General features: G+C 43.8%; 1 protein-coding gene across 1 annotated transcript; it reads right to left on the reverse strand.

Annotated features, from left to right (window-relative positions):
* Positions 1-21,324: 21,324 nt before the first annotated feature.
* Positions 21,325-972,330, reverse strand: ADCY5 (adenylate cyclase 5). The gene is made up of 19 exons (XM_078682034.1): positions 972,211-972,330; positions 638,727-638,838; positions 638,445-638,572; positions 547,739-547,897; positions 419,003-419,144; positions 385,176-385,316; positions 327,218-327,240; positions 325,236-325,380; positions 320,656-320,753; positions 287,377-287,464; positions 220,962-221,078; positions 197,604-197,768; positions 146,132-146,307; positions 92,104-92,130; positions 86,872-87,004; positions 82,344-82,607; positions 54,838-55,042; positions 40,734-40,858; positions 21,325-23,495 (listed from the first exon to the last, which is right to left on the reverse strand). Exons 1-19 carry the CDS (start codon positions 972,291-972,293, stop codon positions 23,367-23,369), a joined length of 2,460 nt encoding a protein of 819 aa, XP_078538160.1. The 5' UTR covers positions 972,294-972,330; the 3' UTR covers positions 21,325-23,366.
* Positions 972,331-1,027,219: the final 54,889 nt, after the last annotated feature.

The following is a 1,027,219-nucleotide window of genomic DNA, read 5'->3' on the forward strand; positions in this document are numbered from 1 at the left end:
AAATGGCAAAGTTTTGGAAATTTTGTGATAATAAGTTTCATTTAAATTTAGCCCAGCCTTTCTGAAATCCCAACCTAGACCATCACCTGAAATTTGAATTAAATAATAGCCAAGGCCCCAAAACACAGTGGTGAATGACTGTACCCACCATGAATATCAGACTGTAACTATTGCCTAATATGAAGGTGTCACGAAAGAGACAGACCTTTGAGCCCTGTAGTATTGCAGATTCACTAACAGTTATCTTTGGGATTGCATGTCATTTGAGATGGAGAAGAGGGCCCGAAGGGAATTCTTGGTTGTGGTGGATCAGGAGGAGAGAAGCTTCACAGATCGTGTCACGTCTATGCAGCCAAGACAAGTAAAACCACATAACGTATAGCCAGTGAAACAGTGTTTAATATAGTAAGAATACTAAAAATATTTAAACAGTTATCAATTTCCATGGGAAATCATTGATTTGTGAAGCTCAGCATAAAAAGAAGGCATACCCCCAGACATGATCATGACATTGTTGGCAATCATATTGGGAGATATTGAGGACTTAAAAAATGCAAGGGATAATACAACTGATGATTTGCTGACCTGTTCGATAAAATGAAGATAACAATACACACTTTCAAAATGAAATGTTGGAGAGATACAACTTGCAATTGTCTTATCAGGGTTATAATGAAACTCAATATTAAGGTGAACTGGAACAATGTACTTCCCAAGGGACTTTAGGAAAGTGTTGTACAGTGATGTAAATAACGTAATTTGTAAACAAGAAAGAGTAAGCAAAAGCATAGTACAAAGCTAGACTTGGCAGTTTTAAGTCAGACATTACACAGTCAAAACTACATTTTCCAAGCCTGCCTTTTAATTGAAACCTTTGTGGTCCTTAGTAGATACATTTGCACAGCACCTTTTGAATGTAACAAACTTAACAAATGATAGAAGCAAAGAAACATGTTTACATTTTCTCATCCACTCTGAAACCAAGCACCCTAAGTTGCCCACGGGTGGCTCCTCCTCAGGATCAGAGAAGCATCGCCCCGCCTGCTGCGAGCGCAGCAGGCAAACACAAATGCATAAAATGGCATTTGAATGCCATTTTATTTATATGCCACTGCACCAGCTCGCACTGTGTACTGCTCGAGGATGGGGGTGGGCTGAATCATGCAAATGCTGAATTGCAGCACTGGTATGCTGGGCGCATTATGGAGTGGCCGGCCTTCTTGCAACAGCCAGCTGGACATGTGCACTGTAGACCCAGCAATCCAAAGGCTGTGATACAGGCCCCCAGTCTCAAATGAGCACCGGGTGAGCCTGTTCCCACTAATCCTGGAGCTGCTTTCACAGGATGAGAGCATCTCTGGATTGGATGGAGTTGCGTTCCACAAGCAGGAAAGAAGTCCTTCCATTTCCTGCTCGTGGACAGCATATAGAAGTGCTGCACCAATGGATCTCCCTAATTAATGGTGAGTTGTGCACCTTCGCACCCTACCATTTAAAAAAAAATAGCTGCCACTGAAGTTGCCTTAAGCAAAATAACCTCTTACTAAAATATCCAAATATTTTGCTTTATTTAAAGTACTGGCTTTTCAATTCTCTATTAGCCTGAATTTAGTATAACTAGCAAAGAAGTCCTCTAGCATACACTGAGTACTTTTGTCATAATGTCTAAAACGACACCTCATCTAGTGCGTCACATTTAACTTACAGAGATGAGTACCCAATAAGTTTCCAGAACCCATTCTATCTGCATTCATTCAGCTCTGCAAGTTACCTTGTAGCCACTAGGCAATGCTTAGGTTTGTTGTGTGCACTGGCAAGTTGAGGTTCATGAGCAGATTCTAGGTTTGTTGTTACTTTGCAGGTGTTTTCATGGGTAGTCATTACATCTCCGTCATTAGCCTTAGTCGTTGGAAGCAGATTTTCATCACAGTTTAGTACATTGGAAGCACTTTACTTGCAAGGATGTAAGTAGTACTCCCCATATATGTATGTATGTATATAATCACACACACACATATATATATATATATATATATATATATATATATATATATATATTTATATATATATACACACACACACAGACATATATATATAAATCAATGTAATTTTAAATTTGGATCTAACCATTTCAAATTCATATAACTGAAAGCAATGTTTTATTACTAAGCCTATTTAATTACTTTTTATTTTAGTATTTTAAACTACCCATCCCTTAAACTCCTTATTACCGCAATACAAAATATCCTAAAGCCCTTGCTAATTGAATACCCTAAACATCCTTAAGCCCTAAAAACTATTTTCTAAACCTACGTGCTAACCCTCCCTGAACACTAAAAACTCTTTACTATCCCTATGTGCTACCCTTTTCCAAGCACTAAATATTCCTTATTACATCTATGCACTACCCTTCAATTTCAGCACAAAAACCCCTTACTACCCCTATGCACTATCGTTCCCTGAGTCCAAAATCCTTTTTACTATTCAAATGCACTTCAAAGTCCTGAGCCTTAAAACTCCTTATTACTCCTATACTATACCCATTCATGAGCCCTAAAACTCTTACTGACACTATATAAGCTAACAAAATGTAAAAAAAATGTATACCATATATTAAATTATATTTATTAAAATAATGTATTACTTAATAAATACTTTAAATATCTAGAATTAAATTATGTTTTACTTGATTACTTACATGTAATTTCAAACAAAATCACTGTTACAATTTTAGGCCACATTAACTTACTCTGCATGTATACTAATAGACACACAGATGCGTGTTGGTATATATATATATATATATATTACCTACTGGCGGTCGCCAGTAGGTATATATAGTTAGGATTTTTTCTCTATGGGTTTTTTGAAAATTCTATGTCTAATAACTTTGGCGTTTGTGGACGGAATTGGCTGAAATTTTCAGGAAAATGGCACATTTTGTTTCTGAGCAGCCCTTGAAAATTTGGGGGGGGTTCGTCCAGTGGGGGCCGAGAAAAAAGGGGGGTCCCAAAACGTGTTTTTAACATTGAGTTTTCCATAGGGCGGTTGGCCTCACTTTTAGCCCGAACGGCTGAATGGATTTGCACGAAACTTGGCAAAATTGTAGGGACTGGTAGCCCGATGTGCCTTTTGTAGGTCTCAATATATGTGCTCCAGTGGATTTTGAGAAATTAACGTTTAAAAAAAGATATATATCTGTAACAGCGGACCGGTTAGCGCTCTGGTTCGCGGACTTTTCGCGCAACGGAGCTTTGTGAAGCGAAGCTGATTGGTTCTCCGGCGTCTGTCAACATTCCAAACAGTCCGTAGCGGCCGCCATCTTGTCTCTCGGTAGGATCGAGAGACAAGAGGAGGTCAAAACAAAGGGGGAAATAACTATAAGGGGGCATAGTAGATCCTCGCTGACCCCCTAGGTTTGATGTGGAGGTTTTAAAAGGGCCCCGCGGGGCAAAAAAAAATAATAAAAATAATAATTGAACGGCTGAATGGATTTGCACGAAACTTGGCAAAATATTAGGGACTGGTAGCCCGATGTGCCTTTGCTAGGTCTCAATATATGTGCTCCAGTGGATTTTGAGAAATTAACGTTCAAAAAAAGATATATATCTGTAACAGCGCTCCGCTTCGCGTAACGGAGGTTTGCGAAGCTGATTGGTCATTCTGTCACTGGGCTATAGTTGGGCTACATCTGGCTGATATTTGGGCTACATTTGTTTTTTTGTGTGTCTGGCGGCCATCTTTGGGCTACATTGGGCTACATTGGGCTTCATTGGGCTACATTCGGCTAATTAGCAAATAGCTCATCGCAAACTAGGAATGGTAAAGAATCGCTATTTATTCCTTAAAGTTCGCTATTTAGGAAATGCAAATAACTTTGATGATACATATGGCGGTTCATCTCTAACAAGATAAGAAGCATAGGGATAGATTTATGATGACTGGCGCATCACCAGGGATGTGTTAGTCATTCTGTGCCGCTGTTCCGTCACCTATGGTGTGCTGCATTTACAATGCGGCGCATCATGGGGCAAAAACAGCACAGATGCGTGATGTATCTGTGCCGTAAAGGTGGCGCATTGCTGGAGTTGTATCGCAAGTGTGATGAAGGTCCAGCAAGGGTCGGGGGTGCCCCTGTCGCAGGGTTTCTGTTCTCACACAGAACTGTGGACAGAGGATTGGAACCTCGGCGAATTAGGGTGTCCCAAAACTCACGTTAGTAATCAAAAACTATTTAGCAAGCTAGGTACAGTGTCACATTGGATATAACAAACTCTCAATGTTTAGACAATCCAGAATATGAACTTATAGTACCTCAGGATACGTGGAACTCATGAACAGTCGGTCGTTATATATTTCTTAGAAACCAGAACATGGAGTTAAGAAGAACACATGTGTATTTGAAATGTTTATTTACTAATGCCGTCTTCTCAGGCGTAGTACCTTAGATAATAAAAGTACACATATTATCAGTAGCAAAATTACCAGCATAGTTACTAGTACATAAAAAGTGAATGGTGATAGTATGTTAACATGCTGTAAATGAATAAGAGTTAGCAACACTTATAAGCAGCCGCGGGCCGTGGAGGGAGTTACGGTGAGGCAGGGAGGCGGGGAGGGGGAGAAGCAGGGTGGAGAATACAAGTACACATATTATCAGTAGCAAAATTACAAGCATAGTTACTAGTACATAAAAAGCGAATGGTGACAGTATGTTAACATGCTGTAAATGAATAAGAGTTAGCAACACTTATAAGCAGCCGCGGGCCGTGGAGGGAGTTACGGTGGGGCAGGGAGGCGGGGAGGGGGAGGGGCAAGGTAGAGAGGGCTCCACCCTGCTTCTCCCCCTCCCCGCCTCCCTGCCTCACCGTAACTCCCTCCACGGCCCGCGGCTGCTTATATCTCACCCTCCCTAATACACATATTATATTATTTGCTAAGAAGGTCTCTTTGTGTTGGTTTAGGGCGTGCCCATACTTTAGTGTCTTAGATTTGAAGGAATCACATCAGCATACACCAGCTCTCTCTTCATGTGAACCGCATCAACTGTTGTGTATGTGTGTTCGGCAAAGCAATATAAAACCCGCCTCATGCCCAGAATTGGCAGAAGTTGCACTTATGTTATGAGTATGAAGTCGTGGAGATCAGACCTCATAACAATTCTGTATCGTGTTGTTCTTGAAACTTTAGCACTCGCTGTACAGATATAGTTTAACAAGTAAAGCAGATAGTAGACCAATAACATATTATTCTCATGTAAACCACGATGAACTACTAGGTGGAAAGCTAAAGCAACAACTAAGTGTCGTGTGCAGAAGTTGCAAAAAAGGAAAAATGGCGTTTAAACCGGTAATGAGCCCATGCTAACTTAACACGGTGTAAAGATATCCAGGACCTAGATGACACCTCCTCATGATCCGGAAACGAACTGAATAAGATAATAGAAGTGCCATCTCATGAGAGCAGATTGCAAGTTTATATGTGGACGGTCCGCAAGGTAAAGCATTAAAAACTAGGAAAATTCAATGCTAAAGAAAAATAAAACAGCCAAGTACTTTATCGAGTCTTAAGCCAATAGGCAAGGTAAATAATAAAAACTTGACAAATAAGTCAATGAATTGTCAATGAAATGCTAGTACTCAGCATATGAAACATGAAAAAGGTCTATGACATAACTGTGTATGCAAAATAAGCTGCAACAGCCTCCAATAGGAAGTCACCGTCTTCATCCGAAAACAGTTCAGCCATCCAATTTAAAAGCGGAAAAGAACATACGTGCTCTCCCAGCACCGGATCCTCTATCACCATCAGAGGACAGCTCGGTGGGTTTTCAAGAAAGCTGTGTTCCAAGAAAGACTGTGCTGCCGCCAGTAAATTCCAGGGACCAAGTAGTCCATGCATCAATGCCACAGCCATAATCCTTTCGCCAGGACAAATCAACTCGTGAGTAATGATAGGAGTCATCAGCTGATTAAAGTCGACGTCAGGAGAAACCGGTCCGCAGAGACACAAATCAATGGCCCAATCGAAATCACAGGTCAGGCAGTGAAATACAGGCTGGACACAGGTGAAGTAGGAGAACCGAAAAGATAATCCATATGCCGTGCTTAATATCGCCAACGGCATTGTGCCATAATATTCTAGCATGCGATTGCGGAACAGTGTCAGCAGCTGCAGGGTCGGAGGTTGCATAGGAGGGACATCCATATTTAAAAATGTAAAAAAGCACAAGAGCGTCCGCTGGTAATGCAAGTAAAAATGCAATCCACGAACCAGAGTGGAGAAAATGGAATGAAAGGGAGCAGGGATGACTCCAAAGATTTTCTCAAATGAAGTCACGAGACCACTGGTAACAACTTTAAAAAAGTGTGCCAGGGATTTTGTGGAGGATGCGTTAAAGATAGTCGGAAACATGTTGCTGAAATTGAAAGGCAAACCTGTGTACGGGTGTTCGCTATGTGAAGTACGAAAGTTTCACGGGCCGAACTCAAGGCCACCTCTCTCTGAGACAAAAGAGCTCTTATTCTTGTCATGCCGTTGAAACGTGTCCCAAGGTTGGTATTTGTGGCCAGATTGAAAACTCCCTATGTTCATGTGTGGGAGGAAATAGAACATTTCTGCAGCAAATAACCCGTTCACTTACTGTTACGATAAAAGGAATACTTTTAATTAACTCAGAACAATCTTCATTATTGAGCATAAAATAACTACCATTTTCCAACAACTTGAACGTGGGGATGATAGCAGGAACTGGCGTGCCTTGCAACACGCAAGCCATATTTGGTCGGTGTTTGTTGCATGAATCGTGTAACTGTATGTGCCTACACATTAGTGAATGATCTGGCGTCTCAGTGCATTCCTCTCCATTCAGATAAACTTCTTGATCATCTTTGAAACATCTGTATGTGTATGGAAGCGACCAGACCTCATGAACAAAAGCACTACCTAAAGGTTCATAAAGACCTATTGGTATATATTTCATACAATTTGAAAACTTATATAAAGCAAAAGGCAGCGTTATTAAACCGTGGATAAGGCATGTTGCCAAAAAACCCGCAATCCTCTGCTGATGATGTCACTGAGCATGTCATGAATGATGTAATATGTGACATCATCAGTAGTGGATTATGGGTAATAGTATCTCTAGTTTACTCCCCTATAGCTGTCTTTCTTTTAACATAAGTGTGTGTTTCCTTCCCTTATACTTACTGTTTTTGGTTCGCTTCCAGTTCGCGTACCAGCGAGCGAACTAGGAAGCGAACTAAGAGAAATAGAGGTTGGCACAGTTCCAAATATTGTACCAATTTTTTAATAACGGGGAGGTAGTTCTGAAAAGAACTTTTTTTTTATTTTTCTGAACATTTTTTTACTGTTTTTGAATTTTTCGGAACAGTTTTATATTTTTTTGGGTTTTTCTTGGAGGGGGCAATGAAAACGATTCATTGTAAAGGGCTCAACAGGAGCAACAAAACAAAAAAAAGAAGTATTTATTATTTTGGGCGTTTCGGACAAACTTGCATATGATAGTCAATAGCTCTGTTGATCAGAGTGATGCTTCTTTCTCCGTAGGAAATGAATCCATCGCAAAATACGCAGGTGTGTTTTACTTCACCAAATCTCATTTGTATATTTGGCACCATCTCCCTGCCCTCTGGTCCCGTTACTTCCGGTACAACAGATCTTCTGGCCATAATAGGGAGATTATCTAGGTCGTTCCGAAACTGTGCAGCACTGTAGTTGTTAGGATGCCACCTAGTCATATGGCGATGCATTGTGTAGTTTCCGAAACTGTATTTTTTGTCGGTCCCTCTGGACAGTCTATCTTGACATATAAGGCAAGTTACGTATCTTGCATTTACTTTTTTCTGACCTTTGGGAATTTTAAAAAATTGCCAAATGAAGTTTTCTTTCCGGTGAGACGTCTTGGGCTGCTCAGGCAAAAACTGCCTCTCTTCGTGCTCGTCCTCCTGTTCCTCTTCTTCTTCTTCTTGTTGAATTACAACTTGAGCAGGTGGTCCACTCTTCCTTGGATGTGGTGGAGGTGGTGGGGAAGCACCAGCTGAAGCTACTAAAGAAGCCATTGCTCAGTGATCACAAAGGGTCTTTCTCTCACAATGATGAAAGTCAGAGTGAGGAAAGAAGGAGGGATTTTCATCATTTGGGAAAAACAAGAGTTCTCAACCAATCAAAAGTGTTCATTTTAGATTATATGACCTAGTCTTACATCATTAGGAAACCAAAAGTGAAATGAACCAATGAAAAGTGTTATTACCAAGTCACATGACTTGCTGTGTTTACGTTAAGCGCTTTGCAGGGCCTCCCTGTTTGCTTCCAGAAACCTGCGCTTTGGCACTCGCTTCGCGTACCAGTTCGCTAACGTAGCACGTCATATGACGTATCAAGCGACAACGTGGAACGTCATGCGGACGGGAGGCGTCACGATGTTGTTTTCTAACGCGGCACTTGCGGTAAAGAAACGTTTACCGGCTCGCGGTCTATTTCGCGGCATCAAGGTCAGCTAACGGGAAGCTTCCTGATTCGCGAAGCGGGAACGAAGAAAAAAAAATATTTAAAAAAAAAAATATTCATAAACATATAAAATATATTTTTGGATTTAAAGAAGAATACATTTTACAGCTACAGATATTAGCTGTTAAAAAACCAATGAAATTCACAGAAAAAACCATAGGTTATAGACCATATATAGTTAGGAATTAGCATTTACAAAACCTTGAAAATTCACTGAAAAAACCATAGGTTATAGACCATATATAGTTAGGAAATAGCATTTAGAAAACCTTATTTTACTCACACAAAACCATTGAAATTCCATATATAGTTAGTTGCACTAACTATATATCGCGCACCTGCAATCCACTGCTGATGATGTCACATATTACATCATTCATGACATGGTCAGTGACATCACTGATGACATCACTGATGACATCTCAAATGACATCACTGATGACATCACTGATGACAACATCCAGTGACTGTATGCTTCTGTAAAGTTAAAATATGTCTTACATATTGAAGAATGAGTGGATGTATAAGTGTCTGGATGAAGGATTTAGTAGGTGCATGACTGACTGTATAAGTGAGTGATTAAATGTGTCTCACTGAGTGCATGGGTTAGTGACTAAACTGTTTTAAATTGTGCATCATTGTGTCTGTTGTTTTGTAATCTGATGCATGTGTTGATCATTAGCTATATGACTAACTATATGGGTTATTGATTAGTTGCCCAAGTATTTGTATGGGAGACTGAGTGTGTGTGTGGGTGTCTGGGAGGTGTATGACTCTGTGCATAGATGTGTGAGCAGTTGATTCACTAGATGTATGGGTTCAAAAGTGCATGTGGAAACATCTGTATGGGCGGTTGACTGTGTGCATGAGTGTATTGGTGAGTGAATGGATATCTCAGTGCTACATGTCAAAGTAAGTACATATGTAAAACACAGTACATGTGATAGTTGACATATATAAATAACTGTGCATAAGAGCCAGTGAATGTGTGAGTGGCTGTATGGATTATTGTGAACTTGTATCAGGGATTGTATAACAGAGTAAATATGTGTTATTATATGTTCCAATAAGTAAGGTGTGTATAACTATATAGTTGAGGAAATCGAGGTGTGATTGATTCTTTGCAAGACTGACTAGGTGTGTGAGTAACTCCATGGATGAGTGACAGTCTGTGAGTGTCTGTTTACACTGAGTGTATCTAAGGTTATATTAGAGTCTGAAGAGGTTCATTGTATCATCACATGAATGATGTCATCAGTGATGTGATCAGTAATGTCAAATGAGATGTCATCAGTGATGTCATCAGTGATGTCATTTGAGATGTCATCAGTGATGTCATCAGTGATGTCACTGACCATGTCATGAATGATGTAATATGTGACATCATCAGCAGTGGATTGCAGGTGCGCGATATATAGTTAGTGCAACTAACTATATATGGAATTTCAATGGTTTTGTGTGAGTAAAATAAGGTTTTCTAAATGCTATTTCCTAACTATATATGGTCTATAACCTATGGTTTTTTCAGTGAATATATATATATATATATATATATATATATATATATATATATATATATATATATATATATATATATATATATATATATATATATATATATATTATAGCCAGTGGATACGTGCATTATATGTTTTCAGCAATCGTAATGAGTATTATGAATTCATTCATTATTATAATTTTTGCACTTTTCCTTACTTTCATTTGTTAAGCTTTAGGATAAATGTCATTTGATTGATTCTATGCTTGCCCATTTGGGTCATGTATATGACACAACCTGACCCAATGCTTAACCACAGAATAAGATACTGTGTAGATTAGAGATGTTAAATAGATGTTAAATAGAACCTATACACAGTGTTTTTTTACTCGTTATTATCCCTAGTAGATAAATGATTTTTACTTCTGTTCGAAGCTGGGCACCGCAAAGGCAATTTGACAAGTGGTGGGGGAGGGAGACTGCAATTGCCATTGGTGGATTAAACTACATCAGATTTAAAGACTCTGCAAGAATCTGCAGCCCTGTCTGCAGGAGTATTTTATTGGGATACTGAATGGAGAGGCACTTATAACAGCAGCAAAACTGTACAATCATTAACATTTCCACCGCATTAAGGAGAAGATAAAAGGAAATATCAAACAGTTCCATGGAGGGATACCTTTAAACCTCAGGGGTGGAGAGTAAGGATGGTGAACCTAATAAAATTTGGCTACTGAACATTAAGAAACCTTGTGGATATAACTTGGTCAAATCGTGTGTATTCCAAGTAGACAGTGGATTCGAGGCCTTTGATTTCAGGGCGGCACAGGCTGCCGGATACAGTCATTTTGTTTGTTTATTTTTTTTATTAATTTTGTGATTTCAGGTGTTAACCTTCTCTCGTCATCGAATGTTGGCTCTCTTTCTTATTGGCGAGGAATTGTGGCATTTTGACAGTGCTAGAGGTAGTGCCTTTCCATGCACCACCATCGATCAGTACCAGGCTGGCAGCAGCAGTGTTTTTGATGTGTGTGTGTGTGTGTGTGGGGGTGTATCTCTCTCTCTCTGTCTCTCTCTCTCTCTCTCTCTCTCTCTCTCTCTCTCTATATATATATATATATATATATATATATATTACCTACTGGCGGTCGCCAGTAGGTAGTTATAGTTAGGATTGTTTTCGATAGGAAATCTGCAACATTCTATTGGAAATAACTTTGGTGCCGAATGAGGGATCTGCCTGTAATTTTCCTTAACTTTGCCTCGCTGCGCTCCGCTCCTTCCCTGAAAGTTTCGGGGGGATCCGTCAAGCGGGGGCCGAGATAAAAGGGGGGTCCCAAAACGTGTTTTCCCCATGTTAATTTCCATAGGGCGGTTGGACTCACTTTTAGCCCGAACGGCTGAATGGATTTCCACCAAACTTGGCAAAATTGTAGGGACTGGTACCCCGATGTGCCTTTGCTATGTCTCAAGATATATGCTCCAGTGGTTTTTACGAAAATTTACTTTGAAAAATATATATTGGGCTACATTGGGCTATATATATGTTAGAGCCCAAATGTAGCCCAATGTAGCCCAAAGATGGCCACCAGAGACAAAAAAAACAAATGTAGCCCAAATATCAGCCAGATGTAGCCCAACTATAGCCCAATGACAGAATGTCCCAGAGTGTTCTAAAGAACAACTAGAGCGCTAACAGTCTTACTAATGACAAAAGTATGGCACACCTGAAGTCACATTGATTGGAATAAAGTGTTAACACTTAAAACATTTAATTTGCAAAGGAACAAAATGAGGGGGTTCATTTTGCCACAGAAATTATGATTAGTGCTGAAGAAAGAAAAATTAGGGCACATTTTGAGTGACTTCTCAAATCCTCTTATATTTCATAAAAAAAATTCTGATATGCAGTCTCCCAAGATGGCCACCAGAGACAAAAGAGCCCAAATGTAGCCCAAATATCAGCCAGATGTAGCCCAACTATAGCCCAATGACAGAATGTCCCAGAGTGTTCTAAAGAACAACTAGAACGCTAACAGTCTTACTTATGACAAAAGTATGGCACACCTGAAGTCATCTTGATTGGAATAAAGTGGTAACACTTAATACATTTAATTTGAAAAGGAACAAAATGAGGGGTTTCGTTTTGCCATAGAAATTTTATATATATATATATATATATATTCACTGAAAAAAACATAGGTTTCACACCAGTTATAGTTAGGAATTAGCATTTAAAAAACCTATTAAATTCACTGAAAAAACCATAGGTTTCACACCAGTTATAGTTAGGTGGAAATTTTACTCGCATAAAACCATTGAAATTCCCACGTTATAGTTAGTTGGACTCACTATAACTTGCGCGTGGAATGCACTGCTGATGACGTCACATATTACATCACTCATGACATGGTCAGTGACATCACTCATGACATCACTGATGACATCTCAAATGACATCACTGATGACATCATCCAGTAAATGTGTATCTTTCTGAAAAATAAATATTTTTTATATATGTATATCTAAAGGTTGATGGAAGAATAAATGGGTAAATAAATGTCTAAATGGATGTTTTTTTGTGTAAAATTGATTGGTTAACTGACTTATTAAATGTATCTTAGTGAATACATATATTAGCGAGTAATGTTTAAATATTTAAATATCTGTATCTGTGTCTCACTTTGTGTATAAGTGGCTGCATGGGTTGGTGAGTAGCTACATGAGTGTGTATATGGGTTATTAGTTGCTTTTTTGAGTATCAGTATCAGTGTCTGTATGGTTCGGTGGGGGATATTACTTAGAGCACAGATGCATGAATGAGTGACTCCCTATTTGTATGTATTTTGAAGACAGCATGTGTGCAAGACTGTATGGTGGATGATTGTGTGTATGGGTGGGTTAGTGAGTATGTGTTTTTATAATTGATTGTTTAAGAGAGTAAATATGTTTCCGTTTCTGTAGAAGTATGTGTAGTGGTGTGTATATAGCAGTATAATCAAGTAAATGTTTTTTTGATAGTTTATTTGCATGTGTGAATTTGTGTGTGAGTAACTATATGGATGAGTATTAGTGTGTAATAGGATGTATAGGTGTATGAGTACATATGATGAGTAAGTACATGCATGAGTGACTATATAGAACTGTTGGTGAATGAGTGGATGTGTATGTAGATGTTGGAATTACCTAATAAGTTGTTGTAATTGGTATTGGTTTCTCCTTTTTTTAAGAAAATGTTAGTTTCTATTTTTGAATGTGTGTGTCAAAGGTTATTTTATGCTGATAGGAGGTCTGTCACTTTGTCACAAGGATGTTGTCATCAGTGATGTCATTTGAGATGTCATCAGTGATGTCATGAGTGATGTCACTGACCATGTCATGAGTGATGTAATATGTGACGTCATCAGCAGTGCATTGCACGCGCAAGTTATAGTGAGTCCAACTAACTATAACGTGGGAATTTCAATGGTTTTATGTGAGTAAAATTTCCACCTAACTATAACTGGTGTGAAACCTATGGTTTTTTCAGTGAATATATATATATATATATATATATATATACACACACACACATATATCCAGTGTTATTGATGTGTGTGTATATGTATATAGAAATGGCAAAGGACTTTGTCCCTTTCTATCTCGGCATAGATGGCACTGTGTTAACCCTATGCTTAAAGACTTTGATAGAAAAGCAGACATTTGAGGTGAGCAGATCTAGAATGTCGCTGGTGTTGAGAGTGCTCTATACAGGAGCTGCTTTCCACCTAAACTTGGGAACTACCCAGAGTTCTCTGCTTCTTTTTTGCATAATGTATGCATTACTCTATGCCATTAAAGGGTATTGTTTTGACATATACTGGATGCTCCCTTATGTCTGGACAAAGATATCCCTCTCTGAAGAGCTCTAAGTAGAGCGAAACTCTGCGTCAGGGGTCGCTTTTACTCATTTTAGGTTGGCTTGGTTGGTATTTTACCAATTCAAAGCTGTAATACTGTGACTGGAGTGGTAAATGGCTTTTATCATTTTACAACTCGGCATGGACAGCACTGTGCTAGTCCTATGCTTAAAGACTTTGCAGTAGAAACGGCAACACACCTTGTCCATTTCTATCTCGGCGTGGATGGCGCTGTGCTAATCCTATGCTTAAAGACTTTGATAGAAAAGCAAACATTTGAGGTGAGCAGATCTAGAGTGTCACTGGTGTTGAGAGTGCTCTATACAGGAGCTGCTGTCCACCTAAACTTGTGAACTACCTAGAGTTCTCTGAGATATATATATATATATATATATATATATATATATATATATATATATATATATATATATATATATACACACACAAACACACACATATATCCATCCCTTAAACTCCTTACTACTGCTATAAAAAAATCTCGGCATAATCCTAAAACCTTTACTATCTGAATACACTAAACATCCTTAAGCCCTAGAAAAGTTTTTTCTAACCCTACGTGTTACCCTTCTCTGATCACTATAAAGTCTTTACTATATATATATATATATATATATATATATATATATATATATATATACAGCCTTTGCAAAATAAACTGTGGCATACTCTGAGTGCGAGTACTTTCTTTAAAGAAAGCTGCTGTGGATTGATAAAATTGCCGAGAGACCTGCTCGGCGTTTCTCTCGCCATCTGTCTACGGGCCACGGACTTTGTGCAAACAGATCGTTTGGAGAAAAAAAAAAAAAAAAAGAAAATATATATATATATATATATATATATATATATATATATATATATATATATACATATACACACACACACACACACACACACACATGAAAGCATATACAGATAAAGTTTAGGCACTAAAAACAATTAAAAGTAACTTCACTTAACTGAGAAGTAAGTTACTGGAATCCTACCCTCGATATAAAGACTCCAGATGTATTTACCTGTGTTAAATTGAGTAACAATATCAAAATTGCAAAGAAACATAACATATTGTTGCCTAAAAGTTTGATGTCCTATCCTTTTTGAAGAAGGAGCAATATGTCCCAATGGGAGTACATGGGGTGCTGTCCTTGGTTGAGGGATAGGAAGGATTGTTGCTTAGAGACCTTTTCAGGAGAACATGCCTTTGTGAAAAAAAGAGGCATTTTAGTCTCCTTTTTGAGAAAAATAGGAATGGGTTATTCTCTCCGCTCAGGGTCCCAACAGTTGCACAAGTCATCGCCTTGCATTTTGATTCTTTGTTAATATATTATTAGATGCTTGAAGTCTGGGCTGCTGATAATATGGGTTTGTTGGACCTGAGCTAGAGGAAGATGAACCTCAGCCAGAGTACTTCAGCAGCCTTGCCAGGTACCATGCATCAGGTGTTAGTCTAACACATTGTAGAGCGGAGGTCCGCATCAAAGGCACTGAAATGCAAAATCACGCATTATAGCGACTCTAGGCTGCTCAAGCTAAATACTGCTAGAATGCACCAATACTGAAAGCTACAGTAGCAGCTTGCAGTGCACACAGCTTCGGGCAGACCTGGGGGCTGGCTCATCAGCTCGCTAGCTGCTGCTAGTGTGCTACAATGTAACACACAACACACAATGTGGCATAGTGACATCAGGAGAAGTCACTGACCGTACCCAATGACTTGCTACTAAGGAGACAGTGTGAGTCTGAGTTTGTTAGACTCACTTTCAACAGATGGGTGTTTGTCGGTCTCTCCTACAGCCCGCACCAAGTGTGGGCTGAGACGGGAATTCAAGTTATTGCTAGGTGCTGCCTTCAGTGCATGTGGGTAATCATGGCAGTTTAGCTGCGAGAAGGCCACTCTCACCACTGCAGCAGAATAAATGACCCTTAAGCTCATGACTGCGACGTCACCCCCACAGCTAACAGCCGTCAGGAACCTGCTGGCAACCTGTGAGGTAGCTGCTATTACTGTGGCAGTGAGATCCTGCGGACCGCCAATCGATACGGAACCGACACCACCAGCGGCCAGGCTGCATGAGTGTGAACCACGGCAGCCCGGGCCACCAGAGTTGTGGTTCTGCAGCCCAGCCAAAGAGCACTGCCTCGAGCCACAGTGGGGCAGTTGTTGTGTGCCAGCACTGCAGAATGTGCAGCAGTGGCGTTGATTGTGCCGCAGGACAGTTTCAATCTTCTCCAGTCATAGCGGGCTGGCCACGGGGAGCCTGTCTGGGTGTTGCCACTGCACTGGCTCACAGCGAAGTAAGTGCCTGAACCTGGCATCATCTGATGCACTGACTTTATAATGCTATGACATTTGCTTTTTTTGCTGACGAGCGGTCATGAATGAGATCACAGAAGATGATGATTGATCTCATACATGACCACGCACCAGCATACTGAGAACTGCAGTCACGCGGTCTGTCTCCTCACTGGTGAACTCACAGGTGAGTTAGCGTACTTACTAGTCTAACTCGTTTTGGGTGGGGGTAGACCTAGAGCACTGCCTCAATTTGCTTTTGAAAAAGTGTCACTCATAGTTGTTGAAATGTCATTCATAATTACGCTGAAATAATGAAAATAACACACATAGCAATCTGAAATCTTGGCAGTTTTGTTTCAGCTATGAGATCTCATGAGCTTTATGCCGAATACACAACGTTGTGAAATACAATTCTCTGCAGCACCAGGAGATGAAGCATAGATTTCAAAACAGTTGGTTGCTCAGATCCCTAGAGGTTTGGGCAGAGCTGATCCTCTGCGCTTAAATGATTGCTCTTTTGGGGCATCCGCATAGACACTGCTGCATTTTTGGGACAGCACCAATTCCCTCGTGATCTCCAGGCAATTACTGGTTCTGAGCAGTATTACGCTACAAAGCATAATCAACTGGATGTTAGCATTTTTGATGACTGTGTCAATTTGGTGATTGAACAAAGCATCAGAGTAAAATACAAAAGTTAGATTTTCGACATTTCTGCGAGGGGTTTGCAGCCTTGGGGAATTCCTGTAGCCAGCAGAAGGTCACCAGCCAAATACTCCCCTGGCTCTTGCCAGTCAAATTAATCAGATGAATGACTCTGAATATGGCTTCTGTCCGTTCTTAGTTTTTGGTGGTGTTCAAAAAACGAATAGCACAAGACACTAGCTAGGAGTCCCTGTCCTGAGAAGCAGTAATGACTGTGTGTGCTGTTGCATTATGTACCCTATGTATAGCTTGAACAAGATTCAAGATTTACAGTAACCCTGGGTTTCTTTTGCTCAGGAAATTCTGCTTCTGTCTGGATGCTAGGATCTTAACCAGATCCAATGCTGTTTAGATTTTCAGAATTATAATGTTTTGAAGAAGGTCAGACGCTCATCATGCATTCATAACTTGAGTCAGAAAGTCCTGAAAGTTGTTAGTGTCAATTTAACAACCAATTCCGTGCATATACGTAGAATTGGGTCAGCTTTGCGCATAGTCTGACTGAGGACTCAGAAAAGCTAGAAGTTCTCTTAACTGAACTCTCAAACTTTCAAGCACCCACCACAGAATTTTACATGAAGATTTTTAGACCAACAGTTTGGCTGTGTTGGTGTCAGTGACACCCCAACACATGTTTGCCTAGAAAACAACTGAGACAGTGTGAATCTTTATGGCACTAATTTCTTGGATATAATTACAGCTGAAGAAAGTTTTAACCCCTTCCATGCTGGGCCGATTCCGCTCCCGTGCTGAAGATTTCAGTGCGGGTGCGGTCATGACGGCCCCCAGCCGTCATCTGCACAAGAGCACTGTAGTGCATGACGGCTGGGGGCCGTCATCAGCATGGAAGGGGTTAACAATACCTATTGAGACATGTCTCCATTTAACTCCTTTTCCACCCCACTGCATAAAAGTGTATCTTGTTACGTCCCAGACAATGATCAATTTTTACCTTAAAATAGTTAAGTGAAACCCAGTACCATTGTTGTGTCTCGTTATCTTTGCATTAGCTTCCACAGAATCACCCAAGATTAAAATAAGTATCCATTGCCACTCTGAAATCTTTGATCAAGACTCATCCAAACACTGATAATGTGGGTGGGTTGGTCACTGTAGGATGGATCAATTACATAAAATCAATTTACAGCTTCAAGAAGGAATCAACTAGGAACCTTCCCCTACTGATTCTCTTTGAACACCTAGGGAAGTAACTGTTCAATTGATCTGCTGACATTATGGTGCATGCTGCAATAGAGCAGTAGTTAATGGTTCAGTCAGGGACCAGGAAGAGAACAGAAAGGTATATTATAAGGGTGCTCCCTGCCAGAAGGTCTGATACTAAAGCAATCATGTCAGGACACAACCATTATCCACAGCCCTCATTGACTACGGGTCAGATAATCTGCCTAATAAAGCAAAACCACTTATTGACAAAGCATTACAACAGGGCATAGCACAACTCATGGCCATCAAATCTTCAATGCAAAGTATCTCCATACATATTGCAGTTTGATGGCAAGTTGCAATTCTCTAAAAATGTCATCTCACCGAGGCAGTACCCAAGGATGGTGAGTACATGTAAGTCTGAAGAAACTTCACCTTTATACAAAGAACACACCTTAAGCAAAATCAAAATCTGACAGGATTCTGCACCTCTGATAAGCCCTCCAGTAAGACAACATCCCTTTTCAAACATCCCTCCAGTGCCTCTCTGAATGAGATGGATGTATGCTCTTGCTCTGACCAATATTAATAATCTATATACAAAGCAATTGTGGTTATGACAAGACCTCGCAAGCAGCTCCTTTTTCTCCTGTCTTCTCTCAGTACACCAAGAGTGTTCATGAAGTGTATGACAGTGTTGTTCACACACCTCAGATAACTGGGAGGTCAGGTGTTCCTATACCAGAATAACTGGTTGTTGAAGTCCTACTCAAAGTCCGGCCTGCAGAGAATTCTAGATATTAATCGATGGGGTTCAGACTCTGGACCTGTATGTGCAATAGAAGCAATGGATACCTCTTGATACATCCAATTTATATCGATTCATTCCAGCCTGCACTGTAATATGTTTTTCTTCTAGAGTAAACGTATCACTCTATCTTGCTAATGTTAGAACTTTTTTATACAGGGATGTTTCTTCAAACAAGACTTCTTTTACAGCATATAGACTCACAGACAAAAGGGCCTGCAGTAGATTCAAGGGAAAGTATTCGACATTGTACACAATTTCAGTAGCTATAGGAACGTCCTCTCAATTAAAGCTCAGTATTCACTGGTGGATGAGACCTCACAATTTCTGGTTTATGATTGTTTTTTTCTGTTGTAGAGAATACAGCACTCCCAATTAACCATAAATGTATTTGGTAAATCACTTCAAGTTTACATTTGGCCCCAGCACTAACATTTCTAATCTCTAGGCCTCATTTCACATTTGAGAAAATTAGTGTGAGAAAAGTTTAAGAATGTCTTTCCAATGGCCATAGATTCCATGGATTATTCCAGATGCACCACAAAAGTCAAGTGATACATCTGCCAGACCTTCTCAGCTTGCCACTTATAAGTAATAGCAGATTGAAACCCTGGAAACCAACACAGACAGACATGCATGCATGCATGCATGCATACATGCACGTACACACACACAAACAAACGTACACACACACACATACACACCTGCCCCTCCCCCAGACATTAGGGAGTTGAACGGGCTATTAAGGTACAGATATGCATTCCAGGCAATGTATTGAATTACTGTGCCCACTTTGCTTAGCCTCTCTAACAGGGTGGCACCAAGATCCTTTGGTTTTCCTACGACTACTTGAGTAAATCCAAGGAAGTCAATTGAAAGGGTTGTAAAATGCTACAATCAACCCGGCTAACTGGCACTTACCTGCTGTATTAATCATTTACTGAGACAACTGGAAAGGCAATTGATGTACAATAATAAACATGGCAGCAGAATGCTAAGAATAATGGTGACTAAATTATTGATTACCTGCCAATCTACCTGTTATGCTTAACAACTCTAAAAAGTATTTTCCTAGCCATTAAGAGGTTACCCAGTCAAGCCTTGGCGAGCATGAAATTCAAAGAGTTTTATTAACATAAAGACATCATAAGCTCTGACGTTCATGGCTGAATTTCACAGCCTGCCCTTCTACTTTGGCATTTCAGACCCGTATTTCTTCAAACACAATATTAAGGCATTTTCAACAAAATACTTTTGTGCGATCTCTGAGCCATTATCAAATATTGAACTAGTCTGGCACTACAAATGATGCTATTTCAGGACTTACAATTAAATATTTTCTTTCCGAAGCAGTGAAGCCAGTGTTGTAAAACAGACTAAGGGCATGATTCAGAGCTTGGCAGATGGAGTGCTGTACATTGGGATGGCAGAGGAAATCACCTCCACCATCCCAACAGCACTCCACTTGCCAAATTTAGAGATGGCCGCCTGCCCAGCGGTCATCTCTGTACACTGAAAGGAACCACTGCCACAGCGGATCCTTTCACTATGTTAACTGTATGGTGGATTACTGCTGACGGTTTTGACAGCCAATCACAAAACTTTCTACATGTTTCAGAAGCAAACTGACAAAGCAAGAGTTTGTTTCTAGTAAAACAAACAAACGATTGACCCCCCCCACACCAAGGATGTTTTCTGCCAGGATGCGTGGGCCATTTTTGTTTTTTTCTCTTCCTTCACTGCAAGGTTTTTTCTGGTGGTGATAGACAGTAAAGTAAGGCATTACACCATCCACCCTTGGTTCAGATATCACTCATAATTTCATTCTCACCACAACTCCAATACAATGTCAAATAATCATGCCTCTGCCAGCTGTGAATATAGGCACACAAACTAAAAGTTCCCAAATATAGGAAAATATATCAATTTATTCATATAAATTCTTATCGAATACATATACAAACATAATCACAAATCATTTCAACAATCTCCCCAAAAATTCATGAAAACAGTTAAAAAATACAAAAAGAGACAATAATAGGTGATTCAATGCGAAAACATCCGAAACTATTAATTCCAAAGTGTCTGTCACACTAAAATTCAAGGGACTATATGAATTAATAGTTTAGGATGTTTTTGCATTGAATCACCTATTATTGTCTCTTTTTGTGTTTTTAACTGTTTTTATGAATTTTTGGGGGGATTGTTGAAATGATTTGTGATTATGTTTTTATATGTGTTTGAAAAGAATGTATATGAATACATTTATATATTTTCCTATATTTGGTAACTTTTAGTTTTTGTGCTTATATTCACAGCTGGCAGAGGCATGATTATTTGACATTGTATCGGAGTTGTGGTGAGTATGAAATTATGAGTGATATCTGAACCAAGGGAAAGTCTTTTTGTTACACTGGTTGTGTTGGTACCCTGTCCCTTGGATAGCTGGGCCACTCCCTTTTTAATTACATATTACACCATCCACCACAAGAACGGCAGATGGGTTAACGCCTTTCCTCCATGGCACCTACTACACTGAGCTACCGGAAGAAGTATTCTATCAACGGGGCCAATGGGAGGCAGGGTCATCGTATGGATTACTCCTGTCACCAAATGAGTTTGGTGGACCGATCGTTTGGTGGGCAACATAGTGTCACGTTGCAACAGAGCACCCTGTTTGCCAAAAATTAAATGATGCTATAAGATGTTTCAAGTGGTGACCTGGTGATAGACTTTATCTTATTGTTACAATTATACATGGGCAAAGTTTTGAAGCTACTCACACTATGTGAAGATAATTAAATGATCACCAACTGTAAATTTCTTGTAATTGATACATTTAAAAAGAAATTAAAAAAATGATACTTTTTGGTGGTACAATACGCAGCAAACCCTACTTTCAGTGCTATATTTTTATAGCACAACTGTTTTGGAAAAGTCCACCACAAAATGTTTTTTGCAGCAAACGTATCCTTTTTAGGTGAGAAGGCTGTCAGACTGTGGATTAGTGACAACGGTCCTAAAAAATGTGCAAATTATGGTATTCAGAAATATGCTCTGGTGGAGGCCAGAGTGGTGCCTGTTGAAGAGACTTTGTCTGTCAATCTGGTACTGTTATTCTTGCACTGTTCCATCATTCAAATGGGGCTCCGAAAAATACAATGTTTAAAAAAATAATCCACTTAGAGAATTAAGCCTTTCCAAGTGCCAATGGGAATACCTACCAGAAGCGAAATCCCCACCTGCTCAACTCCAGCACACATACATAATAATATTTTCTTGCTGCACAAATCAAAAATCATAAATGCTGATTTATTTGCCAATCATAAACCAAGATGGGAATTTGGTTGCTTTGAAAAAATAAATGTCTTCACTGAGCAAGACAGTATGATAGTAGAGCAGTTGCGCGGTTTCATTCCGTAAATGAATGACTGCGCTAAGAAGGCTGGTTTCATTTTCTTTTGTGCTGCTTAGCTGAAATAAAAACTGCCAAGTCTGTATCGCAAGAATAATGCACAGCATGTAATACAACTCCATGGCATAGTACACATCAGAATACACACCAGTGTGCACAACCCCTTCGTTCCTCCCGCCCATGTATACCATTTACAAAATATAGATTTTGGTTTGTCTGTTAGAACCCCAAGTTGCAATATTACAAAATAAAAATACAAAAAGGACGCATCTTGAATATTTAAAGTGTCTTTCGTTTACATATTTAGTTCAACGTGTAAACCAATATGTATATACATATATCTATATATGTACATATACTTCATCAAACAAGAAGATCACAGAAGACTTTTTGATTCAATAAATATGTCTGCAGAGCCATGATTCCCATGTCTTTGACAACCATATGCGAACTGCGGTCCTCACATGAATGTAGTGCCAGTGATGGCCTTCCCATACAAGCAGAAGGTAGAAAGCATTGTGCTGCTGATTGTCACTCCAATAATTGCCACATTAATCTTCGGTGACTATAAACTGCTTCTGTGTGGTGTACAAGTGAGGGCCAATTTCAATAGAGAATAACCTGCTTATACGCCAAATTTGATAGCAATGATGCACTTCATGTGGCTGTTTGTCCAGTACACATACCTATTCCTCTGCAAAGAAAAGTTTCCTATGCAGTCAATAAATATCTTCTTGTGCCTCCCAGAGCAGTGAGAACTTTCGTTTCATCCCACATTGTAGGTCAACTTCTCCTAAGGTACCTCTTTGGTCAGTGGGGCAGTCATTCAGGATACAGCCGGCCGCAGCTATCGCGCTTGTCCTCTTCTGATGCTTCGCCTGCACAACAAGAGTGAGACTGCAGGAGCAGTGTCCTGGAATAAGGAGTGAACCAGAGCTCCCCCATGTCCTAGGTCCGCTGCTCGCAAGTGATGTACCAGGGATCCGCGATACCTTTGGTGCGCGTGCCTCTCCATAGCAAGTCTGCGGCTACTGCTAACTGATGGGCGGCCCTTCATTTAGAAAGTAGGTTGTCATTTCCCCTTTCCCTTTGACCTTCACAACACCTCGACATTCCAGGTGATAGTTGTTGGATGCTAATACCTGTTGGAGATCTGACGTCACCTAGAATAAAGGAAATACAAGGAAGAGTTCAATAAAATGACAAGGAAATAAACGTAGAGAAAGGTCAGGATCTGAAAGTTTGCCTGTCAATTTGAGGTTTCTCAAAGTACAGCACATTTATTATGGTGAAATTATTTCGATGTGTCTGTTGATCCATATGTTCTGGGATTTGACATAATTAGTGTGATTACCACTACACGACATAAATAGAAAATACCCAGCAAATGAGCGTTTCTTGGTGGCCTGCATCACATTTTATGTGATGCAGGCCACCAAGAAGCCTCACCTCAGTTCTGCATCTGATCAGAGGACACTTTTGGGAAATTGACATGTACAATTCTTAGGTATCCAATGAAATTTAGCAAAAAGTAGTTTTTGTCATAGTTTCACTGCATGCTAAATATAATGTCTATAGATTAATGTCGCCAGTTAATTGGAAAACATCTGAAGAGGCCATGGTTGAAGTTTTCACAGATTTTGCCTTTTGTACCAAAGTTGGATGCCAAAATGCAGCAAATGCTAATGAATTATTATTTTTCAAAAATAAACAGTTCAATCTTCTTAGAGTTTGTTGTACTGAAGGTGTGTCATAAATAATAACTTAATTTCACCCAGATGGATTTATTTACCATCCAGGTGTATTATGAAGCCTGCAAAAGGGGACACATTAGATAGTTACATTTTATGTAAGCCAGTGCCAAAAAGTATGCAACAAATTTTCCAAAGAAATATTTCATTTTGTAAAGTTTCACATATCAAGTACAATCATTTATCAGTGCCAAATTAAACCCCAAACCTCTACAAAGCTACAACGTGCTTGACACCTTACAACAAATATATCAATCGAACGTCATCTATGCATTTCACAGGCATCTGTCTCTAATAGTGTTTCCGCCGAGCACTGTATCAACTAGGTTAGCCGAGATATTCCATATCTATAAGCAAACAACCCGAGAAAGATTCGGAAACGTTTTTGAAATGCTGCACTTCCGATTGACTATCCTCAATGAATGTGGTGCCCAGTTTAAGATTGATATTTTGTTGGCAAATAAATAATGTGACATACTTGTCACTCAATCCACAGTGTAAGTATGTCACTGGAGGACACTAACATTTCAAGGGCATTTTCTTTTTTGTTTACTACCACACAACAGAGTTCTTTAACTCGTTTCTAAATCAGAGCTGGATATATCACAGGAAAAAGCAGAAATGATTTTCAAAGTTGCGATGTTTTGCACTTTCAAGTCTTTTTGATCCAAACGAGCTTCAATATCAACATACATTTAAGATCTAGAAACATATGGCTCGATAAAAGACAATTTTAATATACACACATAATTCCAAACACAGGGACATATGTGAAAACCAGAGAATGGGACATTCTTGAATGTCTGGGAATAAATTGGTCACCATATCCTTTCCATTCGAGATTTAGCAAACAATGGGCCAGATGTTCTAAAATATTGGTCGCAAAAGTTGCAAATTGTGACCAGTCTTTTGGTGACTAGTATAACATTTTGTGAACCGACCTATGCACATATTGGTTCTTTCATAGATTAAAAATCGAGTGGTTTCGCAGTCCAACCTACCTCATTAAAATTCAAGAGGTAGGTTGCAAATTGAGACCACATGGATACAATCACTAGGAAGGTGGAATGCAAGGGATTGCAGACCACCATGCCTGGAATGTGTTTCAATAAAGTAATTTATTTATTTTAAATGTAGCCAGTTTTGTTTAAAAGGCTGCTTATCTTAAAAAATGTTCTCCCTTAAAAGTTCCAGTGAGAGTTGGTAGTGCACCTAGGGATTACTGCCCAGCCCCTTTCCCCCCTGAAACGTTTACAAAAATGCACAAAGGACCCTTTACACTTTGTGAATATATTACCAACTCAACATGGGAGTCAGTAAATTATCAATGGTTTGAGACCATCAATATAGTTGCAAGCCATTGATACATTGGATATTGATTCTAAACGCTGAATCGGCATCCAGGTACTATCCCTTTTTATGAGTGAGTAAAGCTAAAAAGGAATTTGTACGAAGGAAAATCGCATTTTGCAGTCGCAAATTCCAATTCTGAGTATTTGTGACAAAAAGTAGGTTTGTACACTTAGCCAAATGTTCCTTAACTATTAAACTCATCAAGTACATGAGTATTACCACTCCCTATGTCTGAAGGTGAACTCTGATTCGAAGCAAGAGCATTGCTTTTTCCCAAATGCAGGTTTCTGAAGCATGGTTTTCACCACATACTTTACACATCAAGCACAAGTAATTATCGATTGCGTGCATGCTCAGTGTACCTACTGAAAACGCAAATGGGTACAACAGACTTGACTAGATCATATTCTTGGCTGGAGGTTCAAAGATACTGCCAGACCAACAAGTATGATTCAGCGGAATTTTTCTTGGGCATAATGATATTCGTGCACAATTAAGTAAATTTAAATTCATGAGAAACAAAGCATGGGTGGGTGCTGATTTTTCTGAGAAATGGTATGTTCCATTGAGCTTGATGGATTAGTGTCAAATCCTGGGGGGACAAGCTTGTGCAAGGCAAAATAGAATGTTGTGAATGTTAACATTAACCTATGTTAGCATTTATGTCCCATAATTGTATGCCAAACTGCACTTAATATGCCAGAAGGGGGACCCTCACTTTGTGACAGGGGATGGGGTGGGACTTTAACACCATTCTTAACGTTGGCCTATATGGTCAATTGTCTTGCTCAGTGGGTCATCTGAATCAGCCAAGAACTCTGCACGAACAATGAAATAGGACAACTTGGCCATTATGTGGAGACTCAGACACCCATTGTAAATCAAATATACCTTTTTCCCTTGTGCACAGGATACATTTACCTATAGACTACTGGATTGCCTCTTGTGATGTGTGCCCTTGGATTTAAAATTATAGATATCTACTGTGCACTCTTCTGGATGATTAGCTGGTGGTGTTGTAACTAGAAATGCCAGCGATGTTTCAGCATGAGGTTCTGTGCACTTTCCCTCAAAAGTCCTGTTTAATGCTAAATGAAAATGCCCCTTCTTGACATGGTACCTCCCACTTTTTGCCTGGTACATGATGTGAAATCAAATGGAAGTGCCAGATCTCTTTCCCAAAATTGAGCAATTGTTCTCCAAATTGGCAAATACCTTAATCACCCTCTATTCGCCCCTAGTAATTAGTACCCCTAGTAACTAGGGCCTGAGATACTAAGGAGGGACTCCAAGGGCTGCAGCACAAATTTTACCCCCCTGAGGGACCCCTCACCAAACTCATACAGGGCTGTCATCTCAGGCTGCGTGTTGTGGTGCAGAAAAAAGTGATAATACGGCCTAACACACATCTCTATGTACCATGCCCCCTAACACTCATGTAGTATTTGTAAGTCACCCCTGCATCAGGCCTTGCAAACCCTAAGTCAGGGTGCTTAACATTACATGTGAGGGCATACCTGCATGAGTTCCATCACTGCCGGTGCGAGTGACCAGGGAAACGATTTTAGGACATGTGCTGGCAACTGGTAAAAATGATTTGCTACAAAGTAAGAGGGAGGGCAACAGAGGCTCTCTAATGGGTTTGATACTTAACCCAAAAGCAATAACAGGACTAAACCATCCTGGCCTTTGTTCAATATAAAAAACACTGATTGTTTTTGAGGTCTCTGAAAAGTAATAAGCATAAACTCAATGGCTGAGTATTAGCCCAATGTCATTTACATTTTCAAATGTTGGAGTATTCTCAGATTAAGGCCAACACATGTTTCAATACTACAAAGTCGCTTCATCAGGGCCATGAGATATGTTACATATGCAAATGCTGTAAATAATACACCGCACAAACAATATTTCATCAAAAAAATGACAGTGTTATATGACAGTAGAAAGGTAGTATTTCACTGTAGAAAGTGAATAAAGGTGGAAAGAGATACAAGGAAATGGTTTTCAGGAAATAGTGAAACAGATGGTACAAGACTATTTTCTGTAAACTATTTGCTGTAAACCATTTTCTTGTATCACTTTCCACTTTTATTCACTTTCTACTTTTCAGATGCCTCCTAAACAGTCAGTGTTTTTTGTATTTAACACAGGACAGGAGGATTTAATCATGTTATTCTTTTGGGGATTGAGTGTCAACCCGATTAGAGAGCCTTTGTTGCCATCCCCTCTTACTTTGTAGCAAACAGTTTTTGTTACAGAGGCCGGTAAAAACTGTGGAGAGACCAATTGTCTCATGTTTTGTTCTAAATACAAATAAATCTTAAAGCTTAAGAATGTCGAAGCATTTCAACAAAAGAGAAATGTTGGCCACCTCACTGCTTAACCCCTCCAATGCTCATGACGAGCTGAGCTCGTCATGAGCCACGGTGGCCGTGTGCTCATGACGAGCTCAGCTCGTCATAGCGGCCACAACGCTCGCATGCGGGGCTAATTCCCCCGCTGTGCTGAGCATTCTAAAGAAACGGGTGTGGCCGTGACAAGCTCAGCTCGTCATGAGCACACGGCCACCGTGGCTCATGACGAGCCGACGCTCGTCATGAGCACTGGGGCGCTGTGCGCACCTCCCCGCCCGCCAGTACAGCGAGGGAATTAGCCCCACAGGCAAGGGATTAAAAAAGTGTGTGTTGCTAAAGGAAATATAAATGGGTCTGGACCATGCAAAAGTCATAAACAATTGTTTTTCCATTAGAAAGACTTATGATCAAGGAGAGCTCTAAGGGGTGGGAGGTACAACGCCTTAGGCAATAGTTGGATAGAAAATTAATACAGGGAGGAATATGATTAAATGTTTCCATCAGCAGAAAACATGAATGAGGAAATAGCAAACAAATGGCATTTAAAGTTACAAAATTCCTCGCTTGACTTAATAACGATGCTCATTGAACAAGCTGAAGCCAGTATGATTAGATTACAAACTGAAATCAATAACCATAGGAAAGATGTAAATGATTTAAAGTGTGAGAATTTGACAACTAAAAACTATGAGATTTTAGACCGTATATTCGATACATATCAAGATGAGATAAAAAACAAAAGAATTATCAAAATTAGAACAAGATTTTCAGGACAATAATTCAGGAAGGATCTACTCATACGTGAAAAAATATTATGGAGTTTCAAGCAAAAAGAAAGACTTAAGCCAGCCTAAAGAGAAATGTAGCTCTTAAATTTCATTGAGCAGCGCAGCTAGCCTTACCACTGACAGTGAGCCCTCAACAAGCTCTTCTTTTCTTCAACCTAAATCTCCTTTTTTTAGAAGAATTGTGCATAATGCATATGGTAGAAAGAACAGCAGCATCCCTAGCAAGAAAAAACATTGACAGGAAACCACCACTCATAGGCACCAAAAGAACAGAAGAAGAAACAGACAAAAAAGGGTGTCAAAACAAGACAACAATCGAAACAAGAATTGAATTTAGTAATGAATTTATCGGATTATGTCCTATCTTCTGAAACATTGTATGTTCTTAATAAAGGGGTGAACTTTGTTCTGTCCCAACATATAGATTGATTGTTTAGTTTCAAAGTGGATTTGTTGAAATTGGTATGGAAACTGAAATTCAAAACGTTTTTTGAGATCACTCCATGTGAACATACCCCGAGAGCAAGTGATATTGGTCACTCCACACATTTAACCAGAGATTTGGAGGATATCCAAACTTTAATATCATTATCTGAGTATTAGAGCAAATTGGATTGAAGATCTGGCCCCTAAGTGCATCGGGAGACTGACCCATTGAGAAAGCTGGGCAAGGTGAAGAGTGTCTATAAATTTAATGGTGTCCTGAGGAACTGTCTGTGAATTTATCAGATTATGTCCTATCTTCAGAAAAATTGTATGTTCTTAATAAAGGGGTGAACTTTGTTCTGTCCCAACATATTGATTTTTTAGTTTCAAAGTGGATTTGTTGAAATTGGTATGGAAACTGAAATTGAAAACGGTTTTTGAGATCACTCCACGTAAACATACCCCGAGAGCAGGTGATATTGGTCACTCCACACATTAAACCAGAGATTTGGAGGATATCCAAACTTTAATATCATTATCTGAGTATTAGAGCAAATTAGATCGAGGATCTGGCCCCCTAAGTGCATCGAGAGACTGACCCATTGAGAAAGCTGGGCTAGGTGAAGAGTGCCTATGAATTCAATGGTGTCCTGAGGAACTGTCTGATCAAGGTGGATAGTAAGATCTCCGAGGACATGCTATAAAGTGTATGTCCTCACAAGGACATACGCTTTCTAGCTATTGAAACCGTTAATCCTCACTGCAGAGGTAGAGATGAGGGGAAAAAAACTAAGTGAAAGGGAAAGCTTTTGGATTTTTAAACTTAGAGCCCTTAAATTAGGCTTTAATAAAGGAAAGGAATTACACTATTATTTCTGACATACTATTTTGTGATCTGTATTTCAGATATTATATCTGCGTTACAATAGTCTCTTTCTTTTAGCCTGAGAACCTAGATGTAAGACATCAAGCTAAGATTCATAGAGTAGATGATGTTAACAGTCGAACACACACGTTGAGTGCAAAACCCATCTTCGTTTGCAACATTTTTAAACCACAGAGTAGTGGAATCCAGTAGATTAATCTATATTTGGATTATTTTGATTATTCTTTTTTTTTATCACCACCTTTGAGATACACCATACCATTTACACTGGTTAAGAATAACTGTAGAAAACTTTGTGCTATTATCTATGAGGCTTTATAATGTTCTTTTCCTCAATTCAATATTATTGAGTAATTCTATTGAATTAATTTGCTTCTCTGTATTTTGATGCTAGTAATTGGTAACTAACCGCAATACAGATAAATCAATCATTTGTATGTTGGATGCTAATCAATACGACTGGGCGTAATACGTGAAAACAGTATATGTATTTCCTTTGTTTTAGTTGCAGAGGAAAATAACTGACACAGAATACGGAATTAAGCAGAATTCAATTCGTGATTTCGCATAATATAGTTGAGTCATTACTTGTTATGTTAGACGCTACCCAATACGATTGGAAGTAATACATTAAGTATTATTAGTGCTTCCCTAGTTTTTATGCAAAGAGGATAGTAACGGACTAGCGAGTTCGCCCACCAGTGGAGGAAGCACGCAGGGCCGGACTGGCTACCGGGCAGTTGTGTGTGCTGCCGAGCAGGGGGATGATTTCTCCGTGCTATGGGCGTATTTCGTTGATGGGGACCTGCGTGCGCTTTGAAAAAAAAAGCAAAACGATTTTCGTTTTGCACACACAGGTCCCCATCAACGAAAGCATCCCCCCTGCTCGGCAGCACACACAACTGCCCGGTAGCCAGTCCGGCCCTGCTGTCGTGTAATTTAGAAAAAAAAATCCCTGGTGTTTTGTTAGGCTGTTTTAAATCTTGCCAATAATGTGGCATCTGTTAGACATAACATAGGATTGTGTTTTTCTAATTTCCATTAGACAATGAGCGGGAGAACCGTTCAATACTGAGAGAGATTATTATTTTTTGTTTTTCTCCATTCCCTTTTTTGATATACAATGGGTTGAACCTTACCTTTCGGGAGAATATAGGAAATACATCAACAGCACACACTGAACCTACAATGTGAGTTAAATGTGAACGAACTAGCGCTAATTAGGTTCTTCTATTAAACACTGCCTTTCTTCACTGACAGATCCTTGAATACTTAAGAAGAACCTTTCATCTATTTACTAAACTGCAATACCCTTGTGCAAAATCGTCTCAATTAATTATGAACATGGTTTGTTCACCTTTTTATTATTTTTTCCCTTTTGGCTTTAATGATGATAAACATGGTAGATTGTTTGTAAAAAAAACTCTATGCATTCCGAATTATTCACATAAGCACAGGAATTTTTATGTTTTACTCTTCTTTGACTCATTAACATTTTTAACAATGGTCTGCTGTTTTGTCTATCATTTATGGATGTTTACCTTTTAACTTCACTTTTTTTGTCTCCACGCTGCTTACATTTTGTGTTAGTCATTCTACTCATTGTTTCTGACTGTACTAAGCGATTTATGCATGGTGCTTACTCATGTGACATTAATTTATTTTATTTTTCTCCGAATGTGTTCGAAACCGGTTCTAGTTTTGATATTGATTTAATTATATTATGTTATTATTTCTAATAGGAGAGGAGGCCGAACCCCCTTTTTCCAGAGCACTTTGGCACCTGGACAGGCAGGAAGTTAGCTAATTTGGTAGGCGTGCCCACCCCCCAGGTTAGTACCACCGCTAAGGTGGCCTAACCTGATGTGGGTACGACTTTACAGAAGTTGCAATCATTGTCTTGGCACACTTAGGAACTCTGGGACAGGGTTATGCCCACTTCCCACAGGACGTGGCCATATGGGCGCGTAGTGACCCTAAGGGTCAGTAGCGAATTGGCTACAACCATACGCTCCCCTAATGCCCCTAAATTCAGTATTTAGGGGAGCCCTGGCACCAGGAATTCAGATCCTGTTGACATGACAGATGAAGAAGGACCTGCAGAGTCATTTTCTGCAACGACTGATGAGCCAGCAATTGAACTGGCCCAGGAATCAATACCTCCCAAGAAGTAGCAGACCTGCTTCCATGCAACCTGCAGGCACCCAAACAATCCTTTGAGGACATCGTAACTGCAGAAACCAGACGCCTGAAGACACCAGGCATCTGTCGCTCCAAGCATAAGTGGAAGTGGAACAACGGTGCCATTGTGGTCCCTCGGCCCTCCAGAGACCGGCTACACCATGGTTTCACCCTCAGTGAGCTTCCAGACGTCGCATGCAGCCTCTGCACGCAGGCCCCCACTACCATCACAGTAAAACCTAACGCCTAAAGACACCTCTGCACCCTTCACCCCTGGGCCGTGGAGAAGAGGACCAAGGGTGTCCCTTTGTCCCGACCATCATGAGGCCTGAGGCCCTCTGCTGATTCAGCCCGACTGGCCTGCCAGTCCGAGTTTGCAGCTTCTTTACATGAAGACCAATTCCCGCAGAGTAACATTGGCACCTGATGCTGTTTTGAACTGAAAGAATTTCTATTAAAAAATGTACTTAGCTGAGCAAATTGCTTCTGGTTCCTAAACATATATAAAGATACATGTTATTCTTATAAATTGGTGTGGATCTTTTTATTGAGTTGTGTGTCTCATTTAATGATAAGTGTATGTATTTTCAAGTGTCTTGTGATAAGCCTAAGGCTGCTCAATAACACAGTACTCCTTAGAAGCGCACCACAAGATTGCAATAGAAAGCCCCCATCCACTCATAACGGAACCAGTGGACTCTTTACACAATATATCTCATTTTGATATATCATATAAAGAGTCAGCTTCTTACAAATGCAGTATTCTGGGCAAATATCTGTAAGTAAACCCTTGAATATTTCTGGATAAACCAGTGATCAGCTGCCAAGGATGGGGTATTGTGGGAGGCCTATATCTATAAGTTCTGTATATCTAAGCCATCAGGGACTCTCAACTTGAACCAAGAAACACTCAAAAGATTAGAAGGTAAAAGCGGCAGGTTTTAACAGCTTCAGCAGTCAACCACAGATTACTGTTCTAGTAAATAAACGTGCTACAGTCTGAGAGTGTAAGGGACATGGCGGACAGGGAAGTTGAGTTTTTGGGTAAAAATAAACTTGCTAGAAACCATGGGTAAAAAGGAGTACAGGTGACATTACTGTCATTCACACTTTAACACGACCAAATGATATGACTCCAATGGCACACTCCCCTGTTTTAGATACTACTATGAGAAGCTGTACACCTCTCAGATGCAATATTTTGAACAGAAACCATGGATTATCTAGCTAAATTAAACCTTGTGTGGCTTCAGAACACATATGACAAATACTAAAGCAAGCACGGGTGGAATAAATCGTAGGAGGAATTAAGGGAATGCTAAAAGAGAAGGCGCCGGGGAAGAAGGACTTATGGTAGCTTTTTATAAGGAGTACTTCGATATCCTGGCTCCTAACATACTGACAATTTTAGAGGATGCACACACTTGTGCACAGCTCTTACCAATTCTTTGTGAAGCAGTATTTGTTGCACTATTGGAACCAGGTAAGCAAGAATTTCTATGTTTCTAATATAGGCTTTTGCTGCTGCTCAACACCGATATCAAAATCCTGGCCAAATGTATTGCTAAATGTTTTTTATATGCCTAAATTGGTACTAAGTAATCAGACATAATTTGCCTGGGGTAGATCAATATGCATAATGTATGTATATTCTTTGCACTGGTTTAGCAACTTTACCCTGAGGCCAAAGTTGTTGGGCTCTTTTTAGACGTAGTAAGTATGTTTCATCCACACGAAATGCTGTGCATAAGTGCCCTGCTAAAAAGGATGGGTGTGGGTGATGTCCTTCTGTCATGGATATCTCTTCTTTATTCAAAACTGACGTCTCAGGCAGGATTATTGGGGGCATGTTGCAATAATTCAGTATTGCGTGTTGCACACATCAGGGATGTTCATTAGTCCCACTCTTATATGCACGGGCAACAGAACCACTTGCCTGTGTAGTATGTATTGGAAACCATTCGTATAGGGTAGCAGATTTCAGAGGAAGCGTAATACGATCTCCTTCTATGTACATGATATCCTGTTATATTTGTGCAACACCATGGATTATATACCTCCCTCACCCTGCATGACATACTTGGCTTTGGCAGGTTGCCAGGTCTTAAGTTTAATTGACATAAGGGCCTTATTTTCTGCGGCAGAGGAAGACGCCCTTTGTTATGAGGAGATTTGTCAGATACGCCGGCGACCCATATTTCCACATTTATTTATTTATTTTAGAGGTTTTATATAGCGCTAGCTGGACCCAGAGGTATCAGAGCACTTTACATGATAGAGCTAGTCATGGTAAGAGACAAATTACAGCATAAAAGAATAACAAAAGCATCAGAGCGCTTTACAAGATTGAGATACATATGGTAAAACAAAATCACAACATATACAACATCATTATAGGATAAACAGCAGGTTAGACAGAGAATAACAAAAGGCTTGAGGTTATACATATTATGTAAACAGATACTCGGAGAAAGATATGGAAGAGCAAGTTTAAGGCGCAGGTAGAGACCCCCAATATTTATTGAGGAGGTGAATTTTGAGATTTTTTTAAAGCTGGTGTAGGAAGGGTTACACTGTAGGTCTTTGGGGAGGGCATACCAGATGTAGGGGGCATTTCCGGAAAAAGACCGGGATTGAGTGGATTTCTTTTTTAGCAGGGGTGGGACAAAGGGGAGAGAGTTAGTGCTTCTTAGGGGTCGTGTGCTGCCCACTCTGCAAAGTTTATTGGAAAGGTATGGCGGTGCATTTTGATGGAGGACTTTGTGTGTGATGCATGCATTTTTGTAGGCTGACCTGCCTTCAATGGGGAGCCGTTTTAGAGTTTTGAGAGCTGAGGAAATGTGGTTGAACTATTTATAGTCGGTGATGAGCCTGGCTGCAAGGTTTAGAACAGATTTGAGTGAGCTAGGTGGACCTTGGGGATTCCGGTGAGGATGGCATTGCGGAAATCGATTTGTGAAAGGACCAGGGATTGAACCACTAATTTAAAAGCATGAATTGGGAAAAAGGTTTGATTTTCTTGAGATGACAGAGAGTGAAGAGGGCTCCTTTAGCCGAATTTTTGATGTGGACATTGAGGTTTAGACTGTTATCGATGGAGATACCAAGCAATTTTTCTGAGTTGGACAAGGAGAGAGAGCAGCTGAGGGCATTGAGGTCGGAGATCCAAGTTTGAATGGGGAGAGGGTTGTTTTTGGGGGAGAAGAGGATGATTTCATTTTTTGGGGGGTTGAGTTTGAGATGATTAAGGTGGAACCAGGATTGGATTTTAGTGAGGGTGTTATTAAGGTGTATGATGTCAGCGTGGTTTTTGATCTTGCAATAGAGTTGGGTGTCATTGGCATAAAGATGGTAGTTGATACCAGCTTGATTTAGAATGAGGGTGAGGGGTTTCATAAAGAGTTTAAAGAGTGAGGGTGAGAGAATAGATCCCTGGAGGACTCCTAGGTTGACCGTAGTGGGTTTAGATAGACAGCATTGAATTTTAATGTGTTGGGTACGATGTTGAAGATAGGAGACAAACCATTTGTGGGTAGTCCCATTGAGGCCGAAGCAATCTTTGAGCACATTAAGTAGGGCAGAGTGGTGAACAATGTCAAAAGCTGCGGAGAGATCAAGAAGGATAAGAAAACATGTCTCACCATTATCAAGGGAGTGGTGGATGTCATCAACAATGGTCTACCTTACTTTAACCCTTCTGTCAACTGATGGGAAATGATGACTAACCTCCATGAACACATCTATCACAAAACATTAATACCAGAATATAAAAAGTCTGTTCAATTGGTCACAGCTTGGGACTAGGGCAGGGATGGACTGGGAACCACAACCGGCCCAGGCAAAGTGCTCGGCTTCCCCTCCCCCCACTCAGGGGGGGTTGGAGGTGCCGCCGAGCTCTTTGCCGGTGCCGGTTTTCGACTGATTTTGGTACAGGGCAGATTTTGTAGCTATGCTGCAAAAATGGCCCTGTAACAAAAACGGCCCCCAGGGGCCCAAAACCGGCCCCCACCCGTGCGGCGCACCGGGGGATTGCCCGGCGCCCGCTATGGCCAGTCCGGCCCTGGACTGGGAAAGCTATGAGGCAGTGGGTGACCAATCTGGTGCAAGAGTTGACAGGTGCCCCGTGGGCTTTTTTTTAATACACAAAATAAGAGGAAAATCCCTCAATAGAATATACAGACTTCTGCACTTTAAAAGCATCCAACAGTTCTATAACAGGCCAGCAACACTGCCTGCTATTGGTCTACTGAGAGATGCCACGTGCACAATAAGGTCGAAATCTAAAGCACACTGTGTGAAATTGCTCATGAGAGGAAATATTCGCGGAACTACATAAATTGATGAGGAATGTGCTTGAGAACTCCCCATTAAATGCATTGCTTGGGTATGACAAGGAGGTCCAACTTGCTCGGAGCTATTGCACAGCTTTGGCTCGCTGGCCCAAGTATAGGGTGTTGTAGAGAAGTCTTCTCTTTAATGGCGAAGTTGCGGCACCCCACTGCCTGGCTCAAAGCCAGCAAATGAAAAATAAAACGATTCTCTAGCATCTTTTTTTCCATTTGCTTACTCTGAGCCAGCTTGTGCAAGTAGAGGCGGGGCACGAGAGGAGGAGCGCTATGTGCACTTACTAAGTGCGCGTATGGATTTGGCTGGCCATCATAGGCTGACCAAAACATATATGCGCACTTAGATTTCTCCAGCCAGACTGCATTGAACAGCCGGGCTGGAGAAACTCCTGCGGACTCCCTGGCCTGAGAGGAGCATCTTTCCAGCCCACTCAAGTCAATCCCCGCACGGTTCTCCTAGCAGGAGAGCAGTGCAGATTGGATGGGAGCCTGTCCCAGAGGCATGCTGGGACCAGAAAGAGAAGAGGAAGCGTGACACAATGCGGGAAGTGGCCAGCGGCTTCTGGTAAGTTATTATATTTTTTATATATTCTAAACACCCCCTGTGCCCCCTCCACACTCCCACTTCAGCGTTCCCTTCAACCAGCCCCCCCACCCTTTGTTTCTGGCGGCCTCCACTGGGGTGGGGATGTGTTAGGGTAGGGGTCACCTTTCAAGGCTAGCGACTCAGTCCTCCTTCCTGCTATGGCTGGGCCACTTTGAAGGAATACTTACCTATAGTCAGAAGGGCACGACCATTTAACACCTAACTGCTGGAGGTGTGGTTTCAGATTAGTCTCTCGTTTGACATTCCACTGTATCCCCTGACATGCGATTCCTTTTGAATATGGGATTTTGCTGTTGATTTGGGTTTTCTTAACACCTTGCGTGCTCATGACGAGCTCAGCTCGTCATGAGGTACGGTGGCGCTGTGTTCATGGCGAGCTCAGCTCGTCATGACCACCGCGGCGCTCCCACGCGGGGATAATTCCCCCGGCTGTGCTGAGCGTTCTATACAAACGGGCGTGGTCATGACGAGCTCAGCTCGTCATGAGCACAGCACCACCGTGCTGCGTGACGAGCTGAGCTCGTCACAAGCACTGTGGCGCCACGCGTGGCACCCCTCCCCCCAGCTCCGCCAGGGAATTAGCCCTGCGGCGAAGGAGTTATTGTAAAGTCAGTTTGCTATTCACACATTGCGTAGTATTTCACTGAATAGGCATATGTACTTCCAGTTCTAATGCGGATTCTTTGATTGAGACTTTGACATGAACCTATAACTAGACATTATTGTAATGTTGCTAGTTTTTTTCTGTTTTGTAACTGTGTGGTAAACTAATTAAAACTTTTTAAAAAGTGCTCCATACAACAGCATATCGACTGTAAAAGGACCTCATTCTAGTGTCTGATGACTGTGACTTACAGCGAGAATGCATTTCTATTTAAAGCAAGAGTTTGTTTCCCTATTCTCATCTTAAGTTGTGCTACTTCAACATAAAAACCTTTCCACAGTTCAAGTAATCTTTTCTATGTTGTTCTTTTTTATCCAGCGTTATCAAAATATGCATCGTTGTTAACACTGGAAAGACCACAACTGATTCATTTCAGTACATGTTGCCTAATGCATAGAAGCATTGAACAGGGTGGCACTGCCTAGCCAACTGCTGAACCTCTTTGGATTCCCCAGTCTAATCCTGAGTTCGGTCTTTTATGTGGCAGACCCGGAAAGTTCATCATCTCTGTATCACATGGATCATTAGTCCGAGAAACAGCCTAGAGTGAAGAACCTATGTAAGGTAAACAAGCGTTCTAAACATCCTGTCACTCAATGTTTCAGATTCGCATCCACAAACTGCACGGCAAATCTCTGAGCGAATGTTGTAACATTTCTGGGGAATTCCTCTAAAAAATAGCTGTGGATGCAACATCAGAGCAATACACTAAAAAAAAGCAGATTAAACAAGGGATAAGGTTAGGAAGACAAGGGTGTCAATGGAGATTCCCAGAATAAAGACAGGGAAACTGTTGTGGTTTGTGGGTATGGCAGAATAAACAGCCAGTGCAGGGATAAGATTCTAAAGGGGGCAGAGAAGGAAATGCATAAGAATGTCGTTAATCAGATATGCTCAAGCGATACTTTTCAGTATGTCATAATTCATACTGCAAGGATAAGGACTGTAGATGTGGTTCAAAGAAACACATCAACTGCACCACAAAAAATCCAAGAGCACTTGTGCTTTTTGTTCTTTTGATTCCAAAACGATTCACAAGGTCTTGGGATGGTATAATTGTACTCTTCATAATTTGGAAGCATGGAGGGAGCTGGCTACAACTAGCCAGTTACATTAATACTGGTAGAAAAAGGAAGTAAAAAAAAAAACAATCAAAGAAGAAAGTCTATATGAGAATTTTTATTTCAAAACGAAGAAAAAGGATCAAGGCAGAGCAGGGATGCAATTTATTTGTACTTTGGTAACGCCTTTGCTAGCATCCTGCAGAGATCCTCACTTCAGTGCTCGTCACCGAGTTTATGGTAACCTCACAGAGGAGCTTGAATGTTATATGTGTCTCTTTAGGACTATTGGTTGACTGGCACCACAGGAGTAGAAATCAGTGTTTTTAAAAATTTGGAATAGATAAGGGAGTGCATAGAAGGCTTCATGCATCACGACCTCAAAGTCACCAAACAGTGTGACACAGATATGGGGAGAAAAAGTGAAATTCTGGAGTGTATAAAGTGTACTACCAGCAGAAAAACTTTTTTTCTGCTGCAGTTATGAGTTGTATGGCTACCTATATTAAAATGCTTACTAACACAAATTGAGAACATTTGTCCATAGCGCAATGCATCAAGATATGCTGATTTATAATAAAGAAGTGAGAAACAATAAAGTAGACAATGGACACAAACATCTCCCAGAATCCTTGAAGAATAGATGACTTCCCCAGTTTCACATAGGCAATGGCTTTCTGCGTCTCTTTAGTTTTGACTAGGGATTCCAACTGACAAGTTTCCTCATTGAGTAACTAACTATTTTGCTGTCAGAATTCATAAAATCTAATCTAAGTACTAATATATCTTTACTTTAAAGTTTCTTGCAGTATTGAGTAAAGGCAATATTGATTTTTGTTTGTTTGAGGCAGCAGCTACCTCATTTACATTTTTGGAACCACCGACTGGGGTTTTCTGTGGTTCCTCTGACTTCTTGAGCCATCTTACTCATAGTTTCCCAGCTCTCTCCCCGCTACCAATAAAACAGAGGCATACTCTGCAAGGCATAATTTGAGGTAGTGCGTCTGCATAAACACAACACAAGGAGGACAGTCACAAGTTGTAGACAGCTTCGAGTTGGGGGAAAGAAATGGTGAATGGGTCAGTCCACAATTTATATGTAGTTTTGCTGAAGGATCTAAACATGCATACAGTAGAGAAAACCTGAGTGTAGGGCACATTGGAAAATATTCTTGCAAATAATGGAGAGTTGAATGCATAGAAAGCAATCAAGGCAAAAGTGGTGTAGACAGAAATACTATATTAAATCAAAAAAGGCTTGGATTGTGCTGAGAATAGGGTGGAACATGGTTAGAGTGCATACGTGCAGCAGATGTGCTCTGCTGTCACATTCTAGCTTTCAGTGGTTTCATACATTTAGGGGTCCATTTCGATGACGGGCAGACTTTGTCCGCACGCCATCATAAGGGAGCCAGGGACCGAACGCCGAAGTTGCGGCAGTCCCGTCATGTACATTAAGGTGGCCTGGCGGGCGCATCTTGGCCCCTTTACATTGCGGGTTGATCTGCTGGCTGCAGACCCACTTGCAGTGTAAATGGACTGTGCACGGCATTGCCATGCACTACATGGCAAGCCCCATGTGGTGCCTGCCACATAGTGCACGGCAATGAGGGGGGTACCATAGGTAACCCACGTGTACACCCCCACCCCACCCAAACCCTGGGGGCCCGCTGCGGGCCCCCAACAGCAAAGACTGCAAGCCTTTCCATGGCGGCAACCCCCAACATGGAAACGCAAGTGACTGCCTGCATGATAATATGGATGGCGGTGTCTTTCAGACACCGCCACCATATTATAGCCTTTTTCCGCACAATCGACGAGTCGACCGGCGGAAAAGCGGCGGACGGTCTTTCCGATGGCCCGGCGGGAAGTGATCCGCCCGCCATCCTAATGGGCCCCTAAGTTAGGAAAGTCTAGTTTAAGAGCTAGTACCAAAATAAAACCCTTAACTTTTGGCAGGTATTTCTTAGAAAAAAATTACCTGGATCCGCTCAGGAACACCGGTGCTGTCCATTCGACTGGCTACATTCACTGTGTTTCCCCAGATATCATACTGAGGCTTTCGAGCCCCTATTACTCCAGCTACAACTGGGCCAATATTAAGTCCTAGCAACAAAAAAACAGAAATTAAAAAAATATATTCATTGAAACCATACGCTTTTGCATATAATAACTTTGTATTTTATTAACATCTTTTCATAATGCAGTCCATAACCATATGAGCTGCATACTTCAGTGGCATGAATGCACGCCTCTCCAAAATAGTCCATCACTTACTGAAACAGGAAGCACAGGTAATTTTTTTTAAAATGTGTGTTAACCAGTTTTTAAGTGTGCTGAGGAGCTCCGGTACTGGGAGATAAAGCAACTTTCTTAACAACATGCAACCCAGGCAATGTTGTTAAGATGTCATTAAAAATATGAACAACATTTTTATTGTGTTTGAATTTGCTACTGTATTTTAACAATTTCCGGCACAAAGGCCTGTTTTTCAAAACGTTTATTCTTTATCATCATTGCATTCAAATATTTCATTTCATATCTCCACAACATTTTGTTTAAACTACTGTGCTTTGTTCAGGATAATGGGCTTAATCATCAGTTCATTCATTTATTTGCAATATTTAATAATCTGCCCATACTGAGACTATGCCTTGGTTTGAGAATAAGCTGTAATGCAGTGAAAAGTTGAACTTCAAAAATAAGAAAACAAACTTTTGTCTTCTTGTGCGTCTCAGAAGGTTGCACTAGGAACACAGCCAACCACTCCAACAGAGTCTTTGAAATATGAAAACCATGAGTGCCTCTTTCCAAAGAAAGTATGAAAAGTAACACAGCTGGGACCAGAGTTGCCATCTACAGTTAAATCCTTAGGGACAAGATAGTCCCTCTGCATGACTCTAAAGAAAGAGCCTTACCCATACTTATGATATGTTAGAAGGTTTTAGTAAAAGTTGTAGTTTTGTTTAGTATTTTTTAAAAATAATTTTTATCTGTTCAATATAGGTTTTGTTTAGTATTTTTTATTATTTTTATCTGTTCAATGTAGGTCCTAGAGAGGCAGATCTATGTCAGATTTTCACCGACTATGTATATGAGTTCCATATATTGTTATTATTGTTATTTTTGTATTATAGTGATTTTATCCAAAGCTATGTACACAAGGGGCTGTGCAATTGAATGAAGATTCAAAAAAGCCAAACCAAACAAAGCCACACAAGCCAAGGCTAGGATATGGAAGGGGTTGAAAGTAGATAAACTTTTAACAAAGGTTGAAATGATGAAAAAAGTAAAAGAATATCTCGCCATCTATGGACTCTGATTCCAGAGCAAAGAAGCCAGTAATATGGATGAGTGAAAAGTGAAAGACGCTCAGGGATTTCAGGGTGTGGGTAGCAAACATGCAGAAGCAGAGGTAAGACGGCGAGTGGAAAAGTGGGTCGAGATCAGAAAACATTAAGGAAGGAAAGAAAATGCTAACATTTAAAAACAATGCATAGAAAACGAAATGTGCATTGTAACGAAAAGGGCAACCACTGCAATTATTACAAGTACGGAGTGGAAGGAAGAGGGAATAGAAGCATAATGTAGGCATTGTGTATGTACTGCACAGTAGTCGGGAGCTATTTAGATAGACTCGTAAACAAAGAACAATATTTGAATGAGGATAGGACAAGGGTTTAAAGTAGTGGTTTCAGCCATGAAAAAGGAATATTAGGTTACATTTGGGGCATAAACGTTCTGTAGGCAGATCTCCACTCCATCAAGTAGACCTTGTACAAGGACTAATGGAGATATATGGAGGGGAGCCTCTGTGTCCACCATAAACCCTCAAACTCGAAAGGACCCTGTGGGGCCACCCTGATACTCACCCCGGGGCACAGGTAGAATATGTGTCAGAGAGCATCTGTCCTGTCTATTTCTTATGGATCTCTCAGACCCCAGAGTCCGACAAATAGGTCTCCTGTAATATTGCTACATCTATACTATGTCTACGGATAGAGGTCTGCACTCTGTATTGCTCCAAAAATGAGTTGAGTCCATGAACATTCCACTTTAGAAATCTAAATGTACCCATCCCCCTGACTCATATCCCCCACAGTACCTAAACCCAGATTCCCCACCGCTGCTTTTGCCAAGAACTTATAACAGTGATAAACAGAAACTCCCACCAACTGGGTAAACACTGCGAAAAAGACACATGCCTTCCCAAACACTCTCAACCCCAGCGTTAAAAAATAACAATCAGTTCACATCTATCAACTATTTACACTGAACTAAGGGAAAAAAATAACAGCAAAAGAATAAAAGAGACCTGTTATAAAGATCACTATAGCACCTCACCCACTAACTAACTACAAATAGCTCCTCACTAAATCAGTACAATATTTAGCATGGGGGGATGGGGGGAGAGCATTGGTACCGACCACACTTGGCAGCAACCAGGACCATGTCACCACCCATAACCAACGTCACTCTCACTCAACACTCACCACCACACATCAAACAGTCACCACATCCCCACACTTACAGTCACTACACCCTTAAAAGTATGTTCTCCACATGTACTGCACCACTCACAACAACTGTAAATAAAGGAGATGGAAAGAGAGAGGAAAAAGGTGCCATGCCTGTAAAATGGATACCTATCACATGCATACTCTCCCTTGCCCAATAACAAAATCATGAAAAAGTCCAAACCATGCAATACACATACCCCTCCAAGAGCACTACCCCACAGCAACAGCCATGTGGCCCCACTCCACCCCGGCAGCCATTAACAGACTTCTCGCCAGTCCCCCTGCACTTCAAGATTCGTCAGCTTGAGGTGCCTCTTCCACAACATCAATGACACTATTGTCAGTTATAGGCAGTTACTACCCATGCCACTTTCCTTTCAGATCGTGATTGTGACGGGTCCATGGGGTACAGCCGCCTTCACTCACTGTCTGACTCTGGCTGGTCCAAGTCCACAGAGCCATCCTGGTGGAGCACCACAAGTTAGGAAGAGCTAGAGGCATGCCCACCCCTCCACCCTTGCTTTCCTGTCCTTAGAAGGCCACTGGTCCCCAAAGGGCACTCTCACGCCACCTTTGGAGTCGGAGTTAGTCCATCTCCCCACACCTCAAGGCAAACTGAAGTTGCTTCAGGAGTTAAGAAATGGGCACAGTCACCATAAAGTACCTTCGATTTGCCTGGGTATAGGAGCTTGTACTGAAGTTGGGACTTCGTGACAAACCTCAATTTTTGGTTCACACCCCCAAAAGATGTTCTTATTTGCTGCACCAGAAGGGTATAATCAAGGAATATACGAATTACATGATTCTTGAAAGTGAGGTCCTCATCATGTCGGGGAGCTTTAGGAATATTCTCTCTCTCTCTCTCTCTCTCTCTCTCTATCTCTCTCTCTCTCTCTCTCTCTCTCTCTCTCTCTCTCAATAGTTGAGGATTTTCGCAATAAGAGTGCTTGGTGGTGCCCCATTGGGGGCAGTGGTGCAAGGGCACAGTGTACCCACTCTCCAACAAAAAAGGGAGATCCGTCCACTGTAGGAAAAGTGACTTTAATCCATTTCACTAAGAAAAGTTTGAGAGACCTATCCTCCACACCCTCTGGAAATCCTATGAAGCGGAGTTTACACTTCCTGGAGCGGCCCTCCGCATCCACCGCCCTGCACTCCATAGCCGCTGTTTTGGTTGATAATTTGATCAGGGCAGTTTTCAAGATGGAGACCTTGCCCTGCAATCCTATTACATTTTGTTCCGTGGCTAGGGATCTCTTTGCCACAACATGGAGATCAACCCTTAGGAATCTGACATCTAGTGAGACAGCGTCTATTTTGGCCTGTACTGCGGCATTTGATGCTTCTATGGCAGTAATCACGCCTGAGCAGGTGAGAGCTTGGTGCCAAATGCATCAACAAGGCTCAGTTCGGCACAGTTGAAGTGGGAGGGAAGTGTCCACTCTGCCAGAGCGGGAACACCATCTGGGAGCATGAGGGGGGCAGGGCGGTAGTCTGTTATCCAGGTTGGAGCAACCCAGCAACTTCAGGAACCAGCTGCCTGAATATGGCCTCCAGGACCCCAATACACGGTGGTGTCCCCAAGCGAGAATGTATGATGGTGCCAGAAAGGTGAGCAATTAAACATTGATCAAATAGGCTGCAGGTAGGGTCACCAGGGAGGATACAGAGCAACTTACCATCAGGATGACAGTTCCAGAGGAAAGGGGGCAGCATGTACCTTCCAGTGAGCAAATATTTCATCCAGCGTAGGTAGCCCCCTGAATGTCCCCTCGGTCCCACACCATGGAACAGAGGGTAGGACCATGTACCAGGGCTAGCCGCCAAACACCTTCATGTGTAGATGATAGTCAGATAATCCAAACACAGTTAGTGAGGGAGGTTCGATGAGGGGGTCCATCCTAGCAGATCACCGGCCCACACGGACCTGCCCACTGGCACCACAACCCCAGGGGATCAGATCCACAATCTCACTGATCACAGCCAGACAATTGGGTAAGTCACTGGGCCATTACGGTGCGACCCCATCTCAAGAACCTCTACACCCGGGGAAAAGGCAGTGGGTCAAATCGCAGGCCCCTAGGAAGCCTCCGAGGCGGGAACTGCACAGTCTTATCAAGTCATCGCAGCCGGCTCAGGGCCAGTCCATCCGAGGAATTTGCTTCCCCAAGAGTCTTTGAGCCAGCGGTGACTCCCTCAGCATGGACCCACCTCCAGTGATGATGGATGGGCTCTGGTGCTCCCCCGTCAACAGGGGATCAAACCTGTCTGCAGACTGCAGAAGTGACACCGTGAGCTCCTCTGTGCGCCTCTGGAGCAGTGCCGCACACACAGCATTGTTCCCCCCTCCTGGATCTCTTCATGGCCCTGGGGACTGCCACCCCCCAGGGCTGGCTCCTGCAGTGTCCCGGGGCATCCACCCCTGGGCCACTGCTGTCTGCTGTGGTAGGGTGGGAGCCGTGCAGCTCCTGCCCTGTTATAGTAAACAGTGCTTTGGATTTTGGAAGCGAGAGCAGGGAAACTTGCTCTCACCAAAATCCAAAGCAACTTGCTTTTCCACACGGGGAACTGCATGTCAGCAGCTCCCCATGTGCAAAAGCAATGCCGGCTCCCGCAGGAGGAGGGGAGCTGGCGGGACCGTGGGGGAATTAGGGTTCCCCCACGTTCCCCAACAGATAGCGCCGGCCCCAGGGGATGGGGTCACTGGTGCCAGAAGAGGCCCGGGAAGAGGGCCATGCAGCCCCCCTCCCCTTTGAAAGAAAAAATAAATAAAAAGTAAAAGGTAGGCCGGCCCGGGGGGGGGGGGGTCCCTGTGGCCAAAAATGGCCTGGGGATGCCACGTGGCCCCCCTCTAGATATAAAAACGTAATTAAAAAGTGGCTATGCTCCGGGGGATGGGGTCCCAGGGGCCAAATATGGCCTTGGGAGGGGGGCAGCCCGGCCCCCTCCTGTTTGGAGATAAATAAATTACAAAATAGGGGTCAGGCCCTGTGGGATGGGGTCCCCAGGGCCCAAAAAAATTTAAAGGAAGGGGGGCCACACAGCCCTCCTTCTAAAAAAATTAATTTAAAAAAAAGCTGTCATTGCGCCGGAGACCCTGCCCCTCTCAGCAACACTATGCAAATGCACCCTGTGGCACGTTTTAAGATGGGGAATTAATTATCTTTCAATCCTGAGGGTCCCTGGGGGCCAACTAGCCCACCAGGCTGCGTTACAGAGAGGTGGTCCGAGGCCATGCCCCTTTTTACACCTCTCTGCAACGGAGCTCTGTGGCGCTTACTGGAGGTACCTGGTGGGCTAGTTGGACCCCAGGGACCCTCAAGATTCAAGGGGACCTAATCCCCCACCGTAAAATGCACCAAAGGGCACATTAGCACAGTGGTGAAGGGAGGGGGCGGATGTGATATGTGTGCAAACACCCCCTGTGGCGCGTTTTAAGATGGGGAATTAATTCCCCTTGAATCCTTAGGGTCCGTGGGGTCCAACTAGCCCACCGAGTACCTCCAGTAAGCGCCAGAGAGCTGCGTTACAGAGAGGTTAAAAAGGGGCGTGGCCTCGGACCACCTCTCTGCAACGCAGCCCTGTGGTGCCTACTGGAGGTACCTGGTGGGCTAGTTGCCCCCCAGGGACCTTCAGGATTCAAGGGGACTTCATCCCTCAACTTAAAATGAGCCACGTGGTGTGTTTGCACAGTGGTGAAGACAGGGGGCTGGGCCTGATGTGACAAGTGTACAAATGCGCTCCGTGGAGCGTTTTCAGTTGGGGGATTAAGTCCCCTTGTATCCTGAGGGTCCCTGGGGGCCAACTAGCCCACCAGGTACCTTCAGTAAGCACAACAGAGTTGCGTTGCAGAGAGGTGAAAAAAGGGGCGTGGCCTAGGACCACCACTCTGCAACACAGCTATGTGGTACTTACTGTAGGTACTTGGTGGCCTACTTGGGCCCCAGGGACCCTCAGGATTCGAGAAGACTTAATTCTCTAACTTAAAACGTGCCACAGGGTGCGTTTGCACACTTGTCACATCAGTCCCCACCCTCTCCCTTGCCCACTGTGCAAACAGGCCCTCTGGTGCGTTGTAAGTTGGGGGATTAAGTCTCCTTGAATCCTTAGGGACCCTTGGGTCCAACTAGCCCACCAGGTACTTCCAGTAAGCGCCACAGAGCTGCGTTGCAGAGAGGTGTAAAAAGGGTAATGGCCTTGGACCACCTTTCTGCAACGTAGCTCTGTGGCGCTTACTGGAGGTACCTGGTGGGCTAGTTGGCCCCCAGGGACCCTCAGGATTCAATGGGAATTATTCCCCCAACTTAAAAGGCTCCGACTTAAATAAGTCAGGAGGAATCTCATCGGGTCCGGGTGCTTCCCCGGCTGTTAGTCCCATAATACCCTCAAGAACTTCACCCCTGTCAATGCTAATCTTCTCTCCATTAGTACAGAGTGCTAAGCTAGAGGTTTCTTCCATCGGGCTGCAGTATAATTGCTTAAAGTGCACTTCCCAGTCCCCTTTGGGTATATGGCATTCGAGTCCGTCGCCGGTCTCCTGAACAAGAAAAGGCTTTTTCATAATGGCCCAAAATCTGGAGCTGCTCTTTAAAGTTATGGGATCCAGGATCTCGTTCCAGGCCTCTTCCCTTAGGAATTCCTTACGTTTGGCTATAGTAGATTTATTTTCTTTCCGACAAAGTTAGACTGTCGCCTGTTCTCTTGGTTTAGCTGCTAGAGCCAGCCTAAGGTTACTTGCTGCTTTAGTACAATCATGATTGAACCACTTTGGGCCCACATTGACAACATTTTTAGCTGGTACCGACAACAGCTTCGAAACCTTATCTGCGAGTGTCTGGAACTCCCCAAGCACCTTACTAGGATGTATACCTTCTTGGGTGCAGATGTTAATTTCGTCTGCACATATGACTTTAATGTCTTTATACAGCAGATCTGGGGTGATCTTAGACCATCTAAGTCTACGCCTCCCGTCAGTTGTGATCAGCCTTCCCTAACTGGGATTCGGCCCTTCTTTAGCTATCCACGGTCCCGACAGACGTACAGTGAGCGGATTATGATCGCTAAATTCGCTCTCTTCAATGATAAAAGAGTCCACAAAAGACTGCATAGATAATGAAATCAGTACATAGTCAATGAAAGTTCCCCTCCCGTGGACCTTAAAGGTCGGTATCTCAAATCTCTTGGCAGGATCCATCAAGGCCATAGTTGGTGTAAAATCTAGATCATTCAATAAATCATTAAAAAGTTCCCCTTCACTTGAGTGTTCTAAATGTAAGCCGTTAGATCGTACACAGCTTAGATCCAGAATGCATTTAAATAGGGGGTCACCACAGGGGTGAACATTAAAGTCACCCATGATCATAAGATTATGTAGACTCTGTTTCATTGACATACTAATGAAAACATTCAAAGCAGATAATTGACTAAAATCTGAGTATGGATTAACTAAATTATAAAAATTTACCAGACAAGCTAGACAGTTTTCTCCATTTAAAATTAAACCAAGAATTCCAGGGTTAGCAGATGGTACTCTACGTACTTTACAAGTCAGTGCAACAGAAATATACGTAACCATCCCCCCCTTAGGTCTTCCCCTGTTAGTTGCAATAGCAGGGACATAATATGCCTTATACCCTTCTAAAAAATGATTAGGGATATAGGAATTACAGATGTTGCATTGGATTGGATAATCTCCTTCTTGGCAGACAGATCCCAGACCACCTACTTGGGCACTTTTCTTTCTAAAGAGAAGAAGGTACATTCTGGAGTCCCTCAGGGCTCAATATTAAGCCCTTTATTGTTTAACATCTGTATGGTCCCTCTCATCTCTTTAATTGAGTCATACGGCATATTAGTGACATCGTATGCCGATGACACTCAGCTTATTGTTCCCTTGGAGAACAACTCTTCAGATGCTGAGTTGAATTTAAAAAAGTGTTTAAGAGATGTCTTCTGCTGGATGGATCAAAACCATCTTAAATGCAACACCAGTAAGACGGAAATTCTCCCTATGGGTAAAAACCCCCAATTCTGTCCCAGCAAATGGTGGCCTGAGGACATTCCTGCGCCGCCTCAAGCAGTGGTATCAGCAAGGAATCTTGGCGTTCTATTTGACGCCGAATTATCCTTCGACCAACATGTAAGGAATGTTGCAGGAAGCTGCTTTAATATCATTAGGTCACTGAAAAAGTTTTTCGACTTTTTACCTATAGATTCAAGAAAGGCAGTGGCGGTGGCCTTAATCCTTGCACGTCTGTATTACTGTAACGGTCTGATGGCAGGTGTTAAAAAGAAAAACACCCTCAGAAAACTCCAAGGAGTGCAACACGCAGCGGCTAGACTTGTTCTCAAGTTACCCAGGAGATCCTCAGCCTCGGCCGCCCTCAAAACCCTTCATGGGCTACCACTCCCCAAAAGAATATTGTTTAAAATCTTAATTATAGCTTTCCGCGCATTCAATTGCACCAGTCCGACCTACCTTATTAAACGATTCCCACACTATAATCCCGTAAGGACCTTAAGATCCTCAGGTCAGAACCTGATCAAGCAGTCAAAATTCAAATATAAAACTAAAGGAGGCAAGTCTTTATCCTTCCTATCTGCCAAAGCATGGAACTCAATGCCCAACCATCTCAGATCCCTAACTCAGGAAAACCAATTTAGAAAGCAACTCAAAACATGGATTTACTCTCTCCCTGACGATCACGTAATGACCTTCATATAGCCTCCTAACCTTTCTGATTCGTGCACTCTGTTTATTTAGCGCCAGGATGCTCCTTTCGGAGCGATTGTTTGCGCTTTAGAAATATACAAAAATACAAAAATACAAATTACATTCAATAGACCAAGTCTCCTGCAAACAAATTATAAGATACTGTTTAATGTAAATAATCCAATTACAATCCTGCATCTTGGCACCTAAACCCGCAATGTTCCAAGAAATTACATTGTTAGGGCTCATGTCCCTTCCACTATGTGTTGTTTCCACAAGGGAATTAGTGGAGGCCATACAATTAGTCATTTTACCATCAACTGTAGGATGGGATACAGATTGCCTTACTGCGTGGTTAACAGAATAACTATCACTAGGAGCCGGATTAGAGAGTCAACCCACTCCTTCCAAACTGGAAAAAGCAGCAAAACGGTTAAAAGTGAGAATGTTAAAACGAGGGCCCTCTATGTAGCCCAAATTTAGTAACCGGGGTCTTGATGGGTTAGACAATAAGGTGCGGGGATAAAAATAACTTAGATCATGTGTCATGATTCCTCCCTCTCCCCCGGTCAGTATACCAGTCTACAATATGTGTAATTACCCGGCGGTCTCTAAAGTTAATAATAATAACATCCCCCTGAATGTCCTTTGGTCTATGTCCGACCCATCCTAGTCTTCTAACATGAAGAATCTCACCATCAATATTGGGGGGCAGAGGCCTGTTTTGCTGCAATCAATAAACTACTTTATTTTTGAGTTATTGATAGCTTTCTGTTTTCCCCAGCGCTAATTCTGGAAACCCGGTGAGTGTCACTACGTAGGGGGCTGCCTCAGGTGGCAAATCTATTTGTTGTGTACTTCCCCTCTGGTTCTTATTGGGTGGCCGCAAGTTGGTGATAATTTCATGGGGGTCATCTGATTTAGTAACTAACCCTCCCGAGCTGTTTCCATTATGTGTTGGTTGGGCTACAACTGTTGTCCTAGGTGCAGCGGTGTTATCCTTATTTGTGGGCGGTGGATCCTGATTGATCATAAGATCAGTTGGTTTCGGTCTTATATTAATAGCCTGAGTGGACTGTTTCAAAACATTAGTGGTTTGTTACCTTGTTAATTCTATATTGGTAATAATTAAGATTTCAAGGGACGCCAATTTTTTTAACCCTCTCCACTAACGGCAAAATTAAGGATTTTACCAATTGCTCAATATTTCCCATTAGATCTGGGATGGGAGGAACTAGTGGCTGAAAATGGTCCCGCATGGTCTTTCTTGCAACTATCGTGGGAGTCTTAGGGATGTACGTGACATTTATTGGTGTTTCTTTACATATGCCATTTTGCCCATTTCCCATGCGCTTTCTTTTTTTAGTTTTCTGCCCAATTGCCATAGTTTTTCTATATGATTTCTTTCTCTTTTTGTGCTAGAGAGGAGATTTAAATATAAGTTCCTCTGTTGAAGTATCAGATAGTATAGCTATATTTGGGTCATGTAAGTGACTATCCCTGAAAAGTTCAGATGAACCTATTGAATCTTGAAGTTGCAGGGGAACACTTATGTCCTCAATTAAGTCCGTAGGCGATGCATCAACTGGAGGTGTAATTGCGTGTTGGATTTGTCCCAGAGAAGAACGCTTATTATAAAGCAGTTCCGACGAAAGGCGCCGTTCGGTGATGGCTATCTCACGTTCCAGGACTGATGCGGCCCTGGTAATGAATTGGTCCAATGTCCCTCTAACAGAGCCGCCCACCAGAGATCTTCTTCCCTGACTGAGACGGGGTATCATAGTTTAGATGCTTACGTCAACAGTACAACAGAACAACAGCAGAGTGCAACAAAGGGGAATAAGAGACAGATGGCAATAATCTTCACATTATGAGCCACGATCAGACGCCCAAATTACTTGTAGGCAATAAAGGGATACAATAAGCTTACTGGTAGGGTCCCAAAGAGCACATGAAGGGGGGGAAGCCCAGCCCGGCCTCGTCTGGCCTCGGACGGCCACAGACGGTCCCGCCCTTGTCCCGGGCTTCTACCGGCGCGTCCCGCGCGCGTACCCACGATGCTGGGGGCAAGCGCGATTTAAAGCGCCTCCGGGCGCGGTGATTGGCATGTCCGGCTTGAGCCGCTGAGGAGTCTCGGAGGCCTAGTCCTTCCCACTGCGGCCGCAATGGTGTGTGCGGCGGCGGAAGGACAGGGGCACAACAGGACACCAGCGTTGATAAGGAGCCTCCAGGAGCCAAAGGTGAGTCAGCAGAAATGCCCCCAAAAGCGTGAAGCACCACCCGCTCCACCGGAGGCAAGCGCGATTTAAAGCGCCTCCGGGCGCGGTGATTGGCGTGTCCGGCTTGAGCCGCTGAGGAGTCTGGGAGGCGTAGTCCTTCCCACTGCGGCCGCGATGGTGTGTGCGGCGGCGGAAGGACAGGGGCACAACAGGACACCAGCGTCGATAAGGAGCCTCCAGGAGCCAAAGGTGAGTCAGCAGAAATGCCCCCAAAAGCTTGAAGCAATCTCCCTGGTATGCAGTCCTGCAGGCTGAATTTCCATGGTTTTGTACAAGTGAAATCTCCAACTAACTATAACGTCCCTGAAACCTATGGTTTTTTTCAGTGAATTTCTAAGGTTTTTTAAATGCTAATTTCTAACTTTTATGTCCCTGAAACCTATGTTTTTTCAGTGAATATATATATGAGTGAAGCCGATCTGGGAGGTTTGAGGTATTCTATCTCTACAGGGGTGCATTATTGTCGTAATAGACGGCCCCTGCTCTACTGAGGCTTCATTTCAAGTTGGTGGCAGCAGTACGAGGGGACTCGGTGAGGCAACCGTGGCATTTGGAACTTCCATTGGGGGAAACCTGCAGCACTTACCTGCAGTAATTAAACCAGCCCGCACCTACGTGTTCTCTGCCCCCCGTGCCGCCAACCTGGATACATGATTCAGAAAAGGGGGTGGTGATGAACAGAGTGTCTGAATTAAGCAGACCACTCTTACCCAGTCCAAAGATCAGGGCTTGATCCATCACCGTTATTTAGCTCACTGCCCCATCCCAGCTCAGAACCTGGCTATATGCAAATTAGTCTGTCCCTGGCCCAGTGCATCATGGGAACAGGGCAGACCAAACTACCAAGCCAATTCTTCACCAGAAAGGAGACAAGCTTCCGGGGACCGGTTTCTGCCATTTCAGGCGTCGTCGGCCCGGCTTGCTTGAATCCTGATGGAGCAGTGAGCAAGGGACTCATGTCTGAGTATACCCTTCCACGCTTATGGTGGACAAAATGATTCAGAAAAGGGGGTGGTGATGAACAGAGTGTCTGAATTAAGCAGACCACTCTTACCCAGTCCAAAGATCAGGGCTTGATCCATCACCGTTATTTAGCTCACTGCCCCATCCCAGCTCAGAACCTGGCTATATGCAAATTAGTCTGTCCCTGGCCCAGTGCATCATGGGAACAGGGCAGACCAAACTACCAAGCCAATTCTTCACCAGAAAGGAGACAAGCTTCCAGGGACCGGTTTCTGCCATTTCAGGCGTCGTCGGCCTGGCTTGCTTGAATCCTGATGGAGCAGTGAGCAAGGGACTCATGTCTGAGTATACCCTTCCACGCTTATGGTGGACAAAATGATTCAGAAAAGGGGGTGGTGATGAACAGAGTGTCTGAATTAAGCAGACCACTCTTACCCAGTCCAAAGATCAGGGCTTGATCCATCACCGTTATTTAGCTCACTGCCCCATCCCAGCTCAGAACCTGGCTATATGCAAATTAGTCTGTCCCTGGCCCAGTGCATCATGGGAACAGGGCAGACCAAACTACCAAGCCAATTCTTCACCAGAAAGGAGACAAGCTTCCGGGGACCGGTTTCTGCCATTTCAGGCGTCGTCGGCCCGGCTTGCTTGAATCCTGATGGAGCAGTGAGCAAGGGACTCATGTCTGAGTATACCCTTCCACGCTTATGGTGGACAAAATGATTCAGAAAAGGGGGTGGAAGGGTAAACTCAGATGTGAGTCCCTTGCTCATTGCACCATCAGGATTCAAGCAAGCCGGGCCGACGACGCCTGAAATGGCAGAAACCGGTCCCTGGAAGCTTGTTTCCTTCCCAGTATAAGAATTGGCTTGGTAGTTTGGTTTGCCCTGTTCCCATCATGCACTGGGACAGGAACAGACTAATTTGCATATCGCCAAGTTCTGAGCTGGGATGGTGCAGTGAGCTAAAAAACGGTGATGGATCAAGCCCTGATCTTTGGACTGGGTAAGAGTGGTCTGCTTAATTCAGGCACTCTGTTCATCACCACCCCCTTTTCTGAATCAACCTGGATACATGAACATGATGTACTCTGGGAGTTGTAGTTGGAACATTATACTAAACGAACAACAGGTGTGCTGAACATTTTCCTATATTGGGGGAGGTGAGTTAAGGGCGTGGCAAGCATCCATAAAGGTACAGAAATGTGCGAACATAAAGCAGGACTCCATGCAGTGCAGGGCGCTGAAGAAGGCTTTGTGCTGAAATGCATTCGCCGCCACTGCGTTGTTCCGAATTAAACATGCTTCCTCTCTGAAATCCCCTCTGGCCTCTGATTTCTTCTTGTGGGAAATTTAGTGACATATATATATATATATATACATATGCTAACCTATATATGCTTAGCTTCATTATGTTATAATAGTCAATACTCTGGTCATCATAAAATTGCAAGATCATATTTAAGATTCAACATTTTGTTAGTGTACCAATATTAGAACAGAGTAAGAACAGTAGCTGGTATCAAAAGACCCAAGGATCTTCAACAGTGCTATGCAAAAGGAATACTTGTATTCGATTTCAAAGCAGACAAGAAGCAGGTAAATACTTTACCAATTTTCATCTGGAAGTTGTTGAATGAATGCTCGTTGATATATTTCATTTGGTCCATTAACCTCATGGCATAATCAGCAAGTGCCTTTATGTGGGATTTTCCTGCCTTGTCGTAAGTGGAATCATTGAGCCCTGATGCTGCCATGTAGGTGCTGCCAATGGTTTTGATCTTTTCGAGCTGTCGGAACTGATCCTCACTTATGATCTGTGTGAAGGGAAAAAGATTTCAGAAAAGGTATCCAACTTGTCATGGCATCATTATTAGCTTGTCCTCAAAACAGACAATTACAAAAGAGTTTTTGCGAGCATTCCACATAATTCCCAAATACAATGGAAACAATAACCTAATATATTCCACAGGTATTTGTAATTTTCAAGTTCTGTATTTAAATGGCCACAGTTTACTGCTGTGCTACTAGAACTGGTATTAAAAATATCCCAAAGCTCTATCAACTCTCAGTGGAGTCAACCAATTAGTACAAGTAGGGCTGTTTTGGGCCCAAAAACTGGCCCTGGCACACAAAATAAAGTGGGCCACATTCGCCGATCGCAACCTTCCATGAAACATTACGCAGTTGGTATCAGGGTTAATTAGGGGAGAAATGTGTGGTAAATTAAGTTTTTTTAAAGTTATACGGCCAGTCACATAAGCAAGGCAGGGACACCACTATAGCTCACCCACAGGTCTAACGCATACTTTCAGGTCAATAAATCTTTTCTCTCTCAGGTTCCTGAATTCGTTGCTCACTCTTACATCCCCAAGCCCTAGCTCACCATTGGATCGCTGAATTCCCTGACAGGTTCTAAAACTACTGGTTATCCTCAGAGATTATCATTTGCCACTGACCAACATGGCCCCAGAGGTTCACGCTCATCCTCAAGTTTGTAGACCTCTGTTAACCCTAAAGGATGCATAGGCGTTGCTCGACCTAAGACCTTGAGACTCTTAGTCACTATCAATTTGGCATAAACTAGAACTTACTAATAGATCCTGTGGGCCCATTTCCACTCTTCGGTCCTGTGAGGATCCTGCTTCGGCTCAGATCCAGAGACTCTAGCTCACTCTCATGTGCTGTTACATTCCAGCTTATCTCCTGGTCACCTACTTTTCCTATTTAACCTCAGGCCCAGTCGCTCTTTCTCAACATTATCTTGAAGTCCCAGAGTACCATCAGTCCCTGAAATCAGTGTTCACTAGGAAATTATGCAAAGCTTACATTTCCGCATAGTTTCCTTTCGGCAAAGCTCACTCGAAGGGTATGAGGTTCACGGTCACTGCCAGATTTCTGAAGCTCCTGCTTACCCTCAATTATCACAGTTGGCTTTGGGGATTAACATTTGTTTCAGGGGCAGTGTTTCATTTAGGTCCCTGAATGTGCAACTCACCAAAAGGCTGCTGAGATTTTGCTGACTCTCAGTTTCCCAAAGTCTTGTTCACTTTCACATCTTAAATGCTCCAGCTTGGCCCAGTGGCTTCTGCTCAAGATGTGGTACACAAGATTTTTTATCACTGTCATTTAAGTTTGGCTCCTTACCCCAATCAGGTGCCTGGAGGCTTCTTCTCAGGGACATTGATTATCAATGCTCCTCCACACTTTAGGCCCCTGAGGTTCCTGATCATCTTCAAGCCAGTAAACCTCATTGTCAATTCTAGCTTGCCTACAGATCAATTATTTTCCTAGTCACCCTTAGATTTCTGCCAACCCTTAGGTGGTAGGAAACCTCACTGATAACCCTTAGGCATTGATAGCTACACACATCTAAGTCTTTCACGTATGTGCTATATTGGGGGTGTAGGATAGCTGGGTACCTGATTACTTTTATGTTGTGTTGAGGAGAAACATGATTTGATACTGCTTGATATTCTACAAGACATCACTTCATCTGCAGCCTTTCATGTAATAGTCTATATATTATCTGTACCATTGCTTTCACCCACCCACACGTATAAACAGTTCTCTCCTCACTCCCATTTCTTTACTTTCTCATTTCGCCTCTATTCTCACATTCTCACCAAATGCAATATTGGTTATTCAATGTGTTTATCCATCTATCATACAACCATTTCTTTCTCTATATCCTTCCTTCAACCTTGCTCTCATTTTATTCTCCTCTGTTATCATTCTCTCTCCAATTTTCCCCTCTTTCATTTTCGATAATTGTCCCTTTCTCTCCCCCCTTTTCCCTCATACTGATCTCTCTTTCCCTCTTTTTGCCTTTCGTTATCTGTTTGAAACCCCCCTCACTCCTCATATGGAAGTCCTCTTTAAATCTTTTTCTTCCGCCCATTTCCTTATTCCCTGCTCTCTTAATTTCGGTCTCCTCTTTGAATTGTACTTCATTTCTCTTTTCTGTCTTGAAACTTTGCCCTATCTTCAATTGTGCTTTTGTGTGTCACTGACACTCGTTTCCATCCATCCCTTGGAATGAATCCTGCACTACACCTAATGCTATATATTCTGTTTTATTTATTTCCTTTCCATAGTCAGTCACAGCCAGCTTTAGCAAACCCTGACATTTTCAGAAGCCCATTCCCCACAGAAAATAAATGGATTGCTGTCCTTGTGATGGCTTTTAGTTCCACATTCTCCCAAAGGTAATTCGGGGAAGCGGCGGAGCCTTGTTCTACCATGGTTAATGGAGAGACCAATAACCTGATTTAGATTTGGGCAGCAATGAAAAAACCACCTATTTTTGGACAAGTGTTAAAACCAGACGAAAATCCACTGGTGCTATTTCCTTTGCCATACTACCCTTTTCATGAAGGAAATGCCACAGGTGGGTTCTACTACAGATTCTGCACTTTTTCTAGGTACAACGTCAACTTCTAAATCAAGCCAGAGACTATTGACTATCAGAGAACAAACTAGTGTCTGTGAGGCTCTACTCCATCTGTTCCTAATTCTCACAGATCAGTAATCTTATGACATTCTCTAATCCATCTACTTTTTCTCCACTATTGCTTCCCATTCTTCACTCTCGCTTATACCACTCTGTCATTCTAACCTTCTCTCCACTTAGCTTTTCCTTACTTTATCTTCTTCCTAGTCTCTTCCCTCTCTTCTTTCATCCTGATGCCCTCCATCTGCTTATCAAGAATACTTTTCTTCTCTCCTCTTTTTTTCTCTTTTCCTCAGTTCTCTCCCTGAATTGTTTGTCTGTTTCATGCCCCCTCACCCTGTCCGTTTGTCTCTACAAAGAAATACCAAAGGTGGTGATGGGCGGAGCATTGACAATACAAACACTCACCCCCAGTCAACTGATCTGGGTTTAATCTATCACCGTTCTTTAGCTCACTCCGCCACCCCAGTTCAGACATGGCCATATGCAAATCAGTCTGACCCTGTGCCTCATGGGAACAGTCCAGCCCGAACGGCCAAGTCATGTCTTCCCTGGACCAGAATCAAGCTTCCCAGGACCGGTTTCTGGCATTACAGCCGTCTTCAGCCGGGCTTGCTTGACTCCAGTGGCAAAGTGAGCAAGGGACTCACGTCTGAGCATACCCTGCCAACTTAGGGCGAACAAAGAAAAACCAAAGGTGGTGATGGACGGAGTGTTGACAATACAAACACTCAACCCCAGTCAACTGATCTGGGTTTAATCCATCACCGTTCTTTTGCTCACTCCGCTACCCAGGTTCAGACATGGCCATATGCAAATCAGTCTGACCCTGTGCCTCATGGGAACAGTCCAGCCCGAACTGCCAAGCCATGTCTTCCCTGGACCGGAATCAAGCTTCCCAGGACAGGTTTCTGGCATTACAGCCGTCTTCAGCCGGGCTTGCTTGACTCTAGTGGCAAAGTGAGCAAGGGACTCACGTCTGAGCATACCCTGCCAACTTAGGGCGAACAAAGAAAAACCAAAGGTGGTGATGGACGGAGCGTTGACAATACAAACACTCACCCCCAGTCAACTGATCTAGGTTTAATCCATCACCGTTCTTTAGCTCACTCCGCCACCCCAGTTCAGACATGGCCATATGCAAATCAGTCTGACCCTGTGCCTCATGGGAACAGTTCAGCCCGAACTGCCAAGCCATGTCTTCCCTGGACCGGAATCAAGCTTCCCAGGACCGGTTTCTGGCATTACAGCCGTCTTCAGCCGGGCTTGCTTGACTCCAGTGGCAAAGTGAGCAAGGGACTCACGTCTGAGCATACCCTGCCAACTTAGGGCGAACAAAGAAAAACCAAAGGTGGTGATGGACGGAGCGTTGACAATACAAACACTCACCCCCAGTCAACTGATCTGGGTTTAATCCATCACCGTTCTTTAGCTCACTCCGCCACCCCAGTTCAGACATGGCCATATGCAAATCAGTCCGACCCTGTGCCTCATGGGAACAGTCCAGCCCGAACTGCCAAGCCATGTCTTTCCTGGACCGGAATCAAGCTTCCCAGGACCGGTTTCTGGCATTACAGCCGTCTTCAGCCGGGCTTGCTTGACTCCAGTGGCAAAGTGAGCAAGGGACTCACGTCTGAGCATACCCTGCCAACTTAGGGCGAACAAAGAAAAACCAAAGGTGGTGATGGACGGAGTGTTGACAATACAAACACTCACCCCCAGTCAACTGATCTGGGTTTAATCCATCACCGTTCTTTTGCTCACTCTGCTACCCAGGTTCAGACATGGCCATATGCAAATCAGTCTGACCCTGTGCCTCATGGGAACAGTCCAGCCCGAACTGCCAAGCCATGTCTTCCCTGGACCGGAATCAAGCTTCCCAGGACAGGTTTCTGGCATTACAGCCGTCTTCAGCCGGGCTTGCTTGACTCCAGTGGCAAAGTGAGCAAGGGACTCACGTCTGAGCATACCCTGCCAACTTAGGGCGAACAAAGAAAAACCAAAGGTGGTGATGGACGGAGTGTTGACAATACAAACACTCACCCCCAGTCAACTGATCTGGGTTTAATCCATCACCGTTCTTTTGCTCACTCCGCTACCCAGGTTCAGACATGGCCATATGCAAATCAGTCTCACCCTGTGCCTCATGGGAACAGTCCAGCCCGAACTGCCAAGCCATGTCTTCCCTGGACCGGAATCAAGCTTCCCAGGACCGGTTTCTGGCATTACAGCCGTCTTCAGCCGGGCTTGCTTGACTCCAGTGGCAAAGTGAGCAAGGGACTCACGTCTGAGCATACCCTGCCAACTTAGGGCGAACAAAGAAAAACCAAAGGTGGTGATGGAAGGAGCGTTGACAATACAAACACTCACCCCCAGTTTGTCTCTACATCCTTCTCTCCATCCCTCATTTCCTTTGGTCGCCCACTCCTTTCCTTTCTCTGTCTCTCCTCTGCCTCTCCGCTTTTACCTCTAGATTGAGGCTAAATGAGTTTCTTTTTCCAAAAAAAAGTGTTTTCATTTTACCCATTTCGATTCATGTTTTCCTTTACATTTATTTAAAATGTCTGTGTTCTTTAGTGTTTTTTTAGGTCTTGCCTAAGACGCCGCATGAGCTGTTGCTTGTGAGACATTCTGTAAGTTTACAATGGGCTTAGAGCCCCCACATTGCTAACTTTTCTTTTTTTCATGACACATTTTATTAGATTGTATTTAGACATTACATGATGGCCAACATGGCCTGTCCAAACTTACACTGCAGTAACAACCCGTCGCCCGCCCTCCAAAATGCTGACATGTAGTATTAAGATCCAATCCGCCCTTTCCATTGCGAACAATAGTCTCATAACACATTGCTTACTTTTGATTGGCTTCATTATCACACTCATTTCCTTGCTTCTCTTTAGTCAGGGCATTCTGTCTTCACGCCCTCTTCGTGGATTGTTCCATCCCCTGGAGCATGGCCCATGTGTCCTTCCACTGCATGTGCTTTCAGAGCTACTTTTTTCTTTTAGTAGAAGAATTCCATAGGAGTGTATGTGTTTACAGACTGTCTCCCTCATGATTTTCCACCCCATAACAATCTGTGTTGTTGCTTGCCCCTTCCACCCCATCTCTCTCAGTTTTGTTGCTTGCTCCCTCCACCTTTCCTATCCTTTTCAGTGTTTTGATTTCCCTCTCAATGTTGTTGTTTGCCCCTCCCACCTTCCTGTTCCTCTCTGTGTTATTGCTTGCCCCCTGCCACTCTCCTGTCCTTCTCTGTGTTGCTACTTGTACCTCCCATCTCGCTCCCTGTTGTTGATTGCCCCCTCCCACTATCCCTCCCTGTTGTTGATTACCCACCTTTCCGGGTCTCTCTCTCTCTATTGTTGTTTGCACTCTCCCACCTTCCACCCCTCTGCATTTTGCTGCTTGCCCATCTCACCCTGCTCCATCCCGTTGCTTGCCCCCTTCTGTCCCGCTGCTTGGACCCTCCCATCCAGGATTCTTGCTTGACCCCTCCCACCCTGTTATGCGTTGTTAGTTGCCCCATTCTGTGTTGTTTGCCCCTCCACCCCATCCCGCATTGTTTGGTCCTCCTGCCGCATGCTGTATTGCTTTCTCCTATCATGTGTTGCTGCTTAGCTCCTCAGATCTTCCTGCTGCATACTGCGTTGTTGCTTGCCCCCTCCCATCCTATCCCTTGTTGTTGCTTGCCTCCTCCTGTCCACCATTGTTGCTTGCTCTACAATGTAGGTTGTACCCTCCAACCCCATCCTGTGTTACTGTTTGACCCCTCACACCCCATCCCTCATTGCTGTTTACCCTTGGACCATCCTTCGTTGTTAATTGTCCTTTCAACTTCCAACCTCACCCAGCATTGTTGCTTGACCACTCCCGCCCCATCCCCCACTGTTACTTGCACTCTCGCACCCCAACCAACATTGCTGCTTGCCACCTCCAACCCTTCTGTCCCACAAGAAAAAAAAGCATTGGCTAAGTCAATAGGTTTGGACTATGCAACCTATTGGCTTTGTCAGTGTTTTTAGCCAAGTTGTACAGCAACATCGAAAGCTATTTTTTTGTTTTAAAAAGTGCTATGATATGTGCTTTTTTTATTGCTGGTGGGCAGGTGGAAGGCATCTACAGCCTTCTGTTGCATGCCCTCCCTCCAAAATGCTTCCCGACCCCCATCATGGCAGCAGTTTAAAAAAAAAGCTCTACAACGAGGCCGGTTGCATCACAGCTCTTTTTTTTTGTTAACTTAAAGCCATGCACAACTGTTCCTTTCTAAGATGGTAATAAACACTGACAAAGCCAATAGCTTGCGTTGCGTAGGCAAGTTCTACTGGCTTTGACCATGTTTGTTCCCTGGTTCTATTGCTCTTCAGATGTCCACAGCACCTCATTGAAACAAAACTCCCAATTTGAATCTGAGATTGTTGGCAGCAGGCACCTGCAGCTTGTTTTTTGGGATTGGTTTCATGCTTCGAGGGACAATGGCCTCCTTCCCCCCACAAAAAACGGGTCAATTTTGCTGCTCAAACAATCACTTCCAGATGTTGTGAGGAGTTACACCACATGTTGTGTCTGCTCGGTCTGCCGATTGTCATTTTGAATTGAATTGAATGGGCCTGGCTTTGTGTCTCAGCCTCTCACCTAAAGCTGCAGCAGCCTTTAGAGTCATGAGCCAGCTTCAAAATCAGCTTAGGCACGTGGAGCTGCTATTTATCCACAGCAGAAAAAATGGCCCACCCGCTGGCTTCTGCCTGTGGTCCCTTGGGCAAGGGTAGATTCCTCTGCCTGTCTATCCCACCCAGAGTACAATTTTGCACAATGATGATAATTCAAACACAGGAAGTTAAAAGCGGCTCTTAATAAAACCATGAGACTATGGAAGTATGGCTATGGTGATCCAGCCCTAGGAACAGAAATAAAGTTAAGAGCTTCTTATTAAAAAAAACTTTGGGCCATTAAAAAAGGTAATGAAGAGAACCACCTGATTACATTATGGGAAGCAGCGGAATATAAACTTTTTGGTCCACCAGAACCATTGTCCATCCAAATTAAAGAAGCCAGAGCCAATGAACATTCAACCGACAGATATATCACAAACAGATATGTTGTGTTGTGGCTTGATTGACACCGTGGCCTCGCTCCGCGCGCCACGGTGGAATGTTGGGCGCCCAAACGTTCTAAGTTGAGCGCCGCCGCACGCTGACCTGTCAGTTCCTATCAGCTGGCGGAAGACGGCGGGCGCGCTGATGTCCTGTTGTATATTTAATAAAGCTTGTCCCTTGAACAGAGTCTCCGCCTCATGTTGTAATCACGACATGTTCTTGGCGACGAGGTGGTCTTCTATCAGCGGACAGCGGGACATACAGCGAGGAATCTACGCGTGAGGATGTGCAGCCAGGGCACTTCTCCGGTGCGGGAGAATAAATTCAAGGTCAGCGCGAATAAAGAGTAAGAGGCGGCGCGCGACAGAAGTGAACGATACCCCAGCGCAGACATCCATAAGTAAGGAATTGCATCTGTGGCATTTGCGATGTGAAATACGAGGCAAGAGAGAGAATGAAACTCTACAACGAGCGGTGAAATACCGTTCATTGAAAGTGGATGCAGAGCGCTGAAGTGATAGCCGGCAAGAAAACGAAGTGACAGCTGATTAAGACAGATGAGTGGGGCGCTGAAGTGAATGCCGGTGAGGAGAAACATACCTAGAGCGGTGTCTAAATGAAGAGGCTGACGAGTTTGGAACCCATGAAAGTTGCGTCAGAGGTGTCAGCAGTGTGAGACGGCTAGCTAAACAATCGACGGAGATTCAGGAATTCGCCGGAAGCGTCAGGCGTGTTAAGTGAGGAAAACACTTAAACTTGACTGGTGTGAGAAGTGCCACGTGAAAGGTGATTCGCGGCAGAAATTTGGAGTCAGTGCTTCGCGACAGAGAGAATATCAAGAGTGCGGAAAAAGCGAGGCACATGTTAATATTGTGAAGAGAGACACTTGCACTTCACCTAAAATAGACGCACTGTGAAGGAAATGTGTGTTTAACTTATTTTCGGAAAACTGCAGCGCATAACCCGGTTTTGTGAGGAAAAGTGGCATTATATAATCGAATGTTCCTGAAAGAGCCTAAATAATAAGGGGTCATTTTAATTAAAAGGATCAGTATGACCAAAACGAATGTTTGTGGTGGCTCATGATACAACACTGCCACCTAAGGGCACAACGCGGTACATATTTTATCCTCTGTTCTTGTAAAACGTATTCTATGTCAGGACAGGAGGCTCCGATTATGCTTTCTCATTTCTTTATGAAATGCTCAGCAGCCAATAAAAAAACAGAACTACAAATCCCATGAACACTTGGGAACAACCATAGAGGATACACTATATAAGGTCCAAACACTAGTCCGTCTTCCTCTTTCTTTGCTGCTCCGCAGCCAGTTAAGTCTATTTCCATTTACTTATACTACATTTGTAATTTGGTTACATTGTTGCATGCGCTTACTTTCCTGAAGTACTCCGCTGCTTGGTTTCAGGTTGCGCTGCATTGTTTCAGCTGTTACGCGGTGCTCGCGTGTGTTGTTCTTTCGGCTTTTTCCTTTGTGCCGGTTAACTTGTACCGCTTGCTCGCGGCGTCTTCTTGGGAGCGCGTGTCGCCTCCCTGCGCCTGGCCGCTTGTGCCCGGTAGCTTAGTGGAGCGGGAGCAGGGGTCGTCGGCTCCTTGGGGGAGCGCGAGCGCTCTCGAGCCGGTTGTGGCAGTGGCTGCAGCGTCGCGCATGCGCGCTGCGTTTATTTCCGGTTGCTGGCTCTTTCCTCACGCCGGTTTCGCTGACTGAACGCTTCCCAGCGCTCTTGCCCACAGCCCTGCACTTTCGACCCCATTTTGACGCCGGAGCACAGGAAAGTGTTCTGGTTGTAATTTCCTATGCATAGGCTCTGCCTAGAGTGATTAATAGTTGGCAGGCTTATCTCCCTCCACATTCTAATCTATTTGCTCAGTGTTTGGTTGTTTCCAGCCTTACTCAAGCCTGCTTTGGGGTTGTCACTCCCCCTTTACTGGTATCTCTGATACTCCATATTGTTACAGTCTTGTGGGCATTGACTTTCTGCACACTGGTGCAATGGCTGATTTCTATGACGCAGATGCAGACTGTTATTATGATGAGGAGGAGGATACTTCTCTTGAGTATGACTTGGTCGAGGAGTTGGATAAAGGTGTTCAACTTTCTGTTAACAAGGCACTTGTGAGGGCTATTAATCCCCTAAAACGTCATCTCAATGCCTATGCTATTCAGCAGGGCTGGTTGCCGCCTTCCCAAAAGTCCGCAAAGTCCCCTCTTAACCCTCACAAATCAGACTTCCAGAGACTGGCGAAGGTTTTATCTTCAGACAAGCCCAAATCTTCTGCGTCTCTTTATACGGAAGATTCCGACCATGGTCACGCCTCTTCAGATCATGATTCCCCTCCTGCAAAACGCCTCCGTAAGGAGCATTTTGTTGACGCTCCTGAGCGTCCCCGCCTTCTCAATTTCGAACCGGAGGACATGGTTCATCCAAATTCAACGTCATGGTTACCCGCTCCGGCGGTGGCGGCTTATCTTGAGGCACATGTTCGCCATCCCTTTGAGGCGCCTGTCCGGGCTCGGCTTCGCTCTGAGTGCCCGAGACCGGACCTTGCGGACCATATTGCTGAGACTCCGGAGGTGGACCCTATGATGGTCACCTACCTTAAAAAATACTCTAAGGATCCGAAGAAAGGCCTGGACCGCTCCTGGCGGTCTTGTCAGGATAAATTGATGGACATGTTGGGTCCCCTAGCTAAGATCCTAGACCTGGGTTTCAAGGCCAAGGAGGCCTCGGCAACTGTTAATCCTGACGAACTCATAGAGTGGGCCCAGAGGGCAGTGTGCATGTTTGGAAATGCTAATTGTGCCATTTCAGCAGAACGACGTCGATCCATTCTCCTGAAACTGGATCCGAAATTGGCAGAATTGGCTACCTCTGAGGCCGGTCCAGAAGCGCAGGGCCTTCTGTTTGGACAGCCTTTCTTAAAGGAGCTGACTAAGTTTGTGTCCACCTTCAGCGGCATCGATAAAGCGCAGGCCTCCTTGCGCCGGGCCATGCGTCCGGTTTTCGCCAAGGCCGGACGACAAAGGGGACGATCGTTCGGCCGTGGATCTCAACAACAGTCCCAGAGGGGTGCCTCGCAGCAACGTGGTGGTCACTACGACTCTGGCTACTCCACCCGCGCCAACTTCTATCCTTCCCGTAAAGGAAAAGGACAGTACGGCAAAGGACGTTCTGGTGGCCACCAAGGCCAATATCAAGATTCCGGAGCTACAGGTGAGCCTCATTCAAGCTTGCGATGTGATGTTGGGGGGCAGAGTGCAATATTTTCTGAACAATTGGCGTATGATCTCCAACGATGCTTGGGTGTTGGAAACCGTTCAAGGGTTCAAGATAGAGTTCTATCACCCAATACATCAAACCCGTCTGCCGACCCCTATGCTTTTTTCGAGTCACTCTCAGACTTGTCTGTCGGAGGAGATAGACTTGCTCCTCAGCAAAGGGGCGATTGTTCCTACCATACGCCATCCGCAGGGCTTTGTCAGCTCAGTCTTTCTGGTCGAGAAAAAAGGAGGCGGGTCTCGCCTGGTTCTCAACCTGAAGGACTTCAACAGCGGGGTGCTCTACAGGCACTTCAAGATGGAGGGCATCCATCTTCTGCGGGATCTCCTACGGGAAGGGGATTGGATGGTCCGTCTGGACCTGAAAGATGCGTATTTGTCCATCCCGATTTACGGGCCCCATCGCAGGTTCCTACAGTTTCAATGGCTGAATCAGTGGTACGAGTATCGAGTTCTCCCATTCGGCCTTTCGTCGGCACCATGGTGCTTCACGAAATTGTTGAGGCCAGTTGTAGAGCATCTTCGTTCCAGGGGGGTCCGATTGATTATTTACCTGGACGACATTCTTTTTATGGCAGATTGCCCTCTCAAGCTTCTGCAACATCTGGAGTGGTCTGTCACTCTCTTGCAGTCTCTGGGATTTCTAGTCAATGTTCCGAAATCGGTTTTGGTTCCCACTCAGTCTATCGATTTTCTGGGGTTTCAGATAGATTCATTGACTTGTCAGCTTCTCTTGCCCAATCAGAAACTCCGCTACATCAGGAGAGAGTTGACGTCTGTTATTTCCAAACAGACTGTGTCATTGAGGTCGTTGGCACGTGTGGTAGGTCTTCTAGCGTCCTCCATTCAGGCAATTTTTCCGGGTCCTCTCCATTACAGGGCGATGCAACGCCTGAAGATTCAACATCTCCGGAAAGGCCTCCGATACTCGGATCAAATTCCTCTCTCAGAGGAGGTGCGGATGGAGATGCAGTGGTGGCTAGACCACATGGAGGCCTGGAATGGTCGAGCCCTGTTCGGGTCGTCTCCGGAGCTGGTGATCGAATCGGATGCCAGTCGATGGGGTTGGGGAGCCCGTTGCGGGTCAGTTTCGACAGGGGGTCGTTGGTCTCCCCAGGAGTTGTCTCTCCATATCAATTGTCTGGAACTCCTAGCGGGTTCCTTTGCGATTCGGTGTTTCTCCCCCCTACAGGCGAATTGTTGCATTCTTCTCAGGATGGACAATGTGTCGGCAGTCCGCTATATCAACAAATTGGGCGGGACACGGTCCAAGATATTAGCGGAGATTGCCAAGGATTTTTGGCATTTTTGCCTCCACCGGAAGATCACGGTTATTGCAGAGTACCTCCCGGGCCGCGACAATCAGGTTGCGGATTGGCACTCCCGACATCTTCGGGATTTCAGCGACTGGAGACTTCACCCTCGAGTCTTCCGCGCCATTCTTCGGCTTTGGGGTCAGTGTCACCTAGACCTTTTCGCCTCTCGCCTCAATGCACAGCTTCCCCGGTTTTACAGCTGGAGACCGGACCCCTTAGCTCTGGCCACGGATGCTTTTCTCCAACAGTGGCCGTCGACTCTTTGTTATGCATTTCCCCCGTTCATGATGCTTCCCAGAGTCCTTGCTTACACCAAACGGTTTCGAGCGGAGCTGATTCTGATTGCTCCCTTGTGGAAAGCTCAAGCGTGGTTTCCGGTTCTCTTGGAAATGTGCTGTGCACCTCCCCTCCTTCTTCCCCTGAAGCGGAATCTGTTGCTGGATCCCCTCGGAGATCCGCATCCCCTCATTCTCGCCGGCACTCTCCAGTTGCTGGCATGGCGAATCTCGGGGATCGTTGGTCGATCCCAGGAATTTCTAGCGAAGCTGCCACTTTCATTAGTAACGCCTGGTCTCCCAATACCCACAAGCGGTATCGAGGAGCCTGGAAACGCTGGAGTGATTGGTGTGTTCAACAGGAGGTTGATCCCGTTTCGGCGGATATCAGTCTAGTCATTAATTTTTTGTCCTCTTTGGCCACTTCTGGTTTGGCTTATCGGACCGTTAATAGTTTTCGTTCTGCCATTTCGGCAGGCCATATCCACGTTGATGGTAAGCCTGTTGGTGAACATCATTTGCTGTCCAAACTCCTAAAAGGTATTCGCCTCGCAAAACCTCCCACACCGAAATATGTGTCTTTGTGGGATGTTTCGATTGTTCTGAAATTTTTGATGAATTGGCCTACTAATCTTTTGTTATCTCGCAAACAGTTGTCTGCAAAACTGACCATGTTACTGTGTCTAGTTTCTTGCAAACGTGTTTCGGATATTCGTGCTTTGGATCTTGCGGGTCGCTGTTTCACCCCTGAGGGGGTTACTTTCAATCTCTCTAGGAGGACTAAAACCAACACCTCCTCCATAACGTATCCTTCTTTTCCGGATCATCCCAATCTTTGTGTTGTCCAGTGTTTGAAAGATTACGAGGTGAGTACCGCTTCTTTACGCGCTGACATGCAAGGTCAGTTGTTGATCGCCTTGCAGAAGCCTTTCCGCCCTGTTGCACCGGCTACTTTAGCTCGCTGGGTGCGCTGGCTCATGTCCGAGGCAGGCATTGATGTTTCTGTGTTTGGTGCACATTCTGCTAGAGGCGCGATGGCCTCAAAGGCTTATTCCATGGGTGCTACTTTGTTTGACATCATGAAAGCTGCTGACTGGTCTTCGGACTCTGTTTTCAAGCAATTTTACTATAAACCAATTGTTACTGTTGCTTCTGTTGTGGTGGACAAGCTTTAAACAAGCATAATCGGAGCCTCCTGTCCTGACATAGAATTCAAAATTTGCAAACATTCGTGACAAGAATTTTCAATTCTATTAAGGACTAGGAGGCGAGGATTATCCCACCCTATGGTAACTCTGTTGCATTATCATGTATTGTACAATATTGCATACTGTTGCAGTTTTATTTCCTTGTTTCTTTCCCCCCCTGATCTGCTTTGATTATTCTCTCCGTTATTTGGATATTACGGCTATGTGTCTTTTGCAGGTTCAGACCAGAAGTGATATGGTTTTTCTGCCTCGAGAGTTTCCTCTGCCACCTTGTTCACGGACCCAGGATGTCTCCATCTTCTGCTTCAGGCTCCTTTGGATTTCGGCAGCTTGTTTGGAACTTTTGTTGTTGCTGTACCTGGGATTGTTTTTTGATGTGGAACTGTTTACCCAAAGAAAGAGGAAGACGGACTAGTGTTTGGACCTTATATAGTGTATCCTCTATGGTTGTTCCCAAGTGTTCATGGGATTTGTAGTTCTGTTTTTTTATTGGCTGCTGAGCATTTCATAAAGAAATGAGAAAGCATAATCCTCGCCTCCTAGTCCTTAATAGAATTGAAAATTCTTGTCACGAATGTTTGCAAATTTTGAATTATCTTGGAGAGCTACAACTAGCGCTGGTGAGAAGCATACATATATAAGAGCTGAGGCCTGAGTGTGTAATTATGCAGCATTAATGTTCACGTTTATAATCATAAAGAAAAAATTGAGTTAAACTAATACTATAGGCATTACTTGCAAGTTAACATTAAGCTGGCTGGTGGTATACTCTAAATCAATATGGATATAAGTGCGCTTGATGTATCTGCTGTGTCCAGTCCTCCTCACTTTCTTAGTCAACCCGGGAATCCAAACATAGAATGGGATGAATGGATCGAGATGTTCGACAATTATTTGGAAGCCTTGGATACGCAAGCTCACTCCGCCACCCCAGTTCAGACATGGCCATATGCAAATCAGTCTGACCCTGTGCCTCATGGGAGCAGTCCAGCCCGAACGGCCAAGTTATGTCTTCCCTGGACCGGAATCAAGCTTCCCAGGACCGGTTTCTGGCATTACAGCCGTCTTCAGCCGGGCTTGCTTGACTCCAGTGGCAAAGTGAGCAAGGGACTCACGTCTGAGCATACCCTGCTTCTCTAGCAACAGAAAAAAAGCAATTTTACTCACCAATTTAGGCAAGGAAGGACAGCATATTTTTAAATATTTCCCTGTTGCCAACGACGAGCGTGGTCAGCCTATTGGAGATGTTTTTGATGAGGCACGCAAGAGGTTAGAATTAAGATTTGCCAAAGAGACAAACATAGCGTTAAGGAGATACAAGTTTTATACCCAGCCGCAGAAGGTTGGGGAGTTTATTGATGATTTTGTAACGAGACTTCGCGAGCTCTCATTGAAGTGTAAATTTGGTCCCATGACTGAGGAAATGATCAGAGACTAACTCATTGTTCAATGCAGGAGTAGGAACACCCAAGAACGTTTATGGGCTGCCAAAGATCCTTCCCTTAAGGATGCCATTGACATTGCGTAAATAATAGCGGAGTCAGACTCTTGCATGAAGGAGATGGATCGTAGGGACGCCAAGGCCAACATGTCTAGTGAGGGTGAAACCTCTGTTGTAGAGGGTTGCGAAGGGGAGGTAGCTGCATCTACTAGGTTCAAGGGTGCAAAGAACAATTCTGGGGGTAGAGCATATCCCAGTAGATATGGAAACAAAGTTTGTGTGAATTGTGGCAGTGCTTACCACACGACTGACTCAAAGCGGTGTTGGGCCATTGGTAAGGAATGCAGAAAGTGTGGCCGGAAAGGTCATTTTGAAAGAATGTGTAGGGATACAAACAAGGGTAAGGTAGCAATGTTATCTGATGAATCTCCTGTCCATGAATACCCCTACTGACCTGATAGAATCTTGTGTGTTGAACCTTCATTGGATATAGTAGTGAGGAGAGAGAAATCCTTCTCACCAAATCACACAAATCAGATGATAGGCGGAAAAACAGACCTAAGGCTGAATTTGCGATAGGAGGGAAAAGTGTGGATTTGATGGTTGACTCAGGGTCACCATATACTATCATACCCAAGAGAATTTTCAAGCATGAGTGGCCTAGCAAGAAACTGATGCCCAAAGATATAAATCCAGGGGGTATCAAGGTGAACAAATAGATATTCTTGGTTTTATGGTGACTGACATTGTATTTAAGGGAAGATCTGTGAGGGGCAAATTGTACCTGGCAGAATCAGGACCCCCTATTTTGGGATGGTATCACCAGTTTGACCTCCACATCAAAATTGACCCACACGCTGTTGAACAGGTCATGGTGGTGGATGATCTCTCAGTGGAAGACATCTTAGAGGGTGGTAAAGGTGTTTTTAGAGATCAACTGGGCAACTTAGAGGGATATGTGCACAAGATAAAGCTCAAGAGTAATGCCGTCCCTGTACAACACAAACTAAGAAAGGTTCCCTTCATGGTAAGGGGGGAGGTTAAGAAAATGTTGAACGAGATGTTGTCTAATGGGGTCATAGAACCTATCGAATGCTCATCATGGATTTCTCCAGTTGTAATTTCACAGAAAGCTGATGGTAACCTTTGCTTCTGTGTTGATTTAAGAAGTTTAAACTAGGATGTGATCCCCAACACTTTTCCCCTGCCTAACATAAAAGAAATGATGGTGTTGCATAAAGGGGCGAAATACTTCTCTAAACTTGACCTTTGTCATGCTTACCATCAGATTCGTTTACACGAATCTTCTAAACACTTGACAGCCTTCATCACCAATGAAGGGATATTCCAATTTACAAGAATGCCCTTTGGGTTATGTTCAGCAGCAAGTGTCTTCCAAAGGATGGTCACAGAGGTTTTCAAGGGCATGAGAAATGTAATTTATTTCCAGGACGATATTTTGGTTTTTGGTGAGAGTGTAAGTGAACATAACTCTGCTCTGAAAAATGCCCTTGCAAGAATATTAGAGTAAGGGTTGACATTGCGCAGGGAAAAGTGTTCCTTTTTGGCAACAGAGGTGGAATATTTGGGACATTCTATCTCGTCCGAGGGTGTCAGACCTAAAAGAGACTTGTTGGCATCCATAAAATTGGGTCCCGTACCAACTGACAGAGACAAAGTATGCTCATTCATTGGGCTAATTGAGTATTATGTAAAAGTTGTGGAAAACTTTGCAAGCAAGACAGAGCCACTTAAGATGCTCTTGAGGAAAGGAGTCAAGTTTTGTTGGGGGGAGGAGCAAGAAACGTGCTTTGTCAATATTAAGAGGGAGATATACAATGCAGGAATTTTTGTTCCATTTGATGTACATGAAAAAACTGTTATCACTGTGGATGCGAGTGAAACTGGCATAGGAGCTGTGTTATCACAGAGCGATGGCACTGATGAGAAAACGGTGGCATTTTCATCTCGCACTTTAACTGCCACCGAACGCTGTTACTCTGTTATTGAAAAAGAAACCCTGGCAGCCGCTTAGGGTGTAGAATATTTCAGAATGTATGTGTGGGGGCATAGGTTTAAGCTTTGCACCGACCATAAGCCTTTGTTGAAAATTCTCTCACCAGGTGGAACAGGAAAGGGGTCAGCCAGACTGGCTAGGTTAGCCTCCAGGATACAGGAATACAATTTTGATGTTGAATTCATTTTGGGCTGGCGCAACGTGCAGGCCGATTGTATGTCACGTTTATCCTTAAAATGGGAGGATGTGGACAAGACCGGAGTATCGAAAAAAGAGAGTGAAGGAGCGATCTCTTGTGTTGAGGAAGTGATTCAGTGGAGTTGTGGAGCAGTCAGTGAGAAAGAGTGGGGAGAACCAATGTCTCGTGATGAAGTCTTAAAGAATGTTATGAACCTCATCTCTAAGGGTAGACGTAGAGAAAGCACCTTACCAATCAGCGTTAGGCCTTTTAACACGGTCATTGACGAATTGTCTATTGTCACTGAACAGGTCATCATGCGTGGTGATAAGATTATTCCCCCATTTGAAATTCGCAAGCAGCTCCTTGACCTAGCGCACGAAGGGCACCTGGGCAAAACGGTAACAAGAAGACAGTTGAGAAATGAATTTTGGTCGCCTGGAATAGATGGTGAGGTGGTCAGTTGGGTGGAGAGGTGCAGTGAGTGCCGTGAATGCAAAAAGAGACTTAAGGTGGGACCCCAATCTGTCCCAAGTTCCATCCATGACCCAGGTGTAGTGTGGCACAGCATATGCCTTGATTTTATCGGGCCTATGCCGGGTGTTCACCCCAGCAAAAGATTTGGTTTAGTGGTAATGGATGTCCATACCCGCTGGCTTATCGTTCATCTACTCCCCGAAATAACAACTCGAGTTACCATTAAAGTACTGCGCATGATTTTCAAAGAGGAGGGTCACCCCACGGTCCTCATTACAGATAATGGGACACAATTAACTTCCACTGAGATGAGAGAATTTTTGAGTGAGTGTGGCATTAAACATTCCTTCACCACTTTGTACAACCCACAATCCAATGGGATTGTTGAGAGAGCAAATCGCATGATTAAAGGCGCGATTAGTCTGGCACTCAGCAATGACCTTGAAATAGAAGAGACTTTGAGTGAGTTAGTATGGGCCTATCTCACCACGGAGAACTCCACTACCGGAGTTGTTCCCTTTACTGCTATGCGAGGCAGAAAGCCAGCTTCCAAGCTGGTGCCTCCGTGGATCAGAGAATTAGTGGATGGAAAGAACGGTGGTGGTTGTGAAGTGAGCGTTCCTGTGAATGCGTCCAGGCGTGCATGCAGCGAGCAAAAGACCTCACAGAATATAAGTGTTGATGACTGGGTCAAAGTCCGTTCCGGACGATGGGTAAGAGGCTTGTGCAAATTTCGAGGACCCTTCAAGGTCAAGGAGGTTTACCCTTCCTATGTGGTGTTAGAAAACGGAGAAAAATGGAACCGACGTCGGGTAGCAAAGTATTGCTCACGCGACAGTGTTCCTAGAACATTCATAAGTAATGCTGACTCAAAGAATTCATGTTCTGGTTACATGTTAGCCCCTGATCGACAATTGCTTAACAGTGCTCGCACTGGTGCTGAAGTGTGGGCACCAGGTCCTGGCGGGGATAACTTGGGTGCTGGGCAAAGATCTTTTGACATTAATAATGAGCCTCACGATCACCAGAGAGCTCAACTTCATCAAAGCCCCTTAAGGACCAGGAGACAGCCACAACATGTGCATGATTTGATTGTGGGATAAGTTCCTGTTATGTTCCTTGTTCCTACTTCATGTTGCTTTACTCACCATTGTCCTTTCTTCTGCCTATACTCTACCTGCGTGTAGAGGAAAGGGAGGTGTGTTGTGACTTGATTGACACCGTGGGCCCGCTCCGCGCGCCACGGTGGAACGGTGGAATGTTGGGTTCCCAAACGTTCTAAGTTGAGCGCCGCCGCACGCTGACCTGTCAGTTCCTATCAGCTGGCGGAAGACGGCGGGCGCGCTGATGTCCTGTTGTATATTGAATAAAGCTTGTCCTTTGAACAGAGTCTCCGCCTCATGTTGTAATCACAACATGTTGACAACATCTCTCCCCCTGATAAGATTGAACCGAAACGTCCACAGCAACAATCTGAGATGAACAACATTAATGATGCTGTGATATCGCTGAGGGATGTTGAGGTAGCCATTAATTAAATCCACAGAAGTGGAGCCGCGGGCCCCAATGATACATCAGCTTCAATCTTTAAACAAGTGGTAAGTTAATGTGCAAACACTTTGTGTACCTTGTCTATTTCTATTTTTAAAAAATATATTTTTTTATTGTGTCTTCAAAAAAGAAATAAAGCATAACAACACAAACAGATAGCAGATTTCAGGGCATTACTTGTCTGCTCGGTGAGGCACAATCAAAACAAGCCATTGGAGACATTTGACAACTGGCATCAAATGCAGTCTTGTTGTTCACCATTAAGTTAGCTAGTGCGTGTTGAAGCGGGAGGTATTTATACGTTTCTGAGGGCACCAGTTCAGACTGACACTGCATGTTGACGAATGTCTAATTGGCCCCACCGTGCCAGATGTCCCCTAGTTTGGATATCCCAATGACGTTCCCCTTTGAGAATCCCTGTATTTTTCCCACTTCCTTTAGAATGTCGCTTGGCTCAAGGGGGTTATTTCCATTGCTTTCCTGTTCCATCCCAAGAAGGCGGTCGCCTCCTTCCGGGTCCTTCCTTCCGGTCGCCTCCTTCCATTGGTGTGTGGTAGCATTCTCCCTAAGAAGGCAGGCAGACTCATACAGTGCCCCCAAGTAGACCTTGTACCACCGTCTGCAGTACCCAGGATAGCTGGTGGGGCTCTCTGCTGGTTCCGATCCACAAAAAAGACTCGAATAGAGTCCCACAAAACCTCTGCCTTACAGGGGTACTAGATGTTGAAGGAAAGATTTATGCAAAATGTATTTTGAAAGAGTCTAAAGTTTGGACCACAGAGAAGGGCCTCGTTCCATTTTACCAAAAAGGTTTTACAAAAGGCTGCAGTATAGGTAACAACTTGTTTTCCTTGGCCATTCTTGTTGAAAACAACTTGGAAAATAAGGTTATACTGATTGAAGCCGCTTTTATAGACTTTACTACAGCCTTTGATAACATCAATAGAGGCAAGCTTTGGGAAAAACATGAGATTTAGAGTATCCCTCCACAATTATGGAATGCTGTTATCAGCAAATACTCTAACACATGGGTTACACAGTAGGCTAACCTCTAAATTGATCATCACTAGGAATATTGCCACGAATAAAGGATTAATCTCTAATCTTCATCTAGCAGATATGAGAGGAGGTATGCCCACCAGAGTTTTCAGACAAAAAATTAACATTCTACAGTATGCCATTGACACCGCTTTACTAAATCATATCGGAATAGGACACCAAAGACAAGTGGATGAACTAGCTACAATTGCAAGAAGAACAGCTGTAAAATTACTATATCTTAATTAAGGTCATTGTCTTTGGGCGCAGGATACATTTGAAGAGGCAAGGGTAAATCAATAATGATCACGAGAGAGTGACAAATTATAAGTATGTGGCTCTGTGTTTGGACGAGAGAGAGCAGTGGCAGCCCAATGGGACATCAGTTAGGGACTCTGCTCTTTTCTTACGCGCCACTGTCTCTCGGCTACTAAAGAATGTTACCTGTCTAGGTACAAGTCAACTCTATGAAGCCGTTGGCTGTAAACTCTTGCTAACTCTGCTTTATGGCATGGTTGTTTTCAAAGAAACCTTGGGCGAATGGTTGGACATAATAGTATGCAATACATATCAGTCCTCATTTCGACCCCTGAACGCCACCTGTGAACAGAGCTAAGATCAAAGTTCAACCTGGAAAAAAGCACATTATTGCGTCAAGTTAGATTCCGTTTGTACTGTAATAAGCTCAGAAGGGCAGAGCCCCACACTATTTGTAGGCACAATAAGAAGAGTAAGTTCCAGGTGGACTTTGTGTTTGAGAAAATATTTATTACATCTAGAAGCTGCGCATCTCTGGAATAAGGGCCTTCCAGGTGAATTATTTTCTAAGCTCTTGAAGAAACAGGCACACACTAATATCAGCTGATCTGGACCTCGATGTTTTAAGGAAAAGAAAAATTGCGAAGTACGCAGGTGCATTTTATGATTCCCCACTGCTCTACCCTATTTGAAAAAACCTTGACCATTTTAGCGGACAAGAGAACAGATGCAATACCGCTTTCGTCTCATTCTATATAGAGACGTTTGGTACAGTAAATTAGGAAATGGCCCAGAACCAGTAGTGGCTGGAAGGGCATGGGGTGGTGGGGCAGGGAGACAGGAGGGGGAACCCCCAAAAAACTAACACTTACATTTTCACATTGCCGTATCTCCTCAGCTTCAGACCCTTCTCCGGTCCGTCTTCTCCTCAGGCTCCCCTATGCCATTCGCAACGCTGCAATGCAGCATTGTGATTGGTCTGAGCGCCTTGGTTTAGCGCTCAGACAAGCAGTGGAAGCCTGTACATGTTCACCACCAGGTTGTGTATTGCATCCTGGTGGGAAACATGCAAAGTGTGCATGAATGTTTGGCGGGTCCAAGACGGCTGGCCAAACTGTCATGTGCAATTAATCATGTGCAAACCACTCCTCCCTCAGAGACCCCAGTCCTGCCCTAACCAAGCCCACTAGTGAAAAATAAAAAGATGATAACCAAGTTATCATTTTATTTTTCATGCTCTGAAAGCAGTGGTGCGACGCTCCTCCGCCTTAGCCGAGAAGCCTTCCCTGCCCAGAACGCTCATGTCTCTTATGCGGGTCAGCAACAGAATCTTTGATACATGTTATTTGCACTTGCCCATACTTAGTGGAGCCTCGTAAATACTGGCTTCTATCTGGTTTTATGTGCTTCAATATCCCATCCTGTAACATGGGGATGGATGTATGCTTCAAGGGTGAGTCTGGACAGTTAACTTCTTGCTTTCTAAAATTTAAAAAGATAGTCATCAAAGCTATGAGCTGTCCTGAGTCACAGAGACATTAGTTGGTGGGGCTAATTAATGCATACAATGCTGAAAATCTGAGATGTCCTTCATTTCCTTGCAACATAGACCTTACTAAATTGCTATACGTACCACATACTCTTTATATTTTGCCACTCTGCGGAATGTATGTAGCTGTTTATTTTATTCTGATTGTATTTTAGGTATTTTATGATAGCTCTGATGTTTATTTATACCGAATGTCTAAAAGTCATGTTTTACTATGTTTGCTACGACTTTCAACTGAAGGTTTCAAAGATTGGTTTTAAAGTGTTTCCAATGATTTCTAACAATCCTTCAATAACATTTTAATTTATTCAATCATCTATGGGGAGAGGATTTAGCTTTACGGCTAGAGCGGTCAACGTCGAATCTAGGGAACCGGGTTCGAGTCTCGGCAACGATGCTCAACATCCTGTGATTCTGGGCAAATCACTTTATCTCCCCGTGCCTAACAAAAATGAATGTGTCCTCATGTAATGAAACTGGTGCTGTGTAAAGCGCTCTGATACCCGATATGTTTGGGTCTAGTCACACTTTATAAAACTATAAAAATCAATAAAAATAAAATAATAAATCCATTGTAGTTAAATGAAATAATGTGTCAATTTTTATAGCATAAATGACATCCTCAACTATAGTTTGATGGTGACCAATAGGCCTTCCATGTCTCTGTTAGAAACCTACCGTAAAAAGATAGTGAAAGTGAGCAGATGCTGATGCGATTACCTTCAACCATGAAAGCATCAGCATAGTGCTCTTGTACCACAGCTGTAGTAAAGGCTACCTACAAACTCCTAACGTTTTGAGTTTAATCTTTGGCACTACAAGCCCTTTTTTTGACCTTGAGCAAAATGCCAATTACTAAATATTATTTCTTAGTTATGCCCTAGCCAACGTTTTCCTAATCATGTTTTCCGCTGTTTCTTTTCCTTGCTTACCATCGTTACACAGTAGGTCCTGCTTTCCTTTGGAAGATATAGAAGATCTTCGTTGGTGTGAGTTGGAGTGCCAGCAGGGAGATACACAGCTTAGTGTGGGCAGCTACTATAATACTGGTATTACCTGCTCACAACATACACTTTTCCTCTCCACAGCCCCAAGGACTAAAGGCATCACACATGGAATCTGGGATGGCTGGAATGCTGGTCCTTCAGTTCAGATTTCCAACCACTTTGCCTCCTGCTCTTATTAATCTAGCTCCTTCATTAATCAGCACCCTTCTCTCATTGGCTCTTGTCTCTGCTCCTCTCTGATCGGATATAAGGAACAAAGCAACTCAAAGAGATTAGGCCTCAACAGGGAGCACCAGATCATAGCTGCTCAGCCTCCAGTTTAGCACAGTTTCTTCTGGTTCCACGTCATTTTTGCCACCGATCATCTGATTTTGCTGAACCTTCCAATGGCAGTCCCCAATGATCATTTTGATAGTGCCCCTGCAGCAATTCATTGCCCCTTACCTGCTGTCTGCCATCCAGCATCCACTTATACTTTGGGTTGATCACCCAGAACCTCTACCTGGCTAAATACATTCATACCAATCAGTCCTAACACTAGATGACCACTTCCTTGAGCTCTACAGCCTCTCCTACTCCAATTGGGGTGTGTGACGGATGCTTGAAGTGGACACACTGTCGCAGTGAAACCCAGTGCTATGGGTCTGTATGCTGATGATTCATCCCTCCACAATCTATTGAATAGAATGTATACTGCAAGAACTCCCAGAGAGAAATTGAAAGTCATGGTTTGGGGCTCCAGACAGGCATCAAGTAAAAAATGTACAACAGTGAGCTCTCAATGGAGACAGTGAAAACACGCTTATCAGAGTTCACTATTTCTGAGAGCCTAAGTTAGAATGAAAGCACTACACTGATAAGGATGCTTGAAGAGCAAAAACATGTGCCATCCTAAACATCTGAAGGAGCTATGGCGACATAATGTAAGCCTTTCTGAAATCTATTTATCAAGCTACAGCAGGATCCACCATAATCTCCAAAGCAGGAATCTGTGGCATGTTGACAAAATCAATAGAAATGGAAACTCAGCAAAGGAAATTTTGGGTGAAAGCATGAAAATTCACCCAGTTAGTGCCAAACATCCTACTAAATCAGAAAGCAGAGAACAAGGAGCAAAGCAATAAGTATGATGAAACATGCTCACACAAGGTCATAAACATCGAGTCTGTGAATAAACGGGGGAAATAAATTATTGAAGAGACATACGGCGGCGGGCTGAGATGGGTAAACAAAATATCAGAAATATACATAGACCTTGTATATGTTGATTGAGTATTGGAGGATGTTAATTAAATCTGCAGCCTTAGATATCAATTTGAATCTGTTTAACTTTTTTTAATGTAAGCCGCTTTACATATATATGATTAACTTATTTAATTACCGTTTATTGTCTTATGTTTTCTTAAATGCAATTTATATGAATTTATCTTTGCTTGACTCACTCAAGACCTACAATTTTTGATGATTATCATGATGACCATCCTTGTCCGATCAAATAAGGATATTGTTTTTTAGATCACTTGACACGATCAGTACATAATGATTATAAAATGCGCTCGGATCTTGTCATTATTAAAGTGTTCAGTTGCTCTTTTAAGTATATTTGTGTTACTTGTATGGTTGTATAAAACCGAATAAAGATTATTGGCTGACAACAGAAAAGGTCATTTTACTTCGGACCATCTTCTTTTTAAACAATGTAACAACTTCAATGGATGAACAATGAATGAATATAAAGCTCAATGCAGCAAGAGGATAGAAAACGCTCAAACCAATTAAAATATCTAATGTGCAATCTGCTCCAAAGCCATTACCCTTAATTTCATAGCTCCTTACTCGGCATACACTTATTATAGCATCTTGTATCCTGCTCCACCCCCAACCCTGACTGACTGCTCATCTGTGATGGGCTGTACTTGATGTCTGTTTGTGACTAGAAGGGATTCCAGCGAGTTAAGTAACCCAGTACCCATGAAGTAAAATGCAGGTCTCTGTGAGGATCAAGAGCTTAGCCCCTGGTGACTCTCACTCCTTTCAATAGGCTTCTTTCAAAGAAAATAGCATATAAAGAGTTTGGGGAGCACCAAAACAACATTTAAAAGCATAAAATTCACAATTACCTTTAGTAAAAGATGGAGCATTTTAATAGATAAAACAATACCAAGTGACAAAACAATCGGTTTAGGATAACAGGAGGTCCACATTTGTATAATAAAAGCAAAATGCATTCACAGAGAGTAATTGCCTTAAAAGTCAATGGTGTCCTACCAAGCTGTGCTTTAGAAAACACCAGCAACTGTAGCAGGGCATTTAATTTTACTACTGAAATAAACTAAAGCACCACAAAATGGTTTTAAAACAGATCAACTTTTAGGGACATGCCTTATTTAAAAAAACACAGTGCTACACATTTGCAGAAACAAATATGCAGGTTTCCAAATGTTATTGGTAGGAAATGTTATACTTTCAGACATGTTAGCACTAGTGCTGTTCTTCTCTTCAAGGTCTCTGAATAGCCTCATACTGTCAGGAACTCTTCTGGGATACACAGGCCATGGATGCAAGAGGAGACAGACTTCTCTATATCTATGCTTCAGTGCAACAGCCAAAAGGACAGTGCCAACTTTAAAGATAACGGATGTTCTCCCTCCTGGTCATGCCTGCAGCTCCAAAACATGTGGATGCAATTACTAGGGCTCCAGGGCAAATATACCATTGGTAAATAGGATCAGGCACTGCAACCAGCAAAGGTTCCAGCTAGATCCAAGTCCCAACTGATCAGCTGATGCCTTTCCTGTTCTTGATTTCCCTGTGGACTGCAGGCAGCTAGTTTCCCTGCCCCTTTGAGGAGAAATTCGTGAAAGTTTTACTTAAGAGGAAGCGGGAGACTAGGTCTCAGCCCTTCCTCAGATAGTAAGCAGACTTCCCCTAGGGTCTCCATATTCCAGGCAGTGGGAGTGCCAACTGGTAAATGGTTGGTGGAGGGCCTAGAACCTATCCTTGAAAAGTTCCCAAGTCGGGGCCTTCCCATCGTGTCAGCGTTGGTTTTACTTTTGACAAAAAAAGTCATAGGACACATTTTTAAAGGTACACTAAAATGGCTGAAGGTTATCTCGGTTGCTGGAGATACCAAAGCCACACAGACTTTTCTATTAAAATGAGGTACCTCCCCCTCCCTACCAGTAAAAAACATATGCAAACAGTCCTTGCTTCCTTCCTACACCTCTGCTGTCTGAGTGTCAGGAATGAGACTGGCTGAAGCAAGCCAGATTCAAATACACAATTAGACTAGATCTCTGCTTTCACAAACTACAAACCTCCAAAGATTCTGTCATTGGTGTGGCAATTTGGTATCAACATCTTTTCCAATGTCTCACATTATTCAGATAAAAGTCAATTCATATTTCTGAAAGTAACCCTCCACTGCATTTCTAGCAGAAATCCCCTAGCATGGCAGCCTATCCAAAAGGCTCTTTCTTCTTTGGGAAGATGATGAGGGAAATTGAGCCACGTGCTAAGCAAATTAAATGTCTAACTGTTTCCTTGACTGAGACAGGTAGATGTGAAAATGCAGTTTATTACTTTCTTTTCTTTTAAAGTAGAGGTTGCTAAATCTCTCAGAATTTTACTTTGGGAAATACATGAGGAGGATAAAAGGACTGTATGTATTTTTATGGTCTTGTTAGTTACTTTTGTCTTTTGATACAAGGACTTCTGTCAGAAAAACAATACTTTTGACTGTGGAGATTTCAAGAAAAACAACAAGGCCTTGATTGAGGCAAAAGAGCTATTACAGCGAATTCAGATAAAAAGCAAAATGCTAACAACTAGAGAGTTCTACCCCATTTTATACCGAAATGTTGAAAAGAGGGCCATGTCATACAAGACCTAAAGTCCACAAGAAGGTTTTTAGAAGATGATTAGTGGAATAACTCAGACCACTCAGTAACTCACTTACCTCATCAAAGTCTGCAATGATCTCATTGAGGAGACGCAGGCACTCCACACCTTCGTTGTTTGCCTCAAGCTCCACATAAAACTCAGAGAAATTACTTATGGACGCAAACATAACGGCTACACACTCGCACGACTGGTAATACAGTTCATCGTTACGTCTCTCTCGTGCTAGGAAGTGAGCTGCCACGTCCTTGGGCAAGATGTTGTGTAAGAGCCGTCTATTGTAAGCCTGCAGCTCCTCCATCTCCTCCTTTTCTTCTGTAGCCTGTTTTCATGGGAAAGTACAGAGTGAGTGTGGTTGTTATCCAGTGTGATTAAATACTGAGCAGAATGAAATTCCTCGCAGACCATTAGTTCACAGTAGTAGAGCAGTAAAGGTGGCCGCATGTCAATAACCTCTTTACACGCCCAGTTGATGTTCATTCAGTTTATAGCTACGAACACCTGAAGATTTGTTTGACTGTCTATCAGTGTACTATTCCTGCAGAGACATTACAGCGCTGTGAGTTATACACCCAAGCTAGAAATCAGGCCCTGGTTCAGTAGAGGTGGCGCCCCTGGGTATTATCCCTGGCCATTGGTCAGTCCGCCATAATTCGTGAGGTTCCGTCTTCCTTAGGACATTGGTACTGAAGATTGTATGTGCCTACCCACATCTCATCCTTAACCCTTTCTCCTCAGGTCCAAAGTTTCCTAGAATCAGTTCATTCTATTTGGCTTGACACAATCTTCAATGTACCTGAAAGTGACAGCTATCACTGCAAACAACCTCCCATTTTAGATTTAAAAAATCTGGCTACTGATGTTAACTCCTATAGATGCATGGCATACAACTTTCAAGTGCCAACATTTAAAAAAAAAAAAAGACAATTTTATAACTTTTTTTACAACACTTATATCTAACAAGGTGACTCTATATTTAGCATTCACAAATTCTATTCTCCTATTCCCTGTCCCATCTGCAGCAGTGCAATGCTTCTGGCACTAAGGTTTAAATAAACAAGCAATATTGGAATTGTGAAGAGACCAACCAGCATGTAACAGCCCACAAGGCCAAACAGCCAGGTGTACGTCTATATTCCTTAAATGAATGTATTTTGTACCTGTCTGTCAATGGAATTGACAACCACCTTACTAAGAAGCCACAGACAGTAAAATGCGTCATTGCTTCCCTTTCGCGCATTAAAAAACCTGGGAGAAAATCTGGACTATGCTTTTACAGAGCACCAAATTTGTAGTATTTTGTTGTCAAACTCTGTTAGAAGTACGAGTCTTCTGTTGGTATAAAGAAACCTAAATGAATGATTGATGCACAGAAATTGTAAACTTGACTAGCTTGTTTACACCACATTCATTGCAGAGAATAATAATTTGTGGGATTAAAACACTATGGGCATGATTACGATCTTGGCGGATGGGATACTCCGTCACAAACGTGACAGATTTCCCGCCTGCTGTATTGCAATTTCATTATGTCTTATGGAACTTGTAATACGATGGACGGGACATCCATCATGTTTGTGATGAAGTATCCCATCAGCAAAGATCATAATCAGACCCCTATTTAAACCTTAGTGCCCATCAGGGCCTGATTACGATCTTAGCGGATGGGATACTACATCACAAATGCGAGGGATAGCCCGTTTGCCAAATGAAAAGTTCCATAGGATATAATGGAATTGTAATACGGCGGACAGGATATCCGCCACGTTAATATCCGCCAAATTCGTACTCAGGCCTAAGTTTTTCTGATATGTCTTTTGTCTTTGGCCAGTGAGGACTCAGACAGTACTATGCATGATGCTACTTAACACCCAATACAGTGGACTGGCCTGCAGGATGTGCCCAAATGCACTGCAAGGGAAAAGTTTTTAACCTTCCACTTTGGCAGGTTAGGGAAGCGAGGTGGAAGAGGTTGTGTCGAATGCCTGAATCCGTCAAGATTGCAAGCTTCCTGTAAAAGTATTGTTGCATAAGAATTTTACCAAACAGTATGTAAAACCACCTCTTATTTTAACTGCCGCGTTATGAGTGCAGCGCTTTCGGACGGCCCAATGCAGCAATCATTATACATATTAGTTGTAATACATGTAGTTATTTCCGTTTTTTTATTAACAGTTTTGTCACTGCCTATCATAGGAAAGAACGTAAACAGCTGTCCAAGTGGAGAATTAAATAATAGAAAAAGGATCGGGGAAAAATAAATCTAATGGTGAGCTCCTAGCTTTTCTATGATCTCTAATTCTCGGGCAACATCTTGCACACTACGGTAGATTAGGATAACTTGTCTGATCTCTTAATATTCGTTAAACAATAGACTAATATATAATACGCTACTAATCGGGGGATCCGGCATCATTGCAGAGTTGAAAGGTCATTTTTAAGTCAAAATACAAAAGGCGCTAATGCATAAAGAAACTTCTCTAGGCTCGCTTTAGAAGCCTGTAACCGCTAGTTACTGCTGATGGTGAGCGTGTGCTTGCAACTATGGGAATAAAATATAGGCTATAACATGCCCCCCTCCCCTCTCTTTTTGACAATTACAGACATAAATTGACATCTCTTGTCTAAACAGAAGTGGAGTGCTTTATTTGAACACGAAATATTCTGACCATGGGAAGTCGTATTCCTTTGTCTTTTAAAGTAAGTAGAACCTAAAGGACGACTAATCATCTGCAATGTACAATAAACTATACATCATCAAGGGAAAGCCCTGTGTATTTCTAAATATTAAAATGACTGTGGCCTTTCACTAGGTAGTATTCTATAACTACTATCCGGTTTCTCCCCTCTATTGTCACATTCTAAATTTGTAAATCAACTGCTCTAGAAGCCCATCATGAACTGAGAAATTTCTCTCTTGTAAATAATTAGTCGATGTAGGATGAGGAAGACAGCTGGTGAAATATAGGAATATGTTGAATAAATGAGATTTGTGGTTCATGGTTCAAAATAGATGCTTATGATGTAAATAGAAACCTATGTAACAATGTTTGAATTAGGAGGGAATATGTACATATGTTTTTTTGAATAATGATAATGAAATGTTTAAGAGTGGACAGAAAGTAAATGTAAATATTTCTTTCTTTCTTCCTTTCTTTTAAAGATTATTACAGTATAACCTTGTGGCTCCTGAAGAAGGCGTTTGTGGAAACGCCGAAACGCGCGTCGAACAGAATTTAGTTTTCTGGCCACGTTTTATGTTCTTGTGAATATGGGTTCTTTATACTTTAGGATTTAGAAAGAACTTTAGTTATTCACAGTTGAAAGTCTATTTCATTTGTCTATCTGTATATTTTAAATATAAATTGATACAAGAAGGTTTTATGAATTGTGGTTCTTGTTCACTTTTTTAATTACTGTGTTATAATAAATTCTCGTTGTGTTATATACATGTGTATTAACTCCCTCCTTTATTGTGTTTTATAATATTTTGTTGTTTGATTGAATTCTATACAATTAATTAATATTTAGTAATTTTATTTGAAATGTTTTGAATTTTTTGGTGATTACATAGAATGCTGATGAGTCTATACATTAGGTAAATTATTTTCCTACCCAGCTGTCTTGTCTGTTAGCTATTTGTTTTCACAAAATGAGTGCAGCGCTTGAAATTACTTGTAAAACATACCCATGGAAATATTGTTAAGGTATTGTCACGGTATTTCGCTGAATGGTTTTGCAGCCAGATTCCGAGTTTTTCTCTGAGGAAGGGATTATGGTGCAGGATTTTTCTTTGCGACTTGTAAAACAGCACATTATTTCACATTCTGTATTGTTTGGGCACACAGATTCCTATGAGTACCTAGAAATTTTCAGTGGCAAAATACCTCAACTAAAAACAGTTTGGTCGCAACTTGTATTTTGAAATCTGGTGCAAATACTGTTTTGGCCCAGCTTCTAGATTTTTGTTGGTGCATAATGTGCCTGCAATTGACCATCGCCAGTACCACGAACTGTACGGCCAACAATACCACCACTCTAACGGCACCAATGCCAAATACCACCACCACCAATACCTCAAATATTCCAACAGTACCACTACAATAAGAAATATCACCATCATTTACACCACTAACAATACCAAAGCCTCAACAATATAAAACTACCCGAACTGCAAGCATAGGCACAGCAAGGCCTGTCTTTAATGTGCTAATTTATGGAAACTACATTTCTGCACACCTCTACTTGTATATACGTTATCACATTAAACCCAAACGTTTTGGCTTTGCCAATGCTTGTCTCGGAGAAATTGTTTGTTATGCTAAAATTCCCACGGTGCATTTGAGATACATTGTACAATTCTTTTAAATTGTTTTCACACCATTAGAAGAAAAAATATTACAATTCATTTTTGTTGTTTAGCATGAATTTTTATGATCGATAATTGCAAATAGAAACGAATACTCAAATGAACATATGTCAACAAAACAAGTAAAAATCAACATGATGTTAAAAAAAACTGCACCATTGTGCAACAGTAGTTACTTATGGCAGGGCACGTGATGGATGATTCAATCTCACTGTACCTGCAGTTTCCAGAGAAAGTCCAGCCTCGCTGTGGATTCCACCTGCTGGGCATGGAGGTAAAGTGCCAAGACAAACACAGTGATGATGATGGGAGTCACTATCTTCAGTGCCACCCTGGGCACGCTCTCCGAGCTGTGATGGGGCAAAGACAAACCCAAATAAAAGATGGGACTCCAGGTCACGTATCTGTACATCTTTAGTCAAGCAGTCTGGGCACAGGAGCCATTGTTCAAACAAGGGCTAGAAAAGCCTTTGCACTTGGATGGTTCAATGTCATGAGGAGATAACAGTCTAATTTGACATACTGGTAATTGGCTGAATTTTGATTAACTATAAGTGGCTGCTGTAAAGTCAAATAGGCAAACTACCTGAATCTTCATCAAACAATTGGACTTGTTTTACTTTTACTGCATGACTACAGGCTGACTCAGTTGACCAACTGTCTGAAGACTCAGCTGATTCTGTTATAATCCCTGTATCTATGGATATTGCTCAAAGCAAATAAGTGCATTGACTAATTGTATGTGTATTGCCTACAACAGACCTTGACAATTGTCATTTTTTTAGAAGTGAGCTGAAAAGCAGATGTTTACCATAGAAACTCTTGGTTCCCCTTTCTTCTTTCACAAAAACATCAAAGTTTGTAAAGATCTGTACACATCTGTAAAGTTAGATTATTATTTTGAACGCTTGCATTGGTTGAGAGCGCTTTGCAGTGTAGTGGCAGACAATATGCAGAAATCTCTTCTAGGAACATAGGAGCCTATTAATGAACTGATTTATTTATTTATTGGATTTGCGGACAGTGAGCAAAAAAACAGGGCAGTGAGCTGGAGTTATTGATCAAAAAGCCAGGTCTTAAGAGCTTTACGAAAGTGGGTGTAATTACTTTCTTTGCGAATGTTAGAAGGCAGAGTATTCCAGAGGGAAGGACCGAGGTAGGAGAAAGATCTCACACCCATTCTGGAAAGTTTGACCCTGGGTACAACAAAGTTGCCCTTGGTTTTTGATCGTAAGTGACGTGAAGGAACATAGGGGCAGACAAGAGCTTGGAGATATTGAGGGGCAGTGCCTGCCTTGATTCTAAACATATAGCTCAGGGCTTTGAACTTGATTCGGTTCTCCACCCTGAGCCAATGTAAGTCCCTCAAGTGTCTAGAGATGGGGGAGGCCCTGGGGATTCTGCAGAGGAGTCTTGCTGCAGAATTCTGAACTAACTGAAGTCTGCGGATCACGGCCTTATAGGAGCCCAAATATAAGATGTTGCCGTAGTCGAGCCGTGAAGTAACGAGGGCGTGGACCACGTTTTTTTAGTAGAGATAGGCAACTTCCATAGAATTTTCTTGAACCATTTCAGGATGGTAAAGCATAACGCTGTCACTTTGGATCGCTCTTGCACCACCCAACCTGGTAGTCATGGGAAGGTGCCAAAAAGATACACCTTCTCAGGGGAGGTGTAATGAGGAGAAATCTCTTTATTTCTCCTTGTTACTTCCTCTTTCTATGTGTGCTGCATTGTGTAGCACACCCATGATTGTTTTTGTGCAGGAAGGTGTTACTTCTTGCACAAAAACAATTCTATATGCTTGCAATGCAATGATTCAAGGGTGCATGTGTTGGCCCTAGGATGCCAAAATGTTGCCAGAGCAGGGGAAACGGCAGGAATGTGCCATACTGCCTTAAATAGGGAGCATTCCTGCTTTTTCTGTGTCACCCAGATCAGTGCAGCAAGGAGACCTGCTGTGCTGCACTGCGTGATATTCTCGTAAATAGGCCCATAGTCACTTCAAGTCTGTTTGTACTAAACAGTATAAAGTCGGTACAAGATCAGCTGCCCCGCCCTTGGAGCACCATACTCTCCTTAGCCCACCACTTCCTTCAGGGTGGTGGTTTAGTTGCTGGTGTTTCCTTATATTAAGGGCGCATATGGCTTGGAGGGCTTGTTCAAGTGCACCTTACTCCCTTGGAGCGCACTGCTAGGTTGTGCAGTACATAACTTTGCACTGGGTCAGGATATTTGATTTCGATTGTGAAGTTCTACGACAGAATGTGTAATTTGATACATACATTTTTATAAGTTATGAAAGAATGCTGCAAAGCATTCCTAAGCCGCATCCTTTTGCAGTTACCCAAAAGAAGGACAGACAGTGTTTCGAAAAATATTGTTGGCTGTGCCATTTGTGGAGCTACCAAACAATCTTCGTGAACAGATTTTAAAATCTATGCAACATGTGCTGTTTCCATTGGTTTGGTGTTGGTAGAAGACAGGACAGTTTGATAGCATGTGCATGCATTTGATTGCCCATGGAAACAAGGCATTTCTTTTAAAAAAAGTTTAGTCCCTAAATGCGTGGGCCTCAAAATCTCATAACCTGTAAATATAAGGAAAGAGTAGAAAGTGTCCCTTTTTGATATGGTCACACCCACCTTTTGCTTGGAAAAATGATGTGATTTTGACTGACAATGCACTGGGCTCCTGCTAACCAGGCTCCCAGTGCCAGAGCTCATTCCCAAAACTGTTCAATTGTTCCCATAATTGGCAAAATCTTTAGCACCGTTTGTAAGTCCCTAGTAAATGGTACCCTGGTACCTAAGTCCTGAGGTACTAAAGAGGGTCCCTAAGGGCTGCAGCACAAAGCACCTGGCTTGGTAGCTTACACATATGTGCAGTTTTGGAGTTGTGGTTTATGTTTGCTTACTTGGACTAAGCCACTATGTGTCAATGTTTTTTCAAATTAAAGCAACGAGTAGATGCATGTTCAGGGCTCATTGACTGACTTAGCAACATCTAAATGTGACCCGTGCTCCCACACCCACAGAAAAAGGACCATAGAGAACTGAAGTGCAACATATGTATAATAACAGCGAAGAAGTCAACAATCAGGGCAAGGCTTGGATGGGCTTGAAGAATGATGTCTCCCATCACCCAGTAAAAGTGAGTTCTCCAGATGAGGCAAAAGAAGGAGGGGGCATTTATTCTGTACTTATTTCACCTCAAATATGATTTTATTTTCGAAGGGGAACTCAATATTCTTTGAAAATTAACCCTGTGTCTTTCCAGCACCAATACATTAACCCGTCAGCCTATCTCTCTATTTCCAGGTGATTTTTTTTCTTCAAGAGTAAATGACAAAAGAGAAGAGGAATTACTCTCAGATACAGGAAGGGATCGCAGATAAATACAACTATTTCCTTCTGCTCTGCCCATTTTCTTCCTGCTTAAGAGACATGAGGACTACATGGTTTCAAGATGTACCTTTGCTGTCTTGGTACTATTATCCACAGATGTTTTTCAAATTATATTTTTAAAACAAATAATGTAATTTACTCCTTTTCTACTAATCTGGCTTTGAGGCTTTACTATGCATTCACCACGTGTTCAATTAAAACACATTTCATTATTATTAGAGCATTCCATACATTTCCAGTCTAGTTCTATAAACACACTCGTAATGAAAACGAAGTCTTCAAAACTGTTCAAAACACTGAGTATTACTTATTCGTAGAAGACCAGATGTGTGTGCCATGTTTGGGACTGAACACCATCTGCACAAGGTTCTCTGTGGAGGAAACGTAGCTTTGCAGTTTTCATTGTTGCCCATGAAAAGACAAGGAGCTCGATTTTAATCTCGTCACCAGAACTGTGCACAAAAAGTGTAGTGTTCTGGGCCGGTGGCGTAGCTAGGCCTTATGACGCCGGAGGCGGCCCCTGCGTTTGCCGCTCGCGGCTGGCGAAGGTGGAGGGGCGGTGCTGGCCACCGTCCCCAAACCTCGTGCCCCCTTACTACGCCACTGTTCTGGGCAAATGAAATCACTTGATATCTATGTGCCTAAAATGTAAATGTATAAAAGGTATTTTTGCAATGTAAAAAACACGTGAGATGCAAACCCACTTGGGTTATGCAATATTCAGTTGTTCTCCACCCCATCCCTGGTGAACAGTCCTGCGCAGGTTTGAGCAACACAATCACAAACATATGCATATACATGAAATGCAAAGAGACGACTGAAAGATAAAACATGGAAAAATAACGAAGAAGCGCTTTCTGTCACTTAGTTTAATGAACCACACATGATAAGTGTACAGGGAGGCCAGTCCTCTGCTTTCTTTATTAAAATAATATGAAAAAAATCAACAGACACTCCCCACCCCCTTCACTCCAGATTCATAACATATTTCCCAGAGAAATACCACCGTATTTTTTCAGGAAAAAAAAACGAAATTATTTTTAGCGAAAGAAATGTTTCTTGTGGCTAAAAATTTAGGGCCTCATTTATGAAGGCCTTGAGCCACTGGAACGTCACTTTTTCCCATTTTAAAAGTGACGCACCAGCGGCGCATGACCTTCATAAATAAGGCCCTTGGAGTTAAATTCAACAGTCCCGAGTTATAACCCTTGTTTCTCGCTTCAATGATTTGTGCAACTGTGAGCAATGACGGAACTAAACACCATAAATAAAACTTGAAAAATGGCAGCGTTGGTCCAGCTGGTTCTCGATCAATGGCAGATTTTCAGAATAAGTAGCGGCTACCAAACAAACTGCATGAAGATATGAATAGCCTAAAAAATCTGGCATGGATCCGGTCCTTTATTACCCTCTGCAGTTTTATATAGCGCAAACTTGTCCCAGGGCATTAGAGCGTTTTACACGGGAAGCAGACGTTTAGGGGCCATTTCACATCACTAACTTAAGACAAAATCCTAAACTTACTACTTTTGGTATTCACAGAAGGTATTTAGTAGTAGTAAAGTTAAGATTGTGTCTTAAGTTTGACTTAAGACAGACTTAAGACAGACCTAAGACAAACTTAAGACAGACTTAAGACAAACTTAAGACAGACTTAAGACAGATTTAAGACAGACTTAAGACAAACTTAAGACAAAATCCTAACTAAAGTTTGTCTTAAGTCTTTCTTAAGTTTGTCTTAAGTCAAACTTAAGACAAAATCCTAACTGTATTACTAATAAATACCTTCTGTGAATACCAAAAGTAGTAAGTTTAGGATTTTGTCTTAAGGTAGTTCTGTGAATCGGGCCCTTCGTACCTGAGAACCAGATATTATACTATTTAAGGCAAGGGAGGTTAAGTAATTTGCCCAGAAGCAAAGGGCGTCGAGCCAAGGCCAAGACTTGAACCTAGTTCTCCAGGTCTCTAGCCGCTATGCCACATCTCCTTCTAACACCTCCAACGTATGACATGGAATATTTTAAGCATATGTATCAACTCACCAGGGCAGTGTTCTGTTCGAGGATTCTCTGGAAAACAGAAAGGAGACACTATGAAATATGTCATATATATATATATTAAACAGCAGATAAACTACTTCAGAAAGGTATCCCTTTGTAATAGTCCCTTCTCCTCGCAGTACTGAAGTTTACACACTAAGCGGTGCTGTAGTTACATGATGAAAGAATAGATGCCTTCGAATTTATGGTGTTCCACAATCACTAGGAGAGAGATTTTTGCATCAACACTCTTAGCATATGTTAATATTCCATTTCCATTTTAGGCGAACAAATACGACAGGCATTTCAACGGTTGACCTTATGAATTATTACTTACGAAGGTACAGAACAGTGAAAGTTGAGCTCCAAACAGCTCCAAAAAACATCATATACCATCAAAAATACAGACACTCAATAAAAAATGTAACCGTAAGTTCTAAGAAATGTGGCCATTTGGCCCAGGAAGTCAACCCACCAAAATGCTAGCACAAGTGATCGAGATATCATATACCCTTTGATCCAAAGTCACCACCATTGTGCTGACCAGTAGCAGCTGATTGTTTAAGGGTGTAGGCTCCTCTCCATTTTTTGCAAATATATAGTGTCTGTCAGCCTGACAGACATTCTTTATATTTGGGTCAGGCAGCCAGGGGCTAAACATGCTCTAAATGCGCAGGTGCCTGGCCGCCCGAGCCAAACTTTGCCGAGCTGAAGATTTCACAGCCCTGTGGGCTTAAACTACTGAGCCCGGCAACGAGCTTGGAGGTACTCCCCCTCATGATGAGTGTGATCAGGAGACACAACAATTGGCTCGGACCTGGGTACCTCAGTTTTAAACCCTGAAGGGGTTAGGTTCGAAAGTCCATCAGTGACATCTCGACCCAGGGTGGAGTCGGCTGACCCCATCTCACTCTGTGATGGGTAAGGGACTGCTGCATCCTCTCATTGGCTGACCCATAACAAGGTCAGCCAATGACAGGAGGTGTCAGTCCTAATCCTTCAGGATCTACCAAGGCCACTCTGCGGACCGGTACTTTTTTTATCAATGTTGGGTGTACGTATGAATGTATGTGTAATTGGGCATGCAGGCATGCTGTGAATTATGTGCCGTGTGTATGTGCTTGTGAAAGATGGGTTGTTGCAAATAAAGATAACACCTTGGTAGACAGGCCACGTAGGTTATATGATGTAGGTTTTGAGGAAGTTGCAATTTTGTAGGAAACATTTAGCACATTATAATACAGAAACATATTTAAACGTCAACGTTATTCTTCTCTATCCCTTTAAGAAAATAAATGCCTTTCATAAATCGTGATTTAATGTTATAACTGAACTATAGAGCCTGACCTATATGTGAAATGTGCCCTTTTAAGCAAAATGTACATCTCTTTTCCTCACACCATATGACTTCACTGCATTTAGATTGTTTTCCTTGCTATCTATTTATAATAACCAAGTGTATTAATGAAAATAAAATGCTTGTGTTGTTTACAGTTTGTGATCTAACCAGGACATACCTGAATTCAAATGTTTCATTCCATATAGCAGGTCATTGTTACATGATGGGATACTAACCAGCTAAAAGAGTAGGCTTGCAAAACCTTCTTAGATGCAACTTTTTGCTATACATTGTAGCCACCTCTGAATAATGTCATGCCAACATGAGCATTTACTGTGGGAACCAAGGACGAAGAAGACAGGCCATTGGAAAATCTTTCCCATTGGATGATGAAATATTCACCTTGTTCCCTCTCAGGTTGATGATAATTGGCTGGAAGAGTTATTTGACACAGCAGATGTTTCAACACCTATTATAAGTGCCGCAACTGGCAACACCCTGGGATCTGACAAGATTCCAATTGACTTATTTAGGCATAACGCAGTTTTCTGGGCCCCTTTACTTACCAATGTACTGAGAGCTGTGTTTGAGGTAGCCTTCCCGGCTCTTAAAGGGAATCAATCATAGTGCCCATAATTGAGAGAGGGAACCGGAACCTCCCAGTGAGTTACCACCCTATTTCCCTATTAGGCATTTCTGTGAAAATCTTAGGGTGTGTGATCATGGACAAGCTAGAAGAATGGGATGAGGAACACTCTTTTTTCTTTAAAGACCAATATGGGTTTTGTGCCGGCCTAGGCACCATGGAGCAGGGTTTAAACCTTTTCCTAATTTTAATGAAATACATCAAGGCCAGGAAAGGTGCCATACACATGGTTTTATGGACATTTCCTGTGCCTTTGACCTAGTTGATAGAGGGAAACTTTGGGAGTTAATGGTCCAAGCAAATATTGGATCAAAATATGGTCTGGCCGTGAGTGTTGTTTCTCACACGAGGTCATAGAGGACTGTAAGAACTCCAGACGCATGATTACCATTACCTGGCTAGCTTATGTCAAAAACACATTTTCTACCTTGTGGCTGAGCAATATCTTTGTCTCTCTAGAAAGTGTCAACTCCAGCATGAAGGATTTGGTATCAGAAATGGTTATTGAGTGCAGGGGAAAGTCTAAAATTGTCAAGGCTCACTTTTTAGCAGCTTTTCTAAGGACAGGTTCCTGGTTTAAAACACTTTCATGTTGTCCCTGTGATGCTGTCTCCACACAATCCACAGCACACATTAGACCTTATTAAGAGATTGGTGGTCAGACCACCCGAAAACCGAGGCCGCCATTAGCCCTCAGGTCTGGCGGTATTTAGATCGTATTACGAGTTGACCACAGGGCACGCAGTGTGGCTGTGGCCGTCTTGCGGTGGTATGTTAGGGTTTTCCATATCTATCAATGTATGTGTATTCATTTTGACTGCACACGTGGCAATGTACACATATGCATGATACATGTGGGAAAATACCACCTACCCATTGCCTGAGTCCAACCCATATGAGGCCAGTCCAGCAATCGGTATACATTATAAAAAGGACTCCCCTGTAGATCGCCTCAAACAAGTTCATAGTCTTCTGGTTGAAGATGCTGCTGTGGAGGGTGGCCCTAGAGAAAGGAATCCATGTTGAAATTTGCCTGGATGAACAGGAGAAGAGAGTTGCTATGGCCAGCTCGAAGCTGCCAGTCGGACCGCCGCAGTAAGCTTGTCAGAAAGCCAACCTGTAATACGGGCAGCGGTGAAGCTTCCCCGAATCACCCTATTTAGAGGTAGGCCCTCCAGAGAAAAGTAGACCCCGAAGGGGCAAAAGAAAAAGACACACCGAACACCAGGAGCACCACAGCGGGAGCGAAGAAAGACAAGGGCAAGAAGAATGAAATCAAAATACCCTAGTCATCAACATCCGACGAACCCTAGCAAACCTATTGAACTAAAAACTCTACAAAAAGGAATGTCTTACTTACCGACTACCAAGACAACCAAACTAGAATTGGAAATCAGTCTATTTAAACTCAAGAGGAAAATACGCCTCAGACATTTTTTCGACAACGTGTTACCAGACCAAAGACCTACCAGTGAAGACCAACTACGAGGACTAACACCGCAAAGCACATATATGGCACCCATCAGCCATAAGTCATTTGACACCTTTGAGAACCTGGTAAAACTCGAATTATCCAAATTGAATTACGCAAAAAGCACGCGGAATACCATTCTAACGCAGAAAGAAATGGGGATTTTGAAAAAAATAGCAAACAATCCCAAAATTACTTGCCAAACGGCTGACAAAGGTGGAGCAATTGTGATTTTAAACACCACACACTATGAACAGGAAGTGGAAACACACTTATCGGACTCTACCCTATACATGAAATTGGACGCTAACCCTACGGAATCTTTTTCGGGTCAACTAAAGATGATCATCAACAATGCATTTGATATGGGCACAATCAATGAAAGGACAAAGACATTTTTAACACCAAGTCACCCTAAAAGTCCGACCATATACATAGTTCCTAAAATTCATAAGGATTTACAAAATCCACTGTTTCGTCCAATAGTGTCCACAAAGGGCAGCATACACCAACCTATTGGACAACTACTTGACAAGTACCTACAACCCAGTGTTACCAAAATGAGAACATACGTTAAGGACACTACCGATTTCCTGAACAAACTGCAAGGGATTGAATTGACACTAGATGAACCTGTGGTACTTTGTACTATGGACGTGAAAGCGTCATATACCTCAATACCCCACCAACAAGGCATTGAGTCTATAGAGCATGCTCTATTACAATCAGTTCTAGAGATGGACATGAAAGTGTTTTTAATGGAACTACTGTGTTTCACTCTATACCAAAGTTATTTTAGGTGGAAGGAACAATATTTCTTGCAATAGTCGGGTACATCCATGGGCAATTCGGCTGCCCCAGCCTACGCTAACCTGTTCATGGAAAGATACGAGGAAGAACATATACTCAACAAAGAACCATGGGTAAGTCACATAAAAATCATTCTAAGATACATAGACAATGTATTCCTAGTATGGAGTGGACCCAAAACAACATTAATCGAAGCGATCGATAACCTCAATAAAGCAGACGATCGGATACAATTTACATCAGAGATCCAAGATTCGAAAATAACCTTTTTGGATGTGGAGATCACAAAAACCGCTACAGGCTTCATCACAGACATCTACCGTAAACCTACAGACCGCAACAATCTATTACATTATCACAGCTTCCATCAGGACAGCTTCCGTTTTCACAAATGCTACGAGTTAAAAGGATGGCCTCAATACCACAAGCAGCTGAAATGAGAATCAATGAAATGGAATCCAGATTTATACAAAGAGGGTATCCTAAGGATGTTTTGGATCAAGCAAAAAAAAGGTGCACTCAAAAAACCCGACAGGAACTACTGCAAAAAAGTCCCAATAAAGACAATACCAGAGTTGTAGTGGTATCTAAATATTCCACGAAAAGTAAAGCATACCGGAATATCATAAAGAGACAATGGTCCATTTTAGCACAAGAAATGGATTTTAATAACATCTTTGAAGAAGCACCAATTTTTGCTTACCAAAGAGCCAGAAATTTGGGCGAAATTTTGAAATTTAAAACTGAACAAAACACACAAACCTATAATGGAACAGTTCCATGCTACAACTGTAGTAACTGTATTAACGTCATGAGGGGAGTCACCATTACCCATCCTAGAAAAGGTCACACCATAACATTGAGAGTAACAGCCACATGTGACACTATGAATGTGGTATACTTATTGAAATGCCCTTGCAGTCAGGGATATGCTGGACAAACGGAACGGAAGATGAAGACCAGAATGAACGAACACAAATCCAACATGCGCATCAAATCAATGAAATCCACAGTAGCGTGTCACTTCGTAGAGAAATCACACATCATCAGCCAACTTCGATTCACTATTCTTGAGATAGTACCCAAAGTTGAAGGAAAAGATAATAACAAACTATTGCTGCAACAAGGGAATTACTGGATATACCAACTTGAAACTTTAAAACCTTTTGGAATGAACGAGAGAGTAGAATACAGTTGCTACCTGTAATAATATCTCTCTATAACATCATAGCCTTTTTTTCTTAGCAATATCTCCCCAATGAGCATGATTCCAAATTGAACACTTATATAGTCATATGTTTAACTATTAATTAATGTGTTCTTTTGACATGCCCATGCATTTACTTTGTTTTTCTATCTTTAATTTTTTTTCTATTTTCACTTGGTACCACTGATTTGCAGCTCACCCCAAGATGGCCCCACAATTTCAGTCGCGTTAGTCCTTTCCCCATTTTAGTTACACACACGTTAGTGTTTATTTCCGCATTTAAGCGTCTTGGCAAACATCGCATTTGTAACCACACGGCGAGGAATGCTGAGCATTTGCCCCGTATGAAGAAGTCAGCGCACCCTTTTACCGGGGCGAGGCTGAGTTATTTGCACTTGTAAGTTACTGCGCACGAAGCTACAAGATCAGCGAGTATGCGAGTATGGCATGGTGCGCATATTTAAACTGCCTTTTACCTAACAGCATTAGAACACGAGCACTAAGTACGTGCGTTCTTACATAGTTAAGACAACGCGAGTATATTTACGCTCACCCGACGATAACCACATTTTTTATAATGCACGTTCCCAAATCACTCACCTACCCATAATACACTTTAGCCAGTCACTTAAACTGGTTAGAATATAGTTACTCTTTCTACGGGGCAGAATTTTGAGAACTTTTGAGTAAGTTGCTACCGATAGACATCATTAAGCACAAAGCACATGTAGAAATTCACACGTTTTTTGTGAAAGTAGGATTATTTTCACCAAGTCACGACTGATAGGCTAATCATTATTTATAGTCAGATCCTCGTGTATTAAAGCTATACTTTTATTTGTAGATATATGTTCCCTGATGAAGGCTTAATATAAGCCGAAATGCATTGGATAATTATTTAACATGTATTTTATACCCTTGCTAACATTTTAAAACAAAAACGCTGTTTAATGCTTTTATATTATCACCCTTTATCCACATATTTTTATTTATGTTGGAGTTTTGTATATTATAACTGGTTGACTATGTATTATATTTTGGGATTTTATGGTCAGCTTCTGAACGAATAAAGATATTTTTTATTTTATTTGACATATTCAGCTGTTTTTGCAACATATTAAGTGGCTTTTCTATATAGTACGTGTTCCTAGCTAGAGAGTCAAGGTATTCTATGCACTCCTACCCTGCCATGCCCCTTAGGACTTTATTATGCTAACTTGAATTGCGATAAATTATTGCTGATAATGATTTCCTGGATTTATCCTCATGCAAAGTGAGGAGAATTTCTGTCTTTACTCTAATCAAAGCTACTGCTGTGGTTATCTTTCTCTATTGCCCGTTTAGACGGTTGCTACTGCAAATGTACGGAGTATTCGGCTGAAACTCCAGAACTCCCTTTTATGGGGAGTTCGATCCTTTACTTAGTTATCTGACTTTGCTCCATAACTCACTTGCTCTTTCCAGAAGGAACTCTTTATGGGTTCTTGTTGGGATGGGAATTTTCAGCTTAGAACAGGGACTATATTCTGAATGGAAGATGCTATTAATTGCTATCCTTGTTCTAAAAATTCTTATTTTTATTATTTCTGTAAATGATTTATTTGACTAATCAGAATAAAAAGAACAAAAATACTGACTAATCTCTTAAAGAGAAAATACACTTTTTAAAACTTCATCATACCTCTCTTTGCTGGCTGCAAATAAAATGCAAATAATGACGACTTTGTTGTGAAATGCTCCATTCTAACACAGTGGCAAAGATTCATCATCCTAGGAAGCCGCAGAACTTCCAGGTTCGCTTAGTAAGTTTAAAGTGATGTCATTTGTGGAAATGTTTATAAGATTTCCACGCTTGCAGTTTATTAAAGAAGATAACTCTAGTTACAGGTTACATGTTATAGGGTGAATGTATATGTCCCACCAGGAGCAGCATCCTACTGCTCAGTCTGCTTTCTCCAACTGTCGCTCTCACAGGCCAGGCCCTCCTCAGCATTCCATTATATCAGACACACACTGGCTGAGTAGCAGGGAAACTAGAGAAAAAATGCATTACACCTACATCAGGATATAGCACATTTGCTCCACTAGGAAATAATTCAAAATACATAAGGGAAGTCTATCTTCCATCTCTCATTCAAGAAGCAGGCAAAGGGTCTCTTCCAACCTACACTCATCCCAAAGACAGGGTATCTTGTGAATAACAAAATAGGTGTCTTTCAACCCTCGCTCAAACAGTAGGCAAAAGGAGTCTTCCAAACCTCACTCATCCCTAAAACAACAGGACACTACATAAACATTTGCCCATAATAAAATTGGTGTCTTTTAACACTCACTCAAACAGCAGGCAAAGATTATCTTCCCAAATTTGCTCATCCCTAAAACAGCAGGACACTACATAAACTTTGAACACCCTCTCCTATACACCTTGCAGGACCAGGAACACTATAACAAAATGAAACTCTCACAAAACAGACTTTCTTCAAGTGGAACAAATGCACAATACTTTCTGTAACTGCACAGGCAACAATACTCTCTGCTGTAATTTCAACATGGTATTCACATAGAATAGTAACAACACGGTATTCACATAGAATAGTAACAACACGGCACGGCAGTAACACGAAAATTCTCCCCTCTGGTGAGCAACCGAAACGCAAAATCCTCCTTCATGGTGAGTGACCTCTCACCCAAACACAATGCCACAATGCATTTTCTCACATTTAAATGGATGTCAGAAATAGTCCTCTTCCCTGGGTGTTCTCCTTCCTCTGAATCTGATGTGAGGTGCCGATGAAAGTGACTAAATGTTTCTTTCCATTCCAGGTAACAGTTAAACTAGCGAAAACATGCATTACACCTAAATCATGATATAACATGGGTGTTTTTGTACATGCTTGTGAATGGTTTGGTATGAGTGAGTGAGCATATAGAGGGGTGAGTGTGAGTATGAGTGTGCATGTGTGGCCTGCCCACCTGTACGAATTACCGGCCGGCCCTGGTTGATCCATGACAAGGTTTAGTCAGTCAATAGCTTTCAATCTTTTGCTGAGCAACTTGGGAAAGGTGAGTAAGTGAACTTAGGGAAAGTAAACTGGTTTCTTAAAGCTATCTTCATTCCACTTCATTGTGTGTCTTCTTTGCCTGAAACACCTGGGCCAGCAAGGGCAGGGCGAGAGCTACCAAAAGGCAAATCAGGAGTAGCGACTGCTACTCCTAGCAATCCTTAACTTATGCACTAGACATGACCTCACAGCCTAAAGCTCCAGTGTCATAACAGCTGAAGAAGCCCACCTTGGCAAATGAGTAGCCACAATCACTTGATGACCACTTATCATGAGGGTGCAGCCTGGGAGACTGAGTCATACAACTTTGTGTGTTTTCGGTGCTTCTGCACTGACTATCGGTGTCAGGGTCAGGCGCACATCGTGTTAATGTGGTGTGGGTCTGTGCTCTGCTGCGCATCCACTCCCTGTTGTCATGTTCTTGTGTTCCACGACCAGTGTCTTTGGGCCAATGGAAACCATGAAACAGAGATGGTAATCTGTCACACTGTAGGTGTATTACATACTGTCCTGCGTACATCTGCATTCTTTATTTATACAAATGGAGATGCCACACTTCAGTGATATTGAGTGGTGCAGGGGGCTGGAAAGAACCATTAACAACATAAAAAATGGGGTCTGTCGAACCTGGCCGTCTTTCAGTGTCAACCCAGATTTTTGCCTTCCTCTGCCATCTTTTGCTAAACCTGCTTTTATTGGCTTTTAGGACTTTGTGCCGTTTTCCCCTGCCAGCAAGTGGTAAAGTGTTTGTGCTCTCCCTTGTAAACATGGTAAAATTGCCCTACACCTGACTGGTACATTTAATTTGCATACAAATCCTTAGTAAATGGTACTACATATATGTAGGGCCTGTAAATTAAATGCTACTAGTAGGCATCAGCACTCATGGTGCCACCCACTAAGTAGCCTTTAAACATGTCTCAGGTCTGCGACTTCAGCCTTTGTAAAGTTTTAAGCTGCATTTTTGCTTGGCAAAATATATCTTTTACCAGGCCTAAGCCTTACTTTTTGATACTTATGAGTCACCCCTAAGCCCCAATTGCTCAGAGGGCATGGTGTGTGGTATGTAAAAAGTAGATGTGTGATTAAGTTTTACATATCCTGGCAGTGAAAACGTCTTAAAGTCGTTTTTTACTGCTGTAAGGCTATCTCTTCTATAGACTAACACTGGGGTAGCTTATGACAGTTAATAAGTGCTAACTACAGTTTGGGACCTGATAGAGACATGTTGTTTGCACTCAAATAGATTGTTATTTGTAATCCTCTTGAATGGTAAAGTCAGATTTTAAATTACTATTCTGAAAATGCCACTTTTAGAACGTTGGCATCTTCTGCCTAAACCAAATGTACTCTTCTGCAATTGTCCTGGGTCACATAACTGTGAATGGCTATCCTGTTGTGAGTTGTGTATTGCTTCCAGACTTTGAGACAAAAGAGGCTTAGGTGTAAGGGGAGAAGGTATTCCTGACTTGATGGTTGGGAAGGAGTTGTCTCCTGCTCTGATTTCACTTTATAGGACCCTGCCCACAGCATACACAAAGGAACCTGGCACCCGGTCTGCCCTTGCTTTTGTCAGCATAGACTAATTGAAGCAAAACGCAGGGGACGGGGAAGACCTGACCAGATCCAGTTTTAGGAGGAGGCCAGGAATTCCCCATATAAAGTTGGCACCAGGTATGAATGTGGCATCTTCAGAATCTCTCATCAGAACACTCCTGGACTTGTGGAAGATTCAGAAGAAAGACCGCCCTGCTGTCTGAGTAACACAGACAACCCTGCTGATTGAAGAAGGAAGCTTGGACCTGCTTGCATTGAACCCAGGCTACTCAGAGTGATTCCAAGGTCTGGCAGCTGACCTCCTGTGTACCGGCACGCAAGAAGCTTCTGGAGGCCTCCCTGCAACAGAACAGCTGACCAGCACCAACTGGACCTGACTGGACCAGCCTGTGACTTGCTGTTAGCTTCTGCTGGAGTGAGTCCTGATCCCAAAAAGGTGCTACCCAGGACCTTAACCCATGGCTGGCATCAGTGTGTACTCCTCCTGAAGAAAAGGTGAAAATGCAGAAGATTTCAGCTCCTCGCAATGCAAAATGACCTTTTCAGGCAGAGAAGCGACCTGCTGCAATAACCGCCAGTGCAATTCTCCAGTGGGACCTGCTCATTGTGCAGAGAGAGACAGCCTGCGTTGACCACCAACACAAACCTCCAGCGACGATTGTGTCTTTGCACTACAGAAACAACCATCAATGATGCTTGACCTGCTCCTCGCACTGTCAGCCTCCTCCTTGTGGCCCACGCCAACACAAACTTCATTCTTCATGCTGACATAGGAAGCTAACTCTTCTGGTCCCTGTTTCTGACAGCCGCTTCATCCCAGTTGGCCTGAATTTGTGACTTTTACCCAATACTGCCTTACCAAATATCTGAGAGTGGCTCTTTGTGCTTTTTGCCTCTATTTTCAACTAAAACTTTAAAAACCTGTATCTCCAGTTCTGATGATTGGATCTTTGTTGTTCTGATTTAATTCTGTTCAGTAAAATATTCTGTATTTTTCTGAATTGCTTTGTTAAATTTTTTTTGGTGACCTGACCCCAGGCCACCCCCCCGCCGCACGGCTCCTCGCTGTGACCGCGTTTCTGCCCCTGGCACCGAAGGTTCACCCTTGACATCGGTGTCCCCCTGCTGCTGCCTTCTCCTTCCCCACTGCTGTCTGCCCACACTGTACTTTCTTATCTGTGCATTTATTCTCACTCTGTATTTCTTTTAGTATTTCATTTTGTATTCCATTTTGGATTTTAGTTGCATACCTAGATTTGTATCCCTGCCCGTTGTGTGTGCCCCCCACTTCCTACCGCTGCTCCCCTGCGGCCCCGCCCCCTTTCCTTTTGTACCCCTGCCCATTGGCCCCCACGTTCCCGCCTCCCAGCTACTCCTCCCTCCCACTTCGCCTCATATGGAGGCCGCACGGCGGCCGCGCAGCGGGCGGGCGCGCCGCTGGCGTGCCAAAGGCTAGCCAGTCTGCGCCCGTCCGTGCCTGGACCGCGCCCAGTGCCAGGACCCCTGGGCCCGGACGACGCCAGCCCACACGACAGACGTACGACGCCGCCACCCTCCACTCACTCAACGCCGGCCGGAACCCCGCCTGCTACCAAGCCATCCCGAAACGCACCCACGGACCCTTCACCTGCCAAGCCTGCAAATTCTCCTGCCTCCGAACCTGCACCGCTCCCGCCAAGCAGGCACCAGCAACACTCACCTCAAGTGCATCCTGCTCAACATCCGCTCCGTCCACAGACACGCCGTCGAACTCTGGAACCTCCTCGACACAACATCACCAGACGTCGCCTTCCTCACGGAAACCTGGATGAACGCCACCTCAGCCCCCGACATCGCCATAGCCATGCCGGATGGCTACAAGATCACCCGGAGAGACAGCGTCAACCAAACCGGAGGAGGGATCGCCATCGTCCACAGAAACACCATCCGAATCACAACCAACTACGACGACACCCTCGCCACCGCCGATCACCTTCACTTCCAGATACACACCGACCCCAAGACCACCCTCAGAGGTACTCTCATCTACAGACCACCGGGACCACGCACACAATTTAGCGAAGCCATCGCAGACTTCGTCAGCCAACACGCCTTTACCTCCTCGGACTACATCCTCCTAGGGGACCTCAACCTCCACTTGGAGAACAACAATGACAGCAACACCCCTGCCCTACTGGACAACCTCGCCAACCTCGGACTCAAGCAACTGGTGAGCACCCCCACCCACTACGCCGGCAACACGCTAGACCCCATCTTCTCATCCAGCAAGCACATCGCCTTCAGCCACTCCACCGGACTACACTGGACAGATTACAGCTGCGTCCACTTCAACTTCAAGAGAACCACGACCCACCACCACCCGCAACAGGTTCCCCGCAGAAGCTGGAGCAAGATCACCGCCGACCAACTCACCACCTCCCCCAGCCAGAACCCTCCCACCAACACGAGGGACCCCAACGAAGCAGCCCGCAACCTCACACAGTGGCTCACCAACTGCGCCGATGACCTCACGCCACTGAAGAACCCTCCCAGCAGACTCGGCAGCAAGAAAGCCTCATGGTTCACCAACGACCTCAAAAACTCCAAGAACACCTGCCGCACCCTCGAGAAAGCCTGGCGCCACTACCAGACAACAGAAAACATGACAGCCCTCAAGAACACCACCCGCAAACACCACCAGCTGATCCACACCACCAAAAGGACAACATTCAAAGAACAACTGGACAACAACAACACCCACAACAGCAAGGAACACTTCAGCATCATTAAAGAGCTCTCCAACCCCAGCGCCTGCAACAACGACATCACACCCTCGCAAGACCTCTGTGACTCACTCGCCTCATTCTTCCACCGCAAGATCACCGATATACACAACAGCTTCGGCGCACAGACCACGCACCAGACCACCGAACCAGCACCCCCCACAAACATCCTGTGCACCTGGACACCGGTCAGCACCGGAGACACCACCCGCATGATGAACACCATCCACTCCGGCTCCCCAACCGACCCCTGCCCACACCACATCTTCAACAAAGCCGACTCCATCATTGCACCCCAACTCTGGGACATCATCAACAACTCCTTCGCATCCGCCACCTTCTCGGAGAGCTGGAAACATGCCGAGCTCAGCGCCCTCCTGAAGAAACCCACCGCAGACCCCACGGACCTCAAGAACTTCCACCCCATCTCGCTCCTCCCTTTTCCTGCTAAACTCATCGAGAAGTCCGTCAACAAACAACTCTCCACCTTCCTCGAGACCAACGGATCGCTCGACCCCTCGCAGTCCAGCTTCTGAGCAAACCACAGCACCGAGACCGCCCTCATCGCAGCCACCGATGACATCAGGTCCCTGCTCGACAACGGGGAAACAGCTGCCCTCATCCTCCTGGACCTCTCAGCAGCATTCGACACCGTATGCCACCGCACACTAATACAGCGTCTCAGCAACACTGGAATCCAAGGTAAGGCCCTGGAGTGGATCATCTCGTTCCTCTCCGGAAGAACCCAGAGAATCCGCCTCCCCCCCTACCGATCCGCGGCCACCGAAGTCATCTGCGGTGTTCCGCAAGGATCCTTGCTCAGCCCCACCCTCTTCAACGTCTACATGAGCCCCCTTGCAGCCATCGCACGCCAACACAACCTAAACATCATCTCATATGCCGACAACACCCAGCTGATCCTCTCCAACGACCCCGCCACCGCCAGAACCAGCCTCCGCAGAGGAATGAAAGACGTCGCAGAATGGATGAAGCACAGCCGTTTGAAACTGAACTCGGACAAGACGGAAGTCCTCATCCCAGGACCATCCCCCTCTGCCTGGGACGACTCCTGGTGGCCCCCTGCCCTGGGCACCGCCCCCAAGCCAACGGACCACGCACGCAACCTGGGTTTCATCCTGGACTGCTCCCTCACGATGACCGAGCAAGTCAACGCCGTCTCGTCATCCTGTTTCAACACCCTGCGCATGCTCCGGAAGATCTTCAGGTGGATCCCCACCGAGACCAGGAAGACGGTCACCCAGGCCCTCGTCACCAGCCGACTGGACTACGGAAACACCCTCTACGCAGGAACCACAGCCAAACTCCAGAAAAGACTCCAGCGCATACAGAACGCCTCTGCACGACTCCTCCTGGACATCCCCCGGCACAGCCACATCTCTGCCCATCTGAGAGACCTGCACTGGCTACCCATCAGCAAGAGGATCACGTTCAGACTCCTCACCCACGCACACAAGGCTCTCCACGATATGGGCCCCAAATACCTCAACAGCCGCCTCACATTCTACACACCCACCCGCCAGCTCCGATCCACCAGCCTCGCCCTCGCCACCGTACCACGAATTCGCAGAACCACCGCCAGAGGAAGATCCTTCTCCTACCTGGCGGCCAAGACTTGGAACTCCCTCCCCACCCACCTACGGCTGACCCAGGACCATCTCTCCTTCAGGAAACAACTCAAGACCTGGCTGTTCGAGCAGTAGCAACCCCCACCCTCTCCCCCCAGCGCCTTGAGACCCAAGCGGGTGAGTAGCGCGCTTTACAAATCTGCTGATTGATCGATTGATTGATTGCTGTGTTTTCACTTTATTACTGTTTGAGTAATATTGGTGTCCCTGTGCATTCTGAAGCCGGGCCCAAGGATCAGTCCAGAAATATGTATGAGTTTCATACAGTTGTTGAGCTAAAAAAAAAATCGGATAGGGGAAAACGAGTAGCAAAAAGCTACAAATCACTCTCAGAAATGTTTTCCCTTTGAGGATATGGGAAAAAAAAAAAATTGTACATTCGTATATTGTCCAGGACCTATATATGGAACACCATCTTCAGGGACATTTTAAGGATTTCAGGGGCCCTGGGCCAAACATAATTTGTGGACCCCTGTTCGGAACATCTTTTAATTTATAATCCAATTTCAGCTCTTTCATGCCCTCTATAGGCAGGTCAGTGACAGTGCACAGGCACACTGGTCCAAATTCTAAATGTATTTGCATCTAATATCCAGGGGTAATGAATTGTGTTTTCAATATTATAATGCAGCAGCAGCTCACTAATATTATTGCAAGTAATCTTTGTAACCCCCACCCATTTCTCATATGTGAGGCCCAGTTTTGATCCAAAGAAACTTTTTTATGGCTGTTGCATAGTGCTGAAAAACATTCAAATGAAAGGGAACGTTATTTAAAGCAATCCGTTTAAGACGTATTCAATGACATCAGGGCAAGACTCTGCAGCACTGATATGTAAATGTAGTGTATTTTGTAAAGCGCACAGCTGCCCCAACGGGGCGTCCCGGTGCTGTATAACGCTGTGGAACCCTTCCTGGCTCTCCCTGTGAGATGGCCCTCCAGGGCAACCCCAAGGTGAAGCCAAGCATCCCAGTGTTGTAGGGGCCGTTGTGGAGATTAAGCAAGCTATTGCCCAGAGTTGCAGCGTGGGACCCATGATTAGAATAGGCGCCGAGGCGAGAATTATCGAGTCCGCGGACATTGAGCTCAAGACCCTGCCGCGTCGAGAATTGAACCCTGGTCCCAGGCTAGACCTCTGCATCAGGGTCTGCCGCTCTAACCATTGAGCCACACTTCTCCACATAGATATGTCTCTATCAGGGGGCTACCTGAGAGGCTGGGGTCCTGGACTGGGGCCCACTTTGCCCACGCCTTAAACTGTCTCTGTTCTCTTCGGGCCAGGCTTTGCAGCTTTAACTCTCGTCTGCCAAAGCAATCCATGAATATGGTTAAGAGTGGCAGGCACTGAATAAGCAGACCAGGGTAAGTGCCAGACTGGAACCAGCAACCAGCACTGGCAGATTGCTGCACGACCTGCCCTGTGAGCAGGGGGGTGGGGCGGGATATTGCAGTACTGTTGCCAAATCGGCCCCAGTGACAAAACCGGCCCCCATGGGCACAAAACCGGCACCCACCGCTAAGGCGCACCGGGGATATGCCTAGTGCCAGCTATGGCCAGCCTGGCCCTGTCCTGAGTCTGCACCTCCAAATTATACCTCAACATTTGAGAGAGTTAAATGTCTGCTCCACTGGGCAATGAAGACAGTCATGCCTGTGGCCCACGCGCATCCTCTTGCCGAAGTTACTGGTGGCGCCTGCAGAGTCAGACTCATGCTTGTAAATCGAGCAGCTCCAGGCTTTTAAGACAATCTGTCTGTATAGTCTCTGAAAAGTGAGGAACTGCTTACTGCAGGCAAAGTATGAGGTAATAAAAGAGAAACGAAGCAGTGAAATTCACTATGTTCCTTCCCTACCGAAAAGACAAAAAGGACCATCCCTGCACCTCACTAAGCAAAGTGTGATTGGTGTGATTGGCCCTTCTATATTGTATGCAAAAGCGTCCACACCTGCAGAGACTAGTCTTTTAAAAAAAAAAAGTATTTACAAAACCAACCCACACACAGCCAGAAAACTGTGCCACTACGCCATAAAACAAGCCCACATACTGGGGTGTCAGACTAACTCATCTGGTTCTGCTAGATAGGTCAGTACGACCCTGTGATGCCAGCCATATTGGTGCCATGACAGCTACCTGGAGAAAGCTTCCTTTAACAATCAGAGACTCCTTGACGGACTCACAAGCTAGAAACCAGGAGGAGATAGGAGACTCAAGGCCCTGCCACCTAAAAGTAGATTTTTTAATACTTATGTAATCGGTGTTTGGAGATGTACAATATCTTTCATTGTACCTCCACCAAATCACTAATAATCCGCTCCAACCATGGGCGTAATGCAGATCCCTGAACACAGGGGGACCTCCAAGCTTCTAGGGAGGCCCCTGTCCTTCAATGGAGCCCATTCAGCCCAAGACCAATGAATATCCGCAAGATATGTGAGACATGAGGACCCCTCATCACATTCTGCAGGGGGCTCCATCATGTTGCATTACGTCACTCGCTCCAAGCCTAAGTTTGCCAAATGCCCATCCTTTCCAACAGAGACTCTCAAGTCATTTTTCCAGTCCTGAATTACAGACTGTATAGAACTAGTAGAGTGAAAGGGTCGGCTTAGAAAAGCCTGATGTAGGCCTATTCAGAACGTGGAAGATTTCTGCAGCTGTTGTCTGAATGTGCTGCTCATGTTCACGCGCACAAGTGCACAGAACAAATAGTCCTGAATAAGAAGTTTATCATTTCTTGAAACCTCACAAGCGTTTGCTTCATGCTAGACAGAGAAGCTTGCTAAAGTACAGCATATGCTGCTTATAGTGCATCGACGAAACATGCAATGGTGGATATGTTCGTCTGTTATTTGGATTGAGAAGGATAGTGGAGAGATAGAAGAGGGAAAGGGTTGCATTTATTTAGTGCTTGCCACCCCTGATGAGGTGTCAAAGCACTTTTTGGCGGGTAGCACGATACTCCGGAATTCAAAACACGATTAATGGGGAATTAGTATAGGGAAATATGAAATTAATTTGAGTGGGCGATAGGTTAGTCTGTTATTTGGACTGAAAAGGATAGTGGAGGGACGGAAGAGGGAAGGGTTTGCATTCATATAGTGCTTGCTACCCCTGATGAGGTGTTGAAAGCACTTTTTGGTGGATAGCACACTACCCCAGAACCCAAACAGGATTAGTGGGAAATTAGTATAGGGAAATATGACATTACTTTGAGTGGTGGACATGTTAGTTTGTTTTTTGGATTGAAAATGACTAGTGGAGGAATGGAAGAGGTAAGGGTCTTGAATGTTTTTTTTTGGGGAGTTCAAAGTAGTAGGAGGAGGTTTGGGTTCAGTAAAGAGGAGGTGAAGGGGAAAGAGTCAGAGGGATTAATTTCACTATACTAATTTCATCAATAATCCTTCATTGGTTCCGGAGTAGCAGGCTACTTGTCGAAAAAGTGCTTTGACGCCTCTTCAGGGGTAGTAAGGGCTATATAAATGCAATTACAATACAATACAATGTTACTGGTCATGATCTATACTAGCATTATGTATGAGGAAAGCTTGCACTCGTGCTACTTCTGTGAGTGAAGTGTCTGTTGCGTCCAATAGGAAAGCTTGCATGGTTTCTGCCTGTGTTGTAGAGTTTTTGAGTGAGTGAACCTTGCATCCCTTGTGCCACTAATGTACAAGATCCTCATGTCAGTGAAGCTTACACTGCTGTTGCATGTGCTGCACACGTTCTTTGTGTGTGAAGAAAGCCCCTATTGCCACCACATTCATTGTAGTTGTTTGGTGTGTGTAAGGGAAGCTTACACTGCTGTTGCTTCATATGTTTCAATTTAAAGTGTGAACAAAGCTTGCATAGATTCTAAATGTGCTGTTCTTTTTTCGTGAGAAACATCTTTACTACTATTACTGTAAGGTTTCACCAGCTCTATATATTGAGGGGGCTGTCGTTGCTGACTACGCTGTCCACTTATTAAGTGTGCGGGGTAACCTGGCTGCCTGCTGTACTGTGAATGATCTGCTTGTAAGACAAGATGGGGGTGTGGGCTATTCATGTTCTTGTGTGTTACAGAAAACATTTTTAGTGCAGAAGCTGTTTTAAATTTCTCACAGTGTCTCATATGAGCCACTAGGTGGCAGCAGCCCCATGAATTCAGCGTAAAAATGGTAAGGATCTCGGAGTCACTATTGTAAGGATTTCGAGGTTTCTATGGGCAAATACATTTATACTGACATCCAAATCCAAAGATGAGCTGTGTAAAGAACACCTAAAATGATCTGTGGCAAGGAAATGCTGACAAACTTATGGCGTGTAACAGATCATTTTCATTTAAAATGTAAGCATCTGGATACCCACATCATGGACTTTGATTCACCAAAATCCCAGGGGTAGTGGAAGTAACATCACTCGCCCTTTGAACCCCAATTACATCACAGGAAGTGACATCAAATTAACTTTTACCCACTGGCATCCTAAAAAGTGACTTCACATGACGTACTCTGATGACATAATTAGAAGTGACTTTACTGCAGTTACAACCTAAACAATAAGTGCAAGGCTGATAAAAGAAACTAGAGTTACAAAAGCAGATACAAATCTATTTTAGTTGCCACCTATATTTCAACTAGGATGCTACCAGCCTAAGCCAGAGGTATAGATATCACCTCCACAGTTACAACAGGTGGTCAGATGCAAAGTTAAACAAATGTTGTACCTCAGACCACATGAGTAGCATTTTGTTATGGCTTATTGAATCTACATCAGAGGTCATTGCAACCTGCGTAAGTTTAAACATGGCAGCAAATGAGTTATTAAAGCCTTGAAAAAACCCAGGTCAGACGGGCACTTGGGAACGAAACGCATAAATAAATCAATATTAATTCCTCAAAAGCGAGTGCAGGTAGCATACTTGGTGGGACCCATTGCGTATGTAGAGGTCAACAGGAATCTATTCGGTGACACTCTCACAAGGGACCCGACCAAACCCTGAAGGCAAGGAATCCCTCGGAAAAAACAGATGGCCTGATTATGATCTTGGCGGATGGGATACTCCGTCCTGCCGTATTTCCAGTCCCATTATATCCTATGTAATCTGTAATACGGCGTATAGGATATCCGTCACGTTTATGATGGAGAATCCTATCCACCAAGATTGCAATCAGGACCATAGTCTAGTTTCAAACCAAGTCACATCCCCTACAGATATGCAGAAACAAGGTCTACATACCCATGCATCATCCAAACCTAGACTGTTTTATTATATTACTTTTTTAAACACTTAAAGAAAATGTTACTATCCAAACAACACATTTTGTCAAAGGATATTCAGTTGTTTTATACCTGAATATTCACCCATCAATCTTCTATAACATTTGTTCAGTCAGACACTCATGCTATATGAAAGGGACTGCAGAAGAAAAAAGAGTTGCTTGCTAAATCCATCATTTTATTGATGGCGTTCTCATTTGAATGAGGGAAATCCTTTGCCCTTCGGTTGTTTTTTAGGGATCTAGTTGATGATTATGACAGCAGTGGACACCCCCAAAAAGGTACACATTGGTATAGACTGGACCATGCCTGTGGTTTCATGAAGTTGTGCAGAATACAGACCCATCCTCTAACAATAGAGGAATGCGCAAATGTACTACTGTGCCAGATTAGGAGCAAACCTTTTTGCCAAGTTTTGTGGTTCTAGATTTCTTCCTCTCACCTCTTTTCTCAAATCTCTTTTTCCCCATTGTCAACCATCTTGCGTGTCTCTCTCTCTCCTAATCCTGTCCAGAACATTCTCTTTGTTTGTCCCTTTGTGGTTTTTATCATCTGACTTTGTTCTCCTGTCCTCTTTCTCCTCACATTCTTCTCTCATCCCCTGTCTGTCAGGTGGAACTGGTCATTTTTCGTCTCTCCCTTTTCCAATACCACCAGTTACCTGATCACGTGCCTCTCTACATCTTTCTTGTTCCGCTGAGACTTTATCACGTTTCTCTATTCCTCATCTTCCTCTTCCATGATAAGGGGCTCTTTTTCAAATGTATTTATTTTTTTGAATCACCCCTCCTTCCCTCAGCTGCCTCCTTCATTATTTCTGTGCCTTTACCACCCCTCTATCTCACCTGTCTCCGCTCTAGCTCAGTCTCACTTCCTCAGCCATCTCTTTCTTACCTGTCTGTTACACATTTGCTTGTCTGTATGTCAACTTTCTATATCCAACCTGCCCTAATCTCTCCCAGTTGGCTCTCTCCAACATCCCTCATTCTCAACCCTGCCTTTCACAGTCCCTGTCTCTCTTTCAGATTTCTTTTTCGTATTCCTGTCTATCATGACTCAGTTCCTTTTTTTCCCTACCGTTAACCCCAATGTCTCCTTCTCCCGTCACTGTTTCTTTAGCATCTTCCTCTCATCAGTCTCACTTTCTCATCCAACTGTTTTTATCTCATCTAGATGCCTCTTCATCAATGCACTCATATGTCTTCCACACTCAGCTCTCTCTCAATGCGCTCCATTTTAGTCTCTGCTCTAACTTGTCTCCCCTCTCTCCCCTCTTTTGCAACTGTTTCTGTCACCTACGTAACACCTATCAATTCCGCCTACCTCTCAGCTATTTTTTATCTAAGCTGCTGTCTCTTATCAGCCCTCACTCTCTCACCTGTCTCCCGCTCTCTAATCTCCCACATTAGTTTCTCTTTCCTCCCCTTAAACTAATTCCTACTTTCTCTCTGAACAAAGTCTTTCCCAACTGTCTTTGCCCTCTCTCTCAGCTATTTATTTTTCCCTGTCACTCCCATCTGACTCCTTATTACTTCTCTCGTCTGTCTCACACCTCTGTTTCATTCTCTCATCCACCTCTTTCTCCCCTCTCTCTCTCTCGGCATCATCTACCTTTCACCTTTCTCTTTACCCATCTCTCTCAAGTGCTTCGTACCTGATTCACTTCTCTCTAGATTGTCCCCCCCAGCTTCCTCTCAACAGCTTCTTTGTCACTTATGTCGCACATTCACTCACCTCTAAGTTGTTTATCTTTATTATCCCCATCTCTCTGTCACCTGTACGCCCTCCTCCTTTCTTTGTCTCTCTGAGCTCTCTCACACCTTGCTTTCTGTATGACCTTTTTAGCTCAAGGCTACCGTCGCACTGCGAAAGCAGTGGGGGCGGAGCCGAAGATTTCATGACTTCAACAGTGTGGGGCTTTAACCCGCCTCTCTCTTCCATTGGCTAGCTTCGTAAATGGAGGCTAGCCATTGGAAGAGATGTGTGTCAATTACTCTTTTCACCGGCTTGATGCGATCCGTGGGCGTTTCTGTCTCCTTTTTTAAGTCCCGCCCCCCACACCCTCCCTCTCGCCAAGGTCCCAGTCTATTCCTCCTGTAATGTACCTTTTGCTACCTCTTGTATTTTGTTTGCTCACAATTGTCACTTTTGCCTCATGTAACTTAACGTCTGCTTTTGTAACGTGTTCACTCGTATCGTAAACTTCTCATGGATCATTTCTGTTCCTAGTGTGAAGCGCTCTGACGCCCCGTCTGCAGTGACCTGAAGGGGCCGCCGCACTGCCCGCGGCGACCCGGAAGTGCTTCCCCCCAGGACCCGGATCCAGACCGGGGTTTGCATCTACCAGCGTAGCTTCTGTCAGCTGAAGCAAAGAACAAATCACTCACTTAAGCCGCTTGTTTTGTACGAACTAATCGGCAGCACGCCCGAAGAGATGGTGTCCATCACGTGAAATCACTCGGAAACAGTCCCCAGAGGTGATTCCTATCTCCGTTCACAGGAAAGACCACCTGGTACTCAGCCCCAAATCCCCCGGCCCATCATCAACCAGTGTACTTACCCCCTGGCTGTCGGCAGTGGGGGCCCCCTCGGCACCCTTCCCGGCCTCGCCCCCCTCCAGGGTGTGCGGCTCTCCCAGCACAGGCTGCTCATCCTCCATACGCATGTGTCCGGGGGCCCGAGGGCTCTTTGGAGGTGCGTGCCCGGCTTCCCTAAAACACTCCCCCGGGTGCTGGCCTCTCCACTGTGTATGTTGGGATGGGGGTGGCTGGTCGCGCCTTGGTATTATTGCCCCTGTTCTTCTTGTATTCATTACACACACAGGGGAGCGGGTCACGGCCTGCCAGAGGTTATGGCACAACGTGTGCATATACATCTCATGAGTGGGGCCCGTTCTCTTTACATTGAAATGTCACGGTCCTAAAAGCACTTCTAGTCTGCTCCAGAACCCCAGCGGCATGCAAAGGCATGACGAGAACAGAAGCAGACTGAGAAAAACACACAAATAGGAATCCAGACAAAGAATGATGAGCTTTAGAATTCATCTCACTTTCCATGGCCTCTCACCCCCTCCGGAACGTCGTCAAACAAAAGTCCAGCCCTCTTGAAAGAGGGAGAGGATCGCCAAATTACCTGAAAGAGGGCAGAGAGCGCTAGATCCAGGACAGAGAGACAAATGTTGCCTTAACAGACGGGGACTTAAAGTCTTTTATCTCAGGATCAGTGATAGAAAAGTCATGCCTCTATGCAAAATATCAAAGGAAGCTATCGAGGGAGCTACAGGGCAATTGTGCAAAAAGAATGTGTAGGAATTTTTGTAAAGCTCACTGAAACCCAGCATACAGGGCATTAAGTCTGATAAAAAAAACAGAGGGTCTCGCCGATGTAATTAAGGGCGTGGCTTAAAACACATAAGCTAAAAATATGTATTTAGCAAAGGGTGCCGCCTGACTTGTATTTTGCTGTTTCTGTCGTTGCATCCAGATATGATACAATTAACATTACACCTGCAACAAGCTAGAATTATTGGCTTAGTCAATTTTTGTTAGTTACATAAAATTAATAAGCAACAACTATGGCGTTGTTCCTAATATAATTGAAAATTATCCAGTTCTGAAATGATGACTGTGAAAGAAGTAAAACGAGTCTCTGAAGTTACATCATAGGTTTTGAGCAGTGGTGCTGCAAAAATGGAACTGTGGTGCAGAGCACTGATAGGACCCAGCCCACTTAAAGCCATGGCATCATGGCTGCTCTAGTGCTATAATCAGGCACACAACCTTAAATACCATAAATTAGGCCACTGTCCTTTAAACAGCCTGATAAAAAAGATGGGGGTATGGCATATGTACTGACTGACATCAAATCAGAATACCATGCCTGATAATAGGACTCCTTGTCATAATCCTTAAAACAGGCCGGGTGCCTACGTTGGGGGTGACATTTTGGTGCTTGAATCATGGCTGGTTTGTTCTATAGCTGCCCCAATACAGGAAGTAGCATCGCAAATCCATTCCACATAGTCACAGTGTGTACAGTAGCAGTGCAAGTTTTTTCATGAGGCAGGGGCAGCACAGGCAACAGAGCAAATTTCCCTCGTACACAAAATAAAAGCAGCTGCATTGCCGGCTTGCCACGCACATAAGCCGGGCTTAATACAAACAAGAAGGACATTCTTTGTCACTGTCATTTCCTTGCTTCTAATTGGTCAGCACATGCTAGTTTCAGTTTCCTTTTGTGTGGTCCTCCCTTTGATGGAACATTTACCACGTATTTATTAATTGTTTTATTAGTGACCTTCCGCGACAAATGCTTGAATTCAGGTACTTTTTTTTTCAACTTGCTTCCCTCATTGCCGTTGCTTCCTAAACGTTGCTGCTTGCCTATTGTTGCTTCCATCCGCTCACCTCCCATCATAGTTGTTTGCCCCTCCTCTCATCCTACTTGTTACTTGCCTACCTTAACTTCCCCTGCCGTCTTTGTTGCTAGGTCCAATGTTTTTCAAGCTCTGCATCACAGACTGCCGGTTCGATGATCCTCAAGCGTTACTGGGATTTCAGCCAATAGCACTAAGCATGCAGTGCCTAGTTATAATAAGGGCATTTGTAAGTAACCGTTGGGTTTGGTGGTGAGGCTATTCGTTTGATGAAAGGGCGTCCCTACTTTCTACTAACAAGCCAGTCTGTGTGTGTGTGGCTCTGTGTGGATAGCTTTTTTGTAGGTGGCTCTATGTGTGGGTGGCTCTGTCTGTGTGAGGGTGGCTCTGTGTAGGTGGCTCTGTGTGTGTGGGTGGCTCTATGTGAATGACTCTGTGTGGGTGGCTCTGTATGTGTGAGGGTGGCTCTGTGTAGGTGGCTCTGTGTGTGTGGGTGGCTCTATGTGAATGACTCTGTGTGGGTGGCTCTGTATGTGTGTGGCTCTGTGTGGGTGTAAATGCAATAGGTCATGCATATGCGAGCGATTAAGCTATTGGCATTGTAAATGACAATGCCATTTATTTAACGATTAAGCTATTGGCAATGTAAATGACAATGCTATTTATTTATGATTAAAAGAAAAAAAAATCATGAGCAATGACAATAGCTCTACCTTTATTAATGCCGATGCCATTGCATTGTAAATGCTTGTTTTTCTCTTTCTTCTTCATTCTCTCCCATTTGGCGCTTAACATCCAACCGCCCTACCCTTTTAGCCTATGGCGCCTGCACCCGCCCCTGCCTCCCCTGTGCCTAGCGACTGCTAGAGAATTTCTCAGCTCTGGAATCTCGGCAAAAGCTGGAAACACGCAACAAGCATTAAAGAAATATTTTTTTTAATCTATCGTGTAGTTTGTTTCCGATGCCTGGAGACATGCAAGTTAGAAGCTCACAAGTTGACTAATTTTGTTTGTTATTTTCCTGCCATGCATAATCCACATGCCTGGCATGACGCACAGCTAGCTGTCTGATGGGGAACACTATCATGTGTCGGAAATGTATGTTGCTATTCAATGGTTATTCATTAACTTTAATCAGCCAACACATTGGTTAAGACTTTGGTTATGAGTGACTTTTATTGACGAGTGCAGAGCAGGAGCTAGTCTCAAGGATTTATTGTTAACTACTACAATACCTTGGTTTGATTGTTTTCTATGCAGCCGTAAACACTGATCTTTGATAAGGGATTAACCAGTGCATTTCTAGTCAGCCTGAGACTTGCTACCTATCATGTTTTTTACACTAGTGCACCATGTTTAATAACACTGAAGGACAGATTTTCTGCCGAGGTCCAGATTTTCTGGTTCATCAGTAGATTTGAGTTTGGAAAAAAACATTAAACTCAATCAATCAGCATTTGTATAGCGCGCTTATCACCCAGGGAAGGGCATTCATTGAATATCCCATCATACTCCAACACAAAATACCATGCCACATAATTACACCCCATGCCACATAATTCCGGTACACTAAATACAACATAATTACTTTCCACGTAATTCCACTGCACACTATGCCACGTAATTCCACTCCACAATTCCATGCCACACAATTACACAACAAAAAATTCAAATCCAACCCACATATTTCCACTTCAGACCACATACATGCACTCCATAACACATAGGTAAAACACATTGCCATTTGCAATACCAATAGCTCTAACTCAAACAAATGCGAGACCTATTGCATTTCCAATGCTTATATACACCTGTCTCCGTCTCTTTCACCTATCTCTTAGATGCCTCTTTTTCACCTGTCACCCCCCACTGCTGTGTCCTTTCGTGGCTGCCGCTTTTGCATCCTTTTCTCACACCTGTCTCGCCTCTAATTCTCTAGTGTGCCTTTCTCATTTTCCTGCCTGCCACATCTTTGTCTTTCCATCGGTCTATCAGCTGCCTCTTTTTGGCCTGTCTTAAACTTCTCTCTCGTCTCTCCCTCTGACACCTGTCTGTCTCAATCTCCTCAGCATATATTGCTTCATCGTTCCATCTCTCTCAGAGGTTTATATATTTTTATTTTTCCTCACACTCACACACAACGACACACAAACTAATATTTTTTTCTGTGCTTCAACTTTCTGCTTCCGTATCCTCTTTTAACTTTTCTTTTCTCTGTCCTCTCTGCCATATTTTCTCCCTCCCTGACATGTAAGGAGACATCAAGACACCTTTTTACCGGGCTCCCTCAATCAGCGACAACAACTTTTATGCAAGTTTGTTCTTTTCATTTTACAGGTACTGTGATGGTTTCTTGCTTGAGATGGACACTGCAAAAGCAGCTCAGAGTATGTCTCCAATGTGACAAATGGTGGCATTTTGTTTATGTGCAGCTAGATTTCACTGCTGAATTTATATCTGGCAGTCACTTGTTTGTGTTAGCTGCAGGTTAACGTAAATTTACAAAAAGCTCAAGAAAGCCTTGTTTTAATGCTTCTGGCACCGCCTTTGCAATCTCTTAGGACAGGGGTCACAAGGACAGTACTAGAGCTCGCAAGGGCCAAGTCAGGGGTCTCATGTTTGTCATGATGTCCATGACCCACATGCAACAATATTCCATTCCTGGCGCCATTCAACAAAAGTCACTGCCTCAGATGCAATTCTCCTGTCCCCTGTCCCCTTTACCCTTTCCTTTAACTTCTGCTACTCCCCTTCGCCCCCCCCCCCAGTGTGGTGTGAACACATTTTTTGGTACGATCCCGAAGATCAAGTTACTTACCTTTGGTAAAGCTTCTGCTGACAGAGACTCTGTCTAACCAGAGATTCCTCAGCCTAGAATATTCTCCAGGCGTCAGTCTGGATCCACAAAAACTTGAGGCATACTTCTCCGCAATCTGTGAGATGTGTCGGTCGGTTCCACATTGACGTCATCCTCATCGGAAGTGACGTGTTCGGTGCCGACCAGGCACGCTTTTTCTTTCATGACTAATTCTGTGTCGCAAATGCAGAGCCTTGTTAGTCTGAGTGTTTGACCAGTGTGCTGCTGAGGAATCTGCAGTCAGATAGTCTCTCTATAAGAAAAAGCATTACCAAAGGTAAGTAAGTTTTTCTTCTGATAGGGTGGGGAGGGGGGCAGGCCGGGACGTGCCCTGTCCAGTAAGATCAGACCCTCACTTAGAACCTCATACATAACGCAAATCAGGGATGAAGACGGCCACACACTGTTTGATACACCGTCCATCTTACATCGCTTCAAGGGGTACTACTCACGACTGTATGATACACACTCGCACACCACCGCGGAAGAAATTAACCTCTATTTGCGAGATGTAGCGCTGCCTTGGCTGCCGGGCACTCATAGGAAATTTTTAAGCCACCACATCACTAAAGACGAATTTATAGATGCAATCAACTCCCTACCAAACAACAAAGCCCCAGGTTTAGACTCCCGGGAGAGTTTTATAAAACATACAAAGACCTGTTAATAACACACTTGGCAGCAATGTATGAAGAGGCACATGAGGAGGGTAAACTCCCTGCCTCCCTAAGGGAAGCACTGTTAGTGGCACTACCTAAACCTGATAAAGACCCATCTAGCTGTGACTCTTATCGCCCCTTGTCCTTAATAAATATAGATGTAAAAATCTTAGCAAAGGTCATAGCTACTAGGATACAGCTGCTACAAGACAAATTGGTACTACCTGATCAGGCAGGGTTCGTCCCAACCAGATCCACCACCCAAAACATAAGAACTATTTTTGCCCTGTACCATCACCTAGATCCGGAGATGCCGGCAGCGGCGGCATTGCTAGACGCTGCAAAAGCTTTCGACTCGGTGAAATGGCCGTACATGTTCGTAGTGCTGCGCAGGATGGGCTTTCCTGAGCAGTTTGTGAAATGGATTGAAATATTGTATCATCACCCCACTGCTAGAATTAGACTAAATGGACAAACATCGGATCCCATAAATATAGGAAGAGGGACACGACCGGGCTGCCCACTATCTCCGGTATTGTTTACACTGATTTTAGAGCCCCTAGCCTTCCAAAGCTGCCCTACAGTTAGGCCTGGGGCCTCTCAACATTTCCCTATATGCTGATGACATGGTGCTATTCATTCGTCATCCGAATACACATTTCAATGACCTTATAAGAGAGTATATCCGCTTTCAAAAGTATGCAGGATTACGTATAAACTGGGACAAATCAGTGCTAATTCCTCTAACACAAGCTACGACCCAGCCGACACTGAATTATCCCCTAAAGTGGGAAACTGACCCAGTTAAGTACCTGGGTGTATGGATACACAGGGACCCAGATCTAGTAATAAGGGAGAACTATGGAAAGGCGCTCACTAAACTTGACGAGCAGATGACGAGGTGGACACAACTACCTCTGTCACTAGCAGACAGGATTGCGCTGCAAAAGATGATTGTCCTACCCACATTTTTATACTTATTTATTAATATCCCCATTTGGTTAACACAGGCATTCTTCTCCAAACTGCGCTCAGCACTACAGAGACTCACATGGGCAGGTAAACGGGCCAGAGTAAGTTGGAAAGTAGTAGTAGTAAGTAGTAGTAACAAAACCATACCATCAAGATGGTTTCGGAGGGGGCGTGGCTTGAGAGCCGATGGCGGAGGAAGCGTGAGCCTGCAGCTCCGCGCTAGCCCCGCCGATTATCCTGCATTGGGGACTGCTGAGGCCCCCAAATTGGCCCCTGGTGTGGAGGTGCGGTGGGGATAACAGCCCCTGTGGATCGCCAAGGCTGGGCACCCTCCTGGACAAACTGGGAGCCCTGCTGCAGCCCCCGGCTTGGAACAGGGCTGCAGAACAAAATGAAGATTTACCCCTGCTGGGCGCGGGGACGGCAGGTAGCGGCCGGATTGCTGGTGGCGGTCTGCGAAGGGGGGCAGTGTGGGAGTGGCGCGGAGAGTTGGGTGCGCTCTCCTCCCCCCTCCCCTCCCTTTAGCTCCTTTTCCTTTTCCCCCTTGGCGGCTAACCCCTTGGACTCTGCGGGATGCGCCACGGCCCGTTTGGACTGCAGAGGACTCACATGGGGCCCGCCGGGGTGCACGCGGCGGAGGTTCTGCCCTGCTGCCCCTTCTGGAAGTACAGGGCCGCAGAGGCTGGCGCGGAGCGGATCCCCGCCCGGTATGAAGCTCTGCCTGGGATCCTGGCTGGTCTCCCTGGAGTGGGCCGTGGCTGAGGAGCAGGTGGTGATTGCGACCAACCCTGCGGGGGCCTTCCCTTTCTCCCCCCCTCCCTGCTGGTGGCATACATTATTTGTGAGGGTGTGCTGCTGGCGGCTGCAGCATTGATGAACTGGGGCTACTGGTGGAGCCCGGCCGACCTGAGTGCCTAGTACCCGACCTGCTGCGTCGCGAGCGGGATCCTTGAAGAGAACCCTGCGCTGGAGGGCGCGTTCCACTTCCCTGTCTTAACGAGATTGCTGCCTCACTGATTGGTCGCCCCTCGCTCTACGACACATGATCTTCGCGGGAGGCACGCTGTCCACGGTTGGTCAGCATAGAGCAGGAGCAACAGGGTGGGTTGTTAGCGGGGGCCAGACAGGGGAGAGAGACTCGAGGGACTGCTTTTAATGGAGCTGCCCCAAATGGTGGGGCCCTTTGCCGAACCTGCGGCAAATTCCCAGTGCTGGAATTGACTCACCACTGCAGCTTCGCTAGGCCTGACCCTGCCAGAACCTGGGACTCACTGTTGCAGAACTCTGGTTCATACCTACCGCGTTTGGCTACCCTTTATCCCTCATAGTGGTGAGCGCAATAAACAACTAACTTGGGACCTGAAGAGGGAACCTGCCTCCTGAATTGAGCTGAGCCAGCGGACTCTGAACATGGGGAAACCCCGGGGAAAGCATGGGGTGACCTCCTTGGACAGTGCCAAGCCAGATTTAGAGCGGGGATCACAAGACCCGGAAAATATCCCTCCTGGATCACTCCCGCAGCGTCAGGTAGATCAAATCCTGCAGGCTATAGCGGACACTAAAACGGCTCTACAACAAGATATCGCGCAGGTGGTGACGGGCTTGGGGCTCTTGAAGGCCGACCATGCTAAATTATCTGACAGGGTGCGACAGATGGAGCTTACGTTAAAGGACGTGGGGCCCGCCCAGCAAAAGTTGGATGCTCAGATGGTGGATGTCATGGCCCGGATGCAGACCTTGGAGAAGAGAGCGGACGATGTGGAAGGTCGCAATAGGAGGAATAACGTCCGGGTGGTGGGCTTGCCGGAACGGATCGAGGGGACTGATATGGTGGCCTATCTGGATCGCTGGTTCCGGGAGGTGGTCGCACCGGAAGGCCTGTCGCAATTCTACACGCTGGAACGGGCCCATAGGGTGCCGGTGCGCCCGCCGAATCCTGGACGCCCTCCTCCACCGGTGTTGGCGCGTCTCCTTCACTACAGGGACAGAGATCTGCTCCTCCATAAGGCCAGGACTTCTGGCCCCTACACTGTAGACAATAGCAATGTCACGCTCTTTCCGGATTACACGCTTGAGGTGCAGCGGGCAAGGGCTACGTTTTTGGCAGTCAAGAGAGCACTGCGCGACAAAGGCTTGCAGTACTCTTTGATGTTCCCGGCCCGGTTGCGGATTGCCCTGGATGGCAAAACACACTTTTGCACTAGTCCTGAAGAGGCCTGGACATGGCTGGAGGAGTATAGAGCTGGCAAGGGTGAGGCCGGACTACCATCGCGGTGACCGGCACTGGAACAGCGACTTCGCAGATCCCGCCGCAACTGGAGGCGGCGCTCAGTGCCTGGGGGCCCTTCACCATCCCAGACGGAGGCAGAACGATTGGCTGCGCTACAGGCGGTGGCGGTAATTGCTGGTGCGGAAGCATCTTCTCCGGGGCCGACTACGGGATCTGAAGAGAAGGCTGATGGAACTGAGATGGAACTGTCGGAGTCTGGCAGCCAGAAACTTCCTAAGGTGACGCCAGGCACGGCGGATGACATGGTGGATGCTCCATGAAGTCGAGGAGAACTCTGTAACTCTGGGACCTCTACTGTGGATGCTGTGGGTCTGTACTTCCTGAAACGTTGGGGGCGGGCGGCTGGGGCCCGGGGTGCCTGGGGCTCTGTGGGAACTGGGGGGGGGAACAGCGTTTGCAATGCAACTTTTACAACGAAGTACCTATACGATGCAACTATTACAACGCAACTTTTACAACGACTTGCGCTGGGGGGCGCTCTAGGATAGGGAATAGTTTTAATTTACTATCCAACACCTTCCCTACTATCCACAGGGACTGGAGTTGGAATAGTAAATTAAACTATTCACTATCCAGCGCCCCCCAACGCAAGTCGTTGTAAGGACTTGCGTTGTAAAACTTGCGTCGTAAAGGCATGCGTTGTAAAAGCATGCGTTGTAACGACGCACATCCGGACTGGGGGGACAGCCTGGCCGCCAATAGATCTTTCTTTATTGCCAGGGGAGCACTGCTGCTTTCACCACTGGGGGCTTGGCTGCTGTTGAGGGGTTGGAGCTGGAGGTATTGATTGACTGCTGTTGCTTGATAGGCTCTAACCCACCCCAGCCGAATGGTTCACAGTTAATACGCCTTGACATTATGTGGGGGCGTTTGTTGGGATTAGTTTGGATGGGATTCACTATGTTAGTGCCTGTTCTGGGGAGGGAGGGTTGTGTTTGGGGGGAGATCGGGGTAGTTGGGGATGTGGGGAGAATAAGTTTGGGGATGGCACTCACCGGCGTGTCTTGGAGAAAAGAGCGATTCATTATGCTTTTTCACTTTGACTATGGGGCCGTTACCTGATATTACCTGTATGACTTGGAATGTGCAGGGTCTACATTCGATGCAGCGTCGACACAAGGTCCATTCCTATTTAGTATGCAGGGTCGCGCAGATAGTATTCGTGCAAGAGACGCATCTGACTAAAGCTGAAGGGATATCGCTGCAGCGTAGGTGGCGAGGGCAGCTTTATTATACTACTTACTCGGCTTTTGCGAGGGGTGTGCTGATTTGGATTAGGGCCGGGGTCCCTATCCAGATGTCTGAACAAGTGGTTGATCCTGAGGGCCGATATGTGGCGGTTGCAGGACGTCTTCATGGGTGGGATGTGACCCTCTGCAGTATTTATGCCCCTAATGTGGAACAGGCGACTTTCTTCACTCGCATGTCTGAAACACTGGCAGTCTATTTCACGGCCCGATAATAATGGGGGGACATTTTAACTCCATAGCGGACGTGACTATGGATAGATCCAACCCCCGCTGCCTGACGCCCCCATTCATAAGCTCTCAAAGGTCAGATCACAGTGGCAGGATAGTTGGGGATTTATAGATGTATGGCGGATGCAACACCCTGAGGAACGTGATTATTCCTACTTTTCGGCCATGCACGAGTTACATGTGAGGCTTGATGCAGTTCTTTGTAGTACCGGACTGGCCACTATGGTGGCTCGTAGCGAATATCTGGCGCGCACCATCTCTGATCATAACCCGCTGTTGGTGAGTTTCTGCTGGGCCCTGGAACGCCCAGCCGTGCCGACCTGGCGACTACGTCCGGAGATGCTAGAGGACCCAATCTTCCGGGCTGAGCTGGAAACGGGAATAGAGCATTATTTTACTGATAATGAGGGTACAGCTACGACAACTGCCCTGGAATGGGATGCCTTTAAAGTGGTGATTCGGGGCTTGTGTATTACCAAATGGGTGGGCGTACGAAAGTTGCTATTGCAAGAAATCAACACTGTGGAACAGACACTTAGAGAGGCGGAGCGAACGCACTCAACTAACCCTGAGGCGCGGGACCTGGTGTTGAGATCAAAAGAGGCCGTGGCGGTAGTTGTGGAATGCTTGAGGTGTTTTGATCATAGGGCTTAATTGGCTAGGGTGCATGCCGAGAGAGATAAGGTGGGTACCTTGTTAGCTTGGCTGGCCGACCTCCTCCCCAGAGGTACTCCCATTCTAGCGTTGAACACCCCGGCGGGACAAATGGAATATACTCAATGCCAGAGTAATACCCATTTTCACAACTACTATGCGGATCTGTATGATAGTAAGCTGCGGACTGGTGAGGCAGTCGTCCGAGCTTTTATGGGTGATTTGGAGCTCCCTGCACTAGATGCAGAACAGGCTGACTCCCTTGGCCGAGACATTACATTGTCTGAAATTAGATGCACTATCAAACATATGGCGCGAAACAAAACCCCGGGAATCGACGGCCTGCCCATAGAATTTTATGTGACATATGCTGAGCTTCTTTCCCCTAGATTGTTATTGGTCTTTAAGGAGGCTTGAGAACTGGGGGTGTGACCGGCCTCGACTAGGGAGGCTATCATCATTCCCTTATTGAAACCAGGGAAGGCCTCTACTGACCCCGCTGCATACCGCCCCCTGTCTATGCTCACATCGGATTAAAAGATCCTGAGTCGTGTGCTGGCTACTCGACTTCTCCCGCACATGACACGTCTGGTTCATCCTGATCAGGCTGGCTTTATCCCTACTCGTAACACTGCGGGCAGTGTGCGCCAATTGATACGCATTCTGGGAGGGGACCACGATGGGGACCCAATGGCAGCAATCCTGTCTGTGGATATCGCGAAAGCGTTCGATAGCTTGGAATGGCCCTATTTATTCTTTGTTATGCGGGCCTTTGGGCTAGGGGAAGGTTACGTTCGCTGGACCGAAATACTATACTCCTCGGGCACGGTTGTCTCTTCCTCCTACCCAGTGGGGCGAGGCACACGGCACGGATGCCCGCTATCACCGTTACTATTTGCCCTGGTCATAGAACCTTTGGCTGTTTGCGCTAGACTGGGAAGGGCATTACAAGGTTTACGACTCTGTTTTTAAAAGACGCGGGAGATGGCTTAGAGGGGGCTCGAACACTGCTCCACAAGTTCGGTGACATTTCTGGACTCAGAGTAAACTGGGCGAAGACTTGTGTTTTTCCGGTCGATCCGGCATGCAATCCACCTGCAGCAGCGCAGGACATCACGTGGGAGCCTCACTGCCTTCCTTACCTAGGGACACATATTTATCACACCCATGAAAACCTACTGGACGGTAATATTGGTCGGGGGATGCGAAGCCTCAAGAATAGCATACAGTTCTGGGGAACATTACCGTTATCAGTGGCAGGTAGTGTGGCCCTATTAAAGATGGTAGCACTTCCCCGGCTACTTTATTATTTCCGAACGTTGCCGGTGTGGATACCCGCCTCCCTATTTCGACAGCTCAGGTCTGTGGTGGGTGGTTTCATTTGGGGGAGTGGAAGACGGAGAGTAGCACTTGATACATTAATGCGTTCAAGAGAAGAGGGGGGTCTTGCTGTCCCTGACTTCGAATTATATTATCTAGACGCGCAGTTTCAAGGGCTTACTGAAGTGGTGGCGCTGGAATTCAGAGGCCCTGAGAGAGTCTTTGAGCCGGAGGTACCTCAGCATGTGCTATCTTTTATCATACTCCAGCAGAAATTGCGCGTTAATTTACTGTCCATTGAGGAACGCACTCTACAGCTTTGCTGGAAACGTTATTATAGCAGGCTCGGGTGCGTAGCCCCTATGCCCCCGAGATACCCTTGGGTATGTGTACTGCCCTTCCACACGGCGGGGACTGGCTGGCCCTCGCGGAGTGGGAGTCTCTCGGACTGCAGGTAGTGGGCGACCTTTACGATGATGGCATGTTATTACCCTATGGCGAGTTGCAGGAGAGATTCGGGCTCCCGCGTGGACACTACTTACTCCATTTGGCCTTGGCGGCTGCAATACAAAAGTACTGGGGTGAGGGCCTTTCAGAACTACCAGTGAGCTCGATGTGTCAATATGTGGTGATGGCTGTGGGCACCTACAAGGCTGTCACCTGTTTGTATAGATGCATGCTTAGGGAGGGATCACAGCCTATGCCGAAGCTGTGTGACCAATGGACGATAGATATTGGTAGAGACATACCGGACACAGCTTGGTCACAAATCATTAAGAGGGCATGGAAGAGTACCAGAAATGCTAGATTTTGAGTGGTTCATTTCTTCATACTGCATAGGGCCTACCTCACCCCGGCGAGGATCAACCAATATTTTCATGTAGACACAGCGCAGTGTCCCTGCTGCAGGCTTGCTGACGCTGGCCTATTGCACATGCTATGGGAATGTCCACAATTTGGCGCGTATTGGGGAGACGTGGTAGAACTACTATGCAGTGTCACGGAACAGTAGATTAACCTCGATAAGGGGACCTGCCTACTGCATTGATTTCCCCATACTAGTAAGACCAAAATAAGAGTAAATTCCTAGATTTGGGGCTGGTGCTGGCCAAATGGGAAATGACAACTAATTGGAAAGCTGCGAGGGGGCCTAGTTTTGTTAGATGGAAGGCTGCACTGCTTACAGGGGCTGGGATTGAGAGCAAGATCCGTTTGCAACAGGCACAGAGGTCCCACAATGAGAAAGCGCTAGAAGCAGCCCGGCCGTGGTAAACCCTAGTAACGGAATTGAAGGCTACTGATTCGGACTCTGATTCGGAGCTGAGTGAGCATTCGGGGGGTGGTACTTAGTAGATGACTGCGATGCTACAAGAGACGAAAAGTATGAATGTGCTCCCTTTCCTACTGTAGTCATGTTCTTCTATGACAGTTGTATGTATATATTCCTGAATAGTCAAGTTACGTCAAAGGTTATTCAGATAAGTTATGCTGTAGTAGATACACGCCGGTGAGAGTGGGCGGGTGGGGGGGGGATATGGGAGGTAAGAGTAGCTGATTTGTTATTATATTGTTCTACAGCACATGTATGCTGCTATTGGGTACATTATTCACCTTACGAGGATGTTGGGGCTAGTTATGGGGTATTGGACGCCTGTTTAGTACTTATCCTGACCCAGTACCTCGACTGTACCATTGCCTAACATGTGGTTGTGTCATTATTTCGCCTGAGACAGTAGTGCTTATCTGAATGTAATTAACTACTGGGTGTGTTGTTGGTGGTTGAAAATCAATAAACAGATTTAAAAGAAAAAAAAAAAGACGGTTTCGGAGCACCAGACATGCAACTATATTTCTATTGTGCACAGGCGCAGCACGCACACTATTGGACCAAACATCATGCGTACATTTCACATATAGCAGTAGAAATGGACAGTGTACATCCGACTCCACTACTGGCTTTTGTGTCTAACCCCAAATCCTACCCACACACTAACACGATCCAACCTGTGCGTTTCACCTCCAGGGTGTGGCATGCCCAAGCGAGCAGGGCAGAGAAACTACATATTTATGCCTCAGCACTCCCCATAGCAAACCACCCGAGATTATCGGTGACACAGGAAAAGAAAATGACACAGTTGCTAGAGGACATGAAGATCTCCACACTGAAGGATGTCTTCACGCATGGTAGATTCATAGGACGGGGCGACCCATCACTGAGCATACATAACACGCCAATGAAGATGTTCGCCCACCTGCGATTGCAGATGGAGATCAAGGATATGTATACAACTTACCCGGAGGAACTGCCAACATTACTTGCCTTACAAGCGCTGTTGACAGCGCCAACACGCCAAAAAATGATTACCTGCCTGTATACTACATCACAATCAGAGCAAAGAGAGCTTAGTAATAAATCACTAACCAGGTGGGAAACACTGCTAGGAGAAACTATTGATGTACAGGATTGGGATTACAGTTGCACGCAACTGAGGCTGCTGACATCTAATTGTAATTTGTGTATCATACACTTCAAATTCATGCATCAATTTTATTATTCCCCGACACAATTACATAGATACTGTCTTAGAACACATGACAAATGCCAGAGATGTTACGTTATGCACGCAGATTTCCTGCACTTAGCGTGGGCATGCCCGCAGGTTCACAAATACTGGCAAGATATAATGGGTGCAATAGCGGGAATGCTGTCCGAACAAGTGCCAAACACTCCTCTGGTGTTTTTGCTGGGGATATATAAATTAAAGCTCGCAAAGAGGAGGAAATTCCTAGCGATGTCCCTACTGTTGGCAAGAAGAAGGGTGGCCATTAGATGGGGCAGCAAACGCCCCCCCCAGGTTTAAGGACTGGGTCGTTGACATGTCATATTGTAGGGAAACTATGGAGGTTTATGCGGAAGAACTACCGCAGGCATCAAGACCCAGAGACTTCTGGGATCCACTAAAACAACATCTCCTGGATATACAGAGTGATTTTTAAAGATATATCAGAAAATGTAAATGAGAATGCATGAGGTCGGTGGCCATGAATGCTGTATTGCGGGGAGGATGGTGCGGATGTGCAAATTTTCCCTGTCTATCTAGCTGCATAAGAGCTGCGGAGAATAATGTAAGATGATACTTATGTAATATGGTAGGCTTCCATTGTATACAAGTGATTGCTAATGTATTCATGATTGGCTTTGGACGTCCACAGATAATTACCTGTTGTAGCTTGTACATATTTTTGTCTGAGAACTGTGCCATGTGAACTAGCTGATGACACTGTAAATGTGAACCACTTGCCTGACCAGACGAAATAAACAATTTAAAAAAAAAGTTTTTCTTCTGATAGGGACTTCTAACCGCAGATTCCTCACCTTAGAATAGATACCAAAGCACTACCTAGTTGTAGGTGGGTCTGCGATTCATTCAAACTAGCAAGTCCTGGAGGAGGGAACTTACAAAATGCTTGTCCAGACGGACCTGACCGTCCAAGCAGTAGTGCTTCATGAACGTGTGGAGGGAGGCCCACGTGGTAACTTGGCAGATGTCCAGTATAGGTACCACATGTGCTATCACAGTAGTAGCGTCCTCTGCCCTGCTGGAATGGGCCCACAAGCCCTCAGGAGCGTGCTTTTTTGTCGCTGTAAAGCAGATCATAATGCAGAGTACATTCCTAAGCACCACTTGCTCTTTTAAGCTCCAGTAAACCCAATGAAGATGTGATTGTCCACCCAATGTTCTTTTGTGCGATCAATGTTACAGAAAGAGGTGGTGGAGAAACTTCTCCTTTTTAGAAGGATGAGGTGGGGCAAAAATTGTAAACAACGTGATGTTCTGGCCAACATGAACAGGGGTGATCAAGTTCAGCAGGAAAGAGGTACGTGTCCAAAGAAACAGGTTGTCTGGGAAAAAGCTGGAAAATGGGGGGTTAAATGAAAGAGGTGAAAGCTCGATGACCCTCCTGGCCAATGCACTGGTCACCAGGAAGACTGTCTCGAGAGTTCAGAGTCAGAGCAGACAACCATGCAGGGGTTCAAATGAAGAACCCATGAGGAACGTTATGACCAAATTAAAGTTCCACTGGGGCATGATGAAAGGTGTAGGAGAGAACATATGCTGCAAGCCCTTAAGAAAACGTGTCACAATAGGTGACTTAAACAGTGACGGCTGATCCGCAATCACATAAAAGCAGAGATGGCTGAAAGGTAACCTTTAACTTTCCCACTGCAAGTCCTTGGCGCGATAAAACATCACAAACAATAGAACATCTGAAAAGGGGGTTGAAAGTGGGTCAAAGTGACGGGGGAGCACCCTGCCACAAAGTGTCCCAACAGCAGGTGTATATGGTCTTTGTTGAGGGATGCCTAGCTGCCAAGATGAAATCACAGATCTCGGAAGGCAGATCAAAGCAGCGGTAAATCGTGCCGACTATAATAGGTGGGAAGTGGACAGGGGGCGGGGCAGGCAGGGAGAGCGGACCAGGTGGTGGCAATTGGTCGCGCAGGGGCTCCTGGAAGTCGGAGTCCCTGCGGCAGCGCTCGCAGCCCTGCTACAGTCCTAGCCCTCACTTCTCCCAATCCTCGGCGCTTCAGGCGCTATGCCAGGTGCAGACTCTGTTCTCTTCCTCGTTCTGGAAAGCGGGACCCGCGAAGCGAGTCCGGCGAGCAGCAGGGAAGACAGGCGATGATTTAGTTCAGCCACTCCTCCTCTCCGGGCAAGATCAGCGTGAAAGGGTGTCCCACATTTACAGTAAACACAACAGTTTTTGAGCCTTCGTGGACAGGGGGTGGGGCAGGCAGGGAGAGCGGACCAGGTGGTGGCAATTGGTCGCTCAGGGGATCCTGGAAGTCGGAGTCCCTGCGGCAGCACTCGCAGCCCTGCTGCAGTCCTAGCCCTCACTTCTTCCAATCCTCGGCGCTTCAGGCGCTATGCCAGGTGCAGACTCTGCTCTCTTCCTCGTTCTGCGAAGCGGGACCCGCGAAGCGGGTCCGGCGAGCAGCAGGGAAGACAGGCGATGATTTAGTTCAGCCACTCCTCCTCTCCGGGCAAGATCAGTGTGACTGACTGTATGAGTGAGTGATTAAATGTGTCTTACTAAATGCATGGGTTAGTGACTAAACTGTCTGAATGTGTGCATCAGTATGTCTGTTGTTGTGTAAGCTGCTGCATGTGTTGATCAGTAGCTATATGAGTGGCTATATGGGTTATTGATTGGTTGCCCAAGTATTTGAATGGGAGACTGAGTGTGTGTGTGGGTGGCTGGGAGGTAAGAGAGTAAGTATGTGTTAGTATATGTTTGAATAAGTAAGGTGTTGTGTGTATAACTGTATAGTTGAGGAGATGGAAGTGTGATTGGTTCTTTGCATGACTGACTAGGTGTGTGAGTAACTCCATGGATGAGTGGCAGTGTGTGAGTTTCTGTATAGGTGTATGAGTGCATATGATAGTGTTGTATTGATGAGTGACTGTATGTATGAGTGATTCTATGGGTGAATGAGTGAATGTGTGTGTAGACCTAGGAATCAGTGAGTGCGCATGTAGTAACTGGTATTGGTGTGTCAATGGTTTCAAGAATGGTAGTCTGTATTTAACACTGGGTGTATCAAAGGTTATATTAGAGTGTGAGGAGGTGCATCGTATTATCACATGAATGATATCATCAGTGATGTGATCAGTGATGTCAAATGAGATGTCATCAGTGATGCCATTTGAGATGTCATCAGTGATGTCACTGACCATGTCATGAATGATGTAATATGTGACATCATCTGCAGTGGATTGCGGGTGCGCGAAATATAGTTAGTACAACTAACTATATAGGAGCAATTTCAATGGTTTTTTAAATGCGAATTCCTAACTATATAAGGCCTGAAACCTATGGTTTTTTAAGTGAATTTGCAAGGTTTTTAAAATGCTAATTCCTAACTATATAAGGCCTGCAACCTATGGTTTTTCAAATGAATTTGCAAGGTTTTTTAAATGCTAATTCCTAACTATATAAGGCCTGAAACCTATGGTTTTTTAAGTGAATTTGCAAGGTTTTTTAAATGCTAATTCCTAACTATATAAGGCTTGAAACCTATGATTTTTTCAGTGAATTTGCAAGGTTTTTTAAATGCTAATTCCTAACTATATCAGGCGTGAAACCTACATTTTTTTTCAATAAATTTCAAAGGGTTTGTAAATGCTAATTCTATTAGCCTATAACGTTTATATATGTTATTATCCTTCTGGGACCACCTGAGCAGCCATCTTGTTTCTCAGGAGAAGTGACGCACAAGAGAGCCCAAAACAAGAGTGGAAAACACGAAAAGGGGGCAGGGTAGAGACCCCTCAACCCTCTAGCTCTTCTCAGGGGGTCCCAAAAGGACCCCCAAGGGCAAAAAAAATTCAAAAAAAAAAAATCGCGGGGTACGCGTACGGTGCGCGTACCCCACGATTTAAAACATTTCGTGTTTTCCAATCTTGTTTTGGGCTCTCTTGTGCCTCAGTTCTCCTGAAAAACAAGATGGTGACCAACACTTCCTGGTTTAGACAGTTTGGAACAGTCGACTGCCAGCCAATCAGAAACTCGCTCGCGCACGTAAGGGTACGCGCGCGTGCGGTACGCGTACCGTACGCGTACGGTGGGCGTACGGTGAGCGCTTATAGATATATAATTTGCTCAAATTCAATTTTCTCAACAACTACTGGAGGGATTTTCACCAAATATAGAAAAGGCACTACTGCATACCTGTCCCTACCATTTTGCCAAGTTTGGTGTAATTCGGTTCAGCCGTTCGGGCTGTAGCCGTGTCTAAAGGTCCCATAGAAAATGCCATTTGAAAAATTTCAAATTCAATTTTCTCAAGAACTACTGGAGGGATTTACACCAAACATACAAAAGGCACTGCTGCATACCAGTCCCTACCATTTTGCCAAATCTGGTGTAATTCCGTTCAGCCGTTTTGGGACCCCCATTTTTTCTCGCCCTCGCTTGACGAATCCCCCCGAAACTTTCAGGGAAGGAGCGGAGCGGAGCGAGGCAAAGTTAAGGGAAATTACAGGCAGATCCCTCAATCGGCGCCAAAGGTATTCCCAATAGAATGTTCGGAATTTCCTATGGTAACTAGGTCCTAACTATATATACCTACTGGCGACCACCAGTAGGTAATATATATATTCATATATATGTCCTGAAAAAAACATAGGTTTCAGGGACATTATAGTTAGAAATTATCATTAAAAAAACCTTAAGAATTCCCACAAAAAAAATAGGTTTCAGAGACGTTATAGTTAGTTGGACATTTCACTCGTACAAAACCAGAGAAATTTGGCTGTTATAGTTAGTTGAGCTAACTATAAATCACACCCCCGCAATGCACTGCTGATGACCTCACATATTACATTATTCATGACATGGTCAGTGACATCACTGATGACACCACTGATTGTGGTCCCTGGGACCGAGGGTCCTTAACGGACCCCTGAATTTGAATATTTAGTGCCCCGGGGAGGTTGTTGTCTCTAGGGCAGAGTGGGGGGCTCAAACCTCCCCACACTAATTATTAATTATAGCCCCGGGGAGGCGGCGGTCCCCGGGGTTTGGGGGGGTCCGTGAGGTCCCCCAACCCTAATTTAATGAAAGCCCCGGGGAGGTGGTGGACCCTGGGGCTGTGGGGCCCCCACGGACCCCCACACCATAAATAGTATTGCCCCTGGGACCTGGCCCACGCGGGGGCTTTTAAACAAACGAAGCGCGGGAGACCGCGCTTCATTTTTAAAAAATAATTTCAGACGAATCGCGCTCCTAGCGTGAATTCGTCTGAAATTATTAAAAAAAGATGGGTTTTTTGGCCCTAGGGGTCCCCACCCTGAGAAGGCCTAGGGGGGGTCAGGATGTTTTTACCCTGCTCTCTTTTCTTGGTTTTCACCTTTCTTTTTACTCTTTTCTTGTGACTCAGTTACCGAGTCTCAAGATGGCTGCCAACACTTCCTAGTTGGAGAGTTGGCAGCCAATCAGAGTGAAGCTCGTGCCCGGGAGGAGTCGCGACTCCTCCTCGGTGCTCAGATATCGATATATATTTTTTTTTAATTGAGCAGCAACTACTGAACAGATTTACACCATTTAAAAACAAGGGATCTTTCTGAACCAAGCCCTACCTTTTTGTCGAATTTGGTGTGATTCCATTCAGCAGTTCGGGCTGTAGCTTTGTCTAAAGTTCATTTGGAAATTAACTTAGGGAAAACGCGTTTTGGGACCCCCCCTTTTTTCTCGCTCCCGCTTGATGAATCACCCTGAAACTTTCAAGACAGGAGCGGACCAGAGCGGGCCATCCTTTTTCAAAATTTCGTGAAGATTCGTCAAACGGCACCAAAGTTATTGGCAAACCAAAAAAAACATTTCCTATGCAATTAATGGAGTACTGCCGAGCACTTGGTTCAAATAAACACAGGGTCCAGGTTCATTAAGCCAAAACCATGAGGTTTATTAACTTCATAAACCTTGTGGTATACTGTTTTATTTTTTACATGCGCGTGTAAATGTTGATGAGGTTTAATGTTCGTGCTTTCTTTGTATAAAGACTTGGTGGGTACCGAACATGAATTTCTTTGCTTGTACAAAGTTCCCATATTGGTATGGAGTGACACATAGATAACAGATATCTTGAGCACTAACAAGCTGGTAAGGGATCTAGAATCACCAAGGCACTGACAAGCCGACATATGTGATTCTGATGACTCATACATATAGAGCAGAAGGCACATGCCGTAGCATGCTTACCGATATGAGGGACACCCTGCACCACTAGATGTGAGTTCTATCGGCAAACTCACCAATGACTGCTAATGCCGGAAGATATGCAACTCGCAAACATCAGCCTAATGATAGATACATTAGCATCCAGATATACAACAGCGACAGTTTTGAGATAGAACTACACCCGAGATGAACCCCGGGTACCAGAATGCATCGGTTTAGGGCCTTGGTATTATAGTGCTCTTAACCGATATTAGGTATACAAGATACTCTCACATCTCCTGATGTGTCACTAGATACCATGAATGCACCTAAAACACATAAGCGTTAAAATTACTTAAATATAACATATATTGCATATCAAACCACATTAAAATGGCGGCCTGGATTGCAAGTCCTCTTTCTATGATCACTACAGCAACTTGATTGAAATGTTTTTTATTGCATCACACAAAAGATGCCAATACTGCTGATTGAGTTCTGAAATATTATTTCATTCTATACATACGAACAAAGCACTATGTAAGAGGAATTTTTCCATAGAATCAATCTTTGTCAATTTTGCATTTTATTTGCACATTTCTGATTTCATTTATTTTTAAACATTTAAATATTTTCACAAAATATTTCGAAACACATCACAAAAACAAACATAAAATGAATTCTATCTTCATACCTCATTCATACTCATTCATACTGGAGGGACTTATCTATACATACTCGATGCATTCATCCAACTAGCAATCTGAAATAACAAGGTGCTATATTTATACAATTTATATACAATTTTTTTGACAAGAAACCATAGAATCTCATTAAAGATATAAATTGCTATCATCAAATTGTTGTTCTGTTCTCTTATGGTTTCAGTGTGAGGACGTTACAAAGGAAGGTCTACGCGTTTCGAACTCTTTAAGTGTAGAGTTCTCGTCAGGACCATAGACTGTGAATGGAATTGGCAAAACTAACCAAGAGATCCGCTTAAGAATCCAGCAACATAAATCAAGGATAAAGCGAAAGGTACCAAATGCCCCACTGGTCAACCATTGGCAACAAAAGAACCATGGAGATAATGAACTACGATGGACTGTGATCACAAAAATTGAACAAGATCCAAGAGGAAGAGATCTTGATGCAAAACTTTCAAAACAAGAAGCAATGATGATTGTAAGATTTAACACAGCTACAAACGGATTAAATGAACTATCTGAGATGTTCAAATTATAACTCTGCATTGAGATAGGTACCCAATCCAGCACACAAACCATTGGAGAGTTCCCCTATCAAAGATGGCCCCCGCCAAAGGATTCCATATTATAATTTGCCACACTGCGGAAGAAATGTCTCAAAGTTCACAGCGTTGATTCTAATGATTCACCATTCAAAAATATTGAATAAACGAAATACTTAACATCACATTACCAAGTGATTTCAACATACGCCCAAAGAAAAGAGAGCGACAAGGACCACGCAAAGATGGCGCCCGCATTTCACCATGATGTCATGTGACACACGAACACAACGATTATAGCGTCTCTCAGCCGTATGCCCCAGATCGTGAGCCGGGACCCAGCGAGAACACGCCACAAATGAAAGGTATGACTCATTAGACAGTCAAAATGGTCTTCAATTCATCTGTAAACCCCCACAATTTCGTAACGGATAATTTGAGGTCCATTTACCTTTCCCAGGTGCACTGTGAATCCTGGTAGCGAATCCGCTGATTTCTCCACGCACAGCGTTTAAAGAACATTGCTTTTAAAAAACCTGGTAAGATTTCAAACTCGTCACAATAGATCACGTAGGGAATAACAAAAAAGAGATCAACCCCTCACACATGTTTATCCTTGTTGTTCACAGAAAGAAATGAAAAGGCAACATCTTTAAGTAAGTATGCCTTAGAGCGTGCCTGACATTGAACGCTTGTTGTTAGACATTTTCAATAGCGTGTGCATTTATCATGTAGGTGGTCCCGCTCCGCGGACGTTGGTAAACCTAGGAAACACATCCCACCTGACATTCAGAGAGGTAAGAGGCAGAGAATCGGGTGTTGAGCCCAAATCAGCTTCTGTGACATAAAATGACGCATTCTAACAGAGGGTCCCCTTTTTCCATTCACAGTCTATGGTCCTGACGAGAATTCTACACTTAAAGAGTTCGAAACGCGTAGACCTTCCTTTGTAACGTCGTCACACTGAAACCATAAGAGAACAGAACAATTTGATGATAGCAATTTATATCTTTAATGAGATTCTATGGTTTCTTGTCAAAAAAATTGTATATAAATTGTATAAATATAGCACCTTGTTATTTCAGATTGCTAGTTGGATGAATGCATCGAGTATGTATAGATAAGTCCCCCAGTATGAATGAGTATGAATGAGGTATGAAGATAGAATTCATTTTATGTTTGTTTTTGTGATGTGTTTCGAAATATTTTGTGAAAATATTTAAATGTTTAAAAATAAATGAAATCAGAAATGTGCAAATAAAATGCAAAATTGACAAAGATTGATTCTATGGAAAAATTCCTCTTACATAGTGCTTCGTTCGTATGTATAGAATGAAATAATATTTCAGAACTCAATCAGCAGTATTGGCATCTTTTGTGTGACACAATTAAAGGCAGGGTTTGGCCTTATTGCTTGGGAGCCCATACCCAGTGGTGATCAGTATGAAATGTTTTTTAAGCACGAACTTTATGTATAGATTGTTGTATGAACAAGCGCTCTGTGGAGCGCGAAATGCCTCAAAATACGAGAAGGTTTATGAAGTTAATAAACCTCACGCCATTAGCTTGATTAACCTGGACCCTGTGTTTATTTGAACAAAGTGATCGGCGGTACTTCGTTTTTATTTGATATTGGTTTCCGGCTGCTCCGCCGATTGCGAGCCACCCCAGTGAAGGCGAGGGATCTCCGAAAGGAGCTTCGTGTTGTTGGGGGATATATATATATATGTATATATATATATATATAGATATATATGTACATATATATATGTATATGTATATATATATATATATTACCTACTGGCGGTCGCCAGTAGGTATATATAGTTAGGATTTTTTCCCTATGGGATTTTTGAAAATTCTATGTCTAATAACTTTGGCGTTTGTGGACGGAATTGGCTGAAATTTTCAGCAAAATGGAACATTTTGTTTCTGAGCAGCCACTGGAAATTTGGGGGGAGTTGGTCCAGGGGGGGCCGAGAAAAAAGGGGGGTCCCAAAACGTGTTTTTAACATTGAGTTTTCCATAGGGCGGTTAGCCTCATTTTTAGCCCGAACGGCTGAATGGATTTGCACGAAACTTGGCAAATTTGTAGGGACTGGTAGCCCGATGTGCCTTTTGTAGGTCTCAATATATGTGCTCCAGTGGATTTTGAGAAATTAACGTTCAAAAAAAGATATATATCTAGAGCCGCGCCTGGAGCGCTCCCACGTACGCGTACAGGGGAGCGCTCCAGGCGCGCCACGCGATCTGCGCACGGCAAGCTGATTGGTTCTCGGGTGTCTATAAACATTCGAAACAGTCCGCAGCGGCCGCCATCTTGTGTCTCGGTAGGATTGAGACACAAGAGGTGGCAAAAATCAAAGGGGGAAATGAGCAAGAGGGAGCAGGGTACACACCCCCTGACCCCCTAGGTTTCATGTGGGGGCCATAAAAGGCTCCCGCGGGTGAAAAAAATAAATAAAAAAAAAATCGATTTTCGCGGGGGTGAGCGCCCGGTACGCGCACCGGGGAGCGTACGGGGGAGCGTACCATGGAGATTAAAAATGACAGACTTTAAAAAAAATAAAGCTTCTTTTTAAAAATTGGAGGTAGTTCTGAAAAGAACTTTTTTTTTCATTTTGTTGTTTTATATATATTTTTTTTTTTGTTTTTTTTGTTTTATATTTTTTTAGACTTTTTAAAACAATTTTATATTTTTTTTGTATTTTTTTCAAGGGAAAAACAAAAACAAGGATTCCAAAACTGCTCAACAGGAGCAAAAAAAATTGAAAATTTAGGGACTGGAAGAGCAGCGGTGTTGCTGTTTCTTTAGGGCAATCAGTTCAACACTCTGCTCCCCATAGCAGAGCAGTTCGTCACACTCTGCGCACAAAAATTTGATGCCCGCAAACACCGGCTGAATGTTAGGGATCATTCTTCCACGGGGTGGTCCCGAAGGTGTTGCTCCACCAGTGGAGGTGCTGCCGCCATCTGTTGGTACATTCCGTGCCAGCTCTCTGACACTCTCCCTGGCAAAGTTGTTAGGGTGTCTTCTTTTGACATGCCGGATCAAATTGGCATTGCCAAAACTATATTTTTTCAGAGGATTGCCTCTGGATAAACTACTCCCACATATTTTGCATGTTACTTTGGGAGCGTTCACTTTTTTCTGTCCTTCTGGGATGTCGTAAAATTTCCAAATGAAATGGGTTTTTTTCTTTTGCTGAGGAGGGTCCTCATCCAAAAATCCCTCTGAATCACTGCTGGATGACTCTCTTGCAGCCATTGCTGGAGATCAGAAAAGTAGGAGATAGAGTAGACACAACAGCTCTTGCTCTCTCCAAGTACAAAGCAATAGTGAGAGAAATGGGTGGGTTTCACACAATTTGGAAAAAAAAAAGTTCTGAACCAATGAAAAGTGTTATTTTAAAGTCACATGGTTTGACGCGCTTACGCTACGCGCCCGGGGCGCGTCCCGGGCGTGTATCGTAAGCGCATCGGGGCGCTTACGTTGCGCGATCGTATGCGCTTCCGGGTGCGCTTACGCGGTGCGTCATAAGACGCATCTCGCGGCTACGCGATACGTGTCTTATGACGCAAGGCGTGGCGGCTACGCGATACGTCACGATGTTGTTTTCGTTCTCGACAATAGCGCTTCCGGGACGCGCATTAGTACGCGCCTCGGGGCGCGCCGCCAGATTGCGCTTACCCGTGCGTTCACCTGTCCGCGCCCCGGGAGCGCACTAAAAATAATATTAAAAAAAAATAAAAAAATTATAAAATATAAAATTAGATTTAAAATGTATTATTTTTATAAAGATTTGCTATTAAAAAACCTATGAAATTCACTGAAAAAACCATAGGTTATAGACCATATATAGTTAGGAATTAGCATTTACAAAACCTTGAAAATTCACTGAAAAAACCATAGGTTATAGACCATATATAGTTAGGAATTAGCATTTAAAAAACCTTATTTTACTCACACAAAACCATTGAAATTCCATATATAGTTAGTTGCACTAACTATATATCGCGCACCCGCAATCCACTGCTGATCATGTCACATATTACATCATTCATGACATGGTCAGTGACATCACTGATGACATCACTGATGACATCTCAAATGACATCACTGATGACATCACTGATGACATCTCAAATGACATCACTGATGACATCATGACACACCAATACCAGTTACTACATACGCACTCACTGATTCCTACGTCTACACACACATTCACTCATTCACCCATACAATCACTCATAAATACAGTCACTCATTATTACAACACTATCATATGCACTCATACACCTAGTCAGTCCTGTGAAGAATCAATCACACTTCGATTTCCTCATCTATACAGTTAAACACAGAACACCATACTTTTCACACATAAACTAACACATACTTACTCTCTTATACAATCACTGATACAAGTACACATTGATATGCACAGTCACACACCTCCCAGCCAGCCACACACACACTCAGTCTTCCATACATCCACTCATTCTTCAATATGTAAAACATATTTAAACTTTACAAAAACACACAGACACTAGATGATGTCATCAGTGATGTCACTGACCATGTCATGAATGATGTAATATGTGACATGATCAGCAGTGGATTGCGGGTGCGCGATATATAGTTAGTGCAACTAACTATATATGGAATTTCAATGGTTTTGTGTGAGTAAAATAAGGTTTTTTAAATGCTAATTCCTAACTATATATGGTCTATAACCTATGGTTTTTTCAGTGAATTTTCAAGGTTTTGTAAATGCTAATTCCTAACTATATATGGTCTATAACCTATGGTTTTTTCAGTGAATATATATATATATACATATATTTATATATATATATATATATATATACATATATATATTTATATATTACCTACTGGCGGTCGCCAGTAGGTATATATAGTTAGGACCTAGTTTCCATAGGAAATCCGCAACATTCTATTGGGAATAACTTTGGCGCCGGTTGATGAATCTCCGCGAATTTCTCAAAGAAGATGGCCAGCTCCGCTCCTTCCCTGAAAGTTTTGGGGGGATTCGTCAAGTGGGGGCTGAGAAAAAAGGGGCGTCCCAAAACGTGTTTTCCCCATGTTATTTTCCATAGGACGATTAGACACGGCTACAGCCCGAACCGCTGAACGAAATTACACCAAACTTAGCAAAACGGTAGGGACTGGTACGCAGTACGGCCTTTTGTTTAAATGGTGTAAATCCCTCCAGTAGTTGTTGAGAAAATTAAATTTGAAAAAATGTATATATCTATATAAGCTTACTGTAAGCTTACTGTACTCTGTACCTTCCCGAGTACGAGCTGCATTCTGATTGGCTGCCAATGTCTGTCAACACTCCAAAACAGAAATTGTTGGCAGCCATCTTGTACCTCGGTAGACTGAGGCACAGGAAAGCAGAAAAACAAACGTGTAGCACTCAAAAAGGGGGCAGGGTAGAAGCACCCTGACCCCCTAGGCCTGCTCAGGGGGTCCTACCAGGACCCCCCCCACCCCCCCCGGCCAAAAACAAAATTTTCTTTTTTTGAAAAATCGCGGGGTGCGCGCACCGTACTTGTACGGTACTCGTATGGTATGCGTACGGTGCGTGCACCCCGCAATTTTTTGGGCCTGGGGGGTCCTTGTGGGACCCCCTGAGCAGGCCTAGGGGGTCAGGGTGCTTCTACCCTTCTCCCTTTGCGTGTTTCCCACCTTTGTTTCACTGCTTTCTTGTGCCTTGGTTCTACCGAGGCACAATATGGCTGCCAACACTTCCTGGTTTGGAGTATTGACAGACAGTGGCAGCCAATCAGCATGCCTTCCCGAGAAAGCTGCATGCTCATTGGCTGTCAACATTTCTAACCAGGAAGTGTTGGCATCCATCTTGTGCTCGATAGACCGAGGCACAAGAAAGCAGAAAAACAAACGTGAAGAACACAAAAAGGGGGCAGTGTAGATACACCCTGACCCCCTAGGCCTGCCCAGGTTGTCTCTCAAGGACAAAAAAGGCCCACATTTTTTTTTTTTAAAACTGGTATGTTTTTTTAAAAATTACCCCGCGGGGGGACCAAATCGCGGCGGCATAGTGATAAAGAAATGTGGGGGTTCCACAATCCCACCCCACACTGCCCCGGGGACCGCTGCCCCCGGGGCAAAGCAATGCAGCCCCTTGGCGCATACTGGAGGCTCCTGGTGGGCTACTTGGCCCCCAGGGACCCCCAGTATGCAAGGGGAATTAGTTGCTATTCAGCAAACACGTCAGGGGTTGCGCTGCAGAGAGGTGTAAAAAAGGGTGTGGCCTTATTACACCTGTCTGCAATGCAGCCCCCTGGCGCATACTGCAGGTTCCAGGTGGGCTAGTTGACCCCCAGGGACCCCCAGTATGCAAGGGGAATTAGTTCCCCCTCTGCAAACACGCCCGGGGGCTGCGTTGCAGAGAGGTGTAAAAAAGGGTGTGGCCTCATTACACCTCTCTGTAATGCAGCTCCCTGGCTTATACTGGAGGTTCCTGGTTGGCTAGTTGCCCCCCAGGGACCCCCAGTATGCAAGGGGAATTAGTTCCTCCTCTGCAAACGCGCCAGGGGTTGCGCTGCAGAGTGTTGTAAAAAGGGGGCGTGCCCTCTGAACACCTGCCTGGAAAAATGTAGTAAATCAGTATAAAAAAAATAACAATTAATACATTTAAAAATTGTCATTTAAAAAACCTTCGAAATTCAATGAAAAAACCATAGCTTTCAGCCCTTATATAGTTAGGAATTAGCATTTAAAAAACATTGCAAATTCACTTAAAAAAACATAGGTTTCAGGCCTTATATAGTTAGGAATTAGCATTTAAAAAACCTTTGAAATTCACTGAAAAAAACATAGGTTTCAGGCCTTATATAGTTAGGAATTCGCTTTTAAAAAACCTTTGAAATTCACTCAAAAAACTATAAGTTTTAGGGTGTTAAAGTTAGCAAAACATTTCACTCATACAAAACCATTGAAATTGCTCCTATATAGTTAGTTGTACTAACTATATTTCGGGCACCCGCAATCCACTGCTGATGATGTCACATATTAGATCATTCATGACATGGTCAGTGACATCACTGATGACATCTCAAATGACATCATTGATGACATCACTGATTACATCATCCATGTGACAATCACATACACCTTTTCATACACTATTAAAATCTTTCATCACTCTTTGTAAAATACAGAGTATCATATTTGAATCCATTGTCACAGCAATACAAGTATCTAAAAATCCACTCAGTGATTCATAGATGTATACACACATCTAATCACTTACCTGTAGATTCACTCATACATGCAGTCAATGAGCATTAGAACACTATCAAAAATACTTATACACCTATATCGACATTAAACAACAGCACACATCCTATTCACTTATGAAGTCATCCTACTCACTTATGCAAACAATGGATCATACGTACATATTTACTTAGCAAAACACTTATACAAACACCACTTCATCTATTCATTTAGATAGTAAGTCATACTTAGTGTATTATAAAAATAATTATTACTAGTATACAGTTATCCATACAGTCACTCACACAATCATTGAGTCTTATGTATACTTATTTATATACAACTGACACATACACTGCCTTTTATTTTTCTTGTTTGTTTGACATGTACCATTGAGAAATATATTTGCTCATCACCACACCCAAAAAGAGATTCACTCACCCAAACTGTTAGAACATGTAGTTTTAACTTCATATATCTACTGAATCAACTATTCACACATCTTTGGACAGTCACACACCCCCCACCGAACCACACACACTTTCACACTCCCATACAAATACTCAGTTAACTAATCAATAACTAATATCAACTTTCACATAGCTAGTAACCAACTGTAGAATCAGTTTACACAACAACTAACAAAGTGATACAGATATTCACACAGTTTAGTCACTATCCACTATCTTTAGTGAGACACTATAAATTGGTCCAGTAAATAGTCAATTACACTGCTACTAAATCCTCCATCCAAATATTTATTTATATATATCCATTCATTCTTCAATGCAAATTGCTATATATATAATGCATATTTAAATAACGAAGCAGACCACATTCACTGGATGATGTCATCAGTGATGTCATCAGTGATGTCATTTGAGATGTCATCAGTGATGTCATTGACCATGTCATGAATGATCTAATAGGTGACATCATCAGCAGTGGATTGCGGGTGCGCGAAATATAGTTAGTACAACTAACTATATAGGAGCAATTTCAATGATTTTGTATGAGTGAAATGTCCAGCTAACTATAACACCCCTAAAACTTATAGTTTTTTGAGTGAATTTCAAAGGTTTTTTAAAAGCTAATTCCTAACTATATAAGGCCTGAAACCTATGGTTTTTTCAGTGAATATATATATATTTTTTTTTATTTATAAATTGCACTCAGAAAGAAGGGCGAGTTAGCCCAGGCGGAGTCAGCAAGCTCTGAGTAAAATCCTCTTCACCGTCTCCCAAGTATGGTAAAGGCACTGACACTTAGTGAAAGATGGCAGTCTTAACCCCTTCGGTGTTGCGCGAATTCTCCCGCTGTGCGGGATAATTAATAAGTGGGCGGGATTCGGACGGCCCCTGGCCGTCCTCAGCACATGTCCACCATGATGTCGGACAGCCGGGGGCCTTCCTAAGCACCGAAGAGGATATGGCAATCAATCCAGCTTTGGTTTTATTAATGTGCTATCAGACTAGCCATAAGACACATTTCGGCTATCCTGCAGCCTTGCTCACTGATAATTAGGTGCCATTTTGCATGTGAATTTAGTACAGATGTGGTGTGTGACCTCATAACAAACAAAGAAGAAAGACTTTGGACAATCATGGCAATATCATTTTGCCTATCTTATTCAAAAAATAAGATCAGGACCTGTGGCCAACCCTGTGCTGTACACGGCCAAAGGCTGTGCGCAGAGTGAGGTTGGCTGCCTGTGGGGAGTTTACCGTAGGGCCTGGCATTTGGCTGTGCGAGCCAAGGGATTAGCTTTTCACTGAAAAAAACAAAGCAACATTATAGTTAGACGATAAAAAGATCTGTTTTAAAAATAAAAACCTTACACATTCATTAATGATGTAATTTGAGATGTCATCAGTGATGTCATAAATGATGTCATAGATCATGTCATGAGCAGTGTAATGTGTGAGATCATAAGCAGTGCATGGCGGGAACACGTAAGTTATTGTTAGATCAGCCAATTTTAATTGGTGAATTTCTGTTTTTTTTTAGTTCAAAACGTTAATGTTGTCACTGACATATTCACCTAACTATAAAGTTACTCTAACCTTTGTTTTTTTCAGTGAATATACACATTGCTTCAGTTAAATGTAGTAAATCTATGCTTACCTAGACACACTCACCTTCGGAATATGGTGGTAGTTGATATTTTGGCCAGGGCATTATGGTATGTCTACATCAAAGCCATGACATTCTGGCTGAAAGTATTTTAAAACATCTAAACCCCAAGTCTAGCCTCCTCATCCTAACCGAGGATAATCAGAAATCCCTTATTTTATCATTCAAAGTCAGCCAAGGAAGGCGATGGGGTAACCTAGATTTTGACCATGTATCTAACTTAGTGGGACATGCTATTTGGCAAAGATGCAAAAGTCAGAAAATAACATAGATGATGGGAAGGTACCTACACAGCATTGGCAGTGACCAGAAGATCGGCGTTGTCGAAAAGGACCACCCCTGGCACCTCCACAATAAGGACGTAGACAAACTCGATGATGAGCATGAGGATGAGTTTTCCAATGCAGCTAATCTGAAGGAACACCGAGCAGGCCAGAAGACTCAACAGGATGCAGTAAGTAAAGTACTAGAAGGGAGAAAGAACAGTCAGAGGCTTGAGAAAATCAACATTCAGAAGTGCCAGCTAAATGCCATATGCTAATAATTCACATTTAATAAGTATCATTATCACACCCCAATATTATTTAAATACTCATACACTTGTTGCCTTAAAATTAATCATTTTTGGTTTCTGGGTGAAATAAAACAACCTCTACTTTCATGAAAAATAACATTTTTGGAAAATGTACATTTACTTGATTTTTTTGCCCACAGACCAGTTGTTGCCAGGCATTTGAATCCAGCACTGCCACATTCAGTGGAATGAACTTTGGATGGAACATTGAAATACGCACAACAATCTTTCAAATATACATGATATATCACTTCCTATTATTTGCGCGAATTATTTGAGTAATTCGTTCTCATCATTCGAAAAAGAGGAAACTACTTACTTAGAGCTGTATGGTAAGAATAAGCCAATTTAAATTTTTAGTTTCATGTTATTTATTACCATGCAGTAGGTAATTAAAATAATTGCATGCCTATCTTTCTATGTAAATAAAAAAAAACAGTCACTAATAATGTGCACATAATTTACAACACGAGCAATATTGGCTTCAATGAAAAAAATACATTTCAATACTAATTTCCAAATAGGCAACCAAATTAATTTGTGGCATATTAATTAAAATTAGATGTCATTTCTCAATCCACCGCTATAGGAATGAGTGCTATCATCACCAAGTGTGGGATGCAAAAAGTTTTTGGAGGGAGATGTTTCAATACTTCCATGTAAAGGTAAAGTCCATGGAGTCCTGTGCAAACTTAGAACATAATGGACGATTAAACAGGATCGTATTTAAGGCATATGAATGTCTCTAGAGTCAATGCTTATAGTGCTTAAGAAAAAATAAAGTGCATTAGATACTATGCAAACTTGGAGAATGGTAGACGCATTCACACAATCATTTTGAGTGTTTTCGAAAGTCACTAGGATCGGCGAATCTATTCCATGAAGCAATACATACAGAGTGTAACTATCAGTAGTCTAGCAAACATTTAAAGTCAATTCTCAAAGTACTACAACCAGTCAGAACTGTTGTCTGATAACAGCTCAGCGCGGTGTTGGATCGCGCTGTCTTGTTACCCGGCCAGTTCTGTGGCACAATGATGCATGCACAACCTCCTGCCAAGCTATCAGTGCAAATAGGCTTCATACTGCGGGCAGTTGTGAGATAAAGGATGGGCGTGTGAAGGGCACAGGGCAAACAATACATTGGCACTCGGTGGGATGTGGTGGGAACCTGGAATCGTGTGAAGGCAAGGATTGAAGTCAGTCCTATTGGAGTAAAACGAGAATAGTGAAGGGGGTTACAGGTCACGTTCCTATTTCTGCTCCACTCCCAGTCTCAGCTGAGGCTCCTCCTTCTTCATCTCATGAGGGGGAAGTTGGAGGTGAAGCTTCATACAAAGAACATGTCACACCATTTGCACCATATTCATTGATGTAGCCTGGGGCATCATGCTTTAAAAGGCAGGGCAGGAATCCACACGCGTATGCAGATTTCTCCATGGCTTCCAGGGATGGGGGAGAGATTACAAAGTGATTAACCTTCACCCTAGGCCCTTGTATGATCATAGGGCTTAAAATTACAATTCAGTCTACACAGCCAGGGTTTAATTGGAATTTCCCCCTAGGCTTGCCAGTAGCCAGGGATGGATGTGACCACTTCCTTTGCCACGTGTCAGGGAGGGTTTTCGAGGCCCATCCTTTTAAAATTTCCCTTTACTGTACACACCTAGGAAGTGGTATAAAGATTGTGTACCCAATGAGAAAGACCTTTGTAATTTGGCAGAGTGGGGCGCATAGATCAAAATTGACGCACCACACACAGAGGTCCAGTCACACACTCATTCCCTTGTGGGTGTCCCTTGCCACCCTTCCAAAAGCAGAATGAAATGGAATAACACGTGATCAGAAAACATAACAATCCACAGATCAGGTTGTCAGTCAGTATCCCTTCTTGATTCTCCAAATCAACAATGTTCATCCCACATTTACAAAATCAGCATTACAATTACCTATATCTCATTCCTTAGGTCACCAGTATATCTCAGTAGCTCTGTAATGCTCTGTCTAACCATAACATCATAGGTACCTCGATCCAACCAATTAAACTGCAGTTTTCATGCATAATCCATTAAATCATAGATTCATAATCCTAAAATTCAGAAACACTTCTGTAGAATCGGAAAACAATCACTGCTTTCGTCTATTGATAACACCAGTAGCATACACGCCAACTTACCCTAAGGCTTTTCTCGAATACAGTTAGTCTAAATCAGAAATGTACGCTTTTATCATCAACTCAGCAATGTATGCCAATTCATACAGTCATCAATGCATCCGTATAAACATGTAAGTCAGCAACACTGCTGTTTGTTTTTCTCTTTTCTTTGGATTCTAAAAGTCAAATTCAAAAAATGAATTTCCCCACAAAGCAACTGATTGACGTGATCTGATGCAGGGTAAGAACAAACTACTGCTGGAGACTAGACATCAAAGATTTTTCGCTCCACATCTTGAAACTCTCTGGATACCACCCTCAAACCCAATACTACTGCAAAACGAACAACAACATTTGAAGATAAAGGTAAATGTATGTACCAAATTGTTGAATCAGTCAGCACTGACCATCATTACGTAAGATGTTCAGGAGAGTAAAAACAGGATTTTATAAGCCGTGCCTCACTTGTAATACCCTAGCTATTATCAGTAATAGATAGATCACTGTTGTATTCACTAAATAGGAAAGCCATAGAAAGGGCAGACATTTCCACAAAGTCAAGGAAACAACGATTACGATAGTAGTCAGGGTACCTGCATCAGACAAACTTCTACATTTTCAAGGAACCCTCAATGTCTTCCAGCACCCTTCAATATTCTGTTTAGCTCCTTCATCTTTTTACAAGGGTCATTATGGTGACATCCTCACATGCCTCTAAACTAACTTGTGGCTTATGCTTCGTCTAATACCTCTTTGTTATCCACTACCCATACCACAGTGAGTCCAACCTGAACATCAAAGTTTGTGAGAAAATGTCGAAGTTAAAAAACAGTTATAATTCTTAAGGGTTAAAAAATCAAGAGGCAATCTTCTTAGACCCATAAAAAGCAGAAGGCTGATCAATCTTCTAAACCCTCATCCTCCCCCATAGGCGGCCAGGCAGTAAAACATCTACTACAGTATGTGCATACTCAAGGATCCATGGTTCCTTGGATGTAGCATCCATGGTTGGCAGAGTAGGCATTGGTTATATCGCAGATGCCGCACACACCTCATCTCAATTACCATAAACCACTTAAACCAGCTCTTAACAGAAAAAGACCCAACTCCTCTCTGGAGTACTATTGGCTCTCCTTTTAGTAGCTTGATTCCAGTCAAGCCTGTCACCAATAATTTGAGAGGCAGGTAGCAGAAATAAAATCTAGTTCGGTGATAATAAATCCAGCTAGGCAATGATAAACTTAATGCCCACACTAGGTTGGATATAAGACAGTAAACACCTATTAACTAAACACTATACAAATGTAAAAAATGAAAAATTATTAACATTTGGGCATCTCAGTCAGTCAAAAAATTACTTTATTTGGTATTTCATTACCATAAAGCATGCATGTACAAAAACAATATAAATAGCAAACACTTAAAAGTTCCTTTAGTTAAAAATGTATTTTCTCATTTTTTATTTACAAATTAACCCAGACAATATCGGTGGTCTGTTTCTGCTTTTTGAAGCTGCGTCTCTACTGAGTTCATAAACTTTACCCCGCGGCATATTAGAATGTTTGAACCTGCTCCCATCCAGCTGGTCACAGCTTGCCTGCAGGTACGGATCTGTAGTATATTAAAAATTGGTTTCAGTAAAATGTTCCTCTTTTCTTTAGAAGCCTCGCACGTGCACAGGAGGTGGCACAAGGTCTCACTGTGATAATCACATAATCTGCATCTTTGTTCCTGGTGTGTGACCTTCCATGACGGGATCAAGTCTTTTGAGAAATGGTCGCCCATTCTGAAGGCCATAAATTTTGTTTTTAGTGATAACCGGAAATGTGCAGTAATTTAGGGCTGAGGTTTTAATCGTTTGTACGAGTTTAGAATGGTCCATGCGTGTCGACGTTTGGCCAAAGTCTTTTTATCTTCTACCAAAGATAAAGCTTTTGCATTTAACTTGCACATTTTTTTAAAGGTTGTTGTTTCCGGTGGATTGTTCCAAATCTCCACTATTTTAAGGGTATCTAATGATGCTCGCAGGTCGTTGCCCCATGAGTTGGGGACCTGTTGGTCATATTGTTTTTTAATTTCTTGCCAACATAAGTTGTTTAGGGATCCTATTTCCGATAGTCTCATTTTCCAGCACCATTTCGCTAGGGCTGCTTTCCTTTGATATATTTGATTTTGTAGCCCAAATTCTAGCCTTATTTGGGCTGGGGCTGCTCCTTTGTGTATTTGAAAAACAGCTTTATATATTCTTGTCTGGAGTGTGTTTAGAATGGCTGCTTCTTTCCCATGCCATATTTCCAGTCCATATGAGAGGGATGGTAAGACTTGGGCTGCCATTACTTTTACCAGGTGGTCATATGATGGGCATTGCAATTTCTTTTGCAGAACTTTATAAGCAAAACTCAGTGATTGCGCTTTTGCGGTGATAATTCTTTTATGTTCTGAGAGGGACATATTTTTACTTATTGTAACCCCCAGATATTTGTAAGCAGTTGTTTCCTCAATGAGCTTGCCTTTTGTTTGCCACTTAAAAGATTTTCCGCTAGAGCCCGTCAATCTCACCACCTTTGTTTTTTTGATGTTTAATTCCAGGCCTTCTCTCTCGAAATAGTCTGTTAACTCGGATATTGCTCTTTGTAGGTCTATTGGTGTTTGGCTTAAAACTACAATGTCGTCTGCATATTGGAGACACTGGATGTTTTCATTGGCCAATTTAGGCGGATGTCCGTTGACATTCTTGAGTTGATCTTTCAAGTCGGCCAGATATATATTAAAAAGGCTTGGTGAGAGCACGCAGCCCTGTTTGAGGCCATTGGTTATTTTGTGTTCTGTGGATATTCTTCTTCCATCACCCAATTTTATTTTAGCCCATGTTCCTCTGTATAATGCCATAATTGTTTCCGTTAGTGCGGGCGGGAGACCCCAGAGGTTCAGTTTTTCCCATAGGCGTTTTCTTGGAACTCGGTCGAAGGCGGATTTCAGGTCTATGTAGCAAGCTATCAAACCGGTCTTCCTTTTCCTTGCTCCTTCGATTAGTAATGACAGGGCTGACAGGTTGCTTAAACAGCCCATTCCTTCCCTAAAACCGGTTTGGAAATTGGGTATTATTTTATGATCCTTTATCCATTGTCGTAGAAGAGACAGTATACAAGATGAAAAGAGCTTTGCCTCCACGTCGATTAGAGCTAATAGTCTATAATTGCCAGGTTCCATTCTGCATTCGCTTTTATGAAGAGGGTGGAAGATATTTCCTTGCCAAGACAGTGGAATCTTTTTTTCCTTATGGATGTAATTAAACAATGGTGTCAAGTAATTTGCCCAGAAGTCGATATCATATCTGAATAAGGCATTTGGCATTCCATTTGGGCCAGCCGCTCCCTCCGATTTTAATTTCCTTATTAGGCCGGTTAGTTGTTTGGTGGTTGTCAACGGCATTTGTTCCTCTTGGGCCGTGCCTTCAGGCCGGTTGTTTTTCCACTGTCCGTGGACTTTTTCTTTTTGTTCTTGATCTTTCTTTTGGTTATTAGGTGTTACTGTATAAGTTGGGTTGGTCTGAATGTTATACAAATTGTTGATATATTCGGCCCATGTTTTTTCGCTTATTCCTATGTTAGGCTGATCACCCGCTCCTTTCGATAATTTGTTTATTATTTTCCAAAATTCTCCACTGTTTGGTAGTTTGCTTGTTCTCAACAATTCTTCCCAGACTTCCTCTGTGTAAGATTTTTTTGCTTTTCTGCAATCTTCTTTGTATTCTTTCCTCATTTTTTGTAAGGCAATATTATCTACTTCTTTTCCTATCCTTTTTTCTGCGGCCATTATTCTTAATTTTTTCGCAATTTCTCTTTTCTTATCTCTTAGGTTGAAGTTATACCACGGGTCTTTATTTACTTTATGTCCATGAATTACCGGAGTTTTTACAGCAAATTTTCTTAGTACGAATTTATGTAAATTCTCCCAGTTTGTTATGGGTGATTGGTTTTTTGTGGCATTCATAAGATTTACGTGTTCCAGTACTGAGTCCATTATTTTCTTTTTTATTGGGCCCTTGTTTTTGATTTTCTTCAATTTATATATCTCTGGAATCGCGGTAAGAAATTGTAATTGTGTTTTTTCTTCGATGTTTTTCCTCATTATTATCTCTTGTGGGGAATGATCGCTCTCTGGTCGAATTTGTATTCCAAAATAATCTATGCACTTTTTTAGTTCATTGCTTATTAAGGTGAAATCAATTATGGAGTTCCTTTTGCCGCTGGTAAAGGTGGTTTTAGCAGGTATATCTCCCTCTGTATTTCCATTCAGGATTGTTAAACCTAGAGGTTCCAGTTCGCCCCAGATATTATCAGTTTTATCCTTGGTCCTATTACTATTTATTAGGTTGCTGTTAAAATCGCCGGAGATTAATATCTCGTGTGATTGATAAGTTTTGCGTAAAGATTTTATCAAATTTATTAAAGTTTGGGCTTTATTCTTTTTTGTGGTCTTATCTGGGTGGATATAAATGTTCATAATTATTAATTTCCATCCTGGACTTTTTTTGCTTACTTTTGACTCTATTTTGATCAGTTGTAACCAGTTTTCCCCTGAGTCGAGCAGTTCGGTTATCCAGTCTAGGTTGTTCGTAAAGAAGAAGGACAGGCCTCCCCTTGGGTGTCCATACTTTGCCAATTTTTCTGCCAGTATGTGATGTTCCTCGTATCCCATAATTTGTCTCGGGGTTAAGTTCCATGTTTCCTGAAGTAATATTATTTCGAATTTACTCAGGTAGTCTATTGTCTCTTGATCTTGGGACATTTCTTTAAAACCGTGTACATTCCATAAGCAAATCCTTAATTTTATTTCTGGTTTTGAGGGTAAATTAGTGTTTTGTCTTTGGTTTTTTTGTGCTAATTTACCTACATCAGGATCGATGAGAGTTTAATGCCTGTGCCACCCAAGACCAGTCTTTGTATTCCTTCTGACGTTGGTATTCCTGTTTTGTATTCGTACTGCTCGGATCTTGGTCGGAGATTGATTTGTTTCTTGCTCCCTTTAGGATTGATTGCATTTTTTCCTTTGTGTTATTAGGTTTGGGAAATTTGTTACTTAATAGTGGGAATGGATATTTTATTGGCGTGTGACGCTCTAAGGTTATTCCCCATTCTGAAAAGTGAGTCCTGGCTGAAAAAATAAGATCTGCTATTTCTTTGGATACCCAGGTGGTATTACTTATTTCCATGTCCGTGTCTTTGTTTCCTTGGATAAATTCTAGGGCTTTTAGGTCGCTTGTTGTTATTCCCCTTAATTTTGGTATCACTTCAAATAGTCGCAGGATGTTTCCCCTGTTCAGTGTGTCTGTATTTCCTTTTGTTTGATATTCTGGTTTGAACAGTAATGTACATTCTGTTTCCATGCTAACTGATTCAAGATGTCGGGTTTGATAGACTCTCCTTTTTCCCTCACTTGGGTCAAATCGAATGTGAGATATGTTATTGTTTTGGCAGATCGTGGTAGTTGAATCCGGTCGATTGTAATCTGCCATGGGTGCATCTTTTATGAGGTGCATTTCTTCTCGACTTATTTGTATGTTGTTTACATTTTGCCCTATTTTATCATTTGACTCATTTTCGGAAATGTCTCTGCAAGTTCTTCCTTTATTTCCTGCCGTGATTGTCAGATGAATAATCGGTTCCCTCACTTGATCTGCCTGTATTTTTTGTCTTTGCTCATGTTCCGTTTTTTTCTGGTTAAATGGTGGGTTTCCCCCAGTGTGCCAACTTGGTCCTTGTTGGACCAGAGTTTCACCATCCCTTTCTTGCGTATTTTCCTGTGTTTTTTGTTGTTCTAAATCCTCTCTATGATTTGGTTTTAATGTTTCGTATTTGTCATTGATTTTGTTTGGAATTGACTTTTCCTCATCTATTGCTTTCCCTACTGAGCTTGTTGGTATTTTAATCTGATCTGGGGATCTTGTTTGTTCTTCTGCTTCATCTGTGTTTTTTTCTCTTTTTCCATCCTCTCTGGTAGAGGTGTCAATGGTCTGATTTGTTGGGGCAATTTTTGTTTTTTGTTCAAAAATGGCAAAGAGTTGTTCTGCCTGCTTACTTTTAGTAGCTTTTTTTCTCGCCTTTCTTGCCCGTTTCCGTTTTCTTTTGGTTAGGGGTTCTGACGTGCCCGATGAACTCATTGTTTTGTTTTCTTCCAGGCCTCTCTGTAGTAAATCGTTTTTGTCTGTGTCATTTAAAGTTTTTTCTTCTGTGATGTTGATAGTTCTCTTTTGATTTACCATTTTTTTAGCCTCTATGGTCTCTATGTTGGGGTTATCGCCTTTGTTGGTTTTCCCACATGTTACTACTAGTATCTCTTTCAAAATATCTGGGAGGGTTGCTAATTTATCTATTATTTCCTTGCAGACGCAATTTTGATCTGTTAGTTTCTTTTTCCATTGTTTTTCTTCCTCCTTTTCTTTTATGAGGTATAACGAAATTTTTTCCAGTTTCAGATTTATTCCCGATATGTGGGTTGCAATTAGGTTCATTAAGTCTACCTGCACGTCCAGTTTATTAGATTGAAAGTTCAGTGCGCTAGTAGCTTGTTGTAGACTTTTTAGGAGCACATCCCCCCAGAGTGTAGATTTTCCTTCAGTTTGTTCTGACCATGCCCCTATTGTCCTATTTAAACTCTCAGATGGAGAAATAGTTATGGGCATCTCATTAAGTATATTTAAGAGGCAGTGGGCGAACAGAGTCTTGACTAAACTTGGTGGAGTTGGATCTGCTGGATAAAATTACCTTCCATGTTAAAAGTTTCTTAATATTCCATTCCTTCAAAAGTGACTGATAGCATGTGCTTTCCTCACCAGGTGCTACAGGATATGAAGAGCTCAACAGGAACCAGTGACACAGGAGCAGCATCATTTTGGCAATACCCTTCCACGTCACAAACACAGAACATAAATGTGCTCTCAGCAGATGTTTTCTGTGTGCACTAACGAGATGAATGTTAAGTGTTGTACTTGATATCACTATTACAGTGATTTCACTGTAGAGTTGAATTCATATACACTTTGAGCCTTAATTCATTAAATGGTATTTACTGTGGAGAAGTGTGGCTCAATGGTTAGAGCGGCAGACCCTGATGCAGAGGTCTAGCCCGGGACCAGGGTTCAATTCCCAGCCTCGGCGGGTCTTGGGCTCAAAAATTCCATGGACCTGATAATTCTCGCCACGGTGCCTATTCCAATCATGGAGTCCCACTCTGCAACTCTGGGCAATAGTTTGCTTAATCTCCACAACAGCCCCCACAACGCTAAGGATGCCTGGCCTCCACCTTGGGGGTGCCCAGGAGTGGACACCTCACAGGGAAAGCCAGGAAGGGTTCCACAGCGGTATTCGTACAAGACCCTTGTGGATGAGTAGTGCGCTATACAAGTATCAATTTACATTTACTGGTTCTATGATTGAATAGAAACCATCCTCACACAATGAGAATGTTGTTATTTTAGAAACAACAAAGATTTATGTAATGGGTGCACTAATGTTTCATACATTTCATTTAAATGTAGCTCTTAGTCATACTTATACATACGCATTCAAGATTTTACTGTATGCCATATGTAATATTAATATAAAGAACTGACAATTGTATTAATTTATGTTTAGAAGTCCACACGCATATTTAGGGGCTCATTAGGATCGCGGATTTCCCGCATCCTCCGGGCCGGCGGAAGCCACCGCCGGCCCGGAGGATGCAGGAAAACCGCAGCGGATGCTTTAAAGACCCACCGCCAAATTAGGATGGCTGGTGGGTCTTTGAATCTGTCCGCCGCTTTTCCGCCGCAGTCGCCTTCCGACCGCGGCGGAAAAGCATTAACATGGCTGGCGGTGTCTATCAGACACCGCCAGCCATATTATGATAGAGTAAAAAGTATGCTTTTCCACAGCGGCTTTTCCGCCGTGGAAAAGCATACGGACGTTCACTTCAGGGGCCTGTTGCGGGCCCCCTGGGTGAAGGAGGGGTGGGGGGTGCACATGGGGGGTACCTATGGTACCCCCCTGCATTTGTGTGAACAAAGCGGCAGGCACCGCACGGTGCCTGCCGCTTTGTGCACGCAAATGCCGTTCATGCATTTTTAACATTGCGGCGGGTGAAGCTTAAGCTGCACCCGCCGCAATGTTAAAAATAGAGGATGTGACCGCCACCCTGGCGGTCACATCCTAATCTGTATGGAGGGACCGCCGCTGCCCCTGCGGACGGTCCCGCCTACTCTATGGTGGCGCACGGACTCAGGTCCGTCCGCAATCATAATCGCCCCCTAAATGTGCACCATTGATTTAATACTTTAAAGTTGTCCTGACTAGGCCTGTTCTGATTCTGCATAAAGTACTGTTTTCCATTCTCTACTTGCATGTCATTTTCTGTGAAGGTACGTTCACATGGATTGTTAATTTGAAACGGGATACAACACTGTAATTGCGATAGAGAGAGCCTGAGAAGAAGACATTGACGAAGAAACATGGAGAGCCAGAGCGTTAACTGAAAGGTTCTATTCAGCACTGTTGCAATGTGGCTTAGGTGACCAAGTACAACGTTATTCCCATGTTCAGCCTACGATATTTTGCTAATGTATCAGATCACAACATGAGAAGGGAAAGGACAATAAAGCCCCTGATAATGCAGACAGAGGGGTGTTGCTCCGGAGATTCTTGTGGAAATATCTGGAGTTCATTCTGTTTGAGGTTACAGACACTTTCCTTTGGATTTTGAGAGGCTCAGACCTCTAAGCAGTCCCTTTACTTTGTTGCTGTGTGGCGTAGGATAACACTCATTCTCCTGTCTCTAGAAGACTCTTGATCGAGCTTCTGAACTGCTGACTCCTTCCTGTACTTTCCCACAATTTTCTAACTTTCTGCATTTCCATGATTTTCAAGAACTTTTTAGACTAATGAAGCACCCCCTTAGTTTGGATTACAACCTAGATGCTTCATATGGAAGAGAGTACCAGAAACTCTTCTCTACGCATCAAATTCTGTTGCTGATCTTTTTCCCATTTTCTCTACTTAACACCAAATTATCCCTAATCAAGAAAGGTATTACTGGTGGATTCCGCATGGAGTGTAGAGTCTACATTTATTTGGTTTTATTTATTTTTCATTATGCAGCATATGGTACAAAAAAGAACACCGGACACCTTAAATTACTATCTATCATATACATTCTACCCAGAATGTATCTTCATTCGTTACCCTCATATCCCATTCTTAAAAAAAAATATGAGTCCCTTATTGCATTTGCAAAACCTGTTACATTAAAATGTCCTCAAACTCGCTTACAGCTCTTACTTTGTTGTAACCTTGAAATTTAAAAATATCAAGGACTTCTTAATGGCTGAGTAGTTAGAGTCCATCCTGTGGCCGGTGAACTTTTAATAAGCTACCAGAATTGGATCTAAATCAGATTTTCCGGACACTGGAACACAAACATATTTCTTACTGCAATGGCTAGAAAAAGTCACATTTTGACACTCTCGGAAATGAAGAAGGCAACCATCATAACATGATGATAAGGATTTTACTCAGAATGTTCTATATAATCTGTAGGGGCACAATAATCAGAAAAAGAGAGCAAGAAAATGCAAACGGGCTCATTCTCTTCCCCTCTAATACATCAAAAACAAACAAGAACAAGCTAGCTACTATTAGGTCCTATTGTCACAAATGGCATTCACTCGTGTTCCAGGTGAACCATTTGGTTATGTAAAAGAACCCTCACCCACCAATCTAATTGGTTGCGTGTTTCATCATTGGGTTTCCACCCAAGATATCTAGTGCATCACAGGTGTGCTCTGATGCCTGATTACAGCAGAACAGGATTTTTATTATGTGATTGGGAATTTGTGAATGCTATTGAAACTACCTCAAGGTTGTCCATACCAATAGAGATTTGTATTAATGGATACCTTGGGTAGGTAAATTAAAAGTAGTAAACATAGAGTGAGAGAATAATGGTCTCACACATCATGATGTACATGCTTCAGCCAATTATAAGTACTATTAAATCACAGTGGCTTTCATCAGGACCAGGTGTACTAGCAACCAGCCTAGTGTAGTGTGGACATGCGCACTAAGGCATGCAACAAAAGTTTTTTAATGGATCATAACTTACGGTTTTCACCATCCTCTTTAATAATATCTGGAGTGAATGCAATGAGAAAACATTACATAACAAACAGTAGCAAACAGTGCTATGATAAATTGCATAACCAACAATCATGCCCATGTCATGCAGGGGTGCTCAGGGCGTCAGACACAGTTTGCTCCACTGGGATATCAAAAGCACAGATCAGTAGCCGGCACTGACTGAGCGCTCAGTCTCCTCACACACAGTGCTTAATACTATAATTACAAGCACCCCTGCATGCCTTAGTGCACATGCCCACAGTACAAGAGTCTGGTTCCTAGTACACCTGGCCCTGATGAAATCCACTGTGTCTTAATAGCAATCATAAGTGCTCGTTGAAAAAACCTATGACCTGGTTGCACATGGACCTCGAAAGTTTTTTCCACTGCATAGAAACCCTTGTCTCAGCACTCAATGAAAATATTTGGGTATTTATCCAACTTTCCCAAAACGCACATGTATTGCATCCAATTTTTGAGTAACTTTAGATGTACATTTAGGATGGAAAATGACACCAGGAATGTTTGTAAATATCCAAAAGCTTCTGACTTTGTGGGTGTTTCTAAAATTCCTAGTAACCACACTCCTAGTGCTGCTTCCTGTGGAACCACACATTTTCCCGCCAAATCGCTGTACTACTGACGCTTGGATTTACAGCCAATTGTATGTCCCTTCAGAGTACAACATCGCTTTCAGATTCCAAGTGGATAGATAAGCAAGACAAAACGTCATGACATGCATGTCTAAGACAACTGTGCTAAAGGCCCTGTGCGCTGGTAGATCCAGTGCTGAATGGAGGGGACCGCTCTGCAAGAGGAGGGCAAAGTCAACGGGGGATGGAAGGCCAGATTCCCTTTCTAGTGGTATTTTCGGATTCAAACATATGCTGTCAAAATGATGTGCCCTTTGCAAAGCCAAGTATATCCACAGGGGAAAGCTACAAGAGCTCACTCTGTAAGAAAGCACAAACAGTGGTCCTGGAAAGCTTCTTTCCCAAGGACATGTCGACTGAGATGAATAAGGGAGCTTAGAATGTGAATGGGACATTTTAGTTGGGTTGCTATTTTTTTTTTAAGTAGCATATGTTTTGAGAATTATTTCCGTAGGGTAAGACTAAACGAGTGCTCAAAGAATTCTTTTGTGGTTAACAATGTGATAGAAAAAACATGCTCGAGATTGAGAAACACCATTTTCAAGATCACAGTGAAGAAGTTGTAGAGGTGCTCACAGAGGGTAAGACATCCTAATCCTAATTGCTGCATTATTCTTCCATACTCAGTTCATTAAAATCTTTAGTGAGAAGCAGAGTGATATACAATTTACTCAATCAAAGAGCCAGTTTACCTGGAGGACAATAGTGTTACTTTTGAGCGAAGACTGCAGTGATCTCAGAGAAAACTTGAATCTTCATTAAAGAAGGCATTACAACGAAATGATATAAATACCAACCAGTGGCTTCAAATTTTTTGGACTAGTGTTTCAAGGGGACTTAAGGCAGGTTGGCAGAATGTGTTTACCTCCACTAGTAAAGAGCTGGCTCAATGGAACATCAAGCTGGCTCAATGGAACATCAATCCGACCCTGTTAAGAGCAATCCAGTCGTTGTATCAAAAAACTTGGGTCAGAATCAAACTTTCGAGCGATTCCGCATCTGAGAAGATTGACACGGATCGAGGTCTAAAAACAAGGGTGTGTTTTAGCCCCACTGTTGTTTAATTTATACACAGCAGACATGGAGATAGCCCTGTCCGGGGCAGCCCTAGCCACTCCAAGGATCGATGGGACCAAAATCCAGTTCATGCAATACGCTGACGATCTGGTACTCCTGGATCACACTAAGATAGGCTTGCAAAAGGCGCTGACCGCCCTGGCAATTTATAATGACAAAAACAAGTTGGCAGCTAACCCCTCCAAGTCAAAAATAGTAATCTTTGGGCACTACCCAAACAAAAAACTATCCAAATGGAGGCTTGGCCACCTGTCCTTGGAAAGCACACAGCAATATACCTATCTGGGTGTCTGCTACCACGAGTCAGGGTTTTCTGGCGCCCATTTAAAGAAAATCCAATGCAAAGGGAAAACCATCACCTATGCCCTCTGCAAATTACAAGCCACCTTAAATAGCCCAACTACAACGGCCATCCAAAAAGTACTTAAGGCAAAACGAATGCCGGCCCTTAATTACGCCCAACAAGCGTTCCCGGGCAAACTTAACAAGGAACTGGAAAAAATCAACTGCAGAGCGTACAAGAGATTATTCCTACTACCCAAGTGCACCAAAAACACCCTTGTCCGCTTAGAATTTTCACTCAACCTACAAAAGCTGGAAGAGATGGCTGCCTTGAGCAAATATTACTAGCTCACAACTGCGGCACAAGACAAGACACTAAAGGCAGTTCTGAAATATATTTTCACGGAACCCGGGAACCCTTGGTCAGCCACCCTTACCACGGCGAGGGAACTCCTCAACCTCGCCACCGATCATTGGAACCCTGAGCTAGTCAATTACACGGCAATCAAAAACGCAATTAAAAAACAAGTTTGCATTCGCTCCCGGGAACTGGATTTGGAGTCATTGGCAAAACGAGATTTCCATGAGTCCCTATGCCTGCCGCACACAGTGCATAATCCCAAACACCATCTTACGCAGGCTGTGGGCCACTCAGCCCTTCATAAGATTTTAGCCTATAGACTACACCCTCTGCCCCTTAAAGAACTATATGCCCTTGAACGAGCAGGACTGGGAACTCCGGAATGCAGGCTCTGCAATTACAAACGTGAGTCGCTGGCTCATCTTTTACTTTGTTGCCCGGCCCTGCGCACAGCACGCAGCCTTTATCTCAGGCCAATCTTATGACACATGGGGTCACGTACCGCAAAGGAGGCGGTTTATCAACTATATATATTGACCACAGTAAAGCAGATGGCCTCATTTGGAAAGTTTATCCAACAGATACGCTGGGCCACCTTATCATGGACACTATTCCTTTGAGCTTACCAGCGTCCAGGGATCCATTATATAGACTTGCCAGCTGACTTACTCGTTGTTTTAATTTTTGTAATTTTGTACTTTGGTTTAAACGTAATGGTTTTGAGTAACCAAACAATAAAATAAATCCTTGGATCCTTGGGCACTAATAAAGAGCAGAGGTCATCTATACTTGCCTTTTCTCTTCGGCTGATCTCTAAAGAGGTTTGTGGCCCTAGGCCAGCAGAAGAGGATGAGCAAACATGCTGGTGGTTTGCAAATGTGCTTTCCATGTTTCCAGTGTATACTTGCAGCAATGTGACCTGCAGGGATCTTTAAAAATGTGAAAGGAATCACTTTGTTAAAGAGTTGTAGAAAATGTGCTACCTGCTGACAGTGAAGGAGCCAGGAATCACTAACCTTGCACGCTTAGTATCTTTATTATGAGTGGCCAGTAAGTCTTGCTACTGCTTAAGTGCAGGGAGAAGTGGAATTCTCCTCATTTACACTCTGTTAGACCTGACATCATTAGCGTGGTATTTCCCCCAATGTTTTGTCTGCACCCTTTGATTTTTGCTGAATTTGATTGTGTGGGCATTAGGACTCTGTACGTTTTACCCCACTAACCAGTGCTAAAGTGCTCTCTCCTCTAATCATGGCAAAATTGGACTACACTTGCTTGTCACAATCAATTTACTTATAGGCCCCAAATAAATGGGGAGAAGGTGTGGCATAAAGGCCAGAGCTGTCAACTTTGGAGCTGTGGAACCAGGTTTGAGTATTGGTGTTGGCTCAACATCCTGTGATTCTGGGCAAATCAGTTAATCTCCCTGAGCCTTCAAAAAATGATTGTGTCATTATGTAATGTAACTGGTGCTCATGTAAAAGCGCTCTAAAGCCTTTGGGTCATCCTTTCTAAAAAAAAAATGTTTTTAAATTTCAATTCAATACATGGTGAACCACATGAAATTTCATGAGCATACAAATCCTTCAATACATAGAAAAATTCAATATTTCATCTTAATCATTGGGTGCAAAAAGGGATTATTAAAACTACTGTATAGATATAATGATAAATAGGGATAATTACATAAATATAGCTTTTACTTTTTCATTTGCTCTATCATTGAGCCCAGAACTTTAGGCCCAGTTTCCACTTATGCAGCCCCTTTGGGAGAGTACAGACTATACTCAAGATAATAAATAGCATAAAATCTGGCTCTCCACATCTCAAAAGGGGGAAAAGGGGGAGGCTCCTTCTGCAGTCAAGAAGAGGCTATACATATACGTGCAACTACAGTGGTCATGAATATCATATACCGGAATTTCTAAACCACCTGATCTGTTATTGACCCATCCCCTATACCTAATAAACATTGTTTGAGGTGCTATATAAATATCTATCCCAGTCACCTCAGATAAAAATATTTCAATTCGTCCCAATAACTACCTTAAATGACTGCAAATACAAAAAATATGGAGGATATCTGCTTACTCCGACCAGAAGCAAAAACATTTCCCGTCATTCAATCCCCCCCCCCTCCCATTTATGCATTTTATCAAGAGTATGGTAAAGATCGTATATAGTTTTAAAATGCTGTGCTTTTAAATTAGCAGAGATCAGAATCACCTCAGCAATCTCAATAGATTCCTCCAACCTGACCCCCTGCAGGTCCCGTAGTTTATCCTATTTGCAGTTTTGTGCCTCTAATTCACCCTGCTGCACATCTAGCAAACAATCATATAGGAAGCCAAGACGGTGAGCCTCATCCAAAGGATTATGTTCTACCACCCTCTGCTTCCACTTCCTGTACAAAAAATCTCGGATCTGTAAGAACTTTAAAAAGTCCGTTTTTGGAAGAAGATATTGCCAGCTAATATTGAAAATGAGATAATACCACCATCATTATAAAAATCACCAATCATCGTTATGCTCCTATGTCCCCATCTAGCTGTTATAGTATCCCAGAGAATAGAGATCAGCAGTGTCGAAACAGCCGTAGGTGTGTAATAGCAAACCCCCTCTACCCTTAGAGATCTACGGACCTATTTTCCAAACTTTAAAAGCCGCTATCAGAACCTTAAAGCGGGTTTTTTTTTATAGTAGCTTGGTTCGAGCATCTTAAATAAACGTCTCTCGGCCTCAGAACCAAGTATCATCTGATAGATGGAGGGAGCCTCTGCAATATTACCAACACCCTCCCTAGTGAGCAATGTGTGCATATTTTGCAATATACAGGCATATTAATAAATGTAAAATTAGACACTGCCCACCCACCGCGTTTATGAGGTAAGGTCATGAATTTCATCGCCCTTCGAGATTTCCCCTGGCCCCACAAAAATCTTCCACATATTGACTGTAGATTCTGGAGCTGTACATGAGTGAGCTCTAATGGTACTGATCTAAAATAATACAGCATCTTGGGTAAGATTTTCATTTTTAGCACATTACATCTTCCTACCAGCAATAGTTGAAGACACTCAATCCTGTCTAGCTGTTTTTTTTAATTCCCGCCAGCATAGATCTCCAGTTAACCTTTACCAATTAGTTCAGACATGTCCTGATTTTAACACCTAGATATATGACTTCGTCTGTAACCCTAGGACCACCGGTACAGGCTTGATTTGTACAGATGATCTGTGTCTTGGATGTATTGAGTTTGTAGCCAGACGCCAAGCTAAACATGTGAGCCAATCGCTGTATCTCAGGGATGGCTGAAGCCGGGTCAGAGGTTACAACCGCAACATTATCTGCATACGCAAACACCCAATAGCTTTCCTGTCTACATTGGATGGGCTTGATCATCTGACTGTCCTTCAACATAGTATAAAATGGGTTGATGTATAAAGCAAATAGCAGCGGGGAGCAAGGACATCCCTGCCTTATACACCTAGAAATAATAACTGGCTCTGACTCAAAACCCATCATACTAATTCAATTCTGGCTGTAGGGGTCCTATACCTAACCCGAATAGAATAGATAAAGGATGCACCAAACCCTAGCTGTCGAAGGATCAACCATAAAAACTCCCCAGAGACACTATGTATGAGGAAGCATCACTTCAAACAAGACAGTTAACCACACTGACTTTTCTGAGTGTACACTAACATTATAAGGTTTACCCCCAGGCAAACATCCAGTCCTGTAGAGTTCGCCTGTGCACAGTGACCGGGATGCCCATCACAGGAGTCTCCCAAACACAGCCATCACATGCGTGCACATGTGTGTCTACCCTAGTGTCATTTACACTTGCTGCGTCGCCGTGGCATTATCATAAAAGGCAGACACTGGCAATAAACACGTGCAGTCCATTTACCGTGAGTTTACAGTGGGTCAGTCACAAGTTGTGCGGCTTACCCATATTAAAAAGGCCAAAAAACGGGTGATCAAAAAGCGAAAATCGAGGCGGATTTGATGGTCAGAACCCATCACCTAACAAACACTGTATCCACTTCAAACCTAAATTTATCTTGAAGAAATAAAAAAATATCCTGAGCCAGTAACTAGGAGATTGCACTTTCCCTAACAGGGACTAAGTATGTAAGCATACAGTAAAAAGTGTACTTACAGCGGTAGACACAAAACAAATCCTAGCCCAGCCGCACATTTGTGAAAGAAATGCTTTAACTTTGTGTGTATGACTTTCCTGTAAATGGCGATGGATTGCTAATAATTATAAAATATACTGGTGAAGAGAGATAATTATGAATAAGAAACTATTGCTTTATTTTGATCTATTTAGGATTTGTACTGATGCAATTTATGAAATAATAGCTGAAAGAATAGCTTTCTTTTTGATCATAGAGTTCAAAGACAGCTCCGGTAGTTTAATCTATTACAACTTCTTTAGCATTAACCCAGTTCAACAGCCAGTCAGCTGAGAGACACTAACTCTAGAGAAACATATGCTATATGGTGAAATCATTTACAGTTCCACATTCACAAATAATCAATGTGATTAAGTGACGGTACCTACCTTGCGGTTGGGTTAAAAGGGACCTACACCACTCCTCATCTACTGGTACCACTTGCTATTTCTTTATCATTCGCCTTCACCCTGCTATGATTCAGTTCCTAAAGAATCATTATTGGTTCTAGGCATTGAATCAAGTACAAACTGTGTGGGTCATTATCAGCTCCTGATACCCCAATGGGCATAGGTTGGTGAGATCGGGCCAAATAACATATTTAGGGATACTCTCCTTTATGTCGGCCTTTATTAAGTTTAGAATTGTACTAGCCAGTCTTCACTCATTAATCAATGGCTAACAAGTTAGACTTCTAGCTTCAGCAGATGTTTCGTCTAAGCGATCTTGAGTCCAGTACTGACACCATACTGAAAAACTACTGGGCTTCTCTAGATCATCAACCTTTAGCTGCACACTCATACCATTATGTTATGATATTCTACTGCCCGCTCCAAAAACAACACACTTTGGGCCTGATTTAGATCTTGGCGGACAGGTTACTCTGTCACAATGGTGATGGCTATGCCGTCCATTAAAATATACATCTCATTATATCCTATGGGATTTATATTTCGACAGACAGGATATCCCTCAGCATTGTGACGAAGTAACCCGTCCATCAAGATCTAATTCAGGGCCTATATCAAAAGCACTCCCCTTCTCGGATCATAGTTATGTTATGTTCTGTTAATGTAATGTGTAATGCGCCTGAATCACCCCCGAAGGGGTATCTCCACTCTAGTGTGGAAATGCAGTCAGGTAGTATTCGTTTCTGAAAAGCTCTGTTTTGAGAAGTCTTCTAAAGTGAAAGTGATCAGAACACTTCAGAAGGACAGAGGGTAGATGGTTCCAGCAAAGGAGGGCCAGGTGGGAGAAGGCTTTGCCTCCAGTGCAAGTTTTCCTAAAACAAGGTAACATGAGGAGAGATTTCTCCCCAGATCATAGTGAGCTACTCCGCCAGTACAGAATACGTTTTTCTCTCATATAACTTGGTCCTCTGCCATTCATTGATTTGTGTACTATACAACAGATATTAAAAGTAATTCTCTTGCGTATAGGGAGCCACTGGAGTGAGCGCAAGAGTGGGAGGGAAGTAGTTCTGGCTGGCATTTTCTGGACTAGGCAGCCCACTGTGTTCTGGACCACCTGGAATTTCTTGAGTAGAGACTCACTAGTGTCAGCCAAAAGAGAGTTACAGTAGTCCAAGTGACTGATTACCAGTGCCTGGACCAGGGTTGTTTGTACTGAGAGTGGAAGGAGTGGGAAAACTCTATGCAGGAGACTCATCATGTGAAAGCAGGTGCCAGTGGTAGCCACTACCTGATCTTTCATGGTAGGAGTCTGGTCCAGCGAACACCCAGATTTTTAACCACTGTCTTGGGGTCCATTGCTGTGCCCATGTCTAGAGGCCACCACTCCAGAGACCAGAGCACTTGGGCTTTACCCAAAAGGCATCATTTCATTCAGATGCAGACAGCAGCATCTGCAGTTCAACATAACTCTTCTGGTTGCTTCAGTAACAAAGCTCATATGCTGAGATGGTACTCCAGTTTCTTAGAAATTTCAAAACTTTTAATGTTGGTTGTTTGCCTACAGTTCTACTCATTTCCTAACATATGTTATTGCTGTAATTGGTTAGCTTGTTGAGAAAATGTCCATCATCGTGGAGAAGTGTGGCTCACTGGTTAGAGGAGGCAGACCTGGAAGCAGAGGTCAACCCGGGACCAGGGTTCAATTCCCGGCTCGGTGGGGTCTTGAGTCCTAAAAATGTTCATGGACTCGACAATTCTCGCTCCGGTGCCTACTTGATTCACGGGTTCACACTCTGCGACTCTGGGCAATAGCTTGCTTAATCTCCACAACGGCCCCTCGCAGCGGGATGCCTGGCTTTCACCTTGCGGATACCCTGCCGGGGTTATCTCACAGGGGAATACCAGGACGGGTTCCCTAAGCAAGCGCTTAGAAACCGCTCGGTGATTTGCGCTATATAAATTCCTGTACATTTACATTTACTTCGTAGTCAAACATAAAAACATTATTTAGAGGAATGCTTGCAAATAATCCAAGCCACTGGCAATTGCTCTGGGTGTCACGATTCGCTCCCTGTGTTCTCGTGTCCACCACCAGGGGGCTAAACTGTGGGACTCTCCAGTGTTCTAATATGCTTCCTGACACTCCCCTGCATGCATATCTTGACTTCCAGCCATTTGGACACTATTTGGGAATTGACATCCATTCCCAATCCATGCCGGGTTTTGTGAAAGCCAGCATGCTTAGACTTAAAGCCAGCCTACTCATGCCTGAAACTCCATTACCCAGTATTCCCTGCTCACTGCTTTGTCTCCACCCCTGCAGGCCAAGAATGGGTGGAGGAATTTAGCTCATCTGTGGCTGGCTGCTGCTAGCCTGCTCACACCAGCTGCTTGTGATTACTGTGAGCTATTTTAAGCCCCAGCTCCCTTCAGGCAAAGGTTGGTCATTGTAGCTGTTTACCGATGAGACCGATCCTTGTTTCCAGAGTTCCCTGAGCATTTGCTATTCTTGTTTCCTGAGCTTTAATTATGTCTTGTTCCTGATCTGCTGCTGTTTTCCCTGTTCCTGAATTAGCACTGGCTGCAGTGCTACCCTGACCCCTGAGCCTTAGTATTCCTTGTTCCTGAACTACAGCAGTTTCCCTTCTCCTGAATTAGCACTGCTTGCAGTGCTACCTTGTTTCCTGATTCCTGAGCTATAGTTAATCCTTGTTCCTTGATTCCTGAGCTATAGCTATTCCTTGTACCTGAATTAGCACTGCCTGCAGTGCTACCTTGTTTCCTGAGTTCCTGAGCTATAGTTATTCTTTGTTCCTGGGCTTAGCTATTTCTTGTTCCTGATTTGCACTGCTTGCAGTGCTCTCTTGATTCCTTGTTTCCTGAGCTGTAGCTATGTCCTGTTTCCTTGAACCAGTATTGCCTGCAGTGCTACCTTGACTCCTGAGCTCTAGTAATTTCCCTGTTCCTGAACTAGCACTGCCTGCAGTGCTACCTTGACTCCTGAAGCTTTGGTAGTCCCCTGTTCCTGAACCAGCACTGTCTGCAGTGCTGCCTTGACTCCTGAGCCTTAGCTCACTTCTTGTTCCTGCCCCAGCACTGCCTTCTTTGCTACTTTGTTTTCTTGATTCCTTAACCTGCACTATTCTAGTATACCCTTGTAGCCTCCCCTTCTGTATATCCGTTTCCAGTCCCTGCCTTGCTTCCCATTTCCTTGGTTCCAGTCTAGTTTTCTGCCTTTCTATTCTGCTGTCTTACTTCTGTTACCTTGTATGTTTGTTACCTGCTTTCTGCCAAGTGTGCCCTGTCATTTACTTCCTTTCCTGTTAAGCACTCCTCCTTGCTAGCTCCTTGTCTATTGTGCTTGTGTTTAGTTCTACCCCTTTGCTGTTACTGCCTTGCGCGTTCCTGTTTGATCGCCAGGATCCGTGGGCTCAGCTGACTACCTAGGTGGTGTTTCTTGTTCAGTGTGAGTTTTGTCTTTGTGTTACATTTATAACATCACTATAGTTATAAGCTCCACAGACCCTGCCTTTGCATGCATATCCTACATGTGGGCATTTGCAGTCAGCATCTGTAACAGAAATTGCGGGTAAGAAACTTACTGAGCTTCAGTCTTACCATCTGCAGCTCCTGAGTGCTTTACCCCACACCCCCTTTATTGTTAATGTTGTATTATATATATGTCTTGCACGTCTGTCCTGGCTGTAGTTAGAGTTAGTCTGAATGCTAAATTGCCTTTTTGAGTGCCCTTCCTTTCTTAGTCTTACCCATCTTGTTCACTTGTACAGGCTTGCCCTTTGGATCCCTTTTTCTCATCTGACTCCCTGTATGATCCTGGGCAGCACTGTACTCCCCCTTTCTGTGTACGTCTTCTACCCAGTTCCCAGTCCTTGTCCAAGTCCCTGACTGTGTTCCCCACATAGTCCCGGACAGACCCTGACACTGGGTAGCATCCCAATACATTGGTGTTTTCCCACTGTGCCAATCTAGAAAAGTCCCACTGTGTGCAAATGTGTACTCATGCTACTCCTCATGGGAGCAGTCCAATACAAACTGCAAGCCGAGGCCCTCTCTAGAATGAAACAAAAGCAAACTTAGACTGGTCCCAGGCATATAAACCCTTGTTAGTGAGGTACAGCTTTGTTCCTGTGGCACGGCGATCAAGGTTTCCACGTCAGGGCATACCTGCGGCCACTTAGGGTATTACATCAAACACACAAAAAATGAAGGAAGAATTACTTAGAAATTGTGTAAATCTATGGCAATAACTCACCCCAACCCATTGTTTTTCGCCCACTTTGACAATTTAGACAGAGGCATTGCTTCCATCACTTTTTATAAGGCAGTCGCAACAGTGTATTTAAACATGAGACCGGCTAGAGGTTCAATACCCACTTCCTTCATTTCCAAGTGATTTTTCCCCTAGTCTTTTGCTTCACAGACCGCAAGATAATTCTGTGATTCCTTTAGCTTTTTCACAGAAAATGATATTTAACAGGCTTCTGGTTTGTAACTAATAGGGAGAATAACTAGTTTACAATATATAGCTAAGATTAGGGTATCTGACATTAACCTAGTAAATCACCCCAGATGTTAGTCCCAGTCAATTTACAGCACTGCTGAATTCCACCCACATAATTCAATGCTAGTGAATCCCAGATTCACTTCATATGATGACTTCTGTAAACAAGCATTTACAATGCAACGGTTTCGCCTTTGGAGAAGTTAGAGCTATTGGCATTGTAAATGACAAAATTTGTATTTATGTGTTGGTTTTGAAAACAGATAAATAAATGGCATTGTCATTTACATTGCCAATAGTTTAATCTCTCGCAAATGTGAGAACTATTGTCTCCTACGGACGAGCTCAGCAGACAGCAATTACTACCACACACACACACACCCAGACCCAGCCACACCCAGAGCCCGCCCCCCCCACACACACACGCACACACACACACACTGGAGCAGTCACACACACACACACACACACACACACACTGAAGCAGTCACACACACACACACACACACTGGAGCAGTCACACACACTGGAGCAGTCACACACACTGGAGCAGTCACACACACTGGAGCAGTCACACACACACTGGAGCAGTCACACACACTGGAGCAGTCACACACACACACACACTGGAGCAGTCACACACACACACACACACACACACTGGAGCAGTCACACACACACACACACACACACACACACACTCTGGAGCAGTCACATATACATATACACACACACACACACACACACACACACTCTGGAGCAGTCACATACACACACACACACACTCTGGAGCAGTCACACACACCCACACCCATGAGCAGTCACACACACACACACCCAGGAGCAGTCACACACACACACACCCCCAGGAGCAGTCACACACACACACACCCAGGAGCAGTCACACACACACACACACACACACACACTGGCGAAACTTAAAAACCTCCCGCCCATGCTCATTACTTGATAAACAGTACCCTCAACTCAACCATACCCGACATGGGTGACCAACGCCTATAACCACCAGCTATTCACAAGGTTTAGGTTACATTTTTAATACAATGAATCAGCTTCCCCAAGGGCTAGTCTGCTCATGGTTCACTAAGCCGCAGTGAGAGCAAAAAAGACAGCCCAGTGTCCACAATGTACCTGGCCAAGAAAGATTTGTAATAATTCTTAAAATATTTAAAATGTAACCAACTGAGGCCGGATAGGCTACACCTCCTGATGCTAAAGGGTGTTTGTGCTTGCCTATGTAAAGGAAGCTTTCTAAGCAGTGCAATTAAGCTCCTGGAAACCCCTCGAAGTGATAAGCGCGCTATAAAAATGCTGAATGATTGAAGCTCTGGGAGGCGTGGAATGTACTAACGTCGAACAACGTAAAATACAGTCTGCAGAAGCGCTTATAAAAGTAAATGTCCCTCTTCTACGCAGATCTATGGCGCACTTCATAAAACAAACTGTTAGATGTTTACTGAAGCGTCGGAAGACACATCTGTTGTTAGAAGACATACTTATATGCTGTGCAATTACACAAGCCACCAAAGTAAACATTTCTTGATTCAGCCAATACTGCTTGCACGAAACGTTGCCTCTGAGTCATGCCCCTACGAACAATAAATGAAAGTGCAACACCGGCTCGTAGAGAAACGGCAAGCAAGTGTGCTATGTGTGTCGGGGATTTTCACGCACAACCCTTGTTGCCGCCCCGACTGGGCTGAATGCTCATTGGCTAGCTACTGAATTAAATTCTCTTCCGTGGCTATGAAAAGCAGCATTTTTCAAAGAAATGTGTGCGTGTGTTTTGAAAATTCGTCGAATCCATAGAGTGCTTCGCGCAGCAGATCAGCTGGTTTCCACACAGCAGAAGGCTTCCAGGCATCACTAACACCAGCAAAGTGCCTTTTCAGTATTCAAATTTCGGGTAAAAACGAAGCTCAGAGTACTTAGAAACACAATAGGTTAGCCTCTGAAAATGGGAATCAAATGTGCTCAAAGCACGGGAAACTTGAGATCACGGAAGTCAAAGCACCCATCGGGAATTTGGCAGTCCCCGATTATTCATCCCCATTTGGTGTATTCCTAATAGACGTGCCTTCATCCCTCGCCCTCCATAACCCATCTACAACCCCCCCTGTACCCTAGGAACACAAATGGAACACCTAAAACACTGTCAGAGACGAGGGGCCGTGAAGGAATGAATCGAGGCTGCAGAAGGGATGGGGCGGAAGGGAGAGACGGATGTATTGTATTGTATTGTAATTGCATTTATATAGCGCTTACTACCCCTGACGAGGCGTCGAAGCGCTTTTTCGGCGGGTAGCACGCTACTCCGGGACCCACAGAGGATTAGTGTTGAATTAGTATAGTGAAACATGCAAGTACATTTTAAGTGGTGGATAGGTTAGTCAGTTATTTGGATTTGGAATGATAGCAGAAGGATAGAGTAGGACAAAGCTTTGTTTATCGCTTGCTTGTTGACGCATGCTATTCAGGGAAGAAGTAAGAAGTAAGACTAAAAAACTTTAGTTCTACTTTTATTTCTAGCCTGTCCCGGTTTTTGATTTTCTAAATCTGGTCACCCTAATTGTAATCGTAGCTAGATAATGTACTGTGTTTTTATGCATATAATGAAATTAGTGTGCAGTTTGGATGTAGTTCCCAATACTGCCCACGAGATGGAAATATGGGACCATAAATATTTGCTCACTTTTAAGTCGCCATGCAAACTTGTGCTGTCGTTACAATGTTCTGTCCTTTTCCCTTTATTACCAAAAGCCAGTTTTACAACGTGCTTCAAACATCACCTGCTTTTAAAGGCCTGCGGCTGTTAGCTTTCCTCACATGCCGCAGGGTCAACAAGGGAGGGATTTAGAAATGCACTCCGAGTGGAGCCATCATTCGAAGCAGAGTAAATGTTTATACCAGACGAGGTTAATGTAAATGTGGCAGAAACTTCCGTCGGATGCATGCATTAGCCACCATTAAGTAGGCAATGCATAGAGAAGATGTGAAGGCATGCATGCTGACAGGGGAGGTAAGCATACAATTTAAGAAGAAATGTATGGAAGGTGGGAAGTGGTTTATGTGAGTCAGGAAAAGATGTGTGTATCAGGGAAGAGGTTTATGGACAATGAGAAGTCCTTTCGGCTAGGAACACATTCATGCAAGATGTTTATGTAAACCTTGATCTACGTAGGAGGAATGAAATAAGAGATGATCTATGCACAAGGAAGGGACTGACATCGCGAGCCGGCGGAACTACAAAAATGGCCGCTGTGATGTCATTTTGTAGTCCCGCGGAGAGATATCCTCAACGTTTTGCCGTTTTTTCACCGATGGTCAGTGTTGCCAGCTCCAAGGGCAGTGAGCTCGAGATGTGGCAGACGCACAAATAAACAAGCATTTAGGACAGCGGGAGGGGGGGCTGGAACGGGGAGAAGCACACGGACGGGGGGGCGGGAACGGGGAGAAGCACACGGACGGGGGGGCGGGAACGGGGAGAAGCACACGGACGGGGGGGGCGGGAACGGACAGGGGGGGTGGTCGGGAAGGCTTCCTCCGTTGGAGGGGGGTGCGGGAAAGCACTCACCTGTACACATTCATGCAAGATGTTTATGTAAACCTTGATCTACGTAGGAGGAATGAAATAAGAGATGATCTATGCACAAGGAAGGGACTGACATCGCGAGCCGGCGGAACTACAAAAATGGCCGCTGTGATGTCATTTTGTAGTCCCGCGGAGAGATTTCCTCAGCGTTTTGCCGTTTTTTCAACGATGGTCAGTGTTGCCAGCTCCAAGGGCAGTGAGCTCGAGATGTGGGAGACGCACAAATAAACAAGCATTTAGGACAGCGGGAGGGGGGGCGGGAACGGGGAGAAGCACACGGACGGGGGGCGGGAACGGGGAGAAGCACACGGACGGGGGGGGCGGGAACGGGGAGAAGCACACGGATGGGGGGCGGGAACGGGGAGAAGCACACGGACGGGGGGGCGGGAACGGACAGGGGGGGTGGTCGGGAAGGCTTCCTCCGTTGGAGGGGGGTGCGGGAAAGCACTCACCTGTACACATTCATGCAAGATGTTTATGTAAACCTTGATCTACGTAGGAGGAATGAAATAAGAGATGATCTATGCACAAGGAAGGGACTGACATCGCGAGCCAGCGGAACTACAAAAATGGCCGCTGTGATGTCATTTTGTAGTCCCGCGGAGAGATTTCCTCAGCGTTTTGCCGTTTTTTCACCGATGGTCAGTGTTGCCAGCTCCAAGGGCAGTGAGCTCGAGATGTGGCAGATGCACAAATAAACAAGCATTTAGGACAGCGGGAGGGGGGCGGGAACGGGGAGAAGCACACGGAGGGGGGGCGGGAACGGGGAGAAGCACACGGACGGGGGGCGGGAACGGGGAGAAGCACACGGACGGGGGGGCGGGAACGGACAGGGGGGGGTGGTCGGGAAGGCTTCCTCCGTTGGAGGGGGGTGCGGGAAAGCACTCACCTGTACTTCTTCCGGCGGCCGTGGTCGGCATGGAATGAGGCAAACAAACGAATAAAAAAAAAAACGAAACTCCGCCCACCGCCGCGATGACGACATCGCAGAGGCGGAGACGGAAACATTTGCGGGAACGCCCACGAATCTGGTCCGGCCTTGACGGACAGATCTCTGTTCCAATGGCTAGCCTCCATTTATGGAGCTAGCCAATGGAAGAGAGGGCGGATTCAAGTGTCCCTTACTGAAGACTACAGATTTCTCCTGGGGGCGGAGCTAAAGCTCCGTGCCCCAGGCGAAACCTAAAAAGGACCTTGCCAATTCACAGGAGTTGCTGGACCAGGTATACGTCAAACCGTAATGTTGTGTGTTCGAGGGAACTTCTGTCACTATCTATGAATACGCTGATAAGGTAGAATGTACTATGTTGAATGAACAGTTGCATATTGTGCGCTAACTGCGTCTTCTCCTGTGACATTTTCATTTACTTAAAAACGGCATAACAGAGAGCCCACGTAAAATCTGCCATGTGCATGGACGTCATTTGTGGGTACTCAAGGGTCGCAGCTGACATCAAGCTTTCCCCCTCCTACTCCTGGTACTACCTTTGGGACCCCTGGCCTCAGATGGGGAAAACACTTTGTGTGCTCTGAGGCCAGGGGTTGCAAAGGTAGTGACTGGAGTAGGAGGGAGCAAGCTAGAGGTCGCAGTTGTGACCCCTGACTACCACCAAATTACATCCATGGCCATGTGACTAACATCAGACTTTGCCCGTGACCTACAACTGTTTGAATTTACTGAGATACACAGTTTCCAGAGGTATCTTTTCCTAGTGAGTCAACCAACCTCCGCAAAGCACATTTGGCACATTTATAGAAAAAACGTCTTTTTTAATCCTGTGCCAAACTACAGGATACTTGATAGTATTTCTGAAAGGGCTACAATGAGCACCAATAAAACTCACCTACTTTAGATCCCAAAAAACAAACCTTATAAAACATAGAAGCCTAATTTTATTTGGATTGCTCCCATGTCCAGCCCATAACCTTTCGTGGTATGTAGTTAATAAACCCGTGCTATTTTTATCTACATTTGCATGATTCTTCAGCTCCTATATAGCTGAATTGTATTAAATTGTGCTTGTTCATTGCTACATCCCTCATCAGATCTTGCAAGGTAAGATGTTGAGCTCAGTCAGGCTACTAACAAGAGAGCATAAAGGTTATCTGAGAAAACCGAAGGCTCAGCTGTGTTTGTGATTAGTGAAATGTGGGTGTTGTGCAAAACACGGCGGGTTTAAAGTGCCTATTTTCTCTTCCACTTATAATGCAACAGTGCAGTTCTCCCAACAACTAAGTAGAAAACAAAAGTATTTGATCGACATAAACAATTTGAAAAAAACACGAGCACCCTCTTGAATGGGGCATTGTGGTCTTTATATTCAGATCATCATCAAACAGTATTCTGTTTTTGTGCAATTTTCGGAAATAGTTTTTTTTAATGTTTATTGCATCACCATTTACACTCTTGGTAGTGCATGGCTGGGCACTCGGTATTGCATTGAAAGAGTATCCAAATTATTTAAAACATAAAGACTAATGTGAAACAACAATGAATTTGCTAGACATTCTAAAGGTTTAGTGGCTGGACTACTCACCAGTAATCATCATTACTCGAGTTTGCGCTTCTCCACGCCAGTCCTTCTTCAAATGAAGTAAGGCTCAGCCTTCAGACAGGCTCCTGATTCCAAAGTTCCATCCATCCATTTCCTGTGATGGACACTCCTTTTGTTGGAAATTACCATCTTTTGTGTCCCCTCAGATGTTTCCTTGACTGTTTTTGCTGGCTGTAGAGCTATGTGCACTTTACCTCTGCTGAGCATAGATAAAGTGCTGGTTCTTCCCCTTTCAACATGAGGAAAATATCATACCCCTAACTGGATATTTATCTTACCTCGAAGTCCCTAGTATGTGGTATAATGTGTACACCAAGAGCCATTAACTTAAATGCCACCAGTGGGCTGCAGTACCCATTTTGCCACCCAATGCAGTGACCATGCAAACATGACTGAACGCCTATCATTGTAGCCTGGCTGTGCAGGTGTAAAACTACAATTTCAATCTCTCAATATTAATAAGTGACCCCTAAGTAGGCCTAACTACCCAAAGGCAGAGTGCATAGTATTAAAAAATAAGACTTGCAAAAGTTTTGTGTTCAACATGTCTTGCATGGAAAAGGCACCAAAACATATTTTTTGCAGCAGAGTTGGGTGTTTAATAGGAAAGCATTAGGATACAATCATGAATGTAATATTGTTATTTTCAGCATCACTGGATAATTCAGATTGCTATTCAGATTGGAATAGTTACTTTCAGAAAGTTACCTTCTCCCTGACCATACCCTCTTGAGGCCCATTTGCATGAGCCCCAACTGTCACCCAGCAGCTGACTAGCCTCTTTGATGAGTGTGAATTTGGTCCAAGAGCTAATACAAAATCCTTGGGTGCAAGGAGTTGTTCTGTTCCTCTGGCAGTATGACCATACGGGTTGTGCCCAGGATCTTGATCAGATTCAAAGAGGTCTACTGTGTCATAGGCAAATGTCAGCTAAACCCTGGGCATGATCCTTCATTGTTCCCCAGTCATTTAGGTATAAATCCCAATGGGAGAGGAGCCACACCAGCACTAGCATAGAGTAACCGGGGGGGGGAGGGAGGGGAGGGGGTGCTCGTTTCACTGACCACACCACAAGGATGGGCACACAGCTCTGCACAAGGTTAGAAGGGTTTCACCATTTTGGATGTAGGCAGAGAGTAGCTCTGTGGCTCTGTTTACAATAGGGTGCACAGGAAGAGATTCAAAAGCAGGTGGGCTTGCCCCTGAAACTTTTATGAAATTGGTTAAGGAGGTACCATGAGACACCCCCACCCACAGACAGTGCCAGACATATGTGACACCGACAGTACTCTCCTCAGGAAATATTCTGAAATGTGGAAGAAGAGAAGAGTGCTTCGGGTGAGCCAACCACTGTAGCAAGGTTATAGAGGGATCAACAAATTTACAACCACATCAATATGCATCAGTCCACAGCTTTTTGTCACTATAGAGTTAAAAAGTTTATAAACACTCTAATGTGAATTGTGTAAAAAGTTTTTTATTATTTTTATATTCAACTCTGTTCGAACCCACAGCTACATACAGTTTATTCATAAAAAATATGTTAAAAACAATTGATATAACATTTTACAACGTCAAAATACAGTTTAAAAAATTATTTTGCAAACAACAAAATTTATCACACAAACAAATTGTCGACGCGGCGTTTCGGTGATTTTTATGTCGTCACCTTCTTCAGGACAGTGTGTAAGTTAAAATCACTATAAAATTAAAAAACACAGAAAAATCATATGTTAACATTTAATGTATTGACTTAGTGGCAGAACAGAGTTAGACTATGACCTTCCTAAATTCGGGCGCTGTATATTCTTCGTCCTAGGTTTCTTTCATTAGATCTAAACAGTCCAATCATTAACACCTTGTATCTTATCGATATTTAAACAAAATCTTTACAAAACTCTTTTTAAAAAAAACTCTATGAATGTATAGTTACTTCTATTTGAAAAACACGCCTATACAGTATTTGTGAATCCCTCAACCTTCGTTTGGTCTCACCCTTACATTTGCAACCTTTCAAGCTTGTTATTATGAAGCAAATGTTTTGGGGATACCTGTCTAACTTAAGGTATCTCCTGGTAGCATCTTCATATGGATGTTACGGCTCTTTCTTTAATTTATAGTAGGTTGACTTAATCCATACCTCCAATTGGGTAGTTACTGGGTCTGACGCTTTTTTAGGACTTTGGCGAAGGGAATTTGTATTTTGTTTGTCTAATTCTTTAACCCCTTCCCTTTTCATAAAGGGTTTCTCCTTCACAATTAGAAGGAAGAAGAGAAGAGGACAGGCCTGGCTGCCTGTGACCTAAGAAAAAAGCCTAGAAGACTAGACTTGCTCTTCCTCTTGCAACCAGGACAAAAGCGACCACCGTCTTCGATCTAGGAAGTTTCCCCTTCAGTTTTTCTAGTCTAGCTCCACTAAGACGGCAGCGGTGGCTATACTTGTGCGTCAGAGATTTAAGGGTCAGGTCCTGGATAAGCTAGCGGAGATTAAGGGGCGATTACTTTTCTATAGATTTTCATTAGGCTCCACCCTTTTCTCTATTGGCTCGGTCTATGCACCGAATGAGGGGCAAGAGAGATTTTTTCACACGGTGCTTACTGAGGCCACTGCTTCGCCGGACCGCCACATACTGCTAGGGGGAGACCTTAACCTGGTTTTCGATAATGTTTTAGACAGGTCCTGCCAGTGTACCACACAAGCAGGGGCAATATCAGGCGAGAGTCTGGCTGGGCTGCATGAATTAGGCTTTAGGGATCTTTGGCGTAGTCTTCACCCAGGGGAGCGGGAATACTCATATTTTCCACATGCGCACAAAACATATGTTCGTCTAGACTACCTGCTCGCTACGTTGCCTACACAAGCCTTAGCTACAAAAGTGGAGATTAAGGTTGCCTCCTTATCAGATCATGCACCGGTAATTGTTAGCCTAGCTCTCCCCCCTCTTCGGTGCGCGCAGCGGACATGGCGTCTTAGAGAGACACTATTGCATCGGAAAGATGTGATCTCACGAATCCAGCGCGCCCTCTCAGACTATCTCTCCCATAATAGCAACAAAGATACTACTTTGGCGACACAGTGGGCAGCCCTGAAGGAGGTCCTTAGAGGCAAATGTATAGCTATCTCGGCGGCGGATAATGTTGAGAGGCAGCGCAAGCGAAATGACCTTCCTCAGCAGGTTAGGGAACTAGAGCAAATGCACCAGAGAACAGGGGCACCAAGGATTTGGCGGCAGTTGAAGGCAGTGAGGCAACAATTAGTGGCGTTGGACCAGGATAGAGCGGAGTTTGCAGCATTGCGCTTGCGCCATGCCTTCTACACGGGTGGAGATAGGTGCGGGAGACTGCTGGCACACAAATTGAGGGAGACCAGACAGAGGCAGGTAGTGCGGGAGATAATTAGGAGGGACGGTAGACATGTCACGGAAGATCACGACATAGCTGAAGCGTTTAGGGATTTTTAGCTGACCTTTATGCAGGTGAACCTACGGGTGATGCGGAGGAGGAGATCTTTTTAGACTCTATTCCCCTCCCGAACCTCTCACGGGACCAGGTGGACCTGCTAGAAAGCGCTATCAGGCTGGAAGAGATCATTGCGGCTATCTCCCGCTTGAAAGTGGCTAAAATACCAGGACCTGACTGGGTTTCCAGCGAGCTTTTATAAAACGTTTTGTGCGCGAATTGTTCCCCTACTGGTGCCCCTTTTTAATTCCTTTTCGGAGACTGGTGCGATTCCGAGTGATGTTTTAGAGGCCTCAATTACAGTTATCCTGAAGCCGGGGAAAGATCAGATGCGTTGCATGGCATATCGCCCTATCTCACTTCTCAACGTTGATTTAAAACTCTATACGGGGATTCTAGTGGCACAACTTAGAACTCACATTGGGGGTCTGATTGACCCGGACCAGGCTGGCTTTATTCCCGAACGTAAGACCTCCGACAACACAAAGAGGGTCCTCCATCTTATTGAGAAGGTTGCACGGACATCCGGGGAATATATGATGCTAGCTATCGGCGCTGAGAAGGTGTTTGATAGGGTCCGTTGGCCCTATCTAGAGAGCGTCCTTGAGAAGGCAGGTATGGGGCCGAAGTTTCGTACTCATGTACTGAACTGTTATAAATATCCGACAGCGACAGTGCGGGTTAACAGATTCACCTCCCCCCGGTTTGCAATAGAGAGGGGAATGAGGCTGGGATGCCCGTTGTTGCCCCTCCTATTTGCTCTCTATATGGAGCCATTGGCGCAGAAACTAAGGTGCAATCCAGAGGTTACGGGGATGAAGTTCGGGGGGTTATATGCATACAATTAGCCTGTATGCGGATGATGTCTTAATATCGTTATCGCAACCCGTGGTCGCTTTACCGGCCTGTTTCGCAGACTTGGACTCATTCGGCCAGATCTCTGGGTTTAAGGTCAATATCAGCAAATCGGTGGTGCTAGATTTGTCCCTGGAGGTACGCACCCGGGAGCTACTGGCTAAGGAGTTTCCCATTCATTGGGCGACTGAGGCGGTTCTCTACTTGGGGATCAGGCTGGCACCGTCCCTAAGGGATACGGTAGACAACAATTATGCGCAGTTACGGGCCAAGATCCGGAAGGAATTGGGGCAGTGGAAGCACCATCCCTTATCCTGGTTGGGTGGGGTTGCAGCCATAAAAATGACGGTCCTTCCGCAGATCTTATATTTATTCCGTACTATTCCCCTACGACCTCCCAAAGGTTGGATAAAACAGACCCAATCTGAACTAGCCCAATTCATTTGGAATGGGAGGAAACCACACCTTAAACTCTGATTAGCAATGCTCCAGCCAGAACATGGAGAGATCGTCCTCCCAGATTTGTTATCATATTTTCAGGTGGCTCAGCTCTGCCTCTTGGTGGAATGGAGTAGATGGGAGTCTGAAAAGCACTGGCTTTTTCAAGACCAGGCTGTGGCTGGTAGACCTTTAAAGGAAGTCCCCTTTCTCCGCAAGCATCATAGACCCCCCAACTTGTACGCCTCGTACAACACCAGGGTTCCCCTAGAGGTGTGGGATAGGGCGAACACTAGTCACAAACTCACCACTTTCCCGTCCCCGTTTACCCCTATTTTGGACAATCGAGATTTCACTTAGATACTGTGGCCTTCGTGGGCTGGCGGACAGCAGGATGTCGATTTCTTTACCATCTATATGCAGCGATGGGGTGATTCCCTTCTCTCATTTTCGTCAAGACTTTGGGTTGTCAGAAGGGGATAGACTCCGCTATCTGCAGGCATGACATTGGGCTCTCAGTGAGCAAGTCTGCTCCGAAGCCGACAGACAGCTTACCTCCTATCAATATTGGTTAATCACACGTAAGACAGAGAAAAAAATTATCTCTGACCTTTATAAGATGCTACTGAATAAATACACACATGTCTACAGTGCTAGCAGGACTTGTTGGGAGAGGGAATTACCCGCAAAGAATGGGAAGATATTTATTATAGGACTTACAAACACTCAAACAAAAATTGGAACGTACTGGTACTACACCCCAGAACGTCTTCACGAAATGGATCACTCTAGGGAGGCACTTTGTTGGCGAGGGTGTGGACATGTGGAACTCTGGTGCATTTGCTCTGGGACTGTACACACCTTCAGGGCTATTGGAAACAGGTTCTAGATGAGGTGGACGCCTACTTTGATACAGAGATTCCCCGTCTCCCCTCATATGTCCTTTTGGGGCTTCCGAACCCCCTGATGTATCCGCTGCGTTCCCGTAGAGGTCGCTTGATTGCGATTGCGCTAGGTTCAGCATTGCGGAATATTGTAGCTCATTGGAGGTCTGCGCTTGTTCCCACACTGCAGGGATGGCTCCATCGTCTATGGATGGTGCTTGGCATGGAAAAACTCTCTCTAACAGTGGCTGGGGAGGGAGCGAAATATGCAGAATTGTGGCAGCCCTTTTTGTATTCTGAGTTTCGTGAGGTTACCTGCCCTCGATACCTGAGACTGTTGCGTCTCTCTGATACGGATGGTGGAGAATAACATTTGGCGGGAAGGATTTGACTTCATTTGGTGGACTGGGACCAGGGGGAGGGGTGGGTTAGGGAGGGCAGGGTAGGGGGTAAGGGGAGGGGGGGCTTGGGAGCAGGGTTTTTTCCTTTTCTTTGTTCCCCTCTGTTTCTTTTCTACCAGATTTCTTAATGAGGGGGTTGTACGCACTTAGATATTGTGCTGACTTTGGTCCGTAGTCGCTGCTCGGACGCAGTCTATTTTGGGTATTCTGCTTTGGTTAAGCTATTTAAAGTAATGTGACTGATATTTTGTGTATGCTTATTGTGTGTCACGCCTTCAATAAAAATGATTTAGTACTAAAAAAATTAAGTAAGTTGTGCTATTTATGGCATAAGCTGAGTAAGAGGTAATAACAAAAGGAAATCATGTAATGGAAATTTGTGTTGGGTGCTGATCCTTGGACATGGAGGTGTAATGTAGTGGGTGCTAGGCCCACATTCTGATGAATGATACACATAGACACAGAAGTAGGGTACTGGATAACTGGCCCAGGGCTTGTGCTCCCAGTCCCTTTTATCATCTGGGCCACCTGACTAGTGACACCTGTGATGGGTGGGTATTAAGAGTATTAAATCACACATCTGAGCACTAGAACGTGTCCAGTAGGACACTACATCCCTCCCAAACGTTATTGGAAAAAGATTCAAACAAAAGTCCAACCTGTGAGACAAAAAAACACAACAAAATACAGCACCACTGAGTCGCTTCAGGCCATCTGCCTGGCACTACTGGATCTCTTGTCCCCCTGGCCATGAGGTTTTATGTTATTTGGACCAGCCTGGCTACATAGTTCAATGTGAGTATATCCAGAGCAGTGGTGGAGTCCACTACGGAGATCTTCTTGAAGGTGCTCAGGCTCCGGTGGATGGCAAACCTGCAAAGACTGAGGATGACCATGATGAAATGGGAGCCTTCCCTGAATGTGATGATGCTTCGCATTGCCCGCTGGCAGAGCAGCTTCAAACTTTCCTCTCCTGCCTGGACGCTCCTCTAACAGGAGCCTCCTTGCGACCCTTTCTGTCGAGCTGCTATGGGGCCGTGTGGACTGTGCGGCCCTCGTGTAGGCTGTGAGAAGGCATCAGTGAGGAACTGCCAACTGGAACCCAAACAAGTCACTCTTGCAGCCACAAAGGGTGGTGCCTCAAGGTCTGCTTGCTCTGGCCATCAGAACTCGGGTGCACGTGCCATCACCAGATAGTCTTTGGATGACCAGTTTCTGTCTGCGACTTCAGTGCTTGCAAATGCCTACTGTGGAGCTGCTGCAGATGCATTTCTCTTGTTGGGATTCCCCTCTCACTGGAATTCCCTTGAGGCCCTTGCCCCTGGATTGCAACATGACTGAGTGGGGCCTCTCGTAGGCCGCGCTGAGGGATTACTGCAGAACTCGAAGCAGGATCACAGCCAAGCCTCATGCAACCCCAAGGGTGGATGGTTCAATGGTCGATTATGGTCTCTTTGGCAGGCCTCGCGTTCACAGGGGCTCACAGAAAATCTCCAGGTGCCAGCCTCCCAAGGCTCCAGGAATGCCTTGTTGGTCTCCAGATATTTCAGGCGTTTGCATCCACGCTGGTGGTGCGATGCTCCTTAGGTGTTTCTGGTGATGCACCTGGGTAATGACAATTACCTTCCTACACCTGGGCTACTAGTGGATATGTCTTGCTTGGAGTTAGAAGGACTGGAGGGACTCCGTAGGCACTTGTAATTTTTCTTTTGGCATGGGCAGTTGCTATCCTGGATGCATCTATGTCAAGAAGCCATTGACAGGTGTCAGGGCAGTAGCACTGTGAAGCATGGGGCTTAGACACAGTTCGCCCTTGCTGTTGGCTTACAGTTGGTCCACTCATGGGCTGTCTACGGTGATGTCTCTGCGCCCCGGTGGTTGTCTGGTGTTGATTGATGTGCTCTCTGGTAGTGGCATGAGTCCTCGGTCTTATCTCTCTTCTCCCTTTTCCCAGCAGCATCGTGCCACTCTCATTTTCTCCTTCGCGATGTGACATCCTGCCACGCTCTTCCCTACTTCCGACCAGGTTCCTCACCCTGATGTGGCATCATGGCAAGTGTTCTATCCTCATGGACATCTCCCTGGTGGCGTCCAGTTCTTAGGACTGTGTATTTTCATTTCTGCGGGTCTGTCCTTCTGGTAGGACATGCTTCTTCTCCTCGTGGACCTCTCGCCGGGCCTCATGCCCTCCTCAGGGATCTTTGCGGTGCTCCTCTACCTAGATGGAGCGTGACCGTCTTCACTCAAGGGTGTGTGCTTGCGCCTCAAGCCTGCGTCCTTGTGGCGCTTGCTCTTCCCTCCGTTCAGGCATGCTTGTGTTACATGTTCAACGCTGGGCCAGCAGTGGCCATTCTGTGCATTGCGCAGTCGGCCGGCTGGCGCAGCCTCTTCCTGTCAGCATTGCTTCTTCTCTTTGGAGAGGTCTCTCCCACGGGCTCCTGCCTATGCTGTCAAGTTCACTGATGCAGCCTTCTGCTCTCCTCTGACTTTGCGCTCTCGGTTCTCCTTCATGGCTGCCCTCGACTGGCCCTTGACTTGCCCATTTTCTTGCTTGTCACTGGTGGTGGGTGGTGTAATTTTCTCAATTGCTGTGGCGTCAGACAGCCACTCTGAGTTGCGCAAGCAGCGCACGTTCTCTTTGCACCTTTCGTGGGCTTCCTACCTTAAGCTTTTCCACCCTTAGCATCACTGGATTTCTGGCAGCTCTCTTGGCTGGGCAGCTAAAGGCTTCTAAGAGCTCTTCGCTGGGGCTTACCACTCTCTCTACTCGAATGACAAATAGTCCACAGGTGGCATGTGGCAGAAATATAGGTTCATGTTTTATGTTGCAGCAGCATGCTCTATGTAAGGTGAGGTCGCAAGGGCTCATATATAGAGCTCATCTCCCATCAGGGCACATTCGAATGATCTGCTCATTTGGGTGTAGTTCACAGAGCTGTAACCAGGTGGCGCTGCAACCACTCCATTGCAGTATCAGTCTTCCTGGCCCTTTAGGTCGCGTTTCTCCAGTGGAAGCTGCCGGTGCCTGCTCAGGCTCTTGGCCTTGCACACTCTGCCTCGGGGATGCTGTAGGCAGCCGGCACGCCTCTAATTGCTGATCTGCCCTTCCATGCACCTCTGTGCCCCACTGGTGCTAAACAGTTAGACGAATATCAGGGACCAAATGCATGTCTCACTGCTTGGGGCGAAGTCATTGGTCACTTATAGACTTTTTAGGACTGGCAGCAGTGTGGCATATATTGCACCCATCTTAACTATATCAAGGCACCTCCTTGAAGTCACGCTCTCAGGCCAGTGTTTGATGTTGTGAGTAGCTGTGCTAGGTGGCGCAGTGGCCACCACTCCATCCAGACAGTGGAAGCTATTCTGAAGCTGCTGACATTACAGTTCATGCAGGCATGGGATATTCTCTTCTTCCAGGGTTACAGCAGACGGCTGCAGCAAATGGTGGGCATAGTGCTGCCCGATTGGTCAATCTGCCTCCTTACTGTATCTTATGGTGCTCAGCAGGCCATTGAGGCAAGGAATGGGCATGTGAGGAGGAGGGCGGGGCATGCATACAGGCCTCATGGGTCAAACGTCTGCAGGTGCAGACAGTAAATAGCCGGTGCTCCACCCTTCAGTGTCCCCAGTGCCGCGTGACTCTACGGCACACCATCCAGGCCCCATCCATGCGTGCCGCTTGGGCAGAGTTAGCCTGGACAGCTCCGCCGGCACCAACCAAACAAAGTCAGGCGGGATTTGCTGGTGCTGGGCCCCTTCCCACAAAGCACCTCCTCACCGGCTTCACTCTATTCAACCCGTGGGCTCTCCTTATGCCCAGTGGGTGCACTGGCACTTCTCCTGGTCCGTCCCTGATTCACAAGGGTAGCATAGGGCTGGCAGCAGGTGTTGGGGCGCCTCAGGCCTTTACTTCTCCCATGACCAAGCACGAAACAGCCGACAGCCACATGCGGGGCTCGACCCCCTTGTCGCCACTGTTTTTTTTCTTTTTTCTTTTGGTCCTCATTGTCTACCCTGGTGGCATTGATAAAGTCAAATAGAGAGCGACACACTGCCTCAGATAACTGGATAGGTAGACCAGTATTGATACAGAGTCACCGAATCAGTAAAATCGCAATCCCAAGGACCCACATTCCGCAACCATAAGGGCACCTGCCATTAGACCGGAGTCAACAAGGCAGGGTATGCCAGCAGAGAAAGGATTGAAGGATGCCGAAGGCAGCATAATCATTGGACCAAACGGAGGAAAAAAAAAAACCTGTGTGATTTAAAGTTGGTTCCACTTCAAAAGATGCCTGAAGGCTCTCTTGTTTGTGTTACCTGATCTCATTAGATCGAGTTTTGAGGTCTGTAACATAGATGTCTGCCAATCGGAAAGAAATGGTGGTATGGCGTCATTCCATTTTTTACAAATTTCTCTTCTGGCCAAGAGCATGGCGTAAAAGAGGAGATATTTGGAAGAACCCTTCACCCCCTCCATGACTCCAAAAATTACCAGTACCGGATTTATCGTGATCTGACGACCCAGGGAGGTTGAAAGTGAAGTGCTTAAAGAGTCCCAAAATTTAGATAATAGTGGACATTCGTAAAACATGTGTAAATCCGAAGCCGCAATTGCCCCACACCTTGCACAGGCCACCGGTCGATCTATAGAGAATTTTGGGCGCCTTTGCGGCGAGTAGTAGGCCCTGTGTAAGGAGAAAAGATGGTTTCTTCGGAGCCACGCTGGTTTAACTATTTCCCATAATATCTGGAAAGAGCCAAGCCAAAGATTTTCCACATCGAGGTCTGGAAAAGAACACCCCCAGATTTTATCGGGCCGTTGGAATTCGCCAACCATCTCCTCCAGCATTGAGTGATACCAAAAGGATATCTCCTTCTTTGCAGGGGTTTTAACTAGACGTTGAGACTCTAGGTGGTTGCCCCTCCCTAGTGGGGGTCTAAACCTGATAGTAGATTGTGCGTGGGCCCAACTTGCTATCTGTAAGTACTTGAACCTAGACAGATTAGAGCCTGTTCTAATACTTAACAATTCTCAAGGTAAGAGAACCCCATCGACAAATAAATCACCCCACACTTTCAAACCTCCCTCTCTCAAAGGTAAAGCAAGGCTATCATTAAGCCAACTAGTACCCCCAGGTAAATCCCACAAAGGAGCCTTGCTTGAGAAATATCCTAGTTTCATGGTATTGCTAACCTTAGTCCATGTTCTAGCCATGCCCTGAAGACCTTCAGTTTTATTTATTTTTTTAATTTGGGGTCCCCAAATTTAAAAAGAAACCCCTCCTGTGGCAACCCTGCCCCACTTAGCATGGTACTAAACATACAACCGATCCCGAAGTTGTTGGGTGTTTTCAATAACATACGGAAATGGGTGAGTTGGAATGCCCATGCGTACAGTTGGAAATCTGGGGCTGCTAACCCGCCCTTCTGCCTTCGACGCCTCAATTTTTTTCAGGCAATTCTGGGGTTGCGCTGGGCCCAAATGAATGAGTTAATGTCACTCTGTAATTTAACTAAAAGTGATGGCTCAAAATAAAGATGTATTGTGTTAAACAAAAAGGTGATCTTCGGCAATATGGTCATCTTTATAAGGTTAACCCTTCCCAAAATAGAGAGAGGCAGTGATGACCAGGAACGCATAAGTTGCCGACATTCTTTTGCTTTAGCAGAGAAGTTGGTCTCAGCAATTTTGTTAATGTCCTCGATGATTTCTATACCCAGGTAACACATTTTTAAGTTGCGCTGAACCCCTATATCTAAAACATCGTGGTTCCAGGTCATAATCTCGGTTTTGGAGGCGTTAACCCCGTACCCCGAGATTCCACTGAAGTCCAGGGCCAATTTAATAACAGAAGGGAGTGCTGTTCTTAAATCTGAGGAAAAAATCAGAATATCGTCCGCGTACAGGGCCACCCTCTTCTCCCAACCCCCATACCTAAAAGGTTTGATGCTAGTGTCCTCCTGCAACCGTTGGGTGAAGGGTTCGATGTATAAATCAAACAGGAGGGGGGAGAGAGGGCTGCCCTTACGTGTACCCCTAGTAATGTTAAAAGGGTCAGCCAGTGATCCATTAACCAAGAGGCAGGCGGAGGGGTTTTGATAAAGTAAGCCAACTGCTTGGCGAAATCCTACACCCACATTGAACTTGCCCAAGACCCCCGACCAATTCACCCTGTTGAAGGCCTTGGTCGCGTCCAACGTGAGAACAGCCAAGGGCAGCCCGGCAAATGATGCAGCATCAATTGCACCTATTAGGTCGTAAGTCAACTCAAAGAGTTGTCGACCCCTAATAAATCCCCTCTGGTCTTGATGTAAAATATCCCCGGCGACCATGCCCAGCCTGTTGGCCAAAATTGAAGCAAACATTTTATAGTCCGCATTTAAGATGGAAATTGGACAGTATGACCCACAGAGAGATGCTGATTTGCCGGGTTTTAAGATTAAAGTTATTGATGCTTTATCCCAGGAAGTTGGAGGTAACATCCCTTCCTGAAGTATCTGATTGAATAAAGATGTCAAAAATGGTACAATTGCCTGTTCTAGGAGCCTATAGATTTCAGCTGGAAGGCCGTCAGGACCCGCTGCCTTCCCGGACTTACTGTTCATTATAGCTTTCTTGACCTCATCCTGAGTAATCGTCTGGTCTAAAGACGCAGACTGATCGGGGGTCAATGTAGGCAAGGATACCTCATTTAGCCAATTGACAATCGAATCCTGGTTGATACACTTGTCCTCCTTATAGATATTTTGAAAGAAGGATTTGAAGATTGTTCTTATTTCTTCATCTGAAGTGTAAACCACGTTGTCATGGATAATCGAAGATATATTATTGCGGACCTCATCGGTCTTGAATTTCCAGGATAGAAGTTTCCCTGCACCTTCACCATATTGGAAATGGGTGATTTTACTGGTTTCCCATCTCTGTAATACACGTGCCTTCAGCACGGAATCCAAATCCCCCTTAGCTCTAACCAGCTTGTTCTGTAGTTCTTGTAATAAAATAGGCGAGGCTGATGATTGTAATTCAAGTTCCCTTTGAAGTCTCCCGATCACTGCCTCACTTGAGAGTACCTCCCCTCTATACAACTTCCTCATATGGGAGACCCTGCTGGTAATTTGGCCCCTAAGAAAGGCCTTAAAGGAATCCCATACACAACCTGGAGTGGCCGTGCCGATGTTACGATCCATGAAGCACTTGCTTTCCTCTACCAAAAAAGAGATCGCATCTTGTCTAGAAAGCAAAGAACGATCGAACGACCAACTTCTAGGAACTACTTGGGGGAAACCTTTCATTACCAATGATACTGCTGAATGGTCAGACAAATGTGAAGGGAGGTAAGTGATATTTTTAACCATGCTTTTCAATAACTGACTGATCAAAATATAATCAATCCTGGATTGATGACGATATTTATGATTTCGAAATGAGACTCCCAGCTGTTGCCCAGATAATATCCTCCAGATGTCTAAATAACCATACTGTTTCATATTGGCCAACAGAAAAGATCTAGTTTTAGAAGGGGTCAATGCCCGATTGTGTGGGGACTTATCCAAAAGAAGGTCGAGAACTATATTGAAATCGCCCGCTAATATAATAGGTTCTGAAACAGAAATCAAATGAGAAAAAACAGATTCCAAGGCAGAAGGATCATCTACATTCGGGCCATAATATCCTACAAATGTAATTTGTCCCCCTGCAATGCTCACTGTGGAAATAACCCATCTACCACCTGGATCTGTTCATTTAAATACCAATCGGGCTTTTAGGGATTTTTTAAACAAAATTGCAACTCCTCTATTATTCGTGGATTGCGTTGTAGTCATAAAAAAGTCAATCCACGGATTCTTCTTTGCCAAATCGCGCAACTCTTGTTCCACCAAGTGGGTCTCCTGGAGAGCAATGACCTGCGCATCACAATCACAAAGATATTGCATAATCTTATCCCTTCTGGGCGTGTGCGGAGGCCATTGATATTCCAGGAAAGAATCCGCAGGTTATTCATAAAAGAGCTGCCCCTTTCCTACCGCCCTACTAATGGCGTTCACGACTGGGAAAAGACCACATAAGATTAACACAGCCATGCTGAAGATCACCTTAATACAGAAAAAATAATCCAGTACAACCAGAGAAGAAATGAGGATATTTTTTGATTTTTCCCCTTGCAACACCCACCCACTTACCCCGTGACCCAAACTATCCCCCCCCTCTGAGAAACCCTTGCCCTATCTATCTGGAATATGTCCAGAAGATAGTGCCCCCTCCGAGCACTCGCAGTATTGATGAAAATTATTGGAGAGCTCCAGATACCTAAAAGATTTTAATCAGGAATCTGGAGTTTCTTTATTGTAACCCTTCCCCTTTTTTTTCTCTTCCTATCTCTCTTTTTTGTATTTTTGTTTTATTTTATTAGAGTAGAGTATATAAAAAAAAAGCCTCACCCTTTGTTTTCATATAGCTTGCTACTGCTCCTAGCTCTACTTATTTGTTCTCTCTTGTTAAATTAAAATGTAGTGAGTGCTTTAGGTAGACCGTAGCAATTTATTTTGAAAAAAAAATAATTGAATCCCAGTACGACTATGCCTAGTATCCCTTATATCATTTTAAGTAAGGGGGAAAGAGAACCATTCTTAAATTGCTAGTAACCCCCGCCTAACTTGATGGACCATCCTTGTTACCCCAAGCCAACAACAATTCATCTGCCTCTTGAACTGATCTAATATTGTACATTTTATTATTGTACATGATCTTCAATGCTGCCGGGAACTTAAGCTGGGCGGAGGCACCTAACTCCCTAAAGGCATCCAGTCTCCTCCCCAACTCCCATTGTTTATCCAAAGTTGCCCTAGAAAGGTCTGATCTTACTTGGAAGGTGAAAACCTTTCCATTCAAAGACTTTTGTTTAAGGGCCTGGCTAAGGATAATCTCTTTAAGGGAGTAAGTGTGAAAATTAACTAGGATTTTTCTAGGTTTTAGTCTTTGTGGATTTTTCCTAAAAGGCTCTCTGTGAATTCTTTGGATATCCATACTCAAATTTTCCACTGAATGTTCAAGATGTAGTGAATCCCTTAAGAGCGTGATAATGTATTGTTTTATGTCCGAGCCCTCACTCTCTTCAGGAACGTTAAGGACTCGAAGATTATTACGCCTCGCGTTATTCTCCAACGTCTCCATTCTCTCAGAGAGGGCGAGGTCATCTTTTGTAAGATTCACAATATCTGTCTTGGCCTGGTCTAAATATAAGGAAAGTCCCGCCACAGTTTCCTCCAAGGCCGTAGTCCTGGAATTGAGAGTGTCAATTTTATTATCCAAGGATTCACAAAAATTCCTTATCTCTGATTGATTGGCTGCCGAAACCTCAAACCCCTTTTTATATCCAGAGATAAAGAAGCAAACATAGATTTTAATGAGATCTCAGCTGAAATGGAGCTAATATCTCCCCGTGGGCCGCTAGCCAATGGAGCCAAGCCATCATGTAAGGCCACCCCCGGATCTAATAGATCTAAGTCCGCCGAAGTCTCTGGAGCCTGCAACGGCTGTTGCAGTAATCCCTCCTGATCAACCTTATCTACTGGCCCGCTCACAGCTTCTATACCATTATCTTGCTCATATGCAACTTCCGGGGTCATGTGGATAGAAGACACTAACCAAGAGAAAGAAAGAGAGGCCAGGGCTGAAGTCGAAGTGGGCAAAGGAGGAATGTTAAACTCAATTAACGGTAGGTCCTTCGCTAGATCAAGGACTTGAGGGACCACCTTAAAGTAAGACCTTAGAGAGGGCGTTTTTTTTACACTTGTGCTTGAGCCCAAGATAGCAGCTTTGGTGACTTTTGCTGACTTGCCACCCTTTGCGCGCTTAGCTTTGACTTCGGTACTTAAAAAGGAGGAGGATTTACTCTTGCTGCTGCTTTCAACCTCTGTGGAACTGAGGCCTTGTAACCAGCTATTTACACCCTTAGTTGTTCCTAGTGGGGAGGCACTGTCTTCAGTTCCTTCGTGTACCCTAGTCTGAGATTTAGCCCGCAAATTCAGCCCAGAGCCTTTCCCTTTTATGCCACTAGCAGCGCCTGACCGTACATTTTTAGCTGTTACAGGGGGGACACTCACACCCTCCACATGCACTTCCCGTACTTTAAGGGGGGCTTTCACTTCTGCCCCTCGTTTTCCTTTCCTCCGTGATGCTGGACATGTTTTCGGGGATGCTAAATGGGTCAATACATCGTGCTCTTCCCCCTGCTCTTCTCCCTGGTCAGGGCTCACCTCCGTCTGCTGCCCTTGAGGCACCGTGTAGCTGATGTCTCCAACTTCCTCCACGAAGCCCCGGGTAATATGCAAAAGGCTCCGAATCTGCCTCCCCTTACGGAGCTCCAGGGCGTCCAAGTCCCAATGCAGCAAACCTCGCTGCTGTCTGGGCAGCAAACCTGTAGAGCTGGTAGGAGCCGCCTCCTCAAAACACATGGAGGATCAGATCAGCTAGCCGACACTGGCGACCCCCCACAAAAGAACAAACAGTCCCGCTCAAAAAAACAAAAAAAACAGGCTGATCTAACCGACTCCTCAGAGCAGCTAAACTGCTGAGAAGACAAGAAAACCACAAGGGCAAAGGCAGGGGCGAGCTCAATATGCTCTGGAAAAATCTCCGCTCTGCTCAGCCTGCTCAGCCTGATCTGGCCGAGCGGCAAAAACACCACCTACCCGAATCCAACGGACACGGAGCAACAAACAACAAACAGGCAGCCGTGAGAGCTGGGGCAAGCCCCTAACGAGTCCGCCACTCCGCGCCCCTCCGCTCCGCCAACTCCGCCCAGCCAAGTCCGATCGGCAAAAACGCCAGCCTGCAGCGTGAGCTGAGCACGCCAAACACCACTCGGCAAATAGACCCCCCAAAAAGCAAGGCAAGTACAAAAAATATATGTGGCTCCTTATCTCATTATGCCTTTATCTCCTCATGCGGCACCTCGAGCCTTCGTTTGTTAGAAAATCGAGCACTGCGAGCGCCCGAGTCCGGAGCACTACGGCAGCTCAGCCTGCTGCCGTCATGTTTCCCCTCCAATCCCTCCTGACTCGCTCAGAAGAGGTCACTCCCCACGCTCCCTGACTCTTAGTATCGTAGCGCTTCTGCTGCTGATAACTGATTTGCGCATCGCTTGCTTTGCTGGCATTATCGTTTGTGATATTGTATTATTATTGTCTGTGATATCGTAGCACTGTATTGCATTTGCATAGCTCTCATTGCCTGCATAGTAATTTGGAGCTGCCTGGTATCGTAGACCTACATTATATTGCACTGCTCGCATTGCTCTGTAAGTTATTTGTGCCCGATTGTGTCTCTGCCCATATCTTGCAAACACCACAGATTGTGCCCCAGTCTCGCCCTGTTCCGCTTTCGTTTTTTCTGCCATTTTGTTGTTGTTGTGCCCATAGCCCGTCTCTCCACCCCGCTCCCGCCTCCCAGCTGCTCCTCCCTCGCCCCGCCCCCTCCACTATCCACTTATGCCAGAACAGCCTACGCGCAGCGTTCACGCGCAACGGTCGCGCCCCATGCGCGCCGAAGGTGCGCCAAAGGTAAGCCCGTCTACGCCCGTCCGCGCCTGGACCGTGCCCTGCGCAAGACCCCCTGGCCCCCGCAAAACCCACTCCACCCACATAGCGTACGACGCCGCAACCCTCTCAGCACTTAACCCCGGCCGACTCCCAAACTGCTACCAAGCCGCCCCAGGACACACCCATGGACCCTTCACCTGCCACTCCTGCAAGTTCGACTACATCAGGACCCACACCAAATCCACAAACTCCAAACAGAGCTCCGACAACAACCACCTGAAATGCATCCTGCTCAACACCCGCTCAGTCCACAGACACGCCATTGAACTATGGAACCTACTCGACACCACATCGCCGGACATCGCCTTTCTTACAGAAACCTGGATGAACGCTTCTTCTGCGCCCGACATCGCCATAGCCATCCCGGCCGGCTACAAGATCATCCGAAAAGACCGCATCAACCAAACAGGAGGAGGCATCGCTATCGTCCACAAGAACACCATCCGCATCACGACCAGTTCCGACGATAACCTCGCAACCTCTGAACACCTTCACTGCCAGATCCACACTGACCCCAAATCCACACTCAGAGGCACCCTCATCTACCGGCCACCAGGACCCCGCACACTTTTCAGCGAAGACATCACTGACTTCATCAGCCCACACGCCCTCCCCTCCGAGGACTACATCCTACTGGGAGACCTCAACTTCCACCTGGAAAAGAACAACGACAGCAACACTACCACCCTTCTGGACAACCTCGCCAATCTTGGACTCAAACAACTCGTTGACACCCCCACCCACTATGCCGGACACACGCTCGACCCAATCTTCACCTCCAGCAAGCACATCTCCTTCAATCACACCACAGCTCTCCATTGGACGGACCACAGCTGCGTTCACTTCAACTACAAAAAGACTACGACCCACAACCACCCACAACCAATTCCCCGCAGAAACTGGAACAAAATTACCACGAGCAACTATTCTCATCGCTTCACCAAAACCCCCCTGACAAATCATCGGACCCAAACCAAGCAGCCACCAACCTCACACAATGGATCACCCACAGCGCTGACGAACTAGCACCCTTGAAATACCATCAAATCAAACAAGGTAGCAAAAAAGCCCCCTGGTTCAATGATGACCTTAAGAAATCCAAGAAGATCTGTCGCACCCTCGAAAAAGTTTGGCGAAAAAACCCAACCACTGACAACCTGGCCACCTTCAAAAACGCCACCCGAAAACACCACCAACTGATCCGATCCACCAAGAAATCAGCATTCAAGAATCGACTCGACAACAACGCCAACAACAGCAAGGAACTATTCAACATCGTCAAAGAGTTTACCAACCCCACCGCCGGCACCAACGACATCACTCCCTCCCAAGACCTCTGCGACTCTCTAGCCTCGTTCTTCCACAACAAAATCGTTGACATACATAACAGCTTCGGCGACCAGTCCACCCCACCCACCTCTGAACTAAAACCCCCCTCTAACAACCTCTGCGCCTGGAACCCAATCACCACTGAAGACACCATACGCCTGATGAACTTCATCCACTCAGGATCGCCAACTGACCCATGTCCCCACCACATCTTCAACAAAGCAGACTCCATTATCGCACCCCATCTCCGAGATGTCATCAACTGCTCCCTCAATTCCGCTACCTTCCCGGAAAGCTGGAAACATGCCGAACTCAGCGCCCTCCTGAAGAAACCCACAGCAGACCCCACTGAACTTAAGAACTACCACCCCATTTCGCTCCTCCCATTCCCTGCCAAAGTCATCGAGAAAGCCGTTAACAGTCAGCTCGCTGCCTTCCTCGAATCCAACAAATCCCTCGACCCTTCACAGTCCGGTTTCCGAGCCAAACACAGCACCGAGACCGCCCTCATCGCAGCAACAGACGACATTCGAACTCTACTGGACAACGGAGATACAGCCGCCCTCATCCTACTTGACCTCTCCGCAGCCTTCGACACAGTCTGTCATAGCACCCTTATACAACGCCTCAGCAACGTCGGAATACAAGGAAAAGCATTGGACTGGATCATCTCGTTCCTCGCTGGAAGAACCCAGAGAGTCCGCCTCCCCCCTTTCAAATCAGAAGCCACCGAAGTCATCTGCGGCGTACCTCAAGGATCATCACTCAGTCCCACCCTCTTCAACGTTTACATGAGTCCCCTCGCAGCCATCGCGCGCCAACACAACCTCAACATCATCTCCTAGGCAGACGACACCCAGCCAATACTGTCCCTCACCAAAGACCCAAACACCGCCAAAACCAACCTACACGAAGGGATGAAAGAAGTAGCCGAGTGGATGAAGAACAGCCGCTTAAAACTGAACTCCGACAAAACGGAGGTCCTCATCTTAGGATCATCCCCCTCCGCCTGGGACGACTCATGGTGGCCACCGGCCCTGGGAAACGCACCCAAACCAACGGACCATGCACGCAACCCGGGATTCATCCTGGACTCCTCCCTCTCGATGACCAGGCAAGTCAACGCCGTCTCATCATCATGCTTCAACATCCTACGTATGCTCAAAAAAAATCTTCCGCTGGATCCCTACTGAAACAAGAAAGATGGTCACCCATGCACTGGTCACAAGCAGACTGGACTACGGAAACACCCTCTACGCCGGAACCACAGCCAAACTACAGAAAAAACTCCAACGCATCCAAAACGCCTCAGCCAGACTCATCCTAGACATCCCCCGACAAGCTCACATTTCCGATCACCTGAATGACCTCCACTGGCTCCCCGTCAACAAGAGAATAACGTTCCGTCTCCTCACCCACGCACACAAAGCCCTCTACGACCTAGGACCCAAATACCTCAACACGCGCCTGTCATTTTACACCCCCACCCGCCAACTACGATCTTCCAATCAAGCCCTCGCCGCAATTCCACGCATCCAAAGAGCCACCATGGGGGGAAGATCCTTCTCCTACTTAGCGGCCAAGACCTGGAATTCTCTCCCCACCCACCTCCGCCTTACACAGAACCACCTCTCCTTCAGAAAACAACTAAAAACTTGGATATTCGATAAGTAAAGCACATCCCTACCCCAAGCGCCTTGAGACCCTCTGGGTGAGTAGCGCGCTATACAAATTTTATACTTGACTTGACTTGACTTATTTCCCCCTTGTCACCACTGTTATGTAGTGGGCATGAAGCCCAGGGCATGTGTGCCCGGCCCAGTTTATTATCTGGGTCACCTGACCGGTGACGCCTGTGATGGGTGAGTGTTAAGTGTATTGCATCACACTCCTGAGCACTAGAACGTGTCCAGCAGGACACTACAGGAGCCTTCATTCATTTGAGAAAATGCGGCGACGAGGAAAGAGATGAGGAGGTAATTAATCGGCACTTGACAGACAACTGTCTGAAAATATGGGTGGATAAACGGCGCCATCATTGTGAACTTGATAATAGCTAAATGATCAACCAATATGATGTTCGATACCTTCATAAACAGTACTTCATCAGTGTTGAGCAGCGTTTAAAAAGAATAATATAGCACAACGCTAGGGTGGCGTTTCTAATAATTGTGACCAGAAATATGATTTTCACCAAACTATTTATGAAAAAAAAGTAGGTAAAGAAGAAGAAGATTACAATATACCTCTGGGAAGTTGCAATTGGGTAAGGAGCTCCCGCAAAAGCCCTCCACGGTGCCCAGGCTGTAGTTAAAAACGGAACCACTGATATGGCATGTGTTCACCTGGCTCGGCGTAATGTTGTACTCAGCAGCCAGACAACTGTAGAGGTCCGTTCTGCTGCACATGAACTGGAAGAACAAAATATGCATGATTAAATAAAGATTTCACAATCTGTTGTTCATTAGCATCAGACCGCCGAGGCACAGTCTGCTACATAAAATGCTAAACAGAACATGCAATCTCAAGTTTTCCCTTCTGTTTTGAAACGAACATATGTGAGTGGTGCACTGCAACGTACACAGCCGTGTAGACTGCAGCTCATGCCAGGACCGGGCCGGGAACTAAAAGCCGCCTGGTAGTAAAATGCTGAGACCATACCCAGCTGCAGAAGACCAAAAGCAGATTAAGTCAGTGCAGGCTACACCAAGCCGGGAAATGTCCGATTTGGTTTGAGCTACATACACTGACAAAGATGGAGCCTGAAGAAATGGACATATAAAAACACTGTATCGTATCCAAACAAACCAAAAAAAAAAAAACTCTATTCGTATTTTTAATTGTGGTACCTATATCTCCCCAGTAGAGGGCACTAGTACACCGCAAAAGAATGTTAGTACCTTTTAAAACGAATACGAAGTATCATTTGAAAGCAAACAAAGCAGTGAGCGAGTCTGAGTGATAATGAGACCCTAAAAAAGCTGCAAACTTTGGACAAACATGGCTAACAATAATTACAGGTAAGGCGATTGGAGTAGTGCAGTAGAAATCAAATGTACACATTTTACGACTGCGGGCTTCACTCATGGGGGAGACTCCGCACATAAACGGAAGTGTAGATGTGTCTTTGTGAATCAGTCTGTATATGGTTACTAGTGTAATTAAGCACACAGATAGATCTGACTCCCCTACATTTCATGAACACAGGAGAACGGTACATGTAGTGAGTGATATGCAGGGGCGGCTCCTCAATTAGGGCGGAGCAGTGCCGCCTCACTGCTTTCTCGCAGTGCGAGAAGCAGAAAATAAAAGGGTATTTTAAATACCATTATATTTTCTGCTTCTCACTCTGCAAGAGGGGTATGCCTGGTTGGGGGCAGGCGGGAGGATACGCCTTGTTTGGGGTGGGCGGGTCAGGGAGGAGTGGCTTGCACCACTCTGAGTACACTGACTGTTTGGTCGGAACTGGGACCGACCAAAGCAGTCATACACACTCTACATTTTCTCCATGTAGGCTGCATGCAGCCTACATAGAGAAAATGGCCTCACTACAGGTGCCCGACCGGGCGCTGTCCAGGACTCCACACCAATCACAACGCTGCCATTGCAGCGTTGTGATTGGTTTACAGGAGGGGAGGGGAGGGGAGGGGAGGCAGCATGTTTGTTCCTGTTCAGGAGCAGGAAAACGCGGGAAAGGCCCAGGAGCAGAGGTGGCGCGGGACCGGGATCAGGTAAGTTTTATTTTTATTTTACCCACCCACCGAAGCCCACAGTAACAACCGTGTGATAACCCGCGCGCAACCCCCCCACCCGCAACAATAGCGCGCAACTGGTGATATGTGTGGTAGATCACAGGCAGGGCCACTAGAGTTATTTGATCCCACAGTCACAGGATTTTCCTCATAATTGTAGAATTGCATAAAATATCAAGTCTAGTTAATCCATCATCTTCTGCATACTTAACAGAATTTAACAAAATAATGTTTCTAGCTCAAATGGATCAAAAGTTACTAAAAATGCTACCACATGTGTTGCTGCATAGTGACACCTTTTGTCACACAGAGGCAGGTCACGTTTCAGTTGCTGACTGCTGTATTTAGGTGTCAAGCTGATAATAAAGAGATGAAATCTGTAGCCATACAGGGTTAATCTGTAAAAATGGTAAAATAGTGAGGTACTATTGCTTTAATGTGGTGCATTATGTCGCATAATTTGCTTATTCTTACTGTATAATTTAGTCTACCCTACTGCATTATTTGGTCCTCCTGTGCTGCATATTTCTACTGGCCCCGTAGGAGTAAAAAGGTAGCAGAACGAAGAGGACCCAGTGCGGTATTGTAGCAGACTAGTTGGGAGAGATACATGGGGGTAGACAAGAAAGCTCAGTGGTGGCTGGTGACATTTGAAAGTGGTGAGGCGTAAAACAATTCTGGTACTTCACTGCGGCGAGCGAGCGCAGCGAGCGAGCCTGAACTACCTCCGGGGGATTCAGGGGGGTTCTACCCTGAGACAATTTTGAAAAAAGAGTGGGCAAATGGTGCATTTTTAAGCAGACCAGAAGGTGTGAAGAACAGCCCAGTCAATAATACTAGTTAGAGTTGTCGAAGCTAAGAAACCTTATAGAAGTTTGACACATAATGAGAATGCTCTGGGAAAATGGAACTAAAATGAACAACAAAATAAACTGCAATTTACTGGTACGGCAGTAGCACAACTATTCTTAATGACACTGGAAAGAACCACAAGCTAACATGTGCAATACCATGAATGACAGGGTGATGAATTTACTTGGACACTAGCACTTAGGGAATGTAGCTCATCATTTTATCAATCAATGACAATTGCATCCTTTGGATTATAGCATCCCTCAGCAGCTTACTGTGGGTGACTCTTGTGGTGACAGCACAGCACCAGTCACTAAGAGAGACGTCCTGGAGTAGGTTCCTTTAAGAGACTACAAGCAGCGTCCCACAGCAGCAGCTGTGAGAGGCTCCATTAGGACACATCAGTGACACTGAGAAACTCTTGCAGTGTTCCTCTGCAGTTCACTGACGGAGGCTACATGCCCCCTCCAGCAGCAGTCACTGTGCGAGGCTACAGCTGCAGCATGCAGTGTCTGCAGTTCACTAGGGAGACTCCGTACAGCCGGAGCAGGCTCGGTCCACCTCCCGCCAGAGACTCTTTAGGAAACCCTCTAGTCTGCCCCAATATCATGTGGCAGACTCAGCCTCACTGGGACCCACCGTAGTAGTCAAAGGCGATCCCAACAGGGAACCTCGTGCAGCCACCCTACAGAATCCTCAGAACCTGTCCCATGAGCTCCCTGACATGGGTGCTGCTGCCCTATGAACACAGTGGTGCAAATCCCTCTCTGAGGTGCTCTCATTCCTAGTCGGAGTTCATGGTATTATTATTCATTTGAGCTGGTGTGAGATAAGCCCAATGTAAAACAAAGAATTGAATTTGCTTAAACTGCTGTTTGCGCGGGGTGTGTGTCTGACTACCCCGGACATCCATCCACTCCTTGTCTGTGAATACCCTCCCCATGGCCCCTCCCAGTGTTGCTTCAGATGGGTCAGATTGGCATCCGTGTGCTGGCAAAGAGAGGATGTGAACCACCGTGTCTCATGCCCCCCGGTGCCCATCACATGGAGGTACTGCATCCGGTGGTGTGTAAGTGGTTTATGAACCAGTGTACCCCACTTAGAGGACAGCGATGCTATAAGTGCACGGTGCAATAAAAACTGTCCCGGGTGTAAATTCTCGCCAGCTATGAGTTCCTGATATGGGATGAGTGAGCCATCTTGAAAAAGGTCTCCCATGTCCTGAATGCCCTCAGCGGCTCAGTGTCGCAGTCCGGCTGATGTGGTGTGAATGTCCCCTCATGGTGTTCCTAGTAATGGGATAGCCGGAGCATATGGGGTGGTAGTTCTTGTGAGGTAAAGGCTCCTATAAAAGCATTTATAAGCTACTCTGAGTAAGAGCGTGTCTGGCGGTCTGGGCTTCGCACAGGGATGGAAGAGAAGCAGTAAGATATGGTGAGCTAGTGGGGGTTGTAATGAAGCTGTGTCTGCCAAATGATGAGATGAGGGCCACCGGGCAACCCACTGCAGCTGAGAGGCTATGTAATAGTGCTCAAAATTAGGCATCCCAGTCCCCCCAACTCCACAGGCAAATAAAGTTTCCCCTTAGACACCCTATGCCTCGACGTTCCCCATATAAAGTCCCTCATAATCTTTTCCCATTGGTGGAAAAAAGGAGGGTGAATAATAATAGGCAGGGTAGTGGATGCGGGGGAGGGCTACCATTTTAATAAGAGCAATCCTCCCCTAGATTGCCAATGGAAGGGTTTTCCAGAAGTTAATTTGTGACTGGATGGCTGTAGTGGCTCCAAGTGTGTTCCCTTCAAATAAGTCCTCCCTAGCACGGTAGACACGCACCGCCAAGTATCTTAAAGGACCAGTGTGCCATGCCACTGGAACGCCCCCAAGAGCATATCCAGAGTCTGGGATCTCCTGAAGAAATGATGAGAGAATAGATTTCACTGCGTTAACCCGCAATTCCGAGGTCTGTGCGAAGTGCGTTAGAGCCTGATCTAGGGAAGGTGGAATATTATGGTCACGCACATACAACAACAAATCATCCGCATATAACGAAATGATGTGTGTGCCAATTCCCAGAGTAATACCCATGTCGACATGAGCGCGGAGGTGTGCTGCAAATGGCTCTACTGCTAGCACAAAAAGGAGAGGGGACAAAGGGCATCCTTGCTGAGTCCCCTTTTGTACCTGCCTGGGGTCCGAATATAGGGTCCCGTTGGAACCCAGACTGTCAGACGTTTGTATAGCAGTGGTATCATGCTAATAAAATATGGTCCCATTCCAAACTGAGCCAGAACAGCGAAAATGAAATTCCAGGCAAGCGAATCAAAGGCATTCTCGAGGTCCAATGCCATGCAACCCGGGCGGGCCCTTCGATAGGGGAGTACTCCGCCACCCGAAAGTAGCGCTGTATGTTTAAATTGGTATTACGGTGAGGGACAAACCCGTTCTGGTCAGAATGCAACAATCTGGGGACAAGTGGGGCCAGCCTATTAGCTAAAATCTTGGCTAGAATTTTATAGTCCGTGTGTAGAATTGCTATCGGTCGGTGGGAACCAGGAGACGTTGGATCTTTGCCTGGCTTCAACAGAGAGACCACATTGGTTGTACGCGTAGAAGGAGGCAGGGTCTTGTCAGTGATTGCAGCTTCATAAAGAGAATGCAGATGAGGCACCAGCCTTTCTGCGTATGTCTTAAAGAATTCTGTCAGAAGTTTGTCAGGACCCGGTGTCTTGCCGACTGCTAAGGACCGCAGTGCTTCCCTTATTTCATCCTCCGTCAATGGGGATTCAAGGGCAAGGAGCTGATCTATTGCTAGCGTGGGCAGCTCCACCGTGTCAAGAAATGACTACACACTTTGGCCATTTCCTGTCTGCCGGGACATATACAGACTGGTGTAGTGGTCCATCATTGCAGCATGTATGTCCCTCTGAGTACTGTGCCTGTGTCCTAGTTCCCCCACCAGCATCTGTATAGGGTGCTGGGGATGCTCTTGTCATATCAAATAGGCCAGTAATTTCCCCGCTTTGCCTGCAGCAGAGTGTGAACAAGCCGAATGCAGCAAATAATTATGGCACTGCAATCTTTCCAATAGCGCCTCTCTTGCCGCATGAGCATCATCCACCTGTTTTCGTTTGTCTGGTCAAGCAATGGTCCGCTACTCAAGCTGGAGCAATTGTCCCACAATGACAGACAAGGATGTGTTCAGTTGTTTATGAATACTCCATGTCTGTCCCAGACAGTGTCCCCTAACCAGGTATGTAGAAATAGTGAGATTGAGGAAGCTGTGGTGCGATTTAGGGGAGGGAAGGAGTGATCAAGAGAAACATCCAACACAGTGTTGAAAGCTCCCCCCAGTAGCCATGGGACATCCTTCCACCGGGGCAGCACCTCCAACAGGCTGTTTAGGAAGGTGCCCTGTGCCGTATTGGGTGCAAAGATGGAGCTTAACAGGATAGAATGGCCATTCAGTCAACCACCAACTAGCACGTACCATCCAGCAGGATCCACCAACACCTCCTCCTTCTCCCAGGGAACCCCTGCTTTCACCCATATAATAGCCCCTCCAGCCATGGAAGAGTAGTTAGTGCTATATATCTGACCACACCAGCAACGGCATAGCCAGACGTCCTCATGGTTCATCAGATGTATTTCCTGCAATAGCGCGATACTGCTCAATCTGCGTTGCAGGTATGGACTACCGCCTGGTGGGTATATGTATGCTCATGACGTTCCAAGTTATGATGTTGAAGTTAGTCAATTTGGCGATATAAGGCCAGCAGGTCCCACCCATGCTGTGTGTTTCCCTGTGTCAAGTGAACACCCCAAGGAAGGGTATGTGCGGCAACAGCAGGTCTCTAAGAAAGGTGACTTCTGTGGGGGGGGGGGAGGGAGGGGGAATAATAATATGTATCATCCAAATATCCTGAAACATCATAAAAGCGGACACCCAACATGAAGATCAACCCAAACATTTACGTCTTTTCATGGCAACTAGTCTAACATTGTTGTTTGACATCGATGGGAGCACCGATTTAACAAAGAAGAGGGAAGAGAAAGAATGGTTACAAATTCCATCTCCTTTATTCACCCCTCTACAGTAGGAGATAGAGCATCAGGTGTGTGGTTGTGCATGGAAAGTCCCAGGAGTACATCATGGATCAGTGGGGACTTGTGTGCAATCTAGAACTCTCGATCTCTGTCACATGTGAATGCAAGGAAATTGGGGCGGCAGGCAACGTTCTCAAATAATGTCGTCCGAAGCCTGGGGAGTGACATCTGGAAGCAGAGGAGAGCCCGCGTCAGTTGACCATTCTGGTGTGGAGCGGGCACCTCCGGACTTTGGCAGGGATCCGTCGGAACTTGTGGGTGAAGGCGATCTGGCAGGCTGAAGGGCCGCTGCGACCTGCAAAGCTACTTGGTGTTCCGATCTAATAAGTTCTGGTCCCAGGGTCGCGACGGGAGACCAAATATCTTTGCCTTTCCTCCTGTGACGGCCACAACGGAGTCTCACGTGCACTCGGGAGTCCTCAGGGGGACTAGGAGCCTTTGTCAGCTCATTTCTTCGAGCCAGTCCGTGGACTCTGAGGGGTAATCAAAGTATCGGGTGTTACCGTCTCTGATAACCCGAAGGTGTGCGGGAAAGAGTAGGGAGTATCAGAGTTCTAGTTCTCAGAGTTGTTTCTTGACTGCGCCGAAGGTGGCTCGCCTTCTTTGAACGTGAGCAGTGTAGTCCGGGAAGGATAAGACGGTGACATTTTGCACCATAGGGCCGGGATGCTTGCCAATTTCCTGTAGTATGACATCTCTATCCCTAAAGTTCATTAGACGGTACAGGAAGGGACGAGGTAGAGCCCCCGGTGGGGGTTTGCGAGCCGGAACTCTATGGGCCCGTTCTACGATGAACTGCGGTGAGAGCAACCCTGGGGAAGCAGTTCTCTCACCCAGGCTTCCGTGTAGCCCTCTGGATCCTGACCCTCCATCCCCTCCGGTAGTCCAATCACCCTCACATTGTTGCGGCGCGGCCTCCCTTCAGCATCATCTACCTTCTCCTTCAGGGTGCACACTCGATCCATCAGGTCCTGTAGTGTGGTCGCGAAGTTACGGGATCGGGACTGAAGGTCCGCCAACGTTGCCTCTGTGGTGCGGACCCTTTCGGACAGTTTGTGCTGATCGGCGCGTATAAGCATGAAGTCGGAGGTGATGGTGTCCATCCTGCCCTCCAGGGAGGTTTTACAGCAAACAAATGATGAACTGAATGCAGACAATGCAAACATTCTCCCCCAGTCAAAAGATCTGGGTCAAATCCATCATTCTTTTGCCCACTACGCCACCCCAGTTTGGACTCAGTCATATGCAAATCAGTCTTGACCCTGTGGCCCCATGGGAACAGTCCAGACCGAACTGCCAGGCCAGGTCCTCCCTGGGCCGGAAACAAGCATCCTGGGACCAGTTTCAGGGTATGTCACCCTTCTTCAGCCAGGCTAGCTTGAATCCAGGGAGGTGCGTGCCTGTTAAAGCGTGGTACCTATCCTCTCCACCGCCGCCAGTACCGAGTTCAATTTGGCTGCTTTGTCCAGTTGGTTCACCCCCACTAGTGATCCTGATGTCTTAGGTGTTTCCTCAGATTCTCCTCGGGGAGGGACATCTTGGTGCGTGTTAGAGTTGAGGCGGCCCATGACAATATGACGAGTTCTCCGCATAGAGGGCGAGTTGTGAACAGCCCTCGTCTGCGGACCTGGCAGCACCTACACTACTCTTCTCAACTTCTTAGGGCTATCCACCACACCAAAGGTCACCCAGACGAGCAAAGGCACGTCTCTGTTTAAGAAAAAGCTCTTGGGTTAGGGTCCACCCCAGTCAGTTGTTAGCATTGCGCCAGCCCCGCCAGGCCAAAGCAGAGGAGGCCCTAAGAGGGAGGAACTAGGCCCGAACGACCCCCGGAACCCCCCTATCTCAGCCAGTCCCAGGCTCAGCAGAGGCCGGATCTGGCCTCCACACTGATCCTTGCACTGCGGCGCCCAGGCAGTCTCCCACTGCTACTCTGCTCTGCACCCGGCGGGGGGGCCGGGCCCGACCACCCCCGAAACCCCCAACCTCAAGCCAGACAGCACCGCTGCAGGCTCACCTGATGAGTCTCCGCCTCACTGGATGCTCGCCCTTCAAGATGGTGCCCTTGTCGCAGGCCTTCCTTCGCCTCTGCCACCTCCAAGGTTTCTCCAGGTATATGTCAGCCACCTCAGGGGATGCCACACCGTATTCAGCCCAGTCACATCCAGTGCGGATCCGCCCCCGCTTCTTCACTCAATTTGCTCCAGTCTGGAAAGCCAGGGGTGACCCCCCAAACTTAGCAGGTCCCCCTCCAAACGGCAGAGGCGGATCTGTGTTGCTCTGGCTGTGGGTTTTTGGCGGGTGCAGCGGCCTCAACACTGGGCCCGTCTGGACACCGTTGCATCCAAGTCACGTTAATTGGGGAAGACGGGGTAAAACAGGCCTCACCCCTGCTCCGTGGGGGATCCACCGCACCAACCTGGCCCAATCCGGTCCCGAGCGGGGCACTGAATCTGTCCCTGCCCACCTCAGGCTTTAACGGGTGTATAAGGGGCCCCCAAGCAGTTGACATCAATGCGCCAGAGGGCGCTCCTCCTGAACCAGGACTCGCAGTGGCCAACGGGCGATCTCCCGGCTGATAGCCCAGGGAATCAGCGCTTCACCTCTCAGACCAGTGGGCGGAGGACTCCACTCCCACCGGTCCTGCGAAGGCCCTGGACGGCCTCACCAGCTCTGCCGCTCCTGCTGCACCCGCATTTATGGCTCCGCTGCACCTGTCCCTTTAGTTAGTGAGGCTGGCCGGATAGTTGAGTCATCATGGCCCGGATCACTGTCTCTCTGCTGGCTACGTGCCCTCTCTCGCCTGCCGTGAGAGGGCAAATTTCCTGTTGCTGCTCCGTTAGATTGCCAGGATAATCCGGGGATACGGAGCGGAGTGTTGTTAGAACACGTTCGCCATTTAGGTGCTTGGCCACGCCCCCATTATAGTTTTCTTTTTCATGGGAAAAAATACTGCTAGCTCTTTGCAGTTTACCACTCTCTCTCTAATAGTACTTTGCCCTCTTATAAGTTTAAAGAGAGGTTTATTAAAATCATAAAGACATCAATTGAAAAACATATGAATGCAACCTTAGAGAATGAAAAATCGATTGTTTAAAAAATAAATAAGGGGTTGGGAGGGAGAAGGACTGAAATACACATGAAACCACACTGCATACTGTTTGATTGCAAGTATCAAGAAAATCTCATAACTATGTAATCAACCAATAACAATAGAATAAGGAAAAACATTAAGATAGGAAGGGAATCAAGGGGGTTTAAGAACTTCTTGAATTGCAGGCGAAAGTATAGGAAATCCTTTGGCAGAGTTATCTTAAAGCTGAGTAATTGGTGACCACAATTCTTGCCGTTTCAAAACCAGAGACAAAGGATGAATATTTGCAGCATCTATGATTATAACAGACTGCATACCACCATGCTTTTGACGATAACTGCATACAATCTTTCCAATGCTAAGTGATTTGTTGGAAAGCAACTGCCAATAAAAGGTCTATTATCTGCACATTAAATGAAACATTAGCCCACACATCTGATAAACTTCCTAGGAAAACATTTAAAATAGAGTTGGGTATATTTAATCAAAATATGGAATTAATCTAATCCCAAACTTGATGCCAGAAAGTGGAGACATAGTAAAAAGTAAATGTTTACGGTCAGCTTGTTGTGCAGAGCACATACAACATGTATCTGGACTATCAGATTACTTTGCCCTCTTGATCAGGGTATGTTGTCCCCAGGGCAGTCTTTTCTGGAGACTCACTTTGGAGCCTTGCTTAGCTGTTCGTCTCTTGACTCACTTCACTGAGATGGATCCATGGTGAAATGGATTCCCATGAAGTCATTAGTGCACTCCTCTCCCCCTTCACCCCAATTTTGTAGACGGAAGCTGCAAAGTCGGTAGTGTAGAGGGATCCTCATTACCTTCTCTAGTTTCCTTAACACTATGCAGCCTTATTCTCTTTTCTTTGCTCCAGTATAGCTAGAGGAAGAGTCACAGTATACAATCCATTTCAATCGAAAGGGGCCCCAAATAACTGGAGGGCCACTTCCCAGCACAATGGAGCCAGTGGCTTCAGCTAAAAGCAGACCGATATCCTTCGTATTACACTGTTACTTGTTGTTTTATCTGCCTTTCAAAATATTTCTTTTAAGGAATATCTTTTTCTCAGTATTTGTTTAGCCTATGTCCCTCATTGGAATGTGGCCCGGATGTATTCAGAATGCCACTGTGCTGATCTGAAATGAGCCCCTCATTACCTCCCGCCGGCCCTGGGTCTATCCTCATAGAGTAAAGACTGCGAGGCGGGAGACAGATTAGAAGATTGGGGTCTAGTTCAGGAGCGGCAGATCTCAGGGAAAATTGGCGGGTGGAGAAGCGAAGGCGGGGAGATGTGGGACGACAACAGCACACACAAAAAAAAGAACTTACCTGCCGCCCGTCACATCGCCACTCTTCTGCAACACAGGCTGAGGCTCCCAGGCACCCCCATGCCCAATCCAGACATTGCTCTCATGCTGTTGGCAGCAGGATAGAAGCTCACAGATCGGCCTGAGCCCCCTGGATTTGCACTCCAATGGGGCTAGGAGTCTGTGACTGCTGTTTCTAACCCGACAACGCAGCTCGGTTTGGAAACATCTCAGTGAGCATGCCGGTTTGGCCAAACCCACATGCACACTTTGCAGCAGTGCCCACCACTCCTCATATGCCATCATCTCATTGGCCCGCCTCTACACGCGACCCTATGAAGTAAAATACAATGATAAACCTGGGTTATTATTTTTAGTTTTGCATCTGTGCTGGCAGGGGAGTGACACTCCTTCACCACAACGGAGGAGCCGCCCCTAGTCTAGTTATTTAATGGAAATCTTCATCACTCCGAGTCCACATCTTCTCCGTCAGAGACCAGCTCCTGCTCTCTCAAATCCCAGTATGCGAAAACATCATCGACACAACGTGCTTGGACAAGGCTTGTGGGATGGGAGATGAACTTAGGAGCCCCGGGAAGGGGAGAAGCTATATGGGAGTGTAACGGCGGGGACAGGAAGAGGCAATAAGCGGGTCTTGGTTGTAGCTAGGTTTATTTTGGAAAGTAGGGAGTCAGTACAGGTTTTCCTTGGGGCTCCTCTCCGTGGAGATCGGCTTCTCTCTCGACGGGTCTTTCGTAGAACTTCGCCTTCTCTTCTCCGGACGGGACTCCGCCTTCTGCTTTGCTCCGGAGGCTCCGTTCTGACCGCTCTCGCCGATCGCCAGGGTACATGCAGAAAAGAGAAGACACGTAAGTATTTCACGAAGTGACTATGCTTGGTTTACCTAACCAGGGTGCGGGGAAGTGAGGGATGCACCCGGTGCTCTGTAAGTACTAAGTTAGTGACTGTGATGGTACCAGTGAGAGGGGGGGCACCCAAGGATCTGTACTCTAGACGGCTAAGGTGGCCCTTTTCCTTTCTTCCTCCACCACCCCAGGAAGCGTTCACGTACCTCGAGTAGCCGTACCCCTCCTGGCGTACGGCTGGGCGGCTCGTGGTGTTGGCCTCCGGGCTCAGCTGGTCGTGCAGATCGGCTTCCCGGGTTTCTGGTGCTCGTCGCGGTCTCCGCTGAGTCAGTAGATTCCTCCTCGGGTCCCCGTCCTCGGCTCTCGTTCCTCTGGACGTCCGCTGTACTCTCGTCTTCTCTGCGCCTCGCTCCTCTCCTCCAGTTCTCCTCGCTGCTTCCCGCCTCTCCGCTCTCTGCCACACTGTCCGCTCCTCCGGTGTAGAAACACCCCGCTTGATCGTCCGCTCCTCCCTTATACAGGTGAGACGACTCCTCCTCCATCAGGCTGCTTGACCATTTAAAGGGCCCCCAGTCGCCATCGTCTTCCTCGTCACACGAGTAGATCTTTGGTCCTGGTCCTCCGAGGGTTTGTTGAGGCTGCGGAGAGAAAAGGGGGGGGTCGGACATCATTATAGAGGACCCCTCTTCGGGGCATGACAGCTGGCCCTGGTTACACACCATCCCCCCTGGACGCTTCCGCTCGGGAAGCGGATTCCGGGACAAGTAATCGGCCCCCGTGTTGTCCACCCCTTTTTTGTGACGGATGTGAAAGGAATAAGGTTGTAGGGACAGGAACCAGCGCATGACCCTAGCATTGGTGGATTTGTTACGCGCCATCCAGAGAAGGGGGGCATGGTCAGTATACAGCGTGAACGTACGCCCCTCCAAGTAATAGGACAACTTGTCCACAGCCCATTTAATCGCCAGACATTCTTTCTCCACAGTCGGATATTTGAGCTCTCGGGGAAACAGCTTCCGACTAACGAACAGAATGGGGTGATCGACTCCTTCTCCGTTCTCTTGGGATAGCACCGCCCCGATGCCATAGTCTGAGGCGTCCGTATGTAGCGCGAAGGGTCTCGAAAAGTCTGGCGAGGCGAGGATCGGTGTCGAGGTTATAGCACGTTTTAACGACGTGAAGGCGTCAGACATTTCCGGAGAGGGTGTTCGTAGGGTCGTTTGTTTCACTGTGGTCTTCAGAGCATCGGTGAGGGGGGCTGCTAGCTGCGCAAAACCCGGTATGAACCTCCGATAATAACCTATGAGGCCCAAAAACGCCCTGAGTTTTTTTTTTTGTCGCCGGGAACTGGGTTTCAGCGATGGCCCTCACCTTTTCAGTTTGTGGCTCTATGAGGCCGTGACCTAGTACATAACCCAGATATTTAACTTTCTGGAACGCAATCCTGGTCTTCTTAGCATTTATTCTCAAGCCTGCCTGGGTAAGGGTGTCCAATACCTAGTCTAGGTGTTGCAGATGTGTTTTCCAGTCTGGACTAAACACAACAATGTCATCAAGGTAGGCTGACGTAAAGTCCGAAATCCCTTTCAGAACGTTGTTCATCAGTCTTTGGAAGGTGGCCGGGGCACCGTGTAGGCCAAAGGGGAGAACCGTGAATTCGAATCTTCCTTCTTCGGTGGTAAATGCCGTTTTCTGTCTGTCTTCCTCTCGCAAGGGGACCTGCCAATAGCCCTTGGTAAGGTCGATGGTACTTATGTATTTTGCTTCCCCCAATCGCTCGATAAGTTTGTCTATCCGGGGGATAGGATAAGCGTCGAAGGTGGAAATGTCATTCAGGGCACGGAAGTCCATACAGAAATGGCGTGACCCGTCTGGTTTAGGGATTAGAACGATCGGACTCGACCATTCGCTGTGGGAAGGTCTGATCACCCCGAGTTTTAACATGTCCGCTACTTCTTGCCTAATCCCCTTTCTTCGTGCTTCCGGTATCCTATAGGGTTTGATTTTTACGCTTTTCCCGGGCACTGTATTGATGCTGTGCTCAGCCAGGGTGGTTTTCCCTGGGGTGTCGGAGAAGACCATGGAGTGTTTCTCCAGGGTTTTCTGTAACTCTTGTCGCTCTGTGTCCATGAGGTCCTCGTTGATAACCAGACGGTCGATAGTAGACAACGGGTCATGCCTAGGAGGGGTGACCATATGAACCTCGGCCGGAGGGGCACCAAGCCATTTCTTTAACATGTTTATGTGGTACACCTGGGATTTATGAGGCTGAATCTGAAGGCGGTAACTGGTGTTTCCGATCGTTTCTATGACTTTGTACGGCCCTCCCCACTCCGCTTTGAATTTCTGGGTCGACGAGGGGAGTAACACCAAGGCCCACTCGCCTCTGTTCAGCCTTCGCCACTTCTTTCCTTTGTCATACAATTTCTTCTGTTTCGTCTGGCTCTTTTCCAAATTAGCGAAGGCCAGGTCTCTTAGTTTGCCCAGTTTTGAACGCAGGTTCCTAGCGTACTACAGGGTTTTCGTTATTTCATCCGGGGTCTCCTGCTCCCAGGCTTCCTTGGTCATGTCTAACAGGGACCGGGGTTGTCGACCGTACAGCAGTTCGAACGAGGAGAACCCCAGGCTGCTTTGTTTTTGCCCTCTGATGACATACAGGGCCAGGGGGAGCACCTGGTCCCACTCCGTGCTATTTACCTCCAGCATTTTCCGTAGGGTGTTCTTCAGGGTGCGATTATATCTTTCTACCAGGCCGTCTGTTTGGGGATGGTATACCGCTGTACGGATTTGGTGTATATGCAAGAGAGTGCAGACCTCTTTCATGAGGCGAGACACGAATGGGGTCCCTTGATCTGTTAAGATCGCTTTTGGGAAACCCACTCTGGAGAAGAGTTCCAGCATTTTATCGGCTACGTTCTTTGTGGTTGCCGTGGTGAGTGGGAAGGCCTCCGGAAATCGGGTGGAGTAGTCGACGACCACTAACACGTATTGATGTCCTTTCTTGGTTTTAGGTAGCGGCCCTATGAGGTCCATCCCCACTCGTTCAAAGGGGACACCGATGATCGGAAGAGGCTGTAGGGGAACGGCCGGTGGCCTGGTCATATTCAGTTTTTGGCAAACGTCACATTCCTGGCAATATACCATGGCATCCTTGTAGATCCCGGGCCAGTAGAAGCATTTCAGCAGGTTCTGCGTTGTCTTTTCGGCTCCGGTATGACCGGCAACTAAGTGGGAGTGTGAGTAGAACAGCACTTGTTCACGGAAAGGCACCGGTACTAGTAACTGTTCGGAGTCGTTTTCGCTCCCTTTTCTGTACAACAAGTCGTTTTTGATGAACAGCCTAGGGTATTCGGGTGTAACACTATCCTGGTCTCTGTGTGCTTTTTCCCAGGCGTTGAACAAGGTCGCATCGTTCGCCTGAGCGAACTGGAAGCTTCGGTCCAGAATCCAGGGTTCCGGCGAAGCCAACGAGTCCAAGGGCTTCGGTTTCCCGGGGAGTCTCTCTACCATGCCCTGGGGCTCTAGGCATTGTTTGAACATGTCCTGGAAAGCCGGGTTGTCCGTTCCTATAATCAGGTCTTCAGGTAGGGAAGACAACACTCCCACTCTTACGCGGTAAGGCACGCCTTTACTGGGTACCAACGGAAGAATGGCCACCGGGTACGGCTTTACGTCCCCATGGACACATCTGATGTACACTCTTTCTTTGGGCAGTACCTGGTGGGACCTCACGTGGTGGGATTGTACTACCGATTGTCGACAACCCGAATCCAGAAGGGCTTTCACTGGGTTGCCTTTAACTGTTATACTCACTCTATAGGCTTGTCCCATCTCGGCCGAATACAACACGGTACGGGGTAAGTACCCCACCTCCATTGGTTCCTCTTCTTGCTTTCGTCGAGGACAGTGTCTGGCGATATGTCCCCACGTACCGCACTCGAAACACTGCGGTCCGCTGTGGGGTAGGGGTTCCGTTCTCCATGGTCTGTTCTTGGGTGGCTCAGGAGGCTTCATGGGTCGTTTCTCCGGTCTGATTGGGTGTTTCTGTCGTTCTGATTCCGTGAGCCCGGTTGGTCTTTGTTGTACTCTAGAAAAAGTGTTGGCCATCTCTACTGCCTGGCTGGTGGTGAGGTCGTGGTGTTGCCTTAACCACCTCTGGGTCGAGAAGGGCAGAGACTCAAGAAAGTGCTCGAGATAGATGCGATCCATTATCTCTTCCTTTGTGCTCTCGTGGGGTTTCAGCCACTTATCCGCAGCCATCTTAAGGCAGACAAACAGAGTCTTGGGTGTTTCCCCGGTACTCCCCTTTCCCTTCGGAACCTCAGCCTGTATGCCTCTTTATCCAGTCCAAGATGGTCCAATATAATTTTCTTGATTTCCGTATAGGGGGTGTCTCCCCGGGGGTTAGCCACCTGATAGGCGGCTTGCGCCTCACCAACCAACAATGGTGCCAGAAAGAACGGCCATTTGGCCCCTGGCCACCCACAAGCTCGAGCCGCCCGCTCGAAATTAAGGAGGAATGCATCTGGATCCTCCCCTGGTTGGTATTTCTGCAGGGACACCCCTCCTAAGCTATGGGGTGTGCTGCCTATCGCCACGGGGCTGGAGGAGGTAGGCGGATCCAACGCCCGGGCTACAACAGCGGCTTTAATGATCTCTCTATCGGCCTCGGCCGCGCGGAGCTGCTGCTCAGCGATCCGTTCGAGTCTTTCTTGTCCATGTACCAGGGCCTGTATGACTTCATCCATCTTCGGTGTACAGACGGAGGTTATGCCCGCATTCTCCACCACTGTAACGGCGGGGACAGGAAGAGGCAATAAGCGGGTCTTGGTTGTAGCTAGGTTTATTTTGGAAAGTAGGGAGTCAGTACAGGTTTTCCTTGGGGCTCCTCTCCGTGGAGATCGGCTTCTCTCTCGACGGGTCTTTCGTAGAACTTCGCCTTCTCTTCTCCGGACGGGACTCCGCCTTCTGCTTTGCTCCGGAGGCTCCGTTCTGACCGCTCTCGCCGATCGCCAGGGTACATGCAGAAAAGAGAAGACACGTAAGTATTTCACGAAGTGACTATGCTTGGTTTACCTAACCAGGGTGCGGGGAAGTGAGGGATGCACCCGGTGCTCTGTAAGTACTAAGTTAGTGACTGTGATGGTACCAGTGAGAGGGGGGGCACCCAAGGATCTGTACTCTAGATGGCTAAGGTGACCCTTTTCCTTTCTTCCTCCACCACCCCAGGAAGCGTTCACGTACCTCGAGTAGCCGTACCCCTCCTGGCGTACGGCTGGGCGGCTCGTGGTGTTGGCCTCCGGGCTCAGCTGGTCGTGCAGATCGGCTTCCCGGGTTTCCGGTGCTCGTCGCGGTCTCCGCTGAGTCAGTAGATTCCTCCTCGGGTCCCCGTCCTCGGCTCTCGTTCCTCTCGACGTCCGCTGTACTCTCGTCTTCTCTGCGCCTCGCTCCTCTCCTCCAGTTCTCCTCGCTGCTTCCCGCCTCTCCGCTCTCTGCCACACTGTCCGCTCCTCCGGTGTAGAAACACCCCGCTTGATCGTCCACTCCTCCCTTATACAGGTGAGACGACTCCTCCTCCATCAGTCTGCTTGACCATTTAAAGGGCCCCCAGTCGCCATCGTCTTCCTCGTCACACGAGTAGATCTCTGGTCCTGGTCCTCCGAGGGTTTGTTGAGGCTGCGGAGAGAAAAGGGGGGGGTCGGACATCATTATAGAGGACCCCTCTTCGGGGCATGACAGCTGGCCCTGGTTACAGGGAGATTTGTGAAAAATATTTAGCCAATAGAACAATATTTTTAGGCTTTCAGGCAATTCTGAAATCTCTGAGGAGAGAATGCATGTCCGTTAGTAATGTTGTTAAGGAATCTGGCAATTTTTCATTAAAATCTCCAAGCAGACAGACCACCCGAGGGCCTTTATTGTGACATTTTCTTTCAGAATTGAGCATCAAGCAGAAGTTGTGGTTATGCCTCAGTTTTGATTTTGAGATGAAAACACAAAAGTGGTTGTTGAGGGTTCAAGAAGTGGGTACTGACGTTTCTTTTTTGCACTTATCAGATCAATGAAGTTGTGCGACACGCTGTGTAATATCCAGTGCTTCTCCACACAAGTGCATGTCTTCATGGCAGTGACAATGTGTGTTCATACCTGTGTGACAGTGGAGCACCTTCACCTACACCAACTTTCCCTAAGAATCCTGGTAGGTGCAGTCTTCAATAATGTTCATACTCGCACAAGCCCGAGTGGCCATAGCGGGCATCGGGCTTTTCCCCGGGAGGCTGGAAGGATGGGGGGCGGTTTTGTAGCGGTGAGGGCCTGTTTTGCAGTGGTGCTGCAATATGGGCCCCTAGTGACACAAGCAGCAGTGCTTCACACTTGCCCCTCCCCCTCCCATTGGGGAACTGGTCTGACAAAAGTAACAGGTCTGCTTTGGGTTCCCAGTCCGGCCCTGTACTCACAATCAATTAAGTGTTGACACAGCCAGTATTGTACATCCTTGGACATGCATTTCATGGTAACTGGCACTCCTTAGCAAACAGTAATCCCCTCATTTGGGGTATTTGGCAAAGTAGCTTTCAGAATATGTGGTTCTGCACCACTCCAAGCACATAGGTGTATCCCAAGGTGCGTCCTACCAACATGTTTAGTAAATGTAAACAAGTTCTTCCAATGGATTCTGGTGCACACAGTACACGGTTGAGGGCTACATCTACACAGGGGGGGCAAACAACTACGAGTATAAACCTTAGGGCAACCTGCACCGACGATAGTGCAGTGGGAGAACACGAGCAAGCACACAGGCGGAGTGCACCCCTCTCCCCACTGTGTAAAGACCTCAAGTGGCAGAATGGAGAAGAGGACACATGCCTGGACCTCTGGGACCTGAACCCCAGGGGATGTCTCATGCGTCATTATGTGAGCATGAATTATTTAAAGACTAATTTAGGTGGCTATTGAGAATCAAAGGAGTCAATGTGTGTCGGCGCTACAAAGCAGCAGAGTTTGTCCTGCTTGCACGGTTAGCAGTGGTAGTTGAGGGTCCCGTTGCACCCCGGTCATATCTGTCTTTCACATTCCTACCAGGGTTCGGGGCTCATTTTTCATGCTTGCACTTTTGCTATGCCACTGGTTGCATTGATGCTGAAATGTATCTCTCCGGATTTCTTCTGCCCTGGCAGGCAGCCAACCATGGTTTTCCCTCTCCATGTCGACTATACAGCTCTCGGCCATAACTGCATAAGTGAGAGCTTTGTGTTTGGTGATTAAACAGCAGATTATGAGAAAATAGCACAGTGGTAGCCCATAGTGGTGACTAAGAGAGAGCGTGCGAGATAGGATGGCCTTGTGGCATAGACACCATTACTTATAATCATAAGCAGGATCCAACATCATGTCACACCATGGAGTGTGAGAAGCAGAAACATAAAATGGTACTCTGTCTTTTCTAAATGTAGGCTGCATGCAGAGAGAAAATGGCCTCCCCATAGGCGCCTGGCTAGTCATCAGCCAGACCAAACACAACGCTGCCGTTTCAGCGTTGTGATTGACTTAGGGCAGGGGAGAGGAGGGAGGCTGCCTGCTTTCTGTTCCTGCTGGAGGAAGGAGAGCAGGAAAACGTGGGTCCCAGCCAGCCGGCCGGTGGAAAGGTAAGTTTTTAAAATGTATTAAGCCCCTCCTATCCAAGCAACACTCCCCCCACCCACGATTAATGCTGGCCGTGACTACATGGAGTATGGTGGCTTGGTGGCGAAGTTCCTAATTGAGTAAACAGACCAAATACTACATGCAAATGCCCCAATTGATTGCAACGTGTGATTTGTGGCAAATTATTTTACATCACTTTACCTCGGCCTGAACGTCTGCATTAAATGTTATATATAAAACCAGAGGTCGAAGTGAGCAGGATCAGTGGGTCACGACATGCACACACTTTTTTAATTTAACAAAAACAGCTCCCCTACATTCTGTTAAACGTCTGACAGTTGAGATGCCTAGACTGAAAAAGAAGGGAGAGGGACTCCTGTGCTGTGAAGCTGATGATGGGGCAGACAGCTAAACAAAAATCAACCTTCTTGCCAGCCTTCCCCGAAATAAATGTAAATGTAAAGCAAATGTAAGTCTGCTTGGAAGCTGGAATTGGCTTAAGTTGTGGAGTTCACTTGAAGCTTGTGATGACAAAAATATATTCTTTGTGAGAGGTATTCTACAGGTGTTACCAGTTGTGCTGTGGAGTGGGTGCGTTCAAGGGGCGGGAATAATAGATGTTTGGAATAAGTACAGTCGCGTATATATGAAATCTGCTTTGGAAGCACTTCTTTTTATTTTGAACCCAAACATTTTCATGCATTTTGTAGCAGACTATCTAATATTGTGTGAAATGCAAGTTTAAAATAAGGACTTACATATTCACAGTGATTTCTGTCACAAGCTGGAATGTTGTAGCAATAAAATATCCATCACTATTCCCCACTAAACCAACCTATGTTTATTTTTATGCAGTCAATGTAGAATGAAAATGCTCTTTTTTGGTCCAGGCGGTGGAGTTGCTCCTCCTCTTTAAAGGGAAGTGGAGAGGCGTAAAAAGTAGGCAAGGTGATGGATTGGCCTACATGAAATGGAGTGACTACTTTTAGAAGAAAGGAGGGTGTTGTGCAAAGCATCAGTTTGTCAGGATAAATGGTGAGGTAAGGAGGCTTGGATGATCAGGCCTCAAGCTTACTGCCCCTCCGGACAGATGTTATTGCAACCAGGAAGGCTGTCTTAATGTAAGGATCCTGAGGGGGAAATTGTGCAGACGCTCAAAAGGAGCGCACGTAAGGAGAGTGAGGATGAGAGTGAGGTCCCCTAAGGAATAACAAATGAACAAATGGAGAAGTCGGAAACAAATGTTGTAAACATTTCAGAAACCTATGTTCAGGATTTTAAGAGATTGCTAATCAGGCAGCTGCAGGAAAGCGGAAAAGGCAGAGAGATAGCCCTTCAGTGTGCCCAGAGCAGAGCCCTCCTGAGCAAGGGAAAGGATGAACAGGAGAAAATGAGAAAGGGGGGGGCAGAAAGGGGTTCAATGTGTCTTTCTGTGCATCATGCCACACATTTTGCCCAGTGAAAGGCATAAATCATGTTGGTGGAGGGATGCCTGGCTGCCAAGTTAAAGTCAGAGACTTTGGGTGAAAAGTCAAAAGCTGTCAACAGTCGCTGTTTAGTCTCCATGCAAGAAGATGGAGCCAGGGGCGGCTCCTCCAGTATGGTGGAGGAGCTTCGCCCCACTGCTTTTAAGCAGTGTGAAGAAGAGAAACATAAAATGATAATACATTTAAGTTATTATCATTTTAGACTACATGTCCTGCTGCTTCGAGGGGGGGGATTGGCGGGCTGCTCTGCTCACAGAGCAGGGCAGGGTAGGAGTGGTTTTCCCACTCCTAAGTATGCAATGACTGTTTGGTAGTCCCTCTCAGGCTGCCCAAACCAGTCAGTGCACTTCCCTGTTCTCCATGCAGGCCGTGTCATGGCGCTCGGACCAATCACAATGCTGCATTGCAGCGTTGTGCTTGGCTTAGGAGAGGGAGCCTGGCTGACTGCTTCCTGATGCTGTAGTCGGAGACAGGAGAGCAGGAGCAGCGAAGCAGGACTGGCCTCAAGGTAAGTTTACTTTTTTTTGTTGCCCTACGTGACACCACCCATGACCCCCACCCTCAGCCCTCCCCCGCGATAACCCTGCCCCCCCCTACTCGCGAGCCATGCCGGCTGCCACTGGGTGGAGCATTGACAGGTTCAGGTGGAGAACCATCTGCTGCGGCAGAAGATCCCCCCAAAGGGTAAGCCTGATCAGTGGACCAATGGCCATGCTCAACATCTAGGGATACCAGACTCTCAGTGTCCAGTCCAGGGCCACAAGAATGACTTGGGCCCTGTTGTTTCTGATCTTCTTGAGGTCTGTGGCCGGAGTGGTATGGGTGGAAAGGTGTACAGGAGACCTGAGCTCCATTAATGGATCTGAAGTGTCTTTTAACCCTGATTATGTTTCCTAAGTTCAGGACTCTAGTAGGCCTAGAAGTCATTATATTGAGAGTAGTACCTTTATTCAAGGCATAACCTCGTTTTCAGTATTTAGCAACTGGAAGATGGATTTAGGATAATAAGGAATTCTGTGTTATATTCATGAACAACAAGTTACTTATATTTGGTAACGCTTATTTTGACTCTATCTAACCATAGACTCCTCACCTTAGAATATTCCGCAGGCGTGCGACTTGATCTGGAAAATCTGGAGCTGTACCGCTGCATGCCAGTAGGTGGCATCAACCAACTTAGCGTTATCGCCATCTGCGTCAAAACTGACATGCACGGTGACCGTAAAGGTGCCAGCCCAGCACACTGATATCAGTTTCTTTTGTGACTATTTCAGGTCAAAAACTGGAACCACGACTGAATGAGTGACCAGTGTGCAGAAGCCAACAAGATCTTTTGGGTGAAGAGCCCATTTCACAGAGCAGGAGGATTGGAGGGTCAGTGAGGAAACTGTGTTTGGATAGTGTCTCTACCAGAAAAAAACCTTACTAAACGTAAGTAATTTGTTCTTCTGATAGAGAATAATAATTGCAGATTCATCATCTTAAAATAGATACCCAAGCAAGGCCTTCCCGGAGGTGGGTCTGCAAACTGGCTTAAACCAAAAAATTCCTGAAGGACCAAATGAGCAAAAGGTCCCATTTCGACGGACTTGACTGTCCAGGCAGTAGTGGTTCGTGAATGTGTGCAGTGATGCCCACATAGCAGCCTGACAGATGTCCTGGGTAGGAACTCCAAGTGCTAATGGTGTAGTGGCTTGGTGGAACGAGCACGCAAGCCTTCAGAAGGCTACTTCCTAGCAAATGCGTAGCATTTTTTTATGCAGCACAAAATACGATGGAAGACGATTCGTTTCTGTGCTGCCTTGCCTTTTTTTGCTCCAGTGAATTCAATGAAGAGCTGATCATCCACCTGGTGTACTTTTGTACAATCAATGTAAAAGGAGAGGCAGCGTTGTGATCCCGCATACCATTACTCCGCAAGTCGGACCAATGACTTGCGGAGGGGGGGGGTGTTGGATTTAAAATCCAACACCTTCCCTAGTGTCCTCACAGACTGGAGTTGGAATAGTAAATTATACTATTCCAACATCCAGCGCCCCCCCCCCTCCGCGAATCGTTGTTCCGACTTGCGGAGTAATGATATGCTTTGTCACAACGTGGTCGTTGTAACGGCCACATTGTGATTCCATGCGAGAAAAAAGACTGCGGGAAAAAGACCTATGTTCATTTTCATATTTCGTCAGCCTCCTTGGAATTTTTACAAGAACCCGAGCTCTTGGTATGCAACATTTTACCCCTAGACTGTCTTGAGAAAAGTCTGGTCAGGTCTAAAATGTCAAGGAGGTTGAATACGAGTAGGAAACGGTCATGGTGGATGTTCTGGGAGCCAGTATCCTCTCCGTAAAGAACAAACCACCTGTCTACATGTGGTGTGAAATCAATGTGGAGCACCAAAGGAGGCAAAATCATGCATCTTCCCACAGATACATGCTTGCAAATCAATAAAAACCAACAATGCCACAATTCACTAACAAACTGAAAAAGAATACCATGTTGACAAATGCAGACAGGAAAACCAGCGTAATTGTGAAGACTCCAACAATGGTGCTGTTGATCTTGGACTGGACAATCTTTCTTGCAAAGCTCTGGACTGGAGATGGGAAAAGCTGGATAAAAGATAAAGAGTAAGGAGAAAAACCATTAGCTCATTGAACATCAAACCTTGTACAATGTACACACTGACAACTGGCTACAAGTACTTAGCAAGTGATCTTACTGTTTCCAAGTGCACATTTTATAATCCTAATCCAGGGGTCTCCAGTGTCAGGCAGTCTAAACTAGATTTTAAGCACCTCAAGTGTTACTCTGTTACACGCATTTTACCTGAAAAAGAATATAGCTTTATAGCCCGCCGAGGGACTTTAACAAGGCGGCGGGACTTTAAAGGCAGGTATAGCCCTCCTACGAAGGGCTACTAGGCGATTAGAACATTCTGCCACTAGAGGGCAGAATGTGATAGCAAATAAAACAAAGCCTTCAGGGAGCGCGAGGGGAATGAAATCCCCTCAGTATCCCTGAAACATTGGTTTACAGCCAGAGCTGTGAACAAAGAAACATTGGAATGTTGGAGCTCCGGGCTTATACCAACCATTATAAGCCCGGAGCACTCCATTGCTTTTAATGGAGCTTCCAACGTTCCAATGTTCTAATTATTAATATAGCCAGAGGTTATCCTGACTGTGGCCCACATGTAGTAAACTATTTTACAGTCGCAGTGGAGTAGCTAGACCTTTGGTCACCCGCGGCAGTCCCTGCGTTTGCCACCCAGTGATGGCCGCAGGTAAGAGTGGGGGTGCTGCCAATCCTGCGTCAGCCACCTGCGACAGCCGCCGGTAAGAGCGGGGAGGGGGGACTTTGCCGCCCCCAAAACTCATGTCGCCCATGGCAGACCGCTTCCACTGCCCAACCCTTGCTACGCCACTCTACAGTCGCAAACACTGCTATTTGCAAAATCTGCAAAATGGTTCTGGGCCATTGTCTAAACCTCTTTTGAGAGTGAGAAAAGCCTTTTGGTCGCACAAAATGGGTTTTGTGAGTCATTCAAAATTGCATGAAAGGGGTGTCTGACACATGTTGGTATTCTCCGCTTGCAAACCATTACCTACTCTTTTACTGCACATGGTTGCAGAGCGTGCAAGCAGTATAAGAATAGGAAAGGAATTCATAACGTCAAATATCCCAAAAACTATCAATTTACTCACTGAACATGCATTTTTGCCCTAATACTAAATATAAAAACATGAATTGTTTTACCTAAAAATGTCTAGTTGAATCTCTTATATTAACAATTGCTAGCTGTTGAGTAACTCTCTGTTTATTAGGGTTCTAAATATAATATAATACATCTCTATAATGTCAATTGTTATAAGATGTACTGGTTGTTTAGAGAGTGCAGTTATTTAGGGGTGTCGAGAAACTTTTCCTAAAAAACCCTTAAACAGAACTAGTTTCTAAATGTGTCTGCTTAATATGGCAATTCTATATCACTCACCACCTCAAGCAATGATCTTGAGTATGTGGAGTTCAGAGGACTGGCACTGAAGCAGTTACTCCTGCCCTCACTCATCTCATTTGTGTACAGTAATACTGATATTTTCATTTTGGCAAAACAAATACCTTCACAACACATTTCTTTCTGAGCAACTGAAAAATCCAAGGCAGCCTCGTTTCAAAGGAATCTTTTTAGAGTTGATAGGCAAACATACTCTACCTTGTCGATGATGCATAAATAAATCATCACTAGCATACTGGCAGCTTAGCAATAAGAACACCTCCAGGAATACAGTCAGAAAGGACCCAATGCTCACCTGTATTAATACAGCCCCAAACCGGATTCGATTTCTCTGACCGATCGATGGCGGGAGGCATTGTGAACACATAGGTTACTTAAGAGACGTTTCTAGGAAATGACTCTCAGAAAAAATCCTGGACTGTTGTAGTAGCCCACTACGTTTAGAATATCCTACATTTAAAGGTGTCTAAGTGTCATAAAGAAAAAGTAAATATGTTGTGTGTTTGGCTTTTATCAATAAAACAGCCAAGTAAATAAGACCACAACAACAAGCTGATATAGGGCCAGGTGTACCACTCCTGTTCGCAAACCGGGGATGTGCGAACTCAACGCATAATGGATTGCAAATGAGGAATCAATTTGCGATGAAACCTATGTACTACTAGGTCACATCCTTGAATGAATATTTGCAAGCGGTTTCAAATCGACCAACCTAATTAATATCAAGAAGACAGGTCACACTTTGTCACCACCTGTGATTGGCTGCGGGCACAGGAATGGAGGCCTGCAAGGGACAGCTGACCTCCATCCCTGCCTGTGCATTCCTAAATTGGATATTTTCTTTTAAAAGCACCTCATGTCTGTTAAAGGGCCAGATACTGCTTTAGAACATCTCTCCTACTTGGTAGGGCATTGGGGTGAGGAGACAGTGTACCTCAGGATTTCTACCTGCTCCCTTGAGTACCCACACTAGATGCCCAAAGAGGAAGCTGTCTCTGGAATACTATCCTGCAGGGTAAGCTTTCACTTAGCGGATCAGTTTCCACCACCACCCAGGGGCCGGTAACTGTACAATAGGAAACAACTTCAACTGGGAGAGAGATTCCCTTTTCATGCACCCTCCTATTTATAAAAAGAAGTGGGTTACAAAAGCCCTATAGTGAGCTGGAAATAATTTGGTAACTAGTAAAAGGCCGTTTGTACATTGCAAAACACCCTTTTGCAGTTGCAAACCCTGTGTTTTTGTGAAATGCTGGATTAATGACCTCAGAAGGGCTTTGCACATCTGGCCCATAAACAGTGGCGTAGCAAGGTCAGGTGGTACCCGGTGCAGAACATTTCTTGTCACCCCCGGCTTGACAAAATGGCAAAGATATGTTATTTTTGCCATTTTGTCAAGCCGGGGGCGACAATTGTCATCACTGGGGGGGGGGCACAAAATGGCAAGAATATGTGCTTAAAACACATATTTTGCCATTTTGTCACCCCCCTTAGTGATGACACCAGGGGCCCATAAATTACTTTATAATATTCCTAAACCTGCCTTTATGAATCACAAAAGCAACCGAACAGGCAAAATACCACAGGCTAGTCATGAGACCTAGAAGTAACTCAGTAGTAAATGTCATGTACAGAGTGTGTATTTTCGGAATATAAGTAATTCTTTCACTCTCAAAGCAGTGCATGTCTGGAAAGTTGTATACATTGAATTGCTTCCTGAAACAAAGCCTCAATAATGGAAACAAGACCCCTGCAGTTGTATAATTTGACTAATATGATCTCCAATTTACCAACATAATTCGGTCCTCAATCGAAAATAATTTGTTTTTTGTCATATAGTATAATACCACCTCCTCATGAAAATTATGTCTTACTTTTTGTCAGAGTGACAGTCTTCGTAAAGACAAGTAAAAAAGACAAATTAGTCCAGCTATAGCTTGGAGAATCAGTTTAATTGCTTTGGACTCATTTGCTTCACGAATAGATTGACCAAAAACATTGACAGCTAAATTTTAAACTTGACAGATGGAATCAACGAGATAAAAGTTTTACGGTTTAAAAATACTTCATTATAATTAAAAGCCTAACAGAGAGTAGGGAAATACATTATACAAACATCCTACCAATATATTGTTTTAAAAACTCCCACATTCTTTCATTAAGGCCTGTCCGTCGAAAATCTAAACTTTCATTGCTAATGTTACAGGTTCCAAGTTCTAAGGGTTCCAGATTGAAATCTCAAATTTAGTATTATAGCAGTGGCTGTCAATTAAATTATCATGTAAAAGACATTTTGTCCTGCTGATCGAGGCAACATTTTTCAGATTGCTGGTCTTCAAAACTCACTTGACCAAAAATGTCAACTGTTGGGCTTTGCAATGTCAGAACTCAAGTCAAAAAGATTCAATTAGAATCCATTACCAGTATTGATATCTCTACAAAACCAATAAACAAATTATGGAGTGTGAAGAAGTGCTGTAGAGCATAGTCTGACCCTCCTCCTGACACAGAACGTTACGCAAACTATAGATCCCAGCTAGATTGTATCAATATAAGAAACCTGTCGTTGACAGAAAGAGAAAATATTACTTTTGCTTTAAAGAACTCCCACCAACCAGGAGTACCCCTTGGTGGTATGTGTCATCATAAAATCCCTTCTCATTCTGCTGTGGAACGGGACATACTACAACCGATGAGGTACACAGGAGCACTTTGTTGGCTAAGGAATAGGGTAGTGAGTGGGGGTAGGATTACTCTTTAAAAATACCTGCCTGGTAGCCCTAGCATTTTAATCTGCGCCCCAGTCAGTATGATTAAGAACAGGAAAAGTTAGGAAGTACATGGGTATATATTAAGGCACCTAATAGTGCTCCATAGGTATTACCAAGCATGCCAGTTCCATGTGGTCTTAACTATGCAAATCTTAACCACACACATGCTTTTAACATGCATGCCTTTACAACGAAATATGCATTGTTAAGGCATGTATGGCAAAGACATATGCGTGGTTAAGACTTATCAGCTAAGTGTTACCCCCTGACCCCCGCCGTGAGACCTAAAGCTACCCCTAAGTCCTGAAAAACCAACCCCCTCATCCTGAGCCCTTAAAACCTACACCGTCCTCTCCTAAGCTCTGAAAACTACCCCTAATCCCTAAATACAACTCTGAACTTCCCAGAACGCGAAAAACCTCCTGACCCCAGCTCTAACAAACTACCCAACACGCCCGAGCGCTAAAAACTACCCGCCCGACCCGAGCTCTACAAACTTTCCCGGCCCGCCAGCCATGAAAACAGCCTCGACACCCCAGCCCTGAAAACTAACCCCCAACCCTTAAAAACTACTCCCCAACCCCCTAAACCTGACCACTGACCCACTTACCTTACCGCATTCTCTCCCGATCCTTCCTGCTTCCGTCCATTCCAGCAGCTAGACCGTGCACTGCCTTAACCACACATATGTGTGGTTCAAGCATATGTGTGGTTAAGGCAAGCATGGTTTTGTCTGTGTTGTTGAGACATACGTGGCTCTGCCCGCATTGTTCTGACCGTTTCCTTAGAAGGTACTCTATGATAAAGCATGCCACCTAGTAGTACTCCTGGTGGGTGAGAGTTCTTTAAAGCAAAAGGATTCTTTTCTCTTTAGGTCGACGATATAGTTCTTATATTGATCCAATTGAGTTGGGCTCTATAGTTTGTGTTACGACCTGTACATGACCAACAACTCGATAAATGGCAAACTTACACACTGACTTAAATGAGCTAAAATGGGAAATTGAGCAACTATTGGTCCATTCAGACCTTTGTCATCAAAGGGCATTATCCCGAAACATTTGGAAACACATGAAATTAAAATCAATCAATCAATGACACTTATAGAGCGCGCTACCTACCCGAAGGGTCTCAAGGCGCTGGGGGGGGGGGGGTGCCGCTACTGCTCGAATAGCCAGGTCTTCAGCTTCTTCCTGAAGGAGAGGTGGTCTTGGGTCAGGCGCAGGTCGGTCGGGAGGGAGTTCCAGGTCTTGGCGGCCAGGTAGGAGAAGGACCTTCCTCCTGATGTCGCTCTTCGGATGCGGGGGACAGCGGCGAGGGCGAGGTTGGCTGATCGGAGGTGGCGTTTGGGAGCGTGGAAGTTGATTCGGCTGTTGAGGTAGCTCGGGCCTTGGTTGTGTAGGGCTTTGTGTGCGTGGGTGAGGAGGCGGAACGTGATTCTTTTGTTGACGGGGAGCCAGTGAAGGTCTCTCAGATGTCCGGAGATGTGGCTGGTTCGTGGGAGGTCGAGGATGAGTCTGGCTGAGGCGTTCTGGATCCGCTGGAGTCTCTTCTGGAGTTTGGCGGTGGTCCCGGCGTAGAGGGCGTTGCCGTAGTCCAGCCGGCTGGTGACGAGGGCCTGGGTGACGGTCCTCCTGGTCTCGGTGGGGATCCACCAGAAGATCTTCCGTAGCATGCGCAGGATGTTGAAGCACGCCGAGGAGACGTTGTTGACTTGCCTGGTCATGGAGAGGGAGGAGTCCAGGATGAAGCCCAGGTTGCGTGCGTGGTCCGTCGGTTTGGGTGCGGTACCCAGGGCGGGGGGCCACCAGGAGTCGTCCCAGGCGGAGGGCGAGGAGCCCAGGATGAGGACCTCCGTCTTGTCCGAGTTTAGTTTCAGGCGGCTGGTCGTCATCCACTCGGCTACCTCTTTCATCCCTTCGTGCAGGTTGGCTCTGGCGGCGGCGGGGTTGTTGGTCAGGGAGAGGATCAGCTGGGTGTCGTCGGCGTAGGAGATAATGCTGAGGTTGTGTTTGCGTACGATGGCCGCGAGGGGGCTCATGTAGACGTTGAAGAGGGTTGGGCTCAGAGAGGATCCTTGGGGGACGCCGCAGATGACTTCGGTGGCCTCTGACTTGTACGGTGGTAGGCGGACTCTCTGTGTTCTTCCGTCGAGGAAGGAGATGATCCATTCCAGTGCCTTCCCCTGGACTCCGGCGTTGTCGAAGCGCTGCACTAGGGTGCGGTGGCAGACCGTGTCGAAGGCCGCGGAGAGGTCAAGGAGGATGAGGGCCGCTGTTTCTCCATTGTCCATCAGGGCTCGGATGTCATCGGTGGCGGCGATGAGGGCGGTCTCGGTGCTGTGATTGGCTCGGAAGCCGGACTGTGAGGGGTCGAGGGATCCGTTCGTCTCGAGGAAGGCGGCCATCTGCTTGTTGACGTTCTTCTCAATGACTTTGGCTGGAAACGGGAGGAGCGAGATGGGGCGGTAGTTCTTGAGGTCGGTGGGGTCCGCTGTTGGTTTCTTGAGTAGAGCGCTGAGTTCGGCGTGCTTCCAGCTCTCCGGGAAGGTGGCGGTGTCGAAGGATGTGTTGATGATGTCTCGCAGGTGGGGTGCGATGACTGCGTCGGCCTGGTTGAAGACGTGGTGAGGGCAGGGGTCGGTTGGTGATCCGGAGTGGATGGAGTTCATCGTGCGGATGGTGTCTTCGGTGCTGATCGGGGTCCAGGCGTGGAGGGTGGTGGTGGGGGGTGGTTGTTCGGTCATGGTGTGCGTTGGTTGGTTGTTGAAGCTGTTGTGTATGTCCGTGATCTTGTTGTGGAAGTATGAAGCGAGGGAGTTGCAGAGGTCTTGCGATGGGGTGATGTCGCTGTTTCCTGCGCTGGGGTTGGAAAGCTCTTTCACGATGTTGAAGAGTTCCTTGCAGTTGTGTGCGTTGTTGTCCAGCCGGTCCTTGAATGCTGTTTTCTTGGCGGCGCGGATCAGCTGGTGGTGTTTCCGGGTGGCGAGTTTGAAGGAGGTCCTGTTGTCCGGTGTCGGTTCCCTTTTCCAGACTTTCTCGAGGGCTCGGCAGTTCTTCTTGGAGCTCTTGAGTTCGTCGGTGAACCATGGGGCCTTCTTGCTGCCGGGTCTGCTAGGCGGGGTCCTCAGAGGGGCGAGCTCGTCCGCGCAGATGCTGATCCACTTCGTGAGGTTGTCGGCGGCCTGGCTGGGGTCTGCTGAGCTGGCAGGAGGGTGCTGGCTCAGGGACGTGGCGAGCTGGTCTGCTGTGATCTTGTTCCAGCTTCTGCGGGCGGTCTGTTGCTGGTGGTGGTGGGTCGTCGTTCTCTTGAAGGTGAAGTGGACGCAGCTGTGGTCCGTCCATTGAAGCTCAGTGGCGTGGCTGAAGCTGACGTCTTTGCTGGAGGAGAAGACTGCGTCGAGTGTGTGTCCGGCGCGGTGGGTGGGGGTGGACACCAGTTGCTTGAGTCCCAGGTTGGCGAGGTTGTCGAGCAGGGTGCTGGAGTTGCGGTCGTTGTTGTTTTCCAGATGGAAGTTGAGGTCTCCCAGGAGGATGTAGTCAGCGGAGGGGAGGGCATGCGGGCTGACGAAGTCGGCGATGTCCTCGCTGAAATGTGTGCGTGGTCCGGGGGGTCGGTAGATCAGGGTGCCTCTGAGGGTGGTGTTCGGGTTGGTGTGGATCTGGAAATGCAGGTGTTCGGCGCTGGTCAGGGTGTTGTCGGTGCTGGTCGTGAGACGGATGGTGTTCCTGTGGATGATGGCGATGCCTCCTCCCATCTGGTTGGCGTTGCGGTCCCTGCGGACGATCTTGTAGCCTTCTGGGATGGCGATGGCGATGTCGGGAGCTGAAGAGGCGTTCATCCAGGTCTCCGTGAGGAAGGCAACGTCAGGGGCTGTGGCGTCTAGGAGGTTTCAGAGTTCTACGGCGTGTCTGTGGACGGAACGGGTGTTGAGCAGGATGCACTTGAGGTGTGTGCTGCTGGTGTTCGATTTGGCGGGGGCTGGTGTGAGGCAGGTCCGGATGCAGGCGAACTTGCAGGCGTGGCAGCTGAAAGGTCCGTGGGTGCGTCGTGGAGTGGCTTGGTGGCACTCTGGGCGTCGGCCGGTGTTGAGTGCGTTGAGGGTGGCGGCGGAGTACGTCCTGCGGGTCGGTCGGGATCGTCGAGGTCCAGGGGTCCTGGCGCTGGTCGCGGTCCGGTCGCGGACGGGCGCAGACGGGCTTACCTTTGGCGCGCCTTCGGCGCACAATCGGCGCGCCCGCTGCGCGTGACCGCTGCGCGTTCGCACGGTCGCCATTTAAGGCGAAGTGCGCGGGTGGGCGGAGCAGCTGGGAGGCGGGAGCGGGGAGGGATACAGAAGAGAAGAAAGGGGCGGGGACAAGCGGCGGTGGCGGGAAGGGAGGGTGGAGGGCGGCGGACAACACGAAGGAGGGGGATGAACAAAACAGGCACAAATCTGCTACAAAACAAGGGGTATGAGGGGAAAGATACCAAGATACACGGAAAATACTACACAAGCACAACTGTTGGACAAAACAGGAAAAAAAAGGAAAGAATAAAGGAGATGCACGGAGTTAAGGAAAGAAAACAGGCACAAATGTTTGTCAAAACAAACCCTACTGCGGGGGCAGCCGGCAGCCGGCAAAACGAGGCAGTAGCGAGGCAGAGGGCGGGCAGGGGCACACGCAGCAGCTGGTGGCCGTGCGGCGCGGGGGTGTCCCACGGAAAATGTTCCTCAAGCAGCTGTTGCTACTAGAGATCAATAAAGGATGAATGGCAGTCTAGCACTGCCTAAGGGTCCACTGGCTACTAAATCTTCATCCATCAATATCTGCATGTAAATGACACATTAAGTAAAGATTTTAATGATCTAGCTCTCAAGTACTGGAAACCAGAGTCAGACCTTGACATACAGACACTGATTGGGGAATACATTAGTTTTCATTTGGAGATCCCATGAGTCCAGGCTCTGGATTACAGAAGGGATTAATTCAAGTAAGAACACTATAACATATGTACTCCTACCCATTGAACATATAGGAAATTGAAGCACTCAACAGCACCCAGATGAATGCTGGAGATGATAAATGATTATCTTTGTTGTTAAATTCTCAATGAGACTTGCTGCTTGGGGCACATTTTCATAAAAAATAAATGATCCCAAAAGGGTGATCCGAAGTGAGCAAACATCATGATCACTCAAAGGGCCATGTTGACATTTTAAAATAAAAAATATAGATTTCAGACAAACTAATGGGAATGATCTGTGATCTATAATTTGTATGTCACTCTGTTCCAATAAAGGAATGTCGGAAGGAGGAAGCACTGAAAAAAGGTGGACAGTATACATTTTTAGAAATTAATTTAGGGCTATTCCACAAAATGAAATACAAGGAAATGAAAACAAAATGGATACAATGGAATGTATGGCATTTTAGTGACGTCTGTGGCAGATCAAATCAACCTTGAAATAAAAGAAATAGTTTGCTGTCTAACAGGATGTCAAAATGAGTTGTTCTTGGCTTTATTCTTGCTTAGATACCACGGAAAATTTGAAGTTGAAATGAATAGAAAATAATATTTTCAAAGCTTCAGCTGAAAACCTACTAAAACAGTCATGCTATCTTTCAAAAGTATGCCTCTGAATCCAAGTCCCACAAGCAGGTGGCAAATAGATGTGAATTTGGAGACCTTATGCTCCCCACACAGGGAAAAGGACGCAGGTGGGACATGGTATTCACAAATGTACACATTTTCTCAATTCTGAGGAAAACACCTTGTCATTCCAGAATTTAGGGGCATATTATCAAGGGATTTATCTCCGCTTTTTTGACTTTAAAAGCCAAGAAAGTGGAGATAAAATTATCTCCCTATCAGCAACAGGGTGCTAACACGCAAATTCGCATGTTAGCACCCTCTTTCTCTACGCATCTCCTTGCATCTCTAATGAGATGCAAAGGGGGCGTTCCAGAGAAAAATATTAGGAGAAATGTTGTTAAGCGACATTTCTCCTATTATCAAGGATTTCGCTAACCCTGTTAGTGATAAAAAAAAGCAGCGCTAACCGTGGTTAGCACTGCTTTTTTTTACACCTGGTATTTTCTTGACTTAGCCATGATATCCTATGGAAGGTGGATATCATGGCTAAGTTTGTGAGCCCCTATCATCAAGCTAACGCCAAACTCCGAGATATTATCGTTGGTTTTCCAGCAATAATCTCTCATTTGGCAGTTAGCGCGAGGATTTTTATCACTTCTGAGATAAACCTTGCTAATAGCAAGTTATCTCTGCGATAATTCCCGGCGATGCTTAGCGTTAAAAAATGTGTTGCTAAGCATCGTTAGCGATAAATATCGCTCATCGTTGGTAATATGCCCCTTAGTTTTATGGATTCCAGCCTCATGCACTGCACCTCGTATCCCCACAATTAAATATGGCGAACGAATAACGAGGACCTGAGACAGAACCCATGCTCATCAACTGTCATCAGACATCCGCATAAACTTTAGCATAGTCCAAGTTCAGTTGATAAAACTCTGTCTCCTGAGATGGCTACCTGCATCAGTTCTGTGCCCTAGAGGTCATTTTCTTCATCCTCTGTTTTTAACTCCTGAGCATCAAAAAAAGCCCGGAAGTAGACACACCACACCTTACAGAGCCTTCATATAGATAACAAAAGATTACTGCACGCAATTAAATACCAGAAATTAGGCTATGTATTTGCACTACAAAAACCTTAAATTTAAGGATGCGCTCAGGTACTGATACTTTTGCCATTTAAACAGTGTGGTTTTTTTAATAAAAAAAAAGAACACTTGTTAAGTTGCCAGACTGTATGAAAAGCATGTTCAAAATAGCCCACACAGTAATTGTGCAGGTAAATGCCGCTTTTTTCCTTTTAAATGTTAAGTATATACTACTTTGTTCTTGCTGGAGTGTGTGGGTTCTGCGCAAAGTACGTTTCAAGGAATAATTACTGCTCAGGTAACAGCTGAGATAACAGGGTTTACAAAGACATTTTCAAGCCCACCTAAACGTCAATTTGCAAGCACAGTAATGGTGACTATTAGTCACATACGCCCCGTCTCATGAAGGATTCCTATCCCTCTCGTGGTAGATGTGCTAAAATAAACCAAGCTAGGAAAAAGTAAACCCTGACTGATGACAGTACTTAATTTGTGCCGGAGGTTGCAGGTGCTCAGAACTGGAAATCATTTTTGAGGATGGGGACTTATTTTTCGTCATCAGACTTTGGCACATTGCAAGAGAGAGAACGTCAGAAAAGGGAAACATGAGGCGTAAGATAAATATAGAAAAACAGTGACATAAGGAAGGGGAAGCAGGGGTGAGAAAGAACCTGCAAGATGGCGGTAGAGAGACAGACGCGTAGGGTGGTGGAAGGTTTGCCGCTGACCGCGCGACTCGCAGGGGAGCATGGGCGGGCAGCGCCTTAGTCCCACATGACGGGCGAGCAAAGCCCATATCGTGCCCCTTCCTGAGCCCACCTCCTTATCACTACCCAATGGGGAGGGCTCACCGGGGAGGAGGGGCGGCCCCTCCGGTATTTAGCACTGCAGCGCCAGTGCTGGCCTCTCTCTTCCGCTAGGATTCTCCCTCGGCTCTGCGCTTTTCTGATCACGTCATTGATTGCCCGGTTTCCACTGCCCTCGCTTGCAAGTTCAAAGGTCGCAGGCTCTTCGCGGGTTAACACAGTGACATGCAGTCTCTGGGTTAAACAGAGTTCTAGCCTATCCACCAGCTGCCCCCACTCCCCACTTCTAAAGCTTTATCCTCGTCGCTCTACCGGGGAGAGGATGTAGCCTTACGGTTAGAGCGGTCGACCTTGGAGCTGGGGAACGGGGTTCGGATCTCGGCAACAATGCTCAAAATCCTGGGAGTCTGGACAAATCACCTAACTTCCATGTGCCTAACAAAAAATGAATGTGACCATCTGAAACATAAAACTGGCCCCCCTTTGATGAGCGTCCTGCGGGTCATACGGGCATAATCAGTGTCAGCGTGCCCTTCACCTTAATGGGACATTCCTAGCATGAGTGTGTCGTTCTGAGTGTTAAAGGTCGCGGCAGTGGAAGTCTCTGAGTCATGTCGCAGCTACTAGGGAGAAGCTGCTATGGTTTATCTAATTTATTAGCACGGTAACTCATCAGGTAGTGACTCTTGAGGGTATGTTGGAAAGGCGTACACACAGCATTTTCCCAGTACAAGCCAGAACAGTTTTATCTGCACGCAAGATTTCACATTAAACGCAATAATTCTTCATGAAATGATAAAGATAATAGATTTAATTGAAAGTACGTTTTTGTGTGTGGAAGATATGTACTTCCGTTTATTGGTTCAGACAGCTTCAAGCCTGAACACACCTTTAAGCACACAGACCTTATCCCTAGTGGGGAATTCCTCTGTGAAATACTACTGAAGGATAGGAGTGGCAACCGGGAGGAGTAGTAGATCATGAAAAAGGGTCACATTTGTGAAAACCTTGCTTATTGTGAATCGGGCCAAACATAAAACCGAACACTAAGTAACAAGTGCAATAAATGGCATGTCAGCAGGACAGCCCTAAATCACTGGACAGCCAAAGCCAATACAGAATATTGAACATTACACATAAAATGGGATTGCTTTAGCACACATTCTCTAACGAATACAGGTATAACCCCATAACAGTTTAAAGCTTCATGTTCGCTGAGAAGAGAATTAGGAGTGCATGATGCGTGCTGCAGGGGCACAAGCGAAGGCTGGGAGTATGAACTTTACACCAATATTCTGGAAATGAGTCCAAACTCACCACACATCAGAATGTGGACTCTCTAGCGGCTTGCTCCGTTGCAGATGAAAAGTGGAAGCGACTACTAGGTGACTGAGTTCGTTCCGGACACTTGCTTCCTGGGCGCGATACAGATTAGTGGTCACATGCAGTAGGAGCATGCGTGGAGTAGCTACTATGCTGCGGTACGGATTACGGAGACATGGTAAGGAAGAACAATTTGACTGTTAAAACATATCTGCTGGGTTGTGCTTCAACTATTCCAAGTATTGATCTGGCAGGGATTTGCCAGGACATTCACTGTAATAATTATTCCAGCTACGGTGATAATTTCATAATCCAACCATTTTACTTTCTTGGACAAATGTCCATTGCATCAGATACAATAATGCGAATAGTCACTTGCCGGTCCCTTGCATACTGTTGCCGAATGAAAACAGCTAACGTAGTGCATATTAAGCATAGGAAAGGAAAGGTGAACAAATAGGATACTTTGGAAAACCGCCTTATGTTTGTCAGAGTGAGGAGAAGTAAGTAATTAGTCCTCAGGCAAACTAAGTAATAGCTTCGGGAAAAGAACTAAAAGCTATTTTCTGGGATTAAATGCACAAATGAAGTCAAGGGGTGAAGCTAGGATTGGCCCAGGGTGGTTGGCTTGGGCACCCTACCTTGGTGGCCAAACCTTACAGCTGACTGTTGCGAGTGGGTGATGGGCCATTCCTATGTTCTCAGGTTGGTACAATGGGCTACGTCCGGGAAATGGAACTTGGCTTTCGCGAGGACACGAATCCTGTGGTTGGGTGTTCCTGTAATGCAATGTGGTCACTGAAGTACAAGCTAGAGCAATGCAGGGTGGGGAGGGGTGGTCCTCCCAATATCCCCCTATTCACCTGGAGGGAATGATCTGGTCACGCTGGGGAGGCGGGGTCGGCTAGGCAAGGAAGCCCTATGGTAGCCGATCCAGGTTATGCAACAGAGAAGCAGGGACCAAGCGAGGATGTGCGGCTCCTCTTGTAGATATTGACAGGTCATGCCAAACAGCTTAATTCAAACTGCAGGGTTCACAAGAGGTGGAGGGCCCTGGGCCAGGTACACTATTAAGCGGGCGCCCTGAGTCAGTGAATTATGGGTTATTCAGGTCCTAAGGTGGCAAGATCAATGTTGTTGGTAACTAGTCCTGTGAGAGTGAGACCTGCCCTTGTAGCATAATCAAGTGCATGCAGGTGCAGATGGGGCGTTACCATGCGATAACCGTGGTATCCATTATGTAATAAAGCACTTTGAGGCTCAAACTAGAACAGCACCCTGCGTACGGGGGGCCCCCACACAATACCCCCACCTTTTATCTGGGAACGGGTTGGGAGCGGGCGAGCTGCTGTGGTCGGAGGTTCTTCGCAGGGCCAGGTCACCGGTAGCGGTAGAACATTCCCGCAAGTGGGTCGGCAGATCCATGCAGAAGTTCATGGGAAGAGAGGCCTGTTTTTCATTGGGCAGGTACCAATACGAAGAGAAAACGGAAGGGTACTATGATAAAGGTGCACTAAACAGCGGCCGAAAGTAGCTAGGTGGGTGGGGGGCTTTGTCATCGACGGGGGCCTCCTCCAGAGCTGTGGCGGAGTACAGGGCGATCTGGAAGCAGATGGACAGTAAGGGTACCTCTGCGGCAGAAGGGTACAGTAAGGGTACCTCTGCCTGGCACAGTAAGGGTGCCTGAGCCAAGGACCTGGAGCCGAAGGAGGTTCCGGGAAAACGCGACGGCGCCCCGTTAGTCCTTCGGGCGGTCGGGGGGCCTGAACCGACCGGGGGTGTGCCTTACCGCTCCGCCCTGACAGGGGGGGGCGGGGCGGGAGTATAACAAAAGTGGAATAAAAGCACCGTCAGAGCATCGTCTCGCCGTGCAAGATGGCTCCTTAGGCAAGCGGGACAGCGAGGGGCTGCCTGCTTTGGATCGCCTGTAAGATGACCCACCATAACGAACGTCATACCATACCTGTGTTGTATGAAATAAACCTGCAGCGGTTCTTTCCCATAAACATGTCTCCTGAGTTTCTTTGGGAAGTGTAAGTGTGCAATTGGCAAGCGGGGCGAGCGCATGGCGGTGTGGGCACTAATGGTGGAATCAAGACAAGGCGGCCTTAGCAGCGGCGGCTACTTCCCTAAGGCGGAGAAGGGTCGCCCATCCTGCCAGCTGCCTCAAAAGCAGGAGGAAAGGAAAACAAATACGAAAATAAACATGCTTTATTATTGTTTTATTTTTCCAACTTTGCTGAGTCTTTGGGGATGGGGCCAAGGGCTGACAAGAGAAGTGTTGGGCACTGTGGTCAGCCTTCTCAGGCCGGCCAAACCACCATGCGTACTGATGTTCTTTCCAAACACAGCTGCGTTGTTCGGTTGGAGAGAGCTGGTACAGGCTCCCAGTCTACCTGGGAGTGCAAATCCACGGCGCTAAGGCCAATCCTGAAGCTGCTTTCATGCATGAGAGCAGCTTCAGTATTAGCCGCAGGGCAGTCTGCAGGCCCAGACTTGCCGTTGCGGGCACCGGGCAATCCCCCGGTGCGCCGTAAGGGTGGGTGCCGGTTTTGGGCCCCTGGGGGCAGTTTTTGTTACAGGGCCGTTGTTGTAGCATAGCTGCAAAATCGGCTCTGTAACAAAATCGTCCGAAAACTGGCCCCGGCAAAGAGCTCGGCGGCACCTCCAACCCCGAGGGTGGGGGTTAGGGGGGGCCGGCTGAGCACTTTGCCAGGGCCGGTTTTGGTTCCCAGTCTGGCCCTGGCAGTCTGGGAGGCTGTCTGCAGTGAAAAGAGCAGAAGAGCACGACACTGCTAGCTGCAGGTACTTTAAAAAATAAAAATATTTTGCCGCCCCACGACACCTATGCCCTACCCACCCGCCTGTCAACCTCACCCCTCGTCCTCAACACCAGCCACTACCTAGCCTTCGTATACTGGTGTCAGAGCTCCAAGTAATGTACCTTATATCTTCTCGATGTCTTGCACAGGAGCAGAGATGCTAATACCCAAATCCCTAAAAACAATGCCAGCAGGTCTATAGCAGAACCTCCCTACATTATCTCCAGGGAAGGGGGTGTGGATAAAATAATAAACAGAGAAGAGACTGGTCCGGACTTGCTTCCTCGGACTACTTCTTTCTGTAGTGTCTGTATATCGGAAACCTAGAAAAATCAACACACCATTAATTCCCTACTCTCCTTAACACTAGTCTTACTATTTCTACAGTAAATATGTTAACCCACCCTTACGTCTCTGGACCTGGCTTCTCTTCTTGGAATGATGTGTGACTGCTCTCTCTTCTAATTAGTTGTCACTGTGTGGGTTCAAAACATAGTAAAATATTATTACCTTGCTACTACTACCCTGTTGGCCAATCTTATTAGGTAATCTTGATAACACTTACTTCACTAACTAGAGGAGAGGTTCTTTATTGGGGTTCTGGTATTTATAGTAATGTGTATTTTTTTCTCCTGACTGAAACGTTCTCCTTTCCTTTCTGCTAACAGGATTACTTCAACTTCTGTCAAGATCTATGGCTTGGTGAGTATCTATGCGACTTCTTGTTTTCTGTCTCCCACTATAAGCTTTTCGATAGTCTTTTCAATCTTTCTTTTTTACTTTGGATACTATTTACAGAGAGTCCTTTCAGCTAACTTTGTGACGAACTATGATGTTAATATCTTCAGTTTGGCCAAACACTATTACTTAGCTGCTTATTCTTGGTGCGTTGCACGGTCTATGGTTTTCTCCTCAGACGGAGGCAATGACGCCAACTCCTTCTTGAGCGTCGTTTTCGGCCACCTCCAAACTCTGCCGATAACGTTGAAACACTCGTTATATCACAAGCGTTCACTCTGACTCAGAAACAGGGGAAGTGAGTCACGCGCTTGAATTAACGCGCCGTAACTCGTTTTCCTCAACACTCGCACTAAAAGCGAATGGAGTACTGCAACAGTCTATTAAACTAAGGCTTAAGAGAATTTCCACAGCACTGTAACGTAGGTTCTCTTCAGTCTATGGTTCTGGTGAAGTGCGTAGTCTCTAGCGCTCGCGCTCTGCTCATACCCTTCAGAACCAAAGTGACATAAAGACTAGAGCGCTGACCTCACATCGTCTCGGCCACTGTGGCGGCCATCTTGTCTCTCCAGTGTCGGACCTTTTCTGTCCAATCACCACAGATAGGGATAATGTGATCAGCTTGGGCTGCTACAGAGCCACATATCTGTGTATCCGATTGTCGGGTCCTGACAGTACCCCCCAACAAGGCAGACTCCTTCCGACTGGGTTTGTGAGGGAAGCGTCGATGAAAGGAGCGAATCAGCCGGGGAGCATGAACATCCTCCTCCAACTCCCATGATCGTTCCTCTGGTCCATAACCTTTCCAGTCGATGAAGTAGTATAGTTTCCCCTTAGATATCTTAGAATCCAGTATTTCTTTTACTTCGAACTCAGTACCTGTCTCGAACTGGATCGGTTTAGGGGGTGATTGAGTTCTCAATTCTGCAGGTACCTTTTTAAGCAAGGAGACGTGAAAGACTGGATGAATCTTCATTTTGGAAGGCAGTGTTAATCGATAGGTGACCTGATTGACTTGTTTCTCCACTGGATAAGGGCCAATAAAGCGAGGTTGAAACTTTCGATTCCCTTTCAGCCTCAAATGTTTCGTACTCAACCACACTTTACCTCCAAGTGCCAATGGAGGCCCTGCTCGTCTCTTTCGATCCGCGTAGACCTTATATTTTTCCTTGGCAATTTGTAAATTATCCACTGCCTCCTGCTGAATCTGATTCAAATGGGAAACTAATTCCTTGACCGCAGGTACTGCCACCTCCAACTGTCGAATAGACGCATTTGGATGTCTACCATAATTCAAGAAGAAGGGGGAGAATCCTGTCGAACTATTCTTGGCATGTTTATGAGCGAATTCTGCTGACCACAAATAGTCTGACCAATTTACTTCCTCCTTCAAAAGGAATAGCCGAAGGTATTGTTCTAACTCTTGGTTCACCCTCTCCGTTTGTCCATCAGTTTCTGGGTGATAACTCGTGGAGAACCTAACCTCAGTTCCTAAACCTTTCATAAAGGCCCTCCAGAAGTGGGACACAAACTGGGAACCTCTGTCCGAGATGACCACCTTGGGTATACCATGGATTCTGACTATCTGGGAACTGAAATGGTCTGCTAACTGCTTGGCGGAAGGGATTCCCCTTAAGGCTGTGAAATGGGCCATTTTAGAAAATGCATCTACCACCACTAGGATTGTATCAAAACCCCGGCTCAAAGGTAAATCAGTAATAAGATCTAGTGTAACTGTGTGCCAAGGGTACGGGGGGTAGGCAGGGGTAGTAACAATCCTTTAGGTGCTTGTCGTTCTGACTTTCCCTGCGCGCAGATTTCACAGGCCTTACCATAACTCTCAATATCCGCCGACATCCCAGGCCACCAGTAGTGTCTCTTAATTAATTCTTCAGTCTTGTTTTCTCCCTTGTGGCCCGCCAACTTGTGATCGTGACACTCGCGCATTACTTGTTGCTGAAGTTCAGCCGTTGGCACATACAGGGCCTCACCATGGTATGGCAGTTGGTGAACGATGGTTCTGTTTGAATCTCCTTTAACCCAGTCCTGCATAGCCTCTGGACTCATATTCTCAACAATGGCCTTTTGCATATTGATTGAGACCGTGGCTCCAATAAACCTTGTTTCAGGAATGATCGGTTGATCGTCTGTGACTGTTCTTTGAGGTTCAGTACCTAATCTTGAGAGCGCATCTGCCTTTCCATTTTGCGCTCCTGGACGAAAGGTAATGACGAAGTCATAATCCGCAAAATACAAGGACCATCTGAGTTGTCTTGGTGTGAGCGTTCTGGCGGATTTTAAGAATTTTAGGTTACGATGGTCAGTAAACACCGTAACTTGATGCTGGGCTCCCATCAGGTAGTGTCGCCACTCTTTAAATGCATCTTTTATAGCCAGTAACTCCTTTTCTGTAATGGTATAATTGATCTCAGCCTGGGTCAGTTTCCTAGATCGATATGCTACCGGGTGCAGCTGACCCGTGGTCTTGTGACGTTGAGACAAAACTCCTCCTAGAGCCTGATCCGATGCATCGGTTTCTACATAGAATGGTTCTGACGGATTGGCATGAAGAAGCACAGGTGCTGTAGTGAAGGCTTCTTTTAAGGATTGGAATGCCTCCTCTGATTCTTTTAACCACTCAAGTTTTATTCCTTTCTTTAGCAACTTGGTGAGAGGTAAGATTTTCCTAGAAAATTCACTAATGAATCGTCGGTAAAAATTGGCGAACCCAATGAAACTTTGGACCTCCTTAACATTCGTTGGAGATTTCCAAGTTGTCACCGCCTCCACTTTTCGAGGGTCCATTAAAATGCCAGACGGTGAAAGGACAAATCCCAAAAATTCTACCTGAGAGACATCAAAGGCGCATTTTTCCAGTTTTACAAATAACTTATTCTCTTGCAGTCTCCTCAAAACTCCTTTCACCTGCTCATGGTGCTTTGTTACATCAGGCGAATAAATCAGGATATCGTCGATGTACACAATGGCACATTGATCTATAAACTCCTTCAGGACATCATTAATAAAATGCTGGAATGCAGCTGGAGCATTACACAATCCATATGGCATTACTTGGTACTCAAATAGGCCGAATCTAGTCCGAAAGGCCGTCTTCCACTCGTCTCCTTCACGCATTCGAACTAGATGGTAGGCCCCTCTTAGATCCAGCTTTGTGTAAATTTGAGCTCCCTTCACTTGGTCCAGTAGGACCGAAATCAATGGTAAGGGGTATCTATTTCTCTTTGTTATCCTGTTAATGGCTCTATAATCGATGCACGACCTCAATTCCCCTTCCTTTTTTGGCACAAAAAACAAAGGTGACGAAACAGGTGATTGTGAGGGTCGAATGAAACCGTTTGCTAAATATTTGTCCAGATACTCCTTCAGGTGTTGGTGTTCCTTCTCAGTTAATGCGTAAACACGACTGCATGGCAAGTTCGCTCCTGGCTCCAAATCTATCTTGCAGTCATAAACTCGATGTGGAGGTAAGTGTTCTGCTTCCACTTCGTTGAATACATTCTCAAACTCCTTATACTCCTCTGGAACCTGGCACATCTCAATTGCGCACATAGAATGCCCCACAGAGCACAAGGAGAGAGCTGGGTTACTCTCCATACCTGTAGTTCTCGAGTCAAAACAATTCTCACAACAGTAGTTCGAATCCATTACTACCGTTTTGGAGCTCCAGTTAATCGTAGGATTATGCTCCGTTAGCCATGGCAGCCCAAGAATTAGCTGAAACTGAGGGGCATCTATTAAATTAAACTGAATTTGTTCTTGGTGTCCGTCGTTAGTGATCAACTGAATCAGCTCAGTATGGCTCACAATAGGGCCAGATGACAGGTTAGTTCCATCTACCGCTCGGACTGGTTCACTCGTCGCTTTTCTTATTGCTTGGATTCCCACCTTGTCCGCGAATTGCAAATCACAGAAGTTTCCTGTCGCTCCCGAGTCTATCATAACTGACACTTCAGTTAGGGTCGTCGATCGGAATTTAACCTTCATTGACAGGATTAAATGTGGAGCCGCAGATTGCAAGGTATTCGCCACTTGATGTTCCTTTGGAGTTTCTTCTGAAATTGCACCCACCCGTTCAACTCCGCCCACCGGTGGTGCTGCTAGTTTTCCTTCGGCTTAAAGGTTCCTTTAGGCTTCTTTGGACAGTTTCGGACGAAATTTCCACCTGACCCACAATACATGCACAAGTTATTTGTTCTTCTCTTCTCTTTTTCTTCTCTTGTCAACGGTCCTCTGATGGTTCCAATTTGCATTGGTTCAGTACCCTGTGTCGCCTCAGTGATTCTTGTTCCTTCAGACCGGGCTCTGTCAAACCTTGGAACGATTGCTCGAAAATCCTTCTTCTTTTCACCCTTTCGCTCTCCCTGTCGGAAATATATTTCAAGTACCAAGTCGATGAGGGATGAGATCTCGGTGGGTCGGTTTGGGATTTGGGCCAACGTGTCTTTCAGTTCGTCTCTCAGTCCACGATAGAAAACTGCTGCTCGCTTGCTTTCGGGCCAATCGGTCTCCACAGCCAACTTGTTGAACTGAGCCAGGTATGCTATTAGGTCTCGGTTACCTTGTCGCAAATCAAGCAGTTCATTGTCCACCACTTGTGAAATCCTCCGACGATCGAATATGCGAAGAAACTCTTGTTTGAAGTTTTCAAAGTTCCTTAATAGAGGGTCTTCTCGGGTGACTAAAGGCATGGACCAGGCGGCCGCATCTCCACTTAGGTACGAGAGAATAAAGGCCACCTTAGACTGCGCGTCAGGGAAAATAGAAGGACGACATAGGAAATGTAGAGAGCATTGTGAGAGGAATATCTGCGCTTTCTGCGGATCCCCATTAAACCTTTCTGGAGCGGCCAAGGGTATGACTGGGGACAAGGAATGTATGACTTGTGTGGTTGACCTATTGGTAGCCTCTAATACTGGGTTCATGGCCTCCCTCTCTAAACTACTAGACTGATGTAATCTCAAGGCTAACTCTGCTGTCTCCTTCCTGGCACTCACTACCTCCTGCCTTAGATTTTGGTTTTCCTCTCTTACTGCTCCCAGTTCCTGGTGAATAGCATCTAAGATGGTTCCTAAAGATTGGACATCAATCCCTTCTGCCATCTCTGCTCGGGTGCGAAATAAACTTGGGCACTTCACTCTGTCAGAGCTCCAAGTAATGTACCTTATATCTTCTCGATGTCTTGCACAGGAGCAGAGATGCTAATACCCAAATCCCTAAAAACAATGCCAGCAGGTCTATAGCAGAACCTCCCTACATTATCTCCAGGGAAGGGGGTGTGGATAAAATAATAAACAGAGAAGAGACTGGTCCGGACTTGCTTCCTCGGACTACTTCTTTCTGTAGTGTCTGTATATCGGAAACCTAGAAAAATCAACACACCATTAATTCCCTACTCTCCTTAACACTAGTCTTACTATTTCTACAGTAAATATGTTAACCCACCCTTACGTCTCTGGACCTGGCTTCTCTTCTTGAAATGATGTGTGACTGCTCTCTCTTCTAATTAGTTGTCACTGTGTGGGTTCAAAACATAGTAAAATATTATTGCCTTGCTACTACTACCCTGTTGGCCAATCTTATTAGGTAATCTTGATAACACTTACTTCACTAACTAGAGGAGAGGTTCTTTATTGGGGTTCTGGTATTTATTGTAATATGTATTTTTTTCTCCTGACTGAAACGTTCTCCTTTCCTTTCTGCTTACAGGATTACTTCAACTTCTGTCAAGATCTATGGCTTGGTGAGTATCTATGCGACTTCTTGTTTTCTGTCTCCCACTATAAGCTTTTCGATAGTCTTTTCAATCTTTCTTTTTTACTTTGGATACTATTTACAGAGAGTCCTTTCAGCTAACTTTGTGACGAACTATGATGTTAATATCTTCAGTTTGGCCAAACACTATTACTTAGCTGCTTATTCTTGGTGCGTTGCACGGTCTATGGTTTTCTCCTCAGACGGAGGCAATGACGCCAACTCCTTCTTGAGCGTCATTTTCGGCCACCTCCAAACTCTGCCGATAACGTTGAAACACTCGTTATATCACAAGCATTCACTCTGACTCAGAAACAGGGGAAGTGAGTCACGCGCTTGAATTAACGCGCCGTAACTCGTTTTCCTCAACACTCGCACTAAAAGCGAATGGAGTACTGCAACAGTCTATTAAACTAAGGCTTAAGAGAATTTCCACCAGCACTGTAACGTAGGTCCTCTTCAGTCTATGGTTCTGGTGAAGTGCGTAGTCTCTAGCGCTCGCGCTCTGCTCATACCCTTCAGAACCAAAGTGACATAAAGACTAGAGCGCTGACCTCACATCGTCTCGGCCACTGTGGCGGCCATCTTGTCTCTCCAGTGTCGGACCTTTTCTGTCCAATCACCACAGATAGGGATAATGTGATCAGCTTGGGCTGCTACAGAGCCACATATCTGTGTATCCGATTGTCGGGTCCTGACAACTGGCAACCGTGGTATTTAGCAGCAACGGTGGCTGGCTCCTAAGAAAAAATTTAGACCTCATGTACTTATTATTATTAATATTACAAATTAAGCAGTGACTAACAGTGCTGTTACACAGAGGGCTTAACACGTATTAATGTGTATGAAAGTTGCGTCCAACGTGGCCTGTTGGAACCGTGCATATGTTCTTTCTGGGAAACTCGAATAAAGTGTATTAAATTCAAAGGAAGGAAACTTGTCAGCATTGACCGGAGACTGATGAAACTGTGCAGTGCAAATAACACACTCTAACTATATGTAATTAAAAGAAAGACATTTCGTATGGAAATTAATTTGGAATGTTGTTAAAGTTTGAGTGAAAAAATAGAAAAGCACCCTGCCTACATCAGGCAATGTTACACTCATAGCCATCCTACACTTTGCTCATCACCGAGCTTACAGATGTGATTCACGGAGCATGTTCTATATTTGAAATAAAACAAAAACAAGTACAATTAAATAAAGGCCCTTATCTAGAGTTTGGCATATTGGATACTCGGTCACAAAGGCGACGAATAAGATTTCAATAAATGACCACATTCCACATTTCACTGAACACTTTAGCAATCAGTTGGCAGCTCTCTCAGAACGGGGAGTGGGGCGGCGGGTGGATTAAAATCAGATAAACAAAATAAACGCACCTTCCCTGCTGTGCCGCTGCCTCTCCTCTGTCCTCTTCAGGTCTGCTACAGCACTGAAAGCACTCAGGCTTCCGGGCTCTCCGAGCCAATCACGACGCTGCAGGAGCGTGATTGGTCTGAGCATCCTGTTTTGACGCACAGGTCGTGCCTGGGGAGGCTGGGCATGTTCTCCACAGGGCTGCGCAACACAGCCCAATGGGGAACATGTCAAGTGCGCATGTCAGTTTGGCCAGCTCCAGAGGGCTGGCCAAACTATCATGCACACTTAGAGGAGTGCAAACCACTCCTCCACTGCTCTGACGTCACAGAGCCAGCCCAGCCCGAATCCCTCATAGAAAAAGAAATTTATAATAACCTTCTGTTATTATCATTTTCTTTTTTGCACTGCTGAAATAGCAGTGGGGTGTCGATCCTCCACCACAGCGGAGGAGCCGCCACTGTTAGCAATAGCCTCTCTGCAGGCCAAATCCAGGAGGCAGCTAAAAGTCTGAAAGCAACATCATAACTGGCGACTCTTGCTCTGGCTAAGCTTTTTGCTGACATCATTTTATGTCATGCAACCATTGCATGAGTTACTTGGGGCAGAAGCTTGTGGTTTCATACATAAGCCACAATTTGGGAAGAACCCCTTTGCTGCCAGTACTTTACTGAATGAGCGGATTAGTAATTCTCTTGATGCTACTATGCCTATGACTATTTTGAAAAAGGGAAAGAGAAAACAATTGGCACCATTGTTCAATGCACACATCCCCTCCCCAAAAAAGGCTGTGAAAACACTTGAAAGAAAGTGGAGACAAATTAATGATAAAAATGTTAAAGTCACATACTGGATAGCAACAAGACAATATCATTAAGAAATTAAAAAGGCGCAAGCTTCGTACTATAAAACCTCAATGGTTAAAGCATCCAATGACCCTAGGGAGTTATTTCGGAATATAAAAATCCTTACTACTCCCAAAGCTGACATCTCACTACCTCACCCTTCTGTAGTCTGATGCAATAACTTTGCAGAATTCTTCCAAGACAATGTTTCAAGAATTTATAATGAATTACAAAAGAATAAAGAAGCTGGACCTAATACAATAGAGGCACATATTAGATATGAGGAGCTGCCTTGTCTCCCTAACATTCCCCTGATTATGAAAGATGAACTATCCACATTATTTAGAAAAGTAAAATAAAGTTCTCCTTTGGATCTAACTCCACCACATATTCTTTTACAGGGGGGACAAAAATCATGTTCTAGTCTCCTACATTTCTTCAACTTGTCAATTTCTACAAGAATAGTTCTCCAAGATTGGAAATATGCTATGGCCAAGCCATTGATAAAAAAATCAAATCTTGACCCTGCATGCCCGGAGAATTATAGACCTGTATCACTGCTTCCAGTCATGGGGAAAGTTCTAGAAAGACACATAAACCAAGACCTTTCACTATTCCTTGAAGATAACCTTCTACTTGATTCTACCCAGAGTGGCCTCCGTCGTGATACTGGCAGTAACAGAGGAGGCTAAATGTTTCTGGATAAAGGAGGATAAAGATGGATCTGCAGCCATTATTCTCCTCGACCTGAGTGCAGCATTCGACAAGGTAGATAATGAGACACTTGCACTCAGGCTGAGGGAAATAGGAATAAGAAATAAGGCACTAAATAGTTTTTCTTCCTTTTTTTAAAAGAAAGGTTGTTTCAGGTCTGGGAATCTCCCTGTTATTCAGAGACCTTTCCTTTGAAGTGTGGGATCCCACAGGGATCTGCTATAAGCCACACACTTTTTAATATTTATGTGCGACCACTAGCATCCATTGTTAAGGAATTTGGTGTGTCATTGGTGTCTTATGCTGATGACACACAATTGGCGGCCCCAAAGACAGAATCTCAGCAGCAGTTGGACCTTTGCCTTGAGAAAGTGGCCTGGTAGATGGCGAACAGCTCCTTAAAACTAAATGGAGAAAAAACAGAGCTAATGATGGTGGGTAATTACTTTATCCCACATATAACTTTAGGTTGGCTGGACTGCCTAGGACCTTCTCATCCTCCTTTTTTACCAATAAATAGTCTGGATATGTGGTTGGACAGTTCTCGAAAAATGGAAGTCCTAACCAAGAAATTGACTAATTGACTAACTCATTCTTTGCCATATTGAGAATTCTTCAACAAATTCTTGATCTACTTCCTTCACAATCTAGGAGAATTGTAGTTCAGGCTATCATTCTCTCCCACCTGGACTACAGAAGCACCTTGTATTTGGGATCTCCTAAATCGGTTATCAAGAGACTTCAGGTGGCTCAAACTGCGGTGGCAAGGGCCATCTACAAGCTACCCAAATATTCCTCTGTGAAAACTGCTTTGTCTTCCCTGCATTAGCTTCCAGTGAAGGAAAGGATGAAGTTCAAGGCCCTCTGTTTGGTCCATTGTAGTATAAACTGTAAAGGACCTCTCCTGATTAGGGGCCTTCTATCAGTGGATGTCCCCAATAGAAGTCTAAGATCTTCTAATGTAGGGCTCCTGAAGGTTCCACCTGTTTATAGATCTAGATCGGGAGACAGATAATTTTCTAATCTGTCCCTCAAACTATGGAATGCTATGCCAAAAGAATTAAAAGCTAGGGGAAATTTTTACTGAACATACAGCATAGCACTGGAAAAGCCTTCTTGTAGATCTAGGGAAAACAGCGCACCATATACTAAGGACATGGCCAAGGAGTAGCTCACCTGCACACATAACAACAATCTGGCATGCAGAGTGTGAAGCGTCAGAGAGCCACCAACCAAGGTGGCCATTTAGATTGGGAGCTCTGCTGGCCCACCACACAAACACTCAATATCATCTGCACTTTTTACTGTTCATTACCAAAAGTACACACAACCGCTAGAGGGGACCCTTCACTTCTTCTTCCTTGACGAAGATGTAGAAGACACAGCCAGAGCCTGTCCAAGGCTTGTGAGAAGGAGCCTGAGTGCAGCGGTGAGTAACAACAGCCCGAAACATAAAATGAAGAGAGACGGATGTTCTGGAGCTCTGAAGGCTAACAAACCAATGCAGGAATAGTGGTAGTCAAGATAGAGAAAAAAAGACAGAGAGAGAGAGCGCGAGAGAGAGAGAGAGAGAGTCTCATTAGGTCCGTGGTCAAGAAGAATGTTATAGTCTACAGGGGCCACATCTTCCCGGACCTCGGTCTGGCTCACTTGAGATGATGCCATTCACTGGTAAGCCATCAAAAAGCAGCTCAAGATGTTCGGATCCAGTCCACATTGTGGTATCCAGCAGGGCTAGGCTCAACGGAAGGGGGAAGAGTCTTCATGCTCTTGTATCCTGATGCTGCCGGAAAATACCCTGCTTCCATTAAAGAGTGCCATGCTGATCTGAGAAAGGATGATGAGCAGCAGTGGGTGGGAAACATCACTTACAGCGCAACTTTTACCACGCAATGCTTTTACATCGCAACTTTTACAACACAAACCATTACAACGCATTGCGCTGGGGGGCGCTCTAGGATAGGGAATAGATTTAATTTACTATCCAACACCTTCCCTACTATCCACAGGGACTGGAGTTGGAATAGTAAATTAAACTATTCACTATCCAGCACCCCAAAGCGCTATGCGTTGTAAAGGCATGCGTTGTAAAACTTGCGATATAAAAGCATGCGTGGTAAAAGCATGCGTTGTAATGTCGTACATCCGCAGTGGGGATATGGGGAAGGTAAAAGGGAAGAGTGTCAGAAGACCTAACCAGTTAGATGGTTATCACCTACACCTAGGACTAAAAATGCAGGCTGTCCTGAGTTCTGCTAAGTGAAGAATACTAAAGATATGTCATTTAGTTTCTTTCTGTCTTCAAACCCTCGACCTGTTGCAGGGCACTTTAGCAGTGTTACGTGGGCCAGGATGGGTCTAACTATTGTGTTTTCCCCGACAGGGGTGTTTGGCCAGTTCCCCCTATTTGTGTCAGTCCCGATAGTCATGACTGTGACGTAGGGATGCAGGGGATTTATAAGTGAGGCTCCGCACGTTGTGGGTCAGTTAATAAAATAAGTAAACCACCATCTGCTTGGTGTTGGCGTTGTTCTTGCCAGCCCATACTAGCGGCCTGTATTCGCTACTGTTCACATGTGGTGAACACAACAAACTGGTGATGAGCGAGTGACCCCGCAACTTACTTTGGTGCGGTGCCTGGTGTGGTGAAATGATTCAGAAAAGGGGGTGGTGATGAACAGAGTGTCTGAATTAAGCAGACCACTCTTACCCAGTCCAAAGATCAGGGCTTGATCCATCACCGTTTTTTAGCTCACTGCACCATCCCACCTCAGAACCTGGCTACAATCAAATTAGTCTGTTCCTGTCCCAGTGCATGATGGGAACAGGGCAAACCAAACTACCAAGCCAATTCTTATACTGGGAAGGAAACAAGCTTCCGGGGACCGGTTTCTGGCATTTCAGCTGTCGTCGGCCCGGCTTGCTTGAATCCTGATGGTGCAATGAGCAAGGGACTCACATCTGAGTATACCCTTCCACGCTTATGGTGGACAAAATGATTCAGAAAAGGGGGTGGTGATGAACAGAGTGTCTGAATTAAGCAGACCACTCTTACCCAGTCCAAAGATCAGGGCTTGATCCATCACCGTTTTTTAGCTCACTGCACCATCCCAGCTCAGAACCTGGCTACATGCAAATTAGTCTGTTCCTGTCCCAGTGCATGATGGGAACAGGGCAAACCAAACTACCAAGCCAATTCTTATACTGGGAAGGAAACAAGCTTCCGGGGACCGGTTTCTGGCATTTCAGCCGTCGTCGGCCCGGCTTGCTTGAATCCTGATGGTGCAAGGAGCAAGGGACTCACATCTGAGTATACCCTTCCACGCTTATGGTGGACAAAATGATTCAGAAAAGGGGGTGGTGATGAACAGAGTGTCTGAATTAGGCAGACCACTCTTACCCAGTCCAAAGATCAGGGCTTGATCCATCACCGTTTTTTAGCTCACTGCACCATCCCAGCTCAGAACCTGGCTACATGCAAATTAGTCTGTTCCTGTCCCAGTGCATGATGGGAACAGGGCAAACCAAACTACCAAGCCAATTCTTATACTGGGAAGGAAACAAGCTTCCGGGGACCGGTTTCTGGCATTTCAGCCGTCGTCGGCCTGGCTTGCTTGAATCCTGATGGTGCAATGAGCAAGGGACTCACATCTGAGTATACCCTTCCACGCTTACGGTGGACAAAATGTGATGGATCAAGCCCTGATCTTTTGACTGGGTAGGAGTGTTCTGCTTAATTCAGATGCTCTGTCCATCACCACCCCCTTTTCTGAATCGTTTTGGCCACTATAGGAGTGGAAGGGTATGCTCAGACATGAGTCCCTTGCTCAGTGCACCATCAGGATTCAAGCAAGCCGGGCCGAAGACGGCTGTAATGCCAGAAACCGGTCCCCGGAAGCTTGTTTCCTTTCCAGTAAAGAATTGGCTTGGTAGTTTGGTCTGCCCTGTTCCCATGATGCACTGGGCCAGGGTCAGACTAATTTGCATATAACCAGGTTCTGAGCTGGGATGGTGCAGTGAGCTAAAAAAACGGTGATGGATCAAGCCCTGATCTTTTGACTGGGTAGGAGTGTTCTGCTTAATTCAGATGCTCTGTCCATCACCACCCCCTTTTCTGAATTGGTGTGGTGAAAGGCTGTAGCTGTTGGGGTCCTGCGCGCCTCATCGGTGCTTTCTGTTGGTGTGGCTGGCGAGGCAGCGGGCCTGTGCTCCATCCCCAAGGCTCTCACTGTGTACGACATCGTGCCCGTGGTCTATGGGCAGATGCAGTGAGTGCGGCGCCCGGCCTCGAATTTGGAGGCCTTGTGTCTGAGGCCGCCCAGGTTGGAGTGAAGGGTGCGAGGCCGAGTTTCCCAGTTGGGGAGGAGGAGGCCTTCACGTCCGCTCCTGTTTATGGTGGAAATGAGGTGTCACTGATGGTGGAGGATGCCGGAGGCGTGCTGAACATCGCGAGCACCCAGGCCTGGTTTTGGTGGCCTACACAGAGGAGCATATGTCTAGCAGGGTGTGCAGAAGCTCCACGAAAACGAAGTTGGCCACAAGTAAAGGACTTACCCAGAAGGCACCACTCATAAAGGCAAGTGAAGCACAGGGTGGATGAAGAAATAAAAAAGGAAAAAGGGAAGAGTGCATAATGGACTGCACATGTTTACAGTCACCCAGAGTGCCTAAGCAACGTTTAGCTCACAGAAGATTAGATGCGAGGGTGGACTATAAAGTGCCTGCTGAGTGTGGCATCAGTAGACTCGCGCCTTGTCTTCCATTTCTCCTGTGGAGCCCTTCCTGCTCGACGGCCCTCCCTCAGCCCAGGCAGCCAAGTGGAAGGACTGGGTGGAGAGCCCGGAGACGTACTTTGCCACCATCAACCTGGAGGAGGAGAGAAGGCGTCCCAAACCATTACACTTATGGGGGATGGCTATTCACAAACTGGGGAAGACAGTGGTCGAGCCGGGGTCTAAGCACACATATACCACATTGAAGGCAGCGCTTATGGCTCATTTTGAGCCTCTAGCAAACCCCAACTATGAGTGTTTCCTGCTGCGTCAAGCCAGGCAGCTACCAGAGGAGTCAGTTGACAGGTTTTATGCAAGACTAAGAGACTTGGCAAGCACGTGCACGATGCAGCGGATGAGATCAGGGCTCAGTTTATTCTAAGCTGTTTGTCCATGAAGCTATGTGAGTATATTCTGCAAGTCCTGGGGATGTCAATGGCGGACATGCTCACCATGGGCAGATCGAAAGAACTATCTAAGGTACGGGCCGCTCACATGGAGGCGGCGCTTCAACAGGCAGTAAAAGTGGAACTATTAAATATTGTCACTGCTAAAGCCCCTGATAAGAGAAAATCGAACAACAAACCATCATCTGAACCGAGAATCTGCTATGGTTGCGGTGGTCCCTACCCTCACATGGGTCCATGTCCGGCACATGGGAAGAGGTGCTGAAACTGCCACAGGATGAATAATTTTACAAAATGTTGCCTCTCCTCCACGACGCAGAGGAACCCTGCGAACGAAGCCGATCCACCAGGTATACACGAGTGATGATCCATTGAGGAATGAGACATGGACGATGACGAGGCAGAAGGAGCGATTCATGTCATACATGCCCTGCAGCCTGGTGCGCAAAAACATATTCCCAAGTGCAGCGTGCTGGTTGAGGGCCACCAGGTGCAAGCCTTGTTTGACACAGGGCGTCCATCACTATAATCGCCCGGACGATGATGCTCACGCTACCAGTCCAATCTGTCCTGAGCCACATTGCCACCAGAATCTATGCTTATGGGTCTACTAATCCTCTATCGCTGGCAGGCGTGTTCACCGCCGTAATTTTGCATGGATCCTGGTCAACAAGGGCCAAGGTCAACGTCACAGAAGGAGGCCAAGGAATGCCATTGAGCTGCCAGACGGCAGAGCACCTTCAGTTGGTTGCCTTTGCGCTCAGTGGCGACTGGTGATGAAAATGTCTTTATTGGGTCTGGGCCAAAGAATTGTGCACATTTTCTTGTGCTGTGATGGAATCAGTTTGGACTTTGGCCATCGTTATACTTGGTTGTTCTGTTCTTTACTTTATTGAATCGAATAATATAGATGTAACAGTAAGTAGCACTAATTTGTCTGTATGGTTAGCTCTCGTTTCCTCAAAGAGGAATTTTTTTTTTGCTAATACCACAGGTACTATTAGATGAAGCATAATGTTTGCACTATGAGGGCTTATTTCCATTCTGTTGTGAGCACACTTCATAAAAGTGCTTTGAACCCTTGTTCGCTGGCACATGTCTTCTGCTGCTTCTGCGCCCACTGACGGACAACTTGCTGCGAAGTTTTCGACTTAAATTTGCGAGACCTTCTCTCAACACCATTCTGGGCCTAATGTATTCTCTCAGAGAAATAGTTGTGTTTGTAAACTCATCAAGGTGTAATCTTTGAACTGATGGATTCAAATGCGTCGTCCCTTTCGGCGTGTGTATGTGTTCGCATTGGCACCTATGTGCACGACCAGATATGCGTCACACACCTGCATGCACACCAGCACTGGAAGAAACTGCACAGGGTATGTGGTTCTAAATCCCACGAAAGGATTTTCAGTTAAAGACTTGGTCTGAAGTGACTGTCGATTTTGATTAATATTGATTTTTGTTTCCACACAATAGCAATGTGTTTTTTTTCTTCAAATCGCTAGCTTGGTTCTTCCTTCATTACGTTTTGCTTGGATTAGTTCACCGAAAATTGGAAGTGATAAAACGTATTTAACAAACATATGTCAGTTTTTGAGAGGCTCACATGATAACATACTTTCAATGTTAGTTGTTCCCATAGATGTTTAGGGCGCAAGGATTACTTCTGATGCAGCTAAGACATTGCTGCTGTCATGCTGCTTTATGTTTTAATACCCCGTGAATAAATTTACATTTGTAATTTGTTTCCTGCTTGCTAACAGGCTTAGTTCATTTTCTGCATGCATTGTTTAGCCTTGCAATTGCTCTCATTTTCACACTGCTGATCTGAGTTGGGAAAAGAGTGCATTCTCCATCTCCCGCAGCAGAACTGGTTTGACTTGTTTTCCTTTTCAAGAGTCCTTCTAAGGCTCCCTACCTTCAAGCAGAGTGATGCTTCTCACAGCAGGTACTACCGGGCTAGCTCCAAGCATACTGATATTATTGGCATAATGAAGTGTGAGGGGTCTGCACCTTCCATTAACCTTTCTGAAGCAGCAACTGGGGACACACATAGGGCAGGCCTGGTCTAGAAACTTTCTCACCTTGACCATCAGAAACAACTGTACCGCCATTCAACCCTGACATCTATCATAAAGCAGCGCATAAGAAGAACTAATCAGCATCCCCTTGATAGCACATTCATGGAATTGCTAAAAGTAGCCCTATAAATAGCCGCCACACTTTATTTCTACACCCTAGCCTCAGGATTGCAGGCAATACACTTCCACTGTCATTGAGCTAGTCACGCCCCTTCTTGTACCATACCACTACCAGGGGCATCCAAAATGGATCCCACTCTGTTTTCGTAATTAATACTGAGTCAGACTTTAAGGATGCACATCAGAAGACATGCACACCAGTATTTGCAGAATCTCCTTTTTTATGTTGATATTATTATACTCTCTCACGTTGCTATGATTATGAGGTTACTGGTGCCCTTGAGAACAGTGTTAACCTTTTGAGACTACCTATATATGTATCCAGCCATTAATGTCAGCCATTTCAGCCTTTGCACTGATAAGCTGTTCTTGCAACAGCGCTGGTCTAGGAGTAGCCTTTCAAGGGAACCACTGTTCATTTACATTCTAATGCTTATGAAAAGTATCCAATACGGCACCATCTCACATGCAAATAATTTTGGGGCCGATTCACAGAACTAATCTGAGATAAAATCTTAAACGTACTACTTTTGGTATTCACAGAAGGCATTTAGTAGTAGTAAAGTTAGGACTCTTAACTTTACTACTACTAAACTGGGATACAATCCTAAAGGTTCTACTTTTGGAATGCACAGAAGGTATTTCGTAGTAGTACAGTTAGGAGTCCTAACTTTACTACTACTAAATGCCTTCTGTGAATACCAAAAGTAGTAAGTTTAGGATGTTATCCTAGTTTAGTAGTAGTAGTAAAGTTAGGAGTCCTAACTTTACTACTACTAAATGTCTTCTGTGATTACCAAAAGTAGTACATTTAGGATTTGTATCCCAGTTTAGTAGGAGTAAAGTTATGAGTCCTAACTTTACTACTACTAAATGCCTTCCGTGAATACCAAAAGTAGTAAGTTTAGGATTTTATCTCAGATTAGTTTTGTGAATCAGCCCCTCCATGTCTTTCTACGGTTTTGCATCTCCGGATTACATTCAATCTCAAATAATGCCTCCTCTGTCTCCACATGAAAACTGACCCCTATTTAAAACTTCTATGTGTTGCATTTCATTTTCTTTCAAATGACCCTCTACTTACTTTCCATCCTCTGCATGCCTCCTTTGTCTGAGCCCAGCCTACTCAAGCCATGTGCATGTTTGCCTTAATCCCTATTATTGTATTTCTGCAAACTCCCCACACCTCATATCAAAGATCATAACCTTTCTTTTAAAAGTTAAATCCCTGCAACCTAACAAGTTCTAACTTCTAGTAGCCCATCTATTAATACCATTAACTATTTGCATGAATTCACATATTTCTCAACACTAAAGATCACATCAAACACCTATTAATTTAATCACATAGAAACTGAAGTAAATGCATGGAATGGGTTCCTTAAGAGCCCAAGACTTGAACCAAAAATCAACAATAGCTACTAAAAGAGCCAGTAACTTTGGCTTCTAAAGTAGCATGCTGTTGGGTGTGACGCACTTCAAGGCCTCATTATAATATATTTAGGTGTCCTGGTTTTATGGTATTTATTTTTCTAACATTTCTGGCTGTATTTATCCATACTTATTTTATGGCCATTTTATTGGTATTTATCCACGTTTATTTTATATTTTGAGAAAAAATTGAGTCGTAAAATGGTATATTTCCACCATTATTTAACTGATAAACATCCACTCATACTTTGATGCCTGTTGTCGTTTTGCAAATAAAGCAAGCAAATGTACCAAAGCACTATTCCAACAGGTACATTTTGGCATTATATACAAATATATGTTAACATATGCCTGTATTTAAGAAAATCTCTGTTTTTAAATCCCCATGGTGTCTACCTGCTTAGCAGTTGGTCTAGAATTAATTAAAGCAAACAGTCACTAACAAGAAGTACAATATTCTGTGTTTTTCGGCTCTTAAAAATAAACAGAAACAGTAAACAGATTGTTTTCTGTATGTATTTATCTGTAAAAATCCTTAAAAATGGAAAACTGGAAGCCTTATATATAATATATAAATGATTGATATCGTTTATAGAGCGAGCGAATGCCCGAAAGCGTCTTGGCGCTGGAATTTGCAGATAAGTTCAAAGGCGATCTAATAGGGCAGAGAGGATGAAAATAATCAGGTTTTGAGCAGGTTTCTGAAATGAGTAAGATTGGCTGAGTTTTGAGAAACCCAGGCATTGTAATCCATAAATTACAGGTGGAGGAGAAAAAACTCTTCCACCCCAGGATACTTTGCTAATCTTCGTTATTAACACAGTTTTGAACGAAGATGATTGAAGAGCTCTCCTGGGGTTGTACCAATGGAATTTCACCCTAAAATAACCTGCGCCTGTATCATAACGGACTGTGTGACCCAAGCAATGTACCTTAAATGGTAATTACTTTCTGACCAGGAGCCAGTGTTACTCCACTAATGTATGGAGACTGAAATACATTTAGGGATTCTCATAAGGACCTGAGCTGCTCCATTCTGTAGAACTTGTAGTTAGTTCAAGAATTATTGTTGAATGCCCATATGAAGGACATTACAGTAATCTATCCTGGAAAGTATCGGTGTGATGAATACTTTTTTTTTGCGCTCAAACAGAATAAATGGAAGAATCGTTCTCAATGTTCTTAGAAGAAAAAAACAGGAAGCAGTGACCTGATCCTTCTGATCCACAAAAGTTAATTTGCATCAAAGATTACTCCCAAATTCCTAATTTGTGGGACCAGGGAGGGGGACCAGATGCTAGGGCCATCAGGAAGAGTTCCATGAGGAAGTGTCTTTCCCAAATAGGAGTACCTCAGTTTTATCCAAGTTAAATTTGAGACAGTTGTCTCCCATCCATACCACTACTTCTCTCATACTGTTGTTAAAGCGTTTTGTGACCTCGTCCAGGTCACTCGATCTATACTACAATTTGGGTGTTATCTCAACATGAGATTGTAGAAAAACCAAAAGATCAAATCAACCTAGTCAGTGGTGTTACACATACATTTTGATTGGTTCAGATGCTCCGTCCATCACCACCCCCTTTTGTACTGCTTTGTTCGCCATAAGTTGGCAGGGTATGCTCACACGTGAGTCCCTTGCTACCTTTGCCACTGGACTCACGCAAGCCTGGCTGAAGACAGCTGAAATGCCAGAAACCAGTCCTAGGAAGCTTGTTTCCGGTCCAGGGAAGGCATGGCTTGGCAGTTCGGGCTGGACTGTTCCAATGAGGCACAGGGTCAGACTGATTTGCATATGGCCATGTCTGAACTGGGGTGGCAGAGTGGGCTAAAGAACGGTGATGGATTAAACCCAGAAAAGGGCGTGGCTAGCGGCCGATGCCAGCAGACGCGACCTAACGAGGCTCCCGTCCCAGACCCCAATAAATCCTTTTTATATCCTTTAATCAGCGCGGACTCCCCGTGAAACCTGGGTCGAGTCCGCGCCTGACATCAGAGCCTGCCCGGGGAGCGAGCCAAGCGTGATTATCGCCCGCATCCAGTGCTGCGGCCCCCGCCGATCCCGGCCGGGGCGAGAGACCCAACATGGCGGCATCGGACTGCGCGACCCGCCGGACTGCGCCTTGAGCGACCTGGCGCCCAGTGATTAACTGCTGCCGACTGTGCTGGGTGAGCGGAGAGCTTGGCGGACCGGTGGCAGCTTTGGAGGACCCAGCGGCGGCGCTGCGGAGGAGGGAGTGCTCCGTGCCCCTGTGGGGCTCTAAAATTGAGGCCCCGGCTTCTGGGCCTGGGCGGCTCTGGCGGCGGCCCTGAGGCGCCTGATCCGGCGCTAGCAGGAGGAGACCCAGGGGCGGGAAACGGGGAAACTGCCAAGCCCTGAATGCAAGAAGAGCCCCTCTACGGGCAAACAGAGGCGCCTACGTGGATCTGTTCTGGGGAAGTGTGAGAGGTGGCCCAGCGCCGGTGAGGCGGAGGACAGGCCCAGACTGTGGTCCCAGCAGCCCCGTGTTACAGAACCTGGGTGGAGGCCCGGAGGGCTCCGACGTTGCACTGAGACACCGGGCAGGGCACCCAATCCAGGGGGTTGTGACCCCCCCCTCCCTCCCCCAACAGCCCCGCTTGGTTGCCCACCGCCCGGGAGGAGCCTGCCAGAGTCAGCGACACCCTGCGACGGCCTGAAGGGGCACTCAGCGTGGCACTGACCAGGGGAACCACCCAACCACAGCGGGATGTCTCGTGTGGTGGACCTCGGAGCAGTGGGTGGATTGGGGCCCGGCTGTGTGCTGTGACACTCTCCGACAACTGCGTAGAGGCACCTGCCAGGCGACAGTGGCCTTTGCCGGTGGGTGGCTCGCCTGCTGGGTGGCAGTGGAGGCTGGTGACCCTGCTTCTGGAACGTCGACTAGGTCCACCACTGAGAGACCTGCACCGGCAGCAGTAAAGATCCATTGAACGCGACCACACTGCACGACAGCGGAGGCCCCGACAGCCCGCAGTGGTGGGGGGGTGCGAGAAGTAGGTACCTGTGCGCGGCACGGGAGCTGGCACCGACCTGCGGTGTGGTACGGAAGACGGCGGGCCTACTTCGGGTGAGTGCCCTTGGCCTCAAGGGCTGCGGCCTGCAACTGTCTGACCGGTGACGGCTCTCCGCCGACGAAGCGACCAGCCGACCAGCTGAGTGACCTGTCTGTTTCGACTACCTCCGCGTTTGCCCGGCAGTTGGCTCGGAGGGGACATGGGGAAGCCGAAAGGTCCAAAAGGTGACGCAGGAACGTCCACAGAGGCTCCGGACGCCATGCCACACACCCAGTCGGACTTGCTAACGATGCAGGACAGAATCCTGGAAGCTATAACGGCCACGAGGAATGCATTGCAACAAGACATGGCTCAGGTGTCGACGGGCCTGGGGCTCCTGCGGGCAGACCATGGGAAACTGGCCGACAGGGTCAAGGACACGGAAATAATCCTGAAGGACGTGGTGCCGGGACAGAAAGCCTTGGAAGGGAAACTGACGGACGCCCTGGAGCGAATCAAGACGCTGGAGAGGAGGGCAGAGGATGCGGAAAACCGAAGCCGGCGGAACAATGTACGACTGGTAGGCCTTCCGGAGAAAAGCGAGGGGACGGACATGCTGGGTTACGTGGACAATTGGCTGCGAACAGTGGTAGCGCCGGAAGGCCTTTCCCCCTTCTTCACACTGGAGAGAGCCCATCGAGTGCCTGCCCGACCCCCCAAGCCGGGGCTCCCCCCACGACCGGTGGTGATCAAAGTCCTCCACTACCGGGACAGAGATTGGCTGCTGCAACGAGCAAGAGAAGTGGGCCCATTCCAGGTTGACAATAGCGCAGTCACGTTGTTCCCGGACTACACCTTTGAAACCCAAAAGCAACGAGCTTCCTTCCTCTCCATTAAAAAAGAACTGAGGACGGAGGGGCTGCAATATTCCCTGTTGTTCCCAGCGAGACTCCGGGTTTCAGTGGATGGGAAGGCACTGTTCTTCAATACGTCAGCGGATGCCTGGGACTGGTGGGACTCATATAAGGCTGGAACGGACGGGGCCCGCCAAAGGGCGGCCGCGGAGGAATTCCAACGGGGCCCGGTCAGGAGATCAAGGAGACTTCGGAAGAGGGGCCACCATCAGAAGCGACTGACGGAATCGCAGACGACAGTGGAAAGGAAGGCAGCACTGCAAGCGGTGAAAGAGGTCTCGGGAGCGGAGGTACCACAGCAGGAGGAGGACTCGAAATCGCTCTCGGAAGGCAAGCAGACGGGGTCGGAAACTGAACTGTCGGATGTGGACAGCGTGAAGGGCCCGACAGTAACGCCACAGACGGCAGAGGAGGTCTTCGGCAGCTGAGTATTGAACTGGGGGATGTGGGGGCTGGCCGCGTCGACCTGGAGGGAAGAGCGAACCTGGCCGATGGAGCAGGCTGCTGTGAGACTGATCAATCGTGAGTTTGGATGTACATAGAGGGGTGAATGGGAGGAGGGACGCTAATTTTGCTACGGTAGCTAGTACCCGCACCCAGAGGCCCCTAAGGCCACCGCGTTACAGACTGCGGTCTAGAAAGTTTTGAGAGCACCTTGCTCAATTGTTTGGACGGGGGTAACTCCTTTGCAGTTAGGTCCTGTTCTAGGGGGGGTGGATGTCTGGAGATGTTGGGGTAGCTCAGGACAGGGAGGGGGGTTGGGGAAGGAGAGCAGAGCTGGGGAGGGATGTAGGGCGAAGGGGGTGGGGAACGAATCAGTTGGGGAAGGGGGATGGGGGGGCCATTACTGGTGTCTGGCTACTGTGGAACTGGGCTCTTAGCCTTCAATGCCAAGACTATGGATAGTGTGGGATCATTAAAATGTGTGTCATGGAACGTGCGGGGTCTGAACTCAATGACTAAAAGGCACAAAGTCCACTCTTACCTAGTCCGCAGAGGGGTTCACATCGCCTTCCTGCAAGAAACTCATTTGACCAAACAGGAGGGGGTAGCGCTCCAAAGGAGGTGGCGGGGTCACCTGTTTTACACCACATATTCGGCGTTTGCCAGGGGGGTGCTGCTATGGATTCGGGCTGGGATCCCCTTCCAAGTCACTAGGAATACTGTGGACCCGGAGGGTCGATTTGTAGCAGTTGAGGGGTTACTCAGGGGCCGTGCTATAGCGCTATGCTGCGTGTATGCGCCCAACACTGAACAGGCACCTTACTTTACTAAACTCTCCATGCGCTTAGCAACCTACTTCGCAGGTCCAATATTGCTAGGGGGGGACTTTAACTCTATAGCGGACACTACATTGGATAGGTCGCACCCGCCGCTCCGGGCTTCCCCGGTGCACAGACTAGCGAAACATAGGATGCACTGGCAAGAGCAGTGGGACCTCACTGACGTATGGCGCGCACAACACCCGGCTGAGCGGGACTATTCCTTCTATTCCAGCATGCACGACCTACATGTACGCATTGACGCATTCCTATGCTCTCATCAGGTTCTCCCGGCAGTTGCTCGCACAGAATACCTCACACGTACGATATCAGATCACAATCCCCTGCTGCTCACCCTGGCCTGGATGAACGGGTCTACACCGATTCCAACATGGCGGCTCCGGCCGGACACGCTGGACGACCCGCCCTTTCGAACGGACCTAGAACACAGGATCACCCAATATTTTACTGAGAACGAGGGGACCGCCTCCTCCAGGGCCGCTGAATGGAACGCATTCAAGGTGGTGGTGAGGGGGCACTGTATAGGGAAGTTTGCGGGGACTCGACGGACGCTAGTAGAGGACGTGGACAGGGCGGAACAGACGCTGCGAGAAGCCGAGCGATTGCGGCCCGGCCGCCCCGAATTACAGGGTAGGGTTAGTACGGCGAGGGAGGCAGTGGCGGTTGAAGTGGAGCGCCTACGCTGCTTCGATTATAAAGCTTATGTGACCAGGACTCTCGCTGAGGGGGATAAGACGGGGACTCTCCTAGCCTGGCTGGCCAACCCTCACAGAGGATCCACCCCGATACTGTCCCTGGCGGGAGCGAACGGGGAGACCTATCACACGCAACCGGAAATAGTGCGGTGCTTCCAAGATTACTACGGCACCTTATACAGGCGGGGGTTGGAGAACCGACCCGAGGCGACGGAAGCCCTGTTGGCGGAGACCCAATTGCCCCAGTTAGACCCGGAGGACGCTAAGGCTCTCGGGGATCCGATTGGCCTCGAGGAAATTAGAGGGGCCATCAAGAAGATGGCGCGAAACAAGACACCGGGGATGGATGGTCTCCCTATTGAGTTTTATGTGAAATATATGGAGCTACTGGCCCCGAGACTCAGGACGGTGTATAATGAAGCCAGGGAGACAGGTGAGCTGCCCCAATCGATGCGCGAGGCGATCATGGTCCCATTGCTTAAGCCGCGCAGGGATGGCGCGAACCCGGCGTCATACCGTCCGTTGTCGATGCTGACGATGGACTACAAAATTTTGAGCACGATTCTGGCCGGGAGATTGATCGCTCATATGACAGGCCTGATACATAGGGACCAGTCGGGCTTTATCCCAACCAGGAACACAGCCCACAATATTCGGCGGCTGCTCAGGCTGCTGGCGGACCCCCAACAAACGGCATTAGCCCCAGTAGTGTTGTCAGTTGACATTGAAAAGGCCTTCGACAGCCTGGAATGGGACTATCTATATGCGGTGATGCGGAGATTCGGTCTCGGTGATGGTTATATAAAATGGACCACAGTGCTCTATGCGCGGGCGGGTGCGAGGGTGAGAGTGGGAGCTCTGATATCGGACCGCTATGATGTGAACCGGGGGACGAGGCAGGGTTGCGCGCTCTCTCCGTTGTTGTTTGCACTGGCCATGGAACCATTTGCAATGCTGGCCAGACGGGGTGATGCGTACCTCGGACTGGAAGAGCGAGGGACCTACCACCATATATCGTTATATGCGGACGACCTTTTGCTGTTCTTGGATAACGCTGATGAGGCGGTTATGGGTGCAGAGGATCTCCTACAGAGATTCGGTGCGCTCTCAGGCTTAAAGGTGAATTGGGAGAAGACATGCTTATTCCCGCTCCGGAAAGGGGAGACACGCCCGGCGACCAACAGCAGAGTGCGCTGGGAACCTGATTGCCTGCACTACCTTGGGACCTACATATACCACGATCCCGCCAATTTGTTGGATGGGAACATCGGGCGCTGTATCCGAGGATTGAAGGGCAATATGGCTTTCTGGGCTACCCTCCCCCTGTCTATGACGGGGCGAGTGTCCCTCCTCAAAATGATCGCCCTACCGAGACTATTATACTTTTTTAGGACCTTGCCGGTCTGGGTACCGGGAGAAGTGTTCAAGCGCCTGAAGTCCAGCATTATAGCTTTTCTATGGGGTGGCGGCAGGCGGCGCATAGCGCTGGCGACTCTCATGCGCCCCAAGGATCAGGGGGGGGTTAGCGGTCCCAGACTTTGAGCTCTATTACCTGGCGGCACAGCTGCAATTCTTTACGCAGGAAGTGGCAAGAGTGTACCGGGGACCGGACCATGAGAGGGACGCGGGCACCCCCCGCCATGTGCTGGCTTATGTAGCCCTCCAGCAGAAATTATTACTGAGTGGACTGACCCAGGAGGAAAAGACACTGAGGTCCTGTTGGAATCGCATGCAAAAGCGTGCAGGCCCTGGTCACCCATATGCCCCAGAGATACCATTGGGGATGCTGACGGCACTTCCACATGGGGGAGACTGGTCGAACCTCCAACTGTGGGAAGGGGCGGGTCTTCAGATGGTGGGGGACTTATACTCGGATGGGGTGCTAATGGAGTTCCGTACTCTGCAGGAACGCTATGATCTGCCACGGGGTGACTACTTGGTGCATGCTGCGGTGGTGCGGGCGCTTCAAGCACACTGGGGAGAGGGCCTGATGGAACCTGAGACGTCATTGGCATGCCAATATACGATGATGTCAGCAGGTACGAGGAAAGCGGTTACATGTCTTTACTCCAGAATGCATACGGAACACATACCACCACTAACACGTCTCAAAGCACAGTGGGAAGAGGACTTACAGAGGGAAATCCCAGACACAACATGGTCCCAACTGCTTCAGCGAGCTAGGAAAAGCACCAGAAACGCCCGTTTCCAATTAATACACCTCTATATCCTACACAGGGCCTACCTCACTCCGAATAAGATAGCGAGATATTTTGGCGCAGTAGATGCGGCATGCCCCAGATGCACGCTAGTTGGCGCTGACTTGCAACACATGCTCAGGAACTGCCCGCGCATCCAGGAGTACTGGGAGGGGGTTGGGGACGCCTTAAACGAGGTCACGGATAGAGCACTGCACTATGATAGCGCAGTCGTCCTCCTACATTGGTTTCCACACACGCGCAAAACGAAGCTGTCAAGTAAATTTATTGATATGGGCCTTATGATCGCGAAGAGGGAGCTCACTAGGGGTTGGAAATCGAAGGCCGCTCCGACACACCAAAAGTGGCTGAACGAATTTCTGAAATGGGCAGCGGCGGAAAGCACACTTAGATACCAATTGGCCCGGCGGACGGCAAATGAAAAGGCTCAGGAAGCGGCGCTAGCATGGGAAACCCTGGTCCAGGCGCTCAGGGATAGTATGGTGTTGAGTGATGAGGAGGAGGGAGTAGCACTACGGGAGGCCCCGAGGGAGGAGGTACCAGGCCCTGCACTGCCACCTGACACAAGCACCTAAGTATTGTTACCACAATCCTAACCACACAGGTTTGCCCGAGATTCTACACTGAACACGTAGGCTTAGACACCAGGGGGATGGGGGGGGAGGGGGGAAGGGAGTAAAGTTGGATTGTTTATTTGGAGCATGAGAGGCTATACGCAACGATAGAGCGAGGGGGAACGGTTGATCTTGGCAATATAAAAGCGGAGAATGTTGTAACAATGGGCTCTTTCTACATGAACCACCTGCTCCAAGCTACATGTTGGATCGCCGCCCAGCCTCCGGGATGTGGGTCCAAAGGCTGTGTATACCAACGATATTCGGACAGTGACTGCACTTATGCTGGAGTTTATGTTGGTGTGTATACTGTATGAGTGCCATTTTCTCTGCAATAAAAATTGTTTTACAAAAAAAAAATGGATTAAACCCAGATCTTTTGACTGGGTGTGAGTTTTTGATTGGTTAAGATGCTCCGTCCATCACCACCCCCTTTTGTGTTACATATACATTAAACAGAGTAGGGCTCAAAGAGGACCCCTGAGGAACATCACAAAGCAGAGAGAAAGACTTATGCAAATTCTCCTAGAGAGATCAACTCATCTCTATTGGTATGAAAATAGCAAATCGGATCTAAGGCAGACCCTCATTTTCCTATTCTCTCTAGCCGTTCTGTGAGCACAGAATGGATCATGGTATCGAGGACTAGGGATATATCTAAAAGGATCAACGCAGCTTTACCACCTCTATCCACAATCAATCTGATTTCCTCTGTAGCGGTTATAAGGGTCAACTCTGTGCTTTGTTGTTTTTTCTAAAACCATATTGAGAACTATCCAGAACTTTTTTGTCCAAAAAAGCTGAGAGTTCTGTGTTTACATGCTTCCTAAAATGTTTGCCAGCATTGGGAAGCGGGAGATAGGTCCACTTTTTATCTCGATGGGATTGAGGAAAGGTTTTTTTAATCAAAGGAAGGATAGAGGCCTTTTTAATCACTAGGAAAATGCCCAGAGGGAATTATTTCTGGTTCAGTAGATTGGTAGGGTGATCTACAACCATTCCAGCTATTGCTTGAAGGATTTTGGAGGGACATGGATCAGAGGGGTCACCTGATTTAGTGTCCTCAATTAATATGATTACTCCCTCTAACTTATTAAGGGGGAGCTCCCTGAGCACACTTCTCCTGGTACCTGAGCGTTCAGCCCTAAGTACAGAAGGGTTGGTATTTCAGCTTGAATAAAACTCACTGTAAACTTCCTTTACTTTAGATTGGAAGCACCCCGCTAGGTTATTGCACAGAGATTGATTAGGTACAAAGGAGTTACTAGAATTGAGACTAAAGAGAATGTTGACAGTTTTGAACAGTGACTCTGCACTGATGCTGTTCCGCTCCCGAAAAGACATGCAGTGCCTACATAGGCACGACTCCCAGGCACTTAAGTCAGTTGCATTTGACTTGTTCGTATCCCCAGATGCAGAGCCCCAAAAGCAAATGAGTAGACTGTGCAGATTCGTAAACTTGAGATCTTATTAAAGGATAGAGTCAAATCATAGAACAGGGAGGATGGAAAGGTAGGTGAGGAATTTGCAGCAAGATAAAGTCTTTAACAGAACAAGTGTTACCAAAAGGTAAATAACTTGTTGTTTTGTTAGAGACTTCTAGTTGCAGAGTCCGTACCTTAGATTAGGTATCCGGGCAATACCTATATGGAGGTGGGTCTGCAAATGGACTAAAAACCAGAAGGTTCTGCAAGACAGAGCAGGCAAAATGCCGTTCTCAGTGAACCTGACTGTCCAGGCAATAGTGCTTCATGAACCCATCAAGGGACTTCCACAGAGCCACCTGGCAAAGGTCTAGTACAGGGACACCACATGCCAAAGCCGTGGTACCAGCTTTGGCTCTGGTAGAATGAGCAGGCAGCACTTCCGGAGGCTGCGTCTTTGCCAATGTGTAGCAGATCTTAATGCAGAGCACCATCCAGTGAGAGATGGTTCTCTTCTGCACCTCCTTGCCTTTTTTCACTCTAGCGAACCCCACAAAGAGATAATTGTCCACCTGGTGGTCTTTGGTATGATCTACGCAGAAGCTCAGCACTCTCCAGGGCTCAAGTGATGATTTCCACCCTACTCCTTAAAAGGGTGAGCTGGAGCATAGAATGCCATCATAGTGGTGATTTGACTGTTGTGGAACAGAGTTAACTTTTAGCAAGAGAATGCCCAAGACCGCAGACCCAGTTTGTCTGGGACAACAGCAGTGTATGATGGATTGTCATCACTAAGGGGCAGTAGTGAGACTAAAGGGGAGCACAATTAACTGAAAATGCTCCTGTCCCACCATGAACCACGGGTATCGGCGTCATTAGGTAACATTTAACTTAAAAGGAGCAATTACGCCGAACTCAGTCTTGTGTTTCTTACGTACTGATTCAGAGAGGACCTAGCTTGGTAATAAGGTATGGACAGTCCCTATTGAATAGAACTAAGCCCAATTTACTTATGATTGGGTCCAATCTGAGGTTGCATGGTGAGCAAAAAAATTAAGCCTGGGCTAGGTTTGTGGAGTTCTGTGTTGTGGAACTCTGCGAAGTGCAAAAAACACTCTGCCGCGTTACGCAGAGCTCCGCAGGCAGCTGAGTGCGTTAGATAAATGCTGTTCTCTGTGATTTTCAGTGCCAGGTGCTTATCTGCACTGTGCAATCATCGTGAATGGCACCATGAACACTGCAAGCAGGCACTGCTTCCTTTCTGACTCTTGTGAATATTTTTACTTCAGCGGTTGCTTTCTCAACGTGAACAGACGGTTTTTCAACTCGCGGGATCGTGAGCATACGCGTCCACTTAATGAAAAATCTGGTTACCTGCATTGAGAAATCTCGCCGGGAGGTTGATTTTCCATGCTCGCCAACTTGATTTTGACGATTGCGAACAAGGAGAAATCTTGCAACAAGGTGGATTTTCCTCGCTCGCGTTTGCCAACTTGACGTTGACGAATGTGAGCGAGGTAAAAAATAGCACAGTGGAATTTTTTATTATGCCGCAAGCTCCACATAATGCAGAGTGTCAAAAACTCCACAATCACAGCGAGCGGAGTTCACTGCCCAGACTTAAAAAAATAATATGCTGGGATGCACCCTTGAGTAATTCCCAGTGTGTAAGATTAATTCAAGCATTTCATTCATAACTTTTTGTAATCTCATTGTGACAGCTTAGTCATTCTTGTGAGCGAGAGCACCCGTGTCAAAATGCAGGCCAAGGCATATTGCAGGTACATTTTGGAACAAGGAAGCACCCATGGCAAAATGTTGGTGCTTGCTTACTGGAGGTACGTCTTGGCCCAAGAGAGAGCTACTGTGACAAATGTGGGGAGGGGGAGCAGCCAAGCAAAAATAATAGTCCTAACATACTGGAGTAATTTTTTGACATACTGAGCACCGATGAAGTCTGGGCGGTGCGAAGATCAAAATACTAGTACTCGCATATTGTATGCAATTCTTGGCATACACACTCAAGCTCATTCTTTCCGTATAGGGGGAACCTATAGCAATTTTTTTTAAATTGGTCAACGGATGGGAATTGTCAGGCCTCATTGGCACATATGAAAGTACTGTGCACTATTTTAACACAGTTTTTAAAAATAATTCTAGGAGCTGGCAACCTCCCAAAATCCTTTACAAACAATGTGGGTTTGCATGTGTAGTGCTAGAGGCACTCTTATGGTCTGACACCACGAGATGACCTTTGACTAGCATCATTTTAATTGACTTTGGTGTGTTACTTTACCCTGGCCTGAATGTATGATGTCCTGCATATGCCTTGTTTCTCTTGAAGGTTTTGTTCTTGTAATCTTGCAGTCTTACAGTGGGAGTTCACTTTTTCAATAGACGTATTGCCACAAGAATCTGGATTTGAGTCCTTACTGAGAGTCCATTACCTGACTGTAACAGGCTCCCTCAGCTTGAGTTGGCAAGGATGTTTAGTGAATGATCGGGTGGGGTGATTTGTTTCTGACTAGTGCCATTGTGATGCGTGATTCCAGTGGCTGTGGTAATTTGAGGTGTTTTCTTTGTGTGGTGAGTTACTCAAAATGCACATCCAAAGTAATCATTTGATGTATTTAGTGTACATATATCCTTCTGATCTCTTGCAGGACGTCCAGGAATAGTTGCTTGAGTTTCATCTCATATTATTTGCTGCTTGTATTTAATATTATTACCCATGCATTTAACAGTTGCATTTACCAAGTGTGTTATTATTGCTTGCATATCAATATATCTCTATATACATTTGAATGTGGTTCATTTGACATCTAGGAAAGCCTTTCTGTTAGAGAGCATCGCATAAATAAAACCACAAGCCTTATTCTAAAAAGAGTGTCTGCATTTTGTAAAGTAAAACCCTTTTCTATATATTGTTGTGTTTTAGGTCTCCTGTTTCGCCGTGTTTGAGCCACCGTGTGGGAGTGGAATTTCTGGAACTCTGTATTATCTGAATGGCAAAGCAAGAAAGCATGCTAATCTCGCTGAAATCCAGGACAAATATTACACCCCTCCTCTTTCAAAGATCACCAGCTGCCATTGCCACTTAAACACTCACCAACCAGCTACCCCTCTGATCTTTTGTTGATTTCGCCTTTGAGCCTGTACGGTTTCCTTCTACTTTTTGGCTGGGTTTGTGTTACAATAATATAGCCTTATAGACCTTATATACCGGCTATTAAAGGCCAGCTGCAGAGTTAAAGGCCCGAGCTGAAGGCGAGGGACTTTAACAAGGCAGCGGGACTTTATTAGCCGGTATAGCCCAGCTACGAAGGGCTAGAAGGCTATTAGAACATTCTGCCACTAGAGGGCAGAATGTTCTAACAAATTAAACAAAGCCTTCAGGGAATGCGAGGGGATTGAAATCCCCCAAGTCCCTGAAGCCTTTGTTCACAGCCAGAGCTGTAAACAAAGTAACATTGGAATGTTGGAGCTCCGGGCTTATACCAGCCATTATAAGCCCGGAGTACTCCATTGTTTTCAATGGAGCTTCCAACGTTCCAATGTTCTAATACCAACTATAATCATACACTCATACTTCTTGTCTCTCTCTGTCACTCTTGCAGGCTCTTTTCAAACCTTCTTTCTGCCTTTATCACTGTTTTCCTGTTTTTCTCTTATCTCTCCTTTTTTCCTTTCCTTCCTGCCTCTCTTGCTCAGGGTCGAAGTCTGAAGTTAAAAAATAAGTCTTGGTCCCCAAAAATGTGTGCATCTGCACCCATCGGCACCAGTTATGCTGTGCTAATAACACAGTCCCCAGTAATGGAACAGAGCAGACATCTTGCAAACACGTGCACCACGTGAGGCCAGGATGATTGATTATTAATGTAGCACTATAAAATCCCTACAAATTATCTTTCCTCGAAGGATTCGTGGAAAACCTAATTCGGATTTCTGCTGCCAGAGAGACTTCCTAATTATACATTTAAACTGTGGTTGCATGTAAATGTAATCGCATGTTTTGGGCCCCAGATGCATCAATTACTATCTAAAATAAGAGCTCTCCAAGGAAAACTGCATACCTCGAAGATCTCAGGTTTTCACGACAAAAATGAACTTCGCAATGTCTGCTCAAAGCAGATGGCAGAAGCACAGAACGCACATTAGACCTCTAGTTCCCATGGCCTTTGGTGAGCACCAGGGGAAATAACGAAAATCAAAATCAGGCCTAAAAGACGGTGAAGTGGGGGAGGGGGAGGAGGGGGTAGGACGATTGAAAGATCATTATTCCCCGGGACCTCTGTTTTTTCAGAGTCCCAAACCTTGATGAAGCAGCAACCATGGCTAATACCAGTAGATGGCGCCAGATGCTAGATCCACTGTGTTTTCCTGTCTCTGCAGGATATATTTTTTAACATAGAACCAGATTCTCACTCTATGCCATGGGCTGTGCTCGAGTTGGTTAACCCATGGCCTGAAAAACCCTCTGAAAGGCCTGAATAAAACTAATGAGCGGCCACCGTGCTTCCTATAAGGCCTTCACCAGTGCATTTCTTCCAGCTTGGTTGGGCTGGATGGTATGCTTGCAACAGTGACTGAACAGCTTGTTCTGGCCCCTATATAATGTTGAAGCAGCGTTTGCCATATTCACTTACTGACTAGTGGAAAATATCACAGTAGGGACACATTCCACCATTGTACTTATTATTCAGTAGGCGCACATGGCACGTTGCACTGACCAGACTGTGAAAATGCTGGTGTGAGGATCATCAGTCGTCAGTACAAAATTGCTCAGCGTGAGGATATAAGGCAGTGATGAAGGATGTGATTTTCTTTACTACAAATAACATTAATTAGCTATTCCATAAACATTTCGTCTGTGCCTACTTAAAATTCAATTTAGTTAAATGCATTTCAAAGGGGAATTGGAAAAGGTCTTTCATTTGGACGCAAAGGTTCCTTTTATGCACACTCTATTAATCTGAATCTATTGCTAGCTTTCGAATAACAGCCATGGATGTGGCTTCGTCAAAATCCCAGATTTAGCAGGTTTACATTGTACGCCCTTTGACCCCACCAGTGATAGCAAAGGTTGACCTCTTTCCCTTCCTTAACATCCAACAGCCCCCTCGTTTGCTGCAAGATGTGGAAACCAAGAAAGGTAATTGGGCACTTACAGTCTTGTTTATTTTCTGTCTGGATTTCCCAGACTATAGGAACCAAGAATGCTAGCTACTACGTCTGCCCACTGCTAGCCGACCCTCATGACAACACTCCTCTGGCAAAATGTGGTTCAGGTATGGTGGAGTTACCGAGGTCAGTGGAGGGAGATTGAACTTGCAACACAAAATGACAACATATCCCAAATGCACTAGATTTATTATACCAGTTTTGATTGTGATGAAACTATATTGTATTGGTACTTTCCATACCACCTGAGAGTAGGTGCTATGGACGCCGGGGACACCTTGCTACACAGGCTTAAATATAGATGCGCTGTGTCTCTACAACGTACAACTGCTGAAGTCAGAGTGTCAGTGAAATTGATTTCAAGGTCTACAACATGAGAAGCTGGAATTTCCGTTCTAAAATGGAAGTCTACAGCTAAGAATGTCAATCAGTGCTGGAAAGCCGGGGGGATTGTGCCAGATGCCAGTTACGGCAGCTATTTCTGGGTCAGTTCTGGGATCCGGACGACCCAGGGAAACAAGCTGAATTGCTCCTGGTGTAATATTCCTACACCGGGCAGGACATAATAAAGCAGCCCCCACATTTTGTCTGTATTCCATTTGGTGCAATGAGGGGGTTTCTTATTTTCACTTGTAGGACACCCCAAAACAAAGGTTGGATTTAAAGGATCATCAGCCCTTCCTTTGTTTATGTACCGTCCTGGCTAAGAGCTATCTAAAGCCTAACACCTATATGCCAATGCAATGGATGGAAACAATGGCACACAGCTTATCACTTAATAAGTACAGTTGGAAATGGCCTTTTCTGCAGGGTCACCACCAGATTTTTTCCCTTCCTCCTCCCCTTTTTTTGCTGGATTCGTTTTTGTTGGTTTTGGGACTCCGAGCAGGTTCCCTCTGCTAACCAGTACTAAAGTGCACGTGCTATCTCCCTAAAAAGTGGTAGCATTGGCTTATCCACAACTGGCATATTTAATTTACTTGTAAGTCCCTGGTAAAGTGTACTGCGTGTGCACATGGCCTGTAAATTAAATGCTACTAGTGGGTTGGTTGCAAAAAACACAGTTGATAGACAGAATGTAGAACAATGTCATACATTCATCCCAGTACAAGGATCTGGGCCTAAATCCATCGTTTTTTTGCACTCCACACCACCCTGGGGTAGACACTGGCTATATGCAAATCAGCTCTGACCCTGTGCCTCATGGGAACAGTCCAGTCCGAACTACCAAGCCATGTCTTTCCCAGACTGGAATCAAGCATCCAAGGACCGGTTTCTGGCTATCAGCCTTCATCAGCCTGGATAGCTTGACTCCAGTGGTGTGGAGAGCCTGGGACTCACGTCTGAGCATCCCCAGCCCACTCGGGGTGAAAATTGCAAAAAACACAGTTGATGGACAGAATGTAGAACAATGTCATACATTCATCCCAGTACAAGGATCTGGGCCTAAATCCATCGTTTTTTTGCACTCCACACCACCCTGGGTTAGACACTGGCTATATGCAAATCAGCTCTGACCCTGTGCCTCATGGGAACAGTCCAGTCCGAACTACCAAGCCATGTCTTTCCCAGACCGGAATCAAGCATCCAAGGACCGGTTTCTGGCTATCAGCCTTCATCAGCCTGGATAGCTTGACTCCAGTGGTATGGAGAGCCTGGGACTCACGTATGAGTATCCCCAGCCCACTCGGGGTGAAAATTGCAAAAAACACAGTTGATGGACAGAATGTAGAACAATGTCATACATTCATCCCAGTACAAGGACCTGGGCCTAAATCCATCGTCCATCGTGGCAGTTCGGACTGGACTGTTCCCATGAGGCACAGGGTCAGACTGATTTGCATATGGCCATGTCTGAACTGGGGTGGCGGAGTGAGCTAAAGAATGGTGATGGATTAAACCCAGATCATTTGACTGGGGGTGAGTGTTTGATTTGCTCAAACGCTCCGTCCATCATCCCCTTTTGTATTGCTTTGTTCGCCCTAAGTGTGGCAAGGTATGCTCAGACGTGAGTCCCTTGCTCACTTTGCCACTGGATTCAAGATAGCCTGGCTGATGAGGATTATGAATCCGAAACCAGTCCCAGGATGCTTGTTTCCGGTCCAGGGAAGATATGGCTTAGCAGTTCGGGCTGGACTGTTCCCATGAGGCACAGGGTCAGACTGATTTGCATATGGCCATGTCTGAACTGGGGTGGCGGAGTGAGCTAAAGAATTGTGATGGATTAAACCCAGATCATTTGACTGGGGGTGAGTGTTTGATTTGCTCAAACGCTCCGTCCATCATCCCCTATTCTATTGCTTTGTTCGCCCTAAGTGTGGCAGGGTATGCTCAGACGTGAGTCCCTTGCTCACTTTGCCACTGGATTCAAGATAGCCTGGCTGATGAGGATTATGAATCCGAAACCGGTCCCAGGATGCTTGTTTCCGGTCCAGGGAAGATATGGCTTGGCAGTTCGGGCTGGACTGTTCCCATGAGGCACAGGGTCAGACTGATTTGCATATGGCCATGTCTGAACTGGGGTGGCGGAGTGAGCTAAAGAATGGTGATGGATGAAACCCAGATCATTTGACTGGGGGTGAGTGTTTGATTTGCTCAAACGCTCCGTCCATCATCCCCTTTTGTATTGCTTTGTTCGCCCTAAGTGTGGCAGGGTATGCTCAGACGTGAGTCCCTTGCTCACTTTGCCACTGGATTCAAGATAGCCTGGCTGATGAGGATTATGAATCCGAAACCGGTCCCAGGATGCTTGTTTCCGGTCCAGGGAAAATATGGCTTGGCAGTTCGGGCTGGACTGTTTCCATGATGCACAGGGTCAGACTGATTTGCATATGGCCATGTCTGAACTGGGGTGGCGGAGTGAGCTAAAGAATGGTGATGGATTAAACCCAGATCATTTGACTGGGGGTGAGTGTTTGATTTGCTCAAACGCTCCGTCCATCATCCCCTTTTGTATTGCTTTGTTCGCCCTAAGTGTGGCAGGGTATGCTCAGACGTGAGTCCCTTGCTCACTTTGCCACTGGATTCAAGATAGCCTGGCTGATGAGGATTATGAATCCGAAACCAGTCCCAGGATGCTTGTTTACGGTCCAGGGAAGATATGGCTTAGCAGTTCGGGCTGGACTGTTCCCATGAGGCACAGGGTCAGACTGATTTGCATATGGCCATGTCTGAACTGGGGTGGCGGAGTGAGCTAAAGAATTGTGATGGATTAAACCCAGATCATTTGACTGGGGGTGAGTGTTTGATTTGCTCAAACGCTCCATCCATCATCCCCTATTCTATTGCTTTGTTCGCCCTAAGTGTGGCAGGGTATGCTCAGACGTGAGTCACTTGCTCACTTTGCCACTGGATTCAAGATAGCCTGGCTGATGAGGATTATGAATCCGAAACCGGTCCCAGGATGCTTGTTTCCGGTCCAGGGAAGATATGGCTTGGCAGTTCAGGCTGGACTGTTCCCATGAGGCACAGGGTCAGACTGATTTGCATATGGCCATGTCTGAACTGGGGTGGCGGAGTGAGCTAAAGAATGGTGATGGATGAAACCCAGATCATTTGACTGGGGGTGAGTGTTTGATTTGCTCAAACGCTCCATCCATCATCCCCTTTTGTATTGCTTTGTTCGCCATAAGTGTGGCAGGGTATGCTCAGACGTGAGTCCCTTGCTCACTTTGCCACTGGATTCAAGATAGCCTGGCTGATGAGGATTATGAATCCGAAACCGGTCCCAGGATGCTTGTTTCCGGTCCAGGGAAAATATGGCTTGGCAGTTCGGGCTGGACTGTTTCCATGAGGCACAGGGTCAGACTGATTTGCATATGGCCATGTCTGAACTGGGGTGGCGGAATGAGCTAAAGAATGGTGATGGATTAAACCCAGATCATTTGACAGGGGGTGAGTGTTTGATTTGCTCAAACCCTCCGTCCATCATCCCCTTTTGTATTGCTTTGTTCGCCCTAAGTGTGGCAGGGTATGCTCAGACGTGAGTCCCTTGCTCACTGCCACTGGATTCAAGATAGCCTGGCTGATGAGGATTATGAATCCGAAACCGGTCCCAGGATGCTTGTTTCCGGTCCAGGGAAGATATGGCTTGGCAGTTCGGGCTGGACTGTTCCCATGAGGCACAGGGTCAGACTGATTTGCATATGGCCATGTCTGAACTGGGGTGGCGGAGTGAGCTAAAGAATGGTGATGGATTAAACCCAGATCATTTGACTGGGGGTGAGTATTTGATTTGCTCAAACGCTCCGTCCATCATCCCCTTTTGTATTGCTTTGTTCGCCCTAAGTGTGGCAGGGTATGCTCAGACGTGAGTCCCTTGCTCACTTTGCCACTGGATTCAAGATAGCCTGGCTGATGAGGATTATGAATCCGAAACCGGTCCCAGGATGCTTGTTTCCGGTCCAGGGAAGATATGGCTTGGCAGTTCGGGCTGGACTGTTCCCATGAGGCACAGGGTCAGATTGATTTGCATATGGCCATGTCTGAACTGGGGTGGCGGAGTGAGCTAAAGAATGGTGATGGATTAAACCCAGATCATTTGACTGGGGTTGAGTGTTTGATTTGCTCAAACGCTCCGTCCATCATCCCCTTTTGTATTGCTTTGTTTGCCCTAAGTGTGGCAGGGTATGCTCAGACGTGAGTCCCTTGCTCACTTTGCCACTGGATTCAAGATAGCCTGGCTGATGAGGATTATGAATCCGAAACCGGTTCCAGGATGCTTTTTTCCGGTCCAGGGAAGATATGGCTTGGCAGTTCGGTCTGGACTGTTCCCATGAAGCACAGGGTCAGACTGATTTGCATATGGCCATGTCTGAACTGGGGTGGCGGAGTGAGCTAAAGAATGGTGATGGATTAAACCCAGATCATTTGACTGGGGGTGAGTGTTTGATTTGCTCAAACGCTCCGTCCATCATCCCCTTTTGTATTGCTTTGTTCGCCCTAAGTGTGGCAGGGTATGCTCAGACGTGAGTCCCTTGCTCACTTTGCCACTGGATTCAAGATAGCCTGGCTGATGAGGATTATGAAACCGAAACCGGTCCCAGGATGCTTGTTTCCGGTCCAGGGAAGATATGGCTTGGCAGTTCAGGCTGGACTGTTCCCATGAGGCACAGGGTCAGACTGATTTGCATATGGCCATGTCTGAACTGGGGTGGCGGAGTGAGCTAAAGAATGGTGATGGATTAAACCCAGATCATTTGAATGGGGGTGAGTGTTTGATTTGCTCAAACGCTTCATCCATCATCCACCTTTGTATTGCTTTGTTCGCCCTAATGTGGCAGGGTATGCTCAGACGTGAGTCCCTTGCTCACTTTGCCACTGGATTCAAGATAGCCTGGCTGATGAGGATTATGAATCCGAAACCGGTCCCAGGGTGCTTGTTCCCGGTCCAGGGAAGATATGGCTTGGCAGTTCGGGCTGGACTGTTCCCATGAGGCACAGGGACAGACTGATTTGCATATGGCCATGTCTGAACTGGGGTGGGGGAGTGAGCTAAGGAATGGTGATGGATTAAACCCAGATCATTTGACTGGGGGTGAGTGTTTGATTTGCTCAAATGCTCCGTCCATCATCCCCTTTTGTATTGCTTTGTTCGCCCTAAGTGTGGCAGGGTATGCTCAGACGTGAGTCCCTTGCTCACTTTGCCACTGGATTCAAGATAGCCTGGCTGATGAGGATTATGAATCCGAAACCGCACCCAGGATGCTTGTTTCCGGTCCAGGGAAGATATGGCTTGGCAGTTCGGGCTGGACTGTTACCATGCGGCACAGGGTCAGACTGATTTGCATATGGCCATGTCTGAACTGGGGTGGTGGAGTGAGCTAAAGAATGGTGATGGATTAAACCCAGATCATTTGACTGGGGGTGAGTGTTTGATTTGCTCAAACGCTCCGTCCATCACCCCCTTTTGTATTACTAGTGGGTTGGTAGCACTGATTGTGCCACCCAGCTAAGTACCCTTTAAAAGTCTCATGTCTGCCATTTAAGAGCCTGGATGTGCAGTTTAAACTGCCTTGTTAACCTGGCAAGTTAAAACTCCTGCCAGGGCCAAACCTTCCATTTTCATACACATACGTCATCCTTAGGGTAGACCCTGGACAGCCCAGAGGGCAGGGTGCAGTGTGTTTAAAAAGTAGGACATATACATTTAAGTTTTGTATGTCCTGTTAGGGAAAAACTCTTAAATTCGTTTTTCACTACTGTGAGGCCTCCCCCTCTCTTAGGAAAACATTGGGGATTCCTTATTGCATTTGAGAAGCTGTAATTCCTAATTGAAAGGAGGAAGTTATATCATGTGTAGTATCTATGAAATTGTAATGACAAATCCCTTTAATGGTAAAGTAGAATTTATCACCACAATTATGAAAACAGCACTTTCAGAAAGTTGCCATTTTCCCGCGCTTAGCCCTGTGTTCCTGCAGCCAGTCTCTAATACAAGTCTGGGGAGGGTGACAGTTTGACTTTATTTATTTAGTTAGTTATTTCTAGAGTGCCTGAATCGACCCGAAGGGGTATCTCTGCTCTATTGGCATGTTACAGCAGGTCAACAAGGGGGGAAAATTAAAATAATGCAGTTTTGAGGAGCCTTCTGAATTGAAGGTGATCAGGGCATTGCCGCAGATAAGTAGGAATCTGGTTCCAATAGAGAGGGGGTAGGTGAGAGAAAGCTTTTCCACCCATCCACGATTTTTTGAACCGAGGAACAAGGAGAAGAGATTTAATTCCTGAACAAGTGACCTAGTGGGTGTATAGTGGTTAAATGTCCTTGCAAGATAGCTGGGGCCCTTGCCATTCACAGCCTTTTGAACAATGCAACACATTTTGAACTTGATTTGTTTGCTTACCGGGAGCCAGTGGAGCTGTTGCAGGAGGGGAAGAGAGGCCGTTCTAGGTGGCGTGTCCGAGACAAGGGGCGTAACGGCGTTTTGGACCACTTGCAATCTGCTCAACAAGGACTTATTCGCTGAGACCAGGAGGGTGTTGCAGTAGTCTACGCGGCTTAGTAATAATGCCTGGATGAGAGTTTTCTGTGTGGACAAGGGAAGAAAAGAGAAGACTCGCTGTAATAGCCCAAGCACATGAAAACAGGAGCCAGCAGTGTTGGCAACATGTTCTTTCATGGTCAGTGCCTGGTCTAGGCGTATGCCAAGGTTCATGACTATGGTTTTAGGTTCAGGGGGTAACCTATATCCACCAGCCACCAACCTGGTAACCACAACAGTGGTGCATCTCCAAACAGCATAATGTCGGTCTTCCCTACGTTAAGCTGAAGGAAATTGCTCCTCATCCAGTTTGATATGGTTATCATACCTTCCTAGAAGGTGGACTGGGTGTTAAGAGTGGATTTATTAAACGAGAATAAAAGCTGAGTATCATCAGCGTAGGAGATGAGTGTAAAACCTAGTGTCCTAAGTAGGTCTGCCAGGGAAGCAACATAAATGTTGAACAAAGTGGGGCTAAGACAAGAGCCCTGGAGTACTTCCTTGGTCAAATCCATGGTCTTTGAACGAAAAGGACCTAGGTTGAGCATCCCCTCTAGACAGCCACACACAATGGGAGCTTAGGTGTGAATTGATGGGCCGGATGGGAGGGAGGAGCTGGACGCTGCCTCACACTTACACTTGAATAGGCTGTGTCCTGTCTACAAACAAAAGTCTGCATACTTCCCTGTAGTGAGTCTGGAGCCAGGGAAGGAAGGCGGGAACTCTGTGCACTTCAAAGACCCTTCTCTGAAGTCTCCCCAACTTCAAAGGAACCACTGACTATAAGAACTGGACCTCAGACATAACCACTTCAGTACACTTCTGGACCTGTGGATACTCTGCCAGGAAGAAAGACTGCTCTGCTGCTGCAGGACTGCCACTCTTTTGGACTTCTGCTCTGGAAGAACTGCTTTCTTGTGCTGACCTGCTACCTGCTGCCTGCTGCCCTCTTTGCCTGGGGAAGAAGAACTGGACCCAGAACCCATCTTGAATCTAGGACCCCAGAGTGAGTCCAAGGGCTAATCTGCTGGCCTCTTGATCTGAGCCTGAGGGCGGCGCTACATCGTGGTTGACCTAACATTTTGGAGTTGACCTGGTCTAGCATGACCAGATATCCCTGGTTGGAGCTTTATGCTCTTACGCACTATTTTATAGTTTATCCTTCAAAAATTCATAACCCCGGTTCTACTATTTGGATTTTTGCCGTTTTGATCTCGTTTTATTCATTAAATTAAGTTCAATCTTTCTAACTCTTTCTGTCGAGTTTTCACTGTTTGACTGTATGAAGTTTTCCACAAATACTTTACTAATTTCCTCTTCAGTTATGCTTGACTGTGCTGTCCGCTGGTAGGAGACTTTCTGCCTGACATGATAGGTGTAAAGATGTTTACAAACTTTCATTTTTCAAAGGGAGCTTGTGCTGCGGGCGTTTTCAGCCCCCTGCACAAGCTCCCATTAAAATGGAAGTTTCCGACTGCACTATTTGTGGTCACATCCTCATTGGGAATGTGGATCCGCCGATCCCTGGTCTGGCGGGTCCTTTCCTGCAATGATGTTGGGCGGACTGACATCATAATGAGGGTCTATGTGTTAAGAATGAATGGTCGGGATAAACACAAAGTCAGGATATATAATGTAAAGCAGTGATTGTACTAACACGACTTTGGGGCATATGTATGAAGCCAATTTCCCGTTCGCAAACGGGCCAATTCTCAGAATCGTCCCGTTTGCAAATGGGAACATGCCTTTTGGGATGTATCATCCCAAAAGGCCTTCGCAAAATAGGGAATCACAAAATTTGCGATTCCCTATTTTGCGAATGCATTTAAGGAATCACAAATTGCGTGAGACGTAGAAAGCACCCAAGTTGTGCAATTTCTCCTTAAGAAATCGCAAATTACCACCAACTTCAAGTTTGTAGTAATTTGCGATTTCTTTGAAAAATGCACTTTTTGGCATTTTTCAAAGTGCCAGGTGGCGCACATACATCCCATGTATGTGCCCCACATGTGAACACATGCTCATTTCAGGGGTGAAACAGGGTGTCCTTATGACACCCTTGCACCCTTGAAATTGCATTTGCAATTTGGGAGTACCTAATGGGTACTCACAAATTGCGAATGTCTTCCCATTCATTCCTATGGGCCTCTAGGCCCATAAGAATGAATGGGAAATCATTCCTTAATTGCGACTTGCAATTTGTGAATCACAATTAAGGAATGCCAAGGAATCGCAAAACATTTGCAAACTTTTAATTACATCCCGTTTTGCGATTCTCAAATAGAGATTCTCTAAAAATCGCTATTTGAGAATGGCAATAACAGTTTTTGATACATATGCCCCTTTATTACTTCCCCAAAGGAACCCTTCTTTGCGATCTTAGAACAACAACAGATTCAGAAGTAAAACATTGTGGATCTAAACCCATGACTTGCAATTTTCATTCAGCTCTTTGATGCCAGTAAATAGATCAGTGTGCTATATGAGGGCTGCCTTATAAACTGGAAGTAAGAAAACAATCTCAGTGTTAAAAGCAGTAGCCCACCTACCTACACAAAATAAAAACCTGTGATCTGCAAGATACACAATGCACTTTGGAGCCGGCACATTAACCCTCTATGCTACTTTATGAGTCAAATCTGTGACAGAACAAAACAGACAGATTTTCAAGTTCCACCCTTCATGACTCCACCTGTTTCCTCTGATACACCTTGACTCCCAATGTATGGGTTCCGGGAGGATTGTTTTTCCAATTCCAGCACTCACGTCAACGTTCAGAGCATTGAATGAAAAGCACGATCTTAAAAACTCCGGGCATGGCTCTCTGCCAAATGTACGATTAGTTGTAATGCTTTACTTGATTGTGGAAGATGGTAATAAGGGATGAAAATGGGCTTTGTACATTCAGGCAAAAAAGCATGTCTGATATAAGATAGCCAACATGGAAATTGCAGAACACTTAAATGTGCAGATGGACACTTTACGCTCCATTCACCTTCAGTGCTCAGAATAACCTTTTACGAACTAATCACTGGCTCTAGTCAGCTGCCAGGGTGGAAAACAGAGAGCTGGAAGAAGCGGAGGCACCTCCCCCCTCCAGATCATAACAATTGGGGCATTATGTGGCCTGAATTAAGGTGTGCCTTTCTGACGCCTTTCGACAAAGTCGGCCAAACTAAACATTGTCTACAGTGTGGGAAACTGTTGATGCCACTCCAATGGCTAAGAGAATCACACGGACAATAGGCTAAAGTATGAGACCCCTACTAAACACGAAAGGGCATACAGCCTGATTCATCAAGCTAAATTGCACTTGCAAAGGGCAAGATTCTCAGAATCTTGCCTTTTGCGAGTGCAATTTTTGTATTTGGGATTCATCATCCCAAATGCAAAATTCGCTATTAAAGAATTCGCACATTTGCGAAGAATTGCATTTAAGTAATCTCTATTTGAGATTCCTTAAAGGCAATTCATGAATCATTTTAAAATTGCAAAATTGCAATTTTGGGCCGCTATTTACCGAGAGGTCAGACCTCGTGGTAAATAGCAAAAACTTAGAAAAATGCATTTAAATGCATTTTTCTAAGTTGCATGTTACACACACACGTGTCCTTTGGACATGTGTGTGCGCAACACCAATGTAGATTACATTTCAGGGGTGCTACAGGGTGTCCTTTGGACACCCCTGCACCCTGGAAATCGCATCCTTATTTGCGATTAGCTAATTGCTAATCGCAAATGAGGAATAACTCCCCATGCATTCCTATGGGCCTGTAGGCCCATAGGAATGCATGGGGAGTTATTCCTTATTTGCGATTAGCAATTTGCTAATCTCAAATAAGGAACATGTAGGAATCGCAATATTTTTTGCAATTCCTACATGAATCCCGTTTTGCAAGTCCTTAATAGCGATTCCTTATGAATCGCTATTAGGGGCTCGCAAAACGGGAGAATGATGAATCTGGCTGATGGTGCTTTAAAAAGAGCAAACAGCAGGCAGGGTCTATGGGACTTTTACGCCATCGGGCATTTCCCTCCTGGGCTGGAGAGATTGGACACCGCTTTCGAAGGCACAAGGCCGCTGCTGCTGCCTCTGTCACTTTTCCCAGATCTCCGAGCATAAGGGCAGTAGGTATTGGGAGAATCAAGAAAAAAGATGAAAATAGAGCAAAAGTTCAGATAGGAAGAAGAAAAGGAAGAGAAAGAGAGAGGATGGATGGATAGTTAAAAGAGACAGATATAAAGGGAAGGTACTGGGGCTGGTTTGGGCATTTTTGCCAGATGTGCTTTTGGCTCCACAGTACGACTTGAAAGCAAAAGCAGCTCTGGAAAAAATATTGAAGCCATTAAGAAACCTTTCTCCACTATTGATCTCACACTCTCCTCCCAGCCTCGCTCACTTCTCTTTCTCTGATCTCCCGGCGCCCTCTTTCTGTAGCTCTCTATCTTGAAGCTGTGGCTGTGTCGTTAAATTGAGGGAGCTGGAGAAGGTGAGGAGCCAGCATCATCTCTGGGCCCTTGAAAACTGGCCTCCAATGACTCCCGCCTCCCGGAGAAATGCCAGATGGAATAGATGGCCAGTCCGGCGCTGGCAGGCAGGATGGGTCAGTGAGTTCAATGATTGCTTGCTGTGATCCTAGGTTACAGGTTTATACCCGGCAAGGCCAACACAGTCTTTCACCTTTCCGTGGCTAGAAAGTAACATTAAAGTTGAGTGTTAATAAGGCCTGCTAATTTCCGTGCTTATTACCGGTAGAAATGAGGTATGAAGCAATGTAAAAAAAACAAGTTAGTGTCATTACTACGAGTTTGAAAACTTGGAAATACTGATTATACCACTAAAATAATTTCAGTGGAAGGGTTAACAGCTTCTGAAACCACATTTGCAGAGGCTGCTCCTGCACCTCAGATGTAATGTACAAAGGCTGAGTGAGAGTTCTAGGGCAGTTGGCAGATCAGGTGAAGCACTTCGGCACTCCTGCTACCCTCAGATAGTCGCTAGATTGGCTGGAGCCCTACGGTGCTGGACATAAGAAAGGGATGTGATTACTGTAGGGAAAACAACAAGGTGATGGCTGGAAAGCCTGAATTAATATCAGCCACTGGCAATCGCTCGGGCGGCATCCCAGTCCACCATTTTTCGCCCACTATGCCACCTCAGTTTGGACACAGCCTTATGCAAATCAGTCTTGACCCTGCTCCTCGTGGGAAACAGTCCAGCCCGAACTGCCAGGCCCTCCCTGAATCGGAACACAAGCAACCTAAGACCAGTTTCCTCCTAGTTGGGGCTCTTCAGTCAGGTATGGCTTGGTTCCAGTGGCACAGTGTCCCGGGACCCACATCTGGGCATACCCGGCACTCTTAGGGCGCCCAATGCAAAAACAACAACATGATGGATGGAATGCTTGAATTAATCTCAGCCACTGGCAATCACAAAGGGCTGCTTCAGAATCCATTTTTTTTCACCCACCATGCCATGGCAGGGCCCAGGGCATAATTAAATGGCATTTTCAATCACAAAAATGAAATGTGACTTTTTCTTCTTCTGCCTTGTTTTTGTAAATGAATAGTCATATACAACATGTTTAGAGGGAGATATTTAAAGCAACCAGTTTATTTTTCCACCCTTTAGCTAACTGTATTTAAGACAGAATCTCTCTCCATGTTTCTCCCAGGGCACAGGTCCTAAAAAAAAGTGGGGGGACTAACCTAGTTAATCAGTAAGCAAGTGGCATCACAGCGCGTGACATCACCGCGCGAGACACACGTGATAAAACAGGAAGTGGCTTCACAAGAAGTGACATCAGATTTTAGGCCCTCATATACATGTTTTGCAGGTGTATCATGAGTACATTTGAGCACATTTCAAGTATACTTGCAAACCCTCCTGATGTAGACAGAAGATTCCCACTTTTGCATGCTACACATAAAACCATGTTGCCTTTTGTCAGCGTAAAGCTTCCTCTAGCAATAGTGCTTTAAAAGAAAAAAGAGTGATATTTAAATTAATACAACGCCTCCTCAGGGGTAGTAAGCACTATATAAATGCTATTTATTTTGTGCAAATACTGGGAAAGATCAACACATCTGACGTTCTTACAGTGCATGCATATCTCATAAAGAGGGACTGAACAAAGTAAAAAATTGCCTCTCTTAAGTATGTGTGAAGTTCTAACAAGGTGTGAGCCTTTGTTTCCCCACTGCTGCATTTGCTTCTAGGTGTAAGGCTCCTGACTGCTGTCATCCATGAGACTCGAACAAAAGGAGGCCTGATGACATTTATTTATTTATTTATTTAAACATTTTGTAAAGCGCGAAACGAAGGCCCGTGGGCATCTCGGCGCTAAATAACTGCAATGTTTTGGCCAACAAGAGGACTGGGAGATCATTGATTAAAAAGCCAAGTTTTGAGGTTTTTTCGGAAAGACCAGAGGGACGTGCTGGTCTTAATCGAGTGAGGCAGTGTGTTCCAAAGTTTTGGAGCAGCCACAAGGAATCTTCTGTCACCCCAGTTGACAGATTTAGTTCGGGGGAACACCAGGTCCAGGGAGCTGGAAGAGCGCAATGCTCTAGATGGACAGTAGGGAGTAAGGTTCTGGGTGAAGAATGCTGGGGCGGTGTTGTGTAAAGCCTTATATACCAGGCACAAGGTTTTAAACTTAATCCTCTTCCTCACCGGAAGCCAATGGAGTTGTTTCATGGTGGGTGAGACCGGGTGGAATTTGGGGAGTCGCCCTAGGAGCCTGGCGGCCGCGTTCTGTATAGACTGCATTTTTGTTAGCACTCTTTCCTGGGCCCCTAGAAACAGCGCGTTACAATAGTCTAGGGTGGAGAGCACCAGGGAGCTTACCAGCGTTTTCGCCATGTTTTCAGGTAAAAAGGGCAGAATTTTTTTGATGAGCCTAAGTTTATGAAAGGCTGAAGAGGATATCTGGTTGGCATGTGGAAGGAAGTTCAGACGGTTGTCGAACATGACTCCCAGGTTCCTCACTTTGTCAACCGGGACTGGGGGCTGGCCCATGGATGACGGCCACCAAAGGGGGGACCACTCCGGAGAGAGATTGCCAAAAATTACAACCTCCGACTCGGCATTTGTTAAGGGCCAGCAGGAGTCAGAAATAAGAGAGCCCCATCCCCGCCTGCCCGTTGTTGCCAATCGAAAGCAGATAACAACGTGCAGGCACTGCTGAAAGTGTCCCGGTGTTTGGAGAGTACACCAGGACGAATTCAGCATCTTTATCAGTGGGACCCAACGTCTTGGCAGGGTGGACAGCGTCCACCCTGTGAAAAAAGTGGGTGGACGCCATCCACCGCCGTGTACCCCCGATCATGCCCAGGTTTCTCCACATACTGAGCTAACTCTCTCTGTTAATTTACTAGCTCGTCTACCTGTGGTAGCGCTTGAAATAAGAATGTAGCTAGGTCATGGAATTCCCTTATGTCATCTAGGCATTCCAGACATAGCAGTTGATCTCTGGCTCGTGTTAGTGGCGACGCAACATTAGTAGTTACTAAATAAATACTTCAAACCTTTCTCGTGTGAAATCTGCCTACTTAAGATTTGTCGACGAGTGGAGGAAAAGGCATCACAACGAATCACTATGAATCTTCGGCAGCACACCAAGCAACAGGGACAAGCATTTTCAAGGCCAGCTTCATCGGAGATTATCGGCTCACGTGTCTCCAGGTTTACGGATTCTTACTTAGGTCGTCTCCGGTGAGTGCAGTCCCTGGGTCAGATCCAGAAGGCTGCAGACGAGGGCGGCAGCCTTCTAGTCTTGTCTTTGCCTGCCCTGCGTGTTGTCCAGTAACTGACCCGTCTCATGCACAGAAAATGGAGTGTGTCAGAAGAGTGCCTGATCTGGTGTGCCTGACTCACACAGAGTACATCACACATGCATGGCGGTACAGTAATCCTTTGGAATTCTCCTTCCCTAAATTCTAAGTTTCCCCCTGACTTTCTTACACTACTCAAAAGCCTGTTTAATTTCTGCCTAGGCTCTTTACTTTTTATTCTGCTATGGAGACATCCATCATAGTTAAAATACACATTAATAATCTAACCAAGCAATCAAAGACTCACATGCCTGAGTTACCTGAGGTCAGGGCACAAGTCGAGGGTACCCGCAGGAGGACGGCATCCACCCACTATTTTCACAGGGTGAACGCCGTCCACCCTGCCAAGAAGTTGGTCCCAACTGAAAAATATGCTGAATTCGTCCCAGTGTAATTTGCAAACCCCTGGCCACATTCAGCAGCACCTGCAGGTTGTTGTCTGCTTTTGATCCGCAACAACGTGCAGGTGGGGAGGGGGCTTTCTTAGTTCAGACTCCTGCTGGGCCCATAACGAAGGCCGAATCTCAGGGGTCATCAGGCCTCCTTTTGTTTGAGTCTCCTGGCTGGCAGCAGTCAGGAGCCTCACACCTAGAAGCAAATGCAGCAGAGGGGAAACAAAGGCTCACACATTGGCTGCACTTCACACATACTTAAGAGAGACAGCTTTTCACTTTCTTCAGACCCTGTTTAGGAGATATGCATGCACTGTAAGAATGTCAGATGCATTGGTCTTTCCCACTATTTACTCAAAATAAATAGCATTTATATAGTGCTTACTACCCCTGAGGAGACGTTGTAATAATTTAAATATCACTATTTTTTCTTGCACAGCACTATGGGTAGAGGAAGTTTATGATGACAAAAGGCAACATTGTTTTATGTGTAGCTTATAAAAGTGTGAATCTTCAGCTTAAATCAGTAGTGTTTCCTTGTATACTCGAAATGTGCTCCAATGTACTCATGATAGACATGTTAAAGATATATGTGATGGCTTAAGATCTGATGTCATTTCTTATGATGTCACCTCCTGTGATGTCACGCGCCGTGATGTCACCCACTCTGATATCACTTGCATATTGTTTAACTAGGTTGGTCCCTCCACTTCTTTTTTAGGAGTTGTGCCCTGCCTGAGGTCTACATGCCTAGCGGAGGACATTGCCTTGTATATAAAGTGGTGCACCCGTACAATCTTGAGTCATCTGCATACGCACTATCGAGTTCAAATCAACAGGTCCTACCAGGTGATTGGCATGCATTTTTCTCGGTTGCCGTATAATTTTTGAGTAGGTTGTTGTTGCGCATGGTCTGTTGTGTGTCAAGACTGCGCATAAAGCAAACACAGAAAGCTCAGATTGCTTATGAGCGAAAGCGAAGTTTAACAACGAGAAGTTTGTTGTGGGCGAAACCCTGGTGACGGGCAGGGCTTTAAGTGGGCCGGGTCCTGCCGGTTCTCAGCACAAGCAGTTCCAAAAAGCAGGTGCTGAGACTGGTCCGTATCGGGCTCTCCATTTTTGCTCTTATCCTCAGGGTGGAAAAAAATCTTAACCCTACAGCAATACCACCGTTCACTGCCTTTGATGTATCTTCGAAGAGACTCGTTATAGTTCTTTCACTGTCTCATAATTTCACAACTGAAACATTTTCCATATTCTATACAACTAAGCCATACTTGTTGCTTATTTAGCTTATGCAACTAACAACCATTGAGAAAGCCAATCGTCCTGGTTTATTGTAGGTGTAATGTTACCTGTTGTATTATATATCTGGGTGCCCTGACAGCAAAATACCAGTCGTGTAGCACACTATGCAAAGCAGAGCTTACGTGTTTTAAGCAACACCCTTAATTACATCGGCCATGCCTCTTAGGGAGACCCCCAGTTTTTCCATTCCCCTTAAATCCCCAGTGACAGGTATTAATAAATAGAGTGAACAGATGCAGTCTACATAAGATGCACTGGTGGAAGGGACGGGGTGAAGCATCTGCAAAATAATGAGGAAACTACGCTGTGCACACAACAATGTTGATGCTATCTATACTCAACACCAATAAATACCGGCCCCAGTCTCTGCACACACAAGGCACGGGTAATGATGTCATCACTCACCTTCACGCAGGAGTAGATAGCTGAAATAAATACCACCGCTGTCAGCAGCAAAAAACAGGTCAGGTAAAATCCCAGCATAAATGATGAGCTGAAAATAGAGAATGATGGTTTTGGTTATACTGTATTAGCAGGGCGCGCATTTTCTTTCTCTTTGTGACAAGCGTATAACAATGACAGACAGGGTATGGCGTTTCTATCTATTCGGCCATCACTCACAGGCAGACCGTGTCTGGTACCTGGATGGAACAGCTGGCATCTTACATAATTCCACATTACACTGCTGAAAGCTGCATACAGCAGCTGTTTTTAATGAAACAAACAAAAAAAACCATTATTAGTGACGTAGTAGAATAAAAGCACAAGATACGACTCCATATTTCTTGTTCCTCTGTAGGTGGTGTGTCGTACTTTGTTCCATTCTCAACTAGTCAGACCCTTCTAGTTGGATTTGAAGCACATGTATACAACTGGAATATTAGCTGAAGGAGGTGAGAACCCACATCAAATAATAAAAACAATCCTTGTCAGGGTGGACCCCCATTGTTAATAAATAAACCTGTGCTTAACAACTGGTAGCTTGACGCAAAAGCAGTCAGGCTTAACTTAGTGGCAATTTGTAAAGTATTTATGCAGCACTCAAACAGCAATGAAGTGAAAACACAACACAAGAAAAATACCAAACCAATTTAGAAATATAGAATACATTTTTAATAAGTAAAATTACACCAAAATGACAAAAATCCAATAGGCAGAACCAGAGAAATGCATTTTTAAAGTGTGAATAAAAATAGCACCAAAAAGCACAAAACCTTCACCATAGTTATCTGGTTGTGTTAGACCAGATTAAAGTCAAAGGGTAAGGCAGACCGCGATGGAGCACAGATTGGATACAGGGACCAGGTTAATCCCAGTGGAAAGTTTACCTTCTGACTTAGAAACTTTTTGGTAGAAAAAGTGGTTTGACTAGTTGTCAGCAGGGCAAGCTGGATCTAGACCAGGGCTCAATAATGGCAGGTTGCTGAAGAGAGGGACCCGATACGGTCATCGATGACAGCAGAAAACCTCTGAGCAGACTCAGTTTGATGTCTGTTTCCAGGTATGTTTTGACGTCAACGGCTTGCTGCTTGCTGATGGTCTCAAAGAAGCCCTCTACGTTCGGACTTACAAAGTTTTCAGGAAGTCAGAAATCCTTTAGCCAGGCAACGCAGCAAGTTATATCTGACTGGTGAGTCGACGTCTTCCACTCAACGATGGTCCCAGTATCCCACCAGTTCTCTGGAGTAAATGTTGTCAAAACATTTTTAAGTCACCGTTTTGCAGTTTAGTCAGGAGGAGTGAATCAGTCAAGGGTCCAGACCCTGATGGGGGTGCACCAGTTGGGGGTTAAGACCCACTTCAACAGAGGCCAACAGCAAGGCCCAGGTCCAGATGGTCAGCTAGGCAGTTGCAGGGAGAGAAGTATCTGGAAGCTTGCTGTGTTCCTACAGCTCAATAGGAGGTCCGCCAACTGACACTTGGAGTCACGTCTGGGGTCCTGGTCTCAAGACAAGCAGGTACAAGCTTCCTTCAGGTTCCTGACAGCGGTGAAGTTATTCTTCCGATCTTCACAGGTTCAGGAGTGTTCTGAGGAAAGGTCTTCGGGCCCACTTTTATGCCCAATTCCATCAAGTGGGTGGGGGGCAAGCCTTTGCCAACCCCCTAAATGAGTTCTGGTCAGTTCCTCTACTCTGGCTGAGTTTGGTTCCAGACTGACTAGACTAGGGAAGGCAGGCCTAGGTGTGAGCTTTACCTGTCAGTGACAAGGTAGGCATCTTTTGAAGTTCAGGAAGGGGTGAGGTGACACTGGCATTGAAGCCTTTCGCATTAAGGCAGGAAAATTAAAACTTTAAAAAGTGCATTTTCCAAAATGGCAATATTTGACTTTGTCATTAAAAAAATTACTATTAAAATGGATCCATGAATAATCTGTCTAGCAACTCCGAAGCTGGAATTTAGCACTATAAGTTGGTATAATGAAACCCATTGTTTTTCTATGGAAGGGCCAGCCTTGGCACAGTGAAAAATGACTTTGTAGGTATTCCACTGCCAGGACATGTAAAAACGTTAAATATACACGTCCTACTTTTTAAATACCATGCACCCTGCCCAATGGGCATTTAAGAGCTATCTTTGACATTTTTTTTTTTTTTAAATGAAGGTTTAGACCCCAAAAGGTGTATTCTGTCAGGTCGAAACAGCAGCTTAAAACTGCATAACAGGCTGCAGGGGCAGGCCAGCAGACATGTTTTATAGTCCTACTTTAGTGGGTGGCACCATGAGTTTGGCAGCCTACTAGTAGCGTTCAATTTATAGGCCTTGGGTACCTGTAGTACCATATACAAGGGACTTACAAGCACATTTAATGTGCCAACTAGGAATATAGAAATGTTACTATGTTCAGAGAGCCTTTACCATTTGTTAGCAGGAGTAAAGTGTGCAGAGTTCTATGGCCAACAAAAACAGATTCAGTAAAAGAAGGCAAAAATCTGGGAGAATGACATGCAAAGGATGGTCATGTCTAACAGCACGTGAGTTGAGGAAGTGTTGCAAGTGACGTTTTGCAAATGAGTGGATGCTTTGCAGATTACTTGGGGTGGGCATGGTCTATTAGACGGAGGGCAATTCTCTAAAGTAAATTGATTGGGGTATTTCTTGTGGTTTCTGTGCAATCATGCATCAAGGTTTTTCTGATTATTGTCTATGTCTGCACAACTGTTTTAAAACTTTTGTATAATCAGGACACAATCTTTTAATGATGTATTTTAAATGTATGTTTGTGCTTTTATGAGTATAATCCTCGAATAAAGCTTTGATGATGATGATGATGATGCTTTGCAGATGCCTATATAATTAAATGGGTCACATTTTGGTCACTGTACACAGTTAAGGACAGGACACATTTGACCACGCTTTTCGTTAGATTTTAGAGATTGTGTTGGCACTTGAAAGATAATCATTTAAAGTGAAAAAAGCCAAAAATGATATGAACAGGTTTTCACTAGTTTGTTTCTTCTTTCAAAATATATAAACTGAGTAATCCAACATAGACCAAGGTCCAATTTATTTCATATTTTTAGGATCACCATTGAATGCGGTAATGTGTTTCATTTAGATTTATAGTCTTTAAATGTAACTTATATGGCCATTCTGACTATATGCCATCTGTTCAATCAATTGTTATTTATTCAAACAGAGAGTAACCATACATTAATCAGTCTTAGTCTGACTCCAATAGGCACAGTTCAGCCAGAATTGTAAGGCCATGTATCTTCTAAAAGGCATAACCAGAAATGTAGTAAGACAGATGTGCCCAGACAACAGTCCAGCACTGGTTGTGATGCAGGGTTCAAGCTGTACTTCACTGATGAGACCCAATAAGACTGCAATTAGTGAACGCTGCTTGTGTTCCCATTCAGAAGGGGTTCCCTGTCTGGCGTGCACAGTGGACAAGAAATTATGTCCGGAACGTAGCCCAAGTTATTTCCAGTGACTAAGACTTTTACGAACAATGCAATTGTCATTTTAGTTGTTCTAACAAAAAATGCTAATCAAGGAAACATAAAATAAGCTGCAACATGCATAAATAACATACACCTAGCTAAACTACACTAATGGGGAAAGTTCTGCATGATTTTATTCTCATGAACATGAACAGGCAATACCAAGGAATTTGCTTATTTTGGTTGGTGAACCCATATTTACTTGTTATCCCTATGAATACTCAACTTTGGTTCATGTGATCCAGATCCATGCCAGATTTTTTGGCTAAAGCCTAACTGTGTGAACAGCTCCCATTTAAATTCCATTTAACGTAAATGTATACTGCATTAATGTTCTGAAGGTTTTTCATGGACCGGGCACTCAAGAACCAAATATTAGACACCAATGTTTTGGACAAATCTCTTGCATTGGGCTTGAATTTACTACTCAGAGTTTTCTAGCAGTTCTTGGTAGGAGCTATTTTTAGTGTTGCTGATTCGACTTTTATTGTTCCTCTTGTGTTCAGGAGACTAGCCTACACTGCTTACAAATTCTTGGCACTGCCCAAATAGTATTCTCAAGCTGGCAAGGTAAACCCTATAATAGGAAATACCACCTTAAGAAGCTACAACAAGATGGGTGACAGACCAACAAACACAAGGAAGCTCCATCAAACACGTCTTGTGCGTAGGCTCAGTTTCAGAAGGATTAGAATTACAGATAAACCCCTGAATATCAGCAAACTGGTCAAATGAGGAATTCATATTATAGAAAATGGTGTCCAAATGTCCCATAAGTTCATTAACATTTTGGAGAGGCCACAAGCGCAATCCAGACAAAGACATCTTGAAAAAAGCAAAATCAGACCCACTCAAGGAGGATGGGTGTGATACCAAGAGGTAGAAGCCCTTGTGCCTCTAAAATGTTAATGATGTCTTAGCTTAACCAAAGGAAATGCTTTTTTCCACAATTAGGAGCCACCGCGCACTAACAGAGCTATGACCCCATACCTACATTTGTGCTACCTACTGCTTCCATGTTTGCGCAGTGCACAGAAATAGTAAGTATATACAGTCAGTACCAGGATTGGCATCCCTGGCCACTGACCTTAACAGTAAAGCATTTTGTGGACCCCTCCCCAATTTGGGTCTTACTCAGGGATCTATAGAACGTTTGGCGAGTAAACATATGCTATGCCTTGGTTTAATCTACTCTGGAACATTCACTTCACACAATTTCCTATCCCCAAAGCACAATGAAAGATCCTCATTGTTCAGTATGTGTAGTTTATTACGTAGGTATTCTGCCATCCTGGTGTACAACATTTCCAATGTGTGCTGCCTATAATGCCTCCATGTACAAAGAACTCATTGAAAAAAAAGCTTCCATCAGAGTGGCTTTATAACATTTCAATAACATTGCCATGAAACGGATGTGACATTTAACTATTGATTTAAAAGATTAGTCACAATTGAGAACAATTATAAGAATAATTGAGGAAATTGAGCAAAATAATGTCTTTATATTGTTAACCATTGCAGTTCCTGGTGTTGCTTTTTAGGTCAAGCCTTGGCAGTGCATGCGCTGCTCTGCGAGGCATGCTGCCTTGAGGTAGGGACTTGAAGCTGCGCCCACACTCCATCCACATTTTTCATAGGCTTGTGTCATTGTCCACTGTAAACTGTAGCGGTACATTGGTCTAAAGGCTTAGTAGCCCCTCCTTCGTACCACCTTGTCTCATTTTGTAACCTCCCACAGCGACACCCCATTACGTATGTTGTTACTCTGTTACTCTGTAGGATTTAATTACAGCCTCCAAGCACTATTTTCTCAAATAGCATTGTCCTGCCTGCTGTTGCCTTCAGGACACGTGTTTTCCTAATGCTTATTAAAATTATAATAGCACACATTTTCAATGCAATAGGTCTCGCATTTGCAGGAGTTTAAGCTATTGACATTGAAAATGATAATGCCTTTTATTTATCTGTTTTAAAAACAACACATAAATTAAAGCGTTGTCATTTACAGTGCCAGGTCAAACTATCATAAATGCGAGACCTATTGCATTGCAATTGCTTGTTAAAAAGGTAAATGCCAATTCTGCCCCACAAATGATGCTTATGGATCTTGACCTGGAGACATATTCTATTGTAATTCCTAGGATAATTTTACTGAATATTATGTTGTGAACTGAGAAAATACACTGATGAAACGTACAGTAGATATGTGATCTTCGAAGAAAGGGGAAATTGGGTATGATATAGCAGATAAACTGGTGAGCCCTGTATGTGACACATAAAATTGATTATGACAAATTTGAGAGAAAAATTTCAAACTATCACCAACTGTGCCAACTATATGTTGAAGAATCATGAGAAACAAATCATGAGATGACTTAGTTACTGCATTGTAAAAGTATGCAGATAAATTGTAGGGTAGATGGAAACATACATTAAGTAATATAGGTTCATAGTTTAACCCGTTTCAGTTGCTAATTAAATGCATATCAATCAAAAGGTAAATGTAATATAGTTAGGCGTTGTAAGATTCCTAACCATTCTTATCAAAATAATGATGTGTGTGAAGAATTTGATGAAATCTAACATGCATTTAGAGATATTTATGTGTGGTAATTAAAGGTTTCATTCTAAAACTTCATATTTTGCATAAGTGAAATTGTGCACCAAGTAAAAGGGAGAAAAGGGTGCTACACATTTGTACTAAAACCAAGTGCTGTGAAATGTTTTGGGAATAATCTTCCTATATATACTAATGTGAATCACCAGAAACAAAATTAATAATTTATGCTTTGAAATATTTTACACGTTTGTACTTTAAAAATGTAACAATTTGTCATGGTTACACATGCTATTTACAACAAAACCAAAATGCTTTATGAGTGCAAAAAAGTTGAATGAAATAAATAAGGTCCCAAAAGGTTACAAATTAAACGTATATTTCCATTATTTTATAGTCTGTATTTTATGAACCAAATTCAATTTAGGCCTGCAGTTTCCTTCCTTTGCTCGATTCTGTTCTCATGGAAAGGCTTCTTTATACTGCTTGACAATCACCTTATACGAACTGACCGATGGACTGAGTGGTCTGACCAGATGAGGTGATCCAGGAGGTGTCCACCCGGAACTTGAGAATTATATTATACGTTGATTCGATGGAAAGAGGGGCTCTTGCTCACTCATGGAGGCACACATCGATTCTCCTTACTTTGGAACTTCCTCATGGACTCTACTGGCTTTCCTTTCAGCTGACGCAAATGCTGTGTGCACTATGACTTTTTTCCCTTTCATGAAAGAGTACTTTTGAACTTGTTTTTGTCCCTTCAATAACTTTCCCAGAGTTATGGCAATTATTGGCAATTCAGATTTTGAATTGACTATCTTGTACTCTTACGTCTTAAATGCCTGATATTGATGTATTCACTCCTCTTAATATTTTGATATGAATAAAACTTTAATTTAATCCTGTTTCTGTCCCTCCGTGATTTGACTCCAATAATTGATTGTGCAGTCCAACTGAGTGCGGAGGGCAGATCTTAGTTCTGCATACCCCGAACTGAATTATTGGTTTGTATGATCTTAGTTCTAGCTGTGATAATACTTTACTTGTGTAGCTTGGATCTGAGAGTTATGTACATAAATGTAATTACGAGTTTGTAGGCCAGTTACTCAATTCCTGGTCCTCATTGGATAACAGGAGTCAGATCCCCTATGTCCAACCCCTCTCTGCATGAAACAAGATTCCTCGGAGGACCAAGCGAGTGAGAAATAAGGCGATTGAGAAAATAAAAAGTTAACGATCAAAGATGGCCCAGTGACGCTACAACCGATAATTGTTAACATTTTAAATTCATCATAATTATGTATTTGCCAGTAAAAGTTGAAATCTCAAGTCATTACTTTTGTCCAAATAGATACATTGTTGACAGTCCAGCTATTCTAGACCCCACTTGTAGACTTAACAAGAAAGTTGCAATGTGTTCTGTCCTTATGAATAAGAAGCTATTCAAGTATGATGTCTGTAATTATGTCTGTAAGCCCCCTTATTTTTAGGTTTCCTCTGCTCAGCGCTTGTGATATGCTTTCAAAATCGCTTGCAACAAAAAACAAAATCTTAAAAAGTGCATAGAGCCACCCATTACTTACCATTGGCTAGCTCTAACGTTGCTCTCGGATCCTGTCCTCTTATTGGTCCCAGGCTACTCCTGCTCTCCGACTTCCTCCTAGGCTTCAGAGTATTAGTCCAATCAGTGTAACTTTGACCGAGTGCTGCTTCCTGTGGCCAGTGTCTTCACACTGGCCGCAGGTACTCTATTTAAAATTTTCCACATGCACTCTATAAGAGTGCATGTGTTGGGAGTCCTCTCCATGAAATTGAAATGAAATGAAATTGGGATTTGTAAAGCGCAATAATACCCGGAGGTGTCTAGGCTTGGCGGCTCAGATCTGAAATAAGAGCCTGCACAGGAGCAAACAAAAGAGATAGCCACTACATGTTGAACAGCAAGGTTTTTAGTGATTTGCGGAAAACCATGAGGTTGTTTTCTGTCTTTAGACGTATTGGGAGTGAGTTCCACAGCTTCACTTTCCCAGCCACAAAACTTCTCCCTCCCCAAAATGCCAATTTGACTTTGGGGACTGCAAGATTGGCAAAGATAGCAGAGTAGAGCTCCCTGCCAGAGAGATACCATTGAAAAGTGTTTGTCAGGAAAGCCGGTCTGAGTCTATGGAGTGCCTTGAAGGCAGTGCAGAGGGCTTTGAATTAGATCCTACTTTTTACTGGAAGCCAGTGAAAGGAAGGTAGAACATGTGCTACCAATTGCTGTTTGGGGATATCTACAGCAGATGAGCTGCTGCATTTTGTAGGACCTGCATTTTAATTAGGAGGTGGGTGCGTATGTTCAGGAATAGTCTGTTACAGTAGTCCAATCTGGACAGTATGAGTGTTGTCACCACAGCTTTCTGGAGTTCTAACGGAATGAAGGGAAGGAACTTTCTGATGATTTTGATTAAAAAAAGATACAATTATGATGCAGGGATGTGCACCATTGGTTGAATTATTGGTTACGTGCTTTTTCCGTGCTCCTAGGTATCACTCACTACTCTCGAGTGATTGGAGAATAATCTTGGTTTGCAGAACTTTCGTTTTTAGCTCTGTCTCCTAGGGCATCAGGTTATGCTGATTATCCTGCTATGATTGTTTACAAATTGTATTTCAAAAATGAATCTTTTCTCGTAATTGATATTTGAATAATAAAGTTTTATTCAATCGTTTCGTGTTTGGCTTAGATGTTGTTTTCACATCTCATTATTTATCCATTATTATTTCTGGATCCTCTTTTTAACAATTCGAATCATCAACTGAATGTCTTTATTCCCAATGCATTTCGGCGCGCTGCGCCTTTATCAAGGGATCATTCTGTTAAAAAACAACAATAATGCATTTCATTACTCCAATCTTTTCATGCCACCTCATAAATATTACACGTAATTAATTCTGAAACTTTATCATTACACAACTCGCGGCTGTACCTCCTCAAAACAACTGTATATGTGCACGCTTTTAACCTTTTTTATCGACATGCTAGCATATGTTTTCGTATCTCCCCCATAACGTTTCTTGAAAAAACCTTTCAATTGTCTGGCTAAACATTTCGTACTACCGGCAAACTTGCATTGATTGTTTACATATTATCTCACCCTATACTGCAATAAAGTTACTATCTCAATACCGTAACTGTTTAAAAACGAGGGGTTAAGCTCTCTGTATAGTGTGGTGAGACCTCCGTGGAGAGCAGCGCTTACCGTGTTGGCGTTCTCAGGCCGTTTCTACACTCTGTGCCTGCTGGGAGTGCTGTTAGTAACGCGTGCGTGTTGTTCGTATATTTAAAGGGACAGTGCTTTCCTATGTACTTAATCTACTCTTAAAGGCGCAGATGCAGTTTAAACACTTCAATACAACGTTAATCGATATGTCATATATTCCACCCAATAAACATGTCAGATATTTTCTTTTCTTATTCACAAATAACAAGCAAATTCAATCCTTTCATTTAACCCTTTGGGTTTCATGGTCTGTAAAAAATAAATCCAATGGTTCGCTCTTTTGATCAAAGTTTTCCTATTGTCTCTTCCTGGTACTTTGTCCACCTGTTCCAAGATGCAGGCTTTCAAATCATCAATTTGGTGTTGTGCCTCTACAAAGTGTGTGACTATTGAAGATTTTGTCATTTTGGTTCTTATGTTGCTTTTATGCTCGTTGAGCCTTACTTTTAATTTTCTTTCTGTTTGTCCCACATACTGCTTCTCACACGGACAACTTAACAGGTAAATAATGTTTGTGGAATCACATGTTCCGTTTACTTTCAAACTTACCAAATTACCACTTTGTGTGTGGCGTATATGTTCGCCTTTCATAATGTTTCCGCAATTGTGACAGTTTAAACAGGGAATTGTTCCCTTATATTTGGTGGGGGGTCCTTTTTTGGTGTTTGGTTTAAGTAGTTCGCCAATATTCTTGGACCTCGTGTATGCAAAAAGCGGCTCTTGACTAAATTGCTCTTTGAAATCCGGTTCAGTGGCTAGTAATATCCAATGTTTCTTTGTGATTTTTTTGAAATGGTAGCTCATGGTGGAAAACTTACTGACGCATGTGATGCGTTGATCTTCTTGAGAACTTCGGGGTGCGAATAGTTCTTTTCTGTTTTTTTGCGCAATTCTTCCCTTGGCTAGTTCTAATATGGAGTCTGGGTATCCTCTATTTTTGAATCTTTCCATCATGGATTCTGATTGAATTTTTAGTTGCTCTGGTTCCGAGACTAGCCTTTTTACCCTCATCAGTTGAGAAAATGGTAGATGTTTTTTAAGTGATGGAGGATGAAAGCTGTTAAATTGTAAGGTATTGTTTCTGTCAGTGTCTTTTCGATATAGATTCGTTTGAAAGCCTGTCGGGGTCTTTTTTACTTCTACATCCAAAAAATGGATTTTGTCTGTGCTAATTTCCCATGTAAACTGAATTCTTTCGTCTATGTTGTTCAATGTTGAGATTTGTTCAATCAATGTTTCAGGCGAACCTACCCATGCAATGAAAATATTGTCTATAAACCTAGTGTATAGAAGAAGATGACTTTTCCATGTTGTTTTTTGTAGGATGTGTTGTTCCTCGAAGTTTTTCATGAAAATGTTAGCGTATGTGGGCGCTGCTGGATTTCCCATGGACGTTCCGCTTTTTTGGAGAAACCACTTTCCTTTGTAGCTGAAATAGCTATGCATTAAGATGAATTGTACCAGTTCCAACAAAAATAGTTGCATTTCTGAATCATATTCACTTTCTAGTAGTGCTTTTTCAACAGCCTCTAAACCCAAATTGTGGGGTATCGACGTATACAAAGATTTCACGTCTATTGTTGCAAGTGATATTTGTGGATTATCTTCAATGTTGATCTCTGCTAGCTTTGTTAAAAAATCAGTGGTATCCTTAATGTACGATTGTGCTGCCATTGCGCTGGATTGCAAATATTTATCCACAAATTTCCCTATGGGTTCTTGTAAGCTGTTCCTTGTAGATACTATTGGTCGACACAGTGGTTTTTGTTGGTCCTTATGAATTTTCGGCACCATGTAAAAAGTTGGACTTTTGGGTATTCTTGTATAAGGTATCTTTTTGTACGTTCCTCTATGGTACCATTGTCTACTGATTTCTGGATGATTTGTTGCAAGGTTTTTTTTATTTCTTGTGTGGGGTCATTATCAAGTTGCATGTACAGATTTTCATCGTTTAAATGCTCCATCACTTGTGTCTCATAGTAAGATGTGTCCATTATAACAAGTGCGCCGCCCTTGTCTGCCTTCTGACAGATAATGTCTTCATTGGTGCTAATGGTCCTGATTATGTCCTGCTGTTTTCTCGTCAGGTTGCTGTATCTCTTAATTCTCTGAGTTTTGAGGTTTTGTATGTCTTGTTTGCATAGTAGCTCAAAAAGATCTATTGTCTTATGGCTTACTGGGGCCATATAGGTGCTGGTCACTTTTAATCCCTTGAGTTGATCTTGGTCTTGTTGTTTCTTCTCTGTGACCACATTGTCAAAAAAGTTTCTCAGTCTTAATTTGCGTGTTAATTTAAACAAACTAGTGTCTAATTCCAGAATATTCGTATCTGTTGTTGGGACAAATGATGTTCCCTTTTGCATCGTGTCCAGTTGTATGGAGGTAAGTGGGCATTTTGAAATGTTGATGACTAAGTTATCTGCTGTTTCTTCTTGTCTTTTTTGTCTGTCACATTCCTTGTTTGCGGTAAATTTCTTTCTTTGTCCTTTTCCCCTCCGGGGTCTCCCCTTTCTTCCTGGCCTCTCTCTAAAAAAGACTGATCAGATGATGTAGTCGCTACATTTTCTTGAGCAGGTTCTTGCCTCTTTTTGGTTACACTCGTTTCACTTCCTGTTGATGATGTATCTGTTTGTGATCCGTGTCGTGATTGTTGCCTTCTCTTAGCATATACCTCCGCCCATGAGTATACCTCTTCCAACTTGTAGTCTAACGTGTCTCTCCTGTATTTCCTTATTTTTCTATCATTTACCTCCTGTGTGTGTTTCGCTAGTTGGCTTTGAATGTCAGAGAGAATATTTGTTAGTTCTTCCGGCGTAATAAGTTTGTTCAATTCCTCTTTAGTATTATTTATTTCCATGTCGAGTTCCTCCAATATTTTGGATAATTCTTCTATGATTAAAAGGATAAGATCAAGGCTGCATTTGTTTAATATTTCGTACCACTTGTCTGTAAATTGTTTGGTATTTTTACAAAGAGATGGTTTGAGGGATATCCGGAGGCCTCTCGGAATTCTTTGTGCTTTGTGGCATCTGATCATGGTGTTGGCGTGGAGACGTTGGTTGATCTGTTTGCGGGTTAAATATAAAAGTTGTCTTACATGTTGCTCTTTGTTTTTTGCGGTGGCAAATTCTGTCGTATCTGCTTGAATTAACGAATATATTCGAGCGCTTGCATCAGCTGTAAATGCAAACGTGTCGGCTCTGAGGTCCGTTAGTTGCGTGATTTCCTCAAATTGCATATTCTTTATGTACGTGCCACTATCCCCGAGTAGAAAGTTAAATGATACAATTATGATGCAGGGATGTGCACCGTTGGTTGAATTATTGGTTACGTGCTTTTTCCGTGCTCCTAGGTATCACTCACTACTCTCGAGCGATTGGAGAATAATCTTGGTTTGCAGAACTTTCGTTTTTAGCTCTGTTTCCTAGGGCATCAGGTTATGCTGATTATCCTGCTATGATTGTTTACAAATTGTATTTCAAAAATGAATCTTTTCTCGTAATTGATATTTGAATAATAAAGTTTTATTCAATTGTTTCGTGTTTGGCTTAGATGTTGTTTTCACATCTCATTATTTATCCATTATTATTTCTGGATCCTCTTTTTAACAATTCGAATCATCAACTGAATGTCTTTATTCCCAATGCATTTCGGCGCGCTGATTTTTTAACAAAGCTAGCAGAGATCAACATTGAAGATAATCCACAAATATCACTTGCAACAATAGACGTGAAATCTTTGTATACGTCGATACCCCACAATTTGGGTTTAGAGGCTGTTTAAAAAGCACTACTAGAAAGTGAATATGATTCAGAAATGCAACTATTTTTGTTGGAACTGGTACAATTCATCTTAATGCATAGCTATTTCAGCTACAAAGGAAAGTGGTTTCTCCAAAAAAGCGGAACGTCCATGGGACATCCAGCAGCGCCCACATACGCTAACATTTTCATGAAAAACTTCGAGGAACAACACATCCTACAAAAAACAACATGGAAAAGTCATCTTCGTCTATACACTAGGTTTATAGACAATATTTTCATTGCATGGGAAGGTTCGCCTGAAACATTGATTGAACAAATCTCAACATTGAACAACATAGACGAAAGAATTCAGTTTACATGGGAAATTAGCACAGACAAAATCCATTTTTTGGATGTAGAAGTAAAAAAGACCCCGACAGGCTTTCAAACGAATCTATATCGAAAAGACACTGACAGAAACAATACCTTACAATTTAACAGCTTTCATCCTCCATCACTTAAAAAACATCTACCATTTTCTCAACTGATGAGGGTAAAAAGGATAGTCTCGGAACCAGAGCAACTAAAAATTCAATCAGAATCCATGATGGAAAGATTAAAAAATAGAGGATACCCAGACTCCATATTAGAACTAGCCAAGGGAAGAATTGCGCAAAAAAACAGAAAAGAACTATTCGCACCCCGAAGTTCTCAAGAAGATCAACGCATCACATGCGTCAGTAAGTTTTCCACCATGAGCTACCATTTCAAAAAAATCATAAAGAAACATTGGATATTACTAGCCACTGAACCGGATTTCAAAGAGCAATTTAGTCAAGAGCCGCTTTTTGCATACACGAGGTCCAAGAATATTGGCGAACTACTTAAACCAAACACCAAAAAAGGACCCCCCACCAAATATAAGGGAACAATTCCCTGTTTAAACTGTCACAATTGCGGAAGCATTATGAAAGGCGAACATATACGCCACACACAAAGTGGTAATTTGGTAAGTTTGAAAGTAAACGGAACATGTGATTTCACAAACATTATTTACCTGTTAAGTTGTCCGTGTGAGAAGCAGTATGTGGGACAAACAGAAAGAAAATTAAAAGTAAGGCTCAACGAGCATAAAAGCAACATAAGAACCAAAATGACAAAATCTTCAATAGTCACACACTTTGTAGAGGCACAACACCAAATTGATGATTTGAAAGCCTGCATCTTGGAACAGGTGGACAAAGTACCAGGATGAGACAATAGGAAAACTTTGATCAAAAGAGAGAACCATTGGATTTATTTTTTACAGACCATGAAACCCAAAGGGTTAAATGAAAGGATTGAATTTGCTTGTTATTTGTGAATAAGAAAAGAAAATATCTGACATGTTTATTGGGTGGAATATATGACATATCGATTAACGTTGTATTGAAGTGTTTAAACTGCATCTGCGCCTTTAAGAGTATATTAAGTACATAGGAAAGCACTGTCCCTTTAAATATACGAACAACACGCACGCGTTACTAACAGCACTCCCAGCAGGCACAGAGTGTAGAAACGGCCCAAGAACGCCAACACGGTAAGCGCTGCTCTCCACGGAGGGCTCACCACACTATACAGAGAGCTTTACCCCTCGTTTTTAAACTGTTACGGTATTGAGATAGTAACTTTATTGCAGTATAGGGTGAGATAATATGTAAACAATCAATGCAAGTTTGCCGGTAGTACGAAATGTTTAGCCAGACAATTGAAAGGTTTTTTCAAGAAACGTTATGGGGGAGATACGAAAACATATGCTAGCATGTCGATAAAAAAGGTTAAAAGCGTGTACATATACATTTGTTTTGAGGAGGTACAGCCGCGAGTTATGTAATGGTGAAGTATCAGAATTAATTACATGTAATATTTATGAGGTGGCATGAAAAGATTGGAGTAATGAAATGCATTATTGTTGTTTTTTAACAGAATGATCCCTTGATAAAGGCGCAGCGCGCCGAAATGCATTGGGAATAAAGACATTCAGTTGATGATTCGAATTGTTAAAAAGAGGATCCAGAAATAATAATGGATAAATAATGAGATGTGAAAACTACATCTAAGCCAAACACGAAACGATTGAATAAAACTTTATTATTCAAATATCAATTACGAGAAAAGATTCATTTTTGAAATACAATTTGTAAACAATCATAGCAGGATAATCAGCATAACCTGATGCTCTAGGAGACAGAGCTAAAAACGAAAGTTCTGCAAACCAAGATTTGATAAAAAAGAAGCATGAGGTGGTCATGGCGTTAATTTGCCCCTCAAAAGATAGTTTGGACTCAAAAAAGACTCAGGGGTTTTTCACTTTATTGGTCAGAGTGGGAATCTCACCCATTTCCTGTGGCCACCATTTGGGACCCCAGACAGAAGTATTGTTTCCAAACAGGAGCACACCAGTTTTTCCAGCGTTCAGCTTATGGCAGTTTGAGCCATGCACAAGCCAAAGGATTTTATGAGCAAGCAGACGGGAGTAACATAGAAATTAAAGAGTGTTGGACTCAGTGAAGAGCCATGTGGCACTCCGCAGGGCAAGGTGAACCAAGACGAGCTTTGCTCTTTGAGTTCCACTCTCTGTTCTCTGTAAGTGAGAAAGGATTTTAGAAGGGTCAGTGCCTTTCCCCTAACTCCCATGGAAAAAAGGCACCTAATAAGGTGGTTGTGGTCAACCGTATTAAAGGCCGCCAAGAGGTCCAATAGGATCAGTGCTGTCTTCCTGCCTCTATCCAGAACCTCTCTGATTTCCTCCGACACATTTATCAGAGCCAGCTCAGTACTGTGTTGACTTCTAAAGCCATACTGCGCACAGTCCAATAACTTGCTATCCTCCAAGAACTTGGTAAGTTGTGTATTCATGGCCATCTCGATGATCTTAGCCGGCATTGGAAGCCATGAGATAGATTGGTAGCTGTTCACGTCTTGACTATCCAAACTAGGTTTTTTCAATAACAGGAGAATAGATGCCTTCGTCCAAGCAGTCGGGAAGTATCCCACAGAGAGCATCTGATTAAAAATCCCTGTGAGGAAACTGGCCATCAGTTCTGGAGCCAGATGGAGTATTTTAAGGGGGAAGGGGTCCCAGGGTGACCCTGATTGCATCTGACTAATATAGACATCACCTGAGTTACTGATATGTTATTAAAGTTGTAATGGCAAGGGATTGAGTCAACTGGAGAGGCTCACTCACAGGAAATCTCGGCCTTGGGAATGGAGGGCCTGTCAGGCAACATACCTCCTGCTCCTTGGACTAAGGAAACAGAGTCTACAACTGTTTTTACTTTTGCTTGAAAGAAGGATGCTAGCTGGTTACAGAACTCTTGGTTTACGCCGTTATTTTTCTTGGTAGGAAGTTTACTTAGTTTTTGTACAGTTGAGAAGAGTTCTTTAGAGGAGTTGAGAGAGGATCTTATCTTAGTAGAGAAATATTGTTGTTTACTAGTAAAAAAATATCTTTATACTCTGCCATTGCTTTTTTGTAATTGATTTTGTCATTTGTTTTATAGTGTGAGCGCCACTTCCTTTCCAGCCTTTGACATAATTGCTTCTGTTGTCTCAGGCTTTCATCAAACCATGGTCTGGAATGCGTTGTCCTTTTAATATTTGCATATTTAGCTGGCGCTAAGGAGTCAAGGTTTCTAGTAATCCAGTTATGGTATGTTGTTGTGGCCTCATCCAGATCTGCAGGAATCCCTGGTCTCGTGAGGTTCAAATTTCGGCCAAGGTTTTCCGGATTAATTTTATGCCACGGGCGTTTGACTATTTTGATTGAAGAGGGAGGGCCCACCTCAGCTCCTAGCTCTGGACAAATACTAAACAACACTGCAGAGTGGTAAAACCAGGTGTTATGTTTATTATACGTGTGTCCCTTACAGGACACCTTACTGAATGCGCTCTCGTTAGTGTCCCTGCGAGGACACCGTCTCAGCAGTGAGGTCACCAGCTGATAACTGTCAGAGATGACAGTTACCAGCTGATCGCCGAGCCAGCTGCAGCTTCGCTCTATGTCTGGAGCATGCGTGTTGGTTGATATTAAACTAGTTAACAACTCACTAAGTTCCAGTTTTCTTAATAATACTGGCGACGAGGACCAACACGCACGAACCCACTGAGGTAAAAAAAAAAGAAAAGCATTCTATGGAAATCGTCTCCGTTGACAAAGTAAGGAGGAAGCAAGCTGAAGAAAAGTAACCTGAAAGCGCATTCAAGAGTGGCCACATGAAGAAATATTTTGATGAAAATGAAGAAATAATTAGACGGAATACACAGTGAGTGTACTGACGCTCTGGCCAAGTATGTTTTAATGATGCGAAAAGGAAAATTTAACGGTGAAAACAAGCGGCGCTAATTACTTTGATGCTGAGGTAACCAGGCATTTTAGAAATAAAAGAACTGCACGTTGTTAAGTAATCTTCAACTGTCAAACCCAACGGTAAAAACTGACGGCCGCAGCTGTGAACTATCAGTGAGCTGCTGAGGTGAATCGGAGCTGTGCACCACGTCATCACGTCTTTACGAAGTCGACGTTGGCGGCCATTTTAGGAGTCAATGAGCAATTGATTGTATTCTCTGGTCTAGCTCTAAAAAAAAAAACGAAAATGAGGAAGTGAGCTCAGGGAGCAAGCCTACGCGATCAAATCTTTTCTCTTCAGAAACCGGAGGAGCAGATGTGCATCGGAGCAACCACTGGTTTAAGTGAAAAACGCTAAATTTCGATCCAACTAAAAACTTTGAATATTAAAGCAGCACACAGTGACTTCTTTCAGTGAAAACAAAACGTACATTGAACTTTAGCACAATCCACCTAGCTAAAGCATAATATAGGTTATTAAGGTGTAGTAGTGCATTACATATAAAATTATTTTCAGCAGGCATTACACTATAAAATTACAATGAGTGACTTAGCCACCGGTTGCATTTGGAATCTGTCACCCCCTGAGTCATTCCTGCGTGCAGGTAGTGTACCAGCTTTGAAGTGGGAGGAATGGAGGGACTATTTCCTCAATTATATTTCCACAATTGAAGAAGATGCTGAATTAAAACCTGAAAAGAAGTACAAGATGTTAATGCACAACTTGGGTGCAGGAGGAATAAAAGTATATAATTCCATAAACAAGAAAACAAGGGGTGTAGATGATGGTGATGTGTTCTCCAACGCCATCGATGACTTGAACGCTTACTATAAACCCACAGTTTGTGTTGGGGTAGACAGATACAAATTTTTCCATAGGAAACAAGGGAAGGATGAAACAATAGACGATTATGTATCTGCGCTAAAAGACCTTGCTATTAACTGTCGTTTCGGAGGTCTCCATGATGAACTAATAAGGGATCAAATAGTAATGCAAGGGTCAAACGAAAACATTCAAGACAACCTTTGGGCAAAGGGTGAGTACCCATTGCAGAACATAATAGACATAGCTAGGAAAGCTGAACTCACTGGACGTTGTGCGAAAGCTGTGTTGAAGGATGATAAAATTAAAAAAGAAAGTGACCATGTCAGCAAGGTGTCTGATCATAAGGGTTGGAAAGACAACAAGCAAGCTGTAAGAAAAAAAGACACCATCCAACCCGAAAGAAGGCAAGAGAAACGGGGTTAAGGATATTGTTACCGATGCCTAAGCACTGCACACATGGCGTATGATTTCAGATGCCCGGCCCGCGAAGCTAAATGCACATTCTGTGGCCTAATTGGACATTTTAACAAGGCGTGTAATAGGAGAAAACCACGACATGTAAAGGCAGTAGTAGAAGAGGAAGACAAGTTCAATGAAGACACGGATGAAGACATCAACATGTACATCCTCAACATAGACGACGATGAAGTGGAGGTAAAGGGGACTGGAAAAGGGGCTAAGACCAAAAAACCTATGTGTACCATGACCATTGGGGGCGTGGAAATAAACATAACAGCGGATTCTGGCTCACCTTACACTATTGTGAATGAAAAGGTCTGGGAAGCAAAATTTAAGGAAGTAATCGGTCGGAGACTCAATAAACCAGACATCATCATTAAATCATTCAACGAGAAACCCATTGAGATATTGGGTTACAGGAGTCTCAGGTTCATTTTCAAGAGCAGAGAAGCACAATGCAAACTTTATATATCAAAAGTAGGTCCTTCTGTGCTTGGATGGATGGACCAAGGTAGTCTGGGAATCAAGCTGGATCCTAACAGCCATGAACCTGTGCTCAGCATGTCAGACACCGACGACTACGCAGGACAAATACTGGCGAAATTTCCTAAGGTGTTCAGTGGAAATATCGGAGTACTCAAGGGATATCAGCATAAGATACAATTGAAACCTATCACCACACCCACAGTGCACAAAGCGCGGAACATACCTTTTGCTATAAAGGAAGAAGTAAAAAATCAACTTGAGAAACTGCTAACTGATGGAATAATAGAAAGGGTGGAGGCCTCTGAGTGGGTTGCACCACTTGTCGTAGCGAAACGCCCCAACGGAAAACTGAGACTTTGCATTGACCTCCGCGATCTTAATCAAAACATCATTGTAGAGCAGTACCCACTCCCTAAAATAAACGAGATGTTGTCCACCACCAAGGGAGTAAAGTGGTTTACCACCATCGACCTAAAATCAGCGTACCATCAGGTCCAGCTACACCGGGACAGCAAATCTTTAACTACTTTTGTAACACCATTCGGTTGTTTCAGGTTCACTCGCGTTCCTTTTGGGTTAGCTTCAGCCGCTGCAATGTTTCAAAGACTGATGACTAACATTTTTAAGGACGTCACTGGGATACTGATATTCCAGGACGACATACTGGTAATGGGTAAGTCTAAAGAGGAACATGACAGTCGGGTTGATCAAGTCCTGGACTTATTGAACAAAAAGGGTCTAACGGCTGAGCATTCCAAATGCAAATTTGCGTGCAAATCTGTCAACTATCTGGGACATCAGATAACAGGCGATGGCATCAGTCCCAAAGATGAACTAATCCAAGCTATCAAGGAAGCACCTGTACCCACCAACAGAGATGAAGTGAGGTCATTCCTCGGACTAGTAGAATACTACTCCAAGTTTATCAAGAACTTCTCCACAAAAACGTACGCCTTAAGGCAACAGCTTAAAATGAAGAACAAATTTGAGTGGACGGACGAATGTGAGCAAGCATTCCAAGACTTGAAATGCAACATGTGCAAAGCATTACCATTGCAGGGATTTGACCCTACCCTGGATAACTTTGTTACGACTGACACCAGCAACAAGGGCATTGGTGCAGTCCTAACACAGAAAGATGCCAAGGGTACAGAATATACTATTGCATTTGCTTCACGTTCCCTTACTCCAGCTGAAGATAAATATTCAGTAATAGAACGAGAAGCACTGGCCTGTGTTTGGGCCCTTGAACATTTTAGACAGTACGTGTGGGGTAGGAAGATACACCTGTGCACAGACCACAAACCTTTAACAAAAGTGCTTACAACAAAAGGCCTACACACAGCCTCACCGCGCCTAGCGAGAATTTCTATGCGACTATTTGATTACATGTACGACATACAATATGTCCCTGGCGTAAGGAATGTGGTTGCAGATTTTTTAAGTAGGATGCCTATCAAAACCAACGATCCCACAGGAACAAACGAATTAGATGACTCATGCATAGCCAATGTATGTGAAAATTCCAGCAGGTTAACAAAAAATGAATGGTTGGAGGAACAAATGAAGGACAAGGACATATGTATGGTTATCCAGATGGTCAAAGAAGGTTGGATCAGCAAGAATAAACTTAAAGATGAATTGAAACCCTTCTGGGAAGTGAAGGATGAACTGTCCTTGGAAGATGGACTACTTTTGAGAAGCAGAAAATATGTACCACCGATGAATATACGGGAGAAAATTCTGGAAGTATGCCACGAGGGACATCTGGGCATCGCGAAAAGTAAGAACAGGATGAAAAACACGTATTGGTGGCCGGGCATCAGCCGTGACGTTGAAAGAAATGTGAGGAACTGCAAGTTATGTGTGGAGGCTGACAAAACTCAAGTAACTTACAGACCTCCCCTTCAGCCATTACAGAGCCCATCCATGCCTTGGGAAAGAATTGGCATTGACATAATGGGGCCGGTGTCTGGTGAGAATGAACTACAATACATAATTGTCATAATTGACCACTACACTAAATGGCCTGAAGTGAGTATCACCAGAAAGGCAGACTCTCAACACGTGGTCCAATTCTTGGAAGACACATTCACGCGCGAGGGTTTACCCAAAAAAGTTGTAAGCGACAATGGCGCACAGTTCACCTCAGACCTGTTCAAAGACTACATGGTAAGGCACCACATTGAACACAAGACAACGTCAATTTACCACCCAGCAGGCAATGGTGCTGTTGAGAGATTTAACAGAGTACTTAAAGGTATCATACAGATTGCCACCTCAAACCAACTGGACTGGAAGAAAGAAATAATGAAGACAGTGTGGGCCTACAGAATTACACAATGTGAGTCTACTGGCCACAGCCCTTTCGAACTTATGCGCGGACGGACCCCGCTTACAAAGGACAATGTGGGTTGGGTTAAGGCTGCCCGCAGAGTACACTGGTCTTCAGAGATGGTGAAGGAAAAGCTGGCCCTAGCACAAACCAGGAGCAAGTTTTACTATGACAAAAAACATGGGTGCAAGGAGATGGAAATTAAGGCAGGCAATGTGGTGAAGGTAAGGAGGAGTGGACATGTTGGCAAGGGTCAAGAGAGATACACCAAACCCCTTACCGTTCGTGAAGTGTACTGTAATTCCGCACGCCTGAGTGATGGTAAGGTCTGGCACTTTTCAGCACTGTCGGCCCTCAAACATCCCGTAAAGGATAGAGTGGACAACACACCTTCAGATGCCAATGCAGAGCTATCCAGGAAGCAGTTGGCGAGTACTGCAAGACTATATTTTTCTGACACTGAATCTGACATTGAATTTCCTGCAATCACAGGGATGAGAAGTGAAGATGGTATGCATGAAGACACCCAACCAGCGGACCGTTCAGCTTCCTCATCTAGACCTGCAGGCGCAAGGCGCAGACTACCTGCCATTCCAACCTGTGACCAGGTGCGACCTGTGGACACCAGCAGGGCTGGTAGATTGTTGGGACCGCCGGTTAAACTTAAGGACTATATATGTGGGTAGTGGAGCCCTACCGCTCCATACTAGTTCCATTGGTTCCATCACTCCCCAAAGGAGGGGGATGTGTTATGTTTATTATACGTGTGTCCCTTACAGGACACCTTACTGAATGCGCTCTCATTAGTGTCCCTGCGAGGACACCGTCTCAGCAGTGAGGTCACCAGCTGATAACTGTCAGAGATGACAGTTACCAGCTGATCGCCGAGCCGGCTGCAGCTTCGCTCTATGTCTGGAGCATGCGTGTTGGTTGATATTAAACTAGTTAACAACTCACTAAGTTCCAGTTTTCTTAATACCAGGTAAGAGGGATAATTGAAGAAAGTTTAAGAAAAGGATTGTCCGAGAAAATACCACCTAGTGCATGGCCTGCTTTGTGAACCAAGCCCAAGTGTCCACAGTCACTGATCCCATGCCTAGCAGCACCCTTGCTTGTCCCCTTCTCCTCCGGACCTGTTATTCATCAGCAGCAGCTTGACCTGCCACTCTGCCATCTCTCCATCCTCCTGTAGATTCTTGAAGATCATCTTGGACTGCTCAGTCCTGACTTTAACCTCTGCGCTCACTGTGCAGCCCATCCTGCACCTTGGCTTCCAAAGATTCCTGCCGGACAGGCACCAGGCCCGGAAGCGCAGCAACCAGCACAGGGGAGATTTGCTGAGCTGAGAGCAGCATCGCCCACAGCAGCCCTGAGAACAGCCCGAGTCACGGCTGCTCTCAACACCACCTACTGACCCCCGCCCCACACCCTGCCAGCTTCGGGCTCGGCTCAGGCCGCTATCTCTCTGCTTTCCAGTGTGAATCTGCCATTCCGGTGCTCCACTCAGCTCTCACCGTTATCGCCCCGCTTCCCAGTGCTCCCTGTGACTCAATGCGAGCACTACCTTCTCCACTGCCACTCTTCCTGACCTTTCCTCTCTCCCCTCACAGGCTTCCTCTTCTCTTCACCTAGGACACTGGCACACCTTTAGGTGTACGGATCAGCTTCTTTCACAGTACAGGTAGCTTTTATGAAAAACACTTTAGGGATCTTGGCATTGTGACTGAGATGGTGCAAGCTTGGTTGCTCTTTTCACTGATGGTGCTGGTTCATTCTGTGCTTTGCTTCAAGGATAAATAATGGTTGTCAATCCTTGGTCTTTACTATTTGAGCGCTTTATAACAGCACCAGTTACATTGCACAGAGACGCTTTTTTTTAGTTTTTTAAGGCACTCGGGAGATTACATGATTTGGCCAGGATCACATGATGTTTAGCCAATGCCAAGACTCAAACCCAGTTCCCCAAGTCGGCAGCTCCTTCCGTTATGCCACTTCTTTATTATAGTCATCTGCAACATATAAAAAACATTGATAAAGGACAAAAGATTCCGCATTGGCGAAAAAATATTAGCTTTGCCAACGCTTGTTGTTAATCTTACATGGATTCCAACAGTAACTGAAAGAAAATCCCTAGTTTAGGATATCCATAAACAATTTTAACTTAATTGGACCAATGTCTATTTCCTTTTCAGTCTCTTGGAAAACCTATTCTTCAAGGGAATGTTCGGTATATACTTGTGACACACGAACACAGGATCAAAGATCTCTGCTAAGTGCTCCTAAAGGAGCCCACGGAGTATTGCAACCCTCACCCAAGGAGGAGGAGGACTCATGACGAAGCATTCCACTTGGTAGGTGAGGGTCTTTGCTTGCTGAAAAAATAATTTCCCAATATAGGAAGAGACTGCGTTTTGCAGCTTTTCAGAAAAACCCGACATTTATGGAGTCATACATAAACCGGTTGCTTTTCACATTGACAGTATGTTAGAAGGACTGCTCAATTTCTTTCCCCTTATTTATATAGCGATCTTTCCTTATACCCCAAAAAATCCACCAAGAGTCACTTTTTCAAATGTATTTTCCGAGATAAAACATTGTGGGGCATATTACGAAGGGCTTGTATTGCCGCTTTCTCGGCGAATTGTGCCGAGAAAGCGGCGATACAGCTAGAGCCCTATTACCAAGGGCACTTTAAAGTCTGGCCCGAACCCACTTTGCATGTCGGCGATAAACATCGCTAATGACATGCAAAGTGGGCGTTTCCACGTCCAACTACATGTAAAATGTGGTTGGAGGTGGGAACACCCTATTACCAAGGCAGGCGTTGGGAGACAAAAACCTGCGATGAACTAATTTATCGCAGGTCTCCCAACGCCTGCTCCGACCAGGCGTTAGGCATTGTTAACATGGGGGTGTGGATCATAAAGCTGAATCCACCCCCCCATAATATCAAGGCCCACATTAGCGTATGAAAACAACGTTTGTTTTCATGCGCTAATGTGCTATATCGCCGACTATCGCCGGATTTCTGATCGCCTGCCTGATGCGCATTGATAATTGCGCGCTAATTAGGCGATGAAATCCGGCGATAGCCGGCGATACGGAGATGTGCGTTGTGCGTTTTGCAACGCACATCTCGGTAATATGCTCCTATGTTACTCACAGTGGACCAGAAGACTGTACATTTGAATACTAAGGGCCTGATTAAGGGTGAACAGCCTTTCCGACGCGGCTGTTACACCGTCGTGCCGTTACAACGCGGTCTTTTCAACGCAAGTCGTTACCACGACTTGCGCTGGAGGGCGCTGCAGGACAAGGAATTTTTTGATTTACTATCCAACACCTTCCCTACTGTACGTAGGCTGGTGTTGGAATAGTAAATTAAAAAAATTCCTAAGTCCGCACCCCCTCCAAAGCAAGTCGTGGTAACGACTTGCGTTGAAAAAACCACGTTGTAACAGCACGCGTTGTAAAAGAACGCGTCGTAATGCCGTACATCCCTGATTAAGACTACAGTGGTCCACTGGACCACCATAGTCATGTGTGAGGTCCGTGGACCATCAGACTGGTGGCCCAACTGCCTTATTACGGCTTTGGCAGTTGGACCGCCACTGGACCGCTGCAACCGCCGGGGATCCGTGATCCTGCGGCGGTGGCGCAGTGATCAGGAGCTGCAATATGCTGGTGGTAGTGCTGTGGCACTGCCAAGCATATTACAAGTTGCCTCTCTGCCAACATTTCCATGGCAGTGAGCCTGTCATGGAAAGAATGGCAGCGCAGCAGGTCAGGCCTCTGGCCCTGGGGGTGCATGCAGTGGGGCACATGTTGCACCCCCCTGTATGTTTGAACCCCTGTTCCTGCATGGCATGGACTGCACAATATCGGGTAGGAATGTACTGCGGCGGTCCCTTGGTGCTGCCTTTCTAAGACTCTCCTATGAACCTAGAAATTCACTGCCGTGGGACCACCGTCGGACCACTGTTGCGCCACCCGCCAGACCAGGATTAAGCAACAAATTTGGCAGGTGTTGTATGGACGGATTTGGCGGTCCTCAGGTGGAGCGCTCGCGTGGCGCTCTGCAGGAAGACCACACACTCGTAATCAGTCCATAAATCTTGAGGGAAAGGGCTATTTCAATGTTTCAATGCCATTAACAAAGCGCTTCAATTTTTTTTTTTACAAGAATGTAAATTGTAGTATGTGAAATGTAGAGTACTCTGGGACTGAGAAAACTCCACAATACAAAACTGATTCTTGGTACATTGTACATGAGTTCTACATAGGTCTCTCAACAGACAAATGAATGTATTGGTGCAACCAGCTGAACTCCTCAACAGAATTAAAAAGCCACTAGTTACAAAACGGTTTCGCAAAGCCAACAGCAGTGGCCCGTGCAGGGAAGAGCGGTGGGGCCGGGTTGGGGGGCTTTCGACAGACCATGAGGGAAAATTAAATAAGTAAATAATTTTCCCTCGTTATTGTCTGTCGAAACCCCCCAACCCAGCTCCACCATCCCAACGCTCTTACCTGCATGGGCAGCTTCTGAAAGCCAATAGATCTGGCCTTGATAAACTGGTTCAATGGGTTATTTATTTTATCACAATCATACGTAACAAAAATAAAACGATGCACCATCTAAATGTGGCCACCATTTGCTTGCTATATAAATTTTATTTAAAAAAATTTTTTTATGGGTGAGGCTGTTTTATTAGTAATTTGGTTAAAAAAAAAATGTATCCTTTCAGATGTGCCAATGTATTTTATCCTTTGTGAAGGAGAAGAATAAATCACCACTTAACCAAGCTCACAAATCGCACGCAGCTACAATGTTACTTTATAACTGCAACTTAAACAAGCATTGGCAACGTCAATAGGTTGTATGTATGTGACATCTATTGCCTTTGATAATTTCTTTTGCCATGTTGTACAGGAGTGGGAAAGAAGAAGCAACATGTGCATGGGGTGGGAAGAAGCAACATGGGCAGGGGAGAGGGAAGAAACAACATGGGCAGGGATGAGAGAAAAAGCAACCAGGAGGGTGGTGGGAGGGAAGAAGCAACATGGGCAAGGGGAGGGTAGTTTAAGAAGCAAAACAGACAAGTGGCAGGTGGAGGGAAGAAGCAACACAGACAAGGGTGTGTGAGAGGGAAGAAGCAACACGACAACGGGGAAAGGGAGAGATGAAGCAACACTGATGGAGTTGGGAAGGAAGGAGCAACAAGGACTTGGGGAAGTGGGAGGCCAAGAAGCAACACAGACAAGAGGGGTGGAAGAGAAAAAGCAATATGGGCAATAAGAAGCAACACACACTGGGGCGGTTAGAGGGTCGGAAGCCACATGGACAAGGGGGGGTGGGAGGGAAGAAACAACATGGACAAGGTGGTGGGAAGAAAAGCAAAACATGAAAAAGGCAGAGTGGGAGGCAAGAAGCTACACCGACAAGGTGGATGGGAGGGAAGAAGCAACAGGGATATGGGGTTGGGAGGGAAGAAGCAACATGGACAAGGGGGTGAGAGGGAAGAAGCTACATGGACAAGGGGATGGTAGGGAATAGAAGCAACACGAACAAAGGGGGTGAGAGGGAAGAAGTAACATGGACAAGGGTAATGGGAGAAAAGAAGCAACATGGACAAGGGGGTTGGGAGGAAAGACGCAACACAGACAAGGGGGTGGAAGGGAAGTTTATGGTTATGTTTATGTTTTTGGAATTTTTATTGCGCACAACTACCCTGGGGTGTCTCGGCGCATGTCGGACTTGCTGGGACAGAAAGCAGCCAGATGATTATTGATTAAATAACCAGGTTTTCAGGAGTTTACGGAAGATGATGAGAGGGGGACTGGTTTTGATGAACAAAGGGAGAGAGTTCCATAGCCTGGGGGTTGCTACTAAGAAACGTCTGTCTCCCCAGGTAGTGGTTCTGGTACGTGGGACAGAAAGAAGATGGGTGGAGGATGAGCGAAGTGATCTTTTTGGAACGTAGATCCGAAAAGCATCCTTAAGAAACCTGGGTCCTGAGTCATGGATGGCTTTATAGGCAATGCAGAGTGCCTTACACTTTATCCGACTCTTGACCCTTAGCCAATGCAGGTGACGTATGGCCGAGGAGGTGGGGCGGTGACTGGGGATGCCGAGCAGAATTCTGGCTGCAGCGTTTTGGTCTGATTGTAGTTTGGTTAAGACGTGTTCTTGGGTGTTGAGGAAGAGAGCGTTGCCATAATCCATCTTGGAAAAAACGAGGGTGGTGATCAGTGTTTTTCCTGCAGCTGGAGGGAGATATGGCAACAGCTTCTTAATCTTCCTCAGCATATAGAAGGAGGATGAGACCACTGCATTCACGTGATGCTTGAATAACAGCTTGTCATCGAACATAACACCGAGGTTTCTGACCTTGGCAAATGGAGTGGGAGGGGAACCCATTTCAATGGGCCACCAGGTGGAGGACCATTCCGGTGAAAGGTTGCCAAAGGTCATCACCTCGGTTTTGTCCGAATTTAATTTCAAGCAGTTACTTGACATCCATGAGCCGATGGCCAACATCCCCTCCTGGAATCTTGCAGCAACGGCTGGTTCATCCTTATGTACCGCCAACACCAATTGGGTGTCATCCGCATAGGTGGTTAAGCGCAGCCCGTGTGCTTTTATTACCCTCGCCAGATCCGCCACATATATATTAAATAATGTGGGGCTTAGCGAGGAGCCCTGGGCACCCCGCACGGAAGGGTGAAGGTAGGCGAGTAGAAGGAGCCCAGTTTCACCATCTGCGTGCGGTTGGCCAGAAATGAAGCAATAAGGTCCCTGGCAAGATGGGAGACCCCCAGGGATGTGACACGGTCGATCAAGATGGAGTAATCGACCGTGTCAAAGGCAGCGGACAGATCTAGGAGTATTAGGACCGCCACCCCACCCTGGTCCATTATAGTCCTAATCTCGTCAGAGGCCTTTATCAGAGCGGTTTCTGTGCTATGGCCCTTCCTGAACCCGAACTGGGTATCATCTAGAAGTTGGTGACTGTCGATGAACCCTGAAAGCTGGTTGTTCATGACTGCTTCAAATATTTTGGCCGGGAATGGGAGGCAGGCGATCGGTCTGTAACTAGCTGAATCCGCGGGGTCCAATGACGTTTTTTTTAACAGGGGCTTGATGACTGCCTTTTTCCAGATTTCAGGATAAATGCCTGTCTGGAAAATGGAATTACATAAGTCCGCGAGCGGGGGAGTAATAACCTCAGTGAGAGTGCTCAGTATGGAAGGGGGACAAGGGTCTAAAGGAGATCCAGATTTGATGGAAGTGATCAGTTTGCTGATCAGGTCTGTCGAGGCCAGCTGGAAGTTGGAGAAAATAAGTGTGTTTAAAGGGGCCGGACGAGGGGGGTCAGGGTGATCCGAGCATTTAGGGAGGGAAAAAGATGAATAGATATTGGTGACCTTGGTGGAAAAGAAAGTTGCTACCTCATTACAAAGATCATGACATGGCTCAATGGGAGGTCCTGTCGGAGGGTTAGAGAGAGAATCGACTACTTGAAATAGCCTTCTTGTAGAGTTCTGGGCAGATTCTATCTGGGCCTGAAAAAAAGTGCTTTTATGTTTAATAATGGATCTGAAGGTGCTACACGGACAAGGGTGGGTGGGAGGGAAGATGCTGCACGGACAAGGGTGGGTGGAATTTAAGATGCTACACGGACAGAAGCAAATCAGACAGGCTTGGGAGGAAAGAAGCAACACAGACAGGCGGGGGGAAGAAGCAATATGTAGAAGCGGGTGGGAGGGAAGAAGCAACATGGACAAGGGGGTGGGAGCAAAGAAGCAATATGGACAACAGGGGGTGGAAGGTAAGAAGCAACACAGAGAAATAAGAAGCACAACAGACAATGGGGAGGTGAGAGGGAAGAAGAAACACGGGTAGCAGGAGGGTGGGAGGGAAGAATCATCACAGACAAAGTGAGGGCAGAAGAAACACGGACCACGTGAGGGTAGGAGGGAAGAAGCAACATGGACAACTGGAGGGTGTGAGGAAAGAAGCAACACAGACAATGGGAGAGTGGGAAGGAAGAAGCAAAAACGACAACTCGAGGGTGGGAGGGAAGAAGCAACACGGACAGAGGGACTGAAGAAGAAACATGGACAATGGCGGTCTGAGGGAAGAAGCAACATGGACAAATGTGCGTGGGAGGGAAGAAGCAACATGGACAATGGGGGTGGGAAAGAAGAAGCAACGTGTAAAATGGAGGATGGGAGTGAAGAAGCAACATGGACAACTATAGAAGCAACACTGATGACAGGGGTGGGATGGAAGATGCAGCATGGATATAAGGGTTGTGAGGGAAGATACAAGATGGACAAAGGGAGGGTGGGAGGAAATATGCAACAACGACAACAAGGAAGAGAAGATGCAACTCAGACAATGGGTGGGTGGAAGGGAAGATTGAACATGGACAAAGCGCAGGTGGGAGGGAAGATGCAACAAAGACAAACGGTGGGTGGGAGGAAAAGATGCAACACAAAGGGCAGGTGGGAGGGAAGATGCAACATGGACAAAGGGTGGGTAGGAGGGAAGATGCAACACAGACAAAGGGCAATTTGGGAGAAGATGCAAAATGGCCAAAGGGCCAGTGGGGGGATGTAACGTGGACAAAGGGCCAGTGGGGGTAGATGCAACAAGGACAAAGTGTAGGTAGGAGGAATAATGAAACACAGACAAAGGGGGTTGGGAGGGAAGATGCAGCATGGACAAAGGGGGTGAGAGCGAAGATGCAACACGGACAAAGGGGTGGGAGGGAAGATGCAACACAGACAATAGGGGGTTGGCAGGAAGATACAACTCTGACAAAGGGAGGTGGGAGGTAAGATGCAACACAGACAAAGTAGAGGTAGGAGGGATGATGCAGCATGGACAAAGAGAGGCTTGGAGGAAGGATGCAACACAGACTGGGGCTGTTATGGAATATGCAACATAGACAAAAGGAGGGTGGGAGGAAAGATACAACACAGGCAAAAGGAGGTGGGATGGAAAATGCAATACAGACAAAGAGGGGTGGAAGGAAATATACAACAGGGACAAAAGGGGTTGGGGGCAAGATGCATCATGAACAAAGGGGGTCGGAGGTACGATACAACACAGACCAAGTGGAGGTGGGAGGGAAGATGCAACACAGATAAAGAGGGGGTGGGAGGTAAGGTGCAATACGGACAAAGTGGGTGGGAGGGTAGAAGCAACACAGACAACTAAGAAGCAACTTGGACAAACAGTTGGGTGGGAAGGAAGAAACTACACCAACAATGTGGGGGTGAGCGGGAAAAAGCAACAGGACAATGGGGTGGGAGGGAAGAAGCATCACAGACAACGGGGTGGGAGGGAAAAAGCAACACAGACAAATGGGGTGGGAGGGAAAAAGCAACACAGATAACAAGGTGGAACTTAAGAAGCAACATGGACCATGAGCTAAGGAGACAATAAGCAACACAAACAACTGGAGTGGAAGGAAAGAAGCAACACAGACAACAGGGGGGTAGGAGGGAAGGAACCTCATAGACAATGGGGGTGGAAGGGAAGAAACAACATGGACAACAGGGGTCTGGGAGGTAAGAAGCAACACAGACAACTAGGAAGCAATGCAGACAACATGCGTGGGAGGGCTGAGGCAAAATGGAAAACAAGTGGGTGGGAGGGAAGAAGCAACACGGACAAGAGGGAGGGAAGAAGCAACACATACAATGGGGGTGAAACAAGAAGCAACACGTTCAACTGAGTGTGGGGGGAAAGAAGCAACATGGACAATGACAACAGGGGAAAAAAGAGAACAATAGCACCTCAGTCACAACCCGATCAGGGGAAGGACACTAATGAAAATGAAGCAATCACTACCTGGTCTGTGCTCCAAATGAAAGAAGAGGAAGTAAAACCAGCACAAGCTGGTCAATTAAGAGGCATCAAATAAGAGTAACAATGAAGCCAACAAATAGAACACAATGGGCGGGCTCCAAGACCCTTTTAGTAAACAACATTTCTTGAAAACTATAGCGCATGAGCTGTCTCAGATGAGACAAATAGGAGAAGGGAAATAACTCACTATCTAACTGGGCACCTGAAGTTCACGCAAAATAGGTGGATTTAAAGTTATTATAAAAATTTAATAAAAGTACATTTTGAACCAGCATTGCCAAGGAAGCAAAATAAACAATATATAGGCTCTGCTGACCAATTTGCACAGGCTTTGCACAGTCACAGAAATGGGAGGGAGGCAATGAGTAAAGCGTGCTTACTGATTACCTATGTTATATGTTGCAATGGGCCTAAGTAAAATGTGAATGACAATTAAATAGACTAATTGATGATGTCTGCTGATGAAAGTCCCCTCTATGTATGTATATTATGTGTGAATTTGTAAAAAACTGTCTCAAAGGCTAGTCGTAAAATCTGAATGAAATGAAGCTTCAACTACAGAATTTCAGCTACTATGAACATGCATCCAAATCAGACATATCACAAATTTTATTTTTGTAGCTTGCTTATTAAATGCCCATATTGGCAAGGAATAGACAACTTCACGTCTAAGAAAAAGGAGTTCGACTGACTCAATATTAGTTGAAAAGTTCAATACACTTTTTAATTGGATAAAGAGTCTACACACACATAAAATAGAGGGATTCCGAAATGAATTAAACAGAATACAATTACAAAGGTCTCTTTTGAACAATGGGTTTATGGTAGACAAAAAATATGTTGTATCTGTGCTAAAATGTGTTCTTGCTTGTTCAATTTAGCAAATTTCTATTTTTAAAACAACATGCATTTTAATTGATATATTTGTTGGAAGTTTATAACAGCACAGAACTGCCATTTGGTTGTATCCTTATTTCCGTGCATTTATAATAAAGATGTGAACGCAGGTCTTAGGGATAGATTTAATACAAAAAGATCTGTTTGCTGGTACACTGTAAATTCATTACTAATAATGCAGACAATGTTAATATTAGTGCAGAAATGTTCAACAAAAATGTATATAACACGCATACACTTTTTACTGATGTATGATCATAAAGAGGTATATGAGCCTAACAAATATACGATTTGCCCTAGTTGAATTCATGTTTAAAGGATATTGGTGCCTTCACTGGGTGTACCAGGAATGTCCCTTGTATTGCGGCTTTCTATTACGAATGATCTTTTTCTGAGTTCTATAACATTTGTAATATTTAATTGTCTATAATTCCCTGTGTTTGGTGTGTTTTCTATTTTATGTCTACACACATCTTTTTCCAGTCTTAATTGGAATTTTCTTGTCTGAATTTGTTAAACAGCACCCTAACGTTCAAGAACTCCAGGGCTCTACTTCATAAAAACATCTCTAACATAAATATAGCTCTTGTGTTAATTGTCAACTTTCTTCTCACTTGAGCATACATAAGCACCATGGTTGCATTAAGAAGCACGAGGAATTCTAGGTGTATTTAGTAGAGCCAGCATGGTGGCACACTCCTCAACCAAAATGGAGAGAATTCACATCTACCTTTCACTCCCCATCATCAATATTGAGCCATCAGACTTGCCCCCAACACAGCCTAATATATTTGACTTGTTCATTCTTCTTTTCATGCCTGGTATTAAAATAGATTAAATATTATGGTTTCTCACTTCTAAATCAGGATGGCAAATAGACCACAGAAAATGGCGTACTCACTGTGGCACAATGGTGATCTGTACACAGCAAATGAAGAGGAAGACAAGTGAGGCACAAGCCACATAAGCGCCAAAGCGGTCGTCCACTTGCTTAGAGTACTGTGTAGGGAAAAAAGGATAACAAATATTAGGGTACATATTCACGGTTCAAAAACTTTGATGTTCCAAGATTATAAATGAAAAAACAATATCTCCCTTAGATATCAGGACACAAGCCCCCGCTATCAAAAGAGCATATTTTTTCTTGTGACAAATGGAAACATTTAGAATTTTGGGGGGTTTCAGATAAAAAAAAATAGTTTTCAGAAAGATGATATAATGGGATGGACTGTTCCAATTGTGATTTTACAGGAACTGATAAGTTTCTGTATTGCTGCAAACAGACTGGTGTGAATGGCTTAAACTAAAACTACTAAGCCTAACCCCCTTTGCCCCACATTTCTTCTCTTCTGATAGAGATCAACTGAAGACTTTGATGGTGGACTAACAGAATCCCAGGCCCTCCTCCACTGCATCTAGCAGGTCCTGGGTAACACCAATCGGTCAAAGGTGTCCCTGCAGAAGCAAGAGGGGGACTGCATTTCACCTGCCCTATAAGACATGTCCCCCTTTAATGGCCAGCCCAGAAATCAATTACAACTCACACAAGTATTAGCATCATATCCTGGAATGTTGTAGTTCTAAACCACGAGCTAGGAGACCCGGACTCTGTAGTTTCATGGATCGTTTCAATATCTGTGTATTACAGGAGATGTGCTGTCTGGAACCTGTCCACAGGTTCCAGACAGCACGTCTCCTGTAATATTCCTGCCTGACACACTGGGAAGGGTCACCGATTGGGTGGTCTTATCATAAAGGTCAGGTTGTCATTGTTCATGGGCTTATCTTGACTTAATCTGAACTCCCTAGATATCATGCGTATTGCCCTCACGAACAAGGATTGACGGTCAACCCACATGTGTAACATTTACATTCGTGGGACCAGGTGAGCAAGAGAAACTACTACCCTGACGCAATTCATGTCCCACAGGGGGGATTTCGACAATCATGATGCCCGAGTCGTTGTAGGGGACTTTAATGCACTGGTGTGATTGACTGCTTCTTGCGCGTGGCCCAATGCACAAAAGTTTAAGAGACAAAAGTAAAAATAGGTTTCCAAAGAAGTCCTCCTTCTTTTGGAGGGATTTCACACCTTTTGTGGCACGCATAACATTTTTGAGGTGCACTTAGAGCACTATGGGCCATATGTATGAACACATTTTCCCGTAGACACAGAATGGGTAAAACCCTTTGATACATCTGGCCCCTATGACAGTTACAGTTTCCAAGGGTATTCGCATGCATAAAATTGTGGGATGTGGAATTTTTAGTAGGTGGAAAATTTTACAGATGGAAACTCTTACACTATTGTACATTTGCATATTTGACCTTTCTGAGAATAAGGACGAACTATGTGGACACCTTCTACAATGGTAGGTAACTCAGGTCATAGGAAGTTAAAGTACAGGTCTCAATGAGACATCCTAGGCTTACATAATGTAGCTATGGCTCAAAGCAAAAGGTTTCTTTTGGAGAAACATGTGATGAAAGTATTTAGGCAGCACCAATACAACATCAAAATCAAGAAATTAAGTACTAAAATTACAAATTTAGTAAAAAGAACATTTCAACCAGTAAAACACCACTAAAACAATAAAACTGGTTAAGGGGATCAGGAACCAAGAATTTCACACACATGAAATAATGAGAAAGTAAAAGCTAATGTTAGCCTGGGGAACAAGGGTGACTGGGTCCTAGGTGTTGTTTCAGACAAACCACAGTGGAGTGCAGTTTGAGTAAGGCCTAGTGTTTCATCCTGGTCAACAGTTTGACTGTTAGACGTTCTACAGCCTCTCAGTTGAAAGGCAAAATCCTCAAATGGCTGAAGGCAGGACAGTGTGGCCATCGAGAGCGCCACAAGGCTGAATATGCTAAATTTTAGGAACACATTAACACTCTATTTTGAAGCGGAACAATACTGCACAGTAACAATTGAAATCTGTAGCCACTGAGGGTGTTTTTTCCTGGCACTGTACAATCACAGTTAGTCTCTTTCCTAGAGCCAAAATCATCCAGAGGGATAAGGCAGCACATGGACGCTTAGGAAGGTCGCATGAGGCTCGATATTTTTGATTCAGGGTCGTGCTCAAGCTGTTGGTTTAGGCACCTTAATCAGGGGTGGCTCTAGGCTCATGGCGGCCCTGGGTAGGGCGCATAGGTAGGGAGGCCCCGGAAGAGGGGGGCTGGGTCGGGCGGAGCGCAGAGGCCAGTGAAGAGGGGGGGTCAGGGTGTTTGGAAGTGGAGCAGAGCAGAAGGCCACCAAATCCCTGCCAGGGGCCTCCCCGTAAATATGTATCCATCCTCAGAGGATTATTATATTAAGAATATATATTGGCGTGGTGGCCCCTGGGGTTTTGTGACCCTGTGCAGGTGCACAGCTTGCACATGCCTAAGGCCGCTCCTGCCTTAATGTTTTATAGCTCTATCTCTATGTTCACAAATGGTCTCTTTTTTTGGGATCCGAAAATCTACCAGCGATGGAATGTCATGAACTGAGGGTCAACAGGGCTCAACATCAGTGGGGCTTCTTCTGTATGAGCGGAGGAGCTCCGTAACCCAACCCCCCCCTCCAACCAAAACCACTGATGTGCAGTAAGCTGGAAAATAAAATGGTAATAAAAGGATTTTATTGTCGTTTTGTTTTTGCAGCTTTCTACCGATAGGAGAGGGCAGGGCAGAGCCAGTACATCATTGCTGCTGATTGCCAGCAGTGACCAGTGGCCCCATCACTATGAATGGCACATGTCAGTTTGGCCAGCTACCTTGTTACAGTTAAACGGACATGTGCAATTCAAACTCTCCAACCCAGCTGGGTTGGAGAGCAGGCACAGGACTCCAGTGCCTTTCAGAGCACTGGGGTAGTCTGCTCCAGCCAATCCAGAGACTTCATGAGAGCAGCATTTTGATTGGATAAGGTAGTTGGCTTTGCGAGGTCACCTCGTGCTCGGAGGAGTCTGAAACCTGTGACTGGAGACAATTGAGGACGTGCTGCAGGATAAGGTAAGTGAAACTTAATTTTTTTCTTTTTTAATTGTTTAATGTAATGTGTTTTGAAGTAATTTTGTAATGTTGTAATATAAATATATGTAGAGCCCCACCATTTTTTAACACCTTCCCTGCGAATTCCGGAGTGGCGCGGGAGAGGCTAGGGGGTGGGCGTGGCGCTCCCATACTTATGACAGCTCCATTCCATCATGAGTCACGGGCGGCGTGTACTCATGACGGTGTGGAGCCGTCATGACCCCGCCCACTCACTAATTCGCCAGTTTAGTCGCATTTAGTCCCACGGAGCGGCAGCGGCATGACGGCTCCACGCCATCATGAGCACACACCGCCCGTGACTCATGATGGTGTGGAGCCGTCATGAGCACGCAACGGGTTGATACCACCAAACACCACTGCTCAGCATATTAAAACACATTCTGTAGGAGGCACTACTGAAATTTTAATCCATGCAGCAAATATCTCCTTGTGGGAGATACTAAGAGAACGTGGCCACTAAGGTCTTGCCTATCTCAGGACTTCAAGAGGTCAAACATCACGTACATTTTAACTTTTCAGGTTAATGGATACTGCTTGATATTTTCCTCCAGGTCACTTCTAAAGTGGGAAGACTGCTAGGGACAACTTCTAGATAGCAGTGCACGAAAGTCTCAAGTCAGGGTACACCTACATCTCAGCCTCACACTGTAAACTGGTACTTCCACAAATGCACCCTTTTTGTCTCACCTGGGATACAAGGGACATGTAAGAGCAGTGGGGCGCGAGGCCTGATGGGGGTGTATTTCGACAGATGACGACGAGGGAAAATTAAATAAATATCTTACTTGCACAGGCCGTGGCTGGTGTTTTGGCCTCTTTTCTAAGCATCACTGCCGCCGACAGCATTAAAACAGATTTTTAGATGGCTTTGCAAGCAAGAAAAATGCTGTCACTCACAATGAAGGCAGCCAACGCATGAGGTGGGGAGGCCCACTGCCCCATGCTGTGGTGGACAGAACTAAACTGTTAATTAATCAAATGGAAAAAGAGGTCTGACTAACGTGCAATATATCCCAGGCAGTAGCACCATCATGCTCTCACTTTAACATAGTAATGTTTCTGTTTCTCAATGTTAGTCTGTAAAAATGTGCCAATGGCAATGAAGTCTCTATACCAAGTTGCCAAGTGCCCTCCTTCTCATTGCCCTGTGGCCCAGCGTCTGGGAAGGGCACTTTAATGGCTGGTTTGGAATGTGCCAGCAGATTCGATTGCTATAAGAGGAGTTTTCTGAAACCTGCTGCCCCCAGTACGCCTGTTCCTATAGCATTAATGAATGATCCAGAGTTTATTACCATGAGATCATTACTTTTCACCCTCTTTGTGTGTTCAGAAATCATAAAATAAGTGGTTGTATCTAAACATAAGACTCTCATCAAAATTCATAAATGCTACATTGACTGACCATCAAATTAGCTCATTTGGTCCACTGAAGCCCTTTACCTTTTTTTCAAGATCTTGCTCCCGAAATGTTAACAGAAACTTGCGGACATGTTCAGACCGTAATCGATCTATACTTCTGGCATCAATGGCACGGCCTAGAAACTCGTCGACTTCATCTTCTGGGTTCATGTTTTCCTGCGTGTTTCTGAAAAGAATGTTACAAACGCATGAAAGTAGAAAAACATGCAGGACATTAAGGCTTTTTGCATTTTAAATCTCTTGGCATTCTGTGAATTGTTTCTGTCTTTCGCCTTTCAGTGCCGTGCTTAATTTGAAATGGTGGGTTGCGGTGCTCGGCAATGGCACTTAATTCTTAACACCGGCACTTAATTCTCAACGCGAGCACCAATGGCCACGGTCTAATACTCTTAGGGGCAGATTTATGAAGGCCTTGCGCCGCCGATGCGTCACTTTTAACATGGGAAAAAGTGACGCACCGGCGGCGCAAGGCCTTAATAAATCTGCCCCTTAGAGTATATCCATTTGTATCTCTTCCTTGAGTGACTTTACATCTTGTACATTTGCAATTGTTTCTGTTTGTATCTTTTATGTAACGCATGTAATCCTAAATCCTTATGTTTTGCAACTGGTTCTTATGTAAAGCGCTCTGACACCTTCCGGTAAAGTTCGCGCTATATAAAAGCGCATTAAATAAATAAATACATAATTGTGGGAGAAGGGCTCTGGCACTTTTTTGTTTGTTTTTTACAAATTAGGCACTTTTCGGTGTGCTTCTGGTGAGAGGTAGCTTAAAAATGTTAAAAGCACTGGAGCTTAACCTTGAAAAAGGTTCTCTACTTGAAAACTATGCTGACTACTTTGGCCAGTAGAGGTAAAATTATCTACAAGCCATACATCAAAGTCTAAAATCTTGGTTTCCATGCATTACTGTTTTGGGTTTGGTCTTTAAATTACCGAGCTACTTCAGGGAATCAGTGTTAGGATATGCGAGACAGACGTCACAATCTTGACCCGAGTACTGACTGAACTTCCACAAGGCCCAAACAATCCGACCCAGAAAGGTAAAGTGGCCTCTGGGAGTCATCCTTGAATCACCTTTGGTAGACTGGCTCAAGAAACAAGACCTTATATGCTATATATGTACAATGATTAGCGAAATATAATTCGAGTTTCTTTTACTGTCACTATTTAACCACACGAAACAAAAATATAAACCATGGCAATTAAGCCTCAATATGCCTTTAGAACACATTGTGTTAATAGTGCCAAGTAAAGATACCTGATTGAGAGTTGTACCACTATGTCTAAGGATAGTCTTTCTTCCAAATATCAACTTAAATTACGAGCAAATGGAAAAAATACCAGTCTCTTTGTTATCTATTGGACCATAATGCATAGTACTTAAAGATAAAAAAAAATTATGAAGTTTAGATATGGTAACCTTATGACTAATTCTACAATGGCATATTGGTCTAGGAAAAATAAAGATGAAACTCATGTGGCAAGTGAAAATTGTATAATGTGTGAGGGAAACTACAAAGAGGATGAGGTTCACATCTTGTTTTTCTGTCAAGCATACTCCCAAGCCAGAAAAAATTGGATTAAACCCTTGTGTAACCATTTGAGTATTAGGTCATGCAATTTGGCATATAGAATAATTAAATCTGACAATTCCCAAATTATTGTCTTTAGTGCTAGTAGATTCCTACATTCTGTATACATTGCCCGTAGGAAAAAAGGTCTAAAACTGTAACGATAAAGGTAGCAACATGAATTTTATAAGATTTAGTGGTAGTACACTCAACCATGCAGGCATGTGTTTGTTTTTTATTATTTTTATATTGTGCTTAAATGATTGTGTACCAGTAAGATTGGTATGCTTTTACTTATTTATGTATGTATTTTGTGCAATCTTTTATGGCAAAATGTTGCCGAAATAAAGAATTGAATTGATAAAAAAAATAAAAACATATTTGTTTCCAAAACAAACCATGAAAAGTTGAATAATATATGCTACTTACTTATCCTTGGGATCTTCAAAACCCTTGAAAGAAAAGGAAAAAAATAGATGAATGAATATTTAAGCAAGACTGTTAACCTGGAACTTAAAGAGAATCATTATCGTTTATCTATTTCCTAAAAGAATGTGGTAGTCTTTTAGTTAGATTTTTACATCTAGGGTTTTCACAAGATAATATTTTTTTTAGAATTTAGAGAAATTCATGGGAGTGTATGAAGTTGAAAGAAAATGTGGATTTACAGAATACACCCGTCTCTCACATTCCTACAGCTGCTGATATAATGACAGACAAAACACAGGGTTATGTATAGGGGCAAAAATTTACTGTTTTTTGATCTGGTGAAATCCTTCCCTTACTAAATCATCCATACTTCAGATGTAGTTTGAGTGTGAAAATATATTGTGATTGTTTGTGAATACCAATCAAGTCCCACATTTGAAGGTGTTCCCAACATTCCAAATGATCTCATGTGCCCCACAACTGGGTACTCCCACAGGTCACATCTTTCCCACATTTACGACTATGGAAAATCCTGCCATCTCGCATGTTTTCTTTAGATCTGAGTTCCATCTGCGAGCCGAAACAAATGTCCACATATCATGATTCTATAAATAGGGGTCTGCCATTAGTGTTCCACATCCAGGTGAAATCTATGTATACAAAAAATATGTGTAGGCCCCTATTTAGCTTGTGATAGGTGAACATGGTAAAATGAGTGACTCATACTCATTAGAAAGACTTTTGAATAAGAAATGTAAGTGTGCAGCCGGGGTTACAAGACACACCATTGTAGGAAGCTGTCTCTCTATAGTGCACCAAAACGAGGTATACTGTGCAGAGATTCCAGGCATCCCTTATTGGTTGACAGAGGCAAAAATGATAACACTAAATGTTCTCTTTTGTGGTAGTGTGGACGAGCATTTTAGGCCTATCAGAGGGTTGTGCTAAGTATTTTTTGTGCTCACAGAGGCCATAAATGAGACACACACTCAAAGAATAAATCCGAGACAAATTTAGAAAAATAACTCATATTTTTATATACATATTGATACCAAGAACTTCGTAAGCAAGAAAGTGTTTTTTAAATATCGAATTTCACAGGCAAGTAAGTTGTTAATTTAAATGCTTCTTTACTCGCAATAGTTTCCTATAGGAGAAAAGGACATACAGTATACGGGTACTTGCAGTAGGTTTCTGGGGGTCCACTTCAGGACTTAAGGTGGTAGGGGGGTAAGGTGCAAAGTACTTTCAGCAATTAGAGTTTACCTGTCCTGGGGCATCCGGGCGCAGTGGTGCTGGACAGGTTGGTAGCCTTACGTTCTACACTGAAGGAGAAGGGGGGTACCTATAAACAGGCTGCAGAGGGGGACTTAGGGAAATGTCCGGGAGCTCTCAATGGGGGGCTTGGTTCACAAGAGTCCTGGGAGCAAGGCAGAACAGTCGGTTCATGAGAATTCGGGCCAGGGCACTCTAAGTCGACTGGGCTTGTGCGTCACTGGTCCTTGCGATTGTCAGACTCACCTGTTGAGGGTGCAAGAATCAGGACATCTGGGCCACTCTGAAGGTGGGACTCTGAGTGCTGTAGTCCTTCGATGGCTACTTGGTCTTGTTGGAGTCCGGATTAGACTCAAACAGGGCCTGGTTGCTGCAAGGGGTCCGGTACCCCGGATATTGGTGCTGTGGGGCTCCGGTTGGTCCTGGCATCTTCTCACTTGGTGGGGAGATGGAGCTGACCTTCTTGAGCAAAGTGACCTCTTCCTAGGTGGCTGCTACATCAGTACAACTGGGGAGTGGCAGCACAGTAAGCAGTGCTATTTTGGTGCTTACGGACTACAGAGGAGTAGCTCCTGTACTTTAAATGATATTGCTGGAAATTTGAAAAGGGCTGGCAGTCTACCAGGGTTCTTGCAGGACGAGTCGCTTTCTTCACGATTGGTGAGACTGGAGCAGGCAGGCAGGGTTTGGTGCCAAAAAGTCCACAGCAAGTCTTCAGTTCTCATTTTCACGGCTCTTCTTTGTCCTCTTCTTCTGGGTGCATCAAATCTGAGTTCCTGGCATTAGGGGCGCCACTAAATACTCAATATAGGGGCAAAAAGAGGAGTGATAGGTAGTAGCCAATGGGCTACTTACTATTAGGGTGACTATACACCCTATATGACCACTTCCCTTGGGAAGTGGGCATAATCCTGACCCAGTGAACCTAACTTTATCAAAAACCAAGATGGTGCAATTCTAGTTTCGTGTTCAGGTCATGTAGCTCACCTTAGGGGTGAAACTGGCCTGATAATGAACATGCCTCCTGACTAGCTAATTTTCCCGCCTGTTCTGGTGCCAAATAGGCCAGTGCAGAAGGTGACATTTCCCCTGTCTGATGGAAGCCTGGGTTACACTTCAAAGGTGGCAGAGGCCATTGAATCCTCCTGCCTTGATATGCTGATTATTAGCCATCCTGCTTGGAGGAGGCTACAACACCTCCAGCCAGAGCAGGCATTGTTTCTGCCCTCAGAGAGCATGTGCTCTCACATGCAGGGGGTAAGAAACCTGTCTGTGGTGGCAGGCTCGTCTACCCAAGTCAGCAGCACACTAGAGGTAGGTAGGTTTTCAGGAGGTAGCTCTAAGGTACCCTCTAGTGCATGCGCTAATAAACCCATCACTGGAATCAGTGTTGGTTTATTAATATGAGATGTTGGATACCAAACATCTTTGGTTTCAGTGAAGCCATCATGTAGCTGGGGAACTCATAATCACCAGTGCCCAGTACATATACTCAAAATGGCTTCCCTGTTCACTGGTAATGTCCAAGAATCGACTTGGACATCACAAGGGCATATCTGCACAAGCAGATATGTAATCATGTTTAATATAATGCACCTTGCCTTAGGGCTGTAAGGCCTGCTGTAGGAGTGGACTTACATATATTGCATGCAGTGTCTGCAGACTTGGCACACAGGAGATGTGTCATGGTGTGTCTTTGCCTTTGTCTGCACCATGTCTAGCAGCCTGCAATGCCAGATTGCATGAGTGTGGTGAGGGGTGCCTTAGAGTGGCATCATACATGGTGCAGCCTTTAGGGACCCTCTTTAGCATACATGCCCGAGGTACCAGGGGTACCATTTACTAGGAATTTACAAGGGTGCTAAAGGTATTGCCAATTGGGAGAACAATTGTACAGTTTTTGGTAAAGTGATCGGACACTGGGGACCTGGATAGCAGGAATCCAGTGCACGTCTGTCAAAATTGCATCATTTACCAGGCAAAAAGTGGGGGTGACCATGTCTGACCATGTCAAAAAGGGACACTTTCCTACAACCAGTGCCCTGCACACCACCCGAGCACCAGCTCACATTAACTATGAACGTTAATACGTTTATCCACTCAATTTCATGCTGAATAAACTAGTTAGCAATTAGAAATGGCATCTAATTGACTAGCGTTGGGTCTACTAAAGCACTGTCATGGTGACACTGGAAAAATTCCTGGGTTGTCTTTGTTAATCTGTGCAGAATTGTCATTAAATGAACTCAAGGAAACATGCCGGGCTTTTACATTTGTGTCTAGACCCCTGTGTGATAAAGTCTGTAAAATTACTTACAGTTGTTTGATCCCGTCAGTACTAATGCAATAAAAGACCTGTTACCTTCAAGTAAGAAAACTGGAAGGTATAATTGTACAGCAAGTCAAATATGCCTGTATACCTACAATAATTTTAAAAACACTCCTGAAAATGTATGAACGTGGAATTTGCTCCACCACTGCATCAAGAAAACCATTACCGTGGCATGGAATTAGCAGCGAAATTGCTAAGACAGGTGTAAGTATAGTAAACCTGTTGGAGCGTGGTCATAACAGGTCTAGGTGATGCATAGGTTGATGTAATAGCCATGCCAATATTACGATTGTCATTATAGTGACATAGCAATCAACTAAACATCTACTCTGAATCCTGGTAATCCCCATCACATGTTCCATAACAGTGACACCTACCCGGCCATCATTCTAAAAATCCATGTAGGTTAATGACGACCCTCAGCCAATCTGTGCTACTGCCAGAGAAAAACGAACACCATAAATAATCTTGTTATCTCAGAAACCTTTACACCATTAGAATGGCAGGTGTGCGCCCTTCAAATGTTCAAGCTCAATAAGCTGGATAAATCAACAAAATGATCACAGCTGGCGGAGTGCAAACACTTTGTGGAAGCACACAACTTCTGCCCGACTATACATAATGGAAGTAGCAAAGCATAAAAAACCTAAAAGGAGCAAATCAATCTACCAGAAAGGAAAAAAACAGCATAGGGTAACTTCGGGTAGGGTTCTAGAATCCATGTGGAGGGCAATGGAGCAAACAGAGGCTGGCCATTGGTTTTCCCTCAAATGTCCCAGCATCCATCCTACTATGTTTCTGCAAACTGAGCCAAGTATAACCCTTTCAGTACTTTACTTTCAGTGGTGGTGATAGCGAGCAGTTACAGACTTCTGTTGGAGGGTAGTGTAGGGTACAACAGGCTCAGAATCGCAGCTCTCAGCAGACACATTGCAGTGTAATAAGGTGATAGGTCAGCCCTGTCCTTATCTAGCAAGTGCTCAGTCTCTCAGAGTTTGACCTCAGGGTCAATCAGGATCTGAGGAAGGCCTCACTCCAGTCTCCCAGTCTTCATTCCTGGTCCTTCTATGGTCAGAGAAGACAAAGTAGCCACAGGTGCATCATGATGCTACTCTACTTCTTTCGAGTAGACACGGGTTGCATGGCAGTGCTCAGATGTAGGGGCAGGCATGCAGCTGTCATCAGTAGGTGGCCCTTTTCCACCACAGCCTTTTAATGTGACTCAGGAGTTCTGTCCCACCCTTTCCTAATCAAGGTGAGTGATCCCCATAATGGGTATTTAAATAGAAGCTCAGAGTTGCCAAACTCCATGCCCTTCTATGGAGAATGGACCCACAATGTAAATTTCCATCTGCTGAAATGGAGCATCTATAAGTGGTAGAGGCACTAATGCTGTCTTGCTCTTACCATGCTTATCACTTAGCTGGCAAGTATGACAGGTCCAACTGAATCTTTCTGTGTCTCTGCACATACCTAACCAGTAGAACAGAGCAGCCAACCTATCCTGGGTCTTTCTAATGCCAAAGTATCACACTAAGGGCATTTTATGGGTAATTGTCAACAGGAAGTTCTGGTACTCCAGAGGAACCACTAGCTTATTGCTAGAACATGACTCAGAATTCAACAGCTCACTATATTGTAGCCTATTCTCCCAGCGGACATAGCTACTTTTGACCACTCCTTTGCTGAACTGCTTCTGGGGTTCCTTCCAAAATCCTACAAGCAGCGGGCACTCAACGTATGCTTTGTGGAATTCCTCCCAGATAGGTCGTCCAGCAGCTAACAACCCCCAACACCTAGCCCACTTCTGGTATCTTACTCTCCTCTCCATCTGAAGTAGGGGCAGTAGATGCCATGACCAGTGCCTTCTCAGAGTCTGCCCAGATCTGCTGACTACCCTAGGTTCTGTAAATCATGAATGGTCCTTTTCTCACTCTGAAATTAACATGCAGCCTGTGCCCCAGTCTACGCAGCTGATATGGTTCAAGCCACACAAGTTTCTGGTCCAGGCAATCAATGTATAGCCCATGACAGATGCAACACCATTCTGTTCTCTCACCCCTATGTCAACAATAACAGACTTATCCTTGATTTCCATCACAACTCTGGTAATTGGATACTCATTGTCCTGTCCACTAGGTATTACGCCTGTGCCACTGGAACCAGGGAGAATCTCCTTGAGTTTGAGATACTTCCTCTCAACCACAGTAGTTTCTCTGAGGCCAGGAAAATTCCTCCCATTGATACTAGCTTCTAACACAAACCTCACTATGTTTGTCTGAATGTGGTTCAAGACGTCTGGGCCCTATTTCCAACTGCCCATTGCACCCAGTTAAAGTGTAACAGGCCCTTTAGTACTTATCCTCAGGTTTGGAACCAGTCCCTTCCGAGAACCATGCTGCACCAGCCCTTTAATGAGCCTGCTGGCTAACCATTTATCACCCAGAACTGCAAATTTTTCTTGACCCTCTCTCTGTCAGATCTGCCAAGTAGTTCCTAAGTGGAGTAGAGCACTTTTCCATAAGACACTCTATCAGCATCAAATCCTTGCCCATCCTCTCTCTCACCCACTCTTACAATTATGCATTACTCCATGAATCCAAGTTTCAAATTGTACACCATCTGCTCACTTACTATCTTTAAAACGTTGCAGAGAATGAGATGCCTTCAGCCCAAACCTTCTTTTTAGAGCTTCTTTAATTCAATAATATACCTTGTGCTCAGCAGCTGACAACCTTCCAATGACTGCTCTTCCTACCATAGGCAAGTCACTCAATACTGTTGCTGCCTTAGCCACATCATTTAAAGCCAGAGCTTTACAAGCTATCCCAAACTCACAAACCATTCCAAAATATCGTGTCCATACACATACATGTGCACAAGCTCTTTTGGAACCTTGGCAGCATCTCCCGAAGAGTTGGAAGTAGAAGCGCTTTTTGAAGATGTAACTAGAGTTGCCATCTTTCCCAGAGAAAAGTACAAGCCATCTTTTCATGTTTTAATGTTTCTTAAGTAAAACTTTCTATGAAATTGCCTCTATTTATTTTGAACATGGCCTTTCTGAGTTTTTTTACTTTCATTATCAGTTAGGGGTCATTGCGGAAGCTGTAGAACACATTTTGAAGTGAATTCTTCTTACACTTACTGTTTAAAGTAGGTAGTAAGTAATAAGGGGAATAGTACAAGCTTTAGTTGATTTTCCTAATTGTTTAACCACCAAAGACTTTGGACCAACTGTCATGCTGGTATAAAACTAACTGGTGGCGACCCTAGATGTAGCTGACTCAGCTGTCTTCTTGAGTTTCTCTTTCTTTAAATCTATCATCTCTCATTCCAATCCTCTCTACTTTTCCTGCCTTTCCATCTCCTAGCTACCTCTTTCTCCTCTCATTGACCATTCTTCCTGTCTCTTCCTTCGCTATTCATAAACAATCTGGGTTTCGTCCGAAGCATTCAACGGAAACTGCTCTTCTGGAGTTGACTGATTCCATTAAATGTTTGCAAGACGAGGGAAAGAACGCCGTCCTGATACTACTTGATTTATCGGCGGCGTTCGACACCATCTCCCACGAAATATTAATTGATAGATTGAGAAACAACGGCATCACTGAGAGGGCCCTTAACTGGATCAGTTCATTCCTTTCGGAAAGAACACAATTCATATCTTTGGGCACTTTCCTTTCTAAGGAATTTTTTTTTTATGCGGGAGTACCTCAGGGCTCAATCCTGAGTCCCTTCCTTTTTAATTTATATATGATGGCCCTCATTTCCCTCATTGAGTCACACGGCAGATGCGTTACTTCTTATGCAGATGATACGCAATTGATTGTCTCCCTGGAAAAAAATTCTACCAAAGTCGAACTAAACTTACAAATTTGCTTGACTGAGATCTTTAGGTGGATGGACAGTAACCATCTTAAATGCAATTCAAGCAAAACGGAAATCCTGCCCATGGGGAAAAATGCGGAGTTTTGCCCTATTAAATGGTGGCCGGAGGGCACCACTTCCCCACCTACTGCGGTTGAGTCGACAAGGAATCTGGGTATCCTTTATGACTCCTCACTATCCTTTGATCCACATGTAAGAAGTTTAACTGGCTGCTGTTTTAGTATGATAAAATCCCTGAAGAAATTTTTTGACTTCTTGCCTATGGAGGCTAGAAAATCTGTTGCAGTCTCTTTGATACTTTCCCGTCTCGATTACTGCAATGGGCTGTTGGCAGGAGCAAAAAAACAAACTCTGCAGAAGTTACAGAGTATTCAACATGCAGCCGCGCGGCTGGTACTTAAACTTCCTAGGCAATCTTCAGCATCTGCAGCACTTAGAACTCTTCATTGGCTCCCGATCCATAAAAGAATTATTTTTAAAATTTTACTGACTACTTTTAGAGCCCTAAATAATATCGGCCCTAAGTATCTAGCAAACAGATTCACCCGCTATAACCCCTCCAGAGTTCTGAGGTCAGCAGGGCAGAACCTCGTGAACACCTCAAAATTCCTCCTTAAAAGGAAAGGTGGAAAAACACTTAATGTTTTGGCCATGCCCAATGCCCTGAGAATGTTGCCTACGGAGTCCCTCTTTAGGAAGAGATTTAAAACCTGAATATTTAACTTAACAGACTCTTATGTGCTGAATGCAATCTAGTGCTCTTTCATAACACTCACCCTATTTCCTATAGCGCCAGGATGCTCCTTCCGGAGCGACAGTTTGCGCTTTACAAGTGCCGAATAACATAACAATAACATATTCCTCTTGTCCTTAGTGAGCGCATCTTAGTTTTTCTCTCTTAAATGTCATGATCTTTTCCTCTTTCTTAGCCTTTGCTTTCTGGAAGGCGCACTGCAAATTATGGGTCACAGCTAAACCTAACCCTCCCGAGATATTCATTGCTAGAGACGGTGACAATGATATCCTAGAAATTAGTGATAATGACTGCCTCCGGGAAGGTATGGAAAGCACACTTTCAGAAACACCAGGATTGTAACTTGGAGCAACCTGTGCTATAGGGCTAACAAACCCTGGCTGCACAGAACTTCTCCATGGGTTCCTGTCATGTCACCATCCCCAGAGTCCATCACAATGTCTTCCATTACCTGCAGTGTTTCGCTAACTGTCTTCTAGAGTAACTCACAAGGACTACCTTACTTGTGCTTCTGGGAGCCCTCCATGCCTTATCTAGACACAGATCCCCTAACTGATCTTAAGACTGGGTGTCAACATATACTCCATCAAATCTTCAATCTGTCATTTTGCTGTATACACTTGAAAGTTCTAACATTGGATTTATTACTCTGTTGAAAGTTAGAACTGTCCTCTGTAGGCCCTCATACTGCTTGCCACCAACTATCAGACCCCGCTCGGGGACTGGGGGTGAGCAGGAGCTACTGAATCACAACTGTGGGGCTTTTAGTTGTTTGCCTATAATGTCCAGGGTTTCCATCAAACTATGACTTTGTGAAAAGAGAAGTACTTAAACACACCTTAAAAAACAATAATACACAAAAGTATCAGGTATTTACAGTCTCTGGTGCAGGGGTAGTACTTCCCAGGGAGAATGGCCCTAGTAGCCCTTTGATCTCCTGTATCTAAACTACTCCAAGGTAAGTTTTAGAGCAATTGCAGTGCTTCCCTCTTTGTGTGACAGGCACTAGCAAGCACTCAGTCTCTCAATGTTTATCTCACCAGCAATATGGTTCCATAGTAGGCCTCCGTCCCACTCCTCTCTTCTAGTTCTCCAGCAGTAGGCACAATGTAGACCAGCCGCAGGTGCATAGTGTGGCTTTTTCACTTTTGAGCAGATATGGGATGTGCGACAGTGTCTGCAGCCAGCGGCATGCATGCAGCTGTCTTCAGTTGTTAGCACAAAATAGGTTTGCACATTGCAGCAAATTATCCTTCCTCCTAGACTGGGTGAGTCATCAGTTCAGCGGTTTGGTCCTCCCTGTTCGAAACAGTGTTGCACTCTGCTTCTGGTCGCGGGAAGGCACTTCAGTATAGCAGTGGCGTTTGGGTCCAATTGGGTGTGTTTACAGTCAATGCTTTAGCAGTGACATTGTCACTCGGGCAGCAGGTCACTTCCACCTACATAGGCACATGTTTGGACATGGGCCACAGGGCTAGCCTCGATAAAAATTAGTTCAGACACACTTGGAATAAGCGCCACAGGCTTACATAGGCTGCTTCTTCAGTGGCACAGTCTGAATGGGCACACTTGAGGTAAGTGCCACGGCTGAAGTAGCAAAGACAGCTCAGGAACATTTGGCAAGTATGGCGATTAATCAAAGGTCTCCTCTTCAGCCGCACAGACCATTTGGGCACACTTTGGGGTCAAGTGACATAGCTGAGACAGCAATAAAAGTGAGGTGATCCACTCAAGCACTCTTTGTCAGTTCAGTGTATCTTCCGATGCACCAATGGGGACCAGTTCGGACAGAAGAGCACGCCAGTCGTTCTTCCGTGAGTCTCTGTAAGACTACCCCGGAGAATACTGGTTATGCCCATGGCAGAAGTCCATTTCTCCTACAAGGTTGCTTGCTCCTTCCCTCTTCTTCCAGGCATGATCCTCCAAGCATTCTTGGACAAGGAAGAACTCTTCCTTCACATTAGACTCCATGTAACATCCCCTCACCTCTGGGGAGCTGACATTCAGACAGATACTAGCTCTCATTGTGCAGTTGTCCTCTTGTTACTCAGTGAAGCACCCACTCCTTGGGAGAAGGGAACTTGGAACTGGAACAACAAGTGGGTCACCAGATCCCACTCTTTTACAGGGACAGATGAGAGGGGATGCATATTCTCTGTCCGCGCTTACAGAACTGATTTGGGTCAGTTCTCTTTCATGTATCCTTCTGAGGCTTCTTTCCAGGCATGGCCTTTGTCTAGAGGGAGGCTCCTCACAGTAGAGCTGTCTCCAGTTAGGAGTATCCAAAGAGCGGCACAAAGAGGTATGAGTATTTGGCACCAGGCTATCACAGCTATACCTCTCAGTGATCAGGAAGAGAGACAAAAGGCTGACCTGTTTCCAAATGACCTTCGCACTCTGACACCAAGAATTAGAGTTCCTCTCCTCACCCCGACTATTCACCGCATATAGGCATTCAGAAAGACTTAACATCTCTTTTTAGCAAAAAAACTCATTGAATTTACATTGGTAGCTTGTCTCCTCTTTCCCATAAGGGTGTCAAAGTCTCTTCCCTCCTGTTTCAAGAATGTCAGCAATATACTTCCACTTTCTAGGAAAGTAGCCATGCCTCCATCATGTGCACATGAGCAGACCCGGGCTTTCAAAATTGAACCCAAGTCTCCTTCACTGTTGTGTATTCAGAAAAGCACAGTGTGTGTGCACTCAAACTACACACATGTGCTCAGGGTTCAGGGTACTAGCACAGGGATTCAGGTTCACATGTAGCAGTGGCACTTACAGGAGTGGGCTATTAAATAGGCCACCATTCCTATAGAAGAGATACAAAGGTCCGGTCACACTAAGATCACTTAGAAACATGGTATGCTGCTACTACCGTGCCACAAGCTTAAATTCTAGACAGGGACAATAGTTGACTGTCAATATGGAGAGCACGCTTGGTGCGGCCCTCCAGGAATAGGACGGACCCAGGACCAGACTAATATCATGGAACAGACTTAGGCCTTCATGGACACGCAAGATTAGCGTGAGGGTTTGGCCAAAATAATCCATAAACCAGGATGCCAGATGTCTGAAGAAGGTGGTACAAAAGGGGATTCAAGCCAGCCTGGCTGAAGACGGCTGAAATGCCAGAAACCGGTCCTGGGAGGCTCGTTTCCGGTCCAGGGAAGGCATGGCTTGGCAGTTTGGGCTGGACTGTTCCCATGAGGCACAGGGTCAGACTGATTTTTTTTTATCAATCAAAATTTCTTTACTCGGTATTTCAATTATAGAAATCCATAAAAGCAATATTGTACACATTTTTATATTATTAAGCAGAAAATGTATAATACACTGTAACTAAAGAAGCAAGGTTAAAAGGTATGTAGGTTCACATTTCATTTAAAACATTAATCTTTGCTTAACAAAAAGTCACTTTACAGATTTTTTCTATGCCTAAAAATGCACTTCAAGAAATTAACAACGTGATAGCAAGTAATTTCCGAATCTAAAAACTGCAAATGCAACATGGCAGGGCGGCATTGTCTGACACCCCACAGTTTTAACAAAGATAGTAACCAGAGTTTGCGATGTTCGTTATAAAATTTGCAAAACATGGCCACATGTATGGTGGACTGCGGTGATTTGTCATCGCAGGGACAAAGAGGCAAAGTTTGGTCCCAAGCATTCATTGTGGGAAAAGATACTATCAGGTGAAATAGGTTTAATCTGAATCTAGTCAGTAGAAATCGATCGAAAATACCTATTTCAAGCGTTAGGTAAGGCTGGATGGTAAGGGTAGTCTGGACCATGACAGCGTGATGGACAGAAGGTTTCCCTATTTCGCTGGCGAGCCTTAGGTTGTGTAAGTGGCTCAAAGCCATGTCTTTTAGCTCTTTCTAAGATATCTCACTGATCTTTGCCGGTGTGAAGTAGAAAGTCTCTAGGCCTAGGTCAGTGAGAAAGTTTTTGATGTAGGCAAGCCATCTTATTTTTAGGGAACGGTCTAGTGCCATAGAGTCAGCCACGATCCCCTTGGTTAGCGTGTTTTTATCAGAGGTCCAGATACGTCGCCATAGTAGCAACGGTTGGATTTTTACCAGGTCCTCTATATATGTATGCCTAGTTCTGTGTGGCACGCGTATGTTGAGGATCGTTTCAGTGCTACAAGGAGAAACCTTAAAAAAGTGTTTTCTACAACCTGTAAGGCAGTAACATCCGCGTGCCCCCAGACTCCGGCCCCGTACAGTGCAGTTGACTGGCATTTGGCACTGTAAATTTTTAATAATTCCAGGGTCGACCGTTTGCCCAGTTTTTGTGAAAAGGACATCAAGGCTGCTATGGCTCTCTTAAAGCAATGTTTCCTGGCCTCGACTGCCGCTTTCCAGGACAGTTTGTTATCTATCATAATACCTAAATAGGGGTAGTGAGCTGTCACATCAATTTTTGGGTTTTTAAGGAATAGGTCCTTAGGCCGTTTTCTCCCTGTACCTGCCATCATTACAAAGGTCTTCTTAATGTTAATGTGGAGGTCAAGACTGCCCATGAAGGTCGAATATCTGGAAAGTACTTTCTGCAGTTCACGCGGAGTCCGAGCCAGTAGGACGGCATCGTCTGCATAGAGCAGAGTGGGAATTGGGCGTTGTTTTACTTGTGGGAGGTCCTGGGCACCCCTCAAAAGCTCAACCTCCAGGCTGTTTGTATAGAGGGAGAATAAGAAGGGGGCCAGGACACAACCTTGCCTGACTCCACGCTCTACTCCAAAAGATGCCGATAGCTCGCCCTTTGCACCAAAACGGACTCTCGCGGAAGCCTTAGAGTATAATTCCCTCAGGAAGACTAAAAGTGGGGGATCCACCCCCATTTGTGACAGTACGGACCATAATTTTGTGTGGGAGACACAATCAAAAGCTGTGGTCAGGTCCACATACACCATGTAGAGTCTGTCCTGCTTTACGTGACTGTATTTCCCTATGATCATAGATAGGTTTAGAGCCTGTTCTACTGTCCCGAAGTCTTCCCGGAAGCCAAATTGCAAATCGGACAGGATACCCCTTTCCTCCACCCACTGCTGGAGTCGCTCAAGAATGACCCTGCCAGCTACCTTGCCCAGCGAGTCCAATAATGAGATCGGGCGTTAGCAGTCAGGGTCCTGGAGGTCTCCCTTTTTGAAAATCGGGACCATAACGGACTTCGTCCAGGACTCCAGAAGCCCCTTCTTTGCAGCTGCCGTGCATACCCTAGTGAGTATGGGAGCCCAGAGATCTGTATTATATTTAAAGAAGTCCACTGGAACTCCGTCAGGCCCGGGAGCTTTTCCATTTTTACTTGATTTTAGGGCCAGTAGGACCTCAGAGATGTCAAACTCTATGGAGATGGGATATGCCCCAACTGCGGGGGATTCATCATCAGTTTCTAAATATGTTTCTCTTTTTTTTTAAATTTTAGAAAAGTGAGATACCCACACGGCCTCTTCTATGGCGACTTCGATTTTTGGAGTATTATCGTCAGCCAGAAATGGAGATCTTACTACCCTCCAGAAGGCTTCGCTGTTTTTTGCAAGGGCACTTTTGTGAAGTTCCTCCCACAGGGCCTTCTTTAATTCGGCCTTTCTCTGGTTCCTCGCATAGAGATATTCTTTTCTCAGTGTGGCAATTAGCTGAGGGTCTCTGTCATCTTTATTCAGTGCCACTTTTAGTTTAGAATGAGCCAGTGTGCAGTCATGATTAAACCATCCTTTTTTGTTCGAGGTTTGGGCTGTTGGTTTCCCTGTGAGTAGGGACTTAATTTTTTCTAAAATCATAGAGAAATTACTTAAGACTTCCTCGTCTGCCACCCTTTGATCTAGGCATTTTTTGATGTGAGGGTATGCTGATTTTATCAGCTCTTCGGTAAGTTGGCCAGGATTTATCTTCGCCCATTTTAAGGTGAAACCATTTAACTGACCCAACTGTAAGTTATTCTGACTCAGGGTTTTTACTATCATTAGGGAAAGGGATTGTTGGTGAATTAGGTTCATTTCCAATTTAAGAGCCGAGTGGTCACTTAGTGCATTAGGAATAACTTCAAAATGCTTGACTCTGTTTAGCAGACCAGCCGATAGTAAAATGTAGTCTACCGTTGTGTGATGACCCCTCGCCACGTAGGTTGGCTCTAACTGATTGGTATTGCCATTTGGACTGTTCGCTATTTGGAGGTCCAGGTCTGATAGCAAATCATTCATTGTGTCACCGAATTTAGTGTGACGAAAATGGGTAAGGGGGTAACCCTTCTCAGTCACCATCCCAGCGCAATTTCTTCCCGAAAGAGTGCAGTGATGTAGGTTGAAATCCCCCCCCCATAAGAATGAGACAGTGCCCTTTCCGCCTTTTGCCTGTCTTAAATTGGAGAGTTTCTCGTTTAGGTTAGATAACAACCTCAGAAGCTGTCGTTCCTCCAGGTTATTATAGAAATTAATAAGGAAAACTGTCTCATTTTTGGGTAGGGAGAGGGAAAGAAGCTGGAAGTTAACGTCCAGTTCAACAATGGTTATTTTTATTTGCTGGATGGTATTTGCTATGTAGATATTTAATCCCCCCTTTGCCCTGCCCATAGTCCCCATCAGTGCTGGGGAGAAATAGGTCCTAAATCCCAGAAGGTGGAGTTCCATCTGCGACCATGTTTCCTGGAGGCAGACAATTTGTTGACTATCTACAAAGCTCAGCACACTCCCATCTTCAATTTTTGGGAGAAGACCAGCGATGTTCCAAGAAACGATGCCCAGAACTTGGGGGTCCCCCTTGGGAACATCACCAGTATGTGGAACAAAAGGAATGTCAGGCTCCACTGAGTTTAACCTCAGTGGGTCTTCTGCCTGTGATGGTCAATCAACTGACTCTAGGCCACTGTACCTATTCATCGTTGTTATTCCATTCCAGCCCTCCCAGCGTGGTAGGTCCCTATAGTTTCCCCTCTGATGTTGTCCACCCCACTCTTCCCTTTCTCTGCTCCGATGTCGAGGTCCCACTGTGTACCAAGGTCCATCATAGAGAGAACCTTCACGAAATCTGGGGGGATAGAAGAAAGAGAGGCACTTTGTTCCTATCCCACCATTTAAACTCAAATCTTCCCCTGCGCAGATGTGGTCAGCTATTCTGGGGTCTTCAAAGGTGATTAGTACGCAGTCACCCTGTATTGTTTTTCTACCATGACCGACCCAAGGGGCCCTTCTAACCATCAGAATTCTAGTTGATCAGTAGGCCGGGGGCAGTTCATACTGAGCCAGTGTTGGATCTTATTCCTTAGTGACCAGTTTGGTTCAGAGTTTTGATCCGCCAATTATGGAACACCAGTCATGATAACGACAAAGGGACCCGCTTCTGGCGGGAGGTTAACAGGAAGTCTTCCATCTAACAGTTCTCTCTCCCTCCCTTTGTTCAATTGTGTTGATTGTATTTTTGAACCTGTATTGTTATTTTCACGATTAGTGTTTGTGTTAGTGGTTATATTTGGAGGATTTGATGGTGGCTTCTCTATTGTCCTATTTTTGACCACTGTGGTTGGGGTGGGTTTGGCTGCTACCACTGGGACAGTCGATTTTTTGTTTTGGGCGGTGGGAGTAGAGCAGAGGTGCTGTCCTGCCACACCTTTTTGTACTCCCTGGTTTGGGTTGGGTTTTAAGTTAGATTTTATCAGGGCTGAGAGTTCAGCTAAAGCTTTTTCTATCTTAGATAGTCTGTCTTGTAATGGTGTGAGGGTTTGTTTTAATAGGTCTCCAATTTTTGATAACAGTTGGCTGTTGGGGTTTTCGTCTGCCTCCTGCTTTCAGTTTCTAAGGTAATCGGGGGAGGGGAGTCATGTGGTGTGTGGTGCACCATCACCGTATGTCGATTCTGGTTCTCTATCATGGGGAGCCGGGGGGGTTATCTACTGTCTCGGTATGAGGTTTAGAAGATTTTTCTATTTTTTTATTTGTTTGGCCTGCAGGTTTCTTTTTCCTTATCGCTCCCTCTCTCCTCCCTCTTAACTGCCTTATCTCTTCCGGGGTGGGTTGGGGCACTAGATCTGGAGTCTTTTCTAGATCTAAGATTGATTGTGTTACCGAAAGCTGTGAGACCGATAGGTCAACTGTGTTGGGTAGGCTATGCCTTTGACCCCCACCTTCACTCCATCTTAAATCCCTTCGGGGATCCGGCGTTCTTGCATTTGCCAGGTGCCCCATGGAGGATCTTTTAGCGTTTGCTAAGTCTTGGGATACTCTACGCTCCATGAGGGAAATACTCTGGTCTATAAACGAGTTAGCCCTAGTGATGAAGCTATCTATAGGACCTGTGAGTTGCCCTTTCTTTGCCGCAGTTTTGCTTCTGCTTCCTCTAGTGGACATGATAAGGGTTAGATGCTATCGAGAGGTAAGATAACGTATGTAAGCGCTGGAAAATATGGGGGATCGTAATAGTTGTTAAGAGGTATTAGGGAAAAATAAAAAGGACAGTAGCAATTCAAAGGATAGTCTTGGATGATGACAGTTTTTAGGGGGATGGCCCAGCCCGGTCCTAAACGGTCTCTAACGGGCTACAACTGGCCCGGCGTCCCGCTCGCGTCCCGCGGTCGCGCAATAGACCTGCCTTAAGTACAATGGAAAAGGGAAGAGGAGGAGACACGGGAAGAGGCGGCAGGTGCGCGTGATGGAGGAAGCGCACTGCCCTGTGGGCCTCACAGTCCCGGTCCCCGTCCCCGACAGTCCAGCAACAGTTCAGGGTCAACAGCCTCAATCCCAGGGTCAGAGTGCGGGCAGTTCACCTCCAAGACGGTGAAATCAGGCGATTCAGCAAAATCCAACTACGAGCGGCTCCCGCGGAGCGGGGGCCACGAGTCGAGATTTAAACTGTCAGGGGCTCTACGGGAGGAGTCACGGGAAGAGGCGGCAGGTGCGCGTGATGTAGGAAGCGCACTGCCCTGTGGGCCTCGCAGTCCCGGTCCCGGTCCCTGACAGTCCAGCAACAGTTCAGGGTCAACAGCCTCAATCCCAGGGTCAGAGTGCGGGCAGTTCACCTCCAAGACGGTGAAATCCGGCGATTCAGCAAAATCCAACTACGAGCAGACTGATTTGCAAATGGCCATGTCTGAACTGTGGTGGCAGAGTGGGCTAAAGAACGGTGATGGATTAAACCCAGATCTGTTGACTGGGTGTGAGTGTTTGATTGGTTCAGATGCCCGTCCATCACCACCCCCTTTTGTACCGCAGATGTCTGAAGAAGGGCACTCAGGGCAGGGGACATGACTACACCCCATATAGGGAACATTCCCGTCCCAACTTAGAGCAACACACCTATAGTTGTAATTGATAGTGAGCCTACTGCAAAATAACGTGTGTATCTGAGTATACAAAATTGACTACAGTTGTGCCTCAGCCATCACATGTAAAAATGTTGTAGTGGGTAGCATCACATCTTGTCACTAAATTCAGTAAAACTCAGAAAAACAATTACAAATGGGAATTTGACAAGACAAGGCAAGAAAATATGTGTTAAAAGGAGAGACACCAGCATCTTGTCTGTAAAGCAATGTAATAGTGCAAATTCTGAGTCTAATTTCGATTACATTGAAACTGACAGAGGAACACCTGGTTCAAAAGAGATTTTCAAAGAAAGTCCAGGAAAAATTAAAGGATACGCAAATTACGTGATATATCGATGAAACTGTTCACCTTGTTGTGTAATATCAATGAACAGTTGTCACACAATTACAAGAAAAATCTGAAGAAGGTCTTGAACGCTTAATAAAACAGTACTTAAAAAAGAAGTGTCTGGATTGACACTATGAGTATCCTCAAAATTAGCAGTTGCAAAGAAAGGAACAGTCAAGATAAAATTGTGTGCATATATGAGGATGCCAAATATAGCAATTAAGACAGAGACACATCCTGGACCATTACAGGGAGATAAGTTGTCTAACAGGAACATTTTTATTTACAGAATTAGACCAATATAGAGGTTATAATCAGCTAGACCTAAATGAGCACATTTAGGACAATATCATCACAAAAGACGAAATTCCGGAATTTCATCTGCTGCTGATAAATTTCAAGAGATCGTTAGTAAAACAATTCCAGGATTCAAACAATCTAAATTGCAGTGATGATATCTTTGCTTTTAGGAACTCACAAAAAGAACATGACGAGATTCTAACAGATATGTGCACCCGAGTGATGTAATCAGATGTCAAAACAGCGGCGAGGAGTGTGAGTTTGACAAAAAGTAACTAGTACTCTTTGGTCACATATTTAAGTGATGGAATAAGCTCAGATTCAATCCAGTAAACTATCATTGGTGGAGAAATATTCCTGAAGATGCCTCTAATGTTTGTTCGTTCTTGAGAGTGACTACTTACTGGCAACGTTACATAACATAACTCGAAACAATAAGTGTTCCAAGAGGAGAAGTAACCAAAAAGGGTCATGTTTATAAGTGGACTACGATACGAGTCAACAAAATAAAATCCTTCAGTAAATGTTTCTTGCTTCGACCTACGATTATGTACAGCACTAACTGTTGATGTGCGTCCATTTGGAGGAGCCATATTTGCACAAAGTAAGCCGGACACAAAAACTCGCCAAGAAGCAAAGTGATGCATTCAAATCGACGTAGAACAGAACAAGAAAATGCATTCTTGCAGACAGAAAAGAAAGGTTAGCGGTAATCTGGGTGTATGAATATTACCATCTATTCATATAGAGTAAATGATTTACTATCGTCACCCATCATCACTATTCAAAATTATATAAACCACAAATGTCACCAATAATTGAGCAATGGCTCATGGACTAGGAAGGAATAAGACTCATGGGCTACAATTACAGAGCTGTATTTATCAAGGACAACGGTCCCTAACCACTGTAAATTAGAAAGGGATTAGTAAATATAGACTAGATAGTAGCTATATTCTTTGTCCAGCCGGACAGTTTTTAATTTTTGAATATGTCAAAATACATAAAAATTCGCAGTGTGAATACAAGTGGGACACCAGCCGGTGCCCGACTAACACACTATGGACAAAACGAACAAAGGGGTGGGGGTAGAGGCAAGCTGGAACAGTCTGTTTTTCATACATGTTATACAGACACAATTTCAAAATACACTATTGCTTCAGAGTATACAACGCAATTGTAGGCATATAGTGTACTAAGGTCGACGACATTTCAAACCCTTAACAGAATACAGAGTTCATCTTCAGGACAATTGATGCATGCCTTTTAGTTAAAATCACAATAATGAAACCACAACTCGATTGCTGGGTTTGCGAGCCTGAATAAGGCAACGCTCAAGGTCCACGGGAGTGGATCCGATGTCAGACGGTACTGAAGATCGTCACAGAGTAGGTACGATCTAAGATACTGGTCCTCAATGGGGTTCTCAGGTGTCGTGGTCTCTGATCAACAGACAGATCTTCAGTACCGTCTGACATCGGATCCATGTGCAGAGAGCAAAATAGACTAGCTGAAGAATACACAAACTTCATCATAATATAAACAATCAACACCAAGGAATGCACTATAAACAGTTCCCCAAGGGTGCCACGGGCGTGTCTGTCTGTGTGTTGTGGTTCCAGAGGCACTTTAGGAGTAAATAAAGAGCTGCAGATGTTTGTGCAACCACCTCTGTAAAACAGACAGCACCAGAGCTCTCATAAAAAGGGGGTTTTCCCATGTGCAGAGGGCACTGCCCCATGCAAATGAAGGAAACACTTTACCTTGGTATCCCCTCTCTATTATTGATGCTGGTGCAAAGGCAAAGAGGCTATGAGGAAGCAGAACCACTGTAAGCAAAACAAAGAGGTGCAGCACAGTCAGTGCACCCCTTGGGGGGGTGGAGGAGGGAGGTTCCATGGACCAGCCAGATATTCCCATGCAGGAAGGTGGAGTTGCTCACTGCACAGTGAAAGACGGAGTGGCTGCTTCAAGCCCCAAGTTCACGACTGCCCTGAGGAGAGCGGATCATCAGTAAAAGGGCGCATTGTCCCAAGATGTGGCTAGTGCACCAATTTGAAGTTTTGTTGTGGTGAAAAAATAGAAGATGTGTCCTGTAAGGAATACAGCCCCTAAAAGTTTAACAGAAAAGAACTAGACGAAGAATCTCATAACAATGGCCCGTACAAGAAGTGGAACAAAGCTTGTGATTACGTAGCAACCAAGGAGACGAGCAGATGAACTAGCACATGGAAGTCATTGAGGCGTAGTGGCTACAAAGAAAAGTGAAAAGATCTGGTGCCCTGGGTAGGATTCTCTAGTGGATGAATGCTACAGTCGCGCCACGTATGTCAAAGCAGTAGGGATGCTAATTCACCTGAGTACTTATTATGTTAGCACGCCCAGACACCACTGTGGCAGAAGGCTTGTAGACCATTGAACTCAGACAGTTGGCTGTGTACCTGTGTACATTGTTGTACTGTCAGGAAGTATGGGTAATCGGTGAATACCCATACTTCCTGACAGTACAACAATGTACAACCACGTCTGCATCTGCAGTATTTTCAGCATTGCATGAGGTGTTTGCAGAATGCCTGAAGAGCTCAAATCTGACAATGGACCACCATTCAGTGGAGCAGAAGTACAATACTTCACTGAACACATACAAATCAAGTGAATATCACACCACTCTAGCCACAAGTCAATGCATGGCTGAGAGATGTATGGGCACAAGCAACAAGCTAAATCAGTGTGTTAAATGTACATGGATTTCAAAGCATCAAGCTTTATGTCAAGTTTTACGTGGCTACAGAGTGACTCCACCCATTTCAACAGGAAAGTCGCCTTTGAAGCTCATGTGTGGTCATGTCAGACAGGGTAGGCTTCCACAACTTCAGTTTGCTAGACATCCTGAGCAGATTGCCAAACTGACCGAACTGCAATACAAAACAAGCATTGGCATAGCCAATAGGTTTTGCCTTTGGGACCTTATAAGTGTTTGGTTATCCAGCACAATATCCTTGGTGCAACAACATCAACTGTTGCATGACTAAACACTTATAAGGTCCCAAAGGCGAGACTTATTGGCTATGCCTATGCTTGTTTACATTTATTTTAGCCACATTTGAAAGCCATCTGCGCTGCTGTACAGCATAGCTACAAAACATTTCCAAAGACAATAGCTCTCATTAGTGAGACCTATTTGCTTTGCTAATGCTTGTTATCTGTGTTTTACCTCTACGTTAACATCCGGCATGCTGGCAGAATACTGGACATTAACAGAAGTATCTCCTCTCTGTGCCTGTGTATTATTAGGTAGAGTGACTGCTTTTTATTTGCATGACTTTTGTAGGGGACATGTTATCCTTGCTTTCCCTCTGAGTGGCCAACTGAAATTGTTTTTAGTTTTAATAACGTAATCGTTGGGGTTTTCAGTAGATATATTTATGTAAATAATGCCGTATCTCCAAAATAGCTCTGTCTGTGATGAGGCATTTCAGAGCTATATCTGCTTCTAAAGCTGCCAGTGTGGATGTCTCGAAGATGCGAGTCTGACAGCTCACCCAGAGTTGAGAATATTTCTGCTTCACTATTATAATGTTTTTTTCACTGTGTGATATTTCTTCTGCTGTACCACAAATAACACTTTGCAGTAGGGTCGGTTTGCGCCCACGAATGCGTGATTTTGGGAGGTGGTTCGGATAGCTGTGGTCAGATATGGCTTTGTTATGTGTGGTTCCCTCGCAGCTTACTGGGTCGCAGAGGTTTTTCACAGACTGGGGCCTCGCTGTTGCGGATGGGAAAGACATAGATTACAATTCGGAGAGCAATCACAGATGCTGTTTGGAAGCAACCAGTATGTCTTCTGACTGTTGTGTACTTCACCATGCGCTGCACAGTGGAGAGGGGTTAGTAGTGTCTCCTTAAAGCCCCCTCAACCTCTGCACTGACACTTCATCCCCAGGCAGCCTACCAGCACCGGGTACCACTCCTAACCTCACACCCAACCATCATGGGAATAACCCCACCTCCATTTCCCATCCCATCGCTCCTCACTCATGTACATACACTCACGGTGAAACTGTATATTCCATCTAGCATCAAACAGTTACGAATTGGGAATTTGAGTACCGGCTCTCATGCTTGGCGCTATGTGTGACCTTCGGAACATGGACTGGTCTGGAAATAGATCGCTCGGATGATTGGAGCACAAGCCTTCAATGAAGTGAAACCCCTCTTACCATCCCACCCCACCCCCTCAGTGCAACGGCTTCTCCTTCAAGTCCCGGGAACCGAAGCTCCCGCACAGTCACGCTACGGATTGATGTTTGCAGTGCTTTGATCCCCGCTGACCTCATGTTCAGGATCCGCCTGGGGGTCGGGTCCACCTTACTCCGCAGGTTGATTTATGTTTGTTACACGCTGTTCGTTTCTTGCTATGTATTCTCCTGTGCATACAAATATTGTGCCTGCCCGGGCAGACACGCGCTCCGCTCGCTCGCTTCTACAGCTGCTGCGCATATATATGTTCCTCTGCCTGTAGCCAAGGCGACAATCAGCTCAGTGTTCACAGGACAGCGCGGCCTACTCGGGGCGCAGCAGAGACGATCAGAGTGCAACGAGCGATAAGGTCATCAGAGGTCACCGATCAAATGCTGAATGCAGTCCTCATATATTATAGACGTATGGGTCCGAGAGGAGTGCTGACTGACTGAAAGGTCGATATCCCCGTCTTCAGCCAACTCACTTTTTAAAGAGACACTACAGCAAATTGTCGCAATAAATGTAAGAAACTGTATCAAGGTCCAACCCCATACGCGTCTGCTTTCATTTAAGTTGGCAAAGGGTGTGCGATAACTGACAGAGAGGCGATTGTAGCTGGGGAACTAGATTCTAGTCTCAGCGTGGGCTAAATATTTTGTAAGTCTAGAAACACCTAAAGGAGTACACCTACAGGAAGCGTTTCCCTTCCGGGAGCGAGCCCCGGGTACCATGTGTTTGCGATAATTACTAACACATCGCGCCGCTCGCTCCAGCTAGGGAATCGCAAAACGTGCACGCATTGCCATTTGAAGCAATGCAACACGTGCATGTTTTTGCTGAAAACCTGGAGTGATTTCTAAAGGTCTCTTTCCTAAGCAGCGCATGCGCACTGCGTAGGCGAGACCAAAAAATGAAGGACTATGTATGCCTACATAACACCATGCAAAGAAATCTGATATCAGGCCAAGTGATTGAATAAGACAAGCTTAACTGAGGAAAACTGACTCTCCTTTCAAAAGTATTCCATTACAGGTTAAAACTGATGCTCCTTTCACAGGTACTCCATTACAGGTTAAACCTGTCTTTCCTTTCTAAAGTACTCCATTACAGGTTAAAACTGACGCCCCTTTCAAAAGCACTCCATTATAGGTTAAAACTGATGCTCCGTTCTATTCCATTCCGTTACGTTCCTTCCATTCTATTACTTAGTTCCATTACAGGATATTCAGATAAATCAATCCATGGTTTCTGCGATGGCATTGCAAAGACATATTACAAGAAATGTGTCAATTTCAAGCGAGTAACAGAACCGTGAATAAACTGAAGATAATCCTCATATGATAGAAGGTCAAAAAATGTTAACATCGGATGTCTCACAAGACGATCTTGACCTTGTAGAGATTGATGCTCGGTGAAGAAGTCATTAAATGCAGTAGGCATATCAGTTTACAAATCAATGAGGACTCTCCATGAGGCCAAAGATGATTAAAAAAAGTGAAAATCAAACAAATTGTTTGTATTCAAATGTAACATATTATTTCTTTCTTGTTTACTTTTTTCTTTCTATCTTTCCTTTATGTTCTTCCGTCATGTGTGTAAAAAAGGGGAACAGCTAATAATGTACTACATGCTGACAGACATTGTCACTTGAATAGGTCAACAGTAATTCTTAAAATGTTTTGTTTGGACAATGGAATGATATAGAGAGGCAGGTAGTTCAGTTGATTTGTGACTTGAGAAAAGAGCAGCCGTTGACACAGCCATAGTAACTTCATAAAAAAAAAAGTATTTTATTGAGTTTTAACAACCAAAGTAGAACACATGTTGTCCCATCCGTTCACTCCCTCCCTCTGGGTGTTTAATGGCCAGATGTATCAAATGGTTTTACCCATTTTGTGTCTATGGGGAAATGTTTTTATTCATCTGGCCCAAAGTTCAGAATACTGTTCATAGCAGCCATGTACATCAAAGTCTAGAGATAGAGTCTGGGAGAAAACAGTGGCACAACATCAACATGACACCCAACCAAAACTCTAAACAGCCCTGCTAGAGATCAATGATAGTAGCAGCAGTTTCGTTATGAGGGCGAGGTGTGGGAGTTTCCCCCTGCCCCTAGGCCCCCCATATCAAATTATTAATTTTCCATTTATTAGCCACAGCAGTGTGCGGCACGGCCCGGGTAAACTTTTCCGTTGTGTAATGTAGAGTCAGGTGAGGGTGGGTTGACTCAGACGTGGGTGGTGGTGAAGCGTGAATGGTTGTTGAGTGAGGGTGACGATGAGGGGACCTCTTTGGGGGAAAGTGCGCATGTCTGTTGAACGGATGCTTTGCTCTGCCAAGCCCGCCAAGCGCTCTTTAACCCTCGGCTACCTGCAATGTTAGGAGATCGGGGTGGATTGAATCCAGAGTCCCCAAGTCTCCAAAGGAGCATTGGCAGCACCTGACCGAGCCAGTTTTCGTGCAGCTCTCAAGGTGTTTATGGCAGTGGAGCAGCATGAGGATTGGCTCAGGAACCTAGGGGTGGGGCTGCACCAGGGCAGAGTTGATGAACAGTGAATTTTCATGCACGCCTGTAGGCCATGACACGACTAGACGGTGAATGTGTCTGCTCATTTTTGTTTTTAAAAGTGCCTTCCTGGTGTCTCAGTCTGTGTAGCCTCGGCCCCACTTGAACACATTGACCAGTGGTGGCTGGTCCCGGTCAGTAGTGGTGGGCGGGGAGAAGGGGAGTTAAAAAACAAAAGAAAAGATAACTTACCTGCCGGACGGCTGGCATATTTCTGCCTCTCGTCCATCCTCTCCTTTTGTGAACAGGAAGCACACAGGCTCCCAGACTCCCATAGTCAATCACAAAGCTGCTTTCACCAGCATGACAGCAGCATCATGATTGGTCTGAGCACTGTGGTTCGGCGCTCAGGCAGGGAGTGGGAGCCTGTGCATGTTCTCCACCCAGGCTGTGCAATACAGCCGGGTGGAGAACATGTTAAGTGAGCATAACTGTTTGGCTGGGCCAAGACAGCTGACCAAACCGTCATGCGCGCTTAAGTGCACTAACCACTCCTCTCCCTGCTGCTGCGATGACAGCATAGCCCCGCCCCAAAAGTGACTTCAGCAGGGAAAAATTAAATAATAACAACATCGTGTTATCATTTTATTTTTCCTTTTTTGCACTACTGAAAAGCAGTGGGCCACGCTCCTCCGCCTTAGCTGAGGAACCGCCCCTGGCATTGACCCCACATTGTCACATCCAGCATGCATGAAGGGCCAGGTATTACCGATGGGGCCGAGAGGGGGATTCGTAGGCTGTGGATCATGTTTCCTCGGCGCCGCCATGGCTTTGTCTGGGATTGCATGAAAATAGAAAATGGTAAATACTTGCTGAATTTGCTAATGCCTTCTTTATGTTTCACAACTGACACAGACATAAAGCGTGTGGGCTTTATTAATAATCTCCAAAAACATTTTGCCCAATTTTGTCATGTTCTGCCAGCGCTAGCAATGCTTGAGGCAACCAAGTGGCAGACTTCTATCTTCACTGCACCTTCTCTCTGTTTATTAAGTGGAGTCATTTCAACACATTACATTGTTAGTTGAAGTGGTATCACAAGTCTGTTCATGCTCTAAAAACCCAGGAAATTACATCACACAACCTTTCTTCCCGATGACAGCTACTACATTCTTTTATTGAAAACTAGAGCTTGCCGTATGATAAGGACCAGTGACTAAGGACCAGTGACGGTTAAAAGCATCACAATCTAAACCTCTAATCACTTTTAAAGATCTGCAATGAGATCATTTAACCCCTTCGGTGCTTGGGACGGCCGTTGGCCGTCATACGTCACGGTGGCCGTGTGCAGAGGACGGCCGAGGGCCGCCCAAACCCCACCCGCTCATTAATTCTCCCAATTATCGCAATGTGCAAGGGGTTAATTAAAACAAAAAGGTAGCACAGCAGGCTGTAAGTCTGCAAGCAGCAATACATGATCAACCATTGCTGCCCTCAATTCATAGTTCTCAAGCGATCCTGTGTCAAGAGGCTGATCTCCAGCCAATCCTGGTCACTGAAAATACGTACTAAGTGGAAGATGAAACTATAAGTCCCTGCTTCCCTTCTGTTATAGGTGGAAACAACATAGAACACCGAGGGGAAATGTATTATTTATTTAATTTTCCCTAGTGTCCTTATGTTGAAATCCCAGGCCCACCGCTCTTACCTGCATGGGCCGCGCATGCAGGAAAGTTGACAGGTCGGCATAGTGAGCAGGCCCGGACTGGCTACCAGGCAGTTTGGAATGCTGCTGAGCTGGGGGTTAATTTTGTTGATGGGGACCTGCGTGTACTAAACAAAATTCTTTTTGTTTTCATTATTTCAAAGTACATGTCTCCATGTACGAAATCAGCCCCAACTGCAGTAAAATCTTCCAGCAGCTCGGCAGCATTCCAAACTGCCCGGTAGCCAGTCCGGCCCTGATAGTGAGGCTCTTGTATTTATTTTAACCGTGTGTCTTGAATAGCATAAGCAGTTCTTTTCGTAAGGCGAGGTGTTCCCAAATATCTCTATCAGGAGATCACGTAAGTCCTGTGCATTCTGGGAGATGAAGTCCTCGTTTTTTCCATTAGATGTTGCTCCCACATTTTGCATTCACCCTTTCCTTCATTGTTAACTATGTACTCACCCAGCAGACTCTACACCCTGTGCTTGCTGCCCGACAGGCCTCCGATGCACCGTGTGTTGTTCTTCTAACACATCACTGCTGAAAGCGGGAGATTGCAAAGATATGCCGGCTCATTGATTTTTTGAGACAAGACATGCAGCATCTTATTGTGAACGCATCCTGAGCCCAGCATGTGTCAGAACAGCAAGAGCTGGAGCGAGGCCTGCCCAGTGCTTGTTATGATAAAATACTGAATTTTATGGACCCCCTGATCTCTGCACAGCTGCAGTGACTTGATGAAAATTAAATGCTTTTCTTCAGACTAGGAGCACTGCTGTTATGTTCAGGCCAAAGGTCATGCACCATCTTCTGGTGAAACATATTTCTCTGTGGTTTTTGAAACTTGAAAAATACAGCCTTTTTTGGTCACTGAATGTTGTTAAGAATATTTGGTCTGTATTTAAAAAAATAGTAGTGGCTCTGTGCACCTTTTATATATTGATACTAGCTGAGGGGAGACGTGTGTGGCTTCCATGACACGTGACACTGTCATTGTTGTTACTCATTTATCTTATCAAAACAATAATGACCCAGGTCGCTTTTGGGCATTCAATTTTATTTTTAACAGAGATGGTGTATTGCTTATCACAATTTTTCTTCAGCAAACATACCTCCCACTTCTCATCATTCAGGGGTAGGTAATACACCAGTCAACAGCCCATCTTAAAAACAAGCCCGCTCCCTATCCAGACAGAAGCGAAACCCATACCCAAAAAGTGATGAAAAAAATGTGAGAGAGCGCGATAACACCTCACGGGCGCACCACCAATGGGACCCCTGGTAGGTACTCACCAGGACGGCCCTGTTATCATCATCGGTGTTATCGGGCTAAAAGAAACGTGTCCAAGTGAAACACAACTGTGTTATAAGTGCAGTGAAAAAACATACAGTGATGTCACATAACATAAACATATACCATCACATACACAGCACGAACCAACAACTTTATTCTTGTTCTTTTATGCTGCTAGTGTATATTAAAAAAGTGAAAATGGCTACTACCTATAGAGCCAGATTCTCCTTGCCAACATGTTTCATTGCCATGGTGGTATTCAGGCAATTTCTTCAGGGCAACAACTTTCTATGCCACTGCATTGGACACCAGGGTTTCGAATTACTGTCATGGAATTAAAAAACATAAAAACGAGTTTTACTTAAATTCACCACATGCATATACACAACACTATGAAAGCCACACAGGCAAAAGGTCATATTACCCTCGGTCGGCAACAGTTTCTCATACCAGCCGAGAGGTCTTTAGGCAAAAGCTTTTTTTGTGTTATCTCCATCTGTGAGTAACCTAGCCACTCCTTCCGTTATCCTTAACTGTAAAGACAACATAGCACAACTATGAGCAATCCTCACTTACCCTCTTTCTTCATGGATGTCGTATATGTGAACCCAGCCCAACTGGCCCCCTTATTATTCTATTTTAACGGTAGTAGGAGCGCGGTCGGCGTTATATCGTCCCTCGAGCACTTTCCGAGGTCGTTTGTTCCGTATTTACGTTCATGCACTGACTGTTTGGACCAATCAGATTGGATACGCTATTCTCGCGTTAATAGGCGGCCATTTTACATTGGGATTCAACGTTTACCGTCTAATGTGTTCTTCATGTATTCGCGAGCTCATGAGGTATCCTACTCTCGCGTTGTTTGGCGGCCATCTTAGGTAGGGCATTACCACATTCAATGTAAAAGGAAGCCTAAAATAACGTCCATCTCTCGCGGGATTACGCGATATGTAGACGCTAGCAATCGTTCTCCTCCCCATCTCTATGCACGCATGTCTGTCAGATGTATAATGTATAGTATAAAAAACATTTCTCATTACTCTACACTCAACTGGAGTAAATGTTAACAGCACGACAAATTCTTGAATAGGTTTTTATTATTATCGATCATGTGATGGAAGTTATATATTACACGACCATATCAGGAGATAAAAAGTTGGAGTTGTCTATTTATACACATCATGCACCCAAGATCTTGATAAATTCCACGCGTCTTACTTTATGGGGTTTCATTCAACTGCCTTTTAGATTTATTGTGAGACACCCTCACTGCTCCAAAGGAACACCACAGAACTGGTCTAACGTAGTTTATTCCATTCAAGGAGCTCGTTCAATCCATTTTGCTCACTACCCTCCATATAAATCCATCTGGCTTCTTTTGTCGTGAGTAATCTCTCCACTATTTGTGCATCTCCACTTACTTTTTCCAATATCACCCAAGTGAAAGTATGGTTATTCCTGTGGCAGTGTTGAACTAACTTAGTTGTAAGTCTTCCTGCTCTAATGGTACTAAGATGCTCTTGTATTCTTAGTTTTATTTTGCGTGTTGTTAGTCCAATATATTCTAAACCACATTGGCATTGGAGTCTATATACCACGTTTGTGGTGTTACAGTTGCTGAACTGTCGCAGTGTCCATGTTCTTCCGGATTTCAATGTTATGGTCACAGTTTTTGCAGTCAGAGGGCATACAGAGCAATTTCCGCATGGGTGGTGGCCTTTTGGTAGCGTGCTACTCTTTGGGACAGTAGATGGCTTCATCCTGGTATGCACTAGTTTGTCTTTCAAGTTACATGCTCTCTTGAAGGCGAAACGCGGTGGAGGCATCTTGAATTCTTTGTTTGAAGCCATCTACTGTCCCAAAGAGTAGCACGCTACCAAAAGGCCACCACCCATGCGGAAATTGCTCTGTATGCCCTCTGACTGCAAAAACTGTGACCATAACATTGAAATCCGGAAGAACATGGACACTGCGACAGTTCAGCAACTGTAACACCACAAACGTGGTATATAGACTCCAATGCCAATGTGGTTTAGAATATATTGGACTAACAACACGCAAAATAAAACTAAGAATACAAGAGCATCTTAGTACCATTAGAGCAGGAAGACTTACAACTAAGTTAGTTCAACACTGCCACAGGAATAACCATACTTTCACTTGGGTGATATTGGAAAAAGTAAGTGGAGATGCACAAATAGTGGAGAGATTACTCACGACAAAAGAAGCCAGATGGATTTATATGGAGGGTAGTGAGCAAAATGGATTGAACGAGCTCCTTGAATGGAATAAACTACGTTAGACCAGTTCTGTGGTGTTCCTTTGGAGCAGTGAGGGTGTCTCACAATAAATCTAAAAGGCAGTTGAATGAAACCCCATAAAGTAAGACACGTGGAATTTATCAAGATCTTGGGTGCATGATGTGTATAAATAGACAACTCCAACTTTTTATCTCCTGATATGGTCGTGTAATATATAACTTCCATCACATGATCGATAATAATAAAAACCTATTCAAGAATTTGTCGTGCTGTTAACATTTACTCCAGTTGAGTGTAGAGTAATGAGAAATGTTTTTTATACTATACATTATACATCTGACAGACATGCGTGCATAGAGATGGGGAGGAGAACGATTGCTAGCGTCTACATATCGCGTAATCCCGCGAGAGATGGACGTTATTTTAGGCTTCCTTTTACATTGAATGTGGTAATGCCCTACCTAAGATGGCCGCCAAACAACGCGAGAGTAGGATACCTCATGAGCTCGCGAATACATGAAGAACACATTAGAGCGGTAAACGTTGAATCCCAATGTAAAATGGCCGCCTATTAACGCGAGAATAGCGTATCCAATCTGATTGGTCCAAACAGTCAGTGCATGAACGTAAATACGGAACAAACGACCTCGGAAAGTGCTCGAGGGACGATATAACGCCGACCGCGCTCCTACTACCGGTAAAATAGAACAATAAGGGGGCCAGTTGGGCTGGGTTCACATATACGACATCCATGAAGAAAGAGGGTAAGTGAGGATTGCTCATAGTTGTGCTATGTTGTCTTTACAGTTAAGGATAACGGAAGGAGTGGCTAGGTTACTCACAGATGGAGATAACACAAAAAAAGCTTTTGCCTAAAGACCTCTCGGCTGGTATGAGAAACTGTTGCCGACCGAGGGTAAATATGACCTTTTGCCTGTGTGGCTTTCATAGTGTTGTGTATATGCATGTGGTGCATTTAAGTAAAACTCGTTTTTATGTTTTTTAATTCCATGACAGTAATTCGAAACCCTGGTGTCCAATGCAGTGGCATAGAAAGTTGTTGCCCTGAAGAAATTGCCTGAATACCACCATGGCAATGAAACATGTTGGCAAGGAGAATCTGGCTCTATAGGTAGTAGCCATTTTCACTTTTTTAATATACACTAGCAGCATAAAAGAACAAGAATAAAGTTGTTGGTTCGTGCTGTGTATGTGATGGTATATGTTTATGTTATGTGACATCACTGTATGTTTTTTCACTGCACTTATAACACAGTTGTGTTTCACTTGGACACGTTTCTTTTAGCCCGATAACACCGATGATGATAACAGGGCCGTCCTGGTGAGTACCTACCAGGGGTCCCATTGGTGGTGCGCCCGTGAGGTGTTATCGCGCTCTCTCACATTTTTTTCATCACTTTTTGGGTGTGGGTTTCGCTTCTGTCTGGATAGGGAGCGGGCTTGTTTTTAAGATGGGCTGTTGACTGGTGTATTACCTACCCCTGAATGATGAGAAGTGGGAGGTATGTTTGCTGAAGAAAAATTGTGATAAGCAATACACCATCTCTGTTAAAAATAAAATTGAATGCCCAAAAGCGACCTGGGTCATTATTGTTGTGATGACTTTCTGAGTGGAGGGCGACCTAGGTCTGTTTTTCCCTCATAGCTCTATGTTTGATGTGCACTCATTTATCTTAAACAGCTAACAACCATTTACAAAGCCAATCGTATTGACAGGTTTTAGGTGTATGTCAGTTGTGTTATATGTCTGGATACTATAACATCTCATAGAGAATGCTGGGTGGCCCACTTGGGGAATCACAGAAATCTATGTTACATGTTCCCTTTTAGAGAGCCCCAACTTTTTTCTCCCACTTAAAGACCTATCTCCATGTATTTCTGCATGACTGACTGTAGCCAGTAGCTGTGGTTGCTCCCGAAGCCTTGGTAAAGCATTTTCTTCCAAATTTGCTGCTGCATGAAGTACAGGACACGTGACAAGCACACACTCTAAAGGGCTGAAGTTGCCATGCTGTACAATTGACACATTACAGTAACGGTTTAACATATTAATGCAGTACTTTATGGGGCAATTTTTAACGTGTTTAATATTTCAAGGCTATACGTTCCCACTAATGTATAAGTCTTGCTTTATCAATAAATGAATTTGCTTTAAAATACACAATTTGCCAATCTTTTTTTCAATTTCTTTATCCCGCAGAGGACCTACCCTGGACCCACCTTGGACAACATGTTTGTCCATTAAGCTTGCTTGCGTAGCTCACTTACTTAAAAGTCATATCCATCTGTTACGCCCACCACTTCCAAATGACACCAGCCACCACTGAAGGATAGATTGCTTTATGAATCTATGGAATTATGGTAGCTATTTGTATTCAGTATATTATCATTCTCCTGTTTGCCTGCTATGTACAGTAGGTGCCGACATGGGGGTTTGGTCATACATATTCCAGATATCTCGCCTAAGTGCATGTTCTCATGGTGAATCCACTCGGCCCCACTGTGCTCCAGCATCCCCTGATTGCCTATATGTGGTATGTCGGTTAGTACCTTATTCCAGGCCTCTGCCCAGCTCTTGAGAAGCAGCCCCTTGTGTTAATCTCCCTTTGCATAACGGTTCCTTCTAAGCTAGCCCACTTGCGGAGTTCTGACAGACATCCCTGAAGACTAGGGCTCCCAGAGGCCTTCCAGGACATAGTTATCTTGCGTCTGGCGAGTATGAGCGCCAAGTCCGTGAATCTTGTAGTGGTGGTACCTACCCTCGGTCTGGTGAACCAACCCAATAGGGATGCCCCTGGAGTTTTAGCCAACTGATGCCCCGTTGCTATAGATACTGCTTCCTATACCTCGTTCCAGTAGGGAGTTAAAATCGGGCATTCACAGACTGTGTGAATGAACACAGCCTTGTCCTTACTGCACCTAGGGCAGCATGTGTGTGCATCTGGGAACATCAGGTTTGCTCACATGGGTGTAATGTATGGCCTATGATGCTGGTAATATGAGTTTGAAGCGGATATTGCGCAAAACCATTGGAGTATGCACCAAGAATTTAGACCAGTACAAGTCCCGTAGATGGGACCCCCATGTCCATCTCCCAGAGTTACCTTAGCATTCCTAGGTCCGACTTATCCTGAACCAACAGCGCCCTGTAAAGAACCGATGATGCATGTAACTTTCCAAAGATCTCACAAATACACTGCAGGTCCCTGTGGGTCCCAGGTTCGGCCATTCCAGCGTGCCACCATTGGTGCATTACTGTAGTCATTGCCCCATGGAGCACTGGCCAAATATTCATGTTAAGTGCATTTTCAGTGTTATCAACGTTTTAGCAATTGACATACCCTTCAAAAACACTGGGCATATATTTCATGACTAGCAGCCACCTTGACTGTGATCATTGAACTGAGTGATCTTCTGACGTTCCCACATACCTAGTTCCATGCATATCGGAGACTTGCCACCAGAATCCCTTCCTCTATTGTACGAGGTGAGCCCCCAAGGGCCAACAGTAAAGGTGCCAGCGTGGTCCCCTGTGGTTAATCCGGGCTATCTCACCTATGGTCTCTTGAAACAGTGCTCTCAACAGCGTGCTGCCCATTGCAGCTGAGGTGCAAGATAATATCATTCAAAATCAAGAAACAGCCATTCCCTGCTCCAATACAGGAAGTTTGACCTTTGCAAAGGCGATCTATTTCCTACAGGTGTCCTGTATTAGCTGCCATAGCAAGACATTTATTGTTAACGGAATACCCTGCTGGGGAGCATTATGGGTACAGCGGTAAACTGATACAGAAGTCTGGGGAGAACAATCATTTTTATCAGGGTTATTCTGCCCATGACAGATAAGGCACTTTTAAACAGAATGTAACTGCTGGGAGCAATGAGGCCACTGCTTCCAGGACATTGCCGTCCAAAAGTTGGGCAACCGTCCGGTAAATGTGGTTCCCCAGCTATTCAATTGTGGTGGGTTCCCACCACAGAGAGTTCCCCTGTGCTGGGGGTTGGTCCCCGCTCCAGAGTTTATGAGGGGTAATGGGCAGGACTTCTCACAATTATCCCAAATGTGCTCCAAAGTGCTCCAATCACCCTCTGCACGTCACCAGCCACACCCCGCATATATAACAACATATCGTCAGCATACAGTGACAAATAAAAGGGAGAAGTGTTAAGCTGGAGTCCATGGTTGCAGGCGTCTTGATGGAGCACCCTGGCCAATGGCTCCAGGGCCACTGCAAACAGCATCAGCGATAGGGGACAAGCCTGCTGGGTGCCTCTACTGACTACATAGCAGTTGGAGACAATACGTCCAGTCTTTACGTGGGCCACTGGGATTCTATATAACATTTTAGTACAACTATTGAATTAATTGCTCAGGCCTGTGTTAGACATTACAACGTACAGGAAATCCCAGGACTGGAAATCAAAGGCCTTTTTAGGGCTCGGGCGGAGCCCGAGATCCTATTACTACAGAAAGAAAAAAAAGTGTGTTAAGGCCTTGGGAAAGACACATTCCTCAGTTTTTTCTTATCTGAATATTGATTGGTCGTCGCGGTGCTGTTTTTGTAGTAGTCTTGATGCCATAGGGCATTAGGCGGCCATGTTGGCATATTCTCGGCGGTTTCGCGCATGTCCGTCCATAAATATCAATTAGGAGCTGTCAGGGTGGCCGTGTAATGCATTCCAGATGGTGTGCGCGCGTTCACCATCTAGCAGTGCGTTTGTAGATTAGCTGAGTCAGACCGTCTTCACATAGTTTCTAAAAACGTTAGACAAATGTGGGCTTATATACCAGCGACGTGCATCATTCCTTTGGGACGTAAATACACTCTAAAAGCGCCTGTGGTCCAGCGGACACCCACAGCAAATATACGGCTGACTACAGATGAAGACAAGACGTCTAAAGCCAGCTTGTTTTATCCACAGATAAATCAGTCTAATTAAAAGTTATAAGAGAGCCGCAAAGGGGCTCCAGGCTTGCACACGCCAGTTTTCACAGTTTGAAATACAGGCCCTGTCTGGCCGAGCTCTCTGTGAACATCTACCCTGCTTCCTGCACATTTATTAGTTTACCAGATAAAAGAGGCGCAGAAAGAGGACTGTCATGCGAGACAGTGGAGCTCATGTTTCCCAATCGACAGCGTTCGCAGTGTGCTTCAATGCACCAGCGGGCGTCTCACATTGCAGGGCAGAAATCGAGCAACTAATAAAACGCCATTATGTTCTGTAAACCACAAATCTCCCAGATGAACGGCTCAGGGCCATTGTGGCACACAACAAAAGGCCCTCCTCCGGATTCCGCTCATAAAACTCATGAAACTGAGCAGATTGCATAAACAGAGCACAATTCCTTATGCAATAGAAATGCCAAGATTGTAAAGATGTTCTGAATCTTTCCGTAGCACTAATCCCAGTCTCCATTGTATACTTTACACTTTCCTCATAGACCATTTAGGAGGGTGCTATTCCATGGTTTTGTAGGGGAGCCGGCTAAAATCAATTGAGAATAGTTTTGGAAAGTAAGGGAGACTCTGGAGGCGTGTGTCCACTGAAAGCTTCGTGACCAACTCACTAATGCATGTATGAGTTCATTCTTAACCTGCTCTCCCCTTCCCCCATGAGAAGAAGCATTCCACCTGTTTGAAAGGTGAAGATGAATTTAAGAAGTGACTCTCTCCAAAGAAGGGTGTGTTCAGAGGTGTGTCTTAACAATACTTTTGTGTATTTTGGATGTGAAAGGTCCATGTATTGTGGACTCTTCTGCACGCATGTGTGAAATTACAAGCATTAAAAGTGACAGTCGAAACTTAAGCAATAAAATCTGTTTTGACACATCTTTGTCTAGTTGCTACACTTTAGACACTTAGATCTCCTAATCCCTTGTGCCCTTGGCGTTTATGGCTTGGCTGCATCTGGCGGATACAATAAAACATTTCTAATAAAAAAAAACATGGCTGTAACATTTTTAGCTTTATTGACAGCTGCTATGCTGCAGGGCTTTAAGAGACGTGTCAAATATTTATTTCCGCTTCGGAATTAAATAGAAAGATTTAAACACAAATTAGAGGTCAATGTTTTAAAGAAATGTAATAGCTGGGGGGCTGGTTTATATATTGGCGGTACAGAGTGTGTTTACTGCCAATATAATGGTCCATAGTTTGGCAATGGCAAAATTGCCTCAAATTGTAAAGCGCTCGGATATCCTTCGGGATCAATTCCCGCTTTATAAAACTTTATAAGTAAATAAATAAATAATTAAATAAAGACCCCTCCGTCTCTGCCATGGCCAAACTTCTCCGGCGGTCCTTACCCCATCGGGCTTAGGAGAAATTTGGCATGGCTGAGATTGCTATTTGTTCAACCTAGTTTAGATGAGCGGACAAGTAGCTGCTTTTTTTTACTGCCTGGCAGTAAGGGGAAGTAAAAAAAAAAATGTAGTGAGTAGTGAGTAGAGTAGTGAGTAAAGTAGTGAGTAGAGTAGTGAGTAGAGTAGTGAGTAATGAGTGCAGAGTAGTGAGGAGTGAGTGCAGAGTGAGTGTGCAGAGTAGTGAGTAGTGAGTTGAGTAGTGAGTAGAGTAGTGAGTAGTGAGTGCAGAGTAGTGAGTAGAGTAGTGAGTAGAGTAGTGAGTAGTGAGTGCAGAGTAGTGAGTGCAGAGTAGTGAGTAGAGTAGTGAGTAGAGTAGTGAGTAGAGTAGTGAGTAGAGTAGTGAGTAGAGTAGTGAGTAGAGTAGTGAGTAGTGAGTGCAGAGTAGTGAGTAGTGAGTAGAGTAGTGAGTGCAGAGTAGTGAGTGCAGAGTAGTGAGTGCAGAGTAGTGAGTGCAGAGTAGTGAGTGCAGAGTAGTGAGTGCAGAGTAGTGAGTAGTGAGTGTAGAGTAGTGAGTGCAGAGTTGTGAGTAGTGAGTAGAGTAGTGAGTAGTGAGTGCAGAGTAGTGAGTAGTGAGTGCAGAGTAGTGAGTAGTGAGTGCAGAGTAGTGAGTAGTGAGTGCAGAGTAGTGAGTAGTGAGTGCAGAGTAGTGAGTAGAGAGTAGAGTAGTGAGTAGTGAGTAGAGTAGTGAGTAGAGTAGTGAGTAGTGAGTGCAGAGTAGTGAGTAGTGAGTAGAGTAGTGAGTAGAGTAGTGAGTAGAGTAGTGAGTAGAGTAGAGTAGTGAGTAGAGTAGATTAGTGAGTAGTGAGTGCAGAGTAGTGAGTAGAGTAGTGAGTAGAGTAGTGAGTAGTGAGTGCAGAGTAGTGAGTAGTGAGTGCAGAGTAGTGAGTAGTGAGTGCAGAGTAGTGAGTAGAGTAGTGAGTAGTGAGTAGTGAGTAGAGTAGTGAGTAGTGAGTAGAGTAGTGAGTAGTGAGTAGAGTAGTGAGTAGTGAGTAGTGAGTAGAGTAGTGAGTAGTGAGTAGAGTAGTGAGGTGAGTAGAGTAGTGAGGTGACTAAAGTAGTGAGTGCAGAGTAGTGAGTAGAGAAGTGAGTAGTGAGTTGAGTAGTGAGTAGAGTAGTGAGTAGAGTAGTGAGTAGAGTAGTGAGTAGTGAGTGCAGAGTAGTGAGTAGTGAGTGCAGAGTAGTGAGTAGTGAGTAGAGTAGTGAGTAGTGAGTGCAGAGTAGTGAGTAGAGAAGTGAGTAGTGAGTTGAGTAGTGAGTAGAGTAGTGAGTAGAAAGTAGTGAGTTGAGTAGTGAGTAGAGTAGTGAGTAGAGTAGAGTAGAGTAGTGAGTAGAGTAGTGAGTAGAGTAGTGAGTAGAGTAGAGTAGTGAGTAGAGTAGTGAGTAGTGAGTGCAGAGTATAGTAGTGAGTAGAGTAGTGAGTGCAGAGTAGTGAGTAGTGAGTGCAGAGTAGTGAGTAGAGTAGTGAGTAGTGAGTAGAGTAGTGAGTAGAGAGTAGAGTAGTGAGTAGTGAGTAGAGTAGTGAGTAGAGTAGTGAGTAGTGAGTGCAGAGTAGTGAGTAGAGTAGTGAGTAGTGAGTAGAGTAGTGAGTAGAGTAGTGAGTAGAGTAGTGAGTAGTGAGTGTAGAGTAGTGAGTGCAGAGTAGTGAGTAGTGAGTAGAGTAGTGAGTAGTGAGTGCAGAGTAGTGAGTAGTGAGTGCAGAGTAGTGAGTAGTGAGTGCAGAGTAGTGAGTAGTGAGTGCAGAGTAGTGAGTAGTGAGTGCAGAGTAGTGAGTAGAGTAGTGAGTAGAGTAGATTAGTGAGTAGTGAGTGCAGAGTAGTGAGTAGTGAGTAGAGTAGTGAGTAGAGTAGTGAGTAGTGAGTGCAGAGTAGTGAGTAGTGAGTGCAGAGTAGTGAGTAGTGAGTGCAGAGTAGTGAGTAGTGAGTAGTGAGTAGAGTAGTGAGTAGTGAGTAGAGTAGTGAGTAGAGTAGTGAGGTGAGTAGAGTAGTGAGGTGACTAAAGTAGTGAGTGCAGAGTAGTGAGTAGAGAAGTGAGTAGTGAGTTGAGTAGTGAGTTGAGTAGTGAGTAGAGTAGTGAGTAGAGTAGTGAGTAGTGAGTGCAGAGTAGTGAGTAGTGAGTAGAGTAGTGAGTAGTGAGTGCAGAGTAGTGAGTAGAGAAGTGAGTAGTGAGTTGAGTAGTGAGTAGAGTAGTGAGTAGAAAGTAGTGAGTTGAGTAGTGAGTAGAGTAGTGAGTAGAGTAGAGTAGAGTAGTGAGTAGAGTAGTGAGTAGAGTAGTGAGTAGAGTAGAGTAGTGAGTAGAGTAGTGAGTAGTGAGTGCAGTATATAGTAGTGAGTAGAGTAGTGAGTGCAGAGTAGTGAGTAGTGAGTGCAGAGTAGTGAGTAGAGTAGTGAGTAGTGAGTAGAGTAGTGAGTAGAGAGTAGAGTAGTGAGTAGTGAGTAGAGTAGTGAGTAGAGTAGTGAGTAGTGAGTGCAGAGTAGTGAGTAGAGTAGTGAGTAGTGAGTAGAGTAGTGAGTAGAGTAGAGTAGTGAGTAGAGTAGAGTAGTGAGTAGAGTAGAGTAGTGAGTAGGACATCACAGGCAGCAGCTGTGCAAGCTTCTTACACTCACAAGGAGACCACAGGCAGCAGAGGTGCAAGCTTCTCACACTCACAAGAAGGACATCACAGGCAGTAACGGTGCAATATTCGCACACTCACAAGGAGATCACTGGCAGTACACACCACATGAACACACTCCATAACACATAGCAACAATACATTGGCATTTACAATGCCATTAGCTCAAACTCAAATAAATCCGAGCCCGATTGCATTTCTAATGCTCGTTAATATCTGTCGTTAGCGCCAGTGCCATCACGGGCACAGCAAAGAGCTATCCATTATGTGAATCAATCACCTAATATTTTGAAAAGTGCTACATGTGGGATTAAAACTTGTCTGGCCGGGCTGAATGAGCCTCTGTTTTCGGGGTAACAGTCTGTCAGCCAGTTTGTGACTGAGAATCATATAATCAACATTCAGCAGAGAGAAAGTGGGTACGACCCCAACTCATCACTGTTTCTCACTGGGTTAGGCAATGCCATTATCAACACACCTCACCCATACTGCGAAGGAGCTCTCCAGCATCTCCAGCCGCATTAAACAACACTGTCAGCCAGGGGGCTAGGCGATCTGCATAGGTTGCATAAAATTGGACAGGGAGGCCCATCCGTTTCTGGCACCTTACCCGCGCCATAATCTTTATCGTTCCTGTTACCTTATGTTCTGAGATGTTCTGAGGGGTCGCCTCTGCTACTGGAAGGCACTCCAACTGAGCGCCTATGACATCCTTGTGAATTGCCTTTGCCCTACCCGACTCCCCTAGCACATAGAGACATGAGTAATAGTCAAGAAACGCTCAATAAATTATCACCTGTGAGTGGACCATCTCATTTTGCATGTTCCTGATGCTGAGTATTTGTGATCCCCATTTATCAGGGCTGGCAAGCCAGGCAAAACCCCTACTAGTTTTATCAAACCCCTCATGGGCTTTGGTCAGATAGGAGCAGTAATCATATTCCCGCACTCTAGTAGGGCCAGTAGTGATTACCGTTCTTAACGAAGCCCAGTCTCAGTGGTGCAGTGTTCTCCAGTAGTTTTTTTCTCATTTATGAAGTAGTTCTTCTTGCTTTAGGATATCCACGGGCAGTTGTGCCCTGACCACGCACGCCGTCGCTATGCAGTGACCACACACATTTAGAGCATGCCGTTCCCTCATTCACCTTGAAGTAATTATCAATGGTTTCCCCCAGCGTGTCCTACAAAACCCGGATCCTCTAGCAGCATACTGTTAAGCCTCCATGCCGGGATCAGAGGCCTATGTGTGTCTCATTGTAGGATAAACATGAGCTGGGCATTGTCAGAGTGTGTTCTAGATAGATATTCCGCTGTCAATACTTCCGCTTGAATTGCTACGTTGCACAGAAATGTGTCTAGGTGGACATACAAAGACTGTACCCCCAAATATTACGAATATTCTCTCTGGAGAGGATTAAGGAGTCTCCATCAATCTGCCAAGTTCCATTTTGCCACCTACTCACGAAATCCCCAGGGCAATTTTGTGAGGTAATGTACCAGACAGTGGAGGCTGCGATCTATTAAGGAGCATGACAGCTACGCAGTTAAAGGCACCTGCCACCACTAGGGGGTTATTACTAACCCTAGTTAATAACGGGGCCAGAGAATCCAGAAAAATCCTTGAATCTATGTTGAGAGCATAGATATTAAGAAACACTACGTCCTTCCCATCTAGCTGCCCTGCCAGTATAATAGGCTTTACCCCTCCAGCATTTTTGCAAGGCCTGACCCTCCAGATGTGTTTCCTACAGGAAGGCTACTTAGGCCTTCCTCCTTTTGAGATATGCTTGGACATTGTAGTGCTTCCTCAGAGAGTTAAACCCCTGCACATTCCATGTTAGTCCTTGTGCCTGCACCACTATACTGATTGGTTCCAGCATGCTATGGTTCAACCACTACAGGACCCTCCCATAATTCACCACTATATGGAGTTTGCTCTCTTTGGGCGTGATTTGGGCAATTATTAAAATGACCAAAAGTGGCTGTAAAAAAAAAACTCCCACCTCCCCCACCAAAGACTGAGGTGCCAGAGTACCCTGTCCAAACCAGTTCAACTATTCTCAATAGTGCAATATGGGGTTTAGTCTGCCACTTTTGAGGCATGCATGGTCCTATCCTCTCCCACATCTGGAGGATCATGACCAAGTTCATTGCTGGAAGGAGACATGTGTCTCTATGGTCAACAGCACCCCGTAGTGCAGCCCCCCATTCCTCCCACCCCATCCCAAACAACCCCTTGGTAAGTTACTTGTGCATATCCTGAGTTCTTCTAAGCGCCAGTACCTAGAGGTCATCAGCCAGTCTGGGAATCAGCGCAGGACCAAGCAGCCACTTCTCACTCAAGATTTCCAAGCCACCGGTGCTCGCCTCCGAGTCTGAGCCATTATCAGAGCCCAGCACCACAAATAAGCCCTTCTGCTAGCGTGTGACCTCTGCCACCACTTGCCTCTTTCTTTAGATGCTTCTTCTTCTGTGGGGCGGGACCCGCCAGGTCTGTCGAGTTGCTTCCTCATATACTTGTGTTTTTAGCCTTCACCAGTCGCCTCACTTTCCGGCTGTGTCTCCATGCCTTTGAAGCATAACCAGAACCACACCTCCTCAGGGGTGTGGAAGAAATTTGCTGAATCCTCATCCACCACTCTCAGTTTTGCCAGGAAAAGGAGGATGTATTTTAAATCCAACTGACACAGTTGCTGCTTGACCACCATGCAGGAATGTCATTGCTTCTGGACATTGTAGTATAATCTGGATTTTTTATTTATTTATTTATAAAGTTTTATATAGCGCAAACTTGATCCCAAAGGATATCAGAGCGCTTTATAATGTGAGGCAAAGGTAACAAATCAAAACATGAGTCTAACATGGGGAATCTAATAGGCATTGAATCAAACAGTACACACATAACAGCTCATTTATAAACCTGAGTGAACGAGTAGGAATGGGCTATACCTGTGGTTCCCAAACTGTGCGCCGAGGCGCCCTGGTGCGCCGTTATCAGGAGCCAGGGGCGCCGCGCACGATGTGGGAAAGGAAGTGTGAAAGTCACACTAAGAATGTGTCACTTTCGCCCCCCCTCGCCTCCGAGATGAATAGGTTGCTCTGCCCCTAGTCTCTGCCTTTCTGAAGCAGAGCATCACGGTGGCGGGGGGGATGGGGGGCGCACAGGACTCGGCTACAGACATAGCTGTGAGGCCTGCCTGCCAATGAAGATCCAGGCACTTCTTACTCAAAGGCAGAAGATGATGCCCATAATCCCGCATTTTGGCGCCTGGCAGTTCTAACCATTTAAAAAGGCAATCAACTCTTTCAGATGCTGATGAGCTGTGAAAGAGATGCCGGTCAGTGGCAGAAAGGAAGGTGTTGCAGCACAGGAGGGGGTCATGTTCCTTGTGGAGTCACGAGCACCTTTGGTTATTTAGATGCAAATAGCATTGAAAGAGTAAATGAAACACATTTTTTCATTTTTTTCCCCTCAATTTTTATATAGAGCAAACTCAAACCAAACATATTGGAGTGCTTTACATGAGCACTAATGACATTTCATAAGGAGTGAGTGCAGGGTCAGGGGCCTGGTGGAGAGCGTTGGGTGGGTGGGTGCGGGGTCAGGGGCCTGGTGGAGAGCGTTGGGTGGGTGGGTGCAGGGTGGGGGTCCTGGTGGAGAGCGTTGGGTGGGTGGGTGCGGAGTAAGGGGCCTGGTGGAGAGCGTTGGGTGGGTGGGTGCAGGGTGGGGGGCCTGGTGGAGAGCGTTGGGTGGGTGCAGGGTCAGGGGCCTGGTGGAGAGTGTTGGGTGGGTGGGTGCGGGGTCAGGGGCCTGGTGGAGAGCGTTGGGTGGGTGGGTGCCGGGTGGGGTGCCTAGTGGAGAGTGTAGGGTGGGTGCAGGGTCAGGGGCCTGGTGGAGAGCGTTGGGTGCATGGGTGCGGGGTCAGGGGCCTGGTGGAGAGCGTTGGGTGGGTGGGTGCGGGGTCATGGGCCTGGTGGAGAGCGTTGGCTGGGTGGGTGCAGGGTGGGGGGCCTGGTAGAGAGCGTTGGGTGGGTGCAGGTTCAGGGGCCTGGTGGAGAGCATTGGGTGCGTGCAGGGTGAGAGGCCTGGTGGAGAGTGTTGGGTGGGTGCCTTATGCCTTGATGCAGCCGCACTCTGCCAGCTTTTGTCTTTGCCTCACTCCTCGTTGAGGGGTCGTCACTCGTGACTGCTGCATGTTGGAGAGTGTGAGGGGAGAAGGGAGCAAGGCAGAGGGGAGAAGGGTGCAAGGCAGAGGGGAGAAGGGTGCAAGGCAGAGGGGAGAAGGGTGCAAGGCAGAGGGGAGAAGGGTGCAAGGCAGAGAAAAGAAGGGTGCAAGGCAGAGAAAAGAAGGGTGCAAGGCAGAGAGGAGAAGGGTACAAGGCAGTGGGGAGAATGGTCCAAGGCAGAGGGGAGAAGGGTGCAAGGCAGAGGGGAGAAGGGTGCAAGGCAGAGGGGAGAAGGGTGCAAGGCAGAGGGGAGAAGGGTGCTAGGCAGAGAGAAGGGTGTAAGACAGAGGGGAGAAGGGTGCAAGGCAGAGGGGAGAAGGGTGCAAGGCAGAGGGGAGAAGGGTGCTAGGCAGAGAGAAGGGTGCAAGGCAGAGACAAGAAGGGTGCAAGGCAGAGGGGAGAAGGGTACAAGGCAGAGGGGAGAAGGGTGCAAGGCAAAGGGGAGACGGGTGCAAGGCAGAGGGGAGAAGGGTGCTAGGCAGAGAGAAGGGTGCAAGGCAGAGGGGAGAAGGGTGCAAGGCAGAGGGGAGAAGGGTGCTAGGCAGAGAGAAGGGTGCTAGGCAGAGGGGAGAAGGGTGCAAGGCAGAGGGGAGAAGGGTGCAGGGCAGAGGGGAGAAGGGTGCAAGGCAGAGGGGAGAAGGGTGCAAGGCAGAGGGGAGAAGGGTGCAAGGCAGAGGGGAGACGGGTGCTAGGCAGAGGGGAGAAGGGTGCAAGGTAGAAAAGGGTGCAAGGCTGAGGTGAAGTAGGGTACAAGGGGAAGGGGGAGAAGGGTGCAAGGGGGAGAAGGGTGCAAGGTGGAGGGGGAAAGAGTGCAAGGGGGATGGTGATGAAGTTAATAATTCCCCCCCCCGAAAACATTTTTGCGGATACCCATGATCAGAGCCCACCTCACGTAAACTTCTTGTAACGCCACAGAGCTCCTTGAGCCTTTCTCTAGCCTGGTTACTTTTAGTGGGAGTGCTTTATACTACTCTATGTATGCATTGAGATGTACTTTATAAGATCTTTGTGATTGCAAATAAAGTTTTATGACAGTGATGGCTACTCTCTGAATCCTTCATCACGTCTAGGCTTTATTCTTCATTTAGACCAGTGGTTCCCAAAGGGTACGCCGCGGCACCCCGGTGCGTGGGTAAAAAAATGGTGGGGAGCCACGGCCAACTGCCAATTAGGTCAAGGGAGCCACGGGTCAAAAAAGTTTGGGAACCACTGGGCTATACGATGGAGCATAGAGACATAAGTGGAGTACAACAATGATCATATACAGGAATAATGACCAGTACCAAAATAATAATCAAAACATGAGTCAAATGGGGAGTCTAATAGGCATTGAATCAAATGTTGAACATCTAAAAGATCATTTAAACACCTGGGTGAACGAGGAATGGGCTAGACGATGGAGCATAATGACTTAAGGGGAGTAAATTCAATAATCATGTACAGAAATAATAACCAAAACAAAAATAATGGTCATTATACAAGAATAATAACTGATACTATAGTATGTCCGATGTGCTTAGAGCTAAAAATTGCCCCTCATGTTAAGGTAAGAACTTGTTCATGAGGAATCTTTTTGCTTCCAGTTTGAAAGCAGCCTTGGAAGAGATCCTCCTAATTTCCGGTGGAAGAGAGTTCCAAATTTTAGGAGCAGCGCCAGAGAAGGCTCGTTGGCATGTTCTCTTTTTGTGGAAGACCTGTGGTTTCAAGAGGAGGGAATTAGCACTCCTTGACAGTCTACCCCCTCTGGATAGTTCTAGTTTTTGTGAAAGGTAGATGGGGGGTTTTAAGTGGAGGGCTTTGTGTGATAGGCAGGCAATCTTCTGTTGAATTCTAGCTTATGCAGATACAGTGGCCCCCTCAAATTGCCATGGTCCTTTAGCAAAAAAGAATTGTAGGAGCAGGTCTTTGTCCCTTTAACTGAGCAGCCTCACAATGATAGGGTGAGGCACTGCACCCTGCAGCAGCGGGCATCCCGGGACGCGATGTGCTCTGTCGATAGAGAAGAATTTGGGTAGTCTACCAGCCAACACCATTATTGTGAGCCAGTGTTCCAGAAAGAGCTCGGTGTTGAGGCCCTCTGCTTTTTCCAGTAACCCCAGCAGCCAGACACTGTTGCTCCAAGAACGGCCTTAAGCATCTCCTGCCCTCAGCTGGTGCTCTTTTACCTCCATGACCACCCACCACAGCAGGCCTTGCAAGTCTTTTACAGTTGGATTCAGTGTTGTCAGCAAACATTATGTTTCATCAACACATTCCGACGTTTTCACACAACAGGAGACCTCAATAGCAACCATGTTCATTTTTGTTTCTAGGGACTTTTTAGTGTCCTCCATGGCCTGAAGTATCCGGTCAAACTGAGAGGTGTGCTTCTACCTCAAGCCCAGCTGGTTTCGGCCCCACAAAGGGTCAGGTATGAAGGTTCCATGAGGTACTGACAGATTGCCTCTAATACAGTGGCGAAGGTGAGCCTTTGGATGTAGGGTGATGTTTCGGTAGATGATTGCAGGCCTCCTGGATGTGGCTTCTGTATCCCAACAAGTGTAGCTGCTAGAATCAGGTTCACCTGCACCACTCAGAGCGAGAACTCTAGCGGGCGGGTCCCATCACAGGACTTCCGCACTCACTCTGCTTCGATGAATTAGCGGCGCTCCAGCAAGTCACGAGGCAATGGTGGTGGTAGGTCCAATCGGTGAGCTGTTGAGGGCCCGATGTATGGCTCCGCCTTGTCTGGCAGTTTGGCCTCACTACCCAGCCAGGACTCCTCCCTGCAGCTCAGGGACCCGCAGAGGTGTGGCAGTGCAGCCCTAAGTACACAGCAAACGGGCGCCGCCACACCCAGCCTCCCGTCTTGTCGTCACAGTCCAGCAGCCTGCCTCCCCACTGCCTTGGGTGTAGCAGTTGCAGCGCACCCAAGTGAAGCCCAGGCCAGGTTGATGTCCAGAGCGGGACCTCCGCCATATCAGCTCCCGCAGTATCAATGGCAGGGTTGTTGGAGGTGATGAGTGGCAGGTTGGAGCAGGATTTTTCTGGGCCAATCTAACTTCATATATATATAATGTTTGAACAAGAGTTTGCATTTAAATCCTTTGTTACAACACAAGACAAGTCCTATCGTTTGAAACCAACATTAGCATAGTCTCCTGGACACAGATGATAGTAGAACTCATGAGAAATATAACCAATGAAAACCACATACTTAGCAAGAGGACAAGGAAAAGTATTGATCCCTATTTAATTCAACTGTCTTGGACAGGTCAACATATCTGGGATGCAGGCTTAGTTCCCACTATTTACCAGAAATTAGGGTAACTTCTTTCATATCCTACGCGTAGGAACACAAATGACATTTTGTCACAAGAAAAGAGTCCTCTCAGAAGTGGTAAATTCAATAATTTCGTCTCTGTCACTATTATTAGTCAGAACACCCTATGTATGGGATGAATTCTAATACTGATACTATACTTAAAGGCGAATTTGGTTCCTTCAAATTGTACTACTCCTACTTGAGTAGATTTTATCGTCTACTGAATATCTTTTTAATCTTAGAGTATTGTAGCTACTACTGTCATCATGTCACATTTTTTCTAATCCTATGTTCCCAAAACGTGTTTAGTGCTCTCTTATGAGCTTGTTTCATCATCGTTCTTGGGTAAAATCTATTTTTGATTGTGATGTTTTTTGATTTGGTGTGTAAATGGAAATCGTAGTGAGGACAAAACAGCCTTTCATTGCACTTGAAGATGGGGTTATCCTTTAGCTTTTACCACTAGCCTTGAATTAGTAACCATCTGGCTTTCAAACATGATACTCCTTTATATCTGGGTAATTCGGTACAGCCAAACAGGGATGGACTGGGGAACCAAAGCAGACCTAGCAAAAATGTTCAAACCAGACTTGCACCTTTTGTCTCATTGCACACTCTCTTTTTCCATCCATCCATTCTCTCTCTTTCTCTCCTCTCTCTTTTCTCCCTCCCTCTCTCTTTTGAAGACTCCAACTGCCTGCTTCAACTAACCCCATAGAGCTGGGGAAAGTGGCAGAGGCACCAGGAGTGGTCTTTGGCTTTCCAAACCAGCCTACAAAGTTCAAGCCCACTAGGGAAATGACCAGTGGAATAAAAGGCCTGTCCGACCCTGCGACCAGATGACTGGTACTGTCTCCCCCTCTGCTCCAGTTTGTGCCAAAATATATTATAGATTCACATATCAGTTTCTAACTTCTTCTATGGCCAAGGGCTGGGTGCTTGCACATCTTTACACCATCCTGGGCCTCAAACATACCCCTGGGTTTGATGCCAGGAACTGGCGGGTACTAACTGATACATCTTGTGCAAACACATCCGTAATTTATTAGGCTCATAGTTACACGCACTGAGTGTGCATGTTGCTGTTTCACGTCATTGGCAGAAGTGTCTTCTCTGTAACTTTCATGGGCGCAGTGATGTGAAAATGTAATCCTGAGATTTCGAATTGATAAACCTTTGGATCCTGCAAGTACTTTGAATTGGATCTCCCATAATTTGGTGCTTTAAGATGCTTTTGAGCGTCATGCTTCATACAGTTGGCCAGGAACTTGTGATTTTAACATTGGGTAGTTACATTGTGTCCAGTAGCCTTTTGTCTGAGGATGTTCTCGAGTATGCCTGACAAATAGAGACCAACAAGTCACTCTAATTGTTTCTGTCGCTTGATTCTACATACCCTTTTTTGCGAAGATACAATCAATAGGAGTAGGATATTTATGATTATACAGCATTATATATTTCTACCATACTATATTTCTGTTTTTTTGTGTGTGTATTAGGTTGATGTTAGGTGTATGTGTTGGTTGCATGAGCTCATATGTGATCTTTTTTTATAAATATTTGTATATGCAAAGCTAATAAATATTGACTGTTTTTTGGGGGAAAAATGTTATTGCTCTGGGCGATCAACACAGTCGTGTTTGTCCTATAATAATTTTTTCCCCTTTGAAACCTCTTTAAGTCAGAAGTTCAATATATCATGGACTCCTTGGGGTTATTGAGTTGCCCAAAATAAGGTGGAAATTGTATTAACTAGAAGCACCTCGACTCCTTGAAAAGGCATACGACTGCCAAAAGAAAATTGTCTTCCTGGCATGCAAGGACGAGCTGCGCATTAGTGGAGAGAAATAGAGCGATATGTGAACACAAACCACCCACCTAGCACCCCCTGTTCCAACGAACAATAGATGCAGCCAGCAGTCTTCATACGCTTTCGTCTTTGCAGTATATCTTGCCCCTCCTCCCCCCACTGCAGTAGCAAATGATACTTTCTTCATCTGATGAGCCAGGCAGACATTCAAAATGGCGGTGGTTAAGGAATGGGGTTTTAACATTTGTCGCACTTAATCTTGTTTGTTCAGCAGTGACGAGGAGGCAAGAAGCCATTCATTTTAAAGTAAATTACACAAGCCTGATTAGGATACCCCAATCAAGTTATGCCCACTGTGCTCCTGCCACCAGTCACTCTGCCTCCTCCACATATCCTTGACAGTTATTAGGGCATGATATTTCTACACTTTACAGGAAAAAAAGCTCTGCTTGAAAACTTTACACCTAAAAATTTTCTATTTGTTAAAGCAACTGCATAATGTTGCCAGTCTTCAAGGTTTTAGAGTCTATTACTGAAACCAAAGTAGAACTAAGCAATCCGTGCACAAGATTGTGCGGGTGTGATGTGCACTGTGTTGTATGTAGGATTGTTGGTTTGACTTTTCCAAGCCAGACCTGCTACAGTGACTCTATAGTTTCTACTTTCACCGACCTCCCCCCTCTCCCCTTCTTTCCCCCCCCCCCCGCCCCCGCCTCCTTGATCCTTTCTTTCCCAAGGCGGACGCCTTGATTTTGCTGATTAGCCCTCTTAACCAGGGTCGGACTAGCGTATAGGGCAATCTAGCAGTGCCAGAAGGGCTGGGCAGAAAGGTCAGTTTGCGGGCTGGTTTGTTGGCAGCTTGAGGGACAGTTTTAGGGTCCACAAACATGTTGTGCAGCAAGCACAAATGCACGCAGTCTCCCATTTCTTGCATAACAACTATATATTATGACGTTTAAAACTAGTTTGGTTCGAAAATATTGTCCACTGTTTTTAGATATCTTATTTGCTAATAACAGTCGCTTTTATTTTGGTGCCCTAGCCTATTTCTTGTCCCAGTCTGACATTGCGTTTAACTAATCCTACTGGTTACCAGTGACCTTTCGCCACACGGAATAATTTAAAGTCCTGTTGGAGGGGTTCAATCCGCATGCCTCATCACAAACACAATCCACATTCATGGGGGGTTTCGATAACTCCACACATGGGTTCTAATTGCTCTTCTAATGAACACCTCTCCAATCGGTTCCTGCCACCTCCTTAACCCTTCCTCGTCACAGTGCTCACTAATGAAGACTACCAGGAAGCAGTCAGTACTTTTTCTCACATATCGCTAATTATGTCTGCTTTTGTGCAGCCGCTCCACTGTTACACAAAATATTTCGCTGTGCTACTTATTTGTCTTTCTGTTCCTATTTCACACTTTATAAAAAGGTTTTTATTTCATCCATACTTGGATGTGCTCATTCTGTTGTAGGGGTGACATGAAGATCTGCAAGAGAAGTGACAGTGCTGGAACCAAAAGTGCTCCCCCAAGACATGATACGAAAGGTGGCACCTACAGGCATAAGCAGAAACCGTACTAGAACAGGATTTTCTTTCTCTGTTTTTTTCTAGAGTGGATTAGGTACAACTCCCTGCACATAAAGTACGTTATATTCTATGTTACGTTATAACCAGAAAAACACTGAAATTGCCCAGGTATGGCTAGCTGAGCAATGAATAACTCGCACAATAGCCATGCAAACCATAACTCGACACATACTTAGATTGGGGGTGTAAACTCCCAATAAAGCTTGTAATTTAATTTCTTTTTGTAGGCGTCTCTGCACACCCCCATTAGAGGCCCCTCTTCTGTCTCCTTCAAATCAGATGTCTCCCACTCATCCTCTCTCATTCTCATCCACCACCACCAGAGTGGAAGGTGATGGCACTCTCTGGTGCCACTGACACACCAAACTTGCAACATTGCAGCCGATGACTGCATCTGTCAATTCAAGCATCCTTGAAAATCCCCTAATCTCTACAGTTAAGGAGACTGCACCTCATTTGGACCTGGTTGTCTAGCACCTATATTATGTTCAACCCTACCAATAAAGCTTCCTTGAACCTACCACCATATCTTCTTGAGGCACTCCAATCTCTGCACTCTGGCAACTGGGCTCAGGTGGAGTTAGAAAAGTCAGGTCGGTTATCACAAAGAATTTCTATTAACAATGGCCTGCGCCAGGGGTGCATTTTAGCACCCCTGATTTTTAGTTTATTTCTGGTGACCTCCCTACCTTTATTTCCCAATCCGAGTCCTTTTCGCCAACAATAGGGAACCAGCATATTGCTTGTCGGTTCTATGCAGACGATTTGGTGCTATTGGATTATACTCCAATAGATTTGCAGAGGAAACTAAGGGCCAGATGCAGGTGTCCAAATACCGGTCGGAAACGGCCGAAAATACCGATTTTCGGCCGTTTCCGACCGGTATTTGGACATTGGTATGTAGGGCTTTGAAAAACATACAGATTCGGTAATTTTACCGAATCGGTAATTTTACCAACTCGGTAAAATTACCGAATCTGTATTTTCCTATGTAGGTAGCACTTTTTACATTGCAACATGGCCTTTAGGATTCGTTATTTACCATGCAATACAATTGCATGGTAAATTACGAATTCTTGTGTACATGCACATCTGTGTATGTACACCTGTGCCATGTGGCACACAGACATGCCCTAAGGGCATGTCTGTGTGCCACATGGCACACAAGCCAGTTACAGGGGTGCAACAGGGTGTCAAGGTGACACCCTGTCCCCCTTTGCAATTCGGTATTTTTACCGATTCGCTAAATACCGAATCGGTATTTGCTATTATATCCTATGGGCTTCAAGGCCCATAGGATTCAATAGCAAATACCGATTCGGTATTTACCGAATCTGTAAATACCGAATCTTAACGATTCTGTAAAAATTACCGATTTTTTATCTACATCTGAGTTACCGATTCATAAATACCGAATCGGTAAAATTCGGTATTTATGAATCGGTAATTTAGATTTACCTACATCTAGCCCTAAATGCCCTGGCAAACTATAGAAAGTCAAACCAGCTCTGTATCAATCTGGAAAAGACCAAGATTATGATCTTTGGAAAAAAAGTACAAAGTTTTTCTTGGAATTTAGGTATGCAGGAGGTGGAGTAAGCCGATCAATATAAATACCTGGGTTTAATTTATAGGAGGAATTTAAATTGGGGAGTGCATTGGGATGCCACTAAGCAGAAGGCCCTATTGCAGGCCAGTTGTCTGTCAAGATTCAATGGTAGGTTTGGGGGGCTATCTCATATCCCATTCCTGAAGGCTTATGAAGGGAAGATAGTTACCCCCGTTAGGCCTGTATGGGGGAGAGGTTTTCTCCCTCGACCCAACTTATGAATGGGAGAGACTGGAAGGGCTGGTGCTTAAAATACTTTTATCACTCCCACAAGGCTCAATGGTTCAGGCCATAAGGAGAGAGTGCAATTTGGTCTCTTGGAGTATGGTGGCCTCTACCCGGACACTAAGATATTTTAGCACATTGTCGGAGGATGATGAGGTGGTCAAAGTCTCCAAATTGTGCTGGGAGGAGATCCAAAGCAGTGAGAGGATGTGGGCAAAGGCCATAAGAACTAGAATAATTGCAATAAAGAACCTTCGTGTAAATAGTGGTACAGTCACATCTTGGCTCCCATTTCCGGGCAAACGAGTACTGAGGGAATCCGATTCTATGGCGTCAGAATCTATCGATCTGATGTATTTGAAGAAGAGATTATCCATTAGCTTCTCGATTGCTACATTGGGCCAGGATACTGTTTTTTCCTATCTATCACGGCTCCCAGACCCAGGACTGAGGAATGACATTTTAAGGGCCAGGATGGGATGTAACCCAATCTACTCTTCCCGCCCACACAGGATCAGGGTACAGAGTAATAGTGGTCTTCGTCCTTGCCCTCTGAAAGTTAAAAGTACCCTTATGCATATTCTTATGGACTGTGTCTTTTATTTTACAAATAGAATAACGTTTTTAAGACCTCTGTTTATTAACACCTTGGCTGCTTGGGTTGATCTTCTGCTGTGCTGAAGGGCAATAGAAACGGGTGTGGTCATGACGAGCTCAGCTCGTCATCAGCACACGAGCACTGTGCTGCATGATGAGCTGAGCTCGTAATGAGCATGAAAGGGATTAAATATGATGCTCTCCATAGAGATAAAGCTGTGGTTTATGGTCTGAAATGTGTCATCTCGATGTGACAGTTGGAATTGCCCGGTTTTTACGATCTGAAAAAAACAAAATTTTAATCATGAGAAGTAGTGTTAGGGGGTAGGGTAGCTGGGAGAGGGATCCTTTTAAATGTTTTTAACTGTTTTAATGTTTTAATTGTCTAGTGTGTTTTTTTTCTCCTATAATATTTTATGGACAAATGTTCTAAAAAAACTTGTTTCTGAACCTGAACCTACCAATAAAGGATTCCTACTATTTTTCAAAAACAAAAACCAAGAAGTAAAACAACCCGTTCACAATGACACAAACCTGGATGGACTTGAAACATAACTGCCAAGTCACACTGATTCACTGTGGACAGCAACCTCATTCTCAATGAAGACATCAAGAAAATTATAGCAAACTTGTACCAGCTTGTTCTGGTAAAGACATAACCCATCTGGATTGTGGCAATGCCCTGCTCCTGTCCTCATAGGCACCACACTGCATCAAGCATCAAGTGCCTGAAGAAATATGACCACTTCACATGCCAGCCGGATGGCTCCTCTTACCAGTGCGCACCAACTTTAAAACGAGCTGCATTATCTACAAAGCCATCATGACAGAGAGCACACCTATGTGGCCGACAACCTCACCACTCGCAGCCAAGATACCATCATACTTGATAAAAAGAAGTGCAATAAGTAAGAAGCAAGGCAACAGGTTTTTTTCTATTTAAGAATCGAGGATTTGTAATGGCATTCCTGTATTAATCAGGACTGTCCCAACTCAGCTCCAATTTAGGAAAGAACTAAAGATATACCACTACACTCGATCTACACTACATCATGAAGTTAATATCTGCCTCCATTCTCAAAACCAGCTTTTTTCCAGTCACTTATCAACTGCATCTTTGCCTTGGATCCCGCACATTGCTCTGCTGAATATTGGCTAGATTTGTGCTAACAAAAAACACGGTGGGGAAGGGTCCTAGGGACTATTTTGAGACCAAGCATGGACACAGTCCCTAATTAACACTGTATCACAAAAAGAGTATCCATTGGTCTAATCATGATGAACCTACTACCTTTGCTCTAAAACAGATCCTATACTGGAAATGATAGGCCGACCTAGAGGTGGTCTCTGTTTTTTGTGCCACGGTCATCTGCATTACATCTTCGTCTTTTCCTAATGAGAATAATTATATATCATTAATATGCTTTTTATCTACTGATACATAAACCACGATTAAAAAGCTCTAGCATGACCAGATAAGACGCGTGATCGAAGAATCACGTGATTCGTCATTCACTATTGGGTGATTTCATCATTCTCCTTTGTCTACATAGAAAACGTATTGATATATTATCAGGCGGTACCCAAAGATATATGCAACTAAAGATGGTTTGTATAATAATATCCTGAGTGTATTGAAACCACAAATTCTGAATACTACTAAACAAGACATGTGACCACTTGATCACGTGATACGTCATTTACGAGGTGGCCTTTTAATAATCATAAAATGACCCGCTTTCTTTTTCTTTGCATTTATAAACGTCCTGCTTTCTTACGAAAGATGGCACCCAAACATGATAACCATGATAGATGGTTTGGGATAATATCGCTAAACATTAGGATTACATTTCCGATCACGTGGTGTGATCACGAGAGGCACTGGTAGCCAATCGGCACGCTCAGCGAATAAGAACGCCCGGGACTGTCCGTTCGGTACCTCCCCAAGTCGGCTCAGACGCCGGCGAGAAGTACCGACGGACAGGTAAAGGCGCCATTCTTCCGCTAAGCGTTCATCTACTGCACTTGCTATTCTTATAGTGCGATACGGGGCAATACCAGGGCACAATTTAGTGGTTCAGACCATGCTGCGCTTCATTTGGAGTCTAGGGCTATTCGAAATATCTGCAGCCTAGCCTCCATTTTTTGCACTGTTTATTTTGGAAAATCGCGATATGGGGCAAGATCGGTACGCAGTTGAGTGGCATACACCATGCCGCTTTAGCTATGTGTTAAAGGTTTTTCTGTTAGTGTCTGTTGAAACTTGCGACCCTAGCCTTTCCTCTTATACCCATATGGTTTAGACAACTACCAAGTAAAATAGGCACGACACCACCAAAATGGGGTGTATGATGATGGAAGGATTGCTTTACTTCTATTTTTATTTCACCATGTTAAGTGGTTATGTACACGACCACCACGTTATCCCTTTGCCTTCTACTACCCATGATCACAACAGGTGATTGGCGTGACATGATTTGATATATTAACTTACACATTCAGAAGAAGAACACCAGACTTACACAATAATTTCAGACTCAGGCATGCTCAATTACCAAGTCTAACAGTCATCTCAGGTCACAGGATCACTGAACATGGCAACTAGTGATTATGTTATGGCGACTGAATGAGAGGCTTTTCACTCACAATGTACAAACAGCCGGGTGGGAAAGGAACATTTGACATTGTTACTTGTTTTTTTCCCCTGATTTTAGAGCAGTACTTCCTCTCCTTGAGCCGCAACCAGGTGAGGTGAGGCTCTTTCCTCCTGCGCAATAGGTAAGCAGGGGCTGGATTACATCTAAGTGTTAAGATAAGACATGATGTAACGACAATTCTATTTGACGTGAGCGATATGCCACTGTGATTCACTTATATTGCAATATCAGGAGGTTGACACTACTAGACACCTGTTTACCTACCTACACCTTTGTTTGAGATGCATATTACTACATAGTAATACATGTTTTTTTTCTTTCCAGAGACAAATCAGTCCATGTGCAGGAAGGAATTAATAGACACCTAGGATTCCAGGTGATAACTTTCTTTATTCTTCTTTTTTTCACTATCTTATTGCATATTTGCACATTGCATTAGCACCCATTCACAAAGGTCCTGAGGAAGGCAAGGACAATAGGGTCCATTTTGCTGAAACATGTCGACCTATACTACACCTGAGCAGATATTTGTTTAAAACTGCTCTTGGTTGCTCTGGTTTTTAACATTGGAGGAGTGAGTAAAATAATAAAATGCATTGTTACTCGTTCACCCAATTTTAATTCATGTTCTTTCACACTCACATGAACTGCAATTTTGTCACCCATCAGACTAGACTATCAGTTGATATCAGAAGGACCGCACGGTGAGTCATATCTTGATGTAGGACATTCCATCCAGTCCTTCCACATCCTTTATGCCTCACTTATGGGAGGGTCCATAAGGTGTCCCAAATGATGAAGGGCGGTACCGTGTGGTGACTGATGTGTATCCTTATCGTTTAGGATTATTCCAGGATTAGATACACTTTTCTTCCATCCTGTTTCGTTTCTCACATTTGATCTAGTTTTGTGCTATGCAAATACCTCATACATACAATCACTGTGCATCATAGCATGTGATCCCTGCAGGTCCAACAAAGCTCAAACATACCAGCCCATGCCTTACTGCAAAACAATGGGCCTTTTGCTCACTCAAGAGGCGTATAAACAATCCGATCAATAACATCCCCCAATCACAACAAAATGAATCACCTACATCTCATTAAATAAGACACTGTTGATGGAGCAGGGTTTCGGCTAAAATAAAACCTGCTCGGATTAAACCCTCATTAAAATGTACTAAACGTGTGCAGTGGGAAACTAATGAAAAGGGCCTAATATGAGTGAAATGCTTTTGTGCAAGCGTGAAATTAGGCAGCAAAACTGGCTTTATGGCTAATATAAGTAAAAAGACTAATGCTGCTTTAGATGCACGTTATTAATATTGGCTGAATATAAAATAATTCATTTAACATGGGTTGCACAGGGATGGATGCAGCATTGGGTTGGTGCGTAGAGAAAACATTTTCATGACATAATAAATGTTTGTGTTTCATCTTTTATAGAAAACAAAGCATGGGGTTTTGTTCTGCATGTCAGACAAAAGGACATTGGTATGAACAGAGAAAAAGTTGCTCTGCAGAGAGGCGCTCAGCGGAAAATTGTTATACAATGTTTTAACTTGTTGTTAGAATGGAGGGAATGTGGATAGTGAAGAGAAGAATATTTCCTGGGTTACATGGTTGATGTCATAGCCTATTTCTAAACAATAGTTATTTAGAGAATTTTGTACGTGTAGACTGTGGAGTGACCATACACTCCCTTTCCTAGCCAATCAAATCACTAGTAGAGCCCACGTTTGATACTTATATGGGATGGTCTCTTGGGTTTTAGGGTATAATTGAGGTGCCTGGAGGGAGGAGTTTTTAGGTGGTGTGGCAGACATTTTCTCTGACTGATTGGGGCGAGACCGTCGCATGTCGTGGGTTTGCTGTCCTTCTTGCATTCCTGAACTTAGTTTTTGCCTCCTCAAATCTGCGGGGGCCCCTTACCAACTTCCTGGCCAGAAGTTAGAGTTTCCTATTGGGTTAGTATTAGCCTAATATCTATGTTTGCATAGTTGTTTGCAAATTCTTGGGTTTCCCATGGTATAAACTGTCAGAGGTATTGAATTTGCATTTATCGCTGATGGAACAGTCAATGGTACCTACTGACATTTTTGATATGTCTGCCAGTTTCCCACCCCCTTTCAAATGATGCTCTTCTTGCTTCTGTTTCCAAGCAACCCTTGACAGATTTGACGCATACACCAAGTACTGCAGCTCTTTACTCGATGAATTCACGTTCATCGGCTTGGTTAACACACTATCACCTTATCAAGTCCTTGCATTTTTGTCTCTATTTATTACTCCACTTATCTTTTCTTACGTGAAGAGTCCTGCCCAGAATGTTGCATGGCACAGACTGATAAATAAATAAATAGCAAAACACAGAATTTCTTAAAACATATGTATTACCTACTTCCCTTGGTGGTTAAAAGAAATAGCTATACAACAAGCCTCCTGTGGTTGTAGTCACCCAAAACCTGATTCACCCTTAATCACATAAGGGGAAATAAATCTAAGCACTGTGGTCCCCAATGTTTGGGGTAGGACAGAGGAAAAGAGTAGATTGTGACATCAATCCTATGTATGAGTAAATATGTTGCCACACGGAGGGTGGTATATATATTGATTTTACTTTCTTCATTGACAGTGTATATCCCTGGCGCTTGTTGTAAAAGACCTCTACCCACTCCATACTACATGGTACACCCAGAATAAAAACAGCCAAGATGCAAACAACAAACATTCATTACCATTCTCTTCATTTCCTTGGAGACCTGGGTGGTACTTAGATGGTTGTAAAATGGCCGATCCATGCCCCAGTGAGGAGGGTTATGGCCCATGGAATTCGTGCGTTGCCTGTTCATCTTTGCAATCATAGCTTTCTCTTCTTTCTGAAAGGAACACAGACGAAAATGCATCATTTCTCTAGGTAATACTGCCATTTCATATTATTGGATTATGCAGTTAAAATGAAATAATAAATCAGCAGGTCTACACAAAAGGGTCTCACAAAGTATGGCTCCAACTTTTTATTTCGGTCTTGGTTCACATTCAATATCTTTCATGTTGTTTTTAAGTGCCTAAATATTTCGGAATAAAGATTGTGTACCGGGCAGTATTCACAAGGCACAAGTACTTGGAATGCAGTCATTGGATTTGCAAGAAACATCGACTCAGCAGGGTTTGTTGTGTCAGACATCAATGGTGGAAATATGAATGTTGAAGGAATCTTGTGCCACCTACCTTTCCCTCTCAGCAATGCAGTCAAATTGTTGGTAAGCAACATGTATATTAAATTTAAGTAGCTTTATCACTGACTTGTAAATCATTGGAAGACGAAACCTGCCAATTGTAAACTACTTACATCGAAGATCGCTTTAAGGAAAAGTTTGGACTTCCTATGTGGAGAAGTGTGGCTCACTGGTTAGAGGAGGCAGACCTGGAAGCAGAGGTCAGCCTGGGACCAGGGTTCAATTCCCGGCTCGGCGGGGTCTTGAGTCCTAAAATGTCCATGGACTCGACAATTCTCGCTCCGGTGCCTACTCGATTCACGGGTTCACACTCTGCGACTCTGGGCAATAGCTTGCTTAATCTCCACAACGGCCCCTCGCGGCAGGATGCCTGGCTTTCACCTTGTGGATACCCTGCCGGGGATATCTCACAGGGGAATACCAGGACGGGTTCCCTAAGCAAGCGCTTGGTGATTTGCGCTATATAAATTCCTTTAAAAAAAAAAAAATTATTATTATTTTATAAAACATCTTGACAGATAACATTAGAGGAAATGAGCTTCCCTATAAATATCGGTGTAGGAAATAATATGGGTTTATGAACTGGAGATATGTAAACGCATATATAATTTTTGCGCTTCTTTTACAGCAACAAATTGGATTTGGGCATATATGAAAGCACATCACAAATAGATGTAAAACAAATGTTAGAGGCCATCAACGCCTTGAATCGTGAGTGGTGTAGTATTTGTTGTGGAGATTCACATCAGTTCAGAACTGGATCAGAATAGGATCAAATGTGTCTCTTCTTATTTTTTAAATGCCGCGAGATGACTAAAAGTCCAAATATTTTACAGTGCAACAATTTCACAAAATTGGCACAAGGAAATGAATACAAAACAGGTCAAGGGCAAATTGCAATGGATCGGTAAAATTGAAATGGATGTCACTTTCAGCGCAAAAACAAGAATTTACGTTTCCCTTAGTCAATAGTGCAAATGAAGCAAAGCAAATTACAAACAGAGCACGATTTAGCCTACTGCAAAGGAAGCAATTTGATTGTGTGGTCAGTGGAGGCTAACACATATCCTTGGCTAGGCAGTCAAAGGTGAAAATAGAACAAAGCACAGAGGGGCGAAGCAATTTACTAAATAAAACATAACTCATCCCCACAGAGGGCATAGAATACTCTTTAGCTTCCATTAAACTGTTTTCCCGGGTGTCTTGCTTTTCAGCACAGTATAAATCAGCTTATTTGATTAGGAGGTCTATGCTTGGTGGAAATTCGTTTATTTCATCTGGCTGCACAGTCAAGTGTGCAAATACAGCAAAGTAATAGGGGGAAAGCGCATTACAAAACAAGGCACACGTTTGTCCCAAACAACTATTTTAGCTGATGCCTTGCTTTTGTGCTCAGTGGAGAGGAGTATATCTCCACTGGCTGCATGGTTAAATGTGCAAATGGAGTCAAGAAAAACGGGTCAAAGTAAAATACACAACAAAACACACTTCAGCTCCCAGCAGAGGAAACTATTTTAGTTGATGCCTTGCTTCTCTGGGAGTCATAGTCTGGATGGCCTGTCATGTGGAGTGCAAAGTCACTAAATGGCTGGCATTGGTGGGTCCCTACACCTAAAATACTGATCAGAACTAGTTGCAGATGATATCTTTGCAATACTAATACATCTCTTAGATTCATTGTTTGCCAAATATTGTTCTGATCTGTATACCACATTCTGTGACACCCTTAACAAATTTCCCAAGATAATTTGAAAGAGAGACACATTTGAGAGCCTCCCTTAAATCCCATCCAATTAATCAACATATGTTTAATCTAGCATTATCACGGTAAGGTTTACAATTATTTACAAATATTTTTGAGGCAAACTCTATGTCAGGAACAGAAGCTTCGGATTATGCTTTTCTTTCTTTTCTTAGAAATTACAGAAAACGATCAAACTTTAAACTCCTTCTCCCCACCAATCACAGGGTTCATGCCTGTCTATAAATGTCCATAAGACCGTAGTACTTCTACTTTCTTTGCTACTGCAGCAGCAAAGCTTAGTACAGTTTCTCTCCTTTTACCATACAGTATTAGTAATTGTGTTTAATTGCATTTCAAGTGTTTACGTGCTAACAGTTCTTGCTTTATTGACGTTTGAGCACTCGTACTCCTGGGGGTGTCACCTCCCGACCACCTGGCAAGTCCTCTTTCACTCTCTAAGCGGGGGGGGGGGGGGGGGGGAGGGGGGGCGATTGGAGCATTTATTTTCCCATCCACTCAGGTACCATTCTGTACCCGTTGGGATGCCCGATGGGGCTCACAAACATTGCAGGTCTTTGCCCAGGAGAGTTTGGGGTGGCTCCCTCCACAAAAATTAAATAAGTAAAAAGTATTTTTCTATTCTGCTCTTCATTCATAGACTTTTTTGGCACCTTGCCCAGTGAATGGCTCCACGACCTATCAATTCACCCTTTGGGCTTACTCCTCCCTTACTCTTCCCCCTGAACCTCTTCGACCCCTCCAGTTCTCAGGATGGTGTACTATGTTGAGGAGGGCGATGACTATGTGGAGGATGAAGAGGTGCCCTTTGAGCACAACATGGAAAAGGAGTTGGTAGAGGCATTAGATTAACATGAACTCCATAATTTGTGCATTGATTAAGGCTTTGCAATCCATTAATCAACCCTTGACACATTATGGGAGACGTGTGTTGGGGGTCCCTCACTGGATTCATATTCACAGGGTATGGATGTGAATTAACCAGGCTTTGCCTGTGATACTGCTTTAAGGGGTCTTCATCGGCGGAGGTTCTATAGCAATTGGCATCTGTAGTCCTTCAGGATTATGGCTATGGCACAAAGATCATTGGGAGCCACCAAGGTTCCCACCACTAGGGTAGCGAAGGCATCCTCACACCTAATCTCCCCCTGCTCTGACTCAGTAGATGCCCAGGAAGAGCAATGTTCTGCAACTAAACACAAACGGAAGGTGCACCATGTTACATTGGATGTTCCAACCAACAAGAATCTCCTGCTTGATCTTAGAAATATAGTTCATCCCAGATCCACTGAGTGGGTGCCCTGCATGGAGGTGGCTCACAATGTGCAAGATAATATTTAAGAGCAACGTGGGCAGTACATTAAGGCCAGAATGTCCCCATACATCTCTTCTGGGCAAGGTTACAGATAACCCAGAGCTACATCCCAATATTGCAAAGTACCCTGATAAACAGTAGGACAAGGCCTGGTGGGAATGTCAGACCAAACTGTTGGATGTTTCTGGACCCCTCACCAAAATTGTGTATTTGACTGTCCAAGCTAAGGATACCAACACTCAACTAGACCTTAATGAAATCCTTGAAGGAGCACAGTGAGCACTCTGCTTCCTGGGCAACGCAGTAGGGGAGAGGTGTGGCGCCTCGGCCAGGGCGACTGACTCCGGAATCTGGGGAACACGGTTCGATCCCCGGCACCGGCGGCAGATTATCCCAGCACCATGTGACTCTGGGCAATAGCTTGCTTAATCTTCCCGACGGACCCCAGCGCCTAGAGACCCTTACGGGTGATTGTTCGCGCTTTACAAATGTGGATTATAACTGTGCCTTATCTATCCGAAAGGCACAAATCCTTCCTTGTGGGGACTGACCCTCAGCTAGCAGACTTCGCCTCTACAGAGGTGGGCATCTTGGCCAACTGACTAATCTTTGGAGAGAAGTTTGTAAAGGATCATGTTCACCGTTTCAGCCCTGGATAAAGCTCAGAACTCTTTGAAAAAAGTCTTAAATAGTGGCCTTTTTGTCAGGGCCGGCCGCTCCCAGAGGTCGGGTGTCTGTCCATGATTGTTATGATTCACACTGTACCCCAAAATAGGCCTGGGTAGTCTCTCAACCTTTTAACTACATGAACTCTGCCATTATACTACATACAGTTTTTGGTGCTGACCTTTTACCTAGTTAGGAGCTGCATATATGTTGTGTGGTTTTCCCCGAAAACTAGCTTCATTTATTATGCATGGCGCAGACACTCCAGCACGCAGTGGTCTGACATTCCTCGTGAGGTGTCCACCCCGAGACCAAGATGGGGTCCTTCATTCTCTCACATCAGGTAATGGGGTTGGCTCTATCCTAGGGGGATTCCTGACAGTACACCTACATACATGCTGGGTACATTTAGGTACATCTAGTTAGGGCTAGCATCGTAGGAGTACGCATTATTACTGTCATGTGTTTACATGCCAGCATATATCCATTGTTTTAGCACTATGGTAGAATTCAACCATCTATTTACTCTATTGGTGCTTATAACCGTTTACATCTGTCTTATGGTTGTTGCAGCACATTTTACACTAGAATGACACTGGTTCAAGAAATGCTTATTGAAAATGCCCCCATCGTTTATTCTGTCTATCTCGCTGAGACAAAGTGAGCACGAGTGACTGAGCAAAAAGTTCTGTACTATTTTTACGATCCCTGAGGGGACAGGGTTGTCATGTCCGATAGTTGCCAGAAACGATTTGCTCCTTGGTAAGAGGGGGTCATAGTGGCACTGTGAGCTAGCTGGTATAAGTTATGTTATGTTAAGATAGCTTGTGGAGCGCACAGCTGCCCCAGCAACGGGGCGTCCCGGCGCTGAGCAACAATAGCACCTACACCCCGAGTATCCCACATGAGGAAAGACAGGGGGGCCAGGGAAGACAGGAGGGTAAAAGAGGGGGAACAAATGGGTCTTTATTGCTTTTCGGAAAGTCAAATAATTATCCATGCTCCGAATGTGAGGCGGAAGATCATTCCAGAGCTTGGAAGCCAGAACGCGGAATGAGAGACCGACAGCACGGGCCCTCTTCACACGTGGTATAGAGACCAAATGTTTGCCTGCAGATGACACAAAGGAGTATAGAACGAAAGCAGACAAGATATTATACCAGCGGTGGGAGATTTCAAGATCTTAAACGCGAAACAAAGAGATTTAAACTTCACCCGTCTCTCCACTGGCAGCCAGTGTAGCCGCCGAATGGTACTAGAGGTGGGACAGCGACTAGGCATGGCGAGAAGCGTTCTGATGGCGACATTCTGTACCCTCTGAAGTCTTGAGATCTCAATCTTATTGACCCCAAGGTAAAGCACACTGGCATAATCCAGTCTAGATAGAACAGATGCTTGCACAATAGTCTGCCGGATGGAAGGATCAAAGAAACCCAGCATGGGTCAAAGAAAACGCAGAATGCCAAGACAGCTCGCCACTACCCTCTTAGTGTGGGTTTGAAAGCTCAGTGCTGAGTCAACCCAAACGCCCAGATTTTTCACCCCCTTTTTTGGGATGGGGGGTCCCAGGGAAGAGGGCCACCAATGCCCGCTCCACAGCTCATGATCCTTCCCGACCAGCAGGACCTCAGTCTTGCTGGCGTTGAGCTGTAGGCAATTGGCAGTCAGCCACTCTGCTACATCCGCCAGGCCACTTTGAAACTTGGCCGCATCATTTTGACAATCATTGGAGAGAACGACTAGAAGCTGAGTGTCATCAGCATATGACACAATCGTCAGCCCTCTCCTTTTGGCTAATAAAGCCAGCGGCTGAACAAACAAGTTAAAAAGTGTAGGACTTAACGTGGAGCCCTGTGGTACCCCCTGTTTGATGGGATACATCCTAGATGAAAAAGGGGGAGCCGAGACTTGGAAAAACGTGTCTGAGAGAAAAGAGGTGAGCCAGGTCAGGGCGGCGCCCACGATGCCGGTCTCCTTCAGCCTATGAATCACGATCTGATGTGAGACCGTATCGAATGCGGCACTGAGATCCAATAGGATCAGTGCCGAGGACTGGCCCTCATCCAAAACTGCTCTCAGATGTTCAGATACGGCTAAGAGGGCTGATTCAGTGCTGAGGTCACGACGGAAGCCGCACTGAGAGGAGTCCAAGTTATGATTTCCCTCCAGGTAATTGGATAGAATCGATTTGACATGTGCTTCGGTAATTTTAGAAATCCAAGGCAACAAGGAGATAGAGCGGAAGTTCTCCAATTTAGTCGGGTCTAACAGGCAAACATATTCATTGGGGGTACCTGAACACCAATCCCACAGTTTGTGTGTGTAAACGTGCAGATCATATATAGATTTAAAGGAACTACACGACATGGCGCCGCCAACGTTGGTTTGGTTCTTATTTATTGGTCAAATCTGAGTAGTTCAGTCGTGCTGTTCTCAGAGATCCCTACTCACATCTACCCAGATATGTCTGGAGTGGGAAGGGAAAAATCACCTGTAGCTGAGTAGAACTATCCTATGTATTGGCTGTAGGTTTATTCAAGCTTGTTGAAGGATTATAGTTCCCTACATTGTGCATAAAACCTCCTCTCATTTCCCTTGAAACTCTTTAAACAATGTCTGTTGAAGCGAACGCTGCTGCAGCATTACATGCGAATGCAGTGGGGGATGGGGAGCAGGAAGGTGGGATAAACCTTTCAGAAAATGTCAGAAACACACTTACTTTAAAACTAGCAGACTATGGAGTGACAGAATTAGGTGTGACTGTAACATTTGTGATTAAGGAACACAAGTCTTTCAGGACGGAGGCATTCTATTCATGGGTCAAATTCCCACCGACAGACGCATGCACAAATACATTTCATTTTTACACCCCGATGAAACAATGGAAGAATACTGTCCATACGAGGCCATTGAAGTTCCGCTCAGTTACCAGGAACAGATAAACTGGTTTAAATGCGACCTCCCACACACCACTGATAAAGTGAGACTCGGCCGCTCAACAGAGATGGAGCGACTTGGCCGGTTCTAGCGGCTTACACACTGCATCCCGAAATTGACATATTGCCAATAGCAGGCTTACAAGCACTTCGCAGAGAAATAATAAACCTTTACAGAAACTTGACACAGTTCATTATGAGAACAATTATGCTTCAACCTATAAGGGTTACACCAGCAGGTCAACTTCAAGGGATTGCAACTAAAATCATCCCACAAACGCTGAACGAGTTTATGGGAAGAATGCCCACTAAACTTGAGCAAATGCCATTCTGGATAGCACAGAAAATGACACAACTAGAGGCAGTGTGTCCACTCAAAGGCCCACAAGAAAAACACAGAATACTGACAATTTGCTTGCCAATGGGGATAGCTCACCCAATAGAGGATTGTACATCATTGGGTATAATTTTCCCTGCCACCTACACCAGAACTCACAGTATCCCTTCAATAGCTGTGATACCAGAAGTATTAAGATAAATACAGAATGAGTATGGAGCAGAACCTGCTCTATACTTGGGAATGAAATTATTAGGCAATTTTTCCCAGGTATCTACAATTATGCTAGCAAACATAAAAGGGGAGGCAGCAGCAGTGGCTATATGCCAACACCTAAGGGAATGCACTCCTGCACAACAGGAGCAAGAATTACCCAAAGTTATTGAAGATACATAGGCCGAGTTAGGTTGAGATAATTTGGGAGCTTGAGCTACAAAACCACAAGCAAGTGGATTGGTGTGGCTGACTGGTTAGAGGCAGTGGATTGGTGTGGCTGACTGGTTAGAGGCAGCAGACCCGGAAGCAGAAGTCGGCCCGGGACCAGGGTTCGATTCCCGACGAGGCAGGGTCATGGACCAAGGTCAGCGGACTCGATAATTCTCGCCTCGGTGCCTACTCTAACCAGGGTTCGCACTCGGCAACTCTGGGCATTAGCTTGCCTAATCTCCACAATGGCCCCATCAACGCCGGGGATGCCTGGCTCCACCTTGGGGATTCCCAGCAGGGACCATCCCACAGGGAAAGCCAGGACGGGTTCCCCAGCGGTATACAGCGCCAGGACGCCGGCTGGCAACAGTGCGCTTTACAAGAATACACATTACAAGTATACACATTACAAGGCCTGAAAAGAATAACTCCAAGCAAGCACCTGGTTCTTCTAAGAAGAAATGGCATAATACACAACAGAAAAATAGAAAAAATAGATCACAATCTAGGGGTGGGTCTTCTCAACAGGAGACCTCTGAAAGGAGGTATAACCTTGGAAATCGCGATAACATAAAAAAACCTGAGAGGTATCAGGATACTGCTACACGTTCCTCTCGTTCCTTTCAGGGTTCACTTCTAAAACTCAAAGAGGGAAGAACAGTCAAAACACAGATCAGAAGAATGAACAAAGTCCAGAGATACACATCATACTTCGGACTATAATATCACAGATGAAGATAAACCAAAATCAAAACCTCATTTTAAAGAAAAGAAAATAGCAGGCCTTAAAATAAGAAATGCCCAGGCTGCTGATGACTCAACTTCTGAACGGGGAATGGGCTGTGACAATGCTAGACAGCACAGCAGAAGTAACAACAGCTCACCAGAACCTGATGGAATTTCTGATGACCTAGGCGTTGAATCAACATACCACGGTGGGAACTTGATACTAGGGTAGGTGTCCCATAACCGTTATACAAAATAACAATCCATATGGAAGAGGACATACCTAGGAAGGTTAAAGGTCTCTTTTGGGAGAAACAGAGATTTAGTTATGACATCCTTTTGGTTGAAAAAGATTGGCCACCTGAGTTTGTATGGATTGCCTAAAAGGACATACGGTCATTTTGAATTCCAAGGTATAATAAAGAATTGCACCTCTTCCGTGAATAATACTTTGTTTCCCGTAATGAAACCAGATCATTCATATCAAATCAAAATTCTTTATTCGGCCAAATCAATGACCATAAAAGCACACATATAATATATGTACATCATGAAAAAAGGAATCACCAATACACAAGGAAAAGTTGAAGCTTAAAAAGTAAAAACTAAACGGTAGTCTCCTAAACATGCCACAGGGAACAGATACAGAGAAACATGGTTATGTTATCCAAAAATCGCTATTGTAGCGTAAACCATTTATATACCTTTAAAAAAGAAAGGTAATTGTTGTAATAAAACTAATTTGTCCAAAGAGCAGGACTGAGTCATAATCAATTAGTGTACATCTTCCTTATTTTTAAAGCCGAGAAAAGAAAATGTAACACTGCATGGCATAAAGCAGGGGAGTTTAAGCGCTGAATATACTATGACCCTTCCTTATCTGATCTAAAATTCCTGAAACTAGGAAAGACACCCGACAAGAGAAGGGAATGAGTGTTGCCTGTCTACAAAATAAGTAGAGTGTAAAACATCTCTCGATAAGTGCAGAAATGTCTCAAGTGGGGATTGGGACCAGATTTGGTACAAACACCTGAAATTAACAAAAAATAGAAAAATCAAGTATACCTAATACAAAAATATATTTTATTCATGTTTCAGTGGTAAATAACTATTTTAGAGAATTTTTTATAATATTTTAACTAAATAATAGAACACATCAAATGGCATGATCATAAACATTTTCTTTCTTGCACCCACAAGAACAGTAATGAGTTTCATAGTATGTCCTCCAATCTAAATAAATCACGGCAAGGGAACAACTAACAAGTCAACCTATCAATTGTGCAAACAACATTCTTTCATAAAGTCAATCATATCATACTTGCATCCATACATCTATTGTACTCAATCAATCAAGCTTTATTCGATTAAAAAAATAATCATAAAAGCACATTAAAAAAACAGTAAAAATTATCACATGAGAATTATTATTTATTTATTTATTTATTAATATAACTTATAGAGCGCGTACATTTGCCCGCGGGCGTCTTGGCGCTATGAATACCAAATAGGATTTTTTTTCTGAGGTAGCAACATCTGGAGACAAACCTATTACTGATTAAACAACCAGGTTTTCACCAGTTTCCGGAATTGAAGGAGCGATTGTGCAGTTCGGATTGTCAATGGGAGCGAATTCCAGAGTCTGGCCGCAGATACCGTAAAACGCCTGTCTCCCCAAGTGACCGTCCTAGTGCGTGGAACCGCTAGGTGATGCAATGACATCGATCTCAGGGGTCTTGAAGGGCGATAGATGGAGAGCTGAGTTTGTAGAAACCCAGGACCTTGGTTATGGATAGCTTTAAATGCTAAGCAGAGTGACTTAAATTTAATTCGATTTTTGATTGATAGCCAGTGATAGTTTTTTATTATATGACTGACTGAATTAAATTTTGGAGTTTTGGAAAGTAGTCTTGCTGCGGCATTTTGGATCATTTGTAACTTAGAGATTACCCGTGCTTGTGCGTTAACAAACAAACCATTACAGTAATCAAGCGAAGAGAGCACCAATGTGCTCACTACTGTTTTTCCTGCGCTATCCGACAAAAAGGGGATGATTTTCCTAATTAATCTGAGTTTATGATGAGCATTCGCCACCGTTTGGTTGGCGTGAGCTACAAAATTTAGCTTGTCATCAAAAACTATGCCCAAATTTCTGACCCTAGCGGAGGGGGTAGGTAGAGCTCCTGACGAAGGAGGCCACCACACCGGTGACCACTGTGGGGTGATTTTACCAAAAATGACCACCTCCGTTTTCTCGGAGTTCAACCTCAAGCAGTTGGCTTGCATCCAATCTCTAATAGCCAGCATGCCCTCTTGAAACTGTGCTGCTACATGATCCCCGTCATTATTGATAGCAAGTACCAGCTGGGTGTCATCAGCATAGGAGGTTAGGCTCATCTGGTAGGTTTTAATAACTCTCGCCAAGTCCAACACGTAGATATTAAACAGTGTTGGACTTAGCGATGAGCCCTGGGGAACTCCACAAGGCAGGGCAAGGTCTGGCGATTTAAAAGGACCTAGTGTAACTGCCTGCGATCTGCCAGAGAGAAAAGAGGTGAGCAGCTCCCTCGCGCTGGATCGGATGCCCAGACTTCCGACACGGTCAATCAAGATGGAATGATCGACCGTGTCGAAGGCCGCTGAGAGATCCAGCATTATGAGAATAGCTGCCCCTCCCTGATCCCTGATGGTTCTAATATCATCTGCAGCTTTAATAAGGGCCGTCTCTGTGCCATGGAGCTTTCGAAAGCCAAACTGCGTATCATCCAGCAGTTTATTTTGCTCAAGATAGTCCGCCAACTGGATGTTCATGGCCTTCTCGAGTACTTTGGATATATACGGTAAACTGGCTATAGGTCTATAGTTTTTAAGCTGTTCCTTGTCTAAAGACGGCTTCTTAAGAAGCGGTTTTAACAGAGTGGTTTTTAACATGTTCGGGTATATCCCAGACCCAAGGATCAAATTACAAACTTGCATGATAAACATGCTAATTGTGTCAAGAACTGGTAGATAAACTCTGGGAGGGCAGGGATCCAGAGCAGATCCTGACTTTATAGACACCATAAGGTCCCTAACTTGTTTCTCCTGCAACACCTCAAATTGATCAAGTGTGCAAGTATGGGATATGGTAGATGCGGCTGGGGATGCTTTATCAATAATGGAGAACTCAGTATAAATGTCGTGGACTTTGGTGAAGAAGAAGTTAGCCAAGGAGTCACAAAGGGCCTGCGATGGAATGGGGGCAGTATCAGTCGATTTCCCTGCCAGGTGTTTGACTACTTCGAATAACTGTTTACTAGAATTTTTGGCAGTTTCAATTTGATTACCAAAATACTTCTTCTTGGTCTCTAAAATCATTTTTTTATAGGTTAGTTGTGTTTCTTTGTAGCGCATTTTACTAACTGGATCATAGGACCTTCGCCAATGTCTTTCCTCTCTACGACATTCTTGTTTTTGTTTCCTAAGTTCTTCTGTAAACCATGGGGCAGATGGTACCTTTCTATTCCTAGAGATAGTCTTAAGGGGAACTAGTGGGTTCACCGCATTATCTATCCAGTCTACAAACTGTTTAACTGCTGTATTCGGATCCGTGGATATGGTAGGGTGGGACTTAATCAGTAAGTCAGTAAAAGCTACGTTGTCTATGTCCCTCCAGACCCTGAAGGGCTCCTGATGTAGATAGGCTAGTTTGATTGGGGGCATAGTAGGAATTGAGAGGGCACCAAGAATGACAGAGTGATCAGACCAAGTGACCGGTAAAACATCCAGGACGGCTATGCCTTGTATATTAGTAAAAATGCCATCCAACGTATGGCCGGCCTCATGGGTCGGGGCGTTCACCAGTTGAACCAGCCCCAAACTTTCCAGATCTCCCTTTAATGCTTGAGAATCCGCATCATTCTGTTTTTCTAAGTAAAAATTCAGGTCTCCCAATATCATAAAAGAATCCTCAGTCACCAGAGATTCAATAAGTGAATGAAGATTAGCCAGGAACATAGACCGCGAGCCTGGCGGTCTATACATGAGCACTCCCTTAAGATTGTATGAGGGTGTGATCTTGATGGAGAATTGACATGCTTCACAGCATTTAGACACAATTGGAAATAATCTAACAGGGAAGTGATTCCGGGTGACAACCGCTAAACCGCCTCCCTTTTTTCCCTGTCTGTCAAGTCGGTGTACTGAATATCCTGAAGGTATAGCAACCACCAGATCAGGATCGGATTCCGCGTTCATCCAAGTTTCAGTTATAAACAACATATCTATGTTCTTATCTGTTATTAAATCATGAATTTCTTGTCTATGTTTACCCAGAGATCTCACATTAATAAGTGCGATAATTATTTTACTGGTGTTGCTATTGTTGCAAGAAATGGCGCGCACTTTGCCGTTAATAAACGGCAGGGAGGAGGCACAATTGGGACATGTGAAGATAGCAGATTGTACAATGTGCTCTGGGTTGGAATAGTCTTACTACAGTTAAAAACATATTTTAAAACACAAAGTAACAGATAGGTTACAAGTTCTTTCCCCAGGGATTGCATGACTATAAAAGCAGAGTGGCATTGTCTCAAACCTAATGTTCTAAGCACCGGGAGTATCCACCTTTTCCTCTGCACTGTATAAAATATGCAAAAAAATTAGACATGCATGGTGGATTGCGGTGAGATGTCATCACATGGGCAGTTAGACAACTGCCTGGACCAATCATTAGTTGCTGGAAAGCTAAATAATCTATGGATGATACCCATTCTAAAGCGCGTTAATAAAAATCTTTGAAATTCAGAAGTTAAATACTGCTGCATCTTAAAAGTAATCAGAATATTTTGGTGGGCAAGAACTGAGATTTTTTGGATCTCTGTATTTATTCTGATACTTTCAAGATATTGCAAACAACTGAGTTTAAAAACTTTCTCATCTACTTTAGTCATAGTGATGGGGTTATCAAAGTATTCTTGATGGCCTAATTTACAGAGAAATTCCTCAACATACTTGAGCCATCCTATATGTGATACCTCATCTAGCCCACAGCAGTCAGTGATCATTTGGCGATTCAGGGTGGTCTGCTCTGTAGTCCAAATATGATGCCAGAGGAGAATTGGTTGAGTGCCAATAACATCCTCTATGTGCAGTAGGCCCAGTTCCGAATGACAATTGAAAGTGGAGACACTATCCGGTACAGAAAGCAGCCAGTGACTTTGAAAATAACAATCTCCTAAGATTAAAAGCCTGTGTCCATGTACCACTGCAATCGATTCTTTTCTAAGTAAAACGGGCAACACTTTCTGCTCCCCAGGCCACCATTTATTATGAATGTTTTGAATGTATTGACTGTGAGACCCAAATTGGACATAAAATTTGCAAAACTAAATAAGACCTTCTGAAGACTGTTTGGAGTGCAGGCAATGAGCGCCACGTCATCAGCATACATAAGCACAGGGAGTCAATGCTTCCCTACCCCCAGGAGGTCCTGGCACTCCTCTCTCAGAACCAAGTCTAAGTTATTAATATACAGGGTAAATAGGAAGGGTGCCAGGTCGCAACCCTGCCTTACTCCTCTTCATACAGTATATTAGTTGGTGCACTCACCCCTTATGCCGAATTGCGCCCTGGCCCGATGTAAAATTGTCTCATTAAGGAGATTAAGGATGGTTCCATTCGCATCTTCTCCAGAATCAGCCAAAGTTTGTTATGGATGATGCAGTCGAAAGCCGCTGACAAGTCCACAAGGCCAGGTAGAGAGAGCCCCTTTTGGCCTTGGTATATTTGGCAATAGTTAATTCTAAATTTAGGCACTGATCTATCGTACCAAGGCCCTTGCGGAACCCGTATTGTATGTTGCTAATAATGGAATAATCATTTGCCCAGTCCTGTAATCTAGAAAGAAGTACTCTTCCGATTATTTTGGCCGTGGGGTCTAGGAGCAAAATGGGCCAATGACATGCTGGGTTGTGTTTATCTCCCTTTTTAAAAACTGGGACCAGAATCGATTCGCTCCTAGTTGGGATACAGCTGGTCGAAATGCAAGCATTAATAACTTGTGTTAAAATCGGTCGCCAGAAGTCTATGTTATGCTTAAAGAGGTCCACTGGAATGCCATCTGACCCTGGGGCCTTACCAGTCTTGCCCAGTGCAATTGCCTCCTTCATTTCATTAAGATCCAATTGGAGATGCAAATAGTGATTTGCACTCTGTGGTTCTACCCTGTCCCCCCCCCCAGTCTCTATTACTTGGTTCAGGGCTGGGTATAGAGTATAATTTAGAAAAGTGGTCAACCCATTCGTCCCGAGTGACCGCTATCGCTATGCTTGCCCTCCCTGCGTCAACTAAAAAGGGAGTATTACCACTTTCCAGAACGCTGTAGAATCTTTAATTTCTGATGCTGCACGCAGGGCATTCCAAGCCTCTTCCTTTAAAAATTTCTTTCTCGCTTTTACCGCGTATCTATATGCCCTTCTGGCTTCTTTTATTTCTTCATACTTTTTAACCTTTCTATGGAGTACGAGTTTAAGTTTAGAATGAGCTTTAGAGAAACTGGAATCGAACCATCCTTTCTTTTGCGGGAATTTCTTACTTGAGTTAGCATGAAAGGTATTACCAATAAATTCTGATGAAACAGAAAACCCCTCCACTATATCCAGTGCGTAATGGCCGTCTCCTAAACATTTTTTGATAGCATCACTACAATTGGATATCACCTTATTCAAAAATGTGTCTGGATCTATTTTTTTCCAGCTCAACACATAGCCATTTTGTCTGGACAGGATGACGTCCTTAATGCATTAAGTAGAAGGGACCTTCCCTTTAACTAGTCTACGGCCAACCTTGACTCCGATGCGCTGTGGGAAATGATCACTGAGATGTCATGAGTTTGAAAGCTTATGACTCTAGTAGCATATCTAGGCAAAATCAAGATAAAATCAATAGTGAAGGACAGTCCTCATCCATTGAACGTTGGACTGAATGGAGCCGATGTGCTGCATAAATTATTTGAAAAACCCATGTCACCTGTAAGTATGATCTCATTTATGATCTCACCAGGGCCAGAATGATTAAAGTGGGGAAGACTGGTATCTTTGTTATATCCGAAGACACAGATCCCTTAATTCATATAATCTAGTTTTATACTACAGCCATTTGAACACATGCACAAAGACATTTGCAGTACAGAATGCACACTGTGCCACAGTGATGAATAACATTGTGCGGAAAAAATATAAAACAACAATAGATATCTCAAATGGAGATCGGATATGTGACAGCATTCTCCGCCCTAGGCTCCCACCGTCAATTTTGTAGAATGCCCCAAGGGTATAAGAATAGCTCTGGGTTGTTCTCAGCAAGGGTGACAGAGTTGCATCAAACCTTTGATGAAAAGTCATTGTCCTATGTAGATGATATTTATCTGACTGATGATGAATTATTGGATCACTTGTCCAGGGTGAACAACATCATTTTGGGGTTCGCCATTGAGTGGGAATTGCCCACTCAATGTCCTATTTTTGGGATATGAGCTTGCAAGTGATGTGATGCTCCAATGTCCAAAGACTCTGAAAAATGTACAATCCATTTTAAGATTCCTAAATTTTGGCCGAACATACATTTTAGATTACGCAGAAAAAGTAAAACCTTTCAATGACTTAATCAGACCTGATTTTTCAGTTCACCATTGGACACAGGAACACACAGAAATCCTACGTTCCTTACAAGCTTCCAAACACTTACACACACGTGTAAACACTAAGAATTTGGTGATCCGTGTAATAGCGGGTCAATCAGGGTACACATACCTGACCTTCAATGAAGGCGAAACAGTACCAATTGCATACACATCTCATTTGTACACAAACACTGAGATGCCCTTTGCATCCATGGAAAAGATTCTAACAGCAGTACAGACTGCTGTAGTGAGAGAAAGAGCACTGGCACAGTGGAAATGAATAACTGTTGTGACTCCAGTACCGGTCTTAGAGGCTGTTACAAAAGCTAGTGTTTCAAAAGAACAAGCACTGCATCCAAGATGGATACAGTGGGCTAATTCTCTCACTGCAACAGATGTAGACTACAAATGTGATTCTACATTAAAAACTCAAGCATTTCTGCAGTACGAAAAAAAATATCCTCTCCCCAATGAAATAATGTCTCTAGATCAGTATGAGTACATTATTTACACTGACGGATCTGCTCAGCCTGCTGTAGGAAGTAAACAGCAATACAGCGCAGCATATGTGATTGTAAAGGGTCGTATGCAGGACGGCAAGTAGGTACACGCAGTCTCTAGGAGATTGCACAGGTCAGCTGGCAAAACTAAAAGCCCTAGTGCGGGCACTAAAAAATACAGATCGAGACTTCCCCACACTTATTGTGTGTGATTCATTTTATTGTGTCCAGTTATACAATGAATATCTTCACTAGTGGGGTCAAAATGGTTTTAAAGACTCAAAAAGTTGCACAATAATGCACAAATTGCTTTGGAAACAAGTGGCAGAGCTGAAAAAAAGCTTGCCACGGGCTCACGTTATTCATTCACTGAGTCATCAACATGTTGGCATACACGTTGAAGGGAATTCATTGGCTGATGAAGCCATCAGGTCGACAGTGCGAACTGCTGAGGTAGCTGCAATCACTCATTCTTGCACAAGAGTAGACGGAGACATATGGTAGCTGTCCTCGCTTCACGCAAAAACAGCTCAGCTGTGCCAAAAGGCTTTCCACTCAAGTACTACTACAAGTTAGATGCTCAAAATATTCTGTATTCTCAAATTCCAGGAGTGGGGATAGAGTAATACCAAAAATTGATCGCAGATTATGTTTAATTCTAGCTACACACGAGGGTCTGTGTTGAGCACACGCAGGAATTACTGCAACAGTTTCACTACTGAAACAACGCTATTTGTGGCCAGGTTTAACTAAACAGACAAAATCAATTTCCTTAAGTTCGACATCTGTCAGCAGATGAAGGGTTCCACTGTAGCCCGCCCACCACAGACATCACTACTGGTATCAGAAAGACCACTCCCATGTGTCTATTTGGACCACTGAGGCCCCTTAAAATCTGATGGGGCTTACAAGTACATCTTGGTGGCAGTGGATTCATGCTCTAGATTCCTGTGGGTTTAGCCCCAGTGCTCGGCTGTTGCCCGAACTATTATAAATTATTTGCGAGTCTTTATAGGGACATACGCAAGTGGCACATTACATTCTGACCATGGCCCGTGTTTAGCTCTCAGATTTACAAGTGAGCCATGGGAAGTTTGGGTATTGTATTACAATACTCATCTCCGTTTGATCCATAGGGAAATTTGATTTGTGAGAGGAAAAACCGGGAATTAAAGCAATCCTTAACAGCAAGGGTATTAGGCTTGGGTGGTAGTTGGGTCAATCACCTATATGGGGTCCAGAGTACACTTAATAACAGGACAAGAAGTTATCTAGGAGGCCGTACTCCTTACGAGGTCCATTTGGGATGAAAATGTAGGTACCCGACCTCGATTGTGACAGCACAGTGGGGGATGAAAAACATTTGACATCCATAACTGTTTGGCTGTTTTACAGTACCTCAATGAATTTCGGGCACTACAAAGCAACTTCCAAGTAAAACGCACCTCCACTGGGGAAGTAAAATCAGTAACGGCAAGACCTGCCTGGGTCCCAAAAGTCTGGGATCTGGTCAGAGAAAAGATTGTGAACAAGAAGGAATTTGGGCCATCTTACAGAAAGCCTGTACTTGTTCTGGCTGTTGGAGGAACAAGAACAGTACTTCTTCTGCCTTTTGCCGGCAAAAAAGAAAAGAGATTTCTCTCCATTGATCTGATCAAACCACACTATGTGGACGATAGTGAATAACACGCCACGTGGTCTCTTGGGTGGCTGCTGATCTCCTCTCGCTATCATACAGGAGGTCCAGACCGAAAGACTAATTACGTTTGAAGATTCTACTCTACGAAGTAACAGAGTTACCAACAGTGGAATGGAACTCATGCCTATTGAAATTGAACAACAAAGCACAAATGAAACACAGATCTCAATTCGGCCAAATACCGACATCTATGTGAACATGCCTCAAAACAAGTCACCTGTCAGTTGAACAAAACCTGCAGAGCAACCAAAGATAGATCGTACTGCATCTGGCTAATTCATCGATTTTGATACCTTCTCTCTGGATCCAATTGACCTGAGTCGCCTCAGGCTCCAGTTTCCTGCAGAAAACAACTTCAGGATTTCTACCTTTGGCTGAAAAAGACTTACCTAGTTTCACCCTGGCTACAGCTTTGGATAGCAATTGGTCTACCGTTCCTAGTCCTCTGGATAGGTATAGTGATTGCTTTTTATTACTACTCAGTGGACATTGTCTCCCACAATGCTCCTCAGTATCACATGTGAACTTGGTACTGAGACCACATACATCATCTCATCGTGAACAGAGAGACCTGCCCTTTGGGAACATTACAGCAGTTCCCGTTCCTGAAGGAATAGTTTGGGATAGGGTTTCATATGATGTATATGGTCCAACTGAACTTTGAAAAATACTGCATGCATTTAAAATTTCTTTGAATGATATCCTCTCCAATACATTCTCTGATGATGATTGGGATGATGAAACTGTAAATAGTATGCTGTCTGATTTAGATTAATCTGTTGCATTCTCAAAAAATAAAATTTATAAGGATCATCTGATTTTGACACCATGTATTTTTATCAACATTATGGTCATCAATTTCTGTACAAAGCAAGTAGCCCACGTAATGTTTTCAAATACCACCAATGGGAACATTGCCCAACACCACCAAAAGGTAGTTCCCCAATCTATGCACAAAAGTTTCCTTATTTTTCTGGCTTTAACACATCAGATCAACGCTCATATTATCTTGCACCTACATCTGCAAAGAAAAATATGCTCACTAACACGAAACAGATATACCCTGCATCCTTTATTTCCCAACTGTCTGTACAGGATTTTGATTTATGGACATAAAATCAGTCTTCGGGACTAAGGAATGGCAGGTATTTACAGCATGCCCTATACCACAGCAGATTATCTTCCTGAGCGACACTGTGCAAAATACTTCCTGTCTTGAAGAAGTTGCACTGGCTCCCGGTAGCATCCAGGATACAATTTAAATCTATGTGCCTGGTTCAGAAGGCTCTTCGTAAGTCAGGTCCATCCATCATGCTCCCTTGGGTCACTCCATACTTCCCTTCTAGAGCTCTCCGCTCCAGTGTGCTACATCTGGCCACCACCACAAAAGTAAAAAAGTCCAGCTTGGGTGGTCGCTCTTTTTCGCACAATGCTGCAAGATTGTGGAACGCTCTTCCGTTGGTCTTGAGAGAAAATAACAACCTGACAGCTTTTAGAAAGCTATTAAAAACGCATTTGTTTGCAAGATCTTAGCGCCCTGCCCTGCCGCCTGAATTGTTCTAGCCAAAGCGCTGCGAGGCTTCAGGGTAGTTACGCGCTATATAAGTTTAATTTTCATTCATTTCTTGGGTTATCCAAGATTAAGAACTTGAACACCCCTCGTATTTCCTCACTTTCACACTTTGAGGGATGGCAGAAATATACAGAACACAGTGAGGGTACATTAGATGACATCATGCATGACGTTTCATACAATTCATCAGACCCCAATTGGAAGGGATGGCTAGTTTGGCCTATTGACAAAAATGGGTGTCAGTCAAGATTCAAGGGTACCACAGAAGGGGTTAGTATCCATAGACCTGACCTACGCTATGTCCAACGAGAACATCCGGGGTTGGTGATATCCTACAGTGTTGGGAAGTTATGCCTCGATTGACTAAGAACCTCCACACTGTTCAGGTGAAACAACACTTCTCCTTACTCTCAGATGACATGGATTTAAGGGATTTTTTGCTAGGTCCTGAGAAACCACGTCGTAAAAACTTCTTATACGCCATTTACAATGAAGTTTGGGAAATCTCTCATCAGGAAGCTGCGGAGAGGGTGCATGAAATTGAATGGGTTAACCTAGAAAAGGCTTTGGCAGTGGTTGGCAATGGAATGACGACACTAACATCCAGAGTTTATTCACTGGGCAACATTGTGTCTTCTGTTATATATTGGAACATAATCTGTCCATCCTACATCATGGGCAATCACAGTTACGATCCATTCTATTATTAAGCTGGATGCTACAATCATTTTGCTCTGTTTACGTGGCTTTGCGCTATATTAACAGTACGTCTCTATTCTCCACATATAATCTATCAGAAAGGCAGACGAGAATGGCACAAAGAGATTCAAAATATACAATGCTGCACATTGAAAAATTTGACCAATTACCCTTCACCTTAGCAGAGTCACCGTCCACAGAATGGTTAATTCATGACCATATAACATTGCCAGTAACAACTTTCCAATTTCAATATTGCCTAAAAAACACCAGGTAGGCAGATATGAAACAATGGGTAAGGACTTCATCTAGGAATCTTGGGAATTACCGTATAGATTTAGATGCAGGAATGGGGACACTGAAGTGTTTCTCAGCGGTACAGACTGCGAGACTTCATTAAGTGGGTCTCTAATTTGCTAGAATATCATGCTTCATGGAGCCTGTAATGGTTCAGTTGCAAACTTATCCTGTCATTTAAAGGGATCCCAGCTGGCTTGGTTAATCCAGTATTCAGGATGCTCTCGAATGGGGGTCACTTAATGCTGAATGATCAAGGTTGTTGTGGGATGCTTCCAGGCATTGCATATCTAGTCACGGTAAGTTCTATGGTTACTTGTATGCAAGTATTGTTTCTACCGACCCACACAGTCAGGGAGGAGTCGTTATGACCTTCGTTGAATTTTTCTTTTATACGGTTTGATTCTCTGAGCCAACTAAAAGGCATGATTTATAGAAGGATGTGCCCTTAACCTCAGCCCAGGAGACTTTTGATCTTCAGGTTGCAAGGTCCTCAGCTGAGATACAGGCACTAGTATGAACAAATTGCCCTTTCCATTTTGGAGAAATGGTACAGCGTATCTTTAACATGTCTGATACGAAGGGTATTGTACACATAATTAAGACCATAGGTTCTGAGCTGATATGCTACTGATAGTGGACATCCTGATTTAAAATTTTCTGATACGCAATGTACGTCCCAATCACCAAAGAGATGGAAAAACTGCACTTGGAGCGTCATTGCCGTGACTGCATGGTACTCCATCTGAGCACACCTCGACTTCGGGAGCTAAGCGAGTCTTGGTTTCTATCATTCTGACCAGTCTGGATTGACTGTGTTTTGCCGGTTCTCCGCTGCTTATTCTGTGGACTAGAATGCGTGTTGGACCTCTGTCTAACACTTCCATAGGTTGCGCCTCCGGATGTGGATGTATTGCTGGACCAGTTAAAGGTCCTCAGCGTATTTCCATGTTGATGTCTGCATTCTTAGAGTGACCACGGGATGCTTCAGCTCCTGTTGTATTAGACACTGACTCTACTGCAGGCACCCAGGCTTTGGATGTTTCAAATGCTTCCTCAGCATCAACTGTGGGAACTAAAGAAGATCACCTTTGCTCGATTGACCTGATCTGTGAGGTGTTACAGGGACCGTCGTCTGCAATGGCAAGCAGCATTGACGTTGTGTCTCCCACACAGATACATAAACATTTGGGGCTAGATGTAGGTAAATCTTATTTACCGATTCATAAATACCGAATTTTACCGATTCGGTATTTATGATTCGGTAAATGAGATGTAGGTAAAAATTCTGTAATTTTTACCGAATCGGTAGGATTCGTTATTTACCGATTCGGTAATTACCGAATCGGTATTTGCCATTGATTCCTATGGGCCTTGAAGCCCGTAGGAATCAATAGCAAATACCGATTCGGTAGTTACCGAATCGGTAAAAATACCGAATTGCCAAGGGTGACAGGGTGTCACTTTGACACCCTGTTACACCCCTGTTTCTGGCTTGTGTGCCATGTGGCACACATACATGCACTAAAGGCATGTATGTGTGTCACATGGCACAGGTGTACATGCACAGATGTGCATGTACACAGAAATTCGTTATTTACCACCCAATGGTATTAGGTGGTAAATAACGAATTCTAAAGGCCCTGTAGCACTGTTTAAAGTGCTACCTACATAAGAAATTACAGATTTGGTAATTTTACCAATCGGTAATTTTACCGAATCTGTAAAATTACCGATTCGGTAAATTTACCGAATCTGTATGTTTTTGCTACCCCTACATACCAATGTCCAAATACCGGTCCGAAACGGCCGAAAATCGGTATTTTCGGCCGTTTCCGACCGGTATTTGGACTCCTACATCTGGCCCTTGGCTCTCAATGTGCTGGGAACACTTCAGCCTCTTTCCCAAAACAACCAAAATTGGAACTTTGAAAACAATTTTTTTTCTTGCTCTTACTGGGCACCATGACTCATAGAGCTTTTTAACATATATAAAGGACAAAGTTTTAAAGCACTTTTTATAACTTTTTAGAAATTTTATTCTGAGCATTTAACAATGTTTGTATGATTGATTATAAAGAAATTCCCTTTTTTTATTTTGTAGTATATTGTCTGGTCGGATGAGGAGTGGGTGTTATGATTCGCAATGTACCCCAATATAGGCCTGGGTAATCTTCTAACCTTTTACCTATATTTACCTTGCCATTGTACTACATAACAGTTTCTGGTGCTGACCTTTTACCTAGTTAGGTGCTGCATAAAGTTGTGTGGTTTTCTCCGAACACTAGCCTAATTTATTATGCATGCGTATTCTCAGAATCACAGCAGGATTACCGTCTTCTGCATAATAACTGTGTATAAGGTTCATCACTATTGTCATCCTCTGCCGCATTACACAGCAAGGTAGAACCCCTGAGGGTATCTCTTGGGTATATAAGCACAATATCTTTCCTGGGACAGAGAGAAGAGAAACACTTCCATGCTGACACGAGACGCTGAGGTTCCTGCACACAGACACTCCGGCAATCAGTGTCTGACATCCCTCGCGGGGTGTCCATCTCGAGACGAAGACGGGTCTTTCGTTCTCTCACATCAGGTTATGAGGTTGGCTCTATCTTAGGGGGATTTCTGAATGTACACATACATACATGCTAGGTACATCTAGGTACATTCTGCGATGCTTTAGGGTTAGCATCGTAGAATAATGCATTATTACTGTCATGTATTTATATGCCTGCATATAACCATCGTTTTAGCACTATGGTAGAATTCTACCATCTATTTTACTATATTGGTGCTTATAACTGTTTATATCCGTTCAGTCTTATGGTTGTTGCAGCACACATTTTTTAGACTAGAATGACGCTGCTTCAAAAAATGCATATTGAAAACGTCCCCATTGTTTATTCTGTGTATCTCTCTGAGACAAAGTGAGCACATGTGACTAAGTGAAAAGTACTGTACTGTTTCCACGATCTCTGAGGGGACAGGGTTGTCATGTTCAATAGTTGCCAGAAATTATTTGCTCCTCGGTAATAGGGGTTCATAGTGACACTGTGAGTTAGCTGTTATACAGGCAAACATATCCGGTAGGGGTGTCTGGAATCAGTCGGGATACCAATCCCACAGTTTATGTTGTCTAAACGTGCAGATCCTGTATAGATTTATAGGAACTACACAATAGGGTTCATACCAGGCTTCATGAGGAAATGCACCCAGAGGAAGAAGTGGTGCTCCAAGCTCCAACTTCTACCCCACCCGCAATAGAGGTGGCTAGGAACGTGCCCAAGGAGGAGGCTACAAGGGAGGAAATAACATCAACGATGCCACCTATTCAGGTAAAGGTTTTTCCATCTTCAGACATTATGGTGGGTGAAGGATAGCATTGGTTCTACATGATTGGAAGGGACTTACTCAGGATCAGTAACTGTTGCGAACTGTTCAAGGTTTTCATATCGAGTTTTACTCCTACCCGCATCAGGGGAAATGATTGATTCCTCTCCATTTTTCCCAAACAGAGAGCAATTTAATACATGAAGAAGTGCTCTCGTTATCGTGGACAGGGGCAATAACAGAGTCCATCACTCAATCACACGGTTTTATTAGCACAATGTTTTGGTCCCACAGAAGAATCTGCATTTAGGTTTAGTTCTGAATCTCAATAAATTCAATTTATGGATTGTGTGTCGTCATTTCAAGATGGAAGGCATACACCTGTTAAAAGGATCTTGTTCAAGAGGGAGACTAGATGGTTCGTGTCGACCTCATAGTTACTTTTTTATCCGTTCCTATATTAGCCCCCCACCTCAGGGTTCTTCCGTTTCAGTGGCACCATCAGTGGTTCAAATGTAACGCCATCACCATGCCATTCAGGCTTGAACGATGGATTAAACCCAGATCTTTGTTACTGGGGTGAATGTTTGCATTGCTCAGTATTCTCTCCATCATTTGTTCCCTTTGCTTTTGTAGCCCTAAGTGGAAAGGGAATGCCCAGATGTGGATCCTGTGCTCACTGCACCACTGGATTTATGGTAGCCTGGCTGAAATGGGGTAATGCCCCGAAACCTGTCCTAGGATGCTTGTTTCTGGTCCATGGAGGACCTGTCTTGGCAGTTTGGGCTGGACGTTTCCCATGAGGAACAGGGTCAAGACTGATTTGCATATGGCTGGGTCCAAACTGGTGTGGTGTGGTGAGCAAAAGAACAATGGATTAAACCCAGATCTTTGTGACTGGGGGTGAATGTTTGCATTATTCAGCATTCCGTCAATCATTTGTTCCTTTTGCATTCAGCTTGTCTTCGGCTCCTAGGTGCTTCACCAAGCTTCTTCGGCCGGTTTTAAATACCTCCGAGAATGGGGGTTCGCTGATCATATAGACAACATTCTGATTATGGCACAGGGCAAGGATGTGGTCCTTCTTCATCTCTTTTGGATGATTTGACTCTTTCAGGATCTGTGGTTCATCATCAACATGGAGAAGTCAATTATAATTCCGTCTCAGACAATGGAGTTTTAGGGGTTACAGATGGATACCATCCTGGACACGGAGAAGTCAATTATGATTTTGTCTCAGACAATGGAGTTTTTGGTGTTTCAGGCAGATTCCATCATGGGCAAACTCTTGCTTCTCTTGAAAAAGTGGATTTCCATCAAGAAGGAGTTGAGGAGAGTGCTTGCTTCTCCGACTATACTGTTGAGGATTTTGGCTCTCCTGATAGGACTGTTGGCTTCCTCCATTCAGGTGATTTTTCAGGGCCCCCTTCACTGCCAGGCCCTTCAATGCTTGAAGATGCATCTTCACAGGGGTTTGGCTTACTCAGAACAGATTGTTAAGTCAGTGGAAGCCAGGACGGGGATGTCCTGGTGGTCGAAGCATGTTGATGCTTGTAACGGCAAGGTCATATTTGCCTCGATTCCAAAAGTGATGATAGAATCCGATGCCAGTTGGTGGGGCTGGGGAGCCTGTTGCAGCTTTGTGGAGACAGGGGGCAGGTGGTCCCCGGAGGAACTGCATCTTCAAATTAACTGTCTGGAGCACCTGGCGGGTTAATTTGCGGTTTGCACTCTATCTACATGCTGACCAAGTTGCTACATTCTGTTGAGGATGTACAACATCCCGGCAGTCTGGTATATCAATAGGTTTGGTGGAATGAGATCTTGCCTCTTATTGGAGATTGCCAAGGACTTATGGAATTATTGTCTACAACATCACATATTGGTGACTGTGGAATTTATTCCTGGCACATATAATCTGGTAGCGAACTGGAATTCTTGATTCCTCTGTGACTCCAGCGACTGGAGGCTTCACCCAGAGATGTTTTGACTTCTGAATTTGTGCTTGGGTCACGCACCTGTTTGCCGCCCATCTAAATGTACAACTTCCCCTCTTTTACAGTTGGAGTCCAGATCAGCACGTGATCAGTTCAGATGCCTTTTTCCAGTCATGGTCAATGGGTCTGCCTCATCCATTTCCCTAATTCGCCATAATACAGAGAGTTCTTTCACAGATGAGTCAACACATGGCAGAATTGGGTCTGATAACTCCTAGTTGGAAAGCACACTCCTGGTTTCCAGTGGCCATGTCTCTGTCTTGTGCACCTCCGGTGCACCTTACCTTCTTCCAGGATCTTCTTTCGGATCAGATGAGCCTACCACATCCGTTGGTGAATCAGGGGCTTTTGCCCCTCATGGCCTGGAGACTTTCAGATAACACTGGCAAGTACCAGGAGTTTTGCAGAATGCGTTGTTCTTCCTGTCACAAACATAGGGTCTTTCTACACTCAAACAGCCTGGCGTAGATGAGTCTGTTGGTGTAGTGAGTGGGGTGTGGATCTTATGGGATCCAGAATTCATATGATAGTTAATTTCCTGTTGGGTATTGCCAGGCAGGGCCTGGCTTATAGGGCAATTAAGAATTTCCGTTCGGCCATCTCAGCAGGCCATCCTCATCTGGATGGTAAACCGGTAGGTGAGCATCCATTATTTTGCAAACTGTTAGGTGGGATTAGGATGGTTTGGCCACCTCAACCAAAGTTTTTCATGGTGTGGGATGTGAACAAGGTGTTACGTTTCCTCAGAGATTGGGCCGCGAACAAGGGTCTTTCACATAAACAATTGTCGGCAAAACTCACTCTCCTCTTAGGTCTGATTACTTGTCGATGGGCCTTGCATGTAAAGGCCTTTGATCAGCAGGTAGAGTATTTACTCCTTTGGGGCTGTATTTTACTAGCTCGAGACGTACCAAAAATGATTCCAGATGTGTTAGTTACTGTGTTTTTCCACATCATCAGAAATTGTGTGTTGTTAAGTGTCTAAAGTGTTATAAGACTGTACGTGTGAACTGCACAGTTATTTTATAGGACAATTGTTGATTTCTTGGCAGAAACCTTTCCGCTCAGTTTCTTCTGCTACCTTGGACCATTGGGTTAAAAGGTTGCTGTCCGAGGCTGGAATTGATGTCTCTCATTTCAGGGCTCATTTGGTGAAAGGGGCTATGGCTTCTAAAGATTTTTCCACAGTTTCTCGTCTGGAGAACATTATAGCTGCGGCCATTTGGTATTCTGATTCAACTTTAAAGTATTTTGTCATAAACCTATTATAGATGTTGCATGTAATGTGGTGGAGCAACTTTAAACTAGCATAATCCGAAGTCTCCATTCCTGACATAGACGTAAAAATATTCTAGCTAACGCGTCAAGAATTTTCAATTCTATTAAGGACACAGAGGCAAGGATTATGCCACTCTAGGAGACTTTATATTGATTTATCGCAGTATTTTGAATTCATATGCATTTGTGATGTTATAATAGTATGTTTTACTGTGACTAATGTAATCCCCCCTCGTATTATTATGAAAGACATTTCTGGAGGTGGGGTATTATGGCTTTAATTTTTCTTTTCATGCGTGGTTGCCAAGGCGACTTGAAGCGGCCTGATGTTCGGCTGATGCTGTGTCTGTTCGTTGCAAAGGATGTTCATCTTTGCCTGTTACAGATGGCCCATGAAGTGGTCCGATGGATGTTGGGTTCCAGTCCAGATAGTTCAAGGTTTTATGGACTTATGTTGTTTTTTGTACAAAGAAAGAAGAAGGACTACGGTTTTATGGACATTTATAGGCAGGCATGATCCCTGTGATTGGTGGGAAGGAGCTGTGAGAGCTTATGAGTTATGTTTGACAGGCCGCTGTAATTTCTACCTTAAGAAAGAGAAGCATAATCCTCCCCTCAGTGTCCTTAATAGAATTCTTGACGTGTTAGCTAGAAACTTTTTTATGGTTGTGCAAGTTTGGTAAATGGAGCCTAAAGTATAACCAAGCCAAAAAACGTCTGTCAGGAAATTTTGCTGCACCAGTCAGCAACGCTATCTGTGGAAACTGAAAGAAAAAATGCAATACCTGGGACTCAATCAATAACTTTAGCCTGCAGGCCCAGCTACACGCCTAACAACTGCAGCAATCTGCTGAGATTTTATTTTTAAAGGATCAAACATATATACTTATAGAACTGTGTCATGTTTTGTGAAGATCTGTGGTTGAGGTACAAAGTTATTAGTGAACAAAATTGCTTTTCCAGTGGATTAGCCCTGGAATAAATATAGCTGAATATGCACTTATAACACGTTTGATGCCATGCAACCAAATAATGCAAGTTGATGCTCACTACAAAGTGTATCCTAAATGTATATAATACTGATATGAAGCCTGGGTGGTAGATAAATGTTATCTCTTGGCATCAGTATGTGCTAGATAAAGGGGCTCTATACTACGGCTCTTAACCACTTGCGTGTAGCCTGGAGGCTAGGCCTGGACTTCCTGGAATTTTCATGACTCTATGACCAGGTAGGAATGCAATGTTGACACAAGGAGATGATGGACGGAGTACTGAAACTTTTCAGACACTCACCCCCAGTCACAGATCTGGGTTGAATTCATCATCGTTCTTTAGCTCAGTTCGCCACCCCAGTTCAGACACAGCTATATGCAAATCCGTTTTGAACTGTGCCTCATGGGAACAGTGCAGCCCGAACAGCCAAGCCATGTCTTCCCTGGACCGGAAACAAGCACCCTGGGACCGGTTTCGAGGTAACACCCCTCATCAGGCAGGCTAGCTTGAATCCAGAGGCAAAGTGAGCAAGGGACCCACGTCTGGGCATACCCTGCCAACTTAGGGCGAACAAAGCAAACACAGAAAGATGATGGACGGAGTACTGAAATTTTTCCAGTCCAGGGAGGACCTGGTCTGGAAGTTTGGGCTGGACTGTTCACATTGGGCGCAGGGTCATGACTGATTTGCATATGGCTGGGTCCATGGAATGGCATGGAGAGCAAAATAATGATGGATTTAGGCCCAGATCTCTGTACTGGGGTGAATGTATGACATTGTTCTGCATTCTGTTCATTAATTGTTCTTTTTGCAGGAATATAATGTAACATGGAACACAATAGAATACAGCAGGGTACTGTGAAGAACCGCACTGAGCATTTGTCCTGCTCTCCAATCCCTCCCTTGTAGTAACTGGTGCTCCTCTTTCAATGTCCTCTAAATCAGAGACCAAATCAATAACGTCTCAAGGGGTGCAACGTCCCCCTGCTTGCTGTTTGCTCCCATTGCATCGCTGGTGTGGGGTCGGTGGGCTGGACTTCGAAAATGCATGCATTTAAAACTGAAGCATAAACAATTTATTTGATATAGCAGACCATGTCCCTTGATTCTCCAAATAGATACATGGATTGCAAGTCATATTGTTTGAATGTTTTCCCTGTTAGTCACTTTTACAACGATTTTCGTTGTAAACGCATGAATGGTAAACGAAAATGCATTTTAAATCTAAGTATTAGGTAAGTATAGGTAATGTTAGGGTTTTGGGATGGTATGGATTTTGGGCTGGCATGGGTAATTTTAGGGTTTAGGGAGGGTAGGGGTTTTGGGGTGGCAAGGGTAATTTTAGGGTTTAGGGTGGGTATGGGTTTTGGGTGCAAGGGTAATTTTAGGGTTTAGGGTGGGTAGGGATTTTAGGGTGGCAAGGGTAATTATAGGGTTTAGAGTGGGTAGGGGTTTTGGGATGGCAAGGGTAATGTTAAGGTTTAGGGTGGGTAGGGGTTTTGGGTGGCAAGGGTAATTTTAGGGTTTAGGGTGGGTAGGGGTTTTGAGGTGGCAAGGGTACTTTTAGAGTCGGTAGTGGTTTTGGAGTGGCAAGGTTAATTTTAGGGTTTAGGGTGGGTATTGGTTTTGGGGTGGCAAGGGTAATTTTAGGGTTTAGGGTGGGTATGGGTTTTTGGGAGGCATGGGTAACTTTAGGGTTTAGGGTGGGTATGGGTTTTTGGATGGCAAGGGTAATTTTAGGGTTCATGGTGGGTATAGGTTTTGGGGGTCAAGGGTAATTTTGGGGTTTAGGGTAGGTTTGAGATTTGGGGTGGCAAGGGCAATTTTGGGGTTTAGGGTGGCTATGGGTTTTGGAATGGCATTGGAAATTTAGGGTTTAGGTGGGTAGGGGTTTTGGGGTGGCATGAGAAATTTTAGGGTTCAGGGTTGGTAGGGCTTTTTGGGTGGAAAGTATAATTTTTTGGGTGGGTGGGTAGTGGTTTTTGGGTGCTAAGTATACATTTAGAATGGGTAGTGATTGAGGGGTTGTTGGATTTATATATATGGTTTTATATATATTTCAACAGACATCATTGTGTGTGGAATATATAAAAAATATATAAAAGTGAGTTAGTTTTGTTTTACATGTATTTTTATGCATTACCATGCATGCCATTACTAAAAATGATAAGTATTTTAGAGGGAAATATAAAGCTATAATTTAGGCATAAACTGCGTTTACATTTACCTGTAAAATACTTATATTTTCATTCACAACTTTAAACACCATATGGTTGTACAAAACATGCTCTTATGACAAAATTAATTGTCAAGGCATGCGTTGAAAAGCTATATGCGTGGTTAAAGTTGACGTTGTAATTGTAACGCGTTATTGCAACCGCATTGTAAAGGCATGCCATGTAATGGCATGCTTTGTGGAGACATAGAACCGTCCTTAAGACCAGGACCATCGCTCTAAAGGAGCAGCTTCCCAATCTTACTCTTTTGGATCATGTAACAAGAGCCAAATTCAAGTCAGAGGAGCTGAGGGCCCTTGTAGTTATATACGGCTGAACCAAGGAAGTCAGACTAGGTGCTCACTGCTTGTTCATAATCCGATGAGCTATGCACAAAGCTTTGAATTGAGTACGTTTCTCAATCAGAAGCCAGTGAATGTTTCAGAGAAGCGTAGAGACAAAGCAGAATATCGGCAGATGGAAAAGAAGTCTAACAGCCACGTTCAGGCAACTTACAGCCTGTTACAGATTTTTTGGCACCCAGGTAAAGAATGTTTCAATAGTTCATTTGTAGGATGATTAAAGACTGTACAATCGTTTCCCGGATACGGAAATGGGAAAAGCCAATAATCAATTAATTTCAGGCTTCTGCCGGTAGCAAAACACGTGCTCACTAGTTATGTTATGTTATGTTATTCTGGCTTATATAGCGTACAAATGCTCCAGCAAAGGGGCGTCCCGGCACTACCAGCATCAGAAAACGGGCCTAAACACCAGAACTGAAAATACAGAATAATAGAAAAAGGGATCAAGAAGATTAAATTGAAGGAATAAGGAAGGTTTTGATAGCTTTCCTGAAGTCCAGCAGACACTCCATTCTACGGATCTGAACAGGCAGGGAGTTCCATAGCTTGGCTGCCAAACAGCGAAAGGACTGGCCCACCGCACGACAGCGTTTCACACCGTGAACAGTAACCAAGTGCTGCCCCTGTGGCTCAAATTAGTGTGTTTTATCAAGCTAGACACCCAGATTCTCTTATTTTGGCTAGGAAGGAGACCCTAACACCTTCAGCCACTAATGATCCCCCCAAACTCAAGTGTGCTTCCCCAGAAGAAGAATCTCTGTTTTATTAGCAATCAACTTCAAGCACTCCACTCTGCAACGGCAGTCCTACAGTTCTGAAAGTTGAGCGCGCTCTCTGTCGATTTCGCTGACAAAGAGACAATAAATTGGATATCATCGGCATACTAAAGCAGAGACATCCCAAAAGACTGAGGTGCAACTAGTGCAAAGTTATGTGAGCCACAGTAGTGGAACGGAAGACGGATCCGCAGCTGAAGCTTGGGTACCAGGTATATATGTATGATTTTCAAAGACAGAATGTTTATTGAAATACTGGACTGTAATGTTTGGTTTCTGTTAAAAAAAAAAGGAGAAGACAATTAAGCAGATAAGACTTATACTTTTAGAAAAAAAGATGCATTGCTTTCTTAAAAATAAATTGTGCCTGGAGAAGGGTGGACAGTTATAGCTGTTCTCTGCAGGTTGCAGCTAACAAAGCCACAGACTGGAATAAATATGTTCCTGTTTTGTTTACATTTCATAAATAGGATGTTCCAAAAACAATGGAAATGATGAATTAACTGTAAGCAAGGTATTCAGGCTGAGACCGGGACGCCCATTGGCTGAAATCTACAATTCACAGCAACGATGTAATTTTAAAGAAAATGGATATTTCATTGGTGCAAAAAATCTCTCTGAAGTATAGACTTTTATATCACAGCATTTTGTGCAATGAGAACTGCCACACATGTACTATATCCCATAAAATGAAAATAAATGTAGTCTTATAACACATTATTTACTGCAACTGTACTCATAAATACATAGTAACAAAATTATTACTACGGTGCAAAGGTCAAATTGCAGTCTATTGCCACAGTAAAGCACACTTCAATGATTAACATTGGCCATCATTTTCATACTTTTGTCTTTCAATGTGCAAAAATGTAATTTAGAAATGTTTTAAAATATATAAATGCTATCCACAGCTTCAGAGCCACCTTTAATAAGGTCATAGGCACTTTGGGTAGTAAACCTGTAGCAATTTTGTAGGTAGGAGCATGGTGGTTTTGTACAGAAAACAGACTAGACACCCAATTACATACACTGATAACCAGTGTGGGGGCAGAGGTGACTGGGTAAAACAGTCAGTGCTTAATTTGTAAAATAAAAAAAAAATAGGTGCCATTGCTCTCGTCAGAAGGCCACTGCAACTTGCACCACACATTGCTCCCACCATGCTGCCAATGATAGTAACGGCACAACTACTAACCATCACACTCTGGTAAATGTGACAATTCATACTATTCCATGATCCCAAAGCTATAAGGGAGGGAGGTAATAGTCATTTTAATGTATATCAAATTAATAATTTACTGTTATTGTGGTCATCTCAGACAGTGCCCCCTTGCGGCAAACTGTCACAAGCGCTGGTGTTGACAATTAAGAGCTGCTGCCAAGCACCAGAAACCACCGCAATTAAGCACTGGTAATAGTATACAACAGAATAGAACAGCATAGAATACTCAGGAGCACCAGAAGTGGCAGTGTATATTTTGCACCGTTTTCTTTTCTTTTTTTCAGTACGGTATGCACTGTGCCACTGAAATTAAGTGGCAATGGAGGACTAAATTGTGCAGCAGGAATGGCTAACTTTTGTGTTTGACATGTGCAAGTTGTGCAGCAGTAATGGATTATGTGACAAATGTGGTAAATTCATAATTATGTGGAAAACGTCGCTGCTGCAGATTTCCTAAATTCCCGTGGGTCCAGATACATATTAGATACTCATAATAAAACCAAAAGTTTGAATGTATTTGGCCAGGTAATTTTGTGTGTTTTCCACTTACCCGTTTCTGGCTGCACTGCACAATCAGGAAGGTTTCAATGTTGTGTTCTTTCAAGTAAGAGTTGCGTTCTCCGCCAAATCCAGGCTCCACTTCGTAGTCTCCATTCAGGTAGTTAAGGGTTGCCTTTGTTATGTGGATTCTCCTTAAAGATACAAAAGAGGGGGGATGTGTTACATTTGGAGCAAAAGATTTCAGATGTGGACTCAGTTTCAAAGAAAAGAAGCATTTGCGTCTTGCCTAGATTTCACAGGCAGGAAATAGCCCTGAGCGGTACAGCTGGAATCCAATTTTTACTAGAAACGTATATGAAAATCTCGTCATAAACACGAATAGCATAGCGTCATACATTGCTACATATATTAGTGCTAAAACGATATTGTTTTAAACAAACATTGGTTAAAGGCAATAGATCTGGCCTTTGCAGCTGATGCAAATATTATTTTCTTTTTTTTAATTTTAATTTCAAATATGTGCCACAAAAAAGAAGAAAACACTCCAAAACAGGCTGGCACCTACAAATGGCGGCTATGTGATTTCAAATAAAGTTTCAAATTATAAAGAAAAATCCATTGCATATAATTTTTAGGTCGAGCCTAGCGGCAACAAGCATGCACAGCTCGCTCTGCGAGGCATGCTGTATTAAGGTATGCTGTGGAAGCCCCGCCCACTCTCTTCCCATATTTTTGATTGGCTGGTGTCATTGTCCTTGGTAAATGCTGGCTTTCGATTCATTTTGAGGCTTGTTAGTCCCTCCTTGTTACCGCTTTGTCGCCCTTTGTAAACTCCCATGGCGACTGGCCCCTTTACTTCGGTTGTTACAGGATACCTGTTATTTAGCATTCTTTTCTTTATTGAGTTTATTGAAAGCAGGCACCCATGTGCTGCCCTCTTTCAATACCAACAAGGACACCCGCTTTCACTTTAACATGGGCGCCTGGTGTTATCATGGGCGGCAAATTCCGTTCCGCCCGCGGAATTTGCATAATTTCGGCAATTACGCGATCCATGGCGGAACGGAACTTTTGAGCAAATATGCAGGGCAGGATTCATTCAGGCGCGATGCTCCTGTCCCAAAAATTAAACTTCAACAGGAAGCACTCACAGATATAAATAAAGCAGGTTCCCGAGCTGCAGCTCAAATTCAGTAACGTATTAATCATCCCAAAAAATGTGTGAGCCCGGTCGAGGCTGGGCAGGTGTGCTTTCTCCCCATATCTACCGTCAAACATTAGCTGTGATGCCTGATGGAGGTCTTTGCATTCATGACTTTCTCGAGCACAATCCCCGTGTAGTTCCTGTGACCAGGAGGCGCTTTTTCCTCATCCGCTGCTCTGATCTGTCTCTGACCTTTTATTAACAAGAGGCATGTGAACTCGCATAGAAGCACTGCCCGTTTGCCCCGCCCCACACACACTAGCGGTATGCAAGTCTTCCCACCCTTGACCCACTATGATGGACAGCTCAATCAAGGGACCCCGGCGCCTTTCGGCACGGTGGCAAACTTACAGACACACATGGTCACTGGAGACAACTCTTCTGGCCCGCAGCTCTAGTGTAGGAAAAGCACTATACATTTACCCAAGGAGGTAGCACTTACTGATGATTAGCCAGTAGAAGGTACTCCCATTGAGTAGAGGTATTTTGCAACACATTGGCACCTTCTTGGATAAAGATGCAGGGCAGGATTCATTCAGGCACGATGCTCCTGTCCCAAAAATTCAACTTCAACAGGAAGCACTTGCAGATATAAATAAAGCAGGTGCCTGAGTTGCAGCTAAAATTCGGTAACACATTAATCAGCCTAAAATATTTGTGAGCTCGGTTGAGGCTAGGCATGTGTGCTTTCTCCCCATATCTACTGTCAAACATTAGCTGTGATGCGTGATGGAGGTCTTTGGATCCATGACTTTCTCAAGCGCAATCCCAGTGTAGTTCCTGTGACCAGGAGGTTCTTTCTCCTCATCAGCTGCTCTGGTCGGACTCTGGCCTTTTATTAACAAGAGGCATGTGAACTCACATAGAAGCCCTGCTCGTTAGGCCTCACCCCACACACACTAGCGGTATGCAAGTCTTCCCGCCCTTTACCCACTATGATGGACAGCTCACTCAAGGGACCACGGCCCCTTTCAGCGCGGTGGCAAAGTGTCAAGGGCACTAGGCAGAAGACAAAAAAAATCTCTGCGAGCACGTGGAATACTGCATGCTCGCAGAGATTTTTTGCCATTTTGTGGAACTTTGTGTAGCGCAGCTATGCAAATCCCGCCCTCCCCCACCCCGTCCCTGATTAATCTCGCTCTTGTGTCAGTGAAGCAAGTTCTGCTGCTTTGACAGAGAAGCAAGTATGGTTGCGCAATCATGGTATCGTTGTCACATTTACTTTGATGAGATGTGGGTTTCATGACATTTAGTAACGGTGGGACCACCTTCTTCACCAGAAAAGCGGCCACTCTTGTTGTTTATCCGAGCCGTGTTGCAAGGGCACGCCTGGCCCAAGTAAGTGGGAGCTAGTTTCGGAGCTACCTGTACCCGGATATACTCGTGTCCGCTCAGTCATGTTGGAGCTCCTGACACCCTGCTTGCACTGCTTGGCACTAGCCGAGATGGTAGGAGGAGCCACGTTCCATTCAACAAAAGAGCGCAAGCCTGGTGCGCGGAGTTATTGTTTTTTACCGACATTACAACAGTGTCATAACCATTTTGTGGCTACGGCTTGTTTTTGCTTTTTTTTCCAGGTTCTCTGGTGGGAAATGTTGACAGAAACTTGTACTTGCTCTCAAAAGCAGTGTAAAGTGGCATGTCCAGTGAGGCGTCTTACAGTCTGCGGCAATTTCCTTTCTATTACGGTACTTTGTTACTACCTCCAGTGTATGTCTTCAACCAAGGTGAGGAACTCCAGAAGAGAACAGATTATGTTGTTGCCCGAGGCCACCGCAGGGGGACATAAGGAGGGCGGCACCCTTAGTGGCATTGGGCTCCCCTCTTGCCCCATCTCCTTCCACTCCTCCCTGTCCCTGTGGGAGGGTGGGGTTAGCAGCCTGACTGGCCAGCTTGCTGTGACATCGCGTCTGGGGCTGCCGGGGGGCAGGGTTATGGGGTACTTAAGTCCCCATCGCCATCTTCCCTGCCTCTTTGCTGCCCAGGACGCGCTGCGGCCAGTGTCCCTGCCTCTTTGCTGCCCAGGACGCGCCGCAGTCAGTGTCAGGATTTCACGCCATCTCCCTCCCTACCGCTTACCCGGCGTGTGAGCTTTGGGGGGTTATGGTTTGAACAAATAAATGTTTTCTTAATCGTTGCAGGCGGAGTTACAGGGCGATCTGGAAGCAGAGGGGACGGAATTTACCTCAGCGTGGCACATAGGGGTGCCAGAGCCTAACACCCGGGGACCTCATGGGAGGTTCCTGGAACCGATGTCGGCGCCCCATTAGTCCTTCGGGCGGTTGCGGGCCTGAGCAACCGGAGGTTTGCCTAGCTACGCTCCCCCCTATGGTCAGGTGATTCCGCAAGGAGCACCGGAAGGGGCAGCATGGAGGTGGTTCACCACGGTGCGGCCCGGCTCTTCAGGCAGGCGGGTGGCGAGAATGCTGCCTGCCCTTGGATCGCCCGTAAGATAACCCAAAAGTATTACATATGTTGTATATAATAAAACCTGCAGCAGCTTTTCCAAGTTAACTTTGTGTGACGTGTGTTATTTGGGGGAAGCATGCTACCGGGGTGGGGGGGCTTGTTGCCATGATGTCACTATGGCTCTGATACATTTACATTGCAGCTGTAGCCATTTACCCTCCTCCCCGGCTGAAGCACCAAGACACACAGCTCCAGATTGTAAACAAAGTTAGCCGGCTAGGCTGTCAGCTTTGAGACGCACTCTCAGGCACTGTTGAAATCTAGCTCTCAGGAGAGTCACCTTAGAATTGATACCTTTCGAAGAGAGACAATACTGGTCAGCGGTTGCTGTTAAAAAAGTCTGTAAAGGCCTAGAGCTGATACTAAACAGAACTGGAAACAAAATATTATTTATTCATTTGAAACGTGCCATTTATGTAATTGTTTACTTTGAGTATTATTCATGAATCACCTCTGGAATACCTCTTAAAAGTGCTTAAGTGCTCAGAGATAAAAGTAGGTATGTGGTGCGCTCTCTTTGGAGAACTTCCGGTAATACAAACAGATTTGCAGTGTCCTGGGGACACGTCGCAGTGCAGCCTCTCTGCCAGAGGGTTGACCCTACAGTTACAGACACCCATCCCTCAAAGGTGATCAGCCGCATGTGCCCTCAGTCCAGGTACTGCCAGGTTTGTGTGTCTGCTTGGTTCCTCAGCCATTGCCCACAACACTTGAGTGCTAGCGAGGTAGCTGATTCCCAGCCTGTCACCCTGCTTTTGGTGAAACAGGCTCAGAGCACTGGACCATCATTGAATGTCACTCATAATTGTGCTGAAATTATGAAAATGTCACACATAGCAATTGGAAACCTTGGCAGCTATGTGGAAGCCTTGCAGCCCCTGGTGAATGATTCTAGGTTATTTTGTTTTCGTTCAGGCCTGTGCGCATCCAGAGGCGCCACCGGGAACTCGGGCATGCCCCAAATATGGTGGTTGTGCCGGTCCTGAGATGTTTCTCCTGCAGGGGGCGGGGTTGAAAGCAAAGAATCGCCACACTCGGTTGTCCAGCGAGGTTAGGCAGGATATGCGCATTTGGATGGCATTGCTGCGTGATTTCAATGGCACAGTTGTGTGGCCCTGCTAGGTCCAGCCCAGACCTTGGTCTCATGACAGACGCTGCCGGGAGGGAGGGTTTTGGTGCCATTCTAGGTCCACAATGGGCAGTGCAACGTTGGCCCAGTTGGTGGGTTGACACCGGTGTAACAAGTAACATTTCATTTCTGGAACTATTCCCCATTTTGGTGGCCTTAACTATTTGGCCACTCCACTTTCGTGATCAATCAGTGGTTTTCTGGTCCGATAACATGGCAGTGGGTAAATGCATTAACCAGCAATCTGCTAATTGCAAGATGATGCTTCGCTTGTTGAAAGAGATAGTGCTGCAATGCATGAGATTAAATGTGATATTTAGGGCCAAGCATGTCCCGGGAATACTAAATCATGTTGCTGGCGCATTGTCTTGTTTCAAGATGCAGGTTTTCAGGGCCTATCCCCCAGAAGCAGCGGACAGTCCCACACCTTTTCCAGAGCAGCTGTGGCAACTTGGTGTCCCAACCTATCGGACCTCCTGGCAGCTAGCCTAGCACCCAGGACTAGGCGGGCCTATGAGGGGGCCTTTACCATCTACTGCAATTTTCAAGGGGAGGGCTGGGAAGGGGCATGGCAAGAACCAACGTTAGTCATATAATTCATGAAGGAGTTAAGGGATGAGGGGCGTTCTGTGGCATGCTCAAGACACCACATGGAGACAATAGCCTTTTTTTGCAAAGATTCAAGGACATTGGGACCCCACAAGCTCTTTTCTGGTACAGAGGGCACTGAGGGGGTGGCAACACCTGCAAGGTTCCCAGACAGATGTCAGGCACCGGATTAGCATACATTTCCTGTCAGCACTCATGGAGGCAGTAGGGAAAGTATGTAGTTCCACTGGGGGGAGGTCCAGCTGTTTAGGTCTGCTTTTTCCCTCGCCTGCTATGGTGCTTTCAGGGTAGGGGAATTGGTGGCATGCAACAAGCATGATTGGCAGGGGGGATGCAATTTGCCCATGTTCATCTGCTGGCGTGATCTGTACCCTTATCAATTCCCAGGTCTAAGATGGATCAGAACGGAAATGGGGAACATGTTGCACAGGGCCAATGAAAACGCATGATGTCCAGTGGGCAACCTAGAGGTTTATCTGGCCGACAGGCCATGAGGCACAGGAGGGCCATTACTCTACACCAGGATGAGACCACCATCCCAAAATTCCTATTTGGCAGAGTATTGACATTGGCCTTGCAGGCGGCAGGTCTAGATGCATCTACATTTGGTACACATTGTTTCAGGATCGGGCAGCCACTGAAGCCACGGCTCGGGGACTGCACAGACATGAAGTTCAGAGAATAGGGCATTGGTCTTCTGACTTTTACAAACGTTATGTGTGTTTACACTTGCTCTAAGTATTGGAGGCTAATGTTTGGTTTTGTTTCAATCTCTCGCAGTTTTCACGTCCTGTGCTGCAGGAGGGGAATTAGCCGGCATCCACTGGTCATCCAAGCATCGCCCATTCCAGATATCCACCTGGGGGCCAGGCCAGAAGGACGTTTGAATCATAGGCCAGTCATATGTCAGCAGGTTGAAACAACATTTTTTCACAGGAAATTTCACGGACAGGGCCCACCAGGCAGGTTTCAAGGTGGCACTGCATGGACAAGAAGATCTGGGATTGTCCCAATTTCATGTTTTTTGTGCTTTGTTAGTTAGGGCTCAGGTGGCACCCGCCATGGTAATAATGCATTTGGGAGGTAATGACCTGGTGCACCTGGGTAGGAAAGGTGTAATGGAAGCACTGATAACGGAAATGGGTTGGTTGGCCAAGCACTGCCCTCAATCAGTGTTGGTTTTGTCTCACATGATCCCCAGGTTCCCATGGCGGGGAGGGGGAGTCAGCCTGGGCATTGAATCAATCTGTGAAGAGAATTAATAACAGAATTGATAGGCTCTTTCGGTCTCCCAGACTACAGACGAATGCGCATGGGTGCATCAGGGGTGGGAAGCGTTTCTTTCTCCAGGATGGGGTCCACCTCTAAAAGCTGGGCAATGAGTATTTCATGGAAAATGTGCTAGCCTGGATGTTAAGGGCAAGGGACAAGGCATGACCTTATATCAGCAGGCAGAAATGGTTGGCCAGATGTTATGTTCTGTTCATTTATTTTTCTAATGCGCACAGCTACCCGACAAGGGTTTTCCAGCGCAGGCCCTGAAAGACACTTGGGGTACAAATACTCTTTCCGCCTCACATCAGGTAAAGAGTTCCACAGGGTTGGGCCAAGATAGGAGAAGACACGACCTCCCATTCTCACCAATTTAATCCTGGGAATTTCGAATTTCTCTTCCGTGGAGAAACGTAACAGACGGGCGTGATGATAGGGACGTACCAGCTCTTGCAAGTATTTGGGTGCAGAGCCTTTCTTGATTCTAAACATATAGCACAGGGCTTTGAATTTTGTGCGATTTTCCACCCTGAGCCAATGCAATTCTTTCAGGGCATTAGACATGCTGGACATTCTAGGAAGTCTGTACAGCAATCTGGCTGCAGAATTCGGCACCACCTGAAGCTTGCGCAGCACGTCCCTGTTTGCACTCTAAAAAGGACGTTTCCATAGTCCAGGCGAGATGTTACAAGTGCCTGGACTACCGTCCTTTGGGTAGCAACAGGGAGCATCCAAATGATTTTCTTTAACCATTTGAGGATGGTAAAACAGGTGGCTGCAGTTTGTACTGCCTGTGGTTTCATTGACAATTTATTGTCGATAATGAAGCCAAGATTGCGGACCTGAGAGGAGGGCATAGGTAAATGCCCCATTTCAACGGGCCAATGTTGAGGGCCCCAATGGTCTGTATTTTTACCAAAAATGAGAACCTCCGTCTTTCCCCATTCAGCTTGGGCAGATAAAATTGCTTCCACGTTGCAATATTACGCAAGCCCGATTGCAGGGTAGAAGGACCCGATCTCTTGTCAGCCGATAAGGAAAAGATGATCTGAGTGTCATCCGCGTACGAGAAAAGCGCCAGCCCTGCTTCTTCAGCGATCACTGCCAAAGGTTGCACATAGATGTTGAAAAGAAACAGGCTTAAAATTGAGCCCTGTGGCACCCCATAAGGGGAAGAATAGGACTTTGAGGCGGCCCTGGAGGAGAAGACCTGGAATGTTCACTCAGATAAAAAAAGAGGACAGCCAGCCAAATGCCGATCCAGAAATGCCCAGAGCATGTCTGGAGACTTAATTAATACGGTATGAGAAATCGTATCAAATGCGGCGCTTAGATCTAATAATATGAGGGCCACTGTATCGCCTGCATCCAAACGCTGGTGTAACATTTACATGACGCCCAACAGGGTAGTCTCAGTTGAGAACCCTGCTCTAAAGCCCGACTGGGAGGAGTGCAAAAAATTAGAGGATTCCACAAGCGTAGACAGTTGTGTGTTCACGTGTTTTTCCAAGACTTTGGAAAACACCGGGAGTAGGCAAATAGGCCTACAATTAGTCGGCTTAGCAGGATCCGCATTTAACTTTTTCTGCAAAGGCATAACCATCACATGTTTCCAGACAGATGGCCTCACTGCCTCGCTAAGAGGCATTAACTAGCTCCATAACAACTCTCAAAGCGGGCTGTTCCATTTGCAGGAGCATCGAAGCCGGGAGAGGGTCGCAGGGAGAGCCTGATTTGATACTCGCCAGGATTTTTATAAAAGAACCAATATCCAGCGGTAACCACTTCTCAAATTTAAGCAGAGGTTCAGCTTCCACAGTGGGTACAGAAGCATGACTAGGCAGAGCCGGGAACGCCACACTGGTTCCCCCTAATGTCAGGTAAATTTGTTCTACTTTATTTATGAAGAAGTTAGCGAGAGTGTTACATTGCAGTTCATCAAGAACAGGCGGGCTAGGTTGAGTACCTGAGCCAGCTAACTTCTTAAACATAGAAAATAGAGTACGAGGACAATTCTTTGCCCCCAAAATAGTGGAAGAGACATAATCGGCTTTTACATAAAGCATGATATTTTTTCAGCGTAGCTTTATAAATACTTTTGGATTCGGAGGAATAATTCCTTCTCCAATTTCTTTCCATGGCTTTACCCTATTTTTTTTCAGATTTCAACTGCTCTGTAAACCAGGGGGCAGGAGGACGGTAAATATTACATTTTTTCACAGAAGGTGGGAGGCATGCATTAGATGCAGTGGCAATCCAATTATAAATACTGTCCAAACAAGAAGAAGAAAGTGATATAGAATTAAGACAAGGGACATTGCTTGACAATAATTGGTTACATTTTTCTATGTCCAGTTTCCCCAGTTCCTGGACCGGACCGATATACCAGGTGACAATGGGGCCAATTTTGGTGGGGTTATGTATTGAAACTTAACCGCAAAGTGATCGAACCAACATAAAGGCAGTGCAGGAAGACAATTGATAGTGGACAAATTAGAGAAAATAGGGTCCAATAAATGACCAGCTATGTGTGTAGGACCTTTATTACAGAGAGGTAGATTTAACACAGAAAAATCTGCAATCAGTGCCTTACTTGCAGAACATTCATTACTTTCAAAATGAAGGTCAACTATACTGGCCTGTGGCGGTATGGTCATGATAGATTAGTCAAGTTTTTTCATCTCTTAGTAGGCATCCCTTCATTAAGGGGGACGCCAGAGGGCGGACACTGGTCTCTCACCACACTCCAGGCGGCGTTTACGGCCAGTAGGCTGAAGGTTGCGGGGTATAGAGTTCCGCTTCCGGCAGGCCCTTGAGCCACTACCCCGCACAGGCGCATGGGCGCCAAGTTTGCTATAACAGCAATCCCTTGGAGGTAGTATTCGGGAGCATAGGGGGTGCCCGAGGGAAGGAATCCCATTGGCAACCGGGCCTCCTGCGCAAGGTCACTCCAGTAAGAAGGGGGACTTAACAAGTAATTGGGACCAGTCATGGCCTTGCACGTAGGCTCATCCGGGATACGCAGAAAAACAAAATTGAACACATTCCAGTTTTAAATTAGGTACGGCTATGTATTAGAGACGTGTTAAGGTTAGCCATTAAGATTTGTAAATACATTGCATGCGAAAATTTGGCAAATCCTGGCCATATCCAGAGGCACCACCGGGAACTCGGGCACTCCGCAAATATGTTGTTGTGCCTGTCCCCGGAACGTTTCTCCTGTGGGTGGCAGGATTAGCGGCCGATGACGCATACGCTCCCACCCCTCCTGGGCGATGATTGGTCCCCAGATGAATGCCCTGGAAGTAGAACAAGTACTTCTGGGGGAAAGTAGGCAGAACAGTTCCCGATCTGGCCGGGACTTGTTAGATCCGGAATTCTTGGTCGCTGGCCAGTTCTCTTCCTCACCGCTCGGCTTTTGCGGGACATCTACAAGCCTCCGTCCATATGACAGAGGTTTTCTCTTTCAGGATTCGAATTCTGTTGTTTTTTTTCTTTTTAGGTATGCAATGTGTTATCATGTATTGTCATTTTATATGTTTCTATTACAGGGCGAAATTTTTCTGCTTGTCATATTTTTTATGTTGATGTATCCTTGGTCAGCGGTAAGGTCATGATTGGTGGGTAAAGTTTTTTCATCTCTTAGTAGGCATCCCTTTATTAATGGGGATGCCTGGGGGGATACTGGTCTCTCATAACACTCCAGGGGGTGTTTACGGCCGGTAGGCTGAAGGGTGCGGGGTAGGGAGCTCCGCTTCCAGCAGCCCCTTGGGCCAATCCCTGCACAGGCGCAAGGGCGCCAAGTTTGCCATCACTGCAGTCCCCGGGAGGTAGTATTCGAGGGCGTATGGGGTGCCCGAGGGAAGGAATCTCATGGGCTACTGGGCCTCCTGTGCAAGGTCACTCCAGTAAGAAGGGGAACCTAACAAGTAATTGGGACCAGTCATGACCTTGCACATAGGCTCATCCGGGATACGCAGAAAAATAAAATTTTACATATTCCAGTTTTAAGTTAGGTATGGCTATGTATTAGAGACGTGTTAAGGTTAGCCATAAAGATGTGTAAATATGTTATATATGAAAATGTACCAAGTACTGAATATGTGTGGATTTTTCTGCTTATTATAACTGTTTAAAAAAATTATGAATTTTAATGTTATAAAATACGACTGGGGTTATTACGACCCTTAATCCAAGATTCTGTGTTGGATGTTTATTTATTCGTTGTTGCCTCGGGGGAAAGAGGAAGACTGAAATACCCCGGGTTTTTGGAAGGGAGGTTGGGATCAACATGATGGTAGGGGACTCGGCAAAACCTGGCCATATCCAGAGGCGTCACCGGGAACTCGGGCACTCCGCAAATATGGCGTTGTGCCGGTCCCCGGGATGTTTCTCCTGTGGGAGGCGGGATTAGCAGCCGATGACGCATACGCTCCCACCCCTCGTGAGCGATGATTGGTCCCCAGATGAATGCCCTGGAACTAGAACAAGAACTTCTGGGGGAACGTAGGCAGAACAGGTCCCGATCCGGCCGGGACTTGTTAGATCCGGAATTCTTGGTCGGTGCTCCTTTAAAAGGAGCACTAAGCAGCGGCACGTTCTCTTCCTCACCTCTCGGCTTTTGCGGGACATCTACAAGCCTCCGTCCATATGACAGAGGTTTTCCACTTAACCCTTTGTTTGCTTTTCTGCACCCACCATCCACTAAGGCAGTAATTTGTAGGAATGTCATTTGTAGGCTTGGGATAACAGTTTTCTCTTCCAGGATTCGAATTCTGTTGTTTTTTTTCTTTTTAGGTAAGCAATGTGTTATCATGTATTGTCATTTTATATGTGTCTATTACAGTGCGACATTTTTCTGCTTGTCATATTTTTTATGTTGTAGTATCCTTGGTCAGCAGTAAGGTCATGATTGGTCGGTCAAGTTTTTTCATCTCTTAGTAGGCATCACTTTATTAATGGGGACGCCTGGGAGGGGATACTGGTCTCTCTTCACACTCCAGGGGGTGTTAACAGCCGGTAGGCTGAAATGTGCGGGGTAGGGAGTTCCGGCAGCCCCTTGGGCCAATCCCTGCACAGGCGCAGGGGCGCCAAGTTTGCCATCACTGCAGTCCCTGGGAGGTAGTATTCGAGGGCATATGGGGTGCCCGAGGGAAGGAATCTCATGGGCAACCGGGCCTCCTGCGCAAGGTCACTCCAGTAAGAAGGGGGAACTAACAAGTAATTGGGACCAGTCATGACCTTGCACATAGGCTCATCCGGGATACGCAAAAAAAAAAAATTGTACATATTCCAGTTTTAAGTTAGGTATGGCTATGTATTAGAGACGTGTTAAGGTTAGCCATAAAGATGTGTAAATACGCTATATATGAACATTTACCAAGTACTGAATATGTGTGGATTTTTCTGCGTATTATAACTGTTTAAAAAAATTATGAATTTTAATGTAATAAAATACGACTGGGGTTATTATGACCCCTATTCCAAGATTCTGTGTTGGATGTTCATTTATTCGCTGTTGCCTCGGGGGAAAGAGGGAGACTGAAATACCCCATATTTTTGGAAGGGAGGTTGAAGTCAACATGATAGGAGGGGACTCGGCAATGCCAGGCCATATGGCTCTCATGCTCCTGTCCCCACCTCCCCCCCCTAACAACTTAATGACTGTCAGTGAAGCTACTGGCCACCCTTCAGTCATGTTGTTCACACCCAGGGAACCGAGAAGCCCCATGCACATTATACTGCTTACAAACTGTCTTGATCGATAAAACAAACTTCGCCTGCCCACACTACCTCTTCGTCAGCAGCCAAAGAGAGCCTTTCTGCAGCTCTGGGAACAGCAGCCATTCTGGGACCACAATAATGAAGAGGTCGGTAAAAAATGATCATATCCCAAAGAGCAGCACTGAGCTAAATGCATGCTGCAAAGATCAGTTGCTTTGCACCAGTTTCAAGAGTTTCTTGTTCTTCAAATGGGTGACATTTCTGGTATTTCTGTTTCCCTCATCGTCATTGCTTGATTTTGCTCGAGAGTAAGTGACACTCGAAGTCATTGAAATGTGACTCATGATTACACTGAAATTATGAAAATGTTCCACATAGCAATCGAAAACCTAGGCAGCTATTCGTCACTGGATTTCGTATTATTTTTAACCGACCTGACCAACACATATAAACACCAGCAGGATGTGGGGGGTAAGTAGGTTAAAAGGAGAGGGGCGCCCGCAACTGCTTGTTTTAGTTGTGTTGGCATTTCATGTCGCCCACAGTAATACGATCGAATGTTTTAATTTCTGAGCAGCAGTTTCTTCACAAGTGTGCCCGACACATATCTTTTTGGCTTCATCTGCCACCAGCAGAATGATGGAGAACGAGTTCCCATTGGGAATCCTCTTGTTACTTTATTAAGGTCTAATGCTGAAGTTCGCAGCATTGACAACATAATTCCTATTCTTTCACTTCTTTCAGAATCTAAAGAGTATGCGCTTATGAAGTAGTGCTGTTAAAAAAAGTCGTTTGTGCCCCAGAAACTGAAAGGTAGGTCGAGTCTGAAAGGTTTTATGACAATACACATCTCTTTTTGCGGGCACATGTACAATTATTGAGGATGTTCCTGCTGGAGACATGTAATGCGATGTGGGGCTCGGACATGTAACAGATGATTCCATACAATTGATCTCCCTCCTGCCTATACTCAACAAGTCGTTGGCCCTCAGTATGAGATTGACGGTAACAAGTGAGTCCCACAATAACCAGGTCCATTATTGCATGCCATTTTCTGCACTCATCTTAAGGTATTTTGCTTGCACATATATTTTCCTTTTCCAAGTAAAACGTGTAATTGTTGCAGGTGATAATTTTTACCCAAAAAAATGCAGATTGACCCCTCTTTAGCACTCATAATAGGAGAATGATATGCATTTAGAAATATGTGTTATGTTATTCCGAGTGGAATGTGCCAGTTATTGGTATGACCCTATCCGCTCTGGGTTGGCTTGTTCATGACTTCTTATGTGGACATGGTTTATTGTCCTGAATAATTATAAACTGGGCGCTATACATGTCTCAGAGGTCATCAATGTTACATTTCAGAGTAGAGAGGATAAGTCTGCCATTGGCAGGGATGTTGGCAATATGAAATTTAAATGCTGGAATGTGCCACGTAGCAAGCAGTATGACTTTAAATGTTATGGTGTTTGCTAGAAAATGTGTTGTAGGTGTATCTAAGATGTACTTTTGTGTTGTCATCTGGAACTATTTGTTACTGTGTCAGCCGTATTTATTCTTTGGTTGTCTCTTTGGTTTGTTGACCAGCTAATAAGCATGTATATAGCTAATACATAGCCAAAGAGAAAATATATAGGTTTTTTATTTGCCCCCAAAGAAGTGTCAAAACAATAGACACAGCAATCAACAAGCAAAACCTATGCACACTTTCAAAACAAAGATAAAACTAACTGTCACTTTCCATGTGCTGGGAGAAGGGCTGCTCCTTTATCTGTCATTATTCTACACAATGTACACAATTCCATTAGCCTCTATCAATTCTTGTTAAACTTATGACATTCATTTATATGCTAAGGGCTGTCAGGACTGTTTCTCTTTTTCTACTTTCTCTGACTCCCTCCATGATTATGACACCCTGCTTATCTGCTCTAGAACATCTAATAGTTCTGCACTTTTTAAAGAACGTATTCCAAAGAAAAGTGAGATCCTCTTTTTACCTGCTTTGGATTGGGTTTTGCGTGTGTCATTTAAAAATCGTAGCCTGCACATGGCTAATGGTGGGTGTATGTCCCACCTTTTCTGAGAATTTCACTCCCATGGAGTATTGCCGCAGGTACAAGCAGCGAAGTGCACGCAGTCCCTATGTACAGTTCTGACCTGGGAGTGCCTGCTTATTTAAGCTGAAACAATCATCTGCAGTCACACATTGGTGTGTATGGTCACAAATGTGGTTTGAAAAAGAAATGGGACATGTTGGAAGTAAAGATAGTGTTACTGGAAATCAAATCACGGATTAGTCAATTTCCTACAACATTCTCGAGTCTATTAACTACCAGCAGGGAACATGCTGTTTTTGACCAAATTGAAATTTTTGGCCGCATTTCTAACTGATAAAATTAGTAGTGGTGACCTCAGGTGTATTTAAATTTAAACTAAAACTGGCCCGAAACAACAAATATTCACATGGTGATAATCACAAGGCGATAATGATCTGACAAAACTTAGAGGAGCTGGAGAAAAAAAAAGCAACGGCAGAATGGATAGTAGAGAAAATCGTATCCCTCTCAATGCTCCCACCCTCCCCATCACTCCCCTCACCACGACATGCCAGTGCCTCTGAAAAAAGTTGGGTTTGGGCTGAGTGTTTTCATGTCAAGCACATCATGGCACGTGACTGACTCTGTTCCAGCCCCAATGTCCTTGAGGTCCAAAGCGTTTGGAATCTCAACTTGCACCATGTTTACACCAAGGGACTCTATTTCACTCTAGTGACCCACTTCAGTTGTCCACATGTTCTTATCAATGTGCTACGCATACAGTTTTGTAAATCACCTAAATATCACCGAGGCCACTTCGGAGCACTAAGATCTGACATTCATATGTTCGTCTAAGCTGGCTTAGTTTTGAAATTACTGATATGAAAGGTGTTTGCCTAATGTGACATGGCAAGATGTGAAAGAGGAAAAATCAGAAAGCAGCTAAACACTACCATCTCCGGGCAGGGCCCAGACTTTTCCAGATTCTACCACAGCACAGTATCTTACCAGGCTGGGCATATATATGGTCACCCTATAGGTTTTTAAAAGACATAAATAAAAAGCATTGCCATTTACAATGCCAATAGCTCAAACTATCGCAAATGCAAGACCTATTGCATGGCAAATGCTTGTTAAAGAAAAGTATGGGTACATGTTGCATGCAGGTGTTCTTAAAATAGGCACAGAGCACCTTTTTAGTTGAAATGCACATCACAGGAAAAATTATTCTCAATGAATGGCCGCAACCTGGAGACGTCATTGTTAAATAACACCTGGATAACTAAAAATAACAAATACATAAAACTAAAGAATGGAAAGAAAAAACTTGGCAAAGTATTGACCCACCAGACAAGGCACTGATGTGCACTTGTTTTTAGGTAAACTTTGATAGATGCATAAATTGGTTCAGATAAACGCCGTCACTTACAGTGCAAATGAGCAAGCGGGTTGAAGTGGACTACCCCACTGCCCCATACTAAGCATTATGGAGTGGAAGCAGGACGTGAATGACCGTTGAACAGATCAATGGATGAAGAGTTGGACCAAAGTTTCTGTGTCTATGTATATATGTATGTATATTTTATTTATGAATTTGTTTCTAATTACACGAGGCTAGTAACAGCTAAAGCTATCTCCAGGCCAGGCTCACTGACAGAAAATCGGAACCAAAAATATGGAGGACCAAAATATCGGGATGTACGCTGTTACAACGCATGCTTTTACCACGCATGCTTTTACAACGCAGGTTTTTCAACATAAGTCGTTACAACGACTTGCGTTGGGGGGTGCTTGATAGTGAATAGTTTAATTTACTATTCCAACTCCAGTCCCCGTGGATAGTAGAGAAGGTGTTGGATAGTAAATTAAACTATTACCTATCCTAGAGCACCCCCCAGCGCAATTCGTTGTAATGACTTGCGTTGAAAAACCTGCGTCGTAAAGGCACTGCGTGGTAAAAGTTGCATCGTAAAGGATGTTTCCCAAAATATCTAGAAGGTAAGTGCAAATAGTTAGGTATAGATTTACCATTTTTAACTCCTCATTTACGTACCCCCTTGAAGATGTACATATTGTCAGGGTACATATATGTGGAGTTACATATAGTAAAACTTTACTTACCTATAGAAACTTACCATCACGATATTTTTGTCCTCGATATTCTTGACATGACATTTTATCGCAAAATATTTTTGGTTCCGATATTCTGTCTAAACACCGCATAATAATACTGAGCTTATAAAGCGCCTGGTTACACTAGCCAGTGTGTCCCCACGCTGTGCCGCTGAGGAACCTGTCCTGGCCTGTTCCTGTGAGGTGCCCACTCCTGGGCACCCCAAGGTGAAGTCAGGCATCCTAGCGGTAGGGCCGGTGTGGAGATTAAGCAAGCTAGTGCCCAGAGTTGCAGAGTGGGACCCATGATTAGAGTAGGCACCGAGGCGAGAGAATTATCGGGTCCGGGGACATTGAGCCCAAGACCCTGCCGCGACGGGAATTGAACCTTGGTCCGGGTCAGACTTCTGCATCAGAGTCTGCCGCTCTAACCAGCGAGCCACACTTCTCCACATCATTCTGTATTTATTCTTTTATTCTTTAAACCAGACATTTCTGAACAATAAATAGTAAATATTACTGTTCCCACAATTATTTTGCTCCATATTCCCCTTCGACCTGAATTATTGCCAACAAACACGCTTTTACCCAAGATTTAAATATCTAATCAAGCCGAAATCCATCACTATCAGTGAACAGAATACCTCATGCTCAATATATTTCTCAGTAACAACCATAACCTACATCCTAGGATAAGGGAAAATAAATGTTCTGTATCAAGCATGAGCTTGGGTGCAAAGTGTTAAACAAATATAAATTGCTGGCTCAGTGTCTGATTTGTTGTGAACTGTACTCATGGAACCTGGCAGCGATTTATATTAACTGAAAGAAGATATTCTGGAAAATGTTATCTTACATGCTTGTAACAGACGCAATAAAACTCAACTGTCTGTAGGTTCAGATCTTACAGCTTTTCCTTAAAAGAATCAGTTAGGTTGGAAGATAAATCAGGTAACATGATAATTGGTGAGAGAAGTTGGGGCTGGCAGTCTGCTAAAAAGCAACGTAAGAAGTCCTTATTTGTTCCTGGAATTGCAGGAGGCGGGCACTGCAACTCATTTTTGGAGGTCAAAAGTTATTTCTCATCCTCAGCCTTTGACCCAGAGCAGGAGGCAAATAGGCGAAAAAGGGAGAAAGGAGGAGGACTGTACAGAGAGGACAACAGTGGCAAAGAGAGAATACAGGATTCAAAGCTAATCTGCAAGAGGGAGGTATAGAGACAAGAAGTCTAGTGTAGCAGAGGAACAAGGTCTGAGGTGGAATCAGGACTAGGCAACCTTGACATTCAGCAGACATGGTACCAGGCAGCACTTTGGGAAGTAGGAATAGGAGCTTGAAAAATCTTGTGGGTCCCTATGCTTTTGGACTGAGCAGGTGTTGAATTGAGAACAATCAGGGTCTGACAGTGATTTAAACAAGGTAATAACCTCACCGTTTGGCTTTGCTGGTGATTTGTGAAAATGCTGCTCAGCATTGGCAAAAATAAAGTAAAATGGCTATTGTTGATCAGTAGTGAGTCTTCATGAATCGCTGTGTATGCATCATGACATGACAGCCATTTTGTTTACCGTTCTAAGATTGCAAATAGACATCTTGAAGAGGTAAATAAACAAAAAAGGTGCACAAATGCACATTTAAGGAGAGGAATAGCCCTGTAGCAAACTGCAGCTCTGGGCCATCCAATAAGTACAGAATAAAATAAAATAGACAAAAATGGGACACGTAGGGCAGGGGAGCAACAGAGGTGCTGGGTAAGAAACAATGCAGACGAGGACAGAGGGTGTGTGAGAGCAATGGAGGAGCCTGAGAGTGTAGATTAATGAAAAAGAGATGAGTGGGACAGGGAGAGGCGGGGGAAGTCAGTTCAGTTCAAATTACTTTATTCGGTTATGACACATAGATAACCATAAAAGTACAGTAAAAACACATAAAAGAAATATCACAAAACATACAAAAACAAATTTATATCTAAAACTTCATGACAGTTTAAAAATTCATCGATTTCCTTGAAATAAATTTTTTTTTAAGAAAAGCTGCAATGGATGCAACACCGAACAAATTATCGAGCAGCTGAATAGCTAAGAAGGCAGGTCTACATTGTCTCAAATCCATATACTTTAAAATGGGCTTAATCCATCTATTCCTAGGAATGGTATAACATTTACAAAAAAATAAAATATGAATATCTGATTGATTGGACAGATTGTCACAAGGACACTTAATCAATTGCAAAGAACAGTTATTTACATGAGGGAAACTTAATAGCCTGTACAAAATGCCAAATCTAAAGCGAATTAGAAGGAATCTTTCAAAGTCTCTCATTTGTAGCGCAAGATAGGGTTGTGTGACATTCATGGTCATAATCAGTTGGTGTGAGATCACAGATTTTTTCTTAAATTCTATAATATTCCTGTGATCCTCCAGATAAGAAATACACAATTTTTTCAGCTTTTTTCACGGAATCTGGGTCATTGAAAATGGCTCTTCATAATAATCAAGGTGACCTATTTGTGGAGGAAATGTCTTAACGTACTGTAGCCAGTTTATCCTCTGGGCATGATCAAGTTTGAGTACATCAGAGAGGATCAATCGGTTAAAAGAACATTCCTCTGTGGTCCATACCCGGTGCCACAGGAGAACTGGTTGTACCCTAATAGTATCTTCCAAGTACCCCAGTGCAAGTTCTGCATGACAATTATGGGTTGACACACTTTCTGGTATGGATAGAAGATATCTTAGAAATTTGTTTTCGGTCACCTGTAGACCTTTAGTCTTCTTTGCTCAGCCTCCCTTGTGTGTGTTCCCTCGCTGTTTCCTTTTAGTGTTACAGCCCGTAACCATTGATCCCTTAGATAATTGCGGATTTGGGCAACGTGTCGGTACTGGTATGGCAGATATACGCAAGTCTGAGTCATTCCCAGTTTCATCTACTGATGAATCAATAAGCAAAGCGGTAGTAGTAGGACCTACTGTGATTGAACCTTCAAGTAGTTCGGGCGATTGCTCACTATTTCCCTCTATGAGAGGATTGAGGATGGATCTCTGGTCTGGGGAAGGGACTAAGGCTAAACTTCCCAGCGATGATCGCTTTAGGTACATGGGCTCCTGGGACAAACGGCATTCTGTTTGTTCAATTTCATGCTTCAGGACAGAGGCCGCCCTGGTTATGAATGCATCTAGGGTTCCTGTAACCCCACATCCCTCCAGCTATTTGCATTTTTGTTCACTTTGTTATTTCTGCTCGACATCTTGTTCAGTGCACAATACAGAGAACGTTACAATAAATAAGTCAATTCAGTATTAGAATTATAACCAGGATTATAACCAGTTTACAATCTTACAGCAGTTTTTCCGGATTGGCCCAGCCCAGTCTCGGACGGGCTCAGATGGGCCCGCCTTGGCCCGGGCTTTGCCCGGCGCGCGCCCGCGCGCGTCCCGCGAGGCGGGAGGGGCAAGATGAATTTATGCGTCAGCAGGCGCAGGTGAGGTGAGGGTGTGTGCTGCAAGCTGTCTCCTGGGACTACGAGTCCTTCCCTCGTGCTTCAGTCCGCTCCGATAAAACGCTGGTGAATGACGCTGCAGCTCCCGCGAAGCGGGAGCGGCGAGGTGAATGTATGCGTCAGCAGGTACAGGTGAGGTGAGGGCGTGTGCTGCAAGCTACCTCCTGGGACTACGAGTCCTTCCCTCGTGCTTCAGTCCGCTCCGGTAAAACGCTGGTGAATGACGCTGCTGCGGGGAAGTCACAGATGAGCTGGGAACTGTAGGGGAAGCAGTGGAAAAGATATGGGGGGTGGCAGCATCAAAGAGTGAGGGGGTTTAAACAGGAAAGCTGCACACGAGAGAGATGGCAAGAAACACAGAACACACATGTAGTGTCAGAAGAAAAAGAAAGAATCAGCTCGCTAAATACAAGCAGTAGAAGGGCACATGTCATCCAATCAGAACACAGTAGATAAATGCTCCAGAGGTGGAACAAACAAAGAATAAGGTGGAAAGCAAATGAATAAGATGTAGCGATAGTGATACTGAGAAGAAGGACATCCAATCAAAAGCAAGGGTCTGACCAAAGCCCACTATGTACATATTTCAATGTATTAGACAATAATATGTCTTTGACTACAGGTGTGACCTAGAAACTAGGGAGACAGTGAGATATGACTGGGAACTTATGAGAACACAATTCTTGCAGCTCTGCCCAAATACCACAGCCATACAATCTCAAAAACCATAGGATAAAGTATAAAAATACACTTACTATAATTTAATTTGTAAACAACAGGGGAGACTGGTGCCCATTGGGCAAAAGGGGCTTTGCCCTTCTACCCTCGGGGAAGAGGCAAGAACAGGGAAAGTAAACACAGAGCAGCTGAAAAGAAATGACTGCTCTGAAGTGGTGAGCTTAATCTCTTTGGTGACATCTAGTAAATTGTGCAGATGTTATGTTATGGTATGTTATGTTAACAAGTATTTATTAAGCGCGCGTACACCCTTGGGTTTCATGGCGCTGGACTAGCGCCAGTCGGGCAAAGTTTTCTTCAACCTGCAGGCAAAAGCTACAGCAGTGGCATCACATGAGAGGAAGTGCTGAATAGAATGCCATGGATGCTATTACTTTTGGGGTGAATGAACAGTGGCCCTTGGAGGAGTTACAAAACTCCATGCACTTTAATGGCTGGAGGTGGGGCAGGCCGATGATGAAAAGGAGGGATTGGATGGCAACAGTGTGTTGATTATCACAGAGGGGCAGGATGTAGCAGGGGTGCATGTTTAGTACTACATTTAGTTTCACTTTGAATAGAGTCCCAAGAGAAGGAAGGAGGTTAAACCTCTGCATCAGGGGCATCTCCACCACCTCCCCCTGCCCCTCCCTGCTTTTTTTTTAGCAGCTAGAGAGCATGGGATTCTTGATTGGCCTCTTCTGTTTCAGCTTGGCAGACAAAGGCTCATAATGAACATGGGAGGGTGAGACAGTCAAAGGAAGGAAGGATGCATGGATGGATTGGTGGATGTATTGATGCATGAATAAATGAGTAAAAGTATGGATGCAAGAATGGAAGAGTGCAAGGGAGAGAGGGTTATGAGTGAAACGGAGGATGGATGGATGGATAGGTGAAAGGGTGAATGGATGGAGGAGTGAAAGGATGAATCGATGGATGATGAGAGAAAGGATGGATGGAAGGAAGAATGAGTGAAAGGATAGATGGATGAGTGTGTGTGTAAGAGAATAGACGAGTGGATGAATGGATGGAGTGAAAATGTGGATGGATGAGTAAAAAGGATATATGTAAAGATGGATTAGAAAAATAATGGATGCATAAGTGAAAGTCAGGGTAGGTGGCTGTCTGGGTGAAATGATGGATGGATGAATTGATGGATGGGTGAATACATGGATTGATGGATGAGTGAGTGAAAGGATGGCTGGATGAGTGAAAGGGTAAATGGAGGGATGTATGAGTTGCTGGATGGATGAACGATGGATGGATAGATGGATGGAACAATGGATAGGTAAATGGATGGGATGAAGGGTGGATGGATGCGTGTAAGGGTGGATACGTAGGTGTAAGGATGGATGGCTGAGTGAAAGGGTGGATAGATGGATGAGCCAAAGGGAGAATGGTGAATGGATGAGTGGAGGGAAAGGATAGATAGATACAGTGAAAGGGTGGATGGATAAGTCAAAGGATAAATGACTGGATGGATGGATGAAAGGATGGAAGAAGGGGTGCTTAAGTGAAAGGATGGATGATTGAGTGGATGATTGGTTTGATAGATAGGTGTCCCTGAACCAGTAGCGGCTCTCTTCTATGGGCTCCACAGCTACACTACACCCTCCTTGTTTTGTAGTCTATTTTTATTGCATCAAGAGTGAATAATTATTCACTTTTGGTACACTAAAAATAAAATGCAGACCAGCTTCGGGTCCAGCAACAAACTGAGGTTGCTAGTGACATTGTTTGATTGCTGACAAAGGTGCATGAAGGTGCCTGTGCCATTCCAGCACTATGTGGTAACAAACTACAGGAGGATACATGGGTAGATAGTATATACCACACAACAATGTCTCAACAGGTATTATTTTAGTTGACAATTATAAAGAATTATGCACATAACATATTACAGGGAAGAGGGAAACAAGGGGAGATCAGACCATCTTCAGGACGATGATTAAAGCTGAGAAAAAAGACTCTTCTGATGTATAGCGAAGCCAGTCTGTTACCATGTACTTAATATATGGTCACAGCTGTGCATTAAATGCTGGAATATGGTAAAATAATATCTTATTCATTCTTATTTATAGGGACGTCGGAGTCAAACAGGAGAACTGGCTTCCAGGTGTAAAACATACACGATCTTGCTGAGAAATGGACGTAGCTTTGAAACCGGCATTCATCAACGGGTCAAGAACTGGCTTCGCTATACATCAGAAGAGACTTTTTTCTCAGCTTTAATCATCGTCCTGAAGATGGTCTGATGGACTGTAGCCGCAAAGAGCGAAACGTCGACTCCACCTTCTATTCCTAGGAAATGTTGTTATCCCAGTGCGAATATATGTAAACAAAAGTTCCCAGGCATGCACATAAGTTACTAGCATGTACACGTGCAGATGAGATTATCTACAAGAACATTAAACAACTGCTTTCTCCAATAAACTTGGTTTTAATTTCTTTTAGGTTTTCATAAAATATCATACGATAAAAATGTATTACAATGTTCAGGGGAAATGCAAACTTCATTGTAAATATACATAATTTGTCATGCTTAAAATTTCATTGGACAATATAAAAATAGATGGTTTCTCAGTGCGATACATATTCTCATTATGAGATTTGTTGCCTATGATTAAGTTGGAATAGTTTGTTTTTGTCGTACTGCTAGGTTAATTTGATTTTACTTCTTTCCATGACTACATGCTGATTGACTTCATTTGTTTGTACTCCTTTGATATTGCTTACTATATATAAAAATTAAAAATAAATTATTTTTTCAAACTATTAGGCCCTCCCGTGTTGTTTATGCAAAGAAATGTCATTCATTGTTGTTGTCTAATGACACGTTAGTGCTTGCTCCAGAAGGACTAGCCCTCTAAATAATTGTATATCAATACAAGTCTTGTTTTAAATCAAATCCCTTGCAGCCACCTCTTACCGTTACCTTGCATCTGGGAGCTTCAGTCCATAGCAACTGCTGGGTGGGATTTTTTTCTAATGTTTTGTGACTGTTTGCAGACTCAACTCATTTGTAGAGTACTAGAGTTTTCTTCAACAACGTGCACTAATGTACACTCCTATGCCTTATCCCAATGCCATCATTCTCTTTCTGTGTCTCCCATGTCTGTGTCCTCCTTTTCATTACCCAAGCAAACTTGACAGAATACATCACATGCACTATAGGGAGTGGCAATCCGTATTATTCTGGTCTTCTGCATTTTCCCACAATTACAGGTTTTAATTTTCATGTGCATGCCTTCTTTCCTAAAAAAACAAAAACATTCCAACATTTTTGTGTTAAAATTCTCCAAGTCTTTTTTTTATTCCCTGGTTCATCAAATGTTATATCCTTTTGATTTAATATCAAACACGTTCGAGTAAAGGCTACTTCAAATCAATCAATGATTTTTGGGACCAGTACACTCCATCAGGATATGCCTTACTCAATTTCTTGTATAGATCATAGGTCTCACTGCTAAGTAGTATATCATAAGTCTCAAAGATCATCTAGATGACCCCCCACCCCCCCCTTGATGTAATATATTCAAATTCTAATCTGAATGCCCCCTATGTCAGCTTTTTTTTTGTCTGGGATAGCATATAAAATTAGTAGGAAAACAATTCTTGAACAAAATCAATGGTAACAAACATATCCACAAAGACACCAACAAATATTTTTCTGTCATTATAAACGTCCATCTGAATACTTCTCTAAAAAAATGCAGCCATATACTGCTTATGTGTACACCCGTCATCGAAATCACTGTTGTTGTGTGCCTTTTGTTTGTCTGACTGATTTATCCCGGAAGCTTTAACCGGCGTTTTCCAACGTTAAATGAATACCTAGTTGTTTTCCTTTCTTTGTGCCTTAAAGGTCTTCACTTATTTAATAATCTAAACGGCTAACTCCGTATGATCTTACATGCAGATGTCAATTTTTAATCTGTACCCCATTATTAGTATCTTCTTGTTTTGAACAAACATTCGTTTAAAAGCATATCACGTTGTGAACTCCTTGAATTAATTTGGATATCATAAAATAACATGGTCCCCACTTCTATTTTATCCATATCGTTTTCAAGGTGTTTTTCCATTCACTTATTATTTATCATATTGTTTACAAATCATTAATCCTCTACTGATCACACAATCAAATTCAGTATTTTCTTCAGGAACTTTTTGTCATTTCTAATATATATACATAATTATGATTTTCGAGAAAAAATAATTGTCCTCAGCATCATTCATTCCACTGGGGGCTAGGGGTTCCAATAAATTCACAGCTGCAGTAAATCATATATATTCAGTCTCCGAGACGGTGAGGGTAGACTTATATTCGGAGTCCTTATATTTGCCCCACATTGTATAAGCTGAAAGGCCGCGAACAGTGTAAATGACAAACAGTGCTGCTTGTAAGGAATCATTTTATTATGACAATGATTGCAGTATACAAGTGTCAAATGGCGTCCCCTTTTGTGCCACATTGTTTTTCGACGATGTAGGTTGTATGTTCTCCAGTTGAAAGCTTTCCGTGAAAATCAATTTGCTCACTCAGAGGTAAGTAGAAGCCGTAGTTACTGGACCCCGCAGCAAGGAATGGCCCAGGCAGACTGGACTGACAGGCACATGCATCAAACATTTTTGCGAAAGCAAACAGTGCGATTCGCAAAAATCAGCCGTTTGCGCCCACAAAAAGGGCATTTGCGATGCATCAAGGTTCAAGGCACTCGCAATTTGAGAATTTGGAATGAATTGAGATTTCTCAAATTGCGATTGCATTTAAGGAAGCGCAATTTGTGATTCCTTAAATGTAATGCAAGAACCACTTTAAAATAGAGATTTCGCTACTAGGGGATGCAAATTACCATGAAGTTGAACTTGATGGAAATTCGCAAAAACTTTGAAAAATGCACTAAAGTACATTTTTCAAAGTTGTAGGTTACACACAAGGGCATGCGTGTGCGCAACATGTGTGCACGGAGCAATTTCAGGGGTGCAACAGGGTATCCTTTGGACACTCTTGCACCCTTGAAATTGCATGCGCAATTTGCGAGTACCTACTGGTACTTGCAAATTGCGCATGCAAGCTCCAATTCATTCCTATGAGCCTGTAGGCCCACAGGAATGAATGTGAAGGCATTCCTTAATTGCGACTTGCAATTTGCGAGTCACAAATAAGAAATGTTTAGGAATCGCTATTTAAATAGCGATTCCTACATGCATAGGCTTTTGATAGTCCTTAATTGTGATTCCTTAATAATTGCAATTAAGGACTCGCAAAAGCTTTCCTTGATGCATGTTCCTGTGAGAGTGTTTTTGAGCCTAGAGAACGGGTGGGAATACAGAAGCCATAACAGAGGCAAACAAGTGGACACGTACTGAAAACAAGGCACAATGGGGAGAGCAAGAGTCAAGACACCAGACAAAAGGAAAGAGAAAAGCTGGGTTCACGAGGAAACTATTGAATTGTAGTGAAGAAAGGAAAACACAGGGAATACCCAGAGACACAATACGGAACAAAAGTTGAGCACTTACTAAAGACACTCATACTCTAAATAAATTATCCTTAATGTGTCTGTGTCTTTGGTGGACAAATAAAGGTGGTGATTGAACCATTTTGTTGACTGAACTGCTGGAAAAACTGAAAGCAGGAAACTAAGATTATCTGAAACGTGGGCGCCTGGTGCTCAATTAGAGAATGTAAAACAAACACTGTCTTTTCTCATTTGCACTTTCAACTGCCATATAACTTTGTTTCAGAGCAAGCTGACAGCTGTAGCATCAAAAGAACAGGGTTGCCAATGTGTCCAAAGTGTGACGTCTGCCAAAGTATTGGAGGAGCTAAACTGTTGCTTCTATCTGTTCCGCCTCTGGGAGGAGAGTTAAGGGACATGTGAACCTGTGATGGGTTTGCAGAGTGCATTTGTTAAGTTAGACCAACCCAAGCATTCTGCATGAATAGCAAAACAACACTGGCAATGAAGATTCTGGTGATGTGATGGTGTGTGTCTGGCAGGAAGCAGGTGCACAGAGCACATCACATTCCACTTAAGGCAGGCAGCACCAACTAGGATGAACTATAATCCACCCTTTCCATCTGCAGCAAATATTTCGCCCATGGCCACCACACCCCCATGTACCCTCAAAACTTGTCTTTTGTTGGTTAAGATGAACACTGCTCCCAGCACAGCTGAAGTTCACCCAGATTGGTGTGCAGTGACTAGGCCCGCCACAGCAGCACCACCACTACACTGGCTATCACAACTTCTTGGTGTTTGGAGCTATCAGAATGAAATCTGGCACTCACACCCTGCTTGAGTGAGGATCAATGGCTACAGATCCTCTTTGGTGCTGCAGCATAGGGCGACAATCGTGGGGCATTAATGGGGCTCAACAGCTAGAGCGGTCTACTTTGAAGCTGGGGACACCGGTTCGAGCCTCGGTGTCGGCTCAAACATCCAGTGATTCTGGGCAAATCACTTCATCTCACGGTGCCTAAAAATGAATGTGTCCGTCTGTAATTCAAATGGTGGTCATGTAAAGCGCTGTGATACCTTCCGGTCGAGTTTGAGCTATGTAAAACTGCAACAACAACAAAAATCCGGTCTTCGCATTTATTCATGGCCCCTTCTCCACACATCCACCCTCACAATGGGCACAACATGGACACCAATCTGCACCAAGGCCTCCAAGAGCATTACGCCCAACGTTTTTTTTAATAACTACTTGATTTAAGTTACTTTGCATGAGAGATTCCCATTTTAGCGCTCCTAATTTAATTGGCTCTTAACTGGGCACCTTTCGAGCACTTAATCTCCACCCTGTCTTCGCACAGCGCCTCGAGGCGACAGAGGCAGGCGCCTGCTGTCACGATAACCACACTCGCGCTGATATCTTGCTTTCCTCCAGTGATTGGCGCAGCTAGCAGAGAAAAAAGGTCATACAATCTTCTCTGCATGTTGCTGGGCAACTAAGTTGCGGCAAAGTACTGTAGAGTGGGCGTGAAAGTGTGCGTGGGTGAAGCATTCATCTTGAGCGCATGATTTTTTTTAAATAATACTTTTTTACCTTTTATTTATGGAATTGTTCCTTAAGTTCTGTATGGAGGAAAAACATCAGATAAGTAGCTGCTGCTCGAGAGATTCAAACCAGCAATAGCAAAGGCGTATAAGCAGGGCCAGGAGAATTATGCAATTCAGCGGCCGCAGCGTTTTCTGCATAAATACGGTTGTCGCAGTTACCACATATGCATCATCTTCTGCATAACTCGTAGATTTTAACAAAAAAATTGTTTCTATCTCAAATGGATTAAAGATTACTAAAAACACTCTTACACACGTGTGTCTGTGCAGTGGGAGGCATTGTCACCCAGATGCAGGTCAATTTACAGTTGCTGATTGGTGTATATAGGCTTTAAACTGGTATTAATGAGATTAAACCTTTGCCCATACTGTGTTAACATGTGAAAATAACAAAATAGTGAAACTTCAAAATATGTTGCATTGTACTGCATAGTTTGCGTCTTGTCGCATAATTTAGTCAAACTTGCAGCGCAATTTGGTCCTCCCCTGCCGCATAAGCCCAGTGACCCTGCTTATAAGGCACACAGATCAATTACATTAATATAGTGACAGGTATTCAGAACGAAGAACTTAATCCTAAATTTGAGCTAAAGGACCTAAGCCCCTATCACTGAAAAACAGTTTCTATTGTTTTTTGCAACATCTATGTTGAAATGAACATGCTGGGAAGATTTACAAAAATGTGCAATACACGTAGGTCCAGATTCACAAACGGGGCCTGAAAAAATCCGTTGCTGTTTGGCAGTTCCTGTCTGCTAACATAGCAGATGTGCACCTAAAACTTACCTCTGTATTGGCTCACATGAGTCACGTGAGAGGTAAGGCAGGGGTTTGATGCGCTCAATAAATCAACCCAGAAGGACTATTCACTTTAAGAGCAGTTCCTACCTTTTACTATCCTCAAATACATGCTTTTCAACTTGTAAGTCTTCAATGAATTATTAAAGCATGCATTAAATGCATCAGTCACTCAATCAATCAGCATTTATAAAGTGCAGCACTGTCACCCCTAGGGATATCTGGGCGCGGTGCGTTTGACGACTCCAAAGAAGAGCCAGGTCTTGAGTTTTTTCCTGAAGTCCGCCACGAAAGGTGCTGTTCGAAGATGGAGGCGTATGTTGTTAAAGGTATTGGTGGCAATGTAGGAGGAGGAGCGGCCCCTGCTGCTGCTGCGGAGGATGTGGGTGTGTGCGCACAGGCTAGTGAAGAGGAACGCAGGTGTCTTGCAAGTAGGTGGAAGTTCAGTTGTTGCTTGTTTGTACAGAGCTTTGTAAGCACACATGAAGATCGTGAACTGGCATCTCTTCTGAATGGGGAGTCAGTGGAGGTTTCTGAGGCAAGAGGTGATGTGGGTCCATTTGGGCAGGTCCAGGATGTGTCTGGCTATGGCATTCTGATTGGCCTGAAGTCTTTCGAGGAGCAGGGTGACGATGCCTGTATAACGAGCATTGCCATAGTCAAGGTGGCCTGTGATGAGGGCCTGAGTGACTGTCTTTCTGGTGTTGACTGGGATCCATCTGAAGATTCTGCGGAGCATGCACAGGGCGTGAAAGCCAGAGGAGATGAGATGACTGCGTTGACTTATCCTTTAATGGTCAGTTCGCTGTCGAGGATGATGCATAGGTTTAGTGCATGGTCTGTAGGTGTGGGTGTTTATCCGAGTTCTGCTGGCCACCAACTGTGGTCCCATACGGTTGTGTTCTTCCTGAAAATCATTACTTCTGTCTTGTCAACTACATTGGTCATGGTGTTGCAGAAGTTGATTCTAGTGGTGGAGTGGCTTCAGTGAGAAAGAGGATGAGTTGAGTGTTGTCTGCATAGGAAATTATGTTGAGGCCGCGGAATTGGACGATGTCTGAAATGGGAGACTTAGAGGTGTTGAACAAGGAGTGTCTGAGGGATGATCCTTAAGGTACGCCACATAAGATCTCCTTGGTTCAGAGGTAAAGGGAGGCATCTGGCTGCTCTGTAGGCATCTTGTGAGGAAAGAGGCATTCCACTTGAGGACATTTTGCTTAATGCCAATGTTTTAGAGTCCTGTTGATGAGGGTGTGGTGGGAAATGGTGCCAAAAGCAGCAGAGAGGTCGAGGAGTATCAGGGACACAGTCTCTCTGCAGTCAAGGACGGTTCTGATGTCGTCTGTAGCAGCGATCTTGGTAGTCTCATTGGTGTGGTTGGCACAGAATCCTGATTGAGAGGCGTCAAGTAGGTGGTTTTGTTCCAGGTATTCAATAAGCTGCTTGTTGATGGCCTTCTCAAGTAAGCTGGGGTCGACCAAGGGTTTCTTTAGGAGGGGTCTGACCTCTGTGTGTTTCCATCTTTTCAGCAACGCTGCTGTGGTGATGGAGGTGTTGATGATGCTGGTGAGTTCCATGCTGATAGGGTTGTTCTGAGGTTGAAAAGATGGTAAGGTCTGGGGTCGGTGGGTGCCCCGAAGAAAATAGATGACATGATGGCCATGGTGGTCTAAGTGGTGAGCAGAGACCAAGTGGTGATCATTCTGCTGATATGAGCTGGTCGGTTGAGGCTGTTGTGGTCTACAGTGGTGGGTCAAAGTTGTTGTAGATGTTGGCAATCTTGCTGTGGAAGTAATCCAAAAGGGTGTCGCTGAGTTCTTGAGAGGGATGGATTGTTTTCTCTATGGCTGCTGAGTTGAAGAATTCCTTGACTATTTTGAGGAGATCTTTCATGTGGATGGTCATTGTATTGATGCAGGCTGTGACAGCTGTTCTCTTGGCTTCCTTGATGCGCCATGGCTCTTGCTGAATGCTGCTTTGTGAGTGGCTCAATAGGAGGGGTTCCTTGTGGCACGCCACTGTTTCTCAAGTCAGAAGCAGTTGTGCTTGGTGGTGATGAGCTCTGGGGTATACCAGCTAGTTTGTTTTGAGTTTTTGTTGGTTTTGCTGGTTTCATCGGGGTGACTCTGTTGGTGCATTTGCTAATCTATGCAGGGAAGCTCTGAACAGCCAGCAAAAGGTCTGATGAAGCTTCAGGTTGGGTGCTGCTGAGGGCCTGTGTTCACTGTTTCTCCGCTACCTTGCCCCAGCAGCAGTGGTAGGAGCTGTGATGCTTGGGGATAGTGTGCTGTGAAGGAAGTGACCCGATTAAGGCCACCGAGTCACTCGCAACCACCTCTCAGTCTTCCACACAAATGAAGTCAGTCAGACAGTAGAGAATACAAACCAAGTTATTTATTAGAATTGCGCTCGAGCGGATTCCAGTCTGACTAGCCTCCTTAGATGCTACCAAGGGGACTGACTTCAGACAACATGGTAAGACATAAAGTACATTTACAGCACTCATGAAAACATGCCCAGACTGGATTTTTCCAGTTGGGAGCTAATGAACAAAGAAGTGGGTAGCTAGAGTAGAAGCTTTGTTAGTAAGGAAAAGTTAGGAATCCAGTACCGAAAATACAAAGTAATGCCAATGAAAGCTCACACATCCCACTGAGTCTTAGGGATGGGCATTTTAACAATAGCACTAATGCATTCAGGTGTTAGTCTCCTTCCCTCCTTCGACAGTAGGTGACCTAGGTAGGTGACCTCCTGTGGACAATATTAAAAACTTTCAAAGGGACACTTTATGTCTGTGTTGTTCCAAATGTAGCAATAATTTGACAGTTGCATCTTTGCAACCTTCTTCAGTGTCAGAAGCAATCAAGAGATCATCCACGTACTGCAGCAAACCAGACTCTTCAGGGCTTGTGGCTGGCCTGTATGTGTACGGACCGTTCTTGGCAAACGGCGACCGGGAAACTCAAGAGGAGGGATAGCACACTTGAGAAATAGACGCCGAGACTGGTCGGCTTTCGAAAATACCATAAGGATCCCCTCCCGGTTACTGACTGATACGCACTCGTATCCAGCATACGTCTTTTTATATATCAACACCTTGGAGTTTTGATTTGAATCTAAAGCAAATACACTTGCTTTCTGGCATTAACTTCCTAAAGACCACTCGTTTGATCGAACGAATCCGGTCCACACTTGATGGATGTCCCCGGTAACATCTATCGTTCTAGACCTGTACACATACAGGCCAGCCACAAGCCCTGAAGAGTCGTAGTGAATTACACTCACTCGACGAAACACGTGTCGGATAATTGTGGCCTTTTGTGGACTGATTAAACAACACTGCTTGGAACATACACCCAAGAATCTGCATCTGTTCCTTTAGATACTGTTGTGGTGCTTTCAATTCTAATTTTTCGCCTCCTGCGAACCTTAACTGTTTTGTGTGCGAGAGTAATGCTGTTTCTTTAAACTTGTGAAATTCATGTGATTTTCATGTGGAGTGGTTACGGGCTTTTCCACTCACTCTTTACGCACCTAACTATTACTTGGCTTCAGATATACCCAGACGTACACACCAGGCAGAGCGCCTTACTCTTACTGAGTTTTTCCTAAAAAACCCTTCTCGCTGCAAAATCCAAAGAGGTGCCTGCTATGTGGATGAATGGGAATGCCAAAAGAAAGCATTTTTTGAATCAATCACAGAAAATGATTTGGCAGACAAAGCAATCATCATCAGAAAGGCAGTGATCTCGGGGACCACTGGGAACTGAGGGACCGCTGTCTTATTATCCTCACGCAGATCAATCACAAAAGGTAGACATCAGGATGATCATCAGAGGAACCCGAAGGTGCCCTCTTAAAAATGGGAACAATAGGGCTATTGCACATGTTCGCAGTCGTCTCCTCAACACCCCCTGACTTAATCAAGTCCTGTATAATCTGCAATAGAGCTCGCTTCACTGCCTACGGTATTTTGTACTGAGGAATATGAGGCAACACAGAATTGTCTTTGACCTTAATAGTGTGATGTATTTACTATGGGTACTGTATCGATCCCCCTATTTCTGACCCTTGTCTGGTTAATAATTAACTAGCAGCCATTCAACTGCACAAAAACCCGTTATCTGATTAGTCATACGACGGCACAGAAACCCGTTATCTGATTAGGTCATAGCGCATGCCATCTCATTAGACAAGCACTATTTCTCAGCCCCCTAATAGGCATACGGTGTTCTCAAAACAAATCAAACCTACCACGACCTGGGAAATCCCCGCAGCAATTGTTTTGATTTAACCGAGAACTTCAGTAAAGAATGTGCGAACGACCAGTTCGTATGACATCCTTATTGACGTATTTATGTCCATCCTTACGTCAATCTCGGCACCTTTCAGGTATAAATAATACCGACATTGCCTTAAGCAAACACACGAGGTGGTGACAAGATTGGAGCAGCGAGACTTGCCGAGGAGCCCAGCTGACAGCGAAGCCCACAGACGCTGCCCCTCCTTTCTGACGCGCTGAGAGAGAGACGCTGCCTTTTCTCCTGCCGAGAAATCCAGCTCCGGCCCTTCCAGTCGCCCTTGCAGGCAGCTGGGATATCAAGACCTGAGATAGAGATACCAGCCCTCCAGCCTTCTAAATCCCAGGTACTGAACTGAATAACCCCTTGCAGAGAATTCTTGAAGCAGACCCTTGGCAAAACAAACTTAACTTAAACTGCTACTTATCTAGTCCCGCCCACGTATTAGGCTTAGGTCAGGTACATTGGGGTAGGCGTAGTTAGAAGCACCAGTTGAGTACGATTAGTCAATGTATATATGTATGTATCTATTTTATCCATTTTAAGTATCATATGGCTAAGAAACCATATCAATGCTTTTACAGTATTATTTTATAATTCTGTTATTACTGTATGCACTTTACTTAACTATAAGTATTGCAATAATAGCGATTCATTTCTCTTGTATGAGAAAAGAGACTGATCAATAAATAACATCTTTTTATTGAACACGCCCGTCTCTTCCTTTTCTCTACAATCTGGAGAAACTAAGAATGCACTGAACTGACTGAGTAAAATAAGTTGTCTTTTGTTTTCACACGACTCTAGAGATACACTCTTGATTAGGGGAGAGCAAAGTTGTCATGTTCTATGGTTGTCAGAAACTAAATCCCTTCTTGTCTATCCAGGGAGGTTAAACTCCTCCTTGTCTATTCGAGAAAGTTTCTAGTGAACTCTGAGCTAGCTGGCACAAACATTAAACTTTAAGTCTAATATCGACAGTAGAAGACCTAGTTAACCTCTGTCCTACGTCTATACTATTGAAGATATTATTCCAATGCGCAGAGCCTATTGGGATAATAGGAACTACACTACATGGCGCCCAACTGTTTGGATAGGCGATAAATCTAACGTAAGACATTAGAGTAACTCAGTCGTGCTTTTTCACACAGACCCCTTTTTCCCCATAATACTCCAAAGACGTCTGGAGTGGGTGAAAGGTTAAATCCGCCAAACTTAGTAGGAGGAGACTCCTATGTATGGTTCTTGGTTTATTCAACGTTGAAGGATACACTGTTCCAAAATATTGTGCATCTAATCTTTGTTTCCATAGAAACCTGATCTGCAAATAAACAAAATAACTTTCTTGACAGTAGAATGTCAGAAGCTGAAGAAGAAAGGGAGACAGCTAGAATAGCAGCTCAACTGCTAGCGGCTGACAATAGTCTCCTACAGCAAGACTCGGATGCAATACTCATCCCGGTCAACATAAGAAAATCTATAACCTTAAAACTTATAGAAAATGGGCTGACACCGAGAGGTGGTACAGTCATATTCGTAATTGAGGCACACGAATATCGGCAGACAGAGGTATTCTATTCATGGATAAACTTTCCAGCAGCAAACGCTGTAACAAAGGACTTCCACTATTACAAAATAGAGGAACCTCCTAATGAGTACACTCCTTTCGAGGAGGTGGAAATACCACTCAAATACCAAGAGCACCTGCTCTGGTTTAATGGCGCCCTAAAACATAATAATCACATCACCAGGCTCGGTCCACTAGGTAGACCAGGAGCAACGTGGCCGGTCCTATCCGGATACACACCACATCCAGACATTGAAGAAATGTCTGCACCAGAACTTTTAGCACAGCTAAAAGAACTAATTAAAATACACAGACAATTAGTCCAATATGTAATGCGGACTTCAACAGTCCAACCAGCTATTAAAATTCCACAGCTGATCCCTCACCAGGGGAACACAAATACAATTACACCACAGAAAATACAGTCCTGTCTAGGTAAAGTACCCGCAAAACGGGAACAAATTCCATTCTGGTTAGCACAAAAAATAAGTCAAATAGAGGCGGTATTTCCAGATACCACCCCGGTTGAGAAACACAGGATTCTGACTATCTGTCTTCCAATGGGAATCGCACCACATGTGGAGGACTGTGACACTTGGGGTACAGTCTTTGCTTCCATTTACACAAAAACACATGGTGTTCCATCCATGTCAGTAATACCAGATGTGCTAAAACAAATTCAAGATGAATACGGTCCAGAACCTGCTTTAACTCTTGGTATGAAATTACTAAAAGACTTCAAGCAGGTCTCGGCAATATTATTAGCCAATATAAAGGGAGAAGCAGCAAATGTGGCGATCCGCCAGAGGTTGAAAGAGACAGATATAGCAGACCAACCATTTGAAATTGCCAGAATCATAGAAAAATCCTATGAAGAACTAGGAAGAGATAGTTTGGATGGAAAACCGGTGACACCCCAACTTATTGAAAATCCTGAAAAGGTATTTATTAAAAATAATCTAAACACTCAAAAAAAGAGCTGGGATGGAAATAAACAATCCACTCCTAAAGAAAAAAGATTCCAGTCCAGAGGAAGGTCTCCTCGGCGGAGAGAAAGATCTCCGGACCAAGAACACAAGTCTCCCCAGAGGGAGCCCTCTGAGAAAAAATACAACCTTAGAAATAGGGATAATCTGAAGAAACCTGATAGATATCAAGATATTGATACACGTCCCTCTCAATCTTTTCAGACTTCCTTGCAGAAATCGGAAAGAAGAGGACGGTCAGAACACAGGGAAGAGCACGTCAAGTCCAAAGACAAGGAACCTGCTCATCAAAATAAAAAATTACAGTTTCCAAAAAAGAAGGTAGGCAGTATTAAAGTAATCAACCATGCCGAGAATACTGAGGACACAGCTGAAAAACGGAATATGGGCTCAGACAATGCTAGACAGCGCAGCAGAAGTGAGCATAGCTCGCAAGATCCTTATGAATCATCTGGAGACAGTGGACACGAATGAATACATTCAGGTGGAAACTGCAGATACCAGAGTTAGCAAACCTCATAAAATATATGAAATAACATTGCGTATAGAGGGGGATAAGACTAGGAAAATAAGGGGTCTCTTTTGGGATAATCTCTCCAAGGGCTATGACATCCTTCTAGCTGAAAGAGACTGGCCACCAGAGTTTGTCAGGGAGTGCCCTCATGGCGAAGAAATAATTATGCCTGCCTTCCCAAATCATATTCCAATTCATAAAAAATATACACTTGCAAGAAAGTGGGCAGTAGCCCAAGCTCCTGCATTATATAAAAACCATGTGGGATGGGATGAGGACTCTCCTCCTCACAAAATCCAGTTAAAATCACAACCTACTGCACAGAGGCAGTACCCAATTAAGCAAGAAGCTAGGAAACGGGTAAAAGAGATCCTAGATCAACTTGAATACCAGGGGGTGATTGGAACTTGCACCTCACAAATGAATAATCCTTTGTTTCCTGTCTCCAAACCAGACAATTCATATCGTCTTGTTTTGGACTACAGACATTTGAACTCATGTTGCAAAACTTTTGCAGTACAAAATTCGCATAGTGCTGCACTAATGAATAACATAGTGCGCAAAAAATACAAAACAACATTAGACATCTCTAATGGATTCTTCTGTCAAAATATAGCACCAGAGAGCAGATATTTGACCACGTTCTCAATAAATGGCGTGCAAAAAATTTTCTGTCGTTTGCCCCAGGGGTTCAAGAATAGCCCAGGATTATTCTCAGCAAGAGTAACAGAGTTACTACAAATATATGATGATGAGGCATTATCTTATGTCGATGACATCTATCTAACAGATGATGACTTGGATACTCACTTGAAGAGAGTGAACACCATAATACTTGGGTTCGCAGCAGAGGGTTACAAATTCAACTTTAAAAAGTCAAGAATTGCCCATCTAACTTTCCTGTTTTTAGGATATGAACTATCAAGTGAAGGCAAAGCCTGGCTGACAATTTCCTAGAGAAATGTGCTGTAATCCAAGCACCTAGAACACTAAAAAACTTACAATCAATTCTAGGTTTCCTAAATTTCGGAAGAACTTACATTATAAATTATGCAGAGAGAGTTAAACCTCTCTATGATCTTATAAAACCAGATTTAAAAGAATCAATTGGACTCAAAAACACACAGAAATTTTGAGATCTTTACAAACAGATATGTTAGTTAAAACAAAATTACAAACACGTGATAACACACGCAACCTTGTGATTCGAGTCATCCCAGGAAGATGCGGATTCACATACCTGACCTCTAATGAAGGAGAGAAGGTACCAATTGCATACAAATCACATTTGTACACAGAAGCTGAAAAAAGATTCAGCATTAAGGAAAACATTGTTCATGCGGTTCAAACAGCTGTAGCAAAAGAAAAATACCAAGCCGACGGTAGGCAGGTTACAGTCAGAACAGCAGAATCAGCTTTTGAGGCATTAACAACACCATGTAATTTACCGACAACTGCACTGAATCCAGAATGGATACAATGGGTAAATTCTGTTGCTACAGACAAAGTAAAATACTATTTTGACCCGGAAATGAAAGAATTAAAATATCTAGAATATGAGAGAGAATACCCTCTGCCAATCGACATTCTGCCTTTACGACAGTACGCCTGTGTAATATATACAGACGGTCATGCTCAACCCTCAGTTTGGGGAGAGCTGGCTTACAACGCCACATGCGAAATTGTAAAAGAAGTGTGGCGCGGAGGTAAATTGAGACCTCTATTTACAAAAACACAATCAGTGGAAAATAATTCAGAACAACAAACTGAAATAATAGCGTTAAAAATGGCGCTAGATAATGCCGATCGCGAATTCCCGACACTTATAGTGTGCGATTCGTATTACTGCGTCAAATCATACAATAACGATTTACAGAAATGGATTCAAAACGGTTACAAAGATGACACAGGTGCAACAATAAAGCAAAAAGTGCTTTGGGAACAAGTAGTTCTTTTACAGAAAGAACTACCAAAAACTCACGTGATACATTCACTGAGTCATCGGCGTGATGGCGTTCACGTTGCAGGGAATTCATTGGCTGAGACAGCCACAGCGGTAGCAACTAAATCGGCTTCCGTAGCTACAAAAAAGCGTGCAGTAAAATACATTGACGGTGAAACTGTGCTGGCAGTAAAAAGTCATCAAAAGGCGACTGCTCAGCGCTACCGATCAATTACCCACTCAATTATACATACATAATCGATGCAAACTCAGTCTCTTTTGCTCGAATCCCTGGAGTGGGGGATAGAGTAATTCCAAACACGGACAGGAGAGGCTTGTTAATAGCAGACGCACATATGGGTGAGGGTCTCAGACACCTTAAGCTAAAAGATTCTCTGGAAGAATTACAATCAGTGTACTGGTGGCCAGGCATGAGCCTGCATCATCACATTTTTGTAAAAAACTGCCCAGACTGCAACAGAGATCGCAGTGGCGAGAGAAACGGTTTAATACCATGGCGTTTCACTCCAGAATGTATCAAATCAACAAAAAAAATATAAAACCCAGTATGAATAATGCGTCATATTAACATGTAGAGACTATCTTCACTTATAATGTAGACCCCAACTTTCGGCTGACGTCGGAACTGTTATACAAAGATTTGCGAGTCTATAATGGCATATACGCTAGAAGCATGTTACGTTCTGACCAAAATCTTTCCTTTAGCTCTAAAACAGCTTATGGGGGGTGCCTGGCCAGAATGAACATTGCATTGCGGGACTCTTCTCACTTCCTTCCTGAGGGAAACAGGGTGGTGTAAAGAAAAAACCAAGGCATAAAGCAATCTATAACAGCGAAGATATTAGGTCCAGAAGCTGGGTGGGTCAAACATTTAATAAGTGTCCAACGTAGTCTAAATAACCTGCCAAGAAATTCTCTGAAAGGACTCAGTCCGTACGAACTATTGTTTGGGACTAGAATGTTAATCCAGGACTTAGATAGTCAGACTTCAGTGGTTAAAGAAAAATGCTTTGATATCAAAGATCGCTTGGCTATTTTACAGGACTTAAATGAAACAAGAAAAGACCTGAGCAACATAAAGTTGAAACAGCAGCCAACAACCACTGAAGAAAAACCACCTGTCCCAGCAAGGCCTGTCTGGATTCCAAAAGTCGGGGATCTGGTCAGAGAGAAGATCGCGGTAAAGAAGGAATTTGGGCCTTCTTACAGAAAAGCAGTTCCTGTCTTGTCTATCAACGGGACAAGATCAGTAGTACTACCGCCCCTTGCTGGTAAAAAGGAGAACCGAGTCATATCCATCGACCTGGTCAAACCACAATCATGTGGCCGATAACAAATAGTAGGCCAAGTGGACTCCCAAGAAGTAGCAGAACACCAAAGTTTACTACATCAACAGAGGTTCAAACTGAAAGACTGATCACATTTGAACAATCTACAGTGAAACAACAAGGACTATGCAATGAAGCTATGGAACTTAAATCTCTTAAAACCCAAATAAAAGCTTTTCATCAAGAAACACCGACCTACGATGATGTAATTACAGAGTTTTCTAATGAAACAAAGCAAAATCAAAAAGCAAAAAGTAATCCAGAGGCAATTGGAACAATTGACAGAACGGCATCCGGCTACTTCATCAACTTCGATGATTTTTCTGAAGATCCAAGTGAACCAGAAGTACAGCCATCAACCAAAACTTTGAAAGACAAAGCAAAGTAACTTTTTCATCAACTAAAGGGAACCTATCTGACTTCTCCATGGATTGAAATTTGGGTGACATTAGGTGCATTTGTCCTCATACTTTGGCTCATCATGGTACTATGCTTGGGACATTTCATTGAGGGAAAATATGCTAAAATGGACACAGCAAGCCAGAAAATCAACTTGGTCCTTAAACCACACACATCTTCACACGTCAAGAAAGAAGAACTTTCTTCAGTAAACTTCACAGCCAATCCTATACCAGGCGGTGTAGCATGGGACAATACTGATTATGAAATCTATGGCCCGGTTGAAATCCTGAAGTATCCACATCAATTTAAGATCTCGTTAAGTGACTTTGTAAAACCAAGCACATTTGCTGATGATTGGGACTTTGAAAGTATTAATGATATGATGTCTGACCTAGTAATGTCTGCTAAATTTACAGAACATGATTATTTGCAGGGTTCGTCTAATTATGTTCAAATGTTCTGCTACAACCACTATGGTAACCATTATCTCCATAAATCTGCACAACCTAGAAATGTTTTAAATTATAACCAATGGGAACATTGTGCTACTCCTCCAAAGGGTAGTTCTAAAACATTTTATGATAAATATTCATATTTTTCAGGGTTTAACACAAGTAATGCAGAAACATTTTATTTCAAATTGTCAAATAAGACAGGCATGAAGACCATGCATACAAACACGAAATTGATATATTCAGATTCATTTTTTGAGCAAATGAATACATTTGGTTTTGATTTCTGGAACAATAACATTGAAACAAAAACTGTTTGGGGTACGAAAGATTGGCAAGTACAAGGTATAGAATCATTGTTCAGAGCCTGCATGATCCCAGAACAAATTATATTTTTGAATGACACTATTCAACAAACTACCTGTCTTGGCTTAGCCAAAATCAAAGACTTAAACAAACCGTCTATTCCAAAGCCAACAACGAACAGTAATAGCTCTATAGATGTTGAGATAGACGTGAACCATATTTTAAACCAAAACAGAACACATCCTGATTGGAAAACATGGTTGATCTGGCCCACAGACACAAATAACTGTCAAGACAGATTCCTGAACAAAATACAGGGGTTCAAATTGACCAGGCCAGACCCTAGATATTCCCAAAGACAACATCCAGGGATAGTAACTACTTACAGTGTGGTCAAGCTCTGCCTTCAATGGCTACAAACATCCACACTGGCAGAAATTAAGCAACACCTAACTTTACTTCAAGAAGGTGCTGACTTGCGTGATTTCATTATGGGACCACGCAAACAGCGTCAAAAACGTTTCATAGCGGCCTCTATATATGCAGCTTACAATGAAGCCTGGAAAGTAACTCAAATTGAGACAGCAGAAAAAATACGGGAAATTGACCGTATTAATTTGGAAAAATCACTTTCTGTCGTGGACAATGGGTTAATGACTCTGTCCTCCAGAATATATTCACTGGACAGTATTGTGTCTTCAGCAATCGATATAATAGAGCAAGACTTACTGATGTTACAACACGGTCAGTCCCAATTGCGTTCTATTGTACAACTTGGCTGGACGTTACAAAATCTGCGTTCAGGCTATGTGCCTTGGCGTTTAATCAACACAACGTCACTATTTAATATCTATAACCTTACTGATAAACAAATCAGTTTGGCACAGAAGGGTGCTGACTATACAATTCTGAGCATTGAAAAACTTGAGAGATTACCATTGACAATGTCAGAACGACCTGTCATTGAATGGATAATACATGGGATAATAAATATTCCGATAACAACTTTCCAGTTTCAATACTGCCAAAAATATATACAGGCAGGCCAGTATGAAAGGTTGGGTAAAGGGTACATTAAGTCAACATGGAACCTGCCCTATACACACACATGTGTTAGTAATAAAGGCCAGAATGTGTTTCTTAGTGGCAATAATTGTGCAAGATCACTAAGCGGTACACTTCTGTGTCAGGGTATTAGTTTGCATGGAGCCTGTGAAGGGACTACAAATAACCTTTCATGTCACCAGCTAGGCACACCTGCAACACAAATAGAACCATTCTTTAAGAGACTCTCGAACGGGAGTTACATTCTAATTGTAGATCGCAGATGTTGCAGTCTGCTGCCCGGAAAACCTTTTCTCATAACCGTGACTACGAAGGTCATGTGCTGTGAACAAGTATTGTTCCCAAACGATGCTCGAGACAGGGAGGCAAGGTTATGGCCCAGTTTGAAAATTTCTTCTATTCGAATTGATACTTTAAGCAGAATGAAGACTGTGCTCCTACAGACGCCAACCCAGTTAACGTCATCAAAAGAAACGTATGATCTCCAAGTTGCAAGGACAACTGCTGAGATTCATTCACTGTTATCAACCAATTCCACCATACATTTCGCAGAAATACTGAGCGAAATCTTAAATATTTCTGATACAAGTGGAATCGCGAGTGTATTTAAGACAGTGTTTTCGGGAGCTTTAACCCCATTCAAAGCAAACATGGGTATTTTTCCTGATTTTGTCCATTCCATCTTTGGCGGACTTCCTCTCCTTTTGGGACTAGTGGCAGGCATCCTATTTTTGATCCTGTTACTTCGCTATGGCAAACCACTTCACAGACAAGACACCAGCGACAATGGAAGAAACGATCCTAGCCATACGCTACAGGGACCGCATAACTAAAGTCCTTGGAATAGCCCGGCTTAGAGACTTGAACATGACTTGGTTTCTTTAATTTAGACCGATGTGGCAAAGTTGTGTTATGCCTGTATTAAGGTGCTTGCTATGCGGAGAAGAATGCGTGTTGGACACCTGTCTGACACTACAATCGGATGTGCCAATGGACGCAGAGACTTTGTTGGGTCCGGTAACGGCTCATGCATTGTACTGTCCCCAGCGGCTACCAATCCTGATGACGGCATTCGTGGAGACTTCACCACTACGATTGAAGAGTAGTGAAGTACGAGATGAAATCAGCATCAATCAGGTACGACCTTCTGTCAGCTATGCTGATCGAAACATCAATGAAGGCAATCATGCTCATGAATGCATGTTACAAAATTTTTCCGAGTTAGTGGAACTTTTGCAAGAAGCAGTTGACAGTTTTTTCGAAAGTCTCAACAATATGATGTTTTCACCAGAGCAGAAAGAATGACTTTGAGCAAACTAGCACACGGCGTTCCCTACACCCTGAATTTGGCCTTTAACTTTGAAAATAAAGCAATAAGAAATTTTCTCACCAGTTTTTACGGAGAGCGAGAAATATTTTTTTTCCCCTTCCATTTCCAAATATTTACGATTTTTTGGGACACTTATCTTCTGCTTAAAGTAAAACTATTCTTAGAGAACAAAGTTTCTATTTTTAGCTACTCTAGAGACATTAGCTACCCTCTAGCATGTTCACAAGTATCTATGATTTTGTGATGGGATGGTCTCAAATTTTTTCTTCTGTATTAAGAGCCATTTCATGTGTAATTTCCGCATTTCGTTCATTCTGATTTCAAAATATGCATTTAGATTTAGCATTATTATACTGCTTGAAGTGCATATAGTAACTATACTCATCTTTTCGTGTATTTCGCATTTCCAATTTTCAAAATGCATTTGATTGTATTTTGGGGTAGTTCGGTATACACATGCACTACTAGTTTTGTTTACTATGCCTAGATTTGTAAATATGGACATAGATTACGTGGAGTGGGTGTGATGTATTTACTATGGGTACTGTATCGATCCCCCTATTTCTGACCCTTGTCTGGTTAATAATTAACTAGCAGCCATTCAACTGCACAAAAACCCGTTATCTGATTAGCCATACAACGGCACAGAAACCCGTTATCTGATTAGGTCATAGCGCATGCCATCTCATTAGGCAAGCACTATTTCTCCAGCCCCCTAATAGGCATACGGTGTTCTCAAAACAAATCAAACCTACCACGACCTGGGAAATCCCCGCAGCCATTGTTTTGATTTAACCGAGAACTTCAGTAAAGAATGTGCGAACGACCAGTTCGTATGACATCCTTATTGACGTATTTATGTCCATCCTTACGTCAATCTCGGCACCTTTCAGGTATAAATAATACCGACATTGCCTTAAGCAAACACACGAGGTGGTGACAAGATTGGAGCAGCGAGACTTGCCAAGGAGCCCAGCTGACAGCGAAGCCCACAGATGCTGCCCCTCCTTTCTGACGCGCTGAGAGAGAGACGCTGCCTTTTCTCCTGCCGAGAAATCCAGCTCCGGCCCTTCCAGCCGCCCTTGCAGGCAGCTGGGATATCAAGACCTGAGATAGAAATACCAGCCCTCCAGCCTTCTAAATCCCAGGTACTGAACTGAATAACCCCTTGCAGAGAATTCTTGAAGCAGACCCTTGGCAAAACAAACTTAACTTAAACTGCTACTTATCTACTCCCGCCCACGTATTAGGCTTAGGTCAGGTACATTGGGGTAGGCGTAGTTAGAAGCACCAGTTGAGTACGATTAGTCAATGTATATATGTATGTATCTATTTTATCCATTTTAAGTATCATATGGCTAAGAAACCATATCAATGCTTTTACAGTATTATTGTATAATTCTGTTATTACTGTATGCACTTTACTTAACTATAAGTATTGCAATAATAGCGATTCATTTCTCTTGTATGAGAAAAGAGACTGATCAATAAATAACATCTTTTTATTGAACACGCCTGTCTCTTCTTTTTCTCTACAATCTGGTGAAACTAAGAATGCACTGAACTGACTGAGTAAAATAAGTTGTCTTTTGTTTTCACACGACTCTAGAGATACACTCTTGATTAGGGGAGAGCAAAGTTGTCATGTTCTATGGTTGTCAGAAACTAAATCCCTTCTTGTCTATCCAGGGAGGTTAAACTCCTCCTTGTCTATTCGAGAAAGTTTCTAGTGAACTCTGAGCTAGCTGGCACAAACATTAAACTTTAAGTCTAATATCGACAGTAGAAGACCTAGTTAACATCTGTCCTACGTCTATACTATTGAAGATATTATTCCAATGCGCAGAGCCTATTGGGATAATAGGAACTACACTACAATAGAAACTGGAGGTATCTGCAACAGCCCTAAATCTGTATCACCTGTAGTCCACAACATGAATTCAGCAGGGAGTGGCGCATATTTGGACAAACACTGCTTGGTACTAGCCACATGAGGACTCATTGTCATATAGACACCTGCCGAGGAACAATACATTGTAGCATACAATTTCTTTAATAAATCTAATCCCATCAAATTCTCACCCCAATTGGAAGTCAGCAAAAATAGCGAAGCAACAGTGAAGGGACCAACTGTCAGGGCAAGGGGTTTGGATATGGGGCTCACCATGGGCACACCAGAATAGACTACTGAAACATTATTATGGCCAGACAGGGCAGACCTGGGGACAATTGACTGAGAAACAGAGCTGTTCATTGCACCTGTATCCACCAAGAATTGCTTAGCTGAGCCCTGCAAGTCAGCAGTAACATAAGGTCCGCGCTGATTCACAGTCATCTGAACATGTCCCTCGCCCTGTCTCTGGCTGTCCTAACTGTGGGACAACCCAGGCACCTCATCCAAGTCGTAGTCATCATGATAGTACTCTCACCCTCAACTGTCTTCAAAATAGTTCGCATCAGAGCAACCCTGCGAAACCTCATCTGCCTGAACTCCATCATGACCACATGCTCCATGACCCTGTCCAAGAGGACCCGGTGCTCTAGGGACCACAACTTTCTGTAACAATGCCGGGCACTCACTGCGCCAGTGTCCCTCCTCCTTACAATATGCACACTAATTCAGCCCCACAGGCACAGAATTTCTGCCAGTGCGAGTCAGCTGTCGGGTTAGACCAGTGCCACGTCCTCTTCCGTTCCCCTAGATGCCTGTTGCATCAATACCTTTGACTTCAACTCTTTATTTTTCTTCACCACCTTCTTCTTCTCTTCACTCTCCCTATTCTCATAAAACTGTGCCATACTCAATATCACTGATGGGGAGGAGGTAGTCCAAGTGCTCTCTGAAGCCATTAAAAGAGTCGCGATCTTGGGAAGCAAGTTCGTAACAAATCTGTTAACGAACAATCGGACACCTTCCTCTATTGACAGATCCTGTCCACTGAATTCCCAAAATACACCTTCAATCTTAGTAAAAAAAATGTGATACACTTTCATCTTCCTTCTGACGACATGCTGTTAACTTGTCCCAATCTATTCTTCTAGGTGGAATGAGGAAATGCATATATGTAATAATACGACCTGGCAAAGCTAGTATCTCAGCCAGGCTAGTATCCCATGCCATGATCTCGTCCCAAGTGCCACCCAACTCCACAACATGATCCTGTGTATACACCTGCCTCCAAATATCCACTGATACCAACAAACCGAAAAACATCTCAATATCTGCCAATGTCATCACTGTGGACGATGTGGCCTCTGTTAATTCCTTGTTATATGCTGTCGTATTTTCTCTAGGGTCGGGCAACTGAGTCTTAAGAGATTAAATCTCACTCCTTTTCATGGAGTGTAAATCCATTGTTCTTGAAAACAGGCATCTGCTCGCTGTCTGACAACGGCATCATGCTGATCACGCAGCTCCGGTATTTCAGGGTAAAAAATAGGATTTACTTCCCTCAACGGAAACTGGGGCACTGTTTTCCGGCTCTTCTGATGTAACCTACCTCGATAACCAATCACTGTTGCAACATTACTAAAAACGTTGTTAGGGGCCATGTTGGCAGCATACACATGTCCCGGATGTCATAAATTATCTGAGGTGCGACACCATTAAAACACTGTTCCCACAATCCTATTGTGTAGCCGACATATGCTTGAGGGCATGCTGCTGTACAAATGGTTCATACTCTTTCAACACACTTCACACATCCTCCACACTGTTAAACTGATTCCAAGCCCACTTTGCAGCCTGATCAGCTACCATCTTTTTCTCTACATCTCCCACATCGAATCAAATCAGCACAGGTCCCATTCCCTCCCGAGCGGTTGCTCAGTTCCCCTCCTCCAGTCCAAGCACCGGCGTCCCAATACTCAGCAAAGTTGGGGAAGGGATATTCGAGGAAGACACAATAGATGAAGAGGCAGACACTAAAGTTATTAATGGCTGTTTTAAGGGTAAGATGGATGGAGAGAGAGTGTAAGCGGAAACAATAGGCGTAGCAGGGAGACTTGCAGTTGTCGCAGCCGCACCATGTGAGGCTAGAGAAAGAGCAGGAGGTGCTGTAGCCAAAGCAGCCAGGTCAAAAGCAGAGGAACCAGAGGTAGAAGCAGGAGGAACAGAAGTCTGGGGTGGTGGGACAACAGGGTATATCCACTGTGGGGCATATGGAGGTGGAGGTTGAGCGTCTAACAGCTCCTCCACAAATGTATCTCCTTCCTCTCGGGTGACATAGGATTTGTCACATTGCAATTCAAACTTTCTATCAGCACACTCTATACCTTTTTCTACTTTCTGTCGTACACTACTGCTTTCTGAGTCACTGTCTGCATCTTTCCTCTTCGGGCCTTTTTTTCTGCTTTCATTCACCTTATCCTAGCTTCCGTTTGCCATACCTGGAGAAAATCAAACATCGAGTGCCTACTTCATTTTACAAACAATTTATCCTGCAGGAAATTCAGTTTTTGTTAATCAAAGGTACCTGTTAGCGGCCCCTGTAGCTCGGCATTGTCCCTCGCATATTTGTGCGATAATGTACTAAACATAATAGGGCCAAGGCCATGCTAACATACATATCAAAGTGCTTTCTGGAGGCACAGGTTGCCTTTCCTCTAATCAAGCCTCAGCGGCACAACAACGACACTGCAAACAACACAACTTACTCAAGCAGGGCATCTTAATAGGGGACAAGTTCACTATTTGTGCCAGATGAATAGCTCACAAATGTCTTTCAAAATGGTCGGTCCTCAGAATATATCAAACAAAGAAATTCAAAAGTCAGTCGTCAGACTGCATCAAAGAGACAAGTCAAAATCGACACCACAAAACCAAAAGCCAGCCAAATCCCAGGCATTTTCAAAAGTAAGACAAATCCATTATGCTGCCTGGCAGAGTGTCCGCAGATACTCTGTATTTGAATCGGTCCACAGACCTACCAAGTTCAAATCAAATGGTCCTCAGACCATACCAAATATTTTTCAAAATGGCGTCATATTCATAAAGAACCAAGACAAACTCAACTGGAGCACACAGGTTGAACACATTTATTCTCCACTGCCGAATCTTCAGACCAAACGGTGAGATTCAAGGGTTTCGCCTGTGGGATGACCACTGGGTGAGGCACCACCCAATCAGACAGGCGGGGCAGCTGCGAGTACTAGGCTCTATCGTGCAGGGATCCCCGATCCACTCATCCGACCCAACGCTGCCCCGTCCTCCCCACCTGTACAATGGTGAGGATGGGTCAGCCCGATGGAGTTTCTGTTCGGGTGCCAACTGAAGGAAGTGACCTGATTAGAGCCACCCAGGTCACTCGCGACCCCCTCTCCGCCTTCCACACAAATGAAGAGTTGGTCAGACAGTAGAGAATACAAACCAAATAATTTATTAGTATTGCGCTCAAGCAGAGTCCAGTCTGACTAGCCTCCTTAGATGCTACCGAGGGGACTGACTTCAGACAACATGGTAAGGCATAAAGTACATTTCCAGCAACTGTGAAAACATGCCCAGATTGGATTTTTACAGTTGGGAACAACTGAACAAAGAAGATACAGATAGATGATTTGCAATCCTGGGGCCGGGCACACACCATCTTGTATTCAAAATTAGTCGGTCTGCCTTCACCGCTCTGAATGGTGGGAGTAAGTCTATCTAGTCAGAAAGGTATGCACTAATAAAAAATTCTATTCATTAGCACAGCAAACTCAGCCTTGGATAAAATACACGTATAGAGGATGCATTGGCAGCCGCTTTTCAGTGAGGCAGGCACAAAGTACGACAGGAGTTAGTTTTGATTATGGCTCAAAATGGTAGCTGAATACAAAATGGTGCCGCAAATGCTAACTTAAGCACAAATGCCAATAGGGGAGCCGATCTGAAGTATTTTTTGCTTTGAACAGCTTTGTGTTGAAGATGGTGAACGATGGCGTGGTCGATCCAGGTGAGTTCTATGGCTGAATTTGAATCCGTTGCTGGAGGTGAAAATGGAGCCAAGTGTGTGTCCGGCTTTGTGCTTGGGATCAGTAACCAGTTGGGTGGAGCCAATATTGTTCAGGTTCTCCTGGAGGGCAGTGGAGTTGGAGTCGCTTGGGTAGTTGACATGGAAATTGAGGTTGCTGAGTAGCACATACTGGTCGGAGTCGATGGCTAGGGGAGCGATGAAGTTGGAGATGGCATCACAGAAAGCTGCTCTGTGTCCTGCGGGTCTGTATATGAGGGTGCCTCTTATTGTGGCCTTGGTGTAGGTCTGTATTTGGAAGTTGAGGTATTCCATGAGGTGTGTTGGGTGATCGTTGGTGGCGATGCATCAGATAGTTTCTTTGAAGAAGATCATCATTAATGCAACCATCTTTTGTGGGTTTATAACAATGCTCCGGGTGGGGCTGTAGACACTTGTGCATCCCCTTGAGTGGTACTCTTTGTTTGGGTACACATTTTGAGCTTGTGCATTACCACAGAACACTCCCTCATTTGCATGGGTCGTGGCCCAATGCAAATATGGAAATACTTTTGCTCATGCACCTGCATTTTGTTACTGTTGCAGGCACAGGAAGAAGGTGCTCTACGTGTGCACCGCCTAGGAAGTATAAAACAGTTATGAGTCCCCCTGATTTTTCATCTGTTTGATGATGTAGAAGATCTTGTGGACTCTCCGGGGCCCCATCAGCAGGAGGGAGCAGTCACATACGGCTCTTTCTGTGAAAGGGTCATCTATCCCCCCCCCCCAAAGGAAAGCATATCCACCTGTAGTGAAAACCTCGGATAGAGATGCACTTCAGGAGCCTCCACTTCCTCTTTCACTGTTGCACTCTCCTCTGGAAGTACATACGCAGTCAGTTTGTGCTTCTACCGTGGATATCAAATTTTTCATTTAAACTAAGAGTAAGGTGTGGGGTACGGTGGGTGCACCTACTGAATGTGTACCCAGGTAGGTTGAGGAGGTATCACAGATGAGTTATGTAGACGGTCTTATATTTCTCCAAGCTCTCTGGTGGTGTTCCATTACGAAACTGCTGTTAGGTTGTGGTATGTAGCGCTATCTGGGCCTTGAAGTGCTATCAAGCCAGGTCTTGTTAGTGCAACAGGTCTTAGATGGAATGTTTGACAGGAAAAAACGTTCCGGCTTTGCGAAATCAGAGAGGTCATTTATTAGAAATAAGCCGAAAGACGCTGGTTGGTACAGGGGAATTTCATTTACCAAAAATATGGGAAATTTACAGTGTTGTAGGGACAATTTGCAGAGGGGAATTGCTGCCATTTGTGATACGTGACTGAAGTCACAGGGTTTGAGACAAATCAAGCAAGCACTACATGAATTGAAGTAAATGACCCACATCCAATCAGCAGGAGAATGCTAGTGTTGTAGTCTGCATTCAGTGGTGAATTGTGCCGCACCTTTTCCATATATAGGAGTAAAACATGAAGTGGGTGTAGGGTACTGCCATGTACAGAGGGGTATACACCCATTACAACGCATTTTTTACAACGCACTACCATTACAACGGAACTTTTACAACGCAAATACTATTACAACGCATTTATTTACAACGCATGTTTTTACAATGCAGGTACTTTTACAACGCATACCATTACAACGTAAGTATTGGTAAGTATATAATTATATTTAAAATGTTATATGTTAGGTTTTTTTTAAAGGGGTATTTTTAGGGTTCAGGGTCAGTTTTGGGTTTTTGGGTAAAGGGGTATTTTTAGGGTTCAGGGTCAGTTTTAGGTTTTTGGGTAAAGGGGTATTTTTAGGGTTCAGGGTCAGTTTTGGGTTTTTGGGTAAAGGGGTATTTTTAGGGTTCAGGGTCAGTTTTGGGTTTTTGGGTAAAGGGGTATTTTTAGGGTTCAGGGTCAGTTTTCAGTTTTTGGGTAAAGGGGTATTTTTAGGGTTCAGGGTCAGTTTTCAGTTTTTGGGTAAAGGGGTATTTTTAGGGTTCAGGGTCAGTTTTCAGTTTTTGGGTAAAGGGGTATTTTTAGGGTTCAGGGTCAGTTTTCGGTTTTTGGGTAAAGGGGTATTTTTAGGGTTTAGGGTCAGTTTTGGGTTTTTGGGTAAAGGGGTATTTTTAGGGTTCAGGGTCAGTTTTGGGTTTTTGGGTAAAGGGGTATTTTTAGGGTTCAGGGTCAGTTTTCAGTTTTTGGGTAAAGGGGTATTTTTAGGGTTCAGGGTCAGTTTTCAGTTTTTGGGTAAAGGGGTATTTTTAGGGTTCAGGGTCAGTTTTCAGTTTTTGGGTAAAGGGGTATTTTTAGGGTTTAGGGTCAGTTTTCGGTTTTTGGGTAAAGGGGTATTTTTAGGGTTTAGGGTCAGTTTTGGGTTTTTGGGTAAAGGGGTATTTTTAGGGTTCAGGGTCAGTTTTGGGTTTTTGGGTAAAGGGGTACAGGGTAAAAATAAAATAAAATTAAATTTAAATTAAATTAATTAAATGAAATTAAATTAAATTAAATTAAATTAAATACAATTACATTACATTATATTAATTTTAAATAATATACAATTAAAAAAAAAATATATACTTACCAATACTTACGTTGTAATGGTATGCGTTGTAAAGGTACCTGCGTTGTAAAAAAATGCGTTGTAAATACATGCGTTGTAATAGTATTTGCGTTGTAAAAGTCCCGTTGTAACGGTATGCGTTGTAAAAATATGCGTTTTAACGTCATATATCCGTACAGAGGGCATATTTCCACTTAAATATGATCTTATACTGGCCATTAAATCTGCATTAGCCATTCAGTTTTATTCTTCAACCTATATGATGTACAAACAATTTGTGGAAATCTGGTTTCTGTGCATATTTATCACACAAGAGGAGTGTCTTGGTTTGTTTTGATCATAATAAAATATTTGTTTCCTTCCTGCTCAAGAATTAGAAAAACATACTTCTCACTTGCAACTGTATGCTTTTCCAATATTTGACTTAATGTATCTTCAGTAGTAATTTGCTCTTTACTTGTTGATGTAATATTTAGAAAAAATTGTAAAGTTCATTTACAAGTGTTACTGTTTTGTTGTGTGTTAGACAACATTTGACATGTCGCAGCCTTCTCATTTCACACTCTCTATAACCCAGGAGGATTGACGTGTTTGTTGCTAGATTCACTCACTTTGCAGTAAGAGACATGTAGGGACCTATCTCAATAAAAAAAATATATTAAATAGCAGTTTGCCAGAAGACATTGCCTGACGTTTGATCTGTGTTTGAATGCGGAGCGAATGCTACATGCTACAAGATTTCAACAAAATGAATGGCCTCTTTATTGATTACTCCCCTTTTGAAGTCCTGCAGGATTCTGGGGTGCTGCAGCACCCTCAGAATTCCTAATTCCAGTGCCTCTGTTGATTTATTGAAAGGGTTATAACTTGATAAGTGATATGACATATTCTGTACACACTCATGTAAACATGGTTGGGAAACCAGAGTATCATTGCCAACAGTATTTTTGATCATGTAATTGTCATGCATGCTTCTTCCACAAACTGATTTTCTCTCAAAATGCGGAGCCACACACTCCATAGGTGTCTGGGTTGTTATCAAATTCTAACATGAGGAATTTGAAAATATTTTTAGAAAAACAGTTTAAGTTTTCTGATTCAACACACATCATTGCCAACAACTAAAAAAGTCAGTGATATGTTGGAATGATAAGAAGAAAAGCAGAAGTAAAAGGCAACAAAAGTCAAACCTAGAAAACCCCCATCCCGACTCCAGGATCAACAATTCCCAATCTTGTACGCTAGTCTAGGAATCATTTTAGAATTATCAGAAACGTCGCCTGTGATCTTGTCTATTGTGGAGTTTTAAGTCTTGAGGGTAGTTACGACTTCTCTGGTGGTATCAGTCACAAGAGTTTGAGGTGTTCGGGTGAGGGAAACTCCCTGAACTAGGACTAAAAAAGGACTTGAGAAGAGGATCAGCACGTGTTAAATTACTGATCACATTGATATTGGCAGAAGTTTTCAGTCTCTCTGATTGAGTTGGGATGCCTTCCTCCAGAGCCGCAATATGGGTTGAATCACTGCCACAAGTACCAGCGTAAGAGACTTTTAGGATCTGGCTCCTCCTTGGTAGAGGAGACTCAGTGTTAGAGTTGTACCCTAGATCCCAGGGAATGTATTTGGACACCCCCATAGCAAGTTGAGCAGTAAAGAAGTTTCCTCGCAACCTCTGCAACAGTTCAGAGATCTAGTGTTGTCTCACTTTTGTATTTTATCAGGTGTGTAGTACCATCGTGTAAACAGTTTATGTGTTGTCTCTCCTCCAGTCACACACCTTATAGCAACTCTAGCCTTGTCCTACGCATTGCTCCAGTCCTTGTCGAAGATTGTCTCGACTAAGTCTGCTTCTCACCATTTATCCCCTGCATTTGTGTAGTTGTGTGGGGATGGTTATCAATTTGTAGAGCATAAATATTAAAGGCTTGTTGAGTTCGCCTTCCTATGTCTGTCTCTCAAACACGCTGCGAGTTCCGTATTGCCCCTGTTTTAATTGCCAAATGAAGCACCGAGTATTAAAAACCTCTCTGACTCTTGGGAGGCCAAAAAGGAGAAAGTTTGTGAGAAAGCTGTTAACAAACTGCATACCAACTTTGTCAAATTGTCTAGCTTGCTCCACCCAGCTCAATTGGGTTTCAGAGCTAACTATAGCACAGAGGCAGCTGTTGTTGAAATTTCCGAAGCAATCAGAGAGTGTTTGGATGCTGGTGGCAGAGCGGCTCTGAATTTATTAGATCTCTCTGCCACCTTTGATACCATGCCTCACTTTCGGCTATTGACCCGTCTCTCGGATACTGGTATCTCTGGAGCAGCCTGGAACTGGCTTAAATCATTACTGGAAGATCGATCTCAGCAAGTTTGGCTGGCTCCGTCCTCATCAGTTCCCCAAAGTGTGACCACAGGAGTTCCCCAGGGTTCTACTTTGAGCTCTCTCCTCTTCAACATATATGCCACCCCACTGATTTACTTGGCGGAGGAGCTGGGGGCTAAGATCATTACTTATTCGGATGATACCTAGCTCCTCTTCACATGGGGTAAAAATGACTCATGCCCTGCTCGTGCTAGAAACTGCCTTACAGCCGTTTTCCAATGGCTTATTTCTGCCCAGCTCAAGTGCAATGAGGAAAAATCTGAAATCCTCTTGTATGGGACTTTTTCTCCTCAGTTTAGGGAGTCGTTATAGCTGGATGACTATCCTCTGCCCATCTCCACTAGTCAGCTGGTCAAAAACCTTGGGATCTGGTTCAACGAAGATCTCCGGTTCTCTACCCAGATCAAGAAGTTAGCGGGACAATGCTTCGGCACCCTCAAATCACTGAGGAAGTTTCTTCCCCTCTTACCTAGAGCAGCTAAGGAAATGGTTACCTGTGCCTTGATCCTTTCACGTATTGATTACGCAAATGTTTTGTACATTGGCCTGCCAGGGTACCAGTTGAAGAGACTGCAGGTAGTTCGAAACGCTGCAGCAAGATCTCTACCTACCATCTCCGGGAGATCCAGCATAAAGCAACATCTGCACAACCTTCACTGGCTCCCCATGGTGGAAAGAGTTCAATTCAAAGCCCTTACCCTGACACATGCAGCCCTGTATGGCTCGGTGTACTTTATCCCAAGAAACGTTTTGGGTTTCATGTACCCCGGAGACAGCTGCGCCCAGCTGCCCAGATTCTGGCTATTATCTCACGTTTCCGCTTTATCAGAATGGGTGGCAGTTCTTTGGCCTACAAAGCAGCGAAGGCCTGAAATTCCCTTCCTCCAGACCTTTGCACCACTCAAAATCCCAAACTCTATAGGAAATGTTTAAAAACTCTGCTTTTTATCTAACTTTCTTTGCCGACTCCTAGCTCCCCTCCTTTTGGTTACCGCGCCAGGACACTCTTGAGTAGCCGTGCGTGATATAAATGCCAATAACAAAACATAACAAATTTCCCTTTTTTGTATTTCTGAAAATGGATTGATCTCCCCCAATCTGATAAGCGATCCTATCGTCAGATATTTACAATCATTCTATTTTTTTAAGCTTTCTCTAATCAGGCTTGCAGTGAAGTCAGTCAAATGTTCCACAAATGTGTTTAAATTGGGAAGGGAACATCGCAAAACCCTTAGTTTTGCTTACCCTGTCCCAGACATCCAGGTGTGGATTCCACGGGCAGGCACAGGACAGTTAAACAAGAAAATGCCCCTTTCTAAAACTGGCTTTTTCAAACATAGAATTTAAAACCAACTTCACTTAAATATGTATTTTTAAATTTTGAGCTCAGGGAGCCTAAGCTCCAAATTTCCATTTCTTCCTCTTTGAAAGTTACACTTGTAAAATGCTACAAGGCAGCTCTAATGATAACCTATGGGAGAGATAGGCCTTGTTATAGTGAGAAACGAAATTGGAATTATTTCACTATCAGGGCATGTAAAACACACAAGCATGTGTCCTAACTTTCACATGCACTGCACCCTGCCCATAGGGCCATCTGAGCCTACCTTAGGGGTGCCTTACATGTAGTAAAAGACAAGGTTTGGGCCTGGCAAGGGGGTGCCTTTGCCGGGTGGACATGACAGTTTAAAACTGCACTCACAGGCACTGCAATGGCAGGACTGAGGCACGTTCACATGGCTACTCAGTTTGTCACTTTATTCAGAAGGTTTTCCCTCCCATAAAAGTACATGCATGTAACAATCATAATTTCATCCAATTATAGACATAAGTAAGTATTATCAGAAAAAAGGTAGAAATAGCAGTAGGTTATTAAAAATAAATAAGGTGCCACGTGCCTTCACAGAAATCTTATTATAAACCTGTTTAGAAACATGTTTCATTGTAAAATTATTATATATCAAATACAAATATATCTATGCATGACACTATATATAAGTGAGGAATAAAAATACAAACTAGTAGCAGATTGTTATAATAATAAAGTGCTACGTGCCTTCACAGCATATCTTAAAAATTAGCCTACATGTAAATATGTTTCACTGTCAGACAGTTGGAAAATTGATGAAAACATGGCTCCAATTTGCCTAATGTCGCACTATCTCCTTTTAAAAAGTGGAATCAAAAATAACCTTGTATACAATTCATAAAATTTACAGAACAGTGAAAAATGTATCATAGTTTGTCCTTACCTATTATTATACGGGCAAGGAATAGCAGCAAGAGTCGGTTGGTAGCTAAAAGGAAAACACAGTAAGTATTTAACTGTGTCAGCTCGAAACCTACAGGCTACTTCTATGGGTGGCACAACCAGTGCTGCAGGCCCACTAGTAGCAAGGTCCTGGGTACACATAGTGCACTTTACTAGGTACTTACCAGTAATTAAAATATGCAAATTATAGATAACCAATCATAATCACAATTTATACAGGGAACACTTGCACTTTAGCACTGATCAGCAGTGTTAAAGTGCACAGAGTTCTAAAACCAGCAAAAATGGAATGCAGCACACAGTCAAAAACTGGAGGTCAAAAGCAAAAGACAGGGCTAACACACACCAAAGATGCCAGGTCTAACAATATTAATGTAGACAGTACCAGGAGCAGGATGGTTTTGGACAATATCACCATCTTTACTACAACACATCTAACTCACCTAGGACAAGTGTCGCAAGTGCCACTCCTATAACACACTTTGAATGTTTGTCAAAAGTGGTGCATAGTTCAAGGCAATTGTTGGATTACTCAAGAAATCACTACAGTCTCTGTCAGGTTGAAACACAAGCACACTCCAAACTAACCTGTGTTTAACCCTCTGGAAGCCTGACACAAAAGCAGTCAGGCTTAACACAGGGATAATGTGTAAAGTGTTTATGAGGCACTCCAACCAGTAATAAAGTTAAAACACAATGCAAAAACATCCCACACCAATTTAGAAAAATAGGCTAAAATGTAATACATTATTCGAGATCAAAATGACAAAAATCCAGTCGGTAGAACCAAAGATATGCAATTTTAAAGATTTAAGTGAAAATAGTGCCCAGAAGCACAAAGCTCCAACCGTAGTCGTGCCGGACCAGGGCAAAGTCACCTGTTCAGGCCGACCACGATAGAGCGTGGGCCGGATACAGGGACCATCAGGCCTGCTGGACAGATTATGTAAAGCCCTGGTTGAGGAGCGCTGTAAGATCCTGCATTGAGGATGCTTAGCACTTTGGCGATTCTGAGGAGCTACAATACTGCGATGCGGAGTCCTGCGTGAAAGCTGTGTAGCACATATGCAGTTCAGAAGAAACTGCGGGGTTGCGATGTGAAGTCCTACATCATCGACAAGGGGCTTGCGATGTGAAGGCCTGCATTGAGAATGCGTCACACATCGACGGTTCAGAGAAGGCTGCAAGCTACAATGCAAAGTCTGGCATTGGGGATGCATTGTGCTGCAGCGGTTCCAAAGCAGAGCTGGGAGGAGATGCATCTTGTTGCATCGGTTCTGCTCACAGGACCACAGCTGGCCTGGCAGAACACCTTCAGGCCCACTTCTAAGGGTGCAGGACTGGGTCCCACTTTACTACAATCTACTCCACCCCACTCAAATCTACTCCACTCCAATCTACCATTAGCCACTCAAATCTACTCCACTTCGATGAAACCCACTCCAGCCCAATCTCTCCCACTCCAATCTACCCTACTCCAATCTGCCCCACTACACTAAACCCCTATCTGCCCTACTCCAATCTACCCTTCCCCAATCTACCCCAACCCAGTCTACCGCACTCCATTCTACCCCTATCTTCTCCATTCCAGTGTACCTCACCCTACCTCAATCTACACACTCCACCCCACTTCAATCTACCCCACCCTATTATAACCCATCCCACTCTATCCCACTCCAGTCTACCCCACTCCACTCCAGTCTACCCCTCTCCACTTCAATCTACCCCACTCCAAACTTCCCCACTCCAATCTACCCATCTCTAATCCACCCAATCTACCCCACTCCAGACTTCCCCAATCTATCTTACTCCACTCCAATCTATCCAATTCTACTTCACTCTACCCCAATCTACCACACTACATTCCACTCTACCTAATCTACCCCACTGTACTCTTCCCCAATCTATCTCACTCCAATCCAATCTATCCAATTCTACTCCACTCTGCCCCACTTCACTCTACCTCAATCTACCACACTACATTCCACTCTACCTAATATACCCCACACCACTCCAATCTACCACACGCCAATCAAATGTACCCCACTCCAGTCTAATCAAACCCTCTATACCCACTCCAATCTATCCCCCCACGCCACCCCAAACTACCCTACTCCAATGTAACCCAACCAAATCAGCCCCACTCTAATCTACCCAACCCCAACCTACCCCAATCTACTCAACTCCAATCTACTCCACTCCAATGTATCTTTCCCACTCCAATCTATCCCGCTCCACTCCACTCCAATCTACCTCACCCAATCCTAATCTACCTCACACCACTGTGTCCAACTCCACTCCAGTCTAAACGACTCCAATGTACCCCACCCCACTCCAATCTACCCTATTATAATCCACCCAATTTACCCCACTCAAACCTACCCGCTCCATCCTAAACTTACTCCACTACGCTCCAATCTAAAACTAAATCTAAATCTAAATTTAAATCTAAATCCGGTATTTGGAAAGGGCGAACTGCTCACCCGTAAAGGTCTTGAGGCGCTGGGGGCCATCTGGGAGATTAAGTGAGAAATTGCCCAGAGTCACATGGTGCTAAACTGAGCTGCCGCCGGCAACGGGAATCGGACCACGAGGCCTGCACTCCGGAGTCAGCTGCCCAGGCGCTGTGCCACACCTCTCCATTCGCTATCCCTCTCCACTCCAATCTACACTACTCCACCCCAATCTACCCCTACTCCAATCTACCCCAATCCACTGAACTCCACTCCACTCTTCACCAATCTTCCCCACTACACTCCATTTCAGTCCACCCGAATACATACCACTCCACTCTACCCCCCTCCCCCCCCCAAGTGTGGCGCCGCGGCCAGGGCGACTGATGCTGGAATCTGGGAATCACGGTTCGATCCCCGGCGCCGGCGGCAGATTAGCCTAGCACCATGTGACTCTGGGCAATAGCTTGCGTAATCTTCCCGACGGCCCCCAGCGCCTAGAGACCCTTACGGGTGATTGTTCGCGCTTTACAAATGTGGATTATTATTATTAATATTATTATTACTCCAATCTACCCCACCCCACTCATCTACCCCACTACACTCCAATACACCCCACTCAACCCCAATATACCCCAAATCAATCTCCCCCACTCCAATCTTCCCCACCTAAATCTACCCCATTCCAATCTACCCCAATCTACTCCAGTCCAATCTACCCCACTCCACCCCACTTCAATCTACCCCACTTCATCCAAATCTACCCCAAACCACTCAAATCTTCCCCACTCCCTCAATCTACCCCACTCCACTGGAATCTACCCCACTCCATTCCAACCTACCCTACTATAATCCACCCAATCTGCCCCACTCTAATCTACTCCACTTGACTCCAATCTACCCCCTACACTCCAATCTACCCCAATCCACCCCACTCCACTCCACTCTTCCCCAATCTACCCCACTACGCTCCATTCTACCCCAATATATCCCACTCCGCTCAACCCAAATTTACCCTACTCCTATCTACCCCACTCCAATCTACCCCAATCTTCTCCACTCCAACCCAATCTACCCCACTTCAACCCAATCTACCCCACTTCAACCCGATCTACCCCACTCCACCACAATCTAACCAAATATACTCTAATCTACTCCACTCCATTCTACCCCACTCCACCCAATTTACCCCAATGTAATCTACTTTACTCCAATCTACCACACCACTCTACCCCACTCCAATCTACCTCATCCCTATCTATCCCACTTCACTCTACCCTAACTCAATCTACCCTACTCCAATCTACCCTGATCTACTCAACCCCACCACAATCTACCCCCTTCCACCATAATCTACCACAATTCTATCTACCCTTCTCCCCCTACCCCAGTACATTCTACCCCACTCTACCCCACTCCACTCTACCCCAATCTAACCCACCCCACTCTGCCCCACCCCACTCTACACCACTAGTTTTTAATCATGCTGAATATCAGCCACAATGGTGTACAACATGGCTAAAACACATTGCCATAGCTAATAGCTCATGCTAGGCAAGCCCTATTGGGATTGCTGATGCTTGTTTTTTAAAGTCTGTACTCAGGGCATGTGATTTGTGACCGGACAGCAGATGCTCCTGCAGCAAGGAGTCCTGCTGTACCACTTCTAGTGATTATATCAAGAGATAACGATCAGCCTGCTTACCCTTTGTGCTTCAGTGCACATGATAAGGCCATCTCAGCAATTTCGATAGCGATTTTTATTGCCTTTCCAAAGGAATCATAACAGGCTTTTGTTCATGTTTATGACTCTGCAAAGGCCTGGATGAGGCGCTTAAACAGAACTTCATTTAAAAGCACTTGTTGGGTTTCGCCTGCCGAAGGCTGCGCTCTGCGCAGCTTTTCAGCGCAGGTGAAATCCTATGTTGACCATAAGGACTTCGGGAACGTCCCCCGGCTCTCATTGGCTAGCTCCATAAATGGAGGCTAGCCATTGAGTGCCGGATCTGTCCGTCAAGGCCGGACCAGATTCGGGGGCGTTCCCGAGATTTTTTCCCAGGGCGGAGTTACGTTTTTTCCCGTTCCCTCCCCTTTCACTGAAAGTCTGTCCATTCCCGCCCCCTCCGTGTGCCTTTCCGCCCCCCCCTCGCTGTCCTGTGCACGTTTCCCGCCGTCCGTGTCCTCTCCCGCCCCCTCCCGCCGTCCGTGTCCACTCCCGCCCCCTCCCGCCGTCCGTGTCCTCTCCCGCCCCCTCCCGCCGTCCGTGTCCTCTCCCGCCCCCTCCCGCCGTCCGTGTCCTCTCCCGCCCCCTCCCGCCGTCCGTGTCCTCTCCCGCCCCCTGTGCTTGTTCATCCCTTTGCCAATGTTGCCGCCCCGCCTCTCCTTTCTCTCCTCAGACTCGCTCCTCCCTCTCAGATAGTTTCTCCCCCCCTCTCCTGTTCCAGGGGCAGGGCGGCAGCTTTCACTCTTGTTCGCCCCCCACCCCCTCCATTTTCACGTCACGAAACTGGGCTCTGGTGAGAGTGGAGCTGAGCCCTGGGGCCGGAACGATACTGGCGGAATGTGATCCTGGGAACAAGTGCAGGGTGGAAAGCGGGGCAGCCAAACAACTCGGTCTGCGAACAAGTGCAGCGGGGTGGAGTCTACGCCGTCGGCCAGAATCGCACGGAGTGCTGGTGGACGGGGAGTAGTGTCGTCTCTGATCGGGGACAAGCTCGGAGCAGGGGTCTGGTCGGGGACAAGCACGGAGCAGGGGTCTGGTCGGGGACAAGCACGGAGCAGGGGTAAATCACAGGACCAGCACTCGGACAAAGAACAAGCAGACCTAGAGCCAGGATTCTGAGCAGCCGCCGAGCAAGGAGTGACCCCAGGAGCGGGACTACGCCTTCCGAGCCTCTGGAGCACCGGACACGGCGCGGGCAGGCTGAGGACTGTCCAGCAACAGGTACCGCCTGCAGGACCTGCCCCACCCCTAACAGCAGTGAGGGCGGTCGGGGCCGTTGGGGTTGTGCTCCTAAGAATGTTACTGGTGAGTCTGGCGCGTTTCAACTTTATTCACTATCTGTCAGCAGCCTCGCGTGCCTCCTGGGAGCGGGAAGACACGGGGAAGAACGGCCAGCGCTAGGGAGACATCTCTCACGCTGTGGCGTAGCAAGGAGTGTGGTCCCTTTGACTGCTGTTGATGTAGTAAAATGGAGGTTTGTCGGGGTTGAGCGAGCCCCTCGGGCTTTTGGGCTCCGGTGCCACTGCACCCCCTGTTCTCGCAGCGATAGCGGTGGGCTGCACTCATAAGAGTTTCTCTTGCAATGGCATGAGAGTTCGAGGTGGGCTCGGAGGTAGCGGAGCAGGTGTGTTCAGACAGGGTCTTCCATGGGCAGCAGCTTGGGGCGGGCTGGAGGTTGCAGGGTGCTTCTTAAGTAGTCGAGGAGGAGAGGTATCAACCTATAGACCGCAGGTAACAGGCGGGAGATGCAGGGAACTTCCCTCTTAGTTTTGAGGAGGGGACGTGTTCAGAGGACAGCTGGCATGTATTATTCTTCTCTCAGAGTTTAGTGGAGGACGAGAAGTATACAGGACCTTTCCTGATGGTATAGGGAAGAAAGAGAAGTGTTCAGAGGACTGCACTTTGGAGAGCCGAGTAGATGCAGTGGCTGCTCAAAGATAGCGCAGGATGAGAGCTTTTTATGGTCCTTCTCTGACAGAGACTGGGAGGAGGAGCACGATTCTTCCCATTAATACGGCAGAGAAGGAGCATTGTTTAGGGATCATCACTTATGCTGTGGTAGGGATTCGTGGACCTTATCTACTAGAGGAGGAGAGGGGTTCTCTTAGAGCTGTGGGGTGCAGGGGCTTTCGGGCACAGAGATGGCCGAGGAGAGAGAACGGAGATGGTGAAAGAAAAATGCAGGAGGCTTCTCGGTAGAGATTACGAAAGACACCGCAAAAATTCCGTTTTCGCCTCAGTGAGTCGATACATAGACTTTTCATTTTGAATGTTTTCTCTGCAGATTTTCTTTTATCGTAGTTGCCAAGCCGGTTCCCCCAAACACATTTCCCACGCTGTCACTGTGTTGGGAAGCGCCTCTTGTGTCCCAGGGTGTTGCAGCTGCGCTGCCTCTCCTGTGTACCTCAGTTCTCTTTTCAACAACACTGTTGACAGGCTGTGGGAATGCTTTAAACAGCCCAATAATTATCCCAGTAGGCAGATATTTACGTTCTAATCCCCCCCCACCCCCTCAAAAGAATAGGAGCAGAAGGTATTTGGTTCTAAACACTGATTGGATAGGCTCAGGACAACTATGTCAAGAACCACCTCCCAGCATCGTCACTGTACATGGGGATTGGGAGACTTGTATGACAGATGGAAGGTAGGGTGCCCTCGGTAGAGGAAAGTAATAACATTTTGGGAAAAACAGAGATATTACTGCCTTAGAAGAACGCATGACATACCTGCAGGGGCGTCAATAACCCTCCTCCCCTTAGCAGCTTGAGTGGGGGCGGGTGCCACTGGACAGTTCTGATTAACATGAAACATTAAACTATTTGTTTATAGCTCCCATTCCTACAATGAGGGAGAAGCGCTAGCCTCCAAACAGGAGCTTGTAAATAAATATCACTATAGTGTAAGTGGATAGTATAAATGAACTATGGGGCGGAAGAACAAATGAAACAAAGCATGATAAAAATGGAGGTGTGGATGAGGGAAAGATGAACGGATCGAAAAATTGATAGATTGAGGGATGGATGGTGGCAAGATGGCTGCAGATATGGGTGGATGATAAGATAAAGACAGAGGGATGGAGAAGCGAAAAGACGGTGAATGGAAGGGTGGAAAGGACATAAAGATTACGAAAAGAAAATACTGAAAAGCAATGGAGGACAGTAAGGACGTATCAGAATTCCTTCAAGGGAATGACTACTGGGCTTGCTCATTGCGCTCGTTCACTTAATGCCAATTGCAATGGTTCAATGAGGGGGTAATTTTCATTTTTCAGACTATTCCCATGCCCTCCTGCGTGAGGAAGAGACTAAGGGCCAGATGTAGGTAATTTTTATTTACCGACCTCTTAAATACCGAGTCATACCGACTCGGTATTTAAGAGGTCGGAAAATAAAAATACCGAGATGTAGGTAATTGCAGATGTGCAATTACCGAATCGGAAACAGTCGGTAATTTCCGATGTGGTAAATACCGACCAGTTAATGCCCATGCATTCCTATGGGCTTTGAAGCCCATAGGATTGATTGGGCATATACCGGTCGGTATTTACCACATCGGAAAATACCGACTGTCACAAGGGTGCAGGGGGTGTCACTTTGACACCCTCTGGCACCCCCAAAAGAGGCTCGGGTGCCATGTGGCAGGCATACCTGCCCTAAGGGCAGGTCTGCCTGTCATATGGCATAGGTGTGCATGCACACATGTGCATGCACACCAGAAACGGTATTTTACCATCAAGTAGTATTTGATGGTAAAATACCGATGTGGTACTGCTTGTGGGACTCAGAAGAGTCCCACCTACATACCAATTGTCCGGAATCAGTAATGATACCGACTCGGTATTTTACATACTCGGTAAATTTACCTACCGGTAAATTTACCGAGTCTGTAAATTACAGGGACCTACATGTCAAATTGCTTTTACCGGGTGGTAACGGCCGAATTCGGCCGTTACCACCCGGTAAAAGCCTACCTACATCTGGCCCTTGGTGCCCAACTCGCCTAAACCTCATAGGGAACAACAAGCATTTACAATGCAACGGTTTCGCCTTTGGAAATGTTAAAGCTATTTGCAATGTAAATGACAATGCCATTTATTTATCTGTTTTCAAAACCAACACATAAATACAAATGTTGTCATTTACAATGCCAATAACTCAAACTTTTCCAAAGGCGAAACCGTTGCATTGTAAATGCTTGTTTTCATTTGTAACATGACTTTTCTGCTTTGTTTAGTCATCAGTCCAGTGTCGTTACGCAGCTCTAGAACAAGCTTTAAAGTGTTTCCTGCTTGTATGTGCTGACTGAAGTGTGTACAGATAAGGGGAAAAATGCCAGTTTTCCTTGACTTTGTTTATTTTTTTTAAGCACCCAGGGCATTTAAATACACGTTATGCCAGTAGAAAACCAGCCAGGTGGCAACCCTAATTACATTTCAGTAATCCTGGGCCAGCCCCTAACAGTAATCTCCACATTGCTGATTGAAACAGATGTTTTAACGGTCTCTTTCACTGGTGCCAACTCATTCTCAGTTTATTTAAAAAGAAAATTGCTATATACCGCAGGTTGAGGCTAAGATTGTTGATTTTGTCACTCACATTATCTTTGAATGCCCAAGGAATTAATTTTCATATACAACAGTAAGTGAAGCATTTTCCTTTCGGTGCACCAGCTCACTTTTTCATGTACTATGCATGATCTGATGCTATTTTTCCATTATGCATTCAGGTATTTTGAGTAGAAATTGTGGGTGCGTTTTTATTATGGGACCTGATTGAAAGCTCTGGAGATCTGGCAGAATGCAGTGCCAGTTTCTCACAGTGCTTGTCAGTGGGTCCTAAAGATCTCCAGAACACATGCACCGCCAAACTTTCTATATACCACAGAGAGCGTTGGTGTGAGGCATGAACTCTATCCAGTGTAATAACCACTATTAAGTGGTTTCTGTTATCTACCAGATCAGGAAAAGGGATAGCTAGAAGTTTTCATGAGTGTGTTCTCTTTGGTTCATATTCAATAATTAACATAGGAGAGAGAACTCACATGTTTGTAAGTGAGTTGTCCTATTTTCTTGCCACATCAGAGGGGTGTCCCTGTACCCTCTGAGATTCCCAGTGGTATGCTCTATCATTTAGCTGTCACTCAGGACTTAAAAGGATGAGGATGCTTTTAAATAAATCGGGACATCCCCCACATAGCAAGGTAGTCGACAACCCATGTAGTACCAGTGAGTTCTCTCTGCATGTTTTTAGGTTGAGCCTAGACAGTGTTTGTGCTGTCTCTTCGAGAGATGCTGTATTCTCTTTGTGGGCTTAAGCCCCACCCACTGCTTTTCATTGGTTTGTTTCAGTGCTCATTAGAAATCCTTGCTTTCAAGTGGGTATTGGTTGCCATTTGTCCCACCTTTTTGTTCTCTCCCAAGGAATACGCCCTTAGGACTTGTAGCCTTCCACTTGTGTGCATTCAGGCTAGTGCTGCACACTACTTTGTTTCTTTTGTTTCTGGTGGTGGCATCGGAAGGCTCTCTGGTCAGGCTCTTTGATCGCACAGCTGCTACCTCTGCCTTTCGATTTCAAGCTGCATTGAACACAGGTCTGTAAAGAGCGCGGTTGAAAACAAGCCTGTAAATGTTGTTTTTGTTAGTTTCCTGTGTGTTCCCTTCTTGTGATGTGAGCTCTGCATGGTATCTCGGAGCGCAGTGTTTTTTCTTTTTTAAATTATACTGTCCCACTTTTATCATTGGCTGCGCATGGGGAAGGGCAGGGGCAATGGGTCATACAAGTGGCTAAAAAACAGGGAGTGCCATATCAGCTTCTCCTCGAGCCACCGTCTCGCTCCACACCCACTCATTATGCACGGCCGGGCACCAGGATCCCATTAAGCAGCTTTAGACTAAGACCGATGCGGCCGCTCCCTCTCCTGGATTTCTTTTTCTCTTTTTGTACATCAGCGCCCTGCATCACCTCTGATCCATACGACGAGTCTCAAAGCACATGATTTAGACTCTGCATGCAAAAATCTTCAGGAACAAAGCCCATGTTGAGTTGTTTTCACACATAAAAAGATTGTACATTGGCTAATGGGCTTCAGGTGACCATAGCCATACTGAACGAACACCAACGCTGAATGAGATTTTGGTCTTCTTGAGATGCTGCAGACTTTGATGAGGGACATGTGATCCTAGCTTCTTAACTCAACAAACCTTTGTGACCCTTTGCAAAAAATGGTTCATAATGGAGCTTGAATAATGAAAGCAAATGGGCTAATCGAGACTCTCCATAAATTGTGAGTCACAAAACCTGGATGGGTGTAAAATTATTGTGGGCCTAGTTAGACAACTTCATATTTTACTGTCTTTATTTGTGGGTGATCTGTCAAGAACTTGGGCTTACTTGTGTGCTGATTTAATACTCCTCATTACTCTGTTTTAATTCAAACTGAGTATCTCTACTATTAATTGTACTTTCAGTAACATGTCCCCATCTTGCCCAAACCCACAAGAGGTACAAAGTTTCTCTGAACTTTCTCCAAAGCATTGATTTTTGAATCTGTGATTCCATCTCAGACCCATGTCCTGGGGCTTGAAATGCTTTGTAAGGCCACATTTCAGATAGTGATCCAGCCAGCACTGAACCCTTTTTTGATGTAACGGCCATCCAATCAACTTTAGGCACAAGTACGATTACAAAGCAGTGACCTAAGCAAAATAAATCAAGGACAGGTGTATGAATATCTTAGAGGGTAATTGATAGGGGCACAGGGAACTAGAAATCACAATCAACTGCTTCTCATAGGCTCCATGCGGACTGTTCAGAGTTGAAAGGCAATGGTTGCTTGGGCATGGGGTCGGTAGTGTCCGCTGTCCCTTCAGAGCACTGATGCGGTGTGGGGGAGCTTCCAGTGTATAGATATGCTGTGCTTCCTGGTTGGAGGTACCTATTCTTTAAAAATAAAACATACACACAAGATAGTCCATGCGGTTTGTGCATCTGCTGCAGAGATCTGAGTATAACCAACAAATAAACAGGTTAGAATGTGACCTGGTTAGGCTTGGGTTTCTTGCACTAGAGCGTGGAAGGAAAGCCTCCCCCACTTAATTTGCATTTTGCCATGCCTGTGTTTTCAGTGCCGGCGCTAGTCATGGCCAGTGTGCGCAGCTGTCCACAGCCTCTCACTCAGCCTACCATCATGGGGCCCTGCACAATTGCAACACACCACCGGTCCTCACGTACCCCTGCCGACCCAATTGAAGGAAAGGTGTCTCTTTGCAATTGGGCTTAAGGGAGGTGGGCCTCCTCCCTGGACCCTTTTACAGGTTTGCCCTGCAATTAGGCCTCCTGCCCCACTGCCCATTCACAGACACCTCAGGAGGCCCATTGTACAGCACTTTAGCACCCCCACAGTTTTAACTCTCAGCCTCCAAGCAATTATCACACCTTCATCCCGATATGAGCTGTAAAAGAGGTGCTCTTAGGTGGCTGAGAGGAGGAGCTGCGGCCCTGCAGAAGTCTCCACAAAGCAGCTTCCAGAGCCCTGAAGGTGTCACTTTGAACATTAGTATGGCCTCCCACATTCCCCTTTGCCCGGGGCCCCAAAAATCCCAGACCCGGCCCTGTGTGTTTTAATGAAGTGTGCGCTTTATTACCTTACCAGCTCCATCCGCGCTCGCCATCCCACTCATATTGTGAAAAGAGTGCTTCAGACTCCGGACACAGCAGCACCCATAGATGTGTCTCCAAGTTGCACTACGTATTTACATCATAGACAACATTTAATATGTCATGTCTGCTTCACAGCAATGCACCTGAGCGTTGCAGCCTTCTGCAGAGCGGTATGACGTTACAACGCATACTTTTACAACGCATACCATTACAACACATTTTTTACAAAGCAAAAACCATTACAACGCATGTATTTACAACGCATGTTTTTACATCGCAGGTACCTTTACAACGCATACCATTACAACGTAAGTATTGCTAAGTATATATTAATTTTTTTAAATTAAAATTAATATTATTTATTTTATTTTAATGTAATTTAATTTAATTTAATTTCATTTCATTTAATTTAAATTAATTATATTAAATTATATTAATTAAATATATTATTTAATTTAATTTAGTATATATTAATTTTTTTAATTTAAATTAATTAAAATTAATATTATTTAATTTAATTTAATGTAATTTAATTTAATGTAATTTAATTTTATTTAATTTTAATTAATTATATTAAATTATATTAATTAAATATATTATTTAATTTAATTTAATATATATTACTTTTTTTATTTTAAATTAATTAAATTTAATATTATTTAATTTAATTTAATTTAATTTCATTTAATTTAATTTCATTTCATTTAATTGATTTAATTTAAATTTAATTTAAATTTAATTTATTTAATTATTTAATTTAAATTTAATTTAATTTTATTTTATTTTTACCCTGTATCCCTGTACCCCAAAAACCCAAAATTGACCCTGAACTCTAAAAATACCCCTGTACCTCAAAAACCCAAAACTGACCCTGAACCCTAAAAATACCCCTTTACCCAAAAACCCAAAACTGACCCTGAACCCTAAAAATACCCAAAAACTGAAAACTGACCCTGAACCCTAAAAATACACCTTTACCCAAAAACTGAAAACTGACCCTGAACCCTAAAAACACCCCTTTACCCAAAAACCCAAAACTGACCCTGAACCCTAAAAATACCCCTTTACCCAAAAACTGAAAACTGACCCTGAACCCTAAAAATACCCCTTTACCCAAAAAATGAAAACTGACCCTGAACCCTAAAAATACCCCTTTACCCAAAAACCCAAAACTGACCCTGAACCCTAAAAATACCCAAAAACTGAAAACTGACCCTGAACCCTAAAAATACCCCTTTACCCAAAAACTGAAAACTGACCCTGAACCCTAAAAATACCCCTTTACCCAAAAACTCAAAACTGACCCTGAACCCTAAAAATACCCCTTTACCCAAAAACTGAAAACTGACCCTGAACCCTAAAAATACTCCTAAAAAAAAACCAAACATATAACATTTTAAATATAATTATAAAAATATCCCTAAAAAAACCCCAAACATATAACATTTTAAATATAATTATAAAAATACCCCTAAAAAAACCCAAACATATAACATTTTAAATATAATTATATACTTACCAATACTTACGTTGTAATGGTATGCGTTGTAAAGGTACCTGCGTTGTAAAAACATGCGTTGTAATGGTTTTTGTGTTGTAAAAATTTCGTTGTAATGGTAGTGCGTTGTAAAAGTTGCGTTTTAAAGGTTGTTTCCCCTGCACTCCTCTGACAGAACCACCATGTGCTTCCTACAGGCTTCAGGAGGGAGGGGTTACAGCTGGCACGTGTGTACATCCACACATGTGGTGTCTGCAGTGATAAAACCCCACTATAAACAAGCATTTTAAATGCAATAGGTCTCGCATTTGTGAGGGTTTAAGCTATTGGCATTGTAAACGACAATGCCTTTTATTTATCTCTTTTGAAAACCCACACATAAATAAATAAAAGGCATTGTCATTTACAATGCCAATAGCTCAGTCTTTCAAAAATGCGAGACCTATTGCTTCGTTGTACATAATATTGAAAATGCTTCAATTCTGACATGATGAGACTGTGAAAGAACTACAACAAGTGTCTTAGAAGTTACATCAAAGGCAGTAAAGGGCGGTACTGCTGCAGAGTTAAAGACTTTTTTTTGCACCCTTAGGGGGAGGGCAAAAATGGAGAGCCCGATAGGTGTGTCAGCACCTGCCTTTTATGAGCCGGACCCACGTAATGCCCTGAGTGAAGTGTTTTGTAAAATAATTGCAGCATATTGCCTCATAGGTACCTCAAGGACGCGGGGAAGTATCACTACACCCCCCCCGCCAAATATAAACAACACATGCCCAGGATGCTTGGGTTATAACAGGGGGTGGGGACGTATCCCTTCATCTACACTCCTGCCAAGTTTACAGTACACATGCTCAGGCTGCCTGGGTTATCAGTGGGGCGTATCACTACACTCCCACACACACAGTTTACCTACTCCACTCCCGCAGGAGCCACTTCCGTGCATTATCACCTTAACAATAAACCTGGAAAGTGAGGCCACGCCCATCCCTGGTTCACCGGTGTGTGCAGGCCCGGATGGGACACAGTGCCACGTTCATTACAGCACAGTGAAAGCTTCATCGGCGTGACTAAGCACCCTGGATCACCACAGCTTGGAAGAGAGCCTGTTCACCCCCCCACCTCCAGACCACACCTGCCAGGGAGGGAGGTAGAGTGCACTGCGCAGAACGGGAGGGCACAGAGAAGGAGGAGTGGTGTGTGTGTAAAGAGGGGGGCAGGGATTAAAGAAGGAAAGAACATGTGGTGAGGAGAGAATTACTACAGAGGGTAACAAAGGCAGTAGTAGGTGGTGAAGGGAGGCTGGCGGGGTGAGAAAGGATTAAGGAAACATTGAAAGAATTATGAAAAGTAAGGCGTAAGTATGAGAAAGCAGAAACAGAGTGGATAAGGAGTGTCGGGACGAACTAAAAGCAGAAGACAAATAGGAGGGAGTAGTACGGGAAAGTAAAAGGGAAGGATCTAGCACATGTTCACCCCTGGGTATCCAGGCACTGCATAACAGATGTTCATTCTAATTCCACTCAAATGCGGTCCTTGTATTTGTATTTACTATAGCACTGACATCACTGCAGGTTTCAGAGCGCTGTACATAGGTAGGTGTGAAAAAAACCACCAGGCACAAGTCGACCATGAGTTGACTTGAGACAAAGCACATATTTTCTCCAATACATAGTCATATAGGAACACATGGGATTTGAATACAGTGATATATATGTGTGTTGGGCAGTGGGGGGGTTAAGTGTTGTGTTTGATTAATTACAGAGGATTTATCGACATTGAGAAGTTGATCAACAGAGCGGACCAGCACAGATTTGAGTCTGTGAACATCGGGTTTAACACAGATCCCTGCAGTCAGTACATACATTAGTTCGCTGAGTCATCAACGCACGGGAGGTAGAAGGAAGCAAAAAGGGTGACTGGATCGAGAAGAAGGGAGGGAGACAGTAGAAAGGGAGAGGGTGCAGATGGCTGTGTAGAGGAAGGCGAGACGGAAAGGAGGAGAGTTGAGAGAGGCGCTGCAGTGGAAAGAAGCAAGAAGAGGTAGTTATTAGCCAGCGAGGGAATGGCAGAGCCCAAGAGAGGGCGAAAGGGGAAGTTACAATAATGACTGAAGTCGTGACTGGCTGCCCTGGCTGGAGGGGGGAGTTTTAACCCCAGTTCACTCACCCCATACCATTGAAGGCATGGCCAACGGGAAAGGGGGGGAAGGCATGAACAACAAGAGGGAGGGTGTGAGTAAAGAAGCTGTTGCCGCTTGTTTATATTTGCATCGCGCTTCGCAGCCGAATGAAAAAAGAAAGTGCTTACCAACTAATTAAAGGAGACAATATAACGCAGCAAGTAAACGATCCAGTCCTGATGGGCAGTCCCAAAAGGAGACAGGGCGGTAACAAGGAGTAACTAAGAAGCCTCATCATCAATCGGAAGCCAGCGTTTACCATAGACGATGACGCCAGCCAATGAAAAATATGGGCGGGGCTTCCACATCACTTTTAAAAATACCCTAATACAGCATGCCTCGCAAAGCGAGCAGCGCATGAGCTGCAACTCTAGGCGAGACCTAAAAAGTGTGTGTCCGGTGGGTGCAGGTACCACTACCAGTCTTGTGCTTACTTTGGGATGTCCGGGGTGTGGGTGAAATGCGGAGTGTGCACTTAACACACTTCTCATCTCTGCATGCTAGTAGAGGCCTCATCACCATGGGTAGCAGCATCGGACTTGCCTCCTGGGCAGCCTGGCAGTGCTCATAGGGCTCTACACAGAGGTCAACGTGTGGTGGTCTCTGTTTACTGCTGGGCCTGTTTTTAATCGATAACTGCTATTACTGCGAACATAGCCTGCAGCAGGGGCATATGTATGCCATCGCCCACACCTTGAAAAACACTTTACATTTTATAAACTGCCCTGATTTGCAAACGAGGGCTACTCTTGGCAGCTATCTCATTCTGGAGCCACTTTTAATATTATGGTGCCAGGGCCTTATCCTGTTCGAGTACAAGCCCCAAAGTTAGTTCATTCAGTTTCGTCAAAGCCTCTGCCTTCCTAAAAACTTCAGTGCTCCCCTGGATATCAGTTCAGACATTTATTTAAGGTACTTCTCTTACACATTGCGAGAAAAGGTGCCTCTTGCTTGCTTAAATAGGAGCAGTTTACTCCATCATTTAGTAACAGAAAAATTCAGAACATCAAGAATTCAGATTCAGTAAAAAAAACATGTTTCTTTAATTCTTTCACTAAAATGTGTGGTACTCCTTTAAACAACTTCAGAATGTCAGCCGAGGTGAGATTCGACACGTGGCCTTGGAGGTGGCGAGTTTGGGGTGGGGAGTAAGAGCACACAGGTTGAGGCAGCAGGCTCATTAGGGTGACTAACCAGCCGTAATTTACACGGACAGTCTGGAATTTCAGACTCGACCTGTCCGTTGTCCATGATAACAATTTCCACGGACGCAGTTTACCGTAATTAAGACAATGCAGGTTAACAGCCGATTATGTGGCTAGATTTCACCCTCCAGTGGCAGCCCATTAAGGTCAGAGAGTGAAAGATTACCAAGGATTGACTTGTATGACTCCAGCCAATCCAACGGCTCACACCCTCCCCCACCAACCATCTGAATCTTTTCATTTAATCCTGAAGTTAAGGTGCACGAGCACACTGTCATTACGCTTCTTCATAGCTGCCAATGTTTCAGATTGCTGTGTGTGACATTTTAATAATTTTAGAGTAATTATGAGTGACATTTGAATGACTATGAGTGACACTGTCTCGTGAGCAAAATTAAGCAAATAAGAGGAGGCAAACAATAATATCAGAAAATGCTCACATTTGAGGAACGAGAATCTAAGTTAACTGCTGAAAAACATAATAAATATAAACGACTTCCATTGATCAGACTCTAGCTAAAATTGCAGAAATTTGTGGTAAATAAATAAATAATACCCTATTTTTTGACTAGACTTATAGCATAACAGATAGCTCAATAAATAAGAGTCAAGATTCGAGGTAGTAGGAGTTTCTGCAGGTTTATTACAGCATAAGGACAGGACCAGGACAACCTGCATAGGAATAGGACAATAAGGCCCGGCAGGACAACTGGGGCCCAGCAGCTGCCGGGGCTTGGTCTGGGATGAGCGCGCTAACATTTAATAACAAGACATTGACTTATATACATAGCGCAAACACATAGCATTACATTGCAATAGGCGTAACAGTGGGTGGAGTAGAAGGCGTGACGCGTAGCAGTCGCGAGAGATAAGAGTAAAAGTAGGTGTAACTGGGAGTTTACTTAGACATGTGATGCAAAACGTAACAGAATATGTCATGAATGGGCGGAAACATTGGAGGGGCTACCTAAGGAGCCGGGACCTCTAACCTAATGGTGCGCGGAAACTAGCAATGACGTGTTACTAGGAGAAGCTGGGGGCTACGAACTCTGTGCTAGGAGCAGAGACTAGAGTCTGGAGGGTCGGAGCGACATGTACTTAAACCCTATCTGGTATCTAATGTTTAGGGAACGTGTTGATATAAACTAGAAGTCATGAGGGGAGAGGCTAACTTGATTCTAAGACTGGACCATGCATTATTCTACATGTAGTGCGTGAAGAATATTAAATGACCATTAAATACAGTATTTCTCTAACGTGAAGACGAGAAGGCTAGACAATGACGGAAACTATTGATGCAGTTCAGTAGCTTAGGAATGCAGAGGAGGAGGACTGAACTGATAGCAGGAACTATAACATACTTTTGGCAGACTCAGAGGCAGAGCCGGGGTGCACCGGGCACTGCAAGGCAGGAAGTAAGTGAAGGGTCGAGGATACAGGTGGGGGCTGTATCGCTCCTCAGCGAGGCTTTCAGGAGACAGGAGCTGAATCTGTGGTCCGGGCCCTTTTGAGGCCTGGAAACGGAGATTTTATAATTGAATAACGTGCACACTGAGAAACGTGGCAACATTACTTACATAGGCCTGATATTCGTAGTATTCACGAGGACTGGAAAATAGCACACTAGAGGTGGACACAACTGTAATTGCGTCTTTAATCAGAAATGGGGAATAACATATGCATATTGATCATGCACACATAACACATGATGGATGAGGCGTAGGGACACAGAACATGGCAAAATTTACTTTTCCACATTCCCTCCTTGTCACTACGTTTCCATCAGGAAACATCAATATTCATGATACCGTCTATCATTTCATACAGTACCATTTGCTCGTCTCGAATTGTCTTGGAACGGGATTTAGAACAGGGCTTGGGACGGGGAATACAAGAGGTAGCACACATGCTGCAAATCGCAGGGCCACATTGTATACAGAGGCAGCAGCTAAATATGATCGCTACTGCAATACCTAGAAAGGACAGAACTTTCCATCCCCATGCGGAAATTACATTCCAGAACCAACCGGACCATGTCCAGGTGCCTGGATCTTGGTGTAACAGATGGGCAATTTTATGGAGTCTGGTTATAGCTGAATAAACAGACGGCGCGTTATTTGGAATGAAAATGCAACAACTGGATCCGAGAATTCTACAGGCCCCGCCCCTATCGGCCAGTATGACGTCAAGGACGAGACGATTCTGTAAAACGACAATTCTCATAAAGGATTGTTCTTCAGTTAAGTTACCTAGAGCGGAGGCAGTCTCATCTACTACTGCTTCAAGGGTTCTTGTTAACCTACGAATAAGCTTACTATTTACAACTGTACCTAAATAAGGGAAAACACCTTTATCTATATCAATGAATTGCTCTGCGGCGGTTTCAGTATAATCGACAATCAGGAGATTTCTCTTGTGTCTAGTGTGTACTAAGAAAGAATTCCTATGATAGTCAGGTGGGGCTAGAAAAACAGGTGGCAGTAGGAAAGCAATGTAACAGGTTCCCTCCCAATCGAGGGGCAGACGGACATATGCAGTTTGACCACAAATAAAATAAGAATGACGTGAAGCTTTGAAAATAGATTTCCCACTGTCACTATACTGGATAACAGTAGTACATTCACTATGACCTATATGTACAGAACCATAACTACGGACACATAATTCGCCTTTGACTGGTAGTACTGAAATAGCGGGTGAGTCTGGAGTAGTATCAGACTGAACATTCAGAACCATGAAATTCGACGAATAATTTCCTAAATTATATACTTCATTTTCTAAATCTAAACCTGTTCTGTGGGGGAAACCTTGTTTGTCTGGGTAACATGTACTGTTAAGAAAAGACATATCTGTTGAGGATGACATTAACGTGGACCATGCTCCACACGAACCATTGTGTGAGAATGGATAAGGAAAAAGTGGCAGAACTCCCTTCGGTGTCTGGAAAGGGGGGAGTCGACCACACACCCAACAATTTGTGGCATTGCTGGTCTGGTGTGAATAATGTAACATACGGATAAATGTGTTATTACGCATGGCGAGGCGGTATGAATATTCGTGAGGAGGCAGATCACTAAACGTGTGCTCTACTGTAGCATGAGCAGACATATTTACATGAGGAACTGAAAAACACAGATAGAAAGCATAGCTGGTGCAAGAAATCATTATGCTGATGAATAATATGAAACTCAGAAAAACGATACATGTGATTGAGCTTTGACTGACTCTCTCACTATGGGGGTCTATTTTATACATGTCAGAAACAGTCTAACCGTTTCACCTAGGGGAGGACTTATACAATCAAACTGGCTGACTTATTAGACCTGAGCTTTAACTTATACTCCTGTTGCGGAGTTTTCTCTAACAAGGGAGGGGTTGTAATAGTGTCTTGTGCGGGACAGTCCTTTAAAACAATGTTCTGGCAATCCTTCGAATCCTGGGAAATGTTCTTGGCAATGTCTGGTTTCGATCCTTTGAAAAGTTTTACATGAGAAAGGTGGACCCACCCCTTCCTGCCTTCCAACTTGACGGCAGTTCGGGTGGTCAAGAGGACCTGACGTGGCTCCTTCCAACGTGGTTCCAGCGGACTTGATCTGTCGAAATTTCTGATCATCACCAAGGAGCCTGGAACGATCTCGTGCGGTGCCACCTCGGTATTGTCTGGAAATGCGGCGGCAACCTGTGAACGACATGAGTTGAGGGCAGACATCAAGGAAGCTAGGTAATCTGTCAGCATATTACATGAAACATCGGTAATACTTCGGGGTCTAGGAGTACCCCACATGTTAGGGGGGCGGCCGAAAACGACCTCATACGGGGACAGACCTGATCTGGAATGTGCGACCATACGCATGTAAAACAGAGCGACTGGCAAAGCTACTAACCAGTCCACACCCTTGTCTTTACAGACTTTTGCAATACGGATTTTCAGAGTCTGATTATGTCTTTCGACTAGTCCAGCTGCTTCTGGATGGCGTACACAATGGAACTTCCACTGGTACCCTAACAAAAGGGAAACGTGTTTCATGAGTTCGGATGAGAATGGCTGGCCGTTATCAGAATATACGACTCTAGGGAGTCCATATCTAGGGAAGAATTCACGAACCAACTGCTTGGCAGTGGTCGCGGCTGTGTAATCTGGGACTGGATATGCTTCTGTCCATCTGGACAAGGCGCATACAACTACAAGGACATACTTGAAACCTCGACATCGCTCCATTTGAATATAATCCATCTGGAGGACCTCAAAAGGGTGGTCAGGGGGCTGGAAACCACCTTGTTCCACCGGAACACTTTTACCTGGATTAAACTGACAACATATCATACAGGTACGGACTTTCTGCTTGGCTGCAGCTCGTAAATGCTTGTTGAACCAAATGTTCTGGATACTGTCTAACATAGCTTTTTCTCCTAAATGTGCTGGACTATGTGCAGTATTGATAATGACTTGAACCATAGAATCGGGGAGAAACCATGTGGCTCTACCCTTCGTTAACCATCCTTGATCTGTCTGGACCCCTCCTTGTACAGACCATTTCTTGATTTCATCAGGAGTAGCATGTGACTGGATATCTATGACATCTTGAGTAGGGTCCTTAACTGTCATGCATGTAATCAGATCTGGAATATGTGTCTGTGTCTGATTAACTGGAATGTCTGGTGTCTGTGCTGTAAGCTTGGCTGTGCGGTCTGCTAAATCATTACCTTGGGAAATAATGTCAGTGACTTTCGTATGTGCTTTGCACTTCATGATAGCAATAGATGTCGGTAAATGTATGGCATCTAACAGGGCTTGAATAAGGAGACCATGCTGAATCTTGGTTCCATGAGAAGTCATAAAACCTCTCTCCTGCCAGAGCACTCCGAAGTCGTGTACAACTCCGAATGCGTAACGTGAGTCTGTGTAAACATTAACCTTCAGGTTCTTGGCATGTATACAGGCTTGTGTCAGAGCAACTAGCTCTGCTGCTTGAGCGGACAGGGTATCAATACGGTGTGTTTCAATAACTTCAGTGTCAGTAGTCACTGCATACGCGGCGACTAGTTCTCCTGTACTAGTTCTCATACATGAACCATCCACATAAAGTGTCAGGTCAGGATCTGGTAACGGAATATCTGTCAGGTCTTGTCTTGGCTTTGTCGTAATGTTAACTACTTCCACACAATCATGTGTGTCTGGATTTGAACTAACTGATGGTAACAGTGTAGCAGGATTCAGGACGTTGCAGCGTCTAATTTCTATGTGTGGCTGGAACAGTGTCAATTCATAACCTGTTAAACGTGCAATTGTCAAGTGCTGAGTTTGTGTTCGGTTTAAAAGAACTTCTACTGAATGTGGAACTTGTACTGTCAGGGAGTGTCCTAAAACTATAGAATCACTTTGTCTGATAGCTAGTGCTGTGGCTGCAACTGACTTGAGGCACGCAGGCAACGCCTGGGCGACTGGATCTAATGTGCTCGAAAAATAAGCACAGGGCTTGTATTGACCTGCTTGATCTTGTGTGAGAACAGATAATGCTGTACCTTCGCGTTCTGTAACGAAAAGTGTAAAAGGCTTACTGTAGTTCGGTGTAGCTAGAACTGGAGCTTGACATAGGGCTTTCTTTAACTCGTTGAAACTAAGTGTATGGTCAGATGTCCAAGGGAGGACAGTCGATACGGCTGCCTCCTGTGTCGTTAACTGTATCAGTGGCTTGGCTAGGAATGCATACTGGGGAATCCATTGTCTACAATAAGAAGTAAGGCCGATAAAGGCACGTACCTCCTTCTGGGTTCTGGGCTGGGGAAGACTCGCTATTAACTGGATACGGTCGGGTGTCAACTGCCTACCCCTCTTGGACAGCAAGTGTCCTAAGTATACCACTTGCTGGACACAGAATTGAAGCTTCGAAGGTGACACCTTGTGCCCCATCTCGGCTAGAAAATACAGAACTGTAAGTGATGCTCGCTCGCAGTCACGTTCAGAACGGGCTGTGATCAGTAGATCATCGACATACTGGAGCAGGGCAGTGTCAGTTGGCATGTGAATGTTGTCTAGTTGTCTCTTGAGTGCTTGACTGTAAATACTAGGGCTTTCTGTGAAACCTTGAGGAGCGCGTGTAAACATATAGCTCCTTCCATTTAAACAGAATCCGAAAAGAAACTGGCTGTCTGGATGAATTGGAACACTAAAAAATGCATTCTTGAGGTCAATAACAGTAAAAAACATGGCTTCGGAATCAATGGCTGTTAACAGGGAAGAAATGTCTGGGACAACTGGGTACTGAGGAATAATACATTTATTAAGCTCTCGTAAGTCAATCACTAATCGATATACTGGCGGTGCATTTGGATCAGTACGTTTCATGACAGGAATGATCGGAGAATTACATACATTGGAGTCAGTTTCTACAACTACTCCTTGAGCCATGAGCTCGTCAATAATTTTGGATAAGGCTGCTACAGCCTCAGGTGGCAATCTGTACTGCCTGACTCGGGGTAACACTACACCTGGTTTGAGAGTCACACGATAGGGTGTGATTTGCATGTAACCTACATCAGTTGAACCTTGCGCCCATAAATGCTGCGGAACATTAGACAATCTTGAATCAAAATCTCGTAATACATAGTGACCCTTAAAGTCACGTAGGAACAGGCGTATTCCCTCTGGGGAACAGCAAATAACTGCACCTAATTCTTTCAATGTCTTAATGCCTAATAGATTTTCTGGACATGACTTAGTAAGTAACAGGTCAGTAGTACGGGACAATGGACCTACTTCTAGAGTAACTGGCTTTGAAATCTCATTAACTATGGGTTTTCCTGAAAATCCAAGGGAAACATTTCTTGAGCCTGAGAGCGGAGCCCCTGGAACTTCGGCGTGACTAATTGTGGTCCTACTTGCCCCTGTATCGATCAAAAACTTTCTGTCTTTCCCTAATACTTGACTATGAACATAGGGACCTTCTTGGTCTACAGGTATCTCGATGAGAGGCAAGCCTACCTCCCTCTCTAGGCTGTTTCATGAATACTGTTGGTACTCTGGATACTCAGACTGTGCATACTGGTACATCTGCTGTGTGACATGCTGTGTTGCAGCAATAGGCTGCGGTACTGTAACTGTCTGTGATGCATTCTGTGACTGAGGAGTCTGTGAAACTTGTTCTTGTCTCGGCGGACGTGGTCTTTCTTTAGTCTTACCAGTAGCTATGTTGTGTTTCAGAACTGCACACTCGTTTATAAAATGACCTGGCTGTTTACAATAATTGCAGTTCCCTTTAACGGGAGCCGCAGGATGACTGGCTTGATTCGGACCCCTCTTCTGACTGTCTTGAGGAATAGATTGTGCAACTAGCACTTTCATTTTCGTGTCTTTCATACGTTTTCTTTCGTGTTCTTGCTCTTCTCTGATTCTATTCTGGTGATACTGGAGCATCTGGAGCATCTGGGACGGACTATTTGCTTGCCAGGTGCTTTCGACTTTCAAAACTCGGTTTTTAATTTGTGGACTTGAATTCTCGACTAATTTGGTAACGAAAAGATGAGGGTATGACTCACTACTTGTCTTGAGACCACTATTAATACTGAAACATTTCTCAAATCTAGAATAAAAATCACTAATATCCTCATCTTGTTTCTGTTTACAGGCTGAGATTGCATCCCAGTCTTCTTTTCTAGTTGTCAATAATCTGGGTAGAACTTGAATCAATAATTCTGGTAATTCTTTACATTTATCTCCAAGACCGGTACCTGGTACTCGTGCCTTGTCTTCAGCGTCTAGAGCTGTCCAATCGATCTTTTTCTCTCCCACCTCCCATTCTTTTTCCTTTAACTTTTCATACACCCCTGCGGGTAGCAGGACCTTTAACATTTTAATGACATCTGGATAAGTGTATTCTCCCATACGGAGCATGTCTTTTAATTCTCTATGGAACCCCGCTGGATCTTTGTCATGACAGGGAATTAATTTCTTCATTTCAAGGAGTTCCATCTTTGATATCGGAGTGTATACAAACACTCGTTGCATTACGCCACCCGCCCCTTGGACTGGGTGGACTTCTCGTAGCGGATTCTGTCTGTCTATGTAAAATGGTTTACTTTCTGGGGGTGAGACATGAACAAAATGCGGGTTCAGAAACGTTCTATACTTGTGACGCTGTTCTAGAATGACACTTATTAAATCGGTACCTAGACCTCTCCATCTGTACTGGAGTAACTCGTTCAGGATATCATGTAACGGGCCTGGATCAGAATGTTGACCCTCATACAGGGTAATGAGGTGCTGGATCATATACATACCCACCAGTCGTTGCTCGGCTGGGGGCAGTTTCAGAAACATTTGTGCCACTATTTCGTCTGGAAAAGTGGTAGAATCAGTAATCCATCGGACTGCTGATCGGGCTAGTTCTTGTTCGTGCATGGTACTTAATTCGCTATAACCGACTCGTGATTTCAGAATGTGATCGGTAGCTTGAAATACTTGTTCTAGAGAACCTTGTTCTGGTGCTAGATGTTGAAAAATAGACTTGGGTTCTAGACGTAAATGGCGATCTGGAAATCTGGATTTTCCTACATACGCTATTCTGGCGGGATTCTCGTCTTCCTCTTCAGGATCAGAGATACTTTCTTTCTCGCTTACTTGTGCTGCTTTACGCTGTTCGTGTAACCTTATTATTTCTTTACGAATTTTCTTGTACATACTTTCCATGGCACTAATGGTCTTGTGCTTACCCTCGGCTATATTATCACTCCACCTTGTTAAGATTCTCATTTCGGCGGGATCTTTAGACGGATAATCTTGTTCTCTTATTAGACAATTGATCAGGAACTTTAATATCATGAGCTGAATCTCGGCTTTCCTTTGAGACATAATCTCGCCAATACTTTCTGGATCATCCCCTGTACGGATGAAACGATATATTCTGTCTAGATCTTCTTTCATATTTGGTAAGGTGACTAGATACTCGGTCACCCTTCTTACGCGTACGGAATATAAAACCATATTATACTCGCCTGGGACTGTGTCATAGACACATTCGGCAAGGGCTTGTCTGATTTCTGTAACCGACTTATTACTTTTAGGAGTACGCTGTGATGCTTGAGCATGTAATTCGAGTGCTGATAAACGCTTGTGTGGCGGTGGGGTTTGAGGAGGACCTCCTCCTGCGGCCCCTAGACTAGAGTCGTCGACTGACATTCTTCGTGCTTGCAGGGTCGGTAATTGTAACGTGGGCTGAACTTGTATGACAGGCTGACCCGGGGGTACCGTAACAGGTACTCCGGTGTCTGGAGAAACGGGAAGTGCCTGATTTACAGGGACAGGTGGAGCGCGAACTGGATTGGCATATTCTGGAACTGTATCATCCAAATAGGACGAAATAAAAATATCAGCTGCGGTCGGTTTGTGACGTAGCTTGGTCGAAACTAATGGTGGCGGGAAATTACTGGATGCCTCTGGGGTCGCTTTTGGCAAGCCTTCGGCAAGGAGAGGATACATACCCTTAATAAGGGCATGCCTCTGTCTGTCTGACTGTTCGACTTTGACTTGTTCACCTATCTCGATTAATTCTCTTTCTTGGGCTCGTTCTTGGGATTCTCTACTTAACTCTGACTTTCTGACTTCCTTTTCCGTTCTTCTATGCGCTTCCTTACGCCATAACTCGATGGCATCTTTCTGTGACTGTCTGGCTTTCTTTTTCCATAATGCTTCTTCTACTCGCATGATACATTCGGCATCCCATGTACCCGACACGGGCCATCTATACTTTTCTTCTAACTGTTTGGTATACTCTACCCATAAATCTAGATACAATATGGCGCTTATGCCATGTTTCTGATACATAAAGTGACCTGGACTGTCCCTAGGCGGAACAGGAACTGCTGCTTCCAGCAGACCCTTTCTAGTTTTTAACTGACGTAACTTGGAAAAGAGCGGCATTCTAAACTTGAATCGGAACACAATACAATACACGAAAAACAATAACAATTGGGAAAACAATTCAGGCATACCACGACATTAGAAATACATTGAACAACATTATAAATAACAGTTCGAACAGAATACTACCTGAAAATACTGAAAACAGAAACAGAACAGAATTCTCGAGAACGGAACAGACTAGAGTTACTGGATGCACTGCTATAACAGTACGGAACATACCGGTCCCATAAAGGAACGCATCAAGACCCGTATCCACCTAGGTGAATACTTCGTTTGTGGGCTTGGGTACCACCAACCCACGGACCAGGAGTCAATTTAGACTGACCCTGTCTAGACACTACCCCAGCAATGGTACTCACCGGGCAGCACGGAACGGAAGGCCTCGGACGGGACTGGACTATGACGACGAACTTCGGACTTCGGACTTCAGTTACGGGTGGGCCTCCGGATACCTCGGACCTTGGACTCTCGGCTTGGGCTCTGGTCGGGACTCGCCGCGTTCCTCCACCGTCTCGTTCGGATGCTGGACCGCCTCCTCCGTCTCCTCCGTGGGCCTGAGGGATACTTGAAGCAGAAATATCTGCACTTGGCCAGTATGGTTCCGTCACGACTGCAGAGGGTCAGGGGGTCGGCGTGGCTTCACCGACGCGTGGGGAAAGGGCAAGTCCCTGTTCGGGCGCCATTATGTGGTAAATAAATAAATAATACCCTATTTTTTGACTAGACTTATAGCATAACAGATAGCTCAATAAATAAGAGTCAAGATTCGAGGTAGTAGGAGTTTCTGCAGGTTTATTACAGCATAAGGACAGGACCAGGACAACCTGCATAGGAATAGGACAATAAGGCCCGGCAGGACAACTGGGGCCCAGCAGCTGCCGGGGCTTGGTCTGGGATGAGCGCGCTAACATTTAATAACAAGACATTGACTTATATACATAGCGCAAACACATAGCATTACATTGCAATAGGCGTAACAGTGGGTGGAGTAGAAGGCGTGACGCGTAGCAGTCGCGAGAGATAAGAGTAAAAGTAGGTGTAACTGGGAGTTTACTTAGACATGTGATGCAAAACGTAACAGAATATGTCATGAATGGGCGGAAACATTGGAGGGGCTACCTAAGGAGCCGGGACCTCTAACCTAATGGTGCGCGGAAACTAGCAATGACGTGTTACTAGGAGAAGCTGGGGGCTACGAACTCTGTGCTAGGAGCAGAGACTAGAGTCTGGAGGGTCGGAGCGACATGTACTTAAACCCTATCTGGTATCTAATGTTTAGGGAACGTGTTGATATAAACTAGAAGTCATGAGGGGAGAGGCTAACTTGATTCTAAGACTGGACCATGCATTATTCTACATGTAGTGCGTGAAGAATATTAAATGACCATTAAATACAGTATTTCTCTAACGTGAAGACGAGAAGGCTAGACAATGACGGAAACTATTGATGCAGTTCAGTAGCTTAGGAATGCAGAGGAGGAGGACTGAACTGATAGCAGGAACTATAACATACTTTTGGCAGACTCAGAGGCAGAGCCGGGGTGCACCGGGCACTGCAAGGCAGGAAGTAAGTGAAGGGTCGAGGATACAGGTGGGGGCTGTATCGCTCCTCAGCGAGGCTTTCAGGAGACAGGAGCTGAATCTGTGGTCCGGGCCCTTTTGAGGCCTGGAAACGGAGATTTTATAATTGAATAACGTGCACACTGAGAAACGTGGCAACATTACTTACATAGGCCTGATATTCGTAGTATTCACGAGGACTGGAAAATAGCACACTAGAGGTGGACACAACTGTAATTGCGTCTTTAATCAGAAATGGGGAATAACATATGCATATTGATCATGCACACATAACACATGATGGATGAGGCGTAGGGACACAGAACATGGCAAAATTTACTTTTCCACAAATTAGATAAAGCAGCTTGGAAGTGGTTCAAAATGTCATTATATAAATCGTAAGTTCTTATATAGCTCCTTTTCACCGTAAGGTCTCAAGGCGCTTGCTTTGGGAACCCGTCCTGGCCTTTCCCTGCAAGATTACCCCTACTGGGCATCCCCAAGGTGAAGACCAGGCATCCCATCACAGTGGGGCCGTAGTTGAGATTAAGCAAGCTATTGCCCAGAGTTCCAGAGTGTGAACCCGCGATTCAAGGAGGCACCGAGGCGAGAATTATTGAGTCCATGGACATTTTTGAGCTCAAGACCCTGCCGCGTCGGGGATTGAACCCTGGTCCCGGGTCTGACCTCTGCATCAGGGACTGCCTCCTCTAACCGGTGAAAATTGCAAAAAACACAGTTGATGGACAGAATGTAGAACAATGTCATACATTCACCCCAGTACAAGGATCTGGGCCTAAATCCATCGTTTTTTTGCACTCCACACCACCCTGGGTTAGACACTGGCTATATGCAAATCAGCTCTGACCCTGTGCCTCATGGGAACAGTCCAGTCCGAACTACCAAGCCATGTCTTTCCCAGACCGGAATCAAGCATCCAAGGACCGGTTTCTGGCTTTCAGCCTTCATTCAGCCTGGATAGCTTGACTCCAGTGGTGTGGAGAGCCTGGGACTCACGTCTGAGCATACCCAGTCCACTCGGGGTGAAAATTGGGATTTAGGCCCAGATCCTTGTACTGGGGTGAATGTATGACATTGTTCTACATTCTGTCCATCAACTGTGTTTTTTGCAATTTTCACCCGGGTGGGCTGGGTATGCTCAGACGTGAGTCCCAGGCTCTCCACACCACTGGAGTCAAGCTATCCAGGCTGAATGAAGGCTGATAGCCAGAAACCGGTCCTTGGATGCTTGATTCCGGTCTGGGAAAGACATGACTTGGTAGTTCGGACTGGACTGTTCCCATGAGGCACAGGTGCAGAGCTGATTTGCATATAGCCAGTGTCTAACCCAGGGTGGTGTGGAGTGCAAAAAAACGATGGATTTAGGCCCAGATCCTTGTACTGGGGTGAATGTATGACATTGTTCTACATTCTGTCCATCAACTGTGTTTTTTGCAATCCTCGAACCGGTGAGCCACACTTCTCCACTATAACTCCATTATAATCAGCTGAGTGACTCACAGTCTCACTCAACAGCCACCAGTGACCTGAGCTGTAACGCAACTGAAAAACAAAGCAGAGACCTACTGTGTGAGTGACAGGGGTACAGGCAAACTCGGAATAAGTCTAGAATGGAGTGCATTTGCAAGTAGGTGTCTGGGTAGGCACCTGATTGAGATGAGCAACACTTCAGACATAGAACTAAGCTTTCAGGCATGTTTGCACTCTCTGTTTTTATTAGTTTAAATGGTTAAAGTTTAAAATGCCCTAATAAATCGAAAGTAATCCGTGGCACTTAATTTGACGTCCTGAATAAACATGGCACACTTTATTCTTTTTAATAAGAAGCTCTATTAAATATTGGTAAGCTAAGGGAGTGGGGTTTGCTGTGCTGTGCTTGCTGCCCTGACTCAGGCAGACTGAGCGTTTCTGAATACGTGAAAGATCAGCCGTGGCCTTTATGTGCTGCTTCTTATCTCTTTTCCTCTACTTGTGAGGAAGAGAGTGACGCTCTGAACAAACAAGGAGGCCCAATGAGGGGGTGGGTGGGGGGCTCCTTTACCAAGCAATAAAAAAACCTTTCCCATAGCTTCAGAGACCCGTGGCCTCTCCCAAGGCTCCACCGAGGAGAAATAACCGAGATACGGCGGAAGAGCTGCACGTGGGGGTGGGGGCTCAGTCTCAGCATCTCATCTTAGCGCACACAGGCTCTCTCTCCCACTGAGCACAACCAGCAAAGTGATAGAAAAGTTTCACTAACCTCACAGAAGAAGGGCCCTCCACCTCCAGTCTGTCCAGGCGGCCCCGGTGTCACTGACTTCTCTCCATCGGCTACAGTAATGCATGATTGAACGAGGGCGGTAATAACAATAGCTTCTAGCATGTGGTGCCCGAGCCGATGCAAGCAAGCGGACCAGTGCCGTAGTTATAAGCAGCAAGCTTTAAAGATGATGACATGCTGCGCTGCCCGCAAACTATCCAGCTGCATCGAGCTCACAAAATAAACTGCGCGCGCTTCCACAGTGACGTCCCACCGTGATGACATCACCCTGCCAGTAAGAGCCGAGCCGCGGCAGTTACATTCAATCATGATCGATTGTAGCAGCTGAACTAAAGCTGCCTGCAGCCTTAGCTTAGCTGAGCCCCAAGCCTGCTGGATCAGCGCTGCCACAGACTCTCAGTATTAGTCAGGCTTGACAGTGACAACCACAAATACTGGTAAAACACTCAGCTTTTAAATACGCTGATTTGCGTGACAATCCTTTCACATGCGGTAATGCGGTAATGTACCTTAAAATGCGTTAGTGTCACACCGGATGTGTGACACTTGGCAGAGCTGCTAACATGCCCTCAGAACCAGACTCGGACTGTCCTGGAGTGCGAGAACTGACTGGGTTTGTTAACTTAGTTTAGCTTCTGCAACTAACAAGTTATCTGAGGCCGGTTGGTTACTGTACGACCAGTCCGTAAATGGAACATTATTTGTTTAGGGCAAGTTTTTCTTTATTTTCACATTTTGTCAGGTGCATTTCTTTCCTTCTCTGTCTCTACCCCCTCTTCAATCACTCCAGCCTTCTCCTAATTGTCACTACAGTGGCTGCCTCCCCTTCAGCTGTGCCTCTAGGCACCTGCTCATCATGTGCCTGTTAGATTAAATGAATGTTGAGATTTTGTTTGTGTCAACTGAGGGTTTTACAAACGCAGATTCACAAAGCCATCCCCTGAAAATGTTTGCCATGCAAATCATGCAACAAGACTAAATTATGGTAAAGTCTTTTCAAAAGATAAACACGTGTATTTCTTTAACATTCAGAAAGTTTTTGTCTTAAGTCATATTTATTACTGCACTGAGAGGTACTTATTAAAAGTGATATTTTTTTAACCTGAATTTAAAGCCATTCTTGTCCCACCTGTGCCTTGGAGACAGTGTCATCATAAGTGACCTAAGAGGCAAGGCCGTTTTCATGTGCCCTCCTTATGCGTCCCAGATTCTTATAGGAAAACATTTTAGTCTATTAAATCAAACACAATACGATTTTGTATGTCTCCTGTTCTGAAGTCACACAATTGAAGGTACATTCAGATGTAATAATGAAGCAAAAGGAGGACTGACGAAATAAAATATTTGCCTAAGATCACACAATTTAGTTAAATGGGAAGTTAGAAGTAATCCTGCTTTTCTGGTTTCGCTTTGTACAAGCCATTCATGAAATGGGTAGCTATGTGTCTCTCCATTTTATCTCAAATTCAAATGTACTGATTTGAACTTCTTGCTCGCAAAAGTAGCACCAATCCGTTGGACCTGCTCATTGTTTGGACAACATAAACTACGGGCTTGGTGTCACGACTGATTCTGGGCATCCCCGCAGGATATGTTGCCCTATAGACCAGCTAGCTCACAGTGCCACCCTAAGCCCCCTGTTATGGTTACTGTCTCTTTAATGGAATACTGTGTACTTTACATCATTGATGGAATGTTTACATTCTTGATACTGAGTTGCTGTGGTTTGCTGTTGATGGTTGTACCAATAAACCTGCTCTTCCAACTTACCCTGTTTAAGAGCTTTTATCACTGGCGACGAGGGTCAAGGCTTGATTGGGGACAAGCATCTACAACCATCAACTCCCCTACAATTGGATTTTTGGTTTGGACTTGGTTTGGACAAACTTGGATTTTGGATTCCTCCTTGACCAACTACTGTACATTGGATACTGTACAGACACTGCTGACTAGTTGGATTTATTGTTGCATTATTTTTTTGGATTTCTTAACTCTACTTCCTTTGGATTGACTATTTTTTTTTGTGTGGAAAATCTGGAATTTCACGTTAAAAATCGTCTGACCGTTTGCCTGCTATCTAGTACATACCTATGGATTACCTTGGGATGCACTGATGTACTGTTTGGTAATTGCGCAGATATTTGAAAACAGGTAACAGATTTTGGAAAACAGGTACATTTTAATTGGGTTGGGTAACCTGTTCAACTGTGACAGTTGCCTCCCTGCGCATTGTTTTCCTTTGAACTGAGCCGAGTGAGGCATCGCGTGTGGCCAGAGCCGCGTGTGGCATCGCGTGTAGCCTGCACGCTCTTTCGACACGTTCTCCAGCTGACATCTTCCATGATCGGCTTTCCTTTGTCTGAACGTGACGCGACGCTGGAGAACTCTGACCTTGACGCACGCAACGTTTAGCGTCATCACAGCGCCCATTTTGAATTATTTTTGCAACTCTTCACGCCGATGGGCACGGCAGCGCATTTTGGTTGCCATAATAACCCTTTACGCCGATGCGCACGGCAGCACATTTTGGTTACCATAGTATCTCTTTACGCCAATGCGCACGGCAGCGCATTTTAAGATTACCACATTTACAACGTCGATGTGCACGACAGCACATTGACTTTCCATGATTTTGTCTGGGAAGTGAGTTACATTTCTTTTATTTCAAAAAACACTTCTAGTTTGAATTTGGCTTTATTTTATCTTCTTTGTATTGGATATTAATTATTTTACTATAACAACATGGCTACTACTTCCAGCATGTCACAACCCCCACCATTTCTTTCTGAGGAGGGAGAACTATACTTCCTTGGAAAAGAGGGCGAAATCTTTTTGATTCTTATTTGGTGGCAATTGGAGGAGAAAAGTTTTCAGCTGTTAGGAAGCAAGCAATTTTATTGCATAATTTAGGGGTTGAAGGTAGGCACACATATGATAGCATGGATACCATATATATCCAAAGGGAGGGGAGATATCGGATCAAAGTCTGATACAAGGGCTCAGATTAGCATTCACGGAAAGGTGAGAATGGAAGGTCCAGCCACAGTCAAAGCCCCAGGGCAAGCAACTAACAAAAGCGACTAGGCTGTTCCTCAAGAAACAAGAGGAAGGGGGTAAAAAGGGAGAAAGAGAGGACGGTCACGAGGGGGGTAGGGATAGTGCTCAGTGGAGGACTAATCCTGGGTATCCAATTTGTTGGATTTAAAGGCCTCACACACCCTTGCGAGTGTCATGCTCCATCATCGGCAGTGCTCCTCGTCGGAAAGGTGGTGCAATGTCCAACGGGCTCATCTCAAAGAGGGGCTCTTTGGCGGAGATCTTTTATCCAACTGCCTATGGGTGAAGTGTGGGTGAGGGGCCAGGAGAAGGAAGATAGTGTAAGTGAGGTTAAAATGTGGCGAAAGGTACCGGAGATCAATTTATTCTGGTGGTCCCTCGCAACAAGTAAAAACAAGAAAAAGCTACTGTAATCGCAGGAAATTTAGGATTCCACGTAGCGATACAGGGCTATAGTGAATTACGTGTGGTCAACATGTTTCTCGCCTAAGCACAATGGCAGCGATTCTTCGGGACCTATTCTAAACTACTATCACAAACATGACCTAATAAAGTACCTGTTTATTATATCATCAGTTGTACTACCTGTATGGTACTCCACTTGCCTAGAGGGAGACAAAAGAAATCGTTACCACAGATATAGTGACAACCGGTGACCCTTACGTGACCGTGAACATACAGTGTTGGTGTGCATAAAGTGACATACTAGTAGTGATTAGTGACTAGTATGAGTGTATCTGAACACTTTAGGATCGCACATTAAAAACCATTAAAAACATATATAAATGGCATCTATATACATGTTAACTGCAGCAGCTTATTCAGAACTCCAGGTTCAGTCTAAGGCGTGGGTACAAGGTTACTCACCTAAATGTCAAGGTGCGTAGGTGTCAACAGTACCCGGTAGATGTGACATCAGGGGGGGACCATAGGAGTTTTAGGCTAAGGAAAATCAAAAATCACTTTATTAAGGTGTAAAAGTTCAAGGTGTTATGGGTCACTTCCCTGTTAATTTCTGATGTCTAAGAACCTGGTGTCAGGTGGTTAAGTGATATAGGTTCATCATATCGATAGTACTTGCTCTATAGAACCGAGGCTTAATGTGTAACGTTCGTTCTCAAATAATATTGCACTATTAGTAATAGCGTGGAGGGTAAGGTGGCCTCTCGTGAATATGGGTCCCCACTGAGTGAGAGTTAAGGTCTCACCGCCAGTTAATGACCCCAATGTACTCGCCTGTTGCTGACCATCGGCGTATCCTCGTATACGCAGCCCAGAGAGAGAGAGCGGGTGAGTCAAAGGTAAAAAGATAATTATAAATTTGAGGCAACATTAAGTGTGTGTTACACCCGGTTGGTTAACGCTGAGCGTTCTCGTAAGCGGGGCGTGAGTGTTAGTTACTCATCGTTGGAAAAGACATAAATGGCACATTGACAAAAGGGCGGCGAGGGGAGCCAGGAGAAGAGCGTAACCTCGTGTTTGTCGGTATAGCGCTATGGCGTTTAAAGAAATTTGCACTTACTTCAGACTGCCTGAGTCAGCGCCCGTTCTGCCTACCCATATCCACCGGGTCCGGATAGTAGTGTGTCGTGGTGTGTTTCCGGGTTAACTAGAGTAGGGGGCGTGGCTAGTGCAAGGAGTAGATGGGTCCCGCATGTCACATGACATGGACCGTAACTGTGGCGGCCATTTTTAAACAGGACAAAGGAACTCATATAGTGGTTGATAACTATTCATAATCACTTTTTCACATGTTGGAACGTTACTAGGACTAATATAGAGCACTCGGTCAAAGTATGTTGACAATAGTCAAATCATCTGGTGAGGGAGGTATGATCAATCTAGACAGTAGTGCAACTCCAAATGTCACATGGATCATCCTGTGACTGTTGCGGCCATCTTGGAGAGCAGTATAATACAAGGTGGACACACTGATGTTAGACAGTAGTGCACCTCCAAATGTCACATGGATCATACTGTGACTGTTGCGGCCATCTTAGAGAGAAGTATAATACAAGGTGGACACACTGATGTTAGTATTACCATGCCATGATTAAGAGTGCACCAAATCCTTCGTTAAGGATATCATCATAGTGCACTCAATGGAATGTCCTAATTCAGCCTTCCGTATATCAGAAGACAGACGGTGTATCCACCTCTGTTCTTTTTGAAACAGATTCTGTTTTGATTTGTTACTTGGGGTCTCAAGGACTATCCATCTCAGGGTATCAGCCGTGTGTTTTTGCTCTACGTAGTGTTTACACATCTTTGTATTAGTTTTTTTGCAACGGAAGTTGCTTCTGTGTTCTTTGCCAGAGTGTAGTCTGTTTCTGGGTTACAGCCTGTTTCGGCCTGGTATGGACCAGGATGTCTTTTATATTCCTAGATCTTTTGAAGGCAAATCTGGGGGTGACTTGGCAATTACCTCCAGTACAGGGACATTACCCTTGTGGTTCCTGTAGTGTTTGCCCTTTTACTAACATCTCCAAAACCATCCAACTGAGATTCCTTCCTGTGGGAACTTCGGGGCCACACTAATTGCAATACATCGAATTGCATTTACTTACTCAGATGCCCATGTGACTTACAATATGTAGGCATGACCACTCGCCCAATTAAGATCCGCATTTCGGAACACAGAAGCAACTTCCGTTGCAAAAAAACTAATACAAAGATGTGTAAACACTACGTAGAGCAAAAACACACGGCTGATACCCTGAGATGGATAGTCCTTGAGACCCCAAATAACAAATCAAAACAGAATCTGTTTAAAAAAGAACAGAGGTGGATACACCGTCTGTCTTCTGATATAAGGGGGCTGAATGAGGACATTCAATGGAGTGCACTACGATGATATCCTTAACGAAGGATTTGGTGCACTCTTAATCATGGCATGGTAATACTAACATCAGTGTGTCCACCTTGTATTATTCTTCTCTCTAAGATGGCCGCAACAGTCACAGTATGATCCATGTGACATTTGGAGGTGCACTACTGTCTAACATCAGTGTGTCCACCTTGTATTATACTGCTCTCCAAGATGGCTGCAACAGTCACAGGATGATCCATGTGACATTTGGAGTTGCACTACTGTCTAGATTGATCATACCTCCCTCACCAGATGATTTGACTATTGTCAACATACTTTGACCGAGTGCTCTATATTAGTCCTAGTAACGTTCCAACATGTGAAAAAGTGATTATGAATAGTTATCAACCACTATACGAGTTCCTTTGTCCTGTTTATAAATGGCCGCCACAGTTACGGTCCATGTCATGTGACATGCGGGACCCATCTACTCCTTGCACTAGCCACGCCCCCTACTCTAGTTAACCCGGAAACACACCACGACACACCTCTATCCGGACCCGGTGGATATGGGTAGGCAGAACGGGAGCTAACTCAGGCAGTCAGAAGTAAGTCCAAATGTCTTTAAACGCCATAGCGCTATACCGACAAACACAAGGTTACGCTCTTCTCCTGGCTCCCCTCGCCCCCCTTTTGTCAATGTGCCATTTATGTCTTTTCCAACGATGAGTAACTAACACTCACGCCCCGCTTACGAGAACGGTCAGCGTTAACCAACCGGGTGTAACACACACTTAATGTTGCCTCAAATTTATAATTATCTTTTTACCTTTGACTCACCCGCTCTCTCTCTCTGGGCTGCGTATACGAGGATACGCCGATGGTCAGCAACGGGTGAGTACATTGGGGTCATTAACTGGCGGTGAGACCTTAACTCTCACTCAGTGGGGACCCATATTCATGAGAGGCCACATTACCCTCCACGCTATTACTAATAGTGCAATATTATTTGAGAACGTACGTTACACATTAAGCCTCGGTTCTATAGAGCAAGTACTATCGATATGATGAACCTATATCACTTAACCACCTGACACCAGGTTCTTAGACATCAGAAATTAACAGGGAAGTGACCCACTACGCCTTGAACTTTTACACCTTAATAAAGTGATTTTTGATTTTCCTTAGCCTAAAACCCCTATGGTTCCCCCCTGATGTCACATCTACCGGGTACTGTTGACACCTACGCACCTTGACCTTTAGGTGAGTAACCTTGTACCCACGCCTTAGACTGAACCTGGAGTTCTGAATAAGCTGCTGCAGTTAACATGTATATAGATGCCATTTATATATGTTTTTAATGGTTTTTAATGTGTGATCCTAAAGTGTTCAGATACACTCATACTAGTCACTAATCACTACTAGTATGTCACTTTATGCACACCAGCACTGTATGTTCACGGTCACGTAAGGGTCACCGGTTGTCACTATATCTGTGGTAACGATTTCTTTTGTCTCCCTCTAGGCAAGTGGAGTACCATACAGGTAGTACAACTGATGATATAATAAACAGATACTTTATTAGGTCATGTTTGTGATAGTAGTTTAGAATAGGTCCTGAAGAATCGCTGCCATTGTGCTTAGGCGAGAAACATGTTGACCACACGTAATTCACTATAGCCCTGTATCGCTACGTGGAATACTAAATTTCCTGCGATTACAGTAGCTTTATCTTGTTTTTATTTGTTGCAAGGGACCACCAGAATAAATTGATCTCCGGTACCGTTCGCCACATTTTAACCTCACTTACACTATCCTCCTTCTCCTGGCCCCTCACCCACACTTCACCCATAGGCAGTTGGATAAAAGATCTCCGCCAAAGAGCCCCTCTTTGAGGTGAGCCCGTTGGACATTGCACCGCCTGTCCGACGAGGAGCACTGCCGATGATGAAGCATGACACTCGCAAGGGTGTGTGAGGCCTTTAAATCCAACAAATTGGATACCCAGGATTAGTCCTCCACTGAGCACTATCCCTACCCCCCTCGTGACTGTCCTCTCTTTCTCCCTTCCCCCCCCCTTCTTCTTGTTTCTTGAGGAACAGCCTAGTCACTTTTGTTAGTAGCATGGATACCATACCAGTGGGTGGAGCTGATGGTGAACCTTCAGATATTTTTGAAATGTCTATGTCTATGTTAGAAAGTTATTTTGGTCCAAGAATTAATGTTGTCTTAGAACGCCATAGATTCTTCACTCGCGTACAAGGTCCTGTTGAACGTGTAGGTACCTATGTAGCTGTTTTAAAAACTCTTGCACGCACGTGCGATTTTGGAGATTTATCTGAATCAGCTTGTGAGATGCACGAACAGCACAAGAGTCCAAGAAAAACTGTTATCAAAGAACCCTACTCTGAAAGAGGCTATGGCTATTGTAGAGGGCATAGAGAATACTTCCACTTGGGTAAAGAGATAAGAAAAAATAAAGAGGAAGCTAATCACACTTCTGTTGAAAAGAAAAATCAAGATGTAGTACATAGACTAGAAGAAGATGATTGTTTTAGAAGAATGTCCTGATGCTATTGCCAAAGTTTCGGTTAATGCAAGAAACAAATTGCCACAAAAGAACTTGGTAACTCAGAAGAGTTCTCAAGAAAGTCGTCCCTCCTTTAATAAAGAGACTTCTTTACCTAAAGAACGAGACGTTCGGCAACAACCTTCATATTCTAATCAGAGAATGCGTTGCTTCAGATGTGGTAGTTTTTCTCACACTTCTAATTTTCCGAATTGTTTTGCGAGAGATAGTATTTGCAACAATTGTGGGGGTAAAGGTCACTATGCTCGTGTTTGTAAGTCTAACAAAAAGAAAGAGTCTAATGAAAATGTGTCTGATATTGTACGTACTGTAGTTGTGTCAAATGTAAAAGATATTGGAGAGAATGTTGATTCTGAACGAATTACTATGCCTTTTTGTGATATAGGTATTGACAAGTATGTATTTAAACTTAAGGCGGACTCAAGATCTACTTTTACGTTAATAGGAAACAAAATCTGGGATGAGGTTGTTGGTCTAGAAAATGTTCCACTTTTACCTCCAGACATTGCTCCTTTAAGCTATGGTCGGTCAAAAATAGATATTTTGGGGTATACAGTTGCTAAGATTTCTTTCAGGGGTAAAGAAATTACTGGCAAAGTTTATGTAGCTGTTAGAGGAGATAATCTTCTTGGATGGAAACATCAACATGACTTTGGTACAATCCTAAATCCTTGTGCTAAGAATCCTCGTGATCAAGTCATGTTTATGGAAGACTTACTGTCTTCTGCCCTTCCTGATGGAGTTAGCAGTGTGTCTGAATCTGACACAATATTTTCAGGATTTCCTAAAGTGTTCTCGGATACACTGGGATGTTTAAAGGGATTTGAACACAAGATTATTCTTAAGAATTCAGTAAAACCGTGTGTACATAAAGTTCGGAAAGTTCCGAATATGATGGTTGAGCCTTTGAAACTGGAGATTGAGAAATTATTGAAATTGGGAGTAATTGAAGAAATAGAGTCTTCAGAATGGTTGAGTCCGATAGTTTTAGCACCCAAGGATGGTGGTAAAGCAGTAAGAATGTGTGTGGACTTGTGTGGACTAAATGAATGTATTTGGGTTGATCGACAGCCCCTGCCGAATATCTCTGAATCAATAAGTATCTTGAAAGGAGCAAATATTTTTAGTGTTCTAGATCTCTCTTCTGCGTACCACCAAATTGTTTTACATCAGGAGTCCAGACACTTAACATCTTTTGTTACACCCCTTGGTGCTTATCAGTTTTTAAGAATGCCCTTTGGATTGGCCTCGGCTGCTGCTTGCTTTCAAAGGGTGATGAAGATGGTTCTGGGAGATCTACGGAATGTGATGTTTTTCCAGGACGATATTTTGATTTATGGTGTGGATGTAAGGGAGCATGATGCAGTGTTAAGGTCAGTGTTAGACAGATTATCTGATAGGGGACTTACAGTTAAGAAAGAGAAATGCAGAATTGGTTTGGATTCAGTTACTTATCTCGGGCATGTCATTTCTGGGAAAGGGATACAACCAAAGTTAGAATTGGCTGAGAGTATTGTTAAGGCACCGGCTCCAGAAGATAAAGACCAGGCTAATTCATTTTTGGGCATGGTGGTATTTTATTCCAAATTTGTCAAAGGTTTTGCAAGCATTGTTGAGCCAATAAGATCTCTTTTGAAAAAAGGTGTACGGTTCACTTGGTCTAGTGATTGTGAGGAAGCATTCTGTTTAATAAAGACTGAGATTGGCAAGATGCCCACTTTGGGTCATTTTGATTCTAAATTAAAAACCATTGTCACTACCGATGCCAGCCTTAAAGGTCTTGGTGCGGTACTTTCTCAGATTGTGAATGGGGAGGAAGTAAATGTAAATGTAAATTGTAAATGTGCTGGACTTGTAAAGCGCACAGCTGCCCGTGAGCGTCCCGGCGCTTGCTTAGGGAACCCGTCCTGGTATTGCCCTGTGAGAAACCCGGCATGGTGTCCACAAGGTGAAAGCCAGGCATCCCGCCGCGAGGGGCCGTAGTGGAGATTAAGCAAGCTATTGCCCAGAGTTGCAGAGTGTGACCCCGTGAGTTGAGTAGGCACCAGAGCGAGAATTGTCGAGTCCGTGGAATTTTGAGCCCGAGACCCGCCGAGGCGGGGAATCGAACCCTGGTCCACGGTCGATCTCAGCTTCCGGGTCTGCCACCTCTAACCACTGAGCCACGCTTCTCCGGTGGTGGTGGCTTTTACTTCAAGAGCCTTGAAGGATGCAGAATTGAATTACTCTTGCATCGAGAGAGAAGCGTTGGCTGTATTTTGGTTGATACATCACTTCAAATTCTTTTTATGGGGCATTCCGTTTGTTGTGAGGTCTGATCATCGTCCTCTTGTTCAGATATTTTCGTGCCATTAAAGTGATCATATGACACCTAGATTGAAGAGATGGAGTGAAGGACTACAAGAGTTTAATTTTATTGTACAGTACATTTCTGGCCAAAATAACAAGCTTGCAGACTGTTTATCCAGATTGCCGATTGAAAGGGATGGTTTTTCAGGTAGTTTAGAATGTGTAAATTGTGTACTGGAATCTTCTTTGTCTAAAGATGAATGGTCAAGTTGTGTTGCGAATGATGTTATTTTTCAATCTTTGAGGGATATCATCAGAAGTGGTTGGCCTAGGTATGATCAACTGGATAATGAATTAAAGTCATATTGGACGGTTAGAAATGATTTGACGTGTTGTCAAGGAAACTTATTGAGAGGGGACAGACTGGTACCTCCAGGTGATTTGCGAGAGAAAGTTGTCAATTTGGCTCATGAGGGCCATCTGGGAAGGAATCTCACCAAGGCTCGCATCAGAGAGAGATATTGGTGGCCTGGTATGGATCGGATGGTGGAAGTTGTTGTAAAGGATTGTCATTTGTGTGCTGCTAATGACAAATCACACACCACTAGTCAATCTCCTCTTTCTCCAGTAGAAGTTCCTGCTACAGTTTGGACAAAAGTGGGGTTGGACATAGCGGGTCCTTTTGAGCTCATGCCCTCACATGAGAGGTTTGTGGTACTGCAGGTGGATTACACTTCAAAGTGGGTGATTTCAAAATGCATGGGCATAGTGAATTCTAGAGCCATTATTGAGTTTCTTAAGGATGTATTTGTGTCAGAAGGGGTGCCTAAGTATGTGCTTACTGACAATGGTGTACAATTTACCTCCAATGAGATGGATTGTTTTCTTAAAGATCTTGGGATTGTTCACCAGAAGACAGCTCTTCATTCGCCTCAAGCGAACTGACTTACTGAGCGAATGAATAGGGTTGTAAAGAGTTGTGCGCAAAGGGCTTTGCAGTTTAAGGTTTCTTTCAGTAGTGTGTTGAGGGAGACCTGGTGGGCACATCACACAGTTCCCAATGCTATCATGCAAAAGTCTCCTTTTGAAGCATTGAGGGGGAGATTGGCTAATTCCAAGCTCAACCCAGCTTAGCTTCCTGAGAGGGTTTGGGATGATAGTTTTGAGAATGAGTAGAGAAGGAGAGATGCGCTGGCTAATTATCAATGGAAGTATAAACAACGTTATGATGATAGGATGGCTGTCAAATTTAGAAAATGGAATGTTGGTGATAGTGTTCTTGTGAAGAAGCCAAAATATGGACACAAGGGTACTTTCAATTTCAGTGGTCCTTCCATCATTACTGCTATTAGGAAAAATGTTGTGACGTTAGACAATGGGTGCACTTGGAACATATCTAGATTGGCAAAGTGTACCGAGTTTAAAAGTCATCCTAATAGTGGTTCTGGGTCTATTGATAATTCCTGCCATACCTGTACTTCTTCTAGTCAAGGCCAAGAAAATGTTCTTGGTAGTTCAAGACTAGTTCCTAGGACAAGACAGGCTCCTAGAAGTTTAAGGATTATGTTCTGTTTTAAGTTATTTTTATACAGTTTCTTTTAATGCTGTTTTTCTCCTTAATTCTCATTCCTTTTTTCCTTTTTTATTTTGGTTAGGGGATGTGTTATGGTTACTGTCTCTTTAATGGAATACTGTGTACTTTACATCATTGATGGAATGTTTACATTCTTAATACTGAGTTGCTGTGGCTTGCTGTTGATGGATGTACCAATAAACCTGCTCTTCCAACTTACCCTGTTTAAGAGCTTTTATCACCCCCCTAACCTACAAGGTAGTGAATGGTTTCTGGCAACCACTGAACATGACAACCCTGACCCCGCAGGGATCGTGGAAATAATGCTTTACATTCCGTTCAGTCAGTAATGCTCACTTATACTCAGAGAAATGTCAGAGCAAAAACAGTAGGACGTTTTCAATAATATTTATTGAACGAACATTATTTTTGCCTAAAGTACTTGGGCTGCAATGATTAGGAGACAGAAGCAGATAAACCTGATTACAAACACCAAAAGCGTAAATATTAGACATAGTTCTACCATGGTGCTAAACAATTGTATAGATGAAGACATGTAAACAAGGTACTCCTACTATGCAGACCCTACTCTGAGTGTACCTAGAGTGTGTGTAGATGTAGAGCCAAGAATCCCCCCAAGGGACGACCCAACACCATTACCTGAAGGGAGAGAATGAAGGGCCCCATCTTGGTCACAAACTGGACACTCCTCACAAGATGTCAGACTGCTACGTGATGATTTCTCAGCATGTGCGGATTCTCAGTAACAGCGGTGTAGCAGGAGAAGCCACATGAAAACTCAGCTTGTTTTGGGCTTGACATTAAATAAGAAGCCCTAGCTGAGCCTGTCTCCAGCTTTTCAGTGGCTTTAGAACTTTCAGTAGCTTTTAGTGGCTCACCCACCTCTATGGCATATGAAATCAACATCAATTTTTTCATTCTGTGTAGCATACCTGGATGTTTAGTTTGGCACACAATTCCACACTACACAATTCACTGGCACACAATTCAGTACCACCCAACACAATTACACTCAATGCAACATGATTCAACTCTACATATTTGCACTCGACTCAATACCACATAAATACACCCCATATAAAACCACTCTATGTCACATAGCAACAATCCACATAAATACACTCATTATGCTACATACTTCCAATCAGAATAATTTCACTCAATGCCACACAGTTCCACGCCACACAATTCAATTACACACATTTCCATTCCACACTTCATAATGCGACAAGAAACCACATAATTCAACTCAACAACACAATTACACAACACATCACATACATCCAATCCACAGCACAAAATTCCACATCATGCCACAAAATTCAAGCAGCACACCACATAAATAAAGTCCACTACATAACACTTCACAAACCAAAATATAATTCTACATAATGACACTCCATAACACACAATCCCACTCCAACTAATTCCAGTACACCCAATACCACATAATTACTATCCACATAATTCCACTGCACACCATACCACATAATTCCACTCCACAAATCCACTCCACACAACACAATACCACACCACATAATTCCACAGCTAACAATTACAATCCAAACCATATATTTCACTCCACACAACAAATATACATCCACTCCACAATACATGGGTAAAAGATATTGTCATTTACTTATTTTTTTTCTATTTCTTTATTTTTTTATGACAATTGTATTGGTATTTACACATTACAGAATACAGTGTAACATATAACAAATATCAAGTTTCATGGGCATACACATAGGCAACTGCGATTTTCGGCGGTGACTGTGCTCGATTGTGATGAGTGACTGGTCGTATATTCTTCGCTTGTCTGCCCCACAGTCTTGCACACATATAACATTGAACATATAAGTTATTGCGATTGGACATGCATCAAAATTGTACATAAAACGTAAAAACAGAACATAGAAGTGTTGGGCGGTTGTTTGGTGTTAGACCACCGGATCTTCATTGGGTTACGTATAGCTGGTCTGGCGTCTTCTGTTGTTTATGAGAGTTTGTATGGACTAAGGAAGCTGTCTAGTGTTGGGCCACATCCCTTGGTTGGGGTTCCTCTCTGGTGTGTGTATTAGTGCAGTGATGCCCGCCCCTCTGAGAAATGTCACCCAGTTCAGCCACCCCTTGAATGTGGCGTTGGTGGTGTCCTTCCATTTGGCTAGCACTGTTTTGACTGCTGTCATCAGGAGGAAGTCCAGGAGGTTTCTATCCTGTTGTGTGGCTATGTCTGCTGTGATGTGAGCTGTGGTAGTTGTGGCAAATGTTTGTTCTAGAGTACCACCTAGGGCTTTGTTGATGAAGCTGAACACCTTCCCCCAGAATTTGCTGACCTTACTACAGTGAAAGATGAGGTGTGCGAGGTCTACCCTTTCTGTGCCGCAGTTCCAGCAGCTGTCATTGTCTCTCAGGTCTATCGATGCTAGACGAGCTGGTGTCCAGTATGCTTGGTGTAATAACCAGAATTTAGTCTGTGCTAGCACTGGGGATATCATATTTTTTGATGGGGCCACCCAGAAGGTTTGTAGTTCTTGTTCAGTGAGTTTGGAGCCTAGCTGCGATTCCTAATAGCTGGTGTTGTTTGCGTTGACTTTGGAGGAGACTGGGCGGAGGAGTTTGTGCAAGTGTGAGAGCTGGTGACCTGCTTGTTTATGTTTTCCATGTTCTGAAAGGTTGAGGGTTTGTGTTTGGTTAGCTTAGATTTTGTTAGGGCTGTTTTGATTGCTAAGAAATTGTATCGTTCCATTTCGGGGAGGTTGTGTCGTGTTTTCAGGCTGTTGAAGGTGTGGGGCAACCCCTCATCTTCCAACTGGGCTGGATACGAGAGTCCAAGCTTTCTCCATATCTGCATGTCGAGGGTCTTCCCTCTGTTTTTAATCTTGGGGTTTGCCCAAAGTGTTTCCCAGTGAGAGTTTTTGATGCTATATTCAAGCTTCTGGTCTACTTTGAGCAGCGCTTGCCTAGTGATCTTGAAGATCGGGTTGTTCTTTTGTGCCTGTTTGTTGGCCGTGAGGAGAGTTAGAACTCTTGGCTTAATCACTGCTGTTCATATACATGTTACTCCCCTCTCCTCTTTTTAGGTCTTGCAGATTGTTAATGCTTGCTTGTTGAATTCTTTTTTTTATCACTGCATTCCTTTTTCTAGGCATTTATGATACACACAGCAGAGAACACATTACTGCAGCGTTTTGATTTCTGGAGTACATTTGACTGCTCATTCAGGTTCATCAGTAATTTGAGTACTAATTTTAATTAACTATCTAGATGTGTTGGCACATAGTGGCTTAACTGGACACAGACTGATAAGAACACCAAATAAAAATAACACCTGGCTTTGAAGTAGGAGCATTTTTTGCCCTATATCACTAAAAGAAGTTGTTGATTCCAAGCAATCAACGAAGGTTAAATAATTGTTTATGGGGCAGAAACAATTAAACGGGATTATGGAGTTTCAGAGAACAAACTAGAAGACATTTTTTATGTTAATTATTTTTTTAATAGGGTTGTTCCGTTGTACATAATATCTTAATGGGTATATATAAGGTAACAAAATTGCTTATAAAACTTTTTTATTACAACTTTTCAACATGCTGTACAGCAGACACGCTGCTCTGTAACATAGTTTAAAGATACTGTGAAAGCCAATATCTCTGGCTAAACACTTATAAGGTCCAAAAGGTGAGACCTATTGGCCATGGCAATACTTGTTGGGTTCTGTGATCTTTCATTGTATTGTGCCTCCTCCCACCACAAATGAGGTGTTGTGGTGTTCTTAGCATCTCTGATGGTGACTAGAATGTTTGTTGCTGAGAATGCAGGTTGCCTAGTGATGTTTAAACAAATGTTCAGGTGTCTTCAGCTTGTTGCTGGATGGGGTCTCTATGTATTCCTGTACTTAAATAAACAACATTTAATCTATACTTCATGCGTGAGACAGCTTCTTAACCCATTGACCGTAGCGCAAATTCCGCCGCGGTGCAGGTGATTCATGACTGGGCGTGGTTAGGACGCCCCCGGCGGTCCTCCACACACACCCACTGTGACATCGGACGGCCGGGGGCTGGTCGACGCACGCAAAGAGTTAAAGAGGACATACTTCCACATTTTGGTGACGATGAACCTACGTGTGTGAAGGCGTGTGAGACCGCAACAGCCAATTTTCTGCCAGAAGAGAAAACTCCCTACTTACGATTTACTGCATGGAACAGCATCATCCAATGGCGGTAGTTGTGCTCCTTTTTCGTGTTTGCAGAAGAAACCTCACATGAACATACGGCGCGCAACAGAACACTGATGCAGGGGCAGACGGTAGGCTCTTTCCATTTACTGTCTCCCAAGAACTTGATCCTGTCCTTTGGCCGCGAACTTCCGGGGGAGGTATTTCTAGATTAATTAAAATGACAAAGATAACTCCTATTGAAGGGCTTTCCTACGCGCATGCTCAATAACTTTATTGAAGGGTTTGCCAATACATTCCGACTGCGCATGCTCAGAGGCAACGTTGTTTGACATTGTTGCTGGAATGCGGCGCTGGAAAGCAAAAGCCATTTCATGATACATCAGTAGCAGACATCTTGAGAAGGATGCAGAATGTCACAGCACTCCCATTTTTTCTGACTTCACCAGGTGATCCTCCTCTCTCTTGGCAGAATTGGAAAAGAGTTTTCATTCATTATGTTCAGGTCTGCTGTACGTCTTTGGATGCGGAGAGAAAAACATTGCTTCTCATGCACTGTCCGGGCTCTGAAGGTCAGGAAGTATTTGAACATCTTCCTGAACTCTCTGATAGTGACTCTGCTTCACTCAATGAGTATGAGATTTGTATAAAAAAAATGTATCAACACTTCCTACCTAAAATAAGTACTGTTCTTGAACGTTATCATTTTGGAAGGCAAATGCAGAGGGAAGAAGAGTCTGTCCAACAATATATAACAATTTTACGGGAATTAGCATCAACTTGTAATTTTAGTGCTGTCCTGGAAGAATGATTGATGGATCAGTTCATGTTGGGTTGTGTCCAAGATAAGACTAGGGATGCTTTGTGGCAAAAAGACAATCCCACTCTTCAAGAAGTCATAACAATAGTGAAGAGGCACAAGCATTCAAAGGCTTGTGTTGATGTTATAAGGAAAGATTATTCTAGCGAAAAGAAAGGGAGTTCGGACAAAGCTGTTAGACCCAAAAAGAATTTGACTCAGAAAACGACGACTCAAAAAGGTTTTCAAGGAAGGTGTTTTAGGTGTGGTGATTCTAGCCATATGGCTAATTTCAAAGATTGCCCAGGATGGAAGACTATATGTAAAATTTGCAATACGAGGGGTCATGTTTCCAAGTGTTGCAGATCTGAGAAGAGTCAAAAGAATGCCAGTGAAGTTGATCTCTTTGTAGAAGATGTAGAAGAAATTGCAGTTTCCCAAATTTTAGGGGGTGCCTCTGATGGTCCTTATGAAGTTGTACTAGTCAATGATGCGCCTGTTAACATGCTCTTTGACTCTGGTGCCAAGACCACGTTGATACCAAAGACTTTCAATGAGAAACGTTTACTGGGCAAAGTGACTCTTACCAAACCTGGCATCAGACCCAAAGGGTATGGTGGTGTTACGATAGATTTGTTAGGTTACTTTTGGGGAACTATTGATTTCAAAGGGAGGATTCCTGGGAAAATGTATATTTCCATGAAAGGTGATTCACTTATTAATTGGTTTCACCAAAGAGATCTCCTTATTTATCTTGATCCCAATGAAAAACCATCAGTCTGTTTGAAAGAGTTACCTCCTGTGAGAGTGGTTGATGATTCAACTCAAGATTGGATCAGAGCCTTTCCCACTGTTTTTAGAAGTGATTTAGGGTGCTTAAAAAATATGTTTATCACATTCTTCTAAAGAAAAATGTTGTACCGACAGTTGCGAAAGTTAGAAATGAGCCTCTCCTAGTAAGGGAAAGTATGAAGTGTGAACTTGATAAACTTTTGAAGAAAGGAATCATTTAGGAAGTTGAAGCAACTGAGTGAGTCGCTCTGGTGGAGATGGCTCAAAAAGCCAATGGAAAGGCCCGGCTTTGTGTTGACTTAAGAGAGCTGAACAGGGCGGTAATCGTGGATCACTACCCTTTACCCAACATGGCTGAGGCGCTGTGCTCTCTTGAAGGGGCAAAACATGTCTCTTCATTAGATTTAACCTCGGCTTACCACCAGCTTAAACTTTAATCTTCTTCAGAAGACCTCACAACTTTTGTAACTCCCTTTGGGACTTTTAAGTATTTAAGGATGCCATTCGGACTAATTTCAGCGGCCTCCGTGTCTCAAAGAGTGACGGAGAGCGTACTGGGAGGTCTGGAAGGGGTTAAAGTATATCAAGACGATGTACTCATTTTTGGGGCAGATCATGGTCACCATGACACGAGGTTGAGGTCTGTTCTAAATTTATTACAAGATGCGGGTCTTACACTTCGTGCTGGAAAATGTAGATTTAATATTACAGAAATTGAGTATCTTGGTCATTTTGTCTCTGCGACAGGCATTAGACCAAAAGCTGCCCTGGTCAATTCTATTCTTGATTTACGTTCACCCTCAACTAAAGAAGAGTTAGTCAAATTTTTAGGTATGGCAGAATTTTATCACAAATTTGTACACAACTTTGCTGGGAAGACACAATCTTTGAGGTCTCTTTTGAAGAAAGGGTGTGAATTTGTGTGGTCAAAAATTTGTGAGGAGGAGTTTGTTGGCATAAAAAAAGCATCTAAAAATGCTTTGTGTCTCAGTAGCTTTGACCCTTCCAGAATTTCTTACCTCAAGATTTTAAATAATCAATGCAATAAACTAAACTAAACTAAACTAAACTAAACTAAACTAAATTACCTCATGACTGATGCAAATTCGACAGGACTAGGAGCTGTTTTATTGCAGAAGATTGATGGGGAAGAGAGAACAGTTTTGTTTATCTCCAGACCTTTGAGAGGTGCTGAATGTGATTATTCAGTTGTGGAAAAAGAGGCCCTTGGTGTGTTTTGGGCTATACGCAAGTTTCAAAAATGTCTGTATGGAAAAGGATTCAAGGTTTTGTCCGATCACAAACCTCTAAAAGAGGTTTTTACAAAGAAGGGTATTGACTTTGTTTCCCATCGCATTCGCAAATGGGTAGTGACCCTTCAAGAATTTGAATTTGAGGTGTCATACTTACCAGGTGCACATAATGTCATCACTGATTGTCTTTCAAGACTTGGTTCTGTTGATAATGATGAAGTTGAGGATGTAGAATGGTTTGGAGGAGAGTACATTAAAGTAGAAATCAATGTTTTTTTTTTATAACTGAGGGGATAATATCTGAAAGCGAATGAAAAGAATGTCTTGTGGGTGGTGAAGTTTTGCAGACTGTCATTTCCATGGTGAAGGGTGGTTGGAGTGAGAAGAAGGATTGTAGTGAAGTTCTCAAAGGTTTTGGGACTGTAAAAGAAGATTTGACTGTTGCGGATGAACTTCTTTTGTGTGGGAGTAAGCTTGTTCCTCCCTTTACTTTGAGAAATAAGATGGTCAGTAATGCTCATGCATCACATATGGGCATTGCTAAAACCAAGTTATGGATCAGCGAAGCTTACTGGTGGCCTGCCATGGATGTTTTTGTGGAATGAATTGTCTGTGACTGTGCTGAATGTGCAAATTGCGACAAATTACTCAAATGCAGAGCTCAACCTATGATTGTTAGGGAGCAAGCAGTTAGTCCATGGTCTGACATCTTGATAGATATTTGGGCCCTGTGAGGTTCAGTTCTCAGGATAGGTATGTCATTATCTGCATGGATTTGTTTTCTCAGTGGCCTGTAATAAAGGTGGTTAATTCAGTGGAGGTTGTTGTGGTGATTGAATTCTTAGATTAGATTTTTGAGTGAAGGCTTCCCGCAAACTCTCTTGTCAGACAATGGTGTGCAATTTACTTCAAAAATTATGTAAGAGTTTCTGTCTTTGAGAGCAATTAAGGACAAGAGGGCTTCTTTGTACCATCCCCATTGTAATGGTGTTAAAAAGAGGTTTATCAAGGTCTTGAAGGAGTCTATGCAACAGGCAAGATCCTGTGGTGAAAATTGGGAGGTGGCATAAAGAAAGAAGGTCAAGGAGTATAGATTCACTCCCCATTCATCTACTGGTGGAGCTCCTTTTCGTTTGTTTGAAAGGTAGAATCGCGAGTACAGAAACTGTTCCTTTGTGGGTGTGTGACAAGAGGTCCTTAGTGTGCGACAATGTAGGGAGCACGGCTGGATTGAGAGAAAAGGAGAAAAGCATACTGGATGAACAGAAGGTTCGGTATGATGAAATGATGGCTGTCAAGAGTACAAAATGAATTGTCTGTGACTGTGCTGAATGTGCAAATTGCGACAAATTACTCAAATGCAGAGCTCAACCTATGATTGTTAGGGAGCAAGCAGTTAGTCAGTGTTGGAGATTGAGTCAAAATTAAGTCTCCAAGGAAAACAGGAGCCAATTCCAAGTTTAGTAAGCCTTTTCAGGTTATTTAAGTGTTTAAGAATGCCATAAAGACAAGTGATCTCAAGATTTGGAACCTAAGCACGGTTGCAAAGTTTCGTCCTCTACCATCCATCGATATAACAGGTGTGACTTCCACACGTGAGGTGGTCCCTGAGTCTCGTGCTGAGGAAAGAGGATCCAGACCACTTTGTGTAAGGCAAGTTCCTCTACGGTGATAGGATTGTTTTACATGATAGTTTTTATGCACTTTCATTTTCAAAGAAGTTTTATTTTTAAATTGTTTTATTTACAATTTTTTTTAAAGGATGTTGATTTGTGAAGGGGGAGGTGATGTGGTGTTCTTAGCCCTTGGCTTCTAGAATGTTTGTTGGTGAGAATGAGGGTTGCCTAGTAATGTTTGCTTGCTGGATGGGGTCTCCATGTATTCCTGTACTTAAATAAACAACATTTAATCTATACTTCCTGCGTGAGACAGCTTCTTAAAGAGGACGTACTTCTACAGGTGTTTTCCTTTTGAGATAGGTTGGGTGCTTGTAACCGCAATAAACTCTGATGGGAGATTACTCTTGTTTCTCTATTTATCTGACTCCCTTCTGAGTGGGACCTACCACTCGTTCTGAAGTGTTCTGCTATTCTTACTGCTTATAACAGCTTTCCTTTCTGTGTAGCACCCTCGGGTGAGGGAGATGCCTGGCTCTCTGTGTTTTTAAAACTTATTTTTTTCCTTTTAGCACTGCTAAGTGGAGGGAGTTGCCTGGCTCCCACTCGTTATTAACTAAGACTTGTTTTTACCTTCACCACACTTTACTTGTCTTTTTTATTTTAACTTCTTTTCCTTTACTAGTAGCGCCATGCAGGAGAGGAAGCTCTCCTGACATGCGCAGTGTTGCTAGGCCCTGGTTCAGTTTGTTTGGCTCGCTGCTCTGTCCCCCGATTGGCTGGTGAACTTCCAAGCCTCTCCCAAGGCGGTTTGTTTGACTATGGCCGACAGGCGGACGCGCTACTGGAGTGCCAAAGACAAGCCCGTCTGCGCCCGTCCATGGCCGTCCGGGGCCAGGGGCCTGAATACCCGCCCATTTTAACTTCCATCGAGTGCAATACTTCACCAGTGAACTTAAGAGTCTTGCTTCTCTGCCTCAGAGGAAATGTACTAAGTCCATGAAGGTAGGTGACCCCCTTTTGAAGTGTAGACACTACAATTTCTCTGTAGAGTCTAACCTTAAAGGCCACGAGAAATGCATAGCGACTCCCTATCGTCATTTTAAGGGTCCCTCCATTAACTGTCACTCGTTACCTAAACATAAGCAAGCAATCTTTGATATGTTGAGTGACAGGCTTCCCGATGCTTAATTCCATACGGAAACGTGGCTCTCAGATATTTTGGTGCCTGACATCCTAGATGCACTGCCAAACGGCTATGAATTAGTCAACATGATCGCTCCTCCCGACGAGTTGAAGGCATCGCAATCATTTTTAAACTCACTCTTAAGTACATCTTTAATGTGGTGGATATACCAGATTGTGAGGCAGCTCAGTGCACACTGAGTCTCTCAGGCAATAACCCCTTAACTGTCCTTCTCATATATCGTCCTCCTGGCCTCCAACCAAATTAATTTCAACCATAACTAATGTCATTACTCAATTAGCTCTACATCACAACAAGTTGCTAGTGCTTGGTGATTTTAATCTTAATTTCAAATCCACCGATTGCCTGGGATCAACCTCCTTAGTTAGAGATTTCAAAACCTTTCACCTGTACCAACTAGTATCCAAACCTATGCATGTTAAAGGGCATATGTTAGACCCAATTTCTTCTAATGTTCTATCCCTCTTAGTGGATAAAGCCCTTCAGTATCCCGTACTTGGAGCACTATTTGATCCTTTTCTTTTTTCCTCCGATTTTACAGGCACCCGGTACTCACACTGGCCAGACCCTCCTCTCCATAAAATGGGTTAAGGCCAACTATGAGAGCTTTTCTACTGCCCTGACGCCTTCTAATCCTAAAATAAATGTAGATACTGACTTAGAGCTTGTGGCTCACAACTTTGACTCTAGGATAACCACAGCTATTGATGGTATAGCTCCCTTGTCCTCCAGACGCAAATCTAGAATACTTCCTTCCCTGGTTCAATAAACAACTAGCAGCAGCTAGGAAACATTGCAAACACATCGAATGAGAATGGCGGAACGATTACAGCCCGATTAGCCACTCTCATCACAAACTAGTGCTTAAACAGTACCATAAGCTTATTAGAAGCTCACACAAAGAGTTCTATGACCAGAAAATTGACTCCGTGATTAGACTAACTAAAGAACTATTCTCCCTACTTAAATCCTTATCCTCTCTTGAATGAGTGTCTACTATTGCAACCCCGTCCTTGGAAAACTACAATTAAATTGCTTTTTTTTACCATTATGATACCTTTTCTAAAAGGCAGGCTTCCCATCAGTCTTGGACCACCCCAGTACAATGGTTGGCCTTGATATCCCTTCTCTTGAAGAACTCCATTTTCTCTTCCTTACATTTAAGTCACTATCTTCTCTTGATCCTGCCCTGCCTAAAATTCCTCATTTGGGCTCTACAGTCATCCTCCCTCATCTCCAGAAACTGATCACTACGTCTATTAACGCAAGCTCAATTCCTAAGAAATGGTAACATGTTATGGTGCTCCCTATCCATAAAAACCTCTCACTGGATCCTTCCATCTTGGAGGATCTTAGGCCTATATCTCTTCTGCCTTTTTGTGCAAACATTTTAGAGAAACATGTGAATAAATTGCTGACAACTTTCATTGGATCTAAAGATGTGCTTCTCTCCTCTCAATCCGACTTTAGGGCAAATCACTCTACTGAGTCAGCCCTGATGCTTTCTAGGGAAACCCTCAGAAAGAATGCTGACAAAGGTCAGACCTCTGCCCTCATCTGTTGGACTTGAGCAAAGCCTTCGACACCATCTCTCATGGTCTCTTAATTCAAAGGCTATGAGAGTGCAAGGTTGGTGGTAAGGTGCTCAATTGGTTTAAATCCTATCTCCAGGATCGGACCTTCCAGGTCACTAAAAATCCCTGCATCTCCGAGATTTTTACTTTGCATCAAGGAGTCCGACAAGGCTCTTTGTTGAGTCCGACCCAGTTCAATATTTACATTCGCATACTAGCTGAAATTATTGACGGACACAAGGTTCAATTGCTGTTGTATGCTGACGACATCCAACTAATTGTCACACTCTCGGAATCTGAAGGTACCTCAGCAAATCAATTCAGGTCCTGCCTGGAAGGGGTCACCACTGATGGCTGACAGCTGTCTGAAATTGAACACCAATAAAATTAAACTCCTGATAGTAGGCAGAGCTCCTCAATCTGGACCTGAGGCTGGTGGCCGACCTCCTTGGCCAGCCCCAAGAACCCAAACATAAAGTAAAAAATCTGGGAGTATGGTTTGACTCCAAATTTACCTTTGAGGACCAGATCAGAAGCACCGTGGGCAAAAGCTATAGTACCTTAAAGGCCCTTATGAAAATGTTAAACCTAATCCAGATGAAGTCAGGTAAAACCATTGTTCATGCCCTCATTAATTCTCAGCTGGACTGTTGCAATGTCCTATATCTGGGGCAACTAAGGGTAGCCTGAACTTGCTTCAGAGAGTACAAAATGCTGTGGCTCGGCTAGTACTCAATCTTCATAGAAGATCCTCCGCCTCAGCAGCCCTAAATCAACTTCACTTGCTCCCAGTGACTAAAAGAATCGAGTTCAAAGCCATGTGCTTCTGTCATCACATTCTTTACCAGCAAGTTACTAAATATCTTCGTTTCTTGATTCAACCTTACACCCCCTGTAGTGCTCTCAGATCGTCAACAGTGAAATTAGTCAGGGTGCCTAGGGCACTCAAAGCCAGACATGAGACTCGTTCCTTCTTCTTTCAGGCTTCCAAAATCTGGAACTCTCTACCTCATGATATGACAGCGGCACCATCTGAGAAACTCTTCAGACGCAAACTGAAAAGCATGGGTTTTCCGCTCTTCTTGATTACTACCCTCCATGTCCTCTATGTCTGATTCATTATCATTTTTTTTCTCTCTCTCTGGTGGTTCCTGGTCTTAGTGTGGGGATACACCGTTCGGTGTAACAAGGCGCTTTATAAACCACTTTACTTACTCACTATCTTCTGGTCCAGGTTGAATTGCTTGCTGTCTTTTAAAATGACTAACTGTGTCACAACAGACCTTAAAGAAAGCAAGCATTTGGTAAATGCAATAGGTTTCGCCTATAAGATTAATAATAAGCAATTTTATGTTGGAAGGTGTAGCTTGGTGAGAAATTGTGCAGTATAAGTTAATGAAACTCTGTTAAAGTGTTATGACTTGTATATTAAGAAAGGCAATATACTGTGCTGTCACTGATGGTATTATAAAGCGGGAGATTAGGCAAATGAGGGAGGGCGAAAAATAATAATCATGCATTCAGTATGTACAGTGTGAATGTAGATGAGCCTGGGGACTGAGTTCAGGTGAGAATGTGCAGCGTATCGCTGGCTGTGCCTTGCTCTAACTGGAAAGACATGGCTCAGAGATAAATGTTGAGTCGTGCCACAGGGTTCCCTTGTGTGCCTTTGACCAGACGATTTAATTTTCATCCCCGTAGTCTGAAGGGAAACGATTAAAAAAAACACGGAGATTAGTTTATTGGATGAGGGTGAATGATGTCAAAAATATGGGAGCTGTATCTGTGGAAACAGAAATAAATAAAGCAAGGTGGAAAGCAATAAGTTGTGACCCGGGTGGAGGCTACAAGACACGGGGAGGAGAGGGCCGGACTGCAGATGCACTTGTAAGGTGTGCTGGTTAGGAAATGCAAAAAACACAGTTGATGGACAGAATGTAGAACAATGTCATACATTCATCCCAGTACAAGGATCTGGGCCTAAATCCATCGTTTTTTTGCACTCCACACCACCCTGGGTTAGACACTGGCTATATGCAAATCAGCTCTGACCCTGTGCCTCATGGGAACAGTCCAGTCCGAACTACCAAGCCATGTCTTTCCCAGACCGGAATCAAGCATCCAAGGACCGGTTTCTGGCTATCAGCCTTCATCAGCCTGAATAGCTTGACTCCAGTGGTGTGGAGAGCCTGGGACTCACGTCTGAGCATACCCAGCCCACTCGGGGTGAAAATTGCAAAAAACACAGTTGATGGACAGAATGTAGAACAATGTCATACATTCATCCCAGTACAAGGATCTGGGCCTAAATCCATCGTTTTTTTGCACTCCACACCACCCTGGGTTAGACACTGGCTATATGCAAATCAGCTCTGACCCTGTGCCTCATGGGAACAGTCCAGTCCGAACTACCAAGCCATGTCTTTCCCAGACCGGAATCAAGCATCCAAGGACCGGTTTCTGGCTATCAGCCTTCATCAGCCTGAATAGCTTGACTCCAGTGGTGTGGAGAGCCTGGGACTCACGTCTGAGCATACCCAGCCCACTCGGGGTGAAAATTGCAAAAAACACAGTTGATGGACAGAATGTAGAACAATGTCATACATTCATCCCAGTACAAGGATCTGGGCCTAAATCCATCGTTTTTTTGCACTCCACACCACCCTGGGTTAGACACTGGCTATATGCGAATCAGCTCTGACCCTGTGCCTCATGGGAACAGTCCAGTCCGAACTACCAAGCCATGTCTTTCCCAGACCGGAATCAAGCAGCCAAGGACCGGTTTCTGGCTATCAGCCTTCATCAGCCTGAATAGCTTGACTCCAGTGGTGTGGAGAGCCTGGGACTCACGTCTGAGCATACCCAGCCCACTCGGGGTGAAAATTGCAAAAAACACAGTTGATGGACAGGCTCTCCACACCACTGGAGTCAAGCTATCCAGGCTGATGAAACCGGTCCTTGGATGCTTGATTCTGGTCTGGGAAAGACATGGCTTGGTAGTTCGGACTGGACTGTTCCCATGAGGCACAGGGTCAGAGCTGATTTGCATATAGCCAGTGTCTAACCCAGGGTGGTGTGGAGTGCAAAAAAACGATGGATTTAGGCCCAGATCCTTGTACTGGGGTGAATGTATGACATTGTTCTACATTCTGTCCATCAACTGTGTTTTTTGCAATTTTGACCCCGAGTGGGCTGGGTATGCTCAGACGTGAGTCCCAGGCTCTCCACACCACTGGAGTCAAGCTATCCAGGCTGATGAAGGCTGATAGCCAGAAACCGGTCCTTGGATGCTTGATTCTGGTCTGGGAAAGACATGGCTTGGTAGTTCGGACTGGACTGTTCCCATGAGGCACAGGGTCAGAGCTGATTTGCATATAGCCAGTGTCTAACCCAGGGTGGTGTGGAGTGCAAAAAAACGATGGATTTAGGCCCAGATCCTTGTACTGGGGTGAATGTATGACATTGTTCTACATTCTGTCCATCAACTGTGTTTTTTGCAATTTTGACCCCGAGTGGGCTGGGTATGCTCAGACATGAGTCCCAGGCTCTCCACACCACTGGAGTCAAGCTATCCAGGCTGATGAAGGCTGATAGCCAGAAACCGGTCCTTGGATGCTTGATTCTGGTCTGGGAAAGACATGGCTTGGTAGTTCGGACTGGACTGTTCCCATGAGGCACAGGGTCAGAGCTGATTTGCATATAGCCAGTGTCTAACCCAGGGTGGTGTGGAGTGCAAAAAAACGATGGATTTAGGCCCAGATCCTTGTACTGGGGTGAATGTATGACATTGTTCTACATTCTGTCCATCAACTGTGTTTTTTGCGGTTAGGAAATGCAAACACGCCACACAAGTGAAGAGGCTAAGGGGCAGATGTATCAACATACCCTTTTGCGATTTCTTAATAGCGATTTTTAAGGAATCGCTAGTTAGAAATTGCAAAATGGTATGTATGTAGCAATTTGCTATTTTTTAGCGATTTCTTAAAATTCCTTAATTGCGATTAGCAAATTGCTAATCGCAATTAAGGAATAATTTCCCATTCATTTCTATGGGCCAGGAGGCCCATAGGAATGAATGTGAAATTATTCTCAATTTGCGATTCGCAATTTACTAATCGCAAATTAAGAATTATTTCAAGGGTGCAGGGGTGTCTCAAGAACACCCTGCTGCACCCCTGAAAATGGCATGTGTGCGTATATGGCACACATACATGCCCTAAGGTCATGTATGAGCGTCACATGCCACCTTTACAAATTACATAAAGTGCATTTTTAAAAGAAATCGCAAATTACCACCAACAACAAATTGGTGGTAATTTGTGATTTCTTAGCCTAAATTCGCAATTCTTAATTGGTTGATACATTGCATTTAAGAAATCGCAATTTGTGATTTCTTAAATGCTTACGCAAAATTAAGGAATCGCAATATTTGCGATTCCTTAATATTGCGAGGCATTTTTCTTCATACATACCATTTCACTATTTTTTAATCGCAACCGCTGTTTTTTAGCGATTCGCAGCATTTGCGACTAAAAAATAGCTTGATACATCTGCCCCTAAGTGCTCGGTGAGCTTCAGTGGGGGAATCCTGTGCTCTTGGCTCTGTTCCAGAAAACACACAAAAGAGATGAGACGAGGATGTGGTATAGCATTCAGAGCTACCCACTCCGCACATGGGGACCACGGTTCAAGTATCTGCGTCGGCTCAACAACTGTGTTTCAGGACAAATCCTTTATTTTCACTGCGACTAAAAAAAATGAATGTGTAATGTAACTGGTGCTGGTGGAAAGCACAAAGTACATTTTACTAAACTGCAAGCATGAGAATGTACCTCATTATAAACGTTTAACAATTACCCCTCCCTCACACAAGGAAACACAGAAAACGTGGTGAAATCAAACTACTTGCTGCAGGCTGTTAATTGTGGTTTTTTTAAAACAACAGACTGTGGAGTTTTACAGTGGTATCTCTTGGATGTTTGCACTATGTAACAGTTCTGGTGGACTAGGTAAATAGTAAACAGTTTGAAAGAGGTCAAATTTGGTTTGAAGGATCGCTGCATAATAAAGGTATACACGCAACCTTCCTTGGCACTTGCAGCAAGGTCCTGCCGCTGCTGAATGCAAATCTGCCAAAAGGGTTGAGTTCCGTCTTGGGAGGATGGGGAGCAGGGCCATGGAGGGGTCAGGGAGAGAGGAGGGCAAGCACCAGCCATGAGGAACCAATGACGATGGGGGAAGCAAGAAGAAAAAACACTTCTTGATGGATGCTGCTCACACAAAGTGCATTTGGAAAGGTGACAAAGCTGTAAACTCATTTTCCCAAATACACATCACGCCAAAACTCCAAGTTGTTTTCAAGGTCTAAAAGTCACCAGCTGAAATCATATCTGGTCCTGACGTAACGTCAGCCCAGGTCTCTGTCATGAAAAGAAAATCTAATTTTTGCGTTTCTATGAAGTCTGTTGCTTTATATTTATGTTTCACAAGGGATTGTGCATTGATTAAGTCACTCTGTGTTTTTTTTATCAAATGTTTCCTTTTTAGCACGTGGCGCAGGGCTAAGCGCTGACTTACAGTTCCTCTCATCAATTGCTGATGACATGCTGTACCCTTCTCTTGGTGACAAACCAGCAGCACTTCAAACAGTAAAAAAATGAAAACACACCAAAAAGGATCCCACACCAAATTAGAGTCGACTTTAATAGATGAAGCAAGATCAAAACGACAAAAATCAGACCAGTAGAACCAGAGATATGCAATTTTAAAGAATCCAGTGAAATTAGCACCAAAAGCACCAAGCTCTAACTGGATATCTGGTCGCACCGGACTGGGAAAAAAACAAAAGTTCAGACCAGTTGCGATGGAACACAGGCTGGCTAGAGGGACCCAGTTAGGCCTGCTAAACAAGAGTACCTTAAGTCCTGGTTGCAGAGCGTTGCAATGTCCAGCTTCGAGGATGCGTCATGCAACTGAGATGATGTGTTAGTTCCGAGGAGCTGCAAAGCTGCGATACGGGGTCCGTGTCATTGCCGAGGATACCATTGAGGAGGGTTTACGATGTAAAGTCCAGCTTCGAGAATGTGTCATGCAGTCAAGGCAATGTGTCGGGTCTGAAGAGATGGGAGGCTGTGATGTGAAACCTGCATCGTAGTCGAGGATGCCTTTGACGAGGGATTTGAAATTCAAAGACTGCGTTGGTGAGGCTTCGCACAGCGGTGGTTCCAATATGGGCTTCAAAGTTGATATGGAGTCCTTGCACTGAGAGAATCCTTGTAACAGAGGAGATGCGTTGGTTCTGTTCAGGGTTGCGCTGCACAACAGAGGAGATATGTCGGTTCTGCTGGATCCACAGATGGGGTGGCAGAGCACATTCAGGCCCCCTTCCAAGGGTCCAGGACTAAAGTGCCGCTACTTGGAAAGTTAGGACTCACAGTTGGCAGAGTCCAGGTGCTGAGTTTAAGGGTTTTGGAGCCTTCTGTGCTTGAGACTCTAGTCAGGAGGCCAGCCAACTAGCCCTTTGAGTCACTCAGGGGTCCTGGGTTCAACAGATGCAGGTCTAGCCCTTCTCACCCAGCCAAGAGGGCAGCAGGGCAGCAGTTCTTCAGAGCAGCAGTCCAGCAGACTGGCAGTTCTTTAATTGGCACAGCAGTCCTTCTTCCTGGCAGAGTATCCACAGGTCCAGAATTGTATTGAAAGTTGATGTATGGGGTCCATTATCCCTGGGCCTTCCCTTGAAGTGCGAGAAGCTTCTTGGGGTTTTCCTCTGAAGTTCCTAGGCATCCTGCCTTCCCTGTCCTGGTTCCAGACTAACTACAGGGGGTATGGAGCCCTTTGTGTGGAGGCAGGACACAGACTGTTCAAGTGTAAGTAGGCCTGTGCCCAACTCCGCACTCCCATCCTGCCAGTGATCGCCCATCAGGGCACACCTAAGCGGTCGATTGTTTAAGGCTGCCTTGGAGAAATACACAAGGCTCAACATCCAGCTATACCCAGTCATGTTAGCCAGTGACCGGCTGCAGTCACCAAATGATTAAGGCAGGAAAATGCCACCTTTTTAAATGTAGAACAACAAGAAAGATGCGAGTGCTGATATCTTGATTTAAACCAAAGGTTCCCTGGACTGCAAAGGCAAATATACAATGCAACCAAATGCTATTTAATAGCTCTTTATTTAAACCTATCTTCCCAAAAAAGTCATTTGAAATTCAGACAAGAATTACAATTAAATCATAAAGCAACAGTGGAAATGGACACTAAACATTGACAAAAAATCACACATTTCTTCACTACACATTACTCAGGCGTTTCACAATCATACCTCACACATCCATACAAACAAAAAGCTCACTCAAGTGGGGATTGAATAAACCAAATGAGGAGAAATGAGTCTACTTTACCGGGCTCAGCCTTGCTGATTGGAGCCTTACCCTGTTTTGTTATTAGCTTTTTAAAAGTGGCATTTCCAAAACTGTAATTTAAAATCCGACTGCATCATGAGAGAGATTTTTCCTTACAATTCCAAAGACACCAAATATAAACTAGTTACATGCTCCCGTTTGGAAATTATCACTTATTAAATGCAATGAGGTAACTCAAATGTATGCTATCCTAGCTATCCTATTGGAGTGGTGGACCTTGTAGTAGTGAAAACAAATGTAAGAGTTTTTAACTACTAGGACATGTAAAACTTAAAAGTACATGTTCAACTTTTTAAATACACTGCACCCCGGCCGTTCGGGTGTTCAGGGCCAACCCTAGGGGTGACTTAAATGTATCAAATAGGAAGGCTTGGGCCTTGAAAGTGTTTGTTTTGCCAGGTTGAAATAATAGTTTAAAATTGCATACACGGGCTGCAATGGCAGATGTAAGACATTTTTAAAGGACTACTTAAGTGGATGGCACAATCAGTGCTGACGGCCCAATAGTAGCATTTAATTTACACGTTGTGCCACTTTACTAGGGACTTACACGTAAATTAAATAGGTGAATTGGGTTTCAGACAATTCTACCAAGTTTTAAGGAGAGAGCACAAGCATGTAAGCTCCCGTTAGCAGTTGTTAAGTGTGCAGAGTTCTAAAAGCAAACAAAAACAGGTTCTGAAAACAGGAGGATGAAGGCAAAAACGTTGGGGGATGACCCTCCTGAAAGGGCCATGTCGAACAATAACCAAAACATAGCTGGTACTGAATGCTACTAACACTTTAAATGCAGCAGTTTCAGCAGTGTATTGACTTTCTTGAAAGTGTCCATAGTTTATGTAGTGGTTGTGTTTATGTGAGGCAAGAATGTCTAACCCTATCCTCTTCTCTGAGAACATGTATTCTGAACCTCTTACTTGTGGGTCTCTATTACCGATTCACAAGCAGGAGGCAATGAATTGAGGACCATAACAAGGAGAAGTTGGATCCAGTCTAATGCAGATCAGTGTTGAGTAATTATAGAAATGCACCTTCAGGAGTCTATCTTATTACATCACATACTTTATGAGAACATATCAAGCAGTACCAAGTCTATAAACAATAGCATTTGACTTCACCACATGCATCACTCACAAAAATATGTGGGAACATTTAACCGATCACAGACAGTAGAAAAGAGAGAGACTGATCTGCCTCCAATGTGAAACCATATTGAGATATTGGCAAAATAATAAGGTAATAATGAGTTCCAACAGACCTCCATATGACTGTCTTGGAAAGTTTCCAATCAATCAAAGATCTCCTCATTGAAACATAAGTGACAAGAAAACCAAAGTACCAAATAAAGTGAAGCAAATGAGAGAAATCCTTTGGAAACATAGTATAGCAGTGCATAGCAGTGAATAGGGATCCATCAAGCCTCCAGCATGATGATGCTTGGAAAGTACAACCCAAGGCAGTAAAGAGTAGAGTACCCTGAAGCAAAGGCACATGCTTCTTGGTTCCACAGGTTTCTGTAGTGTCAGATAGTGGTGCCCTTATGCCATGCTGGTCGATTATGATCAATAAAGAGATCAACAAAACTGTCAACAAGAATCTAGCTAACAAATTGGTCCATCAGATTGATTTCTTGGTACCCTCAGTTGAGAATTGGGAAGGGGTTCCCAGGAAGCAAACACAGTTCAAAACAAACTATTATAACCACAGAATGAGAGAAGCAATACATGAATTGGCAAAAGAAGAAGATCTATACAATTAGGTCCTGCAACCCAACAGTAGTCTACCATCTTTTACAATGGGCACAAGACTCGGTTGTGATTGGCAGATAAAACCCCCTGGTGATCTCATATATACAGGATTAGGAACCGTTCAGGATGAATGCCCTAGGGGGCAATTATTGAACAGTCTTCTTACATTTTCAGACTATCTCAGGAGGACACAGCCCAGCCCACTGACAATAAGGACTTTGTCAATGTACCAACATGAGATAGAGAACCCAATGGACTACAGCCACCCTCAACCCAATGAGCATTACTTACTTGAGGTGTGTTTTAGGTAACAATCAGCCCGGTAAAAATTCACAGGGATAGTTAGTGGAACCGAAACCCTTCCATAATGGATACACAGATTCGAGACCAATAGGAATCCAGGAAATTATTAAGATTTATTAAAATCAAAATACTATCCTTGTGCACATAATATGAAGAGTTTCTGTTGTAAAAAAAACAAGATAATGGCACCAATACTTGTCAGATGGCAGAGAAATAGAAAATACTGTAACATGACACTATTAGAGGGCATCTTCAAATCAATATCCCAAACTTCTCTTTGACCTAACCTAAAATTTAAAATGGACGATTTAAGTTTCATTGATGTTTCACAACAGAATACCTTTTCTGAATGATTGAAGCAATGTTCAGTAAAGAAACAACAACTGCTGTTCCTGTCTGTCTCAGTGGCTGACCTCAAGTTGGAAGATATGGTGAGTAGAAGACTAAAAGTGCCTTACCCATACTCTTAAGCAAAAAAGATGTTTACAGCTACTGGACGACTCCCTAATCTGTAAAACCTGGAGTGAAGTTCCCTCTATCTAAAAGCTTTTTCTTCCATTTTATATACACACCTATCTAAACACTGTCAAACACAGTAAAGCACTTCTAGCCTTTCACCTACTCATATTCTGTGAAACATTGATTATTGTTTGAAAACAATAACTGAGAAATCAAGGTGTCAGTTTCTAGGAAGTCTTGCTCATCATTTAGGAAAAATAACTAGAAAAGTAATTCAACCCGGGCAAAAATAAACATGAATATGTTCGAGAAGTTGGATTATCATGTTACACTGAATAATGACATTAATAATTATACATTTATATTTGGAAGACACACCTAAATACACATTCAAAAGGGATACCAAAAGCAGAAACTAAAGATTATGACAGTGTCAAACAAGTAAAGAAAATGATATCAAACAATATATGCATGACACGTCAAATAGGTAGACTACATGACAGTGGTATGAAAAAATCTCACAAAAAATGCTCAGCATTACTAACTTAAAGACAGCAGGTTCGTTTAAACAAACACAACAAGGAATCTGGCAAGATCATAATATGTAAACAAGATACTAGGATTATCTGGCGTTTAAAAGAACATTTGTTGCACTCATCCCAATCTGAGAGCCATTTAAGCCACTGATTTGCCACAGTCCTTGATGAAAATCATTTGTTCATAAAAAAACATAAGTACACTTTTTGTCTCATACTTAGGGAATCCAAAAACGATGGAGAGAACGCAATACATTTTACCAGTGTCACCAAGCGAATTAAGACACAGAAATTGCACCTGTGCGGGAGGAACAGCCTTAAACAATTAATGCTCAACATTTATAACATGAATTTAATTTGGCAATCCTTGTATGGCCCATAAAGTCAATAGGAGTTATGTATCCCTTGGCACAAGCAACCTCGAAGACCTGAAAAAGATTAAGATGCTTGATAGGCCCACAAGACATGCACTCTTGCACGCCAAAGCAGAAAAGAGTATAGAGCAGACCTAACTTCAAATCAGTTCAAAGTCTTGAAGTCATGCAAACCATGGATAACTCCTTTTATGAGGAGAAATGGGCAACACGCCTCAACCAAAAGCCATATGGAACCAATAGGGTCGAAGGACATTAACATTGAACATTGAAGATGACTTGTGCAATACTGAGATAACCAAATGTGAAAAGAACAGATTAACGGTCGACTAACCATACCAGTCAAAAGAAGCCAGGCATAAGCAAACAGCAGCGTTAAGGCATGTTCATCCAAATAGCATCGCAAGAGGGTTAAATGCTCTGGCTTTTATCATTCTACATGGAGAATAAGTGTATGGGACTTCTGAGTTCACCAGACTCTAACCTGCGAATTATGCTCTAGAATTTACTTAGCATATTCTGCCCCAAATGGATACCAAACCACACATTCCTACGTTGTTATGTGTACATCAGGCCACTGCAGAAGAATATTGCCAACTCCCGCCAATGTCATAATAAAACAGGGAGAATAGAAATTGGGTTCAGCTCATTAACTATCATGTGCCACAAATGTATTATTGTCATGTAGGACATAGTAGAATTGGGGAGGCCTGACTCATTTGTGATATTCTTAATAAATTATTGAGGAGCCTAACATACATATCATACATGTCATACAGATCACAAGCAGGGCTGATTTATTCTGCACTGGCCGTAGCGGGTGCAAGCTGAAGCCCATAAAAATATATAAGTTAACCGACAAGGTAAGCAAACAGAGGGAACACCCAAACCATCTTGCCCAAATATTGTCAGTGGAATATTACCAACATGACCATGGTACTCGGTGTTAGCATGCTGAAAAAATGAGCAGAGATAATGAGCAAATCCCTTCAGTGGGACCTGATTCCTCTAGAATGCAGGTAGTAGGTCAGACTGTGGAACATTTCCCCTACAATGTAGAAGCTCTAATGCGGCATGCACCATGAAACAACGCTATCCCTTCCACGTCCCTGTGACTACCTGAGACCAACAGTACAGGTGATCGCTGAGTACCAACTTCGGTTCCAAATGCAAGCTTGGGACCAACAATTCAACAAATTTCCAAAAAGCAGTGAACTCAAGAATTACATTTTGGAGGGCCTCCACCACATCATTTGACTAAGAGAAAGCATCTTATGACAAAAGATTTAAGACAAAGATTATATTCACTGGGAATACATTTTTAGACTGCATCCCTTTTAACTGGCCTATTGTGCTTGCAGCAGCCGTGAGACATTATCTCAGCAGTCAAACAAAGAACAAAATTCCAGCTCGTAGTGGTGAGGAAGGTTTCCAAATGTTTCAGATTAAGCATAGCTATGCAGAGTGCTTGTAAAACGAAATCACAGCCACACAATCTACATTATAGCACCAAAAAAGCATGAATGAGTTAATTCAAAATAAGAAAACAATGTGGTCACAGGTTTCATCCTTCCCTGTTGCAGACACTAGGCCCAGTCATGCAAGTGGGGTACCAATTTTATTGGGAGTAGTGTAGGAATGCTACGTAGTCTGAATTTTGTGGATCCCTGTAGGATTCTGGAACTTTATGCCACAGAAACACGTGGAACATGACAGACGCGGCGATTGAGGCTGCTGATGTGTTGCCATTTTATTTGTTCACAGAAACCTTGATAGCTGATTAATAGCTTCTTTTAAAAATAGTTTGTACATTCTTGAATGTTATGTTTTTAAGTGTTAGATCTGGCACTTTTCCGTGAGCGCTTCTCACCTGTTTATTGACCGCTCCAGGCCCCGTTCCGCCCCGGCTGAGTGCCGTTTGTGCGGAGGGCCGAATTCCAGAGCGCCATTTCCGCCTTCTCTCTACCACTTCCGCCCTGCCCTACCCAGCGCAGGTTAGCGGTCTAGCGGTTCACTTAGACTCACATAAAATGACGGTATGGCGGAAGCGCAGCGGACGAGCGCAGCGGGAGCGCCGACTTCGCGCCGAAGTCGCGCCTAAGTCCAGCCCGTCTGCGCCCGTCCGCGGCCGGGCGCGTCCAGCGGCCATACACTCTGCTCTAACCCTTACTTACTCGTCTGCCGATCTACATGCTTTACGGCAGGCTGCACCCTTACCGCCTTGTGTCACCAGGACGGCCCAGGACTGTGGCATTTTGATCGTCCCTACGTCACGGACTTTTGATCCCCCTCCTTCCTCTCCTAATCCCGTACCCCCGCTCTCTACCTCCTTATCTTCGGGGACGTGTCCCTTGACCATCCTATATCTTAACACCCGGTCTATGGCGAAACATCAGCTGGAAATCCATTGCCTGCTTGATGATAGTGCCGTGGATATCCTTCTTCTTTCAGAAACCTGGCTCACTGATGACTCTGTTCCCGACATCCTTGCTGCCATTCCCACTGGTTATTACATTATGCAATCTAACCGCCCAGGGGGACAAGTTGGTGGCGGGGTCGCAGCCATCATCCGCACAGAGCATATCTTTTCCACCTTGGTCTGCACTCCTATCCCCAATACCCAAACCCTTGTTATTAAACTTAGTTCAACCAGGTCCTCCCTTACCTGTGTCCTTATGTATAGACCCCCTGTTTACATGCCTTCCTTCCCACAACAAGTTGGGGATCTTATCTCTCAACTAATTATTAACAACGCTAAAATCATCATCATAGGTGATTTTAATTATTGGCCCTCCGACCCTCGGGAAAGCCGACTTTCCGAACAGTTCTCAGAACTCCTTACAAGCATGAACTGCCGACAATTTATTTCAACACCCACTCATTGCAAGGGCCACATATTGGACCAGGTCTGGACGGCAAACCTTGACATCTCGCCCCCATTAGTAACTCCCTGCTCATGGTCAGACCATTATTTTATTTCCTTTTCTGTAGATCTATCTATTCCCCGTCGTTCCCCCCTCACAACTAACATCTTAGCTCGTAATTGGAAGAAAGACAATTTACCTGAACTACACTCTCTATTGGCAGCCTCAGCCCCTTTACTCTCCGGCTCAGCCACTCATCAAGCTTCCATCCTCGAACAATGGCTGGCGTCGGCTTGCAATTCAGTAGCTCCATTAAAAACCATAAAAGCTGTGCGCCATCACGACGCTCAGCGATGGTTCACTGACCAGCTAAAACTTGATAAACTGGCTCTTCGCCAGGCTGAACGACGATGGCGCCACAACTATGATCCCCTCCTCAAAATCGAATTCATGACCCTCTTAAAAAACTATAAATCCGCCATTTTAGAGGCTAAAACATCCTACTTCTCCCGAAAAATCATGGAGTCTGCCTCCAAAGCAAAAGATATATTTTCGATCGTCAATGAGCTCTCTCTTCCTGATCGCGTCACTCTTCCCTCCATGCCTACCCAGGCTCTGTGTGATGCGCTAAACACTTACTTCCAGGATAAAATTTCCACTATTAAAAATAATATTTCTCCGCCCACCTCGTCCCTTTCATTCTCATTACCCCCCAATAACTCCCAGCAACTGGATGCTTTTCCCCCTATCTCCATTGCTGAGTTCCAGAGACTTCTGCACAAAGTCAGTTCCGGGTCTCCCAACGACTGTTGCCCCCCCCCCCCATATCCTCAAAGAAATCTTCTTGGCCTGCCCTGACCCTGCCTTGGCACTTCTTAACACCTCGTTGGCCACAGGAGTAGTTCCAGATTCCTTTAAACAGGCAGTGGTGCTACCGATTTTAAAGAAAGCCAACGCAGATCCCTCGGTTCTGAGCAATTATAGGCCAATTTTTCTGCTCCCCTACCTGGGAAAGATCTTGGAGACCCACGTGACTCGGTGCTTGAGCACCTTCATTGAGAGTTCATCTTTTTTGGACCCTCAACAGGCTGGTTTCCGCCCCCTTCACTCCATTGAGGCGGTTATTGCGGCCGTCATGGATACGTTAAGAACGGGGGCGGATAACAACATCTCTCAAGCCCTCGTCCTGTTGGATCTGTCGGCGGCTTTTGACACGGTCGATCACTCTATTTTGATCGACCGTGTCACTAACGCCGACATTCAGGGCGTTGCCCTTGATTGGGTCCGATCTTTCCTCGACAGGCGCTCCCAAGCAGTTCATCTTTCCACCTTCTCTGCTCCCCTTTCTTCTCTTTCCTGCGGAGTCCCCCAGGGCTCGGCGCTATCACCCCTTCTTTTTAATTTATATATGCAACCCCTCATGGTTTCTCTCCGTCACTCCTCTGCAACAATTTATAATTACGCAGATGATTTGCAGTTGATTTTCCCTCTTGATACCTCTTCCTCTTCCCTCACCAATTTCCAAACCACCATGCTATACATCTATGACTGGATGGCCCACAGCCAGCTCAAGCTAAATCCTACTAAAACGGAACTTGTCCTGGTCGGCGTGCCGGCCAGTCTATGGAATGATAGCTATTGGCCCCTTTCTCTTGGTGCCCCCCCCGCCCTGTCAGCTCTGTGAAAAGCCTCGGAGTAGTCATCTCTGGTGATCTGTCCATGAAGTCGCAGATCTCTGCAGTTACATCATCCTGCTTCTTCCCATCTGCGCAGGATACGCAAGATCTGTAGATTTCTCACCAGAGAGGCACTCATTTTAGTCGTCTTGGCCCTTGTCATCTCCAGGGTTGACTTTGCCAATATCTTATACGTGGGGATTCCTGCTTACCAGCTCCAGAGGCTCCAACTGATACAAAATCAGGCTGCCCGCTTGGTTTTCCACCAGCACGTCTCACCACTACTGCGGAGCCTTCACTGGCTTCCAGTGGCCAAACGGTGCACCTTTAAACTCGGATGCACTATTTTGAAAGCTCTCTACAATCTTGCACCTGTTTTTATCTCTTCCAACTTAAAGCGGTACTTACCAACACGAAATCTACGCTCTTCCGCCGACAATCTTTTGTGCATCCCTCAAGCCCATCGCAAGAAACATGGTGGTCTCCGCTTTTCTTTCCTGGCCCCTTCATTTTGGAATTCCCTCCCCTCTTCCTTCCGTCACTGCTCTTCCTATGAATGCTTTCGCACGACATTAAAGACGTTCCTTTTCAAAGCTGCCTTCGAGTAATCATTGGCCCTTGCCCGTCGTATCTGTTATGAGCGCCAAGAAACCGTTCCAGTGAACGTGCGCGGTATAAGAATTTTTTAACATAACATAACATAACATGCATAATTTTAGCCAACGTTTGAGGTTTGCAGGGCTTTCTGTGAAAGAAAAGGTAGTGTGATCTACCCAAGTCACACCACACTTGGCTCCCCAGGGTTTCCAGTGTTCAGAAATTGCTGGGTTTGCTAAGTTTCCTTGGATGGCGGTTGAGTCCAGTCCCAAATTCTGCAGCAAGCTACATCGCCACAGTGGGTCCTTTTTCATGTGGCAAATGTGATGTCTCACAGTTGCATTTTGAGGCCTTTTCTGTTGCATGTGCTAGGCCCAAGTCCTATACGTTTTTTTTATAAGTAGTAATTTGGTAACACAGTGAAGTCGAATATTTGTTATATTTAAAAGCTTTTATTTCCAGCTTTGGCTTCCAAATGTAAGTCAGAACACTAGAATTTGTTTTTTCAATATACCCTCTGAATAACATGACAGTATAGGTAACCCCAAATTGAGAGCTGTACAAATAAACACTATTCCTGAGCTCAGTATCTTGAACACAATTAAAAAATCATTGGTATCCCTCATACCCATTTTTCATTCATTAGATTTTTACCATCTAAATGCTGCATGGTTAGTACAAAACGAAAAAACTAGCCGTAGCCCAATTGATGGGTCTGGGTTTTATTGTGTTTTGGGAAACAACAAGCACCATATAGCCTTGCAGTCAGGAGGGTCTGACGGACTTAATGATATATTATTTTGGTAAATCGGCCATCTGAGCAAAAAGTTACAAATGAAAACGTTGTAACCAATTGCCATTTTTCCTAAATATTTTTATTCTTTTTTATTTTGAGACAGCCATAAGCAATATAGGTAACTTGCTGAATTCAGAACATTGTCCACTTTTCCGGAACTCATAGCGTTTTGTGATGACTCACAGGTTTAATACATGTTTGAAGTTCAAAAGTGCATGTCAGTTCAAACCAGAAGAAATAGGAAACAAATGGACTACTACTTAGAACCTATGACAGTGTCCCCCTCCACGGCAGAATCTGGGCTAACTTTGGGGCACAAAGGTTTCAACAACTAACAGGTCAAAGAAAAGTGCATTTTAAATTACTTTGACTATTATCATGAAGCCATCATAATAAATACCAGAGTTGAACCAATCCTCTTCAAGATCCGAAACACATTTTATAAACCAAGCCCTCAACCAAACCAACAGCCCTAACACAAAACCAGGGCTATGTCAAGTACGAGCACTTGCCGTCAAACTAGCCTTTTAAACAAATATTACTCTACTAAGTAAAACTACAACTCTAACAAAAACCCTAACCTCAACCACACACCGTGGTCTAAGCATAACCATAAAACTACCACATTCTAAACCTGTACCTATTCATAGCCATTACCCAAATGCTACTACTAAACTATATAAATCATTAACAACACAAATACACTTCACAATATTTAATAGATTTGCTTCATTATTACTCTAACTATATAATGGTAATTCATTCTTCATATCATTTTTGCCTTTTCATTTTTTTCCTTGCAAGTATTACAACAAGTTTTCCAGGCAGCGTGCCACTGGGAGGACCCCTAATCACCTCCTCCCATGAAGCCTCCGTATGTATATCAATGACTTTTACTAGTCCAGCTGTCCAATCAATCCCACAAGTACCAGCTTTAATAACACGAGCAATGAGAGCATCATTAGATTACAAATATCTGAAGCTTCATTGAAAGGGTGGACAACCCTATGAGACAGAAAACTTCCATTGTGGTGACCCCACTAACATTCCCGTTAGAATTAGAGACATGACTAGTTAGGTCCCATCGAGCTTCTTGCTCAGTAAACCAACATGTCTGTAGAATATTCCTTTCTATTGAGGATCGGGAGACCTGCCCAATGCTTTGCTAGAACTCTGGAAGTAAATAACACTTCATAGCTTGGGACTTCAGAAAAAGTACCCTTTATCTGTCCCTCTAATGCCAAGCTCTAAAGAAGTAGCACCTTCAGTGCAAGCCCCAAAGAAGTAGCACCTTCAGTGCAAGCTCTAAAGAAGTAGCACCTTTAGTGCCTGGTTAAATGCTGTGGAGGCCCTTAGGCAGTCGAAATTTCGGTGGCCCCCTCACAAATTATATCCTAATATGGTTTTAATTTTACCAACCAACGATATTAATTAATAAACCACTACATTTCATTAATACAGTATTTTCTCTATTGAGTCTTTAATGTAAAGTTTTCGTTTCTTTGAGTTGATTCATTTTTTTCTGTCTTTTGGAAACAACTTAAGAAAGCCTGATTCTAATTTTTCTTCATGATCAAACCAATATTATTTAGATCCGTTGTTCCGGGGCTCCAAAAAGTAGTGAGGCCCATAGGCAAGTGCGTACTTGCCTATTTGGTAATCCGGAACTGAGCACCTTGAATCAATGAAGTTTGTGGAGCATATTGTATAGACGCCTTCGTATCCTCGCCCACCAAGATGATCAACTAGTTAGATGACTATTATGAGAAGGACAACTTACCCTGCCTTGCCTCCTGCTTCCATGTGATTGGCTAGTGTAACATCATTTGACCACACATCGAACTGCCACTTCCTCAAGCCCAGAACTCCGCAATGGACTCGCCCACTGTGAATCCCGACTCGCATGTTCACGTTCACTCCTGTCACCTCACGGACCAGTCTGAAATACAATAAATACAAAATGTTTTAATGGTAAAGCCTTCAATGTGACTGTATAGACTGTAACGTTAGAAAACTGTTGTAAAACAGCATGCTATACGGCCATAAAAAAAACTCTTAAATGCTCCAGGCAGCCAGTTTCACTGCTAGACTGATACCACTATCTTGCTGAGGAGCAACCCTCGTTATGCAAAATTCACTACGCTATATGAATTTTATTTAACTCAGAGTTCTTTTCTTGAGCGTGCAGACACAAAGCAAGGTGTCACATATCCAATTTATAAAACAGATATTTTAAGAGAAACATTATCAAAACACGAAAAGTCAAATAGTAATGAATTATTAATTACTCAAATGAGTGACAGCATTGTGAAATAGACATTCATTAGGAATTACTAGACACAATGTTCATGTTAAAATGTTATAAATAGTTGAGGCATCTCTTTTATCCAGTGATGTGTTGGTTCTTGCAAGAGGTTGCTAAAGTACATCTGTCGGAATATTGCAAGACTGATGCTTCTTTCTGTGGTAGCACTGTTGCAAAAAACTTCCAAACTACATTTTATGATGTTGCCATTTGGCAAAACCTTGTGAAAATCTGGAAAGTATCAAACAAATATGGGAATTCATTCTGAGCCAATGCAATATGTGATTAGATCTTTTTTTATTTTTTTAGAGTTTTATATAGCACAAACTCGACCCAAAGGTATCAGAAGCTTTACAGAAGGACCAGTTGCTTTACAGACGAACGCTCACTGTTGGTAGCCACTGGGAGATTAAGTGATTTGTAGTGGCGGCCACCTCTGATCGGAGGTAGGGGTGCGGGGGTGGAGGGTGCGGGGCAGGAGGACGCTGGGGAAGCAGGCAGCAAAAAATTAAATAAAAACCTTACCTTCTTGTCGCTTCTTTGTCGCGTCTCTACATAGTACTCCCTCGCTGATCTGAACAACAGGAAGTTCCGCCAGGCTCCCAGTCAGCCAATCACAATGCTGCCTTAGCAGCGCTGTGATTGGTCTGAGCGCTGCATTTGGGTGCTCAGGCTCTGACTGGGAGCATGCGCATGTTCTCCGCACAGGCTGTAATGCAGCCTGCATGGAGAACATGCGAATTGCGCAAGACTGTTTTGGACGGCCCGATGGGCCGGCCAAGCAGTCATTGAGCACTTAGGAGGGTGCTACCACTTCTCCTGTGCCCCCGCCACCTCACACAAAGCTGCAGCAGTAGGAGTAAATACACTTATAATAACACAAGTTATTATCATTTTATTTTCTCTTTATTTCACTGCTAAAAGGCAGTGGGGCGACGCTCTTCTGATTTAGCAGAGGAGCCGCCACTGGTGATTTGCCCACAATCATTGGATGTTGAGGGTCCCTGTCGAGACTCCAAACTGGTACCCCAGCTTCGACGTCAACTGCTTTAGCCATTAGGCAACATCCTGGACAAGGAGGGTGCAATTTGCCCATACAATTATTGACACCAAGCCTAAAAAATAGAGAGTTTTTTCTGCCTTTGGCCTTTAATATGTAGCCATTACAATACGTAGTTTTAAAAACAAGATCAAAATGCAAGAGGTGTGTGACAATAGTAACAAGTACAATGTATATGCTCTCCATAGGATCTGAATACTATTATTACTGAATGTGTTTCTAGGGTGCCGGAGCTATTTATGGTTATGTATCTTGCACATGATACCTATTCGCGTCTGTTTTACTAACATTAACACTAGATTTCATTTCTCGTTCAGCAAGTTATTTTTGTCTAAATTGATTACATGGGATTATTTGTATACACTGAATTAAAAATACCTCTCTATCAACATATAGAAGGAGAAAGTAGGTTTTCTAATGTTTACACAGAAACTGTGAATCCAGGACTTTATCTCTCTCTCTCATAATCGTTCAATTAACAAACCTCCCAAACATGCCCCCTGCCCCACCTCCTCCCTCCCCTACTTCCCCCAAAAGACCCTTAGATGTGGGAATACAAACAGCCCATTATGATGGTGAATTGTGGTCCAATCCGCTGCTCCCCCAGGTCATCTCCTGGCCCTTTCTCAAACAAGGATCCTCTCCAAGACACCAGACCGCTTTTGGCTGCATTCCATGTCCCTTTCAAGAGATAACACACTTTATGTCAAGCTCAACCCAGTTACCTTTCCACACTGGATCCTCTTTCAACTTTTAGTTATGTTGTAGTGCACTAGCGCTCATTGCTCACAATTCGCAAGTGGCGTTCACACAGTCTGTCCCATTGCACAGTTTCAGCCTGACTCAATGACTTTCGAGATTGGTATTTTCTTTTACACATTGAGGTTAGTCTCTGAGTTCCTAGTATTTGCCCATTAATCCTTCCTCATCATGCCAATCACCTTGGGGTTTCATGGTTTTTCCCCTTCCTCTTTAGGTTTCACCTGTTGCTGGTCTTTTTAATCTTCCTGTTTGGTGGATGAGTGTACTTTGCAGGTCAAAAATCTCCTGAGCTTCTCCGACTGTATGGATCACATGACTTTTGGGGCGTAGCTGAAATCACAATCCAAATGGGAATGTCCATCAAGACTGCACTTGTCACTGCTGTCGTTTTGCAGTTCTTGGTCAGAGCAGTCTCTGTTAGGTTAGGGTACTTTGTGATATGTCCTGGAAAAGTTCTATATTTTGGTCTATAAATGTTATCGCAGTCAACCTCTGTGTCTCTCTAATTATTCTGTCTTTTATTTGTGACATGCCCATCTTAGCAACCATATCTCTAGGCCAGGCGCCCGTTGCATCCATCACAGCACAAACCCTGTGGCCTGAATGATAGAGACCTAAAATGTCTGGCCTTCTTTTAGGACATGCCAGAATAAAGTCTGACAGAATTCACCAACATCCGAACTTTTATGTTTTTCTAGACGCTGAGAATTCTAATGTTATCCCCAAGTGATCTATCACCAAGATCTGTCTATTTATCCCAGATCTCTTTGATGTCCTCTTCCATTTTAGCTTGAACCGTCTGTAATTTCTCAAGTGCTTGACTCATTACCATAATATCATCTCCATTTGTAGTCACTCGATCGCCCATCACCTAGAACTCTTTAGTCCTGTCTGCCATTGCTGAGGTCTTGCCTAATTTCAGGGATTGCATCAGTGTGGTCACCATAATCGAAATCTTGTCAAGTCACTCATCTAGACACACCCGTAGAGCCTCTTGTGTTAAAGGTTGGCTGTAGTTGTCTTTTTTTGGATGCCAAATTTGCACAAAGTGCACCTGGAGACTCAGTAGTAATCGTAGATCTCAGGAGACCCACTGCCTCACCCCAGCAGTCTTTATTTAGCATCTGGGCAAACTCTTTTTATCAATCATTGGCATAGATTCTAAGCCAATGTGTCAGAAAGGCGGCTTTGGTGGATCCTATCTAGAGTGTTAACTAGGACGCTGGTCTACCTTCTAAGGTGTGTACGCAAACACATAGTGCCTGGAGGTTCAATATGCATGCAGGGGATATTGTGAAGTTTTCGATTTTTGGCCAGGTATTTTAGATTTAGAAGTATCAAATCTTTATGTCTGGCTAATGGATGAGGGCGGCCAGTCCTACTCAGGGTCACCGAGGCCTCTCGCACCCTATTTGCTTGTAGAGGTACACAGACGCTATCAGACCCTATGAGGGGCTCACTAGATTATGGAAATTCAGTTGCTTAGACTTTCACACTGCTGTTACTGCTGCTGGGATAATATTATACTACCCTCCGTCTCTACACCTTCATATCGTCAAGTTGTGGTAGACGACTCATTGTAGCTCCTTAGGTCTAGTGTACCCGCCTGCATCTTACTTCAAGTCTCAAGGGGGCCACCTCGTTTCTGACGCACCTTGGGCATCCAACTTGGGGTACTATGTACAAATAGTTTCTCTGTTGCCAGTGTGTCCTTCATCACATTCTAGGGGGGAGGGCTTACTCCAGACACCTTCAAAGTGGACTAACATTTTTGAGGATTACGATTGCCAAATCATTTCTGTGACCCAGGACCAGTTCCATTTGCTGTAATGATATAGTAGAAGGCAAGTGATTAACAGGTAATAGCGCTCTCAGTTTTGCCATTGTTGCGATTTCTGCCACGTACTGGCCACCACCTTCACCATTACAGTACTGGTCTGCTGTGCTGCGTTTATTGGGCTTGGAGTGAAATTTAGCTCTGCCTCCTTTTTGGGTCTACATTCTCCCAATAGGCAGCAAGTTGGCCACCCACCAAAATCGTGCCCATCTCATTTCTTCACCACTTTCCTAGCCGCGTTTACTTACCGGCGGGGCTGTCTGCAGGGTCCTCTTAGCTTTTAGAAGCAATCACATGGAGGTGGAGCGGGTGTCTTAAATCACCTAAATCTCATATCGAGAATGGCTCAGGACCGGAGCTCATCCTGAAGGACACCACACACTACGCCCCCTGTTGCTCCACTTTTAAAGGTAACTGGTATGTCGGGGCCAGGATGATGTTCTAATGAGGTGTGCCCACTCTGGGCAATCAGAGATGCCAACTATATAATGTAATCCTGAAAAATAAAGCGATGCATGGTAATATTTTGCATACTTCAAGGATGGCTTGGGAGATTTTCTGTAAAGAAATCTTATGCGAATTTTCAGTTCATTATAACAACTTAGATGCTCAAAATGGATTAAAACTAGCTACGGTTTTCATGCAAGCAAAATTACTATAACATGGCTGTACTGCCACAGTGTTTTGGACTTGCTGGAAGCAAAGTTACTAATATTTCACTATCTCTCGACCACACCACTTTAAATTAGTATGAGTAATTGTTTTTGATGATCCAACCTCAGGGGACAGAGATGAATGATTGTCACATTTTGTTTCCCGGCTGGACATCAATCCCAGCTCGGCCTTAGAGATTGCCCATGTACCAACTCGTATGAACAAACTATGTGACATTTCCTGTTTCCCTGTGAATATTATAAAATGTATACTAAAAATTTCCCACACCCTTTTTAATTTCAGGAATTTACGGCTCTTTATTCAGGTTTACTACTTTGTACTAGCACTACCGGTTGACGACACATGTTGTTACATGACTATTTCTTAAAGCTGCAGTTCGCTTTAGGAGGCCAATGTTTTTAGATCAATTTACTCCTGTCCCAGCTGATTGATGAATTGGTATCGGACTCGGTTTCAGCTTGGTTTTTTTGTTTAGTTTAGCCTGTTTTTATTGAGACAATTAGTTACTTTTACTCCAGAACGGATTATTTTATGCATCTTATTTGTGTTCTTTTAAAATACAATTCAATTAAAAAAACGTTATTTCGGCCACTACAGCCATAAAAGCACATTTAAATTTACAGCACAATAAAATCTCGAAAAGGGAAAATGCAAAATCATCAAAAACACTGGAAATACAATAATTTTATGATGTGGTATATATTTTATTGCTATTTTTGCACATATCTTGTATGGCTGTTCACAGCCAAATAAAGAGATTTCTGATTCTGAAAGTCACAAAGGGAATCACAAATCAATAACACCGCTACTGATAACAACCTGTTGATAAGAGGCATTTTTAATCTATTTTGTCTAATCAACAGCAGCAGTAGATGGATTCTCCGCCTGGATTCTCCGCCTTGGCCGATAGAGAAGCAATTTCTTGTGAGTCTCATGATGGTGCAACCTACAATTTTTTTCATGTCTTTTTGTTTATTGTTGTCTTTTAATCTCAAAAAGCGATGACATCATGATTTTTTGACATGTCAGTTGACTTTTCAGATGTCATCGATGATTTCAATGCATCTTCTGTGTGCTATGGCCTCACCATGGATGCTGTGAAGTTACCTTGTCTCTTACTGGCAGAGCTTTAAATTGGCCGGTACTGTCCTATACTGAGTACCTGCACGTCTTTATTTTGGAAGTATTGCCATTGTAGCATTATGTGCTGGAGGGATGACAGAGTTATTTCAAATCTTGCTTTTACCATCCACGTGAAACTCTCACTCACACACTTGAGTTAGGAACGGCAAATGTCTCCCTCCCAATGCAGATATAGAGTATTTTATTGCATGAACATAGAGCCTCATACCCCTCTGCGGCTGATTGTAGTTTTTTAAAATTTATTTCTTGTGCTATATATAGAAATAGGCCCATCCACTCTGTAGGTTTTGTGTCTGAAAGGGGAGGGTGGGGGGCAGAGCAGCAATTTTATGTGAGGAAACGAGTGTACATATGTAAGGGTGGTGCTTACCAAACAAACTATGCACAAAACTCCACTTTTTAAAACGAAATATACAAATTAGAATTGTTGGTACATTACAGATCGTTGCCTCGTGCCATTTATTATTTACAATGAGACTGACCTCTCGTTGTACTCTGTCAACGTTTCTCTTACAATACTTGACTGAGGAGAAGGGTAAACATTTCAAAAACGACCACTTTAATCAAAATGCAATGCAGAGGCATCCCTTCATGTTGCTCATCAGAAGAGGCTGCCATTGTGTTCTCTCTTCCTTTGTGGGAAGTGTAGCTGTAGTTTTATGTTTAGTAGAATGTATACCACGGGGGATTGTAACAATTGCTTTCAGCCCCAATGCACATGTCACTCTGAGGGTGGCACTTGATGGTGGTCTTGGTTATTTAGAACAGTATCTCCTACAATTAGTGACAGCCTGTGGCTGAGATAAGGATAGTCTGAAAATCAACAGGGCACCAGGTTAAGTCTCCTGCTCACCCCCCCAATAAACCATCATACCTTTCCACACTTACACATTCCTCCTGGTCACAACAATAATATATGTGCCTTCTGAGTCCAGATACGTCATGAGATGGGAAAGGCCATAAATGAAATCATATTCAATTAAGGCTGCATGTACTCATTCAAGATGTTTGTTTGTTCGGAGGGTGGGGGGATGAGGTGGTGGTTCCCAAGAGGCTAAGGCAAATTTAAGAACAACAAACAGGTTAGAAACATTGATAAGATGGGGTGGGTCCTACAAGGCTATCCCATCCATATTGTACTTGTAAATGTGAAAAAAGCACAGAGGGCCCGATTCCGATCCCATTAGGAAAGCACTCTGAACGACTTGGTTCCGGAGAGCTTTCCAAGCGAATCGCGCTCCGGCAGTCCGTGCGACCGATTCAGATGCATTCGTATAGTGCCGGACTCGGTTAGCTCAGACTCCCATTGAACTCACACACAAGCTCCCATTGCAAAAAAGGGTGGCTGGGAAAAACGGGCACACTATGCATGGTTGGGTAAAGGGGACCCATGGTTACCCCCACAGGCTTGATTCTGAGGGCCCGAGGTGAAAGGGGACCAGCTACGGGCCCCCAAAGACCGATTCTGGAACCCTTTCTTGATCCAGGCAAACCGAATCGGAAAGGCTGTCCGCATCGTTCATCGTACTTGCTTGCTTGGAAAATCTAGTCCATAGAACTGTACGAATTGGCTCCAGAGGGCTCTATTTCTCTGAATGCCTCCAGAACCGATTCAGTCAGCACTAAGGCTTTGCCAGCATTATACTTGGTTGTTCGGAACTGTGAATGATTCGGTTGGATACAAGGGCTCTGGATTGGTTTAGGCAATTCCAAATCCGATTTGGAGCCCTTTTGAGTGAGATCAGAATTGACCCCTTAGATTACTAACCTCTTCTCTTTGAAAAAAACTATAAAAACTATCTAATCTGAGGACACAAGAGAATTGCTCAGAAATTTCTTCAAACATGGCCCTTCTCCAGTGAGAATTTGTGCAAAGATGTGCTGCAGTGTACGTGAATAAATGCCATAGCTGGAAGCACTTGGTAGGAGTTTGTTTTCTCGAAGTTCATTGCTTTTAAATTGGGTGTGGATATTGTATCATTAATTGGTTATCATGATTATGTTTTAGAAAAAGAAAAATACTGAGATTAGCTGCCAATAAAGAGCGGCATCTGAGATTAGTTGCCAATAAAGAGCGGCATCTGAGATTAGTTGCCAATAAAGAGCGGCATGTCTGACTGTTTTTCTAAGTTGTAGCCATAATAATGATGTCAGGCATACACAGGTGGCAATAACCAAACCGACTGTGGGCAGTTGTGCTGAGTGAAAAAGATGGGTTTCAGGAAGTGTCAACACATATAATTATTAGAAATTCTGTTTTCCTACAAATACACTGTAGTAAGCAGGTGATTATAGGTAAGGAAACACTGTGCAATCAAATCAACCGAAATCAGCCCAACTTTCTGTCTGATATTTTTAGGGCACCAATGCTATGCACATTGCTTCACAGAGCATATTTCGTACTCATGAAATGGTATGGGTTTGGCAGGTGGAATACTCATGTAATTTATTTAGGTGTTTTCTTTAAAGCATTGCTTGCCATCTTGTGATAATATAAGCGTATTCCTTTATGTAACATGGCTTGTTTTTTTTGTTGCAATTTATGCATGGCAAGAATATTTTCTCTCCGCCAAAATTCAAGAAACAAAGCATTAAAAATGGCAGAACAATGGGTGACAAATGCTCTCCCATCTCACTTCTAAGGGTTAAATCTGGAATTCATCATAGCAACTGGGCCTGTGAGGAAGGTATCAGATCATTTTAGATCCTGGATGCATCCTTAATCGATTGTGGATGGCCAGGAGCACCAGATACAAGACCTTATCAGGTATTTGCTCTTTTCTAGGCAGCCAGTGAAATCATGTTGATGTTGGGCAAAACAAATATCTTAATATCTTAAGGCCTAAGACTGCTTTGAAGTCTATCAGCTATGATCCCAGTCACCCGTTGAAAATCAACAGCTTTTGTTCCAGTGTTTTCTTGGTTCGCATTTCTCTATTCCAGACATAACAAGGCCACTGCTAAGAACATATAGGTCCATAATGCACCTGTGCAAGCATATCCTGGGGCAACCCGATCGGGTAACGACTGGTCTTTTTGTCTATGTGGGAATCTAACAAGTTCACGTAGTGATGGATTATTCCCCCAGGTGTGCACTTTCCAAAAATTCATGAGTTGGGTATATTTCTCTAGGTGCTCAGCGCACCCCCGGTTGAAAACTGCAAACTTAACAATTTTGAGTGAAAAACTGAACTTCTAAATACATTCAATATGGCTGACGTTGTGGTATGATCCTCGACGATATGGCACCCAGGGCCGGAAACATGGAGGAACATTTGCATCTGAAGAATTTGGGAATGTAGAAATGCATGCTTTTGGAACACATGGTTTGACTTTACATCAACTTTTTTTCAAAGCATAGCGGCTGATAGCCGGTACGCAAGGAAACACCGTGAGCCGTGGTCCAGTTGTTGGCTCTTGACGTTGCAATATGACAATTGCAACCAGGCAGTACAGCACTACATTACTTCAATTGATTTCAACTGGTGGGATAGATTAACAGAAGAAAATATTTTTGTTTTCCGAATATGATTATGCTTTTGAATTTAAGAGAACTTGGTAGCGCAAACAAAATAAAACATCAGTCTACCAAAGCTAGGACCCGAAGATTTCATAATTGTGTCAAGTTTTTAGAAAAGTTTTCCTTTCATAGTTCGTCTATGGTTTTCTACCCCTTTCCCCCCACTCTTGATACCACGTAAGATGAATAAAAGCAATACAAATGGATACCCTGATATTAACAAGCATTGGAAATGCAATAGGTCTCGGATTTATTTGAGTTAGAGCTAATGGCATTGTAAATGCCAATGTCTTTTAGCCATGTGTTATGGAGTGTATGCATGTGGTCTGTAGTGGAATTATGTGGGTTGGATTGGAATTGTAGCAATAGTGGCATGCTGCGCTTTAGATGAATATGTTTAAAAGTAAAGTGCACCATACTGCGATTGCTACAATATTTAATTGTGGTGCGTTAACAATAGATGTGTGCACTGATGGCTGATGGTGTGTGTGCCTGTAGAAATTGTGCACTGATGGCTGGTGGTGTGTGTACCTGGTGGAAGCATGCACTGCCAGCTGGAGGTGTGTGTGCCTGGTGGAAGCGTACACTGACGGCTGGTGGTGTGTGTGCCTGGTGAAAGCGTGCATAGACGGCTGGTGGTGTGTGTACCTGGTGAAAGCGTGCACTGACGTCTGGTGGTGTGTGTGCCTGGTGAAAGTGTGCACTGATGGCTGGTGGTGTGTGTGTGTTTGGTGAAAGCCTGTACTGACATCTGCTGGTGTGTGCCTGGTGGAAGCGTACACTTACGACTTATGGTGTCTGTGTCTGGTGAAAGTGTGCACTGATGGTGTGGTTGTGTGTGGTTGTGTGTGTGTGGTTGTGTGTGTGTGGTGAGTGTGTGTGTGGTGAGTGTATGGTGGTGAGTGTGTGGTGGTGAGTGTGTGGTGGTGTCGTGTGTGTGGTGTTGTGTGTGTGGTGTTGTGTGTGTGGTGTTGTGTGTGTGGTGTTGTGTCTGTGGTGTTGTGTGTGTGGTGTTGTGTGTGTGTGGTGTTGTGCATGTGGTGTGTGTTTGTGGTATTATGTGTGTGGTGTTATGTGTGTGTGAGTGTGTGGTGGACTTAGTTCGAGTTTTCGTTCTCTGCACACTCACACACTTCCCCTACACACTCACACACTGCTCACCCTACACACTCACACAATGTTCACCCTGCACACTCACACAATGTTCACCCTGCACACTCACACACTGCTCACCCTGCACACTCACACACTGCTCACCCTACACACTCACACAATGTTCAGCCTGCACACTCACACACTGCTCACCCTGCACGCTCACACACTGTTAACCCTGCATACTCACACACTGCTCACCCTGCACACTCACACACTGCTCACCCTGCACACTCACACACTGCTCACCCTGCACACTCACACACTGCTCACCCTACACACTCACACACTGTTCACCCTACACACTCACACACTGCTCACCCTACACACACACACACTGCTCACCCTACAAACTCACACACTGCTCACCATACACACTCACACACTGCTCACCCTGCACACTTACACATTGCTAGCCCTGGACACCCACACACTGCTCACCCTGCACACTTACACACTGCTAGCCCTGCACACTCACACACTGCTCACCCTGCACACTTACACACTGCTAGCCCTGCACACGCACACACTGCTCGCCCTGCACAAATTTGCATATACCCGCCTTTGGTCTGTGTTTTGGTACGGAGGTGAATTCCTTGATAAATGGGTCCACAAAGATGCATAGCGTGCCAGATCAGCCCGTGGAAAATCTGACTTCTACTGAATATTTCAGAGGATGGGTCCCCCCATATGACTTCAGATAGTGTGCAGCAGCACGTTTTGATAATTCTTCCTTTAGGTCTGGTGTAACATAGGACACATTGTTTATAATTGGAACAAAGGAATGTTGGCAGGTAATGGTGCAGACCTTATCCTGTCCCATAAATGTAGTTTTTAAAAATGTGAATTTTTGAAATAGGTCAACATTTGGGTCCCGACCTTAATGAAAGCTTCAAGCCGAGTGACTGGGAAATAACTGCAGGCTTTCTAAAGGTTTCAGCTGACGCACCATGCAGGGACGCACATCTTCACCATCAGCCCTCTGTGGCACGAGAGGAACGTCGTGGTGCACACGGACGCCACGTTCTTTCGCCGCCCTCAGAATGGCAGATATGCGGACTTCCGGCATGCGGCAGCTGTTTGTGTCAGAGAGAGAGGGAGATCTGCTCGGTGCGGTGACCCCGCAGTGTAATGAGATATACACCAAACAGCGCTGGGAATCGATAAGGGGTGGGGGGGAGATTAGTATTCCCCCACCCCATTTGACAGAGCATTGTGATATGCTCTAGTGTCTAATTCATGTTTACGACTCCACTTTTGCTTACGTTTCATGAATCAGCACCAAAGTTAAGGATTTCAAAGGCTGCAATCGAAGGAGCGCACAATGCCCCTAATGCGAGCGCCCACACCTTCATTAGAAGGTGCAGCCCCTGGATGATGCCTGCAAGGTACACTCAAAGAACCGTGGGTGAAAAGGTAGAATTCCGTGATCACTTAGGTAATCACAGTTCACTCTGCCCTGGCTGAAAGCCTTTGTTTTTAAGCTTGGACATAAAAACTGCACAGCTCAGATGATACGTGGCAACAGAGAGCAAGTCGTCCGTTTTGCAGGGGCTTCCTGGCCTCCCTGCGCCCCGTGTCTCCAGTGCCCTCGGGCTTCACACATACACTGCAGATACAGACGGAAACAGAGAGCGTGATATGTAAACTCGCACCTCCCCTCGCTGCGGACATTCACTGCACCGGTGGGGCCAGGCACGCCTGGGTCTGTGCCCCGGGAGTAGGGCCCGCTGCCAGAGGCCAGGGCTCTACCTACACTCGTAGCCTGCACGGTACTAGGTGGCTTGAGGTGCGCTGCTGATGCTCGTAGCCGCGCCTGTTGCACTAGGTGTCGCCCGCATTGAAGGCGGGCGGCTCCCTCGATGTGTCCTCGCCTGACCCAGCGCTACACCTCTCCAGCCGCCCCTCCTGAAGGGGTTTCACAAGCCCGCCCGGGTGCATCTCTGGGGAACACGGACCAGGAGGGAATGTCCTGTAACCCATGCCCAGGCCCCTCACGCAAGACTTGGGTTTAAGGCCTGCAGTCACTACCGCACCCATCCGGCTTTAACACAGAAATCTGACACTACTCTTAGCAGTGATCACACAGCCGCCGAGGACAGGGCAAGAGAGCGGGCACTACAGCTAGTGATAGACCGAGGGGCGGCGAGACTTGGCAGAGTAAGAACTTTCTAAAGGATTTTGCACGATACACAGTACAGCGCTTTAACAGTTCCCGGAAATTATAACAAAAACATCCTAAAAACAAAGAGCACCAATAAACAAGCTGAGGATCAACGGGCGCGAAACAGCGTTGTGGGCGCGCACGAGACGCAGCGTGGGCGTGCACATCAGCTGAAGATCGCCAGAGAAGACACCGAGTCTGCCTGCTGCCATGACTGACCCGCTGCAGAGGGAAAGAGCCCGGTGAGTGGGGGTAGAGAGGGGGCGGCAGAGAGGGAGTGGGCAGAGAGGGAGGGTGTGTGTGTGTGTGTGTGTGCGTGCGTGTGTCTGTCTGTCTGTCTATGTGTGTCTGGCGCGTGCCTGCCTGCCTGCCTGGGTGTGTGCGCGTCCACAGACCCTGGTCGGCTCGTGCACCGCTCTGTATTCCCTTGCAAGCGAACTCGGCGACAATAGATCTCGTTGCCGAGACCTAAAAAATGATCTAATTTTGAAAAGAGCTTTTTTCACACTTTCATGTTTTGCAAAGCTCGATATTGGCTAGTTTACCAATTATAACTGTTGGTTGTTCTATTTCACAAAAGAAAAATATATTTTCACCGCACATCTAAAATGCCTTACATTATTGCGACCAAGATCTTGAAAAATAAATGTATTTATTTATCTACTAGCAGCCCGTCCCGACGTTGTCCGGGTATGAAATAGAATGTGTGTAATGAGTGTATTTGGCAAGGGCAATTTATTTTAAAATCTCGCGGTAGACAACATTTTTTGTTTCATTAGAATAGGGACGGAGAAGGCCCAGCTGCAGCCATTGTTGATGTTAGCAGGCGCGTGTAATTGGTGTAGTGATCCGCCGCCTGAGCCCGGCTACAGCCCTGGTTGATGTTAGCAGGCGCGTGTAATGTCGTTGAATGAGAGAGTTATCAGCCACGGGTAAATCCGTTTAATGAGAGAGTTGAGTGACAGCGAGTAGGGGAGGCTGCAGTAATTGTCCCCGCAGACACGCTCTTTTGCGTGTTCCCCCGCTGGAGGCCCAGATGCAGGCCTGTTTGATGTTAGCAGGAGCGTGTTCCCCCGCTTGAGGCCCAGCTGCAGCCCTGGTTGATGTTATCAGGCGCATGTAATTAGTGTACTGATTCGCTGCCTGAACCCGGCTAGAGCCCTGGTTGATGGTAGTAGGCGCGTGTAATTTCGTTGAATGAGAGAGTTCAGTAACAGCACGCAGGAGAGGCTGCAGTTTCGTTACTTACCAGGCCTCCAGGTGAACGCGTTTGTCACACCCCCAGCACACGGCCACAGCAGACGATCTTCTGATTAATGTACGACCCATATGGCATGAAGGTCGAAATGTAGCACACACCCCCATCGTTTTTCACGCCCCCAGCACCGCAATTGCGTTCACATGGCATAAAGGCCGGACACACGCCCCCAGCGTTTCTCACGCCGCCCCTAGCGTGCCCCTTGATGCTGCGCAGCAACGTAATTGGCGCTTGTATGTACGACTCACGTGGCATGAAGGGAGGACACACGCCCCCAGCGTTTGTCACACCCCCAGTGTTTGTCACGCCCCCAGCACACGCTCACAGCCTACGATGTGATAGACGTACCACACGCCCCCAGCCCACGCCCACAGCACAACGCAGACACGCCCACAAGGGACTACTTTGCTGGCACGGTTCTTTTACCTTTTAAATGTATAAAGGAGTTGGCCTAACGGCTAAGGCGCTCGACCTCGGACCTGGGGATCTGGGTTCGAGTCTTGGTAACGACGCCAAACAACCTGTGATTCTGGGCAAATCACTTAATCTCCCTGTGCCTAACAAAAATGAATGTGTGTCCTCATGTAACGTAACTGGTGCTATGTAAAGCGCTCTGATACCTGATTCAGTTCGGGTCAAGTTCGCGCTATATAAAACTCCGCAAAAAAATATATATATGGTGGCCATCTGCATAGCCTATGTCCTTCTGCTGCAACTGCCCTTTCCAACGCTGTATTGGGTGTTGTGATTGGTCTGTGGTTACTGAGATTACCCGCCTCAAAGGTTTGGGCTCTCTCTTTATAATATTAGTGTGGATGGATAGTATGGATTTTTTGCAATTTTTTATACATTTTCTTTCCGTCTGCATAGCCTATGTCCTACTGCTGCAACTGCCCTTTCCAACGCTGTATTGGGTGTTGTGATTGGTGCTGTGGTTACTGGGATTACCCGCTTCAAATGTTTGGGCTCTCTCTTTATAATATTAGTATGGATAGTATAGTATAGTATGGATTTTTTGCAATTTTCTTTATACATTTTTTTATCCGTCTGCATAGCCTGTGTCCTTCCATTGCAACTGCCCTTTCCAACGCTGTTTTGAGTGTTGTGATTGGTGCTGTGGTTACTGAGATTACCCGCCTCAAAGGTTTGGGCTCTCTCTTTATAATATTAGTATGGATTGTGGAGAGTTGTAGAAAGGATGAAGGTTTGATTCCAAACATTTTAAAGTATCGTAAACAGTTCAGTTCTTAGCTTGGAAACCCCCCTAGGCCAACAGGCTAAATAAACAATGTAATTACATTGATAAGAAATACATTAGACATTAGTTAACAGCCAGGCTGTCTGCGTGGAAGGGGGGGGGAGGGGAGTGAACAGATTAATTAAACTGTAGGTTGAGGCCAGAGCTTTTAGCTATTGTTTTCCCAAAAGGCCACCGCATGGAGAAATATGCCCCTAAAGGTATTTTAGGAAGAAATAAGCAACACATATTTCTAGCTGTTGTGCACACGGGTAGTACTCCTCATTTATGCACACTATCTCACAATATTTCATGAACCGCATTCCATATTTTGACAATTATTATTCACATTTTCAGGTCACCGAGGGCATGCTACGACTGAATGGTGCTTATGAAATTACGTAAATGGACAAACCTGTGAATTATTCCTGGGAAAGTGTATAGTTGAGTCAATGAGTAAAGCCCAGTTTTCAGTTACTTCTCTTCATCAAAATCGTTCCTTATAGAAAACAGCTGTCTTGTTAAGACAGGAAGTTATTGTTGGGTCGAGATTCTTGGGAAAGTTTATTTTAAAACCCTAGTCCTTCACATTGATTAGCACTTCCAGACATCCTGCCTGTATGTTTTCTGTAATTGTAAACTTTAGAAACACTCCTGTGAAAGAGAAGGACGGTGGGATGGAAGGAGTACTGTTAAAAAACCAAGGACAAGACAAATGTGAAAAATTGAGTTATGGGATGAGGGGGTGCAACCCTACACAAGCAAAAGCCACAGTCCCTGTTAGGATGAATCACAAAGGTCACCAAATGAACCTGTGTTTAACCATCTGGTTGCTTGGCACACAAGCAGTTAGGCTTAACTTAGAGGTAATGCATAAAGCATTTATGCAGCACACAAACAGTAATAAAGTGAAAACACAATGCAAGAACATTCACACACCAATTTAGAACAATAGAGTAAAATGCACCAAATAAAATGAGACTAAAGTGATGAACATCCAATCAGTAGAACCAAAGTTATGATTTTTCAAAGATTTAGGTAAGTATAGCAGCCAAAAGCACCACTTGCGGTTATCTGGTCATGCTGGTCCAGGAGAAAGTCATAAGTTCAGGTCAACCACGATGGAGCACGGGCCAGACACAGGCACCAGGTTAGTCCTGCTGAAAAAGTCACCTTCTCAAAATCCATCGTCTACAATGAAGTTCAAGATGGAGAAGGCGAGCAATGCTGATGGTTGTCACTGTAGTGCAAAGAACAGGCTGAGTGTCACGGACAGTCGTCGTTGTGGTACGAAGATCTTTTCCGGCGTCCAGGAGGGTCATTGATGGAGCTTTGCAAAAGTGGTCACAGCGCACAGTTGTCGCTGCAGTGCGAAGTGCAGATCTCATGTTGCTGGTCCTCGCTGGAGGTTGCAGCAGCACGAAGAGTCAGGTCAACCAGAGCATTGCATTGGCACTCATGAACAGACCAAAACTTCAGAATCTTTCTTTTTTTCTTCAGAGGAGTGCACTCTGATGACAGCCAAGGGTCCAGGTTCTGGGGAAACACCTCCTGGGGATCAATTAATCACAATAGCAGAGGCCAGCAGGGCTCAGGCAGGACCAGTTGCAGGTCCAGTGCAGCAGATTGGCTGGGCAGTTACAGGGAGGCCTCTGGAGCTTGTTGTCCCAGTAGCTCAGAACAGGAAGTCAGTCACCTGCCCCTTGGAGTTCATCTGCCTGGGATGAAGAGAGCAGGTCCAGTCTTCCTTCTCAGAAAGCCAGGCGGGACTCAAGCAGTGGGACAATCTTCTGGCAGCAGGACAGTTTTTCTACTGTATTATCCAGGGGTCCAAGAGTGTACTCGGGGTCTTAAGAGTGGGTCACAGAGTCCAATATTTAAACCTGATGCCAGCTTTGAAGTGTGAGAAACTTCTAGAGTTTTCCTCCCACAGAGGGCTCACGAATTTCCTTCCTTCCTGCCCTGGTCTCAGGATGTTTGGGGTGACAAAAGGCTAGATTGAAATGACCTTTGTGAGTGTGCTGAGGCAGCTCCTTTGAAATGTAAATTTGGTAAATGACAGCTCCGCCCCTCCCATCCTGACAAGATGGCCCATCCTGGCAATACCTAGCCCCCACTTTGTATTACTGTCTGGGAGGAATTCACAAAGACCAACTACACCTAGTCATATGACCCAGGACATAGGCAGTAGGCACCAAATAGTTAGGACAAGAAAATGCCAACTTTCCAAAAGAGGCATTTTCAGAACTGTGACTTAAAATGTGAATTTAATTTACCATTAAAGAGGATTTTAAATTACAATGCTCTAGGGACAAACATGACATGTTTAGCTGTCGACAAGCAAATATAATCACTTATTAAATGTAATAGGGTAATACAATCTTGTTATCCTATGGGAGAGGTAGGGCTTGCAGTACTCAAAAACAAATTTAAGAGTTTTTCATTACTAGGACTTATAAAGCTTAAATGTTCATGTTCAACTATTTAAACACACTTCACCCTGGGTGGTACAATCAGTGCTGTCGGCCCAGTAGGTTCATTTAATTTAGAGGCACTGGACACACACATGTGGTACCACTTTACCAGGTACTTACATTTAAATGAAATGTGCGAATTGGGTGTAAGCCATTTTTACCATGTTTAGAAGAATGAACAAAAGCGCTTTAGCAGTGGGGAGTAGAGGTAAAGCGTGCAGTCCTATGGCCAACAAAAGCAAGGCAAAAAGAGTGTGGGGAAACCAAGGAAATCATGTCTAGCAACATGTATAACCTTTCATCACATTATCATACTTTTACTGTCATTATGTGTCATGATATGTGATCACAATTGCTTTGTTTGTCAAAGTTCAGATCACAATACTTCTTGGGAGTGTGTAAGGTTTTAATTATGGAAAACAGAGTTTTGTGTGATTCCTAATAATTGGCCTTCGTGTACTTTGTGGACTTTTCTGCTTTCCTTTTGATGTTAACTATCTCATTTTTATTTTTACCTGCACTTACTGGTGTGGCATAACATTTGGTCATGAGTGTTAATATTTCACTGAAACTGAATTTGCCAGTTTCTTATGAGTTTGCTGTAAAACCGGAAGGCCGCTTGTTTTTTCTTCCTTGCAACTTTGAAAGTGGATGGATGATTCTGATGCTTGGGAAGGTACTTTGTTACAAGCTCACGTTACAACAGGAATGTATGCAGTTGTGCCAAGAAGGTTTCCTGAGATGCTTTTCAGACGTTGGGAAATTTGGGGGTAAAATTTGAAATACACGATATGAAAAGTGGCACAAAATCTACGGTCATGCAAATTTCTCAAACATTTTCTGGGAGAAATACTTAAAGGTCATGAAAACACTTGAAACTTCCTACTGAGGTGTCAGTAGCAGTAGTACTTTTTATTGCACGGTAATTAAACATCTTTACAAAATATCACAGAATTTAAACAAACAATTATTGGATTATTAGATAAAATCTTAGATAAAACATTCAAATCTAGTTTTATATAGTTGCATCAATTTAAACCCATTTTTGCGGAGTGCTGATTCCTAAAGGCTTGTAATTGTTATATGTTAGTTAGGACCTAAATCTCACCATTAGCATTAGCATTTTTTTCCATCCAATGATCTCAACCTAACATAGATGGATAAAAAATGAAATTTGTGCACTAGAAGATGTTTTGTTCCTAGATCAAATTCAGGCTTCGGTTTAGCTAACATTGCTTTCACAAACTTACTAATGCATTTACAAACCTCAATAATCCACTAGGCAGTTGAATCCCTGAGATATTAAAACATTATTTTACCGAGAGAGCACAGGTTCTGATCCCCAGTCCAGTGGCTTAAAGCAACATGATTGGTCCCCCTGCAGAATGTGAAGAGAGGCCCCTTGAGTCTCCCATATCTTTTAAACACTCCTTGGATTGGACTGGCTGGGAGCCCCTGAAAGGCTATGGGGAATCAGAAGGGTTAGGGGCCCCCCTGAGCCACAGGGGCTGGAGGGGGCTGTTTTATGCCCCTGTCGCCAGAAGGTTGGGGTTAACAACATTGCTTGTTCTTTCTGAAGACTGCGAAACATCATACAACTTTGTACGGACAAAGCCACTATTTTACCGGGTATTTTTTCAATGTTGCTATAATTCCCCTATTCCAAACTGGCCGAAACCTAATCTGCCATAGTCCTTTTAGAGCATCAGTGGTAAAGCCTCTGTAAGGAAGGCCTGCAAGGATACATGAGTACACGGAATTAATAAAGTTCTATATTGTTTTATAGTTGACAAGCTTTGAAGTAGATTAAAAAAAAAGAGAGAAGCAATAGTCGCTTTAGTCTTATTTTGAAGTGAGACCAAGGAGGTGATGCTTCCCACAGCAAATGCATTTGTAAAAGGTCGAGAGAATTGGAAAGTCTGTTATATAATGCATATGGTTAATTTTTTTTTCCATAACTTATGCTTTGCGTTTTTGCATCTATACCAAAAGCTTAATGTGCGTGAATTTGTGCCTGTGATGTAGCTGATGGGAGAGGAAAAAGTAATCTGAACAGATGGCATTGTACTACCTCCAGCCAATTCATTACAGATGCTCGGGGCACCTCACAACCATAGGTTAGTGGTGACAGGGATCTTATGCTGATGACATCTAAGAGGGCTTTTCCTGAAGTTCCGGATAAGTCGTCAGCAAGTTTCGGCATGGGGAACGGTAATGAAGTTAACTTAGATTGCAGTTGTGCCTGGTGCCAGGGCTGGCTTTAGCGCTGATGGTGCCAGGAGCGACAATCATTCTTGGCGCACCCACACCCCATAACCACCTCCTCGAATTCTGTCACTACCACCGGGCAAATGTCCCCTCATCTCTCCAATCTTAAGTTATTGCTAAACTCAGCACCCCGCCTGAGGTCGGCACCCCCTCCACAGCTCAGCGCCCAGTGCGGCCGCACCAGTTGCACTGACCTAAAGCCGGCCCTGCCTGGTGCGGGTCAGATCTGACTAACTCCTGAAACCATTTCCCCCAGATACTTGTAGGACGAGGCTTTAGCAATCTGCTCATCAATGATTTTCCAGCTAGCTAGCTTTTTTTTTTAATCTTATCAGAGACTAACAGAGTATATTTCACATAATTTACTATCAGATGCATCATGCGCCTGTCCACTGTCAAATGATTGTACACATTCTTATACCCCATTGCTGTCATGGTTTTTCTGGTGAACAGCCTTTACGACGCAGCTGTTACACCGCCGTGCCGTTACAACGCGGTCTTTTCAACGCAAGTCGTTACCATGACTTGCGCTGGAGGGCGCTGCAGGACAAGGAATTTTTTAATTTACTATCCAACACCTTCCCTACTGTACGTAGGCTGGTGTTGGAATAGTAAATTAAAAAATTCCTAAGTCCGCACCCCCTCCAACGCAAGTCGTGGTAACGACTTGCGTTGAAAAAACCGCGTTGTAACGGCACGCGTTGTAAAAGTACGCGTCGTAATGCCGTACATCCAGTTTTCTAGCTTCCAATTAATTTCATGAGGGATTTTGAAGTCTCAGACATGATGCAGCCCACTTTTTCCATTTGACAAACTATCATTACACTTCCCAAGCAAATGTAATTTACACAGTAGCCGTTCACAATTACCACACCCGAGACTCTTTTATGAAATAATAGTACCTACAACAGAGTGACACTCTTGCAAACACATCACACCACTATGCCGCAAGTCTTGCTAGGTATGTAATTAAGAAATCAATACAAACTGTGAAATAAAAATAAATCGGTTACTGACATACTTTTTAACAGCTAAACAACTACTGCCGGGAGTACAAATATTTTCTTCAAAATAATAGTAATACCACTACACAGAAAAACAGGCTAAGGTAGGAATCCTGGTGCAAAAATATTTCCTCCATTATTATCCATTAATAATAGTGACCCTATGCATGTAGGGACACAATTATTCTGGTCCTTTTTAAAAGTAGCTCAGTATTGGTCTTATTTTGGGTGGTAATTACTGAATTACTTGTGCATAAGCTTGGGGGTGTTGAAGCGAATACGAGAAAAGACGAAGCCAAGAAGGCATGTGCTTATCATCTTTTAAAGTGGTTTGTAACATAAGTAGAGACCATCACTACCTTTGGTGGAGTCCACATTATACGGAAACCCGATAGGATCAAAATAAGATACAAGTGGGTGAGTTGTTAAACAAACAGGGTATATTATATAGGGTCCACCCAGGAGCAATAGAGGCCCAAAGCAGAGGAGGGTTGGTTAAGCAACAAAGGATTGTACTAGCAATCATTCTGGTTTGACAGGTGACCATCCCCACCAGGCACCAAACACCACTCAGCAGTACCATAAGAAATCAATCAGGAGTGGCGGAGGCTCAGCCTCCGTGTGGTAATGCTAAGCTACTGGTAAGAAGATGGTGTTGTTGAGATTCAATAAAGAAGAAGAGGGGAAGAAAGGCTCAGGTTCTGACCCAATACACAAAGGAGGACAGAAACCCATGGCAACCATTGACTCAACCATTTCTCTTCAGGTATGGACCCCTTGATACAAATGCAGAAAATACTGAAATACAAGAGTGTAAATGTGTGACTTATCAGTTGGAAAAACCTTTCAGCAGTCATTTTACAGGCCGCCAACACCAGAGGCATCTAACCCAAGGAGATCATCTACAACTCAGGCAATTTAATAACCAGCCAGATACCTATCTTTCTCCCACCCTGCACAGAACAAATATTTTGGCTCAGTAACTGTAAACACATCCTCTGGAATGTCCTAATTGCATCTGCACAAGACATAAACTTTGTAATTTGTATTCTTTTTTAAACCCCATTCATATTCAGAAACAGTGGGATAAATTTTAAGCTATTAGTTGGATTTATTAAGGCCATTTTCAGCTTTCGCCTGTTTTTGGTAATGGCTATTTCTAGCATTGAAGATATTTGAAAACAACTGTCCTTTCACATAAAAAGTCTTGTCATAGGCCCAATTCAGACCAATGCTCAATATGGAGGGCAGGTGAAATATTTTTCTGATAATTATTATATGTCCCAAAAAAATTGTAATAGAATTACCAACTACAAAGGAAATTGGAATAGATTTTTTAAGACTAACATGAAACAATTTTTAGCCTTAGCCTGTTATTTTGAATCTTACTGTGCACCCTTTTTAATTCTTATTTTTCTAACCAACTATCCAACTATTTTTCTAACCCCCCTCCCTCTTTATATTCCAAAGATGGTAAAAAAGTTGAAGCAATCAGTAAGAACAAGAGCTAAAATTGAGATTTATTTGAAGAGGACCGAATATTCACAAAAAGATTGTCTCGTTATGCTGACAAAACAACTTCAGTATATGGGGTGGGTTGGGGGCTTTCTGCAATGAAGATCTGCCATACACATTTTTCAAATGTTTGAAAGCAAGCAACTGTGTGATTCAAAAAAGAAGGTGGGAGCTAATGCAGCATACAATAAAATCAGATGATTGCTGCCGGTTTTGGCAATTGCTTAAAAAAAATATTTAGAAGGATTGGGTTGGTGATGGGGTAGCTGCTCCCCCTCTTCAATCCCATTCGCTTACATAAGTCGTCAACCTGTATGCACCAAAACTGAAGGTTCCTTAGGCCAACCTAAAATCACGGTAGCGGATCCACTGATATTTATGGAACACATTATATCTAATGTTCCTTTAAACTCCAAAATGGGCATTTGTCTGGATGAAAATTCAACTGAAATATGACATTTTTTAATGCCTTGGCTTTTCCTTAACTTTTTTTTAATATGTGCTTGACTATGGGTTCTTTTACCTGAAGTCATTGGGGCAACAGCTATTCCAACTGATAAAAAAGTTAAGGGAACACGACTTCAAGGTTTGTTTCAGTTGATATCTTTGTTTGCATAAGCATTTTTATAAGACTTGTTTTTCATTCTATTTTTTCAAAGCGTTGCCTCAAAGTGAATTATTACAGCTCAATAATAAGGATTTAGAAAACTGCATCCCATACATGATCAGTCTATGTTTGGGCAGTACATTTGTACTGGACAATTTTATAAGATAGGCTATTCATCACCTTTATCCATTTGTTAACTGGGGTCAATAAGATACCCAGACATTTCAATAAACAGCAGAATGTATTAAGACTCAGGGGTTGATTATGATGTGGCTCGTAATGGGCATTTTGGATTCCTTTCTGACAGACTCATTTTTATGGAGGCGGTTGGAAAGAAATTCAACCGGTCATTCTGGCTGGCTTCAAATGAGCTTGGAGAGCCCGTTCGCCAGTCGGAATGTGTCTTGTAATCTCAAGGGCGACTCTTTCCACCCCTGAGATTATGATCACGCTTTGAGACATGTTTTCCATGCCAGTCTGTCCGACACAGAAACCATGTCAGAAAGCATGTTAGGGGGACCCCAGCAGGGCTCCCTTTGGTGCAGGGCCTCCGGTTGAAGGACGAGGGGGCTGTGGAGGGATGAACTGCCCCTCCCATTTCACTAGGGGAGCATGCATCACAGCCGATTTATGGCTGTAATGCAGGGTCCCATAGTGAAATATAGGAAATCGACCAAACTGTGTTTGGTGGCATCCTAAAGTGCAGTCGGGAATGCCGACTGGGTGTCGTCGGTCCCATGACCGAGTCGGTGTCGGGCAGAAGTGATTCTGCACGACAACATAATGACCCCCTCAGTGTTTGGTTTCAGAGGGGAAACATTTTATCTTTCTTTAAGCAATTTGCACCTTTGCCAATAATGTTTTTTACGCACATCTCACTGGGAAAGTGCATACAAAGATTGAAGATTTTCCTGACTGATTTTCAGAGATAACCCTTTCATGGCTAAACGTCTGCAAATGCCCCTCCATTTAAGCATGGACATTTTATTGGACCCTCAATTGTATTTCACTTGGCTGCATGATCTGGAGAATTATAAGGTGCACTTGCAGCTTCGATTAAGTGTCCTCTAAACTAATTATGTCAAAAAGGAATTTATAGTGCTTTTCAAAAATAGGAAAGGAAGTTTTACTTTCTACTTGTTACTAAGTCACTTGTTAATATGGCTCATGCTGCACTTTCATGCCGACAGTTTTTAAATGTATGTACCAAATTTAAACTAACACAGTACAATATTTAAATTGCGTTTACTATTGGGATTTCAATTACTGTGCATAATTTAAACAATGTTTACTTATAACATCACATTGATATTCTTGAAATGTATTGTTTTTTCAATATGTTATAAAGGTTATACAACTACATAGTATGGTTGACTAATATAAAACATACAAAATAGTGCAATGAACAGAAGAATTACAGATAAAAATGGTCCTTGCATCTCTAATTCTAATTCTCACTTGTGGTATGAAATGATACATTGAGGTACATCATGGGAAAGAAATGGGCTGCATTCTCCCTGGTTTTCCTTCCAATTTAGTGTAAGACATTAAATTATGCCCCTAACATGTGGTATGGTATACTGGCATTTCAATACCAATAGTCTATCATGAAATCTTGTTCAGAACTCATAGGCTGCAGTTTGAATAGGGACTTCTTGGGCATGTCACAGAGACAGGGAGGGTGACGAGAACTGAAGATGTGGGAGAAGGTGGGCATCAAACAGATGAACTGAGAGATAAAGGGCAAACGCTGGGATCGCTTGGTGGTTTCCGCCATGCTCCTTTGCACAGCAAGTGAGGATCCTACAGTAGTAAGGCACACTAAAACGACTGCACCAAATTGGCTGTATATATGCCATTCTGTTGATATTTAACCTAGGATCACATGCACATTGAGTTTCATGTTGCCAAGCACTGTTCAAGGTCTTTTCCATGTGTTTTGTTTTTTGGTGGTCATGGTTCTAGCTTTTGGTTTCTTTGTGAGGCGGCGTTGCTATGGACGCCGGACTGCTGGCCATCAGATCTGGGCCCCCGATCCTGTTCCAGAGCAGGTGGTGAAGAACGTAGGCATCCGATTAGATCAAGACCTATCGTTAAAAGAGCAAGTAAATCAGACAGCTGGCTCTTGTTTTCATGTGATCGGACTGCTCCGAAGAGTATTCCCACTACTCCCTGATTCAACTCGGAAAACACTGGTCCAAGCTTTAGTGCTTAGCCGCCTGGATTACTGTAATTGGCAACTGATCTCTGCTAATGACACTTTACTTAGCAGACTTCAAGTAGTCCAAAATACAGAAGCAAGACTAGTTCTGAATGTACCTCCAATATCAACATTGTGCTCTATTTTGGAAAATATCCACTGGCTGCCTATCCGCCAACGGATCAAATTTTAAACTTGCTGTGTCATTCATAAAGCTTTCCAAAATATGGGCCCCCTTATCTGGCGGAGAAGTTTATTCCTTGTGTTCCAGCACGTGCTCTCCGTTCCAGTAATAAACGTCTTCTCCAAGTTCCCTCCATTAGGAGGGCAAGACTGGGAGGTAAAGCTCTTTCGTACCTTCGCCCTCGTCTCTGGAACGAGCTTCCCGTTACCCTTAGATCATGTACAGAACAACTCACTTTTAGGAAATTGTTAAAAACCTTATTGTTTCAAACTCAGTGAATTGTTAGTACCATCTCCTTTCCTCCTCTGTCCGCTTTTGTGCGCAGAGATACTCCTTCGGGAGTCGATTCTAGTGCTATACAAGCCCGTAAATTAAATTAAATTAAATTATATCAAGTATGGTACTTTTGAAAGGTATGTCAATTTGTCCATGATGATGAATGTTTAAATAACGACCATGTGGAGTATTTTAGGCGTATTTAGGAGTACCTATTTGACTAGAAGGCTATGCTTATGACATGTAGCACTTTGCACAAACAAAATTGCAAAATATGACAAATGTCATTGACTTACAAGAGACAAAGGTCCTCATTTACAATGTAGCACTGTTAGGTAGAAGAGCTACCCGGTAACCCGATACATAACGTGCACAGATGCTATTTCTTTGTGCATGCCTAAATATGGAGGTGATACTGTAGTACTGCAGAGCTTGACTCTATGTGGTGTAAGTAGGCCAGTGTACTGCATGCCGCCTACACTCATTCTGGAAGTGGCTGATTTCACAAGCATACATTGTGCATGTTAACTGCACATTAGAACACGTCTGCATGGCACTTCTCAAACCACCTAATATAAATATACTATGCTGGATAAATGAACAGAAATACGTGCAAAGATTATGAAGATTTAACAGCCTGACATACAAAATTAATAATAATGTATTTTTATTTCTTGAGTGACTCAACCCCACTATGGCAACAAAGCACTTTTGTAAAGCGCACATTCACCGTTTAGCTTATCTTGGTGCAGAATAAGAGGTGTTAATTGTTACCCAACTCAATGGCACTCATTTCATTGATGTCGGAAAGATGAGGAAACTGAGTGGACCCTTCAGGATCTGATCCCATGGCCATGAGATCAAACAGGTTTCTGCAGTGGTCACATTAGTCCACTGAGCCACCCAACCTGAAATAGTAAGACCATTGAAGTTCTTCAATAACAAATATTTAGGTAGGCGTTCTATTGTAGTCTCAGGTTAAGTCTCTCTGTGCTTTATGTGCAATGTTTCCTAAGGTGACCATCAAGGCGGTCCATCTCCAAGGGCTAAAGTAAAGTGATATCAGTTATACAAGAAGCATAAACAGAAGCAACTAGCAGTGGCGGCTTCTTCACAACGGCGGAGGAGCATCGCCCCACTGCCTGGCTCAGAGTCAGCAAATGAAAAATAGAACGATGTTCTAGCATTGTTTTATTTTTCATTTGCCAGATCGGAGCCAGGGCTGTACGGGGGGGGTGAAGCCAAAGCATGGGAGGGGGGTAGAAGTGCAATGTGCACTTCTCAAGTGTGCATATGTGTGTGGCCGGCCGTCTCAGGCTGGCCAAAACACACATGGGCAGTTAGGTTTCTCCACCCTGGCTGCATTGAACAGCTGGGCTGCAGAAACTCCACAGACTCCCTGGTCTGAGCGGAGCTTCTTTCCACCCCACTCAGGCCAATCCCCGCGCTGCTCTTGACCATGGGTATTGGATGGGAGTCTGTCCCAGGGACTGTTGGGACCAGGAACAGGACAAGAGGCGCAATGCGGGAGGTGGCCGGCAGCTTCAGGTAAGTTCTTTTAAAAAATATATATTATTACAAAAAAATCTGCATGACTTCACCCACGCAGCCCCCCCTGCCATGTTCCCTTCACCCGCCCCACTGGCAACTAGACCAGCTATCCAGTACTGTAAGAGTATAATGAAATGTATTTCTCTCGGAAATGTCATTGGAACAAAAAGTTATTGAGTTCTCTTTTAAAGGTGCAAAAATAAGCCATTGTTCTAATAGAGTGGTGGATGGAATCTCATGGAACTGCAATGTTCTGGGACCCCTCTCTAAAAAAGCTTGATTGAGGTTTCCTGCTTTCCTGAAGGCAGGAGTTTCCAGGAGAAGATACTGCATACCCTGTTCTGAACAGTCTCTCCCTGTAATGACCAACTTGTTGGGTAGAGAGCTAGGAAAGCTCTCACGGACAGAGTTATTTACTTTGCAAGCTAGTTTGAAAAGGCTGCTGAACTCAGTTTGAAGTCAAATGAGTGAATACAAAGTTGGAATGATATGGTCTGATCTTCTAGCTACAGTTATCAGGTAAGCTGCAGCATTGATGGCTGCTTATAAGGGAGCAAGGTGAATTTTCAGGATTAAAAGCCAAGAGGGAAATGTTGTAATCAGTTGTTTGTTTGTTGTTGGAGAGCACATGGGATGATACTACCAACTTGAACTCAACTAGTGGAATGGCCTACTTTATCCCTTGTAGGAGTCTGATTTGCTAACTTGCTCTTTTATCAAGGGCATTCATGTGATCCTCCTTATGAGTGTTGGGTAGTGAGTGAAGCCTAAGGATGTGGCCCTCTCCACAACTGTCTATTTGCAATCCAGACTTTTTGTTGCTTGAAGCCAGGCCTGACTGTTGTGGAGCAACTCAGGGAATCTTGAAGTGGTGGAGACGGCCAGAATGTAAGGATTTATATTTTTTTGGCGAGTTCTGCAATGTTTTCTTGACAGGCTACTCTTAATAATAGCTTGGTCTCACCAGCAAAGAGACAGAATGAAAAGTCTGAATAATTCAGGAAGGTGCAAAGTGGCTCCAGGCCACGTATAAATTGAAAACAGACAGGCAAAGAAATGATCCTTTGATGGACTCCTTTGAAAAAGGGGTGGAACTCGATAGAACACTTCCTAGTTTCATTTGTTGGAAATGGTTGAATAGGTATCATTCGAATCACTTCAGTAGACTGTTGCAAATTCCCATCCTTAATTCCACAGTTTTCAGGAGAGAGGCCTGGGTGACCAATCCCAAATATCACTGATTGGTTGACAAGGATAAGAAACATGTGTTGCCTTGGTAAATTATACAAAGAGCAACATCAATTATGTGTAGCATAGCAGTTTCTGTACTGCAATCAATCTGAAGCCTGGTTGTAGATTAAATATTACGTGATTTTTAGTGATAAAACGTGATAATAGTTTCACTACATAACCCTCCAGAACTTTAGCTACAAAAGGTATATTGATAACCAGCCTGAAGGTGTTTAGGTCTTCTGGTTCTGCTCCTATTTTTTGGGTATAGAAGTGACTTGGGTAATTTTTAGGCTGTACTGTATGATGCCCTATTTCCAAAATGAATTGATCAACTCAGTTAGCCAAGGAATGAGAGACGGGCTGATATCCGTTACTTGTTTGGCTGCCACAGAGTCTTAGGTAAGCAATGCCTTTTTGGTCTGAACAGTGTGAATTATTAGCTCATGGAATGAGGACCAGGTTATTGAGGTTTTGCATGTTGATGTCTTGGAAAGTGACTCACGATTTCCACCTGTGACAAAGTTCAATCCTTCCTATTTTGTCTTAGAAGAAGGATGAGAGTTTTCCACAGGTATGTTTGGAGTCTTGGATGGTGTAGGATGAAGGGGGTGTATGTCTAGTGACACTTTCAAAACGTTTCCTTGGACATTTTTTGCAATATCAATCTCAGATTTTTGAGCCACATGTATCATGCATTTTATCCATTGCAAATGGCGAATCGGGCCGTTTGTGACGGGTAAAATGCTTTTTGGTAGGTATGAATTCCAATTTGCAATTCGGTAACGTGTTACTAAATCACAATTTGGAATTGCGAATACAGACCGGTTAGATATTAGGCAGGGGCGTGTTTAGGGCATCCCTTCCTAATACCGAATCGCAGTGGTTGCAAAACATTTGCATTTTACTTCCTACTTCAAGTAGGTGATAGCCCATTCACAAAGGGGAAGGGTTCCGCAAGGGATCCCTTCCCCTTTGTGAGTGTTCGTAAAAATGTTTGTTAAGAGCAGGCAGTGGTCCCACAGACCACTGCCTGCCCTTAAAAAATGAAAAGAAAATGTTTCATTTTCCTATTTTAAACGCGATCCGTTTTTCTTTAAGGACACTGGGCTGCATTTAAAAAAATTGATGATTACATTCACAGACATGGTCGTCTGCTGAGCCCAGCAGGCCACCATCCCTTTGATTTTAGTGATTTCTAATGGGTTGGAAAGAGCCACCTGCCTCATTAATATTAATGAGGTACTTCAATTTGCGACCCATTAGGAAATGCTAAGTGAAACTCACAAAGTTTCATACATTCAAATAGCGATTACCTAATTGCGATTTGCAGTTAATACAATTAGGTGATCGGTGTTTGAATTAATGACACATTTCTCCCTTGATGATGAAAGCCCTGGTTTCTTGGTTTTTTGTAGGCTTTCCGCTTGGTTCTTTGGTTGAAACATTTTGGGAGGAGTTTTGTTGCCATATTCTCTGTGTCATTTTGAAGGCTTTTCATCCTTCTTGTATTTCTCTGGAGAACCATTAAACTAAAGTGGTGGTGGTCTGCTTTTAATGTTTGAGCAAGGATATTTTATCTGCTCCTTCCTTCATGATTACTTGTAGTAGGCTATTAGACCATTTGTGTCAATAAATGTGCTTGCGTAGAGAATTTTGCAGCAATTTTGTTTTCAAGTGAGGCTTCCTATGTATCAATGAAGTAGTTTGCTCGTGTTTTACTTTGCCTGACCTGTGACACAGGTTTTGGTACAGGGTCGTTAGAATGGACCTAGGAATTTGTCAGACCATTTCTCTGAGATTGATATTCACTTTCTAAGTGATCAGGTGTGGGGATTATGAGGTGCAGGTTCCCCCCCTTACTATAAATGGATAATCTGCATAGTTGTTCCAGATTATTGATTTTAAGGGGGTATGCTTACTGGATGGCTTCAAATCACCCATGTCTCCAAAATTGAGATTGAAATCTCCTGAAATAAGGTTATTTGTGGTTGTGTTAAGTCTGATAGCTTGGAGTCCCAGTAGGTATTCAAATAATAAGGCTTTTTCACCAGAGGGCAGTAGATTTTATTTAAAATAGTGGTGGCTTCCTCCCCGCCCCCGATTCTAGTCTGATGGGGAGGCGATTAAAGGTAGGCAATTGATACGCTTTTAAAGGTTTGCATTAAATGGAAGTTATGTGAACCATTTCTACACCTCCTTTTGGTTACTGTTCACAGGCCAAACATATTAGAGAGTAACCCTGTAGCACGAAGTGATTCTGAGCGAGCTGTGTGGAGTCATTAAGCCAAGCTTCTGACAGGGCATTCATCCATTTAACTAATCAGACTACAGAAAGGACAATCCCTGGTAGAGGGTTTACAAGAGGAATAATTAAGTGACCAGCTACAGAGCCACTGTCAACATGAGTCCAAGAGAAAATTGTGTTCACTTTGTCTTGAAAAAGACTGAGAGAATATCACAAAAGACTTGTAAGATCAGTCGCGGGCCGTGGAGGGAGTTACGGTGGGGCAGGGAGGCGGGGAGGGGGAGGGGCAGGGTGGAGGGACCTAAAAACCGGCATATGGATAATTGCAGGTAAGTACACAATTTAATTATTAAAACAAATTTCGGAGCGCGCACTGCATCGCAAAATGCGATGCTGTGCGCGCTACGAATTTCGTTTTATTAATTAAATTGTGTACTTACCTGCAATTATCCATATGCCAGTTTTTAGGTCCCTCCACCCTGCCTCTCCCCCTCCCCGCCTCCCTGCCCCACCGTTACTCCCTCCACGGCCCGCGGCTGTGTAAGATGTGATCATGGTGGAACAAGCCACAGGAGATGATGTGTCTGACGATTTTAAAGGTGTCTTTGGTAGTGTTAACTACCTTATAAAACCTGTTAGGGAAGTATGATTTCTTTTTCATTCCTGATTTTCATTTTATATCTCTTAAAATAAACTAAATAGTGCACCTTCAAGATATTCTAGATACCCCAGATACCCCAAACTCAAATACAAATCATTGAGGCCAGACGAAGTAAAATAAACTGAAATTACAAGAAACAGCACTAATAAATAAAGCTGTAAATTATAAGAAACAAAAAAACAGACACTTCACCTTGCTGCGCCAATTTAGGTCTGTTTTTTCTCTGCACGCCTTGAAAACCTTGTGTGATTCACTCTCTCTCCTGCCATTTTGGAGTAGAATAATATCAATTCTAGACACAATTAGTTGAGAGGAAGATCCACAATGTTTAAAAAGGTCTTATATTCTTATGCTTCAGCACCTTGATGGCAGAGTGCCTGACTGCAAGATTTAAAAGTGGGAGGAACTGGGGAGAGAGGCGCATATCAGTCTAAGCTTTGACTGCCATCACTCCAAGCAGAGTTTGAACTACTAAGCAGGATGGAATTCTACTCATCTCGCAAGTCCTGACTCTACTTCACCTTAAAAATAGAGTCATGCTTCGGGTTTCAACTGCAACGCTCAATCGACTATGGAAACAGACACCCAACCACGTATGTCATGGATGAGAACGAAAAAAGGGCAATTTCTCCCATTGAAATAAATGGGAAACTGTGTTAAAAAATTCTTTAAAAATTGTTACAACTATTTTTTTTAATAAAGTGCTAATTATATTTACATAATTATGACATATTTTGTAGTATTTAAAAAATATTATAATAAATATTTTAATAAAAAAAACATTGGCTCTCATTCTGATGTCGGTCAGACCACAACCGACAGCTTGTCGGTTGTGGTCCGACTGACATCTGCTGCTGCGGTCCAACAGCCGCATTACAATGCGTGCGGTTGGAGACAGCAGACGTAGGGACAATCTGACACTTTCCAACAGGCTGAAGGAGCCCATCAGACCGTCGAAGGGACAGTAATCCCTACTATAGAGGCGGTGCCTGCTCAGGCACCACCATAGGGATTGCAATGTCCCTTTCTGCCTATCCTTTAATGGCAGTTCGCCTGCCATGACAAGGCAGGTGGAAAGTAATTTTGGGGCCCCTTGCATGGCCCACTTCCCCTCTGGCACTTCGCTATGGGCCCTGGGGGGCACCTATGGTGCCCCCAAAACATCCCTGTACCATGTGGCAGGTTCCACATGAGGCCTTTTACACGGTGCAGGGATGTTTTAAAAGTGTAGATTTGCTATTGCAGCTTGTGCTGCAGCCCGCAGCACAAGGTATAATCAGAAAGATACACTTTGTGACCGCCATGAAGGCAGATTCATTGTAATAATGGCAACGATGCATCCGACCAACACCGTAATGACCCTCTTAGTGTTGCATCTTCTGTAATTTAATAAATTAATTTTTAATGCAAACGTTTATTCATATTATTTGTCAGAAATATTTTAAATATTTTTTAGGAATAGTATTCAATATTGAATTTTTTCTATTAATTTAATTTGTATCATTTAATTAATATATAAATTAATAATCAGGTATTTGAATGAATACCTGAGTAATAATACACTTCCCCACCCTAAATCCCTTGCATCCCATGCCTACATTGTAGTGTTCCAAATTAGTTAGAACATGTTGATAAATATTATTAATAGTTTAATTAGTGTAAGCATTAATACACAGGTATTTAAATACATACCTCAGTATTAATATACTTCTCCAATCTATAGGCCTACATTCCTTGCATCCCGAACCTACATTTTTGTGGAACAAACTTCTTAGCACATGATAATAAATGTTATTATTAATGAAATTATCATTAAAAAAAATCAGGTATTTAAATAAATACTTGAGTATTAATACGCATGTCCACCTTATACCCCTATATCCCTCGCTTAAACAAGCTTACAATTTAGTGCTAAAAATGTCTTTGCACATGTTAATACATTTTATAAGTAACAAGATTATTGTAAAAGAAGTTATGCTCAGGTATTTGTATAAATACCTGAGTATTAATACACTTCCCCACCCTATACCCCTATATTCCTTGCATCCTGGGCCTACATTTTTGTGTTACACATTACTATTAATATTTAACATATGTTATGTCATTAAATTATTATAAAAAGTAATGCTCAGATATTTATATGTCGAAGTATTAATACTGTTCCCCAATCTATACCCCAATATCCCTTGCATCTGGTGCCTACATTTTAGTTTTACAAATTTCTTAGTACCTGTTACAAAATATTATTAGTATTTAAATGATTGTAAACATTATTACCATAGTATTAATACACTTGCCCACACTTCCTTGCACCCTGTGCTTAAAATGTAGTGTCGCAAGTTAATTAGCACATTAATAAATATTATTAGCAATTAAAGTATTCTAAAAATTAATACTCAGGTATTTAAAATAATTATCAGAGTTGTACTACACTTCCACGCTCTGATACCCTATAACCCTTGCATCCCATGCCTAACATTTAGTATAGGAAATTTATTTGCATTCTTAATAAATAATATTAGCATTTAAAGTATTTAAAAAATAATACTCAGATATCTAAATACATACCTGAGTATTAGTACAATTCACTACCCTATACCACAATTTATCAATTGTATTAATTAAAAACGACCCCAACTGTCTTTTAAAAAAATCAATAAACAATCCCAGAATACTTACCTATATACTTACACATACATGCATGTTAATGGCATTCTTTGTAAAGGCATATTTGTTGTAATGACATGTGGGGTAATGTTGTATTATGTGGTAATGCCCACATCCTATTAACAGTTTTTCCTCACAAGCTTCTTTTAATCATACAAAACAGAGCCTTTGCCTTTTCTGACGGACATTACACAGTTCATCATGTCACTGTGAAACGGCTTTACTGTGTTAGCAGGGCCTTCTCTCTCTCTTTCAGCAGATAAAAAAATCTGTTTATAGGAACCTGTTTAATAAAGAGGCTTTAAAGTATTACCTGGAACCCAAAGGTCGCAACACACCCCAAACGTGAGGCAGAGTTTTCATTTTATTTGGATTTACTTTAGTCAAAGCACCATACGATATATAATGGCAACTTCCCTTTGACTAAATGCAGAGCCCACACTCTAAATGTTATTGTATATTGAAAATATGATGCTCATGACTGTGAAAATGTCAAGTATGAACCGCTTCTACCATTGTGTTACTGATTTTTATTCACACAACTTATATTTTCATGGTGTGAAAATGCTTGTCCTCTCACCATACATCATGTGTAAAGCTCTTTAACACCCCTGGGCATATATGCCCCATGCAATAAAAAAAGAAAAAGAAAAAACGAAATCAATAAAATCTAAACACTGCGACAGTTGGTGCTTACTGTACTCTCACACAGACAGTGTTACTCGGCAGTTGTTCATTTAGATTGCCAGAAACGTACAGACCTTCCAAAGGCAACACCCCAAGGCCTTGCTTTCCATAAATTAGACATGTGCACATCACGGCGGCATTACATTATGTTTTAAAGCGCGTGCGAAATCAATAAGGCAGACTCCCGGTGTAAACACAGAAATTCTTCCCTTGACGTGCTGATATTGATTCAACAACTTGTTATTGAGATCACTTTATACTTTCCCTGAAGACAGCCATGGATAAGCTGCAATAAAAGAAAAATTATGCACACGTGCCCAAAATGTTTATAGGGGGATGCTGCCCACTGCCACTACTGGTGCCAGCCAATGCACTATAGGTGCCAGACATTATTTTTTGTGATATCACTACTCCATACTTTTTATCATTTTGTCATTCTCTCTTCATCTCGCGCTCTTATCTATCATCTTCTCGCGCTCTTATCTATCATCTTCTCGCTTCCCCTTCTTCCCGCCTTTCTGCATCTATTCCCTCCCACTTCCTCGCGCTCCTCGTTTCTCTCTCCCCTATTCCATCTGGGTCCCTTCCTCTCTCATGCCTCTACCTTCCTTATCTCGCTGCCTCTTCTCTCCGTTGCATCCCATCACGTTTCTCTGTTTGTCCCAAGCTTTGCGCTCTTCCCTGGTCTCTTGCTTCCCTCTCCCCTATCTTTCTGTCTCCCCATTCTCTCAGTCCCTCTGTATTTCCCCCAAACTCACTCTATTTTCAATCTACACTGTCCTTTCTATCCTCTCTCTAACTTCCCTCAGAGACAATAAAGCATTGGCAAAGTGGACAAATGCCCAGGACCCCCACCTACCAAGGCCCTGGTGAACTGAATGGCACACTTGAAGTTCCTGCCTTAATAACAATGCTAAAAAGCACAGGTTTGTTGAAATTTGACAACAAAAGAATGCTTAATAGAAACAGGGCTGGATTTACAAAGAGTTTGCGCCAGGGTAAAATCATGCAAAGTGACATAAAGAAGGCAAACTCTTGCAGGGGTATTTACTTTCCAGCGCATAAGGAATTTTGTACTTGAATAGTGCACTTTTCTCAGCACAGTTAGCGATTTGTGCTGTTTTGTGCCACTTTGGGTCAAGTGAGCATTCTTTTGTGTGGATTTGTGTAAGCGCCCATAGTTTTTGATACAAGTCAGATCTGTTAAGATAGCCAGACTGTGCTTTGTATAAAAAATAATACCTCCTTTAAGCAGGAGAAATGTTTGCATCTCTTTACATGTTCTACACATTGCAAGTGTGCAGCACACATGGCATGTGTTGATGGTTTCAGAAGTTGGCTAGGCATAGAATTTTGAACTGAAAGGGTATGCTTTCAGTACAAATCCTATGTTAGACAGCTTATACTTTTCTCTGCGCCATGGTGCAAAAGTTTTAATTGTGCAAGACAGCATATTTGGGCACTAGAGCAGGAGTAGAGAGAAGAAGCAGACCATTTTTAATAAATATGTCTCCATGCCATTTCTCTCCCTTGCACAAAACGGCGTAGCAACGTTGGTGGTTGTTCTGTTTTGGGGGTAGAAATATTCATTCTGCCTCTTATTGCACACGCCTGAACTGATGAGCCTTAATGCCTTGCATTGTCAATTTAGTTGGTGGTAAGTAAATTGGAAAAGAATCTTTTGTAAATTCTATCTCATTACTTCATCTCACCACTTCTATCTTAAACCTCTCTTTGCTTCTCTCATTCTAGTTTTACTTCTCTTAGTACCTACCTCCTCTCTCTCTATCGCAGCTCTCTCTAGCTCACCTTTGTCTTCCTCACTTCTTCTTTAACATACCACACTCAGCTTCATCTCTGTAGCTCTCTCACAATTTTGTCTTGTCCCTCTTCATCATTCTGTGTGTACATCTTTATTTATCACCCTCTCTATTTCAACTCTGTCTCTCAAGGTCTTTCCTCTCTTTTCACTTTTTCATCTGACCTACTTCCTCTAGTTCATTTCTCACATAATCGCAGCTCTATATTTACCTCACCTTTATAATGCTTTTTCCATTTCTCACCTACTTACCTCTCTCCCAGACCATTCTCTGTCTCACTACTATCCCTCACCTCTCTGACTCATTTCTCTTTCTACCTCACATCTTCGTCACTACATCAACTCTCTCAACCCAATCCTATTCTGTCACTCACTACCAAACATCCTTATTTATCTCACCATTAGTTCACTACTTCACCGCTTAATCTCTGTTCCCTTTCCTACACCTCTGTTAACATTTTACTCATTTCTGGCGAACTCTATTTCTCTGGCTCTCCGCCTTTTCCTCTATCATCAACTCCTCTGTCTCTCTCTCACACAAACACAAATCTCTCTCTGGACCTCCTTCTCCATTTTAATGCACCCCCTCCACCTGAACTATCTCTCTTAACCTTGTTCTTTATAGATCTCTCTATCTTCTCCTCTTTTTGTACCTAGTGACTCTCTCTACCGCTTTATAAACATTACCTCTTTGTCTATTTCATGTATGACTCTAAACGTTTTCTTTTGAGTCTACACCACATTTCTCTTCCTACCTTTCAACCTTCTCTCTACCTTTCTCTCTTCCCCACTACTCACTGAACCTCCCCTGCTTTTCTATACCTCTTCTCATTTTGCTCTCTTTCAACAATGCTTTTCTTTGTATTCCCTCATATTTCCCTATCTACATCTACCTCTTGCTGCCATTATCTTTCTAATTCACATCTTTCCCTACATTAGTGGTGTCTTGACCTCACCCCTCGGAGTACTGTACTCCTCTGCATCTCTATACATTTCATTCTCTCTATCTCTACCACACACTAAACCCCTACCTAATTCTCTACCTTGCTTTCTCTTCATTTCTCTCTCTCTCCTTATTTTTCCTTCTGGTTACCTTACGTTTCTTTATTTACTTTACTTCACCCCCTACCTCACATATCTGTCTACATTATCTCTATCTCTACCTCTACCCGCTTCTCCCCCTACTTCACGTCTCTTGAAATACTGTTCTCTTTATGTCTCTATCCATCTCCTGTATCATTACCCTCCCATTTCTCTTACTCAGTAGGTTCACAGGTTACTATCTTGCCAAAGAAGTGCACACATATAAAGAGGAGAAGAGGAGTAAGGCAGGAGAAGAGCAATTGGGAAAGTGTTTATAGATATTAATCAAAGGAATGGCAAAAATCATGAGAGCAGCACTTTGATTTTTACTGATGCAGCAAGAATGCTAGTAACGAAGTGGAATATATATTTGTGATTAAAAATGTTGGTACATATATAGGTCTGTAATAGTATGCCCTATACATCCAACAAGTAACCTTTATCAAGTTTTTCCTGCAATGGGAGTAACTAGCTGATTGAATACTGACTTCTACATAAAATGTTTTTGCAAGCAAAACCATCTAGACCCTAGCTCACAAAATGGCTTTATCACTCCTAGCTCACAAAATGGCTTTATCACTGCTTGCTCAAGCTTTCTTTTGACACTGTTTGACTGGGGGAAATCAGGCAGCTTGAGCTTTTGGCAGGTTTAGCCCATCTGCACCCGTCTGCGGTCGTCCGGGGCCAGGGGCCAGTCATTATGCCCAAAATACTAGCTACTTGCCATCTGAAATTAAACAACTGAACTATGGAAAACTCATACTGATCCCTTCTGTAGATATTAGCCTGATTAAGAACGGGATCAAGTTAAGCAGAGACTCATTTCCTGAACTATCACACTCCGCCCAAACTGCAGAGCATAACCAGACACAGGACAGAAACAGCTCCCAGGCATTATCCATCATTTACCTAAATACCAGCTCAATAGTCAAACATAAGCTGGATATATTCCTCTTATTGGAGTCTGACCAGCCAGACATCCTCCTGTTAACTGAAACATGGATTTCCCAGGAATCATCTCCTGATATCCTGGCCGGCCTTCCTAGTAACTATTACATCCTCCAAGTGAACCGCCGTGAGAGGAAAGTGGGTGGAGGAGTAGCAGCCATCATTCGCCACGAGTTTAATTCTCTGTGTTAATTACAGTAAATCTACCTTCAGTAGACAACCACGTGATTAAATTAGATTCTGATTCTGCCCCTCTGGTCTGTGTTCTCCTCTAAAGTCCCCCCCCAGAGTATGACACTGTTTATTAATTCCTTGGCCGAACAAGTTGCCCACTTAACAACTAATCACGCAAAAGTCCTGCTGATTGGTGATTCTAACTCTTGGGAAAATGAAACACTGGGTGGTCCCAAATCCACTGAACTAACCAACCTATTTACAGAATTAAACCTTAATCAGCATGTGTTTTCAGCGACACATAATAAAGGACACACCCTCGATCAGGTATGGACATCCAACCTCGCTGTGTCGCCCCGTTGATCATACCCTGCACATGGTCTGATCACTTTTTAATCAAATTCTCCATGAATAACATCTCCAGTGTTAAAATAACCACCACTGAAGAGGGGACAGCAAGGAGCTGGAATTGTATCAATAAAGCCCAATATCTTGACACACTGGACAATACAGCTCCTCCTGATAAACCATCAATTAACCTCAGTGAGGGGAATCGAACTGCAAACATGCAGCACTCAGGAAAATACGTTTAGCCCAACGTCATGTAGCACAGAGATGGTTCTGCACCGCCCTAAAGGCTCAAAAGTTAGCCCTTCGGCAACATGAAAGGAGGTGGAGACACAACTATTTGCAGGATGACAAGGCGACTTATTTAGCTGCACTAAAGGACTATAAAAAACTAATCTGACCACAAAAGCTGCCTATTTCTCCTCGGAAATCTTAACCTCTAACAATAGGTCTAAAGAAATTTTCTCTATTGTAATGAACTGTCTAATCCCGACAGAGTGACAATAAAACCCACGCCTTCTCAAATTTTATGTGACTCATTGAACACCCTTTTATCGATAAAATAACAGCAATTAAGGCTAACATTCCCACATGTTAATCCCCTGAGGCATGCACCACTATGCCAATAAACTGTGGCTCTCTTGAATAGTTTCCGAAACTAAGCAACCAGGTATTCCTGGAATTGCTGTCCAAAGTAAAATCAGGCTCTTCTAGGGATTGCTGCCCCCATGTATTTTGAGTGAAGTATTCTCGCACTTCCTGGACCAGCCCTATCCCTGTTAAACGAGTCGTTATCTCAGGGCTATGTCCCTGATACCTTCAAGGAGGCAGTTGTGATCCCCCTCTTTAAGGAGCCAGGGTTGGATCCTCAAATCTTGAGCAATTATCACTCAATCTCATTGCTCCCATATCTGGCCACAGTTTTGGAAGCCTACGTGGCCAGATGCTTCTCTGCCTTTTTGGAACAATCTGAGTATCTTGATCTACATCAAGCAGGTTTTTGCCCAGCACACTACACAAAGGCTGTCATACTGACTGTATTGGACACTCTTCTGAAGGAAGTTGATGGGTACTCCCCACAGGCTCTGGTGTTGCTGGATCTCTCCGCCGCCTTTGACATGGTCGACCACAGAATATCGGTCGATCGTGTCAGAGACACAGGAATCCAGGGATTGGCCCTCAACTGGATCCTTTCTGGAAAATCGCTCTCAGTCAGTCCGCATTACCCAGTTTACAGCCCCAAAGTTGGAAACTACATGTGGAGTCCTGCAAGGCTCCTCATTATCCCCCCACTTGTTCAACCATTATTTCCTCCCTCTGATACATGCCCTGAAGGAGAGGAAAGTCAGTACCTTCAACTATTGTTTTCAATCAGTGACTCTCTCGAATCGGTCTCTAATTTTCAATCTACTATGGTGTTCATCTGTAGCTGGATGAACAGCAATCACTTGAAACTCAACCCAGATAAGACCGTACTGGTCCTAACAGGGGGATCACGCAACCTTTGGAGCCCACAATTTTGGCCCAAGGAATTAGGACATCCTCCCACCCAGTTTGCTTCTGCCAAAAGTCTGGGAGTAACAATCAGCTGTGAGCTCGCAATGAGGAACAAATAGGCTCATGTGATTTCAACCTGCTTCTACCAGCTGAGGAATATAAGGAAAATCAGTAGATTCCTTACCCAGGAATCTGTCATTCAGGTAGATCTAGCAAAGGTTATGTCCAATTTAGACTATGCCAATTCCTTATAGTTTTTGTCACTCCCCTCATGAGGAAGCTAAACTGGCTCCCAGTTCCTTAGAGATGTGTTTTTAAGGTTTGCTGCCTCATCTTCAAATCATTGAATGGTAGCAGCCATATATGTGTGGATAACCTTATTCAAAGGCACACCCCAATGCGTAATCTGCGTAATCTGCGTTTGACACATAAGTATCTTCTGTCTATCCCTTCCTTCAATTTGAAGCGCATGGGTGGTGCCAGATTCGCTGTATTAGCTCCCAGCTACTGGAACTCGCCTGCCCTGCGAAATCAGATCCTGCACAGTCCTCTTGAGCTTCAGGAAGCTCCTCAAGAATTGGCTGTTCAGACAAGCTTACGAGTAAGTCCCCAGAGATCTGGCACTTCTTAGAGCAGCGCTATGAAACCAATTCAGTGTATGTGCGCTTCACAAGAACTTCCTAACATAACATAACATTTGGTATATCCATGTGTCTGAAGGTTTAACATATCATTCAATATTGTTTGATCATCACAAAAGCTTGTATGTGATGAAAAGGAGTAGTGAATTCAAATTACTCCAAACAGGGGGCTCCAAAATATATTTTGCCCGCGGCCCCACAAATCCTTAAGATGTCACTGTTGGACACAATGCAAGACATTAATTTGTATATTTTGCATTAAAATAACTTGATATGATATGAATTTAATGACATTGTTACTATCCCAAACCATGGCAGACAACGTTTTTTGTAAAATTGTTATATGTTAATGTTAATGTTAATGGAATTTATACAGCCCACGAATACACGCAGGTGTCTTGGCGCCAACGGACTCAAATAGCTGTGCTCAAAACTACTGTTAAAATAACCAAGTCTTCAGTTGTTTCCTAAATTCTAGATGATGGGTAATTTTCCTAAGATATAACGGGAGAGAGTTCCATTCTTTGATGGTGTTGAAGGTGAAACTCCTCCCATCCCAATTCAATCTTTTTGTAGCTAGTTGGCTGCATGAGGTAGGCATTAGCTGAACGCAACACTCTATTTGGAGAGTACCATCTAAACAGGTCCTCCAAAAACTTTGGACCTTACAGGCTGTAAACCTAGTTGTAAATCTAACCATTGGCAAGTAAATTGCTATGCTGCTTCTATAGACCAGGCTCACCCTACACAAAGACCTTCAATAAAATAAATATATAAAATGGTAACATGAAGAACAGTGTTTAATAAAACACACCTCTTGATGTCCAGTGAGATTTGGAGGAGGCATGGACGTGATCTTTAATACACTGAAATAATTAGATTATTTTGAGGATTTGTTTTTATTAACATATTAAGAGAATCTGTGAACCGTTGCATGTTACCAGCACATTAGAAGTATCTAAAGCCTTGTTACTCACAAGGACATTTATTAAGTCCCTATATTCACTCATGCTCTTGCAAAGCCTTTAATGCCCATTTCATGCCTTGGGCCATTAGAAGCCGTTCACAAGGGAAAAGTGGTTCATTGCAGGTGACGTCCGCGAAGTCTTCACTGGTCAACGTAAAACCACTGACTGCTCCCCTAGAGCCCACCTCACAATGCACTTCTGTCAACTGTATTGTGATCCTGGAAGGTGGATGGAACACGTTATTGTACTTTCCTATTCAGGATCCCGCCATGTTTTTCATTAACGTGCATGGGGGAGGGTCCCGACACTAAATCATGAGCTCTGCATAATAATGAAGTATGGGTGTGCAAATCATTTCCCTTGGTACAAGAACTACTATCAGCATTCTGGTATGAGAACACAAATCAGGGCTCATTAAAGGTAGAATCTGCAAAATAAACTGATTATAAAACTGAAGTGATGATTTGACCACCTGGGATGTCTCTTTCAAATCTTGTTTCAAGCATTGTAATCAGTGACTGACTATGTGCCTCAGCACTGGTTATACATGACACTGTTTCAGTCTTTCTGGCTGAATGTAGCTGTCTGTATACCTAAAATACTTTTGCCTGTCGGCATCTTATACCACAATGTCTAGACATGGTATCTCTCCTCGGGCGTTCAGTGGGAAAGAAATAGATGAATATAAACATGAATATAAATGACAAACGAAGAATAAATTCTTGCCGTCTTGAAATTCTATTCCCAAATACCTATATTATTGTCAATGCATTAAATGTAGAGTACCAGCACTTCTCAGCAGGTCTACAATACGTTAATGGTGAGTACCTGCACTTCTGAGAAGCAAACAAGCTCTGTGATAAGTAGTCACACTTCAGTGTTTCTATGCTTCTTACTGGTTATTATCTTATAAGTGTTTTGGTGGCTTAGTCACCTGAAATGGAGAGCAAACAGCACTTGATGTGCAATATGCTTTTGCAATTTTGGAAAAGGGGGTGGTGATGGACAGAGTTTCTGAATGATGCAGAATACTCTTACCAAGTCAAGAGATCATGGTTTTAATCCATCACCTGTTTTTTAGCTCATTGCCTCATCCCAGCTCAGAACCTGGCTATATGCAAATTAGTCTGTTCCTGTCCCAGTGCATGATGGGAACAGGGCAAACCAAACTACCAAGCCAATTCTTAAACTGGGAAGGAGACAAGCTTCCGGGGACCGGTTTCTGGCATCACAGCCTTCGTCGGCCCAGCTTGCTTGAATCCTGATGGTGCAATGAGCAAGGGACTCACGTATGAGTATACCCTCCCACACATAGTGTGGATAAAATCGATTTTGGAAAAGGGGGTGGTAATGGACAGAGTTTCTGAATGATGCAGAATACTCTTACCAAGTCAAGAGATCATGGTTTTAATCCATCACCTGTTTTTTTAGCTCATTGCACCATCCCAGCTCAGAACCTGGCTATATGCAAATTAGTCTGTTCCTGTCCCAGTGCATGATGGGAACAGGGCAAACCAAACTACCAAGCCAATTCTTAAACTGGGAAGGAGACAAGCTTCCGGGGACCGGTTTCTGGCATCACAGCCTTCGTCGGCCCGGCTTGCTTGAATCCTGATGGTGCAATGAGCAAGGGACTCACGTCTGAGTATACCCTCCCACACATAGTGTGGATAAAATCGATTTTGGAAAAGGGGGTGGTGATGGACAGAGTTTCTGAATGATGCAGAATACTCTTACCAAGTCAAGAGATCATGGTTTTAATCCATCACCTGTTTTTAGCTCATTGCACCATCCCAGCTCAGAACCTGGCTATATGCAAATTAGTCTGTTCCTGTCCCAGTGCATGATGGGAACAGGGCAAACCAAACTACCAAGCCAATTCTTAAACTGGGAAGGAGACAAGCTTCCGGGGACCGGTTTCTGGCATCACAGCCTTCGTCGGCCCGGCTTGCTTGAATCCTGATGGTGCAATGAGCAAGGGACTCACGTCTGAGTATACCCTCCCACACATAGGGGCCGATTAGGATGGCGGTTTTTCCGCATCCTCCGGGCCGGCGGAAGTGTCCGCCGGCCTGGAGGATGCGGAAAAACCGCGGCGGAGACTCCAAAGACCCACCGCCAAATTAGGATGGCTGGTGGGTCTGATAATCTGTCCGCCGCTTTTCCGCCGCGGTCGGAAGGCGACCGCGGCGGAAAAGCACTAACATGTCTGGTGGTGTCTATCAGACACCGCCAGGCATATTAGGATGTCTGAAAATATATGCTTTTCCGCGGCGGCTTTACCGCCGTTGAAAAGCATACGGACCTTCACTTCGGGGGCCCGTTGCGGGCCCCCTGGGTGAAGGTGGGGTGGGGGGTGCACATGGGGGGTACCTATGGTACCCCCCTGCATTTGCGTGCACAATGCAGCAGGCACCGCGCGGTGCCTGCCGCTTTGTGCACGCAAATGCTGTGCATGGATTTTTTACATTGCGGCGGGTGCAGCTTGAAGCTGCACCCGCCGCAATGTTAGAGGTAGAGGATGTGACCGCCACCCTGGCGGTCACATCCTAATTTGATCGGAGGGAACGCCGCAGCCCATGCGGACGTTCCCTCCTCCTCAGGGGTCGCGGACGGACTCAAGTCCGTCCGCGATCCTAATCGACCCCATTGTGTGGATAAAATCGATTTTGGAAAAGGGGGTGGTGATGGACAGAGTTTCTGAATGATGCAGAATACTCTTACCAAGTCAAGAGATCATGGTTTTAATCCATCACCTGTTTTTTTAGCTCATTGCACCATCCCAGCTCAGAACCTGGCTATATGCAAATTAGTCTGTACCTGTCCCAGTGCATGATGGGAACAGGGCAAACCAAACTAGTCTGGGCGAAATTTGCGTAATTGCGCTACGCAAAGCTCAGCCAAACAGTAAAGAATCTCAGCGAACGTGCAGAAATTCTGCGAACATGCGGAATTGCTTGTTCGTGATACTTTTTTCCTGTTCGCGACTGCTGTTTGCGTGCTCAGGGGGAAATATCTTGCAAACACGCATTTTGAGAACGCACACAACCAAAAAATTCTGCGAAGCTGAGGGATGCAGAATTTTGGGCAAATTCCACGAACGGAACGGAATTTACCGCCCAGGCCTAGTCACACTCTGTTATGTAGACTTCATGAAACTTTGTTATGATAGCCATGGTGCCCCTGGTGTGTCTTACCAAAGACCATTTATTTAACACCATTTTCTAAGAAGATCCCTAGGTGTTTCGGTAACAGGTTCGAAACACTCTAAAATAATAGGATGTAGTGCCTCTCTCTGTTTCAAATTCCATTCAGGTTTTGCTTCAAATCTTTGAGGTACAGCTCCAATTCTCGCATATCAATGTCTTAACCACTGATGAACTTATGCAGGCGTCTCTTCCATCTCCCTGACTGTTCTTCATGTTATCATGTAGATTTTTCTGTTGCAGAGATCGTACCTGTAATGCCCTTGAGTGGTCAAGTATTTGCTGCCTTCAGGTCACCTTTCCCTGCAGTCGCTTTGTTTAATAATTCATTGAGACATAGAACTTCCTCAGTACTTTCCCTCTTCCTATAAGTGGCCTGCCTGTCAAGCCAGTCTCTAGCTCAGTCTGTATTTTCCCCTGTTATTCTCTCCTCTCCTCTCCTCTACCCTTGAATGGAGAGGAAAGCTTCCTGTTCAAAGACATTCATCATTTCCAATAAGCTTCTAAACCTGACATGGGATTTACAGTAACTTGAACAGATTTGTAGCCTCTTTTCACCTGTTCTAGTGCCCTGAGTTGGGCTCGCCTTTGGCCTTAGGACAATAGTCAGCAAAACCAGTACATATCCACCTATTTGTTCAATTTCATTTAGCAGTTCACAGTATACTTCTCGCACAGTGAAAACATAGTCACACACTGCTTTGCTTGTGATCCTCAACAAATACATATATATAAACAACAAAAGAGTAATTCCAAATTACTGTAATTGAAAAAAGCAGGAGTAGCAATTACTTTTAAAAAGAACCCTCACTCACCAACCTGGTTGGTGACATGCTTCATCATAGGGTTCCCACCCGAGCGGCTGAATGCCTCTCGGGTGTGCCAAATCGCCAATTTACAGATGAGCGGGTATGTTCTTGGAAGTGCAAAGTGAGATGTCAGTGACACAGCAGATATTAAAATTACCTTTACTAGTCCTAAAGATATTTATTGCTGGAAATGTAAGCTAAGGTTAAAAATGGAACGGGTGGATGTCCCCTCTGGTTTAATAGACCAGTGACATCCTGTGAGAGGGTGACCTTCAGGGGACGGCACTGCCTGGGACTACCGCGGCCAGAAATCCCCATGTGTAGAAGACGGAGCTATGAGGGACAAAATAGCCAACATCCAAACCGAAATAAAAGAAACACCCACCTTTCCTGTTTCTCCGCAGCAAGGTCCGGAGTCAGGACTGGGAGGAGGAGCTGATCCCGGAAGTATTACGGTTCCACCCGTAAAAGTGTAAGCAACACAGGAAGAGGCGTCTTGGACCGACAGGAGGGAGGAGCTGAAGGAGGAGCCGAAGACGGAAGAGAAGCAAAGCGTGGAGCAGGATGCCGAGATAGAGAACCGCGACACGGAGCAGAGCGCCGGGAGAAAGGCCAGCGACCCAAGCGGCGAGGAGGCGGAGGAGACCGACGACCCCTGGACAGAGGAGTGGTGGTATCCACCGGTGGAGGCTGGAGAGCGGGCCGCAACTCCGGAGAGTTAAGGCAGAGCCGGTGAGTGACGCCGGTCCTGGGGAAAGCGGGTTGGGACTGTTGAGGGAGGTGGGGGAAGAGGTGAACACGGGCAAATTTGTTGATATAAAGTGCTCACCAAACCAGCCACCACTATCGTGTTATTAGCCAGAGTCATCTCCCTATACCCTGACACCCCGATAAATCTTTTGAAGCTTCCCTGTTACTGAACTCTTTTCTTTTTACACTTAAATATCACCCCAAGCACGGTTTATTCAACTCTTTAGGCAATACCGGGTGTAGGTGACGGGGTCAAACGTATAACCCAGTAAACTGACGGGCTCCATTTTCTCTCCTCTTGGGGAGCCTCCGGGTGAAGCTAGCGCCACGGATACATCAAACCCACGTCATCTCTATCTCCCACCTGAAGAAGGAAGACCGACGCTGGCATCTTCAACCCTCCACCCTGAGAGCGAGAAGACCCATCCAGAGGAAGAGACTTGTGACCCTGTAGTCAAACCGAAAACTGTGACCACTGATAATAAAGGAACCCCTGTTCGACAATATATTCAGCCTCCTCGTCTGTATATCCGCCCTGCGCTCCCACAAGTGGTGTCAGAAGTGGGATCCAGCGGAGACATGGAGGCTGCCCTTACAAAGATGGCAGAAAACCAGGAACACCTGGGCAAGGTGACGGAGAGATTTTTGCTTGTGGTGGAAGAAGACCAAGATAAGATACAGAAGGCCCTAACAGGGCAAAGCCAGACACATGGAGCGGCCATGGATAAGATTGCTGAAGTCCTGGGAAACCAGAGAGGTCCCACCTCCCTACCTTCTATGGTGTTACAGAAATACGTTAGTGGGGAGGATCCGGACTTCTTCTTTAACAACTTTGAGGGAATAGCCTTGGTGGCGGCTTGGCCTGCAGATAAATGGGGACAATATCTGGGGCCTCTCCTGTCGGGCGATCTACAAGCAGCCTAACTTTGAGCGAATAGCCTTGGTGGCGGCTTGGCCTGCAGATAAATGGGGACAATATCTGGGGCCTCTCCTGTCGGGCGATCTACAAGCAGCCTACCAGGCAGCAATGGTACAAGGAACAGTTCCCTATGCCGACATCAAACAGTGTATCATGGAGAGGCTGGGAGTGGATGATGAATCCTACCGGATAAAATGATGACAGATTAAGGTGGTCCCCAAGAAACACCATGTGCCCTGTACTTTCGGGTGAAGGACATGACTGACCTTTGGTTGAAACCAGCCACCACCGACAAAGACGGTACCATGTCCAAAATCTATTTGGAACAATATTTGGCTTCCCTTCACCCCCCTATACAGAGATAGGTCCGACAACAGGCTCACCTCACCCTTGAGACCGCCGTGGAGATAGCCAGCGCATATAGACGCGCACAGGAAATCCAAAAAGGAAAAGATGACCCGATAGGGAAGTCCGGTGGTCCCTGACCGCATAGCCCATCCTGTCCCCCACTTCCCAAGAAACCAGAACCAGTAACCCTTATCCCTGGAGTGGTTACCCCAACCCCTGTATTCTGACCACCAAATCCAGGACCACAATGCTTCCACTGCGGCGGAATGGGACACATTGCTAGATTCTGTCCCCAAAAAGAGGAACCGATGGAAATAGGCATGGCACGAAATTACTATTGTTCCTCATCCGAAAAGCCACTCCCACCATATCACTGTACGGTGAAGGAAAATGGAAAACAAACCATGGCATTAGCGGATACCGGATGCCGTCAAAGTGTTATCCGTCCTCAAGATTTGGAACCCTGGATTGGACCCATCAATGGAACCGTTGCTATACGTTGTGTACACGGGGATACCAAACAATATCCGACTACCCGAGTCCAAATTCAACACGAAAACGATCCTAGTACTTCCCTGAAGGTGGGACTCAGTCCTAACCTGCCTGAACAAGTCATTCTGAGAAATGACTATCCATACCTTCCCCAGATGATAATGCACAATCCGAGTAAAGTGGAACATTGGTGGGCCGTAGCTCCCTTCTCCGGAGAAGAAAATACAGATTGGCCGATTTCGAAACCACAGAAAAGTAGAAACCGGAAAAGGGCAGAGAAAAGAAAGACCCCTACTGTATTACCAATTTTACCAGAAGAAAATCCCTGGGAAACCGACAGAAGCTTTCGTGCTACCCAAAGAGAAGATCCTGCATTACAAGAAGCCTGGAAAAACGCTTTAGACCAAGAAGACCCCCTTCATGTAGGTCCTTATTTTTTCATTAAGAATGGGTTGTTGTATAGGAAACGAAGTACCACCCAAACACCCCAGCTTTTGATTCCTATGTTTAGAGAGAAAGTGTTATTCCTGGCCCATAAATGATACAGAAAAGGGGGTGGTGATGAACAGAGTGTCTGAATTAAGCAGACCACTCTTACCCAGTCCAAAGATCAGGGCTTGATCCATCACCGTTATTTATCTCACTGCCCCATCCCAGCTCAGAACCTGGCTATATGCAAATTAGTCTGTCCCTGGCCCAGTGCATCATGGGAACAGGGCAGACCAAACTACAAAGCCAATTCTTCACCAGAAAGGAGACAAGCTACCGGGGACCGGTTTCTGGCATTTCAGCCTCTTCGGCCCGGCTTGCTTGAATCCTGATGGAGCAGTGAGAAAGGGACTCATGTCTGAGTATACCCTGCCACACCTATAGTGGCCAAAAATGATACAGAAAAGGGGGTGGTGATGAACAGAGTGTCTGAATTAAGCAGACCACTCTTACCCAGTCCAAAGATCAGGGCTTGATCCATCACCGTTATTTATCTCACTGCCCCATCCCAGCTCAGAACCTGGCTATATGCAAATTAGTCTGTCCCTGGCCCAGTGCATCATGGGAACAGGGCAGACCAAACTACAAAGCCAATTCTTCACCAGAAAGGAGACAAGCTACCGGGGACCGGTTTCTGGCATTTCAGCCTCTTCGCCCCGGCTTGCTTGAATCCTGATGGAGCAGTGAGAAAGGGACTCATGTCTGAGTATACCCTGCCACACCTATAGTGGCCAAAAATGATACAGAAAAGGGGGTGGTGATGAACAGAGTGTCTGAATTAAGCAGACCACTCTTACCCAGTCCAAAGATCAGGGCTTGATCCATCACCGTTATTTATCTCACTGCCCCATCCCAGCTCAGAACCTGGCTATATGCAAATTAGTCTGTCCCTGGCCCAGTGCATCATGGGAACAGGGCAGACCAAACTACAAAGCCAATTCTTCACCAGAAAGGAGACAAGCTACCGGGGACCGGTTTCTGGCATTTCAGCCTCTTCGGCCCGGCTTGCTTGAATCCTGATGGAGCAGTGAGAAAGGGACTCATGTCTGAGTATACCCTGCCACACCTATAGTGGCCAAAAATGATACAGAATAGGGGGTGGTGATGAACAGAGTGTCTGAATTAAGCAGACCACTCTTACCCAGTCCAAAGATCAGGGCTTGATCCATCACCGTTATTTATCTCACTGCCCCATCCCAGCTCAGAACCTGGCTATATGCAAATTAGTCTGTCCCTGGCCCAGTGCATCATGGGAACAGGGCAGACCAAACTACAAAGCCAATTCTTCACCAGAAAGGAGACAAGCTACCGGGGACCGGTTTCTGGCATTTCAGCCTCTTCGGCCCGGCTTGCTTGAATCCTGATGGAGCAGTGAGAAAGGGACTCATGTCTGAGTATACCCTGCCACACCTATAGTGGCCAAAAATGATACAGAAAAGGGGGTGGTGATGAACAGAGTGTCTGAATTAAGCAGACCACTCTTACCCAGTCCAAAGATCAGGGCTTGATCCATCACCGTTATTTATCTCACTGCCCCATCCCAGCTCAGAACCTGGCTATATGCAAATTAGTCTGTCCCTGGCCCAGTGCATCATGGGAACAGGGCAGACCAAACTACAAAGCCAATTCTTCACCAGAAAGGAGACAAGCTACCGGGGACCGGTTTCTGGCATTTCAGCCTCTTCGGCCCGGCTTGCTTGAATCCTGATGGAGCAGTGAGAAAGGGACTCATGTCTGAGTATACCCTGCCACACCTATAGTGGCCAAAAATGATACAGAGTACTCTGCTTAATTCAGAGACTCTGTCCATCACCACCCCTTGTTGTAAATTATTCCTGGCCCATAGTCATTTATTAGGGGATCACTTTGGGGCGGACAAAACTGAAACAGATCACCGAGCATTTCTATTGGCCTGGCATTTTCCAACAAGTAAAAAAATATAGCAAAGAATGTCCCATATGTCAGCGACACAGACGGTATAAACCACCCCGCGCCCCCCTATATCCACTACCAGTCATAGAAGAACCCTTTAGCAGAGTAGGCATGGATATCATAGGCCCCTTGTTACCTTCTCAAAGCAGGTGTAGATACGTATTGGTCATTGTTGATTATGCCACCCGGTTCCCAGAGGCGATAGCCTTACGCCGGCCGGATGCCACTAATATCGCTGAGGCTATGGTAACCGTATTTTCCAGAGTAGGTTTCCCAAAGGAAATTTTAACCGACCAGGGAACTCCGTTCATATCTAAGGTCATGAGACAAGTATGCAACCAATTGGGGATACGACAGATTAGAACAGCTGCCTATCACCCACAATCAGATGGGCTAGTGAAAAGATATAATGCCATCCTTAAGACCACCCTAAAAAAACTTCTACACCTAGAGACTAGAAAATGGGAGGATATGTTGCCCCTGTCCTTGTTTGCTGTGAGATGTAAGGTACAGAAAAGCACCGGGTATTCGCCCTTTGAGTTGTTGTATGGCCATCAGCCTAGAACTCTGCCGGAAATGGCTCAAGAAAAATGGGAAACCAAACCTGACAACACCAAGCCCTTAGTAGACTATGTAACTAGTCCTAAGACCCATCTGAGTCAGATCAGGACCATTGTCCGCATTAACTTAGAGAAAGCCCAAACAGCCCAAAAAGCCCAATACGATAAAAAAGCGAAAGAGAGGAACTTTGACATATGTGCCCCGTCTTACTTATGATGGCCTTGTCTGATCACAAACTACTTGGTCAGTGGCTGGGTCCATACATAGTTACAGAAAAAGTAACACCTGTTACATATCGCATTGAATTAGATCCGGTTCGAGGCACCTCGCACATCTATCACATTAATTTATTTAAAAAATGGGAGGGACCTATGCCGACTCTTGTTGCGAATACAGGGACAGAGGTTCCCTTGTTTGAACAATGTCTAGACCCGGCTCTTTCTCCCACTCTTAAAAACATGCTAACCGACGTCCTTCTGCCCCTTAGTGAGGTTTTCTCCTTGACCCCAGGGAGGACCTCCCTGGTGGAACATGCCATCAAAACCCCTACCGGTAAACGAGTACATCTTCAACCCTATCGTATACCTATCGTATACCGGAGGCACGCCGCCTTACTATACGTGAGGAGATACAGAAGATGCTACAGATGGATATTATAGAGCCATCCATCAGCGAGTGGAACTCGCCGATAGTCCTCGTAACGAAGCCGTATGGCTTGGTCCGTTTTTTCATTGAATTCCGCAAAGTCAACAAAATCTCCGAGTTCGACACGTATCCCTTACCTAGGGTGGATGAAATGGTAGAGAAAATAGGGAGAGCCAAATATATTAGCACCCTGGACCTGTGTAAATGGTATTGGCAAATCCCTTTACGTCCCCAAGACAAAGAAAATACGGCATTCTCTACTCCAGATGGATTATACCAATTCAAAGTGTTGCCCTTTGGACTGCATGGGGCACAGGATACTTTCCAAAGGGCCATGAACTGTATTCTACGACCCCATGAGAAGTATGCCGGTGCATACATTGATGACAAAGTCATCTATAGTGACAATTGGGACCAACACATGGACCATCTGTCACAAGTAATCAAGACGTTAGGGCTCCATGGACTTAAGATCAACCCGGCTAAAAGCCATCTAGCAGCCCAGACTGTCAGATACTTGGGTTATTTATTAGGAGAAGGAATGATATGACCTCAAGATTCCAAGTTATCAGCCATATCCCAAATCCCATTACCAAAAACCAAGAAATATCTCCGAGCCTTTTTAGGATTACTCGGTTACTACCGAAGATTTATTCCCAACTTTTCTCAAATAGCAGCTCCCCTCACGAATCTATTGCAGAAAACAACTAATACAGAAGCTCAATTAAAACATCCCAACCAAGAAATCTTGTGAGCATTTGAGTCCCTTAAAGGATCTCTCACATCTGACATGGTGTTAGCCAATCCTGATTATTCCCTCCCCTTTGTCCTACAGACAGATGTATCTGACCAAGGCATAGGGGCTGTATTATCCCAAGTAACCCGACAAGGTCAAGAGAAACCGATCTTGTATATTAGCCGGAAGCTGTTTCTGAGGGAACAGAATTACACTGTAATAGAAAAAGAAGCCTTAGCCATTAAATGGGCTATATAAACTCTAAGGTATTACCTGGAAAGAAGGGAATTCACACTATATACTGATCACGCACTATTAGAATGGTTGGCATGTAACAAAGGGAACAATGATAGAGTATTGAGGTGCTCTCTAGCTTTACAGCCCTACAGATTCCGAACGCAGCATCAGAAAGTAGCAGACCAAGGGAATGTGGACTTCCTATCAAGATATCCCCAAGGAAAAAACCCTAGTAGTAAGACAGCAAGGGAAAGGGGATGTGAGAGGTTGACCTTCGGGGGACGGCACTGCTTGGGACTACCGCGGGACAAAATAGACAACATCCAGACCAAAGAAAAGAAACACCCACCTTTCCTGTTTCTCCGCAGCGAGGTCCAGAGTCGGAAGTGGGAGGAGGAGCTTATCCCGGAACCATTACGGTTCCACCCGTAAAAGTGGAAGCAACACAGGAAGAGGCGTCTTGGACCGACAGGAGGAAGGAGCTGGAGGAGAAGCCGAAGACGGAAGAGAAGCAAAGCGTGGAGCAGGACGCCGAGATTGAGAACCGCGACACGGAGCAGAGCGCCGGGAGTAAGGCCAGTGACCCAAGCAGCGAGGAGGCAGAGGAGACCGACGACCCCTGGACAGAGGAGTGGTGGTATCCACTGGAGGAGGCTGGAGAGCGGGCCGCAACTCCGGAGAGTTGCGGCAGAGCCGGTAAGTGACGCCGGTCCTGGGGAAAGCGGGTTGGGACTGTTGAGGGAGGTGGGGGAAGAGGGAAACACGGGCAAATTTGTTGATATAAAGTGCTCACCGAACCAGCCACCACTATCGTGTTATTAGCCACAGAGTCATCTCCCTATACCCTGACACCCCGATAAATCCTTTGAAACTTCCCTGTTACTGAACTCTTTTCTTTTTAGACTTAAATATCACCCCAAGCACGGTTTATTCAACTCTTTAGGCACTACCGGGTGTAGGTGACGGGTTCAAACGTATGACCCAGTAAACTGACAGGCTCCATTTTCTCTCCTCTTGGCGAGCCTCCGGGTGAAGCTAGCGCCACGGATACATCAAACCCACATCATCTCTATCTCCCACCTGAAGAAGGAAGACCGACGATGGAATCTTCAACCCTCCACCCTGAGAGCGAGAAGACCCACCGAGTGGAAGAGACTTGTGACCCTGTAGTCAAACAGAAAACTGTGACCACTGATAATAAAGGAACCCCTGTTCGACAATATATTCAGCCTCTATGTCTGTATATCTGCCCTGCACTCCCACACATCCCTACATAAATTAAGTGAAAAGTGGCCAGTCTACATGTTTCAGCCTCAATTTGCAAAGTAGCGAGGCTTTCTTTAGTACCAGTAATGCCACAGTGGTATGCACACGCTAAGGTGCATCCTCTCCTGTGGCAATTATTACCTCAAACTTACAGATGTACACTCAGCATTGTCTGAAAGAAAACATATGCACTTTCTGGGTGAGAAAGCAGATTAAGAAAACATCCAAATCAGTCCTAGATACACATAAAAAACTATGCAAATGCAATATAACATTTACAACCTTGTGCTGATATACATGATGTTCACAGTGTCTGTGAGAAGTTGGCCTGATGTATGATGTCTCCAATTCTGGGGGCACCTTGTATCAGTCCAAACAATCCCTTATGGTGGTGGTTGTAAGTCAACCTTAAAAGACAAGCTATCCTATTGGTAGCGTGGACTAAGCAGCCTTCAGGCTAAACTCAAGAGGGCATGTGAAGCCAGCTGTTTTACCATATGCAATCCTGTAATATCAAATGAAAGGACACCACACAATTTATATATTATAAAAATATATGTATTTATTACTAGAATAATCCCCTATACTCTTTATGAGTATAGGAGCACAAGCGTTTAAACAAAAGCACAGTTAAACATATGAAAGTTGCACAATTATGGATGAGGCCGGTGGCCACGCAAACCATATATAAAAAAGTGGTATAAGTATCACCTTTCGAACTGTGGTAAGGCCGGGGGCCTTGGGAATCGCTGGAACTACACTGGACTAACAGCAGTTAGGACGGGATTAGCCCCCGAGAATCGGGTGCAGCGCTAAAAGCACACGCATGCACCAATGCAAAGTCAATGGTGCGTAAAAGTTATCGAGTTACAGTTGTAAGAGTCTTCGACTGGAATAGAATTACCACACTTTAAACTTAGACACTAGAGGTGTAAACCACTACAGGAGCACCGGTGTTAGATCGTTACCTCACCCACAGGAAGCGGGTGCATAGGTGCCAAAGTGTGTCGGGTTTCGTCGTGTAGATCTATGGAGCCTGGAGATGAAGATGCTGCAGACGCCCAGTAGAGAAGAGTCCGGTTGGATCCAAGGGTGGATCGAAGATGTAGAGTACCTGAAAGCAGAGGGGACAGAGTCTGGGTCACTAGCCAGTGACCAGGAAGGAACCAGGAAGGAACCAGGCAATGTCGGGCGCAATCAGGGGCTTGACGGGAAGATTGTCTCCGCTGCCACGTGGACTCTGGGGCATCGAGGATGTCCAGGAGTGGATCACGAGCTGTCCGATGAAGGTTCTCGCTGACGGCGGTGTCGGCTTTTGGATCAGAGTTAACAAGCCTTGGCAAGTGCAGCCCACGCAGGATTAGAAGATTGCTTCTTGTTCGGACCAGCAAGGTCAGATAGATTGCTCCTTTTCAGGGGAGCGAGGGCCAGTCTGGAGCAACCAGACCAGCAGTGTAAATTCAAAGGATCATCGGTATTGGGGCCACTAGCCAACGGGCAAGGGGCCGGACCAACGTGTCAAGCAGGAAAATGCAAAAGGGCCCCACGCAGCAGTCGGTGAGTGTGGAGGGAAGATCTTTGGTGCAAAAGCTGCTCGGGGCTGAGGCTTCTCAAACCCCAATGCACAGCTTTGATGGAGCCTCGGTAGCTGCACGATCAGCACTTTGTAGTTTTTCCAAGATGGCCGGCTCCACGCTTCACGTCACCTCCACGGGTCTCAGATTCGCTGGGACTGTGGATCGGGCTGTTAGAAGTCCAGGGAAACTAGTCTTGTCAATATCTGTTGCTCGAGTTCCAGCAGAAACTGCAACAAAGCAAACTGTTGGGCACTGGATGGTGCCTGTTTGCACAGGGTGGTCACTCCTTGACCACAAGGGAGATTCTTCAGTCTTCCACGTCGAGTGGGATGTCGAAAGGTCCAGAGAGAACAGCAGGCTGAGGGTCTGATTAGCAGGCCCACAGCCACATTAAGTCGAAAACCAGTGAAGCAAAAAGCAAAAATTGGGGTGACCATAGGAAAGCAGACCCTACTCTCCTACAGTGTCTAACTAGGCTTCCATACCTATGGTGCCTAATGTGAAGTGCATATCATTAGCACTAATACAACTATTATTTTATCGTGTAGTAGGGTAGTCAAAAGACTAGCCAATGTGGGTGTTGTCATAATTTTAGAAAATCGGTCAATCAACCGTAAAAAGCAGGCTGACAATTTTAAAACACTAGTTGTGTGAAAAGGAGACAGGAATAAAAACATACCAAAGGCGGAAAGCATCACTCAATCGTGGAGCTACCATACACTCATGCATGGTGGATAAATAGGGCAGATCATTAGCTTACATGGGATGTAGATTATTATCCCATGGGTCCTACCGGGGTGGGGGGGTGTCGGTCAGTAGTCACACACTGAGTAGGATTAGAAGTAATCAAAAGATCAGACCAGAAGTAATAGCTAGAATTCAAGAAATTACCTCGTGATTGCTTTTGGTGAAAAAATACGCACTACACCAAGACTATACTCCCGCCAAGGAACCTGGTGAACAACAAATACAGGCATGCCCAGCTCAAAAGAGATACACTTTTGCTTTTCCCTTTGATGGTGTTCTACCTCTCTGTCTGCCATTGGCTGCCAGAACTCACAGTCAGCACTAGCTCTTCACCATCCCCCTTCACCTGGCCCTCACCTGATTGAGTCATAGAATGGTGAGGTCGTTGTTGACCTACTGGCCTTTCTCACTCTTAGTTTACTCCTCACTGTGAGCTGCATTGCAGGTTCACAGACATCTGACCATGTCTGTGCCGTATTGTACTCGACCAAAGATGCTCGCCGAGCCCTTTAGATGGACATTCAGCATAGAAGAACGATTTCATCAGCATTCATTCCCTCAATCATAGCTACAGCTCCTAGGAGAAGTCTCTATGCTTCACTTCTACCTGGGGTTTCTGTGTTTATCCGACAGGCAAAAGTTGCATGGGACAACTCTAGTGTACAAAGCATCCCTATACCTTGTGGTCCCTTGCTCTGGTCACACGTTTATCGGTTCCTGAAAAAGACAAGCACTAGGTTTCCAGGTGTGCTAATAGAGAGTCAACTATATCTGCAGTCCTATCGTTTTTTACTATACACTATGCGTTTCTTGTGTTTTTCTTCAACGTGTTGCTGCTGTATAAGGAGGACAAACATAAAACAGAGTCTGACAGAAAAAGAGTCAGCAAATCCTCCATCATACATAATGTCCATGGTCCTCGTGTAACATTTGGGCTCAATCCCTGGAAGGATAATCTGCCTCTTGCAGTGCTTAATTTGAGCCGGTGTTTGCCAGTGGGGCCCATCTGCACTCATTTTTGGGCCCCGGCACTTCTCTTCCCTCAAGTCTTTGATACAGAGCAAGAGAGGTAAAGCACACAAAGGGGAAAGAAGGAGAACGGGAAAGAGGGAAAAACACTGAGAGAAGGCAGTAACATGCAAGAGGGAGATAAACGGGCAAGGAGTGTCTAGTAGTCTTTTAAAGAGACATGAAGTGGATTCCAGACTACACATTCGTATTTGGCATGCATGTGAAGGTTGTAGGCTTCTGAGCAGAGGTTTGGGCATCAGCACTTAGTCTTTAACAAACTATGCACTGGTTTTGGCAGGTTTATGCTACTGAATGATTAAAGACATAATGGAATACACATTAAGTCAGTGTCAACAAGGGGATGTAGCTTTTCCAGACAGCAGCCATGATGCATGCACCACCTGATGACATTCATAAACCTTCTTGGGCAATTTTAGTAAAGTCATTCAAACATGTGTCACTGATCATCAGTCATTGAAGGGACCATTAGGGTCCTCGGGTGCCCCATGCATAGTTAGCTTCCATTCTCCTAGGCACTGTAAATAAACAAGGTCCAGTTCCACCTAGTAGCAAGCGTCAAGATCAGTTGATGTGACCCGTGGCTCTGCACATTAAAAGTGGCTGCATTAAGAGCATTTTTTGTGATTATTGACCAACAACTTCCATACAGAGTGACAGGAAGTGATTCACTTGCAGACCAAGAAAACCAGATGACTCAACACATCAGCCAAACTTGCTATGTATATAAGCTTTCTAGAACTTTCCAGGCCACATGCAATATCAGTGACATTGTCTTAAAACACATAACTGGCCTTCAGGAATCAGAAATCAGTCCACCTCTCATTTTCATTTGGGGGCTTGAGGATTGCTGTTATCACACACTTATTGCGCGCTGATTGAACTGTAACCAGCATGTATTCCTCATCTGTCCGATTTCTACTCTACTCACTTGTCAGTCAAAACTGTTATCCATCCAATAACTTTCCAGTGACGTGCTGCACTTTCACAGACAGTTGAGATGTTCTGGTAATACAGTGCATGGCCATCTACAAATCAGAACACCTGCAGTAAGACCTAAAAGAAATCCTTACTCTCTACATGGGAAAAATGCTGGTAGAATGACAGCTAACATTATGCCAACTCAACTGTCTCATTCAACCCTGGCACCTTTGATACTTTGCATAGCTCTGGAGAAACTCTGGCACTTTGTCAGACCACAGTGTAAACTAGACTTCTTCCTCAAGCACAGTTTTTGCCAATATCACCACTATGTTTGCCTTGATGAAGCATGATTCTTAATTCATCATCACTTGTTAGTGCCATTCATTGGACTAATGTGGTTGTGGAAATCCATTGGCTTTGCTGCTGCCATCCATACAACAAGAACTGCCTTGCGGGCTTTCGCATTATACCTCTGGTTTGTCACCAGGGCCGAACTGGCATTTTACTCGTGTCCACAGGCTAGGGGGATGCTTTCAGAGTGAAATGGGCTGCCATGATCCAGCCATAAAAGCCCCCATGACCCTATTTTAGTCGCTGCCTTCTGTACTGTGGGGCAAGCGTGAACATTTCTGCTAGGGTTGATTTTAGTTTTGACTCAGCCCTGTCCACCATGCTTGCCTAGTCCTAGTTTTTTCATTTGCACCATGTCACCGGATGTGCCCAGATATATGCTAGATTCAAACATTTCTGGCACAAGTTCAGGACAGCAGTGATGAGTTCTCGTCCATGGAGAACACAAAGTTGTTTCTGGTTTAAAGCAGATTTTGTCTGGCTGTAGCTGGTTTCGGGCAGCCATGATCACAAGGACTTTCTCGATAAAAGACAGTTTTTGTACCATGATCCTCTGATGTAAGACTTTCTCTGGGGTAAAATGAAGCAGGCTCTGTTCCTTGCCCTATAAAGAAGTCATACAATGAAACTATGAGTGTTAAAATACAGAATCTGGTAGGAAACTATCTAGGACCACTTTGGCATTAGTTGAGGACAAGGTACTTCAACATATTTTAGCACCCCTAACAGTAAAAGGATGCCACTGAAAGACATACTGCAAGTCTCCACGTCACCCTTTGCAGACCGGTTTTTGGTTGGACACAATCCTATGACTCCTCATTCCTGTGACGCTTATGTCTGGAAGGCCTGCCTCATTACTGTGATCACCAGCAGCAGTCAGATTGGTCTCACATTCATCTCAGTTATCTTCCACATTATGCTGGCCATTCATACTACGCAGACCTAGCGTCGACGAGGGCAGCGCGTTGTATTTCACAAAGTATTAGAGAGGAAGGGGTTAAGTACACAAATTGGCGATGGATGAAATAGTCAAACGATACAAGATTCGTAGACTTTCATCCCTAAGCACTACAATACAAATTGATTTAATGTTATATATACAAAAGTAAGTTAGTAATACAAGTGAATATCTTCTTAACATAGTTTGTTTCTAAGGAGCAGATCTGCCCACCTGCCATGGCGCCAATAATACATGGGTACAATTTACATCTCAGCCATAGGAAGTTAATTAGACAATAGCCGGTTTTCTATATTTTGGGAGGAACGAGTTCCAGATCATGGCAGACAGAACAGAGACATACCGTCCACCTACAAGGATACAATATCTGAGATGTCTAGATATATGTACAGTGGACTTTGGAAGGGGTGAGGCACTATGCAAAGTGTTTTAAAGCTGATCCGCTTCTTAATCAGAAGCCAATGAAGGCCTGCCAAATTCCATGTAGTAGGCGATATCCTACTCAAGCCTAAAACCAAACAGCTCCATAAAATTTGGGGTACATGGTGGTAGTATTATGGGTTGTCTTGTATGCCAGATATTGCGCCTCTAAGTGCTCCTGTTTCTTCCTAACTGTTGGAGATTTGAGGCAGGTGGGGCGGTGTGGCTTTGATCAGGAAGCAATTCTTTCTTTTATTTTCTGATTGTATCTCATTGGGAAACATCCATTACAACACAACTATTACCCCGCACTACCATTACAACACAGGGATTACAACGAAAGTCGTTACGACGACTTTCACTGGAGGGCGCTGTTGGATAGGGAATAGTTTAATTTTCTATCCAACACCTTCCCTACTGTCAACGTGGGCTGGAGTTGGAATCGAAAATTAAAATATTCCACTATCTAGCGCCCTCCAGTGAAAGTCGTTGTAACGACTTTCGTTGTAATCCCCGTGTTGTAATGGCATGCGGGGTAAAAGCCCGCGTTGTAATGACATACAACCTATCTCATCATCAAAATCAATAAAAAAGTGTTCATTAAAAAAATCCAAACAGCTGCTGCATTCTGAATAGTTCTGACCCACTGACTCGCGAACAGAAGCACCTTTAATAACGGCAAGTTACAGTAATCCAGTCTAAATACGATGGAGCATGGACCACAGTTTTCCTAGATGACAAAGGAAGTAAAAGTAGGATTTTCACAGTTTTCATTAGGAAAATCGAGAGAAGTCAGCTAGTTTATAAGTTCTTGAAATGCCAAGCAGGTGTCTAATATTACACCAAAATGTAGAGGCACCAGGTTCAGCTGGCCACAACATGCCAACCAAGGTGACTGCTTATTACAGCCTATCAGCATCTCCATTCTACTAGAATTCTAACTGAGCAGGTTAGTGTCCATCCATTCGAATTTCTTTGGACCAAAACAGCGGAAACCTAGTCTGAAACTTCTAAGGCAATAGATAAAATAAGATGCAAAAAAACGAGAGAGACATGACAGGAAATAGCAGGGGCAAGTGGATGAGGAAAAATGAGATTTGAGATTGGTTATAAGAATTTGCGGCAGGGTGGCACCATAAGATGGTGTGTAAAGATATTCCAGTGGGTTTGATTGAAGGAAAAAAAGGCTTGCTTTTTTTTTTTAGCTCCGGATTTTGAGGATCATTTAGTTGGTGCTGCGTGTCATCCGAGCACAGCCAACAAACTAGTTTGTCATCCAGCTAAACTGATTGTGAGCATGGCAGGGCCTTGTGAAAGATTCAAAGGGGTTTAAGTTGGATGCTGGCTGGGAGGGGTAGCTATTCGAGCTATAGGAGGATGGGGTAATGTGACCATATTGTTGGTCATTGATATTAAGAGGATGCCAATGTGCAGAAAGTAGGTTTGAAGGTGAAGAGAATGGTTGAGGAAAGGCCGATTAGAAGGGCATTACCCCCATTAGTATGAGAAAGAACAAGGGCTTGTGTAGTTATTTTGAAAGCAGCGTGGGAATGAGGAATATAACCATGCGAGAAGGCAAAGTTTAACCAAGATGTTAGTGTGTTTTTTGTTGTTGTGCTCTCTGTGGAAAAGTAGAAACTGTTAATATGAAGGCCAAGAGATTTGGTGCTTGGGGAGAGGATAGGGCAGAAGCAGTCAATGTGCAGTGAGGTTATCCAGGACTAGATTTGTTGTGGTGTTTATTTTTACCTCTTGAATAGGGTGCTTTTCTCATCTTTGACAGTAGACAGCAATGTTTGAATGCTGTTCAAGTAGATTTTAAGCACCGGATATCTGCTGCAAATCAAGCCTAGGTATGAAGCTGTGTGGCATTGGTGTACTCATGGGAGGAAACATTGAGTGGGACTAGGAGTGTACCTAGGTGCTCCAGGTAAAGCTAGAAGATCACGAGGGCTAGAGCAGGCCCCACGTGGACATCACATGTACCTGAGAGCAGAAGCGACTTGGAAGACTCAAGTTTTACATATTGTGGGTGGTTTTGAGAGGAAGCAGGCCATCCAAATGGGTACTGTGCCGGAGATGCCAATGTAGGTGGGGAGAGGGTTAAGTAAGATACTGTGATCAACAGAATCAAATGCCATATATATGTCTAGGAGGACAAAAAGGCATCAATCTCCGTTGCTTGTGATATGTGGAATGCCTGCCAGGTCTAGAGGCATGGTCGTTTCAGCGCTACAATGTGGAAGAAAGATTGGTAGGTTCAAGAATAATGTTGACCTCTTTTCGATTGTAGTTGTAAGGTCACAGTATTTTTCAAAGCATTTGGCCAGGAAGGCAAAGTGATATGACAACAATATGTGAGATCATCTGCATAAAAGTTGGAATTCATTTGTAAAAGACCTTTGGGAAATGTTGAAAATATTCTGATAAGCAAGAGTGGAAGAATGATGGACAGACTGAAGTGAGAATATCTTTGTAAATGTTAATGCCATTGTCATTCATCTGTAGACATAGCTTCTTTCACAACCTACATCTACTCATGCGAGGGTTTACGCTTTTCTTACAATTAATTGCTACTCTTCGCATCTGAGACAGGGAGTATTGATTTCTACAAACCCTATATGCCACCACTGGAAACACAGTAAAAATTGTTAGACCTGACATCCTTGGAGTGGTATTCCCCAAAACATTTTGCCTTCACTTCTCATGTTTCGCTGAATTCATTTTTCTTGGTATTAGGACCCTGTGCACTTTACTTCTGCTAAAGTGCTTGCGCTCTCTCTTTCAAACATGGTAAAATTGGACTACCCATAATTGGCAGACTTAATTTACTTGGACGTCCCTAATAAATGGTACTACCTGTTCCCTGGGACTATAAATTAAATGACGCTAGTCAGCCTGCAACATTCGTTGTGACACTCACTAAAGTAGCCTTTTAAAACATGTCTAAGGCCTGCCACTGCAGCCCGTAGTGCAGTTTAAAACACTAATTTCAACCTGGCAAAAACAAATTTGGCCAAGCGTAAAGCTTTCTTTTTAACACTTATAAGTCACCCCTCAGGTAGGCCTTAAAGGCTCACATAGCTGGGTGCATTGTATTTAAATAGTAGGATATGTGTGCTTAAGTTTTATATGTCCTAGTAGTTTTTCAGTGTTGTAAGGCCTATCTCCCCCATTGACTAATACTGGGTTACCTTATTACATATAATAAGCGATAACTTTGGACTGGGTGCAGATAGAGATATGCTGTCAAATGGATTGCAATTTAAACCCCTCTCTAATGGTAAAGCTGGACTTTAATCCCTTGTACTGTGCAGCCCCTGATAGTGCTTATTTCTACCTCAACTGCCACTTCCTTACTTCGAAAGGATAGTCTGTGTCCTACCTTCCTGTTGGTATGGTGTGATTTCACTGCTTCTGCCCACACTCCGAGTGAGTGGGGAGCCGCTTCTGCGGTAGGCTCCGTCGTTCTTGATTAGCGTTTTCAGATTTAGGAGAGGGGGGAAGCCTTAGCCTAGCAACCTCCTCGTTCTATACTCCTGCTTGTTTTACCCCTTTCTGGGTATTTTCTGACAAACCTCTGAAAAAACCTCTTACTTTCTCCATTCCTTTCCTTCATGTCTTGCTTTTTATTTTTCAGCCTGTTGCTCTTTGCGTCTCTTTGTATCCACTTCGACCTAAGCCTACCTCTGTATCTGTTTTCTTTTTTATGAGCCACCTATCATGGGATGCTCAGATTGCCTTCAGGCAGTTTTCAGGGCTCCTGCAGTGGTGGGCTGTCCAGTTACCAATTCTTCTGTTGTGAAGGATCAGCAAGTAAGTCCAAGGGATAGAGACACTTTTGGAAGTAAAGGCTGTGGAATTAAATAGGAGAGGAAGTGTATACTGATTGGTGAACAAGGTGAAATTCCCGACGGGATAGCTGAATAGTTTGTACAGTGGATCACAAGGATGTAACAAGACCTTGCTGTTTTGAGTTTAGGAGTATCAGTCTAGGTATAGGATACTGAAGAGGTATACATTTTGGATGTGAGTGAGCCCAGACAATTACGAAATTCAAGAAAGCAAACAAAGCAACAACAAAAAAAAGGGGGGAGAATGGGCCAGCAGCCACCGTGTACAAAGAATCAGCAGAACAAGGTTTGCGATCTCTGCTGAGGCGGACGATTAACATACAATAAGCACATTGACAAATGTAAAATGTAAAGGGCCTCTGTAAAATGAAGACAGGGAGACAGATACTGTAAGTGGGGGCCAAAAGCAGTTTTCAGGCTAAATGCCAAACACCGATATGCCAATCGGCCTCTATCAGTCTCTATCAGCGCCAGCTCCGGCTCTTCGTGTAAGGCCTTCGCGTTCTTCGTGTTCTTTCCCCAGTCCCGCAGTCACCTCTGCGGAGCCCTGAGCTCAAAGGACCTAGAGCAGAGAGCACCGATCAGCTGGGCTCCGGGATGCCACGCCACGAACAGGCAGGCGCTGTCCAAGGAGCGGAGACATGAGGCGGCTTAGCCAACAGCCGCACCGTGACCCTGTGCTTGCGCGGTGTATTCCCACCCCAACCTCCCGATTGCAGGTTGCAGGTTGCAGGACGCCGGCACTCACCGGATCAGACTCTTGCAGGTGTGGGTGCCGAGTGCCGAAGTGGATTCCGAAGCGGATTCAGGCAGCATTTCCGATGCAAGCAGGAGACGGGAGACAGGAGACAGGAGGCAAGAAACAGGATTTTTTTTGTTTTGTTTTGTTTGGTATCATTTGGTTGACGGTAGAGAATCCCGGCGTATTATGGTTTCCATGGCGCTGTGTGGTATTCAATTAGTAGTCAACTCCGATGGGCATTTCGCCGATACGACCCCCTCAGGCAAGGAGCTCACGACTGAACTCTTCACTCAGCCGCCATCTTCTCCCTCCAGACCTCCTTTTTCATGGAATCCCTTTAGAAGCTGTGCACGACGGCACAAGGAGGAAAACTGCACAGAAGCTGCAACAATATCTGTTTAACTCAGCAAGACAAAAACTTTCTACTATCAACCAATTAATCTACAACAGAGCACAGCCTAGAGGGGATCAGCTCGTACCAGAAGACCTTGAAGGCCTCGAATCAACCGTGCTAACAGTGCAATTTTAACGTAAGCTGGAACCTACTGAGGCCCCCAAGAGTCCGCAATCTCTCAGCAGAAACAAAGAAGAGACAGCGCAAGAGAGAAAGAGGTACAGTCTAAGAAGTAAAACCTCAGAGAAAAAAGGCAGTACTCAACTCAAAGAGAAAAAAAAGGCATGTCCCCAGCCAGCGCCCTCTCCAGAGAGGAAAAAAGGAATAACAAAAGACACGCCTCAGCGCAACCGCAAGCGCCCCAATCCGGAGCAAGTCTGAAATCCACAGGTCGCAACGCCTTAAAAGTCACCCCCTCACTCAGGTCTTACTTTAAGGTTCAGGAAAAACACAAGAACTGTACCCCGAGAAAAACTGGGACTGGGAAAAAACTCATAAAGAACCACCTAACACAGACAGAACACAGGACCTCAATATGGCGGAGAACAAGAAACAGCGTAAACAAAGTGAAGGAATACTCGACCTAACAGTTAGTAATAAATATCAGGCCCTTTCTGTCGATGAAAAAGAAACCGAAGCAGAAAGAGAAACTGAGCATCGGCCTGAAGCAACAAAGAATTTTCTGGAAAAAAGCCAACATGGTCGCTCACCAACACTGCCGGCAGCACCTATACCAACCACAGATGATATGGTTACGGATACCCCAGAGGCTACAGTTGCCAGGAATGTCACCATCCCTGAGAATGCTTTAGAAGAGATGATGAAGGAGCTTCAAACTAAATTTGCTATCTCTGAAAAAAAACAGTCCAAAATACAGGAAGTATGCGAAGTCTTGGATCAGAAAATAAACACTCTCATTGACAGGGTGACAAACGTCGAAGGTGAAAATGAAGTATTAAACAAGAAAACAGAGGCAAACCACAATGCAATAACTAAACTTAAGACCAGAGAAGTGAAATCAGTGAAAGAATGGAGTCCCTGGAAAACCACGCCAGGAGAAACAACCTCAATATCTTGAATATCCCGGAGGGGATTGAGGGAGAAGACATCAAAGGCTTCATAATCCAGCTACTAGAGGAAAAAATCCTTGGGCTAAATCGGTAAATCTAAATGAAGACATCCAAAGGGTACACCGAGACCCCTTTAGAGAAGGGAAATTTAGAAAACACCCGAGGAAAGTTCTAATCAACATTATGACCTACTCGTTGAAGGAACGAATACTTAGCGAAGGCCTTAAAGCGGTATCCTACACCAAAGATGATTGGTCCTGTAAAATCAGATCTGATCTATCTAAAACAACCCAAGATAGACAATGGGAGCTCGGTCACCTTATACCCCAATTGAGGGCGCTTGGAGCAAATGTCCAGATGCGCTTCCCAGCACTACTCAAAATTATGTGGAACAACAAAATGTTCAACATAAGAGACCCGAAAGAAGTGGAAGAGCTAATCGAACAAATCACGATCTACGAGGAAGATCAAACTCTATCAAAACAGTAAATAAAGTACGCACCACCACAAAAGAGTGAAAGAAATGGAAAAAAAGGGAAACAATTAACATGGCGAAAATACGGTGGGAAAAGAAAAGTAAAGTTGAATTTAAATATCCAAAGGCAAGGAGCTCGAAAAGGGCAGCCCCAATGCCCAGAAGGAAGAAGAAAAGGGAGGCTTCTCCAGGGTGGGGGGAAGGAAACTATACACAATCTAGAAAAAAGAAAAAAGGAAAAAATAAAGCACACGGTGGGGAGCAAAATGGGGAAAAAAAGAAAAAACAAATTAAAGTCCTAACAGCAACATCAGAGGAGCACAAAGGCCAAGTCGGGAGAGACAAAGAGAAGACCAATGATGATGGCCATAAATAAAAGCAAAGAAAAAGAACTTAAAATATTAACGTGGAATACGAATGGAATGAGAATTAAATCACGGAGAATGAACATAATGGAATACCTGAAAGACTGTAATAGCGAAGTAATCCTAATCCAGGAATCACACCTAACAAAGGAGGAGTGGGAACCAATATGTAAAACGGAGAGATGGATAGAACACTGTATTTGTACAAATCAAAACTGTAACATAAAGGGAGTCGCAATCATTTTAAAAAAATCATTGAAAGCAGTGATCGAAAAAACAGAAATTGACAGAAAAGGCAGATGGGCCATCGTGACGGCAAAAATCTACAACAACGTATATACCCTGGAGGGCTATTATGGTCCAAACTCCGACGACCCAGAACCTCTAAAGAAACTATATGCCAACCTCCTAGCAATCAGTTCCCCAATAATAATGGGAGGGGATTTCAACATTATATTAAACCCCTCAGAAGACAGATACCCTGCAAAGAACCTCCCCAACTTGCCAAACATGAGAGAATGGGTGGGGCGATATATGAAAGACCTAGGCCTGGTTGATGTATGGAAAGAAAAAGGAAATATAAATCACAGTTTCACGTATAAAAATAAAAGACTAGGACACGCTTCCAGAATAGATTTTTTTCTTATCAGTAGAAGTCTGGTAGAACAAATGGAAAAGGTCGAACCGTTCCCAGCCCATATCTCTCACCACTCAGCTGTACAACTTATACTGATGCTTAAAACTTCACCCACTCCCCAGAGGTAGACTGTAGATAGGAGTATATTTCTAGTGGAGAACTATAATGAAAAACTAGCAGAAGAAACAAAACTGTTCTTTGATCTTAACAAGGCCGGAACTTCAAAACAAACTGCCTGGGATGCTTACAAAGCAGTTATCAGAGGGGAACTAATCAGCATAGCATCGCACAGGAATAAAGAAAAGAAGATATTTGTCAATCAGATTGAAAAAGACCTACTAGCGCTAGATGCGGACCTCAGAATCGCCAGCTGCACCAAGTCAATCGCTGAAATAGAAGAAAACATAAGAAATAAGAAAACAGAGCTCCATGACTTCCTGGAAAAAAGAGTAAGAGACAAATGGGAATCCAGTAAACTTTCTCATTATGAATATGGAGAAGGATGCGGGAGGATCCTAGCCTGGAAAGCAAAAACTGAGAGAATTAAAAATAGAATTACAAAGATACAAAAATTAGACAATACAGGATATACCGCAGTAAGCAGTACAATTAGGCAAGAATTTAAACGCTTCTTTGAGGATCTGTACACAGAGGACCTAATTAGATCTGAGCAACAAATACAACACCCTTTAACAAATATAACTAACCCGGTGGCTTCACAGGAACAGAAGCTTGCTCTCAATCAAGAAATCTCGAAGGAGGAAGTCAGAGCTGCTATTAAGTCCCTTAAACCAGGGAAAGCTCCAGTCCAGACTCCTTATCAAATGAATTATACTTACATCTCTTAGAAACACTGGTAACACCACTTACGGAACTTTTAAACCGTATATTCCAAGCCAATCAAAAACTCCCAAACTCCTGGAACGACGCAATCATTAATATTATCCTAAAACCAGGGAAGGACCCAACAAAATACGAATCATACAGACCCATCTCCCTTTTGAACACGGACCACAAAATATATACACAGATCCTGCTTAAAAGAATAGGGGCAGTGGCAGGGTCCCTAATCCACTCAGACCAAAAGGGTTTCATTAAAGGCAGGCAAATACATGAATTGTTCCACGAGCTCATTGCTGCCACTGACATTGCAATTCAAGATACTACTCCTCTATCGATAATAACTTTTGACGCGGCAAAAGCTTTCGATCAAGTTAGTTGGCCTTTTCTTAACGCTACCCTAAAGAAATGTAATATAGGTGATAAAATCGAAGGTGCTATCTCCAATATCTACTCAAGCCCAACAGCAAGAATTTTAGTAAATGAAGATCTTACTGACAACATACTCATTAAAAGAGGCACTAGGCAAGGATGCCCCTTGTCTCCCCTCCTATTTAATTTTTACATTGAACCTTTGGCTATCTTATTAAGACGTGAAAAAGAGATCCAATCATTCAAATATCGTGACTGGGAGAAAAAGGTAGCATTATATGTAGACGATTTGATGATATTCACTAGCAACCTAGCGATTTCACTTCCAAAAATAGAGGGTACCATAGCCCAGTTCCAAGCAGTATCAGGCTATCAACTTAATAAAACCAAGACAGAAATTCTTGAGTGGAACACAGCCTCAGGAAACCCCCTTATTAAAGACAAAATCAAGTATCTAGGAATTGAATACACAAAAAACCTAGATGAAATAACCAACCTGAACTTTTCCAGGATACACAAAGAAATAAGACAACTACTAAAGGCTTGGTCAGGCCTACAACTATAATTCCTAGGAAAATCTAACTTAATTAAAATGACTGTTCTACCGAAGTGTACATACTTATTTAACTCCATCCCTCTCAGTTTTAGTAAGGAACAAATCAAAAAACTTCAGGGAGAGCTATCTAGCTTCATTTGGGCCGCTAAGGGCATCAGAATCGGCTGGAAAAAACTTAGAAGGAACAAAGCACAAGGTGGTATCGCCCGCCTGGACATACTCAAATACTGTAGATGTTTTCAGTTCAAGAACAGTAGGATACTACTGACCAAATGGGATACCTGGCCCACCTACCTAAAGACACTCGTAGGCTCCAAAGAAGACCACTATTTATACAAATTTGGCCATCCAAAATTCTTCAAAAAAATAAAACTTAAGACTATAAAGGCCACAGCTAGAACTTGGCTGGAGATAAGAAGAACACTAAAAAATACCGTATTTCAGCAAACATGCGCCAATCTGGGAATCACCAGGCACCCCTGAATGTTTAAAAGATGTACTATCGATCCCTTTAAGAAAGCACAACATAAACCACTGGGGACAGCTCCTAGAAAACAACCAGATTGTGAAATGGGAAACCCTATACGAAGAAACTCAGGGGTCGATATCAAGATTTAAATTCTACCAACTAAATAGCTGGGTGAACACTTTGAAAGAAAAACTGCAAGGTGATGAGATAATTGAACAAAAACTCCTGAACCCAGCTACATTTAAAAAGGAGGTCTCTTACTGGTACTGGGCCCTTATAAGAGCAGGGGAGGAGGATTTCAAGATATCTGGGAGAAAGACATGCCTGGCATGGATCACTCAAACCTTTGGCTTTCCTCAAACGCTCTCATGGGCCGGGTAGTAAAATCCGCCCTCCTGAAGAAAAATCATCTATTTACGATCCACAGATCATACTGGTCCCCAAAAAGGCTTTCTAAAATGACCAATAATTAACAAAAAAGAAAATGCCCGAAATGTGGAGAAGAAAGTGCTGACGATATACATGTGTTCCAGGGCTGCACAGCGCTTAACAACTACTGAGACCATATCGGTAAGATCCTCTCTGACGTAGTACATCGGCAAATAAAGGTAAGCGCAGAAACTATTATTTTTGGGATACTATGTAGTGAAACACCCCTGTCTCTAACTAAGGATCAGGAGAATATTCTTTTTATCCTAATTTTCCTGGCCAGAAGAGAGATCTGTATAAATTGGGTTAAACCATCTCCCCCAAAACACACAGATTGGCTAAATTCCATATTAAGGGTATATAAGCTTGAGACTCAAAAGAAACGCATGAAAAAAACCAGATTCTGGAATCTTTGGGAAAGATATAATTTGCAACAAACCAAAGGGTCCAATGATTAAGGCAAATGAAACAACGATCTCAAGCTAACCACTTGACCAGAGTAGTCATAATGACTAGCTCCCCCATTGCCGAAAATCATGTGCCTTTTGGTTCGGACAAAAGAAGGCCCCAATAAAAGGACAAGGCTAGAAAAAGTGTCTTTCAGGGGAAACTCTGCCCCCCCCCACTCCAAAACTCTGAATGAACACTGGGGCCTTTGACTCCTCCTTACCTTAAGATTATTTGCTTGATGAGGAAGAAAAAAAAAAAAGCTGGACTTTAAGTCAAAATTCTGAAAATGGAACTTTTAGAAAGTTGGCATTTTCATGTCTTAACCATTTGCGCCTCGTGCTAGGATCCTACGTGACATGATTACTGTTGTAAATAGAAGTCCTTGAGCCAGGTGTGATTTTAGGTTACTTTTATTCAAGCTGGATTTCAGGTCAAGACATCAAGATGGAAAGATGAAAAACCCCACCAGGAGTGACCTCCTTGTCACTCAGCCTGCCTGGTGCCAACTGCAGGTTGAGGCCAGGCAAAGCCCCCAACACTCCATGATGTCACCAAACATTCTAGTGGTGACATCATGCGAGTCACAGTGAAATCCCATCAGCAGAAAAGAGACAGGCTAAATATAACACATCTCCTTTCTTTAGGGAAATCAGAAAAGGTGAAATTAAAATGAATACAATTAACTTCAGTGTACATATAGATATCAAAGTACACAATGCATTCTAAAGATAGAGCATTAAGATAACATTCACACTACCTCACACCCTCAGGTAATTAGTAACAAATCCCAAAAGTAATTACTAACAAATCCCAAACACAACTAGTCTCATCCCCTTTCCTTGGGAAACACAATCAAACACAAATAGATTTTGTGACAAAATAGAGTCCACTTTGCTCCGTAACGGGATACATCTCACCCCGTGAACCACACCTTGGAGTACATATTGCTCCGCTACCAAATACGTCCGGGTACTCACCACCCCTAAAACTAAATTTGGAGTACACTTTACTTTATAACGGGGTACATCTCACCCCGTGAGCCACACCTTGGAGTACATATTGCTCCGCCACCAAATAAGTCAGGGTACTCACCACCCCTAAAACTAAATTTGGAGTACACTTTACTTTATAACGGGGTACATCTCACCCCGTGAAACACACCTTGGAGTACATATTGCTCCGCCACCAAATAAGTCAGGGTACTCACCACCCCTAAAACTAAATTTGGAGTACACTTTGCTCTATACTAGGGCACTAATCACCCCTTGAACTAAAAATTGGAGTACTCTTTACTCCGCAACAGGTCAACCACCTGTGAACCATAACTCCATAACCGTGACACATATAGTCCGATAACCTATAAGTCTATTTTGCTCCGTAACAGGGCATTTACCACCCCATGAACCCTTACTGGGACATATTCAAAATCCCACACCCATCTTTGAAGCATATAACTTCCAACACCAACATTATCATCTAAGGCAAACTGCACGGGGCTCTCCACACCCCAAAAACACAACACCCTACAAATGCACACCATTCTATAACTGTACAATAGTACGTCACACACCACTCACTCGACACTCAACACCTAAATAAATTTGCACATGGCATTCACCACCCAAAAACATACTACCACAGGGAACTCTTCACCCTCAAGCAAACTAAACAAAACAGACACCACGCCAAAATGAACTGCAACAAGACACTAATCACCACTGACTCACCCCACACCGCTCACTGAACCCACACAAGCAACGAGACATACATTAAAATGACCAGCAAAATAATGTGAGGGAAAGTCCCGTGCTCCGGTGAGCGGTCTCTCACCCGAGTTCTCCTCAGAAATAACTGTTCGTAGCATGTTAGTAGCTGTTGCAGAACACCAGGGAACAATAATGATGAAATCCTCTTCGACACTTGATCCCCATGTAACATCCACCTCACGAAAATAAACAAGCTGTATTGGTTGCCACATCTTCACGAAATCGACCTGCATGTCAAGAGTTGATGCCAAAACTCTCCCGCGATGTAGCGAATTTGTAAACTTTTAATGAATAGTCCGGACCAAGTAAAGTCTGAGATGTGAGAATGACATTCATTTCCAAAATGGCGGGACGCATTGCACGCCGCACCGGGTGGCTCTCGGCACGGTGGTGCTTTAAAACGTGTCAGAAACACCGTCAATCTCCCCACGACTTCAGAGAGGCAGAGAACTCCTCCTCGTGGCAAACACAGCAGGTAGGTTCTTAGCACATTACCCTGCTCGCGCACACTGGCATAAGATGACAGTTAAACTGCCAACACCTGCGCACTCGGAATAAAATAAAAATTAGCATATCTCCAACTTTCACAGAGAAAATCTGTGCGCTGCAGGCAACAAACTGTAACAGGCTCTCCACATACCTTCACTTAATCACTTTAAAACTGTGCGCTGCTCGTAAAAATATTGTAGAAGTATATTCACCAAACTGTAGCAGTAGTAAATTCTGCGTCGCATTGATAATCGTGACACAATCCAATCACAGCCGTTCACACCGAATAAATCAGATCTTTCAAAAGTCATTTGAAGTGCTCTAAAAGTAACGCTGGGAAACGTTTTTGAAGAACTACTTCCCAAGCACAGGAAAGCGTCAATCATCAGATAGGCTCATCTGTGCTCCGTGATTTTCATGCCCTCCCTGTGTGTTGTTCAATGCCACGCTGTACTCACTGTGTTAAACGCATTGGGCTGCAGGCTGTCAATATGGTAAATGACACTGGTGGGGTTCTGAGCAAGGCGTTTATTTTCCAGTGTGAAGCTTAGTTCCAGTAATCTCTTTTAAATATAATCTCTCCACAAAGCTGTCAATTGTTTTTATTAGTTCCAGTTACTCTTGTCTTTGCTTGTCGCCAAAAATGTTGTAAATAGAAGTCCTTGAGCCAGGTGTGATTTTAGGTTACTTTTATTCAAGCTGGATTTTAGGTCAAGACATCAAGATGGAAAGATGAAAAACCCCACCAGGAGTGACCTCCTTGTCACTCAGCCTGCCTGGTGCCAACTGCAGGTTGAGGCCAGGCAAAGCCCCCAACACTCCATGATGTCACCAAACATTCTAGTGGTGACATCATGCGAGTCACAGTGAAATCCCATCAGCAGAAAAGAGACAGGCTAAATATAACAATTACGAATGGTTCTTCTGTTGGGGTTTGTGTATTAGTTCCAGACAGTGACACAAAGGGGGCTTAGGTGTGGACAGGATGGGCCAGAATGGGCTATACTGGCAGAATAACCGGAAGTGGCCATATCCAACAGCAATTGAATTTGAAAGGGCTTTTGCCTCTTGCCCACACAAAAGAATCTAACACTAGGGCTTCCGTGTTTTATGTCACCATAGACAGTTTGAAGTCTTTTTGACTGGGGAAGAACTTTCCAGAACCACATGTGGGGGCAAGACAGGGAGCCCCCCACACACAACAACTGGCCCCAGGTATAAATATTGAACCTCCAGAGCCACTCTTTAGAAGAATCCTGGGTCTATGGATGTTACAGAAAAAGGACTGCCCTGCTACCAGAGGACTTCCCTCCTGCTTGAGGACTGCCTTACCATCTCAGAAAGAAGACTGGAACTGCTTATCTTCATCCCAGGCTAACCTAGAGTGATTCCAACGGTCAGTTGACTGACCTCATGTGTAAGTTACAGTGCCAACAAGCTCCAGAGGCCTCACAAGTCCTGCCCCACTGACCCACTGCAGCTATATCTGCCTAACCCTGCGAAAGAACTTGCCTGGGTTCTGCTGGCTTCTTCTGGAGTGACTGCCTGATCCCCAAGAGGTGCCTCCCCAGGTTATGGATCCTTGACTGTCATCAGAGTGTATTCCTCTGCAAGAAAAGGTGGAAATCCTGAAGTCTAGGCTCCTGTGACTGCAAATGAGCCTAGACTGTGCCAACCGTGATGACAGCCACACGAATATCCAGTGAGACCTGCCTGTCATGTTACAGCGACCGCAAGAGTTGACCTACAACACTAGAGCCCACACTTCACGCTGCAGCAACGACAGCCCTTGATACCTGCCAATGTGAAATTACAGCAAGGACCGTCTGCGACGCCCGACCAACTCTTTGTGCTATAGCCACGACATCCTGCAACGCCTGACCTTCTCTTCATGCTACAGTGACAACCATCTGCGACGCTCTACCTGTTACTCACGGCCTCCTCCACTCTTTACACCAGACTCAGAAAGTAACTCTTCAGCAGAACTAACTTGGTCATGGCATCTGACCCATGCTCTATCACAGTCAGTCTGAACTTATGACACTCCCCCAGTGTAGCGCGACTAGAGGACTGCGAGTGGTGCTGTGTGTTTTTAGGTGCTATTTTCACGAAATACATTGTAATAGGATCTCTCCGGTTCGGATAAGATTTTTGTCATCAGGTATTTTTTTTTTTAGTAAAATGTAATCTGTTGTTCTAAATTGGTTTGAGATTTTTATTGTGTCATGTTTTCCACTTTATTACTGTCTTTGTTCTGAATAAATAATTTACACATTGCCTCTAAATTAAGCCTGAATACTTTTGTGTCAAGCTACCAAAGGGCTAAGCACAAATTAATTTAGTGACTTTTGTGGTTCACCCTCACAAGTATTGTGGTTGGTGCGTAAGTGGGGCTGCCACCCCTCTCAACCAATAACCCAATTTCTTACAGACATTGTTTCTGATGCTGCAAGGAGCACAATGGATACTGCTGGTGGGTGGTATACAGTAGTGGCAATTTTAGCATTATTACTAATTTCTGTTCCGTTATCTTGGTCAGAACACCTCTGGAGAGTTGGAGTTGAGGACCTGTGTACTAATCTCGTCTCTGGTACTTTTGACTGTGATCATGTGATACTCAGCAAATCACTTAATTCCCCAGTGCCTAAAAGAATAATCATATGTCAAAAGTAATGCAATTGTGAAATCTGATATTATTGTGCAACTCAAATGTGTCAAATGTGTAACATTCATTCCCAGAGAGCAGTTTTACTTTGCGCACCATACCTCTGGTTCTTTTTGGTGAAATAGAATAAAAATCCAGGAGAAACCTAGTCGTTTGTGTTGTGGGGGAGCGACTAGAGCAGGGCAGCATTGCTTTCTAGTCTGTCCATGTTATAAACATTACAAAGGAAGTGTCTGATACATGTCCTCCACCATGTAGTTATCAGAATTGTTACACTGGCTGCCATGATTTGTAAGCAGTATCTTGACTTTTTCCGTGTCAGGCTATTTAGTGATAATTTGGAGAAAAGGCGTACAGATTAGAAAATTAGCTGTTTAGCAAGTAGACTGCATGGTATGTTCTCATATAGAGGCAAGTTAAATGCGATCTTTTAATTGCTTGCTAAATCGGTGGAGCAATTTGACTGATTCAGTCTACCACTTCTTTTGTAACGTTTGACCTTGATGTTCTATGCTATTTTAGTTTTTTTGTATTAATAAATTATGAAAACTAAGACAATTGTGAATGCACTGTAGGCCTTGGCTCAAAATAAGTTTCTTTTGATGATGGTGATTTGCCTGTGAGACACCGTGGGTTGTGGGGGCGAGACAGAGAGGGCCGGGAATGAACACACTTTTTGCAATTTTTAAAAAATACTTTCTATACTTATGGGCCTATATTTAGCCATGACGTGTTCAAAGTCAGCTTCAAACTGGCTGTAGAACATGTCTGTCCGTGCCCGCATTAGGTCCAGGAGTGCTGAATCCCTGCATGATTTTGAGAATATCCACAAAACAAATGTACACAAAGTGAGTGTAAATGAAACTCATTTTAGCATCTGGGACAGTGGCTGGGGAGGTTGAGCATTGGAGACGGAATCTGGGACCCACACTGACTGACAAATAGTGGAACTATTGCTGCACCCAGACGGTGGCGCTCTCTCCCAATTACAGGTTGAGAGGAATACACAGTTATTAAACTAGAGAGGTGGCCCCTATATCCAAGGGAACAGGGCACTACTAAACAGTGGAGAAAATGTAACTTCCCCATGGAAATCAAATGTCTGACACTCTCTGACTCATTCTCATTCAATCTACACGATGCATACAATACTGATCCAGGTCAAGTTACACCGGCCCCACCTGTGAATGTACCACCAAGGCCGAGATATAGCGTTAAAAGGATTATTTCATTTCTTAAAAACAGCACATTTATATCACAATGCACTTTTAGTAATTGATAACACATACAAATAGAAATAACAAATTAATATATAGCATACGGTATACAATATAACACAGTATGTATGGATATTAAAATCCCAACAAAAATATCCACAGTGACAAACAAAGGGAGAAAAAAATTATGTGAACAGGGGACTCTTTTTGCACAGTTCTAAGCGAGCTGTTGCATGAAGTGATCCAACACGCTACATCAAGTTTGCATCCTGGTGAGTATTCAAATCTATTTCTTCCCAAGATGCCTTGTGGTTGGATTCAGGAGTGCTCGGTGTCAACGCTTTTCAGTGGTAAGTTACTTTATTTAAAAACCACCTTCCTCAGGACACAAAAATATAAGGGATCTTTTTCCTCCCTCCTTGGAGGGCTAACAGTGTATTAGTCATTCTTGGTGAGGTGTTTCCATTGAATAGGAAATAATTAGTGAAGTACATCCAATGAATAAAAAGTAATTCTCTGGGGCATGTGGATTTCTCAATGCTACCACAGTAAGACCACGTTTCGGGGGAGTGTTATTTCTCCGAAATGTCACTTTTATATATAGGTGGACATATAGTCCTATCTTAATCCAGGGAAACTAGTTCTCCTGTTTCGCCCCTATTGTAGCGCTGCCACCGTCTGGACGGGAGAATCACTGATCATATGGATCCTCTTCCTACCATGGAATATTGATGGCTGTATCCTATTTGCAGTCTCACACCCAGAGGTGAAATATCAGGATTGTTTGATAATTATTTTTCTATACAACGGCGCATCCAAGTCCATTTCATGAAATGTTCTCTACTGAGATGAATACACGTCAAGTGCCTGCACGGAATTTACCACACCCCAATAAGGCTTTGCAAAATGGGATTGTGGGACAACTCACGCTGTGTTCGCTTTGGGCAAGAGAGCACAGACTTACCTCATTTGGCTTGGGTATGCTGTCGACGGGTCAGTTCTTCTGGACCACCATTTTCATCTGTGTTGATAATGCAGTGGTCTGGGCCATTCGAGAGGACCATAGCTGCTGATGTATGTAAGCGATGCCCTAACTGCCTGCCGCAAACCCGTAGCCACGATGCTGCTCGTGTCTAAGAGAAGGGTGGCTATGCACTGCACGGGGGACGGGGCGGGGACACTCGACCGCACAGGAAAGTGACTGACTAAAGGACTTGACTTACTGCCAAGAACGACTCTTAGAGTCTCATGTCTGCACAAGCACCCCCGCGACAAATGCCCCCCAGCACATACCTGGCAACATGCGATCAAGTGAAAATGGAGCCGACTGGTCATTGGGAGGTGGAGGGGTGAGCAGTGGTGGCTCCTCCGCTAAGGCAGAGGAGCGTTGTCCTACTGCCTCTATGCAGCAAAAGAAAGGAAAAAATCAAATAATAATGAAGTAATGTTATTAACCTTTCATTTTGTCCTCCTGCTGCAGCAGGTGGCGTGAGGGGGCGGGCAGGGCTGAAGAGCAGGGGAGTAGGGTACAATCCTCCCAAATGCACAATGACTGTGTGGTCAGCCCGCAAGGGCCGCCCAAAACAGTCATGAGCACTTCTGTTCGCCATGCAGGCTGCATTACAGCCTGCATGGAGAAAATGCCCACCCCTCCAGCCCCTGGCTGAGAGACATGTGACGGCGCTCAGACCAATCACAACGCGGCATTGCAGCATTGTGATTGACTGCAGGGATCGTGGGAGCCCTGCCTCTTCTTGCTTCCTGTTTCCCCAAAGAAGAAACAGGACGCAGGCGAGGCGGCCGGCTGGGGGGTAAGTGTTTTTTTTGTTTTTGTTTTTTACCGATCCCCTCCCCGCCTTCTCCCTCTCACCCCTCACCCACCCCACTAAGGGTGGGAGGTAGCAGCTGCGACTGGAGGTGAGCTAGCATTGGTTTGGTGTTTATATGAACAATGTGGCTATTCCCTGCATTGCGCAAACTGTATTGACCCGGTGTGGACTGCTGAGACCTTGCAATACTGTAAGTATTATGATTACATACTACTTCTGCCATGGTCTTCATATTTCACCCTGTTTGCCTAAGCCATGCTATAATTCTCATTTTTTTCTCCTTTCTTTGTGTTTTGTTGCGTGTGCCGATGTTTGCTTATGTTTAAACTAATAGAAACATATGTGAAAAAATGCATCTCATTTACATTGTCAATGGTTATCAAAATAGTATCTGCCATTCCCTAGCTTTTGATAATAATCAGTAATAATACTCAAATAAAGATATGACTTGCTCTCAAATGTTTAAGTGTCCATTTTTATATTACAGATAATGCCATGGATTATTTATTTTTTTCCTTTACTTTTTCTGTAGCATCATCCCATGCGAAATACCTGCCTTCATGCCAGCCTGGAGAGTGTCAAGGGAACCTGCAGAACTAATTAATAATTGCAGATAGAGTTTCTTCCTGCTGCTTGCATCTTTCAGTTCATGACCTTTCTAGGGTCTCTGTAAAAGTTAACAAATTGGAAGGGGCTTTGAATAATCTGGTTTCAAAGGCAGCACAAAGGCGACAGCTGAGAGGCAGTGGAGAGGGTTGGTGGAAAAAAATGAGTCACTCTGTGTAACATGTACAAAGAAACGGTTACAAGCAAATCTAAGTACTACAAAGACAAACCTGGGCCTTTCATCTTTGAAAGAACTTTGCTTTAGTCGGTGTTGTCTAATTTGTGTGTCGTTTTGAAATAGTGCTAGTCTCCTGTTCGCTGATTTAACGTGCTTAGCACAGATACATTTACTTAAATTGGACTCGATCAAAAAAGGGATTTTTAACCATAAATGCATGCTTTAGCTGAATAAGGCTCTGTTCATTCCTACCAGGCAGCCACAAAAGGATACCTAGGAGGATTAAATGTTTTTATCACTGTGTAATAGTATGTCTTGACTGCATACACTTACATAGTAGTTAACCTTGCAATACAAGGGATGTGGAGTGGGCAGAACACTGCGAGATTTAGTTTGGAAATGTCCACAAATCTCTCTGACTCTCGAACGCCGGCCCCTCAAACGCAAATGCAAGTGACTTTAGAGACAATGGCTCCCCAGTAGGAGCCCCACTGACCTCACCACCGTCAAATCAGCCATCAGAGAATACCACCACCGCCGCCTCAAGGAAGCCAAGAAGGACGTCCTAACTAACCGCATTGAGTCAAGCGCCAAAGAAACTCTTCAGCATCGGCAGAGAGTTCTACTGCCCTTCTGCTACAGAGAATATGACCCCCCTTTCTTAAATCCTCTATGAAACTCTGGTGGATTAGTTCTACAACAAGATATCAGACATCCACAGCAACTTTCACCCACAAGCAAACAACATCAGTCACCTCTTAATGCCCACCGATGCCACCCACCACCACATGTTTACCGATTGGAAACCACTCACCACGCTGAGCACCACAGCCATTATGACCTCAATTCGCTCGTGAGCACCGACAGACCCCTTCCCCCCACCACGTCTTTAACCTGGGATGGATGGAAATCAGCAGTGCACTCACCAACATCCTCAACTCATCTATCACCATGGCCACCATTCCCAACACATGGAAACACATTGAGGGTAAACCCCTCATGAAGAAACCCTCCATCGACTCTAGTGAACTTAAGAATTACCAACCCATCTCATTGCTCCCCTTCCCCGCCATGGTCCTGGAGAAAGCCATCAATCGCCAGCTCACCGAACACCTGGAAGAAAACAACCTGCTCAACACCTCCCAATCTGGCTTCCGCCCCAACCACAGCACCGAGACCACACTGAACGCAGCAACCAACAACATCAGATCCCTCCTGGACAAAGGTAAGACAGCAGCCTTGATCCTCCTCGACCTCTCAACAACCTTTGACACAGTATCTCACCACACTCTCATCACCAGACTCCACCAAGTCGGCATCTGGGGTAAAGCCCTCAAGTTGATCACCTCGTTTCTTACAGAATACATGCAGAGAATCCACCTTCCACCCTTCTCCTCCGAGCCCAAGAGAATCATCTGCATCCTCCCCCAAGGCTCCTCCCTCAGCCCCAACCCTCTTCAATACCTACATAACTCCACTGATCAACATCGTCCGCACCCATGGACTCAACATCATCTCATACGCCAAGGACACCCAACTCATCCTCTGCCTCACTGAAGACCCAACTTCTGGAACACCATGACCAACGTTACCAACTGGATGAGGTCCACCTGCCTAAAGATGAACACGTACAAGACAGAAGTGATCATCTTCAGGAAAAACACCTCCCCTATGGGATGACACATAGTAACCCACAGCATTCGGGCCCTCACCAATCCCGCTGGCCACACCCGCATTCTTGGCATCATTCTGGACTGCGAACACACCATGAAGTGACAGGTCAACACAGTATCCTCCTCCTGCCTCCACAACCTGTGCATAATTCGAAAGATCTTCAGCTGGATCCCTGTCAGCACTGGGAAAACAGTCACTCAAGCCCTCGTCACCATCCGACTTGACTATGACAATGCACTCTGCCGGAACCACCACCCAACTCCTCAAACAACTCCAGACTATACAGAACACCAAAGCCAGACTCATCCTCGACCTCCCAGCAAAGACCAGCCTCACCCCCCGCCTCAGAAGTCTCCACTGGCAGCCCGGCCAGACAAGATGCCAGTTGAAGTTTGTTAGAAATGGGGTTCTCTAGTTGGCAGAGGTAGGTACCTTTGACCAAAGAGGGACCCTTGCTTCTAGTCAGGGTAAGAGGGATACACACTTTAGATAACCCCTGCTCACCCCTTGGTAGCTTGGCACGAGCAGACAGGCTTATCCCAAAGGCAATGTGTAAAGTATTTGTCCCAACACTCACAGTAACAGTGAAAACACCATAAATGGACACCACACCAGTTTAGAAAAAAAAATATCTTTATCTAAACTAAACAAGACCAAAACGACAAAAATCCAACACACAAAAACTCTGTAGAATGTCTTTAGAAAGGTTGTTGCAAAAATAAACTTGTAGATGATGAAATGCGACACTTTACTCACAAAGTACCTGTGATGCGTAATGCAAAACAAACAAAAGGGTCGCAGAGAAGGCGCTGCGTCGATTCTTCCTGCGCTCCGTTTCCGATGTGACAAGATGGCGCCTCGATGCGTTGCGACGATCCGGTGTCATCTTTAATGCCATCTTTACTGTGATGCGACAATGTAGAGGATATGCGTGCACGCCAGACGGCCGTGCGGCGAATTCAGTGGTTTTCTGAGCCGCGACAGTCCCTGAAACACAGTTCACCGATGATGCAACAACACCCTCAGTGACGGCGACACGATTCTCCAGTGTTGCGGCGACGATCAGCAGCAGCGCATTTCCTCAGCGGTGCGATGGCCCTGCGAGATGCTTCTCCAGTGATGCGACAGCACCCTCTGGCGGCGGCACGTTTCTCCAGTGATGTGCCGGCGAACAGCGGCAGCAGTGACACGCTTCCTCGATGACGCACCAGCAGCTGCTGCGATGGCGTCACGCTTCTCTCTCATTGCGTCGCGATTCCAGCTCCTCACAGCAAAAAGGCCTCGCACACATTTACAGGCCTTCCTGGCAGACTGGAACTCCCAGCAAGGAAGTTCAGGGAAGCTGGGGGTGAAGTCATTTTGTGCCTGGGACTTCAGAAACAGGAGGCCATCTCTTCTCATGCTCTTGGAGACTTTTCTTCAGATGGACACAGCACATAGCAAAGTCCTTCAGTCCTCTTCTCAGTAGAAACAGCAAACTGCAGGCCAACCCCAGACACATAGCAAGGGCAGTACTTCTCCTCAGTCTCTTCGGCTGATCTTCTTTGGCAGGGATTCCTCTTGATCACGAAGTAGTCTAACTTTCAGGGGTTTCAGCTCTCATATTTATACCCCAAAAGTCTTTGTTCTCTATGGGTGAGGGGTCCTGGACCCAGTCCAAAACAGTTCTTGGCACACTCTGCCAGTGCACAACTTTTTCCCTTGTCAGTGTGTGCCAGGGTCATCGGACGCACTACAGGAGCTGGAGTCAGCATTGTGGAAGGCAGGCACTGCCCTATTCAGGCCCAGGTACTACTCCACCCACCACTCCAAATGCAGATACGTCTATTCAGCCTAGTGCTGGCTCGCCAAGACTCCTGGAGCCACCCATGCCCCGGTCATTCTCAAACCAGGCAGTCAATCCACAAACAGGCAGAGGCACATAGAAATGTTGAACAAGAAAATAGCCACTTTTTTAAAGTACTATTTTCAAACACCAAATTTAAAAACCATCCTTCCTAAAAGATAGGTTATTAAATTCTGAGTTCAGGAATACCGAATTCCAATTTTCTATCTCACTCCTATGGGAAGGTATACAGGTAAACATGTTACACAGCATTCCCCATACTGGCCTATGGGCAAGATAGCCTTTCAATAGTGAAAAACAAAATTGGCAGTATTTCACTATCAGGACGTTACCCATGCTAGTACATATTCTACCTTTCACATATACTGCACCCTGCCCAGGGGGTACCGTGGACCTACCATAGGGGTGTCCAATGTGTAAGAAAAGGGAAGGGTAAGGCCTGGCAAGTGGGTGCACTAGCCAAGTCAACATGGCAGTAAACAAACTGCTCACAGGCACTGTGGTGGCAGGCCTGAGAATTCTTTTCAGCGCTACTCGTGTGGGTGCCACAAAAAGCGCTGCAAGCCCACTAGTAACATTTGAAATACCAGCCCTGCCACACTCAGTGCACTTTCCTAGGGACCTACTGGTAAAACAAATAAGCCAATCATGGATAACCAATCACAATAACAATTTACACAGGGAGCACTTGCACTTTGGCACTGATCAGCAGTGGCAAAGTGCCCAAAGCATCTAAAGCAGCAAAAACGAAATTCAGCAGTGTCAAAAATACAGGAGGTAGAGGCAAAAAGTCAGGGGAAACCACTCCAAGGATGCCAGGTCTAACAAAGTTGCTAACCCATACCTACAAAGCCCTCCACAACATCGGACCCACCTACATCAACCAACGCCTGACCTTCCACCAACCCGCCCGTCAACTCCGCTCCACCTCCTTCTCCCTTGCACGCGTGTTCCGCATTTGCCTGAGCAGCAATAGAGGTCGTTCCTTCTCCTACCTCATCGCCAAATCCTGAAATGACCTCCACCTTCGAACCTCACCCTCACTTGCTGACTTCAGGTAAGAACTCAATACCTGGCTCTTTGACTATAGCACATGGAATCCCAGCACCTGGATACACCCAGGTGTAATTAGCTGCGCTTTATAAATACTGTTTGATTTGATTCGAACCTTGCCCGCTCCTGAAATGTTCAGAACTTAAATAACCTGAATATATTCCCTTTTGTGAGGGAACAGAACCCTTCTAAACTTCGTGGATGTGTAGAGTAATGAGGTTATCCAGATAAAAAAAAACGTCCCCATGGACAAAAACAGAATATGAAAAATATGCCTTTTCACAGCGAACAGCGTTTATCCACTGTAGGGTTGTACTGCGTGTAGAATGTACAGCTCTGAAAACTGTTGCTTGTTATTTGCGGTAGTGAGCCTAGAAGTTTGCAGCTGATGCAGCTTTCAAGATGTGTTATTGGATACATATGTGAATTTCCAAAACTGTTAAACTCACACTTATGTGTATTAGTGTATGTTGAGTGGTTTTCGATGTAAATCAGTAAAATGACTCTAAATGAAAAGTATTTGCATAATCAGTTGCTATCCTGAAAATCAAGCATGGATGAGGACCACTTTTGGAGATCCCTTGTGCACATCATTTGTAGCAGAGCCACATATTCAGGAAATCCTTTACACCTTTACATACAGTGAATCTAAATGGAACTGATTTCCACAGTCAACTGTATCTTGAAAATCTGGTTTGGATATTACCTCCAGAACCCATGCACAACACCCCTAATCTATTTTGTATGGTGATGTTCATCATTCTAAAACAGAGCAAATAGTTTTATGCCAAGTACACCTGGGAAGGATATTTAGCTGAATGTACAGTATGAATAACAATAACAAACTTTACACATTCTTAAAAATACTATAAATCTGTCTTTAATTCTTTACTGAGCTATATTTTAGGTTCCCCCATGCACTAATTAATGTATGTATGCATTTCCATTGCTTTGAATGACATGTTTGAAGTTTGTGTTTTCCTTTCCTATAAGGTAATTTTTAATGGCCTCCTCTGTCCTGACCCAAATCTACTGTATGTTAGTGTAGACAATGCCTGGAGTACTTCACCTGTGATTTTATTTCCATCAAAATCCAACATGCCTCAGGAGAGGCACGCCTTATTGACAGTCCTTGAAGATACCATACATGCAGATGGTAGTAGAGCAAGAGAAAATATGAAAAGAGGGACGTATCCTTCTTGCAGCCATCCATCCTTGAGACTTGTAAAGCCTCCACACAGAACACAACCGTTCTTCTACGTCAGAGTTTATAAACAATAGGAGGTAAAGAGATTTCAGATAAATCCTACACCATAGAAGTTAGCATTGAATGGCTCAAAGTCCACCTGCTTGTACAGCTATTCAACTCGTGTATTTTTAGCTTTGTAACAAGGTCCTCCTACATGCCATTATCCCTTTTTGACATAGTTTGAGGCCATTCTAACTCAAAGAGAATCTTCAAACTGCAAGTTAGTTTCAAGAACACCCTTAGGGCCAGATGTAGGTAGGCTTTTACCGGGTGGTAACGGCCGAATTCGGCCGTTACCACCCGGTAAAAGCAATTTGACATGTAGGTCCCTGTAATTTACAGACTCGGTAAATTTACCGGTAGGTAAATTTACCGAGTATGTAAAATACCGAGTCGGTATCATTACTGATTCCGGACAATTGGTATGTAGGTGGGACTCTTCTGAGTCCCACAAGCAGTACCACATCGGTATTTTACCATCAAATACTACTTGATGGTAAAATACCGTTTCTGGTGTGCATGCACATGTGTGCATGCACACCTATGCCATATGACAGGCAGACCTGCCCTTAGGGCAGGTATGCCTGCCACATGGCACCCGAGCCTCTTTTGGGGGTGCCAGAGGGTGTCAAAGTGACACCCCCTGCACCCTTGTGACAGTCAGTATTTTCCGATGTGGTAAATACCGACCGGTATATGCCCAATCAATCCTATGGGCTTCAAAGCCCATAGGAATGCATGGGCATTAACTGGTCGGTATTTACCACATCGGAAATTACCGACTGTTTCCGATTCGGTAATTGCACATCTGCAATTACCTACATCTCGGTATTTTTATTTTCCGACCTCTTAAATACCGAGTCGGTGTGACTCGGTATTTAAGAGGTCGGTAAATAAAAATTACCTACATCTGGCCCTGTCCACTGAGATTGAGGATATTCTCCATTGGTCTCCTCACACTATATCCCCAGGGGCATTCAATCATTGAAACATGCCCTGGCTGGAGGCAGCATTGGTAGACAACAGCACACAGATGTGATGCCTTCTGACACCCTCTGTTAAATGAAGTCAAGTGGCCTGGGTATACATATGTATTATTTGTGTGAATGTTCACCTATATAACCTATATTATGTAAACATGTTTTGCAATAAGGGTTTAGAATATAATCATATATGCACATTTAGGAGAGTTTTCTTACACCAAAGGTGCACTTGTTGTTAAAGCTCCAATGGATGATTGTAACCATGACATTTTAAGGGTGACAGCGAATGGCAACTGCCCGGAGATAAAACCAAGGACACCCATGTCCCTACTCCTTCCTCTGCTGTTTCTTCTATCTCCAATGCCTGTCTAAGGGGAGTACTCATGATTTTCAGCTAGAACACACTGCTTAGGTTTGTTCACAGTAAACTGGGAACTAAGCAGTGGCCACCACTGTGAATTTTCAGAGAAAGGCAAGGAATGCAATTCACAGAAATGAGGGTGTCAGGAACCGGGCCATTAGTTGTGTAGCCTGAACAAGTAATGGGTCCACATTCACTCTTCACAAGGAGCCAAACACCCCATTGTAGCACTTGATTCTCTCAGGGTAGTGGAGCAGAACAGTCCAAGGTCTACTCAAGGAGGTGGTATGGGCTAGTAATCACCATTCGCTGGCACACAGTAATAACACTCAATAATTGACAGTCTGTACTTTTCTTTGAAAAAGTACATTTATTAAACACACATTACTAAATACTATGCAGTGATTTACAAATATACCGAAGGCTGATGGAAATACCTTTCAAGATATAATCACCTCAGACCACCTGAAGGGTCATATAAACACATCAGGTACGTCTATTTACTTGGTTCAAGTTTCAAGATCAACAAACCAGAAGTTAAAGGCTTCATTTTGTAGATACATTCATTCATCAATAATAACAGCCATGTGTAAATGCACTTGTTACTGTTAATAAAGAATATGCACTTGGATAAGCACACATTGTCAGCATTGTTATATCAATAAAGTGTTTAAATATTAACATCTAGCGTCTGTATGCTTTTTATATATTTTCAACCAATACAAATCCAGTTATAAAAACAGCTCCTAGAAGGCATAACATTTTGATCACCGAATATGTAACCATAGACATAACCCCTTGAGAGCATTGTACAACATGTACCTTTCCTGGAAAACCTTCGGGCCACACTAACTGCAGCCATAGACTTAGCCACTAGAGGGTGCTACACTCCCAGCTGTAGAGCTCTTGCTCCAGCCTGGGGAGTGCTCAAAAACTTGAGCATAACTTAGGGTGGTCTTTTTCTTCTTGACCCTTTCAACTTAGGGTCACCTTTAAGGAAAAGTTCATTCGGCCATTGGGGGTGAGCAGCGATGCATGTGAAGCTCCCCAGTGCTTTTTGTTTAATGTTATAGGTGAGGGAGCCACCAAAAGCAGCAGAAATGAATGTTTTTGACAATGTCAAGCCAGCAGGGCACTATGGGGCATCCTCCTGGAGTGTGAATACTTGATGAATGGTTCTCCTGCCGCTGCCTTTTTTTTGTGTCTTTTTTCTGCTGCATGACGTCGCATGTCTTTTTTCTCTTTATTGTGGGTGGGTGCCCAGTCCCAGCCAGCAGAAATTGGGGGCAGCACATGGTGCTCACCCCAGCGTACTCACCGGCTCCTGTGCAGCCTGCACCTCGTTGTGCAGCCATAGGAGCCGGCACCGTGGATGTCACTCCTCCTCTGGTCAGGAATCTCCAACATTGGCGCAGTGTCCACCTGCTCTCCCCGGACACGCAGACACTGGCACAGGGAGCAGTACAGGCCCATCATTGCTGGGGGGACAATGGCACTCTTCCCTCCACCTCTCGCAAGCGGGTGTCAGGGATGGGTCCCTGGTCCCTTCCTGGATATCATGCCCGGGGATGGAATCCTTTAGCACTCGGCAGAGTCTGGGGAGGGGTTCAACACATGCCCAATCAGTGGCGAGTCTTTGTAAAACCCTTGCGTGCAGACCTCCAGGCTCAGGACCAACCCGGGGGTAATTCTTGGAAGTGACAGTGCGGGGAGCCCCACGTGCCCTGTTCGTGAAGAGGTCAAAGGTTGTCAGTCTTCCGAAGGCCATACCTAGGGCCCTGTTGGGCTGATTTGGGTGATCAGGGGCTCATTATACTCCTGGTGGTGGGCCCTAGCCACCCGAAATCCTTTCCTCAGGCCTCCTACCCGCAAAGGTAGTGAACTTTCCATAGGCTACCTACACCACCCTTTCTCTAGCATTTCCTCTGGAGCTTTTCTCCTCCTTAGCACAGAAGCACAGTCTTCCCCTAACCAGGTCTCAGGAGGTGTAACTAAACCACCTTCCCTGGCCCTGGGGCGAGCCCGACTGGTCCTGGGGTCAATTGCAGTCAGAGTACTTAGTTCAGATGGGCATCAAGGGTGTTCCTCCTTCCGGGTGTCCATGGCTCCTGCCTCCCGTCCCAGTGTCCAGCAGAAAAACTTGAGATTGCGGTCACACAACAATCTTACATCCCGTGATTAGGAAGGCATGCCCTTGGCACACACATTCCTAATAGCGACTCGCAAAACCTATTGTGCGAGTCGGTAACAGGTTACTGACTCGCAGAATAGGTTTGGTACATACTACAACCCTTTTTAGAGGTCACAAATGGGCTGATTTCCTGTTTGCAACCTCTAACAATGGTTATACATCTGGCCCTCAGAGGTTTACCTACAAAGTACCTTTATTTGGTAGAACACATCTAGACACCGCCCTGCTGTTTATTCATGTATGGTCCCTTTACAAATGTGGCACAAATCCCTATTTTTATATGTAGCACAAGGCTGGAATAAGATGTGGCTCACCAATCAACCATCAGAGTACTAAAAGTCCAAGTGTGCTTTAAAACCTTTATCAAGGGCTAGTTTATGATCGGAAGTGCACGGAGACAGTGTTCATTGATCAAAAAAGAAAGCATGCCAGAGTATCCTCCGCTGGGCATTTATCAGCGGTATATGATGGTAGTACTGCACTGTACACAACCAATACAAGTGTGTCTGTGCTATGTGAGTTTGAATGTGTTTGTAAAATGTTACGTTTTTATAAAGTTTTTCCTCCCCAAAAACTTCATAAAAACATATTAGACAATAAACTAATGGATAGGTGCAAGAAAGCTAAAAACAATGAGTTTAGCATGTGAATGACTAGATTTTAGGATGTTGTGACAAGGAAAATTATGAAACTGGATATACTGGTTTTAGATAATGTGTTGATCTTTTGTTCTGCTCTCTCTAACTACTGGATTTGGGGAAGATTAGGTTGATGACGTCTAGGGTGTTGAATAGTGTGGGAAACTGAATGGTTTTATTGTTGCTTGGTTAATAAATAGAATCATTTATTTATGGGTTCTCTTTACATTTGACTGTCAGATAAGATAGACCTATTCGATCCCAGGCATGTACTATTTTTACCTGAGACTTTGTAAGAGGAAGTCCCCCTTGTAACAGTCTCTGCTGTAGTTCAGAGTTTCTGTAAATATAGCCCAAGATGAAGGGCGGCTCATTTGGCTGACAGGCCGCGTCACGTCTGCAAATGGCGAGAAACACAACACAGGAGAGGAAATTCTGCAAGCCATGGTTTTGATATCCGAGGGTTCATGTGATATGGAAACCATAAAGAACATATCATTTCATATCAGTTAAGAAAGAGGTAACTTACGAAATCGCCTCAATCATGTCCATGCCCATCTCCACGCAGCAGTGGGCGTGATCCGCGCGAGCCTCTGGTAGCCCAGACACACAGTAGTAACAGTCTCCCAGGATTTTTATCCGTAAACAGTGGTTCTCCTACAGCAGAAAAAGAAGTGAAAAAACACAGGAGGTGAGTACATTCATATTTGTAGTTACTTGCTTTTAGGGAGATGATGGCTTTGGGACTCAGAGTTTAATGTCTTTATTCAAGAGTGGGGAGAGAAAGCAAGCTGACAAAAGATCCACTTACAGCAGCGAGCTTATCGAATCTGGCAAAGAGCTCATTCAGCGTCATCACCAGCTCCTGAGCTGTGCACTGTGAGGCCAGGCTGGTGAAACCTTCGATGTCAGCAAAAAGGATACTGTGGGAGAAAAGAGAGGAAGCATGCATGAGAAGGGAATATCTGAGTAGCGTTTAAAGCAAATACAATTACAGCAAGGGTGTCATTGGATTACAAAAAATCTGTATGAATGTCTTAGTTTCCTCTCATGCACTGTGGAGGTGCAATCATGTACACCTCAGGGGGATGTCCGATATCAACATGCATTGGTTGATCAGATTTTGAGTAGCAAAAACAGGGGCAGGCCAGACATAGAAGTAGGACTAAAGGCTGCCAATGATCATGGAATATCTGACCTGTCCATATTGTGTGTGTGTATGTATGTGTGAAATCTGAAATTAGCTTAATTTATCTTAGTGCCGATATAGGCAACCCTTCCCACACATGAACATAGCATGCACTACAATAAATAATCACACATGTGACCAGGAGGAACAAAGAGGAAGGTCAGTGAGCGGGGCAGGTATAAGTACCTCGCCCGATACTCTGAGCGCCAGAAGTGACGTGGCCTCGGCACCAGACTTTGGGGGACCCCCCTAGGGTCCCCATGACTAGAGTGTGGTGATGTTTCTAATGCGGCACAAAGGTGGCCGCCCTTTTATATGGGCACACTGCGTGTGCCTCGGGCACCCTCATTTTTCTTTCAGGCAGAGCAGGAAGAAGCCAGAAGTATTTGTAGCCATGTAAATGTGTGCTTATATAATATATATATATTTCTATAAATAGGCACACATTTTCAAGGCTACAAAGCATTAGTCAAGGCAGGACCTTCTCCCTGAGCGCACCCCCTACTCTCCCTCCTCCCCGCTTTGTTTTTTCTGTGCTGGGCGTATGTATGTAGCTGACCTCCTCCTGTTGTGCCTGAAACAAAAATAAATTACATGAGTTATTTGACTCGTCAGAGGCGCTGAGCACATGTTACAGTTCTGTTTTGCAGGTTGAGCTGACACATCCCGAAAACCGGGACATTTATTTTAAATTAAGTAAAGTGTCTGGACAGGCTTCCAAAAACTGGGACTGTCTGGTCACCCTACACATGCAGCTAACGCACATGCCAATGTCAGGGAAGTGGTATAAAAGGGGGTGGTGATGGACGGAGCATCTGAACCAATCAAACACTCACACCCAGTCAAAAGATCTGGGTTTGATCCATCACCGTTCTTTAGCCCACTCTGCCACCCCAGTTCAGACATGGCTATCTGCAAATCAGTCTGACCCTGTGCCTCATGGGAACAGTCCAGCCCGAACTGCCAAGCCATGCCTTCCCTGGACCGGAAACAAGCTTCCGAGGACCGGTTTCTGGCATTCCAGCCGTCTTCAGCCCGGCTTGCTTGAATCCAGTGGCAAAGCGAGCAAGGGACTCACGTCTGAGCATACCCTGCCACACTTATGTCAGGGAAGTAACACAGGCCCATGAGCCCTTCGTGGTACCGCACATAAACATTCGCCTTACTTGTCCCACGATCAGCATTATATTTATGTACAAGTACGAAATGCTGCAATCTCAGGGATCCGGATGCCATTTTGTGGTGAGGAGCTATCATTCTCCGTCACACCACTGTTGATACAACTATAAAAACTACTTTGCTAATTATCAGCATTGTAGTGTGCCCCTACATCATGCGGGGTTATAGTAACATGTAGATAACACTATGCATATATGCATTTTGTAAAGCACAGAATGATTCTTTGTGATTGAATAAGTTTGCTCTGTCTGCCAATCAAAGATGTTCCTGTGTGAAGCTGTCAGTCATTCACTTATAGGAAAGGTGTCAATGGGCCTCTGTGCCACCTCCTGTTGGTGCTGGACAGACGGGTTGGAGGGTTAAGATCTGTTATCTTATTCTATATGTATTACTAATGTGGCAGTCAAACTGCAAGTCGAACCTATAAGGGAGATGCATAAGTATATAACCAAGGGCCTGTTCTACTAATATATCTTTGCAAACCAATCGGTGTTCAAATTGCACAGTTGGATGGTTTGCAAAGAGGTACAGAAGTTTTGATAAACCAATGTACAAAGAGCTTACGTTGCAAATCCCCCATTTGAAGGAAACCACAAAACCACTGGCCTAATATTTATTAATTATGCAGGTTGTTAATTGCGCCACATTGCAAATGCCTGCAAATGCATGGATGGTGTCCTGCAAGGGACATGGGACCACCATCCTTACATCAATTTCTCAATGGAGGGCATGAGTCAGGGGTACACGCAGGTACATGGCGTCCACCCACTATTTTCACAGGGTGGATGCTGTCCCCCCTGTCAAGAAGTTAGGCCCAAAGAAATATGTTGAACTTGTCCCGGTGTAAGACACCGGACATGTTCAGCAGCACCTGCACGTCATCTGCTTTCCATTTCCAGCAGCAATGTGCATTCAGCGAGGGGGCTTTTTTCACCTCCAGCTGGGCCAAAGTTAATGGGCCATCAGAGCTCCTTTTTTTTAATATATTGACTGGAGGCGGCCTGGAAACTCAGAGTTAAATGCAAAAGCCACAGAGGGAACAAAGGCACACTGCTTGCATGCTTTTGCCATTGTTCTGTCCCTGTATACAAGTGCAGACACCATAAGAGATTCAGATGGGGTTGTTTGTCCCAGTATTTACACACATCATTTAAATGGCACTAATTAATTTCTTTTATAGCACTACGTCGTGACGTCATGTGCTGTGATACCATGCGTCGTGATGTCACTTGCATAGTGTCTAACTTGGTCAGTCCCCGCACTTCTTTTTATAGGACTTGTGCCCTGGCCCGGCCACCGTTCATGATTTACAAAGTGACAGCCAGATAAGATAAACCTCATGGATGCCAGGCATGAACCAAAAGGAAGTCTCTTATTCACCCTTACAAGCCAGATACAACCTAAATTCAGGGGGAGGAATCAAAACAATGGTTTGCCACTGCACTTGCGGTCACAAACCATTGATATATGTAATTGCGGCTCACAATCGAGAGGATGCCCCTTTCAAATACCATTGTCTATGCAGTTCATAATGAGTAGCAGGATCCCATTTGTAAGTTTCAAAGAACTTGCCAACTTGCTACTAAACTGCAAAAGGAGTTTAGTCATGGCAAAACATTCAATCGCAAGAGGTGCTAATCTTGAAACAAAAGATGTAATGCCTATTTATATTGAAATTCAAGGTTAATTTGGTTAAAATACAATGGAAGTGAATTCTAGAAGGCTCTTAAAAAAAGTGAATGTCCAGCCACTTGCGTACAATAAATGAGGACAAAGTTATTCCCAAAAAGATTTAGAGTAAGAGGACAATTCAGATGTAAAACTGACCTAAGCGGCATTTTTTTAAGGTTCTCTGGGAACAACGCACACAACTGACAGACTGTCCACCTACACACAATATTTACAAGTAGGACTAAGAGAAACACGTGTCAGGCAGGAAATCTACAATTTTTTCACACACTTTTCTGAATCCCTAAAGAGAATAACACTCCAAAAATCGAATGAATATGCCATTGTTATTTACTGTGTATTCACCTCAAGTTACCCTCAGGGGAATTGAGAAATAATGCAATGGAGGACAATGTTCAGTGGAGGGGGGGAGTAAATATGAGAAGAGTTGTCTTGTGCTGTATCAGCAGAAAGCCGCGTATTCAGTCCAAGACTTTTCACATGCAAATTTGTAGCATCACGTGCAGTGGTTCAACTGGCTGAATAAAAGCCAAGTATTGGGACAGAAAAGTCCTCTGCATGGTAAGAGATGTGTACCCCTACCCTGAGTGCCCAACTGCACTGTTGTCTGTATCTCTAATGCAGATTTTTTTTGTCATAGGCGAACATGGATCATACGCATGCATGTGTGCCTTGACATAGGTCTCTCTTATGGATTACGGTCTTGTTAGACCAACAAGGGCGCCCAAAGCGCTGCCCTCATAGTTGTGGAAGGCTACTGCCTTCACCGGGAGTTAAGTAGCACAAGCGCAGTGGTGGCAACATACCATGTAGTGATTAGTATTTGTGAGCAGGACCTTTTTACCCCGTACCACTGGAGTGAGGCCTACAGGCTCACCCCCAACCCCTTTTAAAAGTTCTGCTGCTGTGTGCTTAACTCACACCTGGCCTACATTAGTAAGATGTGGAAGGGTGTGCCTGAGGGAAATGTGCAAAGTGCATGTGTGTTCGTAAGAATTATAATGCACAAAGGGTGAAGTGTGGTACAGTGCATGCATGGTGAATGTGTGTATGATGGCAGTGTGTGTTTTTAAAATAACACACTTTGGCACTATACAGAAAGGGGCTGCAGTACTAGAGCCCTATTGTCAAGGTGAATTGTGTTATTGCTTTTGATTGTCGCTTACCTTTGCATGTGTAGATTTAGAATTAAAATACTTCCTTTTATATAACTGGACATTGATGTATTGTTCGCGCTACTTGCAAGTTGAGTGATGAGTCATGTTCACTGATCTGTATCTGTACTTCCTCTGGAGGGAGCCTTAACTGCTTGTCAGATGCTACCTAACTGAGAGGCAGGTGCAGAAGGGGTGCTTGGCTCAGTTGAGCAGGATTCATAGTAGGTCAGGCTCCTACACATCAGGAGTAAAATATCTTAGTCACGAAGGGTAGGCCCAGTAACTCCAACTTAGCCGTAGCCCACTGAATGGGGCATTGACACCGAGCATAACTAAAGCTATCACAATACATTTTTCATCAATTAAAAACTCTGGACTTCTGGCCTGCTGACATGTAGCTGGAAAATTACCACAGATGAGGCACAGATGAAAGCGCAGGGAAATTCCCATTCAAATACTTCTTAAAGTTGTGCAACAAGAGTCCACCAAATGTTCAGCTTTTCAGCTTAACAAACTATTGAAAGTGAGTTTCCCACTCTTCTGCTCTAAAAGATAAATGTTCACAGAGCAATGTCACTACCACTTCTGTTAGTGAAGTGTAAATCACATTCCTGCAATCACATTCAGGAATACATATGTCCAGTCACTTCACTTTCTTTTACAGATGCACAAAGCTCTCGAAACTGAAAAAAACAATCTTCCTCACTAACAAACTATCAAAAGGCAGCCAAAAGAGACCACTAGAAATCTCTATCACTCCCCTCCTGACTCCGGCCAAATTTAAGAAACAAAAATCACTCACCTGTTCCTTTTCTGGGAATGTCCCTCGATTCTAGGATGCTCTGCCACAGATTTACGTGACAGTCAATCATTCCTTCACTTCAGGAAAAAACCGTAAATGACTTCTTCTCAAAAAATACCTAACCACCCAAATCGATTTGACTTGATCCAGAGACTGAAAGGTACATACGGGAACCCTTTTCAGGAGCACAACAAGGGTGCAAAGGCCAAATATCCCCAGGAAGTCCTCGCGGGTGGACCCTGGAGGAGAGACGGCGCCCCGTTAGTCCTACGGACGGTTGTAAACCTGATCAACCGGGGACTGCACGGTACATTCCGCCCCCCTCAAGGGGCGTGAGTAATTGGGTGGACTGGCGGTCCACAGGTAGAAAGGGGTAAACCCTCCCCCAAAATTGGTATGCATCGATTGGTTAGTGCCACAGTGCAATTTGGCTCTTCAGGTGGGCAGGCAGCGGAGGGGCTGTCCACCCTTGTATCCCCCGCCATGTTGGCATACTTCGGTATGCAAATAAACCTGCAGCAATTTTCTCCTCAAAAAAAGGTGTCTTGTGTGTTTATTTAATCAGGAGATTGCTGTATGTATGATGGGGAGTGTGTTGCCGATATTGGCACTAAAAACGGTGCATTCCCCAAGTGCAGCGGTTCTGTGCTGCAAAAAAATAGGTTTGTTTTACGTGAAGTAAGTTGCACCAACAGTGACCTGCAAAAAAGCTGTTGGCTTCAATATAGGTTAAAAAAGCAAATACGTATGTAAGCACGTACGAAATTGCACATGTGATGTGTATGAACAATGGGACTTTGTGTCAATAAATGCGCCTTAGCTGACTGCACGCAGCACCATTTTGCTGCAGCACAGCACATCTCTGGCCTGTGGCATTCCAAGGTTACCGTTGGCATCTCTTATGACGCCCAGGACAGATGTCTATCTCAGGTGCTGAACATAATTCCTGAATAGTAGCTTTGCACTAATCAGATGCCAGCTGGCCCTAAAGAAGACACATTATAGTTCTGCATCCAACCCGGATTGCTGAATGTCCCCAAAGTACCCAGGGTTATGAACCTCAGACGTGTTCCAGCAATGGCGCCTGCAGCAGCACGCCAGAATCTGGCCCAACGCCAGAGGTACCGGCATTCCGCAAACGGGCGCGTAATGTGTGACGCCACGAACATCCTATTACATGCTAGAGCAAACCATCCATGAGCATCGAACAGCAGCTCCATTTTCAGACACTGCATTAAACAACAATTGTATGCCTGGTACATTAAATAGCAAACTGAATCATGGATGAGTTACAAGGAAGATGTGATCCGTGCTGAGACGCTCATCAAGCACAGGCCGCGCAGCTGTCCGTAAAGATCACGTGACAGCCATCTCACTGTACGCATGCCACCTTACAGCATGCGATTTGAAACGCATGATCCGCCAGGACAGGTAGCGGTTCTCCTCTCCACTTGTAGTCCGGGAAACATATTTCCTTTTGTATGCTGCATACTACAATACATACAACTGCATGCAAGTAGGGATCAGGGCCACACTTTCACACCCAGAGCGCATGATTCACAAAGATGCTGCTACGAGTAGGTGCATACATGCCTGTAGACCCGATTTAGGTCGGCCACTCCCGTTTTTTAAAGCCAACAATTGCTTGATTTTAGCGGTTTTATGCCTAACATTGACTCAGTTTCAGTTTCAAAATGCTTTATTCGGTTTGTATAGATACAACCATATAGCAACATTCATAAATACAATTGAAGTCACTTTTATAAAGAATGATGAAACTACTAAAACAATTGCATTAATACAGGCAAAAATAAAATCTAAAAGAGAAAATAATCACTAAATATAGCGTCAGTTTACACGTTTTATGCAAGGCATGCCGGGGGGGGATAATACTAAATAAGAGACCTACACAGGGCGAAAAGTGCAGTAATGTGTGCAAAATAGGCAAGGATTGGACATAGCACTTAACGACAATCAGCAAATTAATGCAAAACATATCACATCAATATACCATAGAGTAATCACTTGTAAATAGCAGCCCTTTTTTTACATTTAGTACAACATGCAGATAGGTGGTACTTTAAACAAGAGACCTATTCCAGGCCTAAAGTACAATAACATGTGCAAAATATGCAAAGAAAAGGGGGACGTTTATATTTAGCAGCAATTATTAAAGTGTAGTGCAAAACTTGCTGGATAAGGTAGTACCAGTCAGAAGAAGGCTTAGACTGATCATAAAGTGCAGTAGTGTGTGCAAATTGTGCAAGGGATAACTAAAGTGCAATGTCTACAACTTTTCTCACGTATTTAAGCAGCAATTGTATACAAACAAAGAAGGACCTGAACTGGGCATAAAGTGCAATAGTATGTGCAAAAATATGCCAGAGTAACTAAAGTGCATTAACTGTAAAAGTCTATTACATATTCATCAACAATTATATACAAAAAAAATTTAAAAGGTATAAGTCCAGGGGGGTACAGGCCAGAAGAGCAGTCAATACAAGGTCTAAAATCATGATAAAAACCAGAGGTCACGTATAAGAGAAATGCATAAGGTTTGACAGTAGCTCACAATTGATCATAGGTGTCTTTTCCAACGGAGATCATATGATAATTGATTTCCTGTGCCTAATACATTTAAGAACATAAGTGGCTACACGATAACATATGTTAGGGGACGACAGGTCAAACAATAATTGCATTGCAGCTCTTATATCATACATACTGTATTCTAAAAATAATTGTTTTAGATAAAATTTTCTAAAACCAGTATAAAAATTGCAAAAAAGTAAAAAGTGGCAGATACTCTGTTTCGATTTTCCATCGCATGGGCACGGGCAGGACCCCGGCTTCTTTATAGTAGGGAAGGCCACCAAATGGTGGACTATACCCAGCCTCAGGCGTGCCAAAACAAAACAATGGGAGTTAATACTGACAAATGTAAGGTATAATGGGAATCCTGTATTTAAATTGTATTCCAGGTACAGTTTGAGGGTACTTTGTGTAGCGCACCCCTTCATTCTAATCCCTTCAGCATGATCCATATAGGTGGTTTTAAGGTCACGCTTCGTTAAAACTAATTCTGTTGGGGTATCCTTAAAAATATCCTGGCCAAAAAGGGAATTATACCAGTGAAAAATATGTTTTAGCCAGGGGATTTTTAAGTGCTGGTCCAGTTTGAAACAGTCTAGAATTAATTCCTGGGTAAACTTGGTTTCATCTTTGGCCCAGATAGAACGCCAAAGGGAGAGGGGACGTAGTGCAATCAAGTCTGTAGCATGGTGTATGCCCAGCTCCCTATGTGTAATTTCGTTGGAAGCTGAAGCAGGAAGACATAATAGGCGTTTAAGATACCTATTTTCTTCCTGCTGAATGGAGAGGGCAATCTGGGAATTATATCCCCATATCCCTGCTCCATAAAGGGCAGAGGACATGCACCTGGAGTTATAAATGGTAATCATCTCCCTTATTCTACGCCCCCCTAATTTGGAGGCGAATCTGAAGATGCAGTTTGTGTTTCTAATCATCTTCATACCTATACAAGATTGCTCGTTTGCCCATCTCCCGTCCCCAGAGAATGTAATGCCTAAATAACAGAAATGTTGCACAGCCTCAAGTTTATCCCCATCAAGGAAAAATGACTTACTTTTCTTCAATTTCTTCCCACAGGTCATAGTCATAGTCTTACCCTTATTAATTTTAAGCATTCTGCCTTTAATAAAAACATTAAATTTGTCAATTAACCTTTGGAGCCCATTCGCGGTCCTGGAAATCAGGACCGCGTCGTCCGCGTATAAGAGGACGGGTACTTGTTTGCCATTTATCATAGGGGCATCTGCATGGGACTCTTGTAGGGACTGATCGACCTGGTTTATAAAAAGGGAAAACAGCAAGGGTGCGAGAACGCACCCTTGCCTAATCCCTCTACCTATTTTAAAAAAGGGGGTACACTCTCCATTTGGTCCAAATCTAACTTTGCTTGATAGGCTACTGTACATTCTAGCCAGCAGGTGAATTATTTCGGGGGGTGCGCCCATAGCGAGTAGTGTTGGCCAGAGCAGTGTGTGTTCCACAAGGTCGAACGCCGAGCTTAGATCGGCAAAACACATGAACAAATGCCCTTCCTTTGCTCTCGTGTACTTGCCGATAATAAGCTCAAGGTTCACACACTGCTCCATGGTTCCTATACCCCTACGGAACCCGTACTGGATGGGTGATAGGACCTTATTGTCCTCAACCCAGGACTCTAATCTTCCCAGAAGCACGCGACTCAATATTTTTAATGACGAGTCCAAAAGAGAAATTGGACGATAATTACGTGCTTCAGCCCTTGAACCTTTTTTAAAAAGAGGCACCAAAATGGATTGACCCCATGAGGTAGGTAGTTCATTCACAATAGCAGCATTGAAGTAACGTGTTAAAATAGGCGCCCAAATGTCAATCTTAAATTTAAAAAAGTCCACAGGGACCCCATCTGGGCCCGGGGCTTTCCCCCCCTTACTTTTCTCTATAGCATCCTGCACCTCATTTAAAGATACTGTAAACAATAATTTCTCCCATTTAAAATTAATTGGCATTCCAGTTAAAACATTAGGATCTGAACAATCAGAGTTAAAAATCCCAGTAAAATGTATAATCCAATCTTGACAGCTGACATGCGAGGTAAGTTCGGGGATGTTGTCATTCTTTAAGTACGGACTGTTTACAGTGTCCCAGAAGAGTTTATGATCTTTTGTTTCCGCTGCCCGATCTAATTTAACCCATGCCTCATCCTGTAGTTCACTCTTCCGAGTAGCCAGGGCGATTTTGTAGTTATGACGGTCTTCCCTTATCTTGCAGTGGTCTCTCGGTTTTATATCTAATGAGGTTTTTAGCCTTTTTAGTGACTGGGCACAGTTATCATCAAACCACGCCTTCTTAACTTTTCTGCGCTCCCTTGATTTGCTTGTCAATAATTTCTCAACAGTTTGTGTGATGATTAGAAATTTAGACAGCAAGATTTCTGGGCATGGTGTTGGGGATAAACAGTATTCCAATTCTCCGTAGCAATTAGTGATTATGTTGGTGACAATTTTGGTAGGGTCGACTTTTATCCATTTCACCCTCATCCCATTTGGTCTTCCTACGGAAATGTCCTGGATAGGTTGGCCGTGAGAGTTCCTTTTTGACGGCCAGTCCAGTAATTCGACAGATACACTGTTGTGGTCACTGACCGTTTGTTCGATTACCCACACATTTATATACATTGCAGAGCTGGAGACAATAATGTGATCTATAAATGAATGGCTATTCCTTCCGTGGAATGTCGGGCATCTAACATTGTTGGCATTCGTATTGCATTCAAGAAGTTCTAAATCATATTTGGCCAGTAGGTTATTCAAGGCACTTCCTAGGATGTTATGCGGGAAGTGGTTGAAGATGCTGGTAGTTTCCCTTCCAGAATATTCTTCCCTGTGGCCACAAGCCCCCTTGAGTGCATAAGAGCACGTTTTGATATTAAAATCTCCGGCCCACAAGATTACCGCTGGTTTAGGGGAGCTTGATAACATTGCATCGACAGCCTGGTCGATGTCAGAGATGAACAACCCCTGGCTGTGGCTAGCGATGTTATTGTAAAAGTTCACGATTATTAGATCTTTAGAACCACTGTGGGTCACGCGCAAAACGGATGCATAATCTCCCAAGACTACATGGCTACTGACCCAAAACTCAGTCAATGTTGTAGATAGCAGGGTCACTAACCCCCCCTTGGCGCGGCCAGCCTGCGAAGCCACGGCCAGCACGCTAAAGGAGGAATATCCCTCAACATGGACTTCTGCTCTATCCCACGTTTCTTGGAGGCATATGATGTCATAGCCTTGCTTAAGAAAGCCATCCCATACAGGTGTGTTTACCTTGGAAGCTAGGCCCGCTACATTCCATGTGATAACCCTCAGTGAACTTTCCCTGGATACATGGGATGGAATCATTTCTGTTGTTGCTATAGATGGCATTTGATCGCCTAGATGGTTTACCACCGTGCAGGTGCTGTTATCTATCGTTGCCATGTCGTTAGGGATGATTGTCGGGTTCTCTATGGAGGGTTCATTTGCAGGGGGGATTTTAGGCGGGCATGTATGGTTGTGGTCGGCTATCGTGGTTGGATTATTTAAACTTAGAGCAGAGGTGTTTATATGTATTACACTTTCTCCAGTAGGTATATCTGGCAGTCAATCGTTTTCATCAAGAGAATTGAACATCTCGAATCTATTAGATGTTGGAACAGCGAATTGTCCATAGATGTTACTTCCAGACCCAATTGTATTGTGATAATTAAGATAATTGGGATTAGGCATTCTGTACAATTCCATAGGTGGTTGTGGAACATGCTGATTATTAAATACATGAGTGGTCGTGGGGTACAAAGAATGGGAAGAATGCCCGGCTAATTGTACAGGTGCCTGCAATGCAGATGGGTAAGGTGTATTAGTTGCTCTAGGATGTTTAAAATTCTGCACGGGTGTCTTGAACCCCACCAGGTTTCTGTAAAAATAATCCAAAGGGAACAGGGTTGTGTTATATTCTTTATCAGAGGGGATGGGTGCGTTCAAGATGGAGTCACGTGCCCATTCAGTGGTTTTGTAATTTATAATTACGCAGTCCCCGTTTATGTCCTTTTTGCTTGGACCCACCCACCCTACCCTTTGGGTTGAAATAATCTGGCCTGCACCACTTAAGGGGAAGCCACAGTTGTGGACCAGCCAGTGTAAAATTTTATTTTTAAGAGTTTCACTGTTTTCAAATTGGGAGGGTTTGAGTTTCGGTACATTAGCAAGGATTGCTACCAGAGGCCTACTTTCTGGTGGAAGATTGATCACAGCGGGGATGATATTGTTATAATAACTACGCGCCGGTGGGTTCCTGCTTGCTGGGGTGTAGTCCTTAAACACCACCCCAGTTGCTCTGTGAGAGGTGGAAGGAGATGGGCCGTTATGGGTGTTACTTTGTAAAATTACGGTTTTACAGGTAGGTGCTGGTGGATTTGTATTACTCACTGATGGAACCTGTGGTTTAGATACAATATGGGCAGTTGTTATAGCCTTATTCCTGATAGATACATTGGAGATGGGTTGAGTGGTTTGTGTAGTTTGTATAGTTTGTGGGCCTAAGTGTTCAAGGATGTCTAATTTGGCTAGGCCCAATTTTTCTAGGTTTTCCACCTTTTTACCTATTTGCTCGAGTTTATCATTTAGGGGAGCAATAAGGTGCTTCATGGCATCCGTAATTTGGACCAGTATTGACTCCATATTAACTTCCGGTCCTGTATTAGGCATCAATCTTGCAATTCCATTAGATGGGTCTATGGGGGGTGTGGGTAAGATGGTCTTCTTTCTTTTGCCCTTTAGTTTCATACATCCCCTTAAGAAAGCATGTGGTTTCCTGGTGTAAATGCGTCTGGTTCTGCGATGGGCGATACCCTGGTTGATCATACTACTGTCGCTGCTATTGTTGACTAGGTCTATTGTAGGCATAGTATCTGCAGTATCGCAGGTAATCAATGATGCGCTAAGGGCAGCACTGGGACCCGATTCCTCAGGTGGTGGAACATCAATCTGTAAGTTAGGAGTTATGGATAGACGGCTGTCCCTATCTTGGAGTTGTATGGGAGATGTAGGGAAGTCTACTGTGGGTGGAGGCACAGTACCCGGGAGACCTGTATAAGATTGCATAAGCATGGAATCGTTGGATAATGCTGTCATATTGATATTATATACAGTGCTATCAACAGGTTGTGGAGTGCGGTGGATTAGGCAGGCACTAGGAGGTAGAGACAAACGTTTCTCAGTGTTTTCGATGGCATTTGCTACCACTACAATTGTCTGTTGGAGCATGAGGTCAATGGCAGTTAACGTTGGTAATGGTGTCTTAGTTTGGACAGCGGTCCTTGCAACAGAGCGTGTAGTAATAGGGTTTTTTTTAACCATGTTCTTGGTGATGGGTTTAGATGCAGTTGGAGCCATTAGCAATATATTAATCACAAAGCGTTGTTACCTTGAAGTTCGCAGCGAAATTGGCCAGGGGGTGGTGCCCAGCCCAGACTCCTCAGGCCTCTGAGGGCCACAGAGGGCCCGCCCTTTGCCCGGGCTTCGCTCGGGCGCTCCCGCGCGCGACTCGCGGGGCGAGAGGCACTCCGCAGTTAAATCGCGCCTCCGGGCGCTGGTGATGACGCTCCAGGTGCGCCGCTTGCCTCCGGGGCACCTGGGATGTGCAGTCCCTCGGGGAGCTTCAGGGAGCCTCGCTAGACCAGCCGTTGCCCTCACGGCGCTTGGAAGGTGAGGATTGCACCACGGGCTGCCGTTCCCCTCACGGCGTGTGTTTCTCTGCCCAAGAGTCCGAGAGTCTGCCCCCACTGAGCGCTCGGCGCTCCGCAGTTAAATCGCGCCTCCGGGCGCTGGTGATGACGCTCCAGGTGCGCCGCTTGCCTCCGGGGCACCTGGGATGTGCAGTCCCTCGGGGAGCTTCAGGGAGCCTCGCTAGACCAGCCGTTGCCCTCACGGCGCTTGGAAGGTGAGGATTGCACCACGGGCTGCCGTTCCCCTCACGGCGTGTGTTTCTCTGCCCAAGAGTCCGAGAGTCTGCCCCCACTGAGCGCTCGGCGCTCCGCAGTTAAATCGCGCCTCCGGGCGCTGGTGATGACGCTCCAGGTGCGCCGCTTGCCTCCGGGGCACCTGGGATGTGCAGTCCCTCGGGGAGCTTCAGGGAGCCTCGCTAGACCAGCCGTTGCCCTCACGGCGCTTGGAAGGTGAGGATTGCACCACGGGCTGCCGTTCCCCTCACGGCGTGTGTTTCTCTGCCCAAGAGTCCGAGAGTCTGCCCCCACTGAGCGCTCGGCGCTCCGCAGTTAAATCGCGCCTCCGGGCGCTGGTGATGACGCTCCAGGTGCGCCGCTTGCCTCCGGGGCACCTGGGATGTGCAGTCCCTCGGGAGCTTCAGGGAGCCTCGCTAGACCAGCCGTTGCCCTCACGGCGCTTGGAAGGTGAGGATTGCACCACGGGCTGCCGTTCCCCTCACGGCGTGTGTTTCTCTGCCCAAGAGTCCGAGAGTCTGCCCCCACTGAGCGCTCGGTGCTCCGCAGTTAAATCGCGCCTCCGGGCGCTGGTGATGACGCTCCAGGTGCGCCGCTTGCCTCCGGGGCACCTGGGATGTGCAGTCCCTCGGGGAGCTTCAGGGAGCCTCGCTAGACCAGCCGTTGCCCTCACGGCGCTTGGAAGGTGAGGATTGCACCACGGGCTGCCGTTCCCCTCACGGCGTGTGTTTCTCTGCCCAAGAGTCCGAGAGTCTGCCCCCACTGAGCGCTCGGCGCTCCGCAGTTAAATCGCGCCTCCGGGCGCTGGTGATGACGCTCCAGGTGCGCCGCTTGCCTCCGGGGCACCTGGGATGTGCAGTCCCTCGGGGAGCTTCAGGGAGCCTCGCTAGACCAGCCGTTGCCCTCACGGCGCTTGGAAGGTGAGGATTGCACCACGGGCTGCCGTTCCCCTCACGGCGTGTGTTTCTCTGCCCAAGAGTCCGAGAGTCTGCCCCCACTGAGCGCTCGGCGCTCCGCAGTTAAATCGCGCCTCCGGGCGCTGGTGATGACGCTCCAGGTGCGCCGCTTGCCTCCGGGGCACCTGGGATGTGCAGTCCCTCGGGGAGCTTCAGGGAGCCTCGCTAGACCAGCCGTTGCCCTCACGGCGCTTGGAAGGTGAGGATTGCACCACGGGCTGCCGTTCCCCTCACGGCGTGTGTTTCTCTGCCCAAGAGTCCGAGAGTCTGACTCTATTTAAATACTAGTCGATAGGGACTTTTATTCCCACTTTCTTCCTCTTTTCTCTTTCGAAATATTGGCATGTCTTTAGATGTAAGCTTCTCTTACTTCCACTCCTGAATTCCAGGAGTAAACCAGAAGACATAATCCTGACTTACTCCTGGAAGTCAGCAGTAAGTAATTAATAGGACAAGAGCAAATCACAGCAAAATCTCTGTGTATCGGGCCACAGAGTCCAAATTCTGAGGGGTTTTGAAGGATGCTGAAGTAAAAACAATTCAAGAAAAGGCTGAAAAACCACTTACCTTGCCGTGTGACAACCTAACGATTAAACCCCTCCCCTAAACATCCCAAAACCCGCAAAGCTCGCAGGCCCCCTCTCTCCCTCTTTTCTTTTGCCAGACGAGGCTCAAGGTCAGCATGAAGCCTCCACGGGACCCAGCAAACACATGATCCGGGAAAAATTTTTTAAAAAATGAAAGGGCAAAATGTCCATTATGGATTGAAACTCCGTCGACCCGAAAAGGCAAATTTGATCCCGAATGAGGCTTTCTACTTCCTTATTGTAAATGAACTTTATTTCTCCATAGGCTATTCTTGCTTGCACAAAGTACTGTACTTCTGAACCACGGTCAATAAGACATGTGATTTTTAGTTCTGTTTGTTAAACTATTGCCACCATCAATCACTGTAACTTCCTCCGCTCCAGCAGAATGCGGGCTTTATTTTCATCTCATCACTCCCGGCCTAGACAATGTACATTTCTTCCAAATGACAACACTCTTTTGGAAATATCTTGTACTCCTGAATACCCCGTACCTCGGCTGGACACCGCTTTGGGGTTAGGGCGCCCTCTACAAATAAAATGATAAATCTGGCGTGAAAAATATCCATGTGCTTGTTGTGAAGTTAGCAGGCTAGTGGTTGTGGGTGGAGCTTAGGGGGTGGACAGGAAGAGGAGGGGACCGACGAGGGAGAGGCGGTTAGAGTAGGGACAGGAGACAGGCTGGATGTGCGATAATAAAGCTCCAGTATTAAGAAGTAATAGTGTCTGTGGTCATTGTAGCAGGATGCTACAACTGGCGACGAGGGTGGGATGACCAAGCCCACTGCCTGCAGAACCAGACTGAGACACCCTGTCCCCGGCGGCGCAGAAAGAAAAACGCTGCCGAGCATTGCGAGCTGCTGCTGCCCCAGGAGAAGAAGCCAGCAGCAGGTAACCCTGCCCCCCCCCCCCCTTGAGGACTGTGAGGGAGCTGAGAGGGGCTGTGAATTCGAGCGCTGAACGACTCGAACAGGAAGAAGCGGAGCGCGCCGACACGCGACCCCGCCAGAAGCGTGAGTTTTGGCAGTGCAGAGATCGGGAGCCTACTCCGACCCTGCTGCGCACCCCCAGATTGAGGGAGAAGTGCCCCAGTGTCGAGGACGACGTCCGCAAAGACCGTCCAGCGAGAGCGACTGAGCGCCGGGAGGTCCGGGCCTGAAACCCCGCCGACGGTGAAAACCTCACGCTTGATGCGTGCAAATTGACAGGCCGCCGCGAAAAGTGCGGGAACGTGCAGAGCAAGGCGGGAGCCCACCCCAACCTCACCTGGTTGCTGTGGTGGTCAAGGAAGAGTGATTCCTGGAGCGTGCTTCCCCTGTGCTGCCCTTAAGCTGCTGGCCGGTGAGTCTGGAGTGATTGAATCCAGAGAGAAAGCCTCGTGTGACTGCAGTGACGGCGGCCATCTTGGAGTCAAGCGCTCGTCAGGACAGACCCCTTAGCTTTCAAAGAGCGGCCATTTTGAAGTCAGGCACTGGGGAAAGAAACAAGCATTGGCAAGGAAACAAGCATTGGCACCAGGAAAGAAACAAGCATTGGCAAAGAAACAAGCATTGGTACCCGGAAATAAACAAGCATTGGCAAATAAACAAGCATTGGTACCCGAAAATAATCAAGCATTGGCAAAGAAACAAGCATTGGTACCTGAAAACGAACAAGCACTGGCAAACAAACAAGCATTGATACCCGAAAATAAACAAGAACTGCAAAGATGTCCGACGATGATAGAAATCCACCGCCACTGGCTGATGTCAAGCCCAAGGTTCCAGGTGGGTCGCACCTGCGAGCGCCCGAACCCCTCAAAGTGACCACTGGGGGAACCATGGGTCCCAAATGGCAAGAATGGTTCGAAGAATTTGAAGATTACATCGAAGGATCAGAAGTGGTCGAAGATAAAAAGAAGTTGATTGCCCTGCGCAACTTGGCGGGGCGGGAGATAGTCAAAATAATCAAAGACCTTCCTGCCGCAGAGGCGGACACCTATGACAAAGTGCGTGACGCACTAAACAAAAGATTTCTTCACAAAAAGAACGTCGACTATGAACGCCATACATGCCACTCGGCTCGTCAAGGGAAGGAGGAACCAATGAGCACTTTCATGATGCGCCTGAGGAGACTAGCCAAGCATTGTGCATTTGATAATTTCTCAACAGATGCTGCAATTAAGTCACAAATAATTGATGGGTGTCACTCCGACCAATTGAGGAGACGATTATTGAGAAAGGAACATAGCCTCGACGATATAGAGGAGATGACACGAATATTTGATCAAGCAGAAGAGTACGCAGCCGACATCGAAACGGGACACAAAGGAAGTCGCGAACAAGTGCGACGCGTGCACGCCAAGAATGAGAATCGAAGGAGCTCGAGAGACAGACACTGGAGGTCACGCCCGTCATCACGTCGAGAGCGATCAAGACATCAGCGGCGGGAGCCGTGGAAGAAGGAAAGGAGATCAGAGAACGTGAGGAAATGTTACCGTTGTGGGTATGATTACCCCCATGTAGACAGCTGCCCTGCCATGGGTCAAAGATGTCGGAAGTGTGGTCGAACGAATCATTTTGAAGTGATGTGTGGGGAATACAATAAGGAGAGACGAAGTGGTGCCACAAAGACAGCTCAGCCTGACTCACGAAGAGGTACCCCGAGAACGTCCCGAACCTGCACCCGAAGACACCATGCACGAGCTGTCCAAGAACAAACTGAACAGTCTTCTGGGTCGTCACATTCCAGCCGAGAGTCACGTCGGTCCAGGTGGGAACGGAGGTCACCATCCCAGGAATCTAGGCCGTCATCCAGAGACTCAACATATACCATTGAATATCTGAACTTAGCCGCAGATCCAGATTAAGCATGGGCGGATTTTGCGAATTGGCAATCCGCGAAATTGCGTATTTACGGATTCGCAATCCGCAAAATCCGCGAACTCTCGCGAATTTGCGGGTTTTTAATTTTTTTTGTGTTCGCAAGGATTTCTGCCAGTTCGCGAGGATTTTGTACCAGTTCGCAAACGCGAACTTACTTTTCGGGTAGCAACGGTCGCGAACATCTTGTTTCTACATCTGGTTCATCACAGCACCCTCTGTTTCACCACTGCCACCCTCTGTTTCACCACTGCCACCCTCTGGCTCACCCATACCACCCTCTGGCTCACCCATGCCACCCTCTAGTTCATCACTGTAGATTATGGGTGGAAAGGCACACCTGCCCTGCCTCAACTGACATAAATGAATTAGGGGCTGATTAATGTGTTACTGAATTTGAACTTCCTGGCTGCAACCTGCTTCCTTATTTGTAATTGCTTTCTCTGAGCCTGCTGTGAGGGTCAGAGCAGGGTCAAAGAATAGTTGCAAGTAGGCAACTGAACTCTGAAGGGGCCCCTCAGGAAGCACTACAGGGAATGGTTACTAATGATAAGATTGAACTTTTGCACCTGCTGAGTGCTTTCAGTTTTGCAAAAATCCAAATATCCAGCAGCATCCACAAAAAGTAATCCTTCCAGGCAGTAGAGGGAATGGTTACTAATGATAAGATTGAACTTTTGCACTTGCTGAGTGCTTCCAGGTCAAGATCCAAATCAAAGTGACCAGCACATGAAGAAAGCACTGAGAGGAGCCTGCTGGACAGGAACAGGAAGTTGGAGACTGTGGGGCACTTCCTTCCTCCCCCCCCCAAAATGGACTCCTTGCAAAACAAAGTGCAGGCAAATGTCAACCTGAGGAGTTATTCTGATAAAAATCATAATTTTCAAGGTTTATGCTGCCTGCTGGTGGATTTCTTGTGCGAAATTGCAAATTTTGCAATCTCGCAATTGCGAGATTGTCGCTGCCCGCCGCATCTACGTTTTCGCAAGTGTTTACTCCCGCGAAATTGTATAGTATTCTAGTTGGCAAGTGCGACCAAGCAAAAAAATCCGCTTCGCACGGATTTACGAATTTTCGGTAAGTTCGCGAGAGTTCGCGGATTGCGAATTTACCGAAAATCCGCAAAATCCGCGAGCGGAACGGATTTTACGCCCATGCTTAATCCAGATCAGCTTAAGACATATCCCCGGCTGGACATCAAAGTTGGCAATCATGATACAAAATTTGTACTAGACTCAGGTGCATCCCTGAACTATATTCCAGTCACCGAATATGAAAGGATGAGGCCGCGTCCTCCGCTGACCTTTGCACCAGTCAGAGTCTTTACATGGATGGCTAAGAAGCCACTTCCTTGCCTTGGGAAGTTCTCGACGACCCTCCAACATGAGGACACAACCATCCCAGCGGTCATCCATGTCATTAAAGGCCCAGAAGCGGACTGTCTACTGAGCCTCCCGACAGCTGAACGTCTTCACCTAGTGGAAATCCTTTTCAAGGTCAGCGGAAATCAAGATGTGACCCGCCAGTTTCCCAGACTATTTCAAGGACTAGGCAAGCTAAAAGACTGCCAAGTACGATTGCATATTAATGAACAAATCAGACCCGTCGCTCAACACCCTCACGGGTACCATTTCATCTCCAAATCGCTGTGGAGGAAGAACTCCAGGACTTGCTAGCTTCTGATATCATCGAGCGCACTGAGGGTCCAACACCGTGGGTGTCCCCAGTAGTTATCGTTCCCAAAAAGGGCACGGCCAACAAAGTCAGACTCTGTGTGGACATGCGCCTGCCCAACACTGCAATCGAACGAGAACGACATCCGGGGCCACACTTGAGTGATATGATCTCGGCTCTAAACGGGGCAAAGATATTTTCCAAGTTGGACTTAAATAAGGGGTACCACCAGTTGGAACTAGAGGCAAAGTCAAGATACATCACCACGTTCGCAACCCATCTGGGGTTGTTCAGATATAAGAGACTCAGTTTTGGGGTTTCCTCAGCAGCCGAAATATTCCAAGAAGCCATTCGGCAGGTCATTCAGAACATTGCCAACACATTCAACTATAGTGATGACATCCTTGTCTATGGTTCTGATCTACGAGAGCATGATATCGCACTCAATCGTGTCTGCCACGCACTACTAGAAGCAAACCTGACTCTTAACAAAGAGAAGTGCGAATTTCATCAGGACACACTGAAATTCTTTGGTCATATCTTCTCAGGCGCTGGCATGAAACCTGACCCCGACAAGATTGGGACTCTGAACAACACCAAGAGTCCCCAGGACGTCAGTGAGCTCAGGTCATTTCTTGGAATGGCCAGTTATTGCGCCCGCTATATCAGGGACTACGCAACGATCAGCCATCCCCTTCGCCTATTGACCAAACAAGGCCAGCCGTTTGAGTGGACCCCCAATGTGAGAAATCATTCAAGGAGATCAAGAAGGCGGTAGCATCTGCGGATCACCTGTCATATTTCAACCCACAAAGAAAGACTGAAATAACTGTGGATGCCAGCCCTGTCGGGCTTGGTGCCATCTTGGCACAATATGACAACGACTCAGATCCACGTCGAATCATTGCATATGCGAGTCGTAGCTTGACGGACCCGGAGCGGGCATACTCGCAGCCCGAAAAAGAAAGTCTTGCCGTAGTGTGGGCCTGTGAACATTTTCATGTCTTCATATACGGAAAACACTTCACTTTAATCACAGATCACCAAGCTCTTGTCACCATTTACGGAAACCCACGATCCAAGATGCCCCCAAGAATTGAAAGGTGGGGCCTAAGGCTACAGGAGTACACGTTCACCATCATCCACAAGCCGGGGAAGTCAGAAAACCCGGCTGACTATATGTCCAGACACCCAGCTACATCGTCAGTCTCTAAGTCGTCCATTGCGGAAGAGTACATACATTTCGTGACTGATCAAGCTCTTCCTCCCGCTATCCCAATGGACACCATCCGAGAAAGCACAGCACAAGATGTTATCCTGCAGAAGGTCCTGCGCAGGATTCGACACAACAGGTGGAGGCATGATTCTCAGGATGAAGAGACTGATCCTATCCTTAAACAAGAAATGCAGGCCTTCCGGCATGTGTGCAGTGAGCTGTCAACCACCACTGATGGCATAATACTGCGAGACCAGAGAATCGTGATTCCCACTCAACTGAGACAAGGAGTGGTTGCCCTTGCCCATGAAGGACATCGGGGTATTGTGTCAACCAAACGCGCATTAAGAGAGCGAGTGTGGTTTCCGTATCTCGACCAAATGGTAGAAGCTACCTTGAAGGACTGTCATCTTTGTCAGCTTACGAGCAAAAGTGACCCTCCAGCACCACTGAACATGACCCCCCTCCCACCTGGAGTGTGGCAAGAAATTGCTATTGATTTCTATGGACCCCTGGCATCGGGCAAGTACGTGCTGGCCATCATTGATGAACACTCTCGATACCCCATGGCACGCTTTGTGCCGTCTACAAATGCCGCAAGTACTCTCAAGGTACTGGACAAAGTCTTTGCGGCCTGGGGCGTTCCCTCAAAGGTAAAGACGGACAACGGACCCCCATTCAATGGAAAAGACTTTGCAGCATTTGCAAAACACCTAGATTTCCATCATCGTAAGATTACACCCCTCTGGCCACAGGCTAATGGAACAATTGAGAGATTCATGGCCACGCTCAAAAAGACTTTTCAACATGCGACAGCGGAAGGAAAACATCTACAAGTTTCCCTCAATAAGGTCCTCGAGCTTACCGGACAACCCCTCACGCAACCACGGGGCAATGCCCGGCAACACTCATGCTGGGACGTCCCATGAGGAATCGTATTCCAACGTGGGAAGGGGCCTTACGACCATCGTTGTCACCCACTCAAGATCATCAAGAAATGATGAAGACAGACCAGCGTAGAAAAGACAAAATGAAGTCATTTGCAGATCACAGGAGAAGAGCGAGGTCACTCTCGTTACATGAAGGAGACCAGGTGCTTGTCAAGCAAGAACAGCAGAAAAAGACCGACTGCCTGTTCAAGGATGAACCGTTGCTGGTCACGAAAAGGAAAGGAACTATGTTGACTGCAGAATCAGAGCAGACACGAATCACGAGAAATATCTCGCACTTCAAGAAATTGCCACGCGATACCACAGGGATCTCACCGAGTGAAATGGACACTCCCGGTTCGGAAGAACCACCGTCAGTCAGTTGTGAGAACACTGGTCCAATCAATGAGACACGGAGTGACACTAATCCGAGAACCTGATCACCACGACCTCATCGTGACATACGTCCACCCAAAAGACTTATTGAAGAAATGGACTAAGAAGTCAGTGTGTTTATTTGTTTTGTTACAAAGGGGGGAGATGTTGTGAAGTTAGCAGGCTAGTGGTTGTGGGTGGAGCTTAGGGGGTGGACAGGAAGAGGAGGGGACCGACGAGGGAGAGGCGGTTAGAGTAGGGACAGGAGACAGGCTGGATGTGCGATAATAAAGCTCCAGTATTAAGAAGTAATAGTGTCTGTGGTCATTGTAGCAGGATGCTACAGTGCTGACCTACCTCGACAACAAATCAATGTATTGTGCCCCAACTAGCACAAATCACCTATCCGACATGCAACGGTCACGTATAAGGCGAAGGAAAGCAAATATATCATACCTTGTTTTTAGGTCTCGCCTAGAAACAGCTGTGGATGTTTTTCGGCTTAACCTCATATTTATTAAAAAAAAGTATGCTTATAGACATATAGAAGAGCTTTCAGTCAGCTCTCACCACTCGTCTTTTAAAGGGTACTCACATTTGATTCCATCTACCCCAGCATACAGTATGTGGCCTCAGGTCAGTCCACTCCATCCACTGGCTTTTTTTGCAGAGCGTGACTGCATTTTACGCTCTCCTCCACAGATGCCTAAAAAAGTGCATTACAGTGCCAGGGCTGAAAAACCTGCGCTACTAGGGCCCTCCTTTAGTTTTTATATTTTTAAGTTTGCTAATTTTATTTTTGCATAATGAATGTGTTAGCAAACAAATACATACAAACATTTGCAGCACTTGCAAAGGGTAGAACTGTTGACTTTGTTAGTGCTCGTTATAACTGTGACTTGTGACTGTGACAATATAACTAGCAGTGACTTGGACATTGAAAAGCTAGACTTCCACAGAGTGAATATGTCCACTGCTTTGTTTATTCCGCTGGTTGTAGGAGGTGGGCACTGGCGCTAATGATGGAGGACCTCGACTTATTTTTTTTATCATTAGACTCCCAAGCGACAGAGAAAGGAGGAGGGGAAGAAATACAAGAAAACGATGACAACGAGAGTAAGTGAGGTTGACAAACAACAATCAAGGGCAAGACAGAGATGCAAGAAATGTACTGTGGCATTAGAAAGAGGCATGAGGTGGATTCAAAAGAAGGTAGCCTGGGTATTTAGCAATGACATCATTCAGAAGAGTGGACAGAGGGATCCTATGAAAGAAATTTGGGGACCTGCACATATCTATCTATCTATCTATCTGTCTATCTACCTATCCATCTATCTATCTATCTATCTATCTATCTATCTATCTATCTATCTATCTATCTATCTATCTATCTATCTGTCTATCTAAGTATCTATATATCTATCTATCTTTTTTTAAATAAAGTAATCAATGGATCTGTTTTAGTGCAGGCTAAGGCTTGATCACAATTTCAAGGGAAGCCCATAGAAGATAAACCAGGGCAGCTAAAAATATCATATATGTATGTCTAGTGCAGCTGGTAGGGGGAGGCTAGGAATTAACTCAGTACATTAGATGGGGTTTCCTGGGGGAAAAAATGGAAGGCACAATAATGTAAAGGGCGTAGCTTTCCATACAGAGAAGGGACTGGGCCATTAATGGCGACCTTTAGCCTTGGAAACACTCTTTCAATGTTGTACACGTGGATGACAGATAGTCATTGTTGCATACCTAAAGACGCCTATCAGCCTACCCGACACGTGTGACCTTAGCCTGGATTCTGTAATAGGGAATTAAGACCATTGGTATGACTCTCATCTAACCACTGGTAGGCAGTCACGGCCAGCATTAATCGTGGGAGATGGGGCTGTGGGCGGTCGAGCGGCGGGGGTTAAAACAATAAAAAAGGGTACCTATCCACGGGTCCCACGTTTTCCTGCTGTCCTGCCTCCAGCAGGAACAGGAGGCAAGCAACCTCCCTGCTCTCCACTAAGCCAATAATAATGCTGCAGTGGCAGCGTTGTGAATGGTCGGGACGCCGAACAGCCAGGCGCCTATGGAGAGGCCATGTTCTCCATGTAGGCTGCACGCAGCCTACATTGAGAAAAGGGTGATTGCGCATGACTGGTTTGGGGTTTGGTCGGCCCCAGAGGGCCGACCATACAGTCAGCGCCCTCAGCAGGGGGCAAGCCACTCCTCCCCTGCCCTAGAGCAGACCCGCCCACCTGCCCGCCCCCAACCAAACCCTTCTGCTTTTTCGCAGTGCGAGAAGCAGAAACATGAAATGGGAGTTTTACCATTTTAGGTTTCTACTTCTCACACTGCGAGAAAGCAGTGAGGCAACGCTCCTCCGCCCAAATGGAGGAGCCGCCCATGCGGGTAGGTTAAAATAAAACATGTATTCTGTTACATGGCACAGATGCAATTCAAGAGACTTTGCAATTTTCACTGATCATTGCATTAAAAAGGTGCCACTTTTAAGTGGGCTCCTTACACACCGAATAAAAAGACCCCAGCAAGAAATAAATGGAGCACAGAAAGGTCTCCACATCAGCCAGGGCATACAAGAAGCGGAGATCAGCAAACCATGTCCTATTTACCTTTGGAGCCTCAATGTGAAACCAATTATCTGTGGATAAGATTGATTGATTGATTGATTGGATCAGACAACACCCAGGCAATACATACTTTAAATAAACCTAAACTGTGTACTTTTCACAAAAGTTTATGTAATTTTACTTGTACTATTTGGTATTATGCACTGCAAATTAGGGAGTTGTACGCATACGATGGTGTACTGCTTTAAAACATATACACTTATTAATATTAGAATTACAGTAAGGTTAATGTACCCTCCGACAGCCACATTATGTTCGCATTTTGACAGATTACCAAGACTACGTGATGTTAGGGCTCCACACGGTAGAGTAATATAGAACACCTATGCTTAAACGCTGAAAGATGTATCACCAGTTCAGCAATAACCGGCAGAAGTTGAGAATGCAAACTCTCCACCCCCCAACAATGCCAAAAAGCACCAAAAGGACTAGAAAAACAAAGGACGTGGTTATTAACACATTTTAGATCCATGGCAGCTTTTACCAAATTGTGACAAAAACAGGTCAGATTTTCTAAGGAGAGGTCACAGTTCTAAATTTGAGCCAGTGATTTCTGGTGCTCAGCACCAGCACTTAATTGACAGTCTGACACAAAGTGGTGATGTGTGGCTAATTTAGAGATTACCACAACATTTAAATATTAATTCAATATATATTAAAATGCCTATGCCTATTACGTGTCTCCCAAGCCATTCTTATAGCTTTGTGGGTCTGAAATAGTCCGACTGTTACTCTTGTAATAGTGTGATGGTTAGTAGTTGTGTTGTTACTATCATTGGCAGCATGGCAGGGCAATGAGTGGTAGAGCTGCAGTGGCATCTCAACAAGAGCCCTGGCACTTATTTTTTACAAAACCACTCACTGGGAGAGGAGGTTTCACTTGTTTATATTTTGCTGCACTACTTTATGTCAAAATGTTTGTATTTTTAGGAGAGCATGCCCCAATGGTCCTCAGTGCATTTCCGAGTCTCCGAGGAAGTTGAGAGTGCAATGGAAATGAAAATTTTTTTTTGTGGATGAGGAAGATTTTAAGGGTGCATGATGCCAAAGTAGTCAAGGAGAGGCATTTTTCTTGTTTGAAGTGTTTATTTTTTCATTTGTAGTTTTATATAGTGCGAACATGACACAGCGGGTATCAGAGTACTTTACAAAAATACGTATCCACTCTATGCAAGAAGTTTCAAAAGCACAAACTTATTTATATAAGAAATCATGTGTGCACAAGAGTATACCTTTCCTTGTTACCTGTGAAAGATTATACCCTACAAAATAGTCTGTGTGCAAAGTTCAAACAATCACCAGTTTCCCTTGGTTCTCATTTGTTATTATTACTTCCTGACACCGGTTAGTCAGATTATGCCCTGACCTAGTACGGCCGAGAAGGTCTTTCAATTTTCTGTAAGAGGGAAGATGTATAAAGTAGAAGAGGGTGTTACCAAATAAGCTGTTTCCCGAGAATCTCCTGAGCAAGATGGAGGCCCTGTGAATAGAAGATTTATGGCCTCCTGGCCGTATAAGTCACCATCTCCCTTTGTGTCTTCACTATCGTGAGTGTAGAGAACGGCATAGAGTGAGGGTATAGGGGCACACACACATATGCAATGCCCTAAGCGGCTAAGGGTATAACCATACGTGGGTTGCTTGCTAACTGTGCCACTGGAATCAAGCTACAATGCCTGAAGAGCCCTAATCAGGGGGAAATTAGTCTTGGGTTGCTTGTGTTCCGGTTCAGCGAGGACCTGACTTGGCAATTCGGGTTGAACTGAGCCTACTAGAGCAGAGTCAAGACTGAATTACATATGAGTGGTGCTAATCTGAGGTGGCATGGTAGGCAAACGAATGAAGGGTTGGAGTGCTACCCGAGCAATTGCCAGTGGTTAGTTAGATTTATTGCAAGCATCCTCTTATCACCTTTTATGTGTTTGATGCATCCAGACATAGTCAGACTCAGTAGCTAAGCTGTGTTGTCTATTACACTACCTGCCCTGATTTATCCCTATCTTTGTAACCAAGTGTGAGCAAACACAAGAGAGGGTTGTGAAAACGTTCTGCCACCACCCCCTCCCCTTTGTCCAAGATTTTTTCAGTACTGGGGGCTGTGGTAAGTTTATAGGGGGTCTCAAAACAAGACAGATGACAAACTAGGAAGCTAGGTGCTGCATCTGAGAGAAGGCCACAGGCCTCGAGAAATATACTCTCCCACTTGCTGTGGTGAGTCAGATTTCAGTGGGAGGAGCTATTTTTAGTGCCTACTGACTTATTCTGGCAATCTGACAAACAACAGGTGTTCTGTTCACTCCCAAAGTGAATGGTAATAAAGATGTCTAAGTCTTGTTTTTATATGTCACATTTACTCTGCATTCAGAGACAGAGGTCATCAGTTAGTTTGTCTTACATTTGTTTTCTTTCTCCGATTTCAAAGTTAGATGATTTTGTAAAGTGAACTGTGTGGAAATCCTAAAGCATGTGAAATGAAACACTGCAAAAGTTCAGGCTTTTTTTCTAACATAATATTGAAATAGCTAAAAAGTGAACTGTACAAACATTTCAAAATATATTTAAGTAGTTATGAAAGCACATTTTCGTAATACTGTGTAGTGAAAAAAAGACGTGTGGTTGAAAACAAATCCAAACACTTTACCTGGTGATGTGCAAATGATAAATATTTTAGCTGAAACCCAATTTCCAAACATTATTTATGCTCCATACAGTTTTATTAGTAAAACTGCAAGCTAATGGGTAAGGTTGTGGCCATTTTAGTGGAAAATGTGCTGTCTGTAAATAACAGAGCACTACCACATAATACTTTAGTAATATATTTACTAAAAGTGAACTTTTAAACATGAACTTGGAAATATCCTTGCCATGATTGCAATGCTATCAGTGAACTAAGGAGCAAGTCAAGGGTCATGTGTACCCTACATGTGAGCTAGATTCTTATTAAACATGGAGCAATTGTTTAGTCTAGTAATAAAAAATAGGGTTTTTTTTTAGAGCAGTAATGCTGAGCTCGCATATTTGAAGGTGCTCTCATTTGTGATTATGAAGAAAAAGTAAGCAACATAAAGTAAAGTATTTGCCTAGGATCACACAATTTGAGACCAGTTTACTGATCAAAAACATTACATTACAGTTAGGTCGAGTAGATTATTCAAGTTACTAGACCTGCAGGTATAGTAAACATTTTTATGATTTTTTGAAGCCTGAAGGGGTCTAATCAGCTCCATGGACTTTGCCCCTTTCAGGTGTGTAGGCTGCAGAAATAGCATTCACTGCTTCCGTGGATTTTCGGGGGGGGGGGTCAGCTTCCATCACATTTGATGTCCTAATCGTCTCCAACAACCTGGACAACAACTGACGCCTAGGTGTTCTAGAAAAGGCTAGACAGTGGGAGGACCTTTGTGGAGAAGCTCCTATCGCTGTTCTTATCTAAATAAACAGGGTGCTGATGAGTCCAAGAATGGAGACGCCATCTATAATATGGTGAGATAAGAGGTATTTTACTTTCCAGTATTAATGCTGTTTTGTGAGCAGAAAGAGGGCAGAACAAAATAAAACACTGATTATTGTATTTTTATAGGGTGTTTCATAATAATGTGCTTGCAGCCCCCAGATGTCCCTCATTAGCACGATCCTCTACTTTCAGACCCACAGTTGGGACAAGAATTGTGTGCAGGCATGTTTCCCTGCCCTGGGTGCTAAATGCATGTACATAGTATCCAGACTTTAGATATTTGCCCATAGCCCCAGACTAATCTAGCATGCGTGCAGCGGCCTAGCTCTGTCTCTAACACAGGTAGGTCCTGGGCTTGTCCAGTGATCTGAAGGTTACTTATGGTCAGTGGAGTACCATCCCTGTCAAGCGTTTAGTATAGAGAGTGATGGTGGACGCTTAGCACGATTTGAGAATCCATACCGTGATCAGATATTTTTATCTGAGTATGGAATGGAGGCCTACTGGACACCCATGTAAAATACTGCTCATGTGCGAATACTCAGCTGCCAGCAGCAGGGTTCAGGCATGTCCGGTTGGTGCTGGTCAGCTGGGCAGTTACAGGAAGGCTTCTAGGAGCTTGTTCCGTCCCTTTAGCTCAAACAGGTCAGCCAACAGACCCTTGAAGTTACTTCTTTGATGCCAGGGTTCAAGGCAAGCTCATCTAATCTTCCTTCCTCAGACAGGAGGGCAGTCCTTCTTCTGAATATTCCACAGGTCCGGAAGTTTTCTGATGAGAGATTCTGAAGGTGCCACTTTTATCTCCAGTAACAGTCTGTGGGTACGGGATTCCCCTTTTGTCTCACTTCCCCCCTTTCCTGAGTTTGTATCCAAACTTTCTCTGGTAACAACGGATAAGAAGGCTTGGATGTGAGCTGCATTTGTCAGTGGCAGGGCAGGCAGCCCTTAGAAGTCAGAAAGGGGGGCGGGCAATCCTTGTGTCCACCCTTTGAAGCTCAGGAAGGGCTGGGTGCAACCGCCTAAAACATCCTGCTCAAAAGAGCAACACGCTGCCCCCTCACCCAAGGCTCTTTTTTCCCCATGTCTGAACCTAATCCACAAAACACCACATGAGAACCATTCAGAGTCAAGTGACCTTTGACACTGGCAGAAAGGCACATTTGGGTTAGGCAGATTAATGCCAACTTTCCAAAAGAATGAACCAAAAATAGGCTTGGGTCCTGTCACTATCTGGCCTAGACCACTATAATGTGAGTAACAAGAAAATGACCAGATAGGTTGTTCAACAATTATTTAGCAATACCTAGACAATAAATCCTAATGATGAATGAAACACGTTGACTATGAGCTGAAGTTAGAACAACTGTGGGACACTGTTGGGACTCATTAAAAGAAATGTATTTCCCATTGGTGGAATAACCCCATCCAACATCGAGCTGTCTTCAGCTTAGTAAACAGGCAGGATTTCTTAAATAGGGATATGTCCGCCTGTTCCTTCATATGTTATATAAGGACTGGTGCCCTCTGATGATTTTTGGAGGCCATTGACATTTTGTATGGTGTTTATGTTTTGTATACGTGTTTATCAATTATTTTGCGTTATTATTCACAGGCACTTTGTTGGTAAATGTGTGATATTGTCATTTATGTCTCTGTGGTGGCATGATGAAATGTTTTCATGTAGAATGTTCTGAAATTGAAAATGAACGTGTAATAAATCATTCATACTTAGGATTTATTGTCTAGGTTGCTAAATAATTGTTGAACAACCTATCTGGTCATTTTCTTGTTACTTACAACTTTCGAAAGAGCAGTCCTGTCAAGTATCACGCATCAGGCGTGATACTAACGCATTTCAGTGTGGTGATCCGCATCACCGCACTGAAATGCTTTGTCACGCATAATAAGCAGATAGCGCCTTGGCTGTCATACTGATTAGACTAAGCTGGAGTCGAGTGGCTGGCAGTGCTGCATTGCATCGTGGTGTGCTCGCAGCTCACAAAACGGGGCTTCTTAGGGGATGACTTACCTAGAAGCTGCAACTGCTAAAATGTATCACGTGACTAGACACTTTCCCGCACGGGGCGCATTGCAATATGACTGACGTCATAGGCACCGGCCGGCCGGCGCGACGTTACGTCCAACTGCAAACTCCCGGGCTGCAGTTAAGTCTGTGGGAGGCTGCCCTAAAGCCTAGGCTATGGCAAATCATAGCAGTGCATCATGGTGGCAAATTAAAATCAGTCATCATGACCCCCGCGACCACCGGACCCAACACCACAGGACTGCTGCGCATCATGTGGAGCCCACTGTGCAGCAGTGCCGCCTGCCCGGACACCGTGCAAGTTTGCCAAGGGGAGTGACCAGTGTTGTAAAGGACAGCACAGGCTACTGTGATGAGCTCGCTGCGCCGCGGCAAATCCAACGGCCGGCCCCGTCCGGGAAATGCAGCTCTCGCTGGCTGCAGTTGGCCGTCGCTGCAAATCATCTTCAAGTAAGCAGAGAGAGGCATACATTAAAAATACTAAGTTAAAATTGCGGGTATTTTCTTGCTTTTCTCCTTCCACGCATGTATGACACCTGCACGTGCAGCCACATATTTCACTTCAAGCACCACGACTGAAAATTGAGCGGTAGATAGGCGGACTGAAAGGGCTTCATCCTCACTAACCCCCCCTCGTGTGTGTCCGCCCGGGCTGAGACAGCTTCCCGGGCACACACTGCTGCACCCGAGTACTTCACAGGTCTTTAAAAGACCTTTTCCTTGTTAATGAGGCTTTAATGTTTTTCACCCCATTCTTAGAGCCCCTGCAGCTCGACTCAGGCCCCCCCAGAATTTTTTTTTAGCGCCCCTGTCCCCCGAAATTTGGCTGTAGTTTCACCTCTGGTGGTAAATGTACATTTGACTGCACTGTAGCTGACCTAAACGCACAGGCATTTTCAGAATAGTAACTTAAAATTTGCCTTTACAATTAAAGAGAATTTTAAATTGCAATTCATTTTAGTGTAAACAGCATTTTTCTATCTGATCTCCCAAGCTGAAGGTATCATTTATTATGTGTAATAAGGTAACCAGGGTTACTCTATAGCAGAGATAGCCTTACAGCAGTGGAAAATTACTTGAGGAGTTGTTCACTGCCTTTACATGTAAAACTTAAACCCACATTTCCTATGCCTGTGGCAGCCCACTACTAGAATTTAATTTGAGGCCCTGGGTATATTCTGTGCCATTTACTTGGGATTTATATGTTTATTAAATGTGGCAATCATCTATGAGGGCCAATTTTACTATGTTTTAGGGAAGGAGCACCAACACTTTACCACTGGTTAGAAGTGGTAAAGTGCACAGCGTCCTAATGCCAACAAAAATGAGTTCAGCAAAACAGGGGAGTGAAGGCAAAACGTTTAGTAAAATACCATGCCAATGATGCCAGTTGTATATCTGTTCGGAAGTGGATAGAAGCCATTTTAGAGAGAACATGATCCTGCTAACCCTGAGGAAGGAGTGCCTGTCCAAGAAGAAGACAGATGGAACACATGACCAGTGTCTATTTGGCGCTCATAAGAGAATATTGAACCAGAGCGATATGTCGGACCCAAGTGTCAGATTATTAGACTTCCTGCAGTATCTCTGTGCCTCTTCCAGTTGGGAACTGCATCTACCCGGTCACAAATAGTGAGGCCTGGTCGGGGCTGTGATTGTGTGTTGGGACTAGATTCTGTGAAGTTGTGACTGCCTATCAGTGCATAGGTTGATTCACAAAATTATCTTCCATTCGCATAAAGTCGATGCACAAATTACAATCAATTTTTTGAATGGGAATTTCAGGCCCTATGTTCTTTTCAGTCCAGCCATTTTGAGGGCATTTCTGACAAACTCGTACCCTCTTTTGCCCAAAAGAGAGTCCTTAAAATGTATATAATTTAACTCAAGCAATAGGACTTTGGCAGATCAACCAATGCCTTGTCCCACCCCAAACACAAGAGCATTCAATAGAGAGCTAGTTTTAGGGTAGGCAAATATTTTAAGTTTCCCTGTTATAAGACATTTGTATTATTCCACTGCATTACCTGTGGTGGGTTTTAATGACTGCAATAGTCTCAATAGCCGTTTTCCAACCTTGTCTACATCAGTGCTTAATTTGTAAAAGAATAAGTGTGATGCATAAAGCTTTTCCCAGAAGGCCATAGCAGGCACTAACATATGCCAGTGCCCCGAATACTGAGGCTGCATAGTCCAAACTCCAACTCATGCCTATTTAATCTAAAACCAAACACTCCCTGACTCTTGATCTCACTCTTGAAAGTTTTTGCTTTCTCCAGTTATTTTCTCTGTCTTTTCAGTTGACTGCTTTTCTCTCTCATGCTCTCCGATGTGGAAAAATAAGTGCCAGGTCCCAAAAATAAGTGCCAGTGGGCGCCACCAGAAACTACCAACTCAAATTAAGCAGTGGTCCACATGTCCTTGAAAGTCTAGCATGGATCCAACCTTCCTGGATCTCTGCTGGACTCCAATAATTCGAATGACCCTCCACCTAGTAGGTGTCTATGCTCAAAGCATCAGGAGTCTGGAAGTATAATTTGGGAAAGGCCATAATATGTGTAGACACCAGCACTAATCTAACTTGCCTGAAATATGAACCTGCACAACCTCTTTAATGTAAGACTCCCTTAAGTTTTATCGGAAGTCAGGAAGGATATGAAAAGCAGTGTGGACTACCACATTACTTACTCTAACACATTATTCAAGGGCAGAAAATTGTTGGTGTCACGAATTTTAGCAAAAAGTTGTCTTTGACCCGCCAACATAAAGACGCTATATTCAGATATTATTAGCACAACTTATTTGAAGCCATCTATTATTCTGTTTTATTGAACCACATTGTGAAATTTGCTCATTTCTGAAAGAGGTACCAAAGTGACTATGAATCTAATGGTGTATAAGAAAGTAAATATCAACAACTACATGTAGGTAAGAAATTGAGAAAATACTTAGGTTGACAGATGAGTGACTGACACGTATGTACTGGTGGATGCCAAAATATTCAATTTAACAGTAACAACTAATAATAGATCTCTGCTACCCAGTTACGGCCGGCACAGGTAAGCGCGGTGAGCAGGGCGCGGCGTGGGGGAAGCTGACAGACGACGGAATAGGTGTTATTTATTTATTTATTTATACCCATTCCATTGTCTGTCGACTTCCCCCACCCCACCCCCGCACAGCCCCACCGCCCCACCATGTTTACCTGTGCTAGCCTCCGCTGCTGTTACCCGACTAAGAAAAAAACAAGAACTTTAATGAGCCTTTATTTATTTATTTTATTTATAAAGTTTTATATAACTTGATCCCGAAGGATATCAGACTTGAAACAACTTTGTGCTTTACGGAAAACCTATCTTCAGAACAATCCAAGGAGTTTTGATAACATATCTGACCAATACGCTTTCCTGATACACAGAGTCAAAAACGTCTGATATGCCAATCACAAACTAAAGACGGCATCAAACCCTCAATCATCACGGACAGATCACTGGTCTTCAGCATGACGAGTCTGCTACTTTAGAGCTGATACCTCAACGTGATCTTACTGCCCACAACTCACAACAATAGCAATGGTTAATGCCCTCTGAACACACTGTCAATCACCCACCATGAGGCCCCAGTCTCTCTTTCAAATGATAGAGAATACTTGTTGCATGACTGACGTAATAATAGGTCTCACTTTATGTTTTGGGGTGAACACGATTTAACAAGGTATACAATATGACATTCACTGTTAAATCAATGATGTTAACAAGATGTGGCTCAGTTTAGAGGCTGTGAAATTATATTCAAATGTGTTCGACTATTGGCTTCAAGTCATGGATTATTCAACAGGGTGGAATACATTCTTGCTTCACTGTCTTAGGATCAGTCTCAACTATCGACGATTGCCCAAAATGTCTGTCAATCAATTAGCTGAAAGTGTTACCATATCCTTTTTTCAGGCACATGAAATATGCAGTGAATATGATCTCCAGGGGGTCCTATAATGTAAAGGGCACACTTTCCCTATTTGCGTCTGGCGCACCTTAAAACAGGTACGCCAGGCGCAAACAGGAAGGTGTGCCCTATTAAAATGAATGTGCTTCCCCCAGGGCAGCCGCGAGCTTGCACTGCCCTCATTCCTGTGAAAAATGGAGCGGCTGCTTCGAAACCGCTCCTTGTTTGCACCGGCATGCAAGGGAATTTTTTTAATGTATTTATTTAATGCATTTTTATAAAGCGCGGACTTTACCCGAAGGTGTCAGAGCACTGCACAATAGAACCCGTTACGTTACATGAGAGAACTGTTGCAGGAATAGAGCAAACAAAAATAGCATGAACAGACTGTATAAGCAAAAGTAAGAATAAATATGACAAATTTTACAATGACTAAAGAACTTCCTGGCGAACAATAGCAGGCCATAGAATCAAAACAACGCAGGCAAAAGGAATACAATTTCAAACACAGCAAGCACAGGATGTATAAGCAAAAATATAAACATATGTGACAAATTTACAATGACTAAAGAACTTCCTGGCAGGGTCTGAGAAGGAGGGAATTAGTTCTGAAAGTGTCTTTGGAATAAAAGAGATTTGAGGTCCGCTTTGAAGATCTGGATGGAGGTGATGGCACGGTCCATGTGACCATCTTTCCCCCTACAGAGGGCTGCTCTCCAGTATGCCACTTTTTACATGGTGCACCGTGAGTGTGCTTCCTTGTCTCTGTGGCCGCGTCTGTAAAAGGAGGGTGCTGAGGCAAAGGGATTCCATCATTTGCATGGGGCACGCCCCATACAAATGAGGGAACACCCCCTGAAGATAGCACTGGTGCTTTAAATGTGCCAGCGCTATCGGTATTACAGAAGGGGCAGTACAAGCGTCTGCAGCCCATTCTGGCATATCAAAGTGCCCCGGGGGCATGCAAAGCGGGTGCAAACACCCTTTGCGGCCCGGGGCACCTTGTGTAATACAACCCCTGTTCATCAATTGAGACACCCGCTGCCTATGAATAAATCAATGTCTTATGTTACGATGTGCAAGTTTAGATACTATGGCAATAAGGGCCTTGAATAGAATTGCAGAATGCAGCATATAGCACTCAACAATCAGAAATGTGATGAACAACTGCAAGGCTTCAGTGTTTGACATTATTAACGACGTGTGAACACCAGCAACAAAATGGCACTCCTCAAAGGTCTACCCTGGTGTTCTCTGTGTGTGGCTAGTTCAAGGGCCAGGCCAGCCTTCGGTCTTCAGTGTTCATCAAAGGACCAGGAGCCAGCCAGGATCAATCAAACATGTTTAAGGGTTTACATCACAGGAGCTGACTTCAGAAGAGAGAGAGGGATGCTTCCAGTCATGCAGTCATCAAATAAACCCTTTCGGCCATCCTTTTTGTCCATCCATCCTCTCCTTTATTTAGCTATACGTTTGTTACACCTACATTCGGTCTTTAAGTTTTTCGGATTAGGCATGTTTCTGATATTAGGCGGCTGTTTTTGTTAATTCAGCGACATGATCCCATTTTTTTAAAAACAAAATTAAAATTTTCTGCAAATGTTGTGATTAGCTCCTTGGTCGGTTATGCCTGGTTTATACCCTTTTAGTGCAAAATGTATACATATTGATGAATCGATGGACGTCCTTGTTATAAGTTATTTCTAAATCCACCCCTTTTCTCCCCCACACCATGTAAGTCAGAATATTCAGTCAGCACAGTCTGTGAATAAATACCATCTATTTATGATGGTAAATCAGCAAGCAAGCAGAGAAAGAACAGTGTTTAATTTGATGCTGAGGGTGCAGTTATGGCCCAGTGGTATTCATGTTATGGTCACTGGCACTTATTGTTCTTCATTATACATTAACCCACAGCATGGGAGAGAAATAACACTGAAGGAGGAAAGGTGGAGGAAGAAAAAGATTGTCAAACAGTGACGAAGAAAGAAACCAGGAATGAAAAAGAATATACAGGAGGGAAAAAAGAAGCAGGGCGTGTACAGTGGTGGAAGAAAAAGGCATAGGGTGGAATCAAAACTAGGCAGTTTAGGTATAAGGCAATCCCAACCAAGGGCATAACAGTAGCTCCTTCAGCACAGGTAGGCCCCAATCTTCCAGGAGGCCCCCAACACTCCATGGGTGAAGTGGGGCACATTCAGCGCAAGGTCAATTAATATCTGTAAGATATAGGCAGGACTTTAAGTGGGAAGAAAAACTGGGGGTCTCTCAAAGGGGATTGGGCAATGTAATTAAGGGTGTGGCTTGAAGACATTGAAGCTAAAAATCTGTGCGGCCCGACAGATATTTTGCTGCTTCTGTCATTGCATCCAAGTATATAATGCAAAAAGTAACATTACACAAACAATAAGTCTGGACTATTGATTTTGTTAACAGCTGTTAGTTGCATTAGATAAATAAGCAACAACTATGGCTTTGTTGTATTTAATATTGAAAATGCTTCCGTTCTGAAATGATGAGACTACGAAAGAACTATACAGAGTCTCTTTGAAGTTACATCAAAGACAGTGAAGGGTGGTACTGCTGCAGAATTAAGTTTTCTTTTTTGTATCCTGGGGCTGAGGGCAATTGAAGAGCCCAATAGGGACCCGTCTCAGCATCTGCTTTTTAGAACTGCTGGTGCTGAACACCGAAAGGACCTGGCACACTTAAAGTGCTGGATTTGGGCGGGTCAGGGTTCCCTTGTCACATTCTGCAGGGGGGTCCATTATTTTGAGTTTTGCCACTGAGTACAATGTTTGTCAGCACCGGCTGTGGGCTTGTAAGAAAAACTTTGGGCACTGGCATTATTATTTTACAAATTAAGCACTAAAAGAGCATGACGCAAATCAAGGGAGTAGCCAGAAAATTAAAATACTACCCACTTCAAACCAAAGTTCTTACGGCACCAAGTAAATGAAGCAAGTCATCACGACCCTCCCCAGAAGAGCTCTCTTGTGGCTTTCATCCAAGAATCCATTCATCTTTCCACCCACCTGCTGATATCCACAACTTCACCTTTAAATTCTGTCAACCATTTATTCTTTCATCTATCATTCAGTTTTTCACCATTCTATTGACTCGTGTATCCAAAACTATCCATCCATCCTTTCTCTTATCCCTCTTTATCCACTTTATAACTCATCCATCCACTCGCCCTTTCATCATCCATCATCCCTTTAATTCCTCATCCTTTTATGTATTCATCCACCCTTTCATCCGTCCATCCTCCCTTTCATTCCTTCCATCTATTCACCCTTTCACTAGACCCATCCACCCTCTCATCATCCATTCACATTTTCACTCATCATCCATCCTCGATTTTGTTCATCCATTCTTTCCCTTATCCATCCACCCTTTCACTCATCCATCCATTCTTTCTTTCGTCCCTCCTTTCACTCTTTCATCCATCCATCCATCTACCCATCCACCCTTTCACTCACCCATCCACCCTTTCACTCACCCATCCACCCTTTCACTCACACACTTGTCCATCTGTCCTTTCAGTCACTCAACCAACCAATCATCCACCCTTTCACATTATGTATGAGCCTTTGTCTGCCAAGTTTCAAACAGAAGAGGGATGCCAATAGCTTGACCCCTGCTGTAGCTGCTAAAGCAGTGTTTTCACTACACGCCTGGTGAAAAGTAATTTAAACATGAACATGAATGTGAAAACTTGAAGTATGCAGGCTTACAGCACATGCTCATAAAAGGCTAATTGAGGGGTAGTACCATGGAGCCCAAACAGAGTAACTTCAGTAAGCCATATCATATTGCCTATATAACCCACCCTGCTCTAAATTAGAGCCTTAGCATTATAAAACATACAGTTAATACTAATGTGAAAAATGATGGAAAACGACCACCCTGTTGGAGAACAGTTTTTGTTACAGTCCAAATTAAATACTTGAAAACCTGTGGCAAATAAATTAATCAAATAGAAGGTTCTCTATTATTACAAAAAAAAACATGCATGAAGCAGAATCAATCTGCCACATTTCTTATTTTAAAAACAGCATAACTGGGAGTAAATCATTTGTTTCATTCTTTCAAAGAAAGGGCCATCATGAATTAGGGTTCATGTTTGTATTAAATATGTAATTATTCATAGGCCAACAATGGGATACATATCGGAATCCCACAGAGGGCGGTTACCTTACTGCTGGTGAATTATACGGGAGCGAATATGCCTCCTTATCCCGCAGTCTTTTAGTCCGCAGGGAATCACAACATGGTTGTTACAACTATCGCGTTGTAATTCCGCATACCATTACTCCGTAAGTCGGAACAACGACTTGCGGAGGGGGGGCGCTGGATGTTGGAATAGTATATATTACTATTCCAACGCCAGTCTGTGCGGACAGTAGGGAAGGTGTTGGATTTTAAATCCAACACCTTCCCCCCCTCCGCAAGTCGCTGTTCCGACTTGCGGAGTAATGGTATGCGGAATCACAATGCGGTCGTTGTAACGACCAAGTTGTGATTCCCTGCGGACTAAAAGTTTTGTTGTAAACAGTGCCGGACTGGCCGTAGCGGGCACCGGGCAATCCCCCGGTGCGCCGCACGAGTAGGGGGCCGGTTTGAGGCCCCTGGGGTCCGTTTTTGTTACAGGGCCGTTTTTGCAGCATAGCTGCAAAATCGGCCCTGTGACAAAATCGGCTGAAAACCGGCCCTGGCAAAGAGCTCGGCGACACCCACAACCCCCCAGTGGGGAGGGGGGACCGGCCGAGCACTTTGCCAGGGCCGGTTTTGGTTCCCAGTCGGGCCCTGGTTGTAAACGTTCTTTTCCATGGGAGCACATTCCTCACGGACTACATACCTGTGTGGAAACTCATTGAAGTACACTTCTACTACTGATATCAAGTTTTTTATTAAAACCCTGAGGATGTTCCGAAAAATTTATTTTTTCTTGAACGAAATGAATTAGCTGGACGTTCTTGATGTATAAATATATGTTTCAAGAAAGACAAAGGATTGAACTGGTTTCTACAAAAATACACCACCTTGAATTATAATGGAAAGAAGTATATAAATACTCCCCTGGTGCACCATTCTATCCAAATTATCAATGTGATACATTGCGTAAAGTTCTTTCGACCAGATTTACTTTGGTGCTATTCATTAGGTTTTATACAAAAACGTACCAAGATTCAGGCGGGCCCCTTTAACAGCTGAGATAAAGTGTTCAGCTAAGAACTGCCGCTGTAGAAGCCCGACAACCAATCTTGAGTGACCTTTAACCCAAGTGCCAAATGTGAACAGCACTAAATGTTTGGTTTCATTCAAACTATCAGAGTGCTGCTTACATTGAAGCTTTCACGTCTTTCTCAGGGTGCGGCCAATTGGAATATGCAGTAAGTGATGGCTCTCAGTGTCACGTGCTTAGGAATGGAACCTTGGGGGGGTGCAGTCCTACACAGGCCCCTCATAAATAGGACAAAAAAGCCTCTAGATTACAGCCCCCAAGGAGCAACTGTGTGTCTAGTGCATAAAGTTACGAGACAACACACCGGTGCTGTGTATCGGAGTCACATTTAAAACAAACAGGTGAGTTTGATGCCATCCGACCTAATCTCTTTTGCACAATAAGACCTACCAACATCACCCCCACTCCAGCTTAAAAGCGACGGTTTGCGGACGCCGTTGACACAAATGATGAAACATGATTCAACAAAACATTTGTTGGAGAGGAAAATAACATTTAAACTTTTAAATCAAATTACGACATTTTGGAGAGAAAAATAATAAACGTGCACCAACTACATGTTCAAGAAAAATATTGCAAAATGCGAGAGTTTTAGTTACTACATCATGAAAACATGCAGACAAAGATATAGACTAAATGTGTATCATACGTACACGTAACAGACTGTGATTGATTAATTTGAAGATTATTATTTTTATTAACTTGTGGTAGAAACATGTATATTATATATTCTCATGTTGTGTAGTTTACCCCCTAATCATTATTAATGATATATATATATATATATATATATATATATATATATATATATATATATATATATATATATATTAAGAATTTATCATATGTTATAAATAATCCTAGTTATGAGGATGAGCCTTACAAAAATTTACCATTATTTTTTAAGACAATTGGCAATCTGCTGGAAGAAGCTGTGTGTACAGATACCTATGCTATTATGGGGGACTTTAATTTTTATTTAGAGGCTCTAAACAATTCCGATACAGTGACCCTTATTGATATGAAGAAATGCGCTAATTTGGTGCAATGTGTCACTGATCCTACCCATGTGGCCAGACATGCCCTAGATGGCATTTTTACTAACCATCCTGGGCTTAATTTTACTGGGATGTTGCCTCTGGTCTTGTCAAACCATGTGGCTGTCTAATTTGAACTGACACTTAAGAATCATTCCAACATTGGTGGATGCTCCAAGAAACAGATTGAATTCTGAGCCTGGAATAAAGTAAATGGGAAGGAATTGTAGTAATTTCTCACATCCACGGCAGGTCTTACCTCCTAGGACTAGAGGAAGCAACCTCCACATACACGCAATGGGTGGAAAATGCCTGTAGCATACTAGCTACAGTTAAAACTATTTTTTTTAAAAGATCACTCCCTTTCGCACCATGGTACACAGAAGAATTGAGAAACCACAAATTTAAGAGTAAGCGTCTTGAGCGCAGTTGGCGGAAAGATTATAAAGATGAAGAGATATACAATAAGAGCCTCCAGAGTTATAAACACATTTGTTAACTGTTAAACAAAAATATTTTGTAAGCAAAGTTGCCTGGCTAAAAACTCATCTAAAGAACTTTTCAGAACAATTTCTAGTCTGGTATTACCACCTCCATCAATATTTCATTCCAGTCAGGAACTTTGCGATGACATCGCAAATTTCTTTCTAAATAAAGTAGAGACTATTTTCTCAGCATTTGATGATCTCAATAAGGCTGGTAGCTCTACAGCTAGGGAGGCTTCGAATTCATCCTCTACACCTCTTCCCATCCTAGACAAGATTACACCACTATCTGTGGAATGCACTTACAATTTTCTTCTGGCAGCCAAATCTGGCTCTCCGGATGACCCCTGTCCAGTGGCAGTGGCCAAGCTTGCTGCAGGGCCGATTTCATGTGCCCTTACATCAATTTTCAATATTATGATGGAAACAGGTCAATTTCCTAAATCCAGGAAGGTGGCCTCTGTTCTGCCCCTTCTAAAAAAGTCCAATTTGGATCCCAAAGATCCAAACAGCCTCCGCCCAATATCGCAAATTCCTCTGCCAGCAAAGATAGTTGAGAAGGCTCTTAATACCCAGTTTAGTGCGTTTCTACTAGAGACTAATGCCTTGGATCCTACTCAATATGGTTTCAGAAAGGGATACAGCACGGAACCAGCCCTCATTAAGGCAACTGAGGAGATCAGGAAAGCGGTGAACCAGGGTGGCAGAGCGGCCTTGGTCCTACTGAACCTGTCAGCGGCCTTTGATACGGTCCATCATAATCTTCTGATGAACCGTTTAAGGGCCTGTGGGATCCAGAACAAAGTGTGGAAACTTCTTCATTCATTTCTTTCTGACCGAGTTCAAGCTGTGTCTCTGGGCAATTACCATTCCAAACCTTTTGTGCTGCCTTGCGGAGTCCCTCAGGGGTCCTCGCTTAGTCCAACGTTGTTCAATGTATATGTAATGTAGGCCAAACTGTATACCTGAAGTTTCTTGACTTGCTGAATCTATTGCTCGTGGTAGAATTTCTCAATATAACAAATACCATGAAACAATGTTTTTTTTTCTAGAGTTCTCAAGTACTGAATAAGATACTTTGCTAAGTTTTCTGCCACAATCCAAACAGCTGACTGGTAAATTGTCCCCTTGAAATTGCTCATGTGCTCTTCCTAAAAGGTGCACTGTCCGAGCGTTTCACTTATTGGATTGCTTAAGGACTGCGTTATGTTACTAACTATTTCTCTACAATTTGTGTATTCTTTAAGTCACTTGACACCCATCCTATACGAACTTACCAATGGACTGAATGACCCGACCAAATGAGATGATTCCAGGAGGTGTCACACCCGGAACTGTAATAATATAATATTGCCTGATGAGAGAGTTCGGGGAGTTGGAGGGCCAGAGCGAGAAGAAAGAATCTTTGCAGACTGGTGAACTGACTGGCTGACAAACTGGTGTACAGACTGCAAGTGTTGAATGAACTGTCAGTTATTCCCTTACTATCGCTGACAGGCATTTGCAGAACTTCCATTACATATTGGAGTTGCCTGATGCAGATTTACTTGGTTTCCTTTCCAAAATGACGTGTATGCATATATGTAGGAGAGTAGGGTCTGCTATCCTATGGTCTCCCCAATTTTTGCTTTTTGCTTCACTGGTTTTCGACTTAATGTGGCTGTGGGCCTGCTAATCAGACCCCCAGCCTGCTGTTCTAGCTCTAAATTCACAGACATGTACTATAGGTACATAACCAATTTGTTACTGGACACCTTGTCAGCCCCTATCCAGTGCACCCTAGGTGCCAAGGGCATAGGTGCATCTTTTGCCACCCCTGGCTGGTACTTAAATCGACACAACTGGCTGTTCCCACAGCTGGGACAAGGTGGTGTACTCACCCCTTGCTTAGATGTAGTATACCTATGTCTAAACCTATATCTGGACACATCTATACCTATCAGTCACTCCTATGGCAGGCCTTTACAATCCTGGAGGCAGAGTGCTTGGTTTTATGTGAGATGGTGCTCTAGCATGAGCTGAGCCTGACTGCAGTGTTGGGACCAATTCCTTAATGCTGTTCCAGTGATACTGCCATACCATATACTCTTAAGTGCATTATAATCCTTACGGTTATTGCAACTCTGGTTTGGCTTTATCAAAACATGTCGTGTTTGGTGTCATACACATTGGAATACTATCCCCTTGCCAGTCCTGGTAATGGGGATAGCATCCCACCCTTCTAGAGGGTGCAGGCATGTTACTTTACTAAATCGCGGTTAATCCTAACCAGAGCCCCAGCATCACAAAATGGATGCTGCTGCCACAGACACATGTCTGGCCTCCTGCTGCTGACCGAAACTCGGCAGAGGATACCTGGACAAAGGGTTTCCTGTCACAGGGAGGTGTCACACCACCCCAGACAGGAGATAGTTGATTGTAGCAGGGAGGGTTGAATGAAACTAGACACTGCCTGGGCGCACAAGGTGTCTCTGGACAGATTCCAGTCAAACCGGTTCTGGGGCCATCCTGCCCCAGTCCTGGTGCGAAACTGGACAAAGGGAAAGGGGTGTAACCACCCCCTTCCCAGGTCCCACCCATAGGAGGGACCTAGCAGGTAATCCAGCCCCTTAATTCGACTTAAAAGTAGGAGCTGTGCCAATGCACATCAGATTATCCTGACTGAAACTTATGAAATGAAACTCTGGACCCTTCGGCATCCCACTCCTCGTGGAAGACTGAAGAATCTCCCTTGTGGTCAAGGAGTGACCACCCTGTGCAAACAGGCATCATCCAGCACCTCGACGTTTGCTTTGTTGCAGTTCCCGCTGGAACTCGAGCAACAGAGATCAACAAGACCCAGCGTGCCTGCCTTCTAACAGCCCGATCCACAGTCCCTGCAGAGCTGAGACCCGTGGAGGCCACCTGAAGCGTGGGAGCGGCCATCTTGGAGAAACAACAAAGCGCTGACCGTGCAGCATCCAAGGCCCCCTCGAAGCTGTGCAATGGAGTCTGAGAAGCTCCAGCTGCGAGCAGCTTGTGCACCGAAGCTCTCCCCTCCACATTCGGCAAGTGCTGCGTGGGGCCCTTTTGCATCTTTCTGCTCGACGCGTTGGTCCGGTCGCTTGCCTGTTGGCTAGTGGCCCCAGGACCGACGAAACCTTGAATTTACACAGCTAGTCTAGTTGCTCCAAACTGGCACTCGCTCCCCTGAAAAGGAGCACCCGCTCAGACCTTGCTGGTCCGAGTGTTAAGCCATCTTCGATTCCTGCGTGGGTTACATTTGCCAAGGCCTGTTGACTCCGATCTTGAAGCCAACACCGCCAACAGCGAGAGCCTTTGTAGGACAGCTCGTGATTCAGTCCAGGACATCCTCGGTGCTCCAGAGACCACGTGGCAGTGGAGAGAAGCTACACAACATCGACCTGATTGCGCCCGACATTGCCAGGTTCCTTCCTGGTTCCTTCCTGGTCACTGGCTAGTGACCCAGACTCTGTCCCCTCTGCTTTCAGGTACTCTACAACTTTGATCCACCCTTGGATCGCACCGGACACTTCTGGACGCCTGCAGCATCTTCATCTCCAGGCACCCTAGATCTTCGTGACGAAACCCGACACACCTTTGCACCTGTGCACCCGCTTCCTGTGGGTGAGGTAACCCTTGAACGCCGGTGCTCCTGTAGTGTTTTACACCTCTAGTGTCTAAGTCTAAAGTTTTGTCCTTCTAGGCCAGTCGGCAGACTCTTAAAACTGTAACTCGATAACTTTTATGCACCATTGACTTTACATTGGTGCAAGCTTGTGCTTTAGGCACTGCACCCGAATCCTGTGGGCTACTCCCGCCCTAACTGCTGTTAGTGCATCGTAGTCCAAGCGATCCCCAAGGCCCTAGGCCTTACCCCAGATCGATTAGTGATTGTTATACCACTTTTTTGATATATGGTTTGAGTGGCCACCGGCCTCATCCAAAACGTTTAATTTGGATCTGCCCTTTTATTTTTTGCTCCCTCTCTTTTAACTGTGTTATGTTATTGTGTTGTAGTCCTCCTTACTCAAAGCGCCGGGACACTCTTTTTGAGTAGCCGCGCGCTATACAAAAATAAATATAACATAACATATCATAACGTGTAACTTGTCTATGTTATACTGTGCTTTTATTTAAACACTTGTGCTTCATTGCTCATAAAGAGTAGTGGGGATTATTCTAAGAATAAATACATATATTTTGATAATATATAACTTGTGTGGTGTCCTTTCATTTGGTATTACAGGATTGTATATGGTAAAACAGCTCGCTTCACTCTCCCTCTGAAGTTAAGCCTTTAAGGCTGCTTAGTCCATGCTACCCCTAGGATAGCTTGCCTATAAGGTTGACTTACAACCAGCACAATAAGGGATTGTTTGGACTGATATAAGGTGCCCCCAGAACTAGAGACATCATACATCAGGCCAACTTCTCACATTGGTGAGCAGCGGTACGGATTCGAGCTTTGCTGTTGTTTTACCTTTGCAATCTTATATCAAATTGAAAGATCACATTAAGTACCATAGGTACATATAAATAAAAGCTTAGCATATTTAAGTTCTCCTGAACTTAGTAGTTGTAGGTAGAAGGGCTTAGCACACCCTGACTACAACTCACTAGCAAGGTACAGTAGGAAAACACTTAGTGTAGGTAGGTGCATCACTTACACCACACTAGAGTCATGTCTGGCACAGGTGAAGCTACAGGCTCTTTACCTGTGACGGTTGACCCTCCACAGGCAACCTCCAACTATGACAAATTCAGCCACAGAGACTTGAGTGCCTTGTCCACTGCAAGGAAGCTGAGAAAGGGTCACAACCCTACCATTCCTATCATGATAGCCATCCTAGAAAGGGATGACCTTGAGAAAGCTAGAGTAGCTCCTTCAGGATCAGGAGATGGAGTGAACCCCCTAGATACTGAGAACACCTCCCCAGAAGTAGAAAATGAGGAGGTAGACCCTGAATCAGAGGTGAAGAGTCAGATCATGGTCAAGGGGATACCCAGGTACCAGTGGTAAGGCTTAGCCAAGCCAACTTGGACCTACATGGAAATGGAGAGGGCCAGCACCTCCCCAGAGTACATAACCGGATTCTCCCAGGCAATAGGAGAGAGAGAAGCCCTTCCAGGGATTCTCACATTTCTAGTGCCTCAAGAGAATCACAGAGAAGAATGACTTCCCCTCAAAGAAGAGGGCATAAGGCCAGGATGAGAGCAGTGAATCTCCAAATAGAAAGAGAGGAATTAGCCCTGGCCCAAGCTAGACTAGCTTTTGCAAGAGAGCAGAAGTTAAGTGGGGAGATCCCCACTGGTAGCAGCATTATCCCAAGAGATAAAGACAGGTCCTATGATCATAGAAACATGAGTAAGATTGTGCCCCCCCTACAGAGATTGGGATGATATCTACAAATGGATAACTGCTCTTGAGAGGGCTTGCATGGTACAGCAGGTCCCTCAAGAACAGTGGGCAGCAATCTTGTGGCTCTCCTTTTCTGAGAAAAGGAGAGATAAGCTCCTCACAGTTAGACCTGAGGATGCTAAAAACTACTCTGTCTTGAAAAGTGCTCTTATTGAAGGGTTTGGCCTAACCACTGAGCAATACAGGTTGTTGTTCAGAGACACCCAAAAAGCACAGACTCAAGACTGGACTGATTTTGTTGATTGTGCCACTAAGGTTCTGGAGGGTTGGTTGCAGGGAAGTAAAGTTTCAGACTATACAGGATTGTACTATCTTCTAATGAGAGAGCAGATCCTTAATAACTGTACAAACCAGCTGTTGCATCAACACCTTGTAGACTCTGATCTGACCTCTCCCCAAGAATTGGGAAAGAAGGCAGACAAATGGGTCAGAACAAGTGTTAAGCAGAAACCCCAGAACCAAGGAGGTGATCAGAAGAAAGCAGACCAGAAGGGTGGAGATAAGAAAGAAAAAGACCAGAAGTCTTCTACAGGCCCCCAGAATAGTAATAAGGAGGGGGGTTCCCAGAATGGTAACAAGGAAAAGAAGAATGATGGCCCAAAGAAACCTTGGTGCAACTTTTGCAAGTCCACTTCTCATTGGGGAAGTGAATGCACTAAGAGAAATCCAGCCCCTACCACTGCAGTCCCTAAGACACCTGCACCCCCTAGTACAGTTAGCAGTGGTAGTGCACAACCCAAGGCTATAGTAGGGTTAACCCTGGGTACTGAGATGGAAACTGGCTTAGTCAGAGTCCCTACTCAGGCAGTTCTGATCTGTGAGGGGGACATAGCTATGTCCTATGCTATAAGTCCTAATAACTTGGGCAAGTACAGGCAGACGCCTTTAATTAATGAGAAGCTGGCTCAGGCCTACAGGGACACTTGTGCCAGTGTCACTATGGTGACACCCAACTTTGTGGACCCTGAACAGATGATACTAGGTGAGAATTACCTAGTGACCAGCGCAAGCAATGCCACTACTACACACAGTGTGGCTGTTTTTAACAACTCCTGAGGAGGGGTAACTGGCCTCAAGAAAGTTCTTGTTAGTGCAGACCTCCCAGTTGATTGTTTGTTGGGCAATGATCTTGAGGAATCCTTATGGTCAGAAGTGGAGTACAGGACTCATGCATAAATGCTAGGGATTTCAGCCCATGTCCTTGCTGTAACCAGGTCCCTGGCCAAGAAGTGCCTCCCCGAACCTGTGGTGGATCTTGAAACAATAGACCAACCACAACCCAAGAGAAGGAGCAAGAGGGTCAAGGCAGTGCCTTCCCACTTGCCCCAGGTTGAGGATCAGACCTCACAGGAGGGTGATTCTGCGATCCAAGAGGAGACTGTCTCTGAAGAGCTTGAACCTGATCAGGTTGAGTTTCTGGGGACAGGAGGACCCTCAAGGGCAGACCTGGGGCAGGCTCAGTTGACATGCCCTTCACTTGAACCCCTCAGACAGCAAGCTGCTGCTGAGGCTGCTGGGAATGCTCAAGGTACCCATAGAGTGTATTGGGATGATGGGCTCCTTTATTCAGAGGCTAGAGACCCCAAGCCTGGTGCAACCAGGAGGTTGGTTATACCTCTGCAATTTAGGGGCTTCCTTCTAATCTTGGCCCATGATATTCCCCTTGCAGGACACTTAGGCCAGAACAAGACGTGGGACAGGCTTGTCCCTCACTTTCACTGGCCTCACATGTCAGAAGATACCAAGGAGTTTGTTGCTCCTGTGTCACCTGCCAAGCCAGTGGCAAATCAGGTGTCACCACAAAGGCCCCCCTTATACCTCTACCTGTGGTGGGGGTGCGCTTTGAGAGAGTTGGGATTGACATTGTTGGACCAATGGATCCCCAAACAACATCTGGGCACAGATTTATCCTGGTGGTAGTGGATCATGCCACCAGGTGCCCAGAGGCAATTCCCCTGAGGACCACAACAGCTCCTGTTGTAGCAAGGGCCTTACTTGGAGTTTTCTCCAGAGTGGGCTTTCCAAAGGAGGTACTTTCAGATAGAGGTACTAACTTCATGTCTGGATACTTAAAAGCAATGCGGAAAGAGTGTGGTGTGAACTATAAGTTCACCACACCCTATCATCCTCAGTGCAATGGGCTTGTGGAGAGATTCAACAAGACCCTAAAGGGAATGATAAAAGGATTACCTGAAAAGCTCAGGCGTAGATGGGATATCCTTTTACCCTGCTTACTCTTTGCTTACAGAGAGGTCCCACAGAAGGGGGTTGGCTACAGCCCTTTTGAACTTTTGTTTGGCCACCCTGTGAGAGGTCCATTGTGTCAAGTGAAGGAAGGATGGGAGTTACCTCTCAAAAAGCCTAAACTTGATATTGTGGACTATGTACTTGGTCTCCGCTCCAGGATGGCTGAGTACATGGAGAAAGCATCCAAAAACATGGAGGCCAGCCAAGAATTACAGAAAGGTTGGCATGACCAAAAGTCTGTTCTGACTGAGTACCAGCCAGGGCAGAAGGTGTGGGTGTTGGAGCCAGTGGGCCGAGCAGCCCTCCAGGACAAATGGTCTGGACCCTACACCATACTGGAAAAGAAGGGAGAGGTCACCTACTTGGTGGACCTTGAAACCCCTAGGAACCCCCACAGGGGGCTCCATGTAAACAGGTTGAAAGCATTTGTTGACAGGGAAAGCATGGGTTTACTCATGGCTACAGATGGGGATCAGGAGGAAGAGAGTGACCCTCTCCCAGACCTGCTTTTCCAAAACCCTGATGATGGCTCAGTGGAAGGAGTAGCCTTGGTAGGCAGCCTCACTGACCAGCAACAGATGGACTGCAGACAGGTTCCGCAAGCCCATAGACACATGTTTTTACTTACACCCAGTCAAACTAGCTGGTGCACTCATGTGGTGGATACTGGTGACAGTCTGCCTGTGAAAAACAAGATCTACAGGCAACCTGACCATGTCAGGGATTGTATAAAGGCTGAGGTGCAGAAAATGTTAGACCTTGGAGTGATTGAGCCATCGGAGAGCCCCTGGGCCAGCCCAGTAGTCCTTGTGCCAAAACCTCATACCAAAGATGGAAAGAGAGAGATGAGATTTTGTGTGGACTATAGAGGTCTCAATGCTGTCACTAGGACAGATGCTCATCCCATTCCAAGGGCAGATGAGCTTATTGATAAGCTGGCTTCTGCCACATATCTGAGCGCATTTGATTTGACAGCTGGCTATTGGCAAATCAGGTTAGCTGAGGAGTCTAAAGCCAAAACAGCATTCTCTACCCCCAGTGGACATTATCAGTTTGTGGTGATGCCCTTTGGTTTGAAGAATGCACCTGCCACCTTCCAAAGGTTGGTGAATCAAGTCCTTTCTGGGTTGGATGAATTTTGTGCAGCATATCTAGATGATATTGCTGTCTTTAGCTCTACCTGGGAGGATCACCTGATCCACCTGAAGAAGGTTCTGGAGGCCCTGGAAAAGGCAGGCCTGACTATCAAGGCTACCACGTGCCAGATAGGGCAGAGCAAGGTTGTGTACTTGGGCCACCTAGTAGGTGGGGGTCAAGTTCAACCATTGGAGAGCAAGATCCAGGCCATACAGGTCTGGGCTCCTCCAACTACCCAGAGACAAGTCAGAGCCTTCTTGGGCCTGAGTGGGTATTACAGGAAATTTGTAAAGAACTATGGGTCCATTGTGATACCATTGAATGATCTGACATCCAAGAAGATGCCCAAAAAGGTTCAGTGGACAGTTAGCTGTCAAAGGGCATTTGATGACCTGAAGAAGGCCATGTGCTCTGCACCAATCCTTAAGAGTCCTGACTACAAACAGTTCATTGTTCAAACAGATGCTTCTGAGTTGGAGGTGGGAGCTGTGCTTTCACAACTTAATGTAGATGGTCAAGACCAGCCCATTGCTTTCATTAGCAGAAGGCTGACCCCTAGAGAGAAACGTTGGTCAGCCATTGGGAGGGAGGCCTTTGCTGTGGTTTGGGCCCTGAAGAAGCTGAGGCCATACTTGTTTGGTACTCACTTCCTAATTCAGACAGACCATACGCCTCTCTTGTGGCTTAATCAGATGAAGGGTGAAAACCCCAAACTACTCAGGTGGTCCATTTCCCTACAGGGGATGAACTTTACAGTGGAGCACCGCCCAGGGACTGACCATGGTAATGCAGATGGTCTTTCCAGGTACTTCCACTTAGAACATGAAGACTTATCTGGTCAAGGTTAAGTTTAATATCCCTGCGTTTGGGGGGGTTGTGTAGGAGAGTAGGGTCTGCTATCCTATGGTCACCCCAATTTTTGCTTTTTGCTTCACTGGTTTTCGACTTAATGTGGCTGTGGGCCTGCTAATCAGACCCCCAGCCTGCTGTACTCTCTCTAAATTCACAGACATGTACTATAGGTACATAACCAATTTGGTACTGGACACCTTGTCAGCCCCTATCCAGTGCACCCTAGGTGCCAAGGGCATAGGTGCATCCAAGGCCTACCAGGGGCTGCAGCATATCTTTTGCCACCCCTGGCTGGTACTTAAATCGACACAACTGGCTGTTCCCACAGCTGGGGCAAGGTGGTGTACTCACCCCTTGCTTAGATGTAGTATACCTATGTCTAAGCCTATATCTGGACACATCTATACCTATCAGTCACTCCTATGGCAGGCCTTTACAATCCTGGAGGCAGAGTGCTTGGTTTTATGTGAGATGGTGCTCTAGCATGAGCTGAGCCTGACTGCAGTGTTGGGACCAATTCCTTAATGCTGTTCCAGTGATGCTGCCATACCATATACTCTTAAGTGCATTATAATCCTTACGGTTATTGCAACTCTGGTTTGGCTTTATCAAAACATGTCGTGTTTGGTGTCATACACATTGGAATACTATCCCCTTGCCAGTCCTGGTAATGGGGATAGCATCCCACCCTTCTAGAGGGTGCAGGCATGTTACTTTACTAAAATGCGGTTAATCCTAACCAGAGCCCCAGCATCACAAAATGGATGCTGCTGCCACAGACACATGTCTGGCCTCCTGCTGCTGACCGAAACTCGGCAGAGGACGCCTGGACAAAGGGTTTCCTGTCACAGGGAGGTGTCACACCACCCCAGACAGGAGATAGTGGATTGTAGCAGGGAGGGTTGAATGAAACTAGACACTGCCTGGGGCGCACAAGGTGCCCCTGGACAGATTCCAGTCAAACCGGTTCTGGGGCCATCCTGCCCCAGTCCTGGCGTGAAACTGGACAAAGGGAAAGGGGTGTAACCACCCCCTTCCCAGGTCCCACCCATAGGAGGGACCTAGCAGGTAATCCAGCCCCTTGATTCGAGTTAAAAGTAGGAGCTGTGCCAATGCACATCAGATTATCCTGACTGAAACGAAACTCTGGACCCTTCGACATCCCACTCCTCGTGCAAGACTGAAGAATCTCCCTTGTGGTCAAGGAGTGACCACCCTGTGCAAACAGGCACCATCCAGCACCTCGACGTTTGCTTTGTTGCAGTTCCCGCAGGAACTCGAGCGACAGAGATCGACAAGACCCAGCGTGCCTGCCTTCTAACAGCCCGATCCACAGTCCCTGCAGGGCTGAGACCCGTGGAGGTGACCTGAAGCGTGGGAGTGGCCATCTTGGAGAAACGAGGCCCCCTCGAAGCTGTGCATTGGAGTCTGAGAACCTCCAAACCCGAGCAGCTTGTGCACCGAAGCTCACCCCTCCACACTCGACAAGTGCTGCGTGGGGCCCTTTTGAATCTTTCTGCTCGGCGCGTTGGTCCGGTCGCTTGCCTGTTAGCTAGTGGCCCCAGTACCAACGAAACCTTGAATTTACACAGCTCGTCTAGTTGCTCCAGACTGGCACTCGCTCCCCTGAAAAGTAGCATCCGCTCAGACCTTGCTGGTCCGAGTGTTAAGCCATCTTTGATTCCTGCGTGGGTTGCATTTGCCAAGGCCTGTTGACTCCGATCTTGAAGTTGACACCGCCGGCAGCGAGAGCCTTCGTGGGACAGCTCGTGATTCACTCCAGGACATCCTCAGTGCCCTAGAGACCACGTGGCAGTGGAGAGAAGCTACATGACATTGACCTGATTGCGCCCGACATTGCCTGGTTCCTTCCTGGTTCCTTCCTGGTCACTGGCTAGTGACCCAGACTCTGTCCCCTCTGCTTTCAGGTACTCTACAACTTCGATCCACCCTTGGATCGCACCGGACACTTCTGGACGCCTGCAGCATCTTCATCTCCAGGCACTCTAGATCTTCGTGACGAAACCCGACACACCTTTGCACCTGTGCACCCGCTTCCTGTGGGTGAGGTAACTCTTGAACGCCGGTGCTCCTGTAGTGTTTTACACCTCTAGTGTCTAAGTCTAAAGTTATGTCCTTCTAGGCCAGTCGGAAGACTCTTAAAACTGTAACTCGATAACTTTTACGCACCATTGACTTTACATTGGTGCAAGCTTGTGCTTTAGGCACTGCACCCGAATCCCACGGGATACTCCCGCCCTAACTGCTGTTAGTGCATCGTAGTCAAACCGATTCCCAAGGCCCTAGGCCTTAGCCCAGATCGATTAGTGATTGTTATACCACTTTTTTGATATATGGTTTGAGTGGCCACCGGCCTCATTCAAAACGTGCAACTTGTCTATGTTATACTGTGCTTTTATTTAAACGCTTGTGCTTCATTGCTCATAAAGAGTAGTGGGGATTATTCTAAGAATAAATACATATATTTTGATATTATATAACTTGTGTGGTGTCCTTTCATTTGGTATTACAGGATTGTATATGGTAAAACAGCTCGCTTCACTCGCCCTCTGAAGTTAAGCCTTTAAGGCTGCTTAGTCCATGCTACCCCTAGGATAGCTTGTCTATAAGGTTGACTTACAACCACCACCATAAGGGATTGTTTGGACTGATATAAGGTGCCCCCAGAACTGGAGACATCATACATCAGGCCAACTTCTCACAATATATGTCTAGAGGTCTCTTCCTTTCTGGGAGACTGTTTGAACAGGCCCATTCCATGTACTATCCTGTACTCTTGAGCTTTGGTATATCTACTTTGACACTGGAAATTTGCTGATGCATTTAAATGTATTTAATTCCTGATAAACTATACTAAATATATCCATACCGTCTCATCTATTTTAATTATTTCTATCCAAATTAATGTGCATCCTTAATCTCGTTAATCAATGATAAGAAAGGATCCTATTAGAGAGATTACTGAATTTCAAATTCTAATGTTATTATTCTGTACTTCTTTAACTGAGCTTTTAGTGTGTATAAGTCTGGCTCGCCTATGTTTCTTCAGGAGATTTGGGCTTGCTGTGATAATTCTTTATCTTTATAGCATTGTATTAAGAGTAATCTACATGAGCTTAATTTCTAGTTTGTAGTTCGGTTATCCAATTCCAGGTCCTAATTTGATCCCTGCTGGCTCCCTTAAATCCAAACCCTCTCAGCAAAAAACAAGGTCCATCGAAGACCAAGAGAGTGTTAAGCTCATTTGACAACAGGAACACCATAGTTTCCTAATGTTGGGCCCAGTAAATGCTACAGCACATTATTTATGGCCGAAACTATATTAGCACCTTGAATTCCTGTGCTACAGTCAAAGTGAGAGTACCAGTTACTATTTTTTTTCAGAATCTCTTAAAAGAATGAACAATCTGCTCAAAGTACAGGTCAGGAGCAAATACTTTAAAATCTTCATTGAGCAGTACAGAGGAGTTGGCCCATTTTGCCGAGTCAGTGGTTTCACAGTGGTGCCTGTCACTGTGAATCTGCCTTCAGCACGCTATCCCATCAAAAGGCACCAGTCGCAGGAGCAGCGATTTTGTTTATGTAGAGCCTTGTCTAAAGATTGGATGCAGTCACTGTGTGAGCTGCAGTGATGTGACTGATCTTTGCTGGACCTGTGCCCACAGGCTTTACATAGGAAAAAACAACAGAGAAGATGGAAGACAAGATTTACCTTGTACAACCTCTACTGGTCAAGGAACATGTTTAATGAGCACAACAAATGAAAAGTCTTCTTGTAAGATCTGGTGGGTTTCTGTGACAGCATTTATCTATCATTGGGGTGACTTCAATTAGTTACACTGGCATGGCTTCATGTTTAAAAAATAAATAAATAAGTACTGGTCCCCAAAATGTGCTGGGGGGGGCTGAGCTAGAAGGGGTGTGTGCCAGGGCCGCAGGCCTCACTCTCCCCACATAAACGCCACCACTGCAGGAGCCCTGGATGACCTTAGATATATTCAGCCTGTCTTGGGAGGAGGCATGTACACCATAGAGGGCCGCAGCTGCAACCTCTGACTTGCCCCTTTAAACTGCTGCCACTGCCTGTGTGACCCTGGCCTGATATGTGGCAAAATCAGTGCCAGGAACACTGGAGCTGCTCCACTTTCTTTATATTTAGCCCTTTTTCTTTATACTACTAGTGAATAATATTCTATTATTCACTATTAGTGTAATAAAAAATATGCACAAGCATAACTCCTGTAATCGATGCATATGCAATTCTGGAAAAGCGCTCTGATGCCCTCGGTCTAGTCCACGCTATATAAAACTCGAAATAAATAAATAAATAGAGCATACTCAGCTGGAACAGACTTTTGGTGGCAGCTTCGGTATATGAAAAGGGTTTTAAATATATACTGGGTGTGTGCTTGCATGTGAGAGTGTGTTTATATGAGAAAGAGCATGTGATCATATGTCTGTATGTGTAAGCATGTCTGTGTGCGTGAAAGTGAGTGAGAGTCAGAGACCGGCAGTGCTTGAGATTGTGTTAGATTGAGACCCAAATTTACTATTCTTTGATGCAAGGTAACGATACAGCAAAGATGTCGGGTTGCCTTGCGTCAAAGTGAGTGAGAGCAGATGAGATGTATTGTTTCTCTTCCTGTGCGCTGGTGCACTTTGGCAGCTACGCGCCAATGCACACACCCTCCTTATGCCATAGTGCAAATATGTGTGTGTGCATTCTCTGAAGCATAGGTTTTGTACTGCAAGTGAAGGGTTTTGTGCATTGGGAACATATTTAAGTAAAAAATATGCACCATCATTTATTTTATCAATAAACTGGTTTTACTTAACCTGTTCCGTGCCGATGCGAGAACTTCCTCCCTGGTGCTGTGCACGACTGATGGCCGACGCAGCCCCACCCACCCTTTAGAACGCCCGCACCGCGGCGGAATGTTCACTGTGATAAATGGGTTAATATATTTACTGTACTGTGATTATCTTTCTTTCAGTGTAAACAAAACACTAGGTGCAACCCCCAAAAAAAAATTCACAATCAAATTGTATATAGTTATTTCAATATAACTGAAATAAAAAGGTGAGAATCCCTCCTTCATAATACAATAAATGCAGAGTTAATCTTTGAGAGAAAAACATTAACTCAGGCATATATTTATCACCCAGCGGCAGTCTGCGAGGAGACACTAGGTACTTCCACGATGTCTGATATTTGACTAAAGGGTGACTAAAAGGCGGCACTACTCGGAGGAACATTAAGACCCTGGGCATCTGAAATCAGAGGGAAACCCCACTGGACAGACGACCGAGATAGGTGAAGCACTAGGCCTCACAAGTGTGAATGGTGTGAGTGCACATATGAGCAGATATACACAAATAAAGCCCTGATGAAAGCTCCAAACTTGATTGGGCTCTTGAAGTTGGCCGAAACATGTTGACAGATTGAATGATTATATTAAATAAAACCCCACACTACTTTTTTATCCAAACTCCTGGTACCCTAAAAATAAAGAAAAATCTTTGGTTATACCTGGAGGTATTTTTAACAAATCACTCTTCTGGATCCCTGCTAGTCCAGTTTGACTTTATCTAAGACCTCCCATTTCATCTATGGTTGAATCCACCATGGTGGTATCATCTTACTAGGGAGTGGATAGGCCAATGATGAAGTATGTCACTATAAGTGAGTGAGGCGTCTAATCCAATATCTTTGGATATCACAAATGTTGTGAAAACATATCCTTAAATACAGTAGGATCCCTTTTCCACACTTCAAGATTATTAGTTGCTATTGTGTGTTACTAAAATACATATAAAAAACACATTTAGTTGGATGAATAAGTGTGAGTAGAAAACTTCACAAGTAACAATGGGTCCAGTTTTAGCAAAACACGTGTCTAGCAATCATAATTGTCTTTTAGTATCCAGTATTGTGAAGCACAACACCCATCTTTCATTGATCTTGCGTTTTTTATAATGATTGCGCAAATATTATGCAAAACAAGAATCCGGAATCACGTCTGCGTTTTAGTCTCTAGGCTACTGAATAAGCAAGATCATCTACAGAACTACATGCATATGGGCATTATAGCAGACCCCTTTTTTTAAATCAAAAGAGAATAGACAAATGCCTAAAAACATAATAATTAAAACAAGTTTTCAAATGTGAATTTACACTGCAACGTGTAACCCTCTTGTCATGTTAACACATTAAAAGCATGAGCTGATGAAAAAAGGCCAGAGGGGTATTTATATGCTGTTTAAGGAATTATAAGAACAAATCTAAGCAGGTTAAAAATCAGTAAAGCTCAGAAAAATGGCGAATATCCTCACTGTCGAAACCAGTAATATCTCATGGCATCTAATAAAACCCACAGCTGGCGTCTGTGGTGTTTAGGGATGTGAAAACATTGATAACTATAAATGACTAAATATAATGTAAATAATAGTCATGACCGGCACTCTTTATGGCAAGAAACTCACAAATAAACATAAGAATTCAAATAAAGAAAATATCACGGCCACACACACAGCTCCAGGCTGCAAAAGCGGTCGCATAAGGACAGAGCTCAAGTTCGGAAAGTCTCCCAGTTTTTAAACTAACCAACAGCTAATGTGTGAAGGGGTGCAAAATGAAAATTCATATTAATGGCCATATATATATATATATATATATATAACGCACAAGGCCCGCTTTGGTTGAGCGCATAGCAAAGAGTTAAACAGCATTCAGTGATTTGGACATGAAAATGAGCGATTGAAAATACTACACTTTAGGGATGAACTCGGGCAATCTAGACCGGAGTGAAGATGCTTAAAAACACTTACTGCTTACTGATAGGGCATAAAATGAACATGCACGGCAGGCATGGGGGCGGGGCGGCCATGTTGGAAGGAATTAGACTGGTATTTAAGAGAGGGAATGGAAATAGTCAGGTGACCCAAAAAGTGGGGACACTAATGAAACAATGAGCCCAAATACCTTGTACTATAAAACAGTCCCCATAAATAGCTACACAAATTAATAGATTAACAACGTTAAAGTGCATCACAGGGTTCAGAGGGTGGTACGACCGGACAATTCAAATCAACAACCCGCCCTCATCCAGCTACCATCTATGTTTCCACATATGAAAAACCACATGGGACATAAAGAACCGCACGTGCAATTTGTCACAGTAAAAACTAATTTCATCAGCGGACTTGACGTTAAAACATTAGAAAGAGTAAAGAATTTAGGTAAAACAGTTAAAAGATGCAGACAATATATACATTTAAGGCTGCGGTAACAGATTTAGGAACATCAGTGCATACGCCACATCGAACTTAGAAATCTAGTTACAGCAAAGACAATGGGCGTAAAAGTATCATACTTTAGGACTCTAAATGCCTTGTTGCAGTGCACAAACCCTAGGTTCCTGCACAGTTGGATAAGCCAGCGCGGTCTAGCTGATTTATAGCCAGGGCAAAAGAAAAAAACGTGGAGCTCTTCCTCACAGCTGCCAGCAGGGCACCCTTGAGATGTCGTTTTTGACCACTTTGTTAAAGAAAGCACGGAGCGGCAGGTCTCAAATCTAAACTGAACATATAATTTCCTTGCCAGGGTTGGTTGAATTGTATCAAAAGGAGGGAGATTAGAGAAGGAGATCAATCGATCAACGGACACGGTTAACCACCCAAGGGGTGGGTGGAAGGTCCAGTTGCAGCTTGTGTCCGTGTTTTGCACTAAGGAAACAAGAGAGGTCGCTGTACTGTTCCTATAGGAAATGGGGGAAGTGTCTAGCTGGCATGACCACGGATGTTGGAGTAACATCCTGGGGCATCCATTTTGTTGGATATAGAGGCCTCACACACCCCGAAGGATGTCATGCTTCATCATCGGCAGTTGCTCCTCGTCGGGGAGGCGGTGCAATCCCCGACGGGCTCACCTCAAAGAGGGGCTCTTTGGCGGAGATCTTTTTCCAACTGCCTTTTGGTGAGGTGGGGGTGTGTGGACCGGGCTAGGTGTGGTGGTGTGTGGGGTATTAAAATGTAGCAAGGGGTACCGGAATTTAATTTATTCTGGGGGTCCCCTGGCTGCAGTTAAAAAGAGGGGTTAGGCTCACTCCGAGTCAACAAGGTAGGTCAGGTGACCCTAGATGAGGCTAAAGGTGATGAAGGTCGACATGTTTCACGCTATGGGTCTAGTCACCCGCGATTCATCAGGACCGTGTAAATGTGCAGTGTCAAAGCATGCTAGTGTCATGTATGTTTAATGTTTACCTCTGTGGGTACTCCTATGCCTAAAGGTTGAGGACTACATGCCACATGAGGCGTCGGCGGGGCAAGACATCAGGGAGAGCCCAAGGCTAAAGCTCATTCCTCCTGTGTCCGCGCAGTTCGACCTACCCTTCACCGCCGAGCTCGAGTACCTTCATCACCTTTAGCCTCATCTAGGGTCACCTGACCTACCTTGTTGACTCGGAGTGAGCCTAACCCCTCTTTTTAACTGCAGCCAGGGGACCCCCAGAATAAATTAAATTCCGGTACCCCTTGCTACATTTTAATACCCCACACACCACCACACCTAGCCCGGTCCACACACCCCCACCTCACCAAAAGGCAGTTGGAAAAAGATCTCCGCCAAAGAGCCCCTCTTTGAGGTGAGCCCGTCGGGGATTGCACCGCCTCCCCGACGAGGAGCAACTGCCGATGATGAAGCATGACATCCTTCGGGGTGTGTGAGGCCTCTATATCCAACAAAATGGATGCCCCAGGATGTTACTCCAACATCCGTGGTCATGCCAGCTAGACACTTCCCCCATTTCCTATAGGGTTGGTTGAATGTCATCCAGAAAAGACTCTAATATGTACTCGTCTTTCAATTTCAAGAATTGTCTGTCAAACGTCCTGAGGCCGAGCTCCCCTGGATATCTGAGAACTTGTGCATCCTTAAGATCTTACCAATTCTGAGCGTGAAATTACAGAGCATAATTCCTCTGGACTGCTCCATAAACTTGCTTTTCCCAGCCTACAACATTCATCCTTTACATGCACAAACCATGGAATTTTACCTACGTCCAGCAAACTCAGTAACTACTTCAATTCTGACTGATAAATGGCCAGTTTCGGGGTCACCCATAGTCTGTGCCAAAAAAGTTAGGGATCTAAATCCAATCTCATCCCCAATTGGTCTGATTCCTAAGTCCAGCCACAGGGGGGTAAGGTGGGTACTGGGGGGGGGAGGCCCAACAACTGCCTCATGAAATATTCTCTATTTTACTCAAACTACCAGAACAACAATGACCCCATAATTCAGCCTCCTTACATTGTTGCACCCCTTGCTTGCACTTTGTAAATTTCTGCTATTGGCCCGCTGGCTTCTAGGAGCAGTTTCTATACAGTTTTCCAATTCCCCCCACAGTCTGGGCTAGCTTGAGACTTGCTTTGGCCATTTGCGGCCCCCACTCCGGATTTTCAGTGAAGGTGACACGGAGGTAATCAAATACTGACACCCTCTCAAGCATAGTGCCATCTAAACAAGGGTAAGAATGTAAAGTATTGGCTGGGTTGAAGACCATAAATGTAGTCTTCTGCGTGTGAATCTCCTGCCCCCTGTTTTTGTAGAAGGTAACAAAGCTATCAAGGACCCTCTGGATACCCATGTGCGACTTTGACAAAAAGAGGGTGTCATCCGCAAACATCATTGCTGGTACCTTTCTACGTGCTATTTTCGGGGCTTCGTTATTCTTTACCTCAATGAGTTGGGCGACCAATGCGTTAACAAAGAGGCAAAACAGGGCAGGTGCATGCACGCACCCTTGTCTTACTCCTCTGTTAACTGGGAGTCGGCAGGTTAGTTCGCCACAATTACCAAACCTCACTTGGGCAAAGTTACCTTTATTAAATCTCATAAGCAAACTCAGGACGTAGAGGGGGATCCTCAGATCTCTAAGCACGCCCCATAATTTAGCTCTGGGCACCAAATCAAAAGCCGTCTTCAGATCCACAAATATTAGAGATTGCCACCCTCTATTGTCACCGTTTCCAGTATAAAAGTTGGAGTCTATATATCTGGTCGACGGTGGAAATGTTTTTTCTGAATCCGGCTTGATATGGGCTCAAAATTTCATGCTCTCCCACCCACACCTGGAGGCGATCAAGGAGTACCTATGCAAACAGTTTCTGGGTGACATCGATCAGACTGATCGGCCTATAGTTTGCAGTCAAAAGGGATGAACCCTTTTTAAAAACTGGGACAATTTTTGCCCCTACCAAGGTTTCGGGGATCGCCATACCTTTCTTAATAGCGTTGAATGATACCCATAGGTTGTGTCCCCATATTTTTGCCTCTGTCCGAATAAGGTCCCCCGGTAACTTAACCAATCCTGGTGCTTTGCCGAAGGGAAGCTTACTTAATGCGTTTAAAACTTTAGTCAGAATAATCACAGGGGCCTCTTTATGAATAGTCCCAAAGAATTTATGGAAGTTTCATCAGTTGGGCGAACTGCTTCCTTTATAGTATATAAAGTCTGGGAATGAGTCTTCCATACATCTGCTGCTATGTTAGCCTCTATAGCTGGCTTCCCTTCGCTACTGCCAGTGCTGACTATGGATTAAAACACATTCATGTCTTTGTTGGATAGGGCAGTTTTAAGACATCCCATCCATCCAGTTCCCAGGTCTTTTTTGCTTGTTGGATCCTTTCTCTATACAGCACCTGCATTTGTTTAGTTAGGGACCTATTCTTTGCTTTAAGGTCTCCATCAGGTCCCGCTTAGCCTTACGGCAGCTATCATTACACCAACATTGTATAGCCCCTTTTTTCACCCTAGAGGGAATCTTTGGATAAAATATATCAACCAGTTTAGATGTTAATACTGCATGTGAATCTTCAACTCTATTGAGGGTTAGTAAAATACCCTCTGCTGTGATGGCCTCTCCCATTTCTAATAGGGACGGAATAGTTGCAGTATATAGTGTGGCCAGTTTATCAGGTGACTACTGAATTGCCCCTCACCTTATTCTTCTTCTGTTATTAGAGAGTATTAATCTATTGTCTAAGGGGGTACAATTGACCATGGCATTACCAAAATCCGGCATCTCCAGTTCCATGGTCAGAGCGTTGTGATCACTGTCGTGTCGCAGCAAGTCAGCGAAATCAACTACCCTTTGCCATAGCCTAGTCTCCACTAGGATATAATCCAGCAAGGAGGATTGACCTAGTCTATTGAATGTTAACTTCCCGGGTATATCTGATTTAGTGAGGCCGTTACACACTCTCAGGGAATGTGTCAGTGTGACGCAGTTAATCTGGAGTGCCAGCGGGGACAATGCCTTAATCGGTGGAATTTGTGCGCTGGTATAAGCCATCGCAAATCCTCCTCGCTAAAGGATGTATCAGGGGCCCAACTAGGGGCTCAAATTGACAATTAAAATCCACCCTCTACAAACAACCACATACTTGTGGGGACGGTAAGAATAAAGAGATTCAGTTGATCAAAAGTCTGGGACTCATTGCTCAGGCTTACAGATCCAGAATAAACGTTAATAAAAGCTTTCTTCAGTTTAGGGAAAAAGTAAGTGCTATGCACTGGATGTCATTAGACAAGGGGTTCAACTGGTCAACTTTACAGCCCAGATGAGAGCCAACCCAAATGCATAGGCCCCCAGACTTTCTACACCTTCCCCTTGAGGTGGCAGGGACACTGAATGACGCAAATCCCACCATTAGAGAGTCTTCCTGTGACCAGGTTTCCTGAAACATGCATTTGCTACATTGGTCCATAAAAAGCCTCCAATCGGGGATTCTGCCCCTACCCCTAAGCGGGTGTTCTGGCAAGGCTGGCTGCAACTATACTGCCCTAGTTCTCTTGCAGACCTTGGGGCTCCTAATCCATGGGCTGGTCCCAGTGTCATTGCATGTCAATCTATCTCTTCCAGCACCTCAACTCTATTAGTTACTGGTAGATTAAATATAAAGGGTCTGGGGGGTGGGTGCCAGTGTCCCACAGTTTAAGTTCTAGTGGCCGGAACAGATCTGGACTAGTATGGGCCCTAGCTGGCATGTAGCAGTGAGAATAGAAATAGTCCAGTGAAAAGGCCCTAATCCCTGAGGGTGGCTCCTGGGAACTAGGTTTCTAATTTAGTATGCTACAAATGGTCTGGGGATTTTAAGATCGATAACAAACAAATAAAAGAAAACAACACAGTCCCCTTGTGTTGTCTTATGGCTGCTTCCCACCCAACCAATTCAACGGACAATTAGGATTTCATCTGCCCTATCATAGGGAAGTTGTCTGTATCTTGCCAACCAGAATAAACATTTATTCCTGAGGTCCAGTTGTGTTTCCCTCTGGTCATTTTTAATTCCTGGTACTCCTGTCATTATCATTACATATGGAGATGAAGCTGGGGTAAGTTTATAGTGGGCAAGTTCGTTACTTCGGACCTACCAACTGAAACCTCCTCACCCATCAACTCTTCTCTGCTCTCCATGGACCCTAATGGAGTGGGGTTGTTTTTATTTATACCCTGCTTCAAATGTGCGGAGGTATTGTTCGCAACCTCATAGTAATAACTCCTGGGTCCAGGGAAGGTGAAGTGATCTTGGGCCTCCCATGCACCATGCCTTTCTGTAGGAGTCAGGTTAGTTTTACCTATCTGATGATTATAGTCATTATCCTGACTGAAACCCTGGAAAGTGAAGGGATCTTGATTCTTCAGCACACCAGGCCTATCTAGAGGCGTCAGTCTTGAGGTATCTACCTTGCAGCTACATCTAAAATCATTCCCCCCTCAGTAAGGCTTGTGTGGTACTTGCACTGGTGTGTTTTTGCCTACTATCTCCCATTATTCCCAATTTATCTATGCGATCGACTAGGGGGGCAAGTTCTTCCTTCACAATAGCTCTAAATTATCTCTGTAAGTCCATTACCAAATTCAGCACCCAAGATGGATAATCCATGTCTGCTAGAGAGTTAGCAGTACATGCTTCAGTTTTGTCAGGATTATCCAAGTTCTCCACACTAGTTATTGGCCCCACATTAGTTTTCTTCCTTTCGGCTCCCACCCCACTTGCTTGCTTGCACTTCCTATTATTTGACATACTGGTAACAATACCCCCATTCCGAGTTACTGTTTTATGTGCAGCTTCTTGATGTGGGGATGGCAGAAGCACGGTTACCCTGGGTGTAGAAACTGGGGTGGCAACTTGAAAAGTAGATAGATCTAGCACCATGCGACAGAGATATGGGGGTAATGACAAATGCCTCTCAGTGAGCTCTGTTTCTGTGGTTACCACACCTATAGCCCTCTTCAACATCCTATTGATTGAAGTAGGTGGCAGTGAGGAGCAGGGGGTTACTTGGGGTCAAATTTGTTGCTTAGCGGGGCAGGTGCGCTTTCCCATTATTGAGCCTTGGTGGCACAGCTGTGCAGCCACCTCAATAACATCAGCAAACAAGTACCTAAGGTCAATTTAGACAAAATGTGAGCTGTGCAGGCAATAGGCCCCAATACAAACAAAAAGCACAGTTAGCAAGCAAAATGGAAAGAGTTTCCAGCCTATGGCCTCACGATTCTGGCCGGTAATCGAAAGTCTCTAATACGATCACCGCCCTTCTCAGGCCTTACTGACAAATTCGAATAATTACAAATTAGTCGGCCAACAAACAAAAAATGTTATCAGGAATGTCTCAGATACTCCCCAGCCCCCTACAGTGGGGAGTAATAGACACAAATGTTCCATTGGAACGTATAAGAGATGCTCTTCTGAGTCCTCAACAGAAGCTCCTGCCAGTAAACCACCTTGATCCCTAAGGCGTTTGGACCGGTTAACTTCAAGTGGCTACCTACAGTTCAACAGAGTACTTTTTGTGAGTGCAATTCCAGGGGTGTTAGCCAGTGGTGTCTCAAAAGAAGAAAAGATGGAGAAAAAAAAGAGGGGAAAGATAAAATTTGTGGAACCAACAAGGTCTTACCCACAGGTCGCCATGGAAGAATAGGAGCCAAGGGGGGTGGCCCTGCCCTGCCTCTTCCTGGCAATGACGAGCAAGGATGAACCTGTCCTTAGTCCGGGTTTCGCACGGGTTCGGCCTGCGTGTGCCCCGCACCACGAGGGATGAGGCGGCGCTTTATGTGTGGTGTTGGCACCTCCCCCTCGTCGGCGGCATCAGGAGGAGGACAAGAATCACCAAGGGACTAGTAGTCCCGCCAGGGTGAGTAGCGTCCATATGGCTGGGCGGGCAACAGCAGATGATGCACCCTGGGACTAGAGTCCCACCAGGGTGATGTGAGCAGGCTGTTGACTTCCCCCAAAAGCACCAGACAGTGCCCCGACAAGAAAACAGCATGCTTATTATCCATTAGTGTCAAAGAAAACCCTCCAACAGCAATATTGAGCCTATTGTTGACTGTGGAAAAGTGTAATTTTGATCCCATCCTGAAATATTGTAGCAGTGTATCATAATAATGTGTAGTCAGCACTCAAATATATTCTGTGTGATTAATGTTACTAAGGACATGGAGTATTGCATATTGAAAGTACTCCACGTGAAGAATTATGTGACTAATAAAGCTTCATGTAAAATTTACATATTAAAGTGACAGGAGAAGTTAACGTAAAATGTGTCTCATTGTGAGATCAATAAATTAGAATGTGTATGTGTAAACTAATGTTAAACACTTTTACGTGTATCAAGAATTGTTTTCCTGCAAGTGCATTTAGAATGGCATCTCCGTAATTCTTTACAATGTATTTGTGTATTTAGAAGCTGCATTTATTATACATGCAGAAATTTTCATGCATTCTGTAACCCCGTGCACTGCTAAAGTTGACCAGAGTGGGCCTCAAGAATCGCGTTCAGTTCAAGCTCATGTTTAAAGTCTAACATGTAATTTGTATTTTAACCTTCAACATAGAATGTATTTGCTTGTATTTTTGTTTCTACTGCAGGTGTGGACAAAGCATCATTAGTTATCATAAGAGGGGTTTGTTTTATTAGATAGCAAGGTATGAGAAGATGAAGTTGGCAAGGAGAAGCACAGTAACAAGCAGAGAGACAAGCTCTCATGGAGGAGGAGAAGAATGACAAAGGATGAATGAAGTTGCAACTGATCGATGTGGGAAAGATGGTGCAAGTATACAGTTGAGCCAGAGTCCTGGAAAATTACTAGCAAAGGTCATGTGCGATTGTTTACCTTGAATACAATTGATATTTTATGCTGCAACTTAGTGAGGGACAGAGAGATCTGCTCCTGATGAAGTCCTAAGATGTCTATGTGTCTGCTTGTCTGGCTTTATGCTACATGACCCATATTTGGAGTACCTTCTATGAACATTCCGACAGCTGACACCTTTCTATTTTCACCCTTACTAAATGTTTCTTAGTTTAGGGTCGCCCCTTTAAGGTAGTGTAGGGAGAGATCGCTTGCTCATTCTTTCTTTAGAGAACCATTCAATGTAGTTTAATATTCAATTCTTTTTCCTGGTCATTTGCATCGCCGTCATAGAATTAGTTGTTGGCTCTGTATTATATAGCGTACATTTTCAGGAGATCTATACTTATTTTGTATGTCCTATATTTCTATACGATAATGTTGAGACTGGTCTATATCGATTTGTTTCTAAATGTCTAACTATGCCCTACTAAATTCAGCTTAAATTTTCGATTGGATTATTGTGTGATCACATTGGTTACAATATATTGAGATTAGAGGTGGCTCTTTTCTTCCTTTTAACTCTCATGCTGCTTTCAAGACCATCGGTCTGGAGATAAATGTTTAGGTGGGCCCAAGCTCTTGCAACTGTTTACAATTTTCAAATCCATCTGTTCTCAGGTGTGAATAAATAATCCACATTAATTTTCTGACAGTACTCAGGATCACTTTGATAACCCACCATTTCATGTATGTGGCAGAAGGGTCACATTTTGTGTAGTTTTCAGGCAGTGGGGCATATTCTACATGTCATATGATTCTGGATTGCAGCTGTCGAATTCTTTTATGAACTCCTTCGTACTTAGTGTTGGTGCGATTGCTAGTGTAAACTGTGAACACCAAGGTTCCCGGGGATGTCAATGGAAGGTGTGAGATCATTTGGGGGCTTAGTTCTTGAAAAATGCATTTTGACAAATTTATTTCCTTATCTGGAGGAAGGTTTTTGGAGATTCTTCTAGTTCTGTAGGTCCTGTTTAAGGACTGTCTCAGACAGAAAATTCACTGAGGAGCTATTGTCATTGTCATTGCCAGTGCAGGAATAACACTGCGACCTAAGCTAAAGGCATGCCGGATATGGATTCATCGATCTCGGACTTGAGAGAAGGGGGAAGGTGTTTCCGTACTGACAAACTAGTCATGAATGCAATCTTGTTTTATGTTCTTGTTTAACTTGTGGAAGACTGGTTTGGATCTAAAGATTAGTTAAATTCTAGAACAGGAGGTTCTGAGACTAGAGAGCGGACTTGTTGGAGACTTTTTCTTCAGATTCTCCAGACTACACAGCTCAGGGGCTCACAGGTAAAAGAGGACTTTGTTCCTCTTCCTAATTTCCTTATGGATATCTGTATGGTAATCAGTGCTTGATTTGCAACTATAAGTGCACTTGCTGGCCCACAACACAAAACACCTCTTGAACATGCTATATTCTCGTGGTTTTGGCATGTATCATAGGATTAGATAATGCAGATGATAATATTTACTTGAAAACTTCCAACCACCCTTTTAAGTGGGTTTTGCATCAGCTGAGGGAGGAAAGTACTGATAGTGGCTAGGCTGTGGTTGGATCATCAAGATGCCTGGTGAACAAGCACCCCATGAACGAGGAAGAATTAAAATCACATGAAGTTTGGCTGCCAGCCATCCCAGCACAGCAGCAACTGCAAACAGTGATCTTAAGGAGGCGTTAGATGCCTCTTTGGCATGTTTTTTACATGCAGCACTCCAGGACACGGAGCATCGACCCTGCGTACCCGGAGAGTACTGTTTAACAGCAAGAAGGCCGCATTGGCAGCCTGGCAGTTTATTCTAGTTCCGGAATGACCATTGGTGGGGAAATTGTTACCAGTACACCAACAAGGTCTTGCAAACGACCTTGCTAATAAGGTTCCATGTGCTCCTGGGCACTTTATAGTGCTTTCTGTCATTCTTCTTACTTCAAATCCATTTTGTGTCAACTTCTGTGTCAATTCAAGTAAAGTCAATGCCTGGAGAAAAAAACAGTTTTGTACAGTGTTTCACAAATTGTGGGTCGCAAGCTACTTTTTGGTGGGTCCTGAAAGTCTAAGCAATAAACAAAAATGTTTTTAAATTCTGTATTTGCGTTACCACGTTTGCTATATTATGAAGACAGAGATCAAATGTCAGGTTACTTTTTCTGCTGCTCATTTTTTAACATGGGGCTGGGCTGGTGTTTACAAATTCCTCCCACTTTGCAATCTGAGAAATTAAAAAGAATGATATGATAATCAATTCATTTCAATTCTTTCTTTATTCGTCCTTACGAAGGTCATAAAAGATACACCATATTAAAAACATCCTATAAAATCATACACGTCTCAACAATACAAGACTCATTTTCCATTTAAAAAGAGTACAACAGCAAGCAAATACTGTAATTTTTTCTCTGAACTAAAGTGACAATACAAAGCGATTAGGTTCATGAGTAGCAGCAGATATTATCTAGTAGTGCAAAAGACAACAGCAGACATAAATAGCAGCAAATAAATAACCAATAGTACATGAATAATAAAAATCAATCCTATAAAGGGGTTAGCAGCAGGGGTGGACCTTTTAGCAGCAATACAGATACAATCCATACAAGAAAATGGTAAAGTGCATTGGAATTAAAACAGCATGCTTATTCGCATTACTAAAATACACTTCAAAAAGCTTCCAACAGCAAAGCAAACATCATGGTTATTGAGTTGCTGCAGAAAATACAAAGCCGCTTTGCACTTGGAAAATTTGCGTCTGCGCAAAAGAGGTAATAAAAATGTCCTGGTAAATGAAAGATAAAACTGACAAAAAAAGACAAAATGTAAAATGGTTTGATTTGAATGTTCATCACAAGGGCAGATAGTAATAGATTCTGAAGTATACTGACCCAAGGGAAAGCATAACACCCACCGAAACAACCCCATCCTGAATCTAGTCAACAGATTCCTTTTGTGCACATTATTTATATATAGTAAATACGGGGCAATATAGGGAGGTACTTGTATAAGGCAATAATCCCTGACAGTGGATTTGGCTACTTTGGACAGTTCCCTAGATGATTCTTTATGTTTCCAAAAGCACCCCAAAATCCTCAGTCAATCTCCTTTGCCAATTAGATCTGGGTGCTCAAACAAAGGGGCGTAACCAAGTTCCGTAAGGCCAGTTTTAATGTATTGGAGCCAGGGGATACAAAGACCAAGAGTACAGCTTAAACAGTCTCTAATAATTGCCCGATTAAAATCAGCCTCATCATTTGTCCAGATAGAATACCAGGTAGCTAGAGGTGCAGCATTTATGGTATCTTGGACATACTCGAGACCTTGCTCCGAATATAGGGGAAAATGTGGCGAGGAAGGGGGCACTCCTAAAACTCTACGGCAAAAGCTATTCTCCTCCAGCTGCATAGCAAAAACGTACCAGCAACCCCAAATCCCCATACCATATGTTAAAATCGGAATACCTTTGCTCTTATAAATCTCTAAAATTGGGGCTATGGGCTTTCCACCTATGGACATAGCAAGTGAATAAGTAGTGCCAACTGCACATGTGAATCTTATTATTTTATTATTTATGCAGGTATGCCATGTACAGCCTTCATCACAATCTAGGCCTAAGTACAGGAAGGATCTAACCCTTTCCAGCTTTTTACGCTCTTATATTCAGGCTACAGGACGTGATAATCTTGCTAGAGTACAGGAAGTGAGAAAAGAAAGGCAGTAGGGTATCATTTTTTCGTAACATACAGCAAAATGTAAATACTTTAACTGTACACATTCAGCAGTTTGATGCACAAATAATAAACATTCACTGAAACCCAATTTCCACACATTAACATTTGTGTGCAATATAGTTTATCCGTAAAACTTTATATCGGTGCAGATTTAGTGACCAGTTTAATGAAAAATGTACATGACAGTATGTTACCACAAGATGATTTAGGTACATTAAACAGATTTCCTCACTTCCATTCAATCTAGGTGAGCAGGGCTGGACTGCTGTTGCGGGTACCAGGCGTTTTCCCAGTGGGCCCGAGGGGTGGCGGACGGTTTTCTGGCTGCGGGGGCCAGTTTTGTCACTGGGGACCAGATTTGCAACAGTGCTACAATATTGGCCCCCAGTAACAAAAGCAGGAGGGGTGCTTTTTACTAGCTCCTCTTCCAAACCACCTCCCTCCTCACAGGGCCAGTCAAGCAGCAATCTGCCAGGGCTGGTTGCTGTTCCCAGTCGAGCCCTGTATGTGGGTTCCGAAATGTTGTCATACTAAAAAGTTTCTTGCAGTTCTAAAACATTTGGGAAGCACTGTTCTTTGAGGTCTTTAAGATACCTTCCCTTGGAGGCCAGCGGAAGCTACCAGTGCCCAATATCACAGATATATTTCTTGGACAAAAGTAACCATTAACATGCTATGCTTTAGTAAATGAAGTACAATGTAAATATAAATCATATCATTTATTTCAGGTGTCTTTTTCCAACCCTCCCCCACTTATTTATTTATATGTTAACTTGCCTCGGTCGTAATCCGTAGTTTACTACCACCCTCCCTGCCCCTCCCCCTCCCCCGACCCACCTCAGCGCCCAGCAGCAATCCCACCACGGCCTGCTACTGGATATAATTAGAACCAAAACGTTCAATTTGGGAATCACTTTTCATTGTTAACACATCTGCCTCATGACACACCAGCACTGTTGTTATCTCAGCTGTGCAATACACATTTTAAGGAATTCTATAACTGCCTAGCTCTTGTGACAACGGCAATCTAAAACAAGCATTGGCAAATCCCATAGGTCTGGCCTTGGAAGGTTATGCATTGATTTTTTATTTTTTATTTATGATGAATGTACTTTTTCTTTTTACAAACCTTAAGGTAAAAACAAAAGGCATACAAGAAAACAAGAGCACCTGAATGTAGCTGTCAAGTGCCCGCATTAACATTTTTAAATTGAAACATCTTTCACTGATATGGCCGTTTACTAGTTATGTTTTTTTAATAACAAGTCATTCTGTTGTATTAAACATTTTATTATGATTTGTGAAGGAGACAATATAAAACATAACATGAAAAAGAAAAGAAAAAAGCTAAATTAAAAAGCAGTATAGTCATTGCAGAGAAAGGAACTCATTTTAAGTGGATGTGAACAATGTGTCCAGGCATTGGGTAATTACTCGAAGTGAAGGGAGCCAGTGAGTAAAGTCAGCCACGTCCCATGCAATTATGAGCAGTGGGCCGGTGGGACCAGATTGGGGGGGACTTCGACAAACGACAAGGGAAAATTATTTATTTATTTACCTCCCCCCCTGGTCGTCTGTCTAATTCCCCTCCCCCACTCGACCCCACCTCCCTGCCCCAGCCGCGGCTGAGTAAAGTAGCAAATAGTCTGAGAAACAGCCAAAGATGTCCTAAGGCCATACCTAAAAAAACGTCTAAAATTCAGTCACTGACAGTGCAGTTAGCCAATGGCTGAAGTGGGCTGACAAAAGACAAATGCCACTGACACACCAATATATCCATGGATGAAGAGAGCTGGCTGAAAGCCCCTATGATACATATATAATGCTATCACTGACAGTAAAGTTAGCTAATGGCTGAAGTGGACTAGTGTACTGTAGTATACTGTAGTTGGTGTAAGAAATATATGAAAGACAATGACAGACATATGGATAAGGAGGCCCGATGGAAAGCCCCTATAATATTTTATAGAATGAAAAGATCCTATCGAATGTCAGACCGTAAAAAAAACTTCAACAGTACTGTAAATAAATGTAACAGGATTAATAAAAACAGTACTGCAGCACATGTAAATCAGCATTGACAAACACCAAAGGGTGTGTTTCAATTCTTGAGAGATGGCAAGCACTACAACAGTTGTGTTAGAAAAGTCCTAAGGCTAGGAGTTTCCTGAAAAACATTTATTTGTACCCAAACTAATTTTTCGGAGACACTTTCTCCAGTCACAGAAAATCATGTTTCCAAACACACTGTACATTTGGTTAGTTTGCCTTATAAACCCCTCACTGGGTTTTTAAGTTATGAAAACACATGCTGGCTCTGCTCTGTGACAAGCTGCTGCTTCACAGGTTCCCAACATACACGCAGTAGACCTGGGGGGTGGGGCATTGGCGATGCAAAGGTGCCATGGATCCCAAAGCAAAGTGACGCCCATCCTCTTGTTTGATAGCAAAAATCATATATAGCTCATGTGCACTGGGTCCGTTAGCCCCTGAGCACCGGTGCCACTGCACCTGGAGTACGATTGCTAGCAAAACCCTTGTTGATTGTAGGGGGGTGAGGGGATAGAATCTCTCACTGATGATCCTGCTATTGAGATGCATGTTTACAAACTAAACTTGTGGACATAGGGCTAGATATACGACCATTCAGTATAGTGAGTCCCAAATTGCGCAGAATTGCGACTCACAATTTGCGACCTGCTAAACTGAATGTACAACAGTGTCTCAGACACTGTTTGCGATTCCCAATGGGGTTGTAAATTGCATGCCTCTTCAATATTCATGAGGCAAGATCAATCAGTTTGCCTGCTAGAGTCAGCAGACCGCCATGTCTGTGACTGCTTTTTCAATAAAGCAGTTTTTATTTTTTTATGTGCATGTAAGGGCAGGCAGTGGTCCCTGGGACCACTGCCTGCTCTTAAAAATATTTTCCACCCATTCACAAAGGGGAAGTGGTCCCATGGGGGCCCCTTCCCCTTTGCAAGTGGCTTACCACCTACTTGAAGTAGGTGGTATACTGTGATTGTTTTGCGACCGCAAATGCGGTCGCAAAACAATCAAACACTGGTGTTAGACTCGCTATTAGGGAGAGACACCCTTGACACGCCCCTTCCAAATACTGAGTCGAAAACCATGTTTAGCGAGTCGCTAATAGGTTAGCGACTCGAAAAATGTGGTTTGAGCATGGGGCAGACCAATTTTGCGGTCGCAGACAGAATTGTCAAACTAATGCCTTTCGTCCATACATTACGGTGTGTCTTCACTAAAGATACAATTAAAACTATTAAAGTGCCTTTGGGGAGAAAATGAACATCGCCAGCCCAGGGACCAAGGACTGAACAGGCAATGTTGACAAACTCAGAGATCCGCGATGAATGCAAAACATTCACTCTCTATCAGGCAAGGCCGGTACAGGTAAGAGCAGCGGTAGGACAGGGTGAGGGGAGTCAAGAGACGACGGGATTGGTAAAATGAAATAAAAAATAAATAAAATCACTTACCTTGCGCTCACCGCATTGTTGACTCGACGATGCGGCGAGCGCATGGTAAGTGGTTTTATTTATTTAGCTATCCTGTCGTCTGTTGTCTATCGTCCCCCCCACCTCCCCATCTCACCGCTCTTACCTGTGCCGGGGCCGCACCTGCGCCTTCCAACAATATAAAAGCAATGTGCGCATTTGAGGAAATAAATTAAGCTTCTTTTATGTGCATACGAAAATGTAAATTTCAAAGTGGTATTGAAATTATTTCAAAATTGCATGTTGTTCTGTCATAGGGTTTATGCTGGTCTTATGAATGAAAAAGGAAATGGATCACAATGCACATGGCAGCAGCGTGTAGTTTGAAAGGCTGCACTGCACTCAATGCTCCCTCTCAATAAGAAATGTCTTCACAATGGGTTCTTGTCAGGTCAGAAAGCATAAAAATACAGAAAGATGACAGAGGTGAGTTATGTTCTCTCTGCTGGGCTATAGCTTCTGTGCCAGCCCCGGCCACGATACCCTGGAAGGGACACAGGTAACTAGGCACAGCTGCTGAACATTTGGGCCCACTGCAGTTCGTCCAGGTAAATGTTGATTAAAAAGAAAAGAATGAATGTGAGATGCACATTGCGCTGCCCGGATTCTCTTGTTTTAAGTGAAAGTAGAACAGGCATGAGCCATACATTTCAGTGTATTGAGACAGTGCTCATCCCTCAGCCCTTCCCTCTTCAACATCTACATGACACCCCTAACAGACATTGTCAGATCCCAGGATATCAACATCATTTCATACGCAAACAACACTCAGATCGTCAACTCACTCGCAGTGAACCCCACCTTGAAGGAGGCTAACTTCCACAACTGCATGAAGAACATCACAACATGGATGAGAGACAACTGCTTTCAACCCAACACTGACAAAATGGAAATGTTGAACTTTGGCAGGCACACCACCCTGTTGAACGTCTGCTGGTGGCCAGCAGATCTCAGACCTACCCCCATGCCGATAGACCACACCCACAACCATGGCATGTTACTGGACTGCGAACTCTCCATGAAACAGTAGGTCAATGCCCTCATCTCAGCCTGCTTTCACATAATCTGCATGCTCAGTAAAATCTTCAGATGGCTCCCCACCAGCATAAGGAAAACTGTGACGCTGGCCCTCATCATCAGTCGCTTGACTACGGCAATGCAGTCTATGCTGGCACCACCACCGAACTCATGCATTGACTCCAGACCATCCAGAATGATCCTCAACCTCCCAAGAGGACACATTACCCAGCACCTGAAAGACCTCCACTGGCTCACTCTACAGAAGAGACACCAGTTCAAGCTCCTCATCCATGCCTACAAAGCCCTCCACAACCAAGGACCCACCACATGAACCACTGCATGGTCTTCCACCAGCTGACTAGAAACCTCCGCTCACATCGCCCAGACACCACGTACCTACTGCGGCAGCTCCGGAGGATGCTCTTTCTCCCATCTCGCCGCCAAAGCCTGGAAAGCCCTTCCCCTTCCCCTTTCCTCCACCTCTGTACCTCACGCTCGCTGAACCAGTTGAGGAAGGGACTCAAGACCTGGCTCTTCAACTGACATTTGCAGCACAGCACCTGGATACCCCCTGGGGTGATTAGCTGTGCTATACAAATACTGCTTGAATGATGAGGCAACTGGTCTTGCCAGGAGAGGTTGCTTTGACTCCAGATCACAGTGCTGCAATGGAGCAGAAATGCTCAGCGAGTGCAATAAAAAATAAACATTAGTCCAATTAATTTTTGTTTTGCTGCAAATACTTGAAATATGCAAAAAACACACTTGGCCAACAGGCTAAAAAGAGTAGCACGCCTGCCATTGAACTTCTTTTCAAGAAGTTTTACACATGTGATCAGGAAAATTGCAGTGACTCAGTGCCAGGCAGCCTATGGATTTAATGAGCTGACAAATTGCCCCTTGCTGTATGCTGTGGCGATTTGAAGCAAATGTGAACCAATAGAACAATAGATGAAGAAGGCTGGCAGAATGACCCTGTATGTGCTTGTATAGCTATGTATGTAGTATAAATATTCTGGAAAACATAAGACTTCTGTCTTCTAAGCGAAATCCATTTGGGAACACGTCAGACTCTTTGCCTTGTATTTCAACTGGCATTTTTCCAGTGGGCTCTAGCATCTAAAGGCATTTTGTAGAGCAAGGGGCCACTGTTGATGCCTCTGTGACTTTCCTCGGCTCCCCAAAGTTCATTGCAGCATGCAAAGGGAGGCTTCAAAAAAGCGATAAAGAGATGGAGGGCGAGGAAAGGTAGAGAGAAAGAAATTGGGGAAGAAGAAGAGAATGGGGAGTGAAGGACAGAAAGAGAATTAATGAATGGAAAGAGTTATTGTACAAGGAGATCAAGGGAGTGGGGCTGGTTTGATCATTTTTGCCAGGACTGGGTAGTATATGTTGCTCTTAAATCTACTCCTCACAGTCCTTTTGCACATGGATTCATTTGTGCCAAGCTGCTACATGCCACAACAAAAAGCCATATCTAGGGTTGATGAACAACATCAAAACATTCCACTCTTTGTCGATACTCCAAAGAGCAGCCACATCTAACCATAGACAAAAATAATTAACAACTGTGTGATCAACTTTAAAGCAATTTGGGGCCCCGCAAGTGGTTAGGAAAGCACCTCTGAAATCCTACAATGCAATACAATAAATGTATACAATTTACAAAATTGAAGCCCATTGAAAGATCATTAAAGCTACTTCAAAAACATACAACATAGTTCAAAGTAGATAATACACACCACATAGAAGTAACAACAATCAAACAGAGGGCAGTAGGCTACCTTAAGTCCTCATTCGCAGCTGCCATAATTGCTGACACTGGGAGCTCATACTGGAGGGCACACAACCTCCGACACACTCTAAGAACATCACTCGACAGTTCACTCACTTTAAGGTGGGTCGTAACCTCAGGCTAAGTATGTCGACCCCGGCCCAAAAATAACGGTCCTTGAAACTAATTCCATGACAATGACCTTCACTCTGACAGACTGTACGGTATATACATTTATCTTTTTCTCATCAAGGTGAGCACTAGTGGAGCTTTCATAGATTGTGTGGTAATGACATAAGACTTTATCATGAGTGGACCGTTAAAATCCACAGACACCCAGCCCCTTGGAATTAGCATAACTTGGGTTCTCAGCAATTTCAGGGGTAGATAAATAATGGGAATTATAAGATGTTGAGGGAAACGTAAGAATTTGTGTTCCATACCAATTCCCACATTGTTGCTTGGTGTTTCATACATTGATTTATCTGCTTTCAACAGCTGAAATCTCAGTGTGAAACACCACAAGTGATGATTCCTATATACTCAGTTAATGGAGCGTTCGTAATAAGGGCCTATATGGCCATAAGTTCTCTTCTTAACTTCTCTTATGGTTTAACCTAACATAACACATATCACTGGTTAATTCGATGAAAAAATGATTAAGCATTTTGTACCTCATACTGAAAACATTAAAAAAATGTAAACTGGAGATGAAGATGCATTCATTTTTATGATCTGACTTGACAGAGCAGCTGTCGCCAGACAATTATTTGAGTATCACCAGGAGAGGGACTTTGGCACTGCCCACATGTTGGGCAGCAGGACTACATGTTTTGATCGGGCAGAAGTGGTGTTCTTCCACAAAAAACTGCTTGATGTCCACACAGCTGTGAACATTTTGTTCATTTAGCCAGCTGCCACTGTGTGAACTTTTAGGGGCGCAAACATGCCATTGCAGTGCTCTTAATGTATCTTAGATAAAAATCGATAATTTATGGCTGCAGCACAGATGGGAGGAGGGTAGGGAATAACGTACATGGATTGTTTAGTGTCGCTTGATAGTGCAATAAACCAGACCTGTTGGCATTGCCATATCTTGCTATCTGCTGGCTATATATTTAATATAGTATTAACCGAAGTCGTTAGAGCTGTCTTCATATTATGTTTCGAGCTACCTTGAGACTCCGTCTATTTATTTTTATTTTTTTTATTCCTCAGTAATGTCTTTCTCCACTAAATGTCTTGTAATCTCTCGCGAATATCTAGCTGGAATTTTACCTCAGATCTTGCTTCCTTGTCGATAAGACAAGAATCGAGTCCTAGAATTTCTTCGTTCCCGGGAGTCATATCTTGTATACACCCCCCATCTTGAACCACCTTGCTGCTATTCACGCTAGAATAGACAAGCTGGAGGAATTAACATTGGCGCTCCCCAACAGGGTCTTGGAAGCTGAGTCAAGGATAGCAGTCTTTGAAGATCAGATGAATCTGGTTTCAGGAGAGACTAAAGAGGCCACAAAAAAGAGGATTTCTATGGAGAACAAACTCGAGGAGTTGGAAAACCACTCCCGTCGATCCAACCTGAGGATCCTAGGGGTTCCTGAAGGAACGGAAGGATCCGATACAGTGCAATGGGTTAACTCTTTTATACAGAAAGCAGTTCTGCCAGACTTTGAAGGAGACTTGACAATAACAAGAGCCCACAGAGTACCGGCTCAGCGCTTTGCGAACTCTCCTTTTCCTAGAACTATTCTATTAAATTTTGCGGATTTTAGAATTAAGGAACGTATACTCTCCAAGGCATATCAACAACGCCAGTTTTCTGTTTCCGAAACTACAAAATGCAGGATTTTCTCGGATATGACAGCAACTGCGGCTAAAAGAAGGAAAGAGTTTGTAAAGTTGCTGCAGTTATTCAAGGCTAATGGTGCCCAGGCCTCGATTGCACAGCAATCAAAGCTGAAGGTTCTCGTCAAGTGAACATTTTTTCTATTTACTGATCTAGAAGAGGCACAGACCCTTCTTAATGAAATATCAACAAGGGCCTAGGATCAGTGGTTTTGGCTATATTTAATGTTGAATACGAGGAATCCATGTTACAATCCAGAGCTATAATTAGGGAAAACAGAAAAAAAATGAGAGTTTGAAAATATCCAGGCGGGGGTTCCTGGGTTCAGGGTCACACCAGGGTCACACCGGGGTGTAACAAGAAGACACCCGAACTAGAAGAAAGGGTGGGATGTGGGCAGCGTGGACAGGAAGGGGGGTCCCGCATCCATGGGGGGTCCTTGGTGGGGGGGGGGGTGAACGCAGCAAAAAAATACAAGAGAAGTAGGTTATCTATTCTTAACATTGGTTGGTACAGAAGAGGTTTAGAACTTCATAGCCTTATCAATGACAATTGACTTATGTAATATCCTGTCCATTAACGCGAATGGGCTGTTAAATAAACAGAAATATGGAGCACTTTTGAAATGGGCAATTGCTTTTAAACCCCATGTGGTCTTCCTCCAGGAGACGCACTTGAAATCGAACTCCCCAAAGTTGTTTCTTCCTAGATATTTTTCCCATGTTTTTTTTTCCTCTGCTGGTGTTGCCCAGAGGGGTGTTGCTATTTATTTCTCAAGAAATTTACCCAGGGAGATTCTACAAATGCAAAGAGACTCTAAAGGGAGATGGCTTTGGGTGGCAGTGAAATTGTTGGGAAAGGTATTCAATTTTGTCAACTATTATGGCCCAATTTTTGATGACACCTCGGCCCTGACTGAAATTAGTGAAATTCTAAGGAGTACTGCTGGGCAAATTATAGTAGGAGGTGATTTTAATTATATTCAGGATTTAAAAAAGGACACCTCTAATAAGAATAAGAAACAACTAAAACCAAAAACAAAAGGGGTGTTAGAGGCTTTTATGTCAGAATATCAATTGCGGGACTCATGGCGCTCCCTAAATCCCAACCTAGAATCTTACACGTGCTATTCCAATAGGTTTCACACAGCCTCTAGAATAGATTTCTTTCTATCCTCAAGATCGCTCCAAATTTCCAACGCATTGATAGGTTGCAATCCATTTTCAGATCATGGGAGGATTGAGGCTGAATTAATATTGGAGGGCACGACAGGGGAGCGACCAAGGTGGCAGCTGGATCGCACCCTTCTACAGAGTATGATATGGGTTGAGGGTTTTAAAGAATGGATAAGGGAATTTTTTCTAGTAAATAAGGACTCGGCAGAGCCTTTCGCAGTATGGGGGGCATTCAAAGCAGCAGCGCGGGGGCAAATTATAGCTTTTTCTTCCAACAAAGCAAACGACCGAAAAAGAAAAATATCTGCCCTCCAGGACGTCGCAGAAAATGAGTATGCCTTGAAACTAAATCAAAAACCAAACAACTGGGAACAAGCTAAAGCATTACTTAGGGACTTCTTCATCTTGGAAGAGATAAATAGCTCAAAAGCCTTCCAACAAAAGCTATATGAAGATAGTCAACTCATGGGTAAGCTGTTGGCAAACTCGATTAGGAAAAAACAAGAATCTTCCATCATCTTAAAAATCCAAGATCCATCAGGCAGAACAGATACTAGAAGTGAGGGAATCGCGAAAATATTCCTTGATCATTATGAGAGAATATACTCTACCGATATCCAAGTTGAAGAAAATTTAATCAGGGAATATTTCGACTGCTTAAATATCCCCAAAATGTCTAAATCTAGATTTAATCAAATAGGCGGCGATATAAGTCATTTGGAAATTCAAAATAGTATAAAAGCCACAGCGGGAGCAAAGGCTTCAGGGATTGATGGATTCCCAATCGAATTTTATAAGGTTTTTCTGAAGGAGCTGGAGGACCCCTTGAAATATTTATTTAATTATATTAGACGAGGTGGTAGGGTCCCCTCAGAGTTTAAAGAGTCCACAATTATTAGTTTTGTTAAGAAAGGCAAGAATCCGGAGGACGTAAATTCCTATAGACCAATTAGTCTTTAAATTCTGACAGTTAGGTTTTTATGAAAATTTGGGCTCAAAGATTCGTGTTGGCCGCCCAGGAGGTGATACATCAAGATCAAACGGGTTTCATAGCTGGACGCTATATGGCTGCCAACACAGAATATTTATTACAGGCACTAGATTATTTTAATCTTAATTCTATTTCTGCATGCATTCTTATGATCGATGCGGAAAAAGCATTTGATCTAGTTAACTGGTCAACTTTATTTTTTTCCTTGGGTTATTTTGGATTCCCCGCCCCTATTATTAATATGCTACAAAACATTTATGAGGGGGCATCTGCCCAGGTGATAATAAATGCCAAGCAAGCAGGGAAGATTAGAATAAATCGAGGCACAAGGCAAGGTTGCCCTTTATCTCCCCTGCTTTTCACTTTTTTTATCGAACCCCTGATAATAAAAATAAGAAATAATAACGCAATATCTTCTCTAATTGCCGGAATGTCGAAGTTAAAATTATTCGCAGACGACATTATTCTTTATATGGCTCCTGATAAAGAAAATATAGAACATCTTATGAAAGAGCTTCAGGAATATAAGAAGATAGGGGGCTACAAAATGAACGAAAAGAAAACTGAGGTTCTTATTTTGATTACAAATTTAGACTTCCTTCCACCAGATTTACAGTCTCAAGCTGAAAAAAAGGACCCAATAAGATATCTAGGGATCTACGTGACCAGAGACTACCAAGAACTTTTTCAATTGAATTATATAAGAACTAGGAATAAAATCAAGAGCCTCTTAGAACATTGGGATATACTGCCCCTATCATTGATTGGCAGAGTGGCATTGATAAAGATGAACATACTACCTCTGCTGTTATTTTTGTTTAGTAATATCCCAATTAAAGTTAATTTGGCCTTTTTTAATGAACTAGATTCCATGATAAGAAGATTTATTTGGAATAAAAAGGCCAATAGAGTCAAACTTGCGGTAATACAACTTCCAGTTAACCAAGGTGGACTTGCTCTTCCCCATTTTTATACATACTACGAGGCAGCTTTTTTTGATATAATGGCAGGATTATTAAAGGCTAGACAGACAAGAGACAACTTTTTTTTAAATAGAATGCTTGAGGAATCAGGTTCTCAATTTTTTATTTTCTTAAAAACTGCTAAACTTCCAAAGAGAACACGATATAAGACACTGGTGGGGTATTCATCAAGATTACGGCTCCTATTTGAAAAACATGGCTCAGATGGATCCATCTATTTGAAACTTTCGGAATGTGTTAAAATGGGTCTTAGGATCTCTTCAAACCATTTGACAGAATGGGAATCGGCCGGATTTTGTGAAATAAGGCATCTTCTCACGCAAAATACGTTAATTAGCTGGCAAATGGTTAGAGACAGAACGCATCCGAATCGGCCCATGTTTTTTCAATATTTGCAATTGAGTTATTTTATAAGAAAAGTTATAGGAAGTCTTGATAGAACACCCAATGCTTTGTTAACAGCGTTATATGGGGAGAAACATAAGGGTATTGGATTCTGGTATAAAAAGTTACCTCTTCCGGGATCAACCAATATAATAGACAACCATCTGGAGAAAATAAGTCTCACATTACAGTGTGTGGTGTCTGACAAAGATTGGGAGACAATAAGTTACTTAGGAAACAGGGCACTTCGAGCAGCTAATTACAAGAGAATGTCTTTTCTTTGTCGATGGTTGGCATATTACACCCCAGAAGCCCTCCAAAGAATGTTCCCTGAATACGAGAATAAATGTTTTAGATGCAAAACTAGGGGACAGGGTGGCTGGTATCACATTTTCTTCTCATGCCCAAAGTTAGAACCCTTCTGGAGGGAGATTTTCGCAGATTTTGAGATGGCAATTGGGAAAATTCTTCCTCCAGAAGCGGAAGTGGCCCTTTTTGGCATTAGCAAGGACAGGAATAGGTTCAATGAATCAGAAGAAGTGTTTATTTGTATTGCCTCTGCCGTGGCAAGGTCCCTGAATCTGCAAAATTGGAAATCAACGGCGTGTCCTTGCCATGTTAAGTGGGTTAATAAAATTAAAAGAACTTATGATTTTGAGAGAGCCTATGCAGGTAGAGTGGGTGCGACTGCAAGATTTGAAAGAAATTGGAAATATTTTGACCAGCTTGAACTATTAAAAGGAAGGTGATTGTTATATTCTAGCTAATTGAAAGACGGTATTACACTTATATCTGTGGAAATACAAGTATTTATCTGCTACGCTATATCAAATTGCCAAGTACTTTTATCATGTTAAAAAAAAAAAATAATAAATCGTATGTTATTTTATTTTTACATTAGGAAATGTTTTATTATTTGCGCTTCTATACATCGGCACTTTATTGCACTAGTCACTTTATACAGGCTAAAAATGTTGCACATAATAACATTAGCACTGTCAAGTGCCGGTTTTTCTATTTTTTGCATTAGCACTTTAAGAACAAAATATTTCGTGTTATTATGCATTGGCACTTTATTGCATTAGTCACTTTATTAAGGTTACATTTTGCACATAATAGCACCTTCAAGTGTTGGTCTTTATACTCTTTGCATTTGCACTCTACGTTCGGTATAATAATAATAATATTATTCTTGATGTTGCCCTATCATCACCAGTTGTTTATTGATTGGATAATCTTAAAATGTTTTTTTAATTATTATTTTAAGTAAAACTTGCAACACTATTTTTCCATTTTTACTGTGGTATTCTATTGTCTAGGGTTGCCTCTTGGATTTTATGAATTTTTGGCTAATGTTTGTCTAATTATGAAGAAATTAATGTACCAATGTATTGTCCTTACCTACGGCTTGTAATAAAAAATTTACAAAAAAAAAATAAATGTCTCGTAATCTAATATGCCAATCTGGAAGGAGGTCACCTCTCACTTTCTTCTCTTAAAATATTGTAGTAGTAGAAGACAAAAAGGGCTTCAACCATATTTTTCCTAATGGATCGCATGATAACAAGATGTAAATTAAATGTGTTCTTGTGAGACAGCTTTATAACTTGCATGTCCTTGTTTATTAGCGCAGCCACAGTAAGTAAAACATAAGTCAAAATTTCAAACTATGGTCTGCCATGTTAGTGAAAAAAAGACTGCATAGACGCAATGCTATTTCACTTGGCTCTAGGTTCGTGTTCGCCGGAGGACCACACTGGTCTTCTTATAAACAAAGAATTGTGTTGTATTGTTTCTATTTTGAGTGTTTTAAAATGTTCTATTGCTATGGATACTGGGTACACCGGACTGAGAATTGACTAAGTTGTCCTTGTTTGAAGCGCTAAAACACTAGTCCACCTTTCTGTTGCTGAAGTATTGTAAAGATCCGCCATTAAAAAAGGAAGGGTAAGGTGGAGCGAATAGCACGCCTAGCATCATAGTTGGTCGCTACTTGAAATTTGATGCCTGGTAACAACACTGGAAGGCTCACAATTAATGTCTCAGGAAAACCTTATTGATTGAGAAAATGATGAATGCCAATCACTGCCCATAATGAGGTAATGGTAAGAAAAACATTCAATTAAAGCACAGGACATCACTGCTACACTCAAAAGTTCTTGTTACCAGTGATATCAATCGAAACCTTGAATGGAAATGGTAAAACTCACAGACTGAAGAGAACAAAACCCGCTTCAAGCGAAACAAGAGAGGCAATCTCAAAACAATCAAGAGAGCTAAAATATTATCAAGAAGCACCCAATCCAACATAGGATATCTTTCTGATCTAACAAGAACTGTCTAACTCGGATGCCCCAAAATGTGACCCTTCAAACTGGAAATACATTAGGAAGACCTTTTCGAGTTCTTCGAGTTCTATTTTCACAAAAGCCATGAATCCACTATTGACACCTCTGAGATGAAGCTGCACCCCCATCCTGCAGGGAGTGGCGGTGAGCGAGGGATCTTCTACAGAAAGGAGATTTTCCTTTGCTGTGCTCTTTGCTTCCTAAGAATACCACGAAGACAGCGCGCTGTCTCACAGGTATACTCCTCATATTTGTTTATTTAGCTGTACCCCCACCGACATCTCACCTTCTCTGAAACTTTCCCCACACTCACAATCTTCATATGGAGGCTACTATTGAAGTTTAAAACCTGGCCCTTAAAATAAAAGTGTAGATTTCGCCTACAAACTCAACCGCATCCCTGAAAAATCTCTTCATCTCTCTTAAAGCAGACACTGCTAACATGATTAATGCTTACCTTTTCTTTTATAGATTCTTGCCCTCTGAATTGCGTTTTCTTTGGCCCTTTTTGAAAAAACTTTATCGGACCCAAAACTATTGGCCAATTAGAACCTTACATCCATGTCACTTTTTCAACAAGATCATGGAGAGGGAGGTGGTGAGATGTTGTCAAGAGTATGAGGAACTAAATTGCCTCTTCCACTGTTGTGTGTCGATTTAGATTCTGTATGAATTTCCCGATTCATGCCCTTATATAGGTACAATTCACAAAGCCCTTCTATAGTCATAGAAATCCAGCCCTTATTTAGGCATTGCTCATGCTAACCAAATACAGGCATGTCTACTTACATCCGTTCATCTACGTCACAACGAGTTCTTGGAAAACCAGACTCTTAAGTCTTTAGGACTTCCCCTTGCTTGGATATTGATTTCTCCAAGAACTCATTTATTATGCATGAACATCTATCCCTTAGGAGTTCATTCATGACATTCTTATGCCTGACATTTCCGTCAATACTGGCATTCCTAAAAATCATGGTTCGGTCCACGGTTCAATTGCCTACTTGCACAACGTGGTGCGCCACGGCAAGTTTGGAAGGAAGTCCAGTCCCCAACTCACGCACTGACCAGACGCTGCCATCCTCCTCGCCGAGAATCCAGCTCCAGTGTTTCTGACTTCCCTTGTGGGGTGTTAGAGATCGAGACCCGGGAAAGAGATTCCAACCTCTCTCATTCTAAGGTGTGGAGCAGACTAGAACATAGAGGGACTCTTGGAAACTATAGCTAAACTAGACTATAGCTAAACAGCACCTACTTCTTTCCTCGTACTAGACTTAGGTTAGGTACACTGGGGTAGGATTATTTTAGAAGCACCAGATGAGTATTTTAGCCTGTGTTATTTATGTATGTATTTTTATGAATATATGTCATAGCTACAGACCATGCTAACGCTGTACGTATTATACTTCGTATTCTGTCTCACAATTGTAGCAGTTCATATCTCTTGCATGAGAAATAAGACTGTTCAATAAACCCTTTTTTATTGAAACGCCCGTCTATCTATTTCTGTGCAACTCTGTTGAAATGAAGTATGCACAATTGACTGAGTGAAATGGTTATGTATCATTTCCACGACTCTGAAGAGATTGTTCCGATTCTAAGGGAAACAAAGTTGCCATGTTTATGCGGTTGTCAGAAATTAATTCCTTCTTGTTCATTCGAGAAGTTTCTAGTGACCTCTGAGTTAGCTGGCACACACAAGTAATTGAGTTTAATGTACTCAATAGAGACATACTGACCTCAGTCCCATGTCAAAGCTATAGTGTATATTATTCCAATGTGCAGAGCCTATCAGGGAAATAGGAACTACACTACAACATAACCATCAATCTGGATTCTTCCCTTTGACATGCACCTAAATCGTACTTGCACTGGCCATCACACAAATGCGGACAACAGAACTGCCCTCATACCACTTGACCCTTCTGCCTTCAAAAATACTATTTACCATATAATCCTGCTGGAAAGCATTTAACTTTGAACAGGGATGTCTAATCCAACACCTCACTGTCAGAACCCGGGGTATGCATGGGCCCAGAAATGGTGGTCGAGGCCTTTTACTCCCAATATCCTGGGGCCTGCCCTGCTATGCATCCCGAGCAACTAGGTCAAGTACCCCTTCTACACTTGCTCTCTGAGGTAGCTGTGGTCGAGCAGTCAAGACTCCTTCAAGGAGAGATGTCAATACAAGCAATAACTCAAAGTGCAAATAGTACGAACAATAAATCAATGTCCAGTAAAATACTTGCTTTTATATGACTAAGTAGTATTTTATTTCTAACTCTACACAAGCAAAGGTATACAACATTGAAAAGCAACAACAGAATGCCCCTTGAGGTCAGGGCTCTAATAGATGTCACCTGTTTCACTCTCGTTCGTGTAATGTGTTTGGGGTTATTCCCCATTTCCTGGTGGCCCCATTCAGGGAATGCTCACTGTTAGGCTGTACTCACGAGTTCCCCTTTAAATCTTCAGGTTATAGTCAAAAGTGTCTATGATGCTGCGGCACCGGTACCAGCGAGTCCCCCAGGGGCCCAACTGGCAAAGTTCTCATCTTACCCGGTCTCGCAGCCCAGAAGAGTTCAGCAGTGCAGCAGGTGCCCTCAGCGCAAGCACCCACAAGGTCAGCTCTTCTTTGAGAAGTCAGGCTGCTCACAGCCCACGCGGAAACTCACAGCGGTGCAGGCTCTCTCTCCTGAGCTCTGCTGCTGGAGTTCTTATCAGTTGTAGGAGCTGCTCTTAGTTTGCAAAAGATGCAGTAAGTTGTCTTTACCCAGCAGGGGTGGTAATACTTTCTTCAGTTCCTGACTGGAGCCCAAAAAGAGTACAATGTCATCAACAGCATCCTTTGCAGTCCTCAGTTGTCAATTAGGGCAGTTTCCTCACAGTGTGGGTACAACCCTCTGAATGAAGCTTTAGCCTTTCCTTCGGGCAGTGTTCATAATCCCTCAGCAAAGCTGGTACTGGCAGCTCCTCCTGGCATACGGGGTTTCCGCTGTACTGGACAGGACTAATGTGGTGCAGGCACTCATGCCAAGAGGGTTACAAGTCTCAGTGCTTCTAGAAGTAATAATAACTTTACTAGTTACCCCCTCTGGCATATGGGGTCATCACAATGAGGCAGTACGGGTTCCTCCAGACCTGCACAGCTCTTAATTCATGACTCTGGTGGCCCTCTCCTGACATACGTCACTTGCTGTGCTGAGCCGTCACTGCACAAAGGCAGCAACCCAATTGGTGCACAGCTCATACCTCGCTCAGGGAATCTTCTTTCAGGGTTCACCACCGGACCTCGCTCCCTCTAATGCTCTCCTCTTCCTCAAACAGAAAGTTGGTCTTGGCAAGCAGGCAGGTGTTGGTGCTTCAAGCTTCAGGACAGGTGATCTTGTTGTCCTGGGTGATGTCCCCTCACCCAGCAGGGAGACTAGCAGGCCCTTGCCCGCAGTCCTGGTTACAGTCAAAAGTCTTGCAGAGCTTCCCCTTCCCACAAATCTGGCTGCTTGGCAGTTGAACAACTTTGGAATCTCAACCTCCCCTTCTTAAAGTCTATTTTCAGACACCAAAATGTAATTTAGGGTCTGAGTCTTTGAAGTTTTATGCTAGGGTTCCGCTTCTTTTGAAGTGGACACTACTCTTTTTCTTCTTTCTTCATGGAATTCTGTCAAAGCAGGCAAGATTCCAAAGCTGATTGTCCCACAACACATTTCATGGGGGTAACCGGAGTTCACACCTGGATGTCAGCTATAGTGATGTGTGCATCAAAAGTTTAATCCCAGACCTACTCTTTGTGATTCCCTTATCAGACCCATCTCCTTTCCTGAGAGGTGCTCTAGCTCCTTCCTTGTGATCTATCACTGAATCAAAGAGAAGTCCTTTGAAGTGTAAAGGGAGTCTCTTCTTTTTTCCCTCCAGTGTGTGTCCCAGCCAGCTCATAGGAATGTAGCAATACACAAATATGTTTTGGGGGGATGACTGTCCTCAAGCCTTCACCAGGCAGGCCTGGGCTTCCCAAAATGGGACCCAGTGCTCTCCATGTAATGTACAATTGCAGGCACACTTACTCAGTGTACATTCACATGACAATTACTGTACAGCACTGTCACCTCCATGACCTGTCCCCTTGCATGTACACATGCATTCAGCAGGCAAACTCAGTCTGTGCACATTATTTAGCACCAAAGCATTTCTATATATAACTAGGGTGTGCTATTTATAAACACATACACTGCCAGAACACACACACTCACCATGTGCGCACAGCACAACATGTCACACTTCCATAAATTGTACTTTGCGCAAGCACAATTACACCTAGCACTTACGTTCATTGTGAAAGCACTGCACAACGCTACATATCTAATGTCATGCATTCCTTGCAGGCATACATACACCCAGTACATGTACTAACCACACACACCCTGCACAGTACTGCTCTAACCCTGTATTATACTCTTCTCAGGCACACATACATCCAGGGCAGAGTCACTACTTTCGTGCTGTGCAGCACTCCACATCTACCTGATGTAGGCTAAGGGGTGAGTTAAGCAACAATCAGCAGAACCTTTAAAAGGGGGTATGAGCCTGTAGGATTTACTCATGTGACAGAGGGTAAAAAGGCTCTGCTCACTACTAATGACAACTATACGGTATGCTGCCACCACCATGATCGTGCTACTTAACTCCTGTAAACACCACAGGAAATATTCATACCACGTCTTCTTTTCAATATCTACATTTGCCCCCAACTCAGCAATTTGAGCATTACTAGGTGAAGGTTCAAAGGGCATTAATGTACCACAAATCCATTTACTGCTAGAAAATGGTGAAGAGAAGCCATCTTATATCACTTCATGATTGGACCACATTTTATGAAGTAGATCTTTCTGTGCATAAATGGTGCAAACGCTGAAATCCTTGGAGTCGTAGAGACTGTACCAAAGTCACTCTCCTTCAACTGGCCCTCCTGTCTCAGAACCCCACCTTTCACCTCTTCTAACCTCCTGCTTTCTATGCAATACTATGGTAAAAGGGTGAACACAACTCTTGCTTCTTTGGAAAATCCTCCCTTGTCTCTCCACCAACCACAGTGTTGAGCTGACTAAAGTCCTTGTCTAGCCATGCTTAGACTAATTCAGTACAATCTACTCTGGACTCCCTCAAAAACCATTATTAGGCTCCAAAAACTTGAGATCCAGATAGTCATATTGTACAAAATTAAAACTAACCATGTATGAACCCCATTCCTTCTCAGCTGAAACCAGTATTGCATGTAAGGTTGTATGCACCGTCCATGGGGTATACCGTAGCAAAGGCCGTGACTAAATGCAGAAAGTGATAGCTCATAATCACTTAAACAGAACCTTTGATTCAATGTCTGCCCATCGGTCACCCAAAGATGAGGGTGAAACAAAGATGCAGATCTTTGGACCTACACGAAGCTAAATTTCAAACGTGAATTGAACCAAAACACATATAGATCAGTAAACATTTGCAAACTGAACTATTCAATCTTGCTTTATCTGAATTCTACATAAAACAGGAGGATAAAATGGAAAAAGATCAGACATGGTTAAGCACGCTATCCATATCCCCCTCCTGTCACTAAGATGCATTTTTTTTCCAATTTCAAGGGCTCTGAAGTAACCAAAAGCAGACATGTAGCACTATATAACGCTGCTTAATACCTAAACAAACACTGAATATCACTCAGTTGGACAATATTGTTTTTTATATTTATGCATTGTGTTTGGAGAGAACAAGTTACTTTTTGGTCACTGCGTAACCTTTGATTTGAGCATGCAAGAACATACATTTAAGACAACGAAAGCAAACGCTTAGAATTTGACAGTCTTAATAGCTGGATTAATACCTGCCATCAATACATGTTCATTAACCGTCTGCTAGGCTTTAGTTAAAGATTCATAAGGAATTGTAAGTGGCCCTGTGATATAGCTTTGTGTGGTCTTCTGGGAGACTCAAAAGCACGCAGTACTACTCCTTCTACAACCATTACTTTTGAGGAATTTACAGCGCTAGGCAATTGCATAACTTCAGTTGGGTGCTTATAGACAAAAGTAACCCATGTGAGGTTTCAACTCAAAGGCTCATACCATGCTATAGTAACTGTCAAGTTACTGGGAAGAGTAAAGCCCAGCATTGGCTCACAGTGGAACAGAGAATTAGGTTTAACTGCTCAGTTCAGCCTTTAAGGCCTGGTGCTAAATATCACCAATCCCTGTTCTGGGAATACATACCTTGAGGTCCAGCAATGAAACCCGGCTCGCGCAGGCAAGGTTGCGTTGCATGACCAACGTATGCAGGACAGGGAGTTCAGCTCAGGAACAATCTTTGCGCAGAGCTGAGAAATCAACATGATCCAGCGAAATCTAAGGAAAGTCTAATAACAAGCCAATTCAACGAAGCCTGCCAAACAGCACTGAAGTCATTAGGACTACCGCAACCTCTGGAATGAGGGACACGGCCATACCAGTTGCCGCCAATTAACGGCCCATGGTCAGTTTCGAAAATCAGCCAATTTTGGACTTCCAACTGCTCAGAGACATCATTACCAAGACAGGGGTGCTAAATAATAACCCTAATGCTGGTGCCCTCTAGCAGGGGTTGTTCTCTTGCCACTTGTATCAAACCTCTTTTAAAAAAAAAACGAGAGATGATTTTTATCTAATCTAAAGCACATATGCTAAGTCAGTACACGTGGAGAGCCTCTTGGTGCCTTAATGATATCAAAGAAACGCTGTTTTGTAGTCATGGGCTTGCAGGAAATATATTTTGGGAGCTACATTCTTGGTCAATTCCAACTGAACCAATTTGGACTCGCACATCTTCAAAGAATTACTTGTAAAAGGAACAACCAGGAGTGGAGCATGGTCTACCTGATGAAAGGTTGGCCTGATACTCATACTAAAGCATGCACATTTTTAAGTAAGAAGACATTATCCTTGGAACAACAGTTTGCCCAAAAAAAACTGGAAAAAAAAAACACTGCAGAAATTCGTATAGAGCAACACCCAGAACTAAGAGAACTCCGGTCATGCTTCTTAGGTCAAAGGCTTAGCTATGGATAGTGCAGCTGGTGCATTGGCACCAGGCCTCAAGAGACTAAGCAGTTCAATGCACCTCAATTATATGTGTTTTTATGCCTAAGCAGCGGAATGGGGGTTAGATTTACCTTCATATCAATAGGACCCGCGGCACCCTTGCTACGCTACTAACTAAGGATTGTTGTTTTACAAAAACACTTAAAAATATAGGCATCATTCCTCCCTGGGAGGGATCCCATTTTTGGTGCATAAAAAAGGAAGGAGGCACAGGCTGATAACAGGATCACATCATTCTAAATTCACGCTGGAAAGTCAGGCGCTGAAACGAAGCTTTTTGTTTCCAAATTAGACATTAGCCACGCAAAAGCTGGATATCACTGGAGGGGTGACCTTTAGAATAAACTTTACATGATGCTTCCTTTACAAACTAAGTGCATGCTTTTAAGCAAATTGTATTCTCATGTAGCTAAGAGCTGTGCAGAGATTAAGCACCATTGCTCGCGTCTCAACTGCTCCTCTGACCTTCAACCTCAAAGGGGACCCAAGAAGGGTGTTTTCCAAACAAATTCCTCACGTGCTGTGGCACTTGTTACCCTCCAATGGACCTTAATTGCAAGGCGAAACCTTTCTTTAAAATGAATCACCAGGGAAACAACAGGACACACCACTAGTGCGGGCCCCATGCTGGTGGGCTGAGTGCGAGGCCCTGGGCAGCTGCCCACGCTGCCCATGCCTAGCGCTGGCCCTGGTCTTCCCAACTAATTAGGACACAATTGTAGAGAGTCGTCCGGCCTCTACTGAACAATGCTGCCCCACATCACCCATCGAGACAGGGCGCGGTCCGAGGGGATAAATAAACGGGTCGAGACCGTACATGGTCTTCCCGCTGACACTAGAGCTGAGAGTGTGGTGTCACCTTATTGTATGCCCCCATAGGCTGTGAGCCTCAGCACGAGTCTCACACGACCTGCCCCTCTATGACAATGAACTTGGCACTAGTCTCAAGGAACAACATTTTGTTTCCTGATAACTTGTATTTTCCTCTTCCCTAAGTCTTCCTAGCAAATCAGTCTGCTATTAGAGGAACATGCACCATTCTCCAAACGTAGGGTCACCAGATCATGAGAACCAAAAACAGGGACATTTTGCTAAAACAGAAGGACTACAATTTAGATCAACGAGGTGTCTCTCTCTGTTTTCAGTTGACTCCCTCTAAAAACTGGGACATAAGCCAAAATTGCCGAAATATGCCAGGACAGCAAGTGCAAACTGGGGACTGTCCCAGCAAATCCAAGACACCTGGTCACCCTATACAAATATGCCTTCCTCATAACCAGGTGTCCCTGGGCCATGGTCAGTCTTTTGTCCAATTCCATTCCAGATTTGGCCTTCCTCTACCCCCCCCCAACTGAACTAACCAAGTAACCTGGGCTGAGCCAATGTGCAACCTGTAATGAATGATGTGCAGTAGCTACAAGGGCATTAAGTGGACCAGGTCCTGCTGGTAATGATCACCGGCAGTTTTTAAAAGCATGTGCCGGGATGGGTCCCTATCGGGCTCTCCATTTTCACCCTCACTCTCAGAATGGAAAAAAAAAATCTTACCTTTGCAGCAGTTTGCAGTATTCTTGCGTTATGATTCATTCCCTATGTTACCTTGTCCTAGCTGCTCAGCCTGTGTGTGTGTGCTCTGTATGGAATGTTGGTGAATGGGCCATGAGTGGCATGTTTGAATGAGTGATGACAGTTGGTGGATGGGGCTGAGCAGCTAACATGCTGCTCCTGGTGGGGCTGCCCTACAGCATTTAGACACCTGCTGATGAGACTTTTATTTTTACTTACCTGAATAAACCTACTTGGATTACATCATACCAGCGCGGTCTAAGTTACTACATTTATTTTGGCGACACGTTGAAGAAGTCCCCACGCTCTACGGTTGGTACAAGTAGCCTGAAAAGACTTCAAGATGCCTTCTACAACATGTTGGGAAAAAGCTAGAACAGGGGCAGCTAGAACAATGGCAGGAGCAGACAACAGGAACTAGACGCAACAAGCATGAGCCACAAGATGCAACACAGAAATTTAAGGAGCCACAGAAGGAACATAAACATGGTCTAAGTTACTATGCAGTTCACCAAGTTTGATATAACAACATTTTTTTTGCAGCTCTATATTGCAAAATTCGAAGTGGTTTACATGAGCACCAACAAGGGCATATTCATTAATTTTTTTAGTAGGCACGGGTGATTAAGTGATTTACCCAGAAACAAAAGATGTTGAGCCGAAGCCGAGACTCAAACTGCTTTCTCAGCTCCAAAGTTATCAGCTCTCGCCAATGTGCCACAACCTCTCGCGCAAATAACAAAAGCATTTTCGATATTATATACAACGAAGCCATAGTTTTATGTATGTATGTAGTATATTTATCTTATGCAACTAACAAACTTTGACAAAGCCAATAGTCCTGGCTAGTTGTAGGTGTAATGTTACTTGTATTATATATGTGGAGGCAATAACAGAAGCAGAAAAATACCAGTCGGGCGGCACATTATGCTGAGCACAGATTTTTAGCAGGAAGGTTTTGAGCCAAGCCCTTAATCACCCCTTTGAGAGACCCCCCGCCCCAGTTTTTTCATACCACTTAAAGCCCTGGTAGTTACTAACTGTAGTGTTTTGAAAATAGCATTACACTCCTTCTTCACAGGCCTAGTTATCTCTCCCCCATCGCTGCATGGCAATTCCTTTTTCACTTATTTTCTTGCTTGTCACATCTCTATCGCCTATGAGCTAAGTGAATGCAAAACATCTGGTCACAGAAGATGAGCGAGAGCCATCGGTCACTGTGGAAGCTGTTGTTTCAGAGGATAGTCAGTGCTTAATTGGTGCCAGTGGTTGTAGGTGTTGGCTACTGGCTAGTGGCGGCTTCTCCGCTAAGGCACAATAGCGTCGCTGCACTGCCAGAACCAGCAAAGAAAGGAAAAAAATACAATGATAATAACAGAATGTTATTATAATTTAGTTTTTTTCCCTGGCTGTGGCAGTGCGTGAGGGGGTGGGGTGGAGCTGCAGCGGAGGAGTGGTAGACATTCCTGTGCACAATGACTGTTTGGTCGGCCCTCTTGGGCCACCCAAAACAGTCATGTGCACTTCCCTGTTCTCCATGCAGACTGCATTACAGCCTGCATGGAGAACATACCGACCCCTACAGCCCCTGGCTGAGTGCCGTGTCACGGCGCTCAGACCATTAGCGTTGTGGTTGGCTTAGGGCTGGGAGCCTGGCTGCTTGCTTCCTGTTCTGACCCGGAGTCGGACACAGGCGAGAAGGAGAGAAGACGCAGGACCCAGCCGTGGCAAGGTAAGTTTCTTTTTTTTTTAAAGCAGCCCACGAGCCCCGCGCCTGTCCCCCCACCTGCAAGCGTTGCCAGCCACCTCTGGTTCTGGCACCTATTTTTGGGTTCCTGGGACCAATTCTTTATCATCAGACTTTGGCCCAGAGCGAGTAAAAGAAAGGCAGGAAATAGAGAAAGAAGGTGGAAAGAAAAATAGGAACACAGCAACAAAAGGAGAAGCAGGATGGAAGAGAATATACAAGAGTGAACATAGAGAGATCAGAGGTGTAAGATGGAGGAAGCAGGAGGCTTTTGATGGAATATGGTCTAGGCACTAGGGCCGCTTTAGGGCGGTGAGACTGGTGCGACACCACTGGGCGCTAACGTTGGGAAGGGGACTGTGTTTAGCAGTAACTTATGATTTAAAAACACCTTCAGCAGGGTTCCTTGGGCCTTCAGTTTTCAGGCAGCCTTAAGAATTTCAAGAAAACTCTTCTGATTAATGTTCCTGCCTGAGAGGGAGAGAGAGCTAGATCTGAGTTTTGTCTCCTGGTAGGAGAGATCTGAGTTTTGTCTTGTGGCAGTTTTGACTCACGATAATGTAGCTCAGAGTTAATATGCCTCCTGCAAAGAACGTGTGCCATGCAGATCACAAATCTGTATTTTGTGTAGAGAGCTAAGTGGATTACTGCTTTTGTCACAGAGATCCTTTTGTTACTGCAATTCATGAGGTACAAACCTAATATAGAACAGTGACGTTACAAACTGTCATCAAAGTGCTGCATGTAAAGTACATTAAGTAGGTTAGGACGTTCTGTTTTTTCCCCAGTCTTTCATTATCTATTCCTAGTGTTGCAGGAAAGTGTTTGTTTGGGTAGATAGACATTCCTATTAGTAAAGTCAGCCTTTACCAGTGCCTTAAAACAAACGAAATGTATGCAAGAGAGGGGCTATGGATAGGTGTGGGGCACTTTTGCCTGGTGGTTGTGAGGGAATCCAAGGAGGTGGTCATTTGGGGGAGTTTTGGGCTTGGGGGACAAAAATAATTGCTGCACAAGGTGCCAATAGCTTTAAAGCCAGCCCTGCTGGCAGCCTTGATATAGGCACGGGCGGTGGGTGAGATTTGAAAGTGGTGAGGCGCAAAGTGATTAGCATACAGCACCGTAGCGAGCGAGCGTAGCGAGCGAGGCCGAACCCCAAAAGAGGGGTTTGGGGGGGTTACCCCCCACGAAAAGTTTGAAAAAAAAGAAGAAAAATCGTGCATTTTCAAGCAAATTTGAGAAAGCAGGAAGGTTAATAAAGCAATTGTGAAAGTGCAGTTATTACATTAATAGATGGCATAACATAGGTAGCTGCTTATTCAGTATAACCACAAAGCTTCATACAAGGGGATATGGGCGCAGCTTCAGAGGAGATTAAGGGCAGGACCACTCCTCTCAGGCCCACATCCTTCCACAAACAAACAAGACAGGGAGGACAATTGAGAGGGACCGCAGGAACAGCAGTGTGGGGAGCCTGCCTTTATATGATCTGTACCAGTCCAGACTTCATGTTCAAAATCAAACTCAAAGATTAAGGCAGGGACCCTCCGCGGCCTCCCCCCTCTTTCACTCGTCTCGGACTCTGCTCCGTCGCCATCATATGCCTGCCCTGCCCATGCCCACAAGCGACCTGGCTGCACCTACTATTCGACATAATGTTCAAAATCAAAGTCAAAGATTAAGGCAGGGCCCGGCCTCCGCGGCCTCCCCCCTCCTTCACTCGGACTCTGCTCCGTCCGCCCTCATATGCTGGCCTGCCCTGCCCATGCCCACAAGCGACCTGCACCTGCTAATTAGACCTTAATGCACTTTTAACAAAATATTAATTAGCCTCATCGGTGTCATAATGAAGACTAGACTAAAAGCCGAATGTACATGGTGCTGTTGAGTTTGTATGCCCTCTTGAACATAGTTTACCTACAGGCGTTTGCCATGTACTCACACTACAGGCATGCACAAGGATGTTTGTGCTGGCCAACATACACAGACCCATTTCAAACACACAGCACAAATTCACTCCCAGCAGCAACAACCAACACAACAACATATTTTCTTCTTGCTTTCTTCGGGGCTCTTTAAACTCGGCCAGTTGTTTAGAAATCGGGCGAGCCTTCTTGACGACTTGCCCCGTGAACAGGAGTAAGCGTGGACGTCTGGGGTTGTCCGAGAAGCTTACAGCTGTGTAGCTGTACAGCAGTCAGTGCCACGAGGCCCAGACTGAGGCTTTCCAATAAATAATTTAGAGACAACCAGACATCCTGTTGGACAGAACCCCCTGGCACTTCTCCGCAATGAGAGAGCACACACAGAGAATGGGTGCAGCAGGGCCCTCCTCACACTAACCATATGATCTCATTAAAAATGCAGCAACGACTGCATCTTTTTAAGTGAAATAAAAACTTCCCACTCCGCCCTTTTCAGACAATGCAATGCACACTCTGGAGGAAATAACGTGCAACGCCAAACACTTCCTCCGGTAGCGTCGACTGATTGGGCCGTAAAGTGACATTGTTAAAACATTTCCTTAAAAAGAGAGAGAGTAGGGAGTTCCTGTTATTTAAGCAGTTGTATCTGCATGGTGTTGTACCTGAATTGGGCGTTACATGCAGGGATTTTTAAAAGTAATTATGTCTGCAAAGAGTTATTCCAGCAGGGGGTGTGTCAGACATGTCAGCGAGATGTTGTGCCCTTTTGAGATGTTTCCACGTGGAGTTGTGCCTGCAGGGAGTAGTGTTCTAAGGCATATACGCCCACAGGGGCTTGCACCTTGCTGAGATGTGTGCTTGCAAGCAGCTGTTTTCGCAGCGAAATGTGTCTGCATTAAATTTGGGGTTCGGGGATGTATTCGTGCATAGAGTTGTGTCTGAAGGGAGCTGTATCTGAAGGGAGTGTGTCTGCAGGATGACGTTCTCCATTTACTTGTGCCTGCATTAATTGTTTTCTGCAGGGAGATGTGTCTGAAGGGAGTTGAGTGTGCAGGGAGGTTTGCCAAACTACAGGTTTGATTACACTTAGAGTTGTGTTCACGTGGAAATCTGTTTGCAAGGACGTGAGACAGTATAGAGTTATAGGAGCAGTGAACTGTGTCTTCATAGGGATGCAGCCACATAGAGGTGTGTCCACAAACAATTGTGCCTGCAGCAGACACTGAAAGAGCATGTATGACTCTACAAGGGTAGTTTTGTGGCAGGGTGCCGTTGTTTCTCAGTGAGCTCGTGTCTGCAGTGGGTTATGTCTGCAGAATTGAGTGTGCAAGGAGTTGAGTGTGCAGGGAGTTAGGTGTGTGGAGAAAGCTGTCTACCTGCAGCAGTGTTTGCACCAAGTCTCTGCACAGAGTTTCGTGTCTGTGTGACATGTCACACCCACACGCCTATACAGTCAGGTTATAGGGAATGTCTAGCCCACCTTCTCTTTGGTGATCCCAATCCCACAACGGACCGTTTGCTGCTGCTATTATAGTTCAGGCTCCTCCTAAGGTGCAAGGTGAAGCACTGTGAGGAGACACCAGTGGCCAAGATCTAACACCGATCACACAGCATCAGATCCTTTACTCTCATCTTAAGGATATTAAACAATACTTGGGAGTCCCCACTCTCACAGGGGTACAAGGACAATGCATTCACCTTGGTATTGATTTGCTGCCACTAGATTACACGCACCTTGGAGCTGATTTCAATCATGTCATGGCCCTAGAGTCGGGGTCCTTGTCAGCTGCATGAGTAGGATCTCAGCAGAAGGTGTCTTCTACTACGGCTGAACTGCAAGAACTAACACATGTCACTGCTGTGTTGTCTCAGACAGTACCACCCTGGAACAGGATGTGGGGTGTTGTTCAGAGTTGTAATCATCTCACCCAGGTTCAGTTTGCCTTTTCCACCTTGGTTAAATTCTTATGATGCATATGCTCAAAAACACATTTTCCTTGTTTTTGCTCAGGGGCAGGATCACTGTGTGGTATTTTCACACCCTGTCCTTTCACATGCATCCATGTTTTAGACACATGTGAATATTGTTCAGTAGAGTACAGTGAGGATCACATCTAACATGTCATTTTGTGTAGAACATGATAATTTTCTCCTCAGTATGAACAATTCCAGGTGTCGAATTTCCACACCAATTTACTTGTGAACGTTGTAAATGAGGGGATGTGAAAAAGGGCATTACTGTAAGCACAACTAATGACCCAATTGGGATAACATATGGAAAAATGTCTAATAGGAAATTAGGATTAACATTTTATTAAAAGAAAGTGTTTTTTTAAGGCGATATTAAAGTGTATAGTGGCTGAGTATTGGTCTTTATCACGGAAAGTCTTTTACAGATTAAGGTTTTGATAAGCATACACTCGGAGGGGCATAGACGCTTAGTGCTATATATTCGACCTTTAAGGTAATGTTACAGTGAGTGGAGCATATTTGCTATTATGGAGGAGGGAGGCCGCCTCCCTCCTCAATAATAGCAACGGACCTGGCTGTCACCTTAGGGAGATTGGGTGATGAAGCCGCAAGATCACCCTACCTTGTTGTCGCTGAGGTTCTGCAGCACTTCCTTCCCTCCCGAGGTCCTGATCTCGATGCCAGCGACGCCGTTGCCCGTGGGCGACTGAGTGGTTCCCGGGTCCCCTTGCCTCTTCTCCTGGGGCACCTCTGGCTTGGTGGGGCTGCTGCGGGGGCTCCTGCCTCCTGGCACCCTTCTGCCCCACTCCCAAGGCGCCTAAGTCCAGGGTCTTGGACTCGAAGGCCCCCTGCACGCTGCTGAACATGCCCCCGTACCGTACTTCCACCCTGGGCACCTAGGCAGTGGTGCCCGGCCAGGCCAGGTAGAAGGCAGCTCCTCCTTTGGGTCGTCCTCCCGCGGCCGCAGGTTCCCCGAAGCCATGCTTGGAGAGGGTGTGTGGAGTCTCAGGGGACAGACAGAGGGGAGTAGACAGCCGGGAGGCGGAGGGATGGGGCTGAAAGTGGGGAGAAGCACGTGGGAGGGACTGTGTGCCACCCCCACGCGCGGCATCCAATGATGGTTGCTGCGCGGTGGACCAGCCAATCCTGGCGCTGCATGCAGCGCCAGGATTGGCTAGGGGGGCACATTTGCTGCTCGCCCTGTCGGCCCTTGTAAACCCGGGCTACGGCAGGCTGAGAAGTCCCCCTGGGTCCCACTGGGGTACTGTAGTGCGCATGCTTGGGAAAGTTGGATCCCAAATTGCACGTGCGCACTACGCAGGAGTCTGTCTGCTGCAGCCTGAGTGTACTGTACTGTCACTCAAGCTGCAGCAGGCCACCCCCCCTGCCATTCCGAAATCGTCGGGTGTGTCCCGGCGGCTGACAATAATGTGTACACACTTGTAAGACTACAGAGAGGACTACATAGTAATTTTATTCAGCTGTAAAAAGGATTGCGGCCGCGATGCGGGTCCATGTGGCTGGAGGGGCTACGCCCCTTCGCCCCAATGGACGCACCGCGGCTGGATATAGGGCCTTTAGCAGTGTCGGCAAAGGGTTCCTAAGCAAACCCATGGGCCCCTGCACTTATTTTTCACAAATGAAACAGTGGACACAGCGGTAGGTGACCCCTTTTGGAGGCATGGGTTGGGAAAGGGCAATTAATGTGAAATCTGTGTTCGACCATTGCATGCAAGAAAGCAGGCGGAACACTCGTGTTTATCCACTGCAGCCTTTAGCAAACCCCCACGCAGCATATTCAGCAACTAGGCCACCCTTCCAAATTGTTCAAAGCAGCTTGGACCCTTGCAACTTTCACTTGATAGGTGTGCATAGGAAATTGAACCAGTTCACGTGGAATGCAGCTGAGACTCATGGATGTGAGAGCAGCTTGAACCAAGGGACGTGAAAAGCAGCTTCCGCCCTCGCATGTACAGGGCATCTGGGACCTAAGGATAAGAAACATTTCATGGAGCCATGAAACTCAAAAGTAACTTAAACCCATGCACTGTCAATATTGACTAAGCTAGCACATATGAAAAGTAGCTTAACTGCAAAAGAGGCGGATAAACGGGAGGCACCTTGTTATATGTGATGTTATTCTATGAGGTGCTTCAACTGTGCACTAATTATACTATCACCCTTTGCAGTGACAGTATTTTAACATAGTTGATATTAGGGCATACCATAACTTGTAGCACAACCGCTCTGGGACAGCAGAGCACATTGGTTCTCACAAGAGGCCAGAAACACTTGAGATTAGGCAGTCTGAGTGCATGTAAAGTCCATATGTCTGGGGTAGGCTGCCAGCCTTTTGAGTATGGTGGGGGGTTTTTTAGTACTGCTTTTGTGAATCTTTATTGCAAGAATATTAAAAAATAAAAAAGATAACTCTTTAAAAAAAACTGCATATTGGCCCACCAGTCACGAGCAGGGAACGGGACTACTTTTGGTGTGGATGACAACACTGTGCTTTGCCAGAATACCGTCACTCATTCAACAAGGGGCCAATAGCTGACGTGGGTTGATCCATTGCCCCATGGAGTATGTTGTGATGGGTGGAAGCAAACAAAATGTAAATGTGAATGACATTGTTGCATACCACTGAATGAAGAGGGTTGGTTACAGCCCCTCTAAGAAAGTACATCCTATGTATACTACTTCGATTATTTACACAAATGGTTACTGTTTTAAATTGATACAAAACAGACCATATCACAGAACCATGGCACCACATACAGCAGCAGGACATAGCCCCATAATCAAAGACCCACAATACCAGTACAACAACAGTGAGATTTGTAGTGTTGCATTTTACATTAAGCCTTTTCAGGCATCTAAACTTCTGGAAGACCAAAGGCCCCATACTATCAGATGTTTGCTCGCACATCATCTCCATTTGTAAATCCCTTTCTTCGCACGCGTCAGGCCCAGATTGTCAGGGGTCGTGGCTCCATCGCTCTCCAGTATCTAGCAATATTCCCGCTTAGCCACAAGAAACCCGATTTTCGCCAGTATCCTCTGACTTCAGGAATTCGCCGAACCCTCCATCGACCCCAATAGTGCCAATTTGGGATCCATTAAATTAGGAATGTATAATAGATGGGCTAGGGTATTATGCATACTCTGTCAAAAACGAGCAACACCCTGGCACACCAGGGCCGGCTCTAGGCTCACGGAGGCCCTGAGCAGGGAGTGTATGTAGGGGGCCCGAGGCCGCCAAATCCCTGCCAGTGGCCGCCACGCATATATGTATCTAAGAATATATATTGGCGTGGCGGTCCCTGGGGTTTGGCAGCCCTGTGCAGGTGCACAGCTTGCACATGCATTAGGCCGGCCCTGGGCACACCAGAATATGTGTAAAAGGTCTCATCAGGATCCTCACAATTTATGCAATTAGAATTAGTGGACCTCTCAATGTTCTACAGTCTGTCAGAGGTGTAGTATTTCGGGTAGAAATAGTTGAGTTGGATTACCTGTAGATGAGAGGGAATGCAGAGCGTCCGGGCCGCCATCTTAGCTTCTCGCCAATGTCCTCACCCAACTCGCCCACATAATTTTTCCTCACCTTCCTGACTGTCCAGAGCGAGGCTCGGATATGAAGTAGGAGAGTCCTGCAAAGCCTGGAAATTCCCTTGCTACCCAGCTGGTCTAGCCGCAGATTAGCCTTCAGCAGGTTATTCACTCTAGTACCACCCCCAGGTACTTCTGATAGGTTTCTAGTGTGTGACAGATCCAGAGATACCATAACAACTGTGATTTGTATACCTGGAATTCCTCTGGTTATGTGGTCAAAGGACATAATAAGGTGTGGTCCCAAATCTTCCCCATACCTAGAGATCCCAATCGGATCCCATCCATTAAAGCCCAGCAGCCGTGTAGCCCGCACCAGCCTCTCACCAAGCTAGTCATCAATTGGCACCACCTGAGCCACCCCATAATAAAGCCTGAGGTTTGGGAACACTTTATATGCACACAAAAAAAAGGTACAAATGCCTGACCTAAATAAAGGTTTGTGCCCCTGGGCATTGTGCACAATAATGAATCATCAAAATGGAACCTTATAACAGGCAGGACCACAGACACAACAAAGACACAAGAAAATGGCGGGATCCTGATGACCTCTGAATAATGCCGCATTTCAAACGGATCAATGGGCCTGAGGTGATGAACAGAATGTCACATTGATCTGACACAGCTTCGTCAAATGCACACTGCAATGTGACCACCAACATTTCCATTAAACTAATGATCAAACCCGGGTGGTTAAACCGTCAATATCATAAAGTGCAAAGGGCTGTATTTTGATTATCAAAGATAGTAACTATGCATTGCATATCACAAATGAGGTCACGTCACAGCTATCCAAATGTTATTCTAACATTGGAGCACCCATAGAGGCGATATGAGGCGCTTTGCCATTTTGTTTTTTTTAAACATTGAGGTAAATGTGGGGTCGAAGGGCACAGAATACCATAAACACAATTCAATACTCTTTTGGGGAGATGCAGTGGGGCATAGTCAGTGTTTTAGCCTGGTCACTTTGAGAGCACACTGAAAGACAGACTTGGTGTCCGGCAATATGGAGACAATCATTGCTAGGTCTGAGAGACTGGGTGAAGATGCAGCAGTCCATCAGCGACTACTCAGTGCACAATTTGTAAACCACACAATCTATGACTGCGGATAACACATACACTCGCCATACAGCACGGCAATGGGTCTGAAGGGGGCTTTGAATCTCAAAGCGCACGGTTGTCTACAGCCACTATTCCCAGGTCAGTCTTGAGATTGTCAGCACATACATTTGAAAACACACTTTCACTACAGTACCATCCTGTGATTAGAACTTCCTAAAGAACTCACAGCGCCTTGAGACCCTCACGGGAGAGTAGCCGCGCTTTACAAACTCCTGATTAATTGACTGAAGTCATTTCCGCTAAAAGGAAAAAAAACACTCCTAATTGGTAAGATTTTTAGCTGATGTAAACAAGTAGCACTTCATCCTTGATGACCTGTACCACCAATCTGCACAGTTTTAGGCTCATTTCAAGGTGAAATTATACTCTCAAAACTTGCCTTACAATCTCGTTATTTGCAGACTCACTTTTCCCTTTAGAATTTGGGACAATCCTAATTGGGAACATCAAGAACCAGCACTATTCCACTGGAGCTTTATGGCCCTTTAGGATCTTTTTGTCATGGTTTGGAATATTCTTACCCCAGGACTTTTTTTTTTTAAAAAAGAGTAATATCTATTTTAGCTCAGAGACCCTCCACGTTCTCGTTGGAAGGTCGCAAAACACTTCTCTGTCTTTTAAAACGAAAAATACATACCATTTCCTGCAACCTTTTCCCCACAACTGCACCTCACCAATACCACCCGCAACAGCCTCCATTAAGGTATTAAGTGCCACTAAACAAAACCCAGCCTCTCCATCTGTTTAGTGATGTGATTACCGAGCACTTGCACCATAACACTACAATATGGAGTTGAAACACTTGGAACCGCAAAGGACCTTAAACGTGACCTGTTGGCACTTTGCAAAATACTGAACTACATAAAAAACACCTGCACAGCCCGCACATGAAATACCATTTCAAGAAAAGTGTCAGAGATTTCGGATGGTTGCGTGACGTCACTTGTGATTGCAGTGAGAGTGGGTGATGGAACATGCCTTTCCTTTGAATTGGTTTGTGGGGTTGTATAGTGCTGTCATCCCAGGTGCTGTAAAGGGCTAGAGCATATTCATTACCGTATAAGGGTCATCATTTGTTCCAATAAATCTCAAGGGTCGAATAACAATACATCATGGTCGATAATTTCGACCTACAATAGTATCGCACTCACTACATTGCCTGCCACTACATCATGCGGTATGTATACAGTTATTGTTATTATCTCCACACACTGCTTAATTCGAGCCGGTTGTTTCCGATTTCCGGTGCTCATTCATACCGGTGCTTTTCATGAGCACCAGTTAGGATATTCATTTATGGTAGGCACGGGGAGGTTAAGTGATTTGCCCAGAATCACAGCATGTTGAGCTGAAGCCGGGACTCAGGTTCCCCAGCTCCAAAGTATACAGCTCTGGCATTAGGCCACATCTTCTCCCCGCTTTCATGTTTAGTAGTTGGTTCTGTTTTAGGCAGTGCTAACTGGAGCAAAGGTCTGGTGCAAGCTGCCTCCTGACAAGAGCCCCGGCACTTACTTTTTTACACATTAACCACCGCTTCCACACCTACTTTCCTTGCAATGTAGGGGTTAGGTTGATGTAGTGACCATATAATATTTATGATTTATGGAGGGAGTGCCAACTCCGGCAGCAAAAAAAGCCTCATTTGGGATTTCTCTGATCTGATACAAACAGAACCACATTTGAAAACATTCTTCGCTTACATTTTTTAAATAAATCCTACAACAGTCACTGAATCCCCATTTGGTTCCCACCACTGACCGTTCATATAGCTCTGTAATTCCCAAAAATGTGTGGATTATCCAGCAGACAGCTGCATAGCCTCTGTTGGACCCTTCCCTGAAAAAATGAATTGAAGGGTTCCCTACATTTGCTGTTAAATGTAATTTATTTTACTTATAAGAATGTAGTACATTCAAAAAGTTATTCATACTAAAAATACAATAGCCATCCAGGTTTTATAAAGAGGTGAAACATTTCTGCCTCTCATTTTCCTGGGTGTGTACCCGGAATACCTACCCCAGAATATCGATGGGACACCATATCAAGGACAAAATATTGAAAATAAAATATCAACACCTAACTGTACGTATATATACACCGGGGGTACATATCTTTAAGGTGCATAGATGTGGAGATAGGACTAGTAAGTCTATACTTCCCTTTATGCACTTACCTTTCGATGTTTTCTCCCTTGATATTATGTCCTTGATATTCTTGTACCACAATATTCTGGGGGTCGATATTCAATAGTACAATAATTCTCTTTAGTTCACCTCCTGTCTCATAATTATATAGCTTTAAAAATAACATGCATAAAATAGCCAAGTTGTGGGCAACAGCAGGTGCACGTGACAGAATTTCCTATGGCCATTAGATCCCCTTCTTAATTTTCCTTCCAATCTACAAGAATGTTTACCTTCAAATTGATGTCCACTGGGTGGTGGGCTTCAACGCCAGAAAATCTCAATCCACAATAGACACAAGTAGAGAACTACATTTGCAGTAGACATACGGAAAGGTCTTCAGTTGGGTGGTAAGATCAATGTGCTAAATGGAGGATGTTCAAAATCGATCAAAAACTTAATTTGAAACCACAGCCACGTCCTTGATGCTTTGAAATGACTTGGCAAGTCCAGGTGCTCGACACAACTCTGGTGAGAGCATTCTGGTTCTTCTGAACACTTATTTGCCCGTTTGACTTGGAGAACCTTCTTCACTGGCTGGATTTACATCAGCAGCGTCTAATGCAGGCCCAGGAGGCGCTGATCCATGCAAGAATTTCAGCAGTTCATCATAATATAAATATACATGAAATTGAACTTAATTGAACTCATTTACATAGTCATTGGTTGTACATAGATCTGGCACGGATCTGACTCTCACTGTCCATATCCTGGAAGTCCCTGCATTTGAGCCTCAATTGCCACTGATTTAGTATCTCCATGGGCTTTGCAAATGCAATACCTCCAGAGACCTCCGCTCCATCCAACTGACCCTGGCTACCATCCCTCATATCCGCAGGACCACGACAGGAGGAAGATCCTTCACCTACCTCGCAGCAAAGACCTGTAACTCCTGCCTCTCCACCTCATTCAATCAGCATTACTGCCTCAGTTCAGGAAGGACCTTAAGACCTGCTTCTTCAACTGAACCTCAACTCCTCCGGCGGGCGAGCCGTTTCCCCTGCCCAATGCCTTGAGACCCTTATGGATGAGTGGTCACGCTTTACACGTAACCTGATTGATTTGATTGATACCTACTCAATGTCTTTGCCATTGATGCTTCCCAGTCTACTCTATTTCAACTCTTTCCCATCAGTGTTTATAACACTTTAACATTTTAATGTGTTGCAATATGGAGTTATGTAGGAGAGGTTATTGGAACAAACAGAGTGGGAGGGTCTTGAGAATTCATTGTCTGTTAAAGGTGCCTTGTGTCACGAGGCTTCTTTCCTACCATGGCAACAATGTCCTGAAAATAAGCCTTTTATTGTAGAGGAAGACTAACATTGGGCTTATGTGAAAGTTGTGTAGCATAAGTGACAGTCCAGAGGCTCCATACAGTAAGGCATGTTAAATGCATCCTCTCAAAACCTTTGCTTACAAAATTGGCGAATTTAGCTTAATACCATTACACAGTCCTATTCATTCCAGTGCTTTTAGCTGAAATGTAGGCTTCCAAAACCATACGTGCAACTCGCAAGATAGGAACAAAATGTCTATATCCTAGTTAGTCTTGCTGTATGTACCTGGCACAGACTTGAAATCTGGAATTTAAAATGGCATGTCTGTGACACTCAACACAATGTGTGTTGCGTTGTGGACTTTCCATCAGGGATAGTAGTGAACATTCATCCTTGCAACTTCCCTTATTCTCGTTGACTTTTTTCCCCGACTGGTTCTTATTCCTCTCCAATAAGTTCAGTTGTGAGGGTCTGAGCTATCTAGCACTGTCACAGGGTCACTAAGTTTGATTTGGGGTTCTCTAAACTATTCCTGAGGTCCTCTGACTTGTTAGTTTTACGCCACTCTTGTACTTTTTACATTCACATATGTTAAACACGTACTTCATCTGAAATGAGAGATGATAACTCACGAACAGAAGTAACCATTCTCACACACTGGTGTGCATTTTCATACAACTTTTTTTTTATCCTGCATGTCACCTCTGTGTAGTTAGAGTTAACACCTAGATATCATTGGAAGAGCATTTTTTGGTTTGCTAAGAACATTGGCACACTTTGGCCAATCTTCATGAAACTTTCCAAAAATAAAGTTCATCCAACTCAGCTCCTTCTATAAAAGTCTCTTGATAATCCACCAAGCAGGGGCCAAGAAAAAAGGGGATTCCAAAACGCAATTTCCCCATGCAATTTCCAAACAGTTTTTGAACAGCGCTACAGCCCAAACGGTTGAATGGAATTACACCCTGTTTGGAAGGAAGATAATTCTTTTCCATGAAATAGTGTTTTTTTGTGATTTGGTGTGAATCTGTTCAATAGTTTTTGAGAAATTAAAGTTCAAGATATATGTGTATCAGGACAGTTGGGTTTGTGGGAGTCCTGCAGGCACTTAACTTTAAAAAATAGAGCTATCTAATTGACATAGAGTAAAGTAAGTATAACTCCTACCCTCGCCATGCCTTGCTCATGCCGGGGGCACAAGTTATAGTTACATGAAATCACAATTACTTCTGAATTTCAGTATGTTTTTAGTTTAAAATGTTATGTTTAAACTGACATTTTCTCCCAACTATACAGCACTTTAACCATTGCTTTTTTTCAGTGACTTTCTGAGGTTTTTCACATATTTTTACCCTACCTAACTTATTTTCACAAAAAACAAAAAGGTTAAAGCAATGTCAACATCATTTCTCCATCCTAAACAAAGGAAAATGCGGTGGCACACTGCAGCATGGTCAGTCTCAGGAAACAGCTTCACTTTTTGAAAACGACAGTTTATTTCAGCAAAGTTGAGTAAAAAAAAGGCATCTCAGCAGGACCCCTTCTACAGCACCATAACATTCATCCAGGAAGGTTCCTTCTGAACATCTATCTGGAGTCTTTCATCTTTTTTTATTACTCCAAACTACTAGACTGTCACCTCTCTAATATTGACCAGGAAGCAGTACAGTCTAGATTTCTGTCACTAATGGCTTTCAAAAGTTTAAGTTTCTGCACATCCCCAAAAAATGACATCAAAAACCATATATCAAAACCTTTCTTCATTTCATTTGCAATAGATACATCAAATAGTGAATAATACAAATGAAATTTCCAGTCACTACTCTCACAACATGTCACTTCGACCTCCAAAAGCAGGGAGTCAAAGCGTCACATTATCAGGTAATCATTTGCTATTTTCTTAAGTTGCCAAGTGCATTTTCCAGTTAATATTTCGCAATATATCATTTCGACCTTCAAATAACTTATCATTAAAACAGCACATTTTCAGGTAATCACTGGCAATTTTCCTAAAGTGACAGGTGCATTTGTAGGAAATTTTGTAACCAAGATAATTAACAGGCTTACAATGTAGTGTTTCAAAGAACATTTATTTAAAACACCATCATCCTTAGTACATCCTTAGCTGTGCCTAAAAAGTTGGTTTCCAAACACTAGGGAGGTACAATCTTGATCATATTATTCCATGGCCACAGTCCCCATCATGTTTTCGGCACTTACTTCTGAAGCACCCACGTGTACCTTCCATGTCACCTTCCTTTGCATGAACTAGTATGCCAAATTTGGGGTTCTCATGAGTATCCAATAGGCATGCACAGCCTGAATATGAGATGTAATCATACGTGTTACTAACGTTCCTATTGGGATGCCATGTCATCCTCAAAATGGCAGGTATGTAGAAGTGACACAAGCCTCATTTAGCATAACCTCGTCATCTCCATTATTAGAGGTCATACCCTGTAGATAATTTGAATCTTGGTCTAATACAGATTGTAAGAAATTGGGTTATTGGTTGAGAGGGGTGGAAGCCCCATTCAGGCGACAACTACAATCCTTGTCAGGGTAAACCACAAAAGTCACTAAATTAACCTGTGCTTTACTTTCTGGTAGCTTGGCACAAAGCAGCCAGGCTTAATTTAGAGGCAGTGTGTAAAGTATTTATGCAGCACACAAACAGTAATAAAGTGAAAACACAACACAAGAAAAATACCAAACAAATTCTGAACAATAGAGTACATTTTAATAAATAAATTGATAACAGAATAACAAAATTCAAATCAGTTGCACCATAGATATTTAATTAAATGCTTTTAGTGAAAATAGAAACAAGAAGCAGAAAGCGTCAAGAAGCAGTTATCTGATAGCGATAAGCTGGAGGAAAATCACAAGTTCAGGCTGACCAAGTTGGAGTGTGGGTCAGATCCAGGGACCAGGTTAGTCTCGCGAAAGAGTTACTTCTAAGGCAAAATAGTTCATTAGCGTTGGAGGAGGCCTCCAGGAGGATGATTTATGTGCACAGAACATGTCGACTGTGGCAAAGAGGAGTAGCTATTGCGTATACAGCCATTCATCACTGAAGCTTCACATTGGTTGATTGTCACAGACAGTCACTGTTGGCGGAAAGTGCAGGTCTCGTGTTGCTGGCTGTCAAGGACGGACACTGTCAGCGCGAAGAGAAGGTCGACCGGAGCTTGGCACTGGTGGTTGCCGCTGGTGGCAGAGTTTTTGCCAAGAACGGCCTTGTTCATGGTTGCAAAGAGCCCACAATTCAGGATTTTCACCTTTTACTTAAGGAGGAGCTCGGAAGGGTCCAGAAACGGGTAGGGGTGGGGGCTAAGTAGGGAGACCTCTGAAAGCTTGTTGTGTCCCTGTAGCTCGAAAAGGTCATCTGCTAAACGATCACTGGAGTCATTCTGGGTAACCTGGGAAAAAAGTAAGCAGGTTCAGTCTTCATTCTTTAGACAGCAAGGCAGTCATTCCAGCAGCAGGGCAGTCTTGGCAATAGGGCATTCCTTATTCTGAATCTTCCACATGGCCAGGAGTGTTTTGATGAGCGGGTCTTAAGATCCTATTTGTATACCTGGTGGAAGCCTTTGTGTGGGGGAATTCCCTGTGTTACCCCCAAAACGGCTTCTGGTCAGTTCTCCCCCTTTCCCTGGCTCCAAACTGTGTGGGTAGATAAAGGCAAAGACAGGCCTGATGTCAGCTTCCTTGTGTTTGCTGTGGTCAGTACTCTTTGAAATGTAACCAGGGCAGGGTACAGCCCCTCCCCATCCATCCTTTCAGAAAGACTCACTCCCATCACATCTAGGCTTCCTTTGTCTCACTGTCCGCAAGCCACACACTAAATTCAAAGTCATGTGACCCAGGACACTGGCAGAATGGCATACTTGATTTAGGGTTGGAAAATGCAAACTTTCTAAATGTGATATTTTCACGACAGTTATTTTGAATCTGACTTTATTATTAAAGAAGATGCTAAATTGCAAATTATTTGAGTAAAAAGCAGCATATCTATCAGCTCCCTATCTACAGTTAGCACTTATTAGTTGCAATTAGGTAAGCCAGTGTTAGCCTATGCCAGAGAAAGGTGTTGCAACAATAAAAAAAAGGTTTTATGAGTTTTTCAGTGTCAGGGCATGTAAAACATTAATGCACATGTCATATTTTTTGAATATCATGTATCTTGCCCTATGTGCCTTAAGGGTATACTTTTGGAGGGACATATAAGTATTAAAAAGGAAGGTTTACACCTGGATTTATTTTTCTTTTCCCAGGGCAAAATGGAAGTTTAAAACTGCACTACAGGCTGTAGTGGCAGGTCTAACACATATTTTAAAAGGCTACTTTAGTGGTTGGCACAACCAGTGCTGCAGGCCCACTAGTAGCATTACATTTAAATGCCCTGGGCACAGGGGGTACCATTTACTAGGGGCTTATAAGTACATTAAATGTATCAATCAGGTGTACGCCAATCATACAATGTTTTCAGGAGAGAACACAAGCACTTTACAACTGGTTAAAAGGGAAAAAGTGCATAATGATCTTCACCGACTATACACAAGAGGTCCAAACCCCACGACGATCATTTGTGGAAGTTAAACAAAAACTTAGTGCTTTGGACCTCCAGTATAGGCTCCTTTTTCCAGCCCGCCCCGAGTGGTGTTTCAGAATAAAACCCTCTTCTTCGAGTCTCCTGAAGCAGCCTGGGCATGGCTGACAGAGTAACGCCCCCTGAGACTGAACGCCTTGGATCGCTCCCCAAAGACCAGAACCGAGGGCGCCGAGAGGAGGGCGCCTAAACCCAGCAACAGACGCACATGCTCACGTAAGGGATAAGGAACACGTCGGGCCAGATCAGAATCGCCCTTGAGTACTGGATTGCATCCGAACACATGGGAGCCTCTGCACAACTCCGACTCATCACGGCGAGCTGGCTCTGTAGGCCGTTCGGACTCTGGAGGCGCCTCGCCTCGAATCTCTCCAGTGGACTTGGCAGACAAGGACCTCTTTTGGAGTCCAGCACTCCTTGATTGCTAACTTTGTGGAGTGGCAGGCTGCCTGACACACAAGACGTGTGGCTCATTCCTGATAGCAGTGTCTCAAACAATTCCTGTTCTTCGGATTGCTGTGATACAATATCCTTTATGTGAGGAGGGGTCCTCCAAGAATCTCCACACCCAAGCGTTTTAGTTTGGTATTTTGCACTGTATTGTTAGGGTCGACAGTTGCTTCCGTTCCCAAAGTATAGGGTGGGGGGGTAAGGAAGGGAGGGTGGACCGTTGTCCCGGTTTCTTGTCAGTTCACCTTGTTGACCACACCACCACTCCTCTTCAGCAATATGGCACCCACGCACCCAGCCCAAGCCGCAGAGATGCACCCTTAGTCTACAGCTTGCATGGAGGGAAATGCATCCCGCACTTCGCTCACCTCCATGGGCCCTCATCAGCACTTCCACCCAACATGACAGACACACGTAACGTCAGGGACCTGCTTTGTATAATATCCTGGAATGTTAATGGGTTACTGGATAGAGTTAAAAGGCCAGCAGTGCTGCGGTACGCGCAGCACCATAGAGCTGACATACTACAGCTCCAAGAGACCCATCTCCTAGATAATAAATGTCCACTTCTGGCGTGATATGGCTACGACAGAGTCTGGCATTCAGGATTCGATCGACAGTCAAGAGGCGTGGCAATCCTTATGCGGCGCAATCTTACTTTTTCCATTAAATGCCCTTAATTTAATATCTGAATACTCCCTCCCATCACTGCTTGCTCCTACCCTCAAATGCACCACAGACCTCATCACCTCTCTGCCCTCCGAGACGACAATAATTGGAGGTGACTAACGCAGTAATGCAACCGGCCCTTGATACCGCAAATACACCATCTACCACAAGATCCACCCACACTAAGGTCTTGGCAAATTGGGCAAGCACCCTGGGAGTCTGCGATGCCTGGAGGGTCTGGCACCCCTAGAGCAAACAATTCAAACACACATCCTCATCCTTCCTAGGGGTCTATATGACCACTCACCCATGTTTATAGCAGTTGGAGACCCCTCAGACATGCTGCGCCCGATATGGAGGATGAACGCCTGGTTCCTCCAAGATAAGGATTTTAAGAAATCTGTAGGACAAGAGCTCAAGCAATACTTTCTCACTAACCAGGACTCAGTTTCCCCCCCCCCCCCCCAGGCACTCTGTGGGAAGCAGACAAGGCCACCAAAGGAAGCACTGCCCTCAATTTAATATCTGTATACTCTCTTCCATCACTGCTTGCTCCTACCCTCAAACGCCCCACAGAGCTCATCGCCTCTCTGCCCTCCGAGACAACAATAATTGGAGGTGACTTTAACGCAGTAATGCAACCAGCCCTTGATACAGCGAATACCCCATCTACGACAAGATCCACCCCCGCTAAGCTCCTGGGAAACTGGGCCATCACCCTGGGAGTCTGCGATGCCTGGAGGGTCTGGCACCCCCAGAGCAAACAATTCACACACACATCCGCCGCGCTCCGTACATATGTGAGACTTGATTATATCTTTATGCCCGCTCTCGAATGTCAGAAAATTAGAAACATCATCATCCTTCTTAGGGGTATATCTGACCACTCGCCGTGGATTATAGATGTGGGAGACCCCCACCGGACATGCTGCGCCCAATATGAAGGATGAAAGCCTGGTTCCTCCAAGATAAGGATTTTAAGAAATCTGTAGGACAAGAGCTCAAGCAATAATTTCTCACTAACCAAGACTCCGTTTCCTTCCCGGGCATTCTGTGGGAAGCAGGCAAGGCCACCATTCGCGGCTTTGCCAAAGGCCAGCTTAAGCTCAAACAGCTAGAACAGAACTCCCAGATCACTCGTCTGGAGGCCCAGGCGGCCCTTCTTCAAAACCGAACACAGGGATGACTCAGAGGACAGACGACTTGCATTCCTACGGGATGAGATTAGGCAGACTTCTATGGAGCCCGCCAGGCTACTATGGAGATCCTCTGTAGTTAGGGTTTATGGGTAGGGGGACAAAAATGGGAAGATTCTGCATCGACTGGCCACATACCCCCATGGCTAACCGCATAATCCCAGAGATTAAAGACCTAGACGGTATTACCCATTGCTTACCCATGGCGATGGCCCAGAGTTTTGTTGCTTACTTTTCTAGGCTTTACTCCGGGCAGTGCCCTCGCCTCCCCCTCCCTGAGTTGCACCACCAAGAGCGCTTCTCTCTCCCTTGTCTCACTGCAGCAGAGAGAGCAGACCTGGGCCTCCCCATTACTCAAGAGGAGATCAATGATGTCATATCCTGTACCACGTCAGGCAAAACTCCAGGCCCGACAGGCCCCCACAGGATTTCTATGTGGCCTATCGATACACGCTTGTTCCCCACCTTTTGGATGTATACGCCGAAGCGGTTGAGAGTGGCTCATTTCGGCCCGAAACGGATGCTGCCACCATAGTGGCGATCCCTAAATCCCAGCCCCCCTCAGTACTATGCTCCGACTACCGCCCCATCTCTCTCATTAACGCGGAAGTTAAAATATTTGCATTGGTTCTAGACAATCGACTGAGGCCCTCTCTTGCCAAATTGGTCCACCCCGACCAATCTGGGTTTATGCCATCTCGAAGCACTAGACATTGACTCAGACGCCTCCACTTAGCCCTAGTCACTGATCCCTTACTTAGCACTTCTCCTCACTGACTTTGAGAAAGTTTTTGATTCTGTAGACTGGCGGTACCTAAAAGAGGTACTATTTGAGATGGGTCTGGGGCAATGCTTCCGTACTTTAAATAAGATACTATACTCCAGACCGCAGGCACGTGTCCTTGTAAACAGGGCTTTGTCAGAGCCGTTTCTTATTGGAAGGGGGACAAGGCAGGGATATCCCCTATCACCGCTCCTATTTGCATTAGCGATGGAAACCTTAGCATGCCTTATACGATCTGACAATCAAATTAGGGGATGGAGAAGGCCAGGCCTATAGGAAGACAAAATCGCCCTCCATGCAGACGATGTCCTGCTCTTTCTTGCTATACCGACCTAGTCTGGACCCCGTTGTCTTCTGGTATTGCACCTCTTTGGGCAGGCCTCCAGCCTCCATTTAAACCCCACCAAATCCGTCCTGGTTCTTCTCCATGTCTCAAGAGATTGCTTCTATTGGCAGTCCACAATACCCATTAGGAGGCAATCCTTTAAATACCTCGGAATCTGGGTGGCCCTGCCTTGGGTGGTCGCTTAACGTGACCCCATTGGTGAAAAGAGCCCGAGCTGATGTCCACAGATGGCAGACGTTACCGCTGAACCCTCTAGGAAGAGTAGCCCTTTTCAAAATGATGATAGTGCCCAGGTTCTTATATATTGTTCAAAATACACCCTTTTGTTTCCCAAGAACTTGGTTCCACCAAATTCCTGTGGAACGGTCGGAGACCTCGTTTGGCCCTGTCCCATTGTCGAATGCCATCCTTTGATGGAGGAATGGGCATGACTAACCTATACCTGTATTACTTAGCGACCCCCCTACTTACGATACACAATTGGTTCAATGGAGGCTGGTCGGATCCGGCATACAGGGTGGAACTGAATATCCTGGGCCTACCCAGGAGATGATGTACGGGGGCCTGTCTCTAGATCTCTAGATCTTTGCCTGTGGTGACATGGGGGTTCTCATGGCTTGGCACGCCTCCCTGTGACATACCAATGGTCGAACAAGCTAACCCCATACACGCCGCTCTGGCAAGGCTCCTGGCTCCAGAAGGTCAGCGGCCTAGGAGGATTCAGGGCCTGGGACCACTTTGGCATCTCGCAACTCAGAGACGTATGGGGAGCTGACCACATGCGCACTTTTCAAGATCTACAAACCCAATACATCCTGCGCTCCTCTCAGTTTTACAGGTACCTGCAGTTACGTCACGCCCTCCACAAACACATAACAAATGGCACCTCACTGTGGGAATACAGCCCATCGAAGCGCAGACCAGGACAGGTAACTTGGAGAAGGGAGGGATCTCCCATATCTACCGTTCCTTAACAAATAACACACCCAACACGTTGGACCGACTTAGGGATCAATGGGAGGAAGAAGACTGGCGAGACACACTGATGGCACCCAAAACAGTCACCACTTCCACTAGACTCCGTTTGGTCCAGCTATACTACTTACACACCGCATACCTGACACCAAAACGTCTTCATAGCGCAGGGCTCAGACCCAATGCATCATGCACACGCTGCAACCAAGACCAAGCAGATTTCTTTCACATGGTATGGTGCTGCTCCGTCATCACACGATACTGTGACTCCATAGAGAAAGAGCTCACAGTGATTCTGGACTGGGAGGTCCCACATAGGCCAATAACTGTGCTCCTGGGAATCACTGACGGGCTGAATGGGTCTACAAACTACTTTTAAACACAGCCATGATGGTGGCCAAGAGAGACATTGTGGCCAACTGATTGAACCCTGCCTGACCTACTATAGCGAAGTGGTGTAGAGCGGTAGACTGGTGCGCAGAACAGGAGAGACCTATGTAGGAGGTGAGGGGGTGCCCGGCGAAGTATCACAAAATCTGGGGCAAATGGTTGGGATCACTGGAATAATATCACCTAATTTGCGGGGTTGTGGGGTATGTGCGAGACTCTGTTTTGTTTTCCGTTTTGTAGTCGCGCACTTCGGGGGCCTTCTCTGCATGGGTGCCATGATGATGTCTTGTAATTGCTGTGAAATGCTATATCTGATGTCTCCTGGTACTTTCCCAGTTTTAAAAACCAATAAAGTTGATTATAAAAAAAAGTAGAAAAAGTTCAAAGAGTCCTAAAAGCCAACAAAAAGGAGTTCATCAAAGGAAGGCAGAGCAATACAAAAGTCAGGGGAGACCCTGCAGAGAGGTCCAAATCCAACCCAGATTATATACACATCACATTTAAGCATGTGATACGTCTCGTAATTCTGTCATAACTCTAAGGCAGTAATGTACACCCCCGTATCAACTAATATGCCAAATGTAAGATGTACAAACTAGGTAAAATGACAAATGTATACAATATTTTGGCTAGATTGTATCATCTGCGCCAATATCCACAAGCTTTAGAACTGTCAGGAAAACTCCAAGCTTGAAAGTACACAGACAAAATCATCAGGAGAGCTATAAAATGAGCACTCAACAGTTGTAGAGAGGTCCTACTAGAGACATATTCCAAACCTGACCATGGAGAAATAACCAGTGTCACCTTCTTTCAACACATATCTAATCATGTACAAAGGCTAATTCACATTATTGAAGAATCCTCAGAACTACAAGTATGGGAACCCCTCCTGTTCTCATTCAGGAGAAGCCAAAATATCTGGGACATACTAGTTCACACAAGACCACCATCCAAGAAACTAACTGTAAATATTGACAACATGCTTTGCGCATCTCTTATGGTCACTGTGCGCTATCCTTACAGCAGATCTTCAGTCTGTTCATACAAATAAGTAACAAAAGGTATTGTTTAGGCACACCTAAGCAATGTGAAATTAGGAAAATTACCAAGTACAACAATGCCAATGTTGTATACATGCTAACTTGCCCTTGGAAACTCTGTTACATTGGTATGACTTCTAGGAAGATCAGGATTAAGGAACACCGGGGCAGTATTAGGTGTTGTTGCAGCATCAACTACAAGATAGCACACTCTGTAGAACTGAAAAATAATGAGAATGTAATCCAATGGGTCTTCCTAGAACATAAAGAGAATTACACAGAGAACATGACTATACAGAAAGTCCTTCACATTGAGAAACAACTGTGGGGATTCCGCCTACACACCTACATCACAGGTCTCAATGAGGAGATCCTATGGCTAATAGTTCTCATCATTGAATAAGTCCACCCATCCCTCTTTTCCCTCTGAACACAAGTTCCTAATGATTACATTTTTGTTCGACACCTCCAATATTCTATACATCATTCAAGCTTTGTTTAGGTCTCAGATGTGGCACAGCAATCATGTTGGCTACTTCTTCCTTAACCTTGTGCACTTCTCACATTGATGTCAGATACTTAATCTGACATCTTGTTATCAAACAAACTGAAATATAACACTCCTGGGACTGTAGCCAGACTACATTTTTGTTCTTTCCCTTTTTTCTTTAAACAAGTGACCTTTATCACTGGAGCGGAGTTTCAAACCAAACACATATACAAACACATATACTAATGACTACTTGTTTTTCAGTCTTGTCTTCAGTACACAAAGAAAAGTGCCACTTCGAGGGAAAGAATGAGTGCTCCAGGTTCACACAGCGCATTATGTTGGTATGCTCTGAACGCTGACATGACATGCATATCCACCACCCCTTCATGGTTAAAACAGTTGGCACTACGGAAGCTCTGGCCCCCTGACCCAAGTCAGAACCATTTTGCCCCCCCCCCCCTATATTTAACTATATAGTAAAAGATATAGAGAGTGAAGTTAGGGGCGGAGCTGTGTCAGAGTCTCCTTATACCCGAGGGTCTAGGATTTAAGACTATGTTTAAGGGGAGCATATCTCTTACATTGGCCAGTGATAATTTTGCTCTCACCAACTCAAAGTAGGAATTTAGCTAGTCGTCCAGTGTCCCAATATGTATGCAAACGGGGCTCTGGGAGCGGAACGGGACTCGCCTCTGGAGCTACCTAAAGTGAGGTTCTAATATCACTTTGGGGACTTCTTAGCTCAAAGCAATTGTTTATACTTGCAGTTAATATTTTTTTCTGTGGTGTCTAAAAATGTGGTTTACCTGACTGGTCTACTGGGAGGGGAGTGGGAGGGGCCGGTGGCTGGACAGGAGTTTGGAGGGATTTGCAGCTGAGGCAGGAGATTGGTTTGCTCGCCCGAGTGGAAGTAGTGTATGCCCCATGTTGAATGGCAGTTAATTGCTTGTCATGGAATGTAAGGGGTCTTAATTCCCCCAATAAGAGGCAACGCTTGTGGAAATATCTGGGAGCTCATCATGCCAGGATAGTGGCACTGCAAGAAACTCACTTAAAGAATGGCGAAGACCTTCACCTGAAACACAAAGCCTATCCATTAATATTCCTCTCCTCGACCACCACTAAACAGAATGGGGTCACCCTCCTTTTCCACTTCTCCATTCACTTCCACCCACACGACAAAGCGGGGAGGTTCTTTCTTACTGACACTGAAGGGCTTTGCCACAGGGGATATAATCTTACTTGGGGATTTCAATATTATCTGGGACCTAACCGCAGACACGACTCACCCACACAGATCAGCAGGAGGAGTTTTATATAAGTCACTTAAAGCCTCTTTGCAACGCATGGGTCTGATAGATACATGGAGGGTTCTTTTTCCTTTTTTAAAACATTTATTTTATTAGTTTTGTTACATGAATTAGGTCAGCGTTCAGACATGTACCATACCACAGTGGATGAGGGCATCCTGCATATAGTTGAATACATATTGTCATGAGTACAGTATTGAATATTAACATAGCAGTCTGACCAAACAACCCAAGCCCTCCCACCTCCCCACAGCACCCTTCTAATTTCATTCCCCACTCTGTCCCGGCTCACTTCTGTAACAACACATCGTATAGATCTACGGTCACACATGGCTTCCTCAGCATACTTATACATAGAGGGTTCTTAATCCTTCAACTCTGGATTACTCGTTCTTCTCCCATTCTCACAGATCATACTCCTGGATTGATCATATTTTTACTAGTCAAACACTTCACCAGTAGCTTTCCGGAGCCCATTTCTACCCGATATGCTCTCAGAACACGCCCCACTGGAAATACTGATCAACTGGCCGGGCTCGTTGTCTAAACTCGCTATATGGTATTTTCCCAATTTTCTTAGGAGAGACAGGCTTCTCCGTGATGACCTGAGGAGGTTGATTAAAGATTTCTTTATCACTAATAACCCCCAGACACCTCGCATGTGAGTAATTGGGACGCCTTCAAGGCAGTCATAAAGGGTAAATGTATTGCCTTGGCTACCAACCTAAAAAACATAACAGACATGGGTATGGCTTTTACTAGAGGGGGAGTTACGGGTGATGGAAGAAGCGTACAAAGATGCCCCGTCCATACAAACCCCACAGAAGGTAACAGCATTAAAAGGGAAGCTCCAGGCCATATATACCAACAGAGAAAAAAAAAATTACGCTTCAAGCCTGAGGATATGATGGGGGCGATAAAATAGGCCCACTACTGGTGCGACAGCTCAGAGCAAAACAGGAAAAAGAGTACATTAAACATAAAGTCAACATATCGCGCACTTTATACAGCAGAACCCTTAACAGAACAGGACCAATCTAGTTATTTAGACTCACTAGAGCTTCCACAGGTTTACCCTGCTACCAATATTAAATTTAGCAAACCTATTTCAACAGAAGAGGCCCAGAAGGTGACAGACAACCTCAAACTTCAGAAAGCCCCAGGCCCAACGGGCTGAATGCACAGTTTTATAGAACATTTGATTCTGAGTGATCCCCCCACCTGACAAACCTCTTCAATGAAATAGTGACCACATAACAGGTATCTCCGACTATGGGGGAAGCTTTAATCTCTATAATCCCCAAGGCAGGGAAAGATCCTCAACTGTGTGCTTCATACCGCCCCCTAGACCTCCTAAGAATGTGTGTCCTTATCCCACAGTCTTTTTCAATGCAGGGAGTCACAACGACCACGTTGTGATTCCGCATACCATTACTCCGCAAGTCGGAACAACGACTGGCGGAGGGGGGCGCTGGATGTTGGAATAGTATAATTTACTATTCCAACTCCAGTCTGTGCAGACACTAGGGAAGGTGTTGGATTTTATATCCAGCACCCCCCCATCTCCGCAAGTGGTTGTTCCGACTTGCGGAGTAATGGTATGCGGAATCACAATGCGGTCGTTGTAACAACTGCGTTGTGATTCCCTGCGGGGAAAAAGTTTAGTGGTAAACGTTGTTTACCCTCTCCTAAACCTGGACGCTAAACTCTATTCCAAAATTTTGGCGATTAGAAAATGTTCTACCTGCACTAATTCAACCCGACCAATCGGGCTTCATTAAGGGTTGGCAGATCCAGGATAATTTATGTAGGATAATACATTTAATCGATAAAGTGCAGAAAAACATATCCCGGCGGCCCTCCTCACACTAGACACAGAGAAAGTCTTCAAACACGTCGATTGGTCCTTCTTTAACCGCACTCTACGTCGCTTTGGGTTTAGCAAATCTTTTATAGGAATGGTGCAGACTAATTTTCAGTCCCCCAAGATCTCGAGTCCTAGTAAAGGGAGTAGCCTTGGATTCTTTCAACTCTCACGAGGTACAAGACAGTGCGGCCCCTTTTCTCCATGCTCTTCACCCTTTTCATCGAACCATTTGCAGCACAGATAAGAACTAACCCGGACATCCGAGGGGTCAAGTTCGGTTTCAGACGAGTACAAAATGTTCTCTTTGCGGATGATGCCCTGTTACCCATCACCGACACTATGGATTCGCTGCCGGCTATATAGGCCAAACTCAACCATTTCTAAAGGGCCACGGTATTCAAAGTCAATGTATCTAAATCCTTTCTACTTAATTTGACACTGCCCCAACAATCGAAGTGACATCTCATTTTTGGGGCGTACACAAAGAAATCACCTACCTAGGCATTATAATCACCCCCAAACTAACAGTCCCCGACAAAGCTAACTTCCCCCCCTTATTGTGACAGCTCAAATCTGCCTTTAAACAATGGGGGTCTGCATTTATTACTTGGATAGGCAGAGTAAATGCGATCAAGGTGAATGTCCTACTCCGCCTCCTCTACCTCTTTCAGGGTCTCCCGATCACAGTAGACAAAGAACTGTTCACAGAACTGAAGAAGATGACCACCAAATTTATCTGTCAGGGGCAAAGGCTCATTTATCCCAGCGACTATTGACCAGACCATGCCTGGAAGGAGGGCTGGTCCTTCTTGACTTACTCTTGTACTATAAAGCTGCTCAACTCCGGGTTCTGGCTGAGTGGTCACTTAAAGCCTTCGATAAACACTGGCTCCATATGGATAGGCAGTTAGAGGGTAGAACCATATGGGACCATACATGGAAGCAGAAGCAAGAGAGACCGCCTAATATATACCTCAGCGCCTCCACAGCCACCACTATTCAAGTATGGGGCAACGTTACCAAGACATTGCCTTTAACAACCTTTCCATCTCCCTTCACCCACATTCATTTAAATCAGGCTTTTCCCCCGGTACTTCTAGAGGGTCCCTTTGATAAATGGAGGGAGGGTGGATGCCTCATGTTATCCGTTGTCTTCAAGCGGGAGAACTACTTTCCTCTGTGGAATGGGCAGCCCTTTTTAAGATGATGCCCACGGAAGAGAACCATTACTTTCAGCTAAAACATTGGGTTCAACAACCCAAGGAGCTGCTGGCTGCAACCAGGGAATTGCTCCCAATTGAGATATTTGTGCAATCCGGCACTATGACTAAGGGCTGCATATCATTCTTGTTTTCTCTTCTTTTAACAGTGGGTCCCTAGTCGGCTCCCGACACAGAATGTTTTGGGACGCCTTGTTACCCACCCCCATAGGGGAGAAACAGTGGGGTTCCCTGTACAAAGACATCACTAAATATAACCGCTCCATGTTTTTAAGAGAAGCCCATTACAAAATTAGGTACGAATGGTATTCATATCCCCAGAAATTGCACACTATATTCCACAAATACTTCAGACAAATGTTGGCCGGAATATGGGCTGCGGGAGACTTCCATCATATTTGGTGGGTTGCCCCTCCATCCAACCTTTCTAGAAAGAAATCCTCTCCCAAATCAAACAGATCCTGGGGTACCCAATCCCAGATACCGTAGAACATACCCTTCTGGCCGTGCGGGACCCAAATCTGAAATACCAAACCCAAGGGGACTGTTCCATTATGTGGCTATGTTTAGGAGTGGGCAAGATGGCAATAGCCACAGCTTGGAAGAAACGCTTACCCAATGGCATGTCCGGGTGTTGCGGACTCTGCCCTTGAACGGATGACGGATATAGTTGAGGACTCACATAAGGGTTTCGACTACATCTGGAGTCCCTTGGTGTGTTACTTGCCGGAAGGGTTGCCCCTGTGGACCCAGATTGCAAGCCCTCCACCTCTTTCAGATATAACAGATCGGGCATCAACCTTGGCCTTCCTAGTAGTTTTGGCTCCTAAGTCCAACGATGCCTCCCTCAAGACTGGCCCCGCTCTCCCTCCTAGGTTTGGCAGAGGAGAACCTTGAGTCCTCTGGGCCCCGATGGAGCCCTCCCTACATCATACCCAGTCTCATTTAGATAATTAACACACACCACGTTGTTTCCCTTGTTTTTTTTGTTTTTTGGTTCTGTTTTGTTTCCTTAAAAAATATATTCTCTTTGTGGGCTCTCAAGCACAAACTACGGACACAACATGGAACATGTAAGCTGTGTATCTGAAGAGTCGTAATGACGTGCCTCCAATATCTGGGAAAGAGTTTAAAAAACAAACGTTATGCTGATAACTCGTGGAAAAGCTGTGTTTTTCTTTCTGATATCTAACTCTTGGCATATGAACTGTGCTCAGTGGAGCTTCAACTTTTGTGTTTCTTTGTAAAACCAATAAAAAGATGTTGACAAAAAACACAGTGGGCATTCAAGCTTTTTCACCATGGAACGCCATGATGCTCCCAATATCATATGCACATGCACACTATCCAGAATTTGATACTCAGATCAGAAGCCAAATAGGTAAGTAGCAGGTGTTTCCCCTTAACGAAGTGAGTATTGCCACTTAGTTTTAGTTCACTAAACTATCATTGGTGCTTTTCCATGTTTGTTTTTTTAATGTTAGCTTGTGTTTTATATAACACACACCCTTGCCATGCACTGCCTGTGACTTCATATACTACATCACTCATGACATGTCTATGACATCATTGATAACATCATTGCAACATCTGAAATGCCATAATTGGTTACAACATTGTGCATGGCGGCACTTTGCGGCAGGAGTTATACTAAGGAGAGATTGCACTTTTCAGTTGTTTTGTGAAGACACAAGGGGCTAGTCTTTGTCGTTGAGGGCCTTTATTTATTTATTTAAGTGTTTTTGAGAGCCCGAACTTGACCCATGAGGGTATCAGAGCGCTTACAAGGTTTACAGAGGAGAAACAAACAAAAAGCAAAAAGGCATACAAAAGGGCATATCTGTACAGCAGCATACAAAAAAACAAAAACAAAATTTGGAGAGGTGCAGTGGTGCTGGACCCATGTGGAGTAAAGGAAACACACGTGGATGGTTACGTTAACAGTTAGAGACCATAAAACCCCCACCGAATCTCGAGGGTGTGAATAGGTGAACTGCGGCAAAGGCGGTAGTCTTAGTATAGTCAGGCACAACTGAAGTGGTCGACGGTGGAGTTTAGATGATTATGAGGAAAGTTTTGGCCTCCTTTTTGAAGCATGCCAAAGAAGGGATTCTTCTAATGGCGGGTGGGAGAGAGCTCCAAATTCTTGGTACGGCCTCAGAAAAAGCTTGATTGTATTTTTTTTTCTTCCAGAAACGGGCATGTTGGAGCAAGAGGTCTCTGGCGGACCGAGAATTCCTGTTTTTTCCAGATACCACTAGTTTTTGTGCCAGATAAGCAGGGGAGTTTGTGTATAGAGCCTTGTGTGTGATGCATGCAAGCTTCTGCTGTATTCTGGCCTCGAGGGAGAGACAATTCAAAGCTTTCAAATGTGGAGAGATATGGTCAAATTTCCTGGTGCCAGTAAGTAGTCTAGCGGCCGCATTGAGGCAGGCTTTTAAGGGTGCCAGGGAGAGCTTGGGTAAACCGGAGAGATTGGAACAGCCAAATTCCAGCCTAGAGATGACTAGTGCTTGGACTGCCATTTTTAGGTCGGGAGCCTCGATGAACGGTTTCAGCTTCCTTAGGTAGCTCAGATGGAACCTGGCTGACTTGGCCATCGAGTTGATGTGATCCCGCATGTTCAGGTTGCTGTCAAAGATTATACCTAGGGATTTGGCCGAGTCCACGATGGTCGGCGGGCAGTTTAGGGCTGTGATGTCCATGATCCACGACTGAATCTCAGAGTTGGATTTTGAAAAGGAGATTAGGAGGAATTCAGTTTTCTTTGTGTTGAGTTTGAGTTTTGTCGGCTAGCCATTGGACGGTCAGTTTCAGGGCCTCAATCAGGGAGAGGATCTCCTCGAGCGAAGAGATTTTAATGTATAGTTGGGTGTCGTCCACGTACATATGATAGGAGATGTTAGCGGTGCAAAGAACTTCGTTAAGCGGCTCTATTTAAAGATTAAAGAGGGTGGGGGACAGGGTTGAGCCTTGAGGGACTCCAACCGTGACTGGGGTGGGAGCTGATAGTTTACCTTTAATTAGCAATCTCTGTGAACGGTTGTGGAGGAAGGACCTAAACCATTCTAAAACAGAGCCCTCCAAACCATCCTAAGTTTAAGACATTCAAGTAGATTTTCATGGTTGACCGTTTCGAAGGCAGAGGAAAGATCTAGGAGGATAAGAAGGCAGGTTTTGCCTTGGTCTAGGGCTTGGAGGGCATCGCCCATGATGTGGAGCATAGTAGTGTCAGTGCTGTGCCCCAGTCTGAATCCAGATTGGAAGTCGTCAAGTAGGTGGAAGTTATTGGTGTGTTCACTTAGTTGCTGTTGTACACACATCTCTAACACTTTGGCTAATAGAGAGATGTTAGAGATAGGTCTGAAGTTGTCAGGGGAGGCAGAATCCAGTGATGTTTTTTTTAGAATAGGGAGGACTTGGCCGGCTTTCAGAGCATCGGGAATCAATCCTTGCTGGAGAGAGGCGTGATACTTGAAGTCCAGCTAGGGACAATGGATTGGGGGGCAGCAGCGAGGCAGTTGGATGGTAGAGGGTCATTAAAGTGGTTATTCGGGTTTAAGGTGGAGAGGATTTTAGCAACGGAGTCTTCGTCATAGTATTTTAAATCAGTCCAACATGCTTGGTTTTAAGAAGAGGCCAGAGGGAGTGGCGTGAAAAGGGGGGGCTGGTCAGGAAGGGGTTGAGAAGATGTAGCAGTACTGAGTTCATTTCCTAAAGCAGTGATTTTATCAGCGAAGAAGGAGGAGAATTCCTCAGATGATTTTAAAGACTTGGGAGCTTCTTTCGGGGTTTTAGCCAGTTTATTTGAATGGTGTTTGACAAGTTCAAAGAGCTTGCGGGGTCTATTTGTGGCATTCCCCAGTTCCGATCTGAAGTACTCTTTCTTTGTAATGAGGATGTTCTTGTTATAGGAGTTTCTTGCCTGGCGGAGAAGTTTTAGATGCGCAGCAGAGGGGTGCTGCCTCCAAGTTCTTTCAGATTGCCAGAGGGATCTCCTCTCCATGTTGAGGGATCCAGAGAACCAGGGGTTTCCGTCATTGATGTGTATTCTTTTTAGTTTTAGTGGGGTAAGGTCATACAGAATATTCGATATAGTCGCTGAGTAATGATCGTTGAGGTCACTGGCCGTATTTATACGCGGGGGGAGGGCGGTCAGATTTGCAGCGAGCCTTCAGTTTCATGTGGTCAAGGTTCTTGGTGTCTCTAATCCAGCGTTTCGTAATCACCGATCGCAGTGCCTTTGTCTTGTGGATCCCGGGTAAAAGGAAGGTAATGGCATGGTGGTCAGACCAGTCACATGGGTCAATGGAGATAAGCTGAACTGAAGATTCCTTGGCGATGATCCAGTCCAGAGTGGCCCCTTTTGAGTGGGTTTGCAGAGAGCAAACTTGAGTGAGGGCTTGATCGGTTAGGAAATCTTTGATGGTGTTGACGTGGGGATCCTCAGGGTCGTTCCAGTGCTGGTTGAAATCGCCGAGGAAAACCTCTTTAGCGTTGGAGGAAATCTTAGTTGTGATGATTTCCAAGAGAAGATCAATAAAAGAGTCATTCGAACCTGGGGGGTGGTAAAAGATGTGCAAGTTGCACAGATGCAAGGAGTTGCTGCAAATGGAGAGGGCGAGGTATTCGCCGGAGTCAGTGGTGTCCGCCGTGAGTTCTGTGACAAGGAGGCTGGAGCAGTAGATGTAGGAGATTCCTCCTCCTTTCCTGCTTGATTGTCTGTCGAGTCTAGCAATATTGTAATTGGGAGGGACTAATAGGTCTAGACAGGGAGAAGAGTATTCATTGAGCCATGATTCCGTTAGTATTGCTAGATCTAAGTTTTTGTTCAGGATGAGATCAGCAATGTCAGTGGCATGCTTAACTGCTGATAGGCAGTTGATTAAGAGACCTGATAAGAGGGGTCTGGGGGAGTGTTGGGGGGCTGGATGGACAGGAGTACGGGTGCCAGGTTGCTTTTAATCACATTTCTGTTACGGTGCGTAGCTGGCCTGTTGGGGTTGATAGTGACCGTGCTGATGGTATGTTCGGGACTCCCATCACGTGGACAAGGGATGATTTGGGCAGGAATGTGGTCTTGGAGGATGGCTAGGATTTCGTTTTCCGTGAGGTCTTGCGGGGTTGAGGTGACAGTGGCAGAGTTATAAGAGAGGGCAAGAGCTTGGGAATCCTCCTCTGAAAGGTGGCAAGATTGTTTGCGCGGGCCAAGATGTCTCAAGGGTAGCGGTAGAGGGTGCTTGGGAGGCTCTGTGACCAGTGGGGGGGGGGGTGGATATCAGCAGGGGCTTGAGGTTAGCAAGGGAGAGTTTGGCAAGGTGAAGGAGATTAATAAGTTCCAGAATGGAGATATGGATGCTCTTGGTTATTTTAGCCGCTCTGAAGTGTAGGGTTTCGAGATCGGTATAAGCGGGAGGTGCTAGGGGCTGGGGGGGCAGAGGTTCAGGAGCAGTACAGGCGGCATGTTTAGGTAGAAGGGGAGAAAATGATGCAAAGTGGCAAACACACAAAATACGCATCTGATTGTCGAAGTAGGGTAGCAATATCATGGGTGATGTTATGGGGCTCATATAATATCAACATAAGACCAAAGGTTATGAGGGGCATGGAAATCTGGGAACTATAAATGCCCAAAATACAGAAAATCCACAGATTGTTCCTGAAACAAACATACTAAAATGGTTGTAAAGAGAGATTTATTTTACGTGGCAGCAAGAAACATTTTTCTGGGGAGCAGGGATTAAACCTCTGCTAGTGAAGGTCTGATGCATGATAGAATTCTCCAAGCTGTAATACACAAGCCAAAGATTGGTTGTGTTATACCCATGTATTCAGGTTCCCACCCACATTTAGTATACAGTCACGGTCTACCCCACACAGTGCACTATATTTTTGTTTACCCTTTTACAGGGGATCTATGCAAGGGTGTCAGTTTTTTTTTGCATTCCTTACGCATTTCTTTTCCAAGAGATTGGTCTTGCGTTCCTACCCATGTATTCGGGTTCCTACCCGCAAGTCAACACAGTTATGTTACTCCTGTGCATGTTGTGTGAGCTCCACACTAGTTGTCTATACATGGACACCTCTCGTTTTATTTGTTTTCCCTACATAGGGTGTGTATGGGGAGCAAACTTTTTGTTCACACCTCTGTGCTACCTCCCTCCTGGGAGCTATGCAGGGATCTTAGTCCCTTTGCATTAAATGTATGGGTTCTTACCCATATCTGTTTGCTCACGTCACTCAACCCCTTTTCGTTTTCTATGTGTCATCACCACTAGGGGTATTAACGCTATGTTTGTTATGATTTTATTTATTTGCTATTGTTTATATACACTGTTATCTTTAATTATATGCTTCATTATGTATTGATAATGGTGTTTTGGTGAGGAGTTTCTTCTATCCTTCCTCATCTTTCTTGTTTCTATCTTCATTTCTGTTTTCCTTCTGAGGTTTTCTTCTTGTGTCTCTTGTGGATTCTGAGCTTTCCTCTGCTCTTCTGTCGTGTTTCCTTTCTCTATGTTCGTCGCAGCCTGTAGCCCTGTGTTCTGTTAGTTTTCCTTTTTCAGACTTCTTTCATTCCTGTTCTGGCCAGTGGGTGTGTTTTGGGGCAGTCTTTTGTGCTTCCTTTTCTTCTCTCTCTGACGCTGTTTTTTTTTCTTCTTTTCTATTGTGTATAGAAGGGAGGATGGTTTCTATGTTTGGTTTCCTTTCTTCTCTGTTTCTTGGTTTCTCTCATTGCTCTTCTTTCCATGGTTGTTCTTTCATTGTTGTTCTTTTGTTTATTTGGGAGAAAGGGGGATATGTTATATCATGACTTCAATGATATGCATGCTCTTCCTGTAGAATCTTACTGTGATGACATGGTTTGGAATGTTGTAAGTCAAATGACTCTCAGTTGACTGGGCTGAACTGCCTGTTGGCTGCTCCTGGTGGGGTCTTGATCAGGTCTACTTATGGTCTCCCTGTGATCTTGTACCATCTTCAATAAAACCTCTTTGAATCACCTGAACCTGCGTAGAGTAAGCATGGGCGGATTTTGCGAATTGGCAATCCGCGAAATTGCGTATTTACGGATTCGCAATCCGCAAAATCCGCGAACTCTCGCGAATTTTGCGGATTCCTTTTTTTTTGTGTTCGCAAGTGTTTCTGCCATTTCGCAAGGGTTTTTTACCAGTTCGCAAACGCGAACTTACTTGTCGGGTAGCAACGGTCGCGACCATGTTGTTTCTACGTCTGGTTCATCACAACACCCTCTGTTTCACCACTGCCACCCTCTGTTTCACCACTGCCACCCTCTGGCTCACCCATGCCACCCTCTGGCTCACCCATGCCACCCTCTAGTTCATCACTGTAGATTATGGGGGGAAAAGCACACCTGCCCTGCCTCAACTGACATGAATGAATTAGGGGCTGATTAATGTGTCACTGAATTTGAACTTCCAGGCTGGCACCTGCTTCCTTATCTGTAATTGCTTTCTGTTGCAGTGTAATTTTTTTAACAGGACCTTTGTTGTATACTTGTAGCTATTCTGGGAGCCTGCTGTGAGGGTCACAGCAGGGTCATAGAATAGTTGCAAGTAGGCAACTGAACTCTGAAGGGGCCCCTCAGGAAGCACTACAGGGAATGGTTACTAATGATAAGATTGAACTTTTGCACCTGCTGAGTGCTTTCAGTTTTGCAAAAATCCAAATATCCAGCAGCATCCACAAAAAGTAACCCTTCCAGGTCAAGATCCAAATCAAAGTGACCAGCACATGAAGAAAGCACTGGGAGGAGCCTGCTGGACAGGAACAGGGAGTTGGAGACTGTGGGGCACTTGTCAACCTGAGGAGTTATTCTGATAAAAATCATAATTTTCAAGGTTTATGCTGCCTGCTGGTGGATTTCTTGTGGGAAATTGCAAATTTTGCAATCTCGCAATTGCGAGATTGTCGCTGCCTGCCGCATCTACGTGTTCGCAAGTGTTTACTCCCGCGATGCGTGATCACGGGCCTTTATGACGTACTCGCGTTGCCAAACTCTCGCTGTGCAAGGTGGCAAGCCGCGATGACGTCGACAAACAGCGATCCCGCAGCAAGATCCAAAATGGCGCAGCACACGCAAACATGGAGAAAAACAACTCTGCAAACGCTGAATGACGGTAAGTGAACGCTGCGCGCCGCAAAATTGTATAGTATTCTAGTTGGCAAGTGCGACCAAGCAAAAAATCCGCTTCGCACGGATTTACGAATTTTCGGCAAATTCGCGGATTGCGAATTTGCCGAAAATCCGCAAAATCCGCGAGCGGAATGGATTTTGCGCCCATGCTTAGCGTAGAGTTGATCACTACATTTTGTTCATGAGTTTTCAACAATATCTACTATTGGTAAACCAGCATGCTGTTTCTTTTCTTTTAATTCTCTCCACTGCAGTTCCTTCTTATCCTAATTGATTCATTTTTTGGTATATGTAGAGTGAGGTGTTTGGGGTGTCCACTTGTATGGTGAAATGCTGAACTGTGAGCAGTAGGGTAGCTATGTAATTTAGTTTGGATTGGAGTATATCTCCTGTGAATGATCAGGTCTAGGAACTAGTATGTGCTTACTTGTCAAAGAAATGTTAAATGGATTGTCATTCATCTTTCTCTTATGATCCCTGCCAGATGACAAGAATGTCACCAATAAATCTCCCCAAATACACAATGTTTTAAGTATAAGTGATTAAGGTTTTCTCTCCCCCACATCTAGTGTCAAGGACCATAAAAAGGCGAGCACATTGCTGTGTCTTGGAACTGCATATACGCGAACCCCTACCAGGAGTGAGCCTTCCTCCCCCCGCGTGCCCACATACTGCATCCCTTTCTTCTTTAATTATTCCAGTGACAATGTGATTTGGTGCCTTGAAAGGTTGCAGTTTAATCAAACATAACATGGTTGTACATTTCGCAACTTTATTTGGTCATTCATAAACTTCCATGCTATTGTATACCTTCATTGTCCTTGTACACTACATGTCATTGTTTGCTCCCAGACAGTACATTTTTGCGAAGTGTCCTTCTGCTGGGCATCTGTGTTTGCGGTTCCAGGCTTCCCCTTGCTACCGATTTTGGTGGGTGTCTGTCAGGACCTGCTTGGGCTGCAAGTGTCGTTTTGCTTGCCCTGGAGCCTTTGTTGGCCCCTCGCCTGCTCCTCAGGGTCCCTGCCGTGTGGCATCCCAAGGACCCTGTGTGAGCATCTCATCCACTCTGGCTGTGGCTGTGTGCTGTCAATTAGCTCCCTCAGTACCCCTGCCGTGAGTCATTACAAGGGCCCTGTGGGAGTGTCACATCTACTCTGCCTGTGGCTGGGAGTCGTCATTAGCTCCCTCAGTGCCCCTACCATGAGGCATCCTAAGGACACTGTGTGAGTCTTCCATCTACCTTTAGTAATTTTCCCTTTTGTGTATATCTTTCCTGGGTTTCTTCCGTCTCAAGCTGCGGCTGTGACGTCCACTTCCTTAGGCATGGGTGGGTGAGATTCTGCTCCCGTCTTGCTGGGGGGGGGGGGGTTGAGTGTTAACTCTGGGCCTTGCGCACCTTTTTAACCCCCCCAGCCGCTTGTCGCCTCGCTCCCTGATTGGGGGGCCAGCGGCTACCTTGGGTTGACCAATCTTGCTTGCCCCCTCTTTCGTGAGCTTCTGCGGGGGGGGGGGGGGGTTTGGCTTCCAGCCTCCGGGCGGCATTTGCCCCAAGCCCCCATCTGGTCCGGCTGCACCTCCCCCAGCCCGGCTTTCTTCTGTAGAAGTCAAAAAGTGAGTACTCAAGCTGAAATGAGACATCGCCAGGAAAATATTGTTAGCTGAAGCATGATGGCCTGATCTTCTAAATGTGGCCAAAGTCATGTTTAATGGAGGGGTATAAAATCACTATGTCCAGAACGCTAAATAGCCTTTGTGTTTACTGTGTTCCCTGTTTGAGGGGGCATGGCCTAGTTGTTTAGAATGGAATGTACAGAAGGGGCGTCAGCTAGCAGTTTGGGATGAACATCATGGTTTAGCTGTTTGGGAAAGTAGGAATGTAGCAAAAAAGGACAAAATTAAGCGTCCTGGCTGGCTAAACTGTGTGCCTAGCTAAGGTAAATTATGTTACACATTAGGCGAGGAAGGCACAGTATGCAGAAGATTCTACTGTATGATCTAGGTATTATGAAATTGCAACATACTTAGCTATTGACAAAAAAAGAGGTTCGAACCTCTAGAAAACTCAGATGTTTCTTATATAAATTATATACACTTGCCAAATATTTTGAAGATGCTGTTTAGTAAAACTTAATAATTGTGTCTTACCTGGAAACACAGGCACAAAATTTTAATAAATTAATGAAACTTCCCTAACTACCTCTCAAAGTAAAATGGTTTGTATAAATGAGATCCAATTCTGGACACAGCAGAACACAACACTCCATGTAAACATTAATTGTAAGAAAAGGTGGCCTTTTTTTATTCTGCACATCTCAACCTTATTTTAAAGCCTGTCGGCTGAAGGTCAGTGTCTGGTTCATTCTCTTTTCACTCAATCGGGCGAAAGGAAGGTCCTTTATAACAAAACAAGTTCTTCTGAACAGTACTCTAAATCATACATTTATCTTATAAATATCTCACTTCAAGACACTTCAAAATTCAAGACATCGGTCCTAAAATAGAAATGGAAATGTTTGATTCTCTTCTAAATTCCAAGTGCACTCTTGAAACAATTGGCTGTTTTGAGAACACTGAGATATATAAACATGAAGTGACAGCAACTTTGAAACAAAACACTTTCGAGAAAAAGAATGACTCATCCTTTCCACTCCGTGTAAAACAGATTGAAAAAGGATTTTTCTTTGTTTCCTTTTTTTTAATTTAAGCACTTCCTGAAATTCATCTTTTAGGGACATTTAAGGCATTGGGGCACAACTTTTAACCATATATTCCCTCAATGTAGCAAGTAAGACGTGAAATGTGACCCACCATCAACTTTTGGTCAGAAGAGGCGCTATGTTCTGATTGAACACACCATTGGTGCTCACGAGCTTCAACATTTGCAGCTGAAATCATTAGATTATGCAATGGTCAATTGTGTGTACAATGTGGCAAATCCATATTCTTGTTAACACTGGAGTTGTGGATTAAAAAATACCAGTAACCCGGTCTGTTCATCGTTAAATATTTAGCCTACACAAGAGTGTTGGTGTATGCAAGTCAGTCCGACCATCTGCATGAAGCCTTCACCCGCTCTCAGTGACGGACTTTGCAAAATGTAGGACCTTCCAATGGAAATAACACTACCTACCTCTCACAGGACACCACAAGTAAGAAATTACCCTGGAGCTGTGCGAAACCTCAGCATGAAGTAGCTCGTGCCATAACTGCACGGGGTCTACAGGTTTAGAGGCACCACCCTCAATTAGTGAGAGGAAAATAAAAGCACCTTTTTGTGATCTTTGGAGAAAAGAAGTTTCACCCAGGTGTGAATTAACTTCTAGGCATACCTTTATTTCACTCACACTCTTTCACGATACTTTGAAGGTAGCGTTGAGTGCTGGTGACTCAAAGGTTGCATGGTATTCTGCATGAGAACTGTGTTGCTGAGGGATGTGACTCAGCAGCCATTCCTGCCTTTATTGTGGCTTTGAAAGTAAGCAGTCTCTGCTAGCAGTCACTTCAACTAACACAGCGGGCACTAGAGATATCACTATCAGGTGCCAGAAACCCGCTAGACCCATATGTTCCATACAATCTGTAGGCAGAACCTTTATGAATGCTGCATTAACCCATGACCCAAGGCAACAATGCAACCTAAAGGCAAAGAATGGCTGATCCTGGATTCAAGAGGCGGGCTGTGTGGGATCTGATCTCAGGAACACCCATTCCTGGTGTGAACAAATGCACTGGAGTTGGTAGTTACTTGTAGTTACCCCAGGTACCTAGTGTGTTAGGTCCTCAGGCTCCAGATGCCTCAATGAGGTCAATATTGCCTGAACGCGCCACTGCATGACTATGCTTATGATGCGTTTACAAAACACTTGTGGCATCGTAAACAGGCGGCCAAAACGTACGACCTCAGAACTAATATTACAACTAGCCAGTAATAATTACAGTTCATTTCAGACTTCACCATGACTTTGGACAGAAATAGGTGACATGCAAATAAATTTACAGTGAGCTTAAAAGGAGCAATTGAACACTGATGGCACTGCAAAGAAGGAGGGTTTTTAATTAACAGATGCATGGAGCAATGAATGAATAAATTAAATGCTACTTCTAAAGTGCGAACAGCTGCTTCAGAGAGGATTATTATTGACCAACAATTAACCCAGCTTAAAAAGGAAAGTCTTCAGCTCCTTTTTAAACCGAGATTCAGAATCCATATCCTGAGCTCCGAGGGCAAGCTGTTCCATAGCCAAATATCAAAAAGTTCATCTCCCGTTTCTGGCTCGCTTTACCCTTGGAATATTATAAGGTATAAGGTATACATTTATTTGCAAAGTTAATTAAAACCGTTGCAAAATGCCAACATTGGCAAAGAAAACAATTATTTACATTTACAACACATTCCTTTATAATTATTTTGTTTAAAAGCTTCTTAAAATTTCTAAAATTAAGCAGCTTTACCAACGAAGTGTCTAATTTCTGTCCAATTGCTGCCTGGAGCATTCCAGTCCATCATAATAAACTAGTTGCCAACCAATTGACAAGCCATTCTGACCTTGGCAATCCACCCCTATTAAAAACTACCGACTCCATATGGCATGCCCTCAGGTACTGTACTGTCCGACCACCACGTACTTCAGATGTAAAAGTTCTTGTTCTTTGAGGGGAATTTCTCTAGTCCACCTCAGAACATTTTTTCCTTACATAAATTCCTTATGTCTCCATTTCAGGCATTTTACTATCCCACAGTTTCAGACACTTCACTAGGCTGCAATTCAGTTGTGGATCATTCGGTGCAAAGCATGCCACTAAAGGTCTCTTGGAATAGCCAGGAGCAACTTATTCTTGTAGCGCAAGTCTCTGATTGGTCTATACCAGTTGAATCTCTCTCCCCCCCCCCCCAAAGCAAGTGCAGCTGTTTGAGACCCTGTCTATTACAGCGTATTTTCCGAATACATGGCATGAGTCGAGCAGCATTTTGTATTATCTGGAGTTTGTTGAGAGATTTAGCAAAATTGCTCATGAAAAGGGAGTTGGAATAGTTGACCCCGGAGGTGACCAAGGCTTGCACAATTGGTTTCCCGGTGTTCACCAGTGAAACATGCAGAAACTAAAGTAGTAATAAGCAATAAGCTTTCTCTTTAAATAAAATATGAGAAAGTAAAGAAGGTATTAGGAAAATGATTGAAGTTATAGAGACCATCAAGAATGGATGAAGGTGCAACCTTCTTGTGTGAACGCTAATGAAAACTGATGAGAGTAAGCAATGTACGTCACTGCGAAGCAAACCCCAACGGAGGAAGTGCTGGTTACCTTTAGGAAGTGGTAAGGCACATTCAGAACAATCCCAGAAGTTAAAGTAATGGGCTTCTGGTCAACTCAATAGGAATGATGGACAACTGAGAAAGGTGGGTGTAAAAGAGAGCCATGGTAAAATAAAAAACAGCACATTGATAAATATGTGGAGGGTCAACTGGATAAGAGGCAAGATTAGAGGTCTCTGGCAGGTAATGTAAATGAAAAACTAAAGGGCCCTACTTCTAACCCTTTTAGGCTCTAGCAGAAAAGAACCCACTGGAAGACTCCCTTAATCTCTCTGCCCTTCATCTACTTGACACTAGGGTTCAGGAAGAATTAAGCAGACTTTGTCATAATCAATGTTTGTATTTTTTTGTTATTTTCTTTTTCCGAGCACGATAAAACAGAGCTTCTTGTGTTAAGAAGTAAAGTTACCAAGCTTAAAGCCTTAAAAAGGAGTTAAAAAAGTAACACAAGAGAGTAGTTATTAAAAAAGCCTTTTCAATTGCTTTCTGACAGCTGGTAAGGTTAGGAATTGTTTTAAGGGCCACTGGCAGAGTTCCATAGTTTAGCTAGGTCTCCATGTGTGATAGCTCTTGCTCAAACAACAGTGAATGGAAACTGTTTATCAGAACATAAGGATCTGTTAGGTTGGCTGAAGGAAAATCTGAATTCTAAAAAGTAAAGGCAATGCTTGTGTATTAGAAATACTAGTATTTGTAAAGCGCACAGCTGCCTCTGAAGTGGTGTCCCGGCTCTAGGGGCCCTCAGGAAGATTAAGCAACCTATTGCCCAGAGTCACATGGTGCTGGGCTAACCTGCTGCCGGCACCGGGGATCGAACCGTGAACCCCGTAGTTCGGTGTCAGGCACCCTGGCCGCTGTGCCACACCTCTTCCGCATTGCCTCAGTGTATTGCTCTATGAACAATATTGAGTGCTTTGAGGGAAACTTTAGGCCAAATAGGCATCCAGTCAAGAAATCTTAACATTGGCAAGATTCTGTCAATCTTGAAATGCCAGAAATAGGATAAGTAGACACATGTTGCATAAATTAAAGATGGTGGCAAAACTTCTGTAGGGGGAATAGGTAGACAGGATTTGTGTATCCAGCCTGAACTGAATCATAATGTTTATCACAGGTATATGCCAACTGTTATCGATAAGTTACCTTAGACACTTTGGCTAATTGAGTGTCAAGTGAGAAACTGGCAGGTGTTTAAATACCTAGATCGAGGATAACTATAGCTGGGGAAGCAACAGAAATTATTGATTTTAGCCAGCATATATTAAGGCAAAATGAAGGGGCATACCGTGAGATCAGCACATTGGGTTAAGTAAATAAAAAATGTCAGACATGCATCAATCAGGTTAATGCAAGGGATGGGATGGGAACGTTCCCTGCTTGGTACACAGGCATGTTTATCTACTCAGTGCTCTACTGCATGTGAATCTATTATCCTGACTTTTATTTTGGCTCTGACATCATACTAATCAAGTGTGTACACCAAGACCTAGGCCTATCCCTGACAACGTGAGGTCCAGGAACTGTTTTCTGACTTGAAGAGATGCACCAAGCATGCCCCCATACTGAACAGAGGATTACTGTCCCTGTTCTGCGTTCATCATGTAAAGAGGTGGTGGCAGCGAACTGTGTATGATAATGTACAGTGTGGTCAGAACTTTCTAACTGTGTCAAGGAAGCCATAGCCTGCTGATCCCTTTCATGTAAAGTCCCCCTGTAATCTGTGAACCAGCACCTTGTGATGATATCCTGTGTGGAGTGCATGTGTTTGTATTCTGGGCCTGAGACAGATGTCTGTATCTGTGAGAGAGAGACAGAAAGAGAAAGTGTGAGTACTGAAACCAGTGGGATCCATCTGGATGTCCCTAGATTAGAATGGTATACACTGGAGAGTGAGGATAGCTTTCCCAAACTGTGGAAATGGATTGACTGCATTCTTGTGGCCAGATGGTGGAGACCCCGACACCGAAGTGTGGAGGATGGAGACAGGGCTACCTTTGGAAATCGCATGACTTTGTTAACACACGACTGCTGGTTAGTTCTTTCTGGTCACTACCATTTGGTAGATGACTGGGGTGAATAGTAGGACTGCAGTTTCTGTGTTCAAGGTGAGGATGTTTCTAGGTCAACCTGTCCTTTGGTTTGAACCAGATTAATGCTTCACAAAAGCTAATGACAGCCAGGTGAAGAAAATGCACACTTCATTGTGCCCATGCATTGGGTACTACCGCTTGAAGACAGCCTCACAGGGGCCTGCTTTGAGAAGCATCACTTAATACAAGGCTATGTCTGGGCAGCAACCTTAGACAGACTCTTGAAAGAACCTCCAAAAGATGACAGCAGCGCAAGTGAGGACAGATGAGGAGGGCCTTGTGTATTTGTATAAAAACCTATATTCCTTTCTCTCCTGCCCATTGTCTTTGAGCACTGAAGCTCAAACTAAAGGAGAGGGCCTTTTCTCTTGCTGGGCCTCAGATGTCAAGCCATAGAAGGCTGCAGACAGGTAGGTAGAGGGAGCACCTGATTCTTAAATGAACATCCATCTGCAGTCTCCGAGCTGTGTGTCCCCAGGAAGTGCTCTCTCTGAGTGACACAGTAAATTGTTTGCCACTGTTGTTTTCTGCCCATCATGCTCTCTGCAGTCACAGCAGAGGGAAGGACATATTAGTCCTGTGTGAATTATCAGAGTAACCAGAGAGGCTACTCATTAAATATTGCAGTCCAACAGAAGTGTGTGCAAATTGGATGAGGTTTTCCACATACAGGAGCATTGTCTCTGAGCAAAGACACATACCAGCTGGTGTCCTAGCTGTTTTTAATTAATGCTATGCCACACCCCGCACCTTTCAGCAGATGCCACCACCACCCGGGTTCCTCACCACATCGGTCTCGAGGAGGGGGATTGCTGTTGCCATTTGCCTGCATCATGATTGCTTTACCTCCAACCCAACCTGAGAGACCTCTCCGTTAGATTACCAGGCCTGGCCAGGTCAGGGCAGCCTAACGACTTTTGACCATTGAGCATCCTTCTCCTGCTTATGACTTGTGCACCCCACGGTAGGGGAAAGGGGCAATCTGAGCAGCACCCTTTGAGAGCATCTGGCTAACTTTCCAAGCCTAGAGCTGTGAGCAGTTCGGCCACTGTCTCCCATGGCTCTCCACTGCCTGCACACCATGCCACCAAAAACTTAAGGAGGCCGACAGGAAGATACAGGGGACGGCGGACAACAGGCCCAGACCAGCTAACAGAGGCAGAGCTAGCACCAGACAGAAGCGGCAGCGGACAACAGGCAACATCGGCATCACCAAGTGCTCTGTTCTCCACAGACCTTAAAAAGCTGACAGAGAAGATAGGCCCCGGCAGCGACTAGGAGTGCTTGTGCCCATGGGTGGCTCGGTGCTCTTCAGCACCTTCCTGTCTCCCAGTTGCCAGACTCTCCTGCTGCTCCTATTGAATTGGTTGTTTTCTCCCATGTCTGGGAGATGGGACGCCGACTCTGTGGACCTCCGGACGTGCACCGGAAGACTTGTTGCGGGGGCAGACAATATGGTATCCTCCCAGAGAAGGCAGCCCCAGCACTGTTTGCAGTCTGGCAGAAGCAACCTCCAAAGTCATCTGGTCCATTCGAGGACAACCTTGAGGATTTAAGATACTCGCACGTGGGACTATGACAAAGTGCAAGCGACAAGGACTATTTAGAAACAGCAATCAAAGGAAACAAGTCAAACAAGTGTTCTCGGTTGTACGGCATTACAACTTGGGCTTTTACCCCGCATGCCATTACAACGCAGTTTTTACAACGCAAGTCGTTACAACGACTTGCGTTGGGGGGCACTGGATAGTGGAATAGTTTAATTTTCTATTCCAACTCCAGCCCACGTTGACAGTAGGGAAGGTGTTGGATAGAAAATTAAACTATTCCCTATCCTACAGCGCCCGCCAGCGCAAGTCGTTGTAACGACTTGCGTTGTAATAGCAGCGTTGTAATAGCAGTGGGGGGTAATGACCGCGTTGTTATGGATGTTTCCCGTGTTCTCATATCCTAAACACTCCTCAATTACTATTCAACACAATGCTTTCACTTGCGAGAGCTATAATGAAGACTCATCAACAGCAACAGAAACAAAATCAGCAATTGAAACAGCTTTCACAATAGCAAACCTCTCGCTGGACAAAACAAAAAAACAGCAGTACATACAAGGGAATCTATGACTGAACTACCTAACAACCTACCAGACCAAGCAGCCTTGGAATCAACTGGCTCCACAGTCGACTCATCCGTCTCCACCTGAGACTCACCAACTATAGCTATCATGAGAGAGCATAACGTACATATCAATCCCAAGGAGCTCACCCTTAACCACTATAGGAGCAGTTGATAGACCACAGACTGACATAGCAAAAGTAACTGATCAATCCAAGATCACAGGACTCAAAACTGTCGAGCAATATTAGAGGACAACTAAGGCTTTTTACGACTTTGCATCCACACTGTCTCAGTGGTTCTAAAACAGCAATAACAGCAGTGCACACTATTAACAGCTGAAACTGATTCTGAAATTAAAATTAACCAAAGTTCAGGAACATTTTCAGCTCTACTGAAATTCTAAGACCACTTATTACAACAAAGTCTGTAATTAATAAAACAACACAGATCACTGTTTTAAACATTACTGCCTTAGAGAGTGATTCCATTTATGGCGGGGAAGACATATAAACCGGTATACAGGATTTCTTTGTTGAGCCTTAGTAGAAACAGGAACAGAGATACACTGCTACAAATCCCCCACTCAGATATCCCATAATGGGGTTCTGAATACTTGCCGAGCTCTTTGGACAACACAGACCTCTTGATTGATATAAATGGAATTATTCATAAGTCAACTACTCCTACATTATCTCCTGTAAAAAATAATGAACCAAGTGAATCATCAGCATCACACTCATATCCTATCCACATCAATAATCAATCAATCAATCAATCAAAGGATTATAAAGCGCGCTACTCACCTGCGAATGTCTCAAGGCGTGGGGTGGGGGGGCAGCTTCGGATCAGTCGAAGAGCCAGGTCTTGAGGTCTTTCCTGAACGTGTGCAGGGTTGGGGAGCGTCTGATGTTCACCGGGAGCTCATTCCAGGTTTTGGCCGTGATGTAGGAGAAGGCTCTCCTGCCTGCTCTGGTTCTGCAGATGCGGGGGACCTCTGCCAGGGCGAGGTCGGTGGAGCGGAGGTGCCTCTTGGGTATGTGGAAAGAGATTCTCTCGATGTTGTTGAGGGATTTGTAGGCATGGGTGAGGAGTTTGAAGGTGACCCTCTCCTCGACAGGGAGCCAGTGGAGGTCTCGAAGGTGTTGGGTCATGTGTTTGTGACGCGGTGTCCCGAGTATGAGTCTGGCTGCTGTGTTCTGGCTGGTTTGGAGTTTGTGTATGAGAGCTCTGTTGATTCCAGCATAAAGGGCGTTGCCGTAGTCTAGTATGCTGGTTATGAGCACGCGGGTGATGGTCTTTCTCAGTCGGGGGAGATCCATTTGAAGGTCTTGCGGAGGATGCGCAGGCAGTTGAAGCTGGTGGAGGCGACGGCGTTGATCTGGTGGTTCATGGAGAGGGAGGAGTCTAGGATGATGCTGAGGTTTTGTGCGTTGTCTGTAGGGGTGGGTATATTTCTGGGGGCAGAAGGCCACCATGTGTGGTACCTGGCGGAGGTGCAGGATCCAAGGAAGAGGACCTCGGTTTTCTCTGAGTTGATCTTCAAGCAGCTGTCTTTTATCCAGGCTGTGACATTCTTCATTCCTTCATGGAAGCAGAGTCTGGTGTCTTTGGGATTCTTTGTGAGTGAGAGGATGAGCTGGGTATCGTCGGCGTGGGATACTATGTTGAGCCCATGGTCTGATGATGGCAGCGATGGGGGCCATGCAGATGTTGAAGAGCGTGGGGCTGAGCGATGATCCTTGGGGTACCCTGCAGTTGGTATCAGTGGGTTTGGAGAGAAAGGGAGGGTGTCTGATCCTCTGGGTTCTGCCAGAGAGAAAGGATTGGTCGAGGGCGGCCCCTTGTATCCCCGGGTCATGAAGTCTGGCAGTGAGCGTGCAATGTGAAACGGTGTGGAAGGCTGCGGAGAGGTCTAGAAGGATGAGGGCTGCAGTGTGTCCCTGATCGAGTAGCATGCGGATGTTATCAGTGGCGGCGCGGAGGGTGGTCTCGGTGCTGTGGTTGCTGCGGAATCCAGACTGGGAGGCGTCTAGGATGGAGTTCTCTTTGATGAAGGCTGTCAGCTGGGCGTTCAAAAGTCTCTCAGATGGGTCGGTAGTTTTTCAGGTCCGTTGGATTGGCCGTTGGTTTCTTGAGGAGGGGTTTAACCTCCGACAGCTTCCATTCGTCTGGGAAGATGCCGAATCTGAAGGAGGAGTTGATGGTCCAGCCTAGTTTGGGTGCGATGGTGGCTGCAGCCCTGTGGAATATGTGCAGTGGGCAGAGGTCTATTGGGGCTCCTGAGTGGGTTTTCTTCATGGTCGCAGCAATGTGTTCGACGGTAGCGGGATTCCAGGTCATGATGGTTAGCTTATCTGTGGCGTCTGTTCGCTGAAGTTGTCGTAGAGGGCCTTGCTCTTTATATGGAAGTAGGAGCTAAGCTTGTTGCAGAGTTCCTGGGAAGGTGTGATGCCCGTGGCTTCGCTGATAAAACTACTCCACCAGTTTATGTGGTTCTAACCACCATGACCGCAATACATTCAGTTCTATAAAAAATAGCTGACTCTCTCAAGGTCTCATTGGAAATCAGGTAGCTCTTTTAAAAACCATGAACTGTAATCCAACAAAACACTGAAATATGAACTAATATTGGGAAAAAATTACAATGTTATTACAGATCATTAACCACTTGTCCAGAATAGCCAATATCATCAACTTGGTAAACCTGCTGCCACTGGCAGCTGGTGCCATTTTTAAAGTGGTGAGGCGTAAACATTGAGTATGACTTTTATATAGTGAGAGATGCAAGCAAGCTTAATGAACATAGGGTCCAGAGTGGGTCACCCTTTAGAGAAAAAAATTAAACAAGATTGACAGATGGTGCATTTTAAAGCAAATGAGTTTAGTGATAAACTAAGGCTTATAATGCAGTGGGAACATACAGTATTGAAATATTAAACCCATTAAAAACTGCCCCATATCTTACTGCATTAATATGTTCAACTGTTACTGTAATGTGAAAATTGTACAGCACAACAACTTCAGCCCTTTAAAGTGTGTGCTTGCCCAGTGTCTTGCACTGCATGTGGCATCAACTTTGGACAAAATTGCCTAAGCAGGCTTCAGAAAGCACCCACAGCTGCTGGTTGCAATCAGTCATATAGAAGTATGTGCAGACAAGTCTTTCAGTGGAATAAAAAAAGTTGGGATCTCTAAAATGGAACATGCAAAATAAATGTCTGTGATTCCCATAGTGTCACCCGACCAGTATTTTGGTTTCTCTCTGAGATGTAACTGCATCCAGATATAAAGCACAACTAACATACATCTAAAACCTGTCAGTACTATTGACTTCGACAGTGGTTGTTAGCAGTTTAAGATAAATGAGTAACAGCAATGATTTGCCATAAACAATTAACATTGAAAATGTTTTAATTCTGAATTTGTGAGTGTTGGACTTGGCCCTTTTTGCAGGGTCATACCTGAACTTTTTTGCCTTCCTCCTATATTTGTTATGACCTGTTGTTGGCTGTTTTATGACTCTGGGCACTTTACCACTGCTGATCAGTGCTAAAGTACATATGCTCTCCCTATTGTAAATTGGTGTATGGATTATTTATTCCATGATTGGCTGGTTTGGTTTACTTGTCAGACCCTAGTACAGTGAGTGTGCCCAAGGCTTGTAAACCAAATGCTGCTAGTGGAACTACCGCATCACCATCCCTGCAACACCTTCGTTGTAGGTACATTGACTCAAAGTGTTGCATTTTAAGATCTAAAGAGAACTAAGCTAATCCTACTATTTTAAGTACAGTATTGTGGATTTGTGTTGTTTATCGTCTTGTGTTAAAGATATATAAAAGATTCTTATTTTTAATATACAACTTGTGTTGTGTCCATCTGTAGTGTTGTCACTTGATTACTGTGTGTGTTCACAAATGCTTTACACACTGCCTCTGAGATAAGCCTGTCTGCTCGTGCCAAGCTACCAAGGGGGTGAGTAGGGGTTATTTTAGGAGTGTAACCCCTTACCCTGACTAGAGGCAAGGGTACCTATTTGTCACAGGTACCTACCTATGCCAAGCAGAGACCCCCAAGTCTAACAGTGAGTCAGTGAATTAAATAGTATTGAGGTCCATGGAAGGAGTTTCGGTTTTCAGTTACATGCTCTTTATGTTAGATATCAATGCTCTTTTTCTCTGCATATTTCCTCCATCTACACATCTTCAACCACCTCTTTCCTCTTCAGCACTTTTTCATTCTTCCCTGAATGCACGTCCTCACATCTCACTCACTTCACCACTTCCAAACATACACTACCCTCATTCACCTTTAAGCAAGTGGTTTCCTTTTGCTTTTGCCTTGTAAATATTTTGACATCTGTTCACATACATTTCCACAGAATTTCAATTGCAACTGGAATACATGACCATTGCTCTGTGCGCTCATCGGCGAGGCCATCCCACTGAAGGGCACTTTGCTTTGGCTTCAGCCTCAGAGCTCTGAATCAAAACCCTCAAACACCTAGCACGGCTTAAAACATGCAAGGAAAACATACAGAAACACAACATGATAAAATAGCTAACTCTTGGGGAATGCACGATTAAGTTGATCTGATGTGAGTTAGCAGCTCTGTATATACTTGTTATTTATGCTGTGAACATTTACTGTTGTAAAACACTGTGGCGCAGATGCTCTGTATAGACTTGTTATCTTAGATGTAAACATTTACTGTTGTAAAGCACTCTAATACCTTCGGGTCTAGCTAGCGCCATATACATTTCTCAAATAAATAAAGTAACACGTGAAATAAGAGAGGTAGTTCCTTAATGTTTTAAACATTCATTGTTCATAAATGAATCCAAGTTTTTGGAATTAATGATAAGGGCATGAAATAGGGCCCGTTTTATTGCCATACAGCAGATAACTGTCTTTACTATAAGTACATATTTGGATCAACTTTGCAGGGGAACAAAAACCCTGCTCACCTTTTAGATCAATTTTGCGGGAACAAATACAACAGCTCCACTTCTAAAGGGTCTGCAACCTGCAGCCGGGGCCTGTGGTGTCACAGTGGGGGATGTTAGCATGATCAAGGGTCTAGGCACAATATACATAACACAAGATTGGCATTATAACACTTACCATTACTGAAGACAAAGCACCAAAGCAAATATGCTTGCATCTCCTCCTATGTTTGATGACTGGGAAAGGGTGGAACCTATGCCTGTGAATGATGGACAGCTGCCTTCATGCAGGGAGAAAGACTATGATGCCCAAAACAATGATGCTGACAGTGTCACCAGCCTGCAGTCTATTTCACCATAGACTACAATGGCAATTAAAGGCTTTAGAACGGTAAGCCCTGCGTCATACGTCCCAGTTCAGTTAATTTACTGCCTGGCTTCCGTCTCTTCCTTCAGACCGACTCAGGGCAGGCAGCCTGGGACAGACTGCCCAGCCTTAAATACATTTATTTGTTTATAGTAATAATTGCATCTCTAAATAGATCAATCTATTTATTATTTGTGCAGAAATGTGTAGGAATTTCAATGGGGTGCTGCCTCAGAGCCTACGGAGAAACCGCCCCTGCCTGCTGCCAATCAACATTTGTGCAAATCGTACATCCCCCAGGAACCTTGTATCTCAAATTATTCTGCAAATGACCTCCCAGAGTCTCACCAGACTAACGACCAAACCAAACAAAATTATCAAACCTGATGAAAGAAGCAGGAGGGCAAACTTCACAGTTGCATTCGGGTATATCACCACAAGTCAGTACTAATTGACTATCACTCATTAAGTACGAATCCCCAAATTCATATTTAAACAAAATAGCACCCCCATTATTATAGAAAAATGCCATAGGGCTTTTAATAGATCTAAAACATTATCAAACCTATATTAGGTAAAAGACATTTGAATAAGCTGAAGAAGAACCTAGAAAAAGCAAAGGCAGAAAAAGCTTCCACCACTATCTGTAACCTCAGAATCAGACAACATGCCCAGTATTCACTATCATAGCACAAGGAATCACCAAATCACTGCTCACAGATAATCCACACATCTCATGTGTCTGTTGCAATCACACTAAGATATTGAAAAGTAACCAATCAAGCACTGTCGAAGGCAGACTCGCAATCCATCCTTATTCCAACATATAGCCAAGTGGTATAACAGCAGTGTAGAACCATTCCCGACAAAGGGGAACTTTGCAACTCATGGGCAAGTCATCGACGAATAAGTAGTGAGCAAAACAGAAAAAGAAGCCCCAATTGTAACCAACAAATATTAAAAAATGTTGGAGACTGACTATTATAAATGGCAAAAAAAAATTATTCAAGCCTCAATGAGACACAAATTACCAGAAAGTACCCAGAAAAACCTTATACACCAATCAACTTGAATATGACCAATCATCAAGAAATATGGGGGTACTATTATAGCCACTATTTTGCGCACGGAAACAAGGCACAATCTTATGAGTCATATTATAACAACAGTAATATTCCAGCAAAGGACAATAATCTGTCTTGCAGCAATACTCAACCCGGAGCTGCACCTTTCAGAACAACCACTTCTGCTATGGGAAAACAAAAGCTTACAGAAAAATCCACTTTAGACTTTATTCCACTATACAAATTAAGAAGGACTTGTGATATCTTAATAGGCAGAACATTCTAAAAATGTTAAGATTTTTCTCTGAACTCAAAGAAAATGTAATTGTCAGCACTGACAAGCATAAGGTCTTTGTTCAACAATGAAATGAACTAGAACTATACGGGCCTTTGAGCCGATTACTTCCAAAATTTGGCTCAAGATAGAAGAGTTAGCTAAATGAGGCAACACTATACTAAAATTTAAAAAAACTAAATACCCACCTATATTGAAAAGTTTAAAAGTGACGTTGGACTCTCGCCAAGTTCTAAGGTATAACATCACTAAAATTTCTTCTTCAGTGTCCCTCATTGAAGGTCCTCCCAATGGTGCGACCCCCATATTAATTTCAATTTGAAAAGGTACAGAGAGCGGAAGGCAAGTGAGGACTGGGTCAAATTCTCTTCTGCGTATTCATAGCACCAGAAAAATTGAGCGCTCAAAACTGAACAAAGTCACTATAATATGCTCATGGAATACCGCTAATATAACTCGTCAAATTATCACAAACAAGTAAGACCTGGAATGTATCTTAAACCATCATCATATGATCTGCTTGCAAGAATCCTGGGAACATAACACACTTGGGGCCAGATGTAGGTAATTCTATTTTACCGACTCATAAATACCGAATTTTACCGATTCGGTATTTATAAATCGGTAAAATAGAAGATGGGAGATGTAGGTAAAATCGGTATTTGAAATACCGATTCTGTAAAAATCGGTATTTACCGATTCTGTAATTACAGAATCGGTATTTCCCATTGATTCCTATGGGGTTTGAAGCTAATAGGAATCAATGGGAAATACCGATTCTGTAATTACAGAATCGGTAAATACAGAATCCTGCAAGGGTGCAGGGGGTGTCACGTTGACACCCTCTAGCACCCCAAATACAGGCATGTGTGCCATGTGGCACACAGACATGCCCTAAGGGCACGTCTGTTTGTCACATGGCATAGGTGTGCATGCACACATGTGCATGCACACCTGGATTCGGTATTTTACCACCCAATTGGATTGGGTGGTAAAATACCGAATCTGTAAGGCCTTTGGGACTCAGAAGAGTCCCACCTACATCTGGCAGTTACAGAATCGGTAAAAATACAGATTCTGTATTTTACCGATTCGGTAAATTTACTGATTCGGTAAATTTACTGATTCGGTAAATTTACCGAATCGGTAAAATTGGCCCCCTACATCACAAATACCCATTTACCGGTCGGTAACGGCCGAAATCGGCCGTTACCGGTCGGTAAATGGCCTCCTACATCTGGCCCTTAATTCATAAAACATACATCCTATGAGGAAAAGCCAATGAAACTCAAGCATCGACAACAAAGTGGAGGATTAATAACCTTGATAAATATTAATTACAATTTGCAAGGCACTATAGCAAACACAGGAAGTGGTCAACTACTAATGATCAACCTCTATCGACCTCCAACCATGAAAGAGCAGTCAGCCCTCATGCTATTTTAGAAGAACTTGAAGCAATTATTGAACAAAACAGCATTATGCCTTCCACAATAAATGGTGACTTAAATGAAAATGTACTGGAACTACTTCCTGAAGTCTGTCTAGATGAAGACAGTCATGTGACAGTCCTGCACATTCTGTCCTCAGATTTGTCAAAAACTTTAGCCAAAGAAAGTTTCAACCAGCAAAAAAACTTGTGCCACAAACACAGCAATATCCGACAATTGATTTCATGCTAATACACTTTTAAAGCTATCACATCTGCAAAAACTTTGAAATCGTCAGAAGAGAGTTAAGTGATCCTAATCCTCAACAAATCACACTCAATTTCCAGCATTCTTCTTTTAGTTGTCCTAAGGTACGAAGAAACAGTCATTATACTTTAACAAGAAACAAGCTTGAAAAATAATTTGACTTCAAAACTGCTGCAATTAACAGACCACCCAATTAAAACTGCAGCCACATCAGAGCTAGAAATCTCAAGGACCGACGATTCAAACTGGATTGATAAATCGGAAATAATGATAAAAATGGTACTCATCTTTTTATGCTTCTTTCCCCGACGACAAAAGAACTTTGTTAAAGCAAACCAAAACAAGCACTTACTCCGACATATAGTGACAGAATTTTTTTTTGTTAAAAGCCGTTAAGGCTCATTTTTTAACTCCCAAGAACCTCTGACAGCACTATAAAGCAAGTGACATTGACATACATGAGAACCATTAAGCATATCCAAATCACCGAACAAAATAGAAGGTGGGCTGAGCTTCATAGTGCAACCAGCTCAAAAACATGAAACAATTTTGGGTAGTGATCGGTACAGCAACTGCTGCTTATACCCCAACTAGTGATGATTTAATTTGATTAATTTCTTATCACTGAAGAAGAAATCATTTTATCAACCAGTGCAGAAATCACTGCTCGCCAGGTCCTAATGGTATTCCAACAGTGGTAATAAAACAGGACCCATCACGGTAGAGACGCTTTTTGAAGTCACTATACCATCATATCCCTAATTTTGGAAAAGTACCTCCTGACTGAAAAGGGTCAATTTTTCTGGCTGTGAAACACTTGACTACATTACCGCCTTAACATTAATCGTCAGTAATGCACTACAGAAAAAGAGGCCACAACATTTGTTGTCTTTTTTCCCTTTCCCCATGGGTAAGTTAGGAATGTTCTTTGTTGACCTCTGTCACTGTCTCTCGGCTTGGCTTCAGCCTCAGCCTTCGTTTATCATTTCCCTAAGCCATGTGACGATAAAGTTATATTGTTTTTAATACTAATAAAAACGCATGAAACAAAAATGCTAAAGTCATGGCAGTAACAAAATCAATATAGAAGCTCACTCAAGCGTATAGTGGAAAAACAATCAATCCAGAAATTTGAGCTCTGAACACAAAGCTTCTCTTAATTGTAACTTACGCTTCTGTTTCCTTTAGTAAGACAAGCATTTGCAATGCAATAGATCTTGAATTTGTGGGACTTTAAGCTATTGACATTGTGTAAATGACAATGCCTTTCATTTATTTGTTTTGATAAGTAACACATAAATAAAAGACATTGTCATTTACAATGCCAATAGCTCAAAATCTTGTAAAAGCGAGACCTATTTGATTTCAAAGAAGCGGCTGCCATTTTCCCGGGCTGCTTGGGAAGTGAAAGTGGGCATGATGCACTGAATATCACAAGGAAAGCATGTTGTGCCTGCAGTAGGAGAAACTCATTAAAGAAAATAGTGCTTACAGACTAAAATAGGAAAAAAGGGCCAGTCCTCATGGGAGATAACGAAGGAAGACAAGGCGGTACTAAGGAAGGACTAACACGCCTATTAACGAATCAGAAGCCAGCGTTTGCAAAGTACAATGACGGAAGCCAATGAAAAATATGGGTAGAGAGTGAGCAGAGCTTCAAGTCCATACTCGAAGGCAGCATGCCTCTCAGAGCAGTGCATGCGCTGCCCTGGCTCGACCTAAAAAATCTTGTAGAACTAGAAACCATTTACCTATAAAGCACAATAATATTATTACATCTACCTTCTTCAACCCCCAAAACAACGATTTCCTTCTAACTGAAACATCCCTCTGTTAAAACTCTACAGTAAATGCAAAAAATGTAATGTGCTACGGCAAAAAGAGACTCCAAGAGTAGAATAATTGACAACGTGTCACAACTGACCCACAGAGCTATCTCAGATTTTTTTCTGATGTCACAGCTGTAGTACAGTAAGATCAAGAACCACCATCAGAGGACTTCTTGCTGAAAATGACAATGCTCAATCTCAAAAGGATTATAAGAAAGGCACTGCAGGATTAGACCAGAGTAATGCATCCTCCTTCAAACACAAAGGTTATTTGCAGGAATCTTATTTTCTTTTTTTTTTTAGTTCAGAATAATTTTATTGAAGTTTCAAAATATAATGACATAAAAAGACACTACAAAAAAATGGCATTACATAGCAATAAAATCCAATCAAGTGAGCATCACAAAGTATGAAGAGGAAATAATGGATCAATAAATCAGCAAAAAAGAACAATCAATCAGAGTGAAAGAAAAATAAGAACAAGGGAGGAAGAAGGAAGGGAAGAGGGGGAGAGGAAGGGCACATATTATATCATATGGCATAAAACGTAGAGTTACTATAAACATAACAATAGAAAACTGCAAACAGGTTGTAACTATATAAGCATACTAATCATGAAAGTAACAATTACAACATCATGTAAGAATCTATAGGTGACCAAAAAGATTGAAAAGAAAGCAAATTATGGTTAACTCCCTGAAGCGATAGTTGAGCACCTCTTCTTGTAAGTATGATCCATGACCACCAAGCATGAACAGAAAGTGAATTAGCACCTTTCCAACAAAAAGTGATTGATTTTAGGGCGGCCGAAATCAAAAAATTAAACAATTTTGCTTGAGAATCAGGAAGAGAATGTGTTAATACAACTGATTTACAAATTAACAATTCATAAGAAAGAACATCATGGATTGGTAATATTTTCAATATTATTTTCCAAACATCAGACCAAAATTGTAATATGATAGGGCAATCAAATAACATGTGACGCAGTGAACCAGGGTGTGAATTACAATGCCAACAAAGATTTGATGGTAATAATTTGGCATTATGCAAACGTAATGCTGACCACAAAGAATTAAACAGAATATATGCATTTGTTTGGTAAAGAGACACTGGCAGCCAACCAGAAATGTTATTGAGCCAAATAACCTTCCAAGAGTCATTAGAGATAGAAGTAGAAAGCTCAGTATTCCAAAATGTTGATAGGCCATCAATATTGGTACCGATAGAAGTAGCACATTTTTTATACAAAATAGAAACAGCCTTGGAAGATGCAGAAACAGCATGGAGATAACAAACCAAATCAGTTGTAAGGGTAGAGGGAATACCATTCGGGAAAGAGTCTAAAATTGAGTTACATAACAATTGATATTTTAGCAAATCAGCATCAGGTAACTTAAACGTTAATTAACGGTGATCAAAGGGGATAAAGGCAGCATCACAAAATACATCTTTAAGAAAGAATATACCTGCCTTAATCCATGAAGACCAGAAAGTTATCTTCCTGTTCAATTTAATAAAGGAACTGTGCCAAAGTGACAATTTCATAGTAGAACTTAATGGCAAAGCAAAACTGAAATCTAAATCATTTAGTATCAATCTTGAGGATTTGATGATGGAAGATCGATGTACAATAGTAGACTTATGAGACATAGTTAACAAGGAGGAGAGAGGGAAAGGATCAACAATAGATTTTTCTATATCAAACCAAATAGGGAGTTTAAGTAGAGGAGAAACATTAAACCATAGGGAACTTTGTTTAAGTATAAAGGCTTTATGATAAAGGTAAAAGTCAGGAAGGCCAAAACCTGCCTGACATTTGGGGATTTTCAACTTTTTGTATGCAATGCGGGGCGGCTTATTGTTCCAGAGAAATTTGCATAACAATTTATCAATGTCTTTATAAATTTTTTGACGGAATTGAGTGGGAATCATGGCAAGGGAGTAAAAAAATTTTTGAGCAATGTTCACTTTTATAGATTCCATTCTCCCCCACCAAGTAAGATGAAGAGAGGACCATCTGGAGGTCTTATTTTTAACATAATCAAGTATGAAATTACTATTCAATTTTAATGTTGATGACAAGGACGAAGAAAATAAAATGCCCAAATATTTAAATTTACTTTTTTGCCAAAGAATATCTGATGTAGGTAACATATCTGAGGTACAAAAAACATTTAAAGGGAAAAATTCTGTTTTAGTAACATTAAGTTTATATCCAGAAACTATTGAATATTTGGCAATAATGTCTAGCAAGGATGGGATAGAGGAAATTGGATTACTAATAAATAATAACACATCATCTGCATAAGCTAAAGTTTTAATAATAACATCATTAATTGCTATACCTTGAACATCATCACAATTACGTATATAATTAAGAAAAGGCTCTATTCCCAATAGAAATAAAAGTGGAGGAAGGGGACAACCTTGCTGTGTACCTCTGAAAAGGGAAAATTGAGGGGAAATTTGGCCATTGATAAATAAACTAGCAGTGGGGGCATAGTATAAGGCAGAGATCATACGAATAAACGAGGGACCAAAATTAAATGATAGTAAAGTACTAAATAAAAATTGCCAATGAATTTTATCAAAGGCTTTTTCCGCATCTAAAGCCATAACTCCTGCAGGGTCAAAAAGGCTAGAGTTCTGTTTGATAACATGTAACAGGGTTCGTGTGTTGTTAGCAGAATATCTATTCTTCATAAATCCTGACTGGTCAGGATGAATAATAGAATGAAGTACAGGGGCTAATCTGGTGGCAAGGATTTTAGCATACAATTTACAATCCTGATTTATTAAGGAGATAGGTCTGTAATTCGAAACTAAAGTAGGGTCCTTATCAGGTTTAGGAAGGACAACAATTAAAGCTTCCGCGAAAGATCCTGAAATGGTTCCAGAAGTACCAAAAAATGAAAAAAGTTGAAATAAATAGGGAAAAACGTGGACTTGAAATTCTTTATAAAATTCAGCAGGGATACCATCAGGTCCTGGAGATTTATTTTTGGGAAGTGACTTGATAGCCGTTAGGATTTCATCATTAGTGATGGGTGAATCTAATCCAAGTCTGTCTGAAGGAGAAATTTGAGGTAAAGCACAAGAACTTAAAAAGTCATCAATTAATGAACTATCACAAAAATCTGGCTTATTATATAAGGTGGAATAAAACTGTAAGAATTGTTCAACAATATCATTATGGGACAATGCTATCTTGCCCTGAGGACCATGAATAGAGGTAATCTGCATTTTATTCCTTTTAATATGCAGATAGTTTGCAAGGAGTTTCCCAGACCTATTGGAGTTAAAACGGAACCGAGCATTAGAGTTAGCAAGCTGAATCCCAGCTCTTTTACTAAGGATAGCATTTAATTCGTATCGAAGCTTTTGTAGCTTGACTTTGTATTGGGGATCATTGGATGTAATGAATAAACGTTCAAATTTAGCAATTTGCTTTTCTAGATGTTTAACGTTAGCATTGAACATTTTATTCTCATGAGCCATAATAGAAATTGTAGCACCTCTGATGTAAGCTTTAAAAGCATCCCATCAATTAACAATTGAAGTAGAATCTTCTGGTTTAAACAAAAAGTAATCTTGAATAGCCTGTAACAATTTAGGTTTATGTTTTTCATTGAGAACAATACCAGTATTCATACGCCACCTAGTTTTTTGAGAGAAAGTGGAAGAAACATTTAAAATATAAGAAATTAAAACATGATCCGATATATCTATAGTACCAGTTAGTTGCAGATTGAAGAAGAGACGGGGAAATTAAAAAATAATCAATCCTGGAGTGGGAAACATGGGGATTGGAAAAGAAGGTAAAACATTTTTCAGTGGGGAAATGTAAGCGCTAAATATCTGCTAATTTTGTGGTATGGAGAAAAGCCTTAAATGCGTGGAACACTTTGGGAGGGCAAACTTTAGTGGTAGATAATCTATCCAATAATGGGTCTGCAATAACATTAAAATCTCCCCCAAGAATCAATGGAACGTTACCCAATTTTAAAACTTCAGTAGTGATAGCGGACCAAAAAGCTGGATCATCTGCTGTAGGACCATAAATATTGAGCAAAAAGAAAGTAGAATCGTGAATTTTAATTTTGGCTATAATATATCTGCCCTCAGAGTCCGGAATTTTACGTAAAACCTGACAGTGCAATCTTTTAGCAAAGAAAATTGCGACCCCATTTTTCCGTCCCTTGGCAGGAGAAGATATAATAGTGTCTACCCACTTTTTACTCATATACTGTAATATCTTATCATCAACATGAGTTTCTTGAACAAAACAGATGTCAGCTTTGCAACTACCTAGGTAATCTAAAATTTTAGTGAGCTTAACTGGGTGTCGCAAACCTTTCACGTTAAGAGAAGTAATTTTAATATTGTGAAGATTAGCCATTAGAAAGGAGAGGTAAGGAAGAAAAAGGATAGAAACAAGAAGAGATGAAGAAAAACATGACTAGAGTATTAATAAAGATAGCAACTCCATATGTGAGATAGAAATAGGAGAAAAGAAAAAGAAAGAAAAAGGAACAAACAAGAAACATAAATAGAGACATGGAAATGCACACCCGTTCCACAAGCATGGCCAGAAACCATTGGAGCCCATGAACAAAAAATATTATGTATGAATGTGTCAAGCAAAGTCAAATGAGAAAGAGTCAAGTATTAGGGTCATGAGTATCCATGGATGGTGAGGCTTGTTGTTCAAGAAATTGCCTTAAGTCTTCAGGACGTTGAAAATATTTAGATGCGCATCGTCGAAGGATCGAAGAGACCATATTTAAATCCAAGGCTTCTCAGCTGCGGGCAATAAGTAGAAAACTCTTTGCGAATAGCAACCGTTTCCTTAGCAAAATCTTGATGAATAAAAATTTTGTGACCATTCACTAAAAGTGAAGGAATCTCTCTCGCAGCCTTCCTGATTAACACCAGATGATGATGACGTACAACTTTGAATATCATTTGCCTGGGTTTGGTAAGTCGAGGATTGCGATGAGAGGGGACTCTATGGGCTTTATCCACCTCAAATTTTTCTGGAAATTTGATATTCAGAAGGCCAGGAAGTAAAGATTCCAAATATAAGCGACAGTCAGACCCTTCAACTTCTTCAGGCAAATTAAAAATGCGAAGGTTGTATTGCCTATTACGATTTTCCATGTCCAACAGCCGAGCCTGCATAGGATTTATTTGAGCCATTAATGGCGTGAAAGCGTCAATTTTATTTTTGTTATCCTGAATTTTGATAGAATTATCAGACACCTTCATCGATATAGAAGCCATATCTTTATGGATACTTTTAACTTCTGAGGCAATAGTGTCAGTATTCAGACGCAATGCTTGAAGTTGTTTCAAAATTAATGCAAGGGAAGGCTCAGATGACTCCACCACTTTAGATTTATTAGGGGGAGGAGAAACTTGCTGCTTTCGTTTATTAGTAACTGGATTTTTCGTTTCCATTTTGAGGTGACTAAATTCACAACTAGGCGTGAATATTACACAGAAAACGAAAAATAGCACCAAAATGCAAGATAAATGAGGTAATTATTGAAAAAAACATCAAAAATCCCTTCACAACTAATGGTGCAGCAGCTAAATAGGACTGTGGGCGTGGCTAGGCCCAGACCAGGCCCTTTCCTTAAGAACACTCCGCCCCTAAAGCACTGAAAGCTGGCTGTACCTGAGGGGGAGGCTGGGAGCAGAAACCATTGAGCCAAACAGGAGACTACCGCTTGCTCCTCTCCTCCTGGAATCTTATTTTCAAACGAGACAATATTACATTGATACTAATCTTGAAGCAAGCGGCAGACAGAAATACTTATGAATCCGTTTTCTTTACATTTCTCTTAGGCAGTTTGAAGCTTTCTGGGACAACCGTAAAACGGTCTAAAAAACCTGCAGACTGTGTAGCTTCGTTAGAACGTATTCTATGCATTTGGCCAAGCTTAAGAGACACACGAAGCAAGTTTCTCTCATCAATATTTAGAAAACTAACTCTCCTTACAATAAGAGAATCAACCGAGATGTGATTTAACTTACAAAACAAACAGATTTATTAGAAAACTTCTGAAGTTCATAGATGTTGCATACAAGCAGCTGTTCAGAACCTTTAAAGCTGGCTGGTAGAACAACGTTTCTAATGTGTCGGCAGGGCAGCAGGGGACATGGCAACCCAAGACCTTGAAATGTCTTTACAATTGGCCTATCTCTAAAGAAGCGTACTTCTAATAAATACATACTCTTTTAAACAAAAATAGACCACTGGACCATACTGTACAACATTGGTGTATGCCCCATAAAATTCTATGCATTGATTTCACTTTAGTACAAACAGTTCCTTTTAAATATTTTTTCTTAAACTTTTTTAACTACTAAATGGAGCAATTCTGTTCTTTGTTTTAGTACTTAGGCTTTGCTGAAGTTTTCATCGTAATGAATTTTTAAAAATATATACAATAAAGTGACACACAAATTCCTATTCTTGTAGGGCTGCGTTAGGTGCTGGATAGTGAGCCTCCTCGACATTCGGGACATTCACTAGTACCCCAAAGGCCCAGTTCACTATGTGAGTGGTTTTGCTATTGCCACAATTTTAGGAACAAATCCCATAGTATTTAATTCATTGGACCATTCAGTAGATTACCATTTATTTTCATCAGTGATATGCATGACGTAAACTTAGAGAGGCAGGTGGTAAGGTGATTCTTCCTACTGTCAATCCTCAGCTAAAGTAGGTATAGAGTATAATCAGCATACTGATGGAGAGAGATCACAAGTTTAGCAAGCATATCACCATGATATTGACAAGTAATGGAGTGAGTATAGAAACACAGAAGACATCCAGAGGTGGGTTCAGGAAGAGCTGTTTCCAACCTTGGGCCATATGTAGATAATCTACATTTACCGATTTTAAAATACCGAATTTTACCGATTCGGTATTTCAGAATCGGTAAATGGTATGTAGGAAACAATTAGATAAATATTACCGAATCGGCACGATTCGGTATTTAAGAATCGGTATTTACCGATTCGGTAATTCCCATTCATTCCTATGGGCCTGGAGGCCCATAGGAATAAATGGGAAGCCATTCACTATGACAGTTGGTGGTAAATAACGAATCCTGAATGCAAGAAGGCACTCACTTGAGTGACTCCTACATAGCTCTTTGGATTCGGTAATTGGTATTTTACCGATTCCTTAAGGAACCGGTAATTACCGAATCCTTAAACCTGCCTCCTACATCTCAAACCCTAAATACTGGTCGGTAACAGCCGAAATTCGGTAATTTCGGCCGTTACCGACCGGTATTGGGCTACCTGCATATGGCCCCTTGTCTTGTAACCTGTTTGCAACGTGGGACTTGAAAAAGATGGGACTGTGTTTACATCGACATTTCTCTAGCATAAGGTATTTAAGAGGATGTGATGGTCGTCAGTATCAAACACTTCAGATAAATCAAGTACTAACAGGTATGATTGGCTGAAGTCAAATTGACATTTTTCAGTATTGTGGTCAGAGCAGAATCAGAATTTAAATTTGTCCTAAATATTGCTTTTACCAGCGTAGTCCATAAGATGGTTTGCAATACATCTTTAGAGACTCTTGGCCTCAAGGTTGATACCACTAATAGGTCATTAATTACCAGTTTCTTTCAGTGTCAGTATCTGTTTTTTAAAAGTATTCCCAGGTGAAACCTGCTGTCATAGAGTCCGGTACAGATCCAAGTTCACGGGATGCAATTATGTTTCAGTGTTAGTGCTTTCTAGAGCCTTTTTATATGTTCTCTGGCAAGATACAGTACAATAGAGTAAATGGAGTGCCGCTTTACTGCCATCAATCTCTTTAATGAGGACATTAAATGCAATTGGAATTCCTTAATATGAAAACTACTGAGGATTTTTTCAAAGGAATAATTTATTTCACAATCTGCGGAAAAGGTAATCAAGTACTTCAATTGTGATTTTATATACGTTTTTGAAAAATTATGTGCAAATTCGTTGCATCAGAAGCCTTCATAGGCATATGATGGTGGATCATTGGACTGTGAAAAATGTTCAACAGTTCCTTGGGGCTATTTCTTGCTCTACCACGTTTGAGCTAGAAGAAGGCAGGCTTTTCCATATATTTTTCTTTGCCACATGTTGATAGACTTTTCTTGTAAACCAAATTGTTGAAATGGTTGGCCTGTGTGGGTGGACTTAATTTACATTTAGTAGCTTTGGAGTATTTTGTTTTTACATTTAGATGATTATTATATGAATGGTTACTACTCTTTGTAATTTTAAACTTTGAGATTAGAAAGTCCAAGTTTTTGTAGAATACAAGAAAATTCTTCAACATAGTGTGTGAATAAGGTAGTTGAGTCTGAATTTTGATCTAGAGGGTGTATGAAAGAGGAGAGTAAAGACTCTAAGGCTTCTATAAATGTTTTTGATGTCCCTGGGCCGAATCAATAATTGATTTTAGATCTGGGACAAAATGTAAGAGATTTACTACAAAATTTAATATGGTACAGAGACAGCTTAAGGTCTTTGCCATGAAGGCTCGCAGTAATTACAGAGTAGTACATTCAGAATTATTCTAAGTGCCAAATGAGCAGCGAATCAACACAGAAACAGACAGCATCCCTATAGCAGTGGAAAGAATCTGTCTCATCCCCAAAATCAGGCTTTATGTAGGAATTAAACATCATATTGCCTAAGTATCTAAGCATTGTCCCACTACATGAAAATTAGTTCTGCCCACTCTTTGCTAATGTCATCCAGAGATGACAGGACAAACTAGTTACATGAACAACAGCAAACTATTATGAGTGTATAAGGTACAGCGAGCTAGCAGAACATCTTGGGAAAACTACAGTATGACTGTGAAATTTTCATTGAGAACATCAAAACAATGTCAATGGAAATACATAAACATGACTCTGCTTGACTGTAAGCTACAGAAATGGAGAAGAGTGAAATAAGCAGGGGAAAAGACATTCATTTCGAAAAAAAAATGGCAACTAGGCCTAAATTGAAGCCTAGTTAACAGAGCTCAGGAAACACTTCCATATGTCATTGGAATTTCATTTCAAACACAATAGCACTATATCAGTGTATACATGTATAATTAAGAGTAACTCCACATTCCTTATGTTGTTAATGATGCACCAAAATATAAATGCACAAAAACTTTGACAGGCCTAAGCCAAAGGCAAACACTTGTAATGAGTGAGAGGGACTTTAACAACTGGTTAAGCCTAAGGTAGAAGGGCTATAAGAACAGTCCACCCACTAAGGGTAGAATGTTCTAATTTAAAAAGGGAGAAACAGAGAGACAAACCTGGAGCAGAAGGCCAATGCCAGGCATTACTGATCCTGAGTAGCTACTCAAAGGAGGTCTTAACATTCCAATGTTATAATGCTGAAGAAAATTGTTGTCTATGGGAAGGATTTGAAGTGGAACATGAGGGCATTATTAGACTTTTTCCAATGAGGATTGAAATCCTCAAGAAAATATGCTCTTTTGAGCAAAATGCCTGATTTTCAATAAGGTACATGAGATTTTGAATAAAACCATTGTTTCCCTTCGAAGGGGTGATAGATGATATTATGCCTAAAAGATGTTACAAGGAAGTGTTGATCACCTCAACTGTTAGGCAATAATAGAAGGATGTGTATCACCTGGCCATCTATGTGGGAATTATCAAGCCCGGATTTTGCCCTCTGATGAAGGCCTCTTAGTGCTGTAGGAAACGGTTTAATGTGAGCAACAACAGTGATTGCACTCAAACTGTTCCTTTGTCATAAATCGTACTATGGAGTCCCTGTAAAAAAAAACTGAAGCGCATTGGCTCCTTTCTGAGTCAACTCAGAAGAGTATTTCACAACATGAAGACTTGAAACAGAAAGGACTTGCCTCCCACTTTGGGCAGCCTACAGATTGGAATACTGACGGGCATCTTTTAATTGATCATTGTAAATTTTAATTAACAAAATTGGAAAGTTGTGATGAGAAATCCCAAACATGAAACAGGGTGGTTTGAAGTAGATTTTCTTGAAGATGGGAAACAAGTGTAAGAATGTATTCCTGCTCAAGATAAAAATTACACTATCAGCAGTGTACTGGATGTGCTGCAGACAAGACAGAGTTTTAACAATTAACCCTTCCTATACAAGAATGTAAGCGTCCATAATTAAATGGACAAAGGCATGCACCACCATTGATCTGAAATATATTCTGAAAATCAGAAAAAAATCTAGTGAAGGCTGTGTAGATTAAAAAGCATACCTTAGGTACTGATATGATTTGAGAATGTAATGAGGGATCTGCATCCAATAACACTCCACATTTTCTCACAGTCGTAGAGGGTTCACACGAGAGACTGTTGGAAATGGGGCTTCTAGTTAACAAGGGCTTGCACATTTGTCTAAGTAGGGACCCTTCTTCCTAGTCAGGGTAAGGGAGTTACACTCCTAAAATAACCCCTGGTCACGCCCTTGGTAGCTTGGCACGAGCAGTCAGGCTCATCTTAAAGGCAGTGTGTAAAGCATATGCACATAACCAACAGTAATACAGTGAAAACTCTACAAAAGCACACCACACCAGTTTTAGAAAAATATCCAATATTTTATATATTTAAAACAAGACCAAAACGATAAAAATCCACAATACAGTATTTAAAAAGGTATACTTTATAAGAATACTTGAAAAACACAGTTTGTATGAGTCGGTAGCTCCGTCCGGGGCTACCGGGAAGCTGAAAACAACAGAGTCTAACAGTTCCAGCTGAACGCTTCGGTACGGGCCAGCAAAAGCCCTGGACAGACTCGGTAACAGTACCTTTCTCATTGCAGAGGACACAATGGCGAGAGTCAGTCATGGCAACCATTGCGGTTGCATTGCAAAATAGAAGCGGTGCAGGGTGCGGTGTCCTCTCGATGCAGTGCAGGAAGTGGCTCAATGACGATCATCCAGGCGCCGTTGGTGAGACCAAGGCTTATGGTGCAGGGCGAAACGGTGCTCAATGCGGTGCTGGCAGGTTGCCATTTAGGCTACACAGCTGGTTAGTGGGAGCTGGCGTCGGTCGACCCAGACAGCTGTATGGGATGAGGCGGTGTGTCGTGAAACTTATGAGCGGTGTCTGCAGCCACGATGCAGTCACGGGTGTCGAAGTCAGCAGCAGCGATGCATCGATGAGACCAGGATGGAGAAGTAAAACAAGGCAGTGTGGAGTGCGGTGCCCACAGGTCACGGTGCAAACAGCGGCCCAGTGGCGTTGTCGTCGGTAAGACCAGGGTTGCGTGCGAGATGCGGATGGTGCGGTCTTCGGTGCCGTCAGGACACAGAGCCAGCGGCGGAGTCGGTTGCGTTTCCCTTCTATGTGGCAGCTGAAACAGCGGCTCCAGAAGTGGTACCCAGAGGTTGGTGAAGTCTTTGCACTCCCTGAGACTTCAGAACAGGAGGCAAGCTCTATTTCAGACCCTTGGAGATACTCAATAAAGAATTTGCAGAAAGATCAGTCCATTCCTTTCACTGCCCAAGACAGAAGCAGCCACTGCAGGCCAACACAGCAAAGCACTCAGCAAAGTGGTAGTTTCTCCTCACAGCTTCTCCAGCTCTTCTTCTTGGCAGTGTTCTTGGTCCAAAAGAGTTTTAAACTTCAGGGGTATGGGCCCCACGTTTTATAATCCAAAATCCTCTGTTCTCTGGGGGCAGAGAGTGTCTGTGCCCAACCAGAACCAGTTCTGTCCTCTCTGGTGCAGCGTCCTGGCAGGAGGTGGAGACAGCATTGTCAGAGGCAGACCAGGCCCATTCAGGTGAAAGGAAATATCCACCCCTACTCTAAATGCAGCTCAGGTCTATTCAGCCCATCACTGACCCATCTTGACTCTCTGGAGCCACTGTTTCTCTCCAGCCCCTGTCATCCCAAAGCCAGACAGTTAATCCACAACCCCATAGAGGCACAGAGGATGGCTAAGGAAGAAAATACCTACTTTCTAAAAGTGGTATTTTCAAACACAGAATGTTAAAATTACCTTTACTGAAAGACGCATTGTTAGATTCTGAGTTCAGGCATACTAAACTTTAGTTTTCTACCTTGTTCCCCGGGGTAGTTATGTTTATATGATGATATAAACAAACTCCCTATTCTCTCCTATGGGAACAGGTAGCCTTGCAATACTGAAAAACGAAATTTGCAGTAATTCAGTATCAGGACATGCCACACACACCAGATCATGTCCTACCGTTCACATACACTGCACCCTGCCCACAGGGGTACCATGGGCCTACCGTAGGGTTGTCTGACATGTAGAAAAGGGAAGATTAGGGCCTGGCAAGTGGGCACACTTGCCAAGTCAACATGGCAGTACCAGACTGCACACAAGCTCTGCAATGACAAGCCAGAGTTACATTTATCGGCTGCTTGTGTGGGTGGCACAATCCGTGCTGCAAACCCACTAGCTAGTACAGTATTACAGGAGTGTAACCCATAGACCTCCTGGAAAGCATTACACGAACAGAAATAAAGGAGACGGTTACTCAATTGGTTTTATGTCGTTATTCATCTTATATTTAAAAGGAATTGTTAAGCAGGGTCATATTCATACAGTTGAGGCAGCACTGTATTGGACAAATCATATGACAACCAAAAATATACTTGGTGCTCAATGGAGTACAAGTGACAAATGGCGACGCAAGTGGTAGGGTAAACAGCATGAACGGCGCAAAGTGAACGTGAGTGCAAGTATCATACAGTGGGTGACTGGGTGAAGGGAACAAATCAAGTGACTTAAGTGTTCAATTCAAAATTAAGCAACAGCCACAGTAGAAAATGCGCCAATGAATGTGCTGCATGGTCGACGGCGTTTCGATCCTCAATGGTTTGGGATCGTCTTCAGGAAATGGTTGTCTGTAAGTTGCAGTGCTGGGTGGAAGTAATATGAGGATCAGAGATGCAATGTCCTTCGAGGAATGGCAAGCGCATATGCGTCTTGTCCGCACAGGCTAGGAGGTACAGGGATCGAGGATCAAAGATGTGGGTCCTCAAGGAGGTGGGCGAGCTTGCGTCTTCTGAAAAATCGTGTGTCATCTGACACGGAGCGCCGCGATCAGGCGTCTCAGGCAATCTGAACGATCATGGAGTAAAGGTCCTGAAGACGATCCCAAACCATTGAGGATCGAAACGCCGTCGACCATACAGCACATTCATTGGCGCATTTTCTACTGTGGCTGTTGTTTAATTGTGAATTGATCACTTAAGTCACTTGATTTGTTCCCTTCACCCAGCCACCCACTGTATGATACTTGCACTCACGTTCACTTTGCACCGTTCATGCTTTTAACCCTACCACTTGCGTCGCCATTTTTCACTTGTATACCATTGAGCACCAAGTATATTTTTGGTTGTCATATGATTTGTCCAATACAGTGCTGCCTCAACTGTATGAATATGACCCTGCTTAACAATTCCTTTTAAATATAAGATGAATAATGACACAAAACCAATTGAGTAAACCGTCTCCTTTATTTCTGTTTGTGTAATGCTTTCCACATACATATGTAATTGTCTACTAAACATTACCTGTTGGGATACTGTTTTTGCTCCGCAAACCCACTAGCAGCATTTGATTTACAGGCCCTGGGCAGCCACAGTGCACTGTACTAGAAACTGACTAGTTTATCAAATCAGCCAATCATGGAAACACCAATCCATAATAACAATTTACTACAGGAGCACTTGCACTTTAACACTGAACAGCAGTGAAAAAGTGCACAGAGACACTAAACTAGCAGAAGCAGAGTCAAACCCGGGAGGTCAGAAAGCAAAAAGACTGGGGAAACACAGCAAAAGATACCAAGTCTAACAGAGACCCATTGACGGAATCAGTTTGACACGCTGTAAGCAAGCAGGAAATGAAACACATGAAAGGTGACGGGAGACTGTTTGCAATAAGTCTTTCCACTGGCAATAGCTCGGGAAAGCACTCCAACCCATCGATCCTGGGTTGCTTGCGTTTCGGGTCAGGTAGCACCTGGCTTTTGGGCTGGACTGTTCCGATTGGAGCAGGATCAAGACTGCTTTGCATATAGCTTGCCCCAAACTGAGATGATATGGTGTTCAAAATAACGATGGATTGGGATGCGGCCCGAGTAATTACCAGTGCTAAGACTAATTCAAGAATTCCAACACTGTTTTGTATATCTAAGCAAGCAGAAGGCACCAGTGTCTTCCGTCCCACTGATATCCAGCAAAACTTGGGTATCATCTGAATGCCTGAATATGGTAGCTTTCAGTGCAAGTAGTAGGTGTACTTAAGGGGCCAGAAACATTGAACAACAGGGGGTGAAGCTCCAATCCCTGCCATACTTCCCTTGTAACTTTTCTTGTCAAAGTAGTAATCTTCCCAAACTGGTCATGTGGAGTTCTTCCAGCTAATAATGAAGCCAACAAATCAAAGGCTTTATTTCTAATATGCTAATAACCAAGCTAATTAAATGTGATTGTGGCCCAGTTCATGTTGCAGCTTTAATCATGTGCGAGTGATGCTTAATGCCATAGTTTGTTTCTGTGTGTTTCACACACATCTTGTTGAGGTGGAGGTCTGAGGCGAATATAAACAGTCAGGGGCACGACAGGTCAGGTCTCTGTATGTGCTTCAAATTCTGTGCACAAAATACAGTGTATGGTTTTCTTCAGTATTAACCAGTGACTTCTCCAGGCTAAACAATGAAGGGGGAAATGAAGGAAAGATGAAAGGTAGGAACAGGATGAAAAGAAGAAAGGAAAAGAGCTAACAAGTAAGGAATGAAGATAGGAAAGGGGAAGGACAAATGCATGAAGGTGAAAACAAGAGACAATCTGAAGAATGTAAGAAAACATGAATAGAAAGAAGATTAAAAAGGAAGTAGAAGGAAATAAAAAAGGAAATGAACGTAAGGAAGGAAAGAACAAATTAAGATGCTTTTTTTCTGAGCGGTGTGCTGTATCACAGTTGAGGCTGATAACTGCTTTGCCAGTCCTGCCCCAGGCCACATGTCAGCTGAATTGCCTTTTCCTCATGGGTATCAGGTGTAGCTCCCTCAAGCCTTCCAGCTCCATGTCTATTTTGTTTAGGAGGCCTCTTCAACGTGATTCTAAAGTTGTCTCCAGTTATTAAAGCCCAGTCCAGAATAAGATTTTCTACAGACAGGACTTGTAAAGAAGGAGTTTCACCACAGGAAAGACAGAGGAAGAAGTCTCAGTGGTCCACTGTGACACATGAAATGTGGTGGTCCAAGAATGCAACCCTAGATTGATACCTATTTACATCAAGGTCATAAGTACTGCTGCAATGTTTGTCAAAAACGTTTGCTGGCACTTTGCATTAAAGAGTTGTAATTTCACAATCAGCATTCAAGCTGCTGCTAGCTAAAAGTCTAGGAATCGCCACCTGACAATAGTGATCCTCTCTTTTGGCGGTAATGTGGACAATCTTCTTTCCTGTAAACTCTAAATCATGTTTAGGTCTCATTTAGGCAGCGCTAGCACTGTCTCTTCGAGACATGCTGTATCTAGGATATGGGCTTGGAAACCCCATCTTTTTCATTGGTTCCTCTTCCTGTCCTTTAGAAATGCTGGCTTTTCAACGGTAAATACACTTGGAAGTCACTCCTTTTGGAATTTTCTATCCTCCCATGAGGACTGCCCCTCTTACATATGTTCTTACAGTTCAGATTATTTATTCTTAGAGAGTACTCTTTTTTTAGTTGGCCTGTCTCTTGGTTCGTTAACTGTTCTGCTAACTGTTGCAATGAAACTTCATCACTTAATTTGCTTGTTTTCCCTAGCCTTCTCACAACACTGCTCGCAGGTCCCCACCACTTTGAGGCCACTGCTGTTTTGCTCCTTCTTTTGTTTGTTCAATTTACGCATAATTTGCAATTCCCTCGTTTAATCTCCCTTTGCTGTCTACCTCCTGCATTTAATCTCCCTTTGCTGTGCCCTCGATTAATCTCCCTTTGCCATCTACTCCTAGCCCCTCCATGAAACTGCTTGCTGCATTCAATTCTTACGGTATTTTACATTAGTCACTTTTTTTTATTAAATCTCTGGGAAATGAAACAATCAGTCCATTACCACAGGATATTGAACCAATAGCAGACTCAAACACTGATCCCCCAGCTCACCAGTCGGCAGCTCTCACCGCTGCACCATATCCTTTGCCTAGCCATGTTGCAGGGTGCAGTACCCTAAGTGGCCAAAAGAGGTACCAAGGGACACTAGTGACAGTGTCATGTATTCCTATAGGTTCTGAATCGATCCCCCTATTCCTGACCCTATTCTGGTTAAACTAACTATCAAGTTAACTAACAGTCAGCCCATGAGGGAAGAAAAGCCCCCATGATGCAGATACCGTTATCTGACGCAGTCACACTACGGCACAGGAACGTGTTATCTGATTAGGTCATAACGCTTGAGATCTAATTAGACAAGCGACATTCCTCCAGCCCCTGATAAGGCATACGACGTTCTCATAACAAATCAAACCTATGACAACCTGGAAAATCCGTGCGGCCATTGTTTTGATTTCACAGAGAACTTTAGTAAAGAATGTGCTAACGAGCAAGTCGTATGACATCTTTATTGACGTATCTATGTCCATCCTTACGTCAATCTCGGCACCTTTAAGGTATAAATATTGCCGATCTTGCCCTATGCAAACACACGCGTGGTGACAAGACGGAGCAGCCATACTTGCCGAAGCCGAGAGCAGAAGCAGACCCCGCTGGCAGCAGCCCCGCCTTCCTGACGCGCTGAGAGACGCGCTGCTATCTCAAGCCGAGAGACCCAGCACCGGCGCTTTCGGGCAGCCCTCGCAGGCAGCCTGGAATATCGAGAGCAGAGAAAGAGATACCATTCCTCATCCATCCTAAATTCCAGGTACAGAACTGTTATGTTATGTTATGTTATTTATGTTTTTTATATAGCGCAACGGATACTCAAAAAGAGTGTCCCGGCGCTTTGAGTAAGGGGAACAGGTTCAGAATAACATAACACAATTAAAAAAGAAAACACCACACACACAGAGAACAAGGAAGAGCAACTAGGGAGGCCTACTGGGTAAACAACCAGGTTTTAAGACCTCTCCTAAAGTCCAAAAGACTGGTCGCTCCCCGAAGTAAGAGTGGAAGCGAATTCCACATCTGTGGGGCCAGCAGACTGAAAGAGCGGCCGCCCAAGCGAGCTCTCTTAATACGAGGGACGGCCGCCATAAGCAACGATTCAGACCGCAGAGAGCGGCCCGGCTGGTAAAAGACCACTCTCTTTTGGAGATGTTTTGCTCCTACTGTGTGGAGTGCCTTATAGGCCAATATCATGGCTTTAAAAGCGATCCGTTTACGGATCGGTAGCCAGTGCAAAGTCCTCATAAGCCCGGAGGCGCTGGCGCGTCTGTTTAGACCAAAAATGGCCCTGGCCGCCGCGTTCTGCGCAACCTGAAGCCGCTGCAGCAGGTACTCAGGTAGGCCCAGGTAAAGAATGTTGGCGTAATCCAACCTGGAGCCTATCAGGGCCTGCACTGTCAGCCTCCTATGCTCCTCCGACAAAAGAGGCAGGAACCTCCGCAGCATTATTAAAAGACCGAAGCAGGTGCCCGTCACCCCAAAAATCTGGGCTTTCATTGACAGTCCCCCATCCATCTTAACCCCCAAGTTCTTAACCATAGGGGAAGAACCGGACGGAGGGAACATGTCAATGGGCCACCAGGCCTGCCAGCTAGGCTCCGTATCGCACCCGAAAAAGAGTACCTCGGACTTATCGGAATTGCACTTGAGGCTGTGCAGTTGGAACCATGCAAACACCGCCCCAAGGCAATTCCGGATACTCTCCCCGTCAAAGTCGGCCCCTCTCTCGCAAGAGAAGAGGAGCTGGGTGTCGTCGGCATATGACACGATCCGGACACCGAAAGACTCCACGACCGCCACCAAGGGGGTCAGAAAGATGTTAAAGAGGGTCGGGCTCAAAATAGAGCCCTGAGGGACCCCGACTCCCAAAGGCGGCATCACAGCGGTGTCAGGCGGCGTCCAGATCGTTTGCCGGCGGTCGGCAAGAAAGGATGAAAACCATTAGAGCGAGAAGGCCATCATGGGGGACGGTGTCAAAAGCCGCCGACAGGTCCAACAACACCAGCATGACTTTACCCCCGGTATCCAACACTCCCTTGATGGTTTCAGAAACCTCAAGGAGCGCGGTTTCGGTGCTACGATTTGTACGGAAGCCAGACTGGGAGTCATGCAACATCTCATGAGACTCCAAGAAATTGGAGAGCACCGACTGGACGTGCTTCTCCAGGATTTTAACGAGGGCCGGCAACAGCGAAATCGGTCTATGATTGGCTGGGACCTTCGGGTCGAGCCCCGGTTTTTTTAGCAGCGGGATGACCATTGCCTGCTTCCATCCTGGCGGAACCACTCCCAGACTCAACGAAAGATTGAGAAGAGGGTTCGCCAGTGGGTTAACCACCTCCGCCAACTTACCCAAGAGCTTAGCTGGGCATGGGTCAAGTGGCGACCCCGATTTTAAATTGCCCATAAGTGCTAAGGAGGCAGAGGCCGGCAAAGATGGAAACTCGGCCAAGACGGCGCCCTGCCAAACGGGAGGGGAAAGGCCAGCCGCGGGAGTAGTCGATGTTTCCTCAGGCGCTCCCGCTGGAAAAGAGTCCTGTATAAGCTTTATCTTGGCCGTAAAAAAACAGGCAAGATCCGCCGCCCAGGACTCTAGGGGCACCTCATCCGACGTGACGGTCCGAGGAGAAATAAATTCTCTCACAATAGTAAAGATCTCCTTACTAGAGTTCGAGGCTGCGTCAATTCTACCCGCAAGATAGATTTTCTTTGCGAGGCGGATATCCCGATGGTAGGCATTCACCACGAGTTTATAGGCAGACCTGTCCTCACTGTCATAATGTGCCCGCCAGGCCCTTTCGGCTACCTTGCACTGCTGCCGCGTAGCCCGCAGTGCAGCAGTAAACCAAGGGGCCGAGAGCCGCCTTGATGTTAAGCGGGGAGGCAGCACCGGGGCCAGATCATCAAGCCTATCCACAAGCCACTCCTGCAGGGACTCCAAGTCTCTCTCCAGGTCCCCGACAAGAGGACAGGGGTGATCCACAGCGGCCTGAGCTAACATCTCAGGGGTCACTCTATTAAAAGCTCTGGCAGCACCTACCCGTTGCTGAGGGACAGGGATGGACGACCTGACAATGCCACTGATAGAAAATTTGGCGAGGCAGTGATCCGACCACAAGACCGGGAGAATCTCTTTCACCACCAAAGGTGAAGTGGAAAAGACCTGATCCAGCGTGTGCCCCTTAGCATGAGTCGGCCCCTTCAAGTAGGGGATAAAACCCAGCGGAGTCACGGTGTCAGAAAGCTTTATAGCAGCGGGGTCAGACGGATCGTCCATCCGGATGTTAAAATCCCCCGCTACTATGCAGTGCTCTGCTCTCAGGGCCAGTCCCAGCAGCACCGAATCGAGATCAGCAAAGAACGTACCGAGCGGGCCTGGTGGTCGATAGACCAGGAGTCCTTTCACTGAATGGTGCGGCGCTAGCATGATAGAAAAAGCAAGCGACTCCGAGCCACGGATATCCTCCGTCTGCAAGACGGTGCAAACCGTGCCCTTCTTTACCACCAGTGCGACACCTCCGCCCCTGCCCTTAACCCTGTCCTTCCTGAAGATGTTATACTCCGGCGGAATTGCCATCGCCACATCGGGGTTCGAGAACTCTCCCCACCATGTCTCGGTCAGCAATAAACAGAGAGGCTTCTCTGTCTCGAGGAGCTCAAAGATGTCTTGCGCGTGACAGCACGCCGATCTGGTATTTAGCAGCATGCAAGCATACTCTGTGCCCACGTTGTTACTAATAGGGGCAGATGACAAAGCCCGATTGGGGCGCCAGCTACAGCCCGGGCAGCGAAGCTTACCCCTATGGCGTGCCGGAAAGACAGAGCAGCACCGGCTCTCCCGAAGGTTCAAAGAGCACAGCTCCTCAGATGTATACCGCACACAAGGCGCGCCGGGTTTGCACATGCTGGGAGACCAGAGCCCCGCCTGCCGCCCGAAACGCCTCCGGGACGCTGACGGGCGCAGACGGGCAGGACTCTGGCTTGACTCAGGCGCGAGTCAGGCGCCTCCGCTGCGCGACACCGCTGCGCGGAGGAAGCGAGCTTTAAATACAGCCTCCTTGTTCTCCCCGCGGAGAACTAGAGCGCTGAGTGAGGTGGCACACTGCAAGACAGCAGCCCCAAGATGGCGGCCCTACTTCCTGCCCAGAAAAATTATGCAAGATGACAACGCTCCGCTTCTGCAAGCGGTGGGGGGCACAATTATGGTGTAAGAATGTGGGTGCTACCTCGCTGATGACAAACAGGTAAAAACCAGGTGCACAATCTAAATTTAACTGAATAACCCCTCACAGAGAATTCTTTAGTTATTCACTTGGCAAAAACAAACTTAACTTAAACTGTAACTTTCTATTCCCGCCCACGCATTAGACTTAGGTCAGGTACACGGGGTAGGCGTATTTAGAAACACCAGTTGAGTACGTTTAGTCAAATGTATATGTGTATGTAAATATATTTTAATCATTTTCAAACATCATATGGCTCAGAAACCATATCAATGTTTTTACAGTATTATTTTATACTATTGCTTTTAATGTATGCACTTTACTTAACTATAAGTATTGCAATAATATCGATCCATTTCTCATGTATGAGAAAAGAGACTGATCAATAAATAACACCTTTTTATTGAACACGCCCGTCTCTTCCTTTTCTCTACATTCTGATGAGACTAAGAATGCACGTACTGACTGAGTAAAATAATTGCCTTGTGCTCACACGACTCTCGAGATTGACTCTTGATTAGGGGAGAGCAAAGTTGTCATGTTCTATGGTTGTCAGAAACTAAATCCCTTCTTGTCTAATCAGGGGAGTTAATTCCTTCCTTGAACATTCGAGAAAGTTTCTAGCGAACTCTGAGCTTAGCTGGCAAACCCAAAAATTAAGTCTAGTATCGACAGTAGTAGACCTAGTTAACGTCTGGCCTAGGCCTTTACTGCTGTAGGTATTATTCCAATGCGCAGAGCCTATTGGGAAAATAGGAGCTACACTACATGGCGCCCAACGCGTTTGGAAAGGGCGATAAAACTAACGTAAGACATTTAGAGTAACTCAGTCGTGCTTTCTCACTCAGACCCCTTTTCCCAAATACTCCAAAGACGTCTGGAGTGGGTGAAAGGTTATATCCTCCAAAACCTCGCAGGAGGGAACTCCTATGTATGGTTCTTGGTCAAGTCAACGTTGAAGGATAAACAGTTCCAAAATATTGTGCATCTAATCTTTGTTCCATAAAGAAACCTGATCTGCAAACAAACATAATACCATCCTGTCTGTAAAATGGCAGAGAGTGATGATGAAAGAGAGGCAGTTAGATTAGCAACTGAACTCGCAGATGCTGATGCTACCATGCAAGCAGCAGACCCGAATATAACACTCATTCCGGTCATTAAAAGGAGATCTATAACCTTAAAACTTATAGAAAATGGACTGACACCTAGAGGTGGCACAGTCATATTCGTAATTGAGGCACACGAATATCGGCAGACAGAGGTATACTATTCATGGATACATTTTCCAGCAGCAAATGCTGTAACAAAGTACTTCCACTATTACAAAGTAGAGGAACCTCCTGAAACGTACACTCCTTTCGAGGAGGTGGAAGTACCACTCAAATTCCAAGAGCATTTGCTCTTATTTGATGGCGCCCTAATACATAACAATCACATTACAAGACTCGGTCCTTTAGGAAGACCAGGAGCAACGTGGCCGGTCTTAGCCGGATACACACCACATCCAGACATCGAAAGAATGCCTGCAGCAGAGCTGTTAATACAGCTAAAACAACTACTAAAAATTCATAGACAATTAGTTCAGTATGTAATGCGGACTTCAACAATTCAGCCAGCGATTAAACTTCCACAGCTGACCCCTCACCAGGGGAACACAAATAAAATTACACCACAGAACATCCAATCCTGCCTAGGTAAAGTTCCAGCTAAACGGGAACAGATACCATTCTGGTTGGCACAGAAAATTACCCAAATAGAGGCGGTGTTTTCTGACACCACCCCATTAGAAAAACACAGGATTCTGACTATATGTCTCCCAATGGGAATCGCACCACACATTGAGGACTGTGACACTTGGGGTACAGTCTTTGCTTCCATCTACACAAAAACGCACGGTGTTCCATCCATTTCGGTAATACCAGATGTGCTAAAACAAATTCAAGATGAATACGGTCCAGAACCTGCTTTAACTCTTGGTATGAAATTACTGAAAGACTTCAAGCAGGTCTCGGCTATATTACTAACCAACATAAAAGGTGAAGCAGCAAACGTATCTATGTCCATCCTTACGTCAATCTCGGCACCTTTAAGGTATAAATATTGCCGATCTTGCCCTATGCAAACACACGCGTGGTGACAAGACGGAGCAGCCATAGGTTAAAAGAGACAGATATAGCAGACCAACCAGCTGAAATTGCCAGAATCATAGAAAAATCCTATGAAGAACTAGGCAGAGATAGTCTAGGTGGAATACCAGTAAAACCGCAACTGACTACAAGTCCAGAAAAAATATTTTTTAATAATAATAATTCACCAAAAAAGAACTGGGATGGAAACAAACAATCCAATCCTAAAGAAAAGAAATTCCAGTCCCGAGGAAGGTCTCCTAGGCGAAGAGAGAAATCTCCAAACCAAAGACAGAGGTCACCGCAGAGTGACCCCTCTGGGAATAGATATAACCTTAGAAATAGGGATAATATTAAAAAACCTGATAGATATCAAGACATTGATACACGTCCCTCTCAATCTTTTCAGAATTCCTCGCAGAAATCGGAAAGAAGAGGACGATCAGAAGAGCACGCCAAGTCCAAAGACAAGGAACCTGCTCAGCTAAAAAAGAAATTACAATTTCCAAAAAAGAAGGTAGCCAGTATCAAGGTAGTTAAAAATGCCGAGAATACTGAGGACACAACTGAAAAACGGAGAGTGGGCTCAGACAATGCTAGACAGCGCAGCAGAGGTGAGCATAGCTCGCAAAGTCCTTATGAATCATCTGGAGACAGTGGACACGAATGAATACCTTCAAGTGGAAACTGCAGACACCAGAGTTAGCAAGCCCCACAAGATATACGAGATAACATTACGTATAGAGGGAGATAAGACTAGGAAAATAAGGGGACTATTTTGGGATAACCTCTCCAAAGGCTATGACATCCTTCTAGCTGAAAAAGACTGGCCACCAGAGTTTGTCAGGGAGTGCCCTCATGGCGAAGAAGTAATTATGCCTGCCTTCTCGAATCAAATACCGATTCATAAAAAATACACACTTGCTAGAAAGTGGGCAGTGGCCTTAGCACCTGCTTTATATAAAAATCATGTAGGATGGGATGAGGATTCTCCTCCTCACAAAATCCAGTTAAAATCACAACCTACTGCACAAAGGCAGTACCCAATTAAGCAAGAAGCTAAAAAACAAGTAAATGAAATACTAGATCAGCTAGAATACCAGGGGGTGATTGAAACTTGCACCTCACAAATGAACAACCCTTTGTTTCCGGTCTCCAAACCAGACAATTCATATCGTCTAGTTTTGGATTACCGACACCTTAACACATGTTGCAAAACCTTTGCAGTGCAAAACTCACACAGTGCTGCACTAATGAATAACATAGTGCGCAAAAAATACAAAACAACCCTGGACATCTCCAATGGATTCTTTTGTCAAAACATAGCACCAGAGAGCAGATCTTTAACTGCATTCTCAGTAAATGGCACTCAAAAACAATTCTGTCGGTTAGCCCAGGGGTACAAGAACAGCCCGGGGGTATTCTCAGCGAGAGTAACAGAATTACTACAACTATATGATGATGAAGCATTATCCTATGTCGATGACATTTACTTAACAGATAATGACTTGGAGACTCACTTGAAAAGAGTGAACACCATAATACTTGGGTTCGCTGCAGAGGGTTACAAATTCAACTTTAAAAAATCCAGAATTGCCCATCTGACAGTCTTGTACGTAGGATATGAATTATCAAGTATAGCCTGGCTGACAATTTTCTAAGAACTAGAAGAATTAAAAAATCTAAAATATGAAAAAACGTATCCTCTGCCAATCGACATTCTTCCTCTACGACATTACGCCTGTGTAATCTATACAGACGGACATGCTCAACCCTCCGTTTGGGGAGAACATGCATACAACCCCACATGTGAGATTACAAAAGAAGTGTGGCGCGGAGGTATATTAAAACCTCTATTAACAAAATCACACTCAGTAGAAACTAATTCAGAACTACAAACTGAAATAATAGCTTTGAAAATGGCGCTAGATAATGCGGATCGCGAATTCCCAACACTTATAGTGTCAGATTCATATTACTGCGTCAAATCATATAACAAGGATTTGCAGACATGGATTCAAAACGGTTACAAAGATGACACAGATGCACCAATAAAGCATAAAATGCTCTGGGAACAAGTAGCTCTTTTACAAAAAGAACTACCAAAGACTCACGTGATACATACACTGAGTCATCAACGTGATGGCGTTCACGTTGCAGGGAATTCATTGGCTGATGAGGCCGCGAAGGCAGCTGTGCAAACGGCTTCCGTAGCTGCCGTCACCCGGTCAAAAACAAAAATAGACAGCGAAATATTACAAGCTGTCAGCGCTTCAGAAAAGGATTCGATAGAACCACTCCCTAAAGGCTTTCCAGTAAAATACTCATACATAACTGATGCAAACAATGTTCCTTTTGCTCGAATCCCTGGAGTGGGGGATAGGGCAATTCCAAACATGGAACATAGGTTAGGACTAATAATAGCGGCACACGAAGGGCTTGCTTCTATTCATGCTGGCGTCTCAGCCACAGTATCATTATTAAAACAGAGATACTGGTGGCCACAAATGAGAAGACAAACAAGGAACTATGTTCTAGCATGTGAAATATGTCAAAAAATGAAAGTATCAACGGTGAGACGTCCAGCACAGACGCCCCTTCTAATCTCGGATAAACCATTAGCCTGTGTTTATCTAGACCACTGCGGTCCCTTACAAAGGGATGGTAACTATAAATATATCTTGGTCGCAGTGGATTCATGCACGAGATTCATATGGATGTGGCCCCAGCGAACGGCTGACGCCAGAACTGTTATAAAAGATTTGCGAGTCTTTATCGGCACATACGCAATTGGCATGCTGCATTCGGACAATGGTCCTGCTTTTAGCTCTCGGGCTTATAAGGAGGCCATGGTCAGCATGGGCGTGCAATGGCGGTACTCTTGTTCACTTCCTTCCTGAGGGTACGGGATGGTGTAAAGAAAAAACCAAGGCAGAAAGCAATCTATAATAGAAAGGATATTAGGTTCGGGAGCTGGGTAGGTCAAACATCTAATAAGTGTCCAACGTAGTCTAAATAACTTGCCAAGAAATTCTCTGAAGGGATTCAGTCCGTACGAATTATTATTCGGAACTAGGATGTTGATCTCTGACTTTGATAGTCAGACTTCAGTGGTAATAGAAAAAACCTTTGATGTCAAAGACCGTTTGGCTATTTTGCAGGACTTAAACAAAACAAGAAAAGACCTGAGCAACATACAGTTGAAACTACAGCCAACAACCACTGAAGAATCACCACCTGTCCCAGCAAGACCTGTCTGGATTCCAAAAGTCGGGGATCTAGTCAGGGAGAAGATCGCGGTAAAGAAGGAATTTGGGCCTTCTTACAGAAAAGCAGTTCCTGTCTTGTCTGTCAACGGGACAAGATCAGTTGTACTACCGCCACTTGCTGGAAAAAAGGAGAACCGAGTTGTATCCATCGACCTGGTAAAACCACAACATGTGGCCGATAACAAACAGTAGGCCAAGTGGACTCCCAATAAGTAGCAGAACACCTAGGTTTGCTACCAGTACAGAGGTCCTATCAAAAAGGCTCATCACATTCGAAACGCCTGCAGAAGAACAACAAGGACTATGCAACAATGCAATAGAACTCAGACCTCTGAAAACCCAAATAAAAACATTTAGCAGAGACACACCAATCTATACTGAAGTACCAAGTGAAAATGCAAAAAACAGAAATCCTGAACCAATTGGAACAATTGACAGAACTGCATCCGGTTACTTCATCAACTTCGATGATTCCTCTGACGGCTTCAGTGAATCAAAGACACAGCCATCATCAAAATCCTTTAAAGACAAAGCTAAGGAACTTTTGAAACAACTGAAAGAAACATATCTGGTTTCTCCATGGATTGAATTTTGGGTGGGTTTTGGTGCATTTATCCTCATACTTTGGCTCATCATGGTATTTACTTTGGGACGCTTCATTGAGGGAAAATATGCTAAAATGGACACAGCAAGTCAGAACATCAACTTGATCCTCAAACCACACACATCTTCACACGTCGAGAACTTTCTTCAGAACTTTCTTCAGCCAACTTCACAGCCAATCCTATACCTGGTGGGGTAGCCTGGGACAACACTGACTATGAAATTTATGGTCCGGTCGAGATCCTGAAATATCCACACCAAATCAAGATCTCCTTGAGTGATTTTGCAAAACCAAACTCATTTGCTGATGATTGGGACTTCGAAAGTATTAACAACATGATGTCTGACTTAGTAATGTCTGCTAAATTTACAAAACATGATTATTTGCAAGGTTCTACAAATTATGACAGTATGTATTGCTATAACCACTATGGTAACCATTTTTTGCATAAATCAGCACAACCTAGAAATGTTTTAAATTATAATCAATGGGAACATTGTGCTACACCTCCAAAAGGGAGCTCTAGAACCGTATATGACAAATATTCATATTTTTCAGGTTTTAACATAAGTAATGCTGAAACATTTTATTTTAAATTGTCAAACAAGACAGGGATGAAAACCATGATAACCAACACAAAATTGATATATTCAGATTCATTCTTTGAAAAAATGAATACTTTTGGATTTGATTATTGGGACAAAAATGTTGATCTGAAAAGTGTTTGGGGTACAAAAGAATGGCAAGTACAGGGTATAGAAGCTTTGTTTAGAGCCTGCATGATCCCAGAACAAATGATATTTTTAAATGACACTGTTCAACAAACCACCTGTCTTGGCTTAGCCAAAATCAAAGATTTAATTAAACCATCTATTCCAAAGCCAATAATGTTTAGCAATAACTCTGATACAGATGAAGAGATAGACGTAAACCATATATTAAACCAAAACAGAACACATCCTGATTGGAAACAATGGTTGATCTGGCCCACAGATACAAATAACTGTCAAGATAGATTCCTGAATAAAACACAGGGTTTCAAAATGACCAGGCCAGACCCTAGATATCCCCAAAGACATCACCCAGGGATAATAACAACCTACAGTGTGGGCAAATTATGCCTTCAGTGGCTACAAACTTCCACACTGCCTGAAATTAAGCAACACCTAACTTTACTTACTGATGGTGCTGACTTGCGTGATTTCATACTGGGACCACGCAAACAGCGTCAAAAGCGTTTCATAGCAGCCTCTGTATATGCAGCATACAATGAGGCCTGGAAGGTTACTCAAATTGAGACAGCAGAAAGAATACGGGAAATTGACCGTATCAATTTGGAAAAATCACTTTCTGTAGTGGACAATGGGTTAATGACTCTGTCCTCCAGAATTTTTTCATTGGACAGCATTGTGTCTTCAGCAATCGATATATTATCGCAAGACTTACTGTTATTACAACATGGTCAGTCACAATTGCGTTCCATTGTACAGCTTGGCTGGACGTTACAAAATCTGCGTTCAGGCTACGTGCCTTGGCGTTTAATCAACACAACGTCACTATTCCAAATCTTTAACCTTACTGATAGACAAATCGGTATGGCGCAAAAGGGTGCTGATTATACAATCTTGAGCATTGAAAAACTAGAAAGATTACCAATGACAATGTCAGAACGACCTGTCAGTGAATGGATAATCCACGGAATCATAAATATTCCAATCTCAACCTTCAGGTTTCAATACTGCCAAAAATATATACAGGCTGGCATGTACGAGAAATTGGGAAAGGGGTACCTTAAAACAACTTGGAACCTGCCCTATTCACATGCATATGTCAGTAATAAAGGACAGAAAGTGTTTCTTAGTGGCAACAATTGTGCTATGTCACTAAGCGGCACGCTTCTGTGTAACGGAATTAGTTTGCATGGAGCCTGTGAAGGGAATTCATACAACCTTTCATGTCACCAGCAAGGCGCACCTGCAACTGAAATAGAACCATTCTTTCAAAGACTCTATAATGGGAGTTACATTCTTATTGTAGACCGCAGATGTTGCAGTCTTATGCCCGGGACTCCTTATCTAGTCACTACGACGGCGAAGGTCAAGTGCTGTGGACGCTCTTTATTCCCCAGCTCCTTTCCAGACAGGGAGGCAAGGGCATGGCCCAATTTGAAAATTACTTCTATTCGAATAGATACTTTAAGCAGAATGAAAACAGTGCTTCTTCAGACGCCTACAAGGCTCACGTCATCAAAAGAAACGTATGATCTACAAGTCGCAAGGACGACTGCAGAGATACATACATTATTATCAACTAATTCCCCCGTACATTTCGCGGAAATCCTAAGCGAAATCTTAAATATTTCTGATACCAATGGGATCTCAGGGGTATTTAAGACAGTATTTTCGATGGCATTAACACCATTCAAAGCCATACTGGGTATTTTTCCAGATTTCGTCCATTCGATTTTTGGCGGACTTCCCCTGATCCTAGGACTAATTGCAGGAATCCTATTCCTAGTCCTTATTTTTCGTTATGGCAACCCATGTCACAGATCAAACTCTCGCGACAATGGAAGATACGGTCCTAGCCATTGGATACCGGGACCGGATATCAAAAATCCTGGGACTCTCCCGGCTTAGAGACCTGAACATGACTTGGTTTCTATCATTTCGACCAATGTGGCAAAGGTGTGTTTTACCTGTACTAAGGTGTCTGCTATGCGGAGAAGAATGCGTGTTAGACACCTGTCTGACGCTACAATCGGATGCGCCAGTGGATGCAGATACACTGTTGGTTCCTACCAAGGTTCACGCTTTGTGCTGCCCTCAAAGGCTGCCAATCCTGATGACGGCATTCCTGGAATCTTCACCACTGCGATTGAAGAGTAGTGAAGTTCAAGGTGAAAGCAGCATCGAACAGGTACGACCTTCTGTCAGCAATGCGAATCAGAATGTCAATGCAGACAATCATGCGCACGAATGCATGGTTACCCCTATTTCCGACTTAGTGGAACTTTCCCATGAAGCTGTTGACAGTTTTTTCGAAAGCCTGAATGATATGATGTTCTCTCCAGAACAGAAATAGAGACTTTTGAGTAAACTCGCACACGGCGTTCCCTGAATTCGGCCTTCAACTTTAAAAATAAAGTCGCATGAACAATTCTTCCCACCAGTTCACGGACAACAATTTTTTAGCAGCCCCAAATTATTTTTCACAACTTTTTCGGGACACTTATCTTCTGCTTAAAGTAAGAAACTATTCCTAGAGAACTAAGATTTCTATTTTTAGATACTTTATAAACTTTAGTTGCCCGCTGGGATGTTCACAAATATTTTATTATGTGATGAAGTGGTCTCGAACTTCCTTTCTGTATAGCTATATTAAGAGCCATTTCATGTGTATTTCTCATATACCAATAAGCAATAATGCATACAAATGCGTGTTTACTTTTGCATTTAAACCATAGCTTAAGTGCATACAATATATATGACTGCAATTTTTCAGTATATTTGAAAATTTCGAAATGCATTTATGTATTTTGGGGTGGTAAGGTATACACTATACTCTATAGTATGTTGTACTATGTTATACTATGCATAGATTAGTAGATATGACCATAGTTAGCGTGGAGTGGGTGTCATGTATTCCTATAGGTTCTGAATCGATCCCCCTATTCCTGACCCTATTCTGGTTAAACTAACTATCAAGTTAACTAACAGTCAGCCCATGAGGCAAGAAAAGCCCCCATGATGCAGATACCGTTATCTGACGCAGTCACACTACGGCACAGGAACGTGTTATCTGATTAGGTCATAACGCTTGAGATCTAATTAGACAAGCGACATTCCTCCAGCCCCTGATAAGGCATACGACGTTCTCATAACAAATCAAACCTATGACAACCTGGAAAATCCGTGCGGCCATTGTTTTGATTTCACAGAGAACTTTAGTAAAGAATGTGCTAACGAGCAAGTCGTATGACATCTTTATTGACGTATCTATGTCCATCCTTACGTCAATCTCGGCACCTTTAAGGTATAAATATTGCCGATCTTGCCCTATGCAAACACACGCGTGGTGACAAGACGGAGCAGCCATACTTGCCGAAGCCGAGAGCAGAAGCAGACCCCGCTGGCAGCAGCCCCGCCTTCCTGACGCGCTGAGAGACGCGCTGCTATCTCAAGCCGAGAGACCCAGCACCGGCGCTTTCGGGCAGCCCTCGCAGGCAGCCTGGAATATCGAGAGCAGAGAAAGAGATACCATTCCTCATCCATCCTAAATTCCAGGTACAGAACTGAATAACCCCTCACAGAGAATTCTTTAGTTATTCACTTGGCAAAAACAAACTTAACTTAAACTGTAACTTTCTATTCCCGCCCACGCATTAGACTTAGGTCAGGTACACGGGGTAGGCGTATTTAGAAACACCAGTTGAGTACGTTTAGTCAAATGTATATGTGTATGTAAATATATTTTAATCATTTTCAAACATCATATGGCTCAGAAACCATATCAATGTTTTTACAGTATTATTTTATACTATTGCTTTTAATGTATGCACTTTACTTAACTATAAGTATTGCAATAATATCGATCCATTTCTCATGTATGAGAAAAGAGACTGATCAATAAATAACACCTTTTTATTGAACACGCCCGTCTCTTCCTTTTCTCTACATTCTGATGAGACTAAGAATGCACGTACTGACTGAGTAAAATAATTGCCTTGTGCTCACACGACTCTCGAGATTGACTCTTGATTAGGGGAGAGCAAAGTTGTCATGTTCTATGGTTGTCAGAAACTAAATCCCTTCTTGTCTAATCAGGGGAGTTAATTCCTTCCTTGAACATTCGAGAAAGTTTCTAGCGAACTCTGAGCTTAGCTGGCAAACCCAAAAATTAAGTCTAGTATCGACAGTAGTAGACCTAGTTAACGTCTGGCCTAGGCCTTTACTGCTGTAGGTATTATTCCAATGCGCAGAGCCTATTGGGAAAATAGGAGCTACACTACAACAGTCTGTGGTACTGCACCGTTTGTCCTCGGCCTTTCGCTGACAAATAATTCATTTCCTATTGTTCCAAGTGCTGGAAAGCCCTTAGACTCCTTTCTTGGAGCAACCAAGGTATTTGGGGTATTGTAAGTAAATTGCTGATGCATATTGGTTTTGTAGTTACAAATTGAAAGATCCCAACCCTAATGAAAAGTTTGTAGGCCAGAACCATCTAAGGTACACATGGCTTCTAAATAATATGAATCTTGTGGTCTTAACTAAAGCTTCTTAATAACTATCCATTCATATAGTGCTTGCTACAACAGAGTAAATAAAAAGTGCTACTGAGGCTGAACTCTCCATTAGTCAATTTACTGACTTCACAAGGAAAAAGAGACGTAGTCAGGCATGCCGGGCTTCCAACCAGGGGCAGCTGGTAGCACACAGTTGCAGATGAACAGAAGCATGCCTCACGGAGTTGAAACTTGCGCTAGTCTGCAGGTTCATATGGCGGCAAGGCCGACTCAGCCTTCTAAGCTCAGTAAATTGAGTACCAATACAATGGTAATAGTACTATCTATTGTTTACAGCACTTATAGATGTCAGCACGTGGTATGAGATGCTATATACAAAAGTAATTGTTGTTCTAAACAGCAAATTCTTAATGCAGTGATGTATCCTGCCAGCATAAAGTATACCTGTGCCTTTAGTGTACATTTATTTTGAAAAGGTAGGTTTTAACAATAACGGAAATTACATTTATTTTACACTACTTTATTCTGCTGTGGAAATGACTTTGCGGGGGCACTGTAACAAGCTGCAGGATCATTTACATTGTTCTACTATAAATTTAAAACGTCTCTCTTCCCTTTCTAAGCGCGCATGCCGGAAGAGCATTAAAGTCACTTCACATTCTTTGAACATTTGCAAGTTCCACTTCCAGGGTGTAATGCACAAAAGCGTGCAGTACCACAAGCTGATACTAGATGTCCCTGTGAAGTTGTAAAGAGACCTCTATCAACCACATATGGTACAGCAGCTGTTCCATACTGAAACCGGTCTCAGGATGCTTGTTGCCGGTCCAGGGAATACATGGCTTGGCTGTTCGGGCTGGACTGTCCCCATGAGGCACTGGGTCAAAACTGATTTGCACATAGATGTCTGAACTGGGGTGGCGAAGTAAGCTAACTAACGATGATGGATTCAACCCAGATCTGTGACTGGGGGTGAGTGTCTAAAAAGTTTCAGCCCTCTGTCCATCATCTCCTAGTGTTTGCACAGCAACCTTAATGCAATCTTTCTCTTCACAATTGCAGTAAGGATGCAATACTGTAAAAGGCTAAATCCACAGGGACACCTAGTAACTGCCTATGGTACTGCACCCTTTCATTGCTTCATGCTATTAATGTATTACTTTACTACTTGACGTATTTTTTTTACAAAAAAATGTAAAACTAGCAAACAATATTATATGCAACACCAATAGCTCAAACATTCACTAGTGCTTGACCGATTGTATTTCAAATGCTTGTTATTTTTGGATTTTTAATTAAAGCAAGAGCATCAAAGGTAAAAGATATGCTTGCCACTGAGGCACTGCTATGCCTGGGCACTCTTAGGACCCAAAAAGATGTTTTCATGTAGATTAGCGGGCCGGGAAACATAGCCAGACCCTGGAGGGTAGGTGACTAATGAGGTCCAGAGGCCAGCGATGCAGGAGTAGGGGGCTTCTCCTCCTCGCCCCCACTTGGAGATTCCTGTCCGAGCGGTCAAAGGAGCAGGAGTGCTGGAAAAATCTGGACTGGCTGGTATCCTTTAAGGTAGCCTATGCCTGCGGGGTAGGCGTGGCCTATGCAGCTGTTAAGGAAGGGCTGGCAGGCCAATGGTCATTGCTGACCACAATCATTGTGTTGACATGAGCCACTGCCCTTCTACTCTGATCAAAAGGAATGGGACTGCAAGCAGACAACAAAGATTACAACTGCAAGGAGCTGTTGTGCTGCAATATTAAGAGCGGGTGACACAACGGAGGCTAGGGCCACTGCTTGTCTTCACTGTGATCAGCTCAAATTGCTGTTTGTGTGTCTCTACTCCTGAGGCGGAAGCTGGGAGGTTGCCTAGTGTTTGGTACTGTTTTCCACCTATTTGCGCCACGAAATAAACCTGTTTTATACATTTTAAAAAACTGCATCTTTATTTTTATTTGCCTGCATTTGCACTTTACTTCGATTTAGGAGGTTATTTGCACTATCTCCCCGCTATTCCCGCATCTCGGGCCAGCTCCCAGCCGATTTAGGGCGGAGTTCGGCCGGTACCGGGGATTAGTTAGTAGCGGCCATTTTTGATTGGGAGGAAGCGCTTTGCGAAGTCCAGCGCTGGGTACAAAAGGGGCACTCCTTGCTTGGCTCTCCCTTGCTGTTTGTGTGTCTCTCCCCTCCTGAGGCGGAAGCCGGGAGGTTGCCTAGTGTTTGGTACTGTTTTCCCCCTATTTGCGCCACGAAATAAACCTGTTTTATAAATTTTAAAAAACTGCATCTTTATTTTTATTTGCCTGCATTTGCACTTTACCTCGATTTAGGAGGTTATTTGCACTATCTACCCACTATTCCCGCATCTCGGGCCAGCTCCCAGCCGATTTAGGCGGGGAGTTCGGCCGGTACCGGGGATCTGTTAGTAGCGGCCATTTTTGATTGGGAGGAAGCGCTTCGCGAAGTCTAGAGCTGGGTACAAAAGGGAAGGGCATGACTCCGCGTAGCGGACGCGAACAGCGGACGCACCGGACCTGCGCCGGAGTCGCGCCAGAGTCCTACCCGTCTGCGCCCGTCAGCGCTGAGGAGGCGCAAGGGGCTAGTCATGCTGCTATTTTCAGTCCCTTTCTCCCCATATATACTGCATACTCCATTAGCACTTTGAGAGCTCTCCGGCCACCGAGGTTAACTTGTCACTATAAACACCGGCCGGAGGAACTGCTTAAAGGATGTAACTGTCATTGCTTTAGGAAGGTGCAACATATCTCCCCTCCTATACTCCTGGCCACTGAGATGCATCCCCCCTCTCTCCACTCCGGAGAAACGGGCTTTCTCATCAACGCCCGCTCCTTGGTGAAAAACAATATTGCTTTTAGTGACTTTGTCTCAGACAGAAAGCCCTTGTGGGTTTTTGTCACTGAAACATGGGGCTCAGACTCTGCCGGTCCTGACCTGGTATAGGCCATTCCCGATGGCTACGCCCTCGTGAGACTGGACAGAGCTGGCCGGAAAGGTGGGGGTATTGGCATTCTGCAAAAAACTTCATCTAGTTGCCGTATTGAAAGCCTCCCCGCCCCTCAAAACTCCTTCCAGGCCGCTCATTTTACACTTAACCCCTTTCCCACTGTGTCCTTCACGGGCGTCCTAATTTACAGACCCCCTGGCCCCAGGTCGGCCTTCACCACTAGTCTTTTGGAAATCCTTGAACCTTTTATTGATTTGCCCAATTTCACTATCCTTGGGGATTTCAATTTCCATCTTGAAAACTCCAACTCGCCTGACACCGGATCGCTTGTGGACTCCCTGGCTTCTTGTGGGCTTTTACAAAAAGTAAGATGCCCCACCCACTCGGCAGGCCATACTTTAGACGGGGTCTTTATAAATGACCCCAGATTGGAAGTAGGCCTTCCCATTTCCCTCTCATGGTCCGATCATAATGCAGTCCCCTTTGAGTTCGATCCTGGGCGACGGGATCTGCCCCCTAAGGAAAATAGCGTCTGGACTCTCAAAAGGAACTATAGAGGCCTCAATAACGTAGCCCTTACCCCCTTTATTGCTAACTTCATCTCCTCCTCCAAATCTGATACGGACGCTGCCGCTCAGGAGCTGATTAACACCATTTCAGAAGCAGTCAATACCCTTGCCCCTGTGAAACCCCACAACTGCGCCAGGAAACGCCCTTCGGCCCCTTGGTTCTCTGACTCCCTTAGACTACGTAGGCAGGAATGTAGGAGACAGGAAAGACTCTTGAGAGCTCACCTTGACCCTGATGAAAGGATCAAACATAAAAATCTTATTATATGTTATAAGGCCGTAATTCTAGTGGCCAAACAATCCTACTTTACCGACCTTACCACCTCCCTTAGCTCCCCTAGAGATCTTTTTAAAATTGTGGACTCTCTATCTCTCACTCCTTCTCCGGATCCTACCGTCCCGTCTCAAGAACTTTGTGACCAGATTTCCACGTTTTTTCACACCAAAATCGTGGATATTCACTCTGCCTTGGAAGCCCTTAATTCTATTCAAGATTCCGCTCTACCTTCGGACCCCATGCCCCGTCCCGCCTTCCTCCCGGCACCTCAAGGACGCCTGTCCAATTTTCCCCCCCTTTCCTATGAAGGCTTAAATGCTCTTCTTGATAAACTTAAATCGGGCTCCCCTCTGGACCCCTGCCCTCTCAAAATATTGAAAGACTGTAGAGAAGTTCTGCTCCCCCCTTACCTTGAGGTTATGAATTTGGCTATTTCAAATGGTGTCTTCCCTGCATCTTGGAAGCTTGCTATTGTAAAGCCCTTATTGAAAAAGCCAACTTTGGACCCCGGTACCCTTAAAAAATTTCGGCCTATATCCCTCCTCCCTGCCCCAGCCAAGATGTTTGAGGCCCACCTCAATTACCACCTTAGCGCCTTTCTGGACAATGCTAGCCTGCTGGACTCTTCACAGCATGGCTTTCGAAAGGCGCACAGTACTGAGTCGGCCCTCACAGTGGTAGTCAACAACATCCGCGCTAAGGTCGACAGTGGTCATCCTACCATCTTGATCCTGCTCGACCTTACAGCCGCCTTTGACACCCTCTCCCCTTCCATCTTGTCTAGGCGGCTGGGTGAGATGGGAGTGGAAGGACCGGCCCTCGGTCTTTTGACATCCTTCCTTAACCAACGTGCCCAAAAGGTCAAACTGGGTGACTTCCTATCCTCTGCTAAGCCTTTGCATTGTGGGGTCCTTCAGGACTCATCCTTGAGCCCTACTCTGTTCAACATATATGTGGCCCCACTTGCAAGGCTTGTTAGATCCTACGGATTGGAAGTCCTATCGTATGCTGAAGACACCCAGATAATGGTCTCCCTATCTCATTCTGTGGAATCCACGGCCCTCAATTTTAAGAAATGTATGGAAGCCGTGGCAGGTTGGATGTCCTCAAACTTCCTCAAGTTAAATGGGGAAAAAAACGAGATCCTCATCTTTGGTGGTAAACAAGATCTCTGGTCGGAGGACTGGTGGCCACCCTCCCTTGGAACCTGTCCCGAGCCGTCCCTGGTTGCTAAAAAATTTGAGAGTCTCCTTCGACACCACACTGGCATTTGATAAACAAGTCAACAAAACTGTTTTGACTTGCTGTGGGGTTTTGAGGATCCTCAGGAAGTTAGTACACTACCTCTCCCCTGATGCCCGGAAACAGGTTGTGGTTGCCCTCATTTCACCTCGCCTGGACTATTGCAATGCCCTTTATCTTGGCATTTGCAAAAAGCTTATTCATCGCCTCCAGACTATCCAGAACGCTGCAGCCAGGTTTGTGGTGAATGCCCCCAGACGTGTATCTGTTACAGGAATCAGAAAAAATCTCCACTGGCTACCAGTTCAGGCCAGGATTAACTTTAAGGTCCTGGTTCTGACCTACTGTGCTCTACACGGCCTGGGTGCTGAGGACATTGGGTCCGTCGTGTCCTTCTATATCCCGGGCAGGGCCCTGAGATCGGCTCACAAAAATCTTCTGGCGACCCCCCGGGTCGTCAAGGCCAGATGGGGAGGGAGGGCTTTTTTCTTCCCCGCCCCCAAACTGTGGAACATGCTTCCAGCTGACCTTAAGGGTCAGCCATCTCTTGCCCTTTTCCGGAAAAATCTTAAAACCTGGCTATTCGCAGAATCCTACCTGTAATATCTGCTTCTTTCAGATGCCTCCGACCACTCAGCTGCTCTTCCATCTGATGCGCCTTGATGCCTCCGGGTTAAGTTGCGCAATACACATTTTTATTTCATTCATTCATTCAGAGTGTGTTGGGACGATCAAGCCTGCTTGCAGAGGCCAAGCTACGCAGGCTGAAGCAGTGTGAGTGTAAGGCTCACTTGCAGCTTTGCAAGCATAGCACTTCCTTATCAACTCACTTTGGATTCCTCGGTTCCTGTGTCCTCGCTTCAAGTGAAACCTGAAGTGAGACCAGGGTAACCGACATGGAGCACAGAGAGCAAGTACCCGTGAGAAAGCAGTGGGGCAGCAAAGTTGAGGAGGCAGCATAGAAAACTGCCGATACTGCACTGAAGATGAAGAGGAGCACTAGGCACGGGAAACAGCATTTAAAACTGCCTAAACGGTGCATTACATTACATGACAAGCACTACCATGCTTGCCTTTAGCACGTTTATTCCTTTACCATGCATATTCCTTTACCAAGCATGCCTTTACCATACATGCATTTACAATGATCTTCTTTGTAAAGGCAGTAAAGGCATATGCTTGCTTGGTAAAGGTAGTCCGCCCTCTAGACTCGGAGCAAAGAAGCGGGTGGTGGGATGTGATTGAAGTAAAAAAAAGAAGAAAAAAAAAGAAAAGGTCATCCGGACCTCAAAGGGATCAAGATGCGGCTTGGTGAGTGGTTTTCAGGGCTATTGACTGGCATTTAGGGGGCTCAGGGCATGTACAAGTTTTGTGGTCAGAACTGGGGTCGGGTGGTTTTAGGGCTCAAAGCTGGGGGCTCAGTGTTTTTAGAGCTGGGGGCCAGTTTTAGGTCTGGGGTTGTGGTAATTTCTAGGGCTGGGGCTGGGTTTTAGGGCTCAGGACGGGGAGCTCGGTGTTTTAGCACTGAGATAGATGCTGGGATAGATGCTCAGATATGGAGGCTTTGATGATAAGGCCTGAAGTTCACAGACCCTTCAGGCAGATGTTATAACCACGAGGAAGGCTGTCTTGATGGTAAGAAGTTGGAGGACAAAATTATGTAGAGGCTCAAAAGGAGCGTACGTGAGAGAAGTGGGCACAAGGTTAAGGTTCCACTGAGGCATGTTGAAGGATGAAGGTGTTGTAACCCTTTCAAGAATCTGCTAACAGGGGATTTGAAGGGAGCGTGCTTATCAGGCAGCCACAGGAAGGCTTAAAGAGCAGAATGATAGCCTGTAACAGGGCCCACCGCAGAGCCCTTATGGGAGAGAGAGAGAATAAAGAGAATTACCTGACATAGTGGGAGTCAATCTGTTTCTCTGCACACCGTGCCACAAATGTGTTCCAATGGCAGGCGTAGGCATTTTTGATGGACTGACGCCTGATGCAAGGTCAAATACTGTCAACTGTTGGTGCTCAATCTCCGTGCATGAAGGTAGAGCTTTAACAGGTTCGGACGGAGAACCCACCCCTGCTGCTGTGACAGAAGATCCTCCTGAAGGGGCACCCTGTTCGGAAGACTGATGGCCATACTCACTGCTAGGGATACCAAACTTTCCAAGCCCAGTCCGGAACCACGAGGATGACTTGGGCCTGGTTGTTCCTGATCTTCCTGAGAACTCAGAGCAGGAATGGTATGAGCGGAAAGGCGTACAGGAGGCCTAAGCTCCACTCAGAGAGTCTCCGAGTGAGAGCCGCCTTGGAAACTCAAAACTCCAGAATGTAGAGCTGCTGACATATGCGTGTTCTTGGCAGTGGCGAACAGATCTAACAAAGGCTCGCCCCACTGCTGAAAGAGACCTTGCACCACCTCCGAAAGGAGACGCCATTCGTGATCCGGTAGGCATCTTAGGCTGAGTTTGTCTGCTCTGGTGTTCAGAGGGCCCGCCAGGTGTTGAACCACCAGGGATATGCCCTGGCATTCCAGCCATGCCCAGAGACTCAGGGTCCCTTGACAAAGGATCCATGGCCCCACCCCACCCTGTTTGTTGCAGTACCAAATGTTGGTGGTGTTGTCTGTGAACATTTGCACTCGCCTTCCTTTGATGGCAGCCAGTCGGATCACCCCGGAGCTCCAAAAGGTTAATGTGGAGTCCGGATTCCACCAGAGGGCTCTCCTAGATGACCACCCCATCTGTCATGTTTCGTGCATTCGTGCATCCGAGAGGCACAAACTGCCTGAATATCGCGCTCCTCGTGCATCGGGATACCAAGAAACTACATGTCCCGGCAGGTAAAGGGGCATTGACGTGATGGACGTACGGAGCGTACGCATTACGTAATCAAAAGGAGCCCCGGCTGCCAAGACTTTGCCGATAATTCTTGACCCTACGCGGAGAACGGTTTGTTCTGAAATCTAAGCGGTAAGAAAGCGGATTTAGACCGCGAACTTCTGATTCTTTGCAGCACACTGTGGGGTAACAGTGTCTTTCGAGCTGGAGGCGAGGAGCCTTGTTTGTTTTCTTGATATTTCTCTCGGCTGAGGGGGAATCAATGGCGCGGCTGCGCAACTGGTAAACCACTGAGTCACGATCTTCCGTGCCACGCCGAGATTCAAGTGCTCCTTTGTGTAGGGTGTGATATTGAACACCCAATAAACATTGATACGCTTTTATGTGAACCAATACAGAGGACCCAAAGTATTCCTGTTTCTATATTCTTTGATGTTACACCACAACATTTGTTTTTCCTTTCTTCTTACTCAGGAGACACATGAGGGGTACATATTCAGAGGGATACAACACACCCACTGAGGAAAGTTTATTACTCATTTTAGGTAGGTGTGTTAGTCCACTCGTTGCATAATACAACCCATATAGGTCAAGGTTTTCATGAAGTGTCTCTTTGTTTGGTTCTTTTTCACAGCTGGGTAGTGTGCCTGGTACCACCTCACGTCGTGTCTACTTGAGAAGCAAACATTTGTATTTTTCTTTACAGGTACGGAAAGTGGTATTATAAAACCCTTTCGTTGGTCCGGGGTTAGCAAGAGAAGTGGGTGGGTTAGATACACCATATAGGGAGGGTCTGCTAAACAAATTGTTCTTTGTCGTTACAGGTCTCCCTCCCTGCCGTTCCCTTCCTTTCCCTCCCCGGTTGAACTTCTTCTGTGGTCTGTGTTCTTTAATTCAGACTCTGAGGTCGTTTATAGGGGAGGTAATAGGCATAGCAACACAGCCCCGAAGAGGCCAGAAAACAGAGCCTGACACCATCCCAGAAGTGAGTCATCTGTCACTACTGTGAGATCTAGTTGGGCATGGGAGTGGGGTCTATCGCTGGACCAATCGTTGTTTGTTAAACATCACTGCAGGTCTTTTCCAGTTCCTGCCGAGATCTGGACCATCTCAGAGAGATTTCCTTGATGCTGTGCCCACTGGAACTTCAGATCTCACTGCAGAAGCTGTATATGCCAGCGGGCATGTGTCGCAATAAGGATGTAGGAGGCCATGAGGCCCAGCAACCTCAAAGTCAGTCTCACCAAAATCCAAGGTAGAGGCCGAAACATCGACACCATAGCCTGAATATCCTGGACTCACCATTTGGAAGGGTAAGCTTAAAACTGCACAGTGTCCGGAACAGCTCAGATAAAAAGGAGCATCTGAGAGTAAGTCAGGTGTGTTTTAACAAAGTGATAGTCAACCCCAGTGAATGCAGGAGGTCCGCCGTAGTCTGGATGTGGGCGACAACAGCCTGGGCGAGCTCAGCATAAAGATAGGGGAATACTGGCAACCCTGATTTTCATAGATGAGCTGCAACTATTGCCATCACCATGGTGAACATCCGAGGGATACCGGCAAGACCAAAGGGAAGCACAGCCAACTGGAAGTGCTTGCGGCCTACTGTAAACCACAGGTAATGCCTGTGGGCAGACATGACGGGAATGTGTCAGTAAAGTAAGGGTCCTGCAAGTCCAGCGCTACTGCCCAGGGCAGACAGGACTTGAGTGAGCATGAGTATTTTGAATTTCTTCTTCTGGAGGAAGAAGTTGAGAGAGTGCATTTCTAGGATAGGATGAATTGCACCGGAAAATAGCAGGAATACCAATTGGGAGTACACTCTTGGTGCTACTTCTCACATTAAGCCTTTATCAAAGTGCCATATTGTCTGCCATGTTGTCAGATCAGCGGTCATGGCACAGGGAGTATTATTTGCCCAGGATCAAACAGTTTGTTAAATTAGTAGGCCTGGGAGGGCAATACACTGCTACCTGGTACAAAGGCTATTCATTGACCACTGTACTGCATTTAGGACACTATTCCATGTGACTGGGCACCTCTCTCCACCCAGGTAATATACAGTCCATTTTTAAAATCATGGTGACTAGCAGTTTTTTTTACACTGAACCAAAATACTACACATTTTTCAAACATTACACCCAGGGCCAGTCCTAGAACTTCTGGGGCCCCAGGTGAAAGAGAAGTTGTGAGGCCCCTCTAATTTGCATGTAAAATCCAGTCGCAGCCAGCTTGACTCGCGGGTGTGAGGTCTCGCAGGGGATCGCGCTGGGGGTAATTTAAAAATAAAATAAACTTACCTTTGCAGGTCTCGCGTCATCTCTACTCCTGACCTGCTCTCTTTTTTTCCTGCCTCTGGCAGGAACAGGAAGCAGGCAGCCTTCCTCCCCAAGCCAATCACAACGCTGCAATGGCAGCATTGTGATTGGTTGGGCGCAGACCAGCCAGGCGCCTATGGGGAGGCCATTTTCCTAATGTAGGGTGCATTGGTGCCTACATGGAGAAAGGCCAGAGTGTGCATTCCTTGGTTAGGGCGCTCCCGGAGGGCCGACCAAACAGTCAGGGCTCTTAGCAGGGGGCAAGGCACTCCTCCCTTGCCTTAAAGCATACCCGCCCGCATCCAACCAAACACTTCTGCTTTCACATAAAATGGAAGTTTTAGCATTTTATGTTTCTGCTTCTCGCACTGCGAGAAAGCAGTGGGGCAACGCTCCTCCGCCCTAGTGGAGAAGCCGCCCTTGGTAACATCACTAGAAGTGACATCACAGAAAGTGACATCGCAGGACTATTGATCTTATTTGGCATCCCTGAAGAGACCTAACATGGATATCATTAATATGGACAAAAAGATAAATTTACAAATGAAATAAGTCCATATATTTTAAAACTGCAATAAATAGATTACATTTGTCACATTGGATGGAAAAGCTAGGTGCAGGTCTCACAAAGATGTATATTATTTACTCCTCGTTAACTGATCATTTCCAGATGAGTGCATGATACAATTTCCAGTTCTGCCTCATAAAGTGGGGAGATCCTGTGAGGTAATGAGGGGCGGGATCATTCAAAATATAAAATGACACAAGAGAAAACCTCTCACACCATGGATATAATTGCAAATTTCAAAAGGCTCCCTTATCTTTCTGTGCCTTTATTGTGCTACCTTAGGATGACAGTAATACTTCGTTATTTGTTTTAACATAAATCCTCTCTCTCACCAGTATCACTAGTATCCCACACACACATGCTAAGAGACGTAGAACAATCTTTTTTGTGTGTAGGCTCTTTACTCACCAGAATTATGTTAAGTGTAAAACGCAACACATATAGTAAAAAACAAAAGGCCCAAGGGAGAGAATGACATTTGGACACCGCAGAACAGGATCATGGCTGCAAGGTGTAGGAGAGCAGGCCAGCCGTCGTGCAAGCAAGGCAAATTGTGACACTACCCTCTGGTCACTGACTGAGCAGTAAAATACAGCCATAATTTGGTGCATTGGACACATAACCCCACAAGACCATGGTCCCATTGCACTTTCTACACTATTGATAGCTATGCCCTTCAGATGTCGTCTCTTGCCCTAAACATGGAATTCATGAATCTGTGCTGCCTCTTAGCATTGGACGATGACAGTGAGGCCTAGGGGAAGGTGGGCCTTCCGTGAGCTGCACAGCAGAACTGGATCATGGCTATGCGGTGCAATGGATAAGGAACCAGTGACATAGTAATGTTGCCATGGACTGTGATGCAAGTAAGAGCCCTGGTGCCACTGCACCTGCTGCACTATTGTTAACTACACCCCCTGAGAGAGGACCCATGGGACTCATAGCCATGTTCCAGTGCCGCTTATCTCATAGGAGGGTGCCTCCTCTTGTGAGTGTTGAACCACGGCTGTGATGCCCAAGGGAGGGAGGGCCTCTCGCAGGCCTCACGGCTCTGTAAAATGGCTTTGAGGCCCATGAAAGAGAGGGCTGTAGCACACCAGTGGTGCCATGGTGCAAAGTGAAAGCATCTCTCACCCTCGTCCACTGGCTGCACAGTACAGTCAAGCATAATATGGGAACATTGAGCTCTTAATATGCCTGAGAATAGTGCCACGCCACCTGCTGCACTACCGATTTCTATTCCTCTATTAGAGACACATACACAGGGCCAGGGTCCAGCACTGTGAGAAAAATTTACTTGGACCCAGTGGTGGGGGCCCACACAATGCGCGCCCCTCTCCTGTGCCTCTCAGACATGGTGTAGCATTGAGAGGATTAGGATAGACCCATAGGTCTATCAGCACTGAACCATGGCTATGAGGCCCAGGGGAGAGGGGCCCTCTCAAAGGCCTTTCAGTGCCACACCATGGCTTCAAGATGTGGACCCCCCACCATGAGCCCGAGCTGTAAGGCCCAGGGGAGGGTGGTTCCATCCCCTTGCATGCCCAAAGTTACGGGCCTAAACACAAACTACAACAAATGGCCAAAAAAAAGGCTTAGCATAGGGGAAAAGCCTAGCAGCAAAGGAAGTTAAGGACCTTGTACCCCCCAACAAATCACATTAGCCAGTGCTTGAACATGGGTGATGGAGTCCAAGCTCTAGTCTAAGAATTTGTACTGGGATAGCCGAGCTTAGGCTACAAACTTTTCGTAAAATCTTCCCTTCGTATACATTTCAAATAGGCCAATTAAAAATGGGCATATACTCAAGGGCATATCTTGGGGTAGGCAACATTTTTATTTTATATATTTGAATTCGATGTTTAAAGTGTTTTTCTCTCCATAGATTTATTAAAAAAAAAAAAAAGTTGTAAACGTAGCCTATGGCTTAAACTACTAGACACGGTACTTCCCAAATAGACATTATTTTTCAAAATCAAGTTTTTTCGTAACTACTAATTAAAAGGTAACTTTTTTTTCCCTCAAAGCTTTGGGGACGCGTAACATTCATGCACAACTGAAATGAGGAGTAGAACACGATGAACTCTCCACCAGTGGAGCCTGCCAAAAATTTGCAAAACACTTTTAACTGACCTGACGCACAGCCCCTGGACTGAGAGAGCTCTTTGGAACGCAGATATTGAAAGCTATTTGCATCTAAATTACGGAAGGTGCTCCTGAACCTGCATGGTGCATGCCTCCCTCGTGTGCTACAATGCCTTCCTTTCTGCCACTGACCAGCATCTCTTTCGCAGCTCATCAGCATCTGAAAGAGTGAGAGTTGCTTGTCTTTATAAATCGTTACAACTGTTAGTCCCCAAAATGCGTGCTAATTGGCACTGGAGTGGGAAGTGGATGGCATCCCCAATTACAAGTCAAATGCAGACGGGCCTTGCGCTACATGTGGGCTGCATGGCCCAGGGGAAAAGGGACCCCTCCCTGGGGGTTAACGACCATTGCCCAGTGCTGCGAGGCACAGGGGAGGGGGGCCTCTTCCCCTATTCCTACACATGCCTGTGAAGCCCAGGGGAGTGGCAGCCCTTCCCTGGGCCACGCAGTGCTCACCACAGGCGCGAGGCCGGTGGGGAAACACTTTTGCTGCGGGCCCCCTGTTGATGGGCTGAGCTCGGGTCCCTGGGCAGCCGCCCATGCTGTCCATGCTGCCCATGCCTTGCGCCAGCCCTGATTACACCTCCCAACTAGTGAGAGGTGAAAATGGTTAGTTCTCATAAGTTTCTGCTTAATATTGTGCAACAGTGGGGCTTCATTTATTTCAACCAGATGATCCAAAGTCACAGATATTCTAATCCCAAAATATACGGCCTCTTCCACCATGGGTCATTCGCCAAATCCTATCCCTCTCTCAGCATATCACCTGAGTCTTACCCTTATTTAGTCTGCAGCCAGAGAAGGACCCAAAATACTTTGCAGCTTTTTCTATTTTGGCAAGAGCGACTTGGGGGATACGCTGTAACCACAGCTATATCGTCCGCATAGGCCAGTACTTTATGCTCTATCTGCCCTACCATAACTGCCCTTATAAACTCATTCCCATTCCCCTCTAGTAAGGAAATATTGCCAAATGTGCTGTATGTATGCAGGGACATCCCCCTGGAGATGAACAGATCCTGGTTGACTAAACTTGAAAGTGTATGCTCTAGTTTTTTGTGGAAATTTAAAAAACCTAAAAATGCACCTAAGTATTTGGTTCTTCCCCAAGCCAGAGGGGCATGGGGTTGCCCAACCTCTTACTCATTGGTCCTCTATGCTTCAGTATATGGGGGTTCTTAATATGAGGGGGACAGTTGGACTACACGCTGCAGCGGCACCTACTGTGTATGAGCTCATTTTCGGGCCATGGGATGCTTTTTGAAAAACCTTGGTCCCAGTTACTATGAGAAGAACAGATTTAAGATTGTAAGAGGAGGATTTAATGTATGGAGACAATGGAGCTGCAGTTACCAAAAATAACTGCTATAAACCTTTATTGGGTTCACCGGCACTTCCATCCATACTTCATGATGGAATTGGCAGGAGGAAATGGGCACGGAACGGCATCACACCACTGGGTGATCCCTAAGAGAAGGGCAGTTGCGCTCTTTTAATGATCTGCAGAAGGTTTTTGGCCTAATTATGGGGGATTTCTTTAAATTCCTACAGATATGTGACTTTGGGGCATATTACCAAGGGCAAGTATCGCCGTTTTTTCAGCGAATTGTGCCGAGAAAGCGGCGATACTGCTAGAGCCCTATTAACAAGGGCATTTTAAAGCCTAGCGCAAGCCCACTTTGCATGTCGGCGATAAACATCGCTAATGACATGCAAAGTGGGCGTTCCCACGTCCAACCACATGTAAAATGTGGTTGGAGGTGGGAACACCCTATTACCTAGGCAGGCGTTGGGAGAGGGAGACCTGCGATAAACTCGTTTATCGCAGGTCTCCCAACGCCTGCTCTGACCAGGTGTTAGGGCATTGATAACATGGGGGAGTGGATCATAAAGCTGAATCCACCCCCCCATATTATCAAGAAACACATTAGCGCGTGAAAACGTTTGTTTTCATGCGCTAATGTGCCATATCGCCAACTATCGCCGGATTTCAATTCGCCTACGTGATGCACATTGATAATTGCGCGCTAAAAAGGGGATGAAATCCGGCGATGGCCGGCGTTATGGGGATGTGCGTTGTGCGTTTACTAACGCACTTCTTGGTAATATGCCCCTTTGTTTGTAAATTAGATAAGAGTAAGTTTTTGGTCTGCCAAATCCCCCTAATACATGCAAGGATTTAAGAGGCTAGATAGTCATTATATATAATTTATAGACTCAAGCACAGCCAGATGATTTAGAGGCTCAAAATAGCAAATGGGGAGCTAAGCTCGGGATAGAGGGTCCTGTGCTTCAGGAGTCATTAGCTATCAATGGGAAGGTCCTTCTAATGGCTGTATTAAAGAGTCAACACTTTAAGAAAGTATTTGATCTGTACTACACTCTGGCCAAGATGCATAAATGGGGTAGGAGGCCCAACGATAATTGCCAACGGTGTGGGGTGGAGCAGGCAGAGTACGCACATATATTTTTGCCATGTCCGGTATTAAATCCATTTATGTGGGAAATTGGGAACTTTCTTGGCTTGAATATAGGTATAGGTGAACAGTTTCAGGTCATCTCCACATTGATGCTATAAGGGGTTTAGGGTGGCATAGGGAGCAATGGCCTTCTAGAAAAAGAGGCGTTTCTGTTTGTTGCAATGGCCGTCACATGTTTCTGCATTGCATTAGGATGGCTAAGATCACAGTCACCTATCTTTATGGAATGGAGGTCCCGGTTATTGGCAATACAGAATGTGGAGAGTTTCTTATATGCGTGTAAGGGGTGAAAGCTGCAGAGGCGTGGAGCTAGGATTTGTTCAACTGTAAATAAGTGGATTGATAATATGAATTATTAACTTTATATGCACTAACATTTTGCAAGTTGTTAGGTCTGTAATTAAGCAGACCGATATAATGAACTGTTGGACTTGGCCCTTCTGGCAGGTTCACCCCTGAACTTTTTGCCTTGAATTATAGTGATGTCTGGTCTTTGCGCACTTTGACACTGTGGCGCAGTGTAAAGTGGGTGCGCTCCCTGAGTGCGTGTGTGAGATAGGCCTGCCCTTCCATAGGAATGCATGGGGAATGTTTATGTCCCTGGTAGTTCCTGGTGCATGGGGTGTGCAGGCTCGAGTCTGGTATGTGCGGACTCGTGTGATTGAATGCTGCGAGATGGTGTGTGCGGCGTGTATGTGTCTAGTATGGAAGTGCCACTTCTAGACGTGTGCCTGTCTGTGCAGTGAGTATGCTGGCACGTGATTGGCTGAAGCTGGCTGGGGAGCCTGGCTCCAGGAGTCTGTGTGGGTCTGCCCCGGTGGTGAATGGAGAGATTAGCATGCTGATTTGAGGGAGGGGCTGCACCTGGGTCCTGAATAGGGCTGGGCTTTTCCCACACAATGATGGCTCCGCCCCCTGTGGTGCGACTGATGACCCTAGCCTGCCTGGTGAATGGAAAGGGTGGCTGAGGTAAACACAGTGCTCCAAAACCAGCTGCGACTGGTTCTCCCCCCACCCTGCACCTGAAGACAGAGGGAAAAGGTGTATAAAAGAGGGGCTGTGACCCCATAAAAATGTTCTTGTTCCTGACTTGAATCTACCAGGGGCGTGCTGCTGCTGGGGCCCAGGGAAAGGCTTGCCTCCCTGGGCCCTGCCCAGCCCCTGGCTGCCTGGATGCCTGCTGGACTGGGATGCTGGAGGACTTTTCCTTGTTCTTGGGAGCTGCTTGCTCCATCTATTGATGATCCAAGACTTTGTGGGACCCTCTTGCCCTCCTCACCTATGGGGCCAGATTGCTGGGGACCCTTCTTGTTGTAGGGGTCATTCCTGAGGGGCCTGGAGCTGTCTGTACCCCTAGCGCCTTGAGGGTGCTTTATTTCTCATTTCTGGGCAGAGCGCTGTCGTTTTCCCGAGGAGGGAAGCGCTCCTGCCCTTTGCGTGCCCCTCGCAGGTGCCCACCCTGCGTTATGCAGTAATTGCTTCATTTTTGTTAGATACGAGTGCCCACCTCGCTTCGACATTTATTTTATCAACCGAGGGTGCCCACCCCTCATTTTGCCCCCGTGAAATCACCGCCGCAGCCCTCGCGCTGCCCACAGGAAGTCAGGCACCGTAGTGCCTGATGCGGGGCGGGACTTCCGGCTGTGAAAGGAAGACCTGCCCGCTGCCGTGTGCTGATTGGAGGCGCGCGGGAAGAAGGAAGTCCCGGATCCTCGCTGGCTCCCTCTGCAAAAGACCCGGTCCCGAGATGGGGGACCGGGTGAAGACTGATGCCGAGGTGAGGCGGGGCTCCCGGAAGGTGGGAGAGCCCCGCAAGCCTGCCGCTTCCGATGAGCAGCCGCACCGGATGAAGAGGAGTCCCCCCGAGAATCCCGGTGAGTGAGGAAGGGCTGGGGGGGGGAAGCTCCGTGAGACCAAGTGTTGGCTGTGCCAGTGCAGGCACAGAGTCAGAGCGGCCCCGTGTGCTCAGTGGGCCTCTCCAACGATTGGGCATCTCTACCAGGGGCCCCATGGAGGTCCCGGGGGCCCGTGGTCACCTAGAGCCCGGGAGGGGCTCCCACGACAGGGGGCATGTTTCCTTCAGGAGCCTAGATGGCTCCCCCGCCCCCCTTGATTGTCTAGAGCCTGAGGGCTCAAACGAAGCCACCACCATTATTTTTAGAGCCTAGAGGGCACCCTGTGACACATTATTTTGAGAACCCACTTAGCTCCCAAACAATTTGAACCCAATAGTTCAACCGGGCCCAGAGGGGCCCAGGCTTCAGTGTTGAGGGGACATATTTGCTTCCAGAGCCTGGAGGGCTCCAAAACGCGCAATATGCATTTCTAGAGCCAGAGAGCTCCACTGTTCTGTGCAGTATTGATTCCTAGGGCCTAGAAGGCTCCCACGTGTGGCAGTTTTTGTCCTAGGGCCAGTGAGGGCCCTGTCGCAGTTTTACTGAGTCCCAGCTGCCCAGCAATTAGTGGGCAGCTGCACCGTTTAGGTTTTTCTTTCTAGGGGACTTGCTTGGACTTAGGAGTGAGTCACACTCCTTCATCCCTACCTTGGCCTCCCCCAGCTGCGCAGCACTTAGTGCCAGCTGCAGCATTTAGGCCCTGTTCTGTCCCTGTCCTCAGCTGCCCAGCAAGTAGTGGGCAGCTGCTACGTTTAGGTTTTGGCGCAGTGGCGCAACCTGGACTTTGATGTAAGTTCGGTGATAATGTAATTTCTGCTAATTGTTCTTTGCTGCACCTCTGAATGTGTGTTGATGCATCATGTGCCTTGTTCTTACACCGCTGAATGTATGTTTATGCATTATGTGTTTTGTTCCCATGCCTATACCCCTAAATGTAGGGTGATACTTAGGTGTTTTTTTTCTCCTAGTACAGGTGTTTCTAGTGAGGTCCTGGTTCCCTGCGTGACATTCTCCTAAGGTGGTTAGGGTTGCGTAGGTGGTACTTACCTCTTACCAGTGATTACTGGTTGTGTGCTACATGATTATTTGGTGTTTAACTATCTCCAAGGGCTTGTTACTGAGCTTGCCCCCTGACCAGAGTCCCAGGACCAGTGGCCTCTATTGTGCCTGCCCTGATAAATTGCTAGGACTTGTCTGATCTCCTTGGGCCGCTGGGGCCTCGCCTGAAGTGTGCCTCGCTCACTCCCCTGCAGCTCGTGCCTAGCCGCCCCCGCCATGAGCCGCACCGCTCCTTGTGAAGCTGTGCTCTGCTCCGCCTGGGCCGCCCGCATCCTGCACCTCGGCAGCTTGTGCCTGGGCCGCCCTCATGCCTCGAGCCGCGCCGCTCTCCTGTGAGCCGCGTCCGCTTCGCTGGGCCGCCCGCACCCTGCCCCCTCCTCCTCTGAGCCCACACCTTGGTCGCCCCAACCAAACGCTTGTAGCGTGCGGGTCGCCACCACCCTCTCAGGCCTACTGAGGAGATCACTCAATTATATGTTCTATGTTCTAAAAGTGTTACTTTTAAAAGTGCTTATTCCTGACAGTGGTCCAGGTGGCCCTGTCCTGTATATATATCCTGTAAATTCTGCCCGTGCCTCTGGCACATTGTAAAGTGTGTGTTTTTATCTAATGTGTTTTGGTGTAATACAAAGGCTATTTATATATATAACCTTGTGTTGAGTTTCCTTTGTGGTGGGCCTTGGGTGTTGTTGCTGGGGGTGCGTGCGCAAACACTTAACTCACATTGCCTCCGAGTTTAGCCTTACTGCTCGTGCTACGTTACCAAGGGGGTGAGCAGGGGTTATCTTGGCGTGTTACTCCCTTGCCCTGACGTGGAAGTGGTGGTCTCTGACTGACTTTGGTCCAAGCCCTGGCCAGCCAGGATCCCATTTCTAACATGAACTATTACTCTATATGTAGTAGCACTTTACGAGGGGCTTTGCACTTTACGCTCACCATGGACAGCCTATGTTCTGAACGTGAATTGGTGTGTTAAAGCAGCGTGCATTAGTCTATTTTTCACATTTTGAAAAAAAGCCATCTGGCATTTTATTCTGATTATGCCTTATTGCTTCTATTAAAAAGAATGAAAAAAAAATCAATCTTGCCAGAAAGGGAACAGCGGAGCAATAAGCAGGACCACAGAAATTATGCAGCAGGAGATGGTCAAATTATGCAGCAATGTTGAGTCAATTATGCAGCAAGAGTAGTCTAATGATGCAGTGTAATTGGGGTTTGCCCCTAGTTTTTGTGCCTGGATACATCTCCTGTACACTGAGCTTCCTATGCGTGTCAGGGAGGGTGGTAAACTCTCTGAAATCTGGTAGTTGGGAAGAGTTACTCACCAGGGGTGCCCCCTTTAACTCCTATTTACTCAAGCAATAGAACCCCTCGTGCTGCTGTTAGGTAAGGAGCTGGACCTTGGGGGATAAGGATGGGAGACAACGCTCGCATGATCTCATTATACGCAGATGATGCACTGGAGTATGTGCAGTCACCCGGAGAGTCTGCTCCACTTCTGCTACAACTGCTGAGTTCCTTCTGTGCGGTTTCGGGCCTTAGGATTAGTGCCCACAAATCGCTCCTGTTCCCCTTGGGCAGATTGATTGGGAAGAAATAGGATCAGCTGCTGGACATGGGTCTTCAGTGGGAATTGGAGGGGTTTCGGTATTTGGGGATTTGAGTCATGCATATTGAGGCTCAGCACCAATGTAAAAACGTGAATAGGGTTCTGACGGGTCTCAAGAACTCCATTAAACTTTAGAATAGGCTCCCTCGCTCCAAGATGGGAAGTTTGACCGTGGCAAAAATGGTTTTCAAGTGGCCTCGTCAAATGAAGGCTAATGTTGGCCTGATCGTTTTTATGAAGACACAAGAAATTGTATAGACGTTGTTGCAGGAAAATTCAGTGTAGAATCAGCGAGGTCGTATGAATCTCGACCGTATGGAAATGGGTAGAAGTGATTAATCATCAGCCCAAGGTAAAGCAAACACGAGTTAAGCTCCATGAAACGCTAGGCGGGCATGATTCCTATTGACACCACTGGATAGAGACGTGTCAATAGGAATCATGACCGTAACCTCCCTCAGATCTTCTTTGAAGGGGGTTCAACACCCTGACTAGGCAGGAGCCTGGAGGGACTGCAATCTCTACTATAGAGGTGGTGCCTGCTCAGACACCGCCCTAGAGATTACAATGTTCCTTTCCGCCAGCTGCGGTTATCCCGCCATGAAAAGGCTATCGGAAAGTGACTTTGGGGGCCTCTAGCGGTACCCCCTTCCCTCCTGGCCCTCCAGTATGGGGTCTGGGGGGCACCTATTGTACCCCCTAAACAGCCCTGCACCATGTGGCAGGAACTGCATGGTGCCTGCTACATAGTGCAGCGATGTTTACAAACATGCTTCTTATCAGTGAGGCTTGTGCTACAGCCTTTTTTCGGGCCGCAGCACTAGCCTCAATGCTACGAGGCATGTTTCAGATCGCCTCCAGGGCGGTCGGATAGTAATCTGTCTGACGGGACCACCGACTCTCTGTCAGCCGGTCCCGATCCTGACCGGATGGCGGTTGGCCTGCCATCATAATCAGGCCCTAAGTTACCCATTTTGTACGACAAAATAAGAGGCTGTAATTTTTTTTTTTTTCTATTTCTGTAGTATTCTCTCTCATGCAGTGCTAATTGTAACACTTACAATCATTTTTTTGCTGATGCTGTATTACTGGTTTCTAATTCACGATGCTGTGCAGACTATGTATAAATTTGACCATTTTCCAATTTTAACCTCCTGCGATGCTAATCTGCAGGACTGTTGGGTCATCAATGATGATGAATAGCCTCGAGAGACGCTGAAAATGAGGTATATTGACACAATATTTGTTTTTATTCCTATTTAAAAATAAATTAATCCAAGGAGCAGATATATTTTATCTGTCTACAAATCCGTAAAACCCAAAAACTTTGAAGATTATTTAAAAACCTGAAGTTTAGAGAATTAGACCCGAATCCTGCTGCTTGAATTCAATTTCCTCTATAGGATCATTGACGAAAAGACAGAAAAGAAAATCCAGCATTGTGGTTATCAGTGAATGAAACAAATGAATGACTTCTGGCCTTTCAGACAGCACATAGTAAAAGATTCACTTTAAAAGAGGGCACACTTTTCATCTTTGTAAACATCTCAGTTGTAAACAAGCACTGGGAAAGACAACACGCATGTCTTTAATATGCTAACCTATACAAACACAGGCATGGACAAATGCTGTTCACATGTGTTACTTGATCGAATCCCGTTTCACACCCCTAAACCAGACAAACTATCTTTGCCAATGCTGGAAAAAAAAGCAGCAAATGCATGTATGAGTTACAGAATTGAATGTCACACATAATTTGATGATTGTGATGTACTTTCCAGATGTAGAATAGTCTCTTATTGATTCGAATCCAATCACTCCCTAAAAGGTGGAATGATAACCAAGCAGCCAATAGCATGAAGCGAGAGACAAGTACTCTTCTGTGTGAAACGAAACCTTTTTGTGGTCCCTTCTCGGCATTCATACCATAATATCAAAACATCTTCAAACAAACATCATCGATTAATATTTGTCACTTATAGCAATATACATTATTATTTTATGTAATCTCATCGGCTCTTAGCAATACTCTCAAAGACTGGTGTGTAAAAAAATACATTATAACTAACCAACAGAAAACCTACCTCGGAGAGTCGATAGGTAAAGGGCCTCTGGGTCAGTACACATTTGTACAAAAAACATTGGGTATGCAAATCAAGTTTGTTTGCTCCCTAAGGGACTCACCTACCTCACCTACTACCGGTTGACTGTGGATAAGATTAAATAGGTATTCTCATAGTACAGGAAAACCTGAGTTCTGCCAGAAGTACACTAGCATAAATGAAACTACTACTAGCCTGTAGTCAATAAATTAGGTGCTAAAAGACCTATGGATGGGAATGCTTATTTCACTACTCCTTGTGGGCTTATACCTTTCACAGTTTGTGCTGTTTTGGATATGATTCACAGGGTCTAAAATCATTATTTGCTCATGCAAGTCCCATCACTAATTTAGATCAAGGCTTGGGCCTCATCCATTCCCCTATATATTTGCATATGCAGCACTGATCCCTTCATCTTGCCCATTTTATTGCCACATATTTTCATCTTGAATCATCAGTGGCTCTTGCAGTTTTCTAATTCACAGTTAATATACTTCTCTTAACTATTTCTATATCCGCAGAGTCATTACAGCCAAACTTGAGATTTCCCATGGGGCGGTGCCAAGTTGCTCGGTTACACCTAACTCCCCTGATTGGGAAATGTACCTCACGGTAATTGAGACTAGATTAATGGACACTACTACATTAATAGTAGTACAGTATGAAGCTCTCGCGGGAGTAGAAGTGGGCAGTTATCCCAGACCACTGAATAGTGCACTGCCTGGCTGGCCTCCCTGTCCCGCTTCCTGTGCCTCCCCCCTTGGATGGCGGCAATGCCATTAGTTGCTAGTATTATAATACTCCTTGAGTCCCCCGCCGCACCAGGAGCCGCCATTGATAACCCACCACAACCCACTTAGAAAACATGGTTACTTCCTTCATGCAGTTAATGTTTGAAATGTTTCTTGAAATGCAACTCAGACAAGTGTAATTTCTGCTCTTAAATGCTCAAATTGTGACTGGTGTCAGTGAGAAGAACGAGTGGTGAATCAGAGCAGGGGATGCCCCCCAAAAATGGGAGAAGGTGTGGGGGGGACTAGTGGGCGTTTCAGGGCATCTGAGAGGAGGGTCGAGAGAGGGCGCAGGATAGAGAAACATTTGGGGTCCCCCCCTCCAGTATAGGGATAGAACAATGAAATGGCGAATGGACAGTAAAAGCGCCGAAACGATAAGGTCATTAAGTTTGAATGTATTAGACATTATCACAAATGCAATCTGGGGAATGCTGATTGTAGTTCAATAAACTATATATGCTGTATGATACAAATGTTAATAAAAATAATTTAAAACATTTTTTTAAACTGATACTTGTAAGGAGAGTTACATTAGACTGCATAGACACTGTATTCATGAAAATATTACCCTTGCTACAGTTTCAACATTTTATGCTGAAACTATATGCTACGCAACACTCTTGCTGTTTATGGACTTCCATATGATTGTCAAAATGTCAGTAAAGAAATATAGTTTTTTTTAAACTACCTCTAGAGCCAAAACTATAATTGGCAACTAACCTTACTCTTTTTTAATTGAAACTTTTTATTGTATTTTTACTTCAAAAAAGAAAAACATTTTTAAAAGCAATATATCATGGCACTATTGCATCTAGGTCAATTCCCATCAACGTGCATATATAACACGTCATTATTAATTAAACCCATTCAAAGTCATAATTGTTGCATACCAAGGTGTCAAACAGGTAAAAAAAAGAAGGGCTGGTGGATGTATCAAGTGTTTTCTTCACGTCCATGGTGGTCTCACCGTATATCCCGTATCTTCTAAAATTTTTTGGGGCAGCCCCCATTTTTATACCCCACCCACTCAGCGGTCATGCATTGATTCCTCCCACTTTGCTACCTTGCCCGTATTGGACAGACATGGTTTACCACAGCAACAGGGATAATCACCCTTCCTGTATCCTACGTGCACACAATCAGGTAGTGCCCTACGTAGCGCCGAGCCCCCCCCCACCCATCCAATCACAGCGCGACACAGGAGAATGACGGGGCGGGCCACCTGAGCACACTCATCCAACTAGCGCTCGAGCGTTAATTTCGTTGTGCGCGATGCATCGCATTTTGCTGCATTTTGCGATGTAGCACGCACAACAAAATGTGTTTTATTTATTGAATTGTTTACTTACCTCTGTTCATCCACATTCCGGTGTTCACTACTCCCCACCCTGCCCCTCCCCTGCCCGCCTCACCCTCCACGGAACTCCCTCCACGGGTCGATACTGCCTTCCCACCTCCTCCGTGAAGACCCATCCACCCTTTTCGAGACCCCACCAGGGCCTCAAATTTTGTGATACAGAGGGTTTAACCATTCCCATTTGATATCCTGCTTGACAATCCTAGGACCCACATTAAGTTGATATCATTGGATAAACCAAGGACAATAAACTGTGGCTTCATCGAGACAAGATTGTTCAGTATCAATGACAGTTTTGTTGTTATTCCATTCAAGTATGTCTGCAAAAGCCTTGCACGCCCAAGTCAGATGTAGAAACGTGCCCTTGCTTCCCCACTCTTCAGGCACCTATTACTTTTGGAAAGACTCATTTTAAGCAACCTGCTTTTATTATTGGAAGCCCAATTCAAGATCTTAAGTTGAATAATTTGTAGGCCAGCTATTATTGCTACCTTCCTTGGGTGCATCAACGTTATCTCTCAGTCAACATCCTCCAGTAGTCCTATGTCTTTTTCCCACAAGGGTCTGTGACATTGTAGGTCATGGGCATTATTTATCAGGGTTTTGTAAATGGTTGTTATTGCTTGCCAAGACGGCCTCTCAGACAGCTCCCTATTTTTACAGGAGGATGCCCATATCAAGTCTTTCCTGTCTGTTGAATATATTGCCAGGGCGTGTTGTAATTGCATCTATCAAAATTCTTGTTAGGGAGACATCTTGAACTCGTCTGGTCGTTGGTAAAAAGTAATCAGTTAACCCTCACCACACACATCTCCTGAGCTACATCTATGATATCCTGGTACTGAAAACATTCCAAGACAGGCATATCTTTCAGTGTCACACTCAAGCATAGGAATGTAACTTTCTTGTTCTTGGGATGCAGTAAAAGACTGAATAACCATATCCCTGACTTTAGTGAACCAATTCTCACCCTCATCTCAGTGTCAACATTAACAGCCTCTTTCCAACATTCCATAATGACAGGGCAGGCACTGTGATAAATTCTGCTCACAGAAACACATATCTGGAAATGAGGTGGTCAATATAGAGTATATTTTGTTCAATCTCATGGGGGTGAGATACATTATATATATATATATATATATATATATATATATATATATATATATATATATATATATATATATATATATATATATATATATATATATATATATATATATATATATATACACATACATATACATATATACATATATTCATATGTTCAGAGACTACCTGAACAGAATACAATAGTCAATCTATCAGATAGGGAACTATCTGGAGAGGAAGAACGAATCCTACAATTAGGATTAACATTTTGTCCCACTCCAGCATTTGACTATACTCAAACACGAATCGATCTGTTCAATTTTATTAGAAAAATAAAAGTACAAAAAATTCATATGATGCATCCCAAAAAAAGTGAGGCACAAGGGAATGATGAAAACAATCCCTTAGATACTTTGACAAGTGATGATTTGGGAACAATCATCATGGCACAAACTCTGGCGGAGGAAAGCACACATGATGACTGGGACATGGAACCCACTCAAATGCTGAATGAGAGTGGAATCATTCAACAAGGATGTAAAAGCACCATGGTGATCAAATCAAAAACAAATCCAAGAACACCACACGATGGAATAGACACTTTCCAGGAGGTAGTGATAGACGAATTGAAAAAACTCAATGAACAGAAGTTTAATTGGAAAAGAAGGAATCTAAAAAAAGATGAGTGGCAAATAATCAGGAAGCTAAAAGAAGACGAAAACATTGTAATTAAGCCCAGCGACAAGGGCGGAAATATTGTGGTCCTCAAACGCAGTCAGTATGAGGATGAGGCCCTTTCGCAGTTGGGGAAAAAAGATCACTATGCTAAAATTAAACGTGAAAAATTCTTGGAAAGTGTCACATCATTTAATGAATTAATTACGAAATGAAAAGATGATGGAATCTTGGACTTGAATGATTGGCGAAATTTGAAATGTGAACACCCACAAATAGCGACATTTTATCACCTACCAAAAGTACACAAAAGCACAGTGTGGCCTCCGGGAAGACCGATAGTGTCCGCGAAGGACAATCTACTAGAAAAAACTTCCATCTATATTGACAGTTTTATCTCTCCATTTGTAAAGGACCTCAGTTCCTACCTACGAGATACTAAAGACTTCCTACGTATTATACAGGGGGTCAAATGACATTGCAAGTCTGTATACGTCTATCAGACATGAGGGTGGGCTATTTGCTATGAAACGTTTTCTGGAAAAGAGGGTTCTCAAATTCCGAAGACATAACAGGATGCTGATGGAACTAACTGAGTTTTGCCTAAGAAATAATATCTTCTTATTCTCAGGGCAATTATATCTGCAACTCCAGGGAACCGCGATGGGCACGTGCTTCGCCCCCAGCTATGCAAATCTATTCGTTGGCTGGTGGGAGAAGCACGTGGCCTGGGCGGGGGAAAACGAACATTGGCTGGACCACATCATACTGTGGACACGCTATATAGACGATTTGTTCATAGTATGGCGTGGGTCCCAAGGTGAGGCGGAGGAATATATCAGAGGCCTGAATATCAATGACCTGAACCTCCAATTCACGAGCAACATCAGTAAGGAGGAGGTCTTTTATCTGGACCTCAGAGTATATGTGAATAACAATGCCATAGAAACTGCGATGTATAGAAAGCCCACATCGGGCAATACTATCCTACATTCAGGGAGTTTCCATCCACACAGTGTCATTAACAACATCCCCCTAGGAGAATTCCTACGTATGACGCGAAATTGCTCCACAGATGAGGAATTCGACAAGGCACGAAGTGAAGCTAGAAAAAGATTCAGGAAAAGAGGATATTGCAAGGGAATCTTAGATCAGGCAGAAATGAAAAGTAACATGGTAGAGAGAACTGATCTATTGATTGATAAACCCACAACAGGTGATCATAAAATCAGGATGATCACAGGCTATTCTGAGAAATCAACTGAGGTTTTCAACATCATGAAAAGGAACTGGAAAATCTTAAAGACTGACAATGTGATAGGGCAAACACTGTCAGACTATCCCTTGATCTCTTATAGAAGAGGAAACTCTTTTAAAGATCATCTTGTAAATAGCCACTATGAGTGTAGGAGCAGGAGGAAACCAACAGCTGTGGGGTTCTACCCCTGCATAAAATGCAAGGCGTGTAGAAATTCCCACAAGGTTAAAGATTTTGTGGTGCCAGGGAAAATGAAGAAGAAACCAATATCCAAGTTACTGAACTGCAACTCGGATTACACTGTATATTGTCTGATGTGCCCCTGTGGGAAGAAGTACATAGGGAGCACAATAAAACAGACGAAACTCAGAGTTCTGGAACACATGAGGGCGATTTCAACGAAGGACCAGAGCTACCCTGTAGCCCGGCACTTCGAAGAAATGCACAAAAGCAACAGCAACCTGCTTACCTTCTTCATTCTAGATCAACTGATCAGGAATGAACGGGGTGGAGATTGGATCAGAAAATTACGAAACCTGGAATCCAGATATATTATCCTACTCCAGACCAAGACACCAGCAGGGATGAACAATGAGGAAGAGATGTGGACCCATATATAGATGGTTAATTGACTCGAAAATATGGGGGGAAAACATGTGAACAAAGAAAGAATCCAGTTTCCCTGATCCTCAGAGCCAAATTGCCACGAATAATAACATCTCATAATGCCCATTCAGGGCAGTATAACATGGGTCACAATTAATATACATTATATGCATATTCCAATCTCAGATGTCCGTGAACCCCCCTTAATGCAGTTCCAAAAACTCTAAAAATTAAAAATAGAAATCAAATGTAAAGAGTAATAGCATGAACTGTATAAGATAACGGCATACTTGAACAATAGGCGACCTACAATATGTGATGTAACATTGTGTTTGATCAATGGATTGGATTATAGATGAATTAATTCAAATAATGATGCAATAGGAAAGGAATACGCTTTAAAGAACAAAAGATTATAAATTGTGTGTGTATATATTCCAAGGGTAGAAAGCGTAATTCTAACCACTGTAAGATGGCCGCCATTCTTTGTGATGAATTCATGTATCATGTGCCGTTTTTTATTTTCATTATTCACTGCCATGCATGTGACAGGAAGTCACAATGTTAATTTTAATTTAAATATTCAGGAAAAAAATGCGATGGTTAACACCGATGAAGGAGGCAACGCCGAAACGCGTTTGTAACCTTGCTATGCGGCAGAGCGTTTTGAATTAAATGGCTTTACCACGCTGAAATTTGGCTTTGAGAGCTCTTCATTGAGGCGAGTCCAGGTCAAGAAGGGACTCGAGAGTTTGGAAATATATTGCGCACTCCACCGTGCGGCAGGAGGCACCCGTGATCAAGAGGAGCAGCGGTTGGTGGACCCAGCATTCAAAAAGTTAAATTACCGTCTGGCCCCGCCGGAAAAGCGTGCACCCAATTGTCAGGCATAGCGCACACTGGATGTGGATTTTCGGCGCAAAAACGGCACACCCGAGAAGGACAACCGAACCCGTGGTGATTCGGGGATCGGAAATCTGGAAAGGGTGAGTGACCGGCGCTTTATCTAAAACATTCCGGCATTTCACGTTAAGCCGATGCGGGGGTAAAGAGCCATTAAGCAAAGTATTGACTCTGCAGCAAGAAATGTTCACGGATACTGAGAGGGAGGAAACGGCAGATTCGCTGTTTGTACCACAAAAAGATACTAGAAGGAGAGACACTGTACAAGAAAAAACGACGACATCTAGTTCACTTGTGAAACTCTTTCACACACTCGAAAAGACATATGAGAAAGAGATTCGTAAGTGGAGGGAAGCCACCAGCTTACAGAAATACTTGGAGGTGGGGCGCGTCCCTAGAGGACTGCGAATTTTCATAGTCCCATCCTATGAGAATCCAAATAATGAACTTTTACGGGAGTGGTCCGAGTTCATGAACGATGTCACGCAAGGAATGCTTAAATTACTCGTCAAACATGCGTGGCATGACCGAGTAAAACTGCAGGAAGAAATCAAAGAGATCGAAAAGAAAATCAGTGAGGACAAAGACACCAAAAAAAGTGATGAATTGCGACAGTCAATGAAACAGAGATTAATTGACTATGAAAATACAATCAAACGGAGGAAACAAACAAAGTTTATACGCGATTAGAAAGACTACGCAAATGGACGCATACTAACATTTGCGAGAAAGTATGATGCACCGAGGAGAACATTAATACAGGGTAAATCGAAGAACAGGACCCCAGTGAGCACTGAGGAATCCAAGGTGTCCGAAGACGATTCATCACGCACCAGAAACAGTGGGGGGAACAGAGGCGCTGAAGGAGGTGGGAATCTGACTGGCACGGAAGCAGAACCATCCACATCTCCTCCAGAATCAGAGCCTCCTTTTTTTCAGGAGTACGAACTCATAAGTGGACTGAGGCAGAGACCAGCAGCAACAACACACCCTCCAGAAGCAATAAGAGGAAAACGAGGAGGGGCAGGAAGGGCCGCCTCACGACGATCCACACCAGTGGTGACAAGGAGCACACGTGGGAAGAAGTGGACTTAAATGAGAGACTACCTGAACAGAATACAATAGTCAATCTATCAGATAGGGAACTATCTGGAGAGGAAGAACGAATCCTACAATTAGGATTAACATTTTGTCCCACTCCAGCATTTGACTATACTCAAACACGAATCGATCTGTTCAATTTTATTAGAAAAATAAAACTACAAAAAATTCATATGATGCATCCCAAAAAAAGTGAGGCACAAGGGAATGATGAAAACAATCCCTTAGATACTTTGACAGGTGATGATTTGGGAACAATCATCATGGCACAAACTCTGGCGGAGGAAAGCACACATGATGACTGGGACATGGAACCCACTCAAATGCTGAATTAGAGTGGAATCATTCAACAAGGATGTAAAAGCACCATGGTGATCAAATCAAAAACAAATCCAAGAACACCACACGATGGAATAGACACTTTCCAGGAGGTAGTGATAGACGAATTGAAAAAACTCAATGAACAGAAGTTTAATTGGAAAAGAAGGAATCTAAAAAAAGATGAGTGGCAAATAATCAGGAAGCTAAAAGAAGACGAAAACATTGTAATTAAGCCCAGCGACAAGGGTGGAAATATTGTGGTCCTCAAACGCAGTCAGTATGAGGATGAGGCCCTTTCGCAGTTGGGGAAAAAAGATCACTATGCTAAAATTAAACGTGAAAAATTCTTGGAAAGTGTCACATCATTTAATGAATTAATTACGAAATGGAAAGATGATGGAATCTTGGACTTGAATGATTGGCGAAATTTGAAATGTGAACACCCACAAATAGCGACATTTTATCACCTACCAAAAGTACACAAAAGCACAGTGTGGCCTCCGGGAAGACCGATAGTGTCCGCGAAGGACAGTCTACTAGAAAAAACTTCCATCTATATTGACAGTTTTATCTCTCCATTTGTAAAGGACCTCAGTTCCTACCTACGAGATACTAAAGACTTCCTAGGTATTATACAGGGGGTCAAATGGGAGGATGATATGATTTTGATAACACTTGACATTGCAAGTCTGTATACGTCTATCAGACATGAGGATGGGCTATTTGCTATGAAAAGTTTTCTGGAAAAGAGGGCTCTCAAATTCCGAAGACATAACAGGATGCTGATGGAACTAACTGAGTTTTGCCTAAGAAATAATATCTTCTTATTCTCAGGGCAATTATATCTGCAACTCCAGGGAACCGCGATGGGCACGTGCTTCGCCCCCAGCTATGCAAATCTATTCGTTGGCTGGTGGGAGAAGCACGTGGCCTGGGCGGGGGAAAACGAACATTGGCTGGACCACATCATACTGTGGACACGCTATATAGACGATTTGTTCATAGTATGGCGTGGGTCCCAAGGTGAGGCAGAGGAATATATCAGAGGCCTGAATATCAATGACCTGAACCTCCAATTCACGAGCAACATCAGTAAGGAGGAGGTCTTTTATCTGGACCTCAGAGTATATGTGAATAACAATGCCATAGAAACTGCGATGTATAGAAAGCCCACATCGGGCAATACTATCCTACATTCAGGGAGTTTCCATCCACGCAGTGTCATTAACAACATCCCCCTAGGAGAATTCCTACGTATGAAGCGAAATTGCTCCACAGATGAGGAATTCGACAAGGCACGAAGTGAAGCTAGAAAAAGATTCAGGAAAAGAGGATATTGCAAGGGAATCTTAGATCAGGCAGAAATGAAAAGTAACATGGTAGAGAGAACTGATCTATTGATTGATAAACCCACAACAGGTGATCATAAAATCAGGATGATCACAGGCTATTCTGAGAAATCAACTGAGGTTTTCAACATCATGAAAAGGAACTGGAAAATCTTAAAGACTGACAATGTGATAGGGCAAACACTGTCAGACTATCCCTTGATCTCTTATAAAAGAGGAAACTCTTTTAAAGATCATCTTGCAAATAGCCACTATGAGTGTAGGAGCAGGAAGAAACCAACAGCTGTGGGTTTCTACCCCTGCATGAAATGCAAGGCGTGTAGAAATTCCCACAAGGTTAAAGATTTTGTGGTGCCAGGGAAAATGAAGAAGAAACCAATATCCAAGTTACTGAACTGCAACTCGGATTACACTGTATATTGTCTGATGTGCCCCTGTGGGAAGAAGTACATAGGGAGCACAATAAAACAGACGAAACTCAGAGTTCTGGAACACATGAGGGCGATTTCAACGAAGGACCAGAGCTACCCTGTAGCCCGGCACTTCGAAGAAATGCACAAAAGCAACAGCAACCTGCTTACCTTCTTCATTCTAGATCAACTGATCAGGAATGAACGGGGTGGAGATTGGATCAGAAAATTACGAAACCTGGAATCCAGGTATATTATCCTACTCCAGACCAAGACACCAGCAGGGATGAACAATGAGGAAGAGATGTGGACCCATATATAGATGGTTAATTGACTCGAAAATATGGGGGGAAAACATGTGAACAAAGAAAGAATCCAGTTTCCCTGATCCTCAGAGCCAAATTGCCACGAATAATAACATCTCATAATGCCCATTCAGGGCAGTATAACATGGGTCACAATTAATATACATTATATGCATATTCCAATCTCAGATGTCCGTGAACCCCCCTTAATGCAGTTCCAAAAACTCTAAAAATTAAAAATAGAAATCAAATGTAAAGAGTAATAGCATGAACTGTATAAGATAACGGCATACTTGAACAATAGGCGACCTACAATATGTGATGTAACATTGTGTTTGATCAATGGATTGGATTATAGATGAATTAATTCAAATAATGATGCAACAGGAAAGGAATACGCTTTAAAGAACAAAAGATTATAAATTGTGTGTGTATATATTCCAAGGGTAGAAAGCGTAATTCTAACCACTGTAAGATGGCCGCCATTCTTTGTGATGAATTCATGTATCATGTGCCGTTTTTTATTTTCATTATTCACTGCCATGCATGTGACAGGAAGTGACAATGTTAATTTTAATTTAAATATTCAGGAAAAAAATGCGATGGTTAACACCGATGAAGGCGGCAACGCCGAAACACGTTTGTAACCTTGCTATGCGGCAGAGCGTTTTGAATTAAATGGCTTTACCACGCTGAAATATGGCTTTGAGTGCTCTTCATTGAGGCGAGTCCAGGTCACGAAGGGACTCGAGAGTTTGGAAATATATATATATATATATATATATATATATACATATATATATATGTATATATATATATGCGGTATGTAGCGCCAACAGCCAATTTCTGTCAAAGACGAGACGAGACCCAATTCTTGGTGTTTCTTAAAGATTTATTTTGCCCAACACCAGTTTGCCACGACGCGTTTCGGCTCTCGAAGAGCCTTGATCACATGACGCAGTTCAAAGGCCAAATCACCATTTTTAAAGTGCACAAGTGCGTAATAGACATGAACGACATACTATATGCGTCAATGCAAAGCTAGTACTCACACAAGTTTAGCGTTCAGCAACATTATGAAAAGAAGTTAAAGTTCAATACTTATATTTTCTAAATGTAGTGAACTTCACAATTGCTGTATAAATACATAAAGTGAACCACATTTCTTGCTATCTAGAACCATTATTTACAAGATTGGACACAGAAACGACTAATCTGCATAGAGGGGGTCGCCAGATACAAGATCCTAATAATACCCCAATATATATTGTTCATACACCTGTTTCAGTGACCAAATTAAACTCATTTTGCATCTATAGGTATAACTCTTGCCTACTGTGGGCACACCTAAAAGATTATCAACCGTTTGTTTAAATAAAACAACAATAAGATTCGATTTTAAAAAATATATAAAATTGTATGTATGTTAAATATATTTTATAAAAATAAGTTTATTAATGATTAAAAGCGATATATAAATATATAATTTGATTTATAATACCCATGTGGGCAAGGCCATCATCTGTGCAAAATTGCTAATGGTTCAGTGCAAATTGGTTAAGTGTGCATCTACACGCATTAAAGTGCTGACAGAGTGAACTAGAAAAAGATTGTGCCCTAAAGTGAAAAGTGTTAAAAAAAATCATAATGATCTACTTGATGGAAGGTGTGGAGGGTACGGGAATTAAGTTAATCTAATGGTTACATAAAAAAGATGGTAGTATTTTGTTCAGTATAAGACTTAGAAGCTGGAACCCCACATAGTGACACAGTTAGAGATATGTATGGCAGTCTTCACTCTTGTTGAGCCCATTTGGCATCTTGCTGTCCAGCAAGATAATATAGCGAGTCTCAAGTTTACGAAGCAGACCTTCCCTGTCTCCTCCCCTACGTTGGGGTGGAACCCAATCGATAACAAAATAGGTAAGGCCATGTGGGTTCTTTTCGTGGACCATTTCAAAATGCCTGGCCACGGGGTATGTCGGGTCAGCATTGGTAATGGCCCTAAGGTGTTGCAAGATTCTTTTGTGAACCTGGGGCCTGGTGCTGCCAACATACCTAAGCCCGCAAGGACATTGCAAAACGTAAACAGCAAATTCTGTTTTGCAGTTGAGTTTCTCTCTAATCTTTAGTGGGACCGGAGAGAAGGGTATTGTATATTCAGATCTGCTGCTGCCATTTTTGCAAGCCTTGCAGGTTGCGCATTTCAAAAACCCTCTGCTCCCTGCAAGCCATGTACCAGTGGCTACCTCGGGGCTGCTGGAAACCAAACTCGTCTCCATGGACCTCGCTTTTCTGTAGGTGATGTTGGGCCTGACTGTCACCAAATTACCAATGACCGGGTCACTTCTAATGAGGAACCAGTTGTTCTTCACTATGTTACGAATGGTTTTGTGTTGGTTACTGAAAGTCATTATTAGTCTAGTTTCATTGTTGGCCTCAGTACGACTGATTTTGCCTTTGGCTTCAGTTGGAGGCAGCAAAAGCTTTCTCTCAACAGAGTTGGCCCTCTTTTGTGCAGAGTTGATGGTATGCAGATCATAGCCTCTGGCCAGAAATCTAGATCTGCAATCATCTTGTGCTTTAAGACAGTCAGAGTCATTGCTACAAATCCGTCTAATGTGGAGCATCTCCCCGTAGGGGATGCTCTTTATCAGATGGGGAGGATGGTGGCTGTGGGCATGTAATAAGGTATTCCCTGCTGTAGGCTTTCTGTGTAGTCTAGTGTGCATTTTGCCCTGATCTACATAGACCTCCACATCCAGAAATACAATCAATGTTGAACTTATAGTACTAGTAAAATGCAAGTTCAAGTTGTTTATATTCAACAGATCAATAAATGCCTCAGCATCCGACTCAGAGCCATCCCAGATCATGAACAGATCATCAATGTATCGCCACCACCCTTTGACCTTGAGTTTCATAGTGGCTGAAAAATCCACCATAAGGACCTGCTCCTCCCAATAGCCCATATGTAGGCAGGCATAGCTAGGGGAGAAGCAGGCCCCCTGGTTTGTAGAAAATGTTGGTTAGAAAACAAGAACACATTATTTTCTAAACATGATGAAATCATTTCTACCAACATGTTAGAATGTTCTGTACAGTTACCCATATATGTATATATATATATATATATATATATATAAAGCCTAAGTGCAGTAACGTCCGATGGACCACCTGCCGCACTGGTGGTCGGCGCACCGTATTACGACTTTGGCGGTTAGACTGCTATAGGACAGCTTCTACCAACAGGGATCCGTGATCCCTAGTGGTCTTGCAGTGGTCTGAGGCCACAATATGCCAGCAGTGCAGCTGCTGCACAACCAAGCGTATTAGGAGTTTCCTCACTGCCTTCCTTTTCATGGCGGTGAGCCAGCCATGAAAAGGGTGTCGGGGAGGAAACTAAGGAGGCCCTACGTGCCCCCTATTGCCTCAGTGCACGGGTGCATGCAGGCGGGCACATGGTGTGCTCCCGTCTTTCTTCACTCCCAGTTCCTTCACAGCATCACATTTTACACACCAAATTTGTTTCTTTCAAAACTTTAAAAACAAATGTTTTGAGGTTCAAAACATATAATCAACAAAACCTTATAGATGATCAATGAAGGGTACGCAAGATCACTGCATACATGCATTCAGGAGTGCTAGTAAATGGACATCATAATTCTACAGTGCTCAGCTCCAAGTGGGCATCTGGATGATGAGTTGATAGTTCTCTGGAAGCCTAAGATTGGTGGGAAGGTGATTCCAAATCTTACAGCCTCAAATGAGAAAGTCCCGACATCACTATTAGAAAAAGACACATCAGAAATGTTAATAAGACAATAAGGACCATCTAGTGGCTTGGAATGGAACAAACACTTTGAAAAAAGATCCAAGTTTTGCCATCCCTCTGCCAACAAGGGCGTTGTGCAAGAAGCACAGGCTGTTAAAGATAATACGATTCTCTGTTGGAAGTCAGTGAAGAGAATGAAAGTAGGTTTAAACTGAGGAGGGTGTAGACAAGTTAGGGAGATACTAGTCTACCAACAAGTTGTTTGTGCAGACCAAGCATGGTCACTTTGCCATATTCAATATAGGATGACATTTTATCCTGAACACCAAGTAATTTTCTTTCAGGGTGGTAAAAGGCAAAATCTTCGAGTTTTTCAGCAGACCAAAGAAAATAGATACAAGTTTATTTACTTGAATGAAGGAGAGGGATGAGTCAACTGTGACATCAAGGTTTTTCCCCTAGTTAGCCACAGAAGGCATGGAGCTAACCATCACAGGCTATCAGATGGATGGGAGATTGCCCAAAAAAAAGAATTTCCGTTTTTTCGGAGTTCAGATTTAGGAGATTCAAGATCCTACAGAGCGCATTAAAAATCATGCATTTCTAAAAAGTCTCTGGAGACTGAGCAAATTAAATAAAGAGCTGCATGTTACTGGTATAAGTGAAAACGGTAAAGCCACAGTTCAGACATCATCGAAGGCAACGTAAGCATTAAACAATGTATTGGTGAAAGAAAAAAAAAGCAACCTAGTGAGCAGAAGAAAAATTATTTAAAAGATGTACTCGGGACTATAGCCAGTCCACTGCTTGAGCTCTGACTCCAAATAAGCTGAGTCTGTTAATAAAAACACTGTAACTAACAGTTTCAAAGGGCATGGAAAAGCCCAATAAAATCATGACTCTGCAATCATCTTGGTCAATAATCGCATGGGCCTCTTCAAAGGCAACTGCTAAACAGTTTCATAGATATGGATAGGTGTGGGAAAATCTGCCTTTTCTGCCTGGTCACCCCAAATGTATTATATTTAGCTGGACCCCATATTTTAGTTGGTTTTAGAACTCTGTGCACTTTATTGGTATATTTAATTGCCTATAAGTCACTAGTATATGGTACAAAGTGTGCCCAGGGGCTCAATGTTAAATGCCACTAGTAATTGTAAGGGTAGTTATATAGCGCTTACTACCCCTAATGAGGCGTCAAAGTGCTTTTCGGCGAGAAGCACGCTACTACGTTATCCAAACATGATTAGTGGTGAATTTGCACAGGGAAATATGAAATTAATTAGAGCGGTGGACATGTGAGTCTGTTCGTTGGATGGAAAACGATAGTGGAGGGATAGAAAGGGAAGGGTCTAGAAAGAGTTTATTTGGAGATCCTAGGAGCAGGTTTAGGATGAGTAGAAGGGGAGGGAAGAGTCAAAGGGGAGGGTTTTGAAAGGCTTGTTTGAGAGATCTGCATAGTCAAAAGAGGTTTGAGATGATGGACAGGAAGGGTAGGGAAGGGTTATTTTGGGGATCATAGTAAGGGAAATGTAGGGAAGAGTCTAGAAAGGGTTATTTGGGGATCACAGTAGTCAGAGAGTGGAGGTAGAGGATATGATGAGAGAGGCATTGGGTGAGAAATGTGGTAGTGTATTGGAAATCCTGAAGTAAGATAAAGTAATAAATATAAAAATCATAAGTAAATGGAAGGTATGCAAATAAAGATCTTTTATTGTGGTACTTTGGGTTTTAGATCCTGGCAGACGGGTCACTCCGTCACAACTGTGACGGATATCCCATCCACCAAAATATAAACCCCATGTATATTTCGACGGATGGGATATCCATCACCGTTGTGACAGAGTAACCCATCTTCCAAGATCTAAATCAGATTCTTAGTCAGAGGGTAAAAACTGTGAACAGTGTGAATCTGGTTGGTGTATACGACCTGTGCTCCATCACCTCAAGCCTCAAATTGTACCAAGGTTCCAGTCTACCGTGACCGTAGACTTTTATTGAGAATTTAAGTGTTTTTTGGCTCTATTTACTCGTAAATATTTAAAAACTCATATCTCCAATTCTTTATATTAGATTTTTCTCATGTCTATGCCATTTTGTTTAATACATTTACCTCAAGTTTTCTAATTCGGGTTGGGATATTTTTGGTTTGCATTTTGACTTTATTACCGGTCAAAGAGACATGCACATTGTAAAGCACACAGCTCCCTGCTGTCACTAAGCAGCACTGTCCCCACCCTGTCTTGACACTCAGTTCAGGACGGGTCGGTTGCTGAAAAATAAAATGGTAATAAATAAACTTTATAACTATTTTATTTTTCAGTTCTGGTCGGTAGGGCAAAGCTCCTCCACTCAAACAGAGGAGGCGCCCTTGGATACAGACCATATAATGGTCTTTCGATGGTGGTGTGATGCCACATCACTGGAGAACATTAGAGAGTTTATAAAAGAAGAAACCACTAAGGAGGAGCACCGCCATTTTTTTTTCCCTAATCGAAACCCGGATACTAAGCTGATTAATATTTTAACTATCTTTTGGTTTTGTACTGCCTGGTTGATGCTACAGTTGGTAGCTGAGGGACTGAACATTCTTTGCCAAACCATTTTTCATTTTCTCTATCTTTGTTCATGCCAATGGACTCACCCTTAATGGACTTTAATTTTGAACCGTTTTCCCATCTTCGTAGGACTTGAGCTGTTAGACACTGAACCATCCTTCTGCCTTAAAGGTTGTAGGACTCTGTAACTCTGTAGTGGATTCTGATTATAATCATCTGAGAAAGCTTTTTTACTTGTTTGGCACTGTTATACAAGCTGTGATATTCTTAACCAAACTTCAAAGAAATTACTCATGGCAATGAACTTTGAATGTTTAATACAAGCCAAATTAATCAAATATCTGTCTGAGTCCATTATTGAGTCCTATTGGTTCTTCCCTTCAAAATGTGCTGTTTACTTACGACTTAATGTGTTGAAGGAAAAATCATTGAGCTCTGAAAGAACATCAGGTGTTACTTCTTTTGTTTTGCGTTGCTGTTGCAGAGATTTTGGTCAGAATTTTATTTCTTTAGGAGGCTGGGTGTTCCTGTAGATATCCATTATTTCTACAGCATAGATTTGCGAGTGGCATACCCCAAATCTGATTTCAAATTTGTGAGCTGGCTGTCAATTAATGGTCCTCATTGACAGCTAATGTGGAGTTTGGTCACCCTAACTTCCACCCCTCCCTTTCTGGGGAGAAAGATTCATCAGAGCATCATTGACTCTGTGGTAAATGGGAGGGCCGTAAACTGTCTAATCATAAAGTGCCCAGTACGGGTTATTTATTTATTTATTTGAAAAGTTTTATAAAGCGCAAAACTGACCCTTACGGGTATCAGAGCGCTGTACAGAGAGGCAGAAGCATGCATGAACTCAGTACAGTGGAGGTCAACATTGTAAAACAACGAGTAAACAATCAAAGTCAGATACCGGGTAGAAGGCCCTACTAGTTCAGTTTCTCATATAGCGCAAAATATTTCTCGAAACAGTCAGTAAAACAATCATATAGTGGGTCGTCACAGCATAGTAGAGTAAATGACAAATCTGTAAGCGGCCCAAGAAGTATTCATCTATTATAGTTGCGTAAGGGCCCTAGAGTGGAATACCAGTTTAACATCCAATCAAATATACGTAGCGACAGATGCGTTGGGGTAAATGTCAAATCTGTCAACAGGGGGACTAGAGAAAGAGTGCCTGATTAGAACAGTAAATGAGAGCAAGTGTATAATAACATTTTTACCAGGCTTGTGTTGCAACAGGTGAATAGTATGCATTGCAAACTGTGAGGAAATTATTAATGTAATGTGTTTGTTGTCGACATTTGTTGTGTGTAACTCTTTTCCAAATGTTACTGGTTTTTCAAATTTTAGTACACCTGATTCTGAATACGAAAAAACAGCAAAATGCATCGGGACCCAGGAGAAAAAAAAAGCTTCACAATAAAAAACAGGAATCAAGTATTCCGCAAATCATGTGCAAGATTATTTAGCTACCATTTTAGAGAAATTGTTCAGAGCTATTAAATGTGAACTAAGAAAATGTTTTAAATTGTAGTCGGATGCATTAGTGAATGAGTCTAACCTCTGTAGGATTTTTAACTTTCCCCAAAATATTACAACGATTGGAGTTGGAATGCTAAAGACATATCTGCGACAATTTTAGTGAAAGTTTCCTTCCTGGGCTATCTGCCTTTGCTGATTATGACATCACCCCCTCTTCTTTTTCGTACTGAGCTCTTCTTAAATCACTTGTTTCACAATAAAGCATGTGTAATATCGGCACGATGTACAGTGTTCACATAAATAGTAATTTACATTTCAAACTAGCGGAAGCTACAGTAATAATCACAGGTAAAGCACAAGCATGCAAAACTAATTGGTAAAATAGCGAAACACCTCTAGAAAGCACTGGACTCAGTCACCCTGAACATTTAAATTAAAAGAAGATATATAGAAGAACGTGTTTAAAAAAATATGCATTCGTTTGCACGGAGATGTGCAGTGAGCGGAATAGGTTGCTAGGGGCAACCACACAACACTCAGCGTGCAGGTGAAGCGCTAACGAACCATGCAGCGTGCTGCTTGCTAATTAGTAATAGCAGCGCAACAGGCGCAACACTCGCGTGGAGCTGCTGCGCTTCGTAGAGGCGGGCCCTTATTTTAAAGTGTGTCTTCGAATCCTGACACGTCTCCCTGAGCAATGTATGCGTGAGGTCACTGGTTGCTGTGTCCCGGAGATGTAAGGTCACGTTCCCTGTGAGAGATGTGTGCAACATAGCCTCAAAAGAGGATGCCGAGTTAAGTTTGTAATTTCTAACCCCAAAAACTTCGATGGCTACTAGCTCACAAAAAAAAAGGAAAAATTAAAAGTAATTTCTTTTGAGGTGCTGGAAATAGGCCTAAGGCGCAATCCTGCAGGCTCACTGTTTACACGAGACTGTTTCTGACTTTAACAGTCGCTGCTTATTTTCTGAGTTCTGTCCTCCAGCCTGTTTTGGCGAGCTATAACATTAGGTCGATGAACCGCAATTCTGACTAGCATACAAGGAAGTGTCAAATGGGTTGTCAAGAACTAATCTAATCAGTCACGTGTATCCGGAATTCTTCGAGCACTATGCAATTCCCAAGGCTTTAGTTGGCCTGGGTCCCTCCAGGTCTCAGAAACGGTAGCAATTAAATACAAACATTGAAACGGGCCCTTATCTGGCCCTATGTTTATGTGCTCAATTTTACTAGCAAAACACTGATCCAATTTCAGAACAATAAAACATGTTAAAGTAATCCATGTCATCAATCTAATTCCTGCGTTCAATTCACCAGCTTTACTTTTAATCTTGTGCTCTCTAAGAGAGTTAGCTATTCCCAGGATGTTGTGGTTTTGAATCTTTTTCGTGTAGCATATTAATCTTGCATAGTGCATACTTAACCCTTTTGCTGCGGCGGCAATTCCGCCGCAGTGCTAAGGGGGTGGGGCGGTGGCGCAGCGCTCCGACGCTTATGACGGAACCGCTCTGTCACGGCCCTCGGGTGGGCTGTGCTTGTGACGGAGCGGTTCCGTCATGGCCCCGCCCGCTCAATGAAACGCGCCGCGCAGGCGCGGCGAGCGGGCTATGACGGAATCGCTCCGTCACCAGCACAGCCCAACAGAGGGGCGTGACGAAGCGGTTCCGTCATAAGCGTGGGAGGGGTTAAATCTGAGTCACTTCCAGACCTTTATACTACTAGGCCATGATTCATAGCTCTGCAGTGGAGACTGAAGGCAGTTCAAGTTTCTCACAGTGGCTGTCAGTGTGCTAACAGTGTGTCCTGAATACATGGACACCCCAATCCGTGGCCTCTCTGCAAAGTGTACAGAGCAACAATCACATATTCCAGTTCTGAGTCTGTGCAAAACTGTATGAAGGAGGCACACAGTTGTCAAAATAATGACAAGGCAAAAGAAAATGAAGTGATTAACCTCTTTGACGTGGCACAAATTCCGGTGCGGTGGAATTTGACGCAAGCGCAGTTCGGACGGCCCCTGGCAGTCCAAAGCACACGAGCACCGAGAGTCAGACGGCCCTCAGCCATCCGACGCATCGAAGAGGTTACAGGAGAGTGGATGAGGTGTGTTTGTGGTGGTGAAGTAACAGTGATACAACATCATTATTGTTACTCATTTATCTTAAACAGCTAACAACCATTGACAAAGCCAATAGTCCTGGTTGGTTTTAGGTATGTGTCAGTTGTTGTGTTGTGTTTTATCTGGGTGCAATAACAGAAATCTCCTAGAGGAACTTAAATACCAGCCAGGTGGCACACCAATGGAATAATAGAAATGTAGGTTACATATTTATACCACATCCTTAATGAAATAGGACACATCCTTTTAGAGACCTTCACTTTTTCCATCCAACTTAAAGCTCTGGAAGTTCAATACCATACGTAATAACCATTCAGAAAGTAAGGAGGTCTTGCTTTCATTGTGACTCCTGGATAAAACATTAAAAAAGACCACTGGAGTGAAAATACAAAATGCATTATGTATTCCATTCGTGTATGAGATAAATAGTTTAATGTGTGGTGATTCAGAGTATTTCTGAGATGTTAGGGCCTTATGCATTGCAATGCAAGCACTCCTTAGAAGGCAGAATATTATATCAATTAGCCAATAGCATTAGTTGAGAGAGACACACTCCTCTGGCTGGAGACAAAGCCCACTCAAGGTATATTTACAGAATTGGTAACAATAAATCTTCAGACTGCTGTGCACTCAAGCCGAACCTGTAACATGGATAGTCTCCAGTGTGAGAATCATACACCTTATGAAGCACAGACTGGTTCTGTACAGTTGATATAGGAACTGGGATTACATTAACATGAATTTCCTATTGCAAAAACTTGTACTGCACAACCTACTGCTCTACATAGTTTTACACTAACATACAGTACACCAATTTATCTGTTCTATGATTTGCAGATATGTGGTAGATGCACATTCTGTAATTTCAGCATATCTCTTTAAAAACTCCCTCTCCCAGCCACTCACCCTTCAACAAGGCACAATACAAGGCTGCCCACTCTCCCCTTCCTTATTTCTCTTAGATAAAACAAAATCCTGAAATTACCGGGATAGGCTTTAAGGACAAACATGTTAAACTAACCGCTTATGCGGAGGCTATCCTGATTGTCACAGAAATTCCGGGACCCTCAATCAAGGCACACCATAGAAACCTACTCTGAACAAACAGAGTTAAATCAGAAGTAAAGCTGTTAAATATTCATTGCACAAAAGAGGCCTTGGGTCTTCCAGACTATCATGGCAACCCGGATACATTAAATACCTAGGAATTGAGTTTGGGAACAACATACTAGACATCCTATACCACAATGAAAACACTACCCTAAATAAAATAAAAAAACTACTGGACACATTTTCCCCCAAATTCATCACCTGGTGGGGCAGGATCGAAACAATAAAAATTATGATCATCTCGTTGGTCAACTACCTCATCAATATGCTCCCTCTCTCATTATCAGAAGACTTCCACCACAAACTAGACAAATTGATCTCAAAACTCATCAGGCAGGATAAAAAAAGCTAGAATATCCCTAAAAAAACCTCAGACCAGATATATCACTTGGGAGAGTTCATTCATTCATTTATTATATTCATTATTTCTGTTGTGAGACCATAAAAGACAACAGTTCATGTCATCAATTAAAAAGGATTTAGAAAAAAGGTTTAAGAGAATAAAATACATTAAAAAAAGGAAACGATCTTTCATAATTTATGAATAACCACAGATAAAAAATACATTTCATTAAAGTTTTAAAAATTGCAGACGGGCCCACTACATAGCAGCAAGAAATCCTGAGGTAGCAAATACTATATGCATACTACTGTCATGTTTTAGGAGCCTATGCGCATCTGTACAATGAGCAGCCAATTTTAAAGACTAACAAACTTCTTTCCTAGTATAACAGGGCTCCTACTGGCTCTACCCCCCAATAACCACATCCCACTATGGCTTGAAGTAGAAAAGGAAATTTTAAACAAGTTAAGTCCACTTACCCTATTAACTTCCAACACAATCAAGTTAGATAGATTCAAATATATCTTTAGAAACACAACAAGATCTCTCTTAAAACTAGACAATAAACTCTCTACAAGTATAAGGTTCTCAAACCTTGCATCTCTATGGAATAACCACAACATTAAATACAATGGTAAACCCATATACTTTCAGTCATGGACAGATAATGGTGTCTTCTTCCCACAACAATTAGACTGCTCAACATACCCCATAACCTTCTCGAAACTCTAAAACATATACAATCTTGATAAAATGGAATTCTATAACTTCCTTAAAATCAGAGCCGCCATCTCGAAATCAAAACTGCATAGAGAAATCCCATCTCTCCCAAGCTTCATACTGAAAATGAATAGCTTGGGTCATCAAGTCTCCCATATATATAAACTCTTACACCCTAAATCCTCTCACTCAAATAAAAAGCTAACATCATTCTGGGAACAACACTCTTCTAACCCCTTGTCTGAGTCACGTCGGACTCAAATATGGAAATCAGTTAATTATCAAAAAAATGTCCTCAGTTTTGTCGCAAACGAAGTTATGGCTCATCCACAAAGCATACTGGACCCCAGCCGCCCACTCGCACAACATATCCTCGAAGAACCCACTTGTTGGAACTGTAACGAAGAAGTAGGAGATCTAGCTCACCTCATCCTCCACTGCAAATCCTTATCCATCTTTTGGGACAAAGTGTTCGCATTTTTATCTAGCTTATTTTACTGCCATCTAAAAAAAGGATTTGCTTTCCTCATTGCTGGTTTTCTTAACACAGACTTAGACAGCTAAACACACAGGGCATTAATGTACCTTTTACTCACATCAGCAATAAAAATTGTCCTAAACAACTGGAAGAAAACACGTAAGGCCTTGTTTAAATGTTGGATTAACTGCATTACTCACATTAGAGGCGCAGACAATATCTCTCTCCAACACTCACCATGGAGATCTCCAGCTAGGTCCATCTGGGACAAGTTAGACAATTACTTTGCCTCAAATAAACCACCTTAAACATCCATACATGTAAACCGCTAATTCGTATAAAGCGCCAATATGCTCACCTCCCATAGATACACTAGTAGCAGGTGGTGGCTCTCTCTCTCTAACACTCTCTTACAACCATAAATTGCAACCTTGCACAATGAACGCCTGGTGCGCAATGATCACAATATAGGCAACGTAATGGCTTCCCCCTCCCCTCTCACTCTTTTACTCTTCTTACCTTTCTTAATTAGTTGTCTGCTTATTAATTTTAAGCTGGATAAGTATACTGGAAAAACCATAACCTTCGGACTGTTGTGCGACTTCTCCCATATGCATTATTTCAAGCCACTTTATGTATTATTGCTTACAATTTATGTATTACTTGTTTTTTGAAAACTCAATAAAACCTTTGAAATATAAAAACGAGATAGTACCTTTCTGCAGGCACCCAAAGAAAAGATGGAATGGTGTGCAATACTGCATACTTGGCGGGCCGTCCCACTCAGATCCCCAAGGAAAAGTTTGTTAAAGTTTGTTAAACATTTCGGTGTGAGCAAAGTCATGAGGACACCAGGCATTTCAAATACCAGTAGATTTTGAAGTAGTATTGCCTAAATGTAGTAATTCATCTCCATTTAGATCCTCTTTGCCAGCACTTAGGAGATTTGGACAGTCGTTCTCAAAAATGAAGGTCACTTGGAACATGTTTTGTTTTTATAATAGAGCTTATTTCCTCAGTTGTTAGCATTCCAAACTCTCCATCAACTTGCAGACAAATATAGGCAAAATAAGGTTTAGAGTATTCATCATCTTAAATACTTACAATTCCATTCCATGCCCTTGTAATCCAAGGCAAATGTGGATTCAGTGCACAATAAAAAAAAATACTCCATCAGTTTTTGTAAAATGTTTCACCTATAAGGAGATTCAAGATTTGTATTCTGTAAAAGTGACAAAAGGGTTGATATCTGCGTATAGGGAGATTAAAACAAAAAATCTTTCCGCAGATTCCTGAATGTAAATACTTTTTCCTCATGGATATTTACTGGGAGATGATGTGGTATATTTAGTATCCCTGCATTAAGAAAAGTTACCTAATTCATCAAGTTTCTTTGTATTAAGGATATTAAGTATGGGGCAAAGATTTGTAAGGAAGTAATTTTAAAAAAATTTTTGAGTTGCAGACCATATTAGAATTGCACTTTTAGAATGCATTTAAGCCGTGCAGAAATGTTTTCACAAAGAGAAACAAGATAGGAAAAGTGTGCTTGCTGTACAACGTGTAGGAATCCATTTTGTTTGTACTAGGCTATCATTCTTAAATGTGCCCCTTTTAATTAGACACAAGCCTTTTCTTTCTACTCTTGCTCATAACCTGGTAGAAGTTAGCTTCATCGTACCACATTAGATCATTCACACATAATGATCTTTGCTGTGAATTCATTATATATAGACTGTTAGAATGAACAAAAATGTAGATATATTTTATGTAGGCTTAACTAGAACATCATTGATATACTTGTTTTAGTGCATCTGACTAGCGTTTGTATTCACAATAGACATTGAATGTATCTTAAGCTTAGGTAAGAAGAGTCTCATAAGAACTTTCCTACATATTGCTAGTAATGGCAACAGTGTTTTCTATGTACCGGCATGAAAGTTTACCGTAGGAATCGGGAGAAGAAGCAACAGATGTTGATGACTCCAATGGATGAGAGATTCAGAGACATACTAATTTTCTTTAACTTATTGTGTGATTTTATATTAATGAGTGTTCCTAGTGAGTTAGAAAGGAGAACTCTCACTCCAACCTTTGAGGCTTACCTTGTGGGAACCCTTTATGACTCTGCTATGGGAGAGTCACTCTAATGCATCCTTACCTGTTTGTTACTGACTGTTATTGCTAAAAGTGGCTTTATTCTTACCTTTATTCTGATTTTCTGATCAATGCTACTGCAACAATCATTCCTCTATCACTGATATTCTGACAGCTGCTCCTGCTGCTGGTAGGAACCCTGCTGAGTTTCTAGAACAAACTCTTTAAGGGAAGTTCTAGTCTAACTATTCGGAAATCTTACTCTTTACAGAAAAGGAACTCTTCATGGGTTTCTCTACGTAGGATAGATTAGGTTTTTTAGCTAGAGAGTAACAATTTAATTTATGGAGCACTCTGTATTGCTTTATGCGTCACTAATCAACCTTTTACTCGATAGTTCTGTAAACTGGATTAACCTGAATACAGATGCCAAAATCACACCAATCCTTTAAGATAAATAACAGTTTTGAAAATGCCTTCAACCTCTCATCATTGGCTAAATATGAATATTAAGGATCTGGCAGTTGATGATAAATGCATGACTTGTGTTTTGTTCCAGCTCCATTTGTGCTAGAGTGGCAACGATCCATATGATCTGTCCAGCGCCATCTGCATTTCCAAATGTTGAGATCTGTATCCGGTTGTTTAGCCTAAAATACCATTTGGCCAATCCTTTAGGCGCTAACAGTTTCTGGTAGCAGAGGATATGGATCACATCCTGAATGGAACATTAAAAGTAGTGCCCAATCTATATTAAAATAATCCCCAATTCCAGTTTCCAGTGTCCAGATCCTGATGGTGTGGTGGGGCAGAATTCAAAGGGGGTTGCAGTACTGTTAGCAATTGTGGTTTTGAAGGTGTGAGTAGGGTGAAAATCTCATGGTTGTAAGTGTTGTGGTTATGAGTGTCTTTTTTTTCAGGGTGTATGAGTGAATGATAGAGGTATTTTGTTGTTGTGGAAGGAGAAGTTGAGTTTCAGGCTCATTGAAGTCGAAAGATCCTGGGATAGTAACAAATGTTTTAAACTGGTTTGCTGTGATTTAGATGTGGAATGTGGGGTACCATCACTTCCATCTGTAACATTAGGGACAAGCTGTGGTGTTTGATTAATTTTGGCTGGAACCTTACTGCGCAAAAGGGTGAAGCTACATTAATGTGTGTGATTTTTCGCTGGTCGAGAAGTTACTTATGAGTGCAAAATTCTCTTGAGTGATTGTGATACTTACTTTCTTTATTAGAGCAAACAAAAAAATTGTTTAAGGAAGTTGTTTTGAAATTTGTGTGTGAATGCGAAGAAAATTGTAAAGGAGGGTGACTGCTGCAAAGAGTGAGATTGTATGTCATAGTGTTTTGCATTGGGATTTGACGGTTGTTCTTTTGAGCTGCTATTCACTAGTGGGTTTTCAGTGTCATGCTGTGATTGGATACTGTCAATCTGAGTACTGTCTTTGGATTTGGAAAGGAATCGAGTAACATTAAAAGTTGTCATTTGCTTGGTGAACTTAAATTGACATGTACAAATGAGGATCAAAACATTTGGCTCTACAGGAACATTTTGAAAATGAAATTGTCATCATGAAATGTTTTAAGGATTTTAAGAAATTGGTAAGGGGAGATCTCACTATACCTGTATGTAGAGTTGAGGAGGCACCTCCTGAGGGTACTCCAGCTTACATTATGACTACCGAACATGGTTTAAATTCATGTTTGTGGCTTCGACAAAGGAGTAGGATTACAGTAAACTAGGGTGCTTTGAGTTTTCCTAGGTATAGGACATTTAATCATCAAAAATCAAGAGAACTCTCACTTGAATAACTGTGTGCACTACAATGAGTATTTAAACAATGTAAACAATCTATACAAGATCATGTGAGACTAATCCATACTAGACTGGATCAAACAAAAGAAACTTAACCTTGGGACCAGACTACGGTTTCCAGCTGTCTTCGACTCCTCAGAACTATTTCTTCGACATTACTTCATTCCTAGCTAGAGCATGCAACAACAGGCTCATTTCAGTGTTTATATCCTTGCATTTTCAACAGACTTCAGTCCCATACTAGCTCATTTTTGAGACATAGTGGCCCCTAAGGAAGGGACGCAGTGTCCCGAAATGCATCGAGCTATCTTGGAATGCTTTTTGTTTTGAAAAACACTTGAAACCTAGAATCCCGTTTCATTTATAGAATGAAAAAAATGTTTTGCTTGATATGTTATACCAACCAATGATGTATACTTAGGTTGTTCTTATCCATATGTTTATTGTGCAATAGCAAACAACCTCAATATGACAACAATTTTGTGTTGAAATTTCTTTTGTTTGATCCAGCCTAGTATGGATTAGTCTCACATGATCTTGCATAGATTGTTTAAATCGTTTAAATACTCATTGTGGTGCACACAGTTATTCGAGTAAGAGTTCTCTTGATTTTTGATGATTAAAATATACGTGGGACAGGCAGCCCACAAACACTGTGTAGCACACAGAAAACATACCCACAGACCATTTCACATGTCCAATCGCTGTTTACTAGTTGTTTAAATTTGTCAAACTCAGGTGTGCACCGCATACTCCAATTTTTTGTATCTAGGACATTTAATACCAGAATCCTAGCTCACTTGAAGGGAAAATTGTACAGGATGAAGCCATCACATTGACCAATGCAGTATGAGGCGTTTAATGCTTGGGAGAAAGTTGTGATAGAAAAAGAGAGGGAGAGTGTTAAAATGGGTTCCTGGTTTGCTAGGCTATGCACCTAAGCCAGGTTGAACCCACCACTCTAGTCAGGGTAAGGGAGCTTCACACCCAAGATAACCCCTGCTCACTCCCTTGGTAGCTGGGCAGACCAGTCAGGCTTATCCCAGAGACAATGTGTAGAGCATTTGTGCAACACACAAACACACCAGCAACAAAATAAATAAACCACCAAAAGAGACTCCACAGAGGATTATATAACAATATCTCATATAGTTTATATAACACAGACCACAATCACATAAATCATTTACCAACTAGGTAATTGTCATACCATCACAGTTAGTGCAATAAAGTAAAGACTTATATGGTACACACTTTACAAAGACACCACAATTATTGTGCCTATAATGTACATCCTGAAAGAATACTTGTTATTCATGTCACTGCAAGGTAAAAACGACATATCCCTGTGAAGAAAAAATGCAGCATGTAATGGCACATCAATCATCACTATTGTCCATGCCTCAGCATGCAAATCACCCCACCAATGTGCGTAATTACGACAGGGAATACAATGCAGCAGACAATAAACGAAAACATGTAAATCACCACATATTACTATTGTAACCTTGGCCCCATATCTTCTGGGCTTCTATCACAGGTCATACGGCAATATCCTGGACACCATGTAATCCATGAGGTGCTGTGCTCCTACTCTGGTGAATACTGTAATATCAGGAAGTTCCTTCTGTAATATCTGGAAGTTACTTAACCCAAGAAGTGGGGGCCTCCATTGAGGTTGTGCCCCGTATCGCAGCAATCAGCCAGAATGCCCCAAGGTATGTCAAAAGGCAGCTGCCTGCGATCACGTGGCGCAGCTGCTACTAAAGCACTGCCTTTCTCAATACTGGAAAAGGGAGCTCACTCCTCTTAGGCTAAATAGGCCCCTTCTTTAAGGAAAGGACTGTCCCGCCGGGGCCTGGTCCTTCCACCACGATCCCTGTCTGGGATCAACAACTGAACTGTCTCCATGCAGGGACTGCCCAACAACTCCATGCAAGACCCAGAGTCATGGAACGAGCTCAGGACGGAGGAGGGGGGAAACAAAAACCTGTCAGTTGCTGGTGTGGGGACCCTCTCCTGGATCTCCGCAGCCCTGCACTGGCAAGATCCGGCTGCTCGGGTCCTCTGTCAAGGTCTCGCCATGTTCTGGGGATGCACAAACTGGGCACATCTTTCCTTGTTAGGCCAACAATGCAGGGCTGTGACCTCGCGGAGACGTCCGCCCATGGTGTACACACGCCACATGAACAAAGTAGAGAGGCGGGGCCTAGGGACACTCAACCTAGATGACCTATTGATAGTTTCAGATTCGCGTGGGCTTATAAGTACAACACCATAACACCATTGCACTCTTGAATCACCAGGCAGAGAACGGACACAAAGTGTTATGTGCTGCTCTACAGATTGAACAAAAGCTACATTGCAGTTACAGACCAGAAACGTCAGGCATAATCGAACATATGAATGGAATAATCAAATCTAGGTTGGCAAATGTGTGTGCTTCAACTTCACTGAAATGGCAAAATGCTTTACCCTAGCTGATGATGAGTGTTCAAAGTATTCCAGACAGGAATACCGGATTATCGGCCCATCAAATCCTGATAGGAAGGGCAATGAGACTGCCTACTGTGCACACAAATGCCCTTGTGAATATCAGAGATGAAATGATATTGGATTACTGCAAGACAATGGCTGATGTGGTTTGTTCTGCCTCTCATCAGGTATTGCTGCTATTTGAGACCCCCACCAAGAACAGTACCACAACCTCAATCCTGGTGATTGGGGCGTGATCAAGAAGCACGTTCTAAAGACTTGTCTTTAACCCAGATATAAAGGCTTTCCAAGTCATATGGACTACAAACTCTGCTGTTAAATATGCTGGAATTCCGAACTGACTATATGCCTTACACACGAAAAGAGTGAGCAATGCAGAAGAAGTGTCTTTGGTCTATGATCCACAAAGAAGAACTTTAGTGTTCACACCACTGGTCGAGACACAACCTAGACCAGCAGCACAAGCACCTGTTGAAGTACAGAGACAAGCACAAGGAGAAGAAAGGGGTGAAGATCAACAATCTAAAAGAAAAGTACAAGTGCCTGAGGTGATGCAAAGTGGCATTGAAGGCCCAGACAGAGATGAAACACAGACTGAACCACATGCTGAAAGCCTCTGTGACTCAGAACAAAGTAACAAACAAGATCCAGGTGAAGGAACAAGCTTATGGATAAAAAGAGTCTGACACCATGCAGAGTGGCCCAAGAGTTTTGGGAATGACAGCCTGAGAAGTTCATCAGTAGCATCACTGCATAACTCGCCTGAGGCTTGAGCCGGGCGCTCGTTTTTTAACCTGAAACTATCATCGTACTGCCAGCACTTGCCCTGTGTGTCCGCTCCCCCCTATCTCCAGCGCGCCGTTTTTAAATTGCGACGCTTTAATCTCACCGATTGAAGGGTGTTGATTTAATTTTAAAAATTGGATTTGCACTTTACATTTACCTACCTAGCTGACGCTGCCTCCCCCCAGAGTTTCCGGCCGATTTTAGGGCTGGGATTACTGGGACTCGGGTGGAAGTGATTACGGTGGCCATCTTGGGTGAGTCACCTGTATAAAACCAAGGCAGGGGCTCATCTCTTGAACACTGCATAACTCGCCTGAGGCTTGAGCCGGGAGCTCGTTTTTTAACCTGAAACTATCATCGTACTGCCAGCACTTGCCCTGTGTGTCCGCTCCCCCCTATCTCCAGCGCGCCGTTTTTAATTTGCGACGCTTTAATCTCACCGATTGAAGGGTGTTGATTTAATTTTAAAAATTGCATTTGCACTTTACATTTACCTACCTAGCTGACGCTGCCTCCCCCCAGAGTTTCCGGCCGATTTTAGGGCTGGGATTACTGGGACTCGGGTGGAAGTGATTACGGCGGCCATCTTGGGTGAGTCACCTGTATAAAACCAAGGCAGGGGCTCATCTCTTGAACACTGCATAACTCGCCTGAGGCTTGAGCCGGGCGCTCGTTTTTTAACCTGAAACTATCATTGTACTGCCAGCACTTGCCCTGTGTGTCCGCTCCCCCATATCTCCAGCGCGCCGTTTTTAAATTGCGACGCTTTAATCTCACCGATTGAAGGGTGTTGATTTAATTTTAAAAATTGGATTTGCACTTTACATTTACCTACCTAGCTGACGCTGCCTCCCCCCAGAGTTTCCGGCCGATTTTAGGGCTGGGATTACTGGGACTCGGGTGGAAGTGATTACGGCGGCCATCTTGGGTGAGTCACCTGTATAAAGCCAAGGCAGGGGCTCATCTCTTGAACACTGCATAACTCGCCTGAGGCTTGAGCCGGGCGCTCGTTTTTTAACCTGAAACTATCATCGTACTGCCAGCACTTGCCCTGTGTGTCCGCTCCCCCCTATCTCCAGCGCGCCGTTTTTAAATTGCGACGCTTTAATCTCACCGATTGAAGGGTGTTGATTTAATTTTAAAAATTGCATTTGCACTTTACATTTACCTACCTAGCTGACGCTGCCTCCCCCCAGAGTTTCCGGACGATTTTAGGGCTGGGATTACTGGGATTCGGGTGGAAGTGATTACGGCGGCCATCTTGGGTGAGTCACCTGTATAAAACCATCTGGCCATGACCCCGCGCAGCGGACGCGTTCAGCGGACGCGCCGCATTCGCGCCGGAGTCAAGCCAGAGTCCAGCCTGTCTGCGCCCGTCCGCGCTGAGGACGTGCTGCAGTACGGGCTGAGTAAGGGGAATCCAGAGTTCTCCACCAAGGTAACTCATTCATATACCATCAAAGATTTGCTTGCTATGAAACCCAGCTCGCACTCCTGTCATCATAGGCATACCCTGGAAGCTCTACGAGAAGGATATTCATGTGGTATATGTAGGTGTAACTTATCCACTACCCACGATTTTAATAACAATGCTCAGTCTACTCGCCAACTGCGTAATGAGGCCACTGTTGAGAAAGGCTATTTAATCAACGCACGTTCCATCATCAAAAATAACATCTACTTTCACGATTTCGTGATAGCTAGGAATCCAGCATGGGTGTTTATTACAGAGACTTGGGCCACAGACACATCGGGACATGATCTCCTCCTAGCCATCCCAGAGAACTATGCTTTACAGAGATTAGACAGAGGTAAGCGTAGAGGTGGAGGCCTAGCTATCCTACACCTGTCTCATATCACCTGCAGAATTAATGCTTTGTCAAAACTATCAGACCCCTTTGAAGCCCTTCACTTCTGCATTTCATCATCACCATCCTCGTCATTTTCAGGGATTCTGATGTATAGGCCCCCTGGGCTGAGATCACAGTTCAGCAGTGACCTGTTCAGACTACTAGAACCTTATGCAGGCAAACCGCATTTCACCATTCTAGGGGACCTTAACTTTCATCTAGAGGACATCACTTCTAAAGATACTATATCTCTGATTGATCCTCTAGATGCCTGCGGTTTCACACAGTTGGTCAAGGAACCCACACATAGAGCAGGCCACACTCTGGACGCAATTTTCTCTAATGACTCCAGGATTATGACAGGCCAACCGGAACAGCTAGTGTGGACTGACCATCTAGCAGTACCTATTATACTTACCACCTCTAGCACAGAGCTTTCTATGAAAGAGCATTCTACAAGAGAATGTAGGCGAAATTACAAAAATATCTCCAATGACTCCCTTGCCCCGTTTTTTGGTACCCTTTCCCTGACTCCAGACCCAGAGAAGGCTGCTTCGGAACTAGCCAACTGCATCGCTGGGGCTGTGGATATCTTATCTCCTGCCACCCCTAGGTATGCTGCGAGGCGTAAACCTTCTGCCCCGTGGTTGGGGAGCAACTTAGGTTGATGAGACAAGGATGTAGAAGACAGGAAAGAAAGTGGAGGAGGACATGGGACATTAAGGATAGAGAGCTGTACAAAAGTACACTAAAGATATATAAGGCCTCAGTCATTAAAACCAAACAAGACCACTTCTCCAACATTACCACATCCTTGACATCATCTAGGGAACTCTTCAAAATCGTAGATTCCCTCTGTTCATGGCAGGCACCTGATCCTATAATAGGCTCCCAGGAGCTTTGTGACAACATCTCAAGCTTCTTTTATATGAAAATTGTAGACATCTCCAAGCAATTGGAAGGACAGAGGAAGCTTCTGGGAACACATATAGCCACTGATTTGTCTATTTTAGAAACATGGTCAAAGGATCCTGATAAGACCCTTACCAATTTCCCTCCTGTCACTCTTGAAAATCGTAACCTCCTGTTGAATAAGACGAAGTCCTCCTCTACCTTAGATCCATGTCCGCTTAAGACTCTGAAGGAATGCAGGGACACCTTCCTTCCCCATATCCTGGAGGTCATGAATAGTGCTTTAGAGCACGGGGTATTCCCCTCGGCCTGGAAGAGGGCCATTGTCAGGCCATTACTTAAGAAACCCTCCTTGGATCCTGCGGTGCTAAAAAACTTTAGACCGATTTCTCTACTACCTGCCCCAGCCAAAATGCTCGAGATGCACCTGAACCATCATCTGTCTACCTTCCTGGACTCCTCTGGATTCCTTGATCAGACTCAACATGGGTTCAGGAAACTACACAGTACCGAGTCGGCACTCACTGTTGTGACCAACAACATCAGGATGAAGGTAGACAAAGGACAGACCACGATGTTGGTCTTATTGGATCTGACCGCTGCATTCAACACCCTTTCTCCCTCAGTCTTAACATCTCGACTGAGGGAGCTGGGGGTGGAGGGGCCCGCCCTTAACCTTCTATCCTCCTTTTTGGAGCTTAGGGAGCAGAGGGTCCAAATGGGCAAATACCTCTCCCCTGTAAAGTCATTGCAATGTGGGGTGCCACAAGGGTCGGCTTTAAGTCCGACCCTATTCAACATATATGTGGCCCCACTTGCTAGACTAGTAAGATCTTTGGGGATGGAGGTAGTGTCGTATGCAGACGACACTCAGATCATGGTGTCCCTGTCACGGTCTGTCAGCATCACAGCGTTCAGCTTCAGGAGTTGCATGCAATCAGTTGCCGATTGGATGACGGTCAATTCCTTGAAGCTGAATGGCGATAAGACCGAGGTGCTGATTTTCGGAAAGGACAGGGACGCCTGGTCGAGTGAATGGTGGCCGGCATCACTGGGAACCTGCCCGACCCCCTCACAGTCGGCTAGAAACCTGGGGGTCATCTTTGACATCGAGCTGGCCATGAGCCTACAGATCAATAGAACTGTTGCTACCTGCTGGGGAGTTCTAAAAATCCTACGCAGAATTGCCCACTACTTATCCCCGCAGGCAAGAAAACAAACAGTGGTGGCATTGGTTGGATCTCGATTAGATTATTGCAATGCGCTTTATACTGAGATTAACAACGGATTGGTACATCGCCTGCAAGTAACACAGAATGCAGCAGCGAGATTTGTTCTGGACCTCCCTTGCTCCGCCTCCGCCACGGTAGCCAAGAAGAATCTTCATTGGTTACCCATTGAGCAACGCATCCCTTTTAAAATTACTTGCCTAGTCCATAAGGCCCTTACAGCAGGACTGACCGATGGACTGGGATCTCTGCTTTCCAATTATATACCCAGCAGATGTCTCAGATCATCTCAACTGAATCTTCTGGTTATCCCCCGCACAAAAAAGACAAGATGGGGAGGTAGAGCCTTTGCATCAGTGGCCCCTCGGCTATGGAATGCTCGCCCCTGCGAGCTCAAGGCCCTTTCATCCCTGCCCCTCTTTAAGAGAGCTCTCAAGACCTGGTATTTTGAGAAAGCCTATTATTAATCTAGGTATGGTTATGCAATATATTATGTTAGGCGCCTTGATGCCCATTGGGCTAAGTTCTGCGCGTTATAAATTTATTTTCATTTCATTTCACGGATTCTGGATATAGTGCATGAGGAGAGTGAAACAGAAGACAAAGGTAATTTTGATTCAAATCAAGTCCTAAGACGGTCCGGAAGAACTTGAATACCTTGCAGAAGATATTCAGCACCTGACTGGTCATACTACATAAATGGAGCATTGAATTTTACCTTGGAAGATCTATGCAATGGGAATCCTGACCTGTTAGAACCCCTTTGAACTGCAGAGACATTACAATTTGGAAAATGCTAATTGAAAGAGAAAAACTAACTTAAGAAAAAAAATTGTATAGTAGACCTTTGATATTTCTGTTATTTGTTTTACAGAGGACTAACCTAGATCCAAGTAGAAAGTTACAGAAGAATAGGGATAACATTTTTGATGAAGAACACAGAGCAGGCTTGAGGATGGTCTATTAGGGACCTGAACAACTAAGAAAAGAAAGAACCATAACAGCGACGTAACAGCTTTGAAGACGACTGTCCACTAATCCTCTACAGCAATTTATTGAAACACTGATTCAGAACAATGTGTTGCATTAGAAATAAGTGTAAATGTATCATGGGTTCAGTTTTTGTAATAACAGACCTATGACCACAATACCTAACGCCTGATTCAGATCCACCTAGAACAAATGTCACTAATACATACGTACACATTATTAGAAATAGTATTTTTACTAAAATGTATTTGAGCTACAAGAAAGATGATTATTCTACGAATGTATATTCTAGATTAGTACAAGAATACACTAATGACATGGATGTTAAGAATTGCTATGTAAGCGCACACTTACTGACTTCTGTTTCAAAAGAGGTCATATACCTTTATCTTATGCAGTTTCCTGTAGCATTTTGCTTTCACTAGTTTATAGGTGAGGACATTCCGCATATTTCTATACTAATTATGATTTAGTACTATCTAGAATGGCTTTAATACACAGCATTAATTTACACCCTTAAGCAAAAATGTTGGACACAGCTTGGTATTATTTTTTTCCACACATGACTGTAGAAATCATAAAAATCCAGGGGTTTACTACATTTGTGGATAAAATGCTTATTTCATATTGCCCACCGATTGAGAGGGAACTTGCTATTTAGGCACACTAAGTCCAATGATGTATCATATTGCAAGCTTAGAAGCATCAGTGTTAACACAAGCGCACAGACAGAAACGTAGCACACATAAAGGAATCAGTTTAGTAGTAGACAGATTTGGAGCAGTGATACCACCTGTAGGAGTCACCCTAAATGAAGAAAGGATCAGGAAACTAGCTATTGTAGTACACAAAATCGCATTCAGCACATCTTCAGCTTTACTCTTAATTAACACTGAACTAATTGCTATAAGGACCATGGTTGTTGAGGATCGGCTTGCTTTAGACATATTACTGAGTGAGAAGAGAGGAGTCTGTCACATGTAAAAATTAACATGTTGCTGTGCATCCATATCAGATGAGAGCAAAGAAATAGAAAGTGATGCAGGGAACATTTCAGGGTTAGAACCTGAATTTTGGGAATTGGAAACACCACGTTTGTATGAACATTTTGGGAATTGGTTCTGGACAGCTGGGATGGGTATCCTGAGAGCAATACTAATACCAATAGTGATAATAGGACTTGGTTTAATATTTCTTTACATCCTATTTCTGAGCTGTAAATACTTCATGAGCAAAAAACCGGAACATTTTCAAAGGAAAATGTATGAGAAGGAAATGGGGTTAGTGGCATTATGAAACAATTCCACGATTTCACTAAAATATAGTAGGGGAATCAAAAGTAAGAGACAAGACACATCTGAGGACCAAAGTGTCTTCTAGACTTGAATTACCATGAGAAACCATCAGAAGGGAGGGATAGTAAGGACAGGATGACTTGCAGACCATCCTAGAATTGCACTATTAGAATGTGTTTAAACCGTGAATAAATCTTTATGCATTGACAGAGAACATGCAGGAAAAATGTGCTTGCTGTACAATGTGTAGGAATACATTAGAACGCATTTTAATTCTGCTTAAAGAATACACATATAGGGAAAATGTGGACTTGCTTAAACCTACATGAGAATAACATAAAGAAAAAAACCGTGTACGAGGCTTATATTCTCAAATGTGCCCCTTTTATGTTTATCGTGGAAATCGTAAGAAAAAGCTGCAGCTGTTGACACCACCATGGGATGAGCGGTTTCCATTGGGTGAGATATTTAGACACCTACTAATTTTTGTTACATTATTATGTGATTTTATATTAAAGAGTGCTCCTAGGGAGTTAGAAATTAGAACTCTCATTCTGACCTCTGAGGCTTACTAGGAGTAAACCCTTTATGACTCTGCTACGGGAGAGTCACTCTATTGCATTCTTACCTTTTTGCTACAGACAGCGATTGCTAAAGGTGACTTTATTCTTACCTTTATTCTAATTTTCTGATCAATGCTACTGCAATGATCATTCTTCTGTCACTGATATTCTGACAGTTGCTACTGAAGCTGGGGGAACTCAGTTCCAGAATGACTCTTTATGGGAAGTTCTAGTCTTTAACTACTATGACATTTTGCTCTTTTTCAAAAAGGAATTTTCATGGGTTTCTCTATGTAGGGTAGAGTAGGCCCTTTAGCTAGATAGTGAAAATTTACTTTATGGAACACTCTGTATTGATTTATGCTGTCACTAATCAACCTTTTACTCGATATTTCTGTAAACTGGATTAACCTGAATATAGATGCCAAAACCCTACTAATCCTTTAAGATAAATAAAGGTTTTGAAAACTTCTTCAACCTCTCATCATTGACTGAATATTAAGGATCTGGCAGTTGATGATAGATGCATGACTTGTGTTTTGCCCCAGCTCCATTCATACTTGGGTGGCAAAGGTCCATCTGACCTGTCAAGCACCATCTGGATTTCCAAAGGTTGAGATCTATAAAACGGGTTGACTTAGTCTTAAATACTATTTGGCCAATCCACTTAGGCGCTAACAGATTTAATACTGCCAGTCTTAAGGAGATTATCAAAAGACTTAATAACTGAGAACAACCATCTTAAACATCACTGTGGGCACTACCAAGATCCAGTGTCGTCTCTTGACATTGGGTTAACTGTGAAAGGTTTTAGCCTGAGTTGTGTAAGTTGTGCTATTTTGTATTTTTCAAGTTACATAAAATGTCAGAAATGATGCCATAAAACTTTACACAATCTATTGCTGCAGAGGAATGGATCAAGCATACATTTTTTGGATGAGACATGCACGAGCAGAAAATGTGTTAGGAGAAATATTTTCTCAGTGAACCACCCCATTGCTGGTATCTCACTTGATTTTTAAACATGTGGCATGTTCTCACATCCAATTTTACTTGAGGTATACCAAAGTGCATAATGCTCACATTATGTGTAGTTTTGTGCAATTTCCATGATTATTTTGCATAATGTTATTAAAAAAAATAGGCAGATCTCCTCCCCATATACCGCTGGAAAAATTAATGGGGTCTTTGGTTAACTTTACCACATGCTTATCCAACCGTTTTTTTCATCTTGTAAATGACATCGAAAAGACTCGTAGGAAAATAGACAAATGCTCACAAAGTCATCATTTTGTGGGGTTTCTCTACCTTCATAATGGCAAACTCCTTGCCACTTCCCAGGATCGCTGCTACTCAGAAACGCTGGACTGTAGAACATGTGCCTTAATGACAATATTTTTTTAATGTTTTACTAATTTACATCCGTGGGCATAAAAGTTTGTATCAGGATCTGGGATTTGCTCTCACAGATGGATTTTTGCAAAAGTCAGCCAAATTTAGGGATGTAAAAAAGCTTATGTATGAAAACCAATACTTTTGCATTTGGACATCTTTTAATCAACAAATTGCATAACAAAACACTTTTCTGTCTAGCATTCATTATTCCTCATATAGCCAAACCAAATACTTTCATGTATAACATACCCTTCACCTCCACCCCCTCATCAAATTTTATTTCTGCATGATGTGTGTTATCACCTAATGATTTGCCACATTACCTGTGGTGTACCCTACAATCCAAAGTATTATCCTAGTCCTGATGCAACCTCCATCTTGTCTTCTATCCATTATTACATCAAACCTCTGGAACACAATGTCCCCTTTCCTGAAGTAGCACATTGGGCTGCCATTGCTTCGGTGGTTTCAGGATACAAAATTGATTACAGAAAAAATGTGCTGATTGATGCTGTTCAGAATTTGGCTCCTGGCGCCACACTGGAAATTGCTGGGCTTAAGCATATTTACCATGTCTGAGGAAATTGCATTGGTAGTGGATACTTTTCGCATTGGGTTTCAAGTTTTTACAATAGTATCAAAATCAATTTACTTAAAGAGTCAGATTAGACTTTTCAAGCCTGAGCATCCGAGGCACTTGCAAAATAAACTATTGGTAGTCCTTCTAAGGATTAACTAGGTTGAGGTGGTCATTTGTGATGCATTATAGATGATCTGTGGAACACACTGTCCCTCAACAAAGAGTATCAGGAACAAAGTGAAAAAATTATTGTTCTAACGCTTTGTCCTCTTTCTCTGTATCTTGGTCAATGCTAGGAAACCCATTTGGATCTGTTACACTTTAAAAGTGAGGATTTTGATGAGAAGCTCCCTAAGTAAATACTTGCCTCTAGTAAGGATGTCATTGCCAGAGAAGAAGCAGAATTTGAAATGTTGCTATAGTGTAAAGGTATTGTAGCTGATCTTGCACTGCACCAGAATTACTGCTATTCACAAAGAGTGGCGCTGCAAAATCCAGAACTCAGGAAACTCAACACAATACTATAAAAAAAGAAAGAGCTTCCTTTCTAAGCAAAGGTTCATTCAAAGTAAAGAGAGAGTGCACAGAATGGATCCAACAGAAAGGTCAGGAGTGAAACAAAATAGAGTCCTTTTGAATATTAATTCAGATATGTTTAAGGAGGCTTGCAGATATATGCAGGAGCTATATAAAGAGGATACTGCACCTAGCCAAGTGGTAACAAAGGAGTGGCTTATGTTAACAACTCTCCATCGGCTATCTTCTGAACAAGCGAAAACCCTAGAAGGAGAGATTATGGAGGGGAAGATAAGGGCCCAGTGCAAAAAAATGATTAAGGGAAAGGCAACTGGATCGGATGGCCTCCCCGTAGAAGTATTTCTTTGTATTATAGATATTGTAATCCCTGTTCTTCAGGTTTTATTTATTAAGGTATATTTGGGTGGAAACTGGTCCCCAAATCCTGGTTAAAAGCCACAGTCACTATGATCCAGAAGCCTAATAAAGATCCACGAAAGATAGATTCTTGCAGGCCGATTTCACTGTTAAACACTGATTAAAAGATTTTTTCTGGGATTATTGCAGCCCAGCAGGCCAGAGTAATCCGTGAGGTCATCCACCCTAACCAAAGAGGATTTATTCCCGGGAGGCAATTGAACAAGCTGACCTTCCAGTTATTAGGAGCTATTGACCTGGCGGAGGCTCGGAAACTGCCTCTAACAATAGTGGCAGTAGACCCAGCCAAGGCCTTCGACCAGGTACTTTGGTCCTATTTATGGGAGGCCTTGTAAAGTTTTGGTTTCCCAACAAATATGGTATCAGCAATTCAAGCCTTATAACATTGCCCTAAAGCTAGAGTCCTAATAAACGGGAGGTTGTCAGAATGGTTCGAAATTTTTAGAGGTACAAGGCAGGACTGCCCCCTTTCCCCTTTCAAGCCTGTAGCAAACTCTATTAGGTCTGACATGGCTATTACCCTTTTCAAATCGGACACTTTTGAAGTTAAGTTAGTGCTCTATGCAGATGACCTGTTGCTTTATATAAGCAACCCACATGAGGCAATCCCAAATTTGATGAGAAAGGCGGTGGTTTTTGGTTACATTGCAGGATATAAAGTGAACCCGGGGAAAACAGAGACTATGGACTGGAACCAGGGGGTGGTAAGTTGTGGGGCAAAGAATCAAATAAGATACCTTGGAGTACAAATAACACAGAAGATGGAAGATATTATAAAAGTAAACTGGAAGAAGGTCAGCCACGATGTAATAGGTTTACTCTCTAAGTGGGCGAACTTACCTCTTAATATCTATGGTAGGGTTAACCTTATTAAAATGATTATTCTGCAAAAAGTGACATTCCTATTCAATACAGTCCCATTGACATTTCAAAAGAAAGACATAGCAAAACTACAGGGGAGAATAGGGAGTTTTATCTGGGCATTTAAAGGTCCGAGGATTTCCAGGAAATAATTACGTAGGAAATTAGATAAAGGAGGATTGGCATTACCAGACATTCTTGCATATTGTTACGCCTTCCAATTCAAGAATGTCCGTATGCTGGCCAAAAAAGTAGACAATTTGATAGGCACGTTTGTTTGAGGCATTATTCACCGATGTACCTGATGGTCAAATTGGTTTCCTTTTTATGTACGGAGACCCACATTATTTTTAAAAAGTGTGGCTTAAGATTTTAAAATCCGCCCTGAAAACATGGATGTACGTCCGAAAACAACTGAGAATCCCTTATTTTTCAACATGGGCACCAACCTGGGACTCTTGTGGTACACTGGAGTGTTTGAGGGATCAACTGAGTCAACCTCTGATAAGAGGTGGTATTTTTAGCTAGGCAGACCTCAAGGTTGGTAATACCTTGATGAGCTGGGAAGCGTTGAGCGATTGTACCGACGGCTTGCTGACATCAACTCAGTGCCTGGTGGGCAAGGCAAGACTGGGCAGAGAGGGAAGATGATAACTTTGATCAAGTAATGAGAACCGGACAGTGGCATAAGGAAACATCATTTTGGTATTGTTTTTTTGTGGAGGCAGACGGAAATATCGAAACTGAAGTTCATAAATTGTGGGGTGAAGAGCTTGATAATCGAGACTGGATGCAAATGTGGAGCAATTCATATGCCACATTTCGTAAAGTAGTAAAGCCCGCACCACTAAAACGAAACCACTTGTTTAGTACTTATCGGGTATATTGGTCCCCTGAAAAACTTTCGAAGGTTAACTGGTAAGGTATATACATGTCCCAAGTGTGCGCAGACGGATGCGGACGAGATACATTTGTTTATGTCATGTTCAAAAGTTGTCTCTTTTTGGAATGCGATCAATGTTTTCCTGGAAGAAATCATTGGAATACAACTAAAAGTTACAATTAGTTTAATCTTTTTTGGATCTAGTTTGGATCAAGAAATGCAAGTTTCCACTGTGGAATCCAATTTTTTATTTTATGCTGTCTTGTTAGCAAGACGGAAAATCTGTAAACTATGGAAATCTGGGAACTCTCTGATCTTCTCTGAATATTTGAAGAGTATTATTTATGTAAGTGAACTGGATATGGCGTGCGATCAAAAAAGCAGAGAGAGAGTGTGGCCTCCGTTGGTAAAAAGGAGAGAAAAAGAAATGTGAGTCCAATCATTATGCTGTCTACTCTGTTGGCCATATTATCTCCATATTTCCAGGATTGGTTTAGTGAGTGCGGAGATGGAATTGGAAAAAGTTGTATACTTGTGGGTGAAGGTGCAATGGTCTAGTTCTATGGTCTTTGGTCAGGTCCTCCATAACAAGACATAAAAAGACAAGATTATAAACCCATCAAGATATTCGGCAAAATGAGGCCACAAAATTTTTCTTTTTAAAAAAGGACTGAAACAAAATATCAGAAATAAAGTAGCAAAAATAATGATTTTATACAAGCTTGATACAGCCTATTTGAGATTTAAAAAAAACCCTTACAAAACAGATAAAAGGGGAAATAGAAAAAGTAATGAAGTACACAGATTATAATTATCAAAGGGTGTATGGAAATCAGGATCAGTGCATGTGATAGAAGGGATGGGAAAGGTCAGCGAACAGGGAGGCAGGAAATGCTAACAAATATTTTTTCACAGTTCACTTAGGCTATATGTGCTGAAGGTTTTTGTTGTACATAAAGTTTCAGACAGTCCAATAGTGTTTGGTCCTCATCAGCCGGAAACAGGAAATTGGACAACTAAATGAAGTACTCTCTTACTTTGTGTTTTACTGTGTGGAAAAACACAGTGACTCCTTGACCCTGATGAAAAACAAACAAACTCAAGGTTGCTTCTTAGAGTGTGATTCTCTTGGTGCCAAAAGGCTAGGGAACACCTAGCATGTACGTGGTGGCCACAGCAGTCAATGCTTATCCAGGACTAGGAGCACATCTTTTTTTTTTTTAAAGTAGTCCTCTACGAAGAATTTAATGTACGGTACCCCCAACTCTAGATTGCAAGGTCCTTGCTCCTCTGACCAGCAAGGATGAACGCAGCAAAAGTGACTCATTGCAAAGGAGAATGTAAAGGACAATGGACAAGCAGAGAAATTCACAACAGCACTTGACCGTGCTCTCCTCTGAGTAGAGGTCACTTAGTCACTGTGTGTTTGGCGGGCCACGGACTGTTAAACTCATAATCAGGCCCTCAGTTTAGTCTCTGACCAAAACTGATTAAATGCCAGTGTATTAGTAGGCATGTATGTTTCAACACGATCAGGGGGTTTTGTGCTAATTTACGGATGTGGACACACAGATTAGGAACTCATTGTTCCCCTTAGGATATGTTACTGTAACTGCCATGCACTGTGGCACGAAAGACGCAGTTTAAAATTTCAGCATTGCTTCAAAAAGAAGAATTTAGTGGTGAAGCTCATGACAGCTCAGCCTACACAAGAAACCTCACCAGTGTTTCCACTGTGCATTTGGGGTGTTATCCTGAAGAAGTGAATTAAATAAGGACTGGACAAAGCTTCATAGGCTCCAATCCTTATCTCAGGTACAAAAGAAGGTACGCAGAGGGAGCAAACTTGTGGTTATAAGTGATGGACAGATCATTCTCTAGAAATCAATGTTTTTTATTCCTCATCTATCTCCAGATGTTCCGGTCCTTACACATTTCAGTTATCCCTTGTTGCCCCACAGAAGCAGTAGGATATGGGATGAAACTGTAGTCAAACAGGGAAGAGATGGTCAAATTATTTTTCCATTTCTGCCCTGAATTAGTGGAAGAACTTGTTCTTGAAACAGCTATTTCTGAAATTCTTAGTTTTGTCAAATGTTCCACTTCTCAGTTCGTATTTGAAATCTGTGATGGTCTAACTCTCCTGCAACATCCTGTGGCTTTGACTTCAAATCCTCCGAACAGAATCACAGAAAGAACTGAACAGTCTTTTAGGATATTACTTGTTTTACCTATTGCACACCTCGACAAAAGCATTGTATACAGAAAAAGTTCTGTATTTGTCCTTCCTTCAGCCACAAAACAGTGGAATGCTCATCAGGCCATTGGCATTTGATTTACGATCCATGAGAAATATATACATCAGTTGCAGCATGCATCATCTTTCCTCACAGGCCTCACTGGTAGGTTCTTTATCTGTTGACCAGTTCTTCCAGTGTCTCTCTGTGTACGTCACCCCATCACTTTAGGTGTCTTTTGACATTAAACATTTTTATAACTGTAGCCTGAGGAATCAAAGCAGTTCCCCCCCAGGGCTCAGGAGTGACTGGACCAACCAGACTCCATAGAGAACACCCATCATCGCAGCTGACATGACAGTGCATCATCTGATTGTCATAGAACCACAGTAAACAGAATCACCTTAAAAGCCAACTCGGAAATTGATTCCAGGAAGATGAAGATCACAGCCTAATGTGCAATTTGTATTCATTGTGGAGTACACCTCTGGAAGGAGCGTGTTCCAAGTTAATATGCATGAACATTACCATTTTTATGAACATCCAACCTGGTGTGCATATGAAAAAAATCATGCAAAGAGATCCGTGACTTCCTGCTGAAGCAGCAAGGTCTGTTCTACAGAACAGGGTGGGAGGGAGCGAAAATGTTAAAAGCAATAAAAACTGATAAAGTCTCACTTTCCAACTCTCTATCTAAGTCAACAAGGTCAGGGATAAACATCGGGGAGAAAAACAGGCAATCAAGGAGCCTCTTAACAGTTCAAGAAGACTTGACATGTTTGCTTTATAGTGCAGTTTTCATTTCCGTTTCTGAGCAACATATTTAGCTTCGATCAGCCACGGTGCTCCGATGCTCCACAGACCATTTACATTGGTAATGTTCTCTATGCATCCTGATAGGGTTGCTCTTCCTCACATGTGTTAATGGAGGAGATGTGTTTTGCGTTTCCTCTGCTTACTTGGACAGTGAGAGTTTCTTTTAATACTCCTTATATTTCCAAAATTCCATTTCATGTCATAGTCATAAGAGGTGGCCGGTATTGTGCCATGTTGAGTACCCTTATGTGTCGGTACCCCATTTAATAGGAATGTTATTCTTTTGTAGGTCTCCTTTGTTCTCACAGATGTTAAGATAAGTTTGTATTATTTTAGTCTCCTGACATTATCTTTGATACTCTAAAGTATTCATCAGATCCCTTTTGTTGAGTTCTCTAATACGTGTGCATTCACTTTTGGAAGATAAGTAAAATTATGCACTTACAATATGTATTTAGTAATTTATTTAAGGAGTTTTCTGCAGTGCCAACAATGTCAATTTATGGCTGCTTCACAGCACTAGATGATGGTCGGTGAAAGCCTTAAATTCAGTCCAATACAAGAACCTCGAGGATGGATAATGACATTAGTCCTTTTTGAATGGTTCTGGTGATCTTAGAGTCAGAAGAGCTGAATTGTTCTATGGGGGGTTATATCAGGGTTTTTAGTTTCTGAACTTGTCCTGTTGGTAGGTGGGGTAAAGGTAGTGATGTGCCAAACCAAGAAAAGAGTGGTCTTTAAGTCTTATGTGAGGTAGTAAGCCTTGCTTCTCAAAAATGGATGTAGTTCATTGCAAAGGCAGGGGGGGCTTACAAAGTCTTTTGCTTATTTAGACTTGCTTTGGCGATCAGTAGAAGCATTCTTCATCATCGGATAGTAGGATACTACTTTTTCGGCCACAGTAGGCCTTTAATGTTCTCTATTCTCTTCTGATTTTTTTTTATCTGGCCAGTTCTTCACCATATAGTGATTTAATTATCCCTTGAGGCTACCCTGAATTGTTTTCAAACATTCATTCCCATTGCACTCCTACAAAACATGTTTGATCTATGTCATTGCATTAATGTATTCTCTAAGAAACACTTTGGCCGAGATTTATCAATCCTTTGTGTTGTTCTTCTGTTGGGCAAGGCGACAAAAGGACAACATCCATAGCCTTTACTTTAAGTACTTAATGGGGTTTGTAGGTTAATCTGCTTGATACCTTGGGTGCAAGTGGTCTCCTTCATACGAATGCACTTATTCTCATGCGTACTTTTCTAATTGATAGCATAGGTTTATTCTCTTGAATACATCGTACAAACACATATTTCCCTTGATATGGTAATACTTGTGTATGATACTCATATCAGTTCAAATTAATTTATTGTCCTGGATGCATGAATTTTACAAACATTCTCGTTCATAACCCAATTTGTTTCATAAATGCATCCTGACATATGCGTGTATGTGTTTGTGGGAGTTATTGTTAATGCAACTTGTATTTGGTACTTTCCACAAATATGAAGACCTGTGTGTGTATACCTCAGCTTTCTGTGGATACTCCAATGTGTATTTGAAGATCTATTTAGCAGGATACTATAGAAGATCTATACAGAGCAAGTGTGCTTTGGAAACACAGAACTCGAGGATGGTGAAACAGGTAATTTTAACTCTCGTTAGTGTCCCATTTACAACTTAAATTACTTGGAGTCTTCACTGAATATTAACTATGTACATTCCTTTGTTACATTCTGTACACGAGTTTTGGCCCAACTCCTCCAGCTTCCAATTCTTCCTTCCATCGCTTTATTATTTTAATCCTAGGTCCTAGATACTGCATATCTACCTTTTACTCAAAAAAGAAAAGCTATGTAAAGAAGGAAGGTACAATAAATTACAATTTAAAAAAATGGTGGGCATTGTGGCTACTCAAACACTTAGGGGCCGATTTAGATGTTGGCAGAGAGGGAAATTCATTGCAACGGTGTTCCCTCCCAGCCACCATAGTGGTCAGTCCATCCAATTTAAATGTGGATAGACCATAGCTTTGGCTACAGTGGGACTACTTGTCACTGCTGTAGCCAAAGTTCTCCGACAGCCCGATGAAATAAAATGCTGACAAAGAATTGGCTATATGTCAGTCCGTCCAATTAGGATGGGCGGATATATAGCCGTTATTTTAACAGTCCGTCACTGCCAGGCAAACCCAGCGGTAAGGGAAAGTATAAAAACACAACTCCCCCCTCGCCATGTGAAAGGACTCGCTTGACGAGGGGGGCTTTTTATTTTTTATTTTCAAAACGAAAACAAAATCACACTTTGGAAAGAAAACTGTTTGCTTCAGGGCTCTGTAATGTTGACTGAGCCCTGCACCACACTGTAAAAAGCATTGCCAGCGGTTCCTGTTAATGCTTTAGAAGTGACTACCAGCTTGGCGGTCATTTCTAAATTTATCTGGAGGCATCTCTGTCAGTGCAATGCAACAATTTACTCTGTCACACCGGCAGAAAAGCGGTCCGCCCGCTGATATCATCAACATTAAAAAACGTTATTCGGGCTATACGCCCATAAAAGTCCCTGAACTGGTGCAATACCTACAATTAGAACATTGGAACGTTGGAAGTTCCATTGAAAACATTGGAGTGCTCCGGGCTTATAATGGCTGGTATAAGCCTGGAGTTCCAACATTTCAATGCTTCTTTGTGGCTGTGAACAAAGGCTTCAGGGAGCCTGAGGGGATTTCAATCCCCTCTCGCTACCTGAAGCGTTTGTTTAATATTTTAGAACATTCTGCCCTCTAGTAGCACAATGTTCTAATAACCTTATAGCCCTTCATAGCAGGCCTATACCGGCTATTAATATCCTGCTGCCTTGGTAAAGTCCTCGCCTTCGTCTCAGGCCTTTAACGCTGCAGCGGGCCTTTAATAGCCGGTATAGCCCGCTACGGCGGGCTATAAGGATATAATATCCCATTTGACAATATAAAAACGCACTCTAAAACATATCAGTAAAACTTTTTGCAAGTGATTAATAGCAATAGCTATGAGATTTAAAACTTATTTGATCAAATTATCCCCCTATATAAAAATACATTAATAAACTAAAGAAATTCTGAAATTGAAGCCATATGAAAAACATAAACAGATCAGCTATGTTTGTCATTCAATGGTCTTGCTTTTAATAGACCAACTCCAGTATATATAATTTGACGCCGCACAGACAACTTTCATGGAGCAAGTACTTGTGAAAAAAGAGACTTGCTTGAATGCAATCCTCTCCAGTAACCGCTAACCCTGTATCAAAACTTGTATTGTGAAAATAACATGAAATGACACGACATTTAAGTATAAGATTGAAGCTTGCCTATGTATCTTGCTAACCAGTAACTCGAGAGTGATGCTAAAATGGCCGCAAGGCGAAATTCTTTAGTGCGCATGCGTCTACTGCATCTACGTAGTATGACGCTTGGAGGGAAACTTTCTGCATTTGCACAGTAGCTAATAAAATGGCAGCTTGAAACTCACATGCTTGCCACCTGCTTGCTGGAAAAATAAACTCGGCTATTGTACTAATGCTAATGCAGGAAGAATAATAATAAGTAAATGGGATTAGAGTAGATATAGTTGGTATACAGTGAAACTATTTATTTTAGATTTTAACATTTGTCTTTTTGACTCTTTCAATAGTGCTTGTTATGGGCATTGAGTCTTGAACTACAGTCTCTTCCCTCTTGTTTTACTGAACATGCGCAGTGAACCCAAACTGGAAGACGCGATGTCATCTTGAACATCGTCCAAAGCTGCAAGTTGCTACCTTCATGGGAACCGGAACGACAGTCCACTGAAATGCATGAGAACTACTGTTTTTTCTTATATGTGACAATTACATGGTGAATGCGAGTGGGAATAAAGATTGATGTATAAAGCTTAAGTGGTGGAATTTCAAACAAAGGATTGAAAGAAAATATTAGAAATTAAGCATGGTGTTATGATCACCTCCCCTTGCCTGTCCAATCAGAGTTAGGAGTTTCATAAATTTGAAACATTAATGGGTAGTACTAGCATACAGAAAGGTATAATTGAGGTAGTTCTTAGTTAGTTAGTGGAACTAGAGACCAGAAAGACCGGGATGCTGTTTGAGAGCACAGAGAAGTCCCAGACAGAGATACTGAAGAAGAATCGAATTGATGAACCAATTATCTTAAGCAAATTAAGTTAGAAGAAGATCGCGGAAGAATCTCGAGGAGGAAGAGAGTGTCAGAGAGGGGTGCTACGCAAGCATCGGTGATAGAGAGGTCATCTGTCCTGTCTCCTGTCCTGAAGTCTTTGTTTGCCAGACCTTTCCTGGGGGACCTTTTCCAATTCCTAGGCCTGGGAGTTGATTTCCACATCATACTTGGTAATTATATCTATATCTGTAAATGCGCTTATGTGCTTTTCTCTCTATCCTCTCCCTTTCATGCAGTGTCATTGCAAAGTATAATTCAATGCAAATTTGATTGATTATTTGAATCTTTCCTCCTGTGAGAGACGGGATTTGTTCTGTACTGTGTAAGTGGTTCACGTGAATTTAATCTGAGATAAAAATCTAAAAGACATACCAACTCTGCAATCATTTCCAAATGTGTAAGTATATCGAAATCTTATGTCATTTCACCATCAACTAGTTCCAACTAATGGTCCATTGACCAGAGGAAGGAACTTTTGATCAGTGAAAGGTTAGTTAGGGACTAAATATAACTAATCTAAAGAATTACAAAAACATGACCGCAGCGGTTATTACCAGTGTGTTGTGAATGACTTTATGGGCCCAGGTGAGTATGTGCTGTTAGATTACCTATTGCAGATAACCCGCTGGATCAACTGCCTGTGAAGATTCTGTGCAGGGTAGCCGTGTGGCATTCTCAAGATTTCGACAACCTAGTTTTCTGCATATAGGTATAATCCATGTTTTCCTGGGGTGGGTATAACATATACATACATACATACATATATATAAATATATACACATACATATATATATATATACACATACATATATATATATATATATATATATATATATATATATATATATATATACACATACATATATATATATTACCTACTGGCGGTCGCCAGTAGGTATATATAGTTAGGATTTTTTCTCTATGGGTTTTTTGAAAATTCTATGTCTAATAACTTTGGCGTTTGTGGACGGAATCGGCTGAAATTTTCAGGAAAATGGCACATTTTGTTTCTGAGCAGCCCTTGAAAATTTGGGGGGGGTTCGTCCAGTGGGGGCCGAGAAAAAAGGGGGGTCCCAAAACGTGTTTTTAACATTGAGTTTTCCATAGGGCGGTTGGCCTCACTTTTAGCCCGAACGGCTGAATGGATTTGCACGAAACTTGGCAAAATTGTAGGGACTGGTAGCCCGATGTGCCTTTTGTAGGTCTCAATATATGTGCTCCAGTGGATTTTGAGAAATTAACGTTTAAAAAAAGATATATATCTGTAACAGCGGACCGGTTAGCGCTCTGGTTCGCGGACTTTTCGCGCAACGGAGCTTTGTGAAGCGAAGCTGATTGGTTCTCCGGCGTCTGTCAACATTCCAAACAGTCCGTAGCGGCCGCCATCTTGTCTCTCGGTAGGATCGAGAGACAAGAGGAGGTCAAAACAAAGGGGGAAATAACTATAAGGGGGCATAGTAGATCCTCGCTGACCCCCTAGGTTTGATGTGGAGGTTTTAAAAGGGCCCCGCGGGGCAAAAAAAAAACAAAATAATAATAATCGAACGGCTGAATGGATTTGCACGAAACTTGGCAAAATATTAGGGACTGGTAGCCCGATGTGCCTTTGCTAGGTCTCAATATATGTGCTCCAGTGGATTTTGAGAAATTAACGTTGAAAAAAAGATATATATCTGTAACAGCGCTCCGCTTCGCGTACTTTTCGCGTTACGGAGCTTTGCGAAGCTGATTGGTTCTCCGGCGTCTGTCAACATTCCAAACAGTCCGTAGCGGCCGCCATCTTGTCCCTCGGTAGGATTGAGAGACAAGAGGAGGCCAAAGCGAAGGGGGAAATGACCATAAGGGGGCATAGTAGATCATTCCTGACCTCTTAGGTTTGATGTACCATTTTGCCAAGTTTGGTGTAATTCCGTTCAGCCATTCAGGCTGTAGACGTATGTAAATGTCCTATGGAAAATTGCATGGGGAAAACACATTTGAAAGTGTTGAAATTTAGAACCAATTAAAATGTTACTTTGGTTTTGTATTTGTGTGTGATGAAAGTTAATTGGTTATGTATATATGTCAAATGAGAGGAAACCACAGCCATTTTGTGATACTACTGTCTGAGGTACATTTGTGAGGAATTTTTGGTGGTGAATTTCTGGTGTTTGATTTACACAGTACTAACACTTCTGCTACTTTTAAAAAGGTGAGTTGTTAATTTGTAAGGGGAACTATGTTGTACACTTGAAGATAATTTGAAAAATGTTTTCTGTTATTTATTTGCAGTCCTTCTGTTATACTAAATACTTGATGAAGTTAGTTTTATATTATGTATTACTAAAAACGATAAATGAAAGTGATTATTTTTTTCTGCAATTTACAGCAAGCAATTTCAAAATAAAATGGCTCACAATGAAGAGACCGTGGCAATTTCTTTTGAATTGTCCACTACATTGATTGAAATTGAGAGCACCAATAATGAAATATTGTCACAAGGAGGACATGACTTGTATGATTCCATTAGATTGATTGAAATGGACAGCACCAAGAATGAAATATTGTCACAAGGAGATGACTTGAATGATTCCACTACATTGATTGAAATTGAGAGCACCAATAATGAAATATTGTCACAAGGAGGAGATGGCTTGTATGATTCCATTAGATTGATTGAAATGGACAGCACCAATAATGAAATATTGTCACAAGGAGGAGATGACTTGAATGATTCCACTACATTGATTGAAATTGAGAGCACCAATAATGAAATATTGTCACGAGGAGATGACTTGAATGATTCCACTACATTGATTGAAATGGACAGCACCAATAATGAAATATTGTCAGAAGGAGGAGATGACTTGAATGATTTTTTTGATCAATCTCTTGATGGCGAATTTATCGAGTGTTTGGAGACCATAGAGTTACAAGAATCATCATTGCAGACTTTTAATGAGGAGATTCCAGATGAGATGATTGAAGAGGAAATTACTGATGAGGACATGTTACTAGTTGTTTCAAATTTAGAAAATTCTGAAGAATAAATTTATATTTAGAAATCAAAAATTGTTTGAGACATTATTTATTTTTATTTTTAATTTATGAGGTTGTAGCGAAGTGATTGTAGTATAAAATGAGACTTATAGTATAGAGTGCAACATTTTTATGTTACATGGTAAGTTTACTCATATTTACTTCCCTTCTGCCACTATATTATCTCCAATGTGTATTTGACATGTCTTCTTCATCTCCGGCCTCCTTTCTCTCACTGTGTGTCTCCGATGCATCTTATCGCTGGTATTTTGTGTAATTACAGAAGAGAGTAAAATAAAATAGTTCGGAACGTGAAAAGGGGGCAAAGTAGAGTACTCCTCACCCCCTAGGCCTTTTTAGGCGGTCCCAAAAGGATCAGTTTCTGCTTTCCTGAGAGATTATGGTATGAGTTCCATATACCACAATAACTTGCATTACAACATGCAAGATATCTATCTCCTATTACCAACTTTTGGAGATATTCGCGCTAAGCGCGAATATCTCCAAAAAGTAACACCTGCCCTGAGCAGTTCTTAGCCATGTTATCCAATGGGAGGTGGATAACATGGCTAAGAGTATTAGCTCGGTAATGCATGAATATCGCTGACTTTTTAGCGATATTCATGCATTGCGGCCGTTTATTATCGCATTTGCGATAAACCTTGATAATAGTAAGGTTTATCTTCGATAATTTCTGACGATGTTTAGTGGTAAAAAATTGGTTGGTAAGCATCGTTAGCGATAAATATCGCTTAACTTTGGTAATATGCCCCAACGTCTGTTAACGTTCGATTCGAAGGAAATGAGGAAGTGTTGAAAAACATTGTCTGCGCCATCTTGCCTTTTTTGAAATGCCACACTTTTGTCGTGCACGGCAGCCATTTTAGATGTCTTGACCAGACCCACTCTCTGCACGCTGTCGATTCGTAGCATGGCTCCTCACCCTCGTAAGCATCTCCCCCAGGCACTGGTCACCACCGCTCTCTGTCTTATGCATGGGCAATAAACCTTCCCCCATCTGCGCTGCTCTTCCCTGAGAATCACACCCTGTGCCCGCCCGACACCTCCCTTTCGCCCTATTCACTACCGCACCCTCTGACACTCCTCTTCCTCTGTGTCCGAATGTCCAGGCCGGTCCTAGGCTATCAGCTAGCCCTGCAGATGTAGTTTATGGCCCCAGCTGTAAAGAATCACCCCTCTTCAAAGGAGTTATAGTAGATCAAGGCCCACACCCGATGTGATCCGTCACAGCACACGCGTTCCTACTATCTGAAAACCATCCTGTATTGTGATTGGGGAGGGGACCGAGCCTGAAGCGGAAGATTCCAGGAATGACTCTTTGTACATCAAAGTTTTTACAATTATGTGTCACATTAAAAATATATAGCACTCCAACAAAGTAGTAGGAATATAAAACTTTAATAACATATAAATATATACAACAAAACAAAAACAGTAAAAACATTTAAACAACGAAGAGACCGTGGCAATTTCTTTTTAATTATCCAATAGATTTATTGAAATTGACAGCACCAATAATGAAATATTCTTGTCAGTAGCGGTCTGTTGTGCGAATAGTTCCAAGGCAGCAGAACGCGCTGAAATCTAGATGGCACGAAAGTGATGTCTAGTAAGTTGCCGCCCAGCAAAAAACGGCGTGGGGCGCCGCGGGGGTGAGTGAGTCCAGTAGGCACCACAGCTATTCTTACCGGCATTGCAGAATTACTGCTGGGGACAATGCCTGTGCTGTAGCAGGGTCACAGCAGAAACAAAAAGGATTCTGTTGAAGATGTTGTTGGTTTTCAATTTGAAAATAGTTCTGGTGTCAACTGCTATGCTAATGTAGTGGTTAATGTTTTGTTTTCTCTAGAAAATGTAAAAGAGGGGGAGGCAGTCCAAAGTTCCGTTAAAAGGGCAAAGGAAAGGATCGGTGGTTTGAACTATCAGTCAAAAAGGGGAGGGGGTGCAATAATTTTTCCTACCGGGTCACACTGTGCTTTCACCGGAAGTAAGGTCTGCAGGATTGTAGTAATTCAAAGTGAGGCTGGCGCCAGCATGGGAGCGCCGACGTCCCGCGGATACAGTTTCGTCACTCCACGGGCGATCATGGCAGTCATTCCCCATCGGGGGTCGGAGACTCCCGCGGCTCCTCTAGAATCTTCAAGGTCGTGGAGGACTACGGTGGTGGAGTCAACCAGTGACCGGGCCATTTCTTTATGTTGGGCCCGCTCTTGCCAGGTCGACCGCCATTTTGAGAGTTCGGCAGCTACCGGCGATCGCGGGGTCACATGAGCGGACGGGCTCCACCCTGCCGGGCGAGACGTTGCAGCATGGCCACAGTGGAAGAACCGTTATCTAGGTCGTTCCGAAACTGTGCAGCACTGTAGTTGTTAGGATGCCACCGCCTGGAGCGCTGAGGGTGCAGCTGGGAAGCCTCCACCTGGGGAGGCGGGAGAGGCCTGTTCGCACCGTCTCTCCCTCCCAGTGCACCCCACGGCGTCTCGCTTGAGATTTGTTATGGCCGGACCAGGCGATGAGGACGAGGGGGGGGTCGGAGGCATGTGCAAGACATCCCCCTCCAGTGTTGTCGCAGCCATTATAAAAGAAAGAAGTGTCCCGTCCGTCTTCGGGCCGGGCTTCCGGTGGATGTCGGCCGGACGCCCCTGGCTCTGGCCCCATGAACGGGTTTCTTGGTTTATCGGCTGCAGCCGGATCCCGTCGGCCTCGGCCCCCCGACCGTTGGTGGTCGGACCGGAAGAGCATGTGGCGGGACTACCTGCAACTCTCAAGGGCCACCGCGGCCGGACTGGGAGAGAGAGGGGAGGGTCGAGGAGACATTCCCCCCCCCTGCAACTGTTCAGCGTTGTAAAGGCAATCCCCTGGCCGGGTCCCGCTGGTCTCGGCCTCTCCTCCGGCTACACCCTACGTTAGGATCTCCTGGCCGAGGCGTGGCAGCAGGACCTGCCTTATATGGGCTGCTCCCGGCTGGGCGTAGCCGGAACCCTGCCCCACCTTGGAAGTTTCCAGAGTGGGGGTGGATGTTCTACTGACTTGCATTTTCCCTAGTCTATCGATTTTTTTGGCGTGGCAGGCGGTGGGACAGCGAGGGGTGATTTGGTTTCTCTTACTGTTTTTCTGGTCTCTCACCACTGGCATATTTTAACGTTTTCTTGTTTCTAGGACATTAATAGGTTTTATCATTACGTTATGTTATCGTTTCTTTGTTCGTTGTTTAATAAAAGTTCATGTTCATCAGTGGCCTACTGATTTTCGTTTTCCTATTTTTTTCTTTCCAGGTTGTTTCATGGTAAAGTTTCTGTTAACAGGATACAGTGATCACTTCGTTATTATTGCATATGTCCTTTTCACTAGGGGTGCTCTCTGGTCGGGCCAGATGACGTATCTCTAGTAAATGGTCCGGGTGAAAAAGGTGCATCAATCAGTGGGGAGTAGATAGGCATGACAGATTACAACGGGGGAGAACGGTCCGCATTACGTACCCTTTCACTACTTGCAAAGATTTTCCTACGTTTATTTGCAAACAGGGAATACCTCCAAAAAGAACTAATTCCCAAACAGTCAATGTTCGGACAATCAATCAATCAATGAGGAATGAAATAGGTACGACGTGTTAAAGGCTTGCGTTACCTACCCTTCACTATCTGCAAAGGGAGATAGAATATTCCTATTCTTCCTCGTTTGCAGGTAGAGAAGATCGTTAAGAGAATTAACTTCGAACAATTCAATGCTCGATTGAAACAATCAACAAGGGGTACTGTGAACACAAATGAACGCCGCTTATATACATACGCATTGCTATTTTCAACAGGTTGTTCCTAATGTTTCTATTTTAGCGAGGTCAAAAGAGATCCCATTAGTGGCCTACTGATTTTGCTCGATTCCTTTTGTTTTTTTACACGATTTTTCGCTATCTGCAAAGACTAAACAGAGTATTGCGACTCTGTGCTTGTTTGTAAATAGAGAATGAACCAAAGAGAACAATCAATCAAATGGAGAGAGAAGCAGGCACGACGGATTACAAAGGGGGAAAGGGCTGCGTTAACTACCCTTCACTATCTGCAAAGAGAGAGTACTCCTAATAGAAATGAGGGGTGGGGGGCAGCAATCAAAGCAGATCAGTGTGCATAAACACGAAAAAAAAAATTCTTACCACGTACTTGACATTCGACAGCTTATGATATTTGCTATTAAAAAACCATTGAAATTCACTGAAAAAACCATAGGTTATAGACCATATATAGTTAGGAATTAGCATTTACAAAACCTTGAAAATTCACTGAAAAAACCATAGGTTATAGACCATATATAGTTAGGAATTAGCATTTAAAAAACCTTATTTTACTCACACAAAACCATTGAAATTCCATATATAGTTAGTTGCACTAACTATATATTGCGCACCCGCAATCCACTGCTGATGATGTCACATATTACATCATTCATGACATGGTCAGTGACATCACTGATGACATCACTGATGACATCTCAAATGACATCACTGATGACATCACTGATGACAACATCCAGTGACTATGTTTCTGTAAAGTTAAAATATGTCTTACATATTGAAGAATGAGTGGATGTATAAGTGTCTGGACGAAGGATTTAGTAGGTGCATGACTGAATGTATGAGTGAGTGATTAAATGTGTCTCACTGAGTGCATGGGTTAGTGACTAAACTGTCTTAATTTGTGCATCATTATGTCTGTTGTTCTGTAAACTGCTGCATGTGTTGATCAGTAGCTATATGAGTAACTATATGGGTTATTGATTGATTGCCCAAGTATTTGCATGGGAGACTGAGTGTGTGTGTGGCTGGATGGGAGGTGTGTGACTCTGTACAGATCAATGTGTACTTGTATCAATGATTGTATAAGAGAGTAAGTATGTGTTAGTATATGGTTGAAAACGTAAGGTGCTCTATGTTTAACTGTATAGAGTAGAAAATGGAAGTGTGATTGATTCTTTACAGGACTGACTAGGTGTGTGAGTAACTCCATGGATGAGTGGCAGAGTGTGAGTGTCTGTATAGGTGTATGAGTGCATATGATTGTGTTGTAAACATGAGTGATTGTATGTATGAATGATTGTATGGGTGAATGAGTGAATGTGTGTGTAGACGTAGGAATCAGTGAGTACGTATGTAGTAACTAGTATTGGTGTGTCAATGGTTTCAAAAATTATACTCTGTTTTTAACACTGGGTGAAACAGAGGTTATATTAAAATGTGAGGAGATGCATTGTATTGTCACATGAATGATATCATCAGTGATGTGATCATTGATGTCAAGTGAGATGTCATCAGTGATGTCATTTGAGATGTCATCAGTGATGTCATCAGTGATGTCACTGACCATGTCATGAATGATGTAATATGTGACATCATCAGCAGTGGATTGCGGGTGCGCAATATATAGTTAGTGCAACTAACTATATATGGAATTTCAATGGTTTTGTGTGAGTAAAATAAGGTTTTTTAAATGCTAATTCCTAACTATATATGGTCTATAACCTATGGTTTTTTTAGTGAATTTTCAAGGTTTTGTAAATGCTAATTCCTAACTATATATGGTCTATAACCTATGGTTTTTTCAGTGAATATATATATATATATATATATATATACATATATATATAGAAATATATATATATATACATATATATATATATATATATATACATATATTACCTACTGGCGGTCGCCAGTAGGTATATATAGTTAGGATTTTTTTCCTATGGGATTTTTGAAAATTCTATGTTGAATAACTTTGGCGTTTGAGGACGGAATTGGCTGAAATTTTCTGGAAAATGGAACATTTTGTTTCTGAGCAGCCCCTGAAAATTTGGGGGGATTTCGTCAAGCGGGGGCCAAGAAAAAAGGGGGGTCCCAAAACGTGTTTTTAACATTGAGTTTTCCATAGGGCGGTTGGACTCACTTTTAGCTCGAACGGCTGAATGGATTTCCACAAAACTTGGCAAAATTGTAGGGACTGGTAGCCCGATGTGCCTTTGCTATGTCTCAAGATATATGCTCCAGTGGTTTTTACGAAAATTAACTTTGAAAAATATATATTGGGCTACATTGGGCTATATATATGTTGGAGCCCAAATGTAGCCCAATGTAGCCCAATGAAGCCCAATGAAGCCCAATGTAGCCCAAAGATGGCCGCCAGAGACAAAAAAAACCAAATGTAGCCCAAATATCAGCCAGATGTAGCCCAACTATAGCCCAGTGACAGAATGCCCCAGAGTGTTTTAAAGAACAACTAGAACGCTAACAGTCTTACTTATGACAAAAGTATGGCACACCTGAAGTCATCTTGATTGGAATAAAGTGGTAACACTTAATACATTTAATTTGAAAAGGAACAAAATAAGGGGTTTCATTTTGCCATAGAAATGTTTTATATATATATATATATATAATATATATATATATATATATATTCACAGAAAAAACCATAGGTTATAGACCATATATAGTTAGGAATTAGCATTTACAAAACCTTGAAAATTCACTGAAAAAACCATAGGTTATAGACCATATATAGTTAGGAATTAGCATTTAGAAAACCTTATTTTACTCACACAAAACCATTGAAATTCCATATATAGTTAGTTGCACTAACTATATATCGCGCACCCGCAATCCACTGCTGATGATGTCACATATTACATCATTCATGACATGGTCAGTGACATCACTGATGACATCTCAAATGACATCACTGATGACATCACTGATGACATCTCAAATGACATCACTGATGACATCATCTAGTGTCTGTGTGTTTTTGTAAAGTTTAAATATGTTTTGCATATTGAAGAATGAGTGGATGTATGGAAGACTGAGTGTGTGTGTGGCTGGCTGGGAGGTGTGTGACTCTGTGCATATCAATGTGTACTTGTATCAGTGATTGTATAAGAGAGTAAGTATGTGTAATAATGAGTGACTGTATGTATGAGTGATTGTATGGGTGAATGAGTGAATGTGTGTGTGCGTATGTAGTAACTGGTATTGGTGTGTCATGATGTCATCAGTGATGTCATTTGAGATGTCATCAGTGATGTCATTTGAGATGTCATCAGTGATGTCACTGAAGTATGGTGTTCTGTGTTTAACTGTATAGATGAGGAAATGGAAGTGTGATTGATTCTTTACAGGACTGACTAGGTGTGTGAGTAACTCCATGGATGAGTGGCAGTGTGTGAGTGTCTGCATAGGTGTATGAGTGCATATGATAGTGTTGTAATAATGAGTGACTGTATGTATGAGTGATTGTATGGGTGAATGAGTGAATATGTGTGTAGACGTAGGAATCAGTGAGTGCGTATGTAGTAACTGGTATTGGTGTGTCATGGTGTGTATTGGTGTGTCATGATGTCATCAGTGATGTCATTTGAGATGTCATTTGAGATGTCATCAGTGATGTCATCAGTGATGTCACTGACCATGTCATGAATGATGTAATATGTGACATCATCAGCAGTGGATTGCGGGTGCGCGATATATAGTTAGTGCAACTAACTATATATGGAATTTCAATGGTTTTGTGTGAGTAAAATAAGGTTTTCTAAAACTATATATGGTCTATAACCTATGGTTTTTTCAGTGATATATATATATATATATATATATATATATATATATATATATATATATATATCACCTCCTTATGGCTCCCTCCTTTCCCAGATCGGCGCTACAAATGTGGTCGCGTCGCTCCTGCAGTTGAGCCCAACTGCTTTCTATTCCACAAAGTTTCTCCCCCTCGAGGCAGAAAACATGGAGTCGCATTCAAAACAAAATCCAGCACAGCGCAGCAGTTAAGTTTCCTTCATGACTTTTATTCATCCATGGGGTCAGAAAAACAACAAAGAACCAACGCGTTTCGACAGCGTCCGCTGTCTTGTTCACGGTCAGTTTGTGTATGTGACTCACATTGTTTTGTAACATTTCCTAATACTGCAGGTACCGCCCCCTTGGGTGTATCCCAACAAGCATTGTGGGAATTGTGTTTTTTTTGGGGATTTACATTGTTTGAAGCATCTCCAAGATTTAACAAATACTGGTCTTCCCAATATTTACACTTACCAATTTCATGCTTTGCAATATTTACACAATTTAACAAATTTCCTACTTTGCAATATTTACACAATTTAACAAATTTCCTAAAGTAACGTCCTGCCCTCCAGTGGGCTTTCAATCTACCTTATATTGTCGGCATTGTGGGATTTGTAGTATGGGATATATTCACATTGTCTAGGCCTCAAAACCTTTAAAACAATATTTCCATAACTGTGTAATTAACCCTTGTGGTACCTCAATTGTAAGGAATGGAGAGATTTTTATCACTACATGGCTTTTACAGGAGTCCTGCACTCCGGTGGGCTGATTTACAATTTGCTTCCATTGCATTGTGTGAGTTACTATACCAAAAAGGTGAGGGAGGGTAGTGTGCGGGGAAAAATAATTTAAAACAAGATTTTAAAATTTTAACTGGATAAGAGAGAGGAGGCGGAGCATATATAGCATAGAGATTATGTACTTTTCAGTCCGTTTACAAGTGAATGTAAAGTTCTTCCGACTGGTTGAGGCCCAGTGGGGTCATCGTTCTGAAAGAAAGGATGTGTCTGGATTCTTTGCGTCTCAAAAGTTTTTCCATATGGCCACCTCTGTCCGAGAGAGCCATTGTTTCCAGACCCCAGAAGCGCAATTGCTTCCAGTCACCATTATGTTGAGCCTCCATGTGTTTGGCAACAGCGTTGCTTCTGTCCCTGTGAACTGTTGCTCGTACATGTTCCAGGATTCTTTTTTTTAATTCACAAATAGTGCTGCCAATGTACCTCAAATTGCAAGGGCACTGATTCATATATATTGTGTACTTGCTATTGCAGGTTATGCATTCTTGGATTTTCCAATTTTTTTTATTTGGCATTGTTAGTTCTGTGGTCGGTTTTGCGATCTCGCATACCTTGCAATTATAGCACTTGATGAAGCCCCGCGTTTGTAGCCAATTTTTCTTTTTCTTTATAGGTTGGAAATGGCTGTGGACCAACTGATCCTGTAGATTTTTTGCCCTCCTGTACGTGATTACTGGATGGTTGCCCATTTTGTGACCGATTGTTTGGTCTAGTTGAAGAATTTTCCAGTTCTTTCTCAATATACGGTTTATTTGATTTGCTTCCAAGCTGTAATCCAAGATTAGCCTGATAGGTTCATCCTCGGTATTGTCCTGTTTTTGTTTCTTTTTTAAGCACTCTGTTCTTTTTGTTTGATTGGCCCTTTCCCAGCATCTTTGTACAGTTTTTTTATTGTATTTTCTTTTTTGAAAACGATTTATGCATTTGGAGCTTTGATCTTGCCATTCTGTGTTTTCGCTGCAAATTCTTCTCAGTCTGAGGAATTCCCCGTATGGGATGGTTGAGATCAAGGATTGCTGGTGGAAGCTGGTTGCTTCCAGTGTGGCGTTGGTTGCTGTGTCTTTTCGATGGAGTGTGGTTTGTATCTGGTTGTTGTTGATATACACTTCTGTATCCAGGAAAACAGCTCGGTTGTGACTTATGGTATGGGTAAACTTTATGCAGGAGGTGCTGTTGTTGAGAATGGTAAAGTATTCCTTGAAACTTTCTTCCAGTGATATGGATCACTGACATAATATCAAATACACACATATAGAATTACCAAAATATCAAGGAAAAAATATAGAATGCAAAAATATCGAATTCCTATCTACAAATATCGAATTAAAAATATTGTTTTAAAAATATGGTGAGTCAAAATATCGAATTTTTTAAAATGTCTTAAAATGAATTTAAAATTAATGAAATAATAAATATAACTTACTAAAACATACTTAAATATACTTAAATAACCTTACAATTATTAAATAATTATTTTAAGTTAAAAAAACGATATAATGTAATTTTTGTAATATATATAAGTTAAAAAAACGATATAATGTAATTTTTGTAATATATATATATATTTCATCAAGGTTGCCCAACAATTAGGAACGCACACCGCAGCCTCGAGTCATAGGACCATTTATTAGGAGGAACCAGTGTATTTACAGGCTTGCTTGTTCTGTGCCTGACCGGTTTCGGGGCCTCCCGCCCTTTAATCATAGGCGTGCCTGCAGTCGATCGTGTGTTCTCCGTGGCCAAACCTCAAGACAGCCTGAAGTTCCTTAAAAGCCTTTCAGTCCTTTCAATGTGCATCTTCCCTCCGGTGGGCGTGGCTCTCTCAGGTGAGTAGTCACATGACCCCTGTGCATGCTGGAGCTTGTAGTTTTAGGTCCTCGGCAACACCAATGTTTCTGCCTTAATATGCAATTTTTTAAACCCTCCAGTGGGTTACAAGCATGTAGGCGCTGGTTATTTTTTCTGTAAGTTGCTGCGCTGCCTTCGTGCTCAACTTGGTTCGGGCCACCGTCAGACTCATCTTTCAAGTGGATGGTGGTGCAATTTCCTTGAGGCTTGGACGTGCCGCATCAATATTTCATCAAGGTTGCCCAACAATTAGGAACGCACACCGCAGCCTCAAGTCATAGGACCATTTATTAGGAGGAACCAGCGTATTTACAGGCTTGCTTGTTCTGTGCCTGACCGGTTTCGGGGCCTCCCGCCCCTTAATCATAGGCGTGCCTGCAGTCGATCCACTTGAAAGATGAGTCTGCCGGTGGCCCGAACCAAGTCGAGCTGTCCCCTTCCTTTCCTTCCGACTTCCCAAAACCCCCTCCCCCACAACATCCCTCACTTAATCCTTTCAATGTGCTGTGCCATTACGGCAGTTCAGACATTGACTAGATTGAGAGGTGGAACATAATCTTCAAACCGATCCTGAGGACGTTTGCCATAACAGACTGTGTGTTTCTGTAAAGTTTAAATATGTTTAATATATATAGGGAAAGGCGTATTGAAGAATGAGTGGGTGTATAAGCGTCTGAATTGATGATTTAGTAGGTGCGTGACTGACTCTATAAGTGAGTGATTAAACATATCTTACTGAATGCATGGGTTAGTGACTAAACTGTGTGAATGTCTGCATCCGTCTGTCTGTTGGTGTGTAAGCGGCTACATGGGTTTGTGAATAGCTACATGAGTGTCTATATGGGTTATTGATTGGTTGTCTGAGTATCTGTATGGGTGCCTGAGTGTTTATGTGGGTGGGGTGTGTGTGACTGTGCATAGATGTGTGAGTGGGTGGGTGATTCACTGGGTGCATGGTTTTAAGAGTGCATCTGTGATGGACTGTATAGGTGGGTGAGTGTGTGTATGGGTGTGTTAGTGAGTGAATGTATATCTCAGTGGTACACTTGTGAGTAACTACATATGTGAAAGGCTGTATATAAATGGCTATAAGTGAGAGTGTGTGATTCTGAGAGTGGCTGTAAGGATGAGTGTGTGCTTGTATCAGTGATTGTATAAGATGGTAACAATGTGCTAGTATTTGTATGAGTGATTGAGCTGGTGTGTGTATAACTGTATAGGTGAGTAAATGGCAGTGTGATTAATTATTTGCATGACTGACTAGGTGTGTGAGTACCTCTATGGATAAGTGGTGGTGTGTGAGGGTTTATATAGGTGTATGAGTGCATATGATAGTCCTGTACTGAGTGACCATAAGTATGAGTGACTGTATGGGTGAGTGAGTGGATGTGTGTGTAAACCTAAGAGTCAGTAAGTGTGTATGCAGTTATTGCTGTTAGAGTGTCTATGGTTTTGAGAATGGCAGACTGTAATTTAGAGTGGTTATATCAATATATTAGGGTGTGAGAAGATGCATCAATTTATCACATGGATGATATCATCAGTGATGTCGTCAGTGATGTCATTTGAGATGTCATCAGTGATGTCACTGACCATGTCATGAGTGATGTAATATGTGACGTCTGTGACTTCATCAGCAGTGCATTGGGGGGGGGCGCAAGTTATAGTTAGCAGAACTAACTATAACAGAGGAATTTCTATGGTTTTGTACGATTGAAATGTCCAGCTAACTATAACACCCCTGAAACCTATGGTTTTTTCAGTAAATTTCTAAGGTTTTTTAAATGCTAATTTCTAACTATAACGTGCCTGAAACCTATGTTTTTTTCAGTGAATTTCAAAGGTTTTTTAAATGCTAATTTCTAACTATAACGTGCCTGAAACCTATGGTTTTTTCAGTGAATTTCAAGGGTTTTTCAAATGCTAGTTTCTAACTATGCCTACAGAGGTTGGACATGTGAAGAAAGAAGAAAAAACACACAGAAAGAAGCAAAAGAAATGCAGAAAGAACCAACAAAAGTCCACAAAGACGAAGAAAAGTGCAGGAAGAAGCAAGATATGTACAGAAAGAACCAAAAGAGGAGCAGAAAGAGGCATTGTTCCAAAATCATCCTGTGCCCACAACTTTTTCAGACGGGTACTGGTGGTAACTGACTATGACTAGCCAGGCCTAGAACCAGTGCTATGCTAAAAGACACTTAGAATACGGTGAAAACACCTACATACACTAGGGAACAGTAGGAGGTCGATTCCGATTCAGGAAAAAAAACGTCCGTACGATTTGTATTCAGAGCCCTCTCCGTACGAATCGTACCCGTCTGCCCGAGTCGCGTAGTACGATCCGTATTCCGTGAATCCGTCCGAATCGTCACGATCCGTACATATTGCAAGGCTGAAACCGTGAACCGTACGACTCGTACACATGCCGAACGACTCGTACACATGCAGTACAACCCGATGAGTACGATCCGGACCGGGGTATGAGGACGCAATTCGTACGGTCCACGTCAGGTAAGGGCGAGTTGTACGGAAAAGCACACAAATACATACACATGTACGGTCCGTACTCCCCATGATCGCAGGGGTACGGTGCGTACCCCTGCGATCATGGGGTGTACGCACCATACCCCATGTACGATGGGTGTACGCACCGTACCCTATGTACGGTGCGTACACCCATCGTACATGAGGTACAGTGCATACACCCCATGATTGCAGGGGTATGCACCGTACCTCTACGATCATGGGGGGTACACACCGTACCCGAGGGGGCCGTTCCGTACCTGTTTCGGCACGAACTCTGCTTTTACGGCTGTTTTCAGCTCCCGTAGTAAATGGGTCGTACGGTGTGTACCCTACACGTATTGTACTTGCTGGGTCGTAAAAATCAGCCGCGAACCGTACAGATGTTGCGTACAGCGGGTTCCGAGGGAGAATCGTACGGAGATTAGAGTCGTACGGTCTCTGTACGACTCGTACGGAGTACGACTCCTGGTACAAATCGTACTTCGTCGTACGTACAGAGGACGTTGCAGAGTACGATTCGTACAGGAAAAACGCTCCAAACGGCTATTCGGAGCGGTTTTCCCCGAATCGGAATTGGCCCCCATATGTTGGGGTACCCCTGTGATTAGCATGACATCCTCTATAAGGCCCTAGTACATAATAGGGCAGTGGGATTAAAACTACCTCTTAAAAAACATGCTACGGGCCCGTTTGCACAGTGGTGAAGGAAGGGGGGCTTGAGGTGACATGTGTGCAAACACGCCCCGTGGCGCATTTAAAGTTGGGAGATTAAGTCCCCTTGAATCCTGACGGTCCCTGGGGTCCAACTAGCCTACGAGGTACCTCCAGTAAGCGCCACAGAGCTGCGTTGCAGAGAAGTGTAAAAATGGGCGTTGCAGCTTGCTCCTCATTGCTGTAACAATCTTTGAAGTTTCCGACACGTTTCGAGGCATCACACGCCTCTTCTTCTTGGGCAGAGTTAAAACATTGATGGCTCACCTCGGGTTCTTTTATGCGTGCCATTAGTGGGCGGGGCCTAGTGCAGTATTTGGAAAAGCATTCTAGGATTTGTAGTCCTTGAAGGGGAGTATTAGCGATTTACTATAGTAGTTTCAATGTTATATATATATATATATATATATATATATATATATATATATTACCTACTGGCGGTCGCCAGTAGGTAGTTATAGTTAGGATTGTTTTCCATAGGAAATCCGCAACATTCTATTGGGAATAACTTTGGCGCAGATTGAGGGATCTGCCTGTAATTTTCCTCAAATTTGCCTTGCTGCGCTCTGCTCCTTTCCTGAAAGTTTGGGGGGATTCGTCAAGCGGGGGCCGAGATAAAAGGGGGGTCCCAAAACATGTTTTCCTCATGTTAATTTCCAAAGGGCGGTTGGACTCACTTTTACCTCGAACGGCTGAATGGATTTTCAAAAAACTTTGCAAAATTGTAGGGACTGGTAGCCCGATGTGCCTTTGCTATGTCTCAAGATATGCGCTCCAGAGGATTTTGAATAATTTAGGTTCCAAAAAATATATATATCTATAAGCGCGCCCTGGTACGCGCACCGAGAAGTGCACCCGGCGCGTAACGCGAGTTCGCGCGCGGAAAGCTGATTGTCTCTCGGGTGTCTGTAAACATTCCAAACAGTCCGGAGCGGCCGCCATCTTGTGTCTCGGTAGGATCGAGACACAAGAGGTGGCAAAAACAAAGGGGGAAATGACCAAAAGGGGGCAGGGTAGACCCCCCTGACCCCTAGGTTTGATGTGGGGGCCATAACAGGGTCCCGCGGGACAAACATTTTTTTAATTTTTTTTCGATTTTCGCGGGGGGAGCGTCCGGTACGCGCACCGGGGAGCTTACCGGGGAGCATACCAAGAGGCAAACCCAGTGAAACAGTAGAATAATAATTTAAAGTGCTTAGAGGTAGGGTAGCTCTGCATGGAGTTGTTGTGTTGTGTGGGTGATATAAGTACCAGCATGTAGGTACCAATGCTGAGTTTTAAATTCAATGTAGATTGTCTCCTCTGTAGATAATTTGCATGTTGTTACAGATGTTATTGTGGTATGTAGAATCCATACCATATTTTGTCAGGAAAGTAGAAACAACATGGAGGCAGGAGATAAAAAAGAGATGTCAAATACACATTGGAGATAATATAGTGGGAGAAAGGATGTAACTATGAGCAAAATTACTATGTAACATAAAAAAGTTGCACAGTATACTATAAGTCTCACATTATATTATATTCATTTTGGTACTATTTCATGAATTACATATAAAAAAGAATAATGTCTGGAACAATTTTTAATTATTAAATAATAATTTATTGCTGTGATTTTTCAAAATGTAATAACACTTCCAACATTATATCGTCAGGAATGTCCTCATTTTCAGTCCTTGATTCCATTTCTTCCACACAATTAACTAACCCTTCGTCTAGAGACTGATCCATAAAGTCAGAGTCTTCCTCAGGATTGTTTGGCAGAACTATTTCGAAAGAAATATTTGCTTCTCCTTCCATTTTCTTGCTGTAAATTGCATTAAAAATAAATATATCAGTAGAGTTAGGGCAGTGTTGGGTTTAAGTTTAGACAGGTTTTTAACAGTGAAGTTATCTTTGGGCAGTGTATGGTATCAGGCAGGAAGTAGAAATATCAAACAAGTCTATATGAAGAAGCCTAAGTAATTTCATATTTATAACAGAGAAGCCTAACTCAATCCATAACTATAACAGAGAAGTATATCTCAATCTATAACTATAACAGAGGGACAGTAAATAACTATGAGAAAACGTTTTTACAAATTAAGTGCCCTTTACAAATTAACAACTTACCTTATTAAAAGGTGATGAAGATAAATGGTGAACATTTTTTCAAGATGTACCTCAGGTAGGTGTAGTCAAAATGGCCGTGTTTCCCTCTCATTTTTCATTTATATTCATGTACATAACCAATCAAATGTCAGGGAAAAAAAGTAGAAAATGAAAGTTACATTTTAATTGGTTGTAAATCCTAACACTTCATATGTGTTTATGTCATGTAATTTACCTCAGGATATTTAGACAGGGCTACAGCTCAAATGGCTCAATGGAATTCCACCAAATTTGGGAAAATGGTAGGGACTGGTATGTAGTAGGGCCTATTCTATATTTGGTGAAAGTCTCTCCAGTGGTTTTTATGTAAATTACCTTTAAAAATTTTTGGGAGCGCTCACCGGTGCGCGCCCCGGTACGCGTACCGGTAAGCGCAACGGGAGTCCTCCATCTTGTGTTTTGGTAGATTTGAGACACAAGATGATGGACAAACAACGTTGGGAATGGGTAAAAAGGGGCACGGTAGACACCCCCTGACCCCCTAGGTTTTCTGAGGGGGGCTTAGGAGGCCCATATAGGCCCAAAACAAACATTTTTTTTTTTTTTTTCGCGGGGGGAGCGCCCAGTACGCGTACCGGGAAGCATACCGGGGAGCGTACTTTGGTGAAAAATAGTGAAAAAAGTTAGAGAAAAGTAATCATTTTGTGTGATCAGAGGTAGGGTAGCTCTGAAAAGAGCTTTTGGGTTCTGTGGCTGATTTAGGTACCTACAAGTAGGTTCCAATGCACAGTCTTATATTCAGGAGAATTATTCTATTCCCCTCATCTGAGAAGTGCACACCATCTCCTCTGTAGATATCTTGTTGTAACACAAGTTATTGTTGTATATTGAACCCATTCCATAGTCTCATGTAAGCAGAAACAGATTTATTCAAATGTTTCCGTGCTTTCTCAAATTGTGGACAAAATTGGTTGGACCACTTCCATTTCTGTCTTTAGCATATATTGGAATATACCAAGGCAGTTAGTGGAAAAAGTGTCAACAATTGCCCAAAGGTGTCCTTTAAAACCATCTCCAGACCTACCCCAGTCAAAGTGCCTAGGTCATTTCCACCACAGTGCAAAATTATGAGGTCAGGGTGTGGCAGATGGTAAAAGGTTTTCACCAATGGTATCAATTGATGACATCTCAATCCTCTTTGGCCAATCCATTTTATGTGCACATTTGGTAAATCAAGGTTGTGAAAATTTCTGATAGCTGCATACCTTTGAGCCCAGTGAATGTAGCTATGTCCAATAATCCAGACAGAGTACATGGTGAGAGGAGGTTCTGGTGCAGACAGATGAAGTGTAGGAATGAAATGGCAGTTGGAACAGTAGGAGTTTGCAACAAAAATAAATGTGGAGTTTCAGTGCTCTTGAATCACAAGCAATGATTGGTGGATTCAGATAGTTGAAAACTGAAAGTTAGGTTGCATGGTTCTGTTCTGTGAAAGAAGTAATTTGAATGGTTAAGAAAAAGTCATTAAAAGAAAGATTGCATCTGATAAGCTGGTGTATTGAGAGGTCAAACATCCTTGCTGAGTTCATTTGCAACATTGTAGAATAAACTTTTAACCCTGAGAGATCAGTGAGGAGGGAGTTGCTATGGTAACAGGTAGAAAGGGTTGAGAGGGGGAAGGGTGTTGATTTGAAAATAGAGAGGGAAGAGTTTTAATTGGTTAACATGAGGGATATGTGTGTAGAATTAGAGGTTTTCTGTGCCATTCATGGTTGCAGTGCCTGGAGTACATACCTTTTGCTCTGCTAAAGAAATATTGGTGTGTGTATCTGACACTGTTCTCAATCTCCCAAAGCATTTGTAAAGGTGAGTTATGATTCATTCAATATAGATAGAGAGTTCAGATTAGGAAGCACATTGAGCTTCTTTGCTGTTGGTTTGTGTGATGCTTTTTGAAAATGCATAGTATCAATATTTGCAAGATATAGGATTTGTATTTTGTGAAATAGTGAGTTTTCAGTACTGAAATGGAATGCTTGTACATATGACCTGCGCTCTGTTTCTAAAATGTTATTCAAAAAACGATTTTGGAGCAAATCAATGGCTTTTACATTTTTGAGAAGGAATAAATAGTGTGTGCATGATTACATAAAAATATTTGAACCTTTCACAATCATGTCACCTGTGTTACGTCAGATTAGGAAGCAGACTGAGCTTCTTTGCTGTTGGTTTGTGTCATTTTTTTGGTAATGCTTGGTAGGAATGTTTGCAAGAGAGAGGAAATGTATTTTGTAAAATAGTGAGTTTTCAGGACTGAAATGGAATGCTTGTACATATGACCTGCGCTCTGTTTCTAAAATGTTATTCAAAAAACGATTTTGGAGCAAATCAATGGCTTGTACATTTTTGAGAAGAATAAATAGTGTGTGCATAATTACATAAAAATATTTGAACCTTTCACAATCATGTCACCTGTGTTACCTTAGATTAGGAAGCAGACTGAGCTTCTTTGCTGTTGGTTTGTGTCATTTTTTGGGTAATGCTTGGTAGGAATGTTCGCAATAGAGAGGAAATGTATTTTGTAAAATAGTGAGTTTTCAGAACTGAAATGGAATGCTTGTATATATGACCTGCGCTCTGTTTCTAAAATGTTATTCAAAAAAGGATTTTGGGGCAAATCAATGGCTTTTACATTTTTGAGAAGGAATAAATAGTGTGTGCATGATTACATAAAAATATTTTAACCTTTCACAATCATGTCACCTGTGTTACCTCAGATTAGGAAGCAGACTGAGGTTCTTTGCTGTTGGTTTGTGTCATTTTTTTTGGTAAAGCTTGGTAGGAATGTTTGCAAGAGAGAGGAAATGTATTTGGTAAAATAGTGAGTTTTCAGTACTGAAATGGAATGCTTGTACATAGGACCTGCGCTCTGTTTCCAAAATGTTATTCAAAAAACGATTTTGGGGCAAATCAATGGCTTTTACATTTTTGAGAAGGAATAAATAGTGTGTGCATGATTACATAAAAATATTTGAACCTTTTACAATCATGTCACCTGTGTTACCTCAGATTAGGAAGCAGACTGAGCTTCTTTGCTGTTGGTTTGTGTCATTTTTTTGGTAATGCTTGGTAGGAATGTTTGCCATTTTTTAATGAGGAGAGTTACTTTCAGGAGAATGATTTAGTGCATGCAGTTGACACCAGTGGTCGAGCATATGAGGTGAAAGACGGTTGTCCGATTGAAAAAGAGAAACTTGTGCCTAGAGAACCAGAACAGGTGTTAACTGATGAAGTTTTAGGGAGACGTACTAAGGGTCCAGTGTACACTTGGAAGTGTAGTAGTATTTGTAGTGTGCGACAGGAATCAATCGATTTGTTTTGTAATTTCTTACGTACATATAGTAAGAAAACTCTAAAACAGAAAATGAAGATGTTGCAAGACTTACAGCCTGATTCATGTAGATGCCGTTTTGCGTGTCCCTAATAGCGAATCATAGCGATTCGCTATTGAGGACACGCAAAACGGCATTCATGTAGGAATTGCTACTTAAATAGCGATTCCTACATGTTCTTTATTTGCGAGTAGCAATTTGCTACTCGCAAATACTCCCCATTCATTCCTATGGGCCAAGAGGCCCATAGGAATGAATGGGGATTTGCGAGTAGCAATTTGCTACTCGCAACTAAGATAGCGATTTTAAGGGTGCCAGGGGTGTCCAAAGGACGCCCTGTAGCACCCCTAAAATGCACTTTTGGACAGGTGTTGCGCACACACATGTCCAAAGGACATGTGTGTGTGCTACATGCAACTTTGAAAAATGCTTTTAAAAGCATTTTTCTGAGTTTTTGCTATTTACCGACAGGTCTGACCTGTCGGTAAATAGCGGCCCCAAAAGTTCAAAATCGCTATTTCTTGATGTTTCATGAATAGCATTTGAGGAATCTCTATTAGAGATTCCTTAAATGCTATTCCTCACATATTTGCGACTTCTTAAATAGCGATTTTTGCATTTGGTATCATGAATACCAAATGCAAAAATCGCACTCGCAAAGGGCCAGATTCTCAGAATCTGGCCCTTTGCGAGTGCAATTTACCTACATGAATCAGGCTGTTAGATCCTTGCAGAGTGAGAGAAAACACAGGTTTGCAAGGGCATTCACTGGCTTGTCTTTCTAGACAAGTCTGTCAGAGTGTTTTTCATCATTTTAGGATGTTAGCAGTGCATCATAACAAAATGAGGAAATTAGTGATAAGGTTGTAGTATGCAAAAAGTCCAGCACTTAAGCTTAAACAATTAAACATTGCTCTTTTGCATGGAACTGAATTAGATGTGAAGAAGATCTGTGAAGAAATTGAGATTTGTTATTTTGGTGAAAAAGAGGACAGTGTAGAAATTGACACAGAAATTTAAGGTAATGTGGAAGACAATGTACAGATTTCAAGTACAGAAAAGTTTGACCAGGAAATTATCAGGTTTAAGGTGAAATCAAGTGAAAGGCCGAATTTTACTTGTGTGTGTTGTCGACGAACTCATTATAAGCATCAAACTAGATTAGTTGATTTATACGGAAGTGAAAAGATAAATACTTATGAGTGGAAGGATTTTGCAACTTATTTGTGGGTGGAGAATTCTTTTGATTTGAGTTCTGATCAGCGTATTTGTAAATATTGTTATGATAAATTAAATCAAAACAGAATGCCTGCTAGAGCTGTTCATAATAATCTGGAGTTGGTAGACATTCCTCCTGAATTGATGGATTTAAATACATATGAGTCTATTTTGATTCAATGTGTCCATCCTTTTCAGGCAATTGTTCGCATGGAGCCTAAGATAGGGAAATTGCCTCCTTCAGATTTACAGAGAGGATTAAAGGGAAGAGTTGTTTATTTGCATCTAGATTTCAAGAAAAATATTGATACAATTGGTGTACAGAAAGTGGAAGAGGAACCTCTGGTTATTCTAGTTAATGGGGTTCCGACAAAGAGTAAGAAAATCTGGCAAGATTTAGTGGATGTTAGGAAAGTCAAAAAGGCAACGTTGTATTTGGTCAAAAACAATGAGTACTACAAACATGTATGTGTTGGAGCAGAGGAAACAGCTGCAGATGAAGACAGTGATTGTTCAGCTGGCCAAATTGAAAAAGTTGATGTGTCTAAAAGTGAAGAAATATATGAACATTATACTGTTCATCCTTTGCATTCCAAAGAAGTAATGGGGAATGCAATTGACTTGTTTCAAATGAAATCAGCAAAAGGAAGTCCCATTAGTGTATGGGAAGAAAGTTTGGAAGCTCGTTGTTTTCCACAGCTATTTCCAACAGGTCGAGGTGGACGATATGACGATCGACCACTTCAAATTCCAGCATCTGAATACCGGACTTTAAGATTATATGCTGAAGATCCAAGGTTTCGTCAATGCATCCCATATTTGTTTCATCTACTGTATGAAAGTGACTTGTCTGGGCTTTCTTATGCAGTAAACCATATACTGAAAAGTGGAGCACATCTGCAAAATGTTTCGGTGAGGGACTTTATGGAGAAAGTCAATCTGCAAGACAATATTTTGGAATCTCATCTAATCAATCTCATGGCATGTCAGCGTGGTACAAACGAGTATTGGTACCGTCGTCATGGGGAATTGAAATGTATGCTAAGAAACTTAGGAACTCCTACATGGTTCCTCACTCTTAGCTGTGCTGAGTATGCATGAGATGACTTACTTCAATTTCTACGAGAGGCAAATGCAAACATACAAAATATAGAATTCAAAACACCTGGAGAACTGTGTTCTTTGGATCCAGTGAATGTATGCAGATATTTCAATCATAGATTTGAAGCTATGCTGTCTTTCATTACCAACGAAAAAAATCCTCCCCTTGGAGAGGTTTTGGATTTCTTTTGGAGAAAGGAGTATCAAGTGAGAGGTGCTCCTCACATACATATGTTGTTATGGATTAAAGATTCCCCCAAATTTGGAACAGATTCGGATGAAACAGTGATGAGTTTCATTGAAGAGTATTCAACATGTGCCGTTCCGAAAACTACCAAGGACAACAGTTTAAGGCAACAAGTTTTATGCTTTCAATCCCATCGTTGTGGGAAGTATTGTCGTAGAAAATTCGAAACCAAGGAAAAGTTCTACACAAAATGTCGTTTCAGCTTTCCACGACCAGTGATTTCTAAAGGAAGAGTAAATAATTTGATGTCTTCTCTACGACATACTGTGACGAGGAAATCACCCAAAAATACATACAATTTAAAAAGAAACGAAGAATCCAAGTACATCAACGACTACAACCCAGTGATTTTGTCCATGTGGAATGCTAACATGGATATTCAATTCGTTGCTGACAACTCTATTGCTGTGGCTCGATATGTGACGTCTTACATCACAAAAAAAGAAAAGACAGAACTGAAGGAAATGTGGGAGGATATTTCACATGAAAAGAGTCTAAGCAAGAAATTGCAGTCTGAAGATGTTGTCACATCGAGAAATTGGAGCATATGAATGTTCTGATCGATTGTCATCAGCAAGTCTATATGCCAAATCTAGAACCATCATTTGGGTGAGTCTAAGTCTTGCTGCAACACAAAACCGAGTTTTGAAATCTGTACAAGAAATAGAGTATTTGGCGGAGAAAGAACCAGAAAGTACAGATATTTTGAAGACAAACATGTTGGATACATACTATCCAAATAGAAGTCCTTACCTTGAGAACGCTTGTCTCTATGAAGTTCTGCAAAGATATATTTATAAGAGGAACATCCGAGAAGATATCAATAATGGAATATATGCTGTCATTGGATGTGAAGGATGTCTAGTGAAACAGAGAAAAGGTCATTTGATTAATCATCGAAAATTGAGTTGCGAAAATCCAGACAAAAGGGAATTCTACTATTTGGCTCTTTTGCAACTCTTTAAACCATGGGGTACAGAAGATGAACTACTTGGAGATTTTCTCTGTTATGAAGACTCTTTTAATGCAACCAAGGATACCATAGAATGTCCTGTTTTTCCAAATTATCTGCAAATGTTGAACGAAGAAATAGAGCAAGAAGCAACAATTGCTGCAGAGATTGTGAGAGACAGTTCTCAAGACAGTCGGAGTTCTACTTCATTGAGTCAGGATCCACTAGGAGGACCAATTATTCAAAATGAGGCTGCCACTGCCATGGATGAGGTGGAAAGAGCTATGGAACAAGCTGAAGAGGATGTAGTTAACTTAGAAGATTTGGTGAAACAACTAAACATTGAGCAGAAACAGATATATGATGAAGTCACAGAACAGGTTGAACATGGATTCAGTCATGAGAAAAAAGAGTGCTCATGTACATCATTTAAGCTTGTCCAACTGTATGTGAGTGGAGAAGCGGGAACTGGAAAAAGTTTTCTGATTAAAGCAATTGCAACTTATTTGCAGAAAAGGACTGAATCAGCGTTGTCTTGTGTTGTTACTGCTCCAACTGGGCTTGCAGCACATAACATTAAAGGGATTACTTTACATCGTTTATTGATGCTACCAGTTGAGCATGATAACAAATTACAATACCACAAGCTATCTGGAGATGCTTGTTCTGAAGTTTCAAGAGTCCTGAAGAAAATGAAACTTCTTATCATTGATGAGGTAAGCATGGTCTCAAATCTAATGCTTGCCTTTGTGCATTTGAGAATGCAAGAAATTCTTAGAACAGACTATGATGTCTTATTCGGAGGAAAACACATTATTGTTTTTGGAGATCTACTGCAGTTGACTCCAGTGAAAGGACAACCAGTGAAGATACCAGGAAGTGCCTAGGAAGCATTGGAAACGTTAATATATGGTTAAATTTCAAATATGCAGAACTACTTCAAAATATGCGACAGGCAAAGGATGAAGATTATAAAAATATTCTACAAGATGTAAGGATCGGAAAAGTAAGTGAGCATGGGAAAGAATCTTTACATGCACGATTAATTTCAAATTTGTATCCAAATGAAAACATTCTTCCAGAGAATATTTTTAAGAAAATTAACGAGAACAAATCTGGAATATGTTTGATGCCAACTCTGAAAGAATGTTCCATTTTCAACAACAAAATGTTAAAGTTAGAAAATGAAGAGATTGTGAAACTGGAAGCTATAGATAAAATAGAGCATATGGGAGCAACAATTATTTTGTCTGAAAATTTGAAATCAAAATTGGATTCATTAGAGAAGAGTATATCGAAAACTGCTGGTTTTGAAAAGACTCTGAATATGTGTTTAAATTGTCGTATCATTTTGAGAAGGAATTTAAATGTTGAAAGAGGTCTGGTAAATGGAGCAATGGGTCATGTTGTTGGTTTTGTGAATTACAAAAACAGAGATGGAATTGAAATTTTAAAAATTAAATTTGATGGCATTGACGAAATAGAACAAATTTGTCGTTGTTCAGCTAGATTTTTGCTTGTGAAAGACTTATATGTTCGCCGAAAACAGTTTCCTGTTTGTTTGGCATATGCGGTGACAATTCATAAATCTCAAGGTTTAAGTGTAGATAGTGCTTTGGTGAACATTGGAAGTTCTGTGTTTAAAGAGGGTATGGCATATGTGGCATTATCACGAGTCAGAACTTTATCAGGATTGTACTTGATTGAGTGTGATGAAACAAATATTTGTGCTGATCCAGATTGTGTTAAAGAATACAATACGTTAAGAAGAGAGTATGCTCCACATTTGCCTCAATATCCTCTGTTTGAAAAACGTGTGGTAGGCCGAAAAAGAAGAAATGAGAATAATTGCAGTGAGGTAGTAGCAAAAAGACAAAAAGTAGATGAAACTGTAATTGTAAGCAGAAAGAAAAAGGATTCTGTTGAAGATGTTGTTGGATTTCAGTTTGAAAACAGTTCTGGTGTCAACTGCTATGCTAATGTAGTGCTTAATGTTGTTTTTTTTCTTCAAAATTTACAAGAACAGATTGTTGAAAATCGTTATCAAACATTCTGCTGTTTATTGAATTCTGTGTTTGAGAAATGTAGCAGTGATAGAGCAAAAATAGAAAGTGTTTCAGAAATTAGAAATCGTCTAGACATATGTTCTGGTCAAAATCAATTTTCAGAGAATATTCAGCAGGATTGTCAGGAATTTTTAATGTATATGTTTGATGTTTGGAAGATGAAGGTGTAGATATAAAAAATCTTTTTAGCCTTTCTTATCAATGGCAGCATGACTGCGACAACTGTAGTTTATCAAGTAGTACTAGAATAGACACTGAAAGATTTATATATTTGAGTTTACCAGACTGCAAATCAGTGCCTTTTAATAATCTAGTTAAAGCAGCTGATCACAATATAGTGTGTACCCAATGTAAGTCTGCAATGCTGTCCACATTATTTTTACAAACTTATGGTAAATATGTGATTTTAATGTTCCAACGATGTAGACCTGATGGAAGTAAATTGTCAACTTCTATTAAAAATGTCGTGGCTTCTCAGTTATCAATTTCAGGAAGAACCTTTGCAACTGTATTTATCATGACGGTCCTTCAACAACATCAGGGCATTACACATGCTATTTAAAAAATCGTAAAGGTTGGACCCACTGTAATGACACTAATTTGACTTTCAAACAACGTTTGCCTTTTGACTTAAAAAATTCATACCTAGTGTTTTTAGAACCAAAATTTAAGTAAAGGTAATTGGCCTATGAAGACGGGAGCAGTTAATAAAGGTTAGTTTGCTGTTTAAAATTATATTCTGAGTAAAAGTGATCAAGATAATATAAAAAATTGAGTTGTCATATAGGTGCTGTAAGTGGATCTCATAGTAAATGATATTAGTATTATAGGAAATGATGAACATGAGTGAGTCAGAGATGGAATTACGAATATTTAAATATTGTGAAAATGTTGTATGAGCCTTTCCTTCAGAACGTCAGAAAAACGGTAATTTCAGAGTTTCTTTTAATTAATTTGAAAATATAATGATACATCTGACACTATTTGGCCTTAAGGAAAAGTGAAGGAATGAGCAAAGAGTCATGACTGAAAAAAAGGAGTATATGAAAATAATGAAAATATTTCAGATGTTCTTGGAGCTTTTCTTCTAGAAAGTCGAGTAAATGGATTTTTTAGTGAACAGCAGAGTACTTTCCAACGAAAAGGACCTTCATGATATACTATTTGGCCTAAAGGAAAAGTAAGTAAATCAAAGATTAGTGTACATTTGTGATTTTTAAGTTTAGATGTTTTTTTTAATCTTTTTGATTGTGTTTTTTTTCCCCGCTGTCATATGATGAGTAGTTCGAACTCACTTTTTTAAGTGAAATTCAATATATTCCGAGAACAGCAAAAATAAACTATGTAACATGTTGTACTAGTTATTCTATAGTTTGTATTGTGTAATTTAAATTGTATTCCCATTGTCTCACACTCACTTTCCTTTTTCCACCCTCTTTCAGCTCTTTTTACTCACTTATAATGTCTTTCTTTCACTCTATTTCAGCCCCGTTCCTTTACTCCATTTCTTTCACAACCCCTCATTCTCATTTCAACTGTCTGCATCCCCTCTCTCCCTTGCATAACTATTCAGCTTTCAGTCTCTCTGCTTTACTTCCCTTTTCCGTCTTTTCCTCCTTTGCTCTTTTAGTAATTCCTCTTTACTCACTCAGCTGTATTGTCGCACTCTATCACTATAAATCACCCACTCTCCCTCGCTTACCTTTGTTTGCTCCTTTCTTTTGACCTCTTCTCACTATTTTCCGTTCACTACCTCTATGTCCTCAGTCCCTCACTCTCCTTTTCACTTGTGTTTATCTACCTTCTATCATTTCTCTTACAACAACTTCACTGCTCCTCTCTCATCGTTCTTCAACCCATTTCTTTTAGACCGGTTCCATTACTAACCCTCATTTCCTATCTTTCAGTGTCCTTCTCTTTACTTTCATCACCGAATCACTTTCTCTCAGTACCACTGCTTTAGTCCTCTTCTCCTCTCTTTCCTTCTTTTGCTCCCTTACTCATTTTTCTTTCCTCACTCATTGTACTCCACTTTACTCAGTCCTTCCCTTAGTCTCTCTGTCTACTAACTTCCTCACTCCTTTTCCCTCAATCCTTCTATATTATCCTCTCTCCCTTCATCCCTTCACTCTATGACTCTCCTTCACTTACTCGCAGTTATCTTCCATTCCTCATTCTTCTAAATGCATCCTTAATTAGACTCCTTTCCCTCTCAGTCATTATCTTTTTACTTACTCCTGTTTCCTGATTTAGTTTTGCTAACTCACATTCTTCTAGTATCTTTCTTACCTTCAGTTCATTTTTCTCTTTTTCTCTTCCTTTCTGTCAGTGAATCTATATGCCTTACTCTTAGTAATTTACTCTCCTTCTATTTCTTTTTCCTTCTTTTTGTCCTTCTACCTTACTTTATTTCCCTTTCTGTGTCCTTCACTCTTACTTCATTTCTAAATACACTGTTATGATTTTTAACCTCTTCATTTGTATCTTTTATTTTAAAATACATATTTTACTAATTATAATTTATTTTTTCTTCTCTCTTTCACAGATACAAAATATAGTAAAAAAATGTAATAAAAGTTACATTTATTATATGGTAAGTGTGACTAAAAAAATGTAGTTTGTCATCACCCTTTGCTTTAACCTCACTACTATTTTCTCTACCTACCTCACTCCTGTTTCTTTACTCTGCTTCCCTCACTTATTCATATTCTCCATGTTTACTCCCCTTTCCCTATTTCCCCTCCTACATTCAACTTCTTTCAGTCCCCATTCTTTACTTCCCTTACCCTGTGTTCCCTTCCTTTGCTCCCTCACTCATTCTCTTTCCCTTAATCATTTACTTCACTCCTACACACACACCTCCCCCCAACACACACACACACACCTCTGACATACACCCCACACACACCACACACACACCTTACACACACACACACAGCCACACACACACTCCTCACACACACACACACCCACACATCCCACACACACACACTCCACACACATATCCCCCACACCCCCCACACATATCTCACACACCCACACCTCCACCCACACCCAAACACCCCACACACCCACACACACACCTTACACACCCACACCCCCACCTACACCCACTGACTCCCTATAAGTCACCCACACTGCCTTACTTACCTTTCTTTCCTGTTTCACTCAGACTCTTTCAGTCACTCCTTCCTTTACTCTCTCTCTCTCTTTTCTCTCTGTCACTCCCCATGTCTTAACCTTATTCACTTTTATCCACCCTCTTTCACCCCTCTTTACTTACACTCACTGCTCTTTTCTCACCCTCCCTCACCGTTGTTCATTTATTCCGGTTCCGTCACTACCCCTCATTCCCCATTCTTTACTGTCCTTCCTTTTACTTTCAACACCCACTCACATTCTACCAGTACCTCTACTTTAGTCTTCTTTTTCTCTCTTCTTATTCATTTTCCTTTTCTCACTTACACCCTATTACACCTTCTCTGTTTTTTACTATGTAATAAACAATCCCTCTGTGTTGCTCCCTCTAGCTCTTTTTCTATTAACATTACTCTCTCTGTGTTCTTCCCTCATGCTCACTCTTTCTTTATTTTAAAAAAAAATTTGGGTGCGCGCCCTGGCACGCGCCCCGGTGCACGTACCGGTACGCGTACCCTGCAGAAAAAAGATTGACAGAGATTCTTTAAAAATATAGGTTTATTTTTATAAATTAAAGGTAGTTCTAAAAAGAACTGTTTTTTTATTCTTTTTGTTGTTTTATATTTTTTTAATTGTTTTTTTGAACATTTTTTACTTTTTTGGGGTTTTCTGAACAGTTTTATATTTTTTTGTATTTTTTATGGGGAGAAACAAAAAACAGGGAATTGTAAATGGCTCAACTGGAGCAAAAAAACCAGAAAAAATTAGGGTTTTTTCGGGCACTTATGGTTATCCCCAGCACAGATGATAAGTTGTATACTTTGCTCACCATAGCAAAGTGTCTTTCCACAATATTTGCACACAATTTTAAAATCGTTAAATTTTGGTTGTATGATAGGCATCGTCTCTATTGCCTCTGAACCCGATGGAGTTGGTTCTTTCGATGTTGAGGGTCTGGATGTTGATGGGGGTAGCTTACTGCAGAGGTCCCTTACCTCTGCAGCAGAATAGTTGATTGGGTGCCAACGGATCATGTGCCGAATCATGGTATGATTCCCGAAGGAATATTTTTTGTTAGGGTTCCCCCTGGACAGCTCAGCACCACAAATCAGACAAGTCACCTTCGCAGCGTTGACTTTTTTGAAACCCCTTGGGATTTTGTAGAACTGCCATATGAAGTGCTCTTTTGGTTTGTAGGGCTGATTATCTTCAGGCAGGAAATGCCTTGTCTGTCCCTCCTCTTCATCATCCTCCTCCTCTTCTTCTTGACCACCAATGTGATCTTCTGGTGGTCTTTTTGATGGTGGTGGTGGTGGTGGTGGGGCAGATGCTCCAGCTGCTGATATGACTGTAGCCATCTCTGTAAGGAAAAAGCAGGTCTTCCTCACTCAAATAACAAAGCGAAAATGAGGAAAAAGGTGGGGGCTTTCATCATTTGGAAAACAAAAGTGTTCTTAACCAATGAAAAGTGTTATTTTCAAGTCACATGACCAGGGCTTTCATCATTTGGAAACCAAAAGTGTTGTGAACCAATGAAAAGTGTTATTTTCAAGTCACATGACCAGGGCTTTCATCATTTGGAAACCAAAAGTGTTGTGAACCAATGAAAAGTGTTATTTTCAGGTCGCATGACCCGATGCGCTTACGCTACGCGCCCCGGGGCGCGCCCCGGGGCGCGATGCGTAAGGGCGTCATGACGTTTCGCGATCGTATGCGCTCGCGTGCTTCCGAGTGCGCTTACACTGTGCGTCATATGACGCATCACGCGGCTACGCGATACGTCACGATGTTGTTTTCCTTCGCGAGAATAGCGCTAACGGGACGCTCACCGGTACGCGCCCCGGGGCGCGCCGTAGCACTACGCTTACCAGTGAGCGCATCGGTACGCGCCCCGGGAGCGCTCCGGGGCAAAAAAACAACACAAAAAAAAATATTACATAATTATACAATATAAAATTCGTTATAAAAAATATTACATTTCATACCTATAGAGATTTGCTATTAAAAAACCTATGAAATTCACTGAAAAAACCATAGGTTTCACACCAGTTATAGTTAGGAATTAGCATTTAAAAAACCTATTAAATTCACTGAAAAAACCATAGGTTTCACACCAGTTATAGTTAGCTGGAAATTTTACTCGCATAAAACCATTGAAATTCCCACGTTATAGTTAGTTGGACTCACTATAACTTGCGCGTGCAATGCACTGCTGATGACGTCAAATATTACAACACTCATGACATGGTCAGGGACATCACTTATGACATCACTGATCACACCATCCTTGTGATACAGTGACAGACCTCCTTTCACTGTAATGTAACCCTTAAAACACATATTCAAAAATAGAAACTAAAATTTTCAAAAAATGGAGATACCCATACCAGTTACAACAACCAATTCAATAATTCCACCATCTATATACACATCCACTCATTCACCAACAGTTCTATATAATCACTCATACGTATACTCACTCATCATATGTAGTGATACACCTATACATCCTGTTACACACCGACAGTCATCCAAAAGATACTCTCACTCATACTCACACATGCAAATAAACTATTGAACATCCATTTATTTGCATATACAGCTATACACACACTACCACCTTACTTCTAGGGAACCTTACACATACTTACTCTCTTAAACAATCACTTATAGAAACACATACTTATTTAAACAGGAACTTCTACAATCCCTTACTCTCACATATACTCACTTATATACATAAATATTCACATATACTACATTAAAACATATGTAGTTACTGATAAAGACACTAGTGAGACAGTCATTCAGTCAGTAACACACACATATACACAGTCATCCACCCATACAGTCCTGCACATATGCTGTCTTCAAAACACATACAAACAGAGAGTCAGTCACTCATGCATCTATGTTCTAAGTAATACCCCCACCAAACATATAGACACTCATATTGACATTAAAAAAAAACATCTAATAACCCATATACATACACAAGTAGCTACTCACCAACCCATGCAGCCACTTATACACAAAGTGAAACACTAATCCTTATATTTAAATATTTAAATATTACTTACTAATATATGTATACACTAAGATACACTTAATAAGCCAGTGAACCATTCAATAAAAAAAAAAACATCCATGTAAACCCTTATTTAAACATTTATTCTTCCATCAACTTTTACATATACATATATAACACATATTTATTTTTTAAAAATACACACATTCACTGGATGGTGTCATCAGTGATGTCATGAGTGATGTCACTGACCATGTCATGAGTGATGTAATATGTGACGTCATCAGCAGTGCATTGCACGCGCAAGTTATAGTGAGTCCAACTAACTACAACGTGGGAATTTCAATGGTTTTATGCGAGTAAAATTTCCAGCTAACTATAACTGGTGTGAAACCTATGGTTTTTTCAGTGAATTTAATAGGTTTTTTAAATGCTAATTCCTAACTATAACTGGTGTGAAACCTATGGTTTTTTCAGTGAATATATATATATATATATATATATGCAAATAAACAAAGTCCATTAACCACGCTCTCAGGAAGCAACACGGAGACACCAAAATGAAGCCAGTGCTGTTTAATCCACAACGCGTTTCGCCGACAAACGGCTTGATCACGTGAATTAGCGTTACCGAATCAGTGCCATATATCACATAACGATGGAAATGAAAAGAGGACTGGTATACAAAACATTGTAAAAGTAAAGTTTCTCCCTTATGTTATATCATGAGGACTAACTTGTACATTCTCTAAACAGTGTGAAAGAAATGTTAAATGATCACATACTTTACACAAAGAATTGGTGTTATAATGAGACAAAGTAATAAACAGTGCAAACATCCATGAAAATGCATACAAATGTCAGCACCTAAAACGCGGCATTTACCACAGTGAATAAAGCATATTTAAACCTGTGGATACCCTTCCTCATGCCCCCAAGCTTCACCCTTATCGCACGCCCAGTGCGCGAAAAAAAGGGGGGGGGAGGAGAACTCTCTCAGCGCTGCAGGCGTTTGCAAATTAATTAATGTGCCCTTGCGCACTAGAACAAATAAAATATTTGATCATACAATTGTACTCACGACAATGTCAAAGAATACAGCGAGGGAGGTGCAAGATGAGAAAAATGAATGAAATTAATGGCCAGTGCCCAAACCTATTCTCAATCAAGTAGTAAGTCCAGTAAATCTCCAAGTCTTAGTGATGGCAGATCCATAACGCAAAAGTGCTCATGTGACAAGAACCGGATTAGGGGAGGAATCCCGTGAAGTGAAGTGGCGGTGAACTGGGCCCCTTATCTCGGTCCTAAAACAAAACAAATAAACAGAACTAGTTAAAAACAGTTTCATTACATTGAAAGGTTACATGAAGCTTAAAATATAATCATCAGACAGATGACCATGGTAACAGAAGAAGAACGCTATATTACAATTGTATTATTCCTTTAGGTGTACGGCTAGCTCCTCATCCTGATTCAGACCCCCCGGGCTCTTGGTTTGGAAGTCTATGATGAGTTTGGACTCCCTTTGGCGTAATTTTAATACCCTGTTGCCACCTCTGGGATTCTTTCCTATCTGTTCCAAGATGAAAAAACTCAGATCCTTGACATTAGAGAAATGTTTATCTCTAAAATGTCGGGCCACTGGGTATTTGGGGTCGAAATTACTGATGGCTCTAGTATGTTCCAATATTCTTTTCTTGGCCATACACGTCGTACTGCCTATATACCATTTATTGCATGTGCATGTAATGGCATATATCACAAAGGTCGAGCTGCATGTGAGAAAGGGGACGATCTTTTTCTCGACACCATTGTACTTCACTTCCTTAACAGATTTACTGTTGGCACAGGCCTTACAGTGCCCACATGGGAAAAAACCATCTAATCCCTGAACATTGCTGGGTGGGTACACTGTGATGTCACTGCGAACTAGCATGTCACGGATACTCCTCCCCCGTCTGTACGTTATACTGGGTCTGGGAGGTAGTTCTTTCCCTATAATACTGTCCGTTTTGAGAATGTCCCAGTTTTTTGCTACAATTTTCTTGATATCTTGGGAGTCAGTGCTGTAGGTTAGGATAAGTCTGGTAATGTCCCCACCTTTATCCTTGTCCTCAGTATTGTCTAAGAGGGTATCAGGTCTTTGGATATTGTTGGCTCTATCCATAGCTTTTTTAAGAACCCAATTAGGATAACCTCTCTCCTTGAATCTATCAAGAATGGTACCACTTTCTTCTAGGTATGCTGTCGCAGTGTTGCAGTTGCGCTTGGCCCTCAGTAGTTCTCCAAATGGAATGCTCCATTTCAACTTATCCGGATGACTGCTGAGGGCATGTAGCACACTGTTGCCCGCAGTTGCCTTACGAAAAAGTGAAGTGTGGATTTCATTATTCACAATCTCGATTTTAACATCTAGATATTCAATGTTCGTATGGCTTTTGCAGCCACTAAGAACAATGTTCAGGGAATTGCAGTTTAACCTCGTTATGAAACTGTCTGCTTCCTCAATGGTGCCCTTCCATACAATAAAAAGGTCATCGATGTACCTCAACCACATCGATACCTTTTTAAAATCCTGTTGCAGAGTGGGGTCAGATCGAATATCCCTTTCCCATTTGCCCATGAACAGATTGGCAAAGCTAGGTGAAAAACACGAGCCCATGGCAGAACCACTAACCTGTCTGAATAATTCACCATTGAAAAGGAAGATGTTGTTACCCAGACAGTATCTCACCATGTTGAGCAGCATGCGAGTATGCTCTCTGAATTTAACATGTCTGTTTTTCAGAAATTCTTCACAGGCTTCCACACCTTGCTCATGATCAATAATGGTGTATAGACTCTGTACATCAAGTGTTATCAGTACAGAACCTGTCTCCCATTTCAATTTCTCAATCTTATTAAGAAAGTCTTTCGTATCACGAACATAACTTTCTAGTTCCATGACATGTTCTCTCAGAAAATGGTCAATGTATTTGGAGACTCTTTCCGACACACTACCTCTAGAAGACACAATGGGTCTCCCTGGCGGTCTAGTGGCATTTTTATGTACTTTAGGTAATAAGTAAAGTACTGGTAAAATCGGATAATCACATTTCAAATATTCATATTCCTCCCAAGTGATGATTCCCCTCTCTTTCCATTCAAACAGTAGGTCCCACAAAACACAAATACTTTTATCATAGACTTTCATTTCAATACATTCATAGAATTTGTTATCAGTTAGTTGTCTGTTCGCTTCTTCTAAATACATTTCCCTGTCGAGGACAACAATATTTCCCCCCTTATCAGCAGGGCGGATAACAATGGAATTATCTTCCATTAATGATTTGATAGCCTCTCTTTGTTTGTATTGAAGATTTTGTCTGTTTTTGGATCTGTGTCTCTGTTTGTGTCGTAGATCATTCAGGTTTTTATTGACACATTCGTGAAAGGAATCGATGTTGTCATGGGGTAAGATAGGTATAAAATTAGATTTGTTCTTAAATTTGGTATTGGCTGCAGTGTCTGTGCATATGTCCAAGTCTGTAAGCATTTGTGTAGAACCACACGGAGTGCCACCCTCTCCCTCATTGGCTCCCAATTCCATAACAGTGTCCAATGTCTCAACATCAGCTATGTTGAAATTATATACATTTGCGATGTCAGTATTGTTGGAAGGGTTTTCGCTGCGTTCTCCCTTGAGTTTATACCATTTCTGCAGTTTCAGTTTACGTGTATATTTGAATAAATCTATGCGATTATCAGTGTATTTAGATGGGAAGGAAGGGCAGAACGACAATCCTAAACACAGGGTTCTTTTCTCATTCATATTGAGTTTTCTTTTTGATAAATTCACTATGGTCATATTTACCATTTGATCATCCATTAGTATTTCTTTCTGGCGTATCCCTTGCTGGTTCCCATGTTGCCACGTCCCTTGTCGCTTTTGCCATCTTTGCCTGATCCGCGTTCTTCTGTTGCGGCGTTTCCCCTTCCTCGTCCTCTTCCGCGGGCTCCCCGTCCCCTGGGCTTCGGTACCGGTGTCTCCCTGGTTGTTACGCGCCCCCTCCTTAGGGTCCGGTATTCGTCTAAAAAAGTCTGCTTTTTTCCTTTAGGTGGTCCTACTTCACTAATCAAAGAGATATCTGACTCACTACCACTGGTGAGGTTCTCTTCAGTGCCCACCGTCGCTCTTGATTCATCGGCACCTAGTTCTTCATTTCTATACAGGTGGTCATACTTGTGGCTGAACGTAAGGATGCGACCGCTGTCATAGTCTGCATAATCGCGATCAAGTTTTCTCTCTTTCCTCGCTTTGATGTCTTCCTCATGTTTGGCTAATCTCTCTTGTATAGGTTTGAGTTTAGCCTCTAAGTTATCAGCCGACAAGCTTTTTTTCAGATCCTCCATGATGTCCTTTATTTCTTTCATTATCTCCTCTCGGTCTATCCATGCGTATTTTATCAGAATTTCTAGCATTCTGCGCGAGCTGTTAGCAGAATTAGTTGACCATTCCTCTAGCATTGCTGGATTCGGTTTTTCATAGGTCGGGGTCGTGAAAATGCGTAACCCCCTCGGTACCATGTTTTGCTCCACATAGTATTGCAGGGATGTTGCTTCCCACCACTTGGTGATTTCCGTTTTTTTATGTTTCTCATACAGTTTCAGTTTTTGCTCTACTGGTTCAGTTTTCTTGATTATTTCACTCGTTTTTGTGGTAGTTTTGTTGGTGTTATCTTTTCTCACAAATAGATTTTTCGCAGCCCTAATGCGTTCTTCATCTTCTTCCATGCTGTCTTATTTAAACAGCGTCTGTTCTTCTGGCTAGTATAGTTAGTTGGGTGTCTCTTAGTTGCCTCCCCCCAGTATATACCGGGTTCCTTTTGCCAGTTTTTAAATCCTGAAGGCAGTGTTATCACCGTGATACCAATGTCAAAATGCTCTAGCAGCGCGAGCACTCGAAAAATATTACAGAGTGTGTACACCCCCACAGACAATCGTTAACTAAAAATAGATCCAGGGCGGTATGCAAATAATCTCCCGCTGCCCCGGAGTTAATTTGCAAACGCCTGCAGCGCTGAGAGAGTCCTCCTCCCCCCCCTTTTTTTCGCGCACTGGGCGTGCGATAAGGGTGAAGCTTGGGGGCATGAGGAAGGGTATCCACAGGTTTAAATATGCTTTATTCACTGTGGTAAATGCCGCGTTTTAGGTGCTGAAAAATCTATTTGTGAGAAAAGATAACACCAACAAAACTACCACAAAAACGAGTGAAATAATCAAGAAAACTGAACCAGTAGAGCAAAAACTGAAACTGTATGAGAAACATAAAAAAACGGAAATCACCAAGTGGTGGGAAGCAACATCCCTGCAATACTATGTGGAGCAAAACATGGTACCGAGGGGGTTACGCATTTTCACGACCCCGACCTATGAAAAACCGAATCCAGCAATGCTAGAGGAATGGTCAACTAATTCTGCTAACAGCTCGCGCAGAATGCTAGAAATTCTGATAAAATACGCATGGATAGACCGAGAGGAGATAATGAAAGAAATAAAGGACATCATGGAGGATCTGAAAAAAAGCTTGTCGGCTGATAACTTAGAGGCTAAACTCAAACCTATACAAGAGAGATTAGCCAAACATGAGGAAGACATCAAAGCGAGGAAAGAGAGAAAACTTGATCGCGATTATGCAGACTATGACAGCGGTCGCATCCTTACGTTCAGCCACAAGTATGACCACCTGTATAGAAATGAAGAACTAGGTGCCGATGAATCAAGAGCGACGGTGGGCACTGAAGAGAACCTCACCAGTGGTAGTGAGTCAGATATCTCTTTGATTAGTGAAGTAGGACCACCTAAAGGAAAAAAGCAGACTTTTTTAGACGAATACCGGACCCTAAGGAGGGGGCGCGTAACAACCAGGGAGACACCGGTACCGAAGCCCAGGGGACGGGGAGCCCGCGGAAGAGGACGAGGAAGGGGAAACGCCGCAACAGAAGAACGCGGATCAGGCAAAGATGGCAAAAGCGACAAGGGACGTGGCAACATGGGAACCAGCAAGGGATACGCCAGAAAGAAATACTAATGGATGATCAAATGGTAAATATGACCATAGTGAATTTATCAAAAAGAAAACTCAATATGAATGAGAAAAGAACCCTGTGTTTAGGATTGTCGTTCTGCCCTTCCTTCCCATCTAAATACACTGATAATCGCATAGATTTATTCAAATATACACGTAAACTGAAACTGCAGAAATGGTATAAACTCAAGGGAGAACGCAGCGAAAACCCTTCCAACAATACTGACATCGCAAATGTATATAATTTCAACATAGCTGATGTTGAGACATTGGACACTGTTATGGAATTGGGAGCCAATGAGGGAGAGGGTGGCACTCCGTGTGGTTCTACACAAATGCTTACAGACTTGGACATATGCACAGACACTGCAGCCAATACCAAATTTAAGAACAAATCTAATTTTATACCTATCTTACCCCATGACAACATCGATTCCTTTCACGAATGTGTCAATAAAAACCTGAATGATCTACGACACAAACAGAGACACAGATCCAAAAACAGACAAAATCTTCAATACAAACAAAGAGAGGCTATCAAATCATTAATGGAAGATAATTCCATTGTTATCCGCCCTGCTGATAAGGGGGGAAATATTGTTGTCCTCGACAGGGAAATGTATTTAGAAGAAGCGAACAGACAACTAACTGATAACAAATTCTATGAATGTATTGAAATGAAAGTCTATGATAAAAGTATTTGTGTTTTGTGGGACCTACTGTTTGAATGGAAAGAGAGGGGAATCATCACTTGGGAGGAATATGAATATTTGAAATGTGATTATCCGATTTTACCAGTACTTTACTTATTACCTAAAGTACATAAAAATGCCACTAGACCGCCAGGGAGACCCATTGTGTCTTCTAGAGGTAGTGTGTCGGAAAGAGTCTCCAAATACATTGACCATTTTCTGAGAGAACATGTCATGGAACTAGAAAGTTATGTTCGTGATACGAAAGACTTTCTTAATAAGATTGAGAAATTGAAATGGGAGACAGGTTCTGTACTGATAACACTTGATGTACAGAGTCTATACACCATTATTGATCATGAGCAAGGTGTGGAAGCCTGTGAAGAATTTCTGAAAAACAGACATGTTAAATTCAGAGAGCATACTCGCATGCTGCTCAACATGGTGAGATACTGTCTGGGTAACAACATCTTCCTTTTCAATGGTGAATTATTCAGACAGGTTAGTGGTTCTGCCATGGGCTCGTGTTTTTCACCTAGCTTTGCCAATCTGTTCATGGGCAAATGGGAAAGGGATATTCGATCTGACCCCACTCTGCAACAGGATTTTAAAAAGGTATCGATGTGGTTGAGGTACATCGATGACCTTTTTATTGTATGGAAGGGCACCATTGAGGAAGCAGACAATTTCATAACGAGGTTAAACTGCAATTCCCTGAACATTGTTCTTAGTGGCTGCAAAAGCCATACGAACATTGAATATCTAAATGTTAAAATCGAGATTGTGAATAATGAAATCCACACTTCACTTTTTCGTAAGGCAACTGCGGGCAACAGTGTGCTACATGCCCTCAGCAGTCATCCGGATAAGTTGAAATGGAGCATTCCATTTGGAGAACTACTGAGGGCCAAGCGCAACTGCAACACTGCGACAGCATACCTAGAAGAAAGTGGTACCATTCTTGATAGATTCAAGGAGAGAGGTTATCCTAATTGGGTTCTTAAAAAAGCTAGGGATAGAGCCAACAATATCCAAAGACCTGATACCCTCTTAGACAATACTGAGGACAAGGATAAAGGTGGGGACATTACCAGACTTATCCTAACCTACAGCACTGACTCCCAAGATATCAAGAAAATTGTAGCAAAAAACTGGGACATTCTCAAAACGGACAGTATTATAGGGAAAGAACTACCTCCCAGACCCAGTATAACGTACAGACGGGGGAGGAGTATCCGTGACATGCTAGTTCGCAGTGACATCACAGTGTACCCACCCAGCAATGTTCAGGGATTAGATGGTTTTTTCCCATGTGGGCACTGTAAGGCCTGTGCCAACAGTAAATCTGTTAAGGAAGTGAAGTACAATGGTGTCGAGAAAAAGATCGTCCCCTTTCTCACATGCAGCTCGACCTTTGTGATATATGCCATTACATGCACATGCAATAAATGGTATATAGGCAGTACGACGTGTATGGCCAAGAAAAGAATATTGGAACATACTAGAGCCATCAGTAATTTCGACCCCAAATACCCAGTGGCCCGACATTTTAGAGATAAACATTTCTCTAATGTCAAGGATCTGAGTTTTTTCATCTTGGAACAGATAGGAAAGAATCTCAGAGGTGGCAACAGGGTATTAAAATTACGCCAAAGGGAGTCCAAACTCATCATAGACTTCCAAACCAAGAGCCCGGGGGGTCTGAATCAGGATGAGGAGCTAGCCGTACACCTAAAGGAATAATACAATTGTAATATAGCGTTCTTCTTCTGTTACCATGGTCATCTGTCTGATGATTATATTTTAAGCTTCATGTAACCTTTCAATGTAATGAAACTGTTTTTAACTTGTTCTGTTTATTTGTTTTGTTTTAGGACCGAGATAAGGGGCCCAGTTCACCGCCACTTCACTTCACGGGATTCCTCCCCTAATCCGGTTCTTGTCACATGAGCACTTTTGCGTTATGGATCTGCCATCACTAAGACTTGGAGATTTACTGGACTTACTACTTGATTGAGAATAGGTTTGGGCACTGGCCATTAATTTCATTCATTTTTCTCATCTTGCACCTCCCTCGCTGTATTCTTTGACATTGTCGTGAGTACAATTGTATGATCAAATATTTTATTTGTTCTAGTGCGCAAGGGCACATTAATTAATTTGCAAACGCCTGCAGCGCTGAGAGAGTCCTCCTCCCCCCCCCCTTTTTTTCGCGCACTGGGCGTGCGATAAGGGTGAAGCTTGGGGGCATGAGGAAGGGTATCCACAGGTTTAAATATGCTTTATTCACTGTGGTAAATGCCGCGTTTTAGGTGCTGACATTTGTATGCATTTTCATGGATGTTTGCACTGTTTATTACTTTGTCTCATTATAACACCAATTCTTTGTGTAAAGTATGTGATTATTTAACATTTCTTTCACACTGTTTAGAGAATGTACAAGTTAGTCCTCATGATATAACATAAGGGAGAAACTTTACTTTTACAATGTTTTGTATACCAGTCCTCTTTTCATTTCCATCGTTATGTGATATATGGCACTGATTCGGTAACGCTAATTCACGTGATCAAGCCGTTTGTCGGCGAAACGCGTTGTGGATTAAACAGCACTGGCTTCATTTTGGTGTCTCCGTGTTGCTTCCTGAGAGCGTGGTTAATGGACTTTGTTTATTTGCATATTTTTGTCGGATTCACTCCGCCGACGTCCACGCCACCTTTCATGGGTCAAGGGACCCGGAAGGAGTTTTGTTGTGAAACGAATATATATATATATATATATATATATATATATATACTTATATATGTATCCCTTATTCTTTCAAGGAAACAGGAGAGTTTTTCTTTGTGTCTCTTTTAACCACATCTATTCAACCTGAAGCCAGTTATTAAACTTCTTCATGAACACAATGGTTCCACAAGAGAACTACTTGTTTTTAGTTCCTAATGCATCCATTATCTGTCTTAACTGCATTTGGGAATAATTACTTCATTTCCAAGATCTGGTAAACTCTGATCTACTTTTATGTCTTCACTTCTAAGGGTCTAGTAAAATTTGATTCACTTTCATGTCTTCACTTCCAAGAATCTTGTAAAATATGATTAACTTGTATGTCTTCACTTTCAAAGTTCTAGTAATTATTTGATCCGCTTTCATATCTTACTTTCCAAGGGTCTAATAAAATCTGATCTGTTCTCATGTCATATTGCTGCTCTCACATCCAACTGACATTCATAGTCCTCTGGAATCTCAACACCATGATTCCATAAAGCACTATGACAACCTCATGACATGACGTCTCCTTCGATAAACCATTACAACACATCTCCTTTCTTTACACACAATAATAACATACATAACTGTAATAAAAACCAATAGTGGCATACTATTATTTATACACCAGGTTAACAATACATTACGCTGTGGTTTGACCTGCACATTGATGATGTAAGTGGAAAAGGATGAGAAAGAATATGGCCTGCACATTACTAATGTAAAGGGAAAAGGAGTGAAAAAGAATAAGATAAGTGTTTGTTCCTAATCATTCCATTACTTATTCATTGAACTTGACTGGCATGCGATGCTGTCTGCACCATCATTCTCTACATCCTCCATTGACATCTTTGTCCACTCTTCTTTCATTCCTGCCTCAATTAACACCTTCTCTTACTCCTTCACCTCCCTTACTCATCTTCCCTCGATCCATCAACATAAGTCCACTGCCGCTTTGCTCTCTATCATCAAGCACTCCCCATCTCCTGCAGCACCGATGACCCTTCTTGCAATACAATGCCACTCTTCTATTGTTCCACTTTTGTCCATACCACAAAACAAGATGCCAATCATGTACCTCGTGTACTCATTCCAAAACCTGTGGGTTTGCCCTATGACCTGCACATCCATTCACAATAGTTTTTGACTGTATCATTCAGTAAAAACATTTCTTTAGGGTGCTCCCATGGTGTCACAATACCCACCCACCAGGGTATGCTTCCACTAGGACTGCAAAACAACCTAGAACAATATTCAACCAAAATACACGGAAGCACACCAAATAGTTGTAACTATTATACAAAACGACAAAGAAAATCGGTATATGAATGCAATTTTTTTCACACTCTGTGTATCGATTCGCCATAGATCAATATCCTTTTTATAGAAGTCCACAAAGAGTCTTGAATCAAGTCCTTTTGTTTAGTTTTGGATAATAGTTACAACTATTTGGTGTGCTTCGGGGTATTTTGGTTGAATGTACCTCGTGTACGTCCATAGTTTTAGAAATCCTATTCACCCCATCTCCTCTCCTTCCTAACTTGATTTTCATGAAGTCGCCCGCTTCTAATTTCCCTTCACTCACTGCTTCTCTCACCACTCCACTCTCCTTCAACCATTGCGGGGATAACTTTGTTTTTGCATCCCTTCCTCTCATCCTCTTGAACGGTGCTTTGCTAGTAACTCCATTTTCCGTGGTATTGTATAACCACACCATAATCTCTACTGCTCTGCTCACATTATTTCCACCACTCACTGCGATTTGTATGTTTACTTTTACCATGCAATTTACCCGCTCAACAATACCATTCCCCTGGGGATTATATAATGACATGCATACATGTTTTGTTCCTTGTTTTCCCAAAAACAATTGCATGCTAGACGTACCTTGGCTTCCATTGTCCGTTCCAGTATTACTGAACACCCCTTTCTCATGAACAACTGTTACAATAATCTCAAGGTACTCTCTGTGATGACGTTCTTAAGGAATTCAACCACCATCCACCTTGAAAAAACATCCACAACCACCATAGTAAACCTGCTCCCCTCACTCACATAATCAATGGGACCTATGACATCCAAACATATCTTAGCCCATGCTCCGCTTGCCTCACCCACTGAACCAGTTGATTCACTTCTCACCTTTAAACGTTTCTCATTCTCCCCTCTCATACCAACACATCATTATTCCCTTCACTCAGTTCTTCCGGAACCTTTACAAAACCTCTCAGGGAAGGTCTGATATTCCCTTCTCGCTTCCATCCTTCAAGAATACTGCTCACCAAATCCTTGAAAGTGTCATCCTCTTTGACTGCTGCTTCCCGTTCCTTCTGGGTTACTGCCTCAAAGTCCCCTTCCACTGCATGCTCTGCGCTCATTACAGCACAAACCACCTCTCTCTCGATTTCGCATTTATCTACCACTTTCAATGGCAACCTCGATAAACAATCTGCCTGTACATTTTTCCATCCGGCCGCATACTCTAATTCATATCTGTACTCTTACAATCTTGACGCAAAACGTGCCACCCTGACCGACACCTTATCCACAACCCCTGGTCCTAACACTTTGACTAAGGGCTTGTGATCAGTCCTTAAAGTAAAATGCACACCCCATAAATATGTGCGGAAGTATCCTACTCCCCATGCAGCTGCCAAGGCCTCTCTTTCAATAACAGTATAGTATGTGTTCTGTTTGTCTGAGAGTCCTAAGCACAAAAGCCAATGGCGTATCCACTTCACCATTGACTTGAGATAACACCGCAAATATACCATGGGCACTGGCATCAACTGTCAAAATGCTTCTATTCTTTGGTTCAAAAGGGGTTAAAATGTCCGCATTGGCTATTTCATTCTTCATCCTCTCAAATGCATGTTCATGGCTGTCAAGCCACTCAAACTCACTCCCTTACCTTAATAACTCCCTTAATATTTTGTTTTTACCTACAAAGTTTTCTTCAAACATTGCATAATATTCAATTAACCCCATGAATGATCATAGTTGGTCTTTCTCTTCATGGGTAGGAGCTAAACATATGGACCTCACAAGATCTTTTGGTTTCACACCAGGTTCAGAGATTTTGAATCCTAGATACTCAATTTCTCTAAAAAAAATGGCATTTCTCCTTTCGTAATGTTAAACTTGCTTCACTCAATACTTTTTAAACCTTCACTAATGCTCTGTTATTGTCTTCTTCTGAAATGTCAAAAATAAAAATGTCGTCCTGGTTAAAATGAACGTTGTGGGCATCACCAAACAACTTGTGCCTCGTACGATGGAGTACACTTGATGCTGATGCCAGTCCAAAAGGCAGTCTTTTCAATTGAAATACGCCATCCGTTGTTATGAACGCTGTATATCTCTTGGACTTAGAATGTAACTTGTTCTGATGAAACACTGACTTTAAGTCCAGTCTTGTGAAAAAAATCACATTGTTCAACATTAACACTATTTCTGAGATATTAGGTAAAGGGAAACTATCCATCACTATGCATTGATTTAATGCTCTTAAATCTAAACATAATCTCAATCTGCCATCCCCTTTCTTTGTAAGTGCCACCGGAGAGAGCCATTCTGATGCTTCCACCCGTTCAATTACACCCTCTCTTTGCATTTCCTCCAATATTTTCTTAACTTCTCTTCGTACTACAATAGGAATTCTCCTGACTCCATGTATGACAGGTTTTTCCCCCACTCCAACTTTATTTCATGGACATAGCCCTTTAGCATGCCTATTTGGTCCTTAAACCTGTTTGAAAACTTTTCCAAAAGGAATTCCGAACCTTTGTATTTCTGTACAGTTAATACCTGTTCGCTTGATCTGGGGCGCAAAACAATATGTAGATCATACTGTTGTACCCAGCCTAAAATTGCTGGATCCCCTTTTGATACATATACATTCCCATTGCCTTCCTTCCCTTGAATTCAAACTCAGAATCCACGCATCCTACTATATTTTATGCTCTCCCCGCTATAATCCTTGTGTTGAACGTCACTCTGCTGTAATTTGGTATTGGACCATTTTTCCTCAAAAATGTCCTTGGGAATTATTGTATACAATGATCCTCGATCCACCATCAAATCATTTGGCATCTCATTCACCAATAATCCCGCCCTTGGTCTATGCATTCTCATTGCTTCTTCATTCTTGGTACATAGCACTATGTCCTGCATAATATCCTCCTCCAACATAGGCCACCCAATTCCTAAACATACCTTTATACACACTGCTAAGTGACATTTCCTCTTACGTTTGTGACAATCTTTGTCCCATGCAAAACACCCTCTAAACTCTGTAGCATGTCCCATACTCCCACATCTGTAGCACCCCTTACATCCAGGTTTGCTCACTATCTTCTTTATCATCTCCACTACTTGTTTGCCTTCCATACTCAATTTTCCTTAACGTCTCTCTATGTCAACAATTCTCTTTTATTAACTACATTAACACCTTCCTTCCGCTTGGTTTCCAACTGCTGCATTTCCTTCATGCATGCATCAGATTCAAATATTTAACAATTGCCTCCTTTAAAGTTGGATTCCTTGCAGCCCGTAATCTTTCTTGCATCGTCTATTATTCTTGCATTGATCTCTTATCATCTGATCAGTCATTATACCAAAGTAATACTTCAAGATCAATTATTTTAACCTTGTCACCAATTGATCCACTGACTCTTGAGTTTTCCGTGTTGAGTGTAAAATGTATGACACTGCATGACTATGTTCACTTGTTTTCCATAATATTTTTCCAACCTTTTTTTGATTCCATGTATACATCCTTCTTTGCCTCACCATCTGCACCCCTTACCTTTGGTAAAAACTTAAAAACATGCTGTCCCTCCTTACCTAACGCAATTAGTAAATGTACCTTCTTCCTAGAAGCAGCATACCTGAAACCATCCATAGCCCTCATACACACTTTAAATTTGGCAAATAACAGCAGCGGATCACTGAAAAAGTACTCCTGCCACCAGTTGTGGTGAATTATACCCTCCATTGCACAGTTGTAAGCGGCACACGAAGTACTCAACTGAGGCACCTCCATACTGGATTTAACCTCACTGTGACTGCAGGGAGCTGAAAAGGCAATCGTCGCCAAAATGTAGTAATGAAATGTAGTCACATAGGGGCATATTAACAAGCTGAAGTATCGCCGCTTTCTCGGCACAACTCGCCGAGAAAGCGGCGATACTTCCAGCGCCCTATTAACAAGGGCATTGCAACGCCTGCCACAAGCCCACTTTGCATGTCAGCGAGAAACATCGCTAATGACATGCAAAGTGGGCGTTCCCATGTCCAACCACATGTAAAATGTGGTTGGAGGTGGGAACACCCTATCACCAAGGCAGGCGTTGGGAGGAAAAGACCTGCGATAAACTTGTTTATCGCAGGTCTCCCAACGCCTGCTCTGACCAGGTGTTAAGCATTGTTAACATGGGGGTGTGGATCATAAAGCTGAATCCACCCCCCTATATTATCAAGGCACACATTAGCGCGTGAAAACAACGCTTGTTTTCACTCGCTAATGTTCACTATCACCGGCTATTGCAGGATTTACTATCGCCTACGTGTTGCGCGTTGATAATATCGCGCTAACACGGCGGAAAAATCCGGCGATAGCCGGCGATTGTGAAATGTGCGATGTGCGTTTTTTAACACACATCTTGTTAATATGCCCCATAGTTCTTTCTCCCAAGCTTTATTTCTTCCTGCAGACACATATGTGAGGCTCCCTCGCCTGCTCACTTCCAAATGAAATATAAATCCGCTGAAATCACCAAGATTCCATGAAGCACTATGACCACCCCATGACATGATGTCTCCCTGGCTACGCCATTACAACAAACTTCTTTTCATTTTTATTTAACTGGGGAATCTAAAAAATTACTGATTGTTAACATTCTACTTATTGTTTTTTAAGAGGCACACGTCAAATAGGACACAAAACCCATGGTTCCAAATCAAGACCTAAGAAATGTTTATATCAATGTAAATCAGGTGACACTAGTAAAATCAAGGAATATTAAAAATTTGAAAGTATTCCAAATATTAGAAATCGGAGTTAAAATTTCAGAAATATCACATAAGATGAAGATGGAGATCAAGAAATACCCAAGACGTATTCAACAGAAGGAACCATTTTAAACAGTAAAATCATACCAGTGAAATTGATGTCAGGAATATCCACTAAAATCCTACAAGGAATCTTAATAGCCAACAGTTCACACCAGCGGAACACCACAGAAACAGAAGTGCTAGTGCTACTGCAATGGAGATATTATCCAGGAACATGGATCTTTGAGAAATATGTGAACAAAGAAAGGCACACACATGTAAGTAAAATAGCATTGTGCACTCCCACCAATGATTTAGGGCAGCTCCAGCAGGCCAAATACAAAGAGACAAATGTCACTACGTAAAACAGGGCCATAGTAAGGTCTGAAGAATCCAGGCAAAGAGAATACCTGACCTTGATTGACAACAGCCCTACACACAAGAATGTCAGACAGAGTTGAAATTACGAATGCTGGCCCCAGGCTAATGGAAAGTGCTTGACCTTGACATCAGTATAACTGCATTGGCATTACACAGGAACAAGACCACAGACTCAGAGGTGGCTCCTCCGCTGGTGTAGAGGAGCGTCGCCCCACTTACGTGCCCCCAAAGCCTCAGACTTGAAAAATAACATGGTCATTCATTACCATTTTATTTTTCATCGTACCGTCCTGAACAGAGTGTAAAGACGGGGCAGGGACTGCTGAGTGACAGATTAGGGCTGCCTTTGCACTTGTTCTAAGTGTGCATGTCTATTTGGCTGACCATCCTGCCATGGCCAGCCTGACATGCGCACTTTAAACCTCTCAACCCAGCTGTCTTAAGAAAGCTAGCTTGAGAGCAAGTGAAGTCATCCACTGCCCTTTGGAGCGCCGAGATAGGTTGCTTCCACCAATCAGGGTGCTGTTCACATGCTGATTATTAGACCATGAGCAAGCCATGATTGATTGCGGTAGTTTGCTGGGGCTGGCACTGCAGTCCCTGCAGAAGAGGTCAGAGTGAGGAGAACATCATACACCAGGATCAAGTAAGTGTTTTTCTGTTTTTAATTTATTTTTTATTTTCTTTGCCCGCACATGCACCCACCCATTTGCCCGCTCCCTTCCCTCAATAAATGCCAGCCACAACTGCACAAACTATTTGAAAAATCTACAACACCACAAATTGAGGTACAGTTCTTATAGACGGCGATGAGTGCAAGCAGAGGAAAACAAGTATAACAGTTTTTATACATCAGAAACATCAGTGATGGTGTGGAGATGCTCCTGATATTTGTTGCCAGTAATAAGCTACCTAAAGAGAAAATATGACATTAGGAGCACACGTTTCAAAGATGGTGGAATAGGTACGTGTAATCATCATCAGCATCTCATCCACCAACCAGTGATACACAACTGGAAACACCAGAACTTTCCCCTCAATTTAAGTATGCATATCCGTGTTTACATTCTAAACAAGTCTGTCCCACACATTACACTTTCCAGTTCTACATTCACTTTATAATTTTAATCTCTGACACTAAATACCACACATAAATCTTATCATTGTCTTAGATCAACCAATGTAGCTGCATATATGTATGCTCCTTGATATGTCAATGTGTATGTACACCCATGTAGGTTACTGCTTGATATTTTTTGTGTTTCCTCTGTTTTAGCTTTCTAACATACTACCATTCAGAATGTTCTGTTTTTTCTCTCGATTCTCATACACATCATGGGTCTGCATTTTCCTTTGCTCATCAGTTTATTGGATTTTCTGGGTATTTAGATATATTCTCCTGGGCACTTGAATTAGTTGGTCTGTCTTCTCACGTGTGTTTGCTGTCTAGTTTCCTAGCTACCAAGGAGCATATAGCGGATGAGTACGTACAGCCAAATCTAATTTTGTGTTTGGCTTGGGCAGACTTATTTTTATTCATCATTTCAAAACACTTTCTAAGATGGATTTAAATATAGCTCATTAATTTTGAAATGAGTCATCCACAGCACTTTCGAAACAGCCATCAGAGTTCCAATTAGCTGTTTCTGACTGAATATCCCCTCATGGACTGAGCCTCTGGTGTGTTTTATTTCTTTGGTTTACCATACGTATAGCAGTCATTAGTTGTGCACCTATTTCCATACAGTCCATCAATGTCTAAGCGCTGGTCTAAACTGAGCATCTCTATCATACAAGAGAATAGTTTTGATTACTTGTGCATTGATCTACTGTGGCCTTTCTTTCTTGATTGGCAATGGTGATAACATCCAAGATGTTTGATGTGGTGAGTTGGAGACTTGCCCAATCAGAACAAGACTGAAGCATACAGTATATGTTTTGGCTACCCCCAGACTTTACCCAGCCCCGCGCCAACCCTTGAAATCACTATTACAACAAAGCACCATCAAAGGTGAGAGTGCTTTAGCCCACTCTGCCACCCCAGTTCAGACATGGCCATATGCAAATCAGTCTGACCCTGTGCCTCATGGGAACAGTCCAGCCCGAACTGCCAAGCCATGCCTTCCCTGGACTGGATTCAAGCTTCCTAGGACCGGTTTCTGGCACTACAGCCGTCTGCAGCCAGGTCTGCTTGAATTATCCAGTGGCAAAGTGAGCAAGGGACTCACGTCTGAGCATACCCTGCCAACTTATGGCGAACAAAGCGGTACAAAAGGAGGTGGTGATGGACGGAGCATCTGAACCAATCAAACACTCACACCCAGTCAAAAGACCTGGGTTTAATCCATCACCGTTTTTTTGGCCACTCTGCCACCCCAGTTCAGACATGGCCATATGCAAATCAGTCTGATCCTGTGCCTCATGGGAACAGTCCAGCCCGAACTGCCAAGCCATGCCTTCCCTGGACCGTAAACAAGCTTCCTAGGACCGGTTTCTGGCATTACAGCCGTCTTCAGCCAGGCTTGCTTGAATCCAGTGGCAAAGTGAGCAAGGGACTCACGTCTGAGCATACCCTGCCAACTTATGGCGAACAAAGCGGTACAAAAGGGGATGGTGATGAATGGAGCACCTTTCACATTCGTAGCATCTGATTCACATTCACCTAACCTCCTCCTCCCCCTTTCCCTCTCTCTGAACCCCTCCCTGGTCCCAGACATCCTTAGTCTATCGGGCACCTTCTCATTCGCACCTACTTGCCCACACATACCATGGAACTCACTGGCACCCACCCTCACAACATCGTTTATCCCCCTGACCTCACAAAAAAATCGGCCAAACGGTTCAAGCACAATTTTATCAAATCACACCCTGAAACTCTCTCTGCTGATCCCTACTTCTCCCCACACAATGGGCACATAACCATCGACATCATCTTCCACACGAATCGGAGAGCACAATGGAGGAAAGCACTCCTAGCCACCTTTCCGATATCTTCCACGAGAAAATCGGCACATGGTCTAGCTATCTATATAGCCCCCTCCCAACTCTTCCAAGCTACAGCAACTATCACCATCTACAACAACGGTACTATCCTCATCCAAGCCACGGACCGTAGTCTAAATCTCCTAGACAACATCTTCCCCATCATTAAAGAACAAGTGGACAATACCCAAGCTGCCTCCCTATACACCGCCACCACCACTATTCCTGGTACCACCGCCCTAACGCCCTTCGACCTCTCCCCGAATCCACTCTCCCGACCATCAAGGGCTTCAGATTCATCCACCTCTTCTACCCCTACTGCCCTGACGACTACCCCCATTGTTACACTTAGCAGCACCTCACCGAAACATCTCATGCTTCCCCTTCCCATCATGGCAGAGACTACATCCGCACCACACCTGGCAACCGAAACCACTCAAGGCTCGACCATAGCTCCTCATCCCTCCTTCACCACTCCCTCCCTCATTTTCTCTCCACCTACTCTTACCACACCTCACAATACCACACTCAACATTGACTCCTCCCAGCTCAAACTATCCCCCCCTAACAGGACCAAATCTACATACATACCCCCATCAGCAAATGAACCCTCTCCTGATACTCCTCACCCCACCCACACAACCCCTCCCTTATCCATCTCTCCCCCACCCCACCCCCTCCTTTCATTAACATGCCCAATTCGAACTCCGCCCAGACCAATCAATTCACATACAGCATGACCCACTCTACCTCTGCACTCACATTAGCATCTGACTCCACCACGGAAACCGATTTTGGAAAAGGGGGGTGGTGATGGACAGAGCTTCTGAATGATGCAGAATACTCTTACCAAGTCAAGAGATCATGGTTTTAATCCATCACCGTTTTTTAGCTCACTGCACCATCCCAGCTCAGAACTTGGCTATATGCAAATTAGTCTGTTCCTGTCCCAGTGCATGATGGGAACAGGGCAAACCAAACTACCAAGCCAATTCTTATACTGGGAAGGAAAGAAGCTTCCGGGGACCGGTTTCTGGCATCACAGCCTTCTTCGGCCCGGCTTGCTTGAATCCTGATGGTGCAATGAGCAAGGGACTCACGTCTGAGTATACCCTCCCACACATAGTGTGGATAAAACCGATTTTGGAAAAGGGGGGTGGTGATGGACAGAGCCTCTGAATGATGCAGAATACTCTTACCAAGTCAAGAGATCATGGTTTTAATCCATCACCGTTTTTTAGCTCACTGCACCATCCCAGCTCAGAACTTGGCTATATGCAAATTAGTCTGTTCCTGTCCCAGTGCATGATGGGAACAGGGCAAACCAAACTACCAAGCCAATTCTTATACTGGGAAGGAAACAAGCTTCCGGGGACCGGTTTCTGGCATCACAGCCTTCTTCGGCCCGGCTTGCTTGAATCCTGATGGTGCAATGAGCAAGGGACTCACGTCTGAGTAAACCCTCCCACACATAGTGTGGATAAAACCGATTTTGGAAAAGGGGGGTGGTGATGGACAGAGCTTCTGAATGATGCAGAATACTCTTACCAAGTCAAGAGATCATGGTTTTAATCCATCACCGTTTTTTAGCTCACTGCACCATCCCAGCTCAGAACTTGGCTATATGCAAATTAGTCTGTTCCTGTCCCAGTACATGATGGGAACAGGGCAAACCAAACTACCAAGCCAATTCTTATACTGGGAAGGAAACAAGCTTCCGGGGACCGGTTTCTGGCATCACAGCCTTCTTCGGCCCGGCTTGCTTGAATCCTGATGGTGCAATGAGCAAGGGACTCACGTCTGAGTATACCCTCCCACACATAGTGTGGATAAAACTGATTTTGGAAAAGGGGGGTGGTGATGGACAGAGCTTCTGAATGATGCAGAATACTCTTACCAAGTCAAGAGATCATGGTTTTAATCCATCACCGTTTTTTAGCTCACTGCACCATCCCAGCTCAGAACTTGGCTATATGCAAATTAGTCTGTTCCTGTCCCAGTGCATGATGGGAACAGGGCAAACCAAACTACCAAGCCAATTCTTATACTGGGAAGGAAACAAGCTTCCGGGGACCGGTTTCTGGCATCACAGCCTTCTTCGGCCCGGCTTGCTTGAATCCTGATGGTGCAATGAGCAAGGGACTCACCACGGAAACCATCATAGCCCCACCCCTCTAACAGTACCCTCTCTCCCCCTACCTCTTCCCCTACTCGCGTCACACAACTATCAAGAACTCCACTCACGCTAACCAATCCCCCACAGCTCAGTCTCTTACACTCCGTATGTCACCCCATGACTCCTCGGACATCAGTCCACCCTCTGAACACCAACTTTTCCCAACCGCACCTCACACACCCACACACCAACACTCCAAACCCACTACTCAGCCACCAACATCAACACCCCTCCCACACACACATCCACCTGCACATACCGACTCACGCACTCCGTCACCAGCCCTTACACCCAACCAGGCTACACCCCAGACACACACATTTCTCTCACCACCTCCCTCCCCTATCATCACCAACCTGACACTAGATTAGATGAGATCATGTCCATGCTTCATATAATCAAAAAGAATCTCCATGCTTTTAAAGCTATGCTATCGAGTCATCCATGGCTCCCCAGATCATACAGAACCAGTTTACCTAGCAAATCCCCTACCCATCTTCCCAGCACCCCCAAACACAACGCTCCCAGTTGGAAATCAATACCCTCCCATAATCTATCCTCCCGGCCAACGCGTACCAACAGCCCTTTTTCGGAGACTGATCTTCGCACTCTCCTGCTCTCCTATGAACCCTTCTGTATGACTCCCGCTTCACTCACACACATGCCTATCCCTTCTATCCACGCCAACCCTCACAGGCCCTCTACTCACAACAACAGAGGAATTACCGACAATAATCTCTGTAAAGTCCCAATCATACTGGAAGACATCCCTTCTCGCGCCACACCCCGGCTTAAATGCACACTCCTGAATTGCAGATCGGCCTCTAAATATGCCTGCAACATAGCCGATCTCATTACCTCTACCGAGCTGGACCTGATAATTCTCACTGAAACATGGCTCACAGAATCCTCCTCGCCTCTCATCGACATCCTAGTACCTCCTAACTATAACATCATCAGGCTTGACAGGACTGGTAAGATTGGAGGAGGCATTGCATGCATACACCGGAGCAACATCACTGTAAACAGAGCTACATCCTCTGCACTCCCTTCCTGTGAATACATAAGCCTCGACATCAGCAGTAATGGCAAACCTGTCTGCTCGCTACACATCATCTATCACCCACCTGGTGACAACCTCCTCTTCACTGAACTCCTCATGGACTTGATCACAACTCATACTGGTCGACAGAACACCCAAATCTTCCTGGGCAACTTTAACCTCCCCTGGAACGATCCCAATGACACAGTGGTCAACAGTCTCAAGAACTTCCTGAACGTCGTAGACCTCAACCAAATTTGCAACAGCCCTACACACAATAAAGGCGCTACTCTGGACTTAATAATCTCTAAGAGCGATTCCACTCACTTGGAGTCGATCCTCCCCTGTGATTGGTCAGACCATCACATCATCACCTTCTTCATCAATGAAACAGTCAAACTTAAAGCGGCCTAATCCACAAAAGAGACTGGAAAAAACTCAACCCAAACACGTTACCTACTTCAAGCCAGAACCTACTTCTACCCCCCACTGGGTCCTCCAACGTACATGATCTCACCAACCACTACCTCAACTCTATGACCTCGATTATTAACGAATTTGCTCCCCTGCAACTAAAAAGAGTTTCCATTAAAGTCTTTAAACCCTGGTTCAATGATCTTCTTAACGAGGACAGACGCTCTCTTAGAACTGCTGAACCCAACTGGAGATCGGTACCATCCGCCAAGCTCCTCATGACTCTAAAAAGAAAGAGAAATTCCTTCTACCGAAAGGTCAAGCAGACCAAAGCAGTCTACTTCAGCCAACAATTTGACCAGGCAAGAAACCGTCCCCAAAAACTTTTTGAATTAATCAAAACTCAATCTAAGGACCAACCTCAACGCCCACAAGATCCAACTCAACCGCAACCCACATGTGAAGACTTTTCTAACTATTTTAATACAAAGACTGAGAACATCAAGAAAGATCTCATCAATGATCTAAACTCTCACTCCTGCCCGCTCACCAAAACTTCTCTACCCACTATCTCTACACAACAAATACCGTCTAAGTTTGCTCTAAAAAACGACACGGCATGGCCATGTTTTTACACCTATTCCGAAGACGCTATAGGCAAATTTCTCAATGCCTTGAAGCCTTCCAATCACCTCAGTGACCCTCTCCCCGCAAATGTGTCTTAGCCCTTTGCTACTACCTCTCTGGACCAAAATCATAAACAGTTCACTTCTACAAGGTTGCATCCCTGACTCCCTAAAGGTGGGGCAGGTTTCTCCCATCCTTAAAAAACCCACAGCTGACCCCATGAACCTAAACAACTATCGCTCTATATCCAATATTCCCACCCTGGCCAAACTTCTGGAAAAATGTGTTCACCATCAACTGACAAATCATATTGATGACTTCAACCTTCTCAACAATCACCAATCCGGCTTCCGTGCAAACCACAGCACAGAATCAGCCATGACACACATCATTGATGATGCACTCCACATTCTGGATCAAAACGAAGCATGCCTTCTGATCCTACTAGACCTCTCCTCAGCATTCGACACGGTCAAACACGAGAACTTGATTGATCTGTTGAAGCACAGAATGGGTCTATCAGGATCAGTGCTCAACTGGTTTACCTCTTTTCTGCAAAACCGGACTCAAAAATTAAAAGTCAACAACAGCCAGTCCAAATCTGTTCCAGTTACCCTAGGAGTCCCACAAGGGTCCTCACTATCCCCTACACTCTTTAACTTATTCATGGAACCACTCACTGATCTGCTACAAGCATCCAACGTGCAATTTCACATGTACGCTGACGATACCCAACTGTACCTCAAGATCAACACCCTTGACGACATTAACCTGCTTAACACCACTCTTAAGTCCACCCAAACATGGCTGGCAGAAAATCACCTCAAATTGAATGCTTTGAAAACTGAATTCCTTCTAATTGCCCCACCCGCCAAAGTCCCGATAATGCACAATTGGATCAAACACCTTATAGCACTCAACGTTCAACCAACCATTGTGGATTCAGCGAAATCATTGGGTATAACTCTGGACTGCAACCTCAATATGCAGAAACACTTTAATAACGCAACGAAGGGAGCAAACCTACAGAATAATACACTAAGGATGTTGAAACCCTTCCTACCCCCCAATGACTTCAAGATGGCGGTTCAAGCTCTAGTTCTACCTCGGCTGGACTATGGAAGTGTCTCACTATGCGGTGTCCCCAAAGCTATTACAGCTCCCCTAAGAGCCGCCACCAACGCAGCTGCAGACTCATCACTGGCTTGTAAAGAAGGTCTCACATCTCCCCTGACCTAAAATCTCTAAACGGGCTGCAATTTGAAGCCAGAATTCACCTGAAAATAGCCTGCATGACATACAAGGCCTTGCATGCTCCCAGCTATCTCACACAAAAACTCACAATATCCGGTGGGAATAGATCCCCAAGAAGTTCGGAAAACCTCCTTTTGAAGCCACAAAAATTCAACAAGAAAAAAACTTACAAACGATCATTCTCAGGAATGGCACGCAGGATATGGAATGCCCTTCCACCGGAAATAAGACTGAACCCCTCCACCTCATCCTTCAAGTTGGAAGTTAAAGGAATCCTTATGGCAAAATTCACCAAAACATAGTCCCAGGTCTCCACGACCTTGCCTCGTTAGCCCGCTCTTGCTCTGCACCTTACTGCTTTGCTGTTTGTATACTCAATGATTTGCTATATATTTTGACATTTTTTTTTATCTTCATTATACTACTATGATTCACCAGGCCGTTCCTGATCTGCATCATGTTGTTTTACTTTTGTCTGCATGATTAATGCTGTGCTCTATGGTCTGTTAATGTATGATATAACTAAACTCATCTATTGTAAAGCGCTCTGATTCCCGCAAGGGTCTTGTCCGCGCTCTATAAAGCTTTCAAATAAATAAATAAATATATATGACATTTTGAGTGACACACAACTGCTACTTGAATGTTACACTAGTAATTCTAAATGTTTGCATGTTTTGTTTTAGGTGTAAGGTTTTAGGTAGAGCCTCATAGTGCCATGCGCTGTGCCTGAGATGTATAGTGTGTTTGTAGCAATAGGCAAGGCGTAAAAAATAAACTATGTATTAGTCTATTGCCAGTGCCTACTTTAAGAAAGCTGCAGAGAAAAGCACCTTTGTGACTTCCGTCAAGTAGTGCAACTCTCTGTAAACCCCCCATAAGCAAAGTCAGATTCCATATTTTAAGTTCCACTTGCTGAAACACCCATAATTATTTTCCTATAGTGGGTTCATCACAACAATCCTCCCTTAAGTTCACCTAAGCGTGCTGCTTCACATCTCACAATGGCACTCAAATATGAGATGCTAGTAACAAAGTCTATCCGAACAGCACTTCCTGACCACTTCTCTCACCAAACATGCCAGCTCAGGACCATGAGTTATAAACAAAAGATCAGACTGAACAACTAAGTGCAGTAGCCATATAAATAGATTATTATCATATGAAATACCACAAAAAGACTTGCACAGTTGCTCAAAGCTACGCGCATACCGAAAAACCGCGAAGTGCACAATTGTCTCAACCTAATACAAACTTATTTTGACTTGTACTTAAGTGGTTGTCTATTTACTTACTTTTTGACTATTGCACAACTTCCTCTGATATGTCTGTAAAACGTACCTTTTCTCCCGAAGTTTTGTCCTGAATTTTGACCTTCTGTCCTGAATTTTTACACTTACTGTCCTGAATTTACACCCATGCCAGTTGGTCACCCTACCCCCACCTCCCGACCCCTTTTGTTTGGGTGTAGAGATTTTGCAGCTCTAGAACTCTTTGAGTCCTGTCCTGAGAGCAGACAGCTCGTGATATAACCACGCCCTCGACAGAAGAGCCCTCATGGGGTGATCCAGGTGGCTCTAGCCTAGGGCACACACACTGGGGTGATGGGAGATGGCAGACAGCTGCTAAACAGTACTGCTCAAGTGGCTAGGTATATATAGTAAACGGTAGGTCTTTAATTTCGCAAGGAAGGGAACGGAAGACAAACCATGCTTTTTTACTAGTTTTATTAAAATTACTTTAAATATGTGCATGTATTTTTAGATTAGGTTATTAAATATCTTTGTATAGAGCACTAAAACTAATGTGCCATAGTTTTCTTAAGGAAGGGTAACCACTCTTTAAAATATAAACTACCATTGATTTTACCTTCCAAATTATTCAATTTATTTATTTGTATAAATATCTTTTTTATATAGATTTTTATCACTGGATATTTTTATGTAAAATATATTTAAACAGCCAAATGGAAGTAACACCTGAAGAAGACATGATTTTTCTTTATTATTTGTGTACTGAAGCATGGTCGTTTGTCCGGGTGAATATTACTGTGAAGATTTTATGCTTGGCTGTACTTTTATGACCATGGTGATCGAAATAAAGTTATTATGATAATGAAAATGTAGTTCCATTAAAAAACTGTATATATTAACAGCTTAGGATGCTGACACATGAATTGTGCAATCTGTGAGTGATTGGATACCGAAAGGATAATAATTACCAGACAAATAAGTGGTTATTGAAAGACAGGCAAAGTAAAACCCAGATTTGTAAACAATTTCATTCTTCCATCTGTCTGTTTTTAGTTGACAGCTAAAGGAACACTTAATAACTGGGTAAACAACAGAAAAACTCCGTCGGGTTAACATTTGCAGCAGAAATATGCAGACATTTTTATAGAAGTACTGAAAATTGCCACTTCCAAATTGCATTGCGCTTTCTACAATTTAAGTATTTAAAGTAAGCGCTTACAAATGAAAAATAGCATATTTTTCCATTCTAACTATAGTCTGAATCTCAAAAATATTACCATTCATTGTTAAACGTTCTCCGTCTGCAGTGGTGATCCTTTTTGTTGTTTACTTGAGGTTATTTCAGGAGAAGTTGTAGTTCAGCAGCAAAGGTACATTGTAGTAAAGGAAGATGCAGAGTCCAACTGTGTAAGTAGGTAAATCCTTTATTGTAGATTCCTTCTAGGATAGATGAGTAGGAGAAGATAGGAAGTACAGGTATAGCCCCACCAGGAGTAAGCTCTAAGCAGCTCAGCCTGAGTTGATCAACTGACACTGTGAGTCAGAGAGAGGTACTGTGAACCAGAGAGTCACCCAGGCATTCTATGATGTCATGAACATTCTATTCAGTGAAGAACAGCAGAGAAGTAGTTTACTACACATCCTCTTTCCTTAGGGAATGACAGAAGAATAGAAAGAAAGATAGACAAGATACCTCAAATATGACATTTGTATGAAAATACAAAATGAAGTACACAAAGGAAATAATGTATGACATGAACAGCATGAGGTATCATTAGCAATAGGATGCTAAATTTTAAATGGATAGAGAAGACAACTAAATATTTCTACACAACTAAATATTGCTACTATATGCCTCATCCCCTTCTCTTAGGGTAACAGCATGGTTTAGATGAATGAATACCAAAGTAGACAACAGGAAGAGTGTAAACTCGATGACAAAAATTCACAAGAGAAAGATTCCCTTGATAAAAGTATGTTGACACTGAAATATGATAAAGCTCCACACTCAAAGTCTTACCAACATGAAACCCTTGGCCACGAATTCCAAGCAGGTAGACTTCGACAGAAGCAGGGTGTCAAATTGAAATGATGTTAAAACAATCTCCACCAAAAATAGGGAACAAGGCAGGGTGCTAACCCTGTAAAAACTACAACTTCCCCTAAGTAGGGTACACCACAGGATAGTAATCCTGGAAACTAAAATGGGGCATTGACTACCCACAAATACACAACCTCCCCTAAATAGGGTACACTACAGGATAATCAACCTGGGAACTGAAATGGGGCATTGACTACCCACAAATACACAACCTCCCCTAAATAGGGTACACCACAGGAAATTTACTCTGGGAACTGATATGGGCATTGACTACCCACAAACTACCACCTCCCCAAAGTAGGGTACACCACAGTAAATTTACACTGGGAACTGATATGGAAACTAAAATGGGGCATTGACTACCCACACATACACAACCTCCCCTAAATAGGGTACACCGCAGGATAATTAACCTGGGAACTGAAATGGGGCATTGACTACCCACAAATACACAACCTCCCCTAAATAGGGTACACCACAGGAAATTTTCACTGGGAACTGATATGGGCATTGACTACCCACAAACACTACCACCTCCCCAAAGTAGGGTACACCACAGAAAATTTACACTGGGAACTGATATGGGCATTGACTACCCACAAACACTACGAGCTCCCCCAAAGTAGGGTACATCACAAGAAACTAACCCTAACAACAGATGTGGACATTGACTACTACCCACAACCTCCCCAAACAAACGGGTACACTCTATGTGAGAAGACTGAATAAGAGATCAAGCAACACTACACTATATTCATGAGTTATAGAGAACGTTTACTGTCACCCAACCAACTTAAATTGGAAACTGAATCATTTGAGTATGCACACACACAACTTCCCCAAAGAAGAATAGAAAACTGGGCTAACCACAAAACATGGTAACTGATTGCCCCAAAAACCTACACAGATTAATGCATACATAAATTTCTTGTCTGCACAGTGACCACATCACTTGGATCGTAATGTTTGTACCTTACCAGGATAAAACATAAGGCAAAGAGGAAATACAGAAAGTCAACTTGCTCTTAGTCCCATAAGAAGAGCTGCAGGTCCATGAACTATCCATTCCGGTGACCATACAGTCACGACAGCTCGAGAAACGTTGGGCATGCTGGTCTATGCATTAACCATTCCTTTGTCCACACAGTCACGACAGCTCCAGAAACGTTGTCCTTGCTGAATAGGGAACACCAGGCAACTCCTTGTGGACTTTGTGAGGAGTATAGTGACCTTCGTTGACCATTACTCACAATACTCACTTACTGAAGAAAAGCGGGTAATCTATTGTCCGCAAAACTTTATTGACAATGCAGCAATGGCAAAAGAAGTACACCGGAGTAAAGACTGCCAAAAAGATGATAACATGAAAGAGCAAAATGGCGGCACGCATCCCTGACGCTGTGCAGGGTGGCTCTCGGCTGAAGCGTGCACCAAAACGTCCACCGCAGTAATGACTTCACAGAGAAGGCGGACGTCACTGAAGACGGAGTGCAGGCATCATGAAGCTGGTAAGGCTGCGCGTGTCGAGTGAATGCGCGAGGTGTGTGCTCGTGGCATGTTTGAAAGTCATCCGTTAAACTGGCGTAGAGCAGAGGCAACATTTTGAGTGTCCCATTCAGTAAAGAAAAATGCCTCACACACCAATAAAGTACAACTCTGCCCCCCGCTTTTGTAAACATGCGCAAAGGCTCACGAAAAATGTCACTCTTGACACCATACGACACAGCGACAGCAGGCAAAGTACTCCCAGACAGTAGATAATACTTGAACAAATAAGCGTATGAGCTCACCAACATCACCACTTTTCTAGACTCTCTTGAGTCTGATCCAACGTTGTAGACTGGCAGACAGTAGCAGGGCAACAGCAGGCTCACTGACAAGCACACTGGCAGAATTGAAGGACCAGTTGTTAATGACACTGTTGTCTTTTTTCCCAAAGAGGAAGACGCTGCCAGACTGTTTTCAACATCACCGCTTTTCTGGACACTCTTGAGTTTGTCCAAACGTTGAAAACTCGTAGACAGTAGCAGGGCAACAGCAGGCTCACTGACAAATACACTGGCAGAACTGAAGGACCAGTTGTTAATGTCGCTGTTGTATTTTTTAAAGATGAAGACGCTGTCAAACCGTTTTCAGCACATAAAAAATGGTCAGATTTGTAGACAGTCAGTCCAGACAACTTGCTGATGTAGTAGAACAATTTTCACACAGGTTGACAGGAGACAACAAAGTAAAGACACACGCCCAGGGTGAAGGCTGTCCAGATAGTAAAGGACACTGGTGGGGCTAGCTGGGCGTTACCTTTAAGCTTCAATTTACATTTTGAAAGTCCTTAGTTACTTGTCTTTCAGTTCCTTGGTTCCTTAGTTGACCTTTCTCCTCAGTGCATGCGTAGGTTTATCCAGTTAAAATCGTCGCCAAATTGTAGTAAAGGAAGATGCAGAGTCCAACTTTGTAAGTAGGTAAATCCTTTATTGTAGATTCCTTCTAGGATAGATGAGTAGGAGAAGATAGGAAGTACAGGTATAGCCCCACCAGGAGTAAGCTCTAAGCAGCTCAGCCTGAGTTGATCAACTGACACTGTGAGTCAGAGAGAGGTACTGTGAACCAGAGAGTCACCCAGGCATTCTATGATGTCATGAACATTCTATTCAGTGAAGAACAGCAAAGAAGTAGTTTACTACATACATACTTCTATACTAGGAGACCTTGGTTTCAATCTTAATTTATTTCACAGTGTGTGATCCTGGGCCACTTTACGTCTTGGGGTTCAGCGTTTGTTACATTACAACAAGCATTGGCAAAGCCAACATGTAGCACTTATGGTACCTCAAAAGTGTTTGACCATGCCTCATATTATCCTGGGTGCTGCGCTGCCAGGGATTGAAGAGCTATACACATTTCATGTTGTAAGGTAGAATAGAAATAACACACCACTGATCGACTGTGTATACATGACATTTTTATATGCCAGTATTTAACGCTCCCTCCCAGTAAAGACAACAGACCTGGACATAAGTTTCTATACATTGTGTGTTACCTGCTTGAGTCCCTCTAGGTTGTATTAACCCACCCAACGACATAGCCAAGGCCAACCATTAACACAATTTTGTGTGGGGTTTCGCCACCAATAAACCATTCATCATGTTGTGCCACACCAGGCACTGGATGCGATTGAGGCAAAATGATTTGCTACAGATCAAGTTCACTACTTGACAAGCTGTACATATGGGTATATGCTACAATGGTGGTAGTAAGGTGGCTTTTCAATACACACAGAGAGACAGTGAGTGTGTGTGTGTCACTGTGTTTTTTCCCCTAACAATACAGTCTCTCGTCTCAATAGGAAATACCCCTTCTCTTTCCCCGTAGGATTATTAAATAATCACGTATATTATAGCAATAAAAACATATTATGATGTATAAATAGGGTGTCATAAGTCACCAAGAGTCCACTTTGGGAAGCGAATGATGTCACCAACTGAGAGTAATTTTCAGAATGATCACTGGGGAGTCTAACATTGGGCTGCTTTGAAGTACCCCAAATACCAGGACTTTTATTATCAGCTCCCCTGGAACAGTTAACAAAAAGAAAATAAAAAAAAGAAAAGGCCCATCGTTAGGAACAGGATGTGAACCTGTCAGAGGAATCCCCATTGGATTTTAAATCCAATGACTTACCCATTTGGCTCCCTCAACAAGGTACTCACATGACCATCTAGTCAACTGATTGCAAATGATGGCTGTCCGTGTTTTTACTGTCATGTTACACTAAGGCTGGCAACACAAGCAAGAGACAGATTTTTTTCTATTCTGTTCTTTGGTTACCAGTCGATGAACTGCGAGGAGTGGAAGAAGAAATCGAAGCTTTAGACGCAGGGCACCAAAGAAGAAAGACTACATTACAATTACATACAAACTACAGAAGACACACATAGGTACCATAGAAATGCAAGTCAGCTTAATGCTTAGAAAAAAGAAAACATGCTACATTAATTTCAGGTGGGAGAGAGACAGGGCCGCGTGGAGAAGCTGATACAGCAGTCCCCTTTTTTTGTTTTTTCAGCCTCTGAGTGATGGTGATGGTGAAAAATGAATGTGGTTGTAGTTAAAAGGTGTGCAGCCTCAGAATTGAAATAATTCATCCACATAAAATCTGCGCCGACCCCAAAAGCACACACGCTACCTCTTTGAAATAAATATTTTTAAAAAGTTAAACATGAAGCATGCTGAAAAAACAAACGTCATGTGCTCCAAAAGCATATCAGCAAACAAAGTTTGTTTACACAAGCAAAATGCAAAGGCCGTCACGGCACATGTTTCGCTTGGCAAAACACAGAGCCGAGAAGAAAAAAAAATAGTGCACCAAAACTACCCTAAATACACAGGAGGGAATGAGGACATGTAATGCAGCCAGTCACCATGAGAGGGAACCAAACACTAAAAGCAGGGACAAATACAGCCAATGTACCACTGAAAACGCAGACGTTCAGAATTGCGCACAAAAGAACAAATGAGAATCGATGACCATGCTTGAAGCCCACAGGGCAGATACAGCATGTCTCAAACGAGACAGCGCATGTGCTGCCTAGGTGAGACCTACAAAATTTGCATTCATGCTAGCCAGATTAAAGAATCCTGACAGCCTCTGATGTGAGAGGTCCGCCTCGCTCACAATTACCCCATCGCTTCTAAATTAATCATGTGGTCATTTACTGCACATTGTACAGGGAGTGACTGTACTGCACTTATTGAAATGTTTTCCTCACACTATAGTACTACAACTTAAGGGAAGAACAGCCTGGGACATCTATCCTATCATACTGAGGCTCTGTGTTTACCAAATGTAGTTTGCATCAATATAAATGAGGCAGAATTGTACCTGTGCTATCTATACCGGACTATAAAGCAGCCCCCATTGCCCTAGCTTTATTCCATTCCATGTTGGATTTGTTCCACCACGTTTTCAGAAATGGTAGTTGCTCTCACCTATTGGACCCAATAGGTAAGACTGGAGGTCGCAGCGGCATCAGTCAGAAATCTGAATGTTTTGTTTATCCCTTCTTATTGTCCATCCGCGGCCTGTCACTAAAACCATCAAGCCTCCTTCTTCATATTTCAATAGGATATTTGGTCCAACATAAAACATCCTCCTTCATATTTCAATATCAAACCTCCCTCTTCATGTTTCAATGGGCGATTTGGTCCCACATCAAACCTCCCTCTTCATGTTTCAACAGGAGATTTGGCCCAGCATCAAATCTCACTCTCTCCCTTGATCCACTGGTTTAGTTGCTTACCTACCTTGGTGACCCAAGTTCAAATCACACCAAAAATCGAGTGATTCTCAGCACCCTTCTGTGACTCAAATTGTAAGTTGGTATTTTGGGACACAAATGTGTGAAAATATGAGATGTATAAATAATGTGTGGGTACAGTACTTGTCCAATTTTATGTTTCCACCCACTCCAGTCAAATCCATGTTAATGTAATCTACTGCCAGTTAGTTTGGTGACAGTTTGGTGATTCATTCTCTATTGTTTTGGACAGCACCTTCTCTCTGAGTCACTCCTGATCCCTAAATGCATCCTCTGAAAAGTCTTTCTTTATTGCCCAAAGGTACTTTCGTGCTATATCAAATACTGAAAAATAAAAGAAAAAAACTCATAGAATGTGCTGCAAGATCAAGTATCCCACTCATATCTGTAGTATCACATACCTGCCAACTTGAAGAACAATCTCACAGTGTGAGGAGGGAGCGGGCCCTCGTGCCAAGAAGCATCTACAAGGCACTTTTGAACCCCACTCTGCCCCAAGCCCCCTCCCCAAAAAAAGAAAAAGCTTTTTAAGGCTGGCACTGATGTCCTGGGGTGTTTTCACAACCCTTAATGGACATCAGCAGTTCAAGGCCTTGAAAAGGGAGCTGTAAAACCACTATTTACAGTGGTTTTCAGCTCATTTTCCCTGTCACCGTGTGATATCAGTTCCTCGCCTGTTGCCCATTGGATGGGAGACGATATCGTGTGCCACTCGATGGCAATGTGAGAGTTGGCAGGTATGGTATCACTTACTTTTTCACTAGGAAAGACCTAATATCGAACAAACCTGGATGAATGAAAAAGACATGCACTTCCTGCTAAAATCCCTAGAAGGCGGTAAAGCGTAGGTTGAAAGTCAGCGCTTCCATGGCGTGAGGCAAATAAGCATCTTTCAAGCACCACAACGTGATAACGCCAAATTTCTGCAAAAAGTCAGTGCATGGGGAGCGCCACAGCCATAAAATTATATTTTACCTGGAACACTGAAAATTCTCACAACTTTCCTAATATGGCATAAACAGGCAGATCCATCAAAGAAAATACCGGGAGCAAACGGGCAGATTCTCAGAATCTGGCCGTTTGCTCCCGGTATATTTGCATTTGGGATGCATCATCCCAAATGCAGAAATCGCAATTTAAGGAATCTCTAAATAGCGATTCCTTAAATTGCTCTTGCATTTAAGGAATCCCAAAATGAGATTCCTTAAATGCAATGCATGAAACCCAAAAAAATAGCGAATTCGCTAATAGGGGGAGCAAATTACCATGAAGTCGAACTTCGTGGTAATTTGCTAAAACTTTGAAAAATGCACTTTAGTGCATTTTTCAAAGTTACATGTTGCGCACAGGGCATGTGTGTGTGTAACATTTGTGCACAGGTCCATTTCAGGGGTGTAACAGGGTGTCCTTTGGACACCCTGGCACCCTTGAAATAGCGGAACATTAGCGATTCGGTAATAGCTAATCGCTAATAAGAAATGGCTTTCCCATTCATTCCTATGGGCCTAAAGGCCCATAGGAATGAATGGGAAAGCCATTCCTTATTAGCGATTAGCTATTACCGAATCGCAAATAAGGAATCTGTAGGAATCGCTAATAACATTGCGATTCCTACATGCCTCCCGTTTTGCGAGTCTTTAATAGCGATTCCTTAAAATTCGCTATTAAGGACTCGCAAAACATAACTTTGATGCATCTGCCAGTAAATCTTTTAGTAGATAAAAAAGGACTTCCCATAGAAGTATATTTAACTTGAACTCTATGCTAGTCTGACGAGCACTATGCCATGAGTTCTGACTGGTGGTTTAATAAATATTGCATGGCAACGTTTTTTTATATGCATGCATGGGTAAAATACATAAGTTGACCGAAAGAGGGACATCAAAAAGGCTTTTTGTGATCCTAGAGGGCAGGGTCTTCACAAGGAGCCACTCAGATAGGAGTTAAGTTCTCCATTTAATGCTAGTATCTTAAACAACAACAAAATACGTGTATGTCCTATTAGTGCTCCCTCCTCCCTCCAACTGTTCCTATCTTACAGCTTTCACTGCAGACCATACACCAACATTCTATTATACCATTCACTCTCAGTTTTTCAGACACCAGCTCAAACATACTAGCAATAGGGGCACACTGGATACCATGCTTTTCTTACATTTACATCTGTTTTTGACGATTTGTTCCGACTTGGTGATGAGGTGTGCAGAGCAGTCGCACAAGATTCTTTGTTGTGAAGCAACAGAAGTATGTTTTCCTTCATTCGGATTTTGTGTTGTTGGCAACTCCTCTGCCAGTTTCATTCTGCACGGGCAAACAGGAAACATTTTCTGTTGCGTCCATTTCTGTACACCGTTTTGCTGCCAGGTGTATTTTATGTACACTCAGGTTAAGAAATGAGATTCACAGGTATTCTCAATGGGTGATGTGTGGGCATTCTGCCCATGAACAAAATTTTCAATTTTTCTGGGTATCGACCAATTTGTCAGCATAATGCCTCAGTGTGTAAAATACTAGCTACTGACATCAGCTGCATCATGTAAGATACAAGTTTGAGTCTTGTAAAATAAGTTTCTGAAAAGACTTTTGGCAGTACCCAGCTCCACAGCCAATCATATCGTACATAGAGAACTGGCTGTACCCTACATAAACAATACTATTAGAATAGCTGGTCTCACTTTTTGTCGAAGGCTGTGGGCAAAGGATGAGGCAAAACTTACAACCAATATAATAAAAGATTGCCTGGCCCACGATAACTGGAAAAAAATCCCATGGCTTGAGTACATTCACAATTATTTGATGGATTGCAAGGTAGATTTTAATAAAGGGGACCTAATATCCATACGAGACATTAGTAAAATTGATTTGAAGTTGAGATATATCTCGCTCATGGACTGTGCTAGAAGTGAAGAAGCCAAACACAAATATAGCGTAACTGCTTATTGCCAAATCCCTTCTGTTCTGGATTTACAAAGTTACCTAAAAATGATTGTAAATGCCAAGCACAGATTCTATCTGACTAGGGTGAGATTTTGTACTATACATTACCTTGTAGCATTTCGTGACAGGGAAAAAGGTTTCCATAAGTTACCGAATTTCCCGTGTAGTGGGAAAACCTCTCAGTCTACACTACATTTTATATTATTTTGTACTCAGTATAGTGATATAAGGAAATTAATCTTAAGAGCAGAGATACCCCTTCGGGGGTCGATTCTAGCGCTATATAAACAAATACAAATACAAAGACCTCTTTTCCTTGCCACTAGATTGTTTAAATATAAAAATGCTTTTAATTATTTATGTGCCCTTGACAATATGAAGATTATGTGCACTGTTGTACATTTTATTGTACGCGCAATAAGGAAAAGAAAGGAATTGGCGTACTTAGATGTATTATCATATGAAAATACTCATGAGGATAATTAGAGTTGTTACAAAAAAGTGTAGAACTTGTATTTTATAGTGATTTTAATCATATGCAATTTTTGCACACTATGCATGTATGTTGCACAAGGTGTTCCACTTTTTAATATTTTTACATTCTTGTGTAAATGTAAATTACGTCCTTAGCGCGAATGAAGTTATGAAACGAAAGCTTCTATAAATTCCCTTGACTAATGTACTGTATATAGTATAGTTTGTTAACATATAGTAACACTTGCATTTAATAAGGTCTGAAGAAATTTAGTAAAGGAAAATGTCTGAATTTAAAAAAATGTATATATTGTATTTCAGATGAATTTAAAAATGTTTTGTTTTAGAATGCTTTTATGGATGTATATTTTACTCCGAATAAAGCTGTTTTGAATGTGAATTTGAGTCTTGGAAAGGCATTTAAGTCATAAACTCTTATGAGATCTGCATACTGAGTAGATTTGAATTGTGTAATAAGTATTCACTGCATGCAGAGATAATCAATTGTGTCCTATGAAGTACAATACAAAAACTATGTATTATTTTGTGAGCTTGGATAATGACAACAATAATGAAAATGTGGACTATATTTTTTGTTTTCTAAATACCACATATCTACAATTTCTAAGCGCTGTACATGACGTATTATTATCACTCAATTTATGGATCTCAAGCTACCAAACTCAGAAGCACTGCAAGCCTTCAACTCACTGAGACATCCACCCAGCAGTATAATGTCCACACAAAGGTTAAAATTAACATTACACCTTAAACTGCATCAACAGAAGTAATCAAACCAAGTTAACGGGCTGAACAAAACATGTTCCATAAGACAACTACTAATGCAACGCTGATGTACAATAGGAGACCTTATATTTAGGGGGAAAAAGAGTATAAAAATTGTTTATTTTGGTAATCATATTTAAAAGGACCATCCTGTGAGTGATATCACAGTACATCTCAAAACACTGGAAGATGTCTCCTTCTTTATTGTCTGTCTGGATCATTAAATCCATCAACAAGATACAACACACATATATTTTTAGCAATGCTATAAACACATGCAGGTACATTTAAAAAGGCCTTAAATAAATATTAATTAAATTCTAAAATCACTGTATAAAAACATTCCATTTTGAAAAAAGAGCAAGAGCATTTAAAAGAATAGATACTTGTTTTAACTTGCTATTGTCTGGCTTTCCTAGCAGCTTAAGTCTTATCAGCTACACTGCTAACAGGGATTTAGAAACAGTACACAATAATCATCCTTGATTCAAATCAAATCCAAAAGAAACTGTATTCTATTTAAGCACAGTAAATCAGAATAGTACAGAAAACATAAAATACACGGATAAATACAAGCGTAAAAAATGACAAATCTCAAATCACTGTTCAGAGTGAAAACCCTCAGCTAAAAACTTTTGTACATAAAAGCAGACCTTCCCATTAGATAAAAACTGCAGGTAAAGCAGTGCTGCCTGGGCTTGCTTAAAATCCTTATTTACAACAAGTGGGCGAATATACTTATGTCGTAATGATGCATATTTATGACAGATAAAAACTACATGCAAATACACTAACCGTATTACATGCGCAGGTTGGTAGTTCAAAGGATCTATGCCAGCCTACTAACAGCTGAGGGCACAAATTCAGGCGAAAATAGGATAACAAGCGTCTGTGCAAAATTGGCATGGCTAAAGTCAAATACATTTCTGTATACTCATAGATTTAACCATAGTATATTGGGACCAAGATTTTTTCATCAGCATACTATTATATCTTGTTTCTTGTGCTTTTGCTCGAAACGCCTTTGTTCCCCATCTAGCGTCTTCCTTAGTTGATTGGGATTAAAAAATAAATGTGAATAGCTCAGATCGCATTAAGTGCTTTGAACATAATGGAGCCCAGGAATATGGTAGCTAAAATCCAATGCCAACCAATCTTTCAGAATTAATCTGTTTAGCTCCAGTTCTTTTTTTGACCACACATTCATCCATAATATTATGGGGCGAATTTTAATGAAATCATCAACAACATCTGCCCCCAGCTCTGCATGGACAATCTCCATTGGTACGTCTCTGTGGCAACCTCAAAAGCCTTCTCATACATTTATTTTCTGTCAGCTTGATAGGAAGGCAAAACATATACCCCCAAACTTTGGAACCAAAAGACATGGTTGGAACACATTTCATTCTGTACAGCTCTAATTAGGATTTTACAAGAACATGGCCCAGATTTATTGTAAAAACCTCAATACTATGGGCAACCATATTAAAAGACGGCACTTGAATTTTCATTAAAGGGTCCCAAATCAATTTATTGTCCAGCTAAATGCCAAGGTAGCAGAATTCCTTTGTGTTTTCAATAAGATGTCCATCAATCATAAAGAGCTATAATTGAACATGTTTAGGACCTATCACCACTGCGTAAGTTTTTTACAAATTTGTTTTTAGTCCCATTTTCTCCAAAAAACATAAAAACTATCGAATACAAGCTACAGACCATTCCCTGTATGTGCCATAAGCACTGCATCATCAGCGTAGAGCAATGTAGGAACCAGCCTGTCAGATACCCTTGGAACATCTTCACATCTTTCCACTAAAAATCGCTCTAACTGATTAATATAGAGAATAAAAAGCATAGGGGCTAAAATACATCCCTGGTGAACTCCTCGACCCAGACTAAAGTGCTCTGTGCATTCCCCTGATGGACCATATCTAACTGAGGCCTTCAAGCCAGCATGTAAATTACGCAAAAACTACACAATATCAGTTTCCACATACAATTCCCCAAGCACAGCCCAAACTTTCTATCTTTCAACTGTATCAAAGGCCGTGCTGATGTCCATGAAAAGCAAATTAACTGATTTGTTCTTAGCCACCGTGTATTTAGAGATCAGCAGGCAGAGATTCAGGTTTAGGTTGACCTCTGTCAATTGCTCTAATGCCTTCAAAACTACCAGCTAATCATGTACAAATAAATCCACAGACGTGATGTCATTTGGGGAATCCCTTGGTGGGGTATGCGTAACAAGAATGTCCAGTTGGTCTTCTACCCGAGTTATTTTATCCGCAAGCATTCCAACAGCATTATTAAGGAAGGATAAAATTGTATTTTGCGTTCTAGGTCTCTTCTGTCCTGTGTTAATGGTATCACCTCTACGTTTCACCATCTGTGTCAAGAGTTACCCTGGGATCCAGGAGCCCACGGAAAAGCTAGACGTCAGTATATGGACTAAGACAGCAAAATATTCACTGCCCCTTCAACATTAGAGGGGTGACCTAGCCCAGCCTCTTCCAGTCGCTTAAGGGCTCGGATGGTCCTGCTCTTGGCCCAGACATTTCCTATGCACACCCCGTGCCGCGGGTGATGGTAGGTGCTCTAAGTAGCGCAGGCTGTCCGCTGCAATGGCCACTCCTACTGGATGATGGCAGGCTGGGACAGTGAGTCCTGCAGCAGCCGTAATCCTTAAGCGTTCCACACTGAGGGTAATGGTAGGTGCTCTAAGTAGCATGTACTGTCAGCTGCAATGGCCCCTCCTCCTGGATGATGGCAGACAGCAGGCTGGGACAGCAAGTCCCGTAGTGGCAGTAATCCTCAAGCATTATCCTTGAATCAGTTTTGCAAATTCTTAGTGCATTTATCCTGTTCAATCTGCCCATATTATGCTATAGCTGAACAACCCATTTAACCCTGCATATAAAGTAATCAGGTCAAATTACCAAAAAATGTTCCTCGGATTCTACTACCAAGCAGCATAAAGGACATAATGAAGACGGTGGAGGATGAGGGCCAAATTGATGTGAATTGGCAAAAGGCAAAACACCATATCTAAATTTCAGGTACAAGGATCTTGTGAGTGATGGATTGATGTAATCCAAAAATCCCTTGTCTTTAAAAACAGCTGTATGGTGCAGGAATGCCCTAGAAGATGTCATCTAACATAGCAAAATTTAGAATGCCTATTGAGACTAACTCTTATCATGCAAGACTTGGTAAACAGAAGTTTTCTTCTACATACTGGATTCCCCCCCCCCCCCCCTTTATAAAATATTAATAAGAACCGCATGGGCCACCTTCATATAGCCATTTGGTATAGGGAGTGTATATTACTTACCTTTGCATTATCCAATGCCTACTGTATGGCACGCTTGCTTGTGATGCACAATTTATCAGTGTAAGCTATATAAAGAAGGCAATAAACCACAACAAGCCACGCATATTGGCTCTATAATAAAAAGCAAGAGCACCTTAATTATATTCCTTTGGGGGGCAGAAATATTAAATTACTATTATGTTTACACTGCTATTAGCCCAAGCCTCATTTGGTGAAATTATAAGAGAAGACGGTTTCTGCTGATGAACGCAGGCGATTCTTTGCACAGTCATGGGGTGCTTTACGATTATTGCCTTTGGCATGTAAATGTAAATGATTTGCACTTTTATTGATTCATATAAATGTTATTAGGTATAGTTCTCTGGGGTTATTGCATACAAGTCCACAGAAAAGGTTTTAACAGACCCCTGACAAGGATTCTGCTGCAACAAATTGTATCTACTATCGAAAACACATATTAATAATGTGCATGACTTTACTTTTAAAATAATACATGCTCAAATGAAAAAATTGTAGTAGGTAACCATACTTAATTATTATAAGCCGGCATGTAAATAAAGTGCAGGACTAGGGGCCCGATGTGGGTAGGATTTACCGGTCGGTAACGGCGAATTCGGCCGTTACCGACCGGTAAATGCCTTTTCCAATGTAGGGGGCATGCATTTACAGATTCTGTATTTTTACCGAATCTGTATTTACCGAATCGGTAAAATTACCGAATTGGTAAATACAGACTCTGTAAAAATACCGAATCTGTAAATACAGATGTAGGTGGCGCTTTAAACAGTGCCACAGGCCCCTCAGAATTCGTTATTTACCATGTAATACTATTGCATGGTAAATAACGAATTCAGGTGTACATGCACATCTGTGCATGTATACCAGTGCCATGTGACACACAGACATGCCCTAAGGGCATGTATGTGTGCTACATGGCACACAAGCCTGACATTGGGAGGCTACAGGGTGTCAAAGTGACACCCCGTTCCCCCTGGCAGGATTTGGTATTTACCGATTCGGTAAATACTGAATCGGTATTTGCCATTGATTCCTATGGGCTTCAAGGCCCATAGGAATCAATGGCAAATACTGATTCGGTATTTACCAAATCGGTAAATACCGAATCATACAGATTCGGTAATTTAAAAAGAAAAATTACCTACATCTGCCTACTTCCAATTTACCTACTCTTAAATACCGAATCGGTATGATTCGGTATTTAAGAGTAGGTAAATCGAAATTACCTACATCGGGCCCTAAGTGAGCCTAACTGCTGATGCCATGTTAACTAGAAATAATACATTAACACAGAAAAGTCTGTTTTTCACATTGAATAGTTGTTTTGTTCAAGATGTTTTTCTTCTCTTAGCTGCAGATGTTGCAATTTCAGAAGCCTGCTGTTAGTGACAAGACACTTGTTTATGCATTAGACAATTGATAGTGAAGTTCCCATTGGTAGGAGACATTAAGGACAGAAATACTGATTCAAGGGAAGAAGTTTTGGACCACAAGGAAACAACTGTGTAACCTTCCTAGGACTAATGTCTGAAAGTCTATTATGCTTGGGTGAGAGCATGGGAGTAAACTTTTCCCCAGGAGTCTCAGGTATTCTATAAGTGGACGATGAAAATAAAAGAAGTTAATGTTGCAACATAGAAATTGGGATGCATCTCACTGGAGTATATTCAACTAAAGCAGCAAATTCTAATTTTAAAAAGAAAGGTGCTTTTCTCAGAAAGCGAGAGCAGTACTGGAGAAGTAGGATTTCATAAAATTATTTGGCGTAGCGGGTTGTGTTTTATGAAAGAAATAATAGATGTGTCTGGAACACTAACGACCAATCAGGCCTTTTAGATAACTATAATATCTTTTACTAGCTTTCCGAAATGTTTAAATAGACATATGGCTGAATAAAGTATTGTTTTTTCATTGGCCAGCAGCATTCACCATGACAATGGCTGCGGTTAGTGTGAAATGCTCGTGAAATGTAGGTTTTGTAGGGCATTAACATGCAAATCCTCCTTTTCTGTAGAATATTTGCCTCCCGGCAATATGTGCATGCAAAATCATTATTAATAGCAGAATGTTCACGCTCATGTGATATTGTGGAACTTTAAGTTATCTTTAAGAACTTTAAGATATCTGCAACTTTAAGTCTCAAAGTTGATCACCTTCACAAAACTCCACAGGTGAAAAATGAATGTTGTGCCTAGTCCTGATCCCAATAACGCATGAGTCCTAGGATAGCCCTAAAACATATTTAGAATTGATAGCACAAGACCATCAATACGTTAATAATAGAGGATTATTTAGAGCCCTCACCATATCCCTGTCAAACTACTTGTACGACTGTGCACAGGCTGGTCCCCAAATGTACGCCTCATTCGTCAAATACCTGGTTGTTGGAAAGGACATTTGTGTTCCTCTGGCTAAATTACAACCCAATCTGTATTACTCCTCTGTTGGAGCAATAAAAGAAGATGCATCCAATAGGCGAACAGTAACCGGAGGAGTGTAGTACAAACCCTCACACTCTGTGCTTAATTTGAGCAGGGGCTTTCCGGTGCTCAGCACCAGCACCTAATCCTCAGCACCGGTGCTTATAGCATCAATTAAGGACCCACTCATTTGGAAGGCAGGCGATTTTCCCCATAATCACAGGATTTTGAGACTGCTCACAGTCTACATTTCGCTTTCCGAAATTACAAAACAAAACATTCTATGTGGAAAGATTTAGTCAGCAATGACGTGAAAATTGCCTAGTTGATGTCATTTCTTCACCCTCTCATTCTGGAGTAACTTATTTTTGATAGGTCCATATCTGACTATTCTTTCTTTGAGAGTGCCCTTTGTGGAAACAAAAGTGCAATGCATTTATTCCGTGCACTTGTGTACACTTTGGTCAAAGATGATTTGCTTTCAAAGGCCTCAGGGAATTAAATAAAATATTAGATTAATATATAAACGGATCTCCTACATTTTCCCAGAACTTTTTTTTTACTGTCCATGATTGGTTCCAACATCTATAGTGAGAATCTAAACAAGGTATGTAAGACCTGCCAACAGCTATTGTTGCTATATCTATAATGATCTCTCTGTTGAGTTGTGCCGGAATCGCTATTGTACTAGCCAGTTTGTCTGAAATCGACCATTCATGTGCAGCACCCTTCAGCCTGCATCACGCCACATAAAATCACACAGTTAAATAGATCCCACGTATATGTGAAAATCAGAACTGTGTATAATGAAATATCTCCCATCTACTTCTTGAACACATTTGGCATGTTTTGGTACAGCCACGGACACTGGAATTATGGGAGTCTGCAGAAGCAGCATTTTCAGCAGAATTATGTACTTACGGCACCTACCGCATAATCCACTTTCAGTAGAATAATTTACAGATTGCAGCAAAAAATGTGTTTATAGTCCAAATGAACCATAAGGTACTCCAAAAAGGTACCGCATATGGAGCTGTGCACAAGCCGACACTTTACAAAAGTCAACTGGTCACCTTTCAATTGCTCACTGCCATCTTCAGGTTTTAAACTAATGCTAATTGGCTGAATAACATGAATGTGTGTTAAAAAGCACAAGAAGCATAATGTGCTCCATTATGTTACATAATTGGCATTTCTGGAAACATAATTTAGTCTTCCTGTCACATATTCTGGTCCTCTACTGTTGCATAAATCCAGTTGCCCCAGTTATAGACTTTAGGAGAAATATCAGCCCTGCATCTCTTTGCAGCTTCTGGGTATGGGAGTACACAGATCCCCTACAGACCAACCCTATGTAGGTTTATGCAGAAAAAAGGGAACACCACAGCGGACCAAGCGCTTAGCACCTCTACTTCAACAGTCCCATAAAGTGTTCAATGTCATGTGCTGTTAAACCTCCAAGACCTGCTGTGGTTTGGTCTCACTGGATTCCCAGATAAAGCTTCAAAAAAGGCGCAGAGGCAGCACCATTTATGAAGTAATTCACAAAGGCAAAGTATTCTGAAAATATGTTCTTCTTTTTATTGATCTTTTTGTTTTAGGGGTGCACAGGACAGCCAACGCGTTTCGCTCCACACCTTGGGAGCTTCGTCAAGGCGGAGTCAAATGGTATTGCACAGACAGTAGTATACTGGTCCAGGCCAGACAGGCAATATAAGGCTCAGTCAGAGTCCAAATAGACATACAGCGAACAAAGTCAAGAAAGTGGCACGAAAATATGTGCAGGAACTGAGCGCAGTAAGGACCAATTAGCGTCCATTAAGGTTCCAAGGCAATTAGAATGTATTGAAGCAACATAAATATGGGGTTCTTGAGGTGAGTATTGTATAGACGAGGTCTGTCTTGAAACAACTTGGCAGACTTTAATAAGCTGCCAAGTCCACTCGTTCTCAGGGCGAGTATTGTACACAAGGAGTCCCCCGTGTCAACCGTATGTAGGTTTACGGCTCAGGCAGTTGCCGAGATTCTTGAGGTGTTTGCTGAAGATATGGGTCTTAAACGACCGAACACGGTGGGGGTCCTCAACCATCCTCAACTGTAACACTATTAAATTGGCCATCATTTTTCCATGAATGTGAATTTTTGTTAATATGAACCTAGCCTGTGTAAGACTTATTAATGGTAAGAATACCACATCTTATACCCCCGAAAAAGGAACCACAAACATTCATTCCTGGTGATATTTCCAAAAGTAAATAAATGCAGCCAATATATCGTGGACTACTGGCGAAGCTATGCATTCTTTTTCATAATTGTATCAATCAGAACGTCTAGAATGTACGTCAGTTCAGTGGGCATTCATTTTTTTCCATTCCTGCCTTTAATAAATCAGGCCCAGTTCTTAAAATGTCTGTGAGGAAGGGTGCAGACAGAGTGCATGAAAGACAGCAAGGCATCGAATTAGAAGAGGCTGTAAAACTAATGATCACCCAACAGACACGTCTGATGGTTTGAGAAGGCATGAAGAGGAGACAGGTGTCATTTTAGTAGAGACTCTCAGACAACTAAATGCAGCGGCGGTGTCCACCAGAAAGTACATAGCCACACTCCTTTCAGAAGAGAGCTACGTTTATTGTTGTGTGGTTATCTTAGCAAAGTCTTCACCAAGTGTCAACCCTAGCACAGTCTACTCCCAACATTCTTCCAGAACCCTTGTGCCTCATTCTGTTACACCTGCATGCCACACCACCACGCAGAGGCATTGGTGCCTGAAGACCCATTCAAACAAACTACTTTAAAGTACAAAATATATACAATACGTATATATCGTTTCTTCATAAACAGTCGATGGAGATCAGCTGCCATGAAACAGAAGTCGTCCAAAAATATCAAATCAACCACTGAATCAATAGCTTAATCGTATGATGCCCTCCACCAATCATATAGACTGAGGTCTTCTATAGGATGTTTCCAAAGTTGTCGGAAGTGTGCTGGAGGAGTTTTGTGGTAGTGGAGTCCTTTACAAATGGGATTTGCCTTGTCCCACTATAAGAAAGGAGTAGTAAAATGTGATTGAAATGTTGTCTTACTGAAGAGGCAAGTATAGATGCTAGAGGTGGTCTTCCACTTTGTGGGGTAGAGAGGGGTACATAACTTTAGAACCAATGAAGGAGGTGGGGGGATGCACCCATACCACCCGCTCCAAGAGATGCAATGCACAAGAGAATGTGCAAACATGATATGTGGAATGCGTTCTTTGGTAAGGAAAACAAATACCAGAAGCATTTGTAATTCAGTGCAGAGCAATGGAAAACACAACGGAGTAGAGCTTGTGATGTGTATAGGTCAAATTTACCTTACTATGTTAACTTGTAACAGTAAGCTTTCAAATCTCCATAGGATTTGATAGTCAAAGGTCTAGTGTATATAAATGCTCATGAAGATTTGAGGAGTCACAATGGCATATAGAAAAGGGTGATTAATTTGGAGGAGGCCGCTGGGTCTGGTAATAAAATGAAGAGCAGTCAAGTACAGAGCTTCAAGATATATTCTTTATTGTTATTGGCCATTAAAAAACTCAGACAGAATCTCAGTATATGAGCGCAAAACTGTAGTCTTGTGCAGAACAGTGGTAACCTGGGTAACGAGTCGTGCCTTTCCTCCACCCTTTCCTTTGGAGATGAAATAAAAAAAAGTACAGTGGTTGGCAACAAAGAGTGGGGTTTAATAAGGATGAGTGCAACCACAAACAGACAATTTCATTAATGGTCACATTTGGCCAACAGTGCATAGGGATTTGGTTATGATGGAAGAAGCTGTCAATTGACTGACTATTGCCATGAATATACTGTGATGGAAGAATTACTACAAAACTTTGCAACTATGCATCAGATCAGCCATACTCAGAGACCTCAGGATACCCAACAATTGAACCCTTACACTAAATATTTAAGATTCGTAGCATTCAGAATTCTAATTTCTTCTACTGCAAGAGACGCAATAAACCAAACATGTTTTAAATATTCTCAGCAGGACAATCGAATACTGATCTAGTATTGTATAAAATTATTTAAGAGAACACCTTTTGCAAATCAGAGCAAAATGTGACCGGATAAAGCTCTTGAAGACTTCAGAATAACAAGATGCAGTCACTATTTTCAAAGATCCAACTTTCAACAAGAATTGTTGCATGATTCAAGAAGAAAAATGGAGAATGTGATCACAGAACACTTTCTTTAAGTATGGATATTTTAACAAGGATTCCAAACAAAGTGTAAATGGTGCACATGTTTTTCCTCCATCTTCGTGCAAAGTGTAACTGAAGGGAGCCTACACAGGGCCAGAAGTATCGGATTATATCACATTTTCAGGAAAATTATTGAATATGTAAATCAGCACCAATGTAATTCATTGTGCACACAATTACATTTATCTGGATCTCCTGAATATCTTTCAAGGATCCGGACTTCTGGACATATGTTGTACACCCCGGGTGTTGACAATTAATTCTAACCACAGTGTAGGCACGCCCCTCCCCACCACAGTTTGCAGTGCTTAGGCAATGGTTTCTTACCTCACGTTGTCATGTTTCTGAATGTAAATCTTATGAAACATCATATCCTCTTGTTTGGCATTAATGTCGGCTTTCATCTCCATGGCAACATGACGAGGCAGTACAGAGAGCAGGAGGCGCTCCTGTGGAGTCAAAGAGACAAAGCAATTAAAACACCTGCCGCCTAGTTAACACACTCGCACGCTTCACTCAGGAGAACTCAGCTGTCATTCTAGATGAGGGAGATGTGAAAAAGTTGATATACCCCCTGATAGGAAGCTACGTATAGTGGTATATTCATGCTCTCACTAGAGAGAACATTTTTATCTTGTTCTACCAACTCACCCATGGCCAGACAGGCCGTAGAGTGCATCAGGAATTTCCCCGGGAGGCTGGAAGGGTGGGGGCCGGTTTGCAGCAGTGCTGCAATATCGGCCCTGATAACAAAAGCAGCAGTACTTCACACCTGCAACCCCCACCCGTCTCAGATGGGGCCGGTCTGACAAAATTGCCAGGGCTGCTTTGGGTGTCACATCCTGAAGTCACCTGTAGCACAACTATGCAATCACCCTACAAGCTTAGTGACATGGCCATTCGTTAATCATACCCACCTTCCACACCAGGTGATGGCGCTATGCATTCAATACAGGGTCAGTTGTAACATGTGACTTTTCAATTAAATGTTAAAGACTCAACATGTCCCACCCAATTTCTCCTGGACCTCCATTATCAGTGCATACATACGCACAGAAGAATGTTTTTCATTTGTTGACCAGCATATAAAGCTTGCACAACTGATAATTGATCAACTTCCACGTATAAGGGCAGTGCCTTAGCCCATACCCTTACATTTTTATCTCTTTTCAAAACAGATTCCCTTATGCTGTCATGTAGAGGGTCACGCTGGCCTACAGGGCAATCAGGCAGTTGCAGAAGGGCTAGCCTGACAGCTTACTGTGTGAGGCGTATTTTTGGCTGTTTGTGGGCCTTCTTTATAGTCTGCTGGGACAGTTTTCATTATTGATAACCCTGATATTACCACAAACATTGCCTGCAGCAATCTCAAATCCATGTTGTTAGAAATTGGGTTGTAGGTTGACTGGCGTATGAGCCCTAGTCAAGCAACAACCAAAATCCTTGTCAGGGTAACATACAGGTAAACCCTAAATTAACCTGTGCTCACCCTCTGGTAGCTCACCACGGAGCAGTCAGGCTTAACTTTAGAGGCAATGTGTAAAGTATTTGTGCAGCACTTCAAACAGTAAAACAGCAAAAACACCACACAAAAGAATTCCACAGTAGGTAAGAAAAATAGAACCTAATTTATGTCAAATTCTGTTTATATGAATTTTCTTGTGCAACTTATATAGAAATGCAGAGCACATGCAACGGTTAACTGAAATAAGCCAAGAGTTACTGATCTCACATGTGGGTTTCAGCTTGTTCACAAGGTCAATGGCACAGCCCATTTATAATCATCACAATCTTAATGTGTTGCATTCAGTATCCCGCACCTGTCCTGCAATTCGCCCTCCAGTGAGAGCAACTTGAAAAGGAAACTTAACATAGCTAAAAACAAAAAAAGCAATGATGTCATGGTGGAAATAATAAAGAGAATGCAAATTTAGCTGCAGTGGACTTAAATAAGGAAGAGGTTGAGGGCCCTAAGCCGTGGGGCGCACTCCATCAGTGGAAGTCCCTCCAACAAGTAGCTCACCAGGGGGGACCATATATATCCAAAGCCCTTTCTGGTGTCGTCCACTATGTTAGTCAAGCACGCCAACGCCCTCCACAGCCTCGCGTGCCATTGTGTTAACGATGGTGCTTCTTGTTTTTCTTTCCAGAACGGCTGTATTGAGGGGCAGTCCCACCAAATGTGGCGAAAATCAACCAACAGGCCACATCCCCGCCAGCACTTATCTGACATATTGGGAAAGATCCTATGTAGTTTCTGAGGGTATAGGTACCAATCATATATAAGGTTGTAGTGTGCCTCCCTTAGGTACATAGAGCAATACATTTTCCCTACATCCTTGCTTAAATGCTCCCATTGCTTTTCCGCTAAGGGGAAATCTAAAAGTGTATCCCAGAATCGTTTATGACGCGGGGTCGATCTAGACTCAAAGATTGAATGAGAGCATACAGAAAGGAGACGCATCCCTTGGAGGTGGATCCAGATTAGGCAAATTCCTCTACGGGGAGCACATTTCTAGTGACGGCCAGCCGCACCAGTGGTTGCTGCACCCAGTGTTTTAAGCTGCAAGAAATGGTTTACTTCCTTGGCAGTCACGCAAATTGTTTTTTACATTCTTGGAAGGAGAGAAGCTAGCCATTCTCAAATAAGTGGGAGATCATATGACAGCCTCCCTCCCGCTATGCCTTAAAGGGTCCTTCTTGAAGGGCAGGGGGGAAGGCAGCATTAAAATGTATGGGCGTATAGGGGGAGGGGAAGGTAGTGAGATGCAACCTCCTAGTGAGAACATCCCATACACGTTTATGTAGTGGATGTGGGAGTACTAATGTATGCGTTGGCCGGTCTATCATGTTTTGGCTTCCATAAAAGGTCCCAAATAGTGCAACCCGTTATCTGTCTGTCCATGTGTAGCCAGTGTTTCTGAGGCCCGCAGCGAACATTCAGTGATAACGCGCAGTTGCACCGCTCTATAATACCCCTTAAAATCTGGCAGCGCCAGGCCCCCATACTTGCGTGGACTCGTGAGCAGACGGTGTGGCTAACGGGCCCTCCTCCCCAATCATATAAATTTAGTAAGCATTTGGCTCAGATCCCGAAAGAGACCTTCCTCCACCGGAATGGGCAAACCCTGAAAGAGGTAGAGCAATCGGGGTAGTGCATTCATCTTAATGGCGTTAATCCTGCCCAGCCAGGAAATGTAAGCAGCGCTCCATTTGCCCAGGTCGATTTTTAACTGGCGTAGAAGGGGAGGGAAATTCGCCTTGTATAGGTCTGCGATACGGGGGTGAGCTTGATACCTAGGTAGGTGATCTCTTTAGTTGTGCAGCTAAAGGGTGACTCTCCCTCTACCCTACTCCACTCCTCTTTAGAAAGGGACAGGTTCAGTAAACAGGATTTGGCCAGGTTAATCTTAAACCCCGCCTCCTGTTCAAGGAGCCGGAGCTCCCCTTGTATAGCTGGGAGAGATATCTCTGGTTCTGTGACTGGGAGAAGCACGTTGTCGGCAAAGAGCGTAATCTTAAGGTCATCTGAGCCAAAACATATCCCCTGGATATCTGGATTTCCTCTAATTTTATGTGCTGGGGGTTCGATACTCAAGGTGAATAGGAGGGGGGACAATGGATAACCTTCCCTTGTCCCGCGTGCCAAGCCAAAGGAGGGGACGCAGATCCATTCACCGGGACCCGGATCTGGGCGAATGATAATTGGCGCAAATCATCCCTATTAAGGTCCCTATTAGGTTGCCGCGTTCTTAGGGTAGTAGCCAGCTCAATGCATTTACAGCGAACTACTGCATTGAGTGCATCCCAGGTAGTGGCATAAGAAGTCTGTTCCGGGTCATTGTGTGCGAAGAAGTCCTTCATAGATTTCCTGAGGTCATCCCGTAGGAGTCTGTCCCTGCAAAGGAAGTTGGGGAAATACCATTGCGCATGCTTTGGGCTGGGATTTGGCCACGTAAGTGTAATTTCTAGGGGCACATGGTCAGATAGGCATATCGGGTGGAAGTGTGCTTGCAGCAACGAGGGAAGCAGAGATTGGCTCATAAAGATGTGATCGATGCAAGAGTATGTTCTGTGGGAATGGGAGAAAAAGGAGCAGTCACAACTATTAGGATTAGATTCCCTCTATACGTCCCTCAGTCCCATGAATTGGAGCTGTGACTTGAGTGCCTTGCCAAAGACCCCTCCCGAGGCCCTAAGTGATGAGTCGTGTCCAGCCCCTGGTCCCAGATGAGGATGAAGTCACCCAAGAGCATTATGTCCCCTGCGCAAAATTTCCCAAAGCCATTAGGAAGGAGAAAATAAAGTCCTGTTGGCCTGTGTTTGGAGCATAGATGACTGTGAAAGTACATTGCCGGACCCATAGCTCCCCCCGAACCATAATGTGTCTCCCTGCTTTATCAGCATAAGTACCTTGTGCCTGAAACGGAACCCCTGAGTGGAAAAGTAGAGCCACCCCATTTTGTTTGGAGGCGTGAGAGGTTCTAAAGATAAGAGGGTAGGCTTTGTGGTGTAGCCGTTGGTCCTCTGACTTTTTAAGGTGCATCTCTTGTAGAGCCACCATCTGGACATTATGGGTTAGCAAATATTTCCAAAGGCTTTGACGTTTGTTAGGGGAATTTAAGCCCCAGGCATTCCAGATTAGAGTCCTGACAGCCATGGATATCTGTCTGCAACCAAATCCCCCTCGCAAGTCCCCCTACACAAACTAAGCATCAGTCCTCCCCTCCTGCTTCCGCCCCAGCCCACAAACAAAAGAATAAAAAATGCACCATAACATCTAACTAACTTAACAAAACATAACAAACAAGAAGTTCAAGTGTGGAGACTTCCCCTCCCAGAGGGGAACCTCCTTACCAGGTCAAACTCGTGGAACATAGCCAATCCCGTTCCCTCCAGCCCCCACAATAACATCCTTTAAGGCATATATTTTGTGCTGCTATACAACCCACTAGCGACTATCTATTGACTTAACTCCCTGACGTGAGCTATTCAAAACTTCAAGTTCCGGTGGCCTCGCCTGTGTCCAGGAGTCTGCAAGTCCTCCACTCCATCCACCCTCCCACCTGAATTTCCTTATCGCATTGGCCACCTGTCGCTCAATACATCATTCACAACAAGCGGAGCTCGCTCATGCAGCCTAGGGGGTCAGGCATCTGAACTAGAGTCACGAACAGTGCCCCCCCCTCAGCTTCATGCTCTGCAAGTCCTCAGCTCCATCCAACTCTCCATCTCAATGTTAGTCCACCCCCAGGGGAGGAGAACGGGAGGTAGAGCATCTTGATCGTTGGAAATAGCTCAGGATCCCATGGTCGTGGAACTCAGTCCAGATTATTGTTGGTCTTGCGGCCCACTCTCCTCTATTGACCGCCCCCTGTCACTCTCGCTGTTTCTTTCAATCCGTGGCCCCTGAAGTGGCAGCGCCATCAGGCACTAGAGCTGCGATGCCCAGGATGTCCGCCGCTTTCGTCAACTCTGTGCAGTGTACCTGTTTGCTTTCCCATTGGAAGGTTATCCCAAATGGGTAGGTCCATCTATACTTGACCTTTTTCTCTCGCAGGCATTTGTGATCGGGCGAAACTGCTGTCGGCGAGCCAGGGTGGCCTGGGCCACATCTTGGAAGAGTACACATGTAACATTTTGAAAAGTGACTTTATCCATGGATCTAGCCTTCTGCAGGACCAACTCTTTGGTTTTAAAGGAGGTAAACTTTGCAAGAATGTCCCGGGGTCTCCTGCTCTCTCCAGGAATCCGTGGCCCCACACAATGTACTCTTTCCAGCCTTATGTTGGGTCCTCCCTCACCCACCACCGAGAAGAAGAGGCCCACCACGAAGGCCTCCAGATCTGGCCCCTCACAGTCTTCCTCCAGGCCACGGATGCGGATAATATCCCGGCTAGATCTGTTCTCTAAATCTTCACATTTGAGCAAAGTGGCATGCAGATGACCCCTTATGTCCGCAGACCCCTCATCCAGGGGCTGAATGTGAGCCGTTAAGTCCTGCACTTTCGCCTTAAGATCCAGCGTTCTGGCACCAACCGAGTCCACATCTGCCTGCAGGGTTGTCATTTTCTCCCTCATTTCCGCCTAAAATGCTTTAAAGGAGGCATCCGAGTCGGCTTTTATGTCAGCGTGGAGCTCCTTTTTTAATTCTCGAAGGGATGCCGGCAGGTCTCCCTGGTGAGTGCCATTGCTCCTGAGGGTTGCGCCACCTCATCGCTGGACGTCCCGCTTCCGTTGCCGCAAAATAGTTGGAGACTTTATTGTTGGGGGTCTTTTTCGGTGGCATAAGTGGAAGCTCAGCGTGGTCAGCTCCTGGCCACCCCGACAATCAATCAGAACCAGGCCTTGCGCTCTTCGGTCTCCCCAAGGCCTCCACCCCACACCAAAAGCCCACATAGGTATGACTCCAGATCCGGATGTCTGGGCTATCAGAGCTTGTCACAGGGGTCACCTGATAGTGGTGAGCTATGAATTAATGTAGAGTCATGATTACACGGTACCCTCCTTAGGATTGTGTAGTATTCTGAGTGTTTCTCCTTATTATGTACAAGCTTATTACATGTATTCATCCCCTATGTTCCGTCACCATGGATTCATGGAATCCTGTTGTGCTCGCAGAGTGTGTTCTACTAGAGACTCACTCTGGCTTAGACCACGACATGACTAGCAGTTGGTTCCTGTACTCCTGATCCGAATAAAGTTATTCAAGCAAACAACCTCGCCTCCCGCGGATTACTACATAATTTTACTGGCGACGATGCGTGCGTGGCACTCATAATACCCGGGACCCGCAAGGTTACGTTCTTGTCAAGAGCCCTCCATTCCTGTCGAGAGCCGTCACCTCAAACCCAGAGCCTTCACCTCAAACCCCAACTGCTTGGATTTTATGTAGCTCTATTGGACCGCTGTGTGACTCTATTGGACCGCCGGTGTCTTCGACAAGAATCTGTCTGTAGCTCGACAACAAGCACTTCTCCGTTGGCTCCGTCAACACCGAGACCTCATCAAAACTGTGAGATTTTATGTCCGGTGTGTTTGACCTTTTGCCTCGGTGTGTGGAAGTGAAACCCTTCGACATTTTGGAGTTTGTGTATTTTTGTGTACACCGTTCATAATATTTAGGACTCTCACGTCCTACACCATCAGTTGCATTTTTCAAACATCGCCTCTCGTGCCTGCTCGAGACTCACCTTCTAATCCCCGAACGTCTCCCTCAGCGTTCCAGTTTTGTGAGAAATGCGCTGTGCTTCTTCATGTGCGTCATCTCTTCGCACTGCTCTGTCAGCACGTTCCTAATTGGACAATCGAGGATCAAGTTTACTACCGGAAGACCAAGGCTTCTGATTGGATAAAGGTTGGAACACTAATCAGACATTGGTCATTGTTCTTTGTGCATCTTGGCTGCCTAGTGACATATGCTTCGCATTCATCGCTGACGCACTCAGCTTGAGGAGCGTCCTGTGACGTTCCCATTGCCTAGCGACCAATTCTCGGTGTTCTTCATTGAAGCGGACAGCCTGACACATCTACAACTCGCATTACGTGACTCTTCTCTACGTTCCACGCATCTCCTGTATTCTCCACTGCTGTGTACACCTCAAATCTTTCACAGTTAATGTGCACGAGCACTTTATTATTAAGCTAAGATGCGTTTGATTATCACATAGAGTTGTTAGTGTTAAAACATTTTTTTTTTCTTTCTCTCATTTCAATTATCGTTCTATAGTTTTCCAAGTTGTTTACAGCTATATAATATGTCTACATTACAGTCTGTCAATCCACCTCCCCCTTTCTTAGAAACTCCTGGGGAACCTCCAATCAGGTGGGAAATTTGGCATGATGCTTTTGAAAATTACTTAGGGGCGATTGGTGCCTCCAGGTTTCGTCCTGAAAGGAAGAAGTGTCTTCTTTTACATTCATTGGGCTTTGAGGGCAGGTCTGTTTTCAAGCATCTCCCTGAACTACCTATTATTGAAGGTGTTGTGTCTGATGATTACAGTGATACATTACAAAGACTTAAAATTCGTTTTGATAAGCAACCTAATTTAATGGTTCGCAGACATAACTTCTTCAAGAGAAAACAAGCTGATTCCGAAGATGTTGATTCTTACATTTCTGTTTTGAGGAGATTAGCATCTGAATGTAAATTTGAGAATTTCAACGAACAGCTTATCAGGGATCAATTTGTTTGTCATTGCAAGGACAAAAACATTAGACAGAAATTGTTAGCCATGAGTGATCCTTCTTTAGATGACACTATAAAATTGGCTAAAAGCGTAGAAACGTCCATGGTTTCTCTTAGAGAATTAGAGGATAAGGTAATCGAACCTATAAATGCCCTAAGTCTTAACTCTTCTTCTAAGTTTAATAGAAAGAAATCTATGTTTAACTCTACTAAAGGGAAAGTTTTAAATAAGTCAGAAGTTTTAACTCATTCTCAAATGTGCATGAGGTGCGGTAATTCACAACACAAAAAAGGATCTCCTTGTCCTGCTTCTAGTGTAGTTTGCAACTACTGCAAGAAGATTGGACACTTTGCAAAAGTGTGTATGAAGTTGAAAAACAAAAATAATTCCTATAAACCGGTGGTTGGTGTTGTTGATTCTGATTCCTCCTCTGAATCAGAAACAACAGTTGGTGTTGTCACTGATGCTCCGGAACAGTCTATTATTGAAGGAGATCCTGATTCTTGTGTTGATCCCATCATTGATATTGCCATTGGGTGTAAAATTGTGAAACTTTTAGTTGATTCAGGTGCAAAAATCACTATGATAGACAAAGTACTTTTTGACAATACATGGAACGATGAACAACCTCTACTCCCTCCAGACCGTACTCCCGTGTCCTATGAAGGTAGGAGAATCAATCTCCTTGGGTATTTTGAGGACATTTTGTGTTTCCAGGGGAGGAAAATTAGAGGCAAAATTTATGTCTCAATCAAAGGTCTCAATATTTTAGGCTGGTTCCACCAAGGTCTTTTTGGTATGACGCTTAAACCTGGTGCGAAAGAACAAGTCTTTATTGCTGCATGTTCTGATTACTTACAAATACTCAAATCCAAATTTCCCTCTGTTTTTAGTTCCAAATTGGGCAAAATAAAAGACTTCAAGCATAAAATTATTGTTAAAGAGGGATCGACACCAGTTAAGCATAAACTTCGTAGTGTCCCTTTCAGTGTCAGAGAGGATTTGAAGAGTGAACTTGAAATGTTATGTGAGACTGGCGTGATAGAACCTGCTGAGTCTTCCCTTTGGCTTTCGCCTTTAGTCGTAGCTCGCAAGAGGGATGGGAAACTTAGGGTCTGTGTTGACCTTCGCTCAGTAAACAAAGCTATATGGGTGGATTCTCATCCCCTTCCTATGATTAATGACCTTTTTGCAACTACCAAAGGGGCAAAATTTTTCACTAAATTAGATTTAGCCAGCGCCTACCACCAGGTTGAATTACATCCTGATTCCCGCCACATGACTGCTTTTATCTCTCCCATAGGCACTTATCAATATCGACGTATGCCTTTTGGGCTGGCTTCAGCTGCGTCGGTTTTTCAGAGAGTCATGAGTAATATTTTAGAAAAGGTAAAAGGAGTCACGGTCTTTCAAGATGATGTTTTGATCTTTGGGAAGGATGTTCCTTCTCATGACTCTGTTCTTGACAATGTTCTGAATCTGTTCCAAGATCATGGCATAGTCCTGAAATTGGAGAAGTGTAAGTTTTTGTGTACAGAAGTTGAATATCTGGGCCACATTGTGACACAGGATGGCATTAAACCCAGACCTGGGCTCTTGGATGCCATTTCTAATGCTCCCATTCCAACAGATAAGACTGGAGTTAAATCCCTTCTAGGTATTTGTGAGTATTACTCCAGATTTATTCCTCATTATGCAACCATCGTACGTCCAATTAGTAATCTGTTGAAAAAGGGAGTTAAGTTTATGTGGTGTGAGGAATGTGTAAAAGCTTTTGAAGTAGTGAAGCAGTCTCTGTCGTCCAATTCTGTTCTTAAGCCGTTTGATCCTACTCTACCATGCTGTTTGACTGTTGATGCAAGCTGTGTTGGCCTCGGGGCTGTATTGACTCAACGTGAAGGTGGTGTAGAAAGAACTATTAGTTTTGCATCCAGAGTCTTAAGATCTACTGAGGTTCAATATTCAGTAATAGAAAAAGAGCTTTTAGCGTGCACATGGGCCATTGAGAAGTTTAGACCATTTATTTGGGGCAGACGTTTCCTGCTCCAAACTGACCACAAACCCTTGGTTAGCATCTTGGGTGGTGGTATTACCAAATGTTGCACACCTAGAATTTTGAGGATGGTAACTAGACTTTTGCAGTTTCAATTTGATGTTGAGTATATTGCTGGAGGGAAAAATGTGAGAGCAGATTTCTTGTCTCGGTTTGCTCCTCCTCTATGTGACGATGATGTTGACATTTCCTTTTCAAGTCTCATTGAAGAAGACTGTGATGATTGTTTTGTTGCATGTGTGGACATTCCTCAGTTGCAAGTTTGTTCTGAGGTAGAGTGGAGAAAGGCTTTTGAACAAGATAGTATTTTACAGGATGTTTGCCATTTTGTTAAGTTGGGTTGGCCGCGTGAGAAAGTTTTGTCTTTCTCTCTTCAGCCTTACTCTAAGGTTGGTCATGAGATCTCCATTGAAGATGGTATTTTGCTTCGCAATGATAAGATCATTCCCCCCTTTGTGTTTAGAAATGACATCATTAAAAGGGCTCATGAAGGGCATCTTGGTTGTTCATTTACTAAACGCAGGATTCGTGAAGTGTATTGGTGGCCCGCAATGGACTCAGATATTGATCTGTTTGTCGCTGACTGTTGTATTTGCAAATCTTCTGACAAGAGTCTCAAGACTTGGGTACCCCCTCTCATGCCGGTTGAATGCCCTGATCGTCCCTGGGCTAAATTAGGCATCGACATTATGGGACCATATGCTGTATTAAGTGGGACCTCCAAGTTCGTTCTAGTCTTAGTTGATTACGCTTCCAAGTGGCCAGAGTATAAATTGACTAAAGATGCTGATTCTAAAAGTGTAATTGAATTCTTGTGTGAGGTTTGGACAAGAGAAGGTCTTCCTGAAATGCTAGTTTCCGACAATGGAAAACAATTTGTAAGTTGTGAGTTTGATAACTTTTTGTCCGATTCAGGTGTGAAACACATCAAGAGTTCGCTCTATCATCCTCAAGGGAATGGTCTTGTCGAGAGGATGAACCGAGTCATTGGGGACTGTGTTAAGTGGGCCAGAAGCAACAATGTAGAAGTCAGCAAGGCTTTGAAAAGTATGATTTGGTTCTATAGGACCACACCCCACTCCTCTACTAAGATCTCTCCGTTTGAATTGATGAGGGGTCGAAAACCTAATTCTTCGTTCTGTCCAGGGTGGATGTCCAAGTGGATGAAGTCTTGTTCTGATGTTTCAAGTCTCATGTCCATTGTAAAGAACAATGTTTTACATGCACAATCCAAGCAAAAAGAAAATTTTGATATGAGAAGGGGTGCAAAAGAGAGTGTTTTAGAGGTTGGAGACCGAGTGAGGATTAGAAAATCTATCCATGTCAACAAAGGTGAAAGCAAATTTGGGCCTCCTGTGAGAGTGGTTAAGATTGTGGGAAATGCTATACAAGTTGAGGGTGGTTTCTGGTGGAATCTCAACAGAATCGCCAAAGTGGTTAGTAACTCATCTGTTGTCTCTGAAGCCTCCTCAACCTCTGATGTTCCTAACAACTCCACATCCTCAAAGGCTCCTATCTCTGATTTCAGTGTCAGGAAGAGTTCCCGTGTGGTTAATAAACCATTGAGGTATAGAGAGTAATTTCCTAATTTTTTATTTGTTTTATTTTGTTTCATCTCATATTACTGTAACCCTGTTTATTTATTATAATTTTGTTCTTTTAAGAAAAGGAGGTGATGTAGTATTCTGAGTGTTTCTCCTTATTATGTACAAGCTTATTACATGTATTCATCCCCTATGTTCCGTCACCATGGATTCATGGAATCCTGTTGTGCTCGCAGAGTGTGTTCTACTAGAGACTCACTCTGGCTTAGACCACGACATGACTAGCAGTTGGTTCCTGTACTCCTGATCCGAATAAAGTTATTCAAGCAAACAACCTCGCCTCCCGCGGATTACTACAGATTGCACTCTCCTTGATACAACTGATGGAAAGGGGGGCTAGTCGGGTAACTTTTGCTGAGTGTATCCCTTTCCTGAATGTTCTTAGGTGTTGGCGGCCATGTTAAGGTCAGGCATCCAGTGCACGGAACCTCACACTTGAGTTAGTCCCTGGGCCCCTGCTAAGTACGACCCATGAGCCAGGTACTCACATTGGAGCTCTTGTGAGGATGGAGATATCCTCCACTGCGCCTCTCCTCACCAGCAACGCGAGGCTCACACTGCAATCATGGCGGACATCGTAGCTGCAGGCGCCTTGTGGCCTAGATTGTCAAACTGGGCCTGTTGAGATGACCCAGTGAATCCAGCAGTAATGTCAGGTCCTGGCCGACCAAAAGGCCCTCTTGGCGAGGAGTGGCTCGCACAAGCAGGAGATGGGGATGAGTAAAGTCTCAGGGGGGCCCCTCACTGCCCCGGCCTCTTCAAATGTGCCGCCAAACTCCCACCTAGGCCCCATGTTGCCGTAATGTCCCAGCAGTCTCACTCACTGTGTTGCTTCGGGGGGACCCAGGGGCGCCACTCTTATGACCAGCAAAGTATGCCCAGGATAGCCACAACTGCAGCTCTTCTCATGCCCTTTTCAGCGTTGCCGAGGCCTCCTACAGCCAACTCGCTTCCTGCACCAGTTTCCGAGCGCGGGTCAGGAGGGGTGGCCGCGACCTCCCGCCTGTCATCTAATGCTCCGCTGCTTTACTGTGCCCAGTGGGAGCTCTCAAGGGGACACATCCATGACCTCCAGCCGTCTCGTGCGAAGTCACGGTGGCTCATCTACGTGGCTTCACGGCCCTTCTAATGTGAAGGGCCACCATTTTATGGAGAGCTTGCCAGGGCAGCCCCGACCTGCGGTCATTCAGTCGCTGTTCCCTGCAGGCTACGCTGAGCTCATAATCAATGTGCTGCAGTTCCCCCACACTTTGCTGCACCTTTGGGCAGACAGAGTACACTGTAGGATGCCTCAAGCCATAGAAACTGTGGGGCTTGGGACGGAGCCGATAGGAGTCACATCCGGTCGACGATGATTCCTGGCCACGCCCCTCTAGAACCTAATCTAATTAATAAAACAGGACCAAAATGACAAAAATCCATTAAGTAGAAGTCTAGATATGATTTTCTATTTTTTAAACTGTAAAATGGCACTTAGAAGCAATAAGCTCTTATTTGGGGTATCTGGTGGTGCCAGCCCTGGACAGTCAAAAGTGCAGACTGATCACAATGGAGCTGGATAGGGTATGGTAGTAGGCCCGCTAAAAAAAGTACCTTGATACAGGCTGCATTGCCGTTGAAGAAGATGCAGGGTGCCCCTAAAGAGATGAGTCGGTGTCGAGCCACGTAGTGGAGGAGACGGGCCAATGTTCTCCATGCAACAGTGGTGACACATTGGTTCTGAGTACGATGCGCTGGTTCCAATTGCGATGTGTTGACTCTGCTCCTGCAGCAGAAGATGTGTCCATTCCGAGTTCGATGCACTGGTTCTGAATGCGATATGCTGGTTCTGGTCAGTGCAACGTCATCGATCGCCGATTTTGGAGCGGATGCATGGCTTTTGTTGAATCAAGCACCTAAGGCTTCACTTCCAAGGGTCCAGAACTGGGGTGGCACCACTTTGTAGGGCAGATTCTCAGATGGCAGAGTCCAGATGCAGCAGCAGAAGGGTTGGAAGTATTTTATGTCCCTAAGACTTCAGATCAGGAGGCAAGCCAGCAAGCCCTTCAAGTCATGCTGGGTTCAAGTGTTGCTGGTCCAGTCCTTCTCACCCAGGCAGGCAGTATGACAGCACAACATGGCAGGAGTCCAGAAAAACTGCACTCCAGCAGAGTGGCTGTCCTTTCAGCAGCACAGCAGATCTTCTTCCGGGCAGAGTGGTCACTGGTCCAGAAGTGTACTGGAGTGGTGGTGTCAGCGGTCTAGTACTTATACCCAGTGGTGCCTTTAAAGTGGGGGACACTTGAAAGAAGATCTATGAAATGCTCACAGGTCCTCCATTCCTGCCTTGGCTCTAGACTCACTACATGGGTGTATGCAGCCTATTCAGGTATAAGTGTGAGGCTGTGCCCAGATCCTCCCTCCCATACTGACCCATCAAGTCACACCTAAGCTTCCTTTGTGTGTGGCTGTCTAGGAGCAATACACAAAGCCGCACTGCCACCCACCCCAAACCAATCAGAGACAGACAGCAGGCACCAAATGGTTAAAGTAAGAAAAGTCCAACTTTCTAAAAGAGGCATTTCCTGAATGGTAATTTAAAATCTGACTTCACCATAAGTTAGTATTTTAAATTAGGATTCCAGAGACACCAGACTTGTGTTTCACATCTCTTCCCAATTGGAAATTACACTTATAAAATGTTATAAGGTAATCCCAATGTCATCCTATAAGTGATCTATACCTTGCAGTAGTGAAAAACGACTTTGGAGGTTTTTCACTACCAGGACATGTAAAACTAAAAAGTACATGCCTTTTGAACACATTGCACCCTACCCCTCTGGTTTGTCCAGGGCCTACCTGAGGGGGGACGTGTATAAAAAGGAAAGGTTTGGACCTGGCAAAAGGTCTATTTTGCCAGGTCGACATGGCAGTGTAAACTGTCCACTCAGGCTCTGCAGTGGTAGGCCTGAGACATAGTTAAAGGGCTACTTCAGTGAGTGGCAAAATCAGTGAGGCAGGGCCACTAGTAGTATTTAATGTACAAGCCCTGGGTAAGGGGGTGCCCCTTTACAAAGAACTTAATTATTGATTTCATTTGCAGGTGCCTGCAATTTTTGTCTATTTTGCCGCAAACTCACAAATGTTGCGAATTTGCATCAATTTTTAAAATAATGCTTTTTTGCCTTGGCAGGGTCCCTCTGTGATCCAACGCAAGATCTAGAGGGTCAGGGTATTTGTACCCTGTCCCCTTTTCTTTTGTTTTAGATTTTTTGTCGGATTAAACTGCAGCCGTGTACCAAGATGTTTGCCATCACTTCATGGTTGAAGTGTTGGCAGCCAATCAGAGCTCTGAAAATCTCTGCACTAGCTTGTTATTACTCTTGAATTAGCCTATATTATTAGTATATTAATAATAATAATAATAATAATAATAATACGCAATTTATAAAGCACATGGCTACTTCCAATAGAAGTGTCCCAGCACTAACCAAGGTCAAAACTACCAAGCGAATAAGGGCATAAGAAAGGAAGCAGAAACTACCTAAAAACCAAGTTTTCAGATTTTTGTGAAAGGAGAGCTCTGTCTTTGACTGTCATAGATCCAAAGGGAGGGAGTTCCAGAGCTTGGAGACAAGAACCTTAAAGAAGCTGCCGCGAATTCGGACCTTCCTGAAGGCAGGGACCTCTGCCAACAAGGATCCTGTGATCTCAAACACCTAGCTGGAAGGTAAGGTTTACTAAAGGGGTGAAGCTAGTTAGCTGCAACTTTGCTGAACGCCCTATTAATATAACAAAGGACGTTAAAAGATACCCGCTTCTCCACTGAAAGCCAATGCAATCAGTGCAGGGCAGCGCCCATCGATGCTTATCTGGGGAGGTTCAACAACAGGCAAGCATCACAAGTTTGTACATGTTGGAGTCTCCCAAGCCATGTCTGGGAGACTCCTAAATATAACACATTGCAATAGTCCAGCTAAAAAAGGATGGCGGCCTGAATTACTGTTTTCTCGCGGCTTCAGGCAAAAATCAAATTTCTTTTGAAGAGATTTTAGCATCCCTAAACATTTGCCAGCCAGCGTCATGATATGGGTGTCACATGTCAGGCTCGCATCGAACAGAAAGCTCAGGTTCTTAACAGCGGGCTTTGGCTCAGGAAGGTAGCCATGTGATGATGTGTACTTTTTAAGATTCCTACAATTGAAATAAAGTTATATGATGGTGATGCCCACCAGTCAGGAGTAAAGATGGAGGTCTGACCCCCTCCCCCCAGGATCAAGACCTCCATTTTGACAGCATTTAATGTCAGGCAATTGAGGTCCTTCCAGAGGGCAACCTCAGACAGACAGGTCCTCAAAGAGGCAGCGACCAAAGCTGCATTCTGAGACAAGGTTACAATGCCACTGAATGATATCCACCAGGGGGTGCATGTAAAGATTAAATAAGGTAGGGCTCAATGAAGAGCCCTGTGGCACCCCCGCTGCGTCGGTAAAACTTCCAAATGATAGGGCTTCTGCAGGACCTGAAAGGTGCGACGCTGCAGAAAGGAAGCCAGTCACCGAAGTGCTTTCCAACCCACACTGTAGCTCCTCAACTGTTCATGCAGAATGGTGTGGGGCACTGTGTCAAAGGCTATGCTCAGATAATTTAGCAGTAAAGCTGTTGTGTTACCTCTGTCCAGAGACGGGCGTATGGTTACGGATGCCAGCAACAGAGCAAACTCTGTACTGTGCTGGGGGCGGAAACCCGAATGAGTGCTGTGCTAGAGGTCCCTGGTCTCTACAACAGTCGAGAGTTGGTGATTGACAAACTTTTCAACACCTTAAGCTGAAAAAGGAAGCCAAGAAATTGGCATACAATTCTCTGGATTAATGTGGTCCAGTGAGGGTTTCCTCAAATGTGGCACCACAGAGGCATGTTTCCAATAGATGGTCACCTCCACAGAGTCAAAAGAGATATTGTGTTTTCCCAACACAGGGAGGAACGCCACAGCTCACAGCTCCAAAATAGCTGGAGCAGCCACATCCAAAGGAGAGCCAGATTTATAGAAAGCATAAGAAGGAGTAGCTCATCGTGTTCAATCGGTTAAAACTGGAGCAGATGAAAATCATCCTTTGAAGGCTCAAACCAAACCTGTAAGCATGTGGGGCCTCTAGCATTCTCTGCAAAGGAGCAGCATAAAGAATTAACTTTGTCCCGAAAGAAGGTGGCAAGAGCGTTGCATCCCACCTCAGAGGGAGGACTGCAACAAGAAACTCGGTCCAAGCAGGACAGGGACTTGACAATAGAGAAAATTTCACATGTAGGTTTCTGGGATCATAGATATACAAATTTGAATTTCCTTTAATGTCTCACAAACTACTGCATGGATTTACAGCACATAAAAAAGTACAATCTGCTGACCAAAAGCCAGCTTTCTGCCACATTTGGTGTAATTACGTTCAGTGGTTCGGGCTGCAGGTGTGTCTATGGGAATTAGCATGGGAAACTCACTTTTCTGACCCCCCTACATTTTTTCTGACCCCGTTCGATGGATCACCCCAAAACTTTCCATGCACAACCAGACTCACTATGACACTTTTTGGAAAAACCCATGCAGTCACTCAAACACCCACTCACAGACCCACCCACTCACAGACCCACCCACTCACAGACCCACCCACTCACTCACCCACCCACTCACACATCGACTCAAAGACTCATACAGTCACTCACACACCCATTCTCAATGGTTACGGGTTATAGTTAGGAAATAACATTTTTAAAAAGTTGAAATTTACTGAAAAAAACTAAGTTTACTAGGACATTATAGTCAAGAAATAGATTTAAAAAAACAGATAAAATACACTGGGAAAAAAAGTTACAGGGATGTCATAATTAGGAAATAGAATTCAAAAACATTAGAAATTCACTAAAAAAAACAAAGGTTACAGGGATGTTATAGTTAGGCTCAGATTTCACTTGTACAAAACCATTGAAAATCAACAGTTATAGTAATGTGAGCTAACTATAACTTACGCCCCGGCAAGGCACTGCTTATGACCTCACATATTACATCACTCATGACATGGTCAGTGATATTCAATACATAAAAATCTGGCGGTCAAACAGAAAACCATTAAGGAAAAGAGATAAAGCAACCTTCAGCCATCTAGCTTACTTAGGTAGAATTCTAAAAGGAATATTCTATTCCATAATCAGAACTGATATCTAACACAGAGACCATTACGAAACAGACAGATTTCCATCAACTGCCAACCGTGGCCAGTGTCATCATCTGGATATCCTTCTTTTCTTACCACTCAACCTTTTCAGCACAAAAGGAGATGATGTGGGGTGAATTTCGTATCGGTCTCTGTGACCTTTACATGGAGTAGTAGAAAAAGACCAATGACCAGTTGTGCTACTTGATCATCAGATGTATCTAGAGGATATGCACTAAATATGTGATGGAAAAAGATTAAGTGCAGTGCAAGTGAAATAGTGATCTAAAAAGGATATGGAAGAGAAAAACTTTTTATTCCAATATCTCTCCCAAACCTCATAACAAAATTGCAGATACGACGAAAACCAAATATGTCGCTGCTTGTGAAAAGTGGTCAACTAGTTTCAGCCATAAAGGGCTTGTAGCCCAGGCTTTCTTCAGGACCTTTTATAACAAAGCGACTGCATACGTGAAAACATATAATGAAAACATATAATTATGTGTTTGTCATATTACCTTCATACAGGAAGAGTGATTGTCACATCTAGAAGATACAATTACACAAATCACAAGACTACATATCTATAATAGATTGCTTACTCTTTTTTTTTACACGCTGATCTCAATGGTTTATTCAATATATCTGGAAAAGGAGAGCCGGTCCACTCACCTGTCCTCTATGAGGTATTGGCCTCACCTCACCCGGTAACCACTCAGGTGTATGAGACCCCGCCCTGTAAATAAGGTAAAATACCCTTTTCAGGGGGGATCAGAAAGCTAAAGCTGTTTGGAGTAAAATACAAAAATACAAAAACCTATATATGGAACAAAACTCTTGATCTCAACAAATGAAGAACACATCCCAAAAGGGTAGCCTCATCTTATGGCTGATCACACAGATACAGCAGGCCTTCACCTAAAACTGTATGTGTATGAATGCTCAACACAAAATGCCAACTATGATGTTTATGTAGCACTAGTGAGCCGTCCTTTATAAATCCATTATGGTAACCTTTATTGTTCGATATGATGATGATTTCTTAATAACCATTGGACAACATGAAGTATTTTTATGCTGTCCTGGCTCTTGTCGAGGGCATACGTCACTTATATTAGATGCCCTGCGGTATATCTTGTAATGTCTACAGGGATCGATATGTTTACATGAAAAACCTTTTTAATCTAGGCATTCTGGTGCCACAAGGAGCCAGCGGACCAACCCTAACAAAGGTCAATGACCTCACCACAGATACATGCAAGTCTTAACGATGTTACCAAAGTATTCTAAACGTAGCTCAGATCGCTCGAAAACATGCGTACATTCGAGCGCTTATACTACTATGCATGTCTGCATCACCTCACCTCTCCGTCGGTGCCTTGGGCTTTACCTCAGTGCATGGGAGGTCCCGAGGCCCCATCTTGATTGTCTTCTTGAAACGTACACTGACGGCAATGGACATAACTCTTGCGCGACGAACTACAGGATGACGTCAGGCGCGACAGTCCTGTAGTTTCATCACTATTCATGTTGGCATGCGCTGTTAGTTCTTACAACAATCGCGTTCTTATTCTGTGGGCTTTATACATAGTAACCTGGCTTCGGTAATTAGTCCCTAACTGCCAGATAACTGGGCATATTAATTATTATATATTGTAAGTAAATAATTAGTAGCTCCATGCAGAGAGTACATTGTACCTTGTTGTATATTATACTGAACAATAATTTTTTGTATTACTAGACGTAAATACTGGGTAACTCTATGTAGAGTGTACATTGTCCTTCGTTGTCTAGTTTGTATGACAATAAAGTTTTTGAGGACCAAAGTTCAAATCCACATTGTATCAGGGCATATTTGGATTTACCTAGTGGAACATGCTGCTTCAATGGGAGCTCGTTCATAGGGAAGGATTAAAATTACAAGACTAGAATTAAAGGTCTATAGTGCTTACAGCGCTAAAGTTCGTACAATCGCTACTTTGACGTTTTTTAATTAAAAATATAATAAAATTTCTATCGCTGGCAGCACTGATAAATCTATCAGTCTCCCTGTACAGTTGTCAGTTTTGATTCGTTACTAATAGCTGTGATTTTTTCTTTGAATGTTTTTACATGATAGTGAACAATCCTTTAAAAGCAGAGAATTTGGGCATATCCGTGATTGAAGTTACTCTGACAACTGCACAGGGAGACTGATAGATTTATCAATGCTGCCAGGGATAGAAATGTAATTATATTTTTAATTTAATAACGTCAAAGTAGCGATTGTATGAACTTTAGCGCTGTAAGCACTACAGACCTTTAATTCTAGTCTTGTCATTTTAGTCCTTCCCTATGAACAAGCTCCCATTGAAGCAGCATGTTCCACTAGGTAAATCCAAATATGCCCTCATACAATGTGGATTTCAACTTTGGTCCTCAAAAACGTTATTGTCAAACAAACTAGACAACGAAGGACAATGTACTCTCTACATAGAGTTACCCAGTATTTACGTCTAGTGATACAAAACTTTATTGTTCAGTATAATATACAATGAGGGACAATGTACTCTCTGCATGGAGCTACTAATTATTTACTTACAACATATAATAATTAATATGCCCAGTTATCTGGCAGATATGGACTAATTACAGAGGCCAGGTTATTATGTATAAAGTGCACAGAATAAGAACGCGATTGTTGTAAGAACTAACAGCGCATTCCAACACGAATATCGATTCATGCCTGACGTCATCCTGTAGTTCGTTGCGCAAGACTGACGTCCATTGCCATCAGTGGATGTTTCAAAAAGACAATCAAGATGGTGCCTCGGGACCTCCCATGCACTGAGGTGAAGCCCGAGGCACCGACGGAGAGGTGAGGTGAGGCGATGCGGACATGCATAGTAGTATAAGCGCTCAAATGTACGCGCGTTTTCGAGCGATCTGAGCTATGTTTAGAATACTTTGGTAACATCGTTATGACTTGCATGTATCTGTGGTGAGGGCATTGACCTTTGTTAGGGTTGGTCCGCTCGCTCCTTGTGCCACCAGAATGCTTAGATTAAAAAGGTTTTTCATGTAAACATATCGACCCCCGTAGACATTACAAGATATACCGCAGGGCATCTAATATAAGTGATGTATGCCCTCGACAAGAGCCAGGAGAGCATAAAAATACTTCATGTTGTCCAATGGTTATTAAGAAATCATCATCACATCGAACAATAAAGGTCACTTTAATGAATTTATAAAGGCCGGCTCACTAGTGCTACATAAACATCATAGTTGGCATTTTGCGTTGAGCATTCATACACATACAGTTTTAGGTGAAGGCCTGCTTTATCTATGTGATCAGCCATAAGATGAGGCTACCCTTTTGGGATGTGTTCTTCATTTGTTGAGATCGAGAGTTTTGTTCCATATATAGGTTTTTGTATTTTACTCCAAACAGCTTTAGCTTTCTGATCCCCCCTGAAAAGCATATTTTACCTTATTTACAGGGCGGGGTCTCATACACCTGAGTGGTTACCGGGTGAGGTGAGGCCAATACCTCATAGAGGACAGGTGAGTGGACCTGCTCTCCTTTTCCAGATATATTGAATAAACCGTTTAGATCAGCGTGTAAAAGAAAAAGAGTACGCAATCTATTATAGATATGTAGTCTTATGATTTGTGTAATTCTATCTTCTAGGTGTGACAATTACTCTGCCTGTATGAAGGTAATATGACAAACACATAATTATATGTTTTCATTATATGTTTTCACATATGCAGTAGCTTAATGTTATAAAAGGTCCTGAAGAAAGCCTGGGCTACAAGCCCTTTATGGCTGAAACTAGTTGACCACTTTTCACAAGCAGCAACATATTTGGTTTTCGTCGTATATGCAATCATTTTATTAGGTTTGGGAGAGGTATTAGAATAAAAGGTTTTTCTCTTCCATATCCTTTTTAGATCATTATTTCACTTGCACTGCACTTAATCTTTTTCTGTCTGTTTCGTAATGGTCTCTGTGTTAGATATCAGTTCTGATTATGGAATAGAATATTCCTTTTAGAATTCTATCTAAGTAAACTAGATGGCTGAAGGTTGCTTTGTCTCTTTTCCATAATGGTTTTTTGTTTGACCGCCAGATTTTTATGTATTGACTATGGTCCAAAGATATAGGCAAGTCATAAACCGCTTTTCATATGAAAACCTGGTCCTAACTATAACTACCTACTGACGAGTAGGTATTATATATATATATATATATATATATATATATATATATATATATATATATATATATATATATATATATATATACATATATATATATATATATATATATATATATATATATATATATATATATATATATATATATCCAATCCAGCACTCATTCAGTACAAAGAATGAGCCTGACACATCATGGGTGGATCACCTGTGGAGTTCATTGGGCCACACAAATATTCTTTCAGCGTAGTCTGTCAGCTCGTGAAAACCTACTGCAGACACGTTTCGGCTAAATTGCCTTTCTCAATGCATGTTCCACTTCTAGGGTTTTTTTAATCACAAAATGTTCACTGCCATTAGAGCGATTAGAGCGTCATCTTGGCCCCACCCCTTTCACTAAAGTTGTAATGTCCCATCCGATTATACTGAATACGCCTTTCTCCCAGCTGCTGACCGACGATATGCAGACCCCTGCCGCAAAAGCAGATTAAGTAATCGGCGCTCGAACACTCAGTAGTGTCCCAATCAATGTTGGCCCACAGGCTGCAGCATCGGCTTGGCATCTGGTTCTTGAGAATTAAGACCGGTCAGCAACTCCTCAGGTAAGCCCCTTCATGTGGTAGAATACCAGTTCCTCTCTCCCCAAATGCAGAACATACTTTTGCATGCTTGTACATGCTGGGGGCAACCAGTAGCATGTCCCATACTTAAGTCCACCTCAGCTGGCATGTGTGTATATATATCTATACTACTATTATAAAGAGAGAACTGTGTCCTTTGAGCCAGGTAAACTCGAAAAGTACACCACCAATCCAAACACCCAAGACATATTTGAAAACCTCAGGGCAAGCAGAAGGACATAGGCTATATAAAAATTAAAAATATACGTTGTTTAAAAAATTTAGAAATAAAAATAAAGTAGTGCCTTGCAAGTAGCGCCGGCCGCGACGTCTGCGTGATGACATCGGGAGCGCGGGGAGGAGCGGCGTTCAGGAGCAACAGGAAGAGCGGAGGACATGAGCGCGGTGAGGAGTGGCGAGCGGCGGTCAAGCGGTGAGGAGCAGCGAGAAGCGGAGGAGCAGTGGAGCGGTAAAATCAGCAGCGCGGGGAGTAGCGGCGGGTGAGGTAAGTGAAGCAGCCAAGAGCCGCGGGTGCGCACCGAGGGACGGGCGGAGGGACGGGCAGGAGCCATGAGTGCACACAAACCCAAAATGCTGCCCCCAGCCCCCTTCTGCCCCGGGCAACGCCGGCGGGTGAGGTAAGTGAAGCAGCCAAGAGCCGCGGGTGCGCTCAGAGGGACGGGAGGAGGGACGGGCGGGAGCCATGAGTGCACGCAAGCCTGAAATGCTGCCCCCAGCCCCCTTCTGCCCCAGGCAACGCTGGGGCGGGCTGCTAGTATAAATATATATAGAATACCAGTTCCTCTCTCCCCCAAATGCAGAACATACTTTTGCATGCTTGTACATGCTGGGGGCAACCCGTAGCATGTCCCATACTTAAATCCACCTCAGCTGGCATGTGTGTGTATATATATATATATATATATATATATATATATATATATATATATATATATATATATATATATATATATATATGGTGGTGAGTCGCGGTAGCGAATGAGGGGGATGCGGTGCCGCCAAGGACCGTCCATGGTATTGGACCCGAGTCAACTTCAAAAGTGAGCTGACATGGGGAAACTTCAGCCAACCAATTTCACCCAAGAATGGGGTTTCATTAAATAAAAAGGATTAAAAATCGAACAGCAGCAAATGACACTACCCACTGGAGGGATTTAAATATGACACAGCCCTTGGTGCTACAGGCTCCAGAATGCAGTTCACAACAGGAAGTGATCCTGACATTAAAGCGCCATCAGAGGAAATGAACTTAAACATCACATCAAACTGCAGCATCCAAGCGGCGTGTCTTGGTGTAATGGCTCACCTTTGAAAAAGTTCTAGGAGAACGAAACGCGTCAGGAAATGCCACATGCTGTTCTAATCACTAAATAAAATTGGCAGAAAAGAAGCTTCGTGTGCGACTCACGTACTTTCCAGGGGGAGAGTGGTTTTTGAATATATATATATATATATATATATATATATATATATATATATATATTACCTACTGGCGGTCGCCAGTAGGTATATATAGTTAGGATTTTTTCTCTATGGGATTTTTGAAAATTCTATGTCTAATAACTTTGGCGTTTGTGGACGGAATTGGCTGAAATTTTCTGGAAAATGGAACATTTTGTTTCTGAGCAGCCCTTGGAAATTTGGGGGGGTTTCGTCAAGGGGGGGCCGAGAAAAAAGGGGGGTCCCAAAACGTGTTTTTAACATTGAGTTTTCCATAGGGCGGTTGGCCTCACTTTTAGCCCGAACGGCTGAATGGATTTCCATGAAACTTGGCAAAATTGTAGGGACTGGTAGCCCGATGTGCCTTTTCTAGGTCTCAATATATGTGCTCCAGTGGATTTTGAGAAATTAACGTTTAAAAAAAGATATATATCTGTAAGCGCGCTCCGGGCAGCGCTCCGGTCCGCGGACCTTAAGCGTACCGGAACTTCGCGTAGCTAAGCTGATTGGCTCTCCGGTGTCTGTCAACATTCTAAACAGTCCGGAGCGGCCGCCATCTTGTCTCTCGGTAGGATTGAGAGACAAGAGGAGGCCAAAACAAAGGCGAAAATGACCATAAGGGGGCATACTAGATCCTCCCTGACCCCCTAGGTTTAATGTGGAGGTTTTAAAAGGGCCCCGCGGGGCAAAAAAAACAAAAAAAATTTTTTTGTTTTTTTTGCGTGGGAAGCGCCCGGTCCGCGAACCGGGAAGCGTTCTAGGCAGCGTACTGCAATGAAAAATGAATGATAGACTTTTCAAATGCTGTATGTTAATTGATTGTTGTTTTTGTTGATTATTTTTTATTTTCTTTATTTTTTAAGCATTTTTTTTTAATGTGATTGTGTTTCATAATTTATTAAACTTTCTAACATTTCATTGTCAGAAATTTCATAATTATCATGGAATATACATTGTAGTCTCTGAGGGTGTAAAATGTCCTCATTTGCAAGGAGGTTATCTACTGCTTGTACACATTGCAGTAGTTCATTGTCCCAAGTTTCATCGAAAAATTCAATGTCAATTTGATCAATTGTATCAATCAATTCTTGGCTGCTCTCTTGCAGGTCCATTTCAAAAGAAACTTGGTTTTCGCCTTCCATTTTGCCTGAAATTTGGATTAAAAAAATATATATTAGTAGAGATAGGGCAATGTTGGGAATAATTTTAGATAGGCATTTTTTATCAGTGAATTTATCTTTGGGCAGTGTATAGTATCAGAGTGGAAGTAGGAATATAAAAAAGTGTATGTGATTTAACGTAAGTAAATTCATAATTATACAAGAGAAGCCTAACTACATCCATAACTATAACAGAGAAGTCTCTCTAAATCTATAACTACTACAGAGGGATAGTATATATCTATCAGAAAAAGTTTACCATATTAACTTATAGTGCACAATATACTTCAGTTTTAAAAATAAAAACTTACCTTTAGAAAGAAGTTGAAGGAATTAGTGAAAATACTATTGAAATGTACAGCAAGAAGTAGTAGTCAAAATGGCTGTGTTTTCTTCTCTTCCTTTATATATATTCAGGTATATAACCAATGAAATGTCAGGTAAAAAAAATAGAAAATGAAAGTAACATTTTCATTGGTTGTCAATTCCAACACTTCAGATGTGTTTTGTGAAGTAATTTACCTCAGGGTATTTAGAGAGGTCTACAGGCTAAATGACTAAATGGAATTCCAATCAAATTTGTGAAAATGGTAGGGATTGGTATGTAGTATGAGCTAATCTATATTTGGTGAAATTGTCTCCAGTGGCTTTTCTGTGAACTACTTTCCCACCTTTTTTGATGGTGCGCTTCCTAGAGAGCGACCCGGTACGCGAACCGTTGAGCGCCCCGGTTCGCGAACCTTAACCGTTCCGGGAGTCCACCATTTTGTGTTTCGGTCGAATTAAGATACAAGATGGAGGGCAAATAATGTTCAGAATGGGTAGAAGGGGGCACGGTAGAGTTATCTTGACCCCCTAGGTTTTCTGAGGGTGGCTGAGGAGGCTTATATGTGCGAAAAAAAAACATTCTTAAAAAAAATTCCGCGAGGTTAGCTCCCGGTTCGCGTACCGGGTAGCGCCCCAGGGAGCGTACTTTGTTGGAAATTAGTGAAAAATGTTTGAGTAAAATAATAATTGTGAGTGATCAGATGTAGGGTAGCTCTGAGAAGAGCTTTTGGGTTTATGGTACATTTAGGTACTTATAAGTAGGTACCAATGCACATTCTTAAATTCAGAGTGAAAACTCTGTTGCCCTCATCTGAGAAGTGAACTCCATCTCCTCTGTAGATATCTTGCATGTAGTAACGCAAGTTATTGTTGTACAGGGAGCCCATTCCATGGTCTCTCATGTAAGCTGAAACAGATTTGTTTACATGCTTCCTCGACTTCTCAATTTGTGGACAAAATTGGTTTGACCACCTCCATTTCTGTCTTTGGCATATATTTGAATATACCAAGGCAGTCTGAGGAAAAAGTGCCATTAATTGCTCAAAGGTGTCCTTTAAAAGCATTTCCAGACCTACACCAGTCAAAGTGCCCAAGTCATTACCTCCACAGTGCACAATTAACAGGTCAGGTTTAGGCAAATGCATAAAGGTTTTCACCAATGGTATCAATTGGTGACATTTTAATCCTCTGTGGCCAAACCACTTAATTTCCACATCTTGTAAATTGAGGTTAGGTAATTTCCTGTTTTCAACGTACCTTTGAGCCCAGTGAATATAACTATGTCCAACAATCCAGACAGAAAACATGGTGAGAGAAGGTTCTCCTGCAGTCAGATGTAGTGTGGCAATGAAATGGCAGTTGAAAAAATGAGAGTTTAAAATGAAAAAAACTGTGGAGTTTCTGTGTTCATGAAGCAGTAACAGTGATTGGTGGATTTTGATTGCTGAAAACAGAAAGTTAGGGTGCACGGATGTGTTCTTTGAAAGATGTATTTTGAATGGTCAATAAAAAATCATTAAATGAAAGAATGCACTGGATATGCAGGTGCACTGAGAGTTCAGAGTTCAATTGCAACAAAGTTGTGTGAACTTGCAAACACCAGAAGTCTTCCAAGAGGTGGTTGCCATGCAGAAAAGACAGAAAGGGCAGAGGGGGAAGGGTTTTCATTTGAAAAAAAGTGAGGGAAGAGTTTTGATTGGGTGACATGAGAAATATGTGTGAAGAATTACAGCATTTCTGAGCTTTTGATAGCTGCAGACTCTGGAGTGCATACCTTTTGCTCTGCTGAAGACAAATTGGTGTGTTTCTGAGACTGTTTTCAAACTCAAAGTATTTGCTAAGGTGAGAAAATATTTCTTTAATTTAGAGAATAGTGTGCTTTAAGGAGAAAATTATGAATTATGTGGCGCAAATTGCTTGTAAATATGCTCCCACCTGTGCATGGAAAATTTAGATTTTGAATGTTTGTGTTACATAGCCATGTTAAAAGTGACCCAACCATGCAGGAAAGGCAATCAAAAAACGCTTTTATGTGTCTTAAGGACATTTTAAGTAATTTTCCCATGTGCAGTGTTTTGAAATTATGATTTGAAAATCGTTTTTGAGGTAAAGGAATTGTTTTTAAATTTATGACAAGGACATAATGGTGTATGCTTCTTTATAAGGCAATTGACTGTCCCTGACTTTTCTCTGTGGCGCAAATTGCTTGTAAATATGCTCCCACCTGTGCATGGTAAATTTAGATTTTAAATGTTTGTGTTACATAGCCATGTTAAAAGTGACCCAGCCATGCTGGAAAGGCAATCAAAAAACGCTTTCATGTGTCTTAAGAACATTTTAAGTCATTTTCCCATGTGCAGTGTTTTGAAATTATGATTTGAAAATCGTTTATGACAAGGACATAATGGTGTATGCTTCTTTATAAGGCAATTGATTGTCCCTGATGTTATTTTTCCCATTTTAGTGTAAGACCTTTGTCTGTGGCGCAAATTGCTTGTAAATATGCTCCCACCTGTGCATGGCAAATTTAGATTTTGAATGTTTGTGTTACATAGCCATGTTAAAAGTGATACAAACATGCTGCAAAGGCAATCAAAAAACGCTTTTGTGTGTCTTAAGGACATTTTAAGTAATTTTCCCATGTGCAGTGTTTTGAAATTATGATTTGAAAATCATTTTTGAGGTAAAGGAATGTTGTTAAAATTTATGTGCGCCATATGCCCCCAAATTTCTTTTTTAGGGGTGCAGCAGGGTGTTATTGAGACACCCCTGCAGCTTTGGAAAAATTCCTAATTTGCGATGAGCAAATTGTTAATCGCAAATTGCACCTTCATTTATATGAGCCTCCTAGCCCATGGAAATGAATGGGTAATTTGCAATTAGCAATTTGCTCATCGCAAATTTGGAATGGTAAAGAATCGCTATTTATTCCTTAAAATTCGCTATTTTGGAAATGCAAAATAGTTATATGATACATATGGCGGTTAATGTCTAAGAAGATAAGAAGCTTAGGGATACATTTATGATGACTGGCGCAATGAAGTTGACATCACTTACTTCATTGGTAGAGCTTTACATGTATTATGTCCTCTGTATTCTTCATCAAGCGTAACTTTAATCTGCAATCCTGAGTAGGCCTCACTTTAAACAAACCTCTGGATAGGCCACATCTTATTGTCATCCTGAATTAATCATTTAAAATGCTAGGGACAGATTTATGATAGGTGTATGCCTCTTTTGCGCCACTTAGAAAACACTGTCCATGGGGAAATGACTTAAAATGTCCTTAAGACACATGAATGTGTTTTTTTAAAACGTTTGCAATTTTTTGGGGTCACTTTTAACATGGTTATGTGACTCAAACAGTCAAAATCTAAATTCGCCATGCTCAGGTGGGAGCATATTTACAAGGAATGTGCTCCATGGGGAAAGGTCTTATAATGTAATATGGGAAAAATGACATCAGAGACACTGAAATGCCTTATAGAGAAGCATACACCATTATGTCCTTGTCATAAATTTGCAAACCATTACTTTTCCCCAAAAACGATTTTCAAATCATAATTTCAAAACACTGCACATATGGAAATGACTTAAAATGTCCTTAATTCAAAATTTGCTATTCCTTATTTTGCGATTGCACTGAAGGATTTGCAAATTTTACGATTCCTTAAATGCAATGTACCAAACAAAAAATATGTAAAAAATGATATTAAGGATTTGGAAACTACCACCAACTTCTAGTTTGTGGTAATTTGCGAATTCTTTTCAAAAAGCTTTTTTTAAAAAAAACAAAAGGTCCCATATGATGCCAACACATGCCCTTAGGGCATGTAGGTGTGCCATATGCCCCCAAATTTATTTTTCAGGGGTGCAGCAGGGTGTTCTTGAGATACCCCTGCACGCTTGAAAAAATTCCTAATTTGTGATGAGCAAATTGCTAATCGCAAATTAAACCTTCATTCCTATGAGCCTCCTAGCCCATGGAAATGAATGGGTAACTTGCAATTAGCAATTTGCTCATCGCAAATTAGGAATGGTAAAGAATCGCTATTTATTCCTTAAAATTCGCTATTTAGGAAATGCAAAATATTTTGATGATACATATGGCAGTTCATCTCTAACAAGATAAGAAGCTTAGGGATAGATTTATGATGACTGGCGCATCACCAGGGATGTGCCAGTCATCTTGCGCCGCTGTTCCGCCACCCATGGTGTGCTGCATTTACAATGCGGCGCAGCATGGGGCAAAAACGGCACAGATGCTTGACGCATCTGTGCCGTTAAGGTGGCGCATTGCTGGAGTTGTATCGCAAGTGCGATGCAGCTCCAGCAAGGCTCAGGGGTGCACCATCTCCACAATGTTGCGTCAAGACCTATGCCTGCTTCAAGCAGGCGCAGGGTTTTGACGCAGGTTTCTCCTATCTGATTGTAAATGCGGCACACCATGGGTGGCAGAGCAGTGGTGCACGTTAACTGGTGCATGCCTGGGGATGTGCCATTTAACATAAATCTGCCCCTTTATATTTAAGTATGTGCAGGGGACACAGAGTCGGTGAGGCTTATCCAAGGTTAAGAAGAGATGAGTCCTGTTCAGTGAAAAATTAGACATAGGCTTCACCTGCTCAGCATCGCTGGACATGGCTAAATAATAGCTGCAAAATGTTACTCTTGTTAAACAATTTTACTATTATAATCTGTGAGATTTGTCTCTTACTCTGCAACATCTCGTTGTTGTTATCTTTCTTTAAAGATAAAGACAACCTCAACATGAGCGACAATCTGCAATCAGTTGATTTTGACCTCATCATTGAACTTGTAATTGAAACATCAGTGGATGTTGATCCCTTGGATGATTTAAATCCTGAGGATGAAGAAGAGCGTGATGAGGATGCAGATTTGTCCGAATTATATGATATAGGATGGGAAGCTGACCTGCTTGAGCCTTTGGAAATATAAACATTTATTTTTAAAATTTATAATTAATAAAAAGTAAAAAGGTAAACCGTTTAATTTAAAAATAAAGACACCTTCAAAAGCAGGTTATGTGTAGTGTCTTCAATAAAATATTAAAATATGCTCATAAAATTAGATCAGATTCACATATAAAATAGCATAGGTAACATAAATATAAATGTCATTTCTTTTCTGGTATTTCTGTATTGTAAATTTGCCAACGACTAAAAAATCTTCTAATTAAAATGTCAAGTAGTGTGTTAAGTTTTTGATCACTGTTACTGATTTACTGTTTGGTAATAATGGTTAATAACATTATTTATTATATTTTTCCACAGATTCAACTGCAGATCATTTCAAGATTTCACCATGCCTACAATAGAAAGACAGAGAAAGGCTGCAAAACGTCAAAGACAGCAGGTGAAAAAAAATACGCAGCAGTCCTCTAACAAAAAGATTTGTCAAGTCACGAAGAAAGCACCGGGTAAGAGCACAAAACAATTTATAAGAAATATGTGTAGTAAAAAAAATATTACTACAGAAAATGTTTCAGTCCATAAAACGAGAAGGAAATCAAATGGAAAGGAAAGGCCAATGAAAAATGTTACTGCTAGAGCAAGAGATAACTCTGTGCATGATAGTAGAAGGAAACAACAGTTTAGGGAGATTCGTAAACGAATGTTCCGGAACAGGATAATTGGCAATTTGTTAAAAAATATTAAGAAAGGTCAACAGAAACTGTTTTTTTATAAGACAAAAAAAAAAGTTGAGAAAGTTATTGATCAGGCATTTGAAATTAAACGTAAGTTATTTATTTTGATAATCAATAGAATTAGGAAGCTAAACAAGGCAATTTTTGATTTCAAAAGAAATAGTAGATGGAAGAGAATAGTTAATCGTAGTAATTTTTGTGAAGTTTTTTCTGGAGAATGGATGCATAGTTCAAGCTGTGAGGCATTTTTTAATGAGGAGAGTTATTTCCAGGATAATGATTTGGTGCATGCAGTTGACACCAGTGGTCGTGCTTATGAAGTGAAAGATGGTTGTCCAGTTGAAAAAGAAAAACTTGTGACAACAGAGGCAGAAGAGGTGTTAGGTAATGAGGTTTTAGGAAGACGTGCTAAGGGTCCTGTGTACACCTGGAAGTGTAGTAGTATTTGCAGTGTGCGACAGGATTCCATCAATTTGCTTTGTGATTTTGTACGGTCATTTAATAAGAAAAGTTTGAAGCAGAAAATGATGTTGTTGCAAGAATTAGATCCTTGCAGAGTAAGAGAAGTGACAGGTTTGCATGGACATTCACTGGCTTGTCTTTCCAGGAGAGTATGCCAGAGTGTTTTTCATCATTTCAGGATGCTAGCAGTGCATCATAACAAAGTGAGGAAATTAGTTAGAATGTTGTATTATGCTAAGAGTCCAGCAATTATGCTTAAACAATTATGCGCTGCTCTTTTGCATGGTTCTGAAATAGATGTGAAGAATATATGTGAAGAAATTGAGTTTTGTTACTTTGGAAGTAAAGAGGAGAATGTTGAAATTGAGCAAGAAGAAGAGGGTCATGTGGAAGATAGTGTACAGGTTTCCAGTACAGATAATTTCCAGAGGGAAATTGCGACGTTTGAGGTGAAATCAAGTGAGAGGCCTAATTTCACTTGTGTGTGTTGTCGACGCACTTATTATAAGAATCAGACTAAGTTAGTGGATTTATATGCAAAAAGTGAAAGGGAAAATAATAGTGAATGGAAGGATTTTGCAACATACTTGATGGTAGAAAATTGTTTTGATTTGGGATTGGATCAACGTGTGTGTACTTATTGTTGTTGCAAATTAAATCAAAACCAGATGCCTGCTAGAGCAGTTCATAATAATCTGGAATTGGTTGAGATTCCTTCTGAATTGAAGGATTTAAATAATTATGAATCTATTTTGATTCAAAGTATCCATCCCTTTCAGGCTATTGTAAGAATGGAGCCAAAGACAGGGAAATTGCCTCCATCAGATTTACAGAGAGGATTAAAGGGAAGAGTTGTTTATTTGCCTCTAGATTTGAAGAAAAACATTAACACAATTGGAGTAGAAAAAGTGGAAGAGGAACCTCTGGTTATCTTAGTTAATGGGGTTCCGACAAAGAATAAGAAAATATGGCAAGATTTAGTAGATGTTAGGAAAGTTAAAAAGGCAACATTGTATTTGAAAAAAAATAATAAATACTATAAGAATGTATATGTTGCAGAAGAGGAAGTAAGTGAGGAAGAGGATAGCGATTTGTGTGCTGGTCAAATTGAGAAAGTAGAACCCTCTACTAGTGAAGAAATATATGAACATTATAGTGTTCATCCTTTGCATTCCAAGGAAGTCATGGGGAATGCTATTGAGTTGTTTCAAATGAAACAAGCCAAAGGGAGTCCCATTAGTGTTTGGGAGGAAAGTTTGGAAGCAAGGTGTTTCCCACAGCTTTTTCCAACAGGTCAGGGAGGAAGATATGATGAGCGACCTCATCAAATTCCTGCTTCTGAATACCGGACTTTGCGATTGTATGCAGGAGATGCTAGGTTTCGACAATGCATTCCTTATTTGTTTCATCTCCTGTTTGAAAGCGATCTGTCTGGACTGTCATATGCAGTGAACCACATCTTGAAAAGTGGTATACACATGCAAAACATCTCGGCAAGTGACTTTATGGATAAAGTCAATGTCCAAGACAGTATTTTGGATTCTCACCTGATTAATCTCATGGCGTGTCAGCGTGGTACTAATGAGTACTGGTACCGTCGTCATGGTGATTTAAAATGTATGCTGAGGAACTTAGGTACTCCCACATGGTTCCTCACTCTGAGCTGTGCCGAGTATGGCTGGGAAGACTTACTTGAATTTCTACGAGAGGCAAATGCTAACGTAGATAACATCGAATTCAAGACACCTGGAGAACTGTGCTCTTTGGATCCAGTCAATGTATGTAGGTACTTCAATCATAGATTTGAAGCTATGATGTCTTTCATCATGAATAAGAAGAATCCACCTCTTGGAGAGGTGTTGGATTTCTTCTGGAGAAAGGAGTACCAAGCAAGAGGTGCTCCTCATATACATATGTTGCTGTGGATCAAGGATGCACCTAAATTTGGAACGGATCCAGAAGACTCAGTGATGAGTTTCATCCAACAGTATTCTACGTGTGCTGTTCCAAACGCAAAGGAGAAGAAAAGCCTAAGAGAAAAAGTTCTGCATTTCCAAAGCCATCGATGTGGAAAGTACTGCCGTCGTAAATTCCGAAACAAGGACAAGTTCTACACTAAATATCGTTTCGGCTTTCCACGACCGGTGATTTCTAAAGGAAGAGTAAACAGTTTGATGTCTTCGCTGCGACACAATGTCATGAAGAAATCACCTAAAAACACTTACAATTTGAAGAGGAACCAAGAGTCCAAGTACATCAACGACTACAACCCGGTGATTTTGTCCATGTGGAATGCTAACATGGATATACAGTTTGTGGCTGATAACTGTATGGCTGTGGCTCGGTATGTGACGTCTTACATCACCAAAAAAGAGAAGACAGAATTGAAGGATATGTGGGAGGACATTTCCCATGAAAAGAGCCTCAGCAAGAAGTTGTACAGTTTCAGTCTGAAGATGTTGTCGCATCGAGAAATCGGAGCGTACGAATGTTCTGACCGGTTGTCTTCAGCAAGTCTCTATGCCAAGTCCAGGAGTATCGTTTGGGCGAGTCTTGGTCTTGCAGCAACGCGTAATCGAGTTCTCAAACCTGTGCGGGAAATTGAGTATTTGGCGGAAAAGGAGCCAAACAGTACCGACATTTTGAAGACAAACATGTTGGATACATATTATCCAAATCGAAGCAGTCACCTCGAGAATGTTTGTCTGTATGAGGTTCTGCAAAATTACATATTCAAGAGGAACATCAAAGAAGATACTGAGAAAGGAGTGTATGCTGTAATAGGAAGTGAGGGATGTCTGGTCAAGCAAAGAAAATGCCACTTGGTAAACCATCGAAAATTGAGTGGTGAATCTCCTGAAAAAAAGGAGTTTTTCTATTTAGCACTTTTGCAACTTTTCAAGCCTTGGCGTGCAGAAGAGGAACTGCTTGGAGATTTCCTCTGTTACGAAGACTCTTTCAATGCCGCCAAGGAGACCATAGAATGTCCTGCTTTTCCCAAATATGTAGAAATGTTGAATGCGGAAATTGAGCAGGAAGCAACGATTGCAGCCGAGATTGCCAGAGACAGTTCTCAGGACAGTCAGAGTTCTGCTTCATTGAGTCAGGATCCACTAGGAGGACCTGTTGTCGAAAATGAAGCTGCCACTGCTATGAATGAAGTGGAAACAGCCATGGCACATGCTCAAGAGGATGCGGTTAACTTAGAAGAGTTGGAAAGACAACTCAACGTTGAGCAGAGGAAAATATATGACGAAGTTACCATGCAAATTGATCATGGATTAAGTCATGATAAGAAAGAGTGCTCATGTACGTCGTTGAAGCCTGTCCGACTGTACGTGAGTGGAGAAGCGGGAACTGGAAAAAGTTTCCTCATTAAAGCAATTTCATGCTATTTGCAGGAAAGGACAGAGTCATCGCTGTCTTGTGTTGTCACTGCTCCAACTGGACTGGCAGCACATAATATTAAAGGGATTACTTTACATCGTTTACTGATGCTGCCAGTGGAGCATGACAACAAATTACAATATCACAAGCTATCTGGAGATGCTTGTTTTGAAGTTTCAAGAATCTTGAGGAAAATGAAACTTCTTATCATTGACGAAGTAAGCATGGTTTCCAATGTCATGCTTGCCTTTGTGCATTTGAGGATGCAAGAAGTTCTCAAAACAGAGTATGATGTGTTATTTGGTGGCAAACACATCATTGTTTTCGGAGATCTTCTGCAGCTGACACCAGTGAAAGGGCAACCTGTGTTCAAAATGCTCACGCATGAAGATACCAGGAAGTGCCTAGGCAGCATTGGCAACGTCAATATATGGTTAAACTTCAATTATGCTGAACTGCATGAAAATATGCGTCAGGCGAAGGATGAAGTTTACAAGACTATTCTACAAGATGTTAGAATTGGAAAAGTGACCGAGCATGGGAAAGAAGCTTTACATGCACGATTACTGTCAAATTTATATCCAGAACAAGATGTTGTGCCTGAGAATATTTTTCAGAAAATTACTGAGAAGAAATCTGGAATATGTTTGATGCCAACTCTTGCAGAATGTGCCAAATTTAACAACAAAATGTTGCATTTAGAAAAGCAAGAGATTGTGAAACTGGAAGCTATTGATAGAGTAGAGCATATGGGATCAACAATTATTTTGTCTGAGAATCTGAAAACAAAATTGGATTCATTAGAGAAGAGTATATCTAAAACTGCAGGTTTTGAAAAGACTCTGAATGTGTGCTTGAACTGCCGTATAATTTTAAGAAGGAATTTACATGTTGAAAGAGGTCTGGTAAATGGATCAATGGGTAATGTTGTTGATTTTGTGAAATACAGAAATAGAGATGGAATTGAATTTTTAAAAATTAAATTTGATGGCATTGAGGAAGTACAGCTAATTGCTCGTTGTTCTGCTAGATTTTTGCTTGTAAAAGACTTATATGTTCGCCGCAAGCAGTTTCCTGTTTGCTTGGCATATGCGGTGACAATTCATAAATCGCAAGGTTTAAGTGTAGACAGTGCATTGGTGAATATTGGCAGTTCTGTGTTCAAGGAGGGTATGGCATATGTGGCATTGTCACGAGTTAGAACTTTATCGGGATTGTACTTGATTGAGTGTGATGTCACAAACATTTGTGCGGATCTAGATTGTGTTAAGGAATACAATAGGTTAAGAAGAGAGTATGCGCCACATTTGCCTCAGTATCCTTTGTTTGAGAAACGTGTGGTAGGCCGGAAACGAAGAAATGAGAACAATACTGGGGAGGTTGTAGCAAAAAGACAAAAAGTCAACGAACCTAAAATTACAAGCAGAAACAAAAAGGATTCTGTTGAAGATGTTGTTGGTTTTCAGTTTGAAAACAGTTCTGGTGTCAACTGCTATGCTAATGTAGTGGTTAATGTTTTGTTTTCTCTAAAAAATGTAAAAGAAGAGATTGTGGTCAATTCTGATCAAAGATTTTGCAGTTTGTTAAATTCTGTGTTAGAGAAATGTACCACTGATAGAAGAAACATAGAAAGTGTGTCTGAAATTCGAAATCTGTTAGACAGATGTTCAGGCCAAACACAATTCTCTCAAAATATTCAGCAAGATTGTCAGGAGTTTTTAATGTATATGCTTGATGTATTACATGCTGAAGGTGTAGATGTAGATCAGCTGTTTGGGCTTTCTTATCAATGGCAGCATGACTGCGAGAACTGTATGGTATCAAGTACTACTAGTGTAGACTCAGAAAGATTTATATATTTAACTTTGCCAGACAGTAAATCAGTCTCCTTTAATAAGCTAGTAAAAGCAGCTGATCACAACATGGAGTGTAGCCAATGAAAATCTGAAATGATGTCCACATTATTTATACGAACATATGGCCAGTATGTCATTTTAATGTTCCAACGATGTAGGCCTGATGGAACAAAATTGACAACTTTAATTAAAAATTTTGTAGCTTCGCAGTTGTCAATATCAGGAAGGACTTTTGTAACTGCAGCAATTATATATCATGACGGCCCTTCAATAACATCAGGACATTACACAGCTTATTTAAAGTCTAGAAATGGCTGGTCATTCTGCAATGATTCTGTTTTAATTTTCAAAAAAAAATTGCCGTATGACCTTAAAAACTCTTACCTGGTGTTTTTAAAACCAAAATTTTAGGGAAATAATCTCGGGATGTGCTCTGTGGAATTTCAAGAAGTTCTAATGGCTCCTACACAATTTGGCCTTGAGGATAAGTGTAGTTCAGAGACATAACTTCTAACCATAGGACTGGACATTATGGAGAAATACGTGCACTTTGAATGAGTTCAGAAAAACTGTTTCTTTTTATAAGCTAATTGAAGCAGCCAATCAAAACATGGAGTAGAGGGAATGTAAGTCTGCAATGCTGTCTACTGTTTTACATTGCTTTGTGATTAAAAGTGATGTAGAGAATTAAATAATTGTAGTAGTCATAGAGGTAGTGTAAGTCTGCTTGTATCAGTGTCATAGGAAAAGTAGAACATGACTGAGCAAGAAGGAGAAGATATTACTATTCCAGGATTGTGAAAATGATCTTCAACATTTTAATTCTGAAAGTTGCGGAAATGCCAAATGACGGGATTGGCTTACAAGAAATCCAAGAGTTATAAATGGCTCTGACCAGATTTGGCCTTGTGGAAAATTGTGGTAGAGAGCAAGAAGTCATTTATTGCATGTAACGTGTTTTTAAAAACGATGGAGATTTTCTTTCAGAAAGTGGCGGGCTGAAAGTAATAACAGCACAAAAGAGTGTAAGCTGTTCATAGGACATCCTTGGACGTCATGGAAAGTAAGTTAACTTTAAGGAGTTCTGAATTTTGATTTCTGATGTTGTATGGGTTTTTTAAACACAATCATTTTGATTGTGTTTTTTTTTTTCCCGCTGTTACATGATGAATACCTTCAAGTCACTGTTTTTAGTGAATTTTGATACATTCTGAGAACAGCAAAAATAAACCATTTAACATGTATAATTAATTCTGTACTGTTTGCATTTATGATGTATATGTAGAACTGTGTAGGAGGCATGGAGAAGGTGAGGCTTCTGTAAGTGTCAAAGTTGTTGCATGCAGTGCTGCACTTCTGCGTATTCTTTCATATGCTAGACTACATCTGCACAATGAGATACCTAAGCAAAGGAAACACAAGTGATGTGATTGTGAAATGAGCAAAATAAATTGCATGTATTTCAATTACATCACCTGTGTTTCCTATCATTACGAATCACATTGTGCAGATCAAGTTTAGGTCTGTCCAGGGAAACATAGGAGGTTTGGACTTTGTTGAAGAGTGCAGTGGACATGACTCACTTCATTGGTAGACCTTCACATGTATTATGTCCTCTATTCTCTTCAACAACTCGAAATTTCATCTGCAACCCTGAGTAGGCCTCACCTGAAACAAACCTCTGGATAGTAGACATCTTATTGGCATCCTGAAGCAATTATTTAAAATTTTAGTGTGTTGCGACACTTTTCTGAAACAACAGCAATGCAAAAGATGCACCATGTTTTAAGATAGGCCTCACTTCATCTGCATCAAGATACTGTTAGTTTAAAATGTATATCTTTAGGACTGTGTAGGGGGCCTGGAGAAGCAGAAGCTTCTGTAAGTGTCAAAGTTTTTGAAAAACTGTTTGTCCTTCAATCTTTTCCCTTGTCTTTTCAAATTTTTAAATACATGTTTTAATATTTTTCAAATGTTTGTTCTCTCTTTCACAGATTGAAAGTATAAAAACAAAAAGTGAGTAATTTAACGACAATTATAAGGTAAATATTTTGTACTGTTTTCGTTACATTTATATCACATTTAACTACTATTAGTTCCACTGCTTCATTTCTTTAACCCTCAGTTTCCTGCCTTTGCTACTTCCCTCATTCCTTTCTCTATTACCTACTTACTCAACTCCTTCCACTCTTTTTCTCAGTCCCTCTCTTCTCATAGTTCCTCACTCTTGTTCACTCACTGCGTCTCTATTACTCTTACTGTCTTTGACTGATCAGTCTATCACTACTTGTTCATAATGCTTTCTCTGTGTAGTTGAAGCACACTAAGGGGAATATTATGAACACAGCCAATAAAATTATTGCTATTTTTATTGGCAGAAAACTGGTGCAAAAGTGGTTTTAGTGGCAGTTTTCTGCCACAAAAGCAGCTTTAGCGACACATTTCTGCCAATAAAAGCTGCAAAACTTTTATTGCCTATGTTGATGATATGGCTCTATGTTAATTACATTTCTTTGCTGTTTCAATTAATCTTTTTCTGTTATTTTTTGTTTTCTGTTTTCTATTTTTTCTCTCTGTTATTCCTCATGTTTTAATCTTATTTTGAACATTCACTCACATTCTCCAAGAAACTCTTCTTTGTTAATGTTATACTCTCTTTTTTTTTCTTTCACTTCCTTATCTATTTTGTTTTTCACAATTATACCCTCTTCTGTCTTTTCTTCTGTAAATAGATCTATTAAACAGTATCTCTTCTTTACTCCCTATAGCTGTCTTTCTTTTAACATCACTCTCTGTTTCCTTTCCTTATACTTACACTTTTTTATTTTTTTTATTTTTTTGGTTAGCTCCCGGTCCGCGTACCGGGAAGCTAACCCGGAAGCGAACCAAAAGAAATAGAGCTTGCCAGAGTGCTAAACATTCTAGCAATTTTTTTGGAAAGGGAAGGTAGTTCTGAAAAGAACTTTTTTTTTAATATTTTTGTTGTTTTATATATTTTTTTTTTTTTGAACATTTTTTGGTTTTTTTTGTATTTTTTGAACGATTTTATATTTTTTGGGGTTTTTTTTGGGGGGGGGGAAACAACAAAAAACAGGCGTTGAAAATGGCTCAACAGGAGCAAAAAAAAATTACTGGGGGCGGTTAGGGCAATCATGGTGTTCATATGCCAGGTTGAGTGCATTGATGCTCATGTTGCCACAAGCTAATAATGCACGACAGTGCATACATAAGTGAATCATGTGCCCAAAATTTTCTTGAATATTTGGCACAGTTTCCTGTGCCTCTTCTGGTGTTAGAGAAACCGGTATTGTTGGTCTGGCCACAGGAGTTGGTCTTGGATTGTCGTGCATATCCCTTAATTCTGCCCGGCTGTAATTTAGGGGATGTTTCCTCGTCATGTGCCTGTGCATTGTGTGATTTCCAAAGCTATATTTTTTGTCCGTCCCTCTGGACAATTGTTCCTTGCATATCAGGCAGGTGACATACCTTGCGTTGACCTTTTTTTGGCCACGAGGCATTGAAAAAAACTGCCAGATGAAACTGGCTTTCTTTCTGGAAACCCGGGGCAACTCTTCTAAAAATTGTGGTTCTTCTCCCTCCTCATCCATTTCTTCCTCTTCCTCCTCAGTGTTGGTAAGGACCTGGGGAGGTGGTCCTCTCTTCCCATGAGGAGGTGGTGGTGGTGGTGGGGGTGCACCAGCTGAAGCAACCAATGAAGCCATTTTCACACAAGCAAAATAGGTCTTCCAACAAGCAAAATAGGTCTTCCTCTCACAATGATGAAAGTCAGAGTGAGGAAAGAAGGAGGGGTTTTCATCATTTGGGAAAAACAATACTTCTCAACCAATGAAAAGTGTTATTTTTAAGTCACCTGACCTAGCCTTCCATCATTATGAAACCAAAAGTGAAATGAACCAATGAAAAGTTTTATTAACAAGTCACATGACCTCTCACGCTTATGTTACGCGCTGCGGAACGCTCCCCGGTTAGCTTCCGGGTCGCTAAGCTTCGCGCCCCGGTCCGCGCCCCGGGACACTTCCGGGTGCGCTAACGCGATACGTCACAAGACGCATTTCGCGGCAACGCGATACGTCGCGCTTTCGCGCCGCGGATCGCTTCCGGGGAGCTGCGTTTCGCGCCTCGGTCCGCGCCCCGGGGCACTTCCGGGTGCGCTAACGCAGTACGTCATAAGACGCATTACGCGGCAACGCGATACCGTCACTATGTTGATTTCTTACCGGTTCGCGGACCGGGTCGCGGAATTAAATTGAGCTAACGGGAAGCTTCCCGGTTCGCGGACCGGGAGCGAAACAAAAAAAATATTTTAAAAAAATTATTAATAAACATATAAAATATATTTTTGGATTTAAAGAAGAATACACTTTACAGCTATAGATGTTAGCTTTTAAAAAACCAATGAAATTCACTGAAAAAACCATAGGTTATAGACCATATATAGTTAGGAATTAGCATTTACAAAACCTTGAAAATTCACTGAAAAAACCATAGGTTATAGACCATATATAGTTAGGAATTAGCATTTACAAAACCTTGAAAATTCACTGAAAAAACCATAGGTTAGAGACCATATATAGTTAGCTGGACATTTTATTGACATAAAACCAATGAAATTCCATATATAGTTAGTTGCACTAACTATATATCGCGCACCCGCAATCCACTGCTGATGATGTCACATATTACATCATTCATGACATGGTCAGTGACATCACTGATGACATCACTGATGACATCTCAAATGACATCACTGATGACATCACTGATAACAACATCCAGTGATTTTTTGTTTCTGTAAAGTTTAAATATGTCTTACATATTGAAGAATGAGTGGATGTGTAAGTGTCTGGACGAAGGATTTAGTAGGTGCATGACTGACTGTATGAGTGAGTGATTAAATGTGTCTCACTGAGTGCATGGGTTAGTGACTAAACTGTCTTAATTTGTGCATCATTATGTCTGTTGTTCTGTACACTGCTGCATGTGTTGATCAGTAGCTATATGACTAACTATATGGGTTATTGATTGATTGCCCAAGTATTTGTATGGGAGACTGAGTGTGTGTGTGGCTAGCTGGGAGGTGTGTGACTCTGTGCAGATCAATGTGTACTTGTATCAATGATTGTATAAGAAGGTAAGTATGTGTTAGTATATGTTTGAAAATGTAAGGTGCTCTATGTTTAACTGTATAGACAAGAAAATGGAAGTGTCATTGATTCTTTACAGGACTGACTAGGTGTGTGAGTAACTCTATTGGTTGAGTGGCAGACTGTGAGTGTCTGTATAGGTGTATGAGTGCATATGATAGTGTTGTAAAGATGAGTGATTGTATGTATGAATGATTGTATGGGTGAATGAGTGAAGGTGTGTGTAGACGTAGCAATCAGTGAGTGCGTATGTAGTAACTAGTATTGGTGTGTCAATGGTTTCAAAAATTATACTCTGTATTTAACACTGGGTGAAACAGAGGTTATATTAAAATGTGAGGAGATGCATTGTATTGTCACATGAATGATATCATCTGTGATGTGGTCATTGATGTCAAATGAGATGTCATCAGTGATGTCATCAGTGATGTCATTTGAGATGTCATCAGTGATGTCATCAGTGATGTCACTGACCATGTCATGAATGATGTAATATGTGACATCATCAGCAGTGGATTGCGGGTGCGCGATATATAGTTAGTGCAACTAACTATATATGGAATTTCATTGGTTTTATGTCAATAAAATGTCCAGCTATCTATATATGGTCTCTAACCTATGGTTTTTTCAGTGAATATATATATATATATCTTGTTCCAAACTCCACAGTGCTCACTCTCGGCAAAAAACGGAGAGACGGACTCTTCAGGTTTCTTCAGTTGCAAGTGGTATTTTATTGTATCATTTCAATTTAAAGTGCAAAGTGCTGTGCCATCAGAAACACCGTACGCGTTTCGGCGGGCTCCGCCGCCTTGCTCACCGGTATTAAACAATCAGTTCCCCCTTTATGTTTAAAAATACACATCTACCAATCACCGTTCGAATTGGTCATCACTTCTCATTCATGAACATGGAAGACGGGACACACACACATATATACATTTTACTTCAGACATCAGCCCTACTAATGTAACATTTTTGGATGTTGAGGTGTACATAGAAGGGGGTAAATTGGAGACAAAAATACATAGGAAACCGACAGCGGTGAACTCCATTTTACATGTTAACAGTCATCACCCTGAACATTTAATACAAAGCATCCCGTACGGAGAAATGCTAAGACTGAAACGTATATGTAGTACACCACAAGAACTAATAAAAGCCCAAGAATCAAGCAAAACTAGATTCCTACAACGTGGTTACTCGATATCTTGTATTGAGACAGCGATAAAGAAAAGTAACGAGGTAGACAGAACATCACTCCTAAAAACAGCCCTAGCGAAAAAAAATACAAACATAGAAGTACCGAACAAATCTCCACAAATAGAAGAAGATTTCAGAATGATAGTGAGGTACAATAGACAGCACAGAGAAATCAGACGCATAATTCAAAAGAACTGGCCCCTAGTAAAAAACGACCCAATATTGGGTCCACACTTACCCAACAAACCAACTGTTACCCATAGGAGAGCACCAAATATGAGGGATCGTCTGGTAGTAAACAACCCTTTAGAAATCCCCAAAAAGAATTGGTTCAACCAAAGGAGAGGATTTTATAAATGTCAAACTTGCAAGGTGTGTTTAAATGGAGTGAATACAAAGAGTTTTGCATTAGCATTTGGAAAAGGAGAACATCAGATTAAACCAATGCTAACTTGCAAAACGGAATACGTAATCTACATCCTCGAATGCCCCTGCAGGCTAAAATACGTGGGAAGCACAAAGCTGCAGGGGCATGAAAGAATTCTACAAGATATACGTGCAATCAAGAATCGAGACCCAACTTATCCGGTAGCCCGGTATTTCAACGAGAAACACCCAGGGGATGTCAGACTGCTTAAGTACTTCCTAATAGACACTGTACCCCCAAGTAAGAGAGGTGGGGATAGGGATGAAAAACTTCGAAAATTGGAAACCAGGTATATCCTGGAGTTAGATTCCAAACACCCCTATGGATTAAATTTGACGGAAGACTTATATACCGGGTTATAAAAACTGAGAAACATTAAATAGTTTGGAAAAACATACAAAATAGATAACCTGAAGATAGAGATGGTAATTACAGACATACGCCCATTTAGAAAAATTGGTAAATACTCGACAAATTAAAGGTCAAGAATCAAAACAGTCTCACAAAAATGGAAAAAGTTTTTGTAAATATGAAGGGCAACCTTTTAATCTATGTATATAATCACTGTTTACAGTGCTTTGGTTGATGGTTGCATTTTTAGAAAATAAGTTTCCTTTTTTTCACCATTTAGGTTTTGGCACGAAATCAAATCGACTTCACTGTTCTTTTTTCACTAAATACATACTCCTACCAGAGGCTTCTGAGCAGGGTAATGAATTTCGCTACTATTACTAAGGGAATAGTGACACTAGTACTCTATATCTGGGATAAAGAGAAATCAAAAGGCAAAAATAACAATATAATAGTACCAGAATTCTAATTAGGTAAACACAAGAAAAACGAAACATCGTGTTTTATGGTATCTCTAAGTGTATATAATTTTAAAAGTGTATAGTATATGGTTTTATAAAAAATTCTTATTTATTGAAAGATTCGAATTTGCACTATATTTATACCTTAGGTGTATTGCGTATTTTGCACATCTAACTTTGCACTTTAGGTATCTATACCGCGAGAATTATAGACGTGGTGGAGCTTGTTTACTTATGGAAGAAATATGGTCTTAAACAGATTCCTAAGTAGTTATTTATTTGGAATGTATGTATTATAAGAACTATATTTTTTTACATGAGAAAAAAGCCCCAATGGTATTTATACCGAGATAACCGTAGCGAACTTTGCACTAAAATGTTTGCACATGGAAATGTACTGTAATGCGTATTTTGCACACTAATATATGCAAATTTGCACAGAATGATATTTGTTTGCCTAAAGAATGAAATGTACAATCAAATGAATTTAAACCTGGTATTTTACCGAGATTGAGAGAAAAATGTCACATTGTAGCGTCATTTGCACAGTTATAAAAGCACTGTCACTTTAAAAATGCATCACAGAAAAAGAAAAAAATTTGAAATGTTGGTATTTAAGAAACCAGGTGACCTTTCGCTGTGTCATGTGATCAAGGTACGTCAGTACCGAAACGCGTAATGGCCGACGGAACAGCAGCTAAATAAACCAACGAATTTTGGAACTATTTTGGGTCTGTGCTCCACGTTTCTTTTCTTTTCTGAGGGAGAGAGCGCAAGCAGCTAGCTCGTGGGAGTGGCGAAGATATATATATATATATACACACACACATATATATATTCACTGAAAAAACCATAGGTTATAGACCATATATAGTTAGGAATTAGCATTTAAAAAACCTTATTTTACTCACACAAAACCATTGAAATTCCATATATAGTTAGTTGCACTAACTATATATCGCGCACCCGCAATCCACTGCTGATGATGTCACATATTACATCATTCATGACATGGTCAGTGACATCACTGATGACATCACTGATGACATCTCAAATGACATCACTGATGACATCACTGATGACATCTCATTTGACATTACTGATCACATCACTGATGACATCATTCATGTGATGATACGATGAACCTCTTCAGACTCTAATATAACCTTAGATACACTCAGTGTAAACAGACACTCACAGACTGTCACTCATCCATGGAGTTACTCACACACATAGTCAGTCTTGCAAAGAATCAATCACACCTCCATTTCCTCAACTATATAGTTATACACACCTTACTTATTGAAACATATACTAACACATATTTACTCTCTTATACAATCCCTGATACAAGTTCACAATGATCCATACAGCCACTCACACATTCACTGGCTCTTATGCACAGTTATTTATATATGTCAACTCTCACATGTACTGTGTTTTACATATGTACTTACTTTGACATGTAGCACTGAGATATCCATTCACTCACCAATACACTCGTGCACACAGTCAACCGCCCATACAGCTGTTTCCACGTGCACTTTTGAACCCATACATCTAGTGAATCAACTGCTCACACATCTATGCACAGAGTCATACACCTCCAAGCCACCCACACACACACTCAGTCTCCCAAACAAATACTTGGGCAACCAATCAATAACCCATATAGTTAGTCATATAGCTAATGATCAACACATGCAGCAGATTACAGAACAACAGACACAATGATGCACAAATTAAAACAGTTTAGTCACTAACCCATGCACTCAGTCAGACACATTTAATCACTCACTCATACAGTCAGTCATGCACCTACTAAATCCTTCATCCAGACACTTATACATCCACTCATTATTCAATATGTAAGACATATTTTAACTTTACAGAAACATGTCAGTGATGTCACTGACCATGTCATGAATGATGTAATATGTGACATGATCAGCAGTGGATTGCGGGTGCGCGATATATAGTTAGTGCAACTAACTATATATGGAATTTCAATGGTTTTGTGTGAGTAAAATAAGGTTTTTTAAATGCTAATTCCTAACTATATATGGTCTATAACCTATGTTTTTTTCAGTGAATTTTCAAGGTTTTGTAAATGCTAATTCCTAACTATATATGGTCTATAACCTATGGTTTTTTCAGTGAATTTCAATGGTTTTTAATAGCAAATATCATAAGCTGTCGAATGTCAAGTACGTGGTAAGTGAAAACATTTTCGTGTTTATGCACACTGATCTGCTTTGAATGGTGCCCCCCCCCTCATTTCTATTAGGAGTACTCTCTCTTTGCAGATAGTGAAAGGTAGTTAACGCAGGCCTTTGCCCCCGTTGTAATCCGTCGTGCCTGTTTCTCTCTCCATTTGATTGATTGTTATCCAAGTATTTACTGTTTTAGAATTAGTTCTCTTTGGTTCATTCTCTATTTACAAACAAACACAGAGTCGCAATACTCTGTTTAGTCTTTGCAGATAACGAAAAATCGTGTAAAAAAAAAGAAATGGAATCGAGCAAAATCAGTAGGCCACTAATGGGATCTCTTTTTGACCTCGCTAAAATAGAAACATTAGGAACAACCCCTCATGACAAATACAAAACTAGTGAGATGAACTGAACTCCACACAATGATGGCTGCAAAACAGCTCGGCTCCGCCACCCACCCCGCCCAAAATAACGATAAAGAACGGCTGCCATGATTGGTTGCGGAATGACCACGACGGAGCTACGAAATGGTGCTGCTCTCATGCTAACCCCAGCTTCAGTCTGAAACATCCAGAAACACTGTAGACTACCAATTGGATCAGTTCCGGTAGCGCCCCAATGTAACCCGGTAGAGAAGAACTAGCCCTCCCCTCTTTGACTGATGGTTCTTGTTGCCTGTCCCTTCTGTTGTCATTTAACAGAACTATTTAGCCTGCTGAAAGGGGTTGTGTTCCGACCGCTGGTTGGTGGAGACATTTTGACTATATTCTGTACCTGCGTTGTCGCGTAATGCGTCATATGACGCGCCGCGTTAGCGCATCCGGAAGTCATCCGGGGCGCGCAGCGCGTAACGTAAGCATAACAAGTCATGTGACTTGTTAATAAAACTTTTCATTGGTTCATTTTACTTTTCTTATTGTAATGATGAAAGGCTTGGTCATATGACCTAAAAATTACGCTTTTCATTACAACAACATTGTTTTTTCTTAAATATATGTTATAATGTTCCAGGCTAATGTACTTTCCCGGAAATTTTACAACTGTCCTGCAAGTAAAATATATTCTTTTTTCGAGAAAAAGAGCGTTTCTTCGTCCCATGACGGAGCCATTGAGCAAAAGAGGGTCGACCTGCTGTCTTAGTCGCCGATACGCCTGAATATGAGATTCTTATCGATCACTTTATGTTGCAGGAATAGAAAACACAACAGCCCTTGACCATTTATCTTTACTGCGTTCCTTCGTATTATACCTTTTACCCTTCATGTAATTGGTCTGCTTTATTTCACTTGCCTTTTAATGATTCTAAAACAGTCACTATTATTAAAAACTTTACCAATGTATATACTACTACCATGTTTTCTTTTAAAAACCTTTATTGTGAAAATTTCATTATACAAATACGAGCCTATAACCACGTGGGCCTGCCACAGAGCAAACTGTAATCGTATATGATGAATAGACATTTACACTGTAGAGGAACGTAACGGGCGGGCCATTAGGTTGCAAGAACTAAGGTGTCTAACAGTTACGGAATCGGTGGACGTACATTTTATAATTAAAATACGACAGGGCCAGTTACAATAAAATTATCTAGATATACATTTGCGGGCAAGTACCATGGGTGACGTTAATTCGAACTTTCAACAGTACAGTAATCAATAACACATCAGAACTTAATATCAATAGGGATGTCGAAATATTCAATCAATTCTCGTCCCCGCCCGCCATGTGCTTCAAAACTGCATACGTATCTCGTGATTTCAAGGTTCTGCAACCAGTACACAACAAGGAGTTACGAGTCCCATTTATTCCGGCGCCATTTTGGGCGAGGACGGGCAGGTCCAGGATATAGTCAAAATGTCTCTACCAACCATCGACTATGATGATGTTCATATGCTGTATTTATTAGAGTAACACTCATCTGTCCACATGAAATTAATTTGCCACAATCTAAACATGTCATTTTAATCTTTCCAAAGTTCTTCTAAATATTTGGGACCGTTTCCCTTGCCTCTGAAGCTCTCAGTGCCACTTCTTTGATGAATGTACTAGCAGGTCAGGGGTTCTCCTCCAAATCTCTCTTTTATGCAGCACTATAATTAATTGGTGCCACCTCTCCATATGACGATGCATGGTATAGTTACCACAACTATATTTTTTTTCGGTTCCTCTGGAGAGTTCATCGTGGCAGATGAAGCGTGTAACGTACCGGGCATTTACCTTTTTTTGCATGTACAGGAAAGGAAAAAAAAATCGAGCGTCCGAGTTCTAAGGTGTCCCAGGGCCATTTTAGTGGCCCAAATCCAAAGAACAGGCCGCCATTTTGAGAGTCCTCTTGCAGCCGCCTGTCGCTGTAGCATCAAGAGCAGCCGAAACTCAGCTGAATGGCAACTGAAACGGTAAAGGGGCGCCCCACTACAGCAAACGAGCCTCCACCTAGGAAGGCCCATTCACGCCGGCTCCCCCCCCCTTCGGGCACCCCACGCCGTTATTCGGAGCAGTATTGTAGGATGGCCACACCAGTGCGGCAACTTGCTAGACATCACCTCGGTGGTAACCGAATCTCAACGCCTTGTGGTGTCTTCTATTCAAAAAACATTGTTATGCTGCCTTCGACCTATTCGCCGCAAGTGCGCACACAACTCAACTGCATAGCTTGCTAGACACCACCTCGGTGCCATCCGGATCTTGGAATGTCAGCACCTTTTGGTGTCTTCTCTTCAGAAAATATTGTTGCGCTGCCTTTGGCCCCATTCGCACATCAGTCCGCTACTGACGCCATCTCACAGGCTAATGGGGCGCCCCACGCCGACTTTCAGCATTGTAGAATGACCACACCAGTACAGCAACTTGCTAGACATCACCTCGGTGCCATACGGATCTCGGCGCCCCACTGCAGATGAAGTGCCTCTCAACTATGAAACCACCACGGTGACATCCGGATCTTGGCGCGTTGTGCTGCCTTCGGCCTATTCGCACATCGGTCCGCTACTGACGCCATCTCACAGGCTAATGGGGCGACCCACGCCGAGTTTCAGCATTGTAGGATGACCACACCAGTACAGCAACTTGCTAGACATCACCTCGGTGCCATCCGAATCTTGGCATCTCAACGCCTAGTGGTATCTTCCATACAAAAAATATTGTTACGCTGCCTTTGGCCCCATTCGCACATCAGTCCGCAACTTAGACATCACCTCGGTGCCATCCGGATCTTGGCATCTCAGCGCCTTGTGGTGTCAGTCAGAAAATATTGTTGCGCTGCCTTTGGCCCCATTCGCACATCGGTCCGCTACTGACGCCATCTCACAGGCCAACGGGGCGCCCCACGCCGACTTTCAACATTGTAGGATGGCCACAGAAGTGCGACAACTTACTAGACACCACCTCGGTGCCATCCGGATCTTGGCGCGTTGTGCTGCCTTCGGCCTATTCGCACATCGGTCCGCTACTGACGCAAACTCACAGGCCAACGGGGCGCCCCACGCCGACTTTCAGCATTGTAGGATGGCCACACCAGTGCACCTTACTAGACACCACCTCGGTGCCATCCGGATCTTGGCGCGTTGTGCTGCCTTCGGCCTATTCGCACATCGGTCCGCTACTGACGCCATCTCACAGGCCAACGGGGCACCCCACGCCGACTTTCAGCATTGTTGGATGGCCACACCAGTGCGGCAACTTACTTGACACCACCTCGGTGCCATCCGGATCTTGGCGCGTTGTGCTGCCTTCGGCCTATTCGCACATCGGTCCGCTACTGACGCAAACTCACAGGCCAACGGGGCGCCCCACGCCGACTTTCAGCATTGTAGGATGGCCACACCAGTGCTGCAACTTGCTGGACACCACCTCGGTGCCATCCGGATCTTGGCGCGTTGTATTGCCTTCGGCCTATTCGCACATCGGTCCGCTACTGACGCCGCCTCACGTGCCAACTTATTTTCTCCGCATTTTATACCCTATGCCGCATAACAGGTCATGTGACTTGTTTATAAAACTTTTCATTGGTTCATTTTACTTTTGGTTTCCTAATGATGGAAGGCTTGATCATATGACCTAAAAACAACACTTTTCATTGGATGAAAACTTTTTTTTTTTCCCAAACGATGAAAGCCCCACCTTGTTTCTGGATGTTTCAGACTGAAGCTGGCGTCAGCATGAGAGCACCACCATCTCGTAGCTCCGTCGTGGTCATTCCGCGAGCAATCATGGCAGCCGCTCCCCACCAGAAGCCTGCAGGAGTCGGGGCCCCCAAAACTTTTGATGAATTCTCAAGGCGGAGGGGACGCTTTCGAGAATGGGGTCCAAGACCTAGCAGACAAGCGTCCGATTTCCAAGGTGTCCCAGGGCCATTTCAGTGGACCAGGCCCAAAAAGGAAAGAGCCTGCCGCCATTTTGAGAGTCCTGTGACAGCCGCCTATCGCTGCACCGCAAGAGTGGGCGCAACTCAGCTGAATTGCGGCTTTTGACACAGTGGACCAAAAACGGACGGAATGGCAACTGAAACGGTAAAGGGGCGCCCCACTACAACAGATGACACTCCACCTGGAGAGGCCCGTTCACGCCGCCTCCCCCGGGGCGCCCCACGCTGTTATTCGGAGCAGCATTGTAGGATACCAAAACCAGTGCGGCAACTTACTGGACATCACCTTGGTGCCATCGTTCTGCTGCCTTGGAACTATTCGCACAACAGTTTGCTACTGATGACCCACCCCCCGCGACGCCCCACGCCGTTATTTGCTGGGTGGCAACTTACTAGACATCACTTTCGTGTCATCTAGATTTCGGCGCGTTCTGCTGCCTTGGAACTATTCGCACAACAGTTTGCTACTGATGACCCACCCCCCGCGACGCCCCACGCCGGAAATCTGGATGTTGTGCTGCGTTGGGACTATTCGCACAGCCGACCGCTACTTCGTTGTTTTTCCCTAAAAATGTTTATATGTTATTACTATTTTTGTTTTCTTGTATATATTTATAAATTATTAAAGTTTTATAATCTTACTACTTTGTCGGAGTGCTATATATTTTTAATGTGACACATAATTGTAAAAACTTTGATGTACAAAGAGTCATCCCTGGAATCTTCCGCTTCACGCTCGGTCCCCTCCCCAATCACAATACAGGATGGTTTTCAGATAATAGCAACGCTTCTGCTGTGACGGATCTCATCGAGTGTGGGCCTTGATCTACTATAACTCCTTTGAAGAGGGGTGATTCTTTACAGCTGTGGCCATAAACTACATCTGTAGGGCTAGCTGATAGCCTAGGACCGGCCTGGACAATCGGACACAGAGGAAAAGGAGTGTCAGAGGGTGCGGTAGTGAATAGGGCAAAAGGGAGGTGTCGGGCGGGCACAGGGTGTGATTCTCAGGGAAGAGCAGCGCAGATGGGGGGAGGTTTATTACCCATGCATAAGACAGAGAGCGGGGGTGACCACTGCCTGGGTGAGATGCTTGCGAGGGTGGGGAGCCATGCTAAGGATCGACAGCGTGCACAGAGTGGGTCTGGTCAAGGCATCTATAATGGCTGCCGTGCACGACAAAAGTGTGGCATTTGAAAAAAGACAAGATGGCGCAGACAATGTTTTTCAACACTTCCTGATTTCCTTCGAATCGAACGTTAACAGACGTTGGGGCATATTACCAAAGTTAAGCGATATTTATCCCTAACGATGCATTGCAAAGATTTTTTTACCGTCAGAAATTATCGCAGATAAACCTTGCTATTATCAAGGTTTATCGCAAATACGATAAAAAACGACCGCAATGCATTAATATCGCTGAAAACTCAGCGATATTCATGCATTACCGAGCTAATGCTCTTAGCCATGTTATCCACCTCCCATTGGATAACATGGCTAAGAACTGCTCAGGGCAGCTGTTACTTTTTGGAGATATTCGCGCTTATCTCGAATATTTCCAAAAGTTGATAATAGGAGATAGCGATGTTAGCGACTGTTTCCAGTCGCTAACATCTTGGCATGCCCACTTTGCATGTCATTAGTGATAAATATCACTCACATGCAAAGTGGGGCCCAAGATGGTCGCTATCTCCTACTAGCCGTCGCTAACTGGTGTTAGCAACAGCTAGGTAATACAGATATAATTTTATCTCCGCGAAGCGGAGCGCTGTTACAGATATATATCTTGTTTTTGAACGTTAATTTCTCAAAATGCACTGAAGCACATATATTGAGACCTAGCAAAGGCACATCGGGCTACCAGTCCCTAATATTTTACCAAGTTTCGTGCAAATCCATTCAGCCGTTCGATTATTATTATTATAATTTTTTTTTGCCCCGCGGGGCCCTTTTAAAACCTCCACATCAAACCTAGAGGGTCAGCGAGGATCTACTATGCCCCCTTATGGTCATTTGCCCCTTCGCTTTGGCCTCCTCTTGTCTCTCGATCCTACCGAGAGACAAGATGGCGGCCGCTACGTACTGTTTGGAATGTTTACAGACACCGGAGAGCCAATCAGCTTCGCTTCGCAAAGCTCCGTAACGCGAAAAGTACGCGAAGCGGTGCGCTGTTACAGATATATATCTTTTTTTGAACGTTAATTTCTCAAAATCCACTGAAGCACATATATTGAGACCTAGCAAAGGCACATCGGGCTACCAGTCCCTACAATTTTGCCAAGTTTCGTGCAAATCCATTCAGCCGTTCGATTATTATTATTATTATTTTTTTTTGCCCCGCGGGGCCCTTTTAAAACCTCCACATCAAACCTAGGGGGTCAGCGAGGATCTACTATTCCCCCTTATGGTCATTTGCCCCTTCGCTTTGGCCTCCTCTTGTCTCTCGATCCTACCGAGAGACAAGATGGCGGCCGCTACGGACTGTTTGGAATGTTGACAGACGCCGGAGAACCAATCAGCTTCGCTTCACAAAGCTCCGTTGCGCGAAAAGTACGCGTCCTGGAGCGCTGCCCGGTCCGCTGTTACAGATATATATCTTTTTTTAAACGTTAATTTCTCAAAATCCACTGTAGCACATATATAGAGACCTACAAAAGGCACATCGGGCTACCAGTCCCTACAATTTTGCCAAGTTTCGTGCAAATCCATTCAGCCGTTCGGGCTAAAAGTGAGGCCAACCGCCCTATGGAAAACTCAATGTTAAAAACACGTTTTGGGACCCCCCTTTTTTCTCGACCCCCCCTGGACGAACCCCCCCCAATTTTCAGGGGCTGCTCAGAAACAAAATGTGCCATTTTCCTGAAAATTTCAGCCAATTCCGTCCACAAACGCCAAAGTTATTAGACATAGAATTTTCAAAAAACCCATAGAGAAAAAATCCTAACTATATATACCTACTGGCGACCGCCAGTAGGTAATATATATATATGTATATATATATATATATATACACATATATATATATATATATATATATATACACATATATATATATATATACATATATATATATATATATATATATATATATATATATACACACTAGCAGCCCGCCCGACCTTGTCCGGGTGCAACAGGCTTCCCAACCCCCGCCCGCCCGACATTGTGCAGCAGCCCGGGCCCCTGCCCGGCCTGTCCCCCACCTGCCCCGACCCCCGCCTGCCCCGACCCCCGCCTGCCCTGACCCCCGTCTGCCCCGACATGGGTCTCCTTACCTGAGCCGCCGCTCCTCCCGCCTGTCCGCTGCTCGCACCTCCGCTGGCCTGTCCGCTGCTCCTCACGTCACCGCTCCTCCTCCGCACCATGTCTGCCGCTCCTCGTCGTGCTCCTGGACGCCGCTCCTCCCCGCGCTCCTGACGTGAGCACGCACGTCGCGGCCGGCGCTACTTCAGAGGGACTACTTTTTTTTTTACTTACAATTTTTTAAATAACGTGTTTTTTTAAATTTATATAGCCTATAACCATGTACACACAGTTCTTCCTTTATTATAGTAGTATAGATATATATATATATACACGCACACACACACACACACACACACACACAGCCATCCTGGAATAGTTGTTGTAACAAAGTATAACAAAAACTATTGAACTATTACTACCAAGAGGGTGCATGCATGTGTATGCATGCACTGTGAGTAATGTCTGAATGGTTTTTCTCATAATGCATATAACATCATTCCAACATGGCTGTCCAGGAATGCACTTGTGGGCACACTTTGTTTTGTTATACTTTAATAATTTACTCAGGGAGGGGCAGGGGAAGCGGAGGAAGAGGGAAAAGCAAGGCTGAAAGTAGTCCCCCTTGCAGTGGAAGGCAAGAACTCTGCAGGAGGTGGAAAGTTACAGAAAGAGCTGCTACAATGTGGTGAGAGAGAGCAACTGCCCTGTGGAACAGACTACAATATGATTAATACA

The sequence above is a fragment of the Lissotriton helveticus genome, chromosome 3_1, assembly GCF_964261635.1.
Source record: "Lissotriton helveticus chromosome 3_1, aLisHel1.1, whole genome shotgun sequence".
In the NCBI taxonomy this organism is placed as follows: domain Eukaryota; kingdom Metazoa; phylum Chordata; class Amphibia; order Caudata; family Salamandridae; genus Lissotriton; species Lissotriton helveticus.

Excerpts from the sequence above, each read along its gene's own strand:
- ADCY5 (XM_078682034.1), bottom strand. The coding sequence starts at position 972,293 with ATGGAGATGAAAGCCGACATTAATGCCAAACAAGAGGATATGATGTTT. Across the intron at positions 327,241-385,175 it reads CCAAGGAAATGAAGAGAATG|GGTTTTGAAGATCCCAAGGA; the intron begins GTAATGAATGTT and ends TTTTCTTTCAAG. Across the intron at positions 197,769-220,961 it reads TGTCTGCATTTGTCAACATG|TTCATGTGCAGCAGAACGGA; the intron begins GTATTCTTTTTC and ends TTGTTCTTCCAG.